General features: G+C 38.7%; 9 protein-coding genes, 5 long non-coding RNA genes and 2 other non-coding genes across 92 annotated transcripts; 9 read left to right on the forward strand and 7 right to left on the reverse strand.

The window, feature by feature from the left end:
• Window positions 1–115586: 115586 nt before the first annotated feature.
• TRNAG-UCC (transfer RNA glycine (anticodon UCC)) lies at window positions 115587–115660 on the forward strand. Its single transcript has one exon. It is a non-coding gene; the product is annotated as a tRNA-Gly (tRNA).
• Window positions 115661–218878: 103218 nt separating this feature from the next.
• CEP135 (centrosomal protein 135) lies at window positions 218879–290353 on the reverse strand. Of its 2 annotated transcripts, none has more exons than XM_081589030.1 (26): window positions 290103–290353; window positions 286670–286826; window positions 284971–285161; window positions 283856–284023; window positions 281376–281517; window positions 279001–279085; window positions 275601–275729; window positions 273107–273322; window positions 270273–270338; window positions 267723–267861; window positions 263758–263981; window positions 258599–258751; window positions 257569–257721; window positions 251539–251616; window positions 243137–243288; window positions 239639–239754; window positions 239411–239565; window positions 238878–238933; window positions 236682–236850; window positions 235723–235833; window positions 235255–235440; window positions 227516–227725; window positions 226468–226670; window positions 225105–225209; window positions 223094–223204; window positions 218879–219091 (listed from the first exon to the last, which is right to left on the reverse strand). In XM_081589030.1, the coding sequence occupies exons 2-25, from the start codon at window positions 286780–286782 to the stop codon at window positions 223105–223107; spliced, it is 3420 nt and encodes a 1139-aa protein (XP_081445156.1). In that variant the 5' UTR covers window positions 286783–286826; window positions 290103–290353; the 3' UTR covers window positions 218879–219091; window positions 223094–223104. The 2 variants fall into 2 exon arrangements, with proteins under 2 accessions (XP_081445156.1, XP_081445167.1); XM_081589041.1 differs by having other exon boundaries at window positions 289891–290157.
• A 27976-nt stretch (window positions 290354–318329) lies between these two features.
• EXOC1 (exocyst complex component 1) lies at window positions 318330–379519 on the reverse strand. 13 transcript variants are annotated; one of them, XM_081589057.1, is made up of 21 exons: window positions 379386–379519; window positions 372125–372258; window positions 368576–368706; window positions 364470–364629; window positions 358089–358109; window positions 356391–356578; window positions 354339–354566; window positions 354000–354132; window positions 353280–353389; window positions 352439–352492; window positions 348421–348570; window positions 341240–341345; window positions 340189–340215; window positions 335711–335874; window positions 335038–335145; window positions 333577–333653; window positions 332828–333056; window positions 329159–329342; window positions 326944–327143; window positions 324342–324536; window positions 318330–319139 (listed from the first exon to the last, which is right to left on the reverse strand). In XM_081589057.1, exons 2-21 carry the CDS (start codon window positions 372246–372248, stop codon window positions 318987–318989), a joined length of 2742 nt encoding a protein of 913 aa, XP_081445183.1. In that variant the 5' UTR covers window positions 372249–372258; window positions 379386–379519; the 3' UTR covers window positions 318330–318986. The 13 variants fall into 13 exon arrangements, with proteins under 13 accessions (XP_081445183.1, XP_081445194.1, XP_081445219.1 ...); XM_081589068.1 differs by lacking the exon at window positions 358089–358109; XM_081589093.1 differs by lacking the exons at window positions 340189–340215; window positions 352439–352492 and adding an exon at window positions 337160–337204.
• Window positions 356900–362753, forward strand: LOC145545253 (uncharacterized). The gene is made up of 2 exons (XR_014081972.1): window positions 356900–359277; window positions 362567–362753. It is a non-coding gene; the product is annotated as an uncharacterized LOC145545253 (long non-coding RNA).
• Window positions 378359–570436, forward strand: LOC145545227 (uncharacterized). Of its 9 annotated transcripts, XR_014081965.1 has the most exons (12): window positions 440166–440333; window positions 444136–444247; window positions 445481–445552; window positions 500012–500072; window positions 500315–500474; window positions 500823–500881; window positions 509098–509144; window positions 533626–533673; window positions 535112–535248; window positions 556776–556867; window positions 559779–559877; window positions 570100–570436. XR_014081965.1 is itself a non-coding variant. In XM_081589239.1 (11 exons), the coding sequence occupies exons 8-11, from the start codon at window positions 500351–500353 to the stop codon at window positions 535232–535234; spliced, it is 354 nt and encodes a 117-aa protein (XP_081445365.1). In that variant the 5' UTR covers window positions 379557–379700; window positions 403673–403748; window positions 418802–418900; window positions 444136–444247; window positions 445481–445552; window positions 457403–457562; window positions 500012–500072; window positions 500315–500350; the 3' UTR covers window positions 535235–535357. The 9 variants fall into 9 exon arrangements, 2 of the variants coding, with proteins under 2 accessions (XP_081445365.1, XP_081445355.1); XM_081589239.1 differs by lacking the exons at window positions 440166–440333; window positions 509098–509144; window positions 556776–556867; window positions 559779–559877; window positions 570100–570436 and adding exons at window positions 379557–379700; window positions 403673–403748; window positions 418802–418900; window positions 457403–457562 and having other exon boundaries at window positions 535112–535357; XR_014081954.1 differs by lacking the exon at window positions 509098–509144 and having other exon boundaries at window positions 559689–559877.
• EXOC1L (exocyst complex component 1 like) lies at window positions 401057–417644 on the reverse strand. The gene is made up of 3 exons (XM_081589214.1): window positions 416098–417644; window positions 406766–406896; window positions 401057–401323 (listed from the first exon to the last, which is right to left on the reverse strand). The coding sequence occupies exons 1-3, from the start codon at window positions 416216–416218 to the stop codon at window positions 401057–401059; spliced, it is 519 nt and encodes a 172-aa protein (XP_081445340.1). The 5' UTR covers window positions 416219–417644.
• LOC145521778 (U6 spliceosomal RNA) lies at window positions 433054–433155 on the reverse strand. Its single transcript, XR_014065681.1, has one exon. It is a non-coding gene; the product is annotated as a U6 spliceosomal RNA (small nuclear RNA).
• Window positions 570437–580405: 9969 nt separating the features above from the next.
• NMU (neuromedin U) lies at window positions 580406–610341 on the forward strand. Of its 2 annotated transcripts, XM_081589188.1 has the most exons (10): window positions 580406–581016; window positions 588042–588100; window positions 595179–595226; window positions 599036–599095; window positions 600506–600535; window positions 600625–600675; window positions 602429–602503; window positions 605412–605465; window positions 606197–606236; window positions 610150–610341. In XM_081589188.1, the coding sequence occupies exons 1-9, from the start codon at window positions 580908–580910 to the stop codon at window positions 606230–606232; spliced, it is 522 nt and encodes a 173-aa protein (XP_081445314.1). In that variant the 5' UTR covers window positions 580406–580907; the 3' UTR covers window positions 606233–606236; window positions 610150–610341. The 2 variants fall into 2 exon arrangements, with proteins under 2 accessions (XP_081445314.1, XP_081445323.1); XM_081589197.1 differs by lacking the exon at window positions 602429–602503.
• LOC145545249 (uncharacterized) lies at window positions 600815–612995 on the reverse strand. Its single transcript, XR_014081970.1, has 5 exons — window positions 612789–612995; window positions 609280–609357; window positions 606653–606729; window positions 605371–605427; window positions 600815–602467 (listed from the first exon to the last, which is right to left on the reverse strand). It is a non-coding gene; the product is annotated as an uncharacterized LOC145545249 (long non-coding RNA).
• A 14-nt stretch (window positions 612996–613009) lies between these two features.
• Window positions 613010–649210, forward strand: PDCL2 (phosducin like 2). Its single transcript, XM_081589174.1, has 6 exons — window positions 613010–613177; window positions 623548–623668; window positions 624258–624348; window positions 636219–636362; window positions 643560–643768; window positions 648733–649210. Exons 1-6 carry the CDS (start codon window positions 613172–613174, stop codon window positions 648888–648890), a joined length of 729 nt encoding a protein of 242 aa, XP_081445300.1. The 5' UTR covers window positions 613010–613171; the 3' UTR covers window positions 648891–649210.
• A 7954-nt stretch (window positions 649211–657164) lies between these two features.
• Window positions 657165–776744, forward strand: CLOCK (clock circadian regulator). Of its 50 annotated transcripts, none has more exons than XM_081589393.1 (25): window positions 657165–657288; window positions 658549–658623; window positions 665513–665574; window positions 685433–685519; window positions 706417–706507; window positions 711950–712039; window positions 714628–714687; window positions 718202–718350; window positions 721372–721463; window positions 727255–727344; window positions 736363–736483; window positions 739871–739984; window positions 740124–740242; window positions 742004–742086; window positions 742279–742385; window positions 745185–745332; window positions 745907–745982; window positions 757177–757318; window positions 759330–759430; window positions 759974–760063; window positions 763847–763999; window positions 764833–765042; window positions 765764–765969; window positions 770014–770263; window positions 774535–776744. In XM_081589393.1, the coding sequence occupies exons 6-25, from the start codon at window positions 711993–711995 to the stop codon at window positions 774712–774714; spliced, it is 2538 nt and encodes an 845-aa protein (XP_081445519.1). In that variant the 5' UTR covers window positions 657165–657288; window positions 658549–658623; window positions 665513–665574; window positions 685433–685519; window positions 706417–706507; window positions 711950–711992; the 3' UTR covers window positions 774715–776744. The 50 variants fall into 50 exon arrangements, with proteins under 50 accessions (XP_081445519.1, XP_081445772.1, XP_081445491.1 ...); XM_081589646.1 differs by having other exon boundaries at window positions 763853–763999; XM_081589365.1 differs by lacking the exon at window positions 665513–665574 and adding an exon at window positions 692471–692577.
• On the reverse strand, window positions 775404–811268 carry TMEM165 (transmembrane protein 165). Of its 4 annotated transcripts, none has more exons than XR_014082031.1 (7): window positions 810842–811268; window positions 800197–800422; window positions 789761–789936; window positions 789035–789217; window positions 785290–785395; window positions 781868–781984; window positions 775404–777601 (listed from the first exon to the last, which is right to left on the reverse strand). XR_014082031.1 is itself a non-coding variant. In XM_081589778.1 (6 exons), the coding sequence occupies exons 1-6, from the start codon at window positions 811040–811042 to the stop codon at window positions 781923–781925; spliced, it is 954 nt and encodes a 317-aa protein (XP_081445904.1). In that variant the 5' UTR covers window positions 811043–811268; the 3' UTR covers window positions 781386–781922. The 4 variants fall into 4 exon arrangements, 2 of the variants coding, with proteins under 2 accessions (XP_081445904.1, XP_081445890.1); XR_014082030.1 differs by lacking the exon at window positions 775404–777601 and adding an exon at window positions 781386–781725; XM_081589778.1 differs by lacking the exon at window positions 775404–777601 and having other exon boundaries at window positions 781386–781984.
• LOC145545380 (uncharacterized) lies at window positions 794295–799361 on the forward strand. The gene is made up of 2 exons (XR_014082034.1): window positions 794295–794634; window positions 797521–799361. It is a non-coding gene; the product is annotated as an uncharacterized LOC145545380 (long non-coding RNA).
• A 17722-nt stretch (window positions 811269–828990) lies between the features above and the next one.
• On the reverse strand, window positions 828991–847293 carry SRD5A3 (steroid 5 alpha-reductase 3). Of its 3 annotated transcripts, none has more exons than XM_081589852.1 (5): window positions 846972–847293; window positions 838871–839013; window positions 836843–837040; window positions 832953–833087; window positions 828991–832099 (listed from the first exon to the last, which is right to left on the reverse strand). In XM_081589852.1, the coding sequence occupies exons 1-5, from the start codon at window positions 847190–847192 to the stop codon at window positions 831840–831842; spliced, it is 957 nt and encodes a 318-aa protein (XP_081445978.1). In that variant the 5' UTR covers window positions 847193–847293; the 3' UTR covers window positions 828991–831839. The 3 variants fall into 3 exon arrangements, with proteins under 3 accessions (XP_081445978.1, XP_081445997.1, XP_081445986.1); XM_081589871.1 differs by lacking the exon at window positions 846972–847293 and adding an exon at window positions 846624–846750; XM_081589860.1 differs by lacking the exon at window positions 832953–833087.
• Window positions 847294–847383: 90 nt separating this feature from the next.
• Window positions 847384–869258, forward strand: LOC145545417 (uncharacterized). The gene is made up of 2 exons (XR_014082065.1): window positions 847384–847573; window positions 868602–869258. It is a non-coding gene; the product is annotated as an uncharacterized LOC145545417 (long non-coding RNA).
• A 54185-nt stretch (window positions 869259–923443) lies between these two features.
• Window positions 923444–934179, forward strand: LOC145545430 (uncharacterized). Its single transcript, XR_014082075.1, has 2 exons — window positions 923444–923527; window positions 933463–934179. It is a non-coding gene; the product is annotated as an uncharacterized LOC145545430 (long non-coding RNA).
• Window positions 934180–942522: the final 8343 nt, after the last annotated feature.

Genomic DNA, 942522 nt, shown 5'->3' on the forward strand with positions numbered 1-942522 from the left:
TCACAAGCTGTAAGCAGGAGTTAAATAAAAACTTTAACAATTAGAGCAGACAGGACAGCTACAGGGCTGGGACAGCCCACTTCTGGGCCCGTTAGCTGCTGTAAAGGGTTGAATGGATTGACAGGAAGAGTTAGGACAGCTAGGGTGTGGGGAGAAGTGGCACTGGGGGCTGTGAAAGAGGTGACCATCTACAAATGAGTACAGGGTATTTCATAATCTTGGCAACTAATACAACCAGACCAATGTATGCTAGCCGAATTTCAGTTCTAAGGTTAAATAAACAAATAAGAGAGAGACAAATAAATAAATAAATAATGCCTAAAGCTTACTTAAGCTTCTGTTTTTCAGATCTGTGGACTGGATCTACACTTGGGTATCCCATAGATACCTCAAACTCAGCAGGTCTAAAACTAACCCCATCGTATTCTTTCCTAAACATGTAACATCTTATGATCACTTAAGGGAATGGTGTCATAAACTCCTCAGGCACTCATGCCACGATCTGGGAATCATTACCAGGCCTAGAACATCATTGCCAGCACGTGAACCACCTTCCTAGTTTGGGTGAACCATCATTGTGTGAATTTTGATGGGAGCCAGGGCTACTCTCTCTCTCACACTGTGTGTCTGCCTCCAGGACCTTCTAAGTTTCCAGAACATATCAAACATAAGGCAGTCCTGAATCTCAGGAACTCTGCATTTTTCCTGTAAGACTATCTTCCTATCCCCTGACTTTCTGATCACCTTCCATAACATTTTAGGGATACAGTTGAAATATAGTCAAACATGTTCTTCAAATACATTAGTTTAATTGTGCCTATATTAAATTAGGTAATATATTAATCTGCAAATACTCTATTAGTCAACTCACATTTTATAAATCAATAATAAATTGTCTTTGATAATTTTTCTTTAAGAATTTTATTTCGCGCCCCACTGTTTCTGAAACTCATATCAGTAATATGTTGGTCTTACTGGAATATTCTCCAGTTTTCTTAATTTTTTTGTCACCATAGCTCATCCTTTTTATCTTTCTGGAAATTTCTGTACCTTCATCTTCCAAACCTTTTACTGAACAATCTACTTCATAAGTGATTAATTTGCAAGAGTTCTTTCTTGTTCTCTGAATGAACAGGTTCCTACTCTTTTTTTCACATAGGCTGTGTCATTCTCTTACATCTTTGAGGATTTAACTGTTTTCTTTGAAGTTTTCCTCTGCTCCCTGCGTTGCTCTGATGTCTTTGAGCTCTCTTTTCCTGTTTCTTCACTCTGGTCTCTGTCTTTCATGCTGGATACTTTAATCAAAGGTTGAGTGATTCTTAGCTATCCACTCATATTTAATAATGAAGCATGAAAAAGCTGTTTTGAACCTAGCATATGAACTGGTAGACTTCACGATAAAGTATTTGAGCAAAAAGCCAGGTTATTTTTTTTTTTTACTACATAGTGTATTAGTTAGGTTACAGACTAAGTTGCTACAACAAAGAGATCCCCAAATACAGTGGCTCACGCAAGTTAAGAGTTTACTTATTTCTCTTTTAACATTTCATAGTCGACGGTTGGTCTGGGCTGCTGCTGCTGCTCTTTCTATTCTATTCTGCTGCTCCACTGTCTCCCAGGGTCTTGTCCTTCCGTTATCAGCACAACCACATCTCAACCTAGAAGGGAATGAGGGAAAGGGGAGGACAAGCAAGTTTCTTTTATGAGAACAAAGTAGAGGCTCCTCACAGGGCTCGGAAAAGTTCAGTCAGCAGTCACACCTCACTGCCAGGGAGCCTGGGAAATGTAGTTGCAGCCTAGGCAGCCATGTTCCTTGCCAAAACTTGCAGGTATTCTATTAGTAAAAAGGATAGAAGGGAGAAGAGATAGGGGAGGGGGCATTAGAGCCTTCTCCAAATTATGGACTCCCAAATGTCAGGATCTCGCTAGAGGTGGATCATCCAACCTCCTCCCTTGCAATATCCAGGCTGCTGGCATTCACTCTCAAGTGTACAGACTAGGGCTCCTCATGCCCACCTCCTCTGTGCCTTATACCTGAGTCTGGCAGTCTTTTGGTTTACTTCTTCCAGAGGATAAACTTCTTGTTTTATGTGGTGGGGGGGAGTGGAGGCCTGGTTTCCTGTCCGAGGGGAATGCGATGGGGATCTGGGGTGCAATGACTCCTTAGACAGACTTTCTTCTAAAACCTCTACTTCTCAGCCTTCTACCCCACCCCTCTTCTGTGGTCCCCAATGCCTTTATTTTTCCAGGTGTTCTTTGAATGTCTGTCTTGCAGGAACTTGTTTGACTTTCCTTACCATTCTTACCATCCCTCTGTCACTTTTCAGTCTTTAAAAATTCTACTTCAAGGTTACATATATCTCTCCTAGTGTCATCAAAGGTGAAGTCTGAATTTCTGTTTCTTGTTCATTTTATTATTTTGGGGAACTGAAAAAGGGGAAGGATGTGAAAATGGCTTTCCTTCTCCATCTTGAAACTGGAAATAGTTTTTTCATCTGTACATGATATTATCACTGGAAATTTTATCCCAAGCCACAAATATCCATTTGCTTAAAATAAGAAGAGTTTTATGTTTCCATTCATCCTGTGGGTGTACACTCATGATCTCCACAAAGTAACCACTAATTGTATTTCATTTTGAAGTGATCTTTAAAAGGTTTATTTGCAATGATATCCAAGACTTGCAGTTGCAAAGTCATTCCCCATCCCTGCCCCCAAATACTTATTAAATCTATACTGAATTTCTTTGCTTCCTTGGTCAAATGACCTCTATAAGCATACAAACCAGAAGTGACATAGGTAGTTTCGGGCTATTGTGTCTTTCTTAAACAGTTCTTTGTGGCTCAAAATAAAGTAATTGACAGAGTGCCCTATGATGTAAAAGGTTTTAAAGACCTTAATATAAGGCAACTCGCTTTATCCTGAGAGATAATTTTGAGGAACAAAATTTTATATAAAAACTCTATAATTTGGCATGTCTTTTACTTCCCTATTTTCGCTTGTGTTAGATTATGTACAGGGTACACCCTCTTCAATTTCTTTCTCTGGCTAACTCATGCTCATTCTTTGAGACTCATTTCAGGTGTCAGCTCCTACAAGAAGCCTGTCTTGACTGCCTCCCAGAGCTCTTCCAAAGGCTGATCAAGCGCTGCCCCTGTGTTTCTGTATCACTCAGTGCTTCCCTAAATAGCATTTACTATATTGTAATCTCTGGTTTATTTGTCATTTTCCTCCACTTAACTGTGAGCTTCTGGAGGACAAGGTCCATATCTTATCTAATCTTCACATTCCGAGCACCCATAAACCATGTCTGAAACATAGCACTTGCTGGTTATATATTCACTTATTGAAGGAATAAAAGAAACCCTGGCTTCTAACTGTAATAAAAGTCCCTCGATGAAATGAAGGGCAGAGGAATGAGGAGGGATCATTCACTTTGTTTACTTCCATTCATTCATTCCTCAACGGCTCAGTATTTATCTGGGCCAAGCATAGAAAACATCTTCTGTAAGACTCAATTCAATGACATTTCAGGAAGAGAAACTTACCTTGGAGAATTAAGCCACTGGATTGCTGATCAGATAAAACAATGCATAAATGTAGGCTGTGAGTATCTGTCTTAGTCAAGGCCCTTTGGCTGCAATGGGCAGGTTAAAGTGGGGGGGATTTATGGACTCAGAAAACACAGAAGCCCTGTAATGTGCAGCCATACTAGAGAGAAGAGCCGTAGAGGAGAGGAACATTTCATGAGCACCTTGGGTTATAGTCTTCCCTTTTCCATATGTCAACCAGATACATAGAAGAAAACAGCAACTGCCCTAGTGTGGATTTTGACTCCTAGGCTGAACAGCTGACTGTACGGTTTGAGCTTCTCTACTGCCTTCATCCACTGCAGCTGCCATGACATGGGCCCATCCGTCATGTGGGATGTCTCCCAAGTCATGGGGGATGTGCAGGCAGACTTACAGCTGTACTAACGGGACTCATGGTGGGGGAAGGGCAACATCAGAATAAGTTTCTGAGGTAGAGAGGAATGGGCTGGAGGAACAGCAGACACAACCTATGAATCTTCTTTTAAACGGTCAGGCATAGTATTAGTGGCTTCAGTTGTCTTTGACTCTTTGCGACTCCATGGACTGCAGCCTGCCAGGTTACTCTGTCCATAGGATTTCCCAGACAAGAATACTAGAGTGTGTGGCCACTTCCTTCTCCAGGGGATCTTCCCAGCCCAGGGATCAAACCTGGGTCTCCCACATTGCAGGCAGACTCTTTACCGTCTGAGCTACCAGGGAAGACCAACGATCAGGCATGCACCTAGCTAAATACAAGAGCACTTCTGTGGCTAAGCCTAACCACCGACCCCCTGCTTAAAGTCGTGGTTGGTCTCCCAGGACCAAGCAAGCCAGGAGAGAGGCAAACCGAGCAAAATGTAAAGCACATATACTCAGCAAGACTGTGTTGATTTTTGTGCAGTTTATTTACTCCTCCAGGGACTCTGTCTCAGAGGTTACTCCCCCCCTTCAGTCTGTATTAGGTGCTCCCTCCCCAGCCACCCTGTGCTTTGGGAGATCTTTGGCATATCTCTCCAGGATATTTATCATCTGCATCCTTGTCAATCTTCCCCCACTTCTTGAGGTTGGGGATGATACCATATATCTTTTGGTATGAACAAGGGTATACTTTTTTTTTAAATTGGAGGATAATTTCTTTACAATGTTGTGGTGGTCTCTGCTGTACATCAACGTGAATCAGTCATAATTATATATGTATTCCTCCTCTCTTGAGCCTCCCTCCCACCAAGGGTATACTTTTAATAAATGAATATTATGTCATAAGCTCTGTAATCTTGGAGCCTAGTATACACCTGGGTCATGTTAGAACAATGAGCAATTTAAAAAATCAGGAATGAAATTAAAACATCTAGAAAGTAATTGCTTTTTAAAAGTTCTATATAGATTTAATACTTTCATCTGATTTCATACATTAATATCAGCAGGGCAGATATCCATGTGTTCGTCTTCCAGAAGTCTGTAAGTTCGGAGGTAATTATAAGACAAAACTTTATTATGGTCAGTCTTCAGATACAGAGGAGACTAGTGCAGGGAGTCTGGGTGGGGTTCATAACAAAGCTGAGGACTAATCGACTCTGATGGTGGCTGATTTTGTTTCCACAATGGTCGATTTAAACTGACAATAACCATCCTATTTCTAGATTTAGACACTTTTTTTTCCAGGTGCAAAGATGACCTGAATTTGCTGCAGGTTCAGTTCTGCTTAAATGCATCTAGATGGCATGTAGGCCATTACTCGTTTCAGCTAAGCTTGGAGAAAAGGGAGATTTTGATGGTTCTCTTTATTATTCTTTGATGCTGATGTTTTACATAAAGGTCCATTTCCATATCTGTAAATTGAGCACAAGGACATCCTTCTGCCAAGGCCACAGTGAAGGGATAAATAAGATGATGTCAGTTCACCACAGTGCCTGCCTAGGACATTGCAGGTTCTTGGTCCATGTTTATGGATCTGAATCAATTTAATTAAATAAGAATTCAAGTCCGAAGATGCTTCTTTTTCTTTTTTTTCCCTCACGTGAAGCAATTTTTCTTATAAAGAATTTCTTTCTCAGAGGATTGCCGTAGAGAAAATAGAAAGTTTTGATGAAACAGTAGGGAACAAAACGTCTGAAAAACAGAGGATCTGGATGCTGTTCCCTGCTTCCTCTAAGCTGCTCCAGCTGCTCCAACCCCACTCAATTCTCGTCTGTTGAGAAACTCAAGGCCTTCATCATGCCATTTCTCCTCTGCTTCAGGAGGTGAGGGGAAGCCAAAGGGGGAGTCAGAAAGCATGTCAAAAGGTGTTTTTTCTTCCCTTGCCTGCTGGAGCATCAAATCAGAAACCCACGGTTCCCTCTGGACAGCTCTAGCACCACGGGGCCACAGCGAAGTCACTCTGACATGTTAGAGATGGATTCAAAAGAGGCCATGGTCAATAAAGGCTGAGCCCTCCAGGGTCCCAGGACACAGAATGAATCAAAGACAGCAATGAAGTGTGAAGCAGAATTCCAGTTACCCCTACCTAAAATACTTGTCACATTTCGCCTATCCACCATCAGCACCCTTGTCTAAGTCACTCTCATTTTTGCTTGAGTGAATACAATCCATTTACATGCTCACCAACTCTAGCCCTTTCATACTTTCACAGTAGCCAGGGGATCTTTTAACAAAGTAGGTCAGATAAGGGCCAGAATCTGTACTGCTGGCTCACCAGCTACGGCCTTGCTCGCCTCTCTAGATGCATTTTTGCTCACTCCCCTCGGGGGGACACTGATAAATCCTTTCAGTCCCCTCCTTTCATTGGGTCTTTGCCTCCTCAGTGAACACTCTTCCCCTAACTCTTGCCTCAGCATCTCCTACTCCTCTTTCAGTTTCAGCTGAACTGACCACTGCCTCAGTAGCACCTCAACAGACCCCTTGCTTGGTGTTTCAAGCACCTTGCACTTTTCCTTCACAACATTCATGGCAACTTACAATTTTCTATTTGTTTCATGTCCACTGTTACCTGCAAAAGCTCCTGAGGGCAGAGAGTCTGTTTTACGAACCACTGTGTAGCCAGGACCCAACATACTGCTTGACTCATTGTTAAGTGTGTGTGCTTAGTCACTCAGTCGTGTCCAACTCTTTGCGACCCCATGGACTGTATCCCGCCAGGCTCCTCTGGCCATGGGGATTCTCCAGACAAGAATACTGGAGTGGGTTGTCATGACCTCCTCCAGGGGATCTTCTCAACCTAGGGATCGAACCCAGGTCTCTTGCATTGCAGGTGGACTCTTTACTGACTGAGCCACCAGGGAAGCCCTGTTAAGTAAGTTGAAAGCAAAAAGGTGTTTGTTAAGCAGCCACTCTTTGTTGGGGATGTCCTCTGGAGTAGTACAGAAACCTTTCCTAAGAGCTATATTATATATATTATCTATAGGAAGAATCTTCATAGAGAAGGGTTCCTTTTCACAAAATTTCTACCAAGACGTTATTTTCAACCCACCATGGTTCCATATGTTGAATTACTTTCAATCACAGCCACATTCAACCAGTGTTTAATATCAGTTTGAAGTGCTGGATTACCTGACATAAGCTTTGCACGAGTCCATGGAACTCTGAACTTGGGGCTCTTTGTGACTCAGTTTCCCTATCAGTAAAAGCAATGGGTTTGAAGAAACTGCCCTCTGAGACTCTAATTAAAAATCAGACTTATAAAGAAGATATTATGACTATCTTATTATTTCCGGAAAACATGAGAACAGGCAGTTTACAAGATAAATAAAAATGGCCAAGAGTAACCAAAAAAGTTAATTTAAAAAAATGAAGCACCATCTTTGCTGATCAGATTGGCCAAAGTGAAAGATAATAAGACTCTTGTGTAGCATTTCCTTTTTCAAAAAAATAATTTTCATCACTGTACAATATTTGAAGTGGCTATCTGGCACTATGTACAAAATGTCTTAAAAACATATGTTGTTGTTCAGTCGCTCAGTCATGTCCAACTCTTTGCAACCCCATGGACTGCAGCACACCAGGCTTTCCTGTCGTTCACCATCTCCCAGAGCTTGACCAAACTCACGTCCATCGAGTTGGTGATGCTATCCAACCATCTCGTCCTCTGTCGTCCCCTTCTCCTCCTGCTTTCAATCTTTCCCAGCATCAAGGTGGCAGATTATATTTTCCAAAGATGGCCACAACAACATAGCCCCTTATCCCATTATGCTCTTCCCACAATGTGGTCCTGATGCTGCTCTGTTGAGAGGTGGGAGTCTACGTGTCCTCCCCAACCTGCATGGGCCTCTACAGTGGAAGTGATGCTGCATGGTTTCCAAGGCCAAGTTAGAAAAGGCCACATTGCCTCTACCAGTGCTCTAGTGGCACATAAGCCTTTGGAGCCCTAAGCTGCCATGTGAGAAGCCTAGCTACCCTGAAGTGACAGGCTAAAGAGATGACACACAGATGGAGAAAAATGCTGGGGAGTTCTAGCTGTTCCCACCCCAGGTATGAAAGTCTTCCCCACCCAGCACCACACAGCTGAGTAAAAGCCTTCAGAAGATTCCAGCCTTCCCAGCTAATGTCAAATGGAACAGAAATAAGCCACCCTAACTGAATCCTGTCCAGACTGCAGATTCATGAGTAAAATTAATGATGTTTGAAGTACTAAGTTTTGGGTAGTTTGTTATATAGCACTAAATAATTAAAACATTATATATATTGCTAGGTTAAAAGATATTATTCATATATATATAATATATAGGTAGACCTCTGGAGTAGTTATATAGTACTAGATAACCAGAACACTATATATTATATATGCTAATATATATATATATATACTATCTATATTATTGCATTTAAAGATATCTATATAATTTATACATCTATATTTACATATCAGTCTATCTATCTATATATAGGTGAATACATATAGATATCTTTTAACCTAGCAATTTCAATTCTAGGAATTTATGTTAAGAAAATACTTAGAAAGTATGCAAAAATGACTCTGTAGCATTATTCAAAAAATGAAATATTTTAAAACCATCTAAAATGTTCAGCAATAGGCAAATAAATTGAATATATTTCTCTATATTCATATGATCAGTTACTAAGCAGCCAACAAAATGGTGATGATATGAAGCTGCAGTTGCTGACAAGATAGTGAGTCATGAATCAAAAATTATAATTAATCAAATTCTTTGTGCCTAACGTCCATTTTTCTTACCAGTTTTTTATAGGACCTTATGTGCAAATAAATAGACCTTGAGTGTAAAAAACTAGATTAATCATATTCATCAGTAGCTCATGCCTGGCTCTTTTTAAATTTTTTTATTCATACAAAGATATTAAAGAATATTTGCATGCACCTTCACCAGCAACTAACCCTCCCTCCCTCCCTCTCTCTCTCTCTCTCATGGGTAGAAAACAGTCCCATTTTTTATACATCTAGGATATAAATTTCTTGTCATATGTTGCAAATATTTTTCCTGTTTTTAAACTGTTTTCATGGTATGTATTGTAGCACAGATGTTATAATATGGTCAGATTTTATATGGTCAAATCTCTCAATCTTTTCCTTTATAATTGCTTAGACCTTTGTTTTAAGAGCTAAAGACAATGTTAATGATTAGCATTAGTAAGTGCCAGAGCCACTGAATAGACTCATCTGGACAGGACCGTCCTTTCTGCACTGAGCACTGAAGTCTGACCTTCAGTTAATACTTTGCTGCCACTGTTCAGGGAGCCTATACTTCTCTGATCCTGGGTGCTAGACAAGTGGTTTGTCTGATACTTTTGTTCAAAAAAGAGCAATTCCATTCCTCAATGAACTAAGCTTTACTGATGGGGATGTGAGCTGGTAATGTGCCTATAGCACTATAAAGCATGCTAATATATTTCTTGTTCCTCTAAGGAAATAAAAATAACCTTCAAAATAATCTTTCCATAGGCATTTCATAAAATGCAAGTTTCTAAGTTCTACAATTTTTCCTAAACAGAATCTTTCAGTGGTTTATGCAAATCTAGGCAGCTCCAGCTTTAGATATCTTACCTGCTTTTGATGAAAGCCTTGACTTTCATACAAATACCCTAAGATTTATTGCTTTATGGCATCTGGCCAGATATGAGTTCATGAGATTTTATAATTCTTCCCCTACTCCCATTGTATTTCTTCAAGCACATAATCTTGTGTTTTATAGTGAAAATAGTGTGAGGCATTTTAATTTTTTTAAAATCCACAGTATGAAGACATCTTAAAATTCAATTTTATTATCAGTCTACAAATGTCAATGAATTGTTGAAAACATGATCTAAAACAAAATAGGATGTTATCCTCTGAATAAGATAGGAAGGTGGGGCAGAGGGCGGTATGTGCTTAATTTCCTATCAATGCTTGGGGAAAATCAGAGAGCTCCCTTGGCTTTAACTGTACTACTATGGTAATTTCCGAGTCTATATTATCAGTCGTAATCATCCACCTAAGTTCTAATTGTCTACCAAAACTTTTCCACTTGTCATGTCATATACAATGAAGTCAAGTAAAACCAAATCAACCTACCATTTCCCAACTTCTATCAGTGGTACCACCAATACTTGAAATCCTGTAGTCACTTTTGCCCTTTTGTTTACCCGATCAAATCCTGTTGACTTTTTAACCATTTATTCATTCAATAAACAAAACTACACACCTACTCTCTTCTATTGCAGTAAAATATTCTTATTGTTGTTATAGCATTTGAGTTGTGTCTGACTCTTTTGCAGCCCCATGGACTGTAGTCTGCCAGCCTCCTCTGTCCATGAGATTTCCTAGGCAAGAATCCTGGAGTGGGTTGCTATGAACCAGGGGACCTTCCTGACTCAGGGATCAAACCCGCATCTCCTGCACTGGTAGACGGGTTCTTTACCACTGAGTCATCAGAGAAAATCCATTTTAAGCCACTACACACCTATTAACGTTTACTAAAATCAAAAGGACTGAACGCATGGATTACTGACAAGGATGTGGAGGAAATGTAATTCATATACTGCTAGTGGGAATGCAACTTCGGAAAAACACTTTAGCAGTTTCTTTAAAAGTTAACCATACATCTATCATACGATCAGCCACTTCATTCCTCGGAATTTCCCCAAGAGAATGACAATATACCAAAGGGAATGAAAACATACCAAAGAGTATTCTGTTATACTAGAATACTCATTCATCGAAGCCCCAAATGGGAAACAACCTAAATGTCCACCAGCAGATGAATGGATAAACAAACTGTGACACAGCCATACAATGAAATACTACTAGGCAATGAAAAGGAATGAACCATTTATACCTGTTATACACAGATGAACCTGAGTTACTCAAAATAATTATGCTGAGTTAAAAAGTCAGACAGAGAACAAACATACTGTATGATTCCATTATATAAAACTCTTAAAAATGTAAACTAATACAATATGACAGAAAGCAGATTAGTGGTTACCTAGGGTGGGGGTAGGGGAACAGGAATGGGAATGCAGGGAGGGGTTATGTCTCTGCTGTTGGAGATGGGTTGTTTTCATTTTTGTCCATATTTATAAACTTATCAAAACTGCCATAAACATGATCAAAAATTATCAAACTTATCAAAAATGCCAAAACAGCATTATTCACCTGTAGTGTTCTTTTATGAAGCAAAGTGTATATTCAATAAATGTTCTTTAGTGAATTAATCACTGGAGGATTAACTGTATAGCTGCCTGAATGTAAAGTCTGAAAAACTAAATTGCTGGGTCAAAGAACAGCCAGATTTTAACAATTTTTATACAGTGGCAAATTTTACTCCAAAAAGATGCCAACTGTTAAGTGGGTTTATATTTATTTTTTTGTACCATAATTTATCCATACATAACTACTGCTGATCTGTTGATGAAAACGTTCAGTCTTTTTTTTAATATGCAATTATTTTTCTATTGTCCTGTATGCAGGACAAGAAGCAACAGCGAGAACTGGACATGGAACAACAGACTGGTTCAAAGCTAGTAAAAGAATATGCCAAAGTTGTATATTGTCACCCTGCTTATTTAACTTACATGCAGAGTACATCATGCGAAATGCTGGGCTGGATGAAGCTCAAGCTGGAATCAAGATTGACAGGAGAAATGTCAATAACCTCAGATATGCAGATGACACCACCCTTATGGCAGAAAGCGAAGAGGAGCTAAAGAGTCTCTTGAAGGTGAAAGGGGAGAGTGAAAAAGCTGGCTTAAAACTCAACATTCAAAGAACTAAGATCATAGCATCTGGTCCCATCACCTCATAGCAAATAGATGGAGGAACAATGGAAATGGTGAGAGACTTTATTTTCTTGGGCTCCAAGATCACTGCAGATGGTGATTGCAGCCATGAAATTAAAAGACGCTTGCTCCTTGAAAGAAAAGCTATGACAAATCTATACAGTGTATCCATAAAGCAGAGACATCACTTTGCTGGCAAAGGTCCATATAGTCAAAGCTATGGTTTTTCCGGTAGTCATGTATGGATGTGAGAGTTGGACCATAAAGAAGGCTGAGCCCCAGAGAACTGATGCTTTCAAACTGTGGTGCTGGAGAAGACTCTTCAAGACTGGACAGCAAGATCAAACCAGTCAATCCTAAAGGAAATCAACCCTGAATATTCATTGGAAAGCTGAAGCTGAAGCTCCAATACTTTGACCACCTGATGTGAAGAGCCGACTCATTGGAAAAGAGCCTGATGCTGGTAAAGTTTGAGGGCAAAAGGAGAAGGGGATGACAGAGGATGAGATGGTTGGATGGCATCACTGACTCAACAGACATGAGTTGAGCAAGCTCTGGGAGTTGGTGATGGACAGGGAAGCCTGGCATGATGCAGTCCATGGGGTCGCAGAGTTGGACACAACCTAGTAACTGAACAACAACAATAATCTATCAATGAATTTGACTTTTTTATTGTTTATTTGCTTATTAGCCATTTTCACTCCTTCTTCTATCTCTTTTTGCACCAAATTTGTATAGCACACAATTAACACTCTAATATATATTTTTATTTGTATTGAATAATTTGGCATTTTATCACCTTACCATACGATGTGGGCATATATGTTGATGTTGTCTTTGTGTAGCTTATGTAGAGGCTTGACAGGGCCTCTTATTAGTTGCTGCTATTGGCCTTATTATTCCAGCATGCAGTATTATTGTTCACTAATTGTTTTTCCCATGTGTATATAGAACATATTTTTATTTTTTCTTTTCTTTCATATATATATATTTTATGTAGATTTTAAATTAACTGATATAGTGCTCAGTGCTTAGTCACTTTATTCGTGTCCAACCCTTAGCGACCCCATGGACCATAGCCTGCCAGGCTTCTCTGTCCATGGGGTTTTTCAGGCAAGAATACTGGAGTGGATTGCCATTTTCTCCTCCAGGGGTTTTTCCCAACCCAGGGATCAAACCCATGTCTCCTATGTCTCCTTCACTGCAAGAATATTCTTTACCACTGAGCTACCAGGGAAACCCCTAACTGATATAGGGACCATATTAATTATACATTACCAATGTAAAGGAAGGTTATATAACTTAGTTATATGTAATTAGTGGGTGATCTGAGTCAAAACATAAAAGATTATCGAAGGACAGAATAGAGTGTTGGTCTGATACGATTCCAACTATGGTTCTGCAGCACTATACAAAATGTGTGCAAACTCAGGGTAAGGACATAAATTTTACAGAACATCATAAACAAGACACCAGAATGACCACCAGGAACCCAGGACAGTGCCCCTATTCACAGATCTTCCTCGTGTGGCCTAGTCATTCTATCCACTCAGCAAGTTCTTGAGTCCTACAGGGTGCTGACGATATAAGAGTGATCAAATTAGACAATGTTCCTGACCCCAGAGAAGTTAAGGTCTACTGTGGAGAAGAGAAAAATTGACAATTATAATATAGTCTGGTATGTGCTATATAACAGGGAACTATACAATGACATCAGAATACGTCCAAGGGGTACTTAAATAAATAGATGCATAAGAGAGTCCATTCTACCTTTTAATGAATATATTATGAAATCCTTAAAGTACTTAATAGTGCTTTATTATTATATTGGATCATCTGTAATTTAGCAAACAACAGATTCTTTCAAAATTATATTATATTTAAGTATCATAAACATACAGAAAGCACTCATATCTTAAGTATACAGCATGATGAACCTTTGCAAACAGATACAACCATGTAATCAGCCCCCAGAAGAAGAAATCAAACAGCACTAGCATCCAGAAGTCTTCTCCATGCTCCCTAAACTGGCTTCTAACAGAACAGGTTGGTTTTTCCTGAACTTTTAAATGAAATCATGTAGCATGAATTCTTCTGTGTCTGGCTTTGTGTCTAGATGTGGATTGTGTATTATCACTGTTGTTTTGTATTCCCTGTATGAATCCACAGATTTATCTCAACATATGTTGACAGATTGTTGGGTAATTTTTAGGTTAGGGCTATTATTAGCATTGCTCCTACGACATTCTAACTATCTTCTAGTTAATATATGTATGCATTTCTATCCAATATTCACTTAGGACTGGAGTTGGTGGATCCTACAATGTGTGTACATTCAGTTTTAGAAATAGGCAACAGGAGCTTTTAATATCACAGAATAGGCAGAAATAGAACTTTCAGATTTGCTTGGAATTAACTTTTAACAAGTAATTTGATTAGTTGCTATTTGTTGAGCACCTCCTGTTAGCCAGGCATTGTGCTACATGTATTTTTCTGGCTTTTGCCTTATAGCCCTCAGGAAAACATTTCTGCTATAAGATTAAATAAAAAGCCAGAATATAAAACTGTGTATACACACACAGAATATAAAACCGTGTGTGCGTGTGTGTGTGTGTGTGTGTGTGTGTGTATATTCAGAACTATGTTAAAATATGGTATACAGGAAAACAACCTGGAAGTAAAATAAGTCAGCAGCACAAGAATAATTGTCTTTATTAAGTGGAAGATCTATTAACAATTTTTTTCTACTTTTTTATATTTTCTAGGACTACCAGCCATATAAAATTTCACATAAGTTTTGATCTGAGTCCACAGCATACCTAACTGAAGACAGTACGGTGTTCAGAAGCTACAATATTCTCCAATCTGCAAGGAATCTAGTGAAAGCTGAATGACTAATAGAGAACTCTATGTCACACACTTAGCACGTGCTTTTTAAATGTTCTTATATTTTGTTGCAAAGTCTTGGACTTACAGAAACAATCACAATTAGAAGAGGTGTTTTCAAATACTTGTAGCTCTGCAAGCCTTTTTTTTTTTTTTTTTAACATTTTATATGGAAAGCTAATACATAAAAGTGAGGGACTTGGAGCATTTGGTAGAAGCCTTAGGAACCAGAGCCCACTTGCTTAGCTCTCTAAGGTAGATGGTCCTGCTGCTGCTGCTGCTAAGTCGCTTCAGTCATGTCTGACTCTGTGCGACACCATAGACGGCAGCCCACCAGGCTTCGCCATCCCTGGGATTCTCCAGACAAGAACACTGGAGTGGGTTGCCATTTCCTTCTGCAATGCATGAAAGTGAAAAGTGAAAGTGAATTCGCTCAGTCGTGTCTGACTCCTAGCGACCCCATGGACTGCAGCCCACCAGGCTCCTTCATCCATGCCATTTCCCATGGCAAGGGTACTGGAGTGGGTTGCCATTGCCTTCTCCTAGATGGTCCTAAGCATCATCAATTCAATCCATTCATTTTCTAGAGGAAAAAAAAAAAAAGCCAAAACAAGGCCATAAAACAAGATAGCTGCAGATCTTTTGACTTGGGAGTCTAATCTTTTCCAACCCACCAGGGACTTCCCTGGTAGCTCAGCTGATAAAGAATCTACCTCCAGTGCAAGAAACCCCGGTTCGATTCCTAGGTCTGGAAGATCCACTGGAGAAGGGATAGGCTACCCACTCCAGTATTCTTGGGCTTCCCTGGTGGTTCAGTCGGTAAAGAATCCATCTGCAACATGAAGACCTGGGTTTGACCCCTGGGTCGGGAAGATCCCCTGGAGAAGGGGAAGGCTACCCACTCCAGTATTTTGGCCTGGAGAATTTAATAGACTGTATAGTCCATGCGACCGCAAAGAATCAGACACAACTGAGCAAGTTAAGATTGTATTTCAAGTGGACTCTACACTCTCCAATTATAGAAGCAATGTCTTACATCTCCATGTCTCCCATCCAGGCCAGCATAGACAGATGGCAGTACTCAGAACATCTTTTCTAATCAAATAATTGATATACACTTGCTATTCAATTGGAAAAGGCCAGATCACCACCCAAGGTGAAATATATACAGAAGAGTTTACACATGCTTTTTATAAAGAAACTAGGGACCATTTCAGCCTCCAAACCTAATCTTCTCAGTGGCACCAAGGACATTTCCCAACACCAATAAGAGGAAGATTAAGAAGTTAAACAATAAATCAGCTGGGGTTATGTAACGGACTTAAAATGAACAGCAGGAAGAAGACCTATATTGAAGAAACTCCTACCAGCCCATAGCAATTAATGTGGTGAACAGATGGAAGGGAAGTGGACTATTCTTGAGCTTTAAAAGGAAGATAAAAGACACAAAGAAATAATAAGCAGTAAGCCCTACAGTGCAGGGGCAAACATGAGGGCATGCCTTTCTTTGTTGTCCAAGAAATATTTTCATTGCTATATTAATTTTTATTACTATATTGGCTCCAAGTTTTATCCTGTCACTTGCTTCTCCATCAATAAAGGAACTGAATACTGGAGAGAGGGAATAACACAGCTGGAGAGAAAGTGCACAGCAGAGATAGCCAAGGAAGCAATGGAATAAAAAGGAGCTCCCGAATTCTGGTACATGCCTTTCCTTAGCTGAGTTTATGAAAGGGCAAGCTTCTCTTTATTTAGAAAATAGCATACCATTCGTTTAGAACTGAAGTTTACAATAATGACCATGAGGTGGCATTTGTATTAACAAAGAAGCATCAGGGTACAGGTTCAATAAAGTCTTACTGTGGATTCTTAAAATTGTGTTTGAGCTGTTTCTCCATTGGTAATCCACACACAGCACAGCACTTTGGCAACAAAGGGAGGTACCATATGCTTTGATTCATGGACATGTACCAGCGTCTAGCACGGGATAGGCACTCAACAGCAAAAGTTGATTATCTTGGTTTTGTTTCAATAAAGTGCCTAATGTTGTAGGAGGATACTGTCACTGCAGTGACTGGGGTTAGAGGATAAGGCAGAATGTCAGCCTTAGAGGAACCCGAGGGCCAGGAGGGCTCCAAGGTAGGGACCCAACACTGAAACTAAGTACACAGTAAAAGTAGAACCAGCAGCAAGGCTGATTTGATGCTCCTTATACATCCATGTCCAACTGGATACTGAGAAACTTCATGAGCAGTCATATCACTTGCTTTTCATGGTCCGATTTTAACTCACAACAAGAGCTTTAAGATGCATTTCTAAGAATAAATTTTATCTAAAAAAATGGAAGTTTCTCTGTATTACACAGTAATATCTCAAAGAATCATTTTAAAACAACCAAAGTTCTGACCTTAAATCACTTCCTAAAGGTCCAAGAGACATTAGGGAGTCTCCAACACGAGGCTCCTGCCGCTTGTTAACCTGTCATCCTGCCTCAGCTTCACAATGACAAAGATAAAAGTCCTAAATATTGGTACCCAATAAAGCAAGCTAAGTCTAGCTATAAGATTTTTTCTTTATAAGAACTACCCCAAGACTCAAAATCAAATATAATACAGAAAATAACAGGGAATGGGGAAAGAGAAAAATAGAAGAGAGAAATAAAAGAGAGGTAAGAAGAAAAGGGTCCAGGGAAGCAGAGGGAAGGGGCTTCCCATATTGCGCTAGTGGTAAAGAATCTGCCTGCAATGCAGGAGACATAAGAGACATGGGTTCAATCCCTGGGTCAGGAAGATCCCCTGGAGAAGGGCATGGCAACCCACTCCAGTATTCTTGTCTGGAGAATCCCCATGGACAGAGGAGCTTGGCGGGCTACAGCTGATAGGGTTGCAAAGAGTCAGACACAAACTGAAGCAGCTTAGCACACACACACAGGCAAAGAGAAATGGAGGCAAAAGAAAAGACAATCTAGCATAGAAGGGGAAGATTCAATCAAGAGGTCTATTCAAAAAATTACAATGTGGAGAGAAGATCACAAATGAAGAGCTATTTACCTATTTCCCTTAAAAAAAAAATAAGGGTGTGAAAAGCCTACCGTTTAGATGGATAGACACGGCCTAGCGCTTCTATCTTCTGACACCCAACTCTCTCTAGATCTGATACCAGTTGATCATACCTGGCACCCAGCTCCAGGCAAAGGAGGCAGTTGTGTCACCTGCTGCCAGGTAGTGCTGGAAAAGCAGGATTTAATCCAAAGCAAATTTGCACTAAAACAGCACTAGCAGCTACGTAAGTGAAATGTTTAGCGAACACAATAGAAAGGAGTTGGATAAGTAAACGACTGGAGTAGAATAAGTTAAATCACAGTATTTACAGATGATATGGTGAAAAACCCAAGAAAAGCAACCGAAAACTACTAAAACAGAAGAGAATTTCTAAGTCTGATGGAGTAAGGATCAATGAGAACACAGAGCATATATAATGGATGAAAAGTCCTCAATTATAATGACAGTCAAAACAACAAAATAAATTTAATAAGAATGTGAAGGGACTGAAAAAGGAAAATGTCAAGACATTTCCAAGGGCCAGACAAGTGATCAAAAGGAAAGGCATACCATGCTCATGGGCAAGAAAACCTGACATCATGAAGACATTCTCTTTAACTTAACCTACAAGTCAAAGGCAATTCCAATAAAAATGAATAATGAGCAATGCTCTGAGAAAGAAGACTAACAAGGGGAAACTAGCTCTACCGGATAATAATATGTTTTATAGACCTTCAATAATTAAGTATGCAGAGTACAGCATGCGAAATGCCAGGCTGGGATTAATCACAAGCAGGAATCAAGATTGCCGGAAAAATATCAACAACCTCAAATATGCAGATGACACCTCTAATAGCAGAAAGTGTAGTGGAACTAGCACTAACACTAAAGAGCCTCTTGATGAAGGTAAAAGAGGAGAGTGAAAAAGCTGGCTTGAAACTCAACACTCAAGAAACTATAAGATCATGGCATCTGGTCCCATCACTTCATGGCAAATAGAAGAGGAAAAACTAGAAGCAGTGACAGATTTTATTTTCTTGGGCTCCCAAACAGATGTTGACTGCAGTCATGAGATTAAAAGATGCTTGCTCCTTGGAAGGAAAGCTATGACAAACCTAGACAGGGTACTGTAAAGCAGAAACATCACTTGGACCCCGACAGGGGTCCATACAGTCAAAGTTATGGTTTTTCCAGTCCATATAGTCAAAGTTATGGCTTTTCCAGTCGTCATGTATGGATGTGAGAGCTGGCCTGTGAAGAAGGCTGAGCACCAAAGAATTAATGCTTTCAAATTGTGGTGCTGGAGAAGATTCTTGAGAGTCTCTCCAACTGCAAGGAGATCAAACTAGTCAATCCAAAAGGAAATCGACCCTGAATAGTCATTGGAAGGACTGATGCTGAAGCTGAAACTCCAATACTTTGGCCACATGATTCGAAGAGCTGACTCAATGGAAAAGACCCTGATGCTGGGAAAGATCGAAGGCAAAAGGAAAACGGGGTGGCAGAGGATTAGATGGTTAGATAGCATCAACGACTCAATGAATATTGAATTTGAGCAAACTCTGGGAGATAGTGGAAGACAGAGGAGTTTGGCATGCTACAGTCCATGAGGACATGACTTAGCGACTGAATAACAACAAGAATAATTGACAGTATGAAACGACTGCATGGGGACTTCCTTGGAGGTCCAGTAGTTAAGACTTTACCTTCCAATGCAAACGGTATAGGTTTGCCCTTTGGTCGGGGAGCTAATATCCCACATGCCTCATGGCCAAAAAACTGAAACACAAAACAGAAGCAGTATTGTGACAAATTTAATAAAGTCTTTTAACATGGTCCACATAGAAAAAAAAATTTAAAAAAATGAAAAGATTGCATGAATACACAGATCAATAGAACAGAATAGAAACTCATAAAAGAGACCCAAATACATTTGGGAATTCAATATATAATACACGTGGCATCTTAAATCAGAGGGGAAAGATAGCTTATTCTGTAAATGTTGTTGGAATTACTGGATAGCCAACTGGAAAAGGATAAAGCTGGAACCATACTTAACACTATTCACTAAAAAAACTCCAAATGGGGCAAAGATTAAAATATTAAAAAATGAAACAGTAAAAGTACTTGAAGCAACAAGAAAAGAGACAGCCTGGTATTGTCTGCCTCTGTTGGAAGAACACACCACCTATGAAACAGTCTTGGAAAAAAAATCTAATCTAAATCTGACAGTGCTTTGATCACACTACTAATTTACAAAAAGCACAGAGGAGAGAGGAACATATAAACTCCACTGCAGGGATGCAATCAGCAAAACCAGACTGTGGGAGACTCCAGGATACCCATGGGGCAAAACTCCAGTGAAAACAATAAGAATCGTGTGGTGGAAGGGGGATTCTGGAAGGGGAAAACATGTACACCCATGGTGGATTCATGTCAATGTATGGCAAAACAAACACAATATTGTAAAGTTAAAAAATTGAAAATAAACTAATTTATAAAAGAATATAGAATAGAATTTTCTTGTATATACATTAAAAAAATTTCTAGAGAGAGTCACATAAAACTAAAAACAGTGATATCTTGGGGAGGGAGAAAATGACATGAGAAATGGGATGGGAAGAAGAATTCACTTTATAGTTTTTAGACTTTGGTGTTTTCAACATATGTAAATTCATTACCTATTTTTAAATTAAAAGAAACTAAAAACCCAATGAACTTAAAAAAAAAGCCTCAGCTCTTCACCATGTAATGATCATCATAAAAACTCCTGAGTAGAAGCCCTTGTAGCAGTTAACAGCAGACAAGAAAAAATAAACACCTGAACCAAGGAACTGTGCCTTGCTTTTCTCAATGAGGTACTGCAATAGTTTCCAAATTCATTTTCCTGACTGATTTTGGGCCTTCTAGCCCATACCACATGTGGCTGTCAGAATGATCTTCCAAAATGCGGATCCGATCATGCTTAAAAACTTTCGGTATCTCTCTTACCCTACAGGATCAAGTTCAGCTCCCAAGCATGGCACAACATTGACATCTTTCATAATCTAGCCTTAACCTACTTCCTTTCCAGAGGTCTGCCCCATCCCTCCTCACTAGAGACCCTCAACAGAAGCACACTGGATTATTGGCTAGATTCTGAACACATCAAGCACATTTTTCTTGGTCATGGTTATCCATCTGCCTTTCCTTCTGGGTATTATTTACTTTCTATCCACCCTTTGAGACCCAGCTAAAATGCTACATCCTTTAAGAAGCCTGCCCTCCCTTTCGCCAAGCAGGAGTTTCCCTTCCACTAATTTCTCCCTTTCACTAGGCTCATAGAGTCCTTTGTTCAAACCTCTAATACAGCATGTGTCACAGCGTGCCATAATTATTGTTTCTTCTAGTTGGTATTTAATAAATGAATAATCATGCCTTACTGCCAATCCAACTACTTCTTCAAGGGTCGTAAGCTCAAAGAACAAAATTTTTTTTAAAAAAATCAAAAGCCACGCTTACAAAAATAATGACTAGGCCACCAAAATGAATTTATCAGCCTATCCTCATTGCAGATGGTCCTGAAATCAACATCCTGTATTATTCATACAGCAAACCAAGAACTGAAGTGAGGCTTGGATCCCTCCTCCAACAGGCTCCGGCAGACTATGCACTCCTTCAAAGAAAGGCAAGTTTCCCTTAGGCACAAAAACTAAAACCCCACTGTCTCATTTTTTAGGGAGCAGAGTGAAATCCAAAGAGCTCGTTTGGATGAGAGCCAAGAGCAGAGACTGGAAATCACAAGTTGTCCTAATGAGACTCCTGAGCTAATCTCCTAGAAACCAAAGAAAGCCTGCAACCTGAGTACTTTTCTCTAGCATGTTCAGGATATTTGAGATTCAGAGAAAGTAAATATTTGGCTTCAGAAATACACCTGAGTGGTAATAAAGACACAGGTGTGGCTGCTAGAGTTAAGCAGGCCCTTCTGACAGGTGCCTGCCAACCACAGCCAAGGGAGGGCTTCTGAAAGCTTTTACGCCTCCTTTTCTTTCTTTCACTCAAATAGAATCCTTTGATCTCCTTTCTCATATTTCTTACAACCGAATTTCCCCAATTCATTTCCTTATTTTACTTCCTTGCAGTGTAAGCCTCAGTGCACCTGATAATCATTTATCTGTTTCACAAATTATGTTGAATCTCCAACAACACCTTTTAAGATCTTGCCAAGCACCACATGTGGGCACTGACCTAAATCATTACTATCTACCTGCATTTACTTATGCAGCAGTGACCCTGAAATCACAAGACTTGAGCTGGAAGGTCACCTAATGACCCAATGCCCACAGTGTACAGCCAGTAAACAGGTGAATTTGCTCATCCAAGGTCACATTAGTTAACTGCAGAATCTTGACCATAATCTGGTCTCCTAATACCCAGCTGACCATTATTTCTATCGCATCAAGCTATCTTCATCTGTTCCATTTTATTTCCTTAATCTTAGATATTATATTCAAATTTCTGTTTCATAACAAACTGTGATCAAGCCCACAACAATCTTCAAATGAAGGAGTCTCCTGATACTAGAAATATCTTCCTGAATTGTATTCAAACTCCTCTGTAACAGGAAGTAGAAGTGGTGGGCAAGAGGAGAACTAGGGTTGGGGAAAGACCCATGTTATTCAGCTTTAATTGGAGGAATTTATCTTCAATTCACCTACCAGTTAGAAGGTGCTAAGACAATCTGATATTATCGATTCTTCACAACATCTTGTATTCATAAATCGTATTCAGGGCAATGAAAGTCAAAAGGCAGGCAGGCTCCATTGCAACTACTTGGCCAAACAGTGGGTTGTTGTTGTTCAGTCACTCAGTCATGTCCAACTCTTTGCGACCCCATGGACCGCAGCATGCCAGGTTTCCCTGACCTTCACCATCTCCTGGAGCTTTTTCAAACACATCTCCTTTGAGTTGGTGATGCCATCCAACCATCTCGTCCTCTGTCGTACCCTTCTCCTCCTGCCTTTCCCAGCATCAGTGTCTTTTCCAATGGAAGATGATAGATTTAAATGCCCTGTAGTATAGCCCAAGGGGCTTCCCCAGTGGCTCAGTGGTAAAGAATCCACCTGCAGTGCTGGAGACACAGGAGATGCGAGTTCGATCCCTGGATCAGGATGATCCCCTGGAGGAAGGCATGGCAACCCACTCCAGTATCCTTGCCAGGAAAATTCCATGGACAGAGGAGCCTTCAGGGCTATAGTCCATAGGGTCACAAAGAGTCAGACAAGACTGCAGTGACTGAGCACACACACACAGCCCAAAATAAATAAAAGGAATAATATCAATATAAAATAAATGGTACTTTTGAGAGGCTTCCTGCAATCATCCAAAAGTCTTCAGGGCACAAATTATTGGTAGCTATTGTCAGAAGAAAATTTTTGCATATTCAGGTAGACATCTGCCATGAGCTGAATGGCGTCTCCTCCAGAAAAGATATGTTGAATCCTAACCCCTAGTGCCTCAGAATGTGACCTTATTTAGAGAGAAGGTCTTTACAGAAGTAATCAAGTTAAAATGAGGTCTGTGGGGTAGGCCCTCATCCTATGACTGGTGTCCTTATAAACAGGGAAGGTTTGGACAGAGACGCACATAGAGGAAAGATGGTGTGAAGACACAGAGAGAACATCACGTACAAGCCAAGGAACACCTAAAGTACCAGAAGCTTCGAGAGAGGAATAAACGTATCCTCTCTGACAGCACTCTGCCAACACCTTGATTTTAGACTTCTAGCCTCCAGGACACAGAGAACAGAACAATCAATTTCTGCTATTTAAGCCAGCCGGTCAGTCTGTGATAACTTGTTATGGCAGCCCTAGGAAATAATACAACATTTTATGACCAAGGCCGAGTGCTGAAAAATTGATGCTTTCGAACTGTGGTGCTGGAGAAGATTCTTGAGAGTCCCTTGAACTGCAAGAAGATCAAATCAGTCAATCCTAAAGGAAATCAACCCTGAACATTCATTGGAAGGACTGACGCTGAATCTGAAGCTCCAATACTTTGGCCACCTGATGTGAACAGCCAACTCATGGAAAAGACCTTGATGCTGGGAATGATTGAGGGCAGGAGGAGAAGGGGACAACAGAGGATGAGATGGTTGGATGGCATCATCGACTCAATAGATATGAGTCTGAGCAAATACTCTGGGAAATAGTGAAGGACAGGGAAGCCTGGTGTGCTGCAGTTCATGGGGTCACAAACAGTTGGACATGAGTGAGCGATTAACAACAACAACAAGGTTTCCAATGACCACCTGCCAATGCTGGTGGGAATCAACTTCAGGTTGGCAGAGGAATGTTAACAGAGGTATACCGCTCAGCTTACTGCACAAAATAAATCTAAGGGTTTTTCCACTTTATAATATGTAATTCATATATTTATGCAAAGGCAAATTTTAACTGATACTTCTCTGTAAATATCACACAGCTACTTTTGCCAAACTAGAGTAGAGAGAGTGGTCTCACTCACAGAAACACACACTCACACACACAGTATATTCCTATATTTGGCCTTGAATAGATTGAAAGTTTCCACAGTTGCTGGGACAATGATTGCAACGATTCCTGTCACTTTAGCAGATGAGATCAGGACAGCTGCATCTTCAATACACATCATTGTCTTTAAAAGATGCTCAGAGTGAGAGTGAATTACAATTAAATTACAGAGCTGTCAAAAAGGGTTATAATTATAGCATTTATTCACTACATTTACAAGGCCAGACATACACAAAAGGAACTAAAAGCCGAAGAGAAACACACAAAACCCACTCCACATTCCTTACCTCAGCAGGAAATCTGGTGAGGGGAGAGGGGAAGACGAGGCAGTTATCGTGCAAAGAGCCCATTTACTGTGACAACAATGCTTCCTGCTTCCAGAGGGGCTTCTTTCCAGAAGTCGGAGGCACTTTAAGACATCTGGTGGCAAAGGCATCTCTCTTTTACAATTGGAAAAAGGAGGGCAGCAAGGTTGCCATGACTCACCGCCAGTTACAGACAAGTAAGGGAGGAGCTGGGACCTGAACCAAACGGTAGGCGACTCCCACCAGTGGGCTGCACAGGGAAATCACAATCAGGGCAGCCGGACCTGACCCCTTGCTTTGCACTCATCAAGAGGAGTATATTAATTTATCCCACAATTATTTATCATGCAGCTTGGAGAGCCTTGAAAATTGCCCTTCACTTCTCCTGCCACAACAGCACAAGGTAGAAGAGAGGAAGAAAACACTCAGCTGCCATTATGCTAGTCAATTCTGCTACTAGTCAATAACGCATTCAGAACCACAGGAAGAATGGTACAATTCACTCAGTCACCGTCAACCTCAGCATCCGGAAGACAAACAGAGGTAGTAACGCTTATGCGGTGAGCAAACTCCTTGAATACACAAAAGCACTGCAAACTAGAATACTGTGCACGGTTTCAATCCTGCAATGAACAAATATCTCTTGCTCTCTCTGTGTGTAAGACCTTGTGTGTAGACTTGTTTCTCAAGACCTCACGGTTAGTTGAGAGAAGACACATAGATAAAGCAAAACAAGGCAGTACACACACAGAATTTGAAAACTACAAACTCAGTCATATTACAAGTTCAGAGCAAGGAGAAAGTTAACTAATTCTTACCAATCTGTTTCTCACTCTTTTCTGAATATAATCACACAATGGTGGGCTTTCTTAGTACCTTCAGGTTTTCTTCTGTGTTCTGAAATTTTATTTCAATTGGTTATTCCATAGACCCTGCTTTTCCACTAGTCAGTGGTATTTCCATTACATATAAAACCCCAGCCCCATCCTCCGACTTAAATGCTTGCTTGGTGGCAGTGAAATGACTCACTAGGGAAAAGAGAAAACATCTCTAACAGTGCTACCAACAAAAACATCTATGACTTTACAAGAGTTCTCTGAGTTAAGATGATGATAGCAAACACATGACCTTATCATCCTATCTTGGGCCCAGGATAGGAAAATAACTTCTCACTTATTGATCACGTAATTATTTTCCTGTTCAGCACAAATACAGAACCACAGTTCTTCCCAACATGCCACAGGCAGCCACTGGCATATGATCAAAATTGACTGCCGATACGGAAACCATTTGCAATTCATGTCAGATTTTGTGTCTAACTTCTTAATGAGCTAATTATGTCATATAACATTTAGTGCTCTGGTTTTAATATGTGATGGGCAGAGTGATCTCAGAGATGAGTGAGATGGAGACTGACAGCTGTAGCTGTCCCCCAGTTTCTACTTTCCCTTTCTTCAACAAGGTTGAACTCCACGGTTTTCAGTGAAGTGTCTGGCCATCCACTACGAAGTTTATGGCTAAGGTATGGCTGATGGGATGTAGGAAACTCCCAGGATGTCTGCTAAAAGGAAGGCATAGGCCGTTTTCCTCCTCTTCCTCTACTCTGGTGCCAAGAAAGTGCACATGGTAGGAAACACACACTAAGGATGGCCAAGTAACAAGGGAGAAGGAATTTAGGTCCCAGATGTCCTTATGGAGCAGGGCCACTATACTGTCCTGGGCCATCTACCCCTGAGCTGTTACAAGAGAAAGAAATACATTCCCATCATATTTCTGTTATTTGGTGTCTTGGTCTTCATGGGCAAGTTTACATCCTAACTGGTAAAAAAAGCACATATCAATTCACACTAACCTAGAGATCCAATTCCTTTATCAGAAACAAAACAATATGGAAGAGTAAAAAGAAGTTCTACTTTCAAAAAAAAAATCAAAGAAAATATTTTTCTAGTCTGCCTTACCAACTTTTAATGGCAGGAACAGCATATTCCTATAAATTCTGAATTTGCCTAGAGAAAAGATGAGCAAGAACTTATGCACACATATTATACATTTTTGTTTATCAGTCAGTTCAGTCTCTCAGTCATGTCTGACTTTTTGCAACCGCAAGGACTACAACACGCCAGGCTTCCCTGTCCATCACCAACTCCCAGAGCTTACTCAAACTCATGTCCATAGAGTTGGTGATGCCATCCAACCATCTCATCCTCTGTCGTCCCCTTCTCCTCCTGCCTTTAATCTTTCCCAGCATCAAGGTCTTTTCTAATGAGTCAGTGGTGGCCTTTGCATCAGGTGACCAAAGTATTGGAATTTCAGCTTCACCCTCAGTCCTTCCAATGAATATTCAGGACTGATTTCTTTTAGGATGGACTGGCTGGATCTCCTTGCAGTCCAAGAGACTCTCAAGAGTCTTCTCCAACACCACAGTTCAAAAGCATCAATTCTTCAGCACTCAGCTTTCTTTACAGTCCAACTCTCACATCCATACATGACTACTGGAAAAACCATAGCCTTGACTAGACGGACCTTTGTTGGCAAATCTTTGTTTATAAATCTGTTCGTATACAATATCTCTAAGTTCACAAGTACAATACCAAGCCACAGGAGTACCAAAATCTGTTCCAAAATCATAGAGCCTGAATTTCTGCCATCAGAAATGGCAAACAAATCAGAAATAGATCTGAGGATCCAGGCAAGCAAATACAGTAATTTTTTTTTTTAGTTTATTTTATTTAATGAGTACCAGAGTTTTAGTTTCCAGTCCTCTCTCCAACACATTCACACATGCATGCTCACACACACACATGCTCACACACATACACATACTCACCGTCTGGAAGACAAATAGAGGTCGTAATGTTCGCACAGGCTATAAAAATGCTTAGAAAAGTTCATGGGGGCTCAGTGTGTTTTAGATGATTTTTCCTTGTCCCGTTCCTGGGTATGACTACAATCTGAATACCAGGCTGGATGGTCTGTTAGCAACTCAGCACAGCCCTTCTGCTGCTCTATTATGACTTCATGGGAGGAACATATGCAGGGTTTTAAAAGGCCAATTATAAATAGATCCCAACTTCCATAACTCTTTCTGGTATATGCATTATTTATTTTTGGTGGGTGGGAAAACGAAGGGAAACTAATATCCTTTTAACATGTCAAAATCCAGTTTAAAAAAACCCTCTCAAGGGACTTTCATGGGCCAGTGGTTAAGGCTCCATACTCCCAATGTAGGGGCCCCGGGTTCCATACCTGGTCAGGGAGCTAGATCCTACATGTTGCAACTAAGAGTTCACATGCCAAAGTACAATTTCTGCACAACTAAAGCTTATATATGCTACAACTAAGACCTGGTACAGCTAAATAAATAATAAATAAAATTTTAAAAAGAAAAAAACCAACCCTCTCAAGGACATGACTTCGTTTGTTCTTCTCTTCTCTCACCTCACCCTTCCCCGGCTTACTCTCAAGCAAATCTAGCCATAAATTATAAAATACTATAGAGAGTATAACAATTCATCTTTCTCTTTTTATATTTCATTCATTTCTTTTCTTTGTTTAAACATATACCATCTTAGCAGTGAGGCTGAAAACCCCTCCAACTTAGAACAGAAAGATGGAACAGTCTAATGGATCTGTTTGCCTGCTCTTAGCAGATGGATCCCAATAACGGATGACTTTTATTCATAAGAAAAGGAATTTTGAAGATAAGTGAGCAAAAAGAGCAAAGAGTTATATCCTAGAGTACAAATCCAAGAAGCCTAAGTACTCGTTAAGGGATTTGGATCTTTATGTGGGGCTTCCCAGGTGGTGCTAGCGGTAAAGAATGCTCCTGCCAATGCAGGAGACATAGGAGACATGAGTTCAACCCCTGGGTCAGGAAGATTCCCTGGAGGAGGAAATGGCAATTCACTCCAGTATTCTTGTCTGGGAAATCCCACGGACAGAGGAGCCTAGAGGGCTGCAGTCCATCGGATCGCAAAGAGTGGAACACAACTGAGCAACTGAGCATGAAGCACACAGGAACAATTAAGGAGAAAGGACATTTAGCCCTGGGCAGATGACTGTATAGGATTATGCAGGCTGTTCCCTGCATGAGGCTGTCCAGTCAAGCACACTGGAGGTGAATGAAATCCAGCTTGCACCCCACTCACCGAATGCTGAGCTAGGTGTACCAGCACAGGGTCGTGTCTGCAGGAAGGGCAGTCTTTTTTGAAATATACTCAAGGTGTCAGATGGGGTTCCATCTGCCCAGGAAGGACACTACAGGGCAGCAGAAAATGCCACCCCAATGTATGCCACTTCTCCATAAGGATTATATTGAGCTGAAGGCAACTGAGAAGAAGCAGATAGAAGGAAAGCTCTCCGTCTTCCTCCTATTTGCTGAAAGTGAAAGTGTTAGTCACTCAGTCATGTCCGACTCTTCGAAACCCCAGGCTCCTCTGTCCATGAGACTCTCCAGGCAAGAATACTGGAATGGGTTGCCATGCCCTCCTCCAGGGGATCTTCCCAACCCAGGGATCGAATGTGGGACTCAAACATGGAAGGCAGATTCTTTACCATCTAGGCCACCAGGGAAGCCCCTCTGTTTGCCTAAAGCAGAACATAAATTTACAAAGATGTCCTCCCTCTAACTCTCTACCACGGAGAACAAGGTTAACCTTCAGGGACTTTAGACCTGTGTCCACCCAGAGATGGCTCCAGAAGATTCTACATAACAACTCTTACTAACTAGTTCTTACTCATTATCCATTAGTTACCCATATATTTGCCTTCTATCAATTTACTGCCCCTAGAAACTCAAAGTCCTTTTCCTTTGTTTCATCACTTCTCTAAAAATGTGCTGTTCCCTTGCTAAGATGCTATATAAGCCCAAGCTCTAACCATTCTTTGGAACTATCCATCTCTGGATATGCCCGTGTGTAAGCGTTTTGCAGATGTTAATAAATGTTTGTTTCTTTTCTCCTTGTTAATATGTCCTTGTCAGTATAACCTACAGGGTCCCAGATGGAGAATCAAAAGAGGGCAGTAGGAAAGAGAATGTTTTTCCTCCCCCACAATACCTGTCCTTCTCAAAGAAGAGTTTTGTCCCAAGGATCAGCAGACCCATAGCCCCATGTGGATATTAAGTACTAAATGGACTCAGAAAAGGAAAGGAGGCAGAATGGGGGTACCATCTGTGTGCCCTCTCTCAGTGATAGGAGACCTCTGTTCAGGAGATGGGGCTAAGGTGAGCAGAGCCAGCCTCGTGGGCCTGCAGCCTGCAGTTCCAAAAGGCCCCTACTTGTTCTAATGCTTTGACTTAAAATTCTTAATTTTTGAACAAGGGGCCCATGTTTTTGTTTTGCACTGGACAACAAAATTTATGGGCCGTCCTTAAGGTGAGGATGGCCTAGTAAAAGTGCTGAGGAGTTAGAAAGAACTCAAGGCTGTAGCCTCTGGTAGCACAGCACAATATATGATTCTGGCCTTGGGAGTGAGGAGACGGAGGGACTGCAAGAAGCCACTGAACAGACCTGCCTGTGATGTATGGACTAATTATCAGGAAGGAATCAGGGTGTGTCATGGCAACGAGGAGACTTAAGGAGTAGTACCAGGGGTGAGAAGCTTAGGGTGGTTAACTCTGTAATCCAGTCTCTCCCCCTACAAGTATGAGTATATCCTGAGGATTCAAGTCCCTCAGACAATTACCCTCCAGGTACCAAATAACACAGGGCTTCCCAGATGGTGCGGTGGTAAAGAATCTGCCTGCCAATGCAGGAGATGCAGGAGACACAGGTTTGATCCCTGGATTGGGAAGATCCCCTGGAGGAGGAAATGGCAACCTACTGCACTATTCTTGCCAGGATAATCCCATGAACAGCGGAGCCTGGAGGGCTACAGTCCATGGAGTTGCAGGAGTTGGACACAACTGTGCACACACTCACACACCAAATAATACAAGTACTCCTGTCACTGATGGTCCTTTCCATTCTCAGTAGCTCCTCAACGATTGTTGGTTGTCTGCCAGCACCATCAGCAGGAGGGGAGAAACAAAGGGAAATTTCTTTTCTGGCTGGTTTGATCACAAGACGCTTCTACTCCCTTCTTTAATTACGTGAAAATATAGGATTTGCTTGTCACACTTGTCTGTCCTTTGAGCTCCCTTCTTTTTCACCTTTCAGCATTTCTACCCTTCTTTTTAACTCTGTTTATAACGTGCAACATTACCAAAGCTAATTTTCTATAGGAAACATTTCAGGAAACTTCAATAAGATTGTATGGATCCCCTCTCTAATCCAGCAGTTAGACAAGGTGATTAAAGTGAAGCGTACTCTCATTGTGAAAATAAAATCTTTTTGAACTTTCAAATTGATGGCACAGATGAGGTTTTAAGACTTAGCCTACTATTATCTCTAGGTGAAAGAATTACAGGTAATTTTAATTATCTTTAAAAATTTTTTTTTCAAAGTGTCTTCTAATGACATTTTACTTTAATGATTAGAAAAAGAAAAATCATTTCAAAAGATTTAACCTAAGTGAAAACTATTTCCACCTACTTTAGAAACATCTTTTTCCATATAAACTGCTAATATCCTAATTAGAAATCAGTTAGCTATTCATTAAAGCTGGTTCCTTAAGGAGTTCTACTTGGCAATATTTTGACAGCTTGGTTCAAATTATTGCATTTTTTGCAAGAGCCTTATAAGAATGTCACTTAATTTTCCAAATTCTGGATTTGAGAAACATGGGGTGGTAAAGGGGAAGAAAGTAAACATGGGGAAGAAAGTAAAAATCACTTGCAATCCAATCAATTGAAAAAAAAGCATATAAAACAAAAAGTAAAATATTCCCCCATCCCTGTTTTCCTACCCTTAAACAGACTTACCTACAATCGCACCTTTTAAAAAATAAAAGAGGGATTATCATATTTCTACTTTTTAATATACACATCCACACTGGCAATACATATATATGTATCTTGTTCTTTTTATTGGCTATCTGAACCATAATTTATTTAGTCAATTTTCCTATTGCCAAGTAACAGGTTTTTTCCAACTTATTGAATTATGGCTTCAATGAACATCTATATACATGTATTTTTATATACAGTGATATTATTTCTGCAAAATTCTTAAGAGTGCTATTCTTCAATTAAAGATGAGTTATTCTAAATCTTAATAAATGCTATCAAATTAGCCTCTTAAAAGGTTGAACGATCATTTTCTCATAGTATAAGCACCTCCTTTCCATGTCCTTTATTCCATTTACAGTTATCCATTTTTTTCAATTGTTCTTAATCTGATTCCAGAAAAAAGGTTTTCATTCATAACCCCAGAGCACCTTTTCATTTATTTTTGGCCATTTCTGTAACTTCTGTAAATGTGTTTAAATCCATTGTCTATGTATGTTTTACTGTCTTTTTCCTATTGTTCACTCTTACATACTTACTGTCCAGTCCTCTCTTTGATGCTTGCTGAAATCACTTCTTCACAATACCCAGTACCAAATCTACCCTGAGTTTAAGGAGACACAATCATCTAAGGACATTCCAGCTTCTAATATTTTCATATCGTAGAACAAAAGAATAAAAGACATCCATTCACTGTTAGTGATCAAAAGTCTAAAGCTTAACAGTGCACTGGAAATGCTCAAATACCAAGAGAAACAGCATCACACGATAGGATACACAGCCATGAAGTTATTTCTTCACTTGAATAATTTCATGTCCACACACCATAGTAAGAATCACAGCACCCTTCATCACACTGGGAGCAGCTTAAAGAGACAAAGCCATCTACTCTCAAATTTTTAAATAATGACATAGAACACTCTCATCATTAGTCATAAAAATATCTCAATGCTTAAAAAATGTAAAATAAAATGCCCCAAGAATGACAAGGATTTGGTTAGAACAGGGAGTTTGAAGGATATTTCTCTCCTTTTCTTTAAATTCTTTAAATGCCATTTTAATTTCATCATTTAAAAGTAAATCTTAATTCTGAACTTAAAGTGGTGATGGTTACACAACTCCATGAACATACTGAAAAACAGAGAATTGTACAAGTTAAAAAGGTAAATTTTATGTGTGTATAATATCTCAATGAAGTTATTTTTGTATAAGTAGAATTTTAAAGTCAAAATATCACACTGATTTTGCTGTGAACCTAAAAGTGCTCTATAAAATATATTTAAAACAAAAAACCTTGAGTACTGTGTTCTCATTAATTTTACATTGAAAATTCTAGAAGACAGTATGATACATAAAAGCTATAGTATGATAGGCCTCCTTGTAACCCCTTGTTCTTTATAATAATATCTGATGAGCAAGTGGAGTGGCTTCTTAGAGAATCAGTGAAAAGACTGTCAGCATAGTCAAAAACGTCTGGGTGACTTTTATCCTAAGGCAACTTACAGATCCTGCATAGAGTGACTCATGCTCCCATTACGCTTATTAGAAGTTAACAGTGTTAATATTGGAAGAAAGGCTCACAGAGTCTTGAAGGCATTAGCCCTTGTGGTCCCCTTGGCCTGGCAAAGCAATAAAACTATTCTATTTCACCCCTACCCTCAAAAACATTGACAGAGAGACAGCCATTCCTTCTCTTTCTATTCTGGCTGAACTTCTGGAGTACCAGCTGATGATTAATGAAAATTTCACTGTGTACAAATATTTCATGGGAAAAAAACATAAGTTTTAGGTTAATTAAAAAGCAGAAGAAAATAAATTAATTCCATTTATCACTAGCATAATGTAATGAATGAGAGCACTTTGGGGGATGGCTATTCTTTTAGAACGTCCTAAATGAATGTGTAGCTCAGTCAATAAGGAAACTGGCTGCAACTCAGGAGACCCGGCTTTGATTTCTGGGTGGGGAAGATTCCCTGGAGAAGGAAATGGCAATCCATTCCAGTATTCTTGCTGAAGAATCCCATGGACAGAGAAGCCTGGCAGGCTACAGTCCATGGGGTCGCAAGAGTCGGACATGACTGAGCTACTAAACCACCACCACCAATGAATGCTAAGCCAGAAAGAAAGGAGAACTTGCAACAAATATGGCATCCAGGATGCTAACCAAGAAGCTGGAGTAATCATCAAGATACAAGTGAAACTGTTTCATTCTAATGAACTTGATAAAAATAGACTTCTGCATGTTTTAAAGTTTCTACTTTTTGAAAGGAAATAATCAAAATAAAATCCGTTTTTATTCCCAGATCAAGCACAGGAACAAAAGAATATTTCCGTGTTATGGTTGACTGGTCTCTGGAAAGAGTCACTACCCCATCTTGGGAGTCTAAAAGTTAGAAACTTCAATTAGCTTTCAGTGACATGAAATCTGTTCTTGGAAGTTCAGGGGAGAGAATACTTCTTTCTGGAAGGAAACTTGAGAAGTTCTTAGGGAGCAAGGGATAAGTTCCACCAGTATTGGTTAGACTTCAAACTAAGGGCAGAAAGAAATATTAGCTTCTCTCTAACCAAGCCTGTCCCTCATTTTCAAATGAACATACCACCAAAAGTATGAAAAAAGATTTAAACGGTGTTTCCCACAGAAATTCAGCATTTCTTCTACTTTCAGTTTGCCACCTTGACAACATTTCTGTGGAAAGTACCTTATTCCAAGGCTGTTTTTTCAGATCATCTTCCCAAGACAGCGCATCTTAGGGGAAGCATCTACGTCCAGAGACAACTTTCTTTAGGATTTGTCTTATCTGCTATGCCTCACGCTGTGGGGGCTGACCTCCCCAAAATGCCACTCTGCTTTGGAAGAGCCAAGAAGGAGCCCATCAAAACACAGACAAAAACCTGGAAGCTGATAAAGTACAAGGGAATCTGCTTGATGAGTGAAAAATGTAGGAAACTTTTGACTAAACCTAAAGTGATCTAGTCCCAATCCAAATCAGGAAAGGAGTACGTCAAGGCTGGTATATGCAGAGTACATCATGAGAAATACCGGGCTGGATGAAGCACAAGCTGGAATCAAGATTGCTGGGAGAAATATCAGTAACCTCAGATATGCAGATGACACACCGCTTATGGCAGAAAGCGAAGAAGAACTAAAGAGCCTCTTGATGAAAGTGAAAGAGGAGAGTGAAAAAGTTGGCTTAAAGCACAACATTCAGAAAACTAAGACCATGGCATCTGGTCCCATCACTTCATGGCAAATAGATGGGGAAACAATGGAAACAGTGAGAAACTTTATTTTGGGGGGCTCCAAAATCACTGCAGATGGTGACTGCAGCCATGAAATTAAAAGACGCTTACTCCTTGGAAGAAAAGTTATGACCAACCTAGACAGCATATTAAAAAGCAGAGACATTACTTTGCCAACAAAGGTCTGTCTAGTCAAAGCTATGGTTTTTCCAGTAGTCATGTATGGATGTGAGAGCTGGACTATAAAGAAAGCTGAGCGCTGAAGAACTGATGTTTTTGGACTGTGGTGTTGAAGAAGACTCTTGAGAGTCCCTTGGACAGCAAGGAGATCCAACCAGTCAATTCTAAAGGAAATCAGCCCTGAATACTCATTGGAAGGATTGATGCTGCAGCTGAAACTCCAATACTTGGCCAACTGATGCAAAGAGCTGACTCTTTAGAAAAGACCCTGATGCTGGGAAAGATTGAAGGTGGGAGGAGAAGGGGATGACAGGATGAGACCGTTGGGTGGCATCACCGACTGGATGGATATGAGTTTTAAGTAAGCTCCAGGAGTGATGAAGAGGGAAGCCTGGAGTGCTGCAGTCCATGGGGTTGCAAAGAGTCAGACACAACTGAGTGACTGAACTGAATTGAAAGTGATCTATGGCTGCTCAGATTTTTCTACATTTGAATTGCCAATCAGCAGCACAAAAATTAGCACCCTAAGGTAACTCTTTGGCCTCGTTTTAAAGTACATTATTTTCTCTATGCCATTTATTTTTCCCCTTCAACTTTAAGGACAACAGTCTTCTATTCTTTTTTTTTTTTTTAAGTCAGCATGGGAAACAGACAAATGGTCTCTTTCCATCCTGTGGACAATAAAGCCATGGCTCCAAGGAAAAAAATGATACTTGTGAAGTAACGTAGAGCACAGTGCCTGGCACACAGTAGGTAATCAAAACAACTCCAACAAGAACAGAATAAGAGCTCTTTTTATGACGGTTTCATGTATCTGCTTTTTCACAGGTACTAAGCAATTCAACAAATACTTTCTTTTTTTCTCCTTCCTATTCCTGTATTGGGCTTCCCTCGTGGCTCAGTTGGTAATGAATCTGCTTGCAACACAGGAGACCCAAGTTCAATCCCCGGGTTGGGAAGATCCCCTGGAGAAGGAAATGGCAACCCACTCCAGTATTCTTGCCTGGAGTATCCCATGGACAGAGGAGTCTGGCAGGCTACAGTCCATGGGGTCACAAGAGTTGGACACGACTTAGCGACTAAACCACTACCATTCCTGTATTAAATACTACCCATACCTTGTCCATGAACAGACAGAAATATCTTGCTGTATTACAGAGGTGTAGGAATGAGATCCAGAGAAGGCAATGGCACCCCACTCCAGTACTCTTGCCTGGGAAATCCCATGGACGGAGGAGCCTGGTAGGCTACAGTCCATGGGGTCGCTGGGAGATGGACACAACTGAGTGACTTCACTTTCACTTTTCCTGTTCATGCAGTGGAGAAGGAAATGGCAACCCACTCCAGTATTCTTGCCTGGAGAATCCCAGGGATGGCAGAGCCTGGTGGGCTGCCGTCTATGGGGTCGCACAGAGTTGGACACGACTGAAGCGACTTAGCGGCAGCAGCAGCAGGAATGAGATCATTACAGGTTTGTTTCTTTCCCAATTAAAGACTAGAGTCAAAGACCAACAATAGCATAAATTCCTTAAGGAGAAATTGCCTTCTCTCATCTTTCTATCGAGGTTCATGGCCAATGGGCTGCACAATTTCTCATATCTCAAAGAAATAATAACTTGAAACAGATAGGAGATATACTGCCATTATATATATGGTAGTCTATATGCTTTTTTTCTCATCCAAAAATAGAACCTGATTTATTTGGGGTTAAGACAACAGAAACTTGAGAAACCAATGCTTTTTGGATCTTCCCAACTCAGGGATCAAACCTGAGTGAGTCTCCTGCATTATAGGTGGATTTTTTTACCATCTGAGCCACACAGGGAAGCCCCTTTTATATTCCAGATAACAACAAATAACTGTAGAACTGTGTAGATGAATCACACAGCAAAGTGAAATTGTGATTTCTAGTGATGAAAGATAAGAAATAATGTTGTCAACTGAGTCACCTGATCAAGAAAAATAAAATACATGTCCTAAAAACATTTTTTTTTACCCTATACAATAAGGAAATAGGGAGATCTCATCATTTCAGTTCAGTCGCTCAGTCGTGTCCGACTCTTTGCGACCCCATGAATCACAGCACGCCAGGCCTCCCTGTCCATCATCAACTCCTGGAGTCTACCCAAACCCATGCCTATCAAGTCGGTGATGCCATCCAGCCATCTCACCCTCTGTCGACCCCTTCTCCTCCTGCCCCCAATCCTTCCCAGCATTAGTCTTTTCCAATGAGTCAACTCTTCGCATGAGGTGGCCAAAGTATTGGAGTTTCAGCTTCAACATCAGTCCTTCCAATGAACACCCAGGACTGATCTCCTTTAGGATGGACTGGTTGGATCTTCTCCAACACCACAGTTCAAAAGCATCCGTTCTTCGGCGCTCAGCTTTCTTCACCGTCCAACTCTCACATCCATACATGACTACTGGAAAAACCATAGCCTTGACTAGATGGACCTTTGTTGGCAAAGTAATGTCTCTGCTTTTAAATATGCTATCTAGGTTGGTCATAATTTTCCAAGGAGTAAGCGTCTTTTAATTTCATGGCTGCAAGCACCATCTGCAGTGATTTTGGAGCCCCCCAGAATAAAGTCTGTCACTGTTTCCACTGTTTCCCCATCTAGTTCCCATGAAGTGATGGGACCAGATGCCATGATCTTAGTTTTCTGAATGTTGAGCTTTAAGCCAACTTTGTCACTCTCCTCTTTCACTTTCATCAAGAGGCTCTTTAGTTCTTCTTTGCTTTCTGCCATAAAGGTGGTGTCATCTGCATATCTGAGGTTATTGATATTTCTCCCAGCAATGTTGATTCCAGCTTGTGCTTCTTGCAGCCCAGCGTTTCTCATGATGTACTCTGCATATAAGTTAAATAAGCAGGGTGACAATATACAGCCTTGATGTACTCCTTTTCCTATTTGGAACCAGTCTGTTGTTCCACGTCCAGTTCTAACTATTCTCATAGACTTTGTATTCCCTAGAGATGTAGTAAAAGCTTCACAGTCTGAGTCACAGAAAGGTACTCTCAGGACAGGGTTTCACAAACACACTGTAAAGCCATGTTGGCCCAAGGGTGTGTGTTGAGGAGGAAAAGGAAGAGACGTTTAGTGTAGGCATCATGCAGAATGTTTTCCAAAGTTCTCACTTGCCCTGGTTTAGATTTCTATTTTCTCAAAGAGAAAAATATATAAACATCTAAATACGCTATTTTCAACCTAACTATTTTTTTTTTAAAGGGAGAGAAAACTGCTCTGGATAAAATAAAATGAAAACATTGAACACCCAGGACATGAACCAGCAAGAATGGACTAGCATACACATATCATTTTTATCTCTGCCGAGGAAGGTAGGGTAAATCCAATTGTTGGTAGTTTCCATGTAATTCATTTGAAGGAATTTTGAGGGGGAAAATAAGAGAGGAAATGGAAGTTGAAAACCAAAATGTTCTGATTACTAGTAACAAAAATAGATGTATTTTAGGGTTCATTCAATGTACTATATTATAATGCTTCCTAGGCGGCACTAGTGGTAAAGAATCTGCCTGCCAATGCAGGAGACGCAAGAGGCACAGGTTCAATCCTGGGTCAGGAGGATCCCCTGGACTAGGAAGTGGCAACCCATTCCAGTATTATTGCCTGGAAAATCCCATGGACAGAGGAGCCTGGCGGGCTACAGTCCATGGGGTCCCAAAGAGTCAGACGTGACTTAGCGACTAAGCTGAGCAAAGCAGACTGAAGGAAGAGGTTAAGTAAATGTTATACCTATCAGTGTCAAAATTTTTAAAAATGAAAGCATTTTGAACAGAAAAATTTTCTTTAATAAACAATACATTGTATAGAATATAAATTAATGTCTTGATGTCTCAGGGCTATTACTATTAACCTCAGATGCAATAACTTGAAGAGAAATTAAAGTGGACAGGATGGTCTGTCTCTATCAATGGCCTTTCTGCCTTGAAACATTTTTGTGCCTATTTCAAAATAAGTTTTCTGCCTCCTTCTTTCACGTGTTTAACTGTCTCTTCTTATTAGATTGTGTGTGTTAAGTCACTCAGTTGTGTCCAAATCGTTGCAAACCCACCAGGCTCCTCTGTCCATTGGATTTCTCAGGCAAGAATACTAGAGTGGCTTGCCATGCCCTCCTCCAGGGAATCCTCCTGACACAGGGATCAAACCCATGTCTCTTATGTCTCTTGCACTGGCAGATGGGTTCTTTACCACTAGCGCCACCTGGGAAGCCCTCTTATTAGGTTGGTGAATCTTAATTCTCATAATTCCTTCTCCTTTCTAATTTGTGGCTTCTTGTGCCTGTGAGATAGGAAATTAGATCATCCAGCATGATAAGATTATATACAGAGAGAATCACGAGGCGCTGAGGGAAAGACTAGGAAGGTCCCCCAGGAGTTTAGAGGATGAACGGCTCCTATTTTGCTGCCTTTGCTTTCCTCACTTACATCCAGGTGTTTCATTGTGTCCCACACAGTTGAGGTTATTGTACGGATTATTTGTAGTTAAATCCACTAAAAACAATAGGGAAGAGATGGCTTCTGTCTCTTTAATTTGCAACTCAGAGTAGCCACTTCGTACCATACCTGAAACATCAGCACTCAGAGATTCAGTATGGACATTCTGTGTAAGTTTAAGTTCCTCCATGGCCAAGATTTTGTTAAATGTTACTGAAATAAAAAGTATAGCATACAGACTATGAGCACAGAGCTTATGACACTGGAAAAAAACAGTGGCCCACACTTCTATTACCAATTCTGTTCTATGTCTTCCACTTCCGTGAAAGAAAACACATTACCTTTCATCATGTTGATGCATATGATATGTAATAAAATGGAAGAGATGGAGGAGACAAAGTAATACCTGTAATAAAACCCTGAAATTATTATGGCATTTCACAGTCCACAAAACTGCACGTTCAGTGAATTACAGTCTCCATCAAATTGCTGACCCCTGCCCCTAGGGAGAAATTTACTGTATTCCTCATACCTGAAAAGGAAAGGCAGGATTAGCTCAGGGATGCTTTCTCTTTTAGTAGTAACAAAGTCCACGTTTATTCTGGGTAAAACGACATAATTTCCAAACTACGCATAAGAAAAATATATCTTGCCAAATATACAACTTTCTCACATCTCATCTCTTCTATTTCAAAAGCTCATGAATACCCAAGATTTGTATTCTGCTATTATAAGTCTAATTTCTCATAATATTTTTAGGATAAGAGAATAGGTTTAAAAAACATCATCATCATCAATGTCTTCTTTTATTCCTGTATTATTTCCCAAGTAATTCAAAAGAGTTTACCTTGTAGAGATTATTTATTAGAGAAAAAATTTTCCTGGCTTGACAAACTAAGGCAAAAATCATTTTTTGAAATGTTTGCATTTATATAAGGTCAATTTTTATCCTCCTACTTTTCCAGCTATAACACATTTCCATTTTAAGTTCTTTTCCTTTATAAAAATTAAGTTCCATGAGTTTTTCTAGCTTATGCCCACAGGTTCCTTTGGCAACTCTCTCTCTACTTGGTATAAGTAATCACCTGTGTATGTGCTCAGTCACTTCAGTCATGTTCGACTCTTTGAGACCCCATGGCCTATAGCCCACCAGGCTCGTCTCTCCATGGGGTTCTCCAGACAAGAATACTGGAGTGGGCTGCGATGCCCTCCTCCAGGGGATCTTCCCAACCGAGGGATCGAACCCGCATCTTCTGTGTCTCCTGAATTGCAGGCGGATTCTTTACCCACTGAGCCACTTAGGAAGCCCAAGTAATCACCTAAATTGTTTTAGTATCACAATGTCATTTATATCTTTTTACCTTTATTAAACTTTCTCAAATTCCAATCACATTTTTGAAGCATTCATTTCTCTGAGCTTCCATAAAATTCTAACTTTGGGTCTTTGTAATTTGTATAGTTTTTATCAGCTGTTTCTTATCACATTTTGTCATGAAGCATTTGTACATCTTTTCCCTGCATATTAAAGTCATGTTGTGATTACACCCCCTTCTATGCCTTGAAACTCCCATATCACAGTGGCTGTGTTAAGCAAGTTAAATATCCTCCCTACTTTTATATCCCAGTATGAAGTGTTTTCTTAAACGCAAAATACCCTTTTAATGATCCACGTTGCTCACAAAAAATCTCAGGTAGAAAGATGAAACTGAATGTTTTCTTACACCTTTCCTCAACATTACAACATGAATCTTTAAAGTTATTGCTTCCATCCCTCTCTTATGGTTACTGAATTTATTGATAAGACAATCAGTCTCAACTTAAATGTCATCTCTCTACTTAGACTAGTCCAGATGTATCCATGGAGAAGGCAATGGCACCCCACTCCAGTACTCTTTTGCCTGGAAAATCCCAGGGACAGAGGAGTCTGGCAGGCTTCAGTCCATGGGGTCGCTAAGAGTCGGACACGACTGAGCGACTTCACTTTCACTTTTCCCTTTCATGCACTGGAGAAGGAAATGGCAACCCACTCAAGTGTTCTTGCCTGGAGAATTCCAGGGATGGAGGAGCCCGGTGGGCTGCTGTCCGTCTATGGGGTCACACAGAGTCGGACACGACTGAAGCGACTTAGCAGCAGCAGATGTATCCAAGCTGGTCAAACCACAGGAGGAGCTCAAACCACTTTCAGAGGATACTTCTATCCCCCATGGTTTTACTTTTCATTTTGATTATCTTTAAAACATAAGCTATAATATTAACAGTTCTTTATTCAATTTTGATTCCTTTTATGTACCTCTTAGCTGCTTCCTTAGCTTCACGACTCTGTTAATGGTAACCTTAAATTCCATCATCACTGAACAACTGGATATTCTGAAGCTTCACTACTTTTTTCTTTGGTACCACTGTCATATTGCTATAAAGGACACAATATTGCTTTTGAATGCAATTTCCTAGGGCTGACTTACAAAAGTCCTCTGTTAGATCGATCTGGAATCAGATACATGTTTTCTTTCACAGGCTCTATTGGTATACTGCGAAGCATAATCTACCCAACCTATGTGAAATATTAGGACAGAGTTGGGAAAATGTATCAATATACTTGATACATGCAAATGTGTTTCTAATCCTGTTATGTCTACCTACACTGACTTTTACAGTGCTCACAATGGTATATTTTTCCATTTAATCCAAGTCCTCTACTACTTACTGAATGCCCATGAAGCCCACAAAATTGAACTACATAAATTGGGGAGAGAAAAGACGCATAAGTCATATTCTGTCCTCAGAAAATTCATAATCTCAATAGAGGTAGGATAGAGAATGCTTCAATTGGAATACAAAATGACAAAACTTGTCTTCCTAATCTTCTAAGTAAAACATAGTAGCCTATGAGAATTCTTTGATTTAGTAATTGCCAATTTGATTATTTGCAAGTGATTCCTTAAGATTATGTATGCAACAGTGGGTATACAACAAGTAACATATGCAATTTAGTTGAAGAATGATTCTCATAACAATATCAATATCAGAATCTCAATATACTTTTGTTGTTCTCTATTGATAGTGCATATGTTTTTTTGATGGAATATTTTAGTATGCTGCTAAGTCGCTTCAATAACTGTAGTAAAATGAACACTTTGGGAATGAAGAAAATCTCTAGATATCTCCTTTGAAAATCTCAACATACCACACTCTTTCTCTTCTCATACACCCCTCCCTTGTCAGCTTTTTCAAACATAATTTCCTCAAAATGAATCATCATACAGGAAGGGATTAACTTTGCAACCATTTTACTTGGTGATCAACAAACATTATGACAATATGCCAAATTACACACTATGACAATATGCCAAATTACGTGTGAGGGCTGGGGACTCAAAGATTAATGAGATAATGTCCTTGCCTTGGAAGAACTTGATGTCTTATGAGACAATGTTGTCTGTGTGGGCTGAAGGGAGGCTGATATATTAATCAGTTTTACACTGCTCCCCCTTAATGCCTCATAATGTAATTCTGTATGGAGTTTCAAAGATTTTTCACGCCTGTATTTTGTAAGAAAAGTCCAATTTTTTGACACTAGGGAAAAGTATTCTCATTCTAGTGATGTGAAATCAAATAGCTTCCTTAGGTAACTTGATTTCCTTTGCACGGGACAATGTTTATGGGTTTACTCCCCACAAAGTCTTTAAAACATGACACATTTTAGACTTCAATGCATAGTTCTATCCCTTGGTCAGCTTTTTTTTTTTCATCTCTAGTTTGATTTTTAAAAACATCTGGCTGGGGTATAGTTGCCTTACAATGCTGTATTCGTTTCTGCTGTACAGAAAAGTGAATCAGCTATATGTTTACCTATATCCCCTCTTTTTTGGATTTCCTTCCCATTTAGGTCACCATAGAAACCACAAAGCACTGAGTAGAGTTCCCTGTGCTATACGGCAGGTTCTCATCAGCTATCTGTTTTATACATAGCATCAACAGTGTATATACGTCAATCTCCCAATCATCTCACCTCCATTTTCTCCTCGTTGGTGTCCACATGTTTCTTCTCTACATCTGTGTCTCTGTCTACTTTGCAAACAGGTTCATCTGTACCAGTTTTCTAGATTCTACATATATATGTTAATATATGATATTTGCTTTTCTCTTTCTGACTTACTTCACTTTGTATTACAGTCTTGACGTCCATTTTCATCTTTGCAAACAGCACAATTTCATTCCTTTTTATGGCTGAGTAATATTCCATTGTATATTTCTATTCTTCCTCATAGTCAACCTCTTCCCACAAGTCTTCAAACCTTATCAAGCTTCTTGTGTACCACGTTTCTAGTTTACCATTTGCATCATGCCCTACTTGGTGACTCTAACACTGGATAGATGTTACTGAAGTCTATGGGGCAGCGGGTAAGACATGGTTAAAAACAAGACTACCAGAAGAGTATAGCTTCCTGTACAGAGAATAAACTCATTGCAAAATGATGTATAACAGGTTCACATTTGTAAACAGTTTAAAAGGTCATGGAAAACTCTCAAGGGAAAAATAATCCTAGTGGACAGTTTTATCATAAAATTTGTCTGATGCACTGTGAAAACAAGGGCTACATACCTGGGACTGTGAGAGAAGAGTTTAGGCAGATTTGGGTGTAGGATGGCTGTCAGTGATTTTTACTGTCATAACTGCTGAGGTTACTATACAAAGAGTTCACAGTTTATCCATGATTGTGTATTGCAGATGTGAATTTGTTTTGCACCACAACTCAGAATTCATTTTCCTTTAGAAATAATGGTATAGGTGGTGGTGGGTATTCCATCCAGTTCTCCATCGAGGAATGAAATGTTTATTCCCCTAACTGCCGCAGACACAGGAACCCCAGAGATGGTGACCTTTTTTTAATCTCCAGAACCTGTGAATGTGCTACCTTCTGTGCACTGGAACTTTGCAGAGGTGATTAAATTAAGGGCGTTGTGATGGGATGAGTATCCCATGGGAAGGATTTTCCAGGTGGGCCCAATGCAAACAGAAGTACCTTTATAAGTAGGAGAGAGGAGTGTCAGGAGTCATAGGAAGAGATGTGATGACAGAAGCAGAGGTCAGAGAGGGAGAGAGACTGGAACTTAAGACTGAAGGCAGGTAGAATATGCCACCCTCCAATATGCCATCTGGGCACATTGATTATTTTGAGTTAAAGTTACTTAGGAAAGAGCCAGTGCAAAAAGGGCACTTTGACCTTCATGTGTTGCCCTTAAAAATGAGAAATAAGTCTCCCATGTGAAAGGTATCCTCCCTGGGGAATAGAAGGTATCCTTCTCACCAGCCATGGGGAATTTAGGACCAAGAAGGCTGTGCAAAGAAAACTTGTTATTTCTTCACTAATTTACTACCCCAAGCCCAAACCTCTTTGTTTTGTCAATGCTGCACAAATTTATTGTTCCTTTGTCTAAGAGGTAGAAAAACTTCCTACTTTGATGATTTGAGTTTCATATTTTTACAGGACCTCCATGCATACAAAATTAAATTTGCTTTTCTCCTGTTATCTATCATAGCTTCCCAGGCAGTGCTGGTGGTAAAGAACCCACCTGCCAATGCAGGAGACAGAAGAGACACAGGTTCGATTCCTGGGTTGAGAAGATTCCCTGGAGAAGGAAATGGCAACCCACTCCAGTGTTCTTGCCTGAGAAATCCCATGGACAGAGGAGCTTGATGGGCTACAATTCATGGTGTCGTAAATAGTTGAACATGACTGAGTGACTAAACAACAACAACAGTCTTTCATAAGGCAATTTAATTATTAGATTAGCCAAAGAACCTAGAAGGGAAAAACAAAAAAATTTTCCATCCTTATACTACATTGCAAGCTTTGAAGATGGAGGAAGGGGCCACGAGTCAAGGAAGGCAGACATCTCTAAAAGCTAGAAAAGTCAAGGAAAGGGATTCTCCCCTCAAGCTTACAGAGGGAGCACAGCCTTACTGCCTCATTTTAGACTCTGAAACTAAAACTCCTTCTCAATGCTTTCAACGTGAGAAGTCCTGCAGTAAGAATCCTGTTTAAAACTTTGCTTAGAATTTCCCAAAAGTTTTTAACCTTAGACATTTTAAGAACTCTTTTTTAAACATTCTTCAGAATAATTGTTCATGAAACATACTTTGGGAAACACTGATATAAGGATTTATGCTATGGATTACGGTATCTGGAAAGGATATAGACATTCTTGGGATACATTTATCCAGATGGAAATTCCATCCACTGATTTCATTTAGTGAATTATTACAAAGTATCTGTGATGGTTTTATGTTGAGACAGCTATTGGGATGAGAGAAGAGGGAATGATGAGGGAAGAGGAGATGAGCTACAAAGACATTAAGAAAATATCACAGACTCCACGGGAAATACTATTTAGTAGGAGGTATGAGATATTTACCAAAAAATTATAAAACAGGTAGAAAATGTTAGGTTTTAAGTGTGTATGGGTGGATGAAGGGACCATAATGTTGTGGATGTTTGGAGGAAGGAAAAAAAACACTTCTGGGAAGAGTGGGAGGTGTCAGAGAATGAATTATGAAAGATCTGGCATTTGGATTTGAAGTCCTTTAAGCACAGCTAGGCTGATGACTAGAAAAGCAAGAGAGAAGAGGGAAGTTTGGGTGAACAACCTTACCTATAACAAGTGCTGCCCAACTCAAGAATTACATAAGGGACTTTCCTGGTGGTCCAGTGGTAAAGAATCTGCCTTCCAATATAGGAAACACAGGTTCGGTCCAGGAAGATTCCACATGCCGCAGGACAACTAAGCCCGTGTGTGCTGCAACTACTGAGCCCTTGCTCTAGAGTCTCTGCTCGGCAACATTTGAGAAGCCACCGCAGTGAGCTCACACAGCGACTAGAGAAAGTGCATGCACAGCAACAAAGACCCAGTGCAACCAAAGATAAATAAATATTTTTAAAAAGGAACCACGTGGGGAGGGCAAGACGAGCTTTGCTAAGTGACATCCTCATCTGTGTAATCATCAGAATTATAAATTGGGGTTCCAGTCCTAGGAAAATTCTTAAGTTCCACAAAACACTGAAATTTATCATAGATAAATGAAAATAAAATGATAGAAGCTCTTAAAATACATGAATATATATAACCAAATAATAAATGCTCCTTTGGGGTAAACGCTCCTTTTGGGGGTATTTTTCTGTGTGGAAAGGACTTTCCGAGGTTTCTTAAAATACATGCCAGTCAAGTTTAGACTAAAGATGCTCTTCTGGTAAATCTTCTGGTGGTGAGTATGGCTCTCTTCACTGTTCCCTGGGCCTTGAAACTTCTAAATTTCAGTTCAGGGATGTCCCTGATAGTCCAGTGTTTAAGACTGCCCTCTTACTGTTGAGGGCCTGGGTTCGATCCCTGGCCAGGGAAATAAGATCCCACAAGCCACACAGTGTAGCCAAAAAGTAAATTAATTAAAAAAACTTCAGGATTAGAGTCAGCTACGTCAAAAAGTGTCGATGTCAACTCTGTGTACAAGGAAGACTCTGCTTTAATAGTAAAGGGCAGAAGAGGAGCACTTCCATGCCTATGTTAGCTTCCTGTTTGGTGTGGATTCTGGGCTTCCCTGGCGGCTCAGACAGTAAAGAATCCATCTGCAATGTGGGAGACCTGGGTTCAACCCCCAGGTTGGGAAGATCCCCTGGAGGAGGGCATGACAACCCACTCCAGTATTCTTGCCTGGAGAATCCCATGGACAGAGGAGCCTGGCAGGCTATAATCCATGGGGTTGCAAAGAGTTGGACACAACTGAGTGACTAAGCACAGCACAGCATTAGGCTCTTTAGGAGCAGAAAGTCTCTCCCTGTTGGGTCTCTGTAAGTCTCCACTCCAGAGCAGTGCAGGCATTCTCTGGGTGTGTTTGCTGCGATGGTGAAAGGATCACTGGAGTGAAATCTTGGCTTCAACTCAAATTTGTTTAGCAAACGAAATTTTGAATATTTAATATTTCAATAAGGAAAAGGAAGATGAAAGCAGGTTGCATTTTAGGGGTGAGGAAGTCAACAGACTTTCTGGGTTTTTTTTGGTGGGAGAGGGGCTTTAGCCCCTAGAAGAAACCAGCTTTGTCACTTTCTGGAAAGGCACCTGTACTGTTCCAGTTGTTGTTTAGTCACTCAGCCATGTCCGATGCTTTGAGACCCCATGGACTATAGCCCGAAAGGCTCCTCTATCCATGGAATTCTCTAGACAAGAATACTGGAGTGATTTGCCATTTCCTTCTCCAGGGGATCTTCCCAACCCAGGGATTGAACTCGTGTCTCTTGGCAGGTGGATTCTTTACCACTGAGACACCAGGGAAGCCCATACTTAATCCCAGGCCTTGATCCAAAGCTACTGGCAAATCAAGCAGAATCACTTACTTCATTTGAAATTTCATTAAAGAAACAAAAGGGCAGGATTAGAGGATCACCTCCCAAGAAACATTCACGCAGCTGTGACCTCGGGAGACTGGGCACCCCCCTTGTTTGTCTGGCAAACACCTCATCTTTCAAAACAGCTTCAGTGACACCTCCAGGAGGCCCACTGGCTGCCTTTGGCAGTTGTTGACTCTGCCCCATGTGCTTCCAGGCACTTTGTGCAAAATTCGCTCAAATATCACTAACTGTATTTTATCCAGTTATCTGTTTCTATATCTGAATTCAATTCAATAAATTTCTGCTAGGGCAATGCTATCAACAGATTCAAAGGCTCAAAGGCAGGAAGGACTCTGGCCTTTGGAAGCTACTTCCTACTATGAGATATGGACAAATACACAGCTGCTTACAGTTCTCTGTAACAGTAGAAGAACAGGAAGCAAAAGAGAGAAAACAAGAAGGGAGTGACCAGGAACTCCTGGGTGGCAGAGTCTCATTTCATATCCTTAGCCCTTAGCCCTTAAAATATGCTTGCTCCTTGGAAGAAAGCTACGACAAACCTAGACAGCATATTAAAAAGCAGAGACATTGCTTTGCCAACAAAGGTTCGTATAGTCAAAGCTATGGCTTTTCCAGTAGTCATGTACAGATATAAGAGTTGGACCATAAAGAAGGCTGAGAGCCAAAGAACTGATGCTATCAAACTGTGGTCCTGGAAAAGACTCTTGAGAGTCCCCTGGACAGCAAGGAGATCAAACCAGTCAATCCAAAAGGAAATCAATCCTGAATATTCATTAGAAGGACAGATGCTGAAGCTGAAGCTCCAAACCTTTGGCCACCTGATGCGAAGAGCCCACTCACTGGAAAAGACCCTGATACTGGGAAAGATTGAGGGCAGGAGAAGAGGGTGACAGGATGAGATGGTTGGATGGCATCATCAACTCAATGGACATGAGTTTGAGAAAGCTCTGGGAGATGGTGAAGAACAGGGAAGCCTGGTGTGCTGCAGTCCATAGGGTCACGAAGTGTTGGACTGAAGAACAACAACAAAAGCCCTTAGCACAAGGTCTGGTGCATAACAAGTTCCTTACAGGTTAATGAAGGGAGGGAGATGGGAAGAGAGGAGAGAAGGAGGGAGGGAGAGAGAGAAGGCAGCGGGAATCAACAAAAATGCTCCACCCCATCCCTGTCATTGCTGGGCCCTATCAAATCCATCAGCTACTCTAAAGTGGAATTTTCAGGCTCCCGGAAGAGATATTTCAGAGCAGGCGGTCAATGATTCAGTCTCACCTAGCACATAAAACAGTACATGATAATCACCACTTGGTGCAGACGAGTCATCATTTGTCCCATATTTAACTGTCGTCCCACAGAACACATTAGTAACACCCCCAGGGAGTCTACAGAAAAGAAACTTACATTTACTAAGCCACTAGCACTACACCAATTTCTTTCTTGGATTTCCGCATTATTAGACCAGCGGGCTCGTTTGCTCCCACAAAAGGATTTAGCTAGGATTTTCGTCCCCTTAGAACCTTGTCTGCCATCCGGTTCCCCATTTCTCTGCCAGCTTCATCTGTGTAGCTCATCTTGGATTACGTCCGGCAGATGGAGAGGCATCTTATTTCAAGCCTCTGCTGTCTGCATCCCAAAGCCCTCTTGGGCAGCCTCTATTTCATCAGGGGGGGAAGGGAGGAGGGAGGATGAGCAGCCTCCCTAAGAGAGGAGAGTGTAAAGTATTTCTCAAATTTTCGTCTTCAACAGCTAGTATCACTTTACTCCCTGGGGGGAGACTATGCTTTGTTGTTCAGGCCAGCAATATAATCTCTAGTATCCTGATGCCAAAATATCAATTACAGGTTCATTTGGATAATGGGATAAATTGGTGTCCAGACCGCTACACAAGACATAAACTGGAGATGCTGCTGGAAGGGACTGAGCCTCAAAATAGATGTGAATAAGGTAAAGTCCAATTCTTCATATCCTTGTAAAGTCAGTAACTTCATTCTCAACTGTTACTTGTCTCATAAGCTCACCAGCAACCAAGGTGAAGTAGATATTCCCAAAGAGGTCTTCTTAGGTCCTAATTAGAGATTTTAATTTTCCCAGAGCATTTCAGCTATCCAAGGGCAATACTAGGAGCAGACTGAGAGAAATAAATGACTTGTAACAGAAAACAAATGTTTCACCAGACACAGAAAGAATATTGCATGATTCCCTTTATATGAAATACCTAAAACAGGTAAACCTCTAGAGCCTGGTGGCTCAAATGGTAAAGAATCTGCCCGCAATGCAGGGGACCTGGGTTCAATCCCTGCATCGGAAAGATCCCCTAGAGAAGGGAATGGCTACCTGCTCCAGTATTCTTGCCTGGAGAATCCCGTGGACAGAGGAGCCTGGTGGTCTACAGTCCAGGGGGTTGCAAAGAGTCATTACTAGTGTTTGTCACCTTTTAGTCTTTCTTACAGAAACTCCAGTGTTTTGCCATAATGTCTGTTTCAGGGCAGTAATTTTAATCATTGACCCCTGATTTGCTTGGTCCTTCATCATCATCACCATCAGCAGCAGCAGCAGCAAGAGCAGCAACTGTTCACCTGCAGTTACCTGTGTGGCTGGAGAATCACAAGTGGACCAGGTGCCCCTGTGTTCACAAGCCCCTCCGCCCCCTGCCAGAACTGGGTGACCAAGCTGTGCTCTGGGGAGTGGCCTTCTGTGGCGGTGACATCAAAGACCAGGAGTCATTTTCGTTTAGTATTACAATATGAAGACACTGCTCTTTCCACACACTTTCAGGATCACAGAAAATCAATTTTAACAAAGAGTAGAAGCATCTTTGGAAGAAAGGAAGTTTTTTCCCACTTCTTTTTGATACTAAGAAGAACATATGCTTCCACATACAGATCCAAAGCAGTCAGCAGTTAAGTGGAAAGAAAAGTCCCAGAATTCAAGGGGAATAAAAATACTGAGTTGAGGTAAAAAGAAGGGAATTTGAAAAGAAACTTGTAGATTATGTAACAACAACAAAACAGCTAATGATAATATTTGGGAAAAGCAAGTATGGGACTGCCCAATCTTACCCGACACCTTCCTTCTTGGGGCCCCACCCCGTGCAGTTAGGGCCATAGAATATCAGGCCTCCCAAACGCTCACCCAATCAATTTTCTAAACCACTCAACTGGTCTCCCGCTAGACTTGTTGATATAGCTGTGATCTTTCCAATTTTGACCTTATGACTTCTTTTTTCAATCACGGCTTGGTCTCATCTCCTAGACTTACTGCTTAGCCTTGAACATTTGATTTCCTAGACCACAGTTTAGACATTCCTCTGGGACCCCTGCCTCTGAGGACTTCATGTATTCAGGCTGGCCGGGGGATGTTGAAACCAAGTCCCCCCGAAACTTGAGTTTCTCTGCTGAGTTTATGATTAACCCCTTTATCCAAAACTTTGCTTCCTTTCTTTTCCTGAACCTGTTCCCCTCAAGATTGAGGAGTACCAAAGAAAAGGGGAAACCCTAAAAAAGCCCTTGTATACCTGTTCTTTGAAGTAAAAGGCTTTTGCTTTAGTCTCCCAGGCCTCCCTTGAGTCTCTAAAGGCTGACTCAAGAGCTAATGATAAGGAAATGTGAAGATATAGCAACAAAGAAGAGCTTTTGGGCTAGGAAACTGCTAATAATTTAGAATATAAATCTGACACATTGCAGAATCATCAAACTGAAGGTTCCCTGAAAGATACAGATAGGCCTGATACACGTTCCTAAGTTGTTTTTACAGGAAGCTCCAGATGAAAACTGACCAAAGAACATAGACCCCAGACCGGCTGAAACCAAAAGGCTAATGAAGCTTGATGCCAACCAATGAAACTCCACCTTGATGGCAACCAATCTGAAAATTGTGCACTGATCACATACCCTGGGGTCCCCTCCTTCATGCTGTTTTTAAAATCCCTTCTGAAAAGCTGCCAGGGAGTTCGGGTCTTTTGACCATGAGCTGCCTGTTCTCCTTGCTGGGTGCCCTACAATAAATGCTGTATTTCCCTTCATGAGAACCTGGCGTGAGGAGATTTGCTTTACTGCACAAAGGTGAGTGGACCCAAGTTTGGTTCCATAACAATGTCACTGCTCACTGTGACTCATGGAAAAGCGTTCAGTTCAGTTTTGCTGTATCCTTCTTTTTCTTGGTGTTTCCCTTAGTCTTAAGACTGAGCATAAACAAGGTTCTAGAGTTGATTTCAGGCTTACCAATGGCTAGATAAGCTTTATGTCAAGAAGAAATGCTTAAATATAATGAGAAAGCAAAATATATTAAATGCTTTCAAAAATCCCCTAATTTTATTGCAATATGCCAACTGACTCAGAGAGTCGTATCTTTTTTTTTTTCCTATGTTGTATGAGAAAAAAAACATGTGATCCTGTTACAAAATGTTCTACATGCCACAGAAATTGTAGCAATATTTTCCTGGAAAAAAATCCTCAAGGAGGGAAAAAGCATCTGTTTCCTATGTTTATCATGCTATAGAATGAAATGCAAAATGGGGAGTGGGCTATGGAGGGGCACCTATTTTCCCTTTGACAGGAATGCTGAGGTAGAGTATTAATTGTGAGCTATCTTAGGGTTAAGCAGCACAGATGAGGACCACAATGTTGTGTGTATGTGTGTAATTCCTGCCCTCGACCTGGGCAGTGCTCTATCACCGCCATCCTTACGTCACTGTCACAGCATGATAAAATCGCACTGATAAAAGCACTGATATGTCCATGACAAAAATAACACTGACCAGGCTCTTCTGCTTCCTGACTCTGACCTTGGCCAAGTCATTTAAGCTTTCTGAGCCTGTTTCTCTACTTGCAAGATGGGAATAATAATGACTATTACATATTATTTAAAGCGCTGTTATGGTTGAATGTGTCCCTCCAAAGGATGTACTGAATTCCTAACCCCCAATACCTCAGAATGTGAACTTATTTGGAAAAAGGGTGATTGTTGATGTCATAGTTTTAAGATGGCATCATACTAGAGCGGTACCCAGTCTTTTTGGCACCAGGGACTGGTTTCGTAGAAGACAATTTTTCCATGAACCATGGTGGGTGGGGAGGATGATTTGGGGATTGATTCAAGCACGTTACATTTACTGTGTACTTTATTTCTAGTATTATTATTACATCAGCTCTACCTGAGATCATCAGGCATTGAATCCCAGAGGTTGTGGACTCCTGGGTTAGACTCTTAATGTAATATGTCTGGATTCCTTAAAAAGAAAGGACCACCAAGGGAAGATACATTTAGGGAGTATGTCACATGACTACAGAAGCAGAGACTGGAGTGATGCAGTTCAGGCCAAGGAACGCCAGCCAATGACTGCCACCCCCATGACATCCTCCCATCCCAAGGGAGGGAGCATGACCCTACCTTAATTTGGGACTTTCGCAGAACTGCAAGACAATAAATTTCTGTTGTTTTAAGCCACCCAGTTTGTAGTCTTTTGTTGTAGCAACACTCGGAAACTAATACAGTGGTAGAGGTATAGTTTACTTATTGCGCATGTGTGTATTTTAATTACAGAGGAAAGACACTTAGAATAAACCAAAGAGACAAGAAGAGGACAAGGTAACTTTTCTTATGTATCTAAACGGAGGAAATGACCTTATTTCCTCTAGAGCTGACATTGTTACTCTCTCTCCCACACACTCTACTCTAGCTCACAGGCCTCCTGGCTATGTCTGGGACATCACCATGTTCCCTTGTTAGGAGCTTTGTATTAGCTCCTTCTCCACTTGGAACACACCAGGGCTAACCCCAGAATTCCTGTCTTTCCTCAATAAGGCAGACCCTGCCACTTAACTTAACCCTGAAATCTATCTTCCCACCCACCCAGCATATTTCCACTTCCCCTACCTGGCTCTGCTTTTTCTTTTTTCCATATTCTTACTGGCTTCTAATATCCTGATTACTCTTAATTTATTTCTCTATTGTGTACATTATTTATTATTTGTTTCTCTCCATACTAGAATAGGCTCCATGAGGGCAGGGATCTTCACCTGTTTCACTCATGATGGGAATTAGCATCTAGAATAGTACCTAATTCATAAGAGGTGCTCAACAAAGATTTTGTTAATCCATTATTTATTTTTAATTAGCCACTTTATCATTATAGAAACTGTACATGTCATCAAAAACATTAGAAAAAATTAAGAACTTCGAGTTCCTTCCATCCAATAATATCTCCCCAATCATGATAAAACAGAATGGTTTTTATCTGCTCTTAAGCGATTCCCTAAGGAATCCTGTCTCTTGAGAAAAAATGTCATGGTAGGAATAACACTCACTTTCCAAGGCTTGGTGTGTGCATTAAACAACACTGAATATAATGCTTGTAACAAAGCATACAGGTAGTTGTTATTTTCTCATCTTTGATCTTGTCTTTAACTTCCACCCTTTCCTCCAAGTATCAAAAAGTAGGTGGCAAATACCTGCAGTTGAAAGAACAGTATGATGCTGTTTTTACTGGGGGGCAGGTGTGAAATGCCTTCCACCCCGGGCACTCAGGACAAAGCCCTCAATTTACAGCACCACGCTCAACAGACCAAATGCACCATGAGACACAAGGCCACTAACTTAGTCCAGAGAATTTTATAACAGCAGCAAATAATAGTAATTAACAATAAACGGTAACAGCTTTATTTTTATATTATACTCTCCCATTGACAAAGCATTTTCGTATGAAATTTTCTCTTACAGATAAAAGAACTGGAGCTCTGAGAATTTAAGTGACCTGTTCAAATTTACACAGATGGTGAGTAAAAGAACTGAGAATTAAATCTAGAATTAGAAGACCATCAATGACAAGGTCTTTTAACTTGATATTTAGTGAAATGCATACCATCCATGTCAAGTCCCACTCACAATAAATGAAATATTCTCTAGTATTTTCTTTGTGAGCTACTTCTTTCCCCATCCTCTAAACAAATGACTTACCTCTCTGACTAGCTACACGCCCTTTCCTTGTAGATAGCTCTCCTCCAAAATTTTCTTCTTGTAAAAGAAGAATTTATCCTCAGTGGTAAGTGTGCCCAGAAATAGGGTACATTGTTGAGAAAGCCTTGGAATCACTGCTCTTGTGAACTGTTGAGAAAAACAAAAAATCATGAGCTTTATATCTTCAGTTCTCTCCGAAGACATCTTTAAAATGAATTTCTTTTCCATTCCCTGGCAGAAGTCATTACAAAAGAGGTTTTTTATTGTTCGTTTATTTTTTTCTTGAGGTTTCCAATTAGGTTTAGTGATATTAAATTTGAATTCTTTAGCCTAAATTTATTCTAGGGCCTTAAAAGCACTTATTATAAAGTGTTTCCACTTTCTAAGAGGCTGCGAAGAGGCTGAAAGGATCATGTTCATGAATACTGAGGCTCCCATCCTTCTTATACACAGAATTCTCATGTTTATTTTTCATGGTAATTCAGCTAAAATTCAAGGAGCTAGAAGACACAAATTCAGTCTAGTGAAGGCAGTAATCATTAGACTATTTCCTTCCCTAGAAATAATGAGGGCACCTTTTTATTCAAATACCAACCACAGTGTTAACTAGGTTAATGGGTTCCCTGTGGGTAGGGCACACACAATCCCTTTAAATACACTGGAATGCAAATGACTTAATGACTGGAGATGTTAACTGGAAAGGAGGTGGGAAATGTCCAGGAACAACTCCAGATTCATATATGCCCTTCACAAACCCCAGGAAAAGAAGACAACATTCTGGGGCAATGACAGAAAGAAATCACTTCAGTTCTCAGGATGACAATGGCCATTGGGAGGAGTTCACAATGTGGGCTTAGAGAAGGATTCCCAGTTATGGCTAAGAGGGAAAGCTTGTATGAGACCAACTTTCACTGAAACAGCTAGAAAAGCTAGACAGACTTATTTTGAAAGGCTACTGGAAGGTACTGGAGTACTACCAAGGCAGACAGGACATGAGAGGCCAAGAACTTAGGGAGAAGGGGAATACAAATGAAGGAAGTCATCACACTACTTTTCCTCTTAAGAAATTTACTGATTTTTTTTTTTACTTATTTATTTATTTAACTTATTATTTTGTGCTGGGTCTTCTTTGCTCGCTATTTCTCTAGTTGCAGTGAGCAGGGGCTACTCTTGTTGCAGAGCACAGGCTCTAGAGTGAGTGGGCTTCAGTAGTTGCAGCACATGGGCTCAACAGTTGAGGCTCCTGGGCTCTAGAGCACAGGCTCAATAGTTGTGGCACATGAACTGAGCTGCCCTGGAACATGTGGGATATTCCTGGATCAGGGATCAAACCCGTGTCTTCTGCATTGGCTGGCGGATTCTTTACCACTGAGCCACCAGGGAAGCCCCTGAAATCTACTGATCTTTAAGAGGCGCAGGACAAAACTGCTGAGAAGCCAAGCAGAAAGCAGCTGCTTATAGACAACATGAAGTGAGGAGACCTTTTAACAGGCTCACAAGGTTGAGGAGACACCAAAGTAAAGGGAAGTCCAGAGAAGCAAGCTCCACATTCTGTCTCTCTAAGCATTTGCTCATTGATAGACAATATAAACCAAGCAGAAAAAAGCAGCTAAGAGGCTGGGGAGTTGAACAGCGCATTTGATAGTTCAATGATGCTGTAGGAATGAAAAGTAGAGTTCAGGGCCCACTGACAAAGGAAAAGCCCAGGTAAATATTCCATGCTTTCAGTTAGGATGCCTTAAACAGCTACATCCTACAATGAAGGCCTTAAAAATACAACTGAAGCCTTCAATCAGTTCAGTCCCTCATTAGACTAAAGAGGTCTGTGTTACGTCAACTGCCTATCAGAAGCATTTGCTTCTGATTTGTAAGCCTCTGGAGAAAGATACCATCATCCATAGTATCTATGACTTTTTATACATGTGTGTACTTAGTCACTCAGTCATGTCTGACTCTTTGCAACTCTATGGACTGTAGCCTGCCAGGCTCCTCTGTCCATGGAATTCTCCAGGCAAGAATACTGGAGTGGATAGACATTTCCTCCTCAAGGGGATCTTCCACACCCAGGGATCAAACCAGAGTCTCCCATGTTTTCTGCATTGCAGGTGGATTCTTTACCCACTGAGCCATTATGTATCAGGGAAGCTTATACATAATGTCCTGCATTCATTCAACAATTACTAGACAACAATTTCTCTTTCAGGAAAAAAAAGAGACAGTGAAAACTGCACTCAACAACTGTGATTACATAGTGCTTACAGAACACACATTAACGTTTATGGAAATTAAGCACATGTGGATCACAAAAGTTTCAAGAAATTTCAACAAATGGAAATGATATAGTACTTTTCTGAACCTATTATTTTGAAGTAATATAGATTCATAGAAACTTACAAAAATAATATCATTTTTTAAATTAAAGTAAAATTTACATTCAGTAAAACACTAGTTTTAAGGGTATAGTTTGATACATTTTGATAAAGAAATCCAACTGTGCAATAACCAACAAAATAAAAATACAGAATCTTTCCATCACTCCAGAAAGTTCCCTCAGGTGCCGTTTTATCAATCCCCACAACCCAAAGGCAAGCACTGTTCTCATTGCTATTACCATAGATTAGTTTTGCCTGTTTTTGAGCTTTAAAAAAAAAAAAATGGGCTCATATAGTATGTCAGTCAGTCAGTCAGTTCAGTCGGTCAGTCGTGTCTGACTCTTTGCGACCCCATGAACCGCAGCATGCCAGGCCTCCCTGTCCATCACCAACTCCCAGAGTTCACCCAAACTCATGTCCATCGAGTCAGTGATGCCATCCAACCATCTCATCCTCTGTCGTCCCCTTCTCCTCCTGCCCCCAATCTTTCCCAGCATGAGGGCCTTTTCAAATGAGTCAGCTCTTCGCATCAGGTGGCCAAAGTACTGGAGTTTCAGCTTCAACATCAGTCCTTCCAATGAACACCCAGGATTGATCTCCTTTAGGATGGACTGGTTGGATCTCCTGGCAGTCCAAGGGACTCTCAAGAGACTTCTCCAACACCACAGTTCAAAAGTATAATTCTTCTGCACTCAGCTTTCTTTAGAGTCCAACTCTCACATCCATACATGACTACTGGAAAAACCATAGTCTTGACTAGACGGACCTTTGTTGGCAAAGTAATGTCTCTGCTTTTTAACATGCTGTCTAGGTTGGTCACAATTTCCTTCCAAGGAGTAAGCGTCTTTTAATTTCATGGCTGCAATTACCATCAGCAGTGATTTTGGAGCCCAGAAAAATAAAGTCAGCCACTGTTTCCACTGTTTCCCCATCTATCTGCATGAAGTGATAGGACCAGATGCCATGATCTTAGTTTTCTGAATGTTGAGCTTTAAGCCAACTTTTTCACTCTCTCTTTTCACTTTCATCAAGAGGCTCTTTAGTTCTTCTTCACTTTCTGCCATAAGAGTGATGTTATCTGCATATCTGTGATTATTGACATTTCTCTTGGCAATCTTGATTCTAGCTTGTGCTTCTTCCAGCCCAGCGTTTCTCATGATGTACTCTGCGTGGAAGTTAAATAAGCAGGGTGACAATACACAGCCTTGACGTACTCCTTTTCCTATCTGGAACCAGTCTGTTGTTCCATGTCCAGTTCTCACTGTTGCTTCCTGACCTGCATACAGGTTTCTCAAGAGGCAGGTCAGGTGGTCTGGCATTCCCATCTCTTTCAGAATTTTCCACAGTTTATTGTGATACACACAGTCAAAGGCTTTGGCATAGCCAATAAAGCAAAAAAGATGTCCTTTTCTTATACGGGACTGGAATATAAAAGTAGAAAGTCAAGAAACACCTGGAGTAACAGTCAAATTTGGCCTTGGAGTACAGAATGAAGTAGGGCAAAGGCTAATAGAGTTTTGCCAAGAGAATGCACTGGTCATAGCAAACACCCTCTTCCAACAACACGAGAAGACTCTACACATGGACATCACCAGATAGCCAACACCGAAATCAGATTGATTATATTCTTTGCAGCCAAAGATGGAGAAGCTCTATACAGTCAGCAAAAACAAGACCGGGAACTGACTGTGGCTCAGAACATGAATTCCTTATTGCAAAATTCACACTTATATTGAAGAAAGTGGGGAAAACCACTAGACCATTCAGGTATGACCTAAATCAAATCCCTTATGATTATACAGTGGAAGTGAGAAATAGACTTAAGGGACTAGATCTGACAGACAGAGTGCCTGATGAACTATGGATGGAGGTTCGTGACATTGTACAGGAGACAGGGATCAAGACCATCCCCAAGAAAAAGAAATGCAAAAAGGCAAAATGGCTGTCTGAGGAGGCCTTACAAATAGCTGTGAAAAGAAGAGAAGCGAAAAGCAAAAGAGAAAAGGAAAGATAAAAGTATCTGAATGCAGAGTTTCAAAGAATAGCAAGGAGAGATAAGAAAGCCTTCCTCAGTGATCAATGCAAAGAAATAGAGGAAAACAATAGAATGGGAAAGACTAGAGATCTCTTCAAGAAAATTAGAAATACCAAGGGAACATTTCATGTAAAGATGGATTCAATAAAGGACAGAAATGGTATGGACCTAACAGAAGCAGAAGATATTAAGAAGAGGTGGCAAGAATACATAGAAGAACTGTACAAAAAAGATCTTCATGACCCAGATAATCACGATGGTGTGATTACTCACCTAGAGCCAGACATCCTGGAATGTGAAGTCAAGTGGGCCTTAGAAAGTATCACTGTGAACAAAGCTAGTGGAGCTGATGGAATTCCAGTTGAGCTATTTCAAATCCTGAAAGATGATGCTGTGAAAGTGCTGCACTCAATAGGTCAGCAAATTTGGAAAATTCAGCAGTGGCACAGGACTGGAAAAGGTCAGTTTTCATTCCAATCCCAAAGAAAGGCAATGTCAAAGAACGCTCAAACTACCGCACAGTTGCACTCATCTCACACCCTAGTAAAGTAATGCTCAAAATTCTCCAAGCCAGGCTTCAGCAATACGTGAACAGTGAACTTTCAGATGTTCAAGCTGGTTTTAGAAAAGGCAGAGGAACCAGAGATCAAATTGCCAACATCCGCTGGATCATCAAAAAAGCAAGAGAGTTCCAGAAAAACATATAGTATGTACTAGCTCTATTTATTCAGCATAACGTCTCTAAGATTCATCTACACTGTTGAGTGTATCAATAGTTCACCCATCTTTATTGCTAAGCAATAAGTCCATTGTATGAAAATATCATAACTTTTTAATATATTCCCTCATAAATGCATATTTGGCTGTTTCCATTTTGGGGCTACTATGACTAAAGCTATTATATTCTTACATGTCTCTTCATGAATAAATATTTTCATTCCTGTTGGGTAAATACCTAGGAGTGGAAATGCTAGGGTATAGAGTTGGTGAATGTAACCTTATAAGAAACCACCAAACATTTTCCCCAAATAGCTGTATCATTTTATACTCCCATCAGTAACACATGAGAGTTCCAGTTTACACAGACTCATCAACATTTGGTGTTGGCAGACTTTTACTTTGTGCCATTTCAGTGTGAGGTTGTGATATGCATTTCTTTGGTGGCTACTCATAGCTTTTTGCATATCTTTCTGCACAGTGTCTGTTCAAGTCTTTAGCCTATTATTTTCAAATTGTGATTTTTTTAAAATTACTTATAGGAGTTCATTTTATATTGATGCCAGTCTTTTGTCAGATATATATATTGTTTATATTTTCTCTGAGCCTGTGGCTTGCCTTTTCAATTTCTAACAGTCTTTTGATGAGCACAAGTTTTTAATGCTGATAAATCCTAATTTATCATTTTTTTCTTTTCATTAGTGCTTTTGGCATCCTTTAAGAAATCTTTCCCTACTTCACAGTCTAAAAGATATTCACCTACTTTTTTTCCAAGAAGTTTTACAGTTTTAGCTTTATGTTTATGCCTATGACCTATCTCAAAATAATTTTTGTTTGTGGCCTAAGGAAGGAGTATGTGGTTCATTTCCTCCCAACTTATTCCCACATTTGTTGAAAAGACTTTCCTTTTTTCATTAAACTGTCATAACACATTCGTCGAAGATTAATTGACATATATTAAAGTGAAATCAGTAGTCATTCAGTCGTGTCCAACTCTTTGTGACACCATGGGGTGGAGCCCACCAGGCTCCTTTGTCCATGGAATTCTCCAGGCAAGAATACTGACATGGGTTGCCATGCCCTTCTCCAGGGGATCGAACCTGGGTCTCCCGCATTGCAGACAGATTCTTTACCATTTGAACTACCCGGGAAGCCTGACATATATTACAGCATGTTTTCAATGTTTCATGTTTTCTTTAGTCAATCCTAAAGGAAATAAATCCTGAGTATTCATTGGAAGGACCAATGCTGAAGCTCCAATACTTTGGCCACCTGATGCAAAGAGCTGACTCATTAGAAAAGACCCTGATGCTGGGAAAGATTGAAGGTGGGAGGAGAAGGGGACGAGAGAGGATGAGATGGTTGGATGGCATCACCAACTCAACGGACTTGAGTTTGAGCAAACTCCGGGAGATGGTGAAGGACAGGGAAGCCTGGCATGCTGCAGTCCATGGGTTGCAGAGTCAGACATGACTGAGCTACTGAACAACAACAGCATGTTTTCAATTAAGCTAGAAATGAACACAAAAATGTTAACCAGAGAATTCTCAAATGTTTGAAAATGAAGCAGTACACATCTAAATAGCACAGGTCAAAGAAGAAATCACAAGAGTAGTTAGAAAAAATTTAACTAAAGTAATAAAAAATAATGACAAATAAAAAGTAGTGAACTGAAGGTAAGCTATATTTTAAAAGAAGGTTAGCAATCGATCATTTATATATCCATATCAAAGAATTAGAAAAAGAACAAAGAAATAAATCCAAGGAAAGAAAGAGGAAATAAACAATAAGAAAAAAATTAATGAACTAGACAGAAAACAATGAAGAGTAGAGAAAAATCAACAAAGGCAAAAAAGTTGGTTCTTTGAAAAAGATTAGTAACACTAAACCTTCAGCTGGTCCTCAAAAAGCAGAGTCAAAGCCTTTCATCCCAATCCTATGACCTAAAAATCTTCTCCCTACCACACTGATTTCAGACAGATTGTCTTATTTCCCTGTTGTTGGTCCCAAAGATACAGGCTCTATTTTGCCTGTAAGACTTTTGTGTTCATTCCTTACAGAGAAACAAACAGAGAAAAACAGAAATAAACACAAGGAGGTTACAGAATTTCTAATATGAGCTCTCTATCAGCAACTCTGTGAAGTTAAAACAACGGTGGCCTGATGAAACGTCAGCTTCCAAGATGTGAAACTGTCAATACGAGTATTTGAAACACTGCTTTACACCCATTATCATTAACGGTGAACTTCATTCTAAGTGCCTTAAAAAGGCAATGAACAATAATATAAAGCCAGTATGATTAGCAAGACATTTTACAATTAAGTCTACAAAATGTGAATACAAATCTATTTTCCCCTGATACTAAGGCACTATGATACTCAATATAATACTAGTAATAATTATGTTCAAACAAAAGATAAGTCACACATCATCTGTGAAATATTTGTTCTTCCTCCCTTTGTATAAAATTATTTTATAAATGATATACAAAAATCAACCAACAGTATTAATAACTTTCTGAAAATTAAATAATGCACAGACGAAAAACTGGCAGTAAATCAAATTCATTTCTTAGTCAATAGTTAAAATATTGGTGAAGATTTGAGGAAATATTTAAAAATTACTTGAGATACAAAATGGATCATACTATTGATGAAAATACAGAAAATACTGTCTCAATAATGAAATCTATAAAGAACTACTTTTTAGTGAGTCACTAAAGAAAGAAAGGCAGAAGAAATATACGTTCTAATAATAAATGACTTCTCTAATTAAAAAAACAATTGTTTTATGAAGAGCCTGTACAAATTGATGGAGTAAAGAAAGGAGTCCAGGAAAAGATGACACCAGCTGTGAAAGGCATTCATTGCATCCTTCAGAGGCAAGCTATTACAGATAAGAAGTTAACTCCAGAAAAGCACCAAGTGCTACAGAATATCACTGGCATAGTTAATTTAGTAGAATCATTGTGAAACCTCGTCATAACATGGAACTGAGCATGAAAATCTTTTATACTACACAGTGGTTCCTTGGTTATTTCACACCACCACACCAAGAAGGCTTGTCAAATATCAATTTGACTTATACTTGTTCTTTTACAAGTAAACACATGATCTAAAATATCCTGACTGCTCCAGTGAAAGCAACTGTCAACTGTTTGCTTCAAAAGATATGTTTTTGCTGAAAAAACAAAAAGACAACATGCTTATTCTTTTTTTTTCCAAAAATTTTTCTGAACAGTGGTCCAGGTTATAAGCTAGTTAATTTTCTGATACAGTTGATGCTTTAATAATGAGTGGTAAATAATTACTTTTCAAGGAAACTGACTCTGAAAAGAATATTTTGCAAATGGGTATTTGGAGAGTTTTCCATCAGGTGATTTTTGTTGTTGCTGAAAATGATGGAAGTCATCACCTTTAGGAGTCATTGTTGAATCCTCTCTTTCTCACACTTCCCACAACTGTCCCAAACCTCAATTTTCTCTTCTGACAACTAACTGGTAACACTTTTAAAATACATCAAGACCACAACCACTCTCATCAGCTATGATGCTCCCAGGCTAGTCCTGACTACTGTCATCTCACTCCTAGATTACAGCAGCAGCTTCCTGTTGATGTGCCTGTATGTACTTCCCCAATTCCTTCACTACACCACTGCCCCCAGCACCCAGAGTCACCCTTACTCTTCTGCTCAAAACCGTCTGACGGTTTCTCACATGTCTCTGAGTAAAAGCCAAAGTCCCTACAATGGTCTACAAAGTCCGTACATGATTGGACCATTACACCCACCTCCAGCCTCGATGGACCTATACCTCAAAGAGGCCAGGCACACGTGGCCTCAGGTTTTGTACTGGCTGCTCCCTTTGCCTGGAATATTTCCCCAGATATCCTCCCTTACCTCCTTCAGATTTTTACTGAAATATCACTTTCTCATGTGGCCCTTTCCTGGTCCCCATCTAAAACAGTAACTATTCCCAACACTTCCCATTCCCTTTCATTACTTTGCTTTTTTCTTTAACGTTTATCATCATCTAGCAAATTTTAATTACACTTGCTTATCTGTTATTGTTCATCTCCCTTTCTCATTGAATGAGGGGAGGAAGTCTGTTTTGTGTTCAGTGTTCTAGCTCCAAGGTGTGTAACAATGCCTAGCAATAATACTTGAATATGTGAATACCTGATGCGGAAAGAATAAGGAGTTTATAGAAATCTTCATATCTTCATACTTTAAAAACTTGGAAACAGCATTTTCTAAATCTTCTGAATGAATTTTAATGAATTTTGAACTCTTTCTCAGAAATATAAAAATGCAATATGCTTTATAAGGATAATTGAATGGCATGGGAAAAATAACAATTACTAGCTGAACTGAAACAAAAACTTTGGCATTGTTGGTGAATGCAATTGAAAAAATATATATTTTGATTTACTAAGTGCAGCCAATGATGTCATTCTTCTATTTGGATCAATTCCTCTTTATGAATTACCTTTATTGGCTATTAAAACTTAATTATCAAAATGAACTTACAACCACACCATTAAATGTATCACACAGTGTTACATCAAAACAAAGCAAAAAATGATATATATTCAATTACTGTGCTCTCACAAAGTAAAGGGAATTTTTATGAAATGTTAATCAATAAAACATCTACTTCTGCTTCACTGACTACACAAAAACCTATGATTGTGTGGATCACAACAAACTGTGGAAAATTCTTCAAAAGATGGGAATACCAGACCACCTTATCTGCCTCTGAGAAACCTGTATGCAGGTCAAGAAGCAACAGTTAGAATCGGACACAGAACAACAGACTGGTTCAAAACTGGGAAAAGAGTAGGTCAAGGCTGTATATTGTCACCTTGCTTATTTAACTTATATGCAGAGTACATCACGTGAAATGCCGGCTGGATAAAGTACAAGCTGAAATCAAGATTGCTGGGAAAAATATCAATAACCTCAGATATGCAGATGGTCCCATCCCTCATGGTAGAAAGCAAAGAAGAACTAAAGAGCCTCTTGATAAGGGTGAAAGAGGAGAGTGAAAAAGCTGGCTTGAAACTCAACATTCAAAAAACTAAGATCACGACATCTGGTCCCAGCACTTCACAGCAAATAGATGAGGAAAAGTGGAAATAGTGACAGGTTTATTTTCCTGGGCTCCAAAAATCACTGTGGATGGTAACTGCTGTCATAAAGTTAGAAGACATTCTCTCCTTCAAAGGAAAGCTATGACAAACCTAGACAATGTATTAAAAAGCAGAGACATTACTTTGCCAACAAGGTCCGTATAGTCAAAGCCATGGTTTTTCCAGTAGTCAGGTACGGATGTGAGAGTTGGACCATAAACAAGGTTAAGCACCAAAGAACTGATGCTTTCAAACTGTGGTGTTAGAGAAGACTCTTGAGAATCCCATGGACTGCAAGGAGATCAAACCAGTCAATCCTGAAGGAAATCAACCCTGAATATTCACTGGATGGACTGATGGTGAAGCTGAAGCTCCAAAACTTTGGCCACCTGATGCGAAGAGTCAACTCACTGGAAAAGACCTTGGTGCTGGGAAAGACTGAAGGCAAAAGCAGAAGGGGGCAGCAGAGGATGAGATGGTTAGACAGCATCACTGACTCAATGACATGAATTTGAGCAAACTCCAGGAGTTAATGGAGGACAGAGGAGCCTGGCATGCTGTAGTCCATGGGGTCGTAAAGAACTGAATACAACTTAGTGACTGAACAAGAATGACTTGGCCTCTGTCCTCCTTTACACCTTTGTCTCTCACTACCACCAAAATGATTCCCAACTCTACAAGGTTTATGTTCCAGCAACACCTAATTTCTGGTAATTTCTCATGCACGACTCCTGATTCTGGTCCCTTCTGCATGGATCTATGGCTGCCAGGTAAAATGCAGGATGCCCAGTTACATTTGAACTTCAGATAAACAATAAATAGTTTTTAGCATAGGTATGTCCCATGCAATATTGAGGTCTCCTGCGTTTTATCTGGCAACCCTGTGCCATGGAAACTCACAATGAGGGCACCTAACTCAGGCTGAAATGGAAATGCTTCCCCAGAAAGGTAATATTTGAGATAATACTTGTCTTTCACTTCCTTTTCTTAATGTGTCTAAACTCTTAACAGGATAAAACACTGATAGCAATCTAATGTTAATAATCTTGGAGGGAATCTTTATCTATAACTTTTTAGAATAAAAGTACTGTGAGGAACTGTAAGATAATATAGTATCATATTGTATTTGTCAGGATTCATTTAGTTGCATGTAACAGAAACTGACTTAGGTAAGCTTGAGCAAAAAAACTGTAATCATTATAATTAAAATCTATTATAATTATACTTACAAATTTACACAGAATTTTTGGAATAAGTATACAGACTGGCTGCAGAAAAAAGTTTAAAACTTGAACCTACAGACCATTTCTCATATCTGCTTCTCTGTTTCTACTATCTGTTTTTCTCTCTACAGGTCATTCTTTTCCTGGTATTGTGTCTACACGGCAGGCAGAAGACGGGTCATGCCACATACTTTAGATCTCATCTGTTTAATAGTTCAGCCCAGATTAAGGTTAAAACCTCTGAATTCCAGTGGACTCTGATTGGGCCCAACTGGGATCCAGTATAATTTGCTATAATCTGAAAGACAGAGTTACAGTGTGTAAAAATGGGTGCCAGGGAGTCATTCCTGGAGAAGGGAGGCCAGGGATTTGTAATTAATAAAGAATAAGGAATTGAAGGTATTGATATTTGGGCAAATACCACAAAAGGGCACCTAGCACATACATCCAAGTGTGGGCTACACAGAACACTCACACCTACCACCATCATTATTCCCATCACCACCTACTACCATGACCCCTACCACCTCCACCACCATCTTCACGTGGTGCATATCCTTCTCTCAGTTTCCACTCTTGTGTTCAAGAAGGTAATGCTTTCCTGGATTTAAGGAAGAGGTAAGGTAACTAAAGACTGGGGTCTTTGTTACTGTAACGCTTTCCTAATGTATCCTGGAAGTCAGTCTGCCCAACATGATTATCACAAAAGGACAGAAAAAAAGTATCCAGAATCTTTGCTTTCAAAATTAGCGGGACATCAAGAGGCTGTAAGTAAATGTTCACAGTATTTAATGTTCTAAAATAAATTCAAATAAAAAGAAAATAAATTCTAATAAATTCAAATACTTATCCCTTTCTTTAAAGTTTGGTTCAAGTTTGCTACAACAAGACTAAAAAACAAAGACAACATCTTTCTCAGTCACACTATAAAAGCAAACATACATACAAACACACACACACCAGCCAACTTGCAAAGCCATTTTTTGGGTGACAGGGATCAAGAATAATTATTAATATCGATTTCCCCAGGAAAACAGTGAAAGTAGAGGATAGCAGCAAAAAAGGCAGTCCTTCAAAATTTTTGCTTTCTCTTTTAACTTTTAATCCTTCTCAGTTAGTGATAACTGAGAGCTAGGTTTAAATAAAATCACTGACCAGTACTGTCTAGAAGGCCTCTCATAACCCACCAGATGCTGAAATGAGCTCATCCTCTCTCTTAAAGAATCCTCCCTTCTTCCAGGCGCTCAAGGATCCGAGTGTTGACCAGCAAAGGCAAACCCTGCTCCTCAGTCCTTTGAAGACTTACTCCAGCCTTATGATGTTTATCATTTTCATGAGTCATCTGAGATGGCATTTACTATACAACATTAACCCAACATTATGAGTGAAATGTTGCTCATTCTAAAGGAGGCACTCACTTTATGTATAGCTGCTTCTCATTATTTGTAGTAGGCATTTTCTATAAACTTAACATGGACACTAAATTCATGAACACTAAACCACTGCTCCTAGCGGAAATATAGGGTTAGGTTCCTGAGAGCCCTGTTCATAACATGTTCAGCAATCAATACATGTGTATCATTTTAGGTGGGTTTCTGTTTAAAGATACCTTATTTAGTATCTATTGATTCATTAACATTAAACTCAGGCCAACAGCCTACAACTCATGATTGAAGTAAGTTTACCTAACACACACATTTCTCCATAAAGCACACTACAGTCTTCCTGCATTTCAGTAATACTAAATAGCACATTGCCGTCATGCTGGGTTAAGTAGCAAAATCACCTCCACCACCAACAAAAACCCCACAAATATGAGAAAACACAGCAATAAATAGACTGCGGAAAGGACACTTGTTTACACAATGAGAACAGGAACAAAAAGGCAGAACACTGCCTTGTTTGACCTTGGCTGGGAATGTGTATGTTGGACAACTCGCCACTCTGTGTATGTCTGCAAAGGATGACTAAAGTGTCACAAGTACTGATTTTAGGGTTATAAATAAATTTTAACTTGTAGGCAAACTGTCAAATAGAGAATCCAAGAATAATGAGGACTGACTGCAGTCCAATATCTGGTTTTCCTCTCTTAAATTTCTTCCCATTTAGACAAAAGGGGTCTGGTGAAGCTCCAAGTAAATTTCATGATCCCCAAGCAAGGTTTTAACTGAATGGAACTAGTTTCATGGAAGCTCACTTACTGTGGAAGTAGAAATTTACATCTTTTGGGGTCTTTTTGGCCATGGCATGCAAGATCTTTCCTGACCAGGAATCGAACCTATACCTGGTGCAGTGGAAGTGAGGAGTCTTAACCATTGGACTGCCAGGTAAGTCCCTACAACTCATCTTTCATCCCAAGTTGAAAACTTGGGTTTCAACCCTCAACCCATCTCTATTCACTTCCTTTCTCACATCCTCAGGGGGAACCTTGGAGAACCCATGAAATGTGAACAGTTTGCAAATTCCTACATCTGGGTGTTTTCAGACACAAGAACAAAATCAGCAATAATGAGGCCATGTATATATATTTGATACCATACTCCAGGGACTGCCTGTGATCCTTCACTGGACCCAGAGTATGTATCTCCAGGTAAACTCCTTTGAACAAACTGAAAAGTGGAAACTTCCCTTCTTCCAGGCCATGCATGCAATGTTTCACAGCCCCTAACTGGCTGTGGGGTCTGCCCCCCCCAAAAAAACAAGTACTAAGAATCACTTTCCTGCATTTCAAGCTCTCATCCAGCAGTCAGTAAGGCAGGGTGTCAGACCACAACTCCAGGATTCATTTACTTCTTCAAGTCACGATGCCTATGACCTGTCACTTGAGAGCAGATTGTAACCGAAACAGCAGCTGAATGAATATCTTGGAAGGTTTCTGCCCAGACTGGTAACTGTGCTGCCAGTTCTGGCCAGGTAGAAATTAGGTTTGTCTGAGTGGCTTCAGCTTTGTAGGCAGATGCAACGCAGTCACCTGGAGCAGTGTCTTTTCAGCCCGTTACCAACAGCAACTGGCAAGAAAAGTCGTGACTCCAGTTTTGGTGGCTCTCAGCAGACAGCAGGTCCTGAGTATCCTCCTTTTCCTCCTGTAATGCCCCCACCCTGACAGCAGGGGGCAGTAGGAATAATCTGAACTTCAGGCCAGGAGAGCCACAATCCAGTCTTCACTAGATGTGAAATTATATTGTGAAGTTCATACAAAGGGTATCAGTGACCTCCTTCACCTTCTCCTCCATCTCCATGCAGTAGCAGGAGGAGGACAGAAATTCTGCTCCTTCATCTCTCGCCTTACCCAACAGAACTTCTGGGAACTCACAGGTACAAAAGCTACACGTTAAGTAAAGCTGTGTGGTATAAATGAGGACAATCTAAAGCCATCAGCACATAAAAACATCATCACAGATGCTCTGTTTATAAGAGTCAGGCTCAAGGGTTGGAATCCACCCTTTTCCCCTCCCAGATCTTATAATTTTCTACAATTCTTCTGCACAGAAAACAGGTGGCTAAACTACAAGTTTTGGTGACCTGTAAGGTTGCTGTTGGAGAAGGCAATGGCACCCCACTCCAGGACTCTTGCCTGGGAAACCCCATGGACGGAGGAGCCTGGTAGGCTGCAGCCCATGGGGTCACGAAGAGTCGGACATGACTGATGCGACTTAGCAGCAGCAGCAGCAGCAAGGTTGCTGTTACTATTAACTTTAATCAATAGTCTTTCTTTCATTGTTAACTTCAGAGGCAAGTGGTCTGTATCCTTTATTTATCTCAGCATTGTTTTCTTAACCCCCCAAAACCACTCCTGATCTCACCATTCTACTCAAACTGCACAGTGACCCGCGTCCCAAACAAGTCTGTGCTCAATTCACACCCGTCTCAAAACTCACCACCCTCCCATCCACAGATGCTAGTATATGATGCTGCCAACTGGACACCACTATTTGAATTTGTCTGTTTCTTTAGGCTCCATGAAAATTGTCTTCCTGATTGCTTTTAATCCTCTATACACTCTTCCTCTTCCACTGATAAATCTTCAAAGCAAAGAAAATATTACGCCATTTTTCTAACACCTGTAATTTTACTTTTTCATTTCTGTCATTCTCCATGCTTGATTAGTTTTCTCTTTAAATCTTATTTGTTTCCTTCCCTGATGCCTCTTTAATCTGTTATCCATTAATCCAGGCTGTCATCTACTCATGCCTGACTTGCTCAATACCCCATTATTCAGTCAGTCTCTCTCTGCTCTGCTCTAAACATTACTGTCAGATTAATTCAGGAAAATCTGCTTGCATTGTTACTCCCTTTCTACAAAATATGCAATGACTCCCTTTTATTTCAGAATAAATTTCTAGCTGAGTCTGGCATTCAAGACCCCTCACCGCAAAACCTGGCCCCACTTAACCTACCCACTCCAGTTTCTATTACCTAACACCTACTATCCCCCATCACAAATTGCCTGCTCTGGACAAATCAATGTCCCTGCATCCCACAAACATCCAGGATGAGTCTCAACTCTAAGCCTCCCCTAGTTTCAACGAGCATTAGAGAAAAACCCTTCATTTTCCTTGGACTTCCATTTTACATTCCCTCGACCACTGTGACTCATGATCACCATTTCCAACAGGGCTAGAGCACACATATATCCCCCAACAAGGAGTCCACCATCTTCAAGGCTAACTGGACTCTATACCACAAAGTATAGTTCACCAAACCAGAATGTATGTGATAGGGAGTGTCAAGCCAAGTGATGAAGTCTTCTGTGTTTGTAAAGCTGACATCGGGAGCTTATTCTAGTCTATTAAAGGGTGGGGGACGAAGAACAGGGAAAAGGAAGGTGATCTGTTCTGCTACTCGGTGAAAGTACAAACAGAACCTGAGCATCACACCCTGAATTCATTTAATTCTCTGCAGGAAAGTACCTCACCAGATAAATACCTCTGCTGGTTGTTTGAAACACAGATAAGTAAACTAATGTTTCTTTATTTGCAGCTTCTAAAAGGTAACTGTTCAAAAGCACATCTTAGGGAATAAACTGCATCTCTCTGATATTTGGTTGGAGAATAAATGGCTATTTATTTCCTATATTCTTAAAGGAAATTTTAGATTCAGGCATGAGAGGGTAGACTTAGTATGGGATCACGAACCAGCTCACCTGTTTACCAGGTATCAAAGGTAGAGTTCTGAGAGAGACGGTCAGTGATTCCTCTGAGAGTATGTAGCACTGCTTAAGCTGATGCTAAGCAGCTGTGGTTCCTTACCAGATGATAAAAATAATTTAGACTTTAGACATAATTCTAAAACAACAATCAAGTGTATATCCTTCTTGAAGGCTCTCCAGAATTGCCAATTCTCCTATTTTACCTCCTTTCATCTTGTAAAGCACCTTTTGACTCAACTTGTTTCATTTGATGAGATCTGAGGACACAGTAGAGACTCCCTGATTTAGCTACAAGGAAACTTTCTCCAGTTAGTTTGCTCTCCAGCAACAGGAATAGACTTCCACTGATCCACCCACACTTCTGCCCTGATGCATCTCACCAGCTTCAGTAATGACTTTACTGTGGCATTAACGTAGGTAGTATTTAACCCCCCAAAATATGATTTTATATATTGCTTTGTAAAATCAGTCTCTGTTCTATATGTGGGTTCTATACGTTGGTTTTACATGTTGGCTTGTAAAAGCCCGTTGTGGAAATGTTGATGGTCTTTTCTTATAAAAACCATATGATAAATTGGCGTTAGGCTCTCAGGCTGGTTCTCGCGATTAATTACCCACGTCACTGCAGTAGTGTCAGAGGGATCTCAAGTCCTTTTGTGTTCCTAAATCCCCTTGATCTAAAGGAAGGTGGGTAAGGATGGTTCCAGCTTCTTCTATGTCTTTCCAAGGAATCTTTGTATTTATCATATATATGTGTATGTCCTCAACTCTTTTCCTCTTTCTTTCTCTGAACACAAAAATCAGATATAACACACACTGTCTTACACGTTTCTATTTTCCCTTAACAACTGAGGCTATTGCATCAGTACCATGTAGACAGGTGTGTTTATTTTTAGTAGCTTTATGGATACAATATGGCTTACTTAAAAAATTAAAATAATTTATAAAGGTATTAATAATAAATAAAATAAAATAAATTTGAAATTACACCACAAAACATAAATCACGACATTAAAAAATTATTCACAATCCCACTAAGCTATGTTGGTTTAGTTCTTTTAAAGTCTGGATGGATTGTTCATACCAGAATCACCTCGGTGCCTGGCAAATAGGCAGATTTCAGGGTCCCATCCCACACTTGTTAAGACTTTGGGAGCATGGGGCCTTAGCACTGCAAGATTTACAGTTCAAGCTTGAAAATTTGAAGACCTTTGCTCTGCCTTTAAAAAAGTTTTAACCACTTGTCAAGGAGCTTAAAATCTGCTAGAAAGTTTACAATCGGAAAATAATCAGGCAGAGTTTCTATTTAATTTGACAGTCCAGGGAGGCAAGAGAAATACCTGAGGAAGTTGGAATGTCCTGACCCAGATGGCAATTTTAATGCCTCCAAGATCAGTTCAGTTCACTTCAGTCACTCAGTAATGTCTGACTCTTTGCGACTCTATGGACTGCAGCACATCAGGCTTCCCTGTTCTTCACCAACAACCAGAGCTTACTCAAACTCATGTCCATCGAGTCGGTGATGTCATCCAACCATCTCCTCCTCTATCCTCTCCTTCTCCTCCTGCCTTCAATCTTTCCCAGCATCAGGTCTTTTCTAAGGAATCAGTTCTTCACAGCAGGTGGCCAAAGTATTGGAGTTTCAGCTTCAGCATCAGTCCTTCCAAAGAATATTCAGGACTGATTTCCTTTTAGGATTGACTGGTTTGTTCTCCCTGCAGTCCAAGGGACTCTCAAGAGTCTCCTCCAATACCACAGTTTAAAAGCATCAATTCTTCGGCACTCAGGTTACTTTATAGTCCAACTCTCACATCCATACATGACTCCTGGAAAAACCACACCTTTGACTAGATGGACCTTTGTCAGCAAACTAATATCTCTGCTTTTTAATACGTTGTCTAGATTTGTCATAGCTTTTCTTCCAAGGAGCAAGTGTCTTTTAATTTCATGGCTGCAGTCACCATGTGCAGCGATTCTGGAGCCCAAGAAAATGAAATCTGTCACTTTTTCCTTTGTTTCCCCATCTATTTGCCATGAAGCGATCCAACTGGATGCCATAATCTTTATTTTTTGAATGTTGAGTTTTAAGCCAGCTTTTTCACTCTCCTCTTTCACTTTCATCAAAAGGCTCTTCAGTTCCTCTTTGCTTCCTGCAATAAGGGTGGTGTCATCTGCATATCTGAAGCTATTGATATTTCTCCCGGCAATCTTGATTCCAGCCTGTGCTTTACCCAATGCAGCATTTCGCATGATGTACTCTGCATGGAAGTTAAATAAGCAGGATGACAATATACAGCCTTGTCATACTCCTTTCTCAATGTTGAACCAGTCTATTGTTCCATGTCCAGTTCTAACTGTTGCTTCTCAGGAGGCAGGTAAGGTGGTCTGGTATTCCCATCTCTTTAAGAATTTTCCACAGTTTGTTGTGATCCACACAGTCAAAGGCTTTGGCATAGTCAATAAAGCAGAAATAGATGTTTTTCTGGAATTCTCTTGCTCTATGATCCAATGGAAGTTGGCAATTTGATCTCTGGTTCCTCTGCCTTTTCTAAATCCAGCTTGAACACCTGAGAGTTCTTGGTTCACGTACTGCTGAAGCCTCACATGGAGAATTTTGAGCATTACTTTGCTAGCATGCGAGATGAGTGCAATTGTGCAGTAGTTTGAACGTTCTTTGGCATTGCCTTACTTTGGGACTGGAATGAAAACTGACCTTTTTCAGTCCTGTGGCCACTGCTGAGTTTTCCAAATTTGCTGGCATATTGAGTGCAGCACTTTCACAGCATCCTCTTTTAGAATTTGAAATAGCTCAACTGGAATTCCATCACCTCCACTAGGTTTGTTCGTAGTGATGCTTCCTAAGGCCCACTTGAATTTGCATTCCAGGATGTCTTGCTCTAGGTGAATGACCACACCATCGTGGTTATTTGGGTCATTAAGATCTTTTTTGTATAGTTCTTCTATGTATTCTTGCCCCCTCTTCTTAATATCTTCTCCTTCTGTTAGGTCCATACTGTTTCTGTCCTTTATTGTGCCCATCTTTGCATGAAATGGTCCCTTGGTATCTCTAATTTTCTTGAAGAGATCTCTAGTCTTTCCCATTCTATTGTTTTCCTCTTTTCTTTGCACTGATCACTGAGGAAGGCTTTTTTTATCTCTCCTTGCTATTCTTTGGAACTCTGCATTCAGATAGATATATCTTTCCTTTTCTCCTTTGCCATTAGCTTCTCTTCTTTTCTCAGCTATTTGTAAGGCCTCCTCAGACAACCATTTTGCCTTTTTGTATTTCTTTTTCTTGGATATGGTTTTGATAACTGCCTCTTGTACAATGTCATGAACCTTCATCCATAGTTCTTCAGGCACTCTATCAGTTCTAATCCCTTGAATCTATTTGTCCCTTCCACCGTATAATCGTAAGGGATTTGATTTAGGTCATACCTGAATGGTCTAGTGGTTTTCCCTACTTCCTTCAGTTTAAGTGTGAATTTTGTAATAAGGAGTTCTTGATCTGAGCCACAGTCAGCTCCAGGTCTTGTTTTTCCTGGACTGTATAGAGCTTCTCCATCTTCAGCTGCAAAGAATATAATCAATCTGATTTCGGTATTGACCATCTGGTGATGTCCATGTGTAGAGTCGTCTCTTGTGTTGTTGGAAGAGGGTGTTTGCTAGGACCAGTGCATTCTTTTGGCAAAACTCTATTAGCCTTTGCCCAGCTTCATTCTGTACTCACAATACTCCAGGTATCTCTTGACTTCCCTCTTTTGCATTCCAGTCCCCTATGATGAAAAGTAGCCTCCAAGGTAGCTACTCCTATTATCTATATTTTGCAGAGGAAGAAACTCCACCTTAGAATAATCAAGCGGCTTGCTCAGCATCACACCATGAGTGGGAGAATTGAGATGTGAGCCTGGACAGTATGACTCTAAGGCAGGAACTGCCAAACTTTTTCTGTAAAGGAAAAGGACATGTTTTAGGCTCTGGGGCCAGATGGTCCCCAATGTAAGTACTCAACTCTGCTGTTTTAGATACAAGGCATCCACAGCAGACACTTTAATGAACGGGCATATTTGTGTTCCAATAATTTAACGGGCCAAAAACAGGCTCCTGCTCTAAGACAGATAGCCTATTGCGCTCCCTCATGCAGCCAGTCTGATATATTGTGCATCTTCTCCGTGTGAGGTAAATGCAGCCACACACGAGGCTGCAAAGTAAATAAAATGAATCTCTGTCCTCCAAAAGCTCCAAGATGAGAAAAAGATCATGTAACTTTGAGTAAAACATTTAACCTCCGTCAATGGGCTTCCTTAGTAATTCAGTTGGTAAAGAATTTGCCTGCAATGCAGGAGACCCGGGTCCATTCCTGGGGTCGGAAGATCCCCTGGAGACGGAAATGGCAACCCACTCCAGTACTCTTGCCTGGAGGATTCCAAGGACAGAGGAGCCTGTCGGGCTACAGTCCATGGGATAGCAAAGAGCTGGACACAACTGTGTGACTAACTTTCACTTCCGTCAATGACTCCATTTTAAAACAGGAGGCGGGGTCACAGTAGACAGGCCTGCGGGTTGGGGGCTAGCCCTGAACAGCCTTGATTAAACAGGAGAGAAAGAAAATGTGGGCCAAGAGTCTTCTTAATTTGGCATGGCTAGCTGTCAGTTTAAAAGATTTAATAGATATTTATAACAAATAGAGCATCTGTGTTCCTGTTGATGGATTTAGGACACTAGGGTAATTCACTGTCTCAAGCTAACTCAGTCCAAAGCAGGAACTCCTAAGATAATACTTCCTCAGATCTCAGTGATGCTTTATTGCGACTGCTGCTAAGTACGGTTATCATCTTGATTTTACACACTTTCATCAGCCTTTTTGGAGGTGGAAATGGCAACCCACTCCAGTATTCTTGCCTGGAGAATCCCATAGACAAAGGAGCCTGGTGGGCTACAGTCTATGGGGTCGCAAAGAGTTGGACACGACTGAGTGACTAACACACACATTGATAATATTCCTTCGTACAACACAGATGTCGTGAAGACTGATGAGACAGTTTACATTTTCCGACTTACTCAACTGAATGACTTTTCCTTATGTTAAATTGATTCGTGCTCTTTAGCAGTCTAAAAGGAGATGAGTAATAAACTAATCTATCCTTTGCTCACATAGGAAGGAGTCCCCTTATGTGAGCAAACTAGCAATTTTGTCTAGTTTAATTGCGACACTTTATTTTCAGGATACACTTTTAAAGTTTATATTAAATATAATTTTCTACTGGGACCAAATAGTTTTAAACTTTTATTTCTTAACACAATGGAAAAGAATGGGAAGAAAAAAATCAGTGTAATTCGGAAACACTTCGATATGTACTCAGCAAGTTACGCATCCACAATATCCTCCTGTTACTCAGATTTTCTGAGTTATAAAAGTCTTTTGCGTGTACTTCACAGGCATTCTGACACTCAAGGAGCTTCTGTAAGAACAGGCAAAAAGAGTCAGCCATTTACTCTTGGGGGTAAAGAAGATCATTTCTAAATTGCTCAAAAAAGCATACACTCAGAAATAAAAAGGGAGGAAATACTGATATATTCAACAATGTGGATGAATCTCAAAAGCATTATGCTGAGTGAAACGAGCTGAACTCAAAAAGCTGAGTATTGTATTGAGTTGAGCAAAATCTCATTCGGGTTCTTCTATAAGATGGTACAGAAAACCCTGAAGAAACTTTTTGGCCAACCCAATATGATACCCCTTACATGGCATGGGAAAAGACAAGATAATACAGACATATTTCAGATCAGTGGTTGCCAGGTTTGGAACAAGAGGAGGGGACTAATGAAAAAGGGACAAGAAGGGCCTTTTTGGAGTAATGGGAATATTCTCTACTGATTGTGATATGGTCACATTGTTCAAAGTGCGCCTGAAAAAGGTTGAAGTTCACTGTATATAAACTAGACTGCAATAAACCTGTACAAAACTGCTACAGAGAGTTCCTCAGGCAAAGATAAAGGGGGACTAGGTCCAAAAGGTTCCAATAAATTGTTTTTCAAGTTAAATTCTGAACGGGAGCTAATACTGGGATCTAATACTGTGATTTTGGTCAGAGGCTCTTCATTTGTTTCCTCTCAAAGACTGTTCAGGGGGCAACTCAGGGCCAGGCCAATCTCTGAAAGCAAATGGGAGGAAGGAGAAACAGCTTGGGCATCTGGAAGGTCCTGACCCAGATGGCAGTTTCTGGCCATTCTTCACAGACTCCTGAAAAGTTCTTGATCCACTGTGTTAAGAAAGCTGAGGTAAATCATATCACTTCCTGCTATGTTCCATCCGACCCTTACCTTCATCTCAAACTGCCCAGGAAAAAGAAAAATGCCAACTGCAGACACTTGGGCAGTCATATCACTGCTCTCAGTGATGTTTCTAGGACTCGTTACTGAAGGAGCACCCAAGAGGGTATCTCTCAAGCACGTGACATAACAGCAAACAAGACCGAAGGCCCTGCTCTCCTAGAGCTTAGGTTCTGAAGGATGGCAAACAGCACACATGTATTAAGTGCCTGCTGTGTGCCAGGTGCCATGGGGACTGACCTTGAATTCATATAACTATGGAGTGCAGAGGCAATTATTAGCATGTTCATTTAACATTTAGGAACCTGAAGCCCTGCAAGCCAGGTAACTTGTCCAAAGACACGCAGCTAGAAGGTGGCAGAATCTGGGGTGAAACCCAGGCAGAATCACTCCTTAAGTCCATGCCCTTAGTAGCTACACTGCCTCTCTGAGTGGTGGACAGTCAGCAGAAATGTTGTCCTTAGAGGGTTCCATAATGTCAGTGTTAGATGCCTTAGGAAATATCGATAAACATCAAAACTTTCCCACTTATATAGAAACAGTGTTACCTCATGAGATAAAAGGTCAAACATCACTAACAGACAATTTACCAAAAACTGAAAGGCTAATTAACATATATAAAGAAAAATGATAACCTTACAATCAAAGAAATAAAGCAGTTAAATGAGATTTAACATTTTGCTTAGGAGACTTTCCTGGCAGTCCAGTGATTGAGACTCTGTGCTTCCAATGCATGTTTGATCCCTGGTCAGGAAATTAAGACGTGAAGATGTAGAGGAAAATAAAGGACTGGAGACAAATGCTTTACCTGGAGGTTCTGGCCACATGCCACATGGCCAAAAAAAGAAAAATATATATTTTGCTTATTAAATTAACAAGCAAAGAGTTCACATAGAGACAGCTAAGATGAATGCACTGCTAATGGGAATGTAAATTAATACAGTTTGGAAGGCAGTTTGCATTTTGAACCATATTCATTTGTCTTAATCAGGTTTTCAGTTTTATGACTTTAGGAAATAATCCAAAGCATGGGAAAAGTTATATGCAGCAGAGATGTTTGTTGCAGGAAGTGGAGCTTATAAATTTATAACAATATTTATTATTTATATGATGTATTCAATTTGGCAATCCCATCATAAAAATAAAAAATAAAACCTACACAACTCTGATCCCTAATTGTGCTTTTCAATAAAGTAAGTTATCTGTAGTTTCACCTGCCCCAGTTAGGGTGTGGTTAGTATCAGCCAAATGAATGCATCAGCAGAAGTGTGTCAAAACACAAAGTATCAATAGTTCAAAAAAGAAGAGATTTCAGTTGCCAGAAATGGGAAGTATCTGGAGGGCATATGTGGATAAAGTCAGTCTTGGACCCCAAATCACATCAATCTGTGTGGCTCTCTTTCTTTTTTTATCCACAAATGCCAGAGGAAAACAGAAAGGCTTACACATTGCTTATACATGCAAATGTATGCAAATACAAAGTGCTATTTTAGTCCTTCCTGTTAGAATCACTTTCATTAACTGATCTTCTTATAAAAACAAACATCTCATGCTGTTACCCCTGCAAATCCAAAGACTGAGAACTAGTTATTACAAATATCAGGAATGAGGAATACTTCTCAGCTAGTTATTTTCTTGATACACATTAATTTTTTTTAGACTACAGATTTTATTTAGGATGAGGACTGTGTCTGTAGTTATCTTCCTCTATCCAGAACCTCCAGGTAAAGCCTTTGTCTCCAGTCCTTCATCTTCTTCTACATCTTCCCTCTGCACTAGTGAACACAGCAGGATGTAATGAGTCATGAGTACATCTGCACAAGACACGCTGGTCTAGTTGATGAACTGCAGAAAGATCAAATGGCAGAAGCACAGTGGGCAAAGGTCAGTGACAATAAAGCTCCACAGGTAGGTAGAGGTGAACAGACTAAAAAGATTATGTAACAGGTGCATGTATGCACGTCAAATTATTTCATTTTTATGGTGCCTGGAAAAAGTAGGCATTAACTGTCCTCATTTTACTTGAAAAAAAAAAACGAAGGCTCCCAAGGTTTAAGTAGCTTGCCAAAAATCACCTAGCTGACAAACAGCAAAAGCAGAATTCAGGCCTGGATTCAGTGCACAGTTTCTGTTTGATGTCCTTAACGATCTATCATGCAGCACTTGTCTTCTATAGAAAGGGGACATATTTTCTGTAGAGTTTGCTCATATCAATACAAACTTTATATAAGTAACCTGGTTTAAAAAGCAGGTAGCAAAATAGTATGAAACTTTTCCCAATTCAAAATATGGGATGTTTAAAAATATCAAAACATGAGAGTGACTTAGCTGTGAGTTTTCTTGTATGGCTGCTTTTGCTAGATTTTCTATAATAAACAAGCCTTAATTTTAATGCAAAGATAAATTTCAATAAAAATTATTTTTAATAGTCTACTATTTCTTTAAGTCAAGATAAGCGCACATGTACTATGTAGCAGTTCACCCAGGAGGCTGGAGTTGGTTAACATTGGTGATGACAGCATTTGGACAGCATGACTATATTTAGGAGGATTTTGTACAGCTTTACTAAAGAAATGCTTTTCCAAGAACTAGGAGAAAATGTACGAGTGATAGGAGAGTAAATGGTAGAATTTTTTTTCTCCTCTGTGGGTACTAATGATAATTTTCCTTCTTTTTTCATGATAATTCCATAACAGGACTTTAAGGATAATTCTTCCCCAGAGGGGTGAGCTATCACAACACATCAAAACATTATAGTAACTACTATCACATAACATAAACAGGCAACTACTTCTGCATACTGGAGGTGAGCAGTGGTCCATAGAGAAAATGACCTTGGGCTGAATGTGAAGAAAGAGTCAGATTTTTACCTGGTTGGGAAACAAGAAAGGAGAAGAGAAAAGAGCATTTAAAAGTTCAGAGGAACAGGGTACAAGCTTGTACTTCTCTAGAATTCAAATGACATTACTGAAAAAGAAGTTGTGCTCTAAAATCTATCCTGATCAGCAACACTCCAAAATAAAAAGTTTTCAAAAATAAAATCTGTCCTGAAATAGTTCTCTACTTTTCATCAATATGTGAATTTAGAATTCAGCCAGAACCCTTAAAAAACTGATTGATGGCAGTGCCAGCTCAGAGAAATCACCCTGATGGATGTGGCACTTTGCTGTCACTATGTGAAATACATTCTTCTCTGTCCTGTTGACATACCATGACAAAGGTAACAGCCTACCATAAAGATAACCCATTATTTCCTGTTAAAACAAATATCAAATAGACAAGTTGTAGGTCTTCTGAAGAGCTTTATCCTTTTCTACAAACCACTAATAAAACAATTGCCAATTGAGCTGAAATGATTACAACTCCTCAAAATGTCCTTTTTTTGAGAATAACAGACAGAGCACAAACATGGTCTACCTTTACCCAAGAAGGCAAGAACTTACTGGATGATCTTTGGTCTTTCCTTTGAGGAAGTTACAAAAAAAAATCCATTCATTTATAGGATGAGCCAAGAGACTTTCAGGAAAAAGCACTACTTTAGCAAACTCAAAGAACCCAAAAGTAGGCCGCCTTCTCAGAAAGCTACACCTGAGCCATACCTTTTGAAGGACTTATTTATACTGTAGGAACCACAGAGACAGCACAGAGAAAGAGCATATGGGAGTTCTACTTGATCTGTGGAAAAGAGATTCTTGCTACTAGGTGTCAGAAATCCAATTTAGAAGCCTTTGTATACATAGTTGCTTTGGGACTGTAAGAATGCATGTGTGTGTTTTTATTTATAATTTACTTCATTCCATAGGGATTTGGGGTGGCTTTCAGCAAGTGCATGTATAACCAAGTAACAGTAAAATATTAATAGACATTTTAAAGTCCAGACAGGGAGAACATAAGTGAGAGCAGAAATTCCAGACCTCTGAAATGAAAGACACAAATATACGTACTATAATTACACTCTAAGTTTGACTCTGGGACTCCAGGGAGTCAAAATGAAAGAAGAAGCACAATTAGTCACATAATTTTCACAAGCAGAAAGAAGGAGGCAGACAACATTTCAGGAAAGCAAAAGTTTCCTAGCATGAAATTTTAAAAGGAAATTCTCAAATGAATGCTCTTTGGGGAGGGCTGTGGGAGGTGAGGGGGACTGGGGAGTGAATTGAAACAATAGCCACTGCCCTCAAAACTTCTGTAATAAATGTAGTAACTAATTTTATTTACTTCCTTGCATCATCCTTTGATTAAAAATAAACACAGCACAAAACATTAAAACTCAGCTCTGTGAAGGGAATTCTTTCAATGACTAAGGTGATTTTGCTCAGCAGTGTTATTTGCTAGCAGAATGAATGACAAGACTCAGGAGTTCAAAAAAAAGTAGATGGATGACATTCCTTCCTATCAGTCTTTCAGAGAATAGACACTTGTCCATCCATTCATTTGTCCATTCATTTCTTAAGCTCCTCCAAGATGCTGAAAATCAAGCTAATTGTGTGGCTTCAAAGGCACAGTAAGACACATTCTCAATTCTTGAAGAACTCATGGTTTGGTAAATTCTGATTTCCAAAAATATTTTTTTTTTGTCAGAGACCTTATTCTCCACAAGTTTTGCTTATAACTCTTCATGGCAACTTGGAAAGGATGATAGATACAACAGTATTTACCATGCTTCACTGAAAGTATTAAAAAAAAAAAAAACCCACAAATTTCAAGGCAATGCAAATAGACATCTAGTCAAAGTGTAATGAAAGAATCAGAGAACTTGTAGCTTAATTTAAGGTTAAAGGGTACAGTGTTGATGGTTTATTTTAAAAACATTAACATACTATTTTCCTACAGAAATCTCATGGAATTAATTTTTTAAATAGGATGTTTTGATTCATTAGTAATGCTGCTGCTGCTGCTAAGTCGCTTCAGTCGTGTCCAACTCTGTGCAACCCCATAGGCGGCAGCCCACCAGGCTCCCCCATCCCTGGGATTCTCTAGGCAAGAACACTGGAGTGGGTTGCCATTTCCTTCTCCAATGCATGAAAGTGAAGTTGCTCAGCCGTGTCCCACCCTTAGCGACCCCATGGACTGTAGCCGACCAGGCTCCTCTGGCCATGGGATTCTCCAGGCAAGAGCACTGGAGTGGGGTGCCATTGCTTTCTCCGATAATAATGATGACTAATCATTATATGCCAATAAGTGTATTTACTAATCAGCTAAAATTTAATCTCCGAATATTCAAAGATTAAAATAAGAACTGCTGCTGCTGCTAAGTCGCTTCAGTCGTGTCCGACTCTGTGCAACCCCATAGACTGCAGCCACCAGGCTCCCCCGTCCCTGGGATTCTCCAGGCAAGAACACTGGAGTGGGTTGCCATTTCCTTCTCCAATGCATGAAAGTGAAAAACGAAAGTGAAGTTGCTCAGCCGTGTCCCACCCTTAGCAACCCCATGGACTGCAGCCGACCAGGCTCCTCTGGCCATGGGATTCTCCAGGCAAGAGTACTGGAGTGGGGTGCCATTGCCTTCAAAGATTTTTAAAAAGCACTTACTACATATGATTTCACATTGTCTTTTATTTTTTTCTCCACAAAGCTTATAATGTTCACTCATTCATTCAACAAATATTTATTAAGAACTTATTGTTTCTAGGCACTGTTCTTGGCACTGAATCATGGCTATGAAAACACTGCCTTTATGGAGAGAGAGAGAATGTGTGTGTGTGCGTGTGTGTGTGTGCGTGCGTGCGTGCGTGTGTGTGTGTGTGTGTGCGTGCTCAGTTGTTCAGTCATGTCTTACTCTTTGTGACCTCATGGACTACAGCCCGTGAGGCTCCTCTGTCCATGAAATCCTCCAGGCAAGAAAACTGGAGTGGGTAGTCATTCCCTTCTCCAGGGGATCTTCCTGACCCAGGGATTGAACCCAGGTCTCCTGTACTGGAGGCAGATTCTTTACCGTCTGAGCCATATTAACTCATTAGTCCCTATAATTATCCTATCAGATAGCTTTTATTAATTACTCCTGTTTTACAGATGTGGAAATTGAGGCCCAGGTCCACAGAGCTGGCAGGTATGAGCCAGGCTTCAAACCTGGGCATCTAGTTTTTAAGGTACAGAAGGTAAAGAATCTGCCACAAGCCTGTTAGTAGACACAACACAGATAATGTCTGATCAGAACTTTTAACGGGCAATGCACATTTCCACTGGCTCTTCTCCTTCTGCCATAAGCACACAACGTCCCAGAGAGAGGCTGCTCCTTTGGCCTGGACCACAGGATGAAAAGACACAGGGACCAGGAGTAGATTCAATGCCCATCTGCCAAAGACACATAACGTGGGCAAGAAATAACCCTCTGTTCTTGAAGACCACTGAAATTTGGGGCTATTTGTTACCAAAGAACTGCTGACTAAAACAGTCATCATTATTATTGGATTAAATTTCTATCTTAACTAAAAAAAAATTATCTTTGAAAAACTTAAAAAAATCAATACGTAAAAATCTTAAATCTTTACAACAGATCTGAATGGGTCTAATGGTTACAAAAATCTCAGGAAAGTGAGTAACTGGGTTCCTGTTCTTTCCCATGGCTTGTTGTCCCTTTACCTAGTAGTCATGTCCCCTGACCAAACCTTCTGGATAATGATAAGCATCTCTGCTGAGTTCGGTTTACTATTCTACATATACTACAGGACATCTTTCTTGGGAGCTATGAGTTACACAATGGAAGTTGGGAGACTGGCTTTCAAAGGCATCTCTTATAAGCTCTGTGGCCTTGGAGAACAATGTGTTTTTTTTTTGTTTTAAAGGTAAGAGAACTCTCTGATGCAGATTTCATCATGGTCTATTCATAGGTTCTCACTGATTTTCCCATCTCGGCCATTTGTAGTTTTGGAAAAATTAGCTTCTAAAACTCATTTTATTCTCTTATATTAACAGTAGCACTTAATCTTCTTCTCCATACCTCAAAAAGGATGCATTTCCTCTTTTAGGCAATTACACTGCATTTATTTCTGGTGGACTTGAGTACTGAACCACTGTTATACTTTCTTCTAACACAATGCTGCGCTTGGGCCCAAGCTACTATTCTCCTAAGCCTGGAATCTAATGGTTATAAAGAAGACAGCAAGCAAGTAAAGAAGCAATGGAGACTTCTTGGAGGTCCAATGGCTAGGACTTCGCCTTCCAATGCAGGGGATGTGGATTCGATCCCTAGGCAGGGAATTAAGATCCCACACACTTCGCAGCCAAAAATCCAAAACATAAAACAGAAACAATACTGTAACAAATTCAATAAAGACTTAAAAAATGGTCCATATTAAAAAAAAAAAAAAACCCTTAGGAAAAAAAGAAGCAAATACCTTCAGATCATGTAAAGTGCTATGAAGAAAAGAGGATGTTTTAATAGTGTAGTGACATGTGGGGCGAGATGAACTTTGTGATAAGTCCGGAAGACCCATCTCAGGAGGGGACAATTAAGGTGAGACCTGAAGGCTAAGATTTGCACTGATAAAAGGTGCGTGGGAAAGGACTTGAGTGAAGCAAGAGAGTGGAGAAACCAATGGAGAGGCTGCTGTAAACATCCAAGAGAAAGGAGAGAGTGAGCCCAGAGGGACTGGAAAGAAGAGGGGAGACAAGACGCATATTTAGGAGGTAAATGTACAGAACTTGCTGGCAGCCTGAAGTTTTGCATGATGGGGAAGATAGCAAAGCCCAAAGGTTGAGATCTATGTTTCTCAGCCTGAGGAAGGAAGAAGATGGCAATGCAACTGAATGAGATGGAGATGCCTAGGGGAGGAAGCCATTTGGTTTATGTCTTACGCAAGTCGAGAACTGCATTCTAAACTTAAAATAAAATTTAAGGTGCCCATTAGATACCCAACTGGAAATGCCAGCTAGACAACTGGACAGACAGGGATGAAACTGAAGAGAGGAGATCTGAGCAAGCAATAAATTTGGGAGGGGTTACCTACAGGCAAGGAGGGCATTCCCATGGAAGGGTGGCCTAGACTGGGGAGACTATGCCAGAAAGTAAAGAAGTAGTAAAAGAGGGTGACCTGTGAAAAAGATAGAAGCCAGCTTGCAGTGATTCTCACTCGTCAAAAATTTCTTATTTATTACAAGAAGAAAAGATCAATTGTATGATGTAGAACTTCAGCAGTCACCACCTTAATCAAGTGTTCAGCAGCAGTAGCAGTAATAAGACAAATCAAAATAATCTGTCACTGGATAGGATGCAATGAGAAGAACACAGCAGACCATCTTCTGTGATGCTCCTGGAAAGATACCTAATTTAATCTAGTCATGAGAAAATAATGGAAATCATAAACTGAGAGATAGTCAAGAAAATTATTTGCCAGTTATTTGCAAAAGTATCAAGGCCATAAGAGTCAAGGAGAGACTGAGGAATGGTTCCAGACTAGAGACCAGAGGAATATACCAACTATATACAGTATGTGTTCTAATATGGATCCTTTCATCATAAAGGACAGCATCAGTCACTCAGTCATGTTGACTCTTTGTGACCCCATGGATTGTAGCCCACCAGGCTCCTCTGTCCATGAGATATTCCAGGCAAGAATACTGGAGTGGGTTGCCATTTCCTTCTCCAGGGGATCTTCTCCACCCAGGGATCAAACTCAGGTCTCCCACATTGCAGAGAGATTCTTTACTGTCTGAACCACCAGGGAAGTCTAAAGGACACGCATCTGACAATTAGTGAAGCCGTTTATGGGGTTTGTAGCTTAGATGGTCACAATGTAATCGAGTAAGTTTCCTGATTTTATCGGCTATATTATGGATGCATAAAAGAATATCCTTCTTTGTAGAAGACATAAACCAAAATATTCTGGGACATTAGGGTATCATGTTGGCAAATTATTCTCAAATGCTTCAAGAAAAAAAATGGTTATTTGCACTGTACCTGCAAGTTTCCTGTAAGTTTTGAGATTTTTTTTTTAAACGAGTTCTAATAATTTATCTACATACCAGAGTGTACACATTAAAAGTCTGACCAATACCAGGTATTTGTGAGAATATGAAGTAACGGGAACCCTCATTCAGAGCTAACGATAGTGAAAATGGGAAGAACAATCTGAGAAAACTGTTTGATTTCAGAAAACTGAAGCTACATATCCTATATGACTCAGCAACTGCATTGCTAGAGAATTTCTTGAATATAAACACCACAATGTTAACGATGGCACTGTTTTTAAAACTTAAAAACTGAAAACAACTTAAATATCCATCATAATAAAATAGATCAATAAGTTATTTATATACTTATGGAATACCATATAGCAACAAAAAGGAATGAATTAGAGCAACACTCTAATTCTCACGGACAGTGTTAAATGAAAGAGCAAAATACAGCCATTTTTAATTGTCCAAAATAGACAAAACTAACCTATATTGCTTAGGCAGTAAAATATAAGAAAATGATTATAACACATGTCAAGAGAGTAGAGGCAGGGAGGGAATAAGCTGTGATGGGGAAGATGCAGAATCAGTTTCTATACGTTGGCAATGTTACATTTCCTGCCATTGGTATGGTGACTCCATTGGAGCTCATTGTATTATGATTTGTTAAATGTATATATGTATGATTTGCTCCCTTTCTGGATATGTGTAATATTTAATAATTTAAAAATCGTTAAAAACAATTGCTTGCATTTAGTAAATGCTTACTATGTGTCAGCTACTATATTGAGCATATTTACATGTTTTATCCTATTTAAAGGATATCCTTTCCCAGTCTATAAGGTAGGTACGATCACTATCCTCATCATTCTACGTATGTTCAAACTGAAGCTTAGTGAGTTATCCAACATCATCACTGACAAACACGGACATAAGGCTGACTTGGAGCTTGCAAATTTAACCATTAAGTTGTGCTTTCAAGCACGGCTTTAATTTTTTTCTATTTTTTGGTATATGTTCTTAGAATCTGGGTTCATGAGGGATTTCTCTGTAAGTTTCACAGTATTTAGAACAGTGCTTTAAAACTGAGCCTTGATTAAGGACTGTTGACTAGCTGAGCAATTTGTTATTTCTAATAGAACTATAACTATTGTGTAATGTGCTGAGATATTGTTTAGTCCTTCCATCAATACTGAGAGCCTGAGCTTTAAAATAAAAGGCAGAAGTCTTTAAAACCTTATTTAAACTAGAAAAGCATTTATACTGAAGCAAAAGGCAAGAGGTTTAGATGATTTTGACAGCAAGAATGCATCCAAGTACATTAATGCACTCTCAAAGAGACCAATAGGCTTGAGACAGGATTCCATACATAGCCCATTTGAAGGAATTATGTGTAACCATAAAAATTCAAACTCACTCTGAAAACTAGTTTGTTATTGGACAAAGTTCTACTGAGACAATTTTACTTATTATATTTTGAAAAGAAATCATACTTTTTGATTTTCTTTACTGGTTCTGGATTTATGTAATGTCTTTCTCCCTAAAAGACTTCACATTTTGTTTTGCCAAAACATTATCCCACATAATTTTCAGAGGCTAGTTACATTTCCAAGTGTAAAATTTACAAATAAACAAATACAGAACATTTAAAAGAAACTTTAAAAGGCAAAGCCCAGAAAGGAATCTTTTTTTTTCCTATTTGAAAGAGCTAACAAACTCAAGCTGTAGAATTCAAGAAGTTTAAGAACTGTTTCTTTCTTTTTTAAAGGCAAGAACTTTGTACTGAATCTGCAGTACAGTCCAGCAATATACTTCATCTCTATGTGACTCTAATCAGCTTTAAGATGACAGAAAATACAGTTGTGGTGGCAGGGGACTGGGAAGGAGAGTTGGCAGTCATAGAATTGGAGAAGAGAAGAAAAAGATTGCTATGAGTCTCATGCTTCATTCTTACCGTGGATAGAAAATACGTGTTTAAATTCATTTATAAAAATCCAAGGAAAAATGTTATTACAATTGAAATAAAAATTTTAACTTATTAAAGTTAACTCAGCAAAAGATAAAGAAAATTAAAGGAAAACATGAAATCATAATAAATAGAAGACATTAAAAATCCAATGGATAAAAACAAATATAAAAGATGCTCAGTATCATTAGCCATTAGGGAAATGCAAACCAAAAGTGCAATGAGATAACACTTCACACCAATTAGAATGTTGTATTAGTTTGCTAGGGCTGCCTTAAAATACCACAGACTGCAGAGTTTAAACAACAGAAATCTATTTTCTCATAGTTGTGAAAGCTAAAAGTCCAAGATCAAGGTGTCAGCAGGTTTAGGTTCTCCGGAGGTCTCCTTTGGATTGCAAATGGCCAGCTCCCTGTGTCCTTACATAGCCTTTTCTCTGTGTTTGTTCATGGCATCCTGGTATCCCATTCTCTTCTTATAAGGACATCAATGCTATTGGATTAGGATCACACCCTTTAGACCTCATTTAACTTTAACTACCTCTTTAAAAGCTGTATCGTTAACACAGTCACTGTGGGGGCTTAGGGGTCAATACACAAATGGCAGGGGAAAAGGAGGCAATTAAGTACATAATAGTTGTCTACAATCAAAAAGTCAGGAAATAAAGAGTTGGTGGAGAAATTATAACCTGTAAACATTGCCGATGCAAGTGTAAAATGGTGTAACCACTTTGGAAAACAGTCAGCCAGTTTTTCAAAAGCTTAAACACAGGGTTACCATATTATCCAGCAACTCCACTCCCAGCATATACTCAAAATGAAGGCATAGAGTTACACAACAACTTGCACATGAATGTTCATAGCACTATCATTATAATGATAAATATAATGATAATGATAATGATAGCACTATCATTATAACAGCCCAAAGGAAACAACCAAATGCTTATCAACTGATGAACGGATAAATAAAACATGAAATATCCACATAGTGGAATATTATTTGAGAATAAAAAAGGAATGAATTATTGACACATATTACAACACAGATGAACTTTGAAAATATTATGCTAAAAGAACTCAGTGACAAAAGCCCTCATATTACATGATCTCATTTATATAAAATGTCCAGAATAGGCAAATCCATGATAGAGACAGAAGGTGGATTAGTGGTTGCCTAGGGTTAGCACAGTTTTGTCAAGAGAACGCACTGGTCACAGCAAACACCCTTTTTCCAACACAACAGACAACTCTACACATGGACATCACCAAATAGTCAATACTGAAATCAGATCAATTATATTGTTTGCAGCCAAAGATGGAGAAGTTCTATAGAGTCAGCAAAAACTAGACCTGGAGCTGACTGTGGCTCAGCTCATCAACTCCTTATTGCAAAATTCAGGCTTAAAATGAAGAACTAGGGAAAAACCACTGGGTCATTCATATTTGACCTAAGTCAAATCCCTTATGATTATACAGTGGAAGTGGCAAACAGATTCAAGGGATTAGATCTGATAAATAGAGTGTCTGAAGAACTATGGACAGAGGTTCATAACATTGTACAGGAGGTGGTGACCAAAATCATCCCAAAGAAAAAGAAATGCAAGAAGGCAAAGTGGTTGTCTGAGGAGGCTTTACAAATAGTTGAGGAAATAAGAGAAGTGAAAAGCAAGGGAGAAAATGAAAGATATACACAACTGAAGGCAGAGTTCCAGAGAACAGCAAGGAGGGATAAGAAGGCCTTCTTCAATGAACAATGTAAAGTAGAGGAAAACAGCAGAATGGGAAAAACTAGAGATCTCTTCAAGAAAACTAGAGAGATCAAAGGGACATTTCATTCTAGGTTGGGCACAATAAAGGACAGAAACAGTAAGAACCCAACAGAAGCAGAAGATATTAAGAAGAGGTGGCAAGAATACACAGAAGAACTATACAAGAAAGATCTCAGTGACCCGAATAACCATGATGCTATGGTCACTCACCTAGATCCAGACATCCTGGAGCATGAAGTCAAGTAGGCCTTAAGAAGCATTCCTACAAACAAAGCTAGTGGAGGTGATAGAATTCCAGCTGAGCTATTTCAAATCTTAAAAAGATGATGCTGTGAAAGTGCTGTACTCAATAGGTCAGCAAATTTGGAAAACAGCAGTGGCCACAGGACTGGAAAAGGTAGTTTCATTAAAATCCAAAAGAGCAATGCCAAAGAATGTTCAGACTACCATATAACTGTGCTCATTTCACTTGCTAGTAAGGTTATGCTCAAAATCCTTTAAGCTAGGCCTCAGCAGTACGTGAACCGAGAAATTCCAGATGTACAAGCTGGGTTTAGAAAAGGCAGAGGAACCAGAGATCAAATTGCCATCATTCACTGGGTCACAGAGAAAGCAAGGAAATTCCAGAAAAACACCTACTTCTGCTTCATTGACTATGCTAAATAAAGCCTTTGACTGTGTGGATCACAACAAACTGTTCAAAATTCTTAAAGAGGTAAGAATATCAGACCACCTACTGGTCTCCTGAGAATCCTGTGTGAGGGTCAAGAAGCAACAATTAGAACCTTACATGAAACAACCAACCAGTTCAACATTGGGAAAGGAGTATGACAAGGTTGTATATTGTCACTCTGCTTATTTAACTGCAGAGTACATCACGGGAAATATCAGGCTGGATGAATCACAGGCTAGAATCAAGATTGCTGAGAGAAATATCAACAACTTCAGATATGCAGATGATATCACTGTAATGGCAGAAAGTGAAGAGGAACTAAAGAGCCTCTTGATGAGGGTAAAACATAGAAATGGAAGAGATTAAAAATAAGAGAACTGCATGTAAGCTTTATACTTAAAATGTTGCAAATATACACAAAATGGACAATTTTCAAGAAAAATATGCATTCCCAAAGTTTATTGAGAAAGAGGTAGAATAATGAATAATTTAATAACCATGAAAGAAATACAGATTAAACACCACAAGTACAGTCAAAATCACTAACTCCTCTTGGAACAGAGGAGCTTCCTAATTCTCTAGCACATAGTTAAAACCCTCGTTTTCATTGCCATCATCCCTTCCCAGGATCACCACAGCAGCTTTCCAACTGGTATCCTTTCTATCTAACAGCTGAGATTTTCACCAATCAAGAAATCTGATCATACCACTTCACTGCTTAAAATCCTTTAAAAACTCCTCATTAATCTTGGGACGAGAATCTAAAGTTCTGAACATATTCTATGAGGATCTGTCAGTTCTGATCTCCAGGAAGCATTCTAGCCTTATGTCTCAGCTCTCCTCTTCCTCCACTTTTGCTCAAGTCCTACTGAACATTTTTCCTTTTTTTCAGAAGCTCCATGTTCTTTCTCACCTTCAGGTCTTCCCACAGGCCCCTCCATCTCTCAAGGACACTCTCCTCTCCACTCCACTACTCTTTAGAATGGACATTCTTACTTAAATGTCAGTTTAAATGCTACTGTCTCTAGAAAGTGTTTTCCAATTTCCCCAAATATGGGGTAGAAGCTCCTCCTATTTTTCCCTTATCCTTACTAGAGCATTTATAACACTGTGTTTTAATTCCCTGTTTTCTTAACCCTATTCCTCAACAGACTACAAGCTCCAAGACAGCAGAGATTTTATCATCTTGTTCAACACTTAATCCCCAGTACCTAACAGCAGTCCAGGCACATAATAGAAATTAAATATAAATTTATTGAGAGAATGAATGAAATTGAACATTGATACCAAACATGAAAAAAATAACATTCATAATACAACTGTAGGTCCAGTTCATCTATAAATACAGATGAAAATCTGAAATAAAGCATTATCAAGTCAAATCCAGCAGTCTAACAAAAGAATATTATATCATGGTCAAGATGTATTTACTCTAAGACTACAAGGGTAATTCAACATTAGGAAACCTAAGAAGAAAAATGACATAATTCTTTGAATAGATAATACAGAACATTTGGTAGATATCAAAATTCATTATGATGACTATTCGGTAATTTTAAATAGATATTTAATTTGATATAAAGCATTTATTATAAGAGAACAGAAATTCAATCTTAATGATAAATCAATAGAGACAAACATGACTAAGACTGGAGGTCTGCGAAAACTGCTATTATTGTTTTGAACATTGTAGCTGAAAGGCAGTAAGACAAAAAAGAAAGACAAAATACTGGAATAGAGACGATTATCATTATTTCAGCTTATGACTATCTACCTTAGTACTACTGAGAACTATTTGGAAATTTTAATACATTTTCCAGTTACAAGATAACAACTTTCCCACACTAGCTAATTAGAAAGTATAATGAAGGAGGAAAAAGGTACCATTCATGAAAGCAACAACAAAATAATAAAATTCCTGAGAATAAACTTAACAAAAAAAGTACAAAATTTAAATGAAAAATTCTCCAAACTAATTCCTCATTTATTAACTTTAGTCCAACCAAGTCAATGAAATTTTTATGCCTGAATTGGATACTATAATCTAAAATTCTTTTAATAAAATAAGTGGTTGACAATATGTAAAAAAAAATTGTGAAAAAGAAATTCAGTGAAAAAGGGCTTGCTTGTTAGATGGTAAAATGAAATACAATGCTGAAATTTAAATAATGTGATACCAAAACAGGAATATCAAAAATAATCAGGACCAAGCTAGAAAGTATATAAACAGATCTAAAAATCACTGGAATTCAATATAGGCTGCATATGGACTTTTAAATTAGTGTGGAAAGATCAACACAATATTGTAAAGCAATTATCCTCCAATTAAAAATAAATAAAATTTTTTTTAAAAGATGAAGGAAAAAGATCTTAAAGAATCAGGAGTTGTTTTCCCCAAGGTATAGGACTACTGAGACTTTTACTTTCAATGTCATTTTTTCATGTGTTTGCCTATTTCATAAATCAAGTATCAAAAGGAAAAGAGATTTTATCACTTAAAGATATTTGTAATTGACTATATGGAAGAATCCATAGTGAAAACAAACTTCAAAATGACTTTTCTGGCTTAATTTGGACCCATTGATAAATAGATGCCATTGACAATTTAATTAGCAATTTTCTTCAAGTCATCAGTCGACCTTTCAGAGAAGAATTATTATATATACTGCCCTAATTTTGAAGTCCACTAAAATTATGCTTATTATTAGAGCGCTAATAATCAGAGCTTTTTGAAATCTGCTGAGAAAAAAAGCTATCTTCAAGAAAGGATGAGAATCAGAAATCATCAAATGTATTTCCTGTTGATTGAAAGAGAGACGAATTATTTTCAGTTTTCTAGGTCAAAGGGCTTGAAATTAGAAGAGGACTTTCTTCTAGTCTTAGGGTCAAACCTTTTCAAATCTCATGTTTCAGACTCCTCTGATAACGGGCGATGAACTGTCCTTTACACACGGGGAATTGAAATGCAATCACATGGTACAGGATAGTTAATAGATAAAGTCTGAATTCAGAATCAGAGATTGAAGTGTTAGCCATTTAATATCACTCTTTCATCAGTCTATCTCCAAAATCAATGATTTAAACCTTTAGATCATAATCTCAGAAAGTCATGTATATGTATACATATATCTGAAACAACTCTTTAAATCCACATTCCATTTTTCTCACTGTTTAAAGTGTTATCTGAATTGTGGCCATGATGAGGTAGAAGGGACTAGATTTTTCTTCTCAGCTTAAAACAGCTAAGAATTGGACAAAATATTTGGGGCAATGTTTTTCAGACACTAGATAACAGTCAGCACAGGACAGCAATCCCCAGGAGAAGAGAAATAAGAGAGGTAAGCCCTCCAATTGCCCTAGTTTACTGACTGGAGAGAACTCAGAGCCCACAGTGCAGGAGGAAAGTGACCAGGAGGAGCCCAGTGATCTCTCTAAGTTGAGGAAATAAGAGTTGAGAGTTAGGAAAACCAAGTCACCTAGAATTCAGGGACAGGGTATTAATCAGGAGACGGCTACAGAGAGAGAGGTCTAGAGATCTGCAGATTACCCTGAGTCTTGAGCTGAGCAGTGACTGGCACATGCATGTGAACAAACTACCTAAACCACGGGTTAGAGGGCACAGTAAGTGGAGTTCACACAGAACCATGAGTTGTTCGTGTTCCCACCAGCCAGAATGGAAAGACCTTCTGACACATGGGCAGGAGTACAGTCCTCAGAAGGGTACTGCCTGAGTAGTGGGGACAACTGAGCCCTAGAATAAAGGCTGTTATGAGCCCACTTAACAAAGGCCAATAGGAAGATTTGAACAGATCAGCTATTTCTCAGAAGATCAAATTGTTCCCCAGTTAGCTGCATCCTAAGTTTAGTACAAAGTCCAAAACTATTCTAAGGAATTAAAAAGGCCAACACCCACCAACATAAAAATCACAACGTCCAGCATCCAATAAAAATTTCCAGACCTAGGATGAAGCAAAAAATATGACCGACAATGAGACAAAAAAATCAATCAAGAGAAACAGACCCAGAAATGACATGGACAAGAAACTTAGTAGACAAGGGTGTTAACATGTTAGCAGCCTGAGGATTTATTTATTTGAGTCTGAACATATGTAAAATATACTCGATATGTTCAAGAAGATACAGTCATATATGAGAATGGTAAAAAGAGAAATAAAAGATATAAAGAAGACCAAATCAAATTTCTAGAGATGAAAAATACACTGAATGGAATCAACAATGGACAAGACAGTGTAGAAGAAAAGATTAGAAAATGTGAAGGCACAGCATTAAAAATTCTCCAAAATGAAATACAGAGAGCAAAATGACTGAAATAAAGGAAACAAACAGACCAACAGCGATCTGCGGGAAACAGCAGTGCCCTAACATAAATGTAACTGGAGTTTCAGAGGGAGAGAGCAAAGGTAAGAAGAGAGAAAATTTATTTGAAGAATAATGGTGACAATTTTTCCCATTTTCTAAAAACTATAAATTCAGATTCAGTAAGGTAAACAAATCCTCGAGTAGAAAAGATATGAAGAAAACCATACCAAGATAAAACAAAACCGAATTATTGAAAACCACTGGTTAAGAGGAAAACATTAAAAAGAAAAAAAACTATATAGTATATACAAAAGAATGGCCTTCCCAGATGGCACTCAGTCAGTCAGTCAGTTCAGTCAGTTCAGTCGCTCTGTCGTGTCTGACTCTTTGTGACCCCGTGGACTGCAGCACGCCAGGCCTCCCTGTCAATCACCGACTCCCAGAGTTGACTCAAACTCATGTCCATTGAGTCAGTGATGCCATCCAACCATCTCATCCTCTGTCATCCCCTTCTCCTCTTGCCTTCAATCTTTCCCAGCATCAGGGTCTTTTCCAATGAATCAGTTCTTCACATCAGATGGCCAAAGTATTGGAGTTTCAGCTTCAACCTCAGTCCTTCCAATGAATATTCAGGACTGATTTCCTTTAGGATGGACTGGTTGGATCTCCTTGCAGTCCAAGGGACTCTCAAGAGTCTTTTCCAACACCACAGTTCAAAAGCATCAATTCTTCAGTACTCAGCTTTCTTTATAGTCCAACTCTCACATGCATATATGACTATTGGAAAAACCATAGCCTTGACTAGACGGATCTTGTTGGCAAGGTAATGTCTCTGCTTTTTAATATGCTGTCTAGGTCGGTCATAACTTTCCTTCCAAGGAGTAAGCGTCTTTTAATTTCATGGTTGCAATCACCATCTGCAGTGATTTTGGAGCCCCAAAATATAAAGTCTGTCACTGTTTACACTGTTTCCCTATCTATTTGCCATGAAGTGATGGGACCAGATGCCATGATCTTAGTTTTCTGAATGTTGAGTTTTAAGCCAACTTTTTCACTCTCCTCTTTCACTTTCATCAAGAGGCTCTTCAGTTCTTCTTTGCTTTCTGCCATAAGGGTGGTGTCATCTGCATATCTGAGGTTATTGATATTTCTCCTGGCAATCTTGATTCCAGCTTGTGCTTCTTCCAGCCCAGCATTTCTCATGATGCACTCTGCAGATAAGTTAAATAAGCAGGGTGACAATATACAGCCTTCATATACTCCTTTGACAATTTGGAACCAGTCTGTTGTTCCATGTCCAGTTCTAACCGTTGCTTCCTGACCTGCATACAGGGTTCTCAGGAAATAGGTAAGATAGTTTGGTATTCCCATCTCTTTCAGAATTTTCCACAGTTTGCTGTGACCCACACAGTTAAAGGCTTTGGCATAGTCGATAAAGCAGAAGTTGATGTTTTTCTGGAATTCTCTTGCTTTTTCGATGATCCAGCGGATGTTGGCAATTTGATCTCTGGCTCCTCTGCCTTTTCTAAAACCAGCTTGAACATCTGGAAGTTCATGGTTCACGTACTATTGGAGCCTGGCTTGGAGAATTTTGAGCATTACTTTACTAGCGTGTGAGATGCGTGCAATTGTGTGGTAGTTTGAGCATTCTTTGGCATTGCCTTTCTTTGGGATTGGAATGAAAACTGACCTTTTCCAGTCCTGTGGCCACTGCTGAGCTTTCCAAATTTGCTGACATATTGAATTCAGCACTTTCACATTCAATCTTTTAGAACTAAAATAGCATCATCTTTTAGAATTTGAAATAGCTCAACTGGAATTCCATCACCTCCACTAGCTTTGTTTGTAGTGATGCTTCCTAAGGCTCACTTGACTTCACATTCCAGGATGCCTGGCTCTAGGTGAGTGATCACACCATTGTGATTATCTGGGTCATGAATATCTTTTTTGAACAGTTCTTCTGTGTATTCTTGCCACCTCTTCTTAATATCTTCTGCTTCTGTTAGGTCCATATCATTTCTGTCATTTATTGTGCCCATCTTTGCATGAAATGTTCCCTTGGTATCTCTAATTTTCTTGAAGAGATCTCTAGTCTTTCCCATTCTATTGTTTTCTTCTATTTCTTTGCACTGATCACTGAGGAAGCCTTTCTTATCTCTCTTGCTATTCTTTTGAACTCTGAATTCAAATAGGTATATCTTTCCTTTTCTCCTTTGCTTTTCACTTCTCTTCTTTTCACAGCTATTTGTAAGGCCTCCTCAGACAGCCATTTTGCTTTTTTGCATTTCTTTTTCTTGGAGATGGTCTTGATCCCTGTCTCCTGTACTATGTCACGAACCTTCATCCATAGTTTTTCAGGCACTCTGTCTATCAGATCTAATCCCTTGAACCTATATGGCGGTGCTAGTGGTAAAGAATCTGCCTGCCAATGTGGGAGATGCAAGAGACGCAAGTTCAATCCCTGGGTCTGGAAGATCTCCCAAAGGAGGAAATGGCAACCCATTCAAGCATTCTTGCCTGGAAAATTCCATGGACAGAGGAGCCTGGCGGGTGGGCAAGCTACAGTCCACAGGATCACAAAGAGTGAGACATGACTGAACGCACGAGCGCACACACATACACAACACAGACACAGAAGAATAAAGAATCATAATGGATTTCAATAGCGGCTAGATAAGAGTAATATTATATTTGTAAAGTCTGAAAGAAAAAACCACCCTGCTAATGTAGAATTACTTTGGCCAATACTTTGGCCACCTGATGCAAAGAACTAACTCACTGGAAAAGACCCTGATGCTGGGAAAGACTGAAGGTAAGAGAAGGGGACAACAGAGGATGAGATGGTTGGATGGCATCACCAACTCGATGGACATGAGTTTGAGCAAGCTGCGGGTGATGGACAGGGAAGACTGGCATGCTGCAGTCCATGGGGTTGCAAAGAGTCAGACACGACTGAGCAACTGAACTGAACTGAATGTAGAATTCTATATCCAGTGAAAATATCTTTAAAAAATAAAGGTGAAATAAAATGCATCGCCAGCAGAACAGCACTACAAGAAATTTTAGGTAGAAGAAAAGTGATACCAGATGAAAATCTGAATGTACACAAAAACATAAAAAGCACGAAAAACAGTAAATATGGGAGTAAACACAAATATTTGTTTTTTAAATGCTTAAAGTAAAATAACAATAAATTACAGAGCTTAGAACAGCAAATCATGTTGAAGTAAAATGTATGATAACAATATACAAGGGTAAGCAGGGGGAAACAGAAGCATACTATTTTAAGATTCTTATAGTATATGTGAGGTGATATATTATTACTTGGATACACAATAAATCCTAGAGCAACCACAAAAGTATAACTGATAAGCCAATAAATAAAGATAATTAGAATCATAAAATACTGAATCCTGCCAAAAAACCAAAAAACTTAAGGCTAAAAGAAGGCAGGAAAAGAAGAAATGAGTGCAAAGAACAAATGAAAAACAAGTAGATAGTTTTATGGTAGCTTTAATTACAGTAATCAAAACAGCATAGTATTGGCACAAATGTGTATATATATATATATATATATAAAATATCAATGGAGCAGAATATAAAGTGCAAAAATAAACCTACACACCTGTGATCAATTAATGTATGACAAAGGAGGCAAGAATATACAATGGAAAAAAGATAGTCTCTTTAGTAAGTGGTGTTGGGAAAGCTGGATGGCTACATGTAAATCAATGAAATTAGGACATTCCCTCATGACATTTAAAAAAACAAACTCGAAATAGTTTAAAGATTTAAATATAAGGCATGACACCATAAAACTCCTAGAAGAGAACATAGACAAAACATTCTCTGATATAAATCGTAGCAATATGTTCTTAGACTAGTCTCCCAAGGCAAAAGAAATAAAAGCAAAATAGACAAATGGAACTTAATCACAATCAAAAGCTTTTGTTGAGCAAAAGAATTCACCAATCAAATGAAAACACAACCTATGGAATGGGAGAAAATACTTGCAAAAGATGTGACCAACAAGGGGTTAACATCCCAAATATATTAAAACATAAATATAAAAATATATGAAAATCTCATACAACTCAGTATCAGAAAACCCAGTCAAAAATGTGCACAAGACCTAAGTATATATTTCTCCAAAGGATACACACAGATGGCCAAGAGGCTCATGAAAATATACTCAGCATCATTAATTCTAAACCACAGTAAGGTATCACTTCACAATGATCAGAATGGCTATCATCAAAAGGTCTACATATTATAAGTGCTGGAGAAGTGTGGAGAAAAAAGAACTCTACTACACTGTGGGAATATAAAGCAGTAAAATTGGTAAATCTCTACCCAGATTGATGAGATAAAAACCAGAGAGAAGACATAAATTATCAATATCAGAAATGAGAAAAGAGACATCACTACATAGCTTAAAAAACATTAATAGATGGCAAGGAAAAATTCAATAAAATGGACAAATTCCATAAAGATATAAGCTACAATAACTTTTTTGGAAATAAATAGATAACTTGAAAATTCCAATAGCTACTAAACTGAATTTTTAAAGACATTTCCACAAAAAGAATTGTAGACTCAGCTGTCTTCACTTATTCTTTTTCTTTCAGTTTTATTGCAATATATATGATTGACATATAGCATTGCATAAATTCAAGGTATAGAACATAATGACTTGACTTATATTCTTAGATGATTTATTATAATAATTTTAACCAACAACTATCATCTTACTTAAATGCAAAAAAAAAATAGAAAAGGAAAGAAGAATTTATAAAAAACTTTTCTTTCTTATGAGAACTTTTAGGATCTACTCTTTTAGCAACTTAACACTTATTAATTCCACCTATCATTTAAAGAAGACGTAATACTAATCTACAAAACTTTTCCAGAAAATAAAAGATGAAAGAACACTCCGCAATTCATTCCATGAGGCCAACATTACACTGACCCAAAACCAAAGACACTAAAACCAAGAAACAAAAACAAACAAAAACACCGTATCTACCTATCCCCTTCATGAATGTATACACAAAAATACTTGTCAAATAAAACCTAACAATATATAAACAGGTAAATACAAAGACCAAGTGGATTTCACTTCAGTAATCCAAATCTGCTTCAACAATCAAAAATCAATTTATTTTACCATATCAACATACTAAAATAGAAAAAATACGTGACAATTTCAATAAATATAGATAAAATAGTTAACAAAATCTACATTCACCCATGACAAAAGCTTTCAGTATACTAGAAACAGAAGAATAAAGAACATTTATGAAATATCTACAGCTAACAACATACCTAATGGTGAAAGACTGAATTTTCTCCCCCTAAGATGATGAAAAAAGCAAGGATGTCTGCTCTCACCAGTTCTATTGAACACTATCAAGAAAATAACAGCCAGTTCAATAAAGCAAGAAAGAGAAATGGCATACAGTTTAAAAAGGAACAGTAAGATGGTCTTTATTTGTAGATGACATTACATTATATTCATAGAAAATCATAAGAAATATATTAAAAACTACTAGCACTAATAAGTATGCATAGTAATATTACATGATGCAAAAACAATGCAGAAAAAAATTAGGGCTTCCCTGGGGGCTCAATGGTAAAGAATCTGCCTGCCAATGCAGGAGACATGGGTTCACTTCTTGGTCTGAGAAGATCCCACATGCCACAGAGCAGCTAAGCCCATGTGTCACAACTATTGAGCCTGTGCTCCAGAGCCCAGGAAGTGCAATTACTTGAGCTCCCTGTTCCCTAGAGTCTATACTCCACAAAAAGAGAAGCCATTGTAATGAGAAGCCCATGCACTGTAACAAAAAGTAGCCCCTGCTCACAGCAACTAGAGAAAAGCCCATTAGCAATGATGACCTAGCACAGCCAAAAATAAATAAATTTTTTAAAAACACGGAAAAACTGTTTCTAGATATCAGCAACCTACAATTTGAAAATCAATACCATTAACAGCATTAAAAGAATATTAAAATGGGGAAAATGTGACAGAGATACACAAGATATACACTGAAAGATCTAAAACACTACTGAGAGAAATTAAAGATGACCTAACAAAATACAGTATTTATTCATGCTCATGGACTGGAAGACTCAATATTGGTAAAATTCGATTTTCACCTAAATTGATTTAGTGACTTAACATAACCCCAATCATAACCTCAAATCCTTGCAAACAATTTTTTTTGGTAGAAAAGAGAAACAGATTCTAAAATGTCTATAAAAATAGAGGACTCAGAGGAGCAAAAAAATAATTTTGAAAAAGAACAAAGTTGGAAGTTGGTGTTCAAGACTTATTATAAAGCTATACTAGCCACAACGGAGTGATACTAGTGTAAAAACAGACTAACAAAGAATGAAACAGAATAGAGAATCCATCAATAAACACATACATATATGCCAACTGATTTCAACAAAAGTATGATGGCAGTTCAGGGAGTATATGCATAAGAAAAATAAATAAACCTTGCTCAATCCCTATCTCACATCATAAACTAAAGTTAACATGAAACGGATGACAGACCTAAATGTAGAATCTAAAACTAAAACCTCTAGAAGAAAATATTTTGGATTAGGCAAATATTTCTCAACAGGACACGAGCACAAGCTGTAAAACAAATAATACAGGGGACTTCATCAAAACTGAAAACTTCTGCTCTTCAAAAGAAGATGAAAAGGCAAGCCATAAAGTGGGAGAAAATGTTTGTAAAATATCTATCCAATGAAATACTTATATCCAGAATACACACTTTTAGAACTCAACAACAGTAAAGTCTCCAGTAAGAAAACAGCCCAACTATCTGAATAGATACTTTACTGAAGGGGATATACAGATGGCAGATAATCACATGAAACGTCATTCAATGTTCAATGCTCTAAGTCATTAGTCAAATGCAAATTAGAACGCCAAATAGACACTAGATATACTAGAACAGATAAAATTAAAAAGACTGACAATAGCAACTATTGCTGAGGATGTGGAGCAACTGGACTGCTCAAATACTGCTAGTGAGAATGCAAAATGGTACAGCCACTTCGGAAAACAGTTTATCAGCTTATAAGCTTAAACATGTATGTACAATACAATCCAGCCATTTCATTCCTACATATTTTTATCCACGAGAAATGAAAGCATACATCCATACAAAGACTAGCATATGAATGTTCGTGGCAGCTTTATTTTAAATCTTCATCAGTGGAAAAATAAAATTGTACACCCATACTAGAGAACACTGGGCTTCCTAGGTGGCACTAGCAGTAAAGAACCCACCTGCCAATGCAGAAGTAAGAGATTAAGATTTGATACCTGGGTCAAGAAGATCCCCTAGAGAAGGGCATGGCAACCCACTCCAGTATTCTTGGCTGAAGAATCCCATGGACAGAGGAGCCTGGCCCATCTCACCTCAATAAAACTGTTAAAACACAAATACCCTGAGCATTCAACTGTTCACTGTTCCTTCAACAAGCAATTTCACATTCCCTCATTCCCAACCCACTCAATATCTTTTAAAATGGCATTGGCATCCATCCACGAAATACTATTTAAATAAGACCCTGTTTTTCTTTACTAGAAAGTAAAGGGGTCAGGAGATAATAGAGCGGACACTTGATCAACACTAACGGGGAGAGGGAAGGGGTGCTGCCAGTGGACACTGGTTATTTTCTTGTTCCTTTTCATCCACCTGAGGCTCCCTGATCTGGAATTGCTCTGGAGCTCTCAAAGTTGACCTGTCCTTCTTTGCCAAATAACACACCGTTCTAAGAAGCTTCTTGAAGGGCCACACGGTTTTTTAGCAAAAACAAAACTCAGCTTGTGTTCTGTTGATGTGATGCATGCTATACCAAAAAAAAAGGGAACAAAAAAACCTGTGTGATGAGTCTATACATTTATTGTTTTTAAAAAAAGAATGGCTTTAAGGAAAAGATCTAGAAACAGCAATCAAAATGATCAAGGAGAACTGAGAGTGTAAAATTTATGCTTGGATAAAACTAAGGTTTCTGAGTGGGAAGTTGATAAAAATCTGCAAGCTATGGAAGTCATGGTCAGAATGGACCCTGACTGCTTCATCACATCTCAAAACAGAAGTCTGGTTTCCAATGAAGAAGAAAGCCCCTCTCCTTCATCCCACTTGCCTCTCAAAAGAACGGTAGAAGGTAGTAACAGAAACTCATTTCATTTTAAATAATAAATAACTAAAAAAAAGTGTGAATCCGTTCTTTCTATCCGAATCATAGACAGAGTTCAAGTTCTACCATCTTCATGCAGTCAGCCTTCCCTGACCATTCTGGGACCTGACATCCCTTCTCCCCTGATCTCTGATTGAGGTGGAATTCTCCATTTGTGTCATGCAGTTTATCATGGGCGGTTGTTCATTTTCTTACCTAGTATAGAGGGATTTCTTCTATTCTTCTCCTCCAGTTTCCAGCTTTGCCTATACTATTGAAACTTCTGCCCTTAGTTCTGCTCTCTTAGGAAAGTAAAATGAGGAGGAGGTTTTCATTTTACCATTTCTCATATTTCCTCCCCTCAAGAGTCATAAACCATCTGATTGGGGAGGAGGGCAATGCTCAGGCATGACAGCTTCTGGCTGGTCCCTTTCTCAGAGTCTCTTGTACATCAGCAGAGCACACCCTCCTCCGGAAGGCAGCACGAAGTTTCCCAGCTGTTGTGCCTCTGAATGAAGTAGACACATGAAATTGGGGAGGAGGGAGAAATGTTGTAGGTCCCATGGGTCCCAGGCATATTCCTCAATCCAGTTTGATGAGCAGTTCAGCTGATGAGATATTTTAATCCCCATCACCAACAGGAGTGGATAAGAGGTATGACTAATTAGCACCACCACCATCTAAAATGCCTTTCCTCCCTTCATTTGACTGTCAAAGTGTCTGCCCTTCTAGGCTGACTTCTTATCCACGGAGTTTCTTGCAATTCCTGAGGTCCCAATTAATCTTTTCCTAATCTTTGTCCCAAAGTACTATTTTTATGCTCCTACTACAAGATTTATTTTGCCTGGCATTCTAGTAAGTTGAATATATCTCTTTCAACACTTGAGCTATAAGCTCCTTCAGAAAGGGGGCTAAATCATATTTATTTTGTATCAATCAATTCAGTTTAATTTTATACACATTTAATCTGGATCACCTTTGTAATTACCTGTTTACTGTTTGTTTTCAGACAGACCATAAATTCAAAGAAGCAGACAGTCAATTCTTGTTAACTGCTGTATCTCTTCCACTGGCACGGCTCTGTAAACATTTGTTGAACTGAATTAATTTTCTCTCACATGTTTATAATCATGCCTAATAAATATTTGTTGACTGAATGGTTGATTATCTGATGGGGGGGTGGGGGTGGGATGAGACAGATCAATCTAAAATCAAAGTGTCATCTTTTAAAATTTCAGAACAAATGAAATCAAAATATCAATAACAACAAACATGCACTTCCTTTGAAGATAATATTAAAATGATGAAAATTATCCCTTTGCCCACACCACACATTGTGCTTTGGAGTTTTCACACCTATAAATCATTAACCTATTACAAGTACTCAATACAAACGTAAAATCCTTGCCTCATCACTGATTGCTCTCATCTATAAATGATCAGTATTTAATGAAATAAAGATTTTTCACATTGCAGGTATAAGAAAATGTCAGAAATAGAATCCAGCCAATCTAACAGAGTTCTGAAATAGTGACTCAGCAAAAGAGTACAAGCTACAAGGGCAGTCAGACCTCCAATAGCTTTCTGTTGTGTTGCTACTGCAAAACCATTCAGTACTAGAGCTCCCTACTATCCACAACCAATGGATTGGTGCCTCTTGGACATATGAGGTCCCTTGATTTTTCTCCAACAGCTCAGTAACATTATAGCATTTATTTTAGATGTTAAGATGCTCAAATTTAGATGTATTAGCTAATTGATTAAAAAAGGGAAGAGAGAAAATAAAACTCAAGAAAGTGCCTAATAACTTCAAGTATGTACTTAGTAAGTGACTACTGACCATCCAGTCTTGTGTTGGGTTCTCTGGGAAGAAAATGTCTGTCCTCTAGAAGCCCGTAGGATAGTTGACTTATGCAGAAGCCATTATATAACTTCACAACATTATATATGAAGTAGACTATAAAGAAGTGTGAGCATCCATGGTACAACCAATCAGAACAGAGGAGAAGGTAAGAGGGGTGTTTCGTTGATAAGTTGAGTCTTGAAAGAAAAGTGGGATTTAAACGGGTAGAGGTGAATGCAGACAAGGAGGTAAATCCCCAAAGTTACACAATACCTGCACGGAGAATACTTTCAAAAGTCCATGTTGAAGCTGATCTTGCTCAGAGCAGGTAACAGTCATTGACAGATCTGGGTTACAAAAATCAAACCTGATTAAGACTCTCCTGAGCAGCTTTTGAGTGGGTCCCAGTTTTAGAAAAGCCCCTGAAATTGCTGCAATCACTAAGGCCAGGAAAAGGGTACCCCACAGTTTATACATACCTAACAGAGCATTTATTATGACCATCAGATGATTACTATTTTTCTGAAGCTTTTCTGGAAGATGTCAACTACCGGTAAACTGGGTACCCCTGGGTGACTAGTCCATATAGATATCTACAGCTAAGCTTGTTCCCATGAAGTGGTTTCTAATTTATGGAAGATATGGAATCATTCCAAGGATTCCAGTAAATTCATATGAGCACCAAGTTCATGCTCTGAACACCATTTTCCAAATATCACATAGACTGAATATTTCACACAAGGATATTGCCATGTTTCCAATGTATACGATTACTCTTGTCTTTAATTTTTAAAATATATTTTAAAATATAATTGAATTCATAGTCAGTTTATTCACTGTATCATCTAAGATTACTAAAAGTTGTTGAATATTAAAGAAGTTTTCCATGTACTTACATGGAAAAAGGTCCAAAATGAGCTAAGTCAGAAAGGCAAAGTAACTATCTATCTATATATACATATATATACAAATTTTGTAAAAGAAATGTTTATTATATATACTACTTTAACATATGTTAATGCAGGTACATGTCCATAGAAAATTTTAGAAAATATAAACTACAATATTAACTTTTGGTGGTGGTTTAGTTGTTAAGTCATGTTCGACTCTTGCAACCCCATGAACTGTAGCCTGCCAGGCTCCTCTGTCCAAAGGATCTTCCAGGCAAGAATACTGGAATGGGTTGCCATTTCCTTTTCCAGGGGATCTTCCAGACCCAGGGATCGAACCCGGGTCTCCTGCACTGCAGGCAGATTTTTTACCAACTGAGCTACCATGGAGTTGGTTTTGGGAAATGGAATTTATAGGTGTGTTTTCACTGTCTATAAGTTTCTGCATTTTAAACTGTTATGAGAATGTATTGTTTCTGTAATATGAAAACTCACTAAATATTTTAAAAGATCGTATTATTCAATAAAGTAAGGAGTCCTGCTTGAAAACGTTTGGAAGAGTGTCTTCCTGAATTTATTAAATTCATAATCTCCTGGGATTGCTGCTCACAGAAGCAGACTGCAGAAAACTCCACTCTACACAGGTACAACTTGAACTCAAAGGACTGCACTGAAATCTTTATTATATCCAGCTTCATGTCTGTCACTATGTTTGGGGTGGAGAGTAAACTAGGGGCAAATAAGCCACCACTCGTGTCTAAGCATGATTTCAGGACCATTTTTAGATGACTCTTGATCCCCAAACAACCTCTGGCTCTCACTAGAAACAGGCATGAGGGAAAGGGAAAGTGAAGTCGCTAAGTCGTGTTCGACTCTTTGCGACCCCATGGACTGTAGCCTACTAGGCTTGTCTGTCCATGGGGTTTTCCAGGCAAGAGAACCGGAGTGGGTTGCCAGCTCTTTCTCCAGGGGATCTTCCTGACCCAGCGATCGAACCCAGGCCTCCCGCATTGCAGGCAGACGCTTTACCCTCTGAGCCACCAGGAAAGCCCAGGCAAGAGGGAAGGGAGCGACAATTTATTAATCATCTGCAACATGTCAGGCAAGTGTTCTGTAACATATTAGGTCAACTCATTAAATAACTTTGCAAAATATTAGAGCACCTATTTGAAGATAAGGAAACTAAGGCTTGGAGAGGGTAAGCAACTTGGACCAGTCTATCAGGCCGGACCAGTAAGTTGGACCCGTCTACTAGGTTATACCATGTGGAAGCCCAAGCAGGAGATAAAATCTTTCATTCTATTACCAGATTTAATTTACGAGTTTAAATTCATGGTGGGGTTTAAATTGATACTAAAGTGCAGACACAAAGGCATGATGATGCATTTCATTTGCACACTGCTTTATGACTCACAAAGCACTTTTTTATGCACCGCTTTATTTTATCGCTACAACAAAGAAACCTATGGGGCAGTTAGACAAGCATTACCATCTCTGTTTTACACAGGAGGAAATGAGGCTCAGAAACTGACAAATGGCTAATCTCTTTCCTGAAAGTAGAGGCAGAAAGGGGGAGAAAGAGACAGACAGAGAAGGAGAGACAAAGGGGGAAAGAAAGAAACACACAGGAGGTAAAGGTCAAGAAGGAGGAGCTAAGTATGTGACACCGATATTCAACCAACATTTACTGAGGATCTGTAACAGCACTGCCCAGGAGAAACATGATGTGAGTCACGCTGTAATCTGAAATCACCTAGTAGCCACACTGAAATAAAACAGATGAGACTAAAATGTATATTCAAAGTAACACCATTTTAACATGTAACCAGCATAAAAATTATTACTGAGATAGTCTACCATTTCTTCTTTGCAGTAAATCTTTCAAATCCAGTGCGGATTTTACACTGACAGCACAGCTCCCACTTCACGTGTTCCATAGCCACACGTGACTACTGGTTACCATACTGAATGGCACAAGTCTAAACTGTGACAGGAAATTAGCATGATCTCATTAATCCTCGCAGCTAAGATGAACTAACAGGCTCAGACACAGCTGCTGCTGCTGCTGCTGCTAAGTCGCTTCAGTCGTGTCCGACTCTGTGCGACCCCATAGATGGCAGCCCACCAGGCTCCACCATCCCTGGGATTCTCCAGGCAAGAATACTGGAGTGGGTTGCCATTTCCTTCTCCAGTGCATGAAAGGGAAAAGTGAAAGTGAAGTTGCTCAGTCGTGTCCGACTTTCAGCGACCCCATGGACTGTAGCCTACCAGGCTCCTCCGTCCATGGGATTTTCCAGGCAAGAGTACTGGAGTGGGGTGCCATTGCCTTCTCCGCAGACACAGCTAGATGTGGAAAATTCCAACCCTATTCTGCGCTCTGAATTCTAGGTTTTTTTCATAGGTGGGAAGGTCGTTGCCATAATACCTAGAATACATTTTGACAACATACGTCAAGACTCATATTGAAATTTTGGAAATAACCTAACATCTAAAATATGGGAATGTAATTGTCTCTTCACTTTCTTCCTCCCTATGTGCTAGTTCGGAAGTACCTTTAGGTAAAGGGTTATGTCTTATTCACCATTAGACACTCATGGCACATAGTAGACAATAAAATTTTCCAAATCAATTATGCATAATATGGTAATTATTCCATGAAGATAATATCAGGCAGCCATGAAAAGTTATATTTATGAAACATTGGCCAATACATATTATGTTTTTAAAAAGAATTCTAAATAGTATAAACAGTATAGTTATAAGAACAATAGAAAAATACTAAAAGGTAATAAAGGCAGTTAGTTATCCACTTAGCTCATTCAGTTCAACCCAGTACTAGTATATAACATATGCCAGGCACATACATGTCATTAGCAAGAATATAGTTCATTTTCATTTGAAACCTTAAATTTCATCTTTTTTTGAAACCTTAAAAATGTTCCAAATGAACATGTTACTACTCTTACGACAGAATTATTCACAGTAATATTATAAAATGACAGAAAGCATGATAATGATAGAACACTGTACATGGTAACAGTACAGATGCCAGGTCTTCCAATGGAGAGAACCAGAGTCAAGTATGGGAAAGTGTCAGCTTTCAAATAGTCAACTGAAAAAATATTTACTGAGCTAATAATAAGCACAGCCCTAGAGGTCAGCGATGGAATGACAGTAAGAACACTAGAACTTAAAGACATCACTAGACAATGAGTCCTATGGAAAGAGGTACAGAAAGAGGTTCATCATCCAGACTGGTGAGGTGGGCAGAGGTGCCAGAGGAAGGCTTGAGCTAGTGTGTTTTTTCAAAGAGGGAAGGTGCTGCCAAAGTCTAAACATTTTCTGCAAGAAATTTTTAGCTTTTTATTTTTACTCTAATAACATTCTTTAAAATTAGGTAAGTACATACTGAATCACCTGGATGCCTATTTGATAACTGGGCATGCAACCAAGGGTGAGAGTGAAGTTTGCCTCTGTAAAGTGTTAAGGTGCCCTGACCACCTGAATTGAATTACATGCTAAGTCTCTGGAGAGTTTTAAATTAAAGTGACACGATCCCAATTATATTTTTAAGAGATGATTCTTAAGAATATGTAGAGAATGGATTATGCAGACGGGAAGAGCAGAAGTAGAAACACCAATTAGGGAGTTTTTAGAATACTCCAGAAAATGATTGTTGAGACTAGAGGGGCTGGAATTGAGATTGGAGAAACAGGAAGAATTATTCGGACATGACTGGGGTTTAGTTTCTTTAAAAAGAAAGCATAAGTCTGAAGTCAGACTTAAGGGATGAACAGGAATGGGCAGCAGAGGTGTTGAAAGAGGACAGAGGAAAGAGCAATTCCTGGAGGTGAGGGAGTCAGAGTACATTCAAAACACTGAAAGAAGGTCAGTTGTTTGGGATTGTAACAGTGAGTGGAGAAGCATGGTAAGAGATGAAGCTCTGGAAGCATGAGTAGGGTCAGATGTGGCCATATTAAAGAGTTTGAACTTCATCCTAAAAGCAGTGAGGTCATGAATGGTTCTAAGCAGAGAAGTGACATAATCTTTTCAGGAAACATGTGCACTGAAAAGTGTCTATGAGATTTAGTAACAGGGAGATGGTGACCTGACTAAGCCAGCTTCATGAGGGTGGAGTGCAAGTCAAGCTGGTTGAAAGTCAGTTTTGTCCCAGGCAGATAAAAAGGCAAGCACTGTGCAATTATTATACACTAACCAACTAGTGGATAAGAAAATTAAATAGAATACAAAGTCTTTTTTTTAACTCCAAGCTACCTGGAAGTCCTTAATTCTGATGGATGATAAGATAGATATAGATAGATTAGATAGACAAATATATAAATAAAATAGATACAGAGAAATAGGAAAGGGAAGACTGACTGATGCTTTTTTCTTTTCCATTATGGTTTATTATAGGATATTGAATATAGTTCCCTGTACAATACAGTAGGATCCTTGGTGTTTATCCATTCTGTACATAAGAGTTATTGTGTATCTGTTAATCCCAAACTCCCAATCCATCCCTCTCTTACCCCCTGCCCCTTGGCAAACCTAAGTCTGTTCTCTATGTTTATGAGTCTGTTTCTTAGATAGGTTCATCTGTGTCATATTTTAGTTTCCACATATACGTAATATCGTATGGTATTTGTCTTTCTCTTTCTGACTTACTTCACTTAGTATGATAATCTGTAGGTCCATCCACATTGCTGCAAATGGCATTATCTCATTCTTTTTGTGGCTGAGTAGTATTCCATTGTGTGTGTATGTTTGTGTGTGTGTGTGTGTGTGTATACCACATCTTTTTTACCCATTCATCTGTCAATGGACATTTAGGCTGCTTCCATGTCTTGGTTATTATAAATAGTGCTTCTATAAACATTAGGATGCAGGCATCTTCTGGATATATGCCCAGAAGTGGGACTGCTAGGATCATATGATAGTTCTATTTTTAGTTTTTTAAGGAACCTCCATACTGTTCTCCATGATGGCTTTACCAATTTACATTCCCACCAACAGTATAAAGGGGGGTTCCCTTTTCTCCACACCCTCTTCAGTATTTGTTATCTGTAGACCTTTAAATGATAGCTATCCTGACTGGTGTGAGGTGGTACCTAATTAAATTTCATTTGCATTTCTCTGATAACTAGTGATGATGAGCATCTTTACATGTGCTTATTTGCCAGCTGTATGTCTACTTTGGAGAAGTGTCTTCTCTCCATTTTTTGATTGGGTTGTCTGGATCCACTGAGTTTTGATCTTAAAAAGTTTAGGGTAGTTTTTTTTAATTAATTTTTTTAAATTTAGGGTAATTTTAAGATGATTTTAAACCAAGATCAGAATAAGGGTTGGTTGTTAACAATGGGATATGAACCAAATGATAATTAATTATATTAAGACATCTATATTCTTTTAAATTTTGTTCTAAATAATTTTCTTACATGTATTATATAATTGCCACTTCATAGCAAATAGAAGTGGGAATGATGGAAGCAGTGACACATTTCCTCTTCTTGGGCTCTAAAAGCCCTGCGGATGGTGGCTGCAGACGTGAAATTAGAAGATGACTGCTTCTCGGCAGGAAAGCCATGACAAACCTGGACAGTGTGTTAAAAAGCAAAGACGTCACTTTGCTGACAAAGGTCTGTATAGTCAAGGCTATGGTCTTTCCAGTAGTCACGTATGGATGTGAGAGTTGGACCATAAAGAAGGCTGAGTACCGAAGAACTGATGCTTTCGAACTGTGGTGCTGGAGAAGACCCTTGAGAGTCCATTGGACGGCAAGGAGATCAAACCAGTCAATTGTAAAGAAAATCAACCCTGAATATTCACTGCAGGGACTGATGCTGTGGCTGAAGCTCTGATATTTTGGTTACCTGATGCGAGCAGCTCATTGGAAAAGGCCCTGATGCTGGAAAAAACTGAAGGTAGAAGAAGAGGCCGACAGAGGGTGAGATGGTTGGATGGCATCACCGATTCAATGGACATGAACTTGGGCAAACTAAGGGAGATGGGGAGGGAGAGGGAAGCCTGGTGTGCTACAGTCCATGGGGTTGTGAAGAGTTCAGGTGACCGAACAACAACATTATATTATTATTTTTAGTCTTTGGAGATTTAGGGTTTTAAATGAGTTTATGGTCATAGTTCAGTTCAGTTCAGTTCAGTCACTCAGTCGTGTCCAACTCTTTGCGACCCCATGAATCGCAGCACGCCAGGCCTCCCTGTACATCACCAGCTCTCGGAGTTTACCCAAACCCATGTCCATCGAGTCAGTGATGCCACCAACCATCTCATCCTCTGTCGTACCCTTCTCCTCCTGCCCCCATTCCTACCCAGCATTAGGGTCTTTTCCAGTGAGTCAACTCTACACATGAGGTGGCCAAAGTATTGGAGTTTCAGCTTCAACATCAGTCCTTCCAATGAACACTCAGGACTGATCTCCTTTATGATGGACTGGTTGGATCTCCTTGCAGTCCAAGGGACTCTCAAGAGTCTTCTCCAACACCACAGTTCAAAAGCATCAACTCTCCAGAGCTCAGCTTTCTTCATCGTCCAACTCTCACATCCATACATGACCACTGGAAAAACCATAGCCTTGACTAGACGGACCTTTGTTGGCAAAGTAATGTCTCTGCTTTTAAATATGCTATCTAGGTTGATCATAACCTTCCTTCCAAGGAGTAAGCGTCTTTTAATTTCATGGCTGCAATCACCATCAGCAGTGATTTTGGAGCCCAAAAAAATAAAGTCTGACACTGTTTCCACTGTTTCCCCATCTATTTCCCATGAAGTGATGGGACCAGATGCCATGATCTTAGTTTTCTGAACGTTGAGCTTTAAGCCAACTTTTTCACTCTCCTCTTTCACTTTCATCAACAGGCTCTTTAGTTCTTCTTCACTTTCTGCCATAAGTGGTGTCATCTGCATATCTGAGGTTATTGATATTTCTCCCAGCAATCTTGATTCTAGCTTGTGTTTCTTTCAGCCCAGCGTTTCTCATGATGTACTCTGCATATAAGTTAAATAAGCAGGGTGACAATATATAGCCTTGATGTACTCCTTTTCCTATTTGGAACCAGTCTGTTGTTCCATGTCCAGTTCTAACTGTTGCTTCCTGACCTGCATACAGGTTTCTCAAGAGACAGGTCAGATGGTTCAGAATTTTCCACAGTTTATTGTGATCCAAACAGTCAAAGGCTTTGGCATAGTAAATAAAGCAGAAATAGATGTTTTTCTGGAACTCTCTTGCTTTTTCAATGATCCAGCAGATGTTGGCAATTTGATCTCTGGTTCCTCTGCCTTTTCTAAAACCAGCTTGAACATCTGGAAGTTCACAGTTCACATATTGCTGAAGCCTGGCTTGGAGAATTTTGAGCACTACTTTACTAGCGTGTGAGATGAGTGCAATTGTGTGGTAGTTTGAGCATTCTTTGGCATTGCCTTTCTTTGGGATTGGAATGAAAACTGACCTTTTCCAGTCCTGTGGCCACTGATGAGTTTTCCAGATTTGCTGGCATATCGAGTGCAGCACTTTCACAGCATCATCTTTGAGGATTTGAAATAGCTCAACTGGAATTCCATCACCTCCACTAGCTTTGTTCACAGTGATGCTTTCTAAGGCTCACTTGACTTCACATTCCAGGATGTCTGGCTCTAGGTGAGTGATCACACCATCGTGATTATCTGGGTTGTGAAGATCTTTTTTGTACAGTTCTTCTGTGTATTCTTGCCACCTCTTCTTAATATCTTCTGCTTCTGTTAGGTCCATACCATTTCTGTCCTTTATCGAGCCCATCTTTGCATAATTTTCCCAAAAAAACACAACTTACGTAAGTATGTCCTCTTGGAATCACTTGTCTACAGTGATTCATCACCATCCCCACTTTAAACTCACAGTCACCCTCATGGTGCAGCTCCATAGCAGATCCCTTCAGAGCACCTTCCATAAACATCACGGTTAGTGATTGGTTTTCTCTTTGACCTTCTGGAGGACAGTACATGCAATTCTATCACTTTACTGGTTTTGTCTACCTCTTATGGGCAGAGATTCTGTCTTATTCATCCTTGTATCCCCAACGTCTAGCACAGTGCCTGACGCATACTGTTCAATAAACACTTGTTAAATTGCTGAATCATTGCCTTCCAGTTTGGACCGTGTAGCCATGCCTCGGCACCAGCATCCAGCTGGTGGCAGCAGCCCCACAGTGCAACAGAGCAGGGAGGAAGTAAACAGTTACGGAGAATTACTCCTACAAGCCTAAAACATCAGCAACCCAAAGCTGATGCTCTGTCACAATCTAGAGGGGTGGGATGGGGAGGGAGGTGGGAAGGGGGTTTAAGAGAGAGCAGGCATATGTCTACGATGGCTGATTCATGTTAATGTATGAAAAAAAATCACAATATTGTAAAGTAATTATCCTCTAATTTAAAATAATTTTTTAAAAAATCTGTAAAGTAACAGTAAACCTACATATACTCCAGATTCCCCACTTTCTCTCCACCTCTTCCCCCACCTAAATATCTAATAAATCCATGCAACAAAAAGCCAGTTTATAAAAAGTTTTAATGCTTATCTGTTTTCTCAAAATCAAACAGGTACTTGTGATGAACATTATAAGAAAAAAGTTTTATAAGTAAATAAAATAATTCAATAGTACTGCTAGAATTTTTTTTAACAGATTCTCAAAATAACTATGCTTGGAATATCTTCTACTGAAAAATAAATGCTAGTTCAAAAAATTTTATCTCTGAAATACTCTCAGCTCAAATAACATTAGTCAGTATAGCCAAGTTTAATATTTATTTTAAAGTATCTTTAACACTTGTCCAATTATCACAGAATATGGTCTTTGATTTTTTTTTTTTTAACGTAAAAGAGAACATTTTACATGGAAGGTTCAGGAATTTAAGAAATATTTTTACTTGTATCTTATTTGAACTATTGCTTCTATCCATCTACTTCATACAAATAAAAGTTGAAACACCTTTGTCATTGCCTTTCCAGTTTGTTTGCATCTCGCAACAGCAGAAAACAATCCAGTCAAGCTTGTCAAGAAGCATTTACATGGACGGGGACGCGATGAAGGATCTGCCCAGTAAACAAATTAATTACAATACCAGGCACCAATTCTATGCCACTGAAGAATTCCAGAGCCAGCAGTGACTAAGGATTCCTTTTACACACAAGGAGAGAGAAACAGGAAGTCTGCTGTATCGTGATAAAAGCTCTGTGATCAGTGTTCTCAGGGGTCTGCAGGTCAGGTTTTGCAGACTACTTTATACTCTATGAAAAACAGTAAATTAAAGTCATTATTATTTTACAGACTCTCAGTCTAGCCTGTTTGAGTTAAAATCATTCCTTGATTTATCTACATTTTAAGAAGCCTGGGGACTCCCCTGGTGGTCTAGTGGTTAAGACTCTGGGCTTCCAATGCAGGGAGCCCAGGTTCAATCCCTGGTCAGGGAACTAGATCCCACATGCCACAACTAAAGATTGAACATCCCAAGTGCCACATAAGATCCGGAGTAGCCAAATAAATACATACAAAAAAAAAAGAAGAAGCCTGTATTTTTCCAGCATTACACCACACCTGCCTACCCCCACACACACACACACAGAAACACAGACACACACACACCAGGAGATATTGATAAGATTGGACATCATGAGAACCATCTCATTTTGCTCAAATTCTCCTGACTGACTGTACTCAGTCATTCTTCCACTATAAGAAAACACCAGAGAGAAAGCAGTAACAATTCCCTCTTCCACCATTGCAATACCAAGGACCCTGTAATAGAAGTGTCCCTTTGTGCAAACAAAGCCTACAGACAGCTACAATCTGTGCTGCCTTGGAGCCGGCTTTGGTTCTCTGGAGCAAGGCTGAGATGCTTTGAGGCTTTCCAGATTGAAGGTCACAACGGTGTGTTGAATAACAAGGTTTCTGCAGAAATCCTTAAAATCTACATTATTCCTAAAACACTGCACATGGCTCAGAGACAACTAAGACATACTAACAGAAGTCACCCAATGTGCAATGACAGTACTTCATAAAACCAGCCAGTCACACCCAGATACCTATCTTATGAGACCCTACGGTAGTAGGTGCTATTCAAGAGGGAAAGTGCCTGTTCACAGGGAGAAACGTTCCATTATCCATTCATTTCCCAAAATACTGTGCTGGCCTCTGCTTCCAAAGACATCAACCACTTTTCACATTAAATATTAGGTGAAGAAAATAAGAAAAAGGAATTACAGAAAACATAATTTCAGTAAAAAAGAATTATATTCTTTTGAAATTGGAAAATTCAGGTGCCCCCAGCTTCTATGGACTCTTGTTCTAAAAATAAAAATCCACTCCTAGTCTCTTTGCTCTACAAGGTCATTCTTTTTATGTGATGTTCTTGTTCTCACTACATTGCAGAACTTTCTGTGATATAAGTGAGGGCAAACCAGTTGTTTTTCATGAGAATAAAAAACAAAAACCCTTAGACTCTAGTTTGTTTCTGCTACTGTGTAGCCTTTAGGAAGTTACCTAAACCTGCCCACATCCCAAGCTTCCCTGTACATACATAATATGGCAGAGGTGGAGCACAACCTAGGATCTTAGATAAGGGGCGTTTCATAGAGATAACTCGGCTTTACAAGTTTAAGAACCCAATAAAATTGTATATAAAAATGTTTGTGTTTGAGCATTTTTCCAGGGCTAGTATCCACTTTCATCAGATTTTCAAAACAGTCTGAGACTTGAAATTGGCAAAGAATCACTGGTTAAGACAGTTTCGAAGTAAAATATTGTAAACTGAAGTCTGCAACTCCATCATTCTTCTATAACAACAGAGCAGGTAAAACTGGAAGAGAAGCAAGTCATTCGGAAAACAGACTACAAATTTTCATCCTTAGCAAATGGAAAAACTAGAAACAGTGCTCACTGTCTGTTGACAATGCTAAGGGATTTGAGAGAGATGAAGGGGTTGTCTCAATGGGGTTGAAGAGCCTGGTATCTCCTCTCCATCCTCAGCAGAAGACTTAGGGCTGTGTCAAAATGGACATGGAAAGAAGCAGTGAGGACACCAAGTGCCCAGATCTTGGTTTTTAAATACCATTCCTTCACTACAGAGGGAGGACCCCTTGAACAAATGGCTGAGCTCTAGTCTGGGAAAGTATGAAACCGCCCTGAGATGTCTTGTTGGGCAAGGAAGGGCTGAGAGACTAATGGATCACGTTATTAATAAAAGCTGATAAAAGTTGGTGTAAAGGGGATCTCACTGGACAAATTTGAACAATATGAACATCCAAACAATGACAGTAAAAGATTATAAAACATTAAAAATTTTAATTTCATGAGCATAAAATGAAGAAATAAAAAGAGGACGTGTAATGAGAGCGTATCAAAGAGAAAAATAAGGAAAGTTTTTTACAGAAGAATGTCAACTAACATATGTAGAGAAAAAACAATAAAATTAGAAAAATCACCATTTTGCAACTCTCATGTAATAACTGATTTAGGCATGGATCATCAATACATGTAAAAATCACTGGGTTATTAGATATTCACATGTTCTCAAAGTACGACCCAAAGTACTCCTTAACATGAAGGTTTCCATTTCCTGAGTCTAGATTTTAAGAATAAATGCAGAATTGCATATTCTAATTAAACTGTATCCCAGTTCATGAAATTAATTTTATCAAACATCTGTGAACTTAATCAGTTTTCAAAGAATTACAATGTATCTATTAACACATAATCAGTGTCATTTGATAATTATTTGAGGATTCGGAAGGCACTCCTGTATCTTTCTGTGCCTCTTTATTATCAGTATGAATATAAAAGATAAAAGGATCACTGCTCAGAAAGAGGTCCCCAGGAACACAATGGGATTGTCAAGGTGGCTGCTGTCCTGTACTGCTTTCCAGTGGCCATTGGTTCCACTTAGGGAATAACACAGTCCACAACTGTTCTCCTCTCCTCTCCTACACTTTACAGAAGTGAAAACTAACTTTCTCACCCCAAGGTAGAGCAAGACAACATAGAAAATTCTACAGAACAAATGACCATGTTTCATGGACAAGTGGTAAGAGGGAAAACAAAAGGGAGAGAGGGAATGTTGATGGATTAAGAGACTCAAGAAATAGATCAACCAAATGTAACACAAGACTCTTATTTGGATCCTGACTCAAACAAATCAACTATAAAATCCATTTATGGGACTTGCTTGGCGGTACAGTGGGTGGGAATCTGGCTGCCAGAGAGCAGACATGGGCTCAATCCCGGGTCCCAGAAGAGCCTGTGTGCCACAATTACTGAGCCCACACTCAACTACTGAAACTGGTGTGCCTTGAGCCCATGCTCCGCAACAAGAGAAGTCACTACACTGAGAAGCCTGTGCACAACAAAAAGCAGTCTCCGCTCACTGCAACTAGAGAAAGCCCAAGCGCAGCAGCGAAGACAAAAATAAATAATAAAATAAAATACATGTATGAAATAGGAAAATTTGAACACTGCTAGCTATTGGATATCAAGTTAATTAATTTTAAGGTGATTTTTAACAGAGTCTTTTTGGATAATACTGTTGCTAAAACTTGGCTTCTGTACATCAGGGCTGAATAGAAACGTGGAGAAGAGAGTTTGGGAGAAGTAGAAAAGAGTAGCTTTTATTGTTTTGCCAGGCAAAGGGGTCCACAGTGGGCTAATGCCCTTAAGATTGTGTGACTCACTCTGGAGGGGGTGTGAGGTGTTTTATAGTGTTCAAGGAGCAGGGCATGATCAGTTCGTGGACAATTCTTGGATTGGTTGGCATCAAGGTGGAGTTTCAAGCTTCATCAGCCTTCTGGTTTCAAGCAGTCTAGGGTCTATACTCTTGTGGTCACAGTTTTCATCTGGAGGGGGCCTGCTTCCTGTAAAAACAACTCACAACTCAGGAATGTGTGTCAGACCTTTATATCTTTCAGGGAACTAGGGGTTTGGTGGTTCTGCAATGTGGGAATTACAGTCTACATTGTTACCAATTCCCCAGCCCAACAGCTATTCTGTGTTTCTACACCTTCACATTTTCCAATTGCTGAGTCTTAGTCAGAAATCCGCTGGATCATTGAAAAAGCAAGAGAGTTCCAGAAAAACATCTATTTCTGCTTTATTGACTATGCCAAAGCCTTTGACTGTGTGGATCACAATAAACTGTGGAAAATTCTGAAAGAGATGGGAATACCAGACCATCTGGCCTGTCTCTTGAGAAACCTGTATGCAGGTCAGGAAGCAACAGTTAGAACTGGACATGGAACAACAGACTGGTTCCAAATAGGAAAAGGAGTACGTCAAGGCTGTATATTGTCACCCTACTTATTTAACTGATACGCAGAGTACATCATGAGAAACGCTGGGCTGGAAGAAGCACAAGCTGGACTCAAGATTGCCGGGAGAAATATCAATAACTTCAGATATGCAGATGACACCACTCATGGCAGAAAGCAAAGAACTAAAGAGCCTGTTGATGAAAGTGAAAGAGGAGAGTGAAAAAGTTGGCTTAAAGCTCAACGTTCAGAAAACTAAGATCATGGCATCTGGTTCCATCACTTCATGGGAAATAGATGGGGAAACAGTGGAAACAGTGTCAGACTTTATTTTTGGGGGGCTCCAAAATCACTGCTGATGGTGACTGCAGCCGTGAAATTAAAAGACGCTTACTCCTTGGAAGGAAGGTTATGACTAACCTAGACAGCATATTTAAAAGCAGAGACACTACTTTGCCAACAAAAGTCCATCTAGTCAAGGCTATGGTTTTTCCAGTGGTCATGTATGGATGTGAGAATTGGACAGTGAAGAAAGCTGAGCTCTGGAGAATTGATGCTTTTGAACTGTGGTGTTGGAGAAGACTCTTGAGAGTCCCTTGGACTGCAAGGAGATCCAACCAGTCCATCCTAAAGGACATCAGTCCTGTGTGTTCATTGGAAGGACTGATGTTGAAGCTGAAACTCCAATATTTTGGCCACCTCATGTGAAGAGTTGACTCATTGGAAAAGACCCTAATGCTGGGAAGGATTGGGGGCAGGAGAAGAAGGGTACGACAGAGGATGAGATGGTTGGATGGCATCACTGACTCGATGGACATGGGTTTGGGTAAACTCCAGGAGTTGGTGATGGACAGGGAGGCCTGGCGTGCTGCGATTCATGGGGTCGCAAAGAGTCTGACACGACTGAGCGACTGAACTGAACTGAGTCAGAAATCTACTTCAAAAGACGGGGACACAGGGGCTTGTATACGGTTTCAACACGTACTGAAAAACTTGCCTGAAATTTGCTTTAAAATATCCCAGTGAGGGTGGTAGGGGGAAGATACAGAGGAAACAAGAGTGGTCACATGTTGATAATTGTCAAATCTGGGAGATGGGTTTGCAAGGGTTCACTGTACCATTATCCCCTCTACTTTTGCATATGTCTGGAGATTTCCATCATTAAGATTTTTCTTTTTTAGGTAAGGAAGCCCTACTAGTTATAGATGAAGGACAGAGAAGCCTGGATTGCTAGAGTCCATAGGGTTGCAAAGAATCAGACATAACTGAGCCACTGAACAACAACAACAATGAACAAAAGGTGTTTAATTCGGACATGTTCAGATTCTGGATTAACGGTATGGTGGTTTAGTTGCTCAGTCATGTCCAACTCTTTGCAATGCCATGGACTGTAGCCCACCAGGTTCCTCTGTCCATGGGATTTTCCAGGCAAGAATACTGGAATGGGTTGCCATTCCCTTCTCCATGGGATCTTCCCCACCCAGGGATTGAACCTGGGTCTCCTGCATTGCAGGTGGATTCTTTACCAACAGAGCCATTAGGGAAGTTTGATTTTATTTCAGTAACCATTTACTGAATGTTTGTCAGGTTCTGGCATTTCTAGAACTAAGTGATACCCAATGGTTCTTTTAAGTACCACTGAGGATGTAGTGGTTAACAGTGTGGTATCTGAAGTCAAATGGCCCAGACTAGAATTTCAGGCCTTCTATCTACTAACTGTGTAATATAGAGAAAATTGCTTAAATCTCTCTGTGCCTCAGTTTATAAAATGGGAATAATAAGAGCCTCCCTGGTGTCTCAGATGGTAAAGAATCTGCCTGCAATGCAGGAGACCTGGGTTCAATCCCTGGGTGCAGAAGATCCCCTTGAGAAGGAAATGGCAACCCACTCCAGTACTCTTCCTGGAGAATTCTATGAACAGAGGAGCCTGGTGGGCTATAGTCCATGGAGTCACAAAGAGTCGGACACAACTGAGACTTTCACTTTCACCATGCCTCAGTTTTCTCATTTATACAATGGAAATAATAAGAGCACCTACATCTACTTCTGTCTCATTGACTACGCTAAAGGCTTTAACTATGTGGATAACAACAAACTGTGGAATATTCTTAAAGAGATGGGAATACCAGACCACCTTATCTATCTCCTGAGAAACATGTATGCAGATCAAGGAGCAACAGTTAGAACCAGACATGGAACAACAGACTGGTTCCAAATTGGGAAAGGAGTACATCAAGGTTGTATACTGTCACCTTGTTTATTTAACTTATATGCAGAGCACATCATGTGAAATGCTGGGCTGGATGACTCACAAGCTGGAATCAAGATTGCAGGGAGAAATATCAACAACCTCAGATATGCAAATGATACCACTCTAATGGCAGAAAGTGTAGAGGAACTAAAGAGCCTCTTGATAAGGGTAAAAGAGGAGAGCGGAAAAGCTGGCTTAAAACTCAATATTAAAAAAACTAAGATCATGCTATATGGCCCTATCACTTCATGGCAAATAGAAGGAGAAAAAGTGGAAGCAGTGAGAAATTTTATTTTCTTGGGCTCCAAAATCACAGCAGATAGTGACTGCAGCCATGAAATTAAAAGATGCTTGCTCCTTGAAAGGAAAGCAATGACAAATCTAGACAGCACATTAAAAAGTAGAGACATCACTTTGCTGACAATGGTCTGTATAGTCAAAGCTATAGTTGTGACGTAAGAGTTGGACCATAAAGAAGGCTGAGCACTGAACTGTGGTGCTGGAGGACTCTTGAGAGTCCCTTGGACTGCAAGTAGATGAAACCAGTCAATCCTAAAGGAAATCAACCCTGAATATTCACTGAAAGGACTGATGCCAAAGCTAAAGCTCCAATACTTTGGCCACCTGATGTGAAGAGCAGACTCACTGGAAAAGACCCTGATGCTGAAAAAGATTGAGGGCAGGAGGAGAAAAGGGCAACAGAGGATGGCTGGATGACATTTCAGACTCAATGGACATGAATTTGAGCAAGCTCCGGGAGACGGTGAAGGACAGGGAAGCCTGGTGTGCTATAGTCCATGGGGTTGCAAAGAGTCAGACATGACTTAGTGACTGAACAACAACAACAATAAGAGTACCTACTTCAGCAAAACCCATATGAAGTACTTAGAACAGTGCCTCACATATAGTAAGCACTCAACAAATATTAACTATTACTAACATTCATCAGTTGATCCTATTAAAAGTAAATCTAGGACTTTCCTGTGATCCAGTGGTTAAGAATCTGCCTACCAATGTAGGAGACACAGGTTCCATCCCTGGTCCAAGAGGATCCCACATGCCGTAGGGCAACTGAGCCCTACAGCCTAGAGCCCGTGCTCTGAAATAACAAAACCACCTCAACTAGAGTAGCCTCATTCTCCGCAACTAGAGAAAGCCCATGTGCAGCAACGAAGACCCAATGCAGCCAAAAATCTATAAATAAATAAATACATAGTTGTTTTTTTTTAAAAATCACTTTGAAAAAGCAAATCTATGACTTCTAACTCTACCGCCATTGAAACTTTCATATAAAACATTGTCTTACTTTGATAGCTATTAAGAACTTTCATACCATTCCAGATTTCCTAATATTTAGTGGATGTGGCATTTGGTGGTGATACATCTATGCTTATAACAGTTTGAGGGAGCATTATGTTCCTTCATATTAATTAACAACAACAACAAAAAAAAATCAAGATGCAGAATAGCAAGAAGTCACTCCAGCTGCCCTTCTATGAACCAATTTATTTGGAAACACATTTTGTCCTCAGGCAATACATCACTGATATTCCTGTGAGGATACGAGGTCAGAACAGCATAAGCAGGGCTGGAAAATGCAAGTCAAGTTGATTCACCAATAACATTTCCTACTGGTGAGATTCTGAAATGTAATAAAGCTAAAGCTTAATAAAAAGGGATGACCTCTTGCCTCTTGCCTGACAGCGAGCGTTTGGTGAAACTGCTGATGTTACGGGGGATGAGGGATGAAGATGGGGAGGGCAGATGGTGGGAGATACAGGCAGTGTGATACAAGTGAATTTAGGACAGAGGTCGGGCTCCACCTGAAGAGAATATGTAATTCACGTTCATCAATGTGAAAGTGAAAGTGTTAGTCGCTCAGTTGTCTGACTCTTTGTGACCCCAGACTGTAGCCCACCAGGCTGCTCTGTCCATGGGATTCTCCAGGTAAGAATACTAGCGTGGGTAGCCATTCCCTTCTCCAGGGGAATCTTCCCAGCCCAGGGATTGAACACGGGTCCCCTGCACTGCAGGCAAATTCTTTACCGTCTGAGCCATCAGTGTAGGTTACAATAAATGGAAACACCCAAGAGAAATCAAAACAATTTAAGACTCTGATTAACTGGTATGCAAAGCTCAGGGCAGTAGGAGTGGTCTGTTCCAGTATAGACAGTAAGGGTATATGATGTCTGTAGAGAATTTAAAAACATGGATAAACTGACTAAACTCAGTGTGAGTTTTATTATCATCATGCGCTTGAGATTTAAAACAGTGTTAGTGACAAAACAGTCCTCCCCGCCAAAATCTTTCTTTTTTTAAAGGATATACTTTTAAAATTTTATTTATTTATTTATTTTGGCTGTGCTAGGTCTTCACTGCTGCGCTTGGGCTTTCTCCAGTTGCAGCGAGCAGGGACTACTCTCTGGTTGGGGTGCTTGGGCTTCTCATTGTGGTGGCTTCTCTTGTTGCATAGCATGGGCTCTAGGGCAAGTGAGCTCAGTAGTTGTGGCACATGGGCTTACTTGTCCCATAGCATATGAGATCCTCCTGGACCAGGGATGGAACCTGCATTTCCTGTATTGGCAGGTGGATTCTTAACCACTAGACCACCAGGGAAGTCCTCTGCCAAAATCTTTCGTTAGTCTAAATTCTAAACTACTACTGCAGTCACTGTCAAGTTTTAATAATACATCTGTAAGCTTCAAATTAGCACATTTCTAATTTTGTAACTTAAACATTTATTCTCCATGGTAGGCGAATGCCCATTTATATACCCGAGGAAGCAGATTCAGCTACAAAGTTTCATTTTTGGAATAAATGAATTTGCAATGGTTCAGAATTGTTCAGTCTGGCTTCACGGTTTATGTAATAACCCCTGTCATGTCACATATTTCTGCACTGAAATGGCAGCTTCAAAAAAACAATAGTCCAGTGACTGTCATATGAAGAAACAGAATTTTAGTTACTTCATATCTGTCATTTAGGTGACCATTTGACATTTTTAGTTTGCATTTAAAACAGTGAGATTTGAAAGATGCAATATTTCTGTTTGGTATGCATAAAGGCTGGGCTTCCCAGGTGGCACAGTGGTAGAGAATCCGCCTGCCAATGTAGGAGATGGGCGTTCAATCCCTAGGTCGGTAAGATACCCTGGAGTAGGAGATGGAAATACACTCCAGTATTCTTGCCTGGAAAATTCCATGGACAGAGGAGCCTGGCGGGTTGTAAAGAGTCAGACATGACTGAGTGACTAAGCATACAAGTTTATTTTATATAGAAAATATTTTAATGAATATAAATAATATCTTTATAATTGGAATTTATTATTGTTTAAAAATGGTTTTATAAAACTAAAGAATACAGTAATTCTTTTTAAAATTTATTTATTTATTTTACTCAGAAGAATAATTACTTTACAATACTGTTATGGTTTTTGCCATATATCAATATGAATCGGCCATAGGTATACATGTGTTTAATGAAATGATTATTTACTGATATTACAATGATTATTATGTAGAATATAATGACTATCTCTGATATTAACTGGTTAACAAAAATAATTATGCCATATGGATTAAAAACTGATGTGTCCTAGGTTAAATAAAGTCAGCACACTACTGTCTTTGATACTCTCCTTTCCTATGATTAATCACTTAGAAGTACTGAAAAACCCAAGACCTTGAGGATAAGTGTCAGAACTAGTAGTGTTGACTGGTCATGTTCTAGCTGTCAATGCAAGAACAGACAAATCTCTGTTATTTTGTGACATTCTCACATATAAATGTTTTTTGGTTTTTTTAGAAATTATTTATCTAGTTATTTTTGGCTGCACTGGCTCTTCATTGCTGCACAGACTTTTCTGTATTTGCGGCAAGCAGGGGTTATTCTATAGTTGTTGCGTATGGGCTTCTCCTTGTGGTGGCATCTCTTGTGGAGCACAGACTCCAGGGCACTCGGGCCTCAGTAGTTACGGCATGTGGGCTCAGTAGTTGTAGCACAGGTTCAGTAGTTGTGGTGCACGGGCTTAGTTGCTCCACAGCATGTGGGATCCTCCCAGATCAGGGATTGAATTCATATCTCCTGCTTTGGCAGGCAGGTTCTTTACCACCAAGCCACCAAGGAAGCCCTATAAATGTTTTTTAAAAGGGCAGGACAACTCAAATCAGATAAATAACTGTCTTTCACAAAATAAATATGAAATAAGACCCAAATTACTAATTGTTGGCATTAATGCTATTGAATCGTGACTCACACATGAATAGTTATAACCATTCTGGTTATGGCAGCATACTATCTACCTTATTTTCACATCAGATTTTAAGATCCTTCAGGGAGGAAATAAGAGGCTGAAGCTTTATAATCAGAGTTGAAAGGACACTGGATTAGTAGGTAATGAGCAGCTACTCAAGATTTTTAAGCAGTGACATTGTATATTATGAGATTTAACCCGTTGTACTGTGTGAATTAATGTGAAGAAGGCTAAGATTTTCTGAAGTTATTTGGTTGACTGCTTACTAATATAGAACAATTTGATAACTTCTTAGACGATTAAATTATGCTTTCCTACCCTACTTGTGGTTAATTTTTGATCTTAAAATTATTGTGACTCAATCCTTCAAACAGCAAATATTATTTAAATATTTGCTCTGTGTCTGGCACTGTGCTTGCTGGTGGTGGTTGCGTTTCAAAAACATATAGAACCAGAGTCTCTGCTATTCAACAGAATGGCAAATACAAACAACTGATTGTGAAAATGTGACCAGTGAGATAGTAGAGATACATACCAAGTGCCACAGGGGCAAAAAGAATTAGCTCATAGTAAATTCTAAACCTCAACTACTTTGAAATCTTGATATCAAGACAGAATTTTGACATGTAGATATATAACTGTGAAAATTGATTTTGTATGGACTTTTTCTTCACATTCAAGCAGTGTGAAAATGCTGAATAGTTTCATCTTCATGAAACTCATTTAATCAATGAAGTCTACTTAATTCATCACAACATTCTGAAATCAGAAGGTTTTAGACAAATGTGCACAATGAAAACGGCAGATTAAAGTGGAGTCAGCTATAGGATAACAAAAACAGGGCACTGTCTGGATGCCTGTGCTTTGGAGAAGGGCACAGACAGTGATACCATTAACAAATTCTGGAACAGAATGAGCAGATATGGATGAGCAGCTTGCAAGTTTATTTTCAGACATAATGAGTATGAGATGGCCATGGGACAACAATACGCAAATGTCCAGCAGAAGTTGTAAAAGCAGGTCTGGAGTCATATGAGAGGCGGGGCTTGCAGATACAGGTTCAAAAGTCATCAGTTGAGAGATGGAGATTACAATCACCAGGCTGGATGAGACTGGCTACAGGGAGTATGCGTAAGTGGAAGAGAAAAGACTAATAATGGAACTTGATTATATATGGTTTCACATTATTCCTTACAATTTTACTTAGTCATGAAAAAGCACAAACTTTCCTAAACTACAGGTCCCTATCTTTTACTTCTTTTATCCAGAGTAGTTGTTAAGAGCAGAAAACAACAAAATTCTAGAAACCAATTATCCTTCAATTTAAAAAAATAAGTAAAATCAGATTTTTTAAAAAATAAAAAGAGCATAAATTCTCAGACAGACAGGCCTAACTCTGCCACTAGGAGCTTGGAGATCATGGGCAAGTTTCATAATCTCCCTGGGCCTCAGTTTCCTTATCTGTTTAACAGGGATATCACTGTAACCACCATTATGGCTTTTGTGAGAATCAGACGAGATGATGCATGTAAAGTGTTTCGCTCAGGGTCTGGCACAGAGAAAGTACTCAATACGTGTTAGCTACTATAATGGTGGCCATGATGAATCCTCCACAGAACTTAGGACAACTCTGGCCATGTGACAGGAACTTAATAAATACTGGCTGTAGTGTTATATGTTTTTAACATCTATTTTAATTTCTCAATGAATCGCTCATATAAAGAGTATTTTGTTGATTTGAGTAAAGCATAATTCACTATATAATAAAAATACCGACTGAGTGAGCCGGGGAATTATATTCAATATTCTGTAATAAACCATAATGGAAAAGAATAAGAAAAAGAATATATATATACATATATATATATATGTATCTGAATCACTTTGCTGTACACCAGAAATTAGCACAACATTGCAAACCAACTATATTTCAATGAAAATATATAGAGAGAGAGACTGTATAATTATATGCATACAATTATTTAAAGAACTTATTTGAGAAGTTACTGCATTTAAAGAAACTGCATTCTTATGTCTTTCCCTGTTAGTATTAATAACAACCTGCTGTCTCGGATCCTTTCCAACTTTAAACATCTCAAGAATCCACGAATAAAAATAAAACAAAACCCTAAGCTTCCTAATCATCCACTACAATAAAGGATGAAAATGTTAGGGCAGAAATAAACAAGGTATCTTTAAAACTGCCACAGTTTATGGCTCCATTACTCCACTTATCAAACTGTACAATAGTTAGTCAGATGTGACTGTGTTTCTTCCCCATAGATTTGTAGGCACCTTAAATTCAAAACGTGTTGTTTTCATTACTGTATCTTAGGACCCAACTCAATATTTAGCATGCAGTAGTGTTCTGAATGAATGAATACATGAATGAACAAACAAACAAAAGAAATCAGGAGCATGCAGGACAGCAAAAAGGATAATTTGGATTGTACAAATAAGGAGGCAGGGCCAGATGATCTCTGCAGTCCCTTCTGGTCCAGCTGATGATAAGCCTATGGCTGATGGATCTTTTTAATAATGGCATTTCATATGTCCACTGTCATTGATGAAAATCTGTCAGTTGAATAGAAACAAATGATACAGAAGACAGGCTTTGTTTTAATTGTTGCTGTTTTTATGAAAAAACAATTTTAAAAATAAAAAACCCAGTCACTTGAAAAAGCCTAAAAGAACAGTGTTATGGCACATATTTTTTAATTGCTTACATTTCCTTACAATAAGGAGGCTAAAAAACACAGGGCAGAGCTTTGACAAACTTGGTGATGAGGACTAAAATTGCTGCAGCAGAGCCTGTGAATATCCCAGCCTTTTAAGAAATCTGCTATAAAGCAAAGATCCCTTCCTATGTCCTATATCACCACTGGGCAGTCCAGAGTGGAATTCGAAGGACCTGGGATTGAATTATAGCTCTATTACTTACTCTGACCTTGTAAAATGATGACAAGAATGTCTGCCCTATGGATATGAAGACAATGATGTTCACACTGGTTGTCTACAGGGTCTATCCTGTCACATCTAGGCTCTACATAAAATTGCTTCCATTTGTTTTCTTCTTACAAAAGTCCCTTTTTCCATATACTATTATGAAACCAGAACATTAGTGCCAGCCTTCCTGAGTCAAAGAGCAGAAGTCACATCATTCATGCAACTGGATGAGATCTATATACCACAGGAGAAAGAAAATTTATTAAAATCTCTGATAGGACAGAAGGGGTACAACTTATCACCTTCTGCACCAGAGAAGATGACTAAGCTTTTTGGTTAAAGCAATTATTCAGGAGTGCAGGCAGCAGAAAAGAAGGAGCGGCCAACACCTAACACTGGCTGGCAAGGAGACAGATTAGCTGATGTTTTTGATTCTGAAAATAGGTCACTGTATCCCCAGCAGTAACCTCAGAATTCTAATGACTGCAGAACTCAGTCGGTGACACAGAGAATGCTGACTAGAGAACAGAGCAGTGGGGATGAAAACAATGAACTTTGGTGGTTCTGTCTACATTAGTATCACATAATTTACAAAGTGTGAAATCATTTTGTTTCTAGCAAGTATGGAAGGTCCCGAAATAGTATTCTCCTGAGTTTTCACTTCCTCATCCCTCTTAAAATTACTTACTGGTGATAGTAACACACAGCAACAGGCTAGGAAGTCAATGACCTGGGTTGGATTCCTGGTTTATGCCTCATTACTTGAACTTCTTTGAATCTTTATTTCCTCAGTATTAGTTAGATGAGGTTGGGTCACCTACCTCTGAAGGATCCTCCAACACTAAAATGCCAAGTTTAGGAGTGCTTAGATTTGTAAACAAACTTTAGTTTTATTTTATTGGTAACATCAATCATATTTCTAGAATTTATTTTTAATTTAATCTTATATTCAATTTAATTATATTTTAATTTAATTTAATCTTGCATTTCTAGCTTTACCATTATCTCACTGAAAAAATACAGGAGCACATATATGACACTATTTTTTCCAATAAGATGAGAACAGCAATTATTAACTAAGACCTAGAAGTAAAGATAATTTGTCCAATGGCTGCCCGAATTGTTCTGGGATTTAGAAATGCAGTCCTGTGTGATCAATATAGAAAATACTAGTAGTAACATAATTTATGCCAGGTACTATTCTAAAAAAAAAAAAAGAGAAATGCAGTCGTTTTTTAAAAGGCAAAACGGATAGATCCAGGGTAAAACAGTGAAATAGAGGTATTCTTAAAATTCTTGTAACTCTAAAACATTTGGTTAGGAAATGGGCCCTATCACCTCTGACACAGGTGTGAACAATGCCCAGTGCATTACGAGGCAGGCAAAGAGTAGGACCCTCTTATCCATCAAGCCTCAATTCAAATGCCACTCTCCCTTCAAAGACCTTTCAGGACCTCTGCTCATTCTACCCTTCGCCATTAGAATTACTGTAAATTGAACTCCACTGACCTTCCACAGCACTTTTTATCAGTAACTTTTATAGCACATACAGATTTCTTCCTGCATTACAAATGCATGTTTTATCTCCTTTAAGTTCATCATATTGCTTGTAATAATAAACACTTGTAAAATCAATGATTCTCCAGAAAAATGGCTCTCAATGTTTTTTAACTATTAATAGATGTACAGAAATATTTTACATAGTGACCCAGTTCAGTTCAGTTCAGTCGCTCAGTCGCGTCTGACTCTTTGCAACCCCATGATCCGCAGCAAGCCAGGCCTCCCAGTCCATCACCAACTCCCGGAGCTTACTCAAACTCATGTCCATTGAGTCAGTGATGCCATCCAACCATCTCATCCTCTGTTGTCCCCTTCTCCTCCTGCCCTCAATCTTTCCCAGCATCTGGGTCTTTTCAAATGAGTTAGCTCTTCACATGAGGTGGCCAAAGTATTGGAGTTTCAGCTTCAACATCAGTCCTTCCAATGAACACCTAGGACTGATCTCCTTTAGGATGGACTGGTTGGATCTCCTTGCAGTCCAAGGGACTCTCAAGAGTCTTCTCCAACGCCACTGTTCAAAAGCATCAATTCTTCAGTGCTCAGCTTTCTTTATAGTCCAACTCTCACATCCATACATGACTACTGGAAAAACCATAGCCTTGACTAGACGGACCTTTGTTGGCAAAGTAATGTCTCTGCTTTTTAATATGCTGTCTAGGTTGGTCATAACTTTCCTTACAAGGAGTAAGCATCTTTTAATTTCATGGCTGCAATCACCATCCGCAATGATTTTGCAGCCCCAAAATATAAAGTCTGATACTGTTTCCACTGTTTCCCCATCTATTTGCCATGGACCAGATGCCATGATCTTTGTTTTCTGAATGTTGAGCTTTAAGCCAACTTTTTCACTCTCCTCTTTCACTTTTATCAAGAGGCTCTTTAGGTCCTCTTCACTTTCTGCCATAGGGGTGGTGTCATCTGCATATCTGAGGTTATTGATAATTTCTCCTAGCAATCTTGATTCCAGCTTGTGCTTCACCCAGCCCAGCGTTTCTCATGATGTACTCTGCATATCAGTTAAATAAGCAGGGTGACAATATACAGCCTTGACCTACTCCTTTTCCTATTTGGAACCAGTCTGTTGTTCCATGTCCAGGTCCAACTGTTGCTCCCTGACCTGCAGGCAGGTTTCTTAAGAGGCAGGTCAGGTGGTCTGGTATTCCCATCTCTTTCAGAATTGTCCACAGTTTATTGTGATCTACACAATCAAAAGGCTTTGCCATAGTCAATAAAGCAGAAATAGATGTTTTTCTGGAACTTTCTTGCTTCTTCAGTGATCCAGCAGATGTTGGCGATTTGATCTCTGGTTCCTCTGCCTTTTCTAAATCCAGCTTGAACATCTGGAAGTTCATGGTTCACATATTTCTGAAGCCTGACTTGGAGAATTTTGAGCATTACTTTACTAGCATGTGAGATGAGTGCAATTGTGTGGTAGTTTGAGCATTCTTTGGCATTGCCTTTCTTTGGGATTGGAATGAAAACTGAGCTTTTGAGTTTTCCAAATTTGCTGGCATGTTGAGTGCAGCATTTTCACAGCATCATCTTTTAGGATTTGAAATAGCTCAACCGGAATCCCATCACCTCCACTAGCTTTGTTCGTAGTGATGCTTCCTAAGGCCCACTTGACTTCACATTCCAGGATATCTGGCTCTAGGTGAGTGATCACACCATCGTGATTATCTGGGTCGTGAAGATCTTTTTTGTACGGTTCTTCTATGTATTCTTGCCACCTCTTCTTAATTATCTTCTGCTTCTGTTAGGTCCACACCATTTCTGCCCTTTACTGAGCCCATCTTTGCATGAAATGTTCCCTTGGTATCTCTAATTTTCTTGAAGAGATCTCTAGTCTTTCCCATTCTATTGTTTTCCTCTATTTCTTTGCATTGATCGCTGAGGAAGGCTTTCTTATGTCTCCTGCTATTCTTGTATATAAATGAAACAAGTGTTTCACAAATACTTGCCCTAATCAAGTTAAGATATATTCTGATATTCTCTATTGTTTTCTATTTTAGTTTATTTCATTCTTTTTAATAATGGTAGCAATTGACTATGTTGCTATTGATGAAACTCGAATGAATCTCACCTTACAGTTTGAAAATTAGTGCTCTAGGAGAGTTATTGAAAAAGAAAAAAATGTTTAAAGGAAGAACCATTTTAGTGAATGAATACCCAAAAGCCATTCCCAATTTACTTCTTGCCTTCCTACAGATGCTGAAAAGCTAAATACTTATCTTCCCAGGCTCCTGCAGCTATGCACAGCCATGACCCATTTCTGGTAAATGAAGTGTACACACGGTCACTGGAGTGCCTTTACGAACATTTTTAAAAGGGGCCAGATTCTCCTGCCATGCCCCTCCGTCCTTCTTCCCCTTTTTCTTGTCTAAAACATGAAGATAACACAAGGAGGTGTGACGGGTACCTACTCATAGGCACGAGAACAAGACTACAAGGAGTGGAAGAAAAGGAACCCAAGTCCACTGTGCTATCACCAAGCCATCAGATCGGCCACAGGGTGTCCACTGAAAACATTTTATCATGTGAGATGAATGACATCCTTACTTGCTTAAGCCACTGTTAGGATTTTGGTTATTTACAGCTGAACATATTCCAAAATGATCCTATACTCAATAAATGTTTCTAGCCTCAATGATCCTGCAAGGGAGGTAAATTTTTTTTTTTAAAAGAGAAGGGTATCTTTTCTGAAACTTTTTATGGAGGGCCTCCAACATTTTATTTATACAAGCAAGGCTTTGGAGATCTCCAGTATGGAAAATGCGGACAGTGATCAGTTCATAGAAAAGAATTCTGTTTGGTAAAAATTTAGATTGTGTATTAATTTCATCCCTAGGCACAGTACCAGTCACTGAACATACCATAAAGAACAGAACTTTAAGAAGCTTACAATCTGGTGCAAGAAGCAAAGAGATAACAGGTCTGTACAATATTATGAGATAAATGCTGTGGAGGTGCCACTACAGCACTGGGAGGGCACCAAGATGAGACAGAAAGGGTTCATGTACCTTTCAAAGTGTCACAGACATAAAAACTAGCGAATTTTGCTCAAATGTCTTAGCAACTTCACTTCTTCTCTAAAAATGCATTGAAAAGGATTATTTATGATGGAATAATGCAGAGAAATATCTTCCTGTGGTCTCCAGTGAAACCCTTCTATGATCCCTAAAAATGTCCCATGGAAAAGAACTTCATTTTTTTTCAATTAAATCTCCAAATAGCTTTTCGTAAACTAGGAAAAAGACTTACTGCCTGTCATCTCACATCACACTTATTTTGCATTTGTCATTTAAACTGGTGCCATTGTGGCTGTCCAATGTTCTATTTTAGCCCTTTGAAAGGGCCAACAAGCAAAGATAACTGATATTTTTATTCATCATCACTCACTAGAACAATAGACAGCCGACTGACCAGAACAGTGAGAACATAAATGTTGTCAAATAAAAAAGATAAAGATAAAAATTTAAAACAACACATACTACAAACAAGGATTTTTATTACTACAGTGACTTACTGAATTAAATCAAGCTATTAGAGCAAAGTCCACATTAAGATCTCAGTGACCTCAATACCATGGTTTCAGCATTGCAATCAGACTCGGAACCGGTAGACAGATAGATCTGCTGAAGTCTATCTGGGATTTTTTTTTTTTTTCAGTCTTAGACCCAACACCTTTACTCACACATTTTCAAAATTAGTAATTGAATCTAATTACTGAGACTGAAACTAACCTAAAAAACCAGTAACTCAATACAAATAAACACTATGCCTAATCCCTAGCCAGTCAGAAGAAATGGGTGTCAGAAAGTATGTGCTGTACTCAGTCGCTCAGTCATGTCCAATTCTTTGCAACCCCATGGACGACAGCCTGCCAGGCTCCTCTGCCCATGGGATTTTTCAGGTAAGAATACCAGAGTTGGTTGCCACTTCCTTCTCCAGGAGAGAGAATAAGGATCGTGTCAAACACAAATTTCAAGCAATATGGTTTAGATGCAAGTTCTGCTAGTTCATGAGTGTCCTTTTTTCTGAAAGAAAACAAAAAGTTCTGAAGAAGGTTTAGGAAAGCAGGACAATTGGAAAATTGTCACGTACACACCGTCAGTGTCTCCTCTAACTATAAATTCTCCAGCTGCTTTTTACCACTCTTGTATTAAGGCTGCCATTCAGAACCATAAAAAATTCACTTCTTAGGACAAACTGAGTATTTTAAACTTTTAAAATAACTTACATTTGGGGTGTTAGTCTCCACTTTTATTCACCTGTTTAAGATTTTCTTTTTAACTCCAGTATTTTGCAATGTCACCCCAAGAAGCTTCAGTGTGGGCTGACCGGCATCTATAGTGCTAAGTGCTCAATAGGCCTTCCAGTATGAAAACTCATGGCCCCCAGTACTGTCTGGGAAACTGTTTTGAAATATTTCTTTGATGCCACTCTCCCTTCCATTTCTCCCTCTTTGTGGATTTCCTGTGATTGGGATGTTGGGCCTCCAGTACTGATATTCTTTCTTTTATTTTCTATCTGTCTTTTTTCCCTACTTTCTGGGAGCTTTCTACAATTTTATCTTTCAAACCTTTTAATTATATTTAAAAATTTACCTATGGTATTTTAATTTTGTCTTTTTCATATTTAATTTTGAAATACTTAATTTTAAATTTATATGAGTTGAAAAATTTTAGAGTTCATACATACCTTTCACTCAGCTTTCCCTAATGTCCACAATGTATACCAACACAGTACAATTAGCAAAACCAGAAAATTAACATTGGCATCAACTAAACCACTGACCTCATTCAAGTTTCACAGTCTTTCCCCTAATGACTCTTCTGTGTTCCAGGATCCAATCCAGGATCCCACATTATAGCTACTTGACTCCTCTCATCTGTGACAGGGCCTCAGTCTCTCCTTGTCTTTCATGATCTTGACACTTGGGATGAGTATTAGTCAATAGTATTTTGCATAACCTCTCAATTTGAGTTTGATATTTTCTCATGATGGGATCGAGCGTATGCATTTTTGGCAAAAATAGGAAGAAGTGATGTTGTGTCCTTCAAAGTGCACTGTATGAGGATACTGATATATTGCCGTTTTGATGGTGTTAATCTTTTTTTTTTTTTGCTGTTCTGGGTCTTCGTTGCTGAGCATGCAGGCTTTTCTCTAGTTGTGGAGAGTGGGGGCTACTCTCTAGTTATGGTGTTCTGGCTTCTCATTGTAGTGGCTTGTCTTTTTCTGGAGCATGGACTCGAGGGGGCACAAGCTCAGTAGCTGCAGCTCCCAGGCTCTAGAGCACAGGCTCAGCAGCTGTGGCGCACAGGCTTAGTTGTCCGAGGTATGTGGGATCTTCCTGGATCAGGGACTGAACCCACGTCTCCTGCTCTGGCAAGCGGATTCTTTACCACTGAGCCACCAGGGATGCCCAATGCTCTTTAAATATTATGTCCGTTGCCTCCGTTCGAAGTTCACATACACGGTTGGCAAGTTTCACCAACTGTCTCTGGTGCCACCCAAGGCACTATTATCTTAAGCTGCATAGCCTGAGTGAGAAAACAGAGCTTGGCCTTAAATACGCCTTGTGCTTTTCCAGCAAGTATAGTATTTGTGCTTTCCCACAAGGACAACCACCACAGCTCAATGGTGTCCATTAAATATTCTCAGGTTCTTGCACAACCCAAATGAGATCTGATTATTAAAGACCAAGCTATTATAGAGGAACCAAGAAAAAGGAGGAAAAAAGAATAATAATTTCTCTTACTGTACTGATAAGCCAGCCTGCTATTTGCTTTAGGAAACTATGTGACCTGCTCTGACTATAAAACAGCTCTCTTATGGCTGATGAGAAAATTCCCACACAGCTAACACTGAAAAGGTTTGCCGATGGGAATAAATAAATCAATCTTGCTAGTCTACGAACTTTCCAAATATACTATTCAGATTAACAGTGTCAGAAAGGTTGAGAAAGTATAGATCTCCCTCGATAAGGATAAGTGCTTTTAATCTATAGATTCAATGCAATTCCTATCAAGCTACCAATGGTATTTTTCACAGAACTAGAACAAATCATTTCACAATTTGTATGGAAATATAAGAAACCTCGAATAGCCAAAGCAATCTTGAGAAAGAAGAATGGAACTGGAGGAATCAACCTGCCTGACTTCAGGCTCTACTACAAAGCCACAGTCATCAAGACAGTATGGTACTGGCACAAAGACAGAAATAAAGATCAATGGAACAAAATAGAAAGCCCAGAGATAAACCCACACACCTATGGACACCTTATCTTCGACAAAGGAGGCAAGAATATACAATAGAGAAAAGACAATCTCTTTAACAAGTGGTGCTGGGAAAACTGGTCGACCACCTGTAAAAGAATGAAACTAGAACACTTTCTAACACCATACACAAAAATAAACTCAAAATGGATTAAAGATCTAAACGTAAGACCAGAAACTATAAAACTCCTAGAGGAAAACATAGGCAAAACACTCTCCGACATAAATCACAGCAGGATCCTCCATGACCCACCTCCCAGAATATTGGAAATAAAAGCAAAAATAAACAAATGGGACCTAATTAAAATTAAAAGCTTTTGCACAACAAAGGAAACTATAAGCAAGGTGAAAAGACAGCCTTCAGAATGGGAGAAAATAATAGCAAGCGAAGCAACAGACAATTAATCTCAAAAATATACAAGCAACTCCTGCAGCTGAATTCCAGAAAAATAAACGACCCAATCAAAAAATGGGCCAAAGAACTAAACAGACATTTCTCCAAAGAAGACATACAGATGGCTAACAAACACATGAAAAGGTGCTCAACATCACTCATTATTAGAGAAATGCAAATCAAAACCACAATGAGGTACCATTTCACACCAGTCAGAATGGCTGCTATCCAAAAGTCTACAAGCAATAAATGCTGGAGAGGGTGTGGAGAAAAGGGAACCCTCTTACACTGTTGGTGGGAATGCAAACTAGTACAGCCACTATGGAGAACAGTGTGGAGATTCCTTAAAAAACTGGGAATAGAACTGCCATATGACCCAGCAATCCCACTGCTGGGCATACACACCAAGGAAACCAGAACTGAAAGAGACACGTGTACCCCAATGTTCATCGCAGCACTGTTTACAATAGCCAGGACATGGAAGCAACCTAGATGTCCATCAGCAGACGAACGGATAAGGAAGCTATGGTACATATACACAATGGAATATTACTCAGCCATTAAAAAAATACATTTGAATCGGTTCTATTGAGATGGATGAAACTGGAGCCCATTATACAGAGTGAAGTAAACCAGAAAGAAAAACACCAATACAGTATACTAATGCATATATATGGAATTTGAAAGATGGTAACGACAATCCTATATGCGAGACAGAATAAGACACACAGATGCATAGAACAGTCTTATGGACTCTGAGGGAGAAGGTGAGGGTGGGACGTTCTGGGAGAATAGCATTGAAACATGTATATTATCATATGTGAAACAGAACACCATCCCATGTTCAATGCATGAGACAAATGCTCAGGGCTGGGGCAATGGGATGACCCAGAGGGATGGGATGGGGAGGGAGGTGGGAGGGGGGTCCAGGAAGGGGAACACATGTAAACCCATGGCTGATTCATGTTAATGTATGGCAAAAACTACTACAATATTGTAAAGTATTTAGCCCCCAACTAAAATAAATAAATTTATTTAAAAAAAAAAAAGAATAAGTGCTTTTAAATACCAGAAGTCCCCAGAGTTTTGTCTTATAATTCTGTACAGTAGGATTCACTCTTGGGGCATGAACTTCATGTCTCCTCTCACTGTGCTTTTGGCTGTTTATGATTTATAATTCTGAGGATCCCATGGGCCCTTCCCAGCTCTTGCAGGAGTCTAAAGGACAGAAAGCGTTTGGCTTGAAGATATGTGATTTCTAAGGGTTTGGCCTGGAGCCAAATGAGATGAGATAGAGCTTTAAAAAGACAAGAAGCCAGACTTGCAGGAACAGTCAGTCGCTGCATCCAGGCTCCCAACTGGGAGATCAGAAAGGATGCTACCGAGAAAAACATCCAAAGTGCCATTTCACCCCAGCCTGCAAGTCATTCAAGAGAGACCAAGGTCTAACATAATAACTTCCACATACACCCAGCAACTTTCCAGGGTTTTAATGAGGACAAGAGCTTGGGGATGGAAAAAAGATTCTGAAGGAAGTCAGATGTCACAAGAAGGATTACTTGGAAGCACTTGCCCAAAGGTCAGGAAGAAAGAATTAAGATTTTCCGGGGATAGATTCGTAGAGTGTCAGGAGTGGAAAGAAGAGAGCAGGATCAGATGTAATATACATCCAACACACATCATAGATACTCCACATTTAGAATTGGATTCTAGCTAATATTCAGACTCAATAAACTCCAACAGAAGATAAATGAATTAATGGTCAGAAAGGATGCTGTCTCTTCACAACCTAGGTTTGCTGTATGAAAGGTATCAGATGATAGTAATAATAGTAAATAATTAATAACCAACACTTCACATAAAGTTTATTATGTTGGAGGCAAGCTCTAAACCTATAAAATCACTTCTATTACCCACCTAACACTCACACAACCATATGAGGTAGGTCTTTTAATGACATCTAGTAGGTCCTATTATTTTATTAGAAATGAGAACAGATTTAAGTATGTACTTTGCTCCTAGCACATGAAACAACTCAGGCTCATGGTTTCAGTTATTTTTACTTTAAAAAAAAAGTCAAAATAACTAGATGCTCATAATAACTACCTTAAAGAGTCCTTTGAAAGATCCATAATACTTCAGGCAAATATCTTCTATTTTATAGAAAAAGACATAACTTGGGAACAGGTAGTTTTATTTAGTTAGTTTCAATGTTCTTACTCAGCATTCTTGCAACATCATTGTTGCTCTCTGCTTTTAGTGAAAACATAGAACTCAAGGAATGCATTCCACTGAGAACCCCAAGTTACCAAGGCTGTAAGCAAACTGAAGACTTGCAATTGCTAAGTGAACAATCCAAAGAGAATTTCTTCTTTCTTTTTATAGTGAATTAAGGATAACATAGAAGAATTATAGCTATTGATTGGTGTAAGAATTATGGACATGCCTACAAAAAGGTAGAGATGTCTCCTCTTTTCTTCTAGCTTAGGCAATGCTGAGTTTACAAAAGACAAAGAATAAAAAATCTAAAAGCAAGATTTCTATTTGAACATGGAATCTCACAACTTAGACTTTGCCGGCAATTTTGTTGTTCTTTAAGGATTAATGTAATGAAATGATTAGTCACATACAGAACCCATATTTGTCTTGTGCACGTAAAAGTAATCATTTAGGGGGAGAGGAACATAAAACTGCTTCTTCTTACAGTGTAGCCTCATTTTGAGTTCTTCAAACCAGAATCTGGGAAGGAAAGGCCCAGTTAAGATCTACTCAGAGGTCTCCTGCTCTAAGTTAGTTAACACCTGCTTCTAGACTAGAAGTGGTCCATCCTATTGTGGTCCAGACCCTCTGGGGTTTGAGTTTAGCCAGCCAGCCAGCTGTACTGGAAACCCTCAAGCATGGCTCAAGTGCCCCATGCTAGGGGCTGCCTGATTAGGTACCTAGTGGTCTAGTGCTCCTCCTCCCAATGGCTAATCTGTTTTTTTTTTTTAAATCTTCTTCTACTCTTCTGCTTATTCTATTGCCATATCCATTAAGCCATGAATGTATATCTTTAATACAGTCCATCCGGTATTGCTCTCTTCCTCAAGAATGCAATGCAGGGCTAGGCTGAGAAGCAAATGGAGGAGTCCAATTAGATACAGTTTTGCCTCTGGGGAGTTAGGTAAGATGAACTTCTTTAAGACTCTGACCTTTTAATCATCCACTTATTCCACAAATAGTTACTGAGTTCCAACCATCAGTCAGGCACCCTGCTAAAAGCTAAGGGACAGAATGGTGGTGAGTGAGCAGAAACACTTGCAGGGCCTGACTTCGTGACACTAAAGAACAGGCAGGGAAAAGAGATCTTCATAAATAGTCAACCACATAAATGTAAATCTGCAACTGTGGTGAGTGCTATGAGAGGTACAAGCCTTGAGAGGATAAAGGAGAAATGTGTTATAGTAGGAATGTTCCGGAAGGCTTGCCTGAGGAATCAATGGCTGGAGCTGAGGGCTGCAGGCAGAGAGAACCGAGAGCCCTGCTAAGGAAGGGGCTTGCTGGGCAAGTGTGAAGCCGAAAGCAAGACCCGTGGCTGGAGGAAAGACAATGTAGGATCCAGGAGAGCTGGAAAAGGCAGGAGGGGCCCGACCCAACAGACTGAGCTAACTGGCTCTGACCTTCCAGCAAGCAATGGAAAACCAAGAAGGTTTTCAACAGGAGGTGATGACTTGAGTTTGCGGAAAATTCAGATCCAATAAAATCCCACATATAATCCTCACACACTCACCAATTAAACTCTTCAGATCTAGACTCTGTTCACAGCAACACCAAAAAGGTCATCCATCCAAATACATGATGTGACTGCTTGGTATGACAGAACAGTCGACTAGGAGTTTTGTCTGTTTGGGAACAATGAACAAGACACTGCATTTCTCTAGGATGTCCCTTTGTTTCTGCCTTTTTTAATGAGGGTGGGCACTGGACTATCCAGTCCATTCTGGTTCTGGGACTCTGATTAGAGAAAGGAAAAAAAAAAGACACACTTGAAAAAACTCAAGTGGCTAATAAATGTGAAAAGGATGCTAATAAGCATATACAATTAGAGAAATTAAACTCTGTTCGATTGGCACAAAATCATTGCTGGCAAGGATGAGGAACAGGAACTTATACTATTAAATAGGAGTGTAAATTTGTACAACCACTTGGCAGAACAAATTCAGCAGTATCTGGAAAAGACTGAAAATGTACATAACCTATGACTTAGCAATTCCACCCACAGATACCGCCCTAAATAAATATTCACACATGGAAAGTTATGCACAAGGAAATATATATAAGAATAGTTATAGCAGTATCATTCTCTAAAAAAGTAGAAAGAGTCTAAATCTCAGCTAGAGAGATGTAGTATATTCACAAACAGGAAAACTCTATAGCAGTGGACATGAATGAGGTGGAGCAACCCATTCAATTTATACTAACAAGGATAAATCTCATGAACAAAACTGAGTAAAATAAACTGAATAAAAACAAACTGAAAAGGATACAGTTGACATGAGATCTTTATATAATGTTTAATATATATATATAATGATACTAAATACTGTTTAAAATTATATAGTAATATATTCATTTTTGATAAAAGTACAAAAGTACACGGAAAAACAAGTCACCTTTGGAGAAGGGAGGGAAATATGATCACGGAAAGAGCTTTAAGTCCTTTTGCAATATTTCAACAGCTTCAAGTGGGTGGTGGATACATAAGATAATTACAGTAAATTCCCTACATACAGGCTTCCCTGGTGGCTCACTGGTAAAGAATTCACCTGCAATGCAGGAGATATGGGTACACCCCCTGGGTCAGGAAGATCCCCTGGAGAAGGGAATGGCTACCCACTCCAGTATTCTTGTCGGGGGAATTCCATGGACAGAGGAGCCTGGTGGGCCTACATATAAACCTTCAAGTTATGAACTTTCAAAGATGCAAACATGCCCCTGTATGCCAGCTGCTGTACTGTACTACTGTACTTTCCAAGGTACTGCACTGTAAGATTAAAAATGTTTTCTTTATCTTTTGTGTTGTTTTTAATATATTATTTGTGTGAAAAGTATTATAAACCTATTACAGCGCAGTACTATATAGTCGATTGTGTTAGTTGGGTACCTACGCTAACTTTGTTGGAGTTACAAACAAATTGGACTTATAAACGTGCTCTCAGAACGGAACTCATTCGTATGTACGTGACTCACAGTATTATGTTATCTTTATGCCTTTTTGTGTACAGAAAATATGTTTAACAACAACATAAGAAAAAAAAAAGGGAGGAAGAAAAACTTCTTTTCTAAATCAAATGTGTCAAAACAGCAGAACCTGATTACATATATACAGACACAGCCTTGAGAAGAAAAGAAGTTGGGCCCAGCTTTGAACCAGGAAGTGAGAGACTTGGGCATGGAGGTGCCCATAGCTAACCATGCTCCCCTGAGTACATCCTCGAAGCACTCCAGGTGGTACTTGCCTCATCTGGAAAAAAAGGAGGTTGCAACAGATGATGCCTAAGGTCCTTCCTTTATAGATCTAAAATCTCATGGCTTTTTACTATACTCCTCCCCTCCTCCCCCATCTCAACGGGGGCTCTGGCAACTGGTGACAGAGGGACAAAGTCCTGATTTTCCCCACTCAGATAATCTGTACTCTAAATTAAGGTCTTAAAACTTGCCTTTACTTATTTATCTATAAAATCATACATTTTTATTCTCTTGCTCACACCTGATATGTATATCAATCGGATAGAGCTGCTGAAACAGAGTACTACAGACTGCGTGGCTTGAACAATGGAAATTTATTTTTTCAGTTTTGGAGGCTAGAAGTCCAAGATCAAGGCAGGGCTGGTTGCTTCTGAAGGTCTCTCCTTTTGGCTTGTAGACGGCTGCCTTTTCCCTTCATTGTTTCTGTGTGTATCTGTGTCCAACTTTGCTCTTCCTAGGAGAATACCAATCATTACTTTGCCGACAAAGGTCTATCTAGTAAAAGGTATGGTTTTTCCAGGAGTCATGTATGGATGTGAGAGTTGGACCACAAAGAAAGCTGAGCGCCAAAGAACTGATGCTTTTGAACTGTGGTTTTGGAGAAGACTCTTGAGAGTCCCTTGGACTGCAAGGAGATCCAACCAGTCCATCCTAAAGGAGATCAGTCCTGAATATTCATTGGAATGACTGATGCTGAAGCTGAAGTTCCAATACTTTGGCCACCTGATGTGAAGAACTGACTCATTTGAAAAGACCCTGATGCTGGGAAAAATTGAAGGCAGGAGGAGAAGGGGACGACAGAGGATGAGATGGTTGGATAGCATCACCGACTCTATGGACATGAGTTTGAGCAAGCTCTGGGAGTTGGTGAAGGACAGGGAACGCTGGCATGCTGCAGTCCATGGGGTCGTAAAGAGTCGGACACAACTGACTGACTGAACTGAACTGAATCATACTGGATTAGGGCCCACCCTCATTTCAGCTTAATTATCTCTGTAAAGACTTTATCTCCAAACAGTCACATTCTGAGATACGAGGGGTCAGGACTTCAACATATGAATTTCAGTGGGGGACATAACTCAGCCCATAACAACAGGAAAGATGTAAATCTTCCTAATGATAGGTTTGGAAAAGAAGTAGCAAAAATTTACTAACTTGCCATTAATTTAAATTTGCTAGCTACTATTAACTGGTATAACTATAACTGTTTACTTCTTGTCACTAAAATGTCACACATTTTCATAATTAACCTGGAGACAATTTTTACATAGGACTCCTCTGGCTCATAATTTAGTAAATCAATTATGAGATTTAGCTATCTGTGATATGCAGGCAAGGTTAGTTCTGACATTAAAATTGAAAAACTATATCTTTGGGGACTTCCCTGGCAGTTCAGTGGTTAAGACTCTACACTTCCAATGCAGGGGGCAAGGGTTCGATCCCTGGTCAGGGAACTAAGATTCCACATACTGTATGGTGTGGCTAAAAAGAAGAAGAACAAAAAACTATATCTTTTAAGAAAAACTCTTTCATTTTCTAGAAATAATTTGGTTGGAAAAACACCACCCAACTGGTTTCCAAGAACTAACATCTGGTGCCAGAAATGACATACACATATGATTTCTCCAGTGTATTATTTCAACAGGCTCTTCTAATGGAGAGACATGACCACTTCATAGTTAGGCCACAGCAACACATACGGCATTATATGATGTGCAGTTGGCCAGTTTGTCCCACTTCCAGCGCCCTGCTCACTTAATTTAGCCCAGTGAGTGACAAATTGAACTCTGCGGGCTTGGCCTGCAGAAGTCTCAATGTCTGCTAACCCACACAGAGCCTCCTTTCTTGAGCCTGTAGTCACAGGAACGAGAGCCAGGTCTCATTAGGGTGAAACCATCAAAGGACACTGGGAGTCATGGAAACTGGCCATTTCACAACAGCTGATATGCCAAAACCTTAAATGGCCAGTGCGGGCAGCTGAAGGACACTATTCCTTAAGCCACAGACATGTCTATTTTTTCATTTGGGGAAACTGTGGTTTTGGCCAAGTCATAGTTTACATCAAAGACAGGTGAGTACATCATCAAAACATGTCCTCTAAGAGCAGATATTTAAAAGATCCAACCTCATTTGGAAAAATAAGGAGCCAGAGGAAATAGAGAACATCAAACTAATGTCAGATTCTGGTCCTAAAAATGATACTTGAATAAGGTAGTCACTAGTAGACGACAGAAGTCCAACAGACCCAAAGTCTTCCATGTGACAATAATGGTACCTATAGTACTCGTGAAATATGAAGGTCCAAGTTCTCAAAACAGACTTTGATGATTCAGAGGCCCACAGCTACCTATATGTTCACATGAAACTAAACAGCTACCTGTTCCTCAATGAATGGTCACCAGATCTACACAAATGCTGCTTCTAATGTAATTAACAGGGCGGAAATTTCAGCAGAGAGTTCACACTGTTTACCTTGGTAAAGAATAGCTAATGGTGGCAGCATCAAGTTTAAATATGGAGGTTGCCTGGGAAACAAGTTGTTGACCCCTGGGAATTATCCTGTTGACACCTTAAGTTCTCACTGCTGTTAAGTGGAAGAAGTGTTAATTATACCAGATATTAAAAATGAAGCAACAGTGCTCTAAACCTGTGACAACTGTATTCTTCTTAAAGTAGGTCAGAATAAGCCTCAGTAATTAATATTGTTTTTAAAGCTGATCACATTTTGTACAACTCTACAAGACCATAATAATATTTACTTACATTGTTACCAAAGCAATATAAGCATATGCATACATAAAGAGTTAACATCATTGAACTTACATCATCATATGCGAAAATGAAAACCTTCAAAAATTTTTCAAAGTTTCGTATATGAAAATATGAAAAATCAGGCAGATTTTACAACCTGTCCATAGCATAATCTATCACACCACTCCACCAGAGAAAACCCTTGAGTCCTTACTGTTTTTCACATTAGGCTTTAGATGCCAGATAATTTTACTTCAATTTCAAAGAAACTGTACTATGCACTCTACATATGCTGCAGTAAAACATTTGTCAAGTAAATGTGCAAAGCTCGCTTAAGCAACAGAACTTCAAACCAGAAAGTCTAAATTCACTGGATTTGCCAAAGGGCATTTTGAAAATATTTTAAAGAAGCAGCAAAAACCAGCAAGGCCCTTACGGTTTTAAAAACTTCTTTTTAAAAACTAAACATACATACAAATATTTTCATTTTAGGGTTCTTTTTTGGATTTTTTTCATTTTAGGGTACTTGAGGAGAAATTTAAGTGTTGGTTTATAGAATGTTAACAAATGAGGGGAGATTAGGTCAAACAGATAATTCTTTAAAATAACTGCCAACTAAAAATCAGACCAAAAATGAAAACTCTACTTCTCTAAAATTAGTAACAGCAACCCCTCCATCCAATTCTCTGTCACTTCATTTTTTACCTCCAAACATCTCTAACAATTTCTGAACCTCTCTGTATTCACAGGCCATTGATCCCATACCTTTTTCACCATCATTCACTCTTTTCTTGTCCTCAGATTTCTCTTAGTTTTGATCCGTGGTCTAGCATAACCATCCTTGCATACATCTTCACCTCGCTAGCCCCTTTTCTCATTTCACCCTATTCATCTGTCGAAACACCAAACCCAGCAAAACCCAGTCCTCGCCTCTTCCATAACTGTCCCGGTGCTTTTGAACATGGCTAGAGAAATACAGTCACCTAGAATGACTGGTCAAACTTTCAATTCACGGTCATGAACCTCAAGCAGCAGAGTTCCTAGTGCGGTCAGACAATCCAAACATAGTATCATACCATCCACTCTTCCACTGTCTGGAGCAACCATTCCATACCTTCCCCCTCTGCTCCAACTCCAACAGGGTCTCCTCAAATCATCACTCTCAGCTGACGGAACAGAGGCATCAGAGGAGAACTTCCACAAGCTCTCCCCACTGCACCAACTTACCTGCCTGTAGCTGGGCCCGTGTATAGTATTCTCTCTTCCTTCCTATTATTATGGACGACGTGTCCATTTCCCTAAGATCAAGCCTCCACTCTGTGCACTAGAACTCGTATGCTCTCATCCACCCACTGGGAGGCAATTCTCCCCATTCTCCAATACCATTAAATTTCCACTTTACTTGGACATCCATTGGCACGTATGGGAGCACATAAACAAACATACTGTATTTTCCACCTTAAATAGCTTTCTTGACTCTTGTTTTCCTTTATAGCTTTGGTTCCATTTCTCTGTTCCACATGAGAGTAAACTCAAAAAGTTGCCTCTATTTGCTGTCTTCAGTTCAACTCCTTTTTTCTCTTAAACTTATTCCAAACAATGTCGCAATCACCATTCCACTAAGCTGCTCCTGTCAGTGTCACCAACAGCCTTCATACCTTCAAGTCACTAAACTCACTGGTCAATTTGCAATCCTTATCATCTCTGACCTCTCAGCAGCATTGGAGACAGTGGGTCATTTCCTCCTTTCTTAAAACATTGTCTCCTCTAGACTTCAGAACTCCATCATCACTATCTCACTTTCTCAATCTCCTTTGAGACCTCCTCATATCTTGAGCCTTTAAATATTAAAGTGCTTGAGAGGTCAGTCCTTGAACCTCTTCTTTTGTAATTTATACTCATTTTCTGGGTTACTTCATCCAGCCTCATAGCTTAAATACCAGCTATACACTGGTGCTTCCCAGATGTGTATTTCCACCCAGATCTCTCCCCTGAACGCAAGTCTCATGTCTTCCTCTTACTTTGTCAAAAACTGAGCCTTTGGTCTTCCCCTCCAAAAATGCTCCTTCTACAATCTTCCTCATCTCAATAAACAGCAACTCGGTCCTTCCAATGGCTCACACGGAAAACTCTGGTGTTACCCTTGACTCTTCTCTTTTACCTCTCACATCCAATACATCATCAATCCTGTTCCTTCTACCTTTGAAAGGTATGAAATACATAAAAACATATTTAAAACACACCCATTTCTCTCTGCTGCACTGCTATCACCATCATACCCCCAAGATGAACGAAAGTCTCTCACCTGGTCTCTGTGTCCCCTCACTGCTACCCTCCACACAGATGTCAGAGTGACCTGGGAAATCAGGGTCTAGCCCTCTCTGTCAGAACCCACCAATGACTTTCCACCCCTCTGAGGTAAAAGCAAAAGCCTCTGCGGTGACCCACAAGGCAGCAAGCATGAGGGTATGGGCTACTTCCTCTCCCACTACTCTTCCCCTAACTTACTCCATTCCGGTCACATGGTCTTGTTCCCTGAACATGGCAGGCACGCTCCCACCTCAGAGCCTTGCCACATGCCCCGTCCTCAGCTTGGTTCATTCTTTCCCATTATAACCACACACCACCACCTCAATTTCTTCAGGTTTTAGCTCAAAAGTCACCTTCTGAGAGAGGCCTCCCTAACAATTCTACTTAATGATTACAGCACTCTCTATTCTCTTTCCCTGATTTTTCTCTATGGAGGTCATTTCACCATTGCAGTACTGCCAGTACTGGATAAATTACATGTTCTTGATTTGTAGTTTATTATCTGTTTCTTTCACTAAAATGTAAGTGCAGGAGAGCAGAGATTCTTGTTCACAGTTATACCCTCAGAGTGTGAAAGAGTTCCTGGCACATTATAGGGTATTTACTGAGTTAGTGAAGGAATGAATGAACATATTATCTGATTTAAACTATATATTATATTACTTTTTTAATTTTGATGTAGTCTAATTTATCAATATTATTCTTTATTATCTATACATTTTAATGTCTTAGTCAGAAATCAAATATAATTTTATGCCATTTCTTTAAAAGGAAACAGTATGGATCATAAAGGAGAGAACTGGCAAGTTGCTTTACTTTTTCCTGACTAAAGACAACATAAATAAAGCCAAGAGACAGATGGAAAGAAGATCCAAAATATACAGACTTCCTTAAAGCTATAAAGAAAAAAAAAGACAACAACTGAAATATGGACTACACTAATGATGAGGTAATTCACAGAAAAGAGGCTCAACAGGTCAATAATTCTAAGATGCTCAGCCAAACTGCTGATCAGAAAATGCACACTGAAACAGCCATGAAATGCTGGGTTTTTTTAAATAATTTTTTTGATGGGGATCATTTTTTTAAAAGTCTTTATTGAATTTGTCACAATATTGCTTCTGTTATATGTTTTTTTTTTTTTTGGTCACAAGGCATGTGGATCTTAGCTCCCTGACTAGGGATTGAACTCATACCCCCTGCATTGGAAAGCAAAGTCTTAACCACTGGATTGCAAAGAAAGTCTCCATGAAATACCATTTTATGCTCATGAAATGAGTAAAAACTGAGTTATCTGCCATCAGTAAATGGTGGTAAAGATGTAGATAAATAATAACTCTTCTTATTTTTCCGGTGGATGTATACATTCGTACATAAAATAAATTATATTTTTCTTTTATTATAAGAAATGCAATTTTTAAGGTTTCTGGTAGATAATTCTGTGAACTAAATACACATAAATGTACATGGAGTACACATAAATGAATACATATAAAGTCATTATATAAATTCTTTCTACATTTTCCTACATTTCCAACTAAAAGACTGCAATAGCCAATGGAGTCAAGTCATAAACATTATTATGACTTGTTAGGGAAGAAAGAGAAAGCTCCTTGAGACTCAGGGATTCAAAAGAAACAAGCAGTTATTGGAAGAAGAGGTATATGTAAACCAACCTAGCTTTCAATGCATTTCAAACAGTTTTCTTTCAAATACAATTTCAAAATCCCTCAGATATGTAGTAAAACCGCAAGCTATTTTTCCAACACTGGGCTCAGTAACTACTACTTGAATTCAACTAAAATTTAAGCAAATCTTTTCATGCTATGCAATCAATTTCACCTTGCTGCTACTGCTGCTAAGTCGCTTCAGTCGTGTCCGACTCTGTGCGACCCCATAGACGGCAGCCCACCAGGCTCCGCCGTCCCTGGGATTCTCCAGGCAAGAATACTGGAGTGGGTTGCCATTTCCTTCTCCAGTGCATAAAAGAGAAAAGTGAAACTGAAGTCGCTCAGTCATGTCCGACTCTTAGCGACCCCATGGACTGTAGCCTACCAGGCTCCTCCGTCCATGGGATTTTCCAGGCAAGAGTACTGGAGTGGGGTGCCATTGCCTTCTCCGCAATTTCACCTTACAAGGAGTCAAATTCAGTCTTCCAAATGGTATAATTTAAAGGTGTCTTTATTCAAATCAAATTATTATGACAGCTAGTGTCCCAATTTGAGGCCTAGGAACTGCCAGCCATAGTTCATACATGACTGACAGGGAAACAGAGACCACCTGGGAAGGAAAGACCTTAGTGTTTCCGCCAGGAAAAAAAAAAGAGCATCAGCATTTTCTTCCAACCAGTCACTATCTAAAATGGCATTGGGCCAGAGGGCTTCTGGTTACCTAACCTCTTGAAGCATAAACAAGGTCTTCAGGATTCTGAAGAATGGTCACTTTGGTAGAACAAGTGTATCAAAAACACTCAAAAGATAAGGCATCACTTTGGCATGAAACCTGGCACCAGAATTCCTATTCAGGGCTTCCAGTGGAAGGACTCAGCTTCCTTATGGAGAAAGAAACCGCATTTAAGGGAAGGGAAGGTGGCCTGGTTGCAGGACACACAAGGCCAGGCTCTTTATGCCTAAGGTACTCTAGACGGCCACTCTGGATATAACAATCTCTTTTATTTGTAAAATGGAATATTTATTTTCATCACACGACAAAGACCTCAGAAACCTCATGTGAAAATAATAAGACAAAAATGTAAATTAAAATAGTGGCATGAACCTGCATAGCACTTTCTCAACATAGTCACTCTCTGAGTTCCAAACCTATTCCCAAATACCCACAGGCAGGTATGACTAACTTATGTCACTTCAAAAAGTGAGGGAAGGAATGAACATTTATATAAAATTAGAGGCTAGTGCTATCTCCCAGTGCCTGATACACAGTAGACACTCTACCAAAGCTGATTTAACGCTACAAAGTAGTATTATTAGCCACATCTGAAAGATGAAAAAGGACAAAGAAAATCAAATAAACTGTCCATAGTAAAACAAATACAGAAACTATAACAAAATCCTTACGTACTCAAACCCCATCAGTCTGAATCCAAAACACTGGCTAATTCATCAATACCAGTGCTGTCTGCCAGAAACAACATGAGCAACAAATACATTTTTTTATATTTGGGTCTACTTTCTTTTTTTAATGTATTTTTAAATTATATATATTTTTTATTTTATATATTTATATTTTTTATGTTATATATATTTTTATTGAAGTATAGATGATTTACAGTGTCATATTAGTTTCAGGCATAGAGCACAGTGATGCAGGTGGCTCAGATGGTAAAGAATTTGCCTGCAATGCAGGAAACCTGGGTTTGATCCCTGGGTCAGAAAGATCCCCTGGAGGAGGGAATGGCTACCCACTCCAGTATTCTTGCCTGGAGAATTTCAAGGACAGAGGAGCCTGGCAGGCTACAGTTCATGAGGTCACAAAGTGTTGGACACAACTGAGTGACCAACACTTTCACATACACACATACATATAAACATATATTCTTTTTCAGATTCTTTTCCCTTATAGGTTATTACAAAATATTGAGTATAGTTCCCTGTGCTATACAGTAGGTCCTTGTTGGTTATCTATTTTCTCTATAGTAGTATATATATATGTTAATCCTAATTTATCCCTCCCCAACCCTTTCCCCTTTGGTAACCACAAGTTTGTTTTCTACGCCTGTGGGTCTATTTCTGTTTTGTAAACAAGTTCATGTGTATACAGATACAACTTTTTAATCTTCTAGTGGTGGTTTAGTGGCTAGTTGTGTCTGACTCTTGCAACCCCATGGACTGCAGCCTGCCAGGTACCTCTGTCCATAGGATTGCCCAGGCAAAAACACTGGAGTGGGTTGCCATTTCCTTCTCCAAGGGATCTTCCTGACCCAGGAACTGAACCCAGGTCTCCTGCATTGCAGGTAGATTCTTTACTGACAGAGCCACGAGGGAATCCCAATCTTCTAGCAGTTGCATTAAAAAAGTAAAACTTTATTTTAATCACATATTTTATAAACCCAGTATGTCAAAATAATATCAATTCATTGTGTAATCAATATAAAAAATAATAGAAATGTTTGCTTTTTTTTTCATAGTAAGTCTTTGGAATCCAGTGTACTTTACACTTATAGAACATTTTGGTTCAGACTAGCCACATTTAGTGCTCAAGAGTCACCTGTGGCTAGCAGTCATGGTGCTGGGACAGCCCAGGTCTATACCACACTGATTCCAATAAGCAAAGGGACTGTTCCTCAGGGCCCAGGACTGACAAGTGCTCTCTACCTCACAGCTGGTGGCACAGAGGGCCATGTTCCTGGAGACACCATGTTCCCTTCTTTCCCTGGGTCAGGTGCCTCTCACCTGAAAACTTCCCTCTTTAGTGATTCCTTTCCTGACCCCAAAGTCACACTCCACCCTACCCCAGTCACTCTCCTTCACTACATCCTCTTTATTTTTCATTCGTGGCACAGATTACTAACTAAACTGTCTGTTCATTTATTTGTTCACTGTTTATTGCCTATCTCCCTACACTAAAATTTAAGCTCCGTGACGGCAGAGCCTTTTTCACATCGTTCATCACTGTTTCCAGAGCTGGGAGCAGTGCCCGACACATAGAAAATATTCAAAAAATATTTGGTGCACTCATCAATTGCTATAGCCAAAAGGCACAAATTCTCCTTCTTCCCACTCGGTAATGCATTTACCAGAGAAACAATGTCATATGGAAGTCAGTTTCCCAGACTAGCCCACCAAAGTCTACTTAACCCATAATGTAACCAAAACCTAGGAGAAAATAACAGTGCACATGACAATGCCAGCAAGTGGTTTAGTGAAAAGCAAAAGCTTCTCCAGCGCCTAGTACACTTTACTTCCCCAGGTCCTAGTAAGTTCCATGGGACACAGCGGGCCTTCAATACGAATGAATGAATCCATTCTAAGGAGAAAGAGAAATCAACTTCAACTACACTATGAGTTACATCATCATGGGTATGTTATCCTGGGAGTCCAACCAACAATTACAACAGCGTGTAAAAAGTACATTGTAAGTGGCTTTCCCAATCCCTTGGTTTGGATAAGGTCCTTGAGCTATACATGTCTGTATTAGAAAAGACTGCTCTGGTGTCATCAGACAGAAATTCAATCCAAACTACCTTAAGCAAAGAAGTGACATTTATTATAAAGAATCTCATGGAGAACTCTAACCAGAAATCTAAACACTGCAAGATAATTCTCCCCATCTCTGGTACCCACACCTCTGAGTATCAGATTCATTTCCTCCCATTCTCTTCCTGGGGCTTCCTCTCCTCATTCAGGTCCTATGGTGACCCTAAAAGCTCCCATGCTTTCACATTCCTGCTTAGACATCCAGAAATTCCTTGGTCTTCTTGCCTCTGATCCATTTCCAAAGTTCCTGGGGAAGAAAAGGTACTGGTCCAATTTGAAAGGTGCTCATCTTTGAAACAATCAACAGTAACAACAGCATTAGTTCAACTTTAATAACCATGTGGATGGTTGGGTATAAAGAGTGATTCCTAGAAAAAGAGTGCCAGGCATCAAACCCACTGCAGTCCATTACAGCTTCTCTAAATCCTGCATTTCCCCATTCACTACATTCATCACACCTAAGTCTAACTATTGATTTAAAGTTTACCTTCCAGATTATGCTACAAGCTCAAGGAAGGTGGAATATGTGAGTCTCTCTTGGTCTCTATCTCTTCACCAAGAGTAGTTTCTGGCACATAGATATCCTCCGATGTATCTCTGCTAAATAAATTAAATTATTTTAAAATGAAATTTTAAGGTGAAGACATATAGCAAATGATAAACCCCTCATTAAGAACTTTTCATACAAATTAATGATAGACTGAAACTCTATCAGCCCATGAAATAAATCCTCCTCCTTTATAAACAGACACCTGGGGCAATTCGATTGGGAACCCAGTGTTGGAGACCACAAAATCCTTTAATACCCTCCACAAAACCACTCTTGTCTGAATGATTCCTGCACACACACTAGGTAGGCTCCCTACAGGAAGTAGTGCCCATAGGCGGCAACTTAACAGTAGACATTCTATCAAGAAAAGTGATAGGGCTCAGGGAAAAAAATCTGCGAAGTGAACCCTCAGGTAACAAAAGCAGCACGAGAACAGTGAGGGAGAGGGAAGCATCGTGTTTACAGCTTCACAAAACGAAGGATAAGCAGCCCTGTGTCTGGAGCAATACAAGCTCCTTTTACTTAGAAAGTGACCCAATTTAGCTGGCACACAAAATCCTACTTCAGCGTGAAGGTATGAGCACTTCAAGACATGCACACTTGTACTCCCAGACCTTGGTAGGGCATTCTAAATGTAGTACTTTACCGATGATACTAAGTATTAATTCATGTACTACTCAAAACTAAAGGAAAATATCTCTAATTTGTAAAGAGGCTGAGGTATACTACTCCAAAACAATAAAAATAACTCTCCAGAATTTGGTCTCTGAGGTTTATCCACATAAGTAAACTCCAATGAAAAACGAAGTAACAAGTCCTATTTGCATAACCCTCATGGAGCACTTCCACCTGCCATATATGGTTTGAGCAAAGGCTCGGAGGGAAGAAGTAACTTGGCGTGAATCTCGGTTTGGCTAAAAATCACTAAAACAATACTTCGGCTGAGGCCTTTGATATTAAACCTATTGTTCTTTTTTTTTCCTTCCAGTTTTATTGAGATATAATTGACATACAGCACTAAGTTTAAGGTGCACAGTACAAAGATTTGACTTATGGATATCATGAAATGTTTACCTCAGTAAGTTTAGTGAACATTCATCATCTCATACAGATAAAACATTAAAGAAATTTAAAAAAATAATTTTTTCTTTATGTTGAGAACTCAGGATTTACTCTCTTAACTTTCATATATAACATACAGAGTGTTAGTTAGTATGTATTTATCATGCTGTAGAGCATATCCCTAGTATGTATTATCTTATAACCGGCAGTTGTACTTTTATCTGCCTTCATCCTATTCCCCCTTCCCCCATGACACTATTCTTTCTACTGCCTCAAAAATCACAGGTAAATTTTGGTAAAGTGAGTATTTCTTAAATTTACAACTGCAAATTATTCTTTCATTCAGGATGTATAACCAGCATGTATAAATGCTAACAAAATCCCAACTCCCCTGTTACACTGGCAATGTGACATTGAGCAAAATACTTATTTAGCTTCTTTTGAGCTTTAGCTTCCTCATCCATAGAATGGGTATAATAATGTCAACTACACAGGGTTATCATAAGACACAGATACTAACAAATTACTTCAATAATAATGATGAGAGGGATCAAATATGAGCTGAAGTCCATGAAAAGGATCGATGCCCAACTTGCTAGTCATTCCTCCAAAAGAAAAACATGAGACAGTGCTTTTCTGTGGAGTAGGGGGAGCTATTAGCAAATTCCTGAGGTGGAGGCGAGAACAGAAGGTAAAAGAGTGGAGTATAGTAGGCTTCTTCTTCAAATGTGCCTGCCTGAGGACAGACGGGATGTGTTCAGAGTGGTTCTGAAATCAAAACCCCAAAGATAATCAGGCCCCATGGCATGAAGGGGGCTGGGCCAATTCACCCACCGTGCCACCAATAACAACAGTGGAGAAAGTTAGAAGAAACTCACTGGGCCGTGACAGGAGAGTGCTGTGGCCAGACAGTTCCTGAACACCACGGAAATCAGGTAAAGTCTGAGAAGAGAAAGAAAGAGAGGGGAGCTGGACTGGGGTTCACAGGGGGTACTGGAGTGTGTGATCCATAGCGCCCTCTTCTGAGTCTTGTCCTCCAGGAAACAGAAACACCAGTACATCCCAGTATGGGCTAAGGGGTCTCTATACACAGAATTCTGGACTGTCGGTTACATGTGAGCAACAGGATGCAACTCCATCAGAAAAAGAAGGATTGGGGTATTTAACACTCACCACCACCATCCACCCCATCCCACCCCTCCCCACCACCAGCACTGCTCGCTTCCCCACCCCAACCCCCGCCATCCACTGCTCCCTGCCAGCTGCTCCCTCCCAAAGTTCAGAGCTGCTGGGGTCAGGCCTATTTAATACTTCTTTTCTTAGGCTTCCAGGGGCAAAAAAATGGCTGCTTCCTTTTTGTAAGTGAAAGGTCACATCTGCATCTGCAAAGAAAGCCATTCCTCTAACTAGTTTGCTTCTCTGAGCAAATAAGAAATTTGCGGAGAGCTACCAAGGGTAAACAGTAATATGCTTGGAAAGATGAAGATTAGGACTTAGGAGTGAAATCACGTTTAAACCTGAGAAAAGTACAAACAAAAGGGAAAGTAAATCATGAAATAAATACATAATATTTACAACAAAAGAAAAACCCTTGCCTCCAGAATCTATGCTTTAGCCTGGTGTACCTCACTCAGTCTTATATCTAAAAACTGCCAGTTCGAACTCCTTTTACTTCTCCCCGCTCCTTTTCTATTCTATTTACATGGTGGTGGGCAAACCAAAGCAAGGGGCCAAGTTCAGCCCACGGCTTGCTTATGTGTGGCCCAGGAGCTAAGAATGTTTTTTATATTTTTTAAGGGTTCTAACAAACAAATAAAACCAAAGTAGAATATTTAACAGAGACCACATGTGGCCTGGGAAACCGAAAATATTTACTTTCTGCTCCATTCCAGGAAAAGGTTGCCCCCCAGGTACAGTTGTAGACTCTGGTGCCCAACTAAGCAGAGACATTCCTGGAGTCACACAGCTGTTCATCAGGAGAATTTCCACAAGAAACCCTGGCTCCAAGTCCCAGGCAACCTCCCAACCACCACACACTGGAGCTGATATGACTCTCAGCCAAAGACAGACTTGAGTAATTCCCCCTTGAAAATAAAAAGGGGCGACATTAAGGTTTCCAAGAGAACCACATAAACAAACATTAAAATAAAGATTCCACTACTATTTTTTAAAAACTCCTGGTTGAAGGATGTGAAAGTGGCAGGAAATATTTAGTGAGGGGCAACACACATCCCTCAGACTTTCCCCTTCTACACTCACCTTTTCCTCCTGATATCTAATCTCTGTCATCTGGATAAGAACGTCTGTAGAGAAGCTATGCCAGGAAATAGGATTTGCTCTTGGCCAAGCACCAGCTTTCCACTCAGACCCACCCACACTTGCCCATAAACCCAAACTGTGAAGCTTTGTGACAATCACATCACCTGCAGTGAAGGCTGTGCCCCAAGAGATTTACACATGGCTTAAGTGTTAATTTACACATGGCTTAAGATCAACATGTCTCTCTTTTAACATATAAAATGGTTTCCTATGTAATCCATTTACCTAACCTTTGATGAAGTTATGTGTAATGATCAAAACTCATCTTGAAATGTCCAAGAAAAATTCACATGGTAACAACCCCTGCATAAATCTTTCTATACTAACCAGACAATTTTCTGGTCTACCTCTCTGTCCTGAATGGCCATTCATAAACAACTCCTCTTGGGGGCAGATATTTAGTATCATTCACTGAGAAAGGATGGTGATAGTATATCTGTCTTTGTAAATCAAAACATATCCCCAGTCATCTCATCAGACATTTCTCAGTGCCTGTGGCCTCCTTCTGTCCTGGAGCCGAGCAGAGCTGACCCTGATGGTAACAATATTATGAACATCATCATAAATATCCCAAAAGGCAAGAAGCCAGAACAAGAGGATAAATGCAAATTTCATATTGAGTATTGTTTTCTAGAAATCTAGTCCAGTTTTTTTTCCACAAAGATACTAGGTCAGAATCATAAATAACAGAATCCAAATATTATATAATATCTTAGCTGAGTGTTCCTTCCATGTCCTCTTAAGAAAATATTAAAAATTTGAAAAAAAAAAGAAGGAAAGACAAAGGGAAAGAAGGAGGAATGAGTAGGTGGGATACAAAGAAAAATCCTCAGCACAGTGTAGTTAATAACTTTTCAGTCCAATGTAATTCCATGGCTTTTAAATTCTCAAGTATTTTTATTATTTGTGGTAATTTCACTGGTCTTTGCAGATGAAGCAAACCCAAGGTCCTAATAACTTTTACAGTGCACATAGCAAGTTTCTTGGTCTTCTATTTACATACCTATCTAAAACCCTCTTCCTCTTATCTCCCTGTTGACTAGATTCATTCACAGGTCCTTATGGATTCTAGTAAGCACATTTTTAACCAATAACCAATTTTTAAGAAAATTAATAATGAATCTAGGGTGGCTATAGATCCTTCTTACAACAGTGAAACAGAAAAATCTCAAATTGTTTTTCTATTCTAAATGCAGCCTATTTACTAAATTAAATGCAGGTGCGTTTAGAGTATGATATGGTATGCATGAGTTTATTGTGTATTTGTTTATGTGTTTATTCCCCCAGCTCAGCTTAGCCTGTTAATTGATAGCTAATTTCTCACTTTTTCTACCAAGGGGAAAGAACTCCTTTGAAGAGCCTCTTTTCTTTACAAAACGAATAATTGTGCAGTGCTACTGATTTATTTTTCAGGTTATATTCATAACAAACTGTAAAAAACATTTTCATCCTGGAAACACTTCAGGGTGTCAGATCCTTTCTAATAACAAACAATGGAAGAAAGGAATCTCTCCCACTTCTGAAAAAGATTTGGTCTCATTTGCCTTTGGTCGGTAACTCAGTACCACTTCCACAGTTAATTACAAGAAAGAAAAAAATGTTCTGACCTCCTCATAACTGCCTCCAGCATCCATCTGTGGCTTTAAGTGTAGCAAGCAGGAGAATGCAGAATCTGTGTGGGAATGTGTGTCCTGTGTGTCTCTAATTTTGAGCATCTGTCTTTTATCTGTAACTTTTTTTTCTGTATCTTTCCATCCCTGTGTCTTTCTCTGACTTGCTTATTCCTCTTGTTACTATTTTCTACTCTTCTTTTCCCCCAAACTTCCTGTTCCACTTCTGCTGACAGGCCATCACATAGAAAAAACAATACATTTATAATTTTTTCCCAAATATACTGAATAGAATATGACATCTCTGTTCTCAGTATACTGGATAGAATATGATGTCTCTGTTCTCGGAAGCACTGAGAAAAACTTCTGGTTTTTATCAAATCATAAAAGCCTACCCCATAAGCTCTATCTATTCCTATCTCTATGTTTGAAACTCTTGGCTCTTTTCCTCCAAATTCCATCCTTTCTTCAAAGTTCATCATCATTTATCCAGTTGCTTAAGCCAGAAACCTATAAGGCATCTTTGATTACTATTTTCCTCACATCTAATTTCATTTTTTAAGTTGATACATAGTTGACTTACTATGTGGTGTTAGTTTCAGGTATACAGTAAAGTGATTTGGTTTATATATATACACATATATACTTTTTCAGATTCTTTTTCCATATAGGTTATTATCAAATATTGAGTATAGTTTCATGTACTATACAGAAGGTCCTTGTTGTGTATTCATTTTCTATATAGTAGTGCCACACATCCCATTTTAAATCCATCAGCAGATCCTGTAGCCTCTATACCCAAAACACACCCCAAATCTATCCACCTCATTCCATGCCCTCACCACCCTCTGGTAGAAGACACCACAGTCCCTCACTTGGACTTCTACAGTCGCCTCCTACTTAGTATCTCTGCTTTTGCTCCTGACTTCCTCAAATTCATTCTTCACAGTGTCCACAATGAAATTCTTCAACAGAAACAAGCTCGTGGCCCTCCTTTGCTTAAAAGGCTCCTCCTGTTTACCACTGCAATTAGCATTCAATCCAAAACTATCAAAAACCCCATAGGTCCATGTGATCTAGGATTCCTACCAACTCTTCTTATCTCATCATCTTGTTCCTCAAACAAATCAAGCTCCTTGCTGCCGGAGGGCTTGGGCACTGGCTGCCCCTCTGACTAGAGGGCCCAGATGTCACATGGCTGCTTCCTTCTCGTCTTTCAGGTCTCAGCTAAAACCGCCACTTCAAGCAGCCTACAGACCAACAATCTAAAACAATCTCCCAAGATGTTCTATCATACCACCTTACATTAAAGTTCTGCAGAACCATTATCAAATATTTCTTGTTAAATAGATCTTTTGCCTTGTTCTTCCACCAGAATTTAAGCACTTTAAGAGCAGAGAACTGGTCAATCTTGTCCACTACTGTATGCCTAATACCTACAGAGGTTCCAGGAACTTAATAAGATCCCAATAAACCTTTTTTTAACTTTTCTATATTTTTCTACAATTTTTAAAGGTTACTTTCCATTTAGTTATTACAAAATATTGGCAATATTCCCCATGTGGGACAAGACATCCTTGAATCTTATCTTACACCCAACAGTTCGTGTTTCCCACCCCCAACACCTATATTGCAACCTCAACCCAAAACCACTAGTTTGTTCTCTATATCTGTCAGTTCACTTCTTTTTTGCTATACTCGCTAGTTTGTTATACTTTTTAGAATCCACACATTAGTGCTACCACACAGTATTTGTTTTCCTCTGACTTGTTTCACTTGGCATAATGCCCAAGTCCATCCATGTTGCTGCAAATGGCAAAATTTTGTTCTTTTCTGTGGCTGAGTAGTATTTCATTGTGTTTGTGAGTGCGTGTGTGTATGTCACATCTTCTTTATTCATTCATCTGTTGATGGACACTTAGGTTGCTTCTGTATCTTGGTTATTGTAAACAGTGCTGCTATGAAGCTCAGTTGGTAAAGAATCCGCCTACAACGTGGGAGACCCAGATTCGATCCCTGGGTTGGGAAGATCCCCTGGAGAAGGGAAAGGCTACCCACTCCAGTATTCTGGCCTGTATAGTCCATGGAGTCACAAAGAGTCAGACATGACTGACTGACTTTCATTCACTCACTCACTCATGAACACCAGCGCATGTATCTTTTCAAATTGGTGTTTTTGTTTCTTTCAGATATATGCCCAGGGTGGAATTGCTGGATCATATGGCAATTTATTTTGTTTTTTGTGTGAAACCTCCCTGTTTTCTACAGTAAATTGGCTGCACCAATTTGCATTCCCACGAACTATGTAGAAGAGTTCCCTTTTCTCCACATTCTCTTCAACATTTGTTACTCGTGGTCTTTTTGAAGATGGCCATTCTGACAGGTTGTGAGGTGCTATCTCATTGCGGCTTTGACGTTCCTGATGATTAGCAGTGATGTGTACCCTTTCATGTGTCTGTTGGCCATCTGCATTTCCTCTCTGGAAAAAAATTGCCTATTCAGGTCTTCAGCCCATTTTTTAAGTGAGTTGTTTGGTTTTTGATGTTGAGCTGTGTGAGTTATTTATATACATTGGATATTAACTCCTTATCTGTCATATCATTTACAAATATTTTCTCCACTTTAGTAGTTGTCTTTTCGTCTTGTTTATGGTTTCCTTTGCTGTACAAAACCTTTTAAGTTTAATTAGGTCCCATTTGTTTATTTTTGTTTTTATTCCCTTTACTTTGGGAGATGGCTCCAAAAAAACTTTGCTGCATTTGTGTCAGAGTATTCTGTTCTTGTTTTCCTGTAGGAGTTATATAGTATCCGATCTTACATTTAAGTCTTTAATCCATTTTGAGTTTATTTTTGTACATGGTGTTAGAGAATGTTCTAATTTCATTCTTTTACATGTAGTTGTCCAGTTTTCCCAGTATCACTCATTAAATGAATGAACAAAAATTCACACAGTCCTCCCAAAGCCCTCTCTTACCACTCTAGCCTAAAATGATATTTTTCCTTTATGACTTCAGAGCGTTCATTTGACTCTTCATATTTTGCTGCATCTCTTAACTGATGTCTTCAACTAATACATTAACTTTTCATGATGTCACCATTATCAACCACAAATATTAATTAACTTAAATATTAAATATGTACCTCCTCTAGTTGAATGAATAGAGGCAGGAAACAAAAACTACTTTGGTCAGAAAATTAATTAGTCCTTTTGCCTGAGCATTCTACCACAAGGAGATCTTTGGATTTCTGGCAGTCCTGCTGTACAGGTGCTCAGATCATTAAAAATAAAACTATATGTGATACATTCTCCATACACCATCCAGATGGGTCTTCAGCAAAATAGTACTAAGTATTAAGTGGTGTTGATATGAAAGAATTTAAACAGAAGACATCATGCAGGTGTTTAATTTGATCTATGATAACAAGATAACTGGAGCAAAAGAAAACAAGTGTACAGATCTAATACAGCTTGAGAAATGAGACATTTTTGGAATTTTGCTTTTACAGAGAAGGTGTTGCTGCTCTAAACATATCATTTATCTTTGTTAATAAAGGTCTGGTGTCCTGGTTGCTGCTCATAAAAGGGCAGATGCTTTTAAAGGTAATAAATATTTTAAGTCTTGTCACCTTGACTTTGCCACTGAAACTATCTGTTGATTAGAGAGGGGCCTTTATTTTGTAACTATATCTTCTAGAAAACCGACCTTACTAATGAGTTGGCAAGCTACCACCATCTACCACAGCATGTGCCATACTCCAGCTCAAAGGAGGTTCCATAAAACTGGGAGCCACTCTTTAGTTTATAAGCAGGGATTATCTGACAAACAAGACTTCTGTAATCACCCATGCAGTACCATGCATGTATGTTATAATATTACTATAAAAAATTGAAAATGTATATAGGGCTTCTTAGGCAGAGGTGACATCTGATCTCTGGATGCATGCCATGACAGGCCCTGAAGACGAGGGAAAATCTGGTACAATTTAATATCTGATCCAGCACACGTGGTTGCTTACAAATAATGTAAGATGATTTGTGGAAATCAAACTTTGAATTGTGTAAGCCACCTCTGAAGATATATATATATAGTATTTTATGGGCCAGAACCCATGATCATATAGCCAGCAAATGCTACTATTATGAAATAATTTCTTCCAGTTTTTTTTTACCACCCTATCTTTCAACATCGTTTCAAAAGGTAATTTAAAATATTCAGTACTCAGCTAATAACACAAGAGCCATGAGAAAATAGTGCTTCTAAGTGGCAGTTTTCCTTATCCTGTCTCGTATACCCCCATTCATCTCACTTTTCCAGTGCTCAGGTTCTAATCATTCAAATTATTAAACTGTTCAAATGGTAAACCAACTTCTGTCTTGCCTTATGTCACTAGGGAAAAGACAAATCTGTTACTGCACAAAGTTAAGGCTTTTTCATTTTTTAAAGAGGAGAAAGAGAATTAAAAGAAAAAGTTATGAGGGGCACATGAGAAATAAGTCTGGTTTGGACCCAGACACAATCAACAATTATCAGACACACACACACACAAAAGTCTTAAGCACCTACCTAATAAGCCATATCTATTCCTACTTCCTCTGAAAGGGGGGGGGGGGGACAGTGTGATAATTCAAATATGAAGTAATCAAAAATCTTTTTTGTAAGTCTTCCTTCCACAAATAAAATCAGAAAGGAGACATCTCTGTGTATAGACCACCAGATTCGATGGTAACCTTCAGTATACACTGTGCACTGAAAAGTCTATTCAGCCTCGCTCTGAAGTTGTTTTGGGAAGACCTCCAGCGCCTGGTGACTGGGCCGGCATGGTGCCTTTAAATGGCTTCCCCTGCCCTGGCAAGACACGCTGGACTCCACATAAAAGGAGCCTTCTACCACCAGCCAAGTGTCTGCAGACTTCGTTTCCTGTACAGCCCGACTTCACCTGCCTAGTATTTTTTGCTCCATTCCCCGGACCTGCTGTGCCTCTGAGAGTTCCATCTGTGGATTCTTCCCCTGTAACTAAAATTACCCAATCTCTCCCAGGTCCCTCTCAGCCACCCTGCTGTCTCACCTTCTTGGTCGAATGCATTCCATTAATTGCATCCAGGGTCAACTCTCTCTGCCAACCAAGCTAAAAGACACCTTTTTCCCATGTACTTCAGCAAACAACCCCCTCCAGGCCAATCCTCGTGGTCAGATGAGAGCCAGACAATGAACACTCAAAGGAAAAAGAAACTTGGGGTCTGTTTATCAAAAAAAGGAACCAAATGGTATCCTTGTCTGTGTTCTCTCCTAAAAAAACTAGTAACAACAACAACAACAAAAAACAGTAACAATTCAGTCAAATGGGCAAGACTAGGTTTTTAATCTGGATGTTAAATTAAGTACAAATACAGACAATGACAAAGTAATTCACTCTAATGGTCTGATACAATCATCACAGGCTTTTCTTCCATTTTATTTTGAGTTATGAAAAGAATAGAGCAAAAATATTAAGGGAAATTCTAAAAAAGGAGAAAAGAAACCTACCGATAATTCCACAACCATGAAACACCAACTATTCCTTTTCAGTTTTTTGCAATATACACATTCATTTTTGGACCACACCTTTCCATAGGTTGATGCCTTTGTGTATTTCTTACCCACTTTTCATCTGGCAAATTCCCACTCTTCCCCCTTCAAACCCAGCTCATGTACAATATCCTCCCAAAATATCTTCAGGCAAAGGATCTGCTGGGCTCGTCAGACCTCACAGCAAATCCTTCTCCTATCTCTGCTAAAGCACTGTCCCTGCTGAATTCATCTAACCCTGTAGAATCCATCTGTTTTCATGACTAGAGGAGAGGCCTCCCTTGCTCACCTTCATATCTCAGGACCTAGCCTGCCACTTGCAGGCTGTATGTGAAAAGAAGGAACGAAACAATTGCAATCATGTTGTATATATAAGCTGGATTCAGCTTTGCCAGCTTCATGTTGTATCATAAACATTGTCCAATACCCATCTCTAGCAACAGCTGGAAGGAAGAAGAAAACTGGTTATATCACAACCTCCAATAAGAAGTTACTTTGTTGTTCAGTCACTCAGTCGTGTCTGGCTCCTGGCGACCCCATGGACTTCCCTGTCTTCTACTATTTCCTGGAGTTTGCTCAAACTCATGTCCTTTGAGTCAGTGATGCCATCCAACCATCTCATCCTTTGTTGCTGCTCCCTTCTCCTCCTGCCCTCAATCTTTCCCAGTATCAGGGTCTTTCCCAAGAAGTTACCAGGAAACTATGAAAGGACAAATGAGCCTTTTTTGATGTGATAGGTAGCATGAAATTCTCTGGAACAAGCCAAGGTTGAGTCCATTATACACATACACAGACACACACATACATGCCACATTGGCAGGATGTGAAAGGGGCCTACGGCACATGCAGAGCAGACCCCACTTGTATTCTTTTGTACTTAGAGACAAAAACACACCCATTGTGACACATAATCCAGATGCATCCTTAGAGAAGTAGCATGGTATCATCGAGAAAAAGCTGAATTTAGACACTAGAAAACTAAGTCCAAATTATTAGCGATATGATCGGATACATCCATAAATAAAATATCCCGGCACTCTGCTAGATGCTGGAAATTCAGTGATGAGAGACAGAGCTCCCACTCATAGGGCTGCCAGTCTGGGAAAGGAAATAGATGATGAACAGGCAACACAGCCCAGGTGACTGGCTCCGTGGTGGGGAAACAGCGCTAAGAAGCACATTAGCAGGTCAGAGAAAAGTCTCCTGAAGGGAGCTAAGTCCTGAGAGAACTTAGCAGAGGAAAGGGGCGGGGAGGTATGCAGGGGGCAGGGAAGTGTTTTTCCAGGAAGCAGGAACGCCATGTATAAATGCCCAGGGGCATCTATAAAATAGGAATCTGTGAATACCTAAGCCCTGCACAGAGCATCGAGGTTCAAATTAGACCCTGATGTGGAAGGATAAATTCCTTTGTGCATGGTACTTACTAATAAGATTATAAAATTGCAATGTTGCACTTTTTTTAGTAACATAGAGAACTGGAAAAAATAGATCTAAATTTAAAAGAACATAAAATAGAGTAGGTTGTTCTACACTGGTATTTCTCAAACCTTTTGTCATTATCACCTCCCTCCCTTTATTAGCCTGCTAGGGCTGCCAAGACAAAGCGTAGACTGAATGACTTAAAGAACAGAAATTTATTTTCTCACAGTTCTGTAGGCTGGAAGTCCCAGATCAAGGTGTCAGCAGGGTTTTCTTCTGAGGCTTCCCTCCCTGGCTTGGAGATGGCCATCATCTCCCTCTGTCTTCACACAGTCCTTCCTCTACGCTAATCTCTTCTTATAAGGACACCAGTCATGCTGGATTAGAGCCCATCCTAATGAATTCATTTTGCCTTAATTACCGCTACAAAGCCCTATCTCCAAACCAGTCACATTCTGAGGTACAAGGGCTTAGAACTTCAACACATCAATTTCAGGGAGAAGCACCCTCCAAGGAACCTTTTACGACATTTTCTTGCCTAATCACTCCCCTCACTCACGAAATGTAAACACCTGTTTATATACTCTGGCCCTTTGGAGGGACACATACCATTGTTATATCCAAGATTTTAGCCTCTCCAAGAACCAATTTTTGTGCCCTTGAAGGCAGTATCCTCCCTATTGAGAATTCATACTCCCCCTTAAAAACAACCAGATCAATGTCCAGCTAAAGAGCGTGAGATGGTAAGTAATTCTGAACTAAAATAACTTGTGACCTCAATGTGGCTACATGAATGATTTTTACTTTTTTGTTAATACTTAGTTCTGAGTTTCATACATGTTTTACGATTATGTCACCGTCTCTTTGATCAGGAAACCAAGCAAACTATCCTTATTATATATCTGTTCATGCATCTCCCACTAGCCAGTGATCTTCCCAAAGATCTCAGTAATCTGATGTGGCACAATAAATGTCAACAGAACAAATCTAAACTCTAGAAACCTGTTCAAGTATAGAAATTGCTTACTAGTTGTTTGTAACAGCTCTGTTGAGAAAGGTCTTTTGCTCTGCCCGCACCCCCTCAAAAGATCCTCATCTGAGTGAAATCAAGATAAATGAACAAGGACATTAACTGTGAAGGAAGTCCTCAACAAGTAGACCAGGGGACATGGGGCTAGTACTGAAGAAGGGCAACCCCTTTCCAGCTCATTGTGTGAATACAAGTCTTAGGGTTTATTTCTTTAACAGCATCAGAGGATTAAAATATCACCTTCACTACCAGGCCACCCGCAGCTGAGACCCTCAGAAGTATTTAGGACAGCCTGTCCTCTGAGAGCTTGCCACAAGGTCAATTTCACCTTGCTCTAATCAAAACTGTTAGAGGAGGCTTCCTGGCGATCCAATGGTTAAGACTCTGTGCTTTCACTGCAGGGGGCAATCCCTGCCAGCAAACTATGATTCCACGTGCCGTGCAGTGTGGCCAAAAAATTAAAAACACACAAAAACTGTAAGGGACAGAGGTTGGTTCATTTTTTACACATTTAAATTCAGGACTGTAAGTCATATCGCAGCCACATGAAGATACAGAAATACAGCAAGGAGTGCTGGGAGACGATGGGGGTACTGAAAGAAAGAGAGAAAGAGAGGGAAAAAAGGAGGGAAGAGGAGAGCCAGGTAGAGAGGAAGAAGACAAAGGAAAAGTGGTAGAGAAGGGAGGAACACTTGAAATGAACAGTGTAAAAAATTCTGCCAGCTCCCCAGTCAATGAGCATCTGTACTATGAGGGATGGGGCAAGGAAATGTGAATTTGCACTGAAATTCTAATGCTTAAAGGTCAGTATTTTGCAAATAGCAGGGCCCCTAAATGGAAGCTGACTCCAGCTGGTGCTCAACTAAAGTAAAAATACGGCTGCGATGAACCAATGAAAAACAGTACTTGACCTCCAATACTGCACCTTCCTAAGGATTTTCAAGTATAACTGTTCCTTTGTTTGTTCTGTGCCTCTCCCGCTGGCTTTATTACCTTATCCAATAAGACATGATGCCACTGTATACAACTTAAATGCCCCTTTTTACTAAGTGAGTATTAAAAGGAGAAGAGTAAAGCTATATTAATCAAGACAGTGTGACACTGACATAGGACAGACATACTGAACAAGGGAATAGAATCGACAGCCCAGAGGTAAACCGTCACATTTATGGTCAATGAACTTTCAACAAGGGTGTCAAGACGACCCAATGGGAGAAAGAATGGACAGTTCCACACCCACATGCAAAAGAATGAAGTTAGAGTCCCACCTTACACAAAAATTGACTAAAATGGATCCAAGGCTTAAAATATAAGGGCTAAAACCACAAAGCTCTTAGAAGAAACTACAGGTACAAATCTTCATGACCACTTATTAGGCAATAGTTTCTTATATTTAACATAAAAGGCACAAATATAAAATAAAAAATTAACTGAACTATGTCACAATGTAAAACTTTTGTGGTTCAAAGGACACTATCAAGAAAGAGAAGAAAAAAAGGAAGTGAGAAGACAAGCCACACAACAAGAAAATATTTGCAAATCATATATCTAGAATATATACAGAACTCTTAACAAAATAATTTTTAGAAAACCAACCCAACATAAACTTGGTGCAGAATCTCAACAAACATTGTTCCAAAGAATATATACAAATGGTCCATAAACATACAAAAAGAAGCTCTACCTCATTAGGCATCAGTCAGTCAGTTCAGTCGCTCAGTTGTGTCCGACTCTTTGCGACCCCATGAATCGCAACACGCCAGGCCTCCCTGTCCATCACCAACTCGCAGAGCCCACCCAAACCCATGTCCATCGAGTCGATGATGCCATCCAACCATCTCATCCTCTGTCATCCCCTTCTCCTCCTGTCCTGAATCTTTCCCAGCATCAGGGTCTTTTCCAATGAGTCAGCTCTCGGCATCAGGTGGCCAAAGTATTGGAGTTTCAGTTTCAACATCAGTTCTTCCAATGAACACCCAGGACTGATCTCCTTTAGGATGGACTGGCTGGATCTCCTTGCAGTCCAAGGGACTCTCAAGAGTCTTCTCCAACACCACAGTTCAAAAGCATCAGGGAAATGCAAATCAAAATCATACCGAGATACTACTTCATAGCCTTAGGACAGTTATAATCCAAAACACTCATAATAATATAAATGTTGCAAGGACACAGAGAAACTAGAACCTTCATACACTGCTGGTGGGGATGTAAACTGGTGCAACCACCTTGGAAAAGCCTGGCCATTCCTCAAAATATTAAATGTGAATTACCACATGATCTGGCAATTCTACTCCTAGAAATACATCCAAGAGATTGAAAATATATATCCACTCAAAAACCTGCACATAAATGTTCATTATATATAAAGTATAATATAAATTATTTACCCAATAGAAAAACATATATATATTTATATATAAACTTATATATATTTATAAAAATGAAAGTATAAACAGAAGCATAATTTATGTCTCTTGAGCTTTCCAGGTGGCTCAGTGGTAAAGAATCCGCCTGCCAATGCAGGAGATGCGGGTTCAATCCCTGGGATGGGAAGATCCCCTGGAGAAGGAAATGACAACCCACTCCAGTATCCTTGCCTGGGAAATCCCATGGACAGAGGAGCCTGGCAGGCTACAGTCCATGGGGTTGCAAAGAGTCAGACAGGACTTAGCAACTAAACAACAACATACTATGAATCTTAGCCAGAGTTCATATTTTATCTGGACCCAGATATTCCAATTTTGAAACTTTTATATGAATTAAAGAAATACGTAAATACAACCTCCACTAATAGTAATTGTTACCATCACAACATATTAAGGTAGAGGAAAACAACCTAGATCTTCTATTGACAAGGTAAATACAATTTTAGACAGAAGAGCAAAGGTAAATACAAGAGGACTGACCCTTCATTATTGTTGCCAGGGAAACTCTAGTATTTCTCAGACCTTGAAGCAAGAAACTGTCTATCTGAAAAGATAACCAGTCGGAGTGGGCACACATCACTGTCATCAGTATCTTTCTTACGAAGAATCAGTTTTCACTTTTCCTGGGTTATCCTAAGTTTATCCTAGTGCAAAAACTTTAGGGGAATAGAAGTCTTACCAAAGAAGTTACATGATTCTTAGAAACTGTCAGTACAAATAGGGTTATTCAGCTAGCTATTTTAATCCAGACACTAACATGAGAGGGATCCAACTTTAAAACCTTACAAGGTCTTTTTACAAGGTAATAAAGACCAGCACAATGTCACACAGGCCATGTCAGACAAAGCATACAACTTCTGTGAACAGGGACTCATCAGGAAAACTGCCAAGCAAAAAAGATGGTTCTTCTCTCCCTGGGAGCCCAAAGGGACACTTGCCTATGCGGGTGCCTTGCATGCATGCACACACAAGTGTGCTCACGTGCGCACACACACACACACACACACACACACACATCCGCACAGCCCCTAGGCTGCTCTCCTCTGTATTTACCCAGCAGGTTCTGCTTTACAACAGAGGCAATAAACATGTGCAGATAAGGGATGGGGGACTGGAAGCTAATAGCACTTTACCCCCCATCACCAACACCACCATAACTGCAGCACCCAGATACTGTCCTGGGAATCATGCTAGAGAATTTCAAAGAGGAAGAGAGTAATGTGACTAGACAGGTCAGGAAGGAATTCACAGGTGTTGTTAGACCGTGAAAATGGGCCAGGACCTGGACAGGGAGAGAAGAAATGGAAGGAGCTGCAGGCAGAGCACACGTGTAGAAAGCATGGAACTGACAGGGACCAGTGGCGGCACAGAGGGGGTGACTGGAGATTGAGCGGAGGGTCCAACAGGAGAGCGAGAATAGTGGGGGAGGACCTGGAATGGAAATGGGGCTGGAGCCAGAAAGCAGAGAGCCTTAGGTGCCAAGCTAGTGACTTCTCACTGATTCCTCTTTTTGTGTAGCTTAAGGGAATCACTGTTAGTTCCTAAACATCTGAGTCTCAATTTCCTTATCTATGAAGTGACAGTTTAGGATTAGAAAGCAGCTATTAACTAATAATAATTAACATAAGTCGCTCACCCATTATATGTAGAGCCGTGTGCTGCACTTATACACACACCATCACGTTAATTAAGCCCCTTCTAGTCTCAACCTGCTATGACTCTTGGAAAGAGTCTGCCTCTCTAATTGATTCTAATTCCTCCTTTGATGTTAGGAGTATATTCTCTCTTTATATCCTGGTATATTCTCTCTTTGGAGAGGAGAAAACAGAAGACACAGCCTCTTTGTTGCTCCAGCTGTATTCTGGCCATTTTCTACATGGGCTCATTCGTTATCAGGGTAAAGGGTCCCCCATCTATTTTTCCTCCTCTGACATAAAGTGCTCCCTGGTGGAAGATATCTGAAGTTAAAACAGAACAAAAGCTAATGAGCACGTTAAACGTAGGAGGTCTCTAAGTCAATGCATCATTTTTCCCCTTGATACTCAGAAACAGAGAAAGATACAGGGCTTCCTTCCCAGACCACAATCAGAAAGAGCTTACTAGTTGACATCCTAAATCTCCCTCATAGCCAAGCTCTGCACATAGGAGAGCCTTGGGACTTGGTCAATGGACCTATTCTCTTCTCCTGACAGATTCTTCCTGGGGATTTCCTCCATGTTACCAAATGGTGGTGGTGTCCAGATGCTCCCCGCTCAAAAGCCAATAAACAGGCCAGATTGGTGGGAAGGAAAGTTTATTTCAGATGTCAGCAACTGGGAGGGGGGAGGGTGGCGGACATCTGTCCAAAGGCCCACTCTCCCTCCTCCAGCCCCACCCTGGGCAACCAGTAGGGCAAGAGGTTTTATAGACAGATGGAGGGAGCTACATGCAGAAACAGCACAGTCAGCTCTGACAGTCCTTCAAAGTGATCATCGATGGTGTGACCAGCATCATCTTGATTGTTTTACATACAGTTCATCTTCACTTCCAGGGTCCATTTGTTCCCATTTCTTTGAGACCAACTCTCAGAACTGTCGCAGTTTATGTCATGGGTACAGTCTGGTCATCATGTAGTTAAATTTTTCCACCTGGGGTTTCACAGGGTATGGCTCTAAGATAGCTCACAGGATATGGCTCAGAATATTATCTACAGTCCTTGAGAAAGAACTAAAGGTCCATAACTATGCTTAATGACTACATTACTGTCATTTAGTATCCTTTGATGGTTCTCCTTTGTTTCCACATTTCTCACTTCTCTCATTAAACTTATTCTTTGACTAAAGTTTTCCACAGACAAGGCAGGCAGAGGACAAGGCGGGGGGCAAAGACCACAGGGTCCTGCTGCATTTCATCCATGCTCATGACTTAACCATCATCTCCAAACTGAAGGCTCTCAATCTTAAACCATCATAGAAAGTAACAGATCTCAGTCACCAGTGTGACCATAAAGGCTCGTGTCAAGAGGTTCCAGAGGCAGTCACCTGGAGCTCTGGGGAGCCTACTGCATCTAGCTCATGTCCTCCACCCATGGCCCAACAACCACAGCAGCCTCAATGCCAGCCCTTGATGACCTCAGTTGTCTTCAAGGGTGAAGAATCACTTCTGACGTCTGTGACACAGATGGCAAAAAAGGGCACTGCAATTTTTTGGCTGTAATTTAAACTTTTGGTGAATCTGTAAAATGGAGTTTTCATTCAAGATGAGAGTAAGAAGCCAGAATGCATGAGATAAGGAATTTGTGGAAAATTTAAAAGTGAAAGTGGAGACTTGAGGCTGTACTTATGGAAAACCTGTGAGTGAGTGAAGAAATAAAGACAGAATGGCATCTCAAAGAGGAGGTAAGTCTCAAGAATTTGGTTTTAAAAAACGGTTTTACATTGTAAGTTGGACCTAAGCATATTGTATTAAGTAGGGAAAGAATCAGTGAGGAAAAGGAGATAATCTAAAACCAAAGTTTCTGAGAAGATGGAGGTAATAAGGTCAAGAGAACAAACACAAAGTTTGCCTTTGGAAAAAGGCAAGTTCTTCTTCCAGAACACTAAGGAAGAGGAGCCTGGGTGATGATTAAGGGAGATGACGTATATGCAAGCACCTTGTGATGTGTACTGACCCCTCTAACATTAGTTATTATACTGTGCATGCTCAGTCACTTCAGTCATGTCCAACTCTTTGCGAACCTATGGACTGTAGCTCACCAGGCTCTTTTGTCCACGGGATTCTCCAGGCAAGAATACTGGAGTGGGTTGCCATGTCCTCCTCCAGAGGATCTTCCCAACTGAGGGACTGAACCCACATCTCTTAACGTTTCCTGCACTGGCAGGCGGGTTCTTTACCATTAGTGTGCTGCTGCTGCTAAGTTGCATCAGTCGTGTCCAACTCTGTGTGACCCCATAGACGGCACCCCACCAGGGTCCTCCATCCCTGGGATTCTCCAGGCAAGAACACTGGAGTGGGTTGCCATTTCCTTCTCCAGTGCATGAAAGTGAAAAGTGAAAGTGAAGTCGCTCAGTCATATCCGACTCTTCGCTACCTCATGGACTGCAGCCTACCAGGCTCCTCCATCCATGGGATTTTCCAGGCAAGAGTACTGGAGTGGGTTGCCATTGCCTTATCCTACCACTAGTGTAGTTTTCACCAAATGCCAACAGAACAGGCATTCAAAACATGTTTGTTAAAAAACAAACAAAAACACACCAAAAAGTCTGTTAAAATAACTGAGATCTAGGCACTTCCCTGATTGTCTAGTGGTTAAGAATTCGCCTTGCAATGCAGGGGACTTGGGTTTGATCCCCGGTCTGGGAAGATCCCACATGCCGTAGGGCAACTAAGCCTCCGAACCATAACTACTGAGGCCCTGGGATCCAGACAACTAGAGAGCCTGTGTGCCACAGCTACTGAAGCCCACACTCTCTGGAGCCCACAAGCCACAACTAGAGAATCCGTGCCCCTCAACAAAGACCCTGAATTATGCAACTAAGAAAGACCCAACGCAGCCAAATAAATATTTTTTTTAATAGCAGATGTACAGGAAAACTTAGTGAGAGAGTTATGGGTTTTGAAATGTTTAGAAAAAGAGAAGAAAAGCAAGTTCACGTTGAATTTCCTGAGGAAAGCATGAGGTTAAGTCATCCAAAATTGAAGGCACTGGGCTTCCCTGGTGGCTCAGATGGTAAAGAATTCACCTGCAATGCTGGAGACCTGGGTTCATTTCCTGGGTTGGGAAGATCCCCTACAGAAGGGAATGGCAACCCACTCCAGTATTCTGGCTTGGAGAATTTCATGGACAGAGGAGCCTGGCAGGCTATAATCCACAGGGTTGCAGAGTAGGAAATGACTGAATGACTTTCACTTTGATATGTACAGAAAAGGTTTGCAATAACTGCTTTAAAAATGTGTAAAGTAGTCAAGGGCAATAAAATAAGTGACTGAAGTTTTTAATTATTATTTTATTGGAAACCTTTCCAGTTCAGTTCAGTTGCTCAGTCATGTCTGACTCTTTGAGACCTGGCAACACGCCAGGCTTCCCTGTCCATCATGAACTCCCAGAGTTTACTCAAACTCATGTCCATCGAGTCAGTGATGCCATCCAACCATCTCATCCTCTGTCATCCCCTTCTCCTCCCGCCTTCAATCTTTCCCAGCATCAGTTCAGTTCAGTCGCTCAGTCGTGTCCGACTCTGTGACCCCATGAATTGCAGCACGCCAGGCCTCTCTGTCCATCACCAACTCCCGGAGTCTACCCAAACCCATGTCCATCGAGTCGGTGATGCCATCCAACCATCTCATCCTCTGTCGTACCCTTCTCCTCCCGCCCCCAATCCTACCCAGCATTAGGGTCTTTTCCAATGAGTCAACCCTTCGCATGAGGTGGCCAAAGTATTGGAGTTTCAGCTTCAATATCAGACCTTCCAATGAACACCCAGGATTGATCTCTTTTAGGATGGATTGATTGGATCTCCCTGCAGTCCAAGGGACTCTCAAGAGTCTTCTCCAACACCACAGTTCAAAAGCATCAATTCTTCGGCGCTCAGCTTTCTTCACCGTCCAACTCTCACATCCATACATGACCACTGGAAAAACCATAGCCTTGACTAGACGGACTTTTGCTGGCAAAGTAATGTCTCTGCTTTTAAATATGCTATCTAGGTTGGCCATAACCTTCCTTCCAAGGAGTAAGCGTCTTTTAATTTCATGGCTGCAATCACCATCAGCAGTGCTTTTGGAGCCCCAAAAAAATAAAGTCTGACACTGTTTCCACTGTTTCCCCATCTAGTTCCCATGAAGTGATGGGACCAGATGCAATGATCTTAGTTTTCTGAACGTTGAGCTTTAAGCCAACTTTTTCACTCTCCTCTTTCACCTTCATCAAGAGGCTCTTTAGTTCTTCTTCACTTTCTGCCATAAGGGTGGTGTCATCCGCATATCTGAGGTGATTGATATTTCTCCCGGCAATCTTGATTCCAGCTTGTGTTTCTTCCAGCCCAGCGTTTCTCATGATGTACTCTGCATGTAAGTTAAATAAGCAGGGTGACAATATACAGCCTTGACGTACTCCTTTTCCTATTTGGAACCAGTCTGTTGTTCCATGTCCAGTTCTAACTGTTGCTTCCTGACCTGCATACAGGTTTCTCAAGAGACAAGTGACAAGTCAGATGGTCTGGTATTCCCATCTCTTTCAGAATTTTCCACAGTTTATTGTGATCCACACAGTCAAAGGCTTTGGCATAGTCAATAAAGCAGAAATAGATGTTTTTCTGGAACTCTCTTGCTTTTTCGATGATCCAGCAGATATTGGCAATTTGATCTCTGGTTCCTCTGCCTTTTCTAAAACCAGCTTGAACATCTGGAAGTTCACTGTTCACGTTTTGCTGAAGCCTGGCTTGGAGAATTTTGAGCATTACTTTACTAGCATGTGAGATGAGTGCATTTGTGCAGTAGTTTGAGCATTCTTTGGCATTTGAGCATCAGGGCCTTTTCAAATGAGTCAGTTCTTCAAATGAGGTGGCCAAAGTATTGGGAGTTTCAGCTTCAGCATCAGTCCTTCCAATGAATATTCAGGACTGATTTCCTTTAGGATGGGCTGGTTGGATCTCCCTGCAGTCCAAGGGACTCTCAAGAGTCTTCTCCAACAACACAGTTCAAAAGCATCAATTCTTCGGCGCTCAGCTTTCTTCACCGTCCAACTCTCACATCCATACATTACTACTGGAAAAACCAAAGCTTTGACTAGATGGATCTTTGTTGGCAAAATAATGTCTCTGACAAATAATGATGGTCAGTCAAGGGCTGACAATATGAATGTGTTACAGAACAGAGAAGAGGGCTGGAGGCAGAGAGAAGTGCTCCAGGGGTGTAACAGCTGGGGCTGGGGGTCTTTTCAGGTCCCAGGAGGGGAGTACCAGTGCGTAATGACATGCTTGCCCACGGAGGCCAGGCTGGGCAGGAGAGGGGGTAAAACTAGGAAACCGATGCACTGAACAATCGGAACCAGGTTAAAAAGAGGAAAAACTCAGAATGAAGGCAATAGAGAAAGATTACCACTAAGGAGAAATGATGGGACTGAAAGGTGAGAAGGTTATGGTCAGAGAAGAGGCTTCATCCACAAGGTTCGGAGCAACAAGTGCACAAAACCCTACAAGAGGATGAGCTCAATGCTCAATCCTGAAGCCCAGGTGTCTCTACCCTTTAACTAGCACAAAGATATGTAGAATATACAAAATAAGATCCACCAAGGCCAGGGTCCAAAAGTTTCAATCTACTCAGAATGAGCAAGTCCTTATTTACTTCTCCCATTGCAAGGTTGGTGGGTGGTTTGGAATTTATATTAAATTATTCTTAGTTCTGGGACAGATGCTAACACATTCACTGCAACCTAAGGAAGGAGGCCAAAAAATACTTCAAGACTCTATAACCTGAGGCTAGGGGCTGAAATGGCTCATTTCTTTGCATTGAAACATTACTTGATGCAGTAAAACTCCCAAATATCCTCTAAGGAAATAGTTGTTTCCTTATTACCTTTTTAATGATACTGGCTCTCTAACCAATCAAAAACAAATACTCTACTTGGAGAAACTATTTATAAATAAGACTGCATAAAAACAAAGTCATACATATAAAGGTACAAACACATTTATACACATAAAAAATTCAATAACCTTCAAATTATTCTAGCAAAGCAGTTTTATGATGTTTCATAAAACTTTTTTAAAAAAATAAAGGTTCAACTGCATCTAAGAACAACTCTTGTAATTTTACAAAAAGACAAAAGTGTCACCCCTGAATTCTATACTGGTGAAACTATCTGTGCAGTACTGGGGACATGAAATTCTTGAGAACTGAGGCAGCACCTTGGAAGTGGAAAGACAACACGATCATATGATATACAGATATATCTATTCCTGCTTTGATATTAACCTATATGTCAATGCTAATTCTATACTTGGAGTTGATTTCATGAATAAAAGTGGGCTCTTCTATGCAACCCTCTTATCAATTAAAGATGGAACTATTAATGGTTAGCATCTGTGCATCTCCACAGAGACATGTAAGGAAACATCATTAATTCTAAACTTCTTAATAACCAAACTATTTGTTTTATTTTGACTTTACTTACTACACTTAAAGACACAGGATCACATACTGAAAACTTATGCCATCTCCTCATACTGTTTCTCCATCTATCACGCTGTAAGGACAATGTCCTGAAAACATGTATTGCAAGTTTTTTGTTACCTACTCAGCCTCACATACCACCCCAAAGTCTTTGCCAGACCGAGAGAATCAATAAGGACACAACTGTGTTTTCTTCTCCTTGTCCTAAGTATGAGTTTGGGGAGAGTAATAAAGGCAATTCTCTTCATTTTTACAATGAAAACCATAAGCGTTACCACTGTAAGCATCAGGTGGTAAACAAACAATGACAGTTTCAGTCAAAAAGGCTGATTACTTGAGAAAGTTGGAGACCACAGTTGCAAACAGATTTATAATTTAACGAATCTTGTAGGTGGAAATGTAATGGATAAACCTGTCTCCAAAAGAAATAACCAGAGTTATTTCTGGTTACTCACTGAACTGGTGGGGAGATCTTCTCTCACCAACATGAGACACTAGGACAAACGTACAATTACTAGATCTGGTACAAAAGTAATTATGGTTTTTGTATTGTTGAAATTTGCCATTTGATATTGGAATACATTCTAAATAAATGTGATTATGTTATACATCATTTTAATGCACACTTCTCACTTTATATTTTTTTGCTAATGACTTTGCTCAGGGGTTGAAACAAGAAGAAGCTCCGCAGCACTTCCCAAAGCCAAGCTTGTACCAAAAAAAGGTCATGGTCACCGTTCGGTGGGCTGCTGTGGTCTGATCCACTACAGCTTTCTGAATCTCAGGGAGACGATTACATATGAGAAGTACGCTCAGCAAGTCAATGAGATGTACTGAAAACTGCAGCACCTGCAGCTGGCACTGGTCAACAGAATGGGCCCAAGTCTGCACAACAATTCCCAACTTCACACTGCACAACCAACACTTCAAAAGTTGAATGAGTTGAGCTACAAAGTTCTGCCTCATCCACCATATTCACCTGACCTCTTGCCAACCGACTACCACTTCTTCAAGCATCTTGACAACTTTTTGCAGGGAAAGCACTTCCACAACTAGCAGGAGGCAGACAATGCTTTCCAAGAATTTGTTGAATCCTAAAGCATGAATCTTTATGCTACAGAAATAAACAAACTTATTTCTCATTGGCAAAAATGTGTTGACTGTAATGGTTCCTATTTTGATTAATAAAGATATGTTTGAGCCTAGCTATAATGATTTAAAATTCACAGTTCAAAACTGCAATTACTTCTGCACCAACCTAACAGCACAGAAGGAGATGATATTACAGGGAAAAGCAGGTGAACACCAAGGTCAGAATATTACTGCTGCATCAAAGTGGATGAAAATATGTAAGACAACCAGAACATGGGGTTACCAGCAAAGGTTTGGCAAGAAACATGGAGGAAAAATATATGAATGACCAATAGCCAACTCCACTCTATGTCAAACGCCCTGGCTGTAAGAAGCCTACATTCCTCAGTATTCACTCATGGCTTTGGTCACTGGCTTCCGAGAAGAACTGGAAACTGGTTCCCAAACTCTCAGGGAACCTGAGCACAGACTGTGAGGCAGAGACTTCATCTTGTCTTCTCCTGGAAGCCTTCATCAAACAGCATCAATATTACCATCTACTTGAATAGCTGAGTTTGTGTCTGCTGCTTGCTTTTTAATCCTCTTTCACATCCATGTATTAACTTTTACAATTAAGAAAACATGTAAACACCATCAAGAAAGTGAAAAGCCAACCCTTAGAATAAGAGAAAATAGTTACAAAATGTTGTATCTGATAAGTGATTGATATCCAGAATATATAAAGAATTCCTAAACTCAACAATAAATTAAAGCAAACATCTAAATTCAAAAATGGACAAACAAGGGACTTCCCTGGCAGTCCAGCAGTTAAGATTCAGCACTTCCACTGTAAAGGGCACAGGTTTGATCTCTGGCTGAGGAATTAAGATCTTGCAAGCCACATGGCATGGCCTAAGTAAGTAAATAATTTTTTTTAATGGGCAAAAGTAAGAGGGGTTCTGGGGAAGATGGCAGAGAATTGGTCTCCGCATCTAGAAAACAACTGCACTGCCAGAATCTGTGAGACATAAATATCTGGAATTCTGGAGTCTGTCGAAGGCTTGCAATTTCCAGGGGAACACCTAAACTGTAAATTATGGTTAATTTAAGTAAATTTCAGCTCTGAGCACCATGGCAGTTATCATTCCCCCCAGCCACATGGCAGACAGTGGTGCATGGCTTCTGGAGCAGCTTGTACACAACCGGAGAGAGCGAGGGTGAGCAAAAAAGACTCCGTCCTCCAAATACATGAGAGTTGTGCTATGACGGCTGACCGCTGCTTCTGATCACAGAAGTGCAAACAAAGGGGCTGGCAGCCAGTGTTGCTGTATCTCTTCCCATTGTTGTAAGCCCCTCTCCCTGAGGCTGAAGTGAAATTATGGGAATTTATAAGGCCAGTGACCTTTCCCTCACTCCCCTGCCATTTTCCACTTTTTCTCCTCTGGGGAGCCAGATATTGAAAACTACAACATTCAAAAACAACTGCATATACAGGCAAAATAAGAAAGTGGCCATATATACTCTGGGAAAGGTTCAGAAAAGACCTCAGGAGATACTGAGTTTACACTTCAGGCTAATTCTCAGCACAGGGACAGCCTACAACAATCACAACAACAACAAAAATAACAGAAAATAGAAAATCCTGGAGAAGGGGGAGAATCTGATTTCCAGAGTTAGATTCAAATGGTCAACATTCAACAAAAACATGGCTTACAAAGAAACAGGAAAGCAAAGTCCATTCAGCGGAAAAAACAAATCACTAGCATAGTAACTGTCCCTGAAAAAAACCTAATGGCAGATATACTAGACAAAGACTTTAAAACTAATCTAAATATGCTCAAGGAACTAAAGGAAGATGTGGAGAAAGTCAAGAAAATGATGCATGAACAAAATGGAAATATCAGTAAATATGCATCATGGAAATCCTAGAGTGAGAAGATTAAGGGATAGAAAGAATATTTGAAGAAATAATGGCTGAAACTACCCAAATCTGATGAAGAATGAATACGATAAAAGACATCAATATAAAAATCCAAAAGGTTCAATGAATTTGAAGTAAGATGAACTATGATAAACCTAGATAGTGTATTAAAAAGCAAAGACATCATTTTAATACTCAAAGCTATAGTCTTTCCAGCAGTCACATATGGACATGAGAGGTGAACCATAAAGAAAGCTGAGTGCTCAAGACTTGATGCTTTCAAACCGTGGTGCTAGAGAAGACTCGTGAGAGTCCCTTGGACTGCAAGGAGATCAAACCAGTCAATCCTAAAGGAAATCAACCCTGAATACTTATTGGAAGAACTGATGCTGAAGCTCTAATACTTTGGCCACCTGAACAGCCAACTCATTGGAAAAGACCCTAATGCTGGGAAAGACTGAAGGCAAAAGGAGAAGAGGGTAGCAGAGGATAAGATGGCTGGAGAGCATCACTGATTCAGTGAACATGAACTCGGACAAACTCCTGGAGATAGTGAGGGACTGGGAGGCCTGACGTACTGCAGTCCATAGGGTTGCAGAGTTGGACCTAACTCAGTGACTGAACAACAACAAGATGAACTCAGAGACGTATTACAATCAAACTTTCAAAAGACAAACAGAGAAACACTAAAGTAGCAAGAGAGAAGCAAAGGATCGCATACATGGGATCCTCAATAAAATTTCCAGCAGATTTCTCATGGGAAACTTTGGAGGCCAGAAGCAGTAAACTGGTATATTCAATACACTAAAATAAAAACACTTCAACCAGGAATCCAACAGCCACCAAAACTGTCCTTCAAAAGTGAGGGAGAAATTAAGACATTCCTAAATAAATAAAAGTTGAGGGAGTTCATGACCACTAGACCCAACCTGCAAGAAATGCTTAAAAGAGTCCTACAAGGTGAAATGAAAGGACACTAGACAGTAACTTAAAGCCATACGGACAAATAAAGATCTCAATAAAGGTAACTATATAGGCAATTATAAAATCTAGTATTATTGTAACAGTGGTTTGTAACTCTACTTTTTGTTTGCTTTCTATTGGGTTAGCCAAAAAGTTTGTTCTGAAACAAATAAGTAAATAGAATCAGTAATCAAGAATTTCCCAACAAAGAAAAAGTCCTGTACCTGATAGCATCACTGGTGAATTCTATCAAACATATAAAGAAGAACTAACGCCAATCCTTCTCAAACTTTTCCAAAAAATTTAAAAGGAGGGATCACATCCCTAACTCATTCTGTGAGGTCAACATAACCCATACCAAAGCCAGAAAAAGACTCTACAAGAAAAGAAAACTGTAGACCAGTAACTCTTAGGAACATTGATGCAAAACTCCTCAACAAAATACCAACAGACAGAATTCAGTAGCATATTAAAAGGACTGTACACTATGACCAAGTAGGATCTATTTCTAGAATTCAAAGATGATTCAACATATGAAGCTTAATCAATGTAACATGCCATATCAAAAACAGAAGAAGAAAGAAAAACACTATGAGATCATCTCAGTTGAAGGAGAAAAAAATACTTGACAAAATCCAACACCCTTTCATGATAAAAAAAAAAAAAACACTTAACAAAATAAAAATAGAACAGAAGAAAACTATCTAAACATAATAAAAGTTATATATTAAAAACCCACAGCAAACATCACACTCAAAGGTGAAGACTGAAAATTTTCCCCCTAATATCAGCAACAAGGCAAGGATGTCTGCTTTTACCATTTCTATTCAACTAGATTCACTTCTATTCACTTCTAGTTCTACTGGAACTTCTAGCCAGAGTATGAGGCAAGAAAAACAAAAAAAGGCATCCAAATTGGAAAAAAAGATGTAAAATTATCTCTTCGGGTGACTTCTCTGGTAGTCCAATGGTTAAGACTCCAAACTCCCAATGCACGGGGCCCAGGTTCAATCCCTGGTTAAGAAACTAGATCCCACAAGCCACAAGTAAGAGTTCACACACTGCAACTAAAACATCCTGTGTGCTGCAACTAAGACCTGGTATAGCCAAATAAATAAATAAAAATATTCTTTTAATTATCTCTTTTTGCAAATTATATGATCTTAGATGTAGAAGACCCTTTAAAATCCCATGCTAAAAGCTACTAGAACTAACAAGTGAATTCAGCAAAGTCACAGGATACAAAGTCAGAACACAAAAATCAGTTGTATTTCTATACCCATACAATGAAAAATATGAAGAGGAAATTACAAAAACAACTCCATTTACAATAGTATCAAAAAGAATAAAATACAATTAACTAAGCACGTGTAGACTTGTACCATGAGAACTATAAAACACTTCTGAAAGAAATTAAAGAATAAATAAATGGAAACACATCCCATGTTCATGGATAAGCAGACTTGATATTGTTAAGATGTCAATACTACTCAAAGTCATCTACAGACTCAGTGCAACTTCTATCAAAATTCCAACAGCATTTTTTGGCAGACATAGAAAATTTATACAAAAATTCATGTCTCTAGGAGCTCCAAATAGCCAAAAAAGATCTTGAAAAAGAAGAACAAAACTGGGAGATTCATAATTCTTGATTTCAAAATTTACTACAAAGTTATAGTAGTCCAAAAAGTGTAGTATTGGCATGAAGACGGACAAACAGACCAATGGAATACGATAGACAGCCCAGAAATAAACTCTTGTATACAGGGGCAAGTGATTTTTGACAAGGGCACTAAGAACATTCAACGAGAAAAGAACAGAAGACTGTTGGGAAAACTTGATATCCATATGTACAAAAATGAAGTTGGACCCTTACCTAACACCATATACAAAAATTAACTCAAAATTAATCAAGGAACAAAATTTTAAGACATAAAATATAAAACTCTTGGAAGAAAACATAGGACAACAGCTTCACAATATTGGATTTGGCAGTGATTTCTTGGATGTGACACCAATAACATAGGTAAGAAAAGAAAAAATAGACAAATTAGACTTCATGAAAATGTTTTAAATTTTGTGCATCAAAAGACACTATCCACTCAGTAACAGGCAACCACGGAATGGAAGAAAATATATGCAAATCATATATCTGATAAAGGACTGATAGTCAGAATATACAGAGAACTCCCAAAACTCAACAATGAAAAAGCAAACAATCTGATTCAAAAGTGGGCAAGTTCAGTTCAGTTCAGTCGCTCAGGCGTGTCCGACTCTTTGTGATCCCATGGACTACAGCACACCAGGCCTCCCTGTCCATCACCAACTCCCAGAGTTTACTCAAACTCATGTCCATTGAGTCAGTGATGCCATCCAACCATCTCATCCTCTATCATCCCCTTCTCCTCCCATCTTCAATCTTTCCCAGCATCAGGGTCTTTTCAAATGAGTCAGTTCTTTGCATCAGATGGCCAAAGTATTGGAGTTTCAGCTTCAGCATCAGTCCCTCCAATGAATATTTAGGACTGATTTCCTTTAGGATGGACTGGTTGATCTCCTTGCTGTCCAAAGGACATTCAAGAGTCTTCTCCAACACCACAGTTCAAAAGTATCAATTCTTCGCGCTCAGCTTTCTTTAGAGTCCAACTCTCACATCCATACATGACCACTGGAAAAACCATAGCTTTGACTAGACAGACCTTTGTTAGCAAAGTAATGTGTCTGCTTTTTAATATGCTGTCTAGGTTGGTCATAGCTTTTCTTCCAAGGAGCAAGCATCAAAAGTGGGCAAAGGACTTGAAAAAATATTTTTCCAAAGAAGACACAGGAATGGCCAATAAACACTTGATAAAGTGTTCAACATAACTAATCATTAGAGAAATGCAAATCAAATCCACAGTGACATATCACTTTACACCTGTCAGAATGGCTATTATGAAAAAATAAAAGACAACAAGTGTTGGTGAGGATGTAGAGAAATTGGAACCCTTATTCACTATAGGTAGGGATGTAAAATGGCACAGCCACAGTGGAAAACAATAAAAGTGTTCCTCAAAAAAGTTAAAAATAGAATTACCATGTGATCCAGCAGTTCATTTCTGAGTATATATCCAAAAGAATTGAAAGTAGGTTCTCAAAGAGGTATTTATACACCCGTGCTCACAGCAGCATTATTTACAATAGCTAAAACATGGAAGGAACCCAAGTTTTCATTGACAAATGAATGAATAAACAAAATGTGGCATACATATACAATGGAATATTAATTGTTATAACAAGCAATCACCAGTGAAGCTGTGGAGAAACTGAAACCTTTGTACATTGCTGGTGGGAACTTAAAATGGTATCGTTAGAGAAAGATAAATATCATGTGGTATCGTTTATATGTGGAATCTAAAAAATTAGTACAAATGAACATATTTACAAAACAGAAATAGAGTCACAGATGGAGAAAACAAACAGGGTTATTACCAAGAGGAAATGGGGGTGGAATAACTGAGAGATTTGGGCTGACATACACACACTACTATATATAAAACAGACAACCAATAAGAACCTACTGTATAGCACTGGGAACTCTAATCAATATTCTGTAATGAACTATATGAGAACAGAATCTAAAGAGTGGATATATGTATATGTGTAACTAATTCACTTTGCTATACAGCAGAAACAAATACAACACTATAGACCAACTGCACTCCAATAAAAATTAATTACAAATAAAATAAAATGGTATAGCAAGTAAGTAAGTAAATAAGTGTTAGTCACTTCAGTTGTGTCCAACTCTTTGTGACCCTATGAACTGTAGCCCTCCAGGCTCCTCTCTCCATGGGATTTCCCAAGCAAGAATACTGGAGTGGGTTGCTATTTCCTTCTCCAGCAGACCTTCCCCACCCAGGGATCAAATCCGGGTCTCCTGTACTGCAGGCAGATTCTTTACCATCTGAGCCACCAGGAATACAACATTGTAGATCAACAATATGCCAAAAAAATTAATTAAAAATAAAATGTTATAGTCCCCATGAAAAACAATTTGGCAGGTCCTCAAAAAGTTAAACAATGAATTACCATACAATCCAGCAATTCCACTCCTACCTACATATCCAAAAGAATAGAAAGCAGGGAGTCAAGCAAATACTTATGTAACAATGTTCATAGAAGCATTACTCACAATAACCAAAAGGCGGAAACAATCCAAATGTCCATCAACAGATGAATAAGTTTTATATACATTTTATACACACAGACACACATAGTGGAATCTTCTTTAGCCATAAAAAGGAATGAAGATCTGATATATGCTATAACACAATGAACCTTGAAGACACTATTCTAAGTGAAGTCAGTCAGCCATGAAAGGACAAACATTGTATGATCCCACTTCTATGAGGTACCCAGAATTCACAGAGAGTTCAGAGACAGAAAGTAGAATAGAGGTTACCAGGAGGGTAATGACAGGGGGGATGAGGAGTTGTTGTTTAACAGATACAGAGTTTCTGTTTGGAACGTGAAAACGTTCTGGATGTGGATAATGGTAATGGTTGCATAACATTCTGAATGTATTTAATGCTAATAAACTGTACATTTAAAAATGGTAAATTCTGTTGTAAATATTTTACCATAATAAAAATATTTTTAACATTTGAGGGAAAAAAATAGAATACTGAAAATTAATGTAATATAATGAGCAAATCAAACATATACATGACCTATTAGTACAGTGTCCAAATAGAATTTCCTTTCTTCTTTCCCTCTTTTCCTTCCTTCCTCTTTCTTCAGTTATACCAAACAACTAAACATTCTAAGGAAGAAAGATTCATTCTAAGGAAGAAAGATTCAAAGTATAATGAGAATTTAATTTTAAAAAGATAAATCATATTGTAAGGGACTGGCAGAATGAGGTAATCCAGAGCAGAGATTATAAACAATCCGCAGGCAGAACCAAAGACCAGGAGATACTTCTATCTTCGGTAAAAGAAAATGACAAAACGACAAAAATGTGCAAGCCCCAAATTTGTAAGTCATTTAGTTCTAGAACAACTCTTTGCAATTATCTTAAAGGATAAGATGAGTTAAATAATTCAGGTGGGGCCAGTCTCACTGGCTGTGAACCATGAGGCAAGGAGACAAGCAAACACCCTGGATTCCATGCCAGCGGAAGGCCAGGGATCACATCTTACACCATCTCTGAAGGTACAGTTTATCACTCCAGCTTCCCAACACTGTAGACACAATTTGTGGGAATCAGTTCAAATCTCTATGTGACCACAGGGGAAAAGGAGGAGGGTGGGATGAACTGAGAGATTGGGGTTGACATATACACACTATTGATGACATGTATAATATAGATAACTAATGAGAACCTACATTATAGCACAGGGAACTCTACTCAATACTCTGTGGTGACCTAATGGGAGGGAAATCCAAAAAAAAGAGGGGATATGTATATATGTATAGCTCATTCGTTACAGTAGAAACTAACACAATATTGCTAAGCAACTATACTCGAGTAAAATTAAAAAAAACAAAAACACCATGTGAATGGTCCTCAATAAATGGTAAATCCAGATTTCCCAACCTCATGGTTCATGTTCAAGAACAAGCCAGTCATGAGCACCCTCCTCTGCAGATTACTGCTCAGCTGTTTCACATCTCCAAGAAAAAGGTTTAGGGTCCAAGAAGAATGTTTGCATTCTTCTGCCTTTCACTTGATTCAACAAAAATCATCTATAAAATAAACTTGAAGACCTCAGGAAAGACCCAGCTTATTAAGTACGGATTCTTTAAAAAAAAAAAATCATAACACCACTGTTATGATTATAACTGGCAGAAATAGTCTCCTAAGATGCATTCCAACTCTAATTAAAACAGAGCTTTCCCAGGGCTCTCACTTAATTTTAATTTATATTAAAATAGAAGAGTCATTCGATATATTGAACAGCCATCCTAAATCTAGTGGCTTAAATGCCAAGCATCTTCCCTTTTCATAAGCCACAAGCTTGGAGATGGATAAAGGGCTGAGGGATAACATTTGGGATTACCCACCACGCAACGGGCATTTTTCCAGAATACGAAGAAAACTGTTTCCTAAAATGAGATTATGCTGTGCTTAGTCGAGCTTTTTCAAAGATCCAACGCTAAAAAGAGTGTGCCCATCAAGAGCCATACTGGTGGACCTAAATGAAACTGTAAGAACAACATCTATTTGGAAACTGACTTTAACCAATGTTAAAGAGCTATAACTTTTCGCTTAATTATACTGATCATTTCAGATCTGGAAGAAATTCCATATTGTTCCAAGGCTTCTTCCACTTCATTCAAAGTTCTCTAGGTTTCTCTAGAGAAACTTCTCACTCCTCTCATTCAGCATGACTTTCCTTTTAGCATTTATCGCAACCTGACACTGTGTTATATACATACATATTTGCATACTGTTTCTTGTCCCTCTCTCCCACCAGTATGTCTCCGCAGTTCAGGGGCCCTGGCTGTATGTTTGCTCTCATATTCCAGCACCAACAACAGGACCTGGCACGGACCAGACCCTTGGAAGCACTGTCTTTGTTTACTGTCTGACTGGATAACTCTTGCTCTATGCTTTCATTTGTTGTTGTTGTTCAGTTGCTAAGTTGTGTCTGACTCTTTGTAACCCCATGGACTGCAGCACGCCAGGCTTCCCTGTCCTTCACCATCTCCCAGAGTTTGTTCAAACTCATGTCCATTGAGGTGGTGACGCCATCCAATCATCTCATCCTCTGTCACCCCCTTCTCCTCCTGCCTTTAATCTTCCCCAGCATCAGGGTCTTTTCCAAAGTGTCGGCTCTTTGCATCAGGTGGCCAAAGTATTACACGAGATTTTTTGAGGCTCAGAGGAGTAAGTGACTCAACCGTGGTCACTAGGCTAGAGGGAAAGGTGGCCTTAGAACCAAGCTTAACTCCCAGTAATTCTTCCAAAGTAGATGCAATTATGCCACTCCCTGCTTTTGATCGGAGAAGACAACAGCAACCTACTCCAGTACTCTTGCCTGGAAAATCCCATAGACGGAGGAGCCAGGTAAGCTGCAGTCCATGGGGTCATGAAGAGTCAGACATGACTGAGCGACTTCACTTTCACGCACTGGAGAAGGAAATGGCAACCCACTCCAGTGTTCTTGCCTGGAGAATCCCAGGAACGGCGGAGCCTGGTGGGCTACCGTCTATGGGGTCGCACAGAGTCGGACACAACTGAAGCGACTTAGCAGCAACAGCAGCTGCTTTTGATAGCTCCCTGTTGCTTAAAAAATGTCAGTACTCTTTGGCCTTTCAAATCTCTCCAAATGTTGCCTGATCCACATGTCTGGTCTGGTCTCCTGCCATGCCCTTCCATGCCTGAATGCTCCTTCCACCTCCATGTCATGGCTTCATGCTTGCTCTATCTTTGCTCATTCTGTTCCCTACCCCTGGAATACCTTTCCATCCCCTCTCCATCTGTCAAAATTCTACTCCTCCTTCAAGACCCAGCTCCAATATCACTTCCTCTGTAAGCTACCTCCTTATCTTTCTTCATTCTGTCCTCCCTCACCAGAACAGTCACCCCTTCATCTGAGTCCCCACAGCACTGGGACGTTCTCTCACAGCAATTTTACATTCTTGTCTTTCTTCTCTGCTAGACTGAATTCTTCACATTTATATTCACTAGCATCTCCACAGTACCTGGTATGAACAGCTGGGTCAGGGAAAGGAGGAGGAACACAGGGGACATGTGCTACCCTTCCATGTTCAGTATGGCTGTCAACATGACAACAAGCCTTCTGGCATACCAAATGACTGTCCCAATGACCCAAATTTTAGAAAAAATCAGTTACTGCTAAAAATGGGACATGACATCAAATATGACACATGAAATCAACTAGTGACTTCTAGAACATAAATCATCATGTGTTCATTCATTCTGCAGCAATGTTAAAATGTTACATTCTTCTCTCAAGCTAGAAACGACAACAAAAGTTCTCATTCAAGTGACCTGTATTCCCTCAACCTTTGTTCTTTCCATGCTATGTCCACGGTGCCTAGTCCACAGTGCCCAGCCCATGGGGTGCAACACTCAACACACATCTGCTGATGTGAGATAAACTGAGTTTATACAGTGACTCAGGCTGCACAGAATGTGGGTGGTTATGGGACTTTTCATTAAACTTCATACTGCAGGACATAGTTATTTATTTTTGGCTGACTCCAAGGTAACCATTCAAAGATCGCTATCCTGTTTTGATTCTCGTACTTACCATCTACCTGGGCATAGGAAAATGATAATCTGGAATTACTTTTATAAACCACCCTTCTGGAATTAATTGTGTATCTTCTCTCAATGCCCCTATTAAAAGGGTAAGCTCATGCACATCACTACCTAGTATGGATGATCAGAGTAATCGAAGTGTCAGAGGTGGCCTGACAAAGTTGTTGCTCCCAAGTTGTCACTGATAACAAACTGATAGTGACTTACAACTCTGAGTGGGCTGGGGCAGGGTGAGGGAGAATAGATCTGAAGCTGCATAATGTAAACTTCTTTAAGATGTTAGTCTGAGCTGCCTATGTTGATTAGGAAAATAAAAATCTCAACTAAAAATAACAAACTGGGTCCTGAGGGTTTTTTCTTTTTTTTTTTTCTTTAATTTTTATTGGGGTAAATTGGTTTAAAATGTTGCATGAGTTTCAGGTGTACAGCAAAGTGAATCTGTTATACAAATACAGATACCCACTCTTTTTTAAGATTCTTTTCCCCTATAGGCCATTACAGAGTATTGAGTAGAGTTCCCCGTGTTAAGTTGGTCCTTATTAGTGATATATTTTATATATAATAGTGTGTATATGTCAATCTCAATCTTCCAATTTTCCCCCAGTTTTCTTCCTTTCTATCTTTGCCAATTAAAGACTATTATGTCATAAAACTGACAGAAAGCCCCAATGGGAGGCCACAGCCTTAACACCACCCAGTCCTGTCTATTTTTTGTTCGATTGGAATATCAGCACATCCATAATTAAGAGAGGGAAACTAACAGCCTGTAAGTTCTTCCTTTGGAACACAAAAGGAATACAGCCCTAAAAGCTTGCTGCTTTGTCCTCAAGCGGCATTCAAAACCATCTGAAATCTTCACAATAAAGTACTCATTTGATTGATCACCATATCTTATTTATCCCAGAGTTACAACTGTTAATGTCTAATTTAATGTGTTTTTCTCAGAACTAAATAAAGCTATATGGCCTCTGACCTATATAGGAAGGTAAAATAAAACCTAAGTATCAGCATAATAAACAAAACAAAGCCCCCCTCTTACATACACACACACACACACCTGGCATAATACCTAAATATGCAATGACTCAGGCATAGACCTTGCAACATATGATAACTGTCAGGCACTAAATGGTCTTTTAATGGTTCAAAGAGTTCCCATCTTCCTGAACACCTAAACCTATTAGCAGGGAGAGGTTACAGGCAATGGAAACAACTCAGCTCAGTTACTTAACCTCTGAACTTGGGCTTCTCATTTGTAAAATGAAGGGCTGCTCTTGAACACCACCACCCAACAGAAATATGATTCAAGCCACATCTGTAGCTTTTATAGTAAACACAAAACACAAAATTTTCTAGTAAACACATTTTCAAAAAGGTAAAAAAATAAAAATAAAAGGTAAAATTAACTTTGATAATGCTTAAGTTAATCTGATATAGTTAAAACATTATTTCAACATGTTAAAATATTTTTAAAATATCAATGACATATTGCACTTTTTTTTCATACCAAGTGTTTGAAATCTGGTGCATATTTTATACTTAGGGCTCCTCCCAATTTGGACAGGCCACATTTCAAATGCTTTAATAGCCCATGGGACCAGTGACTGTAAGAGACAGCACTCGTCTAGATGATCTCAGATATTTCACTTGACACTATATGTAATTTTAATAAAGGGCATAAGAGATTTATAGATAAAGTATGCTTAGAAAAACTATAAAGTGTTTTCCTGGATATTCTCAGTCTATTCACTCCCATTCAAAATGGTGTTTTGCTTTTTTAACTCAAATGGGGTTAGATCTGCAAACGACTGAGTAGGTGGTCTGTTCTACTGTCAGCCTTGCCCTTTTCTCACTGAGTCACTGTCCTAAAAACTTACAAGGAAGCTAAGAACATTCAAGACAATGTACAACTGCTGACTGAATGAGACTTTCAAAACCTCAGAACTAGAGAAAACAACTGTTAAAAATGGGAGTTCAACAGAAATGACAAAGAAAATGATGTGACCACCTCGTTATCTTCCACATATTAAGACAATGCTAGGAAACACAAAAGTACACATGCTTTTGTAGTTGTTTCTCTAATTACTCAACATCCACTGAGGAAGACCAGTGCTGCTCCTCCCACACTGACCTGCTTATTAGTCCCTTTGTGATCAACGATCAGCCTTCGCCAGATGGCTAGTCCGGGTTAAGAGCACAATATGAGATCAGAGAACAAAGCAAAGCTAACTGGCCTTCCCAGGAATTGAACCTGTGACCCTGACCTCATTAACTCTAGAAAACAGTTAACCCATCACAAACATGCCCGGGCAGCTGCATCTTAAAGAGTGCCAAGCAAGCCCACGGCATCTGTCACAATGATATTGTGGTAGAGAAAAAGTCACTCTACATTTATTAAGAACTTTTCAAAATGAAGAAAAGACAAAATGCAGTCATTGAGGGCAGCTGGAATTCATCAGCAGTGTCTGACCAGCTCGGCTGAATTCATCACAAGCTTCCCTAAGAGTATCAGCTGTGGCCCTGGCCTGAGACCACAAATGGCTTTGACAATGGGGTCCTCATGCTTCCTCTTCCAACAGCAGTGGTCTTGGGGCCATGGGCTTTCCTTTTTATTTCTTCCCAGGGGGGGAAACTGTGGGTTAACAATTACATATAAGAATTTTCACAGATTATTTATTGAATCCGGCTTATCTCAGATTTAAACAATAACAGTTTCTCTGTTGCCCTCTTCGACCCCACATGCTCCCCTTCTCCCCCATTAGTGCCAGCCAACTCCTCTCCAGGGGAGGGAAGCGAGGCCAGTGGACCTCTGGGTTGGGTATTCCTACCCTCCCTAGTAAAAAGCCTTTTTTTTTTTTGCAAGTGTTCCCTCCTTTCTTATTACTGAGAATACTTCTTCTTAGCAGCTGGTATCTGCTCTAAATTCTAACAACCTGTCCCTAGTGAGCTGAGTGCTTACTTCCAATTTAAATATTTCCCAAAGTGTTTCAGGGATGTAACTTCTGTATCTTTTCCTCAAAGACACATTTTTAAAATAGCACCAGCTTCGGAAATAACTATATTAAAATTTCCATTCTAACTTCAAAGCATACTGTTTAAAAAACTCTACAAACATCTGGAAGAGCTGGTGAAGATTTTAAAATCAGATTGAAATTATTTCTGCATTTCATTTTTGACATTTTATACAGAATCACCTTTCCACATGCAAAAAAAAGCTGTTATATATGGCTGATCTATTTGCTTTCTTAAATATTTCTGATAACATGTGACCAAAGCATTCAATGTGCTTCCCAGGCGGTTCAGTGGTAAAGAATCCACCTGCCAATGCAGGAGACACAGGAGATGCAGGTTCAATCCCTGAATCAGGAAGATCCCCTGGAGAAGGAAATGGCAACCCACTACAGTATTCTTGCCTGGAAAATCCCATGGAAAGAGAAGCCTGGCGGACTACATTCCATGGGGTCACGAAGAGTCAGATGCAACTGAGCAGACATACACACACACACACACACACAAGGCATTCAACATCTCTTAAAGGTTTTTACTCAGTTTTTTCATTTCCACAAAGTTACTTAAATTAAGATTATTTTTAAATTTCTGGGTTAAGAGTTTGTAACCATGCACTCACTTCTCATGTAACTGGAAATCATACATATATGTAGATCCAAATCTGCATATGTATCTGCCTCAAAGGCACTGGTGCAAGTACACATCTAAATTGAGTTTCCTCTTTTTATCTCTAAGAATGTTCACATCAAGAATAAAAGTAGTACAAAATGTAATGAGAACCCAATTTGCCTGCTTGTACATAAAAAAATTAGTGACCATCAATACCTAGAATGTTTCTTGATGCTCACAAAAACTATGCCAATCCACTCAGAGTCAAGAGATAGACAAAATGAATAAATTAATAAAATAAGCATAAAATATAAGCTTATGACAATTATACACAGTTTCATTAGAAGCAAAAGGAATTTTTGAGGGTTCGTCTAGGGATAAAATCTGATGTCCAACAATAACTGAAACCATATACTCACTTTAATCTTAACAGAAAATGATGGTTGAGGAAAATATGTGGTTTCACAAAACCACGAACTTGCTGTTCTTTGTCCAAAATATCATCGTGATCTACACAAACTCTGATTTTAAAAACCTGTCAGTTTTGAAAACATCAACCTTAATTCAACAAGCAAACTAGTTAAACATATCAGTGAAAGTTTAAAGCTCCATGCACATGGACGCCATATTGCAAAAGCAGGAGTGTATTTATATATCTTTAAGCACCTTGTAATTATCTTATTTATAAGATACAATCCTATGCGTCTAACCAGACAACAAAAGAGCCTGAATCTGTCAGACATAAGTGGGAAAGAAACAGTGAGATCTGCCTTTCCATTGTCACGTAAATTATCTATTTGTGTTTCTAAGTACTATTTATAAAATACATTTCCTTAATTTTTTCTCACAATATTTTTAAAAGAGGAGAAAAGTCCCAGGACCACCAAAAAAATTAAAATATTTACTAAAATTTTAAGAAACATTTGCAAGGAACTGAAATACAAAAACAAAAAAATTAATAGTACAGTTAGTGGTGGTTTCTTACAAGCACTTTACAAAATAAGTACTTCAACTGCCTGGTGAGTTTGAAACAAATCAATATACTATAAAGTACTCTTTGTAGCTCTTAAGTCTTCATTTTGTGCCTTAACAAAAGCCGGCATTCATTTGTAATGAAGTCTTTTTATAGTTACACAGCTATTTCATGTCTCTTCCAAAGATATATTAAACCTTTGGGTGCTCAATAAAACTGACCAATTAATTGACTCTATCATAAAAACCTGAGAAGCTATTCCAAAATGTTTACATCAAAGACCAGCCAAAATCAAAATGAAATATTGGTCTATGCAGAATGCTTTCTTACTTATTAACTTGAAAATTTTCTTCAAATGAGTCATTTCAAAGGAAACTGCAAAAGATGTACCACAACAGGTAAGTTCTCAATATTGCCATTCAAATTTATCTAAGAGAAGGAATAATACATCTTCAAAAATCAGTGGGAGAACATGAGAACAGAGGGTTGGGGCTGGGAGAGCAGCGAGTTTTGGGGTCAAAAAGAACTCTGAATTCTTGCTTCATCTCTCACTAACTTTATGACCTTGGGCAAGTTCATAAAACCTCTTTGAGTTTTAATTTCAATTATCGAATGGAAACAGAAGACCTTCTTACAAGGCTGTTACAAGCACTAAATTAGATAACGTACAAAAATAGACTGCTTAGCACAGTATCTAGACAGTAACAAATACTCAACATACGGTTATAATTACTAAGAAATGTTTAAGAATCTGTTTTCAGTGTAATTTAACATTCAAATTTCAGAAGATGTTGTAAATAATTAGAAGGAAAAATATAAAGTTTCAAAAAAAGATTTGTCTTTAATGCAGTCATTAACCTGATTACCCTTAAAGTTAGTGCTTTTCAAACTGCAGGTCTTGGTGCATTAATGGGATGTGAAATCATTTAGTGTATCTCAACCAGCATTTCTAAATAAAACAGAATGAAAAATATAAAAATGCATTACAGGCAGAGGAAATCTAAGCATTAATTAATGACTTTTTTACTTAAACACACTTGCAATGTATCTGTATACCAGATGGCAAAGTAAAACATTTCTTATTGTGCAAAAAAAAAAGTTTAAAAGCCACTGCTTCATTACAATAATGAGAATAAAAATAATCAGCTGACACTGAATGCTTAGTTTCTACTAGACACTGTGCTAAGCATTATGCTAAGCTTTATGCTAAGCACATTATTTAATTTGATCCTGCCCCAAATCCTATAAGGCAAGTAGGTACTGTTACTTACACCATTTTACAGATGAGAAAACTGAGACTCAGACTAAGTCACTTGCCAAAGATGCAGAGCTAACAAATGGTAAACCCAGAGTTCAAATTCAGTCACCTGTACCCAGAACTTTCCCATTCAACCATTCCACTTAGTGGGTGGTAAGATATAACTTTTCCTTATGTAAAAGTTATTCAAAAGGTAGACTTTTTCATGAGGTCTAATTCAAGGGAGATTTTGCGGAGGTGCAGCATATCCGGGAGAAGACAATGTGATTCAGAGATGAAAGCACCAGGCGTGAGGTCCCCTTCTGTCCCTGGCACTATTGCTTCAGTGGTGAGGAGCTAGCAAGTCATTTAATCTCGCTCTGTCTGGATTTCCTCACCTACAAAACAGGAATGATAGTATCTGTCCTGCCTCCCCATAGGCCATTGTGAGAAAGTATTTGTACATGTAACAAGTGAAATGTTCTACTGTGCTACTCAGTTATATGAGATGATCATTAACATGACCCAAGGGGCCCTGGTCTTCATAGAAACATACATCACACATGATCAAAACAGGAAAGTCATCAGGCTTTTATAAACCGTATGTGCAAACAGTCCATACAATTCTTGGCACACAACAGGTCTTCAGTAAATGTTCATTAAACTAAAAGAAGTAAACCAATTCAATCTGTATGCATATTTTATCCATTTGCCTTTTATTTTTCATTAATTCATTCTTTCTTCAACTATTTATTGAACACCTAGTATGTACCAGACCATCCCTTACCATGGAGAATTTCTTTTTTTTTTTGGCCATGTTGCACTGCTTGCAGAATCTAGAGTTCCCTGGGCAGGGACTGAACTTGTGCCCCTGCTGTGGAAGCACCAAGTCTTAACCACTGGACCACCAGGGAAGTCCCCTACCCTGGAGAATTTCATATTAATTTCAATTAATTTTCCTGAAACTGTGTAAGGGAAAATTGTAAAATACAACTTCCTCACCAAGCAATAATAATAACTTACATTTATTACAGTGCTTTATAGCTTGCAAAGAACTATGTGGAAGCTTTTTTACTTCTTTAAATTTTATTTTTAACTGGAGGATAATTGCTTTACAACGTTGTGTTGTTTTCTGCTGTGCAACAATGGTGAATCAGCCATAAGTATACTTACATCCCCTCCCTCAGTGAAAGCTTTTGTTTCTCACACCAACTGCTTAAGTATGTCAAGTCAGTATTATCTTCCCAACTCCAAATTCAGTGCTAAGTGACTGCTAAGTCTTTAGAGTGAAAGTTTCTCCATTTCGAAGGTGACTGTAAATATAGGGATTTGGAAGAAACTACATTTTTACACTGGAAAAGGCCAGTCTAATAGCCTTGATTTTCTTCCCTTCACATATCTGAGTTGAAGTAATGAAACCATCCATATCACTTATGTAAGATGCATTTTTCAAAAATGTTTCTTAAAAAAACCTGCCTTTGAAATTTGTTTTCTTACAGGTTAATTTTCTGTTGAATATATTCAACCAAGATTCAGTTTTCTCATAGAATAAAGGAGGGAGTGGTGGAAGCATCTTTCCTTTGTTGATTTTTTTAGATTACTCAAAATTGACTGTTGTTTTCAGATTCCTGAGTCACATTACAATGCCAAATAATTGTTAGCCATTTTATATATAATTCAACAACTACTACAGGTGATTTTTACAGAAGAATGATGATTTAATGACAACTTGATGAACTGAAAATTTGCTACAGGATATTGACTAAGAACCTTTTACTGAAATTGCCTTATCCTTTGTATTCTAACCACTCCCTCTCCATCAACACCACCCCCCTCACACATGCACTCCCTCACCTACACCAGATCAGTTTCCGGGCCATTATTCTTAAAACCATATTAAAATTTCACAACACATGTTCATAGTTACTAGGTTTTCTGCCCCCTGCCACCCCGCCCATCCACTGAATCCATGTGTCTTTAAACATTTTTTTTTTTTTGTCTCTTAAAATGTAGAATTCAGAAAACGATTACGATGCCTCTATTCTGAGAACACCTCAAATGTAACCCTCTGCCCTTCTGTTTACTGATAAGCAGGAATAAAAGCCATTCCCCACCCACTGTCTCGGTAGGGTTAGGAGGTCCAATCTCGCCACTACAGAGCTCTGCAAGAAAGAACGGTTATAGAATCAGGAAAACCATCGCATGAACCCGGGGGAGAAGATAAGGAAAACACATTTTTACATCACTGGCAGCGTGCAGTCTCCCGGCTCCAGCCCTTGTAAACAGGGAAAACCTTTGTCTTGCCTCAGCCATCAAACTGGTGGCTCATCAGAATTGGGGCAACAAGAGTTTGTGCGAAATGGCTCGGCAGAGGTTAAACAAAGCAATGCAGTTGCGGGGGGGGGGGGGGCGGGGGGAGGCAGGGTTGAGCCCGGTCAGCGCCCGAGATCCCAGACGGCGAGGTCTCGCTTTGACCCCCGCCACAGCCGGGACCCGAGCCGGAGACCCCAGGACCGGATGCCGTGGCGCGGGAAGGACAGAGGGAATTTAAAGGTCCCACGCTTTCAGCAAGTTACCGGAGGCGCAGCCCGTCCGCAGGTTCCTCGCGTGGGATCCAGAGCCGCGCACACCACGCGCCTGGTGCCTCGGGGAGAGTCCGCGCCGCACGCGCGGGGACACCGCCCCGAAGTCCACGACCCGCCCAGGCAAGCCCACTAACCCAGGGCAGGGGCAGGGTCGGGGATCCCGGGCCGCCGCGGGGGCCTGGCCCGGGGGTCGCCAGGGAAAGGGAGAAGCCCGCCCGCTGCACCCATTGTCTGGCTCCGGCCGCGGGCCGGGAGGGCGCTCACCTGACGTCCCGGCCGGGAGTCGGAGCTGGGAAAGTGGCTGGGTGGCGATGGCGATCCCGCGCGGGCGGCGGGCGCCAGTGCAATGCCCGCGGCGCTCCCGCGGCGCCAGCAGCCTCCGCAGCAGCACCGGCAGCGCACCCGCCTCTCAGGCGGCCACGGCCTCCATTGCTCTCCCCGCCGCCGCCGCCGCGCGGCACTGCGAGCCCGGCCCCGCGCGGCGTGGTCACATGCTCCGCCCGCGCCTCGGGCGCTCGGACCCGCGCCCGCCGCGGCCCCGCCCGGCTTCGCCCTCGGACCGCCGGGCCCTGCCGCGGGACCTGGAGAGCCCAGTTTACTTTCGAGCCCTCCAGGAAAGAAGCCGCGGGACGGCTCCCTTCCCCTGGGGGTGGTGGTGCCCAGAAATCGGAGCTGATCACAGGCAAGGACGTGGGATTGGTCAGTGTCCTCTCCACCACTGCCGGGGATGGCCCGGCTGACCTGTGGGCTCTGAGGTTACTGTGGTGGGCTCACAGGGAGGCTTATGTGGGAGAGGAACTCGGGACCATCAGTTAGCACCCTCCACGGGTGCAAATCCGGCCCCCGGTACCGGGATGAGCTAGAGACTAGAGGAGCGACCTGGACTCCCGAGGGAGTTTTCCCCTGCAGAGCCCCGACCGTGAGAAATGGCATGGGGACTCCTGAAAGTCAAACAAGTTGAAAGATGCCACACAAAAGTAGAAAGGTTCGAAATTGCTTTGCTGAGTGGCTGTACATCTGAACAGAGTGACATTGATGTTGGGCGTTATTGTTCCCAGCTGGAATGAAATTAAAAATTGACTTTGATATTTTAAGAAAACTATCTTTTCCTTTTGTGGCTTAACTGGAAACACTGAGACTTTTTTCCCCGTATGTTTTGCTATGACTATTTCGATGGAACTTGGAAATCCGTTTCTGGTGATCTTTTCCTTCACAATGGATGCAGAGTTGCTAAAAACAATTTTGTATCACTATTAATAAAGAAATTGAAAATAAAGCAAAAAATAAATCCTCTGTGACAAAAGATGCAGAAGATGAGGGGTAACTCGAACAGGTGCTCAATCTTGAGTCAGATGTCCCAGTGCCAAAAACAGGACTACTAATTTTAATATGGGTGCCTGACTTAAAGGAGCAGCTTTGACAGTGGAAAAATCTAGTGCATACTGCCTGATCCAAATGGGTTTTTCCAGATGAACATTTTAATTAACTACCAGAATATGGTTGTGTATTTTTGTAAATATAGATATCATTGTTCAGTATTTGCATATTCTAAATGATGTCTGCTGCTGCTGCTGCTAAATCACTTCAGCCGTGTCCAGCTCGGTGCGACCCCATAGACGGCAGCCCACCAGCCTTCTCTGTCCATGGTGATTCTCCAGGCAAGAATACTGGAGTGGGTTGCCATTTCCTTCTCCCAAATGATGTCTGCTTTATTCCAAATAAGCACAAGGAAGAGTTTTGTGAAGGCTTGAGCACGTTCTCCTTGATTTGATCTAGTAGCACTAGAAGTTCTCAGAAGCCAAAAACCAAGTCTGTGTAGAACATATAACTGGGGTCTTTTCCTTGACATATTATAATCTTGCCAAGGACATGAATACACATGCTATAAAAATTCAAATTTACGTAAATCAAGTGTAGGTCTAATGTCTTTTAATTTTGCAGAGCAAGGAACACCAGATTATATATTCATAAATTATTGAAAGCGTTCTAGAGAATTTATACTAATATTAGAGCTTTCTTAGCTCTAATGGATTTTGTGTCTCATGGGCCTCAGAAGCTATCAGGCGCCACTTTTGATGGGTGCTGTTTTTTTCCCTCACTTTTCAAACACACTGCTTCCTAATTACTACATTCAGGGCTATAGTAACAGAGTGGCACATCAAACAGGGTTATCAGTCTGCTGTTCCACTTTTGATATGTAACACGTGGTTTTTCAGAGACCATAATGCGATACAAAATAAAGATGCAGAACACTAAGAATTTTAAAAATACTTAACCATTTATTTAACTGCTATATTAGAGATTATAGATTAAAGAATATGAGAAAGAAATTATAGTTAAACCCATAGTTCTCAGTTCAGTTCAGCTGCTCAGCCGTGTCTGACTCTTTGCAACCCCGTGGACTGCAGCACGCCAGGCTTCCCTGTCCATCACCAACTCCCGGAGCTTGCTCAAACTCGTGTCCGTCGAGTCAGTGATGCCATCCAATCATCTCATCCTCTGTTGTCCTCTTCACCTCCTGCCTTCCATCTTTCCCAGCATCAGGGTGTTTTCCAAGGAGTCAGTTCTTCACATCAGGTGGCCAAAGTATTGGAGTTTCAGCTTTAGCATCAGTCCTTTCAATGAATATTCAGGACTAATTTCCTTTAGGATGGACTGGTTGGATCTCCTTGCAGTCCAAGGGACTCTCAAGAGTTTTCTCCAACACCATACCACCATAGTTCTCAGTTGTGGGTAATTTTTCCTCTGGGAAACATCAGGCAGTTTCTGGAGACATTTTTGGTTGTCACAACTGGCTCACAGGTGCTACTACTGGCATCTAGTGGTTAGATGCCAGAGATGCTTCTGAACATCCTACAATGCACAGAACAACCTTCCACAACCAAGAGTTCTCTGGTGAAATGTCAGTAGTGCCAAGGTTGAAAACTCTGAGGTAGACCATGGACTTCCAGAGCCTCAAGATTTCGTATTCCATACTTTCTATTTTAGCCTCCCTATTCCTGTGTATTTACATGGAATTTTCTTAATGCTCAAGAAATGAGTACAATAGTCAAATCTTTCACTAAGAGGAAACCAATGAAATGAATGGGAGAAAAAGTAATTGTGCAAATAAAACTTATACAGATAACAAATAAAGATAGGAAAAAGCTAAACTAGTAGAAATATTGTGGTGTAGACAGTGTCTTGATTGTCCCTGGCAACTTCTTCAGAACCTTGTCATCTTCCCAACAGCCCATTGTTCTGAAAGTTTCCATCAGTGAAGCATAAGGTTAGTAATTCCCTCCTGACCACTCCAGGTCAAGGGCTGTTGTGAATATTCAGAGTTCAAGGTGAGTGAGGGGGATGTGTTTAAATGACTCAAAGGGCAGGCAGTGACTCTTGGGTGGGGTGAGACTTAGAAAACAGCTATCCTATCAGTAGTTGTTCAGTCGCTAAGTCGTGTCCAACTCTTTGTTATAGTACTGACTTTCTGTTCTGTGCATGGGTTTGTGAGTAATTCACTTAATTTCAGACTTTTCCACAAGTCTGTAAAACTGAGGATAATTGTTGCATGTTACATATCTTCCATCAAAATTACAAAGTTATTCCTGTGATAAACCTTAATGGAAAAGAACATGAAAAAGGGGACTTCCCTAGTGCCAATGGCTTCAATTCCACTGCAGGGAGGCCCGGTTCAATCCCTGATCAGGGAACTCAATCTCACATGCCCCAACTAAGAGTTCACATGCCACACCTAAAGATCTTGGATACCACAACTAAGATCCAGAGCAGCAAAATTAATAAATATTTTAAAAAGAATATGAAAAAGAATGTATATATATGTATGACTGAGTCACTTTGCTATAGAACAAAAATCAACACAACATTGTAAATCAAGTGTATTTCAGAGACTTCCCTGGTGGCCCAGCAGTTAAGACTCTGCACTGTCAATGCAGGGTGCAGGGGTTTGATCCCTGGTTGGGGAACTAAGTATATTTCAATAAAATAAAAAGTAAATTACAAAGTTATAACGATCTCAGAAAATAATGACAAAGTATAATAGGCAAATACTAATAAAAAGAAAGCACATGAAGACAACTGAATATTAATAGTTCCAGCAAAACAATGAAGCTAGACCACTATCTCTCACCATATACAAAAATTAATTCAAAATACAGATCTAAAAAGTAGGAGCCAAAATATAAAGCTGCTCAAACAAAGCATAGGGAGTAATCTTCACCTCCCTGGGTTAGAGAATGGTTTCTTAGATAAAACACCAATAGCACAGGCAAAAAGGAAAAATAAAACTAGACTGCATCAAAATTTAAAGCTTTTTTTAAGCTTTTTAAAAATTTTTTGAAGCAAATAATATCAAGAGAGTGAAAATATGGCCCTTAAGGTGGCAAAATAAAAAGATTTCCTCTGCTCTCTGAAAGCAGAGCATTCCTATGAAAGCTTTCATATGCCACAGTGGTGTAAAGCAAAGCAGGACATACCTTAGGACACATCTTGCTAATGGATGCACAAAATAAATCAAGATAAAGGAGTTAAGCAACAGAGTCCTACTGTATAGCACAGAAAACTTTATTCAATATGCTATGATAAGCCATAATGGGAGAGTATATTAAAAAAGAATGTATATATATTAACATGTATAACTGAGCACTTTTCTGTACAGCAGTAATTAACACATTGTAAATCAACTATACTTCAATGAAAAAGATAAAGCACAGATAATCACAGACACAGTTCAAACTAATGCAGCTTGATGCCAAGATACAGTGTGTAGTTGCTGTGGAAGGAACTTCACAGTGCCACTCGCACTGCTTGGAATGTGCATCTTTTCCATAACAGCTAGCTGTAAAAAAAACACTGAATGCTGTTTTTACCTTTGCCTTTTTTTTGTAAAGGTGAAAATCCTCTTTGGGTTTCTTTCAGTCACCAAAAGCAAGTACTGATACAATGAAGTGGCATAAATCAAACTTGAAAATCAGGGGATACATGTATTTGCAAATTATATATGTATCAGATAAGGGACCTGTATGCAGAATATATACTGGAGAAGAAAATGGCAACCCACTCCAGTATTCTTGCCTGGAGAATCCCAGGGACGACGGAGCCTGGTGGGCTGCTGTCTATGGGGTCGCAGAGTCGGACACGACTGAAGCGACTTAGCAGCAGCAGCAGCATGCAGAATATATAAAGAACTTGTACAATTCAATAGTTTAAAAGATAAATATCTCAATTTTTAAATGGGTAAGGGACCTCAGACAATTCTCTAACAAAAATATAAGCAAACAGCCAATAAGCACATGAAAAGATGCTCAATGCTGTTAACCATCTGGGAAATGCAAATCAAAACCATGATAAAATACCACTTTCTACCACCAGGATAGAAATAATAAAAAAGAGAGATAATAACAATTGTTGGTGAGGATGTAGAAACACTGGAACCATCATACATCACTGGTGTAATGTAAAATGGTTTAGCCACTTTGGGAAATAGTTGGCAGTTCTGAAATATGTTAAATGTGGAGGTTGCCTGTGACCCAGAAATTCCACTCCCAGGTACACACCGAAGAAAGATGAAAGTATATAGCCACACAAAACATGAATGTTTATAGTAGCATTACTTACAATGGCCAAAAGTGGGAATGATCGAAATGTCTGTCAGCTAATGAATGGATTAAATGAAAGGTGTTACTAGCCATACAAAGGAATATTTGGCAATAAAAATGAATGAAGTACAAATACGCGCTACCACACAGATGAACCTTGAAATCATTATGCTAAATGAAAGAAGCTAGGTGTAAAAGACCACATACTATGATTCCATTTATATCAAATGTCCGTCCAGACAGGCAAATCTATAGAGACAAGTAGTAGATCATGGTTGGTGGGGAATGAGAGGGGAGAATGGAGAGTCACTCAATAGATGTGATGTTTGTAAAATTAATGGTGGTAATGACTGTACAATGCTGTGAGTATACTAAAAATCATCAAATCATACAATTTAAATGGGTGCACTTTATGGAGATATAGAAATTATATCTCAATAAAGTTGTTCAAAAAGAGAAGCAAGAGTGACTAACAATATTAATATCTGACAAAAGAGATTATAAGGCAAAAACTATCAAATGCTGTAAGGTACAAGCAAACAACAGAAAATAACACTCTTGAAAATTTATATATCTAACAATAGAAATTTTGAATTATTTAATCTAAAAACTGAAAAAAAAGGAGAAGTTAATAATCTACACTGACAGCGGGAGAGTTTTAAACCTTTCTTAGAAATTGACATATCACAGAGACGAAGATGTGTATTGTGGTAAGTCACTTCAGTCGTGTCCAACTCTGTGCGACCCAATGGACTGTAGCCTGCCAGGCTCCCCTGTCCATGGCATTCTCCAGGCAAGTGTACTGGAATGGGTTGCCATGCCCTTCTCCACGGGATCTTCCCCACCCAGGGATTGAACCCATGTCTCTTCTGTCTCCTGCACTGGCAGGTGGGTTCTTTACCACTAGTGCCACCTAGCAAGCTTAATATAAAATATATCAAGAAACGTGTATCCAACAAACAGAAAATATGCTTTCTGTGTAAAACTATTTGGCACAGTCACAAAAATGTACCAAGTTTTAGCGCTGCCTCACAAAATCTCAATAAATTCCAAAAAACAAAATCCATGTAGGCCACATTCTGTGATTAAAATCCAATAAATTATAAATCTGTAACAATATCCAATGTGAAAATTTTAAACTTCCTTTTAAATAATTCATGTTAAAAATAGAGTGATCATGCTTTCTGGTTCACTCAAAACAGACCTAGCTTACATTTGCTGTCTGGACATAATATGTATATTTCACTCTAAAAGTACCCCAATTTGGATGGTGAATTGTATAATAATCACAGTTAATGAATAATCCTTAACTGAATTTGAAATCTATTTAGAAAGCAATAACAAAAAGAAATGACAAAATACCTTGGGAGGTATAGCCCAGGGTTCTTAGAAGAAATTTAAGAAAGATTAAAATACACTAATTATATAACTCCAGGATGAAAAACAAATAAAACCAAAGAAAGCAGAAAGATGGAAGGTGTGAAAGCAAGAGTTAATGAAATGGAAAACAAATCAAACAATAGATTTGATCAGCAAAAAAAAAAATTGATTCTTGGGAGAAGGTCAATCAGTGAAGAGATACACAAAAAATAGGCATTTCACAAGAAAAGAGAAATAATTACAGTATGGATTTTTAAAAATATAGATGAAATAAATTTTCCAGAAAAAAATCTGGATTTCCAAAACTGATTTGAGAAGGGGGAGAAAATCAGAATAGCTGAATATTTTTTTAAAAAATAGATGAGTGTTTGCAGGAGAAATTAAAAAGGTGGTCCAGTGTTTTCTGGGATGGATGAAGCACAGGCTGGAATCAAGATTGCCAGGAGAAATATCAAAACCTCAGAAATGCAGATGACACCATCCTTATGGCAGAAAGTGAACTAAAGAGCCTCTTGCTGAACGTGAAAGAGGAGAGTGAAAAAGTTGGCTTAAAGCTCAACATTCAGAAAACTAAGATCATGGCATCCGGTCCCATCACTTCATGGCAAATAGATGGGGAAACAGTGGAAACAGTGGCAGACTTTATTTCTTGGGCTTCAAAATCACTGCAGATGGTGACTGCAGCCATGAAATTAAAAGACACTTACTCCTTGGAAGGAAAGTTATGACCAACCTAGACAGCATATTAAAAAGCAGACACATTACTTTGCCAACAAAGGTCTGTCTAGTCAAAGCTATGGTTTTTCCAGTGGTCGTGTATGCATGTGAGAGTTGGACTCTAAAGAAAGCTGAGCCCCGAAGAATTGATGCTTTTGAACTGTGGTGTTGGAGAAGACTCTTCAGAGTCCGTTGGACAGCAAGGAGATCCAACCTGTCCATCCTAAAGGAGATCAATCCTGAATATCCATTGGAAGGACTGATGTTGAAGCTGAAACTCCAATACTTTGGCCACCTGATGCAAAGAGCTGACTCATTTAAAAAGATCCTGATGCTGGGAAAGATTGAAAGCAGGAGGAGAAGGGGACGACAGAGGATGAGATGGTTGGATGGCATTACTGACTCAACGGACATGAGTTTGAGTAAACTCCAGGAGTTGGTGATGGTCAGGGATGCCCGGCGTGCTGCAGTCCATGGGGTCGCAAAGAGTCGGACACAACTAAGCAACTGAACTGAACTGAATGTTTTCTTCTAAAAAAGACACCTACCAAGGTGATTTCATGAGTCAGTTCTAACAAATTTTCGGGGAGCCAACAATTGCCGTGTAATCCAAAAGTTTCCAGGGCATGGGAAAAAGGCAATTTCACTACCCCTTCTAGGAAGCTAGAATAACTATGACATCAGAGCCAGACATTGCTGCTTTCACACAAAGATGACTATGAGCCAGATAAAAAATTTAAATACTAGAAAATTAAGACCAGCAGTGCATTAGAAGTAATATTACAGTTCTGGAAATGTATAGTGGTGATAGATCTACAACATTGGGAATGTACTTAATGCCTCTGAACTATACACTTAAAAATTGTTACTATGGTGCATTTCCTGTATATCTTACCAGAATAAAAAAATAAATAAGATTACAAGTGTTGGAGACAATTCTATATAGAGCTGTCTTTTCTGCATGTCTTTTTTCACCGAGGCACAGACAGTTTTCATTCTGAACGGTCTTTTCAAGGATGCTTGTATAGGTTGAATGGTAGAAGCAGTGTCACCCCAGAGCACAGGGCAGCTTTGTTTTCCATCCAATATGAGGAAGATAGGGCTTCCCTGGTGACTCAGTGGTAAAGAATTTGTCTGCCCATGCAGGAGACATATGTTTGATCCTCAGGTCAGGAAGATCCCTTGGAGAAGGGAATGGTAACCCACTCCAGTATTCTTGTCTGGGAAATCCTACAGGCAGAGGAGCCTGGTAGAAACAGTCCATGGGGTTGCAAAAGACTGAGCAACTAAACAACTACATAGGGAAGACAACATCTTCTTCCAGGACAAAGGTTGACAGGTTTGCTTGAAGCCCCTTAATAGAAGAGGTTTCCTAAATTCCCATTTCTCAGCTGGGATATATTGTCCACCGTATGTACAATATCCATGTAGGTCTGCCTGCATGCTCCCTGGGGGATTTGGGAACATGAGGGTTTGGTATAAAACTCATGCTGCCGGCTGTGCAGTAATAAAGACCTTTGTCCCTGACCCAGGAGTCTCATGCCCTCTGCTGACACTCAGAGAACTTGTGGTAGGCCACATACCAGGCTGTGAGCAGGGCAGAGTCTCAGACCGCTCACAGTTCTCCAGTTTGGGCAACAAATGGATGGGAGCTGGGATTTCCCTGGTGACCCATTGGAAGAATCCGTTATCCAATGCAGGGGATGTGGGTTTGTTGGACAACAAAGATCCCACATGCTGGCAGTGCAGCCAAAAGAGAAAAAATTTTTGAAAAGGGTAGCTGACAGACTTGGCTCTCTGAAGAGAAAGGGTGAAGTTAGGGGACAAGAAAGATGGCACAGGAACTGATCAAAGGGAATGCTCTCACTCAAGTGCTGGGTGAGTGAGTGAGTGAAAGTCGCTCAGTCGTGTCCGACTCTTTTCGACCCCATGGACTATACAGTCCTTGAAATTCTCTAGGCCACAATACTGAAGTGGGTAGGTAGCCTTTTCCTTCTGCAGGGGATCTTCCCAATCCAGGTATCGAACCCAGGTCTCCCACATTGCAGGCGAATTCTTTACCAGCTGAGCCACAAGGGAAGCCCCAAGTGCTGGGTGAAGGGGAGGAAATGGGAGTCCTGGATTGCCCTAACTATCAATACTTAGAAGCTGCACAATGATTGGTGGGATTGAAACAAAATGTGGGATGGTATTCTCATCCTCAGTTGGGACAAGAAAGAGATGTCTTTGTGACAACGGGTCGGCAAGCCCTGTGGCCCAGTCAAAAGGCAGTACATTGTAGCTGCTGGAATAAATCTGTTAGTGGTAAGAGCACAGAGCTTTTGTTCAGCCACCTGAAGTCAGAAGTCAGTGCAAAGCTTTACCTACTGGGGATGTTGACTGAAAAAAATAGTACAACCTAAAAGTTGGGAATTATGTTTTATTTGATGGACAAAACTGAGGACTTACGCCCAGAAGACAGCCTCTTATAAGACTCAGGGATTACTTCACAGAGGTAAGAGAAGTGCTATGATATATAAGTTTCTGCAACAAAAAGCAGGTAGCTGGAACATCAAAAGATTCCTATTAATTAAAGAAAACCTGACATAAGTGAACGAATTTAGTGCTTTTCTGTGTATGGGGAGATGCAGGAGACTGGGCTCCCTGAAATTATTCCTTTGATATACATCTTAGCTCTCTAGGGCCAGCATCCTGCTTTTGTCCATCCTGAATCCCCTCAGGGTGCACAGTCCAGGGCAACTACAGTGGCAGATGGCTTGATGGCCATAACATCCTTTGCTTACTGTCATGTGGCATGTGACATTCCTCGTCCACAGGGAGGAGCTGCTTTCTCCCTCTGTGCCCTCTGATCCCCCCCTTCCCCCACCCTGCCCTTTTTCCTGACCTCAGGGAAGTCCTGATACTCTAAGAAACCAAATTATTGGGTCACGGTCTCATGGTCCCCAAGAAGGATTGAAGGCCATACACACTCGGCACAAATATACCCAGGAACTTCAGGGAGTGAAGGGACTTACATTTCTCTAGCTTCTTTGAATATAGGCACACAAGTCACCATCCTATCTGTCCCAGTGATGCTCAGATTTAACCAATGGGATTTGGGCCGGGATCTCAATGGGGAAGAGAAGCTAATTTGACCTTATGGGTGGAACTAATTCAGTATGCTGCTGTTGCTTGTACATCTGAATGAATAGTAGGAGTTGAGGTGCTGTATGCTTACACTGACAACGTATAAGTGTCAAGGGCTTCCCTGGTGGCTCAGATGGTAAGAAATCAGCCTACAATGCGGGAGACCTGACATCTATCCCTGGGTTGGGAAGATCTCCTGGAGAAGGGAATGACTACCCACTCCAGTATTCTGGCCTGGAGAATTCCATGGACAGAGGAACCTGGCAGGCTATAGCCCACGGGGTTGCAAAGAGTTGGACATGATTGAGTGACTAACACTTTCACTTGTAAGCGTCCTTGGAGATTATCCCAATCACAAAAGTGCAGAAATTAAAGACATGCTTATGATATGAGTTCCCTACCATTTGTCACAAGTGGATGAGCCAGGATTTAGCATGGGTGCCTTTACCCTCTGATTTCAAAGTTTTCACCAAACAGGTGATGCCCTGTTGGTTGGCAAGTCAGAAGCCTTTGTTTTAAGGTCCCTGACTATCATACACACCAGTAGGCGGCTGATAAATTCAGAGGCTTGCTTTCTAACTGAAGTTTCTTGGACTTAAATGTGCAGATTCACAACCCTCTATTTCTCTGGCACCCCAGGAAAAAGTGCTGTTGGTCTGCTCCACTTCCCCACTCCCTGCAGCCAAAAAGGAGATTTCGCTTCTTGGACTTTGGGGGAACTAGAGACAGTATGTGCTTCACTTGGGCATTCTATTTGGTCCTTTATATCAGCTAACCCACAAATCAGCATTTTTTTGAGCGAGGCCCAAACCAATAGCAATGAATGCTCTCTTTGTCCCCTACAAAGAGCCTACATTGCAGCCTGGCAACAAAAATCATATGGTCTGCCTGCATCAAGAAACTGCAGTGGCTGGCAATCTGACCTGTTGTTGTGCCTGTCATCCCTGTCCACGTGCTATGAAAACAGAAAACTCACCCACTCCTGAACCATTTATTTTGCTATGCCTAATGGCATTGATGGCAGCTCCCAGACATGGACTCTGCCTTGTACATGTATGAACACACAGACGAGAACAATCTTTTAAAAATGAGATTGATACAAATTCATATGCTTCTCCTGACAGCTGAGCGGCCTTGGGTTATGCCATGTACAACTCTCAAGTCTACCACAACCCAGTAACCGAGCCCATGGTTCTCAACCAAACAAATGTGATCCAAATCAAGGTTAATAACAATCCCCAAATGGGAGTGACTTGTGATCTTTGGGCTATTTGTATGTGGGGGAGAGATAGCCACGGACTCTCCATTGTGGATGAGGGTTGGTTTTTTGCTCATCTATTGGAGAGGGCAATGGCACCCCACTCCAGTGCTCTTGCCTGGAAAATCCCATGGGTGGAGGAGCCTGGTAGGCTGCAGACCGATGGGGTCGCTAGGAGTTGGACACGACTGAGCGGCTTCACTTTCACTTTTCCTTTTCATGCACTGGAGAAGTAAATGGCACCCCACTCCAGTATTCTTGCCTGGAGAATCCCAGGGACGGCGGAGCCTGGTGGGCTGCCATCTATGGGGTCGCACAGAGTCGGGCACGACTGAAGCGACTTAGCAGCAGCAGCATTGCCCCATTGGCAATGACACTAGAGATTAGCCAGTCAAAATTGCATAATTCATAATGGATAACAGAATGACTTTAGACTACATCCTCCGTGCCTTAAATAACACCCTCTGCTCCCCATCATAGTTAACAGTTAGCTGTGTCTGGGATCCTGGGAGGCATGATTGAGGTCAGTACTGCTGATTAGCCTCTTTCTTCCGCTTTTGGAATCTTATTGATATTAGCCTTAATTAATGCTATCTGAGGCACATTGAGGAGGTTTGGTCCCAGGGTCTGTTGGGCAGTTTAAGCAGGTGATCAATGGAGTGGCATACTCAAGTTTGGCCAAGAATATTTAGGGTCAAGGGATAGAATACCCAGGGGGAGGAAATTTGCCATGGACCCCTGTGTGTCCCTTTGCATTCTTATTGAGGGTGGCCTTGATTGAACTTCACCCAGGCCATTTCCCAGCACTCTGTTTACAGCAACCTTGGGGGATGAAGTGATGTATCTTTTTGGAACAAAGAACAGGCTTACCAATTGCTTGCTATAAAACAGATGGGTTAACTAAGTTCAGAGTTCCTAAGTGTTCCTTGGTATCCCACTCCTATAAAAGAGATAGGTTAAGTTCAGTGTTCCCAAACTGCATGCTTAGCATTCATCTTAGCCCCTCCATGTTTACCTGTGAGACTTGGGGAAGTAAGGAGAACCTGTGAATACATGATGCTTATGCTGCTTGCTGCCATGAGTAATAAGAGCCTTTGTTTCTGATCCAAGAGTCTCTGATTTTATTTCTGCGTCTGAGTTCAGTTCAGTTGCTCAGTCATGTCCAACTATGCAACCCCAAGTACTGCAGCACACCAGGCCTCCCTGTCCATCACCAACTCCCAGAGTTTACTCAAACCCGTGTCCATTGAGTCAGTGATGCCATCCAACCATCTCATCCTCTGTCATCCCCTTCTCCTCTCACCTTTGATCTTTCCCAGCATCAGGATCTTTTTAAATGAGTCAGCTCTTCACATCAGGTGGCCAAAGTATTGGAGTTTCAGCTTCAACATCAGTCCTTCCAATGAACATTCAGGACTGATTTCCTTTAGGATGGACAGGTTGGATCTCCTTGCAGTCCAAGGGACTCTCAAGAGTCTTCTCCAACACCACAGTTCAAAAGCATCAATTCTTCGGTGCTCAGCTTTGTTTATAGTCCAACTCTCACATGCATACATGACTACTGGAAAAACCATAGCCTTGACTAGACGGACCTTTGTTGGCAAAGTAATATGTCTGCTTTTTAATATGCTGTCTAGATTGGTCATAACTTTCCCTCCAAGGAGCAAGCGTCTTTTAATTTCATGGTTGCAGTCATCATCTGCAGTGATTTTGGAGCCCCCCAAAATAAAGTCTCACTGTTTCCACTATTTTTCCATCTATTTGCCATGAAGTGATGGGACCAGATGCCATGATCTTTGCTTTCTGAATGTTGAGCTTTAAGCCAACCTTTTCACTCTCCTCTTTCACTTTCTTCAAGAGGCTCTTTAGTTCACTTTCTGCCATAAGGGTGGTGTCATCTTCATATCTGAGAGTATTGATATTTCTCCCAGCAGTCTTGATTCCAGCTTGTGCTTCATCCACCCCAGCGTTTCTCATGATGTACTCTGCATATCAGTTAAATAAGCAGGGTGACAATATACAACCTTAACACACTCCTTTTCCTATTTGGAACTAGACTGTTGTTCCGTGTCCAGTTCTAACTGTTGCTTCTTGACCAGCATACAGATTTCTCAAGAGGCAGGTCAGGTGGTCTGGTATTCCCATCTCTTGAAGAATTTTCCACAGTTAATTGTGATCCACACAGTCAAAGGCTTTGGCATAGTCAATAAAGCAGAAATAGATGTTTTTCTGGAACTCTCTTGCTCTTTCTATGATCCAGAGGGTGTTGGCAATTTGATCTCTGGTTCCTCTGCCTTTTCTAAAACCAGCTTGAACATCTGGAAGTTCACGGTTCATGTATTGTTGAAGCCTGGCTTGGAGAATTTTGAGCATTACTTTGCTAGCATGTGAGACAAGTGCAATTGTGCAGTAGTTTGAGCATTCTTTGGCAATTTCTGCATCTAGAAAACACTAATAGGTTAACTTATTAGCTTGCAACTGAGGCTTCCCTGATGGCTCAGATGGTAAAGAATCTGCCTGCAACGCAGGAGACCTGAGTTTGTTCCCTGGGTTGGAAAGATCCCCTAGAGAGGGGAATGGCTACCCACTCCAGTATTCTTGTCTGGAAACTCCATGAACAGAGTAGTCTGGGGGCTACAGTCCATCGGGTCACAAAGAGTCGGATATGACTGAGCGACTCACACATACACATTCACTTGCAACTAAGGTAAAATAAAATCCCGACCTTTACGTAGTATTTGACTGTTCATCAATATCTTTAACACATGTTGTTCTCATTGAGTTCTATATTTTTGTACCAAATTTCAGCATTTTACATTTTCCTGAGTTAAATGCTTGCTTATTTGTGAACAGTTTTATTGTCTGATTAACATAATTAAAATAACAGGTTTTCCTCTAATTATTCATACTTTAGCTGTGTCCCACATTTTTTAGTGGTTTATTACATGATTATCAGTCTAAATTATTTCAGCACAGGTAAGACTTGCCCATGGATACTTAAATTTAATGAGAATAAAATAATAAAATGAGAATAAAAAGAGTATATGGTGGTTGTGGGAATTAAATGATTTAATATATGTAAAACTCTCTTAAGAAAGTGTCTGGTAAAAATAAAGTTCTATATAAGTGTGTATTGTTAATCATTTTGATAGTTGTTTTTTAATTTATTTTTTTATTGAAGGATAATTGCTTTACAGAATTTTGGTGTTTTCTCTCAAAACCTCAACATAAGTCAGCCATAGGTACGTACATATATTCCCTCCCTTTTGAACTTCCCTCATCTCCCACCCCATCCCACCCCTCTAGATTGATATAGAGCCCCTTTTTGAGTTTCCTGAGCCATAGAGCAAATTCCCGTTGGCTGTCTATGTTACATATGGTAATGTAAGTTTCCATGTTACTCTTTCCATACATCTCACCCTCTCCTCCCCTCTCCCCATGTCCATAGTCTATTCTCTATGTCTGTTTCTCCATTGCTGCCCTGAAAATAATTTCTTCAGTACCTGTTTCTAGATTTTGAATATATGTGTTAGAATATGATATTTATCTTTCTCTTTCTGACTCACTTCACTGTATAATAGGTTCTAGGTTCATCCATTTCATCAGAACTGATTCAAATGTGTTCCTTTTTATGGCTGAGTAATGTTCTATTGTGTATATGTACCACAATTTTTTCATTCTTTCATCCGTCAATGGACATCTAGGTTGCTCCCATGTTCTAGCTATTGTAAACACTGCTGCAGTGAACAATGGGATACATGTGATTTTTTCAGTTTTGGTTTCCTCAGGTTATATGCCTAGGAGTGGGATTGATGGGTCATATGGTGATTTTATTCCTAGTTTTTTAAGGAATCTCCCTACAGTCTTCCATAGTGGTTGTATCAATTTACATTCCCACCAACAGTGCAAGAGCATTCCCTTTTCTCCACACCCTCTCCAGCGTTTATTGTTTGTAGACTTTTTGATGATGGCCATTCTGACCAGTGTAAGGTGATAGCTCATTGTGGTTTTGATTTGCATTTCTCTAATAATGAGTGATGTTGAGCATCTTTTCATGTGTTTGTTAGCCATCTGTATGTATTCTTTGGAGAAATGTCTGTTTAAGTCTTTTTCCTACTTTTTGATTGGGTTGTTTGTTTTTTTGGCACTGAGTTGCATGAGCTGCTTGTATATTTTGGAAATTAATCCTTTGTCAGTTGTTTCATTTGCTATTATTTTCTCCCATTCTGAGGATTGTCTTTTCACCTTGCATATAGTTTCCTTTGCTGTGAAAAAGCTTTTAAGTTTAATCAGGTCCCACTTGTTTACTTTTGTTTCTGTTATTCTAGGAGGTGGGTCATAGAGGATCTTGCTTTGATTTATATCATTGAGTGTTCTGCCTATGTTTTCCTCTAAGAGTTTTATAGTTTCTGGTCTTACATTTAGGTCTTTAATCCATTTTATCTTTGTGTATGGTGTTAGGAAGTGCTCTAATTTCATTCTTTCCCATGTAGCTGTCCCATTTTCCCAGCACCATTTGTTGAAGTGTCTTTGCTCCATTTTATGTTCTTGACTTCTTTGTCAAAAATAAAGATACCCATAGGTGCACGGGTTTATTTCTGGGCTTTCTATCTTGTTCCATTGGTCTATATTTCTGTTTTTGTGGATAGTTGCTCTTAAGACACGTATTTGTGTTATCCTTTCTCGCTGATTTCTGAAATATCAAGATTTGCGTTTTCTCCTAACAAGTATTTTGCCTCTTCTCATGTTCCTTTCTTCTCTCTCCTATCCAGAACATTGGTGTTATACACATTCTAAAATTTTTAGTCTTAATTTTTATATATTTTCTCCTTTTCTTTTTTGTCCCTCTTCCTTTTATTAGTAAAATAAGACTTCACCAAGTTATTTGATTATCTTTAATTCTCACATCTCTTGTAGCATATTCTGTACGTACTTCTGTAATTCATTACTTCCTCCAAAAGTTTTTCAGTGTTGATCTTCACTTGACAAAGCTTCTGAGACTTTATATGACTAAAAACATCTTTATTACACCTTCAGATTTGAATGGTAGCACAGTTAGCTATAAAATAATAGGTTCACAATTCATTTCTTTATATATTCTAAAAATACTATGTTGCTTGTTTCCAGGGTAGTTATTGAGAAGTTTAATGTTATCTCAGTCTGTTTGAATTGCTAAAATAATTTACCAATAATTTATCATTGGTAAAAAATAGAAATTTCTCACAGTTCTGTAGGCAGAAGTCCAAGTTAAGGGTGCCAGCCTGGTTAGGCTCTGGTGAGAGCTCTTTTCTGGTTATAGACTACCGACTTATTGTATCCTCATGTGGCAGAGAGGCAACAGAGCTTTTAGGAATTCCTTTTACAAGGGCACTAATCCCATTCATGAAGGCCCTATCCTCATGACCTAATTACCTCCCAAAGCCCCCCCTCTCCTACTATCATCACATTAAGGAATAGGGTTTCCACATAGGAATTCCAGGGGATATGTTCAGTCCATAACAGATGTAAATGTGACCTTAATCCTTTTTAGATGACTTGTGTTTTTCTCTGAAACTTTCAAAATTCTTCTGTCTTCAGTATTATATCTAAATGTGGGTTTTTCCTTCTCTACTTGGCTTTCTCTGAGCTCTTTGAAGACCTCAAACTGTGTTCCTAATTTGGGGACATTTATCTCTATTATTTCTTAGGGTTTCAAAATAATGTAAAATAATTTAACTATTTTCTACATTTCTACTATTTTTCATTTCTATGTATGTTGGCACTCCTGTACATAGCCTCCATAATGGTCTTTTTACATTTTTGATCTCTTTTTCTGATACCTTCTGGAAGAATCCTCAACCTTACCTTCAAGTGAACTATTTTAAAGCTTTATTTATGCCCAATCCTTCCTCAAAGAAAAATAGTAGTTTCAGATAACAAAACGTAACAAAAAAGCACTAATGGAAATATTAGGTATGAAAAAGGTCATAGTGAAATAAAGAACACATGGGGATTGTTGATGCCTTGACAAGAATGGTTTGACTGGAGCAATGAGAATAAAGTGATTAGAATAGTTCAAGAAGGAAAAGTGGGATGAAATTATTACACAAGATTCAAGGAATTTTTGCTGTAAAGAGTACAAAAAATGGAATGGTAGGGTTTGCAAGGAATTTAAAATGAGAGATTATAAATGAGAGGTATGTATACAAGTGGGAACAAGCCAATAGAGCAAAAATGACTAGGAATGTGGGCTTAATTGCAGGAGTCTTTCGAGTAGTAGAAGGAATGAACACTGGTCACAACTAGACGGAATAGCTAGAGGATTGAGATGGTTCATGTGTATAACACGAGAGAAGGAAGTTATACGGACACAGTGAAAAAAGAAACAAGCTGAGAGTGAGATGGAAGGATAGAAGGTCTGAGTAAAGAGAAGGTGTGAAATACTTGTTGGGGAAAAGTTAAAGTGTGAATTGATCAGGAAAATGTTTTAAGTATTCTTACAGGGTGTTGTGGGCCCTTGATTTTCAGGGCCATATTTCAAGTGAAGAGAGTCAGCATCATTGTTTTTTCCTCCAGGCATTTTCAGCAACTTAGGTACAGGTGCAGAGTAGTTGAGGTAATTTCATATACACAAGATTTGAGTTTTCAGTTCACAGGGACAAGGGAATTGAGAGTATATGCAAGGAAAATAATGTCTGTGCTATATAAAGAGGAAAGTGAGCGATGGACTTGTAGGTGAGGGATAGGTGATAGAATCAACTGTCACAAGATCCTGTTAAGAGTCAAAGAATTGTCAGGATAGACATAATAAACAGAGTTACCTAGAAAGAGGAGGAAGTAGGATGCTAATAGTTAACAAGAGTTTTGGAAGTAACGACAAGATCTAGGGCTGTGTTTTCAAACTGTAAGTTGAGTCCCATTAATGAGTCATGAAGTCAATATGGTGGGTCAGTTTCTCAATTAGCATTTTTAAATCCTGGCCACACATGAGATTCATCTAGAGAAACTAAAGCTTAAAAAAAGAGCTCAACGCCTCACTCACAGAAATTCTGATTTACTTGTGCTGATGCAGGATTCAGAAATTAGTTTTTTATTAGAAAATTTCAGGTAACTCCAATATGCAAGCCTGGTTAATAACCACTGTTCCAAGAAGATATTGACATAAAGACTGAGGGTAGAAGTAATGGAGTTAAGACCGTAAGCCAGGAACTAAAATTTTCTAAGATGAAAAAAGAGGGGTATGAGATCAGATGTCTGATAGGTTGTAATAAGGTGAGGTAGCAGGTGGCATATTCCCAATGATAATTAATGTAGGCAACAAACAGTATTTACAAGAGAGAAAACTGTACACATACACACAAAGCCTGTTCAACCATTTTGTAGATGGATTTCAAACAGAAACTTTGACTTCATTTCTTATATTTTGAACTAAGTGGAAATAAATGTGAGTCGGCTAAAAAACTAGGGCCTGCCATCTTAGTTCAGAAACTTCTCCAAATCCCAACATGATAAAATTTGATTTGAATAAATAAATTGTACTTAACTTTAGAATTAGGAATATTGCTATCATTATAAAAAATTATTTTTAAGAAAGAGAAAATAAATTGACTGGAAAGTTTATTGGAAAATCTATGTCAAGCTCCATAATTAAAAATTTTTTTAAACAAATTAAAAACATCCATAAAATACATTCAGTATTTTAAGATAAAAACTACTTAAAAAACTGTAATATCATGGTTACGAAAATAACAATTATAGCAAGGTATACATTTTTAATTATAGAAAACATTAAAAATAAAATATTCAACAAAATATGTCTTGCTGTTGTTTTGGGGAAAACGGGGGACAAATATTTAAATATTATTTACATATATTTATTAAAAGATTTTTCATATGACATTGTAAGTAGTCCCATTTCTATTGTAGTTTGGTGTAATACATGAATTCACACACATAAAATTACACAGATGATGGAAAAGCCACATCACTCTCCAATACATACTGAATTATTGCAAAGGGCATAATCCAAACATATAAAGAATATTAATTTCAGAAAAAGAGCACTGCTCACCTCTAGGTACACACAAACATTTACAAACTTCACTTTACTAAACCAGAGGAAGAAATAAAATGTATCATAAATAATTGGTCTTCCATTTTCTTATGTTAGTTTTTAAGTTCTTTTTTAATCATAATGAAATCTATTAAGAACAGGATTTTCTTCAAATGTGTATGGTTCCAACACGATTTGTTTTTGTATGACAATCTCTTCTTTACTTATGTTCTTATATTAATATCTGTATATACATAACCTTAAAGTTACAACTTTGAAATTGTAAAAAGCTGCTTTCTATTTAATATGCCACAATAGATCAGTGTTTACATACTGTTCTGGAAGACTGATTAATTACAACACACAGATTTAGAAGCAGAAAACTGAGTATTATTGAATGTATATTGGAATCTTAACAAAATGTTTTACTGTATTTACCCCATATCCTTTTGCACTCAAAAGTTTCAGATTAGTACAGTGAGGAATTTTATTTACTATCCCCAATTTTTGTTCTACTGTTAAATAAAATTCTAAATATAGCTTTTAGTTTAATTTTGATAGTATTTGTATTACATGAAGAGTCCATGTGATAGCTAAAATAGTATAATACTGTATGTAATATATGACTGTATCTTTGCCATCATAGTTCTTCTAGTTGGTAATAACAAATTATATATGGTAACCATTATTTTATCAAGACCTCTGCTATTATAAGAATAGACCTGAATATAATTCCCTCAATGACAGACAGCAAATTGACAAATAATTAATTTTACATTTAGAAGAAAAAAGTTAAATGTGACAGCCTAGCATCAAAGCTGATCATCCTTTGTGAATGCATAAAAAATATGGGTTATAAATACAGACATAGAAACCAAATACACTTTAAAAACAAGTACTGTAAAAATATTTACATACACATTATGGCTCATTAAGAAAAAGATTATTAAAACATAATGTGAACAATAAATTAATTCACAGTATAAACACACTTTGAGGAGTAATTTAAGTCAGGAACAATAAAAATACAGATATAATACCAGTTAGCACTATGAATATATATTCTTTTCTGTCATGCATAAAAAAATTTACACATAGTACAGCTCTTTTAAACCAAATTTTTTACAAAAATATTCACTGATTTAAATAAAAGTTGACAGAGGTAGAATCTGTGTCAATGTTCATGATTTTCAGGAACACGTAATTCAAATATTTCATTACTGTTTGTCCTTTCCAACTCACGGAAAGCCATCATTCTGAAAAAGGGGGGAGGGGAAAGATGGTTTAAGAAAAAAAATGATAAAATTAGTACATTCATGAAAAACTGAAATTCAGTACTGTTTTAACTGAAATTACAGTCTCTAATAAAAATTTGCCCACAATCAAGTTATATCTAATAGTTAAGAAGTATTGTCCTCTATTTTAAAAGATATTCTTCTTAAACTACAAAAGCATGTCAAAGTATGAGTACTAAAAGAATGATACACAGTGAAAAGAATGGGGTAACAGAGAATGTTAATTGAGAAAAATCACACAAAACAAGGGCTAATAAGATGTCTATATTTAAAATTACAAACAAGTACTGTAAATTATGTTGTCTGAGTCTTAAAATAGCATGTTTTAGGGAGAGTCAAATATTTTTACAAATATCTTAGAATTTCCCCCCAGAACAAAACAAAAAAACTGATAAAAACTTATTTTAAAGATAATTTGTATTAGAATTATATATGTATGTCTATGCATGTGTGCATATTTATTACAAATTAAACATAAGAAAGAAGTATATACCAAATGTTAATTGCTTATTTTCTCTGAGTTATAGTATTAAACATGTACATCTGGGTTCACAGCAGCATTTTCACAACAGCCAGAAGGCGGAAGCAACCCAAGTGATGAGCAGATAAACAAAGTGTGTTATATATGTAGAATAAAATACTATTCAGCCTCAAAAAGGAAGGGAATTCTAAAACATATTCCCAACTTGGATTAAATTTGAAAACATTATAGTAAGTGAAATAAGTCAGTCACAAAAAGAAAAGTACAGCATGATTCTACTGACATAAGGTACAAAGAATAGTCAAATTCAGAGACAGAAATTGTAACAGTGGTTGCCAGAGGCTGGGGGAAGGGAAGACTAGGGAGTCATTTAATGAGTAGTTTCACTTGGGAGAGATAAAAAAAAGTTCTGGAGATTGACGGTGGAGTTGATTTTTGCACAAGAGTGTGAATGTACCAACTGCCAGAGAAATGTATACTTAAAAATGGTCAAAATGATAAATTTGATCTTATGTACATTTACTTCAAAAAAAAATGTAAAAAAAGTAATTTTGATTTTCTTCTTTATACTTTTATATTTTATGTTTTCTCAGTGAGCATTTTTTTAGACATAATAATCAAAACAGTAAAACCAAAACTGGATTATATAATCTATTAAAGAAATTATAAATATGGCTTAATATGAATATTTCTATTCACTTATGTGTACTTACGGGGAAACCCCTTAAAATTAGCTTAAGTGACAACATTAGAAAATATGAATGGAAATGTGTTAGCAATTAATAACATCACTAGGATACTTTGGGAATTTGTTAATGGTTGCAGATGTTTTCTGAACTACATCTACTAGAATGGAAAATGGAAAAAGTTTGGCAGGTATTCAAAAGTTAAACACAGAATGACCTTATGACTGAGCAAATCCAGGTACTCCCAAAGATATGAAAACAGACTAAAACAGACTCTCATACACAAATGCTCACAGTAGCATTATTTGGAATAGCTAAGAGGTAAAAACAACCTATGTGTCTATCAACTGATGAGTGGAAAAACAAAATGTAGAATAAACACAAATGAATATTATTTAGGGATGAAAGGAATGAAGTTCTGATACATGCTACAACACAGATGAACCTTGAAGACATTATCCTAAATGAAATAAGACTGATGCAAAAGATAAATACTGTATAAATTCACTTAGATGAAAATCTGCAATAGGCTAATTTTTAGAGATAGGAAGTAGATTAGAAGTTATCAGGGGTGGGGGAAGTGAAGATGGGACTGGAGAGTTACTGCTTAATCAATAAAGAGTTTCTATTTGGGATGATAAAAAATTTTTGGAAATAGTGCTGATGATTGTACAGCATTGTGAATTTAATGCCACTGAGTGGTACACTTTGCAAAATAGTTAAGAAGGCAAAGTTCATGTTATTTATATTTTATCATAAGTTAAAAAAGTTTTCTATTTCTAGATCAGTAGTTCTAAGTATAGCATGGAGATCCCTGGAGTCAAGCCTCTTTTCTTAAAACTAGGGAATTACTTGCTTTTTCACTCTTATAATCTCATTTGTGTACAGATAAGTTTTCCAGAGGCTACATAATGTGAAAGGCCAGTTAGTAAGAAATATTTCAGATCTCTGGGCCCCAGGGTCTCTGTCACAACTACTCAATTCTGCCACTGCAGAATAGCAATCTTGGACAATATGCAAACAATTGGGTGTGGCTATGGTTCAATAAAGCTTAATTTACAAGAATAGGCAGTGGGGTGGATTTGGCCCCTAGGCCCTAGTTTACCAACCCTTGATCGAAAATGCAGCTGTGAGTCAAGCACAAAAAAATGTTTGTGACACAACTGCCAAGAGGTTTTATAATGAAAAGCTGAAGCTCCATCTAATCACATTCAAATTAATGCAGCAGCTTAGAAGTTGTAAGGACACAGTTATCACAGCCAACACTGGGAAGTGGTCCTCAAAACGAAAGAAGAAAACACATGTTTTAATCAAATAAATAAATACAAAAGCACAGCAATCTGAGATCATTTAAATGAAGGCCTTACAAATACTAATAAACCTGGGGCATCAGTATATTAAAGAATAGAACATAACTAATGTTCTTATGAGGATTCTGAGTCACTAAGAAAACAATTATTTTCTATATATTTCTACTGAAAGAGGCCAAAAAATACATAATTTTTAAAAGGACTGAGGATTGACTTTACTATTTCTTCAAGATAAGACTTGACTACCTACCTTTCACCTACCTTTCAAACTCTGGGTCTGACCCATTCATTCCCATGTCCAATGTATAAGCACATCACTTTGACTCTTCCTCAGTCAAATATACTCCAGCTCTTTACAATCACTTTGGAAAACTGACTTGCCAAAACTACTCAAGCTTGAATATATGTGTGTCCAGTGTGACCTAACAATTTCATGCCTAAGTGTATACCCCAAAGAAATGTATGGTATCTGTTCACCAACATAAGGTACTAGAATGCTCATCATGTTTCTATCTATAACAGCCCAAACTGGAAATGATCAAATGCTCATCAAAACCAGAATGAGTAAATGGACTGTGGTAAGTTCGCATAATGGAATATTATACAACAAGACTAAACCATCTACAAGTACACAGCAGTATAAATGAATCTCACAAAGGTACTGTTGAGGAAAAAAAGTCAGAAATATATTTCATTTATAAAATGTCCAGAAACAGAGAAAAGGCATTTTTGCTTTGAATAACCAGAACAGTTACTTTCAGAGCAGAGATTACAAGAAGTGAAGTGCAAGTCGCTCAGTCATGTCTGACTCTTTGTGACCCCATGGACAGTCCATGAAATTCTCCAGGCGAGAATACTGGAGTGGGCAGCCGTTCCCTTCTCCAGGGGATCTTCCCAACCCAGAGATCGAAGCCAGGTCTCCTGCATTGCAGGCACAGATTGTTTACTGTCTGAGCCAATTATGACCAGAAGGAAGCCCAAAAGAGAGGTTATGTTTTGTTTCTTGATCTGAGTGCAGGTTGCATAGGTGTGTTCAACCTGTAAAAATTCACTCAGCTGTATATACTATGATACAGCACTTTTCTGTATGTATAATTTACTTAAAAAAATCGGTCCTAGCTTTCAATACTAAATAATATTTTCTGTCTTTGTCTATACTTTCACTATCTGTTATTTGTACCTTGAGTCTGGGACTTTAACAAATATTACCCTGTGAGATTTCATACTGTCTTTCAATTTTTAAATTAAAGTATAATTTACATACAATAAGATGCATGGATTATAAATGTTCAGTTCAATGAGATTTTACAATGGTATACACCCATGTAACCATCACCACCACGATAAAGCACATTCCATTACTTCCAAAAGTTCTCGACTACCTTTCTAGGCAATCTCTTCCCCACCAACTCAGAAAACAACTCTTGCAATTTTTATAACCAGAGATTATTAGTAGTTTTGCTTGTACTTGGTGCTATATAGATACCTTTCTGATAATCAGTTTATATGTTCAGGAGAATGTAAAGGAGACCTCATAGTAGAACTAAGGGGTGGCGTGCAAAGACCATGCCGACGCATCTCTTGAATTGCTCGTTCTCTGTCAGTAAAGACAAAATAAGAGATTATACCAAAAAGTGGTATACAAATAAAAGGTTCTGTTATTGTTATTGGTTACATAATTTCTATTCAATTAATTAGTATTTCTACTAAATTTAAATCATATGTCTTTATATAATTTTTAAGTTGTGGATAAAAGATTTCAATTAAAGGAATATGCACTTTAAGAGATTGTTCAAAGCTCCTCTGAATATAGATTTTTCAAAGCTGAATGGTTCCCCTCTCTGCTTCTACTTCTCCCACTTCTTGCACATAAACCTAGTCCTCTTCCTTCTTCCTATGTCAAAATGCCCAAATGTTAGTCGTAAAAGCATCGTTTTCTTTTATGCCTTCCTTCCTCATGTCTGGGTCTGTCCCACAAAGCATAGTGGCTATGTTGCCACCTCTACTGTGGGCTGTTCAGAGTGCCTGGACTAGACTTTCTGACTTGAACTTTTCAATATCTAGGATTTCTACCTAGATAGGTGCTTCATAAACTTTTTTTCCTTATAATTCCCCCAAATTTATTTTTAGATGTCCCCTTAGATGTCCTACCCTCCATCAAATTTTAATACACAGATACACTGTTAATGTACTGTGGCCCTTCTGAGGGCCACAAATCACTGTAACACCCAAGGTTTTTTTGCCATTCCCTCTTCCCCCAAGGACCCATATTGTCCCCTGTGGTAATGATATTGCCTCTTTAAGAATGCATAGTCTAGCTGGCCGGTAAAGAGAAGGAAAGAGACAGCTACATGGGTAGAAGTTTCCTTGGGGACTACGGGCAAGAAAAAGGAGAGGAATTAAGAGGGTCTCTAACCCAAGGAAATAAAGAACTTGGCTTAGGACCCTTAAATTGAAGAGAATTTCAACTGTCATTAGTAAATGAAAATCATCATACACATTCAGTTTAGCACGCTCAGAAACTGGATCTTCTAAGGTACAAGAAATTAACATTGCTTTCATGACAAAGATGCAAACTCAGGCTTCATCTCTCTTTGAAATCATAAACGTTCATTTCCTAGCAAATTTCATCTATAATCTAAATTGCACATGACTTAAAAAGTTTTTGATGTAAATGGGTAAGAGTAAGATTAGAGAACCCAAAAAGTTGACCTAAATAAGCAATTTGACCACTATTTGAGACTGAAATCTTAGATATGTTGATGTCTATGGTATTAATATGGTAGGAAAGAATAATGGAAGAAAAGTTAACTTGACAAATTGATTCGCAAATTAGATTTGGATTTTAACTGTTAAACCAGGTCTCATTTCTATTTGTAACACTTGGAGATTAAATTTTTCAACACAATAAAGCTAATGAACTGAAATATAAGTGAGTGTGAAAATTACTAGGCTGTAAGGAATATATTGTAAAGATTAAGAACACAGGGTTTATAGTTAGACAGATTTTAGTCTTGGCTCTGCTATTTACTATTTGTGTGACGTTAGTTTCTAATAATAATATAGGCACAATACTAGACAGTTAATAGGGTACATACATAGTATACGGTATATATTTGTTAACTGCCCTTATGATCATCACTTATATGATAATTTGTATTTGGAACTTCCTGTTGGATCATAAAGTTTTGGGCTCTTGTAGAATCCTTACTACTTTGTTGATTCCTTAACTATATCCTTTGAAATAATGTCCTGATTTTGCCCTAAGCAACACTATAGCAAATGTTTCTTTATACAATACTTGCTACTCTGCTATTTTATTATGGGGATATTATCTTATACAACACGTATTGCCATTTTTAAAAAATTACCAAAGGAATTTATCTTCCATATTAATGCTAAGAAAAGTTTGCTATTTATAAGCCATATAAAAGCCTTTTTGGAGTAGAATAGGGAATAAATAAAAACACTGTCCGATGTTAAAAATATTTTCTTACCGTTCATATCTTTCAGTTGAAATCTGCCTTTTCAGAACATCAAGATCTGTTTGTAATTGTGCCATTTTAGCCCGGAGCATGGTATTTTCCCGGCTTTGACTATTTCTTAAAAAAAAATTAAAAAAAATCAAGTAAGTAAGTAACAGATACTCTGTTTTATAGAGTCAAGTACTATGGAATTTTGTTTTTGTTATTAATAAAAACAAATAGAAGTGACATATAAGGATAAAAAAAGACTTTTCAACAATAATTTCATAATCGTCTGGATTTCCATCACAAAGTTTTCTTTTTCATTCATCTCATTTATTTAACAAACATTTACTGAGCTTCTAGCATGTGCTAGGCACTCCAGCAATGCTGGAGATGCAAATTTGAGAAGACATGAATTGTAACACTTAAATGTAAAGTATTTTTATTGGCTCCTTCTTGACTCCTACCTCAGGAAGAGTAATATTTCTCACTCCTTTTAAAAGTTAATTATTGGGACTTCTCTGGTGGTGCAATGGCTACGAATCTGCCTGCCAATGCAGGAGACATGGGTTCAATCCCTGGCTCAGGAAGATCCCACATGTCACGGAGCAACTAAGCCTGTGTGCCACAATTACTGAGCCGACGCTCTAGAGCCCACGTGCTACAACTAATGAAGCCCGCGCATCCAGAGCCTGTGCTCTGTGAGAGAAAGCACTGCAAGAAGCCCAGGCACTGCGATGAGGTGTAGCCCCTGCTGGCCACAATTAGAGAAAGCCTGCACACAAGTTCTGAAGACTCCGCACAGCCAAAAATAAATACATGAATAAAATTAATTAATTATTCTGCTTATACTATCTATCCTGGGTTTCACTCCCTTTTCCAAACATATGTCCAAACTTCTCCATCCTAAAAAGGTACCATCATCAATCTCCTAAAAAGTAATCCATATATTTATGAGGGTCAAATTTCATGCTTTTCAAAGTTTTTTTCCTAATCCACAGCATGAAACACAGCCAACTCTCCCCATTCTGAAATGCTCTCCCTTTCTCTGATTTTCCTCTTTGTTCTTCAACTGTAGACATTTTTCTAAAGGTCACTCGTTCACTTTCATGGGTACCATTTCTGTAGTGAACATACACAAACTACATCTCCAAACATGATGTCTCTTCTGAATTTCCAACAGGAGCTGCTACATAAGCAAAATATTTTGGTTTGTTACCACTGTTCCAACTCCCATCCTCCTCTCCCCAAAAATTGAAAAAAAAATTTTTTTTGTTCCTCCAGTATTTTTCTATCATTTTCTTTATGTTACAAGTCTACAAAAAACTATTCATATTGAAAAATTATTTGTGTCAGACTATTTCTCTCACATAAGTTGATTTATGATACTTACAGTTTGCTTTCTGAAAGGGTCAACTTCTCTTTAAGTAGCTGAATTTCTGTATCCTTCTCATGGGAAGTTAAATGGGAATGAAATTCTTTATCTCTATTTGTAGCCAACAATGATTCAAGGTTTTTAATTGTATGTCTCTCACTTGACAGTTGTTTTTTTAACAGCTCTGACTCTGATTTTATATTTTCTAATTCCATTGCAACCTATAAGTACCAAGTAAGATTACTTCAGTACAATTTTAGACTTACTCTGAAATATTATCTGGAGAACTATACACACATCAGTTGCTTTATTCTGGGTACTGATTAAAGATTCTAAAATACTTTTTAAGTATAATAAAAACAACTTATTTTCACAATAATCTTTGTTATTTTTAGTTAGGATTTATTTTGACCATAAGGCCTATTCCAACCCTCAAATAATTTTCTTTTGCATTATTTTGTTAAGAAAGGGTAATTAACATAAAACTCTAAAATGTGACCACTTTATCAGCCAGGAGGCCTTTTGGTTTATTAAATATATATATTCTGATTACACAGCCAAATCAGTTTTGAAGCTTCTCTGTCTGAAAATAAAGTTACAACTAAATGAGTGAAAACTGGAAACACTCATGTTTAAGAATATACATTGGGTTGTTTTAAGTAATGTTTCCATTTAGGAATGGAAAGTTCCAGCTTACTCAACTTTCAAATTAAAGCAAAATTTTTATCAGGAAAAATATTCCACTTAGGGAAGAATAAGCTGCTCAATTCTTCACGTTAAGTCTTAAACAGAGAAAATACATTGGGATATGTTCCTATTCTATAATTAGAAGATTCATGTTCTAAGTACCCATCTGCTTCAAAATAGCACCTAACTTCATTATCATATTTGCCAAAGAAATCTTGGCAATGAATCTAATAGTCAAATCTAGTTGTCAAAATCATGTAGTCAGAAGTCACTGCTCTAAAGGGGAACAAATATATTAGGTAGTGAATGGTAAAGTAAAACAATTAGAGCAGGGCTAAATAAAATAGTATGCCACAAGACAATCCTTTTAAGTTCTCACCCTCTCAAATTCAAGATTTTTGGAATTCAATTGTTGGGTCATAATATCTTTGCCTGAATCAAGTTTAATGCAAAGTTCTCTAAGAGATGACAAATCATTTAGCACTGCTGCTTTCTCATCTTCTTGGTGTCTCAGCTCTTCTTCTAATCTAGAGATAGCTTTTGCCATTGATGAGATCTGAGACTCATAAGCATGATGTGCATTCATGTGCTGAAAATAGAAAAAGAAATACGTACAAAATTAAAGTAACCCAATAATCTTAAAGGTTTCAACTGTATAGCTACAATGTCACTTTATAAAGCTATAAGAGCCAATTTTTGCAATTTAAAAAATTTTACAATTTTAAGATACACTCAGGAAGTTCTCTGCTATTTAAAGATGGCCTATATAATGCTTAAAAAATAAATTATGCATAATTACTAATCATGGTAACTATCTCATATATATCTAAAAGATGCAAAGATGAAAATTATTGTTTTAGGATTGTGAACATAGGGATCTCTGAACTTAAATTTTTCCTTCATGAACTCTCTTTGTTAAAACAATGATGAAACTGAAAGAGGAGAGTGAAAGAGTTGGCTTAAAGCTCAACATTCAGAAAACTAAGATCATGGCATCTGGTCCCATCACTTCATGGCAAATAAATGGGGAAACAATGGAAACTGTGACAGACTTTATTTTTTTGGGCTCTAAAATCGCTGCAGATGGTGACTGCAGCCATGAAATTAAAAGATGCTTGCTCCTTGGAAGAAAAGTTATGACCAATCTAGACAGCATGTTAAAAAGCAGAGACATTACTTTGCCAACAAAGGTTCGTCTAGTCAAAACTATAGTTTTTCCAGTAGTCATGTATGGATGTGAGAGTTGGACTCTAAAGAAAGTTAAGCGCTGAAGAATTGATGCTTTTGAACTGTGGTTTTGGAGAAGACTCTTGAGTCCCTTGGACTGCAAGGAGATCCAACCAGTCCATCCTAAAGGAGATCGATCCTGAATATTCATTGGAAGGACTGATGTTGAAGCTGAAACTCCAATACTTTGGCCACATGATGCGAAGAACTGACTCATTTGAAAAGACCCTGATGCTGGGAAAGATTGAAGGTGGGAGAAGGGGACAACAGAGGATGAGATGGTTGGATGGCATCACCGACTCAATGGACATGAGTTTGAGTGGACTCTGGGAGTTGGTGATGGACAAGGAGGCCTGGTGTGCTGCAGTCCATGGGGTCGCAAAGAGTTGGACACAACTGAGTGACTGAACTGAACTGATCAATAACATATATACTTATCACTCCTCAATTGCCTTGAGTTAAATTTTGAATTTTGAAAATGGAGTTTGCTTTAAAATTACATACCTAAAGTCATAATTAAATTTAAACTAATAATACTATATAATTTTATGAGTTTAATAACTGAAATAATGAGCAAAATTTGAAATACTTATAAGACCCTTTTTCCTAGAATGATCCATATTTAAAATGGAGTAATAAATAAATAAATTAGTAATTATTAAAATAAATGAGTAATAAATAAAATAAAATAAGTGAGTAATAAATAAAAATAAATATAAAGCTCTACTTCTAGAGTTTAGGAAGAATTCCACATTTGAAAATTAAATTATTACACAGGATTTACTGAAATCATCAACATTAAATATCTAATGCAGTGATGTGAAGATTTAATACATTTCAACAGTTGCAGAAAAATATTTGGATTTTCCAAATATTAATTAATTAGTCAAAATTTCCCCAAAGATCCATAAGGCAATTTCATATACCACATAAGACATGAATAATGACAAAGAACAGAAGAGCTAAAGAATAATTTCTGAGAATTAGGAGGTTGAGAAACAGTCCTTTAGTTACATACTCATAACAGAAAAACATAGAAATAGTATATTAGATTCCTAGGACTGCTGTAACAAACTGCTGCAAATTACTGGATGGCTTAAAACAACAGAAATTTATTCCCACACAATTTTGAAGGTTACAAGTCTGAAATTCAGATGTTGGCAGAACTGGCTTCTTCTGGAGGTTCTGAGGAACAATCTGTTCCAAGCCTCTCTCCAAATTCCTATGACTGCTGGCAATCCTTGGTGTTCCTTACCTTGCAGATACACCACTCCGATCTCTGCCTTCATCTTCAATTGGCACTTTCCCTCATGTATTCTGTGTCCAGACTTCTCTTATCTCATAAGAATACCAGTCATTGGGTTATGGCCTGCCCTAGTCCAGTATGGCCTCATCTCAAATTGACTACACCTGCAAAGGCCCTATTTCCAAAAAGGTCACAATCACAGGTACTGGTGGTTAGGATTTTAATATATTTGGGGGGGACATAATTCTAGCAACTCTCTGGCTCCCTCAAATTCACAAGTCCTTCCCGTGTGCAAAATACATTCATTCTATCCCAACATTTCTAGCATCAACTCTTAAGTCCAAAATCTTATCTAAATCAGAACGGGTAAGATTCTGGGAATGGTCCATCCTGGGGCAAAATTCCTCTCCCTCCATGATCTGTGATGCTAGAAAACAAACTACCTTCCTCTAAAACACAATGGTGGGGCAGAAATAAAATAGTCTCATTCTGAAAGGGAGAAAAAAGAAGGAATCGAAGGAGTAAGTAGGTCCAGAGTAAGTTTGCATTCAAGCAGGGCAAATTTCATTAGATTTCAAGGGTCTAAAATTAATGCTCTCTATCTTGATGCTCTGTCCTTTGGGCCTGTGAGGGCAGCCACACCTCTTGGCCACAGTGGCAGTGGTGCTGCCTTACAGAGTCAAGGAGGAAATAGTCCAGTCCCCTGGGCCTATGCCCTCTGGGCCTGTGGTAATGCAACAGCCCCATCAGCTTTTGAGCAGCTCTACTGGTCTCCCAGTCACTCTCAGAGTTATTCTTCCCTTTTCCTGAAGGAGAACATAGGTTCGTAACTCTCAGTTCAGTTCAGTTCAGTTGCTCAGTCGTGTCTGACGCTTTGTGACCCCATGGACTGCAGCACGCCAGGCCTCCATGTCCATCATCAACTCCCAGAGTTTACCCAAACTCATGTCCATTGAGTCAGTGATGCCATCCAACCATCTTATCCTCTGTCGACCCCTTCTCCTCCCGCCTTCAATCTTTGCCAGCATCAGGGTCTTTTCAAATGAGTTAGCTCTTTGCATCAGGTGGCCAAAGTATTGGAGTTTCAGCTTCAACATCGGTCCTTCCAATGAACACTCAGGACTGATCTCCTCTAGGATGGACTGGTTGGATCTCCTTGCAGTCCAAGGGACTCTCAAAAGTCTTCTCCAACACCACAGTTCAAAAGCATCACTTCTTCGGTGCTCAGCTTTCTTCACAGTCCAACTCTCACATCCATACATGACCACTGGAAAAACCATAGCCTTGACGAGACAGACCTTTGTTGGCAAAGTAATGTCTCTGCTTTTAAATATGCTGTCTAGACTGGTCATAACTTTCCTTCTGAGGAGAAAGTGCCTTTTAATTTCATGGCTGCAGTCACCATCTGCAGTGATTTTAGAGCCCAAAAAATAGTCTGCCACTGTTTCCACTGTTTCCCCATCTATTTGCCATGAAGTGATGGGACCGGATGCCATTTTCTTAGTTTTCTGAATGTTGAGCTTTAAGCCAACTTTTTCACTCTCCTCTTTCACTTTCTTCAAGAGGCTCTTAGTTCTTCTTCACTTCCTGCCATAAAGGTGGTGTCATCTGCATATCTGAGGTTACTGATATTTCTCCCAGCAGTCTTGATTCCAGCTTGTGCTTCATCCAGCCCAGCGTTTCTCATGATGTACTCTGCGTATCAGTTACATAAGCACGGTGACAATATACAGCCTTGACGTACTCCTTTTCCTATTTGGAACCAGTCTGTTGTTCCATGTCCAGTTCTAACTGTTGCTTCTTGACCAGCATACAGATTTCTCAAGAGGCAGGTCAGGTGGTCTGGTATTCCCATCTCTTGAAGAATTTTCCACAGTTCATTGTGATCCACACAGTCAAAGGCTTTGGCATAGTCAATAAAGCAGAAATAGATGTTTTCCTGGAACTCCCTTGCTTTTTCAATGATCCAGCAGATGTTGGCAATTTGATCTTGGTTCCTCTCCCTTTTCTAAAACCAGCTTGAACATCTGGAAGTTCACGGTTCACGTATTGTTGAAGCTTGGCTTGGAGCATGTGCGATGAGTGCAATTGTGCAGTAGTTTGAGCATTCTTTGGCATTGCCTTTCTTTGGGAGTGGAAAGAAAACTGACCTTTTCCAGTCCTGTGGCCACTGCTGAAATTTCCAAATTTGCTTGCATATTGAGTGCAGCACTTTCACAGCATCATCTTTTAGGATTTGAAATAGCTCAACTGAAATTCCATTACCTCCACTAGCTTTGTTCGTAGTGATACTTCCTAAGGCCCACTTGACTTCACATTCCAGGATGTCTGGCTCTAGGTGAGTGATCACACCATGTGATTATCTCGGTCATGAAGATCTTTTTTGTACCGTTCTTCTGTGTATTCTTGCCACCTCTTCTTAATATCTTCTGCTTCTGTTAGGTCCATATCATTTCTGTTCTTTATTGAGCCCATCTTTGCATGAAATGTTCCCTTGGTATCTCTAATTTTCTTGAAGAGATCTCTAGTCTTTCCCATTCTATTGTTTTCCTCTATTTCTTTGCACTGATCACTGAGAAAGGCTTTATCTCTCCTTGCTCTTCTTTGGAACTCTACTGACCTGTTTTTTGCTTGTAAGATCCAAGAAGTTCGTTCTTCCTTTCAATCATCCTATTTCTGTCCCTTTCAGCCCAAGCTGGCAGTGTTTCTGCTGAGGTGACTGGCTGGATCTATGGGTCACTCAACTAATTGCTTTAGCAAGAGGTTGTCTAACCACCGTCTTAGCCCTGTCTCCAGAACACCCTATCTGTACAGGCTAGGACTTTTCCAAATCATTGAGTCCTGGCTCCTCTCTTGCTTAGCAATTCCTTCCTCAATTTGTCTCTTTCCTTCACATCTTACTATAAACAGCAGGAAAAATCAGGCTGCACCTTTCATACTTCGCTTGGAAATTTCCTCAACTAAATATCCAAGTTCATCACTTTTAAGTTCTACTTTCCTAAGAGCAGACTGTACTTCATCTAAGTCCTCTGCCATTTTCTAAGAATCACTTTTCCTCTAGCATCCAAAAACATGTTCCTCAACTGCATCTGAGACCACAGTGGAAGAAACATTCTTATTTCTGGACAAATTCCATTCATAATGATTTACGTATTTTGTAAATAATAGAAGTTATCTCTATAGCTTTCCTGTTTTTTCTGAGTCCTCACCTTTAATGTCTACCTTTCTACCAACAATCTTTTCAAGGTAATCAAGGCTTTTCTATCAGGCACTCAAAACCCTTCCAGAATGTATCCATTACCCAATTCCAAACATCCTTTTTAGGTTTGTTAGAGCAGCATCTCACTTCCTGGTACCAAAGTCTGTATTTGTTTCCTAATGCTGCCATAACAAATTACCACAAATTAGCTAGCTTAAAACACAGAAATGCATTCCCTCACAGTTCTGGGGCCTCATGTCTGAAATCTAGGCATCAGCAGGATCGGTTCCTTGTAGAGGTTCTGTGGGAGACTCTGTTCCAAGCCTCTCTCCAGCTACGGTGACTGCCGGCAATCCGTGGGGTTCCTTGCGTTGGTAGACACTTCATTTCAATATCTGCCTCTGTATTCATGTGGCATTCTCCCCTGGGCCTTCTGTGTCTGAATCGCCCTTATTTTATAAGGACACCAGTTATCAGATTAGGGTCCACCTTACCCAGCAGAACCTCATTTTAACTTGATTATATCTGCACAGACACTATTTCCAAACAGAAGTCACATTCACAGGTTCTCAGAGCTAGGACCTAAATACATTTGGTGTTGGGGGCGGGGGGTGCATAATTCTACACACTACGAGTAATCAATACTTTCTTCTAAAAAATGAAGACCAACTACAATACTCCAGCAACAAAATGAAAGGAGAACCAATAACCAACAGTTCTACATCAATCTAACTTACTAAGGCTTCCTACATTTTAACTCAACTCAAAACTTTACTGAGAGATTTTTATTAGACTCTCTTCATGGGAAAAGTTTAAATCCACATGCAAAAGAATGAAATTGGAACCTTATCTTATTTCATATATAAAAATGAACTCAAAATGGACCAAAGACCTCAACATAAGAGGTGAAACTATAAAACTCATAGGAAAAAGAAAGGAAAAAGCTTTGTGATGTTGGATTTAGCAATGATTTCTTAGATATGACACCAAAAATACAGGCAAAATGAAACAAATAAATTGGACTTCATCAAAATTTAAAACTTCTCTGCATTAAGGATAAGATTGAGTGACAAGGTAAGCCATGAGATGGGAGAAAATATTCACAAGTCACCTATCTAATAAAGGAGAAATATTTAGAATATAAAAACAACTCCTAAAACTCAACAACAAAAAACAACTTGATTTTAAAAAACAGGCAAAGGATTTAAATAGACATTTCTTCAAAAAAAATATACAATTGGCCAATTAGCACAAAAAATATGCTCAACATCACTAATCATTAAGAAAATACAAGTCAAAACCAAAATGAAATACTCCTTCACTCCCATTGGGAAGGCTATTGTTAAAAACAAACAAACGACACATACACACACACACGCGCGCGCGCGCGCACACACACACACACACACACACACACACACACACAAACAGAAAATAACAAGCATTGGTAAAGATGTGGAGAAACTAGAACCCTAACATTGTAGGTAGAAATGTAAAATGGTACAGACCCTGTGAAAAACTGTATGACGGTTACTCAAAAAATCAAACACAAAATCATAATATGATCTAGTAATTCAACATCTAGGTATATCTTAAAGAACAGGAACCAAAGACCCGAATAGATACTGTATGCCCATGTTCATAGCAGCATTATTCTCAATAGCCAAAGATGGAAATAAACCAAATGTTCATTGACAAATGAATGGATAAACAAAATGTGGTATATACAAAATATGGAATATTATTCAGCCTTAAAAAGAAATAAAATTCTGACACATGCCACAACATGGGTGAACCTTGAGATTTAAGTGAACCTTAGGGCTAAATGAAATAGCTAAATTCACAGGAAAGTAGAATGGTGGTTGTCAGTGGCTGGGGGAAGTGAGTGGGAAGTTAGTTTTCAATGAGTACAGAGTTTTAGGTGGAGAAGATGAAAACTTCTGAAGGACGGTGGTGCACTTAAAATGGCAAATTTGATGTTATGTGTATTTTACTACAATAGAAAAGTAATGGAGCTCTCCTAAGCAAATTATCAGAATTAATGACAAAAGCTGCTGCTGCTGCTAAGTCACTTCAGTCGTGTCCAACTCTGTGCGACCCCGTAGACGCAGCCCACCAGGCTCCTCCGTCCCTGGAATTCTCCAGGCAAGAACACTGGAGTGGGTTGCCATTTCCCTCTCCAATGCATGAAAGGGAAAAGTGAAAGTGAAGTCGCTCAGTCACGTCCGACTCTTAGCAACTCCATGGACTGCAGCCTACCAGGCTCCTCGGTCCATGAGATTTTCCAGGCAAGAGTACTGGAGTGGGTTGCCAGTGCCTTCTGCAATGACAAAAGATTACCATCCAATTTGACTTTACCAATGTTTAAACCTCATTTTGATAAAGTGCCTTTGAATGTTTTCTGTTTTACTAAATCATGTCTGTACAAGAAAAATGAATGTATTACCTCCTGAATTTCTTTTTCTAGCAGCTCCACTCTCTCTCGAAGGTGTCTCCTCTCTGTGTCTATAGAAAGAAGTTCCAGTCGAACTGAGCTGCTTTCTCCCTCAGCTTGATGGGCTTTGACTTCCCAGTCTTCAGCACGGTTATGAAGCATCTGAAATCTATCTAACAAATCTTGATTTTCTTTTTCCTGGTGTAATCACAGTTAAATTGTTTCTAAATTAGTAATGGTCACTTACTGAAAACCCATGTCATAAACATACAACACATTGGGATTTTGCTTTAATTCAGGAAGCATAAGCTATGTGTGCAGATACTATACTAAATAAGACATGTAAGAAAATATACAAGGACAACAGGCAAGATTTCCACTTTCATATGTTAATATCTAATAGAGGAGACAGAATAAAGAAACATGAAAAAGTTAAAACAAAATCAGTCTTAAATTCAACCTAAACAATGTTTTTTTCACCTTAGCAGCCATTAAGCTCTCCCATCGTGACACTTCAGTTATGTAATTATGAACTCTACTCTTCATTTCTTCTTTTTCTTGCACTGCTGCTTCTAATTCCAATGAAATTTGCTATAAATCAGAAAATTGAAGACAAGTATAAAATGAATGTAGCACCTAAGGAGTTCTACTTATGTTCAAACAGCTATTTCTGAATTTGGGGACTAAGAGAGAGTAGGAAAAAAGGAAAACTGTTCCTAAGTATTATTTTCACATTTTTTTTGACTGATCTTGGCTTTTTAACCAACTATTACCATATATCTCCTACAATATAACTGACCACATATCTGGTACTTAAACTAAGGGCTAACTATGCTCAGGGATTAATATTTTTAAAAATTTATATATCAGCAATGTGCTCTATAATGAGTAATTTTAAAAATGTAAAATATTTAAAATAAGAAAATCACTGGTTTTCTTGGTACGATCCTTTAAAAAACTAGTACAAACAAAGCCAATACCTTTCAGTATTTGCCATTCTAAAATGTTCATTAATTAGCTTACAGGTAGGTAATCTCTAAGCCCCTGGAAGCAAGTACAAATAATTAAAATCTATCATGGGTCTTTAGAACATAGCAACTTTGCCTTGGGAGTGATACTGAGGTCCTCATGCAGTAGACTGACAACGATTTCTGCCATAGAGAACACCATGCTCCCAGCTTCAGGATTCCTTGCAACAAAACCTACAATGGTGTCTGATGATTTATTACTGCTATAATATACAGCAGTATTCCAAGCCACATTTTAAAATACCTTTATAAACAATATTCTCCTTAAAGAGTTATTTCTTTTGTTGCTCATATTTATATAATTAAAATTTAGAAGACATAATATTTAGAGCTTTAAAATTTAGCAAACGTTGAATATATTATAAAACTGTGTATTATGAAACTATCAAAGTTTATGTACTGCGCTCATACCTGGTTTTCTCTTGCCATTGTAGCCAGATCATCCTGTAATCTTCTGTTTTCCTTAAAAGACATTTCTTTAGATCTTCCTACTTCATCAAGTTCTTTGTGAGCCGCATCAAGCTGGCGCCGGAGGCTGCTTATCTCACGGTCCCGATTAATCAATGTTTCCTTTAGGTGGCTGTTACATGAGTGGGGTAGCAATAATAAAGAAAGCTTTTGGGAAAATTTAGTTCATTTAAAAGGAAACTATTTTACTCTGAATTAAATATACTAAGAATGCAAGAAATTACAACTATGCAACCTATGGACTGGGATGAAGTATTTGCAAATGATACAACTGACAAGGGCATTAATTCCCAAAATCTACAAACAGCTCATACAATTCAATAACAACAAAAAAAATCAAGTAACCCAATCGAACAATGGACAGAAAACCTAAATAGATATTTCTCCAAAGAAGTACAGACCAATAAGTACACGAAAAGAGGCTCAACATCACTAATCATTAGAGAAATGCAAATCAAAACTAAAATGAGGTACCACCTCATACCAGTCAGAATTGGCCATCATTAAAGTCTACAAATAATAATAGTGGAGAGTGTGTGGAGAAAAGGGAATTCTCTTACACTGTTGCTGGGAATGTAAACTGGTGCAACCACTATTGAAAATAGTATGGAGGTTCCTCAAAAAAACTAAAGAGTTGTCATATGATCCGGCAACCTTACTCCTGGGCATAGACCTAGACAAAACTATAACTTGAAAAGAGACATGTACCTCTACGCTCAAAGCAGTCCTGTTTACAGTGGGCAAGACGTGGAAGCAACTAACTGTCCACAGACAGATGAATGGATAAAAAACATGGTGTGTGTATATATACACACACACACACACACACACACACACAATAGAATATTACTCAGCAATTTAAAAAAATGAAATAATGCCATTTGCAACAACATGGATGGACCTGAAGATTATGATACTAAGTGAAATAAATCAGAAAGACAAATACCATATGATATCACCTCCATGTGCAATCTAAAGTATGACACAAATGAACATATTTATGAAACAGAAACAGACTCACAGACATGGAGAACAGACTTGTAGTTGCTAAGTGGGAGGAGGTAGGGAAGGGAAGGACTGGGAGTTTGGGATTAACAGCTGCAAATGAATGTATAGACAATGGATAAACAACAAGATCCCACTGTGTAACACAGGGAACTATATTAAATATCCTATAGTAAACCATAATGGAAAAGAATATGATAAAGAATATATATATATAACTGAATCACTTTCCTGTATAGCAGAAATTAACACAAGACTGTAAATCAACTATACTTCAATAAAACAGAAAAAGAAATGACAACTACTATATTAAGACACTAATTAATTAGGTGAAGAAGACATTTTAGATCTCTACCAATCATTATGTGAAAATAGTCTTAAAATACATTATTATAAAATTAAAGTAAAAACAGAATATTTCCAAGTGTTAGAACATAAATGATTCAATTGTTAAACATTTATTTAATGTTTTCAGTCCCTACTATTATATAATATGTTGCTGTTGCTGTGGTTGCTGAGTCATGTCTGACTCTTTATATAGCCTGCCAGGCTCCTCTGTCCATGGGATTCTCCAGGCAAGAATACTAGAGTGGGATGCCATTTCCTTCTCCAGGGCATCTTCCTGACCCATGGATTGAACCTGTGTCTCCTACATTGCAGGCAGATTCTTTACCGCTGAGCCACCAGGGATGCCCATATAATATGTAAGGATATATAAAAGAAATACAATTAGTGCCTTTTTTCTTGAAGTAGAGAGACTAGACACAAAACGTAAAATCTTACAACAGTATTAAAAAAGGTTTAGATGTGGAATAAATAGCTGCTACTGAGGTAATCTAAGTTTTGATGATTAGGGCCTGCACAGGATAACTGCAGTAGAAAAAAGGAGTAAGTAGGTATGTAAAGGAATAATTAATAAGACATAATTGTTTAGATAGCGATGACAGAGGAAGGGAGAAAGTTAGAGGATAACAATTTCCATGTAGGAGATTGAGAAAATGGTAACAGCCACTGGTAAAAATAGGAAAAGTGAAAAAAGAAATTTTCCTATTCCTAGACTGCTATGCAAATAGATAATGCTGCATTCACTGAAAATTTCTTAAAAAGCTGGATGCCATTCCATCAATTACTTACTTCAGAGAAGATTCATACTCTGAGACTGTTATCTTCATCTGAGTAATAGTTTTTTCCTACAGAAATTATAAAAATATATCAGATTCTAAACCATTCATGTAGAAGTATCTCCAGTTGAATTGTAAAATTTATCACATTTATATAGTTTAAATTCAATCAATCATATAACATGTTATAAAAGAAGGCTTTAAGTAAAGATATTTCCATGTACCAATTATATTTCACATATTGGCATATTTCTACCCACTCTAAGAATCTGAACTGCTCCTTGAGTTTGCTGTAATCATATATGATAAAATTGTATTCTAGAAACAGAACTTTTAAAAATTCAAATTATTGGGATAAAATGAAATTTAAACATATTAGAAGAGATGGCTCTGGGTCTTGGGAACTCGTGCATGGTTCTTATGAAATAAGAACTGTATATCTTGTAAAGCAATTATCCTTCAATTAAAAAAAACTGCATATATAAAACAGAATAAAATAAGATTTTCTGTTCAGATGGCAGATAATATTACTTAATAGTCACATACTTTACTAGCTAGGTTTTCATGCAAGTTTGCAATCTTTTCTGTCTTCTCATCCACAGTCTCCTGAAGGATGTCTTTTTCTTTATCAATAACACCAATGGTCTTTTTCATTACATGAGCCTCTTCATTCTGTGAAGTCATCCTGAGGTGTAGTTTACCTATAAATAAAAAGAAATGTTTCTTAGACAAAGTAAATTAGGATCAGCAAAAACAAAATTTAAGAACACTTACCTATTTTTTCCTCCAGTATTTTAACTTGTGCTTGGGCTGATTCAAGTTCACTTCTTTTCATGTTAAGTCGGTGCTGATAATCCTCAAGTGACTGCTGTAGTTGCTCATTTAATAGCCTTAAGAGTCAGTGGACAAAAACAAATGGGATTCTTTATCTCTGGTGGAAATAACTTTTAAAAAAATGAAAGATCTTAAAAAATAGTTTGCTTATTTTAAAAGCTTCTTTAATTTCTTATTTCAAAGCTCTTTCAGTATAATCAATGGCATTATATTATATATATTAGTCTTTTCTTCAAAATATTCCATCTTCATAAAAAATAATACAGTGTAAAAATAAAATTAATTGTATGTAATTTTTCTAGAGGCTTCCTTGTAGTTTTAAAGCTTTTCTCAGTTTTCTATCATCAACTCTCTTTCTCTTAAAACCTATTTCCAATAGTCAAGGCAAAGTCCTGTTTTTATAGAATGGCCTCATACTTCAAGATTCTGACCATCCTGACCAGTGAGCTTTTAATTCTGCTTCCTATTCTGAATATTCCAAATACCAGACCACCCTACCTGTCTTCTGAGAAATCTGTAGGCAGGTCAAGAAGCAACAGTTAGAATCAGACATGGAACAAGAGGCTGGTTCAAAATTGGGAAAGGAGTACGTCAAGGCTGTATATTGTCACCCTGCTTATTTAACTTCAAAGGAAGAGTACATCATGCAAAATGCGGGGCTAGATAACTCACAAGCTGGAATCAAGATTGCCAGGAGAAATATCAACAACCTCAGATATGCAGATGATACCATCCTAATGGCAGAAAGTGAAGAGGAACTAAAGAGACTCTTGATAAAAGCGAAAGAGGAGAGTGAAAAAGCTGGCTTAAAACTCGACATTCAAAAAAGAAGATCAATGCATTCAGTCCCATCACTTCATGGCAAATAGATGAGGAAACAATGGAAACAGTGAGAGACTTTCTTTTCTTGGGCTCCAAAATCACTGCAGATGGTGACTGCAGCCATGAAATTAAAAGACACTTGATCCTTGGAAGAAAAGCAGAGACATCACTTTGCTGACAAAGGCCTGTAGAGTCAAAGCTATGGTTTTCCCAGTAGTCATGTACAGATGTGAGAGTTGGACCATAAAGAGGGCTGAGAGCCCAGGAATTGATGCTTTTGAACTGTGGTGCTGGAGAAGACTCTTGAGAGTCCTTTGGACAGCAAGGAGATCCAACCAGTCAATTCTAAAGGAAAACAACCCTGAAAATTCATTGGAAGGACTGATGCTGAAGCTAAAGCTCCAATACTTTGGCCACCTGATGCGAAGAGCTGGCTCACTGGAAAAGACCCTGATGCTGGGAAAGATTGAGGGCAGGAGCAGAAGGGGGTGACAGAAATGAGATGGTTGGATGGCATCACCAAATCAATAGATATGAGTTTGAGTAAACTCTGGGAGATAGTGAAGGACAGGAAAGCCTGGTGTGATGCAGTCCATGGGACTGCAAAGTTGGACACAACTGAGCAACAACAACTTCTGAATACAGACATGAATCAGAATAAGAGAGAACATTCCATTTAGGCTGCTTTCCATCTTATGATGTTCATAGTCCCTTGCAAGGAAACAAGAGGGGGAGAAAGAAGTTTCCACCTTGGTTCTTCCTTAACAGTATCCCTTAATTAAACAAACACAGCAAGCTCTTTGTCTTATTACATTGTTTGTTCTGATTTTGTGTAACAAGTGTTTCCTAAATCTGGCCACTGTTCTCCAAGCTCACTGCCACTCTTTGACTCCTTGTACATTGTCTCCATTGTTCTCCATCAGTTTCTTAAGACTCCGAATGCACTTTCCCTATTTTTGCCATAGTTCACTTCCTAACAGAAATGTTACTCATGTCACTCCCTTGGTTAAAATTTTCTGTTTATTCTCCATGTTTATACGGTAAAATCCATTCACTCTTAGTTATCATACTATGTTCTTTACAACCTGAGTCCAACCTGTAGATACAGTCTACCTGGGCCATATTGACCTCTTTACCATTTTTTAGACACATCACCTTTTAGACTCTGTAATAAATATTCTGATTTTAGATTTCTTTGAAAGAAGAATGAGAATAACAATGACACAGGTAGCAAAAATTTTTGCAATGCTACACAACGGAGTACAAATACTGGGTTGACCAAAACGGTTAGGGTTTTTCATAAGACAACACGGAAAAACCCCAAGGAACTTTTTGGCCAACCCCATAATATGAAGTACAGGCAAATCTTGGAGATATTGTAGATTTGGCTCCAGACCACCCCAGTAAATATGGCAATAAAGTGAGTCATGTCAATTTTTGGTTTCTCAGGGCATATAAAAGTTATTTTTAAGACTCACCAACACAGAAAACAAAACTATAGCTACCAAAGGAAAAGGGGGAGGGTTAATTAGGAGTTTGGGATTAGCAGATAAAAACTAGTATATTTAAAATAGATAAACAACAAGGCCCTACAAACTAGTATGTAAAAAATAAACAACAAGGTCCTATAGCACAGAGAACAATATTCAATATCTTATAATAAACCATAACAGAAAGGAATATAAAATATATATGTGTGTATATATAAATATATATAAAATAAATCACTTTACTGTACACTGAATCACTTTGCTGTATACCAGAAACTAACACAGCATTATAAATCAACTATACTTCAGTAGAAAATAAAATTAAAATTCAAAGCCATTAAAAAATAAGTAAATAAAAATAAAAGCTGTGTTTAGATTATACTGTAGTCTGTTAAGTGTGCAATAGCATTACATCTGAAAAAACAATGCACACACCTTAATTAAAAAAAACTTTACTTCTAAAAATTATTAACCATGTTCTGGGCCTTCAGTGAATTGCTGTAATAGTCAAAGCTTACTGAAGACAGATCATCATAACAAATATAATAATGAGTTTGAAATATTGAAAGAATTACCAAAATGTGACACAGAAACACAAAGTGAGCAAATGCTGTTGGAAATATGTCACCAATAAACTGGCTTGAGGCAGGACTGCCAAAAACCTTCAATTTGTAAAAACACAACATCGGTAAAGAGCAATAAATTGAAGCACAATAAGAGAAAGTATGCCTGTATCTGTTAGGGGGATGTTTGAAGGAGGCAGGTACAAAAATTTGCCTGCAACTATATCAATCTAGGAGTCTTTAAAAGTACAGGTACTCAAAACCTACCCAGATTCACACAGTAAATAAAAACCTTCCAAGATCAGTCCCTCAACCCATACTTTACAAAGGCTCCCCCGGTGATTCTGTCATAAGGGCAGCTTTGAGAACTACTGCTTTTCAAAGATTCGTGTCAATGTATGGCAAAAACTAATACAATATTGTAAAGTAATTAGCCCCCAACTAAAATAAACAAATTTATCAAAAAAAAGAAAAAAAAGACTTAGCCCAAAACACCACTGTTTTGAACCATAAATAGTCACAAGCTCATTCTCAGAAGTGAAATAAAACTTCAGTAAACTTACCTAAGGGAGTTCATCTCTGTTTTCTGATGAGATGAGTCACCAGCCACATGGCTAAGTTTTTGAGCTTGGAATTTTGCTTTTTTCTCTAAAGACTCCATTGTTTCTTTCATTACAAATATTTTAGACTTTAATTCACATTTTTCGTTTTCAAGCTATAATTTTAAAAATTAATAGGGATATGTCTCAGTTTCTTTTCCTTAAGCACTCTTTAATAATATTTCTGGGATAAAACTAAGGAAATAAATTATATTTATTTAAAAATACATTAAAAGTCATGTGTACACTTTAGGTTCTAGATGTAAGAGCAGATAAACAGTTATCTCTCCTCTTCAATATCAATGAAATCAAAGAAAAAAGGAAGGGCAAGCAAGGAAGAAAAGAATATGTCCATAACAGCAATGAAACAGGAAGGGAAAACACCAGCAGAAAAAAATTTCTAAAAAAAGTAGACAGGACTGAATTGAAGAAAAATCAGGACAGAAAATACTATAACTCAAACACAAAATGGACAAGACTTATGTAAAGAAAGTGAACATTTTCCTAAAGAGCACAAAACACAACCTGACTTAATGTAGACACACCATGTTTCTGAAGGGGAACACAGTATTGGAAATGGATTAAAATTTCCTAAAATAATTGTAAATTCCATGAAATTTCAGTAAGAATCCTAACAAAATCTTTTTAAACTAGTTAAGTGACTTAGATTTCATTCTAAAATTTATTTAGGAGAAAAGAAAGTTAAGAAAAAAACAGTAAAAACTGGAGGGGAAAAGAATGCAGCTAGACTTGCTTTACAAGATATCAAAATAAATTTAAAAGCTACTGTAATTAAAACAGTATGAATTTCACATGTGGACAAGCAAACATATTCCTGATGTAAATTTAGAAAAGGTAGCATTTTAAGAAAGTGGGAAAAGGATAAACTCTTTAAAAACTAGCGTTGGGACAGACACTCATTGGAGACAAAAAATAAGCTAGATTTCAATTTCATTTTATATACAAAAATAAATTCTACATGTAATAACGATCTATCTATAAAACTCAAAACCAAGAAATACTACTGATAAATTTAAGTCTTCCAGTTAAGATGGCAGACTGACCACACACATTTTTATCTCCTCTTCCTCTAGAAACAGGGCTAAAATGATAGTGCTACTGCTACTGCTAAGTCGCTTCAGTTGTGTCCGACTCTGTGCGACCCCATAGACGGCAGCCCACCAGGCTCTGCTCTCCCTGGGATTCTCCAGGCAAGAACACTGGAGTGGGTTGCCATTTCCTTCTCCAATGCATGAAAGTGAAAGTGAAGTCACTCAGTCATGTCTGACTCTTTGCGACCCCATGGACTGCAGCCTACCAGGCTCCTCCGTCCATGGGATTTTCCAGGCAAGAGTACTGGAGTGGGTTGCCATTGCCTTCTCCAAAATGACAGTAAACAAGGTTAAATATTATACTCTTAAGGACAAAGAGAACAAGAAAGAAAACAAGGGTGAACTGGTGACTTCAATAACTTGTAGGAATATTCATTGCAGCACTGTTTACAATAGCCAAGACATAGAAGCAACCTACATTCCCACTGATAGAGGAATAAAGAAGATGTGATACACATATACAATGGAATATTACTCAGCCATTAAAAAGAATGAACTAATGCCATTTGCAACAACATGGATGGACCTAGAGAGTGTCATACTAAGTAAGTCAGACAGAGAAGGAGAAATATCGTATGACATCCCTTATATGTGGAATCTAAAAAGAAATGATACAAATGAATTTACTTATAAAACAGAAAGAGACTCGCAGACTTAGAAAACAAACTTATGGCTGCCAGGATGAAGGGATAGTTAGGGAGTTTGGGAAGGTCATGTACATATTGCTATATTCAAAATGTATAACCAACAAGGACCTATTGTATAGACATGGAACTCTCCTCAATGTTATGTGCCAGCCTGGATGGGAGGGGGATTTGGGAGAGAATGGATACATGTATATGTATGACTGAGTCCTTTCACTGTTCACCTGAAACTACTACAACAGTGTTGATCAGGTATCAGTTCAGTTCAGTCGCTCAGTCGTGTCCGACTCTTTGCGACCCCATGAATTGCAACACGCCAGGCCTCTTTGTCCATCACCAACTCCCGGAGTCTACCCAAACCCATGTCCATCGAGTCAGTGATCAGGTATACCCCAATACAAAATAAAAAGTTTAAAGTCTGAAGAAAAAAAAAACTTGTGAAAGACAAAGAGTAGATAGAATAGTGGTTTAGAGTGGAAAAATATACAATCTAAAGCAGTTTCTGAACTTAGGAACTAATGATGTTGACACTAAATAATTCTCGGTTGTGAGGGGGCTGTCCTGTGTATTATAGGTTGTTTAGCAGTTATCTCTGCCCTCTGCTTACTAGATTCAAGAAGTACTTTTCCCCCTTAATTGTGACAGACAAAATTCTCTAGATATTGCCAAATATCTCTTAGGAGGCAGAAGTGACTCCAGTTGATAATCACTGACCTACAATGACCACGGTCAGGAATACCAATGAGAGGTCAGCTGACTTACACTGAAGCTGAACACATGAAGCCAAGAAGTGGTGGGGGAGGGTCACAAGGAAAACTGAACAAGGAGACTGGCTGAAACTCTGTAACTGTGATGTTCACTATATGAGCATTCCAGTTACTTAGTATGATACTCTTTAGGTCCATACATGTTGCTGCAAATGGCATTGTTCATTCTTTTTAATGGCTGAGTAATACTCCATTGTATATATGTACCACATCTTCTTTATTCCTCTATCAGTTATCTCTTTCTAGAAAGTTCTCTTGGAAATCAAAAATACATAAAAAATCAATAGAAGGGCTAAAAGATAAAGTTGAGTCAATCTCCCAGAAAGTGAGAAAAAAGTCAAAGAGAAAATAAAGAAGAAGGGATAAGAACATCAGCTCTTTTTAGGAAGTCTAAAACCAACCAATAATAGTTTCAGAGAGAGAAAATAGAATAGTATAATAAATTACCAAAGAATTGAAAACAGGAGATAAAGAGAGAAAACTCTAAAACTTTTCAGAAATAAAAACATGTCATTTACAAAGGACTCGGTAACAGAACAGCATCAGACATCTCAAAGAAAGCTGAAAGACGAATGAAGGACAGTATTCAAAATTTTTAGTGAAAATAATTTTCTAATTGAGGCTGCCGTCTGCCTAAGCCAAATTATAAATTTGAAAGTTGAATAAAGACATTTTCAAACAAACAGACTAGCAACAAAATTTCCTCCTGTGCATTCTTTTTCAGGAAACTGCTGGAGAAGGTACTATGCCAGAATAAGAACAAACCAAAAAAGGAGAAAACATGAGGTTCAACATAGGACGGGCAGACAGGGCAAGTCTTATGAGGACAGCTACGGAGAAGGCAATGGCACCCCACTCCAGTACTCTTGCCTGGAAAATCCCATGGACGGAGGAGCCTGGTAGGCTACAGTCCATGGGGTCGCTAAGAGTCGGACACGACTGAGCGACTTCACTTTCACTTTTCCCTTTCATGCACTGGAGAAAGAAATGGCAACCCACTCCAGTATTCTTGCCTGGAGAATCCTAGGGACGGCAGAGCCTGGTGAGCTGCCGTCTACGGGGTCGCACAGAGTCGGACACGACTGAAGCGACTTAGCATAGCATAGCATAGCATGGAGAGACATAGTCCATAATGAAGCAAGAAGATAGAAAGCTCAAGAAGGAAGGTCTTTAGGGGGGAAAGGACCAGAACTGACAGGTTAGAAAACAAAAAATATTGAAAGGCATGTGGCAGAAATAAAGTCCTTGATAAAAATTAGCAATGAAAAACAGAAAAGTAACAAAACCAAAATGAAACAAAACAAAAGCAATGAATAACTCTAGAAAAGTGGTCTACAAGAAAAAAGTCAAGAGTAATATTGTCCCACTTGGCTGAGTCATAAACCATGAGAAGTCTTAGCAATATAAACAATAACTATTAAAGAGAGTAAAACATCTAATTAAACTATGTTAAGGTAATGGGGGAAGAAAAGGGGAGTGCTAAGCAATCAACCACCATCCTGGAGACTCACTAAATAATCTTAAATCCATAAATAGCACAAGCAGTTATTTAGAAACAAGGAGGTAAACACCAGGAAAAGAAGTTAAACAGCTGTGGATGGTAATCCGTGGGATAGGGAAGTGAGAAGGAAAAAAAAAATTGCACTAAAAATTCCAGAATTCTTATATTACAAACAAAAGTACATGCATGGTATAAAGATTAAAAACATGAATCACCTGGCTTAAAAAACACTACCTGAACCTTTGAGCAGTCTCCAATCACATCCCTTAATCCCTGCCTACCGTAACAACTATCTTGAGTCTCGTGTTTCTCATTTCTTGCTTGTCTTAGCACACCACATCTGTATGAATCTCCAAACAACATACAGTTTATGTGAGCATGTTTTGGAACTCTACATAAAAAAAATCATTCTGCATGCTTTCTTCTTCTTTTGAAAAATAATTTATTTTTGGCTGTATTGGGTCTTTGTTGCTGTGTGGGCTTTTCTCTGGTTGTGGAGAGTGGGGGCTACTCTCTAGTTGAGGTGCTCGGGCTTCTCATTGTAGTGGCTTCTCTTGCTGCAGAGCATGGGCTCTAGGGCACAACGGGGTTTAGTAGCTGCAGCACACGGGCTCAGTAGTTGTGGTTCTAGAGCACAGGCTCAAATACTTGTGGCACACATGTTTAGCTGCTCTGCAGCATGTGCAATCTTCCCAGATCAGGAATCAAACCCGTACTTCCTGCAATGGCAGGACCAAGGAAGCCCCTGCATGCTCTCTTCAATATATTTGTAAGACTCATGCATGCTGATGTTTGTGCCTATTGTTTTTCATTTTTGCTGCTCTGTTTAACACTCCATTGTATGACTTACCACTCTTTATCTATTTTCCTCACAACTGACATCTAGATTGTTTTCTATTTTCTGTCAGTGAGCAAACATCTTAGGTTTTGTGAGCCTTATGGTCCATTGCCACTACTCTAACACCAAAACAGGGGTAGACAATGTATTAACAAATGAGCATGGGTGTGTTCCAATAAAAACTTTATTGCAAAAACAGACTGGAGGCCAGATTTAGTCTGGGGGCCATAGTTTATTGACTTTGATTCAGGGTTCAATGGATTTGTTGACTAATAGAGTAATCTATTGGCCAACCTAGAACAATGCCAAATTATTCTTCAAAGAGGTACCAGTTGGCGCTCCCAAAAGCTTCACATACTCACTAATAAAACTAGCTATAACTTGTTAATTTATGATGACCTGAAAGATGTGAAATGATTTTGTTTTGGTTTTAATTGGTATTTCCCCGATTTTTGAGGTAGAACACCTTTTTATATTTATTAAACATTTATAATTTCTTCTACCGTGAAGTGTCAGTTCACAACTTCTGTTGCGTTTTTTTAGATTAAATGTACAGCAAGTTGTTCTCACAATTAGCGGCTGTCTTTTCAATTTATAGCTATTTGATAAAGATATTCCTGTCAATGTGGTCCTATTTATCTATGTTTTCTTTAAAGGAATAAACTTGTTTGTGTCTTGTTTAGGAGCAAACACTCTGGAATCAGATACCTGCTAGCTGTATGATCTTGGGCAAGCTTCCCCTCTGCCTCACTTTCCTTATCTGTGAAATAAGGATTATATTAGCACTTACTGCTTATAGTTGTTGTGAGAATTAAAATTATATGTATATGAATATATATAAAATGTTGAGAAAATTACCTGACACATAGTAAATGCTATATAAATGACTATTATTATTTTGCTGAGGTAAAAAAGATTTTCTCTAGTATTTTCTTTTAAAGTTTGTAGTTATTTCTTGAACACTCAAGGATGCAAGTAACTTTGAACTGGTTTTTGAGTCTGGCATATATTTTAGGTAGGATCCAATTCCTTTTTTACATACATATATATAAACAGTCAATTGTCCCAGAAACAAGCGAAGTGAAGTCAAAGTGGCTCAGGTGTGTCCGACTCTTTGCAAGTCCATGGAACCTTCCAGGCCAGAATACTGGACTGGGTAGCCATTCCCTTCTCCAAGGGATCTTCTGAACCCCCAGGGATTGAACCCAGGTCTCCCGCATTGCAGGTGGATTCTTTACCAGCTGAGCCACCAAGGAAGCCCATCCCAGAAACAGTGTTACTGAGTAATTCTCTCTTATCCTGTTGATCTGAGTCCTCTATATATCAAATTTCCATAATTTGTGGGTTTGCTTTCTATTGGTTTTATCACTCTTAATCCCTGAGCACTATCACCCTATCTTAAATACTAACTCTAAAGCCTTTGTATCTAGCAGGACAAGTTCCACAGTATATTCTTCTTAAAAATTTCTTTGTGATTCCTTACTTTCTGCTTCCATGTAAATTTTTAAATCTATTGTCAATTTTCACACACACACACACACATCATGTTCTTGGGATTTCAGATGAAACTACATCAACTCTACAGATGAATTTGGGGAGGATTTACATTTTTTTTTACAAACATGATATGTTACCTTTTTAATAAACTGCTACCTTTTTAATAAACCTGATACATCACTCCATTTATTTAGATCTTCCTTTATGTCTTAATAAGGTTATAAAATGTTTTCTATTAAGATCCTTCAAAATTATACACAGGTATCTTGTATTATTTCTTGCTATAAAAATGGTATGGATTTTCTTTTCATTTATATTGCATGGGATTTGTCATGCTACTGTAATTCACCATGCATTCTAAATCGGAGGATTTCTGTGTTTCCTGTAATACCTAGAAAAGTATCAGTTATTATGTCATGAAATACAGCCTCTCCCATATTCTATTATAATCTCCTAGAATTCTGACTAAATAAATGTTGGACACTTTCACTTTATTCTCTAAGGCTTTAAACTTATTTTATATTTTCTATCTCCTACTCTCTTTTCAATGACTTCTAGTACTTCAGATATATTTTCCAATTTATTAAGTCATGCTTTCAGATTCTGGGCAGGCTAGAGTGATAGGGACCCTTGATAACTAAAAATTTAGGCAAAATACATGGAACAATGGTTTTCAACACACTGGGCATCAGACAATGATGTATAGTGACCCCTAAGAGACATGAAATAAATGAGACGAGCCCTATCACTGTTCAAGCTTATTGCTGGAAGAATTTCTAGGCTGTGGCACAGGAAAAGGAACCCAGCTGAACTCGGTGGTTCCCCTAAATTCAGACTACAGGATTGAGAGTCAAGGGAGGCCAGAGCAGTTAGAATTTGTAGGGCAGATACTAGAGGAGTAAGAGTACAGGGTTAGAGCTCCAGAGATCTACAAAGGGTGCCCTTGAATCTTCAGCTGAGCACAAGCTCGGCTAGCAAAAAGCTACCCAAGGCCAGGGAAAGAACCATCAAAGAATTAGAGGGAACAGTACTGAGGGCTCATGCAGAGTCAGGAATAGTTTCTTTCCCATCAGTCACTTGAAAACCTCATAATTCATGGGGCAACAGGTAGCGAGTGTACCCAAAAAGATTTGGTCTCAGCAGTAAAACAAAATTAGTCCAAAACTAAGTGCTCCTCTAGTCCCACCTAATTAAGCTTAAAAGCAAAACCAAAAAGGATCAATCTACTTCCATCTGATCTATCCATATCCCAGGACAAAATTCAAGAGTGTTTCTAGGAATATAAGCTCTCCAGCAACTAAAAAAGTAAAATAGACAATATCTGACATCCAATCTAAAATTACCGGGAATGCAAAGAAGCAGGAAAATACAACCTAAGTGGAAGAGGAAAAAAAAATCAACTGGCCCAAGGTTGATTGAAACAGATGATAGAATCAGTAGATAAATAAAAACAGTGAAGACATGGAAAAGGAAGCTAGTCAAAAGAAAACACAGTGAGAAAAAAAAAAGAAGACTATCAAAACACTTACTAATTTGTTAAAAACCCTATCTCTAGGGAGAGCAATAAGGAATGAAAAGGAATTTCACTTTTTACTCTAAACCTATATTACATGATTTTTTGTTTAAAAAAACAAAAGAGCAAACTATCATAGCTAACCCTTAATGAATGCTTATGATATGACAGTGAATATTCTAAGTTCTTGATGTGTATTAATTCATTTAATTTTCACAAAAACTCTAAGAAATAAGTTTGAGTACAATTTCTATCTTACAAACAAAGAAATTAATGGATAAAAAGTTTAAGAAATTTGCCTACAGAAAACAGGTGACAGAGTTGGATATGAACCCATGTAGTTAATCTTCAGAGTACATACTCCTAGTCAGTCACCGATACACAGCTTCTCTAAATATTATTTTGTAATTTTAAAAACATACAATACATTAAAATATAACTGAAATAGTCATTCATACAACAAAATATACCCCAAATCCAGTTTAATAAATTACCTGATGATTAACACATGTCAAATGCTCAATAGTTTTCTCTAATTCTGATTTTCCAAAAATACTCATTTCCTGGAGATGCTGTAAGAGAATTTTATAGAAGATGTTCACTCATATCAGATAATACAACAAAATTTCAAAAATAAGCAATGCAATTCTACAGTACTATTTTGTCTTTTTATAACACAGAAATGTTTTAGAAAGAAAATCACTAGAAATTTTACAAAAATGATGCTTTCGGTTGAAAACAAAAACAAGAGTTCTTCATCTTTTACACTCTACCTCCATGTGTGACTGTGACAGAAGACACAGACTGATATGGGTTCATTTATAAAGATTTATACAGATCAATCCATTAGCACAACCATAAAAGGAAAAACCCAGATTAAGTAAGCCCAGAAGTATGCCCTCATGAGAGACGTAAGAGGAACAGAGTATAAAGGAACAACAGATGGGATCAGAAAGACACAGAAAACAGAATACTACAGGGCCATGCAAGAATTCAAAGTTTCAAGAGTGAACTGGTCAGTAATATAAACACAAGTGTTGTTATTTTTGGTTATATTAACTTATCTGACTCTTTTTGATGCTAAGTCCAGGACAACTGATATGTTGGTGCTCTGTGAGAATTTTTCATGCCAATTCTTATTTCCATCCATGTTATTCATTAAAAATGGGCTTCCCTGGTGGCTCAAATGGTAAAGAATCTATCTGCCTACAATGCAAGAGAACCAGGTTCAATCCCTGGATAGGGAAGATCCTCTGGGGAAGGAAATGACAATCCACTCCAGTATCTTTGCCAGGAGAATTACATGGACAGAGGAGCCTGGCGGGCTCCAGTCCATGGGGTCACAAAGAGTTGGACACAATTGACACTTTCACTTCAGTTCAGTTCAGTCACTCAGTCATGTCCAACTCTTTGCAACCCCATGAACTGCAGCACGCCAGGCCTCTCTGTCCATCATCAACTCCTGGAGTCCACCCAAACCCATGTCCATCGAGTCCATGATGCCATCCAACCATCTCATCCTCTGTTGTCCCCTTCTCCTCCTGCCCTCAATCTTTCCCAGCATCAGGGTCTTTTCCAATGAGTCAGCTCTTCACATCAGGTGGCCAAAGTATTGGAGTTTCAGCTTCAACATCAGTCCTTCCAATGAACACTCAGGACTGATCTCCTTTAGGATGGACTGGTTGTATCTCCTTGCTGTCCAAGGGACTCTCAAGAGTCTTCTCCAACACCACAGTTCAAAAGCATCAATTCTTCTGTGCTCAGCTTTCTTTATAGTCCAACTCTCACATCCATACATGACCACCGGAAAAACCATAGCCTTGACTAGACAGACCTTTGTTGGCAAAGTAATGTCTCTGCTTTTCAATATGCTGTCTAGGTTGGTCATAACTTTCCTTCCAAGGAGTAAACGTCTTTTCATTTCATTGCTTCAATCACTATCTGCAGTGATTTTGGAGCCCAGAAAAATAAAGTCAGCCACTGTTTCCACTGTTTCCCCATCTATTTCCCATGAAGTGATGGGACCAGATGCCATGATCTTAGTTTTCTGAATGTTGAGCTTTAAGCCAACTTTTTCACTCTCCTCTTTCACTTTCATCAAGAGGCTCTACTATTCATTAGAAGTAAGTTAAGACATCTGATGTTTGGATTATATATTTCATTGAAATATATACTCTACTGTAAGCCTTTTTTTATTTACTAAATCATTCAGCCAGTACTGAGTACATATTATATAACAAGCACCAAGTAAGGTGTTAGGAATACAGTAAAACAGATAAAGTCTCTGATGTCATAGACATTATAGTCTAGTAAAGATAAACCTTAAACAAGATATTAAAATAAAATTCATGAATATTTTGCTAGGAAAAGGAACTTGAAGGCAACATATTAGAAGGGAATCAGGGATCCAGAGTTCACTTCCTGTGTAAGGCTGTTTAACTTGCTTCCTGTTCCCTGTTTAATCTGGCTCTAAGGGATGAATAGAAATCAGCCAGGTGAGGAGACTGAAAGGGATAAAGGAGTTTTCAATAGCCTATGTTAAAAACAGGGTCACAAGAAAGTCCATTAAGCCTGGAGTTGAGAAAATGAGTGGTGGGGAGTGGGGAGGGCTGAGCTGGACCATGATGTAGCAAAGGCCAATCATGGAAGTCCCTGAGAACAGTTAATGGATTTTAAAACAGGAAGTGAAGTAAGCAGATTGAACATCTTTGAACAACGACTCTGACTTCAGTGTAAAATACAGATTTGAGAGGCCACTGATACACTAGTGCAGCTGAGAGAATAATGGCCAGAATAGGATGGTAGCAGGGGAACAGAAATAAGCAAAGTGATGCAAGAGAAACCACTGTGAGCTCAGCAGCCAGAGTCTTTGTGACTTCATTAGCTGGGTAATCTTGGGCAAATTATTATTACTATTAATTTATTAAGGTATAGTTAATTCACAATATTACATAGGTCTTATGTGTACAACATAATAGTTCACAGTTTTTAAAGATTTACTCCATTTATGATAACAAAATACCAGCTATATTTGCTGTGCTGTACAATATATTCTTGTAGCTTGTTTACTGTATACAAACTCATTAGTACCTCTTTAAAAAAATTTTGTATTTGGCCACATCACAGCATATAGAATCCTAGCTCCCAGACCAGGGATCGAACCCACACCCATTGTTTTGAAAGTGCAGTCTTAACCACTGGACAACCAGGGAAATCGAATTCCCTACCCCATCTTGCCCCTCCCCCCACCCCTCTCCCCACCAGTAACCACTAATTTGTTCTCTGTATCTGTGAATCTGAGTCTTTTTTGTTATATTCACTAGCTTGTTTCATTTTTTAGATTCCACATGTAAGTGATAACATACAGTATTTGTTTTCCTCTGACTTATCTCACTAAGCATAATGCCTTCCAAGTCCACCCATGTTGTTGCAAATGGCAAAATTTAATTCTTTTTTATGGCCAAGTGGTACTCCATTGAATATACACATTACAGCTTCCTTATTCATTCATTGATGGACACTTCAGTTGCTTTGTATCTTGGGACCTATAAATAACGCTGCTATGAACATATATCTTTCAAATTACCGTTTTTACTTTCTTCAGGCATACACCCAGGAGTAGAATTGCTGGATCATATATTATTATAGATCTATTTTTAGGTTTTTGAGAAATCTTCAAACTGTTTTCCACAGTAGCTACATGAATTTACAATACCAATAGTGTCCAAGCATTCCCTTTTCTCTATATCCTTGTCAACATTTGCTATTTGTGGTCTTTTTGACAATAGCCACTCTGACAGGTATTTAAGGTGACACCTCACTGTGGTTTTGAGTTTCATTTCTCTGATGATTAGCGATGTTGAGCATCTTTTCATGTGTCTGTTGGTATGGCAAATTATGTGCTCACTGTAACTCAGATACTGCATCTGTAAGCACTGCCAACTGAAAAGGCAACTGTGAAGATTTATTGACAAAGCCCTTGTAAAAAGCACTTACAACAGAGTTTTCCACATGGAAAGGGCATAACACATGTTAAATATTATTAGAGGTAGCATCAGTAGGACTTTGTGATTAAATGAGAGACAGGAGTTTTCAGGGGGAGAGGACTCAGTGATGGTGCCTGAGTTCAAAAGCTGGGTGGGCAGTGAAACAACAGGAAACCAGTGGAGGAGACTTACTGACTGAGGGTTGGTTGAGTTTTTATGCAAAAACTCTGTTGTAAACTCATAAATCCTGCCTCCTGTAATCCAGAAAGAGTCTGGTAATATCAATGTCACTTTTTCTGAGTTTTTGGTACTACTGTACTTTTTTATCCAACTTTTACATTCCTTAGTCATTTCAACAGATATGGAAAAGGATAAATCAGTAGCTTGTACTAAAAGTTGCCATATTGCACAGAAGTTTTCCATTTGGTAACTGTGACACTTATTTTTATTAAAAAAAGTGCTTTCTGGAAGGCAATTTTCCAGAAGATTCAAATTAAAAGTGCTCTGTTGGAGAAGGCAATGGCACCCCACTCCAGTACTCTTGCCTAAAAATCCCATGGACGGAGGAGCCTGGTAGGCCAGTCTATGGGGTTGCTAAGAGTCGGACACGACTGTGCAACTTCACTTTCACTTTTCCCTTTCATGCACTGGAGAAGGCAATGGCAACTCACTCCAGTGTTCTTGCCTGGAGAATCCCAGGGACAGCGGAGCCTGGTGGGCTGCCGTCTACAGGGTCACACAGAGTCGGACACGACTGAAGCGACTTAGCAGCAGCAGCAGTTGGGGCAAAACTTTAACTGAAAATCTATGACATAAAGACCACCTTTATAATACTTAAAAGTTCTTATTCTTAACCTTAGGTACTAATTGTGTAAACATTAATTCAATAATACTTATTGGAAGTAAACTATGGACTCCAAAATAGTAAGAATAATAGTTAACATTGAGTTCTTTTAATGTACTGAGCACTGTTAAGTGCTTTATGTATGTTAACATTTTGGAGAGATTATGAAATAAAATACTGCTGCTAGATATGACACCAAAAGCACAAACAAAAGAAAAAAATAAATTGGACTTCATCAAAATTTTAAAATATCTGTGCTTCAAATAACAATACTAAAAAAATGAGAAGACAACCCACAAAATGAGGGAGGGAAAGTATTTGCAAATCATATATCTGACAAGGGGATTGTATTGAGACTATATAAAGTATTCTTTGTCTTTTTTTTTTTTTTGAGAATATATAAAGTATTCTTACAACTTAGTAAGATAATCCAATTTTTTAAAAAATGAGCAATGGATCTGAATAGATATTTCTCTAAAGAAAATATATAAGTGTCCAAATAAGCATATGAAAATAAGCACTTTAATCATCGGGGAAATGCAAATCAAAATTAAAAAGGATACTGCTTCACACTCACTAGCATGATGATAACAAAAAAGATAGATAGTAACAAATATTGGTAAGGATGCAGAGAAATTAGAACTCTAACCCCTGCTAGTGGGACTAAAAATGGCACAGACACTTTGGAAAAACAGCTTGGCAGTTGCTCAAATGATTAAAGTTATCATATGACTCTAGGTATACATCTAAGACAAAAGAAAACATACCCACACAAAAAGTTGTATACAAATGTTCACAGCACCATTTTCATAACAGCCGAAGAGCAGAAACCACCCCAATGATAAAGAAAATGTTGTCTTTCCATACAATGGAATATTACCCCATAATATAAAGTAATAAAGTACTGATACATATGACCTAACAGATGGACCTTGAAAACATTATGCTAAGTTAGAGAAGCCAGACAAAAAAAAAACATACTGAATGGTTCAATTTATGTGAAATGTTCAGAGCAGGTAAATCTAGAGATAGAATGTAGATTAGTTGTTGTCTAGGCCTGAGGAGGCTGGGAGGTATTAACAATGACTGCTAACCAGTACAAGAGTTTCTTTTTGAGGTAATGAACATGCTCTAAAAGTGATTGTGAGGATGGCTGAACAAGTCTGTGGATATACTAAAAACGAATGAATTATACACTTTAAATGGGTAAATTATATGGTATGTGAATATCTCAATGAAGCTTTCTGTAAGGAAAAAAAAGATAATCTCCCTCCATATGAGGGACTTCCTATTGAGATCAGAGTTGGTTCTTTTCTATAAAGAACCAGATAATAAATGTTTTAGGCTTTGTGGACCATACAGCTTTTACTGCAATTACTCAACTCTGCCACTGCCGCACATAAATGAATGAGTATTCCCACTAGTAGGTATTATCAACAATGAAATCTGAATTTCACAATTTTCATGTGTCATGAAATGTTCTTCTTTTGATTTTTTTCAATGATTTTAAAATGTAAAAACCATTCTTAGCACGTTGGCCATATAAATACAGTGTCCTGGATTTGGCTCATGGGCCATGGTTTGCCAACTCCTGATCTAGATTCAAAATAGTCATATCACAGGAAAACATAAAAAAAGACCTCCCTTTTTCTCAATAAATTACCTTTTAAAAATAAGTCAGTCTAATTACTTACTTTTAATTTGTCTTTTAAAGCTTCCTTTTCTGCCATAATCCTTCTTAAGTCAGATAATGCAAGTTCTTTTTCCTTTTCTATAAGACTAACAGTATTATTGGAGACTGTAGTTTGGGTAGAGTCTTGTCTTAGTGCAGATAATTCTTCCTGAGCCTTAAAGTAGTAAAAGATATAAATTAAAAAACAATGGATATGCTCCCAGTTAAAAAAAGGAAAACTAAACATATGCTACTTTTGCTCTCTTCCCAAATGCCACCAAAATGAGAGTAAAAGGATTCAAATAATAATAGGAATAATTAAAAAGACAAGAAGATGGAGAGAAGTGCCAACCACAAAATTTTGAAAGCCAAATAGCAGATGGACAACTACTAATTAAGTAAGCAGACCCAAGAAGGCTGAAATCTAAGCCAACTGCAGGAAAAGCCTGGAAAGTAGATCAATTTGTATTGCAGAATCCCAAAAAAACTCCAGAAGTAAAAAAAAGCTTCTTCAACTTGGCCTTTTAACTCATGTATCTTTCTCTTCCTCTCAAAATAGCAATAGGATTTCATGGAAGATTGGTATGAGAACAAAGTTTGGTGATAAACACCATGGTCTGCTCAGACTCACCTTGCCCTCTGACAACTGAGGCTCGTAACTGGTCCAACTTATAGTGAATTTCCCCTCCCTATCCCTCTAAGCTAAGCCCTTAATATCCAATGTATCTAATTAGTTAGTGCTACCCACTGTTAGACACACATAACCCAACATGATTGAATCCCAAGGAAACATTTGACTGAGAGTCAGGCTGAGATCCATTCGGTAGTTTGAGAAATAGAGAATTATCCCAAAGTGACCTGACCCACAGATAGGCTAGAAAAGAGGAAAAATAAATATGAAAACACAATAGAAATCTCTGCTTTGGGAACAGAATGATAGTAGAAACTACTAACTATGAAGGAATATCCCTAAGATCCATATACTACAGTAATATAAAGGATATATACTGGTTCCATTATAGGTAACTGGTGTTACATAATCAATATCTTACTTCATTATATAAGACACTTAGTTTATCTCTTTCTGCTGTCAACAATTTAACATTGGACTGTATATCCACCATGTGCTTTTCAAATCTTTCTAGCATACGCTGAAGTTCGTCTCTTTCTCTTGTGATGAGATGGATATCCAAGTCATAATCACCCTGAAACATAATTCAAGACAGAAGTTATCATTTGTTGTAATTATCACCACATGGTTGTTTGCCACAGGGATGATGATGAGACTGACTGAAAGATGCTAACAGACAAAAAGAACACAACTTCCTTTAATGTAATTAAGGAACACAATTATTCATCTATAAGGAGACCAGGAGAGAGAATGCTAGGGCAAATTTCCAGGCCTTCAAGTTCCCAGCAAGAGACTCAGCTGCCACTGATCCTACTTGATTAGATCCCATCAGATGCTTCAACTGTCATTCTCCCCCAGCTGTTTATACTGGTGTTGTAACTAAAGTATAATCCCCAGACCGGAAGCATGCAATATCTGGGAACGTGCTAGGCATGCAAGTTTTGAGGTACATCCCGGACCTACTCAATCAGAAACTTTGGGGGCAGGGCCCAGTAACTGGTTTATCAAGCCCTCGAGGTGATTCTGATTCATTTGGAGTTGGGAATCACCAGTTTATAACCCTCTCCACAGGAGGAATCAAGAGGGTATGTGTATACCTGCTCACTTGCTCACCCAGCACAAGTAACTCTACCAGCCTAGCACATTCCTCAGTGTTTTCTGAGACTAAATCCAAGATCAATTTCACAGGCATACCAGCCCCCAACTGTCCTAGCATCAAACCTATGTGAGGTCTATTTTTTCTGCAATCAGATAAATATAAATATTTCTACCAGATGGTGTACATTAGGATATTCACTGAATAAGCAAGTACTTCCAACATTCCTAAAACAAGATTATGCCTATTATTCCAGTACAACTAAAAAAAAAAAAAAACCATTAACTTCATAGCTATTGTAGAAAATAAATATGGTAAATGTACACTTGGGGTCTATGGTATATTAATGTTCAAGTACTATATGCAGAAACTCCAGACAGTGACAATCTGGTATTTTGCTACATTGGAAAGCATCCTGATCTATGTTATTCAATATCTACTGTGCACATAACCATGTCCAATGTACACTTGGTAAATGGTAAATATCCATGAAGTATCCTTCACCTGCCACTTGGAAATAAGTTATCCTTTTGGTTAAGCAAGAAAAATCAAGGGAAAATGAATGAGATTAGCAATCTGGACACCTTGAAGGACAAAATGTATCTGTATTACAGGATAAAAGCAATTAGGGTGAGGACTTAATTAACATTTAGATGATGATAAAAGAAACCCTATAACTTAACCATATTTAAATAAAAATATTTTTACAGAAAGGAGGTGGTATGGCTAGATTTTAGAAAAGGAGACCTCAATGAATAAGGATTTGACAGTCTGTTTTCATTATTGTCTAGGTCTCAGCTTAAACGCCACTCTCTATAAGGAGTCCTTCCAGATTCTCCAATCTAATTTAGATCTCCCTCTATATACTCCCATAGCATTCTGAATATTTCCCATATTCTTTCCTCATTAACACCTACTATAAATGAGATTATAAAGTTATTTACACAACTGGGTGTTTAATTAGTGTCTTTATCACTAAAACCAGAGATCAAATTGCCAACATCCACTGGGTCATAGGAAAAGCATGAGAATTCAAAATAAAAAAAATCTGCTTCACTGACTATGCTAAAGCCTTCGACTGTATGGATCATATGGATCACAACAAACTGCGGAAAATTCTTAGAGATGGAAGTACCAGAGCACCTTACCTGTCTCCTGAGAAACCTGTATGCAGGTCAAGAAGCAATAGTTAGAACCGGACATGGAACAATGGATTGGTTCAAAATTGGGAAAGGAGTACATCACGGTTGTATATTGTCACCCTGCTTATTTAACTTATATGCAGAGTACATCATGCAAAATGTCAGGATGGATGACTCATAAGCTGGAATCAAGACTGCCAGGAGAAATATCAACAATGTCAGATATGCAGATGATACCATCCTAATGGCAGAAAGTGAAGAGGAACTAAAAAGCCTCTTAATGAGGGTGAAAGAGGAAAGTGAAAAGCTGGCTTAAAACTCAACATTCAACAAACTAAGATCATGGCATCTGGTCCCATCACTTCATGGCAAATAGATGCAGAGAAAGTGGAAAGAATGACAGATTTTATTTTCTTGGGCTCCAAAATCACTGCGGATGGTGACTGCAGCCATGAAATTAAAAGATGCTTGCTCCTTGGAAGAAAAGCTATGACCAACCTAGACAGAGTATTAAAAAGAGAAATATCACTTTGCGGCCAAAGGTCTGTATAGTCAAAGCTACAGTTTTCCAGTAGTCATGTACATATGTGAGAGTTGGACCATAAAGAGGGCTGAGCGCCCAGGAATTGATGTTTTCAAATTGTGATGCTGGAGGAGACTCTTGAGAATCCGTTGGACAGCAAGGAGATCCAACGACTCAATTCTAAAGGAAATCAACCCTGAATATTCACTGGAAGGACTGATGCTGAAGCTGAAGCTCCAATACTGTGGCCACCTGATGTGAAGAGCAAACTCATTGGAAAAGACCTTGATGCCAGGAAAGACAGAAGGCAGGAGGAGAAGGGGAAGACAGAAGACGAGATGGTTGGATGGCATCACCGACTCAATGGACATGAGTTTGAGAAAGCTCAAGAAGATGGTGAAGGACAGGGAAGCCTGATGTGCTGCAGTCCATGGGTCGCAAAGAATCAGATATGACTTATGGACTGAAAAACAACCACCACCACTAAAATGCAAATACCCTCAGAGACATAGTAGGTCCTTCTCACCACATCTTCAGTGCTTAGCATGTAATTCAGTAAAATGAATGAATTCCCCACTTCTCTAAATATGTCTTGTATGTATGTGTGTTAATAATTCCCTTTTATCACTCCATTTTTCCTAAATACACACACACGCACACACACACAAACTCATGCACACATACCCACAATGCTAGACTGAGGATAGGAAATAGGTCTTTATCTTGTATCCTAGATGCCACATTCATAGCATGCTCTCAGTATACATCTACTGAATTAAACCTAACTTTCTACCTACACCTGATGTGCTTTGAACCAGCAAATTAATAAAGAAATAAAACATTTACTAGGAACTAAGTGTTATGTTGGACCCTTATACAATTATGTCATGTAATCTTCATAAGAGATTGTAGATACATTCCTCACTGTGCAAATGAGGAAGCCGGGGCTCCATGAGTTAGGTAACTTGTCTAAGGTCATAAAGCCAGTATGTGGAGTTGAAGCTTCTATAAGGTTTCCAACTCCAAAGCATTTCCCATTACACTATATCCAAAACTCACATCTGGAAGTCTGGTAAGTACAAGGTCAAAGAGACCAGTGCTGTCCCTACACAGACAACAGAGAACCAATGGGTATCTTGTTGACAAAAATCACTGATATGAAAAATGTCGATATTTTTTCTGAGTTGCAGCAATCCCAGGAAACTCTGCCCAACAATTTGCTATAAAAAGCAGGGGTTGAAAACTCAGCTTGTACCAAATCCAGCTTGAGAGAGGTCTATGTTTTCTGCCAACAACTGTTTCTAAACATGTTTAAAACACCCAGTTTTAGGCTGGAATTTACTCGTGAGTTCATAGCACTCACAACTGTCTTACACTCTACCCATTTCACTCATGTGTATCACCCATTATTCCCTACCACGCCTGAAATTTACTTCTGGGACTCTAAAATGCTACCAAGGTCCCAACTTTCTAAACTTTACAAAATGAATTATGTCAGGTATCATTAGAACATTTCAAGAAACTAAATAAGATGAATGGGGGAAGGCCTCTCCTAATTTTACCAGTACCTTACCTGTATCTCAACTTATCTTTCAACCATGAATTCACACCAAGCAAACAAATCCAATATTTAAAGTGTTGAGACACTTATCCACTCAGTTCTACTTAATAAGTTGATTAAACTAATCAACATTTTTGAAGAAGACTGTCCCACAGAATGAAGGTGATCAATTCAGTGATTTATTTTTCTTGATTCCTAAGTATATATGGAGCTTAAAAAACAACTCAATACACATAAATTAATTTACACTGTATGTTCCCGCCAATTCATTGTAATCTTAACAGATAACAAAGCCCAGTGTTTAAACTAACACTCTAAATCAAATTCAATCATGAGCCAATGAGGTTAAAAAGCAGTCTAATTAGAAAATGTCTCAAAACCATTTGGCAGTAGGCAGAAGATCTTTAGGAAAAAGATGACAGAGTTGGTAAATGCAGCCAAGTCTAAAATCAAATGTCCTGAGTTTTAATGACTGTACTTCCAACTTCCCTAATTTTATCCAGTATGTAGATAATGTTAAGGTCATAGAAGCCTCCCGGAATCCTCTAACTCCAACTTTTAAAAAAACAAAAATCTAAAGAACCCAGATGATAGTCATAAAATGTTGAAAATAATTAAGACCTAAAATGAGGACAACATGTTTATACTCTCTTATGCATCACGGTTAACCTTATACAATATACATCTTTAGACCATCGAGTTGCAAACGTGGTTGTAGTGGACAAAGGGGATCATCTGTCCAGTGCTCACTGCCATTTTTTTACTCTTTTCTGTTGCACAGTTATCATGGAAGATGCGTGGTCTGTACAATGTGGCCTGCCTTTCTGACTGGTAAAAAGCTGGGAATGGCATGAAGCCACGTAGCCTGCCATGTAGACAAAGCCACTCTACTTAAAGAGAGAAAATGCAGCCGATACCAAAAGTAAAGATTAGAAAGAGAGGAAATGTCCACTAGCATGAGTTCCTGGATCCCGTTTCTGGAAGCTCAGATGCCCCTGCACTCCTTCCATATATATAATGAGCTATTCAATCTCCCTTAATTTCCAGTAATCAGTATGTTATACTTTGTTCTTAAGTAGTTTTCCTAATTAATGCAGTGTTCCTAAAGTATAGATCACAGAAGACTACAAAAATGAAAATTAAGAAAGACTTCTTAAAAATAAGTGTGAATAACATTACATTATTACAATAATAAATCAAAAGTTTGCTCATAAAGATCTTTCTTGCCTTATCAAACACTCTCACAAAGAGATATTACCTTTTCTAGTGTTTTAAATCCTGGAATTTTTTCACATGTAGAATGACTCCTAGAGCAAGATCTTCGCTGTATTATATGCTGGAGTTTTTCTAGTTCTTTCTTATAAAAATCTCGTTCATCTTCTATACCTTTCAGAAATGTATCTAAACGAGAAGGTGACTTGTCTCGTCGTTTTATTCCGTGTTCTAGTCTCATCCTCTCAACTTCCAAAGTAAGTTCTCTTTCTGCAAATTAAAGTAATAAAATCTTAAAACAATGTTGCATATAAAATGTATAATCAGCCAAATAAATTATATCAATAATTTTTACAATGAAAGGTACTAAAAATCATTAGCTGTTTTGCATATCACCTACAACTGCCAAATATCAAAGAGGTAAATGCTGAAAGGAAAAGAGAAAAAAAAAACCCCAAAAATTATATCAGAAGTTTAAATAAAATCCAATAAGTCAAGTCCTGCTTTTGTCATATACAAATCTGGGTACTATTTAGTACTACACAGTGAACAATAAATTATCACATGGTACTTACTCTCTGGTGACCTGAAAATGCACTAAAAGAAAATTTACCTGTTAAAACTGGTTATAATATGCGTGACTTTAACATTAACCTTAAATTTAACATAGTATACACAAAACAACTAGTTTTTCCTCAAATAAGCACAATTATTAACTTTTACCATAGCAATTACCTTTTCAGGAGTCAAAAGTAGCCTGTGCATGTGCATTCACGCTAAGTCGCTTCAGTCGTGTCTGACTCTTGGCGACCCCATGGACTGTAGCCCACCAGGCTCCTCTGTCCACGGGATTCTCCAGGCAAGAATACTGGAGTGGGTAGCCATGCCCTTCTCCAGGGGATCTTATCAACCCAGGGATGAAACCCCCATCTTTCATGTCTCCTGCACTGGCAGGCAGGTACTTCACCACTAGGACCACCTGGGAAGCCAAAAGTTGCCTAACATTGGCAATTTTGTATAGCTCAATCTAATTTAACTGATGTTCTTTACAATTCAAAAGCATGAAGTGATTTTCAAGACATATTCCAATTCACTTACCATCTTCTTTCATTCATTTGACAGATAACTATTGAGCATTTACTGTATGTCCAGCATGAGGCTAAGAATGCAAGTATGAAAAACATGTCCAAGGTCAAATAATTATTATAATTGTAGTAGGACAAGAGCCACAAAAGAACAGCATACAATACAACCCAGAGGATAAACAGCAGAATTCATTCTAAGGAGTGACCAGAGAGGTTAAGAAAGCAAGAGAGCTGAAGGAATGGGCAAATGCCTTAAACGGTAAGTCAAATAAACTGATGAATGAAAGCTGTTCACTGTATTTAGCATAATGGAGGTGACTGGTGATCTTAACAAGAGCAGTTTTATTGGTGAAGTAGAGGACAGAAGCAAACTGGAGTGGACTGAGGTGCTAAATGGAGAAGGAAATGGCAACCCACTCCAGTATTCTTGCCTGGAGAATTCTGTGGACAGAGGAGCATGGAGGGCTGCCATCTAAGGGGTTGCACAGAGTTGGACACGACTGAAGCGACTTAGCAGCAGCAGCAGCAGAGGTGCTAAAAGATAGAAGGTGATCAAGCAGAAAAGCAGGTATGAATGACTTTTCAAGATGTAAAAGCTACAATGAGGAGGAAACAGTAGCTGGATAGGAATGGGTCACAGTTTTTGCTTGAGAATGGGAAACGGGAAAAGCACATTTGAATACCAATGGGGAAAAAACAGTACAAAGGCCAACATTATCAAAAAGAGATAATACATAGCATTTTAAAATGAGGGACAATGGGACCTAGAGAACAGATGGAGGCAGTGGCCTATCATAAAAGCCAGATGGCTCCACTCCAACAGGAAAGATAAGGGTGGACAGGTTCAAGATCTGGGGACAGGAAACATGGAATGCCTCCCTGACAGCTTCTGTTCTTTTAGGAAAACTGGAGGTAAGATCATCTACTCAGAATGGGTTTACTGAGAATGAAAAACACTTGAATATGTTCCCTGCAGAGTGGGAGATCAAGCGGTATGGAATATAGAGTAAAGCTCCATACCTCACTGAAGGGGGCACTGTGGTTCAGGGTCATGTAACTTCCAGTGCTATTGCTACTGTCTGGGGCACATGCTTGCTCCTTGGAAGAAAAGTTATGACCAACCTAGACAGCATATTAAAAAGCAGAGACATTACTTTGCCAACAAAAGTCCGTCTAGTCAAAGCTATGGTTTTGCCAGTAGTTATGTATGGGTGTGAGAGTTGGACTAAAAAGAAAGCTGAGTCCCGAAGAATTGATGCTTTTGAGCTGTGGTGTTGGAGACTCTTGAGAGTCCCTTGGAATGCAAGGAGATCCAACCAGTCCATCCTAAAGGAAATCAGTCCTGATATTCATTGGAAGGACTGATGCTGAAGCTGAAACTCCAATACTTTGGCCACCTGATGCGAAGCGCTGACTCACCGGAAAAGACCCTGATGCTAGGAAAGATTGAAGGCAGGAGAAGGGGACAACAGACGATGAGATGGTTGGATGGCATCACCGACTCAATGGACAGTTTGAGTAAACTCCGGGAGTTGGCGATGGACAGGGAGGCCTGGCGTGCTGCAGTCCATGGGGTCGCAAAGAGTCGGACATGACTGAGTGACTGAACTGAACTGAACTGGGGCACATGCAAGTGTGCACACATGTAAATGTTTTAGTTGATCCACGGCTGGATTTTGGGTAGGAGGATGTATTCAAAACACAAAGAAACAAGGAAGTTTCAGGTATCTGAACGATTATGCTGAAATGGCAGGATAGAGATAGCATGAAAGGAAGTAAAACTGCAAATTTTCATATGTAGGCCTAAGCACTTTAATAATACATGAACTCATTTAATCCTCATAACAACCTTTTGGGTTAGGTGCCTTCTTAACCACACAGATAGGGAAACTGAAGCAACGTTAAGTAACATGCTCAAGTCATACATCTGGTTAAGCAGAGAAGGGGTCAGATAGATTATCCACATGGATGCTGAACAGCCTAGGATACAGCATCTTCTTAAAATAGCACACTGGCTTTCCTTCACTTCCTCAGACACATGAAGTTTGATGGCACCAGGATTCTGCACTTGCCATTCCCTCTGCCTGGAAAATTGCCCCAGATTGTCATATGTCTTGGTGTCCATCACTATGCCTTTTGATCAGCTGATCGCTAGTACACCCTCCCATTTTATTTAATACCCTTACCATCTGAAATTAATTTCTTCACTTATGTGCTACCAGTTTATCTCCCTAACTAGATTAAAGCCTCCACAAGAGCAGTGGGCCTGTGTATCTTGTTTACCTTTATACATCCCAGCACTACAGGCTCATAAACATTTGTCAAATGAATCAATGAATGAATTCTTACATGTTCCTTAAACCAATTCATTTAGGATAAGGTACCTGGCAGAAAGTTAGCCTATTTCAAGTGTGTGTGTGTGTGTGTGTGTGTGTGTGTGTGTGTGTGTGTGTGTGTGTGTGTGTGTGTGTGTGTGTGTGTGTGTGTGTGTGTGTGTAGCCTATTTCAAGTGTGTGTGTGTGTGTGTGTGTGTGTGTGTGTGTGTGTGTGTGTGTGTACCTGAAGGTGATAAAACTGCATTTACTTAAAAAGATTCTGTACTTTAATTTCCCACTATTTCATAATGGTCCTCCTCATAGTCTTAATTCTACTATCATGTGTCTCAAAGAAAGATAAATTTACACTGGAAAATATTCAACCAGGGTTCCCTGTACCAACTAGTCAGAATATAAAAGGCTCCTGTAAGGTCCTTGAGGGAGAGAGATTTTCTACTGTATCTCAGTGCCTAGTCTGGTTTCTGATACACAGCAAACACTCAACAAATGTTTATTGAATGAATGAATGAAAAAGAAACATCATCTACTACTAAAAATAAAACATTAAGAGGAAATCACACTTTTTAAGTTTTCAAAATTTTATATTTTACCTGTAACGGCAAAACTTTCAATTTTTTTGTTAAGTCTTTGCTTTTCTTGTTCAAGCTGATGAACAACAGTTTCCAGGTCTGATTTTATAAGGAGTTCATCACTCAGCCTCTCCTTTTCTTTATGACATAAGCTTAATTCCTGAAAATTTTAATACTAAAATTAAGATTTCTAGCAACTTTACAAAACATGAAAGCACATTTATTTAAGAGTAATTCACAAACACACACTTTTAGTCAGTCAAATATATACCATTTCAATTAAAGTTAATTCTCAATTGAGGCTAAAAGCATCATAAAACCCAAACTCAACAGTGCTCCCTTCTAAAGTAGTAGAATTATTGGATTTTATTTTCTTTTAATTTGTTTAGCATATTGTCTTTCAAAAAAGTGAATATGACTTATTTAATAAAAAATTTTAAAGCGTTTTTATGTTCAAAGAAGAGCAGAAGTAAAGACAGTGCTCTAAGACTACCACAGATATACATAAGAACAGGGTTATTTTCAGTCTCACCAGCACAATGGGGATAAGACCAGCACCTGGACACCGAGGATTCATCTATGAATGATTCAACTACATGGATGATTCTATGAATGTGAAACACCGTACAGTGTCTAGCACATGGCAAGTACTTAACAAATGTTAGCTAATAATATTGTTAGCATTTATCTTAAAAATACATAAAACGTAATACCAATGGAAAAAATAAGAAAGGTCAGAAAGTAACTACATCTTGCTGTCAGGCAACAATATTGAAACTTGGTCACAGTTCTGAGACAATATTATAAATCACATACAACTGTAAACAGTGTGCATTACAAACAGCAGTGAACAAACAGCAAAAATCCCTGTCCTCACGGAGCTTACACTATAGTGAAAACATCATCAAAACATCTACTTTACATTTCCTGACTTCATGGGAGAATTTTAAGTATCTACGAAACTCAAGAGTGGACAACATCTAGCAGGTTTAGCTAATTATTCAGTGTTCAGCTGAACTGACTACCTGATAAAGCAGTTGGATAAAACAGAAAGTCATTGTGATACGCTGTTCAAACTGAACATACAAAAACCAGTTAAGTATTTGAACATCTACTATGAGCCAGTGTATCACAAAAGGCTTCGTTTTTTAATTTGCCTCATGACTGCAACCAGAATATTACCACTAGACTGTAAGAAGAGTATAAGTAATGAGAAAACTTGGAAGTTAGTACTAGTGTTTGTTTCCAATATTAATGGAGACTCATCCAATTTAACCGGCTATTAAAAATTTCTCAATAATCTATCAGGTGACCACTTAGGAATTTCTACCTGTACGCAAGACATTCTTTCTGCTGGTTCTAGACTATAAGATTATATCTAGGTTAGGCTACATCCAGGTTTATGCTGGGATGATTACTAGCTGTCTCATTTGACGACCATCAGAATGAACAATATGACTAGTAAGATGGTTTGTACTGCCAAGCAAAATAATTAAAATAAAACTGAGTTCTTTTTAATAAAGGTCAACAATTTTATCAAGTAATTATCAGTTTTTAGTTTTAATATTAGTAAATTGATGAGTCATGAAGTCATTTAAATAATATAAAATTCCTAACAGGCTTTCCAAATTTGAGTGTAACTTGCTACCTATTATATATGAGATTAAAGAATTATACAAATATATATACTGACTGAAGTGAGTCAGAGAAAGACAAATATCATATGCTATCACTTATATATGGAATCTAAAAAATGGGTACAAATGAATTTATCTACAAAACAGATATACAGTTATAGATGTAGCAAACTGATGGTTAGCCAGGGGTAAGCAGGGAGAGGGATAAATTGGGAGACTGGGCGTGACATATACACACAGCTATATATAAAATAGATAATTAATAAGGACCTACTGTATAGCATAAGGAACTCTACTGAATACTCTGTAATGGCCTATATATATAAAAGAATCTATAAAAAACAGTGGATATATGTATATTATAACTGATTCACTTTGCTGTACATCTAAAACTAACACAACATTGTAAATAAACTCTTTTATAATAAATTTTTAAAATTAATTTCTAGAAATATAAACAAAGAATTATAAAATATAAATGAAACCAAATATATAATACAATGGGATATTACTAGCCATAAAAAAGAAGTAATGATACATGCTATGATAAGCATGAACCTTGAAAACAATGGGTTAAGTGGAAGTCACACATAAAAGGTTACATATTGTATAATTTCATTTACATAGAATATCCAGAATAGGCAAATTACAGATTACAGAGACAGAAAGCAGATTAATGGCTGTTAGAGGTTGAGCAGAGGAAAATGAGGAGTGACAGCTAACAGGTATGAGGTTTCTTTTTGGAGTGATTAAAATGTTCTGGAATTAGTAGTGATGGCTGCACTACTTTGTATCTATACCAAAACCACTGGACTGTACACTTAAAACAGTAAATATTATGACAGGTAAATTATATTTTGTTAAAAAAATGTAAAATAAAACATAAGATTTTTCTTAATGAAAATTCTGGCAATTCAATACAAAACCTACTCACCAGTTGAAGTTTTCCCATTGTTTCTTCAAGATTCCGCATTTCAGAAAGTTTTTTTTTAATCTCTTTCTAGGAATAAAAAGCTTATTAGGTACATACCTAAAAGTCAAGAATACTTATCACTAAGTGACAGTGAAAATGAGACCAAGTCATTTTTGAGTAATTCATGTTCCCTGTCATCAGTGAGAGCTAAAGCTTTAGCCAGCTCTATGCCTCAGTTTCAATGAAGAGGAGGCAAAGTTTAGGTTTCTCTTTAATTTCTGGTATCCTGAATGCTTATAGGGACCCATTTGTAACATTGGCAACAAAAGGGCCACTTGAAAATCTTCTTCTGTCTGTATACTTGTAGGACTTTTCTTGAGCCTTGATTTTTAGGATTCCTCTTACGGCCCTGTCATTTCCTGACTTTCCTATCCTATCTGCTCTTTCACCACCCACTACTATCAACCTGTGCTTGTGCTTAGTCGCTCAGTTGTGTCCAACTCCTGGCAACCCCATGGACTGTAGCCCTCCACGCTCCTCTATCCATGGAATTCTCCAGGTACGAATACTGGAGAGGGTTGCCATGCCCTCATCCAGGAGACTATCAACCTGGATCCTCTAAATGGCAACTAAGAGTGCTGAATGCCAAGATTAAAATATTGTGACCTAACAGGAATCTTTTACTGAGCCAAGTTGTCATTCTCGACTGCTGCCAATGTGACATGTGAAGCTGGGTTCAGGATGTTGTGCACACGAGAGAATATGCAGAAGAAAGTAGAAAAGGAGAGCAATGAGATACAAAAATGCTGCAAAGAAACTTCAGTCACAAAAGCAAAATTAAAACTGCACTAACTGAGACTTCCCTGGTGGCCCAATGGCTAAGACTCCAAGCTCCCAATGCAGGGGGCCCAGGTTTGATCCCTGGTCAGGGAACTTGATCCCACATGCCACAACTAAGACCTGGTAAAATAAACAATTAAAAAAAACTGCACTAATTATGTTTTCTTCATTTTCAAGGTTGTTTTGGCTGTTCTGGGTCCCTTGAGATCCATATGAATTTCACTGGGATTTGGAGAGGGATCACACTGAATCTGCAGATTGTTCTGGGTAGTAGGGACATTCAAACAATAAAGTCTTCCAATCCATGAACACAGGATATCTTCATTTATTTCTGTCTCTAAATTCTTTCAGCAATGTTTTATAGTTTTCAGTATACAAGTCTTGTGCCTCCTTGGCCAAGTTTATCCCTAAGATCTTTATTATTTTTGACACTATTGTAAACAGGATTATTTTCTTAATTTTCTTTTTGGATTTTAATATAGAAATGCACCCAGATTCTTATGCAATGATTTTGTATCCTGCAAGTTTGCTGCATTAATTAGTTCTGTTTTTATTGGCATCTTTAGGGTTTTCTACACATAATGTCATCTCATCTGGAAACAAAATTTTACTTCTTTATTTCCAATTGGAATGCCTTTTACTTCTTTTTCTTGCCTAATTCCTCTGGCCAAGACTTCCAGTACTATGTTGAACAGAAGTAGTGAGAATGGACATCCTAGTCTTGTTTCTAATCTTAGAGGAAAAAGTTTCAGTCTTTCACCACGTGGGCTTTTCACATATGGCCTTTATTATGTTGAGGTAGTTTCTTTCTATTCTACTAATTAATGGAGATGACACTGTATAAGATTAATTCATTTTATTTAGTTGATGTAAAGTAGTGACCTTAAAACTATTAATAGGTTATACTCATGCTTGGGATAATATAAAGATTATCCAAGTATTATGCAAAACTATTATATACATACAATTTTACGAAATCAATATCTGGATTCTTAATTTGCAAATATCCCTCTTAAAAATTATCTACCTGAAAACCTGTGGTCTAGGTATCATGTGAATTCTTCTTTCCCACCTACCCTTCCACAATTGCCTTTTGCCCATTTTTTAAAAGAAAGGCAAGCTTCTAATTTCTTATTATAGTATCTCTACATATAAAAACTTCTGAAGCACCAGACAACATCTGAAATGTTGGGGCTGGTCGAAGCCTTTAATTAAGACGCTATTTTCTCCCATTATATATTACTAAAAGATGTATTTTCAGTACAATTTTACTTTTTTATTTAATAAGTATTTACCAACATTTGTGCTACATCTGTCACTTTGATCCATTGACTACTAATAATTATAATGATAACACTTTTTACAGGAAAATGTTAACATTCTGAACCTTATAGTCAGAGGATATTTTTAAATTAAAAAAATTTCAATCCATGTATGTTTTAATAGCAGAGACATTTGATAGTTATCATAAAAAGATATTCAAACATAAAATATGTTACAATAAGATACAATTTTGTGGGGATTTCAAGAAGGGTCATTTGGATTCTACTGGCTTTGGCTATATTTGTAAGAACAATATGACAATTTTAAGAGATCAATCTTTACAACTGATTAGAAATTACATCTTTTGCATCTATTTAAGGATGAAAAATGTTAGCTACCAACTTAAAAATGTGCAAGGACATACATAGTTTCAAAAAATACCTTTAAAGAGTTCATGAGCACATAATGACCTAGAGGACAAACTTCAGAAGCCTGCTCATAATGCAGAGAAAGGACAGATGAAAATCTTGAATGAAAAGAGGAAGGAATCTGGAGAACTGCCATAAGAATAGATGTGCTTCAGAAAGACGCACGAACAACTGGAGAAAGTGCAAACGTTTAGAGCATGTAAATAACACCTAAAAAAAACCTGAATTACGAAACAAACCAAAAGACCTGGATAGGATATCAAAAGGACTCAAGCTCACTCCACTCTAGGAGAATTAACGAGCACCCCCATAGCCTAGCCGTACCTTTGCTTCCTCAAGCTCTTTGTCGGCAGTCTCGAGCACTTCTTCTTTATGTCTTTCCAACTGCTGTGCTAACTGGTCTATTTCAGTTAATTCCTGGCAGAGTTTTTCATTTTTGTTACTTAAATTAACAACTTCAGAGGTTACTGTTTCCTTGGTTTCCATAAGCTCTTGTATATGCTTTTCCAGGTCTTTATTAGCTTGCTGAAGAAAGTCAACCTAAATTGAATTTGTAATTCATAAGTTAATAAATTGGAAAATTATCAAATACTGAACTTTCAAAATATTTCAAAATACTGTGTTTTTTAAAATACTGAAAGTTAAAACCCTAGCTGTTTTACATTTGCAAATTTATATTGTTTTGATTTGTAAAACTGCTGATGTGTGGTTTAGTAAAAATATATATCCACTGTCTTCAGTTTTCAAGCATGGAAGGAAAGGATAAGTAAGAAATTTGTGTGAACCTTTTCCCAATATAGAGTTCTAAATATATGAAAAGATTACCACTATGATGATAATATTAGTCTGGAGTGCTGTACAATACAGTAGCCACTAGCATCTGCATATGGCTACTAAGCACTTAAAATGTGGCTAGTCCAGAGGTGTGCTATAAATACAAAGAGGAGTCCAAAGACTTAGTACAAAAAGATAGTACAATATGCCAATGATATTTGACAACACTGACTACATGTTGAAATGATAACATTTTGGATATATTTAAGTAGATACATTATTAAAATTAATTTCACTTGTTTTGTTTTCACTTTTTTTAATCAGACTACTAGGAAATTTTAAATGACATATGTGGCTCATATCCTGTTTCTACTGAACATCACTGCTCAAGAGCTATGCTAATATTTGGGACTTAATCTACTCTGGCTGAAGTCCAGGCAGCAGTGATATCTAAATTTCTAAAGATCATATGGAAACAACCTAATGTCCTTGACAGATGAATGGATAAAGATGATGTAGTGTGTGTGTGTGTGTGTGTGTGTGTGTGTGTGTGTGTGTGTGTGTGTGTGTGTGTGTGTGTGTACAATAGAATATTATTCAGCCATAAAAAAGAATGAAATAATGCCATTTACAGACACATGAGTGGACCTAGAGATTATCATACTAAATGAAGTCAGAAAGAAGACAAATACCAAATGATATCACTTATATGTGGAATAAAAATAAAAAATACAAATGAACTTATTTACAAAACAGAAACAGACTCGAAGACACAGAAAACAAACTTAAGGGTACCAAAGGGGAGAGGGGGTTGGGAAGGGATAAATTAGGAGTTTGGGATTAGCAGATACAAACTATCATATATAAAATAAACAAGGTCCTACCATATACCACAGGGAACTATATGTAATAACATGTAATAAAACATAATGGAAGGACTTTCCTGGTGGTCCAGTAGTTAAGAATCCACTTGCCAAGGCAGGGGACACTAGTTCAACCCCTCATCCAGAAACTAGGATCCCACATCCCATGGGGCAACTAAGCCTGAAAAAACGCAACTACTGAGTCCACCTGCTGCAACTACTAGAGACTGTGCCCTAGAGCTCAAGCTTGGCAAGAAGAGAAGCCATCTCAACAAGAAGCCTGTGCTTTGCAACTAGAGAGCAGCCCTGACTGTCGAAACCAAAGCCCATGTGTAGCACAGAAGACCCAGTGCAATTAAAAACAAACAAAAAAACATAATGGAAAAGAATACGAAAAATAATAAAAATATAATATGGATAACTGAATCACTTTGCTATATACCAGAAACTAACACACACTGTAACTCAACTATACATCAATTAAAAAAAAATTTCTAAAGGTCATTTGTCGTGTTTCATGGAAGTCTCTTGTTCTTTCACTCTTAGGTCAAATGCATGGCAAGGCAAACTACTACATAGTTAAATAAAAACTGTATGTTTAATTTTTATATTTATTTTTTAAAATAATCTTTTTTGTATTATAAAAGAAATACAAATTTTGAAAATGGAGAAAATCATAGAGAAGACTATCTCACCACACAAAGATAAACCTTTATTAGTGTATTTTGGCGTAGCTTCTTCTAGTGTTTTCTCTCTCTGAATGTATATACACAATTTTTAAAGCAAATTGAGGATTACTTTTTACCTACAGTTTATTCTCTTCTTTTAAACACTTAACACTGTGGTTTATCAATTCCTGCTACTGCTGCTAAGTCGCTTCAGTCGTGTCCGACTCTGTGCGACCCCACAGATGGCAGCCCACCAGGCTCCTTCGTCTCCGGGATTCTCCAGGCAAGAATATTGGAGTGGGTTGCCATTTCCTTCTCAATTCCTACATCTCATTAAATATAAAAACAGGATTTTCAACAGCTGTACCCAATTTTGGATACTTTGACTCTATGAAATTTTTTCTGCTGTAGATAATACCCAAGTAAACAACCCTTTCACCTTTACAAACCCAAAAACCATTAAAAACACTTACGACTTTATATGCTCAGTGAAATAATTATAAAAGTTGTTACCTGAATATTTAAATGAGCAATAAGCTTTTCGTTGGCTTTATTTCTAGTCTCCAGAGAAAGGATATCAGAGGAGCGACCCCCATCCAATGCAATTGACAGTCGTTCTATCTCACGTTCTCTAAGTTCAATCTGAAAACATAAAGTTGTGCTGTTATTTTCAAAGATATGGTTTCGAACTGAAATGATTAACACTGGACAAATGTTTATTTAAATATACTTCCATTTTTCTTATGTCCCACAATGCATACAAAAGATTAACACTCAAATATGTTACTGACACATAAATAGTATTATGAGATCCATTTACACAGAGCAAAAATATACACAGAAAATCTGAACCTAAGAATTGTCAACACAGGTTTTGTAAGTATTTTTATTGAAGAGATTCTAATTTTATGTTTTTTTTCCCTCCTCTAAGATTAGGCAATGTTTATACAAAAAGAAATCGAGTCCTGGAACTGAGTCTGAACTCCTTCAGTGCCTGGTGAAATAAATGGGAGATAAACAAATGAATATAAAACAAAAAGGAAAGTGATTTGCTACTGAAACTCAGTATTAAAAAGGATATGAGGCCGGAATTAATTTGCTTTACTATCTATTATGTAGAAAAAAACAGACATACAGTCAAAAACATCACTACCAACCATGAATTCACACGCAAGAATCTAGAAAAACACACACACTTTCAAACTTTGGTTTTCTTTAAAAAAAAAAAAAACTGAAAACAAAAACCAAGTATTCAATTTAACAAACAACTATTGAGCATAGTTCTAAATATACAAAGATGAATAAAACATGATCCCTTACTTTCAGGAACACACAGCTTTACAGGAAAAGCAAGAAAGTAAACCAATAATTGCTTTAATATGTTCAATGATACAAAAATAGAAATAGATATATAGTACCAAAGTAGTCAAGGGAATAAATAAGTCCAAAAAGTTATAAAATATGCTAGGCAGAGAAGAAAGGAGGGATATTCCAGGCAGTGACAAAGAAGCACAAGGCAACACGATATGTTTAAGGGAGCAGAAATGACTCGGTATGATTGAATTATAACATGCAAGGGAAATTAATAGTTGGAGATGAGTCCAAAGAATTAGGCAGGAACTAATTATGATAAGCACTGAATACTTCACTAGGGAGAAATATCACTCAGGACTAAAGGGTGAATGTGATAAGAATAGGACCAGAGGCAAGGAGACCTACTGTAGGAACGTATGAGAGATGATTAGAGCCTAAGAAACAGTGGGACAGGACAGAACAGGATACGTAAGTTTAAGAACTGATAGAACATGGTGAGTGGTATGTGACAGGCAGAGAATGAGATATATAAAGACTATAGAATGCTGGCTTGGGTGAATGCTGAAGCTTCCAACCAAAGTTGAGAATATAGGAGGAAAAACAAATGTGAGACAGAAGCTGCAAAGTTCAGCACTAGGCATATGTGTACAGACAGCATTCATCCAAGTGGAAATGCCAGTGTGAAGCTGGGCATATCAGAATGGAACTCAGCAGAGAAGTTGTCAGCCTGAGAGATTGGGGAGTCATCAATATTCAGGTAATAAACTAAGAGAGTAGATGAGACTATCTGAGAAAATATGGAGAGGAGAAGTCAAAGATTCTTGGGGATCGGTGATATTTTAGGGAGCAGGTAGACAAAAGAGCAAAGACGATATTATAAGAGGCTAAAAAAAAAGGCAAGAAAAGGAAAACCAAAAGAAAATGAAGCCATGGAAGAGTTTCAAAGAGAAATGATCAATAATGTCAAATGAGTCACGAAAATGAAGACTTAAAAGTATCCTTCTGGATGCAGCAACTAATGTCAATGGAAACAGTAACTAGACCAACTTACATAGTCGGGGACAGAAGCCAACAGAAGGTTAAGAAGTGAACAGGACGTGAAGAAGTAGAGAAGGAAGAGTAAGGCACCTTTTAGAGAAGTATGCATGAGGGAGAAGAAGGCCTTAGTTAGCAAGAGGGGAAAGGTAATTAAAAGATTTTTTAAGGGGTATTAGTGATGATGATAAAAGCATCTCCTCACAGTACTGTTATGAAGAGTGAAAAAATTTATAGCCATTAAAATGGCCATATAAGTTTGTTAAAGAATAACTGATTAAAGCGATATCCTAAGGAGAAGAGAGGGAATGGGGCCAAGTGCACGAAACCTTAAACAGGAAGAATACCATCCTACCCATTAAGTCTTAAGGAGAATCTGTGAATATTGCTCATTTAAAAGGCAGAGATAGGAAACTGAAAAAGAAGATGATATTCTGAGAAGGAGGGTGTTACAGGCCATGGAAAGAGCTTGAAGAGAACAGTAAAATCTGGAATATATGCTGAGAAGAACAGAACAAACTCCACACACACACACAAAAACTGATAGAGAATCGAGTAGACTCAATCAAGATTGATAACCACATTAAATTGGTGATTTCAATCAGAATGGTCAGGCTATTTTCTTCAAACACCTCAGCCACCTCACGGAGACAATAAAGACTGGTCAGTTTATGTTTATACAGTACTTAGAAAAAAATGTGATGAAAGAATGACTGAATATAATTGAAAAATATCAATTAATATTCATCTCATATGCATATTGATATGTTCAACATTTCTCCATAAAGTAAGTTTTTTGGATGACATTACTACAATTCCTTTTAACTCCATTTTATCCAAGTGATCTTCAAAGTACTTTATAAACTTAACACTTATACCAATACATAGGTTACATCTATATTGGTATGTGCAGATTTCTTCACTCCAAAAAAACATAGTTATGTGCAGAATATGAAAAACGTGTTACCTGATTTAAACTTCAGTAAGCATATTAAGAAAGAAAGCCTATAATTACCCAAATCAGAATTTAGCCAAGATACCAAAAGAAAGTATAAAAGAACAAAGCTTGTTCAAAGTTTTCATGTAACCCTGAATCTATTCATTCCCTTGCTTCTTTAGAAAACTGTCTTATAGGGTACTAGTGCTTATAAAGAAAACATACAACAAGCATGGCAACTCGGAAGAGTAACTTTCAAAGACGTTCAAAATGATAAAATCTACAGAAAGAGTAAAAAAAGTTTTTTAAAATACTATTATAAAGCATAATACACTTTAATAAAATACCTCTTGAGATGGAAACAGTTAATATGGTTATAACATTTGGGGAGATAGATTCACCTTAAAAAAAAAACTACTATTATTCACCTCAATGCATAAGGCAGGGAATGGACTGAAGGCTCTGAAGCCATCTAAGCCATTCCATCTATTAATTCTATTAACGAATTTACTAAAAAGAAAAGCTGTATTAAAAACTCAGGTATCAGAAATATCAAACATAACCCAATTCTATTTACAGTCACAGCACACTCACCTCAATCCCAACTAGGCAAATAAAAAATCCTACCTGCTTATTATAATCTCTCAGTCCACTTTCCATCATTGCTAACTTTTCTTGTAACTGGCAGACTTCTTGTTGAAGTTCTTGAATTCTGAAACATATTTATAAGTAATGTCAATATATTTTTGGTAAGAAATACAAAATTACAAGAAGTGAATTTAGATGCCTTCTTTTAAAAACCCTCAACTTTTTGTTTCTCAGTGAGGTAGGAGGTGCTGTGCCAAAGGGTTCCCAGGCCACAGCACAGAGTACATCATCTTAGAGATTTAATTTTATAAGAACAGATACAAAACTGAGTGGTAAATAATCTGAAACTCAGATACATTATGTCTCCTACTGCATTTGATCCTTAGGACAAATTCTTCTGGGTACTGTTGCCAATTCTTAGGTTCAGGGAACTAAGCATCAAGTCCAAAACTCACAATACTGTTAAGTGAAATGAGGGACCAAATGTTTTCTGACTCCACATGACCCTATATTTTCTAACGAACTATCTTGCAATCTTAGAAAGAAAAAAAATACTGAGAAATACCAATTTTCCAGGTAACTACAGCAAAAAACCCTACTCTTTCCTGGAACTTGTTAATTCCAAGAGAATCAAGATTTGTCTAAATCATCTGAATTGTATGAATGCTTAAATGCACTGTACTACATCAAACTTTGCCAAGCACTAACAAAACAGGACACAATCACTTTCATACTAGAAAAATAAAGCCTGAAGCCAGGTTTAATTTTAAGAGAAATTTTCCATAGGGTAGATAGAGTACAGCTGAACACTGCTTGTACCTGCTATTAGTATTACTAGAACCAACATTACCCACTAATCTAGGTGTAGGAGAGCAGTATGTATGCAACCACACTCATATATGCATGAATGACTGTAAATACAGTTAAATGTGCATGTGCAAATTAAAACAAATAAGATAATCAAGAGACTAATGCTACCTATGATGGCTTGATAGAAAAGAAGAATGTTAAGGCAAAGAAAAAGATAGAAAATGATACACATGTTGTTGTTCAGTCACCAAGTCGTGTCCAGCTCTTTGCAAACCCATGGATTGCAGCATCCCAGGCCTCACTGTTCCTCACCATCTCCCAGAATTTGCCCAAGTTCATGTCCATTGAATCAGATACATATAGAGCCCTCTAAACTCGGTAAATAATACTAACATATTGTCTAAGTCCTAGTTTATAAGTACCAGAAAAACAAAACACAAAATATTTCATGGGTAAAGTCAAGTAAGTGTATATATATAGGTACATAATATTGTGTGAGAATAACTGAGCTAAAGACCCTAATTAGTCCCCCAACAAATGTCTTTAATTGCTATAGAGATTAATAATAAAGTAGAAAACTCTCTCATATTGTCTACGTAATCTACAAAGTAAAAAGCGAGCTGCACTAACCATTTCTACTAGTGTATTCTGTACTTTAAACTGCTTCTGCAGCTGTGACCAGAGAGGCTGTCACTAGTGCTCTTTTACTCCTCTGTACCTTTTAAGATGTTCTTAATGGAATTTTGTGTATTTCCGCTTGTCTCATCTTCTTACCGGGTTGTAAGGTTCTCAAAAGTTTCATCTTTACATCCCGAGAACACTTACATAGACTTTTCCAAAGACTTTGTTAAAGTTATAATTAAAATAGAATTTACATCTGATTCCAAGTTAAGGAAACACCAACATACAGAGCTAGAGAATCATGAAGCAAGAATTTCAAAGCCAGTTACAAGTCTACTTATGTTACTGGCATTTGAGAAAAATCTGAAGTAACAGAGTCTGTAAAAGATTTACTTGGGTGATAAAGCTGAATGTCAAAGCAACTCTACTGAAATAGGCTCTGCTGCTGCTGCTAAGTCGCTTCAGTCGTGCCCGACTCTGTGCGACCCCATAGACAGCAGCCCACAAGGCTGTGCCGTCCCTGGGATTCTCCCAGCAAGAACACTGGAGTGGGTTGCCATTTCCTTCCCCAGTGCATGAAAGGGAAAAGTGAAAGTGAAGTCGCTCAGTCGTGTCCGACTCTTAGCGACTCCATGGACTGTAGCCTACCAGGCTTCTCCATCCATGGGATTTTCCAGGCAAGAGTACTGGAGTGGGGTGCCATTGCCTTCTCCGGAAATAGGCTCTAGGTGGCACTAAATTGTTTTAAAGCAAATATAGACAGAAACCTCAGATATATGATTTACTTGAAATCAAATTTCAAAACAAGTGAAAACATTCTATATTCAGAATATATTCAGAAAGCATTTACTGAATACTTGTGCAAAGTTCTGTGCTACACACCAGAGATAGGCTAGTTAAGAAGAGAAAACCCTACTATCAAGAAACTTAGGGCTAACGAAGTGATCAGTTAAGTAAAGCCAACAGAGAATTCTTTAATTCACCTGTTATCAGCCACTTGCAGGAGGTCTGCGATGTAAGGGTCATCCGGCTGAGGAACCGGATATGAACTGATTTCAGAGGGAGGGACTGGTTCATCAATCTGCATGCGCTGGCGCCTGAAAGCAATATTTCTTTTCTTGCCACCTAAAAAGAAAAAAGCATATGTGTATTTCAAAAAATTGAAAACGAAACACTGTCTTAGAATTAAATACTTCAGAAGGCTAGCCTTTTTGTTATAAAGTATGTCTCTAGCCCTTATTACATAAGAGCCAGGTCAAATGTTTTCTCCCTTATATATAAATACCCACCTGATCTTTAACTAAACAACTCATTTCTGAAAACCTCAACAAGACATGGTTAGAAAGCAAGCTTATTTTCTGCATGCTTGGTATATATGCCCAGATTTAATCTGTTCCTTCATGAGATGGGGACCAAACTCTGGCAGGATTAAAAAGCTGAGTGTGCCTTGTGGTACATGTTTAACAGAGCTCAAGAAGTCATCACCAGTAGAAAACTGTCAAATGAGAAGCTGAAGGCAATGATAACTAAAATAAACATGTTTTTTAAGCAAGGCCAAAGGAGCAGACAACTGAAACTTTAAGAATCAAAATTAGTATACAGCAGAATATGTATCCTGAATTAATGGGGAATTTTCTTAATTATCCTTAAAACTAGCAGGAGTAATTTCTTTTGATGGCTAGATATATCCCATCTTGGTCCAAACCACAAGGATAATATACCTTTTCCAGTACCTGGCCAAGATTAGACACGTACTTGAAAAACTGACCCTCACAAAGAACAAACACAACCCACAACTCTGTCTTCCTTAGAATCCTAACAAGTTTTTTACACTCCTAGGTCAAAAGTATTTAAATGACCTGCTTGTAGTTACACACCTGAACCAGGTAAACCACTTTCTTCTTCCCTTATCTCCTGGTTTTCCTCCTTGGTTGCTCCTTCTCAGTTTCTTTCAAAGACCCTCTTCTTCCATTTGTGCCTTAAAAGACAATTTTCTAGGGTCTGCCTTTGGTTCTCCTCTCTTTCCAGTCTACATAATCTCACTAGTAACTCCTACCGCATTCAAAGCTTCAGTTCTCAGGATATTCCAATGATTTCCAAATGTGAATCTCCATCTAGGACCATATTTCTGAGGACAGGTCTACACATTCCACTGCATACTAGGATTTTCAATATGAATGTCCCGTGGATATAACACTCAACAAATCTTTTGTAGAGAGTGGGCTTCTGTTCTGTTTTCCATATTCCCTATCTTAAGAAATAGTACCAGGACACCCTTGGTGGTCTCGTGGTTAAGACTAGGGGCACAGGTTTGAGCCCTAGTTAGGGAACTAACATCCCACATACCCCATGGTGCAGCCAAAAGAAAAAAGAAATAGTATTGATATCCTCATTCATCCACTCACTCACTTCAAACAGAAATCTGGAAATTCCTCTCCACCCCAAGTTTACTAAATTTATCCATCACTAAATTTTAGAGATTACACCTCCTAAATCACTCTTGATTTAGGCCCATTCTTTTCTCAGAAAATCTAATTATCCTCCTTTTTTTGTTTTCTTAATCTTCTAGTTACTTCTGAGATCTTCTCCTACATTTGTCCATCTTTTCTGCCTTTGGCTCACAGTCCTCCCTCTCCCACCTTATTTTCTGCCATTTCAAGTCCCATGGATTCCTCCCTGATCCTGGCCTCCCAGTTTGCAATTCTTCAATTCTCAGAGTCTCCTCTTCACTCAGCTACAGGAACATAGTAACATGATTAAGCCTGGACTGTGTCACCGGATAGAACTGAGCCAGCTTCCAGATCTTCAACTCTCTTCTGATGGCAATCTTCATTCTGACCAAATTACTACTGGTCCTCACTGTGTTCTTTAATCCCTCAGTCTCTACTAAGTCTCATAATTCAGCACCTGCCTTCACTTCATTTACTTTCATAACCTTAATCTCATGGTTTAGACATCTCTGTGATCTGGTTACTACTACTGGAAATTCTTCCATCAACTTTGAGCCTGGACAACCACTAACTCTGCATATTCCCCATCATTTCTTTTTTCTTCCTTGAGAACTACTGAGCATAAGGCTAAGAAGAGTAAAATAAACTAAGAAATAACAAAGTATATCATTTTCAAAGTCTTTACAGTATGAATTATGTTTATAATTAATAATGATGATAATAATAATAGAAAAAAGAATTCAAATTAATAATAAAGGAAATAAAACCCTAGGCACTGAGGTTAGCCTACTTATATCTAAGAAGTTTACTGTTATATAAGTTTCTAAGCACATGTATAGAATATAAGCTGGGTCTTCAGAAATAAATTTTAAAGGTTTTGAGACTATCCAAATACACCTTTTCAAATACAAAAGTCTAAAGCATGAATACCCAAAGTCCCATTTCAGTCAACAGTTTTAACATCTTTAAAAGATTAGGTGTATATAATTTGTTTTGAGAGGGAACAGATTCACCTGGAGTTTGAACTACAGCTTGCAAATTCTTTTCTTGAAGCTGTTGAATTTTTTCATTCTTAGCTTTGCTTTCTTTCTCCATAAGTTTGAGTTTATGAACATATTGATTATTTAGGAATTTCAGATCAGCTGTTTCACGTGCACACTTTTTCAATGTGGTTTTCAACTCTTAAAATGAAAAAGATTGAAAGAGTATTTCATACATCAAGAAGTTCTTCCATTCCATAAAACAAAAAAAGTCACAATAATTTGAAAGGCTCCACCTGATTCTTATATGCTTTGTTAGAAGGTTATAACTTTTCTACCACCATTAACAAAACTGCAAATAAGTCACTAAGCACAAAAAGGAATTATATTTTTCTTCTGTGGTATAAGCCTAATATGAGCTTTTGATCCAGTAAATTGGATACGAAGCTAAGGGATTATCAATTGATGCCAAGTATTAGCCAGGGCTTTCTACTAAATATAAGAATATTTTATAATAAGTTAGCCACATAATTTACCCTTTGCCTAGTACCTCTGAAATCATTCTATCTTCCAGATCAAAAACAGGGTATAAAAGAATCAGAACAATAGATAATATGGCTTTTTCTCAGAAACACAGAAGTTGTTTCAAGAACATTTTTCTTCAGTACAATCATTTAATATTTTCTACAGCAACTTTTGCGCTTCCCAGGTGCCACAGTTGGTAAAGAATTTGCCTGCCAACGCAGGAGACACAAGAGACGCGAGTTCAATCCCTGGGTTGGGAAGATCCCCTGGTGAAGTAAAAGGCAACCCACTCCAGTATTTTTGCCTGGAAAATTCCATGGACAGAGGAGACTGGTGGGCTACAGTTTACCGGTTCACAAGGAATTGAACACAACTGAGCGTACACCACCACCATTACAGCAATTTTAATTCTAAAAATTTAATCCACATTCAGTGAAGATGAATATAGTTATGGAATGCAAATTTATTTTTCTTTTGGAAACTCTTCAACACACCCTATAATATTTCAGGAACTGTCAGTAGGAAGACTATCACATTTTCTAATCAATAGTTTCAAAGGTAGACTAGGATTTCCTGCATATAAAATGAAAAGGGCAAAAATTTCAAAAGTCACAAAAATTTACCTTTAATATGTTGACCTGATTGTTCTCTCAGTTTCATTAACTCCAGGTATAATTCATTATTTTCCTTACTCAACCTTGCATTTTCAAGTTTATAAGGTTCCAACAGAAAATCAAAATTGGCACTCTCTTTTTCAGCTTTCACAGCAGATAATTTTGATTTCCGAAGACTTTCTGTTGTATGAACTAGATCACTAATATTAAAGAACGGAAAATGCAAATACAAGGAAACATTCTATTAACCTTCAATAACTAAAAACAGATTTCTAAAAGGACTTAAATGTTAATACTAAGTGAGATCAAATCGAAAATCAAACATACAAAAACAAACACTAGAGGTCTTTCAAGGTACTAGGAAGTCTCAAAGCTTTCCAGGTGTAATTAAGTTATAAAACATACACACATAGGCAGAATCATCTTTCAACCTGGTCTCACTCAGCCCCCTTGTCTAATTAGTCACCTGATCCTGTGGCATCTGTGAACCTTATTTGGTCATTTAACATTTACTGAATGCCTGCTACATGCTAAGTGTCAGGGACGCAACAAACACGGATCAGTTCCCTACCTCTAAGAACACAGATGAACAAGATATTCACTACATCAACATTTACTGGGCAGGGAACATGGTGAAGAACCCACTGACATGGAGCTTATATCCTACTAACAATCTGTCAAAAGTTACAGTACTATGTGATAAACTCAATAGATATTTCAGTGCCGACCATGTGTTCAGCCTGTCCTAGGTATGGCAGTGAAACAGTCGGTCTCTAGTTTCTTGGAGTTTGCGTTCTAATGGGAAGGTAAAACAAATTTCCAACAATAATAACAGCTAAGGTAATGTGCAGCATATGTGACAGACAGCTGCAGGCCATATAGCTAACTGAGCATAAAGACAAAGCAGGAAGAAGAGGAGAAAGAGACTTTATAGGCAGATAGAACAGCATATGGAGAGACCAAGGGTGAGAGTGAACATGTGTTTGGGAGCTTCAGGTGGTTCATACAGGGAAGATGAAGGGAGTGTAAAATCGCTGGGGAAAATGTGTGTCAGTTTCTTGGAAAGTTAAACATACTTTTACCCTATAATTCTGAATTGCTGACCTAGAACTAGATAATGAAGGATTCTGGAGGCCATACTAGAGACCACAAAGTATCTTTCATCCATTCTCTTCTTTTCATCATTATCACTTATAGTCCTACTGCAAAAACTTCCTAGACCATTTCTCTGCTCTAGTTAGTCTCAAATCACAGTATTAGGATTTATGTGGAAAAGAATAAAAATCACAAAGAATCTTCCAGTTAAATTAACATGTTAACAGCTAAAGTCATGATCAACCACCTTAGAGAAGCATTATAAATGCGTAGCAATTAGAGACCAGTGACTAACATAATATGACGTCAACTGCATTTCAATAAAATAAAAACCAGTGAATAAAGCAGCTACAGAACTCCTAACTTAATCAGAAAATCACATTAAAAATTGTACATTTACTCACAGACAAAACCCTCAGAAACATTTACTCTAAATAGTATAGCGTGAATGGTGACCCTAGAGTTTTGCAACATGGAGAAGAGAGAAGCTTCAGATGATTTAAGGACTTTTAAAAAGTCTACCCATTTCTGTACTAAAGCATGAAGTTCAATCAGAAACTAGATAAGTGGGATTCAGGGTCACACAGGTTTGCAATAGTGTTTTCATCTTTACCTGAAAAGTTTTTCTACCAAAGGTATACAGTCCACTGTCAGAGTCTGGCGGTATCCCAACTGATCCAATCTTTTCCTAATATTAAGATACTTTCTTTCTGCAGCTGTAGTCATCTTGTGTTCCAAACTAGGTTTATTCACATCCGAAAATTAAAATCCTATAAGAAAAGAGTGAAACAACATTCTATTATCAGTTATTATTATTGTTTAATGTTTTTTAAAAAGATTCTTTTAATATGAAGCAATTATTTTTTGTTTCTTTTCAGGCAGACAGCCCTCTAGAATATCTAGGTTGATTTAAATCCAATGCCAATGATATCCATGTTGCTGCATTAAAATAAATATCCCCTCATAAACTTAATATGCAGAAGTTAAAACAATAAAACCTCTAGAAAAAAGCAGAATATTTTTCCAAGCCTGAGACAAGCAGAGAATACTTACAGAAGCCTCTTTTAAGTTTCTCTTTTAAATATAAAAGAGAAACTTAATAAATTGGATTTCTTCAAATGAAAAATGTCTGCTCATCAAAACATGTCCTTTTATTCGACAAAACAAAAACTTAAAAGAGTAGGAGAAACAGTCATAATATCTAACAAAGGATTTGTATATAAAATACAGAAAGAACCCTTACAATTCAATAATAAAGACAACCCAATAAGAAATGCAAGGGTAAAATTTGCAAAAGATATCTAAATGAGAATCACATGAAAAGGTGCTTAACACCACTAGACATCAGAGAAATACGAACTAAAACCACAATGAAATAAAATTTTGTCCATACTAGAATGGCTAAAATTAAAGGTACAATACTAAATGTCTTCAAGGACTTGGAGTACAGGAATTTTCACATTGCTACAGGAGTGTGAAATCACTGTGGAAAAAGTCTGTGGGAGGGAGGCTCAAGAGGGACAGGGTGTATAAGCACTCATAACTGAGTCAACGTTGTTGTACAGCAAAAGCCAACACAACATTGTAAAGCAATTATCCTCCAATTAAAAATAAATTTAAAAGTGTGGCAGTTTCCTATAAAGTTAAACATACTTCTAGCCTATGACTGTGTAATTCTGCTGCTGCCACTGCTGCTGCTAAGTCGCTTCAGTCGTGTCCGACTCTGTGCGACCCCATAGACAGCAGCCCACCAGGCTCGGCCGTCCCTGGGATTCTCCAGGCAAGAACACTGGAGTAGCTTGCCATTTCCTTCTCCAGTGCATGAAAGGGAAAAGTGAAAGTGAAGGTGAAGCTGCTCAGTCGTGTCCGACTCTTCGCGACCCCATGGACTGCAGTCTACCAGGCTCCTCCATCCATGGGATTTTCCAGGCAAGAGTACTGGAGTGGGTTGCCATTGCCTTCTCTGTGTAATTCTACTCCAAGGTATTTACTCAAGAAAATGAAAGTAAACATCTACAAAGAGACTCTACAAGAATATTTGAAGCATCTTTATTCATAATAGCGCCAAACTGAAAACAAACTATACAGAAGAAGGATAAGTACACGATACTTAAACAATGTAATATCACTCAAGAACAAAACAGAACTGGTACGTGTCAACAGCATGGATGAATTTAAAAACATTATCTGAGTAATAGAAGCCATGATTATATGAAGTTCAAGAACAGGCAAAATTAAACTATGTATATAGAAATTAGAACAGCTGTCACCTAGGGCGAAGGGAGTAGTTGGAGCCTGACTGGAAGGGCATGAGGGAGCTTCCTTGGGTAATGAAAATATTGTGGTAATGGGGACAGACATCACACCAATGTATACATTTATCAAAGCTTTTCAAATAGCATATGTAAATTTTACTTAAATTACAAAAGGAAGACCTCAACATGTAAGCATCTCTGGACATCTTTTTATCCTTGTCTTTTTAAATATCTATGAATATATCATCTATCAATCTGCCCTAAAATGGAGTTATCCAAAGATCACTTCTTTAAAAAAACATGCTCTCTTTTCTAACCTTTGCCAGGTAAATGTGGTCCTAGTACTCATATTTCTAAATCAAACAAAAACTTTGTTTTACATCTGTATTGCTCACTATTTATATAAAACATGCATGGATATGAATATATGCAAAATTTGATCCTCACAACTACTGTGAGGGAAAAAGGGTCAAAGACACCCTTCACATTCAAAGATGAAGAAAGGCTGCCTAGAGAGAGTAACTTTTTCCAAATCACAAGGCCACCAAGTAGATGGGCAGTCAGGTCTCCTGAGTCCTGACCCAACGCTCAGGTTTCTGTATTATGCCGCCTCAACTTATCAGATGACTCCTAAGTTAGTACTACTCCTTGATAACTCCTTCCTACAAATCTCTCCTTCTCCACATTCCTGTTAGCCTTTTCTCTGAATGACGTCCCCATTCTATACTAGGTTCTTTCTAGGTTCCTTCCACAAGAGGGACCTGACTGATGCAGGGCGTTCTGGAAAAAGTCCTGAAGAGGTCAGAAGTGCACCTGTCAGACCAAGAACTAGCAGGGCCTCACAATTCAAACATGTCTCTTTTTTGTCTGGTACCAACTTTCGTTACCCAGAAAGAATACACCCTCACAGCCTTCTGAGAGACAATATGATACGTATTTAAAGAAAAAAAATAATCAACACATATGACAGATGAAAAAAATTAAAATCCTCCCAGGAAGGACAAAAAAAACATGTATTAGGCTTTCCCCCCGCCAACGCATGGGCTGCTGTCCTTCACCATCAACGCAACACGCCCGTCTACATCATCCAAACACTGAGGCCATACTGAAAGTTTTCCAGCAGAACAACATAAAAGGTAAGGTTTGGAGGTCCTCCACGCATACGTGTTTGGAACCACCCACTTGGTTAACTCTGGGGAGTTTACGTCTGAAAGCTAGTGCATCTTATTTTTACAAAAGTATCGTGTGTGTGTGTGTGTATGTGTGTGTGTGTGTGTAAAATCTCCTGTGTGTATAATATATATGTACAAGGGCTAGAAAAACAAAACACCCCAAACCAACACTGACTAGGTTATCTCGCGAGTCCTCCCTCACTGAACTAAAAACACTCGAGTCGAAGAGGGGATGTTTACTAAGGTGCCGGACAAAGGTTAATAAATGACTCGTCCTAGGCTTTGGGGCACTTTTGTTTTACAAAGAGCCTGTATGATTCTTATACGAAAGGGTATTTTAACTTTTAAATCGACCCATCAGTCGGTAGAAGGCGGATCTGCTGGAACCGCACAGACCCCAGGCCGACCTCCGGGCCGCAGTTCCGCTGTCGGGTGTTGAAAGGAAGGGGGTGTCCGCAGCGAGGCGACAGGGACTCCGCGCCCCGCCCGCCCGGGGCCCACTTCCTCCCGAGGCTGCGCGGCCTCCCTCCCGGCAGCGCCCGGGCCCGGCCCGCGGGGACCGCCCGGGAGGCGGAGGCACCGCTCCGCCCCGCGCCCTCCCGCCCAGCTCCGCGCTCACCCGCAGCCCCGGCCGCCGCTCCCTCCGCCTGCGGTCGCATCTCCCCTCGCGCCTCGCCTCCCTCGCTGGCTCCTTCCGCCCAGACACCGGCTCCGGCGCTAGGACAGTTTGAAAATGGCGCGGAGAGACGATCAGGGCCGGCGCGAAGGAGGTGCCGCCGTTGCCTCGGTAACGGGAGCGGCAGACGTTTCGCAGCGGGGACGCGCCCGACAGGGATGGCGGCGCTGGGCCCCGGTGCCCGGAAACGCAACGGCCAGCACGGCGCGAGGCCGCGGCGCCCCCTGGCGGCCGGCGAACCCCTAACCTCAGCGGGCGCCGGCGATAGGACTCCTCCATCAAGTCGGTCGCGTGCCTTGTTTGACCTCCGCGCGGGGTTAAAATCCTGCCCAGCCCGGGACCCTGCCGCGGATTAGCCTTCACCCGTTAGGGGGACGCCTTCACCTAAACTCCAACGACAGGCACAACTGCAACTTTCCCTGACAGCCACCCAACACAATTAACTGCTGCTCCCACACCCACGCCCAGATGTGTAGACCCTTATATTATACTCAACCCGCTATGATGATATAACATCATGATGTTTTGATCCCGTGAGTTATAACTCATCCCGTCAAAACGTAATTATTTGTTTGTATGTCTGTCCCTGCCGTCCCCAATTGTGAATTCCTGGAGTCAGAGATTGTTTTCTCAGCTATGTTTCTCTAACACTAACCGCAATAAACATTTGTGAATGGAATTAAATTCAAATCAACTCGTTTTAGAGAGCTTGTTCATAAACAGAAAACACATGGTCAAATTGTAGAATTCTATTTCTCGCGTGAAAACTTATAGATGATCAGAGACGAGCTCATTTCCTCCTTTCTGATTACTGCTCTGGCGTAGGACTTTCATTCTGAAAATGTATTGTCTTTGCATATTACCAAACTGCTTTGTGGGTTGTGAATACTTTGTACCCATTCATGTATTGTTTTAACCGTTTCTGTTGTGTCTTGTCTGCCAGCATGCTTTAAAAAAAGTTCTGTGGAATTTCTAAGAGGAAGTGAGTTGTCTCTGTAGATGGCTTTTGTAGTCTTGAAGTTGTACGTTTAAATATTTTTTTCCTGAACAACAAATATCTTTTTAAAATCACAGCAAAATGACTATGCAGTGGCCATCCAGTCCAGATAACTCTTTGTCCCAAATGCATAGCAGTTAGAAAACGTAAGAACCAAAGTCAAAGAAATTTTAAAAGGAAAGTGGGATACTGAAGTTATTAGGCCAGTTGTGCTCCAGGCAACATGGAAGACCAGAGCAAGTTCACTGTTGGACTGCAAGGCCTGAGGTCAGGGTCCCTGGTACACACCCAAAGTTGTTGCTGCTCACCACCCAGGTCCTAGGCTTTAGGGGGAGCAGCAGGGCTAGAGAAGCAGAAGGAAGTAGAAACTGAGCTTGCTCTGGGATCTCCCCAAATCACCAGGGGACAGAAGTCCTGAATTAGGGGTCAATCCTGGTAGGCTTACCCTCAAAATTGATAATCAGGAGGTAATAGAGCCAGATCGGACCCAGGTCTCCCTAATTGCAGGCAGATTCTTTACCATCTGAGCCACAAAGAAAGCCCATGAAGACTGGAGTGGGTAGCCTATCCCTTCTCTGGGGGAACTTCCTGACCCAGGAATCCAAAGAGGGTCTCCTGCATTGAAGGTGGATTCTTTACCAGCTGAGCTACCAGGGAAGCCCCAGAGAAAAAGAACCTTTCACTGCAACTGAGCTTGCAAACCAAAAACAATCAAGAAATCTGATGCTAACAAAGCCAACAAAGTAAAACATCCAAACATGAATTCTTGGGCTTCCCTGGTACCTCAGTGGTAAAGAATCTGCCTGCCAGTGCAGGAGACATGGTTCAATCCCTAATCCAGGAAGATTCCACATACCTCAGAGCAACTAAACCCATGCGTGACAACTGCTGAGCCTGTGCTCTAGAGCCTGGGAGATGCAACTACTGAGCCCATGTGCCCCAGCTGTTGAAGCCTGTGTGTCCTTGAGCCCGTGCTCCCCAGCAGGAGAAGCCACCTCAGTGAGAAGCCCAAACAGCAACTAGAGAGTAGCCCTTACTCGCCACAACTAGAGAAAAGTCTGTACAGCAACAAAGACCCAGCACAGCCAACAATAAATAAATAAATAAAATTTTAAAAACCCATGAATTCTCTCTAGATGAAAGAGGCTGATGAAGCTTTTAAAATGCATATATGTAAGGTGATCTGCATCAAAGGTTTTCAACGTTGGCATTTTGGACATTTTGGGCTGAATAATTCTTTGTTTCAGAGGGCCTGTCCTGTGTATTGTAGAATGTCTGGTAGCATTCCTGGCTTCTATCCACTAGATGCCAGTACCATCCACCAAGTTGTGACAACCAAAAATCTCTCCAGATATTGCCAACTGTCCCTTGGGAGGCTAAACCACTCCTGGTTGGGAACCACTGGTCTAGATAGATGGAAGAAGTAACTGCCATTAGAAAGAACAAGAATTGTTAAATGAAACAAGAATAGATGCATGTGAGAGGGAACCAGTCAGAAAATCTGGAAATTAAAATTATAGTCATCAAAAACTTTACATTATTAAGTGGAATGAAATGTAGATTTAGTTAAAAGAATCAGAGAATTTACCTAGAACCCATTTCTCTGCAGACAAGTATATTTAGAACACAATTAAGAAATACAAATACTACCTTGAGAGACTCAAACGAGGCACTAGAGGGAATAGCAGCTATGGCAGGCAGACCTCCCCACCAAAGATGTCCACACCCAAATTTCTGGAACCTATGAATATGTTATGGTACTTGGCAAGAGGGACTTTGCAGATATAATTAAGGTCATTAAACGCCTAAAAATAGGCAGATTGTCCTGAATTTTCCAGGTGGGCCCAATGTATTTACACAAACCCTTAAGAGCAAACAAGTGTGAGCAGGACTTGACAGCTGTTGGGGATCTGAAGATGGTGGGTGCATGTGATGAGTGCGGGGATCCTAGGAGAGCTGAAGGAAGCTAACAGCCCGCAGGGACTCGTGAACCTCAGCCGCAGGAACAGGGAACTGAGTGCCTGCCAACAACTGGAATGGATGAGGAAGCAGATTTCTTCCTCTATTTTCTTACCTCCAGGTAAAAACTCAGGCTGCTGACATTTTGATTTTGACAGCAGAGCCCACTTGGACTTCTGACCTACAGATCTATGAGATAATAAATTTGTGTTGTCTTAAGCTGCTATGTTTATGGTGACTTGTTACTGTAGGAAGAGAAAAAACAACTCAGCAGAGAAGCAAGATTTGAAGAGATAATAGCTAAGAATTTTCCAGAACTGAATCAAAGTACAAGTCTTCAGATGAAAAATTTGCATGATTCTAGTTAAAGATGGAAGATTAAACATATACGTTAACTTTAGTCTCTCTCCCTTCCTCCCTCCCTCATTGCTTCCTTCTCTCCATCCCTCCCTCCTTCATCCTTCTAGAATGATGATAAAGGAATTTTAAAGATACTTTTTAAAAGGCTTTAGAACAAAGAGGATAGCAGTGGAGACGAGATCAATAAAATTTGGGGGCTGGCAAGCAGTTGGGCAGCAGGAAACTGACTTCTCAGCCTTGAAAATTTTGAATCCCAACCAGCAGTGGGGAAAGCGAAGAAGCCACCTAACTATTCTGCAGAAACCTCAAAGGCCCAGGAACTGGTGGCACCCAGGTAGCCCTGGTGAAGCTAACAGTGGCACAGCTGTTTTTGGTAGACTGCTTCCTACTGTCTTGCTCCGTCGACAGTCTGGAGCTGGTTTTGTGTGGTTTCACCTTCTCCAGGAGTAGATGCTTTGCCTCCTGACCTTTGTTACTTCATTACAGGTCCACCAGCAGGATGGATCAGTTGCAGGCTAAGCAAACTCTGTGGGTAAAACAAACAGGCATTATTTATACTGGACATCAGCAAGTTATTTACTGACTGCTATCAATGTGTGAGCCTCTCCAAATAGTAAGGAGAAAGATGGCTGAGAAAGCTAGACACGGTGATACACACACTTGGTGAGTATGGCTCTTGCTTGCTTGGTGTGTGGGCTGTGGAAGATAGGGATTTCCTAGACTCTGGGCTTTGACAGTGATTCTATTAAGTCCATTTTGACACTTCCATACTTTTAATCCCTGTATTAGCTTCCTCAGCTGCTTTTATGTGCATGTGAGGGTGCTAAGTCATTTTAGTCATGTCTGACTTTTTGCAACCCTATGGATTATAGCCCGCCCGGCTCCTCTGCCCATGGGATTCTCCAGACAAGAATACTGGATGAGTTGCCATGCTCTCCTCCAGGGGATCTTCCCTACCCAGGGATCGAACCCACGTCTCCTGTGTCTCCTGCATTGGCAGGCAGGTTCTTTACCATCAGCACCACTTGGGAAGCCCATGGCTGCCCTTATACATGATCACAAACTAGGTGTCCTACCACAACAGAAATGTATCCTCTCAGGGGTCTGGAGACCAGATGTCTGAAATCAACATGTTGTCAGGGTTGTGCTCCCTCTAGAGGTTCTGGAGGGGAGTCTTTCCCTCCCTTGTCCAGTTCATGGTGGCTGTTGGCATTCTCTGGCTTCCTTAGTTTGTGACATCACTCCCATTTCTGCCTCCACCTTTTCTTCTCCTCTGTATCTTCAAATCTCCCACGTCTTTTTTTTTTTTAAGAAGATTTTTAAATTTTTTTTTTATGTGGATCATTTTTAAAGGCTTTATTGAATTTGTTACAATATGGTTTCTGTTTTCTGTTTTGGTTTTATGGCCCTGAGGCATGTGGGATCTTAGTTCCCCAGCCAGGGCTTGAACCTGCACTCCTTGCATTGGAAGGCTCAGTTTTAACCACTGGACCATCAGGGAAATCCTCTGTTAGTTAGTTTAGTTGCTCAGTCGTGTCCAACTCTTTGCAACCCCATGGGCTGCAGTATTCCAGGCTTCCCTGTCCATCACCAACTCCCAGAGCTTGCTCAAACTCATGTCCATCAAGTCACTGATGCCATCCAACCATCTCATTCTCTGCCGTCCCCTTCTCCTCCTGCTTTCAGTCTTTCCCAGCATCAGGGTCTTTTCCAGTGAGTCAGTTCTTCACATCAGGTGACCGAAGCTTCAGCTGTGGAGTTTCAGCTTCATCATCAGTCCTTCCAATGAATATTCAGGACTGATTTCCTTTAGGATGGACTGGTTGGATCTCCTTGCAGTCCAAGGGACTCTCAAGAGTCTTCTCCAACACCACAATTCAAAAGCATCTATTCTTCAGCATCAATTCTTTATGGTCCAACTCTCACATCCGTACATTACTACTGGAAAAACCATAGCTTTGACTAGACAGAACTTTGTAGGCAAAGTAATGTCTCTGCTTTTTAATATGCTATCTAGATTGGTCACAGCTTTTCTTCCAAGGAGCAAGTGTCTTTTAATTTCATGGCTGCAGTCACCATGGGCAGTGATTTTGGAGCCCAGAAAAATAAAGTCTCTCACTGTTTCCATTGTTTCCCCATCTATTTGTCATGAAGTGATGGGACCAGATGCCATGACCTTAGTTTTTTGAATGTTGAGTTTTAAACCAGTTTTTTCACCTTTCACCTTCATCAAGAGGCTCTTTAGTTCTTCTTTGCTTTCTGCCATAAGGGTGGTATTTATAAAGACACTTATCACTGGATTTAGGACCCACCCAGATAATCCAGGTAATCTCTTCACCTCAAGGTCTTTAACTTAATTACATCTCCTAAGATCCTTTTTCCAAACAAGGTGACATTTACTTGTTCTGGGGATTAGGATGTGGACATATCTCTTGGGGTGGTGGGCAACCATTCACCCCACCACATTCCCCTAGTTTTTGACATTTTTGTTTAGTCTGGGTGAGCAGGAAGACAAAAGACCGTATCATATAGCATATAGAGCCTTACACTTGCATAAAGGTTTTCCATTTTTTGTTTCCTTCTTTTTTTCCTCCTTCGCTCCCTCTTTGTTTCACTGAAAAGCTGAGAGCTTTCCACCTTTGCTTATTTGTTTAGTTACGGCTGAGGTGAGAGAGGGATGGAGGGGGCAGTCTAGGTAAAAGTGAAAGAATTCAGTGAAGTGTAAAAGCATTTTCCTACCATCCCCGTAGAGCAAACTAGAGCAGCCCAGCAAAATATGAAATAGCCTCTCATCAAAAGTGAAATAATAAAGCCAGCCTCTAGGGAAAATATCACATATTATCAAATACATATTTTTAAACACTAGATCATATTCTGAGTGACTTCATGCTGAGTTCCCAAGAGGTGAAAGGAAATTGCATCTGACTGAGTGAACAGCAGAATCTCATCTTCCATCTCAGTCTCCCCTGGGTAGCATAAAGTATTGTAAAATAGTGGGCAAAACTGCCCAGATTATTCAAATTCTGTTTTTCCTTTCTTATTTTTATAGTTCTTGGCTGAGAGCATTTCAATGAATTTAAATGAGTGCTTTGTGATAGAACTCTATGTAGTGTTAAGGGTTGAATTATGTCCTCCCCGAAATTCATATATTGAAGTCCTAGCCCCTCAGAGTGTGGTCTTATTTGGAAATAGAGTCATTGCAGGTGTCACTGATTAAGATGAAGTCACACTGGTATAGGATGGACCCCTAATCCAGTATGTCTGGTGTACGATAAAAAGAACACACTATGTGAAGAGAAATAGACACATACAGAGAAAAGACAATATGAAGGCGCAAAAAGCAGGCTTTCCTGGTGGTTCAGTGGTGAAGAACCCACCTGTCAATGCAGGAAACACTGGAGGCATGGGCTTGATCCTTGGGTCAGGGAGATCCCCTGGAGAAGAGCATGGCAACCCACTCCAGTATTCTTGCCTGGGAAATCCCATGGACAGAGGAGCCTGGTGGGTTACAGTCAATGGGTTTACAGAGCACCACCACACCTGAACCACTAAAGCTGATTTAACTGGAGTCAGGATTGTCAAGCACAGGGAGAAAATGTGAATTAGGTTACTGGGCTGAAGAAGAGTTCACAGTTCAGATTCAGGGTGAAATAGATGAGAGTATCTGGAATTCAGATCCCCACCAGAATCAATGCTGGGTACTTGGTGCCTCCAGCCATACTAGCTTAAATAATCTTGAGCCAGTGCTCCCATCTGTGAAACCACTTCTCAAAAAAGTAGGGAACATCTGGGAATTAGAAATGACTGTCTGTGCTTGATTGCTTCTTGAAATCCAGTATGCAGGTTAACTCCGTGGGTCCTCCTTGCCCTGGGCTTCCTGTTGAAAATATGTTCTTCACTCTCAAGAGAAACTTAGATGAGGCCTGTCATTTCAACACATTCTTAGTGTATGTCTCCTGTATTTCTGGCTCCCATGACCAACCAAGTTTTTAGAGATTTCAGACATCCTAAAGATGTACACTTCTGTTTGGACTGACTCTTTGCCTCTTCTACCATAGTAGCCTTATCTATAGCCTTGCTTGCTTTAGAAAATACTTGAATACGAAACGCTGCTGCTGAAGCAGCTTATTAAAAAAAGAAAGAAAGAAAGAAAAATAACTTCCACAAGTCAGGAACTCATCTTTAAAGCACTTTCAAATGAATAGATAGTCTTTCTATTTTTGCTGTTTGAGTTACCAGCTTTTGGAGACTCTCAGAATTTACTGTCCCAGTTCAAACATTTCCATTAGAAAGCAGGCTGCTAGCTCTGGGGGCTTGAAGCCCAGACCAAGGGTGATTTTCATGTGAAACCAGGAGAGTGGTGGGATGCTGTAGAGAATAAGGGGCCAGCTGTGCAGTGAGCCACCTGTGAGCAGGTCACTGAGGACTGGGGCTCAGTGCCTCTTTACCTGAAGGTGGAGCCCATCTCTTCCCACCTGGGTGAGGCCATCCTCTGCTCCCCTCGGGATCAACCATGAGGATGTCCTACAGAGCCTAGAGGACATGCATATTCAGGTGTCCATTATAAGCATCTTTTCACTGTTACACATATTTTAAACACCCTTTCCTGTCTTAGTGCCACCAGTGGCCCAGTTCCATCCATTCTGAATGGAAAAGCAGAGACTGCCAGTACTTTCCTTAGGCTTCTCTTCCTCTCCGACCATATGGAATTTCCCCTACCCTTCCTGTCCATTTCACTGTCGTGGATGGATTTCAGAGCTTGAATTTTATCCAATATACAGTGGAGAATTATTCAACATGTTTTAAACTGAAAATCGCGAGATGAAATTAGTCTGGAGAAAGTGAATCTGAGTAGTAGAAGAATTGAAGGGTGAATGGTGCAGAGAACAATATTATCTAGGACAAGAGATTATATTAACAATGAGATTAAGGCCTGAGGGAAAAGTGAGAAATACTACAAAGAAAGAGTGGGCAGGACACAGTGAGGGGTCAGCCTCTCGAAGAGAAGTAGTGGAAGGAATCCAGGCAAATGTTAAGGTTTTGAGTTTCAGAAACTGAAGAATGTGCTGTCGTGCAGCCCCCTGGGTATAGAGTCAGGAGGCCACCTTGAAATGTGGTCGGGGGCTTGCTGGGGGTCTAGTGGTTAAGAATCTGCCTTGCAATGCAAGGGACACAGTTTAGATTCCCTGGTCTGGGAAGATCCCAAATGTCGTGGGGCAACAAACAAGGCCTGTGCGCCACATCTACCGAGCCCAGGAGCTGCAACAAGAGAAGCCACTGCAATGAGAAACTGCAATGAATAGTAGCCCTGACTCACCTCAACTAGAGAATGTTCGCGTGCAGCAAAGACCTACCATAGCCAAAAAAAAATAAAAATAAAATAAAATCAATCAACCTTTTAGAAGAAGAAAAAGAAATGTGTTGGGGCAAGAAAGGGGTAAGAGGTGGATGGTAAGTGTGGTCTGGGAGGTAAGAGGCTCAATGTAGTGCAAAAAATGTCCTGGCGTGGCACAATAAGAAAGATGTTCGGTCTTTTTCCTCAGTCCTGGAACAGGGCATCTAAAATTCTTAGAACTTCTTGAGTGACAGGGTAACAGGAGCAACTTTGTTCAAATGAGATGATTCCAGCAGGACTCTCCATAGCTGCAGGATGGGGCTGGCCACCGGAAAGGCCAAGCCTTGATTAGAAGCTTGGAATTTTCAGCCCCACCCCTAGTCTCTAAAAGTGAGAGAGGGGCTAGAGAGTGAGTTAACCACCAAGAGCCAGTGACTTAAGCAATCATGCCTGTCGACTGGAAATCTGTAACAACCCAACACTTTGGGAATCAGAAAGCCTCCAGGTTGGTAAACACATCAGGAACGGAAAGGGTGGAGTTCCTGGAGAGGGCTTGGGCTCTCCCTGCCCCTTCCCCGCTTCCTTGCCCTGTGCATCTTTCCCATTTTGGCTGTTCCTGAAGTGTATCCCTGCTAATAAATTGGTAATAGTAAGGAAAGTGTCTTCCTGAGTTCTGTTCTAATAAATTCCCTAACTTGAGAGGGGGTTATGGGAACCTCCAATTTATAGCTGGTCAGTGAGAGTATGCGGGCCCCAGAACTTGTGACAGGCATCTGAAGTAGGACTGTTCTGTGGGACTGAGCCCTTAACCTGTGGGGTCTGTACTAACTCCAAGTAGTTAATGTCAGAATTGACATTGAGTTTTGGACCAGCTGGTGTCCAGAGAGTTGGAGAAATGTTTTTGGAAAAGACATCATGTATTTGGATGTTAGGAGGAGAAAAAAAACAAAAAAACAAAGTCTCAGTTGGTGTTTAAAATGTTGTGAGTAAAGATAACTCACCAGGAAAGAGTTGGCTGTATGCAGGTAACATTAAGGAGAAATCTAGAAGTAAACTGAGGCTTCTCTTTCAGGTTTCTGCTCTGTATTTTCGAAACATATTCTATATATCTGGATGTTGCAGACTCTAATGTTGTCATGGATTATTCTGTTTCCCCTTTTAGACTGTGATCTCCTGACAGTATACAGAAGACTAAGGGGTTCTTCTTTGAGTCCATAACTCAGGCAGAGTGTCTGCCACTTAATGAGAGATCAGGAAGTATGAATTGAATTGAACAGAACTGAATGGAACTTGGGTAAACCTGGCCTTGATACAAGTTCAGCATATAGCACAGCTGCCTCCTTTCAGTGAGTGACTGGCCTGAAGATGGGGCTAAAAAATATCAGCATTACTGCCAACTAATTCAGGTCCTTTTGTTTAAGCAGCAGGGACTTAATTTCCCTGTTGCTACGAGTGTAGGTTTGGCTGGCAATCTGATTATTTACTGGCAGTTAAGGATAATGGTACTTAGCAAGAAATGTCAATAGCCTCAGATATGAGATGATAGCACCCTTATGACAAAAAGCAAAGAAGAACTAAAGAGCCTCTTGATGAAGGTGAAAGAAGAGAGTGAAAAAGCTGGCTTAAAACTCAACATTCAAAAAATGAAGGTCATGGCATCTGGTCCCATCACTTCATGGCACATAGATGGGGAAACAATGGAAACAGTGAGAGACTTGATTTTTCTGGGCTCCAAAATCACTGCACATGGTGACTGCAGCCATAAAATTAAAAGACACTTGCTCCTTGGAAGAAAAGCTATGACCAATCTAGACAGCATATTAAAAAGCAGAGATATTACTTTGCTGACAAGGGTCCATATAGTCAAAGCTATGGTTTTTCCAGTAGACATGTATGGATGTGAGTGTTGGACCATAAAGAAAGCTGAGTGCCGAAGAATTGATGCTTTTGAACTGTGGTGCTGGAGAAGACTCTTGAGAGTTCCTTGGACTACAAGGAGATTAAACCAGTCAATCCTAAAGGAAATCAGTCCTGAATATTCATTGGAAGGACTGATGCTGAAGCTCCAATACTTTGGCCACCTGATGCAAAGAACTGACTCATTAGAAAAGACCCTGATGCTGAGAAAGACTGAAGCCAGGAGTAGAAGTGGGCAACAGAGGATGAGATGGTTGGATGGCATCATCAACTCGATGGATATGAGTTTGAGTAAACTCTAGGAGTTGGTGATGGACAGGGAGGCCTTGGATTCTGCAGTCCATGGGATCCAAAGAGTTGGACATGACTGAGTGACTGAACTGAACTGAAGGATAATGGTTACAATAGTTCCAGTCTGTCTGGAGACTTGCAGTGAGCCTCTGTAGTGACTTAGCTACAAAATGTTAAGAAAAGCTATTCTTTAGCAGCAGAGACACTGGGAAAATTACTGTCAAAAAGGGTGAGCCCCTTTTAAAAGCATGATGCCGAAGCATCTTGATGATGGAATACTTTATTTTGTGTATCTATAAAGACATCAGAATGCTCATTTCATAATGTTAATGCAAGGAGCTACTTCTTTTAATCCCCTTTTGTAGATATGCATCAAGCAACAAAGGTTTACTATATAGCATAGCGAACTATAGTCAATATCTTATAATAACCTATGATGGAAAATAATTTAAAAAATAATAAATGTGTATTTGTATAATTGAATCACCTTGTTGTGCACCTGAAACATTGTAAGTCAACTATACTTCAATAAAAAATATATATATTTTTTAAATTCCCTTTTGGAGTCAGTAAGAATAAAGATAAGAATGGAGGCTCTGCATGAATAAAATAATATAATGTTTATAATGTAAACATTATATATTTTGAAAATATTCTACATGCTCTAACTTTCAAAAGAGCCTTCAATAGTTCAATGGCCAAAAGACAAAGGATAAGCTGGGGAAAATGTTACAACTATTTCCATAGATCTAATGTATAAAAAACTCCTATAAATTGATAGTAAAATGACTAACATGATAGAATATATCAGAAAAACAATTTTTAAACGGGAAAGATATGAAAATTCAATTGCTCAAGTGGTTCTTTAATCATATAACAAGAGAAACTGAAAGTAAGAGATATAAATTAAACCAATAGACATATGAAGGATGAGTAGGTAGCCAAATGAAAGATGGAGACAAGTGAAGAGGCTAATAAACTAATAATAACCATTGGGTATTGAGTGCTTGCTAGGTTCTGTTCTAAGTGCTATGCATGCTTTACAGGTATTATTTCATTTAATCACCATAATAACCCAATAAAATAGGAAGTATTGATATCCACCTTTTATAGACCGGATTAAATAATTCACTAGAAATCACAATGTAAGTGATAAAGTCTTGACTTCAACTCCAGAAGTTAAAACAACTCTGAATTTGGCAGACTATCAAGGAAGAGAACTCTACAGGATAATGGCTAGAAAGAGAATATTCAGATGATGATCAATTAAACTTGGTGGAGATATAGAATTGTCAGGGTCCTAAAATCTCAAACAGACCAACTTTCTAAATCAAATGCAAATTTCTTCTGCAAATCCTCCAACAGATGGCCATCGCAGCTGCCACCTGACTATTTCCAATGACAAGAGGACTCACTACTTTTCGAAACAGCTCATTGTGTTGCTGAAATCTCTGTTAGAAAAGTCTTCTTTATACGATGCTAAAATATGCCTCTTCTTGTATGTGAGCAATCAGAAGAAAGTGCATCTTCCCCCTTATCTGTGGGATGACCTACCAGAGTACTCAGATTCTTCCACCTTTGCTCACATGATAAGGTTTCCAAGCCTATCACTTCTCCAGCTATCTCCTTTAGATTAGAAATACTCTAGTTTCTCAGTTTTCTTATTGAAATGTACCCAGAAATGATTGAATCAGATTAGGACTGAGGCCAGGGGTATATCTGTTTTCTTTGCTATATCTGCACAGTACTTTCAACCTATTCCAATGTGTCCTAGCATCACTGAGTCACATTCTCCAGTGAAGTACCATGCATGAGCCTCTTTCTACAGCTGATCGATTTTTAATATCTATATTTATTTATGTTATCCTGAATGCAAATATGGGGTTTCTGGAGCAGAGATCAGTTTTTATTACATCAAATACTATCTTTGCCCACGGTAAGATGAATGGAGTCAGATGCTCCCCTGTATGTACCCGACTCTGTACTGCAGGAGAGTAACCCCCTACCCCAATAAGAATCTCAGAATTTATATATGAGAGGAATAGCTCCCTTCTTCATCTCACGAGAAAGGGAGGGAAAGCTCTTCTGCCTAGTTAACACTAATTTTCCTTGGGAAGATAAGGGAAAGGTCTGGTGCTCTTACCTTCTGGAATATAAATAGATGTCTCTGGGTGAAGGAAGACAAGTGAAGCCTCTCTGGTTTACAGGTCCTGATTCCAGATTTTGCCTCCATTCGAAATATAAACACATACCTCCAGGGAGGTAAATCTTTCCAGAGTCGTCTCACTATCTATTCTGTCACAGTCATAATTTAACTTCCAATGCTTGTTAAGCCAGGTTCTGGTAAAACTTACTTGAAAAGTCCTAACTGTGCAGAAACGTGAAAATACTCACTTGCTGACTTGGGCTCCAGACCTGTCTCTCTCTCTCTCTGTCTCTTTGTTGCTCTCTCACCTCTCATGGCTTCCGGGGATTCAGCCTGACTACCAATCAATATGGGCTTCCCCGGTGGCTCAGACAGTAAAGAATCTGCCTTCAGTGCAGGGGACCAGGGTTTGACCCCTGGGTTAGGAAGATATCCTGGAGAATGGAATGGCAACCCTCTCTAGGATTCTTGCCTGGGAAATTCCATGGACAGGGGAGACTGGCAGGCTATTAGTTTGTGGGGTCACAAAGAGTCAAACACGACTGAGTGACTAACACTTTCACTTTTCACCAGTCAACACGCATTTGACTAAGTATCAGAATGCCTGACTAAGAAGTGGCTAGGTAATAAAAGCATTTCATGGTCTCACTTGACAAAATGAAGAAGTGAAGTGAAGTCGCTCAGTCGTGTCTGATTCTTTGCAACCCCATGGACTGTAGCCTACAAGGCTCCTCTGTCCATGGAATTTTCCAGGCAAGAGTACTGGAGTGGGTTGCCATTTCCTTCTCCAGGGGATCTTCCCAACCCAGGGATCAAACCCAGGTCTCCTGCATTGTAGACAGACGCTTTACCATCTGAGCCACCAGGGAAGCCCACTTGACAAAATACCTACAGTATTTTGTACAGTAGTGAGTATAGTTTAATACAATAGCCAGTCCTGGTTTGGTTTGCGGTTCAATGCAGCCATCAAGGACCTGACAGCTGTCATGCTTCCATTCTTTCTTCTCAGTAGGTGACTTTCATCCTCAGACTTTTGCCCCATGGTCACAAGATAGCTGCCACAAGTCTAAGAAACAGGTCTGCATGTATCAGCACCCAAAACAAGAAGTGAGGGCAGGCAACAGGGATTTCATGACAAGGTTTTTTCCTCATAGGCCTCTTTGTCATCAAAGAGAAATGTCTCCCAGCAGCAACTGGTGGAGTTTCCTTTATGGGCCAGAACCAGGTTCCAGGCCCAACCCTAGAGCAGTCGCTGGCAAAGAAATGTGAATCGGTTATGACGTGGTCTCACACCAAGCTAGGGTTCTATTAACAAGTGTTAGAAGTGATCCATGAATTTTTGGAGAATTTCTCTCTTCATCTCAAATCAAGAGAGCGGAGACATAAATTTGTGCCCCCTTGAACAAAGGAGAGAACCCTCAGTTAAGGGTGCCCTCTCAGACTTTGTGGTACCTTTTCCACACAAGATGTGAGATCTTGGTATCTGTACCAGATCCTGTGGATTGGGTCGCTTGGCATCCACTCCAGGCTCCTGACATGTCTGAGAGGCTAGAAAGCTGAGGGTTATGTTTCCTGGACTGCCTTCAGTGGTGGTCCCATCATCACCTGCAGTTATGTGAGACTCGCCTTAGGAACCAGACGAAGGAGGGAGAGCGTGGGATGGAGGCATCCACTTGGCTGGATGGGTGGTGGAGGAGGCAGCTTCAGGCACTGCTGGCAGCACTGTTGTTCAGTCACTCAGTCATGTTCAACTTTGTGCAACCCCATGCACTGCCGCACACCGGGCTTCCCTGTCCTTCACCATCTCCTGGAGTTTGCTCTAACTCATGTCCATTGTGTCGGTGATGGCATCCAACCATGTCATCCCCTTCTCTTCCTGTCTTTAATCTTTCCCAGCATCAGGGCCTTTTCCAGTGAGTCAGCTGTTTGTATCAGATGGCCAAAGTATTCGAGATTCAGCTTCAGCATCAGTCCTTCCAATAAATATTCAGGATTGATTTCCTTTAGGACTGCCTGACCACAAAGGAGATGTGGTCTTGGGTGTGGGAGCTGTTTCTAGAAGCTTTTCCTAGAGCCTATTCTTCCAACCTTTGCATAAAATTTTCTAAGTCTCTTACAACCTGGTTTTAAGTCCATTTTCATTGAAATGGGATCTAGAGGGGTTTCCCTGGCCTGCAACTAAACCATAACAGAAAAAGGTCCTGTCTAGGAAGGTCTGCAGGAAGACTAGGAGTCTTGTGCTGAGGGAAGCTGGGGCTGCTGCCAGTCCGGGGCCAGAGGAAGGAGTAAGAGACCAGTGAGATGCATTGATTCCTGCCAGGTGAGCTGCAGGTAACAGACACTCAGGGAAGGAAGGAGTGTCTCCAAAGCATTCGAAGCAACGAAGAAAGAGTCAGGTTTAAACACCTGAGAGCAGAAGCTGGTGCCCAGAAATGATAGTCAAATAAGAACTTCCCAGCCTCTTTCCTCCTCTGCCTCCTTTAGCAGTTTGGGTAGAGGAGAAATTGAAGTGGGCCTGGGAAAAGAGAAAGCAAGGGTCACTTCCCCTTCTTTCTCTGCCCAAGTTGAGCCCAAGCTGGAAAAGGGTGAGAACATTGACTACTGAGCCATGTTTCAAGTTCTGCTTATGACAGGGAACTGCCATAGGCATTTCAATTACTGACCAAGGACTTTTTCCAGTTCACAGACACCAAAAAAATCATGGGTTCTGCCTCAGTTATTTTCCAGGGGCAAGAAGAAGAACTGGATGTAAGGAAATAAAACTTATATTTTGAGCCCTTCTGAGCAAACTATATACTTCTTATCTAAACCTCTGATATAAATAAGCATGGTGACTTCTTTTTTCTCAAAGTCAGGAAAAATCATGTGAAGAGGAAGTTTCTGATACACAGAGAACCTGCCTTACCTCACTCTTCCTAACTCACCGAAATTGGGTGATAGTGAACAGAACTTTCAGGAATATCCTCTACAGAGATTTAGAGTCTCAAAGAAACGTTACTGTCGTTGTTCAGTCACTAAGTCCTGTCCAACTCTTTGCGGCCCCATGGACTGCAGCATGCCAGGCTTTCCTGTCCTTCACTATCTCTTGGAGTTTACTCAAACTCATGGCTTCCCTGGTAGCTCAGATGATAAAGAATCCACTTGCAATGCAGGAGACCGCAGTTCAATTCTTGGGTCAGGAAGATCCTCTGGAGAGGGAGAGGCTACCCACTCTAGCAATCTTGGGCTTCCCTGGTGGCTCAGATGGAAAAGAATCCACCTGCAATGCTGGAGATCTGTGTTTGATCCCTGGGTTGGGAAGATCCCCTAGAGAGGGGAAGACTACCCACTCCAGTATTCTGACCTGGAGAATCCCATCGACTGTATAGTCCATGGTGTCGCAAAGAGTCAGACACAACTGAGCGACTTTCACACCCACTGCATGTCCATTAAGTTAATGATGCCATCCAACCATCTCATCCTCTTTGCCCCCTTCTCCTCTGTCTCCTTCTCCTTTTCCTCCTGTCCTCATTCTTTCCCAGCATCAAGGTCTTTTCCAATGAGTTGGTTCTTTGAATTAGATGGCCAAAGTATTTGAGTTTCAGCTTCAGCATCAGTCTTTCCAATGAATATAGGGTTGATTTCCTTTAGGATTGACTGATTGAATTGACTGAAGACTCTCAAGAGTCTTCTTTAGCACCACAGTTCGAAAGCATCAGTTCTTCAGTGCTCAGATTTCTTTCGATGTATAAAAATGTTCAAGGGAAAAAATGATCAAGGAGTGTTTTAGAAATCAATGGAGGCCAAACCAGTGATGTTTTAAGGAATACCCTTAAGTTTCCAGCTGATGAAATGCCCGGTCAAAATCAACCATGCTCTCTCTCTCAGCCCCTCAGCACATGTGCGTTGATTTCACTGGGAGGACCAAATCCTGGGGGGATATTCTGTGGATCTGATCTGATACATTAATTATTTCTGTGCACAGAGCTCCCATAGGGAGCTGAATCATAATTGATTTTTAGACTTACTTAGCAGGACTGTGAATTTAACTCACATCACATCTCAGAAGTTTGGAGCAAGTGTGGTCCCTTGTTAACTAGTCCAGCCTTATTCCCCCATCCCTACCTGCTGGTAAGGAGTAAAAACAATTAACTAAATCTAACCGAGTAATTTAAATACATTTCATGAGGGATGTTAGAATGTCTAGGAAGATAAGAGCACAGTCTGTCAGATTTCTCACCGTCTGGACTCCAAGATGTCAACAGGATGTATTCATGTGGGGGTGGAAGGCTGTCTGACCTTGTAGCTGAGGGAAGACTGTGGTCCACGGGAACCTCTTCTAGGTCTGCCTGGTTGTTCTTGGAGTCTCTGGCATTGCAGCTGATGCCTGTGTCTGGTGTGATGTCTGGCTCTCTTTCTGTTCCTAGTTGGCCCTCTCTGACTCTCTCTGCTTCCTCAGGGCTTCTCCCAAAACAACCTATTCCTCTGACTTCTGGCTGTGACTCCCACCCCATTCCAGCCCATCCTACAGGCCCTCACCCACCTCACTGGCACTGGGGATCCCCACCAGATTCTCAGAGAGTCGCAGGCACAGGACCCAGTGAAGAGAGTATAGCCGATTCTAAAGTTAAACCTTAAGACCTCCCTCTGTCTGGTCATGCTGGACCCTCTAGGGTTGACATGAAGCAGCCTGGAATGAGGCCTCTTCTCAGAGTCTCAAATGGGGAGTGGAGATAAGAACTTCCTTCCACCTTAGATGTCTTCCCCAATTTCATATCATGTGCCCGGGCTGTGTCTGGCAGCTGTGTTCCTCTGTTGCTCTTTTCTTCCCACAGTCCTGGGGCTGAAGAGTAATGGCTTCCCTCTCTGTTCTTCTGTAACACACCTCACTTCCACTCCAGGAGAGAAATGACTGAGCCATGTCATCTAGGCTCAGTATAGAATGGATGGAGGCTGAAGGCAGATAAAAGAATTTAGAAACCCACCCCCTCCCCGCGCCAATATAATAGCCTGGCTTTTAAACTGCTGTTTGGCTGCACAATCTCATTTTGAAGGTTGTGCGTGCATGCTAAGTCGCTTCAGTTGTGTCCGACTCTTTGCACCCTGTGCTCCTCTGTCCGTGGTATTCTCCAGGCAAGAATATTGGAGTGGGTTGCCATTTCCTTCTCCAGGGGATCTTCCCAGGGATCAAACATGAGTCTCTTATGTCTCCTGCATTGGCTGGTGGGTTCTTTATCACTAGTGCTACCTGGGACTCCCCTTAAGGTCAGAAACTGAGTGTTAATTATGTCTTTCTCTTTGCATTACATGTAAATTGCTTAGAACAGTGCCTGGTGCCTGGTAAGCAATCAATAGTCTCATTCTGTAATAGAGCTTTTAGTATCCTGAGACTGGTTGATGTCTTTGGCTAACACATAGAAGAATATGTGCTAGGAAAAGCAAAAGAGAAAAATTATGTTGATAATGTCTAAGATATTAATCTTATTAACATTTCATTTTACCATATTTCAAAATTATCAACTAGTATATGCTTGTAGAGGAATTCAAAATATATAGGAGATTACAAATCAAAAGTCCCAATAAATTTTTAAAATTTCATTTGTTCTGTTCTGCTATTTTACACTTTTCTCTAAAAACAATGACTATAAGCGTTTTGGTTGGATATTTTTACTTGCCCATCTCTACCATTACACTATGAGTTTTTGATCTTGTCTTTGTAGCCCCACAGGTTGTTAAGTGTTTGATGAATGAATAGATGATCGAATAGTGAATTATCAAATAATATAAGTAAATGAAATATCTTTAAAATGTATTGTTATGTAAACTTGTTAAGATGCTACTTTAGTTACTTTTTGGACTTTCTTCATAGGACTACATGTGATTCAAATACAACAGCGATTTAATTATGATGCTTTGTTTAGTTTTCTTTTAAATGCTTCCCGTGATGCTTCAAGAAACTTATACTGAGTAATAGAATGAGAAGTTTGGATGATGACAAGGCAATTCATTAAGGCTTTTATGTTTTTATGTGACTATCTGATCTCGTGGCAGTAATGCCCAGAGCTTTCATGGCTTATTTTATTTTTGATGTGTTATAAAGCATAGCCAATACATACTCTGCTATCTAATGTGCTCAAGTAAAATGAACTGTGGTGATTGATCATTTGGATTTGTCAATGTTTTAAAAAGTAGTAATATAATTCTAAATTAAAAAAGACATAACTTTGGCAGTTTGATTAAAATGAAGGAAGAGACATACCAATCTAGTGAACAGATTGCTGGTGTTATGAGTAAGAAACAGGACCCAGTTCTATCTAGTTTCCAGGATCAGTGAATGAGGTTCTTTCCCAGGTGATTTAGCAGAATTTGTTGATGATGTCTAAGACATTAACCTTACTAACATTTCTTAGAAGGCTGGTTGAGGCTAGAAGCCTTCTTCTCTGCTTTGCCTCACAGGATTTTGAAAGGCTAATGACACAACATTAGCACGTTACTAAGGACTTTGTGGGTAATGGCTTCACAGACAAAGGCCTTGATAGACTTCTATCCTGAGAAAATGCGTGTGTGCATGCCTGGTGGGTGATTGGGTCGGGGTGAGGAATGGATTCCTGTCAGGTGTTGCCATCTTTTGGCCCAAGGATGTTGCTCCATTCCATCCACTCACCCTGGAGAGCTGAGTCCGATTGCTCAACCATTGCTAAGACATACATCGTTGACTCATTTCTTTTTAAAATTGAATGCTTGTATGGTACTGGCACAAAGACAGAAATATAGATCAATGGAACAAAATAGAAACCCAGAGATAAATCCACGTAACTATGGACACCTTATCTTCAACAAAGGAGGCAAGAATATACAATGGAGAAAAGAATCTCTTTAACAAGTGGTGCTGGGAAAACTGGTCAACTGCTTGTAAAAGAATGAAACTGGAACACTTTCTAACACCATACACAAAAATAAACCCAAAATGGATTAAATATCTAAATGTAAGACCAGAAACTATAAAACTCCTAGAGGAAAACATAGGCAAAACACTCTCTGACATAAATCACAGCAGGATCCTCTATGACCCACCTCCCAGAATATTGGAAATAAAAGCAAAAATAAACAAATGGGACCTAATTAAACTTAAAAGGTTTTGCACAACAAAGGAAACTATAAGCAAGATGAAAAGACAGCCTTCAGAATGGGAGAAAATAATAGCAAATGAAGCAACGGACAAAGAATTAATCTCAAAAATATACAAGCAACTCCTGCAGCTCAATTCCAGAAAAAAAAACGACCCAATCAAAAAATGGGCCAAAGAATTAAACAGATATTTCTCCAAAGAAGACGTACAGATGGCTAACAAACACATGAAAAGATGCTCAACATCACTCATTATTAGAGAAATGCAAATCAAAACCACAATGAGCTACCATTTCATGCCAGTCAGAATGGCTGCTATCCAAAAGTCTACAAGCAATAAATGCTGGAGAGGGTGTGGAGAAAAGGGAACCCTCTTACACTGTTGGTGGGAATGCAAACTAGTACAGCCACTATGGAGAACAGTGTGGAGATTCCTCAAAAAACTGGGAATAGAACTGCCATATGACCCAGCAATCCCACTGCTGGGATACACACTGAAGAAACCAGAATTGAAAGAGACACATGTACCCCAATGTTCATCACAGCACTGTTTATAATAGCCAGGACATGGAAGCAACCTAGATGCCCATCAGCAGACAGATGGATAAGGAAGCTGTGGTACATATACACAATGGAATATTCAGTTCAGTTCAGTCACTCAGTCATGTCCGACTCTTTGCGACCCCATGAACTGCAGCACGCCAGGTCTCCCTGTCCATCACCAACTCCCGGAGTTTACACAAACCCATGTCCATCGAGTCAGTGATGCCATCCAACCATCTCATCCTCTGTCGTCCCCTTCTCCTCCTGCCCCCAATCCTACCCAGCATTAGGGTCTTTTCCAATGAGTCAACTCTTCCCATGAGGTGGCCAAAGTATTGGAGTTTCAGCTTCAACATCAGTCCTTCTAATGAACACCCAGGACTGATCTCCTTTAGGATGGATTGATTGGATCTCCTTGCAGTCCAAGGGACTCTCAAGAGTATTCTCCAACACCACAGTTCAAAAGCAGCAATTCTGCGGCGCTCAGCTTTCTTCACCGTCCAACTCTCACATCCATACATGACCACTGGAAAAACAATAGCCTTGACTAGATGGACTTTTGTTGGCAAAGTAATGTCTCTGCTTTTAAATATGCTATCTAGGTTGGCCATAACCTTCCTTCCAAGGAGTAAGCGTCTTTTAATTTCATGGCTGCAATCACCATCAGCAGTGATTTTGGAGTCCAAAAAAATAAAGTCTGATACTGCTTCCACTGTTTCCCCATCTATCTGAAACAGAACGCCAGTCCAGGTTCGATGCATGAGACAAGTGTTCAGGGCTGGTGCAATGGGATGACCCAGAGGGATCGGATGGGGAGGGAGGTGGGAGGGGGGTTCAGGATGGGGAACACATGTAAACTCATGGCTGATTCATGTCAGTGTATGGCAAAAACCACTACAATATTATAAAGGAATTAGCATCCAACTAAAATAAATAAATTAATAAAAATAAATAAAATAAAATAAAATTGAATGCTTATTAGCACGGTGCTAAACATTTTACAAACATCATCTGATTTAATCCTTACAATGAACCTATGAGAGAAGCACTACTCTTTTCCTTTTACAAATTAGGATCCCAAGGCACAAATGCTAACTTACCTGATCAGACAGCCCGAGACAGGCAGGGTTTGAGCCCTGTTCTCTCTAACTTCAGAGTCTGAACTCTTAGCTCAGTGTTACACCATTAACTCATCTTCATGGGTGCTGCCCGGTGGGTGGATGGCAGTAACTCAGTGATGCATGTCTCAATTCCTTGACTTTATCAGACTACAGATACATCTAACTCCTCCGAGCTATTACAACACTGTCTGTATCATTCATTTGGCAAATATCATTCATTGTCTTACACAGTGTATTTGATTCTGTGTATAAACATATTTTAGTTTGCATTAATTGGGGATCTTCAGTTGCATGCTACAGAAACTAACTTCAACTAACTTAAGGGCTCCCTACTACTCTCCGACTGAAATATGGGAAGAATATTATTGGGTGATTCACAGAATCAGAAGAAAAGAGAACCACTTGATCTTGGGAAGATCAGAAACAAGGGTGACTTTGGAGATCTTTATAGAAGACATTTATGGGTGTTCTCTTTTGGTGTGAAATGGGAATGATTTAACTCTAAGTACCTTCATTCAAGCAGTGTCACCTGCCCAAGATTCACACTCCTGGCAGAGATGGAGAGTCTGATTGGCCCAGCTAGTCCAATCATCTGCCTAATCTTTGTAGAGCATGCGGACTGTGATGGATAATCTTACAGGATCCAAATGATCCTACTGTGATACAGGAAGAGACACAATCCGTGTCTAGATTATTGTGATTAATTTTATATCCCCTGATGCAATATTATAATTTTTCAGGCAGAAAAGACAATCTATGGTACAAAGACAAGGCTAAGAGGCAGGAAATTATTAAGACAAGGGACCCAGAGAATAAGCAGAGAAAGTACAATTCTTAGAATGATGATGCCCTAGGAATAGGCACATAATTTTAGCCTCTATCAGTAAAAGTTAAAGTATTCATCTATTACACTCTCTTAGCTATTCCTCTGCTCTCTTCTACTTAGAGAACTGTTCCCTGTGATAAATTTTATGGTTTGAGCAATCTTACAGCAGATTACTCCTCCTGAATAAACAAATATGGAAATGAATTTTTATGAACACAAGTTAGATGTAGTTCATTTATAGCTGTAGTTAAATAAACTTGGCTTTAAAAAAGCTAAGTAAAATTATAATGAGTGAATTTTAATATAAACCACTTCAAGATTTTTTTTTTTCAAATTAAATTTAGGGCCTACAAACTGTCTTAGGAAAGCAGGTGGTGTATTGGATTAAATTTTGTATTATTCCACTACTTAGAAATTCTTTTAGAAAGTTCTCTTTCCCTAAGTGCTACAGTATTGACTGGTCAACCTGACCTCAAAGTAGTTGTAGAGGATCGATGTTGGCTTTGTTACAGCTTGGCAAAGATTGGGAGGTAAGATAAGAACTGTTGGTCCAGAAAAACAACCCAAGATATGTTATATTCTAACAAAACAATATAAAATTTCTTCCAAACAACTCTCAGACCTTTCTGCACATATTTTTTAAGTCATCTGCAAAACTATAAGGATCATGATTGTGTAATGAAAATTAAATAGAAACCTCTAAAGATTAATAGTAACATATGGATAATCATTAAAGAAATTAAATTCAATACCCTAAATTTTCAAACAATTGCACTTACTGTTTATATACATATTATCTTTTGATATGTTTGCATGTTTTAATACACATATATCATTCCATGTTTTACCTTTTTCTTTGATGGCTCAGGTAATCCTCCTACTTCATGATCACAGCAGCCATGGCTCTCATTATCTCCTATCACAACATACCAAGAAGGAAGTAGATATGGAGGCTAAAGACCCTGTATGTCTAATGAACTTTCTTTTTTTTTCAGGATGGACAATCTCTTTGGGGATCTCTTAGCAGAATTCCTCCTAGATCTCATGACTAGAGCTGGATTTACACAAATATGTACTCCTCAATCAAACATAAGCAAAGGAGAGCTGGACTGTCATGGCCAGCTGAGACCAGGGCAAGCATGCTGCCCATTATAATGATCTGGGAGGCTTGTAAAAACCTGGGCCCCATCTTCAGAGATTCATATTTATTTGGCTAGAGTAGGGTGCAGATATCAGGATTTTTAAACATTTCCTCAACAACTCTAACATGCAGCAGGTTGGGATCCAAGGGTCTATGCCAGCTTTGATTTTTCACATTTGTCTGGCCTGTTCCTACTCTGTAAAAAGCAGAGCTCTGTTAGCAAGGAGGAGCAGGCAGACCCCACAGCTCAGTGTCTACGAGAGGAACAGACAGTAGATCAAGTAAACCCACCTCCCTAAGACAGCATATCTGAAATCGACAGAAGACATTGTTCATTTAGGCCCTCCATGAATTTAATTCATCAATCTTTATAGAATGTATACCACTGTGAAGACCCTGTATATGTATAAGGTAAAAACTGGGAGTAGAGCGCACTTTATCTTCTAAGTCCAATTTCCTTGTAACAACCTTCACTCAGCACCTAGAATGGGATCCACATCTAGTTACATTTGGCTCTAGGTTCAAGCAGAGAACAGAGCCTCTGCCCTAATGCAACTTACTTCCAAGAATACTGTTGTGCTCTGAACATTGTAAAGAAATACATGTGAAGGTTTCCTCCTTCCATGAATTAACAATTCAAGTCTGCCTGTTCACTTTCTACATTTTAACCTCAACATTTATTAAGTATGTACATGTTCTAGACAGATACTGTTAAACAAAATAATTCTAGTCATAAAGACTGCAGGCTTAGATATAGGGGAAATATACTAAAGAAGTAGAAAGACAGACATATTTCATATTATAGTAAGTGCCATGAAGGAAAAAAATAGGCTCTTATGAGAGAATTACAGGGCAGTATAATTGAAATGAAAGGAGATCCAGAAAGGCTGTTTAAAGTGGGATGGTGACAAATATAAAATTCAGATCAAAGCACATTTCTTCAATTTCTTAATTTCTTTTCCACTACCTTCTCCTCTAGCTGACCACGCTGGAACTTTTTGAAAGACTCACCATCTTGCAAGTGAAATTATCTCAGAGAAGCTGCTTTCTCAAGATTTTTGGGCAAGACATGTGCTCGTAGACTGATGTTTGTCTTGCTTGCTATATATTCTCCATTGTTTCTTATCACCTGATTTCGCTTTTTTCATATATTCCTCTCCCCCTTTCCATCTGCACCACTGTCTTTTGTCTTCCTCTTTTCAAAATATGAATAACTCCTAAATGCACCTAATACTATACTCACTGAGAAATTAAGTTAGCATTATACCATGGTTGGAGAAGGAAATGGCAACCCATTCTAGTATTCTTGCCTGGAAAATCCCATGGACAGAGAAGCCTGGTAGGCTACAGCCCATGGGGTTGCAGAGATGGACGTGACTGAGCACCCATGCATACCAGCATACCATATCATGGTGCTGCCAAATATTAAAAACTGAGAACTCTTTTAAAACCACAAGCACACATGTGAGCTGTCTTCCAAAGGACCAAAAAGAAACAACAAAAAAACCCCAAATTACACTAATTTGTTCAGAGGTGTGAATGATGTAGCCTACACCATCGTAATTGACTTTGCCAAAGCCTTTGACTGTGTGGATCACAATAAACTGTGGAAAATATTTCAAGAGATGGGAATACCAGACCACCTGACCTGCCTCTTGAGAAATCTGTATGCAGGTCAGGAAGCAACAGTTAGAACTGGACATGGAACAACAGACTGGTTCCAAATCGGGAAAGGAGTATGTCAAGGCTGTATATTGTCACCCTGCTTATTTAACTTATCTGCAGAGTACATCATGAGAAACGCTGGGCTGGAGGAAGCACAAACTGGAATCAAGATTGCCGGGAGAAATATCAGTAATCTCAGATATGCAGATGATACGACGCTTATGGCAGAAAGTGAGGAAGAACTAAAGGGCCTCTTGATGAACATGAAAGAGGAGAGTGAAAAAGTTGACTTAAAGCTCATCATTCAGAAAACTAAGTTCATGGCATCCAGTCCCATCACTTCATGGGAAATAGATGGGGAAACAGTGGAAACAGTGACAGACTTTAGTTTTTTCGGTTCCAAATTCACTGCACATGGTGACTGCAGCCATGAAATTAAAAGACGCTTACTCCTTGGAAGGAAGGTTATGGCCAACCTAGACAGCATATTAAAAAAGAGACATTACTTTGTCAACAAAGGTCCATCTAGTCAAGGCTATTGTTTTTCCAGTGGGCATGTATGGATGTGAGAGTGGGACTCTAAAGAAAGTTGAGCGCCGAAGAATCGATGCTTTTGAACTGTGGTGTTGGAGAAGACTCTTGAGAGTCCCTTGGACTGCAAGAAGATCCAACCAGTCCATCCTAAAGGAGATCAATCCTGAATATTCATTGGAAGGACTGATATTGAAGCTGAAACTCCAATACTTTGGCCACCTGATGCAAAGCATTGACTCATAGGAAAAGACTCTGATGCTGGGAAAGATTGAGGGCGGGAGGAGAAGTGGGCAACAGAGGATGAGATGGTTGGATGACATCACTGACTCAATGGACATGAGTTTGAGTAAACTCCTGAGTTGGCAATGGACAGGGAGGCCTGGTGTGCTGCAGTCCATGGGATTGCAAAGAGTTGGACACGACTGAGCAACTGAACTGAACTGACACCACTGTAAAACCCTGCAACTTCAGCTGTGGGTTATAGACCTGCAGCACTGATATTACCTGGGATCTTGCTAAAAATGCAGTCTCACAAAACCTGCATTTCAACAAGATTCCTGGTTGTTTCATATGTACATTAAAGTTGGGGACTTGCAGATGCAGAGGATCTCAGAATATAGAGTTATGAGAATTAATAATCTTAGACACCACTGTATATTTAACCTTCCTGGCATAGCCATTTTTGCTTTCGCAGCACTTTTTCATTTCTTTATATTCTCTAAGTTACAATATGTTGCTCTTTTCCTATCCCATCTGTAGCACACAATATTACAGATCTCTAAGATCTAGAAAATTGTAGCTAATGAGAGTCATCCACTGTTTTTCATTCAAAATATCTTATTATTTAATTTTGAAAAGCTGTATTAAACTGTTTCTAATGCCTTAGAATAAACAGATACTAACACAAATATAAACTGAGACATATAAATTAACCAATGTATATCTTTAATAGGAATCATGTACATCTTACTTTCTCAAAATTTCTATCCAGTTATTTAGATAATTTTGTTATTTGAGCTGCTTACTTTTTTGGATTCTTTTCTAAGAAGTATTTTGCTATCTGTGTTTTCTTTAAGTAAGAGCCATACCACCTCAGGTAAAATTAACCTTGGCCTGTTAACAGAAATATTAGACAGTGTTTGGTCTTTAGATGTTTAAATATATTTATATCTGTAACATTCTTGAGAGAGAGGTCACTGTTGTGTGGAATATCAGCTCTGTTAATACTTGGCTTGAACCTTGAGCAATTCAACCAACCTTGGATCTTCTTTGGCTCCAGATCATCTACAAATATTAAGGTTTTTTCCTATGTCAATAAAGAACATATACACACATATATGAGTTTGATTTTGTTTTTAAATTAAATGTTGAGCTAATATAAACTAAGATTTATAAGGTATGTGTAAGGTATAAAGTATCATAGTACAATGAAATCCATGTAGCCACTGCTCAGTTTAAGTAAAATAACATAATATATCTTTAAAATCCTACCCCTGCTCGATACCATAATCTTCCCTTCCTGCTCCCTCATCACTCCACAATTTTATGATCATTTGCTTGCTTTTTCTCAGTTATACCACACTTGTAACTCTAAATATTGTTTATTTTGAACTTTTATATTAATAGAATCATATGGTAAATATTCCATGACTGACTTTTTTTTTAAACCTGACATTATTTTCCTGGTATTTATCTGCACTATTTTTTGTAGATAAAATTCACTAATTTTCACTATTGTATTGACAAATAATGAATATACCTTAATTTATCCATCTACTATTAATGGAAAGTTGGATTATTTGCAAATTTTTGCTATTAAAACTGTACTGAGGGACTTTCCTAGCAGCCCAGTGGTTAAGAATCTGCCTTCCAAGGCAGGGAATGTGGGTTGATCCCTGGTCCAGGAACTGGGATCCCATATGCCATGGGACAACTAAGCCTCAGTGCCACAACTAGAGAGAAGCCCACAGGCCGCAATGAAGGTCCTGATGTAACCAAAACTAAAATAAATGTTAAAAAAAACCCGAAGACACTGTACTGATAGGGTCTTTGTGTTTATGCATTAAGGACACGAGTCTCTTTATGGCAGTGATTCTCAGTCCTCACTAAGTACCACTGACTATGTTTTATGGTAAATGACATGTAATAATTCTTATATATTGATTTTATAAGAACTTGCTTTCATACAAATGACAGCATATGATAAATTTAAGAATAATATTACCACATTTCAACTTTTTGGAAAATGTATTTCAGATTGTTACACAGAATCACATGATCCTTAAAATTCAAGTTTACAGCTGATCTTCACAAAAGCCTTATCCATATACACATTAGTTATTCAGAAGGAAAAATTAGATACAGTATTTTAATAGTTACATGATTTGTAAACAATACTGAATTACTGAAAGCTGAAGAACTCTCAATGAATTACACATAGGATAACCACTCCCAAATACAAGAAGTGAGCCAATAAAGGAAAATTTTCTGTTCAGTCATAGAAAAATGATAAAGGCATTTATGATGAGATTAATGCTTTAAGTTAGTACACAACCTACTGGGCGAATAAAACTGCCACATAGGTTGGTGGTTTTGCTCTTGAATATATGTGATATAGTATTACCATTTTGGAGAAGAAAATGGCAACCCTCTCCAGTATTCTTGCCTGGAAAATTCCATGCACAGAGGAACCTGGTGGGCTACAGTCCATGGGGTTGCAAAGAGTCAGACACAACTGAGCATGCATGCATTACCCATCTATCTGACATTAAGTAAGACGTAAAATTTCAAGTCTGAGTTCTCAAAATGGTTGCTTGTCATTTTTGAATAGTGTATGGTGTACTCAGAGTGTTTCTTTCCGTTTATCTTTTCTTCTTTTATAAGGTTTAGTGGGACTGTGCAATGCTGGAACAATAATCCAGAATGTCCTGAATAGTGAATTCCATTGTAACACCAGATCCAGGATAACAGCGAGCTATCAAACCTTCAAAATGCTTGTACTGGCGAATAAATTCATCCTGCATGGAGTGCCACACCACCTATAAAAAATGAAAATAAGAGTCACTAAACTACAAATGACAATAATACACAAACAAGAATGTAGAAATATTGTTAAGACATATTCTAAGCACTTAGGATAGCATAATAGTTAATCACTGTGGACGGTGACGGCAGCCATGAAATTAAAAGATGCTTGCTCCTTGGAAGAAAAGCTATGACAAACCCAGACAGCATATTAAAAAGCAAAAACTTCACTTTGCTGACAAAGGTCTGTCGAGTCAAAACTATGGTTTTTCCAGTAGTCATGTACGGATGTGAGACTTGGACCATAAAGAGGGCTGAGTGCCAAAAAACTGATGCTTTCGAACTGTGCTATAGAAGATTCTTGAGTCCCTTGGACTGCAAGGAGATCCAACCAGTCAGTTCTAAAGGAAATTAACCCTGAATATTCATTGGAAGGATTGATGCTGAAGCTGAAGCTCCAATATTTTGGTCACCTGATGCGAAGAGCCGACTCACTGGAAAAGACTCGGATACTGGGAAAGATTGAGGGTGGGAGGAGAAGACAGTGGCAGAGGATGAGATGGTTAGGTAACATCATCGACTCAATGGACATGAATTTGAGCAAACTATGGGCAGTCCGTGGGGTCGCAAAGAGTCGGACATGACTGAGTGACTGAACTGAACTGGGAGAGAGTAAAGGACACGGAAGCCTGGTGTGCTGCAGTCCATAGGGTCACAGAGTCAGGACTGAGTGACTGAACGACAACAGTTAAGAATGTACATTCTGAAGCAAGATTCCTAACTGCTCGAGTGGCCTTGAGTATGTTACACCACTCTTCTGTGCCTCAAGCTCCTTATCTGTAAACTGGGTGGTGATAATAATAGCTTCCTCACAGATTCAAATGAGATTAAATGAGTGAATGTATGTAAAGTGCTCACAACAGTGTTTGACACAGCAATGTTTATTACATTTTAGCTGTTATTTTATCTGTTTCAATATCCAACACAGATGTGGCTATGCACAACTATGTATGAAATAAGACTAAGGATTAAATGAAATTTCACATCAGATGAAAATTTAATTTATCTAAAATTAATGACGCAAAACACTTCTTGATGACATGGAGGACACCAAGATGAGTCAGACTAAAGGAATCTATAATCTGGAAGTGGAAACTAAAATGCCAACAGATATAAGCAGAAATCAACACAACACTGTAAATCAACTATACTTCAGTCAAAAAAAAAGTAAACGAATGAACAGTCCCATAAAAAATAAATTTTAGACAACTATCAAGACAGAATTTGACACAAACACAGACATATTAGTAATATCAATAGGTTACATTTATTCGACTTATTTCATATCAGCACAGTACAAAGTACTTTCAGTTCAGTTCAGTCACTCAGTCGTGTCCGACTCTCTGCGACCCCATGAATTGCAGCACGCCAGGCCTCTCTGTCCATCACCAACTCCCGGAGTCTACCCAAACCCATGTTCATCGAGTCGGTGATGCCATCCAACCATCTCATCCTCTGTCGTTCCCTTCTCCTCCTGCCCCCAATCCTACCCAGCATTAGGGTCTTTTCCAATGAGTCAACCCTTCGCATGAGGTGGCCAAAGTATTGGAGCTTCAGCTTCAACATCAGACCTTCCAATGAACACCCAGGATTGATCTCTTTTAGGATGGATTGATTGGATCTCCTTGCAGTCCAAGAAACTCTCAAGAGTCTTCTCCAACACCACAGTTCAAAAGCATCAATTCTGCAGCGCTCAGCTTTCTTCACCGTCCAACTCTCACATCCATACATGACCACTGGAAAAACCATAGTCTTGACTAGATGGACTTTTGTTGGCAAAGTAATGTCTCTGCTTTTAAACATGCTATCTAGGTTGGCCATAACCTTCCTTCCAAGCAGTAAGCGTCTTTTAATTTCATGGCTGCAGTCACCATCAACAGTGATTCTGGAGCCCAAAAAAGTAAAGTCTGACACTGTTTCCACTGTTTCCCCATCTATTTCCCATGAAGTGATGGGATCAGATGCCATGATCTTAGTTTTCTGAATGTTGAGCTTTAAGCCAACTTTTTCACTCTCCTCCTTCACCTTCATCAAGAGGCTCTTTAGTTCTTCTTCACTTTCTGCCATAAGGGTGGTGTCATCCGCATATCTGAGGTTATTGATATTTCTCCCGGCAATCTTGATTCCACCTTGTGTTTCTTCCAGCCCAGCGTTTCTCATGATGTACTCTGCATATAAGTTAAATAAGCAGGGTGACAATATACAGCCTTGACGTACTCCTTTTCCTATTTGGAACCAGTCTGTTGTTCCATGTCCAGTTCTGACTGTTGCTTCCTGACCTGCATACAGGTTTCTCAAGAGACAGGTCAGATGGTCTGGTATTCCCATCTCTTTCAGAATTTTCCACAGTTTATTGTGATCCACACAGTCAAAGGCTTTGGCATAGTCAATAAAGCAGAAATAGATGTTTTTCTGGAACTCTCTTGCTTTTTCGATGATGCAGCGGATATTGGCAATTTGATCTCTGGTTCCTCTGCCTTTTCTAAAACCAGCTTGAACATCTGGAAGTTCACGGTTCACGTATTGCTGAAGCCTGGCTTGGAGAATTTTGAGCATTACTTTACTAGCATGTGAGATGAGAGCAATTGTGCGGTAGTTTGAGCATTCTTTGGCATTGCCTTTCTTTGGGATTGGAACGAAGACTGACCTCTTCCAGTCCTGTGGCCACTGCTGAGTTTTCCAAATTTGCTGGCATATCGAGTGCAGCACTTTCACAGCATCACCTTTGAGGATTTGAAATAGCTCAACTGGAATTCCATCACCTCCACTAGCTTTGTTCGTAGTGATGCTTTCTAAGGCCCACTTGACTTCACATTCCAAGATGTCTGGCTCTAGGTGAGTGATCACACCATCGTGATTATCTGTGTCGTGAAGATCTTTTTTGTACAGTTCTTCTGTGTATTCTTGCCACCTCTTCTTAATATCTTCTGCTTCTGTTAGGTCCATACCATTTCTGTCCTTTATCGAGCCTATCTTTGCGTGAAATGTTCCCTTGGTATCTCTAATTTTCTTGAAGAGGTCTCTAGTCTTTCCCAATCTGTTGTTTTCCTCTATTTGTTTGCACTGATCGCTGAGGAAGGCTTTCTTATCTCTCCTTGCTATTCTTTGGAACTCTGCATTCAGATGAGAATATCTTTCCTTTTCTCCTTTGCTTTTTGCTTCTCTTCTCTTCCCAGCTATCTGTAAGGCCTCCTCAGACAGCCATTTTGCTTTTTTGCATTTCTTTTCCATGGGGATTTTCTTGATCCCTGTTTCCTCTACAATGTCACAAACCTCTGTCCATAGCTCATCAGGCATTCTGTCTATCAGGTCTAGTCCCTTAAATCTATTTTTCACTTCCACTGTATACTCATAAGGGATTTGATCTAGGTCATACCTGAATGGTCTACTGGTTTTCCCTACTTTCCTCAATTTAAGTCTGAATTTGGCAATAAGGAGTTCATGGTCTGAGCCACAGTCTGCTCCCGGTCTTGTTTTGCTGACTGTATAGAGCTTCTCCATCTTTGGCTGCAAAGAATATAATCAATCTGATTTTGGTGTTGACCATCCGGTGATGTCCATGTGTAGAGTCTTCTCTTGTGTTGTTGGAATAGGGTGTTTGCTATTAGCAGTGCGTTCTCGTGGCAAAACTCTATTAGCCTTTGCCCTGCTTCATTCTGTACTCCAAGGCCAAACCTGCCTGTTATGCCAGGTGTTTCTTGACTTCCTACTTTTGCATTCCAGTCCCCTATAATGAAAAGGACATCTTTTTTGGGTGTTAGTTCTAGAAGGTCTTGTAGGGTGTTCATAGAATCGTTCAACTTCAGCTTCTTCAGCGTTACTGGTCGGGGCATAGACTTGGATTACCGTGATATTGAACGGTTTGCCTTGGAAGCGAACAGAGATCATTCTGTCGTTTTTGAGATTGCATCCAAGTACTGCATTTCGGACTCTTCTGTTGACCATGATGGCTACTCCATTTCTTCTAAGGGATTCTTTTTTTTTTTTTTTTCTTCTAAGGGATTCTTGCCCACAGTAGTAGATATAATGGTCATCTGAGTTAAATTCACCCATTCCAGTCCATCTTAGTTCGCTGATTCCTAGAATGTCAACGTTCACCCTTGCCATCTCCTGTTTGACTACTTCCAGTTTGCCTTGATTCATGGACCTAACATTCCAGGTTCCTATGCAATATTGCTCTTTACAGCATCGGACTTTGCATCGGACAAAGTACTTTATGTATGTATTATTCCATTTAAGTCTCATGACAACGTGGTGAAGGCGGGTACTATGAATATACACCATTTCTGCCAGTTCAAAGAGTGCCTTCTTCTAGGATTTTTCCTTGTAAATCCTAAATGTCACAAATCTTAAATTCCTAATAGCCAGCTTAAGACTATCTCACTAAATAGCTTTACTTATACTTTTTGCTTCTCATCTTTTAGCTCACAGTATTTCTTCCACTGGGAATGCCACTTCTACTTTATCCGTTAAGTTAGTATCTGACTTCCAGAGACTAACATAAATGCTTTCCTTCATGAAGCCTTCCACGATGCTAAAATCAGAGTAATTCTTACTCATCTCTACCTGAGGTTTAAATCTGACTCTATCATACATTAGCTATGGGATCATGGTCACATTACTCTACCTCTCTAAGCTCTGATTTTCACATGTATAAAATGGCAATGGGAATAATATTAGTGCCCACCTACAGAGTAGAGGTACTATTTCTGCTTTTCAAATAAGGAAACTGAGGCTCAGAGAGGTTAACTAACTTGCTCCAAACCAGGTAGCTTTACCTGGAAGCAGATTATGAACCCATATCCAGGCTTCCATGCTCAGGATCTCTCCACTGGACCATACACCATTCCATTCCCTTACTACCCTCCAAACTAAAACAAAACAAAACAAGTAATGAAAAACTCATTCCCAAACAAAAGCAACTTAATGACTCAAAACGATACAACAAAAATATAAAATACACAGAGATAGCCATATAAACTTGTATAAATATTCCTTTCTTCCTCACAATTTACTAATTTTGTCTGCATTTTATATGGCGCTTTCCTCCTGCACTAAAATTAGAAAATGTATAGCATTTCTACAGGAATATTTTGGGGGAAATAGATATATATAAGGATGTGCAATCTAGGTAGGTTAAAAGAACTAAAGCATACCTGAAGTAAGTTCTCCTCTTCACATAAATGTTTATCAACCTTCTTGTAGAGGTTATCGAGACCTTTTTTCACTTCTTTTCCAGGATACTCTTTAATAACTTTTCGGAGTTCTTGTTTGTTAAACGCAAGTTGATAGCTCACTTCCTCCTCTCTTATACCCTGTGCTACCCGAGCTTCAACACCTTCAAAGAAATGCTTCAAGGAAATGAAAAGAAACAATGGCTCAGAACTGCTGTCATTACCACTTAAATTAAAAAAAAATATGATTATAAAATAGTATATATCCACTGTGTAAAAATCAGATAGTGTGTGAAAATATAAAGGATAAAATAATAATCAGCTATTATCACACTACTCAGAGATAAGCACTGTCCAAAAGACTAGATTTCCCTCTAGTCTTTTGATGTGTGAGTATGAAAATGAGATTATTTTGTATGCTATATTTTTCATTTAATATTTTATAAGTTTTTCCCAAAGTATACATTTTAATGGTTGCATCATGTTCCATCCAATGACTATACTGTGTTTATTCATTCCTCCAGTATTAAGTATTTAATATTTACTTTTTTTCTTGAAATTGGCAAAATCTATTCATCAAAAACAAAATCTATTCTAAATACAGTTATAAATAACTTTCATACATAGGTATTTACCCACATTATTGATGACTGTCCAGCATAAATTTCTAGGACTATTAATTCCTCAGTTGAGGAGTGTATTCTGAAGATTCTTTATATACACCAATTGCTTCCCAGAAACGGTCAATCACTTTATATTTCTGTCAGCAGTATATGAGACATTTTATCTTACCATACTATCATCAGCATTATCATAATTAAAAAAAAATCTTTGTCATTTTGAAAAGTGAAAAAGGGGGACTTTCCTGGCAGTCCAGTGGTTAAGACTCTGCCCTTCCAATGCAGACGGCATAGGTTGGATCCCCGGTAGAGGGAGGGGGAGGGGAAACTAAGATCCCACATGCCGAGTGGTGTAGCCAAAAAAAAAAAAGGTAAGAAAGGTTTATTTGTCATTTTATTTCAATATTCTTCAGCTAGAAATGAAGTTTATCTGCTTTTCATATGCTCAGTAAGTACATTCAGAACCCTTACCCATTTATTTATTGGGATCTTAGTGCTTTCCTGATTGATTTTAAGAAGATCTTTTATATTAAGTATACTCACTGTTGTGTTATAAATATTCTTCTCAGGTTGCCTTTTAAGTATAATTGGTTTTTTAACATGCATATTGATTGTCAAGTCTTTACTTGAGCACATGATTTAATACTGACAAGTCAAATCCCCTCACTACTCTCTAAAATTTTCTTAGCAATTATTTATTCTTCATTAAATTACTACATTTGTAATAATAATTTTTTAGACAAATCTGTTCTGGATATTTAAAACTTTTTTCTATACAGATTTTTATTTATATTTATTTATTTTTCTACACAGATTTTTAATTGGTTATTATAACATATAGGAAACAAATTGTTTTTGGATATATATATATGTATATATATATATCTTGACTAGGTTAAAAAACCTATTTTACTTTACCAGATAAAATAACTTCAACATATTATATACAGGTAATTATAACCCTGAGGGCTTCCCAAGTGGCGCAGTCACAAAGACTCCGCTTGCCAATGCAGGAGACACAAGAGACACGGATTTGATCCCTGGGTTGGTAAGATTCCATGGAGGAGGAAATGGCACTCCAGTCCAGTATGATTCTCTTTTTATGTATCTTTATGTTTCAGTCTTACTGCATTGGCTACAGCTTCTGTAACAATGTTAAATAATAAAGGATCTATCAATGTTTCTACTTTAAATTTGATTTCAAAGGAAGTTCCTTTATGTTGCAGTTACATATCATGCAGGCTTTAGGTCTGAGACAGACCCTTTACCCTAAAGGAATATCTGTCTGTTCTTCAGTTTATAAGGCACTGGTTCTGCATTTGAATTGCTGACAACACATAGACAATTTTTATTTGACTCGAATTTCAGAACATAGAAGATGACTAATCACACTGTGGACATAGTTTGTTAGAAGGGTCCATTTAAGCTTCTACTATGTTGCAAAGTTCTCTAAAACTACCATTTCTCATGTTTAAAGATCAGATTTGCTTTGGGGAATGACAAGTCAAGAAAGGAAGGATAAAGAAAAGGCAATGAATAAAACAATTTTTTATTTTCTTTTTATCTTGACAGTTTTCAAAATCTTCAACTGAGCTAGGGATAAAGGTTAGCCATTTATGAGGTAAGAAATGGAAGACTGGTATAATGGAAAAGGCTAAATCTATGGTTAATCCCCCTGCTTTGCTACCTGTCAATTATTACAACTTTTTACTTACTTTCAGTTTCTTAATTTGTAAAACAAGGATAATGCTATCTTACCCCACATCACGGTTTACAAGAATTAAAAGAAATAATGTATATAAAACATCTAGCAGTGTCTGAGCAGCTTCAGTGTCTCAGTCCATCCTTCCTTATCCTCCTGCACCAATGAATGAGACAAACTTAAAATAAATGTCTGTTGTGTTACTCACATGTAAACACAGGTTCAAAACCAGGAAAAATATACTGAATGAAAATATGCTTACATTTAGTTTTTCAAGAGGTTGTCCTAAAGAGTATATGACATAAGACTGAAGGTGATCTGTGTATTTTTGTTTGGCTTCTTTTTTTTCAGCTTCTAGACATGAGATTTTCAAACGAGAAAGTGTTGCAAAAATATGGTGGAAGTTTTCCATCATGACTACATCCCTGGGGGTCTTCTGGCTTTCATTTGCTACTTTCTCCACTAAAACAAAAACAGAAAAAATATAACAATGCCCTGGTATGAATATGACCACATTTAGATATGGAAAAATTACATGATTTTTTTCAAGTTTAAGAAGTAAGTACATTTCTGGACTTAATCAAATAAAACATACTGTATTGAAGGATCTACCTAAACCTAAATAAAAAATCACTCTAAAACAGTCATATATATATATGTATAAATTTGGATTCCTATTTCACATCTTTTAGCCAAATTAATTCTAAATTGTTCAAGTGCTTAAAATGTTAAAAGCAAATAAATGAATGCAATCATAAGTACTAAGAAAAATAAACCTAATTAAAGAAATAATTCTGTGATAGTATGAACTTTCTAAAAATGGCCCAAAACTTAGAAGTCATAAAGAGAAAGATGAATAAATGTGACATATAACTTGGAAGCTGTCACACAATAAAACATACCATAAGCAAAACTGATTTATATCCTCCTAGGTTAACAAAGGATAATAAGACTGACAATACCGAGAAATACTGGGTATCGAGGCAGATGTAATAGAAATTTGCACTAAAGGCTCAAAGGACTAAACAAGTATAATCTTTCTGTGTGGTTATTTGGCAGAAACTCAACAGACACAAAAGTTTTGACCCAGTAATTATTTCTAATAATTGATCCTAAGGAAATTGGACAAGTATACAGAAATATACAGAAAACTGGAAACAAACCAAACGTCTCTTAACAGAAGATTTGCTAAGTAAATAATGATACATGGAATTCTATGTAATCATTAAAAGGGATTATGGTTATCTATATTAGTAGACAAGGAAAGACACTAGAATCATAGAGTCTAGCAGGTTCCAAAACAGTGTGTAAGGTATGATAAAACATTTTTAAATTAGAGAACACATAATATGTGCATATATACCAGGGAAAGAGATATATTGAAAAGTTTAGACAGGTAAGAATTAAATGTTGTCTTTGTATGATGAGATTACAAATTACTTTCTTCTTGATTTTTAAAGTCAGTTTGCTGATTTTGGGGGGTATGTAATGAGCATATACTACTTTACAATCAGACAAAGCAAAGCTACTTTGAATTTTAAAAGAAATATCAACCACATAAACATTCAATCATATAATTTATCATCTTTCCCCTAAATCTGTTTCCACCAAAAATGTATTATCTGTAACTGTTGAGATGATTTCACTTTTGTCATTTTTTTTTTTTAATTCCTGAATTGATGCAGTCAGATCATTTATTTCAAATTAAACACATCCACACTGTTTCCATAACTTAACTGTGTGATCTGACATAGGAAGATGATGAATTACACTATTTTAGCATTAATTTGGGCTTCCCTGGTAGCTCAGCTGGTAAAGAATCAGCCTGCAATGCAGGAGACCCAGATTCAATTACTGGGTCAGGAAGATCCCCTGGAGAAGAGATAGGCTACCCATTCCAGTATTCTTGAGCTTCCCACGTGGCTCAGACGGTCAAGAATCCACCTGCAATGTGGGAGACCTGGGTTTGATCCCGGGGTTGGGAAGATCCCCTGGCGGATTGCAAGGCAACCCATTCCAGTATTCTTGCCTGGAGAATCCCATGGACAGAGGAGCCTGGTGGGCTACAGTCCATGGTATTGCAAAGCGTCGGACATGACTGAGTGACTAAGCACACACACATACAGACATCACTGTTGATCATCTCTAGAAGACTCTTGCTAAAATGCAAATGTAATCCACGAGGTCATTTTTGTGTTTAAAAAATGAATTTCAATTTTGCATGGTGATAGCCCATATGAACCCTAAAATGTAAGTAGTTCCTGGTGAATACAAATGGGTTTTAAGTACTGTTTGTTTTTCAAATTTAAGAAATCTTTAATTTCAGAAAACTTAAAAAAGACTATAGACTACAGAAAATAATGAACACATCTGTCCCCCAACTTCTAACTTAATCAGAAATAATGAGAACCAACCAAAAATACCAGAAATAAGGAAAACCACCACCAAAAACTTCTTATAATGTAACAAGAGCTTACCATTAACAAATACTCCTCTGATAAGTTTAGTATATGCTTTATCTAGATCTCCACGACGCTCAGCGTTTTTAAAGATTGATTCTGCGAGTCCAGCAAATTCTTCAAATTCAGCAACAAATGGGAGAATTCCTACTTTACTCTTCTTTGAGATCTTTACTTCTTCCATTTGCCTTATTTGGTTACTCTAAAGTTAGGCAGAAAGCAAGGGAGAAAAATAGCTAAGCAACTTAGAAACAACATACAATTAAAAGCAGATATATATACCACAAAGGCATGATGTAATTTAATGCCTAGAACATTTTGGACATTTACTATTCAAAGATTAATACAATACAGATAACTAAGAAAAACTATTTCTAGAGATTAAAAAGTACATATATATTATTTAAGAAACTAAAATCAAGGAAAAAAATCCAAATTATTCAAAACAAAATGCACTCAAAGCTTGTGAACCTCAGGTCTTTGTTTAAAGTAAAAACAACCAATGAACACTTCTATCATTTATAAAAGGTAAGTATAGAGTGACTGCCCATTTTGGGGCAGAGCAGATACCAGAGCACACACAGGATCTCTCAAGATTATTTCTGGTTGGTGGCTGTATAGTCAAGTTTGAGAACCACGGCCATTTCCAAATCTCATCAGCCTAAAATTTGTTTGGATAGAGAAGTTCTATATTTTGGGGGTATGAGAACCAAGAAGGAGAACAAGTATTTCTACTGTGGATTTGCATTATACAGTTTCCATGTATCTATTAGTTATTTATTCTAAATCTGTATAGTGAAGTACTTGTGTAAGATGGATACAAAGTACAAATAGACATATAGACAGAATATAGACATTTTGGTTCAAAATAATCTGTGGGTTCAATTATGATTCTGTGTACTTCCAGAGGATCTAGTTCTATTCCCAGTAAGAATTACATTGCCAAAGTACTGAATCATTTTCAACTCCTACTTAAAATTTCATTGTGCTGAGATTTTGGGGGTATAACCTGAAAACCATATGATGTGTAGAGATTAGAAAAGTAATTGTTCTTTTGTTCAATATGGTACTGAAAGTCCTAGACATAGCAATCAGGCAGGAAAAATAACTAAAAGGAATCCAAATTGGACAAATAATTCTAAAACCTGTACAGAAACACAGAAGATCATAATAGCCAAAGCAAGCTCAAAAAAGAAGAACAATATCAGAGGTATTATGCTCCCTGATTTCAAACTATACTACAAAGTTATAGTCATCAAACAATATGGTACTGGTACAAAAACAGACATATAGATCAATGGAACAGAGTGCCCAGAAATAAACTCATCCTTATATGGTTAATAAATCTATGATAAAGAAGGCAAGAATATACAATGAGGAAGAGACACCCAAATCATATCATTTTCAAAGGTTAAAGAGTACAAAACCACATCACTATAGTGTGAGGTAAGAAATGTACTGGACTGCAGTGTCCAGCTTGGTAGTACTTGATATGTTTCTAATTTTATCTCTCGTTCTTGGTAGGCTTATCTTTTTAGCCCTGTTCCTTGAAGAACACTTTGGGCTTGGCCACCAGATGAAAGTACCAAACTCAGATGCTATCTATTCCACTTTCTGCAGTCGTCTGACATTCATTCTTTGGCTCAATACACACAGAACAATATACTACTTTTTCAAGGTATGCCTTAGGTCCAGATCTTGTCCTAAGTACCAAAACATGTAACACTCACTGAACACACACAACTGACTGGACACTGTGAAAAGACTTGAATTAAACAGATTGATGACAACCAACAGAAGGAACTATCCTTCTCCCTTCAGTGACAAAAGGTAAATCTTTTGGAAATACATGCAATTTAGGAAAAAACATGACTTTATACCTTTGTCTAGGTTAATTTTACTGAATTTCTTCACTTCCCAGTTTTGAGAGTAACATGAACATTCTTTAGCAAACTATTGCATCTGCCTACAATGTGGGAGACCCGGGTTCGATCCCTGGGTCAGGACGATCCTCTGGAGAAGGAAATGGCAACCTACTCCAGTACTCTTGCCTGGAAAATCCCATGGACGGAGGAGTGTAGTAGGCTACAGTCCACGGGGTCGCAAAGAGTCGGACACGACTAAGCGACTTCACTTTCACTTTCATTACTGTCATCATCATCATCATCACCATTACAAGTGATCAGTCACAAGCTCTTATTCTATACCAGGCAATGTGCTAAGCACTTCATTTGAACCCAGGTCTACATCTACCTGACACTATTACATCTTACACTTTTAACAATTACATTCAACTGGATTGAGAGGTATTATATTCAAGTTTTATAGAAAGTTTTATATAATAGTTTTATTTCACTGAAAAGAGCAACAAAATCTTCATATTCTAAAAATGTATAGTGTTCTCATGATTTAGTTTTCTAGCTATTCATATTCTATGTCACATGGGACTCATTATCTTAGACTTTAGTAATTGTTTATTTTCCTTTTGGCTATCAGCTTACAATCAGACCTTACAGGTTTATCATTACTTCTGAAGAAAGCTGGGCAGGGGAGAGGATAAGTGGCCAAATTTCATAATATTTCAAATGCCAGTGCAATCATTTGGTGGGGAAGGAGGGTTAACAAGTCTGTTGAGGTGACATTTAAGTTTCTACGGATGGCTTTTAAACTTTCAGAAATCAGTAAATATCATTTTTAAAAAGTATAAAAGATGATGTGGATTTTAATTACCCTTAATATTTTTATTATTCTCTCATTATTCTATGGGCTTTCCTGGTGGCTCAGCTGGTAAAGAATCTGCCTGCAAAGTGGGAGACCTGGGTTTGATCCCTGGGTTGGGAAGATCCCCTGGAGGGAATGGCTGCACACTCCAGTATTCTTGCTTGGATAATTCCATGGACAGAGGAGTCTGGCAAGCTACAGACCATGGGGTTACAAAGACTCAAACATGACTGAGCGACTTTCACTCACTCATTATTCTATGGCTATTCAAGCACTGGATTTAGCTTAGAGGTTACATAGTAGAATAATTCAGATGATAAATATCTACTTTTACATATTAATACTAAATATATTAATAAAATGAATCTCTTTTTAGAACGTGGCCCAATCCTGTTCATACCTGAGTTCACCAAAACCTAACAGAAAAAATAGTTAATGATTTTTTTCCTATTAGAAGGAGAAAAATGATAACTGCCAAAAGTTGTCATAAGAACAATTTATTCTTAAAGCAATATGATTAAAGCTATTAAATTAAAAAAATACTTTAATCAATTAAAATAATCCAAATATTAACTATCCTATTGTAATATGTTAAAAGAAGAAAAACAACAAATTCAAGTTTCAACTGTTTCATTAAATCTATGGTCACTAATCAGTCAACTGGGATTTCAGTTACTTAGTGAATCTCAAGTGTAATAACTGCTGCCTCTATGTCAGCTACTCCAGAACTTGCCATGATTCACAGTGTAGATGGGATACTACTTGGCACAGCACCATCCAACTAACCCTGCTCCTGTATATTGCAGCCAATACCCTGCTTCAAGGCTTTGGGGGATATGAAGAGTAGATCCCCTGGTGGAAAGCTGAAATCTTTTAAATACACACACACACACACACACACACACAGATAGATATTTTGCAGTGGTTAAGAGTTCTAAGTTATTAAAAAAAAAAAACCCAACTTACAATACATTTGTCAAAGTTCCTTTTGACAGTCACCAAAACATTTCCCAACGTAGTACTCAGAAAAGAAGCAGGGTCCACGTTTTGTGCAGTCCACACATGATGACTCATTTTGACTAGCATGTAAAGGGAGTTAAAGCTATCAATTTTGTCTCCTAACGCAATCAAGTTGTTCAGTTCTGGCTCAATGCAGCGAAATATTTTAATCATCATTTGGCGGATCATGTCTTTCCTGTTCAGAAATACAAAAACAGAAAAGTTGTTACAAGCTTCAGGTGTATTCACCTTTAACTTTAATCCCCTGGGTATACACAAAATGACTAAAATTTGATATTTCAACTAACACTGTCCAAATAGTTAATTATTCTAGAATGGTTTCCAATATAAACATATTTTTTTGAGGTTGCATTTTATCACTCAAAATAACGTTGTCCTTTCTAGAACTGGGTCCTGAAATGTGCTTTGTGATTTCTGAGAAATACACTACAATTCAAATTCTACTTCCTACCAGCAAACATCAAAATTGACTGCATTTGTGTGATTACAAGAGCAAAGAAAAGCCGAAGAACCATAACTAGGACCAATTTTACTTCAGTGAGATGTTCCATAAAACACTGGGCACACAGATCGGTGTTCTGAGTGTTGTCAGTTATGGACAGTAATCTGGACTCCTCACTGGGCAGCATTCCTTTCTGCTCAATGGAAAGTTTATTTTTTTTCACAATAAACAACAGATAGTAGCAAACACATACTCAGATGAAACAGGCAGTGGTGTGCCAGCATTATGTTGCCGTGACAAAGTTCCTCCATCTGTGTCCTCTGCTTCAGTCTGCAAAAATTATTCAGGTACTTTACATAATAAAAGACCAACAATTTGACTAGTTTAGTTTATATAGCAATAGCCTGTTCAGTCTTAAAATTCCTAGGAGAGAATATATTATGAGAAATAATGATTTTTAAAGGCAGTATTATCAATGAGATTATATAATTTAATATGTTGTTTCAGAATGTTCAGGAAAAACTTTGTTTTTAGATTTTATCCGAGAATGAGAAGTTGTGTTTGTGTGTGAGCACATTTGGGGGGGTGGGGTGGGAGAGAAAGGTAGAGGAGACTCAGAGGGAGTGTAGGAATGAGAGAGCAACTTAATAAAAAGCTGAAAACATCTAGGAACATGTTCAAGGGAGAATTTTGAAATTAAAATCATTCTAATAAAATTAATCATTCTAATAAAACTCGAGCATAAAAAATGCTGTCAGAAGTTCTTACAGAAACTAACAAACAAATTTACTAGCAATACCATCTACAAGAACAAATCCCCTAACCATTTGAAAGACTTAATTTCTCATTCATTTGAGGACTGTTTTTATATGTTGGTTCTTTTAAAGATCATCTTAATTTAAAAAAAAAATCACTCGATTTGCATTGTGCTTTTAAGTTCTTTAAAATACTCTAGCAAATGTCTCATATTATTTTCTTACATTTATGCCACCAGAGAGCCATGTTCAATAGGCATTATTATACCCATCACACGGATGAGGAAAAATAGGGATTAAATAACTAGTTTAAGGTCTCATAGTAAGAAAGCCATAAGAAAGATTCCAATTTGAGGCTTCGCCATTTTTTTCTTTCTTGCTTTCGTTTATTTTTTAAGACCACAGGGGCTTCCCTGGTGGCTCAGTGATAAAGAAATCTGCCTGCCAATGCAGGAGCCATGGGTTCAATTCCTGGGTTGGGAAGATCCCCTAGTGAAGGAACTGGCAATCCACTCTAGTATTATTGCCTGGGAAATCCCATGGATAGAGAAACCTGGTGGGCTACAGTCCACGGGGTTGCAAAGAGTTGGACACAACTTAGCGACTAAATAACAACAAATATACATTAAAACATCACTTTTTTATTTTTAAAATTCTATTTACCTTTTCTTGATCACTAAAACAATAAATTTGCTTTTAAAAATATTTTTTACCAAGTAAACTCAGACATTGCCCTCACTCATCAATTTGGAGGATGTTTAGGCCTAAGATAGTCTAGAATATTAGAGTAGATGCCCAAACCCTATCCCTTTTTATTATCTTGTATGATAAAAATTATTTAAAAAATCCTTACAATGTAAATTCTTTCTGTTCTGATATTGAAATTATGACAACATACTGATTAGGCTAATTATAATATAGATCATAAATATGAGCTAATAAATAAATGTCACCCATACCATAGTTCCAGGCATACTCTGATGTTGCTGTAGTTTGAAAAATTTACTTATGAAGTCTTGTTCTGCCAGACACAGGGGCTCCAGTTCACTCAGTACCTGTTCAAAGATCTGAAGAAAACCAAAATGATCCTACAAAGAACTGAACAAAACGCTTAAAATAACATTCCACATTTAATCACTTTTCTGCAGCAACCAGGGAAGCTTTATCTATAATCTTAATAGAATCCCCCAAACAAATACTTCCAAGATTGACGGGACAATGCAATATTGATAAGGCATAACAGGGTCAGAACATACCTAAAACAAAACTGACAACAATTATTCACTCGGAATCTGGAAAGAGGGACATAGAGATAAAACTTTTTATTTGAACAATTTAGCTTCATAAAAGCTGTTTCCTCTTTGTAGTCACTCAAATAACTGGATTTACAATGCAAGCTCTTTATGATTTATAACAAATTTTAATACAGCTGCGATGTCATTTAATTGATGAATCACATTTCAGTTGCCATTTGACCAGTATTTTTTTTTTTAGATTCAGAAATGGAAAGTAAGACATAGTTAATTAAAAGAGTCAATAGAGCCCAAATCTTTGAACACAATGAAAGCAATAACAAACTGGTGCTAGAAAACTGACAGTAATGTTTAAGAAACACGTGTTATTTTATTTTACCTTATCAAATTTGGTTCTGTCCGCGACATCGAGATCAGAAGCTGACATGTTTCCCATATCCAACAAGGAAGATGACTGAGATCTGCGATTCCCTGAACTCTGAACACTGAGTTTATTTAGACTAGAAGTAGATCCAGTTAATTTCCCGGAACTTCCATGAAGACCTAAGAAATGATGAAACTTTAATAAAAGTTGTGACCTTCATGAATAAAAGATCCATGGCATAAATCAGGGCTCTCTTCTACTGTCCTGGTCTTCTGGGGCTCATATTAGTTAGGGCACAACTCTACCATATGTAAAGGATGTAGAGTGTCTTTCTCTTTCATTAAGATTTGTGTTCTATTTCTGAATATATGTAAAGATAGGTGAAATCATACAGAATCACAGAATAAGATTGAAAGGGATCTTAAAGATCACAATGTGCCCTGCCCAGTCTCACCACAGTTGCCTGATGATTTTTCTAAAGTAGATGAAGATTTCTTTTCCATTCAGAAGACATGACTATGGATGAAAGTCATTGACCCCCTAGAATACTAGCTAACATGATGACTGTATTTCTAGAAAAAAACTGCCATATTCCAATATTACTTGCCTCTACATTAAATCAACATATTAGGCTGAACCATATGAAACTACCAACACTCAGTTATTCTTGCCTTACTAAAAACGTCAATTACACATGACTCAATACATTCCTGAACCCAAACACTCTTGTTTTTTCAGTAAGTGAACTGATTAAAGTTCTTTTAAAAACTAAACAAAATGAAAAGAAAAAAACAAAACAAAACTCTGAATATTTGTTGTATTTAAAATACAACTAAAATATAACACATACATTATTAACTATATTAATATGGGACATCTGAGTTTAGGTATAAACACAGGTATCTATCATAGCCATGAAGAAAAATGAGAACAATATGTCTGGACAATATCCTACATACATCAAATAATTAAAGGATTCTATTTTTATAAGAAAATGTGGTATTTTTATTTAGAATTAAATTTAAACAGTAAAACATTTTTATTCTTCTTGACTATTTCTCAGCTAACCTGTATGATTCGCCGATGGTCAGAAGGGACAAATAATAAAATAAGTGATAAAAAATATGATATACAGTTAGTTAGAGACAAACTTTGGTTTCATTATGCAAAATCTGACCACACATACAAGAAATTTTATAGTTTCTAAACACAGCCTGAAAATAAAAGTATAATGGTTAAGACTTTTTATAAATTTCTGACTACCCACCATACATGTTTAACCATATTACATATTTCTTGGATGTAGTCATACCACTACCTTTTTGCTGGTTTTCTTTCATCAATACCTGGCAACCCAGAGCAATCAATATTTCTGGTGTAACTTTTTTCAAGATAAATAACTAATTTCTAGACATTAAACAAACATGCATTGAGAATACCTACTAATACACTAAGCATACTCACTCTCTGTTTCCTGTTTGACAGCACTTTCTTTTCGAGGCAGTGTAGCTGTGATGGATTAGGTTGCAAGCATCAAAGACAAAGACAAGTTAATAAACTGCAATTTGCACAAACCATGCACAAGAGGAAGTTAAAGCTCTAGTTTAAAAGACACATGCAAAGAACCATGAGCATCAAGTAACGAGAGATGCAACGTATGTTTAGTTGGTCAGCTACTGCTTGAGAAATTACATGAGAGAAAAAACTTTACTAGTCTTTTAATGTACTATTTTATGCAAATATTCAGGTAAAAATATCTACATTTGTAAACCTCCCCCATACTTTTAAATGATGTTTTTAAGTCTCCTAAGCTGATGTACTTAAAGACTATACTTGCAACATCTGATTTCTGAAGAAAACAGAGTTCAAGTAAATAATTTAATACAGTGAAAATTAAGTAGAATGAAGTTGCATGTTTATACATTAAATGCATTAACAATCCTGTATTCACTGAAAGCTCTTGGAAGGAATCTCCACTGTACTAAATAATTTTATACTCCCTCTGATAAAAAAATTGAGTGAGGTTTTAAAACGATTTTAGAACAATAAACTAAACTATTTAGTAACTTAACTGGCTCTGTGATCACTGAGAATAAAACATAGGTATCAAAATACTAATTATTGGGAAATGGGTAGGTAGAAGGGTAAAGCTGAGGGAACAGGTCTAATGTGGGAATTGGAGTTCTTTAAGGGTTGTCTGGTATTTCCTTTACCTAAAACCTCTCTTTAGTATTTGTTAGATAAATTGTAGAGATCGTCTTGTGAAACATTCTAAACCCAAATGAGAAGCTAATTTGAAAGGCAAAGAAAGAAATTACAGAGTAAAACAGAAAATTAATGAATATAACTCTAGATATATTTAAGAAATAGAAAACAATATGTCAACTCCTGCCAAACAGGGATAGTGATAGCTGCTATTGCTAGGCAAAAGCTCGAGTATAAAGTACTAATTTGCCACACCAAAAACATGTAAATCTTCCCAGCCTTGTCTGCCTGAAGTTTAAAGAATATGAAATGATAAGGCTGGACATTACAGCGACCAGTAGGGAGGGATGAGCTGGAGCTACTAGCTGATCAATCTGAACAGTACCTTCTGGTGGCCTTAAGGTATCACTCTACTAAGTTCACCAGTTTCAGAGCAAAGCCTAATGCTGCACATATTTTTCTTTTTTTAAAGTAGTTAATAAATCCTACTAGTGCCCTATTTGGGCTCATAAAAAAGTCTATTATTATTTATCAGCAAGAAGTAACAATATTCTGGTAAACTTTTAAATATCCTTAAACAATTCCTGCTAGAGTATAAGCATCAAGAGGGTAGGGTCTTTGCTCATTGCTGCATTCTCAGTACTGAGCAGTGCTTATCATATAATTAATAAACATTTACTGAATGAATCTTCCAGTCAGGACTGAATTTAGTCTTGTGTTCAAGACTCCCTTTGGAGTCAACAAGATTTCTTAATTTAGTGGAGAAACACTGAAAAAAATGTTTTTGGCATAACATTTTTTAAGTTTTGGATTACTAAAGATAAGGAAGTTATTATGTAAATGGGCGCAACTAATATATGTGTGTCTTATCTTAGTAGTAGATAGAAAAAAATGAGCAATTTAAAAAATTATTACTAAATATCCTTTGCCTGTTTTTTCATTAAGTACATCTGAGGAATACAAAAGAAAAACAAAACACCAAAGTATCAATCTTGGGGGGACAATTCCACACCTCTGAGGATCTCAGGGTAAACCCTCTGATCTAAAAAAGGCAAAGACTTATAAAAACCTTACCACAAAGAACAAGTACTTTACTGGCATTTTAACATTATTTTAAATTATCTGAACTAAGTAGATGTTAAAGACTTGAGCAAAGAGTGGTTCAAAAAGAGAGAATTCCCCTGAATCTCTATGACTGTATTTTGGCTACACAATTTCCATTTGTAAAATACATTCAATCTGACTTTCTATTCTTATTAGTAACTACCTTGCAGCATTTTCAGAGCAAGGAAAAAATAAAACAAATTTAAATTTTATTCATAATTACTTAATTTTGACCCATTGAAAAGTTATCTTCCCCAAATTTTAGGTTTCTTTTTTAATTGTAATTACTATTAAGAACTAATTTAAACGTAATTTGAATCCTTGAAGAGGTATCTTTAAAAAGTTTACATTCTACCTATTTAGAACTTCTGAAGTCATTTGTATTTAACTTGAAATTTATTTTTAAATGTTGACCAACAAATTACATTTTCAAAGATGAACAAAATAGTTTTTATCCTCTGAATTCTGTTTATTATTCAGTTTTTCTTTTCTTGTAACTGATAACATCAAAGTAATAGAAACTATAATTTTTGGGTTACTCTCCTATTCCTTATTACTTAATAGATGCATACGAGAGATGTAATTTTAACACTGTTTTAAAAGTATCTTCTAAACTTGTCTTAATTAAAATGTTTTTAACAAGATAATTTAAGAACTTCAAGGGATAAGAAAAAAATCAAGGTTTTAGGTTAATGCAATAATACCATTAAGATACTATTGTACTTGATTTAAATTATATTTCAATTATGTCATTTATCTCAATGAGAATCTTAGGCTTGATAAATTAATATTATGATAGTGGCATTAATAACCTCCCAAGGATGTAGTTTTGGAAAGATTTCCCTTTTACCGCAGTAACAAGTGATGACAAATATACTAAATGAAAACATTAAACATGTAACTGTATTAATATGTTGTTTACTAAAAAGAAAAATCGATTTAACATATCCATGGTGAAACATTAACAAGGATATAAACACACTGTTTAAGAACAATTAACCTTTAGGATGAGTTAGCATTTCTGTTTCCAAAAGCCTATTGTCCCAATATTTTTATCAGTATCTTTATCAAAGTGTAATACACAGATTCAAACCATTTAAAAAATCTGAACTAGTATCACCAATATATTAGTGTTGTATTAAAAAAAAAAACAACCACAAACCAGTGAATCACAAAATAATTACCCACTACTAAAGATAGTCTTCTTTGTCCTAAAGAAAAGAGTGGAAAGATGAGCTATCAATTTCAATCAGGGCACAGGCTCCTTTCAACAAGCAAATGCTAAACTCATGGTTCTAAAGGGGAACTATGCAGACACAGAGGACACACTGTAGCCATTTAAGGCCAGGTTTTGACTCCAATTGGCACAGAACTCCATCCAAAAAGAAGTCCAGAGATGGGTACATGCAAGAGCAGAATGTGGCCTCGGCAAATCATTTCCTTGCAACTTGATACTTTCACTGGTTATCCTTTTAAATCAAGTTTTTTGTTTATTTAGCATATTTAGAAGCAACAAAAAAACCTCGTTTCAAAAATAACTCTTTGGAAAAATAAAGTATAATTACAGGAGAAATTTTGGTGACATTTTTATAGCCCCTTTGCAGGGGAGAAAACACTTAGAAACTTTCTTTTTGATTCACAATAGCCAGTGAGAAGTAAGAAGCCAGGAATTACTTTCATTCCCTGTGGAGTGCAATGATTTAAGAGATCACAGACTTGCCTCCAACTGTTATAAAAGGTCTTTTAGGAAATCAGAAACTGAACTCCAACCTGTGTCTCTTAATCTAGTACTTTGTCTACCAGACTGCACTTCATTTTCTGGTCAACTGCTTCTTCTATGACTATATACAGTTGTCCCCGTTATCTGTGCAGGGTTGGTTCCAGCACCTGTCGTGGATATCAAAATCCATGGATGCTCAAGTCCCATAGTTGGTCCTCCATATTTATGGGTTCCGCATCTATGGATATGAGGGTGCACTGTACTTTTATTAGACGTGGCATGTATATACAATTGCTGTCAAATTCACATACTGCAGAATTTTAATTAGTAAAAATAAGTATTCAGAGACATACTTGTTCCATGAAAAACCTATAAACCAAACCAATGGATTAGATTTCTTCTTTTACTAATTCTATTGTATCTCCTTCCACCTTGCCTAAAAAGTCTTAAAATTATTTGTCACAAATAATTTTTAATAGAATAGAAAACAAGGGGACTGAGATGCCTAAGCTTACCAAACTTCTTGCTTTCTTTAGTTGTGCCAGTCATCTTGATCTTTGCAACTTCAAAGAAATCTTTAATTTCTCTCTCATAGAGTCGTGATAAATAATCCATGTAATTCTTAAAAGTGAAAATAACACATACTCATTAATAAAACAAATATAACAATTTCCATTCTCAATCCCCCCATATCCTTTGTGCTTGTTTTGAATTTCGTGGTCTTAAAATATTTGATGCATTTCACAGGACACAAGGAGGCTATTTTTCATCTTTTAAAAAAACTGAACTGGCATCATGATATTAACAATTTATAAAAATATGAAATTGAATAATCACACTCACATTTTCACTTTTATACATTCAGTTCAGTTCAGTTGCTCAGTTATGTCCAATTTTGAAACCCCATGGACTGCAACACACCAGGCTTCCCTGTCCATCACCAACTCCCAAAGCCCGCTCAAACTCATGTCCATCGAGTCAGTGATGCCATCCAACCATCTCATCCTCTGTCGCCCCCTTCTTCTCCTGCCTTCAATCTTTCTCAGCGTCAGGTTCTTTTCCAATGAGTCACTGCTTCGCATCAGGTGGCCAAAGTATTGGAGTTTCAGCTTTAACATCAGTCCGTCCAATGAATATTCAGGACTGATTCGCTTTAGGATGGACTGGTTGGATCTCCTTGCAGTCCAAGGGACTCTCAAGAGTCTTCTCCAACACCACAGTTCAAAAGCATCAATTCTTTGGTGCTCAGCTTTCTTTATAGTCCAACTCTCACATCCATACATGACTACTGGAAACACCATAGCTTTGACTAGACGGACCTTTGTTGGCAAAGTAATGTCTCAGTTTTGTAATATGCTATCTAGGTTGGTCATAGCTTTTCTCCTAAGGAACAAGCATCTTTTAATTTCATGGCGGCAATCACCATCTGCAGTGATTTTGGAGCCCAAAAAAATAAAGTCTCTCACTGTTTCCATTGCCTCCCCATCTATTTGCCATGAAGTGATGGGACTGGATGCCATGATCTTAGTTTTCTGAATGTTGAGTTTTAAGCCAACTTCTTCACTCTCCTCTTTCATTTTCATCAAGAGGTTCTTTAGTTCTTCTTTGTTTTCTGCCATAAGGGTGGTGTCATCTGCATATCTGAGGTTATTGATATTTCTCCCGACAATCTTGATTCCAGCTTGTGCTTCATCCAGCCCGGCATATCACATGATATACTCTGCATATAAGTTAAATAAGCAAGCTGACAATATACAGCCTTGACATACTCCTTTCCCGATTTGGAACCAGTCTGTTGTTCCATGTCCAGTTCTAACTGTTGCTTCTTGACCTGCATACAGATTTCTCAGGAGGCAAATAAGGTGGTCTGCTATTCCTATCTCTTGAAGAATTTTCCAGTTTGTGGTGATCCACAGAGTCAAATGCTTTGGCATAGTCAATAAAGCAGCAGTAGATGTTTTTCTGGAACTCTCTTGCTTTTTCAGTGATCCAATGGTAATTTACACATTACCTTTCATGTATTTTAAATATAGCTGCATTCATACTATATAGGGTGTTTGGGTCAGCACAATCATGCTTTTCCAGTGTCATACCCTAATGACTGCACAGTATTACACTCTGTTGATATTCACAATTTAGGAAACCAACCTCCTAACACAGACTACTTAAGTGGTTTTGATGTTTTGCTGTAATAGACAATGTTACAATAAGCTTTTCATCTCTAATGAACTGCTTCCTTGGAATAATTTCCTAAGGGTAAAATTACAGTGCCAAAGAGTAAGGGAATCTTTTAACTCTTTCTCCATATTGTCATGTTATTTTAAAAATTATTATACAAATAGACAGTATCAATGACAATGAAGCAGTACACTGAGTTTTACCATACCTTGCCAGCATAGGGTATTAAATTATCACCAAATAGGTTACTTTCCTAAGAATTTAATTACTACACCTTACAGTTTTCATAATCAAATAATTTATTTTTAAAAAACAAAATTTATTCTAGTTCAAATGAAAACATCTATTATTTAACATGCAAACTCATTCCCTCATCATATATGCTTCAGTTCAGTTCAGTTGCTCAGTCGTGTCCGACTCTTCGCAACCCCCTGAATCGCAGCACACCAGGCCTCCCTGTCCATCACCAACTCCCGGAGTTTACCCAAACCTATGTCCATCGAGTCAGTGATGCCATCCAGCCATCTCATCCTCTGTCGTCCCCTTCTCCTCCTGCCCCCAATCCTTCCCAGCATTAGGGTCTTTTCCAATGAGTCAACACTTTGCATCAGGTGGCCAAATATTGGAGTTTCAGCTTCAACATCAGACCTTCCAATGAACACCCAGGACTGATCTCCTTTAGGATGGACTGGATCTTCTTGCAGTCCAAGGGACTCTCAAGAGTCTTCTCCAACACCACAGTTCAAAAGCATCAATTCTGCAGCGCTCAGCTTTCTTCACCGTCCAACTCTCACATCCATACATGACCACTGGAAAAACCATAGCCTCGACTAGACGGACTTTTGTTGGCAAAGTAATGTCTCTGCTTTTAAATATGCTATCTAGATTGGTCATAATCTTCCTTCCAAGGAGTAAGCGTCTTTTAATTTCATGGCTGCAATCACCATCAGCAGTGATTCTGGAGCCCACAAAAATAAAGTCTGACACTGTTTCCATTGTTTCCCCATCTATTTCCCATGAAGTGATGGGACCAGATGCCATGATCTTAGTTTTCTGAACGTTGAGCTTTAAGCCAACTTTTTCACTCTCTTCTTTCACTTTCATCAAGAGGCTCTTTAGTTCTTCTTCACTTTCTGCCATAAGGGTGGTATCATCTGCATATCTGAGGTTATTGGTATTTCTCCTGGCAATCTTGATTCCAGCTTGTGTTTCTTCCAGCCCAGCGTTTCTCATGATGTACTCTGCATACAAGTTAAATTAGCAGGGTGACAATATTCAGCCTTGACATACTCCTTTTCCTATTTGGAACCAGTCTGTTGTTCCATGTCCAGAAATATTTTATACCCTTACGAAAGATTCAACAGTGGGGGACCATGTATTTTTTCAAATTGTATGTTAAATACCTTATGTAGAGTTTCACGAAATTTAAATAAATCCACAGCAGAAAAACTCCTATGCCTAGTTATTCTTTTAAATTTATCATGGAATCTATACTTCAGTTTCAAACACATCCAGTTTTAGAACAGTTTACTTTGCTTTAAATATCAGATGTAACTTTCAAAGGTATATCATCATTGATTTTTTTAAGATATTTTATAAATACATAAAATATATATTAGATACTATATATAATATATATATTTAGATATTTTATAGATAGATATGTCCTTATAAAAAATTTTTGGCTGAAACATAATATAGAGCCTGCTTTTTCCAATTTGTATGCCACACACATTTCCCATAGATTCTCCGTAAGGAAAGTAAAATAGGAAATTTTTTCCTGCGATCTTTGTGTGTAACTTTAAAAGCAAATCTAAAGTTAAATAGACCCTAAAATTATTCCTATTTCATTTGAGTTATTTCACTTTTTCAGCATCTCATTCTTTGAATTTTAAATTCTCACAAAAGGACTGATCACTGGAAATCAATGTAAATGACTGACCAACCTATAATTCATAAAATCTTCATTAGATTTCTACTCAACTCACTCAATATAACAGACTGCATTCCAATACCCAAACTAAGTGCACACTACTACCCAAGCAATTTAAACAGTCTCAAAACAGCTATTTTGAAAACAGTGATTTGAGCAGACTACCGAAAATCATCTTTTTCAATACAATTCAAATGACTGAATACCTTCCCCCAGGTTCTCAACAGAACTCACGGGTAGGAAAGGCCACACACAGGTGTGACTCTCAGTTCATTCACTTACTGAATTCAGAAAGATGTTTCTCATTGTAAGTATTTTTCTTAGCATTTAACTTAAAATCCAACTATCTTTGAGTTTAAATACTGTTAGGCAGTATTTCCAACTTTATTTTGTGCTCACTGTAGAGTCTTAACAGATAACACCATGTTTTATTTTCTATGTTTACAAACATAGGACTGAGGCTGAGAGACGATGTCTGAGCAGTCTTCAAGACTGTCGGCCTCACGGGGCTATTAGGAGAAGAAAGATTGTTCCTACCTAAACATGGATGGACCATCTCCCTGATCAACCACTCTACATGCATAACTCAGAGCCCCAGCTAGGGAGAAGGGATTCTGGGCAGCCGAGCTCATTACACATCCAGCGTACCTCTGTTTTCCTTAGGCTCTAATTACAAATACCCCAAATTAGGGGTTTGCTTAGATTCAGCCATAAGTAGAGTTGGGGCAGGGCCTAGTTATTCTTATCCCTCAAGAAATGAAGACAGCTTTTCCTGGTCCTGCCAAAAAGTGTGAGCTGGGTACAACTAACCAAGTACAAATGTGAGTGCTAAGTCACTTCAATTGGGTTCAACTCTTTGCAACACTATGGACTATAGCCCACCAGGCTCCTCTGTCCATGGAATTCTCCAGGCAAGAATACTGGAGTGAGCTGAAACTTCCTTCTCCAGAGGACCTTCCTGAACCAGGGGCTGTACCTGAATCTCCTATGTCTCCTGCATTGGCAGGCGGGTTCTTTACCACTAGCACACACTACCTGGGAAGTATGAAGTACAAATAGTATCTGGATTTAATTATTATTTCTTACCAAAGAAACACTGATTTGTCAGGTTCCTTTTTTCATTCCTTTCTTTCCATTTCCTTTCATTCCTTTCTTTGTCATAATAAAATTCCTATTTTTGAAAACACTTGAGCAACCAAATTAGATTATCAGGCATAAAACTGCATTGTCTGTCACAAGTTCAAACACAAGATAAAGTAAAATTCCTTGGAAATAAGATAATTTCATTTAAAAAAGCACATCAATATTGTCAATTGAAAATATACTGTGAGCAGAGAATGATTCCATAATTCAGTGCTAGATTGGCTACTGTCTTGCTTCTTCACTTTAAATTACATTCATGAATGTTACATATATACAAAGATAGGGCAATACTCACAGAGAAAACAATCAGGCAAAAAGCTTATTGATTATTTTACTCATTTGAATATTCACTAGGGGATAAAGCACTTGTTGGCACAAAACTCTTAAGATGTAACAATATTTAATTATTCAAAATACAGTATTAATCCTCTTAAAACTTCAGAAGGCGAAGATTCCACTCAAGCAAATATTCTTCTGTAAGCTATCTCCAAATCAGAATTCTGCTGACTCAAAACATATCAGAATACAACACAACAGTAGAGTACTGAACCCATGGGTTCCTGCTACAAAGGCCATTTATTAAATGAGTAAGCCCATCAACACCCCTCCCTCATCTCTGGAAGTAAACACCAAATTCTTAACGATGGTGCACAGTCCCTTCGAGATCTGCCCTGCCCCACCTCACCTCACCTCACTTCTCACGCCCGCCCTTCTCATCCTGAACCTAGCTCACTGTGCTCCCACCACAACGGCCTCCTGGCTGCTCCTCCAGCGCTCTAGGTTGCTCTTGCCTTGGGGCACTTGTGCTGTGCTGGGAAAGCTTTCCTCAGAAATCCCCACTGCTCACCCCTGCTTATCTTTAAAATTTGTGCTCAAATGTTGCCTTCTCTGACCATCCTTTTTGAAACTGCAACCTCTCTGATGTCCTAGCATTCCCTGCTTTATTTTCTCTAGAGCTCTCAGCAGTACCTTCCAGCAGACTACGAAATTGACTTTTGTGTTGGTCCTTCTCCACTGGAGTATGTACTCTGAACAGGCAAGCGTTCGCCTATTTCCTTCAGTGCTGTTATCTTTAGTGCATACAACAGTGTTAGCACACACTAGATGCTCAAATCATTTGCTAAGTGAATGTATGAATGACTCTTATCTTGTCCAACTGTGGACATCTGTGTGTATGTGTGTGCTCATTCATTCAGTCATGTCCACCTCTTTGTGACCCCATGGACTATGGCCACCAGGCTCTTCTGTCCATGGGATTCTCCAGGCAAGAATACTGGAGCCAGTTGCCATTTCCTTCTCCAGGGGATCTTCCCAGCCCAGGGATCAAACCTGCATCTCCTACATTGACAGGTGGATTTTTTTACCATTGCGCCACCTGGGAAACCCAAGTGGTATTTATCACCATTCTAACCTCTATGTCTCACAAGTTTGGCACCATCCTGTCCCTTGTTTTTGGATTCTCTCTTGTGATTTATAATCTCTATTCCTACTATCATCCTCCTTGTTCAAGATTTCATTTCAGTTCATTATTATATTAGGTTCTTAATTAGTTTTCCCTATCAAGTCTTTTCCTATGTGTGAAGAATGCTGTTAGGACTCACAGCTCAGATTTTTTAACCTAACTTCTTACTCTTCTAGAATATGGAATTTCAGCTTCAGTCAGGCTGGCCTTCTTAAAGTCTCGGTAAAAGGGTCAAGTCCAATGTCTTCTGTGAAGTTTTCTCCTGTGGCTTCAGGTCATGAATTTCCCTTCTCTAACCTGCTATACATTTCAACTCATTTCCAATTTAGCACTTAACTTTGGCCGGCTGTTTTAAGCATAATTGCTCTTCCCGGGCAGACCTGATGCTCTCTGGAAGTAGCAGGATATGTGGGAGCCACTTCTTACTCTTACATATGGATTACAGTGAGTACAAAAGAGGCACACAGTGAAAATCTGGTGACTGACAAAGAGATGTACCATAACATGATAATCCAATTTTTCAGCCAGTGTGTCCCACAATCAGGAATAGAAATACCCATGTTTCTGTGTGCCTGGAATAGCAGAATGTTTGTTTAATAAAGAGGCACACTGCATGTGCTTAAAAGAACAGGTTACAGATTCTTAGAAAGCAAATGCCTCACTGAAAATATCTTCATACTCTCTAGTTTTTACATTGCACATAAAGAAACTCAGGAAATGATTATTTAACTAAACTGAATGATGCTTCAAACTGCAGTACGGCCTAATACTATACTGAAGTTCAAAATTTAGCTATTCTCCATCCAAGTAAATAAAATGAAATGTTCTCCCTAGCTAATGAGCACTCAGAAATTCAACTACGTGCTGCTTTTCTAAGAATATACAATAGTGTTTCAAATGTCACTTGCAGAACTGAACACATGACCTCTCAATTCTAAAAGATAATGCTCTATACTCAGTAACTGACGTCAAATCCATACCTTTGTTAGTCCCTCATATTTTCGATAATCGGTACTCTTTAGCCACTCCATCAGCTTGGCATATCGGAGTAAGTCTCTATGAAATGGATGATGATTAGGTAAAGTCAGTTCAACAGAGTGCTGAGCAAGAGTTGAACTCTGATCATGACCCTAGAGTGAATAAATAAGTAGATAAATATCACTGACAGTATAAAGAAACATTTTTGTAACTAAATATCCTTAATAATGATCAAGCATGGCCAAGCAAAAACAACATAGAAATGTAAGAACTGAGTACTTACTTTTTTTTTTATCATCCTGTGTATACAAACTGAACACCACCACCATAAAATAGTCATAAACACACAAGAGTGACTCTCTGATAAATCGACTCATTTTATCTTTTAAAGTAGTTGAGAATGAATGTTTTAATCAAGTTTACCTCTCCCATATCATTTTACAATTTACTAAGCAAATAAATATCATGATATTAACTGTTACTAAGAAACACACACCAAACAGGGGAAGTCATTCAAAACAAATTGTCTACATCTATAATATTTCCATTAGAGTCTGCAACATTTAAAACAGCAGATGAAAATACACAGGATACAGAATTTCAGAACTAGGAAGGACTACAGATGACTATTTCCTGGGCTTTCCAGGATAGCGCTCAGTGCTCAGTTGCTGGGTCATGTCCTATTCTTTGCAAACCCTATAGACTGTCTGTAGCCTGCCAGACTCCTCTGTCCATGGGATTTCCCAGCAAGAGTACTGGTATAGGTTGCCATTTCCTCCTCCAGGGGATCTTCCCCACCCAGGGACTGAACCTATGTCTTCTGCACTGAAGGCGGATTCTTTACCACTGAGCCACCTGGGAAACCTTTCTAATAATATTGTAATTTTAATTTTTCCATTAATTTGCTAAACAAGCAACTGTATGATTTTGTTTTTAATCCTTGACATGACCTATATAAATTAGTAAATTTTCAAACAGCCTGAGACAGACGATGCATCCTGACTTTTGTTTTAGAGTATATGAATCCCAGTAGATCAGTTGATCCAATAGAACAAACTGAAATTCAAAGGGTTAAGTGATTTACACAGGTCACACAGGAGGAAGGCTAAAATCTGAACCTTAGTCATGTGAATCTCACTTCTGTTTTCTTTTAAAAACATGCCAAACAAAATCATTTTAACCAGACTCAAAAATTGCTGAAGGTCAATACAAACATTACATTTCAGAAATGTTTTCTAGTGGCCACATCAGAAGGATGACTGAGATTCCACTGAATCACAGATATTAGATACTGTACACAGATAGAAATTAGTTTTAAGTCTGATAATGTCTCCAAATTGTGTCTTAATTAAGTTACACTGACTAAAAGGAAGGAGTATTTGACAAACTTGTTATTGCTGATAAATGTTTTTCAAACATTCTGCCTTATTAATAATAACATTAGTTATATTTCCACTATCCCAATCTTCCTCTTTAATTTTTTCAATGATTCAAGACTCAAAATCATGGTTTATGTGCTTCTATAGCGGTTTACTCAGATCACTTCATGTTAAGTTATATTATTTAATTTAATGTCAGGAAAGCTCTTCAATTAAAAACCTTCATCTCTCCTGCAAAATGGAAGAATCAACATTTATAGAGAATTTAACAGTTTACAAAGCTCTTTTACATACATTACTATTCAAAGCTTTCTACTGCAAGTAGCATTTTCAGATCACCATCATCTGAAAATTCACTGATATAAAGAACATTACCTTCAGATTATTAAGATATATTAAATATTGTTAGTGTTAACAGAAAGATTTTAGAGAAACTGGTTCCAAAATATATATAGGAAGGAGGAAAAACAAATACTTAAATTGTTTAATTCAATCAATAACATAGATAACTATCATATCTAGAACTCAATTGTGCTAAGAATTTTACTCTTTATATACTTTAAAAATTAAGACATTGCTTAAAGTTTCTTATTATAGATAAATAAATTAGTAATGATAACAGAAAACCTTTTGAAAAGGACTGGCCATTCTAGATGTCATTAAGAACACTGTGATTCATGAGAAGAGGTCAAAATATCAACATTAACAGGAGTTTTGGAAGAAGGTTCTATTCCAACCCTCATGAATGACTTTGAGGGGTTTAAGACTTCAGTACAGGAAGTAACTATAGATGCGGGAGAATTAGAAGTGGAGTCTAAAGATGTGACTGAACTGTTATAATCTCATTTAACAGATTTTTAATGGATGAGAAGTTGCTTCTTACAGATGAAAAAGGAAACTGGTCTCTTGAAACAGAATCTACTCCTGGTGAAGATGCTGTGAAGGCTACTGAAATGACAACAAAGGATTTAGACTATAATTAATACATAAACTAGGTTGATAAAGCAAGTGGAAGGATTTGAGAAGACTAACTCCAATTCTGAAAGAAGTTCTACTGTGGGTAAAATGCTATCAAACAGCATTGCATGCTACAGAGAAATTGTCTGAGAAAGGAAAAGTTGATCATTACAGCAAACTTCACTGTTGTCTTATTTAAAAAAATTGCCATAGCCACCCCAATCTTCAGCAATCACTGCCTTGGTCCCCCAGCACCATCAACATTGAGGAAAGACCCTCCACCAGCAAAAAGATTATGATTCTGATGGTAGGCTCAGATGGTGGTTAGCAATTTTCAGTAATAAAGTATTTTTAAAATAAGTGTGTACATTCTTTTGTTAGACATAATGCTATTGCACACAATAGGCTACAATATTGTGTAAACAACTTCTCTATGCACTGGGAAACCAAAAAATTTGTGTGACTTGTTCTACTGACACATTCACTTTATCGTGGTGTCTCCAAGGTATCCCGTATACACTGCTGTAGAGTTTTAAGTACATTACTTTTAACACATCCTCACAAGCGTCTTGAGGGTAGGAGTCATTTCTTATTCTTACATATGGAGAACAGTGAGTACTGTCACACAATGTGACACACAAATCAGATATACAATCAAAATTTGATGACTGACAAACACATGTAACACAATGCGGTAATCACATCTTCCCAGATAGTGTGTCCCACAACCAGGAATAGAAATACCCTTATTTCCCAACTCTTTGCTAGGTGACACGAAGTATTAAATTTAAAACACAGAAAATCTCTTTTCTGTACTTAGGACATCATCTTTCATCTTCTTCAGCACATTTCAGGTTGTTGCAACATTCTGGTTTTTAACATGCATTACTCACATGTAACAACGCATATTAGATTTTCAGAACTGGGAAGCATTCATTTTAAACGGAGCTATTAGTTTATAAGGCAAGGAAGCAAAATCACAAATAATAGCATGTTATAACAAACAATTAAGGGTGGAGAAAGGATTATTATTTACTGACTGGTATTTTCAGTACCATCTACAAATGTGGACTACCTCCCTGCCAACAGGATTATTTTAAAAAACTAGGGAATAGTGTAGAAATAGATATTATTGAAACAATAGTGTAAGAAAAATGTGCATTAGTATTTCCTATGTGATTCCTAGGTTCACTTTTTTCCTGATGCTTTTTAAGTCAAGTGGAATGTTAGAAGAGTCTGCCTCTGTTTCCCCCTTGCGCGCCTAGTTAGCTGGTCTTCCTTTACGTTCTCACGGTACCACCATAACATATACCCTCCCTCAGTCTGTTTGTCTCCCTTCTCTAGACTGTGAGCAACTAGAGGAAAGAATCAGCCTCTCATCTATTCCAATGAAATGTCTAGAACGCATCTTTAGTCACTTGGCAAATGACTTCCAAATAAAGGAATGAGTGAGTGAATGAAAGAACGACAAAAAGAAAGGCAAGCAGAATGAGGTTAAACGCCTTTTGGATCTAAATAAACTTTCTGTTATGGGACATTAAAAAAACTGCTACAAATATGGTTAACAGGTAGCTTAAATCAGTAAATTATAACTATAAAGACTCTGCTGCTATTAAGCTTAGTAAACTTTACAGGAAAAAAAAAAAAGAATCAGAGAAGCTGGAGCCAAAGTTGATGTACTCACAGGCACCGAAAGAAAGTAGGACCTGTTATAGAGTTGAAGGAGGGCCTGAGTAAACTAATCAGAAATAAAATATAGTAAATACAATTGTTTCAGAATACTACAAAGTGAAAACAAAATAAGAACCTAGAATTTCAGACAGCATTTCCTGATGAACAAAATTTCACTCAACTTTTTTTTTGGCCCCAAATCCCTATTAAAGAGATGATAAATGCACAAAATCTAATTTATTACAACTAATTTATTCAATAAATATTAAGTCTAATTTATTATTTATTAAATAAAACACTTTCTATTCAAATCCCTCTAAGGTATACTTAATAGTATAACCTTTATATCATTGCCACAACCTTAATTATAACACCGTTTCCACATAAAAATAGACAAAGGTTTTATATAAGATTAAATCAACTAGAATTTACAATTGAGTTAGTCATTTTTCTCATATTTATAAGTACATGGAGCCAATGAAACACTTAAAACATGGAATCAAGTCCCAGTTCTCACTTGAAAATACTGAAAAATAAAACAGGCCAAACATTAAACACGTAACAAGTTTGGACTTATTTTATAAATAAGATTGTCTAAATGGAGTATATGTAATATGTAAGCATAATTATTTAAAACTTAGGGAATTTTAGCTAAAAGGAACTGTCTTCATAGGAGACCACTGAGGCCCCAAATACATCTATGAGCAAATACACACATATCTAAAAATATTAAAATCAAATAAATATATAAAAGAACATACTGTGCTCCCAATTAAATACATTAAAATTTTTTTCTGCGACAATTTCATTTCAAGCTACAGGAACATGACAGTATTATAATAAAATAAAATTACCTGTTGAACAAAAACATTGTTGAGGTGACTGGCCAGTCTCCGGGCAAAATTCTCTCGCAAATCACTGAAACGCTGCTGCTGCTGTTCAACTGCCAAAAGCATGTCATGGCCTGAAATTGCAACAACTTATTTAATGGGTTAAAGAGCTCCTGGATGTCTAATGAGTACATTTATTAACAGAAGCCATATTTCAGTTTTGAATAACTCAAAGTTTTACTGGTTTATTCACGTGTTTATAAAAGAAAGGTAAGGGGGAAAAAACAGTATAACTCAGCGATCCTCACACTGTAGTCTTGCCTCAGCATCACCTGGGAACAGTCAGAAACATGGATTCTAAGGCTTCAGACCAGACCTACTGATTCTGTGGTGGCACCTGGCAATTTGTGTTTTAAAAAGCCCTCTAGGTGATCCTGATGCAAGTTCAAGTTTTGGAACCGCTGGTCTAGCAAAGCCTTATGGCATCTACTTTGTGCTAGGTCCTGTGAATAGCACTGAAGAAAAATTCTAGTGTTAACTTAAGAGTCACTGATGGTCAATCAGAAGGTACTGAAATGAGAAAGTTCTTCGTGCCAGTATAAATTATGTTTGATAGTAAGTGAAACGTGTTTCAATAGCTAATAATCTAACCCTAAACCACTTGCCTCATGGACTTCTTGTCAAAAGCTTTACACTAAGTCAGAAGCTTAGTCCCAGGTTCTTGGGCAGATCTTATGGTCATACCTGGTCGAAGAGCCACATTCATGCACTGCAGCAGGGCATCTGCGGCGTTGGTGCAGGCCTCAATGCCCCTGGAAGAAGAAAGATCTCCTTCCTGAAGTGCCTTTATATGACCTTTGGCCAGGTCCATGTGGTTCTGGAATGTAAATAAACACACCATTTGTCTGTGTACTCTTAGGAAATTTATAGGTAAGATGCTACTCAATCCTATTACTAGGTCTTTGAAACTTCAGTATTTTTAAATCTTGCTCTCCTAAGGAAATTAGAAAATATCTACAAATGGGCTTTAGAGATCATTAGTTTTTGTTGTTGTTGTTGTTAGTAGTTTAGAATCATGCTTACCACAAGGAACTCTATCTCAGATAGGAGTTTTACATTATTAGTGTTACTAAGATGAATTAGGTGGTTGCTTTCAGAGATCTGATCCATTTGTTCTTTTACACTTTGGAGCATTTCCTCATAACTGCTCAGTTTCAATTCAATCTGATCCACCTCCTTGAGAGCCTCATCTAGTAACTTCATTAGGATGTTGACTTGCTTTTCAGAGGCCATGATTGACTGGATGTTGGCCTACAAAGTTAAAAAGAGAAGTAATACTTCATATTCTTCAAATGAAATATCCATAAATCTCTTTGACAGCAGAGTGACTTAGCAGCAGCAGCAGCAACAAAGGTTGACATACACTTCTATACATCCACTTTAATTTGCTACTTTGTGTTTACATTCCACTTTTTTACATATTATTTCAAGGAAGCACACTTTCCCTTATACTGAGGTTAGGGACCAGACCTCAATACTGCATATTTAAGGTATGCCCCATGATGTATCATCAGTAATGGTATACTCTCATTTCTGTAAACTAAGTGGCATTAGGTTATACCATCTCTGACACTTCTTCCAGCTCTATCAACTATAAACATTTTCTATAATCTGCAAAATTTACGTAAAACCCTGAACAAAAGCATAATAATCATCTATGTTAATACCTTAATTAAGAGGGTAGCAGTAGCATGCCAGTCTTTAATGGATACATGGAACTAATTTATAACTGTAGCATGATTTGTACTAATAGGATGTGGAAGAGCCTATTGCCATAAGATAGCTCCTTCTACAGTATTCTTTCTTTTCTCTTTCATTTGCAACTACTTTTTTCTCCCCGACAAAGTAGCAACAAACCACCAACCCCTTATTAATATTTTCTAAAGATTCTGACTATTGATTCTGAATTCCCTGAAATATGGAAGCTTTCAAATCCAAAATTAAACTGCAAAGTAATATGATGACTTGGAACACAGACACAACATTAACTAGAAAATACAAACCACAAAGCCACATTAAGAAAGCAGATAACATGATACGAGGAAAAAATTTGAATAAAGAATTAAAATAATAACATTGTATGGGTTATGCTAAAATTTCACATGTTATTTTATACACTATTCATAATAACTCACTCGTAGGTACAGCACAACTGAAAAGGCAGCAGAGCTCAGACCCACTGACATCTTAAGCAGCAGAGCTGGGACTTGAACTGATCCAGGACAATTTTCACTTCAACATCTTGAAGTCTCTTCTATGCTTTACTTCCAGGGAGTTTTACAAATTTGTAAGCTTGGACAATTGGTGTAATCTCTGGACCTCAGTTCAACCTTACAACTTCTGTACCTTTCATGTATAAAATGCCAACACTCTTTTAAGTCTTTACAACATTCCTTATTCTCTGAGAGTTTTTCTTAAGTGCATACTTTGCCTAACAAAACAACACCCCCTCCACAAAACATTCTCATTTTAGATTTTTCTCACAAGAGAGGTGCTACTTGTAGGTTTTTACTTCCTAAAGATGTACATTTAGATACAAGCTCAGATATGTGCATGCAAATGAATAGAATCTATTCCAAAGAAGTTCAGAGGAGTCAAACATCCTCTTGCCCTGGCTCTCCTGTTTTCACTACACTATTTTGCTCTCTTTGGGTAAAGGATTCACTTCTTTCAGCTCACTCTCTCTCCTTCTAACTTGTACCTTCTTTTTTTTCCCCCCAAACACAAAAATGTTATTCTCTTGCCCTGAACTATTCTGAAGTGTTTCAGAGGCTGGGGGAATCAACCCCCAGGGTGGTTGCAGGTTGGCTACTTTCTACTTCCAACACTTCATATCAAGAACCTCCCCAAATCCAGAACCTCAGCCAACTGCCTTCACTGGCCTAATAGGAATGGTTCTGTCTTTGGAACAAGAATAGTCAAAGACGGAGGGAGGACAGCTGGTAATGCACTTCTAGGGAAAGACAGCAATAATCACACTATCCAGGCTTAAGTGCAGAGGCAGTAGAATATGAACATCACCAGTCTCCTCAGTTTACCACACATTACTAGTCACATGTTACAAGAAAGGCTTACCCCATCTAGCACCTGCAGCTCTCTGGACAACCTTTCTGCAAAGGCCTCGGCATTGGAAATTGCATATTCACAGCCTTCCATCATTATCTCAATATCCTGCTCTTCTCTTGCATTTAACTCTTGGTATTCATCCACTGCCTCTTCATCACCTCCTGTCACACTCTGATTTTCTCCACTTGGAACAGATTCTTAAAAGAGGGTAAAAATTGAAAATAAAGTAGTAAAAAACTAGGAAGGACAACAGCACTGTACTTATAGGTAAGGTCAGTTATAAGCACAGGTCACATTTAGTGGCTGAAAAATAGGAAAAAAATGATTCAAAATATATGAAAAAAAACCTTATTTTTATGAAGAACCACATATGTTAACATAATGTCTATTATAACAAAAGCATGCAGTCTAATTTATTGACTTGTGTTAAAACAGGCCTTAGTCACACTTTCCCAAAACATTAATTAAATTATAAAACAAATATAAAACCAGAAACGAAACATGCATATAAGCCTAACCTTTTTTTTTTTTCCTACCTGAGGTAACTGTTGCTCTAATACAATAATACTTATGAATTCAGAGAAACATGAGAAACAATTTGCTTTCCTTTTTTTTCCAGGTAACACCTTCTTCTGTTATTTTTGTTCTTTTTATCTTTGTTATGTTTTGTGTTTTCCTCCAAATAACTTTCAATTGAAATTTTAAAAATGCATCTACAATTCATAATTTATTTTGGGCAATGAAAATATTAACTGAACTTTCCATTTCTTTAAAAATTTTTCACATGCATTTACAAAATTTCTAAGGATCAGCTAATAGAAACTTTCTCAATATCTGTATAGTAAGAACAACAACATGGCTGTGTAAAACTACAAAAATTTCAACTGTCTTCCTGCTTCAAAGCAAAAGACCATGAGGTCAGAATTGAAATGCTTTATCTAGATAAATGTCTCAGTTCACTTTCTGGAGAGAATACACTCAGCATATGGGATTTTATATAAATCTTGAGGTTAAGAGAGATAAAATGAAAAAAATAATTTACCCTTAAATAAACCTTGAAACAAAGTTACTGATTTTCAACAGTTCATGGGACAAGATTTAAAACACAAATTCCAAGTGTTTTAAATATTCATTATTTTGTATGAAAATGAGTGTCTACATTCAGCATGACTTGACATATGTTAACTTGTCCTTGAACAAAACACACCTAATTCAAAGTAACAAAAGTAATTTACTCTTAAGAATGCTAATTAGATGATGTACCAGGAAAAAAAGGAGGGGCTAAAACTTTTGGTACAGGCAATTACAGATTGCAGTATACAAATATAAGTTCCTTAGAGTAGCATCACCAAGCTCCTAGTCCTTTGAAACAGTCACTCTGGAAACGTTCAAGTGTCACGTGTGCAGCTTTTTAGCCACTAGGGGGCAGGGAATGCCCAAATCATTCTGTACAGCTCCTTACACCAGTAAATATTTAAAATAAATATTTTAAATGATCATAATTGTATCAGAAGTATTTTCTCTTCCACAAAACAGTTCTTTGGAAGTCAATAATGAATACTATCGTTAATTTTTATTACCATATGGATTTTGTTGTAATACATTTTTCCCTGCACACAATTTCATAAAATATGCAACCAACAGTAAAGAACAATGGCAAGTAATAAAAATATATGGAATAGAATAAGAAGAAGAGGTGTTACGCACCTTCTGTAACTTTAGGCAGTTCTGGAGAGTAAAAAGGTATGAAAAAAGCAGAGGAAAGTAAGCAAAGAATATTAGCTGGGTAGAAATGTACACAGGTTTAAATATTAAAAATACTACCCACATCTCATTTGAACTTCATGCTAAATTAAAGCTTAAAAGACAATGTCAAATACAACTACCAACTGGAAATATTCATAAGAAGCTAAATTTCCAGAGTTCATTTTTCTTATTCATTTTCTGACACTGACTAAAAATACATTTATCTTTCTATTTTCTCTTAGTAACATACAGTACTGCCGAGACCTTGGAGGAGAAAAGTGGAAAACAGATTACTTCCTGGGGATTATTTTTAGGTCAGTTGTGCCTCATGCATTTAGTATAGTTATTTTCACTCAAGACCCAAAACCTTTACCCAGACGCTCCCTCACAATGGATTAGTCATAAAACATTGTTACAAAGGACAAGATGGAAGCAATTTAAAAAAACACACAAGATATCAGTTCAAGCTGGCTTTTAAGAATTCAAGTCAAAGATAAAAATAAAAAAAATCTGGCTGTAAGAATGAAAAAGGCCAAACAAAATCTTCTAACTTAACCTGTTAACAAAGCCCTGTTTTAAAAATATTCTACCAAGAAGCCCCAGTTACTAGCATGAACATACAGTTGTCACCAATGAAAACTACTAAAGCTGTTACTGCAATGAACAGTCTTACTTGAATGATTATTTAGAAATGGTAGTAAGTTCTCATTTGTTTTCTAACATAACCCAAAGCTTAGAAACTTTAAAAAAAAATAACAATTAGTGGCCATGATTTTAAAGTTCAGTAAAACATTAAACTAGTTTATAGTCATTAATAAAGCTACTATATAAAATCCATTAAATCAAAGCAACAGTTACTGATTTATAGAAAGTGATTTTCAAAATGAGATTCTGAAGGATCTTGGTATTCTTAAAATTGATCTCAATTAGGTTAATGTTTATAAAATGTCTACACCTTTGTTTAAGGCTCTGAAAAATTAAATGTCTTTCCTTTTTTTAAAGCTAGTCACCTTATTCTCAAAAAACAGCACTACTCTTCTTATTGATTTTGGTGCTATTCCTCAATGAGATAAATACAGGTAGGGTATGTATTTTCCCATATTGTTGACTGAACAAAATATATTGGTTTAAAATACATTTTAGGCAACAAGTAATATCTTTTTTTTTTTTTTTTTTTTTTTTTATTTATAAATTTATTTATTTTACTTGGGGGCTAATTACTTTACAATATTGTAATAGTTTTTGCCATACATTGACAAGAATCAGCCATGGGTTTACATGTGTTCCCCTTCCCGAACCCCCCACCCACCTCCCTCCCCCTCCCATCCCTCTGGATCATCCCACTGCCCCGGCCCCGAGCCCTTGTCACATGCATCGAACATGGAATGGTGCTCTGTTTCACATATGACAATACACATGTCTCAATGCCATTCTCCCAGAACGACCCACCCTCACCTTCTCCCTCAGAGTCCATAAAATTGTTCCATGCATCTGTGTCTCTCATTCTGTCCCGCATATAGGGTTATCGTTACCATCTTTCAGATTCCATATATATGCATTAGTATACTGTATTGTTGTTTTTCTTTCTGGCTTACTTCACTCTGTATAATGGGCTCCAGTTTCATCCATCTCAGTAGAACCGGTTCAAATGTATTTTTTTTAATGGCTGAGTAATATTCCATTGTGTATATGTACCACAGCTTCCTTATCCATTCGTCTGCTGATGGACATCTAGGTTGCTTCCATGTCCTGGCTATTGTAAACAGTGCTGCGATGAACATTGGGGTACACGCGTCTCTTTCAATTCTGGTTTCCTCGGTGTATATGCCCAGCAGTGGGATTGCTGGGTCATATGGCAGTTCTATTCCCAGTTTTTTAAGGAATCTCCACACTGTTCTCCATAGTGGCTGTACTAGTTTGCATTCCCACCAACAGTGTAAGAGGGTTCCCTTTTCTCCACACCCTCTCCAGCATTTATTGCTTGTAGACTTTTGGATAGCAGCCATTCTGACTGGTGTGAAATGATACCTCATTGTGGTTTTGATTTGCATTTCTCTAATAATGAGTGATGTTGAGCATCTTTTCATGTGTTTGTTAGCCATCTGTATGTCTTCTTTGGAGAAATGTCTGTTTAGTTCTTTGGCCCATTTTTTGATTGGGTCATTTATTTTTCGGGAATTCAGCTGCAGAAGTTGCTTGTATATTTTTGAGATTAATTGTTTGTCTGTTGCTTCATTTGCTATTATTTTCTCCCATTCTGAAGGCTGTCTTTTCACCTTGTTTATAGTTTCCTTTGTTGTGCAAAAGCTTTTAATTTTAATTAGGTCCCATTTGTCTATTTTTGCTTTTATTTCCAATATTCTGGGAGGTGGGTCATGGAGGATCCTGCTGTGATTTATGTCGGAGAGTGTTTTGCCTATGTTTTCCTCTAGGAGTTTTATTGTTTCTGGTCTTACGTTTAGATCTTTAATCCATTTTGAGTTTATTTTTGTGTATGGTGTTAGGAAGTGTTCTAGTTTCATTCTTTTACAAGTGGTTGACCAGTTTTCCCAGCACCACTTGTTAAAGAGGTTGTCTTTTCTCCATTGTATATTCTTGCCTCCTTTGTCGAAGATAAGGTGTCCATAAGTGCGTGGGTTTATCTCTGGGCTTTCTATTTTGTTCCATTGATCTATATTTCTATCTTTGTGCCAGTACCATACTGTCTTGATGACTGTGGCTTTGTAGTAGAGTCTGAAGTCAGGCAGGTTGATTCCTCCAGTTCCATTCTTCTTCCTCAAGATTGCTTTGGCTATTCGAGGTTTCTTATATTTCCATACAAATTGTGAGATGATTTGTTCTAGTTCTGTGAAAAATACCATTGGTAGCTTGATAGGGATTGCATTGAATCTGTAGATTGCTTTGGGTAGAATACTCATTTTCACTATATTAATTCTTCCAATCCATGAACACGGTATATTTCTCCATCTGTTTGTGTCCTCTTTGATTTCTTTCATCAGTGTTTTATAGTTTTCTATATATAAGTCTTTTGTTTCTTTAGGTAGATATATTCCTAAGTATTTTATTCTTTTTGATGCAATGGTGAATGGTATTGTTTCCTTAATTTCTCTTTCTGTTTTCTCATTATTGGAGTATAGGAATGCAAGGGATTTCTGTGTGTTAATTTTATATCCTGCAACTTTACTATATTCATTGATCAACTCTAGTAATTTTCTAGTAGAGTCTTTAGGGTTTTCTATGTAGAGGATCATGTCATCTGCAAACAGTGAGAGTTTTACTTCTTCTTTTCCTATCTGTATTCCTTTTATTTCTTTTTCAGCTCTGATTGCTGTGGCCAAAACTTCCAAAACTATGTTGAATAGTAGTGGTGAAAGTGGGCATCCTTGCCTTGTTCCTGACTTTAGGGGAAATGCTTTCAATTTTTCACCATTGAGGATAATGTTTGCTGTGGGTTTGTCATATATAGCTTTTATTATGTTGAGATATGTTCCTTCTATTCCTGCTTTCTGGAGGGTTTTAATCATAAATGGATGCTGAATTTTGTCAAAGGCTTTTTCTGCATCTATTGAGATAACCATATGGTTTTTTTCTTTCAATTTGTTAATGTGGTGTATTACATTGATTGATTTGCGGATGTTAAAAAAACCTTGCATTCCTGGGATAAAGCCCACTTGGTCATGATGTATGATCTTTTTAATATGATGTTGGATTCTGTTTGCTAGAATTTTATTAAGGATTTTTGCATCTATGTTCATCAGTGATATTGGCCTGTAGTTTTCCTTTTTTGTGACATCTTTGTCTAGTTTTGGAATTAGGGTGATGGTGGCCTCATAGAATGAGTTTGGAAGTTTACCATCTTCTGCAATTTTCTGGAAGAGTTTGAGCAGGATAGGTGTTAGCTCTTCTCTAAATTTTTGGTAGAATTCCGCTGTGAAGCCGTCTGGTCCTGGGCTTTTGTTTGCTGGAAGATTTCTGATTACACTTTCGATTTCCGTGCTTGTGATGGGTCTGTTAAGATCTTCTATTTCTTCCTGGTTCAGTTTTGGAAAGTTATACTTTTCTAAGAATTTGTCCATTTCTTCCAAGTTGTCCATTTTATTGGCATATAGCTGTTGGTAGTAGTCTCTTATGATCCTTTGTATTTCTGTGGAATCTGTTGTGATCTCTCCATTTTCATTTCTAATTTTGTTGATCTGATTCTTCTCCCTTTGTTTCTTGATGAGTCTGGCTAATGGCTTATCTATTTTGTTTATCTTCTCGAAAAACCAGCTTTTAGTTTTGTTGATTTTTGCTATGGTCTCTTTTGTTTCTTTTGCATTTATTTCTGCCCTAATTTTTAAGATTTCTTTCCTTCTACTGACCCTGGGGTTTTTCATTTCTTCCTTCTCTAGTTGCTTTAGGTGTAGAGTTAGTTGATTTATTTGATTTTTTTCAACAAGTAATATCTTGAAATATATAATATTTGAAAACAGAACAGAAAGCTTATGAATCATTCACTGATCAGAATGTTCAATCCTGAAATGTTGAAAAAGAAAAAAAATTAAATAGCTCAGGTGGTAAAGAATCTGCCTGCAATGCCAGAGACCCTGGTTTGATTCCTGGGTCAGCAATATCCGCTGGAGAAGGGATAGGCTACCCACTTCAGTATTCTTGGACTTCCCTGGTGGCTCAGCTGGTAAAGAATCTGCCTGAAATGTGGGAGACCTGGGTTCGATCCCTGGGTTGGGAAGATCCCCTGGAGAAGGGAACGGCTAACCACTCCAGTATTCTGGCTTGGAGAATTCCATGGACTGTATAGTCCATGGGGTTGCGAAGAGTCGGACACGACTAAATGACTTTCACTTTCACTCAGAGCACATTAAGCTATTATTTAAGGCATGGAAAATTACCATAAATTTCTTAAAGGTCATTGGAGGCTAATGTTGGCGAAATGGCAGCCCTGAGGCCTCGGACACAAGGCCAGCCCCACTGCAAGGAGGAGCACAAGGCCTGAGAGATGCTCCTGCCAGTTCCAAGCATCAATCCTGAAACCAGTAACAGGCTCACTAATTAGTAAGTGATGGACAAGAATACTACATTTAAGGAAAGAAAGAGAGGCAGCCAAACAGCAAAGGAATTAAGTAAAACAAAATGGACAAAGGACAGAGGCCTGTAGCTAAGCCAAAGAACAGTCTGAAGCACCTGAAGTTGACAGTTTTATAGGTCAAAATGGTTGAAGATTGGCAATTTCAATGTTTCAACTTGACAGAACAGAAGCTTCTATTTTTAAATACTAATATATAACTTAGGACAAATCTATTTATTTTTTTTCCCCTTAGTAAAGAGGGGCTACAACTCTGTCCACCTGCTGCTACTTCAATTACTTTCTTTGAGATGAGGAATACAACAAATTGTATCTGCAAGGCACACAGAACCATCTTCTCACAACGTGTGTGCCCTTATAAAAGAAATTTTAAAGTTAAAAAAAAAACCTCACTATACATTTTCAATAACAGTAGAGTTTTTGTGTTATAACACAAAATAATCCCTAGTAATATTCCTGAAGATGTATGATCTAAAATACCTTAATTTACTTCATGTCTAAGGACTTTACCCTGGTTAAAAGAATAATAATTGCTAATATACAATTGAGTACTTACTACAGCTTTGGCATTGTTCTCATCATGTTCATATATTAAGTAATTTAATCCTTACAATAATCTTATGTTGATACTATTATCTCTGTTTCTGAGATAAGAGAAATTGAAACAAAGAGTAAACCAAGGTCACAAAAGTATAGTAAGGGACAAAACCAAGATTTGCATCCAGGCAGTCTGACTCCAGACTTGTATTCTTAAATACTACATCTATACGCTACACAAAAATACAGCTATAAAGATATTCATCTCAGAGTTGTTTAAAATAAGCAAAGATTGGAAAACTATTAAAAAGTGACTAGTTAAAAAAAATCTCCAATACATTGTATATCCAATACAATGGAATACTATGGTGCCATTAAAAATACTGTTGAGTAAATGTTTAATAACATGGTAAATGTTCACGATACATTATATGAAAAAGAATGGGAGGTAACAACATAATTTAAAAATAAGTATTTAAATATGCACAGAAAAAAAGCCCAGAAGAACATCTAACAAAATGTTAACAGTAGTTATATTTCAGGATTAAGTTTATTAAGAGACTGAATCAATTTTCTATAACAAATAAGCATCACTTCTGCAATAAGGAAAATTATTTTTTAAAAAAGACATTTCAGAGTTTTAATTACTTTGAAGAATGCCGAATTATATATTCACTTACAGGTATACTTTATTTTACGTATACATTTTTATTTAACTTTACCTTCCAAAAGCTGTGAGCTAACATTGACAAAATCAATTTTCTTCCGAAGATATCGCTGATTCAATTTCCAAATGCATGAAATAAATGCATTCTTTTCAGCAGTGCTGCTGGCAACCCATTTATATATTTTTTCAAAATGTAAATCAAATTCAGGATTTTCCTGCAATAAAAATACACAATAGATATCTATATTTCAATAAAACAAAAAGAAGCTGAAGCCATTGTTGGAAAAAAAAATCACCATTAAAAATCAACTAAGTGACTTGTAGAAAATGGTTCAGAAAATTCAATTTATAGCAAAAAATTTATTTGCCTCCCAAAAGAAGCTGGATTAAAAACAACATAGTTTTGGCAATTTCCCTGCTATATCCCTTAGGTCTATACGTGAAAGTACAGGATGTCTACTTAACGGCATGTGTCTCAGCTTCCTAATTTATAGGATGACAATGGTCTTGAGTTTTGATTTTTCTTTTTAAATTGCCTTTGGGGGTTTCAGAGTTACATTTTTTCTTTAATAATGTGCTGTTACTCATAACTGTGATTTGACACTAATTCCTTATAACATATGAGTAAAAATACAATCTATACCCGAGTATGGTTTCCAAGAACACATGAGGTGGAAAGTAGGAACTGCTCCTATTTTCAATTCTGAAAGTACAGAATAATTAAGAGTGTTTCAAAAGTAAAAAATACTGGTGGCCTTATTTTAATGAAAAGAAGTTCAACTCATGTGAGAGAACTGCACTATGCTCTCTACACGTCTCTTAAGTCAAATTACAGAAATAATTTCATGCCTTGATAGTCTCCCTTGAATGCAGAACTACTTGATTACTATATAAAAAATGAAAACATATAGATGTATACTTTTCTTCATATCTAAGGAATTAAAAAATAGTCTCAAATCTTTTTAATGTTCTATAGGCGGCTAATCATACATTCAATTAGTTTAAAGTGTTGTTAGGGGGATAAAATATAAATAGAGACCATAAACATGGAAGAAAAGTGATACCAGACTTTTATTATGAAGATCTGAGATAATTTAAGGATTAAGACTTGACATACTACAGTAGGATGGCTGTATTAATTAATTTATAGCTCAATAAGCAGAACTAAAATGACAACAGATTAAAAACTTTCATTTACAATGAAAAAGGAATTGCATTAAATTGTTGCAGTCACTATGAAAAACAGTATGGAGGTTCCTCAAAAGACTAAAAAATAGAGTTGCCATACGATCTAGCAATCCCATTCTTGGGCATGTATTGGACAAAACTATAATTTGAAAATATACACGCATCCCAGTGTTCACTGCAGCACTATTTACAATAGTCCAGACATAGAAACAACCTAAATGTCCACCAACAAATGAATGGATAAAGATGATATGGTACATATATACATTGAAATACTACTCAGCCATAAAAAAGAATGAAATAATGCCATTTACAACAAATGGATGCAACTAGAGATCATCATACTAAGTGAAGAAAGTCAGAGAAATACAAATACCATATATCACTTATACATGGAATATAAAACATAACACAAATGAACTTATCTGCAAAAGAGAAACAGACTCACAGACACAGAGAACAAACTTGGGGTTGCCAAGGGGGAGGAAAAGTAGGGGAGGGATATGTTGGGAGTCTGGGATTAGCAGATGCAAACTATATATATACACACAGAGAGAGAATGAATAAACAAGGTCCAACTGTATAGCTCAGGGAACTATATTCAATATCCTGTGAAAAACTATAATGGAAAAGAATATGAAGAACAATGTATATATATGTCTAACTGAATCCCTTTGCTGTACAGCAGAAATTAACACAACATTGTAAATCAACTGTACTTCAGTAAAATACACTTTTAGAAAAAGGTAATTGCATTAGTATCTATAAAGAAATCTTAACAGTCTTGGCAACCAACATGAAACTTGATGGGAAATGATCTCTTCCCTGGGAATATTTCCCATAATGCCATAAAAGAAGCTGAGTGCTCCAGCAGCAACACTCACACAAATCAATGTGTGATGCTAAATGGCCGTTAGGCTATGTATAAAAATTTTATGTTTTATATCCATATATAGCATACACACACCAAGGTGCTTGCATAAAATGAAAAAAAAATCCATTAAGCAAGTCAGCAATGAGGTGTCAGCTGAGGAATGCATTCAAATAAGCATCCAGCAATGTTAGTGAATTACACAAGTCAATGGGCTTATGAAATGTAAAACTATTGAAGAGAAGAAAGCTTTTTAACAAAGGTGAGTTTCTAAAAAGCCCTTAAAAGTATTTTGTCTTAAACAGAAAATCTTTCCTCTTGATCCTTCCCATAATAACAGAAATTATTATATAATGTAAAGTATTTTTAAAAATCTCATTTTCATGTTTTCAAATACATACACATGCATCCACGCTCAAAGCACCTGTCAGACCCCGTTTTCCACATTCTTCTAAAAATTGGGTGCTTTGTAGGAATCAACAAAGGCCCAGTTTCCCTAAAATACTTAAAGAAAAGGCACTCTCTCCACTTTTAAAGAAATCACAACTCTACAGATACGCAGGACTCTCCTAAACTTGTTTTGTTTCTTTAAAAAATTTGCACCTGACTCAACTGTTTGTCATTCTGTCTAGCCTTTAGATCCTCAGAGGTCTGAATCAGGGTCAGCCTAAAACCAGACTTCTATTTTATCAGTTGCTGCTGCTGTTGCTAAGTCACTTCAGTCGTGTCCGACTCTGTGTGACCCCATAGACGGCAGCCCACCAGGCTCCACCGTCCCTGGGATTCTCCAGGCAAGAACACTGGAGTGGACTGCCATTTCCTTCTCCAATGCATGAAAAGGGAAAAGGGAAAGTGAAGTCGCTCAGTCGTGTCCGACTCTTCGCAACCCCATGGACTGCAGCCTACCAGACTCCTCTCTCCATGGGATTTTCCAGGCAAGAGTATTGGAGTGGGTTGCCATTGCCTTCTCCGTTATTTTATCAGACTGCTCTACAAAGGTAGTTTTCACTTCTCTGTGCCTTTTGAATCAATGTAGAGACTTGAAGAGCTCACTCAAAGGCCACCTGCAGTTACAGTACCATAAGCCTTGCTCACAGCCCCATCCACAGTACAGAGGATACGCTGCAAAGCACCCCCGAGAGCTGTGGAAGGGCTCATGGGCTGCGAAGGAAGATGAGGGCAGGGTTAGAGAGGCTGAGGAGGAGGAGGCACATGCTTTAACCTGAAGAGCTCTACTTGACTTCTTTCATTTTTATTTAAGGGGTATTGCTGTGAAAAGCCTTGAACTGTCAGGAATAAAGGTGCTCCTTTATCATGATTATCATATTATTCAACCTTCTTAGAATTTGAGAGTGACTTAAGTGAAAGGTGTGATATCTTATTCTTTAATATCTTTTATTTTATTCTTTCTGGAGAAGGAAATGGCAGCCCACTTCAATACTGTTGCCTAGAAAATCCCGTGGACAGAGGAGCCTGGTGGGCTACAGTCCGTGGGGTCGCAGAAGAGTCGGGCACGACTTAGTGACTTAACAACAACAATCTTATTCTTTAAAGTCCTTAGAATAGGGGTATAACTCAGTGCCATCACTTGAGCCACAATATTCAAACCATGGCTTCACAGGGCCAGCTCAGCTCCCTCAGCTGATGATTCTGCATTTGTGAGGGCTACCTGAGGAAGATTCACTTTGATTATATTTTATGTGATTTTGAATGAGGCTTTACCAAAACAACAATTTTTTAAAAAACTCACACTACAAACCACCTTAAAATCCATACTAATTCATGGATTCTATACTAAGTATACCTAATCTAAACAAAGAAATGTACAGTCAAGGTTATTTTGCTCTAATTATGTAGCTTGTGAACAAACATAATTGCAGCTCAACAAACCCCACAAACAAGGAAACAAGCTTACATATTTACTTATTTTTAGTAGCCTGAGACTGAGAAGTGGGAGAATGGAAGGCTGGACAATACACTGTAGACTAATTCAAGGTTAGGTGGTGAATCACTGGGTCACAAAATAAGTTTAGATCATCTTAGAAGTCATCACACTCTGTTATAAAATGAAAGACACGTCAAAGAAAAAAAGAAAAGCATACTTTAATAGCATCCTTGGCATCTACCACAGCCAGGTCTCGAAGGGCCCAAGCAATCTGCCTTTTGTAGAAATCTCCTTTATCAGATTTCTTGACTTTGACCACCTTCACCTGTACAGGACGTTCAGTTGTCACTGTTGAATAAAACATACACTTTCATTAGAGACATTATTCATTTCCTCATTCTTCATTCATTCATTGCAAACAGCTGTCAGATACTTGCTGTTTAGTCGCCAAGCGGTCTCTGACTCTTTTGTGACCCTCATGGACTGTAGCCTGTCAGGCTTCTCTGTCCATGGGATGTCCTGGGCAAGAATACTTGAGTGGGTTGCCATTTCTTTCTCCAGGGGATCTTCCTGACTGGATTGAATCCGTGTCTCCTGCATTGGCAGGCAGATTCTTTACTGCCACCACACAATACTAAAACAGGAATAGTATTTCATAACAAATGCTATACACAGATTACTAAAAGAAGAATCTAAATCAGACTAGAGGGTCAGAGGCTGATTCCTTAAGAAGTAAAACTCTTAAAACTCAACAATAAGAAAAAATATTCTGATTAAAAAATGGGCCAAAGACCTTGACAGACATCCAACCAAAGAAAATATACAGATGGTACATAAACATATGAAAAGATGCTCCACATCATTTCTCATGGGGAAAATGCAAATTAAAACAATAGTGAGATACTACTAAACACCTACTGTTGCTTAGTCACTAAGTCATGTCTGACTCTTTTGTGACCCCATAGCCTGTAGCCCACCAGGCTCCTCTGTCCATGGGATTTCCCAGGCAAGAATACTGGAGTGGGTGGTCATTTCCTTCTTAGGGTGGCCAAAATCCAGGGAACTGACAATACCAAACACTTGTGAGGATGTACAGCAACATGTACTGTCATTCACTGATGGTGGGAACTAAAAATAGTATAGTCACTTTGGAAGACAGTTCGGCAATTTCTTAACAAAACTAAATATACTCATACCATATAGTCTAGCAATCACGTTCCATAGTATTTACCAAAAGAATCTGAAAACATGTCCACACAAAAACCTGCACATGGATGTTTATAGCTGCTTTATTCAAAACTGACAACTTGGAAGCAACCAAGATGTCCTTCAGTAGGTGAACAGATAAATAAATAGTGGTATATCCGGACAATGGAATGTTATGTAGTGCTAAAAACAAGTAAGCTGTAAGCCATGAAAACACGTAGAAGTAACTTAAATGCATATTACTAAATGAAAGAAACCAATCTTAGAAGGCTACGTACTATTTGATTCCAATTACTATTTGGTCTTCTGGAAAAGGCAAAACTATGGGGACAATAAAAAGATCAGTGGTCACCAGGAATTGGGGAAGAGATGAACATGCAGAGCAGAGAGAATTTTTAGGGCAGTGACAATACTCTATGACATTATAATGACAGATATATGTCATTATCCATTTGTCCAAACCAACACCAAGATTGAACCCTAAGGTAAACTATGGAATTCAGGTAATTATGATTTGTTAACGTAGGTTTATTCTTGGTAACAAATGTACCATTGTGGTGGGTGGTAAAGAAAAGCTATGCATGTAAGGGTAAAGGTATATATGGGACTCCTCTGTACTTTCCTGTCAATATTCTTGCAAACCTAAAACTGCTCTAAAAAAATAATAAAGTCTTAAAATGTATTAATGCTAACAAGAATTATCATTTATGATGGTATAAAAAATCTAGGAATAAATAAATACCTAGGAGTAAATACAACACATGTGCAAAAGCCTTTAAAATTATAAAACTTACTGAAAGTCTTTAAAACTATAATTCTTGTTGAAAGGCATTAAAGAAGATCAAGAGAACCACACCATATGCATGAACAAGAAGATTTTATATAAAAATGCACATTCTCTACAAAGTGAACTATAGATACAAAACAATTCCAATAGAAATCCTAACAAAATTCGGAACATGACAGGTTGATTATAAAATTTAGATAAAACAACAAAACACCCACAAGACAACATAAAAACCAGATATAAGAAAATACCCAGAAAAAAACAAACACTCATCACTACAAACATGGACACAGGTAAATCAAAGACTGAAATATGAAAGGTAAAATTATAAAACTCGTAGAAGGTAATACACAAGAATACTTTTAAGGGCGTCCCTGGTGGCTTAGATGGTAAAGAATCCGCCTGCAATGCAGGTGACCTGGGTTTCATCCCTCGGTAGGGAAGATCTCCTGGAGAAGGGAGTGGCTACCCATTCCAGTATTCTTGCCTGGAGAATTCCATGGACAGAGGAGCCCAGTGAGCTACAATGCATGGGGTCACAAAGAGTCAGACATGACTGAGCAACTAACACACGACATGACACATGACAGGGTGGGGAAGGACATCTTAAACAAGAGACAAAAAGCCCATAAATGATCAGATTGATTAATCTGATTTCATTAAAATTATAAATGTCATCAAAAGGCATCATAAAAAGTGAAACCACAAGCCACAAACCAGGATGCATACAACCAACAAATTAACACCCACATTATATAAAGACCTCAAAGTATCAACCAACCAAAAAGGACAACCAACACAGTAAAAAAATGAACAGAAGGCTTAAACAGGCAAATTTAGGCAATAAATGGCTAATAAATTCATGAACAGAGACTTAATCTCATTTTTACTTAGGGAAATACAGTTTAAAACGAGATTCTATTTCACATTTGCCAGATCGGAAACAGTTGACAGTCTGTCAAAACCCAGTGTCAAAACCAAGTTTAGACTAAGATGTGGAGAACCCAAAATACATGCTGCCTATGGGAGTGCAATCAGTACGACTACTTTTGAAAATAATTTGTTATAGTGTTGAACATTCACATGCCTGTGACCTAGCAATATCATACTTAGCTATCTACCCCAGAAAATTCTTGCCTATACACTGGCAGACAAGAACAAACATGTTTTGTTGCCTGAATAGCAAAACCTGGAGACAAATCTCCTGGTCATCACTAGTAGGATGGGTAAGTAAACAGTTGAACTCTCAGAATAGAACACTACATAGCAGTGGAAATAAAAGACTTACAGCCATGGGAAAAAAACAGAGGTAACACTCATTAACATGAACCTACTGATGAGTGGAAGTCACAAATGAATACATGTGTTACAACTCAATTTATGCTCAGTTTAAAGCAAATCTAACAATACATTATTTGAGATTACAAACATATATGGCAAAATGATAAAGAAAAGCAAGGAAATAGTAAATCAAAACTCAGGATACTCTTAATGAGGGAGGGAAGGGAATGGGAGCAGGGCAGGGCACACATAAGACTTCAAAGGTAACGGTAATATTCCTTTTATTCGGGGTGGTGGCTACACAAGTGTTCATACCTTTATATGTTATGGAAGCGCTTTTGTATCTTTTTAAGATTTAATTAAAGACAACTGAAAAAAATGAATTTGCTGGCCCAACAGTTTTTCCAATCATAGAGACAATGAGAATATTTTATAAACAACCAGGAAATGTCTCCAAGGAATAAAAGAAATCTTTCCTTATTAAATACTCACCTGTGGCACACAAAAAACAGTTCTTTTTCTTTTTTCCTGCCTTGCAGACATTGACAATACTCAGCAGGCGTTCGTCATTTGGAGTAAAAATGTCTCTTTGTAATGCATGCTTGATTGCTGTCATCTTTACTCAGCTGAAAAATTCAGAGTATAGATATTACACTCATCAAAATTCTTCTTCTTATATTGTTCCATTTAGGATTAGGAAAAGACCTTATTTATGGTTAAGAAGCATGGGGGAATAATTTAATACATTTGTACACAAACATCATAAAAATAAAAAGCTGTGTGTCTGGAAAAGAAATTAGAGAACCAGTATTATCAAACTCTAAGATCTTTGGAAGTGCTCACCAAATATTAAATATTTTTTAAAAAGATTTAAGAAAAAATTAAAAGGCCCATTCCCAGTATTTAAATATAAATTTCCTACATAAATAACTTTTACAACTCAACAACAAAAAAACAAATAACCCAATTAAAAACTGAGCAAAGGGTTTGGGAGACATCTCTCCAAGGAAGACATATGAATGGTTAAAAATGACATGGAAAGATGCTCGACATCATTAGCCATTAGGGAATCATAAATTAAAACAATGAGACACCTACCACTTTACACCTGCTAGGATGGCTAAAATTAGAAAGACAAGTGCTGGTAAGGGAACTCTCATATACTCCTGATGATTGTAAAATACTGCGGCTGCTCTGGAAAATAATTTGGTGGTTCCTCAAACAGTTAAATGTGAATTTACCACATGACCCAGCAATTCCACTCCTAGGTATATACTCAAGAGAACTGAAAATGTATGTCCACACAAAAACATGCCCATAAACATCCACTGCAGCATTATTCACAATAGCCAAAAGTGGAAACATCTCAAATGTCCTGGGGAACAACAAAATGAAATATATCCATACAGTGGCATATTATTTGGTCATAAAAAGGAGCAAAGTACTGATACATACTACTGACACACAGATGAATCCTAAAGACGTTAGGTTAAGTGAAAGAAGTCAGTTGCAAAGGGCCACATATTTCACAATTCCATTTATATGAAATGACCAGAGTAGACAAATCCACAGAGACAGACTGATTGCTGGTTGCCAGGGGTGGGGGGCAAGCAGGCATGAGGAGTGACTGCTAATGTGTATGGGGCTTCTTTTGGGGGTGATGAATATGTCCTTCAATTAGACAGTACTGATGGATGTATAACCCTATGAATATATGGAAAACCACTGAATTATATACTCGAAAAGGGTAAATTTTATGGTATATTAATTATATCTCAAAAAAGCTGTTGTTAGAAAATAGTTTTCCACTTGTCTTCCTTTTCTAATCTAATTCAGTATCTTTTTTCAAATATCAACTTAAATATTTTTTAAACATCTCTTTTCAATTTTATTTGTTAAATATACTGAATACGTATTTGTGTGTGTGTGTGTGTGTGTGTGTATTACTATTTCCAATGCAGGTGTATAGTATTTAATACATGTGAGCTGGCTTAGGAAATTAACTTCTACTTCTAACACTCTTTCTATGGGAAAATGAAGGAATTAGGAGTTTTAAATAAATGACTTTGAATGTATTTTTATAATACAATGACTCTTTTGAAAACTCCTCTATTTTACTCAATCTGTAACATTTCTATCTCTGCTCCAACTCAAAAAAATTGCTTTTCTCAGAAAAACCACATCTTCCCACTTCCATCCCTATTCCCCCTCATCTCAGCCTCCAGGCTTCTGATCTCCCCTTCCATCCTGTTCTCTTAGACCATCTGGCCTCTCCAAGCTTAATTTCTTTCCCAGTCTAGCCTGGAGGCAGTGTTTATTTCCAGACACCCACACCATTCCTTTCAATGATCTTGCTCCATTTGTAGACCAGTTCACTCTGCTCATCAATCTCCATAAACTCTTTTTTCTCTCCTTCTCCTGGGCTACCATATGGCACTTAAGAAGGTCTTATATCCATGTCCATTGTACTCATTACAACTTTTAAATCCAATCAATGCTAAACTTTCAATGTTGCTCAGCAATTCCTTAACACTTCTTTGATGATCCCTCTTCCTACTCCATCAGTGTTGCAAATCCTTATTTCTCTCCTTGAACCCCCAACTCTGTCAGTCTACTCCCTCTCTGTAAATGACTTCATTTAGCCTGGAGAGAATATAAAACCACGAAGAGCAAGTTTCCCCAACTGCTTTCTTCTTCATCTTTCTACGTCCCATTTTAACCTCCATTCCACCCATTATAAAATGTCTATGTCACTGTCTCTTCATATGTTCTAGATCCTACACATATGCTAAAAGCTCAACTCTACCCTTTGCCGAAGCTACCCTGGATACCGGCCAGTTTGCTTTTCTACCTCCAGGCTCTTGTTCATGCAATTTCTTTTTTCTCAAATTCTTTTCTCCCTGGGAAATACCAATTCATCCTGCTAAAATATGACCTCTTTTGTGAAATAGTCACACATGCAAAAAAAAAAAAAATTACTTTCCTGCTTCTCTAACATTTCCCCTCTACTCTGCTAACACAGCACTTACAAACCATATTGTTCAGCTAATTGTATTCTTTTCCCCATTAACAGTATTTCCTCACAGGCAAGGCCTGTGTCTTATTCATCCTTATAGTCCCAGAACTTGGCAAAGACATAGCAGACAGTTAATAAACTCACAAAAATGAAGGCACCAAATAACCTGACAACTAAAGCATTTTGCTAATTTTCCTTCATCTACACATAATTTATCCTTTCTGGTCCTACTGCCAAGGTACAATCCAGGTTCACACCAACTACATCTATTTAACACCACAGCATCTGGTTACCTCTTTGCAAGCTTCCATAACCCCAAAACTCTCAACAAATAATATTAAAACATACCTTTCATCATAATATGCCCTTGCTCAACACTTTCCTAATGTTCTCAAAGACAAACCTTTCACTCCAAGCCCTCTGATCATTCTAGCCTTTAAATCTTTGCTTAGAAGATTTTCCATGCAGAGGGTATCACCTACCCAAATCCTAACTACATTCCATAATTTACATGAACTTGATTCAACACAGTCAATCCTAAAGGAAATCAGTCCTGAACGTTCAGTGGAAGGGCTGATGCTGAAGCTGAAACTCCAATACTCTGGCCATCTGATGCAAAGAACCGACTCCTTGAAAAAGACCCTGATGCTGGGAAAGGTTGAAGGGAGGAGAAGTGGATGACAGAGGATGAGATGATTGGATGGCATCACCAACTTCATGGAGAGAAGTTTGAGCAAGCTTTGGGAGTTGGTGATGGACAGGGAATCCTGGCATGCTGCAGTCCATGGGGGTCACAGAGTTGGACATGACTGAGGGAATAAACTGAACTGATTCAATACAGACCTTAATCCAAATTGATCTCTCCTCTCAACTGCTATACCACTTACTGCATTTGTTAAACATCCAGCACTTGCTGTCCAACTGGTTCATAAAGTCACAAGTTCCTGGATCTTAAGAACTCTCTTCAAGGGGCAGGGGGATGGCTGGGGGAGGAGGTGTTTTAGCAGTTTCATGTTCTTTCTTAGTAGGTACTAAACAAATACCTCTTGAGGAAATCTAAGCTGAATTATAAAAACTGGTTAAATGAATGAAAGACTATTAGTGGTCAGCGTCTATCACCCAGTCCCTCTTTGGTCAAAAGCAAGGACTGACAATATGGTAAGTGGTAAAAACAAGAGAGGAACTAGGCACAGTTGATAAAGGAGCTAGGCAGAATGAAAAGCACTACACATATCTCAATAGATGCAGAGAAAGCCTTTGACAAAATTCAACATCCATTTATGATAAAAACCCTCCAGAAAGCAGGAATAGAAGGAACATACCTCAACATAATAAAAGCTATATATGACAAACCCACAGCAAACATTATCCTCAATGGTGAAAAATTGAAAGCATTTCCCCTAAAATCAGGAACACAGCAAGGGTGCCCACTTTCACCACTACTATTCAACATAGTTTTGGAAGTTTTGGTCACAGCAATTAGAGCTGAAAAAGAAATAAAAGGAATACAGATAGGAAAAGAAGAAGTAAAACTCTCACTGTTTGCAGATGACATGATCCTCTACATAGAAAACCCTAAAGATTCTACCAGAAAATTACTAGAGCTAATCAATGAATACAGTAAATTTGCAGGATATAAAATTAACACACAGAAATCCCTTGCATTCCTATACACCAATAATGAGAAAACAGAAAGAGAAATTAAGGAAACAATACCATTCACCATTGCAACAAAAAGAATAAAATACTTAGGAATATATCTACCTAAAGAAACAAAGACTTATATATAGAAAACTATAAAACACTGATGAAAGAAATCAAAGAGGACACAAACAGATGGAGAAATATACCGTGTTCATGGATTGGAAGAATTAATATAGTGAAAATGAGCATATTACCCAAAGCAATCTATAGATTCAATGCAATCCCTATTACACTACCAACAGTATTTTTCACAGAACTAGAACAAATCATTTCACAATTTCTGTGGAAATATAAAAAACCTCGAATAGCCAAAGCAATCTTGAGAAAGAAGAATGGAACTGGAGGAATCAACCTGCCTGACTTCAGGCTCTACTACAAAGCCACAGTCAAGACAGTATGGTACTGGCACAAAGACAGAAATATAGATCAATGGAACAAAACAGAAAGCCCAGAGATAAATCCACGCACCTATGGACACCTTATCTTCGACAAAGGAGGCAAGAATATACAATGGAGAAAAGACAATCTCTTTAACAAGTGGTGCTGGGAAAACTGGTCAACCACTTGTAAAAGAATGAAACTAGAACACTTTCTAACAGCATACACAAAAATAAACTCAAAATGGATTAAAGATCTAAACGTAAGACCAGAAACTATAAAACTCCTAGAGGAAAACATAGGCAAAACACTCTCCGACATAAATCACAGCAGGATCCTCTATGACCCACCTCCCAGAATATTGGAAATAAAAGCAAAAATAAACAAATGGGACCTAATTAAACTTAAAAGGTTTTGCACAACAAAGGAAATTATAAGCAAGGTGAAAAGACAGCCTTCAGAATGGGAGAAAATAATAGCAAATGAAGCAACAGACAGACAATTAATCTCAAAAATATACAAGCAACTCCCGCAGCTGAATTCCAGAAAAATAAACAACCCAATCAAAAAATGGGCCAAAGAACTAAACAGACATTTCTCCAAAGAAGACATACAGATGGCTAACAAACACATGAAAAGATGCTCAACATCACTCATTATTAGAGAAATGCAAATCAAAATCACAATGAGGTACCATTTCATGCCAGTCAGAATGGCTGCTATCCAAAAGTCTACAAGCAATAAATGCTGGAGAGGGTGTGGAGAAAAGGGAACCCTCTTACACTGTTGGTGGGAATGCAAACTAGTACAGCCACTATGGAGAACAGTGTGGAGATTCCTTAAAAAACTGGGAATAGAACTGCCATACGATCCAGCAAGCCCACTGCTGGGCATACACACCGAGGAAACCAGAATTGAAAGAGACACGTGTACCCCAATGTTCACTGCAGCACTGTTTATAATAGCCAGGACATGGAAGCAACCTAGATGTCCATCAGCAGACGAATGGATAAGGAAGCTCTGGTACATATACACAATGGAATATTACTCAGCCATTAAAAAGAATACATTTGAATCAGTTCTATTGAGATGGATGAAACTGGAGCCCATTATACAGAGTGAAGTAAGCCAGAAAGAAAAACACCAACACAGTATACTAATGCATATGTATGGAATTTGAAAGATGATAACGATAACCCTATATGTGAGACAGAATAAGAGACACAGATGCATAGAACAGTCTTATGGACTCTGAGGGAGAAGGTGAGTGTGGGACGTTCTGAGAGAATAGCATTGAAACATGTATATTATCATATGTGAAACAGAACACCATTCCAGGTTCGATGCATGAGACAAATGCTCAGGGCTGGGGCAATGGGATGACTCAGAGGGAGAGGATGGGGAGGGATGTGGGAGGGGGGTTCAGGATGGGGAACACATGTAAACCCATGGCTGATTCATGTCAATGTATGGCAAAACCACTACAACATTGTAAAGTAATTAGCCCCCAACTAAAATAAATAAATTTATTAAAAAAAAAAATCACTACACATTCAGCAAACACTGATGCCTACTAAGTGCCAGGAAAATTCTAGGTTACCATGGTGAATATGACAAGACATATCCACGAAGACAGGAAGATTCTTGCCTCCAATGGCATCTACTTTATAAAGATGGCGTGAGTAACTCACCAGTGTTTATAGTACTTTTTTGGTAAGTCAGTGAACAAATCATTAGAGGTTCTTTAAAACTATTTTCCCGGAGAAGGCAATGGCACCCCACTCCAGTACTCTTGCCTGGAAAATCCCATGGACGGAGGAGCCTGGTAGGCTACAGTCCATGGGGTCGCTAAGAGTCAGACACGACTGAGCGACTTCACTTTCACTTTTCCCTTTCATGCGCTGGAGAAGGAAATGGCAACCCACTCCAGTATTCTTGCCTGGAGAATCCTAGGGACGGTGGAGCCTGGTGGGCTGCCGTCTATGGGGTCGCATAGAGTCGGACACGACTGAAGCGACTTGGCAGCAGCAGCAGCAAAACTATTTTCCAGGTATAAGAACCCATGTCTGACCACGTTCCAGAGACAGTAAGCCACAATACTCTATGTTGGTCCTTGTTTCCTTAAATTCAGCCGGATCACTACAGGATGTGACAGATAACTTGTAAGTAGTGGTGTCATGTGAGTGAGTGCGTGTGGATAGTACCCTGCCTGCTATCCAGACACCTTAGTACATGGAGCACTGAAGAGAACCCGCCACTGCATGGCAACAGGGAAATGCACTTACGAGATTTAGAAGAAAATGAGGATTTGGACAAAGAAGGGGGAGATACTGCCACGCCCTCCCCTCCTGGTCCAAGCCAAAGAACAAACTGTTCAAGACCGTTTTTTACAATGAAATCTGATTTTCATGGGCGGAACCGGAAAAAGATGTCTGGGCTGCCCTCCCAGCCCCCCAGGATAACAAGGGGTAACGGGATCCTCCCACCGGCCTCTCCGCCTTACCCAGAAAGGCTGGGAAGAGAAGGGGGCCTTGACGGCGGAGGGAGCAGTACCCAGACCCCGGTGCTGAGCCAGCAGCGGGACTGAGGAGCCGCCCCTCCGTTCATTTGTCCGCCGCCGCCAGGACCGCCCAGCAGCCGCGGCAGAAGGCTTACCGCAAGGCCGGACCGAGCCCGGCTGTGCCGAGGCGGGTCCTCCAAGACGGAGACGTGACAGGACTGGGGCGGCCACTGTTACTAGGATGAACCCCTCAATTAAGCAGTGAACTGGAAGCAGTCATCCTCCCACCACTTCCTATATCCGGGCACGTGACACACCTCCCCGCCGGAAGTCGGTTGGGTTGAGAAGGAAGCAGTCGTGGCTTTGGCCTTGGCGAGGGGTGGGGTCAGGTCTTTCCGGAGGGGCGTGTCTAGGACCGGCAGGGGCGAGCCTTGTCGCTGGAAACCGACTCCGGACCTGGGGGATTTGGTGTGCGTATTCTTTTCTATAGAAGACTTATTTATTCAGCTATTTTCAACAGTTTACTTAAGAAGAGATCTGATAAAATGTTTTCTTTTTTGCACGGGTAAAGTTCAGTTAGATCTAGATCAGTTAAGATCAGTCTCTCAGTCGTGTCCCTATGGACTTTGCAACCCCATGAACTGTAGCACGCCAGGCTTCCCTGTCCATCACCAACTCCCATGCGCTTGCTCAAACGCATGTCCTTCGAGTCGGTGATGCCATCCAACCATCTCATCCTCCGTCATCCCCTTCTCTTCCCGCCTTCAATCTTTCCCAGCATCAGGGTCTTTTCCAGTGAGTCAGTTCTTCGCATCAGGTGTCAAAGTATTGGAGTTTCAGCTTCAACATCAGTTCTTCCAATGAACACCCAGGACTGATCTCCTTTAGGATGGACTGGTTGGATCTCCTTGCAGTCCAAGGGATTCTCAAGAGTCTTCTCCAACACCACAGTTCAAAAGCATCAATTCTTCAGCGCTCAGTTTTCTTTATAGTTCAACTCTCACATCCATACATGACCACTAGAAAAACCATAGCCTTGACCAGACGGATCTTTGTTGGCAAAGTAATGTCTCTGCTTTTTAATATGCTATCTAGGTTGGCCATAACCTTCCTTCCAAGGAGTAAGCGTCTTTTAATTTCATGGCTGCAGTCACCATCTGCAGTGATTTTGGAGCCCCCCAAATTAAAGTCTGCCACTGTTTCCACTGTTTCTCCATCTATTTCCCATGAGGTGATGGGACCAGATGCCATGATCTTAGTTTTCTCAATGTTGAGCTTTAAGCCAGCTTTTTCACTCTCCTCTTTCACTTTTATCAAGAGTCTCTTTAGTTCTTCTTCACTTTCTGCCGTAAGGGTGGTGTCATCTGCATATCTGACGTTATTGATATTTCTCCCAGCAATCTTGATTCCAGCTTGTGTTTCTTCCAGTCCAGCATTTTTCATGATGTACTCTGCATATAAGTTAAATAAGCAGAGTAACAATATACAACCTTGACATACTCCTTTCCCAATTTGGAACCAGTCTGTTGTTCTATGTCCGGTTCTAACTGTTGCTTCTTGACCTGTATACAGATTTCTCAGGAGTCAGGTAACATGGTCTGGTATTCCCATCTCTCGAAGAATTTTCCACAGTTTGTTGTGATCCACACAGTCAAACGCTTTGGCATAGTCAATAAGGCAGAAGTAGATGTTTTTCTCAAACTTTCTTACTTTAAATCTAAATCTAGATACTTGCAGGTTATAGCATGGAGAGTTTAAATGAGTTAAATCAGAATTGGGGAGGGGGCAGGAGGTATCTTGCTGGGGCCAAGATACCAGCACTTTTTTCTTCTTTCTTTCTTAGTTTTTTTAGGCCCCACAGTATGCAGGATCTTTCTTCTCCAATCAGGGAAGGAACCTGTACCCCCTGGAGTGGAAGCATGGAGTCTTAACCACTGGACCACCAGGGAAGTCCCCACCAGCACATTTAATATCTTGCAGGAAGAGTCTCATATGCTGTAGAGGTCCACTGATGTAGTGACGTTGACATTTTAAAATTCGTCTGTAGAGCAGCTTCTTGAGGATCATCTGGAAGTTCTTTAGAAAATGCAGTTCTTTAGAAATGCAGTTCTTTAGAAAATGGACATGGGTTTGGGTAGACTCCGGGAGTTGGTGATGGACAGGGAGGCCTGGCGTGCTGCAGTTCAGGGGATCTCAAAGAGTCAGACACGACTGAGCGACTGAACTGAAGTTAAATTCACCCATTCCAGTCCATCTTAGTTCGCTGATTCCTAGAATGTCGACATTCACTCTTGCCATCTCCTGTTTGACCACATGCAATTTGCCTTGATTCATGGACTTAATATTCCAGGTTTCTATGCAATATTGCTGTTTACAGCATCGGACTTTGCTTCTATCACCAGTCACATCCACAACTCGGTATTTTTTTTGCTTTGGCTCCATTCCTTCTTTCTTTCTGGAGTTATTTCTCCACTGATCTCCAGTAGCATATTGGGCACATACTGACCTGGGGTGTTCCTCTTTCAGTATCCGATCATTTTGCCTTTTCATACTGTTCATGGGGTTCTCAAGGCAAGAATACTGAAGTGATTTACCATTCCCTTCTCCAGTGGACCACATTTTGTCAGTCCTCTCCACCATGACCCGTCTGTCTTGGGTGGCCCCACACAGCATGGCTTAGTTCATTGAGTTAGACAAGGCTGTGGTCCGTGTGATCAGATTTGCTAGTTTTCTGTGATTGTTGTTTCAGTCTGTCTGCCCTTTGATGCCCTCTCACAACACCTACCGTCTTACTTGGGTTTCTCTTACCTTGGACACGGGGTATCTCTTCAGACCTGCTCCAGCAAAGCACAGCCCCTGCTCCTTACCTTGGACAAGGGGTATCGCCTCATAGTCACCCCTTCTGACCTTGAAGGTGGAGTGGCTCCTCTCTGCCCTCCCGCGCAGCTGCCGCTCTTTGGACATGGGGTAGCTCCTCTCGGCCGCCGCCCCTGACCTCGGACGTGGGGTAGCTTCTCTGGGCCTCCGCCCCTGACCTGCGACGTTGAGTAGCTACTCTTGGCCGCTCCTGCACTGTCGCAGGAGAGGCCGAGCTAACTTCCCACGTAGCTCAGTTGGTAAAGCATCTGCCAGCAATGCAGGAGACCTGGGTTCAATTCCTGGGTTGGGAAGATCCCCTGAAGAAGGAAACGGCAACACACTCCAGTATTCTTGCCTGGAGAATCCCATGGACAGAGGAGCCTGGCAGGCTACAGTCCATGGGATGGCAAGAGTTGGATACAACCCAACCCCTGGAGAGCTAATTATTATAATCCAGCAAAGCCTGGATTTGAGAAGCAGGAAACACAAATTCTGTGAGTCACTGGCAGTGATGATAAAATGGGCCAATCCTGCTCCCATTCCGGGCTTTCCAGAGCTGTGTCTTTATTGGTTGATTGGAAGCATTTACCACATCAGAAGCTGGCTGCTTCTGAGTGATGAGGGATATGACCATATCAGTGGAGTCTATGGTCATGTGTGTATTGTCACTTTTTGTTTCGGCTGTAAAATATATTCCTCGGTTAGGGTAACAATAAGGAATGCTATAATTCTGGTGATTGTGAATGTTGGCAGAGTCACTTCAGGCAAGAAAGACAAATCTAGGAGTCTCTGATGTTTGTACATCTAGCCACTTCTCTCTAAAAACATGCGATGAAGAATACTGCTCCGAGCTCTGCCAACTGGCAAGATTTCCCTTCACCTTTGTTCTTTAAAGCCATCTCTGAGTGGGGCTTTGCACAGCCACAGTTCAGTTTTTCCTACACACCAACACATCTGTGAACCACACTTACACTTTTTATTCTGAGATGAGTAGTTGTAGGGAGCCCTAGGAGGGCAGAGGAGTGAGTTGAGAAAGAGGTGCCAGTGCTATGGAAGTTCCATGGGCGTCTGAGTCACCCTTTCATGTAATTTACTTGTGTCTTCCGGACCTGTTCAGGCTCAGCCCTACACTGTTTACATTCTTCAACCAATTGCTGCTGTACTCATGCACTTATGACTTCGTGGATCTGATAACATCCAGCTCACGATAGATAGCGCTAGTGTTCCCAGTGGAAAACAGTTTTCTGGCTCAGGCATGGCCTTGCAGAATACTCAGGATCTGTGCTGCAACTCTCTTACTGGGAGCTTTCCAGAAATTTCACAAAGGGCTCTTATCCATCACAGATCCCTCAAGTACCATTAGATCTGCAGGAACAAATAGTCTGAGCATTAGCCAACGTGCATCATGGCCCTTCTGGGCAACATAGCCAGCTGATAGGTACTTTAGTTTTACAATAAGTTTGTTTCAACATCCTTACTTCTGGGAAACATATTCTGGTGGTTCTTTTGTCTCACATAATAAATTCATTCTAACATTCCCACTCCCCTGAGTCTTCTGATTCCTTTCTCAATACTCATTCAGAGTTGTTCTAACATCTCATTTAGCAAAGGCCATCAGCATAGCCAAGCTTTAAGGAGGCATGAAGAGTTTGTATTAGGACTGACTCCAGGTATTCTTGTCAAACTTTAAATCCATAATCACAAATAAATGGCCCCATGTCATAAATTCTCTCCTACCTAGCCTTAAAACTTGATTCCTGTGTTTTAACACTCTTTACTCTTTACTCTCAATATTTACTGTTCCATATAATCCCCTGGTTTCTATTGGTTATGTTAGACAGTTTTGCAGTTTATCTATAGCTCAGTGATTCTCAATGGGGTGATTTTGATGCCCAAGGGACATTTGGTACTATCTGGAAACATTTTTGATTGTCATTACTGAGAGAGTTCTACTAACATCTAATGAATAGAGGCCAGGGATGCTGCTAAACACCTACAATACACAGTACATCCTCCACAACAAAAAATTATCCAGCCCCAATTGTCACTAGTACTGAGATTGAATAATTCTGGTCTGATTCTCCCTGAAGCAGGGATTGCAATCCCCATGTAGGTTGTGCTGAGATCTGACCCTGGTTACAGGCTTGAAGCAGTGGCAGTTGGGAGGATATTGGGGAAAATAAGGCACATGCCTCAGGTATACTCTTTGCAGTATTTCCTGACAAGGAGAGGCTGCTTTCCTTTATCAAGAGAAAGGAGACTGTTGACAGAGAGGATGACAAAAAAATCTGAGCATTTAAGATTATAAGACATGGGCACACAAATATCCCCATTCTAGATCTCAAGACTTCATTGTTTTCCTACTAGGGCTGTAGTTTTGACAAGGGTGATATTTCAAGGCTGTGCATTTAGACTGTTTTGCAGCTCTGCTACCCTTACGATTATATGATTAATGAAGCTGATTTTTAACACAGTCTGCTCGGTGATTATTGTGCCCTAGAGGCTTCTGGCTTTCACAATGGGCCATGATTTGATTATTGTTAGCCCTATCATTGTTAGCCCATAGACTATCATTGCTTCCACAGTGCTCAAGTACCATAGCCACCGTGTAATTCAATGCCTCATTTTCTGTCTGCTCTTTATTCTAATCTGCTACAGTAAAGTCTTGATAATTAGCTTTGCTACTACTTTATGCCAGGAGTTGTCACCACTTGCAATTTATCAGCAACCACTTAACCACCAGCAGGGGTCCTTATTGTCTTATGATCACTGTTGTAAGATCTGCCTCCAAAATCTCATACTGAGGCTTTGCTTTTTGGAGTCACTTTTGATGCCCAGGGTTCCTCTGAAAGTGAAAGTGAAAGTCGCTCAGTCTGTCTGACTCTTTGAGACCCCATGGACTATACAGTCGATAGAATTCTCCAGGCCAGAATACTGGAGTGGGTAGCCTTTCCCAACACAGGGATCAAACCCAGGTCTCCCGCATTGCAGGCAGATTCTTTACCAGCTGAGCCACAGGAGAAGCCCTCCCCTGAAAGCAGAGCCCCAAACAAAGGCTTACGTGCTGGTGGTTGGTTTGAGAATATGAGTTCAGGGAATAGAATAAAGGGCTCAGGGAAAACAAAATAAAGAAGGCAGAAAAGCCAATACAAGGATGCATTATTGAGTTAACAAATGCTATGTGTTGATTGATACTGTGGAACTTTCTGAGAATCCTTATGAAACGTGTCTCAGAATTTTCTACTAAAATGAAGAAGAACAAAGAGGAAGCATTTATCCATTGGCTCCTGTCTGTCATTTGTCAGAAGCACCACATGCTTCTAACTGCCCATGTGGATGGAGGGCTAGTTTCTGCAGTATCCCACCTTAGAGGCAGGAAGGGAGGGAGAGAAGATGCTGGATGGAATATTGCTCTTGAGAGATGATCTTCAGATTGATGCCTGTACAAAATTGGTCACTGCAGCAACACCTGGACTATGGTGAGGCTGAAAGGATTTAAAGTGATACGCAGAAGATTTCTAAACACAGTTTCTCCCTGAGTTTTCTCCATTTGAGTTAATGTTATCTCTGTCATCTCAGCTGCTCAGGCCAGTCCTTGACTCCTGTCGTCCACTCACATTCTACATCTGATCTCTCAAGAAATCTTCAGGGTTCTCCATTTAGAGTATTTCCAGAATCTGACCACTGCTTACCAGCTCCATTGCTACTCTTTCCTTGATTATTGCCAAGAGCTTGTCTCTCCTGAATTACTGCTGCTCTCTCTACCATGTATTCCTAACACAGCTGCCAGAGGGATCCTTTTAAAAACATGAGCCATATAACGTTACCCCTTGCTCAGAAACCTCAAATTTCTTACAATGACCTATGAAATCCTGCACGATCTCCCCCTTCCTCCACTCACCAGAACTTCATCTTCTACCACTCTCCTTGGTCACTCTACTCTAGTTCTTTAGACCTCCTTGTTGTTCCTTGAAAAGTCCAGGCAATGGGGGGGGCGGGGTTTGGGGAAGAATGGATACATGTCTATGTATGGCTGAATCCATTTGCTGTTCACCTGAAACAATCACAATATTCTTATTCAGCTATACCCTAATACAAAGTAAAAATTTTTTTAAATAAATAAAATAAAAAGTTAAAAAACAGTTCAGACAAGGGCTCAGGGCCGGGGCAGTGGGATGACCCAGAGGGATGGGATGGGGAGGGAGGTGGGTGGGGGGTCCAGGAAGGGGAACACATGTAAACCCATGGCTGATTCATGTCAATGTATGGCAAAAACTATTACAATATTGTAAAGTAATTAGCCCCCAACTAAAATAAATAAATTTATAAAAAAAAAAAAACAGTTCAGGCAAATTGATCCTTTGTTCTTGCTTTTCCTTCTGCTTGGAAATTTTACCATTGAATATATGCACAGCTCACTACTGTATCCCTTTCATGTCTCTGCTTAAGGTTACCTCAATGAAGCCTTCCATGAAGGCCCTATTTAAAATAGTGCCCCAATCTAGCATTCTTTATCTCCCATTTTTGCTTTGTATTTCTTCGTGGTTCTTATTACATCCTGAAATACTGTGGTATTACATCAGATGCTGCTGCTGCTGCTACGTCGCTTCAGTCGTGTCTGACTCTGTGCGACCCCATAGCCGGCAGCCCACCAGGCTCCCCTGTCCCTGGGATTCTCCAGGCAAGAACACTGGAATGGGTTGCCATTTCCTTCTCCAATGCATGGAAGTGAAAAGTGAAAGTGAAGTTGTTCATTCGTGTCTGACTCTTTGTGACCCCATGGACTGCATCCTACCAGGCTCCTCATCCATAGGGTTTTCCAGGCAAGAGTACTGGGATGGGCTGCCATCGCCTTCTCCGATTACATCAGATATGTACATGCTACTTGTTCTTTCCCTTTCTCCAGAATGAAGTTTTATGAAGACAAGGACTTATGTCTCATTTGCTGATATATTTCCAGTTCCTAGTACTAATATCAACTCATTTATTATGTTCTATGTAGTATTATATGTACTTTACATGTTCAATTCGGTTCAGTTCAGTCACTCAGTCATGTCCTACTCTTTGTGACTCCACGGACTGCAGCACACCAGGCTTTCATGTCCATCACCAACTCCCGGAGTTTACTTAAACTTATGTCCATTGAGTCAGTGATGCCATCCAACCATCTCATACTCTGTCATCCCCTTCTCCTCCCACCTTCAATCTTTCCCAACATCAACGTCTTTTCAAATGAGTCAGCTCTTCACATCAGATGGCCAAAGTATTGGAGTTTCAGCTTCAGCATCAGTCCTTCCAGTGAATACTCAGGACTGATCTCCTTTAGGATGGACTGGTTGGATCTCCTTGCAGTCCAAGGGACTCTCAAGAGTCTTCTCCAACACCACAGTTCAAAAACATCAATTCTTCGGCGCTCAGCTTTCTTTATAGTCCAACTCTCACATCCATACATGACTACTTGGAAAAATCATAACCTTAACTAGATGGACCTTTGTTGGCAAAGTAATGTCTCTGCTTTTTAACATGCTGTCTAGGTTGGCCAAACTTTTCTTCTAAGGAGTAAGAGACTTTTAATTTCATGGCTGCAGTCACCATCTGCAGTGATTTTGGAGCCCCCAAAAATAAAGTCTGACACTGTTTCCACTGTTTCTCCATCTATTTCCCATGAAGTGATGGGACTGGATGCCATATCTTAGTTTTTTGAATGTTGAGCTTTAAGCCAACTTTTTCAATCTCCTTTTTCACTTTCATCAAGAGGCCCTTTACTTCTTCACTTTCTGCCATAAGGGTGGTGTCATTTGCATATCTGAGGTTATTGATATTTCTCCCGGCAATCTTGATTCCAGCTTGTGTTTCTTCCAGCCCAGTGTTTCTCAAGATGTACTCTGCATGTAAGTTAAATAAGCAGGGTGACAATATACAGCCTTGACGTACTTCTTTTCCTATTTGGAACCAGTCTGTTGTTCCATGTTCAGTTTTAACTGTTGCTTCCTGACCTGCACAGAGATTTCTCAAATGGCAGGTCAAGTGGTCTGATATTCCCATCTCTTTCAGAATTTTCCACAGTTGGTTGTGATCCACACAGTCAAAGGCTTTGGCATAGTCAATAAAGCAAAAATAGATGTTTTTCTGGAACTCTCTTGCTTTTTCAATGATCCAGCAGATGTTGGCAATTTGATCTCTGGTTCCTCTGCCTCTTCTAAAACCAGCTTGAACATCTGGAAGTTCACGGTTCACGTATTGCTGAAGCCTGGCTTGGAGAATTTTGAGCATTACTTTACTAACATGTGAGATAAGTGCAACAGAACTCACTGGTCATAACAAATACCCTCTTCCAACAACACAAGAGAAGACTCTACACATGGACATCACCAGATGGCCAACACTGAAATCAGACTGATTATATTCTTTGCAGCCAAAGATGGAGAAGCTCTCTACAGTCAGCAAAAAACAAGACCGGGAACTGAATGTGGCTCAGTTCATGAGCACCTTACTGCCAAATTCAGACTTAAATTGAAGAAAGCAGGGAAAACCACTACTCCATTCAGGTATGACCTAAATCAAATCCCTTATGATTATACATTGGAAGTGAGAAATAAATTTAAGGGACTAGATCTGATAGACAAAGGGCCTGATGAACTATAGACGGAGGTTCGTGACATTGTACAGGAGACAGGGATCAAGACCATCCTCAAGAAAAAGAAATGCATAAAAGCAAAATGGCTGTCTGAGGAGGCCTTACAAATAACTGTGGAAAGGAGAGAAGCGAAAAGCAAAGGAGAAAAGGAAAGATATACCCATTTGAATGCAGAGTTCAAAAGAATAGCGAGATAAGAAAGCCTTCCTCAGTGATCAATGCAAAGAAATAGAGGAAAACAATAGAATGGGAAAGACTAGAGATCTCTTCAAGAAAATTAGAGATACCAAAGGAAATTTCATGCAAAGATGGGCTTGATAAAGGACAGAAATGGTATGGACCTAACAGAAGCAGAAGATATTAAGAGGAGGTGGCAAGAATACACAGAAGAACTGCACAAAAATGATCTTCGTGACCCAGTTAATCCCAATGGTGTGCTCACTCACCTGGATCCAGTCATCCTGGAATGTGAAGTCAAGTGGGCCTTAGGAAGCATCACTATGAACAAAGCTAGTGGAAGTGATGGAATTCCAGTTGAGCTATTTCAAATCCTCAAAGATGATGCTGTGAAAGTGCTGCACTCAATATGCCAGCAAATTTGGAAAACTCAGCAGTGGCCACAGGACTGGAAAAGGTCAGTTTTCATTCCAATCCCAAAGAAAAGCAATGACAAAGGATGCTCAAACTACCACACAATTGCACTCATCTCACTTTACATGAAATAACTATTAATAACTAACGAGTTAGGAATCTTTATTATCCTTATTTTAAAGATTAGAAAATAAAGACTAAGATTAATTATTTAGTCCAAGGACACATAGTAATATTTCAGTGAATATCTCTTCATATTACTGTAGTCCTCTGCATAAAGTCGACTTGGGAAGCAGCATAAGATAGTGGAAAGTACATGGTCGCTGGGGTCATGCAGACCTGGGTTCTAATCTGTTCTTTATCAGTTCAGTGACAATGGCAAATAACTCTTCTGAGCTTTCGTTTACTATTTGTAAGTTTAAGATAATAATCACCATCTTTTGGGGCTATCCTACAATTTGCTGAGATATATTTCATGTAAAGCTCTTGCACTTTACTTGGCACATAATAAATGGTAGCTATTATTTACATACAGGTTGTTTAGAAAATTAAACTGGGTAGATTTAGGTTCTCAAAAGATGCAAAATAGTCCCTCAGGCCCTGAGTTCCTGCTTCCCTTTTGTAGGCCGAAGGCCACATATATTAACATGATCATGTAGGATGCAATCTTGTATTTGGATAGCATGAAATAAACTTTTCATTGTTAATGAGTTCCAAGGGAAAAGTTTTTAATAAATGACCAAGAGTAGCAAGTATTTTTTACAAGTTTATTTTCTTTTTTAAATAAGTATTTATTTATTTGTCAGCACAGGTCTTAGTTATAGCATTCAGGAACTTTGATCTTTGTTGTAGCATGCAGGTTCTAGTTTCCTGACCAGGGATGGAACCTGGGCCCCCTGCATTAGGAGCAGAGAGTCTTGGCCACTGCACTACTAGAGAAGTCTCTGAGGAAAGTGAATATTGATATTTGAACAATATAAGCAAAATTACCTAATAATATTCAGTTCAGTTCAGTTCAGTTCAGTCGCTCAGTCGTGTCTGACTCTTTGCAACCCCATGAACCGCAGCACGCCAGGCCTCCCTGTCCATCACCAACTCCCGGAGTCTACACAAACCCATGTCCATCAAGTCAGTGATGCCATCCAGCCATCTCATCCTCTGTCATCCCCTTCTCCTCCTGCCCCCAATCCTTCCCAGCATCAGGTTCTTTTCCAATGAGTCAACTCTTCGCATGAGGTGGCCAAAGTATTGGAGTTACAGCTTTAACATCAGTCCTTCCAATAAACACCCAGGACTGATGTCCTTTAGGATGGACTGGTTGGATCTCCTTGCAGTCCAAGGGACACTCAAGAGTCTTCTCCAACACAACAGTTCAAAAGCATCAATTCTTCGGCACTCAGCTTTCTTCACCGTCCAACTCTCACATCCATACATGACCACTGGGAAAACCATAGCCTTGATTAGACGGACCTTTGTTGGCAAAGTAATGTCTCTGCTTTTAAATACGCTATCTAGGTTGGTCATAACTTTCCTTCCAAGGAGTAAGCGTCCTTTAATTTCATGGCTGCAATCACCATCAGCAGTGATTTTGGAGCCCAAAAAAATGAAGTCTGCCACTGTTTCCACTGTTTCCCCATCTATTTCCCATGAAGTGATGGGACCAGATGCCATGATCTTAGTTTTCTGAATGTTGAGCTTTAAGCCAACTTTTTCACTTTCCTCTTTCTCTTTCATCAAGAGGCTCTTTAGTTCCTCTTCATTTTCTGCCATAAGGGTAGCATCATCTGCATATCTGACGTTATTAATATTTCTCCCGGCAATCTTGATTCCAGCTTGTGTTTCTTCCAGCCCAGCGTTTCACGTGATGTACTCTGCATATAGGTTAAATAAGCAGGGTGACAATATACAGCCTTGACGTACTCCTTTTCCTATTTGGAACCAGTCTATTGTTCCATGTCCAGTTCTAACTGTTGCTTCCTGACCTGCATAGAGGTTTCTCAAGAGATAGATCAGATGGTCTGGTATTCCCATCTGAATTGTTTCCTCAGAGAAATCACTCTCAATATCTGCACCAATAAAGCAGAGGTATGAAGCTTCTGGAGACTTGATCTCAGAGCCCTCAGAGTAACCTGCATTCATTTCACCCATTTTGGTGGGAGAGGGGGAGTCCCTTTTTCTCAGGTTGAAAGCCCTGAGGAAGAAGGAAAGACGTGTCCTGCTAAACCCAGGACTCTGCCTGGTGAAGTACAAATGGGTGGGCTTTGTGGACTCTGGTGGATAACTCCATAGATCTCACAGAAGCAGACTGAGGGTTAATACACTTTTGCGGTCCTAACTGACCCTTAATTTGAGTTATTGACTTTAGGTATTAGATCAAGGAGTCTTTATACGTTTGAAGAAATCATATGGGTTTATGTAATCTCATTTTTTTTCTTATTCCTAATTTTGGGGACTTTTTATTACATCAGTTACTTTGATATTTCTCTTTTCTATTTCTTAGCTTTGTTTTCTTATATCTCATTATGCACATACCTGTCTAATGAAGGAAGAACAATTTTTCAGAGATGTAAGACCATTGGTATTAACACCAAGAATACCAAGAAAATTATTTTGGGGCAATGAAGATTATAGTGCTCCACTTTGCAGATTCTTTCTTTATAAATGGCCTCAACAGTGACAGCCTGAGAGAAGAGCTTCTGCTGTAATACACAAAAAGCAGTCAATGCTTGTATTGTTTTTTTTATTAGAAACAGATGTAAATATCCCCACAGGATACTTTCCATTTCTTTACAGCCTTGTAGGAGGAAGTTAGGTAGACACTAAAAGAGGATGGTAAGTATCTGTATTGCTATTCATTAAATAAATACTAAAAATAGGTATTAACCAGATATAGATGCACATTTGAACAAGATAGAAAAATAATAAATAAGACATACAAATACCACAGGGAAGGCAGAAGTTGGCTTGCAGAATCACATTGTATTGTCAAGATTTTTTTATGCAGTTGCTTTATTCAATGTATGTATTATAGGGTGATATTATAATAAAAGGCACAAGGCTAAGCTCCCTATTTATATTCACAGAGATTCTCTCAGAAGTGCAGAGATATCTCTCACTTAATTTGGAATCTCTTCTGGGAATTGACCACTTTTATGGACAGAAATGCACCACGTGTTTTGGCTTGAAGTAGAGGTTAATGATTCTCAGGGTGACTTCGTTAATACACTCAGGTCAGGTCGTGGACACAATATTTTTCTCCTCTTTGCACTTGAGGAATTTAGGAGCAATGCTGTTGGCAAGCCTAGACATGCACCCTACAAGTGTAAGCAAATCAAGATAAATATTAAATAGCTTGACTGCGTTTGTTTTTATGGAAAATCAATGTTTAAACACCAGTCAGTAAGTAACTTTCTGATAAGTGGCATTTAGACTGTACAAAGATAAGGTTTTGTTGGTGTTACTGTTACTTAGTGACGAGCAGGATAGACCAGTAATTTGTACCACTGATGAAGGCCCTTGAAGGTCAAGGGCTGTCTAGGAGAGTCCCCAAGACTGTTTTTCCCCCTAGAATTGTGCATTAACTCTGGTACTTCTGCAATAAGCCTGTTACCTGTTTTTCCCTAGAATCTTCAGGGAAAATATTAAAACTTGCAAAACTGAAACTCGTTCAACAATAAATCCTCATTTCCCCTCTCCCAGTCCCTGACAATCACCATGCTACTTGCAGTGACGTTTTCTTTAAATAGGATTTTAGGGTTAGAGAATGAGATGATTAAAAGATATTACATAAGACTTTTAAAAAGTGTTTTTAAGCATCCCTATAGTATCTGGGAAATAATGAATTTATAATTTCTTGGCTCAGATTTCCCCAAGAAGGGACAAATGGTTGCTCTCGGCTCATGAATAAGCTTTTCTCAGAGGTTGTGGAAAAAAATTAGTCTGTGTTCCATCAGTTCTCCTTTGTCAGTACTGGACTGTGCTTATCCCCAGGTTGAAAGCTTGCAAGCTTCTCCCACAACCAGATTTCATGGTCAATGAGTCAATGGGCTTATAGGATCATAGACACATTTGCTACTTGCTCAAAAGTTCTCTTTGTTACAAAAAAAAATCTGGTCTACTAAATATCTCATTTTTATATTTATAAGACATCTATTAGGGCAGGTACTATACTATGTGCTACAAGGAACTGAAAGATGAAAGTTTTTTTTCAGATATATATGTGTGTGTGTGTGTGTGTGTGTTTAGATTATTTCCCATTGTAGTTTATTACAAGATTTTGAGTATAGTCCCCTGTGCTATACAGTAAATCTTTGTTGCTAATCTATTTTACGTGTAGTAGTTTGTTTCTGTTAATCCCATACTCCTGATTTATTCCTCCCCTTCTCCCTTTTCCCTTTGGTAACCATGAATTTTTTCTGTTTGAGTCTGTTTCTGTTTTGTACATAGATTCATTTGTATTATTTTTTTAAATTCCACATACAAGTGATATAGTATTTGTCTTTCTTTGTCTAATTTACTTAGTATAGTATTATCTAGGTCCATCTATGTTGCTGCAAATAGCAATATTTCATTCTCTTTTATGGTTGACTAATCAATATACAATTGAGGACCTTGGAATGAAAGCTGGTGACTGTGGACATATCCCCTCTGTAGGGCTGTCAATTCTTTGCCTATGCAATACCTTGATATGAATTTTAAAGAAGCATGCCTTTTTTAAAGTTAAAAAATATTTGGTAGTGTATTATTAAACAACCTGAATAACTCCCCCTAAGGGAGATTTCCAGAGCCCAGGCAGACAGCCAAACTCCCAACTCCATCTAGGTGAGGAGACAAAGTCAGAGGGCTCAGACTTCTGAGAGTAGCAGGGGAGCAAGAAAAGCAACATGAGGAGTTTGTTATTAATAGACTGAGTTATTGGTCTCTATCATTCCCTTGTGTTCCTATTATACATTCACATCCTTGATAAGACTTCACGGTGCATGGAATTTAATTCCCTGCCCTTTGCCCTTGGACTTGGCGTAGTGATTTACTTTGACCAGTGGGTTGTTAGTGAACATGATGTGGGCAGATGTTTGAAATATGCTTGCATGGTTGGATTTGGCCTTTGTGGTCCTGCATTTGACCACAACAATGAAGAATTTGAGTAGTAACTGGTTAAAGGTAGAAGAGAGATGTGGAGCAAGCCTGAATTCAATATGAAGCTTGGCACCTAGCCCAGCCCAGTCCAGCCCAGCTCAGCCTGCTGCTGCTGCTGCTGCTAAGTCGCTTCAGTCGTGTCCAGCTCTGTGTGACCCCATAGACGGCAGCCCACCAGGCTCCGCCATCCCTGGGATTCTCCATGCAAGAACACTGGAGTGGGTTGCCATTTCCTTCTCCAATGCATGAAAGTGAAAAGTGAAAGTGAAATCGCTCAGTCGTGTCCGACTCTTAGCAACGCCATGGACTGCAGCCTACCAGACTCCTCCGTCCATGGGATTTTCCAGGCAAGAGTACTGGAGTGGGTTGCCAGTGACTTCTCCACAGCTCAGCATAGATCAACCATATTCCAGAAAACCTAAAAATGCATAAGCAAGAGCTAAAAGCTTGTTGTTTATAAGCCACTCAGAGTTGTTTGTTACACGGCATTTTGTGAAAATAGGCAGCTGATACAAAGAAATGCTCAGACTGTAGTCAAGTGGGAGTGTGGACAATTGCTAGAGTGTATGCTAGTTCATTGGTACTCTCCATGAGTGCAGACAGGAATTCATGGAGGAGGGAGCTCTCCCCAGTCATTCCACAACTGAGTGGCCTCAAATTATGGATTTCACCTGTAAATTGTCATCTCAATTAATTTTTTCCAGGTTTATCTTTTAGATATGATCCTCTTGTGTGGTATACAACTTGAATGCCTGGATGTGTGATTCTGCTAGTATTGGCAACTAGGTGCTAGGAATTTCAAACTGCAGTAGCTTAGGTAAAAGAGGAATAAAGAAAAAATATAAGAAAGAGTCTAGCGAATTAAGACATTTTGGCTTGCAGATGAATTAAACTTTAAAAGAATAGAGGAAAAAAGAAGGCAATGGCAGAGAGAGAAGAAACATAACATAATGGTAATGTGATTCAATTTTCAGTAAGTACCTAAAAAGGCAGCTGCGCAGTGCTGGAGTGGTGAGCGGCCCAGAGGAGATACCCTACATCCAAGGTCAGTAGCGGCAGCCTTGAGGAGATACCCCACGTCCAAGGTAAGAGAAACCCCAGTAAGACAGTAGGCACTGAGAGAGGGCATCAGAGGGCAGACAGACTGAAACCACAATCACAGAAACTAACCAGTCTAATCACATGGACCACAGCCTTGTCTAACTCAATGAAACTAAGCCATGCTGAGTGTAGGGCCACCCAAGACAGATGGGTCTTGGTGGAGAGTTCTGACAAAATGTGGTCCACTGGAGAAGGGAATGGAAACCTACTTCAGTATTCTTGCCTTGAGAACCCCATGAACAGTATGAAAAGGCAAAAAGATAGGACACTGAAAGATGAACTCCCCAAGTCAGTAGGTGCCCAGTATGCTACTGGAGATCAGTGGAGAAATAACTCCAGAAAAAATGAAGAGATGGAGCCAAAGCAAAGTCAACACTCAGCTATGGATATGACTGGTGATAGAAGCAAGGTCCAATGCTGTAAAGAGCAATATTGCATAGGAACCTGGAACATTAGGTCCATGAATCAAGGCAAATTGGAAGTGGTCAAACAGGAGATGGCAAGAGTGAACGTTGACGTTCTAGGAATCAGCAAACTAAAATGGACTGGAATGGGTGAATTTAACTCAGATGACCATTATATCTACTACTGTGGGCAGGAATCCCTTAGAAGAAATGGAGTAGCCATCATGGTCAACAAAAGAGTCTGAAATTCAGTACTTGGATGCAATCTCAAAAATGACAGAATGATCTCTTTTTGTTTCCAAGGCAAACCGTTCAATATCACAGTAATCCAAGCCTATGCCCCAACCAGTAACGCTGAATAAGCTGAAGTTGAACGGTTCTATGAAGACCTACAAGACCTTTTAGAACTAACACCCCCAAAAGATGTCTTTTTCATTGTAGGGGACTGGAATGCAAAAGTAGGAAGTCAAGAAACACCTGGAGTAACAGGCAAATTTGGCCTTGGAGTACAGAATGAAGCAGGGCAAAGGCTAATAGAGTTTTGCCAAGAGAACGCACTGGTCATAGCAAATACTCTCTTCCAACAACACAAGAGAAGACTCTACACATGGACATCACCAGATGGCCAACATCGAAATCAGATTGATTATATTCTTTGCAGCCAAAGATGGAGAAGCTCTATACAGTCAGCAAAAAACAAGACCGGGAGCAGACTGTGGCTCAGATCATGAGCTCCTTATTGCCAAATTCAGACTTAAATTGAAGAAAGTAGGGAAAACCACTAGACCATTCAGGTATGATCTAAATCAAATCCCTTATGAATATACAGTGGAAGTGAGAAATAGATTTAAGGGACTAGATCTGATAGACAGAGTGCCTGATGAACTATGGATGGAGGTTTGTGACATTGTACAGGAGACAGGAATCAAGACCATCCCCAAGAAAAAGAAATGTAAAAAAGCAAAATGGCCGTTGAGGAGGCCTTACAGATAGCTGTGAAAAGAAGAGAAGCAAAAAGCAAAGGAGAAAAGGAAAGATATACCCATTTGAATGCAGAGTTCCAAAGAATAGCAAGGAGAGATAAGAAAGCCTTCCTCAGTGATCAATGCAAAGAAATAGAGGAAAACAATAGCATGGGAAAGACTAGAGATCTCTTCAAGAAAATTAGAGATACCAAGGGAACATTTTATGCAAAGATGGGCTCGATAAAGGACAGAAATGGTATGGACCTAACAGAAGCAGAAGATAGTAAGAAGAGGTGGCAAAAAGACACAGAACTGTACAAAAAAGATCTTCACGACCCAGATAATCATGATGGTGTGATCACTCACCTAGAGCCAGACATCCTGGAATGTGAAGTCAAGTGGGTGTTAGGAAGCATCACTACAAACAAAGCTAGTGGAATTGATGGAATTCCAGTTGAGCTATTTAAAATTCTAAAAGATGATGCTGTGAAAGTGCTGCACTCAATATGCCAGCAAATTTGGAAAACTCAGCAGTGGCCACAGGACTGGAATAGGTCAGTTTTCATTCCAATCCCAAAGAAAGGCAATGCCAATGAATGCTCGAACTACCACACAAATGCACTCATGTCACACGCTAGTAAAGTAATGCTCAAAATTCTTCAAGCCATGCTTCAGCAGTACGTGAACCGTGAACTTCCAGATGTTCAAGCTGGTTTTAGAAAAGGCAGAGGAACCGGAGATCAAATTGCCAGCATCCACAGGATCATTGAAAAAGCAAGAGGGTTCCAGAAAAAACATCTATTTCTGTTTTATTGACTATGCCAACACCTTTGACTGTGTGGATCACAATAAACTGTGGAAAATTCTGAAAGAGATGGGAATACCAGACCACCTGACCTGCCTCTTGAGAATCTGTATGCAGGTCAGGAAGCAACAGTTAGAACTGGACATGGAACAACAGACTGGTTCCAAATAGGAAAAGGAGTACATCAAGGCTGTATATTGTCGCCCTGCTTATACTTATATGCAGAGTACATCATGAGAAACCCTGGGCTGGAAGAAGCACAAGCTGGAATCAAAATTGCTGGGAGAAATATCAGTAACCTCAGATAGGCAGATGACACCACCCTTATGGCAGAAAGTAAAGAAGAACTAAAGAGCCTTTTGATGAAAGTGAAAGAGGAGAGAGAAAGAGTTGGCTTAAAGCTCAACATTCAGAAAAAGTCAATTAAGGCAAGAAATTATACAAAATGGGGTCTCAAAAGAGTCGGACACAAATGAGCAGCAACTAATACTTTCACTTTCATACATATCTTAATTTTTTTTCCCTTTGTTTTCCTTCCCTTTACCTGACTCAGAAAGCTGATCTTATATTATAAACTTTTCATTTTTATTTACTTTATTGTAATTATTTTTTCTTTTTACCTTTGACCCCGTTGACCCATTTCTCCCACTAGCAGCCACTCCACACCACGGCAAACCATCAGTCTGTTCTCTGTATCTTCTTTCTTCCTTTTGTAAGATTCCACATACAAGAGAGATCATCTGGTATCTGTCTTTCTCTGTCTGATTTATTTCACTTAGAATAATCCCCTTGAGAATCATCCATGTTGTAGCAAATGGCAAGATTTCATCTCTTTTTTTACGTGAATAATATTCCACTTTTGTGTGTGTGTGCGCGCATGTATGTCATATTTTCTTTATCTATTCATTTATTGGTAGTTGTTTTCATATCTTGACTATTGTAAATAATGCTGCAGTGAACATGGGGGTATATATATCTTTTTGTGATCGTATTTTCATTTTCTGGGTATTTAAATGTCCAGAAGGGGAATTTCTGGATCATATGTTGGTTGTATTTTTAGCTTTTTGAGAAACTTCCATAATGTTTGCACCAATTTACATTCACACCAGCAGTGCATGAGGGTTACCTTTTCTCCACATCCTCCTCAACACTTGCTATTTCTTGTCTTTTTGGTAGTCATCCTAACTGGTGGGAAATGACATCTCATTGCGGTTTTGATTTATGTGGTCAATCATTTTTTCCTTTTTTTTTCTGAATTTGATAGCTAGGAGTTTTCCCCACTTTTAGTTTATAAAAAAAAAAATTCACCCACGTTTTCTTCTAGTAGACTTAAAGTAGTTCTTTTTTTCTAACAATTTTATTGATGTGTAATTCACACACCATACAACTCACGCATTTAAAGTGTATAATTGGATTTTTTTTTAGCATATTACATTGTTATTTTTAAAAACTAAAGTATATTTATAACACTAAATTAGCCATTTTAACCATTTTAAAATGTATAATTCAGCAACATTGACTACATTTATAATGTTGTGTAACCATTACCACCATCTGTCTCCAAAACTTTTTCATCATCACAAAAAGAAACACTGTAACTATTCGGCAGTAACATCCCATTCCTTCTTCCTCCCAGCCCCTGGCAATCTCTAATCTAATTTCTGTCTCTAATTTCACCTATTCTAGGTATTTCATATAAGTGGAATCATGTAATATTTGTCATTTTGTGACCGGCTTATTTCACTTCACATATTTTCAGTGTTCATCCATGTTGTATGGCAAAATAATATTCCACTGTATGAATATACCACATTTTGTTTATCCATTCATCTGTTGATGGATATTTGGGTTGTTTTCATCTTTTGGCTACTGTGAATAATGCTGCAGTGAACATTGGTGTACAGACATCTATTCAAATCCCTGCTTTCAATTCCTCTGGGTATATACCTAGGAGGAAAATTGCTGGGTTGTTTAGTAGTTATGTGTTTTGCTTTTTGAGGAAGAGGCAAATTGTTTTTCACCATGGCTATACTGTTTTACATTCCCACAAGCAATGTAAGAGAATTTCAATTTCTCCACACCTTTCCCAACACTTCTTGTTTTCTGTATTTTTTTTAAAATAGCCATTCTAGTAGTAGTAAAGTGGTATCTCTTTTTGGTTTTTATTTGCATTTCTCTAATGAATAATAATGCTGAGTTTCTTTTCTTGTGCTTATTGTACAACCTCTTTGCAGAAATGTCTATTCAAGTTTCCTGTCTATTTTTAAATTGGTTTATTTGTCTTTTTGTTACTGAGTTGTAGGAGTTCTTTGTATTAGATCTTTATCAGATATATAACTTGTAAATATTTTCTTTCATTCTGTAGGTTTGTTTTTCACTTTCTTAATAACGTTCTTTAATGCAAAAGGAACTCTGTTGAAGTCCAATTTATCTGTTTTCTTTTGTTGTTCTTCATTTTGATGTCATAAAATCCATTGCCAAATCCAAGGTTCTAAAGTTTTACTCCTATGTTTTCTTCTAGAAGTTTTATGCTCTCATGGTTTACAGTCAAATCTTTAATCCATTTTAGAGATGTTTAAAGTGTAAGATATGAGTTTAGTTTCTTTCTTTTGCATGTAGATATCCAGTTTTGCCCTAGCACCATCTGTTGAAGAGATTTTTTTCCCTCCTTTGAATGAACTTGACACCCTTGTCAAAAATCAGTTGACCATGGATGTAAGAGTTTTTCTGAACTCTCAGTTCTATTCCATTGGTCTATATATCTATCCTTATGTCAGTACTATATTGCTTTGATCACTGTACCTTTGTAGCAAGTTTTGAAACTGGGAGAGGTAAGTCCTCTAACTTTGTACTTCTTTTTCAAGATTGTTTGGATACGTAGGGGCCCTTGTAACTCCATATGAATTTGAGGATTGACTTTTCCATTTCCGCAAAAAAAATCACTGGAATTTTGATAGGGATTATACTGATCTGCAGGTTGCTTTGGGTAGTATTGACATCTTGACAATATTAAATCTTCCTATCCATGAACATGGAATGCATTTCTACTCATTTTGGTCTTTCAAGATACTTCTTGATACCCCTTCATAGAATACTAATTTAGGCAAAACCATCTAACTCCTTCCAAAGTTACCAAAGAACACATAGGCAAGAGTCTCAAATATTGGATGACTGCCTTAAAGCACATTTCATGCAATTCACAAAGCATCACTTTATTTTCATATAAATAATAGTCACCGATAAAGGGAAAAAACAAAACCATGACTGTCAATATTTACTTAGGGAACCATTTTCATAGAACATTGATGAAGGAACATAGTATATGTATTCACAGTGGCAGAGGACACAGGGACAAGCACACTAGATTGAAGGCATAAAAGCATATTCTCATAAGGACCAAGCAATCCTTGTTGTTGGAGGACCAAATGGAATCATCATTAATGTAAGTAGAATCAAAGTTCACGATCTGTAAGTCCTTCTTGAGGTATGCATGATTCAGCTTGTTTACAGTCCGAGCAAAGGCATATTTTGAAGCACAACTATATGCTTCCAAACTGTACACTTTCTTGAAGTGCAGATCAAAGAATGGATTGTCCTAGAAGAAAAAGAGAGCCAAGATTTTGTTTGTAGTTAAGAAAGTAGCTAGATTTCCTGGATTCTCTCATATTCTTTTGTATGCTTATTGATTATAAGATACCAAACATATTTCAAAAATCTAAAAATGAGCTTTCCAAAGCTACCTGGTTCAAAGATATTGCTTCTAAAAAGAAAATCAATAAGAAGATCATTTTGAAGCATCTTTGATTTTTCAATATGCAAATAAAACATATGTCAGAATGTGTAGTTGTCAAATCTTCCCAGGGTAGTGAATTGGGGAGGGTAGAGAGGATGGAGAAGAATAAACCCACTTAGCAGACTCCACAGGGGAGAAAAGGAGAGATCTTTTCTCAACTAGCAAGTTGGTCCTTTTTGCTATTTCAGTGGTAGAAGGGGGAAATACAGAATCAGCATTTGGCATACATGCATGCATACTTGCTAAGTCTCTAACTTTCCAGGTGGCGCTAGTGGTAAAGAGCCCGCCTGTGAATGCAGGAGATGCAAGAGATGCGGTTCGATCCCTGGGTCAGGAAGATCCTCTGGAGCAGGAAATGGCAACCCCCTCCAGTATTCTTGCCTGGAAAATGCCATGGACAGAGGAGCCTGGCAGGCTACAGTCCATAGGGTTGCACAGAGTCAGAAACAACTGAAGCGACTTAGCAGGCAGGCAACAGGTAGGCAGGTCACCAACTTGCTGGCTTTGAAGTTAACAGCAAGGAATTACTTTTAAAGTTAATGACAAGGATCATTAAATCATTTGACTGAAACTTGACAATTTGACACTGACTCATTGGATTGAGTTAGGCTCTGTACTTCTAGTGGAGATGTTTTGGGAAAAAGTAGGCATCAAATCTGATCTAGGTCTACATGGTAAAATAATAACTGCTACTGTTACTAATAGTAGTAACAACAATGCCTTGCACTTATGAAGAGCTTTTTCAATTTACAAAATGCTTTCAGATTCATTATCTGCCTAACTTCTAACTCTCCTTGAGGGCAGAGTTTTTGAATCATTTATCTTTTGTGTTCCTGGTGCTTATCCATGGCAACAATGAAATTCTCAACAAACACGTGTTGAACTGAGCTGAAAGTGAAGTGAAAGTGAAGTTCTCTGGAACTTCAAAACAAGGGTTTTGAAGTTAGAACACTGTTTTGACACCGATATAACCATGGGCAAGATCCTTATCAGATTTGGCCTTCACTTTTAGATAGGGTTGCTATGAAGTTTACATGAGGTTAATCATATAAACTGTGACACTAGGATGGAGCTTAATGAGCTTAATGAATGATAGTTCCTTTTCCCAGATCTGCCGCCGGAGATTATGATACTGGTGGTAATACCACCTTGCTTTGCACTATTACAATTTTTTAAAAACAAAGCAATATTTAAAGAATGTGCAAAAGTGATGTGATTTTAAGTGCATTTCCCCAACTCACACCTTGCAAAATGTTTCCTAACTGTCGTAATTGCCGGTTGAAAGACACTTGTGCAGAGAATCTCAATGAAAGGAAATCACACCTATTCCATCACCAGATACTAATCACACTTCTTATGCAGTTTCCTCACAGAACCATTTGCTCCTTGTCATGTAGAAAATATGCTTTATGTTTTTGAAATACTTGGAGAGGATGAAGTTTTTCCATTAGCCTAATAATTGAAGCCTAAGCAGGCGTGAACATAGAATACACATCTGTCCATCCCTCCCCTTTCCTTCCTTCCTTCCTTCCTTTCTTCCTTCCTCTCTCCCTCTTCCCCTTTCTCTCTCTTTGTTTCTTTTGATAGAGCTAAAAGGGAATCTCATAGTTCATTCTGTAATCTCTTGTTTATAATAGATTATAATATAATGTACCGTAACTGTGAATGATAGTTTCCAGAGGGTTAAAGCCCAGGTCACACGTGTAGTTATTGGCAGAGCCAAGATGAGAACCAAGCTCTCAATCAGCCCAGAGCCCCACTTCTTGCTACATCATCCTCTCTCCTGTTGCACCACAACAGTCTCCAAGTCCCCCATCATTTTGATTTCTGCAATATAAATTGACTTCAGTTTCAATTCCACTCCATTTTAAAGTTGACAACTTTCTGGCTTGAAATGGCTCTCTTTAAAACTGTATCATTGCTATTGAGAAAAATATAATAAATGCTGACTCCTGAGGATTCAATTACAAGAGGGAGGAGAAGTGGAAATTCCCAGAACAATTGAGGTATTTGTACTTCATCCACAGGAAAGAAATATTTAAAAGAATTACACTTTGGATATTACAGGTTTTCTTCTGACAGTTTAATATTTTAGGTCCTAAAGAGATGAGAAAATTAGAAATACTCAACTTCTCTTTTGTATCTATCTAGTTCACTATGAAAAATAATGATCTTCAAACGTGAAAGGGAAGAATCAACAACAGAGATGAAATTAAATGCCAGAAAGGTGAGGATAAAATAGAGCAGAGTTAGCTGCTTCCAGTGTATCTGAGTTGACAGGCTTGATTAATACATTCCTGGGCACTGACCAAGCTCATAGAAAATAATTATGACATCAGTAAATATTTGAGAACTTACAACAAAAGAAGAAAATGGTCAAAAAAAAGAAGTGGGAATGGTTAATTCCTAAAACTACATATTAATGAAATTGACATTGATTTCTGATAAAATTCAATGCAATACAGAACTTTTGGCAAATATATAAAAGTACAAAGAAGATAATAATTTAAAAATTATAATAATCTTATCACACATAATTATTGCTAAAGTACTGGTTAGTTTCATATATGCATATACACACATCTATATATTTTTGTGTTAAAATTTGAGGTTCAGCTTTCAAGTTTTTGGTACTATGATAGATTAAATATGTGAAATAAGATAATACTATAGAAAAGTTTTGTATCAGGTGACTTTTACAAAATGTATTAAATGATGAACAATTGTGTTCTGAGGTATTCTTCTGGAAACATGATTTTTAATGGCCATGTAATGTTCCAGCATATTGACATGCCAAAAATATTTATTTCCTGAAGTGTTGAATGTTTAGGTAGAATGTCTTGCCAGAAAAAATGCTATGTGATTACTTAGGAAAGAAAGTAATGAAATCCAGCATACTTTCACCAAGAAGTTCTGTCAAATATACCAAATTTTAAAAACAGGATTCCTGGAAGACAACAGCAGATAACATATATTGATCTCAGTAAAGATCTTAAGGGTAAAATTTAGATATTCAGACTAGATAAGTAAGGCAGAATTAAGTGCTTGTGTCCATCTAACTTACCACTTAACATCAGAGCCTAGCAAGACCTAATATACCATAAATTCTCAGTGAATGAACAAATATACAAATTTGTATAAATGGTAAACAACAAGTCCAAAGAAGATGAATTAATAGATTTGGAGGTAAAATCTACCTCCATCACTAAAGTAGTTATTTGACCTTGGACAAGTCAGTTAGTCTCTTTATGTCTCATGTTCCTTATCTGTAAATCAGGAGTAATGCTAGAATCTAATTCATGGATTGTAACAATTTTATGAAATTATGTCTAGAAAGAGCTTTTGTTGGTGCCTGTCATCTGATAACCGTTTACTATGTGTGAGATGGTAACATGTAGCAGCACTACTAATAATGGTAATAATAGTAGTAGTCATGATAACCTATCAGTTACCCAAAGGTATACTTAGGTCTGCCTGCTTCATCATTTTTATTATTGACTTGAATGAAGTGCTAAATCCTGTGCAAATTAAATCTGCACCATACTACAGTGAATGTTAACAAATCAAAATATTAGAAGATTTGATAGGTGGGAACAATAGACCAAACTAAGAGTATGGCATTGAATAGGATGACGAATAAGTGAGTTTAAATTCTAATTCATCCAACGATAACAGAAGTATTTGAGCCCCTAATATCTGTTAGGCAGGAGGCTACAATAAAAGATGAAAAGTAAGGGCTGCAGTTTTGTTTTTTTTTTTCCAGAGGGGAGACAGAATAAGCCAACAATTGCAGTTTGTTGGATTATTTACATCCATAATGCAATGGGGTTGTAGGGCTGAGGGACATGAGTAGGACTTTACTTCATGGAGAATCTGAGAATGGGGTGAGGGATGGAGGTGACTGGCATTCTAAGCCCCGAGAGTCAGTTGTTAAGTACTTTCACTGTATAAAGTTTTAGGGAGAATGACCAGAGATGAAGGAGCCAGATGATCAAGGGCCTTTATTTACATTTTATCCTAGGTACATAGAGGGTATGGCAGATCAGGTTAAAAGGCAATTCATGCGCCAAAGATCAGAGGGCTCAGTTGAGTGTTCAATAGAAATAAGAATTCAGATCAAAGGAAATATAAACAGGTCACACTAACTCTAAAGTATTATATTTAATTCTGGAAAAACTGAAGCATTTGAGAGGAGAGCAAATAGCATAATGGAAGGTGTTGCAGCAATGTCACTGCATAAAACAACAACAGTGCTATTCCCTCTTAGTGTTTGTATGGTCCTGCCATATTATCTTATTTAACCTTCATATGAACATCATTTAAAGAATGAATGGTTACATTTAACCCAGGAAAGAGAAAACTTGAGGGAACCTTATAATTGTCTTCACATATTGGAAAGGCTGCTATGTGAAAGGAGGGTTTGGTCTGTTCTGGTTGTACCAAATGGCAAAACTAGAACTGATGGGTGGATGTCATAGTAAAGCAGATTTTGGTTAAATATAAGTAGGAGGGTCTTCTTCCCTGGTGGTCCAGTGGCTAAGACTCCACGCTCCCGAAACAGGGGGCCTGGGTTCCATCCCTGGTCAGGGAGCTAGATCCCACATGCTGCAACTAAGACCTGGCACAGCCAAACAAATAAATATAAAAAATAATAAAACATAAGTAGGACATGTAAAGATAAACGATGGCAATTCAGAAATAGAATGGACTTCTTCATGTGGTAATGAGTTTTCCATCAGTAGAGTTTAAGGAGAGACTGGGAAAACCACTTTCAAGTGGTCATGCGAGAGATTACACACTCTTTCTCTACTTTCAACACTGAGGCTATAGGATTTCCTCGAGTTATCAGTCCTTCTGGAGGATCAACCGGCTAACCGGGAGTAAAATCTGAAGAAGGTGAGGAAGGGAATTCCCACAACTTGTGGAGGAAGTTGGGATGCAGAGAGAGTGGTGTGAAAGTGTCAGGTATTTAAAGTTTCAGAACAGACCAGAAGATTTTATTTTACCTGTTAAGAAGCGCTTGGGAAAGACGCTTTTAAATCTAATAGACAAAATTCAAATTTAAATTCATAGAAACAGAAAAAACAAACCAGTAGGTCATCCCAGTAGATTAAACCGTACTACTTAAGAACAATATGCCATCTTAACAATCAGTATATGCCGAAAATGTATGAAGTAGGATATTGACCATCAAGATCTCCAGGATATTGATTCCATAGCTCCCTTACAAAACATAACACTTACTGTATCTGCTTCTTTTCCATCGATCATCTGCAGATCATTCAAAGACCACTTTTTGGTGACTTCATATTTTTCATCTAAACCTATTCTGTAGTGTTTCACCATAATTATTTTTACTTCTTCATTTTTGGTCACTGTAGGACAGAAAAAGACTTCGTTCACATAGACTCTTGCAAGATAATAAATTATTCACCAAATCATAGTTTTCTGTATTTATGTGTCCCCTTTTCATATAATGAACTTGAACATACATTATGTCTGCACCCTAATTGTGAACTCTGAGGTATCTGAAGCTTCATGAATGTTCCCTCAAATTTGCTCACTGTTCTATCAGTGTATTAACTTTATTTTTGCTACAGTTGTGGTCACATACAGCCGCGGTAATGTCTGTCAGATAGAACACTGAGCTCTATGCTTTCAGCTCTGAGCTTTGTGGTGGAGGGTGGAGTTCAACTCAGGGCAGGAAATAAGAGGCTTAGCGTGAGCATACAGTCAGTGCCAAAGTGTTTACCAGAACAAGTTGGAATTTTAATTTATGACAATACAAGAAAATGAGGTCAGGAAAGTAAACCATTCTGCTCAACCAGCAACCAACTGTGGAAGAGAGAGCATGCAAATAATATCAAGTACACTTTCTTTTAAAGTTGCTGTGAGATTTTGGATGTAGGACTGCTTGCAACATAGCTTTTACTAACCTATTTGGTATTGTTTGAGGTTTTTAATCTTCTCCAGAGTATATCTAAACTTCTAGTATTTGAAATGCGCCATTGAGACAAAAACTTTAGTACTATACTTTGAACAGTATGGGGGAAAGCATTGCTTATTTTATGTGAACGACATAAGGGAAATAATTTTCTGGCCTTAAAATCATTGAGTTTGGTCTCATATGAACACACTAGAAGAATCAGCATTTGATGTTAGAACTCCTGAATTGAAAGTTCTCAATGAGTTTTCAAGGGAGTATTTCCTAGGTATCCACAATTTGCCTGATAGAACTGTTACGATTGCCAGTGGGAGTAAATGATTGCCTGCCCTCTGGTAACTTATGGTTTTGTTGAAGAGAAAAGGCTAACACACATGTCATATAAAATATGTATTATGAAGGTACACAATTATATCATAGAGGAGTGGCAGTGGGAATCGAATATCTTAAGCTTTCAAGATGGTTGATGTCACTTGGAGTGTTGCAGGCTGGTTCTGTCTCCTCAGAGTGAGACTGGAATTTGTCTTTGAGGAAGACTGTCTTTTGGTTTTAGAAAATATCACTTTGGCATGGTTTCTTAGTTAAGAAGATGAAAGCAATATATTACAATATAGTCACAGTAATAGATCAGCAATTTGGAACAGACTATATGCTCAAAAGGAGTTCTTAGAAGAAAGAGGATTGGAAAAGTTAAGGAAAGAATTATGGAAGAAATAGAGTTGGAGATAGAGCTTTTAAGTTAGTCCAGTTTCAGAAAGGCAGCGATGATACTGAAGGCATTTCTAGGTGAAGGACAGTATGACAAATTGAGAGGACAATTGATCCTGAACTTCACCAGGTAGGAATTAGAGACAGTGGATTGTATAGATTGATTGGTGTTAGGACATGATGAAGGATAAGGTTAACCAGGTTGTGAAAATGTTTTGAAAAGTGACAGAAACCATTGTGGACTTGTGGTGTTGAGTCCCCCCTCTGGTGAGAAGGATGGGAGTCTGGCCTGAACACTCGGGGCTCTAGAGTTGGGGCTCGTGAAGAGGTTAGTTATCCCCTGAAAATGCAGGTGATACTGAAATTAAGGCAACCAATTGTGCTTTGAGTTCACAATGGACCTGAACTCAGTCTCCTAGAGAAGGGAGTCTGAGCAGGTTGGCAAATCTAAGGGGGCACTGTGTCAGGAGTTCAGTGAAAGGTCATACAGTAACACACATTCATTAAGTGTCTTTCCTTCTGAGCAAGAGACTAATAAAGTGGCACCTCATTAGAGGAGTATTTTTCTGAAATCAGTGATGCCCAAGAACATTGAAGAAGAAAAGGAAGAGGAACTGGAGGTCCATAGAACAGGCAGTAAATCTTAGTGGGCTCTGGCATTAGACATTCTGGATTCAAATCATGACATCACTTCTTACACTGTGGTCTGAGCATATGACTTAATCATAGAGATTAAATCCCAGCTGTCTCGTCGTAAAGTAGACATCAGAGTGATACAAACTCACAGGGTGTAAAGATTAAAGTATGTAAATGATGTAGGATAGTGCCTAGTTTATGGTAATTTTTTTTGTCTTTGTTTTGTTTTATGAGGTTGTTGGAATCTAGGCATAAGACGTGAGCAGTAAAAATAGAAGTAGCAAATCTAAATAAGATTTTAAATGAGGCATTGACAACACTTGATGGAAATAACACTGGATGGAAATCAAAATACAAAAGTATGGAGGGTGGACTGGGTGGGCAGAATAGTGAGTTTAGTTTTTGACATACAGATGAGATGCATAAAGTATCTGGGAGGAGAATGAGATGGAAACAAGGAGATGGAGATAGTTAGAAATGAAGATATGGACTTAGGACTTTTCTGTGTAGACAGTTTTCCAAGATTAGGTTTATAGGGGAAAAAGCAGAGGAAAAAGGTGAGATGGAGTAGAGAAAAAAAAAAAAAGGTGCCTGCAGAGAGGTCTAAAAAGGAGCCATCAAAAAAGAGACAAGCCCAACAGTGTGATGTTACAGAAATGACAAGGACAGAGAATTTCAAAGATTTGGAGACAATCCCATGAAGTCACTTTGTTGGGTAAAAAGCAGAGTTCAGTCCTGGCACTCATTCTGACTTGGGGAAGATCATTTATTTCCTCCCTGAGGGCAATTCCTCTATAACGGGGAGCATAGAAGACAGCTTGCAGAAGTTTCCTTCATGGACTGGCTAACACTGAGTGCCTACTGTGTACCAGTTCCTATGTTATGTAGGGTTTAGAACAAGAAATAGGAAGAGAATAAAGGCTATGATTTAGAGCACATAGTCCAAGAGTTTGGAAGAGGAGGGATTGCAAATTTTGAGGACAAAGGAGTGATTGAGGGTCATGTCCTGAGGGGACCTAGAGTGGAAGGTTTTAAGTTGAAGGTTTTAACCCTGGGTAAGAAACTGGCTCAGAGTCTGTGAGTCTCCTGAAATTGTATGCAAACTTGGTGGATTTCTGCTTGTGTATACTTTTCCAACCCTAAAAGAGATCTACTTCCACTGGTATAGATGTTAGCTTTGGGAAGAAGAAAGGAAGAGATGAGAAAAGAAGCCATTTGGTTGGGGAGTTGATGTGGAGGCATGGTAGCCTCTGTCATACTTGCTAAGGACAAGCTCTCAGAGGTGGTTGCTTACACTAGAAGGCAGTTGTCTGTCCAGACAAAGGCTCTACCTCAGAATCAGATGATGATACTCTTGTTCTGACTAGCTGTCTCCCTGGCTACTTAGGAAGTGGGAGAGGATGGGGATGGGGAGAAATCACTGGATACTGTATAAAAATGTCATCTGAAGCAAACTCATGGCCTCATCGACCTGTTAGGATAACCAGCTCATTAACTGCAGACCCACTGATTTGTTTCATTAATTTGATAATTATTTGAGTGCCCTTTTTGTACAAAGTCCTGGGCTAGGCATTGAAAAAATGTATTCCTCTACAGCACCATTCATGTTCCCACTGAGATTACAGAGTGTGGGGCTTCAGAAAGAAAACACATGATTACAGTCTTGTGAATAAGGAATGAACAGGTCTTACAGGACCATGGGGAAATGATATCTGCATCCCACTGGAGGTCTGAGAGAGCTTCTTGACAGATTTTCTGAGTTGTAAAGGGCTGTGGGAGTTAGCAGAATGAATAAAGGGGTACAGGGAGTTCTGAAACAGCATGTGTACAAAAGCATAAGCTACTTGAATCTTCTAGTCCTCACAGGCATTTACCATTGTTGGCATGATGTGTAGGGGGAACAGGTGATAGGAAACGGGGAAGGCAGGACCTGGTTCCTGAATGGTCTAGAATGTTAGGCTAAGGAGTTCAAATATTATCCTGAAAGTTATATATGTGGGGAGATTTACAGGGGGTTGTGTTGTCACTGAAGGACTTTAAGTAAACAGTCAAGCTGAACTTTACATTTTAGAAAGTTTTCTTCAGCAGTTCTATAAAGCAGGGGTCCCCAACCCCTGGGATATAATGCCTAATGATGTGAGGTTGGATCTGATGTCATAATAAGAGAAATAACATGCACAATAAATATAATGTGCTTGAATAATCCATAAACCATCCCCCTTTTCCTCCAGTCCATGGAAAAATTGTCTTCCATGAAATGATCCCTGGTGGCAAAAAGGTTGGGGACTGCTGCCAGGATGGGTGGAAGGGAGGGAGTGAAGAAAGAGATAAGAAGGTAGGATCTACTAGTTACCAAGTTTTCTTACATCAGTGGTCACTGTCCCACTAACTACAAACTAAGAAAACGGCAATCATGCTTTAAAAGTTAACTTTTTGATACAATGATGCAGCACAGAGACAGTATATCCTCCTTGGTTTGGCAAAACAATCTCCTCTGTAGTCAAGGAGGTTCCAAGAATTGTCTTTAGCCAAGAGTTGAAGAAGTCTGCTCAGGCTGGAGTGGACCCAACCCCTCATCTCCATGCTTGAGCTCTGCTGTCAGCTAAAATTAAGTGGCCATATCCACATTAATGCAAAGTGGCAACTTATCACATGGTCTTAAAACAGAAATGTGTTTGTATAGTTAGAATATTGCACAGTTGGTTTTAGTGATATCAGATGTATTGCTGCCCAGTTATGATTCAGTGATATCTATAGACCCAGGAGTTTTCAGAATGAACCTACTCCAGTGTCATTATTTTAGTTAGCATTTTCAGAATAACCATCTTAACCTCATGCCAACCATTGATTTTCACTTTTAATTTTGTAATAAACATTGTTGTTAATAATTGCCTCTATTATCGTAGTAAAATAGTCACTCATGGTAAAATTGTCATTCAGGAGGCTAAGTGGAAAGGAATTGGCCAATGATCCAATATAATTTGGCAGATAAGAGGAAAAAAAGCAGCTTGTAGGTAAGCTGCACAGAAATATTTTAAACACATAAACTACCATCATTTCATAGTCCTAGAGTTATATAACTGCTTTCATCATTGAAATTAAGTAATAGGGGGAAATTACCGTGAGATATTAAAGACAAGAAACCTCACTGAAAATGTTTCAATGTATTAGTTATGTCTTGGGATTGTTGAGAATGTCATTATTGATTTAATCAAAAGGTAGCTTTCAAATAATTTATCTAGAAATATTTTAATCAGATTGATTTGGGGGTAATACGGGGTACTACAGATTTAATGTTTGTTCCCTCTAATTCCTATGTTGAAATCTAACCCTCAAGTCAAGTTTATGGTATTAGGAGGTGGGGTCTTTGGGAGGTATTATTGGGATTAACACCCTTATAAAAAGACCTCAGAGAGCTCTCCTGCCCTTTCTGCCCTGCAAGGTCATAGGGAGGAAACAGTGGTCTATGAGGACAAAGATCCTCACCAGACGCTGAATCTGCAAGCAACCATGTTCTTGGATTTCCCAGCCTGCAGGAATATGAGAAATTAGTGTTTGTGCTTCACAAAACACCTAGTCTCTAGTATTTTGTTTATTTTTCCTGTTAACATTCTTATTTGACACACTTATTGTTAATATTATAAATGATTTGACAAAATTATTCAATTCTCCGATGCACAGAGAAATTCTTTTTTGGCATCAAAATGTAATATGTATGGAGAATTTATGCATACTATTTTCATAATTCTAGCAAATACTGTTTATTTTCAAATTAATTATCTATGGAGAATGTTTTTCAAAATATATGTCAATACTTGAAAAATAATATGCATATAATTTATTTATCAACTATATAACATAAATATACGTCTATGTATTCACTGTATATTTTATTTTTATTGTAAATATTTCTTTACAATATATACTATATTTCTACATCTCAGCATATGTTTTCACAATACACTTTTTTCTATATATTTTAACAATATAACCCTACCTTTTATTTATTTGGAATATAATTTATCAAGTTTGCTTTTTCCCTAGTCAGGATTTAAGAAGAGAGCATCAGCTCCGTGCTCTGTGAGGACCGAGAGGTGTGGGATGGGGGGGTGGGAGGGAGGTTCACAAGGGAAGGGATACATGTATACTTATGGCTGATTCACACTGTTGTATAGCAGAAACCAACACAACATTGTAAAGTAATTATCCTCTAATTAAAAATAAAATTTTTAAAAAGAGAGAACACTATGTGCAAATGTTGTTGTTTAATTGTTAAGTTGTGTCCAGTTCTTTTGCGACCCTGTGAACTGTAGCCTCCCAGGCTTGTCTGTCCATGGATTTTCCCAAGAATACTGAAGTGAGTTGCCATTTCCTCCTTCAGGAGATCTTCCCGACCCAGGGATCGAACCCACCTTCTACGTTGGCAGATGGGTTCTATGCCACTGAGCCACCAGGAAAGCCCCTGTGCAAATGTAGGTGTTTTTGAAATTAACTGATTATTAAATTGAGTAAGTAATAGTGTTGCCCCCTATTTCATAGCTGGTAGGTGGGCAAAGTTGAGTCATTTCACTTCAGCTCTGACTCCTAGCATTTCAAGGCCTATCCCACCATGTGATGCTACTTCCTATCCAATTATGGCTAATGCTTTCTATATAATTTCAAGTCTTTCAGAATTTCCTTAACTCATTTGCATTCTCATCATTGCACAAGTGAGCTGTCTCTTTTTGTTCCCGCACATAATAGAGCCCCACCCTCCTTTACAAGAAGATGCTGCTTTTAACTTCAAGGATAATGACATTCTGGGTTAGGTGAAGCCAATTCCAAGGGAAAATGACCATGCAAACCCTGAGGTGCCATGAAATTCCCAAGGTAAGTACTAGCAAACTATCGAACAGGAGATGGAATTTGTAATGTTTGTTTTTTTGACATTGATGAAGTAAAATATCCAGGTAACAGTAAATTGCAATCACCTGGTTGTGAGACCCCTGCAAAAGACAGACTCAGATCAGATAAATAGAAAGTGTAACTTATTTAAACATATCTTCTTTAATCTGAGAAATGTATAATGGGATTTAACTACTCTAGACTCTTGGCTCTCACAAATTTAGAACTGCTGGATTAGAGGCTATAAAGAGGAAATCATAACTATGGGTCTCTCTACTCCCAGAAGGTGTCCAACTTTCAAAATTTGGAGTTATCTGCCTCCGCAATTGAGATATGGCCTGTCTGATTCCTCTCAATGGAGATATTTTCTGAGTAAAGCACAGCCAAAGATTTAGAACTAGCAAGCATCACTCTGACTTTATTTCAAATTACTGTTCTGTCTAAATGCATTTGAGATGGTCATAAAGAGATGCTACATTTGGAAAAGTGCTCTCAAATTGGTGGATGTGATAGAGGAGAGTCATGAAACTGGTGAATGAAAATGAATTTTAATATTAACTTTTACCTGGAATATCACAATATCATCTCCTCTTCCTCACCTCTGAGACAATCTTGTTTTTCCCTTACTTCTTACATAAGAGAATTATTGAATTTTACTAATGAAAGTGATCACTCACTTTATTTGATCATTTTCCAGGTGAAAACTTTGACCCCTAAAGAGGTTTCCTTCGCACATGTTAACAATGCCAACACCTTTTAACCAATCTTGATTAAAAGGATTCATGTCATTTATGAAAAAAGACAGCAGGTGACCCCAGCCCACAGTGTCTTTCTCAGAACTTGAGGATATTGGGGGGAAAAAATTACATCCATTTCCAAAAATTTAATTCTAGGAGTGTTTTTTTCCCAACTTTAGTTAATTATATTGTTGGAGGGGGGCATTAAGATACATCTAGTAAATTAGATTTAAATAATTCCTGGTAAATACATAAACATTATTATGATTGCTTTATTTTCATAGGATTTAAAACAATGTGTATATATTAATGTTACATGATGAGTAATTAGCTTTGTAAAGAATTACAATAGGAATAAAATTAACTATTAAATTTTAATGTTGGAATAAGCATTTTCTCTAATACATTAAGTAAGAATATTTTAAGATATAGTGACCTGATGGTTTGAATATAATGCAGTTTCTAAAATTTTTTCATTTGCACTTTTTCCATAATTTGACTTTCTTTTTCCTAGACTGAGGAAGTTTTGTACCTTGCTGGTATGCCAAGCCTCACACTTTTTATTTGGCAAAATATACTAGGTAAAATATAAGATAAATCTTATTATTCTTATTATTAAGTAAATATTAGTATACCTGTTAGGAATTACAGGATTTTAAAGAGTTCTTAGCACTTTCTTTAAAGATGTTCTACTTCTCTTACAGTACTCTCTCGTGACAACTTTTGCAAGTTCTTTTAAGCAAAGTATCAGGAAGGGAAGTATAATAGACTTTCTGAAAATGTTGAACTGTGTGCCTTCAAAAGCAAAGTGTACAATGAAAGTTAGATTTTCTAACCTCTTTCCTTAAGCCCCTGAAAACTATTAAAAATCATGGATTAGAAAAATAAAATGCTGTATATTAAATTCAATAGTGGCACAAACATTTCTGTCGAAGTTCAGCACAATAATTACAAGTTAGGTAAATCATAATTAAGTGAAAAAGCTTATACCTACCTTTGGACAATTTTCATTAATGTTTAAAACATGAGGAAAAATATTTTAGTTGAATAGTTTAGAGAACATTTCCTTAAAGTTCCATCTTCATGAGCTAATTTCTACCATTAAAATATTGTTTCTGTGAGCATACTGTGAGAAATAATTTTTAAAAGATCATTTCTCTTTTCAAAATAAGCCACCAGGAAGTCTAAATAAACCTCAGAAGAAAATCTAAGGTCTTTTTTTTTCTTTCCCAGCATGAGAAGAGAGAACACTGGTTTTCCAGACTGGTTGGAAACAAAGCCGTATAACTCAGTTATCCAATGTTTAAAAATATACAGAGAGCTTTCTGTTGAATTTTTTAAAATGAGCTTGTACATAAATAAAACTGTTTGCCATGCAAGTGAATTGAGTAAAAGATTGGAGACTAATCAGATCAGAAAAAGCACATGCCCAGTTTCATTTCTGAACAATTAACCAAAATATTAATACAATACATTTTGTCTTCCATTTTAGCACTTACAAAAATGCTGTATAATCCAAATTCTTTATCTTGGCATAGTTAAATTCTATCACAAGAAGATACATGTGCTGTTGCTGCGTAGAAAAGTAAACACCCCCAAATGCCCCTCTATCACCTAAGCCTCTCAGGATTATTTACATTTTGAAATGATAGCAAAGAGCAGATTACCTGACACACAGAGGTAATACCTGTCCTGGACCGAGAACTCTATTTCAATAAACTCGTACAGATTCTGTGAGAGTGGCTTAAACAGTTTCTTCTCCAAGTCCTCCTTTACCAATGATGACATTTCCTCCAGTTCCACTTGGCCTGAGGTCTTGGCTCCCGCTCACTCTTTTCTCCTTCTGCTCCCTAGATTTCTTATTTTGGTTTGCAGCTGCTCGGTGAGTCCTGCCCACCTCCCAACCCTCACTCTCAACTTCTCGCTCCTGGCCAGACCCAGGCTCTTGAGAGCACTCAGTGCGGTCAGACCCCTCACTGCGGTATCTGCCCAGTGGCAGCAGCGGCAGCAGCAGCCAAAATACAGCAGCCGCACCAGCCCCACTGTCACTCTCCAGCATCCAGGCTCAAGGAGGCTGCTCTCTGGAGCTCTCCTGTGGTTTGTTGATGGGGAACATATTTATGAACACCAGCGGATACACTTGTGGAGTCCCCTGGTCTCCCTAGCCTAGTAACCCTTTTCCCCTTTCACATGGCTCTGCAGGGGAAGACCACTCCTTCAGTGTGATTCCATTATATAAATCAGCTGTCTGGCTCTATTGATTGGGATCGTCTTCCATTAAGAACTTTGCTATCATCCGCGAAAGAAAAAGCCTCTGTGCTTGCTCCTGACACTTCCAACTAGTCTTTTTCCCTCCTCTCTTTCCCCTTCTGCAATTCATCCAGACCTTTGTTTCAGGAGAGTCACAATCAATTCCTGGGTCCAAATTATTTTTAAAATGGTTCTCCTTGTGGAACCCTCTTACACTGTTGGTGGGAATGCAAACTAGTACAGCCACTATGGAGAACAGTGTGGAGATTCCTTAAAAAACTGGGAATAGAATTGCCATATGACCCAGCAATCCCACTGCTGGGCATACATACCAAGGAAACGAGAATTGAAAGAGACACATGTACCCCAATGTTCATTGTAGCACTGTTTATAATAGCTAGGACATGGAAGCAACCTAGATGTCCATCAGCAGACGAATGGATAAGGAAGCTGTGGTACATACACACAATGGAATATTACTCACCCATTAAAAAGAATACATTTGAATCAGTTCTATTGAGATGGATGAAACTGGAGCCCATTATACAGCGTGAAGTAAGCCAGAAAGAAAAATACAAACACAGTATACTAATGCATATATATGGAATTTGAAAGATGCTAACGATAACCCTATATGCGAGACAGAATAAGAGACACAGATGCATAGAACAGTCTTATGGACTCTGAGGAAGAAGGTAAGGGTGGGACGTTCTGAGAGAATGGCATTGAAACATGTATATTATCATATGTGAAACAGAACACCATTCCATGTTCGATGCATGAGACAAACGCTCAGGGCTGGGGCAATGGGATGACCTAGAGGGATGGGATGGGGAGGGAGGTGGGAGGGGGGTTCAGGATGGGGAACACATGTAAACCCATGGCTGATTCATGTCAATGTATGGCAAAATCCACTACAATATTGTAAAGTAATTATCCCCCAACTAAAATAAAAAAAAAAGAAATAAAAGATAATTTAGAGAAAATAAATAAATAAATAAAATGGTCTCCTTGTAATGTTATTCATTTCATTACTCCCAAAGAAGAATCCCCTAGGTGCCTACTGGGGCAAAGCACGGTATCTGTTTCTTGGAAGGCTATCCTTGAGAAGCTTGTAATTTAATAAGAGACAAGCATACCAAATAATTGTCATAAATATGTAAAAGTGATAAATGGCACAAGAGGAAAGGGAATATAGAAAATATATTTGTACCTGGAGAATATCAGAGAATGCTATGGGTAGAAGATCTGGAGAGGGAAGTATTTAAATGGAGGAACATATTCTGTGGGAAGAATGTTGTGAAGCTGTGTCCATGTAGATATAACCCAGCGGATACACATGGAGGCAAATTACTCAGAAGAAAAGACTTGCTTGCCTATAAGACTCATAGATTAATGAACTTTCGTATTAACTGAGAAACTGAAACCTGGATTCTAAAAGACCCACAAGAGTGGACTCTAATTTCTAAGTCTGCGAACTGTCCAGATATATTTTATTCTTACAATTCTTTTTCATAGACCAAGGAATTCTTTCTTTTAATTTTCAGTTTTGGAATCTTGCTTCAATCACTTGCCAACACAGTCATTAAAATTTTTACATTCTCTTGCAACGACAGAATTATTTATCTGCTGGAGAAATCAGGGAGTAAGTGCCTATCTGTCCATAAGTAACAGGATCACGGTGTTCAAATGATATCAGGACTTTTCCCTTTGGCACCTTATAGGAGGGTAGGTCTCCACAGTTCAGGGCTAAGGTAACTCGTTGTTTTCTGGAATTACGGGCCTGAACTAGTTGGGAGAGTACTGACGAAAGTTCTGCTCTTCTCAGGGCTGCTCTGTGGGTGCCTGAGGAGGTAGTGGTAAACACTATGAATACAAGCTGGGCCCTAACTCTGTGTCTTTATCAGATTCACATCCCAAAGCCCTTTTGCTTCAGCAAAATGTGGTTTTGTCCATCCTCATACAAGTAGGTCTTGGAGTAGCCTTCAGGAGAGGAGGCAAAATACTGTTAATTGGCAGGAATAAATGCCAGACTGTGTGTGTTGGCTTTTGCAATATAGTCATTTAACCTTTCAAGAAAGCTAAGAGAGAGGTGTGATTATCCCCGTATTTTCCCCTTAGGAAGCAGAGTACTCTGTGGAAGCATGATAGCCCTCCTCAAAGCTTGATGAGGAAGATGATGCATCTCTGTCTCACACTTATTTATTGCTTCTATCTTTGGTAAGAATATCTTTAGTAGTAAAATGTTATTGCAACTAAATCTGCATTCATAGACCCTGAATTTGATACCTTCCTGTGTGTGATTATACACCAGATTGGAAAATGCCAATCTTTTATGTTATATTTCTTAAACTTTTATTTGAAGGAATGAGGACCATGTTGGTACTAAAATATTTAACCTTTTTATACCCTAAAACTCTATTGCTATACCATATCATGTTTTATTTAATCCAGCAAATATTTGCTCTTTAATCAAGGTATTGCTTGGTAATTCTAGTTTAGGAACATGGTATGTGTGTGCGCATGTGTGTGTATATGAGTTTGTACAATGGACGGAGTGTTTATGTCCCCAGATTCATATGTTGAAACTCTAACCCCCAGTGTGACGGTACGAGGAGGTACTAGGTATTAGGAAGTGAGGTCTTTGGGAGGTGATTCAGACGTGAGAGTGGAGCTCTCATGAATGTGATTAGTGTCCTTAAAAAAGGGACCCCAGAGGGCTCCCTTGCCCTTTCTGTGAGGAGGATGAAGGAAAAGAACCAGGAAGCAGTTCCTCACCAGAAACTGAATCTGTTAGCTTGAACTTAAACTTCCTAGCCTCCAGAACTATGAGAAATAAATTTCTATTGTTTAAGCCATTCAATCTGTGGTATTGTTATGGCAGCCTGAGCAGGCTAAATGAGTGTGTGTGTGTGTGTGTGTGTGTGTATGTGTGTGTACATGCTTTGATGACTTAGGATAGATTCTAAATGGATGTACTTTGTAAGATGTTTTCTTTTGTTTCTATTTGCTTTTTTCTGGTTATGGATACTCCATATATTCCCCTAACTCTGACTAATGTAAGAGTTACTGGAGAGCATAGCCCTGTCCCTGACAGGAAAAGAAGTGCAATTCCTTCCTTTCATGCCCTCTCTTCCCTGACCTCTTAACATTCTATGATGAGTACTCTCTGAGGGTCTCGGTACCTAGGACTTCGGTTTATCACTGATATTGCAGAATGTGTTAGAATAGGAAGGCTTCGGCAGTTCATCATCAGTGCCAGAGTACTCATTAGGAAAGGGATTCTCTGACTCAGCCAGAGAGGGAGTACATTTCTTGCTCGGAATACTCTAGTGTCATTTTATAAAGCATTGGATTTACAGAGGCAGTTTACTTTTAGAAGTGAAAAAGAAGTTCTAAAAGTACTTTGTGAAAAAAAATTTCTTTTGACAAGATATACATACAAATCCATTTTCAGGAAAGAGTTTGTATTTTCATACAATTTCACAAACATTTAAAGAAAGATGAAAAAGGGAAGGTTTGTATTTTCTTCCATAGGCTATAGAGTAACATGAGGAACCAGTTTTTGTTTTGTTTAAATTTGGTTCCATGGAACACATGATTTATGTTCATAAAAAGACTAATGTCAGAGGTAGTGAATATAATAAAATTGTTTTTTATAGAATGGCCTCTTTTGTGAGTGCTAAAATAGATATAACAGTTAGATGCTTTCAAAGAAGTTTTTTTAAAAAAGTTTGGAGATAAAGGAATTTCAAATTAGTTAACAGAGAGAAAGTCGCATTTACTTGATATTCAACTAATAATAGCAACTTCATAATAAGAGCTAACATATAGTGATTACTAGGGCTTCCCAGGTGGGGCTAGTGGTAAAGAACCTGCCTGCCACTGCAGAAGACATGAGACACAGTTTTGATCCCTGGGTTGGGAAGATCCCCTGAAGGAGGACATGGCAACTCACTCCAGTATTCTTGCCTGGAGAATTCCGGGGACAGAGAAGCCTGGTGGGCTATGGTCCATAGGGTCCCAAAGAGTTGAACATGACTGAAGCGACTTAGCACACATGCATATTGATTATTTATTCAGTGTCAGGATCTATTCTAAGAGCTTTACAGATGTTAGCTTATGTAATCTTCCCACCAGTCCTATGAGGTAGATATTATTGCTATTCAAATTTTACATTTAAGAAAGCTTTCGTGCAAGTAACTGCTTACCTGCCTCATGTCACATTTTAATGAGATTAGATTTGAATGGCCACACTTGTGCTCAAGATTCATCCTCTGAACCATGAGGTCACGCTGCCTTGTTCTAATTTGACCATGAGCAGTATTTTAAAACTTTGCTATGAAGGTGTAGATCTATCTTTTAGGACATTTAATCTATAAATAAAGGCACCATTTTCTTGTCTCAGCCTTTTTTCCAGCTGCCTTTTCATTTTTAGACTTTTTAATTTATCCTGTGTCCACAAAGATGTTAAGACTAGTAAGGATGAGCTCCTCTCATAGTAGGTGCTTAATAAATGTCTCTTAAATGAATTAAAATGCAGGATCTCTGGTGGCTCAGTGGTAAAGAATCTGCCTGCCATGCGGGAGCTGCAGGAGACTTGGGTTCGATTCCTGGGTCAGGAAGATACTCTGAAGGATGACATGGCAATCCAGTCCAGTGTTCTTGCCTGGGAAATCCCATGGACAGAGGAGCCTGGTAGACTTTGGGATCTTAGTTCCCTGATCAGGGATTGAACTGCACCCCTGACAATGAAAGCGCCAGTCCTAACCACTGGACTGCTAGGGAATTCCCATAATCCTTAGTCTTTTATTGTTCAGCCATCCTTAATCTAAAGTTAATAACTGCTGTTTTGTAACTGTTCTCTGTTCAAATAGCCAGTGTGGTTTCTGTCTCCAGACTGGATACTGACTGATGAAAAGGCCCATCAGTTTCTTCTCTGAAATTTTACATAGGGATTCTAGGGAAAGAAGATTGTTCTCTCCTTACAGAATTGAGAGCTGTAAGCATAAAGTAAGCTTGAGGCCATGGTTCCCAAACACAGAGAAGCTATTTTGAGTTAAACACACACACACACACACACACACACAAAGATGAGGTCATACATAGAGATAAATATATGTGAGAGACAAGTGAAGGTGGAGAGAATTCTGATGAAGTCATTTGATTCCTTAGAACCAGCCTTGCCTGAAGACAGTTTTCCAGTCATATTATCAGTAAATGCCCTTTATTTTTCTTAAGCAAGTTTGAGTTAGATTTATGTCTCTTGAAATTGAAAGAACACTAATTATGTTAGAAAGTAGTTTTACCACTTAAGAAGTAAGCACTCATTCACTCATTTTTTGGTTTTAACAGTATCTTTAATTTTTAAAAGGATCACTTATTTAACTCTTGTTCACAGTCTCCCAAAGGCAGACTCAGAAGGTGTCTGCTGTGAGCCCTTCTTCACTGAAGGGGGATTGGGGCATGCATTGCAGTGTCCACCTCAGGGACACCTACCTTAGTCTGAGAACCTTCCTTGGTGACCACCACAAATGACACACAATCATATATTGGAGTTGTCCAACTCCAGCAAAGTTTAAGAGTCAAAAGAGGGGATGTTTCAACAAACCTTTACGGTATCTCTCCATATTATGTACGAAGGATCCTGATGGATGTTAGGGATACAAAACTAAATAAACTCCCACATTTTAAAGGAGACTGTATTAACTGTGTGCTTTATTTTCTGTATTCTTTTGGTTTGACATCTGGGGCCTTGCTGACCCTAGAAGGGTCACACCCCCATCACCTTCTTTATCAGGTTCTCATCCTCTGGGCCACCTGTCATAATCGTTTGAGGCCATGTACCAGACATCTAGGGATAGCTGTCAGTGTTAGTCACTCAGTAGTGTCCAACTGTGACCCATGGACTAATCTGCCAGCCTCCTCTGTCCATGGAATTCTTCAGGCGAGAATACTGGGATGGGCTGCCATTTCCTTCTTCAGGAGATCTTCTCCACCCAGGGATCAAACCCAGGTCTTCTGCACTGCAGGCAGATTCTTTACCATCTGATCCACCAGGAATAGCTGCTAGCCCCAACGCCTGCTGAAAGAAATCAAGCCAGCCAATCTTAAGCCTGCTTGCCCTATTTTGTTCCTTCCTTTGAAAACTACAATAAACATCCTAGCTCATGGTTTTTCCCTCCCCTGCTGCCTCCTGACAGAGCTCAGTGCTTCTCTGAATGGCCCCCTGTGGTGTGGCATGATGTGACCCCTCCTCTTGGGATCTGTGAATATTACAAACCATCTCTTTGGTGGCAATTATCTCCTGACCTGCTGATCTTACTGAACCTCCAGTGTCCTATTTCTATACTATATTTAAAAACAGATGCCATATTAGGGCAATTTTTAAAAATGTTTCCCAGTCTTAATTACTCATTGGAAAAGAGGCCATGCCCACCTATTCACCTCTGTATCCTTATCAGTAACTCAGTTACTGTTAGATATTTATCCCCCTGGATTTCCAAGCAGTGTTCATCTCATATCGCTTATATTAATTGCTTCTGAGTTCTACCAACTCCACTCTACTTCAGGCTCTTACTGACCATCACCTAAGCTCACTTTTCTGATCACCCACTTCATCTTTCCTTCTTTCAGGTTTTTGTTCATGGTCAGTTCAAATGGCACCAAACCCACAAAGCCTCTCTTGACCCTCTCAACTAGGTGTAGGCCTTCCCTTTGTGAACTGCCACACTGACTTTTTTCAAATTTAATCACATACTTAACCTCTTGTTCTAGTTATCTGTGTCCTTGTTTCAGCTCTCTATCAGACTGTGAACCCCTTGAAGGAGAGAGCCATAAATACCTCTGTATTCTTAGCTCCTGGGCTTTCCCCGTGGCTCAGTGGTAAAGAATCCACCTGCAGTGCAGGAGCCACAGGAAGAGTGAGTTCTACTCCTGGGTCAGGAAGATCTCCTGGAGGAGGAAATGGCAACCCACTCCAGCATTCTTGCCTGAAAAATCTCATGGACAGAGGAGCCTAATGGGCTACAGTCCAAAGGGTCACAAAGAGTCAGACACTACGGAGTGACTGAACACACATTCTTAGTTCCTAGCACAGTGCCTGGTAGCAGGTGTTCCATATTGTTGAATGCATAGAAGAATTTGTTGTTGTTTAGTCCCTAAGTCATGTCCAACTCTTTGCCACCCCATGGACTGCAGTATAGAAAAATACTAGACTATAAATTCCTTGAAGTCAGGGACCATGTTTTACCTCTCTTTGTTTATCTTGGAATGCTTGCCTATAGTAGATGTATAAATAGTTAGTGAGTTGAGTAAGCCCGTAGGGGATGTGGAATAGGTAGTATTAATTATCCCATTTGAAGGATAACAAAACTGAGACTTAGGGAAGTTAATGCTCTTCCTAAGGTCACCAAGTTAGTGTGAAGTAGTGTAGCTGGATTAGAACCAGGCATTTGCCACCTACTCCACCAGAACTTCTCACTACCTACCATCACAGTAATAGCTGGCACACCTGAGTCATTCTTACATCCTAGGAGTTAAGGATGTCCCTTCATGGGGCAAGATCTCATTCTCTATTATATATGTTTTTGTGGATTGAATGTTTATGTCGCTCCAAAATTATTACGTTAAATCCTATTGGGAGGTAGGGCCTTTGGGAGGTAATTGGGTCACGAGAGAAGACCCTCAAGATGGGATTAGTGACTTTATAAAACGAGGCTACAGGGAACCCTGGTGTGGTGCAGTCCATGAGGTTGCAAAGAGTTGGACATGATGAGCAACTGAACTGAACTGAACTGAACAGCTAGCTTACTCTCTTTCCATCATTTGAGGACAAAAGGAGAAGTCACTTGTCTCTAACCAAGATAAGGGCTCTCACTAGAACTGACCATGCTGACACCTTGATCTCAGACTTCCAGCCTCCAGAATGATGAGAGTAAATGCTTGTTGATAAGCCACCTAATTTATGGCATTTTGTTATAATGGCCCCAATTGACAATGACATGTGTTTTTGAAACCCTCTTGATTTTCATAAGATTAGAAATGTATCATGACCTTTATTGACAACAGATACTTTGGTATGTCTCCATTATCGATCTAGTAAAAAGTGAAGATTTAGAATAGCATTTCTGCATAAGATGAGGAATTGGCAGTTATGAGGAATTTAGCATTATTTTCTTGAGAATAATATATTGTAAGTTGATCTGAATCTTTTTGATTTCCCAGAATTTTGACTGGCTGGGTTTACTCCATACCCACATCCCACCCCCACTCCAACCTTGGCAATACTTCATGAGCTGTTGATAAATTATTAAGCTCTGAAGCAAACTGAAGTGCCAGGATTAACCATAAAGCTGTGTATTCATCAGAGTCTAGTCAAGAGGCAGAAAACACAATGGGTTATTTTGATGGCAAAAAATGTAATATGAACAACTGTTGACTAGATATAAAGAATCTTTACCTGAAAAGATAAAAGAAGCACTCAGCATCATGGATGCAGCAGGAAAGCAATGGCTACCCGAGGACTAGGGGAACAAAGTAAAGAATTTGAAATTATTAAAAACGTAAAAACCTAGAAACTTAGAGGAGAAGCCCCTGGAGCTGAAAGTCAGGTCTCTGAGGAGGGGTGCTGTTAGACTTGTGTGTTGAAAACTGTGCCTGAGGTTGTTTTTAATCAGGTATGGTAAGACATGCAGACAGAAATGATTTTCATGCAGGAGGAAGCTTATACTTATAGATGTCTGGGAACAGACAGCACAACATTCTATGCAGGGCCCCATAGGGAAGCACCAGGCTGGGTCAGGAGACAGGAGGAAGAGGAGAAAGCATGGCCACAAGCTTTTATTGTGATCTCTTCAGGAAAGGCAAGGCAAACAGTTGAGGATTGAGTGGTTTGAATAATTTATTCAGGCCCTGGGCCCTGAGATATAGGAGTTGTTCCTAGCTATCAAGTACTGGCTCTGGAGTGATCTGGGGCAGGGGGGAATACTGGCTTGGGTGTGAGAGTTTGATAAAGGAGGTTGTTGGGGTATGGACTCAGGATTTGTTGGTTTGTATATAAAGGCATGTTCGTGGCAAGTTGTTTGCCATCTCTAGAAATTAGCTAACTCTGGGAAGAGCAGTCCTCTGGGGTCTGCAAGCCCCTCACCCTAGTGTCAAAGCATCATAAAATATAAAAAATAAAAATAATGATTAATACAACTGGGCTGACTATGGAAAATAATATGGAGGTTCCTTAAAAAACTAAAAATAGAGTTGCCACATGATTCTATGATCCCACTCCTGGACATATATCCAGAGAAAACTTTACTTCAAAAAGATAAATGTACCCCAAGAGCAGCACTATTACAATTGCCAAGACATAGAAACAACCTAAATGTCCATGAATGGACAAAGAAGATGTGGTGTACATCTCAGAATACAATGGAATACTACTCAGCCATAAAAAGAATAAATAATGCCATTTATAGCAACATGGGTGAACCTAGAGATAATCATACTGAGTGAAGGAAGTCAGAGAACATATACCATATCACTTATATGTGGAATCTAAAATATGACAGAAATGAACTTATTTATGAAGCAGAAACAATCTCACAAACACAGAAAGCAAACTTATGGTAACCTAAGGGGAAGGGGGGAGATGGATAAATTAGGAGTTAGGAATTAGCACATACAAGCTACCATATATAAAAAGATTACAAAGTCCTACTGTATAGCACAGGGAATTATACTCAATATCCTATAATAAACCATAATGGACAAGAATATGAATGAAAATATATATAACTGAATCATTTTGCTATACACCAGAAACAAGTACAATATTGTAAAACAACTATACTTCCAAAAAAATACACATCTCCATCAAAAAGATAATAAAGTGTATAATTTAATGGTAAAAAAATATAGCTGGGCTGGTATTTCTGAGTTCCAAGGGCCTCAAGCTGCTTTTCTGAACTATAAATAAACCTCCTCCCTCCTTTGGGGTCAGAGAGGGTAGCTAACGTCTACCTCTCAAAGAGGAGAGAGTTTCTGCCCTATTCACTGAACTTAATAACAATTCAGAGACTCTATAGTGGAAGTGATTGCTTACGTATTCTAGATATCCTAAATATACACACCCAGCTCCTTACTTCACTTGAAGACTTTCTCTTCTAGATTCTAGGTTCATTACTAAATATCATGTATCTGTGGATACCAAAGATGTGAAACTACTTTTTAAACTGGAGACAAAAGTGGGGGCCTGTGATGAGCATTATAGTTACTTTCTATCTCCTCTCTGTTTCCTCTGTCCCCCCCGCACCATTGCCTCTCCACCAGGAGATCTCAGGACAAAAAAAAAAGCAAAAGCAAAAGCAAAAAACATTTACCCACAATAATTGCCAGCTGACATTGTGAAAGGATATTTTTAATTTCTAGAATTTTGCTTCTCCAGAATTTGAACTCTTATGATATGAGTTGCCTGAAAAACAGAGCCCAAGACAAAGCATTCATGTGAATGTTTTATTGTGGGGCGGGGATGGGGGAGGCTGGTGCAGTCCCCAGACAGCAAGAGTGAGGGAAAAGGGTGTGTGAGGCAGAGAGGGAGGGTGGATCATTACTGCCCTGGCCACAGGCTTCAAAAGAAAGCAGCTGGAACTATGGTCCCATTAGCTGTTTCCAGGTGGGCCATTTGGAGCCCCTGCATGGTGAAGCAGTTCTTTGTGAGAAAGAAGTGAATTCATCTGTTGGTTTCCTCCTTATGATTCTCATCGGTCAAAATTTGCCCCATTTTTGTTGTGCTACTTGACCCCATTGGAGATCCAGTGGGAAATTTGTATCCCATGCTTCGCAGCCCAGAGCCTCTGTACGTCTGTAAAAGCTGCCATGGCTCTGCTATGATGGAAGTCACACTAGCCTCCAGTCTTCCCCTTAGAAGGATGTGACTTTAGCAGTGCTTGGAGGAGAGGCAATGGTGGCAGGGGCCAGATTTTTTAAGTGACAAGTGGCAAAGAGACCATGTGAGGATGCACATAAATTGCATCTGGTGTAGAAAGTAATGTGGTTGTTCAGTCACTAAGCTGTGTCTGACTCCTTGTGACCCCATGGACTGCAGCACGCCAGGCTTCCCTGTCCTTCGCTATCTCCTGGAATTTGCTCAAATTAATGTGCTATTAATGAGTCAGAGATGCTATCTAACCATCTCATCTTCTACCACCTTCTTCTCCTTTGGCTTTCAATCTTTCCCAGCATTAGGGTCTTTTCCAATGAGTCAATTCTTCCCATCAGATGGCCAAACTATTGGAGCTTCAGCTTCAGCATCAGCCCTTCCAATGAATATTCAGGGTTGATTTCCTTTAGGATTGACTGGTTTGGTCTCCTTGTTGTCCAAGGGACTCTCAAGAGTCTTCTCCAGCATCACAATTTGAAAGCATCAATTCTTTGGCACTCAGCCTTCTTTATGGTCCAACTCTCACATCCTTACATGACTACTGGAAAAACCATAGCTTTGACTGTACGAACCTTTGTTGGCAAAGGGATGTCTCTGCTTTTTAATATGCTGTCTAGGTTTGTCATAGCTTTTCTTCCAAGGAGCAAACATCTTTTAATTTCATGGCTGCAATCACCATCTGCAGTGATTTTGGAGCCCAAGAAAATAAAATCTGTCACTGTTTCCACTTTTCCATCTATTAATGGTAAGGAGTAAATCAGAGGTTGGAAATATTTGTAAATACAAATGAAAGTAATTGGAGAGATGAAAAGTTCCAGGACCGTATGTCTGGAACATGGATTTATAGAGCAAGCAAGACAGAGGTCTCTATCAACGCATGGAACAAGAGTGTGTTGTGCTAGGGGAAGGGGCATGGAGGGGCAGGGCAGCCCTGCCTCAGGAGATAGGAAACCCAGTCCCAGTGCCCCGTCTTCTCTTACCTGTGGCATGATCTTGAATTCGTTTCTTCCCTCTGAGCCTCTGTTGCCTTATTTAAGAAATGAAAGAGAATCAAAGCTGACACTTTTCAGTTCTAACAGATATGTTTCAGAGAAACCATTTTGCAGGAGTAATTTACACGTACAGTCTTCTCAAATTTTACTATATAAAAAAGAGGAATTATGGTTTAAGAGCATCACCAGACAGACACTCATTTTTAACTTAATACATGTACTAATGGATCTGACAATGAGCTACTGCCCTGGGCAGTCAGCCAGTCTGAATCTAGGCCTGACTCTGTCAGCAGAAAGCTATCAGTTCAGTTTGGTTCAGTCGCTCAGTCATGTCCGACTTTTTGTGACTTCATGAACCGCAGCACACCAGGCCTCCCTGTCCATCACCAACTCCCGGAGTTTACCCAAACTCATGTCCATTGAGTCAGTGATGCCATCTAACCATCTCATCCTCTGTTGTCCCCTTCTCCTCCTGCCTTCAATCTTTCCCAGCATCAGAGTCTTTTCAAATGAGTCAGCTCTTCGCATCAGGTGGCCAAAATACTGGGATTTCAGCTTTAACATCAGTCCTTCCAATGAATATCCAGGACCGATTTCCCTTAGGATGGACTGGTTGGATCTCCTTGCAGTCCAAGGGACTCTCAAGAGTCTTCTCCAACACCACAGTTCAAAAGCATCAATTCTTCGGTGCTAAGCCCTCTTTATAGTCCAACTCTCACTTCCATACATGACCACTGGAAAAATCATAACCTTGACTAGACGGACCTTTGTTGGCAAAGTAATGTCTGCTTTTTAATACACTGTCTAGGTTGGTCATAGCTTTTCTCCCAAGGAGTAAGCATCTTTTAATTTCATGGCTGCAATCACCATCTGCAGTGATTTTGGAGCCCCCCAAAATAAAGTCAGCCACTGTTTCCACTGTTTCCCCATTTATTTGCGATGAAGTGATGGGACCAGATGCCATAATCTTAGTTTTCTGAATGTTGAGCTTTAAGCCAACTTTTCACTCTCCTCTTTACTTTCATCAAGAAGCTCTTTAGTTCTTCACTTTCTGCCGTAAGGGTGGTGTCATCTGCATATCTGAGGTTATTGATATTTCTCCCGGCAATCTTGATTCCAGCTTGTGCTGCCTCCTGCCCAGCGTTTCTCATGATGTACTCTGCATGGAAGTTAAATGAGCAGGGTGACAGTATACAGCCTTGACGTACTTCTTTTCCTATTTGGAACCAGTCTGTTGTTCCATGTCCAGTTCTAACTGTTGCTTCCTGACCTGCATACAGATTTCTGAAGAGGCAGGTCAGGTGGTCTAGTATTCCCATCTCTTTCAGAATTTTCCACAGTTTATTGTGATCCACACAGTCAAAGGCTTTGGCATAGTCAACAAAGCAGAAATAGATGTTTTCTAGAACTCTCTTGCTTTCTCGATGATCCAGTGGATGTTGGCAATTTGATCTCTGGTTCCTCTACCTTTTCTAAAACCAGCTTGAACATCTGGAAGTTCATGGTTCACGTATTGCTGAAGCCTGGCTGGGAGAATTTTGAGCATTACTTTACTAGTGTGTAAGATGAGTGCAATTGTGTGGTAGTTTGAGCATTCTTTGGCATTGCCTTTCTTTGGGATTGGAATGAAAACTGACCTTTTCCAGTCCTGTGGCCACTGCTGAGTTTTCCAAATTTGCTGACAAAGCTATAAGATCACTATAAATCAGTAGACATTTGTCTGTGGTCTTCATCAAAGCACATGCTCTGGTCTCCTATCACCTTGGTCAGTGTCCCAGTGTTAGCACTGACTACCTGTGTGACCTCAAGCATGTTACTGAACTTCTCTGACTCTTTTTCCTTCTCTGTCTAGTGGGGCTGCCACGAGAAAATGCACATGAAATGTATGACATAAGTGTACACACTCAAGGGTTTTTTTTTAGTATTTCCTTAATTGTAAAAAAGAGGAAGTTAGATCTGTAGATCCCTGGGACACATTCCACTTTACCATTCCATGATTCCATACTCTAATTCATTATTTAGTCACTCCAAATGCTTAATGAGCATTTATTACATATGCACTCTGGGCCACCTTGCCTTCAGGCCCATCCAACCTGGTTGAGGCAGTCACATAAGATTGGAAACCACACACAATAATTTACACTACTGTAACAAGGAGTGATACCTTAAAATCATAATACATTTTATTTATAGAGTTCTAAGACTGATGATCGATCTATCAAACACATTATTCTGGGAAAAGGCACTTTTGTCAGTGTTGGAAGACATGCTTATGACAGGTCTTTACAGTTCTTTAAAAAATTATTTTAAACATACTCATTAGTATGTGTTCCACTTATAACTGATGAATTATTGTTGGAAGAAGTGTCCACATGGAGTTTTATTCTAAAGTCTGAATGCTGCTAAGTCGCTTCAGTCGTGTCCAACTCTGTGCGACCCCATAGACGGCAGCCCACCAGGCTCTGCCATCCCTGGGATTCTCCAGGCAAGAATACTGGAGTGGGCTGCCATTTCCTTCTCCAGTGCATGAATGGGAAAAGTGAAAGTGAAGTCACTCAGTCGTGTCCGACTCTTAGCGACCCCATGGACTGTAGCCTACCAGGCTCCTCCATCCATGGGATTTTCCAGGCAAGAGTACTGGAGTGGGATGCCATTGCCTTCTCCCAAATTCTGAATGAAGCCTGGTAAATTATATATCATTGCTTAGTATAGCTACTATTTTTAATTATATCATTTTTCTAATGAGAAAAAATTAACATTAAAATTAATATTAAACAAGTGATTTGAGTTTAATTGAAGTGAAAATGTTTTCTCTTTCCATAAAGGTCACCATGGTTAGGTTTTAGACTCAGTACCAAAAAATGATGGTGTTTTTTTAATCAATAGCAAAGCCTTTCTGGCTATTCAGAACAACATTGAATGCAGGATTCAAAAAGTCCTCTTCAGTTTGAATTATGAGGATAGAGGAGCAAATTTGGAAATGTATGTTATTTCAAATATGTGTTTGGATTAGAAAAAAATTCACTTTTAACAAATAATGCTAGGAAAAACAGGAAAATCTGTAGTATTATTGTACATTCAATAAAACATGCCGAAAAATAATTTAAGAAGGCTTAAGTCAAGACTCCCAGAAGTTTATTTTAAGATATTCAAGAAGATGCTATTATAAGGTACCATGTGCTGTGATGGGCTTCCTGATAGCTCTGCAGATAAAGAATCTGCCTGTAATGCAGGAGATGCAAGAGACCCAGGTTTGATCCCTGGGCCGGGAAGATCCCCTGGAGGAGGTAATGGCAACCAACTCCAGTATTCTTGCCTGAAAAATCCCATGGACAGAGGAGCCTGGTGGGCTATAGTCCAAAGGGCCTCAAAGAGTCGGACATGACTGAATACTGAGCACTGTGCTGTGATGATGAGATGCTGGACTTTGATTTAGAACATGTTGATTCGACTCTTTAATCTGCTATTCACTGTTTGAGATCACCTTGGCCAAGGACTCTACTCTCTCTGTGATTTGGTTGTCTGTAAAATTGAAGGATTAAACTTTTTTTTCAAATTATCTAGGATTGTTGTTTAAAGTATTATCAAAATTTTACATGCACATAGTTTAAAGATAAATAGTTTCACAAAGCTTGTTTGAAAACAGCATCCCTTCCCCCACCACTTCCCATCTTCAAAGGAAAACACTTCCAACTTCTATTTCTTTTAATATTTGCTCCTGTGTCTCTATGTTATATGCTTAAATTTCTCATTTTTAAAATTGTGGTAAAATATACATGAGATTTTAACCATTTTAAACATACAGTTAAATGGAATTAAGTATATTCACATTGTTTTGCAATCATTATCAATACCCATCTCCAGAATTTTTTTCATCATCCCAAATTGAAACTCTGTACCCATTAAAATGTAAGCTTCCTTGACCCCTAGTCCTTAGTAAAATCTCCATTCTGCTTTCTGTCTCTACATATTTGACTATTCTGGGGTCTTCATGTAAGTGGAACCATACAATATTTGTCCTTTAGTGTCTGGCTTCTTTCACTTGGTATCATGTCCTCAGGGTTTATCCCTGCTGTAGTATGTGTCAGAATTTTCTTCCTTTTTAAGGTTGAATAATATTTCATTGTTTGTATATACAATATTTTGTTTGTCCATTCATCTGTCAGTGTACATTTGGGTTGCTTCCACCTTTTCATTATTGTGAATAATATTGCTAAGAACATGAGTATACAAATATCTGTTTTAGGTCCTGTTCTCAATTCTTTTGAGTATAAATGTGAAAGTGGAATTGCTGGATCATATGTGTTAAGTGGTAACACTGAAATTTAATTTTATTGGGGGACCTAACAGCTTGCTTTCCATAGTGGCTGGACCATTTTACATTGCTACCAGCAATGCAAAAGAATTCCAGTTTCTCCACATCCTTACTTGTTCTTCTTTTCTTTTTAAAAAATATTAGAAGTGTCACCAATTTGTGTGGTGTCCTTGTGTGGGACTATACTGAGCTCTGTATCATTCCAATTTAATAAATGTGCTGCTGACGTGAGCACTTTGTATGTTTTTGCTCTCTGCTTTCTGCTTTCTGGAAGAGTTCCTTAATTTTATCTTCTAGCCCTTCTACTGAGCTTTAATTTCTGCTACTATACATGTAATTTCCAAGAACTTTTGGTCGATGGTATCAAACATTTGTGTTTCTTTTTCAAAAGAACTTCTTATTCTTTTTTTTTTTAACATTGCCTTTTTTTAGAAGACTATTTTTTAGAGCAGATTAAAGTTTACAACAAAACTGAGAGGGAAGTACTGAGATTTTCCATATACTCCCTGCCTCACACATCAACATTACCAGAGTGGTACTTTGTGTTACCAAGGATAATCCCCCAGCATCAACATTAGCAGAGTGATACTTGGTGTAACCAAGGATAATCCTACATTGACATCATAATCACCCAAAGTCCATAATTTACATTATGGTTCACTCTTGGTGTTGTACACCCTATGTTTGGACTAATGCTTAATGACAAATTCCATCACTGTAATACTGTCCAAAGTATTTCCACAGCCCTAAAAATCCTTTGTGTTTTGCTTATTCATTTCTCCTCCCACCCACCATTACCCCGCAACCACTGGTCAATTACCTTCATAGTTTCATCTTTTTTAGAATGTCATATATTAACAGTTGGAATCATAGAGCCTTTTCAGATTGGCTTCTTTCACTTAGTATTATGCATTTTATGATTACTCTATGTCTCTGTGTCTTTCCATGGCTTGATAACTCATTTCTTTTTGGCACTCAATAATATTCAATTGTCCGGATGTGCTACAGTTTATCTGTTCACCTACTGAAGGACATCACAGTTGATTCCAAATTTTGACCATTATCAGTAAAGCTGCTATAAACACCTTATGCAGGTTATTGTGTGGGTATAAGTTTTCAACTGCTTTGGATAAATACTAAGGAGCGTTGTTGCTGGATTGTATAGTAAGAATATGTTTAATCTTGTAAGAAAACAAAAGTGTCTTCAAAAGTGCTTGTGCCATTTTGCATTCCCGCTAGCAGTATATGAGAGCTCCCGTTGCTCCACATTCTTATTCGTATTTCATGTTCTCATTCAACGCTGTGGATTTCGGCAACACTAATAAGTGTGTAGTAGTAGCCCATTGTTTATTTGCACTTCCCTGGTGACATATGATGTGGACTATCTTTTCATATACTTCTGAGTCACTTGTATATCTTCTTTGGTAAGGTGTCTCTTAAGGTCTTTTGTCCATTTTTAAATTGAGTTGGTCTTTTTCTTATTGTTGATCTTCAAGAATTTTCATATATTTTGCACAACAGTCCTTTTTCAGATGTGTCTTTTGCAAGTATTTTCTTGCAGTTTTTGGCTTGTCTTTTCATTCTCTAGGTGTTGTCTTTCACAGAGCAGAAGTTTTTAATCCTAATGAAGTCCAGATGATCAATTCTTTCTTTCATGGATTTTGTCTTTGATGTTGTATCTAAAGGGACATCACTGTATCCAAGGTCACTTAGGTTTTCTTCTATGTTATCTTCTAAGAGTTTTATAATTTAGTGTTTTACATTTAGGTTATGATCCATTTTGAGTTAGTTTTTGTGAAAGGTGTAAGGTCTGTGTCTATACTCCTTTTTTTGCATGTGGATGTGTAGTTGTGCCAGTGCCATCTGTTGAGGTGACTATCTTTGCTCCATTAGACCATCTTTACTCCTTTTTCAGAGATTAGTTGACTATATTTATAGCAGTCTATTTCTAGGCTCTCTATTCTGATCCATTGGTCTTTTTGCTCATTCTTTCACCAATACCTTACTGTCTTGATTACTAAGTAAATTTATAGTAAGTCTTGAAGTTGGATAGTGCCTTGTTCTTTTTCTTGGGTGAAATAAATTTTCCTCTCTGAGCACTTTAATTACATCTATTTAAGGCATTATTTTGCCTTCATGGTCTCTTTCTTTTTCAAGTTGGCTCCCCCCCAACCACTTCCTTTGTTTTAGTTTCTGTCTTTTGTGCCACAAACTTTCCTTTGGTGATCTCGTGATCCTTGGTCATCTGCTCATATTTAAGGGCTCTGAGCAGATTGGAAGCTCTGGGTCTGTTGATTGTGAGATTCACCGAAGGATGACCTGGCCGGAAAAATTTGTCGAATCTATAGATATTATTTTGGACTACTCAGGTTCTCTAGAGAAATATTTTCCAATTTCCTGCTTCAAAGATATAGCCCTGGTTCCCTTCAACTGGAGCTCATTCAGAAAAAACATTGGGGAGGGGTGTGTGTAGGGTCTTGTCAACATTCAGTATACGTTCTTTAACACTTCTGAGTACTGAAGTACTCTCAACTGGGCTGAGCATCCCCTAGTCCAGAAGCTCTGTTTTCTATCTCCACAGGGTAAAATTCCAGAATTTGGATGGGGTGGTGGAGAAGCAATTGATCTGCTGCATCGAATGGGAGAGAGGGATCTGAGGGTCTAATTGCTTCTTAAACAGAAATCAAGTCATTCCCTCAATTGTCCTACATTTGTCCCTATTTCAGAGGCAGTTGGTGCTGCCAACCTTGATCTGGATCTTCCTGGGATTCTGTAATGGAAGTGGATTGCTTCTCAGCTTTCCCTCTGCAGCTTCAGGATTTAGGTCTAAGTGAGCTATCTGAGTCAATCACCACTCATTCACTGTTTTCAGGCTTACAGTATTTTGTTGCTATGCTTCTTCTCTCATTATTTTTATCTTGTGTATCCTAACACAATCTTTTTACTGTCATTTTGGGAGAATTTGGAAGGAAGGAAATTAAATATATAATATGTGCTTGATCTTCCGTTTTTCTTCAGTATGCTAATGTATTTTTTAGTTCTAACAATCTGTGAGTCTAAGATGGATGATAGATTGTAAAAAATCTAATCTCAATTATGCAAGGCTGTGCTGCCCAGAATATAGATTTTCCTAACTACTGGGGCTCCCTCTACTAGCTGCTCACTTGCTTGGTTCCCTACTGTCATAGCACATGGGGGCAGAAGGTATGGTGAAATTCCCAACAACCTGCTTTACAACTTCTTTTTCAGCAAAAAAGACTACAGAAAGGAAAATATTAAGGGTCATGACTGGAAGTGAGGGTTTACTGTTTTATATTATTTATAGTCTCTTAGCTTACAATTAGATTCAATATTTTAATGTTTTAAAATCATATTTATTTGAGGGAATTACCCTGGCAGTCCAGTGGTTTGGACTCTGCATTCTCACTGTTGAGGGCCCAGTTCAATCTCTGGTTGGGGAACTTAGATCCTGCAAACCAAAAAAATTTGCTCCCCCCACCAAAATTAATTTTCTTTCAATTGATAATAAGCAAAGGAATGTATCATTTCAAGATGTTGTGTTTGTTAAAAATACTTTCATGTGTATTATATGATTAGATCAATCACATGAGGTATGTTCAAATAAAGAAACTGAGGCATGAAAACCAGTCAGATAACTTCCTTAAGTATATATAGCTAATAAGGATCTTTTTGGAAGAGGCTCAGAAAAATCAGTTTTCTCTTTCATCTATGTCTCCTTGGTAGTGATAAGAGGGTGTTCATTCTCTTGGAGCAGTCCAGTTTACGGAGTAGATTTGGCAGCAGAACTGTTACAATCTGTAACTGCTATTTATTTAGTATCTACTAGGTGCTTGTATGAGTGCATGCTAAACTGCTTCAGTCATGTCCGATTCTTTGTGCCCCTATGGACCATAGCCCTCGGCTCTTCTGTCCATGGGATTCTCCAGGTGAGAATACTGGAGTGGGTTGCCATGCCCTCTTCCAGGGGATCTTCCCAACACAGGAATTGAACCTGTATCTCTTACATTTCCTGCATTGGCAGGTGGGTTCTTTACCACTAGCACTACCTGGGAAGCCCACTAAGTGCTTGGCTGTGTGCAAATACTTTACATGTTGTCTCATTAATCTTTATAGTGGTCTTCTTTCTTTACAGATAGGAAACTGAGACCCAGACAGGTTAAAAACTTGTTGAGGTACACACAACTTATACTTGCAGGAACTGGTCTTTCTGACTTGAAAGCTTGGGCTCTTACTACATATGGCTTCCTCCAGGGCACACAGGTGAGAAGCTTAGTCTAGTGGCCAACTGGAGGAAAACGGTAATTACAATACTGTATGCTAAGGGCTGTAGTGGGGTTACCGTAAGGTGTTATGAGGGCCAGTGGGACTACTTGGAGGAAGTCATCAAATCAGAGGCCTGATGGGACAGTAGGAGCTAGCCAGGGGAGAAAGGGCAAAAGAGCATTTCAGGTTGAGTGGGTCAAAAGACATTCTTGTACCTGGGGGAAGTCAGAGTAACTGAGCAAGGGCCATGGCTGGAGATGGAGAAATGGACTTGGCGAAGAGAAGAGAGGCTAGGGGGAAATGTGGGGGGCAAGTGGAAAGAGCCTTGGAAGTCTATGGAGGGAAGTTAGGTGTTTATCTTCAGGCCTGTAGGGAATTAAGGGTTTTTAGCAAAGGAGGGACATATATAAAAATTTGCATTTTATGAAGACCATTCTGGTAGCTGCAGGAAGAACGGATGTGAGAGGGACTGGAAAGGGGGAGAAGTGGAGAATGATTTTCAGAACTTTTCCTTGAACAAGTGGACAGATTGGCGCCATTCATTGAGTCAAGGATCAGCCTCAGGATAAAAGTCTATTGCAGTATCTAGGGATGTGATCTGATTCATTAGACCTGATTTTGCACAAAAATTCAGTGAATGTTTAGAACTAACTGGACAGACCTATGTTCATAACCATGATCTACATCAGGTTCAGAATCAGTTTAAATCTTAAGAGATGTGGGTATCTTTGTACTTATCCCCATATACTCTACCATTTAAAAAAAAAAAATCTTGATTGTGATTACTGCTTTTTAAAAATTAAGTTGAATTATACAAGCAACAATGGCTTTCATATATTTACTCTTTTAGGTGAGTTTCCATCTAAAAAGGGAATACCAACATGAGATTTTAAAAATATGTATTTATATTTTCATATTTGCAATTTTTCTAGGTACTGTACTAAAAATGTACAAAATTGAAGGAGTAGTGGAATTACACTGTACAACTTTTAAAAACTGGACTGATAGCATGGTAAAGAAAATGTTACACAATGTAATATACTTGCTTATTGATTCCTTCCTCTAATATTTATGATCTTTAGAAAATGTTACTGTTGTTGGTTGTTCTTGGCATTGTGTAGAATATACAATATTAAAAATAATAAAATTACAGAGCTGGAGAGAAATTTAGATAATTCAGTTCTCTCATTTTAGGATCGGAGAAGGCAATGGCACCCCACTCCAGTACTCTTGCCTGGAAAATCCCATGGACGGAGGAGCCTGGTAGGCTGCAGTCCATGGGGTCGCTACGAGTCAGACACGACTGAGCGACTTCACTTTCACTTTTCCCTTTCATGCACTGGAGGAGGAAATGGCAACCCACTCCAGTGTTCTTGCCTGGAGAATCCCAGGGACGGGGGAGCCTGGTGGCTGCCGTCTATGGGGTCGCACAGAGTTGGACACGACTGAAGCCACTTAGCAGCAGTGGCAGCAGCAGCAGCGGTTTAGGATAATGGACATCAGAAAGTCCCTACAGCTGAGGAGTCTGAGCAAAAGAATGTCCACTCCTTTGGTTAGTGATACAAAAATCACTGTGTCCTTTGACACTCAAACTATTATAGGAAAGGAAGCTGAGAACTTGAATCTTCATGCTCTTTCATTGCAATGGAAAGTGGGGAAAAAATACAGTTTTGTGGAGAGGATTTGTATTGTCTTTTAAATACATCATTGAATCTGAACATTTGTTTTTAGATGCAATAAAACTTCTCCACAGCTGCTTTGGGAAAACAATAATATGAATCTTCATATTCAAGGTGCCAATAACATATATATATGTAGGATATTGGCTTGTAAAATATGAAATGGGAACCAATTAATAAAGGCTAAAGTGTGCCAATGAAATTGTTACTATTAAACATTTGTGGAGCTTAGAGTGTTTGCGAAATATTTGTCATTTGCATAACCAGTTTCCATACTTTCTAATAATGAAATGTCTTCTTGGAAGTTGATAAAAATATAAAGCAGTTTTAAGAGCTACATAGGAGCTACATATTTCATATACACTTAACAACATTGTATATTCTAAACAGTCTATACTACTGTTATGGCAAAAGAAGAGAATAAAAATTTATGTTTCCCTCAGCGACAAAGAGAAGTAGGTAAAAAAGTTTATTCAAATATAACTTTTGACTGATAAAATATTGTTTCTAACATGTTCAGTGACTGATCTCAGACAACATAAAACTCTTCATTATTAGAAATTATAAAGCACTGTAGACATTCTTTAATAAATGCAATGTAATATTTAGTGTATCTGATGCTTCATATATGGTATAGGCTAGAGTCTGTGTATGAGAAAATAGAAAATATGTATTTTAGTTTCTGTCCCTGGTTCTTGGCACAGTGCTCCCCAAACCCTTGTGAATTCCTAAGCTATAAGAGCACTAGAAGTATCTTTTAATCTATTGAATCAGTGGGCCCCTAGATGGCTCCTGGATGAGGGCTGGTCACCAGAAATAACCACATCATACTTAGAAGCTTGAAATTTTTAAGCCGGTTCCCTACTTCTCCAGAGAAGAGAGACGGAATGAAAATGGAGTTAATAATTCATTGTGTCTACTTGAGGAAGCTTCCATAACCCCAATAGCAGCATTTGGAGAGCTTCCAGATGAGTGAATACATTCACCTATGGAAGGGTGAAGCCTTCCCTAGTGGTTCAGACAGAAAAGAATCCACCTGCAGGGCAGGAGACCTGGGATGGATCCCTGGGTCAGGAAGATCCCGTGGAGGAGGGCATGGCAGCCCACTCCAGTATTCTTGCCTGGAGAATCCCTATGGACAGAGGAGCCTGGCGGGCTACAGTGCACGAGGACGCCAAGTGTTGGAAGCGACCTGGCGACTGAATAAAAACAAGAGGAGGAAACCCGACCGAGAGGCGGGGCCAAAGGCGAGCCCGCCCCCGCCGCCCGTTTAGTGGGAGCTGAGCGCGCCGGTCGCGGGGAAGGTGAGTCCGAAGGCTCCCGTCGTCGTGCCCGGGGTTCCGGGCCCCTCGGATTCGTCCTGGCCGCGCCCGGCGGGGGACAGGGGAAGGCTCTCGCGGGCGGCCAGCATCCTGGAACACGTCTCCGGACTGACCGGGTGCATGAAAAGGTAACAGCCGCCCAGGTGCCTGCCTGCTGCGGCCAGGGCCGCCTCTCCCACGGGGCTTTCCCCTGGTGTGCTGGTTCCGAAAAGGCGCCGGACCGGAGGCGAACCAGCAGTCTCAGCGAGGCCAGTCCCCTTCTCGAGTTCGCTGGCAATTCCTTCTCTCTCCTGGGAACCCTGTCTAGTCGAGCTGACCCATCCCAGTTTCTTTAGTCAGATATGAAAAAGATGTCACTTTGGTTTCCAAAATTGGGAGAAGCAAAGCAAGAGTCTGATTTTTCTATGTTTGCTTCTGGAGAATGCAAAAATTGGTCCCTGGGATTTAAATGATGCTCCAAGTATGGTGTGTGGTTGTGGGAACTCTCTGCTGCTTGAGGAAGACTGGTTTCATAGTTGGGGCCACACAGTGTAGGTGAGAGAGGGGGTTTTGTGTTGGTTTGGTTTTTCTGACACTAGGTGAAAACCATCTGCTGAGGACCTCCCAGAGAAATAAAAAGCAGCTGATGTTGAGGTTGCACCTTTCCCCCTCTTTGAAGAGAAACAGGAAAGTTATTCTTGCTTGATTTTGAACTTGGAGAAAATGTCAGATAAAATGGATGTGTTTATCTAGGTAGTCACCTAGAAGTGAAATCTTTAGATTGCCCTTACGTAGTGTTTGGGCAAAAATCTCACTCCTGGGTGTGCAGCTGTGTAGGGCATTGACTTGCACCTGGGCAATGAGAGGCCTGGTGTGGCCACCTCTGAAGAGACAACAGCAGCAATAACATTGTGGTATTTATTGAGCATATGCTATGTGCGATTCTAAGTGAATTGCATATACTATTTAATACCGAGTGCTCTTTTGAGAGCTTTAATGTATTATTACTTAGTTTTGATGAGTATATTAAGTAGCTGCTGTTGTTATAGTCCTATTTTACAGATGAGGAAACGAAAACAAGAGTTTTTCAAGTGGGTAAATGTCCCCGTTCTCCAGCTGCTGAGTATAGCCTCCTATTGAGCTTATATTGCCTCCTATATTGCTCACAGTTGAACCTCCTTTCAAGAATTGCCCTCACTGATGGAGGCTGCCTTGCCAGGAAAAGCCCCAGTGGTTACACCCCAAGACTTTTGGTGATGGTCTGTAGCTAAGGATTGCTGGGAGGGCACCTGCCTGCTCCAAGGGGAACGCTTTGCAGTGCAGTTCATGGTCTACAGCTGCCTACAGTATCAGGCTGGGGTGGGCTATAGCTGGGCCCACATCTTTGCTTCTTGCCTTTTGCTGTCCTGGTTGCCCCATTTCCTTATTGTTTTCACCTGAGAACCTCCCATCATTACACACGAGTCTTTGTCTCAGGGTGTGCTTCTGTGAATCTCAACCTGAGACAACTGCTCTGCTCTGCAGTAGGCATACCTTGGGTTCGGTTGCAGACCACAGCAATAAATCAGATATCACAATAAACTGATTCACATGAATTTTTTTGGTTTTCCTGTTTGTAAGAAGTTATGTTTACACTATACTGTAGTCTGTTAAGTGTGCAGACGCAGTATGTCCAAAATAATGTACATACCTTAATTAAAAAATACTTTAATGCTAAAAATTGCTGACCATCATCTGAGCCTTCAGCAAGTCGTAATCTTTTTGCTGATAGACTTACTCAATGCAGGGTTGCTACAGCCTTCAATTTGTTTGAAAAAAAGAATAAAGCAAACCAACAGTATCTATGATGTACAATAAAATGAAGTATGCCTGTACTGGGTTGTGAAGTTTTCAGAGTTTTATTCTTAATTTCCTAGTGGGAATTCTATAGAAATACAATCCATCAGTTTTAAGCATGTATCTATCAGATGACTTTCTCTTCTGGTTAATATATAAAGGAAGTTATGCTGCTAAAATGTTACTTTATTTGCATAAAGGAAATAACAATATGGCTTCTCTTAGATGCTGTTTGACCAGGAAAACACTATTCCTACCAGGGATGGAGGTGGCCAGAGTAGGTGATAGATGAGGATTCATCGATTTCTTGATCAACAAACCTGATTATGAGAAGGAAATATGTTAATACTGTTTTTAACAGCTTTATGGGGTATAATTGACATAGTGAAAGTGTGTATTTTGACAAATTGTTTTATGCATATGCCCACAAACCCTCACCACAATCAAAGTAATGAAAATGTACATCACTCTTGAAAGTTTCTTCAGCCTCTTTCTGGTTCCAGGCAACCACTGCTTTTTAGAAACATAAGGTTGAAGAAAACCTCAGAGGTCATGAACTTCAGTTGCTCAGTAGTTGGGCATGCCTGAGCACAGGCATGCAGGGATTTCCACCAGGTAAGAACATGAGGGAAGTTGACATAACTGGGGCCAGCCAGCCTGCCATCTGCATGTAATAAAGAAGATGGATACAAAGCTGGACATTGATGACAACTTTGGCATCAAGGCAAAGATTCCATGTGTGTGGCAAATTTTGATGAGTTTCAGGCAAGCTTTGGGATAGCCCGGGGTTTTGTTACAATTAAAGGAGGCCCTATGAGGGAGTGATGCCATCCTTGAAATGCACAGCCTAAATAAAAACATACAAATAAACCTTTCCACCCAAACTCAGAACTCCCATTCTGGTACTGGAAAAGGAATCTCCTGGGGATTGGGGCAACTGATTTCTGCCCTTCAAGTTCATGCCCTCTTGGTTTTCTTACTGGCTGCTGCTGGATACAGGAGACATACTTTCCCATTTTCACCCTTTGGCTCAAGTTTGCTACCTCGTGGTCCAGCTCAGACATGTTTAGAATGTTCTAAGGCACTGCTGAAAGCTCTGGCAAAAGCAGCAGAGATAACACAGTGAGAGCAGTAGTTCTAGATAATCTGGCATTTAAAACCTACTTTTCTATCTTTGCTTTATGAGCCTTTCTCCCATGCCTGGAAATCCCCTTTTTTGATTCCTCCAAGTTCAAGCCAAACCCAGTTCACTGCTAAGTCCTTCCACCTCTCACTTCTTTGCTCCTTCCTGGAAGATTCTTAGAGCACAGCAACTGATGGTTAGCTTCATAATCTAGCCCTTGATCTTAGCAATCTAGATCTCAATGGTCTAGATCATTACTGTCTAATAGAAATATAATGCAAGCCACAGATATGAGTCACACATTTAATTTTAAATTTCCAGTGGTCTCATTTTAAAAAAGGAGAGAGGGAAACAAACAAATGAAATTATTTTGTAGTAATATATTTTCAACTCAGTGTCTCCAAAATCTCATTTCAATAGGTAATCTCTATAAAAATTACAGTGACGTATTTTACATTGTTTTATACTAAATCTTTGAAATCCAGTGAGTACTTATAGCTCATCTCCATTTGTATGAACTGTATTTACATACTGAACAGTACAAGTCTAGCTATAGCATCATGGCCTGGATCCACAATTAGCTGCATGTTCTGTGGAAAAGAGGCATAGAATATGAGTTTTCTTTTGGACGCACTGAGTTTGGGGTGTAAGCTTTTGGAAATGCAATTCTAGAATAGCAAGACAGCAGCTTTCAACTTCATTTGTCAGAGCAACATGTACCACCTCCATAGTAAGTTCCCAATTCCACCCTGTCTTTTGAACCCACACCTTAGAGTTTTCCCCTCATCTTAACTTGCACTAATGTATGTTGTACTCCAGTCAGTTCATCTCTACGTTATTCTCCATCAAGTAAGTACTTATTATATACCCTTTTCTATTTACTTATACCCATAGATAGAGGAACCTGGCAGCCTCTGTAGTCCATGAGGTCGCAAAGATTCAGACACAACTTAGCGACTCATCAACAATAAACTTATTTTGTCTCTCCTCAGGTACCTTGAAAAGAGTTGAGCAGAAGAATGGGCACTATTTTACTTGAACATAAAAAACCATTCAGCCAATGAACTGTTATTCAGCATGAGCAATTATTCTGAACATAACTTGGTTAGTATTTCTTAACTTCATGCTAATTAATAGCTATCTAGTTTGCCCTGGTGGCTTATTGGTAAAGAATCCATCTGCCAGTGTAGGAGATATGGGTTCAATCCCTGGTTCAGAAAGATCCCCTGGAGAAGGAAATGGCAACCCACTCCAGTATTCTTGCCTGGGAAATCCCATGGACAGAGGGGCCTGGCGTGTTACAATCCAGGGTCACAAAGAGTCAGACACAACTTAGTGACTAAACAACAAGTTTTAAGAATAGCAAAACTTATAATATCTCAAAAAATTTTTTCTAATTGTAAAAGTGATGAATGATAATGACATCATTCTGGTTAAAAATTTTTTTTTAAAAGGGTGATAATGAGCAATATCTCAAAGATATAAAAGAAATGGACACTTTTATTCGTTGATGGTGGTAATGTAAATTTCTACAGGGATTTTGGAGGACAGTTTGGCAATATGCTTTACAATTCAAAATGTGCATACTTTTGTCTCTGCCATTCCAATTTTCAAAATTTATGCCACAGGAATAATTGGATAAGTGCACAGATTTGTGTGTGCAGTAATGTTGATACTATTATTGTTTGTATTTTTTTAAAAAGTAAACAACTTCCTTTTCAACAACTATTTATTGGACATTATAGTAGGTGTGCATGCTCAGTCGCTTCAGTTGTATCTGACTCTGCAACCCCATAGACTGTAATCCACCAGGTTCCTCTGTCCATGGGATTATCCAGGCAAGCATACTGGAGTGGGTTGCCATTCCATTCTGCAGGGGATTGTCTTAGAAGATAGCCTTCAGTCAGTAACACTACTTTGAAACTGAATTCTGTAGATAAAAAGGAAACAACTGTGTATAGTTTCCCAGTCTGGTGCATGTGACCACTGTTCAGCTAAGTTGATATGAGAGTAAGCTACACTCATGGGGTCCCTCATACTCATAACAAGAGCTATCACTTCATCATGCAAACAACTCTCAATTTGCTTTAATGGTCCTGTTGTCTTAGTTATAGTCAAATTTGTCTATCAATATAACATGACCAGTGAATCCCACACTAAGTACTTCAGTTGTTTTAAGTAAATGTTTCTTTATTTCAATAAAATGTCTGTGCAAAGTTAGAAGTCCGTATTACATAAATGTAATACTCTGTTGCCCAGGCTATAAATCCTTTCCAAATTTTTAGAAGAAATTGTGTCCATGGTGACAGATCAATGTAAATACACTTTGTTTTACAGAGCAAAGATTGGGAAAAGCTGAAAACGTTGATCATTCGATCTAAGCAGAGAAGCCCAGAAAATCTCAGAGAGGTAAAGAGATTAAAAAAAGGTTTTTTTCTGATATATGATTATGCCAATGGTTTTAATAACACTTTTCTTCTATCATTTTAAGCAAATATAAGTTAACATTATAAAAGAACCAGGCCAAATTATTTGTCTTATTTTTCTACTTTCCTAATCCTTGCCTTAATTTTAGAGTTTTAGAAAACAAAATGAGATTAAATAAAGTTGGCTGTAATATTCATATTTTCTTTTGGTCTAGTGAAACAATATTTAATTTATTTCATATATTAATTAAAGAAATATTAATCATTGAGTTACTATTATGTGTTATGTTTGAGGTATGTGTTTGATATACTGGATTTTGAATATAAATAAATTTCTTTAAACATATTAAAATGCTTTCTGTAATTTTAATTTAATAATATTTGAACAAACTTCAAAGCAATCCATTATGTAGACATGAATTTCTGTCCATAAGAATTTAGGTGGACCTTCTCTACTTCTGTTAAGAGTTTAATATATTTTTGTAGTGTAGGTAAATTGGATTTACATTTGTTGTTTTTAAGCCTCTAAAGAACATTTTATAAACCTGCTATAAAGTAAAAAGAAGTATGATTTTTAGGCATTTTAAGATACAAAGCAGTTCAGAGTATCCTAAAAAATAAAATGCTATATTACAAATACTCATTATCTTTGGCATCAGACATTTCTGACTGTTTTCTGTGCTTATGCCATTGCCTTGAATCTACCTATACCATTTTAGTCTGGGAGGATTCAAAACTACTATGTATCATAGCCATGTAAGTTCCTATAACTACAAGTTGAAATTCTTGTCTGGTTACAGACAGTCCTTAACTTAACAGTGAATTTACAACTTGGAAAAAGTAGTATAAATAAACATGATTTAAGTTAAATTTATGTTTCTCACAGAATCTAACTTAAATACAGAATTGTGTTCCTGAAGCTGTAAAAGTAGATATTTGCTCACTCTTTATGACTAATGTGAGATTTTAGTTTGGAAACTTGGACATTCAAACTGTGTGGGTGAAAAGTAATAACTGGATACTGATGACTTGTTTTTATTTTGGGTTTCAGTTACCTGAGACTGAGACCCATTTATTTGAATTACGTTATGGCTGAGTATACCCCCTGTGTTTTGCTAAAGCTAAATTTTCTTTTAAACTTTCTATGTTGATAATTTTAGACTTACAGAAGAGTTGCAGGGATGGTACAGACGGTTCCAATAATACTCTCTATGCAGTCTCCCTGTATGTTAACATCTCATAGAGCCATGGAACAGTGACCAAAACTAAGAATTAAGATTAGTTTAACAAATACTGTAAACTAAACTACAGACTATTTAGATTTCCCCAGTATTTCCACTGTCCTTTTTCCGTTCCTGGGTTCAAGTCAGGAGACAGTGGTGCTTTTAGTTTTCATGTCTCCTCCTTGTTGTTTAGTTGCTAAGTCTTGTCCAACTCTTAGCAACCCCATGAACTGCAGCATGCCAGGGTTCCCTGTCCTTCACCATCTCCCAGAGTTTGCTCAGACTTATATCCATTGAGTCCGTGATGCCATCCAAACATCTCATCCTCTGTCACCCCCTTTTCCACTTGCCTTCAATCTTTCCCAGTATCAGGGTCTTTTCCAGTGAGTCAGCTCTTTGCCTCAGGTGGCCAAAGTATTGGAGCTTCAGCTTCAGCATCGGTCCTTTCAGTGAATATGCAGGACTGATTTCCTTTAGAATTGACTGGTTTGATCTCCTTGCTATCCAAAGGACTCTCAAGAGTATTCTTCAGCACTGCAATTCAAAAGCATCAATTCTTCAGCACTCAGCCTTCTTTATAGTCCAACTCTCATATCTGTACATGACTACTGGAAAAACCATAGCTTTGACTATACAGACCTTTGTTGGCAAAGTGATGTCTCTGCTTTTTAATACACAGTCTATATTTGTCATAGCTTTCCTTCCAAGGAGTAAGCATCTTTTAATATCATGGCTTCAGTCACTGTGTGCAGTGATTTTGGAGCCCAAGAAAATAATGTCTGTAATTGTTTCTACTTTTTTCCTATCTATTTGCCATGAAGTGATGGGACCGGATACCATGATCCTAGTTTTTTGAATGTTGAGTTTTAAGCCAGCTTTTTTATTCTCCTCTTTCACCTTCATCAAGAGGCTCTTTAGTTCCTGTTTGCTTTCTGCCATTAGGGTGGTGTCACCTGCATATCTGAGGTTATCGATATTTCTCCCGGCAATCTTGATTCCATCTTATGAGTCATACAGCCTGGCATTTTGCATGATGTACTCTGCATATAAGTTAAATACACAGAATGACAATATACAGCTTTGACGTACTCCTTTCCCAGTTTTGAACCATCAAAGGAAAGAATGAACAAAATAAAAAGGTAACTGGTAGAATGAGAGATAATTTTTGCAAACCATTTATGGGATAAGAGCTTATTATCCAAAATGTGTAAGAAGTTGTTGCAATTCATAGCAAAAATACAAATAAACAGATTAAAAAACGGGCAAAGGAACTAAATAGATATTTTTTTCCAAAGAAGATGTACAAATGGCCAACAGCTATGTGAAAAGATGCTTAAGGTCACTAATTGTCAGGAAAATGCAAACTAAACCACAATATCACCTCATACCTGTTAGGATGGCTGTTATCAAAAAATCAAAAGACAGCAAGTATTGGTAAAGATATGGGAAAATTGGAATTCTTATAAGTATACTGTTGTTGAGAATGAAAAATGGTGTAATCACTATGGAAAACAGTATGGAGATTTCTTAAAAAATTAAAACTAGAACTACCGTATGATCCAACAGTCCCACTTCTGGTATTTTTCCAGAAGAATTGAAATAAGAATCTTGAAAAGATACTAGCAACTCTATGTTCATTGCAGCATTATTTATTTACAATAGCCAAGATGTGGAAATATCTAAATGTCCATCAACATATGAATGGATAAAGAAGTAGTATATCTTTACAATGGAATGTTATTTAGCCTTCAAAAGGAATGACAGTTCTTATACACAGAAGAGTATGGACGAACCTTGAGGATATTATGCTAAGTGAAATAAACCAGTCACAGAACAACAAATACTACACGATTTCACTAATATGAGGTATCTAACATAGTAAAACTCATAGAAGCAGAGAGTAGAGGGACTTCCCTGGCTGTCCAGTGGTTAAGACTCAGAGCTTCCAATGCAAGGGTTTGATCCCTGGTCAGGGAACCAAGATCCCTCATGCCGCATGGCACTGGCCAAAAAAAAACCACACCAAAACAAGCAAACAAAAACCAGAGAGAGGGTCCAAGGTGCCCTCATGCCCCCTAGGAGGCTCGCCCGGCTGCTGTGAGGAGGACGCTGCATAGACTCGGAGCTGGCCGGCTCCCTCTCCACCCTTTGCGACCGCCACGGCAAACATAGCCTCAGGAGTACAAGTTGCCGAAGAAGTACGCTGCATTTTTTATGACAGGAAAGTTCAGAAGTGCTCGATGCTAGAAGAAATCAAGAAAAGAAAGAAGGCTGTCATCTTCTGTCTCAGTGCAGAGAAAAAGTGCATTATCGTGGAGGAAGGCAAGGAGATCTTGGTGGGAGATTCTGGTGTCACCGTAACCAATCCTTTCAAGCATTTTGTGGGGATGCTTCCTGAAAAAGATTGTCGCTCTGCTCTGTATGATGCAAGCTTTGAAACAACGTAATCCAGAAAAGAGGAGTTGATGTTTTTCCTGTGGGCACCAGAACTATCTCTTCTGAAGAGTCAAATGATCTATGTGAGCTCCAAGGATGCCATCAAAAAGAAGTTCCAAGGCATAAAACATGAATGTCAAGCAAATAGGCCAGAAGACCTCAATTGGGCTTGTATTTTTGAAAAGTTAGGTGGATCCCTAAGTGTAACTTTTGAAGGATTCCCTGTGTAGACCATCCTCTCATGCTCAAATCAAAGGCTTCCATGTTTAGTGTTATCCTCTTGTTATATATAAGTAAAGCAGGTATGTTTAGGCTAGGGACTCGCTGAAGGGGAGCTGTCTTGTCACTTGTGGGGGAAACTGTTCTATGAACATGTGCAAATGGCCCTAAATAAATCTAAACTCTAAAATTTTATTGGTGTGAAATTAAATTCTTACTGGCCAAATGCCTGTTTGGATGCACTGACTTGTTATAAAGATTTTTATTAAAGCTCATGATTTTGGATAGTGCAGTTCACAAACCAGTAGAAGGCCACATGAAGAGAATCACTGAATCTTTGTTAACCTCAGCAGTTACTTTGTTTCTTTTTAGCCTAGAGAATTGGTTATAATCTGGTTGTAATTTTGGTCCAAATGTATTTATTTCGTTGAGCTAAATAAACTGCATAATGGAAAGTAATTCTCCTCACAACATGTTACAGCACTAAAATGCTAACTTGGTAATTCACCAGACATGTGGTGGAGACTGCCTTGAAATGGTGTAGGCTTAAAACCAGCACTGACCTGGCAGAGCCGCTCCCACACCTGGGGCTGCTCACTCCCAGGTCTGGTCAGGAGGCTGTTCTGAGAGTGACCTTGCACCCTGGAAATCAGGAGAATGTGTACCGTCTTGTAACAGCGAATCCTAAAGCAGATCCGGGCTCCAACGTAACCCACTTTGTTAATGAAAACGGTAAGGGTGGTGTATTGGCAGACTGTGACTCCATGCTGTCTTTAATTAATTGTGTGTCCTTCAGAACTTTGTTGCTTCTGGTACTATAAAGTATGGAAGAACATTATGTTTACTCTAGGGCCTGGGAGAACTTCTTACTCTCCTAGAGTAGCTTGCAACTGTACATGCATTGGGGAGCAGGTATGATTGACGACTCTCACAGGAAGCCAGGCTCAGGACACCTGGAAGTAACTGTCCTTCACATCACAGGCATAACACTGAACAACCTAGAGATGCACAAACAGTGGGATTTAGAAGTATCAGTACCGACTTTATGTAATAAAGGAAGCATTTTTAACTTCAAAAAACAAAGAAAAACCCAGAGAGAGTAGAACATTGCTTTCCAGGGACTGCAGTGAGGGGATAATGAAGAGTTATTACTTAGTAGTTACAGAGTAGTTAAAGTTTGTATGTGGGATGATGGAAAAGATTTGGAAGCAGTGGTCATGGTTGCCACCAACTGTACACTTAAAAATGGTTAAAATGACATTAGAAGTTTAGAAGATATGGTCATGATATGTAGAAGTTAATACTTAGGTTTTAAACACCCTATAATTTCAAAATTTTTAATCAAGTAGACTCTGCAGAAAACTTACATAGCAGGTCAGAAAATGAGGTCTTTTAGTTAGTCAATGATTTTATAAATAGTAAGTTGTACATCATAAACAGCAAATTTCAAACAAATATTAACACAAAACTATACTCATCTAGGAATTAACTGAAATTTTAATTATTTAGTAATGAAAAGGGAAATTTAAAGATCATTCTTATAAATATTCTTCAACAGGTGAATGGATAAACAAACTGATATACCCATACAATGAAATACAACTGAATAATAAAAAGGGGCAAACTGCTGATTCATACAAGACGGATGTGCGTATGTAGTCGATTGCTCAGTTGTGTCCAACTCTTTGGGACTCCAAGGACTGTAGCCTGCCAGGCGCCTCTTGTCCATGGGATTTCCCAGGCAAGAATACTAGAGTGGGTTGCCATTTCCTTTTCCAGGAATTGAACCAGCATCTCTTGAGTCTCCTACATTGGCAGGCAGACTCTTTACCACTAGTGCCACCTGGGAAGCCTACAAGACAGGGATGATCTTAAGTGAATTTTGCTAAGCCAGGCACAAAAAGTACTGCATTGTGTGATTCTATTTATATATCATGGACAGCAAAATTATAAAGAAAACAGTGTTTGCCAGGAATTAGGAGTCAAGGAAGGGGTTACCTAAGAGTGAGATTGCTGGGTTGTAAGAGAATTCTGTAGCTTTTTTGAGTAACTGCCATTCTGTTTTCCATAGCAGCTGCATCATTTGCATTCCCACCAGCAATGCCCAAGTGTTTGTTTCTTCACATCCTCATCAATGCTTATTATTTTTCTACTACTTCTATTATCCCGGTATGGCTCAGTCAGTAAAGAATCCATCTGCAATGCAGAAGACCCAGGTTTGATCCCTGGGTGGGGAAGGTCCCCTGGAGAAGGAAATGGCAACCCACTCCAGTACTCTTGCCTGGAAAATCCCATGGACAGAGGAGCCTGGCAGTTTACTGTCATGGGGTCGCAAAGAGTCGGACTTGACTTAGCGACTAAATCACCCACCACAATTATTGCTAAACTGCCATGTTAGTAGGAGTGAACAGTATCTCATTCTGTGTTTGGTTTGCATTTCCCAAGTGACTAAGGATGTTAAGCATCTTTTCATGTAACTCTTTATGACTTTTTGTATACTTTCTTTGGAGAAATGTCTATTCAAGTCCACTACATACTTTTAATTGCCCAATTTGTATTTTGTTACCAAATTGTGAGTTCTTTGTGTATTCTGGATATTAAACCTCTGTCAAATATATGGCTTGCCAATATTTTCTTCCATTCTACAGGTTGTCTTTTCACTTTCTTTGATAATGTCCTTTGATGCAAAAAGTCTTAAGTTTCAATAGAGTCCAATTAATATTTTTCTGTTGCTGCTTGTGTGTTATATCTAAGAATTTATTACCAAATCCAAGGTCATGAAGGTTTACCTCTATATTTTCTGGTTTAATATTTTTGAGTCTTATACTTACATCATTGATCCACTCTTTGAGTTAATTTTTGTATATGGTATGAGGTAGGGGTTATAAACATGTCTTTGTTTTTAGACCTTTTAGAAATGCAAACATTTTAAAGATTTAGTAGCCACTTCACAGCTCTTTCTCAGTGATAGCAGGCAGATGCAATATTAATGGATATTAAAACCTAATACTTTGGAAAAGGAAAAAAAAAAGGCACGCTTGAACTTTTCACCTCAGATGTCTTCCAGTAAAGGATTCCTGGACACCATCAGATTTTCTTTTTCTGGTGCTTGTTTTTTCTTAACTGTTTTGCTGGGCAAGCTAGGTTCTGAAATATTCCTTACCAACTTCTTCACAGAGTTTGCGGCCCTAACATCATGGCACTTTGTGAGTACAAGGGAAGACCATCTCCCCACTGTATCACTGTCACCTTCCCTTCCATAGAAGTTTAGCTCTGTTAGCATCATAGCAAATTCTCATGAGTCTAGATATGGAAGATTGTAATGATCACTATCTACCACCTAAAAAATGATTAGACTTTAGAGAACACATAAAGTCTCTTCTTGTTTTGGTTATCAGAAACACTGAAGGGATCTGAGCTAACTGCAGAGGATCATAATCTTTTTCCTTCATCCCCTTTCTAGGCTATTTATTTATTTATTTTCTTTCTTCTTCTTTTTTTTAAAGCTTCTACTATGTCTAAAGAGGAATAGGTCATTTCACAGTTTGCCAAATGAAGTACAGCTCCATTTTTGCCAGACTGCAATCTATCAAGAGTAAGTGACACAAAAATATTCCATTTGAGTCTTGGCAATCCCCTAAGAAAGGCAGGGACAGATGGTGAATAGAGTGAAACAAAACTTTAAAGACAAAAGACATATTACGAATTGAAGAGTGACTAAAAGAAATATGTAATAATTTGGGGTTTGTGCTTTAAACTCTGTCATGTAATGATGAATTTTCCAACCAACCTGAAGGAAATTAGAATTGAAAATAGGATGAAGATCAAAGCTTATAAGCAAATACCAAAGCAATTTAAAAATGACTGGACTATTGTAACAGTCTTCTTATTTGTCAAGAAAGGGGAAAAACATGCAAAATGTATTAGGTAAGGTACCCTGAATTTTGTGATAAAGGTTGAAGTTGACATTTGCAATCTGGAGTTGCCCAAAATCTTCTGAAACAAACTCTACATTTTAGTATTTCCCCATAATGTTAACCTCGCCATTTCAATGTAGAATATTAACCGAAACAAAGAAACAAAAACTTACCTTTTCCAGTCCCTCCTCACTTTCTTTTAGAGTATCAATACATGATTTAGATTCTGACAGATATAGCTTTATGACATTTGGTTTGCAATTAATGGGCTTCCCTGGTGGCTCAGATGGTAAAGAATCCACCTGCAATGTAGGAGACCCGGGTTCCATCCCTGAATTGGGAATATCGCCTGGAGAAGAGAATGGGTACCAACTCCAGTATTCTTGCCTGGAGAATTCCACAGACAGAGGAGCCTGGTGGACTACAGTCCATGGGATCACAAAGAGTCAATATGACTGAGCGACTAACACTTTCACTTTTTTTTTTTTTTTTTGCAATTAACGTATGTGGGGGAAAGATTAGACACAGGACATCCATTTTGCTGATGCAGAAACTGGCAAAAAACATGTGATTCTTTGTTCAGGTGTGGTGGTTGGCCCCAGTTTCCTGACTATGGTAGAGATAAAATGGTTCTGGGATCTGCCCAGCATTTTCACCAAAGTTATTCTTGTAAGTTTTGCCTACAGGCTATTTCACTAACCTTTCTAAAGATTCTGTAATCCAGAGATCCCCAACCTCTGGCCACAGACCGGTACCTCCTGTCAGATCATTGCTGGTATTACAAAAAAATGCGCAATAAATGTAATGCATTTGAATCATCCCCAAACCAACCCCGCCCCCCACCACGGCATCTGCTCCGTCGAAAAATTGTCCTGCATGAAATCAGTCTCCAGTGTCAAAAAGGTTGGTGATGGCTGCTATAAGCTATCTAGTACCCATAGTAAATCCTTTCTTTCTTAAAACCAGAGTAGATTCTTTCGTCTGCAACCCAGAACCCTGCTTAATATAAGATACATTGTGTATGTGAGTCTTTCTTGGAAAATGTTAAAAATAGTGTAGCATTAACATGAAGCCTCATTTTAAAAATCATGGATATTTAGAAACTTTAATGGTGAATTACTTTTAAAAAGTACCAGGTCATTCAGTGAAGATTGATATTAATATGTATTCAAATTTCCCTTCCTTTTAAATGGAGAATAAAACCAAATAAATCAATGTGTCTATAAATAAGTAATAATATTCATAGGCTCTCTTAGAGTTCAATATGTATAGCCATATGTATATTAATGAGGACATTTTATGTAGTTTTTGATTGTGAAGATATTAAGTCTTTCTACTCCTAATAAAAGTAGTCTGATTTCTGTTTATCCACTGGGAGTAGTTGTAGCTATATTCTAAACAAGAAAAAATTATTGAGAGAGATGATTGGAATCAAACTGTAATTCACAAATGTGTCAAATGCCTCAGAAGTATAAAATTAAATGTTTAAGCATGGGAAACCTGTTTAGTATTGGCATTCCTTCTCATTACTCATGCAGGCTATTGAAGAATCATTCTGGAGTTACAATATAATACCAAAGCAGAGTGCAGACCTATGTGAATTTTTATGGTTTATTGTATGTGTAGCAGGCTTAAATTTTAATGCTGCGAAAGAAATGGGTAGCTCTGGAATCCTTGTGTCAACAAGATAGAGAGGAAACTGGTGATCCAATTAGTATAATGGGCATCTGGCAGCAAAATGATGTACTTCAAAACCTGGCTGGGAAGGACTGGCTCACATCCACACTTTTACAATATAAAGGGAAGAAAAGAGAATGTGGAATTCTCCTACTTTCTGTGAGGGCTTAAATCTGATTGAGTCTTGAATTCCAGACCTTTTCCATTAAAATGCTTGTCCTAAATTTATAAGTTCTCAGGTCTACCCACCTTCTCCTTCCTTTTCCATCACATCCTACTGTTGGCCTCATTCTTGTAATTTCTTGTTGGTCCTATGGACTGTTTTCCTACTGTTAGTTCATGGAAACTAATCATTATCTTGAGGATATTTCTGTGATGTGATGTGGCAGTTATTTCAGAAATTTTTGATATTTTTTCAAGTCTAAAGAGCTTTAGTCATGGTTTTTAAAAATTTCCATTAACATAAACAATACAAAGTCAGGAGTCTTCACATTGTAATCTTATGATCCTCTTCTCAAAGGCAGTGAAAATAACATTGTAAAATTTCTCCTTGCCTTTTTCCCTTTTAGAACTAGAATCATAATTCTTTAAGTAGCCATCTAACTTTATTTTAAAATTCCATTCATTTGTATTATTATGTGCTGTATGTTGAGATACAGCCTGCTTGAGCCTCTTATGTTCCTATACATCTTGCTGTATACATCCCAAGACTTTGACTGTTTTTTTTTTTTTTTAAACCTGGGCCATTTCTTGGGGTGTTTATGCACTTGGTAATCCTGAGAAAGTAATGTATTGCAGTTCACAGCACCTGGTCACCTTTCAGACAAAGCAACTTGCTTACTTCCTGTTCCTCAGCAGTGGATTTCCTGTGCATAGAATCCTCCTCTGGGACTCACCATACTGTGTGTGCAGGCTCCACTGGGCCCTCCACATTGCCTTGAGGGATCTGAGGACTGGTGCAACAATACTGATACTCTTGTTTCTCCTTCTGCTGCAACTGGTAAAGTCCTTTGTCTCTGTCAAGAGTCCCATGTCAGCATCCATGGAGCTGCGACAGGCTTACTTATCAACTTGTATGGTTTTTTGTTGGAAGTTATCCTGCTTCTGCGATGTCAAATTTATTGAAGTAGGGCCCAAATCCTAATACTTTATTTACAAAATATCTTCCTTTTGAATAATTTAAGTCACTGTTATATATTCCATGTTTTCCCTCTAAAACATTATTATGAGGAATGTTGGTATAGTCCCATTTTGTAAGTGAGGAATTGGAGCTTAAGTGATTTTTTCAAGATTTTTTAATGTATCTAGCTCATCAAGTGCTAGAATTCAGGCCTTCTCACTGATGACATAGAGATGGTTGTGTCTTTAATACCTAATACCACTGTCTTCTTTCCCATTCACATTCTCTGATAATTACACCTGCCTGATATGGAATAAAGAAATTATAACTGTTCTTCTAGGAAGAAAGAATTCTGGATAGTATAACTGCTAACTGAAAATCAGAAAATATCCCAATAGTTCATAGAACTTCTTAATATTTCATAGAACATGTTCTGGTCTCCACAAAAATTACTCATATCAGAAAAAAACTAAATGACATTTATTCTTAGCTTCAATTATGGTATTTCTCAAAGTGTGGTCCTCATCAGATAATCTGGACAGTCTTTTAAGAATAGATTCCTGGGCTCTACCCCAGACTTACCAAATCAGAATTTCAAGGGTATCAAGGAATCTTGAGTTTTTTAATCAACTGCCCCATGTCATTTTTATGTTTATTAGCACTTACCATGCATAATTACTAGGGTAGGTTCTAGATACTAAGTGTAGACTGCTCTTTCTGGCTAAAGATTTACAAATAGGGGAAAGAAACATTTACCATGCTTTTCTTGAATACAGTACTTTTAAAAAGTCTTGATAGAAGCAATGCAAGTCAACACCAAATTTATGTCTCCTAGAAAGCCAAACGTCTGGTTTTATGTCATGAACTCAGCAATAGTGATTTCAAAAAACACCTGTGTTTTGTGAACTATCAGGGCTCATCTAACAGGTTATTTTATAGGGACACCTTCTGTTCTGTGGTGGTGCGACACCCCCTTTTGCCTGTTTATAAATCCATTCAACATATATTCATTGAGTGTTGACTTTCTGACCCAAGCACCATTCTAGGCTTGGACGCTATAGCTGTGGACAAGTTGACTAGGGTCCCTGCCTTCAAGGTCTTTATGAGAAGAGGGTGATAATTTTGTTAAGAAAATAAAAAGTAAAATTCTTTACAGAAGAATGACAGGATTTTGTTAACCAAAAATGACCTCTAACCCACCATTTTACAGAAGAGATATTTTTAATATTCTTTCTCCCCAGATTTGAAGCTGAAAGTATGATTCTGAGACAAGGACACGTACCCTTGGAATGCTACTTGGTTCGTGCTGGACATTTAAATGTCATGTCAAGTAATACAAGCATGAACAAAAATACCAACTCTGAAATTTTAAGTGAGTTTGAAGAAGGCGACTTCATAGGGGTAAATACTGTCTCAATTTATTAGTCTCTCATCATAATTTTTCAAAATTAAGATTAAAAAAATTATATGTATCATTGCATTAAAATAATTAACATAGTATACTATAATGTTGTCCTTGAGTATTAAATATTTTAGTAATTGAAATGCTTAGTAAAAACAGTTTTCCTTCGCTTCACAGAGCCAATATATAGCCTATTATATAGTTTGTCAGTGTAGAGGACGTACAAGATTATCAACTGACTTATATGAGTGACTGACTGGTTAAATGAACGAGTTACAAACCATGTAGCTCAGGAGTCAGGGTGACATTAAAAAATAGAGAAATTATGCTAAACACTTATGGATTCATGGGGCTCTTTCTGATTCTCTAAAGAAAATTTATCCTTTCAAAAGATTTTATGTGAAAGGGATAAAATTTAGGCTAAAAAAGCAGTTTGTATGTAATGATAAAACTTGCTTCATTTCTATATTTAGCCAAGGGCTGATTGGATTTAGAGATCCTTGAAACCAGAAGTCCCTAAGTGGAGAGGTCTTGGGTTCAGTTCAGTCCTCAGTCATGTCCAACTCTTTGCAACCCCATGGACTGCAGCACGCCAGGCTTCTCTGTCCATCACCAACTGGTGAATACAAATGGGTTTTGCATACTGTTTGTTTTAAAAAATGATTAATGTTTTAAGGAGACCTTCTTGGGAAGCCTAGATAAATTTCAAAGCCCCAAAATATTTACATTGAGAATGAATACTAAGGAAAATTGCTACTGCTAAGTCGCTTCAGTCGTGCCCGACTCTGTGCGACCCCATAGACGGCAGCCCACCAGGCTCCCCTGTCCATGGGAGTTTCCAGGCAAGAGTACTGGAGTGGGGTGCCATTGCCTTCGTGTCTCTAAAAAATGTTAGATCTTAATGCTCTGTGCTGATAGGTCAGTAGATTTAATTAGGTAACAAATCATCACAGAAGTACGGGAGACAAAATTCCCCCTCTATCCTCTTGGAGTTTTTCAGCTAGGTCTGAAAATTAAACTGACATAAAACAGATTAACAAGAGAAAAGCGTATATATTTCTATAAGGTTTACGTAACACAGGAGCCCTTATAATGACATGAAGACCCAAAGAAGTGACAAAACCTAAATACTTTTATACCAGGTTGAAGAAAGAGAGGCAATTTTGGGAATGTAACTAAAATATATGGGTAGGCTGAAGGAAGATTGAAAAAGATAAGAAGATAGGAATTATTTTAGCAAGGTCTGTTTGTACAGAATTCTCTCGGCTTTGACTCTCCATGGAAGAATGTTCTTTTCTCCTGGTATAGGGAGGGCATCTTTCAGATAGGAGTTTTTTGGTATTTTTGATTAATTAATTAATTTTAGGCTGTGCGGTGAGTGGCTGCTCTGTAGTTGTGGCACGCAGGCTTCTCATTGCAGTGGCTTCTCCTGTTGCGGAGCACATGCTCTAGAGAGCTCGGGCACAGTAGTTGTGACACACCAGCTTAGTTGCCCCAAAGCATGTGGGATCTTCTGGGATCAGGGATAAAACCCTTGTGCCCTGCATTGACAGGTGGATTCTTAACCACTAGACCACCAGGGGGGAAGGAAATGGCAGCCCACTCTAGTATTCTTGCCTGGAGAATCCCAGGGACGAAGGAGCCTGGTGGGCTGCCGTCTATGGGGTTGCACAGAGTCAGACACGACTGAAGCGACTTAGCAGCAGCAGCAGCAGCAGCAGACCACCAGGGAAGTCCCTACATGGGAGTTTTTAATATTCTATATTCAGGAAGAAAAGGGGAGCCTAGAATGCCCTTCTTACGTGTTGTTTTTAAAGATTTTGCTTCTAAATAATTCTTATGTCAAAGTGGCATATTTGGGGGTGGGATAGTCTGTCACCTATCATAGACCATAAAGCTTTTTCAGGGATTAAATTAGATAATGCACATAAAACTAATGGATCAGTGCCCAGCTGAACAGCACTCAGTAAATGGTAGTTAACAACTACCATTTTGTTGTTACTAATTATAATAAAAACAAATAATCATGTGCTATTGACAGATACATGCTCTTCAAATTAACTTTTTTAAAGTATGCTTTTAATGCTGTGGTGTTAATGAAGGTGGTTGGTTGATTCATTGCTAGGTTTATAATCTGAACCTAAAATGCTTATTCACAGAAATGTGCTGTGATGCTGCTGCAGGAGTTGTGTGTGATTCTGTTTGTTGGCAGTTGAAGTGCATTTTGTTACACAAGCCTGTATCAAGTGGAAAGCAGAGATTTTCATTATTTTTGGAAAGTGATTTACACGTGTTTAACAGTTCTTACAGCAGACTCAGGGGTGTATTCTCATTCCCATGTTATTTTAAAATTATTTCTTGGATAAATCTCATGAGAAGTCCTGTTAGTTTCAGGGTATTGATGATCCAACAGCAGCTGCTCTAAATTTTGTGTTTTTTTTATATCATTCAAGACAAATGGCTTTCTGAAGCTGTTTAGGCCATGTATTCCTAATCTGCCTATAAATCTTGATGTGCTAGGTACTGGTGTGATTGTCTAGTTGATCCCTTGGGAAGTCTGAAGTGAAAGCATTGATTAGGTTCTTTTGGGCTGAGAGCCCTATTCAGCTATTTAGCTGGCAGGAAAGTCTTCATTTTTTCATTAGAGAAAGTAGTGGCAGGAGAGTCTTACCTCGAGCCATTTATTGCCATTAGCATGGTCACAGGCACTTGTTACTGGCTACTCACAGCGTCTGTTGGTGAGTCATTCTGGAAGCAAAGGAAAGCACTTGAGTCTGTATTTGTTTTGAATGTTTTAAATGGATATCTCTGTCAACACTTAGATCAAGCTCAGGAGGTTTTCTGTGTGTTTGCTGGGATAAATCATTCTGCGATACACTCCTCGAATTCAGAGTGGACTATTCAATAATCTGATTTGAAAATGTCATAGGAAATTTTGTGGATGTTTTAGTATTGATGGATATTGATTTAATAGACACATGCCATGTACTTTGTACTGAACCTGTGCTGTGGGAACCTGATGGACTGCAAGAATTATGGCCATAGTAAGTGCCATGTACTCAAAGATCTTATGAAAAAAAGCATCAGAAATATAATGATATGAAGGATGTGATTTTCTTTTTAAATATTATATCTGATTTATTATTTATGGACTATAAAAGGAAGGTAAGCTCCATTAACCCAGTGGCCTTTATTTTTTCCCAAGCGGGATAATTGCATTCTAATGGAAACATAGGAACAGTGGGTATGGTAAATACAACTCCCTGTGCAAGTAGGGCAGCTCACATTAGCCTCTGAAAGTGAGTTATGAGTTTCAGCATAAATTTATAAGCAACTCAAATTCTTTACCAAACAAAACAGAAAAATGCTGCCAATGTGTTAGCATAGGGAAAATCTAATAATACTCCTGGTGTTAATCTGATATCTTCTTTAAGTGTATTCTATTCTCTTTAAAGTGATAGTCATCAGTTTGATTCAAGACTGAACTGACAGTAAGTGTCACAGTGTCATATCTCAGATTGTTGTGATGTGCCCTTACTTGGGAGTGCCGTGAACATCTTATGTGAAAACCACAAATTTAGGGCTCCTATTCTGGCCACGCCTCACAGACTTTCTGTATTTCTTTTTTACATCTGATCATGTCTTCTGAATCTTAAGAGACTTAACTTTAGGAACTTCCTGGGATCCAGCCACAAGAAGGATGGAGTCTCAGTTCTGCTTTTGGGTCCTTGGTGCTTTGGGGTCACAGAGAGATGCCAGGGGAGGTGGTCAAATGGTTCTCAAATGCTAGTTCATGCATTATTGATATTCTCTGACTAGTTCTTCACCTGCCAGAGAGCAGATGAGAAAGATATGGACAATGTATGTTTTTCAGAAAGCTGAATTTATTCAAAATTTAAAAACAAGATACTCTATATTTTAGACTTCTTTCTGTCTTTCTCTTTTGTGCTTAAGTATAATTTATTTCATGAAATAATGTTGACAATCCTAGGTAGTTGTTTTAATGTTCTTACATGACACACACAAGAAAAACAGAGGTTGCCAGCTATATATCATATTCTTCCATTGCCAAATCTTTTTTTTTTTAAAAAATGAACTGATCTGGGAAATCTCCAAATCTGGAAACTAATGTACTTTGTGAAACTCTTTTGCCTGTATGAAGACTCAGAGCCCAGTGTTGGGAAATGTCTCAAAGTTAAGTCTCTTAAGATTCAGAAGACATTTGTGTTAAGTGTATTACTTGCAGTAATATTTAATTCATTTAATTCTCACAATAACTCTATTTGCTGCTATCCTTACTCCCTTTCACAGATTAAGGAAAAAAGCTAAAAGATCATTAAGAAATTGTTTCAGGGCCTGAGCCTATTGAGCTGTAGGATTCACACCCAGAGTCCTTAACGACTGTGATATGTCCATTAAGTGATGCTGTGAAAGATACAGAACTCATGAAGTTTAAGAGACTGCCCTGCAAGCTTGGAGAGATAGTTGTGAAACCTCCTGATTTCCAAGATAATTAAAAAAGCCTTTTTATTTGTTGGTGCCAAGATTTACTATATAGTGGTCCATCCCATAATATGCCAGAATATTTGTACAAACCTAGACTTGTGGCCTGACTCACCATCTTAATCACAGACTTGTACACTCTGTGCCAACTGTCTAGTTGAATTGTAGGCAGAAATGTTCACTTACTATTGTATATACTTCCAATTTTCCATAATTAGAGGTGGCCCTGGGAACTGAACAGTAAGCAATTGGCACTCCTAGGCCACCTGACACTTGGTAGCCAAGCTCCTCTCCTGAGCAGTCAGAGAGACTTGAGCAGTGGAAGCTCATCTCAGGAAGTAAGTGTGTTCCAGAAGTCAGTGACTGCCTTGTATTTGGGAAAAGAGATCCATGCAGGTATATCTAGTCCCATGCAGGAGCTCTCTTCTCTCCAGGCAGTGGGGTTGTCTCAGTGGTGTTTGCCTTTGAGGAAAAACAAATACTGTGCTGGAGACTGGGTAGCCATAGGAAACTTGAAAGTCCTAAAATTGAATGAGTGGTTATCAGCAGTATCTGATGTGGTTGCCTAAGAAAGTTGCAGTGGACATTACAATCTCACAATTTTCTTTTACTAGTTTTATTTGTTTGCTCAGAAATCAATACATCAAAACCATTGCAGGTTTATTGGATCTGCTGCTGCTGCTAAGTTGCTTCAGTCGTGTCCGACTCTGTGCGACCCCATAGATGGCAGCCCACCAGGCTCCCCTGTCCCTGGGATTCTCCAGGCAAGATACTGGAGTGGGTTGCCATTTCCTTTTCCTGAGTGATTTTTAGATTTTGAGTATCTTACCCAATTACTCACAGCACACTTACAGTTTCCAGGTTTGTCTTTATTTCTAATTCACTAAGAACAATTCATTTAATATGAGCAAATTATTCAAGGAGTCTGAAATCACTTTAGTGTAGTGAATAGAATTTTACAATCAGAGAGAGCAAAGTTCTAATCCTGGCTCTGCCATTCACTTACTGTGTGATTTTGGGAAAATGATTTAGCCTCTCTGAGCCTCAGAGAGCTCATTTTTAAATTGAGGATGATAAGACCTGTCATTCAGAGTGGGTGCAAAGTGAATTATAGAAAGCAACTCAGGGTAGTTATTGAGCCCTTACTATATGGCAGGTGCTGTTCCAGGCTTATGAATACAGTGGTGAACTTGAACTTGCTTTCAAGGAGCTTGTGTTCAAAAGGGAAGGCCCAGCTAACATGTGAGTATAATAAAGCAAGGTGCAGGCTAATATTGTGGTGCGAAGCATGAGGGGCCTCAGGAACTCAGGGAAAATAAGTAAGTCAGTTTAGGTCATTGGATCTCTGCTTTGGCTGTTGATTAGGATCCCCTGGAGAGTTAAAAAAAAAAAAAACAAAACCAAATACCCTGGACACACCATTGACCAGTTAAACCAAAATTTCTAGGCTGTAGCTTGGGGACCAGTAATTTTTAAGTCCTCTGGTGATTCTTATGTGGAGCCTGGTTTGGGAAACACTGGTTTAGGCTGTGATCCTGTGAGGGTTATCAGAGGAAGTTGAATTCTTGAGGCTGAAGCCTCAGGATGGTCCCCAGTTGGCCAAATGTAGAGGTGGGAACGGTGAGTGGGATGGGAGAGTTAAGCTGGTGCTGGAACACAGGGGTCTTAAATTACATTCTTAAGAAATGCCTTGTGTAAAGCAATTAGTGTTGGCTCAGGGCAGATCATCAGTAAATGACAGTGATGGCTATTAAGTTCTTAGAGTCGTTTACATGTAGGATGGGAGGGACATTCTAACTATGTCTGCTCAAGGGTCTTAATGGAAAATTAATTTTCAGATCATTTCAGTATCCCAGCCCCGTGAGTGGGAAGAAGAGGTTGCGTTGTCTGGGTTACTGGTTTCATTCCATTCAAATTGTGCTTTCTGAGTCTAGTAAGTGACTAATTCCTCACTTGATATTTTAATTGTGGTAAGATACACTTAACACAAAACTTACCATTTTAATTATTTTTAACTGTACAGTTCAGTGGCATTAAGTACAGTCACATTGTTGTATAGCCATCACCACAAATCATCTGCAGAACCTTATCATCATCCCCAAATGAAACTATGTACCCACTAAACAGGAATTCCCAATTCCTCTTTCCCCAGGCTCCTGGTAACTGCTAGTCTGCTTTCTGTCTCTGTAATTTGACTATTCTAGGTACTTTATATAGGAAGAATCATTGTTATTAGTTGTTGTTTTGTGTCTAGCTTATTTCACTTAGTACAATGTCCTCTTTAAAAAGATATTTTAATAGGTCTTTTTCTTGGACCTTAAACTCGGACCTTTTAACAGCATAGGGATAGCTTCAACGTTAGGGAGTTCATAATATTTCAACACAGCATAATATGAGAAAACAGTGTACAGACTGTGTGTAAAAGTCCTGCTGGGTCTCCATGACAAAAGTATGAGCATCCTGAATTATCAGCTATGGTTTATATCTCTCTGCTTCCTCAGATGACATAAGAGCAACAGAAGGATAGCTCTTTTAGGCACCTTTTTATAAGTTGTTATTCTATTTTTCTATCAGTTTTATTTTTTGGCTGTAACTCATCACTGTAGGCTATTTATTCCTGAGTCAACTAATAGCCAAATACAGTGGACTTTCACATGTCTGGACTTCCCTTGTGGCTCAGCTGATAACAGAATCCGCCTGCAATGCAGGAGACCCTGATTTGATCCCTGGGTTGGGAAGATCCCCTGGAGAAGGGAAAGGCTACCACTCCAGTATTCTAGCCTGGAGAATGCTATGGACTGTATTCCATGGGGTTGCAAAGAGTTGGACATGACTGAACGACTTTTACTTCACATGTCTCTTTTCTTCAAGCTGAATGGTGTATACAAATAGGAAGCTATTTTTAAATAATCTCATTCTGTGTTTATATTAAAGCAAGAACAACTTGCATCTTCACCACCTTGTATTATTTTGTCCAGTTACATGACTGATCTATTTTCACAGTTTTGTCTGTCCTCCAAAAATTTTTATGAATAACTGCTCAGAAGGATGGAAACCATTTGGCCTAGTAGTCATATGAAAAGTCATCATGACTCACCAGCAGCTTCATCTTCTGGAAGGAACCTGAATTCTTTCTCTATTTTCTTTACGTTTCCCTTTCTTAAAATTTTATTTATTCAAAAGCACTTCTCAGGACCCTAGTGTATGTCAAGTAGCTCAGTGGTAAAGAACCCGCCTGCCATTGCAGGAGGTGCAGCAGATGGGTTCAATCCCTGGGACAGGAAGATCACCTGAAGGAGGAAATGGCAACCCAGTCCAGTATTCTTGCCTGGGAAACCCTATGGACAGAGGAGCCTGGTGGACAACAGTCCATGGGTTCACAAAGAACTGGACATGACTGAGTGACTGAGTATGCCATGTATGTCAGGCACCACGTTAGAGCCCAGAACAAACAAAATTGATGTAGGGTCTATTCTTGAAGAGTGTAGAGGATTTGGTATCAGTTGTTGATTTGTATAGTTGATTTCTGATTCACAGTCATCTAGTGCTAAATGCACTAGTGGATCATGTATTCGTACATCTTTCTTGCTTTTTTTTTTTTTTGTAACAGAAGGTAGAGCCACTTAAGGGGGTCTAGCTGACTGGCTGCCAAGATGCCCTACAGGGTGGCAAAATTCCTGTCACCTGGCTCTGATGTTAGATCTGTAGTTCTGGAACTTTATACACCAGTGCCTTGTGAAAGACCTCTTGACATGAGGGGAGAGAACAGACTCATGTTAAATTATGAGAGAATGGTAATCCAAATGTTGATTTATTAATTTTGATGGAGAATATCCATTTCCAGCCACAAATTATTTGTTTTTATCATTTTATAAATCTTTCTTGCATCAAGGTAACTGAAGGGCTGAATTCATAGTCAAAGGGATACAAAGTGAAGACAAAATTGAAGTTATGTAGGTGTTCTCGAGGGGTCCTTTATCCAGACCAAGGGGATGCCTGGTATAAATCCAAACCCGGTAGCCAAGAGCACTTGGAGAGGGAACTGATTTGATCCCACCAGTCGTGTCTGCCCAGTGATGGGTCCTTACTGCGCCCTCCTTTTTTCTGCTTCTAGGCTGATTACTGGTCTGAGTGACACATTCCCTCATCACATATGCTAACATCATCAAGACTGAGAGCTACAGTCAGGTCATACTCTTAATTTAGCCTTTCCATCTCTTATCTTTGCATAACTCTGATCTCATCTGTAATAGGTTATGATTGCTGGCCAAACTCTCAGAGTTCTAGGACTCTTTGGTCCTCTTTCTAACCAGATTGTTCTCTGTCTGCCTCCACCTATGACTGCATTTGAAGAAAGTCCTGTATTTCTTTAGGATGGAAACATTATCCTTACAAAATCCATGAGAGTTCTTGTGGTTTTTTCGGTTATGACTTTCTATTCCTTCATCCATTTAATCCATTTCTACTATATTTGCCTATCAACTAATTTTAAGGAAGTGCTTTGAACGGATTTAAGACCCAAGTTTTCAGAGAAAGAAAGTCTGGTTCTTCATCATGACGTAGACTCCAAGGGTTTAGTTTGAAAATATCAGTAACACTCATTTTTCACACTTGCATTACTTTCTCAGGGATCTCATTTTACCCTGAGGTTGTGTCAGTTTCCTCCTCTGGATGCTTGTCTTCTTTCACATATAGGCCCTTTCTAAGTGGCAATGTCTTGACTGGGCCTACTTGAATTATAACCATCTTGAATTTATGTGCCATTTTTATGAGTCATTGAAATGCGATAAGATAAGCCAGCTGCTTTATCCGTACTAATTCTGAGCCTATATCCAGATGTCTTTATATTTTCAAAATATTGCTGTCTTAAATTTCATACTTTTATATTCTATTCCTGATAACTTTATATTTCTTAGCTGCACAGAACTGAATTCCTTTCATTCATGAACTTCTAACAGTGACTTCACACCCTGGACTTCATTATCCATTTGCCACCATCTGTTGGTAAATACAGACTATAGAATTTAACCCTTTATACTTTCTGCCTGGGACTCTGGTGCGTTAATATCATCTTTGTCATCACTTTTGATATTACTTACCTCAGGAAAATCAATGTGCTAGCTAGTGGCATTTTCACTTCCCATTTTAGGACTTTTGGGTGTGATGCATTTTAAGAACTGTCCAGTATATTAATAATAGATGAGAGATGGCATCATATGAGCACATGGGGCCTTGGTGATTAAGGTCCCTGGGGATTCAGAAGAGCAAATTATAGAGCACATTTTATGTCTTGGAAAGAGAGTAGATACTGTAATGAATTTTTAAGTTAGCAATTTGTTTAGTCTCCTGAGGCCCTGGCAGCTTGCTGAGGTTACAGGGGTAAAAAGTACCTGCAGAGAGGAATTTCTCAGTAAGAACCAACATTTAAAATAGTGGTGTGTTAATGCTTAAAAAGAAATCCTGCATGCATTTTTTATAACTTCTAGCTTTTGCAGCTGGATCTGACGAATGATGCTCCAAGAAGTTGAGCCAGCTTGCCATTTTCCAGGCTCCAGCTCCATTATTTATGTCTTTTCCAATAAAGCCTATAGCACATTCTTAAATTAAAGACTTAGCTTTGCTAAAAGTACAGCCCAATACCTGAATGGAGGCTGGTAGCAAATGCCATTGGGCCTTCATTGTTTTTTGTTAACCCTGCTAATCTTACCTAGGTATACCTAGTGATTTAACTTAATATCAAGTACATTTTCAGAGATTCTGAGTTCATGGGGGTCTTTTGAAAAGCGAATTTTATGTGATTAGTGTTTGATTAAGTGTTCAAAGAAGACAGTTTCTATCACAATGTCAAGTGGAAATGTATCATTAAAAAATTGGATCAGAACTCAAAGATAAATTGAAGATTCCATGAATTTTTATGATATTAGCACAGAGGAACTTCATTTTAAAAAGAGAAACCATGTATTTTGTCAGTCTTCAGCAGTAGGCTAAAGAAGTTATGCTGCTGCTGCTGCTGCTGCTAAGTCGCTTCAGTCGTGTCCGACTCTGTGCGACCCCATAGACGGCAGCCCACCAGGCTCCCCCGTCCCTGGGATTCTCCAGGCAAGAACACTGGAGTGGGTTGCCATTTCCTTCTCCAATGCGTGAAAGAGGAAAGTGAAAGGGAAGTCGCTCAGTCGTGTCCGACTCTCAGCGACCCCATGGACTGCAGCCTACCAGGCTCCTCCGCCCATAGGATTCTCCAGGCAAGAGTACTGGAGTGGGCTGCCATTGCCTTCTCCCAAGAAGTTATGACCTAAATTCAAATGTGGTCCTATAGACCATAGCTTTTTAAGGGACCAAAATCCTGGAAGTAAGGAATATATAATCTACTCCCCTCCCCACCCCCATCAGAGCAAAAGCTATGGACCTTGACTCCTGGACAGGCTGACTAACTCCTGATACTTTGTTTGATATGTGAGCCCCATACAGGCCTTGATTGCAAATGTAGTCCTATTAATGTTGTTGCCCAGGTTATGGCCATGGTTTTTTCTCCTCAAATATCCCTCTGTATTTCAGGCATTCCCAAGGTGATATCTGCTGTGCTTAGGAACTTAACCACTCAAATTCTTCTCTTGCCTCCTCACTGGGCTCCTTCTGCTACCCTGGGAATGTCTCTGGGCACAGAGCTGTAACAGGGGAAGAGTCAATTTCACTCTCCATGCTAGGTCTGTTTCTTTGGTGGCTTTTGTTATTATAATCACACTTAATGGCCTGCCTCAGAGAATCCTGCCCCTCTGCCTGACTGTTAAGCTTAAATGCCATTGTTCAGAACCCTGTCCACCTGTAGATGGCAGGAAGGAAGAAATTAATACACACCCCTGCCTAAGGCTTGCCCTTCTAGCAAATCAGTTCAGTTGCTCAATCGTGTGCAATTCTTTGCAACTCCATGGACTGCAGCATGCCAGGCTTCCCTGTCCATCACCAATGCCTGGAGCTTGCTCAAACTCATGTCCATCAAGTCAGTGATGCCATCCAACCAGTTCATTCTCTGTCACTCCCTTCTTCTCCTGCCTTCAATCTTTCCCAGCATCATGGTCTTTTCAAATGAGTCATTTCTTCACATCAGGTGGCCAAAGTATTGGAGCTTCAGCTTCAGCATCAGTCATTCCAATGAATATTCAGGACTGATCTCCTTTAGAATCGACTGGTTGGATCTCCTTGCTGTCCAAGGGACTCTCAAGAGTCTTCTCCAACACCACAGTTCAAAATCATCAATTCTTTGGTGCTCAGCTTTCTTCATGGTCCAACTCTCACATCCATACATGACTACTGGAAAAACCACAGCTTTGACTAGATGGACTTTTGTTGGCAAACTAGTATCTCTGCTTGTTAGTATGTTGTCTAGGTTAGTCATAGCTTTTCTTCCAAGGAGCAAGCATCTTTTAATTTTATGGCTGCAGTCACCATCTGCAGCAATTTTAGAGCCCAAGAAAATAAAGTCTGTCACTGTTTCCATTTTTTCCCCATCTATTTGCCATGAAATGATGGGACTGGATGCCGTGATCTTAGTTACTTAAATGCTGAGTTTTAAGCGAACTTTTTCACTCTGCTCTTTCACTTTTATCAGTAGGCTCTTCAGTTCCTCTTCGTTTTCTGCCATAAAGGTGGTGTCATCTGCATGTCAGAGGTTATTGATATTTCTCCTGGCAATCTTGATTCCAGCTTGTGCTTCATCCAGCCTGGCATTTCACATGATGTACTCTGCATATAAGTTAAATAAACAGGCTGACAATTTACAGTCTTAGTGTACTCCTTTCCCAATTTGGAACCAGTCTGTTGTTCCATGTAGATGGCAGGCAGGAAGAAATGAACACATCCCCCACCTAAGGCTTGCCATTCTGGCAGATACTTGTAAGATTAAATGGCCTTTTTATTTGTTTCCCCTCCTTTCCTATCTCTGATCCATAAAAGGACCTGGCATCCAGATCCCGACAAGATGGTTATTTGGAGACGTTAGTCTGCCATCTTCTCAGTCAGTTGGCTTTCTGAGTAAAGTCGTATTCCTTGCCTCAGCACCTCGTCCTCAATTCTCTGGCTTGTCATGTGGTGAGCAGAGCAAGCTTGGACTGGGTAACAGCCAATGCTATACTATGGTCTTTCAATCTTTTGAGGGATGAGATGGGCATCATCTCCAGGCCCTTCAGTTTCATGATTAAACCCTCTCTCCATCACTATTCAGCCCAGAGCTTTGGACAGTAAAGGGGAAAACTCCATCCTATTCCATCTATCTCTCCCTCTTCCCTCCCCTGGGCACCCTTGCTAACCCAGAAAAGAACTGCTTCTTCAGTCAAGAAACGATCCCCTTTGATTACTAACTCATGCTGATAGATTTCTTCAAGGATCACTAGGTCACCACTTCTACAGACCACCATTTGGACACAGGACACCCAGCTGAAAATTTTGCAGTTTTACTTGAAAAACAGGAAATGATGGAGCTTTGGAAATACACTAGTCAGTGCAGAAGTGAGTTTTCAGACAAGCTTAAAGGACAAGCAGGATTCATTCAAGTAATGTTAGTACCTTTTGATTGATCCTTGAGATTCTCTGCTGGCCATGATAAATAGTACTTGTTTATTTATCCCTCATTCCTCTGTGCTGGATGCTATAAAAAGGATATAAACCCTGCAGAAACTTCAAAATGGAACATTTATTGTTTCTACCTTCAAGAAGTAACACCTAAAGATTATCTATCATATATAATTCTTTCATGTGTATACTTGTTCAGTCTCTCTCTAAACACACATGCATTCTGTATGTTATGTGATATTATCTTCCTTTTTTATCCTTTATTGGTATATATAGATTACCTTATTTTTAATAGATATATGGTATATTATGTAGAAAATTATAATTTTATCAACTAGTCATCCATTCATGGATGTTTGCATTATGAAATATTGTATTTGGAAACAAAGTAATGTATTATGAGATTATCTGTCTTTAGTAACCATTGAATGCCTGCCAGTGTCACAGTGCATTTTTCAGCAGAATCAAGTCTGAATACTTTCTGTTCTGATGATTCTAATCTATGTTCACAGCAGGAAAGAACTTTGCAGAAGGATCTTGTTTGTGCTTATTCCTTCTAAGTAAATCGTTTGTGTGTTTTAATTATACATTTGCCAAATCATTAGTGTTAACTGTGTGGTTGGAATTTTGTAGTTTTACAGTTCACAGCAAGAACCAAACTGAATACTTTCTAATAAATAATATCTCTAATCACTGTCCTACTTAAGCTGATATGTAATTATTCTTTGTTGTATGATAGAACCAGAACTGTGATTCATTTTCTGATTCTTTCTTTCTGCTCTTTTGTGCCTGCACTGTCAACCCCTCCCTGTCTATAGACAGATGCAGGAGGCTCTCACCCCCTGGCTTCCTGCACAGGCTACCACACTGCCAAGGTCAGCAGGAGAGGACTGTTGCCCAGTGGCCCCACATTGTTCAGCTTGACCTGAACACCCAGCCTCTACAAGGGCTCATTAGAACTGATCCCATCATACTTCACATTCCTCCAGAAGGCCACACCCCTCCAAGGCTTCCACAGGGTCTGTGCCCTCTGCCACCACTCATCACCTCCACTCATCTGACCCAGTTTCCTGCCCTTCTCCAACCTCCCAAAACTCTTGCCTGTGCCATTTGGAACTGATGGACTGTCAGGGCAAACTGCTGCTCTGAATGCCCTCACCACCTGCCTGACTTAATTTAAACCTGGATGCTTCCTATGGACACCTCCTCACCTGTACTCTCTCCAGTGGAAGCAGCTTATTGTCAATGTAGTATTGTTCTTCTTATTATTATGTTATTATTATTAGTAACAGTTACAGTGCAAATACCACAGGCCCTGGAGCTTGGGGTGAGTGTCCTCCTAGCACCCCATTGCAGCTTTTGGATCACAGCTCTTCTTTCTTCCTTTAAACACTCAGCTCCTTTGAATTTTGTGCCTTCAGACTTTACTGCCTATCTCTTTTGCTGTTACCTATGGTCTCTAGGTCCTCCCTATTCACTGCTCACAATGCTGTTTCATTGTCCATAGCATTGTTCCAGGGGATTTGCATCTAGTACCTTGCATCTTTGATCCTGAATTGGTTCTCTCCCCTTCAGCCATTCCTGCAGTTGAAACTTTAACCTTTCTGTTGCTAGTAACTGGACTCCCTCCCAAATCTTTCCTGCAGGCATTCATCTCTTGACTAGTTTCTTCTATGCTTCCAATTTGCGTTTTCTAGTCATCACATTTTAGATCATTCAGACCTTTATCCATTGACCTTTTTTGTCTCTTTATTTTTCTTTTACTATCATGCTTTCTGCTCCTATTGTTTGTTCCCTCCAAATCCAGCTTAGATTCTTTGTTCTGTCACTGTGATCACTCCCCAGCAAATATTTGTACCCTCTCCTGTTTCCCTCCCTCTCTTAAACCTGAAACTAAATAATTAATGTGGAGAAAAAACACTCAAGCATGTTAGCCAGCTCCTCTTTAAATTCTTGGCCAGTGCACCATAATTCTACTTTATTTCCTTGATATGTTAGCTTTCCCCTTTCCTAAAATGACTGTTTCACTTGTTTTCCTCTCTCCTAAATTCTTCTCCCCACTTGCACTAATCGGATGATCTTGCTTTATATACTGCTTAATAAAATAAATAATAAAGCAGGAACCCCTCCATCATTCTGTCATGATTCCATCAAACAACTTCTCTCTACCTGTAACCACAGTCTCTACTTCACTCCTATTTCTGTGGGTGAAGCTCTCCTGAGTGTATTTTTTTATTTGAAAATTTTAAATTGAATTATAATTGACCTACCGTATTATATTAGTCTCAAGTATGTGCTGTGCTGTGATAAGTCGCTTCAGTTGTATCTGACTCTGTATGACCTATGCACTGTAGCCTACCAGGTTTCTCTGTCCATGGGACTCTCCAGGCAAGAATATTGGGGTGGGTTGTCATGCTCTTCTCCAGGGAATCTTCCTGACCCAGGGATCAAACCCATGTCACTTGGTGTCTCCTGTATCGGCAGGCGGGTTCTTTACCACTAGTACCACCTGAGAAGCCCAGTTGCAGGTATACAATATAATAATTCAATATTTTTGTACTTTACAAAATGATCACCACAATAAATCTAGCTACCACCTGTCACTGTGCAAAGTTATTATATTATTATTGGCTATATTCTCTATGCTGGACAAATCTGAGTGTATTGAACACCAACTTGCCCTTATGTCCTGGTTCTATCGACTGAAACAAACAAAAAACCCAAAAACGCACAATGTGAGAGCTGTGAGTTTCAGTTTTATTATGGAACTTAAGGCTATATCCAAGGAGACAGCCCCTTAGGTAGCTCTGAAGAACTGCTTCAAAGGGCTAGGGGAGGAGCCCCTCAGGATATATATGAATTTTTTGGACTGGAGAATACATGTAGTCAAGCATGCATCCTGGCAAAAGGTTATTGCTAGCCACAAATATCAGACATCTTAATTAATGAATTTAGTGCTTTTCTATGTATGGGAAATGCAAAATGCCATTTCAATGGGGTCACTGAAATTCTTCCTTAGATATACATTTTAACCATCTGGGGGTTCATATGTCCAAAACACAGAATGCCTCATCCTGAATTCCTTTCATGGTGTCCTTGTAGGTCAGCAACTGCAGTGGCTAATGACTTGACCCTTCTAGAAATGGAATGGCGGGTAGTATACTTTGTTCACAGTCCATGTCCCCTCTCACGCCTTGGGGACTCGTCTCCAGTGGTAGAGTGCCTTAATGGCTAAGTACACAGACTCTGGAGTCAGACTTCATGAAATTTCATCCCTGCTACCTTCTAGGGTATGAGCTTAGGAAAATTACATAACTTTCTCTGTGACTCAGCTGCCCCACTTGTAAAATGAGGTGTTAATGAAATCTACTCTGCAGAGTTCTTATGCAGACAGAAGGGGTGAATTTAGTGATGTTAGGACAGGCTGAGTCTGCCTTAGCCCCTCTCTTCAACACACGTATATGCTCTAGTAATTTCACATTGAACAAACAGACCCTTCCCTTCTCTTTACATCTCCCCAGCCCCCCAACTCCCACTTTGTTTCTCTGCTCCTCCAAACCACAACGTTTCTTGATTCTACCTGCTTCTCTCTAACTGTCAATCTTCTCGCTTTAGTCCAAGGCTTCTCTTGCCTGAATTGCTGCAGTGGTTTTTTGGTATATTCATTGTTAATCAGATAATGTCGCTGACTTTGAAAACCTCTCCCAGGAATAAAACCAACACTTGCATTCTGGCATAGAGTCCCACAAGATTGGGATTCGTCAGCTATTGTCTCAATGATACTGAAGAGCAAATCACCATAAAATCTCTGGCTTAAAACAACTCTCATTCTCCTGAATCTGCTGATGACTGCTGGTTTGCCCACATTTTTGCAGGGTGGCCAGGGGCTGGCTGCCTGCGCATCTCAGCACAATTCTTGTGTGCCAACTCCTTATATCACATTGACCAAAGGAAATGTCACAGCAAACCCAAAGTCCAGGGGTGAGAAAATACTTCCTCTTTTGTGAGAGGAATTGCAGAGTGGCACGGCAAAGGGCATGGACACGTATCTGTGTGTGCACCTGCAGAGGCGTGCACATGAGGGAGAGGGAGGAGAGAGAGAAGGTCTAATATTTCAGTTTACCACACCATCCTCTGACATCTCGCATTGGTGACCTCCTCACCCACAGTGTTCTAGCCATAGACCCCAAGGGGGTCTTGTCCTTGTTCCTTGAGTATAACCAATTCCTTCCTATTCTGGGGCTGTTTGTACCACATTACACTATGCTACAAATTTACCCACAGATTTAGCACTGAAATTTGTTTTCCAGAGAATTTCAGTGACATGACAGCTATTCCTTCTCTTCATTGTTTTTAGCCCTTAAATTTTATTTTATTTTTGATGATCTATACCCTTAGAGCCTTCATTGACTTGAAGATAGATCTGAAAGCCTTTCAGATTCACCATCAAATCAATAAAACACTTTTATTTTCCTCTAATACTGTGAAACCTGCCAAAAGATGAAAAACAAATTAATTTGCTCTACATTTGTTCAATAAGAATAATGGAGAGTAGGCAGAACACTATGAAGAAAAAGTAAATTTAGTGGAACTTTAGAATCTAGGGGTTGAGATGACTTGGATTTTGTGAACTTCTGTATTTAATAAATGTCATTTTCCAAACATTTGTGAGCTGATTTTTTTTAAAATTCACATTACACAGCATGCTTGGTGGTCAGCTCGATGTTAATTTGCCTAGTGCATCACAGGCAGCTTGTGGGGTGTCCTGTCACCCTGGGGGAGCAGGGTTTGCAAGGATGGAAGGACTCAATATACAGCACAGGTTGGGGGCGGGGATTGGCTCAGGAGGCACTTCAGCAACAGCTGCATGGAGGAAAGGGTCCTGCTGCTGCTGCTGCTAAGTCGCTTCAGTCGTGTCCGACTCTGTGCAACCCCATAGACGGCAGCCCACCAGGCTCCGCCATCCCTGGGATTCTCCAGGCAAGAATACTGGAGTGGGTTGCCATTTCCTTCTCCAGTGCATGAAAGGGAAAAGTGAAAGTGAAGTTGCTCAGTCGTGTCCGACTCTCAGCGACCCCATGGACTGTAGCCTACCAGGCTCCTCCATCCATGGGATTTTCCAGGCAAGAGTACTGGAGTGGGGTGCCATTGCCTTCTCCGGGAAAGGGTCCAGGGAGGGGGTATTCAAGGCATTGCACTTTTTGCTTCCTCGAGAGGTGTTTGAGACCTGGGAGATAAGTCCTGTCACTCACCTCCCCTATGTCCCCAGAAATATTAGTGAGGACAAGGAATTGGGAAGACTCAGAAGGCAGGAAGGAGGATGGATGAAGCTGGTGGGTATGAGAGCAGTTTGAAAGGGGCCTTGGTCTGGCTTGGTCCCACCCCCTGTAGCTCTGATTGACCGAAGTGGAAGACCAAAAATAGCAGAAGCAGTACACACTGCTAAGTGTTCTGCTGCATAGTCCCACTTTCATGTACCACCAAGGGCTGTTATCAGGATCAAATGAGATGATGCAGATAACCTATTTCATGAACTATAGTCCTAGGTATAGGGTACTTTTAGAGCTTGCAGAAATCTGTATTTTTCCCCCCAAATTTTTAAATTGGAGTATAATTGCTTTACAATGTTGTGTTAGTTTCCACTGTACAGCAAAGTGAGTCAGCTGTATGTTTACATATATCCCCTCTCTCTTGAGTCTCTTTTCTACCCTTCCCCACCCTCCATGTCTTTCTCTGTGGAAGAATTGTTCATCCTCACCCCATTGCTATCAGGCTCGGTCATGTGGCTTGCTTTGGCCAATAACCTGTGAGCGGAAGTCATGTGTGTCATCTCTGGGCAGAAGCTTTAAGAGCCAGCCCATTGTTCTCTGCCTCTGTTGGCTTGGGTTCCCTGGTGATTCAATCAATGAGCAAGTAAAGCCCATGGATTGCACATGAGTGAGAAATAAAGGTTGTTTTAAATTGCTGTGACTTTTCACATTCTTTGATCCTGAAGAATAGCCTAGCCCAGCCTGAGTGATACACAGTTGACCTCTGAAAGTCTTCAGTTATTTCTGGAAATTAGTGAGCAGTTATGAAATGCAAATGCTGCTATCAGTAACCAAGTTTGAAATATTTAGAAAAGAGCAGAGGAACGATCCTATCTTGGTTTCAATTTGAACAGAAGAAAAAGATGCTTATTTATTCATTGTTGTATTTTTTATTTTTCTCCATGTCTTATGTTTGGTCTTTAGCTGGAGTTTGGTTTATGATTGGCATGTACACATCCCAGTGTGCAGAAAATACAACATAGTGTATTTCTTTACTGTCAGTGTACACATTTTATATATATATATATATATATATATTTTATATTAGTGCTAGAGGAGAAAACTGATTATTATATTAAAAAGTATTTTATACATTTATGTTCCATTATCTTTTTATGTAGTTTTATGTACTTTATGGAAAAATATCATTTATGACATAAATTAACTTGTTTGAAGGCAGTTAATAATGTCACCACAATTTCTATGGTAAAAATTATACAATTTAAAAATTAAGGAAAAAGTTTATTTCATTTTTTATAATTAAGTAACATTTATTTTTGATTGTGCTGGGTCTTTGTTGTGCACACAGGCTTTCCCTAGTTGTGGTGAGAAGGCTACTCTTCATTGCAGTGCACAGGCTTCTCATTGCAGTGGCTTCTCTTGTTTCGAAGCACAGGCTCTAAGCATACGGGCTTCAGCAGTTGCAGCATGTGGACTCAGTAGTTGAGGCTTATGGACTCTAGAGCTCGTGCTCAATGGTTGTGGCGCACAGGCTTTAGTTGCCCGAGGCATCTGGACTCTTCCCAGATCAGGGACCGAGCCTGTGTCCCCTGCATTGGCAGGTGTTTTCCTTCCCAGTGTACCACCAGAGAAGTCCAGAAAGGTTTATTTTTAAAGATTTATTTTAACAAATTAAGGCTATCTGAAACCATCATGCATTTATTTTTAAGTGAAAGTGTAAAGACATTAAAAATATTACTGTCATTGAAATGTATTCATGAAATAAATGATGAACTTTTTTTATTTAAACAAACCTGCACCCCAGGGGAGGTGTATGAGATTTTTAAAAATTCAAGTCATGTATCTCGGCCGGAGGAAAATAGAGCAGATGACCTTACAAGGCTGCTTTGTGTGTGAGTGTGTGTGTGTATCTGTGTACGTGTAGTCTTGCACATGTGTGAATTTGTGTGTGTGTGTGGAGTATATATGTGTGGAGAGAAGGAGAAAGATTTGTTCTTTCTAATTTTGTTTTTAAGATTTTTATTGTATTCTTGTACAGAGAGTACAACAATATCAAGAAACATGCCACTTCCTAAGGTAGGCATTTTCTGTAGATAGTTCTTACAGTTTTAAAAGACTCATTAACAAATTCATTTGATAGTTTTGACTTAAAGTTTGGAATAATCTCCAACAAATGTTTACTGTGGTGGAAGGCAGCAGGGGTTGTTGAGAAACACATGTGCCTTGAAGACACACAGACCTGGATCCGAGTCCCAAGGCTATCACTTCTTAGTGATGTATATTTAGGAAAGTAAATATATCTTTTACTCTCAGTTTTTTTTTCATATATAAAATGGGAAAATGGGAGTAGATCATAAGGAACAAAATGTGTCTGAGTACATCAGATTCAGAAGTCAAGGTGAATTCAAGAAATCAAGGTGAATGGGTATTTTCAAGAGAAGCTTCACCTATCAGCCTTTAGTAAAGGCTATTGATCTCATAGTGGCATAGTCAGATCACCACCTTAATAGCATCTGAGAAACAGGAAAACCACTATGTATCTTTGCAAAAGATTAACCATACCATGATGTAATGTCAATTCTAAATGACAGTGAAGTGAAGAATAACTATTGATATTATGGGTACGTGTGAATTCTATGTTATTACTTGAATGGAGTAGCACTATTGTAGCTTGGGAGTTTGCTTCAAAAGTGATATTTTCCCTTCCAAGGAAAATAAAAAAATCCTTTTCAAGGGGTTTTGCTTTTGTTATTATGGAGTCCTATGCACCATATTGGGCTTCCCAGGTGGCAACAGTAGTAAAGAACTCGCTTCCCAATGCAGGACACATAAGAGACCTGGGTTCAATCCCTGGGTCAGGAAGATCTACTGGAGGAGGGCATGGCAACCCACTCCAGTATTCTTGCCTGAAGAATCCTATGGACAGAGGAGCCTGGTGGGCTACAGTCCATAGCATCGCACAGTCGAACATGACTAAAGTGACTTCGCATGCACACATGCATATCCCATATTATCCTACAAAGAGACTGGAGCCCGCAGACCAGCAGGAGGTTTGTGGAGGTACAATAGAGTGCATGTGGCACGTTAGCAAGGAACTGGGTTTTTTAGTGCTCGTGTTACAACTTTGGACAAGTTCCTATTTTAAAGTATGTTTGGATACACGTGTATTAACCTTGCTTCTAGTGTCTGTAAATTTGATGCTTTAATATCTGCTTACATGCATATGCTGGACATGCCTTGTTCTGGACAACCCAATAATATACTTCAGTCACCTTCCTTCACCCCCTGCCTCCCTCATTGCCCCTCTGCCCTCCCCACCCCCCAGGAGGAACCCTCTCTCCAGGGGCACACTTTTGCAATACAAACCAACCAATCCAGAGTCCACATCACTAACCATCTCCTTAATCAGGCTCTTAACACTCTGGGCCATTGCACACTTGTCCTAGTGACATCAGGACCAGGTACCAGACAACTGGGGACAGCTCCTGTGCCCCAGAGATGCTGAAATTATTCACACTAGTCAATACTAAACCTACTTTGTCTCCCCTGTTCTTTTCAGTGGAAACCACAGTTAAGGCTCTTGATTGATCACCGTTTCCCCCTCCCTCTGCTGATTGTTCAACTGTGCCTCCTCCTCATGTGGCCCCTCCTCTTGGGAACTGTCTTTTCGGTGGCAGTCATCAGTTTGGCCTCTCTGTTCCTCAGATTTTCTATGAATACACTCTTATTTTAAGACAGTAAGGAACTGACTCCACGTAACTATAGCGGAGGTTTGGGAGGATGAGAAATCGGAACTGTGGAGAAAGTTTCCTAGGTTGCAGGGGCCACTTGTCTTTGCTTTGCTCTGTGTACCTGCTGCATTCCTCTCGCTGTCTGAGAGCTCTCCTGGGCATGACTCATCTGCATTGCCCTCCGATGTTGCCCTTGGCTAACAAGTCTGTTCAAATCCAGCATTCATATCTTACTGCCTTAGGCTTTCTCTGTCCTTCTTCCTAATTCCTGTGGGAAAAAAAAAATCTGATCCAGACAGTTCAGCCTTGGGTCAGCTGTCTGTTAATCAGCTATAGCCAGAGGATAGGATGGACAGGGCTTACAGAGGGGAAGTGGGAGAAGCAAGACCATTGACTAATGTCTGGTACCTGAAGGCATTTTGCAGTATTTTTTCAAAAAAGTATTTAAAGGGATTCTATTTTAAAAAATCATAAATAATGGAAAATATGTCTATTATTCTTCAAAATCAGATTTGTTTGGTTAGGTAGCTCATTTCCCATTGAACAAAGATAAAATTGAGCCATTTAGAATGCTGTTACTTCCAAGCTCCTGATAGGAATTATAAAATGAAGACTTCCTAGAGTTCTGAAGCGAATTTTGAAAAGTCATACCTGTTGTTTACATTTTAAGTAAATGGTAAAGTATATTGTTTAAAGTTTTGGGAAAGCTAAAACTTGGAAATTATTTAGCAATAAAGGAAGAGTTGTTTCAGAGACCCAGTTGAAATATTATGAAAGGCTAGGAAATATGTAGTGGTAACCACAAGTATACCTATTAGAGCTTGAAAAGATTGAAGGTCAGGGTAAAGGGATTTGAAAAAACTGGCTAAAATAAAGAATCCAACGTTAGAACCTATGATTTTAAAAATGGAGATGATTTAACTCTTTTGGTCTCAAGAGGCATTCCCCAAATGATAAAGAAGTACAATGGAGCTCCTTTATTATGGGCTGAATGTTTGGGTTCCCTCGCCCCAAATTCATATGCTGAAGCCCTAACTCCCAGCATGGCTGTGCCTGGAGATGGGATTCCTTAAGAAGTAAAGTTAAATGAGGTTATAAGGGCCCTGATCTGATAGGACGTGTTGTACAAGCAAAGACACCTCTTACAAGCAAAGAGAGCACTCTCTCCATACTCATGCAATGAGAAGAGGTCATGTGAGGACACAGCGGGAAGGTGGCTGTCTGGAAGCCAGAAAGAGAGCCCTCAGTTCAGTTGTATCTGACTTTTTGCAACCCCATGGACTGCAGCAGGCCAGGTCTTGCCAATTCCCAGAGTTTACTCAAACTCATGTCTATTGAGTCAGTGATGCCATCCAATCATCTCATCCTCTGTCGTCCCCTTCTCCTCCCGCCTTTAATCTTTCCCAGCATCAGGGTCTTTTCCAATGAGTCAGCTCTTCTCATCAGGTGGCCAAAGTATTGGAGCTTCAGCTTCAGCGTCAGTCCTTCCAATGAATATTCAAGACTGATTTCCTTTAGGATGGACAGGTTGGATCTCCTTGCAGTCCAAGAGATTCTCAAGAGTCTTCCTCAATACCACAGTTCAAAAGCATCAATTCTTTGGCGCTCAGCTTTCTTTATGGTCCATTTCTCACATCCATACATGAATACTGGAATAACCATAGCTTTGACTAGATGGACCTTTGTTGGCAAAGTAATGTCTCTGCTTTTAAATATACTGTCTAGGTTGGTCATAACTTTCCTTCCAAGAAGTAAGTGTCTTTTAATTTCATGGCTGCAGTCACCACCTGCAGTGATTTTGGAGCCCCCCAAAATAAAGTGTCACTGTTTCCTCAGGAACCAAATTAGCCTGCATGTGCATCTTGGATTTAACATCCAAAACTATGAAGAAATGAATTTCTGTTGTTTATGTCACACTGTCTATGATATTTGTCATGGTAGCCCAAAAAGACAGAGATCCTTCAAGTCTTTTTTGCCATGATACTTGTTTTTATAACATTGTGATTGTGTTCTCTGTTAATTATGTCCATATCAAAACAAATAGCAAAAAACTCCTCACTGCTCCCCAGAAAACTCTGAGGAAGGAAGCTAATATTTTCCCTTTCAAATGTGTAAATGATGTCATCATCTTTCCTGAATTAATTAGTGATTGGTTGCCTGTGGTTGTCGCGGTCAAGTGTGTGGATGAGAAAGCTTTGTTGCAGAGTAGGACGGCCCAAATTTGAATGAAGGTATTTTTAGCTTAAATATATTTTAAAACTTGCATATTAATTTTTTTTTGGAAATGCAATGTAAACTTCAAACCCATTAGTGCCACAGCTACTTTCCCAGCTCTGCTCAGCTGTTTCTAGTTGGGGCCAAAATCTGAACCCTGGATTATTTCAAGGCACATGGACAGTCATAGCGATAAAAAAAGGTTAATGCCAGGACATCTTAACTCTCCATGATCATGTAATAAGACTTTGTTCAGAAACAGGGGGAAATGATACAGACTTGCTGACTGAGTGGTGGTAGAGGTCCTTAGACATGGGCAAAGTGATCTGTTCAGAGACTGGGTTTCAGCTGTTGACGGCTTACTTACTCATATTCTATCATCCAGTGAATGAAGTCCAAAATCCCACAGCTTCAAACCAGAGGTTGGCCAATGGGCCACTTCTGGACTGCAGACATTTTTGGGAAAATTTGCTAACATTTAAACACAGAAAGATCTCTCATAAAAATTGAGTTTTTTGGCTTCCCTTTAATAACTGGAAGAGCTGGCGAATTAGGTTAATGTATACACCTGTGGACAAATCGTGAGGTCTCTAGGTCCCCAGTCTCCACACTCCCAATATCTTTGCCTGTCCTCCCCTATTCATTCATATTACTTGTGGGTCATTTGAGATCAGAGATGTATAAGACGCTTACTCCAAACCATCCTTCTTTTTCTCAAAAGTCAGTGGGAATTTAATCAGAACAACTAGCTAAAACACTGTAAGTTAGTCAACTTTAGTCATTATTTACAAATAAAATATGAACAAGGGGTTCTAACAGAGTGACTATTTCTATATAAAACAGACAAATGAAAACTCCTCTTTGCAAGATACAAACCTATCCCTGAGCAGAAAGATTCAATCTCTGGAAGAAGCTGAATTTTGCAACTTTAAGTATATTTGCCTTTCTACTTGAAATTTAGAAACTAATTAGATTTTTTGAAATCAGGCATAAGGATTTAGAAAAGACAGAGGAACCAGAGATCAAATTGCCAACATCCATTGGATCATTGAAAAAGCAAGAGAGTTCCAGAAAAATGTCTACTTCTGCTTTATTGACTACGCCAAAGCCTTTGACTGTGTGGATCACAACAAACTGTGGAAAACTATTAAAGGGATGGGAATACCAGACCACCTGACCTGCCTCCTGAGAAATCTGTATGCAGGTCAAGAAGCAACAGTTAGAACTGGACATGGAACAACAGACTGGTTCCAAATCAGGAAAGGAGTACATCAGGGTTGCATATTGTCACCCTACTTAGTTAACTTCTATGCAAAGTACACCATGTGAACTGCCAGGCTGGATGAAGCACAAGCTGGAATCAAGATTGCTGGGAGAGATATCAATTACCTCAGATATGCAGATGATACCACCCTTATGGCAGAAAGCAAAGAAGAACTAAAGAGCCTCTTGATGAAAGAGGAGAATGAAAAAGTTGACTTAAAACTCAACATTCAGAAAACTAAGATCATAGCGTCCGGTTCCATCACTTCATAGTGAATAGATGGGGAAACAGTGGAAACAGTGGCAGACTTTATTTTCTTGGGCTCCAAAATCACTGCAGATGGTGACTACAGCCATGAAATTAAAAGACACTTGTTCCTTGGAAGAAAAGCTATGACCAACCTAGACAGCATATTAAAAAGCAGATTCATTGCCAACAAAGGTCCATCTCGTCAAAGCTATGGTTTTTCCAGTAGTCATATACAGATGTGAGAGTTGGACTGTAAAGCTGAGTGCTGAAGAATTGATGCTTTTGAACTGTGGTGTTGGAGAAGACTCTTGAGAGTCCCTTGGACTGCAAGGAGATCCAACCAGTCAATCCTAAAGGAAATCGGTCCTGAATATTCATTGGAAGGACTGATGCTGAAGCTGAAACTCCAGTGCTTTGGCCACCTGACTCATTTGAAAAGACCTTGATGCTGGGAAAGATTGAAGGAGGGAGGAGAAGGGGACGGTAGAGGATGAGATGGTTGGATGGCACCACCGACTTGATGGACATGAGTTTGAGTAGGCTGTAGGAGTTGGTGATGGACAGGGAGGCCTGACGTGCTGCAGTCCATGGGGTCACAAAGAGTTGGACTCGACTGAGCAACTGAACTGAACTGATAAGTAAGCAAGCTCCTTAGCCACTTTGAGGACTCAGCAGTACTGACGGGGCAGGACAAGCTTAAAGTGTAAACAGAGGCAGGAGAGATTGAATAGGAAGTGAGAGAGGGAGAGGAGGAGAGAGGAAAGGAATGAGAGCCAAAGAGAAGAGATGAGCCTCACAGGATTCCATCACCAAGTGTTTCAGAGCCATTTTGATTCTTTTTTGTTCTGGGCTGTTGCTATTAACTAATCCACCAGGTGGTGCTCTAAAATACCAAATAAATTTCCATCCTTCATTTAAAAAATTACATTACCTGGGCTTTCCAGTGATGACAGTGATCAAAACTGGAAAGGATACTTCTCTGATTGCTCTTTATTTGAAAATATTTACATTACATAAATACATGAGCTATTTTTATTGAAAGGATGACATTTAGGAGGGAAATTAGAAATCCATTTAAATTAACATTATTTTCAGCGATCTTAAAAATGCCTTTATACTTCATAAAGTATAAAGTTTTAAAAAGTCAAGAGAATTACAGTGGATATTTGCGCCCCCCCATCAATAAATTTACATATCCTCCTCCCAGTTTCTTAAGGCTGAAGCCAGCCACCTATCTAGTTTTCTGCAGTCAGCCTGGGCTCACCAGACACATGCCAGCTCCATTCTTCATGTTTTGGTCTCTGCTTTTGATCTTCTTCTCTCTCCTGGGGACCCTTCAGAAGCTAAGGTCTGGCTTGTTCATCCAGCACGCTGCTGCCTCCAAATACCATATCTAGGTAGGTCTGACTCTACTCCCCCTCCCAGAGCCACTGGAAGTGAATTCATGCTATTTTTAAAAGTCTCTTTGTTGTCATTTAGTAGCTAAGTTGTATCCCATTCTTTTGTGACCCCCTCCCCGCCCAGATACCCCCCCAACCCCCAACTGTAGCCTTTCAGGCACCTCTGTCCATGGGATTTCCCAGGCAAGAATACTGGAAAGTGAAAGTGAAGTCATGAAGTCATGTCCGACTCTTTGCGATCCCATGGATTGTAGCCTGCCAGGCTCTTCCATCCATGGGATTCTCCAGGCAAGAGTACTGGAGTGGGTTGCCATTTCCTTCTCCAGGGGATCTTCCTGACCCAGAGATCAAACTTGCATCTTCTGCATTGGCAGGTGGGTTGTTCTCTGAGCCCCTGAGAGGCCCTTAAAAGCCTCTAATTTATGATATAATACTGTTTAAGGAGGAAAAAAACAAATGATGTGAGGACAACTATGCACTTGGGGGGCTGTGTTCTCAAAGAGTTGGCATTAAATAATCATAAATATGACAAATGACAATGTGAATATAGCAGCAATATCTTTGGAGTCAGACTGTCGAGTTCAAATTCTGCTACCCCACATGTTACCTGTGTGGTGATGGCAAAACTAGATAGCCTCTTTGAACCTCAGTTTTCTCTCCTGTGTAATGGGGACAGTAATTACTAGTTTGCATGGTTATTGTGGGGATTAAATGAGATCAAAGCACCTAGTTAGCAGGCTGGCCATCAAATTCATTGGCCTTTCCTTTCCCTTCCTTACCTTATACCTGTGCTCCAACTCAAAATTTGTACTCCAGAGCCAATAACAAGGACAATTCTGTGTTCCCCTAAGTCTTCTCCTGCCTCAATAGTCTGCTTCCAGACTTTCCTGACACTGGCCACTGGCTGGATCTCCATCATCTTGCCACTTTCAACTCCTCATTGCCTCGTAATCTGTTCTGCTGGGAAGACCACCTGATGTGGTTTGTTGTATCTCTCTGTGGCCAGTTGTCTGCCCGCCTTCTGGAACGGCCACTATTCCCAACACCATACTCTCTGGGTACATCCTCCTCTACCCTTCCCCCCATGGGATCTTCATTCTAGTTAACCCCCTAACTAGTTACCCCATGTGAAGACCTCTTCCACATCACTGGGCCTTATGCTTGGGAGGAGAGCTGTCCAGCTGCACTATGCATAGCATCTGTTAGACACTTGGACATGTGCAGACAGGTTGTGATTTTTAGATTAGACTTGGAATCTGATGGTCTGTATGTTCTGACAGACTGCCGGTCTCTGGTAGTACAGCTGGAGGGTCTGCAAAAGAACCCCCTGTGGTGTTGTATCCTCATAAAACCTAAAGGCAGGAGTCTACCTAGCCCCAGGCGGCATGGCCAAGGTTGTAATAGTTTGAGAGGTGAGGGGAGGTGATCAATGGAAGACTGAGTGAAGAGCTCAGAGTTGTGTCCTCAGAGCAGGTGGTTCAAGCTCAAGGCCAAATACACTGTCAGAAGTAGTTACAGGAGCCTGTGGGAATGGAAAGCCCTGGAATAACCATTGGAGATGTGACTGCTCCTGTAGTTATTAACTGGGCATTCCCATTTACATATATTTAGAAACAAATTTAATAGCTCCTGGGTATAACTTTCTACCATATTTCTGAAGTAGTTTTCATGCTACGAAGAGTCCTTTAAGTCCATTTATCTGAATTATTTTTTATTCTCCACAAATGCTTTTTATGCCATGAAGAATTGACTCAACTTATTAAAATTTAGCTTCATGCGGATTTTACATTAAAGGCTTAAAATCCAAGCATTTAAAATTCTGAAAGGAGTAATAAACATATTTTAATAGACTCTTTGCAAGTGTGCTCCTTTATTAATGGTAGAAATGGTTGTGAAAACCAGATCCTTTTCCTAGATGGTATTCCTAATTACAGATACAGAAATATTGTAATAATTGGCATTTGATCAAGTTCAGGGTTCTGTTAAACTCATTCTTATTGCAAATTTTATCTTCAAAACTTAAGTCTGCTTTCCACAAGTAGTAACAACTATTTGAGCAATAAGCCAAAATTCTTGTGGTCTCAGTGATCCCAATGTCATCATGATTTTTTGGAGGCCAAAATAATGTGCTTCAACTTGCCAAAGCCGCCAAAGCCGTGTCTTCTTAATCTCCTCCATTAGCAGCTATGCATCTCATTCCAAATTGCATACGCAATCATTCTCTTTTAAAAAGTAGGAATAAAATGAAACACTAGTTATTCTGAGTGCTTTTTTCCCTAAATAGTGAAGATGGAAAACAAATGTTTTGATCATACAGTGATCGTTTGGTTTTATTTTAAATTTTGCTAAAGTGAACTTTAAAAATCAATGTAGAGACTTACTTGGTGGTCCAGTGGTTAAGATTCTGTGTTTCCAAGAAAAGGGTTCCATCCCTGAGTCAGGAAACTAGGGTCCCACATGCTGCACGGCATGGCCAAGGGGGAAAAAAAAATCAATGTAAAGATCTTAAGGGCAAACACAAAAAGCCAATCTCAAAAGCTTATTTACTATATGATTATTTAACAGTTTCCGAATGACAAAGTTATAGTAATGGGGAATAGACAGATGATTGGGGGAACAGTGTTGGGAGAAGGGTATGGCAAGTAATAACACTAGGAAATTTCTTTGTAGTGACAGAACAGTTCTGTATCCTGATTAAGGTGTTGGTTACTTGAGTCTACACTTGTGGTAAAACTTCATGTAACAACAGACCAGAAAAAGAAAAAATTTGTGTAAAACTTGTGAGATCTGAATAAAGACTATATCTGAGTTAATAATATTGAAAAGCATCAATGTCCTGGCTTTGACAATGAGCCAAGTCTGTGTAACATGTTGTTATTGGGGGAAGCTGGGAGAAGGGTCCATAGGAACTCTACTATTTTTATGATTTCTTGTGAGCCTTGCTGCTGCTAAGGCGCTTCAGTCGTATCCGACTCTGTGTGACCCCATAGACGGGCAGCCTACCAGGCTCCCCCGTCCCTGGGATTCTCCAGGCAAGAACACTGGAGTGGGTTGCCATTTCCTTCTCCAATGCATGAAAGGGAAAAGTGAAAGTGAAGTCACTCAGTCGTGTCCGACTCTTCGCGACCCCATGGACTGCAGCCTACCAGGCTCCTCCGTCCATGGGATTTTCCAGGCAAGAGTACTGGAGTAGAGTGCCATTGCCTTCTCCGCTTGTGAGCCTTAGGCTATTTCAAAGACAAAGTTTATTTTTTAAAAATATTTTTAAAAAATCACTGGAAAGAAATAGATATATGAATGGTTTCTTTTTCTTTTTAATGCCAAGTGTAAGTTCTTTGAATACCTATGGAAGTGATATGAATGTTTTAGGAAAAAAGGAAGGTTTGTAATAATCGGTAGAAATTTTCCAGTAATGGTTTCCTAGATAATGTTTGCTTTCAGTGATGGTTTCTTCTTCCCTCAATACTTTCCATTTATAGTTATGAATTTGGTCCCTTGTCTGTGTGCATTTCTATGTATTTCTGGAGAGAGGATGGAGTATTGGAAGAATCTTGACCAGTAGGTGTAGGTGAGGCAGAGAAGAGAATTTCTTTTTTTTTTTTTCTTTTTTAGTTTATAAGGTGTAAGAGCCTCAGCATTTAAACCTCTGAATCATTCCTTTGCACAGCAGAAATGTGTTTAGATTGAAAAAAAAAAGCTACAAATGAATAAAGGTACCTCCAGTTGCCCTCAAATCCCTAGATGGCTCACTTTTAGGAGTGTTCTTCAGGAGGTATTTGGGAAGGGAGTGGAGTGAGCAAGAATAAGATGGTAATGTTTTCTGTAATATTGGCCTTGGCAATATAAGATCATGCTCAAAATTGCTAATTTTCTCATTCCAAGGTAAGATCTCTTGGCACTACAGGGATCAAAGTAAATTTTTCCAAAATTAAGGTTGGTGCTTACCCTGAATCTTTAGGTCGCTATGATACCAAATCTCAAGACAATAATCCTGAGTCAATTTCCAGTCTATTTTTAAAACAAAAATAGATGAAGAAGATCTGTTTGATATTCAAGAATGATCCTACATTGCTCAATTATTTAAACAGACTTTGGAGATTCTTGGAAATGGCTTGCTAAAGTTCAATTTCGTTTATAGTTTTGGCTACTCTAAACTCTTTTCCAAAGACTTTGGATGTTTGGGGGTCAAGGGAGGCCACAATAAGAATTAAAACTGCTGCTACATGGAGTGTCTGTGCAAAGTGGAGAATATGATTTGTTTTTATTAAATATGACACAAATAATTACCAAAGTGGACCCTGCTGTTTACAGATATATAATACAGCTTGATTCTGTGGAGTAGTAGTAGTTGCAGATGAATCATAAAATTAACATTTATGAGACATTAATTAGATCTTTTCTAATATCATTCTGTGCCTGTATATCTTCCCTACCTTTCATTGATTTTTGAAATAAAGAAAAAAGTGTCCTGGTTCTAGTGAGTCTTATAAAAATTACTGCAAAAATCTCTGAATGGGGTTCTTATTGATTTAGGACTCAGCTTTGTCATTCCTTTCTCAGTGGCTCTCCAGACATTTAAAAAATATCTTAAACATCCTGAATGAAGATTTAAGGATCCTTAGGATGTAGGTTCCTTTAAGGCCAGGGTTTTATCTGTGCTCCATGCCATGCCTCAATGCTAGAACCATGTTTGACACAAATGCTCAATAGCTTTTTTGTTGACTTGAAATGATCAGTTGATGTTGGGAAAGAACTTTGTCTCTGGAGTCAGACTTACTAAGTCATGTCCAACTCTTTTGCCACCGCGTAAACTGTAGCCCATCAGGCTCCTCTGTCCATGGGATTTCCCAGGCAAGAATACTGGGGTGGGTTGCCATTTTCTTCTCCAGGGCATCTTCCTGACCCAGAGATCAAACCCCTGTCTCCTGCAAGGGCAAGGAAATTCTTTACCACTGCTTAGTGAGTGACTGTTCCCTCATTTACTCATATCAGCCCCATCGCTTTCCTGTTAAAAGATTTCTGTTTTTCAGAATGCAATTGATTTTAAATGAAGCATTTTGGACAAGACTATCATGATATTTAAGAGGAATCTCCAGGAGCTGAATTCCTGGACAGTAGAACTCCTTCCTGTATTCCTCAGCTTTACCAGCCCTAAATCAACCAACCACTTCCACGTTAGATCCATGCCAATGTATACATGCAAAGCGTCTCTTTCTAGATTTCCACCACTGTTCACATTCATTATTTTCAGGCAGAAGGGGGAAGTTTGGGTTTTGTCATGTTTTTATTGATTTTATTTTTCACTTATCAAGTATATTATATTTGACCTCCTTGGATGTTTAGCATGACTTAAAGAGCTACAAATGCAGACCTTTCTTTTTCTTTGACATTCATGGTTGATATATTAAATTCCTCTAATAGATGATTTTCAAGAATTCTAGTCTTTGTGATTTATTACAAAGTCTTACTATCACTCAGTTGTGATATAACTTAAGTCCCTCATTTATTTTATTAATGAATGTTGTAATCAGTTGTTGATTGCTGACTGTATATCTGTGCATTCTAGTGCTGTGAAGGCTAAGTAAGAAAGAAGTTGAGGGTATGGGCTCTATTCTCAGAGAGATAAACAGAAAGAAAAATTTTAATATATTTATTGTGTTCATAAAATAGCTTTAAAAAGATATTAAATAAGTGCATTTATGGTTAATTTTTATAGACAAATTTTGTATGCATTAGACAACAAGGGAAAATTATTTGGGAATATAAGCATATGCATGAAAGTGTGATTTAGGCCATATTTATATGTTGTTTTGAAGAGGAAGAATTATCATAATAGGCTGCTTGCTTACACTGTAGGCTGTCCTCCAAAGAGGCAGTTGCCAACCAGGGCCAAAAGAAGGTAATGGGTATAAAGAGCTGGTGCCCTTTCAGGAAGGCCCAGAGATAGAAAACCACCATGTGCATGGAATGTGGAGAATTCCATCCTCGTCTGGGCCTACAGTACTGTCCAAGGGAACCAATCCAAGAGGCTCTCAGCAGGTGGGGGTAGGAACTCTTAGGTCGAGATGGTTCTCTGTAAGGTGAGTGTCAGAACTGTGGGTCAAGGAGGTCTTTCTGGATAAAAGAAGTATCATGGTTAGGGTGCCCTGTCTATAATACATGCTGGGAATGTGGAAGAAAGAAAGGATGGTTAAGAACTGGCTGGGACCTGAACTAGGGGAAATTAATTGGGACAAAAGGGTTGACCTTCCCTTTAGAAAGGGGCTGAAAGTCCAAATTGCCGGGTCTAAGAAGGCATAGCAAACTCTAATTCACTATTTCCCTAAGTGGCAAAAAGTCCTAGGGATGGATCATCTAGGGTACTTGTTAAAAACATACTGTCAAACCCTCCTCGGATGTCCTAAACCATAACCCCTAGGAGAACAGCTTGGGATTCTGAATTTTTCATGAATGCACCTGATGACTTTTTATGACAACAAGTTTGGAAAACATCACTTTAGTCTAATCAAGTCCAGCATCAGAATTCAGGTTTCCTTGCTCAAGAGGCAGGACAAGGCTGGGAAGCAGGGTTTTTTGGATTCGGAGGTATATTGCAAATCATATGTATCTCAGGAAGGGATCCGGGAAACAGGATTCAGTCTTGAGAAATAGGATTGTCAGAATTAAGCATTATGGACATTAGAATTAGGGCTCCGGTGAACTGATCTGTCTACGTATGGCTGGGCTCTAGTGCTCATGGGAAACAAGAGGAGATCCTGAGAGACAAAATAGCAGTGAAGCACCCCAGCCACAGGTGAGGGCGGTGGTAAAAGTCCTCCAGCCCTCTTGATGCAAATGAAAGATTTAGGCTTGTGTGGTATTCCTGTCTGATGGCCTGTGGAGGCCATGGGGTAAAACCACACACTCATGGGTAAGCAGCAGGTGGTATCTCCCTTGAAAAAGATCTTCTTCCTGGATGACAGCCATTGGGGCAAATGGATGGTCCTTGACCAGTTTATTTCAAGCCTTCATACTTTGGGTCCATATGTAAAAGATTCTGGGTGTCTTTGAAACTTCACCCTCTTGAGTTCACCAGAGTCATGTAATAGATGTCCCTAAAGAGAAGGAGGGATATGTAAGGATTTGAATAGTGCTCTGAAGCCGACTCATTGGAAAAGACCCTGATGCTGGGAAAGATTGAAGACAAAAGGAGAAGGGAGCAGTGGAGGATGAGATGGTTAGATAGCATCACCAACTCAATGGATATGAATTTGGGCAATCTCCGGGAGATAGTGGGGGACAGAGGAGCCTGGTGTGCTGCAATTCATGGGGGTCACAGAGTCGGACATGACTTAGCAACTGAACAACAATAAATGAAGCTGAGGAGACCCCACAAGAGAAGCTTAGTCTCCTGCAGCCTTTGAGGATACTGTGGAGATGGACATTACTCTCAGGTGAGTCTAGAGCATGCAGGTAGATGTGGGCATGAGATGTTAAGGAAATGATTCGTAGGTTCTTTTGGGCTAAGGGTAGGACTTGTTAGACTGGAAAGTAATGAATTTTGACTTTGCTTCTGGAAACTGAATGTTTGTGTCCCCCACCTCCGAATTCATATGTTGAAAGCTAATCCCCGATGTGATGATATTTAGAGGGCTTTGATAGGTGATTAGGTGGAGCCATCAATAATGAGATTAGGGCTTCCCTGGTGGTGGCTCAGTGGTAAAGAATCCGCCTGCCAGTGCAGGAGACATGGGTACCATCCCTCATCTGGGAAGGTTCTACAAGCCACGGGGCAGCTGAGCTTGTGCACCACAACTACTGAGCCCACGTTCTAGAGCCCTTACTTTGAAACTACTGAAACCCACACGCCTAGAGCCTGTGCTCCGCAACGAGAGAAGCCACCACAATGAGAAGCTCACACACTGCAATTAGAGAGTAGTCAACTCCTCACCACCAGAGAAAAGCCCTCACAGCAATGGAGACCCAGCACAGCCAAATATTAATTAAAGTTTTTAAAAAAGGATTGGGTTAGTGACCTTACAGGAGGATAAAGAGACCAGAGTTCTCTCATTCCACTATCTGAGGACACAGCAAAAGCACGGCCTCTGTGTGCCAGAAAGTGGACCCTCACCAGACTGAATCTGCTAGCCTCCTGCTTGATTTTGGCCTTGCCAGCCTTTGAAACTGTGAGAATTAAATTCCTGTTGTTTAGAAGTTACTCTGTCTATGATATCTGTTATAGCAACTCAAATGAATTTGAAATAACCTCAGAATGAATAATAGACATGATAGCTCCTTTAAAGGAGAAGGCAATGGCAACCCACTCCAGTACTCTTGCCTGGAAAATCCCATGGACGGAGGAGCCTGGTAGGCTGCAGTGCATGGGGTCACTAAGAGGTGGACACGACTGAGCGACTTCACTTTCACTTTTCACTTTCATGCGTTGGAGAAGGAAATGGCAACCCACTCCAGTGTTCTTGCCTAGAGAATCCCAGGGACGGAGGAGCCTGGTGGGCTGCCATCTGTGGGGTCGCGCAGAGTCGGACACGACTGAAGAAACTTAGCAGCAGCAGCAGCAGCTCCTTTAAAAAATTGAAACAATAGCTTGGAGTATCCTTGACCCTAAATTCTGATGTATTTGCTTTCCTCTCTCAACAGGTATCACCCTCTATTCTTTTCAGGGCCAAAGGAAAAAATAGATTTCCTGGTTCACTGTTCCTTACGTCGATACTACAGGTTATAATTATTATATTTTGCATCCTAAGCTTCTCTCTTAAAATCAGTAAATACTTATTTGAATAAAATTTGTTAAATGAATTAGAAGGCTAGGCTCTCTTTATCTATCAGAAGCCTCTCTGCTGGTCCCAGTCCTATGTGTGCTTATAACCATCTCAAAATCACCTCTTCCATGAGACCTCACTGAGCTCCATATGTGAGTTCTCGATCCTTTGAAAGCCCATAGGACCTCAGTCTGTAAGTCTTTATGACACTCATTCACATGGCACTGTTTACACTCTTCATTTTACTCTTTAGAACATTTAATTTATCTTTATGTAGGATTTATTTATAACTCTTCTTATTCCATGAAGGAAACTTATGAAAGGAAATATAAATGAGAAAATGGTAAGAAAGGAAAATAAAATAGGAATATAAGATAAAGCCAACTGTTACAAACATTTATTGGGTATTTGCCATGTCCTACATGCTAGACAGCCCCTGCTCTCTTTGGATGCAGAATTGAGTCAGGAAAGAGCTGTGGCTAATGGTTCAACTCTAGAAAGCTCTTATAGAGCAGCTTCAACCCATCACCAGAGGTTAGTTGTTAATAATTTAGCCCCGTAACTACCTGATTTCTCCCTGAAGAACCCACTTCTTACTATTATTCATCCTAGAAATTGTATCCTCAATTGTGTTAGCATTTTTCAGTAAAGGATTTATTTTCTAATTCCATAGATATCTTGGTAGCTCTTTATTAAAACTTCTTCAGGCTTCCCTGGTGGCTCAGTTGGTAAAGACTCCTGCAATGCAGGAGACCTAGGTTTAATCCCTGGGTTGGGAAGATCCCCTGGAGAAGGAAATGGAAACCCACTCCGGTATTCTTGCCTACGAAATTCCGTGGACAGAGGAGCATGGTGGGGTATAGTCCATAGGATTTCAAGAATTGGACACGACTTAGCAACTGCACCAACACCCCCAAACTTCTTCAAGGTCTCAGTTCAGTTCAGTCGCTCAGTCATGTCCGACCCTGCGACCCCATGAACTGCAGCACCAGGCCTCCCTGTCCATCACCAACTCCCAGAGTCCACCCAAACCCATGTCCATTGAGTCAGTGATGCCATCCAACCATCTCATCCTCTGTCATCCCCTTCTTCTCCTGCCCTCAATCTTTCCCAGCATCAGGGTCTTTTCCAATGAGTCAGCTCTTCTCATCAGGTGGCCAAAGTATTGGAGTTTCAGCTTCAACATCAGTCCTTCCAATGAACATGTAGGACTGATCTCCCTTAGGAGGGACTGGTTGGATCTCCTTGCAGTCCAAGGGACTCTTAAGAGTCTTCTCCAACACCACAGTTCAAAAGCATCAATTCTTCGGCGCTCAGCTTTCTTTATAGTCCAACTCTCACATCCATACATGACCACTGGAAAAACCACAGCCTTGACTAGACGGACCTTTGTTGGCAAAGTGATGTCTCTGCTTTTTAATATGCCGTCTATGTTGGTCATAACCTTCCTTCCAAGGAGTAAGCGTCTTTTAACTTCATGGTTGCAGTCACCATCTGCGGTGATTTAGGAGCCCAGAAAAATAAAGTCAGCCACTGTTTCCACTGTTTCCCCATCTATTTCCCATGAAGCGATGGGACTGGATGCCATGATCTTAGTTTTCTGAACGTTGAGCTTTAAGCCATCGTTTTCACTCTCCTCTTTCACTTTCATCAAGAGGCTCTTTAGTTCTTCACTTTCTGCCATAAGGGTGGTGTCATCCACATATCTGAGGTTGTCAGTATTTCTCTCAGCAATCTTGATTCCAGCTTGTGCTTCCTCCAGCCCAGTGTTTCTCATGATGTACTCTGCATATAAGTTAAATAAGTAGGGTGACAATATACAGCCTTGATGTACTCCTTTTCCTATTTGGAACCAGTCTGTTGTTCCATGTCCAGTTCTAACTGTTGGTTCCTAACCTGCATACAGATTTCTCAAGAGGCAGGTCAGGTGGTCTGGTATTCCCATCTCTTTCAGAATTTTCCACAGTTTATTGTGATCCACACAGTCAAAGGCTTTGGCATAGTCAATAAAGCAGAAATAGATGTTTTTCTGGAACTCTCTTGCTTTTTCGATGATCCAGCGGATGTTGGCAATTTGATCTCTGGTTCCTCTGCCTTTTCTAAAACCAGCTTGAACTTCAAGGTCTAAGGTCTTGCATACCAGACTATAAGGCCATTCCTGTAATTATGTTGGGGAGACAGAGTATCCCTCAATTTTTTCTGGGGAATTTCTGTCCCAGGTTTTAATTACTTTACATATATTATGTAGTAAAATGATTCTCTGGCAGTTCATCATCAAATTATAGCTGCCTTTGTAAAATAAACCTCATTTATATGTTGTTTCCTCTACATTGGCTAAATGGCAGCAAATGAAATAAGGAAATGATTATCATTTCCCAGATGTTGTGAGAGCAACTGATGTACCAACATAGTCATTTTTGGCTCCAGAGCAAACTATGAATGGAAAGTAATGACTGTACAAATGTGTGGAAGAGTAGATTATTACCATGGCAATGTAAAAAGCTACAGATTTCCCCAAAATCACTACCTAATTTGTACATTTTGACCAAAATATTCTGGAGGGAGAGTCCCTACTAGGTCATATTTAAAAGCAAAGCATTTGTATTAGGGATGCTTGAGAAAATTTTAAGGATATTTACTCTAATTTTCTGTTTATATCTCTGTATATGAGGCAAGAATAAGGAAAACTATGATTGCAGTATAATTTTCATTCTACTGATCTTTAAAATAGTATTATTATAATAACTATCACCTCAGATAATAACTACTAATTAGAATTTCTTAATGCTGAATTTTTATTTTTATTTTTCATTAATGCTTAATGCGGCTCTATTTTTAAAATTTGACCGAGTTGCTATTTTAAGATCACGGGTTTAAGCACTCCTCCATGAATTGGAGTTTTACTCTTAGGTAGTTCCAAGAAGTGTTTGTTTCTTTAATCTTATTTTCATTATATAATAAATTCAGTCACTTTAACATGGAAAAAGGATATTAGACCCTCCTCCCTTAAAGAGTGAGCTGTGTGCATTTATATCAGGAGCTTTCCCATCATCATCTCTGGGCTTTTTCTTGAGATGGGTTTGGATTTGGTACAGCTTGGGACAGAAGAGTGAAGAGACCAAGGCATGCAGGATCAACATGGGTGGCAACAGGCAGGGATCAGCCTGCGATTCAAGGAGCAGGCAGAGTCTAATCTGGGAGTGCTTGGAGCCAACAGGGGTGACATCAAAAGTCAAAGAGAAATGAGCCAGGACCCCAGGAAGCTGCTAGGGGGAGCCAAGTAAATGCGCAAAAGGTAACTTTCTTTCTTAGGATAAATATGTAGTCAATCTCTGGCCATATTTCTCAAGGCTTTCTGATCACAATTTAGCAAGAAATACATCTTGTATCATGGTCTAAAAATACACAAGGGTTTTAGAAAGATCCTTACCCTCACCATGGAAGAGACACTCTGATATATTCAGTTCTCCAAAGTCCTATTCTGTTTCATTTAAAAGTTGTTGGTAGGAGACATACAAATCTGATTTCATCATCTGCTAATTGATAGAAATCCATCGCCTAAAATGTACTGTCTCAGAGATTAGGGAGATTGGGATGAACAGAGTACCAATACAGAAACACAGACTGGAGACATAGTGTCTGATTTTAAGGCGACTGAAAACCCTTTGAAAAATTAGGATGTAACACGTGAAACAGCAAAACACATTTATAGTAGAATAAGTTAAAATAAGCAAATTAATTAAAAGACGCTTACTCCTTGGAAGAAAAGTTATGAACAACCTAGACGGCATACTAAAAAGCAGAGACATCACTTTGCCAACAAAGGTCCGTCTAGTCAAGGCTATGGTTTTTCCAAGTAGTCATGTATGGATGTGAGAGTTGGACTATAAAGAAAGCTGAGCGCCAAGGAATTGATGCTTTTGAACTGTGGTGTTGGAGAAGACTCTTGAGAGTCCCTTGGACTGCAAGGAGATCCAACCAGTCCATCCTAAAGGAAATCAGTCCTGAATATTCATTGGAAGGACTGATGTTGAAGCTGAAACTCCAATACTTTGGCCACCTGATGTGAAGAGCTGACCCATTTGAAAAGACCCTGATGCTGGCAAAGATTGAGGGCAGGAGGAGAAGGGGACGACAGAGGATGAGATGGTTGGATGGCATCACTGACTCAATGGACATGAGTTTGAGTAAACTCTAGGAGTTGGTGATGGACAGGGAGGCCTGGCGTGCTGCAGTCCATGGGGTCACAATGAGTCGGACACGACTGAGCGACTGAACTGAACTGAACTGAAGCAAATTAATAGGCAAATCCCATGAATACAAGTTAGTTCTAAAGGTATCAGCTTGAGATGTGAATGGTTAAGGTCAGCTGTTAGAGGTTTCCTGGAAAAGGAAGCATAAAGCCTGCTTTTGAGTGACATGGATTGCTGAAGAGTGAGAGCTGGGTTGGGGCTTCCCTAGTAGCTCAGATGGTAAAGCATCTGCCTGAAATGCAGGAGACCCAGCTCCAGTCCCTGGGTTGGGAAGGTCCCCTGGAGTAGGAAATGGCAACCCACTCCAGTATTCTTGCCTGGAGAATTCCATGGACAGAGGAGCCTGGTGGGCTACAGTCTATGGGGTCGTAAAGAGTCGGACATGACTGAGCGACTAACACACACACCGGGAGCAGGGGGTAAATACCCGAGATAGAGTAACAACAGGTTCCTACAGAGGACCCTAAAGTGTGCTTCTTGGTCGGAGTGAGAGTGTGCGTACTATAGAAGGATGAAGAAAATAACTCAGGAGAGGGGAGGTAGGTGGAAGCTTTCATTACTGTAGCCAGTCTCAGTGGCAGTGGGAGAAAACTACCTTTGCTGATAGAAATGACATGATGTAATTGTGTTTAAGGATCATTCTAGTGACTGCTGAGAGGGGATCCATTGCCATCAGAGTTTGCTGGAGACAAGAAAGACTGTTGTAACCAAGAGAGTGTGAAAAACTTGATCTTGTCATAGACGTCAAAACATAAGAAGGGGAGGGTCCAGGAGATGGGGACTCTTGGCTCTTGTAGATGAGTTTTGTGATCTGTCTTCTTGGTTTAAGACTCCAGTGCTGGATATGACTCAAGAGGTCATTAAAGGGGCTTATCTCTTTGCTGGATCTGATCCAGTATGAGAGTTGTTATCTCTTTGTTGCTTTGGCAAGGCACTGTCTTTCCTCCAACCTGAACTGATGTTACCAGTATTCATTGCTACTGAGTTAAGCCCCAAAGATAAAACTCATTTGAAAGTCTTTGTACCTGGTACAATGGTACAGTAACCTCCTTCCTGTCTCTGAAAAGTAGTGTCAGTATTTAAGGAAATCTCTCGGCTCTTTTGGAAAATCATCCCTAGGCCCTCCAAGGTAATGAGGGTGGCTGGATGTCAGAGCCCTGGCTCTTCTTTCTTGGGGTTCAGCTCTCCCTTAGGGATCTGTCGTTAGTGCTGGGATTGCCCTTCTCTAGCTTTCCTACCTAGGAAGACTGAGGGTGGGGTTCCTTTAAAGATCTTGATGGGTTCAGCTGCCAGAACCTATTGACTTCAAGCAGTGCTGCCCCCCAGAACCTCAGGAGTGCCTCAGTGGCTGCTCAGCCCTCTCTTGTCTCTCGTGCCCACACTGCCCCTGCTCTTTACTGCTTTGGTTAAAGTTGCTTGTATATTGATCTTTCTTCTTTATAAGGTCCCTTATAAATAAGATTAATTACTCATCTTATTTATCTTCATAGCCTCTTACTGTTGAATACACAGTACCTTGCATTGGTATTTATAAATATATTAACAGCACAGTGAGAGTATGTGATATTGTTGTTATTCTAGGTATCTCTGTAAGGCTGAAACTAAAATGTCTTGTCTTTTATTTAGGGAAATTATCCTAAATTAATTATTAGAAATCAGTTCATCAAATTAGGTAGTATAAACTAGTTTAGTAGACACTTAAGTGGAAATCCGTCTGTCAAATTATTTAGTCTTAGATTAGCTTTGAAGCCGTGGATAGTGGACATCAAGGTGAAAATCCTTAGGAAGGTGCTAAGGAGCCTCAGAGAAAGAAAATGTATAAAAACAGAAGCGGAGAACCAAAGTCAAACTTTGTCTACTTAGTAGATGTACTTACCTCAAGTTATTCTGCCTATACCATTACACACTTACTTAAATGATATCTCCTCCCTTCCCCTTTTAAATGGTGTACTTCCTCAGTATCTCCAAATAGAGCAGAGTGTTGCTTTTCAAGACTAGGCACTGTGGGCTGTCTCTCTTCCGCCCTCCCCACCCCCCACCCCAAATCTACAATACTGGCATAAAGAAGATGCCCAATGATTGCTTGTGAGTGGAAAGCACATAAAAGACATAAAACTTAATTCAGTCTCTTTCTTGCTCATTTTATTTTTAGCCTAGCAAGCAATAGTTACAGTGATTATTTTTGTATGAATAAATTTTCTCTGTGGTTTCTGAATTCCACCCTCCCCTTTTTCTTTCAGGGCTGGAACAACCAATATCTCTGACAACTTAAAATCGCATTCCCTTGTATTCATCGTATCTGTAAGTATACAATAGAAGCATTACCTTCTTCAGTTAAAGTCTGGTGGGGAGCTATAACCAACAATTATACCTCTCAGTTGACTTCCATATTTGTGATCAACTCTAAAGCTAAGGGGCTAGTTGAACCTGACTACAGATGACATAAATATCAACTCCCTTGTGAAATTGTTAAGCTAAATAACATTCATATGTCATTACAGAAGATGATGCATTTAAGAGCTCCAAGTTTCTTTCGTATTCAGAGTCTTTTTCAGGGTCGATGTCGGATAATTGCTCAGATGAATGCTAAGGAAATACCTGTACGTTCCTGTGTAATGAAGACCAGCTCTTCCACCCTGAAAGAGTTCCACACCATTCCTCCACCAAGAGGAGCTCTTGATACAACTGGTAGAAGTTTAGCAAGTAAGAATATTTCGGAGTAATAGTGTTGTACAAACATTGGAGTTTATCTCTGAGTTGCAGTTCACCTATTCTGGGTCTATATGCTTCCTTATTTTTATATTTATTAATTTATTACATGAATTATGTATGTAATTTGTATATTTGTTTTTCTTACATGAAATACTTTTCAATATATTGTACCACAAAAAGAAGGCAAATGTAAAATGAACTTTAACTTTTTCATTAAATTCTTCTATACCACCATTTTAAGAAACACTTAGTCTACCTAATAAATGGATGATAAATGTGAATAAGTTTAAAATAAAATTTGCAAAAACACAATACCTGCTCTTATTTAACCACCCACAGTTTCTCCCAAGACTTCACTCTCAGCAGGTAGGAAGAAAACACTCGACAAAAAGAAACAGGTAAGATAAATGGTTTAAATTTCACTTTTTAAAAATTGGAATATAGTTGATTTACAGTGTTGTGTTAATTTCTGCTATATAGCAAAGTGATTCAGTTATGCATGTATGTGTACATTCTTTTTTAAATATTCTTTTCCGTTATGGCTTATCATAGAATGTTGACTATAGCTCCCTTTGCTATATAGTGGGACTTTGTTATTTATCCATTCTCTATATAATAATGTACATCTACTAATCCCAAACTCCAGGTCCATCCCTCCACCCCACCCCTTGGCAACCACACGTCTGTTCTCTATTTCTGTTCCATAAAAGTTCTTTTGTGTCATAATTTAGGTTCCACATATAAGTGATATCATATGGTATTTGTCTTTCTCTTTCTGATTTACTTCACTTAGTGTAATCATTTCTAGTTTCATCCATGTTGCTGCAAATGGCATTATTTCATTCTCTTTCATGGCTGAGTAGTATTCCACTGTATACATGTACCCCATTTTCTTTTTCCTAAATGGTTCAAATTTGATGTCTCGTTGAAGATCTGGATCTTAGGTTCTTTATTCTCTAAAATATAGGAGATTGGTCCCAGTACTCTCAGGGGATACAAAAATCCAGGGAGCTCAAGTCCATTGTACTGTGCTTAGTTACTCAGTTGTGTCCAACTCTTTGTAACCCTTATGAATTGTAGCTCACCAGGCTTCTCTGTCCATGGGCATTCTCCAGGCAAGAATACTGGAGTGGGTGGCCATGCCCTCCACCAGGGGACCTTCCCGACCCAGGAATTGAACCGGAGTCTCCTGCATTGCAGGTGGATTTCTTACCAGCTGAGCTACCAGGGAAGTGATCATAGCCTGCCAGGCTCCTCTGTCTGTGGAATTCTCCAGGCAAGAATATTGGAGTGGGTAGGCATTCCCTTCTCCAGGGGATTTTCCCAATCCAGGAATTGAACCTGGGTCTCCTGCATTGCAGGTGGATTCTTTACTACCTGAGCCACCTGGGAAGCCATAGTATTTGCATATAACCTACACAGTCCCCCAGTATACTTCAAATCATCTCTAGATGATATATGCCACCTAGTATGATGTAAATTCTATATAAATAATTGTAAACACTATAAATTCTATGTAAATAATTGCCTTGTGTGGAAAATTCATGTTTTGCTTCAGAACTTTCTGAATATTTTCAACGTATGGTTGGTTGAATCTGAAGATTCAGAACCCATAGATATGAAGCACTGACTGCATCATGGATCTTTGTTCCAGGGGCTGCGAAGTAAAGACATAGGACAATCCCTCTTGCTTTGGCACTCACCGAGGGAACACCCCAAATTCCTGTGTTCATTTCTTTACATCTTAGATAGCACCGAGATGTAAAGCTGATATCTTTTTCAGGAAGTTTTTTGGATGAGCGATCCACTCTTTCTCTGTGATCTAGGGTGGTCTAGCAATCTGTTGTTGTTTTTTAATTGCTAAGTCATGTCCAACTCTTCTGTGACCCCATGGACTGTAGCCTGCCAGTCTCCTTTGTTCACGGCATTTCCCAGGCAATACTAGAGTGGGTTGCCATTTCCTTCCCTAGGGGATCTTTCCAACTCAGGGATCCGAACCTGTGACTCCTGCATTGCAGGTGAATTCTTTACCTCTGAACCACTAGGGAAGCCCAATCTAGCAAGCTAAGCAAGGTAGATAGCAATCTGTTGTAGAATCTTCCTTGATTATGCTTAATCATGCTCTTGCTTATACTTAATTTTAACTATAAATGTACAGTCATTTGTAAAGTAGCAACACTGCTGAAATTGGGGCACAAGCATGAGTAAGACCCAAACTTGCAAGAAGAGAGTTTTTCATCTCTGTTTGCAAAGTGAATCATTATTTGTAAGTGCTTCTAAAGAATGTAAATTATTTGTAAACAACAATTGTGCATTTTTAAAATGTAATTCATTTTCATATACACATCTATGGCATAAATGGCCTGACCTGCTTCTTGCAGAATCTCATACTTCCTCAGTCTTGAGACTCTGTTTCTGGGACTTTGGGTTGCTTCCAAATTTGCAAGTCTTTAGTAATGAATTATCCAAAAGAAATGTCTGGTAAGTAAAGACAGGAGTTGTATTTGATATCTACATTGATAATCAGCAGCTTGATGCCATTCCTTATGTCCTACACAAGCACGTGTTCTTTGAGAGGAGAATCTAACCATTTCCTCTTCCTCCATTGATGGATACCCTATCAGCTCTTTTTAAGGTTAGTGGTTCCCTGTTCAAAGAGGGATTTTTGTCTTCTTAGCATTAACTACTTCCTTCTTCTTTCATTGATTCAGCAAATATTTTTTGAGCACCTACTTTATGGTGCTTCTGCTCTGTGCTTATGATACCACATGTCTTGGGCCCCAGGCATTTCCCTGCCTTTATCAAAGTCACAGTTTTGATAATTGTTCGAGCACTGTCTTAGATACACTAGAGGTTTTCCCTGGTATTTGGACAGACTGTGAAGTAAGGTAACTCAGCTTTAATTGAATGTTCTATGTCTTATTTGATGGAACTAATGAAAATTACAAGCATTTAAAAATCTGAATTACTTTAGTAAGGACAAAGTCATTTCATAAATTAATTAATATATCATTTATTAATTGTTATTAAATCCCTGTTAATTAAATAAAATGGTAGAGTTAAATGAAAAGATGGATGATTTCCTAAAGGAAATGAAATTGTGATTTAAAAATCTTTCTTAATTGGTGTAATTGACAAGCATGGCTCTGTATCATTCAGAGCTACAGGCTGATAAAAGACTCTACACAAATAGAGCATATGGGGAGCAGGAAACAGTGAGCATTAGTTTCCAGAGAATAACCATATTCTATTTTATTCTACTCCAGTGGTTATTAACTTTGTCTGGGTTAAGAATCCTATATATGTAAGTCAACTAATGTTTCTTGAGTACCTCATATATGCCAGGCATTTAGGGCATAAGAACTGAGGATTGATTTGAACAAACATAGATCCTTTAGAGAATTTGGTGAAAGCTAAGGGTGGAAATGAGAAATAGATTTAAGGGACTCGACCTGATAGACAGAGTGCCTGATGAACTATGAATGGAGGTTTGTGACATTGTACAGGAGACAGGAATCAAGACCATCCCCAAGAAAAATAAATGCAAAAAAGCAAAATGGCTGTCTGAGGAGGGCTTACAAATAGCTGTGAAAAGAAGAGAAGTGAAAAGCAAAGGAGAAAAGGAAAGATATACCCATTTGAATGTGGAGTTCCAAAGAATAGCAAGGAGAGATAAGAAAGCCTTTCTCAGTGATCAGTGCAAAGAAATATAGGAAAACAATAGAATGGGAAAGACTAGAGGTCTCTTCAAGAAAATCAGAGATACCAAGGGAACATTTCATGCAAAGATGGGCTCAATGAAGGACAGAAATGGTATGGGCCTAACAGAAGGAGAAGATATTAAGAAGAGGTGGCAAGAATACACAGAAGAACTGTACAAAAAAGATCTTCATCACCCAGATAATCATGATGGTGTGGTCACTCATACTCACCTAGAGCCAGACATCCTGGAATGTGAAGTCAAGTGGGCCTTAGGAAGCATCACTACAAAGCTAGTGGAAGTGATGGAATTCCAGTTGAGCTATTTCAAATCCTAAAAGATGATGCTGTGAAAGTGCTGAACTCAATATATCAGGAAATTTGGAAAACTCAGCAGTGGCCACAGGACTGGAAAAGGTCAGTTTTCATTCCAATCCCAAAGAAAGGCAATGCCAAAGAATGCTCAACCGACCACACAATTGCACTCATCTCACACGCTAGTAAAGTAATGCTAAAAATTCTCCAAGCCAGGTTTTAGCAATACATGAACCATGAACTTCCAGATGTTCAGGCTGGTTTTAGAAAAGGCAGAGGAACCAGAGATCAAACCGCCAACATCCGCTGGATCATTGAAAAAGCAAGAAAGTTCCAGAAAAACATCTATTTCTGCTTTATTGACTATGCCAAAGCCTTTGACTGTGGATCACAATAAACTGTGGAAAATTCTTCAAGAGATGGGAATACCAGACCACCTGACCTGCCTCTTAAGAAACCTGTATGCAGGTCAGGAAGCAACAGTTAGAACTGGACATGGAACAACAGACTGGTTCCAAATAGGAAAAGGAGTACATCAAGGCTGTATATTGTCACCCTGCTTATTTAACTTATATGCAGAGTACATCATGAGAAACGCTGGGCTGGAGGAAGCACAAGCTGGAATCAAGAAAAGAAAGTGAAGTTGCTCAGTCGTGTCCGACTCTTTGTGACCCCATGTACTGTAGCCTACCAGGCTCCTCTGTCCATGGAATTCTCCAGGCAAGAGTACTGGAGTAGGTTGCCATTTCCTGTTCCAGGAGATCTTCCTGACCCGGGGATTGAACCCGGGTCTCCTGCACTGTAGGCAGACGCTTTACTGTCTGAGCCACCAGGGAAGACCGGAATCAAGATTGCTGGGAGAAATATCAATAACCTCAGATATGTGGATGACACCACTCTTATGGCAGAAAGTGAAGAAGAACTAAAGAGACTCTTGATGAAAGTGAAAGAGGAGAGTGAAAAAGTTGGCTTAAAGCTCAACATTCAGAAAACTAAGATCATGGCATCTGGTCCCATCACTTCATGGCAAATAGATGGGGAAACAGTGAGAACAGTGGCTGACTTTATTTTTCTGGGCTCCAAAATCACTATAGATGATGATTGCAGCCATGAAATTAAAAGACACTTAGTCCTTGGAAGGAAAGTTATGACCAACCTAGACAGCATATTCGGAGAAGGCAATGGCAGCCCACTCCAGTGTTCTTGCCTGGAGAATCCCAGGGATGGCAGACCCTGGTGGGCTGCTTTCTATGGGGTCGCACAGAGTCAGACACAACTGAAGCGACTTAGCAGCAGCACCAGCAGACAGCATATTAAAAAGCAGAGACATTACTTTGTCAACAAAGGTCCGTCAAGTCAAGGCTATGGTTTTTCCAGTAGTCATGCATGAATGTGAGAGTTGAAATATAAAGAAAGCTGAGCCCCGAAGAATTGATGCTTTTGAACTGTGGTGTTGGAGAAGACTCTTGAGGGTCCCTTGGACTGCAAGGAGATTCAACTAGTCCATCCTATAGGAGATCAGTCCTGGGTGTTCATTGGAAGGAGTGATGTTGAAGCTGAAACTCCATTACTTTGGCCACCTGATGTGAAGAGCTGACTCATTTGAAAAAACCCTGATGCTGGGAAAGATTGAGGGCAGGAGAAGAAGGGGATGACAGAGGCTGAGATGGTTGGATGGCATCACCGACTCGATAGACATGGGTTTGGGTAGACTCCAGGAATTGATGAAGGACAGGGAAGCCTGGTGTGCTTTGGTTCATGGGGTCGCAAAGAGTCGGACACAACTGAGCGACTGAACTGAACTGTCCTGAAGGATTCCTTCCAACAGAATAAATAAAACATAAACATGAATATTCATACCAGCTTTTACACACAAACTCTTAGGTGGTATATAGTCTTTTAAATTTCATCTATGGAGACTCTTATGTCTGTGGGCTTAGTTTATGGACCTCTTCCCTATTTTAAGTTATTTGAGCAAGGAATGATGTGTGTGTCTTAGGGCCAGGCCCTTCACCTCCCTAGGCTTCCATATTTTTGCCTGTAAAATGAGGGCAGTAGATGAAAGCCTTCCATTTCAAAAACTCTATGAATTTATGAATGGGTGTTATGAATATGTCTGTTTATGTCATCTGTCTCTATGTTGCTCATATTTGTGTGTTGAGATAGAAGAGAACACAACAGAGCATAGGAATCATAGAATCCTCCAAACTTTAGCAATCATCTCAATTTGTCCACAAGAAGAGGCAGTGGGAAATGGTAAATGGTCCCACAGTGAGTGAATGACAGAGTTGGGAATCAACTCTTGTGTTTCCTGACCTCCAGTCAGCTGACCACAGCACTATCGTGTATAGGAAAATTTATATCCCACTAATGCCTATAAGTGGGCTTCCCTTGTGGCTCAGCTGGTAAAGAATCCGCTTGCAATGTGGGAGACCCAGGTTCGATCCCTGGGTTGGGAAGATCCCCTGGAGAAGAGAAAGAATACTCCAGTATTCTGGCCTGGAGAATTCCATGGACTGTTATAGCCCATGGGGTCACAAAAGAGTCGGACACAACTGAGCAACTTTCCCTCACTCACAATGCCTATAAGTAGTTACATTAGCTTAATAACCAGCTTTTAAAATTGATGTCAAATCGCAGTTGTTTGCTTGTTAAATTAAGATATTTATCTTTAATTAAATGTATTAGTAATGAAAATGTTTTATAAACTGACTCCTTAGTATGAAAGACACTTATGAAATTCCAGGATATTTGGGAAATCCAGAAAGCTTCATTAATGGTAATCCTGTGGTTTTATGGGTTGAACTGTGTTCCCCAAAGTTGATACATTGAAGTTCCACTCCCCAGAATCTTAGAATGATCTTATTCTTTACAAAGGTAATCAAGTTAAAATTAGATCATTAGAGTGGGCCCTAATCTAATATATCTGTTTTCCTAATAAAAAGAAATTTTGGAACAGATACTCACATAGGGAGAATGACATGTGTAAATAAAGGCAGGGATCAGCTGGGGTTCTATAAACCACTGAACACTAAAGGTTGTTCACAAACCTCCAGAAGCCAGGAGGGCCTTGGAACACATTCTCTCTCACAGCTCTCAGAAGAAACAACCTTGATTTTGGACTTCTAGCCTCTGGAACTATTGTTTAAGCCACCTAATTTGTGGTTTTCCAATGTGGTTGTATAGTTTTATACTCCCACCAGTAACGTATAAGAATTCCTATTGTTGCATATCATTACCAACATTTGGCATTGTTAATCTTTTAACTACTCTGATGAGGAATGTGAAGTTTTAATTTGATTTTTCTTAAGACTAAAGATGTGGAGGACCTTTTTAGCATGCTTATTAAATATTTGGATATCTTCTTTTGTGAAGTACCTGCCTAACTCTTTTGCTCATTTTTAAAGAAAATTTATTGTTGTTTGGGTTTTTTTTTTTTTAATCTTTTCAGTTAGTCTGTGCTTTTTTACTTTAATAATGATGTCTTTTGGTGAACAGAAATTTTTAAACTTGATGAGATCCAGTTTATCTGTTTTTGTCTCTTAGGATTATTCTTTTGTGTCCTAAGAAACTGCTGTCTACCCCAGAGTCTATCCTGAAGAGAAACAGAGAAAGGATTTTTTTTAAGATTAGTAGTTCACATTGATTTTTATATTTCACTTATTGTTTCTCATTTGTTTCATATTTCTTTCTTATTTAGGTTTTTATTTTCTACTTTTCTCATAGTAATGATCACTAAGGCTTTCTAGTACATTTATAGCATTAGCTTTTATTTGGAAAAAAGATCTTGAAACTTAGAAAATATATGAAAACCCCCCACCAGACTACATGGGATTTAAAGTGAATATCATCTCTAAGATAATATGATTCACTGTGTGAGGATAATCTAGGGAGAATTGCTTATGAGGGACAAATCTGTATTTTGTGGGACTAGAAGCTTGTTATGAGTTAGGAATCACTTTCTAAGAAAAAGTATTTCACATGCCATTTCGCTTGGGGTTGCCACATTTTGAGATGTGTCAGATATGTCAGCATATCATCTGATGTATTGAGATGCATAGACATGAGTCTGCTCATAGCAACCCTCATGGGTTGTGTGGTTGTTATTGTTCATTTGCTCAGTCTTGTCCGACTCTTTGCAACCCCAAGGACTGTAGCATGCCAGGCTTCCCTGTTCTTCACCAACTCGTGGAGTTTACTCAAACTCACGTCCTTTGAGTCACTGATGCCATCCAACCATCTCATCCTCTGTCGTCCCCTTCTCCTCCTACCTTCAGTGTTTCCCAGCATCAGGCACTTGAATTATTACTGGAAGAAATCATAAGCTGGGAGGCTAGCAGTACCTAATTATACAGAAGAGTGACTGTTAACTGCATCAGTTCATACCTCTAAATCCAAGTTAACTGTGTCCCCAATTCAACTTCCACTTCACTGAATCTTCAGAATACCTCTAGTCACTCCAGTATGACTGAACAAGGTAAAAAATATTAGCAGTGCAAAGAGAAAGCTACCTTAAACAGTTATAATTTAAATATCTTACTTTTTCAAAATTTACAAAAATATTAAGTTCATGTGACTATATTGTTTGAACCTCTCCTAGATCCTGGAAGGGGAGTGATTCTAAAGCTTAAGATTCATTATTTCATGGTAAATTTACCTCTGTTTATTACTTAAAATTAGAAATATGAAAGAAGCATGTTATATGTATTATATGCTAATTACCCCTGCTATAAATATTAGATAATATTAAAATTTTAGATTACAGTACATTAGATGCTGATATATACACATACATCCACTATGTGCTGTAGAAAACAGCTAATTACTCAGCACCTGGTCCATATCAGATAGTCAAGCCTGTTTTAGGAATAAGTGTATGCATGAAAAAATATTTAAAATATGTGATAGTGAGGACCATTATGAAGACTAATATGAAAGTAACCTATCCCCAGGGGTCATTAAATCATATTATTGAAAATGTTGACAGTGTTGTGATAATGTAATAAAAAAGTTCCATTTACTGAGTGTTAGTCTATATGCAGAGTACATCATGAGAAACACTGGGCTGGATGAAGCACAAGCTGGAATCAAGACTGCCAGAGAAATATCAATAACCTCAGATATGCAGATGACACCACCTTTATGGCAGAAAGTGAAGAAGAACTAAAGAGCCTCTTGATGAAAGTGAAAGAGGAGAGTGAAAAAGTTGGCTTAAAGCTCAACATTCAGAAAACTAAGATCATGGCATCTGGTCCCATCACTTCATGGCAAATAGATGGGGAAACAGTGGAAACAGTGGCTTACTTTATTTTGGGGGGCTCCACAATCACTGCAGATGGTGACTGCAGCCATGAAATTAAAACACACTTACTCCTTGGAAGGAAAGTTATGACCAACCTAGACAGCATATTAAAAAGCAGAGATATTACTTTGCCAACAAAGGTCCATCTTGTCAAGGCTATGGTTTTTCCAGTAGTCATGTATGGATGTAAGAGTTGGACTATAAAGAAAGCTGAGAGCTGAAGAATTGATGCTTTTGAACTGTGGTGTTGGTTTTGAGAGCCCCTTGGACCGCAAGGAGATCCAACCAGTCCATCCTAAAGAAAATCAGTCCTGAATATTCATTGGAGGGACTGAAGGGGATGACAGAGGATGATATGGTTGGATGGCATCACTGACTCAATGGACATGAATTTTAGTAAACTTAAGAAGTTAGTGATGGACAGGGAAGCCTGGTGTGCTGTGATCAATGGGGTCACGGAGAGTCGGACATGACTGAGCAACTGAACTGAACTGAATCCTATACCAGATATCTTGAGACATATAAATATACTTCCCTGGTGGCTTAGACAGTAAAGAATCCATCTACAATGTGGGAGACCTGGGTTTGATCCCTGTGTCAGGAAGATGTCCTGGAGAAGGCAACCCCCTATACTTAGAATACTTGCCTGGAGAATCCTGTGGACAGAGGAGCCTGGCAGGTTACAGTCTGTGGAGTCCCAGAGTCAGAATAGCATTTTTACTTTCTTTCATAAATATGCTATGTTACCTTGTTTAAATTAGTATCTTCCTGAGATCTTTTTAATATTTCAATAATGATAAGGGCTATGCCTTTTTATTCAACTGAATGACTCCTACTCACTGATGTCAACAGTATTTTGAGTATTTGAGTTAGAATGTGGTTCCAACATTAAATAATTCTACCACATTTCACAATGAGTATTTTTAGAAAATATTTTCCAGTAAGTATTTTAGTAGAAAAACAGTACAATTTTTCCACTAACTGTTTGCCCTGATCTGAAAAATATTTCTGGCCTTCACAGTTACATATTTTGACAGTCACATGAGTATAATATGAACAAAGCAAACTCTTAGATAGCAAAAGAAGATACCATGGAAAGAAATAAAATAATTGTTTTTCAGGAAATTTTATATACTCTATGGCATAATTCAAATGCATAAAATGAAAATATTTTTAGAAAAATTATAATTTTTATAAGCATATTTTTTAAAACATACTTATTGCTATTGGAATGTATTGAATATTTTAAGTCTGACATTTTCATGATAATGAGATGGGTCAAGGCAGACATTTAGGTTTCTGAGGAATGCTGTCTTGAGTAGCTAAATTAGTTTAGCCAACATTTTTAAGTTGATAATAATATCTCTTGTTTGTCCATCCTAAATGCATAATGTTTATGTGTGAATCACATTTTATTCCATTTAATTAAATAAAATTATTTATGCAAAATACTAAGATCATTGCCTGGCACAAAGAAAATTGTTAAGTGCATTAGTTATAACCCCTTATCTCATAATTAAATTAAACAAAGATTTCAGTTGTATATTGTTGTGGCCAGCTATGGTAGATTGTCTAATTAAGAAAACATAACTTTTTGTTTAATTTATTTAATATATAAATGTAATTCAGAATTTGAAATAAAAAGCTGTAAAGAGTAGCATTCAATCCAATAAGTATTGATTTAAGTTTCAAGCTATAATAGGTAGGAATTTTTTTTAAAAAAGATAATGACATTGTCTCTACCCTTGAGGAGTTTATAGCTTTAGTGCCATAATTTGAGGATAAAACCATATGCAAATAGGTGCTCAGTTGTCTTCTATAAATGTTTGGTAGGTAGCCATTTAAGGAAGGGCAGTAACATGTCCTGGAGTGGTCAGATAGAGTGTAAAACGAATCTTAATGAATAGAAAAGAGCTTAATGAATCGGGACCGAAACAGCTTTTGAGAGAGTAAAATGTTTTCTCATTAGTAAGTGGAGCAGGTAGTTTTTAAAAACTGTTTTGTAATTTACTATACAGCTTTTGGAGAAGGCAACAGCAACCCACTCCAGTACTCATGCCTGGAAAATCCTGTGGACAGAGGAGCCTGGTAGGCTGCAGTCCATGGGGTCGCTAAGAGTTGGACACGACTGAGCGACTTCACTTTCACTTTTCACGCATTGGAGAAGGAAATGGCAACCCACTCCAGTGTTCCTGCCTGGAGAATCCCGGGGACGGGGGAGCCTGGTGGGCTACCATCTATGGGGTTGCACAGAGTCGGACACGAGTGAAGCGACTTAGCAGCAGCAGCAGCAGCATACAGCCTGTGGCACTTCGTGATGCCCTGTTAGGTTTGAGGTTATAGGACCATCCCTTAATGGGTACTTTGCTTAGATTATGTTCAAAATTTCCTAGAGAAATTCACAGGATTCACACTAGCCATTGAATGTGTGTGCAGCTCAGAGGTTGCTACGTAATTAAGAGTTTTGCTTTTGTTTTGATTGTTGTTGGACCTTTTCAGCCAGGAACAGGAGTCTGGAGGTTCCTTCTCTGATTGCTCCTGAGGGATGCTGGGAAAATGTAATTAGCAATAAAAGCTCTCAACCTGGAGAACTTTTCCACAGAGGTCATAGAGAAAGAAAACGGTTTTAAAATGATTAAGAATTAAACCAGAATGTGATGTGCATTCCTGAGAATCACGAAAAGATTGTAAAGACAGAAAGAAACCCTCACTCTTCTGTAGCAAGCAGATACAACCCACCGTATGCATGTTTTCAAGATAAATAATGACTTGTCAAGTACAAGGTCTTGATGGCACCTTTAATCACACACAAGAGTGTTAGTCACTCAGTCATGTCCAACTCTTAGTGACCCCATGGACTGTAGCCTGCCAGGCTCCTCTGTCCATGGAATTCTTCGGGCAAGAATACTGAAGTGGGTTGCCATTCGCTTCTCCAGGGGAACTTCTGAGCCAGGGATCGAACCCAGGTCTCCTGCATTTTGGGCAGATTCTTTACCCTCTGAGCCACCAGGGAAGCCCAGTTTATGTTAACTTTACCCTCCTGTGTTGACTAATTGGCTTTATCCAGAAAAAGAACAAACAAACTAATTTCTCCTGTCTTTATGACTGGAGGTAGTTTCACAGCTAGGAACAAGGTCCCTCTGAAGTTAGGCTCTTACCTTCCCATAGACACTGAAAGATAGAAGTGCTGTCTCCATGGATGGTTACATTTTACAGAGATGACTGCCAGGTCCTTGAAAAAGACACTTCTGGGTCTTAAAGCTGAAAAATACTGATCTAGTCTTTGAAAGGACTTATATGCATTTCAAAGAGAGGAGAAAGTACTTACATTATAAGTTTTCTAAAGCAAATGACCTGAGAAAAAGGAAGGGCAAGCACATGGTTTTATTTTTAATCTTGGCTTCCTAGGAGTTGCCCTCAGTCAGAGCAGCTTATTGTCCAGTCAGCATTTGCTTGGAAGTTGTATTTATGCCACTTGTTGCCTGTGAGGCTTCTGCCCTGAGTTGATGGATCCTTGTGCAGCTTGGAGAATGCTTCCCACTTTGCCCAATGATTGCTTCTGAGTGGGGGCTGCCCAATTTCTGTGACCCCTGGAGCTGACTCTGATCCTGGGACACCTCTTCTTGGCTATCTCTTTTCTTGCTTCTCTCTGTTTAAACTTCTAGCTCCTTGCTATTTGGCTACTTCAAGGAGCTACTAGCCACCTCTTCATGGCTCTCCATCCAGATTGGTATTGTTTTTCAACAATGCCCTTAGGCATGGAGTTCTTCATTCTCAGTTCCAAATAAAGTCAGTTCTGCAAAGCCCTTCATCACCTAGCCTGCCTGTCCTCTTGGGAAGAACCTCCTTACCACTCTACCACATTAGGATACAAGGACCCACTTTTCCTGGAGCGACACTCCTGCTCTATGAGTTTGCTCTGCAGTGGACGTGGGGAGGACTTGGCAGTCCCTGGTCTCCTCAGCTTTCCCCTCCAAGTGGGAAACTTTTACCCCATGAGTGAGCTGAGGTGAAAGTCACTGGAGCCCCAGGATATTTGGCCTTCTGCATCTGGGCTAGAGCTGCTGCCCTATGAGTAGGAGGTTGAGTAGAGGATGAAAGACCTAGTGGCTTCCTAGAATAGATGACCAATGTGAGCAGCCTTTCCCTCCTGGGATGAAGCTGCAGCCCCAGCCTGTAGCTGAGGGGAGATGGGAGATTCCCATTTTGTTGAATGCATGAATAGAGCTTCTTTAATGAGGAGTTGGAGAGATATTTGAGTGGGTTGTAGTTCAACTACTACTATTTTCATTGATATTTAGTAGATTTTCTTGAATGAATAGTTCTCTATTTGCTATATGCCCCTTGGGCAATTTCCAGAGTCTAAACTCTGGAAAATAAATAAATAAAAAATATTTTTTTACCAGTTAAATTATTCTGCAGGAGAGTTAGTTGAGCTCCTTGCTCCATTCTAGAAGTCCTCCTTCTCACCTTCATTTTGAAATATGTTTTCACTAGTTATAGCATTCTTGAAATCTGGGTTGACTTTGTTTTAAAGTATTTGGAAGAGGTAGTTCTGTTGTATTTTGACTTGCATAGTTTCTAACAGTCTACTGTCATTCATTATCTTTGTTCTCTGCAAGGTTTTTTCTTTATCTTTGGTTTTCAGCAATCTGACTGTAATGTGGTCAGATATTAAAATTTTTTTCTATTTTTCCTGCTTGGGGTTCTTTAAGCCTTTTGGATTTGTGTTTGTTATCTGTTACTAATTTTGGAAAAATTCTCAGCTTATCTCTTTAGGTGTCTTTGTTTATCTGTTTCTTTCTTCCTTCTTCTTCTGGTACTTAAACTACATCTGTGTGTGTGTGTTCTGTTATGTCCAACTCTTTGTGACCTAATGGACTGTCACCTACCAGGCTCTTCTGTCCATGGAATTTTCCAGGCAAGAATACTGGAGTGGGTTGTTATTTCCTTCTTTAGGGGATCTTCCCGACCCAGGGATCAACCCACATCTATTGTGTCTCCTGCATTGGCAGATAAATTCTTTACCAGTGAGCCACCTGGGAATCTCTCAACTACACATGTATTATATCATTTGATATTGTCACCAAGACTCTTAGATATTCTGGTTTTAATGTTACTATTTGCTTATTTTTTTCCTCACTCTAGTTTTACTTGGTGTTTCACTTTGGATGATTTCTGTTGATTTATCTTCAAGTTCATGGATTGTTTCCTCCACTATGACCAGCTGTCCCGTAAGCCCTTGCAAAGAATTCTTCAATACCACACTATTTTTTTATTTCTAGAATTTTTATTTGACTGTTTTTTATCTGTTACATCTCTTTGCTAAAATATTCCATCTGTTATTCAAGCTATCTGCTGTTTCTACTAGATACTTTAACATATTAATCATAAATAAAGTCTCTATCTTAAGACTTCCCTGGTGGTCCAGTGGTTAAGACGTCACTTTTCCAATGCAAGGGACCCAGTGATCTTTGAGTGTTTCCTTCCTTTCTGACTTAACAAGATAGCCCAGTCTCATCTTGTGTATTTCCTGATCTATACCTGGAATTAGACATTTCTTCAAGAAGATCTAGTTCTTTTAGTGGGAAATAATATTTAGAAATTGTAATCTAGGGACTGTGGATGTTTTTGACAGCAAGCTATCTTTGCTTTTATACCTTGTACAGTTTATAGAGTAGGAAATGTGTGCTTTTCTTTAAGAGGGGAAAATAGCATAGTTTATAGTGATATTTCTAGTTCAAATCTAAGATTATTTAATGTGTTTGATTTTATACTTGTATTATTTTATGTCACAGTTAAAATCTTGGTTCTTAATAACAGTAAGATACTTATTTGCTTTATGCTGCAATGTATATGGAATACTTGCAAAATAATGATACAACTGTTACTAACCATAAGATTCTTGAATGCAGTTTTAAGATTTCTTTGCAATTCTCTTAGTCATTAATATATACTAGTGAAGTACAAGTTTCCAACTCAAAATCTACTTTCTTTGTAAGATCTTTGTGTTGATCCACTCTACAGTATGCTTTTTTTCACCTCTGAACTTTTATAATTCTAATGTTAAATCTCATACTCTGTACCTGACTCAGAAGACCTTGAATTGTCTTTTACTTATTTAAATATGAAAGTTGAGTATAAGGCAGTGAGAACAATCTTCCCGAGAGGCCTATGGAGTCAATCTAGTTTATTATTGCCACAGTAAACTCTGAAGGGCGGGTGCATATCTTCTCTTATATACCAGAAAGAGTCTTCCTTGTTAAACTGAGTGTAATTTAAATTCTTTTGAGAACTTGTCTCAGAATGACATACCTTGAATAGGTAGACCATCTCCCAGGATCTGGAAATAGGAAGGAGCCCTCAAGACTTGACACTGGATGACAGGTGGGACTCGGGTCAGAAAAATAGAGCAAGATATTTGAGGATAACAAGCTTCCCAGGTGGCTCAGTGGTAAAGAATCTACCTATCAATGTAGGAGACAGAGAAGATGTGGGTTTGATCCCTGGGTTGGAAAGATCTCCTCGAGTAGGAAATAGCAACCCACTCCAGCATTCTTGCCTAGAAAATCCCATGGACAGAGGAGCCTGGTGGGCTACAGTCCATAGGGTGGCAAGGAGTCAGACAGAACTGAGTGACTGAGCATGCATCAGTCCACTGAAGCTGGATAGCATGTGAATTAATGAATCTTGTGTTTAGAAACCTCTCCTTTGAAAATCATTTTCCACTTCCACATTTAGTAAATTTCTCCTTTAAAAATGTTTGTTCATCTCAGATAAGGACAGGAGGGTTTTGAGAAATACCATACTTCAGGGACTTGGCAAGAGGAAAGTGATAGAAATCAAAGCAAGAAAACCCCAGGAGGGAACCACATTCAGTAAATCAGAATGAGGGATGGGGCATAGTCCCCTCTCCCAACCCTTCAAGAGCTGGGCTGGCCTGTGTTCTGTTTGGGTGAGTGACTATTGCCTCCCATGTTCCCTCCCCACTGAAGCAGTGTTAGAGGGAGAACAAAGGGACCTTGAGCTATTAATTGGAAGACCCACGCTCTGGTCCTTATTGCATATGCAGTATCAGAATAATCCCTAAAGCTCAGCGCGATCTGACAGCCGCCTCTCATGCTGACCTTTGCTCTTATCATCCCCCAATCTCTTGGCTCATTCACTGTGCTCAGTGGCAACTTGTTCCTACCTCCCGACTAACCACTACACTGTTTGCCCAGATGAACTTCCCAGGCACTTTCCTCTCATTGCTCAGGTTTACGAAGCACTTTTTTAGAGAGGCTTTCCCATCAACATGACCTCTTTCCAACTTTCTCTCTCACATGTCTTTATCAAACTTTTCAGAGCTCTTACAACTTCCTGAAATTATCTTGTGTATCTGTTGGCTCTCATGCTCATTGTCTGTCTTCCTCTGTCTGGGTTATCAGCTCCACAAGGCACTTGACAGGCACTCGATAAATATTTGTTGAATAAATTGAATAAATGATAGGGAAGTGAGAGAGAAAAGTATATGTATGTGTATGGATGTGTGTGTGAGGGCATGCATTTGTTTATGCTTTGGTTTATTTCACAAATGGGTATGAGGTGGCTTACAAGAAACACCTGACCTTGAGACTAGGAATGAATTTCTCACTTGACTGGTACTTACACCATTTTCATTGTGGTCTTATTATTCAGTGGCAATAAAGGGCATAGATTTTACTTTCTTGTCCTCTCTGACACTGACTATATAAAATGACTGCTTCTCTTCTTCCCATGTCACACTCTTATTAATCTATCACTAATGTTGCTAGTTATTTATCAAATCACCACTAACTGTTTAATTTTTTTGTTGTTGTTGTTGTTTTGCTCTGATAGATACACTATAAAAATCTAGAACCAACTAAAACAAGTTTTATATTTTATTGGCAAAATGATCAATGAGTTTTCTTTAAATGTGACAGTACTTGTCAGTGTTTTGTTGATTTACCAGGTTTATTTCCATAAGATGTAAAATTTTAGTAAATTTGCATCTCTGTCATTATTCATGACCAGTGGAGACATGTAAAGAGAGAGGTCAAATTAAAAAATTTAAATGACAAAATTATAAGGCAGACTGCCAGATCCCAAATGGCTTGCTGTCTCCTTGTCAGAATTTATTTTGCCATTCAAGCCATAGAAAAATGCATCTAATTGGTTTGTTCCTTATATATAATTGTAGTATGGAAGGATAGCAATCCATCATTATAGTAGGAAATAAAAGGAGTAAGACTATCATTTGAAGTAGAGTCCAGGGAAACCCCACTAAAGTGGTTTTCAGAAGTTGCTTATATTTTTATTATTCCTACCAGTTTCTTCCTCTGTAAATTTGGAAGGTTAGACCCCCTAAGCATCCACTTCTACCTCTGAAATTCGTTAACAAGTCTGTCTTCTTTCCTCAGTCTCCTTTGGTTACTCTTCGGAGGGCACCAGTAGGCATCCCCAAGCTAGTTTAAATTTTCTAAAATGATCTGTTGTGAATTTGGGGTGAACAGAGAAAAAATTTCCACTTGAAGAGGTGATGGGGAACACGTCTGCTGTTGGGCATCTCTTCAAGTTCATGTCATAGTCACAGCCTTCTTGGACCTCCAGTCTGACCTGTGGCTCGTGGTCAGCTTGGGGGAGATCGTGTTCAAAGGACAAACGTAACAAGGTACAAAGTTTCCTTTTGTTGTTAAAAAAAAGGACACGACTGAGTGACTAAACAACACGACTGAGCAACTGCTGTTAAAAAGAATCTCCCAATTAAAATCAACTGTTTATTAGCTGTATCTGGACAGTCAAGCTTCATGAGGTTGTTTTTACTTAATCATGTGCAGTGTAGTTTATCTCAAAGTATATTCTGTTAACCTCAAGCATCAGAATCTCCCCTACCCTAACGCCTTCCAATATGTGGCTAAAATACACATTCCTTGGCCTCACCCCAGACCTGCTCAATCAGAATCTGGTGGAAGCAGGTAGTGCTCAGGGATCTGCAGGTTTCACAAATTCTCCAGGTGATTCTTATTCACAGTCAGGTTTGAAAACCATCATATTAATAAGTTGAAAGTAATTCTTCTCTGACTATCTGCTAAAAGCATAGCAGCTGGGCAGACCTATACAGACTTACTAGGCAAATCCTGCATCATGATAGCTCATCAAAGAAAATGAGCTTGACCTATAAAACAGGTTCGTTTGCCTTGTAATATATATAATCTGTACAGCAACTTCATTGAATATTGTCCTCCTAATTTCTGTTCTTGATTTTATTTTTGAGTGATTGTAAAAGCACAAAGTATTTGTGGTATTTCTGCTTATTTTAAACTACTATTTGATTTAAAGTAATAGATAAACTCATTTGATTCCCTTCTCTTTTTTTAAGTTTATTTTTTTATTGAAGGATAATTGCTTTACAGAATTTTGTTGTTTTCCGTCAAACTTCAACATCAATCAGCCATAGGTATACATATATCCCTTCCTTTTGAACCTCCCTTGCCGGAGCCCAGCTCTGGCAGCCAGGGAAGCGCCTGAAGGGATGAACGGTAGGTGAAGAGAATGATGCAGCCTCTCACTCAAAGCACTGGGCTGCATGTTTATTTTAAGCATCAGGTTTTCTTTTATACTTTTACAAAAGCATTAGGTCAGAGGTGTGACATCTTCAGTTTCCCCTCACCCACATTTACTGTCTCCATAAATCATTGTTGTTCTTCAGAGTTCCCTCTTAAGTGTCCTTGTGATAACATTGTAACTCAAGTTTGTCTCTGGGCTGTATACCACATTCCTCAGTTTATTTCTCATCTCTCTAAATCCTGCTATCCCCTAGTAACTCAAGGTCATCATCTCCTAAAAAGGCTTTTAGCTATTAGTATCTCTAAAATTCCTAGTTTCTATAAGCTATAGTAAAATATGCCAACACTACAACATACCTTAAACTTTTAGCTTCTAACTATTCTTAATTATTCCTAACCCCTAAACTCAGCAAACTTGTTTTGCCATAAACATTTCCCTTACAAGCAGGTTTCAGATAGCAATGTTTCCCATGGCCTCAAGCTGCGGCCTATGTGCTCATCCTGGAACATTCTCAGTAAAGGTCCTTGAACAAATGTAACTTTATGGATTATTTCCTGGGCAACTGCAGAAAGCTTTGTGCTTTCTCATGCAAGAACAATAAGCACCTTAACGTCCTTTCCAGCCAACTCAACCAAAGGAAGGAAAGGACAAGTCAGAATCACAAGACCTAACTCCTTCATCCTGGGACCGTGCCTGCGGGATGAGGAGAGGGGATTGGGGCTGTGCCTCCATTTTGTCAGTAATGCCTAACGCGGCTCCCGACACTCCCTCCCATCTCCCACCACATCCCACCCCTCTAGGTTGATACAGAGCCCCTGTTTGAGTTTCCTGAGCCCTACAGCAAATTCCCGTTGGCTATCTATTTTACATGTGATAATGTAAGTTTCCATGTTACTCTTTCCATACATCTCACCCTCTCCTCCCCTCTCCCTGTGTCCATAATTCTATTCTCTATGTCTGTTTCTCCATTGCTGCCCTATAAATAAATTTTTCAGTACCATTTTTTTGGATTCCATATATATGCATTAGAATACAACACTTATCTTTCTCTTTCTGACTCACCTCACTCTGTATAATAGGTTCTAGGTTCATCCACCTCATCAGAACTGACTCAAATGTGTTCCTTTTTATGGCTATGTAATATTCTATTGTGTGTATGTACCACAACTTCTTTACCCATTCATCTGTCGATGGACATCTAAGTTGCTTCCATGTTCTAGTTATTTAAATTGTGCTCAATGAACAATGGATACATGTGTCTTTTTCAATGTTGGTCTCCTCAGGGTATATGCCTAGGAGTGGGATTGCTGGGTCGTATGTTGGTTTTATTCCTAGTTTTTTAGGGAATCTCCATATCATCTTCCATAGGGGCTGTATCAATTTACATTCCCACCAACAGTGCAAGAGCATTCCCTTTTCTCCACACCCTCTCCAGCATTTATTGTTTGTAGACTTTTTGATGATAGTCATTCTGATTAGTGTGAGGTAATATCGCATTGTGGTTTTGATTTGCATTTCTCTAATACTGAGCAACCAACGTTGAGCATCTTTTCATTTGTTTGTTAGCCATCTGTATATCTTCTTTGGAGAAATGTCTGTTTGGGTCTTTTCCCCACTTTTTGATTGGGTTGTTTGTTTTTCTGGCATGGAGTAGTATGAGCTACTTGTATATTTTAGAAATTAATCCTTTGTCAGTTGTTTCATTTGCTATTATTTTCTCCCATTCTGAGGGTTGTCTTTTCACCTTGCATATAGTTTCCTTTGCTGTGCAAAAGCTTTTAAGTTTAATCAGGTCTCACTTGTTTACTTTTGTTTTTATTTCCATTACTGTAGTAGGTGGGTCATAGAGGATCTTGCTTTGATTTATATCATTGAGTGTTCTGCCTATGTTTTTCTCTAGGAGTTTTATAGTTTCTGGTCTTATTAGGTCTTTCATCCATTTTGAGTTTATCTTTGTGTATGGTATTAGGAAGTGTTCTAATTTCATTCTTTTACATGTAGCTGTCCAGTTTTCCCAGCACCATTTATTGAAGAGGCTGTCTTTGCCCCATTGTATATTCTTGCCTCCTTTGTCAAAAATAAGGTACCCATAGGTGCATGGGTTTATTTCTGGGCTTTCTATCTTGTTCTGTTGGTCTATATTTCTGTTTTTGTGTTAGTACCATACTGTCTTGATGACTGTAGCTTGTGGTATAATCTGAAGTCAGGAAGGTTGATTCCTCCAGCTCCATTCTTCTTTCTCAAGACTGCTTTGGCTATTCTGGGTCTTTTCGTGTCTCCATGTGAATTGTCAAATTTTTTGTTGTAATCCTGTGAAAAATGCCATTGGTAATTTGATAGGGGTTGCATTGAATCGGTAAATTGCATTTGGTAGTATAGTCATTTTCACAATATTGATTCTTCCTACCCAGAACATGGAATATCTCTCCATCTGTTTATGTCATCTTTGATTTGTTTTCATTAGTGTCTTATAATTTTCTGTGTACCATTTTTTTGGCTTCTTAGGTAAATTTATTCCTAGATATTTAATTCTTTATGTTGCAATGGTGAATAGGATTGATTCCTTAATTTTTCTTTCTGATATTTCATTGTTAGTATATAGAAATGCAAGTGAAGAAAATCCCATGGATGGAGGAGCCTGGTAGGCTGCAGTCGATGGGGTCACACAGAGTCGGACATGGCTGAGCGACTTCACTTTCACTTTTCACTTTCATGCATTGGAGAAGGCAATGGCAACCCACTCCAGTGTTCTTGCCTGGAGAATCCCAGGGACGGGGGAGCCTGGTGGGCTGCTGTCTATGGAGTTACACAGAGTCGGACACAACTGACGTAACTTAGCAGCAGCAGCAGCAGCAACCTTGATAAATTCACTGATTAGCTCTAGTAATTTTCTGATATTATCTTTAGGGTCTTCTATGTACAGTATCATGTCATCTGCAAACAGTGAGAGCTTTACTTCTTTTCCAATCTGGATTCCTTTTATTTCTTTTTCTTCTCTGATTGCTATAGCTAGGACTTCCAGAACTATGTTGAATAATAGTGGTGAAAGTGGATACCTTTGTCTTGTTCCTGATCTTAGGGGAAATGCTTTCAGTTCTTCACCCTTGAGAATCATGTTTCCTTATCATATATAGCCTTTACTGTGTTGAGGTAGGTTCCTTCTATGCCCATTTTTTTTGAAGAGTTTTAATCATAAATGGGTGCTGAATTTTGTCAAAGGCTTTTTCTGCACCTATTAAGATTATCACATGGTTTTTATCTTTCAATTTGTTAATATGGTGTTTAATAAATACAGTCCTGAAATCCTGAAAGATGATGCTGTGAAAATGCTGCAGTCAATATGCCAGCAAATCTGGAAAACTCAGCAGTGGCCACAGGACTGGAAAAGGTCAGTTTTCATTCCAATCCCAAGAAAGGCAATGTCAAAGAATGCTCGAACTACCGCACGATTGCACTCATCTCACACACTAGTAAAGTAATGCTCAAAATCCTCCAAGCCAAGCTTCAGCAATACATGAACCGTGAACTTCCAGATGTTCAAGCTGGTTTTAGAAAAGGCAGAGGAACCAGAGATCAACTTGCCAACATCTGCTGGATCATCGAAAAAGCAAGAGAGTTCCCGAAAAACATCTATTTCTGCTTTATTGACTGTGCCAAAGCCTTTGACTGTGTGGATCACAACAAACTGTGGAAAATTCTGAAAGAGATGGGAATACCAGACCATCTGACCTGCCTCTTGAGAAACCTGTATGCAGGTAGGGAAGCAACAGTTAGAACTGGACATGGAACAACAGACTGGTTCCAAATAGGAAAAGGAGTACATCAAGGCTGTATATTGTCACCCTGCTTATTTAACTTATATGCAGAGTACATCATGAGAAACGCTGGACTGGAGGAAGCACAAGCTGGAATCAAGATTGCTGGGAGAAATATCAATAACCTCAGATATGCAGATGACACCACCCTTATGGCAGAAAGTGAAGAAGAACTAAAGAGCCTCTTGATGAAAGTGAAAGAGGAGAGTGAAAAAGTTGGCTTAAAGCTCAACATTGAGAAAACTAAGATCATGGCATCTGGTCCCATCACTTCATGGCAAATAGATGGGGAAACAGTGGGAACAGTGGCTGACTTTATTTTTTTGGGCTCCAGAATCACTGCTGATGGTGCTTGCAGCCATGACATTAAAAGTCACTTTCTCCTTGGAAGGAAAGTTATGACCAACCTAGATAGCATATTTAAAAGCAGAGACATCACTTTGCCAACAAAAGTCCGTCTAGTCAAGGCTATGGTTTTTCCAGTGGTCATGTATGGATGTGAGAGTTGGACTATAAAGAAAGCTGAGCGCTGAAGAATTGATGCTTTTGAACTGTGGTGTTGGAGAAGACTCTTAAGAGTCCCTTGGACTGCAAGGAGATCCAACCAGTCCATCCTAAAGGAGATCAGTCCTGGGTGTTCATTGGAAGGACTGATGTTGAAGCTGAAACTCCAATACTTTGGCCACCTCATGTGAAGAGTTGACTCATTGGAAAAGACCCTGATGCTGGGAAGGATTGGGGGCAGGAGGAGAAGGGGACAACAGAGAATTAGATGGTTGGATGGCATCACCGACTCGATGGACATGGATTTGGGTGAACTCCGGGAGTTAGTGATGGACAGGGAGGCCTGGTGTGCTGCGATTCATGGGGTCGCAAAGAGTCGGACACGACTGAGTGACTGAACTGAACTGAGTAAATACAGTATGGTATATTAACAAATACGCCATTGATTGCGTATATAGTGTATCACATTGATTGATTTGGGTGTACTAAAGAATCCTTGCATTCTTGGAATAAACCCAACTTGATCAAGGTGTATGAGCTTTTTGATGTGTTGCTGAATTCTGTTTGCTAAAATTTTGTTGAGGATTTTTGTATCTATGTTCATCAATGACATTGGCCTGTAGTTTTTTTTTGTATTGTCTCTGTCTCATTTTGGCATCAGGGTGATGGTGGCCTTGTAGAATGAGTTTCAAAGTGTTCCTTCCTCTGCAATTTTTTGAAAGAGTCTTATAGGATAGGCATTAACTCTTCTCTAAATGTTTGATAGAACTTTCCTGTGAAACCATCCAGTCCTGGGCTTTTGTTTTTTGGAGATTTTTGATCACAGCTTCAATTTCAGTGCTGTAATTGGGTTGTTCATACTTTCTATTTCTTTCTGGATAACCTGTCCAGATCTGAAGAAATCTTCCAGGTTATCCATTTTATTGCCATATAGTTTTTCATAATAGTCTCTTGTAATATTTTGTGTTGCTGCATTATCTGTTGTAACCTCTCCTTTTTCACTTCTAATTTTGTTGATTCTTCTCTCTTTTTTCTTGATGAATCTAGCTAAAGATGTGTCAGTTTTGTTTATCTTCTCAAGGAACCAGCTTTTAGTTTTACTAATCTTTACTATTATTTATTTCATTTCTTTTTCATTTATTTCTGCTCAGATATTTATGATTTCTTTCCTTCTACTAATTTTGGGGGGTTTTTGTTCTTTTTTTTCCAGTTTTAGGTGTAAAGTTAGGTTGTCTATTTGATGTTTTTCTTGTTTCTTGAGGTAGGATTGTATGGCTATAAACTTCCCTCTTAGAACTGCTTTTGCTGCATCCCATAGGTTTTGAGTTGTCGTGTTTTCATTGTCATTTCTTTCTAGAAATTTTTTGATTTCCCTTTTGATTTCTTCAGTAACCTGTTATTTAGAAATGTATTGTTTAATCTCCATGTGTTTGTGTTTTTACAGTTTTTTTCTTGTAATTGATATCTAGTCTCATAGCATTGTGGTCAGAGAAGATGCTTGATACGATTTCAATTTTCTTAAATTTACTGAGGTTTGATTTGCAACCCAAGATGTGGTCTCTCCTGGAGAATGTTCCATGTGCACTTGAGAAGAAAGTGTATTCTCTGCATATGGATGGAATGTCCTGAAGATATCAATGAGATCCATCTCATGTATCATTTAAGACTTGTGTTTCCTTATTAATTTTTTGTTTTGATGATCTGTCCATTGATGTGAGTAGGGTGTTAAAGCCTCCTACTATTATTGTGTTCCTGTGAATTTCTCTTTTTATGTCTGTTAGTGTTTGTCTTATGTATTGAGGTGCTCCTATATTGGGTGCATAGATACATATAGTTGTTATGTCTTCCTCGTGGATTGATCCCTTGATCATTATGTAGTGTCCTTCCTTATTCCTTGTAATCTTCTTTATTTTAAGGTCTATTTTGTCTGATATGACATTGCTACTCCAGCTTTCTTTTGCTTCCCATTTGCATGGAATATATTTTTCCATCCTCTCACTTTCAGTCTATATGTGTCTTTAGGTCTGAAGTGTGTTTCTTATAGACAGCATATATATGGGTCTTGTTTTTGTATCCATTCAGCCAGTCTGTGTCTTTTGGTTGAAGCATTTAGTCCATTTACATTTAAAGTAATTATTGATATATATGTTCCTATTTCCATTTTCTTAATTGTTTGGGGTTGATTTTGTAGATCTTTTTTCTTCTGTTGTATTTCTTGACTACATAAGTCCCTTTAACATTTGTTGTAAAGCTGGTTTGGTGGTACTGAAGCCTCTTAACTTGTGCTTGTCTGAAAAGCTTTTTATTTCTCCATCAATTTTGCTGGGTACAGTAATCTTGGTTGTAGATTTTTCCCTTTCAATACTTTAAATATATCTTGCCATTTCCTTCTGCCCTGCAGGGTTTCTGCTGAAAGATCAGCTGTTAAGCATATGGGGTTTCCCTTGTATGTTACTTGTTGCTTCTCCCTTGCTGCTTTTAATATTCTTTCTTTGTGTTTAGTCTTTGTTAGTTTGATTAGCATGAGTCTTGGCATGTTTCTCCTTGGGTTTATCCTGTATGTTACTCTTTGTGCCTCTTGGGCTTCATTGACTATTTCCTTTTCCATGTTGGGGAAATTTTCAACTATAATCTTTTCAAAAATTTTCTCATACCCTTTCTTTTTCTCTTCTTCTTCTGGGACCCCTATAATTCAAATGTTGGTGTGTTTAATATTGTCCCGGAGGTCTCTGAGACTATCCTCAATTCTTTTCATTCTTTTTGCTTTATTCTGCTCTTCAGAAGTTATTGCCACCATTTTATTTTCCAGCTCACTGGTTCGTTCTTCTGCCTCAGATATTCTGCTATTGATTCCTTCTAGAGTATTTTTAATTTCAGTAATTGTGTTGTTTGTCTCTGTGAGTTTATTCTTTAATTCTTCTAGGTCTTTGTTAATTGATTCTTGCATTTTATCCATTTTGTTTTCAAGGTTTTTTGACCATCTTAACTATCATTCTGAATTCTTTTTCAGGTAGTTTGCCTATTTCCTCCTCATTAATTTGGACTTCTGTGTTTCTAGTTTGTTCCTTCATGTGTGTAGTATTTCTCTACCTTTTCATTATTTTTTTAAACTTAATGTGTTTGAGGTCTCCTTTTCCCAGGCTTCAAGGTTGAATTCTTTATTCCTTTTGGTTTCTGCCCTCCTAAGGTTTGTGCAGTGGTTTGTGTAACCTTTGTATAGGTTGAGATTTGTGCTGAGTTTTTGTTTGTTTGTTTGTTTTTCCTCTGATGGGCAAGGCTGAGTGAGGTGGTAATCCTGTCTGCTGATGACTGGGTTTGTATTTTTATTTTGTTTGTTGTTTAGATGAGGCGTCCTGCACAGGGTGTTACTGGCGGTTGGGTTGTATTCAAGTGGTTTCCTTTGTGTGAGTTCTCACTATTTGATACTCTCAAGGGTTAGTTCTCTGGTAGTCTAGGGTCTAGGGTGACTTGTGGCTCAGATGGTAAAGCGTCTGCCTACAATGTGGGAGACCTGGGTTCAGTCTCTGGTTGGGAAGATCTCCTGGAGAAGGAAATGGCAACCCACTCCAGTATTCTTGCCTGGAAAATCCCATGGACAGAGGAATCTGGTAGGCTATAGTCCATGGGATCACAAAGAGTTGGACATGACTGAGCGACTTCACTTCACTTCACTTCAGGGTTAGTTCTCTGGTTATCCAGGGTCTTGGAGTCAGTGCTCCCACCCCAAAGGCTAAAGCTTAATCTCTCTCCAAAGACCAGCCTGGGTCCAATCTACCAAGAGAAATTTCACCCGAAATGAAAGGGCCTTTACTTGAGTTCCAAAAGGCAGTCCACAAGAACACAACGGAGATCTCTGACTCAGCAGAAACTCGGTATTGCTTGCCATGTGAACAGACCTCCTTGGATTGCAACAGATGACTCTGATTCCCTTCTTAATGTTCTGAAAGTATATACTGTGTGCATGCATGAGTCCTCAGTCATGTCTGACTCTGCTACCCCACGGACTGTAGCCCGCCAGGCTCCTCTGTCTATGGAATTCTCCAGGCAAGAATACTGGAGTGAGTTGCCATTTTCTTCTCCAGGGAATCTTCCCCACCCAGGGACTGAACCCGAGTCTCCTGCATTTCAGGCAGATATTTTACCACTGCGCACCTGGGAAGTCCCTAAAGTATATACCAGTTTAATTTAGTGTCAAGTGGAGATACAGTATAGAATAATTTTTTTGACTATAAACCACTCCCTCCATGAAAAAGCAAAATAAGAAAAAAAAACTGCTCACACTTTAAATGTTTTAAAACTTTTTTATATGATGACCATTGTTTACATCACTTTAATGCAGATTTTAATCTCTTAAGGATCATAAATATATCAATATATTTTAAAGTCATGGCAAAATATACTTAACATAAAACTTAGCATCTTAGCCTGTATGAAGGTACTGTTCAGTTGTATTAAATATGTTCACGTTGTTGTACAACCAATCTCTAGTAACTTTATTTTGTAAAACTGAAACTCTGTACCCATTAAATAACAAATCCCCATTTTCTCCGTCCCCTGACCCCTGGCAACCACCATTCTACTTTCTGTTTCTATGAATTTGGTTACCCTAGGAACCTCATATAAGTGGAATCATATAGTACTTGTTCTTCTATGACTGGCTTATTTCTTTTAGCGTAATGTTCTCAAGGTTTATCCATACTGTAACATGTGCCAAAATTTCCTTTAGTTTTTAAGGAAATGAATAATGTACAACCAATCTCCAGAACTTTTTTATTTTGTAAAACTGAAACTCTGTACCCATTAAATAACAACTCCCCATTTTCTCTGTCTGCTGACCCCTCGCAAGTACCATTCTACTTTCTGTTTCTATGAATTTGATTACTCTAGGAATATCATATAAGTGGAATTATACAGTATTTGTTCTTCTGTGACTAGCTTATTTCTCTTAGCATAATGTTCTCAAAGTTTATCCATATTGTAATGTGTGCCAAAATTTCCTTTATTTTTTAATGAAATGAATAATGTTCTGTTGGATGGATGTACCACATTTTGTTGATTCATTCATCCCTTGATGGACACTTGGGTAGTTTCCATCTTTTGGCCATTAGGAATAATACTGCTATAAACAAGGGTGTACAAATATCTTTATGAGACCTTGCTCTCAAATTTTTGGATACATACTTAGAAGTAGAATTTGTATTTCATATGGTAATTCTACTTTTAATATGCTGAAGAACTCGCATACTCTTTACTATAGCAGCTCTACCATTTCACATTCCTATCAACTTTCCCAAGGATTTCAATTTCTCCACATCCTCACCAATACAGATCATTAATCAAAGATCATTTCAAAGATCATTAATATCTTTATTCATTCTTTTTAGGGACCTTCTCTGGCACTATGTTTTGTTGAAATAAGAGTTCTGGAACAAAGTGAAATTTTTATAAATCTCTTTATCATTGCAATTCATTTCCAACTGAAAAAATATTTTGTTTCATACGTTTATTTAAATAAATACATAGAGTTACATAGAATGCATGTTTTATCAATCTTGTATGACCTATAATATAGAAAATCAATAGATATTGAACTAATGATAAAAGTAAACATTTATATAGTGATTTATATAGTGATCTGCAGCTTACAATGGGTCTTCATATGTTTTCTTATAACGTTCTCATACTGATTCTCCCCTCGATAGCTGTAGTCTTTCTCAAATGCAAATCTGATCATTTCATACTAACTTAGGGGCTTTTAAAGATTTCCTAATACCCACAGAAAAAAATGAAACCTCTTCAGCATGGCCGACCATTTTCTCTAATGTCATGTGTAGCTGCTTCTTCCTTCTACCCTACATTTTAGCCAAATCAAGCTGCATGTAGTTCATTGGCTACCACACCATAGCATACCTTTGAGTATTTATTTATGTGGTTGCCAATCCGCCTGCCAAGCAGGAGACACAGGTTCAGTCCCTGTGGATGGGGACGACCCACTGTGTTGAGGCAGTCCTAGAGTGGGTTGGAAAAGAATTTCCAGACCCAAAGCATTTCAGAAGGGAGTGAGTTTATTAAAAGCAAGAAGCAAAGATAATGAAGCTGCTGTGAGTGCAGTGGGCCGACCTCTTGACAGACCAGATCAAGTCAACAGTTTTTGTGGGTTAGTGGCCAATTTTTAAGCCTCAAGATAAAGAAAATGTCTGCTGGAAGGTTGGCATTAGGTGATTGGTTGGGGTGCTATAGGTGTTTACTAGAGCGAGCATCTTTGCCTACTTGGGAGTCAGGAAGCTTATTAGTGATGATCGGGGGCTTTTTGGCAATGGTTACAAAGGGGATTGATTAGCTTCAGAGGTGTCCTTGGTTCTGGGCCCCACTTTTGTGGCCTTGCCACAAGACCTCTCACCTGTGGTCTGGGGCAGGACTCAACGCCTTGTGGAAGGAAAGGGCAACCCACTCCAATATTCTTACCTGGGAAATCCCACGGACAGAGGAGCATGGTGGGCTACAGTCCATGGGGTTGCAAAGAGTCAGACATGACTTAGTGACTAAACAACAACTCCAGTTGGAACACTCTTCCCAGTATCATACCCCAGATCTATTGGGAAAAATTAGTAATACTTCACCAGCGCATGCATCACCTCTTTCATGACACCTGTCCTCCCTCTCCCATGCTGTCAGTGGGGTGTCCTTCCAGCCACCTCTCACCAAGTAGAAGGGATCTCTCCTTTCTGCCCATTGTGGCCAGAACAGGCGTCCTTCAAGCACCCATCACATTTTACTACCTTCCTTTATATTTGTCTGTCTCTCTTCCTAGACTGTGGACTCCTTGAGCAGAAAATCTGAGTCTCATTTAACTAAAATGTCTCTAGGGACTTGCCTAGTGGTCCAATGCCTAAGATTCCACACTCCCAATTCAGGGGGCGTGGGTTTGATCCCTGGTTGGGAAACTAGATCCCACATGCTAAAGATCTAACCAAAGATCCCATATACTGCAACTAAGACCCGGTGCAGCCAAATAAATAAATAAATATTAAAAAATAAAATGTCTCCAATGACTGGCACCTGGTAAATGCTCAATAAATGTATGCTCCAACTGAATGGTTGGATGGGTGGAAGAGTAGGTAAGTGAGGAGATGAGTCCATGGCTGGATGGAGTAGGATGGGTATTAATATTCCTACAAGATTAAAAGTCACTAAATGAGCTGCCCAAGATCATACCACATTAATTTGGGGGCCTAAAATTCAAATCCAGACTTTCTAACCTAAATTTAAAATGCCAATATTAAGAGCATTGCATATAGGAGGAGAGTAGTACATTTATTTAAATTTAGAGTCTTTTTCAATAGGTGGATAAAGCTAATCTGATTATTTCAACATATTTAATTGGATTTGTTTCCTGATGCTCCTGCTTTGTTGCGTTTATGAAATATTTTATTAAAAGTCAGTCAAGACTCCGTATAATTTTATTAACTGAATCTTTATATGAATGTCATGCATACAGTCACAAACATTTGCAAATTTCTCTTTCAAAGTATATCTTGCAGTGATTTCTTTCCTCCCATTTTCCCCATGGCCATCCAAGGGGTAATGAAAATACAATACACTTGGGCCCAGAGACATTGACCTGTGCTCACTTCTTGGGATTGTCACTGCCTAGTTATATGTCCTTACTGCAGTCACCTTGCCTGTGTAAGCCTGTTTTCTACCCCTACAAAAGGAGAAGAATTATATCCACTTCATAACATTTTTGTGAGTTTTAAGTGAGATAATACATGCCCGGTGCCTGACACACATTAGGTATGCAAAATATATCAGTTCCCTCCTTACGTGAATTCAGTTCATTTAAAGAAAAAATCTTTGTATTTTTCAAAATGCAGTTAGATCATTGCAAAGAGCAAATCTTGTCTTCTAAAGTTGACAGCAGTTTCTTCAGGGCAAAGCACATCCTCATTCTAAATAAATGTTTCCTGATTGCTAATTATTTTTATTAAACATGTGTATTTATAAAATACTTCTCAGTAACTTTTATGTGTTATCATTCTCTTTTATGGATTATCACTTCTTAAACTACTTGGATATGCATGACATTCATATGAAGATTTAGTTAACAAAATAATATGGAGTCTTGACTGAATTTTAATGAAATATTTCATTTCCATTTTTCCTGGAACTTCATGTGGTCACCTGCGAAGTAAGGTGATTGATGATTGCCTTTTCGTGTTGTCATCTTGCTACATCTTTATGGATGAGGCCCAGGCAGAGAATCAGAAACAAAGCTCATTTGGCCTTACATTATCTGGCTTTTTACACTGACTCCATTTCTGATGAACTCCGGAGGAGGGAGGCTTGCAATTAAATTACAGTTATCTCAGAGCCCACTATTAAAAATCTAATGTGCATTTAATTTTTTGTTTGCATATATGTCATTAAAGCAGTCATTTTCAAGTAAATATTTACATGTTCCCTCAGAGTCTAGACAACTATAATTTTTAGATTGAGGATGTCTGTGTTCCCTCATACAAAAGAAAAGTCTCTAAGTTGCTGAGTATCTAATACAGAAGAAACCGGGCAGTAGGGGTTTCATGTATGTTTTCTCATTTGATTCTTACAAAATCCTGTAAGTTACTTCTCATTCCTATTTTCCAAGTTAAAAACAAAGCAAAACTGGTCTCCATGAAGTTAAGGATTTGGCCCGGGGTCCCTTAGTTAGTAAGCTGCAGAACCAGGATTGATAGTGAGGTCTATCTGTCTGGTTCTTCAGCTCCTTCTCCAGCTCTTGTGATGATGCCAATATTTTCAAATATGAAAACAAATAAGCTGGAATGATGCATATAAACTTAAGTAAGAACAGGGTTCATTGATCATAGAAAACATCACCAAACAAATTCAGACATATATTCCAGAAAATTGTAACATTTTAAGTGGAAAGAATTATTATAGAATCTTCTTTTTGGCAAAAATCTATATTTGATCAGAAAATATTTTTAAAATAATTTTAAATTGTTGAAGAGGGCCAAAATATTTCAATTAATAATAGCTATATTAGAGTATCCAAACTGTTTGTTATATAATCATATATGTGCACATTTTGAAAAGTTCTAGTTTTCCCTCCCCAAGTATTTGCCTTGGACACATTAGGAACACCTAGATTTGGGGTACTGGCTCTTGAAGTTGGCTTGCAGGGTCCTTCTTATTCCAGCTGTTTACTTTCTCATGTGGAAGTGAAAGCTCTGTTGATCAGATGTTTACCACTAAATGGTCCAGTTCTTGGATCCATAACTTAAGAGAAATGTGTAAAAATCACATGAGTTTAGGAATGAAGATCATGTATGGATGCTGCTGCTGCTGCTAAGTCGCTTCAGTCGTGTCCGACTCTGTGCGACCCCATAGACGGCAGCCCACCAGGCTCCGCCGTCCCTGGGATTCTCCAGGCAAGAACACTGGAGTGGGGTGCCATTGCCTTCTCCCATGTATGGATGATGGGGTAGTAAATAAGACTCATCATATCAGTTGTTAAGTAAATGGAGGGTAATTTAGATCATGTGTCCTCCAGAGTAAAAACTGTTCTGTCCTACAAATTCCAGCTTAAATTCCACTCACTCTAGAAGTAATGATCATTTACATTTGCTTTTAGGAGGAATTTCTTAAAGCTTAATAAAAATAGATGATCTGTGTTGGATATGTTAAGTTTTAATTGGTGGTGTGGCTCAGTCCTTGTAAATATGCGTTTCTTGGCTTTATATGGATTTTGGAGTACTGAAAACAGTTTAGATTTGTGTTTTATTTGTCTCTTGGAGAATCATGTGTAAGTCTCTTGCTATAGTAGAAGTAGTAAAAAAAATCCACGTCTCTGCTTTGACTTTCCTTGTCTCTTGCTTGATTTAATTGATGAAGAGTTACCTTTGCTTTTTTAGTAACTTGGGTTCTCTTACAATTTTAGAGTTCGACAGAAGCACTGAACAATTCATGTGATCTTCATTTGTGCCTGGTAAGAGCAATCCTTTCTCCTGGTCTCTGAGTCATTCTTAGCAAAGTCATGTGCTTTGTCCATCTGGTCAGCTCACAGGAGCTCCCAGACAACACCCAGTTTCTAGCAGCATTCCACAGTGTAGAAATCTAAGAGGAGGATGATGTCGTGGGAATAAAAACTTCAGGTATAGAATTATTGAACAATGTAAATAGAATTAAAAAATTTTTAATTTTCCTTGAAATTTTATTTGGTCTTTATTGGTTTTTTTTTTTTTAAGAGGAAATACCTTTCTTTGATCTGCTATTTTCCATGTTATATACATTCAGGATTTATCTTGTATAAATGAAAACCTTATAGATTCTCCTGAGAGTAGTTAGACTCTTGAACTTTTTTCTAATTTTTTGAGATTCACAGAAGTTTTCAAACAGTATAAAATAAGAGTATTCAAGGAAGTTTTGCAACTCATAACCAGTGCTTTGCCTATAGAATCCAGGCAGAGTTAGCCTGAAGAGCTGTTCACTATGAGACCAGTTTCTGTTGTCCAGAACAGGCAGTTACATGGAAGCATTTGTATTGGAACAGAAGCACGACTCTAGAAGAAGAGGCACTTAAGTAATAAGATTGCATTCCAGGCATATCCAACCTAGAAAATTCTCTTGCCCTCTTTTAAAATCTTAGGGGATTCCAGTTTCACTCCCACCCTGCTATAGAAAGTATTTAAGAGGCCCTAATTTCTGATACATTGGCATTCGGCAATAGCAATTTTAAAAAGAGCAAAAACTGCAAAACTGAAAGAAATAACCCTGCTGAACTTTGTGACAGAATTTTTGAATAATTGCAGAGAGATTGAAGCCCAATATGAGAAGGTGATCAGTTTCTTATTCACAACTATATCCCTGGCACATAGGGACCCATCTAGAATGTAGCAGTATACATAGAACATAGAAGTGTAATCACGGGCAGAGGAGTAGAATCTGACTCACTAGAAGAGAAAGATCTGGACTAGGACCAGAACAGAGGCACAGAACACTACGTCCTACTGAGGGAAGAATACTGGTTAACATCAGACCCACACTCCATGCCACCTACAAATTGTGATATAACTACCTGTCTTATATACAAACTGTGTATGCCTTGTCCCATAGGAGTGTATATTTTCTTAACTAACCCTTTTATATTCCTTATGCATAATTGCTTAAGGTATTGATAAGACAGATGTCAGGACTAGGTGGGTCCAAATGACCCTTACAGTTGCCATCCTGTTTCCCAGATTAGGTAGACAAGTCAGCAGCTCCTCATACACACAACACATTGGTGTTAATTGATTAGGTCTTTGAGGGTTGAGAGGGACACATGAACTCTTTGTTAATCTATGTTAGATCTATGTTTGATCCTAAACCGTATTTCTTTTGTGTATTAAACAACTAAACCTTTCTGTATTCATTCTGTCTTCTAGATTAGTGAAGGAGCAGAATGCATTTTTATTCCCCAAAACCTGTTTCTAGCAGAAGCCAGCACTGAATTCAGGAAAACTGCTTTGGAGCTGGCATGTGCCTACCCCGACAGAAGAGGCTATTAGGGAACATCTGATCAGTGAGTGTGGAATGAGTACAAGGCCAGACTCATGGCTTAGCAGCTGAAGAGAGAACGCTGACCCACTGGCTCAGCTTATTCTTATTTTTAATAAAAGAAAATCCTAACAGAGATTGAAAAACACAATTGGAAGGTTATTTCAGCCTGCAATCAGCAGTGCCTCCATCATGGTCAGGGCATGGGATTTATTAGTTTTGCTTAAATAAGTGATGCCACACCCTAACTTGCTCAAAACTTCCTCCCCTTTCAGAAAACATAACTGAAATTGAAATTGAAATCAGATTTGGAAACCTGATAAACATTTATTATTTTTCATGAATGATGTGTTTGTGTGTGCTTAGTTGCTCAGTCATATCCGACTCTTTGCAACCTGCATGGACTGTAGCCAGCCAGGTTCCTCTGTCCATGGGGATTTTCCAGGCAAGAATACTGGAGTGTGTTGCCATGCTCTCCTCCAGGGGATCTTCCAAACCCAGGGATCAAACCCAGGTCTCCCACATTGCAGGTGGATTCTTTACTGTCTGAGCCACCAGGGAAGCCCAATGATGTGTTTAAGATTTAGTTATTGCTTCATGTTAAAAATTGCTCTTAGTATATTTTTTAGTGGTTAAAGCATCTATAAACTATAACTAGAATGATTTCAATAAAATGAAGAAGCACAAGCTGGAATCAAGATTGCCGGGAGAAATATCAATAAACTCAGACATGCAGATGACATCACCCTTATGGTAGAAGGTGAAGAAGAACTAAAAAGGCTCTTGATGAAAGTGAAAGAGGAGAGTGAAAAAGTTGGCTTAAAGCTCAACATTCAGGAAACTAAGATCATGGCATCTGGTCCCATCACTTCATGGCAAATAGATGGGGAAACAGTGGAAACAGTGGCTGACTTTATTTTTCTGGGCTCCAAAATCACTGCAGATGGTGATTGCAGCCATGAAATTAAAAGACACTTACTCCTTGGAAGGAAAGTTATGACCAACCTAGACAGCATATTAAAAAGCAGAGACATTACTTTGCCAACAAAGATCCATCTCGTCAAGGCTATGATTTTTCCAGTGGTCATGTATGGATGTGAGAGTTGGACTGTGAAGAAAGCTGAGCGCCGAAGAATTGATGCTTTGGAACTGTGGTGTTGGAGAAGACTCTTGAGAGTCCCTTGGACTGCAAGGAGATCCAACCAGTCCATCCTAAGGGAGATCAGTCCTGGGTGTTCCTTGGAAGGACTGATGTTGAAGCTGAAACTCTAATACTTTGGCCACCTCATGCGAAGAGTTGACTCATTGGAAAACACCCTGATGCTGGGAAAGATTGAGGGCATGAGGAGAAGGGGATGACAGAGGATGAGATGGCCGGATGGCATCACTGACTCGATGGACATGAGTTTGGGTGAACTCCAGGAGTTGGTGATGGACAGGGAGGCCTGGCGTGCTATGATTCATGGGGTCTCAGAGAGTCAGACATTACTGAGCAACTTAACTGAACTGAACTGATATGAATTTTTATAGCATACTAAATGGCTTCAAAATTTAACAATGGTAGTCTGTGAATGGTGCATTTGTTTTGATGTTTTAAATTTTTCTTCTTTGGGTATTTTTGTATCTTCAAATATATTTTAATCACAGAATTTACTTTTTTAATCAGAAAAATGAAATCTTAAAAATTCCAGTTCTGGCTAGGTTAATGCTTCTGTGAGATAAGCTGCAAATTTTGAAAGACTAACACAGGGAATAAAGAGAAGTCTCCTAAGGAGAGCATCATGTTGCATCAAACCTGTATCTTGTCCTAGGAAAGTTAAAGATGGTGTCCTCATGAAGTCCTTTAGCAGGTGCCTACCAGTACACCAACCTCACATACTTTCAGCCCACCTATGATTTCTTCTGTGTTTGCTTTGGCATGTTGACAGCATCCTGCCTGCAGTGCCCACTCTGGAATTGGTGTTTTGTGGATAATTGCCTCAGCTTCCCAGTCTTTGATGGAAGGTTTCTGAGGTGTGTTAACACAGTTCCTCAAAGGGTCCTGTATTAGTTACCTGTGTAACAGATCACTTCCAACTCAGTGGCTTAGAATAACAAAATTTTCTTCTTTCTGTTTCTGTGGGTCAGGAATCAGGAAGCAGCTTAGCTAGATGGTTCTGACTTGGAGTTTCTCACCAGAGGAATCATGTGTCAAGCAAGACTGTAGTCTTCTGAGGCATGACTGGGTCAGAAGGATTCACTTCTAACTCACTCACATGGCTGTTGGCAGGAGGATTCCCCTCATAATATGGACCCTTGCCCAGGGCTTCTCACCATATGGCTTCCCCCAGAGTGAGTGGTCTGAAAGAGAGAGGGCCAGTGCCCAAAATGAGAGCCAGTCTTTCTTATGATCTAATCTCAAAAATGACGTAACATCTCTTCTGCTGGTCACACAGACCAACCCTGGTGCAGTGTGGAAGGACACTGCACAAAGGTGTGATTCCAAGGAGGCGAGGGTCCCTGGCGGCCACCTTGGAGACTGGCCACCACCGGTCCCCAGGAGGATTGAGTCTCAGGTGCCACAGGGAGAGCTCAACTGATAATATGTTCTTGGGTTGTCTTTTTCTTCTTCCTTGTGTCGCTTTACCCATCCCCTCACTTCTGCTTCCTGAGATGACCCTCCTCCCAACCATCCCCAAAGCTGACCTAAACCTAAGCCTGACTTGGGTTCTCATTTCAGAGGGACCCACGTAAGAGAAATCCTGGCCCATTATGCAAAATTGTCTGTCAGATTCTTCCTTGAGCTTTGCTAGTTGAGAAAAAATGGGCCTACTTCAAATTTTTAACTTTAAAAAAATCTGTTTATTTGGCTGCACTCAGTCTTAGCAGCATGTGGGATCTAGTTCCCTGGCCAGAGATCAAAGCCAGGCCCCCTGTATTGGAAGCGCAGAGTCTTAACCATTGGACCACCAGGGAAGTCTCCATTTTTAACTTTGTATTTTGAAATAACTTACAACATAAAATTGCAATAATGCTAGAGAGCTCCCAAATACCTCTACCCAGAGGTAGAGTTTTTAATATTTTGCCAATTTACTTTCATTCTCAAAGGCCTGGATTCTGAACCTTATTAAAATAGCGAGTGTCATTCTTTGTTTACTTTTATTCTATATTCACGATATGATTTTGTTTGATTTCTTTTTCATTGAATTTGTATTTATCTTTGGGGAAGTCCCTCAATCTCTTTACACTTGTTTTCTCATCTGATATGTGAAGATGTTTATGGCTTAAGGTTGTTATAAAAATTAGATGAGAGAGTGCATGCAAAGCATTTAGAACAGGGCCTGGCATACAGTAAGTATGCAATAAATATTAGCCTTTTATTCATTGTATCCACAAATATTTATCAAGAAACTTGTGGTTGTTGTATCTTTTGTGACTGATAAATAACTCAATCCCAGGAGGTGAGCACTGATAATAATAATTCAAATTGTAATACACACACACAGAGGAAATAAAATGGCATCTGAGCTTTGCTTCAAAATTATTTTCAGGGAGAATAGGTGATGGACCTATGAAGTTTCATTATATTATCTTCTTGTTTGCATATATTTAAAATGTTCCATAATACAAAGTTTAAAAAAAAGTGCAAAGACACACATACCAAATTAACCATTCTCAAATGCCTGGTAAATGTCACATTTTCCCAGAATTGGGTCATTTAATTGGTTTGGAAAAATATTAAAATGAGACAATGAATCTTAAAATTCCGATGGTCATAGAGGTCAGCTTCCTGTACTTTCACCATTAATTTGACAACCACTTCTCCACATTTTTTTTCTTTTTAGCATTGAGCTTTGACACTAATTGTGTCCAGGTGGTTACCTATTGGCTATGACTGAATAGTACGTTGTTTATTTATATCTTGCTTGTGATGTTACATAAGCAAGCATTCAGAAAACTACATTTATAAATGTGATTCTTAATCTATGAGTCACTTCAAGCCTTAATTAATGGGAACTCAAACAGCTTAAGTGCCATGAAGTCTATATAGTTTAAATTTCTATTATGAATGGATGTATTCTAAGCTAAATGGCAAGTGTTTTGGAATTATTATTATTTTACTATAATACTTTTATAAGAAACAAAAATAAGCAGTGGAGGAGTTGTCAAGCTGAATAGTTTCCAAGTTTAGAGAGCTCTGAGCTTTTGTAGCCGACCTCTAGAATTCAGTCTTAAAATGACTTTTTAGATGAATGGACATTTGTTAGACCCCTCCCACCTCTTCCAAAATCTTGCTCCGTTAATCATCTCTTTCCTCAATTGTGTATTCAGTCTCCTTCATGTTCTCACTTTTTCCAGTTTTGTGGACAAGTCTGATGTGGTATTTCTCATGTTAAAATACAACAAAACTGTTCTCAGGCTCAAAACTCTTATAGATGCTAGAAGGGAACAAGAGTACATGCTCTAGGTGTTGAGACACCAGCACAGAGAAAGCAGAGACCGCTCAGTGTCCCAAGGGCAGAGGCCTTGAAATGTGGCACTAATTTGCCTCCAAGCTGCTTCTCACATGTCATTTCTGGCAGCATGTTCCAGGATAAATCAAAGCAGATATACATTTAATAACAATGATGTGTCTCCCACTACTAGGCCAGCAAGTAAAGAATGAAATAACAAGTTGCACAGAGAAATTAAATGGGCAAAGGGCTCATGTTGTTCTCTTCAAGGCCAGAATTAGCTCTGAGCTATGCCTTCTATTCATTTATGATTACCTGTCCCCACTTCTCCTATCTGAAGTGAGCTGAAAGTCTGGCTTCAATCTTCCATCAGAGGTACACAGTTTTAAAATGCAAAAGTTGCATTTTTAAAAGCAATGAGTTCTAAATGGGGGCTCTCACTGTTGGCAACATCCTGGCAAAGGGGAACTTGAATTTTTCTCATCTCTGTCCTCATGCAGTTGAATTCTTTAAAAGGACTCAGTGTAAACAGATTTAGTTGGGCTTTTGTGTACACCTAAGAAGCGTTAGTCTGAATCACTGGGGTAGTTCCGTATTTTAGTTCTCGCAGTTGATTCCCACAAGATATTAACCCAATTTCCTTTTCTCATTCTCTGTATATTATATCTGTGGCTCATCGTAAAGGAGTAATTCCAGTATGCAAAGTCCATAATATGTATTTAATGAGGTTAGATATGACTAGTTTGTAGTGGACACCTGGTCCCGAATGTCATGATAGGGAGAGGATTCAAGCTGGAGCTGGACATCAACCAAAAGGCTGTCCATGAAGGGCTCGTGAATGCTACTAAGGAACTTGGACATCACCTAGGAGCACTGGGAAACCATCAGTGGTTTTTTCAAGGGGATGACATGATCAAATTTGCATCTGACTCACTGCTAGGAGTGTGTGTGTGTGTGTGTATGTGTCTGCATATGTTAGAAGTTTCTTTCGTTGACTTAGAACTGCCTCCATCTGACTTCTCTCACTTCTCTCAGCTCTTTCTTCTGGAGCTCTATGGAAGCAAGTCCTCTCCCTCTTCTAATGAGAACTCTTCAAATTCCAGTTCTGTTTCAGCTTCTTATTGTCCAGATTATATCTCTCTGTACTTCCTATATCATCAGTCCTCCTAAATGGGGTTCATAGGAAAATCCCATGGATGGAGGAGCCTGGTAGGCTGCAGTCCATGAGGTAGCTAAGAGTCGGACACGACTGAGCAACTTCATTTTCACTTTTCACTTTCATGCATTGGAGGAGGAAATGGCAACCCACTCCAGTGTTCTTGCCTGGAGAATCCCAGGGACGGCGGAGCCTGGTGGGCTGCCATCTGTGGGGTCGCACAGAGTCGGACACGACTGAGGTGACTTAGCAGCAGTAGCAGTAGAGTTAAATATGATCCTCCAGAAAGTCTTGGAGAACAGATATATTATTTTCTGAGATCTGGACCCTATACTTACACCACACAGGTGACCAATAGTTTTATGCTAAGTTTGTAGTCTATGAAACAAGCCCAACCCTCAACTTTTTCAGGTGCGATGCAAATAAATCAGAAGGTATCTCTTTTTCTGTTTTTGCTCTATTGTCTTTAACAACACAAATAAATAAAACAGCTCTGGCTTTCAGCCCTAACACTGCCACCAACTTGCTATATAATTCTGAAAGTTCACATGTTCCCTCCGGGCCTCCACACTTCACAGAGGGGGAGGAATTCTTTTTCCACTCCTGACATCTCCTTCTGTGTGGTGGGAACCCTATTTCTGAACCAGGCCTGGGCTCTCTTTCTTCCTCTCACTTAGTCTTCCCAGAGGAGAAGCAACTTCACCTGATGGAGAAAATGGACATCCTTAGCTCAGTGCCTTTCTCTCTCCTCTTTCTTCGGGAGAAAGCTGGCCCACAGAAATCATGTGCTCTGGGCTGCCCTCCCCATGCTGTAAGTTTTGCAAAGGGTTTTTGCCCCAGAGAGCTGGCAGTCGATTGGGAGACCCACTTGTCTACAGAATTACATCAGTTTCTTCATTATCAACTTTATCAGTAATAAGCTAATAGTCCTGCCTGAATGGCCTTATGTCATTGTCTTGTTTCTCAGTTGGTTCAGCACTCAATGGTAATTATCAGGCTCTCCCAAACAATGATTGTTTTCCAAAATTCCTTGTCCCTAGGAGTATGACTTTGCATTTATCCCACTAAATGTCTTTAGGTTGGTTTCAGCCCATTTTTCATTATAGCCAAAATTAGCACTAATTGGTACCCAGTGGTCTGGAGGAATTAACTCATTTCCTTAACCAATTAGTTAACTCCAAGGAAGTGGAATTGGCTCTGGAATCCATTCTAGAGAAAGAGTGCAGTGTGCTGGGATATTCCATAGCATTATTCTCAATGTCATATTATAATTTTGTGGGAGCCTCCATTAGTAAAATGTCATTTCAAAATCAGATATGCCCTGTATTCAATTCCACTCATTTATAACTAATGTCACAGCAAGGTCACATGCCATCTGACATATTTTTGAAAAGTTTGTCCATGGTGTCTGTCGTGTAACAAACGGAAGTAATCATACACATTGACAATGGTGATGATTCGAAGTGTCAGTAGTTTATATTTGCTAAGATTTTGTGTGATTCAAAGAATTTTCAGGTACAATATCTAACTTGAACTTCTCAGGTGTCCTCGTGCAGCACACAGGGCAAGAAGCATTGTCCTTATTTTACAAATGAGTAAGCAGAGGAGTTCAATAAAATGTCCTAAATCACATGGTGTATTTAGTAGTAGAGTCAGACTCAGAACCCAAGCCTCCAAATATTGTCTAAAACTTGCTGCTAGTATATAGCATGGCAATCCTACCATATATCCTTGCTCTATTTTCTTCCGTCCATGGGGTTGCAAAGAGTCAGACATGACTGAGCAACTGAACAACATCTTCTTTCCCTTCTCTAAAAGTATTACGTATATTCACTTCTTCCCACAGAACTCTAAAAACTGTCTTGCCATGTTCTACTAAGCAAGCCTTTATTCTTATAAATTTAAAGTGCAGCCAGGCAGCGTAATATGTTTCACTCATAATGTTCTATGCTTGTTTGTAGATGAACTTAGCATAGATGAACTGTTGAGTTTTGCAATGAAATTGCAATGGATTTTTCAAAAAGTTACAGGAAATGAAAGTGTTTGACCAGAACATATTAAATGCAGCCATAACAAAAAATTGCTGCTAAACCTGATAGCCTCTTCAATAGTATATTATCTTCCATCCTGAATGGGTTCTTATTCATGACGTGATAGGCACATATTCATCACTAGACTCAGTGCTTCTAGTAAGCTGTGTCTTCGTGTGGGTCCCTGGTGTCCATTGCATAGATGCCTGTCTGCATGAGACCCCAGGGTCTTCAAGAGGGGCCCATGTGCTTGCTGTTCTTTCAGCACCACACTTAATGTAGAATGGCAAAAGCATAGTTGATTTTTTAAAGAGCTGGGAAATGTGTTTTACATCTGCCTTAGCTTTTTTCTCTTTTGACTTAGTTTTACAGATATGTTAATATTAATTCATAGTAGGAGTATCTCCAAGACCACAGGGGTTGGAAATAAATGGTTCAGGGTACAGTCCTGGCTCTGCCAATTGATGTTTGGCTTAGGGCAAGTTGCTTAATCTACTTGCCTTATGTTGGGTTCTCCTGAGACAAGAACTTAGGTGAAGATAATTTACTTCAGAGATGATCCCGGGAAGCAGAAGTGGAGAAAGTGGGGCTTGGAAGGAAGAAAAGCCAACAAAGGGTATATTAATGATTTAGTTGTTGGGGGAACTGGACTCAGCTGTGCTGGGGACCATCTAAGGACTTGCATAGAATTGTCTTATCACCTGGTGGGGATCCTGGTGCATTTATCTGCTGATTCTTGCCCCCATTGGTTGAGATGTCTCTCAGAGTCATTTGCCTCTCCTCACCTCCTACTCCTTGAAGATTTCTACATGGCTGAACAACTTCCCAAGGCTTCAGAGAAGCTTCTGGCAGCAAAGCAGGGAGATGCTGAGGCCCAGAATTGATATGGGCCATGGGCTACGTGCATGGACACGCACATCTAAGACATGCTGATATCAAGTGTACTAGGGCATGTAGAATGATCCTCCAGAAACATCTGCTACAGTCCTTAAGCTTTGGTCATTGCATCAGTGATAAGGAGTTGCAATAGACCTCTTCACAAAGTAATAATGATGGTTAAACCAGAGAGTATACAGTTTCTGACATACTTGATATATGATAAATATTAGTGATAATGATGATAAGTTATTTATCTTATATTAAATCCATGGTAATTCCAACTGAAATTAAGGTCAACAGGCAGGTCATATTTTTGCCATTTCTCTGTGTTTATATTATTGGTCAGATTCTAACTCATCTGGAGCTATTTATCTAGAACTGGCTATATGCTACATTGCTGCATTAAAAATATTATCTTCTTTTAAGTTTAATAATTATGAAAAATTAAAAACAGCTATTGATTTCCTATGTGTATGTCACCATATAATTAAAAACAATAAATTTATAAGAGTACAGAAAGATTGGGGTGTATGCCATGTACATGCACACATAGGTTTGTGCCTAATTTTAATAATTCATGAAAGATTTAAGCCATATGGTCTTCGTGTTTCATAGGTTTTACATTTTGGATCCCCAGTTATGTTAGTTTTCTTGATATAATATCTGATACTGTTATCCTTGTTCTCTTAAATATCACATAAGTACCTTCTTCCTTAAAAATCTTCAGTTCTTTAGGAAATGCCATGACCAGTTCAAGCCTCACTTCTACTGTTGTTAACCAGCTCTGTGACCCTTGGATCCATTACTTGGCTTCATTTCCCTCATTCAAACAAAATAAAAACTCAAAAATGTTAATACTCTTGTCTTTCATTTCCTTATAGGGAATTCATTCCCTTTCCCATTGTACCAGAGGGTCCTCACAAACAGAATTAAAATTGGCAGGGGATTCTGTGGCTGTGATTCCTTGCACACTTTCTTAGTGTAGCAAAAGCAACTGGCAAGTATTCATATTAGGCTGAAGCTGAAGTTCATTGAACCACAGAAATGCCTTTCAAACTCAATTTTAAACAGGAGTGGCCATTGTAACTATCACTTTCTAGGATGATTTGCATTTAAAATATGACATTTATTGTGAAATTTTGGAGTAGAGTTTTTCCTTGAAACTTAAAGTCTCTCAGTTGTGTCCGACTCTTTGCGACCCCATGGACTATACAGTCCATGGAATTCTCCAGGCCAGAGTACTAGAGTGGGTAGCCATTCCCTTCTCCAGGGGATCTTCCCAAACCAGGGACCAAACCCAGGTATTCCGCATTGCAGGCAGGTTCTTTACCAGCTGAGTTACCAAGAAAGCCCAAGAATACTGGAGTAGGTAGTCTATCCCTTTTACAGAGGATCAACCCAGGAATTGAACTGGGGTCTCCTGCATTACAGGTGGATTCTTTACCAGCTGAGCTACCTTTTTCCTTGGCAAATGATTTAAAAGTTATAGGATGAAAGCTGCGACCTGGATTCATGATTTTGGGTTATTCCTCAATGAATAGCCATGAATAGCAGAAGTGGTGATAAGACTATGAAGGGAAGTGAAGTGTTAGTTGCTTAGTCATTTCTGACTCTTTGCAACCCTGTGGACTGTAGCCAGATTCTGTCCATGGAATTCACCAGGCAAGAGTACTGGAGTGAATAACCATTCCCTTCTCCAGGGGATCTTCTCAGCCCAGGGATTGAACCCAGGCCTCCTGCATTGCAGGCAGATTCTTTACCATCTGAGCCATGAGGGAAGCCCAAGAATACTGGAGTGAGTAGCCTATCCCTTCTCCAGGGGTTCTTCCTGACCCAGGAATTGAACTGGGGTCTCTTGCTTTGCAGGCAGATTCTTTACCATCTGAACCACCAGGGAAGCCCACATCTCTGAGCATTTCTGTCTTTTGGAGATATTTTCTACATTTTCCAACCTTCCCTAAAAGAGGAAATATTTGGGACAAGTATAATGTACTTCAAGGTGATCAGTAGGCACTAAAAAACAAACAACTGCCTTACTTGAACATAGGACCTACATTTGGAATTTGGGGCTACATGCTCATGGTCATCAAGTAGTTTTAATGTCATCTTCCAGTTGCTGGGAGTTTTAGCATCTGTAAAACAACTCAGAAAATGTGCATCAGGTACTGTGAGCTAGGTGCTTCAGAGGGGAGCTACAACAGAGGACATGGGGGGGGGTTGGAGGAGGGGTCTCTGTCCCAGGAAGGCCCCATAGGTCCTGCTCAAGGTTGCCCTGGGAACACTTATGAGGGGCTGAAGTGAAGGAGAGGAAAGGTGTTTCCTCTCTCTTATCTAACTTATAACGTACAAAGCTCTGGCCTCTCCCCGTTTCCTAAGCTGTCTCCTCCTGGTCCTGTAATGTTCTCTTTCTGCTCCATTAAATGGTCTGAGCCTCAGTGCCCACCCTTCCCAGTAATATTAGGATGACTAATCTGACATTAACAGTCACGACGGGACTCGAATGCTTAACAGAACATTTGTGAACCCAAGGGGACTGCTGACTGGTAGAATTTCTGACTAGATGATCAGATCAAAATGTAAAGATCCAGGCAGTGAGGGGAAAAGAGTTGGAGGTTTGGCAGACTGCCTTGTTGGCTGTTCCTCACCTTGTCACGGTTTATCATTGCTCTTTCTTTCCTTCCCCTTCAACTGCGTAGTTTGTCTGATATCACTAAGATCATCCCCACTGACACTTGGACAACCACAGAAGAGACGTTTGGGTGAGGAGCAGAGGGTGGACATAGCGGTGTGACTTCTCATGTACCCTGGGAGTCAGAGGTGCTACATTTCTGTGTACTTCCATGCTTTTTAAAGGCTGGAAACTGCTATCTTCAGGAGAAAAATTTTTTTACAATCTTATTTTTTAATATTAATTAGCTTAGTAAGTCTTACCTCCCTCCTCCCTCCCTCCCTTTGTTTCTTTTTTAGTAGATAGGGCTGAGTAAACTTGTACCCAGCAATTATCCTCCTCACAAATTCCAAACTAGTCTGAAATAATGAGCAATCACGAAACACGGGCAAGTAGAACAAAATAAATTAGCAGCAGTTTCTTAGGTGCTTAAGGAATAAACGGAAAAAATGAGTTTGACCACGTGGATGAGCAAATACACACACACTCTTCTGTGCCTCTCTGTTGTTCTCATGTTACTTCGCCCTGATCACTCTGAATATCAAGGAAAATAGGTTCTGTTGAACAGTTGCATCCATCTCCCCCTCTCCACACCCACTGCCTGAGTCAGTCCTGAATGTGCACAGTAGCCCTGATCTCCTGGCCCACTCCTCTCGCATCCAGCCTCCGACACTGCATTAGCATGGTCTGTCTAAAACACAGATCTTACTGTGGCATCTACCACTTGAAACTCTTGATGTATCCTCACTGTTCTCTGAATAAAGCCTGTACATCTTAGCACAGTAAACAAAGCCCCTTTCCAACCTCACTAAGCCCATCTCTCCAGGGACTTAGTGCCTCCATCCACTCTCTGCCACAGTGAGATTTCTCACCGTTTTTTATCTGACCATCCTGTGTACATTCCTACCTCTGAGACTTTTCTCCTGCTTTTCCCTTTGCCTGGATTTCCTCTTTTACTTGCTTGCCTAAGCTGCCTTCTCAAAGACAGAAATAATCATTCCCTCCATTCCCTTATACTTTACGTTGCAATTTATTGTAACATCTATTGTAGTTATTTTGTTTGCTTTTCTGTACTCCAGTGTAAGAAGTGATCTCTATCAAGATGGGGACTTCATTGTTTCTGCAACATAAAAGATGCACAAGTGTCAAGATCAAATATTAAGAAATGATGAAAGGAGTCGAGTCAGTATAAATGAAGCAGAACAGGCAGAAGTAGCCACCAGAAATATCTTACTAAAATCTTAATGAATTAAACTACTTAAAACACACACATAAAACTTCTTTCCTCAATCCCACGTCTTCTTATTAATTAAAACGACATCTTGTCTTATGGCTGCCAATTTTGAAGTTTCTGTTTTATGTCACTCTCAACTTGCATTTTGACAAAGAACAAGCCTAAGGGAAAATTTTTAAGTCTTGAATAAAAATAATCAAAGAGAACAACTAGAAATTCATGAAATTGGAGAACATGCCCACTCTCAAAGAAAGATCCCATAATAGAAAATAACATTTTAAAAAGATTTATTTATTCATTTATTTTTATTTAGTTATTTTTGCTGCACTGAATCTACATTGCTGCATGTGGGCTCTCTCTAGATGTGGCAACAGGGGGTTACTCTTCGTTGCAATGCATGGGCTTCTCATTCTGGTGACTTCTCTTATTGTGGAACACAGGCTCTAGGAGTGAGGGCTTCGACAGTTGTGGTGCATGGGCTTAGTTGCCCCACGGCAGGTGGGATCTTTTTGGCCCTTGGATCAAACCCATGTCCCCTGTACTGGCAGGTGGATTCTCAACCACTGAACCACCAGGGAAGCCCCGAAAATAACTTTTATAGTATTTTACAGAAACGAGAATGACAAAAGTATGACTTGTATAATACTTGTTCACCATGACGCTTCTTACATGACATAGCATTGACATATGCAACCTATCATTGAGCTTCCACTATGCAAGAAAACTTGGGTTGGCATTGCCATGTGAAAAGAAATTAATAACCTGTCTTTGCCCTTGAGAGACTTAAGCAGGCTCTGATGTGGACAATATCCCCAATATTGGAACTGCTATGTACCCCAAAATATTGCTGCTAGTAAAAAGACCCCTTGTCCTGACCCAGGTCTTCATTCTTTCATTTTGTCTCTTTTTGAAAGAAACATTGAAATGATCTACAGAAATATCAGGTCAGATCCCAACTCTGGTGCCAAGTAGTTACTGTTTTCTAGTTCCTGACAGCAAAAGTCCAAGAAATAAGCTTTAGGCCATTTTGTGAAAAGTTTCCTGTGTAGAAGCATGCATCCCATATCTTTAGCCTAGCAAACCTCCACTGAGCACCTCCTTGCACACGGGAGAGTGTTGGGAGCTCTAGGGAGGGTGGACCCAGGTCCTGCTCTCCAGGAGACAATAATTAGCAGGGCTGCCAGATGTAATTGCTGCAGGAAGGTACTAACACACTTTGTGGGAATAGTCATGTCTTGAGGGTGAGGTTTATGCTGGCCTTGGAAAGCCAGAAAAATGGCATTATGGCTTTTTAGAAAGAGTCACAAGCATGAGCAAAATCAAAGGGCATTAATCTGAATGTCTGAGGAACAGGAAAAAGTCCAACATGACCAGATTATAAGTTAAAGCAACTGAAAGAGCTAAAGTGAATGACCAGGCTGGCAAAGGAGGCGCCAGCATCAAAAAGTAGGATAATGAAGGCTCTGTGGAACCAAAGTTGTTTACTCAGATAAAGCACATAACTAGAAATGAAGGAACTGGGATGGTTACTAAAATTTTGTGTGCTGAAGTTAGATTTTCTGGTATCAATCCTTGCTCCAACACTCCTTATGAGTATGAATTTAGGCAAGTTACTTTTAACTTTCAAGTTCTCACTTTCCCCATCTATAAACAGAGAGATATGAGGACCTTTTTAAAGGTTGCGTAGTAAAAATTGACATAGTGCCTGATATTCAGTAAGTGTTCAATAAAAGTTAGTGATGATGCTGAAGAATTGATGCTTTTGAACTGTGGTGTTGGAGAAGACTCTTGAGAGTCCCTTGGACTGCAAGAAGATCCAACCAGTCCATCCTAAAGGAGATCAGTCCTGGGTGTTCATTGGAAGGACTGATGTTGAAGCTGAAACTCCAATACTTTGGCTACCTGATGCAAAGAATTGACTCATTGGAAAAGACCCTAATGCTGGGAAGGATTGGGGGCAGGAGGAGAAGGGGACGACAGAGGATGAGATGGTTGGATGGCATCACTGACTCGATGGACATGGGTTTGGGTAAACTCCGCGAGTTGGTGATGGACAGGGAGGCCTGGCGTGCTGCGATTCATGGGGTCGCAAAGAGTCGGACACGACTGAATGACTGAACTGAACTGAACTGATGATGATAATGATGATGATAGTATTTTTGAAAGAATTTTGAGTAGAGAAGGGTGAGAAAGGTGGGTTGAAATATTGAAATGACAGCATAGAGAACAACGAAGAGAATATTGGTGATATCTGGATGAGATATGAGAAGGGCCTGAGTCACACAAATGTATTTTATGTGAGTGGTTTCCACCCCGCCAAAAAACACCCTACCAGGTAAATGGTGTCCCTGTAGTTCAGTCCTTTGGGACAAGCAGAAAGGTAATGTGGCAGATTGCATTTTCTGAGACAAGTGCAACAAGATCTCCCATGCTCCTCTTAGAATGTGATAGTGATGCTGCTCCATCCAAGGGTGGAGTCTGTGTTCCTTCCCCTACATTCTGGAAGGGTGGGGACTGTGAATACTAGAGGTGACATTATGTGACCTTCCAAGCCAGGTCATAAAAGCAATATAGCTTCTGCCTGGTCCTCTTGGGATACTCATTCTTGGAACTAAGTTATGAAGCTGTGAGGAAGAAGAATTGCTACATGGAAGGAGACATATAGGTGCTCCAGCTGACAGCCCAGCCTGAGATTCCTACTGACAGCCAGTATCATTCACCAGACATGTGATCTACTGATACTCCTGTAGGTCATTTTGATGTTTCTTTCAAAAAGAGACAAAATGAATGAAAGGATAAAGGATCTGCTGAACCTCAGCCGTCATTGTTCAGCAGCCATGTAAATGATCAAGCCTTCTGTAGATTCCAGATTCTGCCATCAGGTCACTCCCACCCTTCAAGTCTTCCCAGATAAAACTCCAGATGTCATGGACCAGAGATAAGTAAGTAGTCACCACTGAGCCTTTACCAAATTCCTGAGTCATGGGAAATTTGAGAGAAAATAAAATGAGTGTTGTTTAAAAGACTAAGTTTTGGGGTGATGCAGCAACCAATAACTAGAACAAGTAATGATGCATTTGCAAGATATTTTGTAGGTAGAATTAATGGTGCTTGCTTGGTGAGTGTAAAAGTGAGATTAAATATGACTATGTGGAGAAACCACATAGCTCCTCAGAGAAAGCACATAGTCTTGTATAATCTCACTTTTACACCCAACCAAGCAAGTACCATTAATACTACGTACAAAATAGTAGGTTGCAGCTGCAACTGACTCATTGGAAAAGACCCTGATGCTGGGAAAGATTGAGGGCAGAAGGAGAAGGGGGAAAAAGAAGATGAGATGGTTTGATGGCATCACCAATTCAATGGACATGCGTCTGAGCAAACTCCAAGAGATAGTGAGGGACAGGGAAGCCTGGAGTGCTGTAGTTCATAGGGTCGCAAAGAGTCAAACATGACTTATCAGTTGAAAAATAGGTGGTTTCTAATTGAGACACTGACTGATAAACTGTCCTATAATTGAATGAAAAAAAACCATAACCACTGTCCTATACTTGAGTGCAAGGAGGATTAGGTCTGGGTAGAGAGATGAGAGAATAGATTTAGATATTGACACAGGGTATTTGAAGTATCTAAGGACAGCTGCATGTAGATGTCCAGCAAGCCAACGACTATCAAATCCGGAAGAGAAATTAGGCCTAGAGAGGTTGATTCAAGAGAAAACTCTGTCCACTAATTATCAGAGAAATCCAAATTAAAACCTGAATGAGGTACCACCTCACACGTGTCAGAAGGCCATCATCACAAAGAACAAAAATAACAAATGAGGTCAACTCTGCCAATTTTAGTTGTTCTGGTCCCCATTTCTGTATTTCCATGTAGACCACCCTCTCCTATTGTAACATTCTTTATTAAGAGATGTTAATATCACACAGATGAATTCTCTCTTTCTGTTTTTGAACCAGAATCCTTTTTTAAAAAATGTTGGCTAACTTTGACATATGTGTGGATTTTCCCAATCAAGTCAGTTCTTGATCTTCTTTCCCTACCTACACTGTATTGCTCACACAAACCTGAAGAGGTAACTCACACAGCTCCTTGCAGGAAGTTACTTTTAAGACTTGCATTTCACTTACTAAGATAGCTGTTAAAACACTGCTTGGGGAAATTAAAGAAATAACATAGCACTATTCCCCATAAGCTAATATCAGAGATTCTAGCCGTTTGTACTTTGCTCCTATATTGGTTTGTTCTCCATAAAATTCCCTTATGAAAACCCAGAGATCTTTGGACCACAAGCCCAGTGGCATCATGTGGCTATTCAGGTTCTTAATACATTTTTTTTTTCCTTTGAGATATACTCTCCTAAATCCTATCTGCTGACTTCTTTATTAACTTGATTTTTAAGTGTCTTTATCTGGTTTCTCCATGACTGAAGGCCATGCTCTTCATTTGCCATTTGTGCTCATCCTGTTTGGACTAGGACATTTTTAAAATTTCTTGATGTATAGGGACTATTCACGTAGTCCTTGAAGTTATAGCCTCACCTATAGTGCAAACACAGTCCTGGTACCAATTTATACTAGATTTTATCCATGAGTTCAGTCTCATATTACTTTTAGACTTCCAATCACCTATGTTCTTTAATTCTAAAGACAGGGAATTTGGGTTGTGTTTTAGGAGTTAAGAAATTCTACTATCAAGTGAGAATGACTGGAAATCTTCCAAAATTCTAACTCATATTCTTCCTCTACAAGCCTGGGGGATTCTTTTTTTTTTTTTTAATTTTAATACTATTTTTTTAAAGTTATACTCCATTTATAGTTATTGTAAAATATTGGCTATATTCCCCATGTTATATAATATATCCTTGTAGCCTATCTTACATCCAATAATTTACACCTCTCACTTCCCCCTAGTAACCACTAGTCTGCTTTCTATATATGTGAGTCTGCTTCTTTTTTTTTATATACACTAAATTGTTTTTTTTCAGATTCCACATATAAGTGATATACAGTCTTTCTGTCTAACTTATTTCACTTAGCATAATGCCTTCCAAGTCCATCCATGTTGCAGCAAATAGAAAATTTGTTTTTTTAATGGCCAAGTAGTATTCCATTGGGTTTCCCTGGTGGCTCAGATAATAAAGAACCTGCCTGCAATTCAGGAGCCCCAGGTTCGATCCCTGGGTCAGGAAGAGCACCTAGAGAAGAGAATAGCCACCCCCTCCAGTATTCTTGCCTGGAGAATTCCACGGACAGAGGAGCCTGGCAGGCTACAGTCCATGGGGTCGAGAAGAGTAGGACATGACTGAGCAACTAATACTTTCACTTTCAGTACCATTATATGTATAATGGAATATGTATCTTTATCCATTCATCTGTTGATGGGCACTTAGGTTACTTACATATCTTGGCAATTGTAAATAATGCTGCTGTGAACCCTGTGATGCATTTATCTTTTTGAATTTGTGTTTTTGTTTTGAATATATACCTAGGAGTAGAATTGCTGGGTCATGTGATAGTTCTCTTTTTAGTTTTTTGAGAAACCTCCATACTGTTTTGCACAGTGGCTGTACCGATTTACATTCCTGCCAACTGTGTACAAGAGTTCCCTTTTCTCTACTTCCAAACCCCAGGGTATTTCAGAGTGGCTTCCTAGCAGACACTGTCAGTGCCTCACCCAGATTCCTTCCTGCCACCCCAGCACACTCCAGCCCACTTCCAACTGCCAGGATCTGTACCTGCTTGCCTGAGGACTTTTCCAGAGCCATGGGCTTTCCTCAGACATAAAGGGTGGGCTAGAAGGAAGGAATGGGGAATTCATATCCCTGAGCACCCTCAACCAAGAACTGATGGGACTGTGTGCTTAGTCACTCAATCGTGCCTGACTCTTTGTGGCCCCATGGACTGTAGCCTGCCAGGAACCTCTGTCCATAGGGATTCTCCAGGCCAGAATACTGGAGTGGGTTGCCATGACTTCCTCCAGGGGATTTTCCCATCGAACCCAGGTCTCCTGCATTGCAGTAGATACTTTACTATCTGAGCCACCAGGGAAGCCTGACATGGAATACAAATATCCAGCAACCCTTCCTCTAGTTTGAGATATGTGTTACACCATTTCCCCACATTTCTAGCACACTAAGCTCCATTTGCCCATGGTGATGACTGGCTTGATAACTCACCCTTTATGGCTTTCTTCCTTTCCCTGCCGCTTTCTCATCCCCTGCCAGTGCTTCCTGTACCTCACAAATAAACTACTTTCATTGCCATCCTTAACTCATTTGTTTCTGAGCCCACATTGAGGTGTGAGATATAATGGCGAAGAGGAAGCCTCCTAGCCAAAGGATCAATCAAGCCAAGATACAGAAGTTATAGCTGATGAACTATAATGGACATAGGGCCTGGTACTTAATAGTTGTTCTACAAATGCCTTTCAAATAATCGTTGCTTGTGGGCCTCCTCTCAAGGAGTGCCCGATCCAACGGGAGAGGCTGACATATAAAGCATGAGACTGTAGTATTACGTAGTCAGTGATACAGGGAGATGCGAGAAACTTCCTATGGGAGAAGATGTAAGTGGTTCAGCAGGATGGGGTTAGGAGTGAAGGAGGGGGTTCAGGGGAAGCTTTATTGATGGAGTGATATGAGGTAGGGAAGGTGGAAAAGAGCACTTCAAAAGGAGAAGCATGAACACACAGAGAGAGATTTGAAGAAGCCAGGAATACTGCCATGGTGAGGGAACAACGGGCTGGAACATGGGGTGTTGGGGAGCAGTGACTGGGATGAGAGAAGCTTCAAATGCCAGGCTAAGTAGAGAGCTGGCCTCATCCTACAAGTGATGAGTAACATGATCATATTTATGTATTAGAAAATCTTGTTTCCAGATATATATGGAGTAACTATGGACTACTTGAGGCTTTCTCCAAGCTCAATTTACAGAGATGGGGCTATAGAATATGAATGGTTAAATGTGTGGGGTGCCTTTATTTGAATCCCAACCCTGCCACTTACTAATTGTGTTATTAAAATAACTAGCATTTTTAAAATTATTGAAATATATTTGGCATGGTGGTGGTAATTTAGTTGCTAAACCACTAACTCTTGTGGCTCCATGGACTGTAGCCCACCAGGCTCCTCTGTCCATGGAATTCTCCAGGCAAGAATACCGGAGTGGCTTGCCATTTCCTTCTCCAGGGGATCTTCCCAACCCAAGGATTGAACCTGCCTCCTACATTGCAGACAGATTCTTTACCAACAAAGCCTCCAGGGAAACCCATATTTGGCATACAGTATTATATTAGCTTCAGCTGTACAACATAATGACATAATGATTCAACATTTATGTACATTGCAAAATGGTCATCACAATAAGTCTAGTTACCATCTGTCACCATACAAAGTTAATACAATATTATTGACCATATTACCCATGTTGTACATTACATCCCCATGACTTATTTATTTTACAACTGAAAGTTTGTACCTATTAATCCCTTTCACCCATTTGTCCCCCTCCCCACCCCTCTGCTCTAGCAATTCACCAATCTGTGTTCTGCATGAGTCTGCATTATGTTTTGTTTTTCTTTTTAGATTCCACATATAATTGAAATCACGTGGTATTTTTCTTTCTCTGTCTGACCTATTCACTTAGCATCGTAGCCTCAAGATTTGTTCACATTGTAAATAGCAAGATTTCTTTCTTTTTTTTTGACTGAGTAGTATCTTTTTCTCTCTCTCCCCCCCATATTTTCTTTATCCATTTACCTATCAATGGATACTTAAGTTGTTTTCATATCTTGACTATAGTGCTGTACTAAATATAGGATTGCATATATATTTTTGAACTAATGTTTTTGTTTTCTCCAAATAGATACCAAGAAATGGAATTGCTGTATTATATAGTAATTATGCTTTTAATTTTTTGAGGAAACGTCATGTTCTTTTTCATAGTAGTTGCACCAATTTACACTCCCACCAGCAGTGCATAAAGATTCCCCTTGCTCCACATCCTACCAACATTTGTTATTTTTTGTCTTTTTGATAATATCTATCCTGAAGAACATTCCATGTGCACTTGAAAAGGATGTGTAATCTGCTACTTTTGGATGGAATATTCTATGTATATCGATTAAGTTCACTTGATCTAATGTATTGTTTAAGGTCAATATTTCCTTATTGATTTTCTGTCTAGATGATCTATCCATTGATATAAGTGAGGTGTTAAATTCCCTACTATTATTGCTGTCAACTTATTCCTTTAAATCTGATAGTATTTGGTTTATATATTCTGGTATTCTCATGTTGGTTGCATGTACACTTATAAGTGTTGTATCTTCTTGCTGGATTGACCCCTCTGTCATTATATAATGCCCTTTGTCTTTTATTACAGTCTTCGTTTTAAAGTCTGTTTTGTCTGATATGAATATACCTACACCAGCTTTCTTTTTATTTGCATGGAACATCTTTCTCCAACCCTTCACTTTCAGTCTGTGTGTATGTCTTTACTTCTGAAGTAAGTCTCTTGTAGGCAGCATATAGATGTTTTGCTTGTTTGTTTTTACTCATTCAGCCACTCAATGAATTTTATTGGAGGATTTTATCTATTTACATTTAAAGTAATTATTGATAGGTATGAACTTATTGCCATTTTATTAATTGTTTTCAAAATGTTTTTATAATTCTTCTCTCTTTCTTTCTTGTTCCCTTCTCCCTTCTCTTGTGCTTTGGTGACTTTCTCTAGTGAAAAATAGCTAATATTTTTTGAGTCTACTATGTGACTGGCATAGTTTTAAGTGCTTTTTACATATTCTCAATTATTAAGTCACTTGCCCTGTCATTTTACATCCAAAAGATAGTACTTTGTGACAATATTTTATGTAGCTGCCCTGAAGAATAGTTTGCGTAAACTTCTTATAACAGTGTCTTATACACAGGAGGTAGCAGGTGCTGGATAAATGCTACTGTTATCATTATCCTGCCCCTCTGCTTTCAGAAGAGCTCATACAAAGTAGAATCTATGGATTTGCCTAATTTCCATACATCTGAGTTCAGACATTACTGAACAGCATCTCCGGAAGGCACTTGCCCTTGTTGAAAGACAGATAGGAGCTGATACGGTACAATACTCCACAACCTTCCTTTCCTTTTACAGCTCTAAGAATGTTCATCCACCGAGAAAGCTGCTCAACTGAGACCAGAGCCTGTAGAGAGCTGTCCTTTGGTGGAGGTGCTGAAGGAGTTAGGGTAAGTTGTTCAGCTGTCAAGGCATCTGAGCAGTGTTCTTAGAATATAGGAGAACAAAACAAAACAAAGAGCATAAAGCCAGCAGTGAGTTTCAGGATCAGGGTTTGGAGCAGCTTCTGTCTGATGTACCTGGCTCCCAGGAAGTTCTGCTCTCCTATCTGTAGGACTGTCTGTGAAGCCTCCAGTGAACACAGCACAGGGAGAAGGTTCACACAGCTTTGATTGCCTGTGAAAAGGGCTGCTGAGCTTCCTTCTTGAAAGCCCTTACTCTTGAAGCTTCAAGTTCTAGTTCTGAATGTCGCAAGTGAAGCTATGACATCTTGAGGGACAATGGGGACTGTGGAGTAAAAAGTTGCTAAGCTTCTTATCCAGGTATATGATGAAATTGCAGGTTCCGAATTGGGAATGTGGGCTATAGGGATCCATGACAATTTTGGATTAGAATCAACTTTCAAATTTCTGGAAACAAATGAAGTCTGGAAGGAGAGCAGTGCACTGATATTGTGATTTAAATTTTACATTAAAAAATTAAAATAATTGTAACTTTTCCAGAAAAGCATTGCATGACTGTACTGTTTGCTTCTGTGTATCCTCCCAGATTTTTGTCCTTTTCACTGAGTCTTCTACCCTGAGCAGAAAAAGTGGGACTCAACTTTCTTAATAAAACATGATGAACTTGAGTCTTAAGAAGTTTCATGTTCACAGGGAACTGCTGAGCTCTCTTCCAGTTACTTTAAAACAATAGTAGGGAGAAGACTACCTACCATTTGTTGTGCCCATGTATGACTATTGATAATCTCAGTACACATTCTTGTCTCCTTCTTGTGAGTGTGTGTTTATATGTCTGTACTATTGACATCAAATTATATATGCTAGCCTGAAAACTACTTTCCTTTTTGAATGATACATCATCTTACAAAAATACCTTTGACATATACCTCACTTTAAATTTTAAAAAGATAGATGGAGATACCATTTTTCAATTTGTGCTCCCTTGTGCAATGTAGGCACTAAATGATATTTTTGACTTACATTCTGTAGCCAACTTGTCAAACCCAAGGTTCAACATCTTTTCAAAATAATATATATATATAACAGTTTTATTGATTGTTTCACTATATCAGAGTGCAATAAAAGAGAATTCACTTGTGTCTACAGTCTGGAAATTAAATTACTATTTTTTACTATCCATTTGGTTAATGTGTTAATTATTTTGGGTAAAATCTGAAACATCAAGCAGGTTAAGTATCAACCAAGGAAATAACATTAGTAACTGTTATTATCAGTGAGATAAAAAACATACTTTAGAATACCTTCATGCTAAACTTATCAGTGATACCAAATTGCAAGAGTGAAAGAAAGTTTCAGATTCTCAGCAGGGAGCATTGGAAAGCATTGACTCTCTCTTTGCCCCTCTGAGAGCATGTCTAAATCCTACAAACAATTAGATAAAAGTAGCCTCGCAGACTTTTAGAATGAAATGCTTGCTACATAATCTATTTAGCAAGAGGTGAGACTGTGATTTTATGCATTTATATATATATAGTATAATTATTACATATATATATAATTACATATATAACACATATATGTACGGGCTTCCAAGGTGGGACTAGTGGTAAAGAATCCACCTGCCAATCCAGGAGACATAAGAGAAGTGGGTTTGATCCCTGGATTGGGAAGATCCCCTGGAGGAGGGCATGGCAATCCACTCCAGTATTCTTGCCTTGAGAATTCCATGGACAGAGGAGCCTGGTGGACTACACTCCATCGCGTTGCACAGAGCACAGAGTTGGACACAACTGAAGTGACGTAGCAGCACTTTTTTTTTTTTTTTGCTACTCAAAGCGTGGACCCTGGACTAGCAACACTGACATTATCTTGGAGCTTGTTAGAAATGCAAAATCTTGGGCCCTACTCTAGATATTCTGAATCAGAATCTGCATTTAAAATATCCCTGACTCATGTTGCATTGGAGAGAGAAAATATTGCTGAAGGAAATTTTTGAAGTCTGCATCTATGTAATCAGTTGTAGAACTCAGAAATACTCCCCAAATGAGAAAAAGAGAGAATTGAAGGGTCTCTTTCCCTTTTACTGTATTTATTCTCCATATAGTGAGGCCTACTGCCTTGTGTTGGAGGCTGCCTTGGTTTGAATCCTGCTTTACCATTTGCATAGCTTCTCTTTATCTTGGTTTTCCCACCTGTACAAAAGGAAAAATAATAGTGTATCAAATAGTTGTGAGGATTAAATGAATTAATACTTTTCAGGCTCTTAGAACGGTGCTTAGCACATAGCATGTGTTAAAAAATGATTCATTACCATCATTTTCAAAGTCTGTTTTATAAGCCATTATCTTAAAACCTCAAATCTTCCTCTAAGGCTGCTGCTGGCAGAATGGTCCAGAGACAAGGCTGGTCAACTCAGAGCATCTGGGCTGGATGGATTTGGCTAAAATTCCTTTAAGGGAGGTCTAGGCCTGGCGTGCTGCAGTCCATGAGGTCACAAAGAGTCGGACGTGACTGGGCAACTGAACAACAACAACAAGGCCTGGGATGGTACTGCCATGGAGTAGCTTGGTGCCCAAGTGTAATGACCATGGGATATTAATCGCTGATTTCTCTTTCCCTAAATTCCACTCATTAAAAGTCACGGCAGATTTTTAGCCAATTCCCTGAAATCTTATTATCTTTACTTGGTGAAATAAGCCTCTTGAGTATAGTGTAAACCCCCTCTTACTATATCCCTTTATTACATAAGCTGATATCATTGATGGACTACATTCTGCCATCTTCTCATTCTTCTCTCTATCCCCTGCAGATAACTGTAAGTAAAGATGATAGACTGAGTGATACTGAAACGGAAGGAACCTGTTTCCGTCCTTCACCAACCATCCTTCTTCAACCACAGGAAGAAATGTGCCATACAGAGGAACATTTCCCAGCTAGAGGTTTCATCTCTGGTTCCAGTGTGCGGCCCTGGGGAACAAGGAGGAGTCCTGTTGCCTAGGTCAGTGCTTCTGGAATTCTAATATACTAATGTTACCTATTTTATTAAAATGCATATTATGAATTAATCTAGCTGAGTAGGACCTGAGATTCTGCATTTCTAACAAGCTCCCAAAAAGTATCAATGCTGCTGATCCATGAACCACAATTTTAGTGAGGCCTAGACTGGAACCAGCCTAAGTAGGTCAGAAAGGATTCTTCTGCACCTGCCTGCCTGAGCCATCACCTGAATCTTGGCACTCAGTGCAACTGGTTCTTGGCCCTAGCTTCACGTTACAATTGCCTGGGGCTCCTGGTCCCAAACTCCAGATATTCTGATGTAATTGGTTTGGAGTTTATGGAAGAGAGCCAAAAAGAAAGGATCAGAAAGAAACGATTCTGGGAAGTCTTGGACGTTTCACTCCTCTACATTAGCAATGAAATTCCTTCTTGACACTGTGGTCCAACAAAATAAACTTGCCCTTGATCCTGATCCAGATTTGGAATAGAAAGTCAAAAAGAATGGGGATCCTTGAGCTTTTCATGGTGGCAAATTTTTAAAAAATTTACTTATTTATGGCTGCGCTAGGTCTTTGATATGGTGCACAGGCTCTTTGTTGCTATGAGCAAGCTTTCTCTAGTTTCAGTGAGTGGGAGCTACCCTCTAGTTGCGATGCACAGGCTTCTCATTGCAGTAGCTTCTCTAGTTGTGGAGCATGGGCATGCAGGCTTCAGTAGTTGTGGCACACGGGCTTAGTTGACCTGTGGCATATAGGATCCTAGTTCCCAGGCCAGGGATTGAACCTGTGTCCCTTGCATTGGTAGGTGGATCCTTAACCACTGCACCACCAGGGTAGTACCCATGGTGGTAAATTTTAACTGCATGTAATCAACATGGGGGCTTCCCAGGTGGTGCTAGTGGTAAAGAACCTGCCTGCCAATGCAGGAGGCATAAGAGACACGAGTTCGATCCCTGGGTCAGGAAGATCCCCTGGAGAAGGAAATCGCAACCCACTCCAGTATTCTTGCCTGGAGAATCCCATGGACAGAGGAGCCTGGAATACTACAGACCATGGGGTCACAAAGAGTCAGACATGACTGAAGCAACTGAGCATGCACGCATGTGATTAACATGGGTGTCAAAACACTTTTGTAGAGCAATTCCAGAGTATTTTTCAAAATGTAGTGCTAAAACATGTTCTTAGGGGAAAGCTAAGTTCAGGAATTTTGAAATGCTGATTTCCTCTGACTCTGGCAAAGATATAGTCAAGTCGGTATTGGCTTCAGGTAAAACTGTATAAATATATGATCCTTTTCTTTGAAGACTTTATACTCTAGTTAGGAAGATAAGACCAATACTAGGGTGTGGTAAGAGGTTAACGCAGCAGGTCTGGGGTTCCCAAAACCTGTACATTCCAAAGAAAGCCTTTCGCTATAGGACAGGCCCGTGGCTCATTCCTAGGAGTTACTTCTGATCCCTTAGAATATCCTGCTTGATAAGAGTATTTTTATATGCTTGAGCCCCAGTCCTACACTGAGTCCAAACCATAGCTCTCAAGATGGTGGCTGGCCACAATCTCTACAAAAGACTCAGAACAGTTAATGGAACAAGCCACAGTCCCTACTGTTGCAAATGATCTCAAGGTTATGTTGTAGTTATTTAGTCACTAAGTCATGTCAGACTCTGTGACCCCTATGGACTATAGCCCCCCAGGCTCCTCTGTCCATGGGAATTCCCAGGCAAGAATACTGGAGAGGATAGCCATCCCTTCTCCAGGGGATTGTCCCGACCCAGGGATCCAGCCTGTATCTCCCTCATTGCAGGCAGATTCTTTACCACTGAGCCACCAGGGAAGCCTCCTCCAGGCTATAGTTGTTATTTATTATCTACTTCCTTTGTCATCCATTCTAGATTCCCCTCACCCTAGACCTGCAACCTAGGCCAGCAAAGTGCAGTCTGTAAGAAATGAGCATCTAGGACATATAAAAGGACATATATGAAATGTGTTGAATGTTTAATAAAACTCAAACTGATAACTATATGGGTCTGCTGGACTCCAGGTATGGGGATTATTGCTGGGTGTGTAAATGATACTTTGTGGATTGCTGTTATGGAAGGGAATATGCTGTATTCCTGTGTTTTGAAGCAGAAAAGGAGATTGAAAACTACTGATCTAGAAAATAGCTAATATTTGAAAACTTGATTTAAATTTAAAATTTTCTACAGAGTAAAGAAGTATCTTGATTGAATATGTACAACTGATCATCCATAATTTATGAGACAAAGAAACATTTTTTATACTAACATGAGAATTATATCCTGTCATTTCCTTAGCATCTGCTGAAATCCTATTTCACAACACTGGTCACTGAACCTCTTAATTTATTACTGTGGTCAAAAACCAGTAAGACAATTAAATAAAAATTTAGTGTCATTCCTCTTCAAGTAAAGTTACCAGAGAGGCTTATATTTAAGAAAAGCTTAGAAAAAAGAAGCATACACACAGCAGCATTCTGTATTTCTGATTCGAATTAATTTCTGTTTCAAGAAGTCAAAAGTCACTTTGATGTCAGGTCTCCATTTGACCAAGAGACTTCATGGCATCAAGAGTTTAATCCTGTGTTTTCTTCCCGCTAAAGAGATAATCAGGGGAAAATTTATTCAAAGTAGTTAGGAAATTTTCACATTATGATGACAAATGCAATAAATATGTATGAAATGATTTTATAAAAAAATAAAGATGAGATAAAACTATAAAGCTCAACTTTTACTATCATTGTTATTATTGTTGCTGTTGTTATTCAGATTTCTTATTCCTTGCCTAAATCTCTTGGAGCTAGCTGTGTGTCAGAATTCAGGATTTTTTTTTTTGAAAAATAATACCATATGTTTACTATGTATTACAAAACAACTTCTGTTTTGCCTGGGGAAGAATCCTGTAATGAACAGATAAATATTTATGCCTCAAAATGTTGAATATTCAAAGTAAATGGTATAAATAAGGGCTATGAATAGTTTTTACATTTTAGGGCAAGTTTTGCCATGAAATTAGTTCAGGTCATGTCAGACTTCACTGCCAAATGAGTTATAAAACCTAGTTTTGGCTTTTGTGATTTAAAATTGCAGTTATTTGTTTGTAGACTCTATTATTATTATCATTATGTAGTCAAACTTGGATGAAAAAGGGCAAATATTATCTGTACCCAGAATGCTTGCTCAGTGTCACTACTTGGAAGGTGCTATTCATGGTGGAAGGAAATAGCCTTTCTTGTTAGACAGACCTGGGTTTGAATCAAACTTGAGAAAATTACTTACTGTCCTTGAACTTTCTTTTTCTCATCTATAAAATATGTACAATAACTGTGAACTCTTGGCTTTCTCCCAGATCTATCTTGAGAGCTTATGAAACTGCAGACTTAAGTATCTCTAGATAATATAAATTTTCTCTCAAAGCTTAGTATATTTTTACTAAACCCAGCTGCTTATCCTCTAGTTAATCTGTTGGAACTCACAGTAGTGAGAAGGTCTGGATGGGTAGCTCCTATGTATGGTATGTTGCTCAGTCATGTCTGACTCTTTGCAACCATTTGGACTGTAGCCCGCCAGACTCCCTGTCCATGGGATTTTTCAGGCAAGAATACTACAATGGGTTGCCATGCCCTCCTCCAGGGGATCTTCCTGACCCAGGAATTGAACCCATGTCTCCTGTGTCTCCTACATTGCAGGCAGATTCTTTACCCACTGAGCCATGGGGAAAGCCCATGGTGGAGTTCATAAGAAATGATTTTTCAAATAGCAGTTGGAACAAAAATGACTTGTTGGTTTGTTTGGTTGCCTCAGATACAACATCTCTTAGTCACTTATGTGGATACACACTTTGTTCTTTATGTGCAGCTAAATCTCGCCTTGGGCATGACACATCCATGAGAAACATCCAAATATGAAAAAATAGGAGGCTTAGCCTGGACTTTTTTTTATAATCATGAAAGAAAATGCTCTTTCAAGGTCTCTGCTTGAAACACATGTGCATAGAAAGTGTTGAAAAGAGTAGTCATTTACTTTGGATAACTCAATAATTTGAACTGGAAGCTTCTCCAAGAGATTGAGGAAAAATAGTGAATATATTTTTAATAATGGCTGCTAAAGCTAGGGCACTTTAGATACTTAAATTGGCAGAAAGTTTGTTCATAAAACAAACTTTTATGAACTTCAAATTTTCACATTTCTGTTACTTGCATGTCTATACAAAAGAAGACATTTGGAAACAGCCATTTGCTGATATTATTTTTAATGCATGAAAGGCATATAATATTCAGGTATTTTCGTGGTGTTTAAGAATCCTTCACTTGGGACTTCTGTGGAGGTCCAGTGGTTGAGACTTTGCCTTCCAGTGCAGAGAGTGTGGGTTTGATCCCTGGTCAGAGAGCTAGGATCCCACATGCCTTGCAGCCAAGGGACCAAAACACAAAAGCAGAAGCAATATTGTAAGAGATTCAATAAAGACTTTAAAAACATGGTCCACATGAAAAAAAAAATTTAAAAAACAGATTCCTTCACTTGAGGAGACACGGGATTTAGAGCCATTTACATTTACTATAATCACTTACAATCCTGTCGAGCTTAAGTATGGTTCATGAATCTAAACTTGTACAGGATAAAGTTAAATAATTCAGGATGCCGGGAGTGTGTCCCTTTTTGGTGTATAAGATTCAAAAGTGAGTCAAATGAATTTTAAGATTTCACAATTAATAACAAAAAAAATAACACTTCAGTTCTATCTTGGGGAATTAAAGGACTCTCATGAAATCATATCCACACAGAGTAGAAAGTCACAGAATGAAATCATCAATCAAAACTTAGAGAAGAAAGCAGACATTATCCACTTGATCTCTTTATAAGTTTTAAGTGAGTACTATGTGTGCTTGGAAATGGAAGTCTGGCTGTCAAAGCTACTGACAGGCAACGAGAGCCTTCTTGCTCTGTCCTGAGAGAATATTAATGCTTAGGGATGATGTTTAGAATGAGCTGTTTTCTCTGAGCTGTCCTTTGACATAGAGTGATCAGTTATTTTGTGTGACTAGACCTAGATGGTATGTTTTTTTGGAATATCCTAACTGCATTTTAAAAAATGGCAACCTCTATAAATGAGAATGCTAATGTTTGGTGGTTTTTATATCACCAATAAATATAACAACTAATTTTTAACAAATAAGAACAAAACTAATACATTAGAAATCTATATCCAAAGATAATTTTCTACAGGGAACTATATCCTATCTCTGGGGATAAATCATAAAGGAAAAAAGGTTAAAAAAGAATGTATGAAAAAATTCATGGATTTGAACATTGATAATCTATGGGCACTAACATTACAAAAGGAACAGCAGACAGACATTAAAAATAGTCTCACTAAAATGATCTTACCAAGTTTCTTGTTTAACAAGAGAGAAATACAAAAGAGAAATGCTAAAGGGTATCATGAGGCTTAGGTGAGTAAAATTCAAGATAGTGGTAATAACTACCTGATTTATTCAACAAAATCTTGCAAGAAAGTAAAAAATCATAGATGAGGCTAGGAATTATAGTCCATAGCATTCATTTTATTGCATGTAAATTATATATTCATTTGAATCATAATTCCCTTAATACTATAAAATATCCAGTTCTGAATCCTCTTTTTATTTGTGTATAATTGATTTGTTTGAATTAGTATCTAAGTAAATTCCATACATTGCCCTTAATTATTTCAAAGTTCTTTCTTTTCTCCTCAAAAAAAAAAATAAAATTTACAGTGTGTTTTGCATATGCATTTCCTTCACACCATTTTCCAGTACTTTTTTGAGAATTTATATATAATGAAATGCAAAGTGTTCAGTATATAGCTTAATGACATTTTGAATATGAACATGTATTTATAATTTAAAAGTAATTTAACCATATTGTAAACATGTGAAAATGAGAGAATATGAAAATATCCACAATCACAATTTTGGTATATTTCTTTTTATCTCTTTTTGCAGCCGCCTCAGTGAAATATACCTGTGAATATATATATTGTTGTTGTTGTTCAGTCACTCAGTCATATCCGAGTGAAGCCTGCAGAATGCCAGGCTTCCCTGTCCTTCACCATCTCCCAAAGCTTGCTCAAAGTCATGTCCATTGAGTCGGTGATACCATCCAATTATCTCATCCTCTGTCATCACCTTCTCTTCCTGCCTTCAATCTTTCCCAGCATCAGGGTCTTTTCTAATGAGTCAACTCTTCGCATCAGGTGGCAAGAGTACTGGAGCTTCAGCTTTAGCATCAGCCCTTCCAATGAATATTCAGGGTTGATTTCCTTTAAGATTGACTGGTATGATCTCCTTGCAGTCCAAGGGACTCTCAAGAGTCTTCTCCAACACCACAATTCAAAAGCATCAATTCTTTTGCGCTCCGCCTTCTTTATGGTCCAATTCTCACATCCATACATGACTACTGGAAAAACCATAGCTTTGACTAGACGGACTTTAGTTGGCAAAGTGATGTCTCTGTTTTTTAATATGCTGTCTAGGTTTGTCATAGCTTTTCTTCCAAGGAGCAAGCATCTTTAAATTTCATGGCTGCAGTTACCATCCGCAGTGATTTTGGAGCCCAAGAACATAAAGTCTGTCACTGGTTCCACTATTTTCCCATCTATTTGCCATGAAGTGATGAGACCAGATGCCATGGTCTTCTTTTTTTGAAGGTTGAGTTTTAAGCCAGCTTCTTCACTCTTTTCTTTCACCTTCATCTAGAGGTTCTTTAGTTCCTCTTCACTTTCTACCATAAGAGTGGTGTCATCTGCATATCTGAAGTTATTGATATTTCTCCTGGCAATCTTGATTCTGGCTTGTGCTTCATCCAGCCCATGATTTTGCATGATGTACTCTGCATATAAGTTAAATAAGCAGGGTGACAATATACAGCCTTGATGTACTCCTTTCCCAATTTTGAACCAGTCTGTTGTTCCATGTCTAGTTCTAACCTGTGAATAATTCATGGATTTGCACATTGATAATCTATGGGCACTAACATTACAAAAACAAAGGCAGACAGACATTAGAAATAGTCTCACTAAAATCATTAAATATGAATCTTACCAAGTCTCTTGTTTAACAAGAGAGAAATACAGAGGAAAAATGCTAAAGGATATCATGAGGCTTAAGTGAGTAAAATTCAGATAGTGGTAGTAACAACCTGATTTAAATATAATACATGTATAGTGCTATTATTATTACTATTCACAGTTAAATATTGCTAAGGAAGTGGTCAAGTTTGCAGCTATAAATTTTAGTAAATTGATCATATTGAGTTTGAAGCCCTAAGCATACTATCTCCTGTTATTCTATCATGTTCATATCTAAGCCTGGGTAGGTAAAGGACATATGTGTGTGTAGCAGTAGTGTGTAATTTGCCTGTCTTCTGATGGAGTGGTTTCTTTCCCTAGGGAATTCTGCACAAACCTGCACAAATTTTCTGGAGAATTGTAAATGTTCTTGTGTTGGATACAAGGGAAAAGACAGTATTATTCCATCCATTCACAGACCCAATACTCAATTTCCAGTATAGTTTTCAGTTGACAGAAGGGTTACACAGCACTTTCCTTTGACATTTTCAAGTTCTAAACTGAGTATATTTTCTTGAAAATGAAGTTATGTCCCAGCATATGTTTGGATCTATACTTACCATAAACTGACTTACTCCTTACTTCCCTGGTGGCTCAAATGGTAAAGAATCTGCCTGCAATGTGGGAGACCTGGGTTTGATCCCTGGATTGAAAAGATCCCCTGGAGAAGGGAAAGGCTACCCACTCCAGTATTCTTGCCTGGAGAATTTCATGGACAGAGGAGTCTGGCAGGCTACAGTCCGGGCGGTTGCAAAGAGTCAGACACTACTGAGAGACTTTCACTTTTCAATCCTTACATGGGCATTCTGAAAACAGTTTTTATGTAATGCTTGAGGTGTTGATTTTTCTTGCAATCTCATTAATTCCCATGTAAATGCCAAATTTTGTTGAGGAAGAAGAAACTATGTTTAGTAATGGGAATGTTGGGGCCTGGATATTATTTTTATAAGCAGCATTTTTCTCTGGTCTGGAAAAGGTCACAGCATTTCTGTTTTGGGGAGTGGGGGAGGGGGTACTGTTACCTTTCCTGAGTTGTAATGAGATGCAATGGATCTATTAGCAAAAATGGCTTTCAGAGGCTGCAGATAGAGTAAAATCAAGTCAAAGCAGACAGGATTATCCTAAAGTGACTCTTTTTAAAAAAATAAAAAGTGGTTATCCCACTTTCTGACTGGCTTTTAAAATAATGCCAATAGGATGAAAATACAAAGATGTTAATACTCTTAAAAATTTATGAGAGCCTTTTCAAAAAATATTGGGGCTTCCCTAGTGCTAAGCGATAAAGAACTACCTGCCAATGCAGGAGACATAAGAGACCCAGGTTTGATCCCTGGATCAGGAAGATCCTCTGGAGGAGGGCATGGAAACCCACTACAGTATTCTCGCTGCTGGAGCAGTTAGACATCCATGGGCAACAAAACCAAATCAAAACAAAGAACCTTGAGTTACACACTTTATGTAAAAATTAACTTAAAAATAATCACAGACTTGGTTAAATATAAAATATAAAAATGTAAACTTTTATATTTAAGAGTGAAACTTCAGAACCCAGGACTGGATGAAAAGCTTTCAGACCTGACACCAAAAGCATGATTCATAAAAGGGAAATTGTGATAAATAGGATTTTATCAAAATTAAAAATTTTGCACCATATAATATCACTTCTATATAAAGAATAAACTAGTGAATATAGCAATAACGACAACAAAACTAGACTCACAGAGAGGACGAACTAGTGGTTACCAGGGTGAAGAGAAGAGGGGAGTGGCAAAGTGGGGTAGGGGATTAAGAGGTACAAACTACTATGTATAAAGTACATAGTACACAGATATATTGTACAGCACAGGGTAGATAGCCAATATTTCATGGTAACTCTAAGTGAAGTCTAACCTTTGAAAATTGTGAACCAGTAAGTTATACACCTGAAACTTATATAATATTGTCCATCAACTATACCTCAATAAAATTTTTAATAAAAATTAAAATATTCTGCGTGCATGCTTAGTCACTCAGTCACGTCCGACTCTGTGAGACCCCATGGACTGTAACCTGCCAGGCTCCTCTGTCCATGGGATTCTCCAGGCAAAAAAAAATTTTTTTGATTTGCTCTTTATGAGAAGGATGAAAAGCCAAGCTCCAAACAAAAAAAATGTTTGTGAATTATTTCTTCAATGTATGGCCTTGTATCTAGAATACAGAAAGAGCTCTTAAAACTCAATCTAATTAGAAAATGGGCATAAGACATTAACATACATTTCATTGCCGAGAACATACAGATGGCAAATAAGCAAATGAAAAGATACACAACATTAATAGCTACTAGGGGAGTGCAAATTAAACCCTCAAGATATCATTATACACCCATCAGAAGGGCTAAGATAAAGAAAGTAATGATAACATCAGATGCTGAAAAGAATACAGAGAAACTGGATCACTATTTGCTGAAGGGAAAGTAATGTGGTACCACCACACTGGGAAATAGTTTGTCAGTCTCTTATAAAATTAAATAAACACTTACCATATGACTCAGCAATTGCACTCTAAGGCATATATCCCACAGAAGTGAAACTTATGTCAACACAAAAACTGTACACAAATATTCTCAACAGCTTTTTTCACAATAGCCAAAACTTGGATGCCCTTCTGCTGGTGAATGTAATATAATAAAAGGGAACAACCTACTGATATGTATAACAATTTGAATGGATCTCAAGGAAATTATGCTGAGTGGCAAAAAAAAGTCATTCTCAAAAGGTAACATAGTATATGATTCCATTTATGTAACATTCTTAAAACAACAAAAGAATAGGAAAAACAGATGACTGCTGGGGTTAGGGTTGAGGGGTGATTATGGATAAAAAAGGGTGAACAAGGGAGCTTTGTGATGATGGAAATGTTCTGCGTCTTGACTGTCATGGTGGTTATAAGAATCTGTGCATTTGATAAAATTGTATAGAACTACACACACACACACACACACACACACACACACACACACACACACACAAATGCACGTAAAACTGATGAAATCTGAATAAGCTCTATGGATCGTACCAATGTCACTTGCCTGATTTTGATATTGATCTATTGGCTTCCCAGGTGGCTCAACAGTAACGAACCCGCCTGCCAGTGCAGGAGATGCAAGAGACCTGGGTTCAATCCCTGGGTCAGGAAGATCTCCTGGAGAAGGGAATGGCAACTCACTCCAGTATTCTTGCCTGGAAAATTCCATGGACAGAGGAGCCTGGCAGGCTATAGCCCATGGAGTCACAAAGAGTTGGATACAACTGAGCACACACACACACATATACATACAGTTGTACTACAAGGTATTACTTTTGGGAGAAAATAAGCAAAGAACACATAGCACTTCTCTGTAAATTGGCAACTTCTTGTGAATCTATCATTATTTCAAAATAAAAAAGTTTAAAAAGTTTATGAGAGCTTGAGTTGTTTGTATGTTAAGTAAAAAGTCTGTGTGGTAAAAAAACCATTGTAATAATAATAATTTGTCCTGTTTCCTCCTTCCACCTTCCTGAAAAATTGGTGGGTCTAGATCTTGGAAGTTTCATGCATAAATTAATTCTTATCTTTCTTGTGTCTGTTCTTCCTATTCTAGGCATTGCCACAATTCATTATGGAATACACAAAAATGCAGTAAAACTTTAAAGTTTTCAAAATTGTCTTTTCTATTAAATGGTTTTTCTTTCACTTCCACTTGTTAATCATTGCCAACATAGTAAAACTTCTTGTGCACTTATTTTGTGCCTCTCCTGTTGCAAATGTAAGAATCCCATCTTAAAAGAAAAATGGAAATTTTTGATTTACTTAATTCCATCAAAGGCTGGACCTGGCTTCAGGCCTAGCCAAATGTCAGTATGTATAACAATTTTCATCTCTCTCTCTTCCCCTGGCTCTCCACCTCTCATCGCTTTTGTTGTTCAGTCTCTCAGTCATGTCTGACTCTTTGAGACCCTGTAGCCTGCAGCATGCCAGGCCTCCCTGTCCTTTTCTATCTCCTGGAGTTTGCGCAAACTCATGTCCATTGAGTCGGTAATGCCATCCAACCATCTCATCCTCTGTCGTCCCCTTCTCCTCCTGTTGCCCTCAGTTTTTCCCAGCATCAGAGTTGTTTCCTATCAGTCAACTCTGCATCAGGTCACCAAAGTATTGGAGCTACAGCTTCAGCATCAGTCCTTCTAATGAATATTCAGGGTTGATTTCCTTTAGGATTGACTGGTTTGATCTCCTTGCAGTCCAAGGGACTCTCAAGAGTCTTCTCCAACACCACAGTTCAAAAGCATCAATTCTTTGGTGCTTAGCTTTCTTTATGGTCCAACTCTCATATCCGTATGTGACTACTGAAAAAACCATAGCTTTGACTAGATGGACCTTTGTCAGCAAAGTAATGTCTCTGCTTTTTAATACACTAAGTTTGTCATAGATTTTTTTTCCAAGGAGCAAGCAATTTGCATGGCTGCAGTCACCATCCACAGTGATTTTGGAGCCCAAGAAAATGGAGTCTGTTTCACTGTTTCCATTGTTTCCCCATCTATTTGCCATGAAGTAATGGGACCAGATGCCATGATCTTAGTTTTCTGAATGTTGAGTTTTAAGCTAGCTTTTTCACTCTCCTCTTTCATCTTCATCTAGAGGCTCTTTAGTTCCTCTAGGCTTTCTGCCATTAGGGTGGTGTCATCTGCATTTCTGAGGTTATTCATATTTCTCCCAGCAATCTTGATTCCAACTTGTGCTTCATCCAGCCCAACATTTTGCGTGATGTACTCATACGTTAAATAGGCAAGGTGACAAATAATAGCCTTGACGCACTTCTTTCCCAATTTGGGACCAGTCCATTGTTTCACGTCTGGTTCTAACTGTTGCTTCTTGATCTGCATACAGGTTTCTCAGGAGGCAGGTAAGGTGGTCTGGTATTCCCATCTCTTGAAGAATTTTCCAGTTTGTTATGATCCAGTCAAAGGCTTTAGCATAGTCAATGAAGCAAGAATAGATGTTTTCCTAGAATTTCCTTCCTCTCTCTATGAGACAGCAAAATTTCTCAATTTGATCTCTGGTTCCTCTGCCTTTTCTAAATCCAACTTGTACATCTGGAAGTTCTCAGTTCATGTACTGCTGAATCCTAACTTGAAGGATTTTGAGCATTACCTTGCTAGCATGTAAAATGAGCACAATTGTGGGGTAGTTTGAACATTCTTTGGCATTATCCTTCTTTGGGCTTGGAATGAAAACTGAATAGCTTCTCTGCATGTGGTAACCCACATGGTCCTCATATGTGAGACTCACAGAGAAGGACAGAGCCTTTGCCATAGCTCTGAGGCAAAGGCAGAGATAAATCCTTGAATCATGTGAGATTCTTACATCAAAAGGAGTGTTTTCCAAAGGAAGGGACATTATGCAGGAAAAAAAATTATACACTCCTGTTTTACAAATTGGCTTCCCTTGTGGCTCAGCTGGTAAAGAATCCACCTGCAATGTGGGAGACCTGGGTTCGATCCCTGGGTAGGGAAGATCCCCTGGAGAAGGGAAAGACCAGTATTCTGGCCTGAAGAATTTCATGGACTGTATAGTCCATGGGGTTGCAAAGAGTCGGACATGACTGAGCAGCTTTCAGCTCACATTTTACAGATAATCAAAACTGAATCTTTCAAAGGTTGATAGTTACCCTGTCTTTCAGCTAGTAGGTGGTACTCCCTGACTCAGAGCCAGACTGTCCAGCTCCACCGCTCAAGTTCTCAATCATGAGGTCCTACTGCCCCTAAGAACTCTTGCTCTCCTCGTTAGATAATACCAGTTTTCAACAGCATTTCTATATTTATTTTTATTTTCTACCATGTATTTATTGACTCTTTTCTTTATAAATTCCAGATTCTCCCACACTAACTAGGACAGAATAGCAAATACAACCCAGGAAGGGTCTAAGCAGTGCCTTACACAGAGAAAGATCGCTTTCCCACTCTGATATCATTATAAGGGATATCACCATTTATACCAAATCAAGTGTTGGTAGTTAAACCATTAAACGTATGAATGTTGTGATGAGAATATCAGGGTTGATTTGCTTGGGAACACACCAAGTTAAGGCAATGCTCGCCCTAATTTTGTTTGGCCTAATTTTCACTTTTCTCTAAACTTATCTTGTCTACTTCTGCTTTTTCCTTTTAAGCTGTTTGAAAGCTCAAATTTGGGCTGAAATTCAAGATTGAAAGTAGCTTACATATCTAATGAGTGAAAACATAGAAAAAAGGACCTGTGATATATTTTTGAGGAAAAGGGTATTTGATCACCTCACAGATGAACAAGGAGAATAAACTACTCAACACTGACTCATTTTATTCTTCTCAGAAATATCTTAAATTTCTCAAAATAATATCATCTAGTATTTAATTTAGAGCAACATGACGTACACCCATATACAACTTTGAGAATTTCATATCTCTATGGTCTGTTTTAAAAATCAGAGCTAAAATTATTTGAGACTCTAGAGATAAAATGAGTTGTGACTACTCCTTTTATGATACTAACTGAAATGTCACTTGTTTTTATATTCAGAAACTCATTGCAGGTCTCTTTTGATTATTTTAGCATTTTTCAGAAGGTCAAATAATATCAATTTTTCTTTTCATTTTTTTCAATTACCTTTGATGAAATGCAATAAAAAATTTTAACTTATCTATGTAGAGAAATTATGTATTTTTCATAAATACAGATGTCTTTAGAAAATGTAATTTTTTTTGATTCCTTTTAAAATAGACTGAAAAACCAGTCTATGATAAGAAATGATTGTACAACTTATTATGTAGAAATAATAAATTTTACTTTAGCTATCCTTGTATTTTTATAGCTGTCATTTAATTTAAGGTTCCATTTTTATACAGCTTCATATGCCAGGAAGTATTTGTTTTGCTGCCAGCTTTGCCATGATGTGATTCATAAACACATCAAGAAAATCTAATAGATCTTTCATTAGTATGTATTAATATTTTAATTGCAATTTAAGGAACAAAGAACGATTCTGCCTTCCACGGATCGGAATTTTTTTTTAACATCATGTTTCAAATTAGCAATAATGGTGCTGCCTTTCTATAATGGCTTTCCCCTTGGAACATCTATCATGTGAAAATCTAGCCTTATGGGTGTCAATGTAACTGCAAAAAGTTATTGACTTTTTGCTTTTTAAAAAATTCTAACTTTTCTCAAAAGGAATTTATCTCTAAAGGCTCTCTGAGAAAAATCTATGCTGCTTTCAGGCTGCGTGTCAACCTTCTCTGGCCTGTACTAAGAGAATTCACCGACAGTATCTCCAACCACACCCTCCTAAATGTAGGAGACAGAAGACATGAAATCTAGCTCCTTTTGCAAAGACATTAGCAAGAATGTCTCTTGGACATACAAAGCTATTATTCACCACTAGTCTACATCACAGTCACTATGTTCATTGGATGAACCTGAAAAACAACCTTGGGTGAAAGGACTTATTAATGTTGTCCATTATTTCTGTAAACTGTTTAAAATAAATTTTATCAAGTAATTTGAGAAAAGAAGAAAAGTTTCCCTCCCCTGTAAAGGATCATGTTGTATTTCTTAAATTTTATGAGCTCTTACATCTTTATCAGGGCAAAGTTAATAATCCTACAACAGAAAGTCTTAAGAAATGTGGATGTATTTGATCTGTGATCTCCATTTCTTGTACTCATTATTCTTTTGTTATCTTTTAGAAGCGTGTTTCTTCTGGGTTGATTTCTCAGTACATTGTTGTTCATTGAAAAGTCGCTCTGAATCAGGAGATTTTCCTGAAAGCGAAGAGGTTGATAGCTACCTAGTTTGAAGACATAGGTGGGAAAAAGAATAGTTGGGATTATTGGAGTTACCATAAAATCTATGAAATATTGTTGTTCAAAGCGAAGCCAAATGCAGTTGCAAACTGGAAGTTTCATCCAGATACCAAAGATGTTTGTAGAAAAAGCTGAAAAGTATCCTTGTCACTGAGTAATAGATACTCACTTTCAGAAGCAAATAGACCCCCCAGTCATTTGGTCTATTTTCCTGCAGTTGCCACAAATGACTACTCCCTTTAAACCCGAGCTCTGTAGCTCCACAATTGGCTTCTCCCCAGAGTTATACTTAAGAGACCATAGGCCGAACTGAGTCCTTAAAGTATTAATAGCTTGCTTTTCATATGGACCATTTTAAAAGTCTTTATTGAACTTGTTATAATATCGCTTACGATTTATGTTTTGGTGTTTTGGCCTCAAGGCACGCAAGATCTTAGGTCCCCAACCAGAGATGGAATCAGCACCACCTGTGTTGGAAGGTGAAGTCCTAACCACTGGACCTCCAGGGAAGTCCCTGGAGTAGTTTGCTTTTAACTACTATAACCTCAGCAGAACTTTACTTTTCAGATTAGATACCCTTAAGCAAAAACTTTCCTTTAAATTTCAAATTTGGAATCAGGGTGGTATTTCTAAGTAGATCATCCTGCATGCACATGAGAAATAAATAACAGAAAATTGGGAAGATGCATGACAGGGTGCAGGTGGTCTTAGAAGAGCTAAAACAGGATACATAATTTTTAACATTTTGTTAGTCTATAAATCTTACAGCGGACACTGGCTTAATAAATACTTGCTGAATGAATGAGTGAGTATCCTGCTAATCACTGGGAACAGGTCATCATTATTTCACAAATAGTATCCACTTGCCATTATTTATATAATGATGCTATTTGTTCATAGTTAACAGTTATATCAAAGTGACTATAAAGACCAACATTCTCCATCTGGGTTTATGAAGTATTTTCTGCCCTGAAAAAAGTTATAGTTAGTGACTATAGCATGGTCATTGATACAGACATGTCTTAGGTGAATGGCTTCACAAAGTTTGAGAGGGGGATATCATAGTTATCAAGAATATCCAGGTATTAAATAGCAAATTTTGAATATTTCATGCCAAAAATAGACAAATATTTCTTTTGCTAAATTGAGAAGACTGCCACCAATGTTGTTTCTGACCTGGACTTCTTCCTTTTTTAAAAAAAAATTTTTTTAGATGTAATTGACATACCATAAAATGCACCCTTTTAAAGTATAAATTCAATGATTTTTAGTATATTCACATCTCCACTGTCTTATTCCAGAACATTTTCATCACCTGAAAAGGAAATCTCTTGCAAAAGGAATCGTACTTATTAGCAGTCCCTCTTTTCTCTGCCCAGCCCCTGGAAACTTGTCTTTTTTCTGTCTGTATGGAGTTGCCTCTTCTGGATATTATGTATAAATGGAATCATACCATATGTAGACTTTTGTGTCTTTTTCCACTTAGTAAAATCTTTTCAGTGTTCATCCATGTTATAGTACACATGAGTACTCCATCCAGTTGTCTGGCTCTGGTCTGGATTTCTACAATGTTCTCCCTGCCTCTACTGGGATCCCCTACAGCCTGTTCTACACGAAAGTCAGGATGATGTTTTTCAAATGTAAATCAAATCACCTCACTCCTCTACTTAGAATCCTCCAAAGGCTTTCTATTTTACTTAGAGAACAGTTTGAACTCCTTCTCACGGTCTCCAAAACCTTTCACTGCTCAGGGCCCTACCTTGCCTACTTCAAATATCAGCCCCCCATACTGCACTTACTCTGTAACAGTTCTGTACCAGTTCCATTGGCTTCCTTCTGCTCCTGGATCATTTCAGGCTTGGCTTTTCTTTCAGTTTCTGCCTCAGGGCCTTTGCATGTGATGGTCCCTTTGCCTGGAACTCTTTTTTTCATAGATCGTTCCATGATTGGTTTCTTATCTTTCAGGCCTCCCATATCATCCTCTCAAATGGCTACCCTAGATGATCCTGTGTCAAGTATCTTTTTCCCAACTCCCAGTCACCGTCTATCATATCATTACTCTGTTTTAATTTCTCTATAGCATTCACTACCATCTGAAATTGTTTCATTTATTTGCTTATTATCTGCCTCTCCTTGAAAGCCTGTAACTCCATGAAGGCAAACACTTTAACTAACTTAGTTACTGCTGTATACCAAGCTTCTAAAATGGAGCCTAGAAGGTGCTCAATTAATATTTGAAGGAATGCATGGCTATCTTCCCTAGAACTCCTAAATCTTCTAGATCTTGCCCCTTCTCTCAGCTCCTAAAGCTGGATGTCTTTACCTGTTACTAGATTTTGCCAGCTCCTGCCTGCCTGAGTTTCCATCTGTTGTTGACTCTCCCATTCTCTTGACATTCAGCCATCCTCCCCTTCCTAATGCTCTCCATGATGACTTTTCCAGTCACAAGCTAGCAGGTCTCAATAGTTTGTAGGGCCATCATCTAATCAAGCCTTCCTTCTTATAAACAAAAAGCAAAATCCAGTTGCCAATTTGCAAGAGAGAAATAGGTGAGAGGAATCAGCATGGAACCAAGAATCAAACTTTCAGTCTTGAACGGAGTAAGGAGGAATGCTTTAGATGCTGCACTATACCTGGTGGTATATACTGATGTATAAGCTCAATCTAAATACAGATCAGAATGCTAAGAAAATTGTTAAGCCTCTACTGTAGAGATTTGGAATCAAGCTTCTTTGGAATACTTGGACAAAAGGGTACCTTGGGAATCAGCTTTCTTCCATTTAGTCCTTTGTGGAATGCCCCCCATACCCCGCCTTAGGAAAGTGTCTCTTAGGAAAGTGTCTATTTCCCCTCATTTCCCCATCTAGCTTCTCTTATCATCCAAGTCACACAATAGCATCTTCATTTGACTACAAGATTTTTAAAAAGCATTTCTTCAAAAATAACAACTCATATATACTGAGTAAAGGAAAAGCCATAAGTAGGGAGGAAAGAGTTGCCACACAATTAACCAACAAATGCTCCAGATGCATAAAGCATTTCTATAAAATGGGTAAGAAAAAACTAACAACCCAAAGGGGAAGAATGGAAAAGATATAAATGACATTTCACTGAAGAGAAAACAATGATGGCCAATACCTTTGTGAAAAGATATTCAACCTCATTAGTAGTGGGAATTGCAAATTAAATCCACAATGAGATGCCACCCCACCCATATGGCAAAGGTTTTTACAAGAATTTGCAGCAATGGAAGCTTCATGCACTGCTGGTGGGCTGTTGTTGTTGTTCAGTTGCTCAGTCGTGTCCAACTCTTTGCAACTCCATGGACTCCAGCACGTCAGGCTTCCCTGTCCTTCACCATCTCCCGGAGCTTGCTCAAACTCATGTCCATTGAGTCGGTGATGCCATCCAACCATCTTGTCCTCTGTTGATGTATAAATTGGTACAACACATTGAAAACAATCCATAGTTTAACTGGACCTATGACCTAATAACAGTATTGCTAGGTATATAACTCAGGAAACTCTTGCATACACATACCAAGGGCCATGTACCAGAACATCCAGAGCAGCCTGATTCATGCAGAAAAAACTTGTCATACATGAGTCATTTCTTTTCCTGACCTCTAGGGGTATTGAAAAGCATCAAGCCCACTATTTCAGGCTTCTCTGTTTTCATTGACATCTCACCCATGAAGGCGGCTGAGACTAGTGATCTTTCAGTGTGCTTCCAGGAGATACAAGGAGCCCCCTCCACCCACCCACATCCTTACTTCATTTACATCCTCTGTACTCTTAATGCTTTTTCACTACTTTGGGAATAAATAAAATCACATGCAATCTTAAATCTATTCTCATCCATCTTTGAACCTGGACCAGACTCTATATAATAATCTGGCCTTGCTCATGTGTTTCATGGATATAAAGAACTTTAAAGTGTAGGCATTGGTTTTTCACTTTATCAGGGATACTCTCTTGCCTCTCTCTATTTATGACAGAGCACTATCCCAGTGGCCTTGTAATACAGCTATTTGAGTATAGATTTGGGGTCCTTTATCAAACTGTTAATTTCCTTTAGGAAGATTAGTAAATGTATCCTTAAGGACATGCCTTGCCTGTCATGGACTGTACAGTACATGTCTGATACATTAAAATCCTTGATTTAGGGGAGAAGCATCTTTACAGAGAATAATGACCAGTGGCTCCCTCACATGCTGATATCCATATATATATATACATATTTTTTTTTTTTAAGTTGCTCGGTCGTGTCTGACTCTTTGCAACCCCATGGACTATACAGTCCATGGTGTTCTCCAGGTCAGAATACTGGAGTGGGTAGCCTTTCCGCTCTCCAGGGGATCTTCCCAACCCAGGGATCGAACCCAGCTCTCCCGCACTGCAGGAGGATTCTTTACCAGCTGAGCCACAAGGGAAGCCACAAGTGAAACCTGATATCCTTGGGTGGATTGTTTAATATCTCTAAGCTCATCAAATGAGAATCATAATAAAGTACTTTCACATCCCCAAGATGCCATTAATATTAAATGCATAGCATGGGAAGGTGCCTGACGTAAAGATATCCATTAAGAAATGTTAGTGTATTTTCCTTTCTACCCTTCCCTCAGCGTTCCTTTCAAAAGGAGGTCAAATAAGATCCTACTTCCTTGTTTTTGGAAGAGGAAATTAAAACCACATCAGCTGGTGTGCTGGAGAAGGCTGTTTCGTGGATATTTCCCCCTAGGAAGGAGAGTGTGGAGAGGGATAGTAGAAGTCAGGTCACTCTGGAAGTCAAAATGCAACTGGCTAGGAAGTGACAGCAGGAGAAATGCACAGAAAGGGAGGCTTGCAAGGCCTTAAGGCTTGCAATTCCACAGGAGAGTCAGAGAGACCTTCCAGAACTGTTAGAAAGGTCTGTGTGGTCAAGCCTCAGCAGTCCTTTCTTTTTACTCGTCTTTAACAGACAACTGCTTTTCCCTAAAAGATCTCAGACCTGGCAGGAATTTGGGGAACACCATCCCTGGTGGCTTAGAGGGAAAAGAATCTGCCAGCAATGTGGGAGACCTGAGTTCGATCCTTGGGTTGGCAAGATCCCCTGAAGGAGGGCATGGCAACCACTCCAGTTTCTTGCCTGGAGAGTCCCCATGGACGGAGGAGCCTGGCGAGCTACAGTCCATGAGGTCGTAAAGAGTCGTGATTGAACGACTAAGCACAGCACCACCACCATGGCTTCCCTGGTAGCTCAGTCGGTAAACAACCTGCCTGCAGTGCAGGAGGCCCAAGTTCGATCCCTGGGTCGGAAAGATTCCCTGGAGAAGGAAATGACAACCCACTCCAGTATTCTTGTCTGGAAAATTCCATGGACAGAGGAGACTGGTGGGCTGCAGTCCATGCGGTCGCAAAGATTTGGGCACGACTGTGCGACTAACACTAACTATCCACCATGAGCCAATATTGCTTTAAGATTCCCTGGGCTTGTGTGTACCAGGAGCTGGGGATGAACAGGGGAACAGAACAGAGGTGCTTGCACCGAGGTCGCTCCTGGAGCTCTGGACAAGAGGTGCCGCACAGTCGGGTGGGGCAGAGAAGGCTTTCCGGGGAGGGTGCAGAGGGGTCGTCTCTGGCAGAGCATCGCCACCACCAAGTTTAAAAGCCTGAATACCAGCCTCTTCCGGCCGCCTGGTTTGCATTCCCCTCCGGCTCCCCTTCAGTGCTTCCAAAGAAGGGAGTGGACGTGCTTCGTTTTAATTCTATGATCCTCCATTCCAGAGACCCTAGGGCGAGAAGGGTGAAAGATGCGTGGTACCCTGAGTCAGAAACTCATGCATGGGGTGCGGGGTGGGGCGGGTTGGGAGTGACGCGAGGAAGGCCGGGGGCGGGAGGTGACGCGCGCGCGGGGACCTAGCCGCCTCAGCTCACGTGTCCGCGAGATTTAAAAGTTGGCAGCGCGTGAGGCTGTCGGTCTGGCCGCGGAGCCGGGAGAACAGCTCGCCGGCGACGCGGAAGCTCACCGGAGGACTGCTCGGAGCGCGCGGCAGGTACAGCGCAGGGTCCCGGGATGCTGCGAGCCGCGAGCCGTCGCCCCGAGCCGCCTTCAGGACATGTGGCCGCTGGGTCCCCGCTCCTGCTGCTGCTACTGCTGTCTTGTTGCGCGGACGCCTGCGGAGGTAAGAGGACCCCGCGCCCCCTGGGACACCCGCGCCACGTCCAGCCCAGTGCCTCTTCTCCCCGCTGCATTCCTCGATCTCTTATCTCCTTTTCTCGTCTTTACTCTTGGCTGGTGGGATTTGCCACCCACTCGTGCTGCGGCGCACGGGTCGCCACCCCAGGGCAGCCAGGGCGTACGTGTCTGTGGCCCGGCTCGAGCCTGGAGCTGGGCCTGGGGGAAACCCCCCAACCGGGCAGCCCCCTCAGACTCGGGATGTCCAGCCCGCATGATTTATGGGTAACGGAAGTTAAAATAGTGAAAATTAAAATGCTTTTCCTTTGATTGCAATTACTGGAGAGTGGGTGTGATACTTCCCTGCTGATGCGAGGTCAACTTGGAAAGTGCTCAGCTTTCTTGGTGAGTGAGCTCCCGGACTGTTCAGGTAACCCTGAGCAGTAACAGGCCCCTTTCTAGCAGTATGGAAAGGGAGAGCGTGGGCTCTGCGCCTCATAGGTTATTCCGCACCGGATCAGGAATATGGAGTTGGAGAAGCAAGTGTGCAAGCCCGCCTTTCCGTCAGTGCTGCAGCTAAAGCCATTGAAGGCAGCTACGATTTGATAGTAACAAGGACTTCTGTGCCTCGCTTAGAGGAAGTGAAAGTGTTAGTTGATGGGTCGTGTCCCACTCTTTGAGACCCCATGGACCGTAGCCCGCCAGGCTCCTCTGTCCATGGGATTCTCTAGGCAAGAATACTGGAGTGGGTTGCCATTTCCTCCTCCAGGGGATCTTCCCGACTCAGGGATTGAACCTGGGTCTCCTGCATTGGCAGGCAGAATTCTTTACCATCTGAACCACCAGCGAAGCTGTGGCTTGGAGGAAAGATGGGGAAAAAGCAAAAGCAAGGTCTGGAAGGGGTGTCCGAAGCTTGGGACTTGGGGTAGAGTAGATATAACCTGTTCCAGATCACTTCCCTGCACCCTTAAGGTTAACTTTCCAAGTACCCTGAGGGTACCATCCCTCATCTCCCAGCTTTGAGCCAGAGCCCTCCCGGGCCAGCCGTAGCCCTACTAAGATCTCGAGTTTTCTAGATCCTGAACGGGTCCCCTTAGTTTCCCTCTGCCCTCCTCTCAGTAGTGTAAGGGAAGGCTGTTTCATTATTGTCCATAATGTTAGGACTTGAAGCCATTAGTGTGGGAACCTTCCTTAACCTGTAGCCAAGCCCCCTATTAGAGGTGGGGACTGACACATCATTCTTTACCTAATGGAGCTATTTTTATTGCTGTCCTCTCATTGTTTTCCCCTTTTCCTTAGGGTATTTGAGATTCAGAGAGGTGGGGACTCCTGGCTTGAAAAGCAGGGTAATTTGGTTGTGAAATGTAAGCAGTAGAAGCTAGGAGACCTAAACCTTCTCCATCCCATATTCAGCAGTGATACAGCATGCCTTTTGCAAAGTCACATTAATCTTTTTCCGTTTTAAATTTGATATTGGTAAAATTAGGATGGTCACTTTTATCTACCTTATTCAGAAAGCAGATAATCATAGTTTAATTTTTTTCTCTGTGAGGCAAATATACTTTCCATGCATGTTAAGTACTATATGCTTGCAGTGAATTTTGCATCGGTGAGAACTTCTTTTAGCAGGGGGATACAAGGGAATTTTCAGGCTCCTGGTGATTGGGCAGAAATTATAGAAAGCAGCAGCCATTTTCTAAAAACAGCAAGTCTTGGATTTCCAAAAGACAGTATCTTCTGGTTGACCAATCATCTCGTAAATATCCCCACTGTTTCTCAACTAAAGGGATGACATACCTCTTTCCCTACATAGAAATCCCCCTAGACTACCCTTTTGTGTCTTCTTTCCCCTTCAGACCTGCGGTTAATACTAAAAACTTAATTTTATCTCTCTAAAAATGTGATGAGGAGGGAAGAGGGTGAATTTGCCCTCATCTGATCTGCCCTGGTGATCTGCTATATTCCTGAGCCCTGACAACAGCACTGGAGGGGAAGCTTGACATACATAAGCCAAACTGGGAGATAATCCACCAAGATTAATCATTATGCAAGGAGCAAGTGGATGTATCAAAAACAACAAAGCAAATGCCACAAAGCCAGAGGGGAAAAAAAAATCGTGTCAATAAGTGCAGCATCCCCGGCAAAAAAGAGTTAGCAGAGCTGCAATGGCAATAAAAAGGTAAAGGGCCAGCCACAGAGTTGGTGGCTGGAAACAGTTTACTGTTCAAAGAACATTAAAATGAAGATGGAAATTTCCTAAAAGAGAGGTACCTTTGGATATCTGCAACAAACTATCACTTGACACGGCCTCTGATAAGAAGTGATCAAGTGCCCAAGACTAAATTAAGAAGTGTCTTTTCCTATTCATAAAATAGTTTTTGAAATTCAGTCAGCAGTAATGATTTCTGACTTCCAAATCCTACACTAGCTAAGTACTAGCAATGAGAAAAGAAAATGGACGCTACTTTTAGAATAGCCAGATCTGCTTTTCTTTCTCTTATACATGGTGTATTTACAGATGCACAAGCTGTTGATCCATATTATTTGCATTAGTTACATTGTTCAGTATAAAACTAAAGATTTCCCTTTATGAGATAGTGTTAAGTATAAATATCTTGAAACTGACCAAAAACTATGCGGTTGTTAACACAACATTGTAAATCAACTGTGTGTGTGTGTGTGTGTGTGTGCACTTAGTTGTGTCCAACTCTTGGTGACCTCATGGACCGTAGCCCACCAGGCTCCTGTCTATGAAATTTTCCAGGCAATAAAACTGGAGAAGGTTGCCATTTCCTACTCCAGGGGATCTTTTGGACCCAGGGATCAAACCCAACATTGGCAGGCGGATTCTTTACCACTGTGCCACCTGGGAAGCTCTACTCTTAATAAAAGCCCTACTTTTAATAAAAATTAAAAGCAAAAGCAAAAAAATCCAATGCTGTTTTTAGGATCTAGAAGAGAGTGGCACTGTCCTGACAGTATTTGGGAAAGTATCTAGCACTACTATTTGATATTGTAAAGCCCACATCCTGGGTATGTTGAGAGGAAAAGCACATCAACTTTAGTTAACAAATAGACAAAAGGGATATTTTTTCCTCTTATGTTTGTTTGGATTCAGTCATAGGATATTAATGCTTTTCTGCAAATTATAGGTAAACATTTAAAAATTCTGGTTTCTCTAACCTTTCTACCCTGAGACTGTGTTTATGTGTTTTGTGTAAGAGCCACAAAGTATCCCTTTTTTATTATATAAATACTTGGGACTAAGTTAGACAGTGGCAGTTTTGGTGTGGCCCATGCCAGCTTGGGGACATGGAAGGAGACAAAGTCTCAAAGGTCTTGCTAAGGCTGTAGGGAGGGGGAGCTTCCACTTTTACTGGAGGGTGGAGGGTAGTCAAGAGAAGAAAGAATATGAAATTGTGTTCTTTAAACAGAAATGCCCTGTCAAACAGAGATTAACCATGGTATGATGAGTGGAGAAATCAAAAGTACAGGCAGGTGAAGACTGCATCCAACAAGTGAAATTCCTTGTATATTTCCTTGCATCATACTTGACTCTGGTTCTCTTCAATCAAATACTGCTCTCTCCCTTTATCCCCCTTTCTTTTACCTTCCTATTTTTTCAAAGCTGTGTACGCTTAGTAACAATAGGTGAGTAATGCATTCAAGCTGTAAGGAATGGTCTGATGGCCTGTTAGATTTTTTTCATGAGAATATTTATATCCCTCTTTTGGGATTATTCAGACTTGTTAAAAAGCTTAGACCTAAAACGTTTCTTTGAGCTGCCTAGTTCTGTCAAATAAGAAGCATCCTCTGTTTCTTTCTGCAATGCAGTGCTCACTGCCTCTGGATGTTCACTGTTATCCATGGACTAGCCGCATCAGTTTATCGCCAGGAAGCTTGCTAGAAATGCAGACTCTTGGACCTGTAACCAAATCACTGAATCAGAATCTCATTTAGTCAGATCACCAGATGTTTTGTATAAAGATTTCAGAAGCACAACTTTATCTGTTTCTGAAAACAGAATCAACTTAGAGTAACAGTCACCAGACAATAGTGACTTTGATTTATACCTTTGGGCTAGGATAAGAAATACATAATTGAGAAGTGTGTAAGATTGTTTGTGCACCTAGAATAGCTGTCCCATGAAAGGAGATTCAAATAAATGAACTCTCGACTATGGACTACATGATCCATGTAAGGTACTTCTAATGCTGGGTACAGAAAATGTAGTTAAATACTGTTACTTTTATTAGAACTTAGCTTCAATAACAGTATAAATTTGAGTGAACTCAAAGCAAAACTTGACTGAAAAGTGGTGGAATTAGGGGGAAAAAATTGTTAGGATTTGGAATCAGTCAGACCCGGTTTGAGGGCTTCCCAGGTTGCTCAAGTGGTAAAGAATCTGCCTGCCAATGCAGGAGCCGCAGGAGACCCAGGTTGGATTCCTGGGTTGGAAAGATCCTCTAGAGGAGGAAATGGCAACCCACTCCAGTACTCTTGACTGAGAAATCCCATGTTCAGAGGAGCCTGGTGGGCTACAGTCCATCAGGTCACAAAAAGTCAGACACGACTGAGCCTGCAAGCAGGCCTGATTTGAAATTTGCTTCTGCTATGTATGTATTTTCATGACCTGAGACAAATTATTTAATCTTTCCTTCCTTCAGTTTCCTCATCTTAAAATGGGAATAAGGAGAATAGCTACCTTAAAAGGTTGGTTTAAAGGTTTAAGGACATGACACGTTCTAACGCTTAACGTAGTGCCTGTGGATTCCCTGGTGGCTCAAATGGTAAAGAATCCACCTGCAATGCATGAGACCCAGGTTCCGTCCCTGGATTGGGAGGATCGCCGGGAGAAGGGAATGACAACCCACTCCAGAATTCTTGCCTGGAGAATTCCATGGACAGAAGAGCCTGGTGGGCTACAGTCCTTGGAATTGCAAAGAGTCGGGCATGACTGAGAGACTAACACTTTCATTTTCACGATAGGATATTTTCTTAATTTTAGTAAGAATAAGTGTATATATATATATATAAAATAAACAATAATTACATTTAATATTTATAATTTATACAGTATGAATTAGAAAATTAAACCTGTGAAGAAAAATATTACTTTAGAGGATATAAGCTAGTTAACATTTTATTTCAACAATAATTAAGTCCTTAACAAGTAATTTTTTTTAAAAGACTTTTACTGAGATACAGTTTATGTATGATAAAATTTATCTGTTTTAATTATGTAACTGAGTGATTTTTAAGTGGACTTAAAGAGTTGGGCAGCCATTTGCCTATTCATGTTTCCCTTTTTCTATTGATTCAAAAGAGTTCTATACTATAAGGATATTTGCCATCACCTTTTATTAAATATGTTTCATACATTTTGAGAGTTTTTGTTCATCTTTTAATTTAAATTAATTGGTGATTTGTGGTATAAATAAGTTTTCATGAAGGTGGTCAAAAGGTACAAACTTCCAGTTATAATAAAGTGTTAGTCACTCAATTGTGTCCGACTCTTTGCGACCCCATGGACTATAGCCCACCAGGCTCCCCTGTCCATGGAATTCTCCAAGCAAGAATACTGGAGAGGGTAGCCATTCCCTTTTCCAAGGGACGTTCCCGACCCAGGGATTGAACCCTCATCTCCCGCACTGCAAGCAGATTCTTTATCGTCTGAGCTACCAGGGAAGCCCCACTAGTTATAGCAAGTACTAGTGATTTACATACAAATAAACATAAAGTCTACATAAAATTGTGCTATAACATTGTATTCATGCATTTGTATGGATTTTATGTGATACTTCATCATCTAAGTTCTCTTTCATGATCTCATTAGGAATACCCTGGAGGCACTGTCTTACTTTAAAAATGCTATTTCAATTGGTTGAATATCATTCTTTATAAGATTTAGGTCAAACAAGGGCCAACACTAAACCTAAACTAAAAAATTATGTGTCTGTAATAAATTTTTGTTCCTGCATTATCATACATAGTGGCATAAGTGACTCTTCAAGCATTCTGAATTAAGTAGAATGGATTTCTTACTTTTTTATGCTCTGTTTTACAAAACTTTTAGTACTTTTACTTCTCCTTAACAAATAAAGTATTGATTCATCTCTACCAAAAAGAAGAGAGAGAGAGAAAGAAAAGAAAGAGTTGTACGGCCATCACAACAATACAATTTTCCATCACCCCCCAAAGATCTGTTATGTCCATTTGCAGTCAGTCCACATTTCTATCCCCAGCCCTAAGCAGCCAGTCCACATTTCTATCCCCAGCCCTAAGCAGCCAGTAATCTAGCACTATAGATTTGCCTTCTCTGGACGTTCCATATTAATGGATTCATACATTTATATGTATGAATATCATCTTTGCATTTTCTAATTTGATTTAGCACAATCTGTTTGAGATTCATCTCTGTTGCAGCATATGTCAATAGTTCATTCCTTTTTATGGACCACAATTTTCCATTGTATGGATGTACTACATCTTGTTAATTCACCAGGTGATGGACATTTGGAGTGTTTCCACTTCGGGGCTATTATCAATAATGCTACTGTGCATGTTCATGTACAAGTTTTTGTGTGGACATATAAGTCCTTCACTCTTGAGAGTAATGTCTTTGTAATGTTATTAAAGTTTTTTTAATAATTATGTCTCCCTGGTTGCTGGTGGTTTAGTCACTAAGTCATGTCCAACTCTTTTGGGACCCCAGGGACTGTAGCCCTCCAGGCTTCTCTGTCCGTGGGATTTCCCAAGCAAGAATACTGGAGTGGGTTGCCATTTCCTTCTCCAGAGGATCTTCCCCACCCAGGGATTGAACCCCAGTCTCCTGCATTGCAGGGGGATCTTTACCAACTGAACCACCAGGGAATCCTTATACTAAGTCAAATCCTGAGATAGCTAACTGAACTAGGAGGATAATGATATACAGTGAAAAATGAGAAATATCATCCAAAAATGAATTATATATAATATTTAGTTTTAGGAGAATATTATAACATTAACTTGTGAGTATAACTTTATTTTTAGGTGCTCCAGTATTGCTTCAAGGATTACAGCCTGAACAAGAATTACAGTTGTGGAATGAGGTAAAGAATTATCATTACACAAATTAGTGGAAATTTACCCTTTTTAAAATTATCATGGTAAAGTGAAATACTGTAATTGAGCTTTGTGATTTTAGCAACATTCTGAATTCAGAATTATTTTTTTTATTAAATGAAAGAAGGAAAGGTGAAAAGAAACCAAAAATTCTATAAACGGTGAAGATGGCAGAAATAAATCCTAATAATAGAATAATGAGAATAAATATGAATGTGCTAAAATCTACCACTTAAAAGAGATTATCAGACCAGATGTTAAAAATAGATTCAGCAATATGGTCTATGTAAAAGTTACACTTGAAGCAGAAAACAAAAAGTGGTTGAGAATGGAAAATGACACACCAAGTAAATATGAACTGCACAAAAATTGGAGTAGCAGTCTTAACATCTGATGAAATAGAATTCAAGTACATGAACCATTTAAACAGATAAACATATGTTGATAAAAGAGCAACAGAGCAAAAAGTTACAGCCATCATTAATATGTATTAACAGACGTGAAAGTGAAAGTGACCCCATGGACTATACAGTCCATGGAATTCTCCAGGTCAAAATACTGGAGTGGGTAGCCTTTCCCTTCTCTAGGGGATCTTCCCAACCCAGGGATCAAACCCAGGTCTCCTGCATTACAGGTGGATTCTTTACCAGCTGAGCCACAAGGGAAATCCAAGAATACTGGAGTGACTAGCATCCCTTCTCCAGGGTATCTTCCCAACTCAGGAGTCAAACCAGGGTCTCCTGCATTGCAGATAGATTCTTTACCAACTGAGCTATCAGGAAAGCCTATATTAACAGAAGAATCTCCAAACTTATTTAAGAATTGATAGAAGTTCAGGGAAAAATAGATAAATGAACATTTATAGTTGGAGATTTTAATATACCTCTCTCAAAACTGATAGTTAAAGCAAGTAGCACACAAGTGGATATGTCAAAGACCTAACAATACAATTCATAAATCTGAGCTATTAGAAATATTTTTAAAAACCTGTACTAAATAGTATGCACATTCTTTTTGAATATAATTGAGGCATTTAAAAATATAAACTGTCTTAGAAGACAAGAAAGTTTCCATAAGTTAGAAAAGATCCATTTAAAATGTTTTCCAATTATAATGCAGTTAAGTTAGGAACTATTAACAAAGGTATAACTTAAATATCCCATTTGCTTGGAAAATATATGGCACTGGTGAATAGCTCTAGGTTGAAAAGAATGATATAAAAATATTATAGGTCAAGGTTTGTATGCTACAGCTAAAACAGTAGCTAGAAAGAAACTTTAACTTCATATATATTTTTCAGGACAGAAGAAAATTTAAAAACAAATATGCTTATCATTCAGCTAAAAAACGAGGGGAAAGAACAACAGGGAAAATTCAAATAAACAGGAATGAAGTAAATAATAAAAATAAGGGCAGAAATCGATTTTTAAAAGAGAGAGGAGAAGGAGAACAACAATACTAACAAAACCATATATTTATTGTTTCAGGATGTTAATAAGCACTTGCAATGCTGATTTTAAAAAGGCAGAGGGAAAGATAAAGATAGAAAAGGACAAAGACTGAAAAAGGGTAGATCATCAACAAAAATAGAGATTTTATAAATATTTTAAATAAGTATTATAGGCAATTGACTGGCGAAGTTTGTGCAACTCTATAAATAACACTAAAAACTATTGAACTGTACACTTTAAATGGATGAATTGTATGGAATGTAAATTGTGTCTCAATAAGCTGTTACCCCCCCCCAAAGTATTATGGACAGCTATATGGTAATAATTTTGAAAACTTAGATGAAATGGATAAATTCCTAGAAACAATACCTTATGCCCAAAAGGTGCAACATTAATACATTAAGTATTGAAGAAACAATTTTTTCTTTCCTTGTAAAGAGAAAGTGTTAGTCACTCAGTTGTGTCTGACTCTTTGTGACGCTATGGACTGTAGCCCACCAAGCTCCTCTGTCCATGGAATTCTCCAGGCAAGAATACTGGAGTGGGTTGCCATTTCCTTCTCCAGGGGATCTTCCCAACCCAGCAATCAAACCCAGGTCTCCTGCATTGCAGGCAAATTCTTTACCATCTGAACCACCAGGGAAGCCCTCTTCCAATCAATGGCCAGAGTCCTCCAGTACTATGTCTACATACAATAAATGTAGCTAAAGGATCTCTATAAAGTATAAATTTCCTCTAGAATTCTGTTATGTAATGTTCACCTAGTTAAGGAAGTTCTCTTCTCTTTTCTTAAGAGTTTTGTTAATCCTAAATAAAATGTGAACTTAATCAAATATTTTACCTGCACCAACACTGAGATAAGCAACATGCCTGTCAACCACAAATTGGCACTTGCTGTGGGTGCTTGCCATCTAACTCTACAAGGATTAAATCGTGTGCAGCTGTAGTTTCTGACCTTCAACACTTCCTGAACAAGTTCAGGGTGGAGAGCAGAAATGAGGCACTCTGTGCTTCGGAAAACTGGCAGGACAAGTCTTCAGATAGTTAGATAGTCTCAGGAACTGGTTTTATGATCTGAATTTTTATATCTCCTCTTCTGTAGAAAAGCACTAAAACCCTTCATGGTGACAATTGTTTCTCGTGACTAGCAGAAGCTTCAAAAGACCAGCGGAAACTCTCCACAAAAAAATATGCGCTTGATTGCATGTACTCTTCTTTTACCAAAATCACATATAAATTGTCCTTTCCTAGTACCTCTTTGGAGCAGTTTCTCAGAGCTAACTGGGGTGCTGTCTCCCAGGCTACAGTGCTCATACTGCCCCAAATAAAACTTAACTTGTAACTTTCACTTTGTGTATTTTTTTGAGTCGACATGCCTTTTCTCCTTTAATCTATAATCGTGATGAATTACATTAACAAATTTCTCGCTCTGAAACTATTGGAGCTAGGATGAGAATTCAGCAGAGTTTTGGATATAATACCAATATACAAGAATCACTAACATTTCTTTTCACTAAGAAAAAGTAATACGAAAATACTACATCATTCACAGTGGCAACAAAAACTATAAGTATTTAGGAATTAACCAAAAATACACAATAGCTTATGTGAAAAAATAAAATTTTAATAAAAGAATTAGAAGATAATGCAAATATTTGGAGAGACATTCTTTGCTGTTAGATGGACAATTAATTTAATGTAAGAAAAATATTGATTCTCCCCAAATAGTTGATGTAAATTCCATAAAATCAATGTAACCCCAATCAGAATTCCACTTAACTTTTGTTTGGAAAGTTTATAAATTTAACCTACAATTGATACAGAAAAATAAAGGGTCTGTCAGTAGCTAAGGAAATTCAGAACTTTCCCTGCTGCTGCTGCTGCTGCTAAGTCGCTTCAGTCGTGTCCGACTCTGTGCGACTCCATAGACGGCAGCCCACCAGGCTCCGCCATCCCTGGGATTCTCCAGGCAAGAATACTGGAGTGGGTTGCCATTTCCTTCTCCAGTGCATGAAAGGGAAAAGTGAAAGTGAAGTCGCTCAGTCGTGTCCGACTCTTAGCGACCCCATGGACTGTAGCCTACCAGGCTCCTCCATCCATGGGATTTTCCAGGCAAGAGTACTGGAGTGGGGTGCCATTAACTTTCCCTACCAGATATCAAAAAATACTGTATAAAACTGTACTAATAAAAAAGGCATAATGAGGGTGTAAGAACAGACAAATGAACTGGTGGAACTGAGATTAAAGCTTGGAGAGTTTAGCTGACATTGTCAGTACGCTGTCATTGTCCTTTGTCATTCACCATTCAAGCACACTCCAAACTTACTATTTCTAACTGCAATCACCTGTGACTCTGCCTCTTTGACCTGTGCTCAGGACAGACCAGAAGTGCCTGGGACCAAATGCCTCCAGCACTGAGAACAGCCATCTGGAAAGCCACCCAGATATCCCCATGTTCTAGAATTCCCTCTCCTGGGATGCACCCCAAACATATTCTCCTACAGAACTGTATGTGGGGACAGATACAAGGAGGTAATGGCGGGGGGTTGAGGGAACAGGCTATCCATCACTGGGAAGTAGGTAGGCAACATGAGTTGGATGCACATGATAAAGGACTCTGTGGTAGTTAGGAACAACACACTAGAGGTATCCAGGAACAGAGAGTGATCTTATACTATTAAGAAAAAAAAAGTAAGAGAATATTATACACACATACCAAACAACAGTACAGATTTTACAGGAACATAAACAAAGGATACACATCAAATACATTAGAAGAGTGGCCTTTGGGAGGATGGAATGAGAGTAGGCAAGGGAAATATAAAAGAATAAATAAATAAAGTGTATCCAGTGATGATGGCAAGCTATAAAGTGAGGAGAATACCTTTTATACCTAAGCCACCCCTAACAAAATACATGATGGAAAAGATTGATGGTAAGGACCGAGTACTAAAGAGTCTTAAATAGCATAGAAATTCATAAAATCTCTTTTAAGGGCCTCTGCCTTGGTATATCATGATGTATGCTTGTTGTTTAGTTATTAAGTCGTGTCCGACTCTTTTGTGACCCCATGGACTCTAGCCCACCAGGCTTCTCTGTCCCTGGGATTTCCTAGGCAGGAATACTGGAGTGGGTTGCCATTTCCTTCTCCAGGGGATCTTCCCTACCCAGGGATGGAACCCAAGTCTCCTGCATTTGCAGGCAGATTCTTTACCCATGAGCCACCAGGGAATCCCCAATAATACATGCTAGAAATATATAATATATTAATAAGATGACAAATTAGATAATGGATATTAATGTAGAATATAGAAACATGTATTTTAGCTTGAAATTATATTTCTATGAAAAATCTTTGAAAAAAACTTTTAGATGATAATGCTGGGGGAAAAATCAAATGGAGCTGTAAAACCACTATAAATTCTTTTATAAAAAAAATTTTAAAAAGTAAAATGTTTAGAACATATAGTTAAGCTTTCTACCAGAGGTTTTCAAAATTACAAAGCTATTCAAACACTAGAAACACGTACTTTTCAAACCAAATACAGAGACCTAACCATTTTCAAATGGATTCATCAATGGACTCCACAGAGTTCTCAGAAGCAATTAGTGGTACTTAAAACCATTAGGGCCATAAACTGAGTAAAATGAACAAGTGCTTACCCAAAGGGAAAGACCGCAGGCAGTACAGCTCTGCCTTTTAAAGAAAGGAGTACAAAGACTGAAAAGCTTTGCAATTATCTACTAATTTGATTAATTGGAGTTTTTTCTTATTCTGATGTTTTTATTCAAGCAATATTGATGCACTGATTAGTGAACCCTTTGTTTCAAGGGTCTTTGGACATGACTACTTCACACAGATGGGCAGGCTGGGCTGGGGGTGGACGGCTTTCTCTTGAGCAAATAACATCTTCAGATACCTAAACATCATTATTTTGGGAGGGACCACTGCCTCCTACCCTACTGCTGCTGCTGCTAAGTCACTTCAGTCGTGTCCAACTCTGTGCGACCCCATAGACGACAGCCCACCAGGCTCCCTGGTCCCTGGGATTCTCCAGGCAGGAACACTGGAGTGGGTTGCCATTTCCTTCTCCAATGCATGAAAGTGACAAGTGAAAGTGAAGTCGCTCAGTTATGTCTGACTCTCAGCAGCCCCATGGACTGTAGCCTACCAGGCTCCTCCATCTGGGGGATTTCCCAGGCAAGAGTACTGGAGTGGGTTGCCATTTCCTTCTCCGCCTACCCTACTAAGGCAAACTTAATCGCATTTGGGGATTATATAGTAAGCATTGGTCACAATTCAAAGCTTAAAAGGGTATCTTTTGGCTTTCCTCTCTCAACTGACTTCTTTTTTATGTCCTACAAGCTCGATACAATTTAATTAAAGAATATTTATTGATCACTTATTTGAGCACGTTAAATAGCCCCTGACTTCAAGAAGTTTACCGTGTGTGTGTGTGTGTGTGTGTGTGTGTGTGTGTGTGTGTGTGAAAGAGAGAGAGAGATTCTGAGTTTATATGGCATAGAAGAGGGAGCAGGTGACTGGACACAAGGGACAAATAGAATAAAACAATTCTCCCAATACAAGTTTTGTGAACGTAAAAAGGAGACACAAACACATGCTTTTCTGTAATATTATATGTTACCAAATATACTTTTGTTATTCTCTAAGTTAGAGAATCAGATATTTTAGTTCATGTTTTAGTTTACTTCAAGTTTATTGGAAACAATAAGGAGCTTGAGAAATTATGATTGAAGGATATAATTATCCTCCCTTCAGTTCAGTGTGAGAAATTAAATTCAACAAACAATTCTAGAATTAAAAGCAGACCCCTGAGATGTTATGTCATAAATAGGACTCAACCTAAATCATCCCAGACAGACAAGAATCAGTCCCATTTTTAAAAGGCCATTAAAGTAATAAATGCCATAAATTTCTCTAGACACCCAGCTTAGTGCTTAACTTCTCAGCACAGTTTTTAATGATTAATATAAATCTCTTATACTACAGTTTAAAGTCTTTCAAAGTTTCTTTTAAGGATAAAAGCTGAAGACAGCTAGTTGCCAAGTATAGTCAATAAACCTTCATTGTAAAATAGAACCATTTTCTAATGCTGGCTTCTTGATAGAGAACTAGAAGATGGCTCATGTTGTGTAAGAAAAAGTTTTTACTGTATACTCTTTATTGTTTAGCATGTATGCTATTTTCCTGTTAGTTTAGATGATGTGATTAGATTTATATGTAGTAAAGAACCACATAACAGGATGCTCCTTAATTTTGAGGCCATTCTTTAGTCACCACACACATTTCTCCGTCTGAATAACACTAAAAGGTTTTCCCTTCAATGTTTGAAGCATCTCTATCTCTGATGATCCCTACTGACTAGAAATGGGGATGTATACCCCTGTGCCTGGGGTCAGATCTTGGGGAAATTCCAATTCTAGGACTTCCTTAGATAGTTTAAAAGGCTCTTCCCTCCCAAATCCAGAGTCCTGAACAGTCATGGAACCTTCATTAATGTTTTGTAAGTAACCTGACTTTGTAAAATCTGCTTTCTGTTTTTTGCTATCGTCTGTATCCAGGATGTAACTGGAATTTTCATCTGTTTTACAGATAAATGATGCTTGCTTGTCTTTGTTGTCCATGCATCCACAGCCTCAGGTAATTCCAAATGGAGTTGTTTCAGAGTGATGTAAGCATTTGTGTCATGCTGAAATACTGCATTTCTCCCTCTGGACCTGTCATGATTTTATGGAATTATTAAAACATGTCAAAATATTAGAAATTATTATATCATCGGCAGGTAATAATGAGTGCCAAGAGTTTATGTAAGGTGCTAGGCTTAGATATGCAGATAAAATACCCATATTTTAGAAAGTAAAATGCTAATTTCACAATCAAATTCTGTTTTAAAATGTGTCAATTGCTGTATTAAGTGACTAATATCCTGGTCCCTCAATTGAGTTTTCAACCCATGGAGAGATGAACTTACAGAGTCAGGTTTAGGAGATAAAAATATCATTGTAACTGAAAAGTCAGTTTATGAATGTGGCCTTAGATATGCTGACCTCGCTAAAACTACCCCCAGAATTAAACTGAGGTTAGTCAGTGACTCAAGCCTTTTGCCAGAATCAGGTTTTGTGCCACAGGGCAGTGACAAGGCAAGAACAACTGGCCAGAGAACTGGCTACCTAAGAGGAAAGGGCTGAACAGAGCATGCCCAGTTTCTTGCTGCCAATCATCTGTCAGGTTAACTCATTCCTCTTCCCACAAGAAACACCTAAGAGAGGGCTGGGGAGAGAGGAGTATTAGTCTAGCTCCTATACCTGGAAGTGATACCACCCAGGGTTCCTGGCCTCCCCTAATAAGTAGAAATTGACTAGAGGCCAGGCAAAAAATTCAGACAAGGCTTTATTGGGGCCCCTGTTGCAGCAGAGGGAGCAAGAACAAGTAACAGGTTCCCTTGCTCGCACTCCCTGGGTGTCGGGGTGGGGAGCTGGTTCCTTATATGGAGTAGGGGTAGGGGTATGTCCAGGGGTCAGGCTGGAGGGATGGCTTAGGTGTTTTGCCCACCTCTCTGGTGGTGTCCAGTGCAGACTCAGTAGTCCTGCTTTTGCTCCTGGTCCTTCAGAAGTAGCGGTTGAGTTTTTTGGTCTATTGGTATCTTTTTGTTCATAATTTGCCCCAACTGCCCAAACATCAGTTATTTTTAGTCCCATATAGTTTCTTTGTATTTTGTTGCTCAAGGAGAGCTTTGTCCAGGTACAAACATTGCAGCAAAAGGTCCTGGGTCCCCGCCCGTCTCAGAAACATGGGGAGAAGTGGCAAGTAATTGTGTCCTCCTTCCACATCTCTGCTGGACGCCGCTCCTTCTGTCTGCAGTTCTCTGAGTGCCGGTGTAGCAGAGTTAGCCTTAGTGTCTTACCTTTCTGAATCAGCATCACTAGTCTCCTGATCAGAGGGGAGGGCTCAGCAAAGTCTCTTGGCTCAGCCTCTCTCAGCGCAGTCAGCTGTGTGCCTGGGGTGACCCCACTGCATGGTCTGGCCAGGGTGCAGTGCCTGTCCTTCACGTAGTCCTTCCAGAATGTCATCCTGGCCGGTGTGGAGTAACAGCCTTGTAAAGTGCTGCATTTTTGCTGCCTCACTGGTTCCTCGGCCTGCAGAGGACCACTTGCAGCAAGTTACAGGCATTAGGTGGTAAAGAGAAACCAGAATCACAGTAGGTTGATGTTTATGAATGATATTTCAATATTGCTTGAGGAACCCTGGTGGATATATAACATGGGATGGATATTAATCAGCACACAATCGTTTGCATTATATATAAAATTCAGGAGCACCCTCAGAATCACTTTTATGTCTGCAAAATTAAAAGAATGAATTTTAAAGCACTCATCTAAAAACCATAAAAGTAAATTAGGCTTTTATTGGCTTTGGAGACTGTGTGCCTTTTGAGGAGAGCTTGGTAAATTTACTATGAAATCTTTTATACTAATTGATACCATTTAAAAAAATAATTAATTTTCACCTTAGCTATTATGTATGTGATCCTCTGAAGAGTTCTTCAAAACATTTTTATCAAATAGAAAATAAAGGATTTTTTAAAAGGTCCATGATTAAAAAAATAAAATATTAAAAATCCCATATGAGAAAAATCCTTAAACAACAGTTGCAGCTCAGTGAATATTGGCTTCATGTAAAAAGTGCTGGAGGAAATACAATTTGTTTGGAAACTTTTTCTGTCAGACTTCAGTCTTATTGCCACACCTCATCTGACTTAGAAGCTGTTTTCTAAGGAAACACCCATATATCTGAATTTATTCTTATTTGAGCTGAAACACATGATATCACTAGACTTTTTTTTATTGTTTTGTATTTTGCAGCATTTCTAGATGGGCCATAAAAAGAAGTTTCAGGAATTTATTTCTAGATTTTTCTGGGTGACCTGCATATCTAACCGTGAAGGGAAAAAGTGAAAGATACATCAGTGTTCACACTCTATTTTTTCTCTCACATAGGCTTAGCAGTCAATACCAGTGCAAAACTAGGTCAGACAACCTAGCTGTGTGTGGTACTGGGCAAGTAAGTCACAGTTTCTTAGAACCTCACTTGCTTTATACATGAGAATAACAATTCCCATCCTATATATATCAAGCTGTGTTTTAAGGACAAAGTGTGGATTATGTGTATGAAAATGTTTTATAATTTACTGAAATACTACGTACATATGAATCATTTAATATAGTTAATAAATATCCCAACAATTTGCACTGGGCAGGCAAATAAACAGAACAAAGCAGGCCTCTGACGTGCTAGGAAGGGTGTTCAGAGAAGCTGCTTCATGACTCCACCTGTATCCCTAAGCTATAGCCTACCCTGTTAAACATGTGTGTGCCAAGGGCAAGGGCCTTGGTGGCCCTGAATAGTCCTTCATGACACATCTTCTGAATTAGCAGTAACTGCAGCTGTAAATCAAGCTTTACAGATCACACATTATTTTAATGCTACTGTGGTTAACTAATTGCTCTGTCTGTGGCACTGTGCTAAGAACTTTACCACATGTAATCCTTCCAAGAATTCTACATTGATGTTGCCATCCTTGATTTACGACGGCAGGAACTGAAGTTGAGATAGGTTAGGCAACCAGCCTAAGGTTACACAGCTAATAAAGATGAGAAATGGAATTTGCACTGCTCTTGAGTTGCAAGCTGCTCAACTCCACAGATAACCCCCCACCTCATTTCAGCTTATTATTTCCAATACATATTTATTAAGTAATCAATTGTTTATGATGTGACTATGCTGAATTCTATGCAAAGCAGGTTTCGCCCCTGCTTGTCCCTCTGTGCTCCTTCTAAGCACACCCAGCTGGCTGTGAGCCACGGGAGCCCTGCCCTGCTTCTATGCTCAGATGCTTTGAAAAACCTGATCCTGGGGTGTGCAGTCAGCAGCCTGGAACAGTGGGACCTCAGCTTAGGTGCGCTGTGCACGGCCTGGGCTTCCTCCCATCCAAACTCCCATTGTTTGCAAACAATTGCAGGATTTTCAAATTGGCCAATAATGAGTAAATTCAGCAAGGTTCACAGCTTTGGCATGTAGATTCAGACTTTGCAACAAGCTGAGAAGAATAACCTCGCTTTTTGCACCTCTCTCGTTACTCTCAGTCATAGAATTTTAGCAAATACTGAGAAGTTTTGTATCTGGACCCATAGTGGAAGCCTTAATCAGTGCATATGTGCAATATATAACTTTTTTTTTCCTGATTGGAAAGACGGTTTTACTTTTAGGAGCCAAATTTTTTGTCATGAGAGAAACTGAAGAATTTCAACAGTTTCAATGGGCCACAAGAAGAATTCTGTTTAGGGTATTGAAATATATATCCTCATGATCCTGACATTTTATGGTTATTTCTTCTGTGCAAATATTGTTAAAGCAGAAGCATCGTTTGTGTATCTTCTTATTTATATTAGGCATCCAATGCATTGGAGGAGCTTTGCCTCACAATTATAGGGACTCTACCAAAGCCGCAGGTAAGGTTCAAATAGTGTTTAATTTGTAAGCAAAAACAATTGCTCAGAAATATCTTGGAATTCCTCCTGGAAGAAAATATACTCAATTTAGGAAGCATGCTAAGAGGAGCTATAAGAACGAACATAAGTTGATTTTGGATAAGAAAAAAATACTTCAGTTTCTTTGATGCCTGAGAACTTAGGGTCATATTAGTAGAGTTTGCAATCATCTAATTGGAAAATCATATGTCCTCCTCAAGTATAAGATGTGTTCTAGTTCTGATGAGAAAAATTTGGGGTCATTTTTGGCTCTTTCTCTCTCCCTGAATCATACTATAGTTGGAAAACAGATGCATTTTTCTAAGCTTGGAGGCTAGGACACTGTACTTTGTCAGAGAGGACATTAATAATGCAAAAAAAAAAGCAAACTGTATTGTCCATGTTGGTTTGAAAATTATATTTTTACTGTGATTTCTTGGTTTCTTATTAAAATTATTATTTGATTCTTCTGGGAGAACTTTTTGTCCTGAAGTGAGGCAATGGGAACTTGAAAAGTGGCATAATGTACCATACCTCAGTTGACGTTCTGTATCTTGTAGGTGAACTAATTTTAAAACTACCTTATTAAGGATAAAAGCCTCAAGTTTAGAAAATATTTTTCATTAGTAGTTTAACCTATTATCGCTGGTGTGTTCTGATTTCCATACCTCACACATGCAATAATTCTAAGAAAACTTGATATTTTAAAAGCATAAATATTTTTGGAAACTAATTGTTTACAACTGTATTTTTTTCTAATGTTTTTAATGGTGAAATTTTCCAAACCACTTAATTGACTTTTTATCTAATTAAGAGAAAATATATGACAATGGTGTTTACCCATGAGTTTCTATTTATATTAAAAGCAAATGAGAACAGAAAAGAACAACAAAAAGGGAATGATATGTCTCATTCTTAAAGACAAATTTTTGGAATGAGAGAGGACTCCAGAAAAGTTTATGGAAGGAAGCAAAAATAACTGATAAGTCTTACTATGCAGTGACAATTACAAATAGTTTGATGTGATTCCTTCTAGTCTTTTTCTCTGAATATTCTATCATGTGATCATATCAGAATTTCCTATTCCACCACTATAGAACACTCAGGATGTTTCCAATTTTTTGCTCTTATGAAGAATGCTGTAGTAGAGATCTTTTTTCATACTCTTATTTATAAACAGTTTTTAGTTAATTGCCCATTTATTTTTAAAACAATATGTACTTAACTAATTTCAGTCTTATATTTTATATATAACATATGTAGCACATGTTTTAAGAATTATAATCTTATAATAAATTATAAAGTGTATACTCTACATTTATAATACTTTATACATATTTTTTATTATTTTCTAATATGATATAGTGATATTTATAAATCTCTTTTCAACAGGAAACAGATGAAAAAGATAACACCAAAAGGGTAAGGTGATTTCATAAGTATATACATGTAAAAATAATCAGGAAACCTCTGATCATTCATAGTAAAGCTCACTACTTTTTTTTTAACAGTTCTTATTTCATTATTCGAAGACTCGAAAGTTGGGCAATTCAAATGTTGTGGTAAGTTGTAGAATTACTTATTAGTGATCACTTGTTTTTTTTTTAAAAACTGTTTTTGAATTTATCTTATAGAGCTAGATCAAGATTTATGGTTTCTTTTTTCTTTAAACATTTATATATAAATGAACAAATGGAATTCAGTATTTATTACACATTTATTTTATATCTCAATAGCTACAAGCACATTAAATCCATTCATTTATTCATTCAACAATTATTTACTGCATATCTTCTTTGCACCAAAGCCAAGCACAATTCTAGGTACTAGAAATAATGGCAATAAGTGTCATGCAACTTACATTTTAGAGGCCAAAAAAAGCAAATATGATTAAGTAAATCATGTTGGTTTAGATGTTGATTAGTGAAATGGAAAAAGACTTATGCAAAGTCATTTTAAGAAATATTTTAAAAGATGATTGTAAAAAATGTAATTATTGCCTGCAATGTGGGTGACCCGGGTTCGATCCCTAGGTCAGGAAGATCCCCTGGAGAAGGGAATGGTAACCCCTTCCAGTATTCTTGCCTGGAAAATTCCATGGACAGAGGAGCTTGGAGGGCTACAGTCCATGGGATTGCAAAGAGTTGGACATGACTGAGTTACCAACACTTTTACTTTTCAGAAATACTGACTTGTATTCCTAAGAGCTCCTTATTTGTAACTAGGCATTTAATTTGAGAATTTACTCTCTCAGATTAGCCAGATACCAATAACTTTAATTCATTTCACTTCTAAATTGTGTGGCTGTAGTGGTGGTTTTCTTTTTGTATGCATGGATTTATAAAGTGCTAACCAACCTATTTCGGTGTTTCAATCTAGAATACTTAAAAATTACTTGACTATAATATTCTTTCTAAGCTTGTGACTCACTATCATGGACCATTTTATGGAATGAGGAACATAGTGTATTTTAAACATTGTTTACCTGTAGGAACATGGCTGTAACTATAAACTCAGTTTTAAATATTTATCTCATTGAATAACAACTTCTCTTACATGTGAGGAGGTGAAAGTTAGGTTATATGGGCTTTAAACCAAATACACGTTGAACTGATTAACAGGTAACCATTATAGGCGGCTTAAAGTAATCCATTTGATGATGAATTTAATGTTTGTGAGAAGGTTCCATTGAAGCCATGCCTTTAAAATGAAACCATATCAGGTAGCCACATGTCTCAAATGTGCTTTCATTTTCTTCTGCTTGGCATCTTGACGTCTTAGTCACATTTTTCACTATCAATGACACATTGCCATTTTTTTGTGTCTCCTGTTGTCTTGTTCCACGTGTTCAGTTTTAAATGAAATATATATGTTATAAAGAAGATTACTAGATGTGTGTACAGTATAATCTTCCAGATGAACATGTTCATGACGGAAAACTGATTCTCACAGAGTTGGTTTCAGATCATTCTTAGTAAGCCTGCAAGCAGACAGGCAGCTTTTTGCTTTTCAAAGATACAGGCAGGTGTTTTCCTTGTTGGCTGGTGATGGAGTTCAGGCCCTCAGGAAAGAGCTTCGTCAACAGAATGATCGAGATTCCCAGCACAGAACTGCCAACTTTTATTCCATCTCTTGGCTTATTCTCCATAGCTCTTTGAAATGCTCACAGAGGACTGTCTTAGGTCACATCTTTCTTGTTCTTTTTTGGCTGGAGCGAGGATAGGGGGTAAAAACAAAAACAGATAGGAAGCCGTCTTTATGCCCAATGCTGAGAAGCCTCTGTGCTCATCACGTGTGTGTGTTCATGTCTCCCAGTCGTCTGTCCTGCATCCGCTGCTGCAGCTCGTCCCACAACTGCATGAGAGAAGAATGAAGAGGTTCAGATTGGACGTATGTAACTAACTGCACGCTTGCTTCGCCACTCTGTGTGGGCAGCCCTTTCTGCTTATTCCCAGGGGTGATGGTTTATAAGATCTTCTCCTGGATAAGCCGCACGTAACAGCCAGATAGCCTACAGAAGAGCACTTATTTGCAGGAGTATTTTCACACTCACCAAGAGGAGAACTGTCCCCATCCCCATAATATGTCCCTTCTAACTCAGGCTGTGGGCAGTGAGGAAAGCCTGGATTAGATTTCCTTTCAAGGACCGGCCCTTCCCAGTGAGGAAATCTATTCATTCTTGGTTTGAGAAAGGACATGGCAGAGAAAGGACATTCCTATCGAGTCATTAGATGGGAATAGGAGAAAGGATCAAGGACCTTTACTGACCCCTCTGTGTACATGTGGCTTGAATGACAAACTTTCTATCCAGGTAGTAAAGCATTAGTAAGAATATGGTTTATGAAGTAAATATATCAGAAATTAAATGTAGGTATTTTGTTTTTTCCCACAATTAGCAAAAATATCGCCCAAATTCAGTGTCTTATGTTTAAGGTAAATATAACTGGGTTAACATATTTTTAAACTGGAAATTGTGACATTTTCACTGCCCTTTGAAAAGAATCCTAATTCTCTCGATGATGAAAGTTTGTAGGCATTGTTCTTATGTAATGCCTTCCATTGTTAGAATACATTATAGTTTTCAGTCTTACGGGATCTCATTTTATTCTTTTGACAATTCTGTTGAAACTTACATAAGTATTGTTATTGCAGGTTTACAAATAGAAAAACAACTCAGAATAGTTAAAGGAGTTTCCCAAGATCACAGTAGTGAGTGGGATTAGAGATTACAACAATTTCTTGACTTCTAGTTTAGGGAAATATTTTTTTCCACTATGCTGTTCCCTTGGTAGTCTAATCTTGAATATTTCTATTATTTTATTGTTAAATTTTTCTTAAGTACCATGTTAATTTTATTCTTCTACTACCAAAAGTTTTCAAATACTTTTAAAAATGCATAGTTTAGGCAAATAAATTCCTCAAAATTTATTTTTATGATCACTCTCTCCTCCCTAAATTCTTCACATGGTTGAACTAAGGTTCCATCATGGAAGACAATACTGCTGCCAACTTTAATGAGAAATGGGAGAGTAACTGTAGTAGCCCCTTAAAATTTTAGAATTTCCAACATGAAAAAATCAAATCAGTTGTCAATTTTCTAGAAGTAATATATGCTTTTTGAATTAACTTTTACTTATTGAAGAGTCTTCTTAACTTATAAATAGTGTAAGATTTCAATTTAAAAATCCAGTTTCATAAAATACACCAGCAAAATTATTAGTTTACTACAACATTTCAGTGTTATTATTTGCAAAATCAAAACTACTCAGTAGTGTGGCCAGTTTGGTACTTTGTCTCAATGTTCCACCTTGAGTGAGACTATATTTTCAGATAAGTAGCTGAGAGCATGAACTCTAACTTGGTAGTAATATCTTATTGGACAAATGATAGCTCGTAAAATGATAGCTCCTTGCTATTTCACAGCAAGCTAGATTTCCTAGGAATCTATGAGAAAAGAAAGTAAAACACAAATTAAAAAAAAATTACAGTTAAGTATTGGCTTTTCTGGGCCTCAATTGCCGAATTTTAAACCATATTTTTGATAGTGAAATATTTTGGGTTCTTAAAGAAAATGAATTTTCAGATTTTAGTAGAGTCAAACACTTTTCTTACATTTTCTTTGCTGGACATCCTCACTTCCATCCCAACATGGTTTTTAGCATTACCTCCCTAATTCTTTTATATACTGTTCTATCGCCAATGGTAAGACTAAAAAGAACTATGTGTTTGAGTCTGAAACTTTAAATTTGGGCACATTTTAAGTTATATGTTATCCTATCTTCTTTTTCTCTGCTTAATATAAAATACATAGCTGTTCTTATATAACCATATAAATATATAGTTTTTATATTTACATTTTTAAATATTAAAAATTTCCATCTTTGAAGTAATTTGGGGGGGATTTATAGTCAGGATGAGAATTAGGTATAGAATGTTCAGAATTTAAGATACATTTGTTATAAAGCAAGGATTTCAAAATTTTAATAGCTGTCAGAGACATTTCTTAAAATCTAAAAATATGATTATGTTTACGGAATATTTGAAAAGGGTCTTGATGACAAATTTCATAGTGATTGCTGTCCTGATACTTATATAAGTAGTTTTTGAAAATAGGAAGCTATAAGAACCAACTTTATAGAAATCATAAAATGTTACATATTTTTCTATTAAGTTTGAAATAAAATGTTTGAAAAAAGAAACAGTTCAAAATATATCCACTGTGAATAATCAGTTTGTTCCTATTTTTTTAAATTACTATTTCAGTGAATATAAGTATATGGGGAAAATTTCCTCTGAAGTCTCAATGAATAAATATAGTTTACCAAAGTTATCCCTCAGTTTCAATTTAAACTCATGTATTTGTGTATTTTAGCTATGACACAGTTCTATTTTATATTTTTTGCCTGTTCATTTGTTAGCACATACAACATGTACTGTAAAGAAATCATTTTATTCTAACAAAATACTGAAAGGAGATTTTAAATATAGTTACTTATCTATGAAATGTCTTCTGCCTACTTGTTGATGAATATACATACAATTGACAAATTTCCTGAATATAGAATCTATTAGACTGTTAAGGAAATTAGATTAAAATGCAACACTCTGATCTTACTGCTAGTATCACTGAAAATTCTTCAGGTGTAAATACAAAAATTACTTAATGATATGAATTATATACCCAAATCCTTGATTCCCTCTTTATTTAATTATGGTGGTTTAAAATAACTATGTCCTCAAGAAGCATTTGCACTTACTTTTACTGTTTGATTTTTAATATCCTCATTTTCTCTTCCAGGAAGAATTCCAAGGTCCTATTGCAAGCCAAAGTAGAAGATACTTTTTATTCAGGGTATGCATATACTACAATTCTTTAAAAATTCAATCAACATCAGCATTGAAAAGTATTTTCACTGTGCATTTATTTATATTAACTTGTAAGTTTTAATTATTTTTAAGTTTATCCCAAGATATCAAGTGTTACAGTCTGAGATTCACTTCTGTCATCACCTTATTGCTCTAATATTATGGCATCTCTGATCTCTTCTCTAATCCAGTATTCATGTTTGTAAATACCCCAAATGGCATTCACTTGTTTCATAGTTTAGTTCCATAATGTTTCATGTGCAGGAAATAAGTGTCTCAAAGGTGTACTACTCTTTAAGTGTTTTTTTTTTTTTTGGCTGCACCACGTGGCATTCAGGATCTTAGTTCTGTGAACAGGGATTGAACCCATGCCTTCAGCTGTGGAAGCACAGAATCTTAACCATTAGACCACTAGGGAAGACCCGATATTACTCCTGAAGTTCTAATGAAATATTGAGCTAAAGAAATTTTAGCCAATGGAATATTTAGCTAAGGAATGTCAACATTATTATAAAGTCTAAGCAGAGCTATATAGTAAGATTTGCATTTTGGAAACTAATTCTAACAATAAATTGGAGGAGAATGGACTGAAGGAAGGAAGAAAATAATAGATAAGGAAAACATAAACAAGAAGAAATAATACCACTCATTAAGATCATTAGTCTGTTTTCTATGAAAATTAACTTCCCTCCTCAGTTACATTGCTTTGTTTTCCAGCCACGCAATGGAAGAAGATCAGAAGGTTACATTTAAAATGGTATGTGTATCACAATTCAACTCAGTTTGAAAATTTCTGTCATTTTCACATCTTCACAAATTAACCTATGCTCAGTATATTTCTGTTATTTGATTAATGTATACATTACTATTCTATATAAACACTGCAAAGATAGAGGCTGTGAGGACTTCATATAATGGAAAATGCTAGTATTTTAGGACCAGATTTTCTTTGCCCATGTCGTCTGCGCCTCACACTACGTCACAAACTAGTCATCATCAGTCTTGCGGACATTGACCTAATCATCATTTACTGTACAGGTAGAATATGTCAGAGGTCATGTAGTTATTTTGGTAATCAGTATCCACAATAGTGGGCCAGAACTTACAGAGTGAATGCCTTTCTGTCCTCCAAGTAACCTATATTCAAAGATTCTTTGTAAGAGTTGTGCTTACCATCTTTAGAGAACTAGAAAAATGTGGCAAGACAGGAGAACATGACTTCTACTTTGGTACTCCCAGAATTTCCATATCTGTGTTGGAGATACAGTAGACTATTGAATGGCCCCACACATACTTAATAAATATGTTAATCTTAATACTTATTATGCTATAAATTTTAAAATTAAATGCACACTGATAGATTTACACCAGAGAAATAAAACAACATTCTACTAACTTAAGTAATCCTAAATGCAGATTCTATGCTGAACATACTTTTGCAAATATTTCATTCATATAATTTAATCTCAACCCTTGAGTACATATTTATCTTAAGAATGTAAAATTCTTAATATTTTTTCATAGAAACAAAAATCAAATCACATATTTTAACTAAAAAAGATAACACCAAAATTATACAATTTCTAGAAAATGAAGGTAATGAAAACACACATGTTAAAACTGACAGAACCATATTTTGTGGAAAATTCAAGACTTCAAGCACTATCAAGCAAGAAAGCCATGAAATTAAAAGATGCTTGCTCCTTGGAAGAAAAGTTATGACCAACCTAGACAGCATATTAAAAAGCAGAGACATTACTTTGCCAACAAAGTTCCATCTAGTCAAAGCTTTGGTTTTTCCAGTAGTCATGTATGGATGTGAGAGTTGGACTGTAAAAAAAGCTGAGCACCGAAGCATTGATGCTTTTGAACTGTGGTATTGGAGGAGACTCTTGAGAGTCCCTTGGACTGCAAAGAGAGCCAACCAGTCCATCTTAAAGGAAATCAGTTCTGAATATTCATTGGAAGGACTGATGCTGAAGCTGAAACTCCAATACTTTGGCCACCTGATGCAAAGAACTGATTCATTTGAAAAGATCCTGATGCTGGGAAAATTTGAGGGAGGGAGGAGAAGGGGACAACAGAGGACGAGATGGTTGGATGGCATCACCAACTCAATGAACATGAGTTTGAATCAACTCCATGAGTTGGTGAAGAACAGGGAGGCCTGGCGTGCTGCAGTCCATGGGGTTGCAAAGAGTTGGATACGACTGAGCGACTGAACTGAACTGAACTGAAGCAAGAAAGAGTGAGTGAATTAGGAATTTAAGTCAATAAGTCAAAAAGAACAATGAGGTAAACCTCAGGAAAGCAGAGGAAGAATTATAAAATGGAAGATGAAATTAATTGATTATAAAATAGTAAAATACAAGAACTTGTAAATAGACCAAAAATCTGATTTTTTAATAAAAAATGTAATAAACTCTCCTAATTTTCCTAGCCTGATAATCAATGAAAAAGAAAGAAGCCATAAATATACAAAAGCACAAATGAAAAGAGAGAAATTAAAACAGATATCATAAAAGTACTTTGCAAATCACTGTGGCTATCAGTTTGAAAACCTAGATAAAATGGAGGCTGTATAACAAATTAGCTGCTACCAAACTTGACCTCAGAAAAAAGAAAAAAAAATCTAACTAGACTGATGATTTTGTGGGGGGAAAATTGAGCACATTATCTGGGAACTCTCCCCTCAAGGTACTAGGTCAAGAAATTTTGGATTTTCCAGCTCAGAGATGGAAGAAAAATTTCAAATACTTTTATGAAGTCAGCAAAGACTAATACCAAAACTTTACAAAGTTAGTATAAGAAAAGAAACTGTAGGTCAATTTTATTTATATATATCAATGCAAACATTAAAAAATATAGAAAATAGCATTCAGCAATATATTGAAAGAATTATATACCCCATGCAGTGAAGTTCATTCCATCAACTAAGATGGTTTAACATTAGGAAGTGTATGAAAATATTTTCACCTTTAAAAGAAAAATTATATAACCAACTCAATACAGGTATACCTCCGTTTTATTGCACTTTGCTTTACTGCACCTCACAGATATATTTTTTACAATTTGAAGGTTTGTGGCAACTCTGTGTTGAGAAAGTTTATCAGTGACATTTTTGCCAATGGCATTTGCTCAATTCACGTCTTATGTCTCATTTTGGTAATTCTTATAATACTTCAAACCTTTTTCATTATCACTATATTTTTTACAGTGATCTGTGAACAGTGATCTTTGATATTACTATTGTAATTGTTTTGGGGGTACCATGATCCACACCTATGTAAGGTGGCAAAGTTAATCGATAAATGTTGTGTGTGTTCTGACTTCTCCACTGACCAGCAATTCCACTGTCACTCTCCCTCTTGCTGGGTTTCCCTATTCCCTGAGACACAATTCAATTTTGAAAGAAGTGCTACTATGAATAAGATGCTGTCAAACAGCATTGTTTGCTACAGAGAAATTGTTCCTGTAAGGAAGAGTCAATCAATGTGCAAACTTCATTGTTATTTTAAGAAAATGCCACAGCCACCACAGCCTTCAGTGACATCAGCAGCTATCAACATGGAGGCAAGACCCTCCACCAGCAAAGAGATTATGACTCGGTGAAGGCTCAGATAGTGCTTAGCAATTTTTAGCAATAAAGTATTTTTAAACTGAGGTATGTGTATTGTTTGTTTTTAGACATGATGCTACTGCACACTTAACTATTGTATAGTATAAACATAACTTTTATATGCACCAGGAGACCAAAAAATTTGTGACTTTTTTTACTGAGATATTCACTGGAACCGAACCTGCAGTGTCTCTGAGGTATGCCTGTAGATACTTTTGGTCAAATGCCACATACATTTCTGATGTTTTCAAAGAAGATCCTATAGAAAGAAATTAGAAAAGAAATTAACAATATTTATATAATAGTCTCAAACAAAGTCAGTAGAAGGCTTGATAATAAAACATTTTGGAGTATTTCTATTAACATTAGAAACAAAACAAGGATGCTCTGTTTCCTTTTATTTCATGTAGTTCTTAATGCAATAGCCATTTCAGTTAGACAAGAAAAAAATAAAAGATACAAATACTGGAAAAGTGAAGAAAAAATTTCATGTGCTCATGGGACATACTTATGAACTTGAATCAGCTATATGTGCCATTAACTCATGTTTCAACAAAGGCTTATGAGCAAACATTCCTAATTTTTACTTGTTTCAAAGAACTAGAACAAAGAGTTAATGAAAAAGAAATATCTTTTGTAATATTACAAATGTTGAGACATTTATAAATGTGAACACAAAAATTTAATACTAAGTGGGAAAAGTGTCTGATTTTAACACCAAACTAAGTGTTAAAGTGAAAGTGAAGTCACTCAGTCGTGTCCACCTCTTTGTGACCCCATGGACTGTAGCCTACCAGGCTCCTCCATCCATGGGATTTTCCAGGCAAGAGTACTGGAGTGGGTTCCCATTTCCTTCTCCAGGGGATCTTCCCAACCCAGGGATAGAACCCAGGTCTCCCACATTGAAGGCAGACACTTTACCATCTGAGCCACCTGGGAAGCCCATTTATAGAGATGTTTATACTAAAGGAAGTGTATATAGACTTGTATATGTATACATTCATATACCCATTTGTACTTAAACTTTTCTTTCTTTTTTCTTTTTAAACAGAATGCCAGCTATATTCTGCAGAATCAACGCTATGGGATATAAAATGTACTGACTTTTTTTTCTTTTCTTCTGAAAAGCAATCCTTGCTAAGTTTAACAAGTTTGAGAATCCCTGTGTTGTAAACATTCTTAGTAAAAGTTGACTGAGATTGTAAATGTTTAATTTACTGAAAATTAAAAAAGCATCTTAAAATATTTTTTCTTAGTGTTTAATGATAGATAGTGTATAATAAAGCTGTAAATAATTTTGTTCCTTAGATTCTTGAAGCTGTTGATGGTACTCATATACAATGCTCTTTAGTTATTTTTATTTAAGACACTTAGTAGGGTTGAGTTTTAAGCAGCTGTTTTAATTTTTTCTGTTTGGGTATCATCAGCAACAAAATACCAGCTCTAACAAAATACCAGAATGTCAAAAAGCTAGCAACCTTAGAATGTGCATACCAACTAAAACTATACTAGTTGGAGGATTTGGCCATGATTAACCCAAAAGCCCAATAAGCAAGTTCTGATTGATACACCATAAAATAGTCTGATTGCTGCAAACATATCAAGAGCCAGCTTTTTCTACTAAGTAGTAGTATTAAGTTTATTTGTTTAAATTTTTTTATTGGAATATATTTGATATACAATGTTGTGTTAGTTTCTACTGTACAGCAAAGTAAACCAGTTATACACATATACATATATCCACTTTTTTAAAGATTCTTTTCCCATATAGGTCATTACAGAGTATTTTGTAGAGTTCTCTGTGCTATACAGTAGGTCCTTATTAGTTATCTAGTTTTTTCACCCTGCAGCATCTAAAAGGCACCCAGCCTTGTCCATTACCAGAAAGAATTCACTCTTACTAGTAGAGAATCATGAACACAGTGGGTGAACGTTTTACATCAAATCAGTGTTTAGCGGGCACAACTGTCATGTGGATGTTGAGATTATCTCCCTTCAGTTTTCCCTGGGTTTTCCCTTCTGAGCCGGCCTCTTGGATAACTGCCTTCTTTACCAGCAGGTTGCTAACTGATTAGAGAAGCCTGGCTCTCTGTGTGGGTAGGATTAGGTCTTACATTCTTCAGAGTATCTAATAAACTTTTGTCTTATAATGATGACCATTGATTATAACTTAAATTATGCCTTTTACTAACAGAGTCCCTGAATTTCACTTCTTGTCAATCCATGTGAAAAACATAAGCAAGAAGGAGCAGAAGAGAACAAAAAATATTTTCTTTAAAAAATGAATTGACTTGACAAGATGGGAACTTGAGACACAGAGTGTTGCCAGAGCCGCTCTAGGTCTTTGCTCAAAACCTGCCAACCCCCACCTTTAGCAAGAGTTAATATAAATCTTTAAACTAAAGGGTCCAGAGATAATAAAGGAAGCTACAAACAAAAACCAGATGCAACCAGCTGGGACCAAGATGTTCACAGATCTGACCTCCAAGAGACTCTGCATCTCATTATACATTGATTTTACCACATTATCATATTAAATGACACAACTTCTGATGGCCAAGGCCTGACATTGAGAACCAAAAAGGATAAAAAGGAGTGGCACTCCATACCCCAGAAGACTAATGCATATGCCTTCCCATCATTAGCCTCACTCCTCCTCCCTTTGTCTTTACTCTTTAAAATTAAATCCCTCTCCTTATCTGGGCAAGAAGTTAATCTGTGAACTTAGTTCCTGCTTCTCCATTCTTTGGCCACTGAACAAAGCTTGTGCTCTGTCTATCTCAGCTTTGGCTTCTTTGTTGGGCTGATGGAACTTGAAGGGATAAAGAATCCACCCCCGCCAAGACAGAGAACCAGTGCCTGTCCAGGGCCTGAGCAAGGTCCATAGGACCCTTAACTTGCTAAGGAATGAGCTCTAAAGCCCTAAATGTACAGGGCAACCTGAGCTAGTGTTATGCACAGTAATTCAACTAGCCTGGATTTGGGAGTGTCAAAATAAGAAAGGGAGCTGATGGCTAATTCAAGCAGCTACCAGGGCCTCTTGGAAATCTAGTGAAACTTAAGGCCACTTAATATTTGGAGGTGCTCTCATGATAGTAAAAAGAAGAAGAAAGAGGAGGAGAAAAAGGAGGGAGCAAGGTGGGAAGAAGAGGGTGGAGAAGGTAGGGAGGAGGGAAGGAATAAGAAAAAGAAGAAAATATAACAAAACACGGGCCATTAGGAGTGCAGAATTTGTATTAACTGGGCACTATAGATGGAGTGGTCCAATGCTGAGCCCAAGTTTAAAACTGTCACTGAAACCATTTTTTCTTCTTTTTCAAATCTTTTCACATCTTTGTGATCATGGGTATAACCGTGTTTGGCAAGAGCATCTGTTTTTCCCATGTTTCTGGCAGCTGGCAGTTCCTTTCCTTAATTGAAACACCAAGGAACCAAACTATCTAGGTTTCCTACCTAAGGACTGAGCTTCCTACCTAAAAGCAATGGGTTTTTAAGATGGCGGAGAATCATTTGAGAATCTGATGAAAGCTCTCGTCCTGAAATACACCCCCAAAACGCAAACATAAAACAAAATTATGTGTGCGTTGAGGGCTGGGGCTAAAGCCCTCAAGCGCTGAAGTTCATCCAAATATAAGCTATGGGTCCCGGGTTAAGAACTCTGAAGGGTTTTTCTCCCCAGGATTTCGTTACTTCCCAGTGAAGACAAGACTCAGGGATTGAAGAATGCCGGAGGCTCGGACACAACGCATTAATTTGGTGGTGGCGGAGAGAAGGGTAGGAGGAATGCCAGCACCAATATTTCGAACAGAAGAGGCACCTCGGGGTAAATACCCAAAACCAGGGGCGTCAGGACCCAAAGCCACCTCCTAGGCCACGCCTCCGCGTTGCCTGGCAACAGAGCTGCGCCCGGCGCAGTGCGTCCTAGGCTCTTGTTCTCCCCGCTCCCTTCCTGCCGGCGGTGGGAACCGCTGGGACCGCGGTGGGTTCCCTTACCGCTTCGAAGGGACGTCGGAGCCAGAAGTCCCGGCCCGAAGTTGGACGACGCCGGAGCGTGAGGGACGAGGCGGAACACCATGCAGGTGGGAATCGCGGACTCCGGTGACCGTGGGGCACCCCAGCGGCTTCCCCAACGGTGTTCCTACAGGACTTAGGTTCTAATATTTGTTCTCAGTAAGAACTAAACTTTGCGTCCGTCTGTCAGGATTGAACAGAAATGCAAATGAGCTCTAGGAGAACGCCGTTTTTTTCAAAATTTGAGAAAGACTTAAGGTTTGTCGCTGAAGGAAGCCTTTCACACCTAAAATTCTGGAAATCGTACTGTCGCACTATTTATGACTTGAGAAACAGACCATCAATTTTAACCCAAGTGTAATTCAATTTAAGTATCCTGCCCCACTACATTTTAAAAAGGTCAGAGAGGAAACCCTAATAGTCGCATCTGTCTTGAGAAAGCCCAGGTGTCCCTGGAGTTTCTCCTACATGATCACGAAAACTATTAGACTATTAGACTAATAACTATTAGACTTCCATTAGTTCCTAAGAGGGTTTCCCTGGTGACTCATCGGTGAAGAACCCGCCTGCAAATGCAAGAGACTCGGTTGGATCCCTGGGTTCGGACGACCCACTGTAGAAGGAAATGGCAACCCATTCCAGTATTCTTGCCTGGGGAATCTCATGGACAGAGGAGTCTGGAGGGCTATAGTTCTTGGGGTTGCAAAAGAGTCCCAAACGACTTAGCGACTGAACAACAATTCAGAAAAATGCTGCTCCTCTATCTAAAGCTACATTATTAACAAGAAGCCTGTGCTTTTATTTCCTTTTTTAAAATCAGAGTAAAATTACCATTTTCCAACTTAGCAAATAGCTTCTTTGCACCAGCTCTCCCCAATTAAAACCTTTAGGATTTTTCTGGTTTTACATATTTAATTTTGGTAATTGTGTATGCTGTGTAATTTACTAGGATATTTTGAACACAAATTAACATATAGTTTTAATGGATGCTCTTTTTGGATTAATATCAGATTCCTGGAAGGTACATTTTATTCACTATGGAAAAGTATTGCACATTTGTCCTGATTTGCATCTACTCTTCAAGAAACAGGCTGAAATGTAATTGAATAAAGACAACAGCATGTTAATCTTTGTTTATTTATTCACTGATTTATTCAACAGCCAGTTATTCAGTGCTTATGTGTGGCTCTAAAAAGAGGTTACTATGGGGAAATAAGAGAGAGTCAGATATAACTATGTCATGATAAATACCATAATACTTTTATAATGTGGATTGTGGTGCCTGTTTCTATTTTGTTTATTATGATTTCATAAATGATTTCTTAAAGGCAAGGGAAGATTGGAATATAGAGCATTTACTATTAAATCACTTTGCAACTAATTCCCAGATCAGTTAAGGAGAACAGTCAGAGGTATGAATAAAACCATAAGTATGGGGGCTTCCCAAGGTAGCTCAGTGGTAAAGAAACCACCTGCCAATGTAGGAAATGCAGGTTTGATCCTTGGGGTGGGAACATAACCTGGAGAAGAAAATGGAAACCTGCTCCAGTATTCTTGTGTGGAAAACCCCATAAACAGAGGAGCCTGGCAGGCTAGTCCAGGCTAGTCCTTTTTTTTTTTTAAAAAAAAAGGTGACTGTTGGATTTTCTGATAATAATGAGCTTGGTTATTTGGACCAACTCCTCTGCTGAATATACGTAAAACTACCTCTGATCCTTAAAAGCATCAGCGGTAACATGATAGAAAACGATGAGACCAAAATCAAAGGGAAAGTAGAAAAGCCAGGTGAATGGATTTCTAGAGCTTTAAAGCCGCTTTTACCTCCAGGGCATCTTAACAGTCTGCAGTTTGGTTCTGGGTATAATCACAGGGTGAGAAGGAACTCAAGAGTTTGGCTTGTGAAAGCATGGGCAACTAATAGGAATATGAACCAGAGATAAACTCAGTCTAGGGGAATTCAAGGAACGTTGTCTTGATGCTTAGTGGAGCAGGGGTAAAAAGAAAAGCAATAAAACCTATCCACAAGGAGTTGTGGCTCAAGACAGCTCTCACATAGATTGCAGCCTAAGGCATATTGTCTGGGTGATCCAAAAAACTTCAAACTGTGAATTTATTATAAATTAGTAATATACTGTATTGCTTGTACATGCCTGGAAGAAACAGCAAATCCTCTGTGGATAAAGACATCTTTATCTTAGAATTCCTGCATGTAAGTTCTCAAGGACATCAAGCAGAAGTCAGCCAAAAGTAACCAGGCACACAAGGGAACAGGGTACTATGAACATAAACCAACAAAAGCAGAATTGCAAGGACTTCAGTTATCTGAATGATCAGCAACAGGTTATGAAACAACTATGCTTATTCTGTTTAAAAAACAAAAGACAAAATTGAAATTATCTTCAGAGAGTAGGAAAGTATAAAAAGTGACATTCAAATTTGATAAAGACATTTTTATACACTACAGTGAACACTGTAATATCAAAGGAAATTAAGAAAATAATTCCATGTATAATTACATCAAAAAGAATAAAATAGGAATAAACTGAAAACTACAAAACATTGCTGCTAGCATCGGTGTCCTTATAAGATGTGGAAGAGACACTAGAGCACGTTCTCTCTCTCTACACACACACAGCAGGAAGGTTGTGTGAGTACACAACAAGAAGGCAGCATCCTGCAAGCCAAAAGAGTTCTCACCAGTACCAACCCTGCTGGCACCTTGATTTTAGACTTCCAACCTCCAGAACTGTGAGAAAATAAATTTCTATTTAAATCACCTGGTCTGTGATATGGCTTCCCAAGCAGATTAACACAGGCTGCTTTTGTGAAAAAAACATGGCAGCTGGTTTCCCCCAGAGTAAGTGATGAGACTAAGAGGAAAAAGCAGCAGCAGTGCCTTTTGTGACTTAGTCTCAGAATTCAAATAGTATTGCTTCCATCATATTTTCAGTTTATTAAAAATAAGACCACAGGTTCAGCTTGTACTCAATGGAAGTGGGATTAAGTTTCACTTCTCAGAAAAAAGGAGTATGAAAGAATTTGTGAACATACTTTAAAACCACAATAGATTAAAAAGATTAGATACAGATGAGGGCATTTTATAGTCATATGGCACGGGATGGCAGAAAACAACCATCTTAATAGGGGTTTTGGAGAGCAAAGTTCTGGGTTGGTAGAGTGGTGGGAGAATTATGTGGAAGTCTTAGAAAGAAAAGTAGCACAGAAGGGGTAGTCTTTAAATTCTATGTGTAAGATTCACACAAATCCTTAATTGTCAGCTAAACTCCATATATAGGTAAGAGACCACAAGTTGCCTGGCAGAAAGCAGCCATTAGAAGATGAAAGAACTGAGCTGATCTGAGGTTTTGGGTGCTGCCCACTTCAGTTGAAAGAGGTTGATGTTTCACTCCAGCCAAGTTAACTGCCTGCAAGTATGAAAATCAACATACTTGAGAGGAACATAAAAAATCATGAATTTCTATGGTGTATCATCCTCAATATCTAGTATACAATAAAAATTAGACAAAAAAAAGAAAAATGAAAAACCATATTCAAAATTAAAGCAACCAATGGAAGCAGATCATTAGACTATCCAGAGGTTTATATTAGAGAACAAAGAATTTAAAGCAGCTATTATAAGTATATTCAAGGATGTAAAGGAAATTTAATTAACAGATGGAGAATCTTTAACAGAGAAATACAAACAGTAATAAAACAATCAAATGGAAATTCTTGAACTGAAAAGATCAAAGACTTGAAATAAAAAATAACTGAATGGGCTTAATGGCAAATTGGAGGTGGCAGAAGACTCAGGGAACTTGGATTTATCAATACAAAGTGTCCAGTTTTAAGAACAGAAAGAAAAATACTTAAAGTGAATAGAGATTCAGTGAACTGAAGGGATATTGGATATTGGATAATGGATACTGGATATTGGATAATGGATTAACATACATCTAATTAGAATACATAGTTAACATGTATATACATGTAACATACTGTAAGGAATCGTAGAAGGAGAGGAAGATAGGGTGGAGGGGTAGGAAAAAAATTAAGGAAATGATAGATAAAACTGTCCAAAATTTGAGGGAAGGCATAAATTAAAAATCTAAGATCTCAGGGAACTCCAAACAAGATAAATAAAAATAAAACTGCACCAAGCACACATAGACACCCTTCTGAAATCGAAAGATAAAATCTTGAAAACATCCAGAGAAAAGACGTAATATTAAGATGTGTATATTATGTATGTATAGGAGAACAGTAATATCATTATTAGCTGACTTCTCATCAGAAACATCAGAGGCCAGAAGGCCTTTACAATGCTTTAAAGGCTGGAGGGAAAGCTTTCAAGCTAAATTCTACATCCAGCTAAACTACCTATCAAAACACTGGGAAAAAATAAACATTTTCAGAAATATGAAAACTGAGAGTATTCATTTCCAGCAGACCTGCACTGTAATAAATACTAAAGGAAGTTTCTTTAGACTGAAAGGAAATTACATCAGGTGAAAAACTGCATCTAAAAGGGAGTGAAAAGTACCCTAGATGGTAAATATGTGGATAAATACTAAAAACTAAATATAATTTTTCTTAATTTTCTTAAAACATTATAATTGTTTAAGGCAGAAATTGTAACATTGTATTAAAGTGATTCAAATATATCGTAGATGTTGATATTTATAACAGCAATAAAGCAAAGGATAGGATAGTGGAAAATGGAACTATACTAAGCAAGATTCCCATATTTTATATAAAATAGTCCAATATTAACTATAATAAGTTAAAATAGGATTATAATTTCTAGAGCAATTATTAAAACAATAATGAAATGTACACCTAAAAAGCCAGTTGCAAAAAATTAAATTCTAAAAAATATTTAATTAACCAAAAGAAGGCAGGAAAGGAACAGAGGAACAAAAGCAAACAATACTAATTGAAACAGGAAAACAGTGGCCCTACATCTAACATTAACATTTATTATATTAAATGAAGTAAACATTTCAATTAAAAAGTAGAGATTAGCAAAATAGTTGAAAAAGCAATATATAACGACATACTGCTAAGAGAGACACACTTTAAATACAAAGAAACAGATGAATTGAAAGAAAAGAATTGAAAAAGACTTGTTATTTAAACAGTACTTAGTCTTAAGCTATATAAACTATGTTAGTAACAAAGTAGACATCAAGATGATGATTGCTGTTGTTGTTCAGTTGCTCACTCCTATCTGACTCTTCCTGACCCCATGGACTCAGCAAGCTACATATCCCTGTCCATCACTATCTCCTAGAGCTTGCTCAGAACTCATGCCCATTGAGTTGGTGATGCCATCCAACCATCTCATCCTCTGTCATCCCTTTCTCCTCCCACCTTCAATGTTTCCCACCATCAGGGTCTTTTCAAATGAGTCAGCTCTTTGCATCAGGTGGCCAAAGTATTGGAGTTTCAGCTTCAGCGTCAGTCCTTCCAATGAACACCCAGGACTGATCTCCTTTAGGATGGATTGGTTGGATCTCCTTGCAGTCCAAGGGACTCTCAAGAGTCTTCTCCAACACCACAGTTCAAAAGCATCAATTCTGTGGCACTCAGCTTTCTTTATAGTCCAACTCTCACATCCATACATGACTACTGGAAAAACCATATCCTTGACTAGATAGACCTTTGTTGGCAAAGAAATGCTCTGCTTTTTAATATGCTGTCTAGGTTGGTGATAACTTTTCTTCCAAGGAGTAAGCATCTTTTAATTTCATGGCTGCAGTCACCATCTGCAGTGATTTTGGAGCCCAAGAAAATAAAGTCAGCCACTGTTTCCACTGTTTCCCCATCTATTTGCCATGAAGTGATGGGACTGGATGCCATGATGTCAGTTTTCTGAATGTTGAGTTTTAAGCCAGCTTTTTCACTCTCCTCTTTCACTTTCATCAAAAGGCTCTTTAGTTCTTCTTCACTTTCTGCCATAAGGGTGGTGTCATCTGCGTATCTGAGGTTATTGATATTTCTCCCGGCAATCTTGATTCCAGCCCCTGCTTCATGCAGCCCAACATTTTGCATGATGTACTCTGTATGGAAGTTAAATAAGCAGGGTGACCATATACAGCCTTGATGTAATCCTTTCCCATTTCAGAACCATTCCGTTGTTCCATGTCCCATTGTGTTCTTTGTTGACCTGCATACAGGTTTCTCAGGAGGCAGGTTAAGGTGGTCTGGTATTCCCATCTCATGAAGAATTTTCCATTTTGTTGTGATCCACACAGTCAAAAGCTGTAGCCTAATCAATAAAGCAGAAGTAGATGTGTTTCTGGAATTCTCTTGCTTTTTCTATGATCCTGTAGATGTCGGCAATTTGATCTGTGGTTCCTCTGCCTTTTCTAAATCCAGCCTGAACATCTGGAAATTCTTGGTTTAAATACTGTTGAAGCCTAGCTTGAAGGATTTTGAACATTACCTGCTAACATGTGAAATGAGTGCAATTATACGTAGTTTGAACATTCTCTGGCATTGCCCTTCTTTGGGATTGGAATGAAAAGTGACCTTTTCCAGTCCTGTGGCCATTACTGAGTTTTCCAACTTAGCTGGCATATTGAGTGCAGCACTTTAACAGCATCATCTTTTAGGAGTGCTACTAGAAATAAAAAGGAAAATTTTATAGTGATAAGAAAAATTTGCTAGGAAAATATCTTAAATACAACTGTGTATTTGCATAATAATCAAGCATCAAACATGTGAAGCAAAAACTGACAGAGGGAGAGATAGATAAATCCACATTCATAATCAGAGATTTTAACATCCCTCCCCCTAGTAATTGACAGAACAACTAAAGAAAAAATCTCTAACAGAATATCTGAACAAATCTGTCAACAACCTATTGATTTGTAGAGTAATAAACCCTGGTCTGTGGTAGAATGTACATTCTTTTCACACTAGGTACAACATTCACTAAAATATATTAATACCGTATGTTGAGTCATGAAACAAATAAATGCATTTCAGAAAATTGAAATCTTAACAAAGAATGTTTCCTGACCAAGCAGAATTAAACTAGAAATTATTAATAAAATACCTAGAAAAGTCCAAAGTACTTGAAAATTAAGTAGCATCCTTCCAAATTTAAATGTGAGGAAAAAAAAATCATAAGGTTGGAAATATTTTAACTGAATACCAATAAAAATATAGCATATAAAATTTTGTAGGATGCAGATAAAGAATTTGTTGTGGATGTGTCTGGTAGTGAAGGTAGACTCTGATGCTGTAAAGAACAGTATTGCATAAGCACCTGAAATGTTAGTTCCATAAAACAAGGTCAAGTGAATGTGGTCAAGCTGGAGGTGGCAGGATGAACTAAAATGGATGGCAATGGATGAATTTAATTCAGATGACTGCTGTATCTACTACTGTGGGCGAGAATCCCTTAGAAGAAATGGAGTAGCCCTTATAATCAACAAAAGAGTCTGAAATGCAGTACTTGGGTGCAACCTCAAAAATGACAGAATGATCTCAGTTCATTTCCAAGGCAAACCATACAGCATTACAATAATCCAAGTCTGTGTCCCAACCACTGATGCTGAAGAAGCTGAAGTTGACTGGTTCTATGAAGACTTATAAGACCTTGTAGAACTAACACCAAAAAAGATATCCTTTTCATCATAGGGGATTGGAATGCAAAAGCAGGAAGTCAAGAGATACCCAGATTAACAGGCAAGTTTGGACTTAGAGTACAAAATGAATCAGGGCAAACAAGAGAACACACTGGTCATAGCAAACACCATTTTCCAACAACCCAAGAAATGACTCAGTATTGGCCATCTGGATATCACCAGATGGTCAATGCTGAAATCAGACTAATTATGTTCTTTGCAGCCAAAGATGAAGAAGCTCTGTACAGTCAGCAAAAATAAGACCTTGAGCTGACTGTGGTTCAGATCATGAGCTCTTTATCACAAAATTCAGTCTTAAATTGAAGAAAGTAGGGAAAACCACTAGGCCGTTTCAGTTCAGTTCAGTTGCTCAGTCATGTCTGACTCTTTGCGACCCCATGGACTGCAGCACTCCAGGCCTCCCTGCCCATCACCAACTCCCAGAGTTTACTCAAACTCATGTCCATTGAGTCGATGATGCCATCCAACCATCTCATCCTCTGTCGTCCCCTTCTCCTCCCGCCTTCAATCTTTCCCAACATCAGGGTCTTTTCAAATGAGTCAGCTCTTCACATCAGGTGGCCAAAGTATTGGAGTTTCAGCTTCAACATCAGTCCTTCCAATGAATATTCAGGACTGATTTCCTTTAGGATAGACTGATTGGATCTCCTTGCTTGTCCAAGGGACTCTGAACAGTCTTCTCCAACACCACAGTTCAAAAGCATCAATTTTTTGGTGCTCAGCTTTCTTTATAGTCCAACTCTCACATCCGTACATGACTACTGGAAAAACCATAGCCTTGACTAGATGGACCTTTGTTGGCAAAGTAATGTCTCAGTTTTTTAATATGTTATCTAGTTTGGTGATAACTTTTCTTCCAAGGAGTAAGTGTCTTTCAATTTCATGGCTGCAGTCACCATCTGCAGTGATTTTGTAGCCCAAATCAAATTCCTTATGATCATACAGTAGAGGTGTAATCTAATCTACAAATAGATTCAAGGGATTATACCTGGTAGACCGAATGTCTGAAGAACTAGGGATGAAGGTTTGTAACATTGTACAGGAGACAGTGACCAAAATCATCCCCCCAAAAAAGAAATGCAAGAAGGCAAAGTTGTTGACTGAGGAGGCCTAACCAATAGCTGAGAAATGAAGAGAAGTGAAAGGCAAGGGAGAAAGGGAAAGATATAACCAACTAAATGCACAGTTCCAGAGAATAACAAGGAGAGATAAGAAGCCCTTCTTAAATGAATAATGCAAAGAAATAGAGGAAAACAACAGAAAGGGAAAGGCTAGAGATCTCTTCAAGAAAATTGGAGATATCAAGGTAACATTTCATGCAAGAATGGGCACAATAAAGGACAGAAAATGTAAGTACCTAACAGAAACAGAAGAGACTAAAAAGAGGTGGCAGGACTATACAGAAGAATTATACAAGAAAGGTCTCAATGACACAGATAACCATGATGGTATGATCACTCATCTAAAGCTGGACATCCTGGAGGGTAAAGTCAAGTGGGCCTTAGGAAGCATTACTACAAACAAAGCTAGTGGAGGTGATGGAATTCCAGCTGAGCTATTTAAACTCCTAAAAGATGATTTTGTCAAAGTGCTGGACTCAATATGTCAGCAAATTTGGAAAATTCAACAATGGCCACAGGATTAGAAAAGACCAGTTTTCATTGCAATCCCAAAGAAGGGCAGTGCTAAAGAGTGTTCCAACTACTGTAAAATTGCACTAGTTTACATACTAGTAAGGTTTTGCTCAAAATCCTTTGAACTAAGTTTTAGTAGTACATGAACCAGGAGTTTCCAGATGTACAAGCTGGATTTAGAAAAGACAGAGGAACCAGTGATCAAATTGCCAGCATTATTTGGATCTTGAAGAAAGTAAAGGAATTTCAGAAAAACATCTGCTTCTGCTTCATTGACTATGCTAAAACCTTTGTATATATGGATCACAACAAACTGTGGAAAATCTTTTAAAGGATTGTAGTAGCAAACCATACCTATCTCCTGAGAAACCTGTATTTGGGTCAAGAAGCAACAGTTAGAACTAGACATGGAAGAACTGACTGGTTCCAAGTTGGGAAAGGAGTGTGTTAAGGCTGTATATGGTCACCCTGCTTATTTAACTTACATGCAAAGTACATTATGAAAAATGCTGGGCTGGATGAATCATAAGCTGGAATCAAGATTGCTGGGAGAAGTATCAACAGCCTCATATATGCAGATGATACCACTCTAATTGCAGAAAATTAAGTGGAACTCAAGAGCCTCTTGATGAAAGTGAAAGAGAAGAGTGAATAAGTTCACTTAAAACTTAACATTCGAAAATTAAGATCATGACATCCGGTCCCATCACTTCATGGCAAATAGGTGGGGAAAACAATGGAAATAGTGAGACTTTATTTTCTTGTGCTCCAAAATCACTGCAGATGGTGACTGCAGCCATTATGTGAGTTGGTTTTGCCTATTATAGTCTTCAAATTATTTTCCATGATTACACATTTCTTCATTAATAGTGTATATATATTTTTTAGATTTGTTTTTCATTAAACATCTCAGTATAACATTGAGGGTACAGGATGATTCTTTTTATCAATGTATGTAGTTGCATTAGTACTGGGAAATGGGGAAAAAGTAGTCCATTTTGTTCTAGTCTATAAAACTAATTATGTAGTTTATCTGTAGAGTTCATGAATAATTACATGGTTGGAAATGCTGCATATCAGTTTTACAAATATTGAAATAGGTTGTACAACTGTGCTAATAGATTTAAAAAAATTTTTTTTATATAGGATCCAAATGAAGATACAGAATGGAATGAAATTTTAAGAGATTTTGGCATTCTTCCTCCAAAAGAAGAGCCAAAAGATGAAATTGAAGAAATGGTTTTACGTTTACAGAAAGAAGCAATGGGTATAGTTGTGCATTTGGTTGTCTGGATAAAGGGAATAATGCAGTTATGATAGTGATCATGTATTTTGTGAATTTAGAGGGAGATAGGATGTTAGAAATAATTTAATAGAAATCCTACTCCTACTTTTGAGATTAGGATGCTGACACCTAAAATTCCTAATTCATGTATTGAAAGTTACATCCTAATATTAGAGCTGAAATGCCCTAGTATTTAACCTAATGAGCTTTTTTTCCTATTACATTTCTCTACCTTGTGATTACCTTCTATTTTCATCATTCTGTAGACATCTATTACTTGCCAGTATTTCCAGGTACTTGGGGAACTCTACATTTATGAGGTCTAGTTGATTTTCACATCTATTTTTAAATGTAACTTGATAGTTCTGTGAACTCTGAGGGAGTAATAATATTCCAAACAAACTTGAAACAGTCAACCACAATATAGCTTTATATGATGAAGAAACTTTAATATCAACATTAAAGATATTCTTGATCTCCGTTTATCTATTGTTTTTCTAGACATGTAGTTATAAAGTAAAATTAGTTTTTAAAATAACTCATTTATCTACAACTTCTTATTGTGTTTCAGTTAAACCGTATGAAAAGATGACTCTTGCAGAATTGAAGGAAGCGGAAGATGAATTTGATGATGAAGATATGAGAGCTATTGAAATGTATAGGTACAGTGATTCCTTTGGATAATTTATGAGCTTTTGAATGAAGTATTGATGAAACTAAGGAAAAATTCCTATTTTTGTGTAGAGACTGTATTTTAAAAAGAACAAAACTAATTTTTAAGTTACATTTAAAAACTAGCTCACTTTATATAAGATGGATTTTTCCCCTGATCTTTTTTACCTTTGCTTAAATAAAAAATTGTTCAATAATACTCAGCAGAACTTCATCAAGTTACATATGAGTAAAGTGGAAAATGTCACTAGAAGGCTAATAAAAAGAGGACCATGATTTTCCTTATAGTATGATGTCTGTTAAGGGTTTCTATCATTTAATGAATAATTAATTGCTAGTCATAAACAAATTCTTTCAGAAGTTAGAACAAGTGCATAGATTTCCTGACTTATCCTGATAGCAAAACCAGACAGAGAAATTGCAAAAACAGAATGCTACAGAAAAACATCTCTTATGAATGTAGGTATGAAAAATTTTATCAAAATATTAGCAAATTAAGTCCAATAATTTAAAAGAAGAATAATGCATTCTGATCAAATGGGATTGATCCCAGGAATCCAAGGTTGTTTTAATACACATAAAAAATCAGTGCATTGGGTTGGAAGCAGCAATACTCTGGTAGCAATGAACACACCTGGAATTCAGCTCTTTATTCATACTACTATTCTTCAATAAAAGGAATCAGTGTTTCTTAGAGAACTGCTTTAGTCAACAGTGCGAGCTGAGAAAGAACAGCATGAGTCTGGGGCAGTATCAGAAAGTTAAGGAAGTACTGAAATTTTTTTAAGACACAAGAGCCAAACTAAAAGGTTTTATAATGGCCAGAGTTGAAACAAGTTGAAAAACTATCTTATTATAATATTGAATTATAAAATAAGTAATAAAATAATTATCCTTAAGTGTATAGTAATACAGATAAGTAAGTGAATACATGAACAAATTCAACAAAGTAACACTTCTTCCTCACTGAAGAATTCCAGTGAATAAGTGTAGGTGAAATGAGGAAAATGGAAAAGTCACAATCAGAACATCACAGTAATCTACTGATGGTTGCTAAAATGAGTGGGTGAAAGTTTAAATAGAAACAGGATTTTTGCATAATCTCAAAGTATTGCCCCCAATATTTAATAATTATAAAGGAGGAAATAGTTAAGTTTACAGTGTAGAACATTGGCAGACCCCATCTTAGCAACATGACCAGGATTAACATCACCAATAATACACAATAATATGATGTGCTAAGGAGGACACATCAGCTCTACCACAGACACACAATCAGTGGTATTCTCAATAATGCACTGCATCAATCTATCATAAGAATATATCAGAGAAACCCAAATTTGAGAGACTTTTCAAAAACAACTGGTCAGTTTGATGCCAGGAAAGATGGCGAGTAAAAAGCTCCAGAAATCCATCTCTCTATCCAGACAACGATTATACTGGCAGAAACTGAAGTGAAGACTTTGGAACTCTGGAGTCTATTTTGAATACTTGAAATTTCCAGCATAAAGCTTGGCTGGTAAATTACAATTAGTTTTGGTTGATTTCAGTCCTCAGTGTAGTAACAGCTATCCATCCCTCATTTCCACAGCCCCATGGGAGACAGCTGTTTCAACAGCAACCTGTGTTTCTGGCACAGCTTGCTGGAGCCAAGGTAGGCATTAAGGACTTTGTCCTCAAATATCAAGGTTCTGTGTCCTCATTGCAGATTGCTGCTTCTGAAAGCAGAGGTACAGACACAGAGATTGGCAGCCATTGTGTTAACCCTCCTGGCTCAAGTGGCTTCCATGATATTTTAAGGAGCCACATCTGTTTTTTTGGTTTTGAGGTGTTTTTTTTTTTTAACATTCAAAAGCAACCATATATATGGGGGAATTTAGAAAGCCTTGGAAAAGTGGAAGTCTCAGGAAAGACCTGAGATATGTGCTTTCACCTCAGGGTAAATCCTGGCACAGATACACCCAACGTAAAAACAAACAAAAAACATGAGTTAGAAGAAGAATCTGATTTCTAGGGTTATCAGTGAAATGAAACATACAGTTTTCAAAAAAAAAAAAATCACAAGGCATAAAAAGAAACAGGAAAGCATGGTCCTTTCAAAAGAACAAAATAAATCAATGCAAAATGTATCTGAGGATGCCAAAGTGTCAGACTTCCTAGACAAAGATTTTTAAGACACCTTAGTTAAAGATGTTCAGAGAGCTAAAGAAAGACATGAGTGAAAATAGGAAAACATCATATGAACAAAATGAGTATAGCAATAAAGAGAAATTATAAAAAGAAACCAAAAAGACATCTTGAAACTAAAAAGTACAATATTGAACTACACACTAAAGTGCTTCAAAAGCATATTTGAACAAGCATAAGACAGAAAATTTGACGATGGGACAGTTGGAAGTTTGAGTTTGAGGAACAGGAAGAAAAAAGAATAAAGAAAAGCAAATGAGCCTAATTGGCTTTGTTTGTGGTACACTCTTAGGTAAACTAGAATGTATAGTATGGGAATCCAAGCAGTACATTTGTCATACATGGAGCAGAAAGCATATCTGTAGAAATACTGGCTGGAAACTTCTCAAATTTGACCAAAGGCATAAATCTACAGATTTATGGTGCTCAGAGGACTCCAATTAGGATAAACTCAAAGGCCCACACAAAGACACATCTCTTAGAAAGACTATCAATCAGCCAGTTTCTCATCAGAAATCTTAGAGGATGCAAGAAAAAAAAAACTCATCAACCAAGAAGTCTATATTTGGCTAAACTATGCTACAGGGATGAAGGAGAAATTAAGAACATTTCTAGATGAAATCTAAGTGAGTTTGTTACTAGTAGAAGTGCCCTAAAAATTAGCTAAAGGAGTCCTTTGGGATGAAATTAAAGGGCGATTAAAACCATATGAAGAATAGACAAACATAGGTACAGGTAACTATATAGATAAATATAAAAGCCAATATTACTATACTTTTGGCTTTTAACTCCCTTTTTTCTATATGGTTTATAAAACAATAATTATAAATCAATGTTAATGGACATACAGTATATAACATTTCAGTTCAGTCACTCAATTTTGTCCGACTCTTTGCAACCCCATAGACTAAAGCACACCAGGCCTCACTGTCCATCACCAACTCCTGGAGCTTGCTGAAAGTCATGTCCATCAAGTTGGTGATGCCACCCAACCAACTCATGCTCTGTCGTTCCCTTCTCCTCCTGCCTTCAGTCTTTCCCAGCATCAGGGTCTTTTCCAATGAGTCAGTTCTTCACATCAAGTGGCCCAAGTATTGGAGTTTCAGCTTCAGCATCAGTCCTTCCAGTGAATGTTCAGGACTTATTTCCTTTCAGATGGACTGATTGGATCTCCTCCAAGTCCAAGTGACTCTCAAGAGTCTTCTCCAACACCACAGTTCAAAAGCATCAATTCTTTAGCACTCAACTTTCTTTATGGTCCAACTCTCACATCCATACATGACTATTGGTAAAACCATAGCTTTGACTAGACAGACCTTTGTTGGCAGAGTGATGTCTCTGCTTTTTAACATGCTGTCTACGTTGGTCATAGCTTTTCTTCCAAGGAGCAAGTGTCTTTTAATTTCACTGCTGCAGTCACCATCTGTAGTGATTTTGGAGCCCAAGAAAATAAAGTCTGTCGTGTTTCCATTGTTTCCCCAGCTATTTCCCATGAAGTGATGGGACCAGCTGCCATGATCTTAGTTTTTTGAATGTTGAGTTTTAAGCTAGCTTTTTCACTCTCCTCTTTCACCTTTATCAAGAGGCTCTTCAGTTCCTCTTCTCTTTCTGCCTTAAGGGTGGTGTCATCTGCCTATCTGAGGTTATTGATATTTCTCCTGGCAATCTTGATTCTGGCTTGTGCTTCCTCTAGCCCAGCATTTTGCATGATGCACTCTACCTAGAAGTTAAATAAGCAGGGTGACAATATGCAGTCTTGATATACTCCTTTCCCAATTTGGAACCAGTCTGTTGTTCCATGTCCAGTTTAACTGTTGCTTCTTGACTGCATACAGATTTCTCCAGAAGCAGGTAAGGTGGTCTGGTATTCCCATCTCTTGAAGAATTTTCCACAGTTTGTTGTAATCCACACAGTCAAAGGCTTTGGTGTAGTCAGTAAAGCTGAAGTAGATGTTTTTCTGAAACTCTTGCTTTTTCTGTGATCCAGCAGATGTTGGGAATTTGATCTCTGTTTCCTCTGCCTTTTCTAAATCCAGCTTGAACGTCTTGAAGTTTTTGGTTCACATACAGTTGAAGTCTCGCTTGGAGAATTTGAACATTACTTTGCTAACGTGTGAGATGAGTACAACTGTGCGGTAGTTTGAACGTTCTCTGGCATTGCCTTTCTTTGGGACTGGAATGAAGACTGACCTTTTCCAGTCCTGTGGCCACTGCTGAGTTTTCCAAATTTGCTGGCATATTGAGTGCAGCACTTTCACAGCATCATCTTTTAGAATTTGATGGAATTCAGCTGGAATTCCATGACCTTCACACTAACTTTGTTGGTGGTGATGCTTCCTAAGGCCCACATGACTTCACATTCCAGGATATCTGGCTCTAGGTGAATGATCACACCATCGTGGTTATCTGGGTCATGAAAATCTTTTTTGTAGAGTTCTTCTGTGTATTCTTGCCACCTCTTCTTAATATCTTCAGCTTCTGTTAGTTCCATACCGTTTCTGTCTTTTATTGTGCCCATCTTTGCATGAAAAGTTCCCTTGGTATCTCTAATTTTCTTGAAGAGATCTCTAGACTACATAACAATGTAGCCTGAAACAATAGCAATATAAAGAAGGAGGGATGAAGTTGTATAGGAACAGATTGTATGCTGTTGAAGCTAAGTTGGTATTATTCACAGGTTATTATGTTAATCTTAATCCTTAAGGTAATCACTAAGAAAAAATACAGAAATGGAAAAACAGGAAATCAAAATGGTGTACCATGAAATCATCTACAATACAAAAATACAAAAAGAAGCAATAAAATGTACAAAAAGAAGAACTGAGGAACAAAAAGCCTGTGAGAAATAGAAATACAGAAAATAGCTAAATGGCAGAAGTAAGTCCTTCCTATTCAGTAATTGCTTTCTTGTGTCAGTCCCAGCCTATTGATAATGATGCTGTTGGCTAGGAATGCCTGAGGCACTCACCTGGGCCTGAATTACTTATAGTTGTGGGCCTGAATTACTTATAGTTGTGGCTGGACTGGTTATTGTGGTTTGGAGTAAGATTGTAGGATGCACTTCAGCAAGAAACCTTCAGAGAACTTTGAGGAACAAGATTCTTTACAAATCCTGAAGAATACATAACATGTCTGAGGGCCACTCAGCCAGAGCTGGTGGGGGTGTGGTAGCAGGACCTGGGTCTGTGTCTTTATTAGGGTCCATTGATTGGGTATCTAGGTTTCATAAGTTCACTCTATTGGCTAGTCTAAAGCATAAGAGCTGGAATTAGAGCACAAGAATGGAGAAGAGTGGTCATTCAAGTGGTCAGTTACCCAAGGCTCTCTGAAAGAAAGACTTTCATGTACAGGGATAGCCTAATTCCTTATTTAGTTATTTTGCTAGTAGCTGTGTCATATGTCTGGCGGTATGGTCAAGATAGCTGTCTTTTAAAATGGATGCCTTGGTAATCAAAAGCTTAATGTCAGGCTCTTGTATTATACTTTGTAAAAGGATTTTAAATTAATTCATTAATCTCCAACTAAAAGTAGAAATTGACAGAATGAATAAAAGGAAACACATCTAGATCCTGGCTGCTAAGCAGTCTTAAGAAAGAACAGAGCTGGAAGACCAACACTTACTGATTTCAAAACTTACTATAAAGCAACAATAATCAAAACAGTGTTGTCATGACATAAGAATAAATTACGGACCAGAAGAATAGAATAGAGAGACTATATAGAAACCCTCTCACATGTAGTCAAATGATTTTTAACAAGGGTGTCAAGAACATTCGATGGGGAAAGAACAATCTTTACAATCAGTGGTACTAGGAAAACTGGATATCCACATGCAGAAAAATGAAGTTGGACTCCTACCTCATGTCATATACAAAGTTTACCTCAAAATGGATCAAAGACCTTAAGAGCTGAAAGTTTAAAAACTTTTCAAACAATCAAACAAAACACAGAGGAAAATGTCCATCCATGACATTGGATTTGGGAGTTATTTCTTGGATATGACACAGAAAACACAGGCAACAAAGAAAAAATAAGTTGGACTTCATCAAAAATTTAAAATATTTGTGCATCAAAGGACACTATCAACAAAGTCAGAAGACAACCCACAGAATGGGAGAAAATACTTGCAAATTATATATTTACAAGGGATTACTAACCAGAATATACAGAGAACTCCTAAAACTCAACAAAAAAAACAACCCCCAATTCAATTAAAAAACATGCAAAGGACTAATAGACATTTCTCCAAAGAAGGTATACAAATGGAAAATAAGCACATGAAAAGATGCTTAATATCATTAGTTGTTAGAGAAAGGCACAAAACCACAGTGAGTTTCCATTTCACTCCACTATGGGGGTTTATAATAAAGAAGAAATAAAAATAACAAAAGTGTTGGTGAGCAGGTGGAGAATTTGGAACCACCATACATTGCTGGTAGGAATGTAAAATGGTACACAGTCTGGAATTTCTTCAAATGTTAAACAGAATTACCATGATCCAGCAATTCCACTCCTAGGTATATATACCCACGAGAATTGAAAACACAAAACTTGTACATGAATGTTTAGAGCACTGGTATCCACAGTAGCCAAAAATACAAAGAAACTTACTGTCCATCAACTGGTGAGTGGATAAACAAAATGTGGTATAGTTATACAATGGCATATTACTCAGCCATGTAAACAAATGATGAACTGATACATACTACAACAAGACTGAATCTGTAAATGTTATGCTGAGTGAAAGAAGCCAGTGACAAAAGGTCACATTTTACGTGACTATATTTATTTGAAATGTTCAAAATAGAAAAATTTATAGACACAGAATGCAGATCATTAATTCCCAGGGCCTGAGATGAGGGGGATAGGGAACAACTGCAAATGGATATGGGGTTTCTTTTGGTACAATAAAAATATTCTGGAATTAGATACTGCTGATGGATGTACAACTTTGTGTCTATTTTAAAAATCACTGAGTTATAGACTTTAGATAGTTGAATTTTATTGTGTATGAATTATATTATAATTTAAAACTAAAGATTGTGAAAGAACTTCAATTCTCACATGATCACTTTGGCAATCTCTTCTAAATTTATATATATATTTAACATACAGCATATCAGATACATTCCTGGTTATTTACTTGACAGAATTGACTTGTACATGAATATGCATAATAGCCAGAAACTGGAATCAACCCAGAAGTTCATCAATATGATGAATGAATATAAGGTGAATGAATAAACAAATTGTAGTATATTCATGAAAGAGAATACTTCTCTATAAGAAAGTAAGCAAGCTATTGACACACACAATAACTCTGGTGAAATTAAAAACATATACTGAATTTAGAAAGCCAGACAGGTGAGTATTCGATCATAATCATGTACATCATTTTAAAAATCTTATTTATTAATGAAACAAAATTTCTAAAGTTGACACAATAAGAGAGAAAAGCATAATTAAGAAGATAGCCTGTTTCCTTTAATTTATTATAGAGCTAATTTTCCTCTACTTTTGAAGGCCCAAATAATCCCCAAATAATCCCTCTGTCTTTATAAGGGTGGAAAGCTTACTAATTTACTGCATATTCCATTGTTATATTTATTGATAATATAATCTTGCTATCACAATCAGACAAGGCTAGTACAGACAGAAAATAATAGACTAATGGTTCTTAAGTTTGTTAGTCAAAATAGTCACCTAGCTTTATTGCTTAAAATTTAGATTTCTTGTATGAATTGATTTCATGGTAATAAGCTAAATTCAAACCGTTTGAAAGTTTGGACTAGTATTCAGGTACACTTCAAAGAAATTTCTAGGAGAAAAAATAGAAAAGAATCTGTGTATTAAGTGAAATTTAAGAGATAATAACCACTCTATATATCTAACTGGGCTCCCCTTTTAAACAAACATAAAAAATGGAACCAGAATTTAATGCCACTAAACTATAGACTGAAAAATGGTTAACATGGTAAATTTTATGTATGTTTTATCACAATTAAATACATTTTTAAATGGAGAGAATAGGATTATTTGAACAATAATCTGAATATATTAAGGAAGTACCATTTTATAGATATGATTATACCATGTAAGTTAAAATTTGCAAAATATTCTCATCCTTTAGAGATATAGAGATATATAATGAATTATTCACAGGTGAAATGACATGATGTCTTATATTTTCTTCAAAATAGCCCTTGAAATGGGAGTTAGTGGGGTGGAAATGAAAGACTATTGGCCATAGAAATTTTTGATTGAAGATGTATACATCTGGGTCTCTTTACTATTTTAAATGTTAATAATTGTCCATTACATAAAGTTAAAAATACCCATTCCTGAGACCAGCACCGAGAGGTAATATTCAGTAACTTTGGGTTAAATTTCAGGAATATGCTCATCTGTGAAACCTGCCATTCCCAAGGAATTCTCATGTAGGATGTCCACATGCCTCAACTTGATAAATACCACTTTAGATCAATCTCACTTTTGAAATATAGATGCAAAAATCTTACATGCAATATTAGCAAATAAAACATTATATTAAAATAATCATATATAGTGAATTATTAGAGTTTATTCAACGTATGCAGGGATTGTTCAACAACCACAAATCTACTGATGCAATCACTTGTGTCCTCAGAATTTATTAAGATAATGCTCGGACACGACTGAGGTGACTTAGCAGCAGCAGCAGCGGCAGCTGCTATAACAATTGCAAAATCTCAGTGGTTTCACATAGGTTCCTTACTCGCCAATGATGCATGTTGTAGAATTTTTCTGAGCAGGTCTCCTCCGGGTGATAATGAGAGCTCTGGGCTCTTTTTTTTATTAGGAGCTTCATCATCTCAGAATCTTTAACCTTCAGGCTTGTAGACTGGGAAGACAGTATGAAAGATGGGGGTGGGGCATTTCAGGGATAAGGTATAGAAATGTGCATATCATTTTCACTTATGTTCCATTGAACATAATTCAATCTCATGGCCCTAATCTAACTGCAAGGGAAGTTGGTAAATGTAGTCTTCCTGTGAGTCCTAGAGGAAGCCATTCTGATGACCATCCAAACAGTCTATGCCACAAAGATTAAAGAGACAGATTAAGTTCTTTTCCTTGCATATTCCACATCAAAAGTACAACTCTGTTTCTGGTCACCAAATTCTGGAACTATTTCTGTATCTCTGCCGTCACTTTTGGGGGCTTCCCAAGTGGCACTAGTGGTAAAAAACCTACCTGCCAGTGCAGAAGACATAAGAGACCTGGGTTTGATCCCTGGGTCGGAAAGATCCCCTGGAAGAGGAAATGGCAACTTACTCTAATGTTCTTGCCTGGAGAATCCCATGGACAGAGGAGCCTGGTGGGCTATGATTCATAGGGTCGCAAAGAGTTGGAGATGACTGAAGCAGCTTAGCACACACAGTGTCACTTTGGATCTAAGGAAAAAGGAACCTGTAGCCTTTTAAAATTTTACTTGTTCTTAAGAAAATTCTATAGTCATCTTGATAATGCTGATTTAAAGCAGATTCCTCATTTAAAGCCCAAACAAAACAGCAATGACAAAAACTTTTAAAATATTTTTTTAAAAGGCAGTTTTAAGTTCACAGCACAATTGAGTGGGAGGTATAGATTTCTAGTATACCTCCTTGCCCCCACACATGCATAACCTCCCCCATTGTCAACGTTCCACACCAGAGTGATTTGTTGTAGTTGATGAGCCTACATAGATATTTCAGAATCACCCAAAGTCCATAAAGCACATTACAGTTCATTCTTGGATTTGAACAAATGTATGATGATAGTTTGGAGAAGGAAATGGCAACCCACTCCAGTATACTTGCCTGGGAAATCCTGTGGACAGAGGAGCCTGGAGGGCCTGTGTGCTCACAAGAGTTGGACACAAACTTAGCAACTAAACCACCACCACCATCATCATGACATTTATCCATAATTATGGTACCATTCAGATTATTTTCACTGCCCTAAATATCCTCTGTAGTCAACCTATTCATCCCTCTCCCCTGCCAACAGCTGGCAACCCCTGATCTTTTTATTGTCTCTACAGTTTTGCCTTCTTCAGACTGTTGTACAGTGTATAGCCTTCTCAGATTGGCATCTTTCACTTAATAATATGCATTTAAAGTTTCTCCATGTCTTTCCATGGCTTATTAACTCCTTTCTTTTTAGCACTGAATAATATTCTGTTATCTGGATATACCAGAGTTTATTTATCCATTCACCTCCTAAAGGACATTTTGGTTGCTTACAACTTCTGGCAATTATGAGTAAAGCTGCTGTAAACATCTCTGTGAAGGTTTTTGTGTGGACATGTATTCAGCTCCTCTGAGTAAATACCAAGGTGCTTAATAACTGGATCATATGGTAAGAATATGTATAGTTTTGTAAAGAAACTGCCGAATTGTCTTCCAAAGTAGCTGTACCATTTTGCATTCTCACCAGCAGTGAATGAGAGAAAAAGCAAGGGAGTAAGTACTCTCAGGTACCCTAGGTATATAGAGTGAGTAACTTTTAAGACACTTGTAGGTATGTCAGAACCATTCGGAATCACTTCATGAATTCAAGTATTTAACAACTAAATCAAAGTGTGCATATTTGGAGAGAATTGTTTAACAACATTTTAAGGTTCTCTATAGATGAATAGGGCTTCCCTGATGGCTTAGTGGTAAAGAATCTGCCTGCCAATACAGGAGATGTGGGTTGGATTTCTGGATCAGGAAGATCCCCTGGAGAAGGAAATGGCAACCCACTCCAGTGTTCTTGCCTGGGAAATCCTGTGGACAGAGGAGCCTGGCAGGCTACAGTCCTTGGGGATCACAAAGAGTCAGACATGACTTAATGACTAAACAACAGTAAATGAATAGTTAGGCAACATTTATTGATCACTCATGGGATGATGCTAGGTACCACCCCAAGAAATTTACGTGCTTACATTTAATCTTGAACAGTCCCAGGCAAGCAGATTTTAGTTTTATTCACATTGGAGTTAAACTGAAACTTGGAAAGATTAAACAACTTGCCCAAGTCCATGCTACTACTAAGTGGGGGCTGACTCTTAAACCCAGTTTAGTCTGACCTTAGAGTTCATACTAATAATCACTGTTCTCTGTCATCTGTCTACCTGCAATATGTTTATAACAAGTAATTATACATGTTCACTAAAGACTTTGAACTGAAAGACAGTTTAGCGTGAAAGCTAAGAGCTTATAATTGGAAATAATAATAGTGTTAACTTCATTAAGCTTTTGCAAGGTTAAATTAATAAACATGCTGAAAACAGTGCCTGGAAACATAGTAAACTCTCAGTAAATGTTAGTTATTACTGTTCTGCATGTTCTCCCTTTATTTAATCTGTATACGAGAATTTGTTGGTCCAATGTCTAAATAAACTCTCAATAACTATAATTGACTTGGTCTTAAATAAAAATAAATTTAAATCAATTGCTAATTTCTTATATTTTATAATACCCATGATAAAGCAAATAACCATGTAAAAAGAGGAACTGCCATTGTAAAGCCATTAATAATTACTCTATTATTCTTTAAAGTGGTTCATATGTACTAGCATTCCATTCACATCCCTAGATTATTACTGTATATGGGAATAGTCTTAAGAATATAACAATATTGTTATGTAATTTATTTTTTTTTTCACTAGAGAAAAGCGCCTACAGGAATGGAAAGTTCTCAAGAAAAAGCAAAAATTTGGGGAATTAAGAGAAATTGCTGGAAATCAGTATGTGAATGAAGTCACAAATGCCGAAAAAGATGTGTGGGTTATAATTCATCTATACAGATCAAGGTAATTACTGTAGCTTTTTGTAAAAATCTAACATTCTAATGTTTTAAGATACACATTTTTCATTTTAATGTTGGATAAAGCATATAACAAAGACTAATCAAGAAAACAAAATAAAGTAAATCAGCTATACTTCAATTAAAAAAGAAAAATATATGTGTAGAGTCATTGGCTTCAGGGACTAAATTATTTTAATATATTTTCATGTGTAACTTAAAGAACTTCTCATACTTATTAGAAAAATAAGTACTCTGTCAGTTAATTTGAAAAGCTTATAGAAAATTTCAAACAGAGAGAAAAGTAGGAAGAATGATAAAATGAGCACCATATATATCAGCTAGGTAGATTTCAGCAATGAACATGGTGCCATATTTGTATCATTTTGTTTGTATATTTATATGTGTGTATTTGTAGAACAATTTCAAAATGAATTACATGATTCTTTACTCTTAAGTATCTCAGCATGCATCTTCAAAATCCTAAGGGCTTTTTCTATATAACCATAATATCGTTTTCTCACCAAACAAAATTAACCATAATTCCTAATAGGGACCGAACCCGTCTCTCCAGCATTGCAGGCAGATTCTTTACCGTCTGAGCTATCAGGGAAGTACCATCTAATACCCAGCCAGTCCTTACTCAAATTTCTCCAACTAACTTCAGAATCTCTTTCATAAATACATATGTTTTTGAATAATCATAATAATATTTCTATAATACATATATTTTTGATCCCTAATCAAGGATCATACATTGCATTTGGATGTATCAAGTCTCTTATGCTTATTTTTTTGATTTGCCACATGCCAAAAGCATCAATTTGAAAGCATCAATTATTTGGTGCTCAAGCCTTCCTTATGGTCCAACTTTCACATCCATACATGACTACTGGAAAAACCATAGCTTTGACTGTACATACCTTTGTCAGTAAAGTGATGTCTCTGCTTTTTAATACACTGCCTAGGTTTGTGATAGCTTTTCTTCCACAGAGCAAGTGTCTTTTAGTTTCATGGCTGCAGTCACAATCCGCAGTGATTTTGGAGTCAAAGAAAATAAAATCTGTCATTGTTTCCACTATTTCCCCATCTAGTCACCATGAAGTGATAGGACCAGATGCCATGATGTTAGTTTTTTGAATGTTGAGTTTTAAGCCAGCTTTTTCACTTTCCTCTTTCACCTTTATCAAGAGGTTCTTCTTGTTGTTGTTCCTATTCTCTTTCTGCCATCAAAGTGGTATCATCTGCATATCTGATGTTGTTGATATATCTTCCAGCAATCTTGATTCCAGCTTGTGCTTCATCCAGCCTGACATTTTGCATAATGTACTCTGCATATCAGTTAAATAAGCAGGGTGACAATATACAACCTTGACGTACTCCTTTCCCAATTTGGAACCAGTCCGTTGTTCCATGTCCGCTTCTAGCTGTCACTTCTTGACCTGCATACAGGTTTCTCAGGAGACGGGTAAGGTGGTCTGGTATTCCCATCTCGTTAAAAATTTTCCACCATTTGTTGTGATCCACACAGTCAAAGGCTTTAGTGTAGTCAATAAAGCAGAAGTAGATGTTTTGGGGGGATTTCCTTGCTCTTTCTATGATCCAGCAAATGTTGGAAATTTGATCTTTGGTTCCTTTGCCTTTTCTTAACCCAACTTGTACATCTGGAAGTTCTCGATTCATGTACTGCTGAAGCCTAGCTTGGAGAATTTTGAGCATTACTTCGCTAACATGTGAAATGAGTGCAATTGTACAGTAATTTGAACATTCTTTGGCATTGTCTTTCTTTGGGATTGGAATGAAAACTGACCTTTTCCAGTCTAGTGGCCACTGCTGAGTTTTCTAGATTTGCTGGCATACTGAGTGCAGCACCTTAACAGCATCATCTTTTAGGATTTGAAATAGTTCAGCTGGAATTCCATCACCTCCACTAGCTTTGTTTGTATACCCCATTGCATATTTTGTACCTCAAATTTCATAACTAGGCCCATAAGTTGTTTTCTGAAATCAGAGCTCTCCCTTATTTTTTACAGTTCTTCTAGGGTTAAATTCTGACCCTCAAACCCCAACACCAAGTTTGAACTTTCAAGCAATCATTTTCTCCATGCACCACAATCTATAGTGCCATAGTCTCCTAATTCCATTCTTTTCACTGCTACCATCAATTCCCACCTGCCTCCTGTATTAAGACCACTGCCCCACAAGTGGGGTCATACCACTGCTGCTGCTGCTGCTGCTGCTAAGTCACTTCAGTTGTGTCTGACTCTGTGAGACCCCATAGACGGCAGCCCACCAGGCTCCCCTGTCCCTGGGATTCTCCAGGCAAGCACACTGGAGTGGGTTGCCATTACCTTCTCCAATGCGTGAAAGTAAAAAGTGAAAGTAAAGTTGCTCAGTTGTGTCCGACTCTTAGCAACCCCATGGACTGAAGCCTACCAGGCTCCTCTGTCCATGGGATTTTCCAGGCAAGAGTACTGGAGTGGGTTGCCATTGCCTTCTCCTCATACCACTGACTCAGCTCTTATTCTGACAGTAATCATAAAATTCTTCTAATTAGATATTTGTGGATTGGCTTCACCAATTTGAGGGAAAATAAAGCTTATAAAGTATTAATGTCATGGTTTTATGTGGAAAGCTGATTTGAGTTAGGTAGTACATATTTCTAATATTACTTTAAGTATGCCATCCAGTAAAATAAAGCAGTATCTAGATTTGTAACAAGTTGTACTTATCTGTATATATATATATATATATATTCTGAAATATAAATTAAACTGTATGTACTTTGTTTTGCTTAGCTTTTTGTTACATAAATTGATATATAACATCACTTAGTGTTAAGATGATTTCTTTTTTTAAATTAATTTTTGCTAGAATTATAGGGCAGGATAAGGATATGACAGAGGATGAGATGGTTGGATAGCATCACCAACTCAATGGACATGAGTCTGAGCAAACTCCAGGAGATAGTGAAGGACAGGGAAGCCTGATGTGCTGCTGTCCGTTGGGTTACAAAGAGTTAGATGCAATGTAGAAACTGAACAACATACTTGCTTTATGATGTAGTATTAGCTTCTATTGCACAACAAAATGAATCATCCCTGCATATACCTATATGACCTGCATGCACTAAGAAGATATGGAAGACAATGCATTATTCTATAGTTTAGATGAGAAAAGCTGTAGATGAGAAGCTCCTGAGCCGATATCAAAGATTACTAAGTTAATGTATGTTTATACATGTCAGATGAAAAGAAAATATTTAAATTAAAAAAGATATTTTTGTGTGATTCTCTGCTTTGGCTTTTTTACTTTCGGTCCCCCTTTATCCACTTCTCCCACCCTCTGGCAGCCTTCTAGATTCCACATATAAGAGAGACCATATGGCATTTGTCTTTCTCTAAGTTATTTCACTTATCATAATACCCTATAGGTATATCCATGTTGTCCCAAATGAGAAAATTTCATTCTTTTTAATGGCTGAATAATATTCAGTTGTATATATACTGCAATTTCTTTGTCCATTAATCCACTGATAGACACTTAGATTGTTTACATATTTTGACTATTGTAAATAATGCTTCAGTGAATATGGGGGTGCATATATCTTCTTAGGTTAATGTTTTTTCACCAGCTAAATAACCAGAGATGGAATTGCTAGACCCTATGGTAGTTCTGTTTGTAATTTTTTGAGGAACTTCCATACTGTTTTCCATAGTGGCTGAACCAATTTACATTCCCAGCAAATAGTGCACAAGAATTCTCTTTTCTCCACATCCTTGCCACATTGTTATTTCCTGTCTTTTTAATAATAGCCATTCTAACAAGTGTGAAGTGATATCTCACTGTGGTTTTCATTTGCATTTCCCTGGTGATTAATGATATTGAGTATATTTTTATGTACCTGTTGGCCATCTGTATATCTTCTTTGGAAAAATGTCTATTCAGATCTTAGGCCCATTTTTAAATCAGATTCTTTGGGTTTTTGCTATTGAGTTTTATGAGTTCTTTTATATGTTTTAGATATTACCTCCTTATCAGGTATATGATTTACAAATATTTTCTCCCATTCAGTAGGTTGCCTTTCATTTTGTTGATAGTTTCTTTTGGTGTGCAGAAGATTTTAGTATAATGTAGTTTCACTTATTTATTTTTGCTTTCATTGCTTTTGCTTTTGGTGTCAGAATAAAAAAATTATCACCAAGATCTATGTCATTGCCTATGTTCTCTTTTAGGAGTTCTGTGGTTTCAGGTCTTACATTTATATCTTTAATCTTTTTTGAGTTATTTTTTGCATATGATGTAAGATAGTGGTCAAATTTCATTTTTATGTGTGTCGCTGTCCAGTTTTCCCAACACTGTTTATTCCATTGTGTGTTCTTTGCCTCCTTTGTCATAAATTAAGTGACCATATAAGTGTGGGTTTATTTTTGGTCCGTCTATGCTGTTCCATTGATCTTTGTGTGTTTTTTTTCTTTGTGTTTGTGTCCCTACCGGTGACATAATATTTTAATGACTATAGCCTTATAATATCAGGAAACATGAGGCCTCCAATTTTGTTCTTTCCCAAGATTGCTTTGACTACTTGGATTTTTTTGTGATTCTTTACAAATTCTAGGATTATTTGTTCTATTTCTGTAAAAAATTCCATTGGAATTTTGATGAGGATTGTATTGAATCTGTAGATTGATTTGGGTAATATGAATATTTCCAATCCATGAGCACAGAGTATCTTTCCATTTGTTTGTTTCTTTTTCACTTTTTTTCATTAATGTCTTGTAGTTTTCAAATGTTTTTTACCCCTGGGTATTTTATTCTTTCTGATGCAATTACAAATGGGATTGTTTTCTTTGATTCTCTTTCTGATTCTTAGTGTATAGAAACATAACTTAGTTCATTCTTAGTTATACAAACATAACTGACTTTTGTGTGTTGATTTTTTAGCTTACAACTTTAATGAATTCTTTTATTAGTTCTAACCATTTTTTTTGATGGAGTCTTTAGGGTTCTCTACATATAATACCATGTCATAGTGACATGCTTTACTTCTTCCTTTCCTATTTAGATGCCTTTTATTTATTTATTTTTCCTTGCCTAATTGCTCTGGCTAGGACTTCCAATATTATGTTGAACTAAAGTGGTGAGAGTGGGCATCCTTGTCTTGTTCCTCATCTCGAGGAAAGGCTTTCAGCTTTTTACTGTTGAATATGAAATTAGCTGTGGTCCTGTCATATCAGGCCTTTATAATGTTGAGATATGTTCCCTCTATACTCACTTTGTTGTGTTTTTCTAATTTGTGAAACAAGGTTAGCAAAAAAGTTGATGATAAAAGCCAGAAACTGGCAAAGAGAAGACAAATTAAAAAATATGCAAAGTCTTCCCCCAATATTGATAAGACCTAGTATATTACTATTGATCTCAATTTTCAGAATTTGTTTAAAATGGAGCAAGAACTCAAAAGTACATGTGAAGCAATTTGAGTGCAGAAATCTTTATTATTCCTCTGTCATTTATATTTGCCTGGCTTACAGTGAGCTACACAAAAATTTTTTTCTAAGTGATTCACGTTTATCATGTTTCTCCAAAGCATGCATTTGATATTCTTCAGAACTACAATGACTTTTGTTGTCACACTTTTATTTATTGTTAATTATAATAAAATATGCAGTGTGCATAAACAAATATAGAGGGGAAAAGTGGATGAAGTCCAGGAGGGTTACCACCTCCCTGCAGCATGCAGTATGTCCTGGTATGAGCCACTCACTTAAGAGAGCTTCAACTTCAACTATAGCTGTGATGGTTTGTAGGAGTTGAGAATATGAATGGGAATAAGATGCTTTTATGGTATAGTACAAGAGACGAATTAAACATTGCATGTGTATATCTGTCTTTCTACATATAGATGCATGTATTGAAAGGATGTATAAGGTGTAGTACAATAGAAGAATGTACTAATTTTGTCTGTTAGACAAAGACCTTTTCTCTGATTAACATGGTTCACAGTAATCTTTCTTTTCTCTACTGTATTGTTTCAAATATGCTCCATATGAATGATGAGAAAATGTATACATAGATGAAGGAGAGATACACTTGTATCAAATTTAGGGTTTTTTTTTTTTTTAAGAATGCCCAGTGAATGTGTCTAGAATGAGAAGAGGTCTAGGACATAGTTACAAGGAATATCTACATTTGAGGTATCGACATAAGGAGTAAGTCAAAGGAGTAAAAAGGAAATTCATAGAAAAAGTTATCACAGCAATCAAAAAAGGAGAGCCTTTTAAGAAGGGAAGTGAACGACATAGAGATTTTTTAAATCTTTTTTCATCTGGGCTGTGACCAGGAAAGAGTAGTTATTAGAGGGAGAGAGAATGAGAAAGGACTTTTTAAAAAACTTTTAGTATTTTGAATATGTTTATGTAGAGTAGAGAAGGATAGCTTAAGAAAATAGGATAACAAATAAAGAATGGCCCCATAGGAAATGGAAGGAGTATGGGATAAAGCTGAGGATTAGCTTTGAAAGAATTTAATAAAGCTGTGAGTGAGTGATAGAGAAAAGTGACTAATTAAAACATGAGTGTAATGAGAGTTAAGGGATAGAGCTGGAAGAATTGCAGGTTTTGGTTACATTTCCGATCAATTTTAAATTTCCGATGAACAGTTCTGGGTGTTGGGGAATAGGAAATGGCATGTCAAAGAAAAGGGTTGATGAAGTTTGAGTAAAAGGAATTCAAGGAAGTTTGAGATAAAAACTTCTGATGTGGAAATAACCTATGACCAAGAGTTGGGTCCCCTTGTTTCAATTCGGAACTGCTAAGGATCCCCTAGACATGTTCTGGTTTTTTTTCTTTCTTTCTCCTTCCCTCCCCCTCAGTGTCCTATAAACTAGGAACTTACTAGTTCCTCAATTACATTGTACTCGATTACACTGCTGCCAAGTCAAATGTGGTTAGCCTTAGTTAGGCTGCAAATTCCCATGGTAGCAAGCTTCATTCCTAGGCTATAACGGTGTTTGTAATGAAAATCAGAGACTCTATAGTTTATCATTACTAAAGGTAAAAATAGAGGATTACAACTGATGCGATCTTATATTAAAAAGAAAATCTAAAGATATATTTTTGTCATGGAAATGTTTTACTTATTTTATTAGATTGAGATAAGTAGCCTGTTTTTTTAAAGATGTTGTGTATATTGTTTCTCTTTTTAGCATCCCAATGTGTTTGTTGGTTAACCAGCATCTTAGTCTCCTAGCAAGAAAGTTTCCTGAAACTAAATTTGTTAAAGCCATCGTGAATAGCTGTATTGAACACTACCATGACAATTGTTTACCAACCATTTTTGTTTATAAAAATGGTCAGATAGAAGGCAAATTCATTGGAATTATAGAATGTGGAGGGATAAATCTCAAGCTCGAAGGTAATGATGTTACTTTTAAAATTTGCCTGTTAAGAAAACTTATATAACTTAACAAATATCATGAAAATTTATTTTCATAAAACATTAGGCTTTTCCCTTGTTTCTAGTTTCTTCTTATATGCCTTCAGATTAATTTTCCTACAATAATACTACTATAACACCCACTTGCTTAAATCCTTAATGATTCTTTGTTTCAAATATATTAAAAATTCAGAATCATATGCTTAAAATTTTCAGCCCATCTATCCAGTTATATTTCTCAGTGTTTTCTGCAGTTTCTGCTCCAACCAAGCTGGTCTTCAACCACTATCTCAAACACACTTAACTCATTTGTGCCTTTATATTGGGTTGGCCAAAAAATTTGTTCAGGTTTTTCCATAAAATATTACAAAAATCTGGACGAACTTTTTTTTGGCCAACCCAATACTCTGTTTCATACTCTTTCTCTGTACCCTAAATGCCCTGCCCTGCTTTATTCTTCCTTCCAAGCCCTATTCCTTCTTAGGTTTTCATTTAATCCATTATGTGATGCTGGACCAATTAATAATCTATTTTCATTTTCTCTACTGAATTTCTATAGCATGTATTCTATACACAACTTATTTTCCATTTATCTACATATTCTCAGATTTTGTTGGTTAACCCATTCCCTTTGAGTTTTGTCTCCCTAACAGATGCAAGGACTGTGCCTTCTACTATTTTCTTTTTCATAGTACACAGCAAAGGGCTTTATAGTTTTACATTCTCTGATAATGTTTACTTCCAAACCTAGTTCTAAGACCTAACTTTTCAGTTAGTCATTTCTTGGAGCTGATTTAATTCTGTATTATTAAAATATTTTTTCCTACCATCATATTAAAGCCATTGTGAACAGCTATTTTTAACAGTCTTTCTTTCACTCTATCATTCCCCTAAAACTATTTTTGGCCTTAGTAAGAAAGACTTCCAGAATTCTAATTGTTCCAGAATTTTCCTTTCCTCTTTATTTTACCATCTTACTTTTTCAGCTTATACTTTATCATCTTTTTTTTTTTTTCAGGGCTGAAATTTATGTAGTATATTTTTCTAAATTTTTATTGCAAGATATTCGCTTTATAATATTGTACTGGTTTCTGCCACACGTCAACATGAATCAGCCACAGGCACACATGTCTCCTCCCTCTTGAACCTCCCTCCCATCTCCCACCCCATCCCACCCCTCTCAGTTATCACAGAGCACTGGGCTGAGCTCCCCGTGTCATAGAGCAAATTCCCAATGGCTATCTGTTTTACATATCAAAATGTGTATGTTTCCATGCTGCTCTCTCAATTCACCCAACCCTCTGTCTCCCACACTGTGTCCACATGTCTGTTCTCTATATCTGTGTCTCCATTGCTGCCCTGCAAATAGGTTCATCAGTACCATCTTACTACATTCCATACACATGCATTAATATACAGTATTTGTGTCGCTCTTTCTGACTTGCTTCACTCCGTACAGTAGGCTCTAGGTTCATCCACCTCATTAGGACTGACTCAAATGCATTCTTTTTTAAAGCTGAGTAACATTCCATTGTATATATGCACCACAATTTCTGTATCCATTCATCTGTTGATGGACATCTAGGCTGCTTCCATGTCCTAGCTATTGTAAAAAGTGTTGCAGCAAACACTGGTGTACATGTGTCTCAGCTATGGTTTTCTCAAGATATATACCTGGTAGTGGGATTTCCGGGTCATATGGTAGTTCTGTTTCTATTCCTAGTTTTTTAAGGTATCTCCATACTGTTCTCCACAGTGGTTGAATCAATTTCATTTCCACCAACAGTGCAAGAGGGTTCCCTTTTCTCTACATCCTCTTCAGCATTTATTGTTTATAGATTTTTTTAATGATGGCCATTATGACTGGTGTGAGGTGATAACTCATTGTGGTTTTGATTTGCATTTTTCTAATAATGAGCATTGTTGAGCATCTATTCATATGTTTGTTGGCCATCTGTTGTGTCTTATACTCTTAATTTAAAAAATACATAAGTATACAAACAATAATATAGAAAATATTCACGTAATCATTACCCAAAATAACAAATGTAAACATTTGTTCATGTTTCCTTCAGCTATTTGTTTATTATTGAAATAAACAGTACAGATGTTGAAGTTGGCTATATTTCCATTCCTAGTTCTGTTCCCCTCCCTGCCTCACTAAGCAGTCACTATCATGAGTAGTGTGTTATCTGGACTATACTTTTTAAAACTGTAATACTTGAAAAAAAATTAAATTATTTTAAAATACACATAACATGAAATTCATCATTTGAATTATGAAAAATTTATAATACAGTATTATTAATTATTGTTACCCTGTAATAAATTATATATCCAGAACTTAATTTATGAATAAGTAAGTTATATTATTTAATCATTTTAAAGTATATAGTTAGTGAAAGTCGCTCAGTTGTGTCTGACACTTTGCGACCCCATGACTATACAGTCCATGGAATTCTCCAGGCCAGAATACTGGAATGGGTAGCCTTTCCCTTCTTCAGGGGATCTTCCCAACCCAGGGATCGAACCCAGGTCTCCCACATTGCAGGAGATTCTTTACCAGCTGAACCACAAGGGAAGCCCAAGAATACTGGAGTGGGTAGCCTATCCCTTCTCCAGTGGATCTTCCCTACCCAGGAATGAAACCGGGGCCTCCTGCATTGTGGGTGAATTCTTTATCAACTGAACTATCAGGGAAGCCCAAAGTATATGGTTAAGTGATATTAAGTATATTTTCACTGTTGTGCCATCATCACTATTATCCATCTCAAGAACTCTTTGCATCTTGCAAACAGTTGCAACTCTATATCCTTAAACAGTAACTCTTTATTCTCTGCTCCCTCCAGCCCCTGGCAACCACCATTTTATTTTCTAACTCTGAATTTGACTACTCTCAGAGTACATCATATAAATGAATTATCCAGTTTTGTACTTTTGTGACTGGCTTATTTTACTTTCATAACGTCCTCAAGATTAATCTGTATTGTAGCATGTATCAGCATTTCCTTCCTTTTTAAAACTTTAAGGCTGAATAATATTCCATTGTATTTTTTATAGTAGTACATTATAGGGTAGTGTTAGTCACTCAGTCGGGTCTGACTCTTTGCAATCCCACGGACTATAACCCACGAGGCTTCTCTGTCCATGGGATTCTCCAGGCAAGAATACTGGAGTGGGTTGCCATTTCCTTCTCCAGAGGATCTTCCCAACCCAGGGATTGAACCTGGGTCTCCTGCATTGCAGGCAGATTCTTTACCCTTTGAGCTACAGGGCAGACCCATTAATCTGTTGATGGACAGATTTGTTGCTTCTACCTTGTGGCTATTGTGAATAATGCTCCTAAGAACATGGATGTGCAAATAATCTATTCTAGTCCCTCTTTTTAGTTCTTTTGAGTGTATAGTCAGAAGTAGAATTGCTGGATCATATAACAATTCTGCTTTAATTTTTGAGCAACAGCATACTGTTTCCACAGGGGCTGCACCATCTAGCACTCCCACCAACAATGCATAGAAGTTCTAATTTTTCTACATCCTTACCAACACCTGTGCGTTCCTTTTTTTTCTTAAATAGTAACCATCTTAATGTATGTAAGGTGTCTTCCCCCCACTGACTTTTCATATCTCCTGTGTCATTTTCAGGATTGAAACAAGATGCTTCAATCTGTTTCTGAAGTTTCTACTATGTTCCAATGGTCTGTTCTGTCTATCCCTGAATCAGTACAGTACTATGTTAATTACTGTACCATCCTAACAATCTCGTTGTCTCTAGTAGGGCAAGTCTTTTTCAAAATGTAATATAAATGTTGGAATTAGTCTGTGAAAACTCCTGTTGGTTATTTATTAGAATCACATTTATAGATTAATTGTTGAAGACTTGATATCCTAATAATAGTGAATATTCCTATCCGTGAATAAGATATAGCTTGTCATTAATTTTGATCTTCTTTTTTTGGTAACTTTCTTTATAAATATAATGTATATATAGTTGGCCCTTGAACAACACAAGAGTTATGAGTGTTGACCCCCATGCAGTGAAAAACCCACACATAATTTTAGAGTTGGCCCTCTGTACTTGCGGTTCTGCCTCTGTGGATTGAAATCACTATGGATCGTGTAGTACTATAATATGCATTTATTGAAAAAATCCACATACAAGCGAACCTCTGCAGTTCAAACCTGTTTGAACTGTTCAAGGGTCAATTGTATTATATTTTGTAATTTTCCTCTTAAGTTTATTTTGTAATTTTCCTCACAAATGTTCTGTTCATTTACACAGTGCTTAGGAATAAATTTAACAAAATAAGCAGTTTGCAGGATTGTGGGGTTTTTGTTGTCAGTTCAGTTTTTTTCAGTTTCACTCGTGAATATGTTTACATAATTCACATTTTTTTGTTGCAGTTTTCCCACTAAAATTTTCAAATGTATTGGCATACTTTTTTCTCATAGTAGTCTCATGGCTTTAAAATCTTTATCTTGGTTTTGCCCCATGTAATTCTTTATATTGTTTAGTTTGTTTCTTTTTCTTGTGATCGTTTTTGCCTAAGGTGTGTCTGTTAGTCTCGTCAAAAAACCAGCTTGTGATTTTGTTAGTCACCTCTATTGATTTTGCTTTTCAACCTTTGCTCAAGTCTCTTCTTCATTATATCCTTCTTTCTGCTTTCCTTGGATTTACTTTAATTTTTTTTCTAGCTCCTTGATTTGTACTTGCAAAGCACTATTTTTAGTCATTTAAAAATAAATGTTAGCCATAATTTCTCTTTTTAAGTATAACTCTGCTATATCCAATGTGTATTTTGACATAGTACTTTCATTGTAATTTAGTTCTATTTAGATATATTTATATCATTGTTTCCACATTAATTTTATTGGAGTCAACTTCTGTTTCATATAGATGTTCCAAGATTTTTATCTGATTTATTGATGGGTTATTTTTTGCAGAACTTGAATGGAAGCTAGCAGAAGTTGGAGCAATACAGACTGATTTGGAAGAAAATCCCAAAAAAGGCATTGTAGATATGATGGTATCTTCAATTAGAAACACTTCTATTTATGATGACACTGATAGCTCAAACAGTGATAATGAAGATACCAAATAGAAATATTTAATAAATAGTTTTAAAGTGTTTATATATGGAGTGTTTTTGTCACTGCCTTTATAACCAGAGATCAGAATATTTATAAATAAATTTATTTTCATTTTCATACTAGAATTATAGCTTATATGTAATTACAAAAATTTCCAGATACTTCAGAATATTTATTGCCTCCAACAAAACTAGAATTTGTCCTGAACCCTTAATGTTTTTCTGTACTTCATCCTTTTTCTGATCCTTTTTGGACAATAACAAATATATTACAAGTCCTCTGTGTTGCCTAATCATTTCCAAAGAGGCCTGTGAATAAAAACGATGAAAAAGAACCATGGAATTTAATTTACTTTAATATTTATTAAAGTCTATTATTTAGAGGCTTTGAGTGAAAATACTTAAATTTATGACCATATGCTTTTTCTTTGAAATCTCTTTCCTATTAAAAAATTAAGCACTCAATGGAAAAATGCAATTTAAAGATTCTAAAAAGTACTAAGAAACATCTCTACTCATTGTTATAATTTTTAATAGTTCTATTATTGTTAGAAAGTATTAGCTTACTAAGTAGACAGGCTATTGAATCGTTAGACCTGTATAACATGTAAGTTTCTAAATCACGAGAAGTGAGAAAAGTATATTGTGAGGCTTACATATCATTTAATAGTAATCTCAGAAGAATTCATCATGAGAAAATATATAATATTAGGACACTGCAGAAGACCTGCAGCATGTTTTATCTTGGCTTAATAATTGGCACCACTTTTAGAGAAAATGGTGTTAAATCCAGCATGTGGTAGTTTAACAACACATTTTAGTCTTCTAGTTTGTTTGTACTGGTGACCCATCATTGTGATTTTGGATATTCAGTGATGTTTGTGAGAGAATCCAGACTAAGTTTAAGTGATTAGATTACAAAAATAAATTGGTGAGAACTGAGACAACTTAGGACTTCCCAGGTGGTGCTAGAGGTAAAGAGTGCAGGAGACATGAGAGACAATCCCTGGGTTGGGAAGATCCCCTGGAGAAGGGAATGGCAACCCACTCCAGTATTCTTACCTGGAGAATTCCATGGACAGAGGAGCCTGGTGGCTACAGTCCATGGGGTTGCACAGAGTTGGACATGATTGAAGCGACTTAGCATGCATGAGGCAATTTAACTTGAAGTCAGAAAAGGGTATTTGCTGTTCTTAGGGGTGGGCAGGGATCATAGAGGCGGCAGAGGATGATGAAGTGGAGGGAAAGTTAAATACAGATTGAGTTGTTCAGTCGCCCAGTTGTTTCTGACTCATTGCGACCTCATGGACTGCAGCACACCAGGCCTCCTTGTCCCTCACCATCTCTTAAAGTTTGCCCAAGTTCATGTCCATTGCATCAGTGATGCCATCCAGCCATCTCATCCTCTGGCGCCCTCTTCTCCTCCTGCCCTCAGTCTTTCCTGGCATCAGGGACTTTTCCAGTAGATCAGCTGTTTGCATCAGGTGACCAAAATACTGGAGCTTCAGCTTCAGCATCAGTCCTTCCAGTGAATATTCAGGGTTGATTTCCCTTACGATTGACTGGTTTGATCTCCTTGCTGTCCAGGGGACTTTCAGGAGTCTTCTCCAGCACCACGGTTCGAAGGCATCGATTCATTAGTGCTCTGCCTTCTTCACGGTCCAGCTCTCACAGCCGAACGTGATCACTGGGAAGACTATAGCCTTGACTATACGAATCTTGTCAGCTTACTCTGCTTTTCAGCACACACTGAGTTAGGTGGTAATAATTTGTTTTATCAGATAAGGTAAAATCAAGTGATCTAACTTTGTAAAGAATTAGGAAGACCCCTTCTGAGATAGCAAAGAAAGGCTTTTGAAAATAAACACATTTGGATGAAGGGAGGAAAAGTTGAGAAGCAAAGTTGGGAGTTGCACACAATGGTCTTTATTATAGCGTTAGCACACATATCAGAGAAATAATTACCTATAAGGTCCAACTTCTAAGAGTCTTTAACAAAATGGATGGAAAGATTCCTATCGAGAATAAAACAGTTGTGGAAATTAAAGGAAAAACCATATTATCATAAAGTTAAAATGTAACTTTAATGCCATGTAATGCATATAAATATAGACATTATTTTCCTGACTTCCCTGGTGGTTCAGGTGGTAAAGAATCTGCCTGCAATGTGGGAGACCCGGGTTCAGTTCCTGGGTCTGGAAGATCCCCTGGAGAAGGGAATGGCGCTCTACTCCAGTATTCTGGCCTGAAGAATCCCACAGACAGAGGAGCCTGGTGGGCTACAGTCCATGGGGTCACAAAGGGTCAGACCTAGCTGAGCGACTAGCACTCATTATTTCCCTTCCAATTGAAACTGAATGCAAAAAGTTCCCCCAAATGTAATTTTTTTTAGTAAATCCATCATTTTACCTATTTTCTTTTTTGAGTTAAAATTAGCTGAGGAAGTACTAACAGTATTTCAGATGTTTGAATAAAAAGATTCATACTCCTTTTTTTAACTCAACTCAAAGCCACCAGGTGGCAGTAGTTTTTATACGTAAGCACAGTTCATGAAAAACATTTGTAAAATTCATAAAATTATAGCATAATAGAGGTGGCTGGTTTTGATTCCAGCCTCTGCCTTTTTCAAATAATGCACACAAACACACACTTCTAGCAAGTACTCATGCTTGCCAGTGTAGGTCAGTACTACTTCATATCCTACTTGATTTATACATTCTCATTTAAGTGGGGTATAAGTATTTGTTAGTATGTGGGGAAATTATTTAATAATATGTTTCACATTTTATTGAATGAATTTTTGTGATTTTTTTTGAAATTTTAAATATTCAAATGTTTTTGATCTACAAAAATGGGTATTTCATACAACCTTCCTAATATTTTTCACTATTCCTTTCTGCCAACCACTGAAACTCCCTCTCCTGCTTTATAGTGCCTATTTTGTCAAAGTGTGATCCTAGAATCAGCAGCATCCCCAGGGAGCTTGTTAGAAATGCAGTCTCTGGCCTCATCCCAGACTAGCTGAACTGCAATTTTTGTTTTAATGAGATCCTTAGGTGATTAAGCAGCACTAGTAGCTAGTCCCCTAAAGACATCTTGAGCATATTCTTTAACTCTTCTCTCACACTTTTGGTTATTAAAAATCTGTCTAGTTTCAAGCTCCAATAACAGTTCCCAGGCAAATGTTCTCTGGCTGAACTTGTGATTCAGGAACTCAAGAGGGAAAGCGGAGTTGTTTTTAGCCAATTATTTCCTTCTCTTTTCAAGGTCCATCCTCTGTGGTGTTGGGGACTGGAAGGGAGATTAGGGAAGAAAGGCATACATTTCTCTTAACTAGGTAAGTACTATCCATATTGCATCAAAGTGTTCGCTCTTTAATGGGCACATTGAGTTCTCCTAGAAACTCAGAGGCAGCCTCTCCACCACACAGTTCCTTGATGTGGAGATCAGTCTGCGGCTCTCTCTCTCTCTTGATCTCTCTCAGTTCCCACTCCTTGAAGTATACCCTGCCTCTTGTTGCTAGAATTTCTTTTCCCAGTAGGTGTCAAGGTGGTTCAAACCTGGACAGTACTTTCTACCAGCATGGACAGACTCTGTAGAAACTTCCTTGCCATGCCAAACTGTAGGAGTAACTTCAGCCCACTTCCTCCAATTATTTCTCCCCAAGTCCCTATCTTCCTGTTCACACAGGTAGATGCAGGGCGGATCAACAAATCTGAAAGGGAAGAGATACCAGTCTCTCCTTAATCACTTCAGTTTCTCTAGCTGATTCTGTTGGAGCCTTGTTCACTTAACTTGGAGTGAGCTGTGCTTAGTTGCTCAGTTGTGTCTGACTCTCTGTGACTCCATGGATGCCAGGCTCCTCCATGGAATTCTCCAGGCAGAATACTGGAGTGGGTTGCCGTGCCCTCCTCCAGGGATCGAACCCAGGTCTCTTCATTGCAAGTGGATTCTTTACTGTCGAGCCACCAAGGAAGCCCAACTTGGAGTGGAGTGGGGCAATAAAAAGGAAAGGAAAAGCCACAGTACTCTACAGGAGCTTTTTAAGTTGTGGCTCCAATGATTCTCTCATCCTCCTCTTCCCTTGTGTCTTACTTATACGGCCTGAAAGTAGAGGTTGGAGGTTTTGCCATGTTAAGTCCAGTTTTGTCCAGTTTTTGGTCCTGACTGAAGGAATGTGCGTGTGTGTCATTCGTGTCCCACTCTTTGCAACCCCATGGACTGTAACCTGCCAGGCTCCTCTGTCCATGGGATTTCCCAGGCAAGAATACTGGAGTGGGTTGCCATTTCCTTCTCCAGGGGATCTTCCCCACCCAGGGATTGAAACCATATCTCTTGCATCTCCTGCATTGCAGGCAGATTCTTTACTGTCTGAGCCACCAGGGAAGCCGTGCTGAAGGAATATCTGCTTCAAATGTGGGCAACTATTTAGAGGGTGAGTGCTGCATGTTCTTGTTCCCTATTGTGGACCTCACTCAGCAGTCTCATACTAGTGTTTCACTATTTTCAGTTTATCTCTCCTTTGTACTTTAATACACATTGCTAAGTTTACCTTCTCACAAGACTACAATCTGCTTATAATCACAACTTGGACTATAAGAGTGATCCTAAAAATCTTCTAGCATGTTTTACCTTTCATTTCATTCATTCATTCATCCTTTCATTTAACTCAAGCATTGAAATGAATGCTGCATGTACAGTGGTGAAGAAAACACATGGTTCTTGACTCTTGGAATTTACCATGTGGTGGCAATGGGGCGGGGCTTGGGGGAAGATAGTTAATAGATTAGAAAGGAAATATTAAAAAAAAACTCCACAGTAATAGAGAGTAATTGTGGGTACTATGTTGGTGGATGGCAGGTGAGAGGTAGGAGGGAAACATCTTAAATAGGGTAGTTCGATCTTTGAGACATGAAGACTGAAGAGGAATCAGCCAGGAGAAAAGGTAGGAGTGTGGCCCAGGTAAGTGCACAGCATGTATCAAAGCTTGAAAATACAGAGATTAGCAAAAAACATGAGGAAGTTTATGGGAAAAGAGAAAAATGGTAGGACGTGAAGTTGGAGAAATAGAGGGGGCTAGATCAAAGAGGTATTATGACCACAACTAGGAATTTAGATATAATGGGAAATAACAAGGATTTTAAGTAGGAACATGCGGTTTCATTTATATTTTCAAAAGAATATTCTTGTTGCTTTGTGGAGAACAGATTGAAGGGAGCATCCAAGGTATTCAAGATATTTAAGAGGAGACATCGGGGAGACAATTGGACATGTGTGTTTGGAACCCAAAGGTTAGGTGTAGGCTGTAGTTACAAATTTGTGAGTCATTTCAACCATTCCTAGAGTTCCAACAACAAAGCATAAAAATCTAAAGCCACCATCCTTTTCTGCTAACCTTTCTGTAGTAGTTTATATTTTATCATCACAATTCTGAAATGCCTTTTTTCTCACTTTACAGCTAAATACCCTGATGCTCAAATAAATTATTTAACTTGCTCAGTGTGTCTTAGTATTAGTCAGGATTGAAGCCTAGACCTTTGATTACAAAGTCTTCAATATCACATCATACTATTGACTTCCTTCTATTTTAAAGGATCTAGAAAGGATAAGAGTAATTGACTAAAACATGAAGAGTTCTTCACACACACACACAAAAAACCTGACAGTATATTCCCTATTATGCATATCAAGCTTCCCATGTTCCTATTTACCTTAAACTATAGTAGTGAAAGTAGGAATGTCAAGGAAAGGGTGGATAAGAGAGGTATTACGATAAAACAGAAAGGACATAGGGTCCCAGAGAACTAGGGGAAGAAATTGAGCAAGAGATGTAAGAACTACACAAAAAGCAACATCATTAATAACCACTACTAATATGGGATTTTTTATGTACCTGGTACTATCCCACACACACACATTCCATCTACCTGTTCTATCTTCTCTCAATTATCCTGAGACATGATTGTTATTACTCTCATTTGACAGATGAGGAAACTGAAGAACAGACTCAAAGTCATGCAGATATTAAGTAGTGGGGCCGGGATAAATCCTGGCAGTAAGTTTCCAATTCTATATTTTAGCCACTATGCTATATTGCTTCCATCAAGACATCAACTGTGGAAACCAGTTAGCAATGGAGTTGGAAATGTTCCTTTTAAATTATAGCAAGGCAGACAAGAAGAAGTGAGCAGAATATGAGTTAGATAAATTGTGTCAAGAAGAGAATTTAGGCTAGGGGACAAACTATGAGGCAGGGTTTTTGTTTTAGGGAAAAGTGGAATCTGGACGTTGGAAATGTGACTAAAAATATGTGGTACAGTTTTCTTCTTGGAGAGTATGGGGAGAAAGATAAGTTGTGAACTGAATCATGGGAAATGTTTGAGTAGTGGCAGAAGACCAAGCAGAAAAACGGGACTATCAACAGGTGTTGGTAAATGATTAAATACAGAAAATGAGAGAGGAAAGAGTCAAAGATGAACATGATGTGTTTCTAGTGACTAAGAGGACCATGGGAGCATTAAAAGGGGCAAAGGTATTTTTGAAGATACGATGCAGAATATGAAGAGAGATCACTTTCTCTAGAAAATCCAAACATTCACATCCTAGGAAAAGCATTCAAAGCCTCTTGTCTAACTGAAACCTTCCTTATCAGTATTATTAATCTTGCCTCTTCTCTTGCTACCACTGTGAGAATTCATGATTGCAAGTGACAGACAACCTCTCACTGGTTTAAGCAATGAATACATGTTAAGAATTTATTGACTAACTTAACTGAAATTTCCAGAGTTATCTAGTCCACAACGGATTCCGTGCATCCAATGTGTCTCCAGGCCAAATCTCCATTTTTGAACCTGCTTTATTCCATGTTGCCTTCTTTCTCAGAATCTGTGAGTAGGAAGATGTGTTCAGGCTTCCATTTTTGCAGACTTAACTCCATTGGAAAAGAGATCACCCTTCTTAGTTAAATCCAAACTAAGGTAGAGGATTAACTCAAATGTGTTTTCCTCTGGAGTCCTGCCCCAGCCAAATGGTCTGAGAGTGAAGAAAGGATAATTCTCCAAAGGAAATGATCAGAATAGGGAATGAGTGCTAAGCAGGAAAAAATGTCTACTAAAATCCTGTCTGCTATATGATGACTCTATCACGCTCTCCCATTCCGGACAGAATCCTCTGGTGAATGATCAGGGATCTGAATAGTTCCTCAATTTCGATGTTCTTTTTCTCTTGAGTACACAGCAAGAATTTGAAGTGTTCACTAAGATGAATGTTACCTTTAAGGGAGGATTTTATAGTCACAACAGTTTCTTTTTGAAAGAAGAAAAAACGGCTTCTATTTCAAATTCAAAGAACAATCATTAAAATATGAAATCTACTTGGAATTAGGGCTGTAGACTTTTTCCCAATAATTTTTAGCTACTGAAAGGTGCTTTCCCTTGTGGACCAACTGTCTTAACCATCAAGGAAAGTAATTTCCCCCTAAGATAAAGGGGAAGACATTTACACGTTTTTCTACAAGGGAAGCGGTACAAGCTAGGATCCTGGCTTATGTCCAGTGCTTCATCTTCCTTCTTCCTTAAGGCTAGATAAAAAACTCCAAAGGAGCACGTCCGTTATCTTTGGCCTCGGCCGTCTGGCCAAGGACTCACGTCTGGTCTCCCCAGCCCCACTCTCCAAAAAAAAGCGACTAAAGCAGTGCACTTCCAGGAGAAGAGAGAGGAGGAGTCTGGAGTGCCAGTCACCTCCACAAATGCCCTCTTCCCGTCCCAAGAGACGCAGGTGATGCCACTGGGGGAGGGGGGGGAGTCTTTTCGCCCGGCCGATTTTTTCCCCTGGTATTGGCAAAATGATTTGCTTTTCCAAAAAGAGAAGGTCCCCTTTTTTGACTTGGGGATCCCGCATACAAGAAACTCTCCTCTGTCCTCTTTTCCCGCATCCAGGGTAAAAGCCAAAGACTCCCTGATCTAAAGCCACTCGGATCTAAACTCCCGGGACCGGCCGCACCCTCCGCAGCTAACCAGGCCCCGCCTCCCCTGCTTTCCAGTAACCGGTGCGAGGAAGGGGGCGCCGGGGAGAGCTCGGCTTTCCTGCACGCCCGGCAGCAGCCGCGGATCGCGCAGACGCGTAGCCCTAGGGAGCAGGAGTCTCCTCCGGCGCCCGGGATCCCCATCGCAGCTCCGAGCTGCCTAACGGGGCACATCGCATGCGCACCGAGACGCACCGGGGAAAGGGAGAGTGAGGGGAGGGACGAACGAAGAGCGCCGGCAGTCGGAGCCCGCGGGGGTCACTGACTACGCATGCGCCGGGTGGGAGCGCAATCACAGACTCGTCTTGCGGCTACCGGCTTAAAAAAGGAAACCCCCGAGACCGAGAGCGCGAAGGAAATCTGGCCGCCGACGCGTGCGCGCTACCGGTGAGTGGCGCCCCGCCGGGTGGGCCTGGGGCCTGAAGTCCGCCGGCAGGCTTGCCTGAGCGGCGCATGCGTTGTCCCGGTGCCGGTGGAGGAGGGGAAGGAAAGGGAGGGGGAGGAGTTGAGGGCGGCTGTAGCGGTGAAATTTTGGGGGGTGGGTTGGGGGCGCCACTCAGCCCCAGGTGCTGCTAGAGCTGGGAGCCGCAGCGTCTTGTGGACGCTGCCAGGCTAGTGGTTCCGAGTCGCCGCAGCTGGACTCCAGGGTGGGGGAGGGAAGAAGCAGGAGCCGCCGCAAGCCACACGGTGAGGGAGCCGGGAAGTGGGGGGAGCAGGAGGGCGGTGTGTATGGGGCCGGGGGGCGGCGGCCAGGGGAGGGGCGGGTTGGCGCTGAAGCCCAAGTTTTGCCTACCGCTCGAGTGTGTCTTTTCTCGGGAGTTGGGGTGGAGGCCTGCCCCGTTTGAACGGCCTTTCGGGACAGCTGGGGTTACCTGAGGGGCAGGGGCGGGATTGGGGTGCGCGGGGGGGCCGGGTGGCCCGAGCGCGCCCTTGGGTTGGGGCCGATTCGAGCGGCAGAGCGGCGGGGAGAGCCGAAGAGCCGGTGCGGAGAGGGCTTTCGCTGGGGACCCGCTAGGCCTTGTGACCCACTTTATTCCTGTCACAACTCGGGCACGTTTGGAGCGGCGCCCAATGGGGCGCCGGGACGGCCAGCTCCTCCGGGGAACCCCCGCCCTCCCGGCGCCCGGCCCGCGCGCCGCGGCCCGCAGTCCGAGCGGCGGCGGCCGCCGCCCGCGGGCTGGTTCCGTTAGTGGTCGCGGTTCCGGGGCTGGGTCCCCGGGGAGCGCGCTACTCCTCGCGTCCGACTCGAGCCGCTGCGCGGGTTCGAACGCTCCCGGGGCGGCGCCGGTCTTCCTTCCTTAAGTCCACCCGCGCCCGCCCGCGCCAGGTCACCGCGGCGGCTGATTCTTATGGAAACCTTTTCGCCTGCGAAGCCGGACTCTAGCTGGTCCTGGCATGCTGGCCCCGGGAGTGTAATTTCCGACGCGTAGCGCCGCAGAGCTTACATTCTTGAGTGCGCTTTCGCTGGTGTGCAAGTCGTCCTGTTGCTAATAGCAGAATCCTGAAAGGTAAAAACCTCGGCCTCTGACTTGGGGAATGAAAGATCGAATCAGGTGGCGGTTGCTTGCTATTAGAATGCCACGCTATACGACTTGAGGGCTTTCTAACCTTAAAAAAGAAAAGCAACAACAGTGTTTTCTTTTACAGTGAAAGAAACGCACTAGAAGGAACTTTCAGTCGTTGTTGATTTGGCTGTTACGCTGATGCCCCAATCAGAAAAAGGTAATTTCACTTAAAATGTGCATTCTAATTTGTACCTTCATTTTAAGGGATAAAATTGTGCGACGTTTTCCGTCTACCTGGTTGGAAAATAAACGTTCTAAAAAGGATAATAATTTAAATAATGAATTGTTTTGTCTGCTTTTAGATCTTGGGGGGAGAAACTTAACTCAGGTGTTAAGTAGTTAACTGTATAAAATGTCATTAAAGTTTAGCCTGAAGATGATAGATGAAAGTTGTGGTAGTCATAACATCTGTGTAAAAGAATGAGGAAGCTTTGTGTGTAGTAACATGGAAAGATCTCCAAAGTATGTTATAAAGGGAAAAAAACAAGATGTAGGACAGCGTGAATAATGTGCTACTTGGTGTGATAACGAGGCACCCATGGGATAGGAATATAAATGTATGTTTGTTTTTATAAGTATAAAGAAACTGGCGGAGGAGGACAGAGGAGAATTGATAATGGTTGGGGAGAGGGAGGAGTAACCTGGTGAGGGGATGGTGGGAAATGGCACCTACACTGTATGCCTTTATTTGTGACTATATTATGGATTCGTAAACTAGATTGAACAAAAATCCTTCTTTCCAAAATAACTTGTCTTTCTTTCCTAATTTGTAGTAATTTTGGCCATTTTTATTATGGTTTCTGTTAGTTTTTTTTTTTTTTTAAGGGGAAATGACCTAAACTTGACAGAAAGTTTTAAGTATGGCTATCGAGGACCCAGTTTTTAAGATGCTAATGTTACCAATTTAACTTTTAGAAACGTTTAATCATATTTTGCTTTGCTAAAATATATGACATTATTTACATTTGACATTTTGGCTTCTGCTGTGTTCAGAGCATAGTTTTTTCTCCAGCTTTTTTCCCAGAAATCCTAGTTGTATAAAATTTTACTCTTTTTAACCCCAAAGTTTTGATGACAAGTAGTTGGAGAATATGAACTCTCCATTAAAATGATAATGGAATTGATTCTCTAGATAGTTTGCTTTTCAGATGGGGAAATACTTTTCTCAAAGCAGTCAGACATGAACTGCATGTAAATTTATATGTGTGTGTGTTTAGAGAGAGATCCTGTATATAGATACAGTACTTAAAGAGAATTAAAATTGAGAGTCAATGTTCTGTTGTTGCAAACGCTGAAATTTTTTTTATGACTTAATGGATTGCTGAAAACAGTATGTAATTTCAGGGGGAAGGGTACTCAAAATTCCTCTGGTGGCTAATATCCTATAATCAGAGTAGTGAATGTTGAGTAGTGGGTGACAGTTGCTATGGGCATTTTTGTTGTGTTACCAGCATTCCTTTTTATTTTGGAGGATAGGATAATTGTGTTATTTCTCTTTGATCTGTAGGTCTCTGGTAATCAAATTTCTGCAAATGGCATTTAATTTTCATTTGAATCCCATATAGGTCTGTTCATTCTTTTTTAAAAACATTAAAGAAGTAAGTCAATGTTCAGGAAAAATTTAAACAATACAATGTATTTATAATAGGTGAAAATGCTTTTTACATACTTCATTTCTATCTCACATCTCTCCCCAGAGATAACTACTGTTACATTGTTATATAACTTTTGAGTTCGTTTTCTGTGTATTTACATAGATTTTTAATCTCAAAAATTAAATTGTCTTGATTGTCTGCTTTGTTTGTCTCTACTGTGAGCTCTGTTACTACTCACAGGACGAAGAAATGACCTGGATTGGATATGTCAGAAAGTTAAGCAACTGAGTGTGCGCGCGTGCACGCATGTGCACACACCCACACATCCACCCACTCACCCCCCACCTACCCCCCTTAGGATATTCTCATCTTTGCACTTGTGAGGGGCTAGTTGGTTTGGGGTACATTTACAGAGTTTGTAGTGGGGTCTTACTGTAAGCTTTATCTGATGTAGATTGAATTCACCTGTAAGACATGGATTTCATGGCTTTTATAGGACTCTTCAGGGTCCACATTCTAGAGTTTTCCTTGGGTTTTGACCTAGTCGGTAGCTCACAGTTAAACTGATTTTATTCTCCTGTACTTGCAGACCACTGGAAGGCCCCTTAGATTACATCTGCTTCTCCTGGTCCTCTGACGTGAATCTAGGCGTACTTTGTCTTTAACTAAGAGACATTGATTTACTTGGAAGGAATCCAGCAGGGGAAACAGGAGAAGAAGCTTTTTGGTCTGGTTTTTGCTTTAATGATAACAGACAAGTTGTATACATACTTCTCAGAACATTACCTTTCTAGTAGTTCCAGAGGTGTTTTTTGGTTGTTGTTTTGTTTCATTTTGTTTTTAAACCAAGCTGAGAATAATTACTAAGACTTCATTCTTTTTAGGTGATAGAGAGTTGACTATTAGTCAAGACTCTTTACTAATCTATGAGATACATAGAAGGATGCAGTACAGTTAACCCTTCCCTGAAGAGTTGGACATGACTGAGTGCATACACACCCTTAAAAGAGCATGTGTGTAATGATTGTAACACAAGATAGGAGATGATAGATTCCAGAAGAAAAACGTACCTAAGGTTTGTAAGAGTAAGACTGTTTCCAGCTTTTTATTTTTGTGGGCATGGAGTTTGAATGGAGAGTAGAGATATATCGTGACATTTGAAATAGTTAGGAAAGGGTTGAGGAAATTTAGCTTGTCTTAGCTCTTAAGGGGTAAGAAAGTAAGGAGTTGTGTCCTCGTAGCAGGCACTAATTGATAGCTTATTTTTGTTTTTTTACTCTCTCCCACTAGAAAGAACCATTTGATGTTTTACTTGATAATTATGATACAGCCTGTCTTAGATTTCAGGATTTGGAGAAGTAATAGGAGATTTAATTCTGCCAGTTAACTGTTGTCTATCATCTAATGTTTCAGGTAGTGTTAGTATTAAAAGTAAATCGTTTTTTCCTATCATTTTTTCCTCAAAGCACATATTTAATGTACCTGCTCCCCCATATTTTTACTTCTTGTCCTGTGTCAAATAAAATACTTATTTTCTGAAATATTTTAAACTATGAAAGCAAACAGCATTATGGTGAAAAATCTGTCAAAGTTCCTGATTACAGCAAAATTACCTTCTATTGTTTGTATTTCTTTCCAGTTCTTTGCATAAAGTAAAAAAAAAAAAAAGGAGAGACTTTTATAGTTTCTGGTAGGCATTGTTGCAGTATTGTACATTGTAGTTTATCCTTTTCTGAGTCTAAAATTCTAAGTGGAATTGTATGAATTATAGAAAAGTTTTTAGTGTCAGAACAATTTAATCTTACTAATTGACTGTAATTGTTAAAATGGCATTTATATTTATAGGTTACTTTACAACCATCTGTTAGTCATTTTTATAGCTCTGTTGGGTGTAACTTCTGTGAATTAAGTGGGTAAGAGATTCCTGTTTTTCTCTATGTTTTTGATTATATGAATATTAGATTACCTAAGCTCATCCTTGTAAGTATATTGTCATCTTTGAGTTATTACTTGTTTTAGGTGTGTATTTCACAAAGATGTAATTCTACTTACTATTTTAAGTCTTAGAAGTTTACAGAAAAATCACTTGTAAAAAATAAATTTTTATGTATTATTTTTAACATTTATAAGATACTGTTTAGAATGTGATTTACCTTTTATTTTTCAGAAACATTTCTGAAAAATGGGGTAGGTATCTATGAAGTGTTTGCACACACTTAATTAAAATTTAAGCTATAATATTTTTTACAGAGAGTTTGTTTGATTGCTTCAAAACTTTCTTAAAAGGAAAATCTTAATACCAAGAAAGAATACTTTCACCCAAAGAATTGACATTACCTTTCTGTAGGATTTCTGTGACATTTTATACAACTCTTAGGTATCTGTATCCTCTAGATTAAGTCAGGGAGAAAAACTGCTTAACTTGTTTTCAATAGAAAATAGATACGATATTAAAGCTCAGTGCAGGAGTTTTAATGTGTCTTCTGATGTCATTTTTTTGGAGGTTACATGTTTTCTCAGGTTTCTGTGACTATTTTGATAGCAACTGCTTTTTACGTTTTTCTCTTTTCTCACGAAAATAGGAAGTTTTTAGGTGTTTATTTCTTCTGTTCATTTATTTTCAGTGACATGATCAGATCATTAAAATATCTGGTTTTATGTTAAATAAAGATTATTGTTGTTTATTGCCTGAAATTTAATAACAGCAGACTATTTTAACAAGATCTTAATTACTTATGTTTGTAGCTTGGTGTAGTGATTAAGAGTGCAAGGCTCTACAGCTAGCCTGCTTGGCATTCACATCCTGGCTTTATTACTAGTGATTGGACAAATGTTACCTCAATTTCTCATCTATGAAATGATGATAATGCTAGTTCATAATATTATGTGAGGATTGAACAGTACATGCAAATTACTTAGAACAATGAGTATCATATAGTTAATTGGTCAATAAAAAATGTTAGCTGTTATTATTTCTGTTGTTTTGTTACTTTCATAGTGTGTACAAAACATGGCTCTTATTTTTTGGGAGGGGAATCCTAATTTCCTTAAGTTGCTTAGAGTTTTATTTCTAGCTAGAGAATTTGAGAGAGTGTGTGTGTTAAGTCAGTTCAGTTGTGTCTGACTCCTTGCGACCCCATGGACTGTAGCCTGCCAGACTCCTCTGTTCATGGGATTCTCCAGGCAAGAATACTGGAGTGGGTTGCCATTTCCTTCTCCAGAATTTGAGAGTACTTGACCTTTTTCTGTAACTTAGAACAATGAAAATATTATTAGAAAATGTTGCCAAGATGCTTGGTATTGCATATTTCTTTGAAATCCCTTTGCCAAGTAGAGTTTTGAAAGACTGGTGATTTGTTTTTCCTATGTTGAAACTTCGGAGAATGCAATGGCGACCCACTCCAGTACTCTTGCCTGGAAAATCCCATGGACAGAGGAGCCTGGTAGGCTGCAGTCCATGGGGTCTCGAAGAGCCGGACATGACTGGGCGACTTCACTTTCACTTTTCACTTTCATGCATTGGAGAAGGAAATGGCAACCTACTCCAGTATTCTTGCCTGGACAATCCCAGGGACGGCAGAGCCTGGTGGGCTGCCGTCTATGGGGTCGCACAGAGTCGGACGTGACTGACGTGACTTACCAGCAGCAGCAGCATGTTGAAGCTTCAATTTTAGTTGAAGTAATATTAGAGGTTACTTTGGAAAAAACCCGCAAATTAAAATGCAAAATGTTGGAACTCAGATTTTATTTTATAGCTTATATAGTTCTATAGAAATTTCACAGATTTTTATTAGAAGCAGGAAGAGAAATGAGAGTAACATTAATTAATGGAAAAAGCTGTTTTCCATTCTTACCTGATAATTTTTGTCTCCATCAGAAGTGGTTGATGATATAATGTATTTGTCGTTATAAAGATGCCTGTTTCACATAGAGTTTGTGTGAGACAAATTTATAGTTTAGCCTCTTTTTAGACTTGGTAACATTATTATATATTTTTTTAAGTCTTCTACTTGTCAGAGATGATCATTGTTAAGATTTTTGGTTTGATTTTTTTTGCTTTGAAAATAGTTTTGTGGCTTTTATAAAAATGAATCTTATTTCTTGGAAAAGAGTTAAAGTATTAAAAACTACAAAGAAAATCTATGATAAAAAAAATAACCCAAAATTCCAGGGATGAAGCTCTCTGTTAATTTTTTTTTTCAGCATTTTCTAAGGTAGTTGAGTGGTGTGTGCATGTGTGTGTATACATGTATGTGTTAAAATTTTATAGCAAGTGGAATAAAATGCAGTTTTATAAACGACTTTTTTCCTTTCATCATGTTTTCTGGATATCTTTAGTTGTAAAGTCATATTTTCATTATTTTTTATCTTTGTTGTTGTTTAGTCACTGAATTGTGTTTTCTCTTGCAACCCCATGGACTGTAGCTGCCAGGCTCCTCTGTCCATGAGATTTCCCAGGCAAGAGTACTAGAATGGGTTGCCATTTCTTTCTCCAAGAGATCTTCCTGATCCAGGGATCAAACCCAAAGTCTCCTGCATTGCAGCCAGATTCTTTTACCACTGAGCCACCTGGGAAGGCCTTTTTTTTTTTTTTTTTTAATTTAGTTTTAGTCTTTTACTTTGTTTTCAGTTGACCTTTGAGCAACATGGCAGTTAGGGGCGCTAACTCTCTGCATGATTGGAAAAGTAAAAAATCCACGTATAACTTACAGTTGGCCCCTTTTGTGGTTCCTCAGTATCCAGTGTTCCCCATTCTTTGATTCAAGCAATTACAGTTCATATGTTACTCAAGTATTTATTTACTTTTAGGAAAAATTCTGGGCATAGGTGGACCTAGGGAGTTTAAACCTGTGTTACGCAGGGGTCTATTATAGTTACATTTTTGCTAATAATAGCTGAGTTTGACTTCTCTTTGAGTCATCTGTTTTGCATTCCTTTTTATCACTCCTGTTTTGCTCTTTTTTTGTGTGTTAATCTAATTTTCCCTCATTTTTCCTATTAATTCATTAGTTATATATTCTTTCATTAGACCATTAGAGGTTATTCTTGAGGTTGCATACAATAAGCATACTTGACTTACAATGCAAATTATTTATAATACAGATAGTTCAAATTGTTACTTTTACCATTCTCCAATAATGACTGTTTCATATGCATTAACTCATATGCCAACCTTTTTGCATTATTACCATTCTGCATTTTATTTATACTTATTTTAAATGCCAGAGAACAGTATGGTTTTGGACAGTCAATTTTTGTTTATATTTACCCTTTCCAGGGTTCTCCTTTCTTGCATTTTCTGTGTTTCTGTCTGGGTTCTTTTTCCTTCTGTCTGAATAGCTTCCTTTAGTCGTATGTGTTTTAATATTGGTATACCTACTGACAGTGAATTCTTTTTTTGTTTGTTTGAAAACATCTTAATTTCACCTGTTTAAAATAATATTTTCACAGGGTATAGAACTCTACATTGGTAGTTACTTTATTGTCTTCTGGCTGTTAAAGTCTTATTGAAGGTAATGTATCAGTGTATGTCTTGCTAATAATAATGTCTTCTATTTTTCTCAAAGGACTTCTCAGAATGCTCTTTCTTCTCTTATTTTTTTTTAGCAATTTGACTGTGATGTGTTGAGGTGTGGTTTTCTTTGTATTTTGCTTAATGTTCCTAGAGCTTTTTAGAATATGTAGCTTCATGCCTTTTAGTTTTGGAAAGTTCTCTGTCATTACATCTTCAGTTATTGCTTCTGCCTGTCTCGTCCTTTATGGATTCTAATTTAAACATGTATTACATCCTATCTTCATGTTTCAAATGTCTCTTAAAAATTTTTTTTCCTCTCCTTACTTCAATTGGATATCTTATAATGAACTATCTTACAGTACACGAAAAATTACCTTATTTTTCTCCAAATGAAAATCCTGTGTTAATTTTACATTATAACTTTGAGTTCTAAAACATCCATTTGATCCTATTTTATAGATTTTTAATAGACTCCAGTTCTCTTGAACATACTGATTATAATTGTGTACATACTTGTCTGTTAAATAATTTCGGTATCTGCATCATCCATTTGTCTACATACATTGTTTTTCTGTTGATTGTTTTTATGTAGTTGTGGGGTTCTTTCTCTCTGTATGTTGACAGGTTTTTCAAAGAACTTGCCCATTTCGTCTAAGTTGTTGAATTAGTAAAGTTGTTTATATCTTACAATCCTTTAAATAGCTATAGAATATATTGTGAGTGTAGTATCAGTATAATCTACAGAGATTTGGTATCATTTCTAATGTTGATAATTTGTGTCTTCTCTCTTTTTTCCCTCATCAGTCTGGCTTGAGATTTATTAACTTTTATTGAGATTCTCAAAGAACCAGCTTTTGGTTTAACTGATTTCCTCTAGTTCTCCTGTTTTTTGTTTCCTTATTTCTTCTCTGATCTTAATTCCTTTCTTTAACTTACTTTGAGCTTAGTTTGTTTTCTTTTTCTAGTTTCTTAAGATAGAAGCTGAGATCATTAATTTGTGATCTTTCCCCCCTAATATATGCGTGGTATAAATTTCCCTTAAATATTGCTTACCAATTTTAATATATTTACATTTTTTAATTTTCGTTCCGTTCAGAATACTTTTTAATTTACTTTTTGATGTCTTCTTTGGCCTATAGATTATTTATAAGTATATTATTTAGTCCCCCCAAATTTGAGGGTTTTCCAGAGATCTGTTATTTTTAAGTTAACTCTGTTGTGATGAAAGAATATACTTTTATGACTAGGATCTTTTTTAATTTCTTGAGATTTGTTTTATGGCCCAGAATATGATCTTAGTAAATGCTCCCTGTGTGCTTGAAAAGAATTTGTATTCTGTTGTTGGGTGGAGTGTTCTATAAATATCAGTTAGGTCAAGTTGGTTGATTGTTTTTGTTTATGTCTTGTAATTTTTGATTGAATGCCAGACATTGTGAATTAAAAAACAAAATAAAGCAAGCATTACCAAGTATGTTCTGCCAGAGGGTGTTTACCTTTTCTTTCAGGCAGATAGAATAGGGAGCCAGTCACTTTAATTTATGTGAAGGCTAGGTTGCTATTTGAATAGTTTGATGATATTCTTCTTTATGTTATTTGTAGGGTGTGGTTTTCTAAGACTTTCATTTCAAAGCCTGGTAGTCTTTATCCCCTTGGTAGTGCCAAAGGTGGGAAATTTCACTTTGCTTTTCAAGTTTTTCAGTTATTATTTAGCTTTTTAACCCTTCATTGTTTAAAATTAAGCAAATATCCTTGAGTTTGAGGTCCCTGCAGTTTCCCATTTTTGTACTCCAGCCTTGTGTGAACACTGAAAGCTTTCCTGACTTCTTGGTTCCTTAGCAGCTATTATTTAGCTTTTTAACCCTTCATTGTTTAAAATTAAGCAAATATCCTTGAGTTTGAGGTCCCTGCAGTTTCCCATTTTTGTACTCCAGCCTTGTGTGAACACTGAAAGCTTTCCTGACTTCTTGGTTCCTTAGCAGCAGCATTTCATACAGGCCAAATCTCAAGTTTTTCAGCCTTCACCCCATCCTATAATCTGGAAATACCCCCAGGGAAAAGACAACTGCAGATCATCTAAACACCTTGAAAAAATTTCCCCTTCTTTGGCGTTGTTGACCTTCTTGTCTCCCATGCTTTAAGGACATCTCTGTACTGCCTTTAAAAATATGATTTTTATAATTTATTTAGCTTTTCTAGTTGTTCTCAAGAAGGATATTGGCCTGCTGCAAACTGTTGCATCCTTCTTGGATGTAGACAACTCCTTGTTGTTTTAATACTTTTGTGGCTTGTGGGGTCTCAGTTCCATGACCAGGGGTCAGACTGAGGCCATGGCAGTAATAGTGCCAAATCCCAACACTAAGCCACCAGGAAACTCCTTCCCTATTGATTTTTAAAGCTTCACAGAAGAACTCAATTTTCATGAGCAATTTTGTATTAAACATTCTTCTTCTAGGCTTTAGGTAGTGGGGTTTTAGTTTCGGACCTAGTAAAAAAGCCAAATTTATTAAAAAAAAAAAAAAAAGCAGATTTATTGGGACATAATTTTTATATGTTAAAATTCACTCAATGTAAGTATACATGTTGAATTTTCATAGATGTAGACGTTTTTGTAACCACTACCACAATCAAGATACAGAAAGTTCCCGTCAACCTGAGAAGTTCTCTCTCCCTTCTTGTTCAGTCGTTGTGTCTGACTCTTTGTGACCCCATGAGCTGCAGCATGCCAGGCTTCCGTGTCCTTCACTATCTCCCAGAGTTTGCTCAAACTCATGTGCATTGAATCAGTGATGCCATCCAACTATCTCATCCTCTGTCACCCCCTTCTCTTTTCCTCAGTCTTTGCCAGCAACCACCTCTCTCCCTGGGAACCACCAATGTGTTGTTGTCTGTTAATACAGTTTTTCCTTTCACACAGTGTAGTATAATTGAGATTAATACAATGTATGGTTTTCTGGGTCTGACTTGTACATAGCGTAAGCTTTTGATACTCTTCTGTGTCAATAGTTTCTCTTTTTTCCCTGAATACTTTTACATTGTATGAGATATGACATAATTTATTTATAACTATTAGTTGTTGAACTTTTAGATTCTTTCTAGTTTTCGGCTGTTATAAACAAAACTGCTAAGCATTTTGGAAGTGTATTTTTATTTTACTTGGGCAAATGTAGGAATAGAATTGCTGGGTTATGTGATAATTATATGTCTAACTTTGTAAGGCACTGAGGATCTGTTTTCTAAAGTGGTTGTACTATTTTACATTCCCTTCAGCAATGTGAGATTTTCAGTTGCTCTACATTCTTGCTAACACTTGGTGTTGTCAGCATTTTTGAATTTTTGCAGTTCTAGTGGATGTGTAGTGTTATATCTCATCGTCATTTTAATTTACATTTTCCTATTGACTAATGATATTAAATATGTTTACATGTGCTTGTTGGTCATTCATATATTTTCTTTTGTGAGATGTCACCTCACCTCTTTTGCCCATTTAAAAAACTGGGTTGCTTGTTCATGACTGAGTTTTTTTGGTTTTGTTTTTTGTATTCTGATATGAGACTTTTATCAGATATTAGGATTGTGAAAGATCATCATGGCTGCCCTTTATATCTTCTTAATGGTATCTGAAGGATAAAATTTTAAATTTTGATGAAATCCGATTTATTAATTCTTTAATGCTTCTTATTTTTGTGTCCTATCTAAGAAATATGTCTGTGTCTGTCTCAAAGATTATCTCTCATGTTTTCTTGTAGGCATTTTATAGTTTAGCTTTTATGTTTAAGTTCATGATTCATTTCAGTTGATTTTTACATATGAAATGAGGAAAGTGTTTTGAGATTCTTTTTTCAGTTTTTTAAATTTAATTAAAAAATATCTTTTATTTTTGGCTGCGTTGGGTCTTTGTTGCTGTGTGGGTTTGTCTCTAGTTGGGTGAGTAGGGGCTACTCTGTAGTTGCTGTGCAAGGGCTTCTCATTGTAGTTACTTGTTGTGGAGCACGGGCTCTAGGGTGCTCATGCTTCTGTAGTTGTGGCAGGTGGGCTCAGTAGTTGTAGCTCTAGGCTCTAGAGCACAGGCTCAGTAGTTGTGGTGCACGGGCTTAGTTGCTTTGCAGCTTGTGGGTTCTTCCCAGCCCAGGGATTGAACCACTGAATTGTGTCCTCTGAATTGGCAGACAGATTCTTTACCATGAAGCCGCCAGTGGGGGAAGCCCTATGGTTGAGATTCTTACAAAAATTTTTTTCCCCCACATAAATATACAGTTTTTCTGCACCATTGAGAGACTATTCTCTCTCTACTGAATTACTTTGTTACTTTTGTCAAAAATCAATCATGTGTGTGGGTCTTTTTTAAAACTATTTTATGTAATGAACTATATGTCTATCCTGACATCAGCACGTTCAAGTCTTGATTACTGTAACCTTAAACCTGGTAATGGAAGTTCTTCAGTACCATAGTTGAGTTCAGTTCAGTCGCTCAGTCATGTCCGACTCTTTGCGACCCCATGAATTGCAGCATGCCAGGCCTCCCTGTCCATCACCAACTCCCGGAGTTTACGGCACAGGAGCTGCCAAGAGGAGCTACCCCACATCCGAGGTAAGGGGCGGCAGCTGAGAAGAGCTACCCCATGTCCAAGGAGTGTTGGCTGTGCCGGCGCAGGAGGGCCGAGAGGAGCTACTCCACATTCAGTACCATAAGCACAATATAATTCTGCATTTACTTAGGCCTTTAATTTTTGAATATACTTTTAGTAGTGGACTTACCCTGTTTGTTCAGCAAATACCTAGTGAACATCTACTGTGTTCTGGGCTCTTGTTTTGTTGCTGGTTGTTGCAACAGTGAACAAAGAATGCAAAAAGGCCTCCCCTTGGGAAGCTTTTATTCCAACTGGGGTAAACCAGATGAGAAATGTATGTTAGATGGTGATTAGTACTATGGAGGAAAACAAATCAGGGTGTAGGAGGTTTCAGTATGGGGATGGGGAGGGAGGGATGTGTAATTTTAAGATGTGTGGATAGAGAAATTTCTTCAGTGAGAAATTGATATTTGAGCAGACTTCATTCTGCTGTATATCATGTAATGAAACAATGAACAGTTTCAGAAAGAAAGGGGGAAAGAAGGTAGGAGTTTTGAGTTTGAATATGTGCTAAGTATGCTAGTTGCCTCCTAGGAGTCCAAAGCATTTAAAGTCAACAGGTGTAGTAATAGAAGTGTACCTAACAGCAGAAAGGTAAACAGTAAAAAAGATCATGTTTTTGGTTGAAATCTGGTGATGAGAAAGTTTATCTTAATGTATTAACATAGCTTATGGTAGAGAGCTAACAGATAACATGAAGTGGAAGACTAACTTCATTACATGTGGATATGATTATAAAAGTATTTCAATAAAAATCTCATTAAAATAACAACTATCTGTAAAGAGTAGCTTCCCTGGTGGCTGAGTGATAAAGAATATGCCTGCCAATGCAGGAGATGTGGGTTTGATCCCTGGGAGGGGAAGATGCCCTGGAGAAGAGACTGACAACCCACTCCAGTGTTCTTGCCTGGGAAGTCCTGTGGACAGAGGAGCCTGGTGGGCTGTGGTCCATGGGGTCACAAAGAGTTGGACATGACTTAGCTCTGAATGGCAGCAATCGGTAAAGTGTAAATATAAAGAGAAGATGGAATTAAATAAGACAAAGATGGGTATTTTGATCGTGAAGTTTATAATTTACAATGAAGAAATACCAAATATATGTGCAAAAATAGTATAGCGTTAATATTCAAAAAGTAAAAGTGATCCTAGAAAGTTATTCAGATCAACTTTACTGGCAGACTTTATAATGACTCTTAGACTGAAGTTATCAAGTGAACAAAAAATTAAGGGTATAGAACAGCTAAATGTCCTAATTAATAAGCAAAATTTGATGAATAAGCTGAATCCTACTTTCAAAATAGAGACTATACCTTCTTTTCAATCACTTATAGAATGTATACAAAAATTGATTGAGTGCTAGATCATAAAGAAAACTTCTGTACATTCCTAAAGATAGGAATAATTTAGAACTACCTATCTAGTATGATGGCCACTAGCCACATCTAGCAATTTAAATTCATTAAAATTGAGTAAAATTTAAAATTCAGTTTCTCAGTCTTATTAATTACATATCAAATGCTCAAATAGGATTGATTGCTCTTGGAATGAGAGAAAAAAGCAGACTGAAGATAGTACATGTAAACTAAATCCTTCTATAGCAAGGGGTCAGTAGACAAAATTTAAAGTTAATCAAGGAATAAAGACAGACATGTTATCTATAATTATTGAGATAAATATAAAAACTATAACACATAAGTGAAAGTGATTGCTGGTAGGGAACAGGACTACAGTTTTTTATTATTTTAATATGCAAGTTTTAAGAGACTAATAGGATACATATACAGAATAAAAGCAGCTTATAAACTCTGCATAATAGCTTCTTATTGAATAAATGTTAAGTATAGCTTTATTCCTTTGCATAAAGTAAAAAGCATTCTAGATTTTTTATAATTTGATTACAGTTAATTTACACTGAACATAGTAATTTTTTTCAGACACCAGTTGCCAGTCTTCTCTTCCATTTACAGATGTGGATAGCAAGCCAAAGTATGTGACTTTGGGCATGTACTACTTATCTTTAATTGATAAAAATAGTTAATTTGATTTCAGTAGTTAGTAAAAGATTCATACAAAATATTTGGAGTACTTTAAGATTTTAATGTAAATAAACATCTTTCATACAATGAAAGGGCACTTACTCAGGTCAAGAAATAAAAATCAAAGCCTATATTCACAGAAAGCGAAGAGAAACGAAAGGTCCTCTTGATGAGGGTGATGGAAGAGAGTGAAAGAGCCAGCTTAAGACTAAATGTTAGAAAAACTAAGATCATGGCATCCAGCCCCTGTTACTGCATGCCAAATAGAAGGGGAAGGGGTGGAAGTAGTGACAGATTTCCTCTAGTTGGGCTCCTAAATCACTGCGGACAGTGATTGCAGCCATGAAATCAGAAGACAATTGCTTCTTGGCAGTAAAGTGATGACAGACCTAGACAGTATGTTGAAAAGCAGAGACATTACTCTGCCGACAAAGGTCTGTATAGTCAAGGCTATGGTCTTCCCAGGGGTCAGGTACGGTTGTGAAGCCTGGATTGTAAAGAAGGCAGAATGCCAACGAATTGATGCCTTCGAACTGTGGTGCTGGAGAAGAGTCCTGAAAGTCCTTTGGACAGCAAGGAAATCAAACTAGTCAATCTTAAGGGAGATAAACCGTGAATATTCACTGGAAGGACTGATGCTGAAGCTGAAGCTCCAGTGTTTTTGGTCATCTGATGCGAACAGACAACTCATTGGAAAGGTCCCTGATGCTGGGAAAGATTGAGGGCAGAAAGAGAAGAGGGCTCCAGAGGATGAAATGTCTGGATGGCATCACTGATGCAATGGACATGAACTTGGGCAAACTTCAGGAGATGGTGAGGGACAGGGAGGCCTGGTATGCTGCAGTCCATGGTGTCGAAAAGAGTCAGACACGACTGGGCGACTGGACAACAACAAAAGATTCATATGAGATATTTGGAGTACTTTAAGGTTTTAATCTAAATAAACATCTTTCAGACAACAAAAGGGGACTTACATGGGTCAAGAAATAAAAATCAAAGCCTATACTCACAGCACCCGAGGACTGATGATATACTTCAAAGGTAATTTCTTTGTAATTTCTAGGAAATATCTTAAATGTAAGTGAAGAATGACATCTGTAACAAGGATTTATGAAAAATAATTATATAAAAGTTTTACTGCTTATGTAGTGAAGGTATTGGCTATTATTTAAGATGCCAGTTAATATTATTTACTCACAATGTATTGCCATAATTATTATCTATTTTCAAATTACTACATCTTTTTGCAGATTCACTATGGGAGAGAGACTATAGATAAGGGCTAGGGGAAAAGAGAAAGAATTTTTGCCTTGTGATTTAATATTACTTGAAAGCATATATAGGCAGACTAGTTCACAGTATCATTTGTTGAATGTGTATAATGTTCTCCAGTTTTCCAAATAGACTGGCCAAGCCAGTTTTTATAACTTGACACTCTGATACTCTCAGTACGTTGTAGTTTCATAATTCACGTAGCCTTACACATAAATAAGAAAATTAAACATAGGAATTAAATCTAAACACTTAACTTAAAGGAACAGTATTACGTAGCAAATCATCAAGAAGAGTAAAAATAGATCCCAATTGTAGTGGAAGATTTAGAGAATATGCCATGACTAATTTATCTTTATTATAATCTAAAAGTCTTTGTCTCCAAAAGCTTTTCCAGCATTTAAAAATTCAATATTTTAGAAATAATATTAGGATTTTTTTTCTGCCTTGGAATGTAATTTAAACATTTTAATGACTAAAGCTCTTTATGATTATACTTAAACCAATTACAAAGTGCTTGCTGAAGGTTTAGGAGATTGGGGACTTCTCTCCTGACTTTAAGACACAATCTGAAACTTTGCTTTTCAATACATCTTTGATATTTTCTTATTTATCTTTATCTTACAAAAAATTAATTCATGTTTATAAAAATCAGTAATGAAATGTTCTATAAATGTGTTTTATTAACACATTTATAGATTGTACTACTTTGATTACCAGCCTTAAAATAATTACTATAGTAATATGGTTTACAGTATGCAGCAAAAGTCTAATGGCATCGCTGAAACAATACCCAGCCTGAAACAAGTGCTTATTCTATTCTTTCAGCTGCCATCAAACCGTGTGCCTGTATATGTTTGGAGGAGAGTGTCTTTTCATCCTTAAGCTAGGCTAACTCAGTCTCTCACTACAGGGCTTTTGGAAAGCCCTGATATTTTAAAATTCTGTAAAGATGTTGCTAGTGAATGCTTTCTGTAGATTTTATAAGAATGAAAGTGAAAATATTATATTGCTAACATAAACCACAGCTTCTAATGGTAGAGACTTTGTCTTGTTCAGTCATATAGCCGTAGACTAAAATGCCTGGCCATAACATATACCCAATAATTTTTTTAACATAAGTAAATGCAGAAACTACGTTATTTAGAGAATATGCTGTTACTAATTTATCCTTAAATACCAAACTGTAAATTTGAGTATTACTCCACATTATAACTTAGTTGCCCAAATGGAGATTGTCTAGATTGTGCCAGTTGAGAGTTTTCACTCATACTAGCCTACTAATCAGCCACTTAAAATTAATGCTCTGATAACTTTAGTTGGTAAAACAGATATTCACAAAGAAAGACAACAAAAGATGAAGAAAAGAAGCGAGGGAACTACAGAATGGGTAGAAAACATTTAGTAAAATGTCTTATCGTGGAAAGCATTGCCAAGTTCAATGTCCTGAATTTTCCTTTATGTTTTCTTCTAGGGCTTTTATAGTTTTATATCTTATGTTTAAATCTTTAATCCATCTTGAGTAATTTTTGTGTGAATATCCAGTTTTTCCAGCACCATTTGTTGAGGAGACTGTCCTTTTTCCCTTGTGTAGCCTTGGTACCCTTGTTGAAGATCATTTGGTCATATGTGCAACAATTTGTTTCTGGGCTCTGTATTTTGTTTCAGGGCTGTTATGTATCTGTCATTATACAAACACTACACTGTCTTGATCACTATTGCTTTGTAGTATGTTTTGAAATTGGAAGTGTGAATCTTCCAGTATTATTTTTCTTTTTCAAAATACTTTTTGGACTATTTGGTATTATTTTGGGAAGCTTTGAGACTCCATATGAATCATATGAGTGGTTGCTTTTTCATTTCTGCAAAAAATGCTAGTGAGATTTTAATAGAGATTACGTTGAATCTATAGAGCACTTTGTATACTATGAGCATATTCAGTTCAGTTCTGTCGCTTGGTTGTGTCAGACTCTTTGTGACCCCATGGACTACAGCACGCCAGGCTTCCCTGTCCATCACCAACTCCCGGAGTTTACTCAAACTTATGTCCATTGAGTCAGTGATGCCATCCAGCCATCTCGTCCCCTGCTGTCCCCTTCTCCTCCCGCCTTCAATCTTGCCCAGCATCAGGGTCTTTTCCAGTGAGTCAGTCCTTCGCATCAGGTGGCCAAAGTATTGGAGTTTCAGCTTTAGCATCAGTCCTTCCAGTGAATATTCAGGACTCATTTCCTTTAGGATGGACTAATTGGATCTCTTTGCAGTCCAAGGGACTCTCAAGAGTCTTCTCCAATACCACAGTTCAAAAGCATCAATTCTTCGGTGCTCAACTTTCTTTATAGTCCAACTCTCATATCCATACGTGACTACTGGAAAAACCACAGCTTTGACCAAATGTACCTTTGTTGGCAAAGTAATTTCTCTGCTTTTTAATATGCTATCTAGGTTTCTCATAACTTTTCTTCCAAGGAGCAAGTGTCTTTTAATTTCATGGCTGCAGTCACCATCTACAGTGATTTTGGAGCCCAAGAAAATAAAATCTGTCCCTGTTTCCATTGTTTCCCCATCTATTTGCCATGAAGTGATGGGACCAGATGCCATGATGTTAGTTTTCTGAATGTTAAGTTTTAAGCCAACTTTTTCACTCTCCTCTTTCATTTTCATCAAGAGGCTCTTTAGTTCTTCTTCGCTTTCTTCCATAAGGGTGGTGTCATCTGCATATCTGAGGTTATTGCTATTTCTCCCGGCAATCTTGATTCCAGCTTGTGCTTCATCCTGTCCAGCATTTCTTATGACGTACTCTGCATATAAGTTAAATAAGCAGGGTGACAATATACAGCCTTGACATACTCCTTTCCTGATTTGGAGCCAGTCTGTTGTTCCATATGCAGTTCTAACTGTTGCTTTTTGACCTGAATACAGATTTCTCAGGAGGCAGGTCAGGTGGTCTGGTATTCCCATCTCTTTAAGAATTTTCCACATGTCTTCCAATCCACAAACATAGATTGTCTTTTGATTTCTTTTAGCTATATTTTATAGTTTTCATTGTACATGTTTTCACCTCTCTGGTTAACTTTATTCCTACATTTTTTTTTTTTTTTGGTGCTATTGTAAATGTAGTTGTCTACTGAAATTTCTGTTTTGGATTGTTCATTATTAATGTTTAGCAACAGAACTGATTTTTGAGTGTTGAGTTTGTATTGGGCAACTTTGCTAAAATCATTTATTTGTTTTAACCATCTTTTTAGGTGTGAAATCTTGAGGGTTTTCTACATATATGATCATGCGATCTGTGAACAGAGGTAATTTTTTGCCTCGTCCTTCCATATTTGAACGACTTTTGTTTCTTTTCTTGCCTAATTGCTTTAGCTAGGACTTCCAGCTCTATGTTGGTTACAAGTGATGCAAGTAGGCATCCTTGCTTTGTCCATAATTTTTCAGTTTTCTTTCAGTCCAAAAGCTTTCATTTTTTTATTGTCGAGTATGATGTTAGCTATGACTGTTTCATATATGCTGTTGTTATGTTGGGGTGGTTTGCTTCTGTTTCTAGTTTGTTTAGTGTTTTTATTGTGAAAGAATGTTTGATGTTGTCAAATGCCTTCATTACTTGAAGTCATCTTCCCCCACCATCTTCATTCGGTTGATGTGGTATATGACAGTGGTTGATTTTCATGGTTTAAATCATCCTTGCATTCTGGGTATAAATACCACTTGATCATGGTGTATAATCCATTTAATGTGCTATTGAATTTGGTTTGTTAGTATTTTGTCTGAGGATTTTTGCATCAGTATTCATCAGGAATGGAGAAGGCAATGGCACCCCACTCCATTACTCTTGCCTGGAAAATCCCATGGACGGAGGAGCCTGGTAGGCTACAGTCCATGGGGTCGCTAAGAGTCAGACACGACTGAGCGACTTCACTTTCACTTTTCCCTTTCATGCACTGGAGAAGGAAATGGCAATCCACGCCAGTATTCTTGCCTGGAGAATCCCAGGGTCGGCGGAGCCTGATGGGCTGCCGTCTATGGGGTCGCACAGAGTCGGACACGACTGAAGCGACTTAGCAGCAGCAGCAGCATTCATCAGGAATATTGGTCTGTATTTTTTGGTGTGTGTGTCTTTTTCTGCTTTTGGTATCAGTGTTGTGCTGGCATCATGAAATGAGGTGGAAATGTTCCTTCCTGTTTAATTATTTGGAAACGTTTGAGGAGGACTGGTGTATTCTTTTTTAAATGTTTTGGAGAATTTTTTTCCTGTGAAGCCACCTGGTCCTAGGCTTTTCTTTATGGAGATCTGCTTTTATTTCTTGATTTGTTGTCGTTGTTCAGTCGCTCAGTTGTGTCCAACTCTTTGTGACCTCATGGACTGCAGCATACCAGGCTTCCCTGTCCTTTACCACTCCTGGAGCTTGCTCAGACTCATGTCCATTGAGTCAGTGATGCCATCCAACCATCTCATCCTCTGTCATCCCCTTCTCCTCCCGCCTTCAATCTTTCCCAGCAACATGGTCTTTTCTAATGAGTCAGTTGTTCACATTAGGTGGTATTGAAGCTGCAGCTTTAGCATCAGTCCTTCCAATGACTATTCAGGACTGATTTCCTTTAGGATGGCCTGGTTGGATCTCCTTGTTGTCCAAGATTACTCTCGAGTCTTCTCCAGCATCACAGTTCAAAAGCATCAGTTCTTCAGCGCTCAGCCTTCTTTATGGTCCAGCTCTCACATCCATACATGACCACTGGAAAAACCATAGCGTTGACTATACAGACCTTTGTCAGCAAAATAATGTCTCTGCTTTTCAATATGCTGTCTAGGTTTGTCATAGCCTTTCTTCCAAGGAGCAGGTATCTTTTAATTTCAGGGCTGCAGTCACCATCTGTAGTGATTTTGGAGCCCAAGAAAATAAAGTCTGTTTCCATTGTTTCCCCATCTATTTGCCATGAAGTGATGGGACCAGATGCCATGATGTTAGTTTTCTGAATGTTGAGTTTTAAGCTAGCTTTTTCACTCTCCTCTTTCACTTTCACCAAGAGGCCCTTTAGTCCCTCTTCGCTTTCTGCCGTAAGGGTGGTGTCATCTGCATATCTGAGGTTACTGATGTTTCTCCAGCAATCTTGATTCTAGCTTGTGCTTCTTCCAGTCCAGCATTTCTCATGACATACTCTGCATATAAGTTAAATAAGCAGGGTGACAATTTACAGCCTTGATGTAGTTTCTCAATTTTGAACTGGTCCATTTTTCCATGACTTCTAACTGTTGCTTCTTGACCTGGATACAGGTTTCTCAGGAGGCAGCTAATGTTTATTTCTTGATTAATTCACTTTAAATTATTCTCTTGATTTTGCTGAGAACGATGAGGATTTAGCTTACTTTTGTTGTCCTTAATCACTCATCTCTCTTCATCCCAAAGTTTGGAACAGTATAATTAGTTCTTTCATTTGGTACCTTGCAATTGTAAATAAAATGTTTCTTAGACATTATATTTTAAATCCCTACTATGTAAGATAAGGATAGTAGGGCCTTTATCCATTTCTCTATCTTGTCTTTTCTTCTCCTTCATTTTCGTTTCTATCTTTTCTTTTGTGTTTGACCAGGTTGATCACGTAACATTTTTATTCTGTTGTATAATGAGATTTAAGACATTGCAGTGGTTAAGACTTCACGCTCCCGATGCAGGGGGCACAGATTTGATCTCTGGTTGGGGAACTGAGACACTGCATGCTGCATGGTATGGCCAAAACAACAAAAACATTCAGGGTTTTCAGTTCAGTTCAGTCGCTCAGTCGTGTCCGACTCTCTGCGACCCCATGAATTGCAGCACGCCAGGCCTCTCTGTCCATCACCAACTCCCGGAGTCTACCCAAACCCATGTTCATCGAGTCGGTGATGCCATCCAACCATCTCATCCTCTGTCGTCCCCTTCTCCTCCCGCCCCCAATCCTACCCAGCATTAGGGTCTTTTCCAATGAGTCAACCCTTCGCATGAGGTGGCCAAAGTATTGGAGCTTCAGCTTCAACATCAGACCTTCCAATGAACACCCAGGATTGATCTCTTTTAGGATGGATTGATTGGATCTCCTTGCAGTCCAAGAAACTCTCAAGAGTCTTCTCCAACACCACAGTTCAAAAGCATCAATTCTGCGGCGCTCAGCTTTCTTCACCGTCCAACTCTCACATCCATACATGACCACTGGAAAAACCATAGTCTTGACTAGACGGACTTTTGTTGGCAAAGTAATGTCTCTGCTTTTAAACATGCTATCTAGGTTGGCCATAACCTTCCTTCCAAGTAGTAAGCGTCTTTTAATTTCATGGCTGCAGTCACCATCAGCAGTGATTCTGGAGCCCAAAAAAGTAAAGTCTGACACTGTTTCCACTGTTTCCCCATCTATTTCAGTAGGTTGATTCTAAAAGCTGAACACAATAAATTACAGTTACTCATTTAGCTGTTTGTTTTTCATGAGTACAAAGTTATAATGGAACTCAAAAACAAAATATGATATCAGGGTAAGTTTGGTTATCTTAGGGCAAATTTTTTCACAGTCATGCCACTAGTTTGCCTTATATTCTGACTTGTTTGTTTAATCTTGTTCATCTTCCCCCTCTGCAGTCTGTAATTATCTTTTTTTCCTTGGTAGAAATGTTTCCTGCTTGAATCACAGTATCTTTTATTTCTTGGAAGGAATCCCTGGTTTTCCTAGAGACATCCCTTTTAAAGTTTTCCTACTTCTTCCTTCAGTCTTTGTAAGAAGGAAACCTGCCGAGTATCTGACATTCTGAGATACTCTTTCACTGCATTTCTAGGTTAGATATACTGTTCCTTAGCACATCTTCCTGTTTCATGCCATTCTCCTTTTTGCTGGAATATGTTTGAAATTAACTTCAATATACAGGATACTTAAGGTGTAAACATTCTTGGATGCTTAAACATGGCTTTCACCTGGTTCATAACTGCTTGATAGTTTGAGTGTAGAAATTTAGATTCAGAGTGAATTTCCTTTTGAACTTATGAGCTTTTCTCTGTTCTGTTTAGATCAAGATGGTAAGAAATCTGATGCTACTCTGAGTCTTGTTATATTTTAATAATCCTTTCTCTCTCTCTCTTTGGAAACTTTAGTATCTTACTGTTGTCTTTGTAGTTCTGGGATTTTATAGTTATATATCTAGGTATATGCCCAGTAGTTCATTTGTGTCTGACTCTTTTTGCGACCCCATGGACTGTAGCCTGCCAAGGCTCCTCTATCCATGGAATTTTCCAGGCAAGAATACTAGAGTGGCTGCCATTTCTTCCTGCAGGGGACCTTCCCAACCCAGGGATCGAACCCACATCTCCTGTGTCTGCTGCGTTGGCAGACGGATTCTTTACCATTGTGCCATCAGTGAAGCCCTGTGTCTAGGTATGAGTTGTTATTCTATCTGAACTCTCTGGAGTTGATAGACGTTTTCTGTTGAAATGCAGGTGTTTCTGTTCAGGTATGGGAAATGTTCTCACTGTTTTTTGGTGATATTTCTTGGTTTTCTATGTTCTTTCACTTTGGAATGCTCATCAGCAGAATATTGGCTTTCTGGTTTGATCCTTATGTCATATCTTTTATGTTTTCTGTCATGGCCTTTTTATTCCTTATTCTTACAGATTTCTTTAGCTATATGTTCCTGCTTTTCTGTGAATGTCTGTAAGCAGATTGTAAGTATTCCAGTACCTTTGCTTATTTTCTGTTGGTATTATTTCAAGAGGCAACATGGTATAGTTGTTAAAAGCATATACAATAGAACTAGACTGCCAGACTGTGTCTGTTAAGATCCCAGCTCCACTACTTAATAACCATATGACCTTAAGTAAATTAGTTAACCTTTCTGTGCTCTATTTTTGAACTATGAAATGAGGATAACTACTTTGTGGGCAAAGGAGTTCATATTTGTAAAGTATTTACAACAATTGTTGGTGTTGTAAAATCTGCATCATTGTAGCATTCTGTTTTTGTTTTATTGAATGCAGTTCTTTAGAAGTGTCTTAAGGATATTTTGATTGTTTAGTCTTTTTCTTCTGTACCTGAATACTTTGTGAGTCTTCTGGGGTTAATTTATTATTCACCTTTGTCTTTTTCTAGCTGTGATCTTTCCTCATATGAAATTACATAGTTGACTCATGTATATTGCTACAGGAATGTCTTGATTACTTTCTGTAGCTACAGTGGGGTGTTTTTTTCTTGTTGGATAGGTGGGTTTTTTTCCTAATTGCTTTCTCTGTTTGAAAAGACTGGTTGGTAATTCTTAGTACATAGATGGAGTGTCTTGTCTGCTGGCAAGTTTAGGTTTAGAGCAGAAGAGCAGGGAACCTATTGTGATTCTCAGGAGCTTTCTTTTTTTTGTATTGACAACAGACTCGCTGAGCACTAACATTCCTCTGGTTTCTTTATGAGCAGTTTGCCAGATTTCTGCTAGATTTCTTTAGAGAAGAGTAGCACAGTTTTTGGCTTAGGGGTGCCACTGGGCCTTGCCTAGCCAAGGAATGGATGCAGAGAAAGGAGACAAGTAAAACTTTTTCCTAGGTCACCAGTATTCAGCCTCTTTATCTGCTAACTTGAGTCTAGAGTCTCAGAATGATTGGCTCAGGCCTCCACGGTAGTCCCTCTGTGTGTGAATTTTGCACTGTGCTTTCCCTAGTTTTGCTTAACCTGTTAACACACTTTGGATCTTCTTTCTATTCTCTAGAAATCTACTGTGTCATTTCATCTCTTCATAACTTCCTACTCCATTCTTTTCATTGTTTTATAGATCTTAAACTTTTTGTACTTCTGTGCTGTCTTACGAGTAGGCATTCCAAAGGGGAAAGTGAGACAAAACTGTCGTCATTATTTTTCATTCTCCAGGTTTTTTTTTTTAAGAAAAAAAAAAAGTGAAAGGAATTGTCAGTTCATTTCTAAATACTTCTGTAGTAAAAATTTCTGATTCAAACAACGTAAAAAGGTATTTTTTTAATACAAACCCACCAGGCTCCTTTGTCCATAGGATTTCCCAGGCAAGAATACTGGAGTGGGTAGAGATTTCCTTCTCCAGGGGATCTTCCTGACCCAGGGATCAGACCCAGGTCTCTCGCATTGTGGGCGGATTCCTTACTGCCTTGGCCACCAGGGAGGGTAAAATTCTTCTATATGTTTTTTTAAAAAATAAAGATATTTTCTTACATAAACTCTATCATCATATCTAACCAAATTAACCATAGTTTCTTAATATCATATAATACCTAGTTCTTATTCAGATCTTTTCCAGTTGTTTGAAAAATACCTTTTTATATTGTTTGAATCAGAATTCAGATGGGATATTAGCAGTTAGTTATTATGTTTCTTGAGTCCTTTTTTTCTTAAGAGTACAGTTTGTTCAGGAGAAGAGTGATATCCGTTTGTAGATCACCTTTGATAGAAAATGTTTGTACCAGCTATATATTATACAGTTCTGCTCCAGTTTCTTAAGAATTCAAAACCTTCCTCAAATAACATACGCTTTTGTTTTAATGGAATACGTATACAACAATATTACAGAATAGAATGATGAACTCTCAGCTTTAATAACTATCAACTCAGGACCTGTTTTGTTTCATCTATACCTTCAACTGTGTACCTTCTCCTGAATCTGTTTGAAGCATATTCCACATCTAATTCATCCATAAATATTTCTAAGTATATATATATATATATATATAAGAAACTAGGTCAGTTCTGTAGAATATTTCACATTCTGAATTTATCTGGTTGCTTCTTCCTGATGTCATTTTACTTACTCCTTTTCTATATTGATTTAAATTGAAAGTTTGATCTAAAGCAGTGTTTCTCAAGCTTTTTTTCATTATTACTCCTTTAAAGGCCCTTTTTAGACATTTTTTTTTCTTTATTGTCTGCTCCCTGAGACCCAAGAGTAGAGCATTGTGCTTTGGAAGGCAGGAAACCATTTTAATTTCTATTGGAGATTTTTTCACCCCTGGATGTGACACTGCAACTGTTAAGAATGTACAATATAAAGATGTGATTCTGTAGTTTGACTCTTTGTTGTTGTTGTTTAGTCGCTAAGTTGTGTCTGACTCTTCATGACCCTGTGGACTGCAGCATGCCAGGCTTCCCTGTCCTTCACTATCTCCTGCAGTTTGCTCAGACTCGTGTTCATTGAGTCGTTGATGCCATCCAGTGATCTCATCCTCTGTTGCCCCCTTTTCCTCCTGCCCTCAGTCTTGCCCAGCATCAGGGTCTTTTCCAGTGAATTGGCTCTTAACATCAGATGACCAAAATATTGGAGCTTCAGCTTCAGCATCAGTCCTTCCAATGAATATTCAGTGTTGATTTCCTTTAGGATTGACTGGTTGGATCTCCTTGCAGTCCAAGGGACCCTCAAGAGTCTTCTCCAGCACCATAATTCGAAAGCATCAGTTCTTTGGCACTCAACTTTATTATGGTCCAGTTCTCACATTTGTATATGACTACTGGAAACACCATAGAAAAACTGGAAAAAGCAAAGAGTTTGACTCTTTACATAAGAACATTTTATAAGTAGGATGTGTTATAAAAACATAATTCCTAGGGGGTATCAATTTTCATTTCAGTGAATAAAACTCCATGAGGGCAGGAACTTGGTGTTTTTTCCCCCTTATCATTGGATATGTAGAACCTGTCATAGTAAGTGAATGAATGAGCAAGGAACAGAATTTCCAACTCCTTCTCTAGTAGAACTGTTGGTTAAAAGAGAGATAATCCAGTTAATGTTGTGAAATCTTTTGTTTTTGTTAATCAGTCTTTAAAATAGTACTTTTCCTATTGAAGGGTAATTAAAATTCTTTTAACATGGTGGAAAGAAGTTATCATTAACATTTCTATTAATTTTCATTTCAGTTGTTAATAAAATTTAATGATGATCGTTGGACTGTTCATAAAACCATACTGCAAATAGAGAGTAATAAAAAGCACCTATCTCATAGGGATGTTGTGAGGATTAAATTAGTTAATACAGGTAAAGCACAGCTAGACTTCACACATAATAAAATGCTTGGCAGTTATTCATTAGTAATTGAGGATGGTGCTGGGACTGACTTCTTTCCTTTCATTTTGCAGGAGGGCTCCTGATGGTTAGTTGATCAATTCTTCCATTCATAGTGAGGTTGGCAGTTTTCTCTCAGGCCCTTGCAAAAGCTCCATGAAAGGATCATCCTCCTTAAGACTTTCCATCAGCTTTCTTTCCAGGGGTCCTCTTCTAAGACCCTTGACGATAGAGGACTGAGAAGAGCTGCAGAATGGTTATTATATTGCAGTCAAGTGGTGAGGGCTTAAAATGAACTCTGCCTGTTAGCTCTGTGTGACTGAGAGATGCAGGGCAAATTGTTTCAACTCCTTACTTTCTTCCTTGGCCCATATATCATCTCAGAGAATGACCTCCTCATCTCTTTTCTTACTCTGAGCAGCCACACTCAACTTCTTTTACTTTCACACAGATGCCATATCCTCTCCTTACATCTGCCCCTTTGAACATGCTGTTTCCTTTAATGTAACATATTCTTTCTCTCCCCACCCCAGTTGCTTTATTTGGTCAGATCCTACTCATGCTTGCATTAATTGCCTCTTTTTTAGGAGACATTTCCTAACAAATTCCCACCAGACTAGTTTGTATCTCTGCCATGCTCTCCTTTCACACCATCATGGTTTTAAAGCCTTTCTTTCATCCCATTTGGGGTAACCCTACAGACTGAGCTCCAGAGGGATCGATAGAATCTGACATGTTCTTTGCTGCATCCCCAATTCCTGGCACATAGGAAGCCTCAATTAATGGGGTATACATGGATGGGAAAAAAAAATACTGGCAGTATTGTTACTTAGAATTTGGTTAACATTATTTCCACAGCTGCCCTTGTTTCATGGATTTTTAATTTTTTTTTTTCCTGTAAAGCTGCTGACACTTAGAAGCTGATTTTGTCACAGTGTAAGATGCCTTTGGAAAATTCTGCATTCCTCTTAGATGAATCTTTACAACTTGGTGAGTTTCACTAGATATCTTCAGTCTTCATTTTGAGCTCAGAAGTATGCCTTGTCTTCTTGTTTTTCTTTTGACATAAATATTGGGTACAGTGAGGTTTGCAACCTCCTTGCAAGGAGCATAGGACAGATTATTATAAAAACATTTAGAGCATAGCCTGCTACCTTCTTTGATAGCTTTTATTTATCTTTAGAATTTTTATTCTTAAGTGAAAAATTATTTATTGAAAGATAACTGATATCCATATGTATTTCAGCAGTTCTTGAAATTCTTCAGAGTTACCATCTGAAAGTAAGAACTACAATTTGTCTTTTTTTTTGAGAGAGAAAAGTGATTTGCAAATGACTGAAAAGTAGAATAAGAATTATTTCATGTTGGGTTTTAGGTTTAGAGATAAAGAATCAGTTGACTGTGGTAAAGACAGGCCAGTCATCTGCTGCAATTCCAGCTTATAAGCAGGTCTGTCCATCCGGGGTTTGCACACTACCAAAATCCAGCCTACTGCCTGTTTTGTATGACCTGTGAACTAAGAATAGTTCCATTTTTAAATGGTTGGTGGAAAAAAATCCTTGAAGAAGAATACTACTTTGCAATTATATGAAACTCAGGTTTAGTATTTGTGAATAAAGCTTTATTGAAATACAGCCAATCATATTTTTTTTACATATTGTGTATGGCTGGTTTCAGGCTATAGAGGCAGAGTTAGGGAGTTGCATCAGAGACCTTAGGGCCCAGAAAGCCAAAAGTATTTACCTTATGACCCTTTTAGAGTAAGCTGGAGAAGGAAATGGGAACCCACTCCAGTATTCTCGCCTAGTGAATCCTGTGGACAGAGGAGCCTGGTGGGCTGCTGTCCATAGGGTCGCTTAGAATCGGACATGACTGAAGCGACTTAGCAGCAGCAGCAGCATAGAGTAAGTTAGCTGACCTCTGCTCTACCTAGTTGGAAAAGTATTTATAGATTGAGTGCTAAGATAAGAAGTGAGTTAGGGAAAATTAGAGGGAGATAAGAGTTAATGCCCAATTCTCAGTGACTGAACTTACACTTTTTTTCTCTCCTGGAAAGTGTAATCCATATCTCATTAGACCTGTGTTGCTGTTTTCAAGCAGGCAATTAGTTGACTCTGGTATTACTTTTCTTCTAAAGTGAATGTGTATGGACATATTAGGAAGAAAAGTAAAATAGTACTGTCAGTTTTTTGCCAGGTTTTAGTGTTACCATAATGTCTTAAGCAGTGCGTGTGTGCAAGTCGCTTCAGTTGTGTCCAGCTTTGCGACCCAGTGGACTATAGCCCGCCTGGTTCCTCTGTCCATGGGATTCTCCAGGCAAGAATACTGCAGTGGGTTGCCATGCCTTCCTCCAACGGATCTCCCCAACCCAGGGATCGAACCCATGTCTCTTATGTCTCCTGCATTAGCAGGCAGGTTCTTTACTACTAGCGCCAGCTGGAAAGCCTGCTTACACAGACTGTCCTTTAAATCATGATTAAAAGAAGCAGATATCAAGCACACAAAAATAGTAGGTCATATTGCCTTGCTTAAGCCACACCCTCATGGGAAACAGCAGTGATAAAAATTAAGCCATGAATGAAAATTGGACTTAGTTATGTTATTTAGGGTTGGTGAATTTTGTGCTAGCCACCATGGTCAAATGATTAACTCAAATTAATAGAAAACCAGTGTAAATTGTGTTAAAGAATAATAAAAAAAGTTCTAGCTAAACTGTAAAAAGCTATAGCCAAAATAAAAATAAACTACAAAAGTGACTTTAACAGTTCGTGATCACACGACAGCTAAGACTCAAACCAGGATTAGATAACCCATTATGCTTAGCCCTAAACTCAGATAATTATAGTAACAAAATTATTTGCCAGAGTTCTATTAGCAATAGCTTAAAACTCAAGAGGCTTGATGGTGCTTCATACCCCTCTAGAGGAGCCTGCTCTATCATTGATAAACCCTGATAAACCTCATCAGCATTTACGAATTCAGTCTGTATACTGCTGTTTTCAGCAAACTCTAAAAAGGAATAATAGAAAGTGTAATTATTATACATAAAAATATTAGGTCAAAATGTAACTTGTGGGATTGGAGGAAATGGACTTTTTTTTCTATTTCAAGAACATATTTCTTACATACAAAAGTTTTTATGAAACTAAAAACCAAAGGAGGCTATGGTAGTAAATTTAGAATAGAGTGCCTAGTTGAATCAGGCCATCAAGCATGCACACTCCATCCATCACCCTCCTCAATTATTAATAACCTTTATAACCTCTTAGCAAGTACCAAACACATGTGAGGAGATAAAGTCTTAATGAGGGAAGCATACTAGAAAGTGTGCTTGGATAAATCAAAGGATAGCATAAATGAAAGCACTTAGTTTCTTTTACCCTAGGAGTTTCATAATTTATGGGTACTTTAAATCTGTCCCAAATCTCCCACAAATTCAACTGTTATAAGCAGATTAAATAAGTATGAGAGATGGAAATTTAAAAATTTGGGGTGCTATGTAGAAAATACTGTAAGGGCATGATAAAAAAAAGCATTGAAAGTAATATAAAACAAACTTTTCCCCTTTTAACTTTTGTATGATTTAACTAGGAAATTTTTAACAAAGAGAACTTAAATGCCCTGAAGCCAGATGAACTTCTTACAAACAGTTTATTAGAACAAGCTCATGTATATAGCAAAATTCTGAGAAGATTTATAAGTAGAGGTGGCAAGCCTGACAAGCCTGATGAAAGCTGGTTGTCCAAAAAAAAGAATCTTAGATCTTAGTTCAACTTTACAAACTATTAAAAAATCAGAAATTTTAATGTATTTTTAAATGTTAATCTAAAAAGTGTCAACTCCTTAGAAACAGGATACAATCTTATCTGGAGAGTAAAAATAACACCATAGTTGCCTTAAAAAACAGCCATCAATTAAGCATTCAAGCTTGGCAACACATTTACTTTAATACCAACAATAAATTGACTCCTAGTTTAATATTGGACTAATCTGTTAATTAAAAGAAGCAATAATGTTAATATGACTAACAGGAAATATTTCTTCTTGCATAAGCTTATATAAGTAATGAAATCACTGGTAGTTAACAACAAATCTAAGTCAATGTTAAATTATTGAGTAATTGAGTATTGTTAAATTATAAGAGTAATTTTATACTCTTAACCTGACACAGGTAAGCACCTACCTAAAGATTTTTAAAAAGTAAAAGGAACTCGACAAGTACAAACCTTGCCTATTTACCGAGACTATCACCTCTAGCCTGACTAGTATTAGAGGCACTGCTTGCCCAGTGACATCTATTATCCTGACCATGCAAAGGTAGCATAATCGCTTGTTTTCTGAATAAAGACTTGTGTGAGTGGCCACACAAGGGTTTTCCTATCTCTTACTTTTCATCAGTGAAATTGACCTTCCTGTGAAGAGATGGGAATAACAAAATAAGACCAGAAGACTGTACGGAGCTTTATTTAATTAATGCCCCCCCCAAATGAACTAAATCATCATGGGATAATAAAACTTTTATATGGGTTAGTGGTTTTGTTTGGGGTGATCTCAGAGAACAAAAAAGTCTCTGAATGATTAAAATTTAGACCAGATAGTCAAAATGTTTGATCACTTATTGATCCAAAAAATTGATCAGCGGAGCAAGATACACTACAGATAACAGCATAGTCCTACTCTATAGTTCATATCGACAGTAGGGTTTAGAATCTTGATGTTGAGTCAGGACATCCCAATGGCATAACCAATATTAAATATTCGTTTATTCAATAAAGTCCTATGTAATATGAGTTTACACCAGAGTAATCCAAGTCAGTTTCTATTATATATTTATCCCAGTACAGAAAATACAGAAATAAGGCCTACTTTTCAAAAGCACCTTAAAACTAATTAATTATATAATCTTAATTCATGAAAACACCCTGCCAGAGAACACATGTTAGACTGCAGAGCCTCGTAATTGTATAAAAAAAATTGTTATTAGAGGTTCAACTTTCCTCCTAACAGAATGTTTAAAATTAATATTCTAACACTCTTCAATCTGTTTCTTCTAGCCGTGGCATTCCTCACACTAATTGAATGAAAAGGTATTAGGTTACATACAACTTTGAAAAGAACGAAACTTCACTGACTCATATGGCCTACTATAGCCTATCACCAACACAGTTAAATCATTAAAGAACCATTATGACCAGCCAGTCCTCAATTTGCATATTTATTATTTGCGTGTTTATTTTTGCATATTTATTATCACATCCATTCTAAAAGTAGTAGTATATACCTTTTGTGCAGTTTCTGTTTTTTTCTATGTAAGGAGTTTATCTGTTAAGGACATTATCTGTTTCTATGTAAGGAGATATATCTATTATCATATTTTTATGTAAAAGTACTAATATTATTTGGAAAGTAGTTGGTGACTGACTCAGTAGAACAAGGCTAGTATGTACATTGGGGATTAAGGTACATGGTCCCTTTTGGAGTCAATGGATCGATTGGAGGATATTTTTAAGGAGTCTTTTGCAGCCTGACATTGGCAAATTAAGTCCTCTATTAGGAGATTTAAGACCACAATTTTAGGATCTACCTTTCTTGTGCTCTTCTTTTCTGTGGCTTCCCTGGTGGCTCAGATGGTAAAGAATCCGCCTGCGATGTGGGAGACCCAGGTTTTTCCCCTGGGTTGAGAAGATCCCCTGGAGAAGGAAATGGCAACCCACTCCAGTATTCTTGCCTGGAGAATTCCATGGACAGTGGAGCCTGGCAGGCCACTGCCCATGGGCTTGCAAAGAATCGGACATGACTGAGTGACTATTACTTCTTGTGTCTCTAGAACATTTCACAGTTCTGTGCCATTTGACACATTTACCACTCTGCATCCTAGTTGCTGCTTTTTCAGAATAGAGAAAAATAATACCTTTCCTGTCTGAAAGCAGGAATCTTAGGTTTGCTAAATTATAAGTTTCTTAAGGGTGAGTACCATGCCTAATTTTTAAAAATTATTTGATCTCTTTGTAGCTATCATAGATTTGGCACATAGTTGGCACACAGTCAATGTTTGTTGAGTAAAAGTACACGATATCTTGTATCTCAAATAGCTATTATTTCTATGCATGATCACAATAATTCCAGTTCATTTAAAGATTTGCTTACTGGGATTAGGTGTCTTTTTGTTACTGTAGGAGAGAATTTTGATGAAAACAGTATTTTTTTCTGAATCCATTTCTGAATTGATTCCTTACAGATAGCTGTCAAATCATTGGCCAGATTTGTCTGTTAATTAATAATTTTTAATTTGTCTAATTTATAATTTTTTGACATCTTGAGGGATAAGATTTAACAGTATCAAATCTAGAAACCTTTTGATAATAAAGCTTTAAAAAATATGTATACTAAAGCCACTCTTGAGTAGGAAGTTTTATGTATTCTCATCTAAGTCTTCTGAAACTTTTCCCAACTCTTCAGTTGAATTTCTTTTTTAATGAAACTTCCCTGTTTGACTTGCTCAAGAACCTATGTTTTAAAATCGTGTCTTGCAGAATACCTTATAAAGACGAGACAATTTAAAAGGTGTTTAGCTGAGGAAAACTTTTCCAGACTAGAGCTCAGGAGATACAATGGCTAAATCCAATATATGACTAAACTGAATCCTAAACTGGAGGAAGAAGAAAGCCCTAAAGAAAGGACTTTATTTACTCCTTTTAAAAAATAGACATTAGATTATAAAAGAATATCTTTGTTCTTAGGAGGTACACATTTAAGTTTTTGGGAGTAAAAGGGCATGGTATATGCACCTTACCCTCAAATGTTTCAGAATATATGTTTATCTGTATGTAAAGATGACGATACAGATGTTAGAATTTGGCAGACTGGATAAAGTATATATAGGAGTTCTAACATCACAGTTAAATAGTACAATTTAGAACTTAAAAATCTTAGGTATAGTTTATTAAATTTTCATCTATCGTGTACTTTTCTTTAATGTTCAGTTCAGCTTGTTTCAATAAAAACCTATTTAAGTTTTCCCTTGGCTCCATAAATCTTTTTTAAAAGGATATCTATTTTTTATTATCTTAAATATTTTGAAAGAAATTCAAGAGTAAGCATCTATTATAATGTTTTTCAAACTGGGTATAAATAATTGCAGACTTTTGGGTGGGCATTTACATTGTGATATGCATTATTTTTAAAGCACTTTACATTTAATAATTCATTTTATTTCAGAGCAGCATTATGCTTACACCTTGTTTTGATATGCTTTTTTCAAGTTTGGCTTCCCTTGTGGCTCAGCTGGTAAAGAATCCACCTGCAATGCAGGAGACCTGGATTTGATCCCTGGGTTGGGAAGATCCCCTGGAGAAGGGAAAGGCTACCCACTCCAGTATTCTGATCTGGAGAATTGAATGTACTGTATAGTCTGTGGAGTCGCAAAGAGTCGGACATGACTGAGTGACTTTTCAAGTTTAGCTAGACCAGAGCTTAGATGCTAAGCCTCAGAAGCTTTGTGTTTTCTTATCTCCTTTTTTCCAGATATAGACTGTGGGAACTGGTGATTTGGAGCTCAATATAGAAAATTGCTTATATATATATTGAGAAAAAATACTATCTTAGAATTATCTAGTTTGTACGTATAAGTCTAACTTCAGGGTAGACTTTTGTTGCCCTCATAATGTGGGAAGGATCCACACGTAAGACTATTCTTCAGTAATTGTCCAGAAAAAGAAAGTAAATATGACTTTTAGTACCCAAGTAGGAGGCAGACTGATAATAGAAACCTAGTTTTACTAGACTTCAGTTTCACCAAGTAAAATAACCAAAAAATTAAAAATAGAAAGATCAAGGGACTGATGTAGTATTGCTAACTTTTAAATGCTTTATATTGAATTAAAACATGCATATTATACAGTGCATAAATACTGAGTGTCATTTTGATGAAATTTTATGAAGTGAACACTCGTTTAATCAATACCAATACCAAGGTCAAGATATAGAACATTTTCATCAATCCTGGAGCCTCCTTCATGCCCCCTGACAGTCATCACGCTCTCCGAAAGGTAACTGTTATTCTGGCTTGATTCAATATTCATTGGTATTGTCTATTTTTGAACTTCATTTTTTTTATGATCAACATCTTGTTGGCAGGAGTCATTCATATTGATTCATATAGCAGTGGCTCATCCTTTTTCATTGCTTTGCAATACTTCATTATTTGTATATACCACAGTTTATTCATCCATTGTACGGTTGATGAGCATTTGGTTTATTGTCAGTTTTTGACTACTATGAACAGTTCTGCTGTGAACATTCTTGAGCATGTGTTTTGGCACATATGTATGCCTTTCTGTTGGATAAATAACCAAGGGGGAAAATGCTGAGTCTCAGGGTATTTGGATATTTAGCTTTTGTAGATGCTTCCTAGTTTAGTTTTCCAAAGTGGTTGAATCAATTTACACTTCCACCAGCATTGTACATGAGTTCTTGTTTCTCTTCATCCTCAACAACACTTGAAATTATTAGTGTTTTAAATTAATAACTCTTCTGCTGTAAATCTAGTGAAATTTTTTGTAGTTTTGTTATTCCCTGATAACTTAAAAGGTTAGCACATATTTATATATGCTTATTGATTCTTTGTTTTATCCTCTTTTGAGAAATGCCTGTTCATGTTATTTGCCTATTTTTCTATTGGGTTGTCTGTCTTACAGATTTGCAGTTCTTTATTTCTAGGATAAGTTTCTTGATAGATTAAGTATTGAAGATTTCTATCCTACTTCTTTACTCTTTTAATATTGTGTACTAATATAATTTGTTAATTTTAGTAAAGTCTGTTTCATCAAACTCTTCTTTTATGGTTAGTGCTTTGTGTGTTTTAAGGATTCTTTGTCTCAAAGCCAAGAAGATAATTCTGCTATGTTTTCCTCTATAAACTTGAGTGTTTAGGTTTTTGCATGGTGTGTGGTAGGATTCATGGTTTATTTTGTTTTCCACTTGGAAATTCATTTGGTTCAGCATTACTTATTGAAAGGACTATACTTTCCTGCAGAATTCAGGAGTTAAGGTGACATTTATTTGTGGGTCTATTTTTGGACTCTGTTTCTGTTCCATTGGTCTCTTTGTTGTTATGCCAGTGCCATACTCTCTTAATTATTATAGCTTTAAATTCTCCAACCTTTGTTGTTCAAAACTGCTTTGGTTGTTCTTGCCCTTCTGAATTTCAATTAAGATTTTATACTCAGCCTGTCAGTTTCCTAAATAAGTAAATAAATAATAAATCCCTACTTAATATTAAGCAAGGTAAATATTTTTTATTTCTTATTATTATTGTTTAGTTTAATGTTGAATCTGTAGATAGATTGGATATATTAAATATCTTTCCATATTGAGGCTTTCAATATATTAACCATAGTTTATCTCCCATATATTTAATCTTTTAAAATTACTCTCAGAAATGTTTCGTTTTGTGTGTAGAGGTCTTCCACATCTTTTAACTTTTAAAGTTAGTGATATTGTGATTATGTTTTTTTTAAAGTCCTTACAGTTTATAAATTCATACTAGAGTATTTACAGATGAAATAGTATAGTTTGGGGGATTTGATTCAAATAATACAGAGGAAGGTGGAAAGGAATGGGGAAGGGGCAGAATAGGTGAAACAAGATTGACCATGATTTGATAATTACTGAAAATAGGTGATGGATACATGAGTTAATCATGATTCTTTTTTACTTTTGTGTGTATTTGAAATTTTCCATAACAATAGGTTTAAAAATACATGTTAACTACCGAAGATTGAAACCCAAATATATAAGAATTCGAAAGTTTATAATAATTCTTTAAAAATAACTCTCATTTCATTACTCTGGAATCATTGGTAAGTGAAAGATGGTTTATTTTTTATTTCCTGCATAGACTTTATTCCAGGGTAACCAAACAGTTGAGAGGGAAAGTTGACTGTTATAGAAGAATCATAGGTAGTAAATGCTAGGAGAATGATAGGATTAGAAACTCACCACAGTGCAATTTCTGATAGAATTGTGATTTAGATAATGACCAGTTGTGTGTATGCATGCTCAGTTGCTCAGTCGTGTCTGACTCTTTGCAATACTATAGACTGTAGCCCACCAGGCTCCTCTGTCCATGGCATTCTCCAGGCAAGAATACTGGAGTGGGTTGCCGTTTCCTCCTCCAGAGGATGGAATCTTCCTGACCTGGGGATTGAACCTGTGTCTCCTGCATTAGCTGGTGAATTCTTTACTGCTGAGCCACCTTAACTACTAAAGCCATGAGGTGAAAGTCTGTTGGGAAATAGGTATAACATAATGAATAGGCCAAAATGGAGTAAGCCTCTGACTGATTAGAACGAAACACTTAATAGAATAGCAAAAGCAGCTAGCTGTTTAAGGACTCTGAAAATTAATAATAGGCAAATTGAGAAGTCATAACTTGAAAAATAGCCTGTATAGTGGTGAATATACCTTTTCTCTCTTTCCATGACCCAGCTTTGACCAAATAGTGGGCTGAACTAGGGAACTGCACAGTGGGTATGGAAGTTTGCAAAAACCCCAAGAGAAGACCCTTATTTCTTACCAGAAGACAAGGAAAAGGAAACCACCTCCCCTTTTTTTCACTTTTTCTCTCCCAAGCCTGCCCTGATACCATCTCTGCCTATAGAGTTGCATTGCCGTGGTAGCACAAACACTAAAACTGAGAGAAAACCATTTTTCTTGTCAGGGGATTTAGGGAAAAGGCCTGTGAAAATTGGTGCATGCTGGAGAAATCTCACAGGGAAGAGGGCTAATGTGAAAGGAGACCCACAAAGGTCCCACCTTACTCATGAGCTACACATGCCTGGACAAACCCATAGAAACACAGAAAAGACAGAGAACTGACCTATGATGTAAACCACTGTTCAAATCCTAGACTTGCTGGAGTGATGCATGCAGAGGATGAACCCAAATAACATAGTGAATACTTTGAAAACTGAGCTGACAGTAGTACTACCACCCTTAGAAGGCAATATATAACTTGTAGTATAAACTTAGGCAAAAAAAAAAAATCATATTCTCCAGAAGGTGTTAACAGAATCTTAATTTCATAAACTAATATTCAGAATGCCTAGGATATAATACAGAATTATTTTACATACAAATAAGCAGGAAAATCTGACTATTTTTTACAAGAAAAGACAATAAATAGATGCCAACCCTGAGATGATTCAGATGATGGAGTTATCGGAAAAATTTTAAAGCAACTGCTATGTTATATCCCTGGGCAGTGAGGCAAAAGTGAACATTTTTGAAATGAATAGAAAGATAGTTCTTCTCTGATATAGAACCATATAAAAGAATCAAGTGGTAATTTCAGAACTGAAAAATATATGAAACATGAATTTACTACATGGACTCAATAGCAGACTTGAAGATAATCATCAGTGGAAATCTCAAATCATGTTTCTTCTGTATCAAGGGTCTATCTTTCTTCTATAAAGCTTGTTATGTCTAGGTTGCATCCTATGAAGCCTGGTCATAGGCCTTCTAGCTGTGAATTAGCATGCCATTTACATATATCTCTTTTATCCTTAATTATTCTTACATGAAGGGCTTCCCTGGTGGCTCAGCAGTAAAGAATCTTGCCTGCAATGCAGATGTGGGTTCCATCCCTGGGTCAGGAAGATCCCGGTGGCAGAAAAGTCGGACATGACTTAGGGACTAAACAACAACTCTTACCTGAATACTGCAAATATGTCTGTATCAAGGGAGTTCCGAGTTGGAGTATCAGAGGAACTTGATACTTGGAGTATCAAGGGAACAGATTCAGATAGGGTCTTGGGCTGTGATTTTCCCAGACTTTGTCATTTCAGGTAAGGTTCAAGCAGTCAGTCAGTGGATTGAAAAAATAATAGTCAGCTAAGATACTTAATATATCCATGTAGTTTTGTTTATTTGAAAGCTTTAAAAGTAAATAGGTATAGAAAAGTGGAAATGGACAACATATAGATAAATCATGCACTGTAAAATCTTACAAGTTAAAGGAAATGAATTTTATCTTGAAAATAAATGTAGATATAATAATTTTAGTGAAGAAGAAATACATTGATGATGGCAGTTTTCTGAATAATCTGTGGTTCAGAATGCATCGAAACCTATTTGAGCTAGTTTTCAGATGATTGTGAACTTGCTCGACCTACTTGGCTGCACAAAAGCAACCTGGTAGTTTACTGAAATTTTAATAGATCAAAACAGTCGTCTTTTTTGTGAAGTGATTGCACTGCAAAAAGAGGAATATTTGTGGCTTTGACAATGTTAAGTTTTGGTAGTATTTACGTGCATCTGGTGGCCTCATTGATGAAGTATATGTCAAAACGTTGTTATAAGATTTATACATATTAGTTGTAAGTTATTAAACATCTTATGAGCTGACCCCAAACCTATTATTTTCGTAGTATTACTTAATCAAATTTCTTGACAGGTCCCTGTAGTTTTATAGCACTGATAAAATTCTGTACTTCTTTTGAGTTGATAGAATTTACTGTCTCTTTTTCTGGAGACCCATCTCAGAAATTTACATAAAGTGCTTCTTAAAAATAAAACATTCCAGAAAGGCTGGGATCGATCAATCCTGTTACACATCTGTTTGATACTTACAGATTATGCCATTTTATATGGTGTAGCCCATTCAATAATTGTCCAAAAGGGAAATCTGCTTTCATATTTATTTGGATATTAAAACTATGACTTTGGCCATTGAGAAAAGCATGCCTTGAGCCTGTTGCATATAGCAATAAAGTTAGACATTCAGTTGCATTTGAACTCATGCAACTGAGATTCTTATCTATAGTATTTCTCAGTTCCCTTCAAGAAAGACAAAAGGAAAAGAGTTCAGGTAGTTACAAAGTTCTGAATGGTGATACAATCTTATCTATTGATGGATCAGATTGTTTAATGTTTATCCCCAGAAGATATTTTGTGTTCACCAGAGAGTTTTCTTGGGTCATAGTATGTGGTAGGCAGAATAGTGGTCCTTCAATGATGTCCATGTCCTAAGTTCCCAGAAACTGTGACTGTTAGGTTTGATGACAAAGAGGAGTAAAGGTTGCTAATCAGCTGACCTTATAATGGGATCATTATCTTGGATTACCTGGGTGAGCCCAGTGTAATTACAAGTGTCTTCCTAAGGTAAGAGGTAAGAGGGAAGCAAAAGAGATGACAACCTGAGAAGGATGTGACCTGCTCCTGGCTTTGATCACTGAGGAGGGGATCCCTGAGCCAAAGATTGCAGGCAGCCTCTAGAAGCTTATAAAGACTGGGAAACAGATTTTCCTGTTCAAATGTCCAGAAAGAAATGCAGCTGAGCTGACACCTTGAGTTCCTCCCAATGGTAAATGGTAAGGCCTGGAGTGAGAGCAAAACTCCTGGCGGAGAGAGATCTGTTGGGGCAGGAAATGGGAAGAGAGTGTGCAAAAACAATGTTGAGGAAATAGGATGTTTTGCTAATGATAATGTGTCTAGGGGACACAATCAAAGGATTTTGAAAATTGGGAAAGAAAGGGGGAAGGTATCAATGTGGAGATATACAGAGTGTGTAGGAACAAAAGTCTAGGTGGTGTGGGGTGACCTGAGTCTTGATCCTCTCCTGGTGACTGATATGAAGGAAAGTAGGGCATAATGGGATTAGTCCCTGTGGTTTCCTAGATAGATTATTGTGACTGTGGAGGGAGAAAGGGTTTGGGAAAGGCAGATTTATCAAGAGCAGCCAGAGATTTTAGACCTGTATTAAGTTTCTGTTACTGCCATAGAATGACAAACTTAGAAAGTACTGCAAACTTAATGGTTTAAAACAGTACAAATTTATTATTACTATCTTACAGTCCTGCACCTCAGAAGTTTCATAAGAGTCTCACTGAGCTAAAGGCAAGAGGTGTCAGTAGGGCTGCATTCTTCCTGGGAGCCTCAGAGGAGAGAGAATGTTTCCTTGTATGTTCAAGCTTCCAGAAGCTGCCTATATTCCTTGACTTATGGCTGTCTTCTTTCACCTTCAAAACCAGCCACATTGCCTACTTTTCTTTTGTCTCACATCGCTCTGACCATGGACAGGAAAGGTCCTTTGCTTTTAAAGACTTGTGTGATTACATTGGATCACCCAGATAATCTGGCATAAACTAACTACTCATGTCAAAATCTTTAACCTTATTGCATCTATGCAGTCCCTTTTTGAAATGTATTCACTGATTTCAGGGATTAGGGCATGGTCCTTTTAGTGGGGCCTTATTCTGCCTACCACAGGGTCCCCTCTTTCTTCCTGTGAATACTAGTGTAGGGCTTGGTGCAGGATGGTATCCAGGTTTAGGGTATGGTACCTGGTTCAGTATGTAGTTGATGCTGAGTTTTGGGCTTGAACTCTTGCTGCACTTCAGATCTTCTGTGAGGCTCATTTGAGGCTGAGGACAGTCTCGGGCCTCACTCTCATCTCAAAAAATGGTTAAGGTGCTCATGTATTCTATGGACCAGATCAGTCCATCACACGAAGAGGGAAAGTGAAAGTGAAAGTCGGTCAGTTGTGTCCGACTCTTTGCAACCCCTTGGACTTTCCATACAGTCCATGGAATTCTCCAGGCCAGAATACTGGAGTGGGTAGCCTTTCCCTTCTCCAGGAGATCTTCCCAACCCAGGGATTGAACCCAGGTCTCCCACATTGCAGATGGATTCTTTACCGGCTGAGCCACAAGGGACCTCAGACATTATTTGAAGAAATAAATTTGTTGAATAATTGCAGTAGTATTGTATGCTACCAAGAGAGCTGTGTTAATCTTTCAGTTTTTCAAAAACACTTTACATCTAAATATTGACAGGGTAGAATTTTGATAGCATTTGATGTTTGTCTTGAACCAGAGTATTCTTTGGTTCTAAGAGGTCTGTTTCGTGAGACTTTGATTTAGGGTGTGCTTCTTGTTTTTGCTGTCAATTTTAGATTTAAATTGGTGTTACAAACTGATGTAGAATCAAGAATTTTTTATGATGCTAATGTTTCATACCCATTGTAGAAGTGAACTAATGTTCCCATTCATTACTGAATAAATTGAGTTTATTTCATTGAGAACTTAAATTTCATCTTTACTCATTTGTTAAATAATTTAAAAAGTATTTCAGCCTTTCTTTACAAGTTAAAATTGTTCTCAGAAATAATTATCTTTTTTAGCTATAATACAAACATAGTAATCTGCAGAAGCAAGTTTGACTTTTTCATAAATCATGATAAACATAGTTAAGAATTGTTGGGTTTTATAGTATATCTATTAAATTTCAGCACTACTTTTAATTAATGTTTATATCAGTAGATCCCCCAGTCCCAGAAAGATCTGTGATATCAGATTTAACTAACCTAAATTCCAAAGTAGGTCAGTAGGTCAGTAGGTTATTAGGTTAGAAAAGGATTTATTGTAGTTTCTATTTTTTAAACTGAGGTTATTGAGATAAACCTTTTAAATTAGTAATTTAATATTAATAATTAGATGAAATAAAATGCTCCTTCTTTAAGTTATAGGAACAAGTACATAGGAAGATAGTCTCTTTTACTCATGTTTGGTAATAGTAGCATGTTAGTTTGTTACTCATGTTTTTTTTTCCCTTAGCCCAGACTCTAATATTGGACAGTTAAAAGGAAGGAAACAAGAAAAAGGCAGCAGTTAAATTTTCCTGTTGTAAAATAATACATGTTCTTAGAAAAATTTTAGAAAGTGCTAAAGAAAAAGTAAAAATGGAAAAAATCCGTACGCCAATTACTCAAATAACAACAGTTGATATTTTGACATATTTTAGATTTATGTTCAATATATTTTAATGTCACTGTTACTGCTGTTGGATGTTTAAATCTTTCTACCTTTACTGTTTTAAATAATAGTGCATTCAGTGTCAGACTTTGGATACATCTCTGCTTACTTCCTTTTTTTCTCCCCAAAATGAGATTACTAGGTCAAAGGACTTAAGTGTTTCAAGTTATTGACACTTCTCACCAAACTTTTTTTTAAGAAAGGGAGTGCTCATTTACTCTCTTAAAGCATTGTTCAGTGTCTATTTCATTTCTCTGTCACAAACTTCTCAGACGGTTATTAAATGTAATAGACACTTGAGAGTCATTTTCTTGTCCTCAGGGCAGTGTTGACACTGTCAACTTCTTGAAGTACTCTTTTCTTTTAATTTTAGTGACAAATAATCCTTCATGGCTTTCTTCTTTATCTTTGATTGGTCCTTTTCTGTCTAGTTGATAGTATTATTAACACTAATTATACTTAAAATTTATGACTCGTTTGTTGGGTTTTCTACATACTTTTTCAAACATATAACATAGCTGATCCTCAGAATGGGCTAGGTACTTCTGTTATCTCCGTGATCCATAATTCACATTCAGGAACTATTTCCGAAGCCCATTTCTTTACATTTTTTTGCTCTGCCTTCTCCCCATTTTATTGGCTACTTTTCTGCTTGTCTCTAAAATATTACTTTTTCATCAGGTTTCAGCCTTAGCCTTTTTTCTCCTTTTATATGTTTTTTTTTTTTTTCTAGAGAAGTCCATCTAATCATTATCTTTAATGTGCATATTTACTTGGATGGCTCCCACTTGACATCTTCACCCAGTTCTTTTCTGAAAGCCACACCCATATTTCCAGCTGCCTGCCCTACATTTTTCCTCTTGCATGTCCCATATATATCTTAAGCATAACATGTCTAAAACTGTATCCATCATTAGAAATATTTGTGAGGTGTTTGTTTCACAGTGATTAACAGCATGCTGCTGTGTGCTGTGCTTAGTCACTCAGTCGTGTCCGATTCTTTGTGACCCCGTGGGCTGTAACCCGCCAGGCTCCTTTGTCCATGGCGATTCTCCAGGCAAGAATACTGGTGGGTTGGCATGCCCTCCTCCAGGGGAGCTTCGCACCCAGGGATCGAACCCACTTCTTCCTCATTGCAGATGGATTCTTTACCGTCTGAGCCACCAGGGAAGCCCAAGGATACTGCAGTGGGGAGCCTATCCCTTCTGCAGGGGATCTTCCTGACCAGGAATCGAATCAGGGTCTCCTGGATTGCAGGATTCTTTACCAGCTGAGCTACCAGGGAAGCCCGATTAAGAGCATAGTTCAAGCTAGATGATTGGGTTTTATATCTTACCTTTACTGCTCATCTTGGCCAGCTTATGTATTCTCTTTGTGTTTCATTTTCCGCATCTGTAAATGATAGAGATAATAATAGAGCCTACTTCATGTGATTGTTGAGTCTTAAATGAGAGAAAACTTTGAAGAATGCCTGGCACGTAGTAAATGTTCAATAAATGTTAGCCACTGCTTTCAACATCATTCCCTCCCTCTTTTCTCCAATTTATTTCTCCAGTATTACCTATCCACCCCACAGATGTGTCCAAGCCAGAATTTGAGTGATACTCTTGACTTCTCCCTGCCCTCAACTTCTGTTAATCAGTCACCAAATTCTGTCTAGTCATCTCAGTATCTATTAAAATTTCCATTTTTTAAAATGATCTCTGCTTCTATATTGTTTTACCTGAACTGTTACAATACTATACTTCAACTATTCTCTCTAATTCTAGTCCTGCCTCCTTATATTCTGTTTTCTGTGTTGTAACCAGATGATGGCTCAAAAGAACAAGTGTCTTTTAATGTCAGTTTCCTGCTTAAAACTTTTCAGTGTCTTAATTGAGGGGAGTGGGGTTGGGAGTTACCTTCATGTGACCTTTCATGATCCACTCACCTCATCATTATCATCTCTTACCACCACCTCTGTTACCCTTGGTCCATAGGTTTTTGCTCCAGTCAACACTAAGGTACTTGGTAGTATTCTAAAATCACAGTTCCCTTCTCATGTCTCCAGACCTTTGTGTACATTTTCTTTTGACATTGATGAAATTTCTCTCTTTGCTTAATGAAATCTTATTTTATTCTTAAGATCTCAGTTTACGTGTCACTTCTTCAGGAGACTTCCTTAACTTCTATGTCACTCCCAGGGTGTTCAGAGAACATTTTGTGCCTTCTCTGGGAAGCACCTCAAATGCAGTGGCTGTGTCTATTTCACCGTTTCAAAAGTACAGTCATTGTACTACTGGACACTTGTATTAGCACTCAGTAAATATTTGCTGAATGATAAATATATGAAGTAGAATTTTTAAGGAATCACTAATATTTAACTAAAATCTGTTTTTACTTCACTTCTTTGATTTCTGTTGAAAGAAAGTGAAAGTCACTCAGTTGTGTCAACTTTTTTCCGACTCCATGGACTATACAGTTTATGGAATTCTCCAGGCCAGAATACTGGAGTGGGCAGCTGTTCCATTCTTCACGTGATCTTCCCAACCCAGGGATTGAACTGAGGTCTCCTGCATTGCAGGCGGATTCTTTACCAGCTGAGCTACCAGGGAAAGCTCCTCGCCAGGAATAATTTTTACATTTATTAGCTGTTTGTTTTCTTCATGGCTCCTTATTTAGTCATACTTTTTGTTGTTAGTTTTGTTTGGGTTTTAAACTCTTTTGAATAACTTTTAGGGATACTTAATATGGTAAAAAATACTATTTGTCATGCTACAGATGTTTAAGCCTTTTATTTTGGTTTTAAAGGGGGAGTTTCTATTTGTGTTTATTTTGTTAATAATTGATATCCCTACATATCCTTTAGACTTCACAACAGCTGCCTTAGGAAAGAATTCTGAGGCTTAGGATAATTAAGTTAATTGTCCCAAAGATTTTCATCCATGCCTTTCTGACTCTAAACTCATGGTCTTAACTTCTACTTTCACTCCTCCAGTATGTGGGTTTATTAGGTGCTTTAATTATGACTAACTCTATCCCAAAATACTTAATACCAAGTAGGACACTAGGAACTGGCTTCTGAATTTGCTTCATGCACATTTCAGGAATTCAGTTCTACTGCTCTGGTGTTTTTGATTCAGACCTTTTATATTTATTTGAGTCCCTAATCTCCAGGGATATCTTTTGTTGTTGCTATAAAAAAACAGTCTCTTTTTGTGCTCAAAAATACTCCCTCTTTTTTTACTGTCATAAATTTCCGTGCGTCTTGCTGTCATATTACATACATAGCATATTCTTGGTTTTTAAAAAGTACATAAAATGGGCATTGCATAAGTCAGATGCAAACTATAACTATAAAGTTTTGCATTAACTTTGGCACGGTTGGGTTGGTCTTGGTTAATTCAATTATTCACAGTGATTATTGAGTTTTTGTTGTTGTAAAGTTGCTAAGTTGTGTCCAACTCTTTGTGACCCCATGGACTGCAGCACACCAGGGTTCCCAGTCTTTCACTATTTCCTGGAGTTTGCTCAAACTGCTGTCCATTGAGTCAGTGATGGTATTCAACCATCTCATCCTCTGTCATCCCCTTCTGCTCCTGCCTTCACTCTTTCCCAGCATCAGGGTTTTTTCCAGTGAGCTGGCTCTTCACATCATGTGGCCAAACTATTGGAGCTTCAGCTTCAGTATCAGTAATGAATATTCAGGGTTGATTTCCTTTAAAGGTGACTGGTTTGATCTCCTTGCTGTCCAAGGGACTCTAAGAGTCTTCTCCAGCACTACAGTTTGAAAGCATCAATTCTTCGGTGCTCAGCCTTCTTTATGATCCAGCACTCATATCTGTATATGACTACTGGAAGAACCATAGCTTTGACTATATGGGCCTTTGTCGGCAGAGTGATATGTGTACTTTTTAATATGCTGTCTAGGTTTGTCATAGCTTTTCTTCCAAAGAGCAAGTGTCTTTTAATTTCCTGGCTGCAGTCACCATCTGCAGTGATTTTTGGAGCCCAAGAAAATAAAATCTGCCGCTGTTTCCATTGTTTCCCCATCTATTTGCCATGAAGTGATGGGACCAGATGCCATGACCTTAGTTTTTTGAATATTGAGTTTTTTTTGGTTTTTTTTTTTTTTTAATCAATTTATTTATTTTAGTTGGGGGCTAATTACTTTACAATATTGTAATAGTTTTTGCCATACATTGACATGAATCAGCCATGAGTTTACATGTGTTCCCCTTCCTGGACCCCCCACCCACTTCCCTCCCCATCCCATCCCTCTGGGTCATCCCATTGCCCCGGCTCTGAGCCTTTGTCTCATGCATCGAACATGGAATGGTGTTCTGTTTCACATATGATAATATACATGTTTCAATGCTATTCTCCCAGAACGTCCCACTCTCACCTTCTCCCTCAGAGCCCATAAAATTGTTCTATGCATCTGTGTCTCTTATTCTGTCTCGCATATAGGGTTATCGTTACCATCTTTCAAATTCCATATATATGCATTAGTATACTGTATTGTTGTTTTTCTTTCTGGCTTACTTCACTCTGTATAATGGGCTCCAGTTTCATCCATCTCAGTAGAACCGATTCAAATGTATTTTTTTGAATATTGAGTTTTAAGCCAGCTTTTTCACTCTCCTCTTTCACTTTCATCAAGAGGCTCTTTGGTTCCTCTTCACTTTCTTCCATAAGGGTGGTATCATCTGCATATCTGAGGTTGTTGATATTTCTCCTGGCGATCTTGATTCCAGCTTGTGCTTCATCCAGCCTAGCATTTCACATGAAGTACTCTGCATAGAAGTTAATAAATAAGCAGGGTGACAATATACAGCCTTTACATAACTCCTTTCCCAGTTTGGAACTGGTCCGTTATTCCATGTCCAGTTTATCTGTTGCTTCTTGACCTGCATACAGATTTCTCTGGAGGCAATTAAGGTGGTCTGGTACTCCTGTCTCTTTAAGAATTTTGCAGTTTGTTGTGATCCACACAGTCAAAGGCTTTAACTATAGTCAGTTAAGCGGATACAAATGTTTTTCTGGAATTTGCTTACTTTTTTTAATGATCCAGTGGATGTTGGCAATTTTGATCTCTGGTTCCTCTGCCTTTTCTAAATCCAGCTTGTACATCTGGAAATTCTCAGTTCGTGTACTGTTCAAGCCTGGCTTGAAGGATTTTGAGCATTCACCTTGCTAGCATGTGAAATGGGTGTAATTGTACCTGTATTTGTTTTATCTTCCTGATAAATTTGATGCTTTTATTTTTATATAATGTCTTTTTAATCTCTTGTGATCGTTTTTTACTTGAAGTCTGTTTTGTCTGATACAAGTATGGCCATTCTTGCTTTCTTGGTTACCATTATGCATGGAATATCTTTTTCGAGTCTTTTAGTTCCAGTCTCTGTGTATCTTTAAATCTAAAATGTCTTTCACAGATAGCATATAGTTGGATCTTGTTTTTTTTATCCATTTACCTACTTTCTCTTTTGATTGGTTTCATCAGTTTATTTGCAATTAAAGTAATTAGTGATAGGGAAAGACTGTTGCTATTTAGTTCATTTTTTTTTGTCCATTTTGTAGCGTTTTCCACTTTTTTTCCTCTGGTGTTCCTTTGTGTTTCATTGATTTTTTAAAAAAATTTTTATAGGGTTTGATTCTTTGATTCTGCTTTGATTCTTTTCTCATTTCCTTTTTAGGTATCCTCTATAGGTATTTTCTCTGTGCTTACCATAATTTTAATGATATATTTTAAGCTGCTAACATCAAAAACTCTACTCTTTTACTTCTCTCTCCACCACCACACTTGATCTCTGTTACAAATTACATCTGTTTATATTCATCATATATAAGTGTTTGTTAGCACATATATATATGTATGTTCATTAACATACTTTATAGTTATACTTATTTTTATACTTTTTGTCTTTTAACTTCAGTGGTTGTAGTTTTTTAAAGTTCTTTTAGAAACAATTATTAGTGTTTAATGTTTCCTATATATTGTTTTGTGACAAAATTATTTTAAAACCTCTTTTATGATAAATGTTTATATAAGTTGAGTAAATCTAACAAAATTTTTTCTTGTTTAAATAGAATTCTGAGACTGATGGTCAGCCATACAGAAGAATATATTGAAATTACAGTTTTCTGAAGAATCAGTTCAAAGATCTCAGAAATACAAAAGGTAATGAAATGATTGTATCTTGAAATGTGCTTTGAAATGACACATCCCTAGGAAGATGAGTTGAGGAGAATCAGTGCTAAATTATTGTTTTTCATAGTGGAATTCAGTAGATGATGGGTTAAAGATACTTTTCGGAACAGAAGCAAGTGCTTTTAGTAATTACATTGGGACTACTCGAATAAATTGGGACTGTGTAGTCACCCCACCTAAAACAGAAAGAATCAAGAAGTAGTAAGCTGCTGCTGCTGCTAAATCGCTTCAGTCGTGTCCAACTCTGTGTGACCCCATAGACGGCAGCCCCCCAGGCTCCACTGTCCCTGGGATTCTCCAGGCAAGAATACTGGAGTGGGTTGCCATTTCCTTCTCCAGTGCATGAAAGGGAAAAGTGATAGTGAAGTTGCTCAGTTGTGTCCGACTCTTAGCGACCCCATGGACTGTAGCCTACCAGGCTCCTCCGTCCATGGGATTTTCCAGGCAAGAGTACTGGAGTGGGGTAAGAGGTATTAGAAATGGGCAGTTAACTACCAAAGGGAGGAGTTAACGAGATGAAAGGCATTGAACGTAGAATATGGGGATCAGAGAACTTTGGTTTTTTAATAAGTCTTGTAAAACTTTTTGGACACTTTAAACTTTGAACAGGTATACATTTGTGAAAATCAACACTAAGTTTTAAAACAAGAGAGGAGAATTAATTAAAGATCTTGAAATACCAACTGTACACAATTGACAAATTGTTTTTCTGTGAAAGGGAGCAGAAAAGGAGGACAGTACCTGAAGAAGATTGGTGGGTCAAGGAAGTTTTGTGTTTCGTTTTTTCTTTAGGGTAATACACTAAGATTTTGATCAGAATGATGCAGTTTTGGAGGGAGAAATTAGTGATGTAGAAATGGAAAGTTTTGAGAACAACAGCAGATGGGATTCAGAGGACAAGTAGTATCATATCATTAGATACAGCATAATTTATTTTTAATGCAGAATGTGTTACATTGTGTATGAATTCTTTTCCAAAGATGGACTGCCAGGTATTGAGATTTTCTGTTAGTTACCTGTAATGTTGTGTGCTGAATTTAAAATATCCCTGCTTCCATATTGGCAGTCTTTGAATTGCTGATACAGTTTATTAGTTATTAATAGCTCCCCATTTGATAAATTTTTTAAAGTTGTTTTTAAAATGATGTTTATATCTGGTCAACCACTTGTAAAAGAATGAAACTAGAACACTTCCTAACACCGTACACAAAAATAAACTCAAAATGGATTAAAGATCTAAACGTAAGACCAGAAACAATAAAACTCCTAGAGGAAAACATAGGCAAAACACTCTCCGACATAAATCACAGCAGGATCCTCCATGACCCACCTCCCAGAATATTGGAAATAAAAGCAAAAATAAACAAATGGGACCTAATTAAAATTAAAAGCTTTTGCACAACAAAGGAAACTATAAACAAGGTGAAAAGACAGCCTTCAGAATGGGAGAAAATAATAGCAAATGAAGCAACAGACAAACAATTAATCTCAAAAATATACAAGCAACTTCTGCAGCTGAATTCCCGAAAAATAAACGACCCAATGAAAAAATGGGCCAAAGAACTAAACAGACATTTCTCCAAAGAAGACATACAGATGGCTAACAAACACATGAAAAGATGCTCAACATCACTCATTATTAGAGAAATGCAAATCAAAACCACAATGAGGTATCATTTCACACCAGTCAGAATGGCTGCTATCCAAAAGTCTACAAGCAATAAATGCTGGAGAGGGTGTGGAGAAAAGGGAACCCTCTTACACTGTTGGTGGGAATGCAAACTAGTACAGCCACTATGGAGAAGAGTGTGGAGATTCCTTAAAAAACTGGGAATAGAACTGCCATATGACCCAGCAATCCCACTGCTGGGCATATACACCGAGGAAACCAGAATTGAAAGAGACGCGTGTACCCCAATGTTCATCGCAGCACTGTTTACAATAGCCAGGACATGGAAGCAACCTAGATGTCCATCAGCAGATGAATGGATAAGGAAGCTGTGGTACATATACACAATGGAATATTACTCAGCCATTAAAAAAAAATACATTTGAACCGGTTCTACTGAGATGGATGAAACTGGAGCCCATTATACAGAGTGAAGTAAGCCAGAAAGAAAAACACCAATACAGTATACTAATGCATATATATGGAATCTGAAAGATGGTAACGATAACCCTATATGCGAGACAGAATAAGAGACACAGATGCATGGAACAATTTTATGGACTCTGAGGGAGAAGGTGAGGGTGGGACGTTCTGGGAGAATGGCATTGAGACATGTGTATTGTCATATGTGAAACAGAGCACCATTCCATGTTCGATGCATGTGACAAGGGCTCAGGGCCGGGGCAATGGGATGATCCAGAAGGATGAGAGGGGGAGGGAGGTGGGTGGGGGGTTCGGGAAGGGGAACACATGTAAACCCATGGCTGATTCTTGTCAATGTATGGCAAAAACTATTACAATATTGTAAAGTAATTAGCCCCCAACTAAAATAAATAAATTTATTAAAAAAAATAAAATAAAATAAAATGATGTTTATAAAAAACTTATACCATCCTGCCCTCTGTTGTGATAAAATAGTAATGTAGTGCTTACTCAGCTGGTGATTCATATCACTGAATGATTTTGAGCTCAAGTTGCTTATGTAAAGGAGCATTTGATTCCTAGCTGTAACTTGATCTTTTACATAATTTAATTTGTTCCAACTACTGAAACTGCTCCTTTTAAAGACATTTTATTGCATACCATACTGGTCTATTAATGTCAATATTTAAGAAAAAAGAGTTTTAACAATAATATTTAATCTGTATTAGAAATTCCTGCTATGAGTAGGAAGTTCACATGTCTTCTAAAAACGAGTCCTTAAGAGTTCATAGCATGAACATGTGTAAACTATACCTAGTCTTTTAGTACTGAAAACATGGGTCCTAGAATAGTCCCGACACAAGACCTGTGGCTGCTCCCACATTACCACTTTGTTTTGTTAATCAAGGGAAATCTTCTAAAAGTTATTTTACTTAGTTGGGCCTACTTCACTTCTTCCTTTTATCTTTCCCTTAAATATATAGCATGCCTATCAATTGGCTGGACAAGTAGAGAAAAGATCTTGGACTAAGCTGTCAGAGATGTAATTTTATGTTGTTCAATTAGTTGGACAGCAAATAGTGTTTGGAAAAATTCTGTTAACCAACAATAATAAAATAGCTTAAGAAAGCATCAGGCTGTCTTCTAAAGCATTTTGAATTCACCTCCCTTAGAGTCAGCATGGTCGCTCCTGTATAGTCTTTAAGTCCTTATTCTTTGGGTCTTTTTTTTCCCTCTAGTTTGTCCTATTCTGTCTTTTCATAATTAAACAAGTGGATATTTGGTGCCATATAAGGCTCAAATCTGGTCTTTTAACTTTAAACTGAAACTGTTCTTTTTTTTAATTCACCCAGGTTGGCTCTGTTACCTTTGGACTGTTATTTTTGTTCTAATGATAGAACCACCCTCTGTTATTATCATGATGATAAGTATGTCTGTTGGACCAGAGGTCTGTACTTAGGTGATCTTTAAAGTCTCTTCTAACTCTGAAGTTCTGTAATTTTGTGTTGTATTTGCTGATGTTGACCCAGACACTTAAAATCACTATCTTGTCCTGGAATTAGTTCTTTTTATTTTTCTTAACCACCGCCCCTCCCTCCCCCCCCACCCCATTATCCTCCCCACTATCTTTTAAGAACTCTTAGCCCTGCACGGTTCCACTTCTGCAGCCATAACCACTTAGGCAACCCAGCATCATTTATCAAGAGTTATTGTCTTCCTCTCATGAGTGTACATTTGAAAACAGTGATTGAGTATTTTAAAATTTCATGTTCTTTAATATTCTCTGGTTAGAGAGACAGATCAATTTACACTATTTTCTAAATTTTAAATAAAATTTCTTTTGGCTCAAAACTGTTAGGATATTAGAATTAAGGTGTTTATTCAATATTTAACTCATGACTGTATCTTTTATGGGTAAAACCTGCCTTCTACTTTAGAAAAACTGTGTAGAATATAGAGAGAAATTTTAGGCTTATGATTGAGTTTTAAAGCAGTAATTTTTTTTAAAACAGTATATTTTAATTCTTTCGGCGTGAGCGGAGAAGGCAATGGCAACCTACTCCAGTACTCTTGCCTGGAAAATCCCATGGATGGAGGAGCCTGGTAGGCTGCAGCCCATGGGGTCGCTAGGAGTCGGACACGACTGAGTGACTTCACTTTTACTTTTCACTTTCATGCATTGGAGAAGGAAATGGCAACCCACTCCAGTACTCTTGCCTGGAGAATCCCAGGGACAGGAGAGCCTGGTGGGCTGCCATCTATGGGGTCACACAGAGTCGGACACGACTGAAGTGACTTAGCAGCAGCAGCAGCAAAATATGAAACTTTATAATAAGGCTGTTTTTCGGTTTACTTGCCTTCACCCCCTTACTACTCCTGTTGTCTCTCACTTTATACTCACTTTAATTACTCTGGTAATTAAAACTTTCAGTTGTAATATACCTACATTTTTCTCTGAAGAGAAAAGTTCCTCAAATATGATGCCCTCTCATCTCATAAAGGCCCGTGGCTTTGCATATTGCTATTCTTGTGGCCTAGAATCCTGTCAACTATTACCTCTTCTTGTCCTTTAGCCTGTTACGTCTAAAACTTAAATAGTCATACAAATCGCATGAGGACCTTGTTAAAATGTGGATTCTGCTTTACTAGGACTAGAGCTGGTCTCAAGATTCTATATTTTAACAAGCTCTCTGATGATGATGTTGGTCTCAGGACCACATTTTCGATAGCAAGAATCTCTGCTGCCTGACAATATGACTGTCATCAAGAATATTTCCTCTGACTCCCCGCATGTACCTTCATTATCCCTGTTGCTGTAATTATTTAGTTATCTGCCTCCCTATTTAATTGCAGATTTTTGCCTATAATGATTGTATCTTTCATCCTTTTATTTCCAAAGCTAACTGTACTGTTTAATAGAAAATAGGCTTTTAGCAAATGTTTATCGACCATTAGCTGGTGTTCTTAAAGCTTACTTACCTAGACTGACATATGTAGCCTACTTACATAGCTATATAGTTATAATCTGTACTGAATATAGTGGCTTTTTGATTACTTTATTATAGAAAGAAACTGAATTATGGTCTTCAATTTTTTTTTCCTCTGTAGCTCTTTTTATAGAAGAAAACAAAACAAAACCAAACCTCAAATGTGCCTCAGCTAAGGATTATTTTCTGAAAATAATGTTCTAGTCCTTTGTAGAAACAAAAACATTTTGAAATCTCTATGATAAACATATAGTATTTCTCAGATTATTTAATACTTTGTAGAAATAAGTTTTTTAGAAAACTAATGACCATTTATTTTTCCTTCCACTCAAGGAGAAGTACAAATGTCTACCACAAGACGAAAACGTAACATGTTATGTTGTTTACCGTAAGCTGTAGTAAAATGAACTCACTTGTTGACAGGTATGTTTTTAGAGACTCATTTATTTTGAATTATGTAAAGCTATTTTACAAATTCACTGTTAGAGTAGTGGTCTGTATCACTGATAAAAGAAGTATTATGCTTAATGATTAATACTATTATACTTACCTTCTGTGCTGAGCAAATGTCACATAATAGTAAAATGTATTATCTAGAGCCAAAGTCAACAGCATGTGGCTTGTGTTCTGAATGGATCTTGAGCTGTAATTTTGAGTGATTTGGTCAGAACTGCTCTGAAAGGAATTACGACAATTTCAGGGGTTTCCTTGGCACTTTCTGGAATCATCTATCTCCTTATCTATTGGTCCTAACTTCAGCCATTTAAACATCTAGCAGGTGTGACTCATAAGAGGTAACTGTAATTATTAATAGGATTTCATTAGTTAAAATTATAATCTTTAAATCTTACTCTTAGGTAAAGGATAGGCCTCCTTCAACTTTTTTTTTTTTTAACCTTTTAACATGTTCGACACTAGAATTCATCTTAGAGTAGGCTTCAGTTCAGTCGCTCAGTCGTGTCCGAATCTTTGCAACCCCGTGAACTGCAGCACACCAGGCCTCCCTGTCTATCATCAACTCCCTGAGTAGGCTTATCAGAGTTTAATTGGTAGTTTTATTAAATTTCTTAGTGGACATAATAATGGACTTCCCTGGTGGCTCAGACAGTAAAGCGTCTGCCTACAATACAGGAGACCCGGGTTCAATCCCTGGGTCGGGAAGATCTCCTGGAGAAGGAAATAGCAACCCACTCCAGTATTCTTGCCTGGAAAATCCCATGGATGGAGGAGCCTGGTATGCTACAGTCCATGCGGTTGCAAAGAGTCAGACACAACTGAGCAACTTCACTTTCACTTTTAGTGGACATAATAAGTCTTATCATCAGTGGTATCTTAAATTTGATGAAATACAGTGACAGCTTTTTAAAAATACCTACTCTGACAGCTAACACGCAGAGCACTTTTTGTGTTTTAACTTCATTTAACTTCACAGTAATTCCATGAGATTTTACAAATGAGGGATCTGTAGGTCAGAAAGGTTAAATAGCTTTGTTTTAAGGTCACATAGTAAATAAAAAGCTGGAGTTACGACCTGTGTTGGTCTCTCTGACTCTAAAGTTCCTATGCTTTTACTTTAGTATACTGTGTGATTTTTCCATAGGGGATTCTTTAAGAATTTTATAGCTAGACTTGTGCACAGAAGTGACTTTTGACATCTAGAGGCAGCTTCCTTCCCTTTTCTATGAAGTAAATAGTGAAGGTACATACTTGACCAGAGTTTAAGACCTGAAGGGCAAGGAGTTTCCTCAGGGAGCCCTGCTTACCGCTGCTATAGATTTGGGCTGTGCAGTAGTTTCAAATGGAATCTATGTGTAGTCTTTTTCTCAGAAAGAATGTTTCTTCACTACTCCTGATGTATTAAATATGATTTCAGTGTTGTGCTTTTGAATGATTTCCAGTTCCCATTCTAGACAGTATGACATCTAGGGATGACATCAGAATGTTCATCCCTAAATATGAGTTCATTTTAATGTGAGTTCATTTTCTCTCTGAATATCATGAAAGTTAATGGACTCTCTCCTCAATGATGTGCATTTACATAGAGAATTTTTTATAAATTTTAGTGTTTACATAGAACCCCAGAATTTTGCTATGGTAGAAGATTTGTAGATGATCTCAATTGTGGGACTCATAGGCACTTGATAGGCCACAGAAAGATGTGGTTAAAGGAATCAATAATGAGTTCATGTAAAAGATCATAAGTCACTTGAAACTATTTAATATTGCCCCTTAGGTTAAGGAGTTAGCCACCAGGTCTCTAGATTTCAGAGAGGCTTTTGTTAGAATGCTCTTCCTCTCAGTCTTCCCATAACCAACCCCTTCTTGTCTTTTAGATCTTAGCTCAAACGTTCCCACTTCAAGTCCTTCCCTAACCACACAGACTAAAATAACCACCCAGTAATACAAACATTGCTCCTTTAAAAATAAAAAACAGCTCATACATTTTCATGTTGATTTTTTTTTTTCTACTAGGAAGTAAGCTGTAGGGGAGCAGGGACCTCTAACTAACTGCTAACTGCTTAGTAGCCATGTCTAGAACAGAGCGTGGCACGAGAGTGCTAACAAAAAAAAAATGTTTGTCAAATGAATCAGTAATGAATGAAATTATATCAGTGTAAGTTAACATTCTGGATATTGTGATGTTTCTGAGTGATTTGTATTTTATAAAGTAAATGTCTATTTTAAAAATGTGCTACTATAATTAAAGACAATTTTAAGTGAATCATTTTTTAATGGCAAATACACTGATTTTCTCTAGTTACTAAAAGTTTGAAATAAGATATTTAACTTTTGATTAAATTCTTGTTTATTCTAATAAACTTTTTAAAATGTAAAACATAGTTGAACTTTTTTGTATGTATTAGAAAACAGGTTAGTAGTTATTGGGTTTGAATTTGTGCAGTCTGTAACTCTACAAAGATCCTAGGCTATAATTGATTAATTTACATTTTGTTTTAGTATTGCTGTTGCTTAGTGAATCTGCTCTTATTTTCTGTATCTTTTCCTTTCAGAGATGATGGTAGTATTTTTGATGGGTTGGTGGAAGAAGATGACAAGGACAAAGCAAAAAGGTAGTTAAACTTACGATGTAATATAGTAAAAAAATAAGTAATAATAAATGTAATGGTAAATAAATAGTAAATCAGTGATTTCCAAAAGCTATCTGTCTTAAGAACTTAGATATGTTAGAAAGTAGAAGAGCTGAGGATATCAGTATGTAGTTTATAAATTAAATAAAATTTTCCTCTTAAAGTGCCCTTCTCACCACATCACATTATGGCACATAGTATTTACATGACATCACTGGGGATGTAAGCCTTCAATCACTTGCTAAGGGAGGGTTTGCCTAGAGTCATCATTATAGTCACTATTTTTCCTTAACCTACTCTATTCTTTGGAAGCAATTTATTTAGTATAGCACACTTCAGAACAGAGATGGGAGAATTAAGTTTCACCTCCCATGGGGGGATCTTATACTCCAGTGCTATGTTATTTATTCAGTTGCTTGGTTTGTTCCAGCTTTGGCATTTGGAGGTCTTTCAGGGTTGGCTTCTCTGTGTCTTTTGACATGCCTCCATTCTCCAATAGAAGGGAAAATAAATGATGGGGGAGGATGGGGAGAATTGATGGAGAGGTATCATCAAGTAGGTGAGCAGATGGCGTCTAAAGCCATGGTGGTGATGGTGAGGGTTTAACCTTAACTATGGGCCTTGATGGTAATTAAAGTAGCAGGAGGAAGGGTCCAAATAGCGTTACAGCCAAGTTTGTAGTCACTGAGAGTGAGCAGTACTTTTCTGGTTTTTTCCCAGTCACATTGAACTATGTGGGTGCTTAGATGAGGGTAGAGGGTGTTGTAGCATTACATTCAGAAACAAAAATAAACATGTAATAAATAATAGTTCCTAAATGTCTGTTTTAGCAAAATAAAAGGTACTAGGATAAGAAAAATATTGAGGAAAGCCATATAACTTTATTCAAGTAAATAAAAAGACCTGTACTTGAAGCTAAACATATATAGGATAACTCCTTTCCTTTCAGTCTAGTGGGAGAAAGTTTCTATAAAATATTTTAGGGTAGAGGTTAAGTCACTGTTAAGGTGGGAATAATCAGACTTGGCTGAATGAAGAGGCAGAACTTTGAAGAATTAACTTGGACAGATTTAAAGGCCAAATTTGTAGATGGATAAGGTGAGCTAAGGGTTTTCTGTTTGCAGAGACTTTGAAGGTTTGTTTGATCATGTTTTTAGGGGACTAAAAATACTATGGTTGTGGGAAACCTTGGAGAAAGAAGGCCTCTTAATAATGCTGTCAGAATTACCCAGACCGCATTGGGCTGTGACATCTATGAGCTGTTATTATTGAGGTCATAACAAGGGCTGAGTACTTCCAACCTGAGTGTAACATGAAGTAAAGTTGCTTTAATGAGTGTGATCCAGTGGTAGAATTGGCAGTGGTATTTGATTTCCATGTATTTCTTACACTTGAGTTAAAATGCCGGTTTTAAATTATTACTTCATGGTAACTGTATGATCCTGGGCATATTCTGTTTTATGCCTGAGTTTTCACACCTATAAAATGAAAAATAATAAGATCTACTTCATAGGAATTAAATGAAATTTTAAATGTTTCCAATAATGCCTAACGTATAAATATACAGTAATGGCTCTAAATTTTACCTCCTACACATGTCTTCAGATATTTCATAGATACTAATTCTCTGGTGCTTATCTCCTGCTTATACCTTTCTAGAGGAGTAGAGCTAAATCTGTCTCACTTCCTCTAGTATATGTCCTTTAACATGTCAAACAAGCAATTTCACCATACTTAAATTCTCCCCAAACCATCTCTCCACCCAAACTAACATCTCATGTTATATTACATGGTAACTTGGAAATTCTTTTCGATTTTTCTTTTGCTTCCTCACTCCAAATCTGATTTACCTAGAATTGCTAGTTCTGCCTATTAATCCTCAGACCCACACTGCTGTGTTAACACTGCCACTGCTGTGGTTTATAGCCTAGGATATTGCAGTTGCCTCCTAAATGGTCATCTGGCCTCCAGTCTTGTTTGGCATACAGTAAGTTTTCAGTAGCTTTTGTTAAATGAATTGTTTTACATGGATTCTTTCATTACTTGGTTGCTGGAATGGTCTTACTAACAAGCAGTTCTGTTCATGGCATTTCTTTGCTTAAAACCTTTCAGTACCTTTCTCTATTTAATGACTTTCACTAAAACTAAAATCCTTTTGTGTAGCACAAAAACTTAATGATTTTTTTTCTGAGTACTTGTTATTCCGAACTGCCCAGCACCCACACCCCCAACTCCAGCGTACTTGGGCACAGAAAGCCTGTGCTCTGGCCACATTAGCCATGCTGAGCTGCTTGTGATAGGTTTTCATCTTTGTACAGGTTTCTTGTGTCTGGAATGGCCTTCTCACACACCACTACCCCCCGCCCCCTTTCTCACTCAGCCTTCATGCTTCGATTTAGCACACTTAGGAGTTTCCATAGAATTTAGGTGAATTTCTTGAAAGGGATTATCTTTGTCCAGTATTCCTAGTCCTTGTTAGTACAGTCTATCATTGTAACAAAGAGTTTAGTGTTTGGTGAGGGGGTCAGTTAATTTCTATTGCATTTCTTAAGAGTTTTTTTTGTATTTCTTCCCAGTACTAATATGGAATAAATGCTGCTTCTTTACTGAAAAAAATTAAATTAATAGAATTATCCTCTGACCTTTTGGGAAAGTAGTATACTTTGTTTAAACAAAAACTGAATTCTGAAGTCTGACTTCACAAAGAGCATATAGTTAGAAATGTTACAGAATGATTAGTTGGCTCTGTAAATAGTTGTATTTATTTTACAAGTTCTCAATACAGCTAAGAATTTGCTCCTAGTTACTGCTTCACTTAGAACAGTGGGAATTATTCATTTAGCACATATATTTTGAGCACTTACTGTTTGTTAGGTGTTATGCTTAAGTACTTAGATGAAAAAAATTGGGCTCTACTATCAAGAAGCCCATGGCTCAGTGAAGAGACAGATATGCATGCAAGTGGTTACAGCTCTGTGTTGGAGGCTGGGATAGAGGAGTAAAGAGGAAAAATGTGTGGGTAAGCCTGAGGGTAGAGAGATTTTCATCTTTAGATTTCTGTTTATAATTTAAAGCTTATAGGAGATGGATAACTTTCTCCTATTCAGTAATTTTTAATAATTTGTATTTATATATTATATGTACTTTCACAAAATATCACAAATTATCACTAAGGTAATAATAATAGCCTTGTAAGGGAAACACAAATTCTTGATGAATATTAGATTCAGTAAAAATTGAGATTTGAACGTAATGTGTCTTAAAAACAGTTATGCCAGGTGCTTAATATGAAAAAGTTTCTTTAGTGGTTAAGCCAAGAAGAAAAATTGTTGTCCTAATTATGTTGTTGGTAACCTAGAATATGAACATTCATTACCATTTGTATTCACAGAAGTATGTGCTCTGTGGTTGTGTCCATATTGTGCATTGTATTAAACTATTTGTGTAGTTAAATGGATTGTTTGAAAGCTGCTTATGTAATTTTTTATTCCATCAGAGTATCTAGAAACAAATCTGAAAAGAAACGTAGAGATCAGTTTAATGTTCTCATTAAAGAACTGGGATCCATGCTTCCTGGTAATGCTAGAAAGATGGACAAATCTACTGTTCTACAGAAGAGCATCGATTTTTTACGAAAACATAAAGGTACATTTTTAACTTTGTAAAATGGATTTTTTTGTAATAACAGACTCTCTCTTAAAGCATAATGTGATAGAATCCTGGCAGTGAGGGTTGAGACTGGATGATTCCTAACCTTTTTTTAAGAGAAAGAAATAATTGTCTTTTAATGATTCCCTGGTATGTTCTTTCTTTCATTCAACAAACATTTATTTAGTGCCTGCTATATCCTTGGCTTCCCTGGTGGCTCAGATGGTAAAGAATCTCCCCGCAATGCAGGAGACCTGGATTCAGTTCCTGGGTTGGGAAGGTCCCCTGGAGGAGGGCATGGTGACCCGCTCCAGTATTCTTGCCTGGAGAATCCCCATAGACAGAGAGGAGCCTGGTGGGCTCCAGTCCATGAGGTCGCCAAGAGTCAGACGTGACTGAGCGACTAACACACATAGCCTAGATTCTTGTGGTGCAGGGTAATAGTTCTGATCCTCAAGTAACTCAAACCAAGGGAGACAAATAATATATAAACAGCTAATTAGAATGCAAGTAATTATAATGTGAGTGGTGCTTGTAAAGAATAAACTTTATGTGAGAACACAGAGGAAAGAATGTGTCAGAGAAGTCATAAAACCAGTTGATTTTTCAACTGAGTCTTCCTTTTATCTTAAGGAAACATGTATCTTAAGGAAACAGCATTTCACATGGAGGGAGTAGTATGTGTAAAACCAGAGAAGCAAGGAGAGGTCAGTTTAACTGGAGCACAGAATTGAGTTGGAAAGTTATGAGTGTATTTGGAAGAGAATCGAGTCAGATCATGAGATACGTAATTTAACCAGATTACTTCAGTGACTAGGAAATAAACACGGTTTTAAAGTGATTATTTGTTAAAGAAAATCACTTTGAGTAAATATGTCACGGAAAGGAAATTTTAGAGAATAGTAAGTATTTTGGTACTTAACAGATGCTACTTAATAGAAAATAGGTGAAAAACTTGTAGAAGGACATTTACTTTTTCCGATGCAAATGAACTACAGAACTTCTCAAAAGAGAATTTGTAACTAGTGCTTCTGTTTCTCACTAACTCACTCTGTAATATATTACTAGCCTGGTTTATGCTTCACCACTGTTTAAAATTATTTTTGTTAATTTTATTAATGCCATGACCCCCACCCTCTCTGCTGCCAATAAAGCAGTAGCTCTTTCTTATACCTCATCCTCTTCTGCATCCCTGAAACACTGGAAATTTTTACCTGCCCTCCACTGGCTTTCTTTTTCCTTGTTCTGAGATACACTGGACTTCTTCATTCACCTCCCTCTCCCAACCAAGCTAACTTCTTTCCTCTTTCTGCCCTCTGAACATGACATTTCTCTAGGTCTTATCTTGTGTTCATGCTTTCTCTATGCTCTTACCCTTGGTTTTGCCTCTCTGTTAAACTGCTAAGTCTGTATTTTTAGATGCAGACTTTACAGTTTTTCATTTCCAGGTAACTTCTGGATCTTTGGTTTTAAATGTTCTCAGACTCAACACATCTAAAATTGAATTCATTTTTGTTTTGTCAAGTCATCTCTTTCTTTCAGCTTTCCATTTTCACACCACAATCCTTTCATTCCCCTGGGACTCAAACCTGAGAAGAATTTTGCATTTTTTCATCTTCTTTAGTGTACAGTATCACAGTTGCCAAATTTTGTTGATTCTTCTGGTAATGTGTCAAAATTGCTGGTGTTCATTTTTAGTGCCTACATTGTCATTACATTTTATCTCTACAAATGGTATTCTCACTAATTTCTTTGTCCCTTGTTAGTACACTCATTCCTCAGACATTGTAGCAGTTCAGTAAATGATTGTTGAATGAAATGAAATGATATGCATGCATAATTATTTCCCCCTGACAATAGAGGATTAATTTTGGCATTTAGATTTTTTTTTAAAGTTGGGCTTATGGTTCTCACAAAATTAAAATTTACCTGAAATTGAAAGGTAATTCTTATATACTTACTACTCTAAAAATAAACCTGGGTTTAGCTAAACTTGATGGAATTTGTTTATGGATTTAAGTCCTTTTTTCTGAATGTATATAATTGATGTGAATTTGAAAAGCATGATTATATTCCACAGAATTAGTAGCTGTAGTTATTCATATCTAATACAGACATTTCCAATATGCCAAATTTGGGGTGCCAATTCGTTATGCTGTATTTATCTATCTGATAATAGAGACATCAAAACAACTTAGTCCATATTTTCCACTGCAAAATAGAGTATATTTTGTAGAGTAAAATCATTTTACTTGGTTGTTTTAATATGTCTGCATTTAAATATGGAAAAAATATTGCCTAGGTACAGATTTCATCATTTATGAATAGCTTTTTATAACAATCCGTTAGAAGTATGTTGCAAAATAAACTATAATAATTGTGTTAAAATAAGTGCCGAAAGTTAGGGAATCTCTAAATTTTGACCAGCTTCCTACCACTAAGAAAACATGCCAGAGGACACTGAGTAGAATCACTCTGGGTTTATTAATATAAAGTTTTTGCCTAGAATTTTAATTTAGTCTCTTTGATTAATTAAGAGTAGAACACCTTAGACTGGGAAGAATCTCTGCCTGGCAATAGGCAGGCCTAAAATAATTCTTTTTTAAAAGCTGACTGATCTCCTTGGCTCCTTTCCTCCAGGTTTATATCCTTAGGTCTGTTCTAGGTACTACTGTTTGAAAGGTAAAGAAAGAAAGGAGAAAGAATATATTTCTAATGCTTCATCTAATCTGCTTATTCTGATTCTTATTTGATCATTGTGTAAAGCAGGAAGCAATCTGAGGCCAGTCAGGAACAAAGGTTCTCAAAGCTCCCCAGAGAAAATTCAGAGAGACTGACATTTTCAAGAGACTAGTCTTAAAGTTATCCAAATTATTCAAGCAGATGACCTGCTACATTAGCTCAAATATTTCATCATACCAGAATTTGGACCTCCTAATACTTACCTAGACCAATAAATGTTACTGACTATGGCTCTCCTCTTTAATTAGTGCCACTAATGTGTCAATCTGTTTACAGAAATCACTGCACAGTCAGACGCTAGTGAAATTCGACAGGACTGGAAACCTACATTCCTTAGTAATGAAGAGTTTACACAATTAATGCTAGAGGTATGTCCAGATTAATTTTTGAAAAGTTTTATTTTCTTAAGAAATCACAGGGGTTACCAATTCTAGTATAGTTTTAATAATATTAGTTTAATACTGAAAAATCTTAATTCAGTGTAAGTCAACCAACTATTCATTTAAAATTAACTGATGTAAGTATTGTAATAAAATAGTACTATATGTGGTAAAATAATGCTAAATCTTTGTGCTTTCAATATCATCTGAATTTTTGAGAGGCTTAATAACTCAGAAACCTATAACTACCAAGTTCTCTACCTGGACAACACTAACATTTAAATGAAAAATAAAATATATTATTCATTACATATTAAATATTATGAAATGTATTTTACTGGACAGTAGGATTTTTTTAACAAATTAAAATCCACCTAAACACAGCATAAAATGATACTAAATGAAGTATTTTGAAAATATCAAAATAATGAAATATACATTGAAAGGCAACTCTTCTCATTTTAAATAGAAACTTCTAAAGGTTTTCCTTCTGAAAGTAGATGTTCTTCTATGACAGAATTATTTTTGAATACAGTTCAGATCATACTTGCTTAGAATTGCAAACCTTAATATGTCATGTAATCAAATATAAAATCCACAAAAATTTTGAGTCACTCATATCTATCAGTTTTACTTTTTAAACATTTCCAATTTAGATTAATAAGGATATCTTCATGCACACAAAGTACAGAGTTCAGTATCAGATTTCTATGAAAGCTTTTATTTTCCCCCAAAAAATAATAATAAATAAAGGTGGTATTATACTTGGGTGTTAACAGTTAAGGATAAGAAAAGTAGATAAGCAAAAGAAGCTAGAGACAGAAGGAGTAGAAGAAAACAATTGAAGTAGAGATTGTTAAATAATTTGCATTTCTTATTCTGTTTGTTCAGGTTGTTCTTTTTAAGCATATATCTGTGTGGTATATATATATATGTAAGAACCATGTCTCAAGTGTCTTTGCATGTTGATTCAAGTCCAAAGCAACAGTATTTTGCAAATTATTGAATTATTTTTCTGTTTTTACTAGGTAGAATAGTTAATTGCTAGATTATGTCTTTATATATTCAGCAGAAATGTTACCATATGAAAATTTGTTTGAGTGTAAATACATTGTATATATACTTAAAGCCATGCTTAAAACCTGAAAAAATAACTGAGCATGTCTTACATACTATTACCTCAGTGAATCCTCACAGTAGTCTTATGAAGATACACTATTAGTATCCCTTTCTTACTTTCAGATGAGGAAATTGAGCAAAGGGATTATGAAATTGCTCAAAATAAAACTAATCAGCTGAGCCAGCATTCACTGCAGGAAAACCAGCCTCTGATCCCTGTGGCCCCAGCCCCTGTGCCCACTGCTGCTCATGGCACTTCTTCTCAGTGAAAGTTAGCTGTGGCACAGAACTTGTAGCTTGGTAACCAGCAATTAGCTCTTTAAATCAGTGGACACAAGTTACAAACCGAATAATAGTTCCAATTAATTTTTTCTCCTCTAAAAAGGAGTTTGACATTGTCCAAAATTATCTCTTTAGATTAACTAATACATTTATGAAAGGGTGCAAACAAGCAAATGTTTGTAACCCCAAGAAGAAATCAAGTCATTTAATTGTTCTTTAAATTTTTCTTTATTGCTCAGTGCCATGATTTAATACCATCTGTGTTATCATAAACCCTTTTAAAAACCTTTTTCTTCATTTGGTTGTGTCGGGTCTTGGTTGCAGCATGTGGGATCCTCTTTGTGGTGCATGGACTCTCTAGCTGTGACATGCAGGTTCTGGGGTGCGAGGGCTCAGGTTGTGGCTAGCAAGCTTAGTTGCTACCAGGCACATGGGATCTTACTTCCCTGACTAGGGATTGAACCTGTGTCCTCTGCACTGCAAGGTGCATTTTTAACGACTAGACACCAAGGAAGTCCCAGTCATAAACGCTTTACTTACCCTGCTTTTTGGTGTGAAAATCTTCTTTTTTTAGTAATTTTTCTTCATTTTATTTTTACTTTTTTTGCCACACTGAGTGGCATGCAGGATCTTATTTCTCTAACCAGGGATCAAACCTCCACCCCCTGCAGTGGAAATGCAGAATCCTAACTGCTGGACTGCCAGGAAGTCCCCCCAAATTTTCTTATAAATTCATAAATTAATGTAATATCTATATTTAAGAAACTTAGGAAGGTAAATTACCTATTCAATAATAAGCTAAATCGAAAAGAATTGTCTTCAGATTTTTCTTTACAGTGAACAGATTTTAACTTAATTGCAAAGACACATGTAGTACATATGTAGTATTAAAAATAACTAAATCAAAGAGTCTAGAGATTATAACCTTATATATAACAGAATATTTAAACATGTTAATTTTGAAACTATAAATTAGTTATCTCATGATTATCCTCACAGCTTTTGAAATTACATTCCTCAAAAATATTACATTTACTAACTTTTAATATGTCAAGCATATTTTTGATTTTTAGTGAATATTTGCAACTGCTAAGTAGGCATTTTAATGTTCATATGCCAAGATTGAAGGATATGTATAATTGTGTGTATTGTAACCTGGGTTCAGCTAACCTAGTTGTGTTATTGTTGGCTTATCATGTTGATTAGATTACAATCAGGCAGTCTGGATGCACTTTTCAGCAGAATTTCAGATGTAGGTTTTGTCTAGGAATGTTAGAGCTGCTAGCAGAAGAGCTGGGGTCATTCAGCTCAAACTCTTCATTTTATGGATGATGCCTAGAGAGATTGGAGCTTGTCCAGTCAGCTAATTAATCAAAGAACTGAGACTAAGATCTCAAAATTCACTTCTACCTTGTGTGTTGGCTGTCTTTCTTCATTCTTCCATTGCCACCCATCCCTCTACCTCTTGTTTCTGATGCTTAAGGAATATTCCTTGCTACCCTTGTTGGGGATGTTGAGATTAACCAAGAAAATAAGGGCAGTTTAGCCTTGCTAGACCTCTGTGCCAAGTTATCTCTGTGTGGAGTCATATCCTGGTACAGAGTTCTTTCCTCTTGACAGCTGGCAGCTCTCCCCAGTACTCTACAAGAGAAGGGCCAGGGCCCTGCCTGCCTCATCTCAAGGAGGTTCTGTCCCCTTCCTTGGGACTTCCATCCAGTCTTGCCAGATTAAGTACTCACTAAGTAAACAACCAACATGTATACAGGCCTCTTGATATGTGCAAAGTGGATGTAAAGTAGATGTCAAATAGGAAGATGAGTTTTAACTAATGAGCCCTTTCCCTCCTATCATACAACGTGGACAAGGGATAACCTTCACAGTCTTCAGTCTTGGGATAAGGACGTCCTTCTGTCTTGTTCCACATCTCTCGAGTATTCCTCCTCAAAGCCCCTCCTGTTTTGGTGTACATACCTACCTTCTTGGAAAATTACATCCTTCCATTCAAAAGAAGTTTGAACTCTGGATCCTTTTCTTGTGTTAAGACTTGGCGAGATGCTAATGCAGGCCTTTCTCTGCTGAATCTTTACCTGCTTTGGAAGAGAAGGGGGCAGGCTCTGCTTCTGGGAGTGGGATCAGGTCTTTAAGAATTCTGATTTTAGTTTATTCACCTCACAGAAGAGAGCTGCATCCTAATTCCTAGTAGATCTCCTAGGAGCAGGTAGAGATCATCATAGAAAATAGTAATTTGCTTTCAAAGATGACACAGTCTAGCTTCACATGAGAAAAGCATGTTCTTAACATCATTTTGACCCTTTTCCTTAAGAAATAATACTGGCGTAATTGTATTAAAGAGTTTTTGTGAAAATTTCATGAATTTGCTTGAATTATAAGGTTTCATCCCCTCCCCTTACATTAGCCAAGAATGAGTTTGTCTGAGCCATTCTGGAAGGCAGGCATCTGCTCAGATTAATTACTTGCTGATACCCAAACATCTTCCCTCAATAAAAGGGGAGGTGGGGGATGCCTTTTTCCATACATTGACCATATACCTCAACAATTACTTAGAATTAGAGGGAGGCTTGCTCTAACTCTCAGATACATAAGTAACATACAGGTATTTTTTATTTGCCATGTGCCACACGTATGCCAGGTGCTGCAGATATACAATGTTGCAGATACAATATAGTTCTTACCAGAATCATATCCTTTGAGAGAGCCCTATACTTACACAAGAAATTCAGATTTAGTGTGGTAACTATTTGATAGAAGAGGAACTCCTCTTGTGATATACTTTATCTGCTGTATATCTTGAATATCTCTTCTTTTTTTTTTTACTTGTTTGTTTATGGCTGCTCTGGGTCTTGGTTGCTGCGTGTGGGCTTTCTCTAGTTGCAGCGAGTGGGGGCTATGCTATAGTTGCAGTGCATGGGCTTCTCATTGCCATGGCTTCTTTTGTTGTGGAGTGTGGGCTGTAGGCATGTGGGCTTCAGTAGTTGCAGCATGCAGCCTCAGTAGTTGCAAAACATGGGCTTAGTTACCCCATGACATGTGGGATCTTCCCTGCCCAGGGATCAAACCCATATCCCCTGCATTGGCAGGTGAATTCTCGGCCACTGGACCACCAGGGAGGTCCTCAACATTTTTTCCATTGGATCTTCTTTTCCTTAGCCTGAAAATATATTTCAGTTACTTTTTCTAAAAAAAATGACTTCCCTTGATACTTTGTCCTCTCAAAATGTGTGCTTTCATGAACTTGAACAAAGTATATTGTAATAGCCTTCTGATGATCCACCCATCTCTAAACTCATTGTAGTATGCATCTCCTTCCTATTGACATAACTCCTGAAAGTCACCAAAATTCAGTCCTCATTTTTTTATTCCTTGTCTTGTTTGATCCCATTTTTTACTGAACCATCTGTTTTCCTCCTCACTCACTTTGTCATTCTTTCTTCCATTGACTTCATCAACAGCAGTGTATTCTGTCCTGTCTTTGTCATTTTCTCTGGCACTTTCGCTCCTCTTCATCTCCATACGTAGATAATACCTCAGAGATTTGTTTTTGCCATCCTTTTCATTTTTGCAGATCTCATTTCTTCAGCTTCCACTTTGGTGCCTAAGATTCTCAGATGAAAAACTTTGTGAGACACGAATAGAGTATTGCTTTTTGTTAAGTATTGTTCCCCTGTGCTGACTCTCTCCTGAACTCTTAACATCACATTTCCTAATGCTTGCCTAAGTCCTTTCTTCTCTGTTTTTACTGCTACTGATTTCATTCAGATTCTCCTTAACTTCTCTGATTATTCCAAAGGCCACTGAAATTTTCCTCTTAATTCACTTTTTCCTCAAAATCCATTTTACACATTGCTTCCAGACCACTCTTAAGCAAAGTTCATATGTCTTTCCCTGATATTCAGAGCCTTCCATGATCTGACTTCACTCAATTTTTTCAGCTTATTCCCTTTCAGTTTATTCCCCATGTATCTCCCTGTGCTTCATACACTTTTGTTAATATTATATATGTGAAGGTGATAATGTGTTCTTTTGTTGGCCAAAGACATATTGTTGATGGCATCTATGCTTTGGAGATATTAACATCTTCAAATAAGGCCATCGTTGTATAATAGCATATGATAAAGGTAGAATATTAAGTCTCTTTTAGAAACTTGCCATTCAGTAATGGTCATAGAGTGATACTTTTTTTCCAGAAGCGTCTTAAAATTCACAATGACAGATACTAAGGTACTGCAAAGGGGAAAAGGTAGTATTTTGACAGTGCTCTAGAAATTTCCAGCTCTTTGTGATTTATCTTAGATTCTTATGTCTGTCCTGTGAAATAATTTTTTCTTTTCATTTAACTGACCATTATGTTTAATTTCAGGCTCTTGATGGTTTTTTTTTAGCAATCATGACAGATGGAAGCATAATATATGTGTCTGAGAGTGTAACTTCATTGCTTGAACATTTACCGGTAAGTATAAAAATCCTGTGATCTCTTTCTCACTTTAAAAAAAAAATTGTTTTATTAATATGTTTATTTTTGGAGGATAATTGATTTACAATATTGTGATAGTTTCTGCCATACATCAATATGAATCAACCATAGGTATACATATGTCCCCTCCCTCTTGAACCTCCCTCCTACCTCCCACCCCATCTTTCTCACTTAATGCCTATTTTTAAATGTTCTAAAACCTTAAGAAGGGAAGCCCCAGAGCACTGTTGAACAATGATCAGAGTGGGGATGAGACCTCTAAGTATGTCTTTGTTTTAGTATGGCTGTATTTTTTCAGGTCAGTCATGACTCTCATCTGTAGTAACTAAATATTCAACTCCTACTTTAACCTCTATTCTTCCTGTCTTCTTTATTCTAATGCTGAGTTTTCAATATTAACTTTAATCAGTGTGGTGGTGGTGTCACTTACTCATTGAAAATATCTTGGGAATAACTAAATTTCTACTGAGATATTTGTTGCAGCTAAATAATACTTTTCTCAAAAGAATGACTTACAAGAACATGCTGAAAATAATAGATACAGAACTTTTGTGCTCTGTGTCTTGAGTTGATAATATTTTAATGCCCATATTCCATTTGTTCTTAATATGACCCAAAGGGTAGATAATCAGAAAATAATTATATATAAATTTTGATTAGAATGGTGAGTACCTGAATTATGTGTTTGCTGTTTTACTTAACATATATTTATTGAACATCTATGCTACCAAATACTATACTAGGTGCTGTGCTCCAGTTGACGGTTTTTATGAATTTGAAGTCTTTGTTGAATATGTAATATTCTCATCTAAGGTGATGTTACACAAAAATGGGTTTGCCTCTTGGTGAGTGTCAAGCCATTAGACACAACCCAGGCAAAGATTAGGAGAAGGAAGGATTTATTATTACTTGCAGCAAGTAAGAACACTGATATCTTTCCCAAAGCAGTATCTCTCTGTACAGCAAAATTAGGGAATTTTTAAGCTAAGAGTACATGCATATTCATGAAGGGACTTGAGCAGAGGAGAATTCAGTATAAAAGTAGAGCAAAGGTCAACAGCATCTAAGCTTTACTTGATTGAAGTGAGAAAAGGTCAACATCATCATCATATTCGCCACTTAGCAGAGGGCCTTGGTTTCCTATAGAACTCGGGCATATTTTATATATATCCTTTGAGGAGGAACTGGAACTCTGCTTTCACTGCACTGTTGTTTGCCTGCCCTTTCTCTGTTCCTGTATTCCTTTGTTCCCTTAAGATCATTCATTACTAATATTCCTTCAAGGGCAAGCATTGTGGCCAAGCTTAGATTACAAAATGGCTTCTCTTATGTCAAGAAAGCTATTTCTGGTTCTCTTTTTCTGGGGACCCCCTAACTTACTGGCTTAAAATGGGGTTTGGATGTAAATATTTTGAAGTTACTTATAAATTACTCTTAAAATGCCATCTCTTGAAAATGTGTAACAATACGAAGTCATCTGTTCTGTTAAGATTTCTTTAAAGAGATGTTGAAAAGCAGTATCTCCTTCCCTCTGATTACGCTGCTGCTTTGTACTTTATGAAGAGAATTTACTCTATACTTAAAAGGCCAGATTCTATAAGGGTACTTTGTTTCTGAAAGCCAGGCAGTAAATAATTTGCTGATTTCTGTGTCACACAGAAAATGGCTTGGCTTTACTGCCTCTCTAGGGGCAGACCAAAGGACCGACTGATAACTGAATTTTTCTGGACAACTGTTTCCTTAAGAAAAAATTTGCATAGTAAGAAAAGCTAGGGAAAGAAATCCTTTGTAAGATTATGATATGACTAAGATAAGATTGAATAATAAAACAAAAGAATGAATATAACAAAACAGAAGCAGACTCACAGATAGAGAAAAACTAGCAGTTACCAGGGTGGCAGGGGATGGGAGAGGGATGTGATGGGGGAGGGGATTACCCATGCGATGTATAAAAGTCAAGCAACAAGGATATATTGTCTAGCACAGGGAAATATAGCCATTATTTTGCAATAACTTTAATTGGAGTGTAGTCTATTAAAACAGTTGAATCATTAATGTTGTACACCTAAAACTAATAATACTGTAAATCAACTGTAATAAAATAAGGTTGAGTAATTTGAGTAAACGTATAATTATAGGCTTTTAAACCTATAAACAATTTCATTGGATTTTCTTTCAGTTATGTATTTTTAGAAACTATATTGTCTTTAGTTACAATCAGGGAGTAATTTGCAGTGTGGTCAGACTTTTAAAAAGCCTGCTTCTTGGGCACTTTTCCTGGACTTCATTGAGAATTAGATGCCTTTTCTCGTGTTACCTTATACCTGCTGCCACCATGACACTTACAGTGAATTTTAATTTTCTGTTGATTTGGATTATAATGGTAAACTTTCTAAGTGCAGGGACTTTATCTCTGTATCCACATATGCTGGCTAATTTCTTAGTGAGGCGCTTAGTAATTATTGATTGCGTATAAGAAAGTGAGTAGATTATTTGAAATAGATGTTTTAAAGATTCCTTCCTAATGCCACACTGGATCTTTAGTGAGGGAATATTTCATGGCATATTGAAATAACGTGTGCAACAGACCTAGTTAGGACCCAGGTGTTTGATAATTAACATACTCCCCTCAATGAAAAACTTCATGACCATCTCATTGCCTCCTAGATTAAAAAACAATTAATTTTGGAGCTATTTTTACATTTGTAGAAAAATTAAGAAGATAGTACAGAGTGCCCCCATATCCCTACCCAGTTTCCTCTGTTAGTAACATCTTCTGGGTGTTTTTAACCGTTGGTGTCGCCCAAAGCATGTAGAGACCAGCGGATGAGTTTTTGGGCAGAAGAGATTGCCGCCGATACAGCAGACCCATTTCATTGCATACTGAGTTAATAGTATGCAATGTAAAACAGGTTTTTTTGGTTCTTTTTTTTTTTAAGCTGCTCTCCAGTTACGATGGATACTTTTCCTCACATCAATGACATTGCTATATTGTATTGTTTATTTGGCTGAGCTGAGTCTTAGTTACAGCACCTAGGATCTTTCTTGTGGTATGCAGGATTTTTTTTAGTTGTGGCATGTGGTATCTAGTTCCCTGACCAGGGATCAAACCCAGACCCCCTGCATTGGGAGCATAGATTCCTAGCCACTGGACCACCAAGGAAGTCCCCAGAAGGATGTTTTGATAAAATGAAATAAAACTTGTTTAGGATCAAACCCAATAAGGAAAAAAAAAGTGATTTTTCTCTTTTGGCCTGTCATTAATAATTAAACTGTAACAGATGCTAAGCAAAAGATTTAAAATAGTGGTGTCCCTTTCTTTCTGTGTTAACATACATACCTTTTTATCTAAAATATAATTTTGACTCTTGTCCCGAGGGGAAGAAACATTAGAAAATCTCTAAATATAAAGCTTTAGTGTTTATAATTCAGTTCTGTTGAGAAATTAAAATTTGCCATCTTAATCAGTGGTCAGTATGACTTAACAGTTTTAAACTTAAATTTTAAATCTAGCTATAAAATTGTATGTCTGATTCTATAGGTCTTGGAAAAAATTTTTTCTTAATTTTGTCATGTCATACTTATGAAACTAATTTAGGTAAATTTTAACCTATTTGTGGCTACTAATCAGGAAAGGAAATTTATGGATTTTTTGTTGTTGTTGTTCCTGAAGTGGTTTTCTACAACAAAATGATAAGGTCATACCACCTCCAGGGCAGAAAGGATTTTAGACATTTTTCGCCCAGCCCCTTTGTGTTTGAACCACATATGAACCACATATGGAACCACAGAGAACACATATGAACCACAGAGAATTGTGCAATAATTTAGTGGAAATACCAAGACATAAAGTCTCTCTACTGGGAAGTTAAAATTTGTAAAGTTTTACAATTCAAAATTGCATTCCTCCCACTTGCTTAAATGTGTTCCTGAGAAGATAGTATATTAAATTTGTTACCATGTAATACAGGGAGGAAGATTAACCATGTTACATAGCCTGACAGAGTCCAGGAATAACACTGCTATTATTAAGATATTGTATGAGCCTTTCATATCTATTTTTCTTAAGTTGATAATTTTGAAATATAAACACAAATGTGTATTAAGAAAGTCAGTACAATGTTTGGTGTAAATGCAGTATGCAGAAATAAAAAACTAGAATTTTTAAAGTAGTTATGATTATTTGGACTTCCCTATTTGCAAATAAATATTTTTAATAAGAAAACAAATATTTGAAATAAGTAAATAAAGCCTATCAAAGGGGCCAGAATCTTTGTTCTTTAGGCTCTGTCCATAGCTCTTCAGGCACTCTTACTAGATCTGATCCCTTGAGTCTATTCATCACTTCTATGGTATAATCATAAGGGATTTGATTTAGGTCATATCTGAATGTCCAAGTTGTTTTCCCTACCTTCTTCAATTTAAGCCTGAATTTTGCAATAAGGAGCTCATGATCCGTGCCACAGTCAGCTCTAGGTCTTGTTTTTGCTGACTGTATAGAACTTCTCCATCTTGGCTGCAAAGAACATATTCAGTGTGATTTTGGTATTGACCATCTGGTGATGTCCATGTGTAGAGTTGTTGGAAAAGGTTGTTTGCTCTGACTAGCATGTTCTCTTGACAAAACTCTGTTAGTCTTTGTCCTGCTTGTACTCCAAAGGCCAAACTTCCCTGTTACTCCAGGTCTCTTGACTTCCTACTTTTGCATTCCGATCCCCTACGATGAAAAGGACATCTTTTTCTGGTGTTAGTTCTAGAAGGTGTTGTAGGTCTTCACAGAACTGGTCAACTTCAGCTTCTTTGGCACCAGTGATTGGAGCATAGACTTAGATTACTGTGATGTGGAATGGTTTGTCTTGGAAACGAACCGAGATCATTCTGTCGTTTTTCAGGTTGTACCCAAGTACTGCATTTTGGACTCTTTTGTTGACTATGAGGACTACTCCATTTCTTCTAAGGGATTCTTGCCCACAGTAGTAGATATAATGGTCATTTGAATTAAATTTACCCATTTCCATCCATTTTAGTTCACTGATTGCTAAGATGTTGATGTTCACTCTTGCCATCTTCTGCTTGACCACTTCCCAATTTACCTTGATTCCTGGACCTAACATTCCAAGTTCCTGTGCAGTACTGTTATTTACAGCATTGGACTTTACTTTCACCGGTAGACACATGCACAACTGAACATCTTTACCACTTTGACCCACTTCATTCTCTGTGGTTGTTCAGTTGCTAAGTTGTGTGCATCTCTTTGCGACCCCATGAACTGCAGCAAGCCAGGCTTCCCTGTCCTTCACTATCTCCCAGTTTGCTCAAACTCACGTGCATTATGTCGATGATGCCATCCAGTCATCTCATACCCCCTTCTTCTCCTGCCCTCAATCTTCCAGCATCAGAGTCTTTTCCAGTGAGTTGGCTCTTCGCTTCAGGTGGCCAAAGTATTGAAGCTTCAGCTTCAGCATCAATCTTTCCAGTTGATTTCTTTTAGGATTGACTGGTTTGATCTCCGTTTTGTTCAAGAGACTCTCAAAAAGAGTTGAGGAAGGTAGGGATAACCACTAGGCCATTCAGATATAACCTAAATCAAATCCCTTATGATTATATAGTGGAGGTGATGAATATATTCAAGGGATTAGATCTGGTAGACCGAGTGCCTGAAGAGCTATGGACAGAGGTTCCTAACATGGTACAGGAGGCAGTGACTAAAACCATCCCCAAGAAAAAGAAATGCAAGAAGGCAAAGTGGTTGTCTGAGGAGGCATTACAAATAGCTTAGGAAAGAAGAGAATCGAAAGGCAAAGGAGAAAGGGAAAGGCATGTGCAACTGAACGCAGAGTTCCACAGAAGAGCAAGGAAAGATTAGAAGGGCTTCTTTAATGAACAATGAAAAGAAATAGAGGAAGACAACAGAAAGGAAAAGACTAGAGATCTCTTCAATGAAACCGGAGATATGAAGGTAACATTTCATGCAAGGATGGGCACAATAAAGGACAGAAATGGTATGGACCTAACAGAAGCAGGTGAGATTAAGAGATGTCAAGAATACCCAGAAGAACTCTACAAAAAAGATCTTCATGACCCAGATAACCGTGATGGTGTGGTCATTCACCTAAACCTGGACATCCTGGAGTGAGAAGTCAAGTGGGCCTTAGGAAACATTACTATGAATAAAGCTAGTGGAGGTGATGGAATTCCAGCTCAGCTATTTAAAATCCTGAAAGATGATGCTTTAAAGTGCTGCACTCAGTGTTTCAGCAAATTTGGAAAACTCAGCAGTGGCCACAGGACTGGAAAAAGTCAGTTTTCATTCCAGTGTCAAAGAATGTTTAAACTACTGTACAGTTGTGCTCATTTCACATGCTAGCAAGGCTATGCTCAAAATCCTTCAAGTTACGCTTCAAGAGTTATGTGAATCTATTACTTCCAAGTTGGGTTTAGAAGAGTCAGAGGAACCAGAGATCAAATTGCCAATGTTTGTTGGGTTATGGATAAAGCAATAAATTCCAGAAAAACATCTAATTCTGCTTTATTGACTATGCTAAAGCCTTTGAGTCTGTGGATCACAACAAACTGAAAAATTCTTCAAGAGATGGAAGTACCAGACCACCTTACCTCTTTTCCTGAGAAAACTGTATGCTGGTCAAGAAGCAACAGTTCGAACCAGACATGGAGCAAGGGACTGGTTCAAAATTGGGGAAGGAGTGTGACAAAGCTGTATACTGTCATTCTGCTTATTTAAACTTCTATGCAGGGTACATGATGCAAAATGCCAAGCTGCATGAATCACAAGCTAGAATCAAGATTACCAGGAGAAATATCTACAGCCTCAGATATGTACAGGATACCAATCTAATGGCAGAAAATGAAGAGGAAGTAAAGAACCTCTTGATGAGAGTGAAAGAAGAGAGTGAGAAAGCTGGCTTGAAACTCAGCATTAAAAAATTAAGATTGTGACATCTGATCCCATCACTTCTGGGCAAATAGAAGGGGGAAAAGTGGAAGGAGGGATAGGTTTTATTTTAGGGGGTTCCAAAATCACTGCGGACAATGACTATAGCCATGAAATAAAAGACACTTGCTCCTTGGAAGAGCTATGACAAATCTAGACAGTGTATTAGAAAGCAGAAACATAACTTTGATGACAAAGGTCCATATATTAGTAGTCAAAGCTATGGTATTCCTAGTAGTTACATATAGATGTGAGAGTTGAACCATAGAGGAGGCTCAGCACCAAAGAATTGATGCTTTTGAATTGAGGTGCTTGAGAAGACTCTTGAGAGTCCCTTGGACAGCAAGGAGATCAAACCAGTCAATCCTAAAGGAAATCAGTCCTGAATATTCATTGGAAGGACTGATGCTAAAGTTGAAGCTCCAGTACTTGGACCACCTGATGTGCGGAGCTGACTCATTTGAAAAGACCCTGATGCTGGGAAAGAATGAAGGTAAAAGGAGATGGGGGCAACAGAGGATGAGATGGTTAGATAGCATCACGGACTCAATGGACATGAATTTGAACAAATTCTAGGAGATAGTGGAGGAATGAGGAGCCTGGCATGCTGCAGTCCAGGGGATTGCAAAAAGTCGGACATGAGTTAGCAACTAGACAACAAACAACAACAATGCAGTTAAAAGACATATTTTTGGAAGAAGGAATTTCAGCTGGTCTGTGAAAGACAGAAGAGTACAAACAAGTGGTGAGAGAGGGGAAAGATTTACTTCATGGGGTGTACCTTGAAGGCTAGGGAAAGGACTGAAGAAAGTGTATATGGCTTGTATGAGAGTGGTAAACACCCCTATCCCACCTCTTACCATCCTCAGTGGCTCTCTGTTTTTTTGTTATTGTTTGAGGTTTTGTGTTCTGAACAATCTTTACAATATTTGAAATAGAAAATAAAAATGAAACTACTTAGTGGAACCCTTAGCCCTGTCTTCACAGTTTCTTTTCACCTCCCTTGCCTTCCATAGTCTTGGAGCTATCACTTCATTATCCCCAGGATTTCACAGAGCAGTTTGAAATGCAGAGAAACCAAGTAGACTGGATGGGATTTGTCAGGAAATGTAGTGGTAAAGAACTCACCTGCCAGTTCAGGAGACAGGAGACATGGGTTGGATCCCTGGGTCGGGAAGATCCCCTGGAGAAGGGCATGGCAACCCACTCCTGTATTCTTGCCTAGAGAATCTCGTGGACAGAGGGGTCTGACAAGGGTACAGTCCATGGGGTTGCACAGAGTCAGACATGACTGAAGCAACTTAGCACGCACACATACGTGATCTCACTAAAGTTTTATTGTCCATGGTTCTTATGGACAGGCACTGTCCTATTCGCTTTGGATTCCACAGCCATGTCACATTGTAGGCAACCTCTTGCTGGTCAGATTACTGTTGATTAAAGCCATATCTTAGCATAGATTATAATGCTCAGCATGTAAGTCATCTTTTTCGGGAAGAGGTTGTTTATCTTAAAGCATGACTTTTTGACAGTGGGATACAGGTTAGATGACTGGAAAAGATGAAATAAAGAAAGGACACATTGGACGATTGAACTGACAGCAAAGTCAAGTCTTCTCTTCATGTAGCCTGTGGCTCATACTGTGGTCCTTTATTTGTAGTGTATACCCCACTCACCAGAGGTTGGTATGTACAGTAAGGCTACATCTGGTAGCTAGAGATTCTTTTAATAAGCTTTCTTAGTCCTGTTATATTTTACATGTTCACATGTGGTAAAACTTAAAATTTACCTAAATTTCAAAGGTCATATTGATCATGAATCTGATGATGCTAGTATCAGAGACGGTGAGATCATGGAAACTTTTTTCACCTTCTCAATCTTGTCTTTTGAGTTGTACTCTGAAACTTGATATTTGTCAGTGTTTACAGATAATGAAATGTCAACCATATGCTCGTCTGATGTTTAAGAGTGATTATATATTTTTAAAATATATTTCTCTTGAATCACTGTAATTATTTAATTTTTAAAAATTTCTTTTTCAGTCAGATCTTGTGGATCAAAGTATATTTAATTTTATCCCAGAGGGGGAACATTCAGAGGTTTATAAAATGCTCTCTACCCATCTGCTGGAAAGTGATTCATTAACCCCTGAATATTTAAAATGTAAGTAGTACCTCTTAAGTGAAAAGTTACACGGATTTGGTTGCATTATCCTTTACTTTTGTAATTTCGTGACAGAGATATGTTTAACCAAATTAACACATAGCATCATTCCAAATCCCATATTAGATCCTTTTTAAATATTAAAATATAATGGAATTATGACCATGTTAAAAGTCTGAACTCTATTCCAGAATACAGTGAAATCTCATCTGTTATAATATGCCATAAAACTATTTTACAGAAAAATGGAACTCAGCAATATAGTCTTATTAATTTTTATATAAAATCTTACTGTAGTAAGAGAAAATTAAGGGTTTTTATTTTCACCATCACTAACCAATTGAACACTGAAACTATGAGACAAAACTTAATGTTTTTTATAAAATTACTTAAAGAAATTTTGTGCTCTATTAAGCAGAATTAAACAGTAATTTTTTGGATATGTCTAATGTGCCATATGGGAATCCCCTGCCAATGCAGAGATGCAGGTTTGATCCCTGGGTTGGGAAGACCCCATGGAGAAGGAAATGGCAACCCACTCCAACCCACTCCAGTGTTCTTGCCTGGGAAATCCCATGGACATAGGAGCCTGGTATATAATTCATGGGGTCGCAAAAGAGTCAGACATGACTTCGCAAGTAAACAACAAAGCAGCAGTGTACCAGACACTTGTGCTATATAACAGAAATGCCAAGAATAGGGAAATATAGTCCTTGCCTTTAATAAGTATAAAATATTGTCGTATAATCTGACTTTCCTCCTAGATTCATTGACCATAGTACCTTGTTTTCGTTTAGGTTTTTTTTTTTTCTTTTTAAACTGGAAGATTATTGTTTTACAATGTTGTGTTGGTTTCTGCCACACAGCAATGTGAATCAGCCATAAGTATGCATATGTCCCCTCCCTCTGGAACTTCCCTCTCACCCCTCGTCTTCTTGAATAAATTACCCTGTGTAAAGTCTGAAATCATGACAGCTCTACATTTGGCCATTAGCTATTAGATGTCTTCTTTAAATACTTTTTTCATGGCTTTTAAATTTTGACTTTTCTTATAGTGGTGATGGTTTAGTTGCTAAGTCATGTCTGACTCTTGCAACCCCATGGACCATAGCCCACCAGGCTCCTCTGTCCATGGGATTCTCTAGGCAAAAATACCAGAGTGGGTTGCCATTTCCTTCTCCAGGGGATCTTCCTGACCCAGGGATTGAACCCAGGTCTCCTGCATTGCAGGCAGATTCTTTACTGACTGAGCTACAAGGGAAGCTGATATTAATCATTTTAAAGGTTCTTCATATTTGGAATCTTCGATTATGTAGAACACTAACTGTTCAACAATTGAGATACACATACACACACATGTAAGTATGTGTGAATGTATGTTTTTGATAAGAATAGATAGTCTTTCAGAAGAAGTTGAGAAGAGTTAAGAGACCAGGAGAATACATTTGAAGCCTATTTATAATTGTTAAAAAACCAAATTCTTATGACACGACTAAGAGACTAGTCTTTCATCTAGGAGAAAGATTTGGGTTGGATATAATGATGCAGTGACCAGTTATATGCCTGTAAACAATAGTATTTGAAGTCAATTCAGTTCAATCGCATCCCCCTCTTTGCGACCCAATGGACTGATATACAAAATAAAGTTATTTCCACAGATGAAAAGGATGTTTCATGCCAAAGGAATGAACATGATTTAAAACAGGGGAAATTGCTAGGAAAATTCAGGATTCTCCAAATAGGTCATTTGTACCATAATGAAGGTAAGGTAGTACAAGTGATGTGTTTGTGTCTAGAGAAGGAAATAAAGCCTAATATTTCATCCTTAACAGTTTGGTTTTTATTTTTTTACTTAGTGAGAAGCCAGCAAAAAGGGGATTTGGGTGGTTTTGTGGTTCAAAAAGAAAATCTCTCGGGGAAAATTTTGGAAAAATGGCTAGACTTGAGGTTAAAAGGACAGCATAGAAGTAAGGATGGAGAGGAAAGCATGCCTATGAGTGTTGAGATGAACTCAGTAGGATTTGGTGTTAAGCACTGGTGTCAAAACAGCTAGAGATCGTCAGTGGGGAAGGTTTTAGGAAGAAGGTAAAGAGTTTGAACCTGCTGAGTTTAATGATAAAGCCATTGCTAATAATAACAGAAGAGTATGAGTTGGATACTATAAGTGAGGAGAGGTGTTATCAGTCCTTGAGTGCTGAAATAATAATGATGAAAGTAATACTAATCTAAGAGGAGTAGGCAAGGGTGAGTCTGAGTGGCAGGAGTGTGGAGGCATAGAGAATACATTTTTGCAGTTACCTAGATGCAAGGTCATTTACATTGGTACCAAAATGGTGGCACTGGCTGCTCACGTGGAAAAAAATGGCTCATGAGAGCGTTCTTGGTGTAATAAACAGCAGATCCTGGTTACAGATTTAGTTTTTGAGCTGGTGATACAAAGAGAGAACAAATTGATGTGATTTCTAACTAAGGAGATAGGACAGAGGGGAACGACAGCTGCCTTAGGAAGAAAGAAGGAAAAATTCACTTTCAAGTATTTTGAATTTAAGTTACTGGTGGAACAGTCAGGTACAAATGTCCTGAAAAATAGTGAAATGAGACTTGGTCTTACATAAAATGTTAAAATTGGTGAGAGAGATTTGGGAGTAAATAAGTTTGTCAGTGCTGGTAAGTTTTTAAAGCATAATAGATTACAATCAAAAGAACTTTTGTGAATGTCTATAGTTTGTTGACTGATTAATAGAAGGGAGAGAAATAGTAAGGTAGGAAGGTAAGTTTCATGCTATGGGAATGAAAACACGTGAGTTTTAAGAAGAGGTAAAAACAATGAACAGCAATTTCCGTAGAAGTGTGAGGGCAAAAGCCATAATACATGAAGTTAAGAAAGGTGAACATATGAAAACTAGAGCACAGAATGAGAAGGAAGGAGATCTGTGTTACTAGAAAGAATAGCATGAAAAAAGACCTGAATAAATTTAAAAGTAGAAAAGTAAGGACCCAAAGAAGAACATGTGTGAATGCTAAAGGAATGAATGGTTTTGGTGGTCCTAGAGAAGGAAGATGGGAAAGACTGTCTAAAGTAGAGATAGAAGAATTGGAATAGGAAGCAAGACCTTTCTTTGAGATTAGAGGGATGAATGACAAGGAAGGACAAATAAAAATGGAGGAACATGGAGTTACTTGTATCAGAAGATCTGTCTTCTTTATTAAGGACAAGATGAGATCATCTCCTGAAGAGACTCTGCTTTTATGGATTAAACGCAATGTCATTGAGGACCTCTGTATGAGCAAATAGTAATTGTAAACTTACACAACTGTTAGAATCTTATTTTGTGTGGCTTATTTATGGTAAATCACAAAATACGTTTTATTTTTCTCTTATTTCAGCAAAAAATCAGTTAGAATTTTGTTGTCATATGCTTCGAGGAACAATAGACCCAAAGGAGCCATCTACTTATGAATATGTGAAATTTATAGGAAATTTCAAATCTTTAAACAGTGGTAAGTTAAAATGCTTCTCTTACGATGTGTTTTCACTTGGTATTCTTTTAAGCTCTTAAAGACAAATGTTCAAGTATCAATAAAAACTAGATTTTTACTGGAGTAACAACTGATGATATTTATTTCCTTATTGCTTTAGTATCCACTTCAGCACACAATGGTTTTGAAGGAACAATACAACGCACACATAGGCCTTGTTATGAAGACAGAGTTTGTTTTGTAGCTACTGTCAGATTAGCTACACCTCAGTTCATCAAGGTATGTTTCGGTTTCCCAGAGGGGTTTCACTTCATATTATGGGACCTATCTGTTGTTTTTTTTATCGTTTCCAGATACTTCCTATAAACATTAAGGTAGTAATGGCCATGATTCATTAAACATGTATGATCATAATATTTTTGAAGCAAATAATGAGTTATCAAAGCACTCATCAAATTATAGAACTGATTTTTTGATAATACACCTTGTGTTGGGTTGGCGAAAAATTTCATTTGGGTTTATGAAGTTTTTGGCCGTTAACCAGTGGTTATATATCACCATTGTCTTGCTTTTGTGCAAAATTTTGAGGTGCTTTTGTTGTATAGTTCACAAATACATTAAAGGGGAAAGGCCAAAGATTGCTTTTGAAATTTTCTTTTGAAATACACAGGTGACCTTTTTATTACATTTAATTTACCTTTTCAATTTTAAAAGTCAATTAAATAATTTTATTTTTATATCCTGGGTCCAGGAAGTAGATGATTTGTAGGAAAGTCAGAAAAGGAAAGACTTCAGTCACTTGCAAGTAGCTGAAAATAAGCCAGGCTAAGATTTTAAATTTAGGGAAATACCATAGGACAAAGTGCTGAATTAGCAGTTAGAGGATCTTAAACCAGTCTGACTCTACTTGTTTTGATCGTAGGAAATAATGGCAGTGGTGACATGCTTTTTGTGTGCTTACAACATGCTGTTTATGTGCATTATCTCATTTAATACTTACAAATGGTGGTATGATCACCATTTTATATATAAGGAAACTGTGGCTTAGGGAAGTTAAGTTACTTACCCAGAGTCACAGCTATTAAGTAGTAGAACTGAGATTGATTCTAATTCATTTTCTTTCTAAGCCCAAGCTCTTAATCACTACATTGTGTTGCAGAAGGTCATTCAAGGACACGGGCAGGTTGGAATACATTGTTGAGAATGACTAGAGTCTAGGGTTACTGTGAGTGGAGGGAGGGTAGGGATGTTGAGAGATGAGGTTAGAAAAGTAAGCAGATGCTGGCAGTGATATATGTTTCTTTCTTTGTTGTTTGTTTCTCCTTGTTTAGATTTTGTCCTAATGGAATGAGCAGCCATTAAGATTTTTTGTCAGGGAAATTATACAATCCTGTTTGAGTATTTATAAGGTCATTGTGTCCAGAATAGAAGATGAGTTGAAGGACAAGGAAACTTGTTTGGGGAGACACTTTGCAATAATGTGAGCCAGTGAGGGCAACTAGAGTCTAAACTAAGACCCTGAAGATGGATGGGATTGAATCGATTTTTAAAAAAAAAACTTAGAAGGTGAAACTGAAGGGATTTAGTCGTGGCCATTTAGATGGTGAAAGGTGAAAATGAGTGTATTGTGACTATTAGAGTTTAGACTTGATGGCACAGTACAGGTATGCCTCCGTAAATGAGATGGAACATTATGTAACTGGATATGAGGATTAAAATAGTTGGTTCATTTTAGGACATGTTAAGTTTGTGATACGTGGGAGCATCCAGACAGAAATATAGAACTATAATTCAGGAAAGAGATTAGAATGAGACTTTATAGGCATGTGAGTGAATAGAGAAATGTGTGGGGTGAGAAGTACTCCCCCAGAGGACTGCATCTGTTTATTGCCACATTCCTTAGTACTGGAAAATAAAAACGTTTTTTTAAAAAAATGTTTAGGGAAAAGTTAGCTAAAAATGACTTATACAGCTAGCAATATTTAGGAATTTGCTGAGTACACGGAAAAGTATTTCTCAATTTTAATTATTTATTTGTAGGAAATGTGCACTGTTGAAGAACCTAATGAAGAGTTTACATCTAGACATAGTTTAGAGTGGAAGTTTCTATTTCTAGATCACAGGTAACTCCCATTTTTAAATTCTATAAAAAGATTAATCATTATAATTCTTGTCAAAGACAAACTTTTTCTAGTCAGGATGCTCAAACTCATTATCCATTATTTAAAAAATAAAGTTTCCTCCCAAAGTTGGTTTGTAGTTGAATACTTTTTATTAATGGAAAAAGTCATAATATTGTTTTATATGTAATTTAGGGCACCACCCATAATAGGATATTTGCCATTTGAAGTTCTGGGAACATCAGGCTATGATTACTATCATGTGGATGACCTAGAAAATTTGGCAAAATGTCATGAGCACTGTAAGTAGATTTTAATACTTTGGGTGGTAATACTTTTTTTAATATGTAAATAACTATCGTATTAATAGAAGGTGGTAAAACAGACCATTTTTGTATTTTTGAAATGTATGAGAAAAATTTCTTTTGTATGCATTACTACTTCTAATAGGAATCCTAGATCAAGTCTAAATTAAACTTCCTCCCATTTTACATACTTCAATCTATAGTAGTAAGTACAGTTTTATAATATGGCATCTAATAAATCTTGTTTTGAAGTATAGAAGTTCTATATCCAAAGTTAAGAGAAGTAGATTCCTTTGAAAATTATAATATTAGAACACTGTTTCATGAATTTTTATTTCCAGGCATGTGAGTCTGTGCAGGAGGTAATGCCACATTTAAAGAATCTCTTTTAGAAAACTCAGTGAGTGCTTCATTAATGTTACCTGCCATTGTTATATTAACAGAAGGAACATTATCATCTCATTTTGCCCTGTTCTGAACAACTTACATGTATTATTTTCATTATTCATAGTCACAGTTGTATAATAGAAAGTAGGTACTGTTATTATCTCCACAAGTAAACTGAGACACAGAAAGGCTAACTAATTTACTTACAGTCCCATAACATTGGTGGCAGACATCAAAAAGTCTACAAACAATAAATGAGGGTGTGGAGAAAAGGGAACCTTCTTACACTGTTGGTGGGAATGCAGACTAGTACAGCCACTATGGAGAACAGTGTGGAGATTCCTTAAAAAGCTGGGAATAGAACTGCTGTATGACCCAGCAATCCCACTGCTGGGCATACACACCAAGGAAACCAGAATTGAAAGAGACACATGTACCCCAGTGTTCATTACAGCGCTGTTTACAATAGCCAGGACATGGAAGCAACTTAGATGTCCATCAGCAGAGAAATAGATAAGAAAGTTGTGGTACTTCTACACAATGGAATATTACTCAGCTATTAAAAAGAATGCATTTGAGTCAGTTCTGTTAAGGTGGGTGAAACTGGAACCTATTATACAGAGTGAAGTAAGTCAGAAAGAAAAACACCAATACAGTATATTAACGCATATATATGGAATTTAGAAAAATGGTAACAACGATCCTGTTTGTAAGACAGCAAAAGAGACACAGATGTAAAGAACAGACTTTTATCTTCTGTGGGAGAAGGTGAGGGTGGGATGATTTGAGAGAATAGCATTGAAACATGTATATTACCATATGTGAAACAGATGACCAGTCCAAGTTCAATGCATGAAACAGGGCCCTCAAAACTGGTGCTCTGGGACAACCCAGAGGGGTGGGGTGGGGAGAGAGGTGTGAGGGGATTCAGGACGGGGGGGACACATGTACACCTGTGGCTGATTCATTTCGATGTATGGCAGAAACCACCACAATATTGTGAAGTAATTAGCCTCCAATTAAAAAAACAAAAAACATTGGTGGCAGAGATAGGATTAGAGTCTGGACCTCCTCCTTTACCACATGCTGTTTGTTCATTCTTTGTTTCAGAAGTTTGTTTTAATAGGTTTCATTTGCTTCTCTGATCCTCCTTCCTAAATCTTTCCCTCTTGAGTGTCCTCTAAAGCTTAACTAGATATTTAATGTACCTGCATGTCTTAGGCTGGTTTATAAACCTCTCTGAAAATAAAGCATGTTATATAATATCACAAAAGAAATATTTTTCACTTCCTGTGATATGGGCACTAGGCTCCGTGATGTATTAAAAAAAATCTGACACCTCTATTAACTAGCTGGATAATTTTTGACAAGCAATTTCAAGTATGTAGACTTTGATTTCCTCATGAATAGTGACGGGTTGGAGGGGAGAGAGCGAACACAATTCCGGTCCAGCCTGTCTTAACGTTTTGTCCACTGAATACCAGTCTATTAAAAATAATCTTATGGTCAAAGAAAATTAGGTAAGAGTTCATAATCAGTCCCCATCCCACCACCAGAATCTTGACAGATTAGCATACTCAAGGCTTTGAGAAGAACAAATTTTCCCAAGTTAATTTAACACAGAACCCATTTTTTGCTTAATATCTGCTAAAAGACTTTTGAACTTATAATCTGCAGAGAATGTTTTGGGAAATACTGCTTGAAATACTGTTTTAGGAAATCAGCTACTTGAAATAATTAAGTTTTTCTGATTTTGTTAAGTTAAGGTTTAGAAGTAAATGCCTCAAAAATGCTATACTTGGACTTCCTGGTGGTCCAGTGGTTTAAAATGCACCTACCACTGCAGAGGACACAGGTTCAAATCCCTGGTCTGGGAAGATCCCACATGCTGCAGGGAAACTAAGCCCATGTGCCGCAACTGTTGAAGCCTACGCGCTGGAGCCCATGCTCTGTAATAAGTGAAACCACTTCAGTGAGAAGCCCGCACACCACAACTGGAGCGTGCCTCAGCTCTCCCGAAACTAGAGAAATAAGCTTTCTAAGCGGTGTAGCAACAAAGACCCAGTGCAGCCAAAAAATAAAAGATGATGTATTTGCAGAGGGTGAGGGGTGGGGTATGGGGAGTCAGGTGTGATTACTTATTGCTATTATCCTCAATATATCTTAGCAGGAGAGAGTCAGTATGTGAATAATTTATTCTCAAGTATTTGGACATTTATTGTGTATGAAAAATAACTACGATCAGCAATAACAGGCTATAAGTTGGGCACTATAGAATATTTGATATACTATATGTTATTGAAAAGCCAGAAGAATTATTTATTATATATATAGATAGATATAAATGTGAGTGATACCTTTGGGTAAAAATCTAGTAATACGAATCAAAAAATATTTTTTTCTTCTTAGTAATGCAATACGGAAAAGGCAAATCTTGTTACTATAGGTTCCTGACCAAAGGACAGCAGTGGATTTGGCTTCAAACTCATTATTATATCACTTACCATCAGTGGAATTCAAGGCCAGAGTTTATTGTTTGTACTCATACCGTAGTAAGGTAATAATTCTTTTACAGAATTTCTGAATATGGAAACATTCATAATGATTCTGGAATGTAGTTTTATGTATGACTTATTAAGAAGTACAGAGTGATTTTTTTCCTCCATTTTTTCGTATATATATTTTCAACTTATTATTAAATTTACTTATAGGCATTATATAGAAATAAAGATACATAATTTCTGACATAAGTTTTACGGTTTAGAGCAGATGTTGTAACTGTCTTTTATATACCACAGTCAGTCATGTAAACGGAGAGCTGGAGTAGATAAAAGCATACTGTTCCTTTATTTAATTCCTCTTGATTTAGGTCCTGTGTGGTTACAGATCATTTATAGTAGTACATAAAACTTTTTAGATATGTAAAAAAAAGAAATTTGAATTAAGATGCATTCTGTATATATATATATAGTACTATATATGTATATGTTTTAGGGTTTTTTTTGGTGCATAGAAAATAGTCTGGAATTTGTGATGAACAAGTGAGATACATAATGAACATTGAATTGTTGCACCTCTGCAGTGTTTTAAATGAATGATCAAACACTGAAATTGTTTTTTCCCACTTGTAGTTATGCAGAAGTTAGGGCTGAAAGACGACGAGAACTTGGCATTGAAGAGTCTCTTCCGGAGACAGCTGCTGACAAAGTATGTATCTTACAGGTTTTTTAAAAATTATTACTTCTCAATGAATAACAAGACTCAATAATTTACAGAAAAATTGTTTTTCAAATATTTCATTTACTTGTAATTATAACTATAGTATTTATTTTTATATTAAATTTAATATTTTAAAACCTCATGTGTTTTTAAAAAAGATTTGAAGGGCCTGCTATTTAGAGATCATTGTATGAGAGACATGTATGATCTCAGAATTAAACTAACATTTATTATAATCTGCTAGGCTCTGGTTTTTATATGAAATATGAAATGTCATTTATTTCTCAGACATCCTTATCTGGATATATCCCTACTTTGAAAATATTAAAACTGAGCTTAAAGAATCATGACTGGGAAGTTATAGTCAGATTTTGAACACTGGTTTTTCTTTTCATTATATCAGGTAGAAATATAGTGTATTAGCTATCTATTGCTGTGTAACAAAACTTAATGATGTAAAATAACACACATATATTATCTCAGTAGTTTCTGTGAGTCAAGAATCCAGACACAGTTTAGTTGGGCACTCTGCTTCAGAATTGGGCATGAGTCTGTAATCAAGGTTTCAGTCCAGGGTTCCTCACAAGCCTGTAATCAAGGTGTCAGTGGAGCCGCAGTCATCTCCAGGTTCAGTCAAGGCAGAATCTCTTTCCAAGCTCACTTAGTGGTTGAAATGCATATGAAAACCCAACAGGGTATCACCTCATACCTGTAAGAATGGCTGTTATTAGCAATCTAAACAAGATGAAAAGGCAGAGAAATACTCAGCAAGTAAAGGAAAATGATAAATGCCCACCAAACCAAACAAAAGAGGAGGATATAGGGAATCTATCTGAAAAAGAATGTAGAATAATGATAATAAAAATGATCCAAAATCTTGAAAACAAAATGGAGTTACAGATAAATAGCCTGGAGACAAGGATTGAGAAGATGCAAGAAATGTTTATCAAGGACCTAGAAGAAATAAAAAGGAGTCAATATATAATGAATAATGAAATAAAGGAGATAAAAGACACTCTGGAGGGAACCAACAGTAGAATAACGGAGGCAGAAGATAGGATAAGTGAGGTAGAAGATAGAATGGTGGAAATAAACGAAGCAGAGAGGAAAAAAGAAAAAAGAATCAAAAGAAATGAGGAAAACCTCAGGGACCTCTGGGACAATATGAAACGCCCCAACATTCGAATCATAGGAGTCCCAGAAGAAGAAGATAAAAGGAAAGGCCATGAAAAAATACTCAAGGAGATAATAGTTGAAAATTTCCCTAAAATGGGGAAGGAAATAGTCACAGAAGTCCAAGAAACCCAGAGAGTCCCAAACAGGATAAACCCAAGGCAAAACACCCCAAGACACATATTAATCAAATTAACAAAGATCAAAGACAAAGAACAAATATTAAAAGCAGCAAGGGAAAAACAACAAATAACACACAAGGGGATCCCCATAAGGATAACAGCTGATCTTTCAATAGAAACTCTTCAGGCTAGAAGGGAATGGCAGGACATACTTAAAGTAATGAAAGAGAATAATCTACAACCCAGATTACTGTACCCAGCAAGGATCTCATTCAGATATGAAGGAGAATTCAAAAGCTTTACAGATGAGCCAGAGCTGAGGGAATTAAGCACCACCAAACCAGCTCTCCAACAAATGCTAAAGGATCTTCTCTAAACAGGAAACACAGAAAGGATGTTTCAACACGAACTCAAAACAACAAAGTAACTGGCAACGGGACCATACTTATCAATAATTACCTTAAATGTAAATGGGTTGAATGCCCCAACCAAAAGACAAAGACTGCCTGAATGGATACAAAAACAAGACCCCTATATATGCTGTCTACAAGAGACCCACCTCAAAACTAGGGACACATACAGACTGAAAGTGAAGGGATGGAAAAACATATTTCATGCAAACGGAGACCAAAAGAAAGCAGGAGTCACAATACTCATTTCAGATAAAATAGACTTTAAAATAAAGGCTGTGAAAAGAGACAAAGAAGGACACTACATAATGATCAAAGGATCAATCCAAGAAGAAGATATAACAATTATAAATATATATGCACCCAACATAGGAGCACCATAATATATAAGGCAAATACTGACAAGTATGAAAGGGGAAATTAACAATAACACAATAATAGTGGGAGACTTTAATACTCCACTCACACATATGGATAGATCAACTAAACAGAAAACTAACAAGGAAACACAAACTTTAAATGATACAATAGACAAGTTAGATTTAATTGATATTTACAGGACTTTCCACCCCAAAACAGTCAATTTCACCTTTTTCTCCAGTGCACACGGAACTTTCTCCAGGATAGATCACATCCTGGGCCATAAATCTAGCCTTGGTAAATTCAAAAAAAATTGAAATCATCCCAGCCATCTTCTCTGACCACAATGCAGTAAGATTAGACCTCAATTACAGGAAAAAAAACTATTAAAAATTCCAACATATGGAGGCTAAACAACACGCTTCTGAATAACCAACAAATCACAGAAGAAATCAAAAAAGAAATCAAAATATGCATAGAAACGAATGAAAATGAAAACACAACAACCCAAAACCTATGGGACACTGTAAAAGCAATGCTAAGGGGAAGGTTCATAGCAATACAGGCATACCTCAAGAAACAAGAAAAAAATCAAATAAATAACCTAACTCTACACCTAAAGCAGCTAGAGAAGGAAGAAATGAAGAACCCCAGGGTTAGTAGAAGGAAAGAAATATTAAAAATTAGGGCAGAAATAAATGCTAAAGAAACAAAAGAGACCATAGCAAAAATCAACAAAACTAAAAGCTGGTTTTTCGAGAAGATAAACAAAATTGACAAACCATGAGCCAGACTCATCAAGAAACAAAGGGAGAAGAATCAGAGCAACAAAATTAGAAATGAAAATGGAGAGATCACAACAGACTCCACAGAAATACAAAGGATCATAAGAGACTACTACCAACAGCTATATGCCAATAAAATGGACAACTTGGAAGAAATGGACAAATTCTTAGAAAAGTATAACTCTCCAAAACTGAACCAGGAAGAAATAGAAGATCTTAACAGACCCATCACAAGCACGGAAATCGAAACTGTAATCAGAAATCTTCCAGCAAACAAAAGCCCAGGACCAGATGGCTTCACAGAGGAATTCTAGCAAAAATTTAGAGAAGAGCTAACACCTATCCTACTCAAACTCTTCCAGAAAATTGCAGAAGATGGTAAACTTCCAAACTCATTCTATGAGGCCACCATCACCCTAATTCCAAAACCAGACAAAGATGCCACAAAAAAAGAAAACTACAGGCCAATATCACTGATGAACATAGATGCAAAAATCCTTAATAAAATTCTAGCAAACAGAATCCAACATCATATTAAAAAGATCATACATCATGACCAAGTGGGCTTTATCCCAGGAATGCAAGGTTTCTTTAACATCTGCAAATCAATCAATGTAATACACCACATTAACAAATTGAAAGAAAAAAACCATATGATTATCTCAATAGATGCAGAAAAAGCCTTTGACAAAATTCAACATCCATTTATGATAAAAACTCTCCAGAAAGCAGAAATAGAAGGAACATACCTCAACATAATAAAAGCTATATATGACAAACCCACAGCAAACATTATCCTCAATGGTGAAAAATTGAAAGCATTTCCCCTAAAGTCAGGAACAAGGCAAGGATGCCCACTTTCACCACTACTAGTCAACATAGTTTTGGAAGTTTTGGCCACAGCAATCAGAGCGGAAAAAGAAATAAAAGGAATACAGATAGGAAAAGAAGAAGTAAAACTCTCACTGTTTGCAGATGACATGATCCTCTACATGGAAAACCCTAAAGATTCTACCAGAAAATTACTAGAGCTAATCAATAAATATAGTAAAGTTGCAGGATGTAAAATTAACACACAGAAATCCCTTGTATTCCTATACACCAATAATGAGAAAACAGAAAGAGAAATTAAGGAAACAATACCATTCACCATTGCAACAAAAAGAATAAAATACTTAGGAATATATCTACCTAAAGAAACAAAGACTTATATATAGAAAACTATAAAACACTGATAAAAGAAATCAAAGAGGACACAAACAGATGGAGAAATATATCGTGTTCATGGAGTGGAAGAATTAATATAGTGAAAATGAGTATACTACCCAAAGCAATCTATAGATTCAATGCAATCCCTATCAAGCTACCAACGGTATTTTTCACAGAACTAGAACAAACCATTTCACAATTTGTATGGAAATACAAGAAACCTCGAATAGCCAAAGCAATCTTGAGAAAGAAGAATGGAACTGGAGGAATCAACCTGCCTGACTTCAGGCTCTACTACAAAGCCACAGTCATCAAGACAGTATGGTACTGGCACAAAGATAGACATATAGATCAATGAAACAAAATAGAAAGCCCAGAGATAAATCCACGCACCTATGGACACCTTATCTTCGACAAAGGAGGCAAGAATATACAATGGAGAAAAGACAATCTCTTTAACAAGTGGTGCTGGGAAAACTGGTCAGCCACTTGTAAAAGAATGAAATTAGAACACTTTCTAACACCATACACAAAAATAAACTCAAAATGGATTAAAGATCTAAACATAAGACCAGAAACTGTAAAACTCCTAGAGGAAAACATAGGCAAAACACTCTCCGACATAAATCACAGCAGGATCCTCCATGACCCACCTCCCAGAATATTGGAAATAAAAGCAAAAATAAACAAATGGGACCTAATTAAAACTAAAAGCTTTTGCACAACAAAGGAAATTATAAGCAAGGTGAAAAGACAGCCTTCAGAATGGGAGAAAATAATAGCAAACGAAGCAACAGACAAACAATTAATCTTAAAAATATACAAGCAACTCCTGCAGCTCAATTCCAGAAAAATAAACGACTCAATCAAAAAATGGGCCAAAGAACTAAACAGACATTTCACCAAAGAAGACATACAGATGGCTAACAAACACATGAAAAGATGCTCAACATCACTCATTATTAGAGAAATGCAAATCAAAACCACAATGAGGTACCATTTCACACCAGTCAGAATGGCTGCTATCCAAAAGCCTACAAGCAATAAATGCTGGAGAGGGTGTGGAGAAAAGGGAACCATCTTACACTGTTGGTGGGAATGCAAACTAGTACAGCCACTATGGAGAACAGTGTGGAGATTCCTTAAAAAACTGGGAATAGAACTGCCATATGACCCAGCAATCCCACTGCTGGGCATACACACTGAGAAAACCAGAATTGAAAGAGACGCGTGCACCCCAATGTTCATGGCAGCACTGTTTACAATAGCCAAGACATGGAAGCAACCTAGATGTCCGTCAGCAGATGAATGGATAAGGAAGCTGTGGTACATATACACAATGGAATATTACTCAGCCATTAAAAAGAATACATTTGAATCAGTTCTATTGAGATGGATGAAACTGGAGCCCATTATACAGAGTGAAGTAAGCCAGAAAGAAAAACACCAATACAGTATACTAATGCATATATATGGAATTTGAAAGATGGTAATGATAACCCTATATGTGAGACAGAATAAGAGACACAGATGCATAGAACAGTCTTATGGACTCTGAGGGAGAAGGTGAGGGTGGGATGTTCTGGGAGAATAGCATTGAAACATGTATATTATCATATGTGAAACAGAACACCATTCCAGGTTCAATGCATGAGACAAATGCTCAGGGCTGGGGCAATGGGATGACCCAGAGGGATGGGATGGGGAGGGAGGTGGGAGGGGGGTTCAGGATGGGGAACACATGTAAACCCATGGCTGATTCATGTCAATGTATGGCAAAAACCACTACAATATTGTAAAGTAATTAGCCCCCAACTAAAATAAATAAATTTATTAAAAAAAAAAAAAAGAAAACTTAGGTACCTAAGAGGATATTTAGGTTTTTAATAAAGAATATATGGTGTGCAAAGGAAAAAAAAAAAAGTCACTAAGACGTTTGTGAAAAGTGGACCCTGAAAAAAAGTTTTGTGCTTCGTTAGGACTGACTAAGTTTAAATGAATTTAATTAAGTCTACCGAAAAAAAAAAAAAAGGCTGTTATCAGAAAGGCAAGAAATAGCAAGTATTGACAAAGATATGGAGAAAAGGGAACCCTCATGCACTGTTGGTGGGATTGTAAGTTGATGCAGTCACTGCAGAAAATAGTATGGAAGTTCCTTAAGAAATTAAAAATAGTATGATCTAACAGTTTCACTTCTTAGTATTTACCTGAAGAAAACAAAAACAGTTGAAAAGATTTATATATCCCTATGTTCATTACAGGATTGTTTACAATAACCAAGATACAGAAACAACCTGAGTAAAGATGTGGTACATACATATAGTAGAATACTATTCAATCATAAAAAATGAAATATTGCTATCTGTAACAGTATGGATGGATCTTGGCATGATGCTAAGGGAAATAAGTCAAAGAAAGACAAATTATCTCACTTATATGTAGAATTTAAAAAACAAAACAAATGAACAAGCAAACCAGACTCATAGAGAACAAACTGCTGATTGCCAGAATGAGGCATTGGAGTGTGAGATGGGGAAAATAGGTGAAGAGGGTTAAGAGGTATAAACTTTCAGTTGTAAAATATGCCATAGCATAAGAAATATGGTCAATAAAATTATAAGTGCTTTCCTCAGAAAATATCTTTCATTGAAACATACTGGATCTTTTTCCTCTAAGCTGTCATAGTCTTTATGGAAAAATTCTTTCATGTGGGACCCATGAGAGTAGAGAACTTGTCTGTGTTATTTGCTGCTATATTCTCAGCATCTCAAGCCATGGAAGGCAATTAAATTGAATTGAAATATGGAAGATGCAAAATTTATTAGTTTTATGTGTACAACATAGTGATTCAGCATTTAAATACATTACAAAATAAATGTGTGTCTAGTCCCCATACAAAGTTGTTACAGTCTTTTGAAATTGAAACAAAAATAAATGGGACCTAATTAAACTTAAAAGCTTTTGTACAGCAAAGGAAACCATAAACAGAATGAAAAGACAACCCACAGAATGGGAGAAAACACTGGCAAATGAAGCAACTGACGAGGGATTAATCTCCAAAATATGCAGATAGTTCATGAAGCTCATTATCAAAAAACAGATGATTCAACCAAAAGATGGGCAGAAGATCTAAATAGACATTCTCTAAAGAAGACATACAGATGGCCAGTAGGCACATGAGAAGATTGCTCAGCATCACTCATCATTAGAGAATTGCAAATACAAACTACAATGAGGGTATCACCTCACACTGATCAGAATGACCATTATCAAAAAGTGACCATCAATAACAGCTGAAGAGGATGTGGAGAAAAGGGAGCCCTCCTACACTTTTAGTGGGAATGTAAATAGGCACAACCACTACAGAGAACAGTATGGGAGGTTCCTCAACAAACAAAATATAGAGCTCTCATATGATCCAGCAGTCCCACTCCTGGGCATATATCTGCAGAAATCATAATTTGAAAGGATACTTAGCACCCCAGTGTTCAGTTGCAGCACTATTTACAGTATTCAGGATATGGTAGCACCCTACGTGTCCATCGACAGATGAATGGATAAAGAAGTCGTGGTACATATATACAGTGGGGTATTACTTAGCCATAAAAAAGAAGGCAGCGCCATGGATGGACCTAGAGATTATCATACTAAGTGAAGTCAGTCAGAGAAAGTATCATATATTGTTTATACGTGCAATCTAAAAAATGATACAGATCAACTTATTTACAAAGCAGAAATAGACTCACAGACTTAGAGAACAGACTTGTGGTTATTGAAGGGGAAAGGTGGGTGGAAGGGATAAATTAGGGGGTTGGGATTAACATATATGCACAGTATTATATATAAAACATAATTAACAAGGACCTACTGTATAGCACAGAAAACTCTACCCAATACTCTGTAATAACCTACGGGAAAAGAATTCGAAAAAGGATAGATACATATACAAGAATCACTTTGCTGTACAGCAGAAATTAACACAATGTTGTAAATCATTTATACTCCAATTTAAAAAAAAATCAGTAAGGACAGTACTGAGCCAGGAATAGAGAAACTTTAATTCGGGTACTTAGGAGTAAGCACAAGGTGAGTAAATGATTGCAGCAAAGAGAGATAGTGAGTTATATGGTGTGATAATGTGGCGTTCATAGCTGTGAGTTTAGGGAAAGATGGAAGGGAAAATGTTCAGGCCAGAGCAGTAGGAGGACTTCAAGTCGTTCTACCTCCAGAGCAGAGGTCTGCAGGTTGAGAGAAAGGAAAGTCCCACTGATTAAAGAGACCTACAAGGAAAGTGGTATCCGCTGGGGTTGGGGGGTGGGGGGTCTGGGTTTTAGTTAGAGGACGCCAATGAAGGAATGTTCATAAGGGAGGTTGAGAATACGGCTTTTGCTGCTTAGGGAAACTGAAGGTAGGCAGAAGGGTTTCAGGAGCTGGAGAGGGTGGGAGATGGAGACAAAACAGGATGTGAAGAGCGATTAGAGTGCAGGACAGGGGGCATTGTGTCACATAACCCTTTTTTTCCTTTTGTGATAGTAATTTTGAAATTATATTTATTTATTTATCTGTGTATACACACAGATTGCCTTCTATGAACCTTCCCTGAAATAGGGAACAGAGTATTGTTGCTTAATTCACTGTTGCATATGGAGGTTCTTTGACGGACCCCCTCTTTGACACTTCGCTCCACTATAATGAGCAAACTGAAGATGGGTATATTTATATACCTGATATGTTAATAGGTGGGCTTCCCTTGTAGCTCAGCTGGTAAAGACTCCACATGCAGTGCAGGAGACCCCAGTTTGATTTCTGGGTTGGGAAGATCCCCTGAAGAAGGAAGAATACTCTAGTATTCTTGCCTAGGAAATCCTGTGGACAGAGGAGACTGGTGGGCTATAGTCCATGGGGTCACCGAGTTGGACATGACTGAGTGGCTAAGTACAGCACAGCATGTTAATAGGTAGACTTAAATATATGGTGGTGGCAAGTATTTTCATCTAATAAGACAGAGCTCTCTGTGGAGAAGAGGGAGAAAGAGGTTTAAGAACTTTTGGGAAGTATGGAATAACTGTGGAGAGAAGGAAAGTGAACCCGCTAGAAAACGTAATGTTTCTGCTTAGTGTTATGTATCATTTTAGGTTGGTTATCATTTTGGGTTTACTGTAATTGTCTCCAAAGGAACAAGTGAACTGGAAAGCTCAGACAGGGAAATGTGGTTTCAAGTTGGATTTTAATTTGTGTTTTTAGAGGCACTACAGTAATCTGGTAATGAAGAGTAGAGATTGAATCAGGTAGAATAGAGTAAGAAGTTATTGGCAACGAGGAATTCCTAGAAAGCTGAAAGGCCAGGACAGGATATTGCATGAATCATCCATATAGATATTGAATTCTGGAGAAGGTCATAGTTGGTGTAAAGAAGATGATTTTGAGCAGTCAAATGCTGAGTTCCAAAGATACTTACAATGCCTGTATAAACTAAAGTGTCTGTTGGTTGTTCTTTTTTTTTTTCTGATTTGAAATATATGTAACAAAATTTACCAGCTCAACCAGTTTTAAGTTCAGTGGCGTTAAGTATATTCACAGTGTTGTGTAAACATTACCACCATCCATCACCAAAACTTTTTCATCTTTCCAAACTGAAATTCCATACCCATTGTACAGCAGCTCCTCATTCCCTCTTCTCCAACCTCGGGCAGTCACCAGTCCAGTTCTGACTATGACTTTGATTACTGTAGGTACCTCATGTAAGTGGAATCATACAGTATTTGTCTGTATATGATTGACTTATTTCACTTGGCATAATGTTCTCAAGGTTCATCTATATTGTAATGTGTCAGAGTTTTCTTTTGAAAGATAAACAGTATTCCATTGTGTATATATATACCACATTTTGTTTATTCGTTCATCCATTAATGGACACTTGAGTTGCATCCATCTTTTTGACTATTGTGGTTAATGCTGCTAGGAACATGGCTTACAAATACACATTTGACCCCCTGCTTTTAATTCTTTTGAGCATATACCCAGAAATTAAATTGTTGGATCATATAGTAATTTTATATTTAATTTTTTGAGGAACTGTTAGACTTTTCCATAGTAGCTCTACTTTATACAGGCTTCCCAGGTGGCTCAGTGGTAGAGAATCCACCTGCCAATGCAGAAGACGCAGGAGATGTGAGTTCAGTCCTTGGCTCGGGAAGATCCCCTGGAGGAGAAAATGGCAACCCACTCCAGTATTCTTGCCTGGAGAATCCCATGGACAGAGAAGCCTGGTGGGGTACAGTCCGTAGGGTCGCAAAGAGTTGGACATGACTAAGCAGCTGAATACCCCCACCCCCACTGGCACTGCACAAGGGTGCTAATTTCTTCATATCCTCACCAACACTCGTTATTTTCTAATTTTTTTGATACTAGCCATCTTGATAGATGTAAAGTGGTATTTCTGGGTTTTGATTTGCATTTCCCTAATGATTAGTGATATTAAGTATCTTTTCATGTGTTTATTGGCCATTTATACATCTTCTTGGAAGAAATCTCTGTGCAAGACTTTTACCCACTTTTTAATTGTATTTTTTTTTTTTTTTTGCTGTTGAGTGATAGGAGCTCTTTATATATTCTGGGTATTAATTCTTTATCAAATAAATGGCTTACAAATGTTTTCTCCCATTCCCTGGTGCCTCTCCACTTTGTTTATAGTGTCCTTTGATGCACTACTGTTGCCTGTACTTTAGTGCCATATCCAAGAAATCATTGCCCAGTTCAGTGTTATAAAGCTTTCCCTCTTTTTTCCCTAAAAGTTTTGTAGTTTTAGTTCTAATGTTAAGATCTTTGATCCATTTTGAGTTTAGATCTTTGATCCTTTTTGAGTTAACTTCTATATATGGTATAAGGTAATAGTCCAACTTTATTCCTTTGCATCTGTTGTTTCTTTCAATAGAGAAGGAAACCAAAACTTTCTGTCTATAAAAAATAAATTTTCATTTCTTTACCTAGTTATTACACAGGTACACTTGCCTTGTTATGGGTGAAAACTGATTTTGGGGAGGGGAAATTAGCAAGCAGTATGCTAATTTGGGATCCCTGAACTGAACCACAGAAGACATTTACTTTATTCTTGTCTCCATAGAGCCAAGATTCTGGGTCTGATAATCGTATAAATACAGTCAGTCTCAAGGAAGCATTGGAAAGGTTTGATCACAGCCCAACTCCTTCTGCTTCCTCCCGGAGTTCAAGAAAATCATCTCACACAGCAGTCTCAGACCCTTCCTGTGAGTACCCCAGCTTGAAAGCAGACTTCCTTTACAGATGTCCTTCTAAATTGTTTGCATTATTGTTATCAGCATTTTTCATCAGCTGCCACTTTCAAATGTTAAGTGTTTACATTTCTGAAATACAGTAACTTTTTCAGTGAGCAAGAAGCACATTGCTCACATTTAGCAAAGAATTAATTTATAAAGTAACCTATAAAATATGTAGGTAGTAATGTTGGTATTGGAGAAGGAAATGGCAACCCACTCCAGTGTTCTTGCCTGGAGAATCCCAGGGATGGCAGAGCCTGGTGGACTGCCGTCTATGGGGTCGCACAGGGTCGGACACGACTGAAGCGACTTAGCAACAATGTTGATATTGGTATTTTTAATCATCCCTCAGAAAGAAAGCAAAACTATTATAGTAATTCCTTTTTTATTGATAGAACCTGTAAGTGTTCTTAGTTTGCTTTTTTGAAGGTGTTTTCTGTGTATTTTGTCTTTATGAAGACATGCATCATTGTCATTAAATTAATACCCTTTTACATTTTTTTAAAAAGAATCTAGCACTTTTATTTCTCAGAGTACTAAAACTATATATAATGAAAAAGGGACTTGTTTGAACTGCTGGACATCTACATGATGGGTGGAACATCAAAGTGGTTAAACATAGAATATCTGAGATTTTAGGGGGAAAAATGTCCTTATTATAGCTATTTCTTTCTTTTTAAAGAAAAAAAATTATTTTACTGTTGTAAGAAGACTTAAAATGAAATCCTTTAAGTGTGTGATACATTATTGTTGACTATAGGTATGATATTTTACTGTAGATCTCCAGAGTTTATTCATTATGCTTATCTAAAACTTTATGCCCACTAATTAATAACTCCCCATTCCCTACCCCCCCACCCTTGGCAGTCACCATTGTGCTCTTTGTTTCAATGAGTTTGATGTTTTAAATAATCTCATATCATTATGAGATACTTGTTTTTTCTGTCATTGCCTATTTCATTTAGCATAATGGCCTAAAGTTTCATTCATGTAACAAATTGTAGAATGTCCTTCCTTTTTCAGGATGAATAGTAGTATTTCATTGTGTGTATATATCACATTTTATTAATCCTTTCACCTGTCAACAGACATTCGATTGTCTTCATACCTTGGCTATTGTGAATGGTACTGCAGTGAACATTGGAATGCTAATGTCTCTTCAAGATGCTGACTTCAATTTTTTTTGATAAATACTCAGAAGTGGGATTTCTAGTTCATATATGGTAGTTGTAATCTTAAATCTTTTGAAAAATGGCCATACTGGTTCCACAGTATCTGTATCATTTCCCATCCCCATCAACAGTGTGCAAGGTTTCCAGAACTTCACACAAGTTCTCACCAACACTTGTCTTTAGATTTTTTTTTTGAACAGTTTATAAGGTTTTTTTTTTTAGTTGATTTACAACCTGATTTTTTTATAGTAACCATTCTCTAGAGGTAGAGGTGATATCTCATTGTGGTTTTGATTTGCATTTCCATGATGTTTAGTGGAATATTGAGTATTATTTCACATACTGGCTGGCCATCTCTTTGTCTTGTTTGAGTAAATATCTATTCAAGTCCATTTTTTAATTAAGTTATTGGTTTTTTCTATTATTGGAGAAGGAAATGGCAAACCACTCCAGTATTCTTGCCTGGAGAATCCCATGGACGGAGGAGCCTGGCAGGCTACAGTCCACGGGGTCGCAAAGAGTCGGACACGACTGAGCGACTTCCCTTCCCTTTTTCTATTATAAAATTGTAGGGGTAGTAACCATTTTATATTTGAAATTTTCCTATTTCAGATATTTTCTTTATCCTTAAAAAAGAAGTAATTAAAATAAATCATCTTGTTGTCAAAGACTTCACTTTTGTTGAATAATTTAGAAAAACAACTCTTTTACAGACCACTTTTATTCACTGGAATGCATTTTGAGATTGATCTTTGAAAATTGTAATTTTAAAGTACTAATGCTATTCTGTTTCTGTTGACCAACCTTAGCTACACCAACAAAGATCCAAACAGATACTAGCACTCCTCCCAGACAACATTTACCAGCTCATGAAAAGATGGCACAAAGGAGGTCATCATTTAGTAGTCAGGTAAACTCTTCAGATAGTATTTTTCTGAATAAAGATTTATTATAAGGGTTGGGGGGAATCATCTAAATATTCATAAATTCATTTATTCATTATCCCTTTCTATGAAATTCAAAATAGTTGTTGATATACAACACTTACTCAAGGTCTTCATTTTTTTGTGAAGTAGTAGTCAAACATACCAGTCCTTTTGATTATTTTTCAGATAAAATGTTAGATTTTTTTTTTAATTATGGAAAGCTGATAATTTAGAGCCATTTTATATCTAATTAATTTCAAATACCAGTCACTTTGGATAAAGTCCAGGCAACTCTTATTGAGAGCCCATGCAAGATAATGTGACAGATGCCTTGAAAGATAAAAAGTTAAATAGGGAATAAGTGTTCCAATTTAGAGGGAGAAATAGGCCTGTGCTCATCTAAAAATGTATGAGGCTCATGTAAAAGCTGTAATTCAGTTATAAAGATTCCATGGTGATATTTTTGGTGGGAGTATTCATGTATGGAAATGATTGTCACCCAGTGTTATTTTTTATTTTGCTTCTAGTCTATAAATTCCCAGACTGTTGGTCAGTCATTAACACAGCCTGTGATTTCTCAATCTGCAAATTTACCAGTTCCACAAGGCATGTCCCAGGTATTTTTATTTATTTCTGTTAAATATTTTAAAATTATAAATAGTCTTTAAGCTACTAGTGGGGCTTCCCTCATAGCTCAGTCAGTAAAGAGTACGCGAACCCAGTTCAATTCCTGGGTCAGGAAGATCTGCTGGAGAAGGGATAGGCTACCCATTCCAGTATTCTTGGGCTTCCCTTGTGGCTTAGCTGGTAAAGAATCTGCCTGTAATGTGGGAGACCTGGGTTCGATCCCTGGGTTGGGAAGATCCCCTGGAGAAGGGAAAGTCTACCCACTCCAGTATTCTGGCCTGGAGAATTCCATGGACTGTATATGTATAGTCCATGGGGTCACAAAGAGTCAGACACAACTGAGTGACTCACTTGCAAGCTACTAGTGATTTTTAAAAATACAGATGCAGTAAATGTCAATTGTGGACATTTAGAATACTTGGGGATTTTTTGATTTTCAGTGATATTGGGGTGCCTCTGGTAACTTTAGTTGTCTTTTAGGGTTCATGACAGTTTTGCACAACAAAAAGCTATCCTGATTAATCCCTGTTGAGAAATACTGTGGTGGCTCAGATGGTAAAGAATCTGCCTGCAGTACAGAAGACCTGGGTTCGATCCCTAGGTCAGGAAGATTCCCTGGTGAAAGGAATGGCTACCCACTCCAGTATTCTTGCCTGGAGAATTCCGTGGACAGAGAAGCCTAGAGGTCTATAGTCCAAGGGGTCACAAAGAGTTGGACATGACCGAGTAACTAACACTTTTACTTTTCATAGAAAAATATTAAAGATGAAATGTAGTTGTTCATTTTGTTCTTCCCGTGGATATTGGAAGAATTGAGTAATTTTATTCATATATTCATTTGTTTATATATAAGACATTTATTAAGCTCCTTATATAATCAGCTATTGCAGGTGCTGGCAATACAAATATATCTATACTAAGAAACTTTATTACATCTAGAAGGAATGACAGATAACTACAAATAGTCTGTGCTCAAGGTCTAAAGCTTGATATGTGAGCACGTTAGATGGACTCTTGGAGAAGGCAATGGCACCCCACTCCAGTCCTCTTGCTTGGAAAATCCCATGGATGGAGGAGCCTGGTAGGCTGCAGTCCATGGGGTCGCAATGAGTCAGACACGACTGAGCGACTTCACTTTCACTTTTCACTTTCATGCATTGGAGAAGGCAGTGGCAACCCACTCCAGTGCTCTTGCCTGGAGAATCCCAGGGACGGCGGAGCCTGGTGGGCTGCTGTCTGTGGGGTCGCACAGAGTCGGACATGACTGGGGCGACTTAGCAGCAGCAGCAGCAGCAGCAGCAGCAGATGGACTCTTAATTGCAGACTGAGGAAGTGAAAGAGAACTTTCTGGAAGAATTGTTACTTGGGCTGAGTCCCAAAGGAGGCTTAAATATAAAAACTAGCAAGACAAAGGAGAGGTATTACAAAAGTGACACTTTTGATTATAACTTCTCAACTTTTAATTTATGACTGCACTCACTCAGTACCTCAGACAAGTGAAAAATACTAAGTTGTGCTAGAAATAACCCGAAATTTTCTGTTTTGTTTGATGTTGAAGCTATCTCCACATTTTCTTAATTTCAAATAATATTAACACTAGGTATCTAAAAATACCTTTATCTTATATGATTGTTACTTAAATTGTGCTTAGTTGCTCAGTCATGTCTGACTCTTTGCGACCCCATGGACTGTAGTCCACCAGACTCCTCTGTCCATGCGGTTCTCCAGGCAAGAATGCTGAAGTGGTTTGCCATTTCCTCCTTCAGGGGATCTTCCCAACCCAGGGATCGAACCCAGGTCTCCCACATTGCAGGCGGATTCTTTACTGTCTGAGCCACCAGACATATGTAATTATAGCTATTATGTATTATGATACTTGTACAAGTATATTGACATTGCTATAAACTGTCATAATCTAAATGACAATCTAATTGTCATAATCTTGACTTTTAGCAACACATAATTGTGTAAGATATTTATAGCAGCACTATATTATTAAATAGTATCTGGAGTTGCAGTAGTTTTTATCAGCACTGAGTCCTCAAATAAGTATTCAAATCTCATTTCATTCAGTGATAAAGCCAAACACTTTTCCTGTTAGTTCTTTGATTTTATTTCCCATTATTCTGCTTTCTGTGTTTATTTTTATTTTCTTATTTGTATTTAATAGAAATTCTTTAAGTGGTGACAGTATAATGTTTACCTCAAGGTATAAATAACTTCAGGGTACAATATATTTATATGATATAAATATAAAATTTCAAATAATAAAAAATTAAGGCATGAGGATATTAAATTTGTAGTATTTTTTCATACCTAGTGTAATTTGATGTTTGATCTGGTTATTGTCAACTTCAGAAGTCAGAGTTGTATACTTTGAAAAGTAATATTCAGTGTTCTGAAAACAAACTTTTGAAGATAGGGTAAAAAAGCTTTTAGGGTGTCATTTGCTTTTACATGCATTGTAGGAGACTCTTAAGGTAAGAGAAATTTCCGGTGAACTGAAATTCTTTCTGCTTTTATACTGTATCCGAAATTTTCTGTATCCTGTGCTGAATATTCCTGGAAATAAGTAAATGAGCCTATTTAAACTTAAGTGGTGCATCACTAAATGTGCTTAGTTTCAAGCAGTAGTAAATAGAAGCTGCTTATAACTCAGGTGAAGCAGACATAAGTGAGATTGAAAACCTTGCTCTATAAGTAGAGTAACTATGCTTTTGTTCGCGTATGCAGCATTCACTTATAATCGCTTAGTCTTTAAAAGCCTAGGTTTTTGTGTTTGAGAACAGTTTATTGAAAATTTTATGGTTGGTTAATCTGTCAGATTTGTATAACTTTCTAATGACCTGCACAAAGAGGACATTCTCGGGATGACAGAATTTGATGTGAATAACTCTAGGTGCAGGCTACTTTTTCATTTGTTAAAAGATCAGGAATGAAGTTCAGTAACTTGTTCTATCAAGTAATAGTGCCACAGTAGGAAGTTGGGTCTTTAAAAGCCAGTGTTATTAAGTCATCTTGTAATCAGTCAAGCTCTAACCAGAAGCTGGACGAGAAATTTGAACAGGGATGGTATAAAAAATTATTAACTGGTAACAGAGATTAACTACTGAGAGCAGTTAAGAGAATTCAGAAGGATACAGGGAAGACCGGTGTAGAGAGCAGCCACTAAAGGTAAGTGAAAGGGAGAGTTGCCAAGGGGGAACAGCTCAGAAGACTCCTTCGACCCTCCTGAACTAGTGCTCCTCCAGGCCAAGCTGAGACTCAGGTCCCATTGGAGCCGCTGTGGCTATAGCCACTGGCTGGTACACACATTCACTGAAGTGCCACAGACTTGGTCTGGGGAGCGAGAAGCCACTTGCTGGGATACCAGTAAAATTTGCTGGGAAGCTGTCCACTAGCAAGCCGGTGAGACTTTCTGGAAAGCCAGCTGCTGGATGCTGATGACAGTCACTAGGATGCTACCCGCTGGCATAAAAACAAGAAGGAAAAGCACTAGAACCAGAGAGGTAACCCATTCTCCCTTTACAGTATCCCTCCACATCATCACTGACATGACTGCTGATGCCTGCTGATTAAGGAGAAACGTTTATAGGGTCCAGCTCTAGTACCACAAAGCTGAGCAAAGATAGGTGAATTAGGTGTTGAGAAGCAATAAATTAGTAACTGGCATGACATTCTTAATTCATGATATACTGCTTACAGTTCACATTTTATAATTATGAGAAGTGATTGTAAAATATGTTACACTTTTTCCATCCACAATACTTAAGTTTCAGTTCTCAGCTCAGTTAGGAGCCATGCAGCATCTCAAAGACCAATTGGAGCAACGGACTCGGATGATAGAGGCGAATATTCATCGGCAACAAGAAGAACTAAGAAAAATTCAAGAACAGCTTCAAATGGTCCATGGTCAAGGGCTGCAGGTAAGTTACTACATTTGATTACAAACAAAGCAGGCCATTTGTATTTTGGTTTCTTAGGAAATTGACTCTTCTTAATAAAAAGTAAGATGCCAAAGATATGTTTGATCCATTTAGTTTAGTAAATACTCATTGGTTATCTACTCATTATGATTGCATTTACAGTCGCTGAAGATAATTGATTCCTAAGAGTGTTTCCATCTGCATTTTTGTTTCTCCAGATTAGAGTCATCTTTTAGCAGTCTAATTATTAGTAAGCTTAAATTCCCATAATATCAAAATAATACTTTACATAGACTTTTAGGTACATGTAGGTACAGAATTTAAAATTAATCATCAGTAATTTTTTTAATAACATACTGGTAGGTCTGATTCAAATTATAGTCTTATTTGGTCGACCAACAGGGCCAAAGTTATGTCTATCCGATGCAACTAGGACTTTGGTAAAAAAAAAAACCACTTCTTTCTAATGCTATGAATTACAAATGATGAGTGATGCAGAACTTCCAATCCACAGACCTTTGAGTATCTGAGTTAGAGTAACGGTAGCATATATAATAATCCTTAACATGTAAAATGTCAAGCAAGTAGAGGTTTTGAAATTTATAACACTTTTTCTGACAATTAGAAACATGATTAGGGGTTAGGATGATTGAAAGAATGAAAATGAGTATCCTGTTTTATTCAGTAATTATTTATTGCTCATTGTTCATTCAGAATGACTTAGTCTTCTTGTTACTTGCTTTTAATACTTAATTTTTAGCTATTTTTGCTAAAAATGCTCTCATTCTTTTTAATTTAAAAAGATCATTTTAATGTAATCTTTATTTCTAAAGATGTTTTTACAACAATCAACCCCTGGATTGAATTTTGGTTCTGTTCAACTTCCTTCTGGAAATTCATCTAATATCCAGCAGCTTGCACCTATAAATATGCAAAGCCAAGTTGTTCAAACTAACCAGATTCAAAGTGGAATGAATACTGGACACATTGGCACAACTCAGCATATGATACAACAGCAGACTTTACAAAGTACATCAAGTCAGGTAACGTTATTGAGTAGAGTGGGCTAGGGAATGTTCAGTGATTGAAATGTGTGGTGTTGCTAAAACAAAAACAAAAGCTTCATTTTGAACAATACCATATGCAAAACTTTAATAGTAATAATTAGAAGGTACAGTATTGAGAGTGATAAAGTATTTTGTGCAGAATTGTTCTTAAATTGTTGAATGTTGAATGCTTTCTGTATTTCAACATTTAGAAAAATTTTGCAGTTTGCTTGAAATGAATATACAGACTACTTCTGTGTGTGAAAAAAAAAGAAATTGCAGGATTCTGACCAGGACATATGTTCCCATATGTGAAGAATGTATTTTGTTAGGGCAGTGATGGCTTAATTAACATTCTAGGAAATTTTGGTAATTGAAAATGCATCTGTGATTGTAAATCTCAAGACTTCCAATGAAATACATAAAAATGTCAAATGTCAGTTACTTTGGGTGTTTAGTAGTTCTTCATGTATATTTTATGTCATCCTTGTTAAGATCATGCTCCTTTTCAAAAATCATAGCTTACCTTCCAGCAAGACATTGAAGACTAATTCATTCTCAGTTATTGCAAATTATTCCTTGGTGGTTCGATTTCTCCCAGAGGAGTATGTTCTGCCACTTCTTTTTCTGTCATGTCAACTATTGTTAGAATGATGAGTAGTAGAAGCGTACTTCCTGAATAAATTTTTTTCTATCTGTAAAATCTTCTCTTTTCTAGCAGAGTCAACAGAATGTACTGAGTGGGCACAGTCAACAAACATCTCTTCCCAGTCAGACACAGAGCACTCTTACAGCCCCACTGTATAACACTATGGTGATTTCTCAGCCAACGGCCGGAAGCATGGTTCAGATTCCATCTAGTATGCCACAAAACAGTTCCCAGAGTGCTGCAGTAACTACATTCACTCAGGACAGACAGATCAGGTAGTTGTCATGTTTCCAAGATGTCAGTTGTTTGATTATAAAACAATACTTGGATTTTTTTAATGAGATTTTAATTTATTGCTCACTCTAGAATTTGAAATAAAAACAGTGTATCCTCGTTGAAGTACTTTATAATGAAAGAGTAACAGCAAATTTTATTTCATGTTATTTCATGTTCAAAAATGTACTAACATATGGTAGAATCCAAATTCTACACATGTTTTATGATAGGTTTTGTCTGTATCACTATAAAATTTATATATTTTCAATACAGCCACTCTTGTGTTGTCAGTGTGGTAGCAATGGCTAAAGTGTATGCTACCATAGTTTATACGTGTAATGGAGTAAGTTTAGCTCACCTTTCTTGAGTTTTGTTAAGTACTGTGCTAAATGCTCAAAGTATATTATCTCATTTAATTCTTATTAAAAAAAAATGTGTGAGGGTCTTTATTTCCCAGGAAAGAATAAAAAATTTGGTCAAGGATCTGAAGCTGTGAAGGGAGTGAAAAAGGGGATCTGAATTCAAAATTGGGTGTCTGATTTCAGAGCTCAAGTGCTTAAACATATACTACACTCAAGTTTTATGGGCAATTCTAGAAAAAATCTCCATCTGTGACTAATTTAGTCTTCCAAATACCTGACCTAGAAATAGATATTTTTAAAAAATAACCTTTTGAAATATTAAGAAAGTGTCTTTCAAAACTATGGGATTTCTTTAGTCTTAAAAATTACATTTTAAATGCATTTTATTTTTACTTATTTTAGTGCAATATAAGTAGACTGCTGCTTTTATAGTAAAATCTTGCTGTTGTATTAGACTTTGTAGTAGATTTTATTGAAACCCTATTAATAATTTCCAGAGTGTAAGGAAGCTGCCGGATTGCAGAAACAATAAGATCAGAGAGAAACTCACTGCTTCTTTTTGGAACTGGTTTCCTTCAAGTTAAAAAGTCCGGCTTTCGAAGGAAGTGTTATGAATATACTCCATAGAAATATTATAAAGGGCTAGATTTAAAGCCCAAGGGAAAACCCATTAACATAGGATGTTGACATACATTTTGGAGGACACAGTTTAGCAATTATTTGTAGACAGCTGTTTTTTTAAGATGGAAAAACAACTTGAGCAAACATTTGACTGCCTGCTTGTATGAGTATGGCACATTCTTTATCCCAGAAGAAAGATCAGACTAGTCAAAGCTGTAGAAAGGTGAATAAATCAGTATTATTTGATGTGATAAATACTTAATAGATCTTTGAAAAGGAGGAATGAGCAGTTTTATGGGTTGAGGCAAGCAGATGAAAAGAGGACTGGGATCAGGGAAAATTTCAGGGAGGAGATACTTGGCCTGTGTCTTAAGAGCATTGCTTTAGATATGTGTGTAGCAGGGAGTCACAGGAGGGTATTCTAGGCAGAGGGAGCAGTGTATACAAAAAAAGAAGTTAAAGCCAAAGTAAATTGCAGAATGTCTTTTGGTGCCAGAGAGGAATGAGATATTCTCATATTAAGCAGTGGGCAGTTGGGCAATTCAGATACTAAATTCTTTTAAGATTATAGAGAGATTAGTGCTTAGCACTTCTGTGATTAAGCCACTTTGTAATGTTATTTGTTTGTGAATTTTTCATTATATATGTTTTTCCATTAAATAATACATTTGATCCTAAAGTACATAATATAAAATGCTTTATTTTTAAGATTTGGCATGGATTCAAAATAAATTTGTCTTGTGGAACATTTAAACTGTATGGATATGCTAAGTGTAGTTATAATTATCTACCTTAAAACAGGTTGTAATTGCAGTTATGTCATGTTAAATCTACAGTAGAGTCTTATCTCAGTTTCCTCACCGTAGTGACCAATGTTAGAAACTAACTTCATCTCACAGAAAAGGCAGATAGAAATGATATTTTTCCCTGAAGAAGCATTGTTTTTTGTTGTTCCTTTATTAAAGACTGTGGAAGCAGGAAAGTAGTGGGTGGGGAGGAATATTAGTGAATTGTAATACAGGGGGTACTATGCCTCTTGATAAATTTGTAAATTGAGGGTACTTTTATATGCTGTTAGATTGTCATTTAGTTTTGAAACATAAATGTCATTGATGTTTATAAGACACAACTTACAATGTAAGCATCTATAAACTTAGAGGTTTTTTAAAAATTCCTTTATGACAGCTTTAAGTTTATTTTGATTAGCAAAATGAACCATGTGTCACATATATCTAACTCCCAAGTACCTAGTTGCTGCTGTTGCTGCCAAGTCACTTCATTCGTGTCCGACTCTGTGCGACCCCATAGACGGAAGCCCACCAGGCTCCGCCGTCCCTAGGATTCTCCAGGCCAAGAATACTGGAGTGGGTTGCCATTTCCTTTTCCAGTGCATGAAAGGGAAAAGTGAAAGTGAAGTCGCTCAGTCATGTCCAACTCTTAGCGGCCCCATGGACTGTAGCCTACCAGGCTCCTCTGTCCATGGGATTCTCCAGGCAAGAGTACTGGAGTGGGGTGCCATTGCCTTCTCCTAAGTACCTAGTAGTTTTATAAAAAGAGAAAAGTTGATATTTTTAACAGATTAAAAACTTTTTGCATGCATGCATTACATTTTTTTTATTGTGAAATACACATAACAAAATATTCACTATGTTAACCATTTTCATATGTGCAGTTCATTGACATATGAGTAGGTTGGCACCATTGTGACAGTCACTACCATCAATCTCCAGAAATTTTTTCTTCTTCCCAAACTAAAAATCTATATTCATCAGACAGTATGCATTCCTCTTCCCCCTAACTCTTGGAAACCACCATTCTACTTTCTAAGCACATAAGTCTGTGAGTTTGACTACTCTAGATACTGTACATAAATGGAATCATGTAATGTATGTCTTTTCTATCTGGCTTACTTCACTTGGCAAGGTTCAGCCATATTATAGCATGTGTCAGAATTTCCTTCCTCTTTAAGGCTAAGTGTTACTCAGTTGTAATGTATATACCACATTTTGTTGACCCATTTGTCTACTGATGGAAACTTGGGTTATATCCATCTTTTGGAAATTGTGAATAGCTGCTATGAACATTGGTGTGCAACTGCTTGAGTCCCTATTTTCCATTCTTTTGAGTATATGTACAGAAATGGAATTGCTAGATCACATGGTTGTTACATTTTTAGTTTTGATGACAGACCACCATACTATTTTCCATAATGGACAAACCACTTTATATTCCCACCAACAGTGCACAGAAATTCCAGTTTCTCCACATCCTTGTCAACACAATTACTTTGTTTGATAGTAGTAATCCTAATGAATGTGATATGGTATCTCATAGTGGTTTTGATTTGCATATCCCTAATGATTAGCCATATTGAGCATCTTTTAAGTGCTTATTGACCAATTGTATATAGTGTGAAGAAATATCATTTAGGACCCTTGGTGGTTTTTTAATCAGATTGTTTGTTGCTGTGTTGTAGTATTGCTTTATATTTTCTAGTTGTTAATCCCTTACCAGATCCATGATTTGTAAATATTTTCTCCCACTCTGGAGTGCCCTTTTACTGTGTTGGTAGTGTCCCTTGCTACATAAAAATTTTTAAATTTTTTTTCAGTTTATCTATTTTTTCTTTTGTTATGTATGCTTTTAATGTCATAACCTAAGAAATTATTGCCCGATCCAGTGTCATGAAACTTTCTCCCTATGTTTATTCTAAGAGTTTCATAGTTTTTGACATTTATGTTTAGGTCTTTAATCCATTTTGAGTTAATTTTTATATAATTTTTTTGTGATGTAAAGGTCAAATTTCATTCTTTTGCATCTGGATATCAAAAAAAGTGTGTATTCTTGTTTGTGATCGCTTTATTTTGCTCTGTACATTTCTGTTCACTGGTATCCCAAAGTGAATCTTTAAAAACATGAAACAAAATTGGAACATATGGCTTTTAAAAAGCTAAATTGGTAATATCATGGGTATTATCTTTAGAGAAATATTCAGCCCACTGCCTTTCATGGTGTATACTTGTACTTCTGACTCCCCTTCCCTTTCTTTCCTCTTAACAGATTTTCTCAAGGTCAGCAACTTGTGACCAAATTAGTAACTGCTCCTGTAGCCTGTGGGGCGGTCATGGTACCTAGTGCTATGCTTATGGGTCAGGTAGTGACTGCCTACCCTACCTTTGCTCCACAACAACCGCAGTCACAGACACTGTCAGTCACGCAGCAGCAGCAGAGTTCCCAGGAACAGCCGCTCCCTTCAGTTCAGCAACCATCTCAGGCTCAGCTGACTCAACCACCGCAGCAGTTTTTACAGGTAATTCTCCCTAGGGAAGAATGTCCCAAACCTGTTTACCTTTTTATAGTGAAATTAAGGATTAAATGAACAGTTCTGTAAATGAGCTGAAAAATCTGCAAAAACTTATTGTACAACTTAAATTTCTATAAAGACAGAAAGCTTATCCCAGTTGGCTATTTTTTCTTCTCTTAGAAGACTTTTAGTCCTGCTGTGAAGATACTCAGTTATCTAAATTGGTGGATATAATACGTGGTTGCTTCCTGCCCATATCAAGGCAATTTACAGAGAATTCTCTCTGGCTAGAGTTTCTGGAACTCAAGCAAAGGCACCTTTCTCTCCTCTCTTGTTTCCCTAGGGGCCCATCAAGCTGTACTCTCTACAGATCATAAGTATTGAAAGGGGTTTTTTTAAAAAATTACTTTAGGCATTTTGTTAAATTATTTTATTGAATTAAATTTTATAATAACTTTTTGGCTATAAATTAATATTGGAAGAAAAATACTGTGAAGGCACAGGCTATTCCGAGATTGAGTTACTGCTACACCACATGCTGTGTGAACTTTGGCAGGTTACTTAACTTGCTCAGACCCCGTTTCCTCATCTATAATATGGAGGTGCTAGTCATTCATATCTCATGAGTAAGATGCATGTGAATCACTGAGCCTGTTATAGGGTATATACTTAAACACCTTATAAGTATAACTTGCCTTCATAAATGACCACTATCTTGAATAATGTAATAGATACTCAGATTAACCAAAATGCAGACACAGATCTCTTGGGGGTATATCAGACAGGATCTGCTTATCTAAAGGATGCAAAACAAAGTCACCTAGATTGGGATCCTCAGCAAAGCAGCAGGCAGATTTCTGGACCTCAGTACCCTCATTGGGGAATCACAATAGCAGATTGTGACATCTGAAAATCCAGCTTTTTCCTTACTGGTCTAAGAGGCCAGCAGTTTTGAATATAGGCTGAGCCACGATTTGTGCTGGATACCATTCCACGTATTCCAGGCACATATCATCAGTTTTAAAGTTATACAACATATGGTATAGTTAGAAGATTTCAGTATTATACTGTATAATTAGGCATAAATACACTGTTAGTTCATCAAATTGGTGTTCTGGTGCAAATATAATTCTTAACTTGATGATGTGCTAAACTAAAAGAGGTTCAGTTCAGTTCAGTTGCTCAGTCGTGTCTGACTCTTTGCGACCCCATGAATCACAGCATGCCAGGCCTCCCTGTCCATCACCAACTCCTGGAGTTTACCCAAACCCATGTCCATCGAGTCGCTGATGCCATCCAACCATCTCATCCTCTGTCGTACCCTTCTCCTCCTGCCCCCAATTCTTCCCAGCATTAGGGTCTTTCCCAATGAGTCAACTCTTTGCATGAGGTGGCCAAAGTATTGGAGTTTCAGCTTCAACATCAGTCTTTCCAATGAACACCCAGGACTGATCTCCTTTAGGATGGACTGGTTGGATCTCCTTGCAGTCCAAGGGACTCTCAAGAGTCTTCTCCAACACCACAGTTCAAAAGCATCAATTCTTCAGCACTCAGCCTTCTTTACCATCCAACTCTCACATCCATACATGACCACTGGAAAAACCATAGCCTTGACTAGAAGGACCTTTGTTGGCAAAGTAATGTGTCTGCTTTTAAATATGTTATCTAGGTTGGTCATAACCTTCCTTCCAAGGAGTAAGCATCTTTTAATTTCATGGCTGCAATCACCATCAGCAGTGCTTTTGGATCCCAAAAAAATAAAGTCTGACACTGTTTCCACTGTTTCCGCATCTATTTCCCATGAAGTGATGGGACCAGATGCCATGATGTTAGTTTTCTGAACATTGAGCTTTAAGCCAACTTTTTCACTCTCCTCTTTCACTTTCATCAAGAGGCTCTTTAGTTCTTCTTCACTTTCTGCCATAAGGGTGGTGTCATCTGCATATCTGAGATTATTGATATTTCTCCTGGCAGTCTTCATTCCAGCTTGTGTTTCTTCCAGCCCAGCGTTTCTCATGATGTACTCTGCATGTAAGTTAAATAAGCAGGGTGACAGTATACAGCCTTGACGTACTCCTTTTCCCATTTGGAACCAGTCTGTTGTTCCATGTCCAGTTCTAACTGTTGCTTCCTGACCTGCATACAGGTTTCTCAAGAGACAGGTCAGGTGGTCTGGTATTCTCATCTCTTTCAGAATTTTCCACAGTTTGTTGTGATCCACACAGTCAATGGCTTTGGCATAGTCAATAAAGCAGAAATAGATGCTTTTCTGGAACTCTCTTGCTTTTTTGATGATCCAGCGGATGTTGGCAATTTGATCTCTGGTTCCTCTGCCTTTTCTGAAACCAGCTTGAACATCTGGAATTTCACGGTTTACGTGTTGCTGAAGCCTGGCTTGGAGAATTTTGAGCATTACTTTACTAGCGTGTGAGATGAGTGCAATTGTGCGGTAGTTTGAGCATTCTTTGGCATTGCTTTTCTTTGGGATTGGAATGAAAACTGACCTTTTCCAGTCCTGTGGCCACTGCTGAGTTTTCCAGATTTGCTGGCATATCGAGTGCAGCACTTTCACAGCATCATCTTTCAGGATTTGAAATAGCTCAACTGGAATTCCATCACCTCCGCTAGCTTTGTTCGTAGTGATGCTTTCTAAGGCCCACTTGACTTCACATTCCAGGATGTCTGGCTCTAGGTGAGTGATCACACCATCGTGATTATCTGTGTCGTGAAGATCTTTTTTGTACAGTTCTTCTGTGTATTCTTGCCACCTCTCCTTAATATCTTTTGCTTCTGTTAGGTTAGTTACCTTATTATCTCTTGAGAAACATACAGCCCCTTAGACATTAAGCCCATAGTACAGCCATTAATGACTGGATTGGCTGTTGTTATAAATGAATTAATGATAAGAATTTATAATAAGTTAGAAACTGTTCTCTAGAGGAAATGTATTCAGTGAGAAGTAGGCAGAAGCTTAGGAAGGAAGAAGACTTGCCTTAGAAACTCAGTTTTCTGAGTCTGTCAGAGAACAAGGGCTCTTAAAAGAATGAACATTCTCTTCCACTTCTGGGAAAAAAACACTTCAAAGAAGCAAGATAGGCAATACCCTTTAGAAATACACTAATATGTAGATAGAAATACACAATTTGTGCTTTCTGATTAGTTCCAAAATGTACTTTTGGTGTAACCATATAAGGCTCATAAATACCCTGAATTATTTATCTTACAAAAGCTTTTCCTAATCACAGTGAGAAAAAGAAAATGTCTCCAGGTGCTTGGCAAAGCTCAGTGGCCTTTAAGGTTCAGAGATCTATCCTTCTGTGTGTTTGCACAGGTGTCTTTCATTCACATTTGCAGAAATCACCTATTACAGTTCCTTTTTAAAATTATGAACCCTGCATCAAGACATATTGTCCTTAGTGAAGAGAGAGATTAATTTTAAAATTCCGCTTTCTTTTGACTAGTTTCCTTTGTATCTCTAAAGGAGAAATTAGGCAAAAGAAACTGAAGTTCATGGAGCTGACACTTGCCCAAGGCCTAATACATACAAAGCAAAACTCACAGCCAGGGCTGCTTCTGATTTCAGATCCTGTGCTTTTGTTCTGTTTTGTTCTTTGTTACATCACACTGTTACATAAAGGACATAAGTCTGTAGCCGTGTCCTCAGTTTTATAGTACTTTTAAATAATACTGTTAATATTTAATCTTTGTAAAAACCCAGTGTGGGAGGTACTCTGATTTTCCTTATTTTGTAAATGAAGAAAATGAGGTCCAGAGATGTAAATAGCTTGACCAGGTTACACATCTGGTAAACGGGGCAGCCAGAGTTTGAACCCAGGCCGTGTACCTCAGGGCCCATGCTCTTGGCCACTGCTGCTCTAACCAATCAGAAAGCTGGTACAGAAGGCATTTTCTCTTTGACCACAGATTGTTCATATGTTGTATGCTCTTAGCGATGCTTAAATTGTATCATCTGTTTAAAAATGTGGTCTTTAGGACATAAAGTGAAAGAGTATGTGTGGTTTGTCTCAGGACATAGATAGCTTTCTGTATCATATTATCTCTAGCTCAGTTTCCTTCTGAAGAATGAAATTCTGTTATATTTCAAAAAGAGGGAAATGCTCATAAGCATTTTCCAGAATACTATCTTTAAGTGAAAAAAACAAACAAGACTTATGTACAGGTTTTGACCCTGTGGAGAAGTGGAAAACTTGAGTAGTCTTAATGTACACAGTATAATGGGGGTGAAGCAGTGTTGCATAATCCACTTGTCTTTTTAGACTTCTAGGTTGCTCCATGGGAACCCTTCAACTCAGCTTATCCTCTCTGCTGCATTTCCTCTACAGCAGAGCACTTTCCCTCAATCACATCACCAGCAACACCAGTCGCAGCAACAGCAGCAACTGAGTCGGCATAGGACTGAAAGTTTGACGGATCCTTCCAAGGTTCAACCACAGTAGCGCACATGCATCCTCTCTGTCCTCAAGGGAGGATGGGGGTGGCCCATAAAGAGTTGCTTAGATGATCTAAGGATATGATGAAAAGTTCCAGTGATTTCATGGGATGCAATACTGAGTGTTCTAGTTCCTGCTAATTAGTTAGCAGGGAAAATGCTGCCTAGCACTGCAGATGTACATTAAATACCAGCCAGCAGGAGGTGATCGTAGAGCCACAGCCAATTCTGACAGTGTTTTAGTTGCCCAGATATTTTTTAATGGAAAAAGAGTATATTGCCAAATGTTAAGAAGCTCAGCTATGAAACAGGACCTCCAGTGAATCAGAAAGGCACTAACAACATTAGTAACTTTGAGTGGTTCTGTGCCTGTTTTCAAGTGTTACAGAGGACACACCACTGCCATCCACGTCAGGGGTTTGCTTACGACGATGCCATGAAGACAGTCCAGTAGACTCAGTAGACCCCCTTCCCTTTTCAGATAATGATGAAATAGTAATTAATTTCAGAATGTTGTGTGGGTTCAAATTCTCTATGTACAGATGCTGTAAAAATAATATTATGTATATGTCTGGATAAAAGGAGAGAAAGCAAAACATTTTGTATGCTGCATGAAAGCATTATCTCTTCCTTTAGGTATGAGTACATTTCCTTAGATTCTGATGCTATGTGGAGACTAATACATCCTCTTTTCCCTTTTGTTTACAGTATGGTATTGTTCTATTCACTCTTCCGGGGCACAAGTCTTTTTTTTTTGGTTCATACTTTGACTGTGATGTCACAGTTTGTTCAGTGAGGTATGATGTGCTGCTGGGAATGAAGTTTGTTTGTTTGTTTTTTCAGGTTAAATTATTTGAAACAGGATTTTCAAGTTACTCAGAAATATCCCTCATTTCATTATTCTTCAATTGTGTTTAAGAATAGGATTTGCACTGCTTTATTTTAAGATGGTTGGGAGTTTTGATCACATATTTTGATCTAGTTCCTAGTTGGAAATAGTTGTGTAAATGGTTTTTAACAAGCCTGACAGTTATTTCAAGTATGTTTCAGTTATAGGAGTGAATTTGCACACAGAATATTTTAGGCACTTTTTAATGTTCTCACTGGTGGGAATTTTAACTTTTAGGATTTGTTGGAATCTTTTTATTATCCTCCACAATTTCAGTGCTTCTTTTAGTCAGAAATGATTCAGGGTTATTTGAGGGAAAAAAAAAAAACCCATAGTGCCTTGATTTTCATTCAGGTGATTACTCACCGTCTTGAACTCATTGTCTAGTTTCAGTAGCAGGTTTGAAATCTTGGTACATTTTTAATAGCATGTGGGTGTCAGCGCCATTAAGTTCCTAATGAAGACTCTCTGAGTCTCTTGGATTAGAGGTACAAATAATTTCAAAATAAAAGATAACATGCTAGTGACACTATCAGAGTTACTATTGTGATCACAGAATTGTTTTTCTAAATCAGCATTTTCCTTAAATCTATGTATTCATTTAGGAATTACCAGTAAATATTTTCTCAATGTGATCTTAAAATCCTGCAAAGACAAAAAGAAGAGTTAGAGATTGGCTTTGCCTTCACTATAGCACTAGAATCATGTAACTCACGTGCTTCATAAACATGAACTAAGATTTCGTTTGGTGATACCATATTCTAAAGGTAGTAAGTTCCAACCAGGATTGCATACATTAAAAACATTTTATAGATTCTATGATACTAATAATTAAATTTATAACTAGAGAACAAAGGAAAATAAATGGGAAATATCTTATTGGCTATCAAAAATTATTACTGAGGAAAGGGAAGATAGCAAGCTGTAAGAAATCAAAATTAACCTTAAAAGAAAACATGTAACAGAATTGAAGTTGTTAAACAAAAGATTTTGGCAATGAAAATAATACAGAATTGCTAGATAAAGGTGTCAGGGGAACTCTCAGTTGGTTCTTAAGACTTTTCTGTTCTTAGCTTTGCTATCATCCTTAAGGGATATACTTTATCTTTCTGTAGAAAATCATACCTGACCACACTTAAACTAGAAAATTCATGTTGAAAAGAAAACAACCAAAGAAAGTTGGTACCTACCCTTCTAGAAAAGAAGTGTTACTAGATGCCAATCAATAATTAACATATCAAGGAGCTCCTCTTCTAGCTAAATGACCATCCAGAAGAGATTTCTGACTTTGTCATGAATGTCAAGAATAGATGTCAGAATATGTGTGTACTTAAGCATATGCCCACAATGGGCAACGCTGATGTTGTAGAGTATGGCAACAGTATTTTTTTTCCCCTTCAAAATTGCCTTTCCTAACCTTATCATGCCATTCCATATATTCTGAGTTGTGCCTCATCTGTTTTTTGGCAATATATAGTGATACAGGTTTAGCAAACAAAAGGTATGAAGAACTCTTATATTATGGTTTATCCTCCAAGTCCCATATGTGAAAAGAAAGATGGTGAACCATGAGTACTGTGTACTCAGTTTAACACAAGCAAAGCATAAGACAAGCCATAAGGTAAATCTGTAGACAGTTCATTCACATTCTCCTCTCCCTATCCCTTCAAGTATTTTTCCATCCTAAAATATTTAGGAAAGCAAATTAGACAAGATTTTGCTTTATAATTCCTGTTGTTCTCGCAGCTCACTTTTTTCCTGCTTAGAAATGGTTGCTACATTTAAAGGAGCAGCTGGCTGCTTTTGATTTGCTGTCAGAACAAAGTGTTGTGTCAGAGTAGCTAGTAACTGCCTCTCAGCTCCTTCTTCACCTTTGTTTTCCTCCTGCTTCCCTGGAACTTGGACCGCAAAGCGGTTCCTTCCCCCTCCTCCATGAATCGAGACTTGAGCATCCTGATGGAAGATTCAGCAATTGCCTGTAATTCTTTCATTTCTGTAGCCAAAGCTGTTAATTGAAATCCAAATCTCAGTCGTGAAAAAATACCAAATAGGAACACTTTTCAGCTACTTAAAAATCTTATCTTCCCTCTTCTTTACTCTCATAGATATTCCATTTTTCTTAAAAAAACACATTTTTTTTCTGGGTGGCAATTATTAGGTGTTAGCTGCTTTGAACTGTGGCCCTGGGTGAGTCACTATTGTTTTTAAACTACCAGTGAGGATTAATAAAGTTGCTGCTGAGAGTGGTGTCAAAGCAGAATCAAGACACTTAAAAGTACTTTATTATTTGAGTGAAAATATTGGTGGAAAAGCATATGCAGGGGATGGGGGGGTAGTATGTAAGTAAAGAACTATAGTTTGGTCTCCCAACTCTGTCCCAAGTTGAAGGGGGAATTTGAGTCCTGTACTCTATCACTTAAATCTGGTTTAAGAATGTACTAGTAATAAAGGGATGCCAGTAACTTTGAATAGTTTGTTACAGAGTACTCAATGCAGATTAGTGAAAATGTTACTGGAATTCTTCAGAAGTGCTTGGGTTGATGGTCATTGCCTTAAAGCATTCTGCTTGCAGTTAAGGGCACTGTGTGTTGAAGGGAGATGAACCCTTGTTCAAGAAGCCTTAGAAAGGGGCCCCTTAAAATAGAACTCTTGTTTGCCTGCTCTACACAGACAGGGGGGAATTATTTTAAACTGGATATTACTCAACAAGTTTTAAAATATTTCCACTACATTGAGGTAAACGGTTTTTTTTTAAAGTGGACTGCAAATAGCATTTTGCTCTGGTATTGCACATTTTTACTTTTTTTTCTGTATTTCTTTGGTGATTGAAAGTTTGTTAACGAACATTTGTGTAAAACTCATTCACATCTATAACCTTTCCAATATCTGTGACCCTGTTCTTAGTCCCTCGGGAGTCAGTGTTGGAAGGTATAAACACTGGATATTACTATTGCTGAGTGAGTCTAGCCAGAAATAAGCTGATGGGAATTTTTAAATGGAGGAAAAGAAACAGCACAAAGGCACTTGCCATTTTTATAGTGATCAGAGAAAAAGAGTCTTTTGTTTGGGGCGGGTGAGCATTCTTCTAAAAGGAGCTTCTGAAGTAGTTGCAAAGGAAAAGAGTTGACTATTTTTATAGTATATTTAATATATTTGTATATAACTATGAATATAATAAGAACCCTTCACATGCCTCCCACTTTTCTAGTTTACTTCCCCTTTTGCCATAGCACTAGCATAGCCTCATCCGCATGGGTACCGTGCCTATTGTCAGCCTACCAAAAGATAGTGCTGCTGCTTTCTGAGACAGGTGAGAAGACCCAACTCTCATGCCTGGGGATCCTTTATGTAGGAATAGCACACACTTCACAGGCATCACACCACAGTCGAAAAGCATCATTTTGAAAGGTAACAAGCACTTTATTGCAATTATTCATTTTGATAAAGTTTATTATCTTAGATACTACCATTTCTAAAGGATCCCCAACTCATCACTTAGGTGAAGTTTTTAAATGACACATTTCTGAGAAATGTTTAGATCCAGTGAACCATAGTAGGTTTAAGGGAGTGATTTCAAGGTAGCCAAATGAACTTTGACTTTTGTTTTGAATGTGGTAGAGTCAAGGGATTGTAGATGCCTAGTTCCATTTAGACACTATTGTAAACCTATCTTGCCTATTGTGTGGACATCAAAAGAGACCAATGAGCCTGTTTGTTTTCAGAGGTCTAGGAGAATTGCATCAGTGTGAATAGATGTATAGAACTAACCTAAAAGTGATTGGTAGTCATATTTTAGAATACAGTAATTTCAAGAATTATTCTGAGTGTTTTAAATGTGCTCTGAAATGTTGGCATGTCATTTCAGTGTTTCCATTTGAATTGCTCTTGTAATGTTTTTGCACAAAAAGAACTGAGAAATACTACTTTGGTTGAAGAAAAGGAAAAAAATAATTTGGTCATATTTTAATGTCTCCTGTGGAAACACTGGGGGTGAATTTTGTTGGTACAGTTATTTTCAGGATATTTGAAACAGTATTGAACAGCTCACAAGAAATTAAGCAACCGTGAATGGATTGAAAAATTAAAACTCTTTCCATGTGACTGTTTTGCATACTTTATCCCCATGTCGTAATTTAACACTACATTCCTTGTTTTTCTTAAATAAAATAACTTTGCGGGTTTTATTTTTGAGTATTTAGCAAGTTATTTTCTAAGCTGCCCGGGTTTTCCTAGGGAAAACGTTCTTAGGTGAAATAGGATATAGTTTATGAAAAGACATTAAGTGAAATCCCATCACCACCACCAGCAAACACTGAGGTGCTGCATTAAGTGACAATCAAAATAGTATTTATAGGAGAGTTGAGAAAAGGGTTTTTAAAGATGCAGTTGCTTTGAAAGCAGTTGTCTGGGTTTCTTGAATAAAAATGGCTAAATGTATTTATTTATATTTTTAAATATCTTTGCGTTCCGTTTCCTCATCAGCGTGATTTGTGTCGTGTATTTAATTGTGGTTTGTTTTGTTCTGCCTCGTAATCTTCTGTGCGGACTGGCTCTGCCTCCTGGGGGTGCGTGGGGTCCTTAGCCCTTGTGACGCCTCTTGGTGGCGCTCTGAATCTGTTCCACTTCAGCACAGCCAGCGGTGGAGCCCAGCCCAGGTGCCCCCAAGGCTCCCCTCCTGTTCTCAACTTAGTTAACAAAAAGTAAAAGTTAACTCCAACTTTTTTCTAGTTTCACTTGCTGCCTTTTCTATTTTATGGGCACTTTTTATATAACTTCCCCAACGCAGCCAAAGGCCAGTATGACAGAACCCGTGGCACACGTTGCCTCTGTTTTGCCCATTTGGAAAATGTTATTAAAACAATCAGCATCTTCTAATGGCCATCACTCTCATATCCATATTAAAATCCATCTAAAGCCCTTAAATACAGGTGGAACAATGTATAAATACTGCAAACTCTGCTACAAAAAAAAAAGTGTGTTTTTATATATAGTGTAATGTTGCTTGGCCCTTTAAAACCAAAGCCAAACCAAACCTTCCTACACAGCACCGTCCAATAAAAGCAGTGTTTGAACATCTAAAGCCTAGAAATTTGAGGATACTTTTTGCTGCTCTGCATTGGAACAGAATTCTCCACTTTGGGCTCTTTGAGTCCCACAGGCCACGTCCAGAGTGCATTCTAGCTTTGGGATCCCTTAGAGAACAGTAATTAAAACAAGTCAACTACAAGTTGGATTTAATGATGTAAAAAGTGTTTCTTGATTCTTTAAGGGTTAAATTGGAGAGCTGATGTTTTTTAATATATGCTTTTAAGTTTCTGAGGAAACAAACTGTGACATCGCTTTAAAAGTGACATTCAGATGTTTTATGATGTGTGTTTTGAGTTGGCCTGTACTGGTGCAGATTCACCACTGGTAATGGTTGTGCCAATACTAAAGAGTTAAAATGTAGGAGAAGCTATATTGTGTTCAGGTGGATGTATTATGTAACCAGACAATCATCAAGCAAAAAGAAAAAGGAAAAAAACTGGCCAGGAAATGTCGCTTTCCTTTATAGATGTCAGCCAGCCAGAACAGCTGTCATTTAGATCATCCTGGCGTCACTTTGAGATCTGTTTTATCGTGGTGTAAGTTGGGGAAGGTCCTCAGTATGGCACTTGCACATTCATTCTATGTAAAGACTGAAGCCCAAAGACAAGTTAAAATTCAGTGCTGTATTGAAACCAGTTAGTGCAAAAAAAAATAATTTTTATCTCTGTAAATTTTTAATTGTTAACGTCAGTTGGTAGTTGTAAAAACACACACCAAATTATTTTTAATGTTCTGTGTGGTTCTTAGTGTGCTACTCTTGACATTGGTATGTCCTTACTGCTTGGTTCTTGGTTTAAAATTAAAATTAGATATAGCCTGTCATTCTTCTGTGTGAAAGGGTGGAGCTGTAAATGGCTAAGAATACCTATTTTTCCTAAAGCAAACATTTCATTAAAATCCAGATTGATATACAAAAACAAGGCTGACATTTTCCAAGTAATTAATGTCTTCAGCCCGAATCCTAAAATACACAGAAGCACGGTGGGTAATAATGAATGGTTTTAACGGTGCTATATTAGGTTCTCTGCTGATCTTCATGACCTGTTGGGAAATACAGTATTGTATAAAATGTGGATCATTGTTACCAATTTAATATTGCCATTCTAATTTGGTGTTTAAATTGGCTACACTTGTTTCTCAGAGCTACCCTTTGAGAAGAGTGTAAACTGTGTTATTAGCCTACCTCCACTCAGGCCTCTTGCTGTATGATCATTTTTCCAGGTTATGATGTGCAGTTTTTAAAAACTATATGTTCTATTATAATGCTTTTTCCCATAGACTCCTGTAATGTATCCAGAACCTAAAATGACAGCAAAAAGAGCCAAGCAGTAGCATTTTGTTTTGTTCTATAAATGTAAAAATTAGATTCACTTTGTTTCCTATTCAGTTTTAAAAATAAAAATACCTCAGTGCTGTGTTTTCCAGTATCACCTGCATTTCTCAAAATAACACCTGCTTTATGTGGCACATAACTTGTAAGAATCACATTATTTTGGATTTTAAAGAATATTAAATATTTTAAAATCACTACGAATGACACTTTTCTCTTTTATTCAGCCATGGAGTTAGCATTTAGCAATTTTTGCCTTGTAGCTAAGGTCTGAGCTGCCAAATTCTCTTGAGTAGTTGTGTCCTGTTACAAGAGTGTGGGGCCTCAGAAAGCCTATTAGTCACTAGGCTGGTGCTGGGACCAGGCTGCCTTCACTGCCAGGTGTACCAGCTACTTTCTAACAAGGAAGTAATACAGTTCCTCACTTAATTCTGTTTGTAACAATTTAAGGCAGCATTAGGGATATTTTAACTGCAGAGATTTCTGGTGTAGTCTGGGGACTTAACCTGAATTTCTTTGCAGTTTTATGGACATTGTGTTTTTCTACCCTGTAATACACACTTTTCATGGTAAACTCGTTTCTAAAAATGACTTTTTCAGAAATACGTGAACTGCTGCTTTTTAACTGACAATCACGTTTAGATCTCCTCACAATAGTGGTCAGCTGTCTCCCACAAAGTTACTACTGCAGAATGATTGCTGCGTTGAGAATGCTGGGTGATTAACTGGGTTATTTCACAATCTCTTCAAGTTACCAATGACCGTACAATGTAAGTAGCTCAGTAAACCTGACTTGCTCTGGGTCTGCTATTATATATACTTCACACAAGGAACATGTGGAGATTTCTATAGAACTGTTCTTTGGGTCTGTAGCAGCTTCTGGTAGCAGTGTTACTGCACATAGTAATGGAGCACATCAGGCTGGGAGAAAGCAGGTATGCTGCTTGGATGGAACAGTTGGTACGCAAGTTACAATTTAAGTGACAGTGATTACTGAAATTGCTGTGATAACATGAGGTGGTGGCCTTCACCATAATCAGTGATTGTGGTCTCTAGAACTAAACTGTCCAGTTTGACCCCCTGCTGTACCAAGAATTAGCCTTTGAAAATGTTAACTTTAAAAAAAAAAACTTTACATTAGTACCTACTACCTCACAGAACTTTGTGAAGGCTTATTCGGTCACTAAGTTGTGTCTGACTCTTAGCGATGCCAGGCCTCCCTGTCCTTTATCATCTCCCAGAGTTTGTTCAAACTTATGTCCATTGAGTTGGTGATGCCATCCAACCATCTCATCCTGATGCCCCCTTCTACTGTGCCCTCAATCTTTCCATCAGGCTTTTTTCCAATGAGTCGGCTCTTTGCATCAGGTGGCCAAAGTATTGGAGCTTCAGCTTCAGCTTCAGTCCTTCCAGTGACTATTCAGGGTTGATTTCCTTTAGGATTGTGAAAGCTAAGATAGTGCTTTAGAACAGTCAACTTCAGAAACTGGCCTATAATACCAATATGACTTTGATAAATTAGGAAATTAGGAGCTGGCATAACATACAAGGAAAAACAAGCACTGGTCATACCACTTTTATTTATATTGTATGTTACATTGTTTATTCAATATAGAAAAAATATGAATACACTCACAGTATTCTCTTTTAATTTGGTAATTCCACATGGTCAAATATTGACTGTTACTGTATTGGGTTTTCTACCCAATTAAAAAAGAGGAAGAAAGGACCTGGCAGACAATTGTCATGTTAATAACAGCAATACCTTTCTCTTGCTCTTAAAAGACAAATTTTGAAAAGACTTCTGATTAAACCACTGCTTACTGGCTCAGGAAAATGTTGTAAAAGATAGAAATTAATTCATTCTTTCCCCCAGGAAGAATTTTAAGGTAAACATCTTAAAACACCTCGGTTATCCAGGAGAAAATTTATATTCTTTACAAAGGGGTCAGTCAGTGCTGAAAAAAATCAAGTGGCAGACCCCCCTGAACAATGGTTCTCTATATACTACCCCCACCTCACCCTCAGCCAAAAAAAAAGCCAGTAAAACAAAAATGGAGACCTCATATTAACATAATTATGTTGGAGAAAAGGAAAAACTCACACAAATATCAGATTTCTTTTAAAAATCCATTTTGCAAATAGAATCAGTGATTATTTCTTTTGGACATAATACTTCCATTAAGTGGGTCAAACTCACAAATCAATGCTACAAAATACAGTATTTTCCATCACTTTTAGTTATAATATATACTATGTACATAAAGTTACCTATCTTAAACTAAATACAAATGAACAACAGCACATTAAAAACCAGAATCGGGACTTATAAATAGTGCAGAAAATGCAAACGCCAAAAATACAATGCCTCCTATGATTGTCACTGTAAGAGAACAGAAAAAAGTTAAAGGCAAATTCCTCTAAGTCATGATGTTGCCTATTCTTCTAATAAACTAACATCAAAAACAAATTAGAAACACTTCAACTTCATTTCCACAATAAAATACTTAATGTGCCCAACTCTAAACAGTCAAGAATCAGTTTATCTTCCAGCACTTTTTTAAAAACAGAATTATATTAAATTCAGACAATGCTGACAAGCAACAATAAAACTATAAGTCATCTTAAAACCCACTTTTGGGGGCTGAAGGGGTGGAAAGGCTCAAAAATATATGTATACATATAGCTGATTCACTTTTCTACAGCAGAAACAATATTGCAAAGCAATTATACTCCAATTAAAAAAAATTATAAAAATTTTCAACAACTTCTGAACAAGCAAAGAGACTATTTCTATTCCATTTTTAAGATCAGCTACGTAGGAAATTTTCAGCTGAATCAGTAAATACAATCTCCACCTATGATTCCCAATTCTGTATATGTTTTCAAAGCTTAAAAGTTCTCAAATGTCCACATAATTGTTTCACTGACTTAAATATGTTGACAAAAAGCTACTATGAATCCAGTAATGCTTTGACATGACTTTATATTTTACTAACATCTGCTACTGCTAAGTCGCTTTAGTCGTGTCCAACTCTGTGCGACCCCATAGACGGCAGCCCACCAGGCTCCTTCGTCCCTGGGATTCTCCAGGCAAGAATATACTAACATCTACACATGTGAAAAACAGCCCATGTCTGCAATAGCAGAACCAATACACGGGACTTCTGATTATCGTAACAAAGACACAGTCTACTTTCAAAGACACACACTCTTTTTCTAACCTCAGTGATTCTAAAATGGTATTTTCTAATTTAAAAAAATGAAAGACTTACCAGTTCTGACGGAGATTTTTTGTGCTATCATTCTTCCTCCAATGACTGCCAGTCCAGTGCAGAGGCAGTGTCCCACTGTTCCCCCCACTGCTACTCCATAGGGATCCTGGAAACAAGGGTAACGTTAATCTAAAACCAAGGCGGAAACTGCTACTGAGAAAGATAACTACTCAGCCATGAAAAGAGGTCAGTAACAACACCAAAGCAGGAAAAAGTTCTACAAATTCAGGTGTGTAATTTATCAAACGGGTAATGGCTGCTTGAAGGAATATGTTCCAATTATACATAAGACTAGAGAGAAAAGAGGAATAAACTCAATGTGAAAGATCAAAAAAACCTAATTCAGTCTTTCAGCAGTTGCTAAACCTATCTCACAGGCAGTATTGGATACTTTGAAGAAACTATGCCAGCCCTGCCTCTCAATCTCTGCTGAGCTAAAGCACAGGGACACAGTATCATTCAGTAAATGCCTGCCACCAAAGCAGACTGGAGGCACTCAGACTGGGAGACCAGTGAAAGTTTTCCAGAAAAGACAGCACTGAAGGACAAGCTGGATCACCTCACTTGGCAGTAGGCCAGCAGCAGGAGACAGCCATGGAACACCTATGTGTTTCTAGAGAGAACCAGTGAGTCACAAGCAAGGAGTCCATCATGGTAGGAGGGGGCGTGTCATGAAGGACCCCCCTATAAGCCTCAAGTTTAGACTTTTTAAGACACTGACTGGTTTCTAACTGGGGAGTGACATGACAGGTTGTGCTTTAAAAGTTAAGTCTAAAGTGAACTGGAGGGAAAGAAGACAAGACCAAGTGATCAACTGAGAAATTCCTCCAGTAGCCGTGGGAAGAGAATGCTGGCCTGGATTGGCGTGGGAGACCAGGCAGAGAAAAGCAGATAGATTTGAGAGAAACTGAAACATGACTGATATATCTTAATGACAAATGACAGGTATGAAAAAAATCAGACTTGACACTCAAGTTCCTCACCCATAATTCTCTAGATGAATTGTAGTGATACCAAGGTGAGTAAAAAAGGTAGAGGAAGAAAGTAAATGGAGAAAGGGTGTGTGGATGCCACAGGAGTTAAAAGTAGAGAAGCTGAAGAGTCAGTTGGGTTCAGTGAAGAAGAAACGATGGGACAATATAATAATCCCAGGAGAGAAGGGAGGAAGGTGTTGACAATACGATCATGAGGAAGGCAACACTGAAGGATGACAGCAGAAGAGGAGCCCAAGGGAGACTGAACAGGTGAGCAAGCAAGTAGCCTCCCACGAAGACCGCGGCAGGACCCATCTGTGGCTGCAGTGAACTTAAAATACCGCTGAGTCAGAAACTGGAGTCCAGTGTGTTTAGCAAGCAAGGAAGTAGAGCCAACTCCTGTTCCCATCACAGCCAAGCTCTCCAAGACTGAGGGAAGTGGGGCAAGAAGAAGCTTTATATTTGGAAGAGAAGCAGAATTAAGGAGGGGGGAAGAACTTTTTTAGATGAGAAAAACTTACGCATGCTAAAATGCTAACAAAATTGGGCTGGAAGAAAGGCAAAGATTCTAAGCTTTAAGTGGGAGCATAGAGGGCTGAGACCCGAATAGGCGGGAAAGGACTACCACCGTGATGGATGGCAATGAAGAAATGACTTCTGCTTCCCTCCGTTAAGTAGGAAGCAGGACCATTTGCTGGGGTGGGCAGTGTGTGTGCAAATTGGGGAAATGGAGACAATTGGAAATGTTTTCATGCAGAACGGAAGAGTGGGACTGCATTCAGCAAATTTTGTGTATTACAACCTGTACAACTAATAGAAGATGGTTTCATTCTATTTTAAAATGACACCTGAAAAATCATTGGATTAAATAAAATTAAACGGTTCCTTTAATACAGGATTTTTCAGTCTTTGTTATTTTGTATGCTCCATCTTCAAAACAAAAAACGATGTTATAGTATTTGCCAAATTTACTGGACCCTGGAACCTTTTTCCTCAACCTTTTTCTTTATTGTTGTTAGTACCTATCAATATCTCAAAGGACACTAGGAGTCTGTGAAATTCAACGTGGGAATGCTGAATTTTACTAGAAATAGAAATGAAGTTTAGACTAAAATGGACTGAATTAGACTACAGCATGGATTATTCAAAAAAGTTACTCCCCCCCAAATTAAGAATATTAAACTAACAAAAATAGACAAGTACATCTGTGCCCCTGAAGAGCTCATTACCTGTCCCCGTGGTGCTGAGTGTAGAAAGAAGGTGGCTAACACCCAGTGCTCCCTGTGTCTGGGACCCTACGTGCATCGTCTTGTTTCAGCCCAGAACCACCCAGAAAGCAGATGCTGCAGTAATGTGCTCATGTGGCAAGAGACTCAACCCCAGGCAGCATACGCTGCACTGCTGGCAGGCAAGCAGTGGGCCACAGGGACCCAGAGAAGGTTGAGCCTGTCCCAAGTTACTCTGTGCCCTTTAGGTGACAGTATTAACAAAAAGGCAACGATTCTGCCATCATGACAGCTCACATGGCAGAACCACCACCACCACCACGAAATGATCACTTACTTTCAAGTCCCAGTTCTGGCAATCTGAATGCCAGTAAAAAAGGCTATATATCAAGAAAAATATAGGGCATAGCCATTAAAATGACATTTAAAAAGAAAGTTTATTTTTAAACATAGGACTCAAACAAAAAATTGAGTTCCCTTTTTCCCCCAAAAAATATAGCTTTTTTGAGGCTTGACAGAACTGTCCAGCTTTAACTATTTTAGCCCTGGCCTTCTATTCTTGTTTTATATTTTGAACTGCAGCCTATGCTGAGCAACTCATTCTTTTATGGTGGATATCTCCTAGGAGTTAAAAACAAATTCAAATCAAGCTTGCTACCTAAAATCTTACCATCTGACTAAAAACAATGTAATTTAATAGATATAAAATCATAAGAAATAGCAAGAGTTAAGATCAACAAGAGCTGAAAAGTAGCAGCATTTGTGTCCCTCAACTGGCTCCTCAGCTGATCTTAATCGTGTGAACAACAGACCCTCATGTGAACTTTACTATTCCCTTCAAAACAAATAAGGATTTAACATTTTCTTTAAAGTTATCTTTTACAGAGTGGCACCTGACAACTCTGAACAAGATACAGCAGAAAAGCCTAGAAGGCAGACAGTCTTGGCTCTAGTCCTTGTCCCTGCTACCAACTAACAACTAGCTTCTGTCCTGGTGACAAGCCACCCAGTCTCTCTGGGCCTCAGGAATCGATCTGTAAAGAAAAGGCTAGGACAAGATGATCTGAGATATTCTCTGCCTTAATATCTTAGAACTGAGTAACCTAGGGCTAAGACTTAAATTTTCTAAGTAACCTTTGCAACACTCAAATTATTTTTTTAGCACAAGGAACGGAAGAAAACAGAGATACCTACTTTTGAGGCTTTAGGTATTTATTGCCAAACTAGCCTTTAATAATAAAATACCAGTTTATGTTCTCAACAAATATATAAAGGAAAGTTCTAAGAAAAAAAAAAACTAAGCCAAAACAACAGCCACACTGTCATTTTGGCAAAACTGAAAAGAGGAGTCAAAAGAGAGTAATCTGACTGACTGTAGAAACTGGGAAAAGGTCAGTTTTAAAGGTTAGCAGAGTTATTAGATCTGAAACATATTGTCTAGCATATGAAGTCATCCCTTGACCCGCCTTGACTCTGTCCAGTGACCTCTGGAGCAAAGTAATGTTAGTTTTAATACCGAAGCAGTCGTCTCCAAGTACCACTCACCTCTCTAGCTGCCAAAACAATTGTAGTCAGTTGAGAGCGATCACCCCATTCTGCTAAGAATGTTAATGTAAGAGCCTGAACAAAGATGGGTGAAATAAAATGCAGCCACTTTTTCTGAGGTATTGTTGTGCTTGTACCCGTTTCAACATCTCCTGGTCCATTTAACAGTTTGGTTCGTTGAAACTAAATTAAAAAAAAAAAAAGACATTAACCCCAGAAACCAAGTCAGTATAGCCCAAAATGCTTAATCTTTCTTTTAAAGAGTGTTTAAAGTCTATGGGAACATGCTCTCAGAAGCTAAAGTTATGTGATCCCAAACTTATCTTTTGAACCACTGGTCTCACATAGCAACAAATGCAATAGTCTCAATTTTTCCAGTTCTTCCCAACAAAATAAATAAAACATTATTTATTCATCACTTGTTACCCTAGATGCTGTGGAAAGAAACAGGGAAAATTATAAACAAGTTCCTGTTTTTCAGGAGCTTATAATCAATCTAATGAAGAAACCTGATTACAGGTATTCGATATTTATCCCCGAGGCCTTTCTCTACCACATTTCCACTAACCCAGTCCTACTACAGCCAGATGTAAGAATGGAAACCAAACAAAATTGGCTATTTCCGTGTAGCCCACACGTCTCACGGATATGGATGACCACTGAAAAACTTCTAGATAGTGTTTACTCTTAATAGTTGAGTGCCTTTTTAACAGCACTCTGACTTACTTCTTCATCTTTTTTCTTTAATTCTGCTTGAACTTCTTCTAGTTCCTCTTGACCTTCATCTGGACTCATCTTTAAGCCTTCCCGAAGCATTCTAATGCCAAAAATGGCAAATAATGCAGTTGAAACATAGTATGTATACACCCTGGGGATGACAGTGGTGGCATAACCAAACAAAACTGCAAGAAAATGCAATGGTATGTCTGATTAATTAGCAGCAATGTATAATTAATTATACACCAACCAAAGAAACAGCTAACTTCAGAAGTCATCATTTACCCCTATTTTAAAAGGAAAATGGTTCACATTAGAAGCTAACAGGTAAGAACCTTAAATTCTACTTCTTTCCCTCCACTGATATTGAGCCCTTAGGTCTAACCAATGACCTAGCTATCACAGTTTAGCAAGAAATCAGTGGTGCAGCTGAAGGTGGCAGAGGTTCCACACAGATCTCTCGTGAGATAATCATCTCCTCTTCAGCCATCTTCCGCCAGAGGCTGGCTTGCCACAGGTCATGCAGGGCCCAGTACTTTAGTTAGGAGAGTAACTTTGATGTACGCTACACATCTCATCATCTTATAACCTGGACGCTATACAACTGTCCTACATGATATTTCTTCATCACAAATCTAAATTACAAACCATCATGAAGAATCATGACAAGATTCTCATGGCATGATTGAAACTATGCTTCTTTGCAACTATTTAAAATAAACATACCTTACGAAGGAAAACAATTCCATATATATATACATAACAGACTCAAACTTATTCAGTATTAGTCTTTCATTAAAGTATAGAGGGATAACTGTATAAGTTACACAAAAAACTATACCTGGAACTATATCAAGAACCCAAACCCTAACTGTGAAACACATTCACATTGATAATATGAAGTTAGTAATTAAAAACTATGGCAGGGCCAGAGGGCATTTCCATATATATAATAAATACAATTACTCTTCACTTTACCAGCTCTTTTTATAAAATGGGCACAACACTTATAAAACTGCCTAATCAGATATATAATTGCACAGGTGAACCATTCCCTGATTCATTATATTACAAAATGAAAAAGACTTTAAAATCTTGTTTAGAAATGTAAACCTATGCTTCTGTGCATATCAATATATAAGTTATACACGTATGTGTGTATATGTGCCCCCCACACACACACAGTACAGGTGTATTTTCTAGTTCTGTCCACTGAAAAGGCCCAAATGTCTCAGTAACAATGAACCAACTTTGCACTTAGATCTTGGTTTCTAATGTGTTTCCCACTAAAAGGCTCTTTAGAGAAATTGCTAATTCCAGGACTGGGCAAAGTAGGTACAAGATGAACCTGCACTATCTTGTTATATTAGAAAGGAAGGAAGAACAGAAACAAATAGCAGCATGTCACAAGGACACAGGAGTCATCAGCCTGGAGGGGTTCCCAGTTGCCCTATGTTGGGTAATTTAAGAAACAATATAGTTAAGTAACTAATTATAAACCACTGGAAAAAAAGGAGTTCATCAGTTTATATTAATAATAAACAGACAAACCAATGTGAGTGGGGAGAATTCTTGGAATAGCATATCAGGGCTCCCTGGTAAATGTGGATGGGGTACTGGAATTAGCCATTAATTTTGCAAGCATCGAGGTAGAGTTCAGATCATGTAAGAGTCATCAATTGATGCTAAACAATGGGGAGTAGGGTATTTGTACTGTCTTAAAGTGTCTCCCAAAAGATTACAAATTAACTGTGAGGGAGGATAAAAAGACAGTGTACACTTTACTGGGAGATCAAGACTAACATCATCAGCGGGGGACAAATGGACGTCACATGCTTCCAGATGTGATCCTCTTCAGAGGGACACACGTCAGCTATGCAGTGTTCTAGTCAAGAATGCATAACCCCAATCTAGTCACGAGGCAAAAACCACACAAATGCAAAATGAGGAACTGCCCATTAAAGGGGGAAGGGGATGTATCTTTGAAAAAGTATTATAAAATACTTTATAAGAAAAGCCTATAGAAACATTTCAGATTAAAAACTAAAAAGAACTAAAGGTACTATCTGACCTAGACTAGATCCTCTACAGGAGGATAGAGACTATTACCAGATCAACTGACAAAATTAAAATATGGATAATAACATTAATGTATCAATCTATGTCTATAAAGATGTATACTGTGTGTATATATGCTTTCTCTATAGATATATAAAATGTGCATATATACACATATATATTGTACACCTAGAGATATAGAGAGATATAAAGAGGTCACAAATGCTAAAGCAAATGTGGTAAAAATGTTAACAGGTGAATCTGAATAAAAGGTATATAGGTATCCTTATACTATCTTATTTTTGCAACTTTGTAAATTTAAAATATTTTCCATAAATGGTTTTTAAAATTTTAGAAAGAAATGCAGCAAATCTTTTAAATCTCCTCAATTTAGTTTTCCTTTTATCTTCAGATAATCTAAAAGAACTACTTACTGACACAATCCCATGATTTCTGCCTTGACATCTCCATAGAGAGCAAAAAACTATCTGGCACTATAGCATTGTTCTTCTTCCCCTGGTTATTGTCCCTCTATTTCCTCTTTCTTTGGAAGCCTTTCCTCAGACACTCCAGTACTTTGGTTCTGTGAACAATGAGAGGTTATTTCTCTTTAAGCAAGTGATTTGCATCAAGTCAAAAACCACTGACTTACAAGTAATTAAACTGAAGACATGTGGCACAAGAATATTAGTTGAGGGGGAAAAAAATGGGCCAAGGGTTAAAAACTATGGGGAATGTCAATATTTATGGTACCTTTTTTTCAGAGATAAGAATGTAACTAGAAGCAGGGAGTGTCTTAGAAACCACCAGAATAAAAAGAATGCCCATGAATGTGGTGTGAGGGGCTCATTACAATGAAAACTGAACTCTGTAATTAAGAAAGCTGATTACTGAAGGCTTTGAAACACAAAGACTTTCCAGTTTGTGGAAGATGAAGTTTTGTGAGATCTATTTGCGTTAAGTTCAACTTCCACTGGCACATTCCCTTAAAACTCATCTTGCCTGCAGCTGAGGAGTTGTGGGTCCCTCCATGCCCACATCCCTTCACAGCTGCCCTCTGCCCCTCTACCAAGATGCCAGCTTCCTACAGTGCCTTTCTCACAGTATAAAAAGATATCCTAGGGCAACAAAGAGAGGGTCTGAAATACTGACGTACCTAGTCAAGGCAACATAAACCAGAGATGGGGCTTCGGGCCTTCCGTCTTATACAAGTTTCTGATGTCATGGCATTGAAATAATAGCATGACAGGCACTGGAGACAATGGCCATGGATGAGAAAGAGAGTATTCTGGCCTCAGTAGGAATAATTTTTACTTAGAAATTGTGCTTCTTTCATCCCCCAACCAGGGGCATGCTTTTCCCTAAGGCAGAGTCTTGCTATAACAAAGAGAGCATCACAAAGATACTAAATCTCAGTGGCTTACTTCCCCAGACAGCTCAAGCCTAGCTGGGCTTCCAGGCCCAATCCCGCCACCCAGCCATTTTAGAATCAGAATTCTAAACAGATGGTTGCCATGGGGACATATATCATGTTTACTAAGTCAAAAAACCAAGTAAATGTTTCTGATAGAAAATAAGCCTGACTTAAATGGTTTACTATGGACCCACTGTCATGGCAATTAGGCAGTGTGACAGACATTTTTCATAAACTGAATGAGCTAATCTGTAGCTCCAAGGCCCCATTAAACATTTGATATGACACAACTTTAAATTCCCTTATTGATAAAAGTACACTTAAATTAAAAATATTTCAATTTTCTCAACTACTTCCTTCTAAATATATCCAGTTAAACAAAGGGCCTCTAAATAAAAGACTAATAGGCATAAGTACATTCATTTGATGAATTTTAGAAAAATTTTTTTGGTATACTTGATGGTATCCAATTGCTTTTAACAAAACTGACAGAAGGCCTTATTAAGTTGTCAGTTGGTAAATCACTTAAAATCACTTGGTGATAGACTAGTATGTGATTTTTAGCACATAACCCAGGAGTTCAATGAACTGAGTGACAAGGCTATAACAAAATTCCTTCCTGTCTACTTTTGTGAATAAAATATCTCAGCCCTTATATCTATTTTTTTAAAAAAAAGATCAGAATTGATTTTAAACCTAGCTTCAGTCTAGCAATAAGTATCATCCATGGACAATTTTAAAAGTACAGTTCTATCATCTCATTACAAGATGCATTTCCAACTTTTAAAAAATGTTTACTTAAATTTGTGATATACTTTGTTTTGATCAACTCTGTCCTAGTAACTATAACTCAACTGATAAAAAAATTTTAACATTTATAGACTTAATAAAGGAAATTTTCACTATGTTCTACAATTCAATTTAAAGGTGTTTTTGCTACAGATAAATATGACAATGTGGTCCACAAAAGATTTTCAAGCAAAAAATTTATCATAGGAATAAAATTCTGTGAGGAAAGTAAATGAAAATAAGAATTAAAGGAGAGAAAAGAACAATGTAAATTTCCAAATGTTTATTTATTATTATTTTTTTTTTTAAAGGGATGATGGTGTTGGTGAAGGTAAGGATCAAACTCCCAATGGTATTTAGATTCCACTGGGTGTATCTTATTTTTGGCCACATCTCGGCATATGGAACTTCCCTCACCAGGGATCGAACCCACGTCCCCTGCAATGGCAGCAGAGTCTTTACCACTGAATCACCAGCAAAGTCCACCACTGGGTGTATTTTAAAAGAACAGGGCAAGTAGACCTGAGACCTGGGACAACTGGCGCAGGCCCACTCTGGCCAAGTCAGGAAGAAAAATCAAAGGTAACCTTACAGCTGCCTCTTGTTGTTTAGTTGCTCAGTCGTGCCTGACTCTTTGCGACCCCATGGACGGTAGCCTGCCAGGCTCCACTGTCCATGGGATTCTCCAGGCAAGAATACTAGAGTGGGTTGCCGTTTCTTTCTCCAGAGGATCTTCCTGACCCAGGGATGAAACCCAGGTCTCCCGCACTGGCAGGTGGGTTCTTTACCTCTAGTGCCGCCTAGCAGGCCCACAGCTGCTCTATCTCCCAGCTCATCCCTTTGAGGCCCTCATCCATATCTGCCTTGAGTTTTCTATGGTCGCTCCTCCCAAGGAACAAACTCACAAAAACTGAGAAGCTGCCTCTCTCGATGGGTCTGAATTTTGGTGAGAAATTTTGAAAAAAGCTAAGACAAGAATGCTGGACAGAGGCTTTTCAGAAAACAAGCTCTCTTCAGGGTGGCATGTAGCAGGAGGAGATACTCTCAGAACTGCTGTATTACCTAGCAGCCCACCCCACTTCTACCAGGCAACCCTGGCCACAGGCCCAACACATTTCTAGGCAAGCAGCTGGTTCTAAACAAGTATCTATTGAATTAATTAGCTTTTATTGTAATTAAGGGCTTCCCTGAATGGCTCAGTGGGTAAAGAATCTGCCTCCAATGCAGGAGACACAGGAGACTCAGGTTCAAGCCCTGGCTGGAGAAGATCCCCTGAAGAACTGAAATGGCAACCCACTCCAGTATTCTTGCCTAGAGAATCCCATGGACAGAGGAGACTGGTGGGCTACAGTCCAAATCCAAAGGGTCACAGAGTTGGACACGACTGAGCAACTAAGCATGCATTGCAAATAATGTGAAAATATCCAAATAAATGATTCAACAGTTGTGTCCTGGGCACAGGTGGGCCATACCTAGATGCAAAGCCTTTTTATGATAAGGAGGAAGAGAACTAAATGGTGTAAAACTAAATATCTTATACCAGATGGCTTGCTTGTTTTACTTCATTTAATCTTACTATTCTTTAAGGATGGTGCTATTATTATCCTGAGTTTACAGCAAAGATTCTCCAGGGGCTTAAATAACTTAGAAAGTCATAATGGAGTAAAAATATAATTATTTTCCAATGACTTTTTAGCTTCAAACCTTTTCCCAATAAAGTCTTAATTATCAAAGAGATGACAGTAAATTTTTCTCAAAGTAAAGACTGGGAGCCCATAGCTCCCCTGACTGTGTAGCCTCCAGGCTTCATCCACCTCTCCCTGCAGAACCTCTTATCCTGAAGAAAGCCATCGGAAACCCTTGGATTCAGAGTCAGACACAGCTGCCTCCTAATCTCAGCTCCACTGCCTGTGAGCCACAAATGGATAATACGTCCCTCTCTCTGTCCATCTGTAACAGGACAGGGGCTTGTCCTAAAGAGGGCCTGAAGTGTCATGCACACAGATGGTGCTCAGCAAACGGCAGCCACGTGTCCTGCTCCTGTTTGCATAATGAGCAAGCAGTAGAGGCTGGATTCAGCCCCAGGCTCAAGATGTCAGATTTCATGCCTTTCCTGCCACTTGCGCCCTCCAAAAGCAGCTCCAGGCCCCTAAATAGAACACAGAGAAAGGGCTCAGGATGCAAAGGCAAGCCAGTTTAGGAGCAAATCTGGAATGCTAACAAGAAAAAAAAGAACACTGTCAAACTGGAAATTTCACAAAGGAAAGCAATATCCTCACACTTACAGACTGCTGAAATTCCCCAGCACTGAACTCAACCATCTAGGGTGCATCAGTTCAGTGCGGATAAGGCTGATGAGAAAACAATGTGGCAAAGAGATCTGAGCAGTGAAGCAGGGTTTAACCTACCTTGAAAGACTGTGTTAAACATGTATGACATCAGAGAGTTCTTTTGTTTTGGAATTTCTTTTTTAATCAGTTTGCAAATGTAGTATGTTTTTAAATACTGTGTAATAAATGTTAAAACATTTGTAAGATAAAAAAATACCAACTATTAACAATTTAACGAACATTACCATAAATTACACCTTTGAAACTTCTTGAACTTAAGATGAAAAGTGAGAGGGGGCACACAGTCTTTCAAAATGATTTCAGAGATATACAGGGAAGAGGCTTGAAGACCACTGATACAGCCTGTTCCTTCAAATAGTCCACATGAGAGGAGCTGTCAGTACCAGCAGTCAGAGGGAGACAGGCCAAGGGTCAGGACAGAAGAGATTAGCCATGCTCAGAGCTAAGGGAAAGGAGCTAAACCCAAGCAGAGGTGGGAGAATGTATGGAGCCAGGTTCCGAGGAGGGAATGGACAGAGAGAGGACAGTCTTCCAGTTGTCCTTAAAGATGGAAGTTTCAAAAATAAAATTCTCTGGTATTATTCAAACTCATTCCAAACAAGTGACTTCACCATTTACATCCTGCCCCATTTATCCTATTTCCTAGAATCAGAATTTGCTTTTGAAGAGAAAGTTGTTTTTATTGTGAAATATGAATAATGCTAATGCTAATACCCAAATGTGGAAAGTAGTAAATTTTTTAATTCAATAAAACACTCATTATAATATGTTTAAAAAGACAGACTTTAACAAGCATCCCAGCAGCCAGTAATAGAACCTGACCTGTACTGTGTTTCATGAGAAACCTGAGGCATGCTGAAAGAGAAGGGTGAATGAGTACTTGAAATATAAGAGCTCGTTTTAATACAAACCACAACCCCATGAGGCAGTTATATACTATCTCCAGTTAACAGATGGGTAATTGAAGTCCAGAGAGGTTAAGTTGCTGCTGCTGCTGCTGCTAAACCGCTTCAGTCGTATCTGACTCTATGCGACCCCACAGACAGCAGCCCACCAGGCTCCCCTGTCCCTGGGATTCTCCAGGCAAGAATACTGGAGTGGGTTGCCATTTCCTTCCTCAATGCGTGAAAGTGAAAAGTGAAAGTGCAGTTGCTCAGTCGTGTCTGACTCCTAGTGACCCCAAGGACTGCAGCCTACCAGGCTCCTCCATCCATGGGATTTTCCAGGCAAGAGTACTGGAGTGGATTGCCATTGCCTTCTCCTAAGTAACTTGGCATTCGGTTAAAACACAGCAGATTCAAACTTTAATCTGAGTCTGATGCTAACGGGGAAACTTGTTCTTTTCCACCCAAGTACATGGCTCAAGGTAGCTTCTGAATCAGAGACTAAAATATGTTCAATTATTTAGTGTTAGGTTTACATTCTCTTGGTCTTAATTTTTTTTGAAAAATTGAAGCCTATATAATAGTAACAAATAGTAACACAAACTGGGACTCTAAGAATGTTTCATTCCTTTACTAATAATGGGTAAGAATAGCTTAATAGAACACAATACACTGAACGTGACTCCTCATTATTTGATTACCAAATGTCTGTCAACAGGAAACATGCATTTTTCTGTGGTGGCCTGAGTCCTATTTCTTATATATCAGATATAAATAAATTTATCTGGACTTAAAAAGAAAGCAAAAATATCCATAGTGAAAGCAAGGATCAAGGTACTGACAGCTCCTTTCACCTGGACTATCTAAAGGAACAAGCTGTATTGGTGGTCTTCAAACCTCTTCCTTGCATATCTCTGAAATAATTTTGAAAAACTACTTAACCCCTCTCACTTTTCATCTTAAGTTTAAGGAGTTTCAAAGATCTAATTTTTGGTATATTGGGTAAAATTGTTATAGTTGTTTTTTTAAAATGTTTGTCTTATAAGTGTTTTAACATTTATTACACAATATTTAAATTCATATTACATTTGCTTGTTAAAATCTGTCTTTTTAAACATATTATAATGAGTACTTTGAATCGAATAAATAATTTTACTACTTTTTCCATTTGGATATTAGCATTAGTGAATAAATGAGGAGTATGTACCTTCAGTAAGTGGTGCTGCGAACACTGGACAGCTACGTGTAAAGGAATGAAATCAGAACACTCCCTAAACACTAGACACGAAAATGAACTCAAAATGAATTAAAGCCCTAAATGGAAGACAGGGCACTATAAAACTCTTAGAGGAAAACGTAGGCAGAAGATTCTTTGACATAAATCTCAGCAAGATCTTTTTTGATTCACTTCCCATAGTAATTAAAATAAAAACAAAAATAAACAAATGGGATCTAATTAAACTTAAAAGCTTTTGCACAGCAAAAGGAAACCATAAACAAAAGAAAAAGACAATCCTCAGAATGGGAGAAAATATTTGTAAACGAAGCAAATGACAAGGGATTCATCTCCAAAATATATAAACAGCTCCAGCAGCTCAATATCAAAAAACTAAATAACCCAATCAAAAAATGGAAGACCTAAATACACATTTCTCTAAAGACATACAAATGGCCAAAAAGCACACAAAAAGATGCTCATCAACACTATTAGCGAAATGCAAATCAAAACTACAGTGAGGTATTACCTCACACCGCTCAGAACAGCCATCATCAAAAAGTCTATAAACAATAAATGCTGGAGAAGGTGTGAAGAAAAGGGAACCCGCCTACACTGTTGTGGGAATACAAACTGGTACAGCCACTATGGAAAACTGGATGGAGTTTCCTTGAAAAACTAAAAACAGAACTACCATATGAGCCAGCTGGGCATATACCCAGAGAAAACCATAACTCAGAAAGATACACCCACCCAAATGGTGACTGCAGCACACAACAGCCAGGACACGGAAGCATCTAAATGTCCATCACAGAGGAAAGGATAGAGAAGATGCGGCACATATACACATACATACAACAGAATATTACTCAGCAGTAAAAAAAAAAAAAGAACAAAATAATGCTATTTGCAGCAATGTGGATAGAACTAGAGTTTGTCATACTGAGTGAAGTCAGTAAGACACAGAAAGACAAATATTATATGACACTGCTTATAGTGAGTGAGTGAAAGTCACTCAGTCGTGTCTGACTCTTCGCAACCCCATGGTCTATCTATGGGAATTCTCTAGGCTTCCTGCCTAGAGTGGGTTGTGATTCCCTTCTCCAGGGGATCTTTCTGACCCAGGGATCGAACTCAGATCTCCTGCATTGCAGGCAAGATTCTATACCGTCTGTGCTACAAGGGAAGCCCATAGATTACATGTGAAATCTAAAAAAATTAAAAAAGGGTAGGGGTACAAATGAACTTATTTACAAAACAGAAGTAGAGTCATGGGCATGGAAAACAAGCTTACAGTTACCAGGGAATAAGGGCAGGGGGATGTTGGGTGGCAAGAGATAAACTGGGAAAATGGGACTAACATATATACACTACTATATAATAAAATAGGTAACTAACAATAACCTGCTGCACAGTATAGGAAACTCTACTTAATACTCTGTAATGGACTAAATGGGAACAGAATCTTAAAAATGTGGAGTATGTATCTTGATTGTGAATAGCTAAAAATTTAATTTTAAAAGTGCAATATGGTTTTTAGGAATTTATGTACTAAAAACATTTTCTGTTTTCTAAGTTCTAGAACACAAACCAAATTCTAACAGAACTGTTTGAATGATCCAGTGACTCAATGCTACCACACACATGTGTGCTCAGTCACTAAGGGAGGCCCTCAGTGTTACCATGCTTTCTCTCAAATTCAATAAACTCATCAAGAGGAAAAAAGCACTCACCTGATAAACATGTCATTAGGCCCAAGGCAAGCATAGCACCAGCCAATACCGTCAAACGGTTATAGCGCATTGCCATGATGGCTGCTATAAAAAATGTCTTATCACCCAGTTCAGATACAATGATAACTGATATGGCAGCCACAAATGCATGGATAAATCCCAAGTTAGTTTGGGTAGCTGGATCTTCTTTATTGGTATGAACTGGAGCAGCTGGTGTAAATCCTTTCTGAAATTAGAAAATACATATTAGCTATTTTTTAAAAAGTCATTATTTTAAATTATTTTACTTTTAGGTAAATTGAGATTGTTTTTCTATTGTAGTCATTAGGCTTATTTACTGTCTAACCACTGCCTTAGTGATGACAGCAACCTCTGATTGATGGTGGCTAAAATGGAGATCCAAGCATAAGTCTACAAAAACAATTTAGAAGCAGAGACCAGCTATAGTCACACATTAAAATTACCTTATTTCTAAATGCATGTGAATTGAGTTCTTAGCTATGCCTCATTCAAATCTTTATTCATAATTTAGGTGTAAGACCCAAGGTATCCTTATCAAACTTTCAAGTAACAGGAAGCTGAGAGAAATTTCATGAACACTTAAGAGAACAAAGCAGGATCCAGAAAGCTCTCAGTAGGCTAGAAGAAGAGCTGGCTTTAGCTAAGCTGAGACCTAATATCACCGGATATATGGATGGTCCTGCACTAAAAATACCCTAGGCTGTAACATGGCCTAATGAAGACAAGCTGAGTCTTTGTTGCTGCTAAGGCCATCTTGAGTTGAAAATGCGACAAAGTTCCAAAAAAGCACCAAGCACTTTAAAGAGTTAATGACAAGTCCATCTTCTGTGCCTCATAGCCCTTACCCAAAGTTCTGTACCGGCTCTGAGGCACCACATTTTAAGAAGGCACCACTGCCCCCTGAAGATAACCTGAGACAGAAGAGACTCTAAAACCAGGGACTGGCAAGCTACTGGTAAGAGTAGATCCAGCTGAAAATGATTTTTTCATATTTTTATGGGATTGCAAAAAAAGAAAAAGGGAAGGAGGGAGGGAGAGGGTTGGAGGAAGTAGGAAAGGAACATTAGGCAACAGATACCTTAAGGGAGCCTACAAATATGTGGCCAAACCTAAAATATTTATTATCTGGCCCATGACCAAAAAAAGGTTTGCTAACTCAGGCTCTAAAATAATCACATAAGGACTGGGTGCCTATGTTCCAATAACTGAGAAAGTCTATATGAAAGTCTCTGTGGGCCCAAGAGGTAGAAGTAAAAAGTTACAGGTGGCAGGTTATATATAGCTTAACACAGAGAAAAGAGTTCTACCCCATGAGGGTTCCCAGAGGTTGAAATGGACTGCTAGCCTGCATGCATTCTCAGTCGCGTCCGACTCTTTGCGACCCCATGGATTGTAGCCTGCCAGGCTCCTCAGTCCGTGGGATTTTTCAAGCAAGAATATTGGGAGTGGGTTGCCGTTTCCTCCAGGGAGCCTTCCTGAGCCAGGAATCAAACTAGCATCTCCTACACTGACAGGCAATCCGCCTTTACCCCTGAGCTACCTAGGAAGCCCGTATGACATAAACTTGACTCCCAAAGTCCACAATAAGGATCAGAAAACTTTATTAAAGCATTACTCAGACTAGACCTCTAAGGTAAAGATTTGGGAAATTTAACAATTCAGAAAATATTTGGTGTTAGGGCTAAATCAAAAGAGGAGCCTTCAAAGGCCAGCTCATGATTAACCAAGTACCATTTTAAGGGATTCCAGCTTTCTCTCCATCATCATTTTAACTCCAACTATGCTGATTTTCCTTTGAAAATGAATTTCCTTTCTATTTCAATACCCTAAGAGCATTAAACATGATAAAAAATATATGCATTTTCATTCAGTTTTCACTAATGCAACATTTTCCTCTTGGAAATACTTTTTGTATGAAAAAATCTTGTTGCAAAATATTTAGGACCTGAAATCCAAGAAAATATTTTAGGAATAAATATACACCATTTACAACCAAGTTCAAACAGAAAATGTTTACTTTTAAAAACAAACACAATAGTAATCAAGATACATATTCTCATAGTTTTCTATTTCTCAGCTATAAAACAGAGGCCACATTACTTAGCCTCTCCATTCCTCTATGAAATTATGAGGATAAAATAAAACTTGCCTTATAAGCACAAAGCAAAACAAAAACTGATGTTTGTGAACTGTGGTGTTGGAGAAGACTCTTAAGAGTTCCTTGGAAAGCAAGGAGATCAAACCAGTCAATCCTAAAAGAAATTAACCCTAAATATTCATTAGAAAGACTGACGCTTAAATTGAAGCTCCAATGCTTTGGCCACCTGATGCAAACAGCCAACTCATTGGAAAAGACCCTGATGCTGGGAAAGATTGAAGGCAGGAGGAGAAGGAGACGACAGAGGACAAGACGGTTGGATGGCATCACCGATTCAATGGACATGAGCAAACTCATGCTTGAGCAAACTCAGGGAGATAGTAAAGGACAAGGAAGCCTGGCATGCTGCAGTACATGGGGTCACAAAGAATCAGAAACAACTTAGTGACTGAACAACAACAAAACAAAAACTACATATTCTTAAAATCTTCCTATATACAGAGCATAAAAAAAAAATCAACTTATAGTTTTTGTTATATATTGAGCTGGTCCTGGACAGCCCAAATTAGTGTTAAACAGCTACCAACCATGGTGTGATTAAGAATTTAAAACAAAAGTACCAGAGTATTATGAAGATGTGTGTGTGTGTGTGTGTGTACACGCTCAACTGTGTCCGTTTGCAACCCCATGGACTGTAGCCCACCAGGCCCCCCTACCCGTGGAATTTTCCAAACAAGAATACTGGAGTGGTTGTCATTTCCTCCTCCAGGGGATCTTCCCGACCCAGAGGTGGAATCTGCATCTTGGGCAGCTCCTGCGTTGGCAGGCGAATTCTTTACCACTGGGCCACCTGGGAAGCCCACTATGAAGGTAGAAGATTTAAAAACTTAAAATGTTAATAAGTGCATAAAATGATCAATTACCATTCATTCATTTGTTGTCAATTACCCAAGTAATTACTATGTGCAAGGACCAGCTCCTTTTCCTAGTTCATTTTCAGAGTGACAGAATGTAATGGTTTAATACATGGGCTCTGGAGTCACATTGTTAGAGTTCATAACCAAGACATTACTGTTTACTGTATGACCTTGGGCCAGTAGGTTTACCTCCCTGTGACTCAAGTTACATCTCTATGATGAGGAGTACCTATCATAGATTGATAAGGTTGTTGTTAGGATTAAATAAATTACTACACATAAAGCCCTGAGAATGGTGCCTAATACACAGTAAGCACTCAGTTACAGTTAGTTATTATAGCACACCACAAACGTGACCAGTTAAATTGTCCCCAAACTAATTTCATCATGACCTTCTTAAGCCTAGAACATAAAACACAAACACTTAATTCTGGTAACTATACAACATGTCCCATGTAATCACATACTATTTCCCAAAATGAACCTTACATTTCCTAGTGAAGGATGAGCCAGAGCAACACTGTCCAATAGTAAATAATGCAAGCCACATAATGTAATTTTTTAATTTCTAGGGAATTCTTTAGAGTCCAGTGGTTAGCCAGATATTAAAAAATGAAAACAGATAAAATTATTTTTAATATTATTTTATTTAACCCAACAGACCCAAAATACTACTCTAGGAATATTTTTCAAATGACTAATGAGATATTTTTCTAGTAGTCATGTATGGATGTGAGAGTTGGACTATAAAGAAAGCTGAATGCAGAAGAATTGATGCTTTTGAACTGTGGTGTTGGAGAAGACTCTTGAGAGTCCCTTGGACTGCAAGGAGATCCAACCAGTCCATCCTAAAGGAGATCAGTCCTGGGTGTTCATTGGAAGGACTGATGTTGAAGCTGAAACTCCAATACTTTGGCCATCTGATGCAAAGAGCTGACTCATTGAAAAAGACCCTAATGCTGGGAAGGATTGAGGGCAGGAAGAGAAGGGGATAACAGAGGATGAGATGGTTGGATGGCATCATCAACTCAATGGACATGGGTTTGGTAAACTCCGGGAGTTGGTGATGGACAGGGAGGCCTGGAGTACTGCGGTTCATGGGGTCGCAAAGAGTTGGACACGACTGAGTGACTGAACTGAACTGAATGAGATATTTAACCCTCTTTTTTTTCTTACCAAATCTTCCAATGCCAGTGTGTATCTACTCACTGCACACATCTCATGCACCTCTCAATTTGGACCTGCCACATCTTTTCAAGTGCTTAAGAACAGTCACAGGGCTCACAGCTATAGTACTGAACAGTGCAGTTCAAGAGGATGAGTTTTTGGTAACCACAAGCTTCCTATCATGCAGTCCTACTTCCCTTCCTACCTTCCTATTATCATCCTATTTATCTAGATTCCTCAAGATCCAACTTCTATGGAACCTCTTGAGCAATGCCTACCCCAACAACTCCAGCCCCTAAGGATCCCACTCTCAAACTGAAGGCATACTGTGGGCAATGAGTCATGGCAAGTACATGACTGAAACAGTCTGAGACAGGAACACTCAGGGAGTTAACCTTTTTGTACTAAAAACAAGTATAAACATATTGATATCATTTGTAATAGTTAAAAGAGACAAAATAACTAAATACCCATACACAGGGAACTGGTTAATAAATGGTAGTTCCAGTTACTGGAATATTATGGGCTAAAAGTAAGAATGTTTTATATACACTAATAAGAAAAAAAAATCACTAAGACATTTTTAAGTTGAAAAAAGTACATCCTATGTATGTGTCACTGTATTATGTTATGGGGCGGAGAGTCAGGCAGGTTTATAAAGTATATACACAGTTGCTAATGCTCGAGAAATCTCAGGAAACAGTAACAGTGGCCAGGGAAGGAACCAGGATGACTGGAACATGTGTGGGCAAACTTTCTCTTAAAGGGCCAAATATTTAACCTCTTGGGCCATAAAGTTTCTTTGGTAATTACCCAACTCTGGTGCTATGGTCTGAGATCAGCCATAGGTAGTACTTAAATGAATGGCCTAGCTCTATTCTAATAAAACTTTACTTACAAAAAGAGGCAGTCAGTGGTAAACTAGTTTGCTGACCCCTGAGCTAGAATACAAGAGGAGACACACTTTTCATTATACATTCTTCTGTATCTTTTGGATTTTTCACCATGCTCATGATTAAAGACACCTATTGTGCACCACTTCAAAAATCACTTGACCCAATCTCTTACTCCAGCCACGGATGATCAATTCTGCAGGCTGTAACTGGCGTCAGGCAGATCCAACCAAAAGTAACTGTTCTGCACAACCTTATTCACTATACTACCCAGAAGCATGGAGGAGTCAAACCCTATGGGGCAACTTTTTACCAATGCAGAGGAATCAATTCTGAGGTTCATTTCATAGAGCTCCTGGAAAGTCTCAGCAGGATGTGTGCTAGTCACTCATGGAGCAGATAACTTGAAAATGCATGAGGTACATTGACCTCCTTCCCTGGACTGACAATTTGAAAGAAAACAGGCTTTATTCTGAGAACAGGGAGTAAACCATCAGATGAATGACTGCAGTAAGATAAGAAAGATAAACTGGGCCCACACTGAAAAGCCTGTATGTTTATGGACCAGCTTAGAGGCAAAGGAGAAGCCCTTTAAAGTTTTTGAGTAGAAGACACAAATGTAATTAATATACTGTGACTAATAGATCAGGACAGAAAGTAAAGAATACCAGCCACTGAACCAATTAATTAGGAGGTCTACTGCACAAGACTCATGTTGGAGACAAAGGAAAAAATTCTGTACATGATGAGAAAGAAAAATAACAGAATTTTTAAAAGGTAAAGAATCAACGATGCTATTCATATTCCTCTAAGGTATATGGGAAAGAGGAATAAAAATCATTTCAAATAAAGATTTCCAAGAGGTTTGGAAATCCAAGAGACTTCAGAAATGAAACACCTGAGTTTAGGCTAGGATAGTTGCAAGGTATGTATTTGGTTGCTGGCAACCTGAATTTATCAGCTAGAGCTTTGCAAGACTAGATTTATAAGGGAAAAGGCAGAAATTACATTGGAAAAAATGAGCTTCAGACAATGTCTATATTTAGGGAAGGGAGTGGAGGAGGGAAACAAAGAGAAAATTGTCTTGGATATTTAGAGAGGCAGGCAGAAGAAAACCACAGATGGTCAAGTTAGGGGCAATCACCATTTCACTGAGCTACTGACTAAATGCCAAGGATTTTCATATACACTGTTTTATTTGATACTCAAAAACCTTAAAGCTGTTATCCCAATTTATCATAAAAGAAGAAACTGAGAACCAATAGGGTTAAATAACTTCCTCAAGTCCATGCATACTGAGGTAGAGTAGGACTCTTTAAAATGTAGAGAGTTAATAGTGTTACAGAAGAATTGAAAAAGAGCCCTGGATTTAGCAATTAATTAGGTTACAGGTATCCTTCAAAAATGAAATTTCAATATAAAGACATGGGATGATGCCAGATAACAGAAGACTAAAGCAAGGTGAAAAAGCGGTAATTCTCTAGTTAGAAATTTCATTTATAAAGCTGAAGAAAGAAACTAATGCAATCAAGCAGTTAAAACAATTGCCTTTCCCCTCACCCCCTCCAAATGGGAGAAACCTGTGGGAATGTATAAGCAGATAAAAAGGAACCAAAGAAAAGGAGAGAATAAAGATATTGAGGAAGTGAAGTACTAGAGGTCAGGAGTACGGGCACACGAACAGAGGAGGTATGGAAAGGGTGACAGTTTTGTCCATTACAGAAGAAAGGCAGAAAGTGCTAGCACAGAAGCCAATATTTAGATTAGTAGAGGAAGGTCAGAGGCAGTGACCACAATTCCAATTTTGGCATTCCACCGGTCAGTTACACAGCGTTAAAGTAATGAAATACACTCTTCTCCTCAGCACAAATACCATTCTTGCAGATTTGGATCTAAAATCCAAATTATTTACATCCTGAGAGTAGGGTCAATACCTTATAATTAAAAACCAAAGACAAAAAACTTAATAAAACTCTTTACTTAAAGTTAAAATTAGTTTGAAACTGAAAAATTGTGAAAAAGCACCCTCATTTAGAGAATAAGCTTTTATTCTTTAGAATAAAAATATTCTAAATATCTAAAGATTCTTCTCTTCATCTTCAAGAAAAGGAAGAAAATAACAATTAACGATGAAAAAATAATTTCTATTCTAGTTCCAGAGTTCAAATGAACACATATATATTAAAACTGACACAGATAGCTGCATCAGAATCTCCATTTACACATAATGAAACTAGAGAAGATGAAGATGCTTCTTTTAAACAAAATCTACAGCCTGCTACCAAGAAAAAGATTGATGTCCCTGCAAAAACAAAAACAAAGTCCCTCCACAAGTTACCACACAAGAAGTGAGATTATTTGAAGATAAAGGAGTTATAGGAAAGCGCTTAAAACTGGCTTACAACTGTCTCCTTGCCACTGCTTTATTGAATTAAGTCAGAAAAACCTTTCCGAAGTTGGAAAAATGTGTGTAAAAATACACGCTGTAACTTAAACTGCGACACCATCGATAAACTTGGTTTTAAAAGATGGCATTAAAATAAATAAATAAAATTACATTTAATTATAAATATTCATGATCATCTTTTTATTTGTGGATGGCTTAGCTTTTTAAATATTTTTTATGAATTTACTGTTAATTCATATTAGAATAATATATTTAATAATTACATTTTTATTTTAATGAATGCTTATGTTTGCTTTTATAAATGTTATGGTTTTGCAATGTGTTTATAAATTTTGACATTTGAAATGTATTCGGTTTCATTGATTTTTTTAAATTAACTGCTCTAATATTAGAACACCAACAAATAAATGCAGTAACATCAGATCACCTCATTCTGAAGCAACAATGAGTAAGACAAGGGTCTTCATGCCTGATGGCTTCAGACTTAGCTGTAAAGAGGTTAGAACTGGGAGTCTGGACTGGAATGGAGCAGGACTGAAACTTAATAAAAACAGAAAAAAGTTTAAAATATTGTGTGAAAAGCTTTTGTGTTAAAAGATACTACATAAAAGAAATGCCAAGAAACTATAAAGTAGAAATACAGTATAGAGAATTTGTTCTGGGTTGAGTGGTAGGCTTCTGTGGATTTATTAACAGTGCTTTGCAACCAGAGCAGTCCTTCTTTAGCCTTCCAGAATACACAGCAAATTACAAATTATCTCTATTAAATCTATCTGAACTCCCTGACCTAAAGGGAATTAATGCTTCTTGGAGTTCATACTCTGACAAGAAAGGAATAAGAAAAAACTGAGTATGTCACTAAAGGTAAACTGCATAAATGAAAGGATCCCAGTGATCAACAGTGCTTTTTTCATGGGTTTGTGAAATGGGGTTTATTTTTAACTATGAGTAAACTCCCTCAACTTTTTTTTACCTGATTATAGAGACAAAAAAAAATCCAATGTAGAAAAATCCTATTAGAAGTTCAGTAATCTTGCTTCAAAGCACCCTATAAGATACAACTACATTTTTACAATACATTTTACATTTGAAAGCTTCCTAATAAAGGAGATTTTTTTTCCCCTCTCTATTTTTAAAAGAGGAAACTAACACAGTGGCATGAAAACATATATTTATGTATCCCACACTTTAAAAAGATCTGCTGCATGTAATTGCAAAGCAAAACACTTGAAACTTTTTGATATTCGGTGATGCTGAATCCTTGCCTACATGGCTATTAAACTGAACTCTGATCAAATCTTACTTCTACCAAGTGGACAAAAAAAAGCAAATGATACTTACATTACATAGTTTAGAAAATATGTGAAAAAAAAAAAAAAAACTCTTCCAACATACTGTAACACAAGAGGAAAAAAAAAACACTTGGGCCAAAACAAAAAGTTACATGAAAATACAATTAAAAACAAAATAATTAGATTCTACTAAAATACAGAATAATTTCCTAGTGTCTAAGAAGAACCACCAAGAATACATCAAAATAGTAAAAACAAAAATTATATTGTGCCTGTTCCTTCCCTCCACAGCTCCAGTTTTAAAGACAGGATTCTTAGGACACTTAAATATGGTCACTGGACATTACTGCTTTTTTTTTTTTTTTAACACAGCTATACTTCTCCCAGCTGTCTAAAAGGGTATCAACCAGCATACCTACCACTATTTGTATCTCAAAAATCACTATATGATCAAAACTTTAATGTAAGACCCGGAAAGTTACATAACCCAAAATATTTATTGCTTTAAAATAAACTTCTGATTAAGAGTGAAATGACAGAAGGCTAAAAGATGAACATTAAGAATAAATTTCATGAATCAGCATTTCAGTTCAATTTCAGAAGTGGACATGGCAAGCTGGGTCAGCTGGACCCAGGAGTCACAAGCAGGAGAGAGAAATCACTTTGAGTCAGGAAATTTCAGGGAGGTCTTCAGAGAGGAGATAACCTGCTGAGTCTTGAAAAGTGGGAAAGGTTCTGATCGGTGGGCTTCAAGCTCACTAAAGCCCTTTTACTTAGAGGTCTTTGTTGGAAGGCAACAGAGCACATGGCAGGTCTCGGATGTGAGTACAGCGGTATGACTGGGAGTGCGGCTAAAAAGCCTGGAGGGGTTGACTGCAGTCAGATTACCAAGAAACCTGAATATCCTGCTGAAGAGGCTGGACGGAAATCAGTAAGCCAGGCAACTCACTGAAGATTTCTGAGTAGGAAAATGTAATTCAATGGTAAGAAGATTAGTTAGGTGAGGACAGGCTGGAGGTAGCCTGGGGTGGAAATGTGATGGTTGAATGCCTATGTCCTCTACTAGAAAAGACTACAGAGGATCTGAATTCAGAAATCCAAACGAGAAACGAGGAGAAAGCCCAGGACCCAGAGTGGGATTAAATATAAAAACGCTGCTGAGATTTTGAACACTAGTCACCTAAGTGATTCTATTAACATAAATTAAGATGTTAATATCTACTTAGTGAAGGCCAAAACGCAAGATTCTAGTACACTTATAAATTTAGTCTTTGGCATCCCACACTGCTTGCATACAAAGACAGACTATTCCTCTGCATTCCTCAGGGTTACTTCCTGCAAGCCAGAGCACGTTTTTAACAGTCACCCTTCCTTATCCACATATATTTGGCAAAAATCACAAGTTGTGCAGAGCTGAACTGAATTTGGTAAACAGTTCGGGATAAGCTGTTTCAACAATGAAATGGCCGATGTTATTATTCTCAGAGAATACGAAAAGCCTCCCAGCTGCCCTCCGTTAAAAACTTTCTACTTGGGATGAGTGTTTCCAGCTCTCTAGGATCCATCTGATCAACAAGACGCCCTCTTCCTCAGCAGCATCTGCATCCTCCCGAACTAAAGGTTTACAGTGGCCTCCCAGCTCTGCTCTCCCCTCCCCCATAAGGAGCCGGGAGAGGCCAGGGCCCACCCGGGAAGGGCATACTCCCCGGTCTTCCACCCCAGGAAGCCGGGGCCGAGCTCCCTTCCCCGCGCCGGCAGCCCGAGTCGAGGGCGGCGCTCCGGCAGCGGCGAGCCTGGTACCCGGCGCCGCCGGCTCCGCAGCCTCGCCCTCCCGGGCCCATCCCGCTCACCTCGACCCGGGCCGGCTCGGGGCCCTGCACGGCCGCGGGCTGCAGCTGCTGGGCAGGCGCCGGCGGTTCCTTGTTTCGGCGGCTGAGGGCTTCGTCGGGTACGGCCCGGACCCCGGCCGGGGCCGACAGCAGAGGAACCAGCAGGAGCAGAAGCAGCCCGGGCGCAGATGCGCGGCCGCTACCCCGGGCCGCCGCCGCCATCCCGCCCGCCGAGACGGCCGCGCACCGGCGTCTCAGGAGGAAGTGCGGGCGACTGGAAGCTTCGACCCCGAGCCGTTCCCGGACGCGCCCCCCACGCCTCGCCGCCGCGGCTCAGGGAGGAGCCTGCAGCATGCGGGAAGTGACCAGCGGAGGACGTGAGATAGGGCGGGCCGGCGTCTACCGCCGGCGACTGATCCTCCCCCAACCCTGACCACACGACTCTGCCAACTGTCTCAGTGCGGCCCGGCCCAATTTCTCTGGGCCCCGCCCCTGCCTGTGACGGTCTCCCATTGGCCCGGCGTCCGCCTCGGCGTCGTGACGTCCTTGGGCAGGTTGAGGTGCGGCTCGCGCCCTCCTTCCATTGGAGCCGGCGCTCCCGAGGTGCTGGGAGCCGTGTGACCCTCCTTGTCTCGCATCCTTCTCGCGCCCCACTCTGGACCCTCTTCATCTCGCTGTGCCCACCGTACCAGAACCGCGCGGCTCTTCATTTCTTGTTTCCTCATGAGTCTTCTGCCCTAATATCCAGACCCCCCCACCCTACCCCCGTCTCTTCTCTTAGCCTTTCCTAGATGTCGAGTTAGTTCGGGCGTCCTGGTTACGTGGCACTTGCGGGAATCGCCACACCTTAGGCGAGTTCCGCACTTCACCGATTCTCGGTGCCGTCTCCGACCTGGCGATCTACTGAGGACAGTATTCTTGAGCGTTAGGATGCGATTATGTGAACAAACCTTTGAAATGAGACTTAGGAAATAACAGAAGAAAAATTTCAAGCTTTGTTTTAGATATTGTTTGCCTATAATCACCCCCAGATCAAAAACATCTAACATTACCCTTTTCCTGTAACGCCTTTTTGTTTTACATGTTTTGGGCCACATCGATCTTAGACTGGCCTCTTAAAATGTTTGTTTGGCTTTTGAAACGGAGTGTTTAGGATTTTTGAAGGATGAGGTTGGGGTAGGCAAGAGTAGAAAACAGAAAAGAATGATTGGCTGAGAATATTTTTCCATCTTATTAAAAAAAAGTTGAGCTATTAAGTGTGACTAAGGTTGTGCTAACCATGTGCCAGGCACCATTATTCTTTATATATATTACATATATTAAACCTGTGCATTGTGAAAAAACTAAGGAAGGTTATCAGTAAATACTGGAACAAGAAACGAATCCACCAAAACAATCTGTGGCAGAGTGGACAAACCTACTTTTAATTCATTGAAGATACCATGTTAAGTCATGGGTTAGTAAAGCTTTTGTCCATGCCATTCCTCCTGTCTGTAATTAACTTCCTCCATTCTGTCTCTGTAAACTCCTACTCATACTTTAAAATCCGCTTCTGGCCAACCTCTCAGAAGTGAAGTGAAGTGAAGTCGCTCAGTCGTGTCCGACTCTTTGCGATCCCATGAACTGTAGTCTGTCAAGCTACTCTGTCCATGGGATTTTCCAGGCAAGAATACTGGAGTGGGTTGCCATTTCCTTCTCCAGGGGATCTCCCCAACCCAGGGATCGAACCCAGGTCTCCTGCATTGCAGGCAGACACCTTACTGGCTGAGCCAGGAGGGAAGTCGAAGTCTTCCCTAAACACCTCCTCTTACAGAATTCATCACTCCTTGCTTCATGCTACTGTAGCTTATGCATGCTCTATTACTGTGTTAGTAACCAGGATGCCTTACAGTTTGGCATGCAACTATTTTACCTCCCAGTTCATCCCTACGGTGCAAATGTTTGAGCCTCACAAACTAGTAATAGAGAACCCAGAGGTGTGAACTATCCTCCCTCCAACTCCCTCCCCTTCATGCCTACAGCATAGCAGTGCTTGAGAGAAACCTGAAGGGAAGTCTGTTGGCTCAGTCTAATGGCTGCGGCAGAGGATGAATGCAACAAAACTGGCCATGTGTCCCTGATTCCTGGAAGATGCTTGGCTTATTTTCTGGGGGTGGGCTCCCACACTCCAGAGCTAACAGGAAGTACTCATGGCTGAATTCCCAGTCACCTCAGCAAGTGTGGCGATGAGGACTTACGGGTTAAGCTGCAGGATGTCTGTGGGTGAGGGGTGGCTCAGGGGCAAGGCAGCAAAGCTGTTTAGCAGATGTGAACAGATGTAAAGCCTTGCCCTCAGGGGGCACTTGTGCAGGCGGTCAGTGCAGTGTCAGAATTTGGCCAGAGCAGGGCCCTACTGGCCTGTTCCAGTGTCACCCTGAGTCAGGGACCCTCTACTACTACTACTACTACTAAGTCGCTTCAGCCGTGTCCGACTCTGTGCGACCCCTAGACGGCAGCCCACCAGGCTTCACCGTCCCTGGGATTCTCCAGGCAAGAACACTGGAATGGGTTGCCATTTACTTCTCCAATGCGTGAAAGTCAAAAGTGAAAGTGAAGTCGCTCAGTCGTGTCTGACTCTTCCCGACCCCATGGACTGCAGCCTACCAGGCTCCTCCGTCCGTGGGATTGTCCAGGCAAGAGTACTGGAGTGGGTGCCAGGGGCCCTCAGACTCTGCCAATTTAGGCTCCAAGTGTCAAGATTCCAAAGTGATCAGCTCTTTCCATGCCCTTGTGTGCTAAATCAAGGCTGGTTCTAGCTTTCCCTACCTTGAAGATTTAGAGCCATTGTTGTTCTACTCATCACTGGTAACTAACTCCTTTAGGAAAAAAAAAAAACAAAACACCTAAAAACCCAGGCAGTTTCCTGATAATCTCTCTTGCAGACAGAGCTACTTATGTGACCCCCACCCAATAAAGATGTTGGATGCTCAACAATTCCAAGATGATTTTTTTTGTCCTGGCCTGCATAGATGTAATCTCACTAAAATGTAATCACTAGTAGGCACCCCTCTGGCAAGAAACTCTATTACACAAGCATTCCACTGTATTTTAAAGTTGTTTTTTTTTTTTTAATTCCTATCTCCTTAGCTTTAAATGGGCTTCCCTGGTGGCTCAGGCTGTAAAGAATCTGCCTGCAATGCAGGAGACCTGGGTTGGGAAGATCTGGAGGAAGGCATGGCAACCCACTCCAGTGTTCTTGCCTAGAATCCCCACGGACAGAGGAACCTGGCAAGCTATCCTTTTATCTGTTATATCTTATATCTTTTATATATAAAAGCTATCTTTTATCTTTCATATCCCTGGCACCTAACAAATTTTCTAACTGGGTAATAGTGATAGTCATCCTCACAGTAGTAATAGTAGCGGCAAATCTTTATCCAATGCTTCTTCTGATCCATGCAGTGCATTTTGTGTGTTACATGAATGATCTTACAAGATAGGTACTCTTATCCTTTTTTACAAATGAGAAACTTGAAACAGCTCAACTTTCCCCAAATTGCATAGTTTTTGTCAGAGTTGTGCTTGTATCTGCTTGTTCAACTTAACTGTGTCTTACTTACTGAAAAGCCAAACATATAAAACCAGCCAATTAATGATGAACATTTCTATTATCATTAGGGGAGAATGTCCTTTCTCCACTCCAAGTTTCCATGAGGAGGACTGTTTCCTGGCTTCTCTCCAAGGCTTAAGCATTTCACCTCTCCTGATGGAAAGTAAATTTGGGCAGAGTAACTGAGTATACCAGGCTCATTTCTGCCACCTTTTTCCTCTTGGGAGATGCAACCCACAGGGAAAAACTAATTTCTGCTGCTCTCCCCAGGGCCTGCATGCTCCCAGCCTAGAGCTGCTTGGAACTGGGTGGAGACAGCCCTTCATTCTGGAATTCAGTATTAGCTCAGCACACCTGGCTACCAGACCTAAAATCACTTCTGGGTGCTGGTCTCACTCTTTTGTTTTCTTCCTCAACTTTTCAGAAGTAGGGAAGAGGCCAACTGTTTCCTGAGCTATTTCCTCTCGTAGAGACCTCTCCCTGCACCCCAGAATCATCAGAGGGTGAATTTAAGCTTTTCAACTTGAAACAGTCCACGGAGTAAAGGCTGGTTAGAAAAGCCAGGGCACCAGAGTGATGAGAATGGAGAAGGGGAAGCAGAAACTAGAAACTTCCTGTTAAGTGTCAACTGAAGATCATTCAAAATTAAGGAGAAGGTGCTTGGCAAATTGAAATGTAAATGAAGGGCAAATAGCAATTTGCTTGACCTGCACAATTCTTTAAAGCACCTCTGCTATGTGAAATGAAGCATCCCATTGCCCTAGGTGTGCTTAAACCCTTTAGGTGATGACGATCTGGACCTTGTAGGACACCTCCTCTGCTCCCGAGGAAAGGGGCACTGCCCTTTCAGGTCCATTCTTGAACATTTCTAGGTTTCCACAGGCAGGATGAAAATTCCAAAAAGAATGCTAAACACGTGCTCCATGAATTCTTATTTGTCCACGTATATGCCTGCCATCTCCATCTAGGTGTTTCACAGGCATTTCAAATAAAGCATGGGAAATCCTGCTCCTTCAGTCTCCCATCTCCGTGGAGGGAAGCAGCATACCCCTGTAGAGTCCTCTCATTTGTCTTGCCTTGAATCCAGTCCCCTTGCCAAGTTCTGTTGTCTCTGTCTCTAAAACAGATCCTGAATCTGCCTCTATCTCCACTATTACCACCTTGTCTAGACTAGGTGTCATTTCTTACCTGGATTGTTACAATGAGTCCTACTTGGAGTCCCCTCTTGCACAATTGCCAATCTATAATCTAACCAGTGTCCAGAAAAAGCTTTCAAAATTAATATAAATCAATGCATCCCCCTGTTTAACATTATCTAACAGCTTCCAAATGCCCTTATAATTAAGTCCAGTTAATGTCCTTAGAATAAAGTCCAAGTCTAAATTAAAGTTCTATGTGATCTAAACCCTGCCTTCTGTGTGACTTCACCTTTTTCTCTACCTCATGTGTCCTGCCCAGTCAAGGTTGGTTCCACCTTAGGATTTTTCTACTTGCTGTTTCTCTTTTTAGAATACTTTTTTCAGATCTGGTTTGGGTCATTTAGGATAAATATCACTTCCTCAAAGACAACTTCCTGCCCATCCATCTAAAGTCAGCCTCTCCGGGAATTCTCTAGTGGTCCAGTGATGAGGACTCTGCGCTTTCACTGCTGAGGTCTGGGTTCAACTCCTGGTCAGGGAAATAAAATTCCACAAGTTATGTGGAATGGCCAAAAATAAAATAAATCATTATTTTTTTTTAAAAGAGAAAAACTGTTTAAAACTGTGCAGGCAAATTAGCACCTATCTGAGAAATCAGGTCAAGAAGCAATAGTTAGAACTGGACATGGAACAATAGACTGGTTCCAAATTGGGAAAGGAGTACATCAAGGCTGTATATTGTCACCCTGCTTATTTAACTTCTATGCAGAGTACATCATGGGTAATGCTGGGCTGGATGAAGCAGAAGCTGGAATCAAGACTGATGGAAGAAATATCATAACCTCAGATATGGAGATGACACCATACTTATGGCAGAAAGTGAAGAGGAACTGAAGAGTCTCTTGATGAAAGTGAAAGAGGAGAGTGAAAAAGCTGGCTTAAAACTCAACATTCAAAAAGCTAAGACCATGCATCCGGTCCCATCACTTCATGGCAAATAGATGGGGAAACAATGGAAACAAGTGACAGACTTTATTTTCTTGGGGTTCAAAACCACTGCAGATGGTGACTGCAGCCATGAAATTAAAAGACGCTTACTCCTTGGGAGAAAAGCTATGACCAATCTGGACATCATATTAAAAAGCAAAGACATTACTTTGCCAACAAAGGTCCATCTAGTCAAGGCTATGGTTTTTCCAGTAGTCATGTATGGATGTGAGAGTTGGACTGTAAAGAAAGCTGAGCTACAGAAGAATTGATGCTTTTGAACTGTGGTGTTGGAGAAGACTCTTGAGAGTCCCTTGGACTGCAAGGAACTCAAACCAGTCAGTCCTCAAGGAAATCAGTCCTGAATATTCATTGGAAGGACTGATGCTGAAGCTGAAACTCCAATACTTTGGCCACCTGATGCGAAGAACTGACCCATTGGAAAACACCCTGATGCTGGGGAAGGTTGAAGGCAGGAGGAGAAGGGGATGACAGAGGATGAGATGGTTGGATGGGATCACTGACTCGATGGACATGAGTTTAAGCAAGCTCAGGGAGTTGGTGATGGACAGTGAAACCTAGTGTGCTGCAGTCCATGGGGTTGCAAAGAGTCGTTCACAATTGAACAAATGAACTGAATTGTGAGTCCAAGTTGGGTTTCAGGCTGCCAGTTTGCAATCCTTTGCCTACACTAGAGCAAGGAGCTTGGTTCTTTAACTCTATACACGTATAACAACCCCATACACCCTCCACACAGCTGGAATCACACCTATGTGGTAACAAGAGGCTGGTGGTCCCACCCTTTCCTGGAGACTATACCTAGATAAATAGCTAGTCTCAGGTTTTTTTGTGTGTGTGTTTCTGTTTTTATTTCTGTTTCATCGCTGTGTTGATGGTATCTGATAAACAACATCCTTTTCTCTTTGCCCTTGTTCTAGTTCATTAAATTATTTTCACTGTAAATTCCAAGCTTTCTGGTGCCAGTGGTTTAGACAGGCACAGGAAGGAGGACTGAGAGGGCAGGTGGGGCATTTTGGCTACAAAAGCCCTGCGACTTTTCCATCTGTTATCAATCACCAGTCACTCCATTTCCTGAGGACCACAAAGACAGATGAATGCCACTCTTTTCCACACTCTCCTCAGACAGTTCTTTTAAACTTGCTTTTGTCTTTCAAGGCTAACTTTGATATAGTCAACCTACAAAATAGAAGCCTGCTGCCAAGTCATTTTGTCACTAATTTGTAAGAGGGCTTTACACATTATGACATTTATTTTCTTATTCTTATATGTATTGCTATTGTTTTTCCTAATTTTATAAACATTGTTTATGATGCCATTCTCTGTAATTCAGTACATGCTTGTAGCTTTTCTCAGTCTATTTTAACATTATAGATACTAGAAATGGGACCGTTTAAAAGCATTGATAAACAAATTACATCACTTAGAAATCCATAACTTCTTTCAAAGTCAGAAGATAGAACTAAATTTGTTTTGGGTAAATATGCATCTTCTTTTCAAGTTGTTTTATTTAACAATCATAATATAAAATAAAATAATTATAATTAAATGGATCTTTTTTAGCTTTATGGAAAGCAAATTTGATTTATCTGGTTTAGGTAATCTTCCCTGATATTTCATTTTCAAATATAAGTCATCTCTATGGTGATTTTGTAGCTTCCCTTGTGGCTCAGCTGGTAAAGAATCTGTCTGCAATGTGGGAGACCTGGGTTCAATCCCTGGGTTGGGAAGATCCCCTGGAGAAGGGAAAGGCTACCCACTCCAGTATTCTGGCCTGGAGAATTCCATGGACTGTATATGCATGGGGTCGCAAAGAGTCGGACATGACTGAGCAACTTTCACTAAAGCTTACTGGAAGTTGTCAATTCTGAAGAAGCCTAGGAGGGGAGGGCCCATATTGTGATGCCATTTCTCTAATTTGGGGAAAAAATAGCTCTTCATACTTGAAAATTTCAGAATGCTGACAGGACAATCTGACTGACTTACTGCTTATAAAGTAAAAGTTTGACCCTCATGTGAATGGGTGTTTATTCCTGCTAAACTCATGCTTTGGATGGCAAACGCTGTAATTTTAATCAGGATGCCAAACCACTGGAGGCATTGTCCCAAATTGTTTTTTTGTGACATCCGTTTTGAATCAAATACAGATTTCTCCTTATGCCAAATTCTGCACTCTGACTCATAGTATTACACAGTTTTCCTCTTAACGTAGATAAAATGCCTACCAGCTGATAGATTTTGTATGGAACACATTAAGAACATGCTTTTTTTTTTTTTTGGTATTTCTTGCTCTTTTCTATATTCTTAAGCATTCACAGCACAAACTGTCTTCAGTAATGGCTTATGATGAAAAATCTGTCATACTCTTACCTGACCAAGGTTGGCTACATAATTTGCTTGGTCAGGTAAAGAACGAAAATGTGGGACCCCTGTTCAAAAGCAGGTGATCAAAGGGCAGCTAAAGGTACTAGTATAATAGGAGTAATGGTGGTAAATGGGACACTCAGTGAATTTGAAAACTGCTAAAATAATATTGGGGAGGGGTCAATATTCTATATAATATACTACAATAGTATATTAATATATCTTGATTTATTATGAACATTGTTTTGGCTCACTTGTCTGCAAATTAAGATTTACACTTGTCATTTTATTTTTAACAGGTAAGAAATTCATTTCATGTAGTTTCTTTTTCAAGAGCTATGCCTGAAAGCATTAGCAATCACTCAGCAAATGTAAGATCACAACTTATGACCATTTTCATTTTGAAAGGATCTTTCTGCTGATGCAATTGCTGAGATATTTTATAGGCTGTGACAACACTAAGATAAATTTCTAATGACTTATTTTGAAATAGAAATTTTAGTAGTTCTATTCTAGTGTTGGTTCTTGTGGGACTATTTTTCTAAACAGATTTAATTTTTCACATGGATTTGTATTATGTAAGTCTGAGTTTAAAGTATGAATTTACATAATGTCATTTTAATGTTTCCTCAGATATAAGGCAATGTTTCTTGTAACTTGTGGAGGTTGTACAAGTAACTGCAAGTGACTTTGTGATTTGAGTATAATTTGAAAATCTTGTTTAAGCTTTCTGTCATTTTAGCTTCAATTACAAGGAAAGAAAATTAATTGCCTATTGCTTTCCTCATTAAAAACTGGTTCATTCACAGGAGAAGAAAGAGAGGGTAGGACAAACTGGGAAAGTAGTAATGACTATACACTACCACGTGTAAAATACATAGCTAGTGGGAAGTGCCTATACAACACAGGGAGCTCAATTCAGAGCTCTGTGACAAGGTAGAGGAGTAGGATGGGGGTGGGAGGCAGGTCCAAGAGAGAAGGGATATATGTATACATATAGCTGATTCACATTGTTGTACAGTAGAAACTAACACAACATTGTAAAGCAGTTATACTCCCAAAACCCCAAAACAACAAAAAATGATTCATTCAAACCTTCAAATGAAAATAGTGTTTTTAAACACTGAAGTATAGTTGCTTTCAATAACATAGTTTACAACATAGTGATTCAGTATTGTTATAGTTTTAGTCTATATATAATAACTTTATAAATATATATAAAAATAACAGGCTATATTCCCTGTGCTGTACATTACATTCTTGTATCTTACTGGTATATTGTCCTCTCCTCCTACCTCTCTTCCCACTGATAATGACTAGTTTTTTCTCTGTATCTGCGAGTCTTTTTGTTATATTCATTTATTTTAAATTCCACATTTAAGTGATAACTACAGTATTTGTCTTTCTCTGACTTATTCCACTAAGTATAATACCCTCTAAGTTCACCCATGTTGTTGCATATGGCAAAATTTCATTTTTTTTCTTTGTGGCAGTTCTGCATGGCATATGGAACTTTCCCAACCAGGGATTGAACCCGTGTCCCTTGCAGTGGAAGCACAGAGTCAACCACTGGGCCGCCAGGGAAGTAAAAAATTTTTCTTTTTTAATGGCTGAGTATATATACCACATCTTCTTTATAGTGTTTTTTTCTGTAGAATGTAGATAATCCTTTCACTTCTATTTCTACATGTGTGGTTATCTGCTTCACAATGTGGCAGCAGTTTTCAAAACCAGAGATTCTACTCTTTGGAAATTCTAATAATTCCCTGTTATGCTTCATTGTGATGTTCATGTGTTTGGCGCTAACTCACTGATATGGTCTGCTGCCTGAGTGCCAGCAGTTGCTGTCCCAGTGTCAGGCTGGAGAGGTGATGTTTGTGTGATGACAGGGAGTGGCCGGCTGGCTTCCCACTGTAGGTCCTGGTGCTGTCCCCAGGTAGGGGCCCTTCATGTCTGCGGAGCCAGCGCTGCCACAGCTGGTGCCTCTGCTTCTGCTATGCTTCAACACCCCCCACCACCACCCGCCTGGCTGCACCAAGCTGCTCAGAAGCATGTGTGTGCATGCTGGGTTGCCTGCATGGCCTGAGCCCTCTGCACTCAGGCAGGCATAACCTCTGGTCACGTTCCCTCTGCTCACATGCATGTTCCATTGTCCCATCAGACCGCACCTATCAAACATAAGTTCAGAAATCAAATCATTATGAACTTCCAGACAGCAACAGCAGAGGATTAAACCAAGCATGGGGCCCTTCTGAGAGCGTGGCCCTGTGCGGCATAGCTCTCTTGCTTATGAAGCCACATACAGTTTCACAGTCTATCAAGTGTCAGGATCTGAACTGTAAGGAGGAGATCATGAGGTGGTAGGGAAATGATGACACTGATGGACTTCCTCCATGACTTTAACTTAAGGCAACAGGTTGTTGATAAACCTATGTCCTCTTCATACTGAAATGTGGGCTTCTTGAGAGCAAGAATCATGTCTTATATTACCTTGTATGCACCACAGAGCCTACCTCCATGCTTTGCATATAGCAGGTGCTAAATAAATTTGGTTGAATAGATAAATTGCTCTTCTTTTGTTTTCAGAGAGGTAACATGTAAAGACCTGGCCACAGATAGGTGATCTTTTTAAATAAGGCACTAAGCTGATCGAAGTCAGTGTCAAAAACTCTGGTGACTGCCTGATCCAGGAGGAGGAACATCCTTAGTAAGCATTGTGGTTCCTGTACCGAGTCTCTAAATGTGCCTGGGTGTAAACTTCTGAGTTTGACAGGAGCCTTTCAATCTTTCCCCGGACTTAAAGAGATTAAGCTAATTGATTTTCACTTTTTCTCCATTGTTTCTTGAGGGGATTTAATTCTCTTCCACCCCAACGTTGAAAAGAAAAAGTGAAAGTGAAAGTCACTCATCATGTCCTACTCTTTGTGACCCCATGGACTGTACAATCCATGGAATTTTCTCCAGGCCAGAATACTGGAGTGGGTAGCTGTTCCCTTCTCCAGGGGAATCTTCGCAACCCAGGGACTGAACCCAGGTCTCCCACGTTGCAGGTGGATTCTTTACCAGCTGAGCCACAGGGAAGCCCAAGAATACTGGAGTGGTTGCCCTATCCCTTCTCCAGTAGATCTTCCTAATCCAGGAATCGAACTGGGGTCTCCTGCATTGCAGGCAGATTCTTTACCAGCTGAGCTACCAGGGAAGCCCTGGGTTAAGATGGTGTTATTCTTCACCCAGAGTTTCCAAAGATGATTTTATAAATATTGTCTTAGACCTAATGATTAAAGACTGCTGACTAGGGAAATCTAACCTGCAAGTGGGAGATGCTGAAGGGAAAGAGCAAAGTCTATAATTCTGCTTGTGACTTTAAAAAAAAACAAACTGTCTTCTATGGTAGACAAATCAGGGTGCAACTGCTCCATCAAGTAGCACAAGCATTTGCCTTGTTTCACTTACTATATAAAAGTTTGAAATTTAAGGTAATAAAAACGGACCTTGTAAGTCTTGAAATGAAAGGTAGGCCTGGATTCTGTAGGGCAGGTGCAATAAGTGCTCAGTCTGCAGAGAGCGAAGCCGCTTTGCCAACTTCTACTAACAATGTTAAGGTCTATCCATACCCCGAATTCCTGCTGATACCTTTATGTTCTATGAATAAGTCAAATTTATTAGTATGCATACTAAAAATAGCATACTCAGAGGTTACTTATTCATTCCAACACACCCTCATACTATCAGGTGCTTCTGATTCTAAATTACCACACATTCCAGAAGATGTGATCTGGGGAATGCAAATAAAATTCATCTGAGTTAAGAGCCTAAGTCTCTCTTATATTAAAAAAACAAGAGCAACAATAACACTTTACAACTTCACAGCCTGGAAAATCGTACCGAGGAGGGAAAAATATTAAAGTATTAACTGTAATTTTGGATAGGGTAAACTCCAACTTGTTCTACACATTCTCAGAGAAGGCAATGGCACCCCACTCCAGTACTCTTGCCTGGAAAATCCCATGGGAGGAGGAGCCTGGTAGGCTGCAGTCCATGGGGTCACACAGAGTCGGACACGACTGAAGCGACTTAGCAGCAGCAGCAGCAGCTACACATTCTGGACAGAGCTGGGTGCCAGTGGTGTGATTCCAGGGGAGCCGTGCACGCCCCTGTCAGCACACACAGGGTGGCAAGTGAGCAATGGCTAAGCTGTGAATCTCAGGAAGACTGGCTCTGGGAGAGGACTCCTCTAGCTATGTAGAGACCCTAGAGGGGGGTGGCATGTGTCCTGAGTAGGACAGGGACGGCTATCATCGGCATGCCCAGGAGTATTGGTTCCTTTCCCAGGTGGAGTGCCTGGGCCCCACCCACTCCAAAGCATAGATACAGGGCAGACAGGTCCTGGGAGAGGGCTGCAACAGAGGCAGGCAGATCTCTGGTGACAGTGCCGCCATCTCAATCCCAGCAGCCACAACACCCAGATCCCCAGCTTACCCCACACCACCACGTGGCACGAGATGTGGGACAAAATGCGAAAGGGATGTAAGCTTGGGCAGAACTGTGGAAATACAGGTTTACACTGGCCCTCTGTGATTGCATGGGCTTCACTTCTTTCAGCAATTCCTTTCTTTGGGACATGGCATGCCCTTAAGGGCAATGGAGTCTGACCGAACCCAGCACTCAGAGCTTCTCCTCCAACAACCGTGGAACAGACCCTGCCCTCACCAGGGTGGTGACCACCAGGGAGCCAAGAGGAAGCCCTGCCTCACATCCAGTATGGGCTCTAGTCACCCCAATACCAACCACACTCCCCGAAAGGAGATAACCGCTAGCACACCCTGAGTAAAGGTCCATTTGGTCCATCCCCAAACCAGCCCTTGCACCAAAGATATTGGACACACACAGTCTACACAGGGACATTCCCACCTAAAAACACTCCTACAAGACCACAGTAGACAACTGTTCCTCCTAAATTCATAGAGACAAAGTTAAACGAAAAGGGAGAGAAACTACTCCCAACTCAAAGAGCAAAGGAAATTCCCTGAAAGAACAAATAAAGCAAAGCTCACGAGCCTACCAGACCCTGAATTTAAAAACTGATAATAAAAATACTAACTGAATTAAGCAAGATTACTGATAGAAATGCTGACCACTGTAACAAGAAACTAGAAACTATAAAGATGAAACAATAAAAACCAGACAATTCAACTGCTGAGATAAAAACCAACCTAGAGGCAATGAATAGCAGATAAAATGACACAAAAGAACAAGTAAGTGATCTCAAAGACAGAATAATGGAAATCATCCAATGGAAACAGCAGGCACAAAGACAATTAAACAAAATTGAAAGCAGTGTATGAGATCTATGAAGTAATATAATATGTGCCAACCTATGCATAATACGGGTTCCAGAAAGAGAAGAGAAAGAGGGGAAATGTATTTGAAGAAATTATAGCTGAAAATTTCTGAAATCTAAAGAAAGAAACTGATATACAGGTATAGGAAGCCCAGAAGATTACAAAAAGATGAACCCAAACAGACTCACACCAAGACACATCATAATTAAAATGGCAAAATTAAGAGAATGTTCTAAAGGCAGTGAGAGAAAAACAAAGATCCAGTTACAAGGGAACTCCCATAAGGCTTATAAGCTGATTTTTTGGCAGAAACTTTGCAGGCTAAAAGGGAGTGGCAAGATATATTAAAAATCCTAAAAGGGAAAAACCTAATGCAGGATTCTCTACCCACCTAGATTATCGTTTAGAATAGAAGGAGAGATAGACCTGACCCCACACCAGTCAGAATGGCCATCATCAAAAAGTCTACAAATAATAAATGCTGGAGAGAGTGATGAGAACAATGAGCCCTCCTCCACTGTTGGTGGGAATAAACTGGCACAGCCACTATGGAGAACGGTATGGAGATTCCTTTAAAAACTAAAAACAGAACTACCAGTTCCACTCCTGGCATATATCCAGAGAAAACCATAATTCAGAATAGTAAAGATTTCGGCAAATGGAGCAGAGAGAGCAAAGGGAGATGAAAACATGAGAGAGAGGGTTAGACTGCAACCCTTAAATAAGGGCCCAGGTGGCGCAGAGGTAAAGAATCTGCCTGTCAGTGCAGGAGACACAGCAGACACAGGTTTAATCCCTGGGTTGGGAAGATCCCCTGGAGTAGCAAATGGCAATCTGCTCTCGTATTCTTGCCTGTAAAATTCCATGGACAGAGGAGCCTGCGGGCTACAGTCCATAGGGTTGCAGTCGGACGCAACTGAGCATGCCACATCATGACACCTTATTGAGAAGGTGGCGTGGGAGGCAGCCTTTTAGATAGCCCCCACCCCCAGTGGCCCACACCCTCCTAATAATAACCCTGCCCTGTGTAAAGAGTATGAGCTGATCTAGTGACTCGAACACACACATGGAGAAAGTGATGGGACGTCATTTCCAAGATTAAGTGATAAAGTGCTTGCTTCTGTGTTGCATTCTCTTGCTTGCCTGCTCTGATAGGAGGTGGGTCCCGTGCTATGAGCTGCCCACTGAGAGACCCATGTGGCAGGGAACTAGAGGAGGTTCCTGGCCCGCAGTTCAGTAGCTAACAAGGGACTAAATCCTGCTAATATTCAAATGAGTGAGTTTGAAGAAGGGTTCTCCCTCAGGAAGCTTACTGATGGGACTTCAGCCCTGAGGACATCTCAACTGAGTGAATCCTTGAGGCAGAGGCACCCAGCTAAGCTGCACCTGAAATCCTGACCCACAGAAACTGTGAGAGACGTTGGCTGCTTTATGCTTCTAAAATCTGGAGTAAGTCATTACACAGCAGTAGATAGCACAATGATGGTGAAGGAGTTAGCCATGTGACCCTCTGGGGAAGGAGCACTCTATGCAGAGGGAACAACCTGTGCAAAGGCCCTAAAAAGGAAGCATGACTGATGTTTAGGGACCAGCAAGGAGGCAAGTGTGCAGGGAGAGAGAATGAGGGTAAGAGAGATGACTGGGGGTCAGATCATATGGGAAACTAGTAGGTTACTGGAGTAACTTTGGCCTTAATCTGAGAGAAACTGGTAGCTGTTGCAGGGCTTTGAAAGAGTAGTGACATGATCTATGTTTTTGAAAGATCACACTGGCTTATGTTGAGAATCAGCTGTAGAGAAAAAGGGAGAAAGCCAGCAGACTAATTAGGAGTCTGTTGCAAAAGATTAGGTGGTTCAATGATGGAGGCTCAAATCAGGAGGGTAGCTCAAAGAGTTAAACAGGGATAGCTTCTGGATGCAGAGCCACTGATGGTCTCAGGCCAAGAGAGAAAGAGAAGAGTCAAGAAAGATCTCGCTGTTTTCAGTTTGAGTAAGTAAAGAGACGGGAAGGCTGCAGGAGACAGGTGGCGGATGAGGAAAATCAGAAATTCACATGTAATCACACAATCGAGATCTGTATTACACACCAAGTAGAGACACTGAGTAGGCAACTGGATATATGAGTTGAGAGTTGAGGAATGATGTTTAGAAGTTGTCATATATTTAGAAGTTATCAGTATATAAATAGTATTTCAAGTCATGAGACTGTTATGAGATCACCATCTAAAGATAGAGAAAGGGACCAAGAACTGGGAACTGGCGCATTCCTATATTCAGAAGTCAGGATAAAGAGAAGGAATCGTAGAAAAACCTGGGAAGGAATAGCCAGAGAAGTAAGGAGGAAAGCTCATGAGTGTGCAGAGTCTTGGGAGTCAGTTAGAGGAAGCATATCAAGGTGAAGTGACTGACTGCTGCATCAGTGTGAATACTGAGAAGCAACCACTAGATTTCACATGGTTGGTGGAGGCTTTCAGGAGCAGTCAGTTGAGTTGTGTAGTCTGGAGAGTGACTGCAATGGGTTGAGCAGTGAGAGGAAAAGAACTGGAGCTCATAAGGACAAAATAAAACTTTGTAGTTTGGCTGCAAAGCCACCAGAAAAATCAGGTGCCATCTGGTGAGGGAAATGGGATTAGGTTTTAAAAAGGTATTTTGCTGCTGGCAAAATTGAGAAAGGGCAAAACTTTGCTGACTTAATAGGAAGAATAGCTAACCAATGTCCTTAGGTAGACTCTAGTGCCCAAGCAGAGGGCCTAGCTTCAAGTAGAAACTCAGAAAGACGGTTTTTAGTTTCAGGAAGAAGTTGCAAATGACTTTGAAATAAGCAAAAAAAATATTAGTGGTGTCTAGTCTATCACACTCTTCAGGTTATCTGCACCTTGTCTTTGAGCTATTTTATAACTTTTTAAGTCACAGACACTTGGTAGGAATGCAAAAAAATCTTTTCTATAGACATACAAATGAATTTTGTCCAATGGAGGCACAATTGATTTTCCTCTCCTACTACAGAAGACAGTTTTGCATATATTAAGTGAATTCATTTTAGTGTGCCTTATTATCCATATGAGCTTCCCAGGTGGCACAAGTGGTAAAGAACCCACCTGCTAATGTGGAGACATGAGAGGCGGGTTCAACCCCTGGGTTGGGAAGATCCCCTGGGGGAAGGCATGGCAACCCACTCAAGTATTCTTGCCTAGAAAATCCCATGGACAGAGGAGCCTGGTGGGCTACAGTCCATAGGGTCACAAAGAGTTGGGACACAACTGAAGCGACTTAACATGCACGCATGTACATTATCCATTTATGTGTCCGCTCTTTGAAATTCTTCTTTGAGCTGGTTCTAATAATGTCTTATTGGTTCCTTCACCACAATTTCAATAGAATCTTTGGCACATGTTCATTTTATATTTGTATGAGAATCATGATTATATATTATTTTTTAAAAAGTATCCTTCAACAATAGTAATAAGGGCAGACAACATACAAGGGCAGATGCGTAGGTGGGTGCAGTGATGGTAACCTGTGGAAGTTGTCTTCCAGCAGCTTCACTCTCTTGAGTCAGAGATGCAACACAGCAGAGTGGGAGAGTGAATGGAACAGGGATGTTCACTATGACTGCAGCAGTGAAGACCACTTGAGGTGAGTGGCCATAAATTCGAAGGGGGATATTTGGGGAGTGTATTTCTCCAGCCATAGTCCAGGTGCACAGGAGCACACACAAGGAGGGAGGGTTGAATTTAACCAGGGTTGTACCTTAGTTAAATCAGCAGGAAGAAGCAATGCAGGGAGGCAAGAGAGTTGGGGATATTACAAGTGGATGATAAGAGTGATTCTCTTAAGTAGGTTAAGGAGATAAAACTTAGAGAGGTGAAGGACAATAATAATGTCATGATATCAATAGACTGGAGGTCCCAATGGGGTGGAAGGGCTGTTGGAGTTGCTGTACTAGAACATGAGCTGGAAAGACAGAAGATGGCAATCAGAGAAGCAAAATATTTTACTTGACTAGCATCCGAGCATCTGAACATTTGACCGTTTGAAAGTCACTTACCTGCTAACCACCAAACTGCTCTTTTGGTGGGCAGAAGCAGAGATGTTTTACATGGAGTGCTTACTTCCCCTTCTCCTAGATTTATTCATATGGTCTTTCTCAGTGAGAAGATTCCATGAAATCAAGTCTTGTTTCTTTAGAGTGAACAGAATCTGCAGAATCAGGCAGCACAATGAGCAGGGGCTCTATGGACGGTTGTGCAGTTCGTGCACTGCACAGACACCAAGTTGATGGATGACTGGGCTGAGATCCAGCTCAAGATCTCCTCATTAAGCTGCAGTCTCATCACCAGCTGCCTTTTGTGCTCACCAAGGCTCATGCCCTGCTCTCATAGGGATGCTCCTAGAGTCACGACTTTTTTTTTTTTTTTTTTTTTTAATAAATTTATTTATTTTAGTTGGGGGCTAATTACTTTACAATATTGTAATAGTTTTTGCCATACATTGACATGAATCAGCCATGGGTTTACATGTGTTCCCCTTCCCGGACCCCCCACCCACCTCCCTCCCCATCCCATCCTTCTGGATCATCCCATTGCCCCGACCCTGAGCCCTTGTCACATGCATCGAACATGGAATGGTGCTCTGTTTCACATACGACAATACACATGTCTCAATGCCATTCTCCCAGAACGTCCCACCCTCACCTTCTCCCTCAGAGTCCATAAAAATTGTTCCATGCATCTGTGAGTCACGACTTTTTAATTTCCAGAAAGATGCTATGTAGGCCAGGGACCCCTGATAAAAACTGCACATATGCTACGAGGTTTTTACCCAGAGGGCTAGACTCAGGAGGTAGATTGGTCTTTCTGCAGAGAAATCCCTTGTGTTCTTTTGTCCACTAAGCACTTCAAGTGTTCAGTCTTTTTGAAGGAAGAGACCTGGTATTATGTGCATAGGGTAGCTCTTTATAATACAATGTCTATTCAAATAATTAAATTTTGTTTCCCTGAAACCAATATATGGCTTTCTAGATTATTGGTATTTGAGAAAAATGATGAAATATGCATCATGTGATTTAGGGACCACTGCCACCTCTACTGTTTCTTTTCCATTTATCAGAAAAATCTTAGAAGGTTACGATACTGATAAAAATCAGTTGAATATTTTTTTCTGATAAGCAGATACTGCTTCGATATGTAAAAAATTTCTACTAGCTCATTTATTATTTTAAGAGCTCTTTAATGTTATCAGTTCATTTTGAGAAAAGATTCCTTATCAATGGTCCTTAAATTTTCAGGTAACTTTAGTTATGTAAATGTTTACAGTCTTCTTAGACTGTCTATTAAGCTTCATATAAAAATATCAGCAAAGGCTTTTCCTTTTTTTTGGATAGGAATTCTAGTAATAACCACTCATTAAGTTAAAAACATAACAGAACAAAGCTTTGTGGAGACAAAATCATCATCCATGCTCACTGAAAGCAAATGTTAGTATAGAGGCGGAGCTACAATTTGGGAGACTTAAAAACAAAGGCTATTTTTAGCATACTTTTATAGTCAGTTGTTAACCCAGGGAATGCTGTTATGAGGTGGTTCAGTATCATTTCCCCTGAACTTACTAATAACAGAATGAGAAAGTAAAGCTGTTCAACTAAGCTAGCAGGTTAAGTCAGGACCCCCCAAGTTATTCCAGGACTACCCATGGGAAGAATCTATAGACTGTCTCTGGCACTCTCCGTTCAGGCACACGGAATATTTTCACCAAAACAAAGAGCATTGCTGATAGAGATCTTGCAACACAGCACGATTTTCCATTATTCTCCACGGTTGAGCTTTCATCAAAGAACACATGACTTGGTTCTGAACCTCTTTGAGGAGAGCACTACTTCCTTTTTTGTTTTCACCTAGAAGTGCAATGTCTGAGCCAGGAAGGGGAAAGGAGAGCAGGAGACAGAAGTGTGATGAGGGTGGTGTGGCCGCAGGGTGTACAGGGCGGACTGGGAACCCTCTCTCACAGCCCCATGGGCCTCCTTGCAGGGGTGATGATGATTTTACTTAAAAGTACAATGAAATTCCATAGTAGTAGCCAAACTCCTAGTCTAGCCTAGTATGAAATTGCAAGCTAAAGCAAAATACATTTTTCTCCCCAAATAGTATGCTACTAGAATTTATGCCATTTGTGTGGAAATTAAGACCAAAATGCAATAGGTTTTACATTTCTGATGTAGCAAGTTTTGTTCCTGAATCCTGGTCTTGAGGATGGTAAATCTAAATGATACGTGAAATGAACATGTCATTTCATTTGAACAGACTGAGCAGGTGATGGAAGTGGCAGTTGATTGCTGGGGAGAAAACGCTACTTCAGAAATGTAAGAACTTTAGAATATGTGCTGATATACATACACTGAGAGTCAGATTGGAAAGAATCTAACAGCTTTGGTTTATCACTGCAGAGATGCAGGTGGGGAGGACATTCTTAGACTATGCATTCCATCTGTGTTGGGTTAACAATGAGGTGCTTTCCCTCACAGCATGGTATATCTGAGCACAAAACTTTAGTAGACTATAATAAAATATCTGTATAAAAGGAATAGTTAATACTTTGGCCAATAAGCCAGTAAATCTTATGTTGCACAAATGTGCAGTTTTTACTGCACTGCTCAGACTATGGTATTATTTTCTACTTTCACACTATGCTTTTATAATCTACTTGATTGAATGATGGGTATTTTATTTAAATAAGCTATTGTCAGTATAAACTTTAAATATCTTTGGATTCATTCTATTAAGTTAAAATAAACTCAGGCAGTTATTAATCCAATCTAAATAACTACGTACGAAGGAGGCTACAGCACTATCTGATCTGTAGTGTCAGTGCCATTCATGAGTACTTTTTATGCATAAATACAAAAATACTTTATTTTTGATACTTTCACTTTTAAGGTACTCCTTAGAAAGGGATGTCAAAAAAGTATTAAATAAAAGAGGTTTCAAACTTTCTGTTAAGCTGTGATTTGAGGGGGAGATGACTACTGATGGTTACTAGTAATCTTTGTGTAATAAGTATAAAATAACTTCAATAAACTCACTTTCCCCTGAATCCATCAGTGTGAAATTATACATTGCTGTTATTTTCAAGGGCTATTCTGCTTTGACTGAAATACAGCAAGCAGTTACTGAGCACCTACTATATTGCTTATCCTGCAAAAACAAAGCCACACGTGAGCTTATCTCTTCCTTTGTATATGTATGTATTTGTTAGATGCTGTTCATATATTCTTGGCCGGTTTTGTTTTTGAAGCAGCTTGAAGTCTCATCTGCTCTTTATTTTTTAGCAGCTGGTTGGTTTTATAGTGCATCTCAGAAAGTACACACAGTGTTTCCATGTCTGCTGGGAGGAAGGATTTCTTCTCTGAAGACTCATTTTCTGGAAGGGTATGTCTTTGTTCACGCAGTGAAGACTTTTGATAATAGAAATGGAACAGAGAGTTTCAAGCCATTCCGCAGAAACTGTACTTTGGTCTCTAGACTTCCTTGCCTTTAGGAATTGAACCCGTCACTCGGTTTGCATTCTTTATAACTGGAGGTTACCTTAAAACAGAAATGGCAGGAAAGCTTTCCTGTGCTTCGGGTAGGAGATGAATTTGCTTTTGTAGAATTTGTGGCTGAGGAAAGCAGACAGGGCCTGGCTGAAGAAGACATATGTTACCACGAGCCACCAAGTTAAGTTGTAGAAACCGAAGGTGACAGCCATGGAAATGTAGATCATCAGCTCTGCCAAGTAGTTAGGGGAAGAGACGTATTCAAACCAGTCTCCAAAAGGGATTCGGTGGTTACAGTGAATGACCACTCCTGAAACGGGAAAAGGAGATACCCTCAACGTCTGAAGTTGCCAGAAGAAAGTTTTACCACTTTGCTCCCGAAATCATTTATAAAAACTCAATCAGAAAAGGATGTCACAGACCTGTACAAACCACCATGCTGTTACCATCTCCACTGTCAACCTACTAACTGTAAATAAGCACAAAAGAAAGCCTGTTTCTCCAACAATCCTCCAAGCTAGTGATGAAGAGCTCAGATTCCAGAGTCAGACTGCATGAGTTAAAATCCTAGCTCTGCCACTTACAAGCTGTGTAATTTAGGTAAGTTGCTTAACCTCTCTGTGCCTGTTTCCTCACCTGTAAAATCATGGTAAGACTGTATTGGCCTCAAGCGAGTACTGTGACATTACACATAAAGCAACTCAGAACAGGGCTGGCACAAACCAAGTACCTGATAAATGTTGAATAGCATTGTTCAATGTTTATTATTTCAAAAAGCCTAATAAAAACTGTATTTGTGATAAGTCAATACAAGCTAACTAAAAATGTTAAGTTTTTTTGCTTTGGCTGGCAATACTAACTTGGCATAGTAATGGTAGTGCTGACATGCTGGTTAGACACATATATGCAGTGTAGGCCCCAAAATGTGGGCACAGAATAGAGTCACAGAATGTGAGGGCTAGATGGTGCCAGGAAGGGCTGTCAGTAAAATGCTCTCATTTTACAGATGGGAAGATCAAGACCCAGAGAGTCTTGTCAAAATGAGTATTTGATAGATTGATTAGTCAACTAATTAGGGCAGGAAAGAAAAGAGAGAAAGAATAAGCACATTTAACTCCTGAGGGCTAAAACCCCACAGTCAGTGGTTCTAAAAGATATCTTACCTGCTTTGTTTTTCCTGAGATTGCTGAGAATGACATGACATTTATACTGATGGGCAGATGACCAGATGAACATCATCATTCCAAGGATATGGAACCACCGAGCCTGCATCAAGAGATTCTTCCCTATCACATAGACTACAGAAATAAGAATTACGTTATTAGCCAACTCTGCAAAACTTCAGAGGCTCAGCGCATTAAAAAAATCATACAGTCTGCAGAACACAATTATCCACTTATTCGGCTCCTCATGACTAGAAAACCACCCTGATATCATTTCCCAAGCACAGAAGGGAGAACACCGTCCCTGTGGACGGAGGAGGTGTGCTCCTCAGCTAGGGGCAGCTTCAGGGCTCACTGGCGGAGAACTCCAGATCGGCACATTTTCCTGCTCCTTCTTCAAGTACTTCAGGCACAGGGATCAGCTCTGTGGGTCAGCTCCCACTCTTGTGATGTACTCTTGTGTGGTGAGATCACTCTGCATTTTTATTGCTAAGCCTGGTTTGATGTCTTCTTTCCTGCAGTCTGATGTCAGAAAAACACCTTCTGAAGGACCTCACCTGAGCCATTTCTAGGGAAACTTTGAATACTGACTTGACTGGCTCCAGCCAATGAAGAAAATCACTGGAAGTAAAGGTGAAGGGTGGAGCTTCTCAAAAAGGGAAATGTAAACTGCAAGATAAAGACCAAAGCAATATCCCTTTCTGATTAGAGAGAACCCAGTCAAGAGATTTTGTTTCAGGAGTAGAAACATTCAAAGTTCATCTTCCTTTTTCTTCTCCAGCTACTAAGAAGACAGGAAGAATGAAGGTTTTCTAAGGACTGGCATCAGAAAAGCAAACTGAGGACTTCCCTATGTTCAGTAGGAAGCAGTGAGGTGAGTTAGGGACTTGACTGACGAAAACAAAGCTGTCCACCAACAGTGGGGAGGAGCCTAGGCTCTGGAGCCAAGAGGGAGCCCCTAAACACTGATTTAGGTACGAGAACCAAGGATCAAGCTATTCCATATGGGTACCTGGAAGCAGGACTCACCTGGTGATGGCTCATGACTAATAACAGTCCATCGACGTCTAGTTAATTTCTTTTAAAAACGATAATCTCTTAATGTTTACTAGGTTTAGCCATTTAACTAAGTGGTTATATTTTTATAAGTTAAAAACAAAATATGAAAACTAGTTTTAAATCAGAGGGCTTTAAGAGCAAGTCACCATAGGGTTAGAGGTTGGGGAGTTCACGTCACTGCCAAGTCACCTACTCTAAAGGTAGAGAAACTACCTACAAAAGAAAAAAGATTTCTCAGAGTAAGTTGGAATTATAATACAGGAAAGGGGAGGCAGGCAGAAGGCTATTTACCGAGGGTCAAATCTGTGTAGTATTTAATTATTTGTTTATTTATTCGTTCCTTATGGAGTGTCTACTGAGTGTGGCATCTCTCACGAGGGATAAAGCAGTGGATGAGTCAGGTCAGATCCCAGTCCTCATGAACTTACATTCTAGTAGCAGGATATGAAACAAGTTAAAAAAAAAAAAAAAATCAATAATCAAGATAATATAAGGGAGAGATGGGGCTCCGAAAAAAAAAACACCACAGAGCAATATAATGGAGAGTGACTAAGGGCAGACCCTCTAGACTCTAAAGACAAGAAGACATGAAGATCTAGGTAGTTTACAGATACACTTTCTTTCCACTTTCGTAAGAACCCTCTGAAATCAGTGTATGTCCCCAATTCCAGATAAAGGTTCTGGAGCTCTGATAAATTAAGTAAGCCAGAATTCAGACTCAGGCCTATCGGACTCCCAAGCTCCTGTCTATCAGACCATGAAGCTGGCAAATGCCCCAGTGTGTTCTCTTCCAATGAATTTCTGAAACCAGTCTTCCCCAGCCTGCCCCAAATGACTGCGGATGAACTCTTGAAGGACAGGTAGGTGAAACTCAAGTTTCAGAAGGCTTCAGAAAGCTATTTTGGGGGTGTCTCAGCAGCCTTTCCTTGACTGTTTATATAGGAGGAACAGCAAAAGCTGGGGTCCAGGCCAGCAGAGACACGTCATGCTGATAGACTACAAGCTAGTAGGTTACCAAAGTGCTCTGGAAAGTTCCTTGGGGTGAAAACCTAGGACTGTTCTTCAGGAATGACGGCTCAAATAGTGACATGGGCTGAAAAGAATGCCACAGCCAAAAGCTGAGGGAGGAAAAACTGACTTAAGAGAAATCAGATGGAGAGATGCCAGCTGAGTGTGGCTGGAGCCAACAAATAATTCAGGAATTGAGAAAGATCATCAATAAATTGTACTTTAAAATCATTCCTTGAGCCATGGAAGCCTTGGGTGGTCCTACAGCAACAGAGAGAGGCTGATCAAAGGGCACTCAGCACTGAAATCAAACATGCGGAGAAAGCTCACTCACTGAGTACTGGAAATATCTAGACCATGGGCTCAATTTACGAGGAGGGATACGGCAGCTTTGGGAAACAGAGAGGCCGGGGCTTAGAGAAAACAGTTGTGAATGATCTACCCTAGCATGTGTGGACTGATGGATACTAAGGGTGCAAGATGAAGTTAACCTCAGCACTAAAAACTCACTTCAATCACCCAAAATGACTTGAATTCTTTATAATAAACACGCACTGTTTTTGTAAAAAAAAAAAAAGATGGTTAAATATTCCCTCCACCACCCCAGCCCCCCAAATCACATTTCATTTCCTCCTCATAAACAAAGGTTGTGGTTTTGCTTCCCTCTTCCTAGCAAGTGAGAGCTCGGAAGGGTTAAGAAACAACTTTGATTTACCACAGTACTCTTTTGCCCACCCCTCTCAGGCTGCCTCACTTGAGAAAAGCTTTTTTGTAAGGGGAACAACCACAAGAACTAAATGGCAATAGAATGGCTCCCTGCCTCCTCTCAAATCCCAACTTGTCACCAGGAGCTGGGGCCACCCCTTCCTCCTCTGGTGTTCCATGACTTCACCCTGTAGGACAACTTCACCTTCCCCACCCCTGCCCCTCCACCCCAGGATGACAAGGCTTTGGTGAGGCAGCTGGGCTGGCTGACCTTTCTCCTGCTCCAGTGAGTTCCCCTGCTTCCTGTTCTACTCCTGACCACACTGCCTCTTTCTTTCCAGACTAACCCACAGAAGTTCACTGACTTCAGTCCCACTGAGGGAAACCCCATGGCCCGTTTCTTCAGCCCTAAACCAAGCCTCCTGAGGACTCTGCACTTCACTCTCTTTACTGAAGGCACTGCTGCTTATGTTGGTGTCTCTCAGGTTTCAGCAGTTATGGTTAACGTGATGTGTATCTGCTGGCTACCCTTGGGCATGCTGACTTGTTTAATTTTTAGAATTTTTATTGGAGTATAGCTGCTTTACAATGTTGTGTTAGTTTCTATCGTACAGCAAAGTGAATCAGCCACAGATATACATATATCCTCTTTTTTTTTGGATTTCCTTCCCGTTTAGGTCACCACGGAGCACTGAGGAGTGTCCCCTGAGCTATACACAGTAGGTTCTCATTGGTTATCTATTTTATACATAGTATCAATAGTGTCAAACCCAGTCTTCCCATTCATCCCACTCCATCCCTCTCCCCCTCGGTCTCCACACATTTGTTCTCTACATCTGTGTCTCTACTTGTTTTGCAAATAAGATCATCTATACCATTTTTCTAGATTGCACATATATGCGTTAATGTATGATGTTTATTTTTCTCTTCCTGACTTATTTCACTCTTTATGACAGCCTCCAGGTATGTTGAGTTTTTAAAGCTACAATTAGAGCCCAGACTCCTCATATGCCAAGTGGATTGGGCAGGTCTCTTACTTTCCAACTTCCGTAATGCTTGGTGGGGAGAGTCCCTCACATACTCAGTGACTCAGCTGACAGACCCCAGTGACCACTCACCATTCCTGCCGTCCATGGGCACTTGGCTCAGCACAGTTAGGCCAACAAGGATATAGTACACAAGTCCAAAACAGTACTGCACGACGTGGATCATGGCATTGGAGAAGACACTGACGTAGAAGCACTCAAAGAGTCTTCGCAGGCTGTGCAGCCATAAAAACACTAGCACTAAGAATGCAGACAGCGCGAGCTCACCCCCTACGATTCAGAATGGAACATGCTCAGCATCTCTCTCTCCATGAATAATCCAAAGTTATGTCTGTTCTTACTGTTAGGCAGTATTAAACAAGATCAGAGCTAGGAAAGGGTCCCAGATATCATCCAGTCTAACACTACCTTTTTTAGTGGCAATGAGGAAGTCAGCCAAGTGAAGTCAAGGAATTTGGCTAGTGATAGAGTGGAGACAAACTCAGGTCTCCTGTCTCTACTTTCTGATGTGAAAGCTGTCTGGGTTATGTGGCTGGGAAGGGTCCGTGCTCTCAGAACCCAACTCCACAGTCTCTGGGTCCCTTACATGCATCCCCATTTGAAGACAGTCAGGAGGAGTTCCTGGATGACTTCTGAGCAAGGCCCCCTGGTGGGATGCCTGAGGTCAGGGGGACACCTGACACCGGAATGTACAGAAGCAGAAAGGGGCATGAAAATGGGAGTGGGAAGGATTGTGCATTTCTTTCCATACTAAGAAAAGAAAAAAAAAGAAAGAAACGATTCTTTTGGGGGACTGTGAACCTTGAGATCTATCTTTCTATCTGCCTTTTGCCCCTCTGCCCCAAAAGAAGTCAGAAAATATGGTTTTTAAAATGACATAAAATCTAGATTTTTCAAAAAATGTTATCACACAACATAAATATACAGTAAGAACACAGCCTAATGGATTTTTACAAACTGAACCCATATGACCAGATCCAGAAACAGAAGACAAGCAGCAGCTGCGCGTTCCCTTCCAGGCACTGCCCTGCCCCTGACTCTCCGAAGGGTACATTCTATGGAGACTTCTGTCATATTGGCTTGGCCTGCTTTTCTCTCTCTCTCTTTTTTTTTTTTTGCTTTTCTCTTTTAAATATAGTAAAAATCTAGTTCTAACTCTTCAGGCACAGGTTAAAACAACCAACCAAATAAAACTCCTTACAGTCACCCTCCGAATACCAGAACCCCATGAACCCCCTAGTACACAAATGAAGGCATAAAGTATTAAGTGGTGAAGTGGGATTCGCTCTGGTATCTTCCCCTCCCAAGTAGGCTCTGCATAGCTTTTCCCATCTGACTGTCATCTTTTGCAAAAAGTTCCTGTTGATACAGAAAAAGGATTGCTCCTAGGGAGCCAGTGGTTTGGCTGCTGGAACAAAGGACAGAGATAGCACCAGAACAATTTGTCTCTAATTCTTCCCCTCTCCCGCTGACTGACATTAACTGAGGCCATGTTATGGTTTTCACCTTCAATTCCTTACTTTTTAAATAGTTCCATGTATCCTTTATTCAAGGCACGGTGAGGCAAATTTAAAGGCTATTTTGTAATCATCTGGTCAACAACTATTTCCAGTCAATTTTATGATATAACCAAAGACCCACAGCATAACAAACATTTTTAATCCATGATCAAAAAGTAATTTTCTATCAAATTTCTGGAGTCTGGAGGCACGATTTTGGTTGGAACTACATATATGATAAATGTTTCAAGGCAAACCTGAGGAATCTTAAAAGCTTTTCCCCTTAACTGTAAAGACTTCTGTATAAATTTATCAACAGCACTAAAAATATCAGAGGGAAAATGGCCAGTGCTGTTCAGCACAGCACTTGCTGGGAAGTCAGGGATGAAGAGTTGACTTTCAGCTCTGCCATGATCTCAATGAAGGACCTGAGGCCTCCTCCTTGGCCATCTGGCTATGATCCACGCAGAAGCCTTTCTGCCCCCACCCTTCACCCGCTGAGGAGCCTGAGAGAAGCTATAAAGTACCCAGAACAGCTCACCGCAGGCAGGAAAGTCAGGAACAGGACTCAAGGGTTGGAATTAGCCAGGGGAATTGTTACCTTGGAACTGCGCAGTCCCAAGAATTCTGAGCAGACCATGAAGCCAGTTTGGAAAAGGCGCTCCCATGAACAGAGAGTGAGTAAGGCTCCAAAGTAGGAACCCGTTCCATAGCACTGAGATGATGTAGAAATGCGAAAAATACCTGCAAAGGGAAAACAGGTTAGGTAATGATCAAAGTAGATCCACTCGAAGCCATTACTCTAGAAGACTATTTTTTGTTTCCTCATCCTCTTTTCCCTCATGCTGCAAGTATAGTTTTGCTTTTTTAATAGAACCTGAATCCTACAGATGTTTAGATTTTTGAAATTTCCTTTCAGATGATGGGACTGGTTAACTCATAGGAAAAAGAGGTTTCCTGAGGTCAATAAGAACATGAATGGCTTTGTTAAATTTAGATTAAAGTTAACTATTGGTCTTGTCTTCGGGTAACAAAATTGGGCTCAAACTCAAAAATATAGGGCCCCAGGGCCTGGCAGGGAGAGCCTAGACTGTGCTACCACAAGCCAAATCTGTGGAAGATTTCTAAATCTCAAGTAATATTGCTGCAATAGCCATACAACAGTTACACAAGATTTGCACAATCACAGGCTCATAGGGCTGCAAGAAACCTTAAATAGATCTTCTGCTTCAGTGTCTTCCTAAATTGTGTTGACCTAAATTACTTCTATGATAACATGACAGATAAGAACTCATAAAACTAGCTATCAACTCTTGATGGGTACAGTCTCGTACAAATACAGTGCGTGTGTTGCCATCAACAGAGTAACAAGTGAAATAAAACCACAAAAGCAACAAAAACTGCAATTAACAGAGTTAATTTTAGGTGAAAGACAATGTTGGTTTCCTGCAATGAAACCACCTAGTATGGTATGAGGGCCTACCACGGGTTTTCTTGAGGTCTCTTTACCTATTTGTCTACTAATTTTCTCTATGGAATCAACTTAAAATCTTTCTGACTCTGCAAGGTGCCTGGACGTCACCTGGCCTTCCCTGGTCTTCAAAGCATCACAAATATATTAAGCCTTCCTCCTTGTCTCATTAATCTGTGATCCACTACGACAGCCTGGAGTCAAGAAGACTACACACGGACTCAAGAGACTCCCCTTCTAGGTGAGCCAGAATATGCTTATATATCCCAGAATTCACAGTTCCCTAGACCATGCCCACAACCCAGTCTAACAAATGCTGATCTAAGCTGATCATTCCATAGCAACCCACTTAATCCTCCCACCATTGTTACAAATTCTGTCACTAGATCTGTCCTGAGATATTCTGTTAATCCTGATCCGGGTCTTCTTCACGCTCAAGAGCTTAGTTCAAGCATGAGTGTCGATTCTGCCCCCTCTGCCCCATCCCTAGACCCTGGCCTCTGGTTGCCTACCAGAGTCTTCCTTACGACACACTTCCTAGAACTGAGCCCAGGTCTGGTCTGAGACAATAGCTCAGAATGGCAGCAGCGCCTTGCTCTGCAGGCTCCCATGGAAAGAGGAGGGGGCAGCTTCTGAGGGGCAACTTTAGAGCCACTGTATCTATTTCATTAAAAAAAAAAAATTACTGAGCACTTTGAACCTGCTAGGTGATGTTCTTGGAGCTGGGGATGCAGCAGGGAGCAAACTGACCAGGTGCCTAGCTTGCTGAAATTTACCTTTCAGCAGCGAGTCGGCAAATGAATCTGTAGACATCCTGCCTGATGCTGGGTGACGGAACAGAGGTGGTGCAGAGGAGAGGTCATTCTGGATGGGTGGACAAGGATGGCCCTTCTAGAAGGGATGCTTGGCTAGAATGAGTAACCCTTGTGAATTTCTAAGGAAAGAGTTTTCTAGGCAGAGGAAACAGCAACCACAAAGGCCCCGAGGAACAATAAAGGACACCTATATAGATAGTGGGCTTCCCTGGTGGCTCAGTGGTAAAGAACTCTCCTGCCAATGCTGGAGATATGGGTTTGATCTCTGGGTCAGCAAGGTCCCCTGGAGAAGGAAACGGTAACCCACTCCAGTATTCTTGCCTGGAAAATCCCAGGGACAAAGGAGCTTGGTGGGCTACAGTCCAAGGGGTCACAAAAGAGTCAGACATGACTTAGCGACTAAACAACAACAATAACAACAACAACACATGGACAGTGCTAGAGCATGAAAAAGGAGGGGCAGATGCTAAGGGGTCCTGTAAGGGAACTGGCTTTTAAGTGTGATGGGGAAGCGTGTGAACACAGTGACTTGAAGGAATAATTTATGTTTTAAAAAATCTCTCTGGCTAATGGAAAAGTTCTGGAGATGGACAGTGGTGATGACTGCACAACAATGTGAATGGACTTAAAGATGCCGAATTGTATACTCATGGTTAAAGTGGAAAAGGTTACATCATGTATATTTCATCACAATCCAAAAATAAATAAATAAATAAGGAGTATGTGAGAGAATGTGTGTGTGTGTGTGTGTGTGAGAGAGAGAGAGCGCGTGCACACGCATAGCTCATTCATTTCGGTCATTGTTTAAAAAATCCTTCTGATACTTAGGTAAGAGGATCATCTAGTTGTGGGAGGACCAGTTAAGAGTATCCATTTCATCTTCCCAACAATCCTGGCAAGTTTATGTGGTTATCTTCATGTGGCAGATGAAAACTAAGGCTCAGAAGGTTCAGGTACTTGTCCAGTGCCTCCCAGTTAAGCGGCAGTGTTTGGCTCCAGACTCAGCCCTGATGACCCTGAAGTTAAAGTCACATGGCTGTGCTCCTGGTCATGTGATCGAGACTTGTTTGAACCTGCTTTTCCACCTCTACCATTACACATACCAATTTATACCAAATCATAAGTCATTCAAGCCACTCATATATGTTTGATATAAGCTGCTAAGCCACATTTTGCTCTGCCCTACTTGTGCCATAGGGTTTTGATTCACAGGCTGACTTGTTTTTATTCCTACATTTTGCACATTCTCTCTTATTTTGTCTGATTCCTGCTACATGAAATGTATTCTACTCTTTATTTGAGGTTGTATCTCTATTTATTTACTTATGTGGTTGTGCTGGGTCTTAGCTGTGGCACTCGAACCCTTAGTTGCACATGCAGGATCTAGTTCCCTGAGCAGGGATTGAACCCGGGTCCCCTGCATTGGGAGCGTGAAGTCTTAGCCACTGGATCACCAGGGAAGTCCCATATTTCTTTTTGAAAAGACCCAGCTCTAGCCTCAAAAGTGGATTGGAAAACTCCACTTCCTTCTGTTCTAAATACTGTCCCTGTTTTTCTTCCATTCACACTATGCTTAATTGAAGTGAGCCCTTGGGAGTAAGGATACGGTGACCCTTACGGTAACACAGGACTGGGCACCAAGCAAGCACTCCTCTGACTTAACTAACAGTTTGATGTCAATTGTAAGCCAGGGACTGCTCTGGCTGGGGAGATACAGCAGTGAACACAAAGGACAATTCCTGCCCTCATGGAGCTTATACTCACAGTAACACACAGAAGTAAAATTTATAGCATGTCAGTAGGTGATAACTGCTAATGAGAAAACTAAAGCTGGGAAGAGGAATGCTGGGGATGGCAGCATTATATTTTTAAACAGGGTGGATAGGGCAGGTCTCACTGACAAGGTAGTATCTGAGCAGAATTATACGGAAGTGAGAGCATATACCATCTGGTTATTTGGGGGAACAGCTTTCCAGGTAGAGGAAACAGGCAGAGCAAAGGCCCTGAGGTGGGAGAAAGAACAAGCAGAGAGAGACCCAGAAAACCAGATTGTAGCCACAGGAGGGGCAAACTATAGGACCTCAGTGAGGTGGTGAGAACAAGATTGTATAAGGTTTTGGACTCTTCTGTGAGTTGGAAGCCACTGGATAGTTCTGAGCCAGGAGATATGATCTGATTTAATACATATTTACTGATTGCCAGAACTGATCCCAGGACCAGATAGGGGAGTTACAGGGTTAACTAAGGAAGGAAACTAGGCTTCCTGGTGGCTCAGTGGTAAAGAATCTGCCTGCCAAGCAAGAGATGTGGGTTCAATCCCTTGGTTGGGAAGATCCTCTGGAGGAGGAAATGGCAACCTACTCCAGTGTTCTTGCCTGGGAAATCCCATGGACAGAGGAGCCTGGCAGGCTATACAGTCCAGGCAGTCACAGAGTTGGACATGACTGACTGGACACAAGCGCACATGCGTGCGTGCATACACACACACACACACACACACACACACACACACACAAAGGAAGGAAACTAATGGTTACTGACTTCTGCCTAGGTGTCTGGCCCTATGCTATGTGCTTTAATGTCATCACCTCCTCTCACACACACACATACACACACAAAGGGAACTGATGGTTGAGTTCTGCCTAGGTATCTGGCCCTATGCTATGTGCTTTAATGTCATCACCACCTATATGACAAATAGGTTCTATTACACTAACACTCTAATCCATACTACCACTTTTTGCCACTGTTAATAGCCTCTCATCCAGTCTTTCCCACACAATGGCGAGTCATTCTTTCAAACATAAATCACATAATGCCATGCCCCATTTCACCATCCTAAAGCTGCTTTCCATACACTCAGAATAAAATCTAATCTCCACCATGGTCCACAAAGCCCAATCCGGCCTCCTGAAATGAACTCATCTCCTGCCCTACCCCTTTCTGATCATCCTTTCCAATCATCCTTTCCAGGGTTGTCACTGCCACCCACATCTTGCTCGTGATCAAGTAACCAGCTGGATTTCCTCTAAAGCACTTATTACGATATGAAATTATCTTGCTTGTTTTAAAAGATTTGTTTACAGAGGTAACTCTTTACTGCTTTATAAAAACCAAGGCTCCAAGGAACCTAGAACAGCTCTTGGCAATAGTACATACTCTATAAACACTGGTTAAATAAAGGAATGAATGAAAGAGAAGGTATCTCATCCAAAGTTACTCTCAGAGAAACTAGTCAAGTTAATCAATAAATCAAACCTAAAATCTTTTTTCTTTGATTCATTCAAAACATTGACTGAGGACTTTATTATTTGTCAGGCATTGAGCCTAGGATATAGCAACAAACAAGACAAATGTAAACATATGGAGTTTACAGTCCAGAGTAGGGATTCTTGACATTTTTCTTCCACGGACTCCTTTGGCAGTCTGGTGAAGGCAACATGCCCCTTCCCAAGCCTAAAATACATCAGGATACAAAGGAAACCCAATTATACTGAAATATAGGTAACATAACCACTAAGAAACATTTGTGGTATATGTGCTTAATTAATGTATTAAATAATGAGACATAGTGGATGATAATACAGTATTTTTATATAGTGATGAAAATATTCTTAGTCTCTTAAATATTTTTAATATAGTATTAAATTGCAGGTATTGCCAATTCTACTGCAGATATTGCTAACTCTGCTGTGGTTTGTTGATTCCATTCATCACTAAGAAAATGGTGAATTACAGCTAGAGATTAGTGAAATAAAGATGTAATTTTTTCCAAGCCAATTTGCGCCGAGTTCTATCCATAGATCCCCTGGATTGCTGGTTAGAATCCCTGAACCCCAGTAGGGAAAGACTGAATGATTCATTGTCTCTAGAGCTGAATTCAATTAAAATGTTTCTATAATATTTTGAAATATTAGAAATAGAAGTACTTCCATGTGCACTATGAAAGTCAAGAGCATTGTGACTCATGTTTGAGGTCAAGTATTTATTCAGACTTTCTGGGAAATCAAAACTCCAGGGACCAAAAGAAAACAAGAAAAGCAGTATCACCTTAATTAAAAAAAAAAAATCTACCAGACAGGGATTATGCAATCAAACATTCCATGAACTCAGTGAAGGTTTAATTCTTTACCATTTATGTAAAAATAATCCCTCTCAAATTAACTTGAGCTCTTAGGTACAGAAACTTGATTCACAGCTGCCTGTTTCTAAGTGTAAAAGTTATAGGCTTATTTTCATTTTTAAGAGTATTACTGGGGAAAAAAAAAAAGAGTACTATTGAATTTTGAACAAGGAAAAAAGTACTTCAATATAGCATCTAGACATTTTTGACTTTCATTATTGGCCTGGAATAGTTGTACCTGATCTAGTATGAAAAGAAATTTTAGCTTCAATTTAGGAAAAAAAAAAGTTAAACCAAACACCATAGGAGGGTCCATTCTAGAATTCTGGAAGAAGAAATTATTTCATAATATAGTATAAATTACAAGCAGCCCAAAGAGTATCCATTTTGCAATAATGAATAGGAAAAGGTACAAAATCTGTTTCTTGGCTGCCATAGGACCACAGACTGGAGTAGTAAGAGGTGGGGTATGGGAGCCAAATAAACAGGTAAGTGCAGGGGATGATCTGAAATGTGCCCTTTAATCAGTAACACTAGTACCTTTTCTAAATTCAGAGAGTAAATTGTTAGAATTCACTCTCAAAACAAGTAATTGTTTTCTTCGCTTTGTAACATTAAAAAAACCCCGACAATCTAGGAATGTCCCTGCTGTGAAGTAGAAAAGTACTTACTACATTCAAATCCTGATTAACAATAGGGCTGACAGGACATTTTAGCTTAAAAAGAGCCTCTAAGAAATAGGTTTAATCACAGTGTTTGGGGCTTCCCTGGTGGCTCAGAGGTTAAAGCGTCTGCCTGCAACGTGGGAGACCCGGGTTCGACCCCTGGGTCGGGAAGCTCCCCTGAAGAAGGAAATGGCAACCCACTCCAGTATTCTTGCCTGGAGAATCCCATGGACAGAGAAGCCTGGTAGGCTACAGTCCAGGGGTCGCAAAGAGTCGAACACGACTGAGAGACTTCACTTTCCTCTCCTTTCCTTTGAAGCATCTACTTCTTCCCAGATGCAGCTAGTGGTAAAGAACTCGCCTGTCAGTGCTGGAGACAAGAGACATGGGTTTGATCCCTGGGTCGGGAAGATCCCCTGGAGAAGGGAATGGCAACCCACCTCCGTATTCTTGCCTGGAGAATCCCCATGGACAGAGGAGCCTGGCGGGCTACAGTCCAAGAGGTCGCAAAAAGTCGTACACTACTGAAGTGACTTAGCAGGCATATGCTCTTCTTCCCAGGGCCTCATTCCCCTTCCTCATTTCTCAAAAGGACCCAGCGCTCGCTTCTCAGTGTTAAATCTGGCGAGTATTTCTCTAACAGTCAGAAGTGGGAAGCCAAGTTTACTTACACCCTTTCCTGTCTGCAGACCTGGGGAACAGCCTATTTGAGGTTTAAGCGATAATCGAGGTATTTTAGCACATCAGAAACCCTATCATATTTCTCCATACTCCTTTCTGAACGCCAACTTAGGCTGTATCTCCAAGAAAACGCCACTGCTATAAGCCTACCATCAAGAAGTGTTTGGCCGACTCTTCTCACTTATGTTCTAAATTTAAAGTGAAAACACATAAAAAAAAAACTCCCCGGACTATAATAAGCCTTACAATTTCTTCAACAATTATATTGAAGGCAATACGATTTAATCTCTCATTTAACTTAGTTATGAAATCTGTTGAGCCATATGGCGCTTAGGGACCACGCTTGCCTAAAACGTGCCATCTTGGGCAACTTTCTCCCGGGGCACCTGCCTTGGTGCGGCTGATGGAGGTGGCGTCTGTTAGTGACCAGCGTCTCATCCTTCGTCCTGACTGTTGACGGTGAGGGGGACAAACAGGGGACACGGGAGAAGGGAGGGCCTGCCTTCATTTCTAGTGAGTACCGGCGACCTCAAGTTAGGTTATGAGTCCCTCGAGTGCAGGACGGCGGAAAGAGAAATTGGGGACAAAGGAGACTTTACCGCCTGGTGACCAGGCCTAAATTTGGAAGCGCAGCCATTTCCCCGAAGGAAAGGCTACGTTGAGGCCACAAGTTTACGCTCCTGCGCCCCCTGGAGGTGCGCGTGGCTCAGCTTCCTCGGTGTCTGCGGACACTCGGGGCACTCCGCCCCTAGGGCCGCAGAGCAGACGCGTGCAGTTGCCGGCGGGCGGGCCAGGGTAACGCCGCCTCGGGGAATCGGCCCGGGCCTCCCGGATCCGGTCTGCGCCGGCCCCGAGCCCGCCTCTGCTGCCCCCTGCCGGTAGCTCGAACCAGGCACCCCCGGCTCTCCGTGACTTGGCAACCAGGACTCGCGCCCGGGCGCGGTTACCTCTTGGGAACATCAAAGGCCCGGCAGGCGGCCGGGCGCGGCGGCGCCCCTTCCTTGGTTTTTCCATAGCGGATCAGGTCCTGGAAGAACGCGCAGCCCGGAAGCAGGCCGGACGGCACGAGCTGCAGCAGCAGGGTCAGTAGGAAGGTGGCAGCCAGCGTGAGCCAAAGGGCGCGCAGCGGGTTCAGCGCCGAGACTTCGGTCCCCGCCCACGTAGCCATAGCCGGTGAGCCCACCGATCCAGCTCTCCCGGCCCCCGGAAGACCGGCTACTCGCGTGCGACTCGCGTGCGGCTCGCGGGGCTTAGTCGGGCGGGACGTCTGGGAGCAGCGCGGGGCGGGGACGCGCTCGGCCTCGCCCTGGACACGCCCCCTGGGCGGAGGCACCGCCCCGCCACGCGGGTTCGCGGGTTGGGGTCACGTTGGTGCTCGCTGGTAGCAGTCGGTTACTATGTGAATCAGGGGTGCTTCGATGGGACCCCGGAAAATGATTCAACAATATGATTCAAAGCAGCGGAACGAACAAGGCCACATAACTGCAAGTCTTCACTGCAGCATTGTTTTCATTGGAAGTGGAAACAATTCAGAATGTTCCATGTTAAGGTATTTAGCTAGATTATGGTACAGTTACACATTGGAATATCATGCAGCCATTAATATAATTATGGAGACTGTAAAAACACGGAAAGCTTTGTGATAACTAGAACTGTAGGTTAAGTGAAAAAAATGTGAAATGAAGAGCTATGATTGTGAACAACTATATTAATATGAATGTAGATGAAAAAGGCAGGTTACACACAAAAATGAATAGTTGTAGTAGAATGTTAGGAATGTGTATAATTTAAACATGTAAAGTAGAAAGTAAAGGCAATTGCAAATACAAAAATGAAAGTGATAAAAATTTAAAAACGGCAGTCCTGTCCCTTCTAGAGTTCCACTCCTTAGAGGCAAAGTTTTTGACTCCATCTGTCATTTCTTGTATTTATTTCCATGTAGTGACAGTGCTATTTTTATTTACTCATCAGTTTTAAACAACATTGTTTTTGGTTAGGACAAATGAAACTTGAAGTCTTTTAGAAAATATTTTATTAAAGCCTTAAATGTGTCAGTTCCAAAAAATAGCCCTGATAGCTCAGTTGGTAAAGAATCCACCTGCAATGCAGGAGACCCTGGTTTGATTCCTGGATGGGGAACCTCCGCTGAAGAAGGGATAGGCTACCCACTCCAGTATTCTTGGGCTTCCCTTCTGGTTCAGCTGGTAAAGAATCCACGTGCAATGCGGGAGACCTGGGTTTGATCCCTGGGTTGGGAAGATCCCCTGGAGAAGGGCATAGCAACCCACTCCAGTATTCTTGCCTGGGAAATCCCATGGTCAGAGGTTCCTGGTGGGCTACAGTCCATGGGGGTGGCAAAGTGTCAGACATGACTTAGCAACTAAGCAACAACTATTACATGATAGGCATCGTTTTGGACACTGAGGACAGAGAGGCTTACAGGATAATGTCCTTGCCTTTTTGGAGCTTCTTTCTTGAGATGGGGTGGCAGGAGAGGGGTGGGAGAGGGGAGTGGCAGCCCACACCGAGTGTGATACCCCATATGTGTGTCAAATGAGCATCAGGGAACTGAGTGGGAAGGTTACTGCGTCTTGAACAGTCCTTTGGATTGTTAAATGTGCCAGCTTCTTGGAGTTTTGCTTCTTTGTGCAAGAACACTACAGCCTGTACCAGTGACTTGAGAAATATGCGATAAAAGATGGTCAAGATGGTCAAATTGGCCTTCCAGCTGGGACAGTGGGGTCTGTTTGTATGACACAATGTTTCATCTGCAGGGGTCACCTTTTATTGTCTCTTCACTCTTCTTGGGTTGCATGCATGTGTGCTAAGTTGCTTCAGTCTTGTCAAGACTCTTTGCGATCCCATGGAGTATAGCCTGCCAGGCTCCTCTGTCCATGGAATTTCCCAATACTGGAGTGGATTGCCATTTCCTTCTCCAGATGATCTTCCTGACCCAGGGGTTGAACCCATGTCTCCTGCTCCTTCTGTCCTGGCAGGTGGATTCTTTACCATTGAGCCACCTGGGAAGCCCTCCTGCTTAGGTTAACCCCGTAGAAATACTGCTAGCCTTTATAGGACATCTTCCCAGACAATCTACCTGGAAGTTCATTTCAGGGACCAAGTTTCCTGAGTGGGAGACTCTCTTATAGTTACCTGATCGGGTGAAAGATCACAAAGACAAGATGTGGTGTGTGTGTCTCATGGAAACAAGAAATATTGAAGCTGGAGGGAAAAATTATCCCTTATTTTCTGGTTTGGATTTTAATCCGAGTACACAGCTCATATGCACACAAGCCCCTGTAGAGGGCAGTGATGAACAGGAAGCTGCAAGTCAAACCTGTCTGAGAGCATTTATAAATGCTTAAATCCTTACTGGAGTTATTTCAAAAGTAGAAAAACAGGCTAAAGCCTGTTAGAGACATCATTGCCAATAAATGTCAGTCAGTTATCTTTCCTCGTTTGATTACCTGCACTATATAATCAACAGACCTCTGGCTTGGCCTGTGGTAAATGACAATGCCGTTTTTCCAGTTGTTTAGGCCAAAACCCTTGAACTCAAACTTGATTCCTCTCTTGCTAAATATGATCTCTCAGCAGATCCTATTGGCTCTACCTTCAAAATATGAAACCAAAATTCAATCACCTTTGGAGTCAGTGCTTTCCTGAAGGCCTTAGCCAGCTTAATAAATAAGAAAAAGAAAGAAAAGGTCTACAGATTGCAAAGTAAGAAAGGAGCTGTCATTATTTGAAGGTAATATGAAACTCCAATAGAGTCAAGAGATATTAGAACTAATAGGGTTTGGTAAGGTTGGATACAAAAATCAGTTTCTAAATATTGAATTTTTCTATTTCTGAGCAAAAACCAGAAAATAAATGTTTTAAAGATAACATTTCAATTGCATAAACTATTATGTGTCAAGGAGTAACTCTAATAAAAGGTATATAAGTCTTAAAAGAAAATAAAGTGTTATGATACTAAATAAGACATAGTTAAAAGGTGAGACATACTAAACTCATAGATTGGAAGACTCAATATAGTTAAAATGACAATTCTTCTCAAACCGATGTGTGGAATAATAACTGTAGGTCCAATCAAACCCCAGCTTTTTGTGGAATTTAAGAAGCTGATTCTAAAATTTATATGAAAGTAGGAAGGGCTAAAGATGGCCAAGGGACTCGAAGATAAAATGGTTGGAGGAGTCGCTTCATGAAATATTAAGACTAATAAGTGTTTTGTTTAATAGGTGTAGTAATTATGTCAGTGTAGTTGGAAGCAGGGATAGACAAAAAGGCAGTGGAGAGTAATGGAGAGTCCAGAAACAGAAGCTCCTCTCACTTCCCACACTCCCTTTATGTTTTCCCATTGCCCTTGGCTACCATATGCAATGCCATATGCATTCATTTCTTAATTTAGGGAGCACATTTGTACCTCCTGCTCTAGGTCAGTGCCTTTCCTGCCCTAAGGTCCAGCTTTGCCTTATGCCTTACATTCCATTCCCTCATGTTGTGAGTTGAATAGTGTCCCACAACAATTTATATGTTGAAGTCCTAGCCCCCAGTACCTCAGAATGGAATCTTATTTAGAAATCATATTTATTCATTCAATATATTTTTCAAGCAAAAGTGGTTTTTATTACCATGTGCCATATTCCTTATCTGTTAAGAATAATCTGCTTCTCCCCACCCTTCCATAGGACATGTCTAAGAGTTTTTTTTCTTGATTAATAGACTTAATTTCATTTTGGAGCAATTTTAGGTTTATAGAGAAATGTGCAGAAAGTATAGACAACTCCCATATACATCTTTAATTTGATGTATAGGATCTGTAGTGATATCCCTTCTTTGATATTAGTAATTTGTGTTCTCTCTTTTCTTAGCTTGGCTAGAGGCTTATCAGTGTTACTAATTTTTTCAAAGAACCAGCTTTTGATTTTGTCAATTTTTGCTGTTGTTTTCCTATTTTCTATTTCATTTATTTCTGCTCTAAATCTTATTATTATTATTTCTTATTTTTTTCTTTCTAGTACCAAAAAGCACTATTTTGGGGGTTAGCATTCTTTTTTTTCTTAAACACCAAAAACATTTTGTTTTGGGGTATAGCCGATTAACAATGTTGTGATAGTTTCGGGTGAACAGTGTAACTCTTATTATTTCTTTTCTTTTGGTTACTTTGTGCTTAATTTGCTCTTCTTTCTCTAGTTCTCTAAGGTGGGAATTTAGATATTGATTTTAGATCTTTCTTTTCTTCTATGTATACATTCAATGCTATAAAATTCCTTCTAAGTACTCCTTTTGCTGCTTCCCACAAATTTTGATAAACTGTGTTTTCATTTTCATTTAGTTCAAAATATTTTAAAATTTCTCTTGAGACTTCTTCTTTGACCCATGTATTACTTATTATTTTTGACCCATGTATTATTTAGAAGTGTTTTGTTTAATATCCACATATTTTGAAAATTTCTAGTTATCTTTCTGTTATTGATTTCTAGATTAATTCTGCTGTATCTGAGAGCAAATGTATGATTCCTATTTTTAAAATTTTGTTAAGAGGTGTTTTATGGCCTAGAATGTGGTTTATTTTAGCAAATGTTCTGTGTGAGCTTGAGAAAAATGGAAATAGAGAAATGGAAAGATAGATGACAAATGGAGATCATGTTTCTCATTTTCCTGTTTTTGAAGATCCAGTGTTAAGATGCTAATGTCTCCTTTATTGTTCTAATTATTCACCATAACTGCAGTTGAAATCCGGGGGAGAGTTTTGTGGAAATTGACAAGATGAATCTAAAATGTGTTTGGAAAACAAAGAACCTTAAAGAGCCCAAGATAAGATTGAAGACAAAAGGTAGAGGATTTCAGTGATCGTATTTCAAGACTTAATATAAAGCTATAGTAATTAAGACAGTGTAATACTGGTATAAGGATACACAGACTTATGAAATAAAAATGATTGCATAAATAGACCAATTTATATTGGTTACTTGATTTATGATGAAGGTGCCTTGCAATACAATGAAGAAAAAGAAGGGCTTTTCAGTAAGTGGTGCTGAAATTATTGGGTATCCACATAGGAAAAAATATATTCTTGACCCTTACCTAATACCATACACAAAATTTAATCCAAATAATTCATAAACTTATTCTTCAAGAATAAGGGGAAATAAAGACTCTCTGGGACAAGTAAAAATGGAGAAAATTTGTCACCAGTAGACCTTCCTGGCAAGAAATTCCTAAAAGAATTTAAAGCAATTTAAAAAGAAGGAAAGCAATGTAAGTCAGAAACTTGAATCTACATAAAGGAAGATCATCAAAAAAGAATTAAGTGAAGATTAAAAACTTTTGATCTGGTAAAATTTCGTTATTCTAAGAGTTTGTAGCTGCCTTACAATTTTCTATGTTTGTATTATCTGTGAATAAGAAAAGTTTTACTTTTTCCTTTCTCATCCAGATGGCTCTTACTTGTTTTTACTGCCTTATGCAGTGGGTGAAGCCTCTGGTACAATGCTGAAATGGAAGTGGTGAGAGAAAATATCTTTGTCTTGTTGCCAGACATCCTTGTCTCATTCCTGATTTTCAGGGCAAAGGAGTCAGTTTTTCATCATAAAATATAATGTTATTAGTAGATTTTTACATAAATACCTTTTGTTAGTTTGAAAAAGTTTCCTTTTTTTCAAGTTTTATTAGAATTTTAAAAAGTCAGGAAAGGTACTGTTATATAATTTTAAGCCCTTATTGAGATAATCAATAACCTTTCCATTTACAACTGACCCTTGCACAACACAAGAATTTAGGGACGCCAACCCTAACCCTAATTTTCTGTGAGGCTGAAAATCCATGAATAGATAATTTATAGTCAGCCCATCTGTATACAAGGTTCCTCTGTATCTGCTGTTCCTGCATATTGGAGGATTCAACCAACTGCAGATTGTGCAGTACTGTAGTACTTGCTATTGAAAAAAATCTGAGTATAAGTGGACCCTAGCAGTTCAAACCTGTGTTCGAGGGTCAACCTGTATTCTCTTAATGTAATTAATTTCACTGATTTATGAAAAATATACCAACCTTAAATGGCAACCCACTCCAGTATTCTTGCCTAGAAAATCCCATGGATGGAGGAGCCTGGTGTCCATGGGGTCGCAAAGAGTCGGACACGACTGAGCAACTTCACTTTCTTTCTTTTCTTTACATACTTGAGATAAGTCTTACCTGGTTACAGTTTGGCATATATAAATAAATAATAAATAATGGGTTTGATTTGTTAATATTTTGATAAGGATTCTTTTTATCTCTTTTCTTTTGAGGAATACTGGTCTACAAATCTTTTCTTGTAATGTCTTTGTCAAGTTTTGGTACCAGTGTCCTGTTAGTTCATAAAACAAGTTGGGAATTGTTCCTTCTTCCTCTAAACAATTGTATAAGAATGGTTTACTTTTCCATCAAATATTAATAGAGTTTACCAGTGATAGCATCTGGGCCTAGAGTTTCTTTGGGACTGAAAGTTATGTTTACTTTTGTGTCAGTTTAGGAAAATAATTCATCCATTTCTTCAAAGTTTTATAGTTATTCAGAATAATTATATTTAATAATTTTAATTATTTACAATAATCTTGTATCCTTTATAAAAATCAGCAGGGATCTATAGTTATTTCCTCTCTTTTCTGATATGGATAATATATTTTTTCTTTCTTTACCAGTCTTGCTAGTGTTGTATTAATTTTATTAATATTTTCAAAGAATGAACCATTGGATATGTTACTGTCCCTGTTTTATATGTGTCTTCTATTTCACTGATTTTTGTTGTTATTGTTGTTGTTCTTATATTTATTCCCTTGTTTCTAATTTCTTGGCCATAACTGTTAATTTGATTTTGACTTTTGGAGATGGAAACTTCAGTTCAGTTCAGTCCCTCAGTCGTGTCCGACTCTTTGCAACCCCATGAATTGCAGCACGCCAGGCCTCTCTGCCCATCACCAACTCCCGGAGTCTACCCAAACCTATGTCCATCGAGTCAGTGATGCCATTCAACCATCTCATCCTCTGTCATCCCCTTCTCCTCCTGCCCCCAATCCTACCCAGCATTAGGGTCTTTTCCAATGAGTCAACTCTTCCCATAAGGTGGCCAAAGTATTGGAGTTTCAGCTGCAACACAGTCCTTCCAATGAAAACCTAGGATTAATCTCCTTTAGGATGGATTGATTGGATCTCCTTGCAGTCCAAGGGACTCTCAAGAGTCTTCTCCAACACCACAGTTCAAAAGCATCAATTCTGTGGCCCTCAGCTTTCTTCACCGTCCAACTCTCACATCCATACACGACCACTGGAAAAACCATAACATTGACTAGACGGACTTTTGTTGGCAAAGTAATGTCTCTGCTTTTAAATATGCTGTCTAGGTTGGTCATAACCTTCCTTCCAAGGAGTAAGCGTCTTTTAATTTCATGGCTGCAATCACCATCAGCAGTGATTTTGGAGCCCAGAAAAATAAAGTCTGACACTGTTTCCACTGTTTCCCCATCTATTTCCCATGAAGTGATGGGACCAGATGCCATGATCTTAGTTTTCTGAACGTTGAGCTTTAAGCCAACTTTTTCACTCTCCTCTTTCACTTTCATCAAGAGGCTCTTTAGTTCTTCTTCACTTCTGCCATAAGAGTGGTATCATCTGCATATCTGAGGTTATTGATATTTCTCCCAGCAATCTTGATTCCAGCTTGTGTTTCTTCCAGCCCAGCGTTTCTCATGATGTACTCTGCATATAAGTTAAATAAGCAGGGTGACAATATACAGCCTTGACGTACTCCTTTTCCTATTTGGAACCAGTCTGTTGTTCCATGCCCAGTTCTAACTGTTGCTTCCTGATCTGCATACAGGTTTCTCAAGAGACAGGTCAGATGGTCTGGTATTCCCATCTCTTTCAGAATTTTCCACAGTTTATTGTGATCCACACAGTCAAAGGATTTGGCGTAGTCAATAAAGCAGAAATAGATGTTTTTCTGGAACTCTCTTGCTTTTTCGATGATCCAGCAGATGTTGGCAATTTGATCTCCGGTTCCTCTGCCTTTTCTAAAATGAGCTTGAACATCTGGAAGTTCACGGTTCACGTATTCCTGAAGCCTGGCTTGGAGAATTTTGAGCATTACTTACTAGCGTGTGAGATGAGTGCAATTGTGTGGTAGTTTGAGCATTCTTTGGCATTGCCTTTCTTTGGGATTGGAATGAAAACTGACTTTTTCCAGTCCTGTGGCCACTGCTGAGTTTTCCAAATTTGCTGGCATATTGAGTGCAGCACTTTCACAGCATCATCTTTCAGGATTTGAAATAGCTCAACTGGAATTCCATCACCTCCACTAGCTTTGTTCATAGTGATGCTTCCTAAGGCCCACTTGACTTCACATTCCAGGATGTCTGGCTCTAGGTGAGTGATCACACCATCATGATTATCTGGGTCGTGAAGATGTTTTTTGTACAGTTCTTCTGTACATTCTTGCCACCTCTTCTTAATATCTTCTGCTTCTGTTAGGTCCATACCATTTCTGTCCTTTATCGAGCCTATCTTTGCATGAAATGTTCCTTTGGTATCTCTAATTTTCTTGAAGAGATCTCTAGTCTTTCCCAATCTGTTGTTTTCCTCTATTTCTTTGCATTGATCCTTTTTCCCCTAATGAGCATTTAAACTGTCAGTTTCCCTCTAAACACTGCTTTCGCTGTCTCCCACAAATTTTGATACATTGTTGTTCATTATTGTTTGGCTAAAAATATTTTCCAGTTTCTATTATGACTTCCTCCCTCAGTTTCTTTAGTTATCTTTCTGTTACTGATTTCTGGCTTAATTCTGCTGTGGTCAGTGAACATTTTTATGAGTTTCAATCTTTTGAAATGTGTTGAGAGTTGCTTTATGTTCGCATACATGGAATTTTGTAAATGTAAATGTTTAAGTATACTTGAGAAGAGTGTGTTCTGTAGTAGTTGAACATAGTATTTCACAAATATCATTTCGATCAAATTGGTTGATAGTTTTTATTATATGGCGGAGTTTTTAAAAAATGCATTCTGATGTAATCAACACCATGACTCTTATGAGGTGGTGTTAGCACCCATCTTATGCCTGGCTTGTCCTTGGCAGAGGAGGTGACCCAGGTGTGTCTATAAAAGGACCATAGATATTAAAGTTGGCCTTACCCTTTACTCTCATACAGATAGCATACAGGAGAGAAATGGGTACCTGTTTCCTAGGAAGGACTTATCGCTGTCTGAAATTTAACTCCCTTGACCTTGTTTCTGCAGCCTTTCAATGACTTAAAATATGATATTTGTTTTTGTTTCTAGTTTTTTCTATTTGTTGTGGCAGGAAACTGCTCCTACTATTTACAACCTAACCTAACACTAAGTAGTGTATAAAGTTTCTCTGTAGCCTTCTATGGTGAAAATATATAAAGATGAATTAAGAAAAAAATATCTACCCACTGGCAGAAATAGATGAAAAAAGGCTTGTATGTAGTAACTTGTGCTTTGGATGGGAGGAAAAATATCAATCTGTCTGCCTTCTAGGTGTTTACTTCAGGTTCAATTTCCTGGTCACCAGTTCTGTCTTATCTTCAGCTGTCTTTCTCAGCTGAGAAAATAATATAAAAATTGGTCTAAGCTTTTGATACTTCTGCCTGGTACATGCAAATGCCAAAACACTTGGAAGAAATTCTCCAAGAAAAAGAATTCACACTAAAGATGAGTTCCTAAAAAGAGATAGAACTCATATGGAGGCAATCTACTATGAGTGACAAAAGTCAGGAATATAGAACAGTAAGAAATTGAGATAATTGAACCACACTCTGAAAAACATAATAAATATGTTTGCAGTGGTCAAAGACACAATACAGGGGATTAAAATCCTAGAAAAGTATGCACTGTTAGAGAAAGACCAGGCAAGTTTTATAGACTCAAGTAGAACTTTTAGAAAAGGAAAAGAAGTGATTGAATAGCTAGCTAGAGATCACTGATAAGAAACCTGGTAGCTAAATCTAGGGCAGATCCTCAGGAAGCAACAAAAATTGATAGAGATGGGGATGAAAGAAGATAAGAACAAGGTGGAAGAAAGACAGCTAACATATAACCGAGGATGCCAGAAAGAAAGAAAAGAGAAAACGAAAAACAGATAAAGTTTGAGAAGGTAGTATTTGAAAAAGTTTTCAAATTGATTAAAATTGTGAATCTTTATATTTAAGAAACATAGTGAAATAAACAGAATAAATAAAATTAGACATCTAGACACAGAAGTAAACATGAATGTCAGTGACAAAATACACATACACAATCTTAAATGCAATTGGAGATGTGATAGGTGAAATTTTCACTTATTGAGGTATGGGGAAGTCATTCTGGCCTATTTGTGATTTAACTTAAACTTTATGCTAACCAGACAGCCTTTTTATGGCCTATCAGGCATACACTGTTAATCTGATTTAACTGTTAAAGAAAAGAATGCGTTAAGAAAATAAAAAATGGAGTAACTGTGGTTCAGGAATCCAGAAGGGAGCTGGGTGGCCATTGTGGATGTGATTTCAGCCACGTTCTGCCTCACTGAGAACCTGAATTTTCTGAACTGTATCAGACTCAAGGACACCACCAACCATTCTCAGAATAATATCTGCTAAGCAGCCGCCATCTGTGGTCTCAAAGTCTCTTCTCATAACTATGCAGCCATTTTGCACCCCAGCCAATCCTTGCCTAACAAGCACCCTTATTTTTTTTTACCAGTGATAATTATAAGTCTTGACCAACAACTTATGTAATTTTGTGGGGTTTGCCTTTATAATCCTCCCCTTTTATAGCCTGGGGAACACAATTCAAGTGCTTATTGAATCTGTGTCTCCTGGGCTATAGTTCTCAGTTTGGCTCAGATAAAACCCTTTTCTGTTCCTGTTATAATTTGGCTTATTGGTTATTTCCATAAACAGAAGGAAGACATTTGTCTAGAAAAGTAATATTTAGACCAAAACCAGCAATAATAGAGTCCAGAAATCAATGAAATCATATTTTAAATATTAAAACAAAGTAATTGTCAATTAGAAACTGTACAAAATAAACTGTCATCCAAAAACAAGAGTAAAAAAACTGAAGAAATATGATTTATCATTCATAGAGTGTTTAAAAATACTTGAGCATGTCCTACAGGAGGAAGGAAATTGAACCCAGAAGGGAAGAGTGAGATGCAGTAAACAATGGTAAAGAATGTAATGAGCAAATATGAGTGTTAACTTAGATTACCAGGTAAGCACTGACTTCATAAAATAATAATAATGACAGATTTGTAAGGTATAAAAGATAAAGTTGGAATAAAATATTATGTAACAATTAAAATGGGGTGAATTATAAATTCTTTTAAGGTTTTTGTACTTGGGAGAAGGATGAGAGCTATCATGTTTGACTTCAAGCCTCACAAAAAAAAAAACAAAACAACAACACGTTAACCAGTGCAATAGAAATAGGATCCAAACTAGCCTATGTGGTGAGGAAAGAATAAAGAAAATTTACAATTGGCCAATAATTGCTTATTGTATTGAATCAAGAGATCCTCGGCATTGTTATCCATCAGGGAAATACAAATCCAAGACTCTATGAGATGATTGTGATCAAATAAATAATAAGTGTTGTGGAGAAATCAGAACCCTCATATACTACTAGTGGGAATGTAAAATGGAGCATCTACCTTGAAAAACAGCCTGGAAGTTCCTCAAAAAGTGAAATATAGAGGCACTCTTTGATCTAGCAATTTTACTCCTATGGATATGCCCAAAGGATTGAAAGCATATGTTTATACAAAAACTTGTACCTAAGTATTCATAGCAACGTTATTCATAATTGCCAAAGGTGGAAACAATCCCTGTGATTATCAGTTGATGAGTGGATAAACAAAATGAAGTACATCCTTACAATGGAAAAATATTTAGCCATAAGAAGGAATGAAAGACTTGATACATGCTCCAATATGGATGGGCCTTAAAAAAAGTATGTATGCTAACTGAAAGAAACCAACCACAAAAGCCATACAGCAATACATTGAGATTTGAAGGGGGGATAATTTATCATTCCCCTCTCCCTCTCATAGCCCCCAAAGGATAATCTTACTTAGAATTTGAGAACACTCCCTGGAAAATAAAAGAGCTCAGAAACTGCTGAGCCTCTGAGTCTCAGTTTCCTTTCCAAACTCATGAACTAGGTAAGTCATTCTTTCCCCCTGGGGAGGCGTGAGTGATGGAGACTGGAGAAAGATGCCAGATATGGTTCTCCTATACTTTTTCTTCCTTTTTCTTCTTGGCAACCTTTGTCAACATTGCATGGTACATTAATTCATTCATTCACCAGATGATTATTAAGCACCCACCGTAGGGAAAATGCGTAGTGAAAAATGTAAAGATTGGGCTGCAGCTTTAGGGAGCTAGCATTTTGTTTGGGGGGATGACAACACTAAATATTTCAACAGTTAAACAGCAGTCAGCCCCTTTCAGTACTGGGTGTTCCAAAGCTCAGTCCTGCAATTCTTCTTGACTTCAATTTCCACTCACTTACTTGTTGACTTCATATCTCAGGACTGAATTAATGCCAAGGACTCCAGCCTCAACCTTTCTCTTGAACTCTGGTCTAATCTGTCTGATTTTAAAAAATGAATATTTAAAAGCCATCATAAATTTATCTCTAAAATCAATCTCTAATCTCCCTCCCTCCACCTCTTCCCAACCAAATCTTCTCACTTTTCAGTTTTCCCAGGAGCTGGTATCTCCATTGCTCAAAAAACTTGAGGTTTTGCCTTTTCATGAAACACATCTAATCCACCTGAAAATCCTGCTAGTTTTACCTTCAAAATATGTCTAGAATTTTATGCTATTTCGTTATCTCCACCACTGTCATCCTGGTCCAGGTCACCATCATTTCTTGCCTAGATGTTTATAATAATCTTCTAACTCCCGCTTCTGCCTTGACCCCTAAGGTCTGTTTCCAACACAGCAGCTAGAGTGAATCCTAAAGGTTAAGTCAGGTTGCATAATATCACGTAAACCCTCTAGTGAGTCTTCTTTGGGCTTAAAGGAACATCCAGAGTGCTTACAATGGCGTCCAGTGTCCTCTGGGATCTGGCCCCTGCTCCCTCTCTGACTTCCTCTCCACCTATTCTTGCTTATGTCCATTTCCCTCCCTTTACATTGGATTCCCCATTGCTCCTTAACCTGCTGAGCATGCTCCTGCCTTATGGCTTTTGCACTTTGTTCCATTTGAGCAGGCAGCTCTCCTTCAGATACCAGCATGGTTTCCTCCCTTGCTTCTTGTGGGTTTCCATTTAAAACTGAGAGAGACTACCCTTAACATTCCCCACATCACTCATTAAAATCTGATATAATTTCATTACTTATGTGTTTATTGAGAACAAATGCTTCAGGAGGACAGCAACTGTTTAATTCCTCATGTTTCTAACTAGTGCCTTATGTCAGCATCTGACATGTAAGTGCTCAGTGTATATTGTTGAATGAATGAGTCATTTCATATCTGTCCAAGACATCAAAAAAGAAGTGTTGTAAGGCAGTGCATACCTCATTACCAAATAAATAATATGTACATTTTGATAATATTAATGATATATAAATTAATGATTCATATATATTAACATTATACTATGATTAAATATAATATTAATTATACAGTAATACTACGTATTAATATATGTATACTCTTTTTCAGATTTTTTCCCATTATAAGATATTGAATATAGTTCCCTGTGCTATACAGTAGGACTTTGTTGTTTATTTTATATAAAGTAATGTGTATCTGTTACTCCCAAGCTTCTAATTTATCCCTCCTCATCTTTCCCCTTTGGTAACCTTGAGTTTATTTTCTATGTTGTGAGTGTTTATTCTTTGCACTCAATATGCCAGCAAATTTGGAAAACTCAGCAGTGGCCACAGGACTGGAAAAGGTCAGTTTTCATTCCAATCCCAAAGAAAGGCAATGCCAAAGAATGCTCAAACTACCACACAATTGCACTCATCTCAGACACTAGTAAAGTAATGCTAAAAATTCTCCAAGCCAGGCTTCAACAGTACATGAACCATGAACTTCCAGATATTCAAGCTGGATTTAGAAAAGGCAGAGGAACCAGAGATCAAATTGCCAACATCCACTGGATCATCGAAAAAGCAAGAGAGTTCCAGAAAAACGTCTATTTCTGCTTTATTGACTATGCCAAAGCCTTTGACTGTGTGGATCACAACAAACTATGGAGAATTCTGAAAGAGATGGGAATACCAGACCACCTGACCTGTCTCTTGAGAAACCTGTATGCAGATCAGGAAGCAACAGTTAGAACTGGACATGGAACAACAGACTGGTTCCAAATCGGGAAAGGAGTATGTCAAGCCTGTATATTGTCACCCTGCTTATTTAACTTATATGCAGAGTACATCATGAGAAACGCTGGGCTGGATGAAGCACAAGCTGGAATCAAGATTGCCGGGAGAAATGTCAGTAACCTCAGATATGCAGATGATACCACCCTTATGACAGAAAGCGAAGAAGAACTAAAGAGCCTCTTGATGAAAGTGAAAGAGGAGAGTGAAAAAGTTGGCTTAAAGCTCAACATTCAGAAAACTAAGATTATGGCATCTGGTCCTATCACTTCATGGCAGATAGATGGAGAAACAGTGGAAACAGTGACAGACTGGGCTGCAAAATCACTGCAGATGGTGACTGCAGCCATGAAATTAAAAGACGCTTACTCCTTGGAAGAAAAGCTATGACCAACCTAGACAGCACATTAAAAAGCAGAGACATTACTTTGCCAAAAAAGGTCCGTCTAGTCAAAGCTTTGATTTTTCCAGTAGTCAAGTATGGATGTGAGAGTTGGACTATAAAGAAAGCTGAGCGCCAAAGAATCATCACTTTTGAACTGTGGTGTTGGAGAGGACTCTTGGGAGTCCCTTGGACTGCAAGGAGATCCAACCAGTCCATCCAAAAGGAAATCATTGAAAGGGTGTTCAATGATTGATGATGATCAATCAAGGGTGTTCATTGAAAGCATTGATGGTGAAGCTGAAGCTCCAGTACTTTGGCCACCTGATATGAAGAACTGACTCATTTGAAAAGACCCTGATGGTGGGAAAGATTGAAGGCAGGAGGAGAAGGGGACGACAGAGGATGAGATGGTTGGATGGCATCACCGACTCAATGGATATGAGTTTGAGTAAACTCCGGGAGTTGGTGATGGACAGGGAGGCCTGGCGTGCTGCAGTCCATGGGGTTGCAGAGTCAGGCACGACTGAACAACTGAACTGAACTGAGTGTTTATGCTTTGTAAATAAGTTCATTTGTATCTTTTTTATAGATTCCAAATATAAGTGATAACATATTATATTTGTCTTTCTCTTTCTAACTCAATTCACTTAATATGATAATCTCTGGGTCCATCCATGTTGCTGCTAATTGCCTATTATTTTTATTGTTATTACCAGTCTAATAATTATATGCAACAGTCATCTGTTCATTATTATATTAAACAGGCAAGATTGATGTCCTATTATTTTATTTAGGTTAATAACAAAACCTGACATGAGTAATGGATAAAACATGAGGAAATGGGACAATTGAAAGGAAGAGAGTGGGAGTTAAACTTTCCTTCCTATATGACTTACATCATTTAAAAAAAGTCATTTCGTTACTGTGCTTCCTATTCTAGTTAGTATATTCAATTCATATAACACAGAAATTTCCTAAGCCAAATCTATGTTTTCCAGTTGGCATACAAAAAAGTAATTTCTTCTGAGAAAAAACATTTTGGTCATACACATGGTACACTGGAAATTGATTAGGTTTGATTAATCTGTCCTGCAAAAATCTTTACAGAAATGAGTGAAAATATTTTAACAACTTCTGCTTCTTGAAATTACTTGCCAATATTATCTTATTTTACCTGGTACCTTCTCTTTCTATACGATGAATTATATTTTCATGACCAGAATTAATATCTGTTTGAATTTTCTGTTAACAATGTGCTTAATTATGGAAGGATTTTGGCACGAAAGCACTACTGATTTGGTCATAGTTCCTACTGAAGTGTTTTCTTAAATTTCTTTACATTGTTAGACAATGTAAAGCAAGGAACATTTCCTGAGATAGAGAACCTAAGCAACAAAAACAAATATGTCCATTCAACACATTTATTCAAAGCTATGAGCCAAACGTATTGTGAGGAACTGGACATTCAAAGAATGAATAAGACCCTCCTGCAAGGAGCTGTGTTACAAAACTGACTCAGTGACTGGAGTGTACATTACTGATTTCAAATTCTGACCTTTTTTCATGGTCATGGATGTTATTTGTAGGAATAGTTCTGGAAGCACAGGTTTTCTGCATTCTTACGTAGTCACTTAAAGCAGCTGACTTGCCCAAGGACTGAAGAATACCCTAGAATACCCCTGAGATCACCATCTGTTTTTTAATATATGTGCAATAATATGTATTAGTTTTACCCTATGAGATAGAAGGGTCTTCAGGATGGTGCGGTGTGGGATGGGGTATTTGGCAGTTTCAAGACTGCTTGGGAATCAGGCTTTAGGTAACCATCTAGGGAACCATAATCAAGTGACTCTAGGTCTTAGTTTGTGAAAATCGCTCAGTCATGTCCAACTCTTTGCGACCCTATAGACTGTAGTCCACCAGGCTCCTCTGTCATGGGATTCTCTAGGCAAGAATACTGGGAGTGGATGGCCATTCCCTTCTTCAGGGAATCTTCCTGAACCTGGATCTCCTGCACTGCAGGCAGATTCTTTACCTTCTGAGCCCCCAGGGAAGACCCCTGGGTCTCAGTTTGCCCATTTCTAAAACAAGACAGCTGGATTGCATCAGCAAGTCTCAAAGTGAATATGCATACCAGTTACCTGGGCATTTTGCTAAAATGCAGACTCCTATTCAGTAGATTGAGGGTGGGGCCTGAGACTCTGCATTTCTAACAGGCTCTCAGGTAATGAACGCCCCTGCTGCTGGACCATGGCCCACACTCTGAGTGGGCAGGGTGAGAGTAGCAATATCAAATTCAAAGATAAGGTGAGCAATATATGTAATTTTAAATGTCTAGAAGCACATTCGAAAGGTAAAAATAAATAGGTGAGATTAAGTTTAATGACATTTTATTTAATCTTACATAATCCAAACTGTCTTTACATGTCATCAATATAAAACATCATGAATGGAATATTTTACATTCTTTTTTCAATATTAGGTCTTTGATATCTGGTGTGTATTTTACTTACGGCACATCTCAGTTTGGACTAGCCACATGTTAGGTGCTCAATAGCCTTGTGTGTGCTGCTGTTTAAGACCTTATGGGGCTAGAACATCTCTGCTGCCAGTTTCAGGGCTGGTAACATCCTTGTCTTCCTTACATTTCTTGATTCTTGTCTCCAGGTGGCGCTAATGTTCTTTGATTCGTCCTTGATCTTTTTTTTTTTTTTTGCTGCAGGAGAGCTCTACAAAAGGTCACTTAACATATTTATTTATTTACTCATCTAGTTCCTTCTCTTAATTCATTCATCCCATAATATATGTTTACAGGCTATACTAATGGCTAGTATATTATATTCTCTGAAACTTTGTCCACTAACTAAAATGCAATAAAATTATTATTAAGTATGCCAAAGTGAATTACAGAAGGAACGCTTAAAGTCATTCTTGGGGGGCATAGCTATATAAGACTGATCACTGATTATATATTTTTAGACACAATATGGTGACCAGCTATTTAACAGAACTAATGTAGAAACAGGAAAATTGCTGACTAGTTTATAAAAGATTTAAATAATAACTTTGTGACATGGTGGTTTTATGAAAGGGAGGAAGGTATTTCTCTTCCTTCAGTTTTATCTAATACAGGATGACTGATACTCCGTATGGTGATTTAGGTGTTGAATTTTCTGGAAGGGAAATGATGCTTATAAAAACCTTTATTTCAACTGTATAATTTTGTGTATATGCCGGGCATACTATAGAGATTACATTTTCTAGAATAATTTTAATACTCAGGCTTAGTTTTAAGAAGGTATGTCCAGGACTTCCCTGGTGATCCAGTGGTAAGACTCCATGCTCCCAATGCAGTGGGGCAGGATTCAATCCCTGGTCAGGGAACTGGATTCCACATGCCACAACTAAGAGTTAGCGTGTGGCAACCAAGACCTAGTGCTCAGTCATGTCCAACTCTCCGTGACCCCATGGACTGTAGCCTGCCAGGCTCCTCTGTCCGTGGAATTTTCCAAGCAAGAATACTGGAGTGGGTGGCCATTTCCTGCTCCAGGAGATCTTCCCTTTCCAGGGATCGAACCCACGTCTCCTATGTCTCCTGCACTGGCAGGTGGGTTCTTTACCACTGCACTACCAGGTAAGCCCTAAGACCCAGCACGGCAAAATAAAATATCCAGGTTTTTTAAAAGCTTGATATTATTTCTTTTGTCTGCTTATGACTCTAATGTTAACTAAAATGTCAGGTATCATGAACAAGTAGTTTAAATGTGTTAACCCATCCTCAGAGTAAACCAGTGAGGTAGGTACTTTTATTATCTCCGCATTTCAAGTGAGGAAATGGATGCTCTAGAGATTAAATCGTTTGTCCTGGGCACATGACTATTAAGAAGAGACAGTGTGAACCCACATCCAGACTGTTGAACCCTCAAGTTCATTCTCTTAACTACCATACTGTATGGAGGAGACTCTCTTCCTCTGTCTTAAGCTGAATTTGCTGATGACTCTACAAAACAGTCAACAAAAACTACAGTCTACAACATCCAAATTTATAATATCCGTAACGGGCAGGAGATTGTCTTTTATAATGATAAGGCATACATGTTTAAAACGAGGTCAGAGGGCTAAAGGGTCAGCTATCTTTGGTCTTAGTTCTCATTTGACTCGTAACTGTATATATACTGAGTAACCTGAAAACTCTGCTTTCTGTGAGACAGATTGAATGGGGATCTCTTTCACGGTTGAATAAGTTGAATATATGACATGATTCCATGATAACTCACATCACGAATATAAATTTCTCCCACTTAACCATTGTAAAAATATACTCATCATATTGTTTCATACACGGACTTCTCAACAGTTTTTATCTGCTTTCTTTGTTCTTTTACTATTTATTTTTTACTATAATAGTAAGAAAATTAATTGGAGTATAATTGCTTTACAATGTTGTGTTAGTTTCTGCTGTACAACAACATGAATCAGCTATATGTGTACATATATTACCTCCCTCTTATCCTGCTTCCCACCCCTCTATGTCATCATAGAGCACAGAGCTGAGCTCCCTGTGCTATACAGAAGCTTCCCACTAGCTATCTGTTTTACTCATGGTAGTGTATTTATGACATTGCTAGTCTTTTAATTACTCCCACTCTCTTCTTTCCACACTGTGTCCATTTTCTACTTCTGCGTCTCTATTCCTGCCCTGCAATTAGGTTCATCAGTAGCATTTTTCTGGATTTCATTTGTATACATTAATACATGATACTTGTTTTTATGTGCTTTCTTTTTGATGCATATAATAGTGATACAAAATTGTGTGTGTATGTGACAGGGAGAGAGAGAGATACAGAATTGAGTTCAAATCCTTGCTTTGCCACCCTCTGGCTCTGTTATCTTGGGCAGCTTGGAAAACTGTTTTGGGATGTCAGTTTCCCCAACTGAAAATCGGGATTGATGTATTTTTTCTGAGGATTAAATGAGATGGTATATGAAAAGTCTCTAGCATATATAGCGTATACTCCAGTTAACACTCAGCCATATTCATTTTGTAGAATGATGAGATAGAGATATCAGTAAGGTACATCCATACCTGTTTACTTTTTAGAGGAACTTGTTATCTGCCAACAGATGGAATCAGAAAACTGAGACTACACCCCAGGCAAAGAAAAGTCTACTCCCCTCAATTCCCCAAATTCTCAATTTTTTGATGAAATTGGGCCAATTTTATCTAATTTATGCAGCAAACTGCTTTCCTTCGTTACTTTGCCTTGGCAGTGAAAACCAGTCTCTTAAGTCATCTTGTTGATGAGCTTATGAAGACATTACGGTATTTGGCTCCCTATCTTACCCAAGTTCCCTGGATGAAAAATTTCTTTCCTTCCCATCTTCAGACAAAGGATTTGTAACTACTTTAGTATATTATTGAAGCAAAGAGACACTTAACGGAAACGTGACTCTGGGCTGACTTTTTATAGATCCCATTTGGATGCATTCGATGCATTGCTTCAAGTTCACAGGTGGAAAAAATACATTGTTTTAAAAATGTCAACATTTCCTCATATATGAGGAATTATTTTCTTTCTGTTTTGTTTTTTCTTTTCTTTCTTCTCTTTCTTCTTCTTCCTGCTCCTCCTTTGTGTGTGTGACTGCATAAAGAACATACAAATCTTGAAACATTTCATTGGATTCTTGAAAACCAGCTCAAATAATTTTTCCTCCTTATATATGCTCTTTTGTTGCTGGTCAGGAACATAGCCACCTAAGCCAAGTGGTCACAGTTCACTTCACACATAATGGAGAAGAAAGATCTGTTTTAATTCTCTGAAGATGCAGATAGTCTGCTCCTGACACTAGAAGGGGATCTTGGAAAAAACGATTCATGGATAGAACATGATCTCAGAATATTCTCCAAGGACTCAGAAGGTGCCCAAACAAATATGGAGTATAAAAATTTCCCTGTGTCATGTGTATGGGAAAGGAGTGGAGGGTTGGAGAAAGAAGGAAAGTTTTATCAAGGAGAAAGGCAGACAATAGCCAGACATGAATGATATCTTAAAATGGATAAGGGAGATTCGAGCGTGCTGATTAGATTATATACAAGGTTGAATTGAGAGAGGATTTTCCCACAAAGGAAGCTGGGATCTGCTGTCTTTTCTGTAGAGGAGCTGTGAAGTAGATAGTGGCGTGTGGAGAACTGGTGGTAGGAGACAGTCCAGGCACGGTTTCCCATAGCTCCTACCCTACCCCCAACCTCACATTATTGCACGGCTGGGAGTGAGGTGCAGAGATGCAGTGGAAGTAGTCCAGGCTTAGTAACCACAGGAGAAGGAATGTGAATCCCAGTTCTAGTTCTAAGTGAGCCTGGCAAGTGAGTCAGCTATGCAGGGCCTCAATTTCCTCCTCTGGAAATGCAAATAATATCCGTCCCAATAACCTAACCAAGTTGTGAGAATCACCTTAGAGGATGCAGGGGAAAGTGCTGCGCAAATTATCAAGTGTTGCAAATGTAGCCTAGTGATAACAATAACCCACAGAACCAATGAAGCTTGCGTCTGTGCGTTTCTGCAGATATGAGGTTCAGGTTTGCCATGAAATCTCCTTCCCTTCTCTTGGTCAGATGACAGATGGGAGGACTTGGTTGGTCTCCATCAGATGGAATTCATTCATATTACAACAGAGAAGAGCCAGCCAGCACCTTGCCTGCAGGCTCTCTTGCCCTATAGCTCCAGTCAGAAGTTTTCTTATTCCCTTCTGTGTGCCAGACCCCAAGCTAGACAACTCACCTAGGCTTTCTTACTCTCTGGTTTGCAGGAGAGGAAATGGAGGATCCAGTAATGAAGACATTTACTCAGGGTGACACAGCTATTAAACGGCAGGGCCAGGATTCTAAGGCAGGAGCTCTTTCCCCTACCAGGGTAAAGGGTAAGTACAGTTTTTCCTAGTTTTCCTCATCTTACACCGCCACCCCCCTTCCTCCGTCTCTCCTCCTTATTATCCTTCTCTCTTCAGCTCCCTCTTTTCTCCTCTTCCCCACTTCTTCTTGAGGTATGAAGCTTTCTTTACTAAATAAACACAAGAAACTTAAAAAGGAATGAAAACACAGGTGAGGAGGAGTTGAAACTCTGCTAAATGTGGCTTTTTCCAGAGTCCTCAGGAAAAGCACTAAAGAAATACACTCTTTATTCCAGTCTCTGTAAGAGCTTCTTTATTCAAAAATATCATTTCCACTAATTTCACGGGAAATACACAAATATATTTTTATTGTAAATTTTAAAAGTTGAACATTACAGATCAAATTAAAATCTCTTTTGAGTCCTTTTATTCTGTTGACGGAGGTTCGTGACATTGTACAGGAGACAAGGATCAAGACCATCCCCAAGAAAAAGAAATGCAAAAAGCAAAATGGCTGTCTGAGAAGGCCTTACAAATAGCTGTGAAAAGAAGAGAAGTGAAAGGCAAAAAAGAAAAGGAAAGATATACCCATTTGAATGCAGAGTTCCAAAGAATAGCAAGGAGAGATAAGAAAGCCTTCCTCAGTGATCAGTGCAAAGATATAGAGGAAAACAGTAGAAAGGGAAAGACTAGAAATCTCTTCAAGACAATTGGAGATACCAAAGGAACATTTCATGCAAAGATGGGCTCAATAAATGACAGAAATGGTATGGACCTAACAGAAGCAGAAGATATTAAGAAGAGGTGGCAAGAATACACAGAAGAACTGTACAAAAAAGATCTTCACGACACAGATAATCACAATGGTGTGATCACTCACCTAGAGCCAGACATCCTGGAATGTGAAGTCAAGTGGGCCTTAGGAAGCATCACTACGAACAAAGCTAGTGGAGGTGATGGAATTCCAGTTGAGCTATTTCAAATCCTGAAAGATGATGCTGTGAAAGTGCTGCACTCAATATGCCAGCAAATTTGGAAAACTCAGCAGTGGCCACAGGACTGGAAAAGGTCAGTTTTCATTCCAATTCCAAAGAAAGGCAATGCCAAAGAATGCTCGAACTACCACACAATTGCACTCATCTCACACGCTAGTAAGTAATGCTCAAAATTCTCCAAGCCAGGCTTCAGCAATATGTGAACCATGAACTCCCAGATGTTGAAGCTGGTTTTAGAAAAGGCAGAGGAACCAGAGATCAAATTGCCAACATCTGCTGGATCATTGAAAAAGCAAGAGAGTTCCAGAAAAACATCTATTTCTGCTTTATTTACTATGCCAAATCCTTTGACTGTGTGGATCACAATAAACTGTGGAAAATTCTGAAAGAGATGGGAATACCAGACCACCTGACCTGCCTCTTGAGAAACCTGTATGCAGGCCAGGAAGCAACAGTTAGAACTGGACATGGAACAACAGACTGGTTCCTAATAGGAAAAGGAGTACGTCAAGGCTATATATTGTCACCTTGCTTATTTAACTTATATGCAGAGCACATCATGAGAAACCCTGGGCTGGATGAAGCACAAGCTGGAATCAAGATTGCTGGGAGAAATATCAATAACCTCAGATATGCAGATGATACCACCCTTATGGCAGAAAGCGAAGAAGAACTAAAGAGCCTCTTGATGAAAGTGAAAGAGGAGAGTGAAAAAGTTGGCTTAAAGCTCAACATTCAGAAAACTAAGATCATGGCATCCGGTCCCATCACTTCATGGCAAATAGATGGGGAAACAGTGGAAACAGTGTCAGACTTTATTTTTCTGGGCTCCAAAATCACTGCTGATGGTGATTGCAGCCATGAAATTAAAAGACACTTACTCCTTGGAAGGAAAGTTATGACCAACCTAGACAGCATATTGAAAAGCAGAGACATTACTTTGCCAACAAAGATCCGTCTAGTCAAGGCTGTGGTTTTTCCAGTGGTCATGTATGGATGTGAGAGTTGAACTATAAAGAAAGCTGAGCACCAAAGAATTGATGCTTTTGAACTGTGGTGTTGGGGAAGACTCTTGAGAGTCCCTTGGACTGCAAGATCAAACCTGTCAATACTAAAGGAAATCAGTCCTTAATATTCATTGGAAGGACTGATGCTGAAGCAGAAACTCCAATACTTTGGCCACCTGATGCAAAGAGCTGACTCATTTGAAAAGACCCTGATGCTGGGAAAGATTGAGGGCAGGAAGAGATGGGGACGACAGAGGATATGATGGTTGGATGGCATCACTGACTCAATGGACATGGATTTGGGTGGACTCCGGGTGTTGGTGATGGACAAGGAGGCCTGGCGTGCTGTGGTTTGTGGGGTCACAAAGAGTCAGACACGACTGAATGACTGAACTGAATTGAAATTCTATTTTCTACCCCATATATAAATATTATTACCATTTAGTATGAAAATGAAAGGTTTGTTGTTCAGTTGTGTCCAACTCTTTGTGACCCCATAGACTGTAGCCTGAGAGGCTCCTCTGTCCATGGGGTTCTCCAGGCAAAAACCAGAGTGGATTACTGTTCCCTTCTCCAGGGGATCTTCCCGACCCAGGGATCAAACTCATGTCTTCTGAATTGCCAGATTCTTTACCATCTGAGCCACTAGGGAAGCCCCTTCATTTTAGTATATTATTTTTCTAAAATGGATAAAATTAATTTTATATAAAATTATTTTAAATTATCTTTATTAATTTTAAATATTAAAGTTAATTCCATATTTATATATCTTATATATGATTTTAAATTATATTTTTCTAAAATTAAATTAAAAATTTACTTATGCATATTTAGCTACGAGTTTGTATGTATTTTTATGTGAATGGAGTCAGTTGTGCTTATTATTTTATACCTTGTTTTAAAAGTTTTTATTCAATAACTTATCTTGGAGAGATTCCTATGTCAGACATATGTTTTTGCCTCTTTCTTTTGTTGTCGTTGTATAGTTGCCAAGTCATGCTTGACTCTTTGCGACCCCATGGACTGTAGACTGCCAGGCTCCTCTGTTCATGGGATTTCCCAGGCAACAGTACTGGAGTGGGTTGCCATTTCCTTCTCCAGGGGATCTTCCGGACCCAGGGATAGAACCTGCATCTCTTGCGTCTCCTGCACTGACAAGCGAATTCTTTACCACTAGTGCCACCTGGGAAGCCCAATGTCTGGTCATGTGTATTTACCTCTTTCTTTTATTGAAGTATAATTAATTTATAATACTGTGTTAGTTTCAGGTGTTGCCTCACTCCTTTACTGTTTCATAGTGTGAAACCTTGGCAGTTTAAGTACTTTCCTCCTGATGGGCTTTTAGGTGGTTTCCATTCTGTTGGAAACAGTGTTCCGATGAACAATCTTGTACTCATATGTGAGTGTTTCTTTATGGTAGGTAGTATAATGTATGAATCTGGATGTCATGAAATTGGTTGATTGGCTTCTATCCTCCATCTAACCCCTGTTCACAACAGGTAGTCAGCTAGGGACTTCCCTGGTGACCCAGTGGCTAAGACTCCACACGCCCAGTGCAGGGGGCCAGGGTTCAATCCCTGGTCAGAGAACTAGAACCCACAGGCCCCAACTAAGAGTTTGCATGTTGCAATGGAGATCAAAGATGGAAGATCATGAATGCCACCCCCAAGACCCAGTGCAACCAAATAAATAAATATTGTTTTTAAAAAGGTAGTCAACTAAAAACCTCTTACCATGATCACTTGGCATTCTTGCATTTCAGCAGATTGTCAGTTTTGTATGATCTTTATTTTTGTGCTTTTGTGATATAACAGACTGACTCAAAAATGTTGTTTGCGTCACTCTGATAATAAACAACTCTGCCCTTGACATGGTTGAGTTGTGTGTATGTGTGTGTGTGCATACTGTGTGTGTGTACTGTGTGTGTGTACCCTGCACATGACGTGGTTGAGGTGTGTGTGTGTGTGTGTGTGTGCGCGCGCAGATAAGGAATTAACAGTGTCATCCAAGTTGCCCTCTCAAATGGCTGTAACTATTAATAACTTATACTCCTGCCAGCACTGTCCAAAAAGACTCTTTTCCTAAATCTTCACCAACACCTGATATTTTCAAACAAACATTTTGCCAGTCTAATGGGATGGGTGAAAATGCTGTTTTATTGTTGTTTTAATTTGCATTTTCACCCTAATTTCCTTTGTATGACAGAAATGTCCTCCTTAGGGAACTTTTACATCCTCATTAAACAATGGGGAACCCCTTCCCCCAGATCTCTTCCATCCTAGCACCCCTAGATATGGGCAGGAGGAAGTGCCTGGAACAGTGGTGTGCTCCACGTTCCATACACAACCTCCTCTCCCCCAGAGCTCTGGACTCTATACTGGAAATTCTGGGAGCACCCCAGTCCAGCCCTGTACTATTAGGCTATGTTTAGAAGTTCTTCAGAGATACTGTGAAATGACCACATGCTCACTTTCTCCTTGTTGTTCCTTTACCTATTGTAGGTGTTGTATTTTATGCCAAGATGTCAATTATTTTTAAATGTGGAGACCTGCCTCTGGCATTTTAACAATACATGTATATTTCTGATTATGAAGATGCCTCATGTACATTATTTAACACTTGGAACAGTTTTAAAGAAGTATAAAGAAGTAGAAGACTACCTTCCACTCTGAAAAGTTTTCAGAGCCACACATCTGTATCCAGAGTTTACTCGTGTCTGCTATACTCACTTTTTTTAACCCCTCAGGTCATTTTCTTTTTATTTCCTCTGTTATTTTGTTTGTAAGTATATTCCTGCATTGTTCATTTGAATATATCTTTACACTTACTGTTTAAACCTGGCATGAAGTAGTCACTCCTCTCATATGTCTACTCAAAGCTCATGAATCTATGAGGCTGTCTTGGTTCAGCCCCTGAGGGCTATGTCTCCACAGGGTAGAAAGGTCTCTTAAACCACCCTAAGTGATAAGGTAACTTCACAACCCCTAATTTGCACAAGGACCAAGAACTCCAGGGGTTTCCCAAATGGGACGAGTGGTAAAGAACCTGCCTGCCAGTGCAAGAGACGTAAGAGACGTGGGTCTGATCCGTGGGTCAGGAAGATCTCCTGGAGGAGGGCATGGCAACCCGCTCCAGTATTCTTGTTGGAGAATCTGATGGACAGAGGAGCCTGGCAGGCTGCAGTCCACAGAGTTGCAAAGACAGACACGACTGAAGCGACTTAGCATGAACACATGCAAAAACCCAAACTATCAAGAACACAGACCCTTTCCACAGCTGTTGTCGGGAAACGTAGACCTCGGAGAAGCCTGAGGCGCTGGCAAGGAGTCTTGCATGCTCACTTCTGCTGGAGGAGAGCATTGTCACCAAGTTTCCCAGGAGCCTGAGCCTGCCCAGTGTCCCAGCTGTCCTAATGAGCTCCCAGACTGTGGGAGACAAAGACACCGTCTTGCCCCCTACTCCTCAGTGCAGCCAAAGGAAGAGTCAGTTGGCTGTTAATTGTGCACTCCAAATTCTTGGACAGAGAGCTTCTTCCATAAACACAGAAGCTTATTCTTCATATTATGGCTAAGGTAAGGGCATGAGGCTGTGTAATTTTTCACAGTTGGATAGGAGGAATGTTGAATTAAATGCTCTGCTTCATTTCCGTTCTATTGTGAAAATTATTTGTTGGCTACCACTTGTTTCCTTTCTTGATCCTCCATTTGTTTAATTGACTCTCAACACTAAGCAGTGATTGAAATGATTGGCTTCAGAACAGATGGTTTCATACTGTTGTATAGAGAGTGCTCTCTGAAGGCTCCTGCTTTATGAAATGGGCCTGTGATTCCTGGCAGCAGTTATTTTAACAATTAAGACTCATTTCCCAATATTTGTTGATGTTTAAAAGTGCTATTATATCTTTGGGTCAATTGGCTGAAAGCAGTGGTTCCCTGGCTGTGGTATGTTATTTGCTCAGTCGTGTCTGACTCTTTGCGACCCCGCCAGGCTCCTCTGTCCATGGAATTCTCCAGGCAAGTATACTGGAGTGGGTAGCCTATCCCTTCTCCAGGGGATTTTCCTGACCCAGGTATGGAAGCTGGGTCTCCTGCATTGCAGGAGGATTCTTTACCATCTGAGCCATCAGGGAAGTCCTGGCTGAGCTGCACCCAATCAGTGCATCAAGAATGGAGGTTGATTGTACAACCCAGGGGCTAGCTATCAGAAGAGCTGGTGAAGATTCTTATTTTGCTTGTAATTTTGGCAGCGTTCTCAAGGGAGGACTCAATTTTCAAGACTAAGATGCTTGTTCTGGGATTACCATCCTCAGAAGAAAGCTCTAAATTTTAGGGTGAGCACAGTAGCATAAGGGTGAGCCAGCCAACTGGATGTCACACCTAACTGTGGCCTTGGAAGTGCCACCCCAAAGTAGATGAGGGAGTAGGAGGAGAAACAATAAGAAAGGAGAAAGGGGAGAGAATATGAAAGGGAAGAGGAAGAGAATGGAGGGGCTCAGGATGGTAAAGTTCAATGTCAAGGCTGCCTAGCACTAGCAAAGACCTCTGGCTAGGGCAAGTGGGCCCTGAGGTCACTGCTTTTACTTACCAACTAAGTAGACCAGGACACAAGGCACCTCAAGTCCCCAAGAGCCTTCCTAATTCTCAGGAAAGTTCTGTTTAGGCTAGTGTGACTCTGGGGGGATGACCAATGAAGACCCCTTGGCTTCATCGCTGTGCTTCTGTGTGGAATGAGAGAGTGACCAGTGGTACAAAGATCTTTATGTCCTTTATGTGTGCATTGGTGGTATAGTAGTGAGCATAACTGCCTCCCAAAGATCTTATTATTTTCTGTTATGGACAGTTATGCAAGTATATGTAATACTCAGATAGAGGGCAGTTATACTTGAGGTGGTATCAAGGGGCTCCCTTGAAAGGTAAGTGTCACATCCTGTCTCCTTGAATCAACACTTCCTTCAACCAGTCCAAGGATCTTCTGGCTCCAGAAGATTTTGGTTCAGATTCCAGAGCTGATGTTTTTCAGTCTTGGGGGCTAGACTAAGACTAGTTTAAGAATTCCTTAAACTTCCTGAGCCTCATTTTCCCTGCTTGAAAATGAAAAATGGGAGGATTAAAATAAAGTTTGAGGCTATGAAAGCTTTGTCAAGTGTGAAGTGCTATATAAATATTGATTCTTATCTTTTGGAAAGAATCAACTTTACAGAGATACTACTAGCAGCAGACTGCCCTGTACTCAAAACTATGTGGTAATATATGTGCTGCTGCTGCTGCTAAGTCGCTTCAGTCGTGGCTGACTCTGCATACACACACACAAATATATGGCATATAAAAATATACAAACACACAGGAATTCAAGGATATGAATGAAACAGTCACTATATTGTGAAATTTTGCATATGTACTTTATTATACACTGCATATTAGGGCAATATAACGTATTTTTTAGATCAATCTTACCCTATATGATTTATCCTTCATACCCTGTATAAGTCAGCATTCTTCAGAGAAACAGAACCAATAGAAGATATTTATCTATATATGGGCTTCCCAGGTGGCTCAGTAGTAAAGCGTCTGCCTGCCGATTCAGGGCATGCAAGATATGCGGGTTTGATCCCTGGGTCAGGAAGACCCCTTGGAGGAGCAAGTGGCAACCCACTCTAGTGTTCTTGCCTGGGAAATCCCATGCACGGAGGAGCCTGGAGAGTTGCAGTCCGTGGGGGCTGCAAAGAGTCAGACACGACTGAGCATGCATGCATGTAACATCTATCTATCTATATATACAGAAGCCAGTGAGGCAGAGAGAGAAAATTCTTTCTCATTCAGCCTTTTATCTGTTCAGGCCTTGAATGAATTGGATGAGTCCCAGACACACTGAGAGAGCAGTCTTTCCTCAGTATACCGATTCAAATGTTAGTCTCATCCAGAAACACATTCCTAGCCACACCTGAAAATAATATTTAGTGCTTAACCATATATCTGAGCACCCCACTGTCCAATCAAATTGACAGAAAAGATTAACTGTTACACAGTCCATTTAGAATTTCACTCAAATAGACGATGAGGAGAAGAATGTAGGGAAAAGAATATATCCAGGAAAAATAATATAGATATGCATACTGTAAGGATTAATGTAGATGCTAGAATAGGACTTGAGCTTTGTGAGATTTCTGGCAGCCAGAGCAAAAAGGAAACATCATCAGTGACATCAACCTCATCAGAATGGTGGGAGCATACTAGTCCTTTAAGGGAAAATGCAAAAGGTTTTTCTAGCACTCATTATAATGAATTCTTCAAATGAGATTTTCATAGGAAATACTCAAATGCGTAGCACGTAATGACCCTAATAGTGTTTTTGTGGTAAAAGCAGTAATAGATACTTCTTCATAAAGGTCATGGACGTGACCTTAAAGCACAATACAGCAAAGGTAAACTGTGAAAGTGCCTAAGGTGATGTGGTCCAACTAAGAAATGCTCCGTGTATTTGGCTTTATTTCAACCTAAGAGTTTTAGAGATACTGACAGAATGGATGAGCTAGAGCTCCTGAAATGGTTTCCTATACTTCAGTTTTCAGCTATTTCGATACAGCTGAGTTGGAGAGCAAGCAGAGCAAGGGAATGACACTGGTGATACTGTTGTCTGTCTCACTGCTTGCGGGTGGATCCATATAGGAGTGGAGTCACTCCTATACTCACTAAGTATGAGCAAAGTGCACCCTGCAAAACATGACTTGTGGATTCAGGGGATCTAGGTTTGAGTCACATTATGATGTCTTAAATTTTGTGCTTGTGACACGTTATATTTTATCTCTTTGAAACATTTCCTCGTTTGTATGTAATGAGATAGAGAAAAGTTTTTTATCATCTTTATGGCTGTTATGGAAGTTCATTTTAATGACCAGCTGTGTCACTTAATAGTCTTTCTACTGCAAGTGACAAAAAAAGCTCAACTTCAAATGGCCTCAGAAAAAGGGAAGGTTTTTTTTGGCTCAGTAAAGGAGAAGTCCAGGGATAGGTCTGGTGTATTAACTTCCTAATTGCTATAACCTTGATGGCTTAAAATAACAAAAATTTATTGTCTCCTAGTTCTGGAGGCCAAGAGCCCAAATTAAGGTGTTGGCAGGGCTGCACCCACTCAAGACGTGCTGGGAGACCTTGCCTCTTCTAGCTCCTGGAGGCTGCCTGGCATTCGTTGGTGTTCCTTGGAACTGCAACTAGAGCCACAATTGGAGAGGTTATGGCCGTGCCAGCCTCTGCCTTCATCTTCATACCAGCTTCTCTGTGTGTCTGTTTTCTCTTCTTCTGCCTGCATTTAATCTCCCTATCTCTTATAGAAGTGCACGGGATTGCATTTAGGGCCTGCATAATCCAGGATAAACTCTTTGCAAGATTCTTAACCACAGTATCTTGCTGGATAAGGTAATATTCACTTTTTGCCGTGTGTTAGTCGCTCAGTCGTGTCTGACTCTTTGTGACCCCATGGATTGTAGCCTGCCAGGCTCCTCTGTCCAGAGAATTCTCCAAGCAAGACTACTGGAGTAAGTAGCCATTCCCTTCTCCAGGGGATCCTCCCTATCCAGGGATTGGACCTGCATCTCCTGAATTGCAGGCAGAATTTGTTACCATCTGAACCACCAGGGAAACCATGTAAGGTATCATTTACATGTTCCAGGGGATAGAAGGTGGAAATTTCTTTGTGGCCACCATTTAGCCCATTACAGTTGGCTTCAGACAGTGCTGACACCAGGTCCAAATTTCGTTATCGAGACTTGGTTTTAAACCATTTTTCAGCTCTCTTTGGTGTGTGGCTTCAGTCTCAGGCTCCATTTATTGCAAGACGATGGCAGCAGCTCTAGATTTTATATCCTCTCTGCTTCATAGCTGTTGAAACCAAATCCTGTCTCCCAAAAGCCTCAGTGAAAGCCTCATAGAGCACCCTTGTATCTGAGGAGTCATCATCTGTTCCCAAACCAGTCACTGTGACCAGGGGAACACGAAGCTCTTATTGGCTTGGTCTCAGCCCTATGGTCATCGTGTCAGCTCTTCTGGGACTGTGCACTGGGAGTTGGAAAGAAGTGACTCCTCAAATTAAAATGAAGGCTGTTCCCACAAGAAAGGGAAGTGGGTGTTGAGTGGCAAGAAGAGGAAGCAAAACAAAGCAAATTTAAAAACTCCACAAATAGCTACTACTTTAGCTTTGTTGATAAATTGGTTTAATAAGCCTGCTTTTCTTGAAAAAGAAGAAAGTTACTCTGTGTAATACAGGAGGGAAAGGAAACCTTCCAGAAGAAGGGTCTTGGGGTGGAGCAGGAGGAGAGGGTCAGGGGAGGGCTAATTCGGATATTGTAGAGCTGTGTGCTGTGTAAGTTGACCCTTCCAGGGGCTTCATGGATCTTCGATAATTCTAGAAATATTTTGATATGTTTGATTAAATCAGTTGGATTTCTCTTTGGAATGGTGAAAGGGTAAGGGTTGTGTTTGCATCAAGCTTGGGATTTGGCCAAAGTATAATTGTCTCTTGTAGGTTTGAGTAGAGACCTTAGAGACCCGGATTATATTTAAAACAGGGCTAATGACCTTACCTTTACAGGGCTGTTGGGAGTCAATTGAGATCTATTAATGGGATGAGAAGGCTTCCCTGGTGACGCTAGTGGTAAAGCACCAGCCTGCCAATGCAGGAGACACAAGAGACATGGAATAGGGTATGAAAATACTTCCTAACTGCAAAGGGATGTACTCCTGGGAGTTACCCTTGTGATGTTTTCATGACTTTCCTCATGAGTTCATACCCACATAGACCTGTCAGTTTTCCTCTGTATCACTGCCAGGCCCTTATCAGGGAATCAGTGAAGAATGTAGATATATCTGCTGAAATTCCTCTTCAAAAGACTTCAGAGCACGTCTCTGCTGATGGTAAGGCACCTTGGTAATCAACACTACCATCCATAGTTTATTGTGTGGACAACAATGTGGGAGTTGGAGTGGAGTTTCAACAAAGTGGACTTGTTGTGTTACCTTACATCAGGGGCCCTTTACTTGGGACACACACATAGGCATGGTTGTATCTGTTGATCTGTGTGTAGAATGTGTGTGTGTGCAGATGGGTGCATTTGCTTCTCATATTGTCTTGGGAAGAGGGTCCATGGCTTTTAGCAGATTATCAGAGAAGTCATTGACTCTCCAAAGGTTGAGTACCATTGACTCATATTGTTTACAGCAATGGGACTTTGTTGAATGGTGAATGAAGAAACTTCGGAATTCTGACCCCAAACTCAGTTGTCAGCTCACTTATTCTGGCTCTTCTCTGAGGCTCTGATGTGCCACTCAAACACTCCATTTTAGGAAGAAGCAGAACATTTTGTTTGTGTCTGGGTGCTTGTTCCTTTTTTGAAAAAGTGTTTTATATGTACGTTTGCAATTAGAAAGATAATACTACTTAAAGAAAATTTAGAAATGAAAGAAAAGCAGAAAGATGCTTTAAAATTATTTAAAAACCTTGTGAAAAAGTTTGCTGGCAGGGGAGATAATGAGCATGGCATTTGGCATCAGATACACTTGGGTTGATGTTCTGTGAAGTTTGGGGAAAGTTACTTGATCTCATCACATCTGTCTTCTCATTAATAACATTGAAATGATAATTGTACTTACATCACAGGTGTTTGGCGATTGCATGAGAAAATGCATGTAAAGTGCTGAGCACAGTGCCTGAAATGCAGTATGTGCTTAATAAATAATAGCATTCTATCATGACCATTATTTTTTTTCAGTCTTTTCTACATATTTGAGATCATACTGTGTGTATAGTTTTGTATCCTGCCTTCTATCTCTTCATTATACCATTACACACACTTTCTAGATGTTAGTTTTAATGGCTGCATCATATTAAACACAGGAAATCTATAGATCTTCTTTGACTTAAGATGGGGCTATGTCCCCATAAACTCATCTTAAGAATACTGCAAGTTGAAAGCACATTTAATATGCCTAACTGACCAGACATCATAGTTGTTGAGCCTAGCCTACCTTAAACATGCTCAGATCACCTACATTAACCTACAATGGGCAAAATTATCTAACACAAAGCCTATTCTGTAATCAAGTGTTGAATGTCTCATGTAATCTATTGACTACAGTACTAAAAGTGAAAAACAGAATGATTGTAATGTACAGAGCAGTTGTAAGTGTATCAGTTGTTCACCCCATGATTGTGTGGCTGACTAGGAGCTGCTGCCTTGCCCAGCACAGTGATGTGTAGAAAGGATTGTTCTGCATAATCACTAGTCTGGGAAAAGACCAAAATTCAAAATTTGAAGTGCAGTTTCTACTGATTGCCTACTGTTTTTCACCATCATAAAGTCAAAACATTGCAAGTCAGGAACTGTCTGTAGTCAGATTTTACTTGACAGTTCCCCTGTTTTTGAATATTGGGAGTGTTTCTGATTTTTATCTACTATAAAGGTATGTTGTCATGGACAACTTTTTAGAATTTGTTGGCTTCCTCATATCCAAATCTGATGGTCCCATTGATATATTTGGGGCAGATGCACTTTTGAAACTGATCTGATCATGCAGAGCACTGGGGCTTTTTTCAGAGGATGTGTGTGATTGAAGACAGTTGAAGATTGGGAGATGGAGAACAATCATGGATTTCACCTGTGACTGTTCTTTCTGGCTGCTGAGAACTCCCAGTTCTAATAGTTTCAATTCAAGGCAAAAAGAGGAAAAAGAAAAACACACAGGAGAGACCAAGAAGTAGTTGTATATGGATATGAGTTTGCCAGTTGAAAGAGACCCTCTAATCATAAGCTTAAATAAGTTAGAAGTTTATCTCTCATGTAATGATTCTGGTAACATGGTCTAGGACTGATATGGTGGCTTCAGAGGCCCATCCTCTTTTCATCTTTATCTCATCCTCAGACTCCAGAATGGCTCATGTATCCAGCTTGTGGGAGCAGAAAAATAGGGGAGGAAAGCAAGTGTTTACTCTTCAGAAAGTTGCACACATCACTTCAGCTCATCTTCCACTGACCAGAAAAATAATCATAGGGCCACACGTAGCTGCAAGGGAGTCTGGGATATGTAATTATAACTCTGGGCATCCTTGTATCCGGCAAAATGTCTCTAGCAGAATAGGAGAACAGATATTAAAGGAGAACTAGCTATCTCTGACACATTAAAAAGCTATCTCTTTTTAATACAAAAAATAAACTTGAAAAGATCCACAGTATGGATGATAGTGGGGCAAAAAGACAGTGTAAGTACTGCTACTAGAAAATGAATGTATCACGGGTGTAAATCACATTTGCCTGTATATCACCCCTCCTCCATCTTGTTAGGTTCAGTTTTTCTTCTAAACTAGGTGACTGGGCACAATTTCTCCTGCTTGTTCTTTTTCATTCCTTCATGTCACCCTTCTTCCCACAAACTCCTTTTGACAGTGTTTTTTCCATTTTGCAAGCACCGCGAGAGTTCTGGGGATGCCAGGTTATGACACCTCCCATGGAAGTATTAAGGGGGCTACTGTCATATAGATGATGAAGCATGTTTAATATAAATAAGAGATAGCATATTCTGTGGGAAGTTAGCACAGGGTACTGTGGACACTCCAGGGAGCCAAGGGCTCTTTCTAGCTAGAGTGGAGATGAGGATTTATTTAGAACTGTTCATAGAAAGGTGGTGCTAGAAGTGAATCTGTTTTTTGGTTTGTTTTTTTTTTTTTTGGCCATGCCACTTAGCTTGTGGAATCAGGGATTGAACCTGGGCTACAACTGTGAATGCATTGAGTCCTAACCACTGGACCACCAGGGAATTCCCTAGAACTGAATCTTAAAGAGTGAGAAGGTGTTTATCATACCACCAGGGTGTGATGAGGAGAAGAAACAGAATGAAGCCCAGAAAAGCATCCTCCTTGTGTGACTCATGGTTGTAAGATAATAGAAAATCAGTTCAAATGGGTTTAAACATAAAGAATATATTCGTTGGCTTGCAAAATCTAAGGGGGTGGGAAATGCAGATCCAGTTTCAGAAACAGCCAGATCCAGGCACTCAATGGGTGCCATGAAGCCTGGGGTTCTTACTTTCTCCATATTCTTTCTCTCTGTTGGCTTCATTTAGACAGGATCTTTCCACAAAGTGGCAGAGATGGCAACAGAAATTCAGGGTTCAATCCAGTTTCTGAGCTGCCTCATGAAAAGATAGTTTGTTTCACTGCCCTGAAAATCCCCTGTGCTACACATATCATCCTTTCCTCCCTCTAAATCCCTGGCAAGCACTGGTCTTTTCATTGTCTCCCTAGTATTACCTTTTCCAGTATGTCAGATAGTTGGAATTGTATAGTATGTATCCTTTTTATTTATTTTTATTTTTATTTTTAAAATGTTTATTCATTTTTGGCTATACTGTGTGGCATGTGGGATCTTCTTCCTCAACCAGTTCAGGAATACCCACTTCAGTGGAAGCATAAAATCTTAACCATTGGACCACCGGGGAAGTCCCTGTACCCTTTTTAGATTGACTTCTTGCACTTAGCATTGCACTTTTAAGGTTCTTCCTTGCCTTTACATGGCTTGATAGCTCATTCCTTTTTATTGCTGAATAATATCGAAACTACTGTATATATATGTCAAATTTTGTTTATATATTCACCCTTTGAAGGACATCTTTGCTACTTCCAAATATCGGCAGTTTCATGATTGCCAATATGTGCACAGGTTTTAGGGAGAAGGCAATGGCACCCCACTCCAGTACTTCTGCCTGGAAAATCCCATGGACGGAGGAGCCTGGTAGGCTACAGTCCATGGGGTCGCTAAGAGTCGGACACGACTGAGTGACTTCACTTTCACGTTTCCCTTTCATGCACTGGAGAAGGAAATGGCAACCCACTCCAGTATTCTTGTCTGGAGAATCCCAGGGACGGCGGAGCCTGGTGGGCTGCCGTCTATGGGGTCGCACAGAGTCGGACACGACTGAAGCGACTTAGCAGCAGCAGCAGCAGCAGCAGCACAGGTTTTATGTGTGGACATAAGTTTTCAACTCATTTGGGTTAAATACCAAGGACAGTCACTGTCAGATCAAACATGACTCTTTGACCTGTTTTTATTTGCACAGTACTCTCACACTCATTAATCAACTTGATTTTCATAGGAGCTCTCAGAAGTTAATTGAGGCTTATATTATTACTCCCATTTTTTTATGAAAAACTGAGGTTCTAGGTAAAACATATAAATTCACATAGTAAGTGAATGTGTAACCAGGCACTTCTTATTCTTGTCTTTTCACATGGCCTGAAGTTTACAATAAAGCAATTAGCTCGAGCCAGAATAATTCTCATGATCTCAGCCCAAACCACTCAAACAATGAGACTGGGCCAGTCCCAGCAAAATGGGGAAGCGGTAAGGTTCCTTTTTGTGTCTTCCTGGGCCCACACCCAGATTCTGTCTCTTAGACAGACGTCCTCTGGCCTCCCCAGGATCAAAAGGCATCTTTACTGTTACCCTGGAAACTGCCCAATAATTGGACAGGAGTTTAACTCGATGAAGTCATTGGAGTAATTGTTATTACTAATGACTCAGTGTGCTACCCCTCCCAGATAAAATGTGCATTTTCGTAGTAGCTTTTAATATCTTCACTAAAAAAGTTTTAAAAAACGTGGGAATTTTCAGCATCAGGCAGAGCTCGAGGGATGGAATGAGATGAAATGAGTTCTCCCAGTGCTCCTCACATTTAGTTCACACTGAATGTCTCACCCACACGTAATGGCATTTATTATTTCATTTTATTCCCGGATGCAGAGATTATCCCCATAGAATGGAAAGAAGGTATCAATGGACAAAATAACTTAGATGTGAGCACCTCTCCTTCCAGGAATAGGCGTCATTTCCCCATCAGTCATGTTGATCAGCCTCACGGGTTCATTACGCTCAGTGGGATATACCACATTTTTTGGGCAGTGGTGGCGTAACAAGAGGGTAGTTTAGGAGTTCGCTAGTTATCTTTCTATAATCTCTAAGGCATTACAGATAAACATACGATCTAAATAAAAAGTGTCCTAGTTACACAAATGTAGCTTCAGTACAAATCTCTTCCAAGCAGGTTGTCAGCCATAAGCTTAAGTTTCTTTGTAGAAACTGTGAAGCTGAGATATCCTCCTTCTTAGGGCTTTAGAGAATAAATGTTTCTGGCATGAATTTTGACATTATCCCTCAAATGCTGAAAGAGCAATGTCTTATTACAATGGGTAGCTGGCCTCCATCCAGCATACTCTATATTTACCTCTAAAGTGACTCAAATTCCTTCCTTTTGCCTTCAGAATTTTAGTAGTCAATTTTTTTTTTTAGGCAAAGCCATGGCCTTGGGCACTCTGATCTTATGATTTGGAAAATCTTGGGAAACTTACAGTAAATGAAAACTTTGCTTGCCTGAATATGATTCCTGTGTTTGTTTGTTTTTTTTTTTTAAAAAAAAAAACAGGAGTATTTTTGGGTTTCAGTCTACCTGAATGGAGTTTTTACCCCTTTGGGGGAATCTCAGGGAAGCCAGCCATCCCTTGGCTCTGTACTGCCGCTGCGTGAGGAGAATGGAACTTTGAACCAACCCTCAAAAGACTTAACTTTGTGGTGGTAGTGATTTCTCAAAGGAGGTTCCAATTTAGTTCATTCTGAGTGTCAGAATCTGGATAGGTGGGGTTCACCCAGTGTGATCATGTGTAGCAATACTGGTGGAGCATTTAATCAATGTATCTTTCAGTGGCTCCCTTAACCAGTTGTTCAGTCGCTCAGTCGTGTCTGACTCTTTGCCACCCGATGGACTGCAGCATGCCGGGCTTCCCTGTCCTTCACCATCTCCTGGAGTTTGCTCAAACTCATGTCCATTGAGTCAGTGTAAACTCCTTAACCAGGCTTCAAAGCTGTTCGTGATGTACCTGTCTAAGCACCTCGACGCTTCCCCTAGCCTGGTACTCAGTACTCATGTAGAACCTAAGTATGCAGTGGTAACTGTGGTTTATCATTCTGTCTCCCCTACTAAACTGAGGCTCTGGACTCCCATTCTTGAGCACAGAGTGTGGAATTCTGTAGCAGCCTATAAATAGCTGCCAAATGAACAAATGAAAGCATTCGTGAATGAACTCAAACTATGGAATAAGCTATAAACACCTTGCTAAACTGTTAGCTCAAACAAATGTCTTATTAAAACAAAAGCATGATAGTAAGCATGTGAAGAAGATGGGCCTGGAATTAATTTGTCTCTCCTTACCGTGAGGGCTTCCCTGGTGGCTCAGCTGGTAAAGAATCTGCCTGCAATGTGGGAGGCCTGGGTTCGATCCCTGGGTTAGGAAGATCTCCTGGAGAAGGGACGGCTTCCCACTCCAGTATTCTGGCCTGGAGAATTCCATGGACTGCATAGTCCATGGGGTCACAAAGAGTTGGACATGACTGAGCAACTTTCACAACAACCACCTTCTCACCGTGAATGCAGGAACCCCTTCAATGAAGAGAAGCCAGGGGAATTGTTCTCCCTGGTTCCATGTGCCTTGGTTTATTTTCTGTCTTTGCCTTGTCCCAGAGGCTTTTCTTTGTGCCAGACTCCTCTATAGCCTGTGCTCATATGCACTGCAATGGGCTTTTCCCTTTTCCAGGATTTTAATGGAAATCAGGGTTGCAAAGCGTCGGACATGACGGAAGCGACTTAGCATGCACACACACACCAGAACTTCTGTTTCAATGAAATTGTGCATAGTTTACAGTCTAAGGAGACCCAGTTTCTATAAGCTGGCCTCTTGTTTCTAATTTGTTATTGTAAGAACTCTGTGTTGCCTTGACCTTAAAGAAGCCGGGTGCTATAGTCAATGTTTGTGTCCCCTGCCCCCAATTCATATGTTGAAACCCTACCTTCCAAGGTGATGGTATTAGGAGATAGGGCCTTTGGTAGATGATTAGGGCATGAAAGCAGAGTCTTCGTGAGTGAGATCATTGCCCTTATAAAAGAGACCCTGGAGAGCTCTCTCCCCCTTTTACCGTATGAGGGCACACATGGGCTCCTTATGCCACATGAGGATGGCCATCTATGAAGTAAGTTCTAACCAGACCCCACAGCTGCTGATGAAGTACTTTAATCTTGGACTTTCAGCCTCTGAAACTGTGAGAAATAAACATTTATTGTTTAAGCGCCTGGGGTATGGTATTTTTTACTGTAACAGCCTGAATGGACTAACACAGCCGGCTTCTTTCAAGGTGCCCTCTGCAGAAAGCAGAGGCTGCCTTCCTCTCCCTTGGGCACTCCTTTCTCTGCACTATTCTGTCTCTTAGCTTTACATGGGAGCTAAATGGCAGTACAGTTAAAACCACCGCTGATGCTGTTATCACCACCATCACCACCATCAGCACCATCAACACATGTCACTTAATTGCTGAGCTACAAGACTTAAGTATCCCATCCATGTTCATTCATTGAATCCTCACAACAGCCTTATGGAGTAGGTGCCATTATTGTAATCTTCCTTTTAAAGCACAGAAGGACTCTGATTCGCTCAGGATCACATAGTGTTTAATGACCCTTGTAGTCTGACCCTGGGGCCTGGGCTTTACACCCACCTGGATTTTTCTTGGTACAACTTCCCCTCTGGACACTGCATCCTCCAGCAAATATCTTGCACCTTGCACCATCCTAGCTCTAGCAGCCAGAGTTTTTAATGTTATACTTACCTTCATGTGGACCTTGTAGGCAGAGCCTTGAAAGCAATATGTTTTCCTCTCACGTGGTCTTCATTTCTTTGGTCTGCCTTTCTTTCTTGATGACAGTCAGCTCTTGACCTTGTGCTGAGTGATCCCTGGGTATTGAACACTTTTTCCAGTAATAAGAGAATCCTGCCAGAGGGAAGATGCTATGACAGTAGGAAGCAGTGGGGGTAAGTTTAGGGTGGAACATGTTGGGGAGCCTTTAGGGGAAAATACAAGGCTATGGTCTAACCAGTGGTCATGAACGGTTGTGAGAGCTGGACCGTAAAGAAGGCAGAATGTCAAAGAATTGATACCTTCAAACTGTGGTGCTGGAAAAGACTCCTGAAAGCCCCTTGGACAGCAAGGACATCAAACCATCTAAAGGGAGATCAACTCTGAATATTCACTGGAAGGACTGATGGTGAAACTGAAGCTCCAGTATTTTGGTTATCTGATGCGAACAGATGACTCATTGGAATAGTCTCTGATGCTGGAAAAGATTGAAGGCAGGAGAAGAGGGCGTCAGAGGATGAGATGGCTGAACGGCATCACCGATACAATGAACATGAACTTGGGCAAACTCCAGGAGATGGTGAGAGACAGGGAGGCCTGGCATGCTGCAGTCCATGGGGTCACAAAGAGTCGGACATGACTAGGCAACTGAACAACAACAACAACAATGGGAAAAAAAAACAACAACTGAAAAACAACAAAAAAAGGGTCTGAGACCCTTTGGTATAATATTGCAGAGGGATGTAGGCTTCATACCTTCCATTTCTGTCACTCTTTAGAGTTTTCAAAAACAGAAACTCATCTATCTTTACAGCAGCTGCATGAGCTAGGCAGGTAGGACTTATTGATAAAGAGAAAACAGCCCCTCCCAAAGTGAAACCAGTTGTTGTAGGTTACCAGCTACTAAGCAGGGAAACAGGTCTAGTATTTCTGTCTCTTTGTCCAATTTCCTTTATAGTTCCCCTTTCCTCTATCATTGTACGAGCAGAGAATGAATATAAATGACCACATTCCATCTTAATAATTTGTTTTATTTAATATAAAATAATTTTCTGAATGTACTGCTTGTATACTTTTGTTGCTTCCCCAGGAAATAATGAATGAAAATTAACTTCGTGTCCCTGTTGACTGTTTCTTGGCTGTTGCTGCAACCTTCATTCCCACTAAAAAATTGCAGCAGGTTGTGTCTAGAAATTGTGATGAGTGATTACAGCAGGGCCAAGACTTTGGATGTTGAACCAAGGATGTTTAAATCCTTTTGTCTGGAAATCAGGCTAACTGTTACTGGATTTTTGAAGTCAATTGATACATGAGACTGTGAGGAAGTCACCTGTCTCTTTGTTCCTATTTCCTCCTTTGTCCTGACTGACAGGGGGATTGCTGTACTTGAAATGTGGAGAAGTAGGAGGAGAAATACTGTCGTAGGGCTTCTAAATCATAGGATTCTTTTTGATTCCACCATTGACTGTTCCACCCTGGATCTGTGTGGCATCTACTTTTGCCCCTTTCCATCTTTACATCTGTCCCCTTTCCATCTTTCACCAGACCTTAATTTTTCCATCATGAAAATTTATTATTCTTATAATAACAACAAAGAAGTAATATAAATGACCAGCAACAAACTGACTATTTTAATTCTGACTTGAGCTTACATAGTAGAGTGAAGAATGATTCTATTTTCTTCCCAAAATTTTCTTTGTGATATGATTGGTGAAAAACCCACATAATTCTAAGTATTCTTTACATTTTCCCCTATACACATCTGTATACTCTGGCTGTTTTACTTAAATGAAAGTTCTTCCTATCTATTTTCTTTTCTTTTTTAAAAATTGAAATATAGTTGATTTACAATATTGTGTTAGTTTCAGGTATACAGCATAGTGAGTGATTCAGTGTTTTTGCAGATTATATTTCATTATAGGTTATTATAGTATACTGGGTATAGTGTACTGTGCTATACAGCATATCCTTATTGCTTATCTATTTTGTCTATAGTAGCTTGTATCTGTTAATCTCATACCCCTAATTTGGCCCTCCCCTCTTCTTTCTCCCCTTTGGTAACCACTAGGTTGTTTTCTGTACCTGTGAATCTATTTCAGTTTTGCATATAGATCCATTTGTATTATTTTTTAGATTCAACATATAGGTGATGTCATAGAGTATTTGTAGTATTCCTCTTTCTCTGTATGACTTATTTTGCTAAAGCCTGCTAATCTCTAGATCCATGCATGTTGCTGCCAATGGCATTATTTCATTCTTTTTCACGTCTGAGTAATACTCCACCATCTGTAAACAAGTTGCTGTTATTGTTTAGTTGCTAAGTCATATCTGACTCTCTTGCAACCCCATGGACTTTAGCCTGCCAGGCTCCTCTGTCCATGGAATTTCCCAGGCAAGAGTACTGGAGTGGGTTCCCATTTCCTCCTCCAGGGGATCTTCCTGAAGCAAGGATTGAACACATGTCTCCTGCATTGGGAGGTGGATTCTTCACCACTGAGCCACCAGGGAAGCTTGTATACAAGATACCTTCTTAATCCAGTCATCTATGGATAGACACTTAGGTGGCTCCCATGTCCTTGACTATTGTTAATAATGCTGCTATGAACATTCTTCATATTCATTTAAATTCAACCAAACTTTGTTCCATGCCTACTTTTGGCTAATTACAGATTTATTTCTCCAGACAATAAGATACAGTACTTGCCCTTATAGAAATGACACATTGGTGGATGAGAAGTGAAAAAAAAATGCTGATTTCCCTAAGACATGCTCTTGAAGGTGGACATAGGGTCCTGACCCACACAGGATTGCAGAGCTTCTAAACACAATTTCTGGTGCTGCCTTCCCTGCTGCAGAGGTGGGCTGCCAGTCGCCCCAGATGCTTGGATGCTGTGGACAATGATGTCATCTCCTGTTTCTTCTCTGGCTGGTCCAGCTCCAGTCTCACACCATTGAGCCATTTCTTGTCTCACCTTTCCCAACTTTCACATCAAGAGGGAAAGTGAAAGTGAAAGTCACTCAGTCGTGTCTGACTGTTTGCGACCCCATGGACTGTAGTCCATGGAATTATCCAAGCCAGAATGCTGGAGTGAGTAGCCTTTGCCTTCTCCAGGGGATCTTCCCAACCCAGAGACAGAACCCAGGTCTCTCACATTGCAGGTGGATTCTTTACCAGCTGAGCCACAAGGGAAGCCCAAGAAAGCATCCTTTATCCATAATTCTGTTAACACTGTCACATACAGACCACAAAGCAGAGTTGCCTTCTATTCTCCCGGTCCTACAGGGATTCAAATTACAAACAAAAATTATAAATAAAACAAAAATCACCCACTTCCGACATTGCAGTTTCCCTATCTTTAGAACTCCAACTAAGTTTCTTTAAGGTGGGGAACGGGTCTGTCTTGCTGTCTTGTGTACTTCCAGTGCCCAGTCCAGCGCCTGACTCAGAGTAGGAATTCACTAAATGTTGTTTAAGTGCAAATGGATGACTGCATGACTCAGGCATGCGTCCCTGTGAACTTGGCTGAGGGTAGCAAACACCCTGTTGTACTCACAACGAGCCCTTCCTCAGACACTGGCTGACTGAACTTGGAACGTGTTTGTGTGACTTGGCCTCTCTCCCGTCAGGATGAGTTCATTTCCCAGGAGGCTCCCCAGCATCTCATGCACTAGAACCTTGGCAGACCCATCCCAGGGGCCCTCTAGACTTGCCCCAGGCCCTGTCTTTATCCTGGAGTGAAGATGGCCTGGGCTCGAGCCAGGCCTCAGCTACATAAATGACAGCCGGAAGGTTAAATGCAGGTGCTTCTGACTGGGAGGGTCAAAGAAGGCACTGGGTAGGTGATCGGAGTGAGGGACCAGCTGCAGGAGCCGGTCACAGAGTCCCTAGGAGCATGGTGCTCTGGGGCAGTGGTCAGAAAGTCTATTGTGGAGAGTAATCTTGGGAGATGATGAAGGGAAGATTGTTTGGGGACAGTCCTGGACTTTGTTCTTGAGGCCAAGAGAAGCAAATTGACCTGACTTTTGGGAAGTGTCACAGTGAAGAATGGCTTGAAGGGAGAGAAGCTGGAAAGCTGCTTCAGAAGCTCTGTTGGTAATCCAAGGGAAAGGGTTCAGAATGACCAAAGGCAGGAGCGATGGGGATGCAAAATCTCCTCCCTCCACTGTACAGTACTCAGCCTGTGTTTACTTATCTTTGTATATACAGCACAGACAGAAAAGATCCTGGGGACCTAGACTCAATAAGTTCTGAGGTGAGGGTGGGTGGAGTTTGGTGAGAGAAAGGGAACAGGTGAAGATAAGATGGGGTGTTAGGTGTTGTGTCTCTATGGTTGGGGTGCTCCTACCAGGACAGTAATAGGAAAGAAAGTAACAGGAAGGTCATTTCCAACCCGTGGAATACATTTCACGCCCAGTAGGAGCATGTGAGTTTTCTGCCTGGGCCTGACTTTTTGTGCAATAATCAGCACTGCCCAGTGATGGTTGGGAGAGGATTATGACAACATCTAATCAATCATTATTCTATGTCAGATGTGCCTGTAAGTGCTTCATGTGTAGTAACTTACTCATTCTTAGGATGACCTTATGCAGTAAGTACTATTATTTCTTGATAGATGAGGTCAATGAGACACAAGGAGGTCAGGTAACATCTTTAAGTCCCACAGATAAGAAGTGGCACAGCCAGAATTTGAGCCCTGCCTTTTGGTTTGGGACTTGTTACCTTTGAGATACCTGTGAAATGTTCAGTCACTAAGTACTTTCTGACTCTTTGCAACCGCATGGGACTGCAGCATACCAGGCTTCCCTGTCCTTTACTATCTCTTGGAGTTTGCTCAAACTCATGCCCATTGAGTTGGTAATGCCATCCAACCATCTCATCCTATGTCTCCCCCTTCTCCTTCTGTCCTCAATCTTTCCCAGCATTAAGGTCTCTTCCAATGAGTTGTCTCTTTGCATCAAGTGGCCAAAGTACTGGAGCTTCAGCATCAGTCCTTCCAATGAATATTCAGAGTTGATTTCCTTTAGGATTGACTGGTTTGACTTCCTTGCTGTTCAAGGGACTCTCAAGAGCCCTCCAGTACCACAATTCGAAAGCATCAATTCTTCAGCATTCAGCCTTCTTTATAGTCCAACTCTCACATCCATACATGACTACTGGAAAAACCGTAGCTTTGACTATATGGACCTTTGTTGGAAAAGTGTTGTCTCTGCTTTTCTTGGCCATATCTTGCAGATTTGTTGGAGGACAGCCCACAAGCCACTTTGCAAATACTCTTCAGGCCCTTTTAGTGTCATTGTCTGTTCTGTGATTCTAACCAACATATAAGTCAGAGTTCTTCAGAGGATATTCTTCAATAAGATGTCTGTCTGTCTATTTATCTATCCATCTATCTTCTATCAAGATTCATTTCAGAGAATTGGCTCACGAGATTATGTCAAGTCCAAAATCTGAAGGGTAGGCTGTAAGCTGGAGACTCAAGGAAGAGTTGCAATCTGAGTCCAAGCTCAAGTCTGGGACTGGTATATTTGAGTCTGCTGGCAGATTCCCTCTCCTTGAGGGAGGACAGTCTTTTTCTATTCAGGCTTTCAGCTGACTGGAAAGTCTACTGAGTTAAATGTTAATCCCTTCTTTAAAAATGTCTTCACAGAGACATCTAGAATATTGTTTGACCAAATGTTTGATTACCATGGCCTAGCTAAGCTGACATATAAAATTAACGATCACAGTAGGAGTCAGAAAATAAGGACTGTGACAAAAACTTGTATACACTGTAGGTAGCCTTGCTGAAGTGGAATAAAGTGTGACTCAGCACTTGGTGAATTTGGAACAACATTTACAATCTTAAGAACAAGATCTCTAGTGATGGTTTGATTCTGCCTCATTTTGGTAAGGAAGATATGGATTAACTGTAGTTTCCAGATGTATTTAATATTTCTGGGAATATAGAGTAAAATGACATGACTGTGGTAGTAGCATCTATATTAATGCAACCCATCTCCAATTCATCATGATTGTAAAAAGAAGGTTGTTTCAAACATGGGGAGCATATTTCCATCTCACTAGGAACATGTGAGTTTCCTGCCTGGCCCTGACTTTGGGGCAGTGATGAGCAATGTCCTTCCAGGAAGTCAGGAGAACTCTAGGTTAAAGTCTTATCACAGCTCAATCTTAGCATCAAGTTTTTTCTTTCTTTTGAATCAACACACTTAGATCCCCACATGTTTTCTATATAAGTCTTTCTGATGAATATTTATTGGCCTGGGTTGTATTACCTTTCTCCCTGATATATATTTATTCTGGGGCTAGAACATTTCAATTCTCAGAAACTACCGCAAGTATTGACATTTATTTTCCAGGCTCTAAGAAAACATTATCTATGCTGTTTGGAATGACATTATTTGGTGTCTGGTTAGTTAAGAAATGGAGACATTGAAATCTAATCTTAGTTTGGGGTCCTAGAATGTCTTTTTAAGAGTATAATTTTTATCCATATATAAGAATGTTTTAAAAATAGGAGTGTACTTAGGCTTTACATAGTACTTTATAAACATGAATTCATTCTTTCTGAGTTCTTATGATGCTAAGAAAAGTATATTTTGAGTGGGGTCAGAAAGACCCTTGAAAGAGTAAATTGGCCTAAATTACTTGGTTGGTGAGGCCAGAAATTAAACCCTTGTCTCCAGATTCCCCGGCCAGGGCACCCTGAAAGGTGGTGGAGGTCTAGTTGACATCCTGGGAGGTCTGGTGAAAAGAGTATGGACTCTGGATTCATGGGTTCAAATCTCTGTTCTATCCCTTATTAGCTGTGTGACCTTGTCGAGTTATTTCTGATGTTTCTCAGCCTCGTTTACCTCATTGATCAAACATATGCCCATCAGAGGGTTTAATGTGAGCATTAAATGAGGTAACTCTAAATGTCCAGCATGGAGCACACATGAAGTATCTGTGCCCTCTTCCCCAACTTTTGCTTAGTAATCACAGGTATGTGTCTCTGATAGAGGATGAATCTTTCTCATTCTGAGCACTCAGAAAAAAAAATCCTGCTCAAAAGCTAAGGAAAAACATCCAACTAATTTTTGTCGCGTGCTCTTGTGGACTTTTTTTTGCCGTGCCACCAGGGGTGTGGTCTCTAGTTCCCTGACCAGGTCCCAAACCCATGCCCCCTGCAATGGAAGCACAGAGTCTTAACCACTGGGCCACTAGGGAAGTCCCAGGACTTTTTAAATAATGTATTCAGTGGCATTATTTATGAAGTACCTGTATCATATATCTGTATCTGTACTGAGCAGTGTTTCCTGCTAAACAGTAATGCATATTTTTAATCACTTTTTACTTATTAGAGTCCCCCATTCCCATCCTTGTTAAAAGAAGTTGGGGAATAGATTCTTTTTTCCCTCTTTCCATCTCTTCCTCCTCACACTGGGGGCCCACAGAAGTATGCAGGAGATAATTTACTTGATTTTCTTTCTGGTTCATCGTTAAATTTGGGATGAGAAACACGGACAGAGTATTAAGTTTGGTGATTATTCTAGGAAGAGAGTGGAGTGTGTGAGTGGAGTATGTAGAGCGTAAGGGAATTATGAGAGGATGCATTTTCTGGTGGACCTGGGTGAATATGGATATGTCATTCAAGACATACCTCATGAGGAAAACTATCAATATAAAATAAGCACAGTACAGATTTAGTTAATAATAATAATATCCACCATTTGTTGAGTATCTATTTAGTATAGGTACTGTGATAAACATTTTATATGCTTTGACATATTTATTTCAAGACAAGACTGCTATTATTCTCAAGTTACAGATAAGAAAAGTAAGACTTACAGAAGCCTACACAGCTTGTCAGTGACAAAGAGAGCATCATGAGTCTTCTAGTAACTACCATTCAATAAAAAGCTGATGATGTGCCAGGAATCATGCTAAGTACAGTTCAGACATTACTGTAGCATCTGCATGAAGTAGGCATTATTATCCTCATTTTAGAGATGCAGAAACTGAGGCAATATAATTATTGGAATGACTTAACTTGTACTTCAGTTATTTACCAGTATATTGATGCAGGGTGTTCATAAGTTGAGGTATACTGTTGAGTCTTGAAAGTATTAAAAATAAAGACCATTTCATCAATGTGATCAATGCACTGCGTAAACCTAAAAAAAAATGTACTATTAGACTAGTTCTTAATTCCAACTTAATGTTTTCTATTGATGATGATTCAGCTCACTTATACCACCTATCTCATGCATGGCTTGTCTCCTCTCAATAAAGTTCTATATCTGTATTCCACTTCAAAAACAAAACCTTCATTTCTTTTTGTTCTTTTCTTTTATGAGAGTATATTCTCAAGTAACATCTTAGGTAGTAAAGGCATTCCTTTCTTTGATGGATCATTGTATGACTGAAAATGGTTTTTAGTTTTCTTTTCCAATTGATTACTTGGTGGGGTATAAAATTTTAGGTTGAAAATCATCTTTCCTCAGAAATTAGAAGGCTTTGCTCAAGTGTTTTCTGGTATCCAGTATTGCTGATGAGAAACCTGGTGTTAATGTTATTCCCATTCCTTTATAGGTGACCCACTTTTTCTCTCTGAAATTTTTAGATATATAAAATATTTTTCTTTATGTATTTATATATAATTATCTTTGTATAAATATAGACATTTGTTTATCATACATAAATACATATTTATTTTTCATGTTTAGAAATTTTATGTGGCTGTTTTCTAGTCATCACTCTATTTTTATTCATCCTTCTCAAAACATGGTGCTCCTTTCGGTGTGAAGACTTGTGTATTTTTTGACTTATGGAAGGTTTTCTTCTGTAATTTCTTTAACAATTATATCCTTTTTGTGTTCTTTTAAATTATTTTTAATTTTCTTTTTCTGGAACTTGTATTAGTTGGATAGTGGATATTCTGATTTGGTCTCCATCTCATATTTTCTTCCATATATGTTAATATTTCATGTGTATTGCATATGTCTGCATTTCTTTACATTCTGAGAGTTTTCTTCATCTTTCCATATCAACTATTCTATTGAACTTTCTACACTGGCAGTTATATTTTAAACCCTGGATTCTGCTAATTCTCTAGTTATACTTTTTAAAATAGCATCTTGTTTTTCTAATAAAGATGCAATCTCTTCTAAAATCTGAGGAGGTGTCAACTTTAAAAAAAAGATCTATTAGGTCTTGGTTTTCTCTCCTCTTCCCCTCCTCTTGCCCTAATTCCCTTTTTCTGTTTCTTTCTCTCCTTTCCTCTCTCTGTCTGTCTTAATATTTCTCTGTTATGGTGCAGACTTCTCTCAATATGGGAACAGAAAGGCTTCTTTTATATGAGTAGGACTTCTTGACTGTCATGCTTTGCTCTAGTGAGTCCCTAGAAAGCTAGCTAGTGCAGGAGTACAGAGTAAATGCCAGCTTTGAGAGGTCTTTATTTTGGGGCACTAATACTTGCACTAGTCAAGTTGATTTTCTCTGGACAGTTTGTCCAATTTCCTTGAGGAAGAATGCTCTGATTTTTGCCCGGGTTTAGCTGTGGGCAGTTCATTGTGAAGAGGCGGGAAAAGTGTGGGATTGTGCGAATTGTGCTCTATATAGAACTCTCTTGAGTGCTTGTGATTCTTTGCAGATTCTTTGGTTATTGTGCGTTTATATCATTTTAATATTTTTTCTTACCATTTTAATAGAGTCCAGGAGGGAGAGGAAATAACTATTCTTAGCCTGTTATCTTGAACTGGAAGCCCTCACTATCTTTTGTAATTTATCAATTCACCAATACTTGTTGAACACATACCATCTTACTAGGTGCTGGCTTAGGCGCTAGAGATAGAAATTGGAATCAGATGCAGTTTTTCAGATATAGATCTAGTGTTTCTAGATCTAGAAAGATACAGATGTTTAACAAGTAACTGTTGCAATGCTGAAAATGAGTAATAAAAGCACGTAGGAGGACTTGATGAAGATCACCTGTGGAATAACAGTTAATTCTGTTGGCAGTAGAAGGAAGGATACAAAATAATCAAATATCTCATTTAGGAATATGGGGAGTTTCTATATCTTTCAGACCACAGCAGTCTGAAGACAAAGTGATGTCATATTATCAGGAACTAAGAAGTTGCTAGCTGATGGAAGACCTCAGCTGAATGTTTGCAGTGGCAGAGTGAAACACAAACTGGGGTACAAGTAGTTTGGGGAAGATAATCCCAGGAAGCACAGTGGGGAAGTGGGGAGGATGAGACAGGAAAGGAAGAATATCCAGTTTATTGAACTGGTTACTGCTTTGGGCAACTGGGGCTCTGAAGATCTTTGTGTAATAGAAAGCACCTCAAAATAATTCTTCCATAGGTAAGACGTTTGGGCATCTATCCACTGGTCCTTGGACTCCATTGGTTGAAGGTTGCATTGGGAGGTGTTATTACTCTTTCTCTTCTGGTCTCTGGCTACATGCAGGCTCAGTTGTCTTCTGTGGTTTCAGAGAAAAATCTCTGAGCAGAAAAGCTGAGGATGCTGTGGTAGCGATTTGAGTTGGAATCTGATGGGCAGAACGCTGTCCACTGTAGCTGTGCAGAATCAGGTAGGCTGAAGGGAGGGGCAAGGACCACAAAGACCATTTGCTGCAGACCTCCATCTTCCCCTCAACAGTTTGCCATGATGGCCATGTACGATTGCAGACACGTGGCCAGAGCCCTGTGCAGTCAGCGCTGATGTGTGAGCCCCGCAGAGCTCCTCACTTCTCTGGTGGCCACTGGCCCAGCGTGGATCCTCAGCCTGCTGCCCTCATCTCTGCTGTCCCCCACTGAGCCATGTCAGAGCCACCCTGTGCCAACATCAAACCACCGAGGTGGGGAGAATTCTGTCTGCCTGACTTTGTACCCTAACATCCTGACTTTGATCCTAAAAGCATTAAGGCATTGAGAATCTGGGCAACTTCTGTGAAGCTGCAAATGTCACCTGGAAGAGGAACACCTCGCTCCTCTGTGACTTCTTCCTGCACCATCTCAGGTCAGTTAATGTGTTTTGTACCAGAGAGCACAGAGATAAGGAAATATGAAAGCAGACAAGTGGGTTTTGTTGTGGGAATCAGGAGTGTAAACATATCTAGGAAGAATTGAGTACTTTCTTTACCCTTTTGATTTCTTTCTTTCTTTCCACTCACCACAGGGCATGTGGGCTCTTAGTTCCCTGACCAGGGATTGAACCCATGTCTCCTGTGGTGGCGGCACAGAATCTTAGCCCCTGGACCACTGGGGAAGTTGTTCTTTTCCCATATGAGATCCAGGTGGGAAAGGCAAGGAGTGTAGAGAACAGAACTAGCACATTGAGGGGCTTTTATGTGTCAGATGTTGTTATAATATTAGATCTCATTTAACTTTTATAGCTTGTCACACTACTATGAAGTAAAGGTTATTATGTCCAAGACACTCAAAGCAACAACGGTTCAGAGAGAATAAAACGTTTTTCCAGGCTACAGAATTAGGAAGAGGCAGAGGTAGGATTTGAAGCCTAGTCTGTTTAGTTCTATAGTCTTGTCAACCACACAGCAGCTGAAAAGAGGAAAGAAGGGAGAAAAATCAGAAGTTAAATTAATTAAACTGGAGGAGAGCACTTGAAAGGCCACAGATTTGATTCCAGTTTGCACTTTGAACCACCCAGGCAGTCTCCCAAGTAAATTCCATGGGTATGAGCAACCATTCATGTGAAGAAGGCCTGGGGGACGGAGCCGGCCTCAAGTTCAGTGAGCCATCAGGCGACTGCTGCTAATAAGAAGGGAAAGTTTCCTTAGTTGGCAAAATAGAATTATAGGGAGATTTTAGGAGATCATAGACCTACTGTGCTTTGTTCTGTTTAGAATTTACCTGGAGGTCCAAGTCACCACATTTCAAGTGATACTAAGAGACTTTCAAATCAGTGTGGTTTGCTAAAAGAACTGACAGGAAGTTGGTGGTTTTAAAAATCTGATGTGCGAGATCTATTGAGGGCAGCATATTTTAAGCTGGAGGAGAACGCTAAGAGAGACATGGTGGCTGTTTTCAGATACATAAAGGGCTAGTAGGGGATTTGTAGCTCAAGACAGTGGACCAAAAAATAAGAAGGGAAGGAAACACTTGTTTACTGAGATCTACTATACTCTGTGTCAGATGCTGTACCTGGGACAAGTGCTTGAACTCAACCTAAGGAAAATGGAAAAACAAGCTGAAATATCCATCATTATGGTAGGAATTCTCTCAGAGCGAGCAACTGTACATACCAAACAGAGACCCGGTTAGTGCTTGACAAAGATCCTGTGGAAGGAATTTCCTCATGACTCAAGCAGTTTGAGTGGAAGACGAATGCCTTCTCAGATCTGTTAACCACACGTTCTATAAATGTGTGGATAATCTTGGCCACTTACCACTCTTCAAGATCATTGAGAATAGGACACCCATCAATTAGATATTTTAAAGTGAGAAAAAAGGAGATTCCCTGGTGTTCCAGTGGTTAGGACTCTGTGCTTTCACTGCCGAGGGTGCAGGTTCGATTTCTGGTCAAGGAACTAAAATTCCACCAGTCACACACGGTGCGGCCAAAAAAGTGAAAATAAAGATCCTCCAAGACAAATGATAAAAAATTCTAAGATCTCTCAGAGAGCGAAAGCAGATCACATACAAAGGAACTTGGATCTTGTTGAAATAAGAACTGCAAATTGAGCATTGAGATACCACTTTATTTTTTTAAACTTTTAATTTTATATCGGAGTATAGTTGATTAAAAATGTTGTGTTTCAAGTGTGCAACAAAGTGATTCAGTTATGTGTGTATATGTATATATATATGCACACGTGCATGCTGCATGCTAAATTGCTTCAGTCATGTCTGATTCTTTGTGACTCTATGGACTATAGCCCGCTAGGATCCTCTGTCCATGGGATTCTCCAGACAAGAATACTGGAGTGGGCTGCCATTTCCTTCTCCAGGGGATTTCCTGACCCAGGGATCAAACCTGTGTCTCTTAAGTCTCTTGCATTGGCAGGCAGGTTGTTTACCATTAGCACCACCTGGGAAGCCCATATATACTATGTACATATATGTATCTATTCTTTTTCAAATTCTTTACCCAATTAGATTGTTACAGAATATTGAGCAGAGTTCCCTGTGCTATACAGTAGGTCCTGGTTGGTGGAGGAGGTATAGTTAGGGAGTTTGCGATTGACATGTACACATTGCTGTATTTAAAATGAGATACCACTTTACAATGATAAAATGTACAAAAAATTTTAAGGCTTGATAAGTCCAAGCGTTGGTCAGATAATTTCAAATGCAGAAAGAGAAACTTTTATATGCTGCTGGCAGGAGGGTGAGTTGGCTCAGCCATTCTGGAAACCAGTCTAGTGATTGCTCTGTAGTAAAACTGAGAAGAATGCATATTCTCTATTACACACAATCCCCTTTGTAATCATATGCCCCAGAGAGCCTCTTGTACAGTTCTGTAAAGACTGCATAGGAGAATTCTTTTTTTTTTTTTTTGGTGGCAATTGTTTCTGGTGGTAGAGAGTTGGAAGGGATTTTTGTCTATTGCAGTAAGAATGGATTACTAAACCAAGGTGGACATCTCATATGGAATACATACTCTACAGCAGTCACAATTCAATAGACTAGGTGTACCATGGTTTAACATCTATTGAGTTTTAAAACAAAAGGAAGAAAGTGGCTAAGATCTATACAATATCATTTGAAATACAAAAAGTAAGAACACATGTAAAATACAATCTTTCAGTAATACATAAAGATGCAATGATTTGCTATAAACATTAGAGTGGGGCAGGGGATGGAAGTGAGGGTGTGGCGGGGAAAAAGAGGCACAATGGAATAAAATAAGGTTAAGAGATGGTTCATAGAGAGCATGCTAACTTCTATATCTCCTATGATGTGCTGTGAACTAAAAAGGTTTTTTCTTAAGCAGCAGGAAAATTATGATTTGTGCTTTTTACAACCTCAGTGAAATCATGTGTTGGTCTGCTTGCCAATTTATTTTTTAATTGTATTTTCATTCATTTAATATTTAACACATTGTTATGGAGCATCCACTGCTCTCTCTCCATATATATATATAATATATATAATATATGTGTAATATACACACACACACACACATACACACTTGGTACATTTCCCAGACTCTCTACAGGGGGGATACAGCTATGAATGACATGCCACAGGATAAACAACACCTAGAAGAAGCATTGGGGTCAGAGGGTAAGCGCAGCTAAAATGTAATAGGTACTGCTATTAATAAATTGTCCTCCAAAGGTCTATACCAACTGGTATTTTTTATTAGGTGAGATATTTTTTTGTGTGTGTGTGTGTGTTTTTATTTTTTATTTTTTTTTTTATTTTTTTTTTATAAATTTATTTATTTTAGTTGGGGGCCAATCACTTCACAACATTGCAATAGTTTTTGCCATACATTGACATGAATCAGCCATGGGTTTACATGTGTTCCCCCTCCTGGACCCCCCACCCACCTCCCTCCCCCTCCCATCCTTCTGGATCATCCCATTGCCCCGGCCCTGAGCCCTTGTCTCATGCATCGAACATGGAATGGTGTTCTGTTTCACATATGATAATATACATGTTTCAATGCTATTCTCCCAGAACGTCCCACCCTCACCTTCTCCCTCAGAGTCCATTAAATTGTTCCATGCATCTGTGTCTCTTATTCTGTCTCGCATATAGGGTTATCGTTACCATCTTTCAAATTCCATATATATGCATTAGTATACTGTATTGTTGTTTTTCTTTCTGGCTTACTTCACTCTGTATAATGGGCTCCAGTTTCATCCATCTCAGTAGAGCCGATTCAAATGTATTTTTTTTAATGGCTGAGTAATATTCCATTGTGTATATGTACCACAGCTTCCTTATCCATTCGTCTGCTGATGGACATCTAGGTTACTTCCATGTCCTGGCTATTGTAAACAGTGCTGCGATGAACATTGGGGTACACGCGTCTCTTTCAATTCTGGTTTCCTCGGTGTATATGCCCAGCAGTGGGATTGCTGGGTCATATGGCAGTTCTATTCCCAGTTTTTTAAGGAATCTCCACACTGTTCTCCATAGTGGCTGTACTAGTTTGCATTCCCACCAACAGTGTAAGAGGGTTCCCTTTTCTCCACACCCTCTCCAGCATTTATTGCTTGTAGACTTTTGGATAGCAGCCATTCTGACTGGTGTGAAATGATACCTCATTGTGGTTTTGATTTGCATTTCTCTAATAATGAGTGATGTTGAGCATCTTTTCATGTGTTTGTTAGCCATCTGTATGTCTTCTTTGGAGAAATGTCTGTTTAGTTCTTTGGCCCATTTTTTGATTGGGTCGTTTATTTTTCGGGAATTCAGCTGCAGAAGTTGCTTGTATATTTTTGATATTAATTGTTTGTCTGTTGCTTCATTTGCTATTATTTTCTCCCATTCTGAAGGCTGTCTTTTCACCTTGTTTATAGTTTCCTTTGTTGTGCAAAAGCTTTTAATTTTAATTAGGTCCCATTTGTTTATTTTTGCTTTTATTTCCAATATTCTAGGAGGTGGGTCATGGAGGATCCTGCTGTGATTTATGTCGGAGAGTGTTTTGCCTATGTTTTCCTCTAGGAGTTTTATTGTTTCTGGTCTTACATTTAGATCTTTAATCCATTTTGAGTTTATTTTTGTGTACGGTGTTAGGAAATGTTCTAGTTTCATTCTTTTACAAGTGGTTGACCAGTTTTCCCAGCACCACTTGTTAAAGAGATTGTCTTTTCTCCATTGAATATTCTTGCCTCCTTTGTCGAAGATAAGGTGTCCATAGGTGCGTGGGTTTATCTCTGGGCTTTCTATTTTGTTCCATTGATCTATATTTCTATCTTTGTGCCAGTACCATACTGTCTTGATGACTGTGGCTTTGTAGTAGAGCCTGAAGTCAGGCAGGTTGATTCCTCCAGTTCCATTCTTCTTCCTCAAGATTGCTTTGGCTATTCGAGGTTTCTTATATTTCCATACAAATTGTGAGATGATTTGTTCTAGTTCTGTGAAAAATACCATTGGTAGCTTGATAGGGATTGCATTGAATCTATAGATTGCTTTGGGTAGTATACTCATTTTCACTATATTAATTCTTCCAATCCATGAACACGGTATATTTCTCCATCTGTTTGTGTCCTCTTTGATTTCTTTCATCAGTGTTTTATAGTTTTCTATATATAAGTCTTTTGTTTCTTTAGGTAGATATATTCCTAAGTACTTTATTCTTTTTGATGCAATGGTGAATGGTATTGTTTCCTTAATTTCTCTTTCTGTTTTCTCATTATTGGAGTATAGGAATGCAAGGGATTTCTGTGTGTTAATTTTATATCCTGCAACTTTACTATATTCATTGATCAACTCTAGTAATTTTCTAGTAGAGTCTTTAGGGTTTTCTATGTAGAGAATCATGTCGTCTGCAAACAGTGAGAGTTTTACTTCTTCTTTTCCTATCTGTATTCCTTTTATTTCTTTTTCAGCTCTGATTGCTGTGGCCAAAACTTCCAAAACTATGTTGAATAGTAGTGGTGAAAGTGGGCATCCTTGCCTTGTTCCTGACTTTAGGGGAAATGCTTTCAATTTTTCACCATTGAGGATAATGTTTGCTGTGGGTTTGTCATATATAGCTTTTATTATGTTGAGATATGTTCCTTCTATTCCTGCTTTCTGGCGGGTTTTAATCATAAATGGATGCTGAATTTTGTCAAAGGCTTTTTCTGCATCTATTGAGATAACCATATGGTTTTTTTCTTTCAATTTGTTAATGTGGTGTATTACATTGATTGATTTGCGGATGTTAAAAAAACCTTGCATTCCTGGGATAAAGCCCACTTGGTCATGATGTATGATCTTTTTAATATGATGTTGGATTCTGTTTGCTAGAATTTTATTAAGGATTTTTGCATCTATGTTCATCAGTGATATTGGCCTGTAGTTTTCCTTTTTTGTGACATCTTTGTCTGGTTTTGGAATTAGGGTGATGGTGGCCTCATAGAATGAGTTTGGAAGTTTACCATCTTCTGCAATTTTCTGGAAGAGTTTGAGTAGGATAGGTGTTAGCTCTTCTCTAAATTTTTGGTAGAATTCCGCTGTGAAGCCGTCTGGTCCTGGGCTTTTGTTTGCTGGAAGATTTCTGATTACAGTTTCGATTTCCGTGCTTGTGATGGGTCTGTTAAGATCTTCTATTTCTTCATGGTTCAGTTTTGGAGAGTTATACTTTTCTAAGAATTTGTCCATTTCTTCCAAGTTGTCCATTTTATTGGCATATAGCTGTTGGTAGTAGTCTCTTATGATCCTTTGTATTTCTGTGGAGTCTGTTGTGATCTCTCCATTTTCATTTCTAATTTTGTTGATCTGATTCTTCTCCCTTTGTTTCTTGATGAGTCTGGCTAATGGCTTATCAATTTTGTTTATCTTCTCGAAAAACCAGCTTTTAGTTTTGTTGATTTTTGCTATGGTCTCTTTTGTTTCTTTTGCATTTATTTCTGCCCTAATTTTTAAGATTTCTTTCCTTCTACTGACCCTGGGGTTTTTCATTTCTTCCTTCTCTAGTTGCTTTAGGTGTAGAGTTAGTTGATTTATTTGATTTTTTTCTTGTTTCTTGAGGTACGCCTGTATTGCTATGAACCTTCCCCTTAGTATTGCTTTTACCGTGTCCCATAGGTTTTGGGTTGTTGTGTTTTCATTTTCATTCGTTTCCATGCATAATTTTATTTCTTTTTTGATTTCTTCTGTGATTTGTTGGTTATTCAGAAGCGTGTTGTTTAGCCTCCATATGTTGGAACTTTTAATAGTTTTTTTCCTGTAATTGAGGTCTAATCTTACTGCATTGTGGTCAGAGAAGATGGCTGGGATGATTTCAATTTTTTTGAATTTACCAAGGCTAGATTTATGGCCCAGGATGTGATCTATCCTGGATAAAGTTCCATGTGCACTTGAGAAAAAGGTAAAATTGATTGTTTTGGGGTGGAAACTCCTGTAAATATCAATTAAATCTAATTTGTCTATTGTATCATTTAAAGTTTGTGTTTCCTTGTTAATTTTCTGTTTAGTTGATCTATCCATATGCGTGAGTGGAGTATTAAAGTCTCCCACTATTATTGTGTTATTGTTAATTTCCCCTTTCATACTTGTTAGTATTTGCCTTATATATTGTGGTGCTCCTATGTTGGGTGCATATATATTTATGATTGTTACGTCTTCTTCTTGAATTGATCCTTTGATCTTTATGTAGTGTCCTTCTTTGTCCCTTTTCACATCCTTTATTTTAAAGTCTATTTTATCTGAAATGAGTATTGCGACTCCTGCTTTCTTTTGGTCTCCGTTTGCATGGAATATGTTTTTCCATCCTTTCACTTTCAGCCTGTGTGTGGCTCTAGTTTTGAGGTGGGTCTCTTGTAGACAGCATATATAGGGGTCTTGTTTTTGTATCCATTCAGCAACCCTTTGTCTTTTGGTTGGGGCATTCAACCCATTTACATTTAAGGTAATTATTGATAAGTATGATCCCGTTGCCATTTACTTTGTTGTTTTGAGTTCGTGTTGAAACATCCTTTCTGTGTTTCCTGTTTAGAGAAGATCCTTTAGCATTTGCTGGAGAGCTGGTTTGGTGGTGCTGAATTCCCTCAGCTCTTGCTTGTCTGTAAAGCTTTTGAATTCTCCTTCATATCTGAATGAAATCCTTGCTGGGTACAGTAATCTGGGTTGTAGATTATTCTCTTTCATTACTTTAAGTATGTCCTGCCATTCCCTTCTAGCCTGAAGGGTTTCTATTGAAAGATCAGCTGTTATCCTTATGGGGATCCCCTTGTGTGTTATTTGTTGTTTTTCCCTTGCTGCTTTTAATATTTGTTCTTTGTGTTTGATCTTTGTTAATTTGATTAATATGTGTCTTGGGGTGTTTCGCCTTGGGTTTATCCTGTTTGGAACTCTCTGGGTTTCTTGGACTTCTGTGACTATTTCTTTCCTCAATTTAGGGAAATTCTCAACTATTATCTCCTCGAGTATTTTTTCATGGCCTTTCCTTTTATCTTCTTCTTCTGGGACTCCTATGATTCGAATGTTGGGGCGTTTCATATTGTCCCAGAGGTCCCTGAGGTTTTCCTCATTTCTTTTGATTCTTTTTTCTTTTTTCCTCTCTGCTTCGTTTATTTCCATCATTCTATCTTCTACCTCACTTATCCTATCTTCTGCCTCCGTTATTCTACTGTTGGTTCCCTCCAGAGTGTCTTTTATCTCCTTTATTTCATTATTCATTCTATATTGATTCCTTTTTATTTCTTCTAAGTCCTTGATAAACATTTCTTGCATCTTTTCAATCTTTGTCTCCAGGCTATTTATCTGTAACTCCATTTTGCTTTCAAGATTTTGGATCATTTTTATTATCCTTATTCTAAATTCTTTTTCAGATAGATTCCCTATCTCCTCCTCTTTTGTTTGGCTTTGTGGGCATTTCTCATTGTCCTTTACTTGCTGAGTATTTCTCTGTCTTTTCATCTTGTTTAGATTGCTGTGTTAGGCGTGGCCCTTCTGTATTCTGGTAGTATGAAGTTCCTCTTTGTTGTGGAGGTTCCTCACTGCGGTTGGGGTTGGACAGGTGGCTTGTCAAGGCTTCCTGGTTGGGGGAGCTTGTGTCGGTGTTCTGGTGGGTGGAGCTGGATTTCTGCTCTCTAGAGTGTAATGGAGTGACCAGTATTAATTTTTGAGATGTCTATGGATTTGGTGTGCCTCTGGGCAGCCTGTATATTGATGCTCAGGTCTATGTTCCTGCGTTGCTGGAGAATTTGCGTGGTATGTCTTGCTCTGGAACTTATTGTCTCTTGGGTGGAGCTTGGTTTCAGTGAATTTATGGAGGCTATTGGATGGTCTCTTATTAATTAATGTTTCCCCTGGCTTTCAGTCTTATTCTTGCAGTAGCCTCAAGACTTCTCCTTCCATACAGCCTCAATAATAAAACTTTTAGGTTAATGGTGAAAAGATTCTCCACAGTGAGGGATACCCAGAAAGGTTCACTGAGTTACATGGAGAGATGAGGTGGGGGGGGTGGGTTGAGGTGACCAGGAGGGGAAGAGGGGAATTCAAATGTGGAGAGAGCAATCTAGCCAGTAAGCACTTCCCTCTGTGCTTTCCACAGTTTGGAACCCTCAGAGTGATTCACAGAGATACATAGAGAGGGGGGAGGAAGGTAACAGAGGTGAGCATGAGTAGAAAGGGAGGAATTAAGAGGGGAGAGAGAGATCTGGGCAGTATCCTGTTCCTGAAGTGTTCTCCGGTACCCAGAACACCCTCAGAGAGTCACAGAATTGGGTTGAGAAGAGAAGGAGGAGGGTGGGAGATAGAGGTTCCCTGAGGGAGAAGAAAGAGCATCAATAGGTGGAGAGAGTGATCAGGCCAGTGATCACACTCCTGAGTAAAAGTGGGTCCTAAAGATTGGGTTCTTAAATGTACAAAGTTGATATCAAATATGTAAAACAAAGATTAAAAATCTAGAGTAGAGGTTAGACTCTTATAAAACTTACAATCTAAAAAAAAAAAGAAAAAAGGAAACAGTGTAAAAAGAAAAAAAAAACAGTAAAACAGTAAAAAAAGAAACAGTAAAAAAATGTAGAACAGGAAAAAAACATTAAAAAAAGAAAACAAAAGGTATAAGATATATGTATGTAGTTTGCTTCAAAAATAGGGTGTTTTTTTTTTTGCAAGTTAATAGTGGGTTATGAAAATGAAAGTTAAAGGTGTAATAGAGGACTTGAAGAAAAAGGAAAGAAGAGAAAAAAAAAATTTTTTTTTTAATTAAAAAAAAAAAAATAGTAAAAAATATATATATCCCGGACTTTCTCTGGAGCTGTTGTGAGCAGTGTGGGATCTGCTCAGTTTTAGATAGATCCTTATTCCTGCTTATACTTTTCAAGATCTATAGGTCCTTTTCAATGCAGTCGGTATTAACTACAGGGATCTTAATCTGTTGGCGTGTCCCTTCCAAAGCGCTTCCCTCTGTTTATTTGGCTTCTGTTTGGAGATCTCTTCAGTATCTAATTTCCGCCCTGCAACAAAGCGGTGGAGGTGATCTCTTTAGGTTCGCTTGTTCAATCGTGCTGTGGGGAGGAAGGAACACTGCAATTCTGGCGTGCGTGTGGTAAGCTTGCAGTGTCTCCGCCGCACTGGGTTCGCCCCCGCTCACGGCGTGTGTGCTTTCCCCTTTCCCCGTCTACCCTGCTCAGGCTTCAGGTTACTCGGCCGGGGAGCGGGCCCTGACCTGCGTGCACTTCCCAGGTCTAAGCCGCTCAGGTTCAGGCTCCCGGTTACTCCACAAAGGCGCAGACTCGGTTTCGCCCGCGGCTTGTGCCGTTCCCGGTCGGAGCTGCCCAGGCGGCCAGGAGTTTGGCGAGGGCGCTCTTCCCTGTTGGGGCGGTGCGGCTTATCACCTCCCTGGTCCCCGCCTCGGTTTACGGGCGCGCCCGGCTCCGGTGTGCTTTGTGTCGGTTCTGGGGAGCTGGTCTCTGGCTGCGACCCTCCCGGCGGCTGTCGACCCTCCGGGATCTCAGGCAGTCTTTGCTTAGAAACTGGGAGCCTGTTTGCAGTTTGGTAGGGGGTGCCCTCTCTGGAGCCGAGTTTGCCCCTTTCCGGCTCTGGCGGGCCCCGCCTGCCCGCTGTGTCCGGCGGGGGATGGGGCGGTCCGCAGCCGGCTAGCTCTCCTCTGGTATCGCTCAGTCCTTTGTTCTGTGAGCGGGCCGGCAGTGCCTTAGAGTTGGGCTTTTCGCGGGATAGTTCTTTCTCTCTCGCTGTCCCACAGTTTAGGTTACTATCTCACGTTAGCTCCCTCAGATTGCCCTCGGGGCACTTGGGCCCGGTCCTTACCCTAGGCAATGCCGCCCGCTCCTCTCCGTTCAGCCCCCGCTTGCTGGTGGCGGATGATGCGAGCGTCTGGGGTTCTTTGCTGGGAGTTGCTTTAGGCACGTAATCTGTGGATTTTATTTATTTTTTCCTCCCAGTTACGTTGCCCTCCGAGATAAAAAATCCTCCCCCACACCCGCCGGTGAGAGGGTTTCCTGGTGCTTGGAAATTCCTCCTCTTTTACGACTCCCTCCCCGGGACGGGTCTCCGTCCCTAACTCTTTTGTCTCTCTTTTTATCTTTTATAATTTCTCCTACCTCTTTTGAAGATAATGCGCAGTTTTTGTGGAAGCCTGAAGTCCTCAGCCAGCCTTCAGAAGTAGTTTTGTGAAGTTTGGTCAGCGTTTAGATGTTCTTTCGATACATTTGTGGAGGAGAGAGTGGTCTCCCCGTCCTATTCCTCCGCCATCTTATCCCCGCCCCCGGTGAGATATTTTTGATGTGGTATTAATAGGGGCACTTCCCCAGGACTTGCTTCTCTAAATGTGGATGAGAGGGAGATAGAAGAAGGGAGTTAGGATGAATCCTAAGGGAAGATGGGATTCGGGCTGTTCATTTCGTGTGAGCTGACACAGTCCTGACAGCAGAGTCTGATGTGTGTCAGAAACACATGCTCCCCTGGTCTCTGCATCCCAGCACTGCTTGCCCTGGCCTGGGCTTTTCCCTTGTGGGTCATTTGGCAGCGGGCTCTATCAAGCACCTGCCATGGCAGCGGGAGAGGAAAACCCAGCTCATGATCATGACTTACCCATTGTTACCTTCGCAGGAGAGCAGCATCTGTGCAGTGGGCTGGCACCCCTACCAGGCTTCTGATGGGCTTTCCATCCAGCTGCCGCAGCCTGCCGTGGCAACCCCTGGGCTCCACCCAGAGCCCTTGGAGGAAACAGGATGCAATGTTTCCAAGCACGGTGAGCAGCAGCAGCTTATCTACAGTGGTCAGTGAGGCAGACAGAAAATGTTCTCTTGACCTTCCTTCCTTTGCGTGTTTGAAAACCATGACCCTACTTCGCTTTATGGAGGAGGCAGCTGAAGAGTTCTAACTAAGTGGGGTATAAACATGAAATAGTTTGTGTTTTTTCCAATTATTGACTTCTAAAGCGTTCATCTAAATTCCCATTTCCCACCCATTTAACATCTTCTGTAGATTCCATAACTCTCTACTCTCGTTCAATTATAAAACTTTCAGTCCATTATGTTTTAAGATGTCAATCTCAGACTCGATTTAAATCTAATCTTCTCCCTCTTCCAAACCACAGGTTTGACCTGAGTCCTAGAAAGTCTGGGGCAAGAGTGTATACACTGCTTTTTCGCTTTCCCACAAATCCAGCAACTTGAAATAGAGTGGGGGTGATAGGCAAGAGAGGAGGGAAGCAATGGAGGAGAAACAGTCTACACTAAGCTAAGGCAGGGGGTAACCCCTCCCTTTCCTGGGTCTACCAGTGTGTTTCTCCATGGGGAGTCTTCTTGTCATTTTGGGTGGGACTGTTCTTAGGATAGATCTGTTCTGTACATTTCAGAATATTAACGTTTTACCCCATGACTCCTGCATAAATCCCCATAGTACCCTTCAGTCTTTATGATAAACCACCCTTTCCCAAATGCTCCTAATGGAGCCATTCTGCCCTGGTTGAGAACCACTGGGACCTTCTTGGGTTGGAGCCAAGGAGAAGGGGTGAAGGAGCAAGATCTTAGGTTCCTGGGCCTGAGACAGTGGTGGGAAGTGATTGTGCTTATCTGTTGTTTGGGTCTGGGTTCGTTTGGATCCTTCTGCTGCTGTGTGGTAGTCTCTGTAAAAGACAATGGGATTGAAAACCAAAGGCTATTGTTCGTCTTCTTTCAGACCTTTCTGTTGTAGAGGGCCACCTTCAGTTCAGTTCAGTTGTGCAGTCATGTCCAACTCCATGACTCCATGGACTGCAGCATGCCAGGCTTCCCTGTCCATCACCAACTTCTGGAGCTTGCTCAAACTCACGTCCATTGAGTTGGTGATGCCATCCAACCATCTCATCCTCTGTCATCTCCTTCTCCTCCTACCCTCAATCTTTCCCTGTATCAGGGTCTTTTCTAAAGAGTCAGTTCTTTGAATTTTCCAATGAGTCAGTTCTTCGCATCAGGTGGCCAAAGTATTGGAGTTTGAGCTTCAGCATCAGTCCTTCCAATGAATATTCAGGACTGATTTCCTTTAGGATGGACTGGTTTGATCTCCTTGCAATCCAAGGGACTCTCAAAAGTCTTCTCCAGCAACACAGTTCAAAAGTGATAATTCTTCGACACTCAGGCTTTTTTATTGTCCATTTCTCATGTCCATACATGACTACTGGAAAAACCACAGCTTGATTATACAGACCTTTGTCGGCAAAATAATGTCTTTGCTTTTCAACACACTGTCTAGGTTGGTCATAGCTTTTCTTCCAAGGAGCAAGTGTCTTTTAATTTCATGGCTGCAGTCACCATCTGCAGTGATTTTGGAGCCCAAGAAAGTAAAAGTCTGTCACTGTTTCCATTGTTTCTCCATCTATTTGCCATGAAGTGATGGGACTGGATGCCATTATCTTCATTTGTTAAATGTTGAGTTTTAAGCCAACTTTTTCACCCTCCTCTTTCACTTCCATCAAGAGGCTCTTTAATTCCTCTTTGCTTTCTGTCATAAGGGTGGTGTCATCTGCATATCTGAGGTTACTGATATTTCTCCCAGCAGTCTTGATTCCAGCTCTCTCTGCTTAAGGAGTATGAAATGTCTGGGAACTTGCTGAGGTGGAAGTGAGAGTCCATCTTCTGACACCACAAGAGGAAAAAGATTTGCAGTTAAAACTGATCCATCTGTTTGTCCATCTACCCAACAGTTATGACTATATGTCTATTCTGAGATGGGGCTTCCCAGTTGATGCTAGTGGTGAAGAACCCACCTGCCAATGCAGGAGGCATAAGAGATGTAGGTTCAAAACCTGGGCCTGGAAGATCCCCTGGAGGAGGTCATGGTAACCCACTGCAGTATTTTTGTCTGGAGAACCCCATGGACAGAGGAGCCTGGTGGGATATAGTCCATGAAAGTTGCAAACAGTTGTACACGACTGAAGTGACTTAGCATGCACACATGCACTACTCTGAGACAGGTACTGTGCAATTAGAATAATCTTTGTGCTATGCCTTTTCTCGCCTTCCTGTACCTGCCTCATATGTTCTTCCTGTCTAGGTAAAAAACTGTTAGGACCACATGTTCCTAGATATAGGACCATGCTGGGCAGAGGCCCCACTATTGAGCAGAGTGGACCAGGGAAAATCCCTATGGGCTAGAGCTCTGAGACTGCAGATCTGTTGAAGTTCTTAATAAGTAATTTAATTCCCCTTTGTTTTTTAATATACAAAATGCGTATAAATGTAATTTAGATTTTTTTTCTATTTGGTATTGTGAGCTTTAGAGAAAAGGATCCAAGTTATACAGTGACCGTGTATCTTAGTGACAGAGAGAGAGATATGTATACTCAGCTACAAATACAGATATTATTACTCATGTTATTTATTAATAGGTGAGGAAACAGAATGTCAGAGGGGGTAAGTCTTACCTAAAGACTCAGAGTACTGCTAAGAGTCTCAATTCGAATTCAGGGCTTTGAATTTGATTTCAGAGCCTACCTTTGTATTTATACCATAGTGCCTCTAAGTCAGTAGGATACGGAAAGGGAGGATAAGTTAGAAAAGAAGAAATCACATGTAGCCTACAAAACATGTAAAGCCTTCAGAAGGCTATCTTTCTGGCCGTGCTTTGGGGAGGATGCTGAGGAATTCATGATTTATGTGATTTAAATTTGGGTCTATAATTCATATTTGCTTTTCTTGTTGTTGTTTTCATATCAGCCTCTTAGTAATGTAGTTGGCTTAACATCTTTGTAAGAACTTCCCCATTTCCAGAACCTCATGGGCGTCAGACTCCCTTCCCTGGCTTCTTCCCAGGAGGGGAACATAAAGATTTGTTCTTAGCAGATATAACTATAGTAGTTAGTCTCCAAAGATCAGCCCAATACCTCTTAGAATTTATATCCTTTATAGTATTCTCCCTTTGAATCTGGCTGTGCCTGGTAGTCACAGTTGACCGATAGAGTTTGGTGGAAATGATGCTGCAGAATTTCTGAGATTTGATCATAAGAAGCTCTGCAAGCTTTGCTTGGTTCTTTTGGAATGTTTGCTCTTAAGGTACTCTCTTTTCAGAACTCTCCTTGTTGGGACCCAGCTACCATGGTCATGTATTGGCGCTCTGACTAACGGCCCCTCTTGGCCTGCCAACTGACAGCCAACATCACCTGGCAGCCATGTGATACACCATCTTGGATACCCAGCTCAGCCCCATCATTTAAATGGCCAATACAGTCAAATAAATTTTGGCTCAGCCATCATATATAACTGTTACTGTATGAGAGAGCTTAAGCAAGGACTGCCTCACAGAGCAGTCTATCACTGCCTCTATCACTCAACCCGCAGAACCTTGAGAGAGAATGAATTATAGAGTTTTAAGCCATTATGTTTAGGGTAGTTTAATATATAGCAATAGATTAACTGAAACAGTTTCCTCTGGGAAGAGGCCAGACTCCTAGGCTAGAGCTGACCTCTTTGGGGTTTGGTTGTTAGAATTTGTAACTGGTTAGCTTCTTGACCTCATGCAAATTCCTTCCCTTCTGTGTGTATCAGTGTGTTCATCTGTAAAATGGAAATAATAATTGTACATTCCTCATAGGATTTTGTGAGAATTAAATATGATCTGTGTAAGGGGCTTAATGTGCTACCTGGCATATACTAAGCACAGACTAAATGTAAGCTATGATAACAATCATTGAAATTAGTGGCTTTATGAAAAGTTTCTTCTAAACACAATCATTTGTTACATTTTTCTTTATTTTTATTTTACTCTTTTTTTCTACCAATCCTAACCTACCAAGTCCCCTGGAAGCCAGTCATGCAAACTTTGTGGCAAAGTTTCCTTGTACTGTTTTTCCATAGATTTTTAAGTGAAGGGTAGATTCCTGAGTTGACCTGATTGTTTCTTGGATTGAGGGAATATGAACCTTCTCCTCACCCACTTTGATCTCATCTCATCTTCAAATACTCTATCAGTTTTGCTTTTCCTTCAGTTTCCTCCAGGGAATTTCTTTTCCTGACTTGAAGGGCAGAGGGAATTGAGTGGGCGACCTATGTCTTTAATAAAGATGACAAGAATGAGGATCATTGGGATGAAAATGAAAACTGACACTAAAATTGTCCTCTGTGGTCTCTTAATGACTTTTGGCTTAGAGCATTATGCTGTCTCCATAAAAGGGAACCAAACATATACTGGGGTTTGTTGAAATGCCAGGATGAAAAAGCTTTCCAGAATAGCAGATATTTTTCTGTGACTTTACAACTCCTGTAATTATGTTCATGCTGGGACCCATGACCACCATGAATTCTACCTCTGTCCATACTCATAGAGTAGGTTCCAAGCCTCAGTAATAAAATTGTACTAAAACTTCAGCTCTCTGAGCTGTGTACTGTATACCTAAGCTACCTCCCACTATATTTGCTCTTCTTTTTTTTTTCTTCTACAGACAGGACATAGCAGAGAGGGTCAAGTGACTTATGTTTTGAATTTTATGCACATTAGGGATCTGCAACATAGGAATGAGGTAGATAGGGAGAAGTATCACTGTATTTCATTTACCTTTTATTCTTTGGCCTTAATACAAAAATATCTGGTTATTGTTCTTCAATATGTACCTGTACCACAGAAATATTGAAGTATATTTTATCATCTGAGATACTGGGAGTGGGGGGAGGATGACTTATTTTTTTGACATTTTACAGCAGAAATAGCCCTTTTTCATAAACAGGGACAAGTTATTATGAACCCGGCTTGTTATCAGCAGCATGATGTTACTTGTATGATAGTTTTTTGAGGTTTCCTGAAACTTTGCCATATGGTTAACACTGTTCGGCTCCAGAGGAGCTTAGCATACAGTTGACACACAGAAAGTGCCTAATAATAGAATGAAAGAATGATACACGCTTGCCAATTGCTTCTACCATCTGGAGCTTCAGGTTGACTTCTGTTATGAGTTTTGTTTGTGTTTTTACAATTGTATCAACCGCTGAAGTTCCAGCTGCTTCTTTCTTTTTCTCTTTTGTGTTGGAGACAAAGCCCAGAATCTTCTTACCTAGTGAATTGCCTTTATATCTGAGACTGAGGGCCAGGGAAATTAAATTTCATGGACTGTGGCCTGAAATGAATGATAAGTCCTGACTCTTACTTCATGGAAAAACTATTTTTGCTTGGTAATGATATAATTCTGTTGCATGTTTCTCAAAGATGATCAATATTTTTGAATTCTTGGTGATCTGCAATGGTGGAAATTATACATTTTGAATAAAAATTTGAAAATCTATATTTTGAGTAATAGATTTCTGTCAACAATTAATTTATTAAATGGCTTATGTTTGAGTTAGTTGTTGTAATTAAGCTCTGTGGATTAGTATGGGAAATCATTACTCACTGAGAAGTGACTGCTTACCAACAGGGAACAACTTGTGATCTTAGCATACTTTTAATCAAATTGACTTCTTTATTGGCAGAAGCATGTTTGAGTGACAGTTTTACCCAAGAGTTAAAGACTGAACATAATGAGGTTTCCTTTTTTTTTTTTTCTCAATTTTGAAAGAAAAGCTTTCCACCCAGAGTCTAGAGACTAGCCTCATCTGGTCAACTAGCCTTCTGAAGTCTGGAACTGTCAATCTGTGAAATGTATGGGAAAAAAGCATGGCTTGTCTATGACTGTCTTTCATTTTCCAGTATTCAGTGGTCAAGTTGAAAATTTGTAATCCTGTCTTTGGAAACTTCCATTGCTATTTTCTGTTCTATCCCCTTCCTACTTTCAAGTGATTACAGAATCTATATTTCTGTACTTTTCTTTATTTTAAACTATTCTGTCTTATACCCCTCAATATTCCCCTGTCCCTAACTCTCTGAAGTTTAAGGTGATAAACTGGCAGAGGCAAAATTGGTAAATGAACAGAAAGAAAAATAGATCCAATTTACATTTTAAATGTCCAGTTGAGGCTCTGAAACTAAGGAAACATACCTCAAAGAAATTGAGTCTTTCAGGTTAAAAAATACATTATTGTTGTTATTATCTTTAATGTCAGAATCTATGTAGAAAAAACCAAGCATGTCTTTCTGTCAGAGGAGTGAATTTGAAAACAGATGATCAAGAAAGTAAGGCTGCTTATCTCTGTCTAGTTATTATTGTACAGCACTGGGTCATTTTGGCAAGTATAATGTCCCTTGATATCTGTGGGGGATTGGTTCCAGGAGTCCCTGTGGATACCAAAATATTCAGTTGCTCAGATCTTTTATATAAAATGGTGTCATACAATTAATACAGTCAATCCTCCAACCTGTGGGTTTAACCAATCCATGACACCCGTGGATACCAAGGGCCAACAGTAGGGGTATTTATGTGCACTTATATCAAAGGAGATGTCAAGTCTGAGGATAGAGATATTAATTGTTCCTATGAGACTAAGATTGTCATGAAATCTATAATATAATAAATCTAATTTCTCTGAAATTCAAAATTAAGATGAACTAATGTGTTGATCCCCTTCATGGATCAGTCTTGTTGTGCTGAAGGGTTTTGCATAACTCAGTGAAGCAATAGCCATGCCATGTGGGGCCACCAAAGGTGGACAGGTCATAGTGAAGAGTTCTGGGAAAATGTGGTCCACTGGAAAAGGAAATGCAACCCACTCCAGTATTCTTGCCTGGAGAATCCCATGGGCAGTATGAAAAGTCAAAAAGGTATGACACCGGAAGATGAAACCCCCAGGCTAGAAGGTGTCCAGTATGCTACTGGGGAAGAGCAGAGGGCAACTACTGATAGCTCCAGAAGGAATGGAGCGATTGGGTCAAAGCAGAAACAATGCTCAGTTGTGGATGTGCCTAGTGGTGAAAGTAAAGTCTGATGCAGTAATGAACAATATTGCATAGGAACATGGAATGGTAAGTCCATGAACCAAGGTAAATTGGATGTGGTCAAGCAGGAGATGGCAAGAGTGAACATCGACATCTTAGGAATCAGTGAACTGAAATGGACAGGAATGGATGACGAAAGAGTCTGAAATGCAGTATTTGGGTGCAGTCTCAAAAACAACAGAATGATCTTGGTTCATTTCCAAAGCAAACCATTCAGTATCACAGTAATTCAAGTCTATGCTCCAACCACCGATGCCAAAGAAATTGAAGTTGACCTGTTCTACGAAGACCTACAACACCTTCTAGAAGTAGCACCAGAAAAAGATGTCCTTTTCATCATAGGGGATTGGAATGCAAAAGTAGGAAGTCAAGAGATACTGGAGTAATAGGCAAGTTTGATCTTGAGTACAAAATGAAGCAAGGCCAAAGCTAACAGAGTTTTGTCAAGAGAACACACTGGTCATAGCAAACACCCTTTTCCAACAATGCAAGAGATGACTCTACACATGGACATCACCAGATGGTCAATATAGAAATCAGATTGATTATGTTCTTTGCAGCCAAAGATGGAGACACTCTATACAGTCACTAAAAACAAGACCTGGAGCTGCCTGTGGCTTGGATCATGAGCTCCTCATTGCAAAATTCAGGCATAGCTTGAAGAAAGTAGGGAAAACCATTAGGCCATTCAAGGCCATTCAAGTATGACCTAAATCTAATCCCTTATGACTATACAGTGGAGGTGATGAATAGATTCAAGGGATTAGATCTGGCAGAGTGCCTGAAAAACTATGGAAAGAGGTTTGTAACAGTGTACAGGAAGCAGTGATCAAGACCATCCCTAAGAAAAAGAAATGCAAGAAGGCAAAGTGGTTGTCTGAGGAGGCTTTACAAATAGCTTAGGAAAGAAGAGAAGCAAAAGGCAAAGGAGAAAGGGAAAGATATACCCAACTGAATGCAGAGTTCCAGAGAAGAGCAAGGAAAGATAAGAAGGGCTTCTTAAATGAATGATGCAAAGAAATAGAGGAAAACAATGGAATGGGAAAGACTAGAGATCTCTTCAAGAAAACTGGAGATATCAAGGGAACGACATGTAAGGATGGGCATGATAAAGGACAGAAATGGTAAGGACCTAACAGAAGCAGAAGAGATTAAGAAGAGATGGCAAGAATACACAGAAGAACTATACTAGAAAGATCTTAAAGACCTAGATAACCATGATGGTGTGGTCATTCGCCTAGAGCCACACATCTTGGAGTGTGAAGTCAAGTGGGCCTTAGGAAGCATCACTACAAACAACGCTAGTGGAGGTGATGGAATTCCAGCTGAGCTGTAATCCTAAAAGATGATGCTGTGAAAGTGCTGCATTCAATATGCCAGCAAATTTGGAAAACTCAGCAGTGGCCACAGGACTGAAAAAGGTCAGTTTTCATTCCAATCCCAAAGAAGGGCAATGCCAAAGAATGTTCAAACTACCACACAATTGCACTCATTTCATATGCTAGCAAGATTATGCTCAAAATCCTTCAGGCTAGACTTCAACAGTATGTGAACCAAGAACTTCCAGTTATACATGTTGGAAGTTGGGTTTCAAAGAGGCAGAGGAACTAGAAGTCAAATTGCCAACATTTGTTGGATCATGAAGAAAACAAAGGAGTTCCAGAAAAAACATCTGCTTCTGCTTCATAGACCACACTAAAGCCTTTGACTGTGTATCCATGGAAAATTCTTAAAGAGATGGAATTACCAGACCACCTTGCCTACCTCCTGAGAAACTTGTATGTGGAGCAAGAAGCAACAGTTAGAACCTAAGTTGAGCAACTTACTGGTTCAAAATTGGAAAAGTCATATGACAAAGCTGTATATTTTCACTCTGCTTATTTAACTTCTCTGCAGAGTACATCATGTGAAATGCTGGGCTGGATGAATCACAAGCTGGAATTAAGACTACTCAGAGAAATATCAATAACCTCAGATATGCAGACAATACCATTCTAATGGCAGAAAGTGAAGAGGAACTAAAGAACCTCTTGATGAGGGTGAAAGAGGAGAGTGAAGAAGCTGGCTTAAAACTCAACATTCAAAAAACTAAGATAATGGCATCCAGTCCCATCACTTCAGGGCAAATAGAAGGGGAAAAAGTGGAAGCAGTGACAGATTTTATTTTCTTGGGCTGCAAAATCACTGTGGAGAGTTAATGCAGCTGTGAAATTAAAGGACATGGGGTCGTAAAGAGATGGATGTGACTTAGCGACTGAACAACAACAATAACAATAAGATGTGCTGATAATAAGTAATCCTAATCTTTAATATTTACTGAGGACTTCTTGTGTGTCAGGTATTGTGATAAATGCTGTCTTTACATTATTTCATCTAATCTTTTCCAGTGACTCAGTGCCATAGGGTAAACTACTATTCTATTAGATAGATGAGGAAACTGAGGCTCATAAGAGTTAGGTAACTTGTCCAGGTAAAGTAAGGTAACGTTGACAATCTAGATGTAATAGTATCTGGTAGGGTTGTTGTTTTCCAATCTAAAAAGAAACATTTATTGAGCACTTTCTATATGCCAGAGAGTTTCATGTATGTTATTGTGTTTAGTCTTTAAAACAGTCCTTTGGGGTAAGGCATGAATATTTCTACTTTAGAAATAAGGAAACTGAGGTTCAGCAAGGTCAGATGTCTTGCTCAAGACAATGCAGGCCAAAAGCAATGAAGCTAGGATGTGAGTCCAAATCTTCTGACTTCAAATTGGAAAAGGATCTCAAAATTGTAAAGGTGGTAACACACTTGGAAATCATAGTTGTTGTAGATTGCAAGTAGGAATATTATGCTCTTCTGGGGACATGGGAACAGAATGGCATGTTTAATTCCAATGCCAGAACTATGAATAATTTTAGTTGCAAACATAAATTGACATGTATGAAATAAAAAATATCAGCCTGTGGTTATGACCCACGTGTGCCACTCAGCTCTCCCTTCAAGAGAGAGCCCGCCTCAGCTTTTGTACCTTTACACCTGCTCTGGTCTTCACACTGAGACCATGTTCTCCCCAGCTAATGACCAGGCATGACAGAGTTACTAGAGCTGGGCCATTTTTGTTCAGCATAAAACTTCTCAATGGGCAGCCATCTCTCTGAGGCACCACATAGGTCTGGCTGAGACCCTCACAGAGGTCACTGCAGTCTGAAGCTCTTCTACCACGTCCTTCTTCCCTCCTTCTGTAGAAACATAATCTGAAGTTGCTCTTAGGCTGCTCCCTCTCACTCCCTTTTGTTCTTCATAAACCTGCATGCATGCATGCTAAATCACTTCAGTTGTGCTTGACTCTGTGCAATCCTATGGACTGTAGCCCTCCAGACTCTTCTGTCCATGGGATTCCCCAGGCAGGAATACTGGAGAGGGTTGCCATGCCCTCCTCCAGGGGATCTTCCCGACCCAGGGATCGAACCCGCATCTGTTATGTCTCCTGTGTTGGCAGGTGGGTTGTTTACCACTAGCACAATCTGGGAACCCTTCATAAACATTTCCCCCAGCAAAATCTAATTCTGTTTCCTGGAAATCCTATTTCCTGGAGGTCCCCAAACTGATACACAACCTAAAATACTATTGTTTGTGAAAAAATAGCAATGAGCTAAGTGTTGTTTATTAATATTTATTCGCTATTTTATCATTTGTTTTGATAGCTGCTTATATTTGCTAGCAGATAAGTGATGATACCAACATGTTAAGAAAAAGTTGTGAAGAGATAGCACACTTTCAAAATGGAGATAGTCTAATCAAGAATCTAACTTGGGGCAACTAAGCCCATGCGCCTCAATGACTAAAGCCTCCACACCCTAGAAAATGTGCTCCCCAAGAGAAGCACCACATGAGAAGCCCGCACACCACAGAAAAGAGTATCCCCTTCTCTCCACAAGTGGAGAAGTCTCTCGTGGAGCAACAAAGACCCAGCGCAGCCAGAAAGAATAAGTAAATAAATATATTTATAGAGTTGCAAAACAAATACATAAATAGTATTTATAGAGTTGCGAAATAAATGAGTATGAAATGGGTAAGAAATGTACAGTGTGGGGAATATAGTCAATAATTATGTAATGTCTTTGTATGGTGACTATACTTACCAGTATGAAATGTGAAGAAATATCCAATCACTATGTTGTGTAACAGGAACTAATGTAGCATTGTAGGTCACTTATACTTCAAAAACAAATTCATAGAAAAAGAGATATCAAATTTGTGGTTACACAAGGCCAGGGATAGGGAAGGGGAATTGGATAGCTACAGTCAAAGATACAAACTTCAGTTATAAGATAAATAAGTACTAGGAATGTAATACACAACATGATAAATGTAATTAACACTGCTGTATGTTATACATGAAAGTTGATAGAGTAAATCCTGAGTTCTAATCACCGGGAAACACATTTTTTTTTCTTATTTCTTTGATTTTGTACCTATGTGGGTTCACTAAATTTATCGTGATGACTATTTCATGACGCCTGTGAGGCTAATAAGTATGTTATGCACCTTAAACTTTAAAAACTGAAAAAAGAAAGAATGGACTTAGGTTAATATTAATGTATCAGTATTGGCTCACTGCTGCTGCTGCTAAGTCACTTCAGTCGTGTCCGACTCTGTGCAACCCCATAGACGGCAGCCCACCAGGCTCCCTCATCCCTGGGATTCTCCAGGCAAGAACACTGGAGTGGGGTGCCATTTCCTTCTCCAATGCATGAAAGTGAAAAGTGAAAGTGAAGTCGCTCAGTCGTGTCCGACTCCTAGCGACCCCATGGACTGCAGCCTACCAGGCCCCTCCGTCCATGGGATTTTCCAGGCAAGAGTACTGGAGTGGGGTGCCATTGCCTTCTCCGACTGGCTCACGAGTTGTGACAAATGTGCGGTAGTAATATAAGATCTTAACATTAGGGGAAACTGGGTGAGGGGGATACTGGAACTCTTTGTATTATCTTTGCAGGTTTTTCATAAATCTAAAACTATTCTAAAATAAAGGGTTTACTTTAATATAAATAAATTTTTAAAAATTTACAGAAAAAAAATCTAATTTTTTTGAGAAGATACTGCTATTATTTCATGTAAGTATCTTATATCTTTGTCAAATTTGAGGGATTATATAAGAGAATCGTAGGTATAACCACATGGATGTTTTGATTTTGCAAGTTCAGCAATTTGATTTTCTTCCCACCCATGGATGAACTGACCTAGGGAGATTTATTTCCTTGGTCAGTTCCTCGTGTCAGTTAAGTTCATACTAAAATAATTTATAAACCCAAATTCCAGCTAATTGATTTATAATGAGAAACACACCAGGCCCAGTCAATTAATGGGAATTATCTGCATAGGTTGTTGTCAAGTAGTTTGTTATTATTATCATTATAATAGCTACTTTATTATTATTACAGCTGCTATTAATGTCAAACAGGGATCAGTTGACTAGAATCAGAACTCCTGTGGTCTGAACTGTGTTGATGACACACTGACAAATCATTCTTCTACCTTCCATTTCCAACTTAAATTTTATTTTCTTTGTAAAAGCAACTCATTTCATTGTAGAAAATTGAGAAAATACAAACAAGCCAACAGCAAAACGAAACAACAGCAAAAATTATATGTAATCCCACACTACTCAGAGATTCTTCTTGCTAACATCTTGATGTATTTTTCATTATTATTTACTAAACATACATCAAAATCTTTTAAATATAGCACATTGTATTAGCAATATCTTGTCTTTTTACTTAGCAATGTAAATTTCACATTTTATCATTGCATTGAATATTCTTCTGCTACAGTTGTCAAACTTTTTTGGGGGTTTATAACACATTGTAGCAGAGTTAGAGTGTCTTGCCCTAGACAAGTGAACACACATACAAAAGTTGCATACAAATCTTAACAGTTTCACTGCCTGAGTAGAAACAGTACATTTCCTGTCCCTGCCTATCCTGTTTCAGACAGCTACAATATTCTATCCAGTTTAGTGTGCTTAGACATTCAGTCGTGTCTAACCCTTTGTGACCCTTTGGACTGTAACCCTCCTCTGTCCATGGGATTTTTCCGGCAAGAATACTGGAGTGGATTCCCTCCCATTTCCTTCTCTAGGGGATCTTTCCTACCCAGGGATCGAACCTGTGTCTCCTGTGTCTCCTGCATTGCTGGCAGATTCTTTACTTACTGAGCCATTGGGTAAGTCCAAGTTAGTACTATAATTTATTTACTATAGTTTTAGATATAGATTCCTATAGTTTTCCCTATCATGAACAGGGTGATTGAAATCTATTTTAGTTGTTACTATGATATTCTTTCATATCTCAGTTCCCAATACTGCAACTTCATAGTTATAATTTGCCTCAAAGGTTTAAGCATAAATGACTAGAGCTTATATATTTAGAAGAGTGAAGACAACTTTTGGAAAATTTTACCTTTGAGAGCCTTACACTAAATCTAGTGATGCTGCTATTTGGATCAGTTTTTTAAACACCTCTTGTACAATAGTTTCTAGTGACACATGCTTTTAAAATTTTTCAAAGGTGGTAAATTTTCAACTTTGAAAGTGACTTTGATTTTAAAAAATATCCTAGGACTTGCCTGGTGGTCCAGCAGTTAAGACTTTGTGCTTCCACTGCTGGGGGACATGGGTTCAATCCCTGATTGGAGGAGCTAAGATCCCACATGCTTTAGGGCATCCCATATGCCCTGCAGCATGGCTAAAAAAAAAAAAAAAGATTAAAAAAAGCATTCCCGGGGTCTTTGGAACAATGTTGTTTTAACAAAATAATTAAACTGAATAATGGCATTTCACCGATTTTAAAAGGTTAATATAAGCAAAGATTAATTTTCTTTTTTGCTTGAATCTGGCTCTATGTCTGATACAAACAGATACTTTCCAAAAGAGAGCAAAGAAAGCATCAATGGAATAAATGCATAGCTTCCCAAATTCACTACATGGAATTAGAAATTCACTGATACAAATACAGGTATGTTTATTTAAAGAAAATCTGTGTCATAACTATGATGGTTAATATTATCTGTCATCTTAGCTAGGTTACAGTGCCAGTTGTTTGGTCTAGTACCAGTCTAGATGTTGCTGAGATTATTTTTATTAAAGGAGATTAGCATTTTCTATCAGTAGACTTTGAGTAAATCAAGTTATCCTCCATAATGCAGTGGGTCTTGTCTAATCAGTTGAAGGTCATAAGGCAAAGATGGAGGACCCCTAAAGAGGAAGGAATTCTGCCTCCAGACTGTAACATAGGAACCCTGCCTGAATTGAATAAATATTCTTTTTTAAATCATTTTAATTTTTACCTCTACTAGTTTGGAAGCTATTTGTGGTATTTCCATACTTTCATTGGTAACCCACCCAATCACAACATGCTAACTTAACTTACCAAAGTCTTAATTTCATTGAAACCTTTACTCAGCTCCCAAATTACTCAAGGACTTTAGAACAAATTGCCAACATATAGTGGATCATAGTGGAGAAGGCAATGGCACCCCACTCCAGTACTCTTGCCTGGAAAATCCCATGGATGGAGGAGCCTGGTGGGCTGCAGTCCATGGGGTTGCGACAAGTCGGACACGACTGAGCGACTTCCCTTTCCGTTTTCACTTTCATGCATTGGAGAAGGAAATGGCAACCCACTCCAGTGTTCTTGCCTGGAGAATCCCAGGCACGGCGGAGCCTGGTGGGCTGCCGTCTATGGAGTCGCACAGAGTCGGACATGACTGAAGCGACTTAGCAGCAGCAGCAGCAGTGGATCATAGAAAAAGCAAGAGAATTAAAAAAAAAAAATCTACTTCAGCTTCATTGACCATGCTAAATCCTTTGACTGTGTGGATCACAACCAACTGTGGAATATTCTTAATGAGATGGGACTATCAGACCACAATACCTGCCTTCTGAGAAATTTGTATGTAAGACAAGAAGCAACAGTTAGAACTGGACATGGATCGATGAACTGGTTCAAAATCAGAAGAGGAGTATGTCAACGCTGTATATTGTCACCCTGTTTATTTAATTTCTGTGCAGAGTACATCACATGAAATACCAGACAGGTTGAATCACAAGCTGGAATCAAGATTGCTGGGAAAAATATCAACAACCTCAGATATGCAGATGATACCACTTTAATGACAAAAAGTGAAGAGGAACTAAGGAGCCTGTTGATGAAGGTGAAAAAGGAGAGTGAAAAAGCTGGCTTAAAACTCAACATTCAAAAAATGAAGATCTTGGCATCTGGTCCTATCACTTCATGGCAAATAGATGGAGAAAATGTGGAAACAGTGTCATTTCATTTTCTTGGGCTCCACAATCAATGTACATGGTGACTGCAACCCCAAAATTGGAAGAATAGCTATGATAGACCTAGACGCTGTTTTAAAAAGCAGAGACATTACTTTGCCAACAAAGGTCCAAATAGTCAAAGCTATGGTTTTTCTAGTAGTCATGTACAGATGTGAGAGTTGTACTATAAAGAAGGCTGAGGGCTGAAGAATTGATGCTTTCGAACTGTGGTGTTGGAAAAGACTCTTGAGGGTCCTTTGGACAGCATGGAGATCAAACCAGTCAATCCTAAAGGAAATCAACCCTGAATATTCATTGGAAGGACTGATGCGGAAGCTGAAGCTCCAATAGTTTTGGCCACCTGATGTGAAGAACTGACCTACTGGAAGAGTCCCTGATGCTGGGAAAGACTGAAGGCAGGAGGAGAAGGGGGTGACACAGGATGAGATCACTGAATGGCGTCACTGACTGAATGAATGTGAGTTTGAGCAAACTCTGGGAGACAGTGAAGGATGGGGAAGCCAGGCATGCTGCAGTTCATGGGGCTGCAAGGAGTCAGACACAACTTAGCAACTGAATAACAACTTCATATATGCCTTTCCTGGGGCTTCCCAGGTGGCACTAGTGTTAAAGAACCCACCTGCCAGTGCAGGAGATGTAAGAGATGTGGGTTCGATCCCTGGGTCGGAAAGATCCCCTGGAGGAGAGCATGGCAACGCACTTCACTATTCTTGTCTAGAGAATACCATGGACAGAGGAGCCTGGAGGGCTTTAGCCTAGAAGGTCGGCAAGAGTTGGACACAACTGAAGTGACAGCACAGAACAGCACAGCATACCTCTCATAATTTAAATCTTATTATTGTCTGACAGTTTGAGTATAACTTTTAAGTAAAATTTACAAGTTCTAATAAACACTAATATGATCATTTTAAAAAAGAATATGAAGGAAAAAAAGGAAAAAAAAAAAAAAAAACCCTGCCCAAGTTTATAGCCTTTGGACTCAAGACTGCAACACCAACTCTTGCCAGAATTTCCTGCCTACAGCCTGCCCTATAGATTATGGACATGCCAGCCTCACAATTATGAGTCAATTATGAGCCAGCTCCTTAAAATGGACCTCCTTCTATATACCTTATTGATTTTGTTTCTCTTGTGAATGCTAATTTATTGATCTGCTGCTGCTGCTGCTAAGTCGCTTCAGTCGTGTCCGACTCTGTGCAACCCCACAGACGGCAGCCCACCAGGCTCCACCGTCCCTGGGATTCTCCAGGCAAGAATACTGGAGTGGGTTGCCATTTCCTTCTCCAATGCATGAAAGGGAAAAGTGAAAGTGAATTCGCTCAGTCGTGTCCAACTCTTAGCAACCCCATGGACTGCAGCCTACCAGGCTCCTCCATCCATGGGATTTTCCAGGCAAGAGTACTGAAGTGGGGTGCCATTGCCTTCTCCGAATTTATTGATCAGTTGTGGCCAAATCCCTTCTGTTGTGTGTTATTTTTACTACTATCAGTTGTGAAGGTAAATGCATGCTGACTTTGTCTTAGATTTTGAATGCCATGTTCCCTTTGGACTGATGGCCCTCTGTTGACTCCAACTGATATATAGCAGATTTTTAAAAACATTGAGAAGAGTATTTGTTTAAAGAAATCAGCTTTCTTAAATTGCATTAGGATCATTTAGTTATTATTTTTAATTGTGGTAAATACATAATGAAACAGGGCAAAGGCTAATAGAGTTTTGCCAAGAGAACACACTGGTCATAGCAAACACCCTCTTCCAACAACACAAGAGAAAATTCTACACATGGACATCACCAGATGGTCAACACCGAAATCAGATTGATTATATTCTTTGCAGCCAAAGATGGAGAAGGTCTATACAGTCAGCAAAAACAAGACTGGGAGCTGACTGTGGCTCAGATCATGAACTCCTTATTGCCAAATTCAGACTTAAATTAAAGAAAGTGGGGAAAACCACTAAACCATTCAGGTATGACCTAAATTAAATCCCTTATGATTATACAGTGGAAGTGAGAAATAGATTTAAGGGACTAGATCTGATAGACAGAGTGCCTGATGAACTATGGACGGAGGTTCGTGACATTGTACAGGAGGCAGGGAGCAAGATCATCCCCAAGAAAAAGAAATGCAATATATGGAATTTGAAAGATGGTAACGATAACCCTATATGCGAGACAGAATAAGAGACACAGATGCATAGAACAATCTTATGGACTCTGAGGGAGAAGGTGAGGGGAGGACGTTCTGGGACAATAGCATTGAAACATGTATGTTATCATATGTGAAACAGAACACCATTCCAGGTTCGATGCATGAGACAAATGCTCAGGGCTGGGGCAATGGGATGACCCGGAGGGATGGGATGGAGAGGGAGGTGGGAGGGGGGTTCAGGATGGGGAACTCATGTAAACCCATGGCTGATTCATGTCAATGTATGGCAAAAACTACTACAATAATGTAAAGTAATTAGCCCCCAACTAAAATAAATAAATTTATTAAATAAAAAAAAAAAAGAAATGCAAAAAAGCAAAATGGCTGTGTGAGGAGGCCTTACAAATAGCTGTGAAAAGGAGAGAAGGGAAAAGCAAAGGAGAAAAGGAAAGATATACCCATTTGAATGCAGAGTTCCAAAGAATAGCAACGAGAGATAAGAAAGCCTTCCTCAGTGATCACTGCAAAGAAATAGAGGAAATAATAGAATAGGAAAGACTAGTGACCTCTTCAAGACAATTGGAGATACCAAGGGAACATTTCATGCAAAGATGGGCTCAATAAATGACAGAAATGGTATGGACCTAACAGAAGCAGAAGATATTAAGAGAAGGTGGCAAGAATACACAGAAGAACTGTACAAAAAAGATCTTCACAACCCAGATAATGACAATGGTGTGATCACTCACCTAGAGCCAGACATCCTGGAGTGCGAAGTCAAGTGGGCCCTAGGAAGCATCACTGCGAACAAAGGTAGTGGAGGTGATGGAATTCCAGTTGAGCTATTTCAAATCCTGAAAGATGATGCTGTGAAAGTGCTGCACTCAATATGCCAGCAAATTTGGAAAACTCAGCAATGGCCACGGGACTGGAAAAGGTGAGTTTTCATTCCAATCCCAAAGAAAGGCAATGCCAAAGAATGCTCAAACTACCGCACAGTTGCACTCATCTCACACGCTAGCAAAGTAATGCTCAAAATTCTCCAAGCCAGGCTTCAGCAATATGTGAACTGTGAACTTCCACATGTTCAAGCTGGTTTTAGAAAAGGCAGAGGAATCGGAGATCAAATTGCCAACATCTGCTGGATCATCGAAAAAGCAAGAGAGTTCCAGAAAAACATCTATTTCTGCTTTATTGACTATGCCAAAGCCTTTGACTGTGTGGATCACAATAAACTGTGGAAAATTCTGAAAGAGATGAGAATACCAGACCACCTGACCTGCCTCTTGAGAAATCAGCATGCAGGTCAGGGAGCAACAGTTAGAACTGGACATGGAACAACAGACTGGTTCCAAATAGGAAAAGGAGTACGTCAAGGCTGTATATTGTCACCCTGCTTATTTAACTTATATGAGAAACGCTGGGCTGGATGAAGCACAAGCTGGAATCAAGATTGCTGGGAGAAATATCAATAACGTCAGATATGCAGATGACACCACCCTTATGGCAGAAAGTGAAGAGGAACTAAAGAGCCTCTTGATGAAAGTGAAAGAGGAGAGTGAAAAAGTTGGCTTAAAACTCAACATTCAGAAAACTAAGATCATGGCATCTGGTCCCATCACTTCATGGCAAATAGATGGGGAAACAGTGGAAACAATGGCTGACTTTAATTTTTTGGGCTCCAAAATCACTTCAGATGGTGACTGAAGCCATGAAATTAAAAGATGCTTAATCCATGGAAGGAAAGTTATGACCAACCTAGACAGCATATTAAAAAGCAGAGACACTACTTTGCCAACAAAGGTCCATCTCATCAAGGCTATGGTTTTTCCAGTGGTCATGTATGGATGTGAGAGTTGGAATGTAAAGAAAGCTGAGCACGGAAAAATTGATGCTTTTGAACTGAGGTGTTGGAGGAGACCCTTGAGAGCCCCTTGGACTGCAAGGAGATCCAACTAGTCCATCCTAAAGGAGATCAGTCCTGGGTGTTCATTGGAAGGACTGATGTTGAAGCTGAAACTCCAATACTTTGGCCACCTCATGCAAAGAGCTGACTCATTGGAAAAGACCCTGATACTGGGAAAGATTGAGGGCAGGAGGAGAAAGGGATGACAGAGAATGAGATGGTTGGATGGCATCACCGACTCAATGGACATGGGTTGGGGTGGACTCCGGGAATTGGTGATGGACAGGGAGGCCTGGCGTGCTGCAGTCCATGGCATTGCAAAGAGTCGGACACGACTGAGCGACTGAACTACTACTACTGCTGCATGTAGCATAAAATTTACCATCTTAACCATTTTTAGATGTACAGGGCAGTAGTGTTAAATATATTCACATTAGTGTGAAACAAACCTCCAGTACTCCTTTATTCTTACAAAACTGAAATTCTGTACCCATTAAACAATTTGCCATTTCTCTCTACCCCCACCCCGCCCAAATTCTAAGACCACCATTCTACTTTCTGTCTGTATGATTCTAGATACCTGACATAAGTAGAATCATATGGTATTTGTTTTTTTTGTGACTAATGTATTCCTGTGGCATAATGTCCTCAAGGTTTATCTGTGTTATAGCATCTGTCAGAATTTGCTTCCTTTTTAAGGCTAAATACTATTCTGTTGTATGTATATATCATATTTTATTTTCCATTGATCTGTTGATGGGCATTTGGGTTTCTGCCCCTTGGTTATTGTGCATAATGCTGCTATGGTTATGGTTATATACATATCTCTTTAAGGCTCTACTCTCAATTCTTTAATATATACCCAGAAGTAGAATTGCTGAATCAAATGGTTGTTATATTTTTAATTTTTTTGAAAAACTACTGTACCATTTCCTATATTGGATGAACCACTTTACTTCCCACTAACAGTGCACAAAAATTTCCAGTTTCTCCCCATCGTTTTCAACACTTGTAATTTTTTGTTTATTTGATAGTAGCCGTCCTAATTGGTATAAGGTGGTATCCAATTGTGGTTTTGATTTCTATTTCTCTAATGGTTAATGAGATTGAGCATCTTTTCTTATGCTTATTGGCCATTTGTACATCTTCTTTGGAGAAATGTCTGTTCACATCTTTTGCCCATTTTTTAAATTGAGTTGTTTGTTTTTTGTTGTTAGTTGTAGAATTTATTTTTATATTCCAGATAACCTCTTATCAGATCTATGATTTACAGATATTTTTTTCCATTTCTTGGTTTGACTTTTTCTCTGTTGATTATGTCTTTTGCACAGACATAATCATGTGTGAACTTTTGATGCAGCCCAGTTTTTTTTTTTCTTTCGTCATCTGTGCTTTTGGTGTCACAGGGACCATTTTAATTTTCCTAAAATCACACCATATTTATGTACATTGTACCACATAAATAGGAGTCCATATGTCACTCCAATTGTATACATATGTTTTGCCTTCAGTAACACTCAACGTTTTCCCCATCAACACACTCACTGGAATCCTAACAAAAATTTCATAGGACAGAGATTTGGCCTGTTCTTCTATGACCATGGCTAGGACTTGGCTATCGTGATTCACTGTGGCTCTGAAGTGAGTAAGGAAGACATTTAGAAGCAATATTCTGTTGCAACAACCAGCACCTAGTAGGTATGTCGGCCATATTTACTGAATGATTGTCTCATTCTTTGACATCTGAAAATATTTTCAAAATTTTTTTCATATTTCTTTTAGTCCTACCCCAGTCATCCCCTCAGACTGAATATATACAATTTGCACAACTGGAAATTCAGTCCAACAGGTTGTCATTGCCACAGAATTCTTGAAAATTGTTTTTGTGAAAGACTTATGTCATCTCTCTGAGGCAAGTTAATGTGGTAACAAAAAGTTGAGACACAGAGAGCTTTAAGGCTGATTTTCGTTTAAGGCTAACTGAATGGAAAAAGACAGCCAGTCGTGGAAGATGAAAATTCAAAATCTTGTACCCTATCACTGCTCGGTGAATGAATTGCCTTTTACTATATAGACAAAGATTGTCAGAGAAAATCACGTCAAGTGAATCAGCTCTAACGTGCAACTACTAGATTAAGAGCTCCTTGAAGCCAAAGGCCGTATCTGTCAATTCTTGCCGACACACAAAAGAAGCTGTGCCTACACACATGTATGTGCACACATATCAAAGAGAAATAAAGTTTTGTGTCAATTTGTCTGTATCTCTATAATTAAATTGCATGCACACACTAAATATGTCCAAATAGAGTTTAATATGAATGCCCAAGTTTACAAATATTTTATCAGGTTAGGCGAATTCTGACAAATCAATAAACATGATTCAGAGAAGCATGAGAATACCTGTTGATTTCGGTTGCAAGGTGACCTTTTGGGGAAGGCAATATATTTTCTGATTGTTCTTTGACCAAAATGAGAAACTCACTGGGTTTCTTAAAAATAATCATTGTTTGTGTCTTTCTCTTTGGAGACTCTGATCTGTTGCCTTTTGTTTTTTGATATCACCACACTGGTTTCCCCAGAGGACACTGACGTTGACAGAGAAAGACCAAAAGAACTTTTGTGACTTCTCCCAAATGTCATAACAAAAGTAAGTTTCAGCAGTCTTCTGAGGGATTGACTTTCAAGCAGGAACTAGGTTGTTTTGGAAACTTACCTAATGACATTGTTATTATTTCTTGTGAGTGATTAGGTTGATAGATCAGTCCCCCTTGCATTTACTGTAATCCCTCCAGACCTGAGAGGTGACCTACCAGTACAGAAGCTTTGTGGCCCTGAAGCTTGGCCAAAGCTCTTGTCTCTCTAAGAAGGATGTGGCATTTGCTTCTGAAATCTGTACATTTGACTATGAACCCCCCAAGTGATGTTTTAATAAAGAAGTCTGCTTAAAGATTTTGAGTCATCTTTCATCCTTGGAATTTTGAAAAGATTTTGAAAAAATTTAAAGGATAGATTTGCAAAGCACAAATGACATTTGTAAAAATTCAGGCAAAGACACAAATAGTACAGGTATTAGCATTCATTTGATTTGCAATTGTTAATTGTGCCTTGCACACAGGAGTGCAATAAATATTTACTGAGTGTTGAATGAGTGAAGTGAATTTGGAAATAAGCAGAGGCATTATAAATCATTGCAGAAATATGTTTTCACAGATATCATTGGGATGCAATCATATCTTGCTGACCTTCTTATACCTTTATTGATGTGTTTTGACTGATGCTAAGAAGATATTAGTTTGAAAGGAGACGCCTATAATTTAAAAACACGATTCTTACCATCTCCTAACACTTCACAAAGGTCAAGAGGGTAGATAAACAACTTCCTACAGCTGCTGCTACATCTGGTACACGCCTGCAGCACAAAGTGTGCGCTGAAAAGATAAACACGTCAGGTTGTATCTGCTTGCACGCCTATGCTTTTTGTGTCTGAACTTGACCCGTAGACATTAATTTTAAAACCAGGCTTGACATTAATGAATAAAAATTCAAAAGAAGTTATGCTGAACTGAAACTACAAACATTCCCAAGAGGGCATATTTCACTGATGGTTTTGAGGTTAACTTTGATTTTTGTAATCCTGGCTCAGCATCTTATCTTTGTTGTTTCCTTCTGGGAACCATCTCATCTTGATTTCTGTGTAGTTTCAGGTCCCTTATGATTCCCTACTTGATTAATGCTGAGCATTAATTGTTCTGTCTAGGTGGATTTACTTATATATGGATATGTGCCAAATGTTACTTCATTTTGTGACCTCTTGAGACATGAGTTGGAGCAAACTCTGGGAGACAGCGAGGGACAGGGAAGCCTGGTGTGCTGCAGTCCGTGGGGTCACGAAGCCACATGACTGAGTGACTGAGCAGAACAGACGATGCTTCCAGCTCTGAAACTGTGACACTCGGGGTATATCTAAAATTTGCAGTTGATTGTAAAAAGAAGTCAGCACGCAGAATTCTGCTGTAGCCTTCAAGTGAAATAATCGGTTGGTTGATTAATATTGCTTACTTCTTATGAATACTGCTGATGACTCAGAGCCTTAAGAAGCCCCATTCAACCTGGGTCCTTTCACTGAAGACTTTAGGGAGGAGGTATGACTTTATAATGTTCACTCATTGTGTTTGTGGTGAAGTTGGGAATGGTCTCAACGAACATTTATTGAATCAAACAAAGACTTCTCACTTCCAAGTTGATTTTTCTATCCAGGAAACCACAGCAACTGTCAAACAGAGTATTGCTGATTCTCTTATTTGCTAACTAAGCATCGTGATGCTATTATTCACATCGTTTGGAAGTGTTCACATATTCCCATCTCAAATATTTTCTATAGAACCAGGTTATATCTCTATATACTCTGCTTGTTTGTTTATAATTTCAATCCCATTCTTTTTTTATTGCCACAAATAAACCATTGGTATAAGTAGATTGGTTTTACTAGTATTATTTTCAACACATTTCAAACTTCTAGAAAAGCATTGAAATATTCTTGCTCCTTTTTGTGATGGCACACACAGCCTCTGTGATGGTCATTTCTGCCTTGATCCTTGACCAGAAAATGCAGGTATTCAGGCATGATGTTTACACTCTGTTTTTGCCAGATTGCTGGGTGAGCACTTTACAAGATCACAGAGTGTCCTCTATCTCCTGATTAGCATTTAGAGAACCTTGACAACGGGGATGGAGCCATAGGAGGGAAGCTGGCTGCTATTTAAATGGAGGAAAGTCACTCCATGGCTGATAAGCAGGAGGAATGATAAATCGCAATTGGCCTTTCAGGAATTCACAGTGCGGGTCTATCGTGAACCCGGTCAGCACCTGATGAACTTTTACTTTTCGCAGCATCATCTGAGGGCAGTGATAGGGGCAAAGAAATGTCTTCGCATGGTCTGGACTGGATACCTGTCAGTTGGTTTACAGATAATCTACAGACCTATGGAGTATTTTGCTGATGTACTTAAGACCAGAAACACAGCAGCAGGGAATGCTAAGTTCAGAAGGCTTCTAGGAATAAGAGTAGTTAGTCTGTAGTGTAATATTTCTACTTTAAGAAGGGCCAAATTATTGTTGATAAACACTAGGTTTTTGATCTGTACAGAGCCCTGTAAATACATGCTCATTTTTCTTTAAATTTAGTAATACTATACCTATTAACATGGTAAATACTAACAAAACTCCAGGAATGAACTGGGAAGCCTGTTCATCTGCAAGGGGAAGCATAGTTTGGGGAAAAAAGGTTGTTGACCCAGTTCAGTTCTGGTTATGGTCCATTGATACACAAGTGTATCAATGCACACACAAGTGTGTGCCTTATACACTGCCTATGTGAGAACCTTCAGGATTGTGATGGGGCTTGTAGAGCATCCCTAATGTCTGATAATCATAGTTATTTAATAGATCTTTGTGAGCAAATGAAAGGCTAGAAATATGATTTACTGAGCACATGGCTGGCTGTCCTTACTGATGCCTGTTTTGGGTTAGGTTGCTGTGATTGAGCAACAGGTACCAAGCATGACTATGAAGTTATAACATGGATGGATTATGGGATTACGCCTGTGAAGCCAGAACATGGGTGGTTTATGGAATTAGGCTCTGTTTATGCACATTCCTGATGGCTATCACGTGTTAGATGCTGGGCAGAGGACAATGAGGATTAAGAATGGTGCAAGATCTCTGTCTTCAAAGAAATTTCAAGCTAGCTGGGGAAACAAGACTAAAAGACTTTTCACAATCACATATTCATGGGAATCTAAATAATCTATTGCTAAATGGTCTATCCTAGAGTGTGAGGGCTTGAGGGCTATTACTCTCATCATCTGGTTTTATTTTTCTTCAGACAGTTCATGGCATTAAGTAGAATTATAGAATGTTGGGTGGAATGAGACCTCTCAGAAGTCGTTGATACCTTTTTGTCCAGCTCATTTTTTTTTTTTATTAGATGAGAACACCAAGAGGTTAAGTGTCTTGTCCAACAGCACATGATTACACAGTCAGTGGCAATGTTCACTTATTTCTCGCTTATTTGGATTTTGGTTCCAAAGTATGCTGGGGCCCCAGGCATGCCAAGAGTTTGCTTTGTTTCTAAACGAGGCCCTTGTTTTGTGATAATAAAGCCCCTATGGCGTTGGTTCTAAAATAGATGTAACTCATACTGAATTCTACTCCTTGGCAAATATATTAAAGTTAGTTTCTGCTGTGTCTGTATTTTCTTTCTTTCTTTCTTTTTTTTTTTTTTAAAGAAAAACAGCCTTTTAGGATTATGCCCATAATCTGCACAGTGTAAGAAATGCTGGAATTCATGAATGTCATCTGATATTTAGCAGTAAATATTTCTTGAGCCCAGTGGTCCAGGCCCCTGCTCTTTTCACTCACCACCTGACTTAATCGTCACAATCACCCTGTAAGACAGACATGGAGGCTTAGAGAATTTAAGGAACTAGTCAAAGTTCTCAGAGTTAGCACGTGCTGGGGTTACTCTGTGAACCCAACGAGTCAGGCTCCAGATCCTGAGGCCTGAACTATAGCTCCATAGGATTTGTATATATATATATTTTTTTTATAAGGATTTGTATATTTTAAACACCAGACTCCTGAAAGTTGGCATTGCGGGCATCCACCACATGTCTGAGCCATTGAAGCATTCCAACATCCATCCAAAATATTTTTTTAAAAAATATTTATTTATTTTTGGCTGTACTGGCTCTTTGTTGCCGTGCGGGCTTTTCTCTAGTTGTGGAGAGCGGAGGTTACTCTCTCCTGGGCTTCTCATTGCGGTGGCTTCTCTTATTGTGGAGGCATGGGCTCTAAGGCTCTCAGGCTTCAGTAGCTGCAGCACGTGGACTCACTAGTTGTGGCTCATGGATTCTAGACCACAGGCTCAATTATTGTGGAGCATGGGCTTAGCTGCTCCATGACATGTGGGATCTTCCTATTTCAGGGATTGAACCCATGTCTCCTGCACTGGCAGGCAGATTCTTAACTACTGAGCTACCAGGGAAGCCCCCATCCAAAACCTTGACTGCATCTTCCAGCTAGACTTCCTGTGCTTTTCCTCTTCAAACGTTCACATCATTTCAATATGAAATGATGAGAAATCAATGACACTCTCAGGGCACGGTTGAGCCCTTTGGGAATTTAAACACAAGAGTCATGACCCATCAGCTCTTACATTTGCACTGACTATCCCTTTCCTTCCCTGCCCTTCACTCTCCTCTCCTCCCCTTTCTTTCCTACTTGCTTTTTAAAAATCAGATTTAGTGAAAAATCTGGAAGGATTGAATTGATTTGAAAATGTTACAACAGCTATAGAATTTATGGTACCTGTAGAACTGGTGATTTGGTGAACAGTTAATTATTTTAAGTGTTTCTCCTTTTCCTTAGCCCACTTTTTTTTTGTTTTAAAGTAAAGTAGGAATGGAGAAACAGAAAGCAAGCCCTGTGGTTGCAGTGTAGCTCACCCACTGATCCTTCCAGGGGAGCTCCTGTCCTGCAGAGCACTGGAATCTAGGACATCTAATCCACTCAGAGGGGGCTTCAGATTCGATTAAGCCCTTGGAAATCAGCTTAGAAAATGAGCTGTTAAAAAGTTGAGGCAAAATAGAGAGTGGACCCCTGACTCTTTGGTGGGATGGTGGCCTCTCTGAGCAGGAAGTGTTCTGATGTGCTGACAATGAGGAAACAGGCCATGTTTTTGTTTATTTTCTCATAAAGTGCTGATGAACAAATGAGGGAGTTGCATTAAGGGGCTCCGAAGGCAAGCTGTGAAAAGAGATTGGGGTTTATCAGCCTTTTAGCCTGGTTTCCTTTGGAAAGAATGCTTATGACATGGCCAGGCTCTGCAAGTCTGCTGGTCCACCCCCTCCTCTGGCCCCCCTCCTCCCCTCAAACCCCTTGATAACTTCGAATGCTTCAAACTGATGTCAGCCCTTTTTGGCAGATGGAGAGAAGGTGGACCTTACGGATTCCTTAATAAGGGAAGCAAATGCATGAGAGATAAAGCCAATTTCCACACACTGAGTAACCTCTTTATTTTTTGTGCTTAGCCTGATAGTTCTAAATTTAATTTCTGGACTCCTTTAAAGAGATCCCTAGGAAATTGGTTGTGGGGAGGGGGAGTTGGGGAGGGATTCTGTTGGGAGGAACATTCATATTTTTTTGGATCTTACCTGCCACAAGAGTGGAGGAACGTCAGAAAAATGAGGGAAGCATTGCCTATAGCTATGAATAAATCTGTCACTTGGAAGATAAAAATTCTTAACCAGCATACCTTTAAAAAAAAAAAGGATGAACTTCGAATCCTTGGTGGAGCCAGGCAGGAAATAAAGAATCAAATAAATTAAAAATAATTAAATAATCCAGAAGCTTGTTTTGCTGCTAAACTCGGTGTCCTTGCAAGTTTCATAGGGAATGATTCGAGAGTGGTTGTTATCACTTCTCCTAAGTTGTAGCTACATCAGCTTCAAAGGTCGTTCCATCTTCCTCTGGGGGAGAAAAGAAGTCTGTTTTCCTGCGCTGAAGTCGACATCATAGGAGTAAGGTAATGTCTGGTAAAATAACTCACTAAAAATCAAGTTTGACCAGTGTGCTTCTGAGTCAAAGGATGTAGAATGTTTCACAGATGATAGCAATTTTAAACAATGTGACCTAGAGAAATCCAAGGAATAAAAACAGCAATAGGTGGTTCAGAAATGGATTTGGCCCAGTCGTGAAGGTTTTTTCAGGTCTTTTCAAAAACTTTTTTTCTTGCAGTGCATGAATGTACAATGAAAATAATAATGGGGATTTTGAAGTAATTGGATTATATATTGGAAGAAGATGAAATATTTGATGTGAAACTCAATCTGCTCAGAAATCAAGACTAGTATACACTTTGCTCTTTTTTGGTCTATATTTTAATGTATATGAGGATCAAATATCTGACAACTGAAGCATTTACTATCAGATACAAAAGATAAAGATGGTCTAGTGGAATCTCCAGATTGGTACTTACTAAAGATAAAGACCAACGCAAGTAAGTGGAACCAGCCAACGATAGATGGAGAGAGCTATTTATTTTCTTCTGGAGAGGGCAAGCTGATGGAATGTTACCATGGGGGAGTGGTTATATGGGAATTTTTGGAAAACATTTGAGTTACTAAACTTTGATGAGCCTCAGTTTCCCTGCATGAGGTTAAAGGTGACGATTGTGGGCTCTGAAGCCAGACTACTGGAGTCAAGTCCCGGCTCTGTGAGTGATCAGTCGTCAGCTCTTGAGCCAGGGTACTCTCTTCTCTTTGCCTTAGTTTCCTCATCTGTGAAATGGGGACGTCATAATCTACCTCCTAGGATTGCAAGGCTTAAATGAGTTAACACTTAGAAGGCACTTGGGACAATGCCGGTAACAGAGTAGACACCTCATAAGTGCATGCTACGCTTACTAATAAACATCACATATATATGGAGTCTTCTTTAGAATCTGCTTGGATTCAGTTTTTCTAGCCATAAAATACACAGGGTGATGAAACATCATTTAAAACTAAAAGGTTCAGCACTTCTGGGATGTAAGGTACAACTAAAGAAAAAGCTGAGTTTATTATTAAATATCATTGTGTTACTTTGAAGAGCTCCCATAATATCAGTGGTCTAGACATCCTTGGACTTTAATGTGACCTACCAAAAGAAATAATAACACACATGGCTTATAAAAATACCATACAGGAAGGCCTCAGATCAAAGATACTATTTAAATGTGAAGCATTATTATTTCTATTTTTTTTGTATTACTCAGACTTTCCTACCAAAAAAGAAAAAAAAATAGGATTTTAGTGAAAAATGCCCCAGCTTTTGTTTTGATATGAGCTAACGACTGAAATAAAGGAGTAGAATCAGTGTTATGAAAACTAAAGTTACAATGCTGTATTGTAAATATTATGAATTTGTTTCGAAAACTTCAACCTCAGCATCTTTAATCTTTTTTTCCACTTTGCATTGCTTAAAAAAATATGGCCTAAGATTAATGATGCTGCATATCAGAGAATTTTAATTTTATCATTTGGATTTTTAAAATAATTTTGATTTTGTTTTAAGAGCAGAACGTGCTATGAGAGATCATCTAGTTCGCATGGCTTGCCTCACAGGTAGGGAAAGTGAGGTCCACAGAGAAACAGTGCTTCACTCAACAGGTGAGGGTGGAGCCCAGATCAGAACCCAGGCAGGCCTCCCAGTGCTGAATTCTGACTCTCTGGTTGGGACTTCATTTTGCCTTTTGGAAAGATGGGTGTTTGCAGCAGCATCCCTGCCTCGCCCACTCCTTCCCCAACACTGCTTTTATTTCTTACTTTAATCTGGAGTCAGTCTGGAATCCTCAGAAGTTTCTCGGAGTCTCAGCCTCCTCCTCTGTAAAACCAGATGTTTCTCACTGAGTTTGCAGAATTGTGGTAAGGTCTGAGTGAGGGGACCTTTGGGAAGTGCCTGGCAAATGATGAGCTTTCAAGAAATACTGTTGTTGAAAATATTGTGGTCCTTAAAACCCATGTTTTTGAAAATATATCTTAAGACAGGCAAGAAATCATTTAAAAATATGTTTTGGGGAGTTTGGGCTCACTGTGAACATAGGGAGGCTGTCTCTCATTCAGAATGTGAAATGTTTTTAGTTTGAGACAGGTCGTGCTGAGCAGTAGCTGAACGAAAAACAGAAGTTCAGACTCTAAAAGCACATTTGACTCTAACCACACATTCCTTCCTGCAAGGATAGGAAATGTTTCTCAAGGTGGAAGAGTGACAACCATGCAATAATGATATAGCAGCTGTCCTTTCGTGAGGGCTTACTGTGGGAAGGGCACCTGCCAAGCTCCACACAGAGGTTTCCCCTCTAAATCTCACAGCCAGCTTGTGAGGTAAGTTCCTATTTGACCTATGAAAAGCTGGGGCTTAGAGTTTAGTGACTCGAACAAGGCAAAGGATAGAGTTAAGACCCAATCCAGACTTTCTGATCCCAAAGTCCCACCTTTTAACCCCTGTCCAATTTAAGTTCCTCCTCCCGGATTGTTGGTGGTCAAATGTATCAAATAAATACTCAACTTTCCACTTTGCTAATGTAGATTCAGTTGGTTCTCAATACCCAGTAGTTTCCCTGTCCTCTGGTGCTGGGGCAAAGGCGCCCGTGACCGGTACATTAGTTTCCTAGGGCTGCTGTAACAAATTACCACAAACTGGGTGGCTTAAGGCTACAGACATTTGTTCTCAGTTCTGGAGGCTGGAGATCTGAAAGTGAGGGGTGTTGACAGGGCCTTGCTCCCTCTGAAGGCTCTAGGAGGGAATCCTTCCTTGCCTCTGATAGCTTCTGGTCCTCACCTGGCAGTCTTGGTGTTCTTTGGCTTATCGTTGCATCACTCCAGTCTCTGCCTCTGGTTTCACATGTCCTGCTTCCTTGTGTGTGTATGTATGTGCGTGTGTGTGTGTGTGCGCGCGCGCGCACGCGTATGTAAGAATTTCCCTCTCTTTTCTTTTATGAAGACACCAGTCATTGAATTTAGGCCCTACCCTGATACAGTGTGTCTTAAATAATCACATCCGCTAAGACTCTCTGTCTGAATTAGATCACATTCTGAGGCTCTGGCTGAACATGAACTTCTGGGGGGATATGATTCAGTTGCGTTTTCCAGGTGGCGCTAGTGTTAAAGAACCCACCTGCCAATGCAGGAGACGTAAGAGATGTGGGTTCGATTCCTGGGTCAGGAAGATCCCTTGGAGGAGGTCATGACAACCCACTCTAGTATTTTTGCCTGGAGAATCCCATGGACAGGGGTGTCTGGTGGGTTACAGTCCATGGGGTCACACAGAGTTGGACACGACTGAAGAGACTTGGCACGCAATGCATGATTCAACCCTCCACAGCTGTTACACCTGGAAAGAATGTTACCTGCATGAGAATTCACTCCCAGAAAGGACAATTTTTGCCTTTGTCCAGGGCACTATGGTGAGATACAGGCAAAACATAAGGTATTTTTCACTTTAAATCCCTATTATTGGTATAATCAGAGATTTTCTGTGCACATGGCAGTGGCACATAGTTAGTCTGGTGTTGATTTCATAAGTCTTGAAATTTTAATGGACTGCAAACAGTATCTAATTTTTCAGAAGAATTAATGCAGCAGTTCTTTCTGCAGCAGACTCAGAGAGCTCATGGCCATGAACTCTTCAAGGAGCCACCCTGAGAAATGTTCCAAGGCTCACGTCTCCTTCCTTCAGAGCCCTGGGCCCTGGAGACTGGGGCCATTTGTCTCAGGAAGCCATTTATCTGTCTTCTTTGCTGGTGGGAGTGAAAAGTGACAAAACAATGTTATCAGAGGCCGTGTTCACAGTTGTGATAGGCGTCAAGGAGACTCAACTTGTCCTACATTTATTTACCAGAACTGCCAATAAGATTTGTGACAAACATGAACAATTATGCATCTTATTTATGTTGCAAATCTAGTTGAATTGGGAGGAAAACTTGTCATGTTTTCAAGCTGACTTTTTAAGGCCACTTTCCCGTTTCAAGCAAATTATTTGTCAGTTTTGTGGCTCTTGCCTCGCTGGTCTTTTTTCCATCCTTGTAAGATGCCAAGCTCATTCCTGCCTCATGGCCTTTGTATCTGTTACCCCCTCTCCTTCAAAGCTCTCTTCCTCCAGATCTTCCCGAGGCTAGCTCCTTCTTGTCACTCATTCTTTGTCCTCAAGGAGTCTTTCCTAATCACCCAGAACCTGTCTGTGCCATTCTGTTTAATTTTCATTTTAGCACAGTCCCAAC

Source organism: Giraffa tippelskirchi, chromosome 1 (assembly GCF_054371585.1).
Source record: "Giraffa tippelskirchi isolate mGirTip1 chromosome 1, T2T-mGirTip1v1.2.pri, whole genome shotgun sequence".
Taxonomy (NCBI): Eukaryota; Metazoa; Chordata; class Mammalia; order Artiodactyla; family Giraffidae; genus Giraffa; species Giraffa tippelskirchi.

Bases quoted from the DNA above. Each gene is read 5' to 3' on its own strand.
- CEP135 (XM_081589030.1), bottom strand. From the start codon at position 286,782: ATGACTACAGCTGCAGAAAGAAAGTATCTTAATATTAGGAAAAGATTG. The intron at 239,755-243,136 runs GTAAGTTTACTG...CTGACTCTTAAG, and splicing joins ACAGAGATGAACTCCCTTAG to GCTATTAAATGAGCAACTAC. The intron at 238,934-239,410 runs GTATGTGACTAT...TAATTTCTGTAG, and splicing joins ATGAAAACCTAGCTAGTAAA to GAAAAAACTATTACTCAGAT.
- EXOC1 (XM_081589057.1), bottom strand. From the start codon at position 372,248: ATGACAGCAATCAAGCATGCATTACAAAGAGACATTTTTACTCCAAAT. The intron at 329,343-332,827 runs GTAAGTTGGGTT...GCCTAACTTTAG, and splicing joins GGAACTTTGACAAATGTATT to AGTAACCAAATAAGGCAAAT. The intron at 319,140-324,341 runs GTATGCTTTAGT...CATTTTTTATAG, and splicing joins AAGAGGAGAACTTACTTCAG to GTGGTGTGGCACTCCATGCA.
- CLOCK (XM_081589393.1), top strand. From the start codon at position 711,993: ATGTTGTTTACCGTAAGCTGTAGTAAAATGAACTCACTTGTTGACAG. The intron at 714,688-718,201 runs GTAGTTAAACTT...TTATTCCATCAG, and splicing joins GACAAGGACAAAGCAAAAAG to AGTATCTAGAAACAAATCTG. The intron at 757,319-759,329 runs GTGAGTACCCCA...GACCAACCTTAG, and splicing joins AGCAGTCTCAGACCCTTCCT to CTACACCAACAAAGATCCAA.
- NMU (XM_081589188.1), top strand. From the start codon at position 580,908: ATGCTGCGAGCCGCGAGCCGTCGCCCCGAGCCGCCTTCAGGACATGTG. The intron at 581,017-588,041 runs GTAAGAGGACCC...CTTTATTTTTAG, and splicing joins TTGCGCGGACGCCTGCGGAG to GTGCTCCAGTATTGCTTCAA. The intron at 595,227-599,035 runs GTAATTCCAAAT...TATTTATATTAG, and splicing joins CCATGCATCCACAGCCTCAG to GCATCCAATGCATTGGAGGA.
- PDCL2 (XM_081589174.1), top strand. The intron at 636,363-643,559 runs GTAATTACTGTA...TTCTCTTTTTAG, and splicing joins ATTCATCTATACAGATCAAG to CATCCCAATGTGTTTGTTGG. The intron at 643,769-648,732 runs GTAATGATGTTA...TATTTTTTGCAG, and splicing joins GATAAATCTCAAGCTCGAAG to AACTTGAATGGAAGCTAGCA.
- LOC145545227 (XM_081589239.1), top strand. From the start codon at position 500,351: ATGAATGCTAAGGAAATACCTGTACGTTCCTGTGTAATGAAGACCAGC. The intron at 500,475-500,822 runs GTAAGAATATTT...AACCACCCACAG, and splicing joins AACTGGTAGAAGTTTAGCAA to TTTCTCCCAAGACTTCACTC. The intron at 500,882-533,625 runs GTAAGATAAATG...TTACAATTTTAG, and splicing joins CACTCGACAAAAAGAAACAG to AGTTCGACAGAAGCACTGAA.
- EXOC1L (XM_081589214.1), bottom strand. From the start codon at position 416,218: ATGTCATCATTGGTAAAGGAGGACTTGGAGAAGAAACTGTTTAAGCCA. The intron at 406,897-416,097 runs GTAATCTGCTCT...TCTGTCCTACAG, and splicing joins GTATTACCTCTGTGTGTCAG to TGACCAAAAATGAAGAAGTA. The intron at 401,324-406,765 runs GTAAGTGTTATG...TTTTTCTTCTAG, and splicing joins ATGGAAAAGAAGCAGATACA to GACAATCCATTCTTTGATCT.
- SRD5A3 (XM_081589852.1), bottom strand. From the start codon at position 847,192: ATGGCTACGTGGGCGGGGACCGAAGTCTCGGCGCTGAACCCGCTGCGC. The intron at 837,041-838,870 runs GTAACAATTCCC...TCTGAATCGTAG, and splicing joins TGGGACTGCGCAGTTCCAAG to GGGGTGAGCTCGCGCTGTCT. The intron at 832,100-832,952 runs GTAAGATATCTT...TTCCCGTTTCAG, and splicing joins TCTCAGGAAAAACAAAGCAG to GAGTGGTCATTCACTGTAAC.
- TMEM165 (XM_081589764.1), bottom strand. From the start codon at position 811,042: ATGGCGGCGGCGGCCCGGGGTAGCGGCCGCGCATCTGCGCCCGGGCTG. The intron at 800,423-810,841 runs GTGAGCGGGATG...TTCTAATTTCAG, and splicing joins CCGAGCCGGCCCGGGTCGAG to AAAGGATTTACACCAGCTGC. The intron at 785,396-789,034 runs GTGAGTGGTACT...CCTTGTTTCCAG, and splicing joins TTGTTTTGGCAGCTAGAGAG to GATCCCTATGGAGTAGCAGT.